At 39.5% G+C, this 920,000-nt stretch overlaps 13 protein-coding genes and 2 long non-coding RNA genes across 34 annotated transcripts in view; 6 read left to right on the top strand and 9 right to left on the bottom strand.

The window, feature by feature from the left end:
* Nucleotides 1–19,543, top strand: part of LOC127421443 (polypeptide N-acetylgalactosaminyltransferase 12-like) — a 35,113-nt gene extending 15,570 nt beyond the window's left edge. The window contains exons 3-10 of the mRNA XM_051664493.1: nucleotides 1,201–1,390; nucleotides 1,640–1,825; nucleotides 5,405–5,522; nucleotides 7,185–7,361; nucleotides 10,889–11,020; nucleotides 13,240–13,353; nucleotides 13,904–14,059; nucleotides 17,252–19,543. Of these exons, the coding sequence (XP_051520453.1) occupies nucleotides 1,201–1,390; nucleotides 1,640–1,825; nucleotides 5,405–5,522; nucleotides 7,185–7,361; nucleotides 10,889–11,020; nucleotides 13,240–13,353; nucleotides 13,904–14,059; nucleotides 17,252–17,389 (1,211 nt within the window). The 3' untranslated portion in view covers nucleotides 17,390–19,543. The remainder of the gene's footprint in view (nucleotides 1–1,200; nucleotides 1,391–1,639; nucleotides 1,826–5,404; nucleotides 5,523–7,184; nucleotides 7,362–10,888; nucleotides 11,021–13,239; nucleotides 13,354–13,903; nucleotides 14,060–17,251) is intronic.
* A 29,910-nt stretch (nucleotides 19,544–49,453) lies between these two features.
* LOC127420807 (gamma-aminobutyric acid type B receptor subunit 2-like) lies at nucleotides 49,454–432,032 on the top strand. Its single transcript, XM_051663355.1, has 20 exons — nucleotides 49,454–50,340; nucleotides 157,034–157,171; nucleotides 272,734–272,904; nucleotides 303,631–303,732; nucleotides 312,203–312,268; nucleotides 312,511–312,699; nucleotides 313,240–313,482; nucleotides 327,674–327,734; nucleotides 337,633–337,713; nucleotides 339,701–339,851; nucleotides 340,476–340,608; nucleotides 341,929–342,036; nucleotides 354,703–354,825; nucleotides 410,203–410,313; nucleotides 416,290–416,514; nucleotides 417,110–417,292; nucleotides 417,879–418,008; nucleotides 418,247–418,361; nucleotides 420,730–421,519; nucleotides 430,964–432,032. The coding sequence occupies exons 1-19, from the start codon at nucleotides 50,029–50,031 to the stop codon at nucleotides 420,893–420,895; spliced, it is 2,808 nt and encodes a 935-aa protein (XP_051519315.1). The 5' UTR covers nucleotides 49,454–50,028; the 3' UTR covers nucleotides 420,896–421,519; nucleotides 430,964–432,032.
* LOC127420836 (uncharacterized) lies at nucleotides 340,510–343,150 on the bottom strand. Its single transcript, XR_007893885.1, has 3 exons — nucleotides 343,079–343,150; nucleotides 341,319–341,410; nucleotides 340,510–340,619 (listed from the first exon to the last, which is right to left on the bottom strand). It is a non-coding gene; the product is annotated as an uncharacterized LOC127420836 (long non-coding RNA).
* A 154-nt stretch (nucleotides 432,033–432,186) lies between the features above and the next one.
* On the bottom strand, nucleotides 432,187–468,953 carry elp2 (elongator acetyltransferase complex subunit 2). The gene is made up of 22 exons (XM_051663356.1): nucleotides 468,802–468,953; nucleotides 468,623–468,701; nucleotides 468,323–468,393; nucleotides 467,981–468,122; nucleotides 463,751–463,828; nucleotides 463,452–463,516; nucleotides 463,289–463,355; nucleotides 461,367–461,510; nucleotides 460,973–461,056; nucleotides 460,678–460,778; nucleotides 450,122–450,250; nucleotides 449,796–449,945; nucleotides 449,279–449,470; nucleotides 448,464–448,533; nucleotides 448,244–448,342; nucleotides 446,194–446,251; nucleotides 444,790–444,862; nucleotides 442,758–442,947; nucleotides 438,432–438,553; nucleotides 438,204–438,346; nucleotides 438,007–438,120; nucleotides 432,187–432,995 (listed from the first exon to the last, which is right to left on the bottom strand). Exons 1-22 carry the CDS (start codon nucleotides 468,931–468,933, stop codon nucleotides 432,830–432,832), a joined length of 2,469 nt encoding a protein of 822 aa, XP_051519316.1. The 5' UTR covers nucleotides 468,934–468,953; the 3' UTR covers nucleotides 432,187–432,829.
* Nucleotides 468,954–469,203: 250 nt separating this feature from the next.
* On the top strand, nucleotides 469,204–470,696 carry LOC127420835 (uncharacterized). The gene is made up of 4 exons (XR_007893884.1): nucleotides 469,204–469,306; nucleotides 469,904–470,216; nucleotides 470,315–470,380; nucleotides 470,560–470,696. It is a non-coding gene; the product is annotated as an uncharacterized LOC127420835 (long non-coding RNA).
* Nucleotides 470,697–472,518: 1,822 nt separating this feature from the next.
* LOC127420809 (alpha-catulin-like) lies at nucleotides 472,519–574,962 on the bottom strand. 2 transcript variants are annotated; one of them, XM_051663357.1, is made up of 19 exons: nucleotides 574,668–574,962; nucleotides 525,205–525,394; nucleotides 507,263–507,450; nucleotides 502,197–502,316; nucleotides 499,528–499,617; nucleotides 494,627–494,797; nucleotides 493,679–493,879; nucleotides 490,198–490,287; nucleotides 489,388–489,546; nucleotides 487,896–487,988; nucleotides 486,452–486,602; nucleotides 483,456–483,493; nucleotides 483,298–483,348; nucleotides 483,035–483,189; nucleotides 481,837–481,885; nucleotides 480,880–480,936; nucleotides 477,459–477,578; nucleotides 476,412–476,495; nucleotides 472,519–473,976 (listed from the first exon to the last, which is right to left on the bottom strand). In XM_051663357.1, the coding sequence occupies exons 1-19, from the start codon at nucleotides 574,764–574,766 to the stop codon at nucleotides 473,812–473,814; spliced, it is 2,271 nt and encodes a 756-aa protein (XP_051519317.1). In that variant the 5' UTR covers nucleotides 574,767–574,962; the 3' UTR covers nucleotides 472,519–473,811. The 2 variants fall into 2 exon arrangements, with proteins under 2 accessions (XP_051519317.1, XP_051519318.1); XM_051663358.1 differs by having other exon boundaries at nucleotides 490,198–490,284.
* A 30,558-nt stretch (nucleotides 574,963–605,520) lies between these two features.
* Nucleotides 605,521–616,355, bottom strand: LOC127420822 (src-like-adapter). Of its 3 annotated transcripts, none has more exons than XM_051663375.1 (8): nucleotides 616,174–616,354; nucleotides 615,386–615,488; nucleotides 615,184–615,277; nucleotides 609,624–609,710; nucleotides 608,996–609,099; nucleotides 608,405–608,536; nucleotides 607,263–607,392; nucleotides 605,521–605,918 (listed from the first exon to the last, which is right to left on the bottom strand). In XM_051663375.1, the coding sequence occupies exons 2-8, from the start codon at nucleotides 615,453–615,455 to the stop codon at nucleotides 605,720–605,722; spliced, it is 816 nt and encodes a 271-aa protein (XP_051519335.1). In that variant the 5' UTR covers nucleotides 615,456–615,488; nucleotides 616,174–616,354; the 3' UTR covers nucleotides 605,521–605,719. The 3 variants fall into 3 exon arrangements, with proteins under 3 accessions (XP_051519335.1, XP_051519334.1, XP_051519336.1); XM_051663374.1 differs by having other exon boundaries at nucleotides 616,150–616,353; XM_051663376.1 differs by lacking the exon at nucleotides 609,624–609,710 and having other exon boundaries at nucleotides 616,150–616,355.
* A 30,282-nt stretch (nucleotides 616,356–646,637) lies between these two features.
* LOC127420816 (CCN family member 4-like) lies at nucleotides 646,638–654,114 on the top strand. The gene is made up of 5 exons (XM_051663366.1): nucleotides 646,638–646,844; nucleotides 648,429–648,720; nucleotides 649,103–649,357; nucleotides 650,732–650,925; nucleotides 653,510–654,114. The coding sequence occupies exons 1-5, from the start codon at nucleotides 646,728–646,730 to the stop codon at nucleotides 653,807–653,809; spliced, it is 1,158 nt and encodes a 385-aa protein (XP_051519326.1). The 5' UTR covers nucleotides 646,638–646,727; the 3' UTR covers nucleotides 653,810–654,114.
* A 118-nt stretch (nucleotides 654,115–654,232) lies between these two features.
* LOC127420817 (protein NDRG1-like) lies at nucleotides 654,233–670,866 on the bottom strand. 2 transcript variants are annotated; one of them, XM_051663367.1, is made up of 16 exons: nucleotides 670,744–670,866; nucleotides 665,311–665,385; nucleotides 665,181–665,216; nucleotides 661,790–661,895; nucleotides 661,536–661,656; nucleotides 661,384–661,446; nucleotides 661,009–661,069; nucleotides 660,636–660,722; nucleotides 660,477–660,533; nucleotides 660,279–660,382; nucleotides 660,119–660,181; nucleotides 659,621–659,672; nucleotides 658,040–658,087; nucleotides 657,615–657,650; nucleotides 657,274–657,325; nucleotides 654,233–655,615 (listed from the first exon to the last, which is right to left on the bottom strand). In XM_051663367.1, exons 2-16 carry the CDS (start codon nucleotides 665,365–665,367, stop codon nucleotides 655,407–655,409), a joined length of 1,152 nt encoding a protein of 383 aa, XP_051519327.1. In that variant the 5' UTR covers nucleotides 665,368–665,385; nucleotides 670,744–670,866; the 3' UTR covers nucleotides 654,233–655,406. The 2 variants fall into 2 exon arrangements, with proteins under 2 accessions (XP_051519327.1, XP_051519328.1); XM_051663368.1 differs by lacking the exons at nucleotides 665,181–665,216; nucleotides 665,311–665,385; nucleotides 670,744–670,866 and adding an exon at nucleotides 662,907–663,070.
* An 18,760-nt stretch (nucleotides 670,867–689,626) lies between these two features.
* LOC127420824 (forkhead box protein H1-like) lies at nucleotides 689,627–693,247 on the bottom strand. The gene is made up of 4 exons (XM_051663380.1): nucleotides 693,104–693,247; nucleotides 690,467–690,644; nucleotides 690,279–690,374; nucleotides 689,627–690,144 (listed from the first exon to the last, which is right to left on the bottom strand). Exons 2-4 carry the CDS (start codon nucleotides 690,617–690,619, stop codon nucleotides 689,677–689,679), a joined length of 717 nt encoding a protein of 238 aa, XP_051519340.1. The 5' UTR covers nucleotides 690,620–690,644; nucleotides 693,104–693,247; the 3' UTR covers nucleotides 689,627–689,676.
* Nucleotides 693,248–696,262: 3,015 nt separating this feature from the next.
* Nucleotides 696,263–696,812, top strand: LOC127421031 (protein N-terminal glutamine amidohydrolase-like; the record flags this gene model as incomplete). The annotated part of the gene is made up of 2 exons (XM_051663746.1): nucleotides 696,263–696,538; nucleotides 696,629–696,812. Coding segments are annotated over 2 exons (378 nt in total), but the record flags the coding sequence as incomplete, so codon positions are not given.
* A 143-nt stretch (nucleotides 696,813–696,955) lies between these two features.
* Nucleotides 696,956–700,830, bottom strand: LOC127420825 (proteasome subunit alpha type-2-like). The gene is made up of 8 exons (XM_051663381.1): nucleotides 700,753–700,830; nucleotides 699,694–699,770; nucleotides 699,449–699,581; nucleotides 698,346–698,468; nucleotides 698,169–698,250; nucleotides 697,975–698,048; nucleotides 697,284–697,341; nucleotides 696,956–697,188 (listed from the first exon to the last, which is right to left on the bottom strand). The coding sequence occupies exons 1-8, from the start codon at nucleotides 700,791–700,793 to the stop codon at nucleotides 697,072–697,074; spliced, it is 705 nt and encodes a 234-aa protein (XP_051519341.1). The 5' UTR covers nucleotides 700,794–700,830; the 3' UTR covers nucleotides 696,956–697,071.
* A 274-nt stretch (nucleotides 700,831–701,104) lies between these two features.
* On the top strand, nucleotides 701,105–708,253 carry LOC127420833 (zinc finger protein 706). 4 transcript variants are annotated; one of them, XM_051663394.1, is made up of 5 exons: nucleotides 701,183–701,239; nucleotides 701,601–701,649; nucleotides 701,739–701,884; nucleotides 707,455–707,585; nucleotides 707,725–708,253. In XM_051663394.1, the coding sequence occupies exons 3-4, from the start codon at nucleotides 701,750–701,752 to the stop codon at nucleotides 707,548–707,550; spliced, it is 231 nt and encodes a 76-aa protein (XP_051519354.1). In that variant the 5' UTR covers nucleotides 701,183–701,239; nucleotides 701,601–701,649; nucleotides 701,739–701,749; the 3' UTR covers nucleotides 707,551–707,585; nucleotides 707,725–708,253. The 4 variants fall into 4 exon arrangements, with proteins under 4 accessions (XP_051519353.1, XP_051519354.1, XP_051519355.1 ...); XM_051663395.1 differs by having other exon boundaries at nucleotides 701,212–701,239; nucleotides 701,628–701,649; XM_051663393.1 differs by lacking the exon at nucleotides 701,601–701,649 and having other exon boundaries at nucleotides 701,105–701,239.
* Nucleotides 708,254–708,394: 141 nt separating this feature from the next.
* Nucleotides 708,395–718,308, bottom strand: LOC127420813 (bone morphogenetic protein 8A-like). The gene is made up of 7 exons (XM_051663364.1): nucleotides 716,991–718,308; nucleotides 711,891–712,083; nucleotides 711,497–711,645; nucleotides 710,775–710,966; nucleotides 710,608–710,687; nucleotides 710,236–710,346; nucleotides 708,395–709,285 (listed from the first exon to the last, which is right to left on the bottom strand). The coding sequence occupies exons 1-7, from the start codon at nucleotides 717,481–717,483 to the stop codon at nucleotides 709,136–709,138; spliced, it is 1,368 nt and encodes a 455-aa protein (XP_051519324.1). The 5' UTR covers nucleotides 717,484–718,308; the 3' UTR covers nucleotides 708,395–709,135.
* Nucleotides 718,309–720,430: 2,122 nt separating this feature from the next.
* Nucleotides 720,431–920,000, bottom strand: part of LOC127420801 (microtubule-actin cross-linking factor 1-like) — a 223,513-nt gene continuing 23,943 nt past the window's right edge. The window contains exons 1-99 of one of the 13 annotated variants that reach the window (XM_051663342.1): nucleotides 890,230–890,617; nucleotides 854,476–854,537; nucleotides 846,033–846,122; nucleotides 844,168–844,245; nucleotides 843,076–843,168; nucleotides 833,026–833,192; nucleotides 832,801–832,913; nucleotides 832,567–832,673; nucleotides 832,354–832,473; nucleotides 831,750–831,845; nucleotides 831,368–831,495; nucleotides 831,158–831,251; nucleotides 830,269–830,423; nucleotides 829,536–829,956; nucleotides 828,953–829,030; nucleotides 828,433–828,594; nucleotides 828,008–828,112; nucleotides 827,607–827,702; nucleotides 827,390–827,515; nucleotides 825,284–825,436; nucleotides 815,477–815,631; nucleotides 810,878–811,004; nucleotides 810,598–810,781; nucleotides 810,352–810,518; nucleotides 809,617–809,795; nucleotides 809,366–809,504; nucleotides 808,658–808,851; nucleotides 808,426–808,585; nucleotides 808,023–808,106; nucleotides 807,785–807,892; nucleotides 807,554–807,652; nucleotides 807,288–807,407; nucleotides 807,065–807,156; nucleotides 804,722–804,857; nucleotides 795,343–802,833; nucleotides 795,086–795,241; nucleotides 794,776–794,991; nucleotides 794,525–794,692; nucleotides 794,132–794,422; nucleotides 793,196–793,345; nucleotides 792,749–792,982; nucleotides 792,495–792,659; nucleotides 791,947–792,288; nucleotides 791,341–791,532; nucleotides 791,081–791,257; nucleotides 790,817–790,940; nucleotides 790,124–790,323; nucleotides 789,693–790,010; nucleotides 789,414–789,580; nucleotides 788,198–788,354; nucleotides 787,948–788,059; nucleotides 786,846–786,908; nucleotides 784,412–784,650; nucleotides 783,710–783,839; nucleotides 782,859–783,058; nucleotides 781,914–782,418; nucleotides 780,613–781,607; nucleotides 779,570–780,070; nucleotides 760,531–760,692; nucleotides 760,271–760,441; nucleotides 759,662–759,828; nucleotides 759,338–759,497; nucleotides 758,179–758,505; nucleotides 757,573–757,657; nucleotides 757,262–757,488; nucleotides 756,806–757,012; nucleotides 756,353–756,580; nucleotides 755,900–756,118; nucleotides 755,144–755,347; nucleotides 752,138–752,363; nucleotides 751,769–751,995; nucleotides 751,543–751,665; nucleotides 751,340–751,441; nucleotides 751,152–751,253; nucleotides 750,885–751,058; nucleotides 750,291–750,446; nucleotides 750,010–750,207; nucleotides 749,236–749,364; nucleotides 748,646–748,828; nucleotides 748,374–748,529; nucleotides 747,198–747,404; nucleotides 746,998–747,117; nucleotides 746,701–746,870; nucleotides 746,420–746,579; nucleotides 746,051–746,245; nucleotides 745,679–745,951; nucleotides 745,398–745,586; nucleotides 743,878–743,989; nucleotides 743,272–743,426; nucleotides 742,944–743,106; nucleotides 742,708–742,862; nucleotides 742,523–742,597; nucleotides 741,614–741,631; nucleotides 740,405–740,522; nucleotides 739,889–739,951; nucleotides 728,821–729,032; nucleotides 724,418–724,531; nucleotides 723,649–723,757; nucleotides 720,431–722,274 (exon numbers count right to left, since the gene is read on the bottom strand). In XM_051663342.1, the coding sequence (XP_051519302.1) occupies nucleotides 722,036–722,274; nucleotides 723,649–723,757; nucleotides 724,418–724,531; nucleotides 728,821–729,032; nucleotides 739,889–739,951; nucleotides 740,405–740,522; nucleotides 741,614–741,631; nucleotides 742,523–742,597; nucleotides 742,708–742,862; nucleotides 742,944–743,106; nucleotides 743,272–743,426; nucleotides 743,878–743,989; nucleotides 745,398–745,586; nucleotides 745,679–745,951; nucleotides 746,051–746,245; nucleotides 746,420–746,579; nucleotides 746,701–746,870; nucleotides 746,998–747,117; nucleotides 747,198–747,404; nucleotides 748,374–748,529; nucleotides 748,646–748,828; nucleotides 749,236–749,364; nucleotides 750,010–750,207; nucleotides 750,291–750,446; nucleotides 750,885–751,058; nucleotides 751,152–751,253; nucleotides 751,340–751,441; nucleotides 751,543–751,665; nucleotides 751,769–751,995; nucleotides 752,138–752,363; nucleotides 755,144–755,347; nucleotides 755,900–756,118; nucleotides 756,353–756,580; nucleotides 756,806–757,012; nucleotides 757,262–757,488; nucleotides 757,573–757,657; nucleotides 758,179–758,505; nucleotides 759,338–759,497; nucleotides 759,662–759,828; nucleotides 760,271–760,441; nucleotides 760,531–760,692; nucleotides 779,570–780,070; nucleotides 780,613–781,607; nucleotides 781,914–782,418; nucleotides 782,859–783,058; nucleotides 783,710–783,839; nucleotides 784,412–784,650; nucleotides 786,846–786,908; nucleotides 787,948–788,059; nucleotides 788,198–788,354; nucleotides 789,414–789,580; nucleotides 789,693–790,010; nucleotides 790,124–790,323; nucleotides 790,817–790,940; nucleotides 791,081–791,257; nucleotides 791,341–791,532; nucleotides 791,947–792,288; nucleotides 792,495–792,659; nucleotides 792,749–792,982; nucleotides 793,196–793,345; nucleotides 794,132–794,422; nucleotides 794,525–794,692; nucleotides 794,776–794,991; nucleotides 795,086–795,241; nucleotides 795,343–802,833; nucleotides 804,722–804,857; nucleotides 807,065–807,156; nucleotides 807,288–807,407; nucleotides 807,554–807,652; nucleotides 807,785–807,892; nucleotides 808,023–808,106; nucleotides 808,426–808,585; nucleotides 808,658–808,851; nucleotides 809,366–809,504; nucleotides 809,617–809,795; nucleotides 810,352–810,518; nucleotides 810,598–810,781; nucleotides 810,878–811,004; nucleotides 815,477–815,631; nucleotides 825,284–825,436; nucleotides 827,390–827,515; nucleotides 827,607–827,702; nucleotides 828,008–828,112; nucleotides 828,433–828,594; nucleotides 828,953–829,030; nucleotides 829,536–829,956; nucleotides 830,269–830,423; nucleotides 831,158–831,251; nucleotides 831,368–831,495; nucleotides 831,750–831,845; nucleotides 832,354–832,473; nucleotides 832,567–832,673; nucleotides 832,801–832,913; nucleotides 833,026–833,192; nucleotides 843,076–843,168; nucleotides 844,168–844,245; nucleotides 846,033–846,122; nucleotides 854,476–854,537; nucleotides 890,230–890,284 (24,516 nt within the window). In that variant the 5' untranslated portion in view covers nucleotides 890,285–890,617 and the 3' untranslated portion in view covers nucleotides 720,431–722,035. Of the gene's footprint in view, nucleotides 722,275–723,648; nucleotides 723,758–724,417; nucleotides 724,532–728,820; nucleotides 729,033–739,888; nucleotides 739,952–740,404; nucleotides 740,523–741,613; nucleotides 741,632–742,522; nucleotides 742,598–742,707; nucleotides 742,863–742,943; nucleotides 743,107–743,271; nucleotides 743,427–743,877; nucleotides 743,990–745,397; nucleotides 745,587–745,678; nucleotides 745,952–746,050; nucleotides 746,246–746,419; nucleotides 746,580–746,700; nucleotides 746,871–746,997; nucleotides 747,118–747,197; nucleotides 747,405–748,373; nucleotides 748,530–748,645; nucleotides 748,829–749,235; nucleotides 749,365–750,009; nucleotides 750,208–750,290; nucleotides 750,447–750,884; nucleotides 751,059–751,151; nucleotides 751,254–751,339; nucleotides 751,442–751,542; nucleotides 751,666–751,768; nucleotides 751,996–752,137; nucleotides 752,364–755,143; nucleotides 755,348–755,899; nucleotides 756,119–756,352; nucleotides 756,581–756,805; nucleotides 757,013–757,261; nucleotides 757,489–757,572; nucleotides 757,658–758,178; nucleotides 758,506–759,337; nucleotides 759,498–759,661; nucleotides 759,829–760,270; nucleotides 760,442–760,530; nucleotides 760,693–779,569; nucleotides 780,071–780,612; nucleotides 781,608–781,913; nucleotides 782,419–782,858; nucleotides 783,059–783,709; nucleotides 783,840–784,411; nucleotides 784,651–786,845; nucleotides 786,909–787,947; nucleotides 788,060–788,197; nucleotides 788,355–789,413; nucleotides 789,581–789,692; nucleotides 790,011–790,123; nucleotides 790,324–790,816; nucleotides 790,941–791,080; nucleotides 791,258–791,340; nucleotides 791,533–791,946; nucleotides 792,289–792,494; nucleotides 792,660–792,748; nucleotides 792,983–793,195; nucleotides 793,346–794,131; nucleotides 794,423–794,524; nucleotides 794,693–794,775; nucleotides 794,992–795,085; nucleotides 795,242–795,342; nucleotides 802,834–803,264; nucleotides 803,283–804,721; nucleotides 804,858–807,064; nucleotides 807,157–807,287; nucleotides 807,408–807,553; nucleotides 807,653–807,784; nucleotides 807,893–808,022; nucleotides 808,107–808,425; nucleotides 808,586–808,657; nucleotides 808,852–809,365; nucleotides 809,505–809,616; nucleotides 809,796–810,351; nucleotides 810,519–810,597; nucleotides 810,782–810,877; nucleotides 811,005–815,476; nucleotides 815,632–825,283; nucleotides 825,437–827,389; nucleotides 827,516–827,606; nucleotides 827,703–828,007; nucleotides 828,113–828,432; nucleotides 828,595–828,952; nucleotides 829,031–829,535; nucleotides 829,957–830,268; nucleotides 830,424–831,157; nucleotides 831,252–831,367; nucleotides 831,496–831,749; nucleotides 831,846–832,353; nucleotides 832,474–832,566; nucleotides 832,674–832,800; nucleotides 832,914–833,025; nucleotides 833,193–843,075; nucleotides 843,169–844,167; nucleotides 844,246–846,032; nucleotides 846,123–854,475; nucleotides 854,538–857,896; nucleotides 858,097–866,721; nucleotides 867,082–890,229; nucleotides 890,618–920,000 lie in introns of those variants that run through there. The other 12 variants (XM_051663336.1, XM_051663341.1, XM_051663338.1 and 9 more) reach the window with 12 other exon arrangements.

Raw genomic sequence — 920,000 nt, 5'->3', positions numbered from 1 at the left:
CTTCCTCTCCTCAGTCAGGCGCAAGCTGCAGTGTTGCTCTTCTGCACCATCATTAGAGTTTAATGTGATCTCATTTTATGTTAAAAGAGATCAAACGACTATTCGACAACGGAATTTTGAAATATTGAGTTATGCCACGATATGGTTCATCATTTTTTTGGGTTTGCGATATATCGAAATTCAATATATTGACCCATTCCTACATTTGACATTGCTATTTAAAGAAGAAGCAACATGGAAGTAAACTAGCAAGTACAACACATGAACAGTATGATATGGCTATTGTCATTTGGATGTACTTCTGAAATTCTGTAAGTTGTGAGTCTTTAAAGACTCAATAAGTGCCCGAGAAAGTACATGTGAAGCTTATGTGTTAAGTGTAGCTCATTATGTGTTTGACAGCCAGTTGCATCTAATCAAATTTCATCATGGAAGTAATGAATCCTGTTCTATCATTTGTTGCATCATCTCTTTGATATTTAAAAAATAAATCATCAAAATATATCAGAATATGTTATACTCTATTATTCTCTAATTGTCTTGAAAATGTTTGGAAAATTTGACACTATCTGAGCATTTTTTAGATCCATTGTGATATACATGTCGGGTTGCTAAAGAACATAAATAATGTTTGGCAAAACACACATGCATTAAAGGGTTAAACTCATAATTTGATAGGCCTAGAATAAAATATATCATATTATGTAAGATAAATTTACTGCTCACTACTACATATTTTAAATATCTGGTGCATTTTTGTTATTTTTAGTGACAGTTTTGCCCTGGGCCCTGGCAAATTTCTGAACCTGGTTTCATTCCATGTAAGGGTAGTATAGTAACAGATCTGCAAGGAGTTTTACTAAGAGAGGAATCCTGTTTGCTTACCATTGTACCATCAAGCAAGGTGCTGAGCCCCAGGTTGCTCTCAGAAACCTTTTGATTAGACAATTCCAAATGTCTTTGTGTGAAAAGTGCTGGTTAAATTGTTAACTAAACCATAGCACATTTATCAAATGCAACAGACAGATTCTTGCCAATCAAATACCAAAGTAGTGATGTCATCTGAGCTCCACCCTGTGGTGAAACCATGTTTTTCCATAATGCTAATAGCAATTGACATACAATATTTCTATCCAGTATTTTCTATGTCCTCAAGGCCTGTCGCTTTTATTGTAATCTCCTCATGAATCTGCCCTACAGATCATTTAAAAGAGCCTCTTGAGCGCTACATTGCCAATCTCAAAAAGGTGCGTCTGATCCGAGCGAGGAAGAGAGAGGGTTTGGTGAGAGCGCGGCTCCTGGGGGCGTCCATTGCCACAGGAGAAGTGCTGACCTTCCTGGACTGCCACTGTGAGAGTCATGAGGGCTGGTTAGAGCCATTACTCCAAAGGTGAGACTCTTGAGAGTCTTTACAAACCCCGACCATGCATTACTTTCTCTCATGCCTAAATTTGCACTTAATATATGGTGGTAGCAAAGTACTTTTGGCTCATTTGACTTGTGTTTTAGGCGAATTTCAATTTGCATAACAAAATTTGCTTGCTTTTCCAGATTAAGCTTAAACTAGATGTCACGTCAGTTTGTTTTAGTATAATTTGTCTAATATTTGTTTCCTTTTTTTTGGCTCTGTATCCTGTAGAATAAAGAAGGAGCCCTCTGCTGTGGTGTGTCCAGTTATTGACGTTATTGACTGGAACACCTTTCAATACCTGGGCAACCCTGGAGAACCGCAGATCGGAGGATTTGATTGGCGATTGGTGTTTACGTGGCATGCTGTCCCAGAACATGAACAGAAACGCAGAAGTGCCGCCACTGATGTTATTAGGTTTGTGGGTGACACAATTACAATGCTGTTTATCAGTAGCTTAAGGGCAAATTTGGATATACAAATACTGTTTACTTTGGCAAGCCTCACAGTAATAATAAAAAGCTTTGTTTCCAAATTGTCTGTACAGTATATTTCTAAGGCAAGCATCACTACTATTGCTTATACTTGCAGTATGATTAGGGATTTGAACGAACCCTTAACCCAGGGTTACTTACCCCTAACCATAAATATTTAACCTAGGCACATAACTCGTACCATACTGTTTGTACTACTGGCATGAATGATATCTCAAATCATACTGACCAATGAAACACTGGGCAAAGAAATCCCATAGACTACCATTGAAGGAGGGAACCAAGCCATATCTAGGGACCACGCATTTTCACACCTGGCCCGTTTGGAGCATTTTTTTTCAGAACCTGGTGCGTTTTCTCCCTTGTTTCAATTCGTTTAGGCATATATGATCACGGCAGTCGCACTCGGATCCATGCCAAAACAACCAGCCGAGACCACTTGGACGATGTAGTCTCAGTGCAGTTGCAAACGAACTGTGGAGCAGTTCGCTTGTGGTGAGAATGCAATCCGACCCAACAGATCAACGAAACTAAACAATGTCCTTTTAAAAACCATGAGCATACCTGATGGATCTGTAGAGAAGATATCTGTAGGTCAGTTCGTCACTTTAATTAATTATCAAAACGTGTATATAACTTTTGGCGACTATATAAAATATAATTGCACGTTCAAAATAGGAGTGATTTTAGTACGATCGCTTCTCTCTTTTGGATAGCGACAGAGCAGACACAGGTAGGATGGCGTTAGCAACTTTTTGACTGGTAAAAACAATCTTTATGTGGCTTCACTCTTTCTGCTGCTTGTATGTGTTTTTGTGTGCGTGCGAGAGAGAGAAAGCTCTGTGACCGTGAGAACAAGCACTTTTCAATGCAGAAATAATGCAAAAGCAACTAATGACCGATTAAAAATAACCATGTCGTACATTTTACATCTCCATCCAAGTGACGGATAATGTTTATTTGCAGCGCAAAATGTTGACAAATTTTTACAGTTTGTCCCAGGGACTAAAAACGATTGTTTTTTTTTGTTTTTTTCGGTTCGTCCTGAGCAAAAACTTACGTTTTTCGTTCCGGTTCAGATCTGCTTCTCAGTCAAAACCCAGAGGCAGCAAATCTGTATTAATGCATCATATCTAACAATAATTCAGTGAAGACTTGGAAACAACTGAGAATTATAAATTTTACCTCTAATTGTGAAGAAGGCTCAGCAGAGGTTGTACTTCCTTGGACAGCTGAGGAAGTTCAACCTGCCACAGGAGCTGCTGACACAGTTCTACTTGGCCGTCATTGAGTCTGTTCTGTGTACATCTATATCTGTCTGGTTTGGTTCAGCCAAAACTACAACAGACAGTCAGGACTGCTGAGAGGATTATTGGTGCCCCCCTGCCCACTCTCCAAGACCTGTACGTCTCCAGAGTGTTTGGAGTCTGGACCCCAAACACCCTGCCCACTCCCTCTTTGAAATGTTGCCCTCTGGCCAGCGCTTCAGGGCAATGAGCGCCAGGAGATCAAAGCACAAGAACAGTTTTTACCCTCAGGCCATTTTCCTCATGAACAATTAAACTGCCTCAGGACTCCCCCATAGTGCATTAATGTAAATACATATCTCATGTACATATATAAATTCACATATATAATTCAATAACTACATACCCCTACTTTGCACATACATTATCACTTGCACATGTACATATGCCATTCTGTTTTATGTCCTATTATTTGTATGTCTATTTATACTCTTACCTTGTTTTATATTCTGTGTCTCACTGTAATATTCTGTGTGCACTTGTTTCTCCTATCACCAAAAAACATTCCTTGTGTACGTGAGAACACTTGGCAATAAAGCTCATTCTGATTCTAATAATGTTTTCCTTGTATCTGGATTAGCTGTGAATGTACAGAATATGTAGTAATTATACATAGTTGTTAAAAATGTCTTCATTCAGAGAATGCGACATCCACAACAGGCAATTAAGAAATGTGTGATGCAGCAGTTTCCTTCAGGATCAAAGCACACGTTTAATTTTTTCGGGTAACATGAAATGGTATCGTTCCAAAAGTTTACTGTGATAAACCCTTTGGTTTCATGAAAAAATTATCGGAACAAAATTAACTGGTTATAACCGGTGACCAGCATTTAAAAATAACGTATTTACTCTGGAACAATTGAAAATCACTTTGTTCTCGTTTTTGGTTACATTCTGCAAAAAAAAAAAAAAAAAAAAAACAAAAACAATTCATTCGTTTTCATTTTTTGTTTTCGTTCCTTGAACTGTTTTTAGTCCCTGGTTAGGTCTATATCATTTTAACCGGTATATTGAAGTATGAGCTAAATTCCAGAATCACACAAACATTCTGACCAATGAGGGGACAGTTTGCTCATAAGTGACTTTTATTAACACAGTTTAGGTCCGTTGCCCTGTGAAAGTGAAGCAAGCCAAGAAGAATTTAGAGCAACAATGTAACAATTTTACCCCTGTTTCTGAACATTCGGAGCTACTGGTCTGAAAATGACCATAGAGACTTGGGGTTGAAGGCTTTTGACTTGGGCAAGTAAGCAACAACCTAGCAACCACATTGCAACATTCTAAAATCATTTGGAACACTTTAGTGACCCCATAACAACATCCACCCTCAATACCCTTGCATCATGATTGTTACTTTTGTATGGGCAAAAATTGCTTACATTTCCTTAGAAAGTGTACAAATCAAGTTGACTTTTATTGTTTAACTTAGAACACTGCTGATAAAGCTGTATTTTAAGTATTTTAGCTATTGCAGGGTTTTTTACTCATGTCAAAATGTTGAGTCTTATATATGTTTGTCTTGTATATGAATACATGTTTTTATTAAGGAATAGTTCACCCCAAAATGAAAATTATCTTATCATTTACTCACCCTCATGCCATCCCAGATGTGTCTGACTTTCTTTCTTCTGCAGAACACAAGTGAAGATTTTTAGAAGAATATTTCAGCTCTGTAGGTCCATACAATTCAATTGAATGGGTGCCAAAATTTTGAGGCTCCAAAATCCACATTAGGGCAACGTAAAAGTACTCCAGACAACTCTGGTGGTTAAATCCATATCTTCAGAAGCGATATGAAAGGTGTGGGTGAGAAACAGATCAATATTTACTTTATGTACCTTTTTACTCTAAATTCTCTCTGCTCAGTCAATCTCCACTTTCATTTTCTTGTGTTTTTGGTGATTCACATTCTTCATATATATTGCACCCTACTGGGCAGGGAGAATAATTTCTAGCAAAATTGACTTAAATATTGATCTGTTTCTCACCCACACCTATCATATCACTTCATGGACCTACAGAGCCAAGATATTCTTCTAAAAATCTTCATTTGTGTTCTGCAGAAGAAAGTAAGTCATACACATCTGGGATGCCAGGAGGATGAGTAAATGATGAGAGAATTTTTGGGTGAACTATCCTTTTAAGTCTTTCCAAACTGTACATCATACAAACTTATGTGTCTTGTTTTGATCCAGGTCTCCTACAATGGCTGGTGGTTTATTTGCAGTCAATAAGAAGTACTTCCATTACCTGGGCACATATGACACAGGAATGGAGGTTTGGGGTGGAGAGAACCTGGAGTTTTCATTCAGAGTAAGTGTGCTTTTGAGAAATTCTCCACTTTCTGTGACATTTTCCTTTCATTTCTCTCAAGGTTTTGCTGTCCTGTTGGGAGAAAGCCTGTGGGCATGTTTTTGACAGATGGTCAGCATCTCTGTTTGAAAAATGTGTGATGAGTCACGCAAGGTTAGGGGGTCAGTCAGAGCCTTTATTAAGTGTCTGCCAGCTGGCACGGTGACTAAACCGACCTTCACTCTGTGTTTATGCAGCATTTACTTACTCATAATTCCTCTTATTACTCAGTTCACATCCCTTCAAGGATGCCAGCATTGTTACATGGAGACCAATGGTTCACTTGTGTTCTCAGTGCCTTGAAAGCCAGAATCTGTGTTTTAACCTGTTTTCTAAAAGGAACAGCTTGAAAAGTAGAAAAGTATTATGCAATGCAAATGAGATGACCTCCCTACCCCCCCCCCCCCCAATAATTGCTCCAAGGTTTTTATGATTTTGTTCAAAATACAACTAAAACAATACAACAAATCTGTTTTGTCGATATCTTTCACTACATATTGTCATATAAACATTCTGCAAGTAATTTGTTACACTGATTCAAATGTGAGTTTGTGAGTCTTTTTGACAGATTAATTTATAGAGCCAGCTCTGAAGAGTCATTTGTTCTTGAATCAGACTACACTGATCATGATGTTTGTTTTTGCAAGCAGCCAGCAAAGGCAACGCAATAGAAAGATGTTTTGTCAATGTATTGTCTTCTGTCTTTTGTATGTAGTCTTTTTTGTCATGTTCAATTCAGACTGCAAACTCGCAACTCAGGTTAAACATAATTTCCTTTGGTAGAGTGCTGCAGATCCAGTAGCATTATTTGTTCTCTGGATCATTATGCCATATTACATATGGCCAGGCCCAGGTGGAATCTTTTGACTATTTTTGGATTTTCTGCACACATTTTTGAAGAAAATCTGTGAAATGGCTTTAAATATGATGGTAACATTTTACAAGAGTACTACAATCATATTGGTAGCTGAAAACTCAATCAAATTAGCCAAAATATTTAAAGTGATAGTTCAACCAAAAATGAAAATTCTCTCAGCATTTACTTACCCTCATGCTCATGTGTATGACTTTCTTTCTTCTGAAAAACACAAACAAATATTTTTAGAAGAATATTTCAGCTCTGTAGGTCCATACAATGCAAGTGAATGGTGATCAGACCTTTGCAGCTCCAAAACCACATAAAGGAAACATAGAAGTAATAAGACTCCAGTGGTTAAATCCATATCTTCATAAGCGATATAATAGGTGTGGGTGAGAAACAGATCAAAATTTAAGTCCTTTTTACTCTAAATCTCCACTTTCACTTTTCCACCTGAAAGTCACATGTGGTGCCTGTTTAGTTTCACTTTCACATCTGAAAGTGAAAGTTAAAGTGGAGATTTAGAGTATAAAAAGACTTAAATATTGTTCTGTTTCTCACCCACACCTATTATATAGCTATTGCTAATATATTATGAAAGAATTTTCATTTTTGGGTGAACTATCCTTTTAATAAACAAGCAAGAGGAACGTAATATGTAGAACTTTAAGAATGGTGGGTGTTCCAGTTCTGCGGAAATCTGCGGTTCTATCTGTGGGCCTGCGTATGGCTAATCTCTATCCTGTGGTGGTGTTGTTTTTCAGATCTGGCAGTGTGGAGGGAGTCTGGAGATCCACCCTTGCTCGCATGTGGGTCATGTCTTCCCGAAGAAAGCGCCATACTCGAGAAGCAAGGCTTTGTCCAACAGCGTGCGGGCAGCAGAAGTCTGGATGGATGTATACAAAGACATGTATTACCATCGCAACCCCCTTGCCCGTCTGGTACGCCTACTTGTACAGTCTGTTGCCTAGCTTGGCTTTTGTTTGCTTATCTGCTCATTTTCCAAGAGTACGTTTATCACAAAGTTAATCCGCAATGTGTCAGCTTTGCCACTTTGTAAATAGACTCTGACCAATCATGTTGACTTTGTGAAAGAGGATATGCAAATTTTCTAGGATATTTACACCAGGGATGTGTGCAGCATTCTGATTTGTATTTAGAATGCTTTTTAAACTCCAATTTATAGTTATAGTTTTGAATTAAATTTGAATTTAGGTTGCAAACAGGATGCAGACAGGAGAATTTAAGGAAGCAGAATTAAAATGGAACGAAATTCAAAGAATTTAATTGAACTGCTCCAAATGTAGTTTTTAGTAATACATTAGATTTTTCTGTATCTGAATAATACATTACATATTAGTATACAGTATTATTACACACATGGTGGAAGAACATTTTATTTTCTTGAAATGCTCTAGTTTACTCCAGAGCTTTAAAAATGGAGCCAAACAACATGATGCAGGCTTACACGATGGAAAACTTAAAAAGATCACAAATCTGTTTTTATATGAAAAAAAGTTAATTTTTTACACACACACACACACACACACACACACACACACACACACACACACACACACTTTCACACATGCAACTCCTCTCTGGTCAGTGTGAAGTTACTACAGTGAGAAGTTGCACCTCTCTCAGTCCGCGTGCTTGTCATCCAGCTGCCCTTGTGGCGGCACCCCCACTGAGCCCTGTAGTTAAAGGGAGAGGTGCTCTCAGTGACAGATTGGGTAACCCTTCTGTCTCTAAACCTTGGAGATGCTGCCAGGTTGGCACTGGCAACTCGAAATCTATCTGATGTGATGCCAGCTGATAAGACTTTTTCTCTCTTCGGGTATAAACCACAGGTAAACACCAGCCATGCCAATGTGGATCAGGTTTGACAACCTTAATACTAATACACATTCATTTGAATGTAGATTGCTCTCTCTTTCACCTTGCGAGTCTCTGTATATTTTATTCAAATCAAAATCAAATCACTTTATTGTCACACAGCCATATACACAAGTGCAATGGTGTGTGAAATTCTTGGGTGCAGTTCCGATCAATATAGCAGTCGTGACAGTGATGAGACATATACCAATTTACAATAACATCAAATTAACACAACACAATTTAAACATCTGTTATACACATAATTACACTCAACAGTATACAAATAATAACATACACTGTACAGTATACAATACGCACTATATAGATACACATTATTCAATAAAAATAAAAAATAAAAATATATAAAAAAGTATATATATATATAGAATGTACAGTATTGTACTGTATTGACATTCAGGCTGTCGGTTGATAGTCAGTTGTTAAGAGAGAACATAATATAATAATAATATAATTTATGACAGTCCAGTGTGAGATATAAGAGTAAGGGTAATAAAGTGCAGTGCTGATGTATTTTGAACGTGGGAGATCAAGAGTTCAAAAGTCTGATTGCTTGGGGGAAGAAGCTATCATGGAGTCGGCTGGTGAGGGTCCTGATGCTGCGATACCGCCTACCTGATGTGAGAACAGCCCATGGCTCGGGTGGCTGGAGTCTCTGATGATCCTCCGAGCTTTTTTCACACACCGCCTTGTATATATTTTCTGGAGGGAGGGAAGCTCACCTCCGATGATGTGTCTGGCAGTTCGCACCACCCTTTGCAGTGCTTTGCGGTTGTGGGCGGTGCTATTGCCGTACCAGGCGGAGATGCAGCAAGTCAGTTCATGGCCCAGATGCAGCCAGTTCATGGCCCAAATCTCTGTTGATTTTGTGCCATTGTGCTCTAAAAATCAACAACATGTTGCTCTGTGACTGACAAATGAATTACACTTATGATCTGGTTCTTTTAATTAATCGATTACAAAGAAAGACTTACAAACTCATAGAACTGCTGAATTGCTAAATACAACTACAAATACCACAAGGATGTGAATGTACCTGCTTGACGAATCGGATGGTCACTGCAGTCCATATGTAGCAACTTAATAGCAACTTGCGTTAAAAAGCACAGTGGCTTCTATGACTGCACGTAATTTACTTTGTAGAACAAAACGTGAACTTTTTTAATTTTTTTTATATAGTTTTATTATCTTCCCTGAGGTCCGCTGATAATGTTAGTAAAGTTCTTTTTTTTTTTTTTTGCATTAAAACAGTAATAATTTAGTAATAAATTAATCATTTTCCACCCTGACACTCTCAGGCCCTCTGTCTGAAACGCTCAGTTTTGGCCTCAGCTTATCCTTTAAACATCAACGTAAACACCCACTGTTCTGACTGGCTAACATCGTGCACACCCTGTCAACACTGGACGCACGAGTTGTGTCAAAGAATAAATAAATAAATAAAATACATAGTCAATGGTGTCCAAAACTTCCAAGCTCCAAAAAGGGCATACAGGCAGCATAAAGATAATCTAGGGGTTTAATCCATGTCTTCTGAAGCGATACGATTGGTTTTGGTTGAGAAATAGACTAATATGAAACTCATTTTTCTCTATAAATCTTGACATCTGCAGTCTTCTTATTTTCAAAGTATACGTAGCTTGGACCATTATGGGGGGTTCGAACCATTTTGGGGGCTGCAAAAACAGCATTCTATAGGAAACACTGTTGTTTGCGGTGCACCTGCCTCAGGACTCTTTAACTTTATTGATAGTCAAGGCACAGACGAATCATCAGTGGGTGTGGTGTTGCGTCATCCGGCTGGCACCTACAATGATATTGATGATTTACTATCTATCTGGTATAATTAGAAGTTCACTTCCTGTCATCCATTTTTCTGCAGAGCTGCTGAACCTCTTCGACAGAGCTCTGCTTGCAACAGATGTTTCTCACAAGTAATTATATCTCTGGGCCATCACTCACCAGTAATTCTGGCCTGAAAGGGGCAGTTATGAGGGGATATTGTAACACAACCACAGACATAAACAGGATCTTGGCCTTGATCAGTCTTGTTTGGGATGTGGAGTTGTTTGGGACATTGTTGTGACAGAGGATGTTGCAGAATTTGTAGCATTTTGTGGTGTACCGTAGTTGGGTTAATGCGTCCAAATACTTAGAAAACAAAAAGGGAAAGCAATGTTTGACTGATGATGTTTGGGTTTTCTGTGAAAACGGTAGATGTGGTTTGAAGATAGAGCTTTATGTAAAGCATTTTCATGGCTTTTTCTTTGTTTCATCTGTTCATGTTATTTGTGTTAGTGATGCTTGATAACCATCACATTTAATATTCCTCATACTTAGGGTTAGGTGTTTCTTCAATTCCTTAACCCTCAGGTATTAAACTTGTGTAATAAACTTTGTGCTATGGACATGGGTTAAGTCATGCATGCGGCTTGTTGAGCTATTTCTTTTGTAACATACTTTTTACAATGAGGTTAATTGGCTCATGAAGTAATTTTAAGGTGTCATATGCGAAAAGACATTTAATAAATATCTCCAGTGGGACTCAACTTTTAACCCTTGTTTCCAGGAGGCATATGGTGATGTGACAGACAGACGGAAACTCAGAATGCGTCTTGGCTGTAAGGACTTTAAATGGTACTTGGACAACATCTATCCTGACATTCAAGTCCCGGAAGACAGGCCTGGCATGTATGGGATGGTGAGAAAAGATAAGCTGCTTATCTTATTTACATACATAGCATTGTAATGGAGCCAAACAGTAGGGTTCTGGAAGTAAAAATGCCATTCATAATGTCCATATTGAAAAAGATTTTGAAGTGATAAACAGGTGCAGATGAAATCTGAACTTTTTGTTTTTGTTTTTTGACATTATCTGCATTGAGTTTGGGAGTGAAATCTGCTGAATGAATTTGAATACGAGTTGAGACTGAGAGCACTACACTTTATTGGTACCTAAAAGCATTAGCAAATTAGTTGTAATATTTGATATATGAACACGCACAGGGTGGTGTATGTGTAGAACTTTTGTGAATTACAGGCGTTTTAATTTTGCGGAAATCTGTGGAGCTTTCTTCCGGCGCGGTTTCCATGTGGGCCTGGCGATATAGTATATACATTTCAAGACAGAGGTTGTTAAAAGATGGCATATTCTTTTTTAGAAACCTTAAATCAGTGTGATTTCAACTTCATTTTTAAAAGAATGGCATTGAATTGACAAATTCCGAGTGAAGTACTATACTACTCACAATTCTGAAACAAGATCCACCAATCAGAGAAGTAACTGTTACCATGGGAATAGGAAATGCAGCAATCTCCAAGCAATTAATTTTTGCATGCAATCAGAGATTAGCTGCTACCTTCTTAATGTTTGTTAATTGTAGATTTAAAGCATGTGAAACAGTAGTGGTATTTTTAAATATGTGAAAATACACCCAAAAATGAAAATTCTCTCATCATTTACTCACACTTATGACTTTCTTTTTTCTGCAGAACACAAATGAAGATTTTTAGAGTAATGTCTAAGCTCTGTAGGTCCATACAATGCAAGTGAATGGTGACCAGAACTCTGAAGGTCCACAAATTAATTAAAGGAAACATAAAAGTAATCCATAAGACTCCAGTGGTTAAATCCATATCTTCTTAAGCAATATGATAGGTGTGGATGAGAAACAAATCAATGTTTAAGTCTTTTTTTTACTATCAATCTCCACCTTTGACCACCGCCAACCAGTAGTTGGCTGAATGTGAAAATTATTTCCACACCTGAATGTGAAAGTGTAGATTTACAGTTAAAAAAGGACTTAAATATTGATCTGTTTCTCACCCACACCTGTCACATTGCTGGAGTCTTATGGATTACTTTTATACTGCCTTTTGGACCTTCTGAGTTCTGGTCACCATTCACTTGCATTGTATGGTCCAACAGAGCAGACATTTTCTTTTAAAAATCTTCATTTGTGTTCTGCAGAAGAAAGAAAGTCACACACACATGACTGAATTGTCATTTTTGGGTGAACTATTCCTTTAAGGTAGGGGTTTTCAAACTTTTCAATGCCAAAGACCCCCAAATATGATGATATCCTTTTGAGTCCCTTCCTAAAATATTAAAGCAGCCTTATGTTTTAATGTATAGAGGCCCAATTTTATTGTGTGAGGAAAATAGTGTGATATTATAAAAATAACATGTTAGCAAAATTAAATAATTGGCTTTTATATTGTCATTGTACTAAATCCAAAATATATGATTAAGTTATTATCTGTAAAATATTATCTCTAAAAGATAGTGTATCTTTTTTCTGTATCTTATTTTAATGTTCAATGTAATTAAAATGTATTTGTATAGCGCTTTCACAAAAAATATTCTTCCAAAGCAGCTTTACTGAGAATATAACCTTTAAACCCCCAGTGAGAAATCAGAATGTTCTTTCAATATTTTTTTTTTATTACAAACTTATCTAAACACCTATAAAAACTAGGCTGTCAATAGAATAAAATAATCAAGTTTAATCTCATGATTTCCAAGCAGTCTTTCAGAAGCAGAAAGAAACAGTGATATTCATTCATGTCAAATTCATACAGTACATGTCAGACTTTTTTTTTTTCCTACATTTTTACACTAATTATTTATTTATTTATTTATTTTTTTCCACGGACCCCCTAGAACCCCCTTGTGGCCCCCTGGGGGTCCCTGGATCCCAGTCTGAAAACCCCTCCATTAAGGGATAAATTGTTCTTTCCTATCAAATTCGAATTAAAAAAAAAAAAAAAAAAAGACCAAGGTACAATACCTTTGTCTTTTTTTCTTTCTTTCTTTCTTTCTTTTTTTCAGATTTTACATTTTTCTAATCAAATGTAATTTTGTCATTCATCTTGGACCGTTTTTTAAAAAAATATTTATGTTTCTCTTCTCAATTTCAGCTGAAGAATAAAGGAAGGGCCAACTACTGCTTTGACTACAACCCTCCTGATGATCGTAATATTGCTGGTCACAGGGTCATTCTTTACCCATGTCATGGCATGGGTCATAACCAGGTAAATTTAATTTGCTGAACGTTAACAGCAGGCAGGCTGCAGCACTTTCCCAATTATTCACACAATAGACAGAGATTGTAATGCTTCCACAGAAATATACATCAAAGTGTGTCTCACAGCTTTAATGTATTATTAAGATGGCATCATGATACACTGCAGCATATCACTGATGCAAAGTCTGATCGATATGTCCCCACCCGGGGGTGCATCAGTAGAGAGTTTTGATTTAGCTGAACTCTGTAGCTCTGTTTACACCTGGTATTAACATAATATGGGTGATCCAATCACAAGTGGTCAGCCGAGATATACACACCCATTTACACCTTGAAGTAACTGTATCTGTATGTTCAATCAAAGGCAGACAGGGGTGGTGTGGAGGTATTCAGGATTGCTTTTTGAAACTGTCATTATTTTTGCAATTCAGTTTGGTGGTGTAAGTGGTGCAGAAATCAGCTTTAATGTCAGATTGAACAGGGTCTGTGTGTACTTGCTGATGCTGAAGTAGTCCTCCTGTCTCATTTTCTTGCTATATATATATATTTTTTGTTAGTTCTTTGAGTACTCCACACTCCAAGAGATCCGTTACAACACTAGGGAGCCTGCAGGCTGTATCGTAGCTGATCCCGTCTCAACCTTCCTTACAATGCATCACTGCAGTAAGCCCAGGGAAGCTGTGCCTGAAGACCAGAAGTTTGAGTTCAGAGAGGTGAGATCACATTTCAATGCCTACCTATTTCAGGCCAAGAACCTCTTGGTGGAGAGAGATGGCACAGAGACCCCCTGGAACATATAAAATTGAGAGTTGCATTTTAAGCCTGGCCTATAAAAATGTGTAAACCCCTGTTAAAGACATAACTTGACCCCCTGGTATGCATACTGTATATTAAATGTTCTTGAAGCAAATAAACCCACACGAAGGGCCAAGAAAATGCCACGTTGAAGTGTTACTTGAGAAAGTCACGGGCAACAGATTGAGAGGTTTCGGTGTGGCTTGCAGTGAAATTTTAGAAGCAAACCTTAGTGTGAACTCTTTGCCAGTACAGTGAGCACCTGAAGAGCAATGTGACAAATGAGAATTAGGGAAACAGTACACAGAACAGGGAAGAGGTGCTATGAAATGCTGGTGTTGGTTGCTTCTTGTTCTAATGGACCAAAGGCCTAAGAGTAAGAGAGAGAACAAAAAGCCCTCTGAGAAGCCATCAGCTCTGACTCATCTGACTCAGAATCCTTCACCACAAACACTCATAGAAGATCTGCTTATACATGTATGAATCACAGCTCCTAACCACAACCTCCACAGTTTTAGCAATAAATGCGTTGAGTTAATATGCGTTATTAATAAAAATTGTATACCCTTTCTAATATGCTGAAATTAGAACTTTCCTGACCCCTAATGTATATAAAACAAAATACATCTTTTATATGTTAAAAATATACTTATTTTTATCTTTTCGATTATTTGTCTCCTTTATCTTATTTATGTATACATTTTGGTTGGTTTATATGTATTTATTTTTCTTCCTTCACCTGTACTTGTTTTTATGACTCAGTGATTGTATTCATACATTGTTTGATCTTATTGAACATTTATATAGAAAACAAATCCACAGTTTTAGCACCATTTGTGGACTTTTCAGACGGTCCCTTACCCACCATAGGCACATTTTCCAACTTATATCAATGTTAAATTAGCGTTCTGGAACGATTTCACGGTGACGCCATCTGACCAGCTTAAATTTGGGACAAATCGTGTCCCATATTGATTCGATACAGGACGCATAATTTTATCTTTTTTCTCCCCAATTTGGAATGCCCAATTCCCAATGCGCTCTAAGTCCTCGTGGTGGTGTAGTGACTCGCCTCAATCTGAGTGGCGGAGGACGAATCTCAGTTGCCTCCACGTCTGAGACGTCAATCCGCGCATTTTATCACGTGGCTTGTTGAGCGCGTTAACATGGAGACATAGTGCGTGTGGAGGCTTCATGCCATCCACCGCGGCATCCACGCACAACTCACCACACGCCCCACTGAAAGCGAACCACATTATAGCGACCACAAGGAGGTTACCCCATGTGACTCTACCCTCCCTAACAACCGGGCCAATTTGGTTGCTTAGGAGACCTGGCTGGAGTCACTCAGCACGCCCTGGATTGGAACTCACGACTCCAGGGGTGGTAGTCAGTGTCAATACTCACTGAGATACCCAGGACCCCACATAATTTTATCTTTAAATATGGGACGATCCCGTATTTTACGGGACGGGTGGCAACCCTATCTGTAACTGCATCTGTAACTGAAAACTTTTTTTGATTTTGAATGATGCTGCATCCACACCACTAGGTGTCATTGTAAGTCCAAGATGACATGAGCAAATATTTACTGAGTGCACCTTTAATATATCATTTATATATGTGCGATATACCATGAGAATAAAGTTGGTTTCATTTTATAGGACAGAAAAGTCATATTAGACAAGTATGGGTCCGTTCTTGTTTTCCTTTCAGTAAAAAACATTGTTGTTCTTTACACCATTAGTAAAAGTTTTTAAAATATGTCTAGAAAATGTCCTGGTCATATTTAAGCTGCACTATGTAACTGTGTGCTCTCTAGCGACATCTGTGGTTGAAATTAAAACATTTTAAGCAATTTGCGGAAGAACACTAAACGTGATTCGTGTGGATGAATCTCATGATTTGAGCTTACCTGGACATCGCCTGTGTGTGATCATGACTGGGAGAAATTCAGAGCCGGAGTCATAACGCGCTATTTTCATGTTGATCTTATTATGTTATACGATTAAACATTTAAAAATGAAATATTACTTTCTTTGATGAAGATAAACAACATTCTTATTTAGATATTTTGAATGAATTAATTGTACACTTTTCTGACACTACACTCAAAGCGCTTTTACATATAGAACAGGAGACTCTTCTCAATCACCACCAGTTACAAGCAGTGTTAGGTAATGTTACTTTTAAAAGTAACTCTTTAGAATATTGTGTTACTCCTTAAAAAAGTAACTTAATTAATTAAAAAGGAATTTTTATGGAAAGTAAAGCATTACGTTACTTTTGCGTTATTTTTGCGTTACTTTTTTCTCACATCCACTTTCCCTTCTGCTGTGCTAAGCATTCAATACAAATAAGCCATACATTTCATACAAGAGACATTACAGGTCATGCTAGCTACTGTACAACACTCATGTTAAAACAACATACTAAACAATCAGATATTTAGAAAGTAGGTCTTCACATCATATTTATAATAAAGAATCAATAACATGTATATGCACGATTTGTTTTTCCATCAACATGGCATGTCTTACCTAAAGCAGCAAAGTCCAACACTTGCACCTGTTACGCACATTTTATCTCCCAATTCTCATTGCAGCAATACAACAACAAAAAAGATATCATTATGAAAAAATAATATACAGTATATTATTTATGTTGTGAAGTATATCATAATAGCACTTCCTTGGTACTGCCTTTCATTTGCACTGATTTTAATAATAATAAAAAAAGAATATATATATATATTTTTATAATATGATAAATAACGACTGTACTGTTGTAAAGAGAATCATCATTGAAAACAATGGGAATTGTAAAAGTAAAATATCCGAACTCGTTACGTTAATGAGAGGTGGGGGTTAAAATGTATTTAAAAATTCGGAAAATAATGTCACAATGCAAAAAAACATTTTTGATTTGGGGTTAAATACGACCAGGGCATTTTCTTAACAGGTTTTGTTAGAATTACCCACCTGCATTTTGGACTATTAAGATTTTTTGCATTGTGACATTATTTTCAGGAAATAAAGATGCTGTTGTACAATGATTTTTATATTTTTTTTATTATAATATATAACCTTTCCTAACCTTTGTATTGTCAGGATGGCACTTTCTATCACATTCAGACTCAGCAGTGTGTTGAGGCAGTGGACCAGACTGACACCGGCAGCCCTGGCCCCGCTCTCCGACCCTGCTCCGGCTCTGCCTACCAGAAGTGGTTCTTTGAAGAGAGAACATAGCAGCGCTTCTCTACACCTTTCGCTTGCCCTCGAGATAGAAAGGGCATTTAATATGGGCAGCTTTGACCAGCTCCCAGCAGTTTATTGACCATTCCACTCTCTTTCTGCTAAGGTTTCATAGTGCCTTCCTGGTATATGACTTGTACAGCACAGGCTGTATAGATAAGATCTAACACCATCATACAGTTCATTGCAGTAAATTGAAAGAATAGTTCACCCAAAAAATGAAAATTCTGTCAATAGTAACTCACCCTCAACCATATGACTTTTTTTCTTCTGTGGAAAAGGAGATGCTATGCAGAATGGCCGCTGATGTCAGAATTTTCACTTTTGGCTAAACAATCACTTTAACGTTTAGATTATTTTAAAAGGTTTTTTAGTGAATTGAAATTAGTCTTATCCCTTTCTTAGTCATTTTTAATGTGTCATTTTAGGAACACTGTTTAACAGCTCATTGTAACCTCTAGGTCTTTAGTCTTTCAGAATAGACGATCACTATCCTTCCACAAGTTGGTACTTTAATCACTCAGTGCTGCCAGCTCCATCTGCTGGTGTCTTACCCCTTCCTCCTATTCTGTAGCTTCTGTTTATTATTTTTCCCTTGACCATATCTAGTTTTTCTTAAGTGACTAGTATTTTTAAAAACTCCAATTCTGTGATCTGACACTGGCAGTGGCACTCCTGCCCTTCTTTTTCCCACCACTAGATGGTGCCAAGTCCTCCGTTTTACTTAATGTCCTGCGGCGTCCTCCGTGTTCTAACACCAGCTCATATTTACATGGATGTAATTTTATCAGCTCACTATGCAGTGATTCAGATGCTGGTTTCAATACCCAAACAGAGCTGAAAAATAGAAAAATGATTTTTACTGATATCTAAAAGGTAGCCTACCTCTTTTAGTCATTCTCCTGCTGACAAGAACATAGAACATGGATTGTCAATCATTTGAGGGGAATAAAGCAGAGGAGTAGAGGTCACAGCAAATACTAGATTGTGGTTGCCAAATTGCAGTGATTTCACTCTATATTCTCCTTCAATTATAGAGAAGCAATGCTGAATAGTCAGTTAGGAGTATGTGAATATAAACCTCTTTAAATTCTGACCATCTACAGGTCAGTATCCTATGCTCGCTGAATGATCATTTCTTTTGGGCTAATGTCAGTCATCATGAATTTGTTTGATTAACTTATCTCACATTTATTTATTACTGCAGTAAATGCTGGAGTCCCTATGCATTGAAGAACAGCGAATCACTAAAATGTTTTAAGTGCCTTATCGTGTGTTCAGAGGAGCACACGTCTCCTGAAGTATAAGAGGAACTTTTGCTTGTTGACCTTGTTCTGATGAGGTTTATGTAGTTTTGTCATTTGCTAACTTTTTGATTAATGTATTAACATGGACCCATAAGGTGATGGGAACAATGAACATTGACATGGGGCAAATTTGTTTACTTCTTCCTTTGACCAACAAGTGATTTCTATGAGAGATTGTGACTTGGACTCAATACTGGACAGATGATTCCAGGGCCTTCACAGATAAACCGATGATTCATACATTGATTATCTTCAGATATAAGTGGGAACCAATTGTGTTTGCACTGGAAGGCTTTTCCTTGTTAGTCAAAGCCTCAATATGATTATCAATGGATTGGCTTGAAAAGGTCAAATCAAATGACAACAGTCATGATTGTGTATGAATGACCAAGAGTCCCATTGTGTTGCACTTAACATTAAGATCAGTCATTTGGTAATTCCATCTTGAAATTGAAGTATAAAACACAAACTGTATTGTACAAACTGTACTGTAATTGTTTTCTAAAGGTTATGGAGTACTGGAGACACATTTTCATATTATGCTGGTCACATTGACGGTGAGTTTGCACTTAAATGGTTTAATTACATTTAGTTTGGTGTATTTTTTTTCCCTCAAAACCATATGCTGGAAGGAAAATTCAGGTAAATATGCTGTTATACAAGTGACCTTAACATATCAGAAATGAAGGAAATTATTTTTTTACTCTAAATTCATTAACTATGTTTAATAAAATATGTGTTTCATAACTCAATATGCGCAACTGAAATGAAAAATTCATCAACCTAAAAATTTAATTCATGTTCAAGTTTTTACACTTTCAAATAAAGCCACTGAATAACATCTCAGATGCATGCATTGAATTTACTTGGGCTAAATATGTCTTTATTTCAAATGCTGTTTTCAGAATATGTAGAGAGATGGGCCACAAAATGGGCCACTTTTTGGTTAAAATGGGCCAATGAGATGTCATTGTGAACAAAGAAATGAGCTTTTTAAAATTTGATTACAATTATTTATAATTTAATAACATTAAAATAAATTTATTAAGGCACTGCAAATAAAATATATACAACATTAACATTGATATAACATTACAAGGCAACTTTATTAAAACGTGTGTGTGCGTGTGTGGACTTGTGAGATAGAATAGTATATTGTTCTGTTCTGATATTTTTCTTCTATAGCATGGTTGATAAGCAGTCTTGACACTTGTAATAAAGCAATATTAATTTATTTTCAGTTGACGTGTGATTGTATGTTTGTACTCATATCAGTTGTAATAAAATGGACATGAGTGTTTGTGAGCATGTGTTTGAGTTGGTTGTGTGTTTTTGAGCACATTTATGGATTCTGCATCGCATTCAGACAATACAAATATCACACATCCAAACTTGTATTTAGATTCTTTACATTTGATCTGAACAGTTTTAATGAAAGAAACCACCATCAAAATATCTCTTATAAGTCAGTTTATAAAGTGGCACATTTTACCTGAAACTTACTGGCCCATTTGACCTGATGGCCCATTTTAGAATAAATCACCCTAGGTAATACCAAAAACAAAAAAACAGTTCTGATCTTTGCCTCGGCTATCTTTTATTCCTTAACATTGCACTCTGACTCTCCTGCAAATTAATGATTTGTAAGACTAATCTGGCACTTTGCTGAGGTGACTGGGGAAAATAGTTAATATATATAAAAAAACTCTTCATAAACCACTAATCTCTTTTACCTTATGAATGTGTGCTTGTTCTTTCCATTTGTGTTGGAGTAGCAATTGCAGAGAAAGAGGAGAATCGGGGTCGCACTGGTGCCCTATCTGAACGGCTTCAAGATTTGCAGCTGAGTCTGAGGAAGCACTCAAGCCAAGACACTCAGTGTGCTCTGCTCTGTCATTCTCAATTACTCATTCATGACGTGTTTGATATTTCATACTGTTCGTGGGCCTCTTTTTGTAGGCTATAGTGTCATCAGCTGCACTCTCCGGTAGCAGGATGAGATTAACGCGCAACACTCCGGCAGGCTTTCAGAAAACGGTCAGGAAAGAAACTCCGGAAGCCATCAAATCACACCAGCACTGCTGCCAGAGAGGCATTAGATGTGCTGTCTACGTGAATCTTTGAAGAGAAATGTGAGCGCAGTTCTAGCACGAAGACTAGCAGCTGTACATCATCGCGCCATTCGCTAGGTAACTCCTAGCCAATCACATGTAAGCCAATGCTTAAAAAGTCTGCTCACAATCTATCACATTGCGTTTCAGTGTGCTTACATGGCAACCTCCACCACCCCACCACCATCAGTTGAGTCCCGTCCTGCACGGGGGTAGGCTCCTCAACCCTGCCTCCTATCTCCGGCAGGATATGACGGTTCCAAGTACAACTTCTTCGGACCGCCAGATGGGGCTTACGCCAAAGAGAGACACTACATTTCTGTTTTATATTCATCAAATAAATGTCATCTTAAATTTCACTCAAGTCTGCGAGTCTTCCTGATAGAACCTTATTTGTGTCTTTCTGTATGCGCACAACTTTTTTTGATCAACAGTGGCGTCTGTGTTGGCACATTGTAGTCGTGGCCAAATGGGATATGACCACATCACTTTTTAGCTTTAGAAAAGGGCATTAAATATTGAAATGATCTCGTGATGAAAATGTCTCTCACCTCCTTGTGATGCATTTGGGGATTTGAGCTACGTAGGCAGCTTGCTCGCCTACGTGTCATGTGTTGCTTAACAAGGTCTCTGTGTATAACCAAGCCTCTCTTTTCAGAAATGGAAAGAAGCTTGAGCTGGCTAAGAAAAATGAGAAAGACACTGACAGACGTACACAGTCAGTTTCTACACTTTCTGTTGAACTGCTTCGTGTTCTTTAACCAATGTCTGGGCAGCCTTCACTATTGAAGCCTCATTTCACCTCGTCCTCAAAACCTCAGGTTTTCAAATCAGATAGGGCTAGGTTGAAAATGTTTTTTTATCCTGTATATCCAAAAATGCTGATAGATTTAAATAGTGCATTCACATAAATTATCCATGTATCAATTCCCACAGTCTTTACATCTCTTATAGGTTTCTCAAACTTTAAATTGTTAGGATTATTTTTAACCGGAGGTTAACATGATACTGTGATCCAATCACAAAAAGTTTTGCTACCCGTTTACAACTATATGTAGCGCTAACCATTTGCGATCAGATCATCCCAAATGCGTCTTAATACCAGTTGTAAACAGGGTCTAAAATGGGTGCAGCCAAAGCTAGCAAATGCTATAGACCTACATCTGTTTCCCCAGTAAGACCTCCATGAAAAAGGTGGATATTTGTTTGGAACTACATACAGCTGAGTAAATAATGCCAGAATTTTCAGTTTTGGTTGAACTATTCATTTAACCTATTTCCTTTAATTAAAAATATATATATATTTTCCTCTGACCTAATCAAAGCCCATTTGATATATATTATTAAAGATTTTCATTTTCGTTTTTATTTAAAAAACACATTGTTTCACTGCGTATATCTTTGGCACTTTAATGCTCTGGAGCAGGGCTTCATAACAAGGGTTAGAAGAGTGATAACCCCCTTTCAGACCTACAAGTGTGAAACATTGTTTATCCCAGGGTTAAAAGTGGCTTTAACTCAGGGTTAAACATAGTAGTATTGTGGTTTCCCAGGCAACACTAAACAAATTTAAAAAGCAACAGGAAGGAGGAATGTTGTTACTTTTCTTCAACAGATAAGACAGTAGTTGAACGGTGAACTTTGAAATATATGATGTACTCTATTGTGAAAGGCATTCAAGGTAAGAGTGTTGGTAATCAATGAAGCTGTTGTTTCCTAAGTTTAATTTTTGTTTCGTTGTGGGCTGCAGTGAGAGGTTATGACTCCTGACCGAGCTTTTTGTATTTAACTGTAATGTTACTGTTACTGTTATGTATAATTTAACTCCCAGTTGCATTCTGTGCATTTAATGCCCCATAAAATGTCTCTGCCTCTCTCTCTCACCACCTTATAAAATGGATGCCTTATTCTTTTCACTTGTTATGCACTGTATTCATTTTAAATCAGTTAATTGTCATTTTTTTTTAAAAGTTAACCAAATATTGCAGTAATTTATCCAAATGAAAATACAAACAGGGCATTAGCCTACCCATATGCTTCAGCATACATCATCTTAATACATGCTTATATCATTCACAGAATTTTATGCATTTAACACATGCTTAAATCACTCAAATTCCTATTTTTAACCAGGCTTTAAGGACACGTGTTACAGTTTAAAACAACAGAATTCTCATAACACATATTTTCACATGTAACACATATTACACTTATTCACTAAACTGGAAAACACTCTGGGCTATTAATCATTAAATAAGATATGATTAATACTAAATTTACATACCCAGTCCTCAGATGTATGCAAATACGTGGTCAAACTCCACACATGCAATCCATATGCATCCTTCAGAAATTACTCATAACAAACACTCAATTTTAACATACAACTCTGAACACATATTTAAGCAATTTATGAGCATTTTGTATAAAATTTGATATTTACCCAAGAATTATCAACAGATGAACAAAACTGGGAGCACTCTTGCTCAATACAAGTTCTCACGTCTTCAAACAGCACACATGGGTGTAACAGGAGGAGAGTGCTGGAAAGCGGGTGTCTCAAAACTCTGGTTATTAAAGGGGCCACGTCCAATTTATGACTAGAGTTAAATTACATGAAATTACTCCACTTGGCTTCATGTATCTAATCCAACATTTTCACATGCTCCATTTCCACTTCCATTTGTCTCCTAAGCACTTGGACACTGTCTTTGCACAACCAATTTCCTCAACGGCAACAACATAATTTAATTTCATGTGATTTATTTATGGACAATTGCCTTTACTTGTCTGAGTTATTTGTTTCTCCTCTCAAACTAGAGCTTGATGTCTACAGTCACCTTTCAAAGGGGCCATGTAACATGATCAGTCACAGAAACACTGCCATTATGGACACTGATAGCAGACAAACTACAGGGGAAGGTAATAGCAGAACTCTGAAATCATTATCTGCTCTTCGATGATTTGATGTGACAAGAAAAGTGACCCATTCAAGAAGTACAGGCAACTAACAAGCTCTAACAGTGAAATAATGGACAATCCAACAGTGAAATTAATGCATTACTGTTATTGCACTGTAAACCAAAGCCTTGGGTACATCAAATTACTATGTTGTTTCAAAATAAATGTGATAATTTCCAGGATATTCATTAGCTACATATATTTGCAACATTTTAAAAATGATTAAATATTAGATAAAACGACCTCAAAATCAACCTTTAGACATCACACGCAATGATCTCATGGATCGGTAATATTTTGCAGTGCATTGTGACAAACAGGTGTTTAGGAAAGTCCTGTGGTTGTTTTTGATGCTATTTAGTATTTTGGAAGAAAATCAAATCAAAGGAGCCTTTTACCCCACGGAGCCTTTAGCCACGTTGTACTCTACTCCACAGCCAGATACTGCACAAGATTTGTGAACTTTGCCACATTTTACTGTTATTATTAATTGTTAGTTCTTTTGTTCCTTAAGAATAACAGTTTCTATTCTGATTCCTCCTAATTACCTTACCATGACAAGTTGCATAACACTGAATAGATGTCATTGAAAAGATTAATTGTCATGTTCTGCAATTTCAGAATGAGCCACTTTTGCAGCTTAGTTTCAATAATTGGTCTTCTTGGACTTGGGAGAAATTTTAAGTTCAGGTTTCAGAGTACATGGAACTCTTTTTATTAAATTTTTTTCAAAAGTTGAAAGAAACTTTAAATCCACATGATATGACCACTATAAATAGAAATTTCAAATCATTATGCAGAAAAAACTTGACCGACTTTTGATTCCAGCAGTAGGTAACATTACGGTGCAAGCTTTATGTGATTTTTCAAGCTGATAGTTATGTTGTTCTAGAGTCTATGTATTTCATCAAATTTATTGATTTACAGTGAAACTCATATCCTCTTGTATCATTTCAACAAGTAGAAAGGAAATTGTCTATGGCATGTAATCACAGTGACTGTGGAGCAATCAGACTTGTGAAAAGCATGTGTCTGAGATTTATTCAGAAGAGACTTAAAGAATTGTTAAAGGTCAAAGCAAATTAAGCTAATTTTTCACTACTGTATTTTTGGGCACTTTCAAATAATATTTACCTTTCAAATTAGATGTAGACTTTTTTCTACATCCCTGATTATGTAAAAAGATTTTTTAGTATGCACGGAAAAGTTTAAAACGGGTTTCTGTCCAGGTTGTGAAAGCCGAACAAACTGTCTGATGGTCCAATCCAAAACCATGGAGAACTTTTCAAACAGACCGAACCCCAGCCGCTCTAAGCTCCTCCCAAGGCTATGTACAACCAACTTGCCCAACAGACCTTCTGGTCACCTTCAAAGCATCACCAGTACAGCTGACCTCAAACCCCCCACTGGAATGGACAGCGATTCGCCTGCACAGCACCACTCCAAATACCATCAAAACTCAGGAATAGACTCTTGTTTTATCCAAACCGTAACAGTGACAGAAGTGGTTTGTGGGAAGGAGAGGTATAAGTGCTCAGGGTGTCTGTGCTACTACACTGACCTGGGAAGCCTGATGTCACACATTGAGCAGGGCTGGAGAGAGGGCTACAGCTGTAGAGTGTTTTACCGCAAGCTGAGGAGCATACAGGACTGCAGGGAGCTACTGACTGTATATGAAAAAGAAGCAGCTTCTAAGAGAGACCCTCGGCACAGTGCCTCTTCTCATGTTGTCTCGGCTTTGAAGCAAAGCACCAGAGATGGGAAGTTGCGCATGGTCCTCAGGTGGCTGCAGGAGTCAGAGATAACAACAGAACTCCAGTGAATAAGAGGAGGTCATAAACACTTCTTTGTAAATCAATGCAGTTAAAAATGTTTACACTTGATTGATAGTCTGATTTACACATGTGTATTCATATCAGGGTACTGGCTGATTATTTCATTAAAATATTTTCAGCTGCAATTGTTGCTTTTTGTTATAAGGTTAGATTTTCACACAATACAACTTTCAGATTTAAAATTCCTTTTGATAGTTCAATAGTTCACCCTAAACCTGGTGACTTTCTTCCATGGAACACAAAATATGAAATTTAGCAGAATGCTGAAGCTCTTTAACATGCAGTGAAAGTGAATGGGGACGGGGGCTGTCAAACTCAAAAAACTGACAAAAAAGCCTATTAACATACCTTAAAATCCAAGTCCATCCAACTTGTGTACTGTAATCCAATTCTTCTGAAATTATACAAAAAAAGTTTTGTGTGAGGAACAGGCTGAAATGTAATTCAATATAGCTAAAATTGTCCTCTCTGCCATAGCTCTTAAATCTCTTTCTTACTAGTGCACATTCAAACATCACACCAGGTTTAACATCAATGACGATTGGTACCGAGATCCGCAAGAACCAATGACATATGACTTCATGACCTCAAACCAGGTACTGTAAATTTAAGGTGCTTTTTTGGAGCTTTACAGCCTCAGTCCCCATTCACTTTAATTTTATAGAAAAGAGCTGCCTTTTGTGTTCCACAAAAGAAAACAGTTATGTGGGTTCAGAACAACATTAGGATGAGTAAATGATAAACAATTTTTATTTTAAGTATTCCTTTAAGCGTTTATTTTTTAATGGCTTTCCGGGTGGGGAAATTGCACATTTACATTGAATCTATGGTATACAATATATGGCTTTTTTATAAGATTTACAATTCATGATTAAATGCAAAAAGAAAAGGGTTCTTCGCAATTAAAATAATGTTTTATGGAGTTTTACGTAATCACAAAGTAGGCCCATTGTAATTGATTTCTCTGTTTAGATTCTAAGGCTGTAAAAATTTCCATTGTAGCTACACAGATTGTGAGGCTGCATCAAAGCCTAAAATTATTCAGAGATAATCACTCACAATGTAAACAATTTCACTGTTTCCTATTTGAGATCCATCTGAGAAGTAAAATAATTCTTTCCATGATGACAGGGTGATGAGCGCAGTCAGAACACATATCACACTTGCACTGCAAAGTATAGAATCTGCTCGTCATTTCATCCCAGAACGAATGTTCATGACATTTCCTGTCAAAACAAACATGTTTCATTCTGGGAGGGGAAAAATCCAGTCGACACATCTGAAACACCTCCAGCCTAAGCAATATGTCATTGAGCTATTTTTCTGCATTAATGTGTAGATTTTTTATTGTTTGTGTCTGTTTCATAATCTACTTCAACAGAACCATGCAAATAGTGGTGATGGTTCCTGTTTTTCAGTCTAGAAGGTTGACTTCCCTCTCTGTATATTATTAGGAGAATAGCTGTATGAAGCTTCTCTAAAGGTAGTGCTGGAACTTTTCCTCGTATCCAAACAACGTAAGGGCTTGAACCTCCATGTCATATCTGAGAAAACTGACTGATAACCAAGTAACCAAATCAGTGAAGTCGTGCCATAAGCCTGACCAGCTGAGCCTTGTTTTCATATTTGTCATGGGCTATGTAATTGGCTCGGATAAGTGTACCAAGTGTCAGGGGCTCTGCCCAAATGAAGTAATCCACAAAATCTCTCTCCATCAATCAGTTTAAGGGATTCAGCTTCAGACTTTCACAAAATCTAAATCACCCTTCCATCCATCCATCCATCCACTTCTTCCTCATAGTTGAAAATGCAACAAGGTTAATTTAGTTCCACTGACATACTTTATATCTGTTAAATGTGTTTTGTAAGGGAGACAGTTCACAGCAAGCAAGATATTTGTGATCTGTCAAGAAAAAAAGAGGAGTATCCTCTGACAGTTTTCATTTTCAGGCGGGAGACTGAAGCGCAAGTGCTTTGAAATCTGTTTTACAAAGAATCCATGTGTCAGTCACAGCTAGCACATGGCAGCCACCTAAAAGATTTGAAGAGATCCACTGCTGACAGGCATGGTGGCATCACTGTAAAGCCCTCATCTATTTTTCTGTCAGGAGTACAATCGCTTTGTTGCCAGATAGCATAGATTACTTATTCTCTCTTATGAGAATGTCAAGGATTCCTCAAATTCTGGGGGAGATACTGTTGAGACATTTGCATGTGCAGAAAATCTAATGTTTAGGTAGTGCCTCGACAGGGTGTCCCGTCTTTCTGTGACAGGACAGTCGGTGTTCCCTGCCACAATAGATCGGTCCGCTCTCTCTGCGGTGAGTGAGTGGTCTGTGAAGGGTTTGTGTGCAGGGGGTACCGGTGTCTTGCCAAGATATCGACCATTTCAAAGAGATAATCGATGTGTCCCAGCACCGGGGTTCCGGAACATTCACGCCTGTCAGGTGGGCGAGAAGAAGTTCATGCAGACAGCAGTGGCATGCTAATTGCCCAGGGTTGCTGGTGCCCCCACTGTTTTGGTGCAGGTGGCAAGAGTCTTTGTCCCTGTGGTGCCCACTGCATGTCCACACCAGCCTTGCAAAATTCAAGTCTTGCCAAAGCAGGCTCCTCTCCATATGCAACCACACCTCAAACACTAACAACTTGATAAGTTGTTGTAAATGGTTTTTAGCATGTTGGCATGCAGTTGCTAGGGTGTTCTGAGTGTTTGCAAGGTGGTTGCTTACTAGCCCAAGTCAAAAGAGCCCATCCCCAAGTCTCCGTTGATGTAATATTATGTTCCTTAGAAATGGCTCGAGTCTCTACTTCATTGTAAGTCAATGAGATTTTTTTCATCTGTTTTATCGTCCGCCAGGCGAAATTCCTAAGTCTATCACTTTGAAAAGTCTCCTCAACGAGCCATACAGTTTGAGGTAGCACAATGTCCACAGCACAAACGATTCAGGACAAGGTATGTGCATAATTTTAATACTTAAGCCATGTTCACACTAATACGTTTTCCTTTGAAATCTCTGTTATTAATTTCCTTACATCATCATTTTCCAAAGTATTCAGTAATAAAGAGCATTTTTGAAAATCTCTGTTTACGATGGAGGAAAACGGCCTTCTGGTGTGGATGAGAGGTAACCAGTAACTATAACAATTAAAACTATGTTTTATTAAATATAACAACCCTTTATTCCTCCCGACAACCTATAGATTTTCTTTTTCAAAATCTGTGAAAAGAGATCTTTTTAAAACGAAAAAGTACTTTTTCTTTCTTCTCATATGTCCAATAGATGAGCTCTTTGATCAAACACTGTGCCGTTACTCTTGTGCCAGGGTCCACTTTGTTATGCAAATTAATCTTGTGCGGCTTACTTCATGTCAGGCCCTAAGTGGTGATGTTGGGTCTCAATTTGAGGGATTCAAAGCTATCAAGACATGTACACAAAAATTAATCCATTGAGATTTAATTTACTGAGAAATTCATTTTATGCTTTAGCACAAGCTTCCCTTGGGCCAAAGAATACTTTATTAAAACATTATACGTTTAATATCTTTGCTTTGAAATAGCCACATAATTCATCCTCCCAAATAACTCAAACTGTCAACCACCACATACTGTACTTCTGTGATTCACAGATCTAAGTCTTGTAAATACCAGACTCCATCTGTCACATTTTTCCATATCGCTCTAGCTTCTGGGCTTGTGCACCATACAGCAATGTCTGTATTACTTTATCTGTGATGAGGTGAGAAGGATTGTGCCAGGTTGTCTGGCAGTTGGGCTCCTTGTCCTAATGAGAGAAGTCTGCATCATTATCGATTGACCTGGTCACTTGATGCGCGTCTTAATGGGATGATGGGGCAGCGTGCTGAGAGAAAGAAGAATGCACAAGCAATCTAACATTTATGTGTGTGTGGGCGACAAAAGAGTGGAATTGTATACAATATTTTAAAGCCTTCACAAATAAATGTAGTTTTGCAAGGTGATATACCCTGATGTCACTGCTGAAACAGCATAAGGACCGAACATGTTATTGCATAAATAGCTAGATGCAGGGCAATGAATGGAACAGAATTCTGGGGTCTTGAGACACATTTTTAAAAATGAAAATTCGTTTAACTTGACATGGCTTTCTAAAAACATAGCACTCCTCTGCAAATATCTGACAAAATAAGAGAATGGTCAAAGATGTTGGTTTTGCACTGGTTTACATAGGAAAACAATTAAAAACAGCACAGATGGATACAAAAATGTGTTCAGTGTGAAGCCGCCATATCTCGTTGCTACCACATGTTGTGTTTTGGTTGCTGGCATGCTGGTGTTCCAACAAGGCCTCTTGACAAGTTTAACCTGCAAGTCAGACTTCTTTGATTAACTAGCTGCTAACCAGAAGAACTGTGTTCATTGACTAGCTTTGCCAGCTAAGTTCTGCTGGTGAACCACCAGATAGACCAGCATAAACTAGCCTGGACCAACAAGGCAATTCACGTTGGTCTAAACTGGCCTTTTTCACCAGGTGTTTTCTGTGATTTCTATGCAAATCTTATTTCAGCTAAAAGACAAGCTAATTACTCCTTTTGCTTTCTCATGTGGGTTGTTTTCCTTTGTCGGGTGATGCTTTTTTGCCAGATCATAAAATATGGATGAATGACCATGTGACAAGGAGGAGGGTGGGGCCGGGCTGTGAGGACACATGCCTGGACCTGAATCGGGCAAATCAGCTGGGAGGGGGATAAAGACAAGCCGGAGGCGCCAGTTCGGGAGAGAGAGAGCCACATGCAGCCGTTGTGCGTGTGTGTCGATGTGTTTGTATTTAAGTTGATTCAAGTTCATTTATGTCATTAAAAGTTAAGTTTACTGTTCAGCCGGTTCCCGCCTCCTCCTTGCCTATCTTACCCCATTACAGACCAGTTTTCTTATCAATCTTGTTCGTCTTTAGCTTTGTCTCTTGTGTTTACTGAAGAGTCTGGTCTGTTAGTTTGTTCCATGGTCAATAATTTTTAACCAGTCTGTAAAAGATTTTGCATGCCATTAGGTCTTCCAGCATTTTTATTAATGTCAAAACGAAAGGGAGATTTTAATGCACTGTCTGTCTGGGTCTGCCCTGTCCTCCTCAGATAGACGAGAAGAGAGCAAACAGCACTCCATCACCGATCCATACTATCTAACCGAGCTAAGTGTTTCAAATTGTCATTAACCTCGTCAGTTTATGAAATTCTATTCCAACCCTGTTGATCATCAACGCCCTTTAAACATTCCTTCTTAGTTGATTCAGCTCATTCCATAATTAATGATACTGGTATGATGTCCTGGAGCGAAGTTCCACTGTGAGGGGAGGGAGATCCATGGTGCATGTGTGCTAGACTTCATTAGTGTGGGGGGAAACCTACATTCCTTGGAGGGATAACTGTGTTCAAGTGTTGCACAACTGGGCCTGGAGCAGCAAGTCATGAAAACAAGCTCCAGGAGAGAGCAGAATGTTAATACATAGATCTAAATATAGCCTTAAAGGACAAGTTCACCCAAAAACAATAATTCCCTCATCATTTACTCACCCTTATGCTATCTCAAACTCTTATAACTTTCTTTCTTCCACTGAACACAAGCAAAGATATGTCTGTTTGTCTGTACAAGTGAATGGTGACTAAATTTTCAAGCTCCAAAAAGGACATAAAAGCAGCATAAAGGTTATCCATAATACTCAAATGGTTGATTAGATGTCTTCTGAAGTGATCCAATGGAATTTGGGTGAGAACAGACCAAAATATAACTCTTTTCACTAAAAATATTGACATCAGCATTCTGCTTGGCGATCATGATTTCAAGCTCGATTAAACTTTTTAGCGCCATCTAGCACTCTGCGCATGCGACAAGCACTAGGAAGTGTAATCGAGCTTGAAATTAAGATCATGCCTAGAGACTGCATAGACAAGATGTACAGTGAAAAAAGAGTTATATTTTGGTCTGTTCTCACCCAAAACCGATCGTATCACTTCAGAGGACATGGATTTAACCACTGGAGTCTTATGGATTACTTTTGTGCTGCATTTATGTCCTTTTTGGAGCTTGAAACTTTTGGTCACCATTCACTTGCATTGTATGGACAAACATCCATCATATCTCCATTAAAATATTTTTGTTAGTGTTCCACAGAAGACAGAAAGTCATACGAGTTTGAGATGATTATAATTTTATAATTTATAATTTTTGTGTGAACTATTCCTTTAAAGGGACTTTTTTTGGAGCAAAGTATTTAGTTAATTGCTGGTTTTTATCACTATATTTCGATATTTCTTATGTATGTCTGGTATAAATTAATGTTCAATTTAATGCTGTCACCCTATTTGTTTAACCCTTACGAAAATTAACCATGGTTTTACTATAGTAACATTGTAGTAACCATGACTGTAGTAACCATGCTTTTTTTGTTGTTGGCATGATTAATGGTTTTACTACAGTTATTCTGTAATATCCATATAGGAACATCTGTATACGTATAGTAACATGTAGTAGTATTGTAGTAATCTTGACTGCAGTAACTGTGGTTAATTTTGTGGTTACTATGGTTTTACTACAATTACCATGGTTAAACTATGATACATGTAGTAAAACCTTGGTTAATTTTTGTAAGGGAATGTCACCCTCATTGAATATATAACAATCAGGCTATATGATTAAATTCTGAATTTAATAATATCATCTGATTGTTCTATAATTTAAAATGATTTTCTTCTTTAAATAGCTTCAGTGCAGTCAGCTGCTTTTTGTTAGCATCTTGAAGTGTAGCTAACTACTTTAAGAGTTGCTTGACTGTAGTTTAAGCACTGTAAGTTAGGAATAGTTTGTAACTTGGGAAGATACAGTTTCAAAGCAGCTTCCCCAACACTGTTTTTTCTGATCCAAAAGCATTCGAAAGGACCAAGTGTGAAATGCATTTGGTTGTTCAAGCAACTAAAGTAAACTTTACTCCTCCCAAACGGCACTATGTCAGCATACGGAAACTGCATAACAGGTGTTACCGAGTGTTTGCATAGGGCTTGCGTAAACATTAAATAATAACAAAATATGAAACAGTTATTTTTATTTTATATTATGCAGCTCGCTGACAAAACTGAACACAAACAATAAGCACACCTGCCATGCAAGGATATACAGTATCTAGCCAACGACAAGCCCAGAGGAGAAAAATACATTGCACGCATTCACACACATACACATGGTGCAAAGTCACTTGCAATAAAATAATAAATAACTTACCAAAGATTTAGCTGCCAGAGATAAGCATCATCACGGAAGTAAATCTGCATGTAGCACGGGAATTGAAGATACAATTTATAATAGTTTTGCAGAGACATATTTAAGTTGCCAAGTGTAAATGTAATGCACATACTGTACCTAAATGGATAGAAATCCAATCAGTAAAAACGCATCAATTGACCAAGTGTAAATACCCACTGAGAGTGCAGTCAGATGCCAATCAGCTGCATAAGCAGCTGTCAATTGTTAGCTTTTTGACATCTTTGACAATTTTATGATGCTGCTCTCCTGCTCCTTCTCTCATTACAATGGTCTGAACGATACCACAGTATCTTTGGAGGGTAGGGTTTTGGAAAAAGTGGGCATGTTTAGTGTGGCGCATGTTCCTGAATAGCTAACACTGCTTACAGCACCTTTAATGGGGGCCTTTAAAGGGTCCAGGCAACTAGACAGCACGTAATATCCATTCTTATCCACACATTGATGACTGAACGTAGTGCTTGCCCTAGGCCTGCACCTAATGTTTATTGTGCGAGCTGTTTCAAACAAGTAGTGATTTACCAAAGGCCTAAGAGATATTTGCCTGCCTTCTCCCACTGTTACACCCCCTCAAGTTTCATCTTTTGTTGATTTCACACATGGTTTGTTTCAAAAGCATCATGTTTGCAGAAGATGGCAGAAGTTAAATCTGCCTAGCTTGAGAGCTGTTATGTAAAAAAACAAAGAGGTTTGGTTGAATTATGAAGGCCGTGAATGTAATTTAAGAAATACATGGAAAGATTTCCTTAAATTCAGTATTGTAAGTGAGATTTGGCCATGTGTTTTTTAAGTCAATATAAAATTAAAGTTAACTCTGTTTACTTTCTTAATACATGTTCTTGTGCATGATTCATCAGTGCACATTATTCCAAAGGAAAAATGTTTGTCTTTATAATCTTTTATCAAAACTCTAAGATTACATTTTTACTCCACTGATGGTTAGGTGTAGGGTTGGGGTTTGGGCCACGGAGTATGTTTAATAAAATATGCATTCCTGTTGACTGTATTACATCATTTACAACTAAAAATACAACTTGCTTTTGGCAAAACTCTGTGGACATTCCGGCCGGAAACTGGAGCTCACACATGCACCAACATTCAACGACATTTCCAGCTTCGGTCACTGGGGGCAGTAGTTTAAATCTAGGTATAGGTATTGGATCACAGGTATTGTTTTAGGCCACTGTTGTTAGTATGGCAGCCTTTCTAAAGTTGTGCTAATAGTTAGCATAGTAGTTTAATTCTAACGTCAAAGTATACAAGTTATGGCAATAACCATTTGGATAAAAGCATCTGCCAAATGAATAAATGCAAATGTAAATGTAAGCCTCCAGGACCCAGTTAAAAAGCCTCTTTAACCTCCTGAGACCCCCGCGTGACTGCTGTGTGCATTTTCCATTCCCCTTTTTGATTTGTAAATAGTAGCAAATAATAAACAAGTAAATAAATAATAATAAAAATAAGCAAATATTTTTCCTAAAAATGTATGTCCACATATGTGGACAGTGGGACTGAGTTGTGAAATTTTATGTAATACCAAGCTATAGAAAGTAAGATTTTTTTCATCAAATAGTTTAGTGTCCAGGAGTGTTGGTTATTCATGTTTTTGAGATGTTACACACATTACATATAATTTTCTGTAAAGCTGAATAAATAATTCTGATTTAAAGTAATGGCCAGCATCATCCAATCACTGCCAAACATGTTAAAATAAAATTTTGCTTATAAAATTCAGAATCTATGTACTGATTATCATTGTCCCATATCTGTCAAACATGTTGAGTGGTCCAAACATCTTGTGCAGTCTGAAACTGAACTTTTTGGTCGGATTTTAGGAGTGAATGCACTTAGCTGCATAGAAAGCCATAGGATGCACCCTTGTTCCCTTGCTCCCTATTTAGTAAATGACTTAACCTCCAGTGTAATTTCTGTCTGCACTGGTCTCAGAACAGTTCAAAATGCACCTTTTTTTCATCCTAACTCCATATAAAGCCTCTGAAAGCAACATTTTTCAGCTTTTGCATGAACCCATTGATTCTCAGTGTGAAAATGCATAGTAAATATAAAGGAATGCAGTTACTAATGTTAATGAATAGAACTGTATTGTACAGTGAAAAAAAAAAAAATATATATATTAAAATGAAGCGAAATGACCCTCTGATGTGTTAATGTTGAAAATTATAAAAAAAACATGTTTTTTCAATGATGGAATACGGTCTTAATTTCCACATATGTGGACTTCATCTTTATCAGTGCGCTAATGCACGAAACATTAATAGGTTTTTTAAAGCGACATATCAAATGAAACTAGAGATTCTACTCTTTACAACCAACAGGTTTTCATCAAAAAATGTAGAGGTTTCTTACCAGAGACACTTTTGTTGGCACTGCACCCGTAGTAGTGCTTCCTGAAAATCATCGTCATGCTGTTGTGTCACGTGACATGGTGCGGCAGAAGTTTAACCAGAGGTGGGTAGAGTAGCCAAAAACTTTGCTCAAGTAAAAGTACAGTTACTTAAAAAATATAATTACTCAAGTACAAGTAAAAGTAATGATGTTAAAAATTACTTGAGTAAGAGTTAGAAAGTATCCAATAAAAATTATACTCAAGTAGTGAGTAACTAGTTACTTTCACATATTACACAATGGATGTTTACTCTCCTATATTCCAGTACATGATACCCATTTTAACATGCATTACAGAATAATTAATAATAATAATAATAATAATAATAATAATAATATTGTTAATAATGGAAATTGTCATCATTCACCACTATGTTGTTCCAAATCCATTTGACTTCTTTCTTCCATGCATCAGATTAAAGGGATAGTTCACCAAAAAATTCAAATCCTCTCATTTTCTCACCCTCATGCCATCCCAGATGTGTATGACTTTCTTTCTTCTGCAGAACACAAATGAAAATTTTTAGAAGAATATCTCAGCTCTGTTGGTCCATACAATGCAAGTGAATGGTGGCCAGAACTTTGAAGCTCCAAATAGCACACAGAGGCAGCATAATAGTAATTCACATGACTCCAGTGATTTTCAGAAGCAATATGATAGGTGTGGGTGAGAAACACCTATCACACACACACACACACACACACAATATATATATATATATATATATATATATATATATATATATATATATATATATATATATATCCTCCCTGCCCAGTAGGAGGTGATATGCACAAAGAATTGAATCACCAAAAACACAAGAAAAAGAATGTAAAAGTGGAGATTTATTAGTAAAAAAGGATTTAAATATTGAACTGTTTTTCACCCACACTTATCATATCCCTTCTGAAGACATAGATTGAACCAGTTTCATCCTTTATGTGCTTTCTGAGTTTCAAAGTTTTGGTACCCATTTACTTGCATTCTAATATAAACTAACAGAGCTTCTGAAAATCTTTGTTTGTGTTCAGCAGCAGAAGAAATAAACACATTTGGGATGCATGAGGGTGAGTAAATGATGTGAGAATTTTCAAGTTTGGAAAAATTATTCCTATAAGGAGATGTTAGACAGAATGCTAACCTTATTCATAATTTACTTTCACTGCATGTTTTTTCCCCCATCCATATTTTGAAAGGGAATGGTGACTGAGACTGTCAGTCCCTAACATTCTGTCTAACATCTTTTGGGTTCCACAGAGTACAGAAAGTTTCACGGGGTTGGAAGAACATGAGGGCGGGGAAATGATGATATAATATTAATTAAAGGCTGAACTATAACTTTAAGGATGCTTCACAGATTTGGACAAATCTGTCTATTAGAAGAGAAGTTTGGAAACCTTTTTCTAGTAATTATTACAGTGAAAAACATGAACAATGTCACACAGTCTCAAGTTATATATAATGTTAAATTATGCACTGAAGCAAGATCATGCTTTATTCATGCCTTTTATTTCATAGCTTTTTACATCCTGCATGAATTTAATTCAGTGGCGGTCCAGCATTGTCAGTTTCGAAAGAATTTAGATAATTGGTTCTCTGTGTTTAGAAGCGTGTTATCCATAAGACAAAGACGCCCACATCTGTCAAATGCTGTGCACGCGCTAACCTTGTACGTGCAGAAATGCTCACAATCGCAGTAAGCAGGGCAAAACATTTGCACCTAATGTGGATGTTTACAAGGATTTATACAATAGGCACTGATATGTTGCAGCCCTGATCTAAAAATGCAAACTTAGAAACTGAGGTCATAAGAGCTCACAGTTACAGATTCACGCAGAAAATGAATGAGTATCACCATGACACAGACAAGCCCACATTGTCACAATCTCTAAAACTTACCTCAATGTGTTTTCTTTAGTTGGAGCTGCAGTTTTAATCTTGAAATATATCTTGGTGTAAAATGAAGGCATTGTGTGGAGTGAAGAAATGTTTGTTTTGCGCGCTTGTTGCTGTAGTGTTGAACGCGACTGTAGTGTTAGCGTGCAGCTGTGAAGTTCCGCTGTCATAAGAGTCTCAATCAAAAATCTCAGTAAATTATGCATTTATGAATACTTATTAAATTAAAACCAGTAATGTAACGACAGGAATGCTACCCATTGTAATGAAGTAAAAGTACATTTTTTTCATCAGAAATTTTCTGGAGTAAGAGTGAAAAGTACCCACCATAAAACATACTCATAAAAGTAAAAAGAAAATGTAGCACGTTACTAACCACCTCTGAGTTTAACACTTAAATGACAGTGTAGAGTCTTGTGAACAGTATTCATCTGGTTTTAATTCATTTAAATTATGCTTTGCGTATAGCAAAGCCAAAATACAACGTGTTGTATTTTGGCTTTGCTACAATACATTACACAGTAAGTGCCAGTGGTGTTGCAGGAGGGGTGTAGTCCTCCACAATAAACTGCAAAGTTCAGGTCTAGCTCTATTTTGATATGGAATGCCCACTTTTCACAATCCAAACAACTCCCTATGGAAAACAAAGTCCCGTAGTAAATTTTTTTTTCTAGTTGAATATTCTGTTGCACTCTGAAATATGTCACATTGCGAAAATAATGTGTTGGAAATGCCATTTCAAGTTGACTTAAACACAGCCTTCAAAGTGACAGATTCCTCTAGCAGATATGGTCAGAGTGCTATGCTCACTTTGAAAGCAATGCATAGAACAGTTTGCCACACAATAATAATTTCATGCTCATACAGTATGAATTCAGTCTAGGATCTTTTTTTTTTTTTTCAAGCCATTGGAGCTTTTTTTCCTCAGATCTACCAATGATGGTGGACTGAATCTGAATGCAAATAAAGAACCATAGTTCTATCAGGATGACTCGCAGACTTGAGTAAAGTTTAAGATGACATTTATTTGATGAATATGAAACAGGAATGTAATGTCTCTCTTTGGCGTAAGCCCCGTCTGGCGGTCTGAAGAAGTTTTGTACTCGGAACCATCAGATCCTTCCGGAGATAGGAGGGAGAGGCGAGGAGCCTACCCCCGTGGAGGACGGGACTCAACTGTTGATGGTGGGGTGGTGGAGGTTGCCGTGTTGGAACACTGAAACAGCAATGTGATAGATTGTAAGCAGACTTATAAAGCGATGGCTGACGCATGATTGGCTAGGAGTTACCTAGCTAATGGTGTGATGATGTACAGCTGCGAATCTTCCCACTAGAACTACGCTGTGCTTACATTTCTTGGTATGGTGCCCATGGTTTGCAGTGGTATTTAGAGTTTGTGGTCTGAGAAGGGAGAGAGAAAGCCCTTCAGGGAGCTGACCTGATGCCTGGACGGCTGACGGAGAGATTTGTGGTGCAGGCTGACTGAATGCAGGGTTAATTGTCCAGAACTGACTGTCACCCTGAGTGACAGAGGACCACAGGACTCATGTCAAGTGAAGCTTTCAGAGGCCGTGATGTCCGTACAGTATTTCAGGACCCTTCAGGCCAGTCACATCATGGCTGGATCTGAGTTCTAACAAGCCAGCTCAGATCTGTCATCATTCAGTTGGCTGGTAGTGTCTTGAAACTGTAGCTTCACCCGAAAATACTCATAGCATGGGAAATACTGTTGTCTTTTATAGGACTGGGTCAGTGCATCTCAGATTTTTCACACAAGAATTAAATATAGTTCATATTTAAAGGGATAGTTGACACAGAAAATGAAAATTCTATAAATATTTACACAGATAAAGCCTACTGCAAAATGTCCAAAAGTGCTGATTTACATAATTAAGACAAATCGCACTTTGAATTCGGCGATAGGAGGCAGTAAATTTCTGCTGCTGAAATCGGTCTCTGCTTATTGAAATTAAAACCTCTGCCTCCAGTGGCCAAAGCTGGAAGTGTTGTTGAACGCAGCTCCATTTGTAAGCTTCTCAGAAGTTGCTTGTGCAAAGTGCTATCAGTTACACCAGAGGGAAAGGTAAATACATTACTTTTGATTCAAAAATATCTGATGGGGGATGGCGCTTGTAATTAATTTGGCAGATTTTATGGTACATGAACATTCAGAAGCAATGATTTCATGTGATTATGTGATCATGTTGGCTTTCAAATGACAAAAAGGCACCATAAAAGTACCCCATACGACTAGCTGAAAATCTTCCATTATGTTGGAGCACACAAATCTCATTTATTTATAACATGACAGGTCAAAACACAACACGCCAGGTTTCATGTCACTGACAAGCAATGTTGGGTAAGTTACTTTTAAAAGTAATTGACTACTGATTACTAATTACTTTAGGAAAATTGTAATTAGATTACTAATTACTTCATCTGGAAAGTAATTAGATTACTGATTGCTTTACTTTGAAGTTACTTTCTAAATCCAATCAAACCTATGAAAAACAAAAACAAATGTAACACTAATAGCTCTTTTAGTACTTTAATATTGACTGAAATATTAACCAAATTACAGCAATATACAACAAAGACAGCAACTTGGCTAAAGAGATCCAGTGCATATCTAAAAATGCAACTTAACTTTCTTATCTCAAATATGCAGTAGTAGTATCTTCAGGTATGTGTGTGTGTGTGTCTGCTATCTACAACATTCTTAGCTGTGTGTGGCATGTATGTGTACAGTAAGCTTGTTTACCTGTGTTTGTGTTGGTGTAAAAGGCAGAAAAAGAATACTAATGAACTGAAAACCTTTCTGAAAACCCATTTGCAGACAGTTTTGATAGTAAAACCATTGTGTATTTGAATGCTTGTTTCTTTTCAATGTGCATATACAGGTTTGCTTGTGTGTTGCATCATGCATGTCTGTGTGTGCATGTCTGTCTGTTTGTGTGTGTACATGTGCAGCATGTGAGTGTTTACACACCTTAACAGCGAATGGATTATTTCTACCTCCCTGCTTGTGCTCGGATGAACTGAATATCCTTTATCACTTGCACATCTGTAACGCTATAGCATTGTGTTTGTGTTTTATTGTGTACAATACATAAAGAACATAAAAAGCCGTTTGCTAAGCGACGTCTTTTTCAAAACGCCTTTCTGCAAATATTCCCACATTGTGAGTGATATATATCCCTCTGTCAGATGGGAACGAGCGCTGTTTTCCATATACACCCGAAACCGATCACCTCTCCTCCTGTGGCAGCTGCAGAGGGACACCCGATGGGACGGAGCGCGGATATTTAAGGAGGATTTGTCGGCGGCCCAGGCTGACACAGAGCTCGCTGAGATTGATTGTGAGCACATGAAAACTTGAAACGCTTCACTTCACTTTACTTTGTAATGCGTTACACCCAACACTGCTGACGAGACACACAAGAACCAATAACATTTTACATTGTGACATCAAACCTGGAGTGATGCATCACATTTGAATTGATTGTGGGTGTGAATGATTTGAGAACTATTGCGGTCTCTTTCTCACACAAAGCTATCATATGCCTTCAAATTACCTAAATATAGCACAAATTTCTTTTTTCATTTTTGGAGCTTGACAGCTCAGTCCACCATTATTTTCATTGTATGGAAAAGAGTATCTTAGATATTCCTCAAAACATCTTTTGTGTATCATGAAAGACAGAAAGTCAGACAGGTTTGGAACAATATTACAGTGAGGGTGAAATGAATACAAGACTTTTCCTTTTTGGGTGAACTATTCCTTGAAGCTTATTTCATTAATAAATAAAATCTTTTATATTTTATTTTTATTAAAAATGGATAGCCTATGCCTCATGTCAAGATGAGAACAAGCCAGACAGTATCTATAAACACTGGAGAGCAGAAGTGGTGGGGTTATCAGAGAAACAATCCAGTGTTGTTCCCTTATATTTTAAGCACCATAAAACAGGGCAAGCCCTCAGCACATTCACTAATGAATAGAGCATCTGTTTGCTCAAACATACTGTATACAGGTCGAAAGCTCAGTGTGCTGAAACAGCACTGAAACACATTTACAGCCCCCTCTGGCTCCCTCTGTGCATGGGTTGCTGAGAAAATGAGTTGTCTGCGAATCCATCAATATCAGTGTGAAACTTTAAGTTTAGACAAGATTCTGCTCACATTAAGGACAGCCAAGCATCTGTCTGAGCTCAGTGGAATAGTGGAAGTCTCTTACTAATGTTGAATCTTGTAGGTGATGGATGTGACAAGTAGTTGGACTCTACTGGCATTCTCCACAGACACTTAACCATATTGATCATGTTGTTTGTTGGGGGTTATTGCTGTACCGTCAGTGGGGAACAGGTCTCAGGAAGTAGTCAATCTCCCTCTGACAAGCAGAAGGGAGAGCAAGAAATTTGGGAGTTTTTATGCCTGACAAAAGAACCAAAAGGATGATATAGGGACTGTGCTGAGACTTACATGGTAATTAGTGTTAAAATATGATGGACCCTCTGTCAGAGCTGTAGTGCAGAAGGTGGTGGCGCACATTTTAAAAATACAATAAGAGATGTTGGCTCTTGGCGACCAGGTTAAAATTCTGGCCTGGGTTGTGTCCCAATCCAATTCCCCCCCCCCCCTCTACCTCTTACATTTCTGCCTCTACTGCCCTGCAAATAAAGGCTAAAAAAGCCAAAAAATATAACTAATCTCAAACATATTGTGATGCCATTTTAGCACCATCTTTAATGGCAAAAACAAAAGTTTGAATCAAACTTTTCAGAAACTGATTATTTATGTTTCTAGGAGCTAACATAATTATCACTGTCAATATTACAAAAAGTTCTTGGCTGGCGTGCTTTATTGTTGTTGTTTCATATTTCAATGTATGTTTTGTTTTTTCTACAACAATAAGTTCTGGTGCTCGAATCTGACTGTAAAGTGCAGCGTTGCAAGGGTGCTTAAATACAGTCAACAGTACCTGGATGCTTCACTATTAGTATCACTCCACTCTGTTCGTGGCTTTCCAGATAATGGTGGGGATTTTGATTCATTGTTCATTTTAATTTAAAATGAAAGAAACTCCATTTCTAGAGGTTGCATATTTATGCCAACAGGTGACGACAAATGAGCATCTTTTATGTTATGAGTGAGTCTTTCAATTGTTGACTCAACTGATTCGTTGCAAAAACACAGTCATTCAAAAAACACCTCTAGTTCAAAACCAGAGGATGAGTGCAGTCAGAGAGTGGAGTTGTGCACGATGATTTAATCGCCTTGTTTTGGAATTATTTTAGCTGGCGAAGAAGAAATAAACTTTATGGCCAATGTTTGTCTAAAACGTAAGTTATTTAATATTATTTAGGCTACTTGTTTGTTGAACTGTTGCATAAAAAAGACCTGCAGTCTCGTGCCTAATGCCTACGGCCAAATCGCAGCCGCGATATACTGGACAACATCACAATTGCAAGTGTAATATTGCATAAGTATATTACCATGTCATGTCCTTCAGCAATCTTTTAGTGAAATCATAATCTTTGCTGTTCTATAAAAATCTTGGATTATCTATGTGCCAGGAAATTGCTGCCCTGATATTTGGAAATAAATGGACAGCGGTCTTAAATATATCCTTCTGAAAATTCTTCCTTATCTTATTTGCGGACCTAATTGATTAAGGCCACCATCTTGTCTTTTCAACAATGATTGTAAACAATCTTTACATAATCTAGAGAGCAGTCTGGGGGAAATAAATCTAAGAAGCAGGATAAATGAGGTAGCAAAGGGGGTCAACTGATGAGTGCCATTATTTTGGGGGTGACATGGGAGCCCATCAAATGTTTATTTCAAGTTAGGATACACATATCAAAATGTCCATGCACTTTCTCACCTGAATCCTTTACATTTACAGCTAATTTCCAGGCTAGAATTAATTGCTTATCTATGTAATTTAATGAAAGCTGCACATTAATAATAGTTGCCTTGTCAAACTCTTTATTCACTCATAAACTGCTTGCCTCAGACTTGTTCAGACAATTGGTCTAAAGGAGCATGCTGTGGGTGTGCACTGAACCCATAATGCACATTTGTGCACATTTTTTTCCGTAATGAGTTTTTCTTTGGGTAAGCTCTAAATCTATGGAATGACACAACTGAATTTGTGCCTTACGAGAATATGTGGAATTTGCAACACTGCTTTCATTTTACCTCCAGATGGAATATGCATTTTATGCCGGCTGTTGCAAATGGGGTGAGAATCACTTGTACCTAGTTGGTATGCATGGGATTTGCAAAACTGGGACTTCTGTTTCACAAAGCAAAAGCAATTCTTCAGACAACAGCCCTAAAACCATCCCAACCATACGCGTGGCGCAAACAAATCAGAACAATTGCATCTTGCTGCCCACAGAAATGCACCACAGCTCATAGCCTGGCATCATCTCTTTTTTAATTACACTACAATATACAATGCTGTAATACTCAAAAAAGTTTTTATGCTGTAATTAGTCTTGCACAGGTATTTTCATTTTGCAAGCTGCTCACTCTGCAAGGTCTGCATCATTTATTTTCTGCTCTGAAATAATGCGTTCCTAAAAGTGTTTACAATTATTTATCCCCTTGAAAACACATTCACTTTTGGGCATAGGACTGATCTGGAAGTTTTGTGTTTGAGCCACAAAAAGGCTCAAAAGCTCTGAGACTGTAGACGTTGGTGAGAGACCTGAGGGACCCTCCCCAGAGAAGGAAGCTGTCTGACCATTGGAATCACAGAGCAAAGGTTTGAGGAATGACTTTAGCAGCGTATCGAGGATTCAGCATAGCACGACCTCTGAAATCTGAGTCATAGTTTCAACTGCACCGAGGACTCCTTTAATCAGCACATTAATCAGCACAATTTCTATTTTTAATAACATTGCTCAGCTGTTCATTTACACAGAAAACAAGTTACAAAGTGATATATTGTATATTTCCTTCAATACATGAACTTGTTAATCAAGAAGTCAATATTAAAGTGTTAAACTTTACCTAAAATTTAAAATTATGTAATTATATACTCACCCTCATGTTGTTTCAAATCCGTATGACATTCTGTCTTCTGTGGAACACAAAAGGAGATGTTAGGTAAGATGTTAGCCTGGTCAAAAAGATGCATTTTAGGTGTGAACTATCCCTTTAACAGTTGCATAACTTCCCCTTTTGGTACTTGTTGTTTTAACCTCTTGTGTGGAAATACACCATAGTGTCATCAGCCTCGCTACATGCAGACAGTTCTGGAAATACCTGCACTATAACACATTTGTTTATTAATAGGTAATGGAGAGAAAATATTATTTTAGACTAAATTTTCATGATCCTTGCTTTAATGAATGTGTTTTATTCTGTCGAAGTGGCATGCCGTAAATCACTTGTTTTAATGAATATTTGTCTCACAGGAATCATAAATGATAATCACTCTCACATAATTTGATAACACTTTACAATACAATTTCCTTAATAAATGGCTAGACCAGGAGAGATCTTGGAATGGCCACTTCAAAAGGCTTTATTTTTCATTCATGCTATTTTGAATATATGCCACTCAAAATTCAGGATGCATCCAGCAGGAATGTATTGTCAGTGGTGCACTGAAGAATGTCCTCAGGCTGTCCCATTAATCTCTATTAAGTAGAGACGTGTCAGCCAGGACTATGTGTGTGTGTGTGCTTTAAGCAGACAGATACCATAGCTATGTATTCACCTGCACCAAATGTGGCCTTCACAGGATATGAACGTAACATAATGAATCCAGGTTATTTTGAGACACGTTACAACATACTGTAGTTGTCTTGCTGATGTACTGCTTTAGAGGATTGAAGCAGGGCGGGGGCCGGGTCGTGATTCCGCACACCCGGCCCCTAATTGGGCTGATTAGCCCGAGAGGGATAAAGGTCGACTGGAGATGGCAGTGCGGGAGAGAGAGCGTTACGGACAGCTGTCCGACACCTACGTGTGTGTTTGTCTTTTTGGTTTAAGTTTCTTATTAAAATATTATTTATATCGTCAAGCTGGTTCTCGCCTCCTCCTTTCCATTGATGTGTTACAAGGATATAAGTTGATATAACGACGCATAATTCTGCATGCATATTACAATTAATCTAAGCTATTTAATACTTGAATCTCAGCCATTTAAATGTTCAACATCAATCCAATTGTGTAGGATGAAAAACAAGCTGCACTTTGCTTTTCTAAAACTAAATAATGAATGAGTTTCTTTCTTTTTGTTAATGGCTAATGCAATGCCTGATATTTTTTTTATTTATATTTTTTTACTTTTTTGCAAAAGTTTGGCTTGTCCTTAAGACTTTCTGTTCTGTGTCCCTGTATTTTAACTCACCACATTTCGGCAAAGCTGATTTTCTTTTATTCTCTAGCAGAAAGGAGGGAGGTGTCTTACATAAAGCAAACAGATGGGACAAGAACTTGACCTATTTCTTCATCTGGAAATCACACAACAGAAAGCAATACAAAGACAATTGTGAGAGACGGCAGTAAAGCTTGTGTAACGGGTCTATGTACAGTGCTAAAACAAGAACAAGTAAGATAAGAGGCCTCTTTTACAGTTCACCAGTATGCTGATGGTGCACCGTGGTGCTGTATTAGTGATTTATGGCATTGCGACAGTATTGTACTCAGTGTTTCCCACAGGATTTTGTGAGACTGTGGTGGGTGGACCTCGAACCCTCTAGGGGGGTCTGTGGGCATGCTCCCCCGTAAGAAAATTTAGTTCATTTTAAAGTTAAATGCATCAATCTGGTGCACTTGGAGAGCAAATTTAAGATGCTAGATCTATGAAGAACTTTGTGCTCTTGTAAACAATTTTGTGCTCTAGTAGTAATTTAATCAAACACATTAGTTGTTTTTATATGAATGTGATGACATGGCAAAAAAGTCACACCCACAAAGCATAAACGAGACAGAGTTTAACGCAGTTCACAAATGGTCAAAACACAAAATCGACTAGAGCATACATTTGAGCCAGGGCTCGACATTAAGCATTGTCATGTGCTTTTCCTTCGGACAAGTACAAATTGGTCATTCACTTGTCCAAGTAAAAAAGTTACTGTCCTTAAAAAGGACATTTAAGTTACATGCTCAAGTAACATGTCAAAGTTTATGTTGTATATTTTTCTAAAATTATGAGCGATGCCCAACCTAATAGTGTACCTATGCAATCAACTCAATTCTCTGCGACAGAAATGTAAACTGCACTGGGTAGGGGAGGAGGCTGTTGTCATATGGTAATTATTTTATGTTACGTATGGTAGTCAAATAAAGAAAAGCCTCCATCACCATCATTTACAGCTTCATCATTTCATGCTCACACTTCTATGGAATGAGATCTATTGTTTCATCATGTTATTGCAGCAAGATATACCATGTACAATAAAGGCTATACATTATCACAATACCAAAATGTCAGTAGTCGGTAGTGAAATTTGACTATTCTCAATACCAGCTTCAAACCCACAATGAATAATAACACTAACTAATATGTTAAATATGGAAGAATGGTTTCAAGTTCTTAAGTAATTATTCAAGACTAGTAATCAGTCAGTAATAAAATAACAATAAAAAACAGCAATGAACAGAAATAGATTAAAAATAATAGAACAAAAATACAAATTAAGAACATTCAGTGCTTTTAACAGCTTTAAGAAGTTTTTAACAGCAGTATGCTATCAAGTATTCAAGGAAACATTCAGAATGAAATGCAACATAAAACTGCTACTGTCTTCACTGTTTGAATGTAATACATTTATACTTATTAAAGCTACTAAAGTTATTCAGTCAAGATCAGTGAGTGTTTTCTCATTTTCTTATGGTTGATTGATTATTATAATGACACTCTAGACAGCAGCAGTTCTATTAGCTTACATTTATACTTACAAGCCCGACATTTTAATACAAATCCGCTTTTTTCTCCACTGTTTATGTTCACTTTAGACATCACTCTCTGTGTTTACATGAATGCCTCAACAAGATGGGCATTTTGGATGAATTTTGTAATGTATTTGACCAAATGGCTGACTGACTGGGAGTGAGAGATGCTTTGCCTAAGCAATGGCGCAAAACACAACATTAGAGACTTTTATGTTATAATGAGAAGTGTAAAAGTATTTTCGGTTCATTATGAAACTGTGACGGGACAAATTAGATGGGCATCCACAGTCTAGGTAATTAATGGGAAACACTGGTACTCTTATTTGCAGTACTTCTTCTTAACAGTAACATGGTTGGCAATTAAGCAGTGGTTCTGTGTTAGATCTCTGCTGCATTTACATAAAGATATCTATGACATGAAAGACTCACATGTACTTACATTCCACAGTCTTTGAATATGACCATGTGATCAACTTAATAATTACTAATGCTAATGTTTCTCTGTATGTAATTGTTTTTTATTTTTATTTTTTAGCAAAACCTCAAGTGGGTTTTATTTTAACCTCCAGTTAGTTAGTTTGTTGGTGTTAGAAGGCAATTCTATTTACACATCATCAGCTGTGTTAGTTTGTTTGGTTTCATTTTTTTTTTTCCTGGCTTTTAATTGGCTGACATATGTAAAACATATTGCCATATCAGAGTTGTTGAAAAGGGTAACATTATCAACCTTCAGGTAAATTTGGCCACATTAAAGGAATAGTTCCCCCCAAAATGAACATTCACTCATCATTTACTCATCCCTATGTCTTTCAAGATGTGTATGACTTTCTGTCTTCTGCAGAACACAAATGAAGATTTTTAGAAGAATATCTAAGAAGAAGGTCCATACAATGCAAGTGAATGGTGGCCAGAACTTTGAAGAAAAATTGGCACATAAAGTAATCCATACAACTCCATTGGTTAAAGCCATATCTTCTGAAGTGATATGATAAATGTGAGTGAGAAACAGAACAATGCTGAAGTCCTTTTATTACTATAAATTCTCCGTCCTGCCCAGTAGGTGGCGATATGCACGAAGAATGCGAATTTGCCAAAAACAAAAGAAGAATTGTCTAAGTGGAGGTTAAACTATTTATAGTTAAAATATAGGTCTTAAATATTGTTCTGTTTCTCACTCACGTCTATCATATTGCTTTTCAAGATATGGCTTTAACCACTGGAGTCGTATGGATTACTTTATGCTGCCTTTATGTGCTTTTTTTTACTTCAAAGTTCTGACCACCATTCACTTGCATTGTATGGACATACAGAGTGGAGATATTCTTCTAAAAATCTTCATTTGTGTTCTGCTGACGAAAGAAAGTCATACACATCTGGGATGGCATAAGGGTGAGTAAATGATGAGTACATTTTCATTTTTGGGTGAACTAACCCTTTAAGGTGACTGTAAATAAGCCGTCCAAATTAACTAAATTCATCCTAGATGTTAATTCAGGCCAAGGTGTTTGCTGAAATATGAAACGAGGGATGGACAGTGAGCATAACCACCCGGAGATCAGCGTGAAGCTGCTGTCAGCACCTTGGACAGCAACACTGAAATTGGACTAATGTCGGGTTTCCTCAGAGAGATGAATGTCGACAGCAGTCAGCCTATCATCTTTTGTCTGTCAAAACAGATCTAAATGCGGCTGTGCAATATGAAAGGCGCATACCTTAAGTCTAATTAAAATAAGCTTCGAAATAACCCCAGAGAATCGGAAGTGAATTTTTACCATCACGTTTGAACCTAAAATAGCTAGATGGCAGTGTTTATTTTGCTGTAATAGTGCACCTCGATGGCCAGATTGAAAGTTTAACGTTTAATAACATTTGACTTAATTGCGGGATGTCAACACCCTGCACATGAATGAATCTTTTTTAATAAACTACCGCATGTCGAACTATTCACTATGTAGACTACCACTCGACACTGGCCCTGTCATATTTACGCAGACTGAACCGAATACATATTTTAAAACGTAAAGGGCTCAGGTGGGCAATTTACCTCACATATTACCTCACAGGATACATATTTTGTAGGTTATTCAACACGTTACGAGTGACCAGTTCCGTTGTCTGGCAGTAAGGTTTTTTTTTTTTTTTTGAGCTAACATCGTAATGGAGAATGTTTTCTCTCGCGCTCTCTCTCAGCTGCGCGCGCCTGCACACACGCGCGCTCACACACATGCACTGCGCGGCAAGCGCGCGAAAGAAGCGAAGCGCTTTTCACAGGCACTCGAGCAGCCGCATCCGCCGAAGCAGCAGCATCAGTGAGCGCAGTCGTTCAGGCTGTCAACCAAGCGTCGCACGGATATCCTCACTCGGATTGCTTTTACATACCAGGTTTGTGAAGGCTCGCCATCTACGACCTTACCAAAACGGTTTCTACACACAAACAATTCGCGGAAAGGGATACCAGAGCTCTGTCAACTGCTTGGAATATATATTTGAGTGTTTACGAATTTGCATTCGCTATACGGCAGACTCAGATCAGAGCTTTCCACACCTTTGCGTAACGTGGAGACGACGGATGGTGATGTGCGCATTTGCTTGTGTATTGGACGTGGAAAGAGGGATCGGGTCGCACAGCATTTAACCAGGACCATTGTGAAACACTTTAGCTGAACCAGTACATCATCCTCTGGTTTTACGCATCTCAACTCCAGCTTTGAGGTCCGCAGGACTGCACTGAAGCATCCGAACCGCGCGCCACACCGCAAGAGAACCTATACAGTTCGCGTAGCAGTTTTCGTTAAAATCCCGTCTAATGCCTCTTCTCTTCGGGTGATCGGAACGTCCAAGACGAACCTAAAGATTGCGATGCCAGGACAGTGAGAAGGTGGATCTCAGTTGTTCTTCCTGAACAGTGGCATGGCTCCGTCCCGGAGGGACTGCAGATGTGAGATGATCTTTCTGTCGGGATGCATGCTCCTGTCCTTCTTGGGATTTCAACCTGCACTGGCGAAGGTTTGCCACGATTACACAAGGCACGGCCTGGACAACAACTGGTACACGAGGGACGGTGAGAAGTTGCCCATCATGGTCCTGATGCCGATGAACGAATCAGCGCTGATGAGCAGCATCAGTCAAGGCATTGAGCCGGCCGTTCAGCTGGCCATCCAACACATACGCGAGTCCAGGCAGTACTCCTTCTCGCTCATCACCAAAATCTACGACACAGAGGTAAGTGCATTTGGGTGTCGTTTAGAGTGGTGTCGGGGGCTGTTTCAGTTTTGGTCGTAGGCTATAATGTGCATGCTGCTGGGGTAATCTGCGGGCAGTGTGCTGTGTGCGCGCGCTCATGTGGAAAACAGGATTTTGCAATGGTCGGTACATTTGTGGAATGTCGGGTGACTTGTACCATTTTACATGAAATGTTCGGAAAAAGCAAAATGGAACAAGTTTTTGAAGTCCTCAGATTTTGTGATACAGTCCCCGCCCCCTTGGATTGAGAGTGAAGTGTACACAGGCGTTGCACAGCCTTGATGAGCTGCGCACGTGCCAATAGTTCCTGCCGTAAATGCAGCCTGTGTTCTTACATGCATGATCACTGACATTAAAAAAATGTCAGAAATCTTGAACATACTGTAAGTATTGATTTTGTACAGAATGTTTCTTTTTTTATATCTGAAATAACCAATATTCTAATGAAAATACCAATGACGAAATAGCAATTAACATTCAAATTGGCCAGTAATTCTTCATTTTGACAGTGGTTTGTGGCCAGTGCCGGTGTTGTGTCGAAGTCTGTTCCCCCATGTTTCCCCTTGGTCGAAGTCTGTTCCCCCTATATTTCGCATTAGGTTAGTGTCGAATTCTGTTCCCCCTATGTTTCCCCTTAAGGTTAGTGACAAAGTCTGTTCCCCTGTGTTTCCCCTTAGTTTAGTGTCGAAGTCTGTTCCCCTTATGTTTCCCCTTAAGATTAGTGCTGAAGTCTGTTCCCCTATGTTTCCCCTTAAGGTTAGTGTCGAAATCTGTTCCCCCTATGTTTCCCCTTAAGGTTAGTGTCGAAGTCTGTTCCCCTATGTTTCCCCTTAGTTTAGTGTCGAAGTCTGTTCCCCTTATGTTTCCCCTTAAGGTTAGTGTCGAAGTTTGTTCCCCTATGTTTCCCCTTAAGGTTAGTGTTGAAATATGTTCCCCCATGTTTCCCCTTAAGGTTAGTGTCGAAATCTGTTCCCCCTATGTTTCCCCTTAAGGTTAGTGTCGAAATCTGTTCCCCCTATGTTTCCCCTTAGTTTAGTGTCGAAGTCTGTTCCCCTTATGTTTCATTTAGGTTAGTGTCGAAATCTGTTCCCCCATGTTTCTCCTTAAGGTTAGTGTCGAAATCTGTTCCCCCTATGTTTCCCATTAAGGTTAGTGTCGAAATCTGTTCCCCCTATGTTTCCCCTTAGTTTAGTGTCGAAGTCTGTTCCCCTTATGTTTCATTTAGGTTAGTGTCGAAATCTGTTCCCCCATGTTTCCCCTTAAGGTTAGTGTCGAAGTCTGTTCCCCCATGTTTCTCCTTAAGGTTAGTGTCGAAATCTGTTCCCCCATGTTTCCCCTTAAGGTTAGTGTCGAAATCTGTTCCCCCATGTTTCCCCTTAAGGTTAGTGTCGAAATCTGTTCCCCCTATGTTTCCCCTTAGTTTAGTGTCGAAGTCTGTTCCCCCTATGTTTCCCCTTAAGGTTAGTGTCGAAGTCTGTTCCCCCATGTTTCTCCTTAAGGTTAGTGTCGAAATCTGTTCCCCCTATGTTTCCCATTAAGGTTAGTGTCGAAATCTGTTCCCCCTATGTTTCCCATTAAGGTTAGTGTCGAAATCTGTTCCCCCTATGTTTCCCCTTAGTTTAGTGTCGAAGTCTGTTCCCCTTATGTTTCATTTAGGTTAGTGTCGAAATCTGTTCCCCCATGTTTCCCCTTAAGGTTAGTGTCGAAGTCTGTTCCCCCATGTTTCTCCTTAAGGTTAGTGTCGAAATCTGTTCCCCCATGTTTCCCCTTAAGGTTAGTGTCGAAATCTGTTCCCCCATGTTTCCCCTTAAGGCTAGTGTCGAATTCTGTTCCCCCTATGTTTCCCCTTAAGGTTAGTGTCGAAATCTGTTCCCCCATGTTCCCCTTAAGGTTGGTGTCGAAGTCTGTTCCCCCTATGTTTCCCCTTAAGGTTAGTGTCGAAGTCTGTTCCCCCTATGTTTCCCATTAAGGTTAGTGTCGAAATCTGTTCCCCCATGTTTCCCCTTAAGGTTAGTGTCAAAGTCTTTTCCCCCATGTTTCCCCTTAAGGTTAGTGTCGAAGTCTGTTCCCCTATGTTTCCCCTTACTTTAGTGTCGAAGTCTGTTCCCCTTATGTTTCATTTAGGTTAGTGTCGAAATCTGTTCCCCCATGTTTCCCCTTAAGGTTAGTGTCGAAGTCTGTTCCCCCATGTTTCTCCTTAAGGTTAGTGTCGAAATCTGTTCCCCCATGTTTCCCCTTAAGGTTAGTGTCGAAATCTGTTCCCCCATGTTTCTCCTTAAGGCTAGTGTCTATTTCTGTTCCCCCTATGTTTCCCCTTAAGGTTAGTGTCGAAATCTGTTCCCCCATGTTTCCCCTTAAGGTTAGTGTCGAAGTCTTTTCCCCCATGTTTCCCCTTAAGGTTAGTGTCGAAGTCTGTTCCCCCTATGTTTCCCCTTAAGATTTGTGTCGAAGTCTGTTCCCCCTATGTTTCCCCTTAAGATTAGTGTCGAAGTCTGTTCCCCCTATGTTTCCCCTTAAGGTTAGTGTAGAAATCTGTTCCCCCATGTTTCCCCTTAAGGTTAGTGTCGAAGTCTTTTCCCCCATGTTTCCCCTTAAGGTTAGTGTCGAAGTCTGTTCCCCCATGTTTCCCCTTAAGGTTAGTGTCAAAGTCTTTTCCCCTATGTTTCTCCTTAAGATTTGTGTTGAAGTCTGTTCCCCCATGTTTCCCCTTAAGGTTAGTGTCGAAGTCTGTTCCCCCTATGTTTCCCCTTAAGATTAGTGTCGAAGTCTGTTCTCCCTATGTTTCCCCTTAAGGTTAGTGTCAAAGTCTTTTCCCCTATGTTTCCCTTAAGGTTAGTGTTGAAGTCTGTTCCCCCATGTTTCCCCTTAAGATTAGTGTCAAAGTCTGTTCCCCCTATGTTTCCCCTTAAGGTTAGTGTCGAAGTCTGTTCCCCCCATGTTTCCCCTTAGTTTAGTGTTGAAGTCTGTTCCCCCTATGTTTCCCCTTAAGGTTAGTGTCGAAGTCTGTTCCCCCTATGTTTCCCCTTAAGTTTAGTGTCGAAGTCTGTTCGCCCTATGTTTCCTCTTATGTTAGTGTCGAAGTCTGTTCCCCCTATGTTTCATTTAGGTTAGTGTTGAAGTCTGTTCCCCCTATGTTTCCCCTTATGGTTAGTGTCGAAGTCTGTTCCCCCTATGTTTCCCCTTAAGGATAGTGTCGAAGTTTTTTCCCCCTATGTTTCCCCTTAAGGTTAGTGTCGATGTCTGTTCTCCCTATGTTTCCCATTAATTTAGTGTCAAAGTCTGTTCCCCCATGTTTCCCCTTAAGATTAGTGTCAAAGTCTGTTCCCCCATGTTTCCCCTTAGTTTAGTGTCGAAGTCTGTTCCCCCTATGTTTCCCCTTAAGGTTAGTGTCGAAGTCTGTTCCCCCTATGTTTCCCCTTAAGGTTAGTGTCGAAGTCTGTTCCCCCTATGTTTCCCCTTAAGGTTAGTGTCGAAGTCTGTTCCCCCTATGTTTCCCCTTAAGGTTAGTGTCGAAGTCTGTTCCCCCTATGTTTCCCCTTAAGGTTAGTGTCGAAGTCTGTTCCCCCTATGTTTCCCCTTAAGCTTAGTGTCGAAGTCTGTTCGCCCTATGTTTCCTCTTATGTTAGTGTCAAAAGTCTGTTCCCCCTATGTTTCATTTAGGTTAGTGTTGAAGTCTGTTCCCCCTATGTTTCCCCTTATGGTTAGTGTCGAAGTCTGTTCCCCCTATGTTTCCCCTTAAGGTTAGTGTCGAAGTCTGTTCCCCCTATGTTTCCCTTTATTTTAGTGTCTAAGTCTGTTCCCCCTATGTTTCCCCTTAGTTTAGTGTCGAAGTCTGTTCCCCCTATGTTTCCCTTTAAGGTTAGTGTCGAAGTCTGTTCCCTTATGTTTCCCCTTAGTTTAGTGTCGAAGTCTGTTCCCCCTATGTTTCCCTTTAAGGTTAGTGTCGAAGTCTTTTGCCCTATGTTTCCTCTTAAGGTTAGTGTTGAAGTCTGTTCCCCCTATGTTTCCCCTTAAGGTTAGTGTCGAAGTCTGTTCCCCCTATGTTTCCCCTTAAGGTTAGTGTCGAAGTGTGTTCTCCCTATGTTTCCCATTAGTTTAGTGTCAAAGTCTGATCCCCCTATGTTTCCCCTTAAGGTTAGTGTCGAAGTCTGTTCCCCCTATGTTTCCCCTTAAGGTTAGTGTCGAAGTCTGTTCCCCCTATGTTTCCCCTTAAGGTTAGTGTCAAAGTCTGTTCGCCCTATGTTTCCTCTTATGTTAGTGTCAGAGTCTGTTCCCCCTATGTTTCATTTAGGTTAGTGTTGAAGTCTGTTTCCCCTATGTTTCCCCTTATGGTTAGTGTCGAAGTCTGTTCCCCCTATGTTTCCCCTTAAGGATAGTGTCGAAGTTTTTTCCCCCTATGTTTCCCCTTAAGGTTAGTGTCGATGTCTGTTCTCCCTATGGTTCCCATTAATTTAGTGTCGAAGTTTGTTCCTCCCATGTTTCCCCTTAGTTTAGTGTCAAAGTCTGTTCCCCCTATGTTTCCCCTTAAGGTTAGTGTCGAAGTCTGTTCCCCCATGTTTCCCCTTAAGTTTAGTGTCGAAGTCTGTTCGCCCTATGTTTCCTCTTATGTTAGTGTCGAAGTCTGTTCCCCCTATGTTTCCCCTTAAGGTTAGTGTTGAAGTCTGTTCCCCCTATGTTTCCCCTTATGGTTAGTGTCGAAGTCTGTTCCCCCTATGTTTCCCCTTTAGGTTAGTGTCGAAGTCTGTTCCCCCTATGTTTCCCCTTATGGTTAGTGTCGAAGTCTGTTCCCCCTATGTTTCCCCTTTAGGTTAGTGTCGAAGTCTGTTCCCCCTATGTTTCCCCTTAAGGTTAGTGTCGAAATCTGTTCCCCCTATGTTTCCCATTAAGGTTAGTGTCGAAATCTGTTCCCCCTATGTTTCCCCTTAGTTTAGTGTCGAAGTCTGTTCCCCTTATGTTTCATTTAGGTTAGTGTCGAAATCTGTTCCCCCATGTTTCCCCTTAAGGTTAGTGTCGAAGTCTGTTCCCCCATGTTTCTCCTTAAGGTTAGTGTCGAAATCTGTTCCCCCATGTTTCCCCTTAAGGTTAGTGTCGAAATCTGTTCCCCCATGTTTCCCCTTAAGGTTAGTGTCGAAATCTGTTCCCCCTATGTTTCCCCTTAGTTTAGTGTCGAAGTCTGTTCCCCCTATGTTTCCCCTTAAGGTTAGTGTCGAAGTCTGTTCCCCCATGTTTCTCCTTAAGGTTAGTGTCGAAATCTGTTCCCCCTATGTTTCCCATTAAGGTTAGTGTCGAAATCTGTTCCCCCTATGTTTCCCATTAAGGTTAGTGTCGAAATCTGTTCCCCCTATGTTTCCCCTTAGTTTAGTGTCGAAGTCTGTTCCCCTTATGTTTCATTTAGGTTAGTGTCGAAATCTGTTCCCCCATGTTTCCCCTTAAGGTTAGTGTCGAAGTCTGTTCCCCCATGTTTCTCCTTAAGGTTAGTGTCGAAATCTGTTCCCCCATGTTTCCCCTTAAGGTTAGTGTCGAAATCTGTTCCCCCATGTTTCCCCTTAAGGCTAGTGTCGAATTCTGTTCCCCCTATGTTTCCCCTTAAGGTTAGTGTCGAAATCTGTTCCCCCATGTTCCCCTTAAGGTTGGTGTCGAAGTCTATTCCCCCTATGTTTCCCCTTAAGGTTAGTGTCGAAGTCTGTTCCCCCTATGTTTCCCATTAAGGTTAGTGTCGAAATCTGTTCCCCCATGTTTCCCCTTAAGGTTAGTGTCAAAGTCTTTTCCCCCATGTTTCCCCTTAAGGTTAGTGTCGAAGTCTGTTCCCCTATGTTTCCCCTTACTTTAGTGTCGAAGTCTGTTCCCCTTATGTTTCATTTAGGTTAGTGTCGAAATCTGTTCCCCCATGTTTCCCCTTAAGGTTAGTGTCGAAGTCTGTTCCCCCATGTTTCTCCTTAAGGTTAGTGTCGAAATCTGTTCCCCCATGTTTCCCCTTAAGGTTAGTGTCGAAATCTGTTCCCCCATGTTTCTCCTTAAGGCTAGTGTCTATTTCTGTTCCCCCTATGTTTCCCCTTAAGGTTAGTGTCGAAATCTGTTCCCCCATGTTTCCCCTTAAGGTTAGTGTCGAAGTCTTTTCCCCCATGTTTCCCCTTAAGGTTAGTGTCGAAGTCTGTTCCCCCTATGTTTCCCCTTAAGATTTGTGTCGAAGTCTGTTCCCCCTATGTTTCCCCTTAAGATTAGTGTCGAAGTCTGTTCCCCCTATGTTTCCCCTTAAGGTTAGTGTAGAAATCTGTTCCCCCATGTTTCCCCTTAAGGTTAGTGTCGAAGTCTTTTCCCCCATGTTTCCCCTTAAGGTTAGTGTCGAAGTCTGTTCCCCCATGTTTCCCCTTAAGGTTAGTGTCAAAGTCTTTTCCCCTATGTTTCTCCTTAAGATTTGTGTTGAAGTCTGTTCCCCCATGTTTCCCCTTAAGGTTAGTGTCGAAGTCTGTTCCCCCTATGTTTCCCCTTAAGATTAGTGTCGAAGTCTGTTCTCCCTATGTTTCCCCTTAAGGTTAGTGTCAAAGTCTTTTCCCCTATGTTTCCCTTAAGGTTAGTGTTGAAGTCTGTTCCCCCATGTTTCCCCTTAAGATTAGTGTCAAAGTCTGTTCCCCCTATGTTTCCCCTTAAGGTTAGTGTCGAAGTCTGTTCCCCCCATGTTTCCCCTTAGTTTAGTGTTGAAGTCTGTTCCCCCTATGTTTCCCCTTAAGGTTAGTGTCGAAGTCTGTTCCCCCTTTGTTTCCCCTTAAGTTTAGTGTCGAAGTCTGTTCGCCCTATGTTTCCTCTTATGTTAGTGTCGAAGTCTGTTCCCCCTATGTTTCATTTAGGTTAGTGTTGAAGTCTGTTCCCCCTATGTTTCCCCTTATGGTTAGTGTCGAAGTCTGTTCCCCCTATGTTTCCCCTTAAGGATAGTGTCGAAGTTTTTTCCCCCTATGTTTCCCCTTAAGGTTAGTGTCGATGTCTGTTCTCCCTATGTTTCCCATTAATTTAGTGTCAAAGTCTGTTCCCCCATGTTTCCCCTTAAGATTAGTGTCAAAGTCTGTTCCCCCATGTTTCCCCTTAGTTTAGTGTCGAAGTCTGTTCCCCCTATGTTTCCCCTTAAGGTTAGTGTCGAAGTCTGTTCCCCCTATGTTTCCCCTTAAGGTTAGTGTCGAAGTCTGTTCCCCCTATGTTTCCCCTTAAGGTTAGTGTCGAAGTCTGTTCCCCCTATGTTTCCCCTTAAGGTTAGTGTCGAAGTCTGTTCCCCCTATGTTTCCCCTTAAGTTTAGTGTCGAAGTCTGTTCGCCCTATGTTTCCTCTTATGTTAGTGTCAAAAGTCTGTTCCCCCTATGTTTCATTTAGGTTAGTGTTGAAGTCTGTTCCCCCTATGTTTCCCCTTATGGTTAGTGTCGAAGTCTGTTCCCCCTATGTTTCCCCTTAAGGTTAGTGTCGAAGTCTGTTCCCCCTATGTTTCCCTTTATTTTAGTGTCTAAGTCTGTTCCCCCTATGTTTCCCCTTAGTTTAGTGTCGAAGTCTGTTCCCCCTATGTTTCCCTTTAAGGTTAGTGTCGAAGTCTGTTCCCTTATGTTTCCCCTTAGTTTAGTGTCGAAGTCTGTTCCCCCTATGTTTCCCTTTAAGGTTAGTGTCGAAGTCTTTTGCCCTATGTTTCCTCTTAAGGTTAGTGTTGAAGTCTGTTCCCCCTATGTTTCCCCTTAAGGTTAGTGTCGAAGTCTGTTCCCCCTATGTTTCCCCTTAAGGTTAGTGTCGAAGTGTGTTCTCCCTATGTTTCCCATTAGTTTAGTGTCAAAGTCTGATCCCCCTATGTTTCCCCTTAAGGTTAGTGTCGAAGTCTGTTCCCCCTATGTTTCCCCTTAAGGTTAGTGTCGAAGTCTGTTCCCCCTATGTTTCCCCTTAAGGTTAGTGTCAAAGTCTGTTCGCCCTATGTTTCCTCTTATGTTAGTGTCAGAGTCTGTTCCCCCTATGTTTCATTTAGGTTAGTGTTGAAGTCTGTTTCCCCTATGTTTCCCCTTATGGTTAGTGTCGAAGTCTGTTCCCCCTATGTTTCCCCTTAAGGATAGTGTCGAAGTTTTTTCCCCCTATGTTTCCCCTTAAGGTTAGTGTCGATGTCTGTTCTCCCTATGGTTCCCATTAATTTAGTGTCAAAGTCTGTTCCCCCATGTTTCCCCTTAAGATTAGTGTCAAAGTCTGTTCTCCCTATGTTTCCCCTTAAGGTTAGTGTCGAAGTCTGTTCCCCCTATGTTTCCCCTTAAGGTTAGTGTCGAAGTTTGTTCCTCCCATGTTTCCCCTTAGTTTAGTGTCAAAGTCTGTTCCCCCTATGTTTCCCCTTAAGGTTAGTGTCGAAGTCTGTTCCCCCATGTTTCCCCTTAAGTTTAGTGTCGAAGTCTGTTCGCCCTATGTTTCCTCTTATGTTAGTGTCGAAGTCTGTTCCCCCTATGTTTCCCCTTAAGGTTAGTGTTGAAGTCTGTTCCCCCTATGTTTCCCCTTATGGTTAGTGTCGAAGTCTGTTCCCCCTATGTTTCCCCTTTAGGTTAGTGTCGAAGTCTGTTCCCCCTATGTTTCCCTTTATTTTAGTGTCGAAGTCTGTTCCCCCTATGTTTCCCCTTAGTTTAGTGTCGAAGTCTGTTCCCCCTATGTTTCCCCTTAAGGTTAGTGTCGAAGTCTGTTCCCTTATGTTTCCCCTTAGTTTAGTGTCGAAGTCTGTTCCCCCTATGTTTCCCTTTAAGGTTAGTGTCGAAGTCTGTTCCCTTATGTTTCCCCTTAGTTTAGTGTCGAAGTCTGTTCCCCCTATGTTTCCCTTTAAGGTTAGTGTTGAAGTTTGTTCCCTTATGTTTCCCCTTAGTTTAGTGTCGAAGTCTGTTCCCCCTATGTTTCCCTTTAAGGTTAGTGTCGAAGTCTTTTGCCCTATGTTTCCTCTTAAGGTTAGTGTTGAAGTCTGTTCCCCCTATGTTTCCCCTTAAGATTAGTGTCGAAGTCTGTTCCCCCTATGTTTCCCCTTAAGGTTAGTGTCGAAGTCTGTTCCCCTATGTTTCTCCTTAGGTTAGTGTCGATGTCTGTTCCCCCTGTGTTTCCACTTATGTTAGTGTCGAAGTCTTTTCCCCCTATGTTTCTTTTAGGTTAGTGTCGAAGTCTTTTTCCCCTATGTTTCCCCTTAATGTTAGTGTTGAAGTCTTTTCCCCCTATGTTTCCCCTTAAGGTTAGTGCCAATGTCTCTTCCCCCTACGTTTAATGTTTAACGGCGTTACGAGGAACAATAACCTAAGAGGAAACATAGGGGGAGCAGACTTCAACACAACACCGGTTCTAGCCTTTTGGGGGCCCTAAGCAAAAATGTGTTTAGTGGCCCCCATCAGTATGTTTGTAAAAGTACATATAATGTCTTTGACAGTTTGTGGGCCCCCTGACGGATCATACTGTAAATACTGTAAAGTCAACGTGGGAAGTCCAGTAGTTTGCTGGTACAACAGTCTACTAATTTAGACAGTCACGTGAAACAAAAGTGATGTTTTCTCGCTGTTCTCAGAGTTCCTATCAAATGACATGATATTATAAATATTTTATACATATGAAAGGTTGGGTTGCCTGCATATGGCAGTAATTAATTTGCCCCTTATTTCTTCTCTACATGACCCGAGGTCCTGAAGGATAAATCAAATTTGAGAGTGCTATGTACAGAAACAGTAGGTAATACCAAATGGAATATAATTGTTGTTTTTTGATTAATTGATTAGTAAATTGATTGCTTTAACCTTTTGTTACTCATTGTCATTGATGTTGGATTGATTGAGGAAATTTCGAAAACCCATTCTGTTACTCAGGTCTTTCAATATAACGTGACAAATAGTTCTGTGGTATATTTTTACTAGTTATTTTGGTTAGTTAAAGGAATATTCCGGGTTCAATACAAGTTAAGCTCAGCCAACAGCATTTGTGGCATAATGTTGATTAAAACAAAAATCTGTGTCGACTTGTCCCTCCTTTTCACAAAAAAGCACAAATTTGGGTTATAATGAGGCACTTACGTACAATGGAAGTTAAAGTGGCCAATCCGTAAACGTTAAAATGCTCACTGTTTCAAAAGTATAGCAACAATATGCGGGTTAAAATGATTTTTGAGTGATAAAATCGCTTACTAACCTTTTCAGTGTAAAGTTATAATTAATTTAAAAATGACGACTTAATGGCACAAACCTTAAAATAAGCATAAAAATTACAAATTAAACAACTTTACAGCTCAAATAAAACACAATTTTTAACAGAAGAATTAATGTAAGTACTTTTATGAAATTGTAAGCTTCACATTTCTGCCTTTCAAACCAGAAAAGTATTTGTGGGAATCAACAATATGCCACAAATGCTGTTGATTGATCTTAACTTGTACTGAACCCAGAATATTCAGTTAATTAAACACTCATTAAATTTCACTGACTAACTAGTTAACTAAATTATGAAAATAATAATAATAATAATAATAATAATAATAATAATAATAGTAAATAAACCACATTGTTGGATATGCCCATACTTAGATAGCACATCTGGAAAGCATCACATTCTACTTAACATCTGCTAAACATCTTAAAAAGATCAGATCTACATACATTCTAAATCATAAACATCTCAAAGACATCTGCTGAATGTCTTATTGTTATCCGAGCGGAAATGTCTTATAGACGTACTGCAGATGAGCAAACAACCTAAAAAATGTGTCTTCCAGATGTAAACACACCCATCAGATAGCCATCTGGGCAATGTACCTGTGCTATCAGGGCAGTTACACCTAATTGTTTTAAGGAAGTGACCTACTGTATTGAATTTCGTGTTCGTATTATTTTTGTGACAATAACGCCTCTGGAAATGTGAGAAATATTCCTTTATGAATGAGGCACATTTTGGCCTCTCACATTCCACTATTTCTGGTTGTGCAATCACCTGGGGAGATGAGAAGCTAATCAATCACTATTTATCACCATAGTTTCATAAGTGTGACAACAGGGAAATAAGAAAGCGCGGGAAAATGTGTGGCTGGAGGTTTGTGCAATTATCGATGTGAAACATAAGTGTAAATTACCAAGGTGTTAAAATATCTGTAAAAGTTAGCTCATTAGAATTAAAATGTTGCAATGTACAAAGCATATGCTAGCATGCTAGAAACTGAATCATTTGACATGAATATGAAGGTACATGACTTCAAATGTCAGGTGATGTGTTATCAATCCATATAACTAGATTGCCCATTGATTGCCATTTTGATTAAGCGACATTTTGTTAAACAAAACTGCTTCTTTTAACAAACACACATATGGTTCGTCTTTTACGTTGCCTTGATTTAGCTACAATGCATTTATGCTCTGAGAGGCTTTAGGTTATATTTCTCTCCACTCTTTGACACAAAACATAATGAGATGAATATCAATACTTGGCGGCTTGTTTTTACAGCAGCAATATAAACCTATTTCGATTCAACCATCTCTAGATATTACATGTCAAACAGCTACGTGCATGCGTCCATGAATTCTTGCAAAGCTTACATGTAAATGTGTGTAAACTGGTTAAGAAGAATAAGCCACTAAAAAAAAAAAAATGTATATGCAAAGTGCAACCAGCCTCTGGCATCATTTACTGTAATGTGCAATGCCATGGTGAATGACAAACCTATAATGAGCATTTTTACATGAAACTAAAAACATGGTAACTTTTATATATTCAACCACTTATGAAATAATTGAAATTTTGTTTTCAGACTTTAATACCTTTTTTTTTTTTTTTTTTTTTTGTTTGTTGTCTGTGGAAGTGTGCTGTCCATGTCATTATATACACTGATGTTTTTATTTTAGTTACATTACATCTTTTCCCCATTTCCAAACCTCTGTTTTCCTCTCCCATGCATTCACTCCCATACACAAGTACACATTCAACACAACACCCACAAACATTAAACAAAGCAAGCATCAGTAGCAGTGCATATGCATGCAAGGATTTAACAGGGCAGATGTAAGTAATCAGTCCCAGAGCAGAGGCTCTTTATCCCTTTATCCCCTCTCAACATCTCCCCAGGCAAGCAGAACCCATCCGCTCGCCTGGGCCTGGGTGCTACCGGCCGTGCCCACAGCGCTCAGCCTTTCACAGATCCACTTGAAAGATCTGGAGAGAAATTAAAGAGAGTACCCCACTGAATATTTGCACTGTGAAGGCCCCCCTCAGTATCTTCAGTGAACTGGAGATCATTAGCTGTGCTAAAGGTCACAGTTTGGTCATAGATCATCTAGACAGCATGCCTGTCATCTATCTGAGCAAAGTTTTGTTGCAGTTTTGTACTTTCATCTTTGATATTAATATTGTTTGTGTTGAATAGTTTTTCATCCACTTAAAATAGCGAGCAGGGCACAAATAGCATTGCAAGAAAAGCAAGAAAAAGCATTACTGCACTTTTATTGTGCAATGATTTTAAAAATGACTCAATTGTTGTCTGTTGTACTGCTTATAGCCTACAAAGTGATTACGTCCTTAGGCAATGCACTTCCTCATTTTTGGCAGTGTTTAAAATAATTTTCTTTATATTTATGTTAATATGGATTCAATACTTAATATTTAGAGAAAGGAATTTACGTCAGACCAAAGCACCATGTAAAAGTCAATGTGAAACAGTGATCTGAAACATGAAATGCTTCTAATATGAAGAAATAAAGGCTCAGGGTCTGTTCCTGATGAAAGAATGAGAGGCAGTGGACCAACATTTGCACCTCATAGAGTTTCAGCAGATTGTGTGCCTACCTAAAAAGTAAAATAAAAAGATTCTCAGGCTCTATTTTTGTAAGTGCGCTAAGCGCAGTGCTACGCGCAACCACTGTGCATTACGTCTTATCCAATTTTAATGAGAGCACTAATTCTAAGCGCAATTTTCACGGCAAGTGGCCGTGGTTGGGAGTGTTTGCGCTATCTGTGGGTGCATGGTTTCGAACTATAGGTGTATTGTACTAGACATGTGACGGAATCAAATTTTCACATCACGATAATTGCTGAAGCTTTTATTATGGTGTACGGTATTATCACGGTATTGAATTGCATTACAAAAATGGAGTGAAAGATAAACAAACTTTATTTTTGTTCTCTTAAAAATAAGTTTAATTACTTTTTAAAACCAAACTGGCCTTTAAATGATCAGATAACAAAGAACTTTTAAAAGAACCTTGAACATTTAAACAACTACCATCAACACCATAGATACATAACCAAATATAACATTTAGTTGATGTCTTATATTTAAATGGTCATTCTGCCACAGGGCCACTGATCATTACAGATCAGAACAGACCTTGTCTTGTTGTGGCTATTGTTAAAGTAAGGCTAGACTAATTTTATCAAGTCTGCTCCTAGACTACAACAATAGTATGCATGTTTTTTTTTCTTTCTGGATAGCAAGCCAGTTGCTAATATATAGCAAGGCGCTAGCTACAAATTTAATAACCACAAGCTCACACACACTGTATGGCAATGCATGTTTGCGTGGCATTCTAACTTGAAATTAATTTGATTTCAGAACTTAGTATCAGATTATTCCAGCTGTATTTTAGTTGTTAATTCAAGACACAAAGGTTACTGTGTAGCTAACAGAGTTTTAGTGAACTAATCTTCGGTCACTTGAAAGCAAGCTACACATTATCTGCAAATGGCAACAACGGTTCAATTTCTTTGTCGTCACTTAGCTAATTGTCTCTTAGAGTGGTATCTCAGTTTTCAAAAACTGTTTGAAAAAACAAGCAGAACTGTCACGATTTACCTTTATCTTGCTGAATTGAAAGGAATGATTGTCCCGCAGATGAGCAAACATGTTGGAGGTGTTCCCTTGTTTCGCTGCCACTTTTCTGCCACATGTTTTTCACAAAAGGGAAACCATCATTCCTTCTGCATTTTATGAAACCCAAAATACTTCCACACTTCCGACTTAACCCTACAAGAAGTCGGATAAAGGGTTTGCTGCATTCCTCCTTCAGCCATACTTCTAGTCCATGCTGGTTTGTTTAAATCATGAACGTGTCATTTGTGCCACATACATGCAGTGTTGTAAATCTCGATTCGTTTATGGAATAAAAACTACTGTGCGATCAGAAAAATTGAAACAATTTGGCTCAAAGTCTATCTAGAATAATTTACGGTATTTTGAAGTGCCCACGATAACAATATTGTGCATGTTAATTACCGTGATATACCTTAAAACTGTATACCGTCACATGCAATTTGCTATTTTCCTTAGAAATAGGTCATTGCGTTAAGATGTTTCAATGGCACGTCTGTTTTCAGTGCTAAGTCTAAACTCAGTTCCTATATTTGCAGTTTGGAGATTCCACCAGCAGGTGGTAATAAAGTTCATGTCCAAAATCTGAATATATTGTGGAACATCAAATTATGTCCCTGACAATCAATGTTGTAGCCATTTTATGAAACAAAAAAGTATGAGAGGTCATAGTTTATTTTTCAATAATTATTATTATTATATGTACATTTTAAAATGCATTTATGATCTAATTTGTATTCATATTTTTCCACCTGATGTCGTAGAGTGATTTTTCAGTCACTGCAAAAGAGGCCAGTGGAAGAAGTTGGAGAAGATAACGTTTCTGGATTTGGGGAGGTGATTATATAAAAATTATATCCACAGCCTAACCTGGAAGGCCAATACAATCACTTTTAATACTAGCCATGATTTGTGTGTCACTTGACCAATATGATTAATAATTTTTACATTCTCTATCAATTAACGGAGCCTGCATCCAGTTCCTGATGAGAACCACATTTTCCATGCGTATAAAAGCAGACATTGAACAAGGATGCAGTTAATGCACAAAAGAACCATATTTCTGTTCTTTAATTTATTGCATACAGCCCATTTACACAATCAAATTCTTATGATTGTGCTGTCTTTGTTTATGTCGCTGGTGCTTAACAGGAAATTGCACTTGACTCAGCCCATTAGTGCTTTGCATGCGCAATTTCAACAAACCCACTTGTGCCTAGACTTAGTGCATGACTTTGCGCTTATAATTTATAGCGCTTAGCGCTAGCGCTCTTAAAATAGGGCCCCTCATCTTTTAGACAAAATGCAAAACAGACCAGCCGTTTAGTGCCAATTAGAGACGGTATGTTTCTTTTTACAAAAACACAGATGTTTAAACTAATGCCTAAAACTCACCATCTGACTGATTCTATCTGTTCATTTTTCATGCCGTAGATAAGAATGAGAAAGCAGTTTCAGAGACAGTATTTCCATATGCAGAAAGCCATTTCTTCTTTTTTCCCCCAGGCTTGTCCCTGTTGTTATACTGTTGACCTCCTTGAGCCCTTCCCATACTACAGCCCAGTGTCATGCATACAGATATCACCAGAACTTACGCCTCACAGAGGAGCAAACGCGTCTTGTCAGATTTGCACACAGAGTGCATGAACCCTTACAGAGCTCTGAGCACTTGCCATACATTTCTGTTATTCTCAAAAGACCAAGAGCCCTGAGCTTATGTAAAGCATCTTGTTGTGTTGTCGCAACAATTTATTTTTCTAAAAAGCATTTCTCTAATAGGTCAAATTCAATTAAATTGTTATGCAGGTGACAGAGTATATGTTTGTTTAAGTTTAAAGTTGGTTAAAGGATAGTTCATCCACAATTGAAAATTGTCATCATTTATTCATCCTCATGGCATTCCTAACTTCTATTAAATTTTTCTTCTTCTACAGAACACAAAAGGAGATTACAGGCAGAATGTTAGCCTCAGTCACCATTCGCTTTCATTGAATGGAAAAAAAATGAATGAATGAAAATGAATGAAAGTGTATGGTGACTGAGGCTTTAGCCTAACATCTCCTTTTTGTGTTTCACTGAAGAATGAAAGTCATAAAGGTTTAGAACGACAGGATGTGCATCTGATTTCAGCTAACTGGCACAAATGTAGTCCACTGTATCTTCCATTGGGTCATGCACATTACAGCATTTGTGAGCTCTGTAAATCTGTCATCCTAGGCTTTCTATGACACTTGTGTTATGAGGCTCCAAGTGGACATCAGATGGGCTTCTTCTGCTACTGCTTTGACTTTTATAAACTGTGGTGTGACAAATGTGTCACGGTCCTGTCACCTTGTCAGGTTGGGTTTTTGTCTGACGGGACCGTGACATCATCGCCCCATGTTCTGTCTTGTGTTTCGTGTCCTGTCTTTGTGTGAGCACGGGTCAGGTTGTGAGTTCCCGCCGTGCGCGAGTTACTGCATTACACTCTCCAGAGATGTCACGGTCTTGTCAGGTTGGGTTTTTGTCTGGGACTGTGGCATCATCATTCCCTGTCTGTCTTGTGTTTCGTGTACGTTCTTTGTGTGAGCGCATAGGTCCAGTTGTGAGTTACCGTCGTGCGTGAGTTACTGCCGTGCGCTCTTCGGTGATGTCATGGTCCTGTCGCCTTGTCAGGTTGGGTTTTTGTCTGACGGGACCGTGGCATCATCATTCCCTGTCTGTCTTGTGTTTCGTGTACGTTCTTTGTGTGAGCGCATGGGTCCAGTTGTGAGTTACCGTCGTGCGTGAGTTACTGCCGTGCGCTATTCGGTGATGTCATGGTCCTGTCACCTTGTCAGGTTGGGTTTTTGTCTGACGGGACCATGGCATCATCATTCCCTGTCTGTCTTGTGTTTCGTGTACATTCTTTGTGTGAGCGCACGGGTCCGGTTGTGAATTACTGCCGTGCGCACTTTGGTCTGTCTTGTTCGTGTCCGGGGCATGGTGTCTGGATCCTGACTTCCTGTTTGGTTCGGTTTTGGTCTGTGTCGGGATCTCTGTTTGTTTTGTTCCAAGCGTGTTGACGTTTTCACCCTCATGTGTTTCAGGTGCCGCTGGCACGCGGAATCAGCGTTTCAATGGGAACCCTGATTGTTTCCATGGGAACGCTGATCATGCCAACTTTCAGCTGGCGAGCACCACCTGCCCCTTGTTTGTTTCTGCCTATTTTAATCCCCTTGTGTGTCATGTCCTTTGCTGGTTTGTTGAATGTAGTTAAATGTAGTTCAGCGTTGACTGAATGTAGTTCGTTGTGAATGTAGTCTGTAATAACTGTTACGTGTACCATTATAGAAAGCTGTTTGGTGTTAAGTAACTAACCTCACTCTCTCTGCCTAGTTGGTCCTCTCTCGTGTATCTGTTGGTTGCCCACCTCTGCCTGCGTGTCGGGTGTGTGGTTGCCTTCCAGTTTGCTGCGTGTCAGTTTATATTCCACGGAGGATACCTCATCTCTGCCCGCGTGTCGGGTGTGTGGTTGCCTCAGTTTGCTGCGTGTCAGCTTATCTTCCATGGAGGATACCTCATCTCTGACCACGTGTCAGGTGTGTGGTTGCCTTCCAGTTTGCTGTGTGTCAGCTAAGCTTCAACAGAGGATTGCACGAATATGTTTCTGACTTCCATAATGCACAGAGACTATTATTATTTGTTGTTAATAAACCCTTTGAACTGTTCCTCTGCTCTTGAGTCTGTTTGTCTTGCTATATAAAGAAGTGTACAGTGCAGGAACCCTGTAGATGCCTTCGTTTCCAACTGTAATAGTGAGGGCAGAGTAATGGAGATGTGCAAGCCAGGATGCATTGAGTCTTTTGTGAAGATCATGTTGCATTTTCGTAGGATGTTACTGCTTTCAGGGTTCAGGAACTGAGATGGATCAACATGCTTCAGCCATGTGGTTTTTGATTTGCCGTGCTAATAGACAGAGGGCTCATATTCACAGAGGTCAGGAAAACATGCATGCTTCATTTCACCATTGCAAAAGAGGTAACATGCAATGTAAATGGAAAAAATTAAGTGCAAAGAATTGAGTTGTGTGGGCTGACCTGCTGTACAATCTAATGCACTTCTGCTTCACTTATAAAGCATCACTTTTTTGTTGTTTAACTAGTAGTTAATGCTTGTTGTTGGATTGTGAAATGGGGCTCTAATTGCTGACCTTATAGTGAGTCATACTCATTGCCAGGAGTTATTCCAGTTTCACAGTATTCTTTGCTGCAGCTCCCTGACCTAGACGTTCACATCCCTGAAGACTCAGGACATCAGAGCAGTATGGTGCTGTACAGGTTTTTAAAAACAACCACACACTCTTTGCTTTCACAGTAGGCAGTTCAGGTAGCCAGCTTTATTTAGAGTCTCTAAAACACTTCTGTGTTCAAGATAGCAGAGAAGCTATGTTAGTCTTAAAGGGATAGTTCACCCAAACATGAAAATTCTCATATCATTTACTTAACCTCAGGCCATCCCAGATGTGTATGACTTTCTTTATTCTGCAGAACACAAAGAGCTTTAGAAGTATAACTCAGCTAGGTCTGTCACGATTATTAAATAATCATATGATTGCGGTTATTTGAGATAACTGCGGTTATTGTGCACTTCAAATACCAATCATATTTTAATGCCCAAATATGGGAATTTTAAGCAAATGTATAAAGCAGAGGCATTCGCCAAACTCCCACACAAATATACACAAACAAATATAAACTTTGATTTTGAACGCAAAGTGCTCTGGCTTCACTTTAAATGATTGTGTTATGGCAAATGTTACTAGTCATTACGGGTTCATACACGCAGTGTTAATGACACACAGTGACACAGAGGAGGATACTTATGCTGACTTTATTTCTGTGGAGTGATAAAATGATGAAATTAAATCTCAAATTTTTGCTTCATAAGAAATAAGGCTTGTGAATTTAATCAAAGATCATTAAAATAACATGTAAAGTCAAGTCAAATCATTTATATTTATATAGCGCTTTTCACAACACACATCGTTTCAAAGCAGCTTTACAGGAAATCATGTTTTAACAGAAAATTAATCTGTAATATCTATAAAGTCTTAAGAGTCATCATTGTGTAGTATAAATATGATTGTAAATTGTGTATACAAATTTATAAATAAGTAAATAATAATTGTATTTAGAACCCCAGTGAGCAAGCCGAAGGCTACTGTGGCAAGGAACACAAAACTCCATAAGATGTTGGTTAATGGAGAAAAATTTCCTTGGGAGAAACCAGGATCACTGTGGGGGCCAGTTCCCCTCTGGCTAAACAGCATGAATATAATGGCAATATTATTTATTTATGTGCAGTGCGAGTCATGGTTTAAAATGTGTAAACTAAGTAAGTGCTAAGGTTCAGTGTTTAAACAAAGATTTTGTATGAACTGTAAGATTAATGATTAATGTCTTTGAAGTCCATCCTGGATTAACTGCAGAAGTTCATATAGATGCATTGTCCTTTGTTAGTTGGCTGATGAAGGCTTTTGTTGGCAATTAATTGATAGCCTATATATTCCATTTCAAGAGTGTAGTTCATCATTAGACCAAGGTGAGGTGCATCGCAGTTCAACTGGCAGGTCATTTTGGTGAGGTCCATCCTAAGTCCAAGGTTCAGGCAGTGGCATATGAAGTATCCCATGTCTTATGGTTGGAGTTGGCATCAGTTCATCCTATGTAGTCCTCCGTAGTAGACTGAAGGAATGTCTAGCTGGCACCGGCTGCAGTTAGTCGTAATCACTCAGAGACATGTAGCAGTGGAGTCCGACACCAATTGGGAATGGAGCTGGATCTGACCGGCTTTGGTAACCTCGGGATATGAATCAGGGAAACAAATACAAAAATATTAGCATAGATGCCAGAAGTGAAGAAATTAGGACAGAATTATTTTACTATAGCATAATATAAAATTATATATATATATATATATATACACACACATATATATATATATATATATATATATATATATATATATATATATATATATATACATAAACAGCACATGCCTGTTTGTTAAATTCTTTAATATTTACTGTTTTCTGAAGTTAAAATATTTCATAATGTGCCTTTTAAATATTTATGTATTTTCATATTTATTTCACATATTTTAAGTATTTATAAATTATTTTTCATGTCATTCGTAAGTTTTTAAATCCATAAAAGGAAAATGTATATATATATATATATATATATATGTAAAAATTACTTCTCAAGGTGTATGAAGCACACAAGCATCATATGAGAAATAACAATTTATGACAGTTAATCACGTATCCTAAAAGAGACAATTAATCTTCATAGTCACAATTATTTGTTTGACAATTAATTGTCATCCAAATTTCATAATCGTGACAGCCCTAATCTCAGCTCTGTAGGTCCATATAATGCAAGTGAATGGTTGCCAGAACTTTGAAGACACAAAAAGCAGAGATTTATAGATTTATAGTATAAAAGGACCAAAATATTTATCTCTTTCTTACCCACACCTATCATATCGCTTCTGAATACATGGATTTAACCACTGGAATCCTATGGATTACTTTTATGCTGCCTTTATGTGCTTTTTTAAGCTTCAAAGTTCTGGACACCATCCACTTGCAATGTATGGACCTCTAGAGCTGAGATATTCTTCTAAAAATCTTCGTTTGTGTTCAGCAGAAGACAGAAAGTCATTCACATCTGGGATGGCATGAGGGTGAGTAAATGAAGAGAAAAATTTATTTTTTGGGCAAACTATTCATTTAATACTGTATGTTTAAGTCAAAATGAAATCAAAATGGACCCTATTTACTGTTCATATAAATTTAATAACTTGCTCCACCTCCAAACAAATTTCCTTTTCGGCTTACGTTACCAACTCTTTTTATGTTTCAACCCCTCCCACCCAAAAGTCTGGCTCCATTCTGGTAGATGATGTCCACTTTTCTTGATCCAAATTATTCTTGTTGGTTAACGTCCCACCATAGACATTTTTTAAATATCCTGTTTCTTTTAGAAATACACTCTGCAATAAAATCTTGTTTTACTTTAACAACCCTCTACGGACACGTTGGAGAAAGAATCGCCATTGGCTAGTAAAATTGTTGTTTTTACTCGCCAGACTTTTGACAACATGTTAGCATAATCCAACTGAAAACTAAAAAAGATACTAAGAAAACTGAGAAGGGGGCATCATATATAATATACTGTATATACAGTATAATATGTATAATCATATATATCATATATTACATATATTAGTTTTCATATACTGTATATGATTTCACACAATATATTATGCGAGATTGTAATTTTTTTTATATTTCGCTTTTTATCCTTTTAATCACATTTTAGGTTGTGTAGAAATGTACCAATTTCACATTCTATCAATTCATATGATGTAATGAAATTGCATTTTTAATAATAATGCAAGCTGTTGTCACTGTTTGAAATGTCATAAAAAATTTTACCAAAATATTCAAAATTTGGTACCTAAGGAAAATAAAATTAATAACTATATTATAAAAATAATATATGGGGTGCCTGGGTCTCGTCTTTGGATACAAAATACATGGAACGAAGCAAAAGGAAACTTTTACTTGTATAATGTGTATGACTTGCTTGTACAAACATTTATTGCACATGTTATCAAATTCAAATCTACAAGCTCTCAAATTTTGCATCACTTTTAAGGCCGAAAAACATACTTCACGCAAGTACGCAAACGCAGACGCGAGAGCTTGGCCAACGCGTGGTCCCATTGTACATACATTATGTGCGCTCTTGCATTGATCTGGCGGTTACAAACCTCAGACCACAAGAGGGCAATAGATTTTTTAGGTGTGACCACGAAACGTCATGGTTACTGGTGTAACCTCCGTTCCCTGATGGAGGGAACGAGACGTTGGTGTTGATGTAGTGACACTAGGGGTCACTCTTGGGAGCCCGAGACATCTTGATAAAAGGCCAATGAAAACTGGCGAGTGGTATTTGCATGCCACTCCCCCGAGCATACGGGTATAAAAGGAGCTGGTATGCAACCACTCATTCAGGTTTTATGCTGAGGAGCCGATATAAGGTCCGGCCATTTCAGCAGGTAGTTCAGCGTTGTAGCAGTAGGGACCAACGTCTTGTTCCCTCCATCAGGGAACGGAGGTTACACCAGTAACCATGATGTTCCCTATCTGTCACTCACTCGACGTTGGTGTCGATGTAGTGACACTAGGGGTCCCTATACAAAACGCCACAAGGCTGAACTGTGTTACGTGAACTGGCGGTGTGTGGTGGGCAGACTTGCTGTGTGCCTCATAGCCAGCACACCAGGTCGGCACGTAACCTCCCCCAACACAGTTATGAGTGTCGAACGGCCCTTTTTGGGGACAAGTCGACTACCCAAAGATAGAGACGGGCTTAACCCAGTCGTGGCCTCTTTTCCCCTTCTCTTTTTCCACTCCCTAAAAAAAGAAGGGGGATTATCCGACTGGGCCGCCAGGTGAGACCACACCTCACCCCAGAGAGGGGGGGGGGGGTATTTAAGTGGAAAAATATGTCACATGGTCTTTCCAACCATGTGGAGAGCCTTCAAGATAGATCCTGCCCAATGGGGGAGGAGGTACTACAACATGGAGACTGGGGCAGAGGGGCTACGCCCAAGGAAGACACAGTTTGCCAGCAGGGAAACAAATTAGCGGAAGATATAGATCGCATGGGGTTAGCCTTACAGGGAACCGCCACATGCGGAGCACCTACCCCAGAACCGGGCTCTTAGCTAGCACGTGTACTGGGCCTGCAGTGAGTCTCTCCGAAAACTCGACTGCCACAGGGCTCGGAGGAAGTCAACCAGGGAACAACTTTTGTGAACACTACTGGGAATTAACAGCACACGTCATCAGCTCAAAAGGAGGTGGAAGGCGCTATGTGCAAGCGATATACCCGGCCGGCTATCCCGGGCTTATCCACTTGTGTTGCGTGCCACTACCTGGGACGAAACTGGTTCCACCCGGAGGTTGTAGAACCTTGCAAAGGTGTTGGCTGTTGCCCAGCCCGCTGCTCTACAATGTTAGAGAGGCACCTCTGGCCAGGGCCCAAGAAGCCGCTACACCACGGGTAGAATGGGCTCGTAGCCCTACCGGGGGCGGCATGTCTTGGGCAAGATATGCCATAGATATGGTATCAACAAGCCAGTGGGCGATCCTCTGCTTGGAGACAGCGCTTCCTTTCCGCTGTGCACCGAAGCAGACAAAGAGCTGCTCAGAGAGTCTAAAGCTCTGCGTGCGATCCAAATAGATGCGCAAAGCGCGCACCGGACACAGCAATGCCAGGGCTGGGTCTGCCTCCTCCTGGGGCAGCACTTGCAGGTTCATCACCTGGTCCCTAAAAGGAGTGGTGGGAACCTTGGGCACATAGCCCGGTCGGGGTCTCAGGATCACGTGAGAATAGCCCGGACCGAACTCCAGGCACGTTTCGCTGACAGAGAACACTTGCAGGTCACCTACCTTCTTGATGGAAGTGAGCGCAGTCAGGAGGGCAGTCTTCAGGGAGAGTGCCTTAAGCTCGACTGACTGCAAAGGCTCAAAGGGGCTCTCTGTAGGCCCTGAAGAACTACGGAGAGATCCCATGAGGGAACGAAGGGCGGTCTGGAGGGATTCAGCCTCCTAGCGCCTCTTAGGAACCTGATGATCAGGTTGTGCTTCCCTAAGGACTTACCGTCAACTGCATCGTGGTGTGCTGCTATGGCGGCAACGTACACCTTCAAGGTGGAAGGGGACAGCCTCCCTTCCAACCTCTCCTGCAGGAAGGAAAGCTCTGATCTGACTGCGCATCTCTGGGGGTCTTCGTGTCGAGAAGAACACCACTTAGCGAACAGACACCACTTCAAGGCATACAGGCGCCTCGTAGAGGGGGCCCTAGCCTGAGTGATTGTGTCTACCACCGCGGGTGGTAGGCCACCTAGGTCTTCCGCGTCCCGTCCAGGGGCCAGACATGGAGATTCCAGAGGTCTGGGTGCGGGTGCCAGAGGGTGCCCCGTCCCTGAGAAAGAAGGTCCTTCCTCAGGGGAATTTGCCAGGGGGGAGCTGTCGTGAGGAGCGTGAGGTCCAAGAACCATGTCTGGGTGGGCCAGTAGGGTGCTACCAGGACGACCTGCTCCTCGTCCTCCCTGACTTTGCACACTGTCTGTGCAAGTAGGCTCACTGGGGGAAACGCGTATTTGTGAATGCCAGGGGGCCAGCTGTGTGCCAGTGCGTCTATGCCGAGAGGAGCCTCGGTGAGGGCGTACCAGAGCGGGCAGTGGGAGGATTCTTGGGAGGCGAACAGGTCCACCTGAGCCTGACCGAATCGACTCCAAATCAGCTGGACCACCTGGGGGTGGAGTCTCCACTCTCCCCTGCGGGAAACCTGCCGTGACAGCGCGTCCGCTGTAGCGTTGAGGTTGCCCGGGATATGAGTGGCTCGCAGCGACTTGAGGTGCTGCTGACTCCGGAGGAGGAGACGGCGGGCGAGTTGTGACATACAGCGGGAGCGCAGACCGCCTTGGCGGTTGACATATGCTACCGCTGCCGTGCTGTCTGTCCGAACTAGCACATGCTTGCCCTGGATCAACGGCCGGAACCTCCGCAGGGCGAGCAGAATTGCCAGTAACTCGAGGCAGTTGATGTGCCAACGCAGCCGCGGACCCGTCCAGAGGCCGGTGGCTGCGTGCCCGTTGCAAACAGCGCCCCAGCCCATCTTGGAGGCGTCTGTCGTGACCACGACGCGCCTGGTGACCAGTTTTAGGGGAACACCTGCTCTTAGAAATGAGAGGTCGGTCCAAGGGCTGAAAAGACGGTGACAGACTGGCGTAATGGCCATGCGGTGTGTCCCGTGGCGCCATGCCCATCTCGGGACTTGAGTCTGGAGCCAGTGCTGAAGCGGCCTCATATGCATCAACCCAAGCGGGGTGGCCACCGCCGAGGATGCCATATGCCCCAGGAGCCTCTGAAAAAGTTTCAGTGGAACCGCTGTTTTCTGTTTGAACGCCTTCAAACAGGTCAGCACCGACTGGGCGTGCTCGTTCGTAAGGCGCGCCGTCAAGGAGACTGAGTCCAACTCCAAACCGAGAAAAGAGATGCTCTGAACTGGGAGGAGCTTGCTCTTTTCCCAGTTGACCCGAAGCCCTAGTCGGCTGAGGTGCGAGAGCACCAGGTCCCTGTGTGCGCGTAACGCGTCTCGAGAGTGAGCTAAGATTAGCCAGTCGTCGAGATAGTTGAGAATGCGAATGCCCACCTCCCTTAACGGGGCAAGGGCAGCCTCTGCGATCTTCGTAAAGACGTGAGGAGACAGGGACAGGCCGAAAGGGAGGACTTTGTACTGATACGCCCGACCCTCGAACGCGAACCGCAGGAAGGGTCTGTGTCGAGGAAGGATCGAGACGTGAAAGTACGCGTCCTTCAGGTCTACCGCCGCGAACCAATCTTGATGCCGGACACTCGCTAAAATGCGTCTTTGCATCAGCATCTTGAACGGGAGTCTGTGTAAAGCCCGGTTCAGTACTCGCAGGTCCAAGATTGACCGCAACCCACCGCCTTTCTTTGGTACGATGAAGTAGGGACTGTAAAACCCTTTCTTCATCTCGGCTGGAGGGACAGGTTATATCGCGCCCTTCCGTAGGAGGGTAGCGATTTCCGCACGCAGGGTAACAGCATTTCCGCCCTTGACGAAGGTGAAGTGAATACCGCTGAACCTGGGCGGTCGCCTGGCGAACTGAATCGCGTAGCCGAGTCGGACGGTCCGGATCAACCACCGCGATGGATTGGGAAGCGCAAGCCATGTGTCCAAATTCCGTACGAGGGGGACCAAGGGGACAACGTCGTCGGACGTACCGGCAGGTGGGGCCTCGCGGCGGGGAGGAGCGTGAGGTGCCACAGCACGTCGTGGCCGTGCTGAGTCTAGGGACATCGAAGCACTTACCTGGCTCCTTGTGACCACCCCCGAAACAGCCTGGGACGGGGGAGGAAGAGGCCTGTCCTCGCGACCCGTGGAGGCTGTCACATCGGGGGTGGATTTGTGCCACAGCTGGGCGCTCAGGGGCAGAAAGGGCACCGCTGGAGCGCCAATCCTGCAAGACAAAGCCCGTGGACTCGCAGTGAGAACATGAGCCATTCATAAACGCTGCCTCTGTGTGGGTCACGCCCAGACACGAGAGACAGCGATCATGACCATCCGAAGTTGAGAGAAAACGACCGCAACCAGGAATAACACACGAACGGAAAGGCATCTTTAGAAAGACGCGTCTTTAAAAAGATGTTCCGTGTGTGCGCTCTTTTAGAGAAATATACTCTTTTAGAGGGGAAAAATGCTCTTTTAGAAAATATACTCTCTAGTTTTTCTGCCGAAGCGCCCAGGGGCGTTCTCTGCAGTGCACCAGTGCAGAGGAGGGAGAAGCCGCTGAAATGCGCCGTCAGATCCAGCAGAGGTGAATGAACAGTGCTATTCAGCTCAATGAGCATGACCGTTCGGCTCCGAAGAGAAAATCTGAATGAGTGGTTGCATACCAGTTCCTTTTATACCCGTATTTTCGGGGGAGTGGCATGCAAATACCACTAGCCAATTTTCATTGGCCTTTTATCAAAGACCAGAGGTGTCTCGTGCTCCCAAGAGTGACCCCTAGTGTCACTACATCGACACCAACGTCGAGTGAGTGACAGATAGGGAACCAGTGCTGGTCCGAAACCAGGAACATGCTGCTTTCGGAGGCTGTATACGGAGGCAAGATGAAAATAAGGTGCTTTTCAAATTGTTCAGAGACCAGTCTCCTTATGAGTTCCATTCATTCAAAACAGGTGTCAGTACTGATAGTTAACTGATTAGGCAGCAAGTCAGCTGCCTATGTTTTCGGATGCAGCCCAGATGTGGTAGATGAGTCGATAGTTGAGGAGTAGGGAGAGACACGGAGAAAAAAACAAGTTCGTTTGAATGGACTGGGGACAAAAAGTTGTATATATTTTTCAAAAAGTTTCAACTCAGATTGCTGCCCGAGTCCGCCATGACAGTTGTTGAATAAAAGGAGAAAATCCACTCTAGCACCCCTTGTGGAAACGTTGAGAATCCAGCGCGGACTTGCGTCGTGTTATGAATTGAGCGCTGACACATTTTATAACGCAACGACGCGTGAAATCGAGCTTTATTTTTATTTTTTTTATTATAATCTTATCCCCTTTTCTCCCCAATTTTGTAATGCCCAATTCCCACGATTTACTAGGTCCTCATGGTGGCACGGTTACTCACCTCAATCCGGGTGGTGGAGGACAAGTCTCAGTTGCCTCCGCTTCTGAGACTGTCAATCCGCACATTTTATCACGTGGCTTGATGTGCATGACACACAGCATGTGGAGGCTCATGCTACTCTCCGTGATCCATGCACAACTTACCACATGCCCCATTGAGAGCAAGAACCACTTAATTGTGACCACAAGGAGGTTACCCCATGTGACTCTACCCTCCCTAGCAACCGGGCCAATTTAGTTGCTTAGGAGACCTGGCTGGAGTCACTCAGCACACCCTGGATTCGAACTTGTGACCACAGGGATGATAGTCAGTATCAATACTCGCTGAGTTACCCAGGCCCCCCCTGAATCCAGCTTCTTAATCTCCAGCTTTTTATTCAATAAAAGGATCCCACCTCTCAAGTTCTTCTTCACTGCACAACTCAAGCTCTGGCACGTAAAATCTGAATACTTACTCGCCAGTGGCTAAAAATATACATATATTTGTCGCAGAAGCAGTCTTGTGTTAAAAAATGCTAGACACAGTGCAATGAATATAATAGGCACATTTTTAACAGTTAAAGTTCCTTTAAACTTGACACAGTGTCTTAATAACATCCTGCTTTTGTGCGAGAAGTGGCGCAACGATCAAAGATGTCTATTTAGTGCATGTTTACATTGAAAAACAATTGAAAACAAAAACTCAAAAGAATACGTTTTCGATGTGAACGCCCATTTATATATTAAGCAGTAATACTAGAATGATTGACTTTTTTTAATGTATTTTTTTGTTAACATTTTGTTTACGGGTTTTATCTGCATTGTTTATTTTTGACAAATGCCTTATTGTTTTACTAGATGCTGTACAAAATGAACCCTATCATATCAACTCCATTTTAGGGACAGTATATGCAGTCAAATTTAGCTCAAGGAGCTCAACCACACAGATATGCTCACTGACACATTCCACAGCTGTACAAATACAATTTGTAAGTGGTCCAAAAGGTGCTGAATTGGTGCATCTAGCTACAATAAATGTAAAACAAACATTTGCCCAGTGATTGATTGGATGCCAGAAGTGGAGAAATGGGGGTGGGGACATTTCCAAGCTGATTTCTCTCACTGCCCTCCAAAAAATAAATAACTTGACACAGCTTGAGTTTGGCTTCTGCTGGCAACTGGACTGGTGAACGTCAGACCGCAGCCCTCCCACACAGTTATTTTGAGCTTTTCTCTTAGAGTAAGTCTGAAAACATGAGCTTCATCATGAGATGTGTTCTTAATGACTGATAAGTGTGCTTTCTGCATTCATTTATTTATAGAATACAAACTCTGTAGACCATTGCATTTAGATGAAGGTTTTCATTTAGATCCTTTTATTTTGGTGCGTTCTTATTGCTTAGGGTACTGTTAGAATTAGCTTTTTTATTTAGGATGAAAAAATGGTTGGTCTTTATGATAGGATTGTGCCTTTATCAGAGCCTGGGGCCAGACTAGCATTTGTGTATTTCTGAGACATAGAGGTACAGTAGGTATTTTCATAAGCATTGATATGTGTGTATGTCACTATAAAATAGCATGCAAATAAATAGACCTTATTGACGTTAGTGCCATTTTTAATGGGAATGACAATGAGGCTGTGAGGGATAGACTTACAGTCTCTTCAATGGCACGAACGGTATAAAGCTGTATAACGCTCCTAGATCAGATCAGATTTTACACAACTCATGTTGTCTGGAGTTCTTTGTATACTGAATGATCTTGGACAGTTATTTTATCAATGTTTTGTCCACGGAACGATCCAAAAACACTTTAAACTGCAGTACAGCCCATTGAAGAGACTGCAAGTCTATCCCTCACAGCCTCGTTTCATTCCTATTAAACGTCAAAGATGGTGCTAGCGTGAATAAGGTCTATGGACAGTAGCTTATAACAAATGACTTGCATTTTGAGTTAGTCATTACTCAGTGTCAGTTCATTACTCAATGTATGGAATTCTGAATGTAAACAAAGTGAGAGTTAAATGAAATGAGAGGATTAGGCTTTGTCTTTAGAGATTGGCCAAATGCCACACTGTCTTTCTCCAGGGGCGAGCACTGAGTAATAAGCATAAAGTTTGCCCTTGTCAGTCCTCTAATTACATTAAATCCTGTGTAATTCCTGGACAGCAAAGAAGGAGCCACTGATGCACAGACGAAATGTGTGTGTGTTTGTATAGTATGTGCATAAAAGGGAGTAAACTGGCCCATGGGATGTTTCTCTCCAGGGATTAAAGGGTGGTCTGGTCACAGCTGTGCAATGTGGTGGTCCACAGGCAGATGCTGGCAAGTACAACTGCACTTATTCATTCAGTCACGATCACTCCTACACTCACTAATGTACTTGCTCATATATGCTGCACAAAATGATATTACATGCCCTTTCAGTCCAATGGAAAAATCATTATTCAAATCAGGGGCGTTGCAACCAATATAACATTTTCTAATGTGGAAAACTTGGAAATATTAAGGAATTTTAAAGCTGTGATTTCCAGGCTTTGAAAAGTCATGGAAATAAATAAAACCATTAACCAGTAATCACAAACAACTGGAAAATCACAAAAAAGACATGGAAAAGTAAAATTCATTGGTCAAAATGCGAAGTGCCTATGAACGTCACATAAATAGTAGTCATGAGCAAAGCTGATACATTTTATAATGTGCAACACACACATTTCAGATTGTTCCAACAGCCTTAAATGTGTGCTCATCTCTGCTGAGAATATAATTTGGTTATGATCAAAATAAACTTCCTTCACTCACAGTGTTGAAACAAATCAGGACAAATCATCTGCTCACTGGCTTGCACGGATTAACCCAAAGTGTTTTACACATTTACAGCCATGATTCATGCGTTAGAATACATAATATAGTCAGGTTCATGAACAAAGTCTCTTTAATGGTCATGCATGGAGAGATCTTTCATTTTCACTTCCATTCACATCCCATTATTGCACAAAAATGCAAAGCCTTTGTGTTAGTTGGCCCAGTCTTGTTCTCCAGTGATGGCGTAATACGTCTTTAGTGGGTTCATCCCTAAATGGACAATCTCATAGGCCATTGAGCACAAAGCGGAATGTGGTGGCTGATGGATGAGGGTGGCTTGTAGAAGGCCAGTCTCTATCTAATCAAGTATTACTGGAAGGCTGCTATCTGCAGGCTTCAGACTGCAAAATACTGGTGGAGTTTGCTTGTTTATTAAATCAAAAAATTCTTTCCCAGAATTCAACCAGGGCTTCACACTTCAAACCTTTTTCACAGGTACGGCTATAATGGATAGCTAAGCTGAAAGCTCCATGGGACGGCTTTATTTAGAATGTTTTACAGTTCAGTGCAGGGCAAAGGACTGCATTAGGGTTAGGTCCTAGTGCTTACTCAGTTTTTAGAGTAACGCATCAAGAATGTAACCACATTTATCCACAGTTTTCCTGACTAACCAGTGGGCACTGCCATGATGATTCTAATTGCCACTAGACTGTTTTCTGTTTCCAGTCTCCATAAAAGGCAATGTAAAAACAACCCATATGAGTGGGTTATGACACAGAGAACACCAATCATTTTCAGTGTTAGTTGGAGTAAAAATGAGTTCACGATCAACTTGTGCAGTTGTTGACTGTCATAACTTGAAATTATATCTACTTAACCAACCTCGGGCATTCACTTTACATCATTCACCCTCTAGACTTTGACTGTCATCGCAACTCTCTAAAGTATCAGCATTATGGAGCCACATGTTTGTTTGTTTTTTTTTGTGCAAATTTAATACGGCAAGCATCACATTATTTGCTAAGAAATATGCTGATGCGAGTGAACGAACACAATCACACGGTAAGTTGGCGTGTTATTTCCAAGAGTTCCAGTACACTAGGATTAGCCACATTATGCTGACTAACTGTCAAGCGGCATTTCCTGTCAGACATTTTTGCATTGGCATGTTTACCTTCCCTTGTAGTGCTACCGAAAGCATGTTGCATCAGCTGCATGGGAAACCCAAGTTTAGGTTTGATTCAGTGGTTGCATTTTTCCCTCTAACATTGCATTTTTACTTCACTGATGGTTATTTGTAGGTTTGGGGTTTAGTTTGGGGGTACAGTTTTTAAAATATGCATTCTTCAAAACAACTCGCTTCACAACTCAAGGGATCAGGGGTCTGCGATCAATATGAAAATATATTATGTGCCTATTTTTATAATAATATAAAAAATAGTCACACACATGTGATCATCAGTGTTCATCAATATTCAATTCATAAAAGCCAGTTTCGATTGAAAATGTTATTTTCCTGCAGTCTAAATAAATGCACATAGTTTTAGAAGTATTACATTATTATTACATTATTTTTTATTTACATATCCTTTCACAAACAGTAGCCTATGCACTGTGGTGGTAGAGATGGGGTCCCTTTCTTCCCATTATCTTCCATGGGTCTTGTTCATATAAGATCATGGTTGGATCATATTTGGCCTAATATCCATCACAACGATTGCACTTTTCCTTCTTGATAAGTTCAAACCTACCAACAGCAGATGTGGGGTGAATGGGTCTAAATAGAGCAGATGCAATACCATGACGGTGATCGATGAAATATCGATGAAATATCGATGTTTATCCTGATCCACCGATCCTGATGGGAATTTAAAGACACCCAAACCTACAATAATCTTTCGGAAATGGGGTGTTTCAACCTTACAAACAACTTCAGTGATGCGCCTATAGACGGCAGTCTTTTCTGCTCTGTCAAAAGAACCTGGGAGTGCTATAGAGGAGCGTTTGCTTTTAAACAGTAACTTTATTTATACATTATCCATTGTTTTTTCTTGTCTGCTACTGCTCAGAGTGCTTGGTTGCTGCTCGGCCAGCCACTTGCTTCACGCTTGGATAGAAATGTGTATGGATGTGAAAGTGTCAAAATAACGGTGATTTCTAAAGAAATACACATAGATATTTATGAGTTCCATCAATGGATCGCATTGTTGGCTATGTGATCGATACAACCATCCAGATCGATGGATCGTTACACACCTACAAACTATTGCACTTTGTTCTGCACCTAAAGGCTGGATTACAGTACCCAATTTATAGATTTTAGCCTTGATTTGCAAAAAGGCCAAGTTGGTGCTCATTGGTGCTCATTGGCTCCTTTCTGTAGATTTTGGGCCATTTGTAGTTGACAGAGGTTTCACAGAATATTGCATTGTACATTATGGGTACAGACAACGATTTCCATCCAGTAGGAGTAAATCTAATGTGTTTGATATTTTACTTTAACATACTTAAGAGTTTGTTTTGTTTGGATCGACTTGACAGTTGGTCGCCCATTAATCTGAATATTCTCAATTCTCAATATCTACAGTATATTACAATCGTTGTCCTTATGTTTCATGAGGTCTAAAATTGTGTCATTAATGCTGCCTTCAAGTGCACCTCAGAAGCTCCTCTGTCCGAGTTGGCCATTCGTTGTTGCGAGATGTCACGCATTCAAGTCAGAAACAAAGTACAGAAGCAAAACAAAAAGAAATACACAATAAACAGCAACAATGTTTTTTTTTTTCTTTTGTTGTGCCAGTAAATAAGCATAAGTGAAAACACCCGCTTCACTTTTACTTGACCATATGATTTTCATGGTATCCAACATATTATTAATTTGTATAAAAATAAACTGTAAAGGGTGTGTCATTGGTTTTACATTAGTTGACTGTCATATATAACTAAATTAATAATTTTGCTAAATCATTGCTTTCCACTATCTTTCATGTCTACACACTCCTTCCAGCATCACAAGTCATGGGTATCTTGTGTATCAAACTCAGGTATCATCTTGAATTCTGAGTTTCCCACAGGTAAATACGACTTTCCTTGGTCATTCATGTGCTCGGAACTCGTAATAATAATATTTCTGACTGCACTTGAAGGCCTCATATATCCAGTATGTAGATGGTTCACATATTTCCACTAGGTCTACTAAGGTCCACCTTTGCGTGCCCTGCAGTTTCTCAAATAAGCTTATTTTATATATATATTTTGATGGCGATCCACTTTTAGGCAAGCACCTTCAAAATAGTGCCTAGTGGGATGGGGACAGGCTTATTTTTGGCAGATTTTGATGTTTGCCTTAACAGCTCCTTTTCATTTTCCTTGAGAAATGCTCTGGCATTCAAATGTCCCATGCTCATATTTATTTAATGACCACAGAACAAGGAATGGCAGGATGCCTGCAGTTTATTGGGCTGTAGCCATGGATAAAGAACACTACCAGTTCTCTCTTTTGATAAGTTCATCATCATAAAGCTTGCACACTGCTCTGCTTTGGGAGGGAGATGTTCTCTGAAAAAGCACTGAACCACAAGCTAAACATATCGCTTGTCTCACAGTCTGTAATTACACAAATGGTGGGATGAATAATTGCACAGACGCGGTATAGATGGGCTTCTGACAACGTTTAACAAAGTCCTGAAAAGGCGGACAGGCTGGTTCAATGTACACTCTTAAGAAAAATGGTTCTAAACAGTACCAAATAAGGGTTCTTTGGCTTGTAACAGCAGAACCCTTTTTGGTGCTAAATAGAACCATTTATTAAAGGTTCCATAGAGAACTATTCATTGAAAATGCTTTATAGAACCTCAGTACTGCTATAAAGAACCTTTTTGAAGCAATACTTTTTTTACCCCTCTATATGCTGATATACCTGCTCCTATAACACATTATAGCCTCAATTATGGGTTTACTTTAAGTATAAACAAACAAATAAATAAATGTGTATCAATTAAGTACTTTTATATTCTATTCAAATGAAAAATTACAGCAATTATTAGTTGAATACATTAACAAATGATTCTGATTAAATAATTCCAAATGCATAAATCACTACATTAATTAATATATCCAAAAATACATAATGTGAAAAAGTGAATAAATGCATATGCAAATGAAATAGTAGACCACTACATTGCTCCACACATGAAGATTGGAATAGAAACTTGTACATTTGTTATCTTTTATAGAGAGAGTATTTTTCTTCCGTACTGACAACAAATCCTTTAAAGGGATAGTTCACCCAAAAATGAAAATTCTCTCATCATTTACTCACCCTCATACCATCCCAGATGTGTATGACTTTCTTTGTTCTGAAGAACACAAATGAAGATTTTAAGAAGAATATTTCAGCTCTGAAGGTCCTCACAATGCAAGTGAATGGTGATCAGAACATTGAATCTTCAAAAACCACATAAAAGCAACATAAAAGTAATCCATAAGACTCCAGTGGTTTAATCCATGTCTTCTGAAGCGATATGATAGATGTGGGTGAGAAATAGATCAATATTTAAGTCCTATTTCACTATACATCTCCACTTTTGACCAGCCCCAACTAATAGGTGGCGACATGCATGAAGAATGTGAATCGCCAAAAAATGAAGAAGAATGTGGAAGTGACAGTGAAAGGTGATTTTTTTATAGTAATAAATTACTCAAATATTGATCTTTTTTTCACCCACACCTATTATATTGCTTCTGAATACATGGATTAAATCACTGGAGTCTTATGGATTACATTTATACTGCCTTTATTTGCTTTTTTTGAGCTTCATAGTTTTGGTCAACACTGGACCTACAGAGCTGAAATATTCTTCTAAAATCTTAATTTGTGATCTGCAGATGAAAGAAATTCATACACATCTGGGATGACATGAGGGTGAGTAAGTGATGCGAAAATTTTCATTTTTGGGTTGAACTGTCCCTTTAAGGTAGAGCAAAGTCCCATGAAAACACAAAATAGATGTAACGAAGGCTAAATTCCCTTAAATATCTGCACAATCCTCTATGATGTCTTCACTCTGAAGGTAATGAGGCTGTGTGTCCAACAGCATGTGTCTGAATAGAAATACACAATTAGGTTCAGAGTCAGTGTTTCAGTATGTGGACAATATATGTGAAAAATTCCAAAATTCTATATGGATCACAAATTTAGACTTTATCACTCAAGTGGAGAAGCAGAGAGAAGTATCCTCACTGAGCACAGCTGGAAGACATAGTGTAGCTGCTTATTAACTGTAAACCTGTGATACAAATAAATTACATTGTATTAATTACAGTAATTACGGTGTATAAATTCATGGCAAAAATACATATAAAAAAAGGAAGAGAGTAAATAAAAAAGAGTACTTAAATCTCACATAATCTAATAGCTTCATAACACGGGTGGGGTGGATAGCTTAAATCACAATAAAAATCCAAAATATGACCACCTTTTTCAGAACATAATGTCAGTATTTTAAAGAAAATTACAAAATGACAGCTCACCTCTTGAGTTGGTTTCACTTGCATGTTCTGGTAGAGATCTATAAAAAATCAAACAACCAAAGACAATTTTATGGGTAGGAAACCACCAGTTGCAGAAAGTTGTACTTTGTAAATGTTAAAATTAAAGCACACTACTGCAACATTTTGCAAACACATACCCATATGTTGTGCTGCTGCCTTTATCAAGCAATGACAAAATTATCTATTGTCTGATAACAAGCATAGTTTCATTCATTCTGTTATTATTATTTAGTGGTTATAAGCACTAAAGTTGGTCCATCAGTTGCATAACCTGCAGAGAGAGTGTCATGAGCTTTAGTTTCTATGATCATGAATTCCCTTTAAGATTATTAAATATATTTTCAAAAAATAAATGGACGCAGGTTTGATTTGTATCTAAATGTTAAGAAGCTCAAAGTAACATCATTTATAATTATTGAATGCATAGAAGACAATGTTATGACGAGAAAATCGATTTTACGCAATTAGTCATACAAATCCTTAAAATAGTAACAGCTTGGGGAAAGTTCCTTCGTATAATTTACTGTATATTCATCTTAGATTTTGATGACGTGAATGAAAATGCGATCTCTCCAACACAAACAGTTACAGCCGTAACATTAACAAAAGTGTTATAAATCATGACTTCAAATTTGGCCAACCTCTAAAGAAATGTTTGCTCCCAAACGGCACATTTACGATACTCTGTAAACTTTAAATTCGCTGCGGTTTCACTTTCAGAGACAAAGCGAGTGAGGCGAAAGAGAAATGAGCAAACCCTAATTACCATTTAACTGAGCTGATGGGATTTTTTTGTCACTGATAACCTTCCTGCTAAAACTAGGAATTGTTAAAATGTTTTAGCGACATATTGAAAGACATATAAAGTTTACCTGTGAAGAGTGTGTGTTGACAGTCTGTGAAATTGGTCGGTCGAGCTGCCAGGACTCCAGCGCTGCGAGTCAACCAGCCACTTGGCGGCTTTGAAAGAATTTATTGACAATTATATTCAAAAACCAAAAGGGCGGGAATAAAGAGCCCTAATCCCAGTGCAAAGAACCATTTAAGCACAAAAAAGTTCTTCAGGAAGATATGGTTCTAAATATAACTATTAAGGTCAGTAAAGAAACTTTCAAAAAACCACCTTTTTTAGAGTGTAGTACTTATGTGAATAGTGTGTATTAAATGGAGGAGTAAAGTCTTGAAGGCATGTTTGATGAATGGTTACCCTTTATTCTTACTGGCATAAGACCTATTCGGATGGGACTCATTTTCTAAAGACGTTTGAGTTACAATTTTTATCAACTGATGTCTGAGATTTCATGTTTATTACAGAGGTGGGAGTGTATCTGTTTTCTAGGTTGAACACATCAATTTAGGTGATAAAGTTAACTTATCTTTTAAACTTGATCTGTTTAACAAAAGAGAGGCTGCAGTCTGCTCAAAAAAATCAAAAAGAGATATGGAAGGAGCTCTTTGGTAGAAAAAAAAAAAAACACGTTTCAAATCATCAAGAAGTAGATTCCAAGGCACCCTTCAGTTCTTAATTAAAAACAGCCTTTATTAAGTTGCCGATACACGTGGGTTTGCAATCCACATTTCTCTTTTTTACTGCTGACAGTTTTTAAATTGTTTCTAATTATGAAATAGCCAACTCAATAAAGGTGGTTTTAATTAAAATTGAAGAGTGCCTTGAAACCTACTTCTTGATGATTTATCTGTTTAAATTTAAAATTACTAATAATTTTGAAAATACATTTTAAATAATTATTTAAATTATTGATTTAATTTTAATTTAATAACTATACTGTACATTATAAATTACTTACCAGTATTGTAAAAACCCTATTAAAATAAACTTTACATGAGCTTATTGAAGCGGCTGCTTATAATAAACCCACTAAAATAAACAAGCCTTATCTGTGAATTATATAATTATAACAAGCTGAGAAATTAAGGTATCTTACCTGATGCTGATTTTACAGTGGCCACTCTGAGAAGTTTTTGCGAGTTCATGCAGGTCAAAATACATGAGTTGCGAAAATTCAAAATCTGCCATCACAGACATGCGCATACGGACGGGATTCGATGTCTCAGAGGACCCTTGAGTTAGCCAAAACACAGTAGGTAATTTGCTCAGTCATTTTTACAGAGGTTGTGAGAGAAAAACACAGACTTGTCAGATTCAGATGGGATTAAAATCACAAAGTACATCTGTGAAACAGGGAAAACAAGTCCCGTCTGAATAGGGCTATAGATCAACTTAACGTTTTCAGCCATATTATGCTCCAAAAGACTTCTCTATGGGATTAATTTTGTGGCACTTGTTTTGAACGTAACTTTTCGAAAAACAAATAAAAATATCAACTGAGAACGAATAAAAGCAAATGGAAACTGAAAAAAATAAATTCAAAGGCAAAATTTACACTTAGTCTCCAAATCAACTGCATATTTTGTTAATTAAATTCTCTGTTTGTGTTCGCTGATCAGGACTTACGAATGCGCTGCTCGCATTTTCAGTCACGCTTCCAAAGTTTTCATTTACGCTCCCGGAGTTTTCATTCGCAGTTCTGACACAATACTCTTGTGTGGGCGGGTCTTACAAAGAGGAGTTCTCATTAGCTTGTGAGACTGTGAGTGACAGCTCTTTGACCTGGAATTAGAGTTGACCTAGAAGGGGCTCTGGTTCAGGTTTTGCATGTAAAAGTGTGAGAATCTGTTAGCGGCTTCATAATTAATTAGTGTTTAGTGATATATTTAGGCGCTTGTTTTTGTGTTATCTGTATTTTGTTCCCACGACTATTTTGTCATGATTAGCTTTCAGGAGCAGCATGGATAAATGCCGTCTTCATGACTACCGCATTGTTAGCGCATGTGCTGCACTTTTTTCCCGTTAATTCTGAAGAATTGAAACAGATTATGAAAATCTTAATCAAGCATGGAGCTTGTTTTCACAGGTTGTAGTTCTTCAGTGGTATTGCAATGCATGGGTGTTCACTGCTTCAAATGTGGCTTCTACAAAACCAGCTGAATGAGTGATTTTAAAGTTTGAAAGAATTTAACTTGATTAAAGTTGTTATAGAAATCAAATCACTTTATTAGTGCAGTTCCACCAACATTACATCTCATAGTTACAAGATAATATACAAGATATACAGAAAACACAACACTCACTGAACAATATGCACACATACCGTATTACACAATATTCATATTACATAATACACATTGTACACAATATACAGACAACAAAACATAATATACAGTACATAATATACACATTGCTTTTTAATGCATTACACCATGTAACATTTACGTTCACGAGGACACCAACACAGGCTTGTTTCTTTTCATTTATTCAGTGTTCCTATACTGTACATTTCACTGTCAAGTACAATTTAATTAATCAGGACAAATTTAATAAATGACTACTGTTTTTTAACTGAAATCATATAGCTAAAAAAGTGCAAAATCAAGCTAGAGAATTATCATTCATGTTTATTTTCAGACATCAGCTGACAATCATAATTTATCATCCAGAAAACTCACCTGGGTCTAGGATTAAGTTCCATATTCTTTCCCTTAAAACAGCTGATAGATTAACAGATATTTACTCTTTTTTTTTTTAAACCAACAAATACACTAATATGATTTTTCTATATCTTCAAGTGGTCTCAAGCATTTTTATAAGCATAAAGGATGTTAATATAAGAAATGCCAAGCAACTGTACCTGAATTTGAAACGGAATATGCCAAAGGTCCTTCCTAGTGATGTATCTGTACATAAGCATTTTCCTTTCCAAGTATGCATTCTATAGTATGTGGTACTGAGTATCAGGCATTAACATTTATTTGACAGAATGCTAGTCAGAGACTAGCGTATATAAAGAGTCCGGAGTAGACTAATAAAGTGTAACTGCTTGTGTACTTGTGAATTGTGTTTGTTTGAATCCAGAACTCAAACCAAATTTAGTAGAACATAGTCTGCATAATATCACAGTATAATATTGTCTGGAGCTCCAGGCCTTTCAAAGGTGATGTCAAGGGATTCATTAATCCATGCAGAATAGCAAGATAATAGTCTAAGGAGCAGTGGATCTCTGGTACCACCACTCCATCCTCTGGGTCATCCGAATTTTGTTTGTGAAAAACTGTTACATGAAAGGGGAAAAGATTATAGTAAAAAACTACAAACTGCTTTGAACAATTTTCTAGAATGTGGATGTGGCTACTCTCAAAAATGGTTAAAGAACTAGTTTATCCCCCCAAAATTAAGAATTATGTCATTACTCATAGCCTCATTTTATTTCAAGCCATATATTTGACCTTTTTTCTTTCATGGAACACAAAAGGAAATGGTACTAAAGTCTACAATATTACTATAGTAAAAGAGCACGCAAAACTATTTCAGAAAAAATCCCTCTCTTTCATGTAACAATAACTTTTATTTGTTTATTAGCTTGTCTTAATTATACTGACTTACCTCGTGCTGATGACGATTAAGGCATTCGTACGTGTTACTCCTCAAATTAAAAAATACTGATAGAATACCAAACCAAAAGCCGAAATATATCACTAAACACTAATTAATTATGAAGCCGCCAACAGATTCTCACACGTTTACACGCAAAACCTGAACCTAAGCCCCTTCTAGGTCAACTCTACTTCCAGATCAAAGAGCTGTCACTCACAATCTCACAAGCTAATGAGAACTCCTCTTTGTTAGCCCCGCCCACACAAGAGTATTGTGTCAGAACTGCGAATGAAAACTTTGGAATCCTGACTGAAAATGCGAGCAGCGCATTCGTAAGTCCTGATCAGCGAACACAAACAAAGTATTTCATTAACAAAATATGCAGTTGATTTGAAGACTAAGTGTACATTTAGCCTTTGAATTTATTTTTTACAGTTTCCGTTTGCTTTTATTCGTTCTCAGTTTATATTTTTATTTGTTTTTCGAAAAATTACGTTCAAAACAATTGGCACAAAAGTAATCCCATACTTCTCATCCTCTGCCATGAAAAGGTGAAACTCTTCACCACTTTGATTAACTCAGCCTTGGTAAAGATATTCTTGTCAGTTTAACGTGATTGATATTTCAAATGAAACTTGTCTGGCTGTGTTTGCTGTTACATTGAGGATGAAGGTTGTCTGTCTTTATAATCCAATAGATCCCTCACCATAAGTGATTGTTATTTCATTATTGTTTGTTTTCTGGGTAATTCCACACTATAAAATGGCTGAAACAAGGATTACGTTCATAATTCATATACATTTTCTATCTTCTTTCGGTGCCAGAGAGGCCTGCATGAAAATTGAATGTTGTAATGGCTTGTCATGTTTTCTTCAATGCCACCACTTCAGATTAGATCAACTATAATGATGATTACTTTCTGGAACCATCATTGACCAAAGCATTATAATGCACTTGTTCCACTGCAGAGATAATGCATATTAGCTCAGTGCTCGTTTTAGTCAAGGTAACAACTTCATATGAAGAGGTTATAATGAATTCTTCTTTGACCAGTATCTACTTTGATAGTTGTCAGTTTTGCCAATCACAGTAGTTTCATGTGCTTATGCATATGTAATATTTAAGTGTTACGGTTATTCTTTTGAAATATTGTCATATTTTAAGTATGCATATTTAAAAAGAGATTTTGTGGTGTTGCCTGCTACGTTTACATTTTAACTACATTACTATAAACATGTTTTGCATTCGTTTTTACAAGCTTTAGGACGAGTGTGTTCTTTTTTCTGGACCACTTGGCAACATGCCACAAATAGTGTCAAAAGAGTTTAAGTTGTATTTAACTTGGAATAATAATTTAACATGATTTTTAAATGACCAACAAGCTTGTTATTTTTATTGAGGATAAATGATTTTCTTTCAAAAATGCGTGCAATTAGTTTTTGGCTCTGTAGCTACTTTTATTGTTTTAGTCAGGTAGAATACATGAACAATCTTTAACCGATTATGCTCAATAAACTGACAAGGACATTTAAGGTAATGAAAATATTTTAAATAGCTTTCCTTTATAGGGTTAAGGTCATAAACAGTTTAAGGAACAACTGATCAGCATACATAGATTTTTGCCCATTATCCAAATTTCGTGATACCAACCTGGTCTTAGAAACACGTTACTGTTACAAAATGTTTTCAAAATGATTTTTTTTTTTGTTTAGTTTTTTTTGTGTGAAATAAACACTAGAGATGCAACAACGTGTTTTATTAGCTTTTGTCAAATCATAAGTAAAATGGCAGGTTAACACTTCATAAACATTTTATTTCCACACTATTTTATGACATCGAAAGACTATTACTATAACACATAATTTCAAAGACAACACATTTTAACATTTGCATTACATAACCAACTACATTTACAAGCTTATTCAAGTATGACCAAATTGGACTTTGAATGCGGAAGACCAGGGTACGAATCCAGCAAATCTCGAGTCGACAAATGAGCTGAAAGTGTCATAGAAGCACCACGAAATGACGTGGTTGCTTCAGCTATTGTATTTTTTATCTCAAATTTGCTTTTATGACACTATCGGTTAGGTTTAGATGTAGGATTTTGAATGGGAAAACTAGAAAAACAGATGAAGCTTTTAAGGTTAATGCTCTATCATCTCACGTTTGCTTTTTATGACACTATTGGTTAGGTTTCGTTTAAAGATTTAGGCTCGGGAGGTAGGTTTTGTTCATTTAAATCTCCATAGAGCATTAACTTTAACAGCATATTTTTGGAGGAAAATTTAACTTGCTTTTAGCGCCTCTCAGTGGACATTTCACCTCGAAACTGCAGCGTTACCAACACACTCTCATGGTGAAATCGTAAAGATTTGTACGACTTTTGTAAAATTGACAAATTCGTATTTATTTGTATGACTTTCACTACAGCCAATGACGTCGATCAACATCGTTTCCATCTTATATGTGAAATTACTTGCTTCTGTCACACACAGCAGCTTCATATAATGTTTACACACTCTACTGATCAGTTAGGTTTGGATAAGGGGTTTGGAGATGAGCATAATATTAATAAGCATGTCCTTGAAACTCGTGCTTACTTCCGCATTAGACATCCGGGCATTTGCACGTGATCAAATCATACGAATTCATACAAACAAAATCGTACAAAATCATACGAAATAGCCAACTTGTGAAATATGTATGTCTTTTCATGAGATGGGGTTGGCAATCCATGTAACGCAAAAATGTTGCCACAGTCACATAATTTTCATGAAGTCAGGCTGCACGATACATAGAAACACCTTTATTAGCATTCTTACCAGCTTACTTACACCTTTACCGGCTTATGACTATTTACATTTTGATGTCAAATGCAGAGAATAATCAGATGATTACAAATCTCATGTAAATGCAGGTTTTTTATGTTTGTGTGTCTTGATAACAGTAATAAACTGATTTTTGATAGATATCAGCAGATTGTTGTGCACGTAAACACGCTCACTAGCCGAAAAAAAAGAAAAAAAGATTTAATCAGCTAGCATAACAAATGAGCTCACTTTCATGCTAGGCAGTGGCGGCCTTAAGCATCTGGGGGCCCATTTCAAGAGCTAATGTGGGGACCCACCCCCCATAAAAAAAAAAATAAATAAAATAAAATAAAAAACATAAAAGATAGAAAAAAAGCAAAGTTTCAAGTTGGTTTTCGGACATCACCTTAAATGCATTATGTGCACTTTCAGCATCAACAGCTCAGCATAGAAATAATCCAAAACAATTCCCTTAATTAAAAACTGAAACAATGCCATTATTTTTGCTTTGGAATAAGGAGAAGCCTCATCCTTCGGCAGTGAATAGCACTATTTGTTATGTATCGGTTGACATTAAAACAGCTTAAACAATTCCCTCATATTAAATTAACAACAACAGCAATAACATATTTTGCTTGGGAATTCAAAGTGTCTGAAACTACTGGTAGTTTACAATGAATTGCGCTTCACGCTCTTTCAGCACCATGGACAGCTCACTACAGGCCTGGAGAGCGAAAAGAAGAGGGAGAGACAGAGGGGGAGCAAGACAAGCGGGAGAGAGAATTTATGATTGCGGGAATCCAGTCAGCCGCCTGCATGGCCACAATATAGTTATATATATATATATATATATATATATATATATATATATATATATATATATATATACAGTATATTATTTTTTAAATGGGTGAATTATTCAATTCTGGCATGTCAGTAGGAGGCCCTTTGCAGGGTGGGGCCCATTTCAATTGAAACGGGTGAAATATAGCTAAGGCTGCCAATGATGCTAGGACACGCAATAATATCGATTCTGCTATTATCCCACAGACACAAACAAACTGTTTAGAACCCCAAACCTTGACTGCTTTTACATTTGACCATGGATGTCACAGAATTAAGGCTTAACAATCACCAGTTGCTGACCTGTTACCTCTTGAGCCTCTTCTTGTAAAATAAATGTGTGAGTCTCACATTTCCAGATCATTGCTTCTCAGATGTATGAATCAGAATTATACATGCTCCCCTGTGGTTGTTTGGCTCTGGCGTCTACATAAATATTATTTATGTGCTCAGGCACTGGACTGTTCTGCTCTGTTGACTCTCCCTCACGCAGGGGAGCTCTATTGATTTCTCCCTGTCCTTTATGCCTGCATTTTGAACTGTATGAATTAGCATTTCTCCTCCAGTCTCTGTTTTATCTGCACACTCTGCTTTGAAGTGGAAATACCCCAAGGATGAGCGACCACTGATAAACACAACATCAATAAATTGGAAACGTTCTGTATTATTCTGTTAAGGTGCGAGCAAAGAAAATATAGTGATGCTAAAGGACCATGGGAAAGCTGTGAGGAACATCCTTTAAGTGAAATCTACAGTTGATTCAAACCAAGCTACTACTACAGTGATGTGTCATTCTTCCATTGTAAATTGACAGTTAGGTCATTGCAGCACTGACAACCTAGAAAACAGATTCCCGCTTGGGTTTTCCCATGATTAAATAGCGGTCTGATAAGACTGCTGCGAAGATGGTCATTTCTCTGTTGCCCTTTCGAGAGAGATTGTTATGAGAGCAGAGAGATCTAAACCCTTGTTTCTCTTTCTTTGATAGAGGGCAAATGCAAATGTCAGTTATGTCAGGCAGCGGAAAGGTCTGGAAGCCTGGGAGAAAGTGCTAAATGAGTTCTGACAGTGAAGGAAGGCCAGAAAATTCAGCCGAGCACTGAGGAATGTAAACAAACTAGAACATGATATGCACACCAAAAGTGTTCCTACACTCAATTTCTTAAAGGGATTGTTCACCCCAAAATTTTAATTCACATAATTTACTCATGTAAATGTGAGTAAGCCTGTCAATATTCTGGCAAACATCTTTTGTGTTCTATGGGAGACAAAGGTCATATGGGTTTGAAACAACGTGAGGGTGAGTAATTGATGAAATAATTTTCATTTTTGGGTGATCTGTTCTTTTAAGCTTTGCTATTAATTTGTACCCAGAAAAAGTGAATGAGCACCATTTCAATTAAGATTTGCTATCGCAAAATGCCGTGATACACAACCGGCTGTTGCAAATTTCCTTTGGGAAAAACCAAAGGAAAATAACAGAATAAAGGAAACAAACAAACAAATACAGTAATAAATAGTCTATTGTTTAATCAGTAGACATATTATCAGCAAATAATAAGCTCACATCTGTCTTGATAATAAATTAATAAATAATTAGACCTGTTTGGCAAAATGACTCAACTAAGTAAGGGATAATGTACAGTCAGCCCCCTGAAGGGGTTTATTTTGCGATAACAACCGGCTGACTGTACATCATCCTGCTTATTACACGGCTACTAACCAAATAAATAAATGTATGTACATATAATATTGATTTGCATTGAAATTATGTAATTTGAGAAGAAAGGAATGGCTGAACAGCTGAAATCAACCTCCGGTTTGCGTCGGAGTACTGTTGGTGTTTATTCTGTTGAAATGACCATCTTACTCCTCAGTTTTCAGCCTATTACAAGACTGCTTGCCAAATAAACAAATAAAAAGCCATGATCTGAGTTGAAATTATTTTATTATAGAGTATTGTAGAGATTGCACAGTGATCCGAGAAGCAGGAGAGACTGCTCGCAGTACCCGGATGTGCGGTCTGATACGTGGATGTGTGGTTGTTACAGAGAAATATCAGACTGCTGGATGGCGCCATTGACCATTTAGAATCAAGTATTCCAGAGAGCCGTGTAGTAAATTAAGTTAATGGCTAAAATACCCTTGGAGCAATTTAAGTCCTTTATCAAGATTTATTGAGTTCCGATCCTCTAATCTGATTGGACATTGCGTTTCAAAATTTCTGATATTTGTGCTTTGGCTTCATTTGGAACTGTTTTTGTTGGCGAAGGAAAACTAGACAAAATAACTGGCCACATTGTGTCTAAAATGTAAGTTACTATATATCAACGTCTTGTTTATAGATTTGTTGTGTGAAAGCAATAGGTAATCACACTTTCAATCTTGCTGCTGTACTGAATATCTGCACAGCTGTCCTTACATGCAGCCGAATCACAGACTTGCTAATATTCCGTACAACAGCACTCTAAATAACACCGTGGCATCTATTTATCTTATTTTGTAATCACTGAACATCTTTTATTATTAATGAGAATAAGTAATGCTCTGCGTATCATATCATATGATCATTGGACGTGCCAGAGTATATCATTAAACACCTTGACTGCTACACCTGAGGTGCCATATGTGCGCTATTTTTTGTCAGCATGCGTTGAGATGTGCCTGAGAGAAAATGTTTAACATACTGCCCCTCTTACAGACCTTTGTGGCAAAAAAAACAAAAAATACAGTTCCAGAAGCCTGATACCTCGCTATCACTGCTGCCAGACTTATCTGGTACAATGAGGTAATTCCAGCAGAAAAGGAACAGAGACAATGTTAGGACCTATTTAATTCATTTATTCATAAGTGTAATTGAAATATTAACACCAGCGGCAGACGGCAAAGGCTTGGCGCTGAGACCCGAGTCTGTTCGCATGGCACTCTGCTCTGAATATTTTATTTAGATGCTCCGCTCGTGGCTTCACAGTACAGGTTAATCTATTCAGCGTTCTGACACGCATGGGACCCTTGTACTGCCATCTTTAAAGTCCCACACAAGATGTCAAATAATGATCCTTATTAGCAAAATACAAGAAAAGGCTTGTTGATTTTTGTCCTAAATTTACATTTTCTTCCGTTTTCTGTCTAATTGAGAAGAGAATTAATTTCCCACACTGATAACAACAGAAAAGGCATTCTTGTTGAAGCTAAACGAGGAATCATTTGGTTGGGAGGGACTTTTGCGTATTATGAGCGAGCTTGTTGCAGTGTGTGTGCCCACACATTTAGCTAATTTTACCCAAGTGTGTGAGGATTTAGGTGAAAACAGACTCACTAGCCAAGTTTTTATTTTATGCATCAATGGATGTCTTGAGGTCTTTCAGTCATAGGGGGGCACTGCACCCTACCCGAGCATTAGCAGATGTGCCTCAGAGGAAATTTTCTTGCCTTAAATGGATAGTTCACTCAAATAAATTATGTCATTATTTACTCACCCACATGTTGTTCCAAACCTGTATGACTTTCTTTCTTCCGTAGAACACAAAAAGAGATGTTATGGAAAAAGTTAGGGACCTACAGCTTCAATGACCATTCACTTTCATTGCATCTTTTATTCCATACAATGAAAGTAAATGGTGACTGGGACTGTCATCCTGCCCAACATCTCCTTTTGTGTTCCAAGGAAGAAAGAAAATCATATGGATTTGAAACAACATAAGGGTGAGTAATTCATGACATTTTTTTAATGCAAGAAAATGCAAATCTTGGGTTCGTGAGTTTGAATCTTTTCAGTAGATCAGTAATGGTGATGTATTTGGTTGCATTTGATTTTTAATATTTTAATTTAAAGAGCAGAATTCAGTGTAAAATAAACTCAGAGATCACGTCACACTAAAAAAAAAAAAAAAAAAAAAAAAAAAATATATATATATATATATATATATATATATATATATATATATATATATATATATATATATATATATATATATATACACACTGTATTTATACACTGGCGGCCGAAAGTTTGGAATAATGTACAGATTTTGCTCTTATGGAAAGAAATTGGTACTTTTATTTACCAAAGTGGCATTCAACTGATAACAATGTATAGTCAGGACATTAATAACATAAAAAATTACCATTACAATTTGAAAATATTTTTCAGAACTTCTTAAACTTCTTCAAAGAGTTCTCATCAAAAAATCCTGCACATGCAGCAATGACAGCTTTGCAGATCCTTGGCATTCTAGCTGTCAGTTTGTCCAGATACTCAGGTGACATTTCACCCCACGCTTCCTGTAGCACTTGCAATAGATGTGTCTGTCTTGTCGGGCACTTCTCATGCACTGTGAGAGATCATACAGTCTAGATGATCCCACAAAAGCTCAATCCATAACACTCTTTTCCAATTATTTGTTGTCCAATGTCTGTGTTTCTTTGCCCACTCTAACCTTTTCTTTTTGTTTTCTGTTTCAAAAGTGTTTTTTTCTTTGCAATTCTTCCCATAAGGCCTGCACCCCTGAGTCTTCTCTTTACTGTTGTACATGAAACTGGTGTTGAGCGGGTAGAATTCAATGAAGCTGTCAGCTGAGGACATGTGAGGCGTCTATTTCTCAAACTAGAGACTCTGATGTACTTATCCTCTTGTTTAGTTGTACATCTGGCCTTGCAAATATCTTTCTGTCCTTGTTAGAGCCGGTTGTCCTTTGTCTTTGAAGACTGTAGTGTACACCTTTGTATGAAATCTTCAGTTTTTTGGCAATTTCAAGCATTGTATAACTTCGATCCTCAAAACAATAATTGACTGACGAGTTTCTAGAGAAAGCTGTTTCTTTTTTGCCATTTTTGACCTAATATTGACCTTAAGACATGCCAGTCTATTGCATACTGTGGCAACTCAAAAACAAACACAAAGACAATGTTAAGCTTCATTTAACTAACCAAATAGTTTTTAACTGTGTTTGAAATAATGGCAAGTGATTTTCTAGTATCAAATTAGCAATTTATCATGATTACTCAAGGATGAGGTGTTGGAGTGATGGCTGCTGGAAATGGGGCCTGTCTAGATTTGATCAAAAATGACTTTTTTCAAATAGTGATGGTGCTGTTTTTTACATCAGTAATGTCCTGACTATACTTTGTGATCAATTGAATGACACTTTGGTGAATTAAAGTACCCATTTCCTTCCGAAACAGCAAAATCTGTACATTATTCCAAACTTTTGGCCGCCAGTGTGTGTGTGTGTGTGTGTATGTATATATATATATATATATATATATATATATATATATATATATATATATATATATACATCTTAATCAGTATTTTTGTCTTATTTTCCTTTAAAAATATCTTTAAAACAACACATTTACTTGAGAGGAAAAATTTGTAAAATTATAAAAGGAAGTGTTTTCAGAGTATATGTCTTGAATGAAGTTTACCTTTCGCATCCCATTTGCAAATAGTTTTTTCTTGGTTTTTAAGCATAAACCTTACAAATTTTTTTTATATAGTTTAGTTTCAAACAAATAAAAAACAATTCACTAGTAATGGCTTTATAAAAATGCACTTAATTTATGATTCTCTGAAAGCAAGCGTTATATAAAACACTACCGATTTTCTCAGAGTGCAGATTTGTAAGGGTACTGACAGCTGAAGTAATCACAGATATTTAGGGGGGCTGAGATGAAAGAAAAGGAGACAGAAGCATCCCTAGATAAGCTGTAGCAATGACTATTAGTCTCTCATAAACATGGATGTGTAGATGTTGACTGGAATGTAGGATCTTTACAGGCAAGTAGAGAACAGGATTGCTGGAGATGCACATGGGTTTACCAAGATGCTCTCTTGCCCTGTGCTCCTGCTGTCACATGTTGTTGCCATGGCAGCGAGGAAAACACCTTCCACTGGGACGCAAGGCCCTCGCTAAGGTGTCAGGCTGGCACTCGCTCTCCCTCCCCAGGCTTTATCAAAGGGAAAAACTGAAACACAAGAAGATGGAGCTGCCATTAACCATCAGAATTGCAGCCATGCAACACGAAAAAGGGAGACTGCATAAATGTCTGCAGGAAAACCGGCTCTGGTTGTAGAGGGGATGGGCCGTCATTTTCTATTGGATATTTTCCAATGTACTGTATGTATTTGTTTGTGAGTGTATAAGTGGAAGAGAGCGGATGGGTTGAGTGTGTAATATATCACTCTTCAAGTTTGGTACAATCCGCAGGCTTCAATCTGTACGGCCGTAACCATGTGTGTTTTACACTGTGTGTATTCTTTAGCTTTCTGGCTGACACTGTCAGCTTGTGCCTTGAGCCTGAATTTTGGTATGTTTGCACTGATTTAAAGCATAATTAATTTGTTTTAAACTTGAATTTAACTATGAGCCCTCCTGTGTTGTTATGAAGATTTACAATGGCCTACTGATCCCCCAAAAGGACATTTGAACTGAAAATTATGAACACGCTGGGCAGAAAACCGAAACCCAAATGAATAGTTTTTAATTATACTATTTTATTCTATTATCTAAACAAATTAATAACTAAAAGAAATGAAAATATCATAAAATCCTTTACGATACGGCATTACGACCACAACATCTTGGCCCTACTTTAATTAGTACTCCAAATAACTACTTTTTAAATAACAGATAATATTTTTTTGTTTAAATATTGTAAATATTGCTCTAATTAAACCAGGATGATTTCACATAATTATTGCTTTTACTCCATGTCATTTCTTCTGTTATTAGATTTAAAATGTTCAGTTTTTGGGTGAAAGATGAAAATGGCATTTCTTTGCCAAACATCTCAGTGGCCAAAATTTCAATACATATCATCAACTGACACATCTCCAGTAAAATCTGAATATCTGATATGGTTCTTAGGCTGAACACAAAAGTTTCTATCATGCATCATTGTCCCAATATGTCAGAACACAATTCATAACGTAACCACCATATGTGTTGCATTCTCAAAGTGCGTATTTGCACAGTCTTTTTCCACAGTATTTTTTTTCGGTAACGCTTTAGATTACAGCCCGCAATTTACAGCGTAAGTACACCGAATTTACAGAGTACCTTTTTGTAATAATAGTGTACCTATAAATTACTTACGTGTAGGTATAAGGGAACAATATGCAAAGTTTGGGGAATAAAGGGGTAACAAGTACCACTTTAAATTACAGCCCGCAGATGTTGTACTTACTCTGTAACTGCGTGAAACAAGGGGCTATATTTGCCAGTAATTTAATTAATGAATTAATTTAGTTTTACTTGCCTTGAAACATGGAAGGCCAAACTAAGTCAGATGCACTTTGCTATCAAAACAACATATCAATTATAGGCTACTGTATATATGCAGTAAGATGCAAGTGTTGTGTTGTATCATGTTATATTTGTATTTTATTTCCTGGGAATAGCTGGAAAGAGGTAAGCTTGTTTTCCAATGCATTGCACCTTGATGGACTGCAATGCTACTCAAACAGAATAGCAGAACAAGTTATTTGGTGTATGTAACACACTTTCATCAGGTAAGTAGCCTTGATTTAAATTTCTAAATAAAATCATATAGCAAAAACCTCCATCATCTATCCTGTAATAATAGAATATGTACCCCGTAGATAAAAAAATACCTAGTCTTATATGTATAATATAATACGTACTGTTACAAAAAGGTATGCAGTGTATGTTCTTTCTAAATTGTTAATTCCTACAAGTATGTACTGTGTAGTTACACCATCAATATAAAAAAGGTACGCTGTAAATTCAGTGTTCTTACACTGTAAATTGCGGGCTGTAATCTAAAGCGTTACCTTTTTTCTTTCAGATCAAGTACTGTTGTAGTGGCGCAACAGTTTGAAGAGAATCTTGCTGAGAAAGTTTGTTAGTTAAACTGTGAACAGGTTTATAGCTAGTGACCTGAATTATAACATAACTGGTTAATGGCACAGACATTTGAAGGTCTGTCTATTGCCCCTTGAATATAAAGGTTTGTTTACCATCACAGTAATGCAAAAATGTACATTATGTTTGTACAACGGGACTGCATGGTTACTATGCATTAGCAAACTTTCACAATATCTTTATGTTTGCACACTTGTTTATAGTATGTTTCTTGCCTTAGTGCCTTGCACCAGATTATGAATTTTCATACAAGCTCATAGTAAGTATAAAGGGGCTCATGGCACATGCTGGCTGGGACCTTCACTGTTGGCAAGATCATCTCTGGTAAAGGTTAGAGAAAATTAAAGGCACCACAGGAGCCTGCAAAGACCTGGCAAATAGTCAACATGCCCTTTTGACATCAAAAATAAAAGGTGAAGTTACACCCAGTACATCAGATTGTACTGTACTTTAGGCAGGGATTCTGTTATTCGTTCAATCATAAAATCATCCAAAACCATCATCTGTAAGAAACTGCATTAATAATAGCAATTCAGAGCTCAAGAATGTCTCTCCTTCTTTATGTCATTGGATAAGCAGCAATTCAGATCTACCTCCAGACACTGGCAGGTACTTTATTTAATAATCTGATTTCATTATTTGATTTGGTTTTCTGTAATCATCAAACAAGTGGGCCTTAGTGATCGACTATGGATTTTTTAGTTATTATTTGTCTCATACAGATATGCTGCTGCAGAGGTAAAATAAAGAATATAGTGTGTAATTGTTTGACAAGTTGTTTGACGTGCTGTAGTCATGGTCATGTCATCTAAACTGCATTGCCATCACATGATTTGATATTCCACATTCAGAGCATGGAAGGAGAATATAAAAAAGGAATCTGGCAAAGACTAAAGAAGAAATAAGAGCATGAGTTATTGGCTTTAGTAACTGCAGGGCAGGACTATGCTAATGACAAGACTGGCATTGTGAAGGTCAAAATGCCCTCAGTACAGTAAGCCTTGTTTGAAATCTACCAGCAACCTTTCTAAACCAATATGTTCCTTAGGTCTCAAGAGCATAAACCTTTAGGGATTTACTATTTGCTACTTCATGAAGTCCAAAAACTGATGCCTGTGAGCAAAAAGCAAAGTTTTAAAAATGTTTGTGCATTAAAGCTGCTATATAGATGTTACCTGTCTTGCTAACTTTTGCAAGCCCTCCAAAGACATCTCAGCAAACCAGATGCCACCAAACCTGGACATACAGAATAACTGACAGGCAGAGAGGTGTCTCCAAGCTTCTTGATTGGCAAGCCACATTCAGATTCATTTTTTTTTTCTGTTTACACATCCAAAGCTGTCAAAAAGACACATGTGATTTCTCAGGACACCAATTTAAGTGATATGTATCAGGCTGCTGGAACATTTTATGAGTGGAATTCCAAAAACTGTTGCTCAGCTGTAATACACATTTACATTCTGTCTAGCTGCTATTCGGACACTGTCTACTCCAAAACTACCATAAAGCCATGACCTTAAAGGAATAGTTGACCCAAAAATGAAAATTCTCTCATCATTTACTCACCCTCATGCTATTCCCAAATTTGTATGACTTTCTTTCTTCTGCAGAATACAAAATATAAATTAAACTCTGTTTGACCTCACAATGCAAGTGAATGGTGACCAGAACTCTGAAGGTCCAAATATCACATAAAGTCAGCATAAAAGTAATCCATAAGACTTTTTTTTACTATCAGTCTCCACCTTTGACCAGCCCCAACCAGTAAGGTGGCTGAAAGTGAAAGTGCAAGTGTAGATTAAAAAAAAAAGAATTAAATATTGATGTGTTTCTCACCCACATCTATCATATCACTTCAGAAGATATAGATTTAACCACTGGACTTGTATGGATTGCTTTTATACTGCCTTTATGTTCCTTTTTGGACCTACAGTGCTGAAATATTGTTCTTAAAATCTTCATTTATATTCAGCATAAGAAAGAAAATCCTACACATCTGGGATGGCATGAGGGTGAGAAAATGTTAGAAGTTTTATTTTTGGGTGAACTATCCCTTTAAATAAGCACCTCATTCAGACACTTGTAAAAAATTAAAATGCTACGATATCATCTTGTTACTAATCTCTGTACCATATTACAGTATGCTGTCAATAGCAAAATGATATGAGATGTGACAATTTTGAGATGAAATCAATGACAATTTAAAAATAAAATGAAAAACCTCTGGATATGACCAAGTGTGATCTTTAAACAGCATAAGGATGTAATTTAATTAAATAATATACAGTCACATGAGCTGCACGCTACAGAATAAACAAGAGGTTCCCACACACACACTCGGGCGCACGCATGTGCGCCCACTCACACAAACACAACACACACTACTTGTGCTTAATTTTCATGCAGCGTTTTTAGAGTATAAATGACTGTTAACACTTAAATGAACTCCTCGGAATAAATAACTTCTGTATAAAAACAAAAAGTAGCAATAATACTCATAATAACAATTATCTAATATTAAATGTATTATTATTATTATTATTATTATTATTATCTGTAAGCAATATCACAAACGCAAACAGCCTTGTGCCACAGGTAATTTTTTTTCATTAATGTTTTCATTAATACTGTAAAGCTCTGTTGTGCAGAATTTTATTTGACCAAAAAAATACATAAATAAATAAATAATTATGATATTTTTATTTGATTAAAACTGTATGTATCAATTTGATTAAACACCATTTGATCATAACATTAAATAAAACATTTAACATGGAATACAGAAAAATTAATACAGAAAAAGCATAATTTGAATCTGTAAGACTTTATGCAGTTCTTTTAATCGTCATTTTCTGTGTAATTTCATAAAAAAAATCTGAGGTTTTTTATTTGTTGATTATGTATCGATTTAGTATCGATACCGAGGTACCAGGACTGGTATCGTACCAAAGCCAGTATTTTGGTATCGGAGCAACCCTACTAGCCAGGCATGTTTCCTCAGAAACAACCATTGATCCCAACTTCCTCTACAGATGGTGACCTGCTTGAAACTAACAACTTATTTCCACGAGAGGTTGAAAATTCAACATATCTATCCTGATCTTATTCACTCTGATGTGATTAAGACTACTTCCTCTGTTGTGCTAAATATTGTGTTCCTGGGTCCTCCCTAAAGGGCGAGTGATTAATGACACATGTGAATGGGGAATGGAAGATGGGTGAACAGTACAGGCTGGTATCTTCCGGCTAGCTTGACGTCTTGATTGGATAGCTCTATTTACATGAAGCCCTATTTACTCACGCTACTGCACCAATCTTCTGCCTTAGTTGCGCTGCTTGCGTGTGCTGTATAGTACAAACACAGCACCCTTCTCCAGCCTGCAGCGGTTTTCCTTTTGCAGGAAAGCCCTCTTTTCAGAATAACGCTGCTGGGTGACAGCACCTCCAGTTCCGGTTTCATATTAGCTAATATGATCTCACAGTCCTTTTGTCAGTATATTACTCTCGGTGGACTTCCCTTTGAGCACTGTGGATATTTTTAGCACTTAACACTATGTACTAAACTACATGCATGAGCATGCCATTTCATTGAAACCATAATCAAAATTGGAATCTCTTTTATATGCCAATATTTATGAATTGGAATTTACCTTAGTTACATTTGAAAACAATTAGTACAGTATAAATACAATAGGACATTTGTGCATTACAATATACAATCAAAAATTGACTATATCCAATGTAGAAACACATTAGTAAGAGGTAATATAAAGTCAGCTGGTCACTATCTCAATTTGCAGTAATGACCTGCTTATTACACAGCTACTTGCTGTGAATATATAGATATATAAATGGACATCAAATATTGATTTGAGTAAAATTAAATTATGTGAGTGAAATTATTATGTGAGAAGAAAGAGACTGCGGTGTCACATAAAACAATAAACTAATACAGCTAGGCTATGTTGTTTATACAGTCTAGAAGACTAGACAAAGAAAACTTTTACAATTTGACCATATATTCGACCACAGAATTCCTCAGTTGACTAATCAGAATCAAGTATTCCAGAAAGCTGTGGAATAAACAAATGTAAAGTATGTGAAGTGTGTGATAGCAGAATGTCTCTTTGTTCATTCCTCATTTCATATGTTTAATAAGTAGCTACACTCTACATGCTGCTCTGTGTAGCGTCTGGATGCTTTGATCACTGTCATTTCAAATTTGAACTAACTTTGAGTTTAATTTTCATCACAGCAGGCTGAATCCAGTCATGACAGGACACAGCTCAGAACGGTGTTCACATCCTATGCAATCCCCCAGCCCTCGACCCCTGACCCCAGCCCAGAGAAAACATTTTTACGTTAGGGAGGTGTTTTAAAAACATCCATCTAAAATTCACCTTAAAACTTTGTCTGAATACGACACAATTTAACTCGCTTTTGGCACCCCCAGCTGAACATTTCACTGGAAACCTGCAGCCAATAAAGTTATACAGCACATACATTTTGAATTGCAAAAATGTTGTCATGTTCACGTAAATTTCAGGCTAGGTTTTTTTATTGTACTTTTTTTTTTGACATGCGCTAGATGGACGGCTTTGACTGTTGGGCCTTGTCTTGTGCATGCACATCATGTTTTTAATACTGTAAGCTTTGTCAAGTTAAAAGAACTTTAAAAACGCATGTCGTTACACTTGCGTTCTGTTCCGTTTGTTGTGTTGCATCAAGTTTTTTTTTATACAATTACGCATTTGGTCAGAACGGCCCCTGAGACTTCTGATACCAAAAAACAGGGTACATTATTTGTGCCTCAGCGATGCTTTGAAAAAGCAATGAGGGACCAAAGTGTACTGAATTCATACTGCAAATGTGGAATATTATCTCTTTACATCCTATCTCTCTCTCTCTCTCTCTAGTCCAGTGATTAGTGATACTGCATTTGTGTAGTTGGGCTCATCTGGGGAATTGTTCTCATTACACAGAGTGAGTGTTGAGGATGTGTGTGATGCTTGCACAAATGTCCATTAGAGAAGCAGCAGGCCTGTTGGTGACTGTGGCACCTAATAGACTGAACAGCCCCATGACAGAAGCCATTGAGAGCAGTTTTGAGTGATCAAAAAATGACACAAATCAAATTACTAATGTGTGTTGAGGCCAAGCACTCAAAGCTATAAAACATATATTTATTTATTTTTACAAGGAAATATAAGTGGTGCTTGCCTGTGCAAATGTAAAAGTCACCCGATCATCCATAGTATCCTCCATGTCTATAACATCAGCAGTGCAGAATGCATTTTGGCCTAAGTTTAAAACTCGGGTTAAGGGGTTTGTTAACTCTAAGAGCCATAGCAATAGTGAACTGCCTTAGCAAGAATCACTAACCAGTAGGAAGTAACATTGAAAGTTAGTAAGACTTGCTATCCTGGCCCTGCTGTCCACAAAACTTCTCTTTTCAGTTCTGACATGGCTCTTTGGTTCTGTCCTGTAAAACAGAGGAGGTCCTGTCTAACAGATGTCAAAGTAGGGATATGCCATTTGATAAGTAGATAAAACCGAATCCAGCACCTGATAAATGACTGGGGAAAAATCAGAGTGGGCCTTGTGACCTAAAGGTGGGGTCCTCCACTGTGGGCTGGCTCATTTCAGGAATAAAAGTGTGAGCGAGAAGAGAGAAAGATGTTTATATGGTAGGTATGTCTAAAGTCAATATCAAGGTCAGTTCACTCAGCAGTCATCTTTGGAACTCTCCCAGGCAGGCTGGGCAGCTATTTTCTATGTTAACAAGTGGGATAAATGTACAGCTCCTATCTACTTGAATGGGGTATGATCGGAATTTCCAAAACAGTTGGTCAATATTACGATCAAAGAACATATTTAAAATCAGCAGTGAAATCTGAACAATGGTATCATAAATTGTGCTTTGTCACCTCAGATCACACTAAAAAAACACTATTTTTCAGCCTGGTTCAGCTAATGCACATGCATGTTCTCAAGTTAGCCTACAGGCAATGTTTGTATCTAAAAGGTGATTTGCTCTTTTACCCGTAAGGTGGGACTTCCTTTTCTACATCCGTTGGCCGTTGGGCATTCCAGTTTCTCCCATTAATTTTAAGAAAGTGGTCCGCCTCGGTCTAAATAGTCTCTGGTATGACGTTACAGATTAGGGATTTTTTAACGTGTATTATCGTCTACCATGTGAAAATCAGTTCAGACACTTAAAAAATTAATAGCACAATGTGAGGTATCTTCATGTCTGCAGCACATATGAGATGACTTATGCACCAAAGTATAATACATAGAGTTAACTTATAGTACACAGTATGAGCAACTTCTGTTTACTTTTCTAGGATGCAACTCACCTCTCAGGCTATTGTGTGTATGATTATGCTTGGTATTTTACATAGTGTATGGTGTCTGATCATGCTTCTCTTGTTGTCTACTGTCTATTCTCCTCTCAGTGTTTGGAGGGTTTCATTGAGGCACCTGATTGTGAAAAACAGCATCGTAACAGTTCGTGGAATGTGAGAATGGGCCGCTTTCGCCTGCATGTGTTTTGGTCTCCTGAGGTTTCCTACTGTCTGACACTGAAAGGCCAGAGGGAGAAACTCCCGTGGGAGAAACACAACTACTGCAAACACTTGCCTTCAGTTTAGAGCACCGTTTAGGACTTTCAGCTGCTGTGTAACCATGGAAACAACTCAGACTTGAGCAAAAATCGAGGATTGTATTTAAAAACACTGACATACAAACAAACAGGCATGTTTGTGTTTTCTTTTGTTGTCATATTTGTTTTGGAAACACAATCGTACATTTTTCATTGTAGGGATATAACCTTTTCCTTTACACATTTGGATCGTTTAACCCCACAACAGGTATACTGTTGCTATGGCAACAGCTAGACTGTCAAATATGGATGCTGGGTAATTCCAGCTCTCTCAAATTCCACAAATATGCCAAACATCAAATAGTACATCTATATTTGTGACTGAACGGTTTCTACTCTACTGATGATGAAATGAGCTGTAAGTTGCAGGGATGTTCCTCCTCAGTGATCTTCTGCACACTTTGTTCTGCTGGCAGACAGGAAGATATTTTCTCTGTTTACTTAAATCTGTGCTGCTCATGCTAGGGATAGTTCACTCAAAAACTTATTAACATGAGGTGGCTAGTTGGGAAAGAAAGAGAGAAAAGACACATGAAAGACTGACAGCCTGAATCCCTGAGATGAGGCAGTGTGGAACTGGAAGAGAAGGAGGTAGTCATTCAAAAGGAGAGAAAGAAAGAAAAACACAGAGATGCATGGCTTCTCTGGGCGCCCGCTTTCTCCTGTACCCACGCTCTTCCTCCCACTTCATGCGCATGCAGTTCTAACCTCTCTGCAAGATCTCTCTTTCTCTCTCTCAATCAACCCATCTCTCTTCTCCTTATCTCTCGTTCATCTCCTCCTCATAGTCATTTCACTTCAGGCCTCCCTATAGCATGCTGTGTGCCTGCCATTGCTGAAATGTGCAGCAGTGCACTTAAATTATGTTCTTCCAATAAAACCATTAGACGTTCTTGACTGAGGGTTTTGTTGCTGCTATACGGTTGAATCTAACCAAATCTGTCAAGAAAAAGATCCGCAAAATAAATAAATAAAATTATAATATATATATATATATATATATATATATATATATATATATATATATATATAAAGTCATCCAGGGATCACAGTCTGTGAACATGACTGGGAGTCAAGAGTGCACGTATTCACCTCAAGGGAGGGGAAAGGCGCTATGCGCAAGTGGTACACCTGGCCAGTTGTCCGGGACTGCTCGTGCCTGCCAATACACGGGATGAGACCGGCTTGACCCGAAGATTGTAGAACCTTGGAATGGTGTTGGGTGTTGCCCAGCCTGCTGCTCTGCAGATGTCTTCCAAAGAGGCGCCACTGGCCAGGGCCCAGGAGGCTGCCACACTCCTGGTGGTGTGGGCTCGTAACCCTGCAGGGGGTGGCACGTCCTGAGCCTGATATGCCATTGTGATGGCGTCGATGACCCAGTGGGCAATCCTCTGTTTGGAGACAGCGCTTCCTTTCTGCTGTCCACCAAAGCAAACAAAGAGCTGCTCGGAGCTTCTAAGGCTCTGCGTGCGATCCAAATAGATGCGTAAAGCTCGCACCGGACACAGCAATGCCAAGGCTGGGTCTGCCTCCTCCTGGGGCAGTGCTTGCAGGTTCACCATCTGATCCCTAAAAGGAGTCGTGGGAACCTTGGGCACATAGCCCGGTCGGGGTCTAAAGATCATGTGAGAGTAACCCGGACCGAACTCCAGGCACGATTCGCTGACAGAGAATGCCTGCAGGTCCCCTACCCTTTTGATGGAAGTGAGCGCAGTCAGGCGGGCAGTCTTCAAAGAGAGTGCCTTAAGCTCAGCTGACTCCAACAGCTCAAAGGGAGCTCCCTGTAGACCTTGAAGGACTACAGAGAGGTCCCATGAGGGGACAAGGCACGGTCTGGAGGGATTCAACTTCCTAGCCCCTCTCAGGAACCTGATAATTAAGTCGTGCTTCCCCAAATACTTACCATCTACTGCATCGTAATGCGCCGAAATAGCGGCTACATACACCTTCAGGGTGGAGGGGGACAGCCGCCGGGACTGTCACGAGGAGCGTGAGATCAGAGAACCATGTCTGGGTGGGCCAGTAGGGGGCTACTAGGATGATCTGCTCCTCAGCCTCCCTGACCTTGCACAGGGTCTGTGCAAGTAGGCTCACTGGGTGAAAGGCGTATTTGCGTAGTCTAGGGGGCCAGCTGTGTGCCAGTGTATCTATACCAAGGGGTGCCTCGGACAGGGCGTACCGAAGCGGGCAGTGGGAGGATTCCCGGGAAGCAAACAGGTCCACCTGTGCTCGACCGAATCGACTCCAAATCAGCTGGACCATCTGAGGGTGGAGTCTCCACTCTCCCCTGAGGGTAACCTGACGTGACAGCGCATCTGCTGCGATGTTGAGGTCGCCCGGGATGTGAGTGGCTCGTAGCGACTTGAGGCACCGCTGACTCCAGAGGAGGAGACGGCGGGTAAGTTGTGACATGCAATGGAAGCGTAGACCACCTTGGCGGTCGATGTACGCTACCGATGCTGTGTTGTCCATCTGGACCAACATGTGCTTGCCCTGGATCAATGGCTGGAACCTCCACAGGGCGAGCAGTACTGCCAACAACTCTAGGCAGTTGATGTGCCAACGCAGCTGCGGGCCAGTCCAGGAGCCGGCGGCTGTGTGCCCATTGCATACGGTGCACCAGCCTGTCTTGGAGGCATCTGGAGATCTGCTCTAGGGGAACCCCTGCCTGTATAAATGCAAGGTTGGTCCAAGGGCTGAAGAGGCGGCGACAGATCGGCGTGATGGCCACACAATGTGTCCCGCAGCACCATGCCCATCTCGGGACTCGAGTCTGAAGCCAGTGCTGAAGCGGTCTCATATGCATCAACCTGAGCGGTGTGGCCGCTGCTGAGGATGCCATATGCCCCAGGAGTTTCTGAAAAAGTTTCAGTGGAACTGCTGCTCTCCGTCTGAACGCCTTCAGACAGTTCAGCACCGACTGTGCGTGCTCGTTCGTGAGGTGCGCTGTCATCGAGAGTGAGTCCAACTCCAGACTGAGAAAAGAGATGCTCTGAACCGGGGAGAGCTTGCTCTTTTCCCTGTTGACCCGAAGCCCCAGTCGGCTGAAGTGCCAGAGCACGAGGTCCCTGTGTGCGCACAGCAGCTCTCGAGAGTGAGCTAGGATTAGCCAGTCGTCAAGATAGTTGAGGATGCGTACGCCCACTTCCCAATGCGAGGGGACAGGGACAGGCCGAAGGGGAGGACCTTGTACTGGTATGCCTGACCTTCGAAGGCAAACCGCAGGAATGGTCTGTGTCGAGGTAAGACCGAGACGTGAAAGTACGCGTCCTTCAGGTCTACTGCCACGAACCAATCTTGATGCCGGACGCTCGCTAGAATGCATTTTTACATCAGCATCTGCGTTCTCACCCTTCACCGAGGAACCTGGGTGGGTGCCTGGTGAACTGAATCGTGTAGCCGAGTCGGATGGTCCGGGTCAGCCACTGCGATGGATTGGAAAGCGCGAGCCACGCGTCCAAACTTCGGGCGAGGGGGACCAAGGGAATGATCACGTCGGATGTACCAGCGGGTGGGGCCTCACGGCGGGGCAGAGCTCGAGGTGCAACATCGAGGGGATTCGAGCCCCGTGGCTGTGCTGAGTCCAGGGACATCGAAGCACTTACCTGGCTCCTGCCGCCCACCATAAGATTGGCCGAGGAGGGGGGAGGAGAAGTCTCATTCCCGTAGTCCACCGGACCCAATCCCGTGTGGGCGTGTTTGTGCCACAGCTGGGCGCACGGGGCGGGGGGACCACCACTGGGGCACCATACCTGCAAAGATGGGACGGTGGACGGTGGTCGTGACGTCGGCCGTGCACACCGAACATGTGACCCAGGGAACAAGAAAACCACTCTTTTGTTGAATTTTTGGGTACCGCAGCCTCTTGGACATGAGGTGAAATTAAATGAAAACGAAACAAAAGATTCTCCTTCTGGCCCTCCACCGTGGGATGGAGTGGTCTGCTCACCAGCTCCGGAGAAGTGGGTCTCCTTGCCCCTGGGTCACCGTCTCAGGGGCACTTCGAAGCCTTCCTCGGGATATTGGTGTCCGGCCGTGAGACGGGTGGCGTCTGCTTCCTGCGCTGGGCTCCACGCTGGGGCCGGGCCACGGGGGCGGGCTGTGGCGGAGCCAGTGTTGTAGTTGCAGGGGGATACTCTTGGCGACGAGCAGACGGGGTGCGGGGTATTGAGCCGCACCGGGGCAGGATGTGCTGTATGGCCTCCGTCTGTTGCTTCACCGCCGAGAACTGCTGGGTAAAGTCCTCGACGGTGTCGCCAAATAGGCCAACCTGGGAGATGGGGGCGTCAAGGAACCGTGCCTTGTCAGCCTCGCGTGTTTCAACCAAGTTTAGCCAAAGGTGGCGCTCCTGGACCACTAGGGTGGACATCGCCTTCGTCGCCCGGAGAGCGAGGCTGGTCACCGAGCGCAGTTCCTGCATCAATCCCGGGTCAGAACTACCCTCGTGCAGTTCTTTTAGTGCCTTGGCTTGGTGTACTTGCAGGAGAGCTGCTGGGGTGGCTTGCATTCTTACGAATGCAAGCCGCGACCGCAATGTTGCCATGGTCATGTTCTCGCAGTGAGGACAAGACCCATCCACGAACGATGTCTCCACGTGGGCAGCGCCCAGACACGTAAGACAGCGATCGTGGCCATCAGAAGCGGAGAGATATTGACCGCAACCAGGAATAACACACAGACGGAAAGGCATCTTTAAAAAGACATTCCGTGTGTGCCGCTCTTTTAGAAAGAAAATATTCTATTTTTGTATTATTATTTTTTTTTTTAGAATATACTCTTTTAGTTGTTTCTGCCGAAGCGCCCAGGGGTGTTCTCTGCACTCCATGGGTGCAGGGGGGGAGAAGCAGCTGAAATGCGCCATAGAATCCAGCAGATGAGGTGAATGAACTTCGCGGATTAATTCAGCTTCAATGAATAGAACCGCTTGGCTCTGAAGAGAACATCTGAATGAATGGTTGCATACCAGCTCCTTTTATACCCATATGTCCGGGGGAGTGGCATGCAAATTCCACTCACCAATTCTCATTGGCCTTTTTTCAAAAAAGCAGAGGTGTTTGGGGCTCCCAAGAGTGACCCCTAGTGTCACTACATCGACACAACGTCGAGTGAGTGACAGACAGGGAAATCCAGTTGAAGTCAGAAGTTTACATACACCTTAGCCAAATACATTTAAACTCAGTTTTTCACAATTCTTGACATTAATCATAGAAAACATTCCCTGTCTTAGGTCAATTTGGATCACTACTTTATTTTAAGAATGTGAAATGTCAGAATAATAGTAGAGAGAATGATTTATTTCATCTTTTATTTCTTTCATCACATTCCCAGTGGGTCAGAAGTTTACATACACTTTGTTAGTATTTGGTAGCATTGCCTTTAAATTGTTTAACTTGGGTCAAACATTTTGGGTAGCCTTCCACAAGCTTCTCACAATAAGTTGCTGGAATTTTGGCCCATTCCTTCAGACTGAACTGGTGTAACTGAGTCAGGTTTGTAGGCCTCCTTGCTCGCACATGCTTTTTCAGTTTTGCCCACAAATTCAGACTGAGGTCAAGGCTTTGTGATGGCCACTCCAATACCTTGACTTTGTTGTCCTTAAGCCATTTTGCCACAACTTTTTACACCTCAAAAATATTATTTAGCATCACTGAATCAACCTGAATACATTAGGTTACACCAACGGAACTTATAATAACAATTGCATGTTTTTACATTGTACAGAATCTGGATTATAAAAATATTAAGGCTAAACGTGTGCAGGACTGAACTTTGGGGCATTTCAGTGCTGTGCAGGAAGAAGAAATCAAATATAAGGAAAGTCCTCATCAGATCCCCAGGGAGAGACAGAAGGGAGAGAAAGAGATAGAGAGAACGAATGAAAAAAGAGGTGGCATAGAGAGTAAAAAAGAAATTGTAAGACTCAGTACAGAATGATGGAAGAGACACAAGATCCTGTTCCCATACTGTCACTGTAAATCTTCATCTAAAGGCCAGACACTTTTTGCATCTCTCTTTTTCTCTCTTTTTCTTCATCTCTCTGTTTAGTTCTTTTTGTTGTTTTAAAAACGATAGTTTCTTTTAGGGATGGGTTACACTGCTTTACTAGTCATCCAACAACCGACTAGTTGATTACTAAGGTTGACTTGTTAATCTATATTTTATTAGTTTTGATATTTTTACTGTTTATCATTCTGACAGCGTGCTGTTACAAAGTTTCTGCAGTAAGAACCTCTTGGACATTAATTCCCTTGATAGCACCGCTGCTATAGAGCACAACATTCTGGTTCCGAAAGTAAAAATTTCATTCATTTTATCCATAGGTGAAATGATTTTTAACAATAACTTATTAACCTTGAAAGACAGATCTCCCCTAAAATCTGAGGTTGTTAATCAATGGTATACTGTATGCATTTGTTGAAACAATCAGTCTGCGTTATTTCAACTTCATTTTTAGAAAAATGTCTTTAATAGTGGAATTTGAGGTGAAGAACTACACTACCCATGACCCAGCAGAGAAAGCTCCACCAATCCACCAGTTGCGGCAAACAAACCGTGGCAAAAGAGCTCTGCAGCAACTGCCTACTCCCTTGGTGCACTGTGAATGATGAAATCTCATCGGTCTCCCTACACTCTTAAATGACTTATTGTTTCTGTACTTATAATAAACAAATTTAAATAAATGTTTTATAGTTTTTCTGTTTTCCCATCCCTTTTAATTCCATTGTTTTTAATTGGTATTATGTACTAATGGACCAAATGAATAGGAAAAATACTACTTGGAACCAAGACGGCTGAAAAAGTGAGCGGGCACTGTTGTGGTTTATTGCAATACACACTGAGACTGACATCTTTGGTCGTCATGTCACATCTTGAGCTGGTTTTAGATTATCCTTCCATAGTAGTTGCTCTTTTAAGACAAGTGTCAAGTAAAAATAGTCCAACTTTTAAAAACTTGTCTTGAGACCCCTCAGTTTAGTTCTCTCCGTCTAGCTGTTTGGAAAGCGAGAACTTCCCCTAAATCAGTGGTTCTCAACCTTTTTGACTCCAAGGCTCCCCACTGTCCAAGACAATATTTGAAGGCCCCCTTGCCTGAAACTAGACATGTCTGATTAAAATAATTAATCACGGATCATTTTTGATTCTAGAAGTTTCAGAAAGAGTCTGTTTATAATTTGTTGGCATACACCTTAAGGTATTTTTTTAGCATTTTAATTAAGTTGGATTATTTTAATTATTTTAATATTTCTTAATTTAAATTAATTGACTCAAGTCAACTTGAGGCCCCCTTGGAAGTGTGCTGAGGCCCCCTAGTGGGTTCTGGCCCCCTGGTTGAGAACCACTGCCCTAAACATCCCCTAAGAAATGCATCAGGTCAAGGTCAGGTGAATCCGAAACCAGCCTAATTAAACAGGGCTTCCTCATGAATGATTAATCAACTAGTCGTTCAGGCAACCCACAGAACAGTTGATTTTGAAAACATAGAGTTTTGAATGTATTTATTTATTTATTTTGGAGCAATACACACTTCAGAATGGAGTTTCGGGTTTCTTACTCCCCTTTTCTCCCCCTCATGTCGTGTTGCTTAGGGGAAGGAGTTGCGGTAGGCGATGCATGCCGTTGTGAGGTTAAACGAGGAGAGTGCTTGACATGTTCCAGAGTTCTGTGCTTCATTTCCAAATGTTCTCAATCTTCACTGGTCTGTGCTGTACACAGCAGGCTTCACCTGTCTAACTCAGCCTAACTCTCCACCGCTCCAACTGTCAAAACTAGGGAACTCTGTGCAAATAACAAGCAAACGTCAACACCTGGGAGAAGCCTGCATGCCAAAAATACCCTCTTAAGTTTTGTTTCACTTACTGGAATATACATAAAACATGAAACAATAGAAACGCTTCATTATACTATATATAGACACCCATATACTGTTTAAACCCTTTAAAATCACATACATCATTATCTGCTGAGAAAGGCCCCCAAATAAAGATAATTCATCTAAAAATGCATAATAATTAAAACATTTATAAATATAAAGTGTAGGGCCTATAATACTTTTATAATATGGATTGAAATTCAGTTTGAAATAAATTGCATTATTGTGGTAGATTAATAAAACATTGATTAGACAATACAAAAAGTGCTTTAAGAACTTAAGATACAGTATTGTTGGTTTTATTCTCATATCATTGAACAAGCTTACAGTTAACAGCAATCTGTTTTGTGACATGGCTCCTAAAAACAGATGTGCTTTAAGCTTGAATTGCTCATATGGTAGGAAAATCAGTACTATTATTATGGAATATACATACGCATCAGTGGGCATGATTGTGTGCATTTTTTTAACGCATACTTTTTTTAATATAATTAATCACACTAAATTAAGGTGTTAAATTGACAGCCCAAATATATATATATAAATGAAGTCTGTAATTTCTGTGCCACTAGTGTCACCAAATGGAATTGCCAAAATAATGACAATTCCAAAATAATGGTTTCCTGAACACTCCTCCATTTGTCAATGGTCAACAAACAGATAGTCCCGCCTCAAACTCACACCACTGGTTCAGCCAGTGTTGTTATGTCGGTCTGGTCGGGATGCTCAAACAATTTATAGCTCCACAGAGCCACTGTTATAACAGTATTTTTTTGGGAATCAACCTATGAATGGTTTACTTATAGTTGTGTCTGTATATTAAACTGGGATTGGAGAAAGTCTATCTATATCTAACTATTTGAATGTACATTAACTAAAGATCTGATAAGTATTGCATGATGCAATCCTATTTAATGTTAATAATAAAAGCTATTGTAAAGTACTACCTAAGATTATTCTCTGTTTCTGCTGATCTTCAGTGCTGTATACTTCTTGCAGCAGAGAGAGCATTTCAGATGTCGACTTGTGCATTTTATATCCCATCTGCTTAATCCAAATGCAAACTCTGTGAATTATACATCTGCACATCCTCCCTCTGGGCTGTAAAGCTGCAGAAAACCTGAACTTGTTTGGTCTCTCAAAATGTAGAGGCTTGTACAGATGGCCATGCACACCATACAGCAATATTTGAGTACTCTTGTTGTGTGTAGTTTGTGTGTACATTGAGAAGAGGGAGAGAGAAAAAGTATACACTACAAATCTTTTTTTTTTTTTTTTTTTCAGGAAAAATATCTAAACATGCTTAAAACAAGACACATTTACTTGAGAAGTTTTTCTTTTCAGTGTAGGAGAGAAACTTTGTGTGTGGTTTGTGTGTACTTAAAGTTGGCTGCTGAATCGCCAGTGGGTTCAGTCAGAGGAGATGTTCTGTTTCTGTCCCACTGATGTGTCCTGGCTGCTCACCAGCGCTCGGCACAAATGAAACACTGGAGTCCTCAAGAGTGAAACCCTTAGGAGTCTAAATGCAGAACTTACTGCTCCAAACAACCTTGCAAAGTAACCCAGTAATGCCCTAGGACTTTAAATGTCCTATTTTGGTTATGGAGGTCCTTCTACTTCCTTAAAATTATAGTTCACCCCAAAAATGAAAGTTCTGTCATTATTTTTGTGTGGACCATAGCTTTGTGTGGAAACAGACAGAAATTTAAGTTATAATTCATTGAAAATCTTGCTTGACAGCTTTGGTCACCATTCACTTTCATTGACAGCTTTTGTTGTCCACAGAAGAAAGAAAGTCATACAGATTTGGAAAAAGAGGGGGAGTAAATGAAGACAGAATTTTAATTTTAGAAACTTTCCCTTGAAGTTGTCATCATCACCAATCTTCTAAATCGAGAGTAGCACATCTCCTACTCTCTTTGTATGTGGGGGCTTTTGTTTTTATAGTACTAAGATTGTTGGATCACCTTCAGAAATAGAATAAAGGATTATGTAATTCTAATATGTAACTATAGCATATCCTGTGCTTGCGTAGATAGCTCTGAGAGAGAGAGACGTTTCTTCTGTCAGAGGCTCCAGAGAAAGAGAGCCTGTCCTCCTTTTTCAAGCCTGTCAATCAAGCAGTGGTGTGATCACATGTGTGTTCTTTTGCGGGTTGTGGCATGGTGCACAGCTTGGAAAGATGGCTTTTTTCACTTCACAGCAGAGAATCAGCCACCCCTCCACTTCCACAGCTCACTTCCTGTTGGGGCTAACAGACTCTAGGTGCCATTTTCTTCAGGTGGAAGGAATTAGCCACCCAGAGGCTATGCTGAAAGTGTAATGGAAGTGTGCTTCCAAATCAGCTTTACACAACCTGAGAGCACAGATTTGAGACTCACAATGTCCAGTGATCACAAGCAATAACAATGCTGTCTAATGTTCTCACATGAGAATTTAGAACAACTCAACATAAATGCCTACAAAAACGCAACATAAATAAAGTTAAACATTGCCTGGAGAGTGTCAGTGTCACCTTATATTACAATGGAAAATGAATCCTGATATATTATCAGTTTAGGTTGGAGTAATTTATAGGAATAGTGGTAACACTTTACAATAAGGTTCCATTTGTTAACATTAGTTAACAATATTAGTTAACATGAACCAACAACTAATAATGCTTTTACAGCATCTGTTAATTTGTTGAAAATTGTAATACATTTTTTTCAGTTAATTTTTTTTTATATGTTAACATTAGTTAATGCACTATGAACTAACAAACAATTAACAATTGTTTTTTTTTAATAACCTATCATTAACAAAGATTAATAATAATAAAAAAATTAAATAAGATTTTTTATTTTTAGTTCATAATGCCTAATGCATTTACTAATGTTAATGAATGTAACCTTATTGTAAAGTGTTATCTGAATAGGTTACCCCAAAATTAACAATCTGTTAAAATAGATTTACTCACCCTTATGTTGTTTTAAACATTTGACAGTTCTTTCTTTTCTTCGTGGAACACAAAACAGACATTTTGGAAAATGTTCAGTGGATTCACTTATAATTTTTCCCTCCGCCATAGCCAACTCGATCTCAAGACAAGTCATAATAATAGTACGAGATGACGAAATCATAAGAAGTGGTAAAAGTTTGCTTGTACTCCCATAGAAAATAAACAAACCAATGAATGATGTTATTAGGAATGTTCATAATTTTAATCCCTAACCTAAACCTATAGCCATAAAGTCTAACCCTTTACCCAAACCCTAAACCTAACCATGATTTTAATAGGAAAATAACTTCTCTGTGTTGATTGGTTGGACTCTTAGGAAAATAAAAGTTGTTCCTTTTTGTACAAGCCAAGTCGTATGTATTGTTCAGTTTGGTGGCACTGACATCAAACCTGTCTTGATGCGGCAAGTTTTTTTTTTAAAGTAAGTGCATGCGCAAATGAGATTCGAGGGCTATGGCAAAGGGCACGATTATCAGTGCATAATGACTTAAATCCTGGAAGACCTGAAATATTGTGCATGAGCCGCATGGAGTACTTTCATGGTGCTGCTATGGTATTTTTTTTTTTTTCTGTTTTTGAGCTTGACAGACCTTTTTCACTGTATGCTTTTGAGGTTTGGGAAAAAAAAGCAGTGAAAGCAATGTTCAGAATTTCTCCTTATGTGTTTCACAGATGAAAAAAGTTATACTCACCCACATGTCAAAGTTTGGAATGACATGAGTATGAACAAACGTTGACAGAACTTTAAACGTTAGTTATTATTTCACAACATTTCACACTCTCTTTACATTCAAACAATATCTGAACAGTCCAACACTACCAATACGTGATGTATTCATTCTATAGATTATCTAAATAAATCTGAAAACTCAACTGACACAAATAATTAATCCTCTCTCTGCATGTTGTGTGGCATCATGTCATGTCAACATATGCCGTCAGAACCCACTGATTAAATCCTTGATCTCCAGCTGGTCAGCAGAACTACAACACTGAGGGGTCAGTGTCCGAGCTGAGACCTGCTGACAGAATATTCCAGAAAAACAGGCTGTTGCCTCTGTATGCCGAACCTGTAACCTTTGTGGTTAAAGTTCTCCTACAATATCTCAAGTTGAGTCTCGGAAATGGCATGTGAGAGCATGCATCTAGTTCTGTGTTACTCAGGAACAGATTAGTGTAGCATGAAAAGAGGAAGTGGAAGTGGTCCTATTAAATTTTTCTGGGTTGAATAACATGATGAAATCTGACCTGCTCCAGAACATTCAAGCTGCAAGCCCCCATTGTTTCTGGTTTGTCTGCTGTAATCAAGACTCAAACTGCTCACTTCATCAAATATTAATCTGAAAGAGCAGAGCCAGTGGTTGCAGCCGTTGTATACAGTAGGCCTGAGAGCTCTGTTTGTGGAGTGTATGGAGTATAATATTGTAATGAACCTATCTGATGCATGCTGCTTATCGAAGATGACCTTGAATGTGGAGGAAATACACCAAAAGGGACTAAAATGGTTGCAGACTTGACAAAAATAGGAATTCGCAACAGTAATTTAAAATCTAGACGGCATTGGTGATACTTTGGAAAACTATCGCTGTGTCCGAATATTCAAACATCCCTACTATATAGTATGCCAAAAACAGTATGCCAATGGAGTAGTCTCTCCAAATCCTCATTGTTCATGAAGCAATTATCAAGAAATACGCAGATGACCTACTATTTCCGACAAGATTCTGAAGTGCGGATAGACTGGACACATCACAATCGAATTATCCCTCGGGATCTGAGGCGATGTCACATTCAAAACGCTAGATTTAAAAGAATGGTGAATCGGACAGCTCTTCTCGACTGTAACTGATATATATACTAAGAAAGTTGTTTCTTGTGGTTAAATGGTGCTTGTTTAACAAAACCAGAGCAGATTATTTCCGTTGATGTTGTTATTATGTCATATATTCTATCAGAGGTCAATACCCACATCCTTGGATGAAGTATGTACGAAATCTATTTATACTACTCACCTGCATACATAAATAATGTTTTACCAGCTGAAAAGTGCATCCTTCATCAAATACAGTGCATACTGTGACAGTATGCAGTTTCGGACACAGGGTATGTGTGTGGGAAATCTTGTGAGGTGGTTAGAGTGTAAACCAGTGTTTTCTGCAACACTATTCTGCTTCTTTCTATTGTTTCTGATGTCTGATTTGCAAACAAGTGACTCTTATGAAGAGGTTCTCATAATGAATCAGTCGAAAACATGAACTGGAAACATTTTGAACTCATAACACTATCTACACTATGTATTACACAGTCTGTTTCACATACTAAGCTGATCTTCTAACAGTGGTGAAGCATACATTTACAGAGGCCAATCTTCAACCAGTGCAGTGTGATAGTACTGTACATGGATGACAGTGCTTCTGAACATCCATCTATATAGAGCGATTCTGTAATTTAGCAAACCAAAAAAGTCATTTAGCTCATAAATGTTTCATTTGAGGAGCCAGTTTCTCCGTAGTCATTTTATTTTAGTCTGGAGCCCTGAATTTTGCAATCGAGTTTAAGCCTGCATAGCTTTCCTCACAAGCGCTGCATGTTTATTTGGTGTGGCCTATGTGAGACAAACAGTTCATGAACAATTAAGCTATCAAAAAGAAAGAAATGAAGCATACACATGCTGGAGACATGTTTGAAATATGGAAGGGAGTTGCTGAAAGGCTTCCTGACCTACTTAGGTTGTTGGTTTGCCATGCATATTTGACATGCTTCAAAAACACAAAGGAGGAGTTAGTGATTTAAACAGCAGTCAGCCATTTTGGCTCCGAAGGGTGTTCCTGTGAAGAGTTCTTACTAAACATCTGTCTTTTGTCTCACTCTTAACAGATAACCTAAACTGTGTGGAAAGTCTCATATAATGAGCTGTTTCTATTTTCATGCTGATTCTATTTTTAACTCATGAAATTTGAGTTTGCTCATTCCAGGAGGGAGGAAACAGACCATACAATCTCACCACATGTCACTATACAATAGTCACTTTGTCCTGATTCTATTTTATGTATTATTATTGAGGTTTATCTGGAATTCTTAAATGAATAGTTTGTGCAAAAAACTAAATTCTGTCATCAATTTCTTGTTCTAAACATGTACAACTTTCTTCCATAGAATGCAAAATACAAAATCATGTGATAAAGGTGAGAAACAGACTGAAATGTGAGAGGTTTATTCACTGATAATGCCCTTTGCTGCAGCTCTGAAATCTCATTTGCACTTCTGTATATTCAAACTTGGCATGTAGCGATCTATTACGAGACACGCAGGAACCAATGACATTTTGTACAATTGACTTCAGTGAATTTCAATCTGTTCTTCACACAAAACTTTCCAATGACTTCAGAAGACTTGAAATATGGCCTAGCACATGAGTTGTATCAGCTGTTTTTATGGTGCTTTTTTGTCCCCTGGTCATTATATGGTTTCATTTTATGGAAAAGAGCAGTGTGAACATTGTTCAAAACATTTTCTTTTGTCTTCCACGGAAGAAACAAAGTCACACAGTTTTGGAACGACAGGAGGGCGAGTAAACAAAACTGTCCCTTTAAAAGGGAGATTTACCAAATATTTCAAACTTTTCTCATTGTGAGGATTCCATTTTTCAGAAACTATCAACTGATAGTAAAATGTTAAAACTGGCAAACGTATACTTTAATTTTTCTAAAGATTCAGCCTCACTGCTCATTCCGTGTAGTCATGGCAACGCAGTGTCTGACATTAGCTCTTCAAATTAGTATTTTCCGCCTGCTCCTGCTGCAGAATTTGTATGGTCACTTGTTTGGTGTACAATGGCCCCAGTTGTACAATCACCTTGATTAAATGCGCCACCAAAAAAGGAATAAGCCCAGCTCTTTGGATGGATATTTCAAGCACAATAGGGTTTAATGCTTTTCTGTTTGTCCATTCTGCATTGTACTGCAGCCTACGGTGCATATAAGGTCAAAGGCTTTTGCATATCATTTCCTTTAGAGAGATAAATCAGTCTTTTCCCCAAAAAATTATCAGCTACATGATACACTAAAGAGCCATTAACTTGCTTTGTCCTCTTGAAGAAAAAATGCCATTGTATTTTTATTGCATGAATGAATTGTTTTAAAGGGTTAGTTCACCCAAAAGCGAAGGTTCTGTCATTATATACTCAACCTCAAGTTGTTTCAAACCCTTGTGACTTTCTTTCCTCAACAGAACAAAAGATGAAGAGATATTTTAAAGAATGTTCAGACTCTGCTCTTCACCATACATTGAAAGTGAGATGCTACTGAGGCTAATAATCTGTTTTATAATCCCCTTTTGTGTTTTATGGAAGAGAGGTCCTATAAATTTGGAATGACATCAGGGTGAGTTAATGATTACAGATTTTGTTTGAACTATCCCTTTAAATTAGGCAGACAATATACTATAAGTGGTGTACAAACATGTATGTGGACTTGATGTGTATCTTTTCTTAGCAAAGACAACCTCAAGTGCACTAATCAATGAGTGGGAATCTTGTACTGAAATGTTTTTATGTCATTTAGCACAAAATTACTCCATGGAAACACCATTCACATTTCATCTGAGATTTTAATAAGATGGCAAATTCCTTTGTTCTTTATGTACAGTTCCTTTATGTTCTGGCTGACTAGATGTTTCATTTATAGGTGAACATCTCTAAAGTCTTTTAAAGGCAAGTCAGTACACTTGGCAGCCATGTAAAAAAAAAAAAAAAAAGTACAGCTCATATCTACTTGAATGGGAAAAAACTCAAATCACCAAAACTGTTGGTCGAGATTATGAAAAATAACATTTCAAATCAGGAAAACAATATGACAGCAACAGTATCATAAATTGTACATCAGCTAAAATCATTAAAAAAAAAAAAAAAACAGGTTGGATGAACTAATGTGCAAGCATGTTTGAGAGTAAACAAACATGCAGTTGGCTCTTTTAACTGTAAGGTAGGGCTTCGAATTTGTATAGCTGCCACATTTAGCTTTGCGATAGCTCTGGACCACTGGCGTCCAGCCAGTCATACAGGCGCCATATTTAGGATAACAATTTCTGCCATTCTGCCATACGGTATATATGGCTGATCCATCTTCTCCTCTTATAATGCCTCTGACATCTCATATTAGCTGGCCACCCATTCTATGGATAAAGCTGTGCTCCTTTGTTAACCGATTGGTGATTGCTGAGGGTCATTGTTGGCTCTCTGTAAACACACAGGTTAATGCATCTGTGTTCATGGTGTCGGCTTTGTGCCACACAATCAGAGCTGGGCTGTAGCACTCAAAGCTCTCTATGTGAACAGGCACTCCAGAGCTGCACATCACAATGCCTCTGCATAATTCTCCTTCAGAGCATCAGCAGGCTGTGCTTCATTTCCCTGCCCTATGACTGAAGGCATGCTACCAGGAACTCTTCTTGCCACGAACACAGTGTGGAGGAGAAGCCATTTTCTCCCTGTATTATCAGTTGAGAACACACAATATGCAAGTGAGGCTGTAGTGATGCTAGATTTCAATTTCAAAGTATTTGTATAGTACTTTACATAATACATGATGTTGCTTTACAAAAAGAAGTGTTTTATAGTGTCTTCACAATACAAACTGTCACATTTTGCAGAGATAAGGACCCAAACGCAGAGTAAAAAAACCCCAAATACTTTATTTTATAAACAAACACAAACTCCCACAAGGGGGAAAAACATAAACCACCCGTAGGGGAAAAAGAAATCCAGGAACTGGGGCAGAGGATGACAGGAAATCAGGACCAACTGGACCGAACCACGGAAGAAAGAAAGTCTTTCAGGTTTGGAATGACAGGAGGGTGAGTAAACGAAACTGTCCCTTTAAAAGGGAGATTTACCATATATTGTGAGTATTCCATTTTTCAGAAACTATCAACTGAATTGTGACCCAAATATTTGAGCATTCTGTGTAGTCATGGCAATACTGCGTCTGTCATTAGCTCTTCAAATGAGTATTTTCCGCCTGCTCCTGCCGCAGAATTTGTATGGTCACTTGTTTGGTGTACAATGGCCCCAAATGTACAATCACCTTAATGACACAGGATCCCTAATTATACAATCACCTTGACGATACAGGATCAACAAGAACACTGGAACACACAGACAGGACTGACTAGATAACATGATGAACTGGCACTGGACAGCACATACGAGGAGCCTAAAATAGGGAGAGAAATCAAGCGGGTTAATATAGGGCAGGTGTTACTAATGACGAACTGGCACTGGACAGCAGATATGAGGTGACTAAAATAGGGAGAGAAATCAAGCGGTTTAATATAGGGCAGGTGTTACTAATGAAACAATAATGAGCAAACAAGGAGGCAGGATGTGACATAAGACAGAGAAGCACGTGGCGATACAGAAACAATAACAAAGCCATGTGTTCTCACAAGAAGGCAAAACATCCGAATGGCATGAGCGCACACTGCCAAGACAATGAGGCGAAATACACTCATGCCAATCGTCAAACAAGACGAGACAGGACACCTGTGTGAGAGCTCGGCCAAATAAACATTGGACACCCTACCGAAGCGACCGAATCTCAGCACAACATGAAGACAGCTCGCGACCCGGGCATGCGGTGCAAAGCAAGCACAATGTGCATCTGAGAGAGACAGACACAAAGACTGACACAGATTATTGACGCAAGTGCATGCAGCAAAGACGAAACAAGCGCGATGCACCCACGTCAATAACAGACAGACAAGGAGTATGAATGTCTGGGTCCCGACTGAAACCAAACTAGACAGGAACTCAGGATCCAGACACCACACTCTAGACATGTAATACAACAGACAGAAGAGTGCACGGCAGGGAACACAATGGAAACCGCGCACTCACACAAAGACAGACATGGGCGAATAATGCCACGGTCCTATCAGACCAAAACCCAGACTGACAGGACCGTGAGAGTACCCCCCTAAAGGGACAGCACCTGGTGTCCCAAAACGGGAACATCAAACAAAACACAAGACAGACAAAACGAGCACTAACATAGAACATAAGATACAATAGAAAGGCAGAGAAATGAGGGAAACCAAAGAGGGAACTTGAGGAAAGTGGTGGGGTCCGGTGGCCTGGGGGGATGCCTCAGGGCGGAGGCAGAGTTTGGAGGCCTGGGGGACACCTCAGTGCGAAGGCAGGGTCTGGAGGCCTGGGAGGTGGCCACAGGGCAGGGACAGGGTCTGGAGGTCTGGGGGACACCTCAGGGCAGAGGCAGGGTCTGGATGCCTGGGAGGTGGCCACAGGGCAGGGACAGGGTCTGGAAGCCTGGGAGACGGCCACAGAGCAGGGACAGGGTCTGGAGGCCTGGGATATGGCCACAGAGCAGGGACAGGGTCAGGAGGCCTGGGAGACAGCCACAGAGCAGGAACAGGGTATGGAGGCCTGGAAGGAGGACACAGAGCAGGGACAGGGTCTGGAGACCTGCGAGGGAGCCTCAGGGCAGAGGTGGGGTCTGGCTTCCTGGGACAGGGGTCAGAGGACTGGATGGCGGCTGCTGGACAGTGTTCAGGAGGGAGAGGCTCAGGTGGTGAAGCCGTGGAAGGCTCGGACACTGGCAGAGGCAGGGGGCAGCCTCCATGACAGAGAGCACCGGCAGTGACAGGGTAACAGTCTCCTTGGTCGTGAGCACTGGCATTGACAGGGGAGCAGTCTCAACTGCTGTGAGCTCAGGCGGTGAGAGGGGAATGACCTCCGTGGCCATGGGCACTGGCACAGGGGAACAGCATTTGTGGCTGTGGGCTCAGGCAGCAACTGGGGAACGGCCTCCATGGCTGGGAGCACTGGAAGAGACTGGGGAACAGCCTCCGTGGCTGAACAAAATTAGCAAACAAGGAGGCGGGGTGTGACGTAAGACAGAAAAGCACATGACGATACAGAAATAATAACAAAGCCACGTGTTCTCACAAGAAGGCAAAACATCTGAATGGCATGAGCGCACACTGCCAAGACAATGAGGCGATATACACTCATGCCAATCAACAAACAAGACGAGACAGGACACCTGTGTGAGAGCTCGGCTACACACACATCCGACACCCTACCGAAGTGACCGAATCTCAACACAACATGAAGACAGCTCGCAACCCGGGCATGCGGCGCAAAGCGAGTGCAGCGCGCATCCGCGAGAGACAGACACAAAGACCGACATAGATTATTGACGCGAGTGCATGCAGCCAAGATGACACAAGCGTGATGCACCCGCGTCAATAACAGACAGAAAAGGAGTATGAATGTCTGAGTCCCGACACAGACCGAAACCAAACTAGACTGGAAGTCAGAACCCAGACACCACACTCTAGACATGAAACACAACAGACAGAAGAGCGCACGGCAGGGATCACAACCGAAACCACCTGCTCACACAAAGACAGACATGGGCAAATAATGCCATGGTCCTGTCTAGGGATGCACCGATCATGATTTTTCATGGCCGATTCCGATTGCCATTTTTTTTCTTTGTTTAAGCAACAGACAAGAAAGAATGAAAGAGTTAATCAAAAAGATGTTTATTTGCACTTTTACAGGCCGAACTGGCCTTAAATGAAAAAATATCTGTAGCTATGTGAAATTAGAGGCAACAACTGCATATTAAGCACTAGTGGTGCACCATTCAGGAAACTTGAGACCGATACGATCTCCTATTTTTTTAACACTAAGATTTACCTTTACCGATTTTTTTTTTAAAAAAATTAAAAACTTGCCACACTTTTGCAAGTTATTTGCTGCAGTTATATGTTTATGCCCCACACAGTAAAATTATAGTAACACTTTACAAAAAGGTTCAATTTGTTAATATTATTTAACAACATTACTGTAGTTAACATGAACTAATGAACTTAATGTTAGTTATAACATATATGAATACATTTTTAAAATCAAAAGTTGTATTTATAACATTAATGCACTATGAACTAACATGAACTAACAATGAACAATTGTATTTTTATTAACTAACATTGATTAATAAATGCTGTAAAAATATATTGTTCATTGTTTGTTCATGATACCTAACGCATTAACTAATGTTAAAGAAATGAAACCTTTTTATTAAGTTTTACCAAAATTACATTAATTGTGAATTGCTAACATGTATTTGTATTGAAAACAGTTATTAATAGTTCTGTTGTCAATTTCAAAAAGTCATTGTGACATACTGGCAACCAGTAAAAACCATGAGAGCTTCACACACCACAGAGATACATTCAAAAATAAGAAAAATAGATCCATTACAAGCTTTAAAACTGCTCCAGTGAGAAATCATTCATTTCTATGATTTGTTTACTGTCTTTGGCGTCTTGTTGTAATACAAATTACGAATTAAGCAAATGCGTGAAGACGCAGTGTCATTATTGAAGGTTAAACAGTTATATCTGTTATTAGTGGTATTGTGACTAATATTAATCTGATTTAAATTGGGATACTTACAGTATAGCGCTGAGATGAGTGACTGATGTGATATTGAGAGCACCTGGAGAGCCCGCATGTTTGATTGACAATGAAAGTGCTCATGTTGAAGGGAGTGAAGCTTAAAGTGATCATGATCGCTCAAACAGTCTCTATAGCTCAACACAACATCTGATTGTCATGACTCATGTCATGTATTTGTATGTTTATTTGTTGTTTAATTAGTTTTATAGCCTATTTATTCTCTTCCTGCTCACTGTGCAGCGAGTCAGAATTACTACCGTAATGTCTCTAGAAAATGGGCAACTTAATATTCATACACGTTTAATTCTTACACATTTTTTAAAACAAACTGGCACATTCATCTGAATTACAGCATGTCTGAAAGTTTAAATTCGTGAATGCTTAGAATTGCCAACAACTCACCCTCCAGAGGCCACACTGTCATGCATCAAGTGCTGAACAAGTGCTCATTCATTAGAGTAGCAGTGTATGTGTGATTCCCTGCGTGCTGCAAAAAAGATCGGCCCTGATTCTAGGCACGATCGGCTGATCGCCGATCACGGATTTAAGATGAATATCAGCCAATTCTGATCGGTGGCTAATCGATCGGTGCACCCCTAGTCCTGTCAGACCAAAACCCAGACTGACAGAGTTACAGGACCGTGACAACCAACATTTCAGTAGTTGATATCAATACCAAGTTCGAATCCACAGCAAAAATTCATACTAAAATCATTTCCAAACAATTGTTTAAATGATTAGTTCACCCAAAAATGAAAATGCATTACCAAAAATTAAAATGTATTATAAAATAATTTACTCACCCTCATGCCATCCCAGATGTGTATGACTTTCTTCTTCTGCAGAACACAAATTTATATTTTTAGAAGAATATTGCAGCTCTGTAGGTCCACTAAGATGTGTTATTTCCATCTCTACAATTATATGCAATTTTTAGTAATTTTTACAAAAATTTGTGAATATTACATGACAAAATACTGACTAAATACAAAGGGCATTTTCATCAAAAGACAAAAGACATTAATACTGATGGACACCAAGCATTACAACACAGAAGAAGAAACCAAGCGATCAACAAAATGTCCTGTCACTCATTGCTTGTAGTTGTGGCTGGTTAGAACAAAAACTTAGGTTTACATGGAAGAGAGAGAATCTTTTACAACTTGTCAATTTATCACTTTGCGTCTGGTCTGGACATGGTGTAACCTTAAAATCTGATCTCACTCCTTCTGTGCGTGCTCTTCGCATGTGTCAAGTGCAAGGAAGTGTATTCGAGCTTCAAATCATGATCGCTAAGGAGACTGCAGATGTCAGGGTTGTGTAGGGAAGAGGCGAGTGAGTGAGGATCCAAACACAGAACTATAAGAGAAAACAACTATGAAGGAATCTTATGAAGAAGAAGGTAACACAAACATAACAGCAGTATGCTGGCTGTCATAGTACCACATACAAACAAGAACCGACACTGGAACAAGGAACAAGAGGATACTGTGAAAAAGGACTGTTTTTCACCCAAAACTGATCATATCGCTTCAGAAGACATGAATTAAACCACTCGGCTGAATGGTGATCGGCACTTTAAAGCTCCAAAAATTACAGACAATTGTAATAAGGTGGTTAAAACAATGTCTTCTAAAGTAATATGATCACTTTGGGTGAGAAACAGATCAATATTTAAGTCCTTTTCACTGTAACTGTTTACTTCAGGTCACAGTCCAATGCGTGTCCATGATTAGAATCAGTTCACACGAGAACTGACACGATACAACTGGAAATGCAGCTCGATTTGTTTACAACAGAACGCTGTTCACAAACTTCATTGGTTTTGCTTTCATTTGAACAGCGTTCTGTTGTAAACAAATCGAGCTGCATATCTGGTTGTGGCGAGTCAGTTCTCACATAAACATGCCGACGTGCTTACGTCATGCAAGAGGCAACTTGAACTGATGTCCCTTATTGGAGAGCGACCAGAAACAAACAATTATAATGAAAAGTGATTTCAAAATGTATCTCTTTCTCATCCAAAGCAATCATACTGCTTTAGAATACATTAATTTCACAACTGGTGTCGAATTGATTACTTTTACTACGATTGTCTGTGAGTTTTGCAGCTATACAGTGCTGATCACCATCCACTTGCATTTTATGGACCGACAGTGCAGAGCTGAGATATTCTTCAAAAAATCTTTGTTTGTATTCTGTTGAAGAAAGTCATACACATCTGGGATGGCATGAGGGTGAGTAAATGATGAGAGAATTTTCATTTTTGGGTGAACTAGATGAGACTAATATTGAAGACAAAAATTCAAATTGAGATAATGGTGCTTGAAGTTTTTCAGGTATCAAGTACTGTGCACAATGAAACATTTAGGAATTTTAATCAAATGTAAAATTAGCAATCATGTTGAGCATCCTGTATTTTCTGTCGACTAGCTTGTTTACAATCAGAACTAGACTGATGTATGAATGAATCACACTTTTGAGTCAGTTCTTTTCAAAGAATTGACCAAATTGGTTAGCAAAACGGTCTGGGTGAGGTCTGATGGTGTGAAGATTTTTTACCCCTCCATAAACATCTTTATTGCCAAACTGAATAAAAATACATGCTAAAAAGACCAGCTTAATGGGTCTAGGCTGGTTTATGCTGGCTAGTGCTGCTTTTTAGCTGGTGAAGCAGGTCAACCAATATATATATATATATATATATATATATATATATATATATATATATATATATATATATATATATATATATTTTTTTTTTTTTTTTTTTTTTTTTTTTTTTCTGGTAATGCTGTTAAACTGAGATGTCTTGCTGGTTAATTTACTGTATTCAGTAAGCCTCGTTGGAACATCAGCACACCAGCATAAATGATGATGACTAGCATTCAAATCACAACCAGCTATGCTGATTTTATTCAGCAGGGCACAATGACAATTAAGAATATTACAAGACAAACACAGCAGTCCATCATTAGCTTGCTTTCTTTGTGGCTTTGAGCAAACACAGTCATGTATTGGCAAAGTGTCATAAAAAACAACCCTGAGCTTAATTTCCATGTTGGCTCTTATCAGCTAATTAATTGTATCCTATAAATTGTATGATGCACGTACTACCAAACATGACTTAAATCAATTGGATCAGTGTCGGGAAGATACTTTGAAACTGTAGCTTGGTGTTTTAATCAAGGGAATAGCAACCATTATAATTAGCACATTTAGACATTTCTACAATTGTCTGACACTCAAACTCACACACAGTAGGAGTCGTGAGACTAGATTAAGTAAGAAGCTATGCAAGGTTTCTCTTCCATTTTTTTGTCCTTACCAACCGCGACAAGTAGCTGGCAACTGGACATTCTTGTGATCACTTTGTTTTTATTTCTGCTGCATTATGCTGGATTACCCTGCCCACTATTAACTCTCATTGGTCACTTTACGTTAAACATCCAATATGTTTTTATTGGCTGTGATCGTGCACGATCGCGTTCAGTGTGGACAAACAGATTGCTTGTCACTGCCGTCTGGTTAGGACACTGTGATAATCATAACTTTTTATGTGTTCCCCTACTTTTTAAAATGGTTCATATCGTCGCAGTCTGATGAAAAGCACATATCTCCAAAAAAATATTTTTTCAAGAGCATGGAAAAACTATTTTTCAAATTATTTTTTAGTCACCTTTAGCTCCATAAATAGAATTCTATCATTACACATCTGTTAATGAACTGTACAATATTTTAATTGGATTTCCAATGGCGTATGTTCAGTTACAGACTCGAGTCTAATTGTTCGTGTTCCCAGAACTCAGTTGCTAGGTTATCATTGATTACTAGAGAATTTATTTTTGGATATAATAAGCTTTCACTTACTATTTTAGATTGAAATCAGTTTTATGACTAGGGTTTCTAGTCTGGTTGTTAAGTGGACAGTTCGGTTTCGAGATGGACTTTCTGGGTCCAACACACAAATTGCATGTCAAAATTAGCTTTCACTCGTGGTTTCGTGAAGATGGAAATCTGGCAACCGTATATAGCTGGTATAGTCTACTTTTTAAAGCCACCTAATTCACCTCATTGTGCGTGCATGAATGGCTTTGGTTGTCAGGGAAATCATAAAGCCGGTGCGATGTAGGCAATCTCTTCACTACACTTCAGCTGGACAGCTGAGGTAAATTAGTTGATACTGTACAAAACATAAGGGCGGGACATACGCGGTTGTGATGGACACTTCTCAAGGCTAATGGAGATACTTGTTAAACAGATAGCCTGATTAAACATCTTTTCATTGGTCATTTCGATGCACAATTCAAAGAGCAGGAAGAGGTCATTCGGCACATTCCGTCTATGGTAAAATATCAAGATTACCAAAAGTTGAGATACGTGTTTTTCATCGGAGAGCGACAATATGCTCCTTATATTTAAATACAGTTTTGAAACAATGTTTTAGATGTGAGGATTACAATGTGCATCATAGCAATGTGAATATAACTATGTCTAGACATGGAGTGGCCATGCAGATGATTTAATGGAGTTAATGTTGGATAGAGCCGGCACACTGTTGTCACAAGACTCCAAATAGTGTGAGTCTCAGAGACGAATTTAATATGAGCATGTCATTCAGCTGTCCTCCCTTTGCTCTGCTCCATGTCCGAGAGCAGTCAGCTTCATGAATGGCACCCATTACTCTGAACATTAGGGGCTGCGGCAGATGAGAGGGTATTTGGGCTTTGAGCAAAAGGAGTGTTTTACCATGACCGTAATGGTTAGACCACTTATCTCACAGAATAACCAGCATATGCTTTAGACCTTCAGAACACATCCCACTGATTTGCTATTTCCACAATCAATTTGAATAGATATGATGCTTCTGGCGACATGGATTGGTGTATTCCATGTCGCCAGAAGTATCATGTCTATTCAAATTGATTTTTCAAAGTGAATTTGAAATGTAACTTTCAAAAGTTGGCAAAAAATAAATAAACAAATAAATTAAAAAAATAATATATTAAAGTGTTTTCTGTGGCAGAAATCACCCATTCACATGTCTAAATTTGGTCAGTCCAATCAAGTCTCACATTCTGCTGGTCATCTGCTTAAAACTGAATTCTGTATGACTCTCTGAATTTTCCGTGCAACACAAAATTAAATGCTTTGCATGGTGTTAGCCTCAGTCACCATTCACTGTCATCATATGTAAAAAAAAAGTGCAATGAAAGTAAATTAGAAACAAGGCTCTTGTCTGCTGCATGTATATTTTTGCTTGCAAAACATTTTTTTTTTTTCATTCAGAATGTTTAATGCACCAGTCATGGCAACAGGTGTAATGACAAATAAATGGAAGCAGTATGAGCGTTGAGGGTAAGGCTTAGGCTCGAAAATGGGATTTCTGTGCAGACAGGGAGTGGTAGTCTAAGAAATAACCTGTCCCCAGCAGAACCATGGATCAACAGCACATTAGCTGTCAGGAGGATAGAGGAACTTACAAGTGCTAGGTTACTCAGGGTCCCTGCAATGCATCTCTTTGGCAGGTAGGAAGATAATTCAATTGTGTGAAGAAATCATGGCACCCTGAGCCATAGAGCAGAATCTTTTTCCTGAAGAAAAAAAAAGAAAATTATAAACGCATTAATCGTGGAGGTATCCTGCTGAAAAGACCAGGGCTGCGTTTCCCAAAAGCATCGTAAGTAGATCGTAGAAACCACTGGCACCAAACCATTGCCACAAAACCATTGGGAAATGCAGCCCAGTATAGCTGGTCACATGTTGGTGTGCACCAGGCTTCTTAAACAGCGCGACTACCTTAGTGAATAAGCTTCATCAGAAAGACCAGCTTTATTAGCTGGTGCACAGAATGGTTATGCTTGTCCAAGACCACCACTGAATCTGCAATTTCCACCCTGGGACAGCACGAAAATTTATACTAGTCTGTTTATGTGCAATTTTAAAGTTTGATTTCAGTCAGACTTAAACTGTAATTTGTCTTTTTAAAATGTCATGTAAATGCTTTTGTCCTTCTAAAATCATACCAGTCGTATTAGTCCGATTTTTCGAAGATGGGCTAACAGACCTAGAATATGCATTTTTGGTTCTGCTTTGTCCTGCATGTATACATGTTAATTAGACCACAATTGGACTCAGCATTGTGCGCATGCTCTGAAAGACAGAGATTATGCTCGACATGTATTTAACCTTCCGTATTTTATGTCATTCCTTTGAAAATCTGATAACGCATTGAGTCATGTATGCTTGGAAAGACAGATGAAGACTGTAGCTCGACTGCGCAAAAACCCGCTGTTGCCCAATCATAACTTCACTTTTAGACATACTCTGTGTTTCAAATGATCCCATTTGTTTTAATTCACCACTTCAGAGTAAAACACAGTGCAAATTTTAATTTGAAGGGCAGTTTTTTAGAGCAGAGGACTGCTGGAGGGAAGCATCGTGAAGAACGTGGGTCTGGGTAAAGGGAAAGAAACAGTATTCTTCTTTGAGAAACTCTAGAGGGTGGAACTCAAAGCTCAGAGCAGGCCTGAGCTTATGCTACTTCCCTGAGAGCAAAGCCAGCTACGTTTGTGCCTTTTATTCTGGCCTTATTCTACACCAAATGCCACATCACCACAATTATCCAAAATGGCAGTAATTACCCCCGCCTCCCCTCCCTTGCTCTCCAGAGGAGACATCCTGGGGAGAATGGAGGACCTCAGGCCAAGAAATAATTAACTTGATAATGGCCTCCCTTTCCACAGCCATCCGTCTCGTTCTGTCTCTTACCACATTTTCACCAATTACAAAGATACATTGTGTTAAGCCTTTTCGTAACAGTTTACTAATAGCTTTCCTTACCATTTGTTGGGACACAGTGTGTCATTAATCGTCAGGTGAGAACCTCTCAGAATCTCAGACCTTAAATTACCTTTGCAGTGCTTGATGTCACAATGATGCAACCTGCTGGATGCTCCACTCTTGCTTAACATTTTCTCACGACTTCCCAGCCTCAAGTATAGATTCAACTAAAGGTAATGGATTGGTGAAATTTTTATGCATTTTGTCATTTTTCATCTCACAACCAAGTGGTGTAACTTTTTATGAACTTTTTGTAGGCCTCCTGACAACCACAAACTTCTCATAAAGGTTCAGTGCTCTCAAAATAATGTGGCATTTACACTTTCACAGCCAATCTGGGCTGATCTGGAGATGTTTAGTTCCCTATCTGTCACACACTCGACGTTGTGTCGATGTAGTGACACTAGGGGTCACTCTTGGGAGCCTGAGACACCTCTGGTCTTTGATAAAAGGCCAATGAATTATTTGCATACCACTCCCCCGGACATACGGGTATAGAAGGAGCTGGTATGCAACCACTTATTCAGATTTTCTCTTCGGAGCCGAACGGTCATGCTCACTGAGCTGAATTCCCACGACTGTTCATTCACCTCTGCTGGATCTGACGGTGCATTTCAGCGGCTTCTCCCCCCTCTGCACTGGTGCAATGCAGAGAATGCCCCTGGGCGCTTCGGCAGAAATAAGAGTATATTTCTCTAAAAGAGTTTATTTCTCTAAAAGAGCGGCACACACGGACGCGTATTTTTAAAGATGCGTTTCCGATTGTGTGTTATTCCTGGTTGTGCTCGTTATCTCTCGCCTTCTGACGGTCACGATCGCTGTCTTTCGTGTCTAGGCACTGCTCACGCAGAGACAGCGTTCGTGGATGGTCATGTTCTCATTGCGAGAACATCACTTTCATCTTCGTAAGAAAGCAAGCCACCCCAGAGGCTCCCTGCTTCGGTCCTTTTACCCACGGTATGAGGCCAGTGCGGCTAGCACTGGGGGCAATTTGGGGATCCCAATGGGACCACCTCCGCCGGGTCTACCCCCGCGGACCTCCCATTCCCCAGCACGCTCGTCTGCCCCGATCGGGCTTCCGGATGAGTCCGCTAGCTCGTCTCACGGCGAGTTCGACCTCTTATTCGGAGCCCGCGAAAGTGATGAGCTCTCGAGCGCAGCATCGGAGAGCGGGCTCGTCCAGTCGGACGTGGAAGCCTCAGCTGGGCTCCTCCCTTCGGGGACGATTGCCTAGTCACAGGCTGACGCGGAGATGATGACATGCTTTCTCGGGCAGCCGTGAGCGTCGGCTAGAGTGGAACCCTCTGCTCTTCCCTGAACCCTCGCGGCTCAATGATTGGTTCCTGGGCTCACGGCGCTGCTCAAAGCCATGCCCCGCCCCCGTTCCTTTCTTCCCGGAAGTGCATGGAGCGCTGACAAGGTAGTGGGAGGCAATTTTACTGCCCTGTGCCGATCTTTTCAGCTTCCCCGCCCTCACTACCCTCGATGGCGGGGTGGCCAAGGGCTATTCGGCAATCCCCTGGTGGATAAAGGCGCTCGCGGTGCACCTATACCCACAGAGCGCCGCCACCTGGCGTGGGTGCCCAAAGCCCCCATCCAAGGCCTGCAGGTTTAAGTCGTCTCTGACGGCCAAGGCCTACGGTGCCGCTGGACAAGCCGCCTCCGTCCTGCATGCCATGGCTCTCCTGCAAGTCCACCAAGGCACTAAAGGAACTGCACGAGGGTAGTTCCACCCCTGGATTGATGCAGGAACTGCGCTCGGCGACCGACCTCGTTCTCCGTGTGACGGAGGTCACGGTGTGGTCTCTCGGGCGGACAATGTCCACATTAGTGGTCCAGGAGCTCCACCTTTGGCTCAACCTGGTCGAGATGGGTGAGGCCGACAGGACACGATTCCTTGCTGCCCCCATTTCCCAGGCTGGCCTATTCGGCGACACCGTCAAGGACTTTGCCCAGCAGTTCTCGACGGTGGAGCAGTAGACGGAGGCTATCTGGCATATCCTGCCCCGGCGCGGCTCAAGATCCCGCACTCTGTCTACTTGTTGATGAGGGCATCCCCCTGCAGTGACTGCACTGGCTCCACCGCAGCCCGCCCCTTTGGCCTGGCCCCGGCGTGGAGCCCACTGCAGGAAGCAGACGCCACCCGTCTCGCGGCCGCCCAGAACCCGTGAAAGGCTTCAAAGCACCCTTGAGACGGGCGACCCAGGGATGACGAAACCCACTGCTCTGGAGCTGGTAAGCAGACCTCTCCATCTTTTTGTTACCTTTTGCATTTAATTGCGCTGCATGCCTAAGTGGCTGCAGTACTCAAGAGTTCAGCAAGAGTAGTTTCCTTGTTCCCTGGGTCACGTATCCGGTGAGCACGGCCGTCATCACGACCACTGTCCACCACTCTATTTGGCAGGTTTGGCGCTCCAGCGGCGGTCTCCCGCCCCTGAGCATCCAGCTGTGGCACACCTCCGCCCCTGATGTGACAGTCTCCACGGGTTATGAGGACAGGCCTCTTCCTCTCTCATCCCAGGCTGTTCCGGGGGTGGTCACAAGGAGTCAGGTAAGTGCTTCTATGTCCTTAGACTCAGCATGGCCACGACATGGTGTGGCACCTCGAGCTCTGCCCCGCCATGAGACCCCACCTGCCGGTACGTCCGATGACGTTGTCCCTTTGGTCCCCCTTACATGGAACTTGGACGCGTGGCTTGTGCTTTCCAATCCGTCGCGATGGCTGGTCCAGACCGTCCGACTCGGCTATGCAATTCAGTTCGCCAGGCGTCCGCCCAGGTTCAGCGGTGTCCACTTCACCTCAGTGAAGACGAAAACGCTGCTACCTTGCACGCAGATCGCTACCCTCCTACAGAAGGGCGCGATAGAACCTGTCCCTCCAGCCGAGATGAAGAAGGGGTTTTAAAGGCGGTGGGTTGCGGCCAATCATGGACCTGTGAGTACTGAACTGGGCTTTACACAGACTCCTGTTCAAGATGCAGACGCAAAAACGCATTCTGGCGAGCGTCCGGCATCAAGATTGGTTCGCGGCGGTAGACCTGAAGGATGTGTACTTCCACGTCTCGATACTTCCTCGACACAGACCCTTCCTGTGGTTTGCATTCGAGGGTCAGGCATATCAGTACAAGGTCCTCCCTTTCGGCCTGTCCCTGTCTCCTCACATCTTCACGAAGGTCGCAGAGGCAGCCCTTGCCCCGCTAAGGGAGGTGGGCATTTGCATTCTCAACTATCTCGACGACTGGCAAATCTTAGCTCACTCTCGGGACATGTTGTGCGCACACAGGGACTTGGTGCTCTCACACCTCAGCCGACTAGGGCTTAGGGTCAACCGGGAAAATAGCAAGCTCCTCCCGGTTCAGAGCATCTCTTTTCTTGGTTTGGAGTTGGACTCGGTCTTGACAGCGCACCTCACGAATGAGCATGCCCAGTCGGTGTTGGTCTGTTTGAAGGCGTTCAAACAGAAAACAGCGGTTCCACTGAAACTTTTTCAGAGGCTCCTGGGGCATATGGCATCCTCAGCAGTAGCCACCCCGCTCGGGTTGATGCATATGAGACCGCTTCAGCACTGGCTTCAGACTCGAGTCCCAAGATGGGCATGGCGCCGAGGGACACATTGTGTGGTCATCACGCCGGTCTGTCAACGTCTTTTCAGCCCTTGGAATGCGCTGTCATGACAGGTTACCCTCAGGGGAGAGTGGAGACTCCACCCTCAGGTGGTCCAGCTGATTTGGAGTCAATTCGGACAGGCACAGGTGCACCTGTTTGCCTCCCAAGAATCCTCCCCACTGCCCGCTCTGGTACGCCCTGACCGAGGCCCCCCTCGGCATAAATGCGCTGGCACACAGCTGACCCCCTGGCATGCGCAAATATGCGTTTTCCCCCAGTGAGCCTACTTGCACAGACCCTGTTCAAGGTCAGGGAGGACAAGGAGCAGGTCATCCTGGTAGCACTCTACTGGCCCGCCCAGGCGTGGTTCTCGGACCTCACACTCCTCGCGACAGCCCCCCGGTGAATTCCCCTGAGGAAGGATCTTCTTTCTCAGGGACGGGGCACCATCTGGCACACGCGACCAGACCTCTGGAATCTCCATGTCTGGCCCCTGGATGGGACGCGGAAGACCTAACCTGCGGTGGTAGACACGATCACTCTATGAGGCTCCTGTATGCCTATAAGTGCCGTCTGTTCGCTAAGTGGTGCTCTTCCCGACAGGAAGACCCCCAGAGATGTGCAGTCGGATCAGTGCTTTCCTTCCTGCAGGAGAGGTTGGAAGGAAGACTGTCCCCTTCCACCTTGAAGGTGTACATTGCCGCCATAGCAGCACACCACAACGCAGTTGACGGTAAGTCCTTAGGGAAGCACGACCTGATCATCAGGTTCCTAAGAGGCACCAGGAGGCTGAATCCCCCCAGACCGTGCCTCGTTCCCTCATCGGACCTCTCTGTAGTTCTTAAGGGTCTACAGAGAGCCCCCTTTGAGCCTTTGCAGTCAGCCGAGCTTAAGGCACTCTCCTTGAAGACTGCCCTCCTGACTGCGCTCACTTCCATCAAGAAGGTAGGAGACCTGCAAGAGTTCTCTGTCAGTGAATCGTGCCTGGAGTTCGGTCCGGGCTACTTTCACGTGATCCTGAGAACCTGACCGGGCTATGTGCCCAAGGTTCCCATGACCCCTTTTAGGGACCAGGTGGTGAACCTGCAAGCGCTGCCTCAGGAGGAGGCAGACCCAGCCCTGTCGTTGCTGTGTCCAGTGCGCGCTTTACGCATCTATTGGGATCACACGCAGAGCTTTAGGATCTCTGAGCAGCTCTTTGTCTGCTCTGGTGCACAGCGGAAAGGAAGTGCTGTCTCCAAGCAGAGGATCGCCCACTGGCTCATTGACGCCATAACTATGGCATATCACGCCCAGGACATGCCACCCCCGGTAGGGCTACAAGCCCATTCTACCAGGGGTGTAGCGGCCTTCTGGGCCCTGGCCAGGGGTGCCTCTCCAACATACATTTGCAGAGCAGCAGGCTGGGCAACACCCAACACCTTTGCAAGGTTCTACAACCTCCGGGTGGAACCGGTTTCGTCCCAGGTAGTGGCACGCAATATAAGCGGATAAGCCCGGGATAGCCGGCCGGGTGTATCGCTTGCACATAGCGCCTTCCACCTCCTTTTGAGCTGAAGACATGCACCATTAATTCCCAGTAGTGTTCACAAACTTTGTTCCCTGTTTGACTTCCTCCGAGCCCTGTTGCAGTCAAGTTTTTGGAGAGACTCGCTGCCGGCCCAGTACACGTGCTAACTAAGAGTCCTGTTCTGGGGTAGGTGCTCCACATGTGGTGGTTCCCTGTAAGGCTAACCCCATGTGATATATATATCTTCCGCTAGTTCGTTTCCCTGTTGGCAAACTGCATCTTCCTAGGGCAGAGCCCCTCTGCCTCAGTCTCCATGTTTGTAGTAACTCCTCCCCCATTGGGTAGGATCTACCTTGAAGACTCTCCACATGGTCGGAAAGACCATGTGACGTATTTTTCCACTTAAATATCCCCCCCTCTCTTTGGGCAAGGTGTGGTCTCCGCGGTGTCTTCCCCTTGGGAGGGACACCCCCCGACTAGACCTGGCGGCCCAGTTGGATAATCCCCCTTATTTTTTAGGGAGTGGAAAAAAAGAAGGGGAAAAGAGGCCACGACTGGGTTAGCCTGTCTCTATCTTTTGGGTTGTCGACTTGTCCCCAAAGGGCCGTTCGACACTCATAACTATGTTGGGGGAGGTTACGTGTCAACCTGGTGTGCTGGCTATGAGGCACACAGTAGTCTGCCCACCACACACCGCCAGTTCACGTAACACAGTTCAGCCAATTGTGGTGGTTCGTATAGGGTCCTCTAGTGTCACTACATCGACACAATGTCGAGTGAGTGACAGATAGGGAATGTCATGGTTACTTGTGTAACCTCCTTTCCCTGATGGAGGGAACGAGACGTTGTGTCCCTCCTGCCACAACGCTGAACTACCTGCTGAAATGGCTGGACCTTGTATCGGCTCCTCAGCATAAAACCTGAATGAATGGTTGCATACCAGCTCCTTTTATACCCATATGTCCGGGGGAGTGGCATGCAAATACCACTCGCCAATTTTCATTGGCCTTTTATCAAAGACCAGAGGTATCTCGGGCTCCCAAGAGTGACACCTAGTGTCACTACATCGACACAACGTCTCGTTCCCTCCATCAGGGAACGGAGGTTACACAAGTAACCATGACGTTCACAAACTTCTGGAAGAGGCATCACTCCAACGACCAACATACTTGTGCTCAAACACAAGGAAATGAGGAAACATCTACAGTCTGACTCTAAAAGGTTAAAACTAGTCATATAGACAGATTTGTCGGGGGTACAATGCTATAACGGGCTTGTGACAAGGAGTGAGGGGTGGATGGGTCATTGGGCCCAGGGGAAAGGGGGCCCACCCATAAAAATTGTGTTTCGGCCCATAGGAACGAAGATCTCATGTTAAGTTTGTTTTGTTTAAGTATACGGATAACGTGATTTATCAATTTAAGCAAAGATGTCCATTTGCTCTTCCTGCTCTCTGTTTAGGAGAAACAATTGAGCTGTTTAAGGGATTTCATTTTTATTTGTATTTTCTTTGAGGGATAAAGCTTCTCCAGCAGCATCACAAAACCTCAGTCAATCAATACACCCTCTCAGCTAAGTACTGCAGTGTGTGTTGTACAAATGTCCCCTTACAAAACCAGGCTGCTTGGTTCAGTTTCATGTGACACAAAGGTGTGAAAATCTCAGGCAAAAATTCCAATAGTAAGCGCAGCAGTGGTTTAAAGTCACAAATGTCCAAAAGCCCAAGCCACTTGTCTTGGGGTCTTAAAAATCGAGGTGAATTTATGCGCGTGAATGGAGCTCGATGGATCTCTGAGCCCAGTGAAGGGGAACAAATGCACAGGGTTGCTTTTGCCCTCAACCTTGTGTGTTCAAGTTGCGGTAAGAGATTCTGCCATCGGCTTTTGGGCAAGAACACTGTAAATTACCCTAACTACTTCATGATTTCCCTACGTGCTATGTCCAAACATAAGATAATCAAGTGCTCTTATCTCGGTGATATAGTTTAATGAATCACTAAATCATTGATAGAATGGACTAAACCATATTGCCTTGTTTTATGGTAAACATCAAAGTTAAAATCCACAGTTTCTATGCATAAAGTATCCTAAAAATAAAAGCCTTATTTTTTATCCCACTTCCCCAATTTTTCTTGTGATCCTATATATTTTTATATACAGTATATAAAACAAGACCATTAACTATTTCTTTGAAAGCCATCTTAGAAGTACACTGTTAAGTGTGGCAACCTGCAATTTTTATGTTAATCTCGTGCGACTCCGTGTCCATATGTGCACCCTAGGGACGGCCCTGGACACAATAGCATGGTGTTGATTTCCGTAAAGCGTTTCTATGGGCACAGCGCCAACAAAAGTGCCTCTGGAAAGAAACCTCTTTAAGTTTTTTAATTGAAACCTGTTTGGTTGTAAAGAGTAGTGTCTCTAGTTTAGTTTGATATGCCCTTTAATAAAATCATAAAATTTTCATGATGTTCACATACAGTATGTGGATTTTAGGATATTATTCCCTCAGAAGTTTAAAAAACATGTTAGTTATTTTGAATAACTTTCAACATTAACACATCTGTGGATCATTTTGCTTCATTTTAATATAAATTTTGTTACATTTTATTTTGTTATCACTGTACAGTACGGTTCTGTTCATTAACATTAGTAAATGCATTCCTATATACAGTATTTACTGTGCATTTTCACACTGAGAATCAATGGGTTCATCCAAAAGCTGAAAAGTGTTGCTTTCAGAAGTTTTAAAAGGAGTTAGGATGCAAATAAGGTTGTTCTGAGACCAGTGCAGACAGAAAGCACACTGAAGGTTAAGCCATTCACTAAACAGGGAGCAAGGGAGCAAGGGGACATTCTATAGCTTTCTATGCGGCTAAGGGCATTCACTCCTAACATCCGACCAAAAGTTTAGTTTCAGGCTGCAGATGATGTTTGGACCACTCTACATGTTTGACAGACATGGGACAATGATAATCAGTACATAGATTCAGAATTTATAATTTGTAATTTTATTTGAATGTGGTTGGCAGTGATTGGATGGTGCTGGCCATTACTTTGAATAAGAATTATTTATTCAGCTTTACAGAAAATTTGCTGTAATGTCTGTAACGTCTCAGAAACATAAATAACCAACACTCCTGGAAACATACTAAACAATTGGATGGAAAAAATCTGACTTTCTGTAGCTTGGTATTTTATTTTTATTCTTTTGTTATTAACATTTTTATTGATTCCATCTACAAAAACCAATAAACACAACATAAAATATGGAATCAATTATATAAATTAAACCCCTCCCCCCGAACACACACACACACGACACAAACACACATTACAGTGGTCTCTTACAATTATAACAAAAAATTAGAAACAAGCTAAAAAAATATACTTTCAAAAAACAAGAGTGCACATACACATCAAACAACATTTTTTAAATAAAAAATCCCTCTCCATTGCCCCTCCCCGAGAACCCTCAAAAAATCCAAATATCCACCCACCTTCCTATTAAACAAATCCCACTTTCCCAACCTTCTATAGATCACCTCCTCAAATGCCGCAACCTCACTCATCTCTTCGCACCACTCCCGAAATGAGGGTGCCCCAGCCGTCTTCCACCCCCTGAGAATTATTCTCCTGGCCATCATAACTCCGGCCAGGACCCAACTTCTCAAATGGCTATCCCCAAAATTAATGACCTCCCCATCACCCAAAATGCAGAGTATGGGGCAAAATGAAAACCGTGTGTCCAACACATCACACATAAATCCCTGAATCTTCAACCAAAATTCCTGTAGCCCCAAAAAACATGGGTTGTGTCCCCGTCTTCTGATTGGCATTGCCAGCATGTGGGTGTGTCTTTAAGACCAAGTCTGTACAATCTAGAGGGTGTCCAATATAATTGATTCAAAATCTTAAATTGTATCAGACGCACCCTTGAATCTCTAGATGCAGACTTGACATTTTTTAGAATCTTAGCCCACAGTCCCTCCTCCAATACCAAATTTAAATCTATCTCCCATAATCTCTTGAGAGAAGTTGAAGCTCCATCCCCCAGACTCTGAAATAACAGGGAGTAATACACTGATGCCTCGTGACCTTTTCCAAAAGCAGTAATCACCACTTCTAGAGTATCTGCCGCTTTAGGGGGGTGTATGCTACTCCCAAAATTAGTACAGAGCAGGTGGTGCACCTGTAAGTACCTGAAGAACTGAGATCTAGGAATCCTGAAATATTGGACCAAATTTTCAAATGATCTCAACCCACCACTCTCATATAGGTCACCGTGTGTATTAACACCCCTCACAATCCACTCTGACCAGCAGAAAGGGGAATCACCAATACACAACTTTGGGTTTAGCCATATGCTCGAGGCAACATTTAAATAAATGTCTGAATTAAACATTCAGGACACTTTTGTCCATAGCGCGTGCAGATGCGAGATGACGGGGTGCAACTTAACTTCTCCAATTAGTTTAATAGAAAGGCTTTGTAATAGTAAAATAGGGGCAATAACTTCCTGTTCAATTCCAAACCAGGGAGGGGCTCTCTCAGGTGCAAGTGACCAATGAGCTAAATATCTTAGAATGCATAATAATAAAACAAAATCTTGGGTAGGCCTAGCCCACCTTTGTCAATCGGCCTATGTAACTTGTTGAAATGTAACCTGATACGCTTTCCATTCCAAATGAAGGACTTTGCTAGACTATCAAATTGCTTAAAATAAGAGGGACATCTACAGGGAGAGATTGTAGTAGGTAGTTGAATTTTGGAATACAATTCATTTTAATAACATTAACCTTCCCAATCATCGATAAATGTAATGAAGCCCACCTACTCACATCACTCAAAAACCTTTTTATTAAAGGGTCAAAACGAACTCTGACTAAATCACATAATTTTGCTGGGAATAAAATGCCCAAATACTTAATGCCCTGTTTGGGCCATTGAAAGCTGCCCGGTTGAAAAGCCGTTACTGGGCAGTACGCAGTCAGAGCTAAAGCTTCGGATTTAGACCAATTAACTCTGTATCCCAAAAATTTAGAAAAGGAATTAATAATTCTGTGGAGGCAAGGCATAGATCTAGGGGGGTCGGAGACAAATAATAAAATATCATCTGCGTAAAGTAAAAGCTTATGCGCCACACCTCCCGCCGTCACCCCTGGAAAATCATCCTCTTTTCTTATCGCGGCTGCTAATGGATCCAGGGCAAGACAGAACAATAATGGCGAAAGAGGGCAACCCTGCCGAGTGCCCATATTCAGAGTAAAATAATCTGAAATTAATCCATTTGTTTGTACCGCTGCTACAGGGTGTCTATAAAGTAATTTAATCCATCCAATAAAAGGATTTCCGAACCCGTATATTTCCAAAATCTTAAAAATAAAAGCCCCGGAGCCTTGCCAGTAGGCAGTGCCTTAATTACCTCACCAAGCTCTTCCAAGGTTATCTCAGAATCAAGAGAATTTTTTTGCTCAGTCGTCAGTTTAGGGAGTTCTAATTGTTCCACAAAATGTCTAATATCTTCATCAGTAGAAGAAGATGTGGAACTATAGAGATCAAAATAGGACTCTTTAAAGGCATTATTAATATCATTGGCCAAGGTAAAAATTTCAACACCAGCAGATTTCACTGAGGGAATGGTAGAAAAAGACTCTCTCTGGTTTATATATCTAGCCAAAAGCTTCTCTGCTTTGTGCCCTGACTCAAAGTATAACTGTCTTGCCCTGAATAACCAAAACTCCACCTTCCGTGACAAAATAGTATTATATCTGTATTTCAAACGAGTCGATTCTTTAATGCCATCAGATGACATTCGGTGCTTCAGCTCTGCCTCTGCACTTTTAATATTCTCTTCCAACTCCACGAGTTCTCGTGCTTTGGATTTTTTGGTGAATGAGGCATACTGTATGATCCGGCCCCTAAGAAATGCCTTAAGTGCCTCCCAAGCCACGCCCACAGAGGATACTGAGAACCAGTTGGTCTCCATATAAACATTGATTTCAGTCTTTAACATTTGTTGGAAATCAGGATTTTGCAAAAGGGATACATTAAAGCACCAACTATATGATTTCTTTTTTCTCCGTATACGGCAACACCTCTAAACTCACCAGGGCGTGATCTGAGACCAATTGAGCAATCAACAACAGATGAAATGAGGGACTTAGATATATATATATATATATATATATATATATATATATATATATATAATCTATTCTAGAATAAATCTTATGGACTGATGAAAAAAATTTATAGTCCCTACCAGATGGGTTCAAAAGTCTCCAAATATCTGTAAGACCAATTTTTACACATCTTGTGAAGCGTCATTGTTGCTCTAGGGGGCTTACACACTTTTGCTTCACTATGATCAAAAGATTAAAGTCTCCTCCCAATATTATATCATGAGGGGTGCCAGCGTCTTGCAATCAGTGTAATGATTCCCCTACTCTTACTTGAGCCAGCATAAAAAAAATCATGTCCACCCCATATCTTCCCAAATTTTTCAGCTTCCTGTGGGGAAAGATGCGTTTCTTGAAGAAATACTATATCATATTTCTTACGCTTAAGAAAAGAAATAACCTTCCTTCTTTTTATGGGGTGCCCCAATCATTCACATTCCATGTGGAGAGAGATAACCTACTCATATTAACATTTGACATATTGATATAATAAAAAAAAATTGTGTGTCAAAAACAAGATTATACAGACCACATTCCCCATTACTGCAACAATCAAACACCAAACTTTCCCCTGAACAAAACAAACAGAAAAAAGAAAAACGTGCGCATTAACCCTGCACATGACCGCGCCAACCGGCATCAATCCCTCTAAACTCAAAAGGTCCATGTATGCCTACAAGAGCCCCCGCAACAACTTTGCCATTGGATTGCTCAAGTCCGGTGCTTCTGCACAAATTTGTGAGGCAAAATTACATAACAGAAAATACTTTGTAAAACAGACCCCAGCCAACAGGCAGAATAAACACAAAGAACATGTAGATTCATTCACAGAACTGTCTTGAAGGTGTGTTCCTCCACAAAACAAATTCCAGCTGATATAAAGCCGTTCAGTTTCCTCGGACAGACAAACAATTGTTCAGTGAGCTGGACGTTATGAGTGCAGCAGATGATGAAATCATTCTTCTGTCCCTTAAAAATACTCCACAAAAACAAACTCCAGCCAAATTGAGGCATAAGCACAAAGAACGAACAGATTCATCCACAACTGTCCCGAAGAAGTGTTATTCCACAAAACAAGCTCCAGCCACTAGGCGGAACCAGCACAAAAAGAAACAAAACAGGCATCCCGGTTCCTCAGATGATCAAGTGCCAAACTCACTTGGAGGCTGCGAAAAAAAATAAAATAAAATACACCATGATTTACTCAGCCCGTCAACTTTATAAAAGACATTCTTTATGTGAGAATGTAAATATTTTGCGGTCATCCATAGAGTCCATTCTCAATCTGGCCGGGAACTTCAGTGTAAAAACAATCTTATGTCAATGCAAAAGTTTCTTGAAGGAAGTGTCATTCCACAAAACAAACTCCAGCCGCTAGGCGGAGCCAACACAAAAAGAAACAAAAAAGGCACCCAGCTTCCTCAGACAATCGAGTCACTGAACAGCGAATCAGTCCACTAATATAAGAAACATCAAATGGCTTACTCCAATGTGTTTATGAAGGAGAGTGCCTGTTTTGAACATGTAAATACTTTGCTGCTGTCCTCTGTGTCTATTCTCAGTTTGGCCGGAAACATCAGTGCAAAAACGATCTTCCGTTGATGTAAGAGTTTCTTACATTCCTTGAACCGATCACGTTTCTCTCTTGTCGAATTCGCAAAGTCCGGGAACAAAAAAATATTGTGATTCTTCCAAGAATGCTTTCCTTTGCTCCTTGCCTGGCGCAACACAAGATCTTTATCGGATGATCTCAGAAATTTGGCCAGAATTAATCAGGGCCTGTCTCCCTCAGCTGATCTCCGAGCTGGGACTCTGTGAGCTCGCTCGATTTCCAGTTTATGGCCTGCTATATCGAGCAGACTTGGGAAGAGCTCATCAAGGAATTTCACTATATCTCTGCCTTCTTCATGCTCAGGAATTCCAACAATCCATATGTTTTACCTTCGGCTCATATTTTCGAAATATTCCAGTTTTTCCAAAATGTGTTCCAAGTCTGTTCTGGACACAGGTGGATTAGCGGATAATTCCCTTTCCGATGACTCCAGATAATCGATTCATTTCTCAACATCTACCACTCCTGTGACCAACTCACAGAATTTTGTTTCCATCGCCGTGATTGATCGACGTATTACAGCGAGATCCTCCAAATCAGCAACAACCTTCGTCAGCATCACCGAGATGTTGGACAGTTGATGCTGAATTTCTTCTCCAGATGTGCCTTCCAAATCGAGTCCCTGGCTCGCAGGGCCGTCAGAGGCCTCAGCTTGAACACGTAAGTGCCTTTTAATGTCTCCAGAGTCTGAGGATTTTGACTTCTTTGCCATGTTTACCTCAAAGAGCAAGTATGTAACTGGGTTTACCTATCTGTCACTCACTCGACGTTGTGTCAGGGGTCACTCTTGGGAGCCCGAGACACCTCTGGTCTTTGATAAAAGGCCAATGAAAATTGGCGAGTGGTATTTGCATACCACTCCCCCGGACATACGGGTATAAAAGGAAGCTGGTATGCAACCACTCATTCAGATTTTCTCTTCGGAGCCGAATGGTCGATGTTTACTGAGCTGACTTTTCATTCACCTCTGCTGGATCTGGCGGCGCATTTCACCAGCTTCTCCCTCCTCTGCACTGGTGCACTGCAGAGAATGCCCCTGGGTGCTTCAGCAGAAAAAAGAGAGTATATTTTCCTAAAAGAGTATATTTCTCTAAAAGAGCGGCACACACTGAATGTCGTTTTAAAGACACATCTTTTTAAAGATGACTTTCCATTTGTGTGTTATTCCTGGTTGCGGTCATTACCTCTCAACTTCTGACGGTCACGGTCGCTGTCTTTCGTGGCTGGGCGCGACCCACATGGAGACAGCTTTCGTGGATGGATCATGTACTCACTGCGAGAACATGACCATGGCAACGTTGCGGTCACGGCTTGAACCCTCGCAGCTCGATGATTGGTTCCTGGGCTCGCAGCGTTGCTCAAAGCAGCCACGCCCCGCTCCAGTCCCTTTCTCCCCGGAAGTGCTTGAGGAGCTGACAAGATCATGGGAGGCACCTTTTACTGCCCGGTCCTGATCCTTCAGCTCCCGTGCCCTCACTACCCTCGATGGCAGGGCGGCCAGGGGCTATTCGGCGATTCCCCCCCTGGATAAGGTGCTCGCGGTGCACCTATGCCCGCAGAGCGCTGCCACCTGGCGCGGACGCCCAAAGCTCCTGTCCAAGGCCTGTAGGTTCACGTCGTCCCTGATGGCCAAAGCTTACATTGCCGCTGGACAAGCTGCTCTCCTGCAAGTCCACCAAGCCAAGGCACTAAAGGAACTGCACAAGGGTAGTTCCATCCCAAATTTGATGCAGGAGCTGCGCTCAGTGACCGACCTCGCTCTCCGGGCGACGAAGGTCACGGCGTGGTCTCTCGGGCGGACTATGTCCACCTTAGTTGTCCAGGAGCACCACCTTTGGCTCAACCTGGTCGAGATGGGTGAGGCTGACAAGGCATGGTTCCTTACTGCCCCCATTTCCCAGATTGGCCTATTCGGTGACACCGTCGAGGACTTTGCCCAGCAGTTCTCAACTTTGCCCAGCAGTTCCCACCGCAGGAAACAGACGCCACCCATCTCACGGCTGGCCACCAAGAACCCTCGGAAGGCTTCGAAGCACCCCTGAGACGGGTGACCCAGGGATGACGAAAACCACCTTGGAGCTGGTAAGCAGACCACTCCATCCCCTGGTGGAGGGCCGAGAGGAGAATCTTTTGTTGCTTTTTCATTTAATTTTGCCACATGCCCAAGTGGCTGCGGTACCCAACAGTTCAGCAAAAGAGCAGTTTCCTCGTTCCCTGGGTCACGTACCTGGTGTGCACGGCCGTCATCACGACCACCGTCCACCTTTCCATCCTTGCAGGTTTGGCGCTCCAGAGGCATTCTCCCCGCCCCTGCACGCCCAGCTGTGGCACAAATCCGCCCCCAATATGACAGTCTCCAGGGGTCACGAGGACAGGCCTCTTCCTCCCCCATCCCAGGCTGTTCCGGGGGTGGTCACAAGAAGCCAGGTAAGTGCCTTGATGTCCCTGAACTCAGCATGGCCACAACATGGCTTGGCACCTCAAGGTCTGCCCCGCCGCGAGGCCCCACCTGCCGGTACGGCCAACAAGATTGTCCCCTTGGTCTCCCTCGCTCAAGCTTGGATGCATGGGTTGCACTTTCCAATCCGTCACGATGGCTGATCCGGAATGTCCGACTCGGCTACGTGATTCAGTTTGCCAGGTGTCCGCCCAGGTTCAGTGGCATCCACTTCACCTCGGTGAAGGGCAAGAACGCTGCTACCTTGCGCGCGGAGATCACTACCCTCCTACGGAAGGATGCGATAGAGCCTGTCCCTCCGGCCGAGATGAAGAAGGGGTTTTACAGCCCTTCCTGCCACAACGCTGAACTACCCGCTGAAATGGCTGGGTCCTTGTCTCGGCTCCTCAGCATAAAACCTGAATGAGTGGTTGCATACCAGCTCCTTTTATACCTGTATGTAAATACCACTCTCCATTTTTTTTTAATCAAAGACCAGAAGTGTCCCAAGAGTGACCCCTAGTGTCACTACATCGACACAACATCTCGTTCCCTCCATCAGGGAACCGAGGTTACGCAAGTAACCAGGATGATATCGAATCTCACCAGATTATAACATAAAAATATTTTAAAAGTAGCAAAGTGTGCAGAGCCCGCAATCACACGTGTGCTTCTCGCATGGCGTCACGTGTCCCCAGCTTGGTATTTTTTAAGATTTCACAACTTAGTCCTGCTGTCCACAAATGTGGAGATACATTTTTAGGAAAACTATTTGCTCTAGACATTTTTTATTTTTTGCTTGCTTGTTTTTAGGTGCTATTAGTTACAAATCAAAAAGGGAAATGAATAATGCACACAGCAGTCATGCTCGGGTCTCAGGATGTTGAGGATGAGTCGAGTATTTGGTGTGGTATGTGGGCTGATGGAGTGAGTTCATTCTGTGCTATTTTTTTAATTGTTGGTCTGTGTATTGTACATGGCGTCAAATGGACATCTTTTGACATTGCATTGTGTCTCACTGTTTATTCACCATCTTGTGCCATTAGCATCATGTTTTTAAGACAGCGTATAAAGTTTCAATGAGTTCAGCTTTTAAAAATGTATCTCAAGACCCCTGTAGTTTAATTCCACCATCAGTTAATAATAATAATTCCTTACATTTATATAGCACTTTTCTAGGCACTCAAAGTGCTTTACATAGTAGAGGGGGAATCTCCTCAATCACCACCAGTGTGCAGCATTCACCTGGATGATGTGACGGCAGCAATAGTGCACCAGTAAGCTCACCACACTCCAGCTATTGGTGGAGAGGAGAGTAGAGTGATGTAGCCAATTCAGGGATGGGGATTATTAGGAGGACATGATTGATAAAAGCCAATGGGGGAATTTGGCCAGGACACCAGGGTACACCCCTACTCTTTACGAGGAGTACCCTTGGATTTTTAATGACCACAGAGAGTCAGGACCTCGGTTTAACGTCTCATCCGAAGGATGGTTCCTTTTTATAGTATAGTATTCCCATCGCTATACTGGGGCATTAGGATCCACACAGATCATATGGTGAGCACCCTCTGCTGGCCTCCCTAATTCCTCTAAATTTCTGTCCATCTGCTTTAAAATGCAAGACAGTGTCCTGTGTATATACTTTAACCAACCAGACTGTCCATAATCACCATAAAGCTAATTTGTGCTATAAACACATTTTTGCCTGAAAACCAGTTGACTTTCGAACTTTATTTTGTTGAGGAACATCAAACCACTGTCATCTTTGCCTGCTTTTTACTGCAGAAAGCTCTCTTATTAACAATAGAGATGTTGTGCCCAAACAGTAGCCGAGAGCAGATTGAGAGTGAGTGGGAAAATTCCTTGTAAACTATGTCTGATTTGAACTCCATTACCCAAGAATGTTTCTGATAAGTATTTAATGATAGCAAGACAGTGGACATTGGTAAGAAAATAGGCCAGTGAAAACTTACTGGGAAAAATTGACAGAGCGACAAAAGTATCAGTGATTGGAGAAAGAAGATCACATGTGTAGCATGATCAACTTGCAGGCTACCTATAGAAGAAAGCTATAAATGTTTTCTAAATTGATTTCATATTCTTCCATTTGTATGTGCCTCTACTTTTAGTCAACTTCATTTTGTGCATGCCATTAAGCCCCTTTATAAAGAGCAGATTGCTTGAGACATGCTGGTCCTCATTCGCTCTCTTTTCTCACCTTTTTCCTCTTTATTTCTCCCCTTATTTCTCCCTCTCTCTCCTAGTCCTGAAGACATCAGGTTGCATACTTGGCTGCAATAATCTGCCACTGACTGGCGACAGGTGCAGCTGCTGCCATTGCCACTGTTAACAAGCCGTTTCATCATGGTTAGCTTGCCGTGATTATCCCCTGTTGTAGCCACAGTACCTTGGGTGGCCATTTTATGATGCTGAAGATGTCAGAGGAAATAGTTCCATTAATAATCCTTAGCCTACTGTCCTTTCCGAGTCATTTGGTTCTGAAATTGCAAATTTATGTGTCATCCTCTATTTCCATTTTCCATCAGATACACATGGATAAATTAGCAAATCAAGCTTGTGAATATCATTTAGCACTAAAACAGGATTGTTTACAGTCTGATTTTGGTCACAATAAAAGTAAAGAGCTTTCTAAAATGTGCCTAACATGTAAATTCTGCCAGTGGTCCTAATTATTATTATTGGTGCCATTAATAAACAGTTTGTTACACTGAGATTTTTCTTAGGGAACTGGCTCCATACAGCACATTCAATAAATATATTGCCTCGTTGAGTCTACAGGTAATGTGTGCTCTTAGAGCTTTAGTTGGCTTTATATATTTTCCTCCTGATCTACTGGAGGTCTAGAATCCGGCCACTGGAGAGATGGCGTGTCAACAGCAGTAAGCCTTGTGGTCACTGTGCTGGGCTGGCTTACCATGCTAACGACTCTACTGACAGGACATAAAGAGCCGTTTGGGGTTCATTTCCATTAACACAGATTTAGGCTGTGTCTGAAACTTGAAAATATTGCCTTTTTAGGCAGTTTAGGGACATAGAAATGCATCAAGGCATGCCCAAATTCGGTGTGTGTACAACGTCTTGTCTAAAAAGATTACTCCATCTGGCTGATTTTTGAAGGCATCATATAAGTATCCCTCGCTGCCTATAATATCCCACAATCTTGACTATGCAATTCAGCAGTTGGTTAAAAAAAAAAAAAAAGAAGGCATCTGATGATGTGACTGAAGGCAGTAAATCAGTGTATACCTTCTTTCTAAAATGCTGTCTGTTGAATCACTGATTGACTAGGCAGCAATGCAGATGCCATTGACTTTGGACAGTCTTGTAGAGGTACCTGCCCAACTGGTTACTGAATTACAAAATTGGCCCAGATAGTCAAACAGGTATTAGTCACCATCACTCAAAGTCCCATTGTGCTTGTTGATTTTTCTTTTTTAAAGGTTAATTTATATCACTGCTTGATAATGAAATAAATTCATTAAATTCATTTGCAGTAGTGTGGTGGTGGCTTCTATTGTTGTCAATTCTCTCAGTCTGGCACCAGCTCTGCTCTATCTAAAATTAAGCCTTCAACATCACCTCTGAATACTGATTAATAGTCTCATGATTATAACAGCCAATCTGTGCTATATCTATCAATGCCGGCCTTGCCTTCTCCTTCATTTAGCGCTCAAAGTGAGGAGTGCGTTTCCATGACAACATGGTCAAAGCCTTCTTGGCAGATTGTGGATGTGTGCCTTATAAGGCAAACAACCACATCATGTTTGTTGGTAGGCAAAAGTGCCTTTTGGAAGACATAATGTGTTTTAGTCACATGACCACCACAATTTCTTGATCAGTTACCTCACATTTTATGGTATTCTGTGTAAATGTTCAGGAATGTTGTTTGTATTTTTAAGAGATTTATTACAGACTGAAGAATCATGGTTACTGTGGAAGAAAACTGTCTTGGGGAATTTGATGAAACTAATGCTTAAATTGACTGTTCATACTGTCAAATGATGTCCCCCTGATTCATTTTCACAATAATCCTTATTTGATATAAACACTTACCATAGAACTTCACTGAGTACAGCATATTTCACTCCTGAAAGCTTTTATTGTTACACTCGCTATATTTGCTGAATTTAACTACCATCTCGCTGGAGAACAGACAATTTTCTGTTAAACAAGAAGAAAGGACTGTTTTGCACTCAGTGTTTTCGTGGTTACTGATGACCAGAATTAAGTGAACATGGAGGGAATATGCAAATGAGAGCTTTTAAAAGCCTGCTATTTTATTCAGCATTATGAACGCCATCACTTCAATCGACTCACCCCGCAGTGCCTCATCACATATTCCTGCGTTTCATACGCCACAGTCTATTTTCAACACTTCTATTTCTGCACGGACTGAAGCACACTAGCCAGTACACTCACCGGTGTGCTTTAGTTTTAGAAATAGAGAAATTGTGTAAGAATGTCCATTGCGTTTCTGTTGGTTGTGGGCCAGCAATTTTTCTTTTTTCTTTTAAATTTGTTAGGGCTGTTCACACAGGATGCATTATTGTGTTAAAAACAGCTAGTTGGAGCAGAACAGAATCAACAGAAAGCGAGTTCCTAGGCATATTAGCTTCTATAAACCTTTGCTTACATAAACATTTAGAACGTATATGAACATAATCTTATCTCGCCCCAGATTCATGTGATTGGTCCTTTGTTTTACAACTGACATACACTCACTGAGCACTTTATTAGGAACACCTGTAGACCTACTTATTCATGCTATTATCTAATCATCCAATGCATAAGGTCATGCAGTTATGGGTCAGGAGCTTCAGTTAATGTTCACATCAACCATCAGAATGGGGAAAAAAAATTGCACTCAGTGAGTATTTCTGTAACTGCTGATCTCCTGGGATTTTCACACACAACAGTCTCTACAGTTTACTCAGAATGGTGCCAAAAACAAAAAATATCCAGTGAGCGGCAGTTCTGCGGACGGAAATGCCTTGTTGATGAGAGAGGTCACGGAGAATGGCCAGACTGGTTTGAGCTGACAGAAAGGCTACGGTAACTCAGATAACCCCTCTGTACAATTGTAGTGAGCAGAATAGTATCTCAGAATGCACATGTCGAACCTTGAGGCGGATGGGCTACAACAGTAGACCATCATGTCGGGCACTTTATTAGGACCATAATGTTCCTAGTAAAGTGCTCGGTGAGTGTAAATCTATGCATTGCAGACATTCGTCTAGCATATGTATACACAGACTAACAATTAGCCTAATAAATGGTGCAGACAGAATGCCCTTAAATTTTTAACTAATTAATAATTATGATAATGCAAAAAAAAATGTTTTTAATTATATATTTTTTGCTTAAATCCAGACTAAGCCAGAATAAGACAAAAAAGGCTCAACATAAGCAATCCAAGCAAGGTCAAACAGATACAATTCTTGACCGGGCCATGGTGTGTAATGTTGCAACATTTCTTGTTACGACAGAGATTGAGTCAGGTCAAGCTGACTGCCATTAATTGACCTTTGGAAGTGTTTACCAGGGACTGAAATATCATTACCAACATGAGAAAATCAAAGATAAAACAGTTAGAAGCTCGCATCGCAATCAATAGCCCTGCTCCATCTTTTCTTTCCTTCAGCACTTCCACAGAGCCAAGAGCGTTGCCATAGTGATATGAAATGGGTGCATAGTGCTGCAGCAGTTGCACTCTCCTGTACATCACAGTATGTTGTGCACATTCAAATATTCAATGTCCATGTTTTTTTCCTCCATTTACACTGATTTATGATTTTCAATTTTCCATTGACTGTATTATTAAAGAAACATTGCAATTGCAATTCTGGTTGTGCAACATGGTTATACATGCAGAATATAAATCAAGAAAAACTCTCAAGGTTGAAACTTGCTTTTCAAGGGATAATGAATTCAGAGCATATACATCTAACAATGCCACCATGATTGACGTTACTGTTCTATGTACATTTGTAGAATTTACTTTTGGACTTAATTTCCCTCTCTCTCTCCCTCTCTCACAGTGTGACAATGCAAAGGGATTGCGGGCTTTCTTTGATGCAATCTGCTACGGGCCAAAACATTTGATGATCTTTGGAGGAGTGTGTCCATCGGTGACTTCAATCATCGCCGAATCATTAGAGGGGTGGAATCTCGTACAGGTAAGTGTCACAGCCAGTATCTGAATTATTAAGATTGCATTGTGATATCCATTTGTTTTGCAGAAGAACAGTTTTTTCCAGTCTGGTTCCAGTCCGATGTCCAAACATGCATACTTCCCTGCTACTCACAGTATGCAAAAAGCAGTGTGTCAAATTAGTTAGATTTCCAAAAATGTAGTATTCATGGCACAGTAAGACATTTGGACAAGACAGCTGACATTTTGTTATCTCATACCCACAGAACATAATTTATCAAGGGTCAAGAATTAAGTTCTTAATCAACTGCAGTATATACTCTGAAAGTGGGAATTTGGATGCGGCTGATGTCTCTTTATTCTAAGACCCCTGATCAGCTCATTAATAGAGACTCCATGAACTTGAGCGTCTAAATTAAGGGAGACCTCAAAAATGTTCAGTGTTGGGGTAGTCTAGAATCAGGATTGGCAAACACTATATGATTAAAAATGCAATTTTTTTCTAAAAAATGTAATGTTTCATATTGTATTCTGATTACACACACTTGAAAATTTCATGCCAAATATTTACGTTAATGACTTTAAAAAATACCATCTTAAAACCAAAGACTGGTGAAGCTATACCAGAAAATCAATCCCAATGCTGATAAAAATTTGAAAAATGTGTAAACTTCTCCTGCAGTTTTAAGCTAGCTCCTACAGAGATCTCTGTCTTGAGCACACCCAAGGGGGTGTTTAGTGTGTTAATACTGTGATTTTAACAGGAAGTCAGCATTTGGCTTCTTTAAGCCTGTAATCTGTGTATTAGTGCATCACTGACAGAACTTGTACGCTGAGGTTGCCATCGGCACACATGGCTTGAGGAAGAAATGCTGTTGTAATGTTTCTGTGAGGGGTATGTCCGGCTATAAAGGAATGCCACAGAGGAATCCCCTTCGGGCAACAGTGCTTTCGCTTTTGTGTTGGCAGATGTTTAAGTGGTCAGCCTCTAAGCCAGCTGACATTTCACCAAGAAAACCTGGCACTTTTCCAGTGTTATTCCACAAAATTGGCTTGTTTCCATGAAAGGAGCTGCAATTTACAATACTATACACAGTATTAAGTGCAAATTAAGAACAAAATGACTTTTTGAGTTGGAAAAGGATTTGAGCATATTTAATGTTCCTTTGGACCAAGTAGTCAGACGAAGTAATAAAAAGGTAAGAAATGAAATCAAAACAATGCATTTAACAACATTTATTGACAGTAATGAATCAGGGGGAAATCCTTGCCATTTGGGTAATTAATGCATTTGTGTTCTCTGAGTGTTCTCGCCTTTCTGAGGGGTTTGGGTAGAGAATAATCTTACAGAAGTCCTAATTTGTGGACTAATCTCCCATTAACCCCAGCTGAGTAGATCTCTAATTAGCCAGGGTGATGGGATGTGAACACATACACAGTGGGATTAGCAGTGACATGCCTCAGAAAGGTTTTACATGACAAAATAAAACACAAACAAAGTGATTTAGACTAAAGTGTCCAAGGCTGTGAAATTAGGGGTGTATTATGATGGTTCGACTTGATCACAAGTCGTTCAACAGCGGAACAGTTGATCAGTGAGGTTGACTAATTTATCTATATTTTGTCTTATAATTGTCACTAGTTTTGACATTTTTACCAGTGTTGCTTTAACAAACAAGTTGAGAGCATACTGTGTTTTAGGCAGTTTGCAATGTAAAACCATGTTGGAAAAGTGTTGTTAAATTGACCCTTCGCTAAGCCCCACCTTAAAAGCATTTCTGACCTATTCTGTTTTAGCAACTGTTGCTGTGCGCCATTTCTCTGACATGCGTTTATTAATTTACAATGGGAGCCTATGGGAATAATGTGTGTTTGAGTAGTTTTAAGCAGGATTTTATCAAGATAATCAAACAAATGTGCAACACGTTATTGCTGGTGCACTTGTAATACTGACAAGAGGTACCCAGAGAGGATACACGCAGTCTTTTTTCTATCTTTTAAAAAAAAATCTTTAAATAAATCTTGAGAAGCGAATGCTGTGGATTAAACTGTCAGATTTCATTTCCAAATGAACATGTAAGACATCAGCGAGGACACCTACATTTGTTCCAAGGTAAATTAAAGCTAATAAATGAATGTTAATTAATTTACGTATTGATTCAGGTCTTAGTAAAGGCAATAGTAAATAAGGCGTTCACAGCATCATAATGAGTGTGTTATGAGACATTATGAGCAGTTCTGTTCACTTGCATTAATGTTATCAGGTGTGTAATCACCATCAAATGACGCTTTTCTCTTTTCAAGTGACTGTGATAATCGTTTTTCTTTATTCTGATTCACAGTCTCTGCAGTTTTCAATCAAATTACTGTGTAATTTAATGATTTCTGTTACAAAAAATGTCAGATAAATATGCCTTACAATGTCACTCTTCATTTCAGCCCATTTAATAATGTTGTCAATTCCATTTATTAGAATATTTGACCAAAGACGTGCCGTTCACTGCAATCTACCATTCATTTCATGCAATGGTAACCAAGGGGGGTGGAGCATAGTGAAGTGTCAATTTATCCCCTTTAAAGGGATAGTTCACCCAAAAATGAAAATTCTCTCATTATGTTCTCACCCTCATGCCATCCCAGATGTGTATGACTTACTTTCTTCTGCAGGACACAAATTACAATTTTTAGAAGAATATCTCAGCTCTGTAGGTCCATTCAATCCAAGTGAATTGTGGCGAGAACTTTTATGCTCCAATAATCACATAAAGGCATCATAGAAGTAATCCATACGACTCCAGGGATTTAATCCATATCTTCAAAAGTGATACAAAAGGTGTGGGTGAGAAACAGATCAATATTTAAGTCCTTTTTTTGCTAGAAATTTTTCTAGGCCTGAAATATACTAGTGCTTGACCAACACAATCACTGTGTCTCGTTTTCGAAGGCTGCGTGCTAGGTAGGACGCTGTAGTATACCAAGCGTCCTCCTTTAAAAAAGCCTCGTTTAAATGAGAAAGCCTTCATAGGACAAACAAAAACGGAACGTAACATGGTTGCTATGACAGCACGCCACTCTTTAACAAGCACGAGCGCTTTGAGCGGAACAGTTGATCATCATATTTCATATTTACGGGCAAATTGGCATCATTTTTTTTTAGACATTTCCGTTGAAGCAAAGAATTATGGGTTATGAGTGCCCACAAAGGATACACCTCATGCATCCTCCGAATTCCCCTGAAAGAAGGTTGCAAACGAAGGCTGCATTCAAAGTGTCCTACTCGCTTTTATGAAACGAGACAGCCTCGATGACGTATGTGGCCGACAAATGCAACCTCCGGAGGACGCAGCCTTCCAAACGAGACATAGCCATTGAGTGCACATGGTCCAGTTGAACATGCTTAACGTGTGTTCTTGCATTACTGCGGTGGTTACAAACCTTCAAAAGTTTGTGCCATTAAACTGGATGTGTTATTATTCAGATGAGTTGCAAAATAATAAATATTTTGACTTTAGCTGACTTACTCAGCAATGTTCTCTTCAGACTTTTGCTCCATCAAGACAGTAGCTGGTTTGAAATTGAAAACACACAGCACAAACATTTCACATTAATGTCCACTATAGTGCTTCTTGTGGCAACGTTGAGAATGCAATGTTTACTTGCATTGCATTATGAATTGCTGTCTGACACATTTTGGTATGCAACAGCGCATGAAATCGAACTTGCGTAGCAAGACATGTCTGCATTCACATACCTACGAATAGTATGTCTTATTTGACTTTTAATATTTTTTTAATTTTTGAAGTTGTGTTGTCCATTTATTTTGAGGTGTTAGCCAAGAACCTTGCATTTTGTTCCATTATGTTGCGCTATATCTACAGTATCTGTTTTTGAACACAAGAACATGTCTCATGTAAGCGCCCCTTAAGAAACCGTCCGATCGGGCTTACAGTAGGTGAACCTGAAACCAGCCTAATTAAACTGGGCTTGCTTTAGCTGTGTTCCATTAAAAGTCGGTTGTGAGAAATTCCAGAAATTTCGTACAAGCAAACAAACTTCTGTGCTCGTGTTAGCATACCAAGTGTTCAACTGTCACCAGAGCCATCTCCTAGCAACTTCAACTCCAATTTTGCAGAGATGCCAAGTTGAAAGTCCAACTTCAAAGGGCATTCCACTACACTTTTCCTAGTAGAAAGCTGGAAGTTTCAACTGTCCTCATTGTGGAGGAAGTGAGGGATGAGTTCATGCAGAACAGTCTAGTTGCTCCAGTGGTGTAGGAGCCCCATTGCACTAGTGGAATCTCTTCAGCGATAAAGTGATAGATTTATGGCAGTGTTGATGAGGCAGTAAGCACCAGGTGCACCTCATAATGCTCTTCTAGCAGTGCACCATTTCCACACCCCTCCTCTTGGTCACACATCGTTATTATGAAGCTGGATAGGGTACAACGGGGGAGGGCCAGGGTGCCAATAGCTGGAGGATCCTCTGTCACACCTGCTTTATTTCACAGAAGCCTGATCCATTTCATAACAGCAGATGAAATGAACATTAAGGAAACATATTATCCAGCTTCATCAGAACCACACATTAACACTATGATGCTGTATCTTTATTTTTCAATTAAGGGATGCATTTGATGAGGATGTTAGATGGAGTAGAAATGGCGCCTGGTTGATAAATTGTGTAATTATGTTTTAATGAAAGCTTCAGTTACGAGAGCCAAAAATGAGAGTGGCAGTTGGAATAGTTTGCTGTTACAGCACACAGTTGTGTTTTCACCCCTGAAATTATACACACGTGTTCAACAGGCTATACAACCTCCAGAGAGGTGCCAACATGTGAACAGTCCGAGAGTAAACTTTTGACCTCAAGAGCCATTGAAATCTGTTAGGATGTCAGTTTTCACAGGCATTCTGCTACTGCATACTGTGTAATTAAATAGTGCTGAGCTTCCTTTGTGGTTTTCATATCATCACATGGCATTCAGTGACTCTAAATGGCTCTTCTGTTATGAAGAGGCTTACATCATTGCTTGCGATGTGCAGCGATATTAACATGACTCGAGTGCTTTGAATCAAATTGAATGTCACCCAGACTGTGAGAGAAGGATTATTTTGAGCCGAGACATTCCTTTCTCCCAAAGCTCTCAGATGAAATTGTGCCCTCCTGCGATAGTCATCTTTCTTATCGCAAGGAAAATGATAAACACAAGAGAATGCTGTTTTTATTACTCAACTAATAGGCAGGTGTTATTGTCGACCACATTCGCAGGTACTGCTTGAGAAGTTATAATAATCTTAAATGCTCTAATAAAGGTAACAATGCTCATAAGATTTTAATAGAGTGATTAAATCAGGTGAAACTTACCTCATATACTGTACTGATTGGTATGTCAAGATGCAATTAGACATTTAGTTGCCGAAAACCTTCTTTGACAGTGATAGGCATACACATAAGAGAGAAACATTTTTCTCCTTGACTCCAGTAATCTCACATGTGTCTCCTCTAGAGATTTAGAAGAGATCTAACAATGTGCTCAGATTTGCCAAGATACCAAAGTCTGCAAAAAAGTATTTTAATGTTTCATCTTTTTGAAGTTTCAATATGAACTCATTTGTGTGTAGTGTATTAGTTTTAAGGAATTTTAGGAGAAACATCTGAGACTAAATTTATACTTAAATGAAACAATTGTGAACTTCATTAAAGGGATTGTTCACCTACTGTAAAAATGAAAATTCTCTCATGATTTACTCACCCTCATGCCATCCCAGATGTGTATGACTTTCTTTCTTCTGCTGAGCACAAACAAATATTTTTAGAAGAATATCTCAGCTCTGTAGGTCCAAACAATTCAAGTGAATGGGTACAGAAATTTTGAAGCTCCAAAAGCACATAATTGCAGCAGAAAAGTTATCCATATGTCTCCAGTGGTTAAATCTATATTTTTAGAAGCAATATGAGGTATGGGTGAGAAACAGTCCTTTTTTACTATAAATTCTCCACCCTGCCCAGTAGGTGGCGATATGCACGAAGAACACGACTCATCAACAAACAAAAGAAGAAGAATGTGAAAGTGAAAGTGGAGATTGATATAAAAAAGGACTTTAAAAAGGTATCTGTTTCTCACAAACATTTATTGTATCTCTTCTGAAGACATGAATTTAACCACTGGAGTCGTATGGATTACTTTTGTCCTACTGAAACCCGAGTGTGACTGCTGTGTGCTGCTTAGTTGTGAAATTATAAATAATAGCAAGCTATAAAAAGTCAGATTCTTTCCATCAAAATGTTTATGTTTCCAGGAGTGTTGGTTATTCATGTTTTTGAGACATTAAAGTTGGATAAATAATTCTTATTCAAAGTAATGGCCAGCATCATCCAATCACTGCCAACCACATTCAAATAAAATTACAAATTATAAATTCTGAATCTATGTACTGATTCTCATTGTCCCATGTCTGTCAAACATGTTGAGTGGTCCAAACATCATCTGCAGCCTGAAACTGATCTTTTGGTCAGATGTTAGGAGTGAATGCCCATAGCCGCATAGGAAGCAATAGAATGTCCCTTGCTCCCTTGCTCCCTGTTTAGTGAATGACTTAACCTCCAGTGTGCTGTCTGTCTGCACTGGTCTCAGAAGAGTTTGAAATTCACCTTATTTTCATCCTAACTCCATGTAAAGCCGCTAAAAGAAACATTTTTCAGCTTTTGGATGAACACATTGATTCTCAATGTGAAAATGCACAGTAAATACTGTATACAGGAATGCATTTACTAATGTTAATGAATAGAACCATATTTTATAGTGATAACAGAAATAAAAAATACATCGAAATGATCCACAGATGTGTTAATGTTGAAAGTTCTTCAAAATAACTAACATGTTTTTTTCAACTTCTGAGGGAATAATGTCCCAAAAGCAGACATCATGTTTATGTCAAAAAAAATTATGGATTTTTTAAAGCGGCAAATCAAACGAAACTAGAGACGCTACTCTCGCATGAGGTCATGCTGCCTTAATGTGCTTTTTGGAGCTTCAAAATTTCGGTACCCATTCACTTGCATTGTGAGGACCTACAGAGCTGAAATATTCTTAAAAAAATCTTTGTTTGTGTTCTGCAGAAGAGAGAAAGTCATACACATCTGGGATGACATGAGGGTGCGTAAATGATAAGAGAGTTTCCATTTTGGGGTAAACAATTACTTTAAGTCTCCTGAATTACACTCAGAAAATATTTTAAGATTTATGCATTTCAATTTCGTAACAAAATTCTATCAAGTTCAATTGAGTAATCTTTAAATAAATAAAATAAAAAAAACTAAATATTTTATGTTTTATTCATTTTATTTTGTTAAAAATTACACAATTCAGTTTGATGGAAGTTTGTTATGAAACTGAAATGCGTCATTCTAAAAATTAGGCAAAAATATTATTTTGAGTTAGCAATACTACCTACTACCTCTGGTATTTTTTAAAGGTAGTTGACATCCATCCATCCATCCATCTTCTATAGCCGCTTGTCCTATGCAGGGTCACGGGTAGTGCTGGAGCCTATCCCAGCTGTCTCAGGCCGAAGGCAGGGAAACACCCTGGACAGGTGGCCAGTCCATCACAGGGCAGACAGGTGACAGGTTGAGGTAAAGTAAATTGCTTAAACAATAGAAGATTATAGAAAAACACTAGTGCTCTGTTTCCAGCGTTCTGATTCTCAACATTAAACAAATAACATCTGCTAAAGTGTCAAAACTGCTTGGCGTACTTTTCATTGTTCAGTCTACTTTGAATTGGGCAACCATTTTGTTGATAGAGTCCATCTGTTTCTGAAGATAAGTTTGTAAAGACAACATGAGGAAAGGGACAGTATGCAAAGACAACGGTGCTGTCTTTAGAACGTTCTAGTAAATCAATTGAAGTCGCAGAGCCATAGCCTACTGGTTAGCACACATGCTCACCAACTGTCAACAAAAGTTTTGCTTTATTCTGTTTATTAACTTCAACTCTGTTCAGCTCTCTCATCGTTTCTTAGTCCATTATGAGTCGGACATGTAAGAAAGACGAAAATCGGAAATGGCCATTCTGCATACCATTCACACCTCTTCTTCTCATTATTTCTTGCTCTCTGTACTCTCCTATAAAATAAAACAATAGCTGAAAATAAATCATTTGATATCAATGTTTGCCAATGGCACTTCCACATTCCTTGATTTGCTAGGCTGACAGATTCATCATGGGTGTGTTGGATAATAGTCTATGCCATCATTGTGCGCGTCACGGTACTAAAATTAGGCCAACTGTAGTATAAATAGACAGTGTTTCTATGATTATTAGATGTTTGCATGGGCGTTTCCTCTTATGCTGACATTATTCCTGGTATTGTGAGATCCAAGCAGTATGTCTTTGAGCCTGTCATCCTCAAATGTGCTCCCAACCGAGCATGAGCAAGAACCAGACTGCTGTTGACGTACTTCGGCAGACGCCGTCTTCCTTTTTGACGTCAACTACAGGAATGAGAAGAACAGCCAACTCCCTTAGCTGTTTACATATGGCTGCTTCCCAGACTGACAGAGAGAGGTTCACACACTAAGTTAATGTAGGGCTTACAACACATTTTTATATATATATATATATATATATATATATATATAGTGTGCCTGGAAATATGCGCAAATGACTGCTTTGTTTTTAAACACAGAGACCGGAATGTGTCATTAAAGCGATAGTTAACCCTAAAATTTTTATGAAATTAAATTATCATCATTTGTTCACCCTCATGTTTTGTGTGGAACACAAAAGAAGGTATTTCGCAGAATGTTGGCCTCAGTCATCATTCATTTTCAATGTATGGGGAAAACAATGCAACAAAGTGAATAGTGACTGAGGCTACTTTCAATCTAACATCTTTTGTGTTCCACGGAAGAAAGAAAGTTATATGGGTTTGAAACAGAACATGAAACATTGTCTTGAATAGTTGACAAGTTGCTTATTACATAGAACATTATAGTAATGCTATAGATCTCTGTTTCCTGCATTCTGTTTCTCAATATAAAAGAAATAGCACCACAAGAGCATAGCAGTTTTAGTATCAACTCCTTGAGGGTCTTTTTATTTTTCAATGTAGTTAGCACACTAAGTTAATGTACTGTAAGGTCTAAAACAAAAGTGTTTTAATTTTTATAGAAATCCTGGGAATATGTGCAAATGACAGCTTGTTTTGCGTATTGAAACAGACAGGCTGGGGAATATTTAGAAAAATGAGACCTGTCTTTTAGCATTTGGAAGGAGTAACAGTTTTGTTGAATAACATGACCATCTCAACCTCTCCAGTCTTAATGAACGTAACTTGAAACAATGCAGTTGTGACACTCCTGTTCTACCGGCATCTCCTGCATGGGAGCCGGGTGTGCTAACAATGAGGCTAAAGGCTACAGCCTCTAATGTCAGTCACTAGTGCACATCTTGAGGTCAGGAGAGTAAGGTTTAAACACATTGCACAGCTATCTATCAGCTGGCCACAGTTACACTCACCCCCCTAAACCTCACTCCCATCCAGGTCACAGCACCATTGTGACGCTCCTGTTCTACCCGCTCCATACAGGACTCGAACTGGCATCGTCCTGCATGGGAGGCGGGTGTGCTAACAAGGAGACTGAAGCCTCTAGCGTCAGTCGCTAGTGCACCTTTTGAGGTCAGGAGAGTGAGGTTTATACACATTGCACATCTATCTATCAGCTGGCCACCATTACACTGGCACAAATCATTAGTACATGTCAAATATGATGCTGGCTTAACATTGAACCAGTGAAATTTCTTACTCAAAGCACTGTGGAATTCAAACTAATAGTGCATAAACACAAATACACACCTTTCACATTTCCCTGTGATCAGTTTGTGGGTATCATCTGCCCTCAGATTTATGTAACAACTGATCCACAAGCAGCTCTCACACATCTTGTTTGTGACTCATAATCATCCCATGATGCCCTCCCTACCCACTATGTTCTTACAGCCAGGAACAATTGCCAAAAAAGTAGGCAAAATGGTTCTGTCTTTCAGAATAATCAGCTATAAGGCAGTGTTGTGGAAGCTGTAGCTTGTCAAGCTATTAACTGTAGTCAAGCTACCCTGTAAAATGGTAGTTAGCTATTCTACACTACAAACTCCCAACAAAAAGTATCTAACAACATTAAAGCTGTTTGGGGGGTATTTACACTAAATACCACCAATAAAACTAGAAAACATTTTATTTTATATAACTATAATTAAAACTATAGTGATGAACCGCGTTCCGTCGCTACTGAATCTCCAGCGCCATGGTAAAAGAATGATACCCAAGTTGCAAGCTTGCAGTCTGAATTTAATGTGATGAGATAAAAAGAACACATACTGCAAAATAAAAAACAACACGTCTTTCTATTGCATTGTGTAGGGGTGTACAGCCCATCTAAATTAACCAAAATGAAGACATGACCTCATGTGAATATTAAACTGCAAAGAGCTGCGATTTAATCAAACAGTCAATGAACAAACATAGGTTGTTCGTGCACAGCTCTGCTCTGAGCACACATGAGGTGGTTCTGTGCTTGCTCAATGAATTTTATCTAAATCACTGAATAAAAACTGTGTTTTGTTCGATTTGGTTTGGTAATGTGTGCTGAGCTTGTTATATTTACAGAGCTCCAAATTCACTTTAATTGACCACTGTAAGTTACTTAACAAATCTAAAACAACCCTATGGCACCAGGTTTTTGTGGACAGAAGAGGATATGAGAGCATGAATCAGTGTTGTTCTTAGTTCAAATGACATGTAGCTAACTACAGATAAACTATTGCAATAACATTTTTTGTTATTAAATAAATGTAAAAATTTAAATGTGATGAATATATAATATAAATATAATAAATCATAAACTATATAATATAATGTAATATAATATAATTACCAATTTTTCATTAGAATTATGTTATTAATAAAAAAAGAAGGACATTTCCCCTGCTGCAAGTGCTCAATTCTGTAGGAAACACTTACCTATATACCTTCAAAAAATATGTAAAATGCCACAAAGGCATCTGTACAGGGACTCATTTCGTCCAAACTAACTGATTCATTGAAATGCTTCCCAGTGCTTTATATGAAAGAAAGGACGTTTAGGTGAGCATGTGAGATTATTACTGCAGTTTGCACAGCTGTAAAGCTGCACATGCAATACAGTGTGTAAAAAATGTCAATTTAGCATTTTGGCATGCAAAATGTGTGAAGCTACATCGCTACACATTGGAAAAAAGAAGCATTTTACCAACAAAAAAAAAGAACAAGCTTGAAAACAGCTGAGCTATTTTCACTTTTTAGGTAGTTATTCCTCTAAACTGCTATAATTTCATATGTGATATTGTTGTAGCTATTTAATCTTGGCTCCTGTGTACATAGAGGTTTGTATAGATGTTGTATGTGCCACTCTGCCATTAAATAATGGAGGTTTTGGCACACAGCTAAAGATCTTTGCCAACAACTCTTGGAAGTGGTCTGGCGCAAAAGTGGACCGACTTTGTCCATCAATTAGCTGTTAGAAGTGAATATTTAATTATCTGCAAGTTATAAGCCCATTATAGATTGTGTGTGCCAGAAAGGGTTTTTATAGCACCATAAACCTTTCAAAGCTTAATGTGTTGGATCCTTCTTTCCTGTTTTTGAGAAATAATGGCTTCCGCATACTGCTCTGTTGTCATTTAGTGCAACATCACAAATGCCGATTTATCAGTTGAACTAAAACTAAATGCATGATTTAAAAAATGCTTATAATATATTTTGAAAATATATAAACAAACAGGCTCATGACAAAATGAGTCAATGAGTCAATACACCCTAACATTCTGGCTTTACTCACAAACTTTAAGCCATGTTGCCATGCTGTCTTTAGAATGACTAATTCAGTAAAATTCTTGGTTAAAATGAATGTTAGGCTACATCAAGATTTTAGGTTAGAATTTAAGCATTAGGCTATAATCAGCATGTACATGTCTTGTAAATGGTCACCATTTCCTTTAAGATTCTTTTAACAATTTTTAAGCACATTTTTAAATTCACAAGTTCATTTTAAATGGTCCAGTGTAACAAGTGAATTTTTAAATGTATGTATCTATTCAATTACTATGAGTTTAAAAAAGTTGCTTGCATCGTAATTATATGTGACCTATAAGACGCCTTTAATGTGTTTTTTTTTAACATTATTATGTCTGTCAGTGTCAATGCACATTCCTTATTGAGCACGCTTGGTGTGCACCTCTTCTTAGAGAATGCTGTTGCTAATATTAAGCTCAATTCTCTCTAGTGATTGGTGCACCGCACGTTAAGTATTTGATTGATAAATGGTGTTTATATATAGGACGATGTGTTTGTTATCTTCCTTGTAAACTATTTAGTGCTTCTCTTGCATTTCATTTGCTTATTAACTCTGCAGCTTTATTTTCTCTCTCCCGGTGAGTTGCACATTTTATTCTTGCACCTTTACCCATCAGCACCAATATTAATTTGTATATATTATTAGATTGAAGTGCGTTGATGTGGTAAGCTAAGTGTATAAGAGACTTTCTCACTGAAAGTAAGACATTTATTTGGGCTTTAGTGGGGTGGTTTGTAAAGGGTTCCAAATTATTTTATGTGTATTCATAATAAATTTGCCGTTGCAGGTGAGGTGTGGCCCTGTATAATGCTATCTGCTGTTTCTTTATACCTGGTTCTACACATCTGTTCTAGCGTGCTGTTTCATCATAGCCACTTGTTTGTTTTGCCAAACTTGTTGCACTAAATTTGTCTTATTTCTGCATTGTACAGTACAAAACAATATAGATGGTGAAAAATACCTCATTATAAATAACATAAGTGTATACTGTATGTTGTTTGAGAAATGTAAACCCAACAGATGCTCAAACAAAAAATATTTTATAATGAATTCTTGCTAAATAAAAGCAATCTCTAACGAGTTGGGCTAAGGTGCATTCAATAACGCAGAAAATCAGATCCAGATTGGGTTTTGTGATAATAATGTGAGAAATTGCACTATAAAAGTAACTTAACTTACATTTACACCAGCACGTATAATTCACATTAAGTAGAACTGAAACTGAAGCTGGCAGGTCCAAAGATGCCAAACTAACACTTAACTATCTTATCTCCAGAAGTTGTTGGCTCATTATTCGTTTGACATTCAGTTTCTGCTACCCGTGCTCTCTGGAGCTGACAATTTTATAATGATATCATTAGCACAATTAGGTTAAAGAATATATGACTATATCATACAGGCATAAATCATTGAACTGAAACGGTCAATGCTTGTTGTAGCTGGAGAATTAAGCCTAAAAAGGATCCTATGGGCTTTCACTGACTGGCGCTTATAAGGGACCGAATGAAAATTCCACCCACAGCACTAAAACGTCATTCATTAATTCATTCAATTAAAGTGTATGTTATACAAACAAATTACAATCTTTAGAATGTTATTTATTTATTTATTTTTTTAAATAAGTGTTTAAGACAGAACATGCAAGGCAGTTGCATTGAACACTTAGACATCAGTGATGTTTTAGCACAGTGTGTTGACTTTAAAGTGCATCTCTTATGCACCATAATCGAATATTTAATAAATATTGAACTTGAATTCAACTTTACCCCACTAAATATTATTATACAGTGATTATGCATTGATTTTTTGTTCAAATATTATTTGTTTGGTCTATTTACTAAAACGTGGGATCACTGAACCCTCAGTGGAATGGAAAATGAGAATACCACTTACCATTCTACCACTCCAATTTAGAGGCCTCCCCCCCAGAACCGCCCCTGCACTTAGTGTGGACATTTTGTTACTATAATGGCTTTGCAATTCCTTATTCACTTGCAGCTTTGATGCAACACGGGCAATACCGAATGAGAGGCAGAATCTGATCCAATGTAACAGTAAGAATTATGGACAACCTGGCAATACATTTTTCATTCATTTATGAACACTGTTTTGCTTTCTGTACAGCATCAATTGTTGTCTCCTCACTAAGCTAATAAGTTCCTAACTGTTCCTCTCTCTTTCTCTATCTCTCTTCCTTTCTTTTGCCCCAACACTATTTTAATCATTTGGAAAGTAAAGCTAGTTTTGCTGGAATTCCTCGGAGTGCCATAGTAAACTCCTAAATAAAACATGTCCCGCTGCTGTGTGCTGCTCAGCTAACGTCAAACCCATTCTTGTTCACTATCCATATTTCATGGGCTCCAAGTTGAACTTAAAAAAATAAATAAATACAAAAATCACAGGTTGGGCTGTATGCTGGGGTCCATTTGATAAGTTTGACCTAAATGAAGAGCTGAGACTGTCAGTGTGGCAACCAAAAGTGTGTTAAAACTAAAGTCCAGTGTGTCTAATCAACAGAGATTCATCAAGTCAAGTCAGGTTTATAGTTTTTGTAGAAAAAAATTATAAAACAATTTCTCTGAATCAGTATATGACAGATGGCAAGTGAGCTGATCAGCATCGCCAGAAAACACACAATAATGTATATTTTTTAATTTTCTGAAGAAAATGTGAGTAGTGTAAAAGTTCAAAGGTGAGTGGTTGCTATGCGGTATGTACAGTGTTTTTGTTGGTTACTAAAGTGTTGCTAGCTGTTTGCGTTGCTAGGTGATTGAGTCATTGATTGGTGGTCGCATATTGGCCCAAGTCAAAAGACCCCACCCGAAGATCTCTGTTCTGGTAACACTAAATGAAAGTCTATGAGACTTATTTTTTATTAATTTTTGCCTGCCAGTCCAAGCACCGTAAACCGCTTTCCTTTATCAAGGTAAAGGTCAATTTAAGCAAAAACAGCTAAGAATGCTGACATTTTTGCCCATAAACCTGATTTCACATTGCTTTTAACCACCTTTAAAGGAATAGTTGACCCAAAAATGAAAATTCTCTCATCAGTTACTCACCCTCATGCCATCCCAGATGTGTATGATTTTCTTTCATCTGCAGAACACAAATTATGATTTTTAGAAGAACATTACAGCTCTGTAGGTCCATACAATGCAAGTGAATGGTTGCCAAAATTTTGATTCTACAAAAAGCACATAAAGGCATCATAAAAGTAATCCATACGACAGTGTTTTAAGCCATATCTTCAGAATTGATATGATAGGTTTGGTTGAGAAACAGATCAAAGTCCTTTTTTGCTAGAAATTCTTCTCTCTGCCCAGTAGACATGCATGAAGAATGTGAATCAACAAAAACACAAGAAGAAGAATGTGAAAGTGATCTGTTTTTCACACACACATATCATGTCGCTTTTGAAGATATTGATTTAACCACTGGAGTCTTATGGATTGCTTTTATGCTGATTTATGTGATCTTTGGAACTTTACAATTTTGGCACCCATTCACTTGAATTGAATGGACCTACAGAGCTGAGAAATTATTTTACAAATCTTTCAGCAGATGAAAGAAAGTCATGCACATCTGGGATGGCATGTGGGTGAGTAAATTCTGAGAGATTTTTGGGAGAACTATCCCTTTAACCACAGTTTCTCTGGCTTATTCAATGTGCGCATGTCTTGTGCTCGTGTCTGTTAAACAATTCGACATTTTGACAAAAGATTATTATTTTGAATGTCATGTTAACACAGATTTCTTGTGTTGTAATTTTTTATTTTTTTTAGAATGAACAGAATTTTGATAGTTTCCAGTGTATTGTCATGCATATAAAAGCTTTTATACTTGTCCATACATAGCACATACAGTGTTGGATGAGTTGCATGCTGAATTTTAACATTTAAGGTTAAGCGATTGTTCGCTCAAACCCAAGTATGAGCAGTCGCAACAGTGATGCTTGCCTTAGCAAGCATAATTAATAAAAAGAGCAATAGATACAAGTGCAGTGCAGAGTAAAATTCACTGTAGAGTAATTTAGTGCTGTTAAAATGAGTAGTGCGTAGTTCTTACAGCTGATGTACTGCAGGTCCATGTGGTGTGTAAAGTGTCCAGTGTCTTGAAAATGACTGTAGCGCCAAACAATGTACTGATGTAGTTGGGATTAGAGGGGTGAGGTATTAGATTGGTGAATTGGCTGTTGAGAATGATTTAATTTGGGCTGGGACTTCTCAGAGGATGTCAGAATCAGACCAAAAGGGATAGGAGAGATACGCTTAATGGAGCCAATTAGTATCTAGCTCTCATAAACTTTCCACATCTCTCTCTCTCTTAGACACACACACACACAATTTTGTACTTCATTTCTATTCTGTTATTTTTGCATGTTAAATAAATCACTTTAACTGCTTAAAGACTGTTCTTATGTTAATTTGCTGTTTACTGTTGTCTAGCTAGTAATTTGTCACTTGCTACAGAAAAAGCATGAATACTTGTTTTTGTGAAACAGGTCAATGGATAGTAGAGCTGGTATTAAAGTCTAGATTAATTGAAGAGTCTATATAAATTAGAGTCTATAAAAATCGAAGAATTTTGCTTGTGTAATTGTACAGGGCTCAGTGAGAGCTGTGGTCTAGCGGTTAGTGCACATGCTTCAGAAACATTGGGCCATGGTTCTCATGTGGGAAATGCAGGTTTGAATCCCACTTGTATTGTGCACTGATCCCATCCCCCTCTCTCTTCCCAATAATGTATTCTTCCTTTCCCCGGTGCTCTGGCTAAATTCCCCCCATTGGCCCCTCTCAATCATGGCCTCTTAATAATCCGCATCCACTAATTGGCTCTATAACTCTACTCTCTCCTCTCCACCAACAGCTGGTGTGTGGTGAGTGTACTGGTGCACTATGGCTGCCATCACATCATCCAAGTGGATGCTGCACACTGTTGGTGGTTGAGGAGAGTCCCCTGTTCACTGTGTAAAGCGCTTTGAGTGTAGTGTCAGAAAAGCGTTATATAAATGTAATGTTCATACATTCATTCTACTGTCTCTGTCAATAAAAAGTGGCAAAAATCTCCAAACAAACTAAAAGTAAAAATTGACCCTATTTACTGTCTTAAACGTTTATGGTCTTATTGTGCACAATTCATTAGTACATGTTATTAAAAAAAAAAAAAAAAAAAAGATTGTCTTTTTAATCTTTCAGCATAATGTAATAACTTGCTTCACATTACATTATTTTCCTTTTTGGCTGATATAAATAAATAAATAAAAATACAATTTAGTCATTGTTTTAGGCTACTGTTTTATGTAATACAGTCTTGCCAATAGTTTACACAGTAATTTAATTCTGGTTCACGTTAAAGTTACAGTAAGATTATGTCAATAACTACAAATAATTATAAACTTGAAAGAAGAAGAAAAAAAAAAAAAAACTTTACCAATAGGATATTTTGGGATGTGAATATATAAACAATTGTGTGAACTTTACTTCTTTAAATATGTGTGTTGGCAGTGTTTTATTCCGGTCAGGCTCCATTCTGGTTTGGGACAACCACTATTCATGATCCAATCAATTCCCAATGGATCAACTCTTGCTCTACACTTTCCCCCTGAATATTCTGTTTCAGTCTGAAATACATTACATTGGGGAAATACAATGAATTTCATGTTGACTTTGTTGACAAAAAACTATGTAGGAACCAACTTTCACTGCTTCACAATTTTAGCACATTGGCAAGACCTCCTGACATTCAGGGGTTTGAGTGTCAAATCAATTTTATAATGATTTTAAAGGGATAGTTCACCAAAAAATAAAAATGCTGTCACCATTTTCTCACCCTCATGTTGTTTCAAACCCATATGATGTTTTCTTTTTCCCCTGGAAGACAAAAGGAGATGTTAGGCAGCAGTCTCTTTATTATTCACTTAAATTGCATTTTGTTTTTTCTTCATATGCTGAAAGTGAATGGAGATTAAGGCTAACATTCTGCCTGACATCTCCTTTATTGTTCCAGGGGGGAAAGGGTAGGAAAATGATGACAGAATTTTAATTTCTGGGTGAACTATCTCTTAATATGGAGTTTTTTTTTTTTTTTTTTTGTTTGTTTTTTTTTTTTAGAAAACAGAGACGAAAAGATTACAGATGGTCTGTTCTGGTACTGGACATTTTAAGGATTGGCTTTGATATTTTTTTATATAGGTCACATTTTCTGCACCACTTTGAAGAGCTGGAGTATGAATTATTTACTGGTGGAAAAAGGGCTTTGAACAAGGAAATAGCATGTTGAATGGATCTTGTGATTATTGCCTTTCCAAAATGAATATGCTTTAATTACATAAAATCAATGTGCTTATGGTCTGCGGTCATAGTGCTTGTGGTCTTGTCAGCTATGTCCAGAAATGTTGTTCTGACACTGTTCATGATCAGAGAGAAACATAATAGGAACTGTGTTATTTATTGGTTTGTTTGCTGTATGTCACATTAGGTAGACAGGAGAGGGAATGATATCAGGGTCCAGACACAGACTGGACTGGAACCTGTATTCCCAAGACAGCTCTAATGTGTTGTGAGCAGCACAGTTCTCCATCTTTGTTGAGTGTTACTTTATTTGACATCACCTGTTTCCAAGACCCTCACATAAACTAAGAATGCACAAAAGTTTAAATATAAAATAGGACAAAAAAGAAAAAAAAAATCTTCTATGATGCTTGTGGTTATAATATATCCAATATAGACCTTTCAACACTGTATCAGTCATTATCTAGATTTTAGGTTCAAATTAAATGAATGAATAAGGGTATGCATTAGGGAAATGTATACTTTTGTGACTAGTCACCATTTCTTTTATATTTTTTGTTTATTTATTTATTTATCAAATTTAATCACTTTTTTTGCTTTTTTATGCACTTTTTGCAGTGCGACATATGTTTCAAAAGTACATAGTCTCTCAATTAACAAACTAGAAAACTGATGATAATGAATGTTGTCTTAAATAGCTGTAGGTGGAGTATAGCATGTCACATAACATCAGCTTACCATATGGTGCTTAAAATTACATTCTCAAAGCCTTATAATGCACTCATATTGCCTTGTAATACACCTTACAAATAGTTGTATGATTTCCTTTGTAATGCATTTTACAGGCTTCATAGAAAGTATTACCGAAAAATGCTTGTATTTTAGAGTCACTGGATTTAGTCTAGCAGTGGCACATACAGAGGTATATATTTTAATCATGACAGCTCTCTGAAAAATTTTATGTGGGTATGTGAGTATGACATGCTGATAGGATATTGGTCTTGGCAGACTAGATCTGATATGCTGCTGCTGCAGAGCAAGTACGGAGACTTCCTACTGCTAGAAAATGAACAGACATGCCACTGCTGCACAATTAGACAAAATGCAAGACATGTTGCAGTACATGCTGCTGCACAAACACACATTTCATACAATTCCCCAACAGAGCAGGGAAGCTTCAAAAGAACCATGCGCACCAAGTGTAGATTAGCTAGGTGTGCCTATGGCCACTGTCCAAATGACATATGCTAATGAACTAAATGCTGAATGGCTTAAACGTCTAGTGACCTAACATATAATGTGACTTAGACTAGCTATATGTTGATTTTTTTAATCTAGTGACCTAAGTCTTACCTTGTTAAAGACATGCTTGTATGTGTCATGGCCAAAAGCAAACCTTAGACCTTAGACCTTTGAGTCCCACACTGACTGAGTGAAACATGTTACCATAACTTTTCATTTTCAAAATTTTCTTGCACAATCTGTCAAAGCATTATATAAAAAATACCAACTTGGCCAACTTATATATGAAGGTCTACACATTCTGCAAAGATTTAGATCTGTTTATTCCAGGACATTGTAGACAACCATGAAAAATATATTAAAAGTACAGAGCAGTAAATAATTCCCAATGCATTGTGTCATTGTAGCTGCTTTGACTTGAGTCTTCCTTCTGCATTTACATGCCTGTGACCAGCAGATGTCTTCTGCTTGTGGTGTTTTGAGTGTTTCGAAACAGTGAATCACTTTACGAAGCAATTGGTTCAATTGACTTATAGTTTTGGAAATCTCCATTTCTGCCATCACTAGCAGACCTTACCATGCAAGCTGAAAGAAGAAAATCCCCAGCAAACCACCTGAGCAATAACATTTTTAGAGAAAAAACTCTCGCAGCGTGCTGCAGTGAAACCGGCTTGAGTGCAAAACTGCCATTTAAATGTTACACAAAAAGAGAGACGCAAGATGATTGGCTACCTGATTACATGTCAAAGGACAAATCACCTTCACCATGTGAGCTGATTGGTTTAACAGGACACATATTAGCGAGCCAATTGGCTAACAGATAACAAACTTAAGAATCTATCAGCTTGCACAATCTATCACATAGAGTTTCATGGCTGAACTTGGGTCATTGGTGAAATAATCTTGTGGAATAAGAGGACAGATTCTTGCTCTTTCTGAATCACAGAGAGGATGCATTCAAATGCCCAAGCTGGTGATGTTAACACAGACAGCACAAGGAGGAACATGAAAGAGTCACAGCTTTCTGTCTCCACACTGTGATTCAGAGAGAGAAATAGAGAGAGAGAGAGAGAGAGAGAGAGAGAGAGAGAGAGAGAGAGAGAGAGAGAGAGATAGAGAGTGAGAGGAGATGAAGACAGGGCTTAGTTTTCTCAACATGAGTATAGCAGATAAACCGTTGTGTGTGGGGCTGCTGTCTCACTATTTCCACAACACATTAGCACTGTTATGTTTTAAAGCAGATACATTAAGACTCTGCAGCACCAGCGAGATGTCACAGATAAAATTATAATTTTACACTGCTGTGCAAATTAGGGGCTCGGTAAGCATTATCTGAGCTGATTCTTAATTATTTATTAGTGCCTCTTCCTTTCCTTCAGAAAAACAGAGAAATATTTTTGTTACAAATCAATCACAATTTTAGCACCAGAAGCCAAACTCTTTATTCATTCATCTTAGTTTTGACCTTATAAGTGGTGCCTGTTAATGTAGGGTTAGGGATATGAACAAACCCCTGACCATAAGTATTAAACTTGTCACTTTTCTAAGCAATTGGACAAATGATTTTCACCTGGCGAACGATAAACTGGGGGTAGGCTCTTTTCGCCTGCTATCACCCAGAACACTGTAGCCACCACCTTGAACTCCCTAGTAAACGCAAAGCAATGTGCTAAAAAAAAAAAAAAAAAAAAAAAAAAAACATTTGACACCGAAGCTTTGAAGCTTGTCAAAAAAACTTGATCTGTGATATCCGAAGCTTCATTAAGCTGAAAACCATGTGACTGCTTCGGTATCTAGTTCAAAAGAAGCCCAAATTTCAGCACAGGTTTGAACCCAATACACATAAGCACACTCCCATATTAATAAAATATTGCTGTCCGTCCCACAAGCATATTGTTTTTTCCCAATCTACAGGTTCAGTTATTCATTTTCATTCGTGTATTAATTATTAATTTACTCTCATATGCTGTAATTTTATGAAATAACATAAAATAGTAACGCTGTAACTTATAAATGAAGCCCTTGCTTGAACTTTGAATTATGGGTTATTCATAAACACATAAGTGAAAAAAACACAAAAATGACATTCTGTTTGGCATTGATCATTTTTATTGCTTAAGATCCAAAAAAACATCATCAACCACAGAGGCTTACTAGGTGCGCTTCCTTTTTTTGACCACCAGAAAGCAGTTTATTGAACCGTGTACAGAAGTTTGAAGTTATGAACCCAATTGCAAGACATTTGTATTTAAAGTCCCATTGCTTCGGAAAGAGTCATTTAACCAACACTACTAAAAACAAACACATAGAACACTGTAGCAGCCACATAGCAATGCCTTAGCAACAAACTACAATACCCTAGCATCATGGCGATGAGTTTTGCACAACCAATCACTGCTCAAATCTAGTTGATTTTGCTTTTGCTTAGCAGATATAATAATGTGCCTTTGCGAGAGGAATCCACTGCTTTGTGTTGATGCAAACAGATCCCATTTCACTCCCTGCGGCCTCTGAGCAAGTGTGTCAGTAGATCTTGGAGCTGGAGCCTGTTACAGTGATGGACGTGTTTGTGGAAAGTGCCCCAGATTGGTTCGGGCATATGACATTGTGTTGACTCATGTCTGCTGGGGAAACAGAGACCTGTGGTCATTGAAATGCACTGGCCTCATTCAAACTGTGTGTTTTGGTGGCATATCAGACATTCTGTTGTAGAGATGTTACTTGATCTCATTAGTACTCACAGATATTTGTACATAAAGTGTAGTTTGAGCACAAACTTGAATAGATACTGTCACATACAATATCAACGTATGGACAGCTCCTAAAGCATAGTTGTACTGAATGTATGTACAACTTTAGAGTACAAAGGTTTTTGGAATAACCTGTGAAGGTTCATTTATTTTATTATATTTATAATAAATGGGATTAATTAAATGTGCAGTGTTAATCAATTTTGTTTAACATAACTAACACTTTTACCTAATTTGACTTAATTTAATTAGAATAGATAGCAACACACAGAAATCAGTAAATATACTTATACCACAGGTCTGTTGAATGCTTGATTCTGATTGGTTGAAGGATGTTCTAAGGTATGCAATTATTATTCAAGTAAACGCACGGCTATGAAATAGTTCCAGATCTTGACCGCATAACGGTTCCATATCTCTTCGCCAAATTATTTCAGTTATTTCAAAGAGCCCTACAGTCTACCACAACAAAATAACCAATTAAAACAAAGACATTGGTTAAGTACATTAGATCAGAATGACAAACAATGTCTATAATATCCTAAATTTATTGAAATTTCAATTGAAAAGTGTCCTTTGGATCCCTCGCTTTCTCTCTTGTCTCACCACGCCACCCACACACACTGTACATGCTACCACAGTAAAATAACCATATGTACATCATGATGGCGCCACGGATGGCTGCCTCGGTATGGAGCGCTTCTATTGTTTTGTTGTTTTTGTTTGTTTGTCCTGTGTTTAGTAATCTTTTTCCAGTCAGTTTTACCAGAGACAAACTGCTAAACATTCGACAGCATACACCAGTCAATCTTTTCCCGGATTTTGAATATTCGGACATTTTGTTTGACATTTTAGTCAGAGGCGCGGCTGTGTTGTTTAAACGCGCTATGAGACGCAGGCGAGGGAGACGAGCAGGCGCGTTGGTGAAACTCTGTTGGCGGGGCTTTCAAACAACGCTGCCGAGCATTCATCTAGCGAATCTCCGCTCTCTCCCTAACAAAACAGACGAACTACATCTCCTCACCCGCACAAACAAGGACTTTTCAAACTCTGCTGCCTTGTGCTTCATAGAAACCTGGCTGAGCGAAGCCATTCCGGACAGCGCGTTACATCTGCCGGGCTTTCAGCTGTTCAGAGCGGATCGCATCACGGAGTTAACAGGGAAAACGAGAGGTGGTGGAACATACTTTTACATCAATGAAAGTTGGTGTACAGATGTAACAACGTTAAAGAAGATGTGCTGTCCTAATTTGGAAGCGCTCTTTATTAACTGTAAGCCTTTCTACTCGCCGCGGGAGTTTTCCTTGTTTATTCTGGTGAGAGTGTATATCGCGCCAAATTCGTGTTTGAACACAGCGCTGAAACAGCTGGCTGGTCAAATCACAGACACAGAACAACAATACCCGGACTCAGTTATTATTATTCTTGGGGATTTTAACAAAGCAAACCTCACAAGTGAACTGCCCAAATACAAACAGCACATCACATGCCCCACCAGAGACAGAAATATACTGGATCATTGCTACACAACAATAAAGGATGCATATCGCTCTGTTCCTAGTGCAGCTTTGGGACTATCTGATCACTGTCTGGTTCATCTTCTTCCAACCTACAGACAGAAATTAAAATCTGCTAAACCTGTATTAAGGACTGTAAGAAGATGGACCAACGAAGCAGAGCTGGAACTACAAGCCTGCTTTGACTGCACTGATTGGAGTGTTTTTGAGGCTGTAGACACCAATCTGGACGAGCTCACAGATACTGTTACATCATATATCAGTTTTTGTGAGGATATGTGCATTCCTACTAGGACTTATTTAACAATGACAAACCATGGTTTACAGCGGAACTCAGGCAGCTTTGTCAGCTTTGTTACAGAGTTGGGGATAAAGTCTTGTACAACCAGGCCAGGAACACACTGAATAAGGGAAACAGAGTGGCTAAAAGGAGATACTCTAAGAACCTGAAAAACAAGTTTTCAGCTAACGACCCTGAATCAGTGTGGAGTGGCATGAAACAATTTACGAATTACAGGACTTTTGCCCCTAACCCTGTGCTGGACCAACAACTGGCTGACGACCTGAATGTGTTCTACTGAAGATTTGAAAGGCCCAATCTCACACCACACACCCACTCCGACCTTCACTTCACACAAAAACCAACACCTCCTGCAACCCCCCCTCCTCCTCCTCCTGCTACTCAACCTGCACTTAAGATCTGTGAAGATGATGTGAGCCGCGTCTTTCGACAACAAAGGATAAGGAAAGCACAGGGCCCAGATGGTGTTTCACCTGCATGTCTTAGATCCTGTGCTAACCAGCTGGCCCCCATCTTCACACAGATCTTCAATAGATCACTGGAGCAGTGTGAAGTCCCATGCTGCTTCAAATGTTCCACTATCATCCCCATCCCAAAGAAACCAAAAATCACAGGACTTAATGACTACAGACCTGTCGCCCTGACGTCTGTGGTCATGAAATCATTTGAGAGACTGGTGTTGGCCCACCTGAAGAACATTACTGGACCCTTTCTAGATCCCCTTCAATTTGCTTATCGAGCAAACAGGTCTGTGGATGATGCAGTCAACATGGGATTGCATCATATCCTGCAACATCTGGACAGACCAGGGACATATGCAAGGATGATTTTTGTGGACTTCAGTTCGGCTTTCAACACCATCATCCCAGCTATACTCTAGAATAAATTACACCAACTCTCTGTTCCTGTGTCTATCTGTCAGTGGATTACCAGCTTTCTGACGGACAGGCAGCAGCTTGTGAGACAGAGGAAACTCACTTCCAGCACCTGTACAATCAGCACTGGTGCCCCCCAGGGATGTGTGCTCTCCCCACTACTCTTCTCCCTCTACACCAATGACTGCATCGCCAAAGTCCCCTCTGTCAAGCTCCTGAAGTTTACAGATGACACCACTGTCATCGGCCTCATCCAAGAAGACGATGAGTCTGCATACAGAAGGGAGGTTAAACAGCTGGCTGTCTGGTGCAGTCAAAACAACCTTGAGCTGAACACGCTCAAAATGGTGGAGATGAATGTGGACTTTAGTAGGAACAACCCAACACTGACCCCCCTCACCATTCTAAACAGCACTGTGGCAGCAGTGGAGTCATTCAGGTTCCTGGGCACTACCATCTCACAGGACCTGAAGTGGGAGACCCACATTGACTCAACTGTGAAAAAGGCCCAGCAGAGGTTGTACTTCCTTCGCCAGCTGAGGAAATTCAATCTGCCACAGATGCTGCTGATACAGTTCTACTCAGCAGTCATTGAGTCTGTCCTCTGCACTTCAATAACTGTCTGGTTTGGTTCAGCTACGAAATCAGACATCAGAAGACTACAAAGGACAGTTCGGACTGCTGAGAGGATTATTGGTTGCCCCCTGCCCCCCCTTCAAGAACTATACACTTCCAGAGTGAGGAAAAAGGCTGGAAAAATCACTCTGGACCCCACTCACCCTGCCCACTACCTTTCTGAACTGTTGCCTTCTGGCCGATGCTTCAGAGCTCTGAGCACCAGAACCGTCAGGCACAGGAACAGTTTTTTCCCTCAGGCTATCCATCTCATGAACAATTAAATTGCCCCATTGAGCAATAACTATGTGCAAAACACAGTTTAGTCTTTCTTATATTTATCCAACACATCCAACCTCTTCTGCCATTTCATTCCTCTGAAAAAAAAAAAAAAAAAAAAATTTGCACTGTACATAACAGATTGTATTAGATTTGCACTACCCATGTGTACGTGTGTATGTATGTATGTGTGTGTCTGTACGTATGTGTATAATTATTATTATTATTATTTTTTATTATTATCTATGTCTTGCTGCTGTTTTTTTATTGTTTTTGTATTGTTGTACACTGGAAGCTCCTGTCACCAAGACAAATTCCTTGTATGTGTAAGCATACTTGGCAATAAAGCTCATTCTGATTCTGATTCTGATTCTGATATAAACAAAGACATTGGTTAAGTAAATCGGTTAAGAATGTCAAACAATGCCTATAATAGACCTTTTTCACACTCCGGGTTTTGGAACGCGGAAATAAACGATTTTAGGGTAAACTTTGACAGCTGCAAATGGGAGTGAATGGGAGAACACAGCAAATGTTATTTTCACTTAACAAAATAAAAAGTCCACTATTACATTTGAATGACTTTCCAAAAGAAGAAAAAAAAAATAGAGAGAGGTGAATGAAGCAATTCAGATGGGAGAAGATGCCAAATTTACTGTCACTCTCTCAGCAGCTGTAATCGAAATCCCCTCGCAGCTGTGGTAATTCATTTTTTAAAACTAATTCCAGGGTAATATAACACACAGAATAATGTTATAAACTTACACTCAATATTTAAAAAAATGATCATATTAAAATTTTTACGCTGCTGAATAAGGTGGAAACGCGTCATCACAGTCTGTGAGAAAGTTCTATATTCTACATTTGTTTAAATTTTGGTGAGCAAAAAAGGCAGCACATCCTCCGTTGCTAGTTCTAAAGGGATGTTTTCGAACTAGCAACGGAGGCTTGAACTGTATCAAAGCAAGATACACTTGATCAATACAACAGTTTCTATATTATCTGAATTATCTGTGGAAAACACCCTTGAGCCCCCCTCTCCCTCTCATACACCCACTCCCACACACAAACACACTCCCACACACGTGGACACACACTATTATACGCACACACTTTTACTCGTAAGCGAAAAACAGAGCCGTCATGTCAGCGCACACCTGCATCTCAGTGGGGTTGAAAAACGTTGTTAAGGTTTACATTTGAGAAGCTAAATGCAAAAATGGTGACACTCGCTACTGCTGAGAAGTGCTTAAACTTACAACTTGGCGATTTTGAAGCAATGTTACTTCTGACGAGAGCTGCAACAAAAGAGGTAATCCCAAAAGCGATCTCTCTCAGTTTCTGAGTTTCTCTCTTTTGATCCCTCAAACACAAATTCACTCACAAACTCACACACACATATACACATGCATGCACAAACGCACTACCTTATTACTCCAGTAAGTGCTCCAGTAAAGCAGCGCAAGCCTTGCAATCCTCTGTTGTTAGTTCTAAAGTGACGTTTTCGAACTAGAAATGAAGGCTTGAGCTGTATTAAAGCAAGAGTCTGAATCCGTGGTGGAAGAAAGTAGTTCCACTCACAAGAGTGTGTTAGGGACAAAAGCCAGAAAATGTCATGAGATATAAAACCCTGAACGATATATTAAGATGTGGTAACCATGATATAAGCTGAATAATTGCACCTCGGGTGTGCAGTATTTTTAATAATTCAATGGTCCGTCGTCAATTATTCTTTACTTAATGTAGGTGCCATTTTAAACTTGTGCTTTGATGATAATTAAATTCTGTCATTCAAAGGCCGCAAATGACTTTTGTTTAAAGTACCATTTCAGTAATATATGAAAAGAAAATATTGGAGATAATTTCTCTTTCGTAAACTGATAAAAGTCCAGTTGGGGGATTACTGTGTCTTGAGTATTGAACTTCGTCATCTACCCTTTGCTAAGGTTCCAGCAATTCCAGTTCAAAACAGTTTGTAGAAAGAGGAAATGTGATTCATAAACATTTGTATATCTCTAAAGTTGTTCATCTATAAATACTTTACATTTCCGAAGCTGTCCACATTGATATTGAAATAAATAATCTGCTCGCTTCATAGTTTATCTGTGTTGTTCTATCCTGTCTGTATTATGTTAGTGCCTTATTACAGTGTTTTCAGAGCGGTTTTGTGCTTCACAACTCTCGTGCGCAGAGTAACAGATGTGCTCAGAATTCGGTTTAATTTGCTTTGCTTACGTGCGCTGGGCGCATTGCATTTTAAGCCAGGTGTGCTCATTATGTCGAACGGAAGACATAAAAAAGTGGAAAAAGAGGATAGAGAGAAACGACAGTAACATTTTACAATAATGTTCCATTTGTTAACATTAGTTGACAACATTAGTTAACATGAAATAACAATGAACAATACTTATTAAGCATTAATTAATCTTGGTTAATGTTAATTTCAACATATACTAATGCTTAGTATACATAATTGAAGTTGTATTAGTTAACATTAGGTAATGCACTATGAACTAACAATGAACAATTTTATTTTTAATTAACTAACATTAGCAAAGATGAGTAAATGCTGTAATCAATATATTGTTAATTGTTTGTTCATGATACCTAATACGTTAACTAATATTAACAAATGGAACCTTATTGTAAGTGATACTGAAACGACATACTGTAATAGTGAAATCATAAAAGATGGATTTTTTATTTCCTTGCTTCTGCAGGCACACACTGTTTGACAGACAGGCTGCATAGGTGCGTGTGGTTCGAGACCGCCCATGATAATGAAGATATATGCCAAACTGAATACAATTCAAATATCTGCCAAACTGCCTGTCTTGGCAAGGTATTAATGTAAACACTATCTATTATGTCATGTGAATGCAAGCAGTGGGACAAAAAAAGCTGTTTTGTATCAGAATGTCAGAATTGAAGTATAATGTATATAATAGACCTGCTGCTGTCTAGTATGTCATTATATCTCTAATCAAACAATATAGGAAATGATACAACCACTCTCTGCTCTTGACTGAATAACTTTAGTAGCTTTAAAAGTATTAATGTATGTAATGTAATTGAATACGTGATACTGTTGTTAAAAACTTCTGAAGCTGTTAAAAAGCACAGTTTTCTTCATTTTTATTTTTTGTTCTATTGTTTTTAATTTGTTTCCATTTATTGCATTTATTTTGTTTGTTTGTTCTTATTTTATTACAGACTGTTTAATTTCTTGAGAACTTGAAACAGTATTTACTGTACATAATTAACAAATTAGTATTTGTAGGCTATTATTTGTTGTAGTATCTAAATTGTTATCGAAAGTCATCAAATGTCACTACCAACTGCTGAAATGTTGGTATGGTGACAACACTGCTTACATATACTGTACAGTATATTGTGCATGGTAGATCTTGCTATAAAAACATTATGAAAAAGCAGATCTCATTCCCTAAGTGTGAGCACTCCTGTTTTAAGCGCTCCAGATTCACTTTAATTTCACTTTTGCATAATTTCAGTCGTGTTTACATATAATACATATAATACACCCCATGGTGCAGGGAGGAGATGTTAAAATGAGGAGCATGTTATACGGCTGTTATGAATTCAGCAACACACTGAAACTTCATGCAGTTGTTGCCAAAAAAAAAAAAGCTTGATGTTTTAGAACTCTTTTGTTTAACTGGAACACATAGCAATGCATGTTCATTAAAAATATCTATTATTTTTGTATAATAAATAATAAAAATCAATATAATATTATAATATTTCAATAACATTGGGTTCCAAAAATAATGATGATAAATAGTGAGCTGAGACAGTATTACAAAGTAGACAAAAACAAGTACACAGTAGACAACGAAGAAGGCTTTTTTGTTTTTCATAAAATTTCTGTTTCACTGTTTTATTAATTTATTTGTAGCTGAAGTGAAAAAGGTGTGAATTTGGTTCTTTTTAAAATGACTCAAAGGTGTATACTCTCAAAATTAACACAAGTATTTTTATTTGCAATCACAATATTATTCAAAATAATCACAATATGACTTTTTGTCAAAATCGTTCAGCCCTAATGAATACTTACAAATACTGATGAGATCATGTTGAACAGTGATGCAGTGCTCATAAGCTTGAGAGTTCACTAACAGAGAATAGTCATGGCAGATTTTGTCTGCACAAATGAATCTGTATTCTGATGCAGAGCGACACAGCGGTGATGACTGTTGAGATCTTTAGAATGACTAATGACGTTCAGCCCACACACTCATGCAGACTGATTCTAGATCGTTCCTTTCCTTCCATGACTCTCCATTAGACTCAGTGGTGAGGAGATTGAAGGGATGGACTCCTGGGAATCATGCAAGGCAAATGCCTTGATTGCAATAAAAAAAGACTCTTTAAACTCTCATGCAAAAGAACATGCCTGAGAATGAAAACAAGCTTAGATTTAGAGAAGGGATGAACTTCAAAGTGCAGATCCATTACAATCCATTAAAAAAGTGCTTTTGCTGGATCGAAAAAGAGGATCAATAAAAGCCAGTTAAATGTCTGACACAGCTCACTAATATCTGTAACATAAACTCCCATTCAGACGGGCAGAATGTGAGTGAGAAAAAGCTAAATTGTATTAGAATGGAAGAGCCAACTCCACACCCTGAACAAACGTTCATTCAAGCACACACACATACACAGACCTTAAAGGGAACGTACTGTAGATGTTCATTGTTTTTAAGTAATGTTAATAGCTGATTAAGTGCTGTAGACTAACCCTAACCTACACCCTAAGGGTACATTCAGACTGAACGCATTCTTGCATTAAAAAAAGCTAGAAGCAGGGCAATGAATGGAACAACAGAATACAGGTGTCTCGAGATGCGTTCTTTTAAGTTCCTGCACGAGATGCTGAAAAAAACAGCGAGACATGGCTCAACGGTCAAATACGTCCATCTAGCGGATGTTAACATAAGACAAACACAAAATGCACTTGGTGTGAATGGCCCCTAACCCTACCCGTTAAATGAAAATGTGCATTTTTAGAATTAAAAAAGTATTTGTTTTATTTGTGAATCAATTTTCCAATTACGGACATCCGCAGCTAATTCCTGCACGCTTCCTGCCTTTTCCCCTGAGGGAATCAGGGTGGGAAATGCTGTGATAAACCGAGTTATTACTAGGCAACATTCACCCTGTAAGACCTCATAATTTTTCAAGAATGCCACTATTTTCTCATAATTTTGTTTGCAGTACTTTCTTTTTCCTGGTTGTTTGAGCATGAGGGTGTTCATTCTTCCCTTATGGTTCAAAGCCATAAACAGTGTATGAATTTCTCAATCCACTGCATTTCTGTGCATATATTGCTTTACAGCCTAAAAAAGTTTAAAATAAACATAGTGTTCAATGGAGCTGGAGAAAGGAAAGCATCACATAGTATTTGTGTTTAATCTCACATTAGACGTGAAAAAGATGGAAGGTTATGATTTATTGTCTTGGGTGGTTTAGAGTTGTGTTAATGGTCCATTTAAAGTATGTTTTCGGAGACTGTTTACTGGACATTTTAGCTCACCTTCTGCTTTGTTGCTCTGGCCAGTGATATATTTTCAGATCTTTTTATGCTGCACATTTGCACTTCAATCGATATCATGCGCAAATGTTCCCATTCTTAAGTGTCACACATAAATGTTTTGCTTGGAATTGCACATTTACTATATTCGCAATGCATTCACCTCAGTGCATATTAAATCTTATTTGCCAGGGTGGAACACTTGGGCCTGTCTCATCTCAAGTGGAAATAACAGACTCAATAAAATACCATCTGGTCAAACTCTCACACAATGAAGTTAGTAGTTTTTGCTCAGTTTATTTTGCTTCATCGTGTACAACGTGTTTCAGGAAGTGTTGGCTCTCAAAATTGTACCTAAACTAAGTTGTAATGAGAGATAACATTTATCTTAAGAAGCAAAACTGCTTATATAAAAAATTACTGCAAAGTAAGCTGTAATTAGGCCAGTTTAGGCTGATTTTTAAGCAGGGGTCTCATTGTTTCTAGTTTAATTTATCTTAAGGAGTTTGACACAGTGATGAGACAGAAAGGAAATGCTTCTAACCTGTGATGGCATAATGATACTAACCATGATAGGGGTAACCTTCATCTTTATAGCTTTGTGCTCCCATCCGAACTCATCTTCATCAACCATATCAGTCCTACCAGAGTGACTGCTGATATGAACAACATCATGGCCGCTCACACTGCAACAGGACTCGACTGCATCGACCAACACAGCTGTGTAGTCACACTGTTTGTGCACACTGCATCTAAAACCATCAAATTCTAATTTTTGCCACTGTAATATCAGACACAGCCAAGTCTCTCATGTCACTGTTTTCATGAATACTTTTCCTGTGGGACAGCAGTAGAATTGTGATACCTTCAAAGACATTCAGCCCTGCTCTCGCAAATCATCCAAATTGTTCTTTTTGACAGTTGGTGTTTTCTTGCCATAACTGTTTTCACACATACACATTCTCCTGTAAAAAGCGACAAAAAACACAAAAGATTGTGTTTTCTTGGGACTTGGGTGTAAATATACAGCAGATGACTAAAAGATCACATGCCTTCTCGTACAGTCACATTTTCTCATTAAGACTAATGCTGCCTTAAGGTTCCACTGGGTAGTTCCTACTTACGAGTTCGGAAATCGCTATTGTTGGGAAAAAATGCGTATTTCTCTCTTTCAACATGCCAACAGAGGCGAGAAGCTTCTTTAGCACATAAGCTGTGTAATTTATGATTTATCCATGACCATGTATTATATCATTCTTGTACAGCCACAAATAACAATGGGAAATTTAGTTCCCTATCTGTCACTCACTCGAAGTTGTGTCGATGTAGTGACACTAGGGGTCACTCTTGGGAGCCCCAAACACCTCTGCTTTTTTGAAAAAAGGCCAATGAGAATTGGCGAGTGGAATTTGCATGCCACTCCCCCGGACATACGGGTATAAAAGGAGCTGGTATGCAACCACTCATTCAGATTTTCTCTTCGGAGCCGAGCGGTTGTATTCAGTGCACTGAATTCAATTCCCTCTAAAGACCTCAAAACTGCTGGATTTATGGCGCATTTCAGCGGCTTCTCTCCCTCTGCACCAGTGGAGTTCAGAGAACGCCCCTGGGCACTTCGGCAGAGTGACAATAAGAGAGTATATTCTAAAAGAGTATATTTTCATTCACAAAAAGAGCGGCACACACAGAACGGCTTTTTAAAGATTACTTTCCGTTTGTGTGTTATTCCTGGTTGCGGTCGTTATCTCTCCGCTTCTGATGGCCACGATCGCTGTCTTACGTGTCTGGGCACTGCCCACATGGAGACATCGTTCGTGGATGAGTCATGTCCTCATTGCGAGAACATGACCATGGCAACGTTGTGGTCACGGCTTGCTTTCGTAAGTGGGCTCGTTTCCGATGCTCGTCCAGCATCGGAGAGTGGGGTCGTTGCTTTCGTAAGAAAGCAAGCTACCCCAGCGGCTCCCCGCACCGGTCCTTCTACCTACGGGTTTGAGGCCACGTCGGTTAGCACTGGGGGTGATTTGGGGACATCAATGGGACCACCTCCGGCGGGTATCCCTCACGGACCTCCCATTCCCCAGCACGCTCTCTTGCCCCGATCGGGCTCACGCACGAGACTGCCGGCTCGTCTCAGCGCGAGTTCGACTTCTCGTTCGGAGCTCGGGAAGACGATGAGTTATCGAGCACAGCATCGGAGAGTGGGCTCGTCCAGTCTGACACAGATGCTATGGCTGGGCTTCCTCCTTCGGTAACCGTCGCCCAGTCTCACGCCGACGTGGAAATGGCGGACATGCTTTCCCGGGCGGCCGCGAGCATCAGGCTAGAATGGAATCCTCCACTCTCCCCTGAACCGACGATTGGTTCCTGGGCTCAGGGCGCCACCCACGGCCACGCCCTGCCCATGTTCCTTTCTTACCGGAAGTGCATGAGGAGCTGACAAGATGCACCTTTTACTGCCCAGTCCTGGTCTTTCAGCACCCCCGCTCTCACTACTCTCAATGGTGGAGTGGCCAGGGGGTATTCGGTGATCCCTCAGGTGGATAAGGCGCTCGCGGTGCACTTGTGTCCACAGAGCGCCGCCACCTGGCGCAGGCACCCGAAGCACCCGTCCAGGGCCTGTAGGTTTACGTCGTCCCTGACGACTGTGGTCTGCGGTGCCGTTGGACAAGCCGCCTCCACCCTGCACGCCATGGCTCTCCTGCAAGTACACCAAGCCAAGGCGCTAAAAGAACTGCACGAGGGTAGTTCTGACCTGGGAATGATGCAGGAACTGCGCTTGGCCACCGACCTCGCTCTCCGTGTGATGAAGGTCACGGCACGGGCACTGTCTCTCGGGCAGGCGATGTCCACCCTGGTGGTCCAGGAGCACCACCTTTGGCTCAACTTGGTCGAGAAGGGAGAGGCAGACAAGGCATGGTTCCTTGATGCCCCCATTTCCCAGGTTAGCCTGTTTGGCGATGCCATCGAGGACTTTGCCCAGCAGTTCTCTGCGGTGAAGAAGGAGATGGAGGCCTTACAACATATCCTCCCTGGTGCGGCTTAAGACCCCGCACCTTGTCTGCTCGTCACCAAGGGTGTCCTCCTGCAGCAACAATACCGGCTCCGCCGCAGCCTGCCCCCGTCCCGCGGCCAGCCACTAAGAACCCGAGGAAGGCTTTGAAGTGCCCCCTAGACTGGCAACCCAGGGGCGAGGAGACCCACTTCTCTGGGGCTGGTCGACAGACCACTCCATCCCCCGGTGGAGGACCAGGAGGAGAATCTTTTGTATGGCGCTCCAGCGGCGGACCCCTTGTGCACCCAGCTGTGGCACAAACACGCCCACACGGGATTGGTTCCAGTGGACTACGGGGACGAGATTCCTCCTCCCCCCTCCTCGGCCAATGGATGGCAGGAGCCAGGTAAGTGCTTCAATGTCCCTGGACTCAGCACGGCCACGGGGCTCGAGTCCTCTTGACGTGGCACCTCGAGCTCCACCCCGCCGCGAGGTCCCACCCACTGGTACGTCCGACGTGATCATTCCCTTGGTCCCCCTCGCCCGGAGTTTGGGCGCATGGCTCGCGCTTTGCAACCCATCGCGATGGCTTACCCAGACCATCCGACTCGGCTACGCGATTCAGTTCACCAGGCTCCCGCCTAGGTTCAGCGGCATCTGCTTCACCTCGGTGAATGGCGAGAATGCCCCTACCTTGCGTGCGGAGATCGCTACCCTTCTGCGCAAGGGCGCGATAGAGCCTGTCCCTCCAGCTGAGATGAAGACAGGGTTCTACAGTCCTTACTTCATCGAACCAAAGAAAGGCAGTGGGTTGCAACCAATCTTGGACCTGTGAGTACTGAACCGGGCTTTGCACAGTCTCCCGTTCAAGATGCTGACGCAAAAACGCACTCTAACGAGCGTCCGGCATCAACATTGGTTTGCGGCAGTAGACCTGAAGGACGCGTACTGCCATGTCTTGATCTTACCTTGACACACCCTTCCTGCAGTTTGCCTTCGAAGGCCAGGCATACCAGTACAAGGTCCTCCCCTTCGGCCTGTCCTTGTCCCCTTGCGTCTTCACAAAGTTCTCAGAGGCAGCCCGATAAGGGAAGTGGGCGTCCGTATACTCAACTGTCTCGACTACTGGCTAATCCTAGCTCACTCTCAAGAGTTGCTATGCGCACACAGGGACCTCGTGCTCTGGCACCTCAGCCGACTGGGGCTTTGGGTCAACTGGGAAAAAAGCAAGCTCTTCCCAGTTCAGAGCATCTCTTTTCTCGGTTTGGAGTTGGACTCAGTCTTGATGACAGCGCCTCTCACGAACGAGAGTGCGCAGTCGGTGCTGAACTGTCTGAAGGCGTTCAGACAGAGGACAGCGGTCCCACTGAAACTTTTTCAGAGGCTCCTGGGGCATATGGCATCCTCAGCGGTGGCCACACCGCTCGGGTTGATGCATATGAGACCGCTCCAGCACTGGCTTCAGACTCGAGTCCCGAGATGGGCATGGCGCCGCGGGACACATCACGTGACCATCACGCCGATCTGTCGCCTCTTCAGCCCTTGGACCGACCTTGCATTTCTACGGGCAGGGGTTCCCCTAGAGCAGGTCTCCAGGCACGTCGTGTTTACAATAGACGCCTCCAAGACGGGCTGGGGCACCGGATGCAATGGCACACAGCTCCTGGACTGGCCCGCGGCTGCGTTGGCACATCAACTTCCTAGAGTTGTTGGCACTACTGCTCGCCTGCGGAGGTTCTGGCCATTGATCCAGGGCAAGCACGTGTTGGTCCGGACGGACAACACAGCGATGGTAGCGTACATCGACCGTCAAGGCGGTCTACGCTCCCGTTGCATGTCACAACTCGCAACTCTCCTCCTCTGGAGTCAGCAGCGCCTCAAGTCGCTACGAGCCACTCACAACCTGGGCGACCTCAGCACCGCAGCAGATGTGCTGTCACGTCAGGTTACCCTCAGGGGAGATTGGAGACTCCACCCACCCAGACGTGGTTCTCGGATCTCAAGCTCCTTATGACAGGGGGGTCTACAGGGAGCTCCTTTTGAGCCCTTGGAGTCAGCTGAGCTTAAGGCACTCTCTTTGAAGACTGCCCTCCTGACTGCGCTCACTTCCATCAAAAGGGTAGGGGACATGCAGGCATTCTCTGTCAGTGATCCGATCACAAAACGTTTTAGACCCAGTTTAGACCTGTATTTAGCGCTGACAACATGTGATCCGATCACCAAAAATGCATCTTAATACCAGGTGGAAATGTGGTCTATAAAACATGCTTGTAAATTTGAAGGTATTTAGCTTATTTAGCTTTGGGAAGCACTTTTAAACAGATAAAAATAAGCTTGAAGGTAAAACATTTTTTTTAAACTAAGACATTCAAAGCAATGAAAGCAACATTTAAATTAAAACATCAGAGGTCAACAATTGGCTGTGTGGCATTTTATCTGGTTTCTTGAAAGTGCACCGAACTAAAATGAACAAGAGGCTGAATCTTATGAAACCTATAAAGTAAATAAGTCCTATTTTACTCAAAAATTAGTAGAAACAAATAGTAAATTGTATTTTATATATAGAAAATGAAGCTTATTTTAAGGGCCATTAAGGTTTTTATATTGCGACATTATTTTCATGAAAGTTGCACACATTTAACCCCTCAACTCTCATTACTGCAATGCAAAAGGTGGTAATTTTTACACTTATTTGACATCCTATTATTATTAAAATGATTGAAATTTAAAAGTATTTATACATCATAGTAGTACTCCCTTGGTACTGCCTTGATTTGGTATTGATTTTAAATGAAAAATAATGTACAACAGCATTTTATTTTATATACTTTTTTGTATGTAATGCAGAAAAACTGTGTTATGGTAATGAGAATTATAACTGAAAACTATGGGAATAGTTTAAGTAACACGTTCAGACAAGTTACAATAGTGAGAACTGGGAGCTGTAATGCTTGAGTGTCCTGAAAATAATGTCTCAAGGCAAAAACATCTTTATGGTCCTAAATGTAGTCTTCTTTCATTTTTACATTCACTTTTTCTTTATGTGAACTATGACTGACTATTTTTGTATTTATTTTTTTTTTGTATCAATTTTGGGTTCAATGTGACCAGGAGATTTTCTTGACAGATTTCTTGAGAATCAGCCAAACATGATTGGCCGATTGGCTGAGTACAATAGGTTAATTCTAAGTGAAAGTTGCATTACAGGAATTTGTCTCTGCACTTTGTGTTTTCAACATAAGTGCCTCACCAACTGCTTCTTTATCTTTTGTCTTATTAGCACTAATATGTTGCTACATTTTGTTAAACAGAAAATTACTGCAAATGTATCACAATGGTTCAGGAAGATAATATGATGTTGAGACAATAGATAAGATAAGTATTCCCAAAGATATTGCACACTCATTAGCAAATTAAAATCTACTATATTTCCCTCATATTGTTGCACTTTTGAAGCATTTGGGAATGACTGGTGTTGCAAACACATGCCCCATCATGGACAGGTACCTGGGGATGTGCACATTGTTCATGCTTGTCATGGACGCATTCATTTTTCATGTTTGGAAACGCACACTCCCCTGAGTCACACAAGGACAGTCAGTTGCCAAATTTAAAATCAGAAGTTTATCTGTATGATAGATATGTGGACTGAGAGTAGTGGAGAACTACACAAGTGGTCTCTTAAATGCAGTTTTAATATAAACGGGGAGAAGCAGGGATGGCGTAGTCCTGTTTTAAATTTTAATCAAAACCTTTTAGCAGGATGAGGCAAGTGCCTGAGCTAGTTCCAGAAAATGTCCTTGGAGACAAAAGAAAAGAGGCTCATTTCAGAACTCTCTGCTGCACCTTCCCAAACCACACATCCACACAGGTCCACGCACATGCACAAATGCACATCGTCTTCCTTTGACCCAGTGGCTTGAGGAAAAGTGGGAAGACATGTTCCAGGGATGACTGGTTCCACTTCATGTACTGCGGGCATCTAGAAAATGTGCACCCTCTCTGGTCCTTTTCAAACCAAAGCTCTACAACTGTATGTATTTATAAAAATAGGAAACTATATAACAAGAAAAATAGCCTAGATTTTAGAGCAGTGGTCTGTTACATTCAGAACAGATAAGCTTTTTCATGCCTTACCTTCTGATCACACTGAAACACTTTAGACAATGTGTTCTACACCCTACATTCAACTCTAAATTATATTAGAACTCTTTTATAACATCTATATTTCATAAAACAATATTATATTTCAATAATAAATAAAAACAGGGCAGAATGTTTCTGGTTTCAGGCATCAACATGCACAAAGCTCATGCAGACAGTCAACAGCAAATTCACCTGTCAAAATACAGTGTTGGCATTATCCTAGCTGGGAACACATGTGGTCTAGACATGTTGAGCTGCAGTGTTCATGTGGGAAATGCTGGCTTGAATCTGGTCTGTTACATGTTTCATTTCCACTTTTTCTCCCAAATAATCTCCCCAAATATCTTACAGAAGTGTCTTGAACATTCAAATAGATTTTTGAACCAGGTGGATTTTTAATGTAACATCCAAAATAATCTTTGATAATTAAAGAAGTAGTTCACCAAAAAAAAAAAAAAAAAAAAAAAAAAAAAAAAGAAAGAAAGAAAAAAAAGTTATAATTTGCTCACTTTTATGTCGTTCCATATCCGTATTTATTATGCAGAACACAAAAGGAAAAACGTTAATTAATATTTGGGTCTATCCAATACAATGGCAGTTGATAATGTCTCATTTTAAAACTTAAAAAGGGATCCAAAGTATCATAAAAGTGGTCTGTGAGACTCGTCCATCATATTCCAAGTCTTCTGAAGGCAAACCAAAGGTTTTGTTAAGATAAACCTGAAAAAGTCATTTTTTTCAGTGAAAATATTGACACCATTGCATGTTTATGTGAGAGCTTGAAATATTTTTTTCTCTAAATAACGAAAGTTCTGGAGTCGGGATTTGAATCCAGAACATTTTGCACACTAAATGAAAACTGTAACACTAGACTAACATATCTAATACTTATATAAGGAACTACTGAGTTTTTTTTCTTTTGACGTCTTATCTCGCCTAAGACACCAAGTGCAGAGTTGTGTCAAATCAGTTTACCATTATTTTTGTTTCAGAGACTTATGGACTTGTGGTTATTTCAAAGCATTTCAGTGAGGTTCATGTAGATACTGGACAGAGCCTGCTTGAAGCTAAACCTGGACTTATGGATTTATTGATTTGGCTATTGTTTTAGAATGATTAAAAGATTTAATATCTCCATTTTGGTGTTGTTTTTTCAATGCTGTTCTCATCTTCAAAGCCGACTTCTACTATCGCACTGGCCAGGTCTCTGGGAGAAATCATTACACAATGTTATTGATCACAGATCAATTCTGTGTAATTGCATGGCTCTGTGGGTCTGTCTGAAAAAAAGAATTGCTGTGAAGAAATTTATGATTCTGCCTTTTGCACTCAGTCATTCAAAGTGCTGCTGACTGAAGGTCTCGTTAGATTTAATAAATGCTTCTGTGATTACATGCCTGATCTCCACTGAGTCGCCCCAGACCTTGTTATTTATACAGTTGTCAGAGCGGGTACACTGACTGTATATCACTATTTTATGGTAAGGAAATTCTTTGTTCAAAATGAGATGTGCCCTTCAACACAGTCAATGCTGTGTTTTATTCCTAATGTGTATCCTTGGTAAACTTTGGGATATGTGTGCCACTGCACAAAAGTTTGTCTTCATACTCTTTAATCAAAACATGAAAACTTGCTCTTCCACTCAGCCACGTCACATTGAGACCACTTGTCATGATCTAATCAATTTGAGATTAATACAATTAATTAACACTCTACAGTTTTTCTTTTTGAATGTCCTGTTTCACTTACTGGCCCACCTGTTTGCATTACTGAGGTAAAATGTGTAACAAATGCCATTTCATGTTGACCTTTAAGCCACACTTATAAATGTATGAATGCCATTGCATTAGAGGTAACAAATATCAAACCAAATGACATATACTGTATTCGAAACAGGCACACTTTCCAAGCAAAGCATTTCACATCAAGACATTTGCTAGGTTTTAATTAATAAATCAAAAGACAAACTGCTCAAAATTAAGACAAGTATTTGCACAGTATTTGTCACAACCACAAACAACATTTGTAATTTAATACAAACACATTCATATATCTTTAAGTGGGAAAGTATCCAAATAGATTTGTAATATATAAGTAGTTCAAGTAGTTTCAAATTGTTGTTGAGCAATTTATGTAACTGCATTTAGTAGCTTTATGTTTGTCGCATAGCCTGTTCATGTACATCTATCTGAAAGTCCTCTTGCGTTTATATCTTAACATTACTGCTAAATGCATTGAAATGCTTCAGGTCCATTATATCCTGACAAGCACATCCACCCAGTGTGCCAGTGGGAGGGCAGCAATTTGACTGCCGCTGTTACCTGATATTTGTTGTTTGATAGGTTAGCAGTGGCAGGTCATGGCTTCCTGTGGTGGATCCTGTGCATTTTTAAAGAGAGCCACTGATTTATCAGCAAGACTTCCTTTCCTTGTGTTGGGAAATGCACACAAACAGCCAGCCTGACCTTTACCAGCAATAAACACAATTAAAAATGAATAAGAAAATAATTGAAAGTAACCCGCACTTTCCTTGAAACATTAATACCTGAGCAAACAAACGGAGTTGAAAACTTGCAAGAATGCTGTTGACATTTCCTTTAGCTTTTTGTTTAAGATCACGATTACAAATATCTCAGATATTATTATATCAGCTTTAGACCATAATTAATTAGTATTTCTTATACTGCCTTCAAGGAATATTCCAAGTTCAATACAAGTTAAGATCAATCAGCAGCATTTGTGGCGTAATGTTGTTTACCACAAAAAGACGCATTCCTTATTTATGTATAATAATAATAAAAAATAATATTAAAAAAAGCAAAACTCCTGGTTAAAGTTAAGCAACAATGAAAGTGAATGGGACCAATGTTATTATCATTAATGACAGCTAAAACGAAAACTAAATGAAAAACATTTTCCTTAACCAAAATAAAAAGAAAAACTGACATGACTGGAAAAACAAAACTAAACTAAAATACATTTTTATAACTCCAAAACTAACTAAAATAAAATTAAAAATAATTGTAGTTTTAGTTTTTGATACGTGGTATATTATAACATTTTTAACACTCACAATCCAACTTCATTAAACATGAAAATGCCACTAGACAGAGGTATTGACGATAAACATTTTGCAATGATAGCAGTAAATTATTTGGCTTTGGCAGCCAAAAAAATAATAAAAATACTAAAACTAAAAACTTAACTAAACTGAAATTAGAAAACACAGCAAATGAAAACTGAACTAAACTACTGTAAACTGGAATGGCAAATTAAAAACATTAAAAACATAAAAACTAAATAAAAAAATCCAAAACTATGATAGCCCTGAATGGGACCTGTCAATAAACATTAAAATACACACTGTTTCAAAAATATAGCCATAAGACATAATCATTGTATGTGTTAACATGATTTTAGTGTGACTGAATTGCTTTCTAACCTTATAACCTTGTCAGAATTATGTCATATGACAGCATCAAAGCAAACAGACATGGACTACACACAACAAAACTCCAATTTTAATGTAATTGCATCTTTAAAAAACAGTCAGTCTTTAATCTCCTCGTAAGTGTATTCTTTGCTTTTCCTCTCAAAAGTTTTTGAACAGAACTTCCAAGATTTCCTGAGACTCTCCATTCTTGCATTTCAATCTACACTTTCCCATTACTCTGACAGAGTGAAGTATTCATTTTTGCTTTCGACTGCTCTCTATGAATTCCGCTCTGTACAAACACACCCCTCCCTCCACTTCCCATTAATCAGTGTGAATGACAGCTAGTGTTATCTGAGGGCAATGCATTGCAGACACTCGGCCTGTCTTGGCTTTATGGGCATAGAGATCTCTTTTGGGCTCTTCACCAGCTCTGATTTCTCCTTTCCAATCTTTCTCCTCTCTGCTCCTGCACCATGCGGTCTGTGGTTGTAATCCTACAGTTTGGTCTGAATAATGCAATCTGTGGCTGTTGCTGCATAAGCAGATGCCATTAGCTCCTCTCTGCATTCCCTCACATTGCAAACCCATTAGCTACACAATTCCAGTTTCACACTGTGTATTAGCAGAGACCATGGACAAATGCTTGTGTCATTTGTTATGGGCATTCAGCATTTTAGTTATTTATTAGGTCTGTGCAACTGCTTTTTTGCATTTGTGGTAGGGATACCAAGTCAAGTAAATTTTATTTGTATAGCAAATAAACAGCATGAGGGTTGTTTAAAAAAAGGTGTTTGTCCAATAGCATATTAGATTTTTCTGTAGTATCGAAATTGGTGCTGAGATTGCTGTCGCTGGTATTTATTGGATACTGACATTTTCATGTCGCGAAATCCTTAATTTTTGGTATTAAAAAAGGCAAATATATAAAAAGAGAAACAAAACATGAACAATTAGTTGAGATTAAAAATAGATAGAATCTAATGTAGTCTCTACACACCGAACTTGGCAGCTCTGTTTGGCCTCAATGCTCAGTGGTTTGATATAGTGCATGTCAGAATAAAGCTGACCTCTTCAGCTCTCCCGAGCTTTGCCAGAGCTTCTCATCTTATCACATGCCCTTTGCAGAGACTGCACTTTATCCGCTAACACCTCAAACAGTGCGGTCAATGGGAAAGTGTTGGTGCTGGTAGGGGTAAAGTTCAAGGGCCCTGTGGATGGTCATTTCATTTTAATGAAAATATGTTTGGCTACTTTCGTAGACATTGAGGGGGAAATTTGGATTACCAGTCAAAAATGGATATAAAGTGAAATAATTTTTAAGCTCATAAATGACCATGTAAAATTTTTGAAATACACAGTCCTCAACATTGCAAGTAAATCAGTTGCATATGCGAACAAATTTCACACTATGCAACTAAAAATGTATTTACTAAAAGTTATTAGCCACTGAATAGTAACTGTTTAGATTTCACTCATCAGTGATTGAGTTGTGTAGTGGTTTGACCCATTCTATATAATGTGTGTCCAAAGATTAGATCGACACACCAAATTTTCATTACGCAATATCTCTTTTAATATCCTTTCTGTTCTTTACAGTACTTTGTTGATCAAAAAGTAAAAATAAATATTAATTCCAATCACACATTGCATGGATGTGTTAAAAACAACCATGCAACTCCTCTCTCGTTAATGTGCACTCAACCTAAATATTTATTCTTAAAAAGACAGGTACCATTTTACCATTTTGCCACTTGTTATGCATATCAAGGTAAACTCAGTGCAAATACTTGTAAATTGTACAATTTATATATAAACAAACATGTAACAAAATGTGTTATAAATTTATAAATTTATAAATGTGTAAATATTTTAAAGACAATCATACATTTATGAAATATTTTAACTTCAGCAAACACTGTAATTATAGAACATATAGGCTCTTGCAGCATCTATGTAGTGGTTTAGTAAAAGCCTGTACAAAGCCCTGCCCCACAAACCTAATGTGTGTGTTTTTTTTTTTGTTTTTGTTTTTTTTACATAGTCATTTTGATTTATTAGCACTTAAATGTTATATGTGGAATTCTATTTTAATTATTTGGTTCGTATTAATAGTGAGTCGATACGGGTTTTTCAATAGTTGTGTTTTAAATGTATACACTGGTCCCCCAATCCTGAATGTAGTTACATCCTTGGCTGCGTTTATTGTTGGGACACAAGATGGGTCATTAAAACTCACTGTAGAACACTTGGAATTTTATTGCTAAATAAATTATTACATTACCATATAATAAATATACATGTGTATGATGTTGGCAGACCCAAATGCCAATTTCACACAGTGTAAACACGAGGGCTGAAATACATTAAGCTCTCTTAATTTGATGTACAGTGTTGACTCTTGTGCAGTTAATCTAATAATCTTTTAATCACTTCCTCTCTATATAGCGACTCTGGAGAGGTAAAGCAAAACACAACTCATTTAGACCTTAAGGCAGTCATGTGAAATATTTACGCCTTCTCTGAGAACTGAGAGCACCTGCCCCCTAAAGTCTGGGCAAATTGAAAAGGCAGCAGCTAGATACTTTGAGTTACAAGCCCTAGCCAGGCTTCTTTGAAGCTTTCATATGCAGTCAAGACTCTTTTGTTCAGTCAGTCTGCAGATACTATTTATAAAATTATACTTATCTTGAGTGAGTCTCATTGGAGGTAGGACGCAATGATTGGTTCACCTCTGGGGTCTAGAGGGACATTACTTTGGCCTTTCATATCTACCATTGGAGAGGAAATTGAGAACCCATTATTGACTGACCAAGCTTGGGTTAATTAATTTCTATTCTGTGTTCTTCGCTCAACTTTGCTCTCTGTGCTGAGCAAACCAATCCCCTCATATGGCTCTATTATGATTGTGCCATACGCATGAGACGGGAAGTGATGTTTATAGGTGACTGCTTGGTGGCCTCCATGCCCTGTAAGCAAATAACAAGGGACGATTGGACAATTGATGAGCAAAAGAAGATTATCTGGGCCATAATTAGGGTTTGAATGATTGTTATAATGCAGAGAAGATCCCAGCTGGCTTATGTTAAGCTATACAGGGCTCATACAGACCCATATTAACCTGGAACCTAGAGTATATCACCAATGACACTGTAAAGGTATGTAAGAGGACATTCAAACACTAAAGGCTAATTTATACTTACTGGGCAAACAGGCTTCTTTTAGTTCACCTAACAATTATGACAAAATGCATTGATTTTTTTGTTCTGCTAAAGTATTAGTTTTGTGATATTTCTCCTGTTCATGCACATCCCTGAAATGCTTGATCCAGGAGAACTCAGCTTGCCAAAGAGCATAGATGATTGGTTAAAACTAATCATGGGTGTGGTTTGGACAAGACATTCATTATTTTTGCCAATGTGTGAACGGCTTGTAACGCAAATTAAAAAATGAGCCCTTCCTGGACTTCCTAGGTTGCCTTTTAAAGACTGTAGACTGATTTTCATGTGAAGGGAGCGGGTTGGTTTTGCCAGGAAAATCCAAAGGATGTGACGTTTATGCATGCTCCTGAGAGCCTTGCCTCAGTAATAGCTTCTCTTCTGCTATTCAACAGCGTCAACAGACAGTCTGCAACACTAGGTAACTTTATCTTAGAGACTACAAACTTTGAGACTAAACTAAAACTACTTATCAGCTAACATAGCATACTGATACACACATACAGCTACATACTACCGAACTATACCAGACAGTTTACTGTCTTCAGCAAACGTCCAGCTCCCAGCACAACACTGAATCCTACACAAACTCCGAGTAAGCCGAAAAAACAAAAAAACATTTATCTACTGAATCCCATCTGGCTATGCGGGAACGTGATCGTGCTCGAGCGAAAACTAGAGTGAACATCGGCAGGGCATTTGATTGCTGGAGGGACCTTCGTTCGATTTTGGGGATCAAAACCGACCCTGAATTGGCATTGAATTGGTAAGGTAAGCTTACATAACTGCAAAGCATGTGAAACATAGTGCCATAAGGATTGATCTGTGTAATTTTAGCTAACTTGATCTTGCCTGCTAACGCTGACGAATTGCAAGCTACCTTGTTCGTAACTTTCAAATAATTTCAACGATCTTCTCTTTATACTAAAAGTCAGGTATACAGGATAAATTTAAGCAAATATGCTGGTTTCTTGATCGTAGTACAACATATGACATACAAAACATACAATAATGCAACATAACAGTGCAGTGCAACAGTAAACTGTCTGTTATAGTTTGGTAGTATGAAGCTGTATGTGTGTATCAGTATGCTATGTTAGCTGATAAGTAGTTTTACTTTAATTTAATAGTTTGTAGTAAAACAATCATAACTATGTAATTTTAATTATGCAACCTCATCAGTCAGCATGATACTGGTGCATCACGTTCAGTCTCTTTGTACTTTACGTCATTGTTTTGGATGCTCGCTTGCTCGCGTCCCTATGGAGTGTGTACATGAGCGGGAGCACGAGCAACAGGTAGCTGGCTGCAGTTCACTTAACGGCCACAGGTGTCATTAATAACAAGGGTTTCTGAATCTTACATACTGCACCTTTAACCAATGCTTGAATTGGGGTCAAGGGGGACTGTGGGCGTTTCACTGTCTGAGCATTTCGTGGGACCAGGACATCGTACCCGCACCTCATAAGGGCTGCCAGTATGCAAGAATACAGTAGCTACAAGTACTGAGACGTACTTTTCGCATCATTGCCGGAATGGTGTACCGGTGCTTACCGGCTCATTTTGATCACTGATCTTAATGTTAAAAATGTATAACTTGGTTGTCCAAAAGTACACTTTTTTATATAATGCTCAAAACAAACTTCACAAAGACAATGAGGCCACAGCAAATGCGTGGAGAGAGATTTAGTTTTGTATGGAATCAGATCAGGTAACTTGTCTCGTGAAAGGGCAAGTCCAGTAAGGCAAAGAAGTCTTACAGCTAGACCTGTCATGATAACTACTTTTTGCTGAGTGATATATTGTCCCAGAAATAATTATGATAAATGATATTATTGTCATATTGCCTTCAAGACCATTTTATGCCACTGATTATATAATGATAATATAATAGCATAATAATGCAAGTACACCCTTTCAAAGAACAAATAACTTTTAATTTAGACATTGGAATGTCAAAAAAATTAAATATCCTAAATAAATAAAACATAAATAAACCTTTATTAACAAAAAAAGTGCAAAGTAATAACAATTAGAACAAAACAAAGTAACATGTTTGACATAAAGTCAGTTTAGACTTTTAAAGTGACTCTGTACATAACAAAAATGCACTTGTGTTATGTGGAGATTTTCCATCTACAGATTCTTTCCTGGCCTTCTTTTCTCAGTAAAGTGGGGTGCACACAATTGCTGAAAAACACAAACTCTACTTAATACAACAGTCAGTTGTCCATTTGAACAAAGGCACAGATGCCTCAACAGGCCATATCTGCTGCCAAATGTATTTTTAATTGTTAGGCATATTCCGAGCAAGGAACACCAACATGTTTACCTTGTGGGGCTTAAGGCAGGATCTCTCTGGGGTAACAATGTTACCAGCTGTGCTGAACATTCTCTCTGAGCTAGTGCATGTTGCACAAATGTACATGTATTTTTGTGCTAACTTGGCTATTAGATTAAATCTTCTATGATTATCATGCCACCACATCAAGGGATCAGATGATGCATCAAGTGCTTCTTCCTGGAGAAACTTGGTCAGCTCTGCATCAGCCTGCACTCTTTTTGGTACCGATCCAGCCTGAGCCTGGTGACTTGTGACTTGGGTTCTTCTGTTCTGGTGAAGGTCACTCAGCCTCTTCTTCTTGGGTGCTGGAGGTTCAGATGATCCTTCATTTCCCCCTGCAGCTTTACCGCAGCTCTCACCACTGGCATTTTCTCCACTTCTTCCTCTTTCCTGACTAGTAGCTCTTGCAAGAGCTTTTCTTTGACATCACCCAAGACCTCTGCATCCTCCATGGTACCACGATACTTTAGATCCAAGATGGTGGACTTTGTCAGGAGGTTTTGGATTTCAGATTGACTGTATTTCTTTGTCAATACCCTGCACGTGTTTTCCTTTATGTTTGCTGTCAGTGCAGTGTCGTTGGGGTCTGGTGATAAAAGTTCACCTTTAACCCTCTGGGGTCTGAGGGTGTTTTACAATAATATGTGAACAACATATATGTACATGTTTGTATTTTTGAGAAAATAATGTTTATGCGTGGTTTTTGAAAAAACTAAACATTTTAAGTCACTGAAATAAGGCCATATAACACATACTAAATATTTGTTCACAAGACTTTTGAGAACTGGATCTTGTAGCCTAGAGTTTTTGCTACAAAATGAAGTGAAAACCATCCTGATCACTCATTCATACAAAACAATATAGTCATTTAACTTTTGTAAGACACTTTTAGTTTTAGAAAGGTCATATGCGAGGAGGCGTGGATAATCATGAATCATTCACACCTGAGGAGACAAAGACCCCTCCCCTGAGAGAGAATGAATGTGTGGAGACTTAATGATTGAATGTATTGTTTGTAGCTTATTCACAAAATCAAGTTTAAGTTAAAATAAGTAATCCGACTATACATTTTCTTTACATAAAGACTTTACTTAAAAACTTTAGACCTATACTACCGTTTAAACGTTTTAGATCTGTAAGATTTTTTAGTGTTTTTAAAAGAAGTCTCTTCTGCTCACCAAAGCTGCATTTATTTGATCCAAAATACAGCAAAAACAGTGATATTGTGAAATATTTTTACTATTTAAAATAACTGTTTTCTATTTGAATATATTGTCAAATGCAATTTATTCCTGTGATCAAAGCTGAATTTTCAGCATCATTACTGCAGTCTTCAGTGTCACATGATCCTTCAGAAATCATTCTAATATGCTGATTTTCTAATATGGGCATATTTACAGCACATTTTACACATTTACACCCGAACAGATATTTGCAAGCACAAGCTTCTTTGATGATAATGAGGCAGCATAAACACTAGTTTATTATTTTTATATCATATTACATATCATATTTATATCATACAGCATACAATTTAAATACCTGCCGAAACAACATTTAAATGTAACTAAAACTTGCCTATTAGGACATATTTCAAATTTCAGTACTCTGAATACTGGCTGGCAAGTCTGGAAATAGTCCAACTAGTAAAATATGTACATGTATATGTAAAATAGCATGTCAACTAATGTAAGTAAAGACTTACTCATCCGAAATTGTATCCTCGGCTAGATCAAGTCGCTCTTCAAACGTGCATCGTTGGATTCCCGCTCTTCTTCTGAGGAAAATGTGAACTCTTCGTCACTATCCAGGAGCTTCCTCACCTGTGTAACGTGCCATCTTCCAAATGCGCAGAAAAGTGAATGAACTTGATGTTTTCTAAGGCATTGTTGGGGGCGTTTACCATTTGCATAGATCGTCTCAGCACATTATCGTATGAATAGCGTGCTCTGCTGGTGGGTGTGATCACATTAGCGATAATTAGCTGAGCCAGGAGAAACTGTACATCGCTTTGTTTCATACAGATTACATTGTAGGAGAATATTTGTTTTAAATTTGAATTGATTTATTTAAAAGTAGACATTTTAAGCTTTCTTTAGACATACACTATATTGCCAAAAGTATTCGCTCACCCATCCAAATAATTGAATTCAGGTGTTCCAATCACTTCCATGGCCACAGGTGTATAAAATGAAGCATCTAGGCATGCAGACTGCTTCTACAAACATTTGTGAAAGAATGGGCCGCTCTCAGGAGCTCAGTGAATTCCAGCGTGGTACTGTGATAGGATGCCACCTGTGCAACAAGTCCAGTCGTGAAATTTCCTTGCTACTAAATATTCCACAGTCAACTGTCAGTGGTATTATAACAAAGTGGAAGCGATTGGGAATGACAGCAACTCAGCCACGAAGTGGTAGGCCACGTAAAATGACAGAGCGGGGTCAGCGGATGCTGAGGCGCATAGTGCGCAGAGGTCGCCAACTTTCTGTAGAGTCAATCGCTACAGACCTCCAAAGTTCATGTGGCCTTCAGATTAGCTCAAGAACAGTGCGTTGAGAGCTTCATGGAATGGGTTTCCATGGCCGAGCAGCTGCATCCAAGCCATACATCACCAAGTGCAATGCAAAGCGTCGGATGCAGTGGTGTAAAGCACGCCACCACTGGACTCTAGAGCAGTGGAGACACGTTCTCTGGAGTGACGAATCACGCTTCCCCATCTGGCAATCTGATGGACGAGTCTGGGTTTGGCGGTTGCCAGGAGAACGGTACTTGTCTGACTGCATTGTGCCAACTGTGAAGTTTGGTGGAGGGGGGATTATGGTGTGGGGTTGTTTTTCAGGAGCTGGGCTTGGCCCCTTAGTTCCAGTGAAAAGAACTCTGAATGCTTCAGCATACCAAGAGATTTTGGACAATTCTATGCTCCCAACTTTGTGGGAACAGTTTGGGGATGGCCCCTTCCTGTTCCAACATGACTGCGCACCAGTGCACAAAGCAAGGTCCATAAAGACATGGATGAGCGAGTTTGGTGTGGAAGAACTTGACTGGCCTGCACAGAGTCCTGACCTCAACCCGATAGAGCACCTTTGGGATGAATTAGAGCGAAGACTGCGAGCCAGGCCTTCTCGTCCAACATCAGTGTCTGACCTCACAAATGCGCTTCTGGAAGAATGGTCAAAAATTCTCATAAACACACTCCTAAACCTTGTGGAAAGCCTTCCCAGAAGATTTGAAGCTGTTATAGCTGCAAAGGGTGGGCCGACGTCATATTAAACCCTATGGATTAAGAGTGGGATGTCACTTAAGTTCATATGCGTCTAAAGGCAGATGAGCGAATACTTTTGGCAATATAGTGTATGTTTCATGTTTGTCTTGATAAGTATTCACTGAGTTTCAGTTCATTTTTGTGACGTGTTTCAGAAATTGCTCGTGGAGACAGAGATGGCTGAAAGCGCACCCTGTTTATTTTCATTATTTTACAAAAGCACAAGATTTTGTTGTTATTCTGAGTGTACACAAATAAAAGTAGACACTTTATAGTTTCTAATGATGTCTTACACTTATCCGTATGCCCAAAAGTGATGGAGTATTTTAAGTTGTTTCCGCTGTTATGAGGAAAAAATCCATCAGGACGCGCCGACGTGTCCGTCGACCCCTGAGGGTTAAGAAGTTCCAACACAGGCTTTACTGAGGACACAGTGACATATTTTCCCCCTGAAAGGACATCTGTGAAATCAGCCACTGGCTTCATTGCTGCATTAATGGATTCCAACACAGAAACATCCTGCCAGGTTGGGTTGAGGTGGCCATGTTTTCGATCTTCAACCAGGACATGTCTTATAGCGCTGTTTATTTGGACATGCTGTCTGCATTGTTTTAGCACCTGATTTGGTCAGTTCTGAGTGCTATATCTGGATGCTTTTTACTGAGACTATATTCCATAATTTGATCATTGTTTGATGAATTACTGCTGCCCATGATTGCTAGAAAATGTACATGAATGTCTCTTTGCAGTAAAATTCAGTTTACCGTCTGCTTTTACAAGCGGTGAAAACGCAAAATTAATTGCATCAGGCAAATAGCACTGTTGTTTCAAATAAGGCACAATCCATAAGAAGCCAAATTTAAATAGAAAGGAGACGTGTAAAAGAATGACTGTGACTTCATTTAAATTGTTTACATTTAACCAAGTGGGATTTAATTTACAGAGAGATAGCACAAGCACACTTTTCAAGCAAAACATTACACAAAAAGAAGTTTGTTGAATTTTAAAATATAAAACAAGAAATATACTCTTCAAAGTTGTAACAAAGTATTAGGACACTTTCAGGTTGTCAAAGTTAGTGAAACATATCCATAGTTAATGTCATGGAGGCACCGTGTAAACGTACTAAATATTCATAAATCTGTAAAAAATTACCTTTTGAAGTAATTGCAAAAATGACACCTGGTTAGACTGGATTGTGGGTGATTAGTTAATAAGATGCTAGTTTTTGCACTGAAATGCCACACAAAAGTGGCATGACTATTTGGTGAATTTGTCCTATTGTATTCAATGTCATGCAAGTGTCCTTTAATTCCAGACTGTCTAAAACAAACAGCGTGTACAGACAGATGTGCGCTAGAGTGGGAGCCTGATGGCGCATCTCACATTGAGAGTCCTTGGCACCAGTGTGCCACAGATGAGCTTCGATAGCGTGATAGGACAACAAGCTCCATTGGCAGCCTAGTCACGTCAGTGGCGAACCAGGCTAACACGACGTAATCACGGTCCGGTGATGAGCCCCTCGGATGAGGAGGTGCAGGTGTCTGCCTCAGCTGAGCTTGGTTTCAGCCTTTAAAATGTCATCGCTCTAGGTGCACACTTCTACCCCCACAAATTTTCCCTTGAAATACACACACAAGAGTGCTTATGTCCACTCCCAGCCCATCAATTTAATTTCAATCTGGTGTCTAGAGGCCATCATGAATTGGCCTAATTTTTGTAGGGCAGAATGTGAAAATATGTGCTGGTATTGGAACGCGCACAGGATATGCGGATGTACGGTAGAATCCACATATACAGTGGCACAAAAAGTATTTGGACACTTAAAGGGATATTTCACCCCAAAATGAAAATTGTCTTATCATTTACTCACCCTCATGCCATCCCAGATGTCTATGACTATGGATACGTCACACGAGAGACCGTGTGAACTCAGCCCTCTTGTGACGTGAACGTGCATACTGCTGCTGATCGGAAGCGATGATTTATTGTTAAAAAGTACTTAAATATAGATTTTTTTACACACCAAAAGCGATCGTGTTGCTTTAGAAGACATTAATTTAACCACTGGAGTTGTATGAATGATGTTTATGCTGACTGTGTGTGATTTTTGGAGCTTCAAAGGTCTGATCACCATCCACTTGCATTTTAACAACCTACTGAGCTAAGATATTTTTCTCTTTTTCTTCAAATGTGTTCTGCTGAAGAAAGAAAGTCATACACACCTGGGATGGCATGAGGGTGAGCAAATTATGAGAGAATTTCTATTTTTGGGTGAACTCACACTTAAAGCCACACTTAGAATGTATGAATGTCATTGCATTACATAACTCAATATCAAACCAAGTTGCATCTGCAAACAAAGGATGCTAGACCTTGTCACTTCACTTTTCTGAGACAATTTTGCAATAACATCAAACTGGTTCCAAGGTCAATTTAGAGGCTATTTGAATTTGAAGACTGTTCCTCTCAAATTCAAACAGGTTTCTTTGCAGAGTAACCACAGGTGTAGTTCATCACGTTTACAATGGACATGTTCCACCAAGTTTGACAGCCAGAAAGTGTCCAACTACCTTTTATCTCTATTTTGAACAGCATAGCTATTGTATATCATTTAAAGCCCAACTTCTTTTTGTGAAATGTTTTACTTGAAAAGTGTGCCTGTAATATCTTTCTTGTTATGTTATGCTATTTTTTTCTAGATATCTTATCTAATGCAGTGACATTCATACATTTTTAATAATGGCTTAAGTGCTCAATTTCTTTTAGGGGCCACTGTAGCAGTCTAGAAAGCATAACGTGGGGGATATTTATGGCACAATCAAGAAGAGAGCAGAAATACAAATGGCAGAAAATGGAATCATCCCAGTCTTTAGGGTCAATTCCAAGTTATTATAATTGTTTTAATTCTTCTTCATGTTGCTGCACACCGTAGCCCATGCCCATGCCCATGGTGTTTGCACAGGGCTAAGCTTTCATGCCAAGCAAAATCACAGAAATGTCTTTTTCTTTCTCTGAACAAAAAAGGCAGACTATTTCAAGAATGTATCTGGGCTTGGGGGGAACATTGGTTTCTCAGGTTGACAGGCAGAGACATTTCCCTGGTGAGGAGATATTTCTAGAAGCTTGTCACGCTGCTGTGTTTTAGATGGCAGACTGAGGCTCTGTTGAACAGGGAGCTGCTGAAGCAACTGGGCCATAAGCTCTGGAGATTGGATGGGGGGTTGTAGTCCTAATGAATTCTGTCTTTTACTGACGTGTTCTTTGCACAGTGGTATTTCCTCTGTCAATTGTGGTTTTCCCTCACCGTGACCTTAAAAAAAGGACATTCCATTATTACGTAGCTAAAGTACTCCTCTCCGAAATCAATTGAGCTTATATGAGCTAATTTTTTGTGTTTGAGGTTCTAAAGGTGACCCGATCTTTTCACTTGCAGTTGAATAAATTGTGAAATGGCTGGACGAGCCAAGTATTCCTTTCTGTGCTGATGTATTTCATGTGGAATCTGGAAGTTGGGCCTCATTTGTAGGGTTCTTGCCTTTGTTTTAAATAACCAGTAGCCATTAGTTTATACTTCACAGCCTTGAATCATGATTAGAGGGAGGTGACATTCTCATCCTACAGAGCATTTGACTGGACAAAAATTTGGATACACATTTAAATGCAATACGAGTCTTCAATATTTTTGGTTCATTCTCCCAGAAGAGAAAGACTGCAAATTTTTAATTTATGTATCTGCCAAAGTTAATTAGCAGAAAGTTCAATTCAAGCTGCGGTCACACTTGGCTTTGAGCATGCAAAATTGTTTCGGACAATGCAACAGACAGGATATGATATCATGCTCGAGGGCTTCTAGATTTAATAAATAATAAATACCAAATAACAAATACGATTATATTCAGAATGTTAAAATATACATCTACTAACATTCCTGCAACAATAAAAACAAGCAGCTTTGAGCCAAGTGGTCAGTATGTGATGTTTACTGTATTTTCTGAAATATAAGTCGCATTTTTTTCATCATCTGAAAGGTCCTTATAGTCCGAAGCAACTTATTTACACAGTTTATACGTAATTGATGTCAGCAGGTCAAACACGCCAAATCGCATACAGTATGCTTACACACAAACAGATGAAAACTGTTTTTTCAACCGTTTACACCTGGTATTAAGATGCGTCTCGGGTGATCCGATCACATGTGGTCAGGCGAGACATTGCTGTTTACACCTGGTCGCTTAAATGCATCTCCTGTGACCACTTGTGTTTCGATTTCAAGGGGAGGGTCTCTGTTTCATGACGACATACATCAGGCACTCTATGCGTAAAATTATGCATTGTTTCTCCCCTATGCATCTGAAATTTAATCTAAGCACAAACGCAACATTTCGAGCAAAATTCTCCATCATGTTAGTGGATTACATGTAATAAAGGAGCTTCATATGTGTGTGCTTCTCATAAGTGTCCATGGATGTTTATATCAGACACACTGAAAAAGATCCATGAAGTTTTCATGCTTGTGTATGTATCCGTTTTTTTTTATTTTTAAGATCGGACGTTTTTTTACTTTTAAAGCTACTTGTAACTGGCAAAATTTAAACCCCTGTTTTAGCGCAGTGGTTGATTGACAGGTGATGGGTGGTGCTTCGCTGCTGTCTGGGATGCATTCATCCATAGTGTTTACACCTCGCATGCGTTTTTGTCTGCCTTCCTACACAAAACGTTTTTGACCCCATTTAGACCTGTATTTAGTGCTGACCACATGTGATCGGATCACCCAAAATGCAACTTAATACCAAGTATAAACCGAGTCAGAGACACTAGTAGCATTTTAAAATGTAGCCTTTACAAATTACTTTGTGCAACCAGTTTAAATATTCTGTCCCATCATTACATTATTGTTCTAACAACTCTAGAATGCTGTCAAACGCAACTCTCTCACATGCTCAAAAAATAACGTTTCATCACATTCGCAGTAAAAAGCATTCAGTCAGTGAACCGGATAATTAGTACATAGCAAAGAGGGTTGCAAATATCAGAAATATCCACAGAAAGACAGTGGCTAACAGTAATGGATGAATATAATACAACAGGCATATTGTTTTACTCACGTACTAAAAACTGTTTATTTGTGTACAGCATAGAGTTACATATTTTTTAAATCTATGTGGCTTATTTGTCGCATTTTTTGCATGAAACAATTAGAATATGAAAAACTTTTACTTAAAGCAGGTGTTCTCGATTAAAACAAGGCCAAATACTGTGTGATACTATGCAGAGATCCTGAAATAGTCTTCACTGTGTGCATCTGGCATGTTTAGGCTGAAGGGAAGTCGGGCTGCTGCTCCCTGTTTCTAAAACTTGCCGCATACAACCTCTGTCAATGTGACTTATGCAGAGATGTGACTTATCTGTGTTTTTTTTTTTTTCTATTAACAATGCAATTTTGGCCAGGTGCAACTTATATTCAGGCGCGACTTTATTTCCAGAAAATACAGTAGATACAGCCTCCTGTGTTCTGATGCTTTTTAATGGGAGTAAATGGAGCGCAAAGTGTAGCGTAACTGCGGCATTAGGGGTATATAGTTAGAGTTTAGAAGTACACTACATGTATCAAATAGGTAAGATGGCCTCAAAGCTAATAGACATGGAGAAAAAGCCACAAAACTCCAATTTATAATTGCTTGTTAAAAGCACCCTTAAACAAATGTAGAGTTCTGGCAAACTTTCTGCAAACTTATTATTTTCACATGAAAATGAGCTTTACGACAAACTCTTCATTATTGCCAAAGGTTTGCTGCATGTTCACTACTACCGGTGAAGAGCTGCAAACTTCTGGCAAACATTTGCGGTGAATAGCAAGCTCATTTGCATGAGAAATTAAGGAGTGGCAAATTTGTGGCAAGTTTGCCAGAACTCTACATTTACTTAATTCCGATTCCAAACATCCTGCATGAAAACATGTGATCTTTCTGCAAAATGGTCCTTTTCAGGGGTTCCATTGGTTTGACACATGGTGTTGAGTTTGACGCAAACATAAAGTGAATGAAGGAGTGTGGCTCTTAATGTTTCTCTTTGCGATGCCCGAGGGAACAATGTTCAGTGTGCAACAACCACAACCTTCTCTATTTCAGTACTACATCACCCAGTGTGGTGTACAGCAGGAACAAACCCCCTACTGAGGGATTGAATAAGATAGACAGAACTTGCCCCTAACATGGAAAGATAGAGAGGAAATCACTAAGAATAAATTGCGCTAACTGAATGTGTAATGTCTTTGCACACATTCTCTGTGCATTCAACTACACTAAATGTCTGTGTATATGCCCATTTATAACGCTATTCTAAATCATTGGATCATCAGTTGATAAATTATTGGTGCCATGATCTCTAGAATGCAAACAAACATCTCTTTTAGATTGACAATGTTTTAGTGCAGCACTATTTTTGAGCATTTAGCACCTGGCTAAATTGCATTGCAGGTTGTTAGTGAACAAGACACAGGATTTTGCACTGAAGTACTGCGCGCAAAGTCCTGCTGTGTAAATTTCTTCAGTGAATCTGCACCAGAGACTACAGAATAAAGGAAAAATAATTATTAATATTGCTTAAACACAAGAGCTTGGAAAGGACTGATAGAATACTCCATTGAGTCATGTTTTCCATGCAAAATTTTACTGCTGTTCTCAAGATGGGTCCCAGTGCTTTAGGGGATGCTGTGCCACATATGGGTACTCACTGAAGTTGGGTTTTAGGTAATGCAGCTGTCTAGCAGCATAGGAATATATGTCTTCTATCCTGCTATAGACTGAAGTTTGTCTTTGTGTGCTTTTGCATAAGGCGTGTGATTGCTTAGTCACAGAGCTGTTGATAGAACCAGGACACATACGCATTATGTGCTATGGATATAGACAAAAAAAAGATGTATATATAATTCAGCTTCCAGAACTGTGAAATGCACATGCTTTGAGTGTTTCTGAAATTAGCCACAAAAGGTTGTTTTGACTTGTCCCCCCCCCCCCACCAAAAAAGGGTAGGCGGCCACAGGGCTGAGACAGTGTCAGGAGGCCTGGGAGGCAGCCACAAGGCAGGGACTGGGCCAGGAGGCCTGGGAGGCAGCCACAGGGCAGGGACTAGGTTAGGTGGCAGAGCCGCTGGAGGAGGCGTGGGCAGAGCTGCTGTAAGGGGAGTCTCTGGAAGAGCAGGTGGAACCATTGGAGGCTCTGAGGGCGGAGCCGTGGAAGACTCTGAGGGCGGAGCCAGGAGAGGCTCGACGAAGGCAGGCAGAGCCAGGAGAGGCTTGAGGGGTGGAGCCATGGAATGCGAGACCGTGGGAGGCTCGAGGGGCGAAGCCATGGAAGGTGGAGCCATGGGAGGCTCGAGGGGCGAAGCCATGGAAGGCAGAGCCGTGGGAGGCTCAAGGGGCGAAGCCATGGAAGGCGGAGCCGTGGGAGGCTCGAGGAGCGAGGCCGTGGAAGGCGGAGCCGTGGGAGGCTCGAGGGATGAGGCCGAGGAAGGCTCGGGACTAAGAGCCGTGGAAGGCTTGAGACTAAGAGCCATGGATGAATGGGAACTGACTCCCGTGATCGAGAGCACAGGTAGAGACTGCGGATCAACCTCTGAGGTTGTGAGCACTGGAAGCGACTGGGGAACGACCTCCATGGTCTTGAGCACTGGCAGAGACTGGGGAATGACCTCCGTGGTCATGAACATGGGCAGAGACTGGGGAACGACCTCCGTGGTCGTGAGCATGGGCAGAGACTGGGGAACGACCTCTGTGATCGTGAGCATGGGCAGAGACTGGGGAACGACCTCCGTGGTTGTGAGCATGGGCAGAGACTGGGGAGAAGGAGTCCTTTTCCTTCTCCTTTTCCGGACAGCGGGGAGCGTAGATATGGGAGCAGTCGAGGCCACAGGCATTGGCTCAGGGACGGTCGAGGCTACAGGCATTGGTTCTGGGATGGTCGAGGCTACAGGCATTAACTAACACAGGAAACAGGAACAGGGAACTAAACAAGAATTTCAACATAAAAGTGTAAGCACAAACAGGGAATACGTGACAGTAATCAACATTATGCTACAAATGCTGTCGATTGAGCTTAATTTGTATTGAACCCAGAATAATCCTTTAAGTACCCATTTGTAATCTGAATACACATATTTATAAATGTTTTTTACTCAGGAGAAAAATGCTAAAGTCTCCCATTCGCTCTCATTACAGAAGAAACAACGGAGGTATTAAAAAGATCACATTTGTGATTTTTGTTTCCTATAGGGCTGTGCTTCAAAATGAAATGCATTGCACATTGCATGGCCTTTCCACTTTAATGTTACTTGCATTAAAATATGAGAAAAAGATGTATCTACTTACTGGTAATTATGTCATTGATTTTTCCAACTGCGTCTGAAGGGAAGAATGGACAAATTAAGTGTTGTGAGGACAGGGAGAAATTACTAAAACGAGAGTTGTTGAAAAAAGGATGGAAAGAAACTGTGAATTAGGGAGGGAGGGAGACATATGCGATGAGTTTGTGTGATGGCCAAGGTTTTAACACAAAGTCGATAACCCTGCAGAACGCAATCACAATGTGTCTGCAGATTCAGATCAGTGTGATCAATGTTGTAGGGGCTCCAGTCACAGCTGCCATAAGAAAATCAAATGCTTTATGTGGGGAGAATCCTTGACGACCTGAGGTTTTCGTTCCCAGCTCCAGATCTTACCTCTATATTGTTTCTCTTTAGTTTTTTCTTTCTTGCCCTGTCTTCCAATCTCTCTCACACATTTACACAAGACAAATAGAGAAGTATAGTGCTTTTCCTTATAATTTTTTTTTTTATTTGTCAAACATAATAGACCATAAATATACAATATTAAATAGTAGACCGCAAATAGGAGTTTAAATACAAACAATTTACATTAAATAAAATTAAAAAAAGATAAATAAAACTAGAATAAAATGTAATACTGCTAAGTTTGTTTTCATAATATATGTAATGGTTTCTAAAGCAAGACACAAGATCATTCCAAATATCTTTTGAGAAACCTTTGGGCTTTCCATGCTTAGCCTCCGAGAGGTTTTTTTTTTTTTTTTTTTTTTTTTTTTTTACTTTGTTTTAATTTCATCTGTGCTCTCAGTGTTTTTTATTTTTATTTTTTGGATTTTCTCCCCAATTTGGCATGCCCAATTCCCAGTGCATGCTAAGTCCTCGTACTGGCGTAGTGACTCAATCCGGGTGGCGGAGGACGAATCTCAGTTGCCTCTGCTTCTGAAACAGTCAATCTGTGCATTTTATCACGTGGCTTGTTGAGTGCGTTACCACGGAGACCTAGCGCTTGTGGAGGCTCACACTATTCTCCGTGGCATCCATGCACAATTCACCACGTGCCCCACCGAGAGCGAGAACCACATTATAGCGACCACGAGGAGGTTAATCCAACGTGACTCTATCCACCCTAACAACCGGGGCAATTGGTTGCTTAGAAAGCCTGACTGGAGTCACTCAGCATGCTCTCAATGTTTTTAATGAAATGCAGTTTCCAGAACATCACACATGAGGTCTCAGATCTGTTGGCTGACACAGCAGTGAACGTCTGCCGCTTTGATCTCACTCGACTTTCCACCCAGAAACAAGCCATCAACATTGATTAGGCTGGATGGGCAATGGGCCACAGTTATCCTTTACCAAGCCTGCAAAAATGTGTCATTTACCAGATTGGTTCCCCTGTTTTCAGTTTTGCCGACTACACTGTAAAATGTGGTAACCTGCAAATTTTTTTCTGGAGTGTCTATTTACACTAACTCTGCCCACCACTGCTCAGACCATACTCAAGACAGCCACGACATATTTATTTGGGGTCATCTGCTGATCAAATGAAGGTGGGCATATTTGAATTTTTCACGATGGGGTAGAGACATTAAACTGGTTAATGGGCTAGACATTTAGTGGATTAAGAGATTGGATAACTAAGTGACTGTTTGCACTCCAGTTGTCTGGTGGAAACACAGGATTTTACGACAAACTGCGCCCCATGTGCAGCTGTAGTAGCTCTGGGTGTAATGATGGTATTTGTATGTATTTGCACGCTGGAGATCTGGGTTCAAATCCTGCCTCTTGCCATCCTTTTTCCTATGTCTCTACTCTTAATATTTTGTATACTACGACTTATAGTAATAAATAAAAGCGATCTCTCACAGTGATTTGGTCACAGTGAAGGTCGGGGAGTAGAGAGAAGAATTTGATCCAGATCAAATTAACCATGGTTAATTTTGGTTAATGGTTCATTAATGGTTAATTAATAGTAATATTGTAGTAACCATATTTTTTGGTGGAAACTTTAGTTTTGATGTGTTACTACAGTAATTTTTTTTAAAAGTAGTTAATAGTAACCATGTTTAATTTTGTGATTACTATGATTTTACTAGAAAAATACCATGGTGATACTATGGTTACTATAGTAAAACCATGGTTAATTTGTGTAAGGTATGGTTAGGGTTAGGGGTAGGGGTTAATGTAGGGTGTCTGTGGGACTCCAAATAAACACAATAAAAATGCTGCAGTGATGCCCCTATACCGTATGTTAGTATTTAAACAGAGGTGTAATAGTTTGGGATGTACCCAAAGCTGAATACCTTATTCGGAAAGGCAAGAAAGACTTCAAAACTAATAACGGATTCATCGTAATAATAGAAAAAATATTCGTTTGACTGATTATCCAAGAAGCACAAGGATAAAGCGACATTTTAAATAAACATATCCAAAATTACAACAAATTTATGAATTTGTAAAGCCAATATTTCTAAAGTGTAAACCTTATGAATGAAATACCTTTCAGACAGGATGGGCGCGATCTCAACTCAGTTTGGGGTCTTTGTTAATTGTGCACGTCTGGAGCTTGTCAAGTGTAACATTAATTAGGATACTACATCATATACACATTCCACTTCTTGACATTTCTATGTTATTGTATCACACAATTCACACGTGATTCCCATGTATTTAATTATAGCCTAAACCTGAGCGTGATGTTAAATTCCTGACCTGAAGTGATTTAACGTCGGAGCTCGTCTATCTGTCTCTTAAAGTTGACCACATTTATATCCACATAAGCGATTAAGGTAATTATTTGGTTAAGACTTTATTCCAAATTTTTTTTTAATGCTCTATAAAGGTTTAAATTAATATTCATCTATTCGGAAACTAAATAATGGTGTCCTATCGTAAAAATTCCTGATAGACATACTGGACTTTCACCTGTTTGTTGGATATATCAATTTATTTTAATTTCTTTTAATATTTGAATTTGTATTTATTATTCACTGCAAAATGTGTGCTTCACATTTCACATTTTGTTTGACCCTATATTAATATCAGAAATACCAGGAGAAACCAAAGTTAACATATTCCACAGTTAACCTACAAATTCAGCTTCATCTGGTAAGAATTTTTTATTTATTTTAATTTTAATTTTATAGAGACTGATACAGATAATTTTGTCATATGAACAGATACAGATAATGGCTTTACTGCACAACCCTAGTAATAGTATCTTCCACTATTTGCACTAGAGTGCAAATAGCATCTAACACTATTTGCAGTTAGTACAAAGAAGATGCTTTTTGTTGCTTTTTACACTTAGTGCAAATAGCCTCTGCTTTTTTTTTTTTTTTTTTTTTACCTCAGAGCTGTTTCTACTTGCTATTTATTTTTCTATCTAACCCCTACAAAAAAAAATGTTTTTTGGATGTAAGCTAATGTATTTTGGTTGATTCAGACATGTAAAATAATATTTCTGACTTGAATAAAACCAGTTTTATGTTACCAGGTGTTACCACAAGGAGCACATTTTTAGGTTGCCTGTCAAAACACATTTTACAGTGTTTTTGGAGCCAGTGCAGCTTTGTCATCATTTTCTTTTAAAACAAGAGAAGCACAGACCATGCGCAGTGCATACATCTCTCTTCCTTTAGGAGTGCTGTGATAAAAAATGTAGGGTAACGCTGACAAGGAGCAATAGGCTTCAGGTGGGTCCAATCAAGCGCAGACAGCTGTGCTTCATTTTGCTCACACACTCCTTTAGTGTTCAACTTTAGCTGGCTGGGAGGGACGATGTAGAAGTGGGTGGAGGTCTCACCATCACTCATGATTCATTGTTGAATATTTCATAGCAAACACTCTCACGATCCCTGCAGTGAACCTCATCAGATTCTCTCCGCCCTTTTTAGCTCTGCTCACTGCCTTAGCAGCCATGCAAATTCCTGTCATCATATCCTAAAATAAAGCTCTCCAGAGCCCCACACTCAACCACACTGTAGGTCTTACATAATTACTCAGCTTCTCAGTAGCGCCACACTGCTGGGCACTGTGTAAGGTTACATCACTAATGCAAAATGAAGATCATTTGTGTGGACCACCTCACATTGCCAGACAGAGACTGCTTCTTTCTCTAACGTTTTTTACAAGGCATAGCAACCACTATAACTGGAGAGTCATGTTCCACCACCACACTGCCTAATTTATTTTATTTATTTTTTTTTATCTGTAAATCTTTTTTTTTTAATGTTTACTGTAAAAACCAGTTAAATAAAAACATTCTTAAAACAAGACTTGTTTATAGAGAATACTGTATATATTGAATTAAGTTAAGCTGTAAAATGAATTTGTCTTACACTTACCTTTCTCTTATATCTTGTGGCTATACTTTTGAAAAAGTGAGTATTTTAATGTTAAAAAATTGTCTCCCATTCAGTTCCATTGTTAGTACCTCATTTTTGTAACCCAGATTTTTGCTTTTTATTTTTACACAAAAGGATGGGCAAGTCAAAATGATTTTTTGTGGTAATCAACATTATGCCACAAATGCTGCCGATTGAGTTTAAGTTGTATTGAACCCAGAATATTCCTTTAAGACAGTGGTTTTCAAGCTTTTTTACTTTGACTTTTGCCTAACCATTGTCAGAGTCCGTTTCAAGCCAAGTCAGTCCAATTGGCCGCCATATTGGGATTGCTCCTGGGCAACTATTTTCTATGGATAAGAGCGACATAAAAGTACAGCTTCTACAGTATCTACTTGAATGGGGAAAGACAGAAATCTCAAACACAGTGGGTCAAGATTATTATCAAAGAACATATTTCAAATCAGCAGTAAAATCTGACAGCAAATTATATTTTATATTGTGCTTCATCAGCTCAGATCATGCTAAAAAATTCTATTTTTCAGCCCAGTCCATCTAATGCATATGCACATTCTCGAGTTAACTGACATGCGATGTATGAATCTAAAAGGTGATTGTCTCTTTTACCTGTATGGCAGGACTTTTTTTCTACATCTGCCATATAATTGGCTCTCCAATTTCTCCCATTGATTTTAATACCAGTGGTCCATCTTGGGCTAAATTGTCTCTGCTGTAGTGTAAAGAAAACTATTGTAGCCAGCTGCATGAAATAACAAGACCAAGCAGAAACCTCTGTCAAATTTGCTTTGGTACAGTAACTTGCAAGCGATGAGTGGCAATCCTCTATATTATGGCTTGTGCATATATACTGTAACAGTTTCTGCATTTAAGCAAATCACAAAGCATTACTGGGTATATATATAAATATATATATATATATATATATATATATATATATATATAAAAATAAAAGCTGATGTGTTTTATAAAGTGCAACCACCACCAAATGAGATTGTTCCTACTCTCTTGGTTCTGTTCTTGTATGTGCCATGGCACGGTATCATAAACATGGAACAAAGTGATACTTGTTGTGATTCGATGGAAGCACAGTGACTATGATTTCCTGCAGAGCATTTGGATTATGTGTGTGCTTACAGAGGTGGCAAGTGTAAAGAGCATGTGTCAGATACAGTTAGTGATATCACTTCCTCTCAGCAGTTCACACTTCTCTATGCAAAACAAATCATTCTGAAATGCCATCATTTTCTGCCATAAGAGGGAGCACAAGCCTAAATATTCTGATAAATTCACGATAAATAAATACTGTTAAAAGTGGAATCATGCAATTATTACTATAAGGAGCTATTTCTACCTGATCTGTTTGGTTGGTGTAACTTAATGAATTCAGGATGATTTAGTGATGTTAAATAATATTTTCTGAGTGACTATTTGCACCCAGGTGTAAATAGCATTTGCCACATACCCTTACAAAAATCGAGAGTTCATGGCAAATTTGCCACAAACTAGAGTTGGGGTACTCTAGTTTGGACTCGGACTCGAGTCTGAGACACGAGTCCAATTTTAATGGACTTGGACTTGTCACGGACACAGATGCATTTTTACTCGGACTTGACTCGGACTCGAGCCTTTGGGACTTGGGATTTTTTTCCGAGTCCAGCCGAGTCCATGACATTTGTGATGTAATGATAAATAAATAAATAACAAAACAGAAATTAATGAACACATCTTTGTCTGCATGCAGCTGTATTAGCCCCTGAAGTCGTTGACATAGCCAGAGTTGTTTCACTGTGTTTAAGCAAACACACACACACACACACACACACATACGCACGTGCACAGACACACTCATCAGTCAACCAATACACTTTAATGTTACTACAGAGACTACTGTATAACATTGACTACCGAGGTGGCTGGCACGATTAAAACATTTTTGTTGAAAAACGTTATTGCTAAAGCAGACGGCAACTCTAAACAGATAAACAGCACCTATTTATTGTTGATCAACTATTTTTTAAAAGCCTTGACGGGCTGCTTAAAATACAGTCTTTTACAGCATTTGTTCGCCATTCACAACATTCAACCATGCATAATGAAATATTAGGATATTTAGGGCAGTGAAATGTTTTGTTTATAATTTAATTATAGACTATAAAATAAATGTATTATTCGATGACAGAGTTTGTGTATGAAGCTAAACTTCATGTTATGAGTTGAATTTAGTTGGTTATGGTTTTTATTTTAAATGTTTATTTTATTTTATTTTTACTGTAAACCACTGGGTAACTTATGCACGTCTTTTTTAGCCTATATCTCTGACACTTTTGAAGGACAATTCTGTTAAATTTATGACTCAAAATTATTATTCTCCATGTTTTTGCGGTTGAAATAAAATGAAATTTTCTTTGGTTGGTATTTAAAGGTTTCAGACTGATTGCAGACCAACGCAGCTGCTGCTCAAGCAAATATCAAGTATGTTTTTGGATGTAGCATTTGTAGTCAAATCATGAGACGGAACTTCTCAGCGAGTGCTAATTACTACTGTGTTGACTCATTTGTACAGTATGTATTTTCCCAAATCAGTCAGCAGATAGAGAAAAAATATTCAGAAAAAATCTCAGTATAGACTATTATTTCTTTAGATAGGGATAATTTTAAATAAAACTAAATTAAATTGAAGTGACAAATTGAAAATGATGTAGAAATAAAAACGAAATTAAAATTCGAAATAATAATAACTCTGGTTGTATTGACTAATGCAGCTTTCACTTTCTTTAGTCTATGTTTGAGTAGAGTGGAAAAAGCAACAAATAATTAAAATGTCAACAGAACACAATAAGAAGTGTGTTGAAGGACAGTTTTGTCTTCATACACCTAAAGCATATGCTTTCATTCTGAAACCACTTTGAAATTTGTTCAGCAGGATATTAATCATAAAATATATATAAGAAAGGCTACAGAGGTGTTTTTGTTAAATTTATACTGACAAACTGTTTTTCTTAGTTATGAAGTTGAAAATAAGCTTAAAATATTGATGTTGAGTTTACGGTTACGATTTTAATTCAGATTCATGAACAGATTAATTCGGACTCGGACTCGACTCGGACTCGGACTGTTATGGACTCAGTCTTGAGCCTGACTCAGCCCCTTTTGGACTCAGACTCAATTCAGACTCATTTGTTTAAAGACTCAGACTTAATTCAAACTCAACTAAGGTGGACTCTAACCCAACACTACCACAAACTTGCTGCAAATTCACCACTGGTCATTTTCACATGCAAATGAGCTTTGGGGCAAACGTGCGGCAAATTATCCATTGTTGGTTGCCAAATGTTTACTGTATGTTCACCACTACCGGTGAAGAGCTGCAGACTTCTTACAAACATTTGCGGTGAATCACAAGCTCAATTGCAAGTGAAAATAATGAGTGGCAAATTTGCACTTGGCTAGTCTGCTAATGTGTAAAGATGGTGCGAATGTGTAATGTCGTCCTAGCGACACCGGTTCAATTCTGCATTTTGTCTGTTTCCACTCTTAATATTTCCTTTAATACTACTTACAATAATAAATAAAAATTAATATAAAGGTTGATTTCATCATTGTGATTGAGGGGTCTATCGATTGCACTCGTTCCCTTCCTCTTATTCCCGCGGCTATGCTTCACTTGTGTGTAGATAATATTTTTCAGTGTAATGTTTAAAAAATTTTCAGTGTACTCTGAGATATGTGCCTGCAGTTGTTATCTCAAGGATCTATTCCTATAGACCAATCCTTTAGCAATGTCACCGCTTATGTAAAAAAAAAAAGAATTTTGTTGAAAAATGATTTGGAGGGCTCTTGTCGACGGTTGTGGCTTCAAGCCATCAACAGTGCTGACTGGACTGAGGAGATCATTTCAACGCACGGCTTTGCAGAAACATTTATAGCGAACATTATTACATGTTTGTTATTAAGTCATATCATTAAAATAATTGTATAGCTAAGAATGTCTATTTTTATGATGGTTTTGTGTCATACTTTTGTTTAATCGTCTAATCTGTCAAATCTAACACAACAGTCTATGGGCTTTAAGCAACCACTTACTGCGCATGCGCTGGAATTTTTGTAAACAAGAGGATTGGTCTATTGATCTAACCCACAATTTTTTTAATTTATTTTTTTAAGTAATTTTTTTTCCCTCTTATTTTTTTGTATGGCCTAATGCACCTGGTTTATTTAGCCATGATAACATTTTTTGCCTAATAATACCAGAAAATTTTGATTAGCAATTATTATTTTTTTAGTTATCTGACAACAGGGTCCCAATAACACACTGACCTTCAGGGGGGTCAGATTTAATTATACACTTTACAGGGGGGTCAAGCCTTGATTAGGGGGGTCAAACCCTACGTAATTCGCACCCTGCCTGACAAAACATTTATTACAGTATTAATCAAAACTGAATTGTTCCACATTTTTCAAAGTAAACAAAGTATTTTGAAAAATGAAAAGAAACATTATGAAGTAAAATGTTTTAGATACTGCACTATTTCTGGGTTACTAGTCAAATAAGCATATTTATGACATTTGCCATGCTAATTCCTTTTTATGAAAGGTCAGATTTCCTTGCTTACATTGAAGCACACAAGATTGTGTGCCAAAATTGGCAAGTACCAAATACTAGGACATTCAGGTACATTTTTCATTTTTCAAAAAAACTTTTAATAAAAAAAATTCAATAAAATTTTTTTAATTAGAAAAATGCAAAACAGAAGCATTTTTACATGTGAACTCAGGCTTTTTATCCCCACTGTCAGTAAATGGGAAAAAATCAAAAATATTCATTTGATTAATTCTTGGCCATTCTTGATTCTGAGATTCACCTTTATATAAGTGTCACTTAAGCATATGTGAGTTTCTCATCGGGACTCAGGTTAAGCATCTGTCTACACACTGAGTGACACGTAACCCAAACACAGACCTCATTCGTGCAGTAATAATCCAGCGTGCATAATCCAGGGCGCTGAGGACCGAGCACGTGGTTAAGAAGTGAAGGCAGCATAGGTGCCTAGGTTAGATATTAAATTCATACATTATTCATGCAGAAGCTGCTGCTCACAAGGATTCTTGGCATGACATTTCCTTTGAAGCTGTCTCTACCAAAGCTGATTAGTAATGTGTGGATTTTTTTTTTTTTCTGGTCAGTGTTCAAATGGCCAGTGAAATCTCCAAACTAACTGTAGTGTACAGGTTTATATGCTAGAATACTGTATATTAGAAGTAAGTTGGCTTGGCTTGATGGTTGTGTGTAGAAAATGTTCAAAGGTCCAAATGCAATTTCCAAACTAACAGAAGTGTGCAGATTTCTAACACTGTAAAAATGTTTTGTCAGGTAGGTCTAACCTAAAAATGTGCTTAATGTGCTTTATTCAAGTTAAAAATTGTTTTCTCCCCTTTTTCTCCCCAATCTGGAATGCCCAATTCCCAATGCGCTCTAAATCCTTGTGGTGGCGTAATGACTCGCCTCAATCCGGATGGAGGAGGACGAATCTCAGTTGCCTCCACGCCTGAGACCGTCAACCCACGCATCTTATCACGTAGCTTGTTGAGCGCGTTACCGCGGAGACAGCGTGTGTGGAGGCTCACGCTATTCTCCGCGTCATCCACACACAACTCACCACACGTCCCACCGAGAGCAAACCACATTATAGCGACCACGAGGAGGTTACCCCATGTGACTCTACCCTCCCTAGCAACTGGGCCAATTTGGTTGCTTAGGAGATTTGGCTGGTGTCACTCAGTACGCCATGGATTCGAACTCGCAAACTCGCGTCTTTACTCGCTGAGCTACCCAGGCCCCAAAATGCTTTTTTAATATGACAAAAGCAACCTGATTACATCAGGTCTAACCACAAAAAAAAGGCATTTTTAAGGGTCAGATCAAGTAGAAATATCACCTCAAGGTAACATCTGGCTTGGTTTAATGGCCAAAAACCCACCATGACTAATTGATTTGTGTGCATGTGTATTGTGTGTGCTAACTATGTATGTCTGGTTGACTGTTGCAGAATACATCAGCACAACCCAGCTGTCCCATCAAGATAAGGACTTCCTCATTTGCTCACTTGTTTATTGATTTCCTGATATTGTTATGTATGAATTGTAAGCCAGCAGTGACACAAGAGTGATGCTGAGTCTATACAACACTGCTGTTGATTGACAGTGTGTTTATTTTCTTGACATGACTGCTTTAATAAAACGTATTTGCTTTATCAACAGAGTGTATTTGCAGTTGTTGGAGTGAGAATATTGGCACACTGCACCTGCCCCATTTATTAGGGCTAAATGCCACTTAATCTTTACCCTTTAACTGCAAGAAATGTACTGCTTAAAGAAGTCATCTGATAATTTTTATGGACCTAACATGGGAAACATGGCTGGACTAAAACTGACTGCTTGTGGCTACTTACATATTGGTCTGAAATTGCAGTAATTCATGGAGTGTAATGGAACTCTAAAAATACATTTTCCATTTTATCAGTAGTTATATCACAGTTTAACGTATGGAGACAAAGCAAATTCACAATGGCCACATTTACACTGTCAAATAATTCCTATTTTATCATGGATGTCAGACACAGAAATCGTTTTGCATGCTTGTAAACAGCAATAAGCACATTTGAGATTGGATGTTTAGAATCTGATTTGGACTAATTGCACATAACCATCTTGTATTGTATTCTCTTCTGTGAATAAGCAAAATCACTCACTTGTTAACTCATTATCTGTATACTGAATGCCACACAGTGCATGATATAGGGTATAGGGTGCAATTTCAGACTGTTCTGAAGGGAACTAACCAGGGAAGTAATCACTGAAGATTAATTGGCAACTTGCAGGTACAACATTCCATGCAAAATTGCCTTTTTATATGCTGCTAATGGATAGTTTTTAATTCTGTGACCCTGTCTGATTTAAACATGGACCTTATCTGTCTGCATATGGCATATTTCATTTGTTTTTATTGGTCCAATAAATGTTAGCATTACATGATATGCAAATCTATTTGGTTTACATACCATCTGTTTGTGTGTGTGTTTGCATCAAGTCATTATACGTTGCATTTTGTTATCCTTAATTCATATCATGTCTATAATGCATGAAACATTAGTATTATTTTTATGTTTTTAAATGCAGCCTTATATGCATCTGTGGCTACTTATGGGGGTTGCACTAAAACTGCTTATTTTTTTCAAGGAAAATTAACTGTAATGATACATTTTTATAATTAGATAAATGTAATTAATTTTTATACATTGTACTGATTCCGAACAGTTTTACACACATTGAAAATGAAGAAAGACTTTTGGGTGACAGTGTATAAAAGTCTGTATAACTGATATACAACATATATAACTGACATATATAAACACATACATATAGGTACAATGGACTCATTTTTATTTATTTATTTTTTTTTTTACAAAACAATTGTTATGAACTTGAAAAAGACAACCTTATGTACTCTATATTGATGTATGACACTATTTTTCTATATAATGTCCTGGTTACTTGCGTAACCTCCGTTCCCTGATGGAGGGAACGAGACGTTGTGTTGATGTAGTGACACTAGGGTTCACTCTTGGGAGCCCGAGACACCTCTGGTCTTTGATAAAAGGCCAATGAAAATTGGCGAGTGGTATTTGCATACCACTCCCCCATACATACGGGTATAAAAGGAGCTGGTATGCAACCACTCATTCAGGTTTTATGCTGAGGAGCCGAGACAAGGTCCGGCCATTTCAGTGGGTAGTTCAGCGTTGTGGAAGGAGGGACACAACGTCTCGTTCTCTCCATCAGGGAAGAGCAGGTTCACCACCTGTTCCCTAAAAGGGGTCGTGGGAACCTTGGGCACATAGCCCGGTCGGGTTCTCAGGATCACTTGAGAGTAGCCCGGACCGAACTCCAGGCACGTTTTGCTGACAGAGAATGCTTGCAGGTCTCATACCCTCTTGATGGAAGTGAGCGCAGTCAGGAAGGCAGTCTTCAAGGAGAGTGCCTTAAGCTCAGCTGACTGCAAAGGCTCAAAGGGGGCTCTCTGTAGACCCTGAAGAACTACAGAATGGTCCCATGAGGGAACGAGGCACGGTCTGGAGGGATTCAGCCTCCTGGCGCCTCTCAGGAACCTGATGATCAGGTCGTGCTTCCCTAAAGGCTTACTGTCCACTCTATCATGGTGTGCCGCTATAGCAGCTACATACACCTTCAAGGTGGAAGGGGACAGTCGCCCTTCAGACCTCTCCTGCAGAGGAAAAGCACCAATCCAACTGCGCATCTCTGGGGGTCTTCGCGTCGGGCAGAACACCACTTAGCGAACAGATGCCACTTAAAGGCATACAGGCGCCTCGTAGAGGGGGCCCTAGCCTGAGTGATCGTGTCTACCACCGCGGGTAGTAGACCCAGAGGTCTGGTCATGAGTGCCAGATGGTGCCCCGTCCCTGAGAAAGAGGATCCTTCCTCAGGGGAATTCGCCGGGGGGGGGTGGCTGTTGTGAGGAACGTGAGGTCCAAGAACAACGTCTGGGTGGGCCAGTAGGGTGCTACCAGGATGACCTGCTCCTCGTCCTCCATGACCTTGCATGACCATGACTGGGGGAAACACATATTTGCGCAGTCCAGGGGGCCAGCTGTGTGCCATTGCATCTATACTGAGAGGTGCCTCGGTCAGGGCGTACCAGAGCGGGCAGTGGGAGGATTCTTGGGAGGCAAACAGGTCTACCTGTGCCTGTCCAAATCGACTCCAGATCTGCTGGACCACCTGAGGGCGGAGTCTCCACTCTCCCCTGAGGGTAACCTGCCGTGACAACGCGTCCGCTGCAGTGTTGAGGTCGCCCGGGATGTGAGTGGCTCGCAGCGACTTGAGGTGCTGCTGACTCCAGAGGAGGAGACGGTGGGCGAATTGTGACATACAATGGGAGCGCAGACCGCCTTGACGGTTGACATATGCTACCGTTGCCGTGTTATCTGTCTGAACTAACACGTGCTTGCCCTGGATCAATGGCTGGAACCTCCGCATGGCGAGCAAAATTGCCAGCAACTCGAGGCAGTTGATGTGCCAATGCAGCCGCGGGCCCATCCATAAGCCAGCGGCTGCGTGCCTGTTGCAAACAGCGCCCCAGCCCGTTTTGGAGGCATCTGTCGTAACCACGACGCGCCTGGAGACCTGCTCTAGGGGAACGCCTGCCCGTAGAAACGTGAGGTCGGTCCAAGGGCTGAAGAGACGGTGACAGATCAGCGTGATGGCCACACGATGTGTCCCGCGGTGCCATGCCCATCTCGGGACTCGAGTCTGAAGCCAGTGCTGAAGCGGTCTCATATGCATCAACCTGAGCAGAGTGGCAACCGCTGAGGATGCCATATGCCCCAGTTGCCTCTGAAAGAGTTTCAGTGGAACCGCTGTTTTCTGTTTGTACGCTTTCAAACAGGTCAGCACTGACTGTGCATGCTCATTCGTGAAGCGCGCCATCAACGAGACTGAGTCCAACTCCAAACCGAGAAATAGATGCTCTGAACCGTGAGGAGCTTGCTCTTTTCCCAGTTGACCCGAAGCCCTAGTCGGCAGAGGTGCGAGAGCACCAGGTCCCTGTGTGCACACAACACATCCCGAGAGTGAGCTAGGATTAGCCAATCGTCGGGATAGTTGAGGATACGAATGTCCACATCTCTTAGCGGGGCAAGGGCTGCCTCTGCGACCTTCGTGAAGAAGCAAGGGAACAAGGACAGACTGAAAGGGAGGACCTTGTACTGATACGCCCGACCCTTGAATGCAAACTGCAGGAAGGGTCTGTGTTGAGGTAGAATCGAGACTTGGAAGTACGCATCCTTCAGGTCTACCGCCGCGAACCAATCTTGATGCCGGACGCTCGCTAGAGTGCGTCTTTGCATCAGCATCTAGGACGGGAGTCTGTGTAAAGCCTGGTTCAGTTCTCACAGGTCCAAGATTGGCCGCAACCCACCGCCTGTTTTGGTACAATGAAGTAGGGGCTATAAAACCCCTTCTTCATCTCGGCCGGAGGGACAATCTCATAAGACGTACTGGTGGGTGGGGCCTCGCGGTGGGGCAGAGCCTGATGTGCCACACCATGTCGTGGCCGTGCTGAGTTCAGGGACATCGAAGTACTTACCTGGCTCCTTGTGACCACCCCCGGAACAGCCTTGGACAGGGAGGAAGAGGCATGTCTTCGTGACCTGTGGAGACTGTCACATTGGGGGTAGATTTGTGCCACAGCTGTGTGCTCAGGAGTGGGGAGACCACTGCTGGAGTTCCAAACCTGCCAAAATGGAGTGGTGGACGGTGGTCATGATGACGGCCGTGCACACCGGGTATGTGACCCAGGGAACAAGGAAACCGCTCTTGATGAACTCTTGGGTACTGCAGCCACTTAGGCATGCAGCACAATTAAATGCAAAGGTAACAAAAGATTATCCTCCCGGCCCTCGACCGGGGGATGGAGTGGTCTGCTTACCAGCTCCAGACCAGCGGGCTTTGTTGTCCCTGGGTCGCCCGTCTCAGGGGCGCTTTGAAGCCTTTCGTGGGTTCTTGGGGGCCGCGGGATGGGTGGCATCTGCTTCCTGCGGTGGGCTCCATGCTGGGGCCGGCCGGTGAAGTCACCGCAGGGGGACACCCTTGGCAATAAGCAGGCAGGGTGCGGGATCTTGGGCCGCGCCGGGGCAGGATGTGCCGGATAAACTCTGTCTGCTGCTTCACTACTGAGAACTGCTGGGCAAAGTCCTCGGTGTCACAGACTGGCTAACTTGGGAAATGGGGCAGCATGGAACCGTGCCTTGTCGGCCTCTCCCATCTCGACCAGGTTGAGCCAAAGGTGGCACTCCTGGACCACCAAGGTGGACATCGTCCGCCTGAGAGAACGCGCTGTGACCTTCGTCACCCGGAGAGAGAGGTCGGTCGCCGAGCACAGCTCCTGCATCAATCCCAGGGCGGAACTACCCTCATGCAGTTCCTTTAGCGCCTTGGCTTGGTGGACTTGCAGGAGAGCCATGGCGTGCAGGGCAGAGGTGGCTTGTCCAGCGGTACCTTGGCCGTCAAAGACGACGTAAACCTACAGGCCTTGGATGGGAGCTTTGAGCACCCATGCCAGGTGGCGGCACTTCACGGGCATAGGTGCACTGCGAGCGCCTTATCCACCGGGGGGATTTCCGAATAGCCCTTGGCCGCCCCACCATCAAGGGTAGTGAGGGCGGGGAAGCTGAAAGATCGGGACCGGGCATAAAAAGTGCCTCCCATGACCTTGTCAGCTCTTCATGCACTGCATCAATCCCAGGGCGGAACTACCCTCATGCAATTCCTTTAGTGCCTTGGCTTGGTGGACTTGCTTCAGCCTGTGACTAGGCAACCGCACCCGAAGGGAGGAGCCCAGATGAGGCTTCTGCGTCTGACTGGACGAGCCAGCTCTCCGATGCTGTGCTCGAGAGCTCATCATCTTCGCGGGCTCCGAATAAGAGGTCGAACTCGCCATGAGACGAACCGGTGGACTCATCCGGAAGTCCGATTGGGGCAGACGAGCGTGCTGGGGAATGGGAGGTCCATGGGGGGATAACCGGCAGAGGTGGTCCCATTGGGGTCCCCAATTGCCCCCAGTGCTAGCCGCACTGGCCTCATACCCATGGGTAGAAGGACCGAGGTGGGGAGCCTCTGGGGTGGCTTGCTTTCTTACGAAGGTAAGCCACGACCGCATCGTTGCCATGGACATATTCTCGCAATGAGAACATGACCCATCCATGAACGCTGTCTCAGCGTGAGCAGTGCCCAGACACAAAAGACTGTGATCGTGACCGTCAGAAGGCGAGAGATAACTAGCGCAACCAGGAATAACACACAAACGGAAAGGCATCTTTAAAATGATGGGTCTTTCAGACGTTTACTCTTTTAGAGAAATATACTTTTTTAGAGAAATATACTCTTTTATTTCTGCCGAAGTGCCCAGGGGCATTCTCTGCAGTGCACCAGTGCAGAGGGGGGAGAAGCCGCTGAAATGCGCCGTCAGATCCAGCAGAGGTGAATGAACAGTCGTGGGAATTCAGCTCAGTGAGCATGACCGTTTGGCTGCGAAGAGAATATCTGAATGAGTGGTTGCATACCAGCTCCTTTTATACCCATATGTCCGGGGGTGTGGTATGCAAATACCACTCGCTAATTTCCATTGGCCTTTTATCAAAGACCAGAGGTGTCTCAGGCTCCCAAGAGTGACCCCTAGTGTAAACGACTTTATAGTGACTTTTACACTGACCCCTAGTGGCACTACATCGACACAATGTCGAGTGAGTGACAAATAGGGAACTCTATGCAGCTATATTTGTTGTTAGGAGTGTTGAGGCATACTGAAAAAAGAAAAGTTGCAGATTCAAACACATTATGAAGTACTGAAGTCCTGGAGCTATTACCATTGTCCCCTTACTGTAAACTAGGCATCTAATCTCCATTTTTTGCTCCATAAGGACTGTCCTTGTAATGGGTTTAATATAATGTACTTTGTGTAAAACAGTGGCTGAATGACAACTTTATATACTTGCATATGGCACTTGAATATGAACATGAGCATGGTATTTAACATGTATTTAATTACATAACAAATGGAAACTGAAAACAATCAATGACCACATTTACATGCACACTATAAAGTCGTTTATCACGAGAAATCTTCTTAAGGCTCAAAATCGGTGTATGGGTTTACATGAGCTGTGTTAGCTGTGTTCTCTTTATTCCTGTATACATGCGGCTTGATCAGTAAGCAGCTTTCTCCACAGCAACATAATTTCCCTTTGACTCTTGTGTAAATAACAAACATAACATCCGAGGAAGACTTTGCTATTTTATTCTCTGTTTCTTTGCTTCATTTCCAGAATTGTTGCTGTGTTTGTTTCCTTCACTTTCTATTGTGACCTGCAGTGGAATTGCGCTTGCAATAGTGGGATTTCCCTCTTATGCAAAACTCTTGGATTCCCCCAATGTACTTGAGAGCATATAGAGAACTTGAGGGACAGTTGATATTTTATATTGGTGTTTATAAATGGCTATAGTTTAAAGTGCATGTGTACTCCCAGAAATGTTGAATTCTTCCCGCTGTTTTGACTTGTTGTTGGGCTCCATCCTTTGACGATTGTTATCCAGTCTGTACAGGCACGTGCACTCCTCAAAAACCGGTTGGAACGCTGCTTATGTATTTACATGACCACATAAGCTGCGTTCTCTGGGAGAAACCCAGGTGTGTTAAACCACTTTCTCTTAATCCCTTAAACTGTGTAAGGAAACCTAGGTTCTCATTTACATGATGTTTCAGAACACCACTTTCTGCAAAAACCCAGGAATAAACCGTTTCTTAAGTGCATCTAAACGTGGTCAATGTATCACAAGAATAATACTAGTGTTAAATGCATTCGATGCCATAGTAAACACATATTCTTTATATAGGACCCGCGTACTGTATGCAAGATAAGGGTACTGATGCATATTCTCTTTTAATTAAAAAAAAAAAAAAAAAATATATATATATATATATATATATATATATATATATATATATATATATATATATATATATATATATATATAAAACTATATATTAAAAAAGTCAGTTCATATGGTCAAAGACACCTTAATTGAGGTACTGTATACCAAGAGTGGCAGATCAAAAGTTTAATCCGCTTCATGATAAAATTATTGTCAACAAGTAGACGGCCAGGAAATTTTTGACCCACATATGTGTTCTAGGGTTAAGGACGTACAGTAAAACTTTGAATAATTTTTCTGCATATTTTTTACATTAATTATGAATTGCTAGGAATGAATCGAATCGGATAAAAAAAAAAAAAAACGTGACCGAATTTCATATTTCACGAAATGCAGTCGAATCCAATTTGGAATTAACAATAAGATGACTAACAGTGCTAGAGTGTGCTGTTGATTTCCTAGGTGTGATATCAATGTAAAAGCAGTCCATTATGCCATAAGTCCAGGATTTTTAACAAAGGGGTTTGTGGGCCTAGGTAGCTCAGTGGTAAAAGACGCTGGCTACCACCCCTGGAGTTCACTAGTTCCCAGGATGTGCTGAGTGACTCCAGCCAGGTCTCCTAAGCAACCAAATTGGCCCGGTTGCTAGGGAGGGTAGAGTCACATGGGGTAATCTCCTCGTGGTCGCTATAATGTGGTTCGTTCTCGGTGGGGCGTGTGGTGAGTTGTGCGTGTATGCCACGGTGGATGGTGTGAAGCCTCCACACGTGCTATGTCTCCGTAGCAACGCGCTCAACAAGCCACATGATAAGATGTGCGGGTTGACGGTCTCAGACATGGAGGCAACTGAGATTCGTCCTCCACCACGCGGATTGAGGCGAATCACTACGTGACCATGAGGACTTAAAAGCGCATTGGGCATTCCAAATTGGGTGAAGAAAAAAAAAAAAACAGAGGGGTATGTGAAGGCACTGATACGAAGGTATCTTCAGAGAAGAGATTATACAAATTATATAGAATTTTCTTAATAATTTCCATGACATTTTTAACTATTTGAAAGATCACAAACTAATGATGTGATAAGGATTATACAGAAGTAATATTTTTAATGAAAATGTTATAAAGAAATTCAGATCTGTAGTCTATCAATAACAGTATCAAACAATACTGAATATACTATAGCTCTTTGGGGGTGGAGTCTCCATCAGAGTGCTGAGGTTTCCAGTTCTAAAAACATGAAAGAGCAGATACTTACGTCCACAGCTTTTCAAATCGTAGTGAATCCGAGACAGTTTGGTTAGGTTTAACAGGTGCCTTTTGTGAAATATCCGGATGAACTCTAGACAGATCTTTCCATCTTTCCCAAGGACACAACTGATGGACTAAAAATTTCATTACCAATACTAAGAGGAATGTGTAATGTGCAGTAAGGGCTGTCCTGATCTCTGTGACATTATAAATGAAAATGGAGGATTATTTTTTTTTATTTATTTATTTTTTTTGTGTGTGTGTGTGTGAATGGAGGGAGGAAATTAGCCTGCCAGTTATATTGATTTCAAGGGAACACTTTTATGGATATTTAACCAATCACTGTCTAAGACTCCAAGACTTTGACAAGTCATTGTAAATTCTCATGCACACATTATGTTCAATTGACTGCTAATGCAATATCTTAGCTCACTTCTGTGCTACATAAGAGGAAAAAAAGAGGTGCATAAACTTGTACTTCCTGGCAGATCAAATTGAATCAGGAAATATGTTTCCGACCAGCGGGATTTCACATTGCTTTTCTATCTTGAAAGTAACCTTGGTTACATTGACTCACACTCTATCAATGCTTCTCTGTTTCAATTTACAATAACATAGAGGTTCTGCACTCAAGCTATATGGCTTGAAATGGTTTGCATTTGGTTGTATTTACTCATTACTTATTTATTATACTTACATTAACATTTTAATTGGAAGAGATAAAAGCAGACATTCAAGCAAACGGAGCCAAATAGCCCCAAGTGAAGATTCCCCTGTTTCTGGTTCATAATGTTTCTTTGGCAAATGAATTAAGAGAGAGAGAAACAGAGAGACAGAAGAGAGAAAAAAAGATAAAACCATAAACATTAACATAGTCCACATGAACAGCAAATATGCTCTGTCCCAAAACTTAGTAAGCTACCTCACTGCCTTCAGCCTACATAGGAAGATACCTTCTAAAGGTGCAGTCACATTTACCTTTGCACCAGTAGCGTAGCCATAAACAAGACTTTGGGTGTGCCAAGAGAAAACTGGGTGTGCAAGAACTAAAGCACAGTTAAGTGAAATATAATAAAAAGACCATTAACAACCACTGCATCACTTTCTTTTTGGTTATAATTTTTAAAATTGTATAATTTTTTCTTTCTTTTATTTCTAAAAAAATAATAATTGCCTAGCATTCTCTCTCTTTTTTTTTTTTTTTTTAATGCTGCATTACAGAGTGAAGTTAAAAAGAAACTCGCTGCTAAAATGATATCCTTGTCCACTGTAAATGTTCAGTGACGCTGTGTATGAACACCACCCACACAGAGGTCACTGCAAAACCAAGCAACTTCCTATTGGTCAACATGGCGAATTCACCAGTCAAAGTTCACCATACTTGAACTCCCCTCGGATACCGCAAATGAAAATTCTTTACCACTGGATGTCCATCGTGTGAAATTCAGGATCACATGGATTCTCATTGAGATGACTGTATTTTCCCCACAAAATTTCGTTGTGCAAAGGTAAATGTGATCGCGGCTCCTAACTGAAATGGAACCTCATAAGTAACCAATTTGGAATGTTCTTTACAAGCAGTGACTCAGTCACACAAATAGCGTTGATGGGAGACTCAACTCACATTTGATTTAATTTTATGGAGTTTGGTCAGAGACAGTTTAGCAGAGACTGACCTATGGTATTAAAATGAATGGGAGAAATTTGAATGGCCAACGGATGTAGAAAAGGAAGTCCCGCCTTACAGGTAAAAGAGCCAGTCACCAGTCAACTTGAGAACGCGCATGTGTCAGGTTTGATTGAGGAAAAGGCAAATGCAGAGTAGTGATTTGGGCTTTTATTTATAATATGCTGTGTATATATATATATATATATATAACAAAAACAAACAAAAACTACCCTGAAGGTTAAAAACAAACACAGTCCAGAGCGACAACACAATATAACTAACTATGTTACATACATTGCACAAAGTTTTGGTAAAATAATCATAAAAATAATCATTCAAAATCTGTTTTTAAGTATATTAAACACATTTTTGTGATACTTTTTGCATTGAATGAATTCAAAGTATTTATAATCAACATTTCAATCGCTCCGTTCGCCATCTTGAATTTTTTTGTTTCACAGAGGTTGATGCAATTTTTTTGCTGCCTATGGATGCAGCTCACAAGGTTTTGGAAGAGAGAGCTAGACTCTATAGTCTTTCCAAGAAAATTTTGTGGAACATTAGGCTATGGAGAAAATCATACATTATAAATGATAAGAATGAAATTGGTAAATATAAATATTGAGCAATTGATGTTTACTCTCTTATATCTGATTTGTAAGACCAGGAGATGAAAACATAACCGTCTCCTTTCTCTCTCTTTCGATAGGTGGGTGGAGGGGAGGGGTTTTGCATGGAAATATCCCGCACAGCATGGAAAGATAGCAACGCATGTATTGTAATCCTCTCCCTGTTGGAAGGAGTGACGAGGAGAAGAAAAAGAATAATAATGGTTTCTACAGTTCAGCATCTGCTCATTAATCTTTCATACAGCACGATCTGCCAGCAGTGGCAGTGCAGTAAGATTTCAGGTTACGCTATCAAATCTCAATTTATAAATAGACAGAGTTATAGAGAGTGTGATGGAACACAATCATTCATCTCTCTTTGAGTGCATTGTTTTCATTTTGTACATCTGTTCATCGGCCAGTGTTGCTACTGCAATGATAACAGGTAATTTGATGAACTGCTGAAAACCACTAGCATGATCAATAGAGTAAACATGAACAGACTCTGTGCATTAGTCTTTGAAGTACAATTAAAAATGAGCTCATTCTTTGTGTTGTGTGACTAATTACAGCTAATAACTCATAACTCATTCAGCATTTCCTTTTAACGTTCTAGCCCAAGTAATTGTCTGGACCAATGTCTTCAGCCTATGAATGTCATGTGAATGTGATGTGGCATATTTTACCACAACATTTCACCAAATTTTAAGGTATTTTCTCTTATTGCAGTTTAATATACAGAGATAGCCATACTGTAAGTAAGCCATTCCCCAGCAACACTGTGGCTTTGTGTAGCTATCTAAACAATTCTCTGTTTGTTTGATCTGCCAGACAGAGCAACATTAAGCATGTTTCCATGTACATTCTTACACTGATAATGCTTAATCAGTCGGCACTGTATAAGGTCGCGTGAATGCCTAAACGTGTTCCTTTTGTTGGGGCAAGGTCTTGAACGGTTTAAGCAAAAACCGATCAGCACAGATTTTTACCCATTATTCTGGTTTTAACCGGAACACCTGTACTTGCGTTCTTATTACATACAGGATACCTTCCAACATATCCAATGTGTGCATGCCTGTTTACGTTTTGACAATGATTTAAACTCTAATGTAAACCTGGTGTTCTTGCATTGCTTGATTTTCTGAAAAAGCTGATTTTTGGTATTTATCAGCATAGTGGTGTTCATGTAAACACACTCATTGACTCAACCAATGGGGGGTCCTGATTCTCTACTGTAGCAGAGGTTTTCCATTAGGTTCTGAGCTAAAGGGCATCACAAGATCATGAATCACACCGGGCTGAGTTTAAGCTACATATGCTAGTTTAGCTAGGTATTAAACGCCTTTGTATAGCTGTCCTAATCAAACTTCTCAGCTTCAATTAGTCCTCCACTCTTCTCAAAGGCAGCCAGATTCCTGGTATTGGTGGGTAAATCTCCCTCCATGGATAATTTTAAGGTGATTATAATGGCATTCAAACCGTAAGACGTGCAGGTCATGCAGGAGTGTAGCTCAATAAGTTCAATAAGCTGATGAAATGAGGGCTCCTTAGTTCCTTCTCTCAGCATTCAGAAGGAATACTATTGGGTTTCTGAAGGACACCTGAGACACATGAGCAGTAACCCAGGCTGTTTAACCAGGTCATACGCTTTTTACTCCCTCCCCTTCCTTTTCATCCAGGAGAGTGTTGATTAATGTGCAGCACGTCAAATCACCCATTCCAGACACGCGTGGGAAAACACAATGCCACAGATGAATTACCCTGCTGAGAGAGGAGGCTCGCCGGCCTGCCATATTTATGCCTCGCTCTGAGTGCTGTGGATCATTGTGCAACATTTTGTCTCTCTCTTCCACTGCCGTATTGCAGATGCAGAATTTCTCAGCTGCTCTTGTACAGTTTGCACCAGTTCTGTCGCCTCTGACAGTTTGGAAAAACTGGGATAGTGGTGGGAATAAATTAAAAACTGCCTACCCCTCCAAATGTTAAACATCCTTTTTGCGCCCACATCTAACACATAGAAAACATGCACTCAAGGTATTTTGAAAATATGTATACACTATTAGCTTTGTAAACAACTCCCTTATATCACATACATTATATTTGCACAAAATTGATCATATACTGTACATATTGAATAAAGAAATGGCTTTCCAAGTAATAATAGGGTGTGCTAGATAAGACTGCATAACTTTCAGACTCCCCCCTGGTTGTTTTGCCAGAGCAGGACACATTACTGACATTTTATAAGAGATACCGGTACGCAAGAGTAGCTGCCCGTATGTCCCGGCAGGGTTGAACTAATTTGCTGAAAAAAAAAACTAATCCAACGATGAAAAAAACAGGTGCAAATGCAAATGACAATCACTGCGTGCGAATGTGCAAAATCATTTGGGTGCTTGACATCTGACATCTAACATCTAACATCAAAACTTGCGAACTGACAACAAAAATCATATACTTTCAGAATCAGAACTCCCTAATGCTTCCTAATGCATCACACCTTATGTACAATTTACATTTCACACTGTGATAGTGTGCCATTAAGTAAGGAGCGATAAAAACACTTTACGTAATGGTATTTCTGGTGGTGTTATAGTTTAGAATTTTTTATTTCGTTTTAATTTAATGTTTTATTTTTTATTTTCTAATTATTTTTTTTTTTTTCAATTTGCCCTTTCAATTTAGTTTTACTTCACTTTTTTTTTTAGTTTTGTTTTAGCTTTTCAAGTTGAAGTGTGTAATTTAATTTTTGCACCACTAGCACCACCAAATGGAATTGCTTAAAAAAAAAAAAAAAAAAAAGCTTTCCAAAACACCCTTTGTCTGCTATTGGTCGAACTAACAGTTACTCCTGCCCCAAACTCACACCATTGGCTCACTGCTGTCAGTTTTAGTTTTCAGTTTAGGTGTCAGGTTTTATTTTCATTTTAGTTTTTCAGTATATTGAGTTTTTACTTGTAATTTCAGGGTTGCCACATGTAACTATGTTTACTGATATCATTTAAATATGTTTAACAATGTTTTATTCCACTGGGCTGTCTAGTATTAACATTATCTAATAGCATTTTCAGTGTAATGGAGGTGGGTTGCAAAGGTTTCAAATTATGTACTGTTTATGCTGTGTATCAAATAATCAAAACTTCAATTTGTGATTTTTTATTTAATGTTAGTTAGTTTTATAGTCATGAATGTATTTTAGTTTAGCTTCAGGCCACGTCCACACTAATACATTTTAATTTGATTTAACTATATTTATGCCTCTCATCCACACTAGAGCAGCATTTTCCTCCATAGGAAACAAAGCGTTTTGTAAACCCTCTCCATAACCACATACTTTTTAGACAATGACGTTAGGAATCTGAAAATGGAGTTTTCAATGAAAATGGATTAGTGTGGATGTGGCCTCAGTTTTAAGTTAATCAAAATGTTTTAATTTTGTTTTTGTTTCTTTTTTTTTCAGTTTCAGATTAAAATAATAATAATAATAATATTAATAATTAATAATAATGGACACTCCAAGAGGGACGTTGTCATTTCTGTTTCAATGCTGTCTGGTCTGTTAGGCTGAAGCATAAAAAGGCACAACTGAGGCAGGGCTTTGGAGGATGTGAATTGCTATTATTTTCTTATGAATAATCAAAATGTCATAACTTACTGTTTGACCTGGAACTGGCTTCCAGTGAGTCGAGAGTTCCCATATACCATAACAAAACAACTTAAGCATTTGTTTGCCTCTCATGTCGCCTCTCTTGTCGTACTACAAAACAACCACTTTTCTAATTCTGATATATTTGTGCCTTTATGCATTTATATGCAGCAATGAATTATGGATGTATGGAAAGCTCTTGAACATGGCGGCGTGTTTCTTGCTGAGATAAAAAGCGCCGTGGCCTCTAACCCCAAACACACGCACACAACGACGGCGAGAAAGATCACTGGAGAAATGAGGTGCGAGGGTTGGTCATTTCTGTTGTGACAGGCATCTAAACAACCTGCTGGATGGATCGTGGTAATTGGGATTAAATGCCCTCAATTAGCAGAGCATTGGCAGAGTTGTGCAGCTCACGTCTCTTTTGTCTCTCCGTCTCCCCTGCGGGAGGGGAGGAGGGGTGCAGGTACAGGTGCAGGACTCTGCAGACTCACTCATGTGGTGCTAATTCTCATAGCGGTGTGGAGAATGAAGCGGCGGCTCCCTTACAAAATCAATTGCAATATCATCATTGGGTCCACATGCGTGGTGCATGGGAGGGGTGTGATATGGCTGCAGATGGTGAAAAGGGAGAGGCATCATTTCATCTGTGCCCTCTAATGTTTTTTTTCTCTGGCTGAGTTTGAATGTGTTTAGTTTGAAGAGAGAGAGCTTTTTTAATCATTGGACATTATCATGGCTAGAGATGCCAGCTTGTGATTGATTGTAAGAGTGACTCACATTGAGTTTGGTAGTTTTACTATATAGTGTCATACCAGGGGCGGACTGGGAAGAGAAATCGGCCCTGGATTTTACATAGAAACCGGCCCAAAAGTTGTTGGGTGGGGGAAGGGTTTTGTCACTGTCCTTTTCTGCATATCCCAACCCCCTTCGGCGCCGTGTTGCGGCCCTCTTCAGCCAGTCGCGGTTTATCACCGCCCGTTCGGCCCCGTTTCACGGCCAACCCACTGGGAAAAGTCCCGGTTCGTGGCCAGCCTGCCCCTGGTCATAGCAAAAGGTGCAGATGAGTAAGTGCTGTCTTCAATATCCTCCAAATGCAGGAGATATTATGTTCCCTATCTGTCACTCACTCGATGTTGTGTCGATGTAGTGACACTAGGGGTCACTCTTGGGAGCCCCAAACACCTCTGCTTTTTTGAAAAAAGGCCAATGAGAATTGGCGAGTGGAATTTGCATGCCACTCCCTCGGACATATGGGTATAAATGGAGCTGGTATGCAACCACTCATTCAGATTTTCTCTTCAGAGCCGAGCAGTTGTATTCAGTGCACTAAATTCAATTCCCTCCAAAGACGCACCTCAAAACTGCTGGATTTACGGTGCATTTCAGCGGCTTCTCCCCCTCTGCACCCGTGGAGTTCAGAGAACGCCCCTGGGTGCTTCGGCAGAGCGAAATAAGAGAGTATATTCTAAAAGAGTATATTTTCATTCACAAAAAGAGCGGCACACACGGAATGTCTTTTTAAAGATGCCTTTCCGTTTGTGTGTTATTCCTGGTTGTGGTCATTATCTCTGCTTCTGATGGCCACGATCGCTGTCTTACATGTCTGGGCACTGCCCACGCAGAGACATCATTCGTGGATGAGTCATGTCCTCATTGCGAGAACATGACCATGGCAACATTGCGGTCGCACCCCAGTGGCTCCCCACACCGGTCCTTCTACCTACGGGTTTGAGGCCGCGTCGGTTAGCACTGGGGGCGATTTGGGGACATCAATGGGACCACCTCCACCGGGTATCCCCCCACGGACCTCCCATTCCCCAGCACGCTCACTTTCCCCGGTCAGGTTCTCAGACGAGACTGCCGGCTCGTCTCAGGGCGAGTTCGACTTCTCATTCGGAGCTCGGGAAGACGATGAGTTATCGAGCGCAGCATCAGAGAGCGGGCTCATCCAGTCTGATGCAGAGGCTTTGGCTGGGCTTCCTCCTTCGGGAATGGTCGCCCAGTCTCAGGCCGATGCAGAAATGATGGACATGATTTCCCAGGTGGCTGCGAGCGTTGGGCTAGAGTGGAACCCTCCACTCTCCCCTGAATCCTCGCGGCTCGACGATTGGTTCCTAGGCTCAGGGCGCCGCCCACAGCCACGCCCCACCCCGCCCCGGTCCCTTTCTTTTAGGAAGTGCATGAGGAGCTGACAAGATCGTGGGAGGCACCTTATACAGCCCGGTTCCGGTCTTTCAGCTCCCCTGCTCTCACTACCCTCGATGGTGGAGCGGCCAGGGGGTATTCGGTGATCCCCCAGGTGGATAAGACGCTCGCGGTGCACTTGTGTCTGCACAGCGCCGCCACCTCGCGCTGGCGCCCGAAGCTCCCATCCAGGACCTGTAGGTTTATGGCCACTAAGAACCCAAGGAAGGCTTCGAAGCGCCCCCGAGACGGGCGACCCAGGGGTGAGGAGCCCCGCTTCTCTGGAGCTGGTCGACGGACCACTCCATCCCCCGGTGGAGGGCCGGGAGGAGAATCTTTTGTCGCCGCATGCCCAGGAGGCTGCGGCACCCAAAAGCCTGACAAAAGAATGGTTTCCTCATCTCCTGGGTCACATGTCTGGTGCGCACAGCCGTCGTCATTACCACTGTCCACCGTCCCATTTTTGCAGGTATGGCACTCCAGCAGCAGACCCCCCTCCCCTGTGCGCCCAGCTTTGGCACAAACACACCCACACGGGATTGGTTCCGGTGGACTACGGGGACGAGATTCCTCCTCCCCCTTCTCGGCCAATCTTATGGTGGGAGGCAGGAGCCAGGTAAGTGCTTCGATGTCCCTGGACTCAGCACGGCCATGGGCTCGAGTCCCCTCGACGTGGCACTTTGAGATCCGCAGTGAGGCCCCACCTGCCGGTACGTCCGATGAGATCATTCCCTTGGTCCCCCTCGCCCGGAGTTTGGGCGCGTGGCTCGTGCTTTCCAACCCGTTGCGATGGCTGACCCGGACCATCCGATTCAGCTATGTGATTCAGTTCGCCAGGCACCCGCCCAGGTTCAGTGGCACACCTCGGTACTGGCCGGCTTCACCTCGGTGAAGGGTGAGAATGCTGCTACCTTACTGTTCCTCCAGCCGAGATGAAGAAAAGGTTCTACAGCCCTTACTTCATCATACCGAAGAAAGGTGGTGGTTTGCGACCAATCCTGGACCTGTCAGTACTGAACCGGGCTTTGCACAGACTCCCATCCAAGATGCTAATGCAAAAACGCATTCTAGCAAGCGTCTGGCATCAAGATTGGTTCGCGGCGGTAGACCTGATGGATGCGTACTTCCACGTCTCGGTCTTACCTTGACACAGACCCTTCCTGTGGTTTGCCTTCGAAGGCCAGGAGTACAAGTACAAGGTCCTCCCCTTCGGCCTGTCCTTGTCCCCTCGCATCTTCACGAATGTCGCAGAAGCAGCCCTTGCCCCGCTAAGGGAAGTGTGCGTCTGCATCCTCAACTATCTCGACGACTGGCTAATCCTAGCTCACTCTCGAGAGTTGCTGTGCGCACACAGGGACCTCGTGCTCCGGCACCTCAGCCGACTGGGGCTTCAGGTCAACTGGGAAAAGAGCAAGCTCTCCCCGGTTCAGAGCATCTCTTTTCTCGGTTTGTAGTTGGAGTCAGTCTCGATGACAGCGCGCCTCAAGAACGAGCGTGCACAGTCGGTGCTGAACTGTCTGAAGGCGTTCAGCAGTTCCACTGAAACTTTTTCAGAGGCTCCTGGGGCATATGGCATCCTCAGCGGTGGACAGCTTCAGCACTGGCTTCAGACTCGAGTCCTGAGATGGGCATGACACCACGGGACACATCGCGTGGCCATCACGCCAATCTGTTGCCACCTCTTCAGTCCTTGGACTGACCTTGCATTTCTACGGGCAGGGGTTCCCCTAGAGCAGGTCTCCAGGCGCGTTGTGGTTACAACAGACGCCTCCAAGATGGGCTGGGGCACCGTATGCAACGGGCACACAGCCACCAGCTCCTGGACTGGCCCGCGGCTGCATTGGCACATCAATTGCCTAGAGTTGTTGGCAAGTCTGCTCGCCCTGCTGAGGTTTCGGCCGTTGATCCAGGGCAAGCACGTGTTGGTCCAGACGGACAACACAGCGACGGTAGCGTACATTAACCATCAAGGCGGTCTACGCTCCCGTTGCATGTCACAACTCACCCGCCGTCTGGAGTGAGCAGTGCCTCAAGTCGCTACGAGCCACTCACATCCTGGGCGACCTCAACACTGCAGTGGACGCGCTGTCACATCAGGTTACCCTCAAGGGAGAGTGGAGACTCCACCCTCAGGTGGTCCAGCTGATTTGGAGTCGATTCGGTCGATCACAGGTAGACCTGTTTGCTTCCCAGGAATCCTCCCACTGCCCGCTTTGGTACGCCCTGATCGAGGCACCCCTCGGTATAGATGTTCTGGCACAAAGCTGGCCCCCTGGACTACGCAAATACATGTTTCCCCAGTGAGCTTACTTGCACAGACCCTGTGCAAGGTCAGGGAATACGAGGAGCAGATCATCCTAGTAGCACCTTACTGGCCCACCTAGATGTGGTTCTCAGATCTCGCACTCCTCACGACAGCCCCCCCCCCCCCCCCCGGTGAATTCCCCTGAGGAAGGACCTTCTTTCTTAGGGACGGGGCACCATCTGGCACCTGCGAACAGACCTCTGGAATCTCCACATCTGGCTCTTGGATGGGACGCAGAAGACCTAAGTGGCCTACCACCCGCGGTGGTAGACACGATCACTCAGGCTAGGGCCCCCTCTATGAGGCGCCTGTATGCCTTTAAGTGGCGTCTGTTCACTAAGTGGTGTTTTTCCCGACGCGAAGACCCCCAGAGATGCGCAGTCGGATCGGTGCTTTCCTTCCTGCAGGAGAGGCTGGAGGGGCGGCTGTCCCCCTCCACCTTGAAGGTGTATGTAGCTGCTATTTTGGCTCATCACGATGCAGTAGATGGTAAGTACTTGGGGAAGCACAATTTGATCAGGTTCCTGAAAGGTGCTAGGAGGTTGAATCCCTCCAGACCGCACCTCTTCCCCTTGTGGGACCTCTCTGTAGTCCTTTGGTGTCCACAGGGAGTTCTCTTTGAGCCCTTGGAGTCAGCTGAGCTTAAGGCACTCTCTTTGAAGACTGCCCTCCTGACTGCGCTCACTTCCATCAAAAGGGTAGGGGACCTGCTGGCGTTCTCTGTCAGCGAATTGTGCCTGTAGTTTGGTCTGGGTTACTCTCACGTGATCCTGAGACCCCGACCGGGCTATGTGCCCAAGGTTCCTACGACCCCTTTTAGGGATCAGGTGGTGAACCTGCAAGCGCTGCCCCAGGAGGAGGCAGACCCAGCCTTGTCGGTGCAAGCTTTACGCATCTAGTTGGATCGCACGCAGAGCTTTAGAAGCTCCGAGCAGCTCTTTGTCTGCTTTGGTGTACAGCGGAAAGGAAGCACTGTCTCCAAACAGGCTGGCTCAGGACGTGCCACCCCCTGCGGGGTTACAAGCCCACTCTACTAGGAGTGTGGCGGCCTCCTGGGCCCTGGCCAGTGGCACCTCTTTGGCAGACATCTGCAGAGCAGCGGGCTGGGCAGCACCCAACACCTCTGTGAGGTTCTTCAATCTCCGGGTTGAGCCGGTCTCGTCCCGTGTATTGGTAGGCACGAGCAGGTAAGTTCCGTGACAGCTGGCCGGGTGTACCGCTTGTGCATAGAGCCTTTCCCCTCCCTTGAGGCAAAGACGTGCGCTCTTGACTCCCAGTCGTGTTTACAGACTGTGATCCCTTCCCATTCACTTGCATTGTGAGGACCTACAGTGCTGAAACATCTAAATATCTTAATTTGTGTTCTGTAGAAGAAAGAAAGTCATCCATATCTGGGATGGAATGAGGGTGAGTAAATGATGAGAGAATGTTCATTTTTGGGTGAACTATCCCTTTAAGTGGAATCATTTAGGGCAGTGGTTCCCAAACTTTTTACAGTGGCATACCCCTCCAAACATTCAACATCCTTTTATATACCCCCCCCCCCCAAACAATAGATAGCATTCAAACAAGGTATTTTGAAAATATGTATATTTAACACAATTATCTTTGTAAAACAACTCCCTTATATTAAACATGCTATATTTGTACACGTTATGAACGTTTTATTAATCATATACATATTGAATAAATGGCTTACCGATTGAGATGTGTATGCTAGATATGATATAACTGCATAACTTGAAAACTCCCCCCTCATCGCATCGCAGGACGCAAGAAAAGCATTCAGTTCTGTGCCTGGAATTGCACATCATTGCAGGTACGTCATTGCTAAAACACCATATGCATCTAACCTTAAATACAAATTACATTTTAACGTGGACGACTGGCATGTATGAGTCTGGTAATACAGTGAAGTATCAGTTTTACTTGTTATCACTAAGCTTCGTCACCTAGCAGTGTGCTGGGCTGGTGAAAAAAGATACTTGTGTGATGCACGACACATGAGTAGATGCATTTTTTTACCGCAAAAGATAGGGTTATATCATTGCATATTTATCTGACCTTTATGACACAACCATTTGGTGTTTCTACACTAGAGGGCACACAAAATTATTTTTGCCAGTAAGAAATACATGAACTGGATTTGAAAGTTATTTTAGACTGTGATGAAATTAAAAGAACGATAAATCTCAGAATTTTATCGCATACCTCCATTGTACCCCAGTTTGGGAAACACTGACTTAGGGCATACTGGTGATTTGTGACCTGCTCCATCATTTTGAGTCAGTTTGACCCAGAAATGCATTTTATTTTATTTAGTTTTATGCACTTTAAATATTAATCTTACTAAGTTCCATGACAAGGCCCAGGTCAGTAAACTAGCTAACAGGTGACACTTTTTACTCCAGTGAATATTTCTTAGGGTAGCTTTATTTTTTAAACATACAACTTTCCATTTACGTTAATGCATAAAATTCAAATTGTGCTTCAGCGTCAAAGTGGCTCAAAATTATGGACCAGGTCACATTCTTTGCTCTCTGTAACTATATTTTTGGCCTTTTAGACACTTAATACAGAGGTGAACAGGAAATGATAGGGAAAGAGAGGGGGAAAGGAATCCAGAAATGTTGCAAGCTGGATTTAAACTCATATTTCCCATATGAGCACCACAGCTCAATGTGTTCTGAGCACACATGCTAAAGGCTAACTGCTCAATTTGTGTTGGCATCAAAGAAATATAACCATTATGTTACAGTCACCCCATGAGAACAGCATTTTGAATGGAATGCAGTGCTCTAGAATAACAGTTAATAAAAGCTTTATATTACCCAAAAGCCTCTCTTTTGGTTTTGCCCCCCAACACAGTTGGAATCTTCCCCTGCCATGGGTGTATATTATGCTTTAATGAGCTGGGTCTGTATGTGTAAGTGTGTATATCAGGCTAGCATTCCTCCTGAGCTGTAGATCATGCTGAGCTATCATGCCGAGTTCAAAATGCCTCTCTTGAATACTGAATATCAAGAGCATACTTTGTGTGGACTTCATGATCCTCAGTAGCTGATTAAACCTCTTCCCCAGTGTGAATATCCTCACCATAAATATCAGATCGTAATGAAGTAAAGGGGATTTATCCTCTTCACCTGTGTTGATTTTGTGCTGTGCAGAGATGGGTAGAGTAGCCAAAAACTAAAAGTAAAAGTACAGTTACTTCAAAAAAATAATTACTCAAGTAGAAGTAAAAGTACTAACATAAATAATTACTTTAGTAAGAGTAAGATAGTATCCAATTAAAAGAGTACTCAAGTAGTGAGTAACTCGTTACTTTCACAAATGACATAATAGACGTTTACTCTATATTCCATTACATATTACACACTGAACATGTACTACAGAATTATTATTATTATTAATGGAAATTCTGTCATCATTCACCATCATGTTGTTCCAAACCTGTATGACTTTCTTTCTTCCATGCAACACAAAAAGGAGATATTAGACAGAATGTTTGCCTGAGTCACTATTTACTTTCAGTGTATGTTTTTTTTTTTCTCCATATTTTGAAAGTGAATGGTGACCGAGACTGTCAGTCCCTAACATTCTGTCTAACATATTTTGTGTTCCACATAATACAAAGCATCACACTGGTTTGGAACAAAATGAGGGTAGAGAAATGATGACAGAATATTAAGTTATGGCTGAGCTGTAACTTTAAAGAGATAGTTTACCCAAAAATGAAAATTCTCTCATCATTTACTCACCCTCATGCCATCCCAGATGTGAATGACTTCCTTTCTTCTGCAGAACACAAATTCAGATTTTTAAAAGTATATTTGAGCTCTGTAGGCCAAAATTTTGAAGCTCCAAAAAGCATATAAAGGCAGCATAAAAGTAATCCATAAGACTTCAGAAGTTAAATCCATGTATTCAGAAGTGATATGATAGGTGTGGGTGAGAAACAGATCAATATTTGTCATTTTTTGAATGAAAGCAGGGGGCGATATGCAGAGAAGAATGTGAATCAACAAAAACACAAGAAGAAGAATGTGAAAGTGATCTGTTTCTCTGTTTCTCATCCACACCTATCACATCGCTTCTGAAGATACTGATTTCACCACTAGAGTCTTATGGATTACTTTTATGCTGACTTATGTTTGTTTGTTTAGCTTTAAAATGTTGCCACCCATTCACTTGCATTGTATGGACCTACAGAGCTGAGAAATTCTAATAATCTTCATTTGAGTTCAGCAGATGAAAGAAAGTCATACACATCTGGGGTGGCATGAGGGTGAGTAAATAATGAGAATTGTAATTTTTGGGTGAACTATCCCTTTAAGGGCTCTTGTCAGATCTGGATGAATTTGTCAATAAGAAGAGAAGTTTGGAAACATTTCTAGTAATTATTACAATGAAAATGTGAAAATGTACCATGAGGACATTATATATAATGCTGAAATATAAACCAAAGCAAGATCATGCTTTATTAATGCCTTCTTTCGCTATTTCATAGTTTTTAAAGTCCTGTGCGGATTCTTATTTCAGTGTAGTTACAGTTTTCAGTGTCATAAGTATTTAGATCATTAGTTCTGTACAGCAGTACTGCTGCTCTCTAAATGCAGAGTACGCAGCCTACGTAGGGCACCAACTTACTCGCTGTGTCTGAAACCACCCCCTATCTACTATATAGTGCACTATTTCGAGTGTCCGCCATTTTGTAGGAGTGTCTGAATTCTGAGTGAGCCACTCGTTCCCTACTTTTGTTCACTCATTCTTACCAACAATGTACTCTAATTTCAAGTGTACATTTGATATACACTCGACAATGGTTAATTTCCCACAATCCACCACGGGAAAGATGTACGAGCTGGGAGTTTACTGCTTCCTTCACTCCTGCAATGTTTTATTTCATGCTGAATGCAGTAAATTACTTTTTGACAAATCATTACTTGATTAAAATAAAATAATAACATATAGAGAGTCAAAACCCCCTTTTTTTATGTGCGTACTCTTTATATTAACACACAGTATATATTAAAAATGACAAACAGATTGAAGATTTATTATATTAATATATTATTTAATAAGAATAACAAATAAGGCCCAAGTATTTTAAAATTTCATTTGTGACGTTGTTTCCGTGACAGCCCCAGAGCTCCGACACTCATGTCCGAATTCACTCATTTCGTTCACTTACTGCTGAGATATAGTGCACTAACTGCCATTCACTATATAGGTAATAGTGAATGAGTGAATGATTGCGGACACAGCCTCTCTCTTCGCCATACGATTGCCTCACGTCAGCACATCTCACATGTGTGCGCCCCATGCACCTCGCTGTGCAAGCGCAGAAATGCTCTGTTCACGCTCCAGTTGTCGATCACGCGAATGGCAATGATTTACACTTAACTTGGATGATTACATGGATTTATACAGTTAATTCACCTGAAGTAGCTGCAATAGTTTCCAGTACCCCCTCTAGGGCACAGAGTAAATGCATAAATACTGCTTATTACATGTGGGACGCGGGACAATGCGCACTGATATATTGCTGCACTGATTTAAAAATGTACACTTAAAAACTGATTTCATAAGAGCCCAGTTACATTATCACCCTGAAAAAGACCATCATATTACACAGAAAAGCCCGCGTTAGGATTAGAGCCAAAACTTACCTCAGCGTGCTGCCTTAAGTTGAAGCTGTGATTTTAATCTTGAAATATCAGCTTGTCTTGGTGTTAAATGAAGGCATTGCATGACGAAACTATTCTTTTTTCTCTGTGCGGAGCAAAGAAATTGTTTCACTTTGAGGAGTTTGATGCTGCTGCAGTGATTGAGTGACAGTCTGCGACAGCAGTGTGCACAGCTGTGAGAACTTCTGCTCTCATAAATGTCCCATTCAGTAATCTCTCAATAAATTACACATTAATTAAAATTAAACCCAGTAATGTAACGACAGTAACGCCACCCATTGTAAAGAAGTAAAAGTAAAAAAAATGTCATTAGAAATGTACTACTTTTAAACCTACTCTAAAAGTACATTTTTCCCAAAAAGTTACGCAAGTAAATGTAACGGAGTAAATGTAGCGTGTTACTACCCACCTCTGGTGGTATGTGTCTGTATGTGTATGTGTGAGGATTTCTTTGAAAGCCACCTGCACTTATTATGGTAAATATTGGGATAGAAAAGGACTATCGGGTCATTAATAATGACAGTGACCTTGGGCTACCCCTCTAATCATGTGTTATTGATGTCCCACTGAAGCATTGCTTCCCTTGAGAAAATTCCAAAGTTAGCTTTCAAAATCCATTAATCTCACCAAGTCCCATGATAAGGCCCAAGTCAATGAACACGCTTACAAGTAAGGTGATACATTTTTGTATAGGGGAGACCAGGGCTAGTTGTCAAACTTTTTACTCCAGTGAATATTTCTTAGGGTGGGTTTATTTTTGAAAATCAGTTTTATATAGTCACATATCATGAAGTCTTGGCTACTAAATGCCATTGAACATTTCCACAGTTGTTGCTCATGTTGTTACTCTATATGGAGTAAGTTTTCACAACATGTCAGCATATTATAGACTTTTTAGCTAAATTTAAACATATATAAGAAATAATTCAAGAAACCACAAAAATTCTCACATGGACTGTGGAAACCGGCTCCCGCTTCCTCCTTTATCTGCCCAAACACGAACCTTGTTACAAATGTCCTTTTACTAATTGGGCCTCCTTTGACCTTAAGATCCAGTTTACCTGCTGCTAGTTCTTCCCTGGAGATACATCCTGCCGTTAATGGTTCATTTTTCATAAGGTATCCTGGTCAGGGCAAAACCCAATCTCTGACATGTTTTATAATCTAGTATATGGCTATTAGTATGCATCGTCACACTCTAAACGGGTGTATTTCTTTAGCTGCTGTTGACAGATTTTGCTGATCTGACAAAAAATCTGTAATCTTTTATGTCTACAGACATTGTGTCTAGTAAACTTGATTAAACTAGAGTTCAACTGAATTATTCAGATTATTCAAGGTGCGCTAGGTGCCTTTTTCCTCTGTGAAAACAGCTTAATGGCTAAAGAAGTGACTAGTACTTTTGACACAGGGTTGAGATCATGATTGGCTGAATTCTAATCACTATTTATTTCACTGACAATTATTACTGCTGTATCAGCCAGTTAACAAATAAATAAATAAATAACATACATACATATATATATATATATATATATATATATATATATATATATATATATATATATATATGTATGTATGTGTATATATATATATATATATATATATATATATGTATGTATGTATGTATGTATGTATATATGTATATATATATGTATATATATATGTATATATACATCATGTACATACATGGTACATCATGATGGTGCCGCAGATGGCCGCCTCGGTGTGGAGCGCTCCTATTGTTTTGTTGTTTTTGTTTGTTTGTCCTGTGTTTAGTAATCTTTTTCCAGTCAGTTTTACCAGAGACGAACTGTTGAACATTCGACAGCTTATACCAGACAGTCTTTTCCCAGTTTTTGAATATTCAGACGTTTTGCTTGACATTTTAGTTGGAGGCAAGGCTTTGTTGTTCAAGAGACGCAGGCGAGGAAGACGAGCTGGTGCGCTGGTCAAACTCCGTCGGTGGGGCTTTCGAACAACGCTGCCAAGCATTTATATTGCAAATCTCTGCTCTCTTCCTAACAAAACGGACGAACTACATCTCCTCACCCACACAAACAAGGACTTTTCAACCTCTGCTGCCTTGTGCTTCACAGAAACCTGGCTGAGTGAAGCCATTCCGGACAGTGCATTAAATCTGCCGGGCTTTCAGCTGTTCAGAGCGGATCGCATCGCGGAGTTAAGGGGGAAAATGAGAGGCAGTGGAACATGCTTTTACATCAAAGAAAGTTGGTGTATAGATGTAACAACGTTAAAGAGGATGTGGTGTCCTAATTTGGAAGCACACTTTATTAACTTTATTAACTACTCGCCACGGGAGTTTTCCTCGTTTATTCTGATGAGTGTGTATATCGCACCAAATGCGTGTTTGAATGCGGCGCTGCAACAGCTGGATGATCAAATCACAGACATGGAACAACAATACCCGGACTCAGTTATTATTATTCTGGGGATTTTAACAAGGCAAATCTCACACGTGAACTGCCCAAATACAAACAGCGCATTACATGCCCCACCAGAGACAGGAACATACTGGATCATTGCTACGCAACAATAAAGGATGCATATCGCTCTCTCCCTGGAGCAGCTTTGAGACTCTCTGATCACTGTCTGGTTCATCTTCTTCCAACCTACAGGCAGAAATTAAAATCAACCAAGCCAGTAGTAAGGACTGTAAAGAGATGGACCAATGAAGCAGAGCGGGAACTACAAGCCTGCTTCGATTGCACAGATTGGAGTGTTTTTGAGGCTGCAGCCACAGACCTGGATGAGCTCACATATACTGTTACATCATATATCAGTTTCTTTGAGGATATGTGCATTCCTACTAGGACTTATTTAAAGTTCAATAACGACAAACCGTGGTTTACAGCAGAGCTCAGGCAGCTTCATCAGGCCAAAGAGGATGCTTACAGGGGTGGGGATAAAGTCTTGTACAATCAGGCCAGGAACACACTGAACAAGGAAATCAGAGTGGCTAAAAGAAGATACTCTGAGAAGCTGAAAAACAAGTTTTCAGCTAACGACTCTGCATCAGTGTGGAGTTGAATGAAGCAACTCACAAATTACAGGACTCCTACCCCAAACCCTGTGGTGGACCAACAACTGGCTGACGACTTGAATGTGTTCTACTGCAGATTTGAAAGGCCCAATCTCACACACCACACCGACTCTGACCTTCACTTCGCACAAATATCAACACCTCCTGCAACCCCCCTCCTCCCCCCTCCTGCTACTCAACCTGCACTTAAGATCTGTGAAGATGATGTGAGCCACGTCTTTCGGAAACAAAAGACGAGGAAAGCTTCAGGTCCAGACAGTGTCTCACCAGCGTGTCTTCGATCCTGTGCTAACAAGCTGGCCCCCATCTTCACACAGATCTTCAATAGATCACTGGAGCAGTGTGAAGTCCCATGCTGCTTCAAATCATTATTCCTGTCCCAAAGAAACCAAAAATAACAGAACTTAATGACTACAGACCTGTCGCCCTGACGTCTGTGGTCATGAAATCATTTGAGAGACTGGTGTTGGCCCACCTGAAGAACATCACTGGACCCTTTCTAGATCCCCTTCAATTTGCTTATCGAGCAAACAGGTCTGTGGATGATTCAGTCAACATGGGATTGCATCTTATCCTGCAACATCTGGACAGACCAGGGACATATGCAAGGATCCTTTTTGTGGACTTCAGTTCAGCTTTCAACACCATCATCCCAGCTATACTCCAGAATAAATTACACCAACTCTCTGTTCCCATGTCTATCTGTCAGTGGATTACCAGCTTTCTGACGGACAGGCAGCAGCTTGTGAGACAGGGGAAACTCACTTCCAGCACCTGTACAATCAGCACTGGTGCCCCCCAGGGATGTGTGCTCTCCCCACTACTCTTCTCCCTCTACACCAATGACTGCATCGCCAAGGACCCCTCTGTCAAGCTCCTGAAGTTTGCAGACAATATCACTGTCATCGGCCTCATTCGAGATGACGATGAGTCTGCATACAGAAGGGAGGTTGAACAGCTGGCTGTCTGGTGCAGTCAAAACAACCTTGAGCTGAACACGCTCAAAATGGTGGAGATGATTGTGGACTTTAGGAGGAACATCCCGATACTGACCCCCCTCACCATTCTAAACAGCACTGTGGCAGCACTGGAGTCATTCAGGTTCCTGGGCACTACCATCTCACAGGATCTTCAGTGGAAGACCCACACTGACTCCATTGTGAAAAAGGCCCACTTTTTCCTCACCAGCTGAGGAAGTTCAACCTGCCACAGGTGCTGCTGATATAGTTTTACTCAGCGGTCTTTGAGTCTGTCCTCTGCACTTCAATAACTGTCTGGTTTGGTTCAGCTACAAAATCAGATATCAGAAGACTACAAAAGGACAGTTTGGACTGCTGAGAGGATTATTGGTTGCCCCCTGCGCCCCCCTTCAAGAACTATACACTTCCAGAGTGAGGAAAAAGGCTGGAAAAATCACTCTGGACCCCACTCACCCTGCCCACTACCTTTTTGATCTGTTGCCTTCTGGCCAATGCTTCAGAGCTCTGAGCACCAGAACCGTCAGGCACAGGAACAGTTTTTTCCCTCAGGCTGTCCATCTCATGAACAGTTAAATTGCCCCATTGAGCAATAACTATGTGCATTACACAGTTTAGTTTGTTTTTTATATATATTTTTATAGTTTTTATATTTATCCAACACATCCAACCTCTTCTGTCATTTCATTCCTCTGAGAAGAGAGAAAAAAAATATATATATAAACATTTGCACTGTACATAACAGATAACAGATTTGTATTAGACTGCACTACATATATGTGTATGTGTGTATGTATGTATGTATGTGTGTGTCTGTTTGTGTATGTACATATGTGTATAACTATTTTTAATTTTTTATTATTATCTATGTCTTGCTGCTGTTTTTGTATTGTTTTTGTATTGTTATACACTGGAAGCTCCTGTCACCAAGACAAATTCCTTGTATGTTTAAGCATACTTGGCAATAAAGCTGATTCTGATTCTGATATATATATATATATATATATATATATATATATATATATATATATATATATATATATATATATATACACACACACACACACATACAACACAAGAGTATCATGTTTCAAAACCAATGTACCACAATTTTATTTCAAACTACTGTAGCAAAATCATATAGCTCCTCTGGCCAATTAGAATGTGTGTAATTGATGAGGGATTCACAGAACAGAAACATTATTTACCATGAAATATACATGGAAAACATGGTTCTGTTTTAAACATGGTTCCATTTTAAACACTCTTCCATTTGTTAATCTTTTAAGTTTCCATTCTTACAAAAAGAGCAGCAAAGCTAAGCTCATTGCAAGTCGATCGTAGCGTTGTCGAGAACAGTGTTGTGCAGTGTTGTCAATATTTTGTTCTGCAAGGCCACAGTCTCTGGAACTGGCTAGAAAACGTTAATGAGAATGAATTGCTGTCTATTGATTAGACAGCCCAAGTGTCAAAAGAGTCAGCTACACTAGAACTCACTCAGTAAGGGTGTGCTCCCAGAATGCAAAATGCATTATTCTCTGGCCCTCCATTCCTTTTTTTTATTTTTTATTCTTGCCTTTGTTATGTCTCTCACACTCACATTTTCAGTTTCACATGCATACCCATAAGAAAAGGAAAATCACAAATAAAGTCTCTTTAATATCTCAATTATTTCTCCTAGACAGCAATGACATTACTGTATATGGAAACTTTTGCTGGTCCTCTGCTTCTTAGAATTTTCTCCTGAGAAAAAAACTCCAGAAATCTCCACTACAAAACTTTAGTTTTGCTTCTTTTGAGCCATTCAGAGGTGGACTTACTCCTATGCTTTGGATCATTGTCTTGCTGCATAATCCAGTTGCGCTTGAGCTTCAACTCATGGACTGATGACCAGACTTTCTCCTTTAGGATTTTCTGGTAGAGAGCAAAATTTATGTTTCCCTCAATTATTACAAGTCGCCCTGGCCCTGAAGCAGCAAAGCATCCCTATACCATCTCACTACCACCACTATTCTTGTCCGTAGGTATTATGTTCTTTTTGTGGAATTCTGTGTTTGATTTACGCCAGATGTTACGGGACCCCTGTCTTCTAAACAGTTTCACTTTCGACTCCACAGAACATTCTCCTAAAAGCTTTGAGGATCATCAAGGTGTGTTTTGGCGAAATTCTGATGAGCCTTAATGTTCTTCTGGGTTCGCATTGGTTTTTGCCTTGCCACTCTTCCATTAATGGCATTTTTGGCCAGTGTCTTTCTAATGGAGGAGTCATGAATAATGACCATTATTGATGCGAGAGAGGCCTGCAGTTCCTTGGATGTTGTCCTTGGCTTTTTTATGACTTCCTGGATGAGTCATCGCTGTGCTCTTGGAGGAATTTGGAATGTCAGCCAGTTCTGGGAAGGTTCACTACTGTGCCAAGTTTTCTCCATTTGAAGATAATGGATCTTATTGTGGTTCATTGGAGTCCCAAAGCCTTTGAAATAGCTTTGTGACCTTTCCCAGATTTATGTATTTCAATCACCTTTTTCCTCATAATTTCTGGAATTTCTTTCAATCAAGGTTGATCGCATATTGTGCTACTGGGTGAGACCTTTTAGCCAACTTCATGCTGCTGAAAAGGTTATATTTAGGTGTTGATTTGATTGAACAGGGCTGGCAGTAATCAGGCCTGGGTGTGCCTAGTCCAGCTGAAACCCATTATAAATGCAGATTCATAGATTTGGGGATTTAGTAAATAAAGGGGCAAATACATTTTCACACAGGTCCAGTTGGTATTGGATAACTTTTTTGCTTCAATAAAGAACATTATCATTTAAAAACTGTATTTTGCGTTTACTCAGATTGCCTTTGTTTTATGTTATATATTGTTTGAAGATCTAAAACAATTTAGTATGAAAAATACACAACAATAGAAGAAATCAGGCAAATACGTTTTCACAGCACTGTATGTCATTTTGCTTCTTAAGTAAATGTACCTTACTTCAGGGATGTCTAGATATTTATTTCTGGAAAGCAAGACAAAAATTCTGAGTTAAAACATAGTTTTCTGCATATTCAACCCTACAGTCTCAAAATCATCTGGAATAAAAATCCCTGGTCCCCTTTATTGGATTTATTAGGTGAACACTGTGACCTTCCAGACCCTGGGCTGTGGAGCTGAGAGGTGTGACAGGCTGTGGCTCTTCTGTGCAGTTTTAATTAACACTGGCACTGGGAGATTGATGGAAAGAAGATGCAGGTTGTTGGCACAGCTTTGCCACTGGCGGGGGGTGACAATTAAAATTCTGCAGCAGCACAAGCAACAGGATGAAGGGACAATTTGGGGAGGAGAGGAGAGAGAGGGATTAGGTGACGAATGGGAGCTCACCTGCTAATGCCACCCCTAAGAATTTAGTGTTTATGTATGTCTGTGTTTGTGTGCATGTGCAGATCTGAAAAGATGCCAGCACAAGAAGTAAATTTAAATTGTATGTATTTCTAATTAAAGTTATAAGCCATGAGAGTCACTCATTACACTGCACATTACACTGATTTTACTCTGTGCTATACTGGATTTGCCCAGCTCAAATGTTGTGCTATTACCGCCCGAGGAAAGCAGGGAGTAACCTGAAATGTATTTAAAAGAAATGTTTGTGCACATTTTGTTTTGAATATGGCAGTAGTAATACATAAAATAATGATCAAATGATGGGGAGGAGCAGTATAACCTGGCATAGCTCCAGATGCACAGAGTGGTCAAGCACATTTTTGGGTATGTTAAACAGATGATTCGGGTGTCTGGATCGAAGTAGTTGAGTGATTCTGCACAGTTCCGGCAGAGTGAGCCAGATCACGTTGGTCTGCTGTATCTTTTGCTGTATAGCTCTCATAACCAGCCCCCAAGATCGTAACTGTGCTGTGCAAATTGCATTTAGTGCAGATTTTGTTGGCATGTTTATGCTGTTGCCTGTTCTGCATAATTCCTTTAGCAAATTGGGTGCTAAACCAGCACAGAGAGCGTGTATCAATAAACAGTGTTTATCCGGTTGCATTCATTTTTTAATTTTTAATTTTTAACCTATTCTCCCAATTTGGAATGCCAAATTCCCATTACTTAGTAGGTCATCATGGTGGCACGGTTACTCACCTCAATCCAGGTGGCAGAGGACAAGTCTCAGTTGCCTCCGCTTCTGAGACAGTCAATCCGTGCCTCTTATCACGTGGCTTGCAGTGCATGACACCGCGGAGACTCACAACATTTGGAGGCTCATGCTACTCTCTGCGCCCCACTGAGAGCGAGAACCACTAATCGTGACCACGAGGAGGTTACCCCATGTGACTCTACCCTCCCTAGCAACCGGGCCAATTTGGTTGCTTTGGAGACCTGGCTGGAGTCACTCAGCACACCCTGGATTCAAGCTTGCAACTTAGTGAATTCACCCTTCTGTTTGTTTGAGTTGACTTGTGTACATTTCTAATCATTTTACATTGACTTCAAACAGGGCAATCAGAATTGAGAGCCGAAACTATATGTTTATAAAATGACATTTGGATCAGCATGTGTTTATTTTGCTCTAGATCTGCATAAATGCATCATGTGAGTATTTTAGCCAAGCGCACTACATGCAGTATGGTAGTGAATATGAATTTCACCATGTTATGTAAACTCCCATTCCTTGTAAGAATGGTGATCACAGTTCGATGGAGGTCATGCATTTTAAACAAGATGTTCTGGGCTAGAAATCACATGGAGATGCCAGTCAGGGGCTAGAGGATCTGTGAGGAAAGGAGAGCGCCTAATTTTGTGTGATAACTTTCTTTTTCTGCCTCGGTGAGAAAGTGAATGCTCACACTGATCTTCTGACTCGACTGGAAGTGGAGGAAAATCGAATTCATTAGAGGTCATTACTTTCTTCAATATGCCTTTCTTTCCAGTTACTTTCTCCTATCTCTGCTTTATATGCAGAGACTCTTAAGTAAGCCATTTGTAGATTGATTCCCCTTTTTGGACTCAAGATGGCGCCGAGTATGGCTGCTGCGTTGCAAGCTCCGAAACAACATTGTAGTTTTTTGTTTGTTTTGTTTACAATTCTTATGTTTTTTTGTCTTGGATGTCTACGACCTATTGCCTTATTGTCTACGACAGACACTTTTGGACATTGGTTCTGCAATTACACACCGTAAACCGGACTTCAAATTCCTCAATGCCGACCCGCTGTTTTCAAACACACCAGCGGAGCCCTTTGTCTGGGCTGCCCAGCTGCAAAAATGCAGAAGGAAAAGGGGAAACAGAGCCGGCGTTCTCATCAGAGTAAGACATTGCGCAAATCGACCCCCGCTACCCAGTAATCTACTGGCAAATGTTCAGTCTCTGGACAACAAGCTCTGCGAGCTGAGAGCGCGGATCTCTTTCCAACGAGAGATGAGGGACTGCTGCATTATCTGCCTTACAGAAACTTGGATGTCTGCGGAGATTCCAGACTCAGCCATTGAACCCGCGGGGTTCTCCGTGCACCGAGCGGACAGCACAAAAGACCTCTCAGGTAAAAGCAGAGGTGGTGGTGTATGTTTTATGATCAACAAATCCTGGTGTGATCAGAGGAACGTACATTCTATCAAGTCTTTCTTCTCTCCTGATCTGGAATTTCTCATGCTTCTGTGTCAACCATTCTGGCTACCGAGGGAATTCACAGCGGTCATTATCACAGCTGTATACATCCCCCCACAAGCCGACACTGACCGGGCACTCAAGGAACTGTACGGGATTATAAGCAAGCAGGAAGCCGTGCACCCTGAGGCCACGTTCATTGTGACCGGGGACTTTAACAAAGCCAATTTTTAATCAGTTGCACCAAAATACCACCAACACATCAGCTTTAACACACAAGGGGACCGGGTTTTGGACCATTGCTACTCTCCCTTCAGGGATGGCTACAAATCCCTCCCCCGCCCACCATTTGGCAAATCGGACCACTCTTCCATTCTGCTTCTGCCCACTTACAGGCAGAAACTGAAACAGGAAGCACCCACCCTCAGAATGATCCAGTGTTGGTCGGACCAATCAGACTCTATGCTACAAGACTGTTTTGATCACACAGACTGGGAGATGTTCCGGTCCGCTTCTGATGAAGACATCGAGGTGTACGCTGATAGCGTAACGTGTTTCATCAGAAAGTGCGTAGAGGATGTTTTTCCATCCAAAATAATACGGATCTACCTGAACCAGAAACCTTGGATTAATAGCGATGTTCACACGGCACTTAATGCGTGGACCTCCGCTTTTAATTCCGGGAATGCGGAGGAGCATAAACAATCCAGTTATGCCTTCCGAAAAAGAGCAGCAAAACACCAGTACAGGAACAAGATTGAAGGACAGTTTAACACCACCAACTCTAGAAGCATGTGGCAGGGAATTAATATCATCTTCTCATCGACTTTACAGGGAATAAAAACTCCGCCGTGAACACCGCTGCCTCTCTCCCGGATGAGTTAAATACTTTTTATGCACGGTTCAAGGGAAATAACACAGCCCTCACAGAGAGAGCTCTCACAGCCGAACCTACAGAGGTTAGTTCGCTCTCCTTCTCTGTAGCAGATGTAATTCGATCCTTCTGAAAAGTGAATATCCGTAAAGCCGTGGGTCCAGATGGCATTCTGGGCCACATCATCAGAGCATGCACGAACCAACTGGCTGGTGTATTTACGGACATTTTCAACCTTTCCCTCTCTTTGTCTGTAGTCCCCACATGCTTTAAAACATCCACCATTGTGCCTGTACCAAAGCAATCCAAAATCACTTGCTTAAATGACTGGCGCCCTGTTGCTCTGACCCCCATCATCAGCAAATGCTTTGAGAGACTAATCAAAGATTACATCTGCTCTGTGCTGCCTCCATCACTGGACCCATTGCAGTTTGCTTACCGCAACAACCACTCCACTGATGATGCCATTGCATCTACAATACACACTGCTCTCTCCCACCTGGAAAAAAGGAACACTTATGTGGGAATGCTGTTTGTAGACTACAGCTCAGCATTCAACACCATAGTGCCCTCTAAGCTTGATGAGAAACTCCAGGCTCTGGGCTTAAACAGCTCGCTGTGCAGCTGGATCCTGGACTTCCTGTCATCACTGACCCTCAACCCTGGAGCCCCGCAGGGCTGTGTTCTTAGCCCACTCCTGTATTTCCTGTACACACATGACTGTGTGGCAACACAGCTCCAATGCCATCATTAAGTTTGCTGATGATCTGACGGTGGTAGGTCTGATCACTGACAATGATGAAGCAGCCTACAGAGAGGAGGTGCACACTCTGACACACTGGTGTCAGGAGCACAACCTCTTCCTCAGCGTCAGTAAGACAAAGGAACTTGTGGTGGACTTCAGGAGAAGAGAAAGAGAAAACAGCCCCATCACCATCAATGGAGCACCAGTGAAGAGAGTCAGCAGCTTCAAGTTCCTGGGTGTCCACATCACTGAGGAACTCACATGGTCTGTCCACACTGAGGCCGTTGTGAAGAAGGCTCATCAGCACCTCTTCTTCCTGAGACGGCTGAGGAAGTTTGGAATGAACCGCCACATCCTCACACAGTTCTACACCAGCAGTGTATAGAGCATCCTGACTGGCTGCATCTCCACCTGGTACGGCAATAGCACTGCCCACAACCGTAAAGCCCTGCAAAGGGTTGTGCGAACTGCTAGATACATCATCGGAGGTGAGCTTCCCTCCCTCCAGGATATATACACCAGGCGGTGTGTGAAAAAAGCTCGGAGGATCATCAGAGACTCCAGCCACCCGAGCCATGGGCTGCTCTCACTGCTACCATCAGGCAGGTGGTATCGCAGCATCAGGACCCGAACCAGCCGACTTATGACGGCTTCTTCCCCCAAGCAATCAGACTTTTGAACTCTTGATCTCTCACAATCGATATACATCAGCACTGCACTTTATTAATCTTATTATCTCACACTGGACTGTCATAAATTATATTCTCTTAACAACACACTGGTAACTGACTATAAACCGACAGCCTTAATGTCGATACAGTACAATACAACCTACTGTACATTTTATATATACTATTTTTTTTTTATTGTATAATGTGTATTCTATATTGTGTGGATTGTATAATGTACATTGTATGTTATTATTTGTATATTGTGTTGTGTGTAATTATGTGTATATTAGATTTTTAATTGTGTTGTGTAAATTTGATGTTTATTGTAGATTGGTATATGTCTCATCACTGTCACGACTGCTATGTTGCTCGGAACTGCACCCAAGAATTTCACACACTATTGCACTTGTGTATATGGTTGTGTGACAATAAAAGTGATTTGATTTGATTTGAAATGTGTAAACACTGTGGCACTATCAAAACATTGCTCTGTTTGTTTGATCATCCCGACCAGTCCACGATAGGAAAATTGGTTTTATCAATGGCGTAAGATTGGGGCAGGGCTATCAGTTTGAGCAATTAATGGCAAATGGGGGCCATGTTTGGGAAAACCTGTTGAGGCACCAATATTACATGCTTTACCTTTAAGAACAGCTTTGGAACAAGGTTGTATCTTGGACTCATCAGGTGTTGGTGGAAATTAAGATTTAATGTCATAAGAGTTTTTTATCAGCAAGATGCTACAGCAGCCTCTCTCATCACTCTGATGTTTAAAAATAATAATAAGAAGAATTCTATTGTCCTTGTGGAGAGAACAGGGTTATATCTCAGTGCATTGTGCTCTGACTGTTCCCCTGTGTGGATGGAGCATTCAGCGTGTAACCTGGTCTAAACTAAACAAAGATTAGAGCAACCTCTAAGAGACCCTTAAATGCTCAGTAGCACCTCAGTAGGTGCATTTGGATTTAGCGGCACTAGCATGATAAAAATCCTTAATTGGCAGCACTAATCTGTGTGTTTTGAATAACAAACACTTCATTGAGCTGAGCTGAATGACGAAGTGACATGGCACGACATGCCCATGTTGCTGCCTCTTATTCTGGACATGGCCATTGAAGTGAAAACAGGATTACATTCTGATAGTGGTTTAAATCAGCTAATTTTCTCCACAAGAACACATTGCAATTCTTCTAAACTAATTTGAGAGCGGAGCACTGAACATTGTGATTGAAAAACTTTACACATTCAACTTCGCATTTTGTTCACTTGGGGTTGGTTATTCAGCATCCAGTTTTACAGGATAACACCAGGCATGATATGATAAGAAATAAAAGTGACAAACGAAAAAAGCTCTTCCATGAACATTTTTGGTTTTATTCTAATCAGCCACAACCATGAAAATCACTATGAATGTCAGGACATTTTGCTGATCTCTAGGTATTTTTTTCTGTGTTGTCATGCTGGTAGCTCCGCCTACAGTTGAATAATCATTAGTCCAAATTACCACTCCTCGTAAATGTATATTAAACATTGTGTGATTGTGTGGTGTTGTACAGCAGTTTAATGTTCAGTGGACAGACAAATTACTTGTCGTTGGAAACTTGTCGCATTGTGCCTGTTTGCTAGCGATGCAGTTTGCAAACAATATCCATATGAAAGTTTTTGTTAAGTTGAACTTTTTTGAAGTTAGGTACAAATGAACCATTAAAGTACTGTAGTTCATACAACTAGTGTGCTAGATTACTTCTGAAAGCCATGAGATAGCTTTGTGTGAGGAACTGACTGAAATTCACTATCCCTTTAACTGAATGTACTATCAGGCTTTCATATGTTTAACAGGTGTGACATCACTGTTCTGAAATTAGGTACTTTTCATAATTGTCAGGTGAAGAAACAGCTTTCATTTAGGCAGGTCTGAAAAGGCCAAAACCACAACCAATCTGAATAGTGTCTGACTCTGAGTTAAAGCACACTTGGCTTCAAAGAGAATCACAGACTACTAATCTCTGCCGTTATCAGGAATCTTAATGTCTTATCTTCTCTTGCACAGCAATTAACCCTACGTTGATTATCATCAATAACTCTTCATAGAGGACACAAAATCATTATATTAGATGACTTCAGTCCCTTCCAATCCCCTTTTATATGACCATGTCCACTTTACCAGGAAAAATTGATGTCATACTGGCCCTCCTTCCTGTTGGAGAAGGTGGTCTGATTATGTCTACGCTCATGTCTACTGTCAGCTATAGCTTTGCTTCACACATTTCCCCTATAATATTACAGTGTAAGTAAGGATTTTCCAAATCTGTCTGTTCCCTTGTCTAAATATTCACAGGTCTGAATGTTTTAACAGGGTTTAATGGAATTCACTGAAATGTTAGACTGTTGTTATTTGCAAGTTCTCTGGCTGTCAGGGTGTGTACACACCAGTGTGACATTGTGAGATGAGGGAAAGAATTAAGATTTTCTCTCTCTCTCTCTCTCTCTCTCTCTCTCTCTCTCTCTCTCTCTCTTCGTGTGTGTGTGTGTGTGTGACAAATTCAGCTTGCTTATGTTCATAAGGCATTTCAGCTGAGGTAAATGTGAAAATTTGTCAAATAAATTAATACATTTCATTTCAAGGTGATTTGGTCTGTGATCTTAATCTTGAGACTGTGATCGTAATGCATGTCTCCATTAGGTTAATCTTGTGTTATTTACACAAAATGGTACTGTATATGTCAGAGATTATTATTTAAGCATAGTTTTGCATGTTTATATGTGCATGCTTATGTCATCAATATTGTCTTTAGTGTCACTTTTAGATTGATCAAAATCTTGAGTACATTCCAGGTTGCAACACACTCTCACGGTGAAATTATCAGGATTCATACGACTTTTCTAAATTTGGCTAATTCGTATGCTAACGTGTGACTGCACTCGTTTGAATTCCTACGACTTTCACCACAGCCAATGATGTCGTTTCCATCTAATTCGTGACAATTACTTGCTTCTGTCACACACAACTGCTTCCTATCATGTTTACACACTCTACTGATTGGTTAAGTTTAGATAAGGGGTTTGGTTTATGGCATAATATTAATAAGTATGTGCTTAACGCCTCGTGCGCGGAACTCGTGCTTACGCATTAGACATCCGGGAATTTGCTCGTGATGAATTTGTACGAGTTTATGCGAACAACATACGAAATAGCCAACTCGTAAATTATGTACGACTTTTCATGAGATCTAATTGGTACATTCTAAAAATGATAATATATGAGAAATAAAGCTTTGTTTCAAAATCTAGTGAGCTGCCTTGCAGTCTACTGCCTACATAGGCAGGTGCCTTCTAAGACAGCATCCTAACCATCATGGAACCTCATAAGTGTCACAGGCAAGATTTTGAAGTTAATATATTGCTACGCTCTCTGTGCGATACTCTAAAAAGCATAAAAGTTAGGGCTATCGATTTAACATGTTAATTTAATGTGATTAATTATATGATAAATACCACATTATAAAGTAATGCATTCATCATTTTCTAAATTCCATAATTAGGTATGTTCCTACCATCGGAGCAATTCAAGGTTGATATAACACCTTTTAACTGAACAGCACACCCTTAATCACCGTCATCCAGTGATTATGTCAACACATTCATTCACCAGAGGGGCTACAAATGAGACGAGATGAGACACTGTTCCCACAGCTCTCCAGAGGTCAGTGGATCCCGGCCACTGCACACCTCAGAGCAGAAATCAGTTTCATTTCTCCTCCAATTCTTTTCACAGCAGAAGTTATTTAGTTGATCCAATCCCAAGCAAAGAAACCTCCAACTGCAATTTCATTTTCAGTTAAAACGCTGATGTAGACTGGAATGGCATAGAACTTGTCACATTTTTCAATTGAGGTGCTTCCTTGTGCTTCAATGTAGTTTACACTGATAGCACTATATGCAAATAGCTGCTTAAATTCAATGAACAGACCTGCAAATTCAACAACCCAGCCATACACATTTTCATAAAAACATCAACATGCAGCAATGAAAATTTTGTCAAATTGAATGTGCAGCCGAGCGACCAGGCAGACATTTTATGACTGTAAGCAAATAGTGTGCTCCTTTAACAAGTATAAGACGACTTTTTCTATTTGAATTCAAAGCATTTCCATATGTTTATCTCTAAGAGACTACAACCCTCAGGATGTATTATAACCAGAGGAACATTTGTTAATCTACTGAAGGAGCACTGGCATAAAGATCATACAATGATGTTCAGGGCTTTTTTTTTACATCAGTTGAGGCTTAAGATACACCGCTTGGCGTTTGACAACATGAAAGAGGGCATGTTTTGAGTGAAAGAGAGGGAGAGAGAGAAACGCTTCAAAAGTGTGAAGCCACATTTAAACCTTCCCTTCAAAGCCTGAAAATATATAAACATGCTTAGCATGCAATACCAGAACAGTACATGCATGTTCCCTATCTGTCACTCACTCGAAGTTGTGTCGATGTAGTGACACTAGGGGTCACTCTTGGGAGCCCCAAACACCTCTGATCTTTGAAAAAAGGCCAATGGGAATTGGCGAGTGGAATTTGCATGCCACTCCCCCGGACATACGGGTATAAAAGGAGCTGGTATGCAACCACTCATTCAGATTTTCTCTTCAGAGCCGAGCGGTTCTATTCATTGAGCTGAATTCTCCATGATATTCATTCACCTCCTCTGCTGGATTCTTACGGTGCATTTCAGCGGCTTCTCCCCCTCTGCACCGATGCAGTGCAGAGAACGCCCCTGGGCGCTTCGGCAGAAACAAACAACAAAAAGAGTATATTCTAAAAGAGTATATTTTCTTCACTAAAAGAGCGGCACACACGGAACATCTTTTTAAAGATGCCTTTCCGTTTGTGTGTTATTCTTGGTTGCGGTTGTTATCTCTCGGCTTCTGATGGCCACAATCGTTGTCTTACGTGTCTGGGCACTGCCCACACGGAGACATCGTTCGTGGATGGGTCTTGTCCTCATTGCAAGAACATGACCATGGCAACGTTGCAGTCGTGGCTTGCCTTCGTAAGAAAGCAAGCCACCCCAGTGGCTCCCCGCCTCGGTCCTTCTATCTACGGGTATGAGGCTGCAGTGGTTAGCACTGGGGGCGATTTGGGGACCTCAATGGGAACACCTCCGCTGGGTATCCCCCCACGGACCTCCCATTCCTCATCATGCTCGCTTGCCCCAGTCGGGCTCTCAGACGAGACCGCTGGCTTGTCTCAGGGCGAATTTGACCTCTTATTCGGGACCTGGGAAGACAATGAGCTCTCGAGCGCAGCATCGGAGAGTGGGCTCGTTCAGTCCGACGCGGAGGCTTCGGCTGGGCTTCCTCCCTCGGGTACAGTCGCCCAGTCGCAGGCCGACACGGAGCTGGCTGACATGCTTGCCCGGGCAGATGCGAGCGTTGGGTTAGAGTGGAACCGTGCACTTGTGCCCGCAGTGTGCCACCACCTGGCGTGGGCGCCTGAAGCTCCCGTCCAGTCCCTGACGGACTGCGGGGACGATATACTTCGTATATCTACGAACCTATGGTGGGTATCAGGAGCCAGGTAAGTGCTTCAGTGTCCCTCGACTCAGCACGGCCATGGGGCTCAAGCCCCCTTGACGTGGTGCCTCAGGCTCCGCCCCGCCGCAAGGCCCCACGCGCTAGTACATCCAACAATATTGTCCCCTTGGTCCCCCTTGCCCGGAGCTTGGACGTGTGGCTCGCGCTTTCCAACCCGTTGCAATGGCTGATCCAGACCGTCCAACTTGGCTATGCGATTCAGTTTGCCAGGTGTCTGCCAGGGTTCAGCGGCGTCCGCTTCACCTCGGTGAAGGGCAAGAATGCTGCTATCTTGCGTGCGGAAATCGCTACCCTTCTAAGGAAGGGTGCGACAGAGCCTGTCCCTCCAGCCAAGATGAAGAAGGGGTTTTACAGCCCCTATTTCATCATACCGAAGAAAGGCGGTGGGTTGCGTCCAATCTTGGACCTGCGAGTACTGAACCGATGCTGATGCAAAAATGCATTCTAGCGAGTGTCCGACATCAAGATTGGTTCGCAGCGGTAGACCTGAAGGACGCGTATTTCCACATCTTGGTTTTACCTCGACACAGACCCTTCCTGCGGTTTGCTTTCGAGGGCCGGGCATACCAGTACAAGGTCTTCCCCTTCGGCCTGTCCTTGTCCCCTCGCATCTTCACGAAGGTCGCAGAGGTAGCCCTTGCCCCGCTAAGGGAAGTGGGCATTTGCATACTCAACTACCTCGATAACTGGCTGATCCTAGCTCACTCTCGAGAGTTACTGTGCGCACACAGGGACCTGGTGCTCAGGCACCTCAGCCGACTGGGGCTTCGGGTCAACTGGGAAAAGAGCAAGCTCTCCCCAGTTCAGAGCATCTCTTTTCTTGATGGCAGTACGCCTCACAAACAAGCGTGCACAGTCGGTGCTGAACTGTCTGAAGGTGTTCAGGCGGAAGACAGCGGTTCCACTGAAATTCTTTCAGAGGTTCCTGGGGCATATGGCATCCTCAGCGGTGGCCAAACCGCTCGGGTTGATGCATATGAGACCGCTTCAGCACTGGCTTCAGACTCGAGTCCCGAGATGGGCATGGCGCTGCGGGACACATCGCATGGTCGTCACGCTGATTTGTCACCGCCTCTTCAGCCCTTGGAACGACCTAGCATTTCTACGGGCAGGGGTTCCCCTAGAGCAGGATGCCTCCAAGACGGGCTGGGGCGCCGTATGCAACGGGCACGCAGCCACGCCCATTGCATATGGCGCCCCAGCCCGTCTTGGAGGCGTCTTGGAGGCGTCCACATTAGCTCATCAATTGCCTCGAGTTGTTGGCAGTACTGCTCGCCCTGCAGAGGCATCAGCCATTGATCCAGGGCAAGCATGTGTTGGTTCGGACAGACAACACGGCAACGGTGGCATACATCAACCGCCAAGGTGGCTTACGCTCGTGTTGCATGTCACAACTCGCCTGCCGTCTCCTCCTCTGCAATCAGCAGCACCTCAAGTCGCTGCGAGCCACTCACATCCTGGGCGACCGCAACACTGCAGCAGACGCGCTGTCACAACAGGTTACACTTAGGGGAGTCCACTCCCAGGTGGTCCAGCTGATTCGATTTGGAGTCGATTTGGTCGAGCACAGGTAGACCTGTTTGCTTCCCGGGAATCCTCCCACTGCCCGCTTTGGTATGCCCTGACCGAGGCACCCCTCGGTATAGATGCGCTGGCACACAGCTGGCCCCCAGGACTAATATGCATTTCACCCAGTGAGCCTACTTGCACAGACCCTGTGCAAGGTCAGGGAGGACGAGGAGCAGGTCATCCTGGTAGCACCCTAATGGCCCACCCAGACGTGGTTCTTGGACCTCACGCTCCTCACGACAGCCCCCAACCCCCCCCCCCCCCCCCCCGGCGAATTCCCCTGATAAAGAACCTTCTGTCTCAGGGATTGGGCACCATCTGGCACCCGTGACCAGACCTCTGGAACCTCCATGTCTGGCCCCTGGACGGGACGCAGAAGACCTAAGTGGCCTACCACCCATGGTGGTAGACACAATCACTCAGGCTAGGGCTCCCTCTACGAGGCGCCTGTATGCCTTGAAGTGGTGTCTGTTCGCAAAGTGGTGTTCTTCCCGATGGGAAGACCCCCAGAGATGCGCAGTCGGATCGGTGCTTTCCTTCCTGCAGGAGAGGTTGGAGGGGCGGCTGTCCCCCTCCACCTTGAAGGTGTATGTAGCCGCCATTTCGGCACATCATGATGCAGTGGATGGTAAGTATTTGGGGAAGCATGACTTGATCATCAGGTTCCTGAGAGGCACTAGGAGGTTGAACCCCCCCAGACCGTGCCTCATTCCCTCATGAGATCTCTCTGTTAATCCTTCGGGGACTACGGGGAGCTCCCTTCGAGCCGTTGGAGTCAGCCGAGCTAAAGGCACTCTCTCTGAAGGCTGTCCTCCTGACTGCCCTCACTTCCATCAAGAAGGTAGGGGACCTGCAGGCCTTCTCTGTCAGAGAAACATGCCTGTAGTTCGGTTCGGGCTACTCTCATGTAATCCTGAGACCCCGACCGGGCTATGTGCCCAAGGTTCCCACGACCCCATTTAGGGATCAGGTGGTGAACCTGCAAGCGCTTCCCCAGAAGGACGCAGACTCAGCCTTGGTGTTGCTGTGTCCGGTGCGCGCTTTACGCATCTATTTGGATCTCACGCAGAGCTTTAGAAACTCCGAACAGCTCTTTGCCTGCTGTAAAGCATTAAAAAACTTGTTTTTTATTTTAAATCCCATGAAATCATATTATTGCTTTTTGTGTGGAACATCCCAAAATTTAAGTCAGGAATTTATCATTCAGTCCAGTGGTTCACTGACAAGAACTGGCTTAAAAGAACAATTTGTTAATGAACCAGACACGTCCGAATCACTGACTCTTTAACAGCGTTAACAGCTCACTGAGGGAGACTTTTATTAGAGAATAATGATTTAAATTTCTGTCTGTTTTTAACACAAAAGTATCAGATGACTTGGAATATGAAGCACAAGTCGCATAAGCTATTGTTTTTTGGTGTACTATTTCTTTAAACTTTTAGGCTCTGTACATTCATTCACAAGCTGGTTTTCTAAAGTCAACCACCAGAGGTGCCAATGTTCACTGCTTCTGTCATTATGGGCACTCTTCAAAGTTGTGAGTGCTGTGTTTTTATAAAGACATGTTAGTGTGCTGATTCATTCACACATACACTCTAGACTCCTGGAGTCTTGGCACACTGGCTATGGGTCGACCGCTTGTACTCTATCCAGCATGCTGGGCAAAACAGTCCAAAGTTGAATGTGAGCACAATGTTTTATCTCAGTTCAATTATGCCATGGTGCTATAATTAAAAAATGTACTGACAAACTGTTGAATTTGATTATGACTTTGCAGTATCTGCATATGTTTGGTTACATTTGAGTCTACTGTAGAATTTCAGTACATTATCATCTGAACTGTTTTTTGTTTTTTTTGTTTGTTTGTTTTTTTTACATTTTTGTTTGTGTTTTATTTGTTTTTTTGGTTAGCTGTAAGTAAAATTTCAACCTTTTCACTTATTGTGCTGGATATTTATTGTTTAACATAATGATATGTGTGTGTGTGTGTGGTCCTGCTAATACACATGCATGTTATAAAGTAAATAAACAGCCAATGCCTCTTTTAACTGAAAGACTGGAATTCATATCTTACACATTAACCATTATGTTTTCTCTCTTTCTCCTTATACTGTTGCTGCTAATTTTATATGGATTAATATCATCACACAAAGCCTACTGGTGCCGATTTGTATCTCATATGTGACCAGTCCTTTGCTAAAATAAGCCTCCCCTACCTCTTTTTTTTTTTTTTTTTCAGCTTTCTTTTGCGGCCACAACCCCTGTGCTGGCAGACAGGAAAAAATACCCAAACTTCTTCAGGACGGTTCCATCAGACAATGCTGTGAACCCTGCTGTGGTGAAGTTTCTCAACTTTTACAACTGGAGTAGAGTGGGAACCCTGACCCAGGATGTCCAGCGGTTTTCTGAGGTATGTCGAGGAAAATAAAATTACTTCAAATTTAGGGCACAGACCTGCCCTGGACTGCTAAGTAAGACAGACTAATATTACTTATCAGAATTTGAACTTCTGAAATATGTTTTAGTATTCAGGCAATTTAACACTGAATTTTTTTTAAATATTGTTTGTGTTCAAAATAGATCAAATTTTTTCTTCATAATTACCAGCATTTAAATGAAAATAGGATGCAAGTCGAAACATTTTTCTTTAGGAGAGTAGATGTTTCAAGGCACAAATGTTTCAATTATTCTTTATATTCTGTTCATATTTAGAAGTTTCCTTTATACTTCTAAAGTATTCTTATATACTATACCTTTATACAACAACCTATTTGGTGTTGACTTTGGGTAATATAACAGTCAACCTAAAATGTTAATAGAATGTTTGTTGATCGCAGATGTTATGTTTTCTGTCCTTTATCTTGTGAAATCCATCTGACTGATATGAGCCCTTATCATTGGCCCTATTAAGTATTGAATATTGAGATATTTATAGCTCTACATAACCAGCTCACATGTCCACCTTTTTGGAAGAATGGTTCTAAAAAAAACAAACATCAGCCATAATTTTTTGTTTGAGTGTGTCTTTATTTTTTGTTCTCTTGTTTGTATTTCAAATGAATAGACAGTCTAATTCTCTTGCAGAATTCAATATAATCCCATCTCATTGACTAAGATTAAATAAAAGTACAATTTAAAGCATTTAGCTAGACAGGATGAGACATTAATACATAATATTACAGATTGTGTTATGTATGTGTATTTATTGTAAGCTTCTGGAAATTCCCTCCTCCGGTAGGACATGTAGTTGAAACCCACCTGGGGCAAATAGATATTAGCATGCCTTTCTCACACAACTGCACCATAGTAACCGCATGCTGTCAGAATTCAAAGTATTCCTGAGGCAATAGATCTAGAGCCAAGATCGTCATTACAGATCCACCTAGTCATGGCTCAGTGGTACTGCTTTTGCAAGTAAATCCTTTTGGTTTTAGATCTATTTAACACTGCTGTTTTTTGTTGCTTTTAGAAAGTGTTGTACAGTGCCCCAGTAGGCAATGTTTCTAGCTGAAGAGAACTATTATTTCTCATGTCAATTTACTCCAAAATAATTGCTAAGATCTCAATCGTTTGATTGGATTCTTCTAATTATCCACTGCAAAAACCTGTATGACTTTCTTTCATCTGTTGAACACAAAGAGATGTTAGGCAGAATATTATTGACTGACAGCCTTAATCACTTTCTCTTTTTTGGCGAGGAGCAATATTCTTAAAAATTGGACCTCATAACAGGTTTGAAAAAACATATTTTGAGGAAACCCTAACCCTTTAATAGATTAATAGCCAATTTTTCCAATGATTTTCAGATGTGAGCTTCATTAACATAATCGCCAGCCAGGCGGATGGAGATGAAGCGCACATTAGTGTCTTTCAGGGGGAGGATGTTAATCACTTGACGGTCAAGACTCCCTGCTGAGTTAATGGTTCTAGCAACAGAAAAGCACATCAAAACTGTTAGAAAAAATATTTCTGTCGCTGAAGTGGTGTCTTGTGTTCTCGTCAAGTGACCAATGAGCTTCTTCAGCTGAAGAACTGACAAGATGTTGCTGATCTGAACTTTTTCATTGCACTCAGCTGAATATCACCACAAATGCTGATTGTAATCCAAAGTGATTCTGTCACCAAGCATTTTTCTTGCCTTTTTTCCAACACTAAAATAACATCAGAAAGCAGAGACACAAACGTCTGTATAATGCAATTTCTTTGCTCAGTGAAAGCTGCATATGGACATACGCATTCTACATCAAACCTCAAGGGGATAAATATGCAATCACGCGCTTTCACAAGTTCAAGTTTAAGTTTTACGTTCCAGCCACATACAGGTATACAGTGGAACAATATTATGATATTGAGGTAAATTACTCCATGAATCTCACCTGGCTCATTTGGAGCATTTGTTTCAGAACCTTGTGCGTATTCTCCCTTGGTTCAGTTCGCATAGGCATATATGAACACAGAAATCACACTCAGATCCGCACCAAAACAATTGGTCCCAGACCACCTGGACGAGGTGGCACGATTGCTTCTCTCTTTTGGATAGTTACAGAACAGACAAAGGTAGGATGGCGTCAGTAACTTTATGACAGAAATAAACATTGCTTCACTCTTTTAGTGTGTGTGTGGGTGCGTGCACAAGAGGGATAAAGAGTGAGCTCAACTGTGAGAACAGGTTATTTTCAATGCACAGATAAAGCAAATGGAACTAATGATGGATAAAAAGAACCACAACAGAAATTTTACAACTCATACTCATCCGTGTGTCAGATAAGGTTTACTTGCAGGGCAACCTCTGACTGGAATGTGCATTCTGTACCATGCGGAGACTTTTGCATAACTGTGACAAACAATACTCATTTGTACCTGTAATCAATTAACATTCTTACAAGTATATAATTTTAACCGATATATCGACGTATGAGCTAAGTCTTCTAAATGAAGAAGCAGCAACATTATATTTTAGTCCCTGCTTTGGAACAAGTCAATTAAGCTACAGGTCTGAAAATGCCCTAAATCTGTCAGGGGTGAGTGTAGGAGTGTAGACTCCAAAGACACTGGCTAAAAAAAACAACAAAAAAAACATATCCCATTGAAGCACTAGTTTAATTGTTTTACAAAAACTCCCCTTCTCACCCCCAACTGGAATGCAGGACTTGATGGGCTCAGCCAGACCTGCCACAGAAAAAAAATGTCAATGAGGCAGGCCTGGTTATAGCCCAAGCCCGAGGACAAAGCTAAAAACTCCAGTGCATACTCCCTCACCGACTGGTCTCCCTGGTGGAGATCAAAAAACCTAGTAATGCACAGAGGAGCGGGGTTTAGAAAGACTAATCCCTGCTGGGTCCAAGTCTGGTCAGATCGTTACGTCAGGGGTGAGTGTGGGAGTGTCGACCCAAACGCAGGAATGAGATAAAAATATCTAAACAATCAAAAATGGAACAAACTCTCACAAGGGAGACAAAGACTGAACCAGGTAAAAAAAAAAAAAGCAAAACTACACAATACAAAACACAAACTCACAGGGGAGAAAATAACAGGAGAAAGCAAAAACTGTCAGGAATGAAACAAATACAAGACTGCCCAAAAGATAGGAACATACATGTCAGATTGTTTTGTTAGTCTTGTGAACGCCGTCCATCCGGACGGCGTTCACAAGACTAACAAAACAATCTGACACAAGAGGGAAGAGGGCAAAATATATAGAGGAGCACACATTAGGTACAGGTGGAGGCAATCAACATAACAAGGACTAGACTAACAAGCGGGTGTGGTTAGGGGAACGAGGCGGAGCAGGCAGAGCATATGGCTGGCAAACACACACAGCCAAGTGCTTGCAAAATAAAACATTGACAAACACAAAACAGTCCAACAGGGGTCATGCCAAAATTCACTAAACAGTTGCGGCACTTTTGCGTGTGATAATTGAACGCAAGAATCTGCGTCTAATTCACTAACTACCCGTGATCTATTTTAGCAGGTGTAATCAGCACTGAAATTGTTCTGGGTCCCAAGGTTATAATTGTAACAGGCATTTGTGTAATTTGGGTCATATAGCTGGACACCCTATATATATATATATATATACCCCCAATTTGTAAATAATAATTATAATTGTTAAACAAGACCAACTGACTTTCATTACAGATATTACAGAAAAAGAAAACACATAATTCTGATTTAAGGATCCTTTTTTATTGAACTTTAACCCCAAAGTCCTCTTTAGTGCATTTGATTTGACATGAGAAAATAACTCGTCACAACTCTGAAAACTGAACATTAAACTAAACTCTATATCAATTCCAAATGAAATGTAAAACAAATCACTGATTGACAGTGTAAAACATGAGTCAAAAGACTCTGTGTGTGTGTGTGTGTGTGTGTGTGTGTGTGTGTGTGTGTGTGTGTGTGTGTGTGTGTGAGAGAGAGAGAGAGAGAGAGAGAGAGAGAGAAATCAGAATAAATTACTGGATATTATATTATATTATATTGTTTCTTTTCTCTTTGTTTTAACCTTATGCTTTGGCAACACAACAAACAGTCATTCCAGTTGAAATAATTTAAAAGTAGATATGAAATTACTGGGTGTTGCTGACATCTTCAGACATCTTCAAGTTCAAGCAGCAATTTCCTGTTGATCTTGAGAAACACACTCTGCTCCAGGGATGTAGTTGCCCGGTTTCTCAATCCCGATGTTAACTGTCCACATATGGAAAAGATGCGCTCCACAAAAGCTTGTGAAGCAGGAGCACACACTAGATCCTGTGCCACAGTGACAAGCTTTGGATACAGAGCTCCTCTCTCTCTCCAGAATTGCACTGGTGACTGTACAGATACTCCTTGCATGACCTCTTCCGGGTATTTTCTCAATTCTCCTGCTGAACTTTCATCTCTGTTTGCTGGGCGTGAGAAGTTTGTCTCCAAGCGATATGCAAGGAAACAGTACTTCTGCAGAACATCGCAAGAGTTAGGAGGAGTTTGTGTTGGAGGCCCAAAATCTGCTGAATTTTCCTAATAACGACTCATGGCCTGTTATCCTTGTTTATCCAGTCAATTACAAGTGATTCTGCTGCCCTCCTCAGTGGCTCTAATTCTGGAGACTGAAGAATAAGGGAATCACGCGGATCCATAAGGCATGCTGCTGCTGTGTTGGAATACATTTTGTAGACATGGGATTTAAAACAAAATCAAATCTGTCACGCAAGGAATTAAACAGAATTTGTGCAAGTAGCTTTCCTGCTTCAATGTTGAGCAAACATGGCACCACCTCAGAGATTGACTAGCTGTCTGTTTGCAATTGATCTGAATGAACTGGAAATGGTTCCAGTAGTTTAAAAAGTTGCTCCAACATCATCCCATCTGGCACCAACAATCATGTCACTTTCCAAATTACTGAGATCACATTTTTCCACATTCTGATGGTTGATGTGAACATTAACTGAAGCTCCTGACCCGTATCTGCTGATTTTTATGCACTGCACTGCTGCCACGCGATTGGCTGATTAGATAATCGCATGGATGATTGTTGGTGCCAGACGGGCTTGTTTGAGTATTTCTGTAACTGCTGATCTCCTGGGATTTTCACACACAACAGTCTCTAGGATTTACTTCAAATGGTGCCAAAAGCAAAAAACATCCAGTGAGGGTCAGTTCTGCCGATGGAAACGCCTTGTTGATGAGAGAGGTCAACAGAGAATGGCCAGACTGGTTCGAACTGACAAAGTCTACGGTAACTCAGATAACCACTCTGTACAATTGTGGTGAGAAGAATAGCATCTCAAAATGCTATTCTGAGATGCGGGTTGGCGCTGTTTTGGTGGCACGAGGGGGACCTACACAATATTAGGCAGGTGATTTTAATGTTGTGGCTGATCGGTGTAAGCCTATTGGACAATTGTGCACCAGAAAAAATATGTTAAAAATAAACAGTTTTCACATTATTTCAGAATACCAATAACATCTAAAATTAATGTGAAATGGAATAACTTTGAATAACATTACAGATTAATCATTCACATTAAAACCAGTAACATGCATTAAGAAAATAATATGGGTCAAATTTAATGTTTAGGCTACTTAAAAAAAAATAAATAAAAAAACACTACACCTTAGCATGACACTGGCAGCATGCCGCTCGCATGACTAAAAACTGTTTACATATATTAAACTTAATGAACAGGAATTATGTCGATCACACAGAGCTTAAAGTTGCAGTATGTAAGATTCAGAGACCCTTGTTGTTAATGACACCTGTGGCCGTTAAGTGAACTGCAGCCAGCACCTGTTGCTCGTGCTCGTGCTCGTGCACACACTCCATAGGGACGCGAGCATCGGCCAAAACAATGACGTAATGTACAAAGAGACTGAACGTGATTCACCAGCATCATGCTGACAGATGAGGTAGCAAACTTTGAGAATGTATATTATATTTGACCCTCCAGTGCTGGAACAGGGCTAAAACAAAGTGTGGATATAGGTCTGACTATGCAAGACTGTAGTTTGAAGTAATCACTTTTCTTTGCATGATACACTGACTGCATTTATACGATAGCCTGTCGGCATTAGCTAGCTAGCCAGCTTTATCAATAGCTGTTAGCTAAATTTGGTGGATGATGACAGTAGCTGTTTATAAAATAGACTGTACATTATAAATATGTTGACACAATTAAGTATTGATGTGATTCCATCACAACTGTCATTTTGATATAATCGATGCGCTATTGTATTATAATAATAGAATATATATATTTTCTATATAACCAAGTGATGTTACACTAATGAATGGGTCTTTTTGCATTATCTTGAACATTTTCTAGCATTCATTTCATGTGTTATTGTAGTTTAGCTAAAATTACACAGATCAATCCTTATGGCACTATATTTCACATGCTTTGCAGTTATGTAAGCTTACCTGTCCAATAAGAAGAACGCCAATTCAGGGTCGGTTTTGATCCCCAAAACTGAACGAAGGTCCCTCCAGTAATCAAATGCCCTACCGATGTTCACTCTAGTTTTCGCTCGACCACAATCATGTTCCTGCTTAGCCAGATGGTATTCAGTAGATAAATGTTTTTTTTTTTTTTTGGCTTACTCTGAGTTCGTGTTGGAGTCGGTGTTGTGCTGGGAGCTGGCCGTTTGCTGGATGCCATCTCTAAGATAACGTTACCTAGTGTTGCAGTTTGTTGACGCTGTTGAATAGCAGAAGAGAAGCACTGAGGCAAGGCTCTTGGGAGCGTGCATAAACGTCACATACTTTGGATTTTCCCGGCAAAAGTGACCCACTCCCTTCGCATGAAAATCAGTCTACAGGCTTTAATAGGCAACCTAGGATGTCCAGGAAGGGCTCATTTTTTAAGTTGCGTTACAAGCCGTTCACACATTGGCAAAAAAAAGGCGAATATTACATGAAAATTGTTACATATTGCACCTTTAATTTGTATATAACCCCCCAATACTAAAAACATGCAATTTGATTAATCATGTACATAAATATAATACTGGATATGGCCTTGACAATTTGACATATTTTGAGCTATGTTGAGCTTTTATTTTTTTGCTTAATAATTTAATAAAAAGCATTATAAATATGAATACATTCTATATAAATGATTCTAGCAACATTAAATCTCATCAGTCTTAGATTAAGGTAATCCACGGAGAGGCAATAATATCCAGCTGGATATATCTCCGGAGAGGTAATGGGGGTTTAGAGGTTTAAGAAACATATCGCAACAAAAACTAAAACTAAATAATTTTTAGGATTAGTTTTATTTTAGTTTAGCTTTATCAGAGCCATGAAAATGTATTTTAGTTTAGTTTTAGTTTTTCCATTTATGTTGGTTTGTTATTTTTATTTCAGTTTACGAAAAAAAACCCAATTATATTTAGTTTCAGTTTTCGTTTTAGTTAAAGCTACACTATGTAACTTTTGGCCCTCTAGCCGTTAAAAAATAAAACTGCATGTGTCTTGCGGAAGAACATTGTTTTGGTAATGACGCAAGTTGTGCTTCGGCTCTGCTCCTCTGCGTGGATCAATGTTTGAAAGAATGAAGTATGTGTGATTACACAATTATACATAAAACCATATCAGTAAAATATCTTACCTGTTGAGTAAGAAAAAAGCCATCTCTGGGTCACTTTTAAATCTTTTCAGATCTTGGAGTTGTACACATCTGAAGAGCCAAGCCGATGTTGATTCTTGTTTTATTACTGACTCTGTCGCTTTCCCTTTTTGCTTGTAGACTCTGCTCTGTTCGGGGTTTCTTTGTTTTTACAACCGGTGATTCCCTGGAGGTTTGCCGTTTTGAATGATCCATGGTCAAATTTTCTCGTTCGTTGTGACAACAAACTTTCAGCTTCACGCTATTTCCACACATGCGCTATAGTAGCCGGAGCTTATTTTCTCTGTGTGCATGATATCAACACGCGCGGGCGAATGACACATGTATGCAATTTCCCGCAAAATCCATCCCGACAGCTCTAAAATATAAATCTTTATTATAAGTTTATCAAAGTGTATTTGGGAAAAGTAAAGACATGGTTTGGAAGATGGATTTTTGTAGCACTCTCTCATTAATAACATTTTGTTGATTTTTAACAAAGTTTTAACAATAATAACCTTGGTCCTGATTAGTTAAATGAAGTCATTGTCATTCCTTTCCACACAAACACACCTCCTTTCTATGTAAATTAGGCTCATTGTACATTGCGCTTCATTCACAAAAATTGTCTGGTGCAATTCAGATCGCGCTATTACCGCCAAATGAAAGTAGGTGGTAAAATTTATTTTATTTAAAAGAGATGTTTGTGAACATTTTCAACCGATCATATCAGCAGTACTTAATCAAATAATCATCAAATGATGGAGAAGAGCATTATAACCTGGCATATATCCAGATGCGCGGTGTCGTCAAGCAAACGTTCTTCATGTTTAAGAGATGATCCTGGTATCTGGATCAAAGTGATGCTGTATAGTCCTGGCAGGGTGTGTCAAATACGGTGGTCTGTGGCATCTACCACAATGAAGCGCTCCGATTCGGACCACAAGATCAGAGTTGTGCGTGCATATTGCATTCAGCAGCTTTTTTTGGCCGCATTTGCGTCATTGCCTATCTGCACAATTTCATTAGTGAATCGGGTGCTAAACCAGTGCAGAGAGTGCATGCAAAAAAAAAAAAAAAAAAAAAAAAATGCCGCTTTTACCGGCCGCAATTTATTCTTTGTGAATCTGTCCCTCTAATACAATTGTTTATGCTCACATGGTACATCTGTTGTTATTTCGGTGAGCTCCTCATGACTGGGAATTAGAGAAAGAGAGTTGCGATGAGTTGGTATGTTTGTCACCACTCAACCATTTTGTTTCGGCAAGTGTGTCACACCTCCTACTGAAGAGAGCGAGATCTCAGCAAAACAGTTTGCATGTGTGATACCCTCTGCCCTTGATGTATGTTTTGAAATTTTTACTGAAAAAATAAATCAGAGATATATATTGAGGATCCCATCCCCTGTACAGAAATAAAACTATCAAGACTAAACATCAGATCAACTAAAAAGAAATAGTAAAAGCTTTTGTAGTCTCACTTTCTGTACCAAGCTGAGTGAACAGCATTGTGCTAGAGGCTTTGAGGGGGATAAAGAGTCACAGTGAGAGTTTTGGAAGGTATAAATCCCTTTATCTTTGCCTCCGGATGGAGTTGCTGGACTTAAACAGACACAGAGGAAGAACCTGATTCCATCAACCTGCTTGGGAAGGGCACTGGAAGCCTGATTAGTATGTGCATGCCGGTGTCACGCTCTCTCGCCATCAGCAGTACTATACCACAGGGTAGCTCATTCGCGCTGTGTGATTTGACATGTCAGGAGGAGGTGCATCTGTTGTGTCACTGAAATTAGGAAGTATAGGACCTGAGAAAAACCTGAGAGTCGCTGGTCATTTCTTGGAAATTTAAGTTGCCTACGATTTCTGGTTCTAATAATATACATTTCAAAAGCAGAACTGCCTACGGCTAATTACATATATTGGAATTCTTACCACCTAATACCTAGGCCTGGACAAGTGAAGTGATTTTGCTTGTGATATAAAATAAATCAACACAAGAAATATTGTGATGAGTTAAATGCATTTTTTATTTGCCCTTTAAAAGGATACCTGTAGTTCTCCCAAAAATGGAAATTCTTTCATAATTTACTCACCCTCATGTTGTTCCAAACCCATATGACTTACTGTACTTTCTTCCATGGAACACAAAAGGAGATGTTAGGAAGAATATTTATTGTCATCATTCCACTTAGACACTTTCACTGGATGGGAAAAAAAAGATGCAGTGAAAGTCAGTGGTGACTGAGAGTAACATTGTGCCTGACTCGCATGCATTGAGACAGATGTTTTAAAGGCATCTCTCATTTAAAGAGATTAAGTTTAGAGTTAAGTTTGATTCAAAAGTCTGATTCAACAATTCATTTGCATCATCAGTCAAAAATCTCAGCAAGGCATTTTTCATATAGTAAAATATTAAAATTATGTTGATAAATATTTCTCTTTATTACTATGTATATGTATGTTATATTGGTACATATAAATATACATGGTGAAATTATTTAAATGATTCTTCCTTTAATCATTCTTCAACTATTCTTCCTTGCGATCTATTAGTGAAAAAACAGTGTGAAAAACATTTGATTATGTTTAATTAGATTTTCATGTTGTAGTTCTTACAATAAATATTTTTAATCTGCTGTGAATCTTAAATTGTAGAACAAAACCCCCTTTATTTTAGAGAAAATGCATATATATTGGGATATATAGCAAATATACCCCCTAGCAAATATCAGATTTTTTTTTTTTAGCCTTTTATCCTCTAGACCGATTAATACCATGAATAAACAAAGAGATTTTAATTTGTGCACGACTGCTCTGGGTTGCTATCTCAGCCCTCATTCTGCTTGTTTCAGTGAAATAATTTAGCACCTGTCCTGCCTGGTGCTACATATCTTACATTTTGCAGGAGACTGTCTATGTTTTGCCTGAGTGTCTATCAATAAGTTGATTAAGGGCTGTTCACACTCCAGTATGAATCACACTCCAGTATGCTGTTTAACAGATTAAGCCTCAATCCCCTTTTTTATGTGGTAAAAGATTAGATGACTTGGGCTTCAATGAGGAATTAAACCTATTTGTCAGGCTTCGCACTTTGAGTAGGATTGTGTATGTTTGTGTGCGATTATAAATCTAACATAAAATTGCTGCATGTCATTCCTTGCTTTCTATGAGGTGTTGAGGTGTTAAGGGTGCAACTTCCTCCATCCATCCACCTGTCATATCTGAATACTAACTCATATACTCACTGTATACTCAAATTAGAAAACTCAAACTCATGCCAGGTTGACATGGAAATAAAGGTTGAGACTGAGCTTCACAGCTTAACAAATTGTTAATGTAAACGGAATGCACTGAATGCAAAGTGCTGTAGGAATTTTTGGTAGTATAAATGTACACAGTATGGATTAAAGTGCCCGCGTACCTTCACCAATAATAAGTAGGACATTTATAATGGAATTAGCTGCTTTAGACCACCATTATAAGAAGGATAAATGACATGATATTTGATCATAAATCTGAATAAAATTCTCCATCATTAAAATGCTTGTTGTATCCGCTCACAATTTCTATTGTAAGGAATTAGCTTTAACAAGGGAATTATTATTAATTCACTTATTTGGAGTAATACTATTTACATAGCTTATTGAAAATAATATCACAAATGTTTTAGATATAGTTCGAGCTTAGGTGCGCAGATCTTTGAATAATCAAGTGACGATATTATTTATCAACATATACAACAGTCAAATTAACTTTAAGTACAAGCAAGTCTTTATTGCTAATCTAAAACATAAAACTAACTAACACATAGACAAACATGAAAAATGTCTTGGTTACTGTTGTAACCTCCATTCCCTGGTGGAGGGAACGAGATGTTGTGTCGATGTAGTGACACTAGGGATCACTCTTGGGAGCCACAAACACCTCTGATCTTTGAGAAAAGGCTGCGCCAGCCGCGACCATTTCTCTTTTTTTTTTTTCTCTCCTACAAAAATGAAATTTATTCTGCTGGGGCCATATGTATTCACGTCAGGGAAGGCGCTCTTCCCACAATGGAAGACACCACAGAGACCACATCCTGCCAAAGGGGAGGTTAACATGTGGCGAATACGTCACATGGGCTTACCAGCCGCATGTGGAAGGAGCCCCGTGGTAGGTCCTACCCAGAGGAGAGGAACTCTACAGCACGGTGACTGGTGGCATGGGGGGCCCTGCTGAAGGAGACACGGATTTGCCCTAAGGGAAACCGTACCATGGAAAATATGTCACAAGGGGTTACCACAGGTAACCAGCATATGTGGAGCACCCACCCCAGTACAGGGCATACTAGCACACGTACTGGGCCCGGCTTCGAATTCCTCTGCTGAATTCGCCTGCTACAGAGCTAAATAGGAAGGACATCCAGGGTTCACCCATCTCGGGAACTCGCATGGGGGAAAAAAGCGCACGTCTTCTGTGAAAGGCACTGTGTGCAAGTGGTACACCTGGCCAGCTGCCCGCACACTTACCTGTTTGTACCTGTCAACACACAGGACGAAACTGGCTCAACCTGGAGATTATAAAATCTCACAAAGGTATTGGGTGTTGCCCAGCCCGCTGCTCTACCGATGTCTGATAGAGAGGCGCTGTTGGCTAGTGCCCAGGCGGACATCACACTCCTAGTGGAATGGCATCCACGATCCAGTGGGAAATCCTCTGTTTGGAGACAGCGTTCCCTTTTCGCTGTCCCCCAAAACAGACAAAGAGCTGCTCAGAGCATCTAAAGCTCTCTGTGCAGTCCAAGTAGATACGCAAAGTGTGCACCGGACACAGCAACGACCCGGCTGGGTCTGCCTCCTCCTGGGGCAGCGCTTGCAGGCTCACCACCTGATCCCTAAAAGGGGTCGTGGGAACCTTGGGCACATAGCCCGGTCGGGGTCTCAAGACCAAGTGAGAGTACGCCGGACCAAATTCCAGGTAGGTGTCGCTGACAGAGAACGCCTGTAGGTCCCCAACCCTCTTGATGGACATGAGCACAGTCAGGAGGTCTATTTTCAACAAGAGAGCCTTTAACTCAACTGACTCTAGAGGCTCAAACAGGGCTATCCGCAGGCCCAGCAGGACCACGGAGAGATCCCACGTGGCCTAGGAGGATTCAACCTTCTAGCGCCTCTAAGGAACCTGATGATCAGGTTGTGCTTCCCCAGGGACTTACCGTCCACTGGGTCGTGGTGTGCCACTTTAGTGGCCACATACACCTTCAAGGTGGAGGGGGACAGCCACCCCTCCAGCCTCTCCTGCAGGAAGGAAAGTACCGACTCGACTGCGCATCTGTGGGGGTCTTCACCTCGGGAAGAACACCAATTCGTGAACAAATGCCATTTCAAGGCTTACAGCTGCCTCATAGAGATCATTCAAAACCGCCGGTGGTAGGCCACTTAGGTCTTCCGCGTCCCATCCAGGGGCCAGATGTGGAGATTCTAGAGGTCTGGGCATGGGTGCCAGATGATGCCCCGTCCCTGAGAGTGGAGGTCCGAGAACCAAGTCTGGGAGGGCCAGTATGGCACCACCAGGATGACCTGTTCCTTGTTCTCCCTGACCTTGCACAATGTCTGTGCAAGCAGGCTCACTAGGGGGAACACATACTTGCGCAGCCCCCGAGGCCAGCTGTGTGCCAGTGTGTCTGAGCCGAGGGGACCCTCAGCCAGGGAGTACCAGAGCGGGCAGTGGGAGGATTCCCGGGAAGCAAACAGGTCTACCTGTGCTTTGCTGAATTGACTCCAAATCAGTTGGACCACCTGGGGGTGGAGTCTCCACTCTCTCCTGAGAGTCACTTGCTGTGACAGCACGTCCGCTGCGCGGTTGAGGTCGCCCGGGATGTGAGTGGCTCACAACGACTTCAGTTGCTGCTGACTCCAGAGGAGGAGACGGCGGGCGAGTTGCGACATTTGACAAGAGTGTAAACAACCTTGGCGGTTTATATATGCTACCGTCACTGTGTTGTCCATCCAGACCAACACATGCTTGCCCTGGATCAACAGCCGAAGCCTCCGCAGGGCTAGCAATACCGCCAGCAACTCGAGGCAGTTGATATGCCAACATAGTCGTGGCCCTGTCCAGGAGCCTGTGGCTGCATGCCCATTGCACACGGTGCCCCAACCTAACTTGGAGGCATCTGTCGTAACAACGACATACCTTGACACTTGCTCTTAGGAAACCCCTGCCTGCAGAAATGCAAGATCTGCCCAAGGGCTGAACATCCGGTGGCAGATCGGCGTGATAGCGTTCCAAACTCGTAGTTGTGCTGAGGGAAACGTCAAAGCACTTACCTTATCCCGCATGCCCACCATAGGACCGGTCAGCAACAGGGGAGGGGGCTGGGTGCCCTCACGGCTCGTCACAACCTGACCGTGGGTGTGTGTGTGCCGCGGCCGGGTGCACAAAGGCAGGGAGCTTGCGTTCATAGCACCCTGGCCACGAGTGTATGACCCTGGGAGTGAGGAAACCGCTCTCTTTTTGAAAATGTGGGGCAAAATAAAAGGGAACAAAGGATTCTCCTCCCGGCCCTCCACCAGGGGATTGAGTGGTCTGTGCACCACCTCCGGGGTTCCAGCGGGTCTCTTCATCTCTGGGTCGTCCATCTCAGGGGCACTTGGAGGCCTTCCTGGGGCTCTTAGTGCCGGACCATGAGACAGGGGGTGTCACCTTCTTGCGGGGGGCTCTACACTGGAGCCGAGCGGTTGGCTCGGGCTGCGATGGAGCCGCCTGAGTTGCCGCCACAGGGGGACGGACCTTGAACCGCGCTGGGGCTGGATATGTTGGATGGCCTCCTTCTGCTTCTTACCCGCTAAGGACTGCTGGGCAAAGTCCTCAATGGTGTCGCCGAATAGGCCGGTCTGGGAGATGGGGGCGTCGAGAAAGCGGACCTTGTCTGCATCCTTCATCTCAACCAGATTAAGCCATAGTTGCTGCTCCTGGATCACCAAGGTGGACATTGCCTACCTGAGATCCCGCGCCATGACCTTCATCGCCCGTAGGGTGAGGTCAGTCGCCGAGCACAGCTCCTGCATCACTCCCAGGCCAGGACTACCCTCTTGCAGCTCTTTCAATGCCTTGGCCTGGTGTACCTGCAGGAGGGCCATGGCATGCAGGGTGGAGGTGGCCTGTCCAGCGGCACTGTAAGCCTTGGCTGTCAGAGACAACGTAGACTTACAGGCCTTGGAAGGGAGTCTTGGGCAATTCTGCCAGGTGGCAGCGTTTTGCGGGCACAAGTGCACTGCAACTCCCTTATCCACCTGAGGAATCTCCGTGTACCCCTTGGCCATCCCACCATCGAGGGTAATGAGAGTGAAGGAACCCAGAAGTTGGGTCCGGGCAGTAAAGGGTGCCCGCCATGTCTTTGTGAGTTCCTCATGCACCTCCGGGAAGAATGGAATTGGGGTGGGGCGTGGCCATGAGCGCCACTCCAAACCAAGGAACCAGTCATCAAGCACGAGGGCTCAGGGCAGGGTGGAGGGTTCCACTCCAGCCCGACACTCGCGGCAGCCCAGGCAAGCATGGCCATCAGCTCCAAGTTGGCCTCAGACTGGGCGACCATACCCGAAGGTGGGAACCCAGTCAAGTCCTCCATGTTCGACTGTGCCAACCGGCTCTCCGATGCTGCAATTGAGAGCTCATCCAGCTCTCGAGCCCCGAACGAGACATTAAACTCGCCCTGGGGCGAGCTGCCTGCCTCATCCCAGAACTCGACTGAAGCAAACGAGTGTACTGGGGAATGGGAGGTCCGTGGGGGATCACCCGGCGAAACCACACCCATTTGGGTCCCCACATCGCCCCCAGCACTAACCGTCGCAGTCATATGCCCGTGGGCAGAAGGACCGGGGCGGGGAGCGACTGGAGTGGCTTTCCCTCAGCAGAAGGAAAGCTGCCACCGCAATGTTGCCATGGTCATGCTCTCACAGTGAGGACATGAACCATCCACGAACGCTGTCTCAGCGTGACTACGGCCCAGACACGTGAGGCAGTGATCGTGGCTGTCAGAGGTGGAGAGGTAGGGACCACATCCAGGAACTACACACAGACGGAAAGCCATCTTTAAAAAGACACTCTCCATCAGTGTGTACTCTTTTAGAGGAAAATATACTCTTTATCAGAATATATACTCTCTTAGCCGTCGAAGCGCCCAGGGGCGTACTCTGCACTTAACGTGCACGAGGGGGAGAAACCGCTGTAATGCACCGTATATCCAACAGCATACACTCGTGAGGTGAATGGAATGGCAGTGGAACTCACTGATTCAACACTGCTTGGCTCCGATGAAAAAATCTGAATGAGTGGTTATGAGCCAGCTCCTTTTATACCTGTATGTCTGGGGTAGTGGCATGCAAATTCCACTCGCCAATTCCCATTGGCCTTTTCTCAAAGATCAGAGGTGTTTGGGGCTCCTAAGAGTGACCCCTAGTGTCACTACATCGACACAACATTGAGTGAGTGACAGATAGGGAACAGGTTGTAAGTGAAATGTAACAGAGTAACTTGAATGGAAATTATCTTTACAGAGAATATGAACTTTATGGAGTCCATAGACAATGCCTTGAGAACTCTACTTCTTTAACTCGATTTGCAGTCAGATTCCTCAAATTATATTAAAGAGACACCAGCACTTTCAGCAAAAGTCTGGAGATGTACTTGCGTGTCATTGTGTTTCCTTGCTTTGCTCAAGTCCTTTGGCTGTGTCAGTAGAAAGTTCTGGTTGTTCCGTCGATGTTTTGGACCTCTGTTAAAATCGTGGATGGTTTGTTGCTGGGATGATGTGGCTGGGCTTTGAAGCGAGGCCTACCGCGAGGGAGACTCGCGACTCCCCGTCACGTGTGTCAGTCGTACAGCAGAGAGGGAACTCTTTTCTGAACTTTATGTTTCAAGTTTCCTGAACTCTACATTGTGCAGAGACAGAGGGGCGCCGGAGCGAGGGCTAAGAGCCACGAGGGCAAGAGAGCAGAGGAAGAAGAGAGCTGAAGAGGAAGAGAGCTGAAGAGAGACAGTTCTTCCTTGGTGGGGAGGCTTTATACTACTGTGGTTGGCCGCACCCCAAAGGTGTCTTGAGCCAATCAGAAATGTCTTCTGCAGGGCCACATGGTCATTTCTGTCCCTCCTTCTGAAGGTGATTGATGAGCCTTTGTCTGTAAAGACTCCCGTTTCCTACTCAAACAGTACACGTTTTAATCAAACATTTTATATATCTCGGATACAACTGAATATATCAAAAATGTATTAACATAACTATTCCTGAAATGCAGAAAGAATCTCAATGATAGTAAACATGATGTGCTTTATCATGAATGGTTACCATTCTAGTAATATGACATGATTAAAACAAGATTAAATATTATAATCATCAATTCATCAGTTAGCAAAGTGATTACAGGTCATAACAACATCATTTTCAGAATTATCTAGCAAGACTAAGTATTGTGTACATTTTAGTACAAAAAGGTAGATTCTGTGCATTTTAGAGGGTTAAGTCTTAAAAGTACTGTGACTTTGTGTGAAATGTTCATGGATTAAGATGAGATGTCTTAGTATTAGAACTGTGTTGTCCATTGCAAACATGAGGGTCTCATAAGGGAGTCTACTTTAGCTCTGTGTCTTGGTAATGAGTTTTAGCATGTGACATAGAAAATGTGTCACAAAATGTCTCATTTTTAAGTGTTCGTGTGTTAAATTGGTTAAGTCGAAGGACAAAGGAGTAGCTTAGCTTTCCATGGGGTTTCCATAGTGACACTTATTTATCTATCTCTTGGACTGTGTGTGCCAGTTGTGGTGGGGGGGGTGGTTATGAGTGTGTTCAGAGAGATCTTCCCTTTGTTCATTAACCAGTTTATTGGCCAGATGCAGGTTTCAGCTAGACTCCTTGGCGCCAACAGAGCAGAGACTTCAATTTATGACTTTGACGAATGTTCGGTATGATTGCTGGCCTTTGAGCGTGGAAATTAATAATTCTTCTGCCCATAAGATCCTACAGTGCTTCATTCTGTTTGTGCCTGATTGCATTTGTATGAAGTTAATCTCAAAGACAAAATGTATGAGCAGTAATCATGGTCGAAAATTAACATGCACCAATGGACATAGAGTATGTGAGTAAAAATTTACTGGAAAGGTGGCTAGAATTTCTATTTGTCTAGTAAATGTTATATGTATATCGCTTTTAATAATATATATTGTTGTGGGGCCTGGGTAGCTCAATGAGTATTGACGCTGACTACCACACCTGGAGTTGTGAGTTCGAATCCAGGGTGTGCTGAGTGACTCCAGCCAGGTCTCCTAAGCAACCAAATTGGCCCGGTTGCTAGGGAGGGTTAAGTCACATGGGGTAACCTCCTCATGGTTGCAATTAGTGGTTCTCGCTCTCAATGGGGTGCATGGTAAGTTGTGCATAGATTGCGGAGAGTAGCATGAGCCTCCACATGCAGAGTCTCTGCGGTGTCATGCACAACAAGCCATGTGATAAGATGCGTGGATTGACGGTCTCAGAAGCCCCCCCCCCCCCCCCCCCATACATTTAATTTGGAAATATACACTTTCCCTGATATTGAAATTCTGAAAGCAGATAAACCTTTTTTACATCATCCATCATCCATCAAAAATTGCTGAAAATGCTCATTTTTACTCGGTTAGTTTGGTACAGCCTCTAAAGCAAATGATCTTCATCTCTCTGACCTTCTTTCTATCTCTTTGAATGTGCAAAAATGAAGAGAAAATGCAAGAAAGCGAGCATTTGGAACAGGTCACCATATGGTTCCTCTACTGTACGTGTACTGTCCTTTTTTACACCAAGGTGCTCCATTAGTGACCTATTGGACATACTAGCTTCTGTAATGGGTCTCTATTCAGGAATATGTGAACATGTGTGTATATTAGTGTGTGTATGTGTGTGTGCGTGAAATGAAGTTTCTGCTTGTTTGATCAGTGATTAAACATTCAGACAATACAAGCACAATCGGCTGGCTCAGCCAAGCTAATTGCATTCCCTTAAGGAGATAATCCAAGCACAAGTCATCCAATTCTCCTTTCACAAAATGGACCTCATGGGCAGCCATATCTGTGTGCATCAGCTTGTGTTAGCCATTGTGTTTTGCTTTTTGCCCTATCACGTCTGTTTCAGTTAAAGGCTCATTAAAACTGGCTCTATAAATAGATGCATTTGTCCCATCCGCCGCAGTGGTGCATGAAATGTGTTGGCTCTTCTCTGCTGTTTGCTTGCGTTGTGTCTGACCCATCCCTGATGCATTGTGTGGATTAGAGGATGCTCCTGTAGGACGGGCAATTCCAGCGCTACTGCACAATCCAGCATAGACATGTCTACAATTACATTAGGCTGAATGTGTGTCTCTCTCGCATCTGTCCCCCTGCCTGAACACAGGTGCATGAGGCCACTGGGAATGTTCCAGCACAAAAATAAAACATGAACAAAGGTTAGCGAGCATGGGAAAGTATGTCTTTAGACATCAAGTGTCTTGTGTCTTGTCTATTCTTGTTTCATGGTTGCTCTGCTATCATTTGGGGACAAAATTATTCCCAGAATTGAGCTTAATTTGGCAAAACCTCCCTTTCAGGACATCCAGAGACATTATCAATTGGTAAAATGATTATTAAAAAGTAAATAATGTTTTGTATTTTAAAGTGCAACCAGTTTTCTTTCAGGGTTAGGGTGCAGGTTAGGGTTGGTCTGTTATAATTATAATTAGCTTTATTATTTAAATGAATGAGGGTCCATCCCTTAGCCTTTTGTCATCTATCCATCCGTCCGGGTCCACCCCTCTAATGTGGAAGCCCCTGGCAATTGCTTACTCTGCCTATCCTCTTGAAACCCGAGCATTGCTGCTGTGTGCATTTTCAATTTCCCTTTTTGATTTGTGAAACTTTAAATAATTCCAAGCTATAAAAAAGTCAGATTTTTTCAAATCAAATTGTTTATTTTGTTTCCAGGAGTGTTGGTTAATCATGTTTTTGAGAAGTTACAGACATTACAGCTGATTTTCTGTAAAGCTGCTTTGGAAAAATGTGTATTGGTAAAAGCACAAATAGAAAACTATACAAATAAAATTAGTTGACTTGATTTGACTTTTATGTTACAATGTTTTTTTCTACTTTGGCAACAAAATCTCAGTATCCTTTCTATGCACTAACAAACAAACAAGTGATAGCCAGCGCTGAAGCATTTTACCAATCAGAAGTTAGCATAAATAATTCCGATTCAAAGTAATGGCCAGCATCGTCCAATCAATGGCAACCATTTTAACATAAATTTATACATTATAAATTCTGAATCTTTGTACTTATTACCATTGTCCCATGTCTGCCAAACATGTTGAGTGGTCCAAACATCATCTTCAGCCTGAAACTGAACTTTTGGTCGGATGTTAGGAGTGAATGCACTTGGAAAGCTATAGGATGCTCCCTTGCTCCCTATTTAGTGAATTACTTAACCTCTAGTGTGCTGTCTGTCTGTACTGGTCTCAGAACAGTTTGAAATGCACCCTATTTTCATCTTAACTCCATATTAAGCCTTTGAAAGAAAAACTAAATTCTCAATGTGAAAATGCACAGTAAATATAATATAAGCACTTTTGTCCACTAGAGTGGCCGTTGTGTTTAACGGCATGGCGTTTCGCGATAAATAGCTTGGATTTTAAAAATGGCATATTGGATGAAACCAGAGACTCTAATCTTTTGATTCAAGCAGGTTTCAATGTAAAAACTTAATTAGGTTTTTTACCAGATGCAGTTTTGTTGGCATTTCTCCCAAAGACAAACTCCACTGTGACCGCCACCATATTGTTTTGAAACATGACTCGGTGCATCAAAAATTTAACCCTTTACTGACAGCCCAGATGTTCTGAACTGAGTTTAAGTGAAATTAAATTGTGCATAACATATAGTGAAGACAAAACACAATGTCTCACAAGGTTTAGGCTAGTTCCAGCTCTGGTCAGTTGTCAGAAGAGGACACAATTATTTGGTTGTAGAATTTAATTTCAGTAAACGTTAAAAATTCCTCCATTATTAGATGTCCTAATTAAGGATTAAAGTGGGCTTAATTACGCATGAGTCATATGGCTGATATTATTTTTGTGATCTATTCTCAGTCTCACCTATTTATTTCAAGGAGAGACTACAATTGGTGGACACATAAGGTAATCTACCACTATTTTCTTGGGTACAATGATAGAGCAAAATGATAACCATTGAAAACACACAGTAGCTGTTATGTGAAGCACCATTATATTGGAGCCTCATAGAAACTGAGATAAATCCACTGTCTTTCACAGATACTGTATCTGTTTGTGTGCATACAAGGGGGGTATTGGGGTGAGGTGGAATAATAGGGTTCAAAACAGTGTTACTATGAATGCAAACTTTAATACAGTGAAAAAGACACTCTATTAGCATAACGTAAATATATATAAATAAATAAAAATTTCCAACATTCTTTTGAATGTCCATGTACTAAAATAAAATATTTGATGCCATGAGTGTACCTTCATTTACTATTACTATTATTTTTAATGGCCATGGAAAATGAAGCAATGTGATAACAATTTTACCTGGTCACAAAAAGTAGTCCGTTAATTTACCTGATGAACTTTCACCTTTTGCTGACCCTTTATGCTTCGCAGAGCAAATGTGTGCTTCTAAATCACTTGCACCTTTATTAGCAACTGACACATAAGTGCCAGCTTTACATGTCATACATTCTGCTTCCCACGGATCTCGACCTGGACGAAAGCATGGGAATTTTATTTGCAAATCTTCTGTAAATTTGCACTTTCGTTTGGGCATTGTTTCCTCTCAGCTGTTATTTGCTGCTACTGTCAAGCAACTGTTTGATGCCGAACAGCGCTTCACACTTTCGCGTAGAGATTGACAGGCAGGAATTTGGCCAATAGTTGCTGCAAGCCTCTTATAATCGACCAATTGGTGTGTGAGAAGGCGGGACTTACAAAGAGGGGTTAAAGCAATGCAAATATGTGCGAACACAATGAAGTATTAGACCAGATGCACATCATAATGCACCTAAAGCCGAATCCCGGACATTTTCGCAAATGTAGAAATCCTGGCCGGACGCTTTTTTAAGGTCTGAAAAAGAGGACATGTGCGGGAAAAAGAGGACGTATGGTCACCCAACAGTATGGTTCTGTTCTGGGCAAACTCTCCACCCATCCATGCAGCAGCAGGGAGAGCAGCAAATGTGACCTGCCTGAACTGATGCTATGCTTGCTTTTTGCCTTATGAATGATAAAACTGGTGAAAAATTGTGAATATTAAATACACTTAGGTATGAGTTTTTTTTACTTGGGCCAGTAAGCAACCACAGAGCAACCACCTAGCAACACCCTAGAAACCCAGCGATGGGTAGTAGCTACATTTCTCAGTAGCGAGGTGGTAGCTTCGCCAGTTCTTAAATCAAGTCGCTTTTCAGTAGCGATGATGTATTTTTCTTTATCAAAAGCTACAACGCTACATCATGCTGTGTACCCAGTGTTTACTATTGTCAATTTTGAATCATGACTAAAGATTTATTTGAGTCGGTTCTTTACAATGAATTGGTCACACATAATAGCAAAGCAGTCTGAAGTGGTACGCAGTTCTATCTGAATGACTCAGAAAGCTCACACGTGCGCTGCTGAATCATTTGGAGCGTTTACTCACTCGCAGAGCACTCCGTTACATTTACTTGATTACATTTTTGGGGAAAATTTACTTTTAAGAGTAGGTTTAATAGTGGGCACTTTTTACTCTTACTCAAGTACATTTCTAATGATTTGGTTTTTTTTACTTTTACTTTGTTACAATGGGCAACGTTCCTTTCGTTACATTACTGTTTTTAATTAAATAAGTTTTAATAAATGCGTAATTTATTGAGAGATTTTTGAATGGGACTTTTACAACAACGGAACTTTACAGTCGCGCTTTGTCACTCGAGTCCAGTTCATCACTGCAGCAGCAGCAGCAAGCGCTCAAAACAAACACGTTCATCATGCAATGCCTTCATTTTAAGATATTTCAAGATTAGAATTGCAGCTCCAAATTTAGAAAACCTGTTGCGATGAGTTTTGGCGATTGTGATAATGTGAGCTTGTCTGTTGCGGTGATGGTCATTTTCAGGGTGATTCTGTAACTATGGGCTCATATAACCTTAGTTTATAAGTATACATTTTTATATCAGTGCTGAAATATATCAGTGCCTACTGTATAAATCCATGTAAACATCCGCATTAAGTGTAAATGCCTTTTGCTCTGCCTATTGCGTGCATGCCTGTTTACTGCAGCGCATCTCTGTTTGTGCACACTGCACAGCAACTGTCCGTTTGACAAATACGGCACGTTTTTCTCATGGACAACAGAGAACAAGCTCTGAACTTAAATAAGCCTAACACACTTCCAAATACAGAGATAATGTGCAGTTTACCCTTACTGTACAGAACTAATGATATAAATTCTTTCTACACTGAAAGTACTGTAACTGAACTAAGAATCCATTCAGGACTTTAAACAGCTGTGAAATAGCGAAGTTAGCCATTAATAAAAGCATGATCTTGTTTCTTTTTATTCAGCATTATATATGATTGGGCCTGTGGAATATCGTTCAAATTTTTCACAGTAATAGTTACTAGAAACTGGTTTCCAAACTTCTGTTCTAATTGACAGATTCTTCCAGATCTGACAAGTGTCCTTAAAGTGATAGTTCAGCTATAAATTAATGCTCTGTCATCATTTCCTGCCCTCATGTTGTTCCAAACCTGTGGGAATTTCTGTATTTTGTGGAACCCAGTGCTTGAAGTGGGTGGGTACTCACCAATACACCATACTGGCACTTCTCTAATTTAGACTACAGAGTACCGGCAGTTTTACTTGCATACCACCACTTCTCAGAGTCTCTCGGTACGATGTAAAGTCTTTATTTAAAGTGAGTGATTCAATGAGGCCTGCCAATCACTTTTATCTGACCTTCCAAATGATTTTGATCAAATCGTGGTGTTAAACACCCGAGCGCTCTCTGAAAAAACTCAGCAGTGAGTTTAACAACACTGAACACGTGCAACAACAGCATCGGTGGTCGGCAAGCGATCCGTGGGCCAGTTCCGGAGAAGCGTGCATGTTTAAGCTGGTCTGGGCATAATTCAGTTACACTCTTCTCCAAAACATGAACCAGCAACTTATAGGTGAGCGCATTTTATCACGTCTTATTCAACCAAATGTATTTATGCAAATTGTTTAGCTACTGGGTGCAGTCAAATCTACAGTCTTAAAAAAAAATGTCAAAGCTGTTATATAAGTGATGTCAGCTCATATGCACGACCTTTTTAACAAAAGATAAATCGATGATGAAAACCGAAGCTTCAAAGAAAATACACAGGAAAATTGGCTCTTTATTCTCAATTCTTAGTGCTTGTAAAAAGATTATGTGAAGTGTCACTGAACTTGCCTTTGCATAAATCGTGACAGTGTTTGGTTCTATATACAGATGTGTGTCATTCACAATCCTGAACATCATCAAATCAGTTTGTTCACCGTTTCTAATTATTATTATCTGCATATGTGTCTGGCTCCTGTGTGCAAATTCATGTGTGCGGGACAAGAAAAGGCTAATTGTGCCCTCATTGAATGGGAGGATAATAAAAAAAAGAAGAAGAAGAAAAAAAAACTCTTTTTTTATTTTTTTTATTTATTTATTTTTATTTTAGGCTACATTATTTTGTGTAAAAAGTCAGTTCTACATTAGATTGCCATTGTTCTCTTATGTGGGTTGATATTGTCAAAGATACAGCCTTAAGCAGATCTAAATGCTCTTCCTCAATAAAATGCTTTCATAAACAATGACCCTACATTGTATGTTTTTATTTTCAAAGTAAAGTTTATCAAAACCTATTTGTTAGTTGAGGGTATGTTTGTTCTTCAGTCAGATCTTTAGAAGAAATTTACAGCTAGACCACAGCTAGTTTTTCATGTTAACATGTTAGTTACAATAAATGTGTTAGGCAAGATAAATATGAAAAAAAAGTTTGGCCCCAGTTTAGTTTTAATCTGGATAATCTGGCAACTGCAAGAATTTATCTTGAATTTATCTTGTTGAAGAGCCCTTCCATATAGTATAAAACCCCAAGTTTATTTATTTATTTTTAAATAAACATATATTGGGAACAAAAATAGTCTCACAGTATCATCTATCTTCCAAAAAAAAAAAAAAAAACTTTTTAATAATATGTTTAATACTAACCTGAGAGTACCTGCACTTTTTTTCTTCCACTTCAAGCACTGGTGGAACCCAAAAGATGTTAGACATAATGTTAGGGGCTGACAGTCTTGGTCACCATTCCCTTTTAAAATATGGAGGAAAAACATGTAGTGAAAGTAAATGGTGATTGAGGCTAACATTCCTTTAATTGTGTTGCATTGAAGAAAGAAAGTCATATGGGTTTAGAACAACATGAGGGTGAATGATGAAAGAATTTCCAATAATAATAATAATAATAATAATAATAATAATAATTATTATTATTATTATTAAATTGTTATTATTGTCATTATTATTATTCTGTAATACATGTTAAATGTGTATTAAGTAATGAAATATTGAAGATTAAACATCCATTATGTTACATATGAAAGCTATTTGAGTATTCTTTTAACTGGATACTTTATCTTACTCAAGTAATTATTAACATCGTTACTATTGACTAATGATGTAATCATTTTTTTCAAGTAATTGTACATTTACTTAAGTACAGTTTTTGGCTACTCTAACCACCTCTGCTCACTCGCTAATAGAATACTTTATAAAACAGAAAATAAAAATAACGCTGGTTGCGTGGATGTTTATCGACAATCAATGGAATTCAAACTCGCAAATGCATCATATCATTTTGCCAGTGATGTAGAAGGTCCTTACTAAGTTTAACACGTGTGCAGCTTGTGAACAACTACTGCAGGTGAATAATTTTCCAACCAAAAGAGTATCAAAACACTTTGAAGCGGTAGCCTATATGAAAACACATAAAAAATGTACCATGGCATTTCCATGTTTTGTTTTTTTTGTTGTACCATTACCTGAAAGTACCCTGTAAATACAATGGTATATGAATATGGCAATCATATATCAAAATGCCATGGTAGTACCATAGTATTCTATGAAAGTTTTTACTCTGACCATGTGCTACATGGACCGCTATCTCTGTTGCGTAGCTTCTTCATGTTTACTTTTGCGACTCCCGCTGCACGTGTTTACATGCGCTTGCTCCAGCAAACATTGACAGGGGAGAATAGCGTGATGAATGACGACACTCAACTTGGAGTTGGCGGCCTCCCTGCAGCCAGGACTTCAGCCCAGATAAGCCAATTCGGTAAAGCGGCCCTGGCAAGTACCATCACCAATCCAGTTTAAATCCAATTTGATTTAAAATCAGCATTGCCTAAAAATTGTAACACATAAAACAGTTGCTTAGTAGGAAAGCAAAAATCTCTGAGCAGCCTTCTATTCTGAGATGAAATGATTTTAATGTGCATCCTCAGTGCCCATATACAGATTAAATTTGTCAGTGGTGGGTCACATTATTCGGCCACTGTCCTCTGTCAGGCCTCATTGTACCATCAGCCTCAGAGAGCAGATCCTGAGTGACACTCACACACCTTCCTATATATCTCGAAACACAGACAATCAGACTCACAGTGCTCAGCCGCACAGGGACCTTAATGCAGCAGAAAATGTGGCTAATGATGGACTGCTGTGGGTTTATAAAAATAGGAAAAAATAAGCCTTTGACATGACAAGATATGACCCACGCTTGTCCTGTTAATTCATCATTTACTGGCCTGGGATGACAGCTCTAAAGAGATGATAATACTACTTGGTGGCATGGTGACTGGAGGATTACTGTAATGCAAGGAAGAAAAGACCATTTTAGAAAGTAGGTAGTGCACCTCATGCTAATCTGTTAATTAAATGTCCTGAAAAACACAAAACAATCTTTACAATGCAATCTTTACAATGTAGATTCAGTGGTCCCAAAAGTATCTGGACACTTAAAAATACGGACGTCACTGCATTAGATAACAAAATATCAATGCAAGTGGCATTTTTTTAAAAAGAAAAATAGAACACTTTTCAAGGAAAACATTTCAGAAAAATAAGTATGTTAGGTTTCAAATGATAAAAAAATGGACAAGCAGAGTTTCAAATTAAGACTAAAGTATTTGGACACTTTATGGTTGTCAAACTTGTGATTACTCTGTAGGAACACCTGCGATAACTTGAAGCTAACTGATTTCATACATCCACTTAAAATGCATTGGAACCAATTGGCTAAAAGTGTAAAAATGGCTCATGTACTGTAAAGTTCTGGGAAAATGTCTAGCATCATTGTACTCAGGGTCTGTATGCACTTGATACAAATCTTGTGGCCTTTTATTTCTCCATGAATTCAGGACAGATGTCTTTTTAAATTAAACTGTGGGCATTATGTCAAATTGTGGGCATTAAGCCAGTATGCCTCATTGGGTTTGCGTGTCTGGTGAGAAGGAGAAATATCAGGTTTGTTGTAAATTAGCCTGCAGAGCTTCTTGACACCCAGTGTTGTGCTCTTGTGTCTCGCTACCTGATTCATGCGGCCTCCCGTTTTGTTTTTTCTCTGGGTTCGTTTGGCAAGTCAGTGCATAAATGCATTATGCATTTCACATCACATCATGCTCATTTCTCCTCAGCTTTAGAACATCTCTCAAATCCCATAATCCTTTACTGCACAGCGCCCACCCGTCTCTCTCTCTCTCTCTCTCTCTCTCTCTCTCTCTCTCTCTCTCCCCCTCTGTCTCTCTCTTTCTGTCTATGTCTCTTGTTCCTCTTGCTTAAATCTCCCCATCAGGAGGTCCCTTGTGCTCACACAAAAGCACATACTTGCACATTGTTCATACAAGCTCATGAGGTCCACATGTATACCATTTCCCAACCATCACACACAGATTTGCTCATGTGGAAAGGTGTTTCTAGGATCTGCAAGAATTAAGCTACAGATCTGCTTACCGCATTAGTAATCAAAACAATGTGGAGCACCCAGGCTTTTCAGGTACAGTCTGGCAGGATGAGTTCAGGCTTCTGTCACAATCCGAGGCCGGTTACACCTGGTATGAACATCTGTCTAAGGTGATCCAAGACATTTTTTGCTGTCCTTTATGATTGTTGCTTGTCATATCGGTGAGATTTTAGGTAAAGGTCATGGCAACTGTACGCTGCACATCGTAGCCAAGACTTTCGCCCCATTCATCCCAGTTGACAGCACTGACTGCATGTTTCATCTCATCTGGACATTGTAGAAGTAGTCGCTCTGCAAGACTGCAATGCAAAGTTTCTGACACTGCCAGAAATTTGTCAGAGGCTAAGATTCATGGCAAAGGCTATTGATCGGCCATCAGTAAACATGCCACACTAAGCGATCAAAGACTGCTGAATTTGTCCTACAAGAGAAATCTTTTACAGTCTCCAGAATTTGTCTCAGATAGCAAAATCATCGGCAAAATTGCACAGTGTAAACCTGGCTTCAGACCAGAGGTTGTTAATTAAAAATCTTCGTCATTTACAGATTTTTTTTTTTTTATGTTGACGAATAATTCCAAATGCTGTCTGTCATTTTGACAGTATTTTGACATTTTGTAATTTTTTTCTTGTTAAAGAAAACAAAGAAACATTTGAACCATTTAAAAATGAAACAGGAAAACGATTGAAACCTGTTGCAACCATCTTAACCATCATTACATGGTATGTGCAGCTTCACTAACAAACTGCTTCCCTTTCAAAGTAATGATAAAATGTAATTACTTATTTTCTTTATCAGTAACTCTAATGTAATTTGTTTCTTTTAAAAGTAACTTTCCCCAACTCTGTGAGTTAATAAATAGAACTTGCATGTTTCACCAGACTCATGCTTGTCAGTCATGATTTTTTATTTTAAAGGGGTCGTGACATGAGGAATCAAATTTTCCTTGATCTTTTAATATATAAGAGGTCATTGTACTATAAAAACAGACTGTAAGTTCAGAACTCAAAACTTCCACCTCACTGCAAAAAGAGCATTTGTTGAAATCAAGCTGCCAAAACGACTTGTTCTCTACTTCTTCCATGTTGTGATGTCACACTGTGGTAGACATTTGCATCTGACCGCCTCCACAACAACACATCAACCTGCTTTAACTTCTGTAGCCCCACCCAGTAGCGGTGAGCAGTGAGACGGCAAAGAGAGGGTGCTTCTCATTTCGGAAATTGTGCATCCTCCTTTCCTTTCCTTGCTTATTTTCCTTGTTTCCTTGCTCCACCCTCTTAGAAACGAGGAAAGGATAGAAGGAAAGAAAATGAGGATGGAGGAATCAAAGCATGATGTATTTGTAAAATGGAAGGTCCTGCTCACTCAAGCGTGACTTCAAAGCGGCAACTCTGCGCAAGTTGCATTACACGTTTGATGTTATGTTGTTGAAACTTGATTTACTGATATTTTCATTATAAAACCTAAAAATTCAAGATGCACAAAGTATGTGAAAATTATGGTTTATTTAAACCGCAAAGGTGAAACATGAATTAAAACTGTTGTGTCAGATGAATTAAAACGGAATTAAATCTGTTGTGTCAGATGTGAAGGTGGAGGACAATTTATGCGTGCGTGAAGTGCTTTGACCAAAAAGTCTACCGAATAGGATGCTCCTGTGTTTCTTCGCTCAAGCATCCTCTTTAAGCTTCCTCTGTCCTCAATCCTCACCTTATTGCTGTGCATTCATCAAATTGATACGTCCTTCATGATGACAGACTTTGATCAGTTTTCATGTCACGGGCTCAAGAACGGAGGAGCGAGGAAACGAGGAAGCACAATTTAGGAATTGAGAAGCACCCAGAGAGCAGGTCAGTCAAGAGCAGAGAGCCAATCAGAACAGTCGGTATTTACTGTCAAGTGTTAAAGGAAAAGCAGCACCAAAACTGAGCGTTTCTGACAGAGGGTCAGAATGAGGGTGGAAAATAATCATGTTTTACAAATAAATGACTGTTTTTTTGTGTAAAAAAATAACTTTACTAATATTATAAGTGAACCTCAAGGAACATATTAAAATAATTTAAAATGGCATGTCGTGACCCCTTTAAGTAACTTGTAGCCTACGTTTTGCCAAGTCTGGGTTGTTGTAGTCCTAAACATAGTCTATGACTCAAAAATGATATAGACTTATTGTATACTGTATACTAATGCTATTAAAGCATGAATAACATTCCATAGTGTAAATATATGTTAGCTGGGTTACTTCTTAAAGTAATTAAATAATTTACTTACATTTCGATGCTGGTTCAAGTTGGCAATGCTGGTCTTTTCAACAGGGCAGGCTGTGACTCAACTGTAGTGCACCAGGAGGAAGAGCATGGCATTTTTGATAGATCATATTTTAATCCATGGTTATATCCAATGTTTGAGTGAATTACCTTTTTAGGGTGATTTGTGTGCCCATATGTCTTGTTGATGTACTGCTGATGTTTTGGACCAATGGATTTGAGGAGTTGAAAAGATCCCTTTCTTTTCATCCATTGTGGTTCACAATACACCATGCAGAGCTCAGTAGTACATGGTTTTCATTCACGTGCCATACATCTTTATGGAGGATGGGAGGTATTGAGACTTTATTTGCAAGGGACTGGTCCATTTTTCAAAAGCGTCCATTGACAAGGATGGATGAAGTCTGTGGGGAGTAGGGTTTGAAGCCGGATGGAGGTAAAGTTGTATTGTACCCAAAGCCCAGTAGGGGAACAGAAGAGCACATGTGGAAAGGGATCCTGGGAGCCTACAGGTTGATTGGGATGCAGGAGGAACATAAATTCGGCAGGAGATTAGAGGGAATTGAGACATTTATCAGAGGAAGGGAATGTTGCCTTTGATTGGGTACTTTTCTGGGTGGCTCACCATCCGCAAACCTGCTCTCATTCTGTTCTCTTTCATTTCCAGATCTCTCTCTCACTCTGTCTCTCTCTCTCTCTCTCTCTGACAGGTGCGGAATGATTTGACCAATGAGCTGGAAAAGGCAGACATCCAGATTGCAGACACAGAGAGTTTCTCTAACGATCCTTGTGTGAATGTGAAGAAACTGAAGGTAAGGAATATCCCAGCCCCCACTAACCAAACACGACTAGCTAACAGCTCGCAGTGGCCCAGTCATATACATGTAAGATTTCCTTGGATCCTTGTATGTTAAGTTATAATTGGACTATACTACTGGTCAAAAGTTTTGAAACACTTACTCATTCTTTATTATATATATATATATATATATATATATATATATATATATATATATATATATATATATATATAATTTTTTTTTTTTTTTTTTTTTTTTTCACATTTTAGAATAATAGTAAAGTCATCAAAACTATGGAATAACATAAATGGAACTATGGGAATTATGTTGTGACCAAACAAAATCCAAAATAAATCAAAACTGTGTTATATTTTAACATCTTCAGAGTACTCACCCTTTGTCTAGAATTTGCAGACATGTACTCTTGACATTTTCTCAACCAACTTCTTGAGGTATCACCCTGGGATGCTTTTTAAACAGTATTGACGGAGTTCCCATCTATGTTGGGCGCTTATTGGCTGCTTTTCTTTATTATTTGGTCCAAGTCATCAATTTCAAAAACTTCTTTTTTTTTTCTTTTTTTTAATTACATTTTAGTTTTATAATGAAATAAATTAAAATGTTGGTACAATTATATTTTTGTCTACAAAACAAATTATAAACATTTAAGCATACACCTTCAGATCAAAAGATTTTTAAGATCATGAGAAACATTTCAATCAAGTGTTTCAAAACTTTTGACCGGTAGTGTGTATTTACAATATGTGATGATGGCGGGTTTAAATGATTGAGAAGTCCAGGAAAGATTGCTCAGTCACAAGATAGCACATAAGTGCAGTGATGTTTATTGCCCCTGGTACACACCATCCATAAATTATAGCCCCACATTTAACACAATATAATGTACATCAAACATAATCAACAATATAATCACACACATGTACACCTAAACTCATCCCACTATGATGATACAAAAACTATTGGTTATAAATATACATGGAAATACACTGATAATAATGGTTTCTACCAATAACCTGTTTGACCTGGAAGTGGAACCTGAAAACAGAACAGAATAAAAGTGCACCATGACCTCACTTCCGGTTTGGACTGTGCAGCATCTGCATACACGGAAGAAGCAAAACAGAGAACAGAATGGTTTGGTTGACAGCAATGAAAAACACAAAGGGGACCCTTCTCACCTCAGGCCCAAGGGCAGCTGCCCACCCTGCCATCCCTGTTGTTACGCCACTGCATTTGATTTATCATAGACAGCAATGAGATTAAATGGAGGGAAAATTATTAAGTTTGACCTTATTTTCATCTTTTTTAATTAAGTCTCCTGCTCCTCAGTTTTTTTTTTTTTTCTGCTGAGAGAAAGATCTAGTAATGTCACATGGGTCTTCTCTAGAGTTTAAGGAGATAATTTCAACATCTTAAGGGCCGTTCAAACTGACGCAGCACATCAAATAAAACAGAACGTAGGTGTCTTAAGACACATTTTAACAGTTAAAGTTATATTTAACTTGACACGGTTTGCATTTAAAAGTCAGAGATTTCAGTAAGAACTTGAACATTTATCATTACATTTTTCTAAGACCAAATTATCTAAGCTGTGCTATCCACATCTCCTGAGCTTTGAAAGAGCAACCTCTGAGCATTAATATTTTCCAATGGACATTACAGGTTTAGCATTGGCTGAAAGTTTAAGATATTGCTGAAATACTCAATAAATGTTAAATACTGTACAGTATATTTTGGTTTGAGAAATATATATGTGTGTGAATTTGAAGGCTCATAAACACGTGAAGTGGAAAGAAATGCCACCATAAATTTATTTGGGGACTGTTCGTTATCTGAATATTTGCAGTATTGCACTTTGCACTTTCGAACTAAAGGTTTGCTCTCACCTTTTTTGCTGAGTCTTTTTTTCTCCACAGCATTTTTACACTCACCGTGAAACTATTATGACTTCTATTACTTGCCTGACTTAGTACCTCCATTATCACAATTCCCTAAATGGCGGAGAACTGCTGAAGAATTGTTTCTTCAAAATCTGCAGGGTCAGATTTTTCACAAGTTGAAACCACCTCTGCATTTTTTTTTTTTTTTTTTTTTACCACATTGGGTTATATTTCACATTGGCACAGCTTGGACTTACAGCACTTGGGGCAGCAGCTAGCAGCTTTGCCAAAGAGTTTAGAGACACAGGTAAACAGATGTTTAGACATCTTGGTAGCTTGGAATATCCCAGCATGATATGAGAATATTCCAAAGAGCATCTTGTGGGCTTTAATAGAAACAAGGGAATCTGACCATTGGTACAAAGAAGTTTGCCTATTTGATTAGTGACCTCACCCCGATCTAACAGTGAATTTGGAAACAGTAGGTTGACTTTTCTTGAGCTGAAATCGGTCTGTGCTTACTGGGTGAAATGCCCACAGAGGGGCGCAAAAGCGAGTTGTAAAGTGAGTTATTTTTAGCTGTAAATGATGTAATACAGTGAACAGGAATGCATATTTTATTAGTCAGTGCAATAAACATGTAAAGTTATAGATGAAATGGAACCTCTGAATCACGCTCATCACTGATTATGTGAACGCAATTACTTCCTGGTTTCAACGTGGGACGAGAACCCAGGTCTCCCACACTGCTGATGCAACACGATATCAGTGGCATCACAGAAGAAGGTAAACACATATGAACCGATGCAAAAATGTCTGATGGGAGATGCAACTTGTCAGTAACTGGAAAATGTGGCCCATCCTAGGGTACTGGAACTGTCGGAAGTAACATGCCGACTTCCCGTGTGATCATATTGGTGGCCTAGAAATAGAATCTTAAATAAATCGTACTCGTTTAATGTCGAAACCTTTCTAGTTACTTTTTTTTTTTATCCCAAAATTTGTATGCTTCCAGTATAAAATTAGATTTGAATCCAAGATTCTAAATTTATGTAGCAGCTCAATTACTTTTTTTGCTTCGCTGTATCTGCTGTAGGTGGCCAATACCATTCACTGTTTAAATGTGGGAAAGCTTTGTAACAAAGGTCTGTATAAAAAAGCAAAGCTACTGGTGACTGAGGTCTTGGGGCATTGGCATGGATTCATGCTGCATTTTGCCAGGGTGGAAGAAGCTTGTGGTTGCCACAACTCCATGACAGCTGGAGCCACATACACAGCTGGGAGGATTCAGGTTAAGTGTCTATGCCATGGGGAGTAGCAGTAGGCTTTCTAATGGCTGCTGGTTGTGAGACAAGATGTTCCTGACCCGAAGTAGTCGGCCCCTAAAAGGGATGCAGCAGTATTCCACACAATAGCTCCAATCTCTCAGCATGCTCTTTAGCACTGCTGAGGCGCACAGGTGATATTGTCGCAAATTAGAAGTCAAAGAGACACATCTGAAAGAAACTGTCACAAGTCACACACAGTTTTGTATTGCATTCACTTTGGAAGCGTGTTTGAATGCAGCCTCATTGTGAACACTGTTTACAGTCGTTGTTGCTGTGTTTGCCCCATACATTGCTAAAAATCTCTGTCTTAATCAGTATTTTGGTGTTGTTTTCCAGTAAAAACATCTAAACATCCTCAATATTTGCTGAAGAATCAAAATGATTAGTCTTTTTTCAGGGAAATCTAAACAAATAGAGTGAGGTTTTTGCTTACAACAGTAACATGTACAGAACTATTTGCCAATGGTGTATGAAAAATTTATTTGTTTTTCCTTTGAATTAAGTTTATTTTCCTTACTACTTTGGCAAATAGCTTTTGTTGTTTCTAGAGTCTTCAAATCTTTTGACATTTCTCCTTTCAAGTAAATGTATCTTTTTGTTCTGAGTTTGAATGTGACCCTATTGTGAATGCTGCTTACAGTCAATGTTGCCAAGTTTGCCGCTTAGAGCAAGTCTGGGATCAGTTTAAATGTATCCGCTGTGATCTTACCTGTAAATGCCACTGGTTTCAGAGCTGTCAACAAATCATTAGCCCACACACTGGAGTCATTATTTTCTCTCTGGCTTGAACAGGATAGTTCTCATCTTGAGCAGCTCATTAGTTGTGCATGTTAAATTCTCCACCCTCAGCCTTCTACTTGAGGATGCCGTCCAAAAGGAAATAAGATTCAGAGATGATGTCTGAAACTTGCCGTTGGCCATTTCAATATCCCAGCAGCTGTGGCAGTTTTTTGATGGATGAGACTGCAGTGCCCCTCAAACAAGTCTGCTTGACTTCCACCTGAAATTTATGTTGGCATTTGTCAGAATCAAAGGCAATATAGTTAAGAGTGTGGAGAGGAATATTGAGAGAGTATGCAAAATTAAAAAAAGGACAGAGGCCAATAACCAGGCCCAAACAAAATCGCCCTAATGAAAAACAAAACAAAACAAAACAAAAAAACAGCATAGATGATAACAGCTAGACCAGCACAAAATTTGCTCCAACCAGCCTAGACTATCATGGGAATTGGCTAGGCTGGTCTACCAGCTAGACCAGCACCAAACCTGACTAGACTAGCATGGCAATTGGCTAGGCTAATCCACTGGCTAGAAAAGCACCAAATCAGCACTAACCATCATAAAGCATCTTAGACCAGGATGAGAATTGATCATGCTGGTCTTACCGTTTCACCAGCACCAAACCAGCATAAACCAGCCTAGACCAATGTGGGAATTGGCTACACTGGTCCAACAGCAAGACCAGTATAAACCAGCATGAACCAGCCTAGACTTGCATGGGAATTTGCTATGTTGGTCCACCAGCTAGACCAGTACCAAACCCGCACCAATCATCATAATCCAGCTTAGATCAGCAATGGTAGTTGGGTCCACCATTTAGACCAGTAACAAAACCACCACTAACCATCTTAGACCAGGATGAGAAATAGCAATGCTGGTACACTTGCTAGACCAGCACCAAACCAGCCTTGGTCAGCAGGGGAATTGGCTATGCTGGTCCACCAGCTAGACCAGCACCAAACCATCTTAAACCAGCCTAAACTAGCACTGGAATCAGCTATGCTGGACCACCAGCTGGACAAGCATCAAACCCACACCAGTCATCATAAACCAGTTTAAACCAGCAATGTTAATTGGGTCCACCAGCTAGACCAGCACCAAACCAGCATAAATCAGCCTAGACTAGCATGTGATCGGCTATGCTGATCCACCAGCTAGACCAGCACCATACCTGCACTAACCATCATAAACTAGCTAAGACCAGCAAGGGTAATTGGGTCTACCAGCTAAAGGGAATCGGCTATGGGAATCGGCAATACTTGTCCACCAGCTAGACAAGTACCAAACCCGCACTGACCATCATAAACCATCTGAGACCAGGATGAGAGTTGGATATGCTGATCCACCAACTAGACCAGCACAAAACCAGCAAAAACCAGCCAATACTAGCATGGGAATTGGCTATTCTGGTCTACCGGCTAGACTAGCAACAAACCAGCATAAATCAGCCTAAACTAGCATGTGATCAGTTATGCTGATCTACCAGCTTTACCAGCACAATACCTGCACAAACCATCATAAACAAGCTAAGACCAGCAAGGGTAATTGGGTCCACCAGCTAAAGGGAATCGGCTATGGGAATCGGCAATGCTTGTCCACCAGCTAGACAAGTACCAAACCTGCACTAACCATCATAAACCATCTGAGACCAGGATGAGAGTTGGATATGCTGGTGCACCCACTAGACCAGCACCAAACCAGCAAAAACCAGCCTATACTGGCTATGGGAATCAGCAATGCTTGTCCACCAGCTAGACAAGTACCAAACCCGCACTAACCATCATAAACATCTGAGACCAGGATGAGAGTTGGATATGCTGATCCACCAACTAAACCAGCACCAAACCAGCAAAAACCAGCCTATACTAGCATGGGAATTGGCTATTCTGGTCCACTAGCTTGACCAACTCCATACCAGCATAAACCAGCCTAGACTAGCTTGGGATCAGTTATGCTGATCCACCAGCTAGACTAGCAACACACCTGTACTAACCATCATAAACCAGATAAGAACAGCAAGGGTAATTGGGTCCACCAGCTAAAGGGAATCGGCTATGGGAAACGGCAATGCTTGTCCACCAGCTAGACAAGTACCAAACCCGCACTAACCATCATAAACCATCTGAGACCAGGATGAGAATTGGATATGCTGGTCAACCAGCAAGACCAGCACCAAACCAGCATAAACCAGTCTAGACTAGCATGGGAATTGGCTATTCTGGTCCTCCAGCTAGTTTCAATCTGTATTGTCGACAGAATTAGAATAGCCCATAGCAAATGACAGATGCGTTCAGAACATTTTTTAGTTTCCATGGATTCAGTCTTGGCATGCTTCACACAGTCTTGATGAGCTTACAGAATGACTGCTTGAGCTCCAGATCTCCTCCAGAGTCCCTCGGAGATGGGTGTCACACCTATTCCCATCCACTTCTCCCTCCTCTCTCGTCTGCCAGTGTGCCATGGACAGTGTTGGGTAAGTTACTCTAAAAAAGTAATTAATTACTAACTACTAATTACATCTCCTACAGTGTAATTAGATTACTGTACTAATTACTTTGTCTGAAAAGTAATTGCATTACTTATTACTAATTACTTTCTAAAACCCTTATCAACCACGACCAGATGAAAAATACAAGGATAGACATGAAACTGTTCTTTTAATTCTTTCAAATAAATCATATATAATCAAATAAATTATTAATGAGCTAGCCAAATAATTTAAGGGGGCAGCGTTAAATTAGAAAACACATATTTTAACATTAGACGTTAAATATCGATTATAAATTCACTATTGTTTTATATAGAATTGCTCTTTAGTCTATACAGTATTTAATGCAATTACATCAGAAGTAACTGTAATTAAATTACTGAAAAAGTTAAGAGTAATCCCTTACTTTACTTTTCAATGAAAAAGTAATTTAATTACAGTAATTAATTACTTAGTAATGCATTACACCCAATACTGGCCATGAAGTGGGTGAAGGCCCCTTGCGGTGTGTAATGCATATAGATCCAGCTCCAGTGATAGATTGAACCTCAGCGATGCGGAACTGGACGAGATGGCAACACAATGCTCTGAAGTGGTCTGAATTATTTAGAGACTCAATCATGCTGCATGTATGCTGGATACAGATAAAGATCTCTCCTTATGGATATGAAACAATTCACACCGCTGACGCTAATGTCACTCTGTAATAGATGGATTCACTCTGCATAATACAGTCTCACCCAGCAATGCTACACATCCTAGCTGTGGTTTCGGAAACTGCTAACGCAATTCTTGCAGCCCTCCGAAAGGAGTCAGGCTGCTCTGTGTTCTCATGAAAGGATTGCTTACTACTGCTCTTTTTATTTTAGGGCTTTTTTGTTGATGAGACAGTGAGCAAACCTACTGGAAATGATAGGGGGAAAAAGGCCTGGGACCTGGGATTAAAACTTGAATCAGCCACATACAGTATAAGCAGTACCACACAATATGTTGAAGCACATGCACTACACACTAAGCCATGTTTCTAACACTTCTTTGATTTTGTTGTCTTAGTGCAAATAGCACTTGTTTGCCCTGATATCAGTATTATTAATTGTGTTTTGTGTAAAAAGGATTAGCAGACGTTTTGGGACATATTTTACCATTTTTACCACTGCATTATTCACAACAGTTGCTTGTGGTTTCTTTTTTCATTGATTTCATTTTACATAATTAGTGTGTATTTTACATAATAAAGTGTATTATTTGAACTGTAAAGTTGTTTAAATCGTCATTTTAGGGTTTTAGGGTTTGTTGACATTACATCATTGTGGTAACGAAGTTGTAAAACTGGCGATAACTTTACACAGAAAAGGTTTGTGTAGTGTGATAAAAACATGATAAAAAAGTGATTTTATCACACTAAAATCATGTTAACATGCATATCCTTTATGTCCTGTGGCTATACTTTTGAAACAGTGTGTATTTTAATGTTCAAAAATGGACCCCCATTCACTTCCATTGTAAGTGCCTCACTGTAGCCCAGATTTTTGCTTTTTTTTTTTTTTTAAGAAAAGGAGGGACGAGTCAAAATAATTTTTTTGTGGCAATCAACATTATGCCACAAATGCTGTCGTTTGAGCTTAACTTGTACTGAACCCGGAACATTCCTTGAATGTTGCCATAGAATTACATTATGGGATAGTTCACCCTAAAAATAAATTCTGTCATTGTTTGCTTAAACTTATGTTGTTCCAAACCTGCATTACTTTCTTTCTTCTGTGGAACACGAAAGAGGGACAATTGCTTAGGGGGAAAATTATGATAATTTTAGATTGCCCTTTATGGGATTTGAACCCACAACCTTATGGTTACCAGCCCAGATCTCTGACTCTTAAGATCTTTTGAAAATGACATATATTCCATCATTATATCTATTATTCAGGTCTCATTATTCCCTAACCATTAACTACCTCTTTAATTCTATTCTTTGTCACTCTCTATAGGATAATGATGTTCGGATCATCATCGGCCAGTTTGATGAGAACCTGGCCTCCAAAGTCTTCTGCTGTGTAAGTCAGCCAGCTCCACACACAGTTGTATCTTTTTCATCATAAGCTAAAGGTACAGCTGATGGTTACAGGTTCAGTCTTACTGAAAAGTTATTGTAGAATTGATGAGATCGGAAGATATCTTTAACAAGCAGGAGATGTGCTACAAAAACATGCTTTTAACGGTCAATACACTTTGCACTTGGTTCTTCTGCAGACAAGGTAACATTTCTGTTAAATCCCTGATTTTATGTGCTTTCCAGGCTTATAACTTGAACATGTATGGCAGTAAGTACCAGTGGATCATCCCAGGCTGGTACCAGGGGAACTGGTGGGAACAGGCGAACTCCACAAACTGCACTACTAAGAAGCTGCTGACAGCCATGGAGGGCTACATCAGCGTGGACTTTGAGCCTCTCAGTGCCAAACAGATTAAAGGAATATCAGGAAGGGTGAGTGTTTGAAATGCTGTGTGATCTTAGATTCATTGCCAAATTAAATAGTTTCGCAATGTGAGCTTTTCCTGCTTATGGAAACTCTGTTGGAAGGATCAGTTTAGATCATCATGAATTTTTAATGCTGGTCCAGGCTAGTTTATGGTGGTCTCGCTGGTTTACAAGCATAACCAAGCTGTTCATGAGCACAACTTAGCTGGTGAAGCTTGTCTTCAAGCATGGTCTTTCTGATTAAGCTGTTTGACCAAGGTGGTCTTTGGTTAAGCTAGTTAAAAAGCCTGGCTGGGACACCAGTACACCAGCTTCCATGCATGGGGCTAGCATCCAAAACACAACATACTGTATACTGGTCTTTTCAGCAGGGAACTTCTGTTGCTTCTAAATGAAAATTCCTTTAATACCAAACTTACTGTCTTGCTATACTCAGTTTATTTAGTGAATTTTTGAATGTGCTGTTTAAAACCCACCCCAACACCAACACATTGGCACAATTTAAACAAATTGTTAGACAGCATTGTTGTATCTGTCTGTCTTCAGACACCACATGAGTACGAGAGGGAGTACAACCGGGAGCGAGAGCAGAAAGGGGTGGAGGCCAGCAAGTTCCACGGTTTTGCCTACGATGGCATCTGGGTTATAGCAAAGACCCTCACCCGCGTCATGGAGCTCCTCAGGCACAAGGAGAGGCATGATATGTACCACAACTTCACAGTGGATGACCGTGAGGTGGGCAGGATGGTCCTGGATGTCATGAATGAGACCAACTTCTTTGGAGTGACAGTAAGTTTGTGCTTTGTGTTTGTGCTATTAGATGTTCTATGAATCTAGTTTTAAACAAGAACATTCCTGCACAAACATTTGCAGGAAAACGTACGTGAACCCTTTGGATTTACCTGGAGTCAGGAGCAGTTTTGTGCAGAGTAATAATTAAAAGTAGCAGTAACTATTTACCACTACTTAAAAGTAACTAACTTACCAGTAAGTAAATTTTTCAGTTGCCTGACATTAGCCTAGCTGTTTTTAAAATGGTATAGCTTTTCCACTAGCTGGCTACTTTTCCCAGCAAGTAGCGGTGTAGCATTACAAAATGATACACCACACACAGTCAACAGTCAACTAAGGGAACTGAGACAGCAATCAAACACACTCTCCTAGAATGTTTTTTCTTTCTCAAGTAGTGTTGGGAATTTATTTCAGCAAAACATTTATTGATTTGGATGTTTTGTTCTAGCAATCTGGTTCATTCAGACTGTTTGTTTAAATAAACTGGTTAAAAAATAGATCAGGTTATTACTTAATAGTTAAAAAAAACAACAAAAAAACCCTGTGTGTCTTGGGATTTTACTTGGGATTTTTAATTGTTTTTATTTTTACTTTTCAATTCAGATTTGATTCAATATTTAATTATATTAGTTAAACATATTGCCCCCTTATATGGCTTCAGTGTGGTTGTCTACTTTTTGTAGTTTGTAGTGTACTTAACTACCTTTTCAAAAGGGTAGCTTGACTAGTTTTCTTTGCAAGTTAGATTACATTTTCAAAGTAGCTTCCCCAACATTCATTAATAATATTAAGTGTTTGAAATTTGTTACCTCACACAAACAGCACATTTCCACATTTAAATCAATGCGACGAGATTGACGGTGTTGTTTAGAGGCCCTACCCTATAAAAAGCACTCACAAAGTTTGAGTTTGCTATTTACAAGAATTGCCAGATTTTTGACTTTATGGATCTACAGTATGTGGGGGAAAACAGCACTTACAGTCCAAAAAACATTTGGAACGCTATTTCAACATGAAATATGTGATCTCTTTAGGGCCAAATGCAGTATCTAAAAGGCCCCCTCGGAATCCTGTAAGCTGTACCATTATAAGCTACTGGCATAACAAGTGGCTAGCAAGATCTATGCATGTCATTGTACTTTGAGCTGTCAAGTGACATTTCCTAAAGCTAAAGTATTGTGAAGGTCCATTTCATGATTGCTAAGTCAGAATGGAGACACCGTCACCGTGAATGGGAGAGATTTTGGTGATGCAAACTGCCTGTGAGTGGGAAGACCGGGAAAACATTTGAAAACCCAACTTGAAATTTGAGGCCAGTTACTCTAACATGCAATGTTATAGAAACACAGAATGAGATGCAGATAAGAGGAGGATATATTTGGTATGCAGGGGTTGTCCTGTCTGCAGACATCACCGAACGTCTCTATCTCTGTGCGTATGTTTGTTTATAAGAAAACTGCTGCAGGCTGGCAAAAGAGAGAATTAGAGAGCGCAAAAAGAAAGCAAGTCAGCAAATCTAAAGTCATGCAATGCAGCTGAACTGAACTTTCTCCATAAAACAATGAGAAAGAGATCTCATATTGCAGTAAATGTTGTTGGTTTGAATAAAGAATAGAGGTTAATGGGCATTGTGAGTATAAATATGTCCTCCAGCCCTCCATCTTGAGCTTTTATCTAGTAGTTATCTCTCATGTGTGATGTGTAGCAGAGTATGCTTTATGGTAAACAAAGCATGTGCCGCAAGACCTCAGTGTACAAGTTTAATGGGGACGAAGTAATAAAAAAAAACATATGAAAAGGAGAAAATACTGCTGGAAGACAATTTGTTAAAGGGATAGTTCACCCAAAAATGAAAATTCTGTCATAATTTACTCAACCTCATGATGACTTTCATTCTTCTGTGGAACACAAATGGAGAAGTGAGAATATCCGCTTGACTGGAGCTTCAAAATGGACAGAAAAGTAGTATCAAGTATCATGAAATACATCTTGGTGAATAAGTCTTCTGAAATCATACGATAGCTTTGTGAGTCGAGCAGACCTAACTTTATTTCATGACAGTTCATTCGAGAAGGAGCAATGTCAGATTTGTGAGCAAATAATTTTTTTGAGACGGAAGTACATACCGGTAATCGTATAGAAGAGATTTGACTCAAAAGAATGAATGTTTATGAATCAAACACCGCTGCTTCTCTCATAGTGATGTCAGGTTTTTAAATCAATCATTCAAACCAGCTATGTGAACCGGATAAACTGGTAAATGAGTAAATGATGACATAATTAGAGGTCACGTGACACCATGCAAGGAGCAGACATGTAAACCACGAGCTCTGCGCACTTTGCTAGTTTTTAATTATTTTTGTGGTATAAATCATTGAGATTCGACACATCCTACTACATATTTGTTCTTTGAAGTCAACATGGCAAAGAATTCAAAATCCTCGTGCTCTGGAGATATTAAAAGACACTTACGTGCTCAAGCTGAAACTTCTGACAGGCCCGCAGACCAGGGACTCAGTTTGGATGGTGCAGCGGGAGAAATTCAGCGTCAACTGGCAAGCATGTCTGTGATGCTGACGAAAGATGTTGCAGACTTGGAGGATCTCGTTGTAATATGTCGATCGATTACGGCGATGGAAATAAAATTCTATACGAATAGATTATCTGGAATCATCGGAGAGGGAATTGGCTGCTAATCCGTTGGCAACCAAGGCAGATTTACAACACGTTTTTGAAAAGTTGGAAGACCTTGAGAATCACGCTAGGAGGAATAACATGTGAATTGTTGGAATTCCTGAACATGAGGAGGGCAGAGATTTGGTGAAATTCCTGGACGAGCTCTTCCCGAGTCTACTCAACATAACAGGCCACAAACTGGAAATCGAGCAAGCTCACAGAGTCCTGACTCGCAGATCTGCTGTGGGAGACAGGCCCTCTCTTCAATTCTGGCCAAATTTCTCAGATCATCCGATAAAGATCTCGTGTTACGTTAGGCGAGTAGCAAAGGAAAGCTTTCTTGGAAGAATCACAACATTTTCTTGTTCCCGGACTTTGCGAACTCGACAAGAGAGAAACGTGAATCGATTCAAGGAATGTAAGAAACTCTTACATCAACAGAAGATTGCTTTTGCTCTGATGTTTCCGGCCAAATTGAGAATAGATACTAAGGATGGCCACAAAGTATTCACGTGTCCCAATCAAGCACTGTCCTTCATAGAAACATTGGGTGAGTAAGCCATTTGGTGATTTTCGTGTTGCTATCTAGTGGGCCTAACTCACTGAACATTCACTTGACTGTCTGAGGAAGCTGGGCACCATTTTTTGTTTCTATTTGTGTTGGTTCCGCCTAGTTTGTTTTGTGTAATAACACTCTTTCAAGAATCTCTTACATCAATGGAAGATCGCTTTTACACTGAAGTTCCCGGCCAGATTGAGAATGGATACTAAGGATGGCCGCAAAATATCTATATATTCACAACAAGCGATGTCTTTTATAAAGTTGACGGACTGAGAAAGTCATGGTGTGTTTTTATTTATGTGGTCTCCGAGTGAATTTGACTCATTCAATACACTCTTGACCGTCCGAGGAACTGGGACGCCTGTTTTGTTTCCTTTTGTGCTGGCTCCGCCTAACAGAGTTTGTTTAGTGGAATAAAACTCCTTCGAGACAGTTGTGGATGAATATGCTCGTTCCTTTGGCTTATGCCTCCTGTCGGCTGGAGTTTGTTTTGTCGAGTATTTTTGCAGGACATTGGGAGGATTACATCATCTGCTGCACTCATTAACAGCCGGCTCACTGGACATTCATTGACTGTCCGAGGAAACTGAATGACCTTATATATATATATATATATATATATATATATATATTTTATCTATGTGTATGTATGTGTGTGTGTATATATATGTGTGTGTGTGTATATATATATATATATATATATATATATATTTTATTATTTTTTTTTATTATTTTTTTTTTTGTGCGGGAATGTGTTTTGTGGAGGAACACACCTTCGAGACAGTTCTGTGAATTAAATCTACAAGTTCTTTGTGTTTATTCTACCTATTGGCTGAGGTTTGTTTTACAAAGTATTTTCTGTACTGTAATTTTGCCTCAAAATAGTTGTGCAGAAGCGCCAGACTTGAGCAATCTGATGGCTAAGTTGTCACGGGGGCTCTTGTAGACGTACATGGACCTTTTGAGTTTAGAGGTTGGCACTGTTGTGCGCGGGGTTAATGAGCACATTTTTCTTTTTTCTGTTTGTTTGGTTCAGGAGGGAGTTTAGGGTTTGATTGTTGCACTGATGTTGAAATGTGGTCTTTGTAATCTTGCTCTGATCTGGCTTTTCAGAGTCACATGGTCGACTGGTCTGTCCTTTTCGAAGTTGATTTACAATCCTTTGTGTGGAGGATTCTTACAAATTCCTGCTCAAAATATTGCATGTTTAATCATGAACTTTTATATCTTGAGACATGACATTCATTGTCATCAACATTTTCTACGTAAACAAGCAAGCATTTACATACTAAATATGACATACTTTCATAAATATTATACGTGCAAGTAACAAAACTGATTACCTGATTACCAATCATACTGGTTAATTCACTGGTTTTTCTACATGGATAAAACATTACACATTATGAGAAACCTGATTGTCAGGGTATATTATCAGGTTAAGCCTTGAATAGTTACCATTCTTAGTAGAATGAGATGAATAATACAAGATTAAAGATTATAATAATCGATTTGTCAGTTATAAGTGATTTCAAATCACTACACATATCTTAAAAGGTACATCAGGCTATAATCATTAATTTGTCAGTTATTAAAATGATCACAGGTTATATAAAACATACATGATACATAAGATATATCTAAGGCAACTACTGGTGATTAATACAGCTTATTGGCAGCAATTTTGAGACTGTTGCCTATTAAAACCAAGAGAATGGGATCCATGTGGTCTCTGCCGAGCTAAGAGAGAATGTCTTTGGAATGTGCAGATGGGGGAGAGGAGGTGTCCCGGGGGAGGAACAAAATGTCACTGTTTTAGGTCTATGTTGATTTCGGGCCTTGGGACTGTCTTCAAAAGTCTCCGTTTCCTGATATGGCTGCAGATTTATGCATTAAGGTCACAAGGTGTTACTTGGCCATTTGGTCTTACAGAGGGTTTAATTTTGTGGAACAAAGAAGGGTCTTCTTTATTGGTCAGCTCTGTCATTACAAACCCTAGTTTGAGATTAAGCAGGCATGGGAGAGATGGTCTCCTTCAGCAATTTAGGTGCCATGGATTCGTTTTTATGACACTCTAATGGCTCGGTGGGGGATCTCTCTGATCTGTGGAATGTGGTGTTGTGTTCATTTGATGGCTTCATTCATGGATAATCCTACAAAAGTCAACTGGTCTAAATCCGAAGCTTTGGCTCTGACAGCGTACTGTCCAGTAACGGCCTTCCAGCCAGGTGCCTTCCAGTGGCCCAAACAAGGCATTAAGTATTTGGGTGTTTTATTCCCAACAAATTTGTCTGATTTAGCTAGTTAATTTTGACGCTTTAATAAAAAGGTTTTTGAGCGATTTGGACAGGTGGGCTTCATTGCATTTATTGATGATTGGGAAGGTTAATGTTATTACAATGAACTGTATTCCAAAATTCAACTACCTGATACTGTCACTCCCTGTAGATGTCCCCCTCTCTTATTTCAAGCAATATGAGAGCATAGTGAAGTCCTTCATTTGGAATGGCAAGCGCCTCAGATTACATTTTCGTAAGCTGCATAGGCCGATTGACAAAGGTGATTACTGCTTTTGGAAAAGGTCATGAGGCATCAGTGTATTACTCCTTGTTAATTCAGTGTCTGGGGGACGGAGCCTCGACCACTCTCAAGAGATTATGGGAGAAAGATTTAACCTTGGAATTGGAGGAGGGAGAATGGGCTAGGATTCTAAAAAACATAAAGACTGCATCTAGAGACGCAAGGGTGTGCCTTATACAATTCAAGATTTTACATCGGTTCTATTGGACCCCCACTAAATTGTATAGGTTTGGTCTTAAAGACACACCCTCCTGCTGGTGATGCTAATCAGAGGACGGAGATATAACCCATGTCTTTTGGGGGTGTGTTGAGATGCAAAAGTTTTGGCTAAAGGTTCAGAGTCTGGTGTACGATGTGTTAGGCACTCATTTTGCCCCAGACTCTGTATCTTGGGCGATGGGGTGGTTATCGACATTGAAAGTAGACACATAAAGAGTTGGGCCTTAACCAGTGTCATGTTTAAGGGGCTGGAGGTTGGCTGGAGCACCCTCTTTTCAGGAGTGGTGCTCAGAGATGGGAAGGGTGTCGGCCTTTGAGGAAGGGGCATTTAGAAGAATGGGGAGGTACAACATGTTCGTGGAGAAATGGGGCGGGAATTTGTAATTTATGGATATGTGATTATTAGTATTTTTTTTAATTATTTGTTTATTTATCTATTTATTTTTTTTGTACATGTGTGTCTATATCATTTGAGACCACTGTGATGTTGTTGGTGTCAGGGTGGGATTGGGAGGGGGAGGGGTAATAGTGGGGGTTAAGATTAATTCTGTGTATATATGTTTTGTTTTACTTTACTCATATATGTGAATCAATAAAAATTGTTAATCTGAAAAAATTATGACATAATTCTAATTTTTGTGTGAATTATTCCTTTAAAAGTAGTTGTGAGGTGTTTACCAAATCATTCATAAAGGTTTGTTTTATCTGGTGTTGAGTTGGAGTCCATGTTAGTCGATTTCAAGTTAAATTGCAAGACAGTACACTTACAATTATATAGTTTTGTAAATTAAAGGGGATTTTTGGAACTGAGCCTCTGTCTTTAACCAAGTTTTAGTGGCTAATTATATTGGATATCGAATATTCATGATTTGTGTTCCTGACCTCACTAACCTCTTCCCATGAAAGCTGAATAATTGCAAAGATTTTTCCAGAACACAGTGTCGTAAAACTAGATGATATGCAATTTGACTACAGCAAATGTATTTAGAGGTTCCCCAAGGCCCAAGTTATCCTCCTACTGATGGCTGGATCTGTGGCCAACAGAACGAGGAGTTCTAGCTTCTCCATCAGACTTTGAGTCTTCTGAGTGGAGCTACCGATTGAGTGCCAGCATGCCCCAGGAAGTTAAACATTAGCTTAGAGAAGTCTCCGTGGAACATTCTGAGTTAGAGGTGGAGGTGCGCTATGCTCATTCGGATAGAGGAGTGTTTGAGACTGTGGGCCTGTGGCAGAAGTTTCTAAAATCAAATACAAAGATTACATTTGACATTATTTATTTGTATATGGTTAGAGCTCTGCAGTGTTAGCTCTGTGGTGCTCTGCCACTGCTGTGCTGATACCACAGCAAAATAAATATTTTAACCCAATTGAATGTGATTTATTAAAAAGATCAATGTGCCACAAAATAATGGCAAGACAGAAAACCTTTCTATTGCATTGTGTCTGCTGGCTGCATATAAACAAAGATACAGCGTGACCAGTGTTGTCCGATTTAAGAAAGACTTTACATCTTACTCAAATACTCAACCACTAGTCATTACTTTTAGTCATGACCGACTCAAAATGAAGCAAGAATTCATACACTGAGTCATTGCACAATCAATAGATTGTTACCATTGGTATATCTCAGAATCAGAATGAGCTTTATTGCCAAGTATGCTTACACATACAAGGAATTTGTCTTGGTGACAGAAGCTTCTAGTGCACAAACAGTACAACAACAAGACAGAGATAATAAAAATATAGAATATAAATTAAAAGTGAATAAAAAATATAAGTATATATAGAAATACACAATAAGACAGATGGCCTGAGGGGAAAAAACTGTTCTTGTGCCTGATGGTTCTGGTGCTCAGTGCTCTGTAGCACTGGTCAGAGGGCAACAGTTCAAAGAGGTAGTGGGCTGGGTGAGTGGGGTGCAGAGTGATATTTCCAGCCCTTTTCCTCACTCTGGAAGTGTACAGTTCTTGAAGGGAGGGCAGGGGGCAATCAATAATCTGCTCAGCACTCCGAACTATCCTTTGTAGTCGTCTGCAAACTTCAGGAGCTTGGCAGAGGGGTCATTGGTGGTGCAGTCATTTGTGTACAGGGAGATGAGTAGTGGGGAGAGCACACATCCCTGGGGGGCACCAGTGCTGATCATACAGGTGCTGGAAGTGAATTTCCCCAGTTTTACTAGCTGCTACCTGTCTGTCAGAATGCTGGTGATCCATTGACAGACAGAGGTGGGAACTGAGATCTGGGTTCATTTAGTCCGGAGAGTAGCTGGGATGATAGTGTTGAAAGCTGAATGGAAGTCCATAAAAAGGATCCTTGCATATGTCCCTGGTCTGTCCAGATGTTGCTGGATATAATGCAATCCCATGTTGACTACATCATCCACAGACCTGTTTGCTCTATAAGCAAATTGAAGGGGATCCAGAAAGGGTCCAGTGATGTCCTTCAGGTAGGCCAACACCAGTCTCTCAAATTACTTCATGACCACAGATGTCAGAGCGACGGGTCTGTATTCATTAAGTCCTGTGATATATATATTCTCTATTTATACATGTGGAATATCCAATATTTCAAATCCAAACTTTTTGCAAGAGTATTTTGCACTCTTTTCCATGTCTGTATGGTCGGTCTGACAGTGCCATCATCATTTGCTTGCATCACCTTCATCACCTCCACCCACTACCCCTCTTTTGCAGACCTGAGGGTGCCTTTCACACCTGTGTGACCTCAACAAGGTCCCCTGTGCCCCACGTGTCCACATCTCTGCAAAGACTCACACACACAGTGATAAAGGTGCCATCAACATGTTTGACCCAGTCTCAACAACCCACACCTACTGTGCAACCATAAGTCTATTTTCAGTCTATGGATGTGGAGCACTATTGTAATATTATAAAACTCAAATAAAAAAGGCAGTTGGGCAAGAGATAAGATGCATTTGAGCTTAACGTGTCTTACACATTCCTATTAACCAAACATTTAGTTCCTAATTTTAAGGGTAGTGTTAGGGCTGCAATTGGTTGATAGGTTAATAATGTAATTTTAGCAACAACCGAGTTCTGCCTTAGAATTTGACCAAAATAAGGTGTCTTAGCATCTTAATTAAGTGAACTACCTTTTGGAACAGCCTTTGCATCAAGAGTGCACCTATGATGCCTCCAGAGGCAGCTCAGTATGTTTTGGAACAGAGCTTATTTGTTGGGAAACATATGATTTATAATCACATTGCTCCCACTAATCCCTTCAAGAGGGCCCCTTGTCATCCTGTTGCTGCATATACCCCTTTGATATTAAGACTTGTCTGGTGAAATAAAGGTAAACATCCTGACTATAAATCCTAGTTATGTGTTTGAAACTGTTTAACATGTATGTATATGCAAATTTTGTTTTGGATTCCAGGGGTTTATTTTGAATGCAGTTCTTCTTACATAGTGTTTAAACAGATAACTCTAAATTGCAGTGCTATAATATGTGTTGTGAAGGCAAGAATTTATCCAGTGCACCTACATCAGAGCATCTAAACAAAGAATCACACAGGGACAACTGCAGCCTGCTTTATATTTTAAAGAAAGCCATTTTTAAAGATGTGATTGGTTCTGAGTTGCCTTCCATGGTTTTAGTAGGCTTCTAATTATTGCCATGGTAATGCAGTGTGCCTCTTACCTGGTATTTTACTGGGGTGAATGACCCCAAATCCTTTTAAATGGCTCATTAGGCAGCTCCGGGGGCAGACAGACAAACAAACTGCATTTTCTCTTTGAGAAATAATGAGCCAACTAGATAACATTTAGCTTTTATGAACTATTTATGTTAAAGTGCTATATACCTGTCTGTGCTTTGATCAGTTATCCAAATTTATGGGAACCTCACTTCCTCTGCTAATTATTTTATTTTGTAACTGGAGAAAGTCATTGGTTAATTATACATAGTATTATTTAGTTTTATTCTCATAGATGCATTTCATCTGACACCTCTTACCAGTGCACTTATTGCCTATTATTTGAACAAACCCCTAACCTTAAGTATTAATCTTTGCCGTGTAACTCTACATGCAAAAATGATACCTCAAATTTTGAGGAGAGGTGAGCTATTTCAATCAGAAAAATCCCCTAGGCTTGCAATGAAGCCATATTTAGGTACCTGAATATTATAGAGACTTTGAGGTGCACTCTTATACAGTAAGTTGGGCCAGTAATCATAATAATTAATAATTTCACTTATTTATCACACATTAGCACATATACAGTGAAATTCTTTTTTTCCACATATCCCAGCTAAGCTGGGGTCAGAGTGCAGGGTCAGCCATGATATGGTGCAGATGGGGTCAAGGGCCTTGCTCAAGGGCCCAACAGTGGCATCTTAGCAGTGCTGGGACTTGAAACCCCAACCTTCTGATCAGTAACCCAGAGCCTTAACCGCTGAGTCACCACTGCCCCCCAGTCTTGAGACTTGACCCGAGTTCGTATACCCCCCAAAAGAAGCCAAAACCAGGCAGCGATAGTGTCGGAGCCTCGTGAACCATGGAAAGCAATGTGTTTGGTTAGGAATATTGAGATGCTGAACGACCCCCCCTTTCAGGGTTTCAGTGATGGTGGGGATCTGCTGAGCCTGTGTGTGAGAGGGGCAAAAGTGCCACAGATGACAGAACAAGCAGTTGCCGCTTGCAGAGGCAGCCTCACACTAGGGTCTGCTTGGGGAATAGGAAACTGAGATATACAGGATAGGTAGAGAATGAGTTTAGTGAAAATAGGCAGAAACACTTCAGAAACAGTGGTGGTTGCTGCCGCATAGAAATGAGCTCCCACAGGAGCTGCTGTTGCGCTGGAGGACTCTGCGATGCCTTGGCTGGAAGGCCACCCCCCAGCCCCTCTGGAGGAAAGGGGGTAAACCTCCCACTGCCCGGACAGGTCTGCCCATGGCAAAAGCGGGCCCCTGCCGCCTTAGGTGGGCCTGCTCCATCCCGCACTCAACATTTTGCCACCTACAGATGCAAGTCATTCGACAGGAGGGATCCGAGCAGTGAACAGGCTAACCCCACAGTTGTGGTGCTCGGCTGCCACTGCGATTCGAACTGGGAGAGCCGACGGCCTGGACATGGTGGCTTTTGTTGCATTCGAATGGGAGAGACTGTGCTGCCTTCAAATGAAGTGATTAAAGTTGCTTTAATACGAGAGCCCTCCCCCTCTTTGTGATATGAACAGGCTGAATTCTCGAGTGCGGGAACGCACTGCATTCAATGGGAGAGCATACGATTCATGTGAGAATAGTTTATGCTGTATTTTACTGAGCTCGCCCAGTGCTGTGAGCGGCTGAATCTGCAGGCATGGGCCTGCACAGCATTCGATGGTAGAACACTTGATTCTTGTTAAAGTTATAGATGCTGCATTTTAAAAGAACTCCCTATGCAAAACGAATGGCTAAATACTCGAGCATGGGACCACACAGCGTTTAACAGGAAGAACCCATGTTTTCATGTGAAAAGTTTACACTGCATATAAATGAGAACTCACTCTGTGATACGAATGGACTGAGTCATCAAGCACAGCATTCGACGGGAGGGCGTATAGTAGGCTATATTTGAAAGAAATTGATTGATGCAGAGATGCAGGCTTATGGTGAACTGTTTAGGGAAGACCTAAAAAAGCCTGATTGTTGTCAATCACTAGGTGGTTAATGGTCCATTTGGTATGAATGGCATAATATAGGACGATTAAGCAGAAAAAATACGTCACAGTCACAAAGCCATGGATGCTTAGACACATGGCCTGAAAGACATGCCGCGGTTATGGCACATGAACTGCATGTTTGTGCTGCTTCAGAGATGTATCGAGCCAATAGCAGGGGCTCCACGGTTGCAGTGTCACCAAGCTTGAGCGCACTACCTGAGGAGAGGATTTGTAGTGAGGTAGCGAGGTGGTACGTATGACTTAGAGGAGAAAGGGACTTGCAGTTGCAAAGACGGGGCTTGTTATGGCTGCGGTGAGGCATAGACAAAAGGGGCTTTGGCGGAAGCATGGTAAAATGCTGAGGCTGCAGTGGGTTGGTATTAGAGCCATTAGTGAATGTGGCCAAAGGAACCTGAAGTGGTCAGACATAGTTCACATTGGTCCGCAGCTAACATTGTGGCTAGCCTGGGCTCAAGGTTGGGCAAGCATCTGTGTTCTGCTGAGATAACGGCCTAGCCCAGCACTCTGATAGTGGGTGTGAATTGTTGGAAACATTGGAAGCAGGGCTACCACTACTTGATGTTTCCTAGAGGGACAGGTTTATGGATAATTTAACATTTACAGATAATGTAAACAGTACTATGTAAAACAAGCATTTGCAGAAACGCCTAGCATTAAATGGCGCTGTTGTTTGGGGTAAAAGACAAATGGTTGAACCAGGATCATAAAAGGGGATCCCCTGTAAAAGCACTTCTAGGAAGATATTTCAAAAGATATATATATATATATATATATATTCTTTTTTTCAAGATTAGGTGTTGCAAGACACCTGCGAACACGCTTGTACAAATGCTTGTTGAGGGAGACATAATTAAACGTAACATCTGTAGACACCTTAAACTTAATTGTTTGTTAGATTCAATATCTGGAACATTTGTGAAGCAATGTCAGGATACATGATTGCATGTGCATATGTACAGCATCATTTAATGTTGTGATTTGTCATTAAATTAGAAGGCACCTGAAACTAAGTACCAAGATGAATACTGTAGTCTAATATTTATTTATCTTAAGCGAATGGTTTGGAGATTTGTAGATTGTTCTCCAATGTGATGTGAGTAATTCAATTAACTCTGTATTATTGGCATGGGGTGACTCATCATGTTTTGACAAGGACATCAAAAATCATTTGGAATTTGCGCCTGGGAACTGGATTTAATAGATACTATATGGGCGCCGTTTTGCAGTAGTGTGGTGAATAAATATGACTTGAAAACCTGTACTAACTTCTACAGAAAAACATAAATATTGTGAGGATGAAGCAAAATGCGAGCTTGCGCTAAAATGTCTGCACTGATTTGGAAAGATGTTTGTAATTAGAGTAGCGGCTGTTTGAAAGGAAGTTTGCTTGTTGCATGATTGCCCCTGTGTTCCAAATGTAATAAATCACACTCCGAAGGGCACTTTGAAGGGAGAACAATCATGATAGTCATGTTGAAAGGTAACTTCAAATGGAATTTCTGATTATAAAGACTTAAAATTGAGTTCCAAATTTTTGGAGCCCCCCACTTCTTAGCCCTCCAAATATCTCATGGTTTATGGTAAAGTCTTCGAAGGGAATAGGGCATGGGAACGATCACTGAATGGAACACGCCCTAAATGAGCTGCATGGCGAGGTAATCAGGCTGACAGGAATCACCTGTGCTGGAGAACCGGATTGAAACGCTGGAGTGAGTTGGAATGATGTTTCAATTAAATTGTTAATCTTTTGATTCCCACGTTAAATTAAAGCTGTAATAGAGCTCAAGTGGCATGAAGCCGGAGCAGCACCCATTCGCGGATGCAGCCTCACGCTATAGGGACCGCTCCGGGTGGAAAAATAGGATGAGAGGACCTGTGTACAGCCATAGGGGGCTGTATGACAGGTTTACAGTGAAACTGTGGTCTGTGCGGAGGCAGCTTCGATGCCAGGTCTGCTTCGGTGAGGAAAGATGAGAATAAAAGAAAGACAAAAAAGTCCAAAGTGCAAAAACAACGGTTAAATAGGCAGCCAGCGTTGCCACGAAATATGAATAGTGGCTTCTGCGGCAGCTTGGTGAATAATGTAACAATTGCGATGGAAGAGCTTATCTGATGAGGGCAAATGTTTTAAGCAGAGCAGTGTGTCATCCAAAACTGTCGCATGGATCTGTTGTAGGTAAGTGGGCAGAGCCAAATGCTGGAGAAATTGTCGCAGCATGGATGTAAGCAGCTGTTTATATATGCTTACTCTTGCGATGTGATTGGTCGGATTAAATTAACATGCTCCTCCCGAACTTCGTTATGAAACTGCATGTTGTGCCATGGGTGAAGGATATGGATCTAACCAACTTGCAAAAAATGGCATGTTATTAATCATCTTAACTGTCGAATCTAGACTTTTGCACACTATCCATTTAAAGTGTTTTAAGGAGTTATTTTGAGTGTTGTTTTGTGTGTGTTTTTGCAGGGTCAGGTGATGTTCAGGAATGGGGAAAGAATGGGGACTATAAAATTCACCCAGTTTCAAGGTAAGTCCATTAGATTATCATATTTTTCACTTAACAAGCTTTTTTTTTACAGGAAATACTGGATGAAGTTCAGGTCCTTCAGTCAATGTTGATCATTCTCAAGTCTTAACTTAAGTAACAGAAATAGTTCACCCAAAAATTAAGTGAAAATTCTGTCAAAACAGTATTTATTCACCCTCATAACGATCCAAACCCGTATGACTTTATTTTCTCCATGGAGCTTCATAGGAGATGTTAAGCAGAGTTTTGGAGCTGCCTCTTCCATACAGTGAATGTGAATGGGGACCAGGCATCATAGAAGTCTTAAGCACTATATTCCAAGTCTTCTGAAGCCATAAAATAGGTTTGTATGGGGAACAGACTGAAATTCTGTAGCTACATACTGAAAATTATCCACTCTGCTGTTGCTCTCAAATCAAATATGGTGCCCAATGACATTTGGTCACAGGATACACAAGAGCCAATTATGTTTTGCGTTAATGCGCCATTTTTGTAGTCCATAAAACTGTTGGAGTCCATTTCTGAGCTTCAAATCAATGGGAGGATTGTCAGTGAATAATGACTGAAATTTGGATTTGTTCCTCACAAAAAGCTATTGTATGACTTCGGAAGACTTGGAATATCATGATTAAATCATAAGGGTTAATTTTAAGAACAGCTGGCACATTGTATAAATAACTCTTTTTGTGCTCCACAGTTGAAAGAAAGTCATATATGCTGTAGGATAAAACAAATAAATAATTTGTTTTAGGAATCTCCCAGCATTCACTCCACCATGATATGTAGTAACTTGCTATATGTGATTAGTTTTGGAATTACATTCCTCCACCAATTATATGTAGGGAATTTGCATGATGGTTAGCTTATGGTTTTAAACTTATGCCTGCACATTTTCCAACCATAAATGCAAGGAATATATCTCAATAAGGGAATTAACGATTGATTTGGCGAATATTACAAGAATCAAGGTTTATGTCCAATCAGAGTCTTTGGCCAGCAATGAGTTGATCAGAATGTATGTTTAATGCTTACAGTAATACTACTTTCATGGCCATTGAAAATAATATCACAAAAAGATTGAAATACTGTTTATGAGCATGTAGCTTTTAGGATTGACAGATTTAAAGGGACCGATATGATTTAATCAAATACACAGTCAACTTCTCTTTGAAAACAACAACACTTTAACTACAACATGCAGCTTAACAAACAGACAAACATGAACATAGGTTAAAGGATGAGTTCTGATAGAAAATGAATAGAAATGGTCAGTAACAGAGAAAAATGTATATATGCTGAGTTTATAGACCTTGCCTTAAACCATCTTCATTTAGTATGCCTCGATTTAGATCGGTTACCTAGTTATCTTATGAAACACCATCACTTTCAGCGAAAGTTTGTAGGTTTGTACTTGAGTAAGTTGCGTTACTTTGGTTCTTTGGCTAGGTCCATAGAAAGTCCTGGTCTGTTGCATTGATGTTTGCACAGGAATTCTGATCACGGATGGATTATGGAATGACCAGATGGAGCTTCGGAAGCGAGGACTTAGAGAATGAGGAAACCAGCAAGGGGGTCTCGTAGTCTCATGGAGTTTCCCTTGAGAATTAACATGATGGTGACATAACTTGTCTGGCTGGAACCGGAGAATGACTGGGGGTTGTCCAGGCTGTTCTTTTAACCCATTCAGTTTGTTCACACCCCAAAGAGGCTCTAAGCCAGTCAGAGGCAGCGTTTGAGAGGCATGTGGTCATCTCTGTCCTCCCCTCAAGATAATTAATTTACAACCCATTGTTTCCAGTTTCCCACTCAAAATTGAACATTTTACTCATGAATTTCATAAGAGAACTACAACTGCAAATAAACCAAAAATACTTCACACAATATTTCTGGAATTTAAGAGACAATACATTACATGCCAAACACTTGTGCTTTCTTATTAAATGCAGTTATAATTCAGTTATAATGCATGATAAAGAGTCCTAATGTTTAGTTTGTTAGTTTTAAACATAGACAATACATTACACGTTGTGAAAAACATATTTGTCAGATTTATGATCTGCATAGTATGCATTTGTCCATTTTGTAGTATAATCATACACATGGCTGTGTATTTGGATAGTAGTGAAATAAGCAAAGTCCAAAATCCATGTTAAATATTCATGAATTAAGCTTAATGTGAGACGGTAAGACAGAAACATGCCTCATGATTAGTATAATAATTTTAAGTGTAGAGAGTTTGTTATATTGAAGAACAATGGAGGCCTTTGTTCTGTGATTTCACGGGTTTCTATGGCGATCATAGGAGAGTCCTTCAGCAAATGGCCTTATCAGTTGGGGGTTTATCTGATTAACAACAAAAAGGAGAGGGGTTTTGTTGTGCTTTCCCCAAATTCATCTCTGTTCTTAAGGCAGTTAAGATTTGCCAGATGTGAGAAATTCAGACTTCCTGGCACCAGTCCGTCGTTAAGTCCTTCTGCGTGGAATTGTTCAATTTCTCTTAGTTTTCTTCCGCATCCAAGCACAACAACATTTAAAATAATATGAGGATATTAGGGTGAGTAAATTATGACAGAATTTTCATTTTTGGTGAACTATTCCATTAAATGTATCTCAATCCATGAAAGTAAATTCGCAGGACACTTACAGAGTCCTTGAGACAAATATCTCAGCTGAACATTTGACCAGCGCTTGTGCCATACATCACGTAGATAGGCTGCGTACACAGTGACCGCGTCCGTGTCATCCTGTAGTTTAATTGGGTCAGTGAATTCCCTTGCTTGTGCCCTGATGTGATTAATCTAGTGTGTGTGTGTGTGTGTGTGTTTCCTGAGGGCAGGAGAGATTAACTCTGGTTTGTGGGATTTAATCTCAGAGCAGGGAATTCCCTCCTCACATCCCTGCACTGCTTCAGGCCAGTATTCCCACCCTCTACAGTCTTATCTGTTTCGGTGCAGAGGTTTCCCCCTGTAGTGTGTTACATCACCACTTCAGACTGCAGTTGTGAGCAGGCCGTAGGATCGGAAAGCTGTTTGGCTGAGGGGTGATTGAACTGTCTGTCTATGTGAAGGCAACTGGCAGTCAGGGATAAATAATGAAAAACAGAAAGGAGGACCTATTATCAACAGTACACTAGAGAGGGCTTCCTTCTGCATTGTGAGAACAATCACTAGAGACTCATGCTAGCTCAAGGCACTGTCATTCTAGGGCTCCTACTTGCTTTCTCTCTTGGTGTTTCACTCTATTTTTTGCACACACATCCTTTGCACACAAATTCTTTCACTTGCTAACTCATTCATTCACTTACAGCAGGGGTGTCAAACTCGGTTCCTGGAGGGCCACAGTCCAGCAGAGTTTAGCTCCAACCCTAATTAAACACACCTGAAGCGGCTAATCAAGGTCTTCAGGAGTGCTTGATGATTACAAGGAGGCATTTTGGAGCAGGGCTGGAACTAAACTCTGCAAGGCTGCAGCCCTCCAGGAACTGAGTTTGACACCCCTGACTTACAGCATCACTCATTCACTCACTGTTGCTGACTCATTTATTCACTCACTTTCTCAATCGTAATTCACTTACATTCATTAATTCACTTGTTTTCTCAATCATTCATTCACTTTCTTATTCATTCACTCACCTTCCCACTCATTCACTCATGCACTCTCATTTATTTAGTTTCACCCATTCATTCACTCAATTTCTCTCTCATTTATTCATTTATTCACTTTCTCACTTATTCACTCACACACTCACTCACTCACTTATTCATTAACTTCCTCACTCACATGCTGGCCCATTCACTCATTTATTAAGTTTCTCTCTCAATCATTTACTTGCTTTCTTATTCACTCACTCACTAACTGGTTCACTAATGGCTTACTCATTCACTCACAGTTGCTAACTTTATTCTCACACATTCTCATCCATTCACTTGCTCTCATTTGTTTATTCACTCAGTTTCTCATTCATTTATTCACTAATTCATTCATTCACTTTCTCACTCACACACTAGCTCATTTATTTATTCATTTATTCATTCACCCTGTTTCTAACTCATTCATTAACCCTTTTCCAACTCATTCAATTACTTGTTTTCTCATTCACTCACTCACTGAGTGGTTCACTCACTCAATCATTAACTCTCTTTCTCTCTAATTCATTCACTTGATGGCTTACTCATTCACTCACAGTTGCTAACTCATTCCTTCGCTCTCTTACTCTCACTCATTTATTCACTCACTCACTTGTTCATTCACTCTTACTCTCACTCTCTCATTCACTCACTTTCTCACTCATTCCTTCACTCTCTTACTCTCACTCATTCATTCACTCACTCACACATTCACTCAGTCATGCATCTCGTGCACTCACGTACTGGCTCATTAATGTATTTACCCATACCCACTCATTCATCCACTGAATCTTTTTTCATTCATTCACCTACTTTCTTACTCATTAGTTTACACACTCTCTTACTCTCACTCATTCATTCATTCATTCACTCACTTTATTAACCACTCACTGGCTAATTCATTCATTCACTCACTTTCTAATTCATTTACTCACTCACTTATTTAATCACTCACACAAACACTCAATCAATTTGATAATTCCCTCAGGTTTCCCTGTTACTTTTTGTATTCCATTCTTTTCCAGCTCCAACCCCCCCCCCCATTCTCTCCATCCTTCACTGTTAATGGATAGGAAGGGATAGCCCAGGCTGAATATTTAAAGATGTGCTGATCCTCAATTGAGCCTGTCATCTATCTTTAGAGTCCTAGTCTGTCAGCTCCTATATCACACCCTCTGCCACCTCACACCAAGCCATCTGGACAAGACACTCAGAGCCATTTTTTAACCTAGTTATGATGGCGCTGGCCTTATGGCAAGTTTGTGTGTTTTTCAAACTGTCCAAGCAAATTAAATTGGTTGTTTTCCTTTAAACAAAAACTTTCTGAAGTAAACCAACATTCACATTCAAGATGTGAAAGTCTTTAGAAGCCATTACATTTCTGTGGTCCACCATATCTGACAGCATCTCTTTTTACACTGAAAACAGCACACATATTGGACAAGCTCTATCCCTCATCTGCACTGCCTCTCACTTCATCAGGTTTGCCCTTAATAAAAACCATGGTTTTACAACAGTAACCATAGCTGTACCTTGGTATTTGTAGTAGAATCATAGTAACCACAAAATCAACATGGTTATTGTCATGGTTACAATATATAGTAAAACCATGGGTACTACATGGAAACTACAGTATTACTGTTATAAAACCATGGTAAATTATATCAAAACCATGATTTCTGCTAAGAAAACCATGGTGACAGCAGTCATGGTTATACAATCATGGTTAATACAATATTACTATAGTAAAACCATGGTTAATTTTTGTCAGGGTCCTGAAAAAAAAAAAAACTATTTTCTCTAATTACTAAATCATTAACATTTTAACTTAATACCTGCACTATTATGCTACATGCATCAACATAAAGTGCATTTCAAATTAATCTCAAAATATATTCAATATTCGGAAGCTGTATATCACTATTGAAGGAATAACCTTGCTATTAAAATGGGAAGAGATGTTGTGATAATGCAGCTCGAGTATTTTAATCATATGTGGATATCCCACATGAACACCCCAAGCACTTTAGTTATTGTTTCATTTTTGTCTGAATTAGCACTGAGTGCCTGCTTAAAGGAAGGGACTGTGTGTAGTTTCGGCTCACCTGCGGCTCTGTGCGCGCCACATGCTATCTTTCCCTGGGTGATGTCGACGTAAATTATTAATAATCGATGTATTACTATAATGGCATTTTAATGCCATTAATCAAAGCGCATTATTGACGTTTACACGTGCAATAGATTACAGTAGCGCGAGAAAACACGAAGAACTCACTCGCCTGTTTTAAACCATCACAGGGGGCTTCTCTGTCAGTGGCTCGTTTTCTCCGCTTGATGTTTTCAACTACACTTGCAGAACTGTGATGTCATCAAGTTGACCCACGTGAAACACAGACAGAGCGTGTCCATCTACAGAGCAATACAGGTGCATTAGCAGAGGTTGTAACTGTGCCTGTCTGTTTGATGCTTTGTTTGCTTCGCCAAACCTTGTGCACCAGATGCGTCATTAAACTTGAGGTGAACAGCGGTGCCAGTGCTTACCGAACCGTGGGTGGCAAACCGAACGGTTCGTTTTTTTACCGAGAACAATTACACCCCTATAATAAATAGAATATTTCACAGTTAAGTTTAGCCTAGTTAAACCCATGGAAGCTAAATACTGTAGCTGAATTGTAGATAGTCATATGTCTTCAATGTAAATAAGATCATTATTGCTGTGTTTTGGATGCTGGTGTCCCTACCATGCTTCTTAGTACCAAACACCAACCCAAATTCAATTCCCAGGCACTGTCTGATTGACAGAGGACTGCTTTCAAATGCTCACACAATCATTTGACACAGAAATGGACAATTAATCCAAGTAAAATTTTGATATGTCCTGGGTTGATTATTAAACCGCAAATGGATGTGATTAAATAGTAATTAAATAAATATACAGTCTGCATATACTGCATTCTGCAAAATGAATGTGTGAAGCCACTCATATGCTGAAAACACCACATTTTATGAGCATCGCGTGCTGTGCTTATTGTAGTAGATGACAGACAGAGCGGTCATTCACTGTGACGCACGCAGCGCCTGCAGACTAGATATTTCTATAATTAAATCAATTTGTCATAAAAGCAACCTCTCATCTTGAGGTGTAAAACTACTATCAAAGCACAGACCCGGAAATATCAAAATAAAAACTCTATTGACGTTGAATTAAACACCATGCATCACAATTGCCAGCGAGCATTGGTTCCCATGTTTCAGGTGTTATGGTGGATAAGGACAAGCTGGCTTTTGGCTTTTAGACATGTCTATTACCTTTGAGGCGAATATGTGAGTGTACTCCTAATGTGTGTTATGAACACATTCATAATTCAGATGGTATTTAAAATATTGATGACTCATCTTGTATGCAGGGACATATACATATTGTTCATAATGCTCTCAAAAATGGTAAAGTCTCCTTCCCCTAATACCATCTGCAACTAGCTAGCAATAGTAAATAGTAAATAATGATTTTGCCGGGCTGTGACGTAAACGCAAAGCCATTGAAATAAATTAATGACTCTTCCATATGTCCTACCCAATGTCCTTCAAGAGATCATCACATTTTCATTTTGATATCACAATTATCACATTTTCACACTCTGTTTTTCTATGAATCTTAGCACAGTTGAGCCTAACCTGTCTCACGCAGGGTTGGTCATAAGAGATCTTATTTCAGTCATAACTCAATTTTACAAGTTTCTCCATTTTACTTTTGCATGGCAGAATAGAACTAAATGTCAAACAACATTTTTATGATTGGTGGCATTTACTATATAAGCTGTTCACCCACAGTTACAGTAAACATTTTTAGTATTATCAGCCCAGAAACTGATGCTCCCAGGAGCTAAATGATAAATATCATACAGTATTTCCCATGTTCACTGTCCTTAAGTTAACATCTTAATGGAATGCATTTGGCGCTGATAGTAATATACAGGCAGTCTTGAAGCACACACCAGGGAGAAATAGAGTATAGGCCTACAGTTTTAAGAATAGGCTTGCTTTGAATTGGATCTCTGAGAGTAAGTCTTGTTCTGTTTAAGATTTATCGACACTAAGCCTTATTATACAGCATAACCTCAAACTGCATAACTAAGCCTTATGAACACATAACCTCAAAATGCGCCTAGCCGACAGCACAAATATCCACTTTTATTTCACTCTTAATTTTCATCTTTAAAGACCCCTTGAAATGGCTTGATGAGCAGTTTTCTTTCCTGTGTTAAAGGATTTCCTGTTGAAACAGGAAGTTGGAGCAGGGCACATAGAAGACGTTCCTTTTTATTTAAATTGCCAATAGCCTTTAGTATACGCCACAGCCATGAGCCATGAATTGCTGCTTGCTGTTGCGTTTGTGGCAGGTGGTAAATAACATTTTCTAACTGAATACAAGTCAAGCTCAATCAACAACATTTGTGGCATAAGATTGATTACCACAAACATTAGTTTTGAGTTGTCCCTCCTTTTCAAATATTTTAGGTCCAGTGAGGCACTTACCATAGAAGTGAATGGGGGCCAATTTTTAAATGTTAAAATACTTTTTAAAAAATATAACCACAAGACATAAACAATATGCATGTAAACATGATTTTAGTGTGATAAAATCACTTAATAACCTTTTCTGTGTAAAGTTATAGCCAGTTTTACAACTTCGTTGCCATGACAATGTAATGTCAACAAACCCTAAAATGACTGTACTGTACTTTACAGCTCAAATATTACATGAGTTTTAACAGAATAATTAGAAGTGCTTTTATAAAATTATAAGCTTCACATGTCTGCCTTTAAACCCTCCAAAAATTGGCCACATTCACTTTCATTGTAAGTGCCTCACTGTAACCCAGATTTTTGCTTTTTTTAAAAGAAAAGAAGGAACATTTAGAAATTAATTTTGGTAGTAATCCTCATTATGCCACAAATGCTGTTGATTGAGCTTAACTTGTATTAAACCGGAAACATTCCTTTAAGTCTTGTTTTCAGAGAAATCTAACAAATTTTTTGTTAGATTTTGGGATTTATGCTTAATAATAATAATAATAATAATAATAATAATTATATATATATATATAAAAAAAACAAAAACTTTTTCCTTTTGAATTAATTTTTTTTTTTCCCCAACTGTCTTCTTCCTTTTTACAAGCATAAATGTTATTAAGTTGTTTCCTTATGTCGAGTATTAACGCTGACTACCACCCCTGGAGTCGCGAGTTCAAATCCAGGGTGTGCTGAGTGACTCCAGCCAGGTCTTCTAAGCAACCAAATTGGCCCGGTTGCTAGGAAGAGTAGAGTTACATGGGGTAACCTCCTTGTGGTCGCGATTAGTGGTTCTCGCTCTCAATGGGGTGCGTGGTAAGTTGTGCGTGGATCATGGAAATAGCATGAGTCTCCGCGGTGTCATGCACGATGAGCCACGTGATAAGATGTGCAAATTGACTGTCTCAGAAGCGGAGGCAACTGAGACTTGTCCTCCGCCACCCCGATTGAGGTGAGTAACCGTGCCACCACGAGGACCTACTAAGTAGTGGGAATTGGGCATTACAAATTGGGAGAAAAAGGGAGAAAAAAAAATAAAAAAGTTAAAAGAATGTTTATATCGTTTTACAGGAAAATAAGGCAAAAATACTATTTTTTGCAGTGCAATATTTTTAAGTCCTTGAGAGGAAAACTGTCATTTTTAAACACATTTATCTTCTAAAAGTTTTTTTTTTTTTTTTTTTTACTTGTAGAAGTAAACAAGCATATGGTCTCAAAGCTAAAAGATGAAATAAAAGCCACAAAACACCAATTATGATTTCATGGGGTCTTTAATATACTGCAATTGTTAGATAAGTTGTGATATGTTTGGTTTCTCAGTGAAGTGGTTCATGCTGCCTTTTGGTGCCTGGTTGTAGTTAGTCATTCATGAGATCAGTGTTTACTTCAGGTCTAATTAATTATTTTTATCACACGATATACACACTCAATCAGGTGCCTTTTAATTGATGTGCAAATGCATGAGGTTGCCATTTAAATGCTCTTTAGCACTTGTAGTCCCCTCACATTACACAACTAGCAAAGATTTAACATCACACACAGCAGCCAGGCAATTTAGGACAGTATGTTGGACTTGTTCAGCAGTGGAGCACTCAGAAACTAAATTTACTGTCTATTGTCTTGTTTCTCTCTGGGGGCCCCAGGCTTTGAACATTCTCCTCTTATCACCGCTGTCCTCTTGTTCTCGCTGTCTTTCACAGAGGGTCAGGAGGTGAAGGTGGGCGAGTACAATGCCATTGCAGACATACTGGACCTTATCAACAACACCATCAGGTTCCAAGGTAGGAAAAGCCCTGTTTGTGTTTGTCTGTGGGTCAGTGTATGAGTGAAAGGGAAACAGAAGGTTCATATGCCTGCCAATGTTTTGTACTCGCTGTTCCAAGTATGGTGAACTGAATAATTCAAGAGTTTTTTTTTTTTTGTTGTTGTTGTTGTTTTTTTTTGTTTTGTTTTTTTTATCCCTGGATATTTATCTCTTCAAAACGTGTCCTGCCTCTTTAGAAACGCACAGTGGTGTATGGTTTGAAGGAATGCAATTGTTTTAATGTCTTGTGCTTCCTCAGTTGGAACTTGTTAAGATGCAAAGAGGATCTAAGGAATAATAATTTGGAAAACTTGCAATGTGTACTCAGGGGGGAAACAATGACCATGCACTGACCACAGATGAGGTACATTTGCAGTGTTTTCTTTTGGTGACTAGCATATTTTGTTTTCAAAGATAATTTTTTTTTTTTGCCAAATTGGTTCATTTAAACCAATTAAATTTAAACCAATTGGTCTGTTTTTAGTATTTTAGGAAGGTTTTGTGCAACTGTTAGTGGGGAGGGCAGCTAGACCAGCTGAACACCAGTTTGGCAAGGCTGGGACACTAGCTAAAATCAGCTTAAATCAGCAAACCAACTTAGGCTGGTTTAAACTGGATTTTATTATTTTTTTTATTTTATTTTTTATTTTTTTAGCCTGGCACAAAGACAATATAAACAGGGAAACAGGAACCTTGCAACAAGTAAACTATATAGCATCATATCTTTTTTTAAATAGAAAAAAAAAAGTGGATAAAATGAAATAAAAATTGGATAGAATGTAAATATATTAATCATAATGATATTAGGAAAACAATGGTGACAGAATACCAGTGGGAATGGAAACAGCTTGAATTACAAAACAGTAACTAAACATACACTATATGCCCAAAAGTATGAGGACACCCTTTCTAATTAGCAAGTTCTGCCATTTCAGCTACATCCATGACTAACAGATGCAATAATTATCAATGAAGCAATAAAATCAATTATACAGTCATACAGGTGTACATCTCCACATCTCCAACATTTTCAGTACAATGGGTCATACCACAAGAGCTTAGTGACTATCAAAATGGATAATGGAAAAAAAAAAAATGCTTCACAGAGTTTGGTGTGGAAGAACTTGACTGGCCTACACAAAGTCCAGACTTAAACCCTGTTGAGTACCTTTGGGATGAATTGGGAAGCCAACTGGCAATCTAGGCCCCATCGCAAACATGATGCTCACTGATGCTTTTGTGCCTGAATGGGAGCAAATCACTGCAGCCATGGTCCAACACGTAGTGAAAAGTGTTCCCAGAAGAGTGGAAATTGTTACTGCATCAAAAGGAAGGGCCAGCTACCTATTATTGCCCATGTTTTTAACAAGCACATACTGTATAGTGTTTGGGTGTACACGTACCTTTTTCCGTATAGTTTATGTACAGGTTCATGGAGTTAAGTAGCAAAGCGAGAGTAGGAATCTAGGTCCCAAAGTGATTTCCGATACCAGATGAAATCCCTCCCCCAAGTCTGTATATTTTCAGTGCTTTCTAAACTCAGCAGAGGACGGTATGAAGTTCTTCAAAAGTTCTCAGGATGTTAAGTTAGTTCAAGTCACACAGACACCTCTAGACTTATTATGGTGACTCATTTTGTTTCAGTGCCATTAAGTAGTCGACTGTACTCTCCTTCAACTTCTCATTATGATGTAAGATTGCATCTTACAACACAAGCACCACCATAGTCTCTAAAAGCATCCACAAACATTATTATATAACCTTGCACAGAAATAGTCAAATATGTCACATCAGTGACTAGATAACCCTGTGTATTCTGTCTGTGGCATGGCATTTTAAAATCTTAGTCATGTAAATTAAACAGGAGCTACTTCCTAGAAAATGCAGAAGTTATTCTCAGAGGTGGAGTTTTTAGAGTTTACTCCAATTGTAACTGACTGTGAACTGTCACAATTCTCTTGAAGGTGTGGAACCGCCCAAGGATCGAACGTTTGTGCAGAATAAACGTAGGCAAATAAATGTCCCCCTTTACAGCATCCTTTCTACCATTACCATCCTGGGCATGGTCATGGCGGGAGCCTTTCTCTTCTTTAACATCAAAAACCGGAACCACAGGTCAGTGCTGAACTAGAACACAAAAACAAATAATTCAAATAAAGTAGCCTCAAAAATATTTGGACATTTAAGCCACATTTAAACATGAAAAATTACATAGCATAGATGACTAAATATCAACCCAATTGGCTTCTGCAAACAAATGATGCTAGATCTTTGACCAATGACTTTAACCAACTAATGTTAAGGGGATTTCGTAGTGGCATTTCTAGTGTATGAAATTAGTTCCCCTCGAGTTCACACAGGTGTATTTATCACATTAATTATGGACATGTTCAACCATATTTTTACAGCCAGAAAGTGGCCAAACACTAATAATTCTTAACAGTATATCTATATCTACAAAAGAAGTGTGGTCATGCTACAGTATCTTTATTTAAAATAAATGCAACTTGGTTTGATGTTATTTAATTCATAAATTTTTAAGTGTGGCTTAAATGTCCATAAACTTTTTGGAGCCACTGTGTAGAGAGAAGAGGGTCACCATTCAACATCATTCAGTAAGGCAGTGTCGTGCTCATTTGATACATTTAAGAGCGTAGATGCAAATGTAATATCATTGGTTAATTATAAATTAATTGTGAATTTTTAATGTATCAGCTTTGGGCTTTCCTCCATCTGCAGGTTGATCAAAATGTCAAGTCCCTATATGAACAACCTAATCATACTGGGAGGCATGCTGTCGTACGCTTCCATCTTCCTTTTCGGTCTGGATGGATCCTTTGTGTCGGACAAAGTATTCGAGACCCTCTGCACTGTGAGTAATGTCTGAAAAACAAACATGATATAAATTGATGTCAAAAGTCACTTGACACTCTTGAATGAGTTTTTGTTTCTCATGATTTAAACATCTTTTTTTCTTTTTTTTTTTTGTCTAAATGCTTATTCTAAAATGATTAAAATGAAAGGCAAATAGACAAATATAAATTGTGCCTATGAATTTATTCACAAAATTGGCATTTTAATAAAAAAATAAAAAAATAATTGATGTTGTTGGAGTAGACAGTGAAGTAAAAGCAGCCAACATGGGAACTGTTGTTTGAGGGGATGCCTAGAGCAGAACTGTAATCTAGGCAAAGTTTGGCTACTTTAAAGCTTCTAGTCTTGCTTCGTTAAACATTTTTTGGTCGCTACATAATAAACATACTCCCATTTGTGTTATTTCTTTAGTTTTGATGATTTAACTATTATTCTAAAATGTGGAAAATAGTCAAAATATAGAATGAGTAGATGTGTTCACAGTTTTGACTGCTGGTGTCTATTTTAATCTGAAAGATTTTACATTACTTTCAGACAACTGTGTCACTAAATTGAGTAAGTATGATCAGATGTGCATGACCGTCACGCCTCCACTCCCTGTCTGCATGTGACCATAATCCACCTTTTAATTACAAGGCTTTAGCTACTGCAATAGCTTGAGTCCCAGGGGAAATAGCTCACAAATGTGTTGAAAATGGCACATTATACCTGACTGAGACAGGTCAGGTCTCTCTGGCCTGTTGAGATGAAGGCTTCCACTACAATATTAAAGATTGGGTGCCATCAGGCAATCAATATTCCTGCACATAAAAGAAAAGTTTTTTAATGAAGTGAGGTCTTGTTGTTTGGGGGGGGTATGTTCTCATGGTGACTCATTTTCGCAGTTCAATAGAATACAAGAAGTATATGTTTGTGCTTTTGCCTTGGACTCAAAAACCGAGATTGATCAACCTTATACAGTTAATGGTATATACATTTCTCTCCCAGTGGAGCACAGAATAAAGAGAGATTCAGTAATACTGAATTTGTAGAATGGGGAAGAGAGACAGAAGTTGAAGAGAGGACAAAACAAAGAATTCATGCATCAGGAACTTTCACAGAGCTCTCAACACACCCTGCCACTCAGTTTGCTTTCTGATAGTGGACTTGGGATCATAATTTTTGTAGCTCCAAGTTCCCTGTGCTTTCTTTGTATTCTATACAATAGTGTCAGAGCCAAATCTTTATTTCTGTATGTTACTTTGTCAATATCTAAATGATTAGAGCTTATGGCTAGAAGCAACCTTGTTTTACTCTCCAATGAACTTAATGTTTTCAGGTCCGAACATGGATCCTTATTGTGGGTTACACAACAGCGTTTGGTGCCATGTTTGCAAAAACCTGGAGAGTGCACGCCATCTTCAAGAATGTAAAGATGAAGAAAAAGGTGAGATATGCGTGGCTAAAGCGAATTAATTAAGATTCGCCTTTGAACTGCCTTTTTATGAGTCATTATTGCAGAATGACACTGATACCTCTCATAGACATTTAGACAATTATGGGAATAACTGCTGGACTTTAAAAGCTGGCAAGTTAGACATTTTCCCAGATCAACATATTTTGTGTTGATCCATAAGCACGTGGTTGGTGTCACATGATTCAGAACAACTGATTGGGCATCACTGGTGCAGAACACACAGGAACTAGAAATATCTGTCATCTGCCTCATTGGTCACATCTCAGTGGATTCTTCTTGTGGTTACTGTACAGTATATTTCTATAGTATGGAGTGGAGTGGTGTGGCGTAGTGGGCTAAAGCACATAACTGGTATCCCCACAGCCACCACCATTTTGTCCTTGAGCAAGGCACTTAACTCCAGGTTGCTCCAGGGGGATTGTCCCTGTGCAGTGTAAGTTGCTTTAGATAAAAGCATCTGCCAAATGCATAAATGTAAAATTACAATAAAACATTTTTTTCAAAAAATTGATTTCGACTAAGATGAAACTATACTGCACTTAGTACATAAGAACTGTCTTAAAATGAAGAGAAAGTGATGGGGAAACAAAGAAAGAGAGCAATGATTGAAAAGAGGAGAGATAGATGTCATGCTTAAAGCATGATGGAAAAAGCCATTCTGCCTCTGGGCTGTCAGCTCTCTCATTTTTCAACTAAAACACTGTAATATAGAACTGCTCTTTTCACTGAAGGTCAGTTTGGTGTCTCCATGCTCAATTTCCTGACACAACCAGAATCAGCCAGCACTGCCAGTCCTACCCAATGAATCTCTGATCTTTTAACAGTGTCTTCCTGTTCCGCTAGATATAGTCTTCAGAAGTTATGCGTGAACCTCCTCTGTCCTTCCTCCAAAAGAAAAAGCACTACTCTGGAATAGTACAGAGTTTCTTTTTAACTATAGCTACACACACACACACGGGTACAAACACATGCACAGCTTTTTAACATAACAGATTCATGCACACCCACTGACCTCCTTTATGTGCTTCTTTCTCTGCCTCTTGTTTTCCAATGCACTGTAAGAATGTGGAGGGTGAGGCTGCTGATACTGTATGACAGTGCTGTAAAGAATGGCTAGCCACAGCTTCTGCACCCTGCTGGCCATCTTTATTTATAGCCTACTTATATGCTGCAGTCTGAATCAGTGGGTATGAATACTGCAGGAGAGATCCAGATAAAGAAGTAGAGAGAAAAGGAGAGAGGTAGATAGAGAGAAAGAAAGAAAGAATGAACAATGCTGTAGGTACAATTGGCAGATGTGCACAGAGAACGTCCTGGTTACTTTCGTAACCTCCGTTCCCTGATGGAGGGAATGAGACATTGTGTCAATGTAGTAACACTAGGGATCGCCCTTGGGAGGCCCAAACACCTCTGATCTTTGAGAAAAGGCCAATGGGAATTGGCGAGTGGAATTTGCATGCCACTCCCCCGGACATACGGGTATAAAAGGAGCTGACTTGCAACCACTCATTCAGGGTTTGTGCTGAGGAGCCGAGACAAGGTCCCGGCCATTTCAGTGGGTAGTTCAGTGTTGTGGCAAGAGGGACACAACGTCTCGTTCCCTCCATCAGGGAACGGTGGTTACAAAAGTAACCAGGACATTCCCTATCTGTCACTCACTTGACGATGTGTCGATGTAGTGACACTAGTGGTCCCTATACAAAATGTGTTACGTGGACTGGCTGTGCGAGACGGGCAAACCACTGTGTGCCTCGTAGCCAGCGCACCAGGCCGTCACGTAACCTCCCCAATGCTCCTACAAGCATTGAATGGTCCCCTGCAACTCGGGGACAAGTCGACTGCCCAAAAAAATGGGGACAGGCTAGACCAGCCATGGCCTCTTCTCCTCTTTTTTCTCCCCAAAAAAGAGTGGAAATCGTTTACCGACTGGGGGCCATAAGTGTTCGCATCCGGGGGGTGTCACTCCCAAGGGGAAGACACTGTGGAGACCACACCCCGCCCGGAGGGGGGGGGGGGGGGGTATTTGAGTGGAAATACGTCACATGGTCTTACCGAGTTTTGTCGGAAGTATGTCATGTGGAGAAGTCCCGTGGTAGGTCCTACCCGAGGGGGGAGGAGCTCTACAGACACGGTGACCAGGGGCAGAGGAACCTCTGCCCAAGGAAGATGCAGTTTACCAACAGGGAAACCATTTTGCAGAAGATACATCACACAGGGTTTCCTACAGGGAACCAGCACATGTGGAGCACCTACCACAGTACAGGGCCTAGTAAGCACAAATACTGGGCTGGCAGTGAGTTTCTCTGCAAACTCGCCTGCCGCAGGGTTAAGGAGGAAGGTCATCCAGGGTCCACAACTTTGTGAACACGACTGGGGGTCAAAGCGCACATCTTCACGTCGGGGAGGGGAAAGGCGCTATGCACAAGCGGAACACCTGGCCAGCTGTCCCGTAACTTACCTGCTCATACCTGACAACACACGGGACGAGACCGGCTCAACCCGGAGATTGTAAAACCTCGCAAAGGTGTTGGGTGTTGCCCAGCCCGCTGCTCTGCAGATGTCTGCTAAAGAAGCGCTATTGGTCAGGGCCCAGAAGGCCGCCACACTCCTAGTAGATTGGGCTCACAGCCCCAAGGGGGGCGGCATGTCCTGGGCATAATATGCCATCGCGATGGCGTTAATGACCCAATGGGCGATCCTCTGTTCGAAGACAGCGCTCCCTTTCCGCTGTCCGTCAAAGCATACAAAGAGCTGCTCTGAGCTTCTAAAGCTCTGCGTTCGATCCAAATAGGTGCGTAAAGCACGCATCGGACACAGCAATGCCAAGGCTGGGTCTGCCTCCTCCTGGGGCCGCGCTTGCAGGTTCACCACCTTATCCCTAAACGGGGTCTCGTAGAGGGAGCCCTGGCCTGAGTGATTTTGTCTACTACAGCAGGTGGTAGGCACTTAGGTCTTCCGCGTCCCTCCAAGGGCCAGACATGGAGGTTCCAGAGGTCTGGTTGCAGGTGCCAGATGGTGCCCTGTCCCTGAGAAAGAAGGTTCTTCCTCAAGGAAATTCGCCAGGTAGGGGCTGTCGCGAGGAGCGTGAGGTCTGAGAACCAAGCCTGGGTGGGCCAGTAGGGTGCTGCTAGGATGACCTGCTCCTTGTCCTCCCTGACCTTGCACAACATCTGTGCAAGTAGGCTCACTGGGGGAACGCATACTTGTGCAGCCCCAGGGGCCAGCGGTGTGCCAGCGCATCTGTGCTGAGGGGAGCCTCAATCAGAGAATATCTGAGCGGGCAGTGGGAGGATTCCCAGGAAGCGAACAGGTCTACCTGTGCTTGACTGAATCGACTCCAAATCAGCTGGACCACCTGGGGGTGGAGTCTCCTCTCTCCCCTGAGCATGACCTGCCATGACAGCGCGTCCGCTGCGCTGTTGAAGTTGCCCAGGATGTGAATGGCTTGTAACGACTTGAGCCGCTGCTGACTCCAGAGGAGGAGACGGCGGGCGAGTTGTGACATTTGACGAGAGCGCACACCACCTTGGCGGTTGATGTACACTACTGTCGCTGTGTTGTCCATCCAGACCAACACGTGCTTGCCCTGGATCAACGGCCGAAGCCTCCACAGGGCATACGCCATATGCCCTAGGAGCCTCTGAAACAGTTTCAGTGGGACCGCCATTTTACGTCTGAATGCTCTCAGACAGTTCAGCACTGACTGCGCACGCTCACTCATGAGGCGCACCATCATCGAGACTGAGTCAAACTCCATGCCGAGAAAAGAGATGCTCTGAACTGGGGAGAGCTTGCTCTTTTCCCAGTTGACCTGAAGCCCCAAACGGCTGAAGTGCCTGAGTACCAGGTCCCTGTGCGCACACAACAAGTCCCGCGAGTGAGCCAGAATCAGCCAGTCATCGAGATAGTTGAGGGTGCGTATGCCCACTTCCCTTAACAGGGCAAGGGCTGCCTCAGCGACTTTTGTGAAGGCGTGAGGTGACAGGGACAGACCAAAGGGAAGGACTTTGTTCTGGTATGCCCGGCCTTCAAAAGCAAACCGTAGGAAAGGCCTGTGTCGAGGTAAAACCGAGAAGTGGAAGTACGCGTCCTTTAGGTCTACCGCCGCGAACCAATCTTGATGTCAGATGCAAAAAAGTACGTTTTTGCATCAGCATCTTGAACGGGAGTCTGTGCAAGGCCCGGTTCAGAACTCACAGGTCCAAGATTGTCTGCAACCCAACGCTTTTTTTTGGGTACGATGAAGTAGGGGCTGTAAAACCCCTTCCTCATCTTGGCTGAAGGGACAGGCTCTATCGCATCCTTCCATAGAAGGGATGCAATCTCCGCGTGTAAGGCACCGGCGTTCTCGCCCTTCACCGAGGTGAAGTGGATGGCGCTGAACCTGGGCGGGCGCCTGGCAAACTGAATCGCATAGCCAAGTCGGATGGTCCGGGTCAGCCATCGCGACGGGTTGGAGAGCTCAAGCAACGCGTCCAAACTCCGGGCGAGGGGGACCAAGGGGACAATCGCGTCGGACGTACCGGCAGGTGGGGCCTCACTGCAGGGCAGAGCCTGAGGTGCCACATCAAGGGGGCTCGAGCCCCGAACCCATGGCCGTGATGAGTCTTGGGACATCGAAGCACTTACCCACAGTCCATCAGAACTGGCCTAGCGTGGGCGTGTTTGTGCCACAGCTGGGCATGCAGGGGTGGGGTGGCAGCCCCTGGAGTGCCATACCTGCCATAAAGGAACAGTGGCCGGTGGTCGTGATAACGACGGCCGTGAGCACCAGATATGGGACCCAGGAAATGAGGAAACCACTCCTTTTCTGAACATGTAGGTGCCGCAGCCCTTCGGGCGTGCAGCGAATCAAAGAAAAGGTGAAGGATTCTCCTCCCAGCCCTCCACTGGGGATGGAATGGTCTGCTTACCATCTCTAGGCCTGCAGTAGGTCTCCACGTGCCTGGGTTGCCCGTCTCAGGGGTGCTTCGAAGCCTTCCTCAGGTTCTTGGCGGCCGGCTGTGAGACGGGTGGCGTCTGCTTCCTGCAGGTGGCTCCACGCCGGGGCCGGGCCGTGGGGGTGGGCTGCGGCAGAGCCGGTGTTGTTGCAGCAGGAGGATGCCCTTGGCGACGAGCAGACAGGGTGTGAGGTCTTGAACCGTGCCGAGGCAGGATGTGCTGAATAGCCTCCGTCTGCTATTTCACTGGTGAGAACTGCTGGGCAAAGTCCTTGACGGTGTCGCTGAACAGGCTGACCTGGGAGACGGGGGCGTCAAGGAACCGTACCTTGTCAGCTTCCCACATCTCAACCAAGTTGAGCCATAGGTGGCACTCCTGGACCACCAGGGTGGACATCGCCTGCCCGAGAGTCCGCGCCGTGACCTTCGTCACCCGGAGAGCGAGGTCGGTTGCCAAGCGCAGCTCCTGCATCAATCCCGGGTCAGAACTACCCTCGTGCAGTTCTCTTAGCGCCTTGGCTTGGTGCACTTGTAGGAGAGCCATGGTGTGCAGGGTGGAGGTAGCCTGTCCAGCGGCACTGCAGGCCTTAGTCACCAGAGATGACGTAACCCTACAGGCGCTGGACGGGAGTCTCAGGTGGCCCCACCAGGTGGCGGTGTTTTACCACAACTGCCTTATCCACCTGGGGAATCGCTGAGTACCCCCTGGCAGTCCCACCATCTAGGGTAGTGAAAGTGGAGGAGCTCAGAGACCGGGTCCGGGTAGTGAAAGGAGCCCGCCGCAACCTCGTGAGCTCCTCATGCACCTCTGGGAAGAAAGGGACCGGGGCAGGGCAGGGCTGTGAGTGGCGCTATGGGCCCAGGAACCAATCGTCAGGCTGCGAGGGTTCGGGGGTTGGAGGGCAAGCATGGCTGCCAGCTGCGCATCAGGCTGCGACTGGGCGTCCGCACCCGAAGGTGGGAGCCCAGTCGAGTCCTCAGCGTCAGACTGGACAGCCCGCTCTCCGATGCTGTAATCGAGAGCTCATCCACTTCGCGAGAACTTGCCCTGAGACGAGCTGGCGGTCTCATCCCAGTGGGGCAAATGAGCGTACTGGGGAATGGGACGTCTGTGGGGAGTTATCCTGCGGAGTGGCTCCCATTGGGGTCCCCAAATCACCCCCAGTGCTAACCGACGCGGCCTCAAACCTGTAGGTAGAAGGACCGAGGCGGGGATCCGCTGGGATGGTTTTTCCCTCTAAAAAGGAAAAACCGTGACCACAACGTTGGCATGGTCACTCTCTCGCAGTGACCCGTCCACGAACACTGTCTCCGCGTGGGCAGCGCCCAAGCACATAAGACTGCAGTCGTGGCATCGGAAGCGGAGAGGTAACGACCGCAACCAGGAAATAAACACAAACAGAAAGGCATCTTTAAAAAGATGCTCCCTGTTAATGCCACTCTTTTAGAAGGGAAAATATACTCTTTCAGTAGGAAGAATATACTCTTTTAGCTGCTGAAGCGCCCAGGGGCGTTCTCTGCACTTCACCAGTGTAAGAGGGGGAGAAGCCGCTGTAATGCACCGTAAATCCAACAGCTTTTCGAGGTTTATGGAACGGCAGAGGATTCAGCTAGCTGAACACAACCGCTCGGCTCCAAAGTGAAAATCTCAATGAGTGGTTGCAAGCCAGCTCCTTTTATACCCGAATGTCCGGGGGAGTGGCATGCAAATTCCATTCGCCAATTCCCATTGGCCTTTTCTCAAAGATCAGAGGTGTTTGGGGCTCCCAAGGGCGACCTCTAGTGTCACTAGATCGACACAACGTCGAGTGAGTGACAGATAGGGAACTGTTGCACTGCAAAAATCATTTTCTTATTCAGTATTTTTGTCTTGTTTTCCAGTAAATATCTAAACATCCTTAAGGCAAGGTACATTTACTTGAGAAGAAAAATGACATCAGATTAACTTATTGAGGTTTATTATTAGAATAGGAAAAAAATGGGTAAGAAATTAAGTTAAAACATGTTTATTTTTCTTAGCCCTTTGGAAAATACTTTCCTCATTAGTTTTGTCACATTTTCCTGTAAATGGGTCTTGATATCTTGTCATTTTACTTGTCAAGTACTGTATACAGTATTTATCTTGTTTTAAGATATGTTTAGAGATTTTTTTTTTCTTTTTTCTGGGAAACAAGACAAAAATACTGAGTAAGAAAATATATTTTATTTTATTTTATTTTATTTATTTATTATTTTGCAGTGTGATAACTTAAAGGGACACAATTCTTTTTTAATGATAGTCAAGGTTTCTTTCACTAACAACAATCCTTACATGACCATTTTCCATCCAATTAAAGTCAGCATAAAACTGCATATGCAACACATTTTATTTTTGTAATGTCACATACACTATATTGGCAAAAGTATTCGCTCATCTGCCTTTAGACGCATATGAACTTAAGTGACATCCCATTCTTAATCCATAGGATTTAATATGACGTCGGCCCACCCTTTGCAGCTATAACAGCTTCAACTCTTCTGGGAAGGCTTTCCACAAGGTTTAGGAGTGTGTTTATGGGAATTTTTGACCATTCTTCCAGAAGCGCATTTGTGAGGTCAGACACTGATGTTGGACGAGAAGGCCAGGCTCGCAGTCTTCGCTCTAATTCATCCCAAAGGTGCTCTATAGGGTTGAGGTCAGGACTCTGTGAAGGCCAGTCAAGTTCTTCCACACCAAACTCGCTCATCCATGTCTTTATGGACCTTGCTTTGTGCACTGGTGCGCAGTCATGTTGGAACAGGAAGGGGCCATCCCCAAACTGTTTCCACAAAGTTGGGAGCATGGAATTGTCCAAAATCTCTTGGTATGCTGAAGCACTCAGAGTTCCTTTCACTGGAACTAAGGGGCCAAGCCCAGCTCCTGAAAAACAACCCCACACCATAATCCCCCCTCCACCAAACTTCACAGTTGGCACAATGCAGTCAGACAAGTACCGTTCTTCTGGCAACCGCCAAACCCAGACTCATCCATCAGATTGCCAGATGGAGAAGCATGATTCGTCACTCCAGAGAACGTGTCTCCACTGCTCTAGAGTCCAGTGGCGGCGTGCTTTACACCACTGCATCCAACGCTTTGCATTGCACTTGGTGATGTATGGCTTGGATGCAGCTGCTCGGCCATGGAAACCCATTCCATGAAGCTCTCTACGCACTCTTCTTGAGCTAATCTGAAGGCCACATGAACTTTGGAGGTCTGTAGCGACTGACTCTGCAGAAATTTGCCGACCTCTGTGCACTATGCGCCTCAGCATCCGCTGACCCCGCTCTGTCATTTTACGTGGCCTACCACTTCGTGGCTGAGTTTCTGTCATTCCCAATCGCTTCCACTTTGTTATAATACCACTGACAGTTGACTGTGGAATATTTAGTAGCGAGGAAATTTCACGACTGGACTTGTTGCACAGGTGGCATCCTATCACAGTACCACGCTGGAATTCACTGAGCTCCTGAGAGCGGCCCATTCTTTCACAAATGTTTGTAGAAGCAGTCTGCATGCCTAGGTGCTTCATTTTATACACCTGTGGCCATGGAAGTGATTGGAACACCTGAATTCAATTATTTGGATGGGTGAGCGAATACTTTTTGCAATATATTGTATTTCCCAGTGACACGTGATATTCAGCAATAAAAAACTGTATAGCGAGACTTGAATTATCTACAGTACAGTATTTGGAACTGTTTGGATTATGAAAAGTTGTCCCTATATGACTAGGTTCGAGGGAAGGGGTTGAAAAATAAGAGGGCTTGGTGACATCAGCTGAAAAGGAAAGTTGTTTTGAAGGTGGAGCATGTTTTATGATTATGAATATTATGAACCGTGTTCATTGCACTGAATTCCATGGAATACTCATTGATGATCAATTTAGTTGGAGAAAATAGCTAAGAATATTGGTGTTATAAGAATTAAGCTATTCTTACCCAATCAAATCATTACTTCTTTGTATTTTTCTTTGAAAGACCCTTATTTGTCATACTGTAACATAATTTGGGCTAGCACATACTGTATAAAAGTAATCTCTCCTGTTTGTACCTTCTTCAGAAACAATTTTTCAGAATGCTTACTTCATCTCATTTCCAAGAAACCTCTTGTCCACTTTTTCAGAAGATGCTAATTCTTATTGTTTATGAAATTAATCAAAAAAAATAAAATAAATAAATAAATAAAATAATTATACCAGACTCCTTTCAAATTATTCTTCAGTTCAACTCACAGATTTATCACCACAGCACAAGATCTTCAGAAAACCTTCATTGTTTTATTTTTATTTTTTATTTTTTTTCAGGACATCTCTTGGTCAATTTGCAATTTCATAAAGAGGGCCGTCTCTTTGAAACTGTTTGCCTCTGTACCTAAAGAAAAAAGTTGCAATTTTTTTTTTATTATTATTATTATTTTTTTAAATGCTCAACATGTTTCTTGTTTCACAATAACTCTTCATCAATATCGAAGCTAATTTATTTTTCTGATAGGTATGATTTCTGTTTGATTTCTTTCCTTATTCCTTTTATATTTTATTTATTTCTCTCTCTCTCTCTCTCTCTTGTCCTTTTTTTCTATTCTTATATCTTTTTGTCTTTTATTGTTCCTTAATTTCTTTATAAAATAATTTCATTCAAACTTTGATTTGTGGCAAAGTAATTTGTATAAGCCCTTTTTTTTTTTTTTTTACTTTCCAAGCGTTTTGTATTTTCTTTAAATCTGCTCCTGTTTCGTTTTGTGTGTGTAAATAAAATTATAAATATATATTAAGAAGATAATTTTAATAATTTACAATAAGACCAGGGATGTGTATTATTAAGGTAAATAGGGCCAATTTTGATTTAATATCTACACAGTACATCACATCTATTTAAAAAGAGCAGGTGAAGTCCTGTTTCTCAATTCCTGTTTTTCTTATTATTTTTAATGAAGTGTCAAACAAACCTTTGAAAGGAGAATGATATATAATTCCAACTTGATACATCACATCTCATTTTTTATTTTCACACTCTCAATTAGCAGTGCTTAGAAGATTTATACAGTAGAGAAATAAACCGAGAGACCGGTAATGCCCAGGCTCAGGGTTTTAATATAAGGACTGATTCCCTCTGGCTTCAGTGTGCAGGAAGCTGGCAGTGAGCTGACTTCTGCTCCACACAGTGATGGACTGCTGGGCTTTGGCAGTGTAAAGCGATGGTTGCTGTCAGGACTGTGGTTTGTGAGTGTGCGTGTGGGTGTGCCATCTCTTTATCAAGCTGAGAAGCAGCCTCACAGTCAAATCACTCTCCTCAGACAGCCCGTTGCAAATCAGACAGCGTTCGATGCAGGCCTGGTGGTCCAAGGGGTTGGCTACAGTCTCTCTCTTCCTCAGGGCAAAGAGTGGGCTTTGTCAATCACAAGGGTGGAGGGTGCATCTGTCTCTGCCCGATTTAAATCTGAGATCCAGGAATAAAAAGATACTTGGAATAGATACGCATGCAAACACGTGTAGAAAAACACAGCACTTGCACAATGACAGTAGTAAATGTTTGCTTTTTGGCTGGCACTTTCACTTTTTTGTGCAGGTTTTTCAGATCAGGTTGATTGTTGCTATTTTTACAGTTCATCAGTAAAGAGTCATAAAGACTACTATTATATTTTTATGGTGCTTTTTTTACACTTTTATGGTGCAGCTTGGGAATTCTACGTAAGAAAGAACGTTCTACGTAAGTAAGAAAATCATACAGATTTGAAATAACATGAGGGTGAGGAAATTATGACAGAATTGTCATTTTTTTGGGTGAACTATTCCTTTAAAAGCCTCTATCTTTTCTTTTTTATCTGTCTGAATCTTTATTTAATTAACATGCTCAGTTATAAATGTTTTTTAAGTGTAGAATGTGCAATTGTAATGACATTCATGTGGAAAAATTATTCATTATTGTATTACATACACACATACACACAAATACAAAGTCAAACCACACACATAAGCTACCCCAGTCTGCAATATAGAATGTACAGTGTCTCAAATAGATGGCATCAGTGATGTGTGGATCTGTAAATTCAATCAGACACAAGCACATGATGTCCTGCATTACTTAGACAGAGCACAAACACGCTTTGACACTAATGCACTGCATAGTCTTGTAGACCTGCAGCAATAATCTTTTACAAACAGTGCACCATTTAAACTGTGAATTAGAAGACTTACACAAAGCCATTTTGCTCGTAAAAGCAAAGGATTTTGGTTTACAAGCTCCTGATTAGAGGCATTAAACTAGGCATTGTGTCTAATGAGAATAATTTGAAAGTATTTTTAGCTTCAGGTGGTAAAGACATTTGGGTATTTTAGGATTGTTATTAGTTTTTGATCCTTCCTCACCTTACATTTGCTGTGATAAAAGGAGATTTTGTACAATAAAGTGCAGTTCAGTGGTCATGTGCAAAGCATTACACTCTGTGATTGTGTTAATGCATTGTGAAATGTCATGATCCTGTGTTATTTCAAATGTCTGGCCATTTAATGAAACCATGAACTTCGATAAAGAGTGTCCATACTGAAGGAATCATCCATGACACTGAGTGGTCAGACAGAAAGAACCACAAACATCTGGTGGGTGTTTGGAGACCTCTCGCTCCTTAGATAAACTGCACAGCCTAAATTGTGGAGACCCCCTTCTATTTAAGGGGTTTTGCTAGTCCCCTTAAAGGAAAAGTTCACCTAAAATATTTTTTACTCCCCCTATTGTCGCTTCATACCTGAATGACTTTCTACCTTGACAAATGGAAAAATCAAAAAAATCCTCACACTGATTTTTGGCATAAAATGAAAGTTAATGGTGATTCAGGGATGTCACAAAGGAAAAAAAAAAACACCATAAAACCACAGTAAAAGTAGTCAATATAACTCTGCACTATATCACTTTGTGTGATGAACAAACCAAACTTTAAGTTATTATACACACTCAAATCAAATCATTGATCAACTCCCAAGGCCAGGGGCCAAATGAAACACTATGGTGACTACAACGCAGGCTGGACGTCAATAACATCAGATCACATTGGTTCTTGTGTGTCTCATGACCAAATCTTGTGAGGTCAAATATATAAAAGGTCTGTTCATCAAATTTCTGTTCAGACATTTAGTGGAAGGTCTTCCCAGAAAAGTGGAAGCTGTTCCGGATGACCAACTCCTTATTAAAGCCAGTGGTTTTGAAATTAAACGCTCAACAATCACATATTGATGTGGTGTTTGGGTTTCCCCAACTTTTGTCCATGCAACAAAACTTTTGACCTTTTTGTTTTGAGATGTAATTTTTTCAGAGGTACAAAAGGTTCTGGTCTGGGTTCTTATGGCAAGCCATGAAAAGTCATTGGAACAAAATTAATTAGTGGATTTATGCGCTGAGGTGCTAAGAAAGTGTCTGCATTTCTCCTGTCTGATTCCTCTAAAATAACACAGGCCTACTCGCCGTGACCTTTCCTTTGATTTGGGCTCTGTTCAGGCCAAACACTGTTAAATAGAAGAAAATAAATAAAGGTCAGACAGTAGCAGCGCTTTCCACAAAGGTTCAGAATGCAAGAGAAAATCATGCTTTTGAATTGAGTGAGCAGCCCATTGATGGTTCCAGGCTATCTTGCCCTCTTTCTCATCCCTTAATCACCTCTTCCCTCTGTTTTTATTTTATTTTCCAGATTATCAAGGACCAGAAGCTCTTTATCATCGTCGGTGGGATGTTGCTGATTGATTTGTGCATTCTCATATGCTGGCAGATTGTAGATCCCCTGAAGAGAACTGTGGAAGAGTACAGCTTGGAGGTGAGTTTGATTGCTTATTTTTAATGTCATATGTTACGATTCAGCAGAATTCCTCATCCCATGTCCTAATGGTTAATCAGTCAGAATTGCATCATAGACACAGGGAGCTGGGATAATTGGGAAGTACTTACACCAGCCAAGGTTTTATTACCATGTGCGTGATTTTTGGTTCAGAGAGTGAGATGTCGTGGCCCGCCCCCCACATCCATGGTGGTGGGAACATAGGCCAGCTGGAATATGGGGCATTGGCACACTTGCTTGGAAAAAAGAAACTTGGACAAGGCCGTCCCTTGCTGACACACAGAGGGGGAAATGTGTGACAAGGAATTGTGCAGGGCTTCAGAATAGGCTGGACATTTTGAATCTCTGCTTGCTTCATCGTTTGCCAGGCACTGACAGGAGTGATTAAGGATGTTTTGCTGAGTACAAGGCTAAAATGGCATTCTCAGACTTGACTGAGTAGTGGATGGCTCTTCTTAAAGTTACCATGATGTTTCCCCAGAACGTTTTGCTGGGTTTTGTTTTGAATTGTTGTTCTAAAAAACTTTACTTGGTATGGACATTACTACATCCCCTGACCTCTGAGTTTAAGGCTTCCAAGTTAAAGAACAGCAGATTTAAGGGGCCGGTGCAGAGACAATTTGTCCAGCCCAGAACTGCCTTTTCAGAGGTTCCAGATTGGGAACCGGCACCCTGTTAATGGAAATGGGACTAGTGAGAGAGTTGAAAAGGTCTTTAGCAGCACAAACAGGCGATGTGGCTGAGTGGACTTTGCCATCACAATGATGGAATCATGGCCGCCCCCTCCCTGGAGAACTCTAGGCAAGGAGATTAGTGCAGATTGATTGGTGCTAGAAAAAGGCCCATTAACTTTCACATCACTCTAGGGTGATAAGAAGAACTACCCCTTCCTCTTCTCTCCGTCCAACACGGTATATAGTGTACCTCAGACCTTAAATAGATAGTTCAGAGGGATAGTTATGCTAAGAGATGGAAATATTTGCATTTGGGCTTTTCTTTGTGTCAATTAAGAGGCCTTCACACTAATAGAAATCTATAGTGACAAAGGGTCTGGAAGTCATTTTTAATGAGAGTTGGCCATTTGAGGCAACAAGTGCAACAGCGACTGTTGTCCATGCTATGAAGTTAAGCAAAGTTCAGCTTTATGCAAATGCTCAGCAATGCAATTCGGTGACAGCAAATGGGAGTGCAGGTTGTGAAGCTCACATGATTTGCTGCCTGATACAGTCAAGAAAGAAAGGCACTGTACAGCAACTTAGCTACCTGCAACAATGCAATTGTTATCATTGTGAATGCACCTTTAGGGTTAATGTGCTCTTGAAGAATTGCTAAAAGTCATTGCTGAATGGGCAGCCACTTGTGACTTATATGATGTCTTATTTGTTGTTTTTACTTTCTACTTATGTATTGAATCATTTTAAGTGGGTGGCACTGTGTATAAGCTGAGCTTTAAAGTTTGGGTGTGTTTCTGTATGCATGTGTATACCTCTGTTGCCTTAGGAATAAGACATTGTTGACTGCTGTAGGATGTTGCATGTTTGTTTTTATTTAAAATTAAGTGATGTCTGTGAAGCTGGAGACAATTAAAGGGGACAGTCTGTCAGGAACTCAAAACAGAAGAACATAAACAGATCTGAGTTCAATGGACAGCATTTTTGTGTGCTGTAAACTTGAGTATAGAGTTTTACTCACTGCTCCTGAAAAGCCTGCTGAGAGCAAAGTCAACCTGCTCCATTTGTGCCTCCTCTCATCCAGATAGAGTTTGCAGACATTTGCACAAATAACTGGGCCAAAACTAGGCCACATTTGCTGCATAGGGCAGAACTGAAGAGCTTGCAGAAGAGTTTTAAAGTTGTATACCTGTTTGTAAGTATTGTAAGTATACTAGGGCTGTTAACATGAAATGTCAAATAGTGACAGCAGTGACCTGTTTTGCTTTGTTTAAATTTTGAATCTTGAATGAATTTTAAACAGACAGTTTTCATAATCTCATATTAATTAATAGATTACATATGATTTTTGTACTTTTAAATTTAATTTCTTTGGTCACACCACGGGACTTTTTAAAGGTAAACTGTGTAATTTCTGCTCGACTAGTGCCACCAAACAAAAATAGCAAAAACAATCACTTTTTTCAAACAGGTTTCCTGAAGAATCCTCCCATCCACCACTGGTTGAACAAATAGAAAGTCCTGTCCAAAAATCAAATCATTAGTTGTGTTACCAGTGATGCTATGTCAGGCTGGACAGGACACTCAAACAAACAGAGCAATGTTTTGATAGCGCAACAGAGCCTCATCATTTACACTTTTCAGGAATCAACCTACGAATGGCTTACTTAGTTCCCTATCTGTCACTCACTCGACATTGTGTCGATGTAGTGACACTAGGGGTCACTCTTGGGAGCCCGAAACACCTCTGATCTTTTGAAAAAAGGCCAATGAGAATTGGCGAGTGGAATTTGCCTGCCACTCCCCCGGACATATGGGTATAAAAGGAGCTGGTATGCAACCACTCATTCAGATTTTCTCTTCGGAGCCGAGCGGTTGCATTCAGTGCACTAAATACAATTCCTCTTAAAAGAACTCACCTCGCTAAAGACTGCTGGATTTGACGGCGCATTTCAGCGGTTTCTCCCCCTCTGTGCCTGTGCAGTGCAGAGAACGCCCCTGGGCACTTCGGCAGAGCAAAAAAAAGAGTATATTCTGAAAAGAGTATATTTTCCATTTATAAAAGAGCGGCACACACGGAACGTCTTTTTAAAGATGCCTTTCCGTTTGTGTGTTATTCCTGGTTGCGGTCGTTATCTCTCCGCTTCTGATGGCCACGATCACTGTCTTATGTGTCTGGACGCTGCACACGTGGAGACATCGTTCGTGGATGGATCATGTCCTCATTGCAAGAACATGACCATGGCAACGTTGCGGTCGCGGCTTGCATTCGTAAGAAACCCCAGCAGCTCCCCGCCTCGGTCCTTCTACCTACGGGTATGAGGCCATGCCGGTTAGCACTGGGGGCGATTTGGGGACCTCAATGGGACCACCTTCGCCGGGTATCCCCCACGGACCTCCCATTCCCCAGCACACTCGCTTGCCCCGATCGGGCTCTTGGGCAAGATTGCCAGCTCGTCTCAGGGAGGGTTCGACATCTCGTCCGGCACCCCGGAAGATGATGAGTTATCAAGTGCAGCATCAGAGAGCGGGCTTGTCCGGTCTGACACTGAGGCTTTGACTGGGCTTCCTCCTTCAGGAACGGTCGCCCAGTCTCAGGCCAACGCGGAAATGACGGACATGCTTTCCCGGGCGGCCGTGAGTGTCGGGCTAGAGTGGAACTCTCCTCTCTCCCCTGAACCCTTGCAGCTCAACGATTGGTTCCTGGGCTTGGGGCGATGCCCACAGCCACACCCCGCCCCGGTTCCTTTCTTCCCGGAAGTGCACGAGGAGCTGTCAGGATCGTGGGAGGCACCTTTTACTGCCCGGTCCCGATCTTTCAGCTCACCCTGCTCTCATTACCCTCGATGGCGGAGCGGCCAGGGGGTATTCGTTGATCCCCCAGGTGGAAAAGGCGCTCACGGTGCACTTATGTCCGCAGAGCGCCGCCACCTGGCGCGGGCGCCCGAAGCTTCCGTCCAAGGCCTGTAGGTTTACGTCGTCTCTGACAGCTAAGGCCTACGGTGCCGCTGGACAAGCTGCCTCTGCCCTGCATGCCATGGCTCTCCTGCAAGTACACCAAGCCAAGGCACTAAAAGAACTGCACGAGGGTAGTTCTGACCCAGGATTGATGCAGGAACTGCGCTCGGTGACCGACCTCGCTCTCCGGGCAGGTGATGTCCACTCTCGTGGTCCAGACGCGCCACCTCTGGCTCAACTTCTTAGAGATGCGAGAGACTGACAAGGCACAGTTCCTTGACGCCTCCATCTCCCAGGTTGGCCTTTTTGGTGACACTGTCGAGGACTTTGCCCTGCAGTTCTCGATGGTGAAGAAGTAGACGGAGGATATAAAGCACATCTTGCCCCAGCACGGCTCAAGATCCCGCATCCCATCTGCTCATCACCAAGGGCATCTCCTTGCAGCAACATCTTCGGCTCTGCTGCAGCCCGCCCCCGTGGTCCGGCGCCGGCATGCAGCCTATTGCAGGAAGCAGATGCAACCCGTCTCACGGCCAGCCTCCAAGAACCCGAGGAAGGATTTGAAGTGCCCCTGAGACGGGCGACCCAGGGGCAAGGAGACCCATCACTCTGGAGCTGGTGCACAGACCACTCCATCTCCCAATGGAGGGCCGGGAGGAGAATCTTTTGTTTCTTTTTTCGCCGCATGCCCTAGAGGCTGCGGTACCCAAAGGTTCAGCAAAAGAGCAGTTTCCTTGTTTCCTGGGTCACATGTCTGGTGTGCATGGCCATTGTCATGACCGCTGTCCACCATTCCTTTTTGGCAGGGTTGGCGCTCCAGCGGTGGAATACCCCCATACGGGATTAGTGCCAATGGACCACGGGGACGAGACTTCTCCTCTCCCCTCCTCAGCCAATCTCATGGTGGGCGGCAGGAGCCAGGTAAGTGCTTCGATGTCCCTCGACTCATCATGGCCACGGGGCTCGAGTCCCCTCACCACGAGGCCCCACCCGCCTGTACGTCCGACACGATTATCACCTTGGTCCCCCTCGCCCAGAGTTTGGACGCATGGCTCGCACTTTCAAACCCGTCGTGATGGCTGACCCGGACCGTCCGACTCGGCTATGTGATTCAGTTCACCAGGCACCCGCCCAGGTTCAGCGGCATCTGTTTCACCTCAGTGAAGGGTGAGAACGCCGCTACCTTGCATGCGGAGTTCGCGACCCTCCTGAGCAAGGGCATAATAGAGCCTGTCCCTCCAGCCGAGATGAGGAAAGGGTTCTACGGCCCTTACTTCATCGTACCAAAGAAAGGCGGTGGGTTACGACCAATCTTGGACCTGCGAGTAATGAACCGGGCTTTACACAGACTCCCGTTCAAGATGCTGATGCAAAAACGCAGTTTAGCGAGTGTCCAACATCTAGATTGGTTTGCGGCGGTAGACCTGAAGGACGCGTACTTCTACGTCTCGGTCCTACCTCGACACAGACCCTTCCTGCGGTTTGCCTTCGAGGGCAGGCATACCAGTACAAGATCCTCCCCTTCAGCCTGTCCTTGTCCCCTCGTGTCTTCACAAAGGTCGCAGAGGCAGCCCTTGACCCGCTAAGGGAAGTGGGCATTCGCATTCTCAACTATCTCGATGACTGGCTGATCTTAGCTCACTCTCGAGAGTTGCTATGTGCACACAGGGACCTCGTGCTCTGGCACCTCAGCCGACTGGGGCTTCGGGTCAACTGGGAAAAGAGCAAGCTCTCCCCGGTTCAGAGCATCTCTTTTCTCATTCTGGAGTTGGACTCAGTCTCGATGACAGCACGCCTCATGAACGAGCGTGCACAGTCGGTGCCGAACTGTCTGAAGGCATTCAGACGGAGAACAGCAGTTCCACTGAAACACTTTCAGAGGCTCCTGGGGCATATGGCATCCTCAGCGGTGGCCACACCGCTCAGGTTGATGCATATGAGACCGCTTCAGCACTGGCTTCGGACTCGAGTCCTGAGATGGGCATGGTGCCATGGGACACATCACGTGACCATCATGCCGGTCTGTCGCTGCCTCTTCAGCCCTTGGACCAACCTGGCATTTCTACGGGCAGGGGTTCCCCTAGAGCAGGTCTCCAGGTGTGTCGTGGTTACAACAGACGCCTTCAAGATGGGCTGGGGCACCGTATGCAATGGGCACACAGCCGCCAGCTCTTGGACTGGCCCGCGGCTGCGTTGGCACATCAACTGCCTAGAGTTGTTGGCAGTACTGCTCGCCTTGTGGAGGTATCGGCCGTTGATCCAGGGCAAGCACATGTTGGTCCAGACGTACAACACAGCGACGGTAGCTTACATCAACCGCCAAGGTGGTCTACGCTCCCATTGCATGTCACAACTCGCCCGCCGTCTCCTCCTCTGGAGTCAGCAGCGCCTCAAGTCGCTACGAGCCACTCACATCCCAGGTGACCTCAACACTGCAGTGGACGCACTGTCATGTCAGGTTACCCTCAGGGGAGAGTGGAGACTCCACCCTCAGGTGGTCCAGCTTATTTGGAGTTGATTCGGTCGAGCACAGGTAGACCTGTTTGCTTCCTGAGAATCTTCCCATTGCCCGCTTTGGTACGCCCTGACTGAGGCACCACTCAGTATAGACACATTGGCCTTCTTTCTCAGGGACGGGGTACCATCTGGCACCTGCGACCAGACCTCTGGAATCTCCACGGCTGGCCCTTGGATGGGACGCGGAGGACTAAGTGGCCTACTGCCCGCAGTGGTAGACATGAACACTCAGGCTAGGGCTCCCTCTTTGAGGTGCCTGTATGCCATGAAGTGGTGTCTGTCTGGAAAGGGACGCGAAGACCCCCAGAGATGCGCAGTCAGATCGGTGCTTTCCTTCCTGCAGGAGAGGTTGGAGGGGCGGCTGTCCCTCTCCACCTTGAAGGTGTATGTAGCCACTATTTTGGCTCATCACAATGCGGTAGATGATAAGTACTTGGGGAAGCACGACTTGATCATCAGGTTCCTGAGAGGCGCTAGGAGGTTGAACTCCTCTAGACCACGCCTCGTTCCACCATGGGACCTCTCTGTAGTCCTTCAGGGTCTACGGGGAGCTCCCTTTGAGCCCTTGGAGTCAGCTGAGCTTAAGGCACTCTCTTTGAAGACTGCTCTCCTGACTGCGCTCATTTCCATCAAGAGGGTAGGGGACCTGCAAGTGTTCTCTGTCAGCACATCATGCCTGGAGTTTGGTCCGGGTTACTCTCACGTGATCCTGAGACCCCGAGCGGGCTATGAGCCCAAGGTTTCCACGACCCCTTTTAGGGATCAGGTGGTGAACCTGCAAGCGCTGCCCCAGGAGGAGGCAGACCCAGCCTTCGCGTTGCTGTGTCCAGTGCGAGCTTTACGCATCTATTTGGATCGCACGCAGAGCTTTAGAAGCTCCGAGCAGCACTTTGTCTGCTTTGGTGGACAGCGGAAAGGAAGCGCTGTCTCCAAACAGAGGATCGTCCACTGGGTCACTGACGCCATCGCTATGGCATATCAAGCTCAGGACGTGCCACCCCCTGTGGGGCCCGGGCCAGTGGCACCTCTTTGGCAGACATCTGCAGAGCAGCAGGCTGGGCAACACCCAACACCTTTGCGAGGTACAATCTCCGGGTTGAGTCATTTCGGCACAAGCAGGTAAGTTTCAGGACAGCTGGCAGGGTGTACCCTTGCGCATAGTGCCTTTCCCCTCCCTTGAGGGGAAGACGTGCGCTCTTGACTCCCAGTAGTGTTCACAGACTGTGATCCCTGGATGACTTCCTCCATAGCCCTGTGGCAGTCGAGTTTGCGGAGAAACTCTCTGCCGGCTCAGTAAGTGCGCTGGTAAGGCCCTGTACTGAGGTAGGTGTTCCGCATGTGGTGGTTCCCCATAGGTAACCCCATTTGTTATATCTTCCGTAAAATCGTTTCCCTCTTGGTAAACTACATCTTCCTTCCGGTCGCTATGCTTGTAGAAACTCCTCCCCCCTTGGGTAGGACCTACCATGCGACTCTCCACATGACATACTTCCGACAAGACTCGGTAAGACCATGTGATGTATTTCCACATGAAGTACCCCCCCCCTCCTTCTCTGGGCGAGGTGTGGTCTCCGCGGTGTCTTCCCCTTGGGAGTGACCCCCCCCCCCCCCCGACGTGGACACTTGCGGATCCCAGTCCGTTAACAAATTCCACTCTTTTTGGGGAGAAAAGAGAGGGAAAAGAGGCCTCGGCTGGGCTAGCCTGTCCCTATAGTTGGGCAGTCGACTTGTTCCTGATGGACCGTTCGATGCTCATAAGAGTGTCGGGGGAGGTTACGTGATGGCCTGATGTGCTGGCTACGAGGCACACAGCAGTCTGCCCATCACACACCACCAGTTCATGCAACACAGTTCAGCTAGTTGTGGCATTTTGTATAGGGACCCCTAGTGTCACTACATCGACACAACGTCGAGTGAGTGACAGATAGGGAGCATCCTGGTTACTTTCGTAACCTCAGTTCCCTGATGGAGGGAACGAGACGTTGTGTCCCTCTTGCCACAATGCGGAACTACCCGCTGAAATGGCCGGGACCTTGTCTCGTCTCCTCAGCACAAAACCTGAATGAGTGGATGCATACCAGCTCCTTTTATACCCGTATGTCCGGGGGAGTGGCATGCAAATTCCACTCGCCAATTCTCATTGTCCTTTTTTCAAAAGATCAGAGGTGTTTCGGGCTCCCAAGAGTGACCTCTAGTGTCACTACATCAACACAACGTCTCATTCCTTCCATCAGGGAACGGAGGTTACGAAAGTAACCAGGACGTTTTCTCTGTATATTAAGCTGGTATAGGAGAAAGTATTTTAAAACCTGAAACAAGTGCACACTTCACCTTTAAATGAACTAAGAGCTATAGTTGCTATAGAAGCTATAAACTGATTAAAATTTAAAAAAAAAAAAAACCTTCAAAGATACAGTATACTGACTTGTTGCAGAACCTAAAATATGCGATTTCCTTAATACATACAGCAAATAACCGAAAATGTATATGTTGGAAACAAAAAGGTTCATGGACATGTTATTAAGCTGCAACCCAGAAACAGAATGCAGCATTAGGTCAGAGCAAATTAGCTTTGATTACACCGTAATTAGTTGGCAAAACAAAATGTTTCTCCTTGTGGATACTGGTCTATGAGAGAGAGAGACTTTAATGTAGACCCAGAGTATTGCTCTGTTTCTCTGGTTTGATGAAGGACAAACTGTGGAGGGGCTGATTAGCATTCAGCAGGTTTCTCCTGCAACACTCACCATTCTCACTCCTGTCCTCGTATCGACGCTGCAGCAAGCGCAGTCTGCCTGCACACACTATTGCAGTATGGCATTGCCATGGCAACAGCCAAGGTTTCTGACACTTATAAACCAGTGCTGTCACTGCTGATCCGAGAGACAAAAATACATGGAAAGGCTTTGGACAGGCGCTGTAACAACGGGTGCCTGCAAACACACACACACACATGCATTATAAAGCACTGGAAACATGTAGAATTTGTGTGAGATGTTTTACATGCTGTATGTCACAAACAATCAAATGCCAAAACTGAGAGCTCATTATTGAGCTTCTGTTTTCATAAAGTGATTGAGCATCATGCATATACGTAGTAGGATTAGTTGCAATAGTTAAAATAGGACATCTGTCATTTTATGTTCTAATTTGGATGGAATTTGAATCTCTGTAGTTATTGTTAAGGTAAGAGTGACTTGATGTGAATTTTACGGTAGGTCATGTGCTCTGGATGTGTGCATATGTGATATGTATATAATAAAGGGAAGGAATTAATTAAGGTAAGGATAATGCATGATGCTGCTACAACAGTGGCCATCCTGAGCAGTTTCCTGAATCAGTTTCTTGAATCACAGTTTCCTTATTGCTAATTTTTTTGATACATTTCCTTTTTACGTTGGATGGTATGTCAGCAGTGCTTGAACCATAGACTGATATTTTGCACAAAAAGTTGGCAAAAAGGTTGAAATCTATAATGAAGGTGGGTGCATCAGACAGCACAATGAGAAATGTTGTTATAGACTTCTCAGAGGCATTAGATTTCTCTAAAAATCTAAAATTTAGATAATTTACTAAATTTTTATCAAAGTTGTGCGACAAAAACACAGATTTGTTCGATTTGAACTGGATTAAAATCACAAAGTATCTGTGTGAAACATGAATACTTAGCCTCCGTAGGGAAAACTAGTCCCATCTAAATAATGCATTAAGGCTAAAGTATACTTCTGGGCTTGAAAGTGCACGTGACGTACATTTTGTCATTAGCACAGTACATGCAGACTATTTGTGTGCAGCCCCATTTTTCTAGCCTCTAGTCTGTGTGCATCGTCAGTGCATGTGCCTGGAGTTGACTGTACTAAATAGTATCGCAAAGCAGTAATAGTGTGAATGCATCGAAAACTTTCGTACAGTCTTGTGGTCAAAGGAGTATACTTTCAAAGGCTAGACCGTGTGTGTGCAAGATATAACGGCACACAAAAAAACTAAGCATAGTCTTTACTCTCAACCTCTTATTTCTAACACACACTAACACTGATGCACACCTTTATAAAATAAGGGTCTCTCTCTTCTATTACTGCTGACTTGCTTTTCAGTTTTATTTAGTGAAATTGAGCTGTCTTTCAAATTGTCTGGAGTGTTCAAATCACAAGCACTGTCTCTCTCTTTCCCTCAGAATGAAGACAGGCAGGCAGGCATGAGTCACCAGATCTTTTCATGTGCAAATGCTCATTTTAAGAGGGACCTTTAATACAGGAAATAATTTGTCTTAACATGTGCTCTTTCATTATGGATTGCTTTAGACCAGGGGTGTTAAACATGTGGCCCACGGAAAAAAAGTATTCATGTTGATATAGCCTAATACATTGGTATGATGATCTTTTAAGCTACAGCAGGGCAGATAAACATTTTAATTTGTGGTGTTGCATGGATGTTATAACTTGCATCATCAGTGGAAATTATTTTAATTATGCACGACATTCAGCGCTCGCAGATTCACGACTGTCAGCGAATGCCCCGCATATCTTCACACTGTGAAGTTTGTGCCAGTCTCTCACTGCAATAATGACAACATGAACCGGTATAAGAATGAATATTAGAGGTAATAACTTTTCAATTATTTCCAGAATTTTTATTGTTACTAAGCTGGGGTGCATTTCCCAAAACTATTGTTGGCCAAATATGGTCAAAAGTTCATCGTTACCAACATAGTTCAACGATTTGGTGTTTACCGAAACCATATTTCCAACTAACATTTGCAAACTGCGTTGCAAAGTTGTGTAGTTGGAACTACAGTTCTCCACCTGTGGTTAGAAGTATAGTTCCTTGTTAGTTTGTGGTGTCGACTTCATTGATTTCACCTCAGCTGGGGTGTGTTCTATTCGGAGTTATCACCCCTATGCCCTATTCCTTTCGAAGACTTCACCATCCACTTTGAGAGCTTTGGAAGGCTTAAAGTTGTGGTACTCAAATATCACGTAATTTACTTTTTAAGTTATTTTTATTGGAAATTCTGTTTGAAACGATCTTCCAGCATGACTGTCCCACAATTGTTCTCCATTCAAAGTGCCCCCCGAAGGCATTATTTATGCCATTTGGAATGCAGGATTGGCTTCGTTTCCGCGTAGAAAAGGTGTGTTATTTTATTATTTACAATTGAATATCTTTGCTACAGCATTCCCAAAGAGAAATTTCACATATGGCAATATATGTAAAACATAAAATGTATATTAGTGATTTTCAATTATATAAAAAGTTATCTGTACTGTACACATATGCAACATACTGTATCTGCAGTGCTTTGAGGGTAGTGTCAGAAAAGCACTATGTAAGTGTAAAATTTATTCATTCACATTTCAAAATATTACACTTTCACATATGTAAAACATAATTTCCCAAATCACAGTGTAATTTTATATAGCCAATATGCCCAAATAAATTAACAATAATTGTAGAAATATACATGTATGGCCATATATATGATTTCTGTTTGGGATAACATGTTTGTGTAAGTGGTTTGTGTTTATTGAGTGTGTTCACAGAAGTAAAATATAATAGAATTGTTTGCAGTAGTCTTTCAATTAATGTTTGCATAGACCAAGGTAGGCAATTACACAAAATGTTTATTAACACAAGTTATGTCAGTCAAGTGAAATAATAGAATATTCAGTAACCAAACTGTATTTAAAAAGAAAAAATTAACCAAACATATTCTGAATTAAATGTTAACTGACTTCTTCTCCTGCATGATGCATTCTGCCTTGATGTGGGTTTAGAGGATCATCGTTATCAGCAGCAGCATCTTCGTAATCATCAGCACCAGCATGACACCCTCCCCACAATAACTACTACTACAGCACAGCTTTTGGAGGGGTTCAGCTTCAGGCCGCCACTGGACTTGCTTATGCAGCGAAAACATTGTTTCCACCTCTTTCATATAGAGCGTTCCCTTCCATGGGCCTAATTGAACCTCTCCTCTGTAATGGTGGTTGGATGCTGCACATGTGTCAAGAGGTATGGGCGATATCTAATGTCTCCCTCTTCAGCCACCTGCCAAATTGCAGAACTGGCCCACACAAAAGAGTCATTTGTGCTTCCAGGCCATTTTGCCACAATGTCAGTGAAGACCCCTGGTCACACGCTACTTGAACATTAATGGCACGATAGCCCTTCCTTCAATTGTACCAGGGCTCATTCACCACGGGACTTGCCACTGGGATCAGGGTGCCATTGATGATGCCAATCACTCTTGGGAACTGTTGATTTGCCAGCTGGATTTCTTGAGGTGTTTTGGGGAAAGTCAGTGTGGTGTTCATAAGCTGTAACAGCAAAGGTGTTACTGCTGTCAGCCTTGCTGAGCCCCAGGCCATCACCAACCACCTCCATAAAACTTCCCACAGCATACAGTTGAAGTCAGAAGTTTACATATACTTAGGTTGAAGTCATTAAAACTAATTTTTTAACCACTCCACAGATTTCATATTAGCAAATTATAGTTTTGGCAAGTCGTTTACGACAAGTCATTTTTCCAGCAATTGTTTACAGGCAGATTGTTTCACTTTTAATTTACCATACCACAATTACAGTGGGTCAGAAGTTTACATACACTAAGTTAACTGTGCCTTTAAGCAGCTTGGAAAATTACAGAAAATTATGTCAAGCCTTTAAGCAATTAGCCAATTAGCTTCTGACAGCTAATTGGCTAATTGGAGTCAATTGGAGGTGTACCTGTGGATGTATTTTAAGGCCTACCTTCAAACTCGCTGCCTCTTTGCTTGACATCATGGGAAAATCAAAAGAAATTAGCCAAGACCTCAGAAAATAAAATTGTGGACCTCCACAAGTCTGGCTCATCCTTGGGAGCTAATTCCAAATGCCTGAACGTACCACGTTCATCTGTACAAACAATAGTATGCAGGTATAAACACCATGGGACCACGCAGACGTTATACCGCTCATGAAGGAGACGCATTCTGTCTCCTAGAGATGAACATAGTTTGGTGATAAAAGTGCAAATCAATCCCAGAACAACAGCAAAGGACCTTGTGAAGATGCTGGAGGAAACAGGTAGACAAGTATCTAAATTCACAGTAAAACGAGTCCTATATCGACATATTCTGAAAGGCTGCTCGGCAAGGAAGAAGCCACTGCTCCAAAACTGTCATAAAAAAGCCAGACTACAGTTTGCAAGTGTACATGGGGACAAAGATCTTACTTTTTGGAGAAATGTCCTCTGGTCTAATGAAACAAAAATTGAACTGTAATGACCATCGTTATGTTTGGAGGAAAAAGGGTGAGGCTTGCAAGCTGAAGAACACCATCCCAACCGTGAAACATGGGGGTGGCAGCATCATGTTGTGGGGGTGCTTTGCTGCAGGAGGGACTGGTGCACTTCACAAAATAGATGGCATCATGAGGAAGGAAAATTATGTGGATATATTGAAGCAACATCTCAAGACATCAGCCAGGAAGTTAAAGCTCGGTTGGAAATGGGTCTTCTAAATGGACAATGACACCAAGCATACCTCCAAAGTTGTGGCAAAATGGCTTAAGGACAACAAAGTCAAGATATTGGAGTGGATATCACAAAGTACTGACCTCAATCAGGTAGAAAATGTGTGGGTAGAACTGAAAAAGCATGTGCGAACAAGGAGGCCTACAAACCTGACTCAGTTACACCAGTTCTGTCTGGAGGAATGGGCCAAAATTTCAGGAACTTATTGTGAGTAGCTTGTGGAAGACTACCCAAAACATTGGACCCAAATTAAACAATTTAAAGGCAATGCTACCAAATACTAATAAAGTGTATGAAATCTTATGACCCACTGGGAATGTGACGAAAGAAATAAAAGCTGAAATTAATAATTCTCTCTACTATTATTCTGACATTTCTCATTCTTAAAATAAAGTAGTGATCCTAACTGACCTAAGACAAGGAATGATTTCAACGATTAAATGTCAAAAATTGCTTAAATGTATTTGGCTAAGGTGAATGTAAACTTCTGACTTCAGCTGTAATAATGAAGTGCAGCTAAGAACTGCACTTCTGGACTTAAGGTGTAGTTTCTTCTTGTGGCCCTCTGAAGGTGTGGTTTCACAACCTGCAGCAATTTAAGGATCTTGGTCCTTGGAACCCAGAATTTTCTTATGATGTTGTCATCAGATAGAGAGTCAAGTGGGGTGAAATTTGTCCTTATGTAGGCATTTATGTACACTGCCTGACTTCTGCATCACCTTTTGTGCTCAAGCTGTAGGATTCTTTGTAAAACCGCCATTGTTGAGCGTTTGAAACAAACATAGATACTGTTTTTATTAGGAAAGTCATAATACACCTGCTACAGATGCACCTGAGGAATGGATAGAAACACCTTGGTGGCTAATAATCATGTAAATTAACTAGCTAAATGTGAGTGATTCATCAATGATTTGTGACAGTAATAGGGCAACAGTTTAATTTTATTATAAAATTATTGTATTCATCTTTTAATGGGTTTTTGTTTTTAAAATATACTGTTTTCATGCTTTTTTTCATAGTTTCCATACTGTGGCTTGGGACAAATGAGAAGTAAGGCCTTTCTTGAGAATTGTCTGAGGATTTAAATAAAGGATGTGTTTTGTGTCATGTTTGGCTTATATTATCATGGCTATTATTCTGTGTATTGCGAAAAATCTTTAGATAGCCAGCTTTAGTTACTTGACTATTGTAGTGTGTGTGATGGTGGGTCACCACTACAAAACAATAAAGGTTTGTATTTCATTCCATACATAGGACTCATAATCACACTTATTTAATTTATTAATGATATTATTATTGTAGTTGATAAAGTAATGACATTGCATGACATGATTCACACAATAATTGCTTACATTTTGATCTGGCAAGAGTATTTTTGGTCATCAAATGGGATATTATATTTTTTATTTAAATTCAGATGGTGAAGGGTTTTAACTTCTTTGTCACTGAAAAGCAAGTTGAAAATTGTATGTTGGTTGCCATGCAGCACAACACAGCTTCACCAGACCCAGTCTGTATCTTTTATTCCATATATATTTCATTCTAAATCTCTCATTGTGTCAAGAATAAAAGTGGCAGTCGGGCAGAACCCCGGAGTAAGGTAAGAAGGAAACCCCACTATTGCAGCTCAATGCTGCGACAGGTCGCAATGAAAACAAACACATCAGCAACAGAGGGACATGTGAAAATAAAGCGAAACAACGGAGAACAAAAAATAACAGAAGTAGTCCTCAGATGCCATGTTCGTTATTTACAGTAGCACCGTGGGGAAATAACGTTGATGTGGAGCTGCTTACTGACCGAACCGTTTGTATACTGTAGTAAAGATTATGCCACTTACAAAGTGCATATAAATGTAAATGTCTATTTTGTATCTTAAGCAGTTTTTTTTTTCACAATAAACGGCTTTCTATCCATGTAAATGAGCTGTTATAATTTGATATCCATTCGATCTCTGCAGAAGTTATTACTCCACCCCCTGAGTAACGTCATTAACGACACCTCCACATTGTTGAACCAACATGGTTCGAACGATGGATGTGTGACATAGTTTCAAGGGTTTCGGGAAATAGTCGTGACTAGCTAGTTAGTTTCTCTAACGATGCATCGTTTGTAATTTAAAGTACAAGTTTCTTTGCATTAATGTTTGATTTTAGACAGTTTATTTAAGATAAAGCTATCCAGCCCAGAGCAGTGAGCAGTGTTTTGTTTGTTTTTTTGCCAATATTGTTGCTTAATTCTATATTACTCTGGTTAATGAAATGAAACAATTCCATGTTCTCCCTTTTATTTTATCCCGATAGTAATCAAAACAGCATAGAGTTTATTCTGGACTTGCAGTGCTTCCTGCTCCGCTGCTCCTCACCGCTGAATCTCCAACGTCACAACTAAAGAAATTCTATTTTAGCGAAGTTTTGATTTTGCAGTTAGAATGAGACAATGAAAAAACGTCAAAACAGCATGCCTTTCTATTGCGTTGTGTTTGCTGGCTGCTGCGCACTAATGAATTTCTCCAAATGACTTGCCAACTCACGAGTTAGCTATTAGTTTGAATCAGCCTGACTAATCCTTCACTAAATGAACTCAATGAAACACAGCAGCTGAATTTTGTCTGATTCACTTACTAAACTGCAATTCTTTGCTCTCTGTCATGTCAAAATGAAACAAGAACTATTCTGAGTGCAATATTCATTAAGCTTAATTCAGTCATTACACTTGTTGTTCAAAAGTTATTAATTTTGTAATAAATGGTTTTATATTTTAATACATGATTTATATATATATATATATATATATATATATATATATATATATATATATATATATATATATATATTAGGGGTGTAACGGTACATGTATTTGTCCCGAACCGTCACGGTACTGACATCACGGTTCGGTGCATGCAGTCAGACGAAGAATATCTGTGTCAGTCACAGGCGATCCACACTCCAATCCAGAAGGGGGTGCGCGCGGTAATGCGACGCTGTTTGCTAACTGCCACAACAGGAAAAAGAGCAGAAGAAAAGAGAGCATCTATGCACCAACCCAAAACAAGAATGGCTTCTCCTAATGCACAAGTTTAATTTTTCATTATTCTATTTATTTTGTACTTTTATAACAGAAGAGATGCTTTTCAGTTTTGTAGCTGATTGTGACCAAATACTTTTTGTTATGGCCAATGCAAGAGTGCATTCTGTTTACTGCTTAGTGCTTAATACACTAAAGGAGGCTGTACTGTACCAACTACCTCAGGGGGTTCTAAATGCTGCTAGGTGGAACAAACTGTAATTTGCACTACTGTCTGTTCAAAATAAATGAAAAGAAACCTATCATTTGGGATTTGTTACTTTTTCCTGAACCAAAACCGAAACACCAAAACCGAGGTACTCTATCTATATATATATACACTATATTGCCAAAAGTATTCGCTCACCCATCCAAATAATTTAATTCAGGTGTTCCAATCACTTCCATGGCCACAGGTGTATAAAATGAAGCACCTAGGCATGCAGACTGCTTCTACAAACATTTGTGAAAGAATGGGCCGCTCTCAGGAGCTCAGTGAATTCCAGCGTGGTACTGTGATAGGATGCCACCTGTGCAACAAGTCCAGTCGTGAAATTTCCTCGCTACTAAATATTCCACAGTCAATTGTCAGTGGTATTATAACAAAGTGGAAGCGATTGGGAATGACAGCAACTCAGCCACGAAGTGGTAGGCCACGTAAAATGACAGAGCAGTGTCAGAGGATGCTGAGGCGCATAGTGCGCAGAGGTCGCCAACTTTCTGCAGAGTCAATCGCTACAGACCTCCAAAGTTCATGTGGCCTTCAGATTAGCTCAAGAACAGTGCGTAGAGAGCTTCATGGAATGGGTTTCCATGGCCGAGCAGCTGCATCCAAGCCATACATCACCAAGTGCAATGCAAAGCGTTGGATGCAGTGGTGTAAAGCACGCCGCCACTGGACTCTAGAGCAGTGGAGACGCGTTCTCTGGAGTGACGAATCACGCTTCTCCATCTGGCAATCTGATGGACGAGTCTGGGTTTGGCGGTTGCCAGGAGAAGGGTACTTGTCTGACTGCATTGTGCCGACTGTGAAGTTTGGTGGAGGAGGAATTATGGTGTGGGGTTGTTTTTCAGGAGCTGGGCTTGGCCCCTTAGTTCCAGTGAAAGGAACTCTGAATGCTTCAGCATACCAAGAGATTTTGGACAATTCCATGCTCCCAACTTTGGGATGGCCCCTTCCTGTTCCAACATGACTGCACACCAATGCACAAAGCAAGGTCCATAAAGACATGGATGAGCGAGTTTGGTGTGGAAGAACTTGACTGGCCTGCACAGAGTCCTGACCTCAACCCGATAGAGCACCTTTGGGATGAATTTGAGCGAAGACTGTGAGCCAGGCCTTCTCGTCCAACATCAGTGTCTGACCTCACAAATGCACTTCTGGAATAATGGTCAAAAATTCCCATAAACACACTCCTAAACCTTGTGGAAAGCCTTCCCAGAATAGTTGAAGTTGTTATAGCTGCAAAGGGTGGGCTGACATCATATTAAACCCTATGGATTAAGAATGGGATGTCACTTAAGTTCATATGCGTCTAAAGGCAGGTGAGCGAATACTTTTGGCAATATAGTGTATATATATATATATATATGCGGTTAAGGCTCTGGGTTACTGATCAGAAGGTCAGGGGTTCAAGCCCCAGCACTGCCAAGCTGCCACTGTTGGGCCCTTGAGCAAGGCCCTTGACCCTATCTGCTCCAGGGGTGCCATATCATGGCTGACCCTGCACTCTGACCCCAGCTTAGCTGGGATATGTGGAAAAAAAAAGAATTTCACTGTATATATGCAAATGTATAATGTGTGATAAAAATTAAAAATTATATATATATATATATATATATATATATATATATATATATACGCATGTATTAACAGTTCAACCCTCATTCAGTGGCATTTAGTCCAATATGGCCCTAGACCTAAAATTAGTTTGACACCCTTGCTTTAGATACAGGTCTTGAGTATGCTGGGGTCCACTCTGTAGATTTGCCATAGGCCTGGAATGTTCCACTTTCTTAGCAGGGGACCACTCAATTTAAGAAACAAAAACATTTGTTGTTGTATCATGGTGGTGACATTTTCAATTGATTTTAGGCGTAACCTGACCCACACTCACATGCTCATGTTTACATGGCTATATACTGTAAATAAGGACATACTGTATATACTTTTATTGTTTTTATATAAAGCTAATTATTCTTATTATTATAGACTAGCCCTAGCACAAACCTTAACACACAACTAAAAGAAAACCTTTTGCAATTTTAGAATAAAATAAAATAAACAAAATAATGTTATATATACAGTATATATACAGTATATAGTAAAATTGTATTTAATGTATTTATTATTTGTTTTTCAAATAATGTTTTTATTTTATTATTTGAGGATGTTTCCACATGTCCCCAATACGGTGTTTTGTCAGATTTAGCTCACTTCTGGGGATAAATTTCTCCTCAAAGTATCGCTATGAATGCACACACACATGTTGGTGTGGCTATCCTTATGAGGACTCTCCATAGACATAATGATTTTTATACTGTACGAACTATAAATTCTATCCCCTAACCCTACCCCTAAACCTAACCCTCACAAAAAACTTTCTGCATTTTTACATTTTCAAAAAGTCATCATTTTTATTTGTATAGCGCCTTTCACAACACAGCTTTACAGAAAATCATGCATTAACAGAAAATGAAATCGTAATATCTATAAAGTCTTAGAGTCATCATTGTGTAGTTTGATTAAATATGATTATGAAGTGTGTATAAAAATAAATAATTAAATAATAGTTGTATTTAGAAACCCAGTGAGCAAGCTGAAGGCGAATGTTTCAAGGAACATAAAACTCCATAAGATGTTGGTTAATGAAGTAAAATAACCTCGGGAGAAACCAGGCTCACTGTGGGGGCCAGTTCCCCTCTGGCTAACAGCATGAATATAGTGCCAAAATTTGTCACAGTCTGTCTCCCTCGTGTTTCCTAGGACTCTTATTTTGAAGTGTTTCCCCCAGACTATGTTTCCTATCATGCACTGCCCTCATCACTGCCATCTGTTCCCCATTGTTCTCACCTGTTTTCCATTCCCTCATTAGCCCTTGTGTGTGTATATATACCCTCTAGTTTTGTATTTCTTTGTCAGTTCTTGTTTGTTGTTGTTTTGAGTTCCCGTTTGTTTGTTTCACTGTCATCATTTTTATTAAAGCATGCAATTACATCCTATGTCTCCCGTCTCATCTCAGCAACAACTCGTGACAATATTACTTATTTATGTGCAGTGCAAGTCATTGTTTAAAATTATTAAACTAAGTAAGTGTTAAGGGCCAGTGTTTAAACAAAGATTTTGTAAGAACTGTAAGATTAATGACTAATGTCTTTGAAGTTCATCCTGGATTAACTGCAGAAGTTCATATAGATGCATTGTCCTTTGTTAGTTGGCTGATGAAGGCTTTTGTTGGCAATTTATTGATAGTCTATGTATTCCATTTTAAGAGTGTAGTCCATCATTAGACCAAGGTGATGCAGGCCGAGATCAGTGAGGTGCTTCGCAGTTCAACAGACCGGTAATTTTGGTAAGGTGAAGTCCAAGGTTCAGGCAATGGCATATGAAGTATCCCATGTCTTATGGTTAGAGTTTGCATCAGTTCATCCTCTGAGGTCCATTGTAATAGAATGAAGTGATGTTTGGCTGGCACCGGCTGCATTTTGTCATCATCACTCAGAGACACGTAGCAGTGGAGTCCTATACCAAGCAGGAATGGAGCTGGATCTGGCCGGTTCTGGTGACATCGGGATAAAAGTCTCGAGGTTGAGACATGGAAACAAGTAGAATAATTTCTGATTATTTCAATTTTTGTCAGTAAAGAAATTCATGAAGTCATTACTATTGTGATGTGACAGAATATCTGGTTCAGTTGAGGCTTTATTCCTAACCATTTTTGCCACAGTACTGAATAAACACCTAGGACTGTTGTGGTTATTTTCTGTGAGTTATGCTGACCCAGCAGCTTTTAGTGCCTGTCTGTAGCAAAAGACACTATCCTTCCATGCACTGCGAAATACCTCTAATTTTGTATTCTTTTATTCATTGTTGAGTATGTTTTTTTAAGCAATTTGAATTATGGGGACACTAGAAATGTCCTCATAAACCACATTTATAGCATAATACCCTTGTAATTACCAGTTTGTAACCTTAAAAAAAATGTCCTTGTAAACCACCCAAACCCACACACACACACACACACACACATATGTGAGACAGTTCAGACAGTGAGAAAGTCAAGATTCAGATGAAAAAAGCAAAGGAATAGAAATCAACTCAAAATCACAAGGGTTTTGTATGTACAGTACATAGACAGAGCACGTGGACATGTCTTTCTCTTTTTATTTCTTTTTCTCTTATGTAGCTGTTTGCCACAGATGCACCTTTACAGCTATCAGGTGTTGGGCCGTGTGTGTTTATGCATGTGTGTGTAGCAGTGTGGGCCAATATATGATTTACTTACCCTCGGACAAAATTATTTTATTCTCTGTTGCCTAAGAATGCCTGAATAGAGCCTGTATCATGGAAATAAGTAGTCATCTGTCAAAAAATAATTTCTCTCTCTCTTCAGCCTCATTTGTAGATGATTTGTTTGGACATTAGCAGAGGTGTGTGCCTTTGCGTGTGTGTGTGTGTGTGTGTGTGTGTGTGTGTGTGTGTCTGTGTGTGTGTGTTCAGAAACCTGAAGGGGCTTTGAGGACTCTTTATATTAAATGGCTGTGGTTTGTGCAGGAATCAATGGCTCAACAAAACAAACTGGGTCATTTAGGGCTGAAAAGCCACCTACCTCAGTCCTCCATTGATCATGTGTGAGAAGCAGGAAAAAGCTTGCATTAAAGGAATAGTTCACCCAAAAATGAAAAAGTGTTGATAATTTACTCACCCTCAGGCCATCCAAGATGTATCTGAATTTCTTTTTTCATCAAAACAGAATTTAAGACTTTTAGGATTTCATTTCAGGCCTCCTCCTGAAGTGAATGTACTCCATTTTTTGATGGTCCAAAATGCATATTTAGGGTGCATCAAAATAATCCACATGACTCCAGTCGACAAATAAAGTTCTTCTGAACCCAAACGATTGATTATATTGAGAAACAAAACAATACTTATATACTTTTTAACAACAAATGTTCACTTCCATACATCTCTGTGACGTGCGCTCATGAGAGGGATGACGTAAGCTCGTTGGTAAGGTCACGCGTCACGTGGAGGAGGAGGCAGGAAGCGCGTCAGAGTGAAGCTTGTGTAGCTAGAAGCATTTGTGTTCACGCACTTGCATAGAGTATTGTTCGGGCTCTCTCTCACTCTCTTTCTTTATCTCTGTTTCCTTTAAATCATCCTGTCTTCTCATTGTCTCTTACATTTATGTGATCTTAAATGTTCCTCAACTCACTGTTGCTATGCAACTGCTGATTGAGCATGAGGGAGATGCAATTTACCAATTAAAGGCCTTTTAAATTAAAGACAGTGTCAAGGGTTCCTGTACTTAGCAAGGAGCATTGTCCATCAGTGCAGTCTAATGCACACACTGGGAAGGGCCAGAGACAAGTTCAGCTGAACAGATCATTGTTACAGGCGCATCAAAAGATCTGGAGGTCTCTGTAGTGCATTTATTGCATGCTGGCTTTTATATAAGGTGAATTCAGGTAAATTGGGCCAGTTTTTACCATTCATCTCAATGACAAAAAGTAGACAGTTTTTCCTACATTCTCCTTTCAAGCTCTGGTATTATTTTGTGGATGCATTTATATCCACAAAAGTCTGTCAAAGTTGTGGCCTAGTCATCAGCACACATACTGTCTGATGTATTGGGTTATGGTGCTCGTGTGGGCGTCATGAGTTAGAATCTGACTTGTGTGATTTCCCAAATCCATTTCTCCTCATCATTTCCTGTCCTGTCTCTACTTAAAGTTGCAAAAAGTCCAAATGAGTGTCAGCATTCTTGACGAATGTAGACAACTCTTTACATTCACGTTCAAGAAGCAAAAACAATGTTATGGTACCATATACATGTACTGTATGTCCTCAGTTGGGAGCAAACAGAGAGCAATATCAAACCCAGTCCTCTGTCCCCTACATACCTCTCTCTCTCTCTCTCTCTCTCTCTCTCTCCCTCTCATTCTCGCTCGCTCGCTCTCCCTCCTATTGCTGAACAGACACTCTCAATCACAGCTCCAGACAGATCCATTTCACTCAGCTCTCCAGCTCCTCACAAAGAAGAAAATCCATTAGTGTGAGTGTGTGTACGTGTTTGAGAGTGAACATGAGGGCAAGCCACAGAACGAAAGATTGAGAGAGAAACTCACAGCTGCAATATCTGTGTCCTGTTTCTCCGCTACAAGTATTTTAAACTATTGTCATCATGCAGATACATGATGTTTAGAGTCTGGTTTGTGTGTGAGTGTTTGTATACAGTTTATACAGGCATGGTTGCATAGTAACCATAGTATAACTATATTTTTAAGAAGACCACAGGAACCACAGGTAAAATCAAATCAAGCACAGGTAAAATCATTTAAAGTAATTCACATTTCAATGGTGAGATCAATATAACTGTTTTCAGTAGAGCAAGTTATGGTATTTTGGGTTTAAATATAGTAGCCTAAACATGTTTAGAAACCATAATTTCTTATATCATCTTTAGTTGATTTAGTCTGGTTCCAAAAGTTGAAAATCCCATTTGTTTTTCACCACAGGAAAATAGATTTTTAGACAACTTTTTTCTATATTTACTATATTATATAAATAGATTTTTTTTTAAACTTTTTTCTATTTTCACATTCAAGTTGCAAAAACACATTTATTGGACCATTTATATCCTTCATTAAGAGCAAACATAAAAAAATAACTTATAAACTTTTAAAGAAAGACCTACCATGAGTTCAAAGGTTGTTAATCGATGGTATATGCTTCTTTTGAAGCCAACAGTTCACATTATATTAACTTTATTTTTTATTAAAAACCATGTATAATAGCAGAATTCCTGGTAAAGAACTGCACTACCCATGATCCTGAGAAATAGTTCCACCAATCAGAAAATTAAGGCAAACAAATGACGGCAAAAGAGCTCTGCAGCGACCGCCCTCTTCCATGACGCACTGTGAATGAAACAATCTAGTCGGTCTCCTTCTATCTCCTTGTAATTGTTTATATCTGAATATTTTGCAATAAACTTCCTGGCCTGATCCCCTTCAATTTGCTTATCGAGCAAACAGGTTTGTGGATGATGCAGTCAACATGGGATTGCATCATATCCTGCAACATCTGGACAGACCAGGGACATATGCAAGGATCCTTTTTGTGGACTTCAGTTCGGCTTTCAACACCATCAGCCCAGCTATTCTCCAAACTAAATTAAACCAACTCTCTATTCCCACCTCTATCTGTCAGTGGATCACCAGCTTTCTGACAGATAGGCAGCAGTAAGTGAGACTGGGGAAGTCATTTGAGAGACTGGTGTTGGCCCATCTGAAGGACATCAGTGGACCCTTTCTGGATCCCCTTCAATTTGCTTATCGAGCAAACAGGTCTGTGGATGATGCAGCAGTTAGTGAGACTGGGGGAAATTCATTTCCAGCACCTGTACAATCAGCACTGTTACCCCCCAGGGATGTGTGCTCTCCCCACTACTCTTCTCCCTGTACACAAATGACTGCACCACCAAGGACTCCTCTGTCAAGTTCCTGAATTTAGCAGACGACACTACTGTCATCGGCCTCATCCAGGATGACAGTGAGTCTGTATACAGAAGGGAGGCTACACAACTGGCTGTCTGGTGCAATCAAAACAACCTGGAGCTGAACAAGCTCAAAACAGTGGAGATTATAGTGGACTTTTGTTGGAACACCCCAACATTGAACCCGCTCACCATTCTGAACAGCACTGTGGCAGCAGTGGAGTCATTCAGGTTCCTAGACTCTACCATCTCACAGGACCTGAAGTGGGAGACCCACATTGACTCCACTGTGAAAAAGGCCCAGCAGAGGTTGTACTTCCTTGAGGAAATGCAACCTGCCACAGGCGCTGCTGATATAGTTCTACTAAGCAGTCACTGAGTCTGTCCTCTGCACTTCAGTAACTGTCTGGTTTGGTTCATCTACGAAATCAGACATCAGAAGACTACAAAGGACAGTTCCGACTGCTGAACGGATTTTTGGTTTCCCCCTGCCCTCCCTTCAAGAACTGTACACTTCCAGAGTGAGGAAAAGGGCTGGAAAAATCACTCTGGACCCAACTCACGCAGCCCAATACCTTTTTGAACTGTTGCCTTCTGGCCGGTGCTACAGAGCACTGAGCATCAGAACAGTCAGACACAAGAACAGTTTTTTTCCCTCAGGCTATCCATCTCAAGAACAGTTAAAACTGCCCCATTGAGCAATAATGATGTGCAATACACAGCTTAGTCTATTTATATTTATCCAACATATCCTACCTCTTCTGCCATTACATTCCCTTGCACTATCTGTACTGTATATAACAGATTTGTATTTGTACATAAATATATATATATATATATATATATATATATATATATATATATATATATATATATATATATAGTGTATTTCTATATATACTTATATTTTCTATTCGCTTTTTATTTTTATTCAATTTTTTTATTATCTGTCTTGTTGTATTGTTTGTGCACTGGAAGCTTCTTTCACCAAGACAAATTCCTTGTAAGTGTAAGCATACTTGGCAATAAAGCTCATTCTGATTCTGATTCTGCTCCCTTACTCGCAGCTCTTTCCTGCTGTATCAGCAGTGCAGTGGCAGGGTGCTTATATATGCCAACTGCACAGCAGTGCCGACTCCTTGAATCCTTGAGGGATGATGGGGACAGTGACGCTCAAGGCAGATCTCATCTGTTGAAGGGATGGTTCATTTTATTTTATTCTGTCATTCATTTACTTACTCTCATGTTATTCCAAACTGTATAACTTTGTTTCTTTAGTGCAGGGGTGTCAAACTCAGTTCCTGGAGGGCCGCAGCCTTGATTAGCTGCTTCAGGTGTGTTTAATTAGGGTTGGAGCTAAACTCTGCTGGACTGTGGCCCTCCAGGAACAGAGTTTGACACCCCTGCTTTAGTGGAACACAAAATGAGACATTTTGAATAATGTCCTGGTTGTTTTTGTTTTTTCCATGCAATGGTAATAATGTTGAAAGAGATGTCAAGCCTCAAAAAGGATGCAAAATCATAAAAAGTCCACACAACTTTATAATGCAAGACTCCAGAAGCCATACAAAGGCTTTGTGTGCTGCACAGAATAATTATATTACTCAGCATTATTCAGATACAGTTACTTTAGAAGCTAAATGACCTAAGATATGAATTATTGTTTGAACTCACCTGATATAGATCCACACTCCACTGACAGTGTCATGGCTGCGTAACGTCACACTGTTGCATGACACAACTCACCCTTCTCTGTCCCCTGAGGGTGCCAGGACTCCACAGCCTCAAGGCCCGGTTAATTAAACCCTCGGCGGTGGCAGGGGATCTGGCCGTGTGCCAGCCCACCTGGGCATAATGACGCACGCAGCTGGTGACACGAACCAGCGAGCAGCACTCATACAATCTGCCCTCTCTGAGTCACAGCAAGTCTTATGAAGACGTGTTTGCTTACGGTCTCCTTAGTCGCTCACAGCTACAGTCCCTCGAGACTAATTCTGCAATGAGATGGTTATGTATTCATGCATTCATCACGTGATTGTAAATAAAAGTGGTAGTATTGGAGTGTGTGCTTGTGTGTTTGATTATTTGGCTACAGTCTGGGTGATGAATAGGGTGTGATGGGGTGTCAGGTTGATTTGTAATCTTGTCTGCTCCATCTCTGCAACTTCTTTTTATATGTCCCTTGGGTTTGGTTACAATCCTTTTTGGAGATTAAAAGATCTGCCCACCATTCACTTGCACTCAGGCCCGTTTCTGAGCATATGGGGGCGTTAAGGGGGCTAAGCGAAATCTTACTTGGTTTTTACTACTTTGGATTTTTACTACTTCAAGACTACATAATTGCATGAAGTCAGCATATGTACTCAACAAAAAATCAGTCTTTCATCAATTCTGGGAACTCAGTGCACATCACAGATGGATATCTCAGTGTGGTCGAAACAGTATCTACTGTATCTCGGCTTCCTGTTCTTATCTCCATCAGTCTGCTGCTGAGGCCTCCATCCTCTCTGCAGTCTGGAAACTAAGAGATACAGGAAGAAATTCACAGTGAGGGAGAGGAGGAGGGAAAGGAAAAAGCCCCTAGGATCAATAGACACACAAGCACTGGAGGAAAGACATGGTGTGAGCGGGGATGTAAACCATATGGCACTATTAAACTCTACACCAGTCACTTAGTGCACTGGGCTGTGGGAGTCTGTACATGAGTCTGCGTTCTCCCCTCCATCCTCCCTGACACACTCGCTACTGTATATCAGAGACATTATGAGTGGTAAGACAGCCCACTCGGATACATGTGAATGGGATAAATTACAACACATAACATGGCGGCTATAGTCCCACCTTACAGTAAAAAGAGCCAATCGCCTTTTTGATAGAGGCATCGCAATGCATATTATGGTTGTATTAGGAATAGAAGTCCTGCCTTACAGTTTAAAGAGACAATCACATTTTTATTTGAGGCATTGCAATGCTCAGTATGGAGGGGGTAGGATAAGAAGTCCCGCTTAAATGTTAAAAAAAGCCAATCAGCTTTTTATTTGAGGTATTGTAATTTTCAGTGTGATGGCAGTAGGAATAGAACTCCTGCCTTACATTTAAAGGAGCCAATCACCTTTTTCTTTTTTTTTTTTTGAGGCATTGCAACACCCAATTTGATTGCTGTTGGAATAGAAGTCCTGCCTTACAGGTAAAGAAGCCAATCGCTTTTTTATTTGAGGCATTGCAACTCCCAATTTGGAGACTGTTGGAATGGAAGTTCCATCTGATAGTTAAAAGAGCCAATCGCCGTTTTGATAGAGGCATTGGAACTGTCAATATGGTGGCTGTAGGAAGATGGAAGTCCCTACTTACAGTTAAAAGAGCCAATAACCTGACTCCAGCCAGGTCTCCTAAGCAACCAAATTGACCCGGTTGCTAGGGAGGGTAGGGTCACATGGGGTAACCTCCTCGTGGTCGCTATAATGTGGTTCGTGCGGTGGGGCGCGTGGTGAGTTGGGCGTGGATGCCGCGGTGGATGGCGTGAAGCCTCCACATAAGCTATGTCTCCGTGGCAATGCCCTCAACAGGCCACGTGATAAGATGTGTGGGTAGACGGTCTCAGATGCGGAGGCAGCTGGGATTCGTACTCTGCCACCCGGACTGAGGCGAATCACTATGCGACCACGAGGACTTAAAAGCACATTGGGAATTCCAAATTGGGAGAAAAAAAATAAATAACCGTTTTGCTGGAGACATGTGTTGTTTATTCGAGGAGGTGTATGTGCATTAGATGGACCAAACTGGGAAAAAAAATTCAGCAAAGAAAAGCACAATTTATGAATTTATGATAAAAATCAAAAAATTTAGCTTAAAATATATTTTTGTGTTCCACAGAAGAAAGTCATTTGGGTTTGTAAAAACATGAGGGCAAGTTAATGATGACAGAAGTTTTGTGTGTGTGTGTGTGTGCGGGTTTGGGTGGTTTACGAGGAAATTGTTTTAGGTTACAAACTGGTAATTACAAGGGTTTTATGCTATAAATATGGTTTATGAGGACATTTCTAGTGTCCCCATAATTCAAATCACTTAAAAAACATACTAAGTTATGTTTTTTTTAAAATGTAAAAAGCAGAAAGTTTTTTGTGAGGGTTAGGTTTAGGGGTAGGGTTAGGGTTAGGGGATAGAATCTATAGTTCGTACATTATAAAAATCATTATGTCTATGGAGAGTCCTCCTAAGGATAGCCACACCAACACGTGTGTGTGTGTGTGTGTGTGTGTGTGTGTGTGTGTGTGTGTGTGTGTGTGTGTGAGAGAGAGAGAGAGATTTCCCTTTAAAGGGTTAGTTCACCTAAAATGAAAATTCTCTCATCGTTTACTCACCCTCATGCCATCTAAGATGTGCATGACTTTCTTTCTCCTGCAGAACACAAAGATTTTTAGAAGAATATCTCAGCTCTGTAAGTCCATACAATGCAAGCGAATGGTGGCCAGACTTTTGAAGCTTCAAAAAGCAGATCAAGTCAGCATAAACATAATCCATCAGTAGTAAAAATCAATGTTTCTGAAGTGATCCAATTGGTTTGGGATGAGAACAGACCAAAAGGTTAGCTCTTTTTTCATTGAACATCTTGTCACCAGTCTCCTTGGCAATCATGATTTCAAGCTCGACATTTCTTAAAGTGCCATCTGGTGCTCTGCATATGCATCAGGCGCTAGGAGGTATAATCGAGCTTGAAATCATGATCGTGTCTAGAGACTGCAATGGCAAAATGTACAATGAAAAAGGAGTTGTATTTTGGTCTGTTCTCACCCAAAACCAACTGGATTGCTGCAAAAGACAAGCTTTCCTTATCACTGTTCCACGCCCCGCCCTCCTGCCCCTTCCCTCACAGAGCCTACGTCCTTCAGGACGTGTTTAGACTGAGATGTCATACTTCCGTGGTCTACACCGCAGGTGCCTGCCGAACATATTTAACCCCGCCTTTGTCTCCAGTTATGAATCTCTGCGGCATGAGGGGGAAGTAATAACACACTTGTGATTGCCCTGCCGAATCCCTTGTTAAGAAAGCTGTGAAATCAAGTGTGCTTTCTGCTCATGAGACTCACACACACGCTTACATGTAAAGTGGTGGTATACAGCAGGTGATCTTCCGAGTGAGAGCTGTAAAGCTGTGCATAGTGGGAATAAAGTAGATAAATGAGATGTTAAAGGAGAACAAGAGACTTGAAGAATGAGAGAAGAGCAGAGATGGAGAGGAGGGCAATGTCTCTGGCTGCAGGCACAGCCCCCCTCCTAAATGCCATCTGCACATTCATTAACCTGCATGCCACTACACACTGCTGTGATGGGCTGGAGTCTGTGAGAGCCTGTACGTGTGTGTGTGTGTGTGTGTGTGTGTGTGTGTGTGTGTGTTTGTTTGTGCTCATCTTCCAAATCTGTAATTAAAATTGGATCTCTGTAAATATGTCATAGCAACAAATAAAGAGTGTCATTATGATCCTGTGTGATGTTGTAGGTGTTGTAGCTATTAACACTGATATGACTTATAGTATTATTATGATTAATTATTACTGTGCTTGTAAAGTTATGTATTTTTGGTTTTGCATACTGTATACCTTTTTTGAGAAAATTAGTATTAGTAAAGTTTCAAAATCTTTAAAGAATATTCAGCATTCAAAATTCACTGATAGATTTTGACCTTGATGTTTCAAGCCAACATAGGCTGGATTAAAGGGATAGTTCACCCAAAAATGAAAATTCTCTCATAATTTACTCACCCTCATGTCATCCCAAATGTGTATGACTTTCTTTCTTCAGCAGAAAACAAACAAAGATTTTTAGAGGAATATTTCAGCTCTGTAGGTCCATACAAAGCAAGTGAATGGTGATCAGACCTTTGTAGCTCCAAAAATCACATCGAGGAAACAGACGTAGTCCATTAGACTCCAGTGGATAAAACTATATCTTCAGAAGGGATATAATAGGTGTGATATAAAACAGATCAAAATCTAAGTCCTTTTTTTTTCACATTCGGTGCCTGTTTAGTTTCACTTTCACATCGGAAAAGTCAAGAAAATCAATCTAGAAGTGCATGAGCATGATGCAATATCCCTTTGATTTAGCATTGTAAGATGTCTTAACTAACTTCATGACACATTGCTCTGGAATGCTTGATTCTGATTTGTTATTTGCAGCATTCTGTGGCCAAATGTTTTTGTGCAATGACAGCTAAACTGTATAATAGACCCATAGTCCCAGGTAAATAATTTACTACATAGTGGTGCTAGTTTCATGTCTCCAGTATCACTCTGTGGCCTCTTTCTTCTCTCACATTAAAATAATTTCAATTCTGCTGCACCATGGGATCCTGATCACCATTTCATCTATTATTTTGCGATAATGACCAGCTGACTGTACATTATTCATTACATAATCCTAAGCATCTCAAAGTCACTACATGCATTTATTCATTAGTCACCTTGGCATCCTTCAGCAACATAAATGCAAATGTCATAAATGGTTTCTTCTTTATCTGTGAGATCTGCCACTGAATCATGAGAGTTCTCACTGCATTCCTGCTTCAGAACAGTAGTTTGAGTGAGAGATTTATGTGTTGAATGAGAAGGCAGGGCAACAGATATTTCAGAGAGGTCTGTGCCCCTGATGCCCTTCCCAGGCTCAGCTCCACGGGGCCAGAACAAGGACACATCAAAGGGCTTCAAAGGGCCTCTGAAGCAAACACCTATTAATAACATATTGTAACCCAGGCAACAGGCCTTTTATGAGGCAGTTGCGAAACCGCATTCTTCATAATTATCCGTTAATTTCCTGTTTGCAAAATATTGGTGTATTTTCAGTTTGTTTTGACATGACCTTTCTAAAATGGACAAAAAGCGCAGAGGCAATAGTGCAATAAATATGATATAGAGGCAATAATTCAAGGTTGTAAAATGTATTGTGGTATAATATTAGTCAAAGATAGATCAAAAGCATTACTACATTGTTGTATAGTTGAGTAAGTAGAGCTACTGAAAAATGTAATTGCTCTATATGTGTCTATATAAATATCACTGCATGCAACTTAGGATAATTGAAAGGGTAATGAACAGCTACAGGGTTGTAATTAGCATTTGTTAATTTTTGCCCTCTGTTGGTGTGGATGAACAATGCCGCTGTGGATAGTACTGAATCTTAGCCCTTTTTAGGGAGGACACTGATGACATAAAAAGCCTCCCATAAGAGTTGCTGTGGAGAACCATATTAGAGCTAGAGAGGGTCAAATTTTATGCAAATATATGATCAGTTTTGGTCTCTAGTGATAGATTTAAAGACATCTTGCTGATAAAAAGCTGCTTAAAGCAGCCTAAACTGGTCTGCTGGTCTCCCAGCCTATACAAGCTGGTGCTCAGCTGGATTAGATGTTTGAACAACTGGTCTCCCAGCCTGAAAAGTTAAAAAGTGCCCAAAACCCTTCTAAAACCAGTCAACAGACAACCCTGACCAAGTTGGGAAACCAGCAAACCATCTTAGGCTGGTTTAAGATAATTTTTTTCAACAAGGCTGGACCAGGATAGAGACAAATTAATCCCAAACAGCAACGCATACTAAAATGATTCAGAGATTGACAAGTATTGATCCGACTGTGTTTCTTCGCATTGTCATCATGATACACCCATTCTCATAGGCAATGGTTGAACTGAGACTTGTCATGTACTAAAAGAGCCCTCTGTCTAAGAGAAGACAGAAGACCAGTCCTTTCTCTTTATCAATCTGCTGTCTTATGCAATCACACAGACTGTCTGCCCATTCCCTCATGCTCACATCACTTCTAAAATCTTGACAGACTTGGCCAGCAATCAGACCAGCTGTAATGAATTTATACTCTGCATTGAGTCTCTTTTCCCTTTGGGATCTAGATCTGATAGTCTTACTGTACTTTAGGTTTGTGGCAGTCGGGGCGCATAATGGGTGAGTTTAGCATTTTCCTTTTAGCTCTCATTAAGATTTTATGATAAATAAGCAGAAAGCCCGCATGTATTTTTAATCACCACTGCCGCCAGGATCATTGTGACATTTAGATTGACTCAGAGAGACAACTTTTTTAACAACTGATTAGATGGGGTTGTTTTCTGACATCATTCTCAGTATGTCAGCTGTATGTAAAACACTTTATTAGTGGCCACAAGCTACAGTGGAGTGAATAAATCAGAGAGCACTTGTGAAAATGTAATTATCCACATGTATTCCATACAAATTACAGATTATATTATTAGCATAACAATTTCAGTGAAAAGTTTAATAGAAAAATAAAATAATTTCAGAACTTCTTCTTCACAAGTTTGTGCAAAGCCTGATGATCCATGTTCTCCCAGCATGATTTGAGGATGTTCCAAAGAGCATCCTGTGTGCTTCAACGGAAGTTAGGAAATCTTGCTTTTCACGAGTTGACATGGTCAATGTCACAAATTTCCTAGAAATATTAAAGAGTATAAAATATTTCTATAACATTTCTTTGTTTTAAGTATTTCAAAATCCTGCCACTATCTATTTATTTCAAAGTTTAATTGACATTTTAAAGGAATATTCTTGGTTCAATACAAGTTAAGTTCAATCGACAGCATTTGTGGCACAATATTGATTACCACAAAAATGTGTTTTTGACTTGCCCCTCTTTTTCAAAAAAAAAAAAAAAATTAAAATCTGGGTTACAGTGTGTCACTTACAGTGGAAGTGAATGGGGGCCAATTTTTGAACATTAAAATACTCAATCTTTCAAAAGTATAGCCACAAGACATAAACATTATGCATGTTAACTTGATAATGCAATGTTAACAAACCTAAAAACCCTAAAATGACTGTAAAAATGACAATTTAAACAACTTTACAGCTCAAATAATATATGAGCATTTAACAGAAGAATTAATGTAAGTGCTTTTATAAAATTATAAGCTGCAAATTTCTGCTTTTATTACCTCCAAAAATTGGCCACATTCACTTCCATTGTAAGTGCCTCACTGCAACTCGATTTTGCTTTTTTTTAAAGAAAAGGAGGGATGAGTCAAAATGATTTTTGTGGTTATGCCAAAAATGCTGTCGATTGAGCCTAACTTGTATTAAACCCGGAACATTCCTTTAAATCCCAGATTTTCAATGTGGTTTAAGACTTCGGTCCCCACTGTATATTTCTGCCTTCTGCTCGAGCATCAAAAATGGCCCACTGCACACGATCGCACAGAACAAACTCCTTACACTTACAGATACACTCACACAGACTATTACACCCAGTGGCATACTCTCTTTGTCTCTCTCCAGCACTAATATGAAGCAGTGTTGAAGCTCACACCTCCAAAATGGGTCTGTGTGAAAGAGAGGCTGATTTGAAGCATGGGTCGATAGCTCTGGCACCGCACTCTGCTCCAGATCCTGATAACTCAGCCACAAACAGCTCTTCATTACTCTCATAAGACTTGAGCCTCCCAGAGAATGAAATGTGCCATTTGGCCGATATGAGAGGCAGGTGCTGTGGCCCGATCTGAGGGATTGGATCGATGTGACAGGCTGCAGGTGGTCCGTCATTATCGCACGACTCCAAATGAGCTGATTTTATTTTTAGAATCATGTCCGAGAGAAATTGTTAGATAATTTGTGCTATGTTGTATTTATGGTGTAGAAATACAAAAAAAGTCCAAAAGTGTGAGAGCACATTGAAAATAGAAAAGAAAAGCCTTAAAATGTGTATGAACTATTTAAGATTCTGCCATTTTTTTAAGTCACATCATTATAGTAGCCTCATTTGTACAAACGATCAGATTATCTAGCTTCCATTGAAGCACACAAGATGCTCTGGAACATTCTCAAATCATGTTGGGATAACATGGATCAAGTTTTGCACAAATTGTTTTGCACAAATCCATGCCAGATTGTGTGCTTGTTAAAATGAAAGCAAAAGGTGGTCATACTAAATACTAAAAAATTCAACTTATCAGTGAAATTGTTATACTGATTATATAATGTATATTGAATAATGAAAAGCTTTGTATTAAATTAGAAAAAAAATTGTTATCTCAGATATTTGTACCCCTCTATAGATTTAGATTTGTATAAGAAGAACCTTATATAGATAGATCAATAAGGGCTGGGATAAGAACAAATCTATATGTGGCTTCATCAGTTATGATGCCACATATAGGCATTTTCTCAGAATGCAAATATTTTCAAATGTTGCCACAACCCTAGTGCCCCCTATGGCTGATGACCACCTGTGGCGAGGCCTGTGGCACTGGCATGCTGACTGTCACTGTTTCCAGTCTGAGCAGCTGAGACCTGATAACAAACCAGCTCTGACCATCTGACAGCCCGCCTGGCAGCCGGATGGAGCCAAGCCCCCTCATTCTTCCTTAACTGCACCCCCTGATATACACTGCCAAGCCACTGCCTGGAGCGCTTCCACCAGAGTCAAGTGGGCATCAGTGGCCCCTGTACCACACTACCACACACACACACATACAATATGTGTTCATATACATAAACCAATGCAAACTCTTTCACACCTGCAAAAACACGAGTCTACAATGCTTGAATCGCGACTTTCTGCACTTCACTTTCAGAACAGTACATGGCTGTCCAAACAGTAGTGGGAATTTTTATTCAATTTACTGATTTCGTTCAGTAACCATTTCTTGAGAGTGCATATTTACGCCAGTAGGTGGCAGCAAATTAGCCTATTTTATGTTCAGAGTAAGTCATTGAATCATTTAAATTTTGTTCGCTTAAAAGATACGTTCAAAAACACTGATTCATTTACACCGCTAGTTTAAAACAGAGTATTTTAAGAGTGAGTTGTGCTTGACGCTGTGGCATCTTTTGGAACTGTTTTCGCTGGCGGAGAAGAAATGCTCAAACTAACTTGGCAATTTTGGTCTGAAATTTGTTATTTAATATTAATTACTTGTTTGTTGAACTGTTGCATAAAAGCAATATCACACTTGCAGTCGTGCTGTTGTTCCATTTATCAGCTATGGCCGAATCACGTCTGTACTGTTATAGAGTAACAACAGAACTCTTGCTTGTGTGATATTGCTTTAACCCTATAACGCCGTGTGTATCAAATATGATACACAATGTTTGAGGGCTCCTGTTTCTCTCTCCAACAACCTTTGGTATGTAAGTTTCACAGGTTAATGGCACCATCTATTGGTAATTTGTGAAAAAAAAATTTTTTAAATCGGTCAGTTAAAAAAATGGCGGCAGATTTACGCGGAAAGTGACTCTGTGTTGGGATAAATGACAGCTTATTTTAAAAGTTCAAGGTAACATTATAATTAAAGTTATTGACATTTTTGCTTTATAGGACTAGCCTATTTTTGTTTCAAAGCACTATGTTTAAGTTAATAAACTACTATGTTGAAATTATGTGTATCAAATTTGATACAGTAGGCTTTACTGGTCAAATATTGCCATTAGCACTATGTTTTGTATCTGACAGAAATTTTACAAAGTGTTATATTTATAATAGTATAGTTATTTCCTCTTGAAAGACCAAAGAGTAAACTTTTTTATAATTTAAAAAAAAAAAAAAAAAATGTTATAAGTGTTAAATCTATAAGAAAATTATATATTTGATTTTAGAGGGCAAAAAAGGTATCTCAGATTTCAAATATGACAATTTGAAATATGACATGCTGTAATAGACAACATTTTTTTATATATAAATAATGAATACGAAGAAAAATATGAATGTATATGGTATGCATGCCTACATCCTTTAATCTATGTAGAAAAAGAAACAGGACAGTCAAAATATTATAAGGAAGATTACTGAAATACAACTTGGTGCAGTGATTTCATATATATGGAAATTGGAAAAACATCACCTGGTCTGATTAATCTCGATCTGATGAATCTCGATTTCTGCTGCAACATGCAGATGGTAGGCCCACTGCAGCCTCAGCTTTCTGTTCTTGGCTGACAGAAGTGGAACCCAACGTGGTCTTCTGCTGTTGTAGCCCATCCGCCTCAATGTTCGACATGTTGTGCATTCTGAGATGCTATTCTTCTCACTACAATTGTACAGAGCGGTTATCTGAGTTACCGTAGCCTTTCTGTCAGCTTGAACCAGTCTGGCCATTCTTTGTTGACCTCTCTCATCAACAAAGCATTTACGTACGCAGAACTGCCACTCACTGGATGTTTTTTTGTTTTGTTTTGTTTTTTGCCACCATTCTGAGGAAACTCTAGAGAATGTTGTGCATGTAAATCCCAGGTGATCAGCAGTTACAGAAATACTCAAACCAGCCCATCTGGCACCAACAATCATGCCATGGTCAAAATCACTTAAATCACTTTTTTACCCATTCTGATGGTTGATGTGAACATCAACTGAAGCTCCTGACCCGTATCTGCATGATTTTTTGCAATGCACTGCAGCCACACAATTGGCTGGTTAGATCACAGCATGAATAAGTAGGTGTACAGGTGTACCTAATAAAGTGCTCGGGATATACTGTATACATATATATATATATATATATATATATATATATATATATATATATACACACACTATATTGCCAAAAGTATTCGCTCATCTGCCTTTAGACGCATATGAACTTAAGTGACATCCCATTCTTAATCCGTAGGGTTTAATATGACGTCGGCCCACCCTTTGTTGCTATAACAGCTTCAAATCTTCTGGGAAGGCTTTCCACAAGGTTTAGGAGTGTGTTTATGGGAATTTTTGACCATTCTTCCAGAAGCGCATTTGTGAGGTCAGACACTGACGTTGGACGAGAAGGCCTGGCTCGCAGTCTTCGCTCTAATTTATCCCAAAGGTGCTCTATCGGGTTGAGGTCAGGACTCTGTGCAGGCCAGTCAAGTTCTTCCACACCAAACTCGCTCATCCATGTCTTTATGGACCTTGCTTTGTGCACTGGTGCGCAGTCATGTTGGAACAGGAAGGGGCCATCCCCAAACTGTTCCCACAAAGTTGGGAGCATGGAATTGTCCAAAATCTCTTGGTATGCTGAAACATTCAGAGTTCCTTTCACTGGAACCAAGGGGCCAAGCCCAGCTCCTGAAAAACAACCCCACACCATAATCCCCCCTCCACCAAACTTCCCAGTTGGCACAATGCAGTCAGACAAGTACCGTTCTCCTGGCAACCGCCAAACCCAGACTCGTCCATCAGATTGCCAGATGGAGAAGCGTGATTCGTCACTCCAGAGAACGCGTCTCCACTGCTCTAGAGTCCAGTGGCGGCGTGCTTTACACCACTGCATCCGACGCTTTGCATTGCACTTGGTGATGTATGGCTTGGATGCAGCTGCTCGGCCATGGAAACCCATTCCATGAAGCTCTCTACGCACTGTTCTTGAGCTAATCTGAAGGCCACATGAACTTTGGAGGTCGGTAGTGATTGACTCTGCGCACTATGCGCCTCAGCATCCGCTGACCCCGCTCTGTCATTTTACGTGGCCTACCACTTCGTGGCTGAGTTGCTGTCATTCCCAATCGCTTTCACTTTGTTATAATACCACTGACAGTTGACTGTGGAATATTTAGTAGCGAGGAAATTTCACGACTGGACTTGTTGCACAGGTGGCATCCTATCACAGTACCATGCTGGAATTCACTGAGCTCCTGAGAGCGGCCCATTCTTTCACAAATGTTTGTAGAAGCAGTCTGCATGCCTAGGTGCTTCATTTTATACACCCGTGGCCATAGAAGTGATTGGAACACCTGAATTCAATTATTTGGATGGGTGAGCGAATACTTTTGGCAATATAGTGTAAATATATATATATATATATATATATATATATATATATATATATTAACAAATTTGGTCAGAAAAAGACAGGAAAAAGAGATTTAATTAACTAGTGTGGTAGAAAATAAACATTTAAATGCTGTGGAAGAAAACAAAAATGTAAAAATACCAAATATTTTGTCTAATGATACTAAAAAGAGTTAAATGTCAAATGTCTGACAATTCTTTCATATGTCAGGCTTTACAGGGTTAATAATCTCCACTAAACTGTAATTGTTCACTCTCCTAGGCAACCGATTTACTAGATAGCTGTGGTATTTTTTGTCTCTCATGTCATGTCTTTCTTCTCGCACGAGGTCCATATGGTACAGATCTGAGGTCAAACAGTATGGGCGGCAATGTTACTAACGTAAATACAAATGGCATGTGAATGAAAGGAGTAAGTGAAAAACCAGAAGACATGCCTTCATATGCAAAATTGCATGTGCAAAGCGTGACTGTGGGATTATTTCAGTAGCTGGCTGTGCAGTATGATTTATCATAAGTAGTTAACTGAAGTTAGAAGAGACCCGTTATCACCGTTGAGCAGAACATTCTAACAGATTTGGAACTGAGCTGCTCGTTTGTATCCATGGAAACAAATTAATATAGTTCCATACTATTAATCATTAAGTCATTTGTCAGGCTAAGATGGCTCTGCATCTGTATTTCTCTCTCTTTCTCTTGTTCTTTTTCTTGTGCCTACATACTTAGCAGACAAACTTAAAGGGATAGTTTGCACAAAAAAATGACTCAAAATATTCTTGTCTCGTTGGCAGTACACAGACTGCAAATTACAGTCTGTTCCTCTTCATCTGGAATTCACTGTGTGTTCTGAAAACATCACATTTCTGTCCTACACAGTTTTTGTTGCACACTGACGTGCATTCACTCAATTCATCAGAATGCAAGAGAAGCGGTACTCCAAAAGCATTTCACTTCCCCTGTTCCTCTTAGTTAAAAGACAGATTGCTGGTCTCTTGGTTCCCATAAAATGGGCCGAAGGGAGGGGAACATTGAGGCTGCACAGAGAAATGGGAATGGGCTGCTGCTATTTGAAAATGTTTCCAAAAGCATTGGGGCAGAAGCCAAGCATGTATCCTCCTTTATTCATATCTGTGAGTCTCTCTGAACTCTGTGCAAAATATTTGGCTCAAGTGGCCACCTACAGTCATGGCAATCCAATATACCACTGAGCATGCTAGGGGTGAAAAACCAAGTGGGGCCATAGAAAAAAAACTTTTCTACAATCTGCAATAAGCAGAAATGTGCACAAAGATGTGACAAAGCCTTAAAAGGCCTACAGCCAGTAAATGTCATTTACACATACAACATAATTCTGTTATTTCAGTGTCTCACCTAGATCTCTGTGCTAGCCCTTGTGTACTTTTCTGAACCATTATGGGATGTTATATTGCGACCTTTCTCGTGTTACTGTCACCTTTGAGTGAATCACTTTTGTTGTGGTATTCCTCATTTTGTAAGCCGCTTTGGATAAGAGTGTCTGCTAAATTAATACATGTAAATGTACATAGAATGCAGTTTGAGAATACATGGTCTACTGGGTAAAAAACAGCATTTAATACATGACATGAGCTACCCAATGACATCTATCCTTATTCAGACAGTGATACTCAATGCAAATAATTCTGTTTAACATATTATATAAGATACGGTTTTATTATTTATTTAAAATGATAGTAACTGTGAAAACATGCAAATCATACTCCCCGCTCTAACGGATTAGAGCAGTGACTGAACGGGACTGCTGTTGTTTGACTGCTTTAAGGAGCATTGACAGCTTGTGTAATTTTCAGTAAGCGCTGATGGATTTTACTATTTTGGGCTGTTTTGTTCCACCTTTGAACATTCTTGGAGTCTATTAAGTAAGATTAAAGCAATGTCCCCACTGCAGTTATGTATCCATCCATCCATCCATCCATCCATCTACAGTATCTATCAACAGTATCTATCCATCTATCTGTTTGTCTGTCTGTCTGTCTGTCTGTCTAAAGGACAGAAGGGTAACTATATAACATTGTTTGATCAATCCTAATGTTTTTAACATTAAGATTATATTATGTTATTACGTATAGATTGTATTAACATATAGGTTTAGGCCCTGTTAATTGTATTTGTTCAGATATGTGATATTTACGTGTTGTGCAGCATGTTGTTGAGGTGCTGGGAAACACCACATTTCTGTATCACAGCACTCTTCTCAGTTGGCAAGCAAGTCTTCAGTGTTGCCTAGGACAACAGACAAGTAAAAGATGGCCACATGATCTCACTTAGCAGCATGCTTGAGGCCTTTGTCAGATGACCTGGCCTGAAGACAACAAGGAGTCATCACATAGTCTCCACATGTGACATATGACAGGTGTTAACAAACATGATAGGTGTGGAGGTGAGGAAAAAGAGAGAACAAGAGTGAAAAGGAGATATTTTTGTATGCATAAGCACCAGATGATGTGCTGCTTCTGTATTGTTATTGAGCTGGGAAATATATATAGTATGCTACTGTAAAAGTGGCCCAAAAAAATATTTGGACATATATTTATACATTTCTGAATTACAGGAACAAAATAATATAAAATATGTCCAAAACACATCAATACATGATTTTAATGGTTCCAGCGCCCTAGAAACAGTATTTTAAAAAGCTTTGTTTATTACAGTCAGTGACCTTATTATATCAGCTTTGCCCATGAATGCTCCTGCTATTAAGCCGACCTCCTCGACTTTCTATTTCTATGCATAATACAGCCCAGTACACATCACAACACAGGCCTCTCATAGAAACTGGGCCTCCAAGGACTCAATAACTGCTCTCTAAGATAGTAACGACAAGAAAGAGATATGTGTGAAAAAAAGAACAGTTCCCTATCTGTCACTCACTTGACGTTGTGTCAATATAGTGACACTAGGGGTCACTCTTGGGAGCCCCAAACACCTCTGCTTTTTTGAAAAAAGGCCAATGAGAATTGCAGAGTGGAATTTGCATGCCACTCCCCCGGACATACGGGTATAAAAGGAGCTGGTATGCAACCACTCATTCAAATTTTCTCTTCGGAGCCGAGCGGTTGTATTCAGTGCACTGAATTCAATTCCCTCCAAAGACACACCTCAAAACTGCTGGATTTACAGCGCATTTCAGCGGCTTCTCCCCCTCTGCACCCATGGAGTGCAGAGAACACACCTGGGCGCTTCGGCAGAACGAAAATAAGAGAGTATATTCTAAAAGAGTATATTTTCATTCACAAAAAGAGCGGCACTCACATGGAACGTCTTTTTAAAGATGCCTTTCCGTTTGTGTGTTATTCCTGGCTGCGGTCATTATCTCTCCGCTTCTGACGGCCACGATCGCAGTCTTATGTGTCTGGGCACTGCCCATGCGGAGACATCGTTCGTGGATGAGTCATGTCCTCATTGCGAGAATATGACCATGGCAACATTGTGGTCGCCCCAGCGGCTCCCTGCACCGGTCCTTCTACCTACGGGTTTGAGGCCACATCGGTTAGCACTGGGGGCGATTTGGGGACATTAATGGGACCACCTCTGCCGGATATCCCCCCACGGACCTCCCATTCCCGCTTGCCAAGAAACGAGCTCACACACAAGACCGCCGGCTCATCTCAGCGCGAGTTCGACTTCTTGTTCGGAGCTCGGGAAGACAATGAGTTATCGAGCACAGCATCGGAGAGCGGGCTCATCCAGTCTGACGTAGAGGCTTCGGCTGGGCTTCCTCCTTCGGGAATGGTCGCCCAGCCTCATGCCGACGCAGAAATGACGGACATGCTTTCCTGGGCGGCCGCGAGCGTCGGGCTAGAGTGGAACCCTCCACTCTCCCCTGAACCCTCACGCCTCGACGATCGGTTCCGGGGCTCAGGACGCCACCCACGACCACGCCCCGCCCCATTCCTTTCTTCCCGGAAGTGCATGAGGAGCTGACAAGATCGTGGGAGGCACCTTTTACTGCCTAGTCCTGGTCTTTCAGCTCCCCCGCTCTCACTACCCTCGATGGTGGAGTGGCCAGGGGGTATTCGGTGATCCCCCAGGTGGATAAGGCGCTCGCGGTGCACTTGCGTCCACAGAGCGCCCCCACCTGGCGCGGGCGCCCAAAGCTCCCATCCAGGGCCTGTAGGTTTATGTCATCACTGACGACTGTGGCCTGCGGTGCCGCTGGACAAGCCGCCTCCGCCCTGCACGCCATGGCTCTCCTGCAAGTTCACCAAGCCAAGGCGCTAAAAGAACTGCGTGAGGGTAGTTCTGACCCGGGATTGATGCAGGAACTGTGCTCAGCGACTGACCTCGCTCTCCGGTCAATGAAGGTCATGGTGCAGTCTCTCGGGCAGACGATGTCCACCCTGGTGGTCCAGGAGCGCCACCTTTGGCTCAACTTGGTCGAGATGGGAGAGGCGGACAAGGCACGGTTCCTCAGCATGGCCACGGGGCTCGAGTCCCTTCGACGTGGCACCTCGAGCTCCGCCCCGCCGCAAGGCCCCACCCGCTGGTACATCCGACGTGATCATTCCCTTGGTCCCCCTCGCCCGGAGTTTGGGTGTATGGCTCGCGCTTTCCAACCCGTCGCGATGCACTCTAACGAGCATCCGGCATCAAGATTGGTTCACGGCGGTAGACCTGACTGCCACGTCTTGGTCTTACCTCGACACAGACCCTTCCTTTGGTTTGCCATCAAAGGCCAGGCGTACCAGTACAAGGTCCTCCCCTTCGGCCTGTCCTTGTCCCCACGCGTCTTCACGAAGTTCGCAGAGGCAGCCCTTGCCCCACTAAGGGAGGTGGGCATCCGCATCCTCAACTATCTCAACGACTGGCTAATCCTAGCTCACTCTCGAGAGTTACTGTGCACAAACAGGGACCTCGTGCTCCGGCACCTCAGCCGACTGGGGCTTCGGGTCATCTGGGAAAAGAGAAAGCTCTCCCCGGTTCAGAGCATCTCTTTTCTCGGTTTGGAGTTGGACTCAGTCTCGATGACAGCATGCCTCACGAACGAGAGCACGCAGTCGGTGCTGAGCTGTCTGAAGGCGTTCAAATGGAGGACAGTGGTTCCACTGAAACTTTTTCAGAGGCTCTTGGGGCATATGGCATCCTCAGCGGCGGCCACACTGCTCGGGTTGATGCACATGAGACCGCTTCAGCACTAGCTTCAGACTTGAGTCCCAAGATGGGCATGGTGCCACGGGACACATCGCATGACCATCACACCAATCTGTTGCTACCTCTTCAGCCCTTGAACCGACCTTGCATTTCTACAGGCAGGGGTTCCCCTAGAGCAGGTCTCCAGGCATGTCGTGGTTACAACAGACGCCTCCAAGATGGGCTGGGGTGCCAGATGCAACGGGCACACAGCCACCGGCTCCTGGACTGGCCCACGGCTGCGTTGGCACATCAACTGCTTAGAGTTGCTGGCAGTACTGCTCACCCTGTGGAGGTTCCAGCCGTTGATCCAGGGCAAGCACGTGTTGGTCCGGACGGACAACACAGTAATGGTAGCGTACATCAACCATCAAGGCAGTCTATGCTCCCGCTGCATGTCACATGTCCTCTGGAGTCAGCAGTGCCTCAAGTCGCTATGAGCCATTCACATCCCAGGTGACCTCAACACCACAGTGGACGCACTGTCATGTCAGGTTACCCTCAGGGGAGAGTAGAGACTCCACCCTCAGGTGGTCCAGCTGATTTAGAGTCGATTCGGTCGAGCACAGGTAGACCTGTTTGCTTCCCGGGAATCCTCCCACTGCCCGCTTTGGTACGCCCTGACAGAGGCACCCCTTGGTATAGATGTGCTGGCACACAGCTGGCCCCCTGGACTATACAAACATGCATTTCCCCCAGTGAGCAAGGTCAGGGAGGACGAGGATCGGGTCATCCTAGTAGCAACCTACTGGCCCACCCAGACGTGATTCTCATATCTCACGCTCCTCGCAACAGCCCCCCCCCCACCCCTGACAAATTCCCCTGAGGAAGGACCTTCTTTCTCAGGGACGGGGCACCATCTGGCACCTGCAACCAGACCTCTGGAATCTCCATGTCTAGCCCCTGGACGGGACACGGAAGACCTAAGTGGCCTACCACCCGCAGTGGTAGACACGATCACTCAGGCTAGGGCTCCCTCTACGAGGCGCCTGTATGCCTTGAAGTGTTCGCTAAGTGGTGTTCTTCCTGACGCGAAGACCCCCAGAGATGCGCAGTCGGATCGGTGCTTTCCTTCCTGCAGGAGAGGCTGGAGGGGCGGCTGTCCCCCTCCACCTTTAAGGTGGATGTAGCCACTATTTCGGCTCATCACGATGCAGTAGATGGTAAGTACTTGGGGAAGCACAACTTGATCATCAGGTTCCTGAGAGGCACTAGGAGGTTGAATCCCTCCAGACTGCGCCTTGTCCCCTCGTGGGACCTCTCTGTAGTCCTTCGGGGTCTACAGGGAGATCCCTTTGAGCCCTTGGTGTCAGCTAAGCTTAAGGCACTCTCTTTGAAGACTGCCCTCCTGACTGCGCTCACTTCCATCAAAAGTGTAGGGGACATGCAGGCATTCTCTGTCAGCGAATCGTCCCTGGAGTTCGGTCCAGGTTACTCTCACTTGATCCTGAGACCCCAACCAGGCTATGTGCCCAAGGTTCCCACGACCCCTTTTAGGGATCAGGTGGTGAACCTGCAAGCGCTGCCCCAGGAGGAGGCAGACCCAGCCTTGGTGTTGCTGTGTCCGGTGCGAGCTTTACGCATCACTTTGGATCGCACGTAGAGCCTTAGAAGCTCCGAGCAGCTCTTTGTCAGCTTTGGTGGACAGTGGAAAGGAAGCTCTGTTTCCAAACAGAGGATCACCCACTGGGTCATTGATGCCATCGCAATGGCATATCAGGCTCAGGACAAGCCACCCCCGTGGGGTTATGAGCCCACTCTACCAGGAGTGTGGCGGCCTCCTGGGCCCTGGCCAGTGGCGCCTCTTTGGCAGACATCTGCAGAGCAGCGGGCTGGGCAACACCCAACACCTTTGTGAGGTTCTACAATCTCCAGGTTGAGCCAGTCTCGTCCCGTGTATAGGCAGGCATGAGCAGGGAAGTTCCGGGACAGCTGGCCGGGTGTACCACTTGCACATAGTGCCTTTCCCCTCCCTTGAGGTGAAGACATGCACTCTTGACTCCCAGTCGCGTTCACAGACTGTGATCCCTGGATGACTTTCCTCCTTAGCCCTCTGGCAGTTGAGTTTGCGGAGAAACTCGCTGACCGGCCCAGTACGTGCGCTAATGAGCCCCTGTACTGAGGTAGGTGCTTCACATGTGCTGGTTCCCTGAAGCCGATCCCATGTGATATTTTCCGCAAAATCGTTTCCCTGTCGGCAAACTGCATCTTCCTTGGGCAGAGGCCCCTCTGGCCCCCGGTCGCCATGCTCTGTAGAAACTCCTCCCACTTCGGGTGGGACCTCTCCACATGACATATTTCCGACAAGACTCTAAAGACCATGTGATGTATTCCACTCAAAATACCCCCCCCCCTTTTGGGCAGGGTGTGGTCTCCGCAGTGTCTTCCCCTTGGGAGGGACACCCCCCGACGCAGACACTTATGGCTCCCAGTCAGTTAACAAATTCCACTCTTTTTGGGGAGAAAAGAGAGGGAAAGAGGCCTTGGCTGGGCTAGCCTGTCCCAATAGTTGGGCAGTCAACTTGTTCCTGATGGACCGTTCGATGCTCATTAGAACGTTGAAGAAAGTTACGTGACGGCCTGGTGTGCTGACTACGAGGCACACAGTGGTCTGCCCGTCACACACCACCAGTTCATGTAACACAGTTCAGATAGTTGTGGCGTTTTTTTATAGGGACCCCTAGTGTCACTACATCGACACAACGTCGAGTGAGTGACAGATAGGGAATGTCCTGGTTACTTTCGGAACCTTCATTCCCTGATGGAGGAAATGAGACGTTGTGTCCCTCTTGCCACAATGCTGAACTACCCACTGAAATGGCCAGGACCTGGTCTCGGCTCTTTAGCACAAAACCTGAATGAGTGGTTGCATACCAGCTCCTTTTATACCCATATGTCCGACGGAGTGGCATGCAAATTCCACTCGCCAATTCTCATTGGCCTTTTTTAAAAAAAGCAGAGGTGTTTGGGGCTCCCAAGAGTGACCCTTAGTGTCACTACATCGACACAACGTCTCGTTCCCTCCATCAGGGAATGGAGGTTTACGAAAGTAACCAGGACATTTTCTCTCACTGCTTTGAAACAGTTTTGGCCTAGCTTTCTAAATTCTCTGTTAAAGGATAATTTTTCATTTGAAAAAAAAACAAAAAAAAAACTGTCATTATTCACTCACCATTATGTCATTCCAAACCCATATCTCTTTCTTTCTTCTGTGGAATACAAACTGAGAAATTCTGAAGACTGTGATGGTCGCTCTTTTCCATGCAATTACAATGAATGGGGAGCCTTCACACCTCAAATTCAAAGTTTTTATTCAATAAAAATCTTGACATTTGTTCAAGCTCTTCTTGATGAGTACATGATAGTTCATGACAGAAGTACTGATGGTAATTTTTGAATGAATGTTTTTAAATTAGATCTTTACAGTGAATCAGTTGATCCATTTTACAAAACTTCTCTGAATGATTCATTCACAAATTGGACTAATCTCTAGTTCAACTTTATTGATTAGTGATTAGTGATTTTGTGTCATTTTTGGAGCTTGAAAACTCCCATTCATTGTAATTGCATGAAAGTGATTTTTCGTTTACTGGTCAAACAGATCTTGGCAGTAGCCTGAGGATGAAATAATTGACGGATTTGTTATTACAACCGGGAGCACTCACTGTCTTGAAAAAAATTTACATCATCAAAAGATATCACATTCACTCAGAGCTTTATAATCATGTTTAATTAATGTTAACACAAGGAGTAGTATCCTGTACAGAATATGCACCTCAGTGGAGCTCCTGGAGCCAAGGTAAATCAAGAACAAGAGAAAATGAAGAGCGGATGATGCCGGGAATGATAAGCTGAAAGAACCACAAGTGGGACTTTACCATGAGGATGAGATCAGACCGTGTTTATAGTTTGCTGGCAGGTTGTTAAACGTGAAGTGCACTAGGTCAGTTCAGTCCTCAAATGCAATGGATTGTTGCATCCATTTAAACGTACAGTTTCGCTGTAAGGACAGTCAGGTTCTGCGTTTGTGTTTTCTTACTAAATATGTAGGTGTTTCTTTAAAGGGGTTGTTCACCCAACAATGAAATTTCTCCCATTGTTTACGCACCCTCATGCCATCCTAGATGTGTATGACTTTCTTTCTTCTGCTGAAAAAAAAAGAAGATTTTTAGAAGAATATCTCAGCTCTGTAGGTCCATACAATGCAAATGAATGGTGATCAGACCTTTGCAGCTCCAAAAATCACATAAAGAAAACATAGAAGTAATCCATAGACTCCAGTGTTTAAATCCATATCTTCAGAAGCGATATAATAGGTGTGGGTGAGAAACAGATCAAAATAATTTTTTTTACTGTAAATCTCCACTTTCACTTTTACACCTGAAAGTCAAATGTGGTGTCTGTTTAGTTTCATTTTCATGTCTGAATGTGAATGTGAAAATAGAGATTTAGAGTAAAAAAGGACTTAAATATTGTTCTGTTTGTTACCCACACCTAACATATCACTTCTGAAGATATGGATTTAACCACTGTATTCACATGAATTACTTTTATGTTTGCTTTTTGTGATTTTTGGAAGTATAAAGGTCTGATCACCATTCACTTGCACTTTAAGGATGAACAGAACGGAGATATTCTTCCATTATTCATTTGTGTTTTGCAGAAGAAAGAAAGTCATACACATCTGGGATGGCGTGAGGGTGAGTAAATGATGAGAGAATTTTCATTTTTGGGTGAACTATTCCTTTAACTATGGGAAATTTTGGACCTCTTTTGGACTTGTGGACGTTTAGAAAAGGATCTAATTTTAACCACACTTTTTACATTCTCAATAGTTTATTTAATTTGTCTGGTAATACAGCAGTTTATATGCATCACAGGTGAATTGTATCTTTTTTTAAAGCCATGAACATTTCCACCAAAATTTCAGTTACATAACATCACCTATTATGTATTGTGTTTTCTATTCCATTGTGATGGAAAGGGCAGTGGTGGAAATTACATTTTAAAATATTTTAGTGATGTTTACCCTAATTTGCTTAATTTTATTCACACATCACATTCCATCTCTAGCATGCTCTTGAAGTACTGTACACATTTGTGTTCTTGATAAACAAGTACACTTGATAAAACTTTATTAGTGACAAAATTGTTGGTTATGATGCAAATGAGGCCATAACTGGTGGCTGGTTTAATGATTTATGATTATGTCAGTCTTTGTTATCATTTATTGTCATAGTATTTAAACATAATAAATATAATTTTTGATGGATTTTTTATATTTTAAGAATGTAAGTATGGATATGGGACAAGGGTAAAACAATAAAATCAATACATACAAGGCACTAGAAAAGCAGGGGGGAGGGGTGATGAAGGCAATATAAAAATACATTTTCAATGTGACCATATAACAAAAAGAAAACACTTAGTTTTAATAAAAATCAAATCCTGGGACATATGAAACACCCTTTTACCCATTCTATGCCCTTGTATCCATGGCACACATTTGTGCGGCTTCAGTTATCATGGGGGCAGGGAAGTGCAATATGATGGAGAACAGCCCTCTTCCATCATTCACAGTTTGTAAAGCCTGCCCTCATGAAAAGAAAAAACAGTGCTTCTAATGAGTTATCAGGACTGATGGCTTATACTTTGTGAGTCCTCTCTGTGTCCTTGACTCAACAAGGATGTATGGACGACCCAAGTCACAAATCTACATTGTCCCTTAGAAAAGAAAACAAGCTTTGAGCATTATGGCCTTCCTTGTTTGTGTGTGAGTGCGTGTGTATGGAAGGGTTTGTGTTTTTGTGACTGTAATACAGAGAGTGCATCTGTGTGAATACCTCAGCATAGTCCCAGCAGTCACAAAATTCTAATGTTTGTCCATGCGTAAGCACTAATTATGTTTGACAGTGAGCACTCAGACCCCATTTATGAAGGTTGTTATTCACAAATTAGCTACATGTTCATAATAAGTGAGTTTGTGTAGGGCAAGGCTGTGGGTTACACTTGTGTGTCGACACATGATGGCAACATGGTGAAAGTCATTTCCATCGTAGGCTTCGGAGACTCGCAGAGTGAGCAGATGGGAGTTGTGATTAAAACTGAGATATTCCAGAGCGTTAGATTAAAGAATGATGCCAATAAAAAGCATTTTAGACTGCAATAACAAAGCCATCTGAAACACGTCGCAGCACGTTCTCATTTGCATATTTAAATGCGTGTGATGTTCAGGGTTAGATTCCTAGTCTAATGATGCATTTAGCTAGTAATGAATCAGTTACGGCAACTACCAAGCTCAGCCGCAGGGACTGCAGCAGGGCCACTTTGAAGTCACCGAGTTTGAAGTAAAGTTTAGAGCAGTGGACTCCAAAAATAAGCACACACCAGAAGGAGACAGATCTGCAGAGCCTTGGCTCACAACTGCAGGTTCATCTAAAATCTCCATAAACTGGAGCAGGTACATTCAACTTAGGGGCCACACAGAGATGCTCTTGCTCTTGCTACAGGGTGCAAAATGTACTTTTTGCCACACCTGCCAATGGCAAGTGTATTGCGAAGGTTTGCAGGTCATAGATGTCTTATCAGCCTTGAAACTTTATTTTGCATTATTATATTGGCTTGACAAAGCCAACATACTGCAGTTATAAAGCTTCGGGTTAAGGTTTTTCCAAAATTCCTAAACCAAGACCAAAATTTCTGACTGGTCCTCCTCTTAGAGCTTTTAAGCTATATCCACCAAACTCGGCACTGACTTTCAGACTGTTCTGACTCGGGTTGTAACGTCTTTTATAACTGAACAAACTAACGGATTTCCCGTAGCGAATGATCCAGGATCCCAAAAAAACTTTAGTCCTACAGTATATTGACATAATGTTCAAACTGGCCAAGACTCCGTAAACTACATCTCTATCTGTCTGTCTGTGTCTGTCCATCCATCCGTCCATCCAGCCATCCATCCCTCTTTACCTTTCTATCTTCTTACTCTTTCAGACAGTTGGGTTATTTAGTTACCACAGGTTGTTCTGTCACTCGCAGCGTAATATACAAGATAAACCAGACTCTGTTTCTTAGTGAAACTGCACCTTTCACATGATTTTGTTCCTTATACCAGGGGCATCGCTAGGGCGAGCCCTGAATTGTTATTCGTGCCACACTCACATGAAAACCAGGCTTCAGCTGCATAGTGCAAATGCGTCTTTCAGATCAACTGCCCAGGTCTTGAGTGGATTCAGTTATATTCATCTCATTTTCAGCACTTTATACAGGCTAAATATGCTTCTCATCTGAAAGGCCCATTTGCGCAGCGCGATTAAAGCCTGGTTTTTGCGTGAGTGTGGCACGAGCCATCACAGAACCACTGGCACACATGAAATGATTTGAGCTGCTCCATTCTACTATTCCTGGAGCGAGTGCACGTCAACCCGGGATATATAACACAGAACAAGTGAAACCGGACTTCCCTCGATATTACAGTGCAAATGACAAAATTTATGCGACCGATTTGAATTTTGCATGCCATCGAACCCCTTTATAAATATAGATAAATATAAAAAATATATAGACATACTCTTATTATTTTTTCATTATTTTTTAACATCTTTGTACTTTACATTTACATTACATTTAATAATTTATCATACGCTTTTATCCAAGTTTACTTACAATTGAGGAACGTAACAAGAAATTTGTCATACAAAATTCAACAGTATCTGCAGTATCGCACTGCCAAGTTCTCACATTGGCTGGAGTAGTAAAGATACTAGCACAGAAGAGACAGACAAGGATTTTTTTTATTATTTTTTTGTTTTTGTTGTTGTTAAATAGCAAGTGCAGTTAGTGTGGATTGGTTAAGTGCTCACAGAACAGAAGTGTTTTCAGCTGTTTCTTGAATGTTGAGATGGTTTCAGTAGATTGTGTGGAGGTTGGAAGCTCATTCCACCACAGAGGAACAGAGAGAGTGAATAATCATAATATGGACTTTGTGCCTCTTCGTTCACTGACCACAGAGAGCGAGTTGTGACATAGTCCTGGAGGAGTAAATTGAAGTAAGAGGGTGCAGTTCCATTTGCTGTCCTGAAGGCCAGAGTCAAAGCTTTGAATTTGATGCGGGCAGCTACTGGCAGCCAGTGAGATCAAGAGTGGGGTAACGTGAGCCCTCTTTGGTTGATTGAAGACCAGACGCGCTGCAGCATTATGTACCATCTGTAGTGGCTTAATTGTGCTAGCTGGCGGACCAGCCAACAGGTTATTACAGTAGTCCAGTCTTGAAATTACCAGAGCTTGCATCAGGATCTGTGTAGTGTATTCAGACAGGAAAGGTCTGGTTTTCCTTATGTTGGAAAGCGTGAATCTGCAAGAAGCAGTGAAGTTAAGCTGGTCATTCACCACCACTCCCAAGTTCCAGGCTGTCTTGGTTGGTGTTAGCATAGTTGAATCATGATGAATAGAGGGGTTGTGTTACTTGTTTTGGTTTGTAATTATAATAATAAAAGGAGGGGGGTGTGGCCCTCAGCCCCTAATGTTTTGAAATCCTAGAGACACCCCTGCCAAATACAATTGTTTTAGCGGCTTAATGTGACAAATATTCCACATTGTGTCGCCACCTGGAGTTCAGGAGAAAATAAACTTTCGACATCCTAGATAAACAAAATTCTGAGGATAAAGTTGTTAAAAGACATGCCAGTCATGGCAGATGTTTTCTCTAGTAGACGGTTTGAATGTTTTTGATTGGATGTTTTCGATCACTCACGTCACTTACATCAGTAAGGGTCAGACTATCATTCTTATTTAAATATAAACAATAATAAATTAGTGGCTGACTGGTGAGTTTTATTTACTTACCAAAGCCAATTTTTACTCACATTTGGTGGTAGACGAGTACTAATTTTGTACCCTGGTACTAAACCTTGTTCTTTTGATGTGTGTTATGGCTTTGCTGTGGTAGGAATAGGTCAGTGAAGTATCACACGGGTTGACCTTGAGATGAGATGGCTGAATAACTGACTTAACTTCTTGTTAAACAACTCTCAGCTCCATTGAGTAATATCTGCCTTTCCGTACATTTAAGCAGTGCCATGCAGGCGCTGAGAGATCACAGGATGTAATGTAAAAGGATTACTCCTGATAAGAGATTACGGTCACTAGAGGCAATGTCAGGGGGAAACAGATGTACCAGGGGTGACTGACCTGTCCAAATGAAAATTATAACAATCATTACTCTTAAACAAGAGCTTAGTTCAAAATCAAAGGTCTTATAAAGTGGCTGGATAACAGAAATCTCATAGGAGCCGGGCCAAGTCTCCATGGGATGAAATGTGCTTTTGGATAAATAATTGAGGCAAGTCAGTCTCTCTCTCTCTCTCTCTCTCTCTCTCTCTCTCTCTCTCTCTCTCTCTCTCTCTCTCTCTCCGTCTCTTTCTCACTCTCACTTTCTCTCTCTCTCTCTCTCTCTCTGTCTCTCTTTCTCACTCTCTCTCTCTTTCTCTCTCTCTCTCTCTCTCTCTCTCTCTCTCTCTCTCTCTCTCTCTCTCCCCCACTCATTTTTGGTTGATCTTGCTCCACCATTGCAAATTAACAGGAGACATGTCTTTTTGCTCCAGACTGCCCCATTACTGCATTTATGTCTCTTGTATCATCAAAAAACCACAAGTTTATTGGTTCAAGTAAATTGTATTGACCATTCAGCATCCAGGACTGGATGCATCTGTTTTATAATAAACATTATAATATGCAATCTAAAAAAAAAATATTGTTATTGGTTTTGTTTTGAGTGGAAAGTCTCCGGCATCCTAGAGCAGAGTTATGGGGATCAGAATTCTCCCAAATGCTGCCCCCCTGTCCTGTATTAATAAACTCCTAATGATTGCCAGTGTGCAGTTTTTAGTGGCCATGTGGTTTATTCCAGTCTATATAGTTTAAATAATTCTCTAGTTAGCTGTCTATGTCCCTATTGCCTCCATCTCTCCACTGGCATTTAAGCCCATTACTGTACATGTTTCACCATTCTTTTACATGAAAAAAAGCACAATTCTTTGTTAGTTTTCTTGAAAATCTACACAAAATATACATGTGGCCTATAAAAAAAATATTTATTGTACATCCTAGAATTCTGTTAAATATCAGAAGTGATTAAAGCTGCTTTATTTTTAAATTGCTGTTAAAATATTTTCTCTTATCACAGCTTAATATGCAGAGACAACGACTGTTGTCTGCTCTCAGCCAGGTTTTTTTACTCGAAAAGTGTAACAATTTGGCTCTGTAACATTTTTAACATTGCTCTGTTTGTTTGAGCTGCCCAACATAGTAACTTCTGGCTCAGCCTATAGTGTTTAGAGTTTAGGTGTAATAGTGGCCGATTAATAGAAGATGGGGAAGTGTTTGGGAAACCTGTCTAGAAACAGGCCATTATTTTTCAATTGCTTTTGATGTTGCTATAAAGCTCAACATTGCCCATCCACTTTTTAAGCTTTCTTGGTTCAGGAAATATTTTACCCAAAATCCCTCATAAAAGAGTTCTAAGCCATGACCTAAACCAACTAGCTCAGAGGTGAATCACAACATTACAAATTTTGTTTAGAAGCAAAAAAAATTGAAAATTAGACAAAAAGACAAAGGTACAAGACTACTTAACATCTTTCACAAGGGCATGTGCTACTATCTCATGAAGCACTGCGAATGACATTATCTAATTACAAATTATTTTAAAAAAAATTAAAACTATTGATTTTAAGTTGAAACAATACATTTTAAGTTCATTGCAAAATATTCTGATTCATAGAAATAAATTAGTATTTTAAGAGTATAGGGAGACCGACTCTGTTGTGTCATTCACACATTCATGAATGGGATTTTTACTGTCGGAATCAGACTGTTACGCTCTATTGATGCAGAAATTACACACAGACCCTTAAAGAATCACACTCACAATTTTCCCATGAACATTCTAAACTACCTGCGAAACCTTAAGCAGCAAAGTTTATCTTGAGCATTTCCTCTGATCTGCCCCCTCACTGAATTTAAAGGTTGTCCAACAGTTTGACATCTAGGATTCATCGCATCATGGAATTCAGTATGTTGTCTATAAATAGAGCTTCTTGGTTGAATGGCCCAGTTTACTCACACTGGCACTTTGTGAAGTTGTCTCCTGAGCAGTCATGTCCTTAATGCCAAACTCAAATCACTCAGATAAACCTACACAGGAGGCAGAAGAAAGCTTGGGTGTTACGTGCTGTGACTAAATTGGAATCGGCAAGACTTAAGGATACGTCTGAAGGTTGGATCCCTGTCTGTCTTTGGGTGTGGTCTGTGGGCATGGTAAGCTTAGGGTTCTCCAAACTGGGTCAGGAGAAAATGGGTTAGAGCCTGGCTACTTTTAGAGCCAGCACATTCAGGGGAACTCAGATAAGGACTTCTTTCCTTCACAGACTTTCTTGAAGTTGTGCTGACCTGTTTTGCATTGCAGTAAAGGTTGTTCCATAGCCTGAGTGTATATGTCTCAATCAATATCAAGCAATCGATGTCTGACCTATGAAGAGTTATTGTTAATTGGTAGCACTCAAGTGACACCCAGTAGAGGTGACTGTATTATTGTTGTATGCCTGTATTATGTGTGCCATGCACATCAGGCAGTTATGTGGCCTTGAAGTCACATGTAACAATGGTGGAAGTGAAATAATTCTAAATTAATTAATGTTCATCATCTATAGCAGTGGTTCTCAACTGGTTTGCTTCATGACTCAAATGTTACATTGGACATTAGTTTGTCACTCAAGACTATACTGTACCAAAACTGCTTAGACCTGACTATGCATTTAAAACAACCCTACTCAACATTTACATTAACACATTTGAAGTCAAGGCAGAATAAGGCCAAGCTCAGCATCACATTATTGTTGTTAGTGATAACAGTGTTTATTTTAGTCCGGACTGTTTCCACTCATTCATCCCCTCTCTGTGTCTCCACAGGCGGATCCTCAGGGAAGAGACATTGCAATCCGTCCCTTCCTGGAGCACTGCGAGAACACGCACATGACCATTTGGCTGGGGATTGTCTATGCCTACAAAGGCCTCCTTATGGTGAGTGAAAACATTCTAGAGAGCGTCAACATGATCACCATCTGCTCCCGTTGACAACAGTGACTGAATATCACCGTTTCCTTTTACATTTGGGAAATTATAACATATATATTGCTGTCATGAAAATACATTCGGCATATTAGATTCTGTGCCTCTTGTGGGATCATAAAATACAAATGGAAATCAAAGGTAAATGTTACAGCATATTTAAGGCAGCCCTGTACTGAAATTCCAGTAACACTTTACAATAAGGTTGTATTAACATCAGTACAGAACATTAGTTCAAATGAACTAACAATGTACAATTGTATATTAAAAAATGAACATTAACAAAGATGAATTAATGCTGTAAAAATATATTGTTCATTGTTAGTTCATGAAACCTAATGCATTGACTAATCTTTTTTTTCTCTCTCTCTCTCTTTTTCTCCCCAATTTGGAACACCCAATTCCCAATGCGCTCTAAGTACTCGTGGTGGCGTAGTGACTCGCCTCAATCCGGGTGGTGGAGGACGACTCTCAGTTGCCTTCGCGTCTGAGACCGTCAACCTTATCACGGTTGTGCGTGTTACCGCGGAGACATAGCGCGTGTGGAGGCTTCACGCCATCCACGCACAACTCACCATGCGCCCCACAGAGAGCAAACCACATTATAGTGACCATGAGGAGGTTACCCCATGTGACTCTACCCTCCCTAGCAACGGGGCCAATTTGGTTGCTTAGGAGACCTTGCTGGAGTCACTCAGCACATGCTGGATTTGAACTCGTGAACTCGAGGGGTGGTAGTCAGCGTCTTTACTCGCTGAGCTACCCAGGCCCCTGCATTGACTAATCTTAACAAATACAACCTGATTGTAAAGTGTTATATCTTCTCCACAATTTTCTGCAATTAATTCAGCTCAAACTCCTGAACATTTAGATTTATTTATAATCCCACTCTTGTGTGCTTAGGAGTTGTGTAAACTTGATACTTACAATTTTAATATTCCCCACGGACTACATTGTTAGAATTCTTTCTATTCAAAATCAAATTGGCATTGTAATATTTGCATTCTGAATTGTAATTAGCCTTCATCCTTGAATTTATTTGCATATTGAATTATGATCTTTATTTTTTTTTTCTTGTATATTTAATCATCTTTATAAAAAAGATAGTTAAGACTCTAAATTCTGATTGAATGGGCCACCTGTGACGGCACATTCTATATTAATGTGCCAAGTTGCAGCATTGCTAACAATTGTAAACAGTCTACAGTACGGCTGATGAACTACTTCGTGGAAGAATAGTTTATGCCAACAATTAATATTGATAATTGTAACTATCTATTAAATATTGCTGTATTTTATAATAGTGGTGAAAAAAGCAATAAGCCATGCAAGGCTCTGTGTTACAGTAAACATTTTAAGGTGGGTCAGCTTTGCGTTGTGCTTAAAGGAATGTTCCAGGTTCAATACAAGTTAAGCTCAATCGACAGCATTTGTGACATAATGTTGATTACAACAACAATTTATTTTGACTCGTCCCTCCTTTTCTTTTAAAAAAGCAAAAATCTTGGTTACAGTAAGGCACTTACAATGGAAGTGAATGGGGGCCAATCTGTAAAATACTCACTGTTTCAAAAGTATAGCCACAAGACATAAACAATATGCGTGTAAACATAATTTTAGTGTGATAACATCGCTTTCTAACCTTTTTTGTGTAAAGTTATTGGCAATTTTACAACTGCGTTACCATGACGATGTAATGTCAACAAACCCTAAAATGACTGTAAAAATATAACTCATATAATAATACACAAGTTTTAACAGAAGAATTAATGCAAGTGCTTTTATAAAATGATAAGCTTCACATTTCTGTTTAAACCCTCCAAAAATTGGTCACATTCACTTTCACTGTAAGTGCCTCACTGCAACTTTGATTTTTGTTTTTGTAAAGAAAAGGAGGGATGAGTCAAAATTAATTTTTGTCGTAATCAACCTCATGCCACAAATGCTGTCAATTGAACCTGGAACATTCCTTTAAGAACACCAAATACCCATGGAAAAATCACTGTAACACACAGCCTTTAATGGCTTATTACTTTAATATCCTATTTTTCACTGCAAAAGCATTACACAAACCTAAAAGATACTAAAAGCTTTCTTAGAACTGAAAATTTAGCTTATTTTATCAAGCAGACTAACTGACTTGAATTTGATTAATTTTACCCCTAGGAGTACATATAATATGAGCAAGGTTGCTTTGTCTAATTAACCTCACTGGAGAGCACTAGTAAGGTGCCCCAGGAAATCAAATACCCCAGTCAGGTAACTGGCCATTGCATTGCCCATTTTCTTTATTAGAGTCAATGGTGGCAACATCCTACAATAAAACCTGCCCTTCGACTCACTTCGTGCTCTGTGGAAATGATTTGTCCCTTTGTTCTTGCTGCTGGAATAGCAGCAGGTGGTTAGCTTGACTGACAGGCCTTTACCCCTGCTTTTACTTGCCTTACTGTAAACGATCCATGTCAAAGTTCAGCTGTGCACCACTGAATATCTCCCTGTCTCTTTCTTTCTCTGCTCATCTGTTAGAATGCTTCTATTGCCCTGTACTCACACCCATACACAGACTTGTTTTACCACTCTATCCCGTAACTGCATGACAAACCCAGCCACAAAGTTTTTAATTCTCTGAGATGTGACATACATTACCTAGAAATATCCGCTACCCTCCCCTTTTCGTCGTTAAATACCTTCTACTAAATCAGCACAGTTTCTAAATCCCTTACAGTTGACATGTTTTTATATATTAAGGATACAGGAGATAGAGGCTAGCTACATTCACTCAGCAGGAGATTGCGGTTCACAGTCCTGTTTTCCACGTTTATACATAGTTTGGTTATAAACGAGAGTGACAACCACATTGCATTACCGAAGCGACTCCCTAAAAATTTCAGGATTCCACATTTTGAGAGTATCAATAGCATCAAGCCTCATTGGTTTTTGTATCATGATGTCTGCTCACAAGACGTAGAAGAACCGATGAGGTTTGATGTTATTGATGTCGCCCCATTTGATTTGGGCACTGTATTCAAGAGTTGATCGCTGATTCGATTTGATTTGAGAGTGAATTTAAAATTATTTGTTCATACAGACAGTATTCAAGCCGCTCGTATTAGATGTCTGAACAAGACAAACACTGACTGTGGAAACATAGCTGTAGATTCTCGTTTGCAGAGATGTGGTATACTGTACATGACAACTTCCTCTTCCCTTCCCTTGTTAGGTTTGAAAACCTGTTTGCATGGTATCAGCATGTTTTTTAAATCACTTACAGTCGACATGTTCTACTAGAACAAGGGAGGTGAAGGAGACAGAGAATGAAAGAGGGTGAATGAGTAAAAGAAAGTGTGAGAGGGGAAAAATAGTGATACAGGTTCTGACTGGATTAGAATTTAAGAGATTTGAGCAGAGTGGGGGCAGAATCAAATCTGGGAGTGTGCGTCATTGAGTTAGCTGAGTCATATTGCTCAGAGTTCGCTCTCAGTTGCACACAAAGGTGTTTTGATTACCGCAGAATTCTTGGAAAAGTTAGACAGGTGTTGTTAGCTGTCTTTAGAGGCATTAGGGGGCTAAGTATGTTCATTCTCACTGTCATTATGATTCATCACTGTGAACTCAAGACTGCAAGGAGATGAAGGTGAAGATGTTTTTTAGGGAAAATGCCCCATGATGAATTGCCTTATTCTTTCATTGGTGTGCTTTCAAATGAAGCTGCATATAACTTGGCAGCCAAAAAGTAAAGATAAAGATGATTTTAATGGACAATTTGACACAATGCTGTGTAGCTAATGTGTGACACATTCTTTTAGCCATAGCAAGCCTATGGGCTATGGATTTGAACGAACCCTTAACATTAAGCATTGAACTTCGAGTAACTCATTCCACACCGTTTGTGCTATGGACACGGATGATACCTCAAACTGTGCTGCTTGTTGAGGAGAAGTGTGCTAATACTTTTTTTCTTTTTTTTTTAAGCAAAGAAACCAAACCATTTTCACTTGGAGGATAATAAAACAGGCAAAAAAATAAAATAAAATAAATCAAATAGACTTACATTGAATAAGACATATCTAAGGGACCAGAATATTATAGAAACTTTGTGGTAGGCTCTTTTGACTTTAGCCAGTAAATAACCACACAGAACACCCTAGCAACCACATAATGGAGTTTCATTTAACAAGGTTTGGGAGGAGCAAGTCATTTAATCCGACCAATCACACTGCCAGAGTATATAAACAGCTGCTTACCTCTACGTGGCATCGAGTCTTCTGGCATTACGCCCCACCCATACTCGAAGATGTCCCTTGAACTTGAACTGTTTCCTTCCGACGAAGAATTTTCAATCGCTCTGGACTCCCCACAACAGCTCATTGAACCCAGGATCATCTCTGTCTCTCAACTTCCAGCAGCGTATCGTGGCCGCCAAGCTTCATGCTCAGATACCTCTACTCCTAGGCTTATGCCTGTTCCACGTCCAATCGGCCATTCCATCCCCAGTATAGCCAAATGGACCATCAACCTCGGTGTGCAAACAAAGCTCAGCTCTATGATCTGCTTGTTGCCTCTAAACGCGGTGATTCACCCGCTCCTCCAACTTCATCTCCACCTGCTAAATGCTCTAAATCGTTCAGTCCGGGAGCCTCCCCTTCACAAATTGCTGGACGGGCACGCCTCAAACACTCAAGGGCTCTCCCGTTCGAACCGCAGCAGGGGTTCTCCTGTTCGAATGCAGTGCGAGCTAACTCACGTTTATTTGTATTGTGGGCTCTCCCGTTCGAATCTCAGTAGGACTCTCCCAGACGAATACAGTGAGGGCCTCCATTTGATAGCAGGTTGGGCTCACCTGCTCGAGTGGCCGCTGTGCCCCTTCCTTTGGGGTTCACCCGTTCACTGCACGGGCCCATCCCTCGAACCCACCAAGCCTGGAGGTAGACTTAAAGTCAATCCGGTCGGCTAGGACTCACGCCTCCGTCCTGGGCTACCCTGCACTACCGTGGGGGTGGCCCCTGCATTCGGGCATAACAATCCCTCCAGTGCTTTTCAGCTCTTGCAGAGCTCATTTCCATGAGGCCGCAACCGCCACAGTCTCTTCAGTGCTTCAGCCTATTTTTATTCTCCATCTCTACCTATTCTACACCTCCCAGTTTCCTATCCCTTGAGCGGACCCTAGTGCGAGGCTGCCTCCACTAGTGACCCCTGCTCGTTCTTTCATATTCCCTCAAATTAATTTAATCATTTCACACTCCTTTTTGGGGGGTATAAGAAGCATCGTAAAATACTTAGTCTCAAATACAAAAGCACCGTAGAGAACAACTCGCTGTCCTGTTTTCTGGCACCTTTTGGGGGGTATTCGAGCTCAGGTTGAGTCAGGACAGTGAGCCACACATGTTTACACTACCCTCAGTGCAGGATTACATTTACTCGCAAACTACTGAAATGGAGTTCCATTTAACAAGGTTTGGAAGGAGCAAGTCATTTAATCCAACCAATCACACTGCCAGAGTAATAGTACATAAACAGCTGCTTACCTCTACATGGCATTGAGTATTCTGGCATCCCTCCACCTCCCCTTGTCCTCCTATCTATCCATCAATAACTAATCTAAGTCGGGGGGGTATTCGAGCTCGGGTCGAGCCTCGAGCCCCTTTCGCCCAGGACAGCGAGCCACACATGTTTACACTATCCTCAATGCAGGATTACATTTACTTGCGAACTACTGAAACAAAATCTAAAAAAGAAAGAACACCATAGCAACCGCTTTGCAATGGCCTGGAAACCATTCACAGCACCCTTGCATTGTGACAAGAAGCAGTCACATTTTCTGTGACTAACCCACCCCCCCCCCCCATTTGCCTCTCTCCAATTAATGAATGTGTACTGGTCTTTGATCTGTAATAATATATTTTTACCTCCATTCTTCTGTTTTTGTAGTTGTTTGGATGTTTCTTGGCCTGGGAGACCAGAAACGTGAGCATTCCAGCCCTGAATGACAGCAAGTACATTGGTATGAGTGTGTACAACGTGGGCATCATGTGTATCATTGGGGCGGCGGTGTCCTTCCTCACACGGGATCAGCCAAACGTGCAGTTCTGCATTGTGGCACTGGTCATCATCTTCTGCAGTACCATCACACTGTGTCTGGTGTTTGTGCCAAAGGTGAGTTCTGCAGCACACAACCTCACCCAACCCTGTGGGTACAGAATTGTATAGGTCAGTGAAAAGGATATTCTGGCATTTGTTTTGTGCAAATTCCTTGCAAAGTTACCTAAATATAATTGAGAACATTGCTTACTTTGCACCCCATGGAGCTCTCTGAAGATAAACACACTGAAATGTGAAAAACTACAAAGATTTGAATCCCTGTCTTGACAAGTGCAGTTAACAAAGAATATACTTTCAAAAGTCCACATTGAAAATCTAGGATACAAAATCTATTTTAAACCTGAAAATAAATAGTTTTAGAAAAGTTTAGGATTTCAAAAAGTCTTAAAGAAATGTTAGGATGTAAAATGAATAAGAAATATTTAAGATTTAGCACTACTAGAGTGCATGCTGTCATTAGTGCAAAAGGGAGACATTCCAAATACTAAAAAATTCATTTTTTTATGTTGATAATATAATTATAAAAACTAGAGAAAAACTGTATTAAAGTAGACAAATGCAAAATAGAAGCATTTTGAACACTTAATATCCAAGGGACAATCAATAACAAGATCTCAAATGTTTGTATTTGCCTTCTCCTTTTTGTTAGTTTATCACAATGCGAACAAACCCAGATGCTGCCACACAGAACCGGAGGTTAAAGTTCACTCAAAACCAGAAGAAGGAAGATTCCAAGACTTCCACGTCAGTGACGAGTGTTAACCAGGCCAACACGTCCCGTCTGGATGGACTACAGACTGATAATCACCGCCTCCGAATGAGAATCACAGAGGTGACACAAGTCTCACAGGCTGCAAACATGACAAATATCATTACTGATTGAATTTCTAAAATCACAATGAACTTTCAACAACAAATATCACATTGATAACAATATCTAATACTCCATCTCAGAGATTTAATTAGTGGCGCTTGCTAAGGTATGCATCACTATTATTGCTCATACTTAGAAAGTTGCAAATTACACACACTGTTTGCACGACAGAAATGAATGATACCTCAAATTGTGCGGCTTTTTTAGAAGAGATATACTTCTACTTTTCTAAGAAATCAGACTTAGATTTTTCATATGGTAGATGGTAAAACTAACCCAAAGTTTTACATTGAAGGAGGGTGCTGTTCTATATCCAGGAAGCAGAAGATCATGTAAACTTGAGGATTTGGGGGCTCTTTTGCACTTTTGACACCTTAGCAAACACCTTAGCAAATGCATAGCAATGTCTTTGCAACCACCCACAGTACCCTATATATAGCATTGTGTGTGACCACTTACATTTTCTTCATAAATTGTAGAAATCTAGATATTAATGTATTTATTAATCTCCTTTCACAAATTTTAAAATGTGTGTGTATTTCAGCTGGATAAGGAACTTGAAGAGGTTACGATGCAACTCCAGGACACTCCTGAAAAGACTCCCTACATCAAACAAAATCATTACCAAGACGTCAACAATATCCTGAGCATACGCAACATCACGGACAGCAAAGGTAAGAGAAGCCGATATCAAATATTGCGTTCCTCATAGCTGTCAGACGGTGACTCATTTTAGCATGTGACATTCTTTTCCTGTTACTGTCACCCAGAGTGTTATACATTGCACACCTCCAAGCATGTCAACCTGATATGTCAACTTCTGACTCAAAGTTATTCAGCTGCATCCACCAATGACGTCAGCATCCTGACAGCAATGACTATGTGTTCTGAGCATCATTCCTTTGTTTGCAGATGGAGACAAATCTCTGAAGAATCACTTAGAGCAGAAACCCCAGGCTCAGTGGGGATCCATGGATCCGTCCAGGATAAGCAGAGGTCCACTAGAAGACATCAACTCACCAGAACAGTAAGTTCACATACCTGCATGTACAGTACACTGGCCCCCAAAAGCATTTGAACACTTGAGCCATACTTAAGGCACTGCACTAGAAAGGAAAACATTAAACCAAGTGCATTTATTTTAAAGGAAGCACATTTTCAAAGCAAAACAAAGCGTCAAAGTAATGACGCCAGTTGGTAAAAAACAAATGGCTAAGATGGCCTACAGTGAATCAGTTCTAAAAAAGTTGTCCCCCCTTATTAGCAGCCCTGCCTGTAGGTCGCACAATCAACAAGAATGCATTTCTAAAATACACACATACAATATTAACATTTAGAAGTTTTGCAATCTAGTTCAAACAAACTACTATCTAATATATATTTAGAAATTTGGAGCCTAGGCATTGCTAGACCCTGTTTTTCATCTCAGCCCCCCTACAATTCTTCAGCTTGCATCACCCTTTAAAATATGTGATAATGTGCATGTGATCTATGAAAACAGCAGCTGCAGTAAGCTATCTGGTGTTACTTTTGCTCTTAATCATGCTTTTACCAGTCATTAACTTTAAAACTTGCCAAACTAAGTATTATTCTTCCTTCTAGTCTAGTCTAGTCTGGACTAGATCATAGGTGATATAGCAGCAATGTTTGTCACATAACGCTGCTTTGCGCACAGCTGTCAGACACGCGCTACAATTCTCTGTCCCTCATCCGAACAATCTTCGAGTGAAAAAAACAAAACAAAACACTGCCAAACACAACCCAGTGTCTTTGAGTTAAGATCGCCTGAAATCAAGCTCACAGACTTTTAGGAAGTCAGAGAATGTGTAAATTCATCGGAATTATATATTGCCTCGATCACATCAGTTTTTACCGTTCTGTTTTCTGCGTGGGAATTATATTCTGGTGTGCTCACATATAGACATCAGCGCAGCCGCGTGCAACAAGAACGTTACCTATTCACATCCTGCACTGCTGATGTAAAAAAAGAAAAGAAAGAAAAGAAGAAAAAAGTGGGCTATACATGACTCTTATAGACGTACATTAAAAATAAAACATGGAAAACATTTGAAAAAAAATCAATATTTTTATTATTTTTAATGATAATATCACAGGTCGTGCTGCGTACCACCAGAGGGCACTCCGCACTGGTGGTAAGCGTACCACTGTTTGAGAATCACTGATATAGACAAAATAAATGCAGAAGCAATACAACAACAACAACAAAAAATAGAGCACAATAAACATAATAACAAAGATATCAAATGTGAGGTTGGTTAAGTAATCATTAACCTAAATGGTGAAAGTAGCAAAGAGAAAAGTGAGTTTCAATAGCTTTTTGAAGTATTCAAAGTAAAAGGTCTCTCAGAGGTTCTGAGGATCAGAGTTCCAGAGGAGCAACAACACAATGATCTACCACCAGTGTTGGGTGTAACACGTTGCAAAGTAACGCATTACTGTTATCTAATTACATTTTGCGGTAACACAGTAATGTAACGTGTTACTTTTAAAATTAAGTAATCTGATTACAGTTACAGACGTGAATAAAATTACAGCTGTTTGCAAATGTGTTTTCAGACATGTTTTTCAGTTCATTAGTATTCTTTTTCTGTCTTTCACACAAACACAGGTAAACAAGTATACTGTACACTTACATGCCACACACAGCTAAGAAGGTTGTAGATAGCGGATTGACACACACACACACACCTACCTGAAGATACTACTACTGCATATTTGAGATAAGAAAGTTAAGTTGGCTGGCTGACTAAACAATTGTAATTCATTGTTAATGTGGCAACTAGCTAAACTTATTACAAATGTGAATGCTTTACCATCACTCCACGCTGTCTCAAAATGTACATTATATGAGATGCAGTTGTTGAACTGAGGTTGGCTAATGCACTAAAGCTAGCAGCAACACATCGAGTGCTTTTGAAATGTCAGTTCCATCAGCTGAAAAATTCTGAATGCTTCCATGTAGTTCAAAACCGTTTTCAATTTGAGACAATACTACATTCACACAATAGATAGCAGAGTGCATGGAGTATAGTGAAAGTGCACAGTATATAGTGTGTCATTTGGGACACAGCTTATGTGAGCGGAAGCATAGCTGTGAGTGGAGATCCACGATTTTTTCCTGGAGCAAGTTTTTTGGAAGTCAGAGTGTCAGTGTTTTCTTTCGCTTCAAGATCACTCTTAACACATCTTAACAGGCAAATTTTAGTGTTTCATGTGCTGTATGGTATAATTTATAGTGAACTCTTGTCGCATTAAAGAGTTATTTTTTCCACTATTGAACATACTCAGAAGGGAATAACAGAAAATTATGTATTTTGAGACTTATGTAGTATAACAACCATGTTAACTATCCCCTCTATGCTTTGTGTTCACAGCATACAGCGCAGGCTCTCCCTGCAGCTGCCCATCCTCCACCACGCCTATCTACCGTCCATAGGAGGGGTGGATGCGAGCTGCAGCAGTCCCACAAGCAGCCCGGCCTCCAGCCCGCACCACAGACACATGCCCCCCTCCTACAGGGTCATGGTCTCTGGCCTGTGAGCCCTGCCCCAACCATGTACTCTGAGGATGCGATCAGCTTTTCTTTTTTAAAAACAGACTGAGCAATATCAGCAGTTAACAGAAGTGTGTGAGCAACCCAGGGCGGGGGGGTCCAAATCCTCATGCATCCGTGACCCCCCTTCCACCATGGCCACATCAGAGCAGAACTGATCTTTCAGGCTAGGAGGGAGGTGACTGGATGTCCTCACACTTGCAGTAACCCACCAAGTCTGCCATTCTCTCTCAGTTCTGTCACCTCCCGTTCCTAACTCAGTGTACTCAAAGGCCGCCAAAACAGCACGATCAACAAAGGACAGGAGCTTGTAGCCTTACCTGCTTCAAAGATATGGTTCTACTGGCAGCCTTTCAACTCCTTTGACAATATCCATGCACACTGGTTCTGCTGGAACTTACTGGAAAGGGATATCGGACGAGACCGAGGACTCCTCCTATTCACCATGCCAACAGCCATGTAAATACCATATTGGAACATCAAAGCGAGCTTTGAATATCCTGTGAAATGAATTATTTGGGGGCATATTATTCTGATGAGGCCAGGTGCTCTGGAAAACTTTACAAACAGTGATCAAACCAGGAAATTGACACATTCAACATTACAAACTGGTTGGTATGAATTTGTTGTATTGCTTCAGTGTCCCCATATTGTGAAAATAATGGTTAATGGTAAACAATCACTTTTTTTAGCTAAAAAAGAACAAGCAAGTGTTTCAGGGTAACACATACCAACTGTTCTTGTGTGGATTACCGTGTACTGAATTTTTGTAGAGTCACACCAAATTTTTTCTTCAAAAACAGCTGCATCACATAGGCCTGACATGGTAACAGAATATCAAAACAACAACTTTGAATTATAGCCTCATGTAATGTCATATTTGAGGCAAAGACTGATAAACACGACAGTGACCTCAGAGTCCCAGCTAAGAAAGCCTCTGGTAAAAAAAAATGTATGTGAACATAAGAGCCTGCATAGGCAAAACTGGGGAGCACACAAATGTATCGTTCTGGTAAGGCAGTTTTAGAGGGTCAGTCTTCCATTACAACCGAGTGAGGCCATCCCGAATACTGGGCAGTTCAAGCCGCACCCCAGCACACTGAGTGGGACTAAAATGCGCAGTTTCAGCCCCACACTACGGACGTACAATGGCTGTCATGTGATTGGGCTGTAAAAGAACAAGAAGACTCACAAATTGCTAAACTAACAGGGAAGTGGTACTCCATGCAGTGCCAAACCAAGATATCCTCGTAAAATGCTGCGAGGACACACAAAAGAACTGGTCCACACAACACAAAACAAGAAATATAGGCTATTGTATTAAACAGCTTGACTGAAAAATTAGCACAAGCATAATTAACATAATAAGAGCAAGTCACGGAAGAACAAAGACTCATTTTGACATTCGAGTCCCTCAGTTTCCCCCTCCCTCTGTTTATTTTCTCTTCTTTGAAAATATTTGTGAATCTTCAATGGTTGTAGCTTGGGTTAAAAGGGCTTGGATGAGAATATCGATCCTATTTCAAGGGAGAAATGGTAGAGAGTTTTGCTCCCGTCTCCGAGTGACATTGTGATGTAAATCACCTAGCTCCTAGCAACAGTGAACTTACCTCAAAGTTGCTATAGAAATGTTACTGTGCTGTGAACTTTGCACAACGTCTTGCAGAGATAGGGAGTGTCAGTGTATTGCAGTTGTCATACTAATTTTGTCAATCTATATCGAGACAACAAAGGAAATTTAATCAAAATCAGAATTATCGGAAATAAGCTATGTATCATCCATATAAAATGCAAGACAGTTTGTTTCAGCTCATATCTCACCATTGGTGTCTTGGTTTTAGTTTTTGTCAGATTTGTTAAGTGTGTGCCTGTTGTCTTACTGTAGCCTGACAGACCGAATTGTGTCGACCGGGCGATAAAAACAAGTTGTAACGCATATGATCATATGTAAACACATCAAGAGTTTCGTTAACTTGTGACTTCCATCTGTTTGGCTGTTAGCCGATGAGAACACAACATGCATTGATATTTAATGTCTTTTCGTGGAAGCAAGAAAAGAATGAAAAATAACAGAGGTCCGTTCGCTAACAGCTGCAGGTGTAATTGCACCTCGCGCTCACTAGCGGGTCACAGTGATGAAGACCTTTAAAAACAACAACGCAAACAGATACGCAAAAATCCCACAACGCCACGGGAATTTATGTAAACTTGTCTTAATATGATGGCCAAGACCTACTCTTAAGTTTATAGCATATGATTTGTTTTTCCAGTTTCGTTTGGTTTTGTAAAATCGGAGAGGATTGTCTACATTAATGAAATTTCGATATTTGTCTTTTCCAGTATATGATCTGAAGTTTCATTTAACAATCAGCTCTTATTTCCAAGTTCTTTTCATTTTCAACCTAGTTGTTTATTCTTAACTACTGTATGTCTTTGTAATATGTTGTTTGACACATTGAGCAATCAGTATCAATAATGAAAGGAATACCCCTGCTCAATCGACAGCTTTTGTGGAATAATGTTGATTACCAAAGAAATTAATTTCAACATGTTTTCAACTTCAGGGTTACAGTGAGGCACTTACAATGGAAGTGAATTGGGCCAATTCGTAAACGTTAAAATACTCACTGTTTCAAAAGTATAGCCACAACAAGATGTAAACAATATGTGTGTTAACATGATTTTAGTATGATAAAATCGCTTATTTACTCATTTTTCTGTGAAAAGTTGGATCTAACTTTACTACTTCATTGCCATAACGCTGTAAACCCTGTAATCCTGTTAAACGACGATTTAAGAATTTTTAACAGAAGAATTAATGTAATTTTAAAAGTGAATAACTTTTACATTTCTGCATTTAAATACTCCAACAATTGTCCCCATTCACTAAGATTGTAATTCCCTCATTAAAACCTTGATTTTTGCTTTTTTTAAAGAAAAGGAGGTACAGGTCAAAATTAATTTTTATGGTTATCAACATTTTGCCACAAATGCTGTCGATTGAGCTGACGAACTTGTGTAGAACCAGGAACATTTCTTGGTAAAACTAAATCTTTGGACATAATCAGAGAAATTAAGCATTGAAAGACAATATATCCAGTTTATTATAATGTACCTTTAACTTTCTTATTACAACCCAACCTCCTGTTAAAATACAGTATATTCAGATAATACTCCATAATTACTTTTATTAATAAATCATTAACAAACATTATATTCTGCTTAACGGATCAGTAATTTATGTAGACTGAATAATTTATGTATATGAAAATATATGAATCTAAGTTTTGTGACATGACCTAATTGAATGTACATGAATTAATGATCTGTTAAGCATTATTTAATGTAATGTTTGTTATTGTTTTGGTAACACTTTGCAGTAAGGTTACTATTAGTTAACTGCATTGGTTAACATTAACTATGGCATTTCTTTTCCAGCACATATTAATCTAAGTTAATTTTAATTTCAACATATATTTTAACAATACATTTTACATTCAGTTTGTTACAATACATACACTATATTGCCAAAAGTATTCGCTCACCCATCCAAATAATTGAATTCAGGTGTTCCAATCACTTCCATGGCCACAGGTGTATAAAATGAAGCACCTAGGCATGCAGACTGCTTCTACAAACATTTGTGAAAGAATGGGCCGCTCTCAGGAGCTCAGTGAATTCCAGCGTGGTACTGTGATAGGATGCCACCTGTGCAACAAGTCCAGTCGTGAAATTTCCTCGCCACTAAATATTCCACAGTCAACTGTCAGTGGTATTATAACAAAGTGGAAGCGAATGGGAATGACAGCAACTCAGCCACGAAGTGGTAGGCCACGTAAAATGACAGAGCGGGGTCAGCGGATGCTGAGGCGCATAGTGCGCAGAGGTCGCCAACTTTCTGCAGAGTCAATCGCTACAGACCTCCAAAGTTCATGTGGCCTTCAGATTAGCTCAAGAACAGTGCGTAGAGAGCTTCATGGAATGGGTTTCCATGGCCGAGCAGCTGCATCCAAGCCATACATCACCAAGTGCAATGCAAAGCGTCGGATGCAGTGGTGTAAAGCACACCGCCACTGGACTCTAGAGCAGTGGAGACGCGTTCTCTGGAGTGACGAATCACGCTTCTCCATCTGGCAATCTGATGGACGAGTCTGGGTTTGGCGGTTGCCAGGAGAACGGTACTTGTCTGACTGCATTGTGCCAACTGTGAAGTTTGGTGGAGGGGGATTATGGTGTGGGGTTGTTTTTCAGGAGCTGGGCTTGGCCCCTTAGTTCCAGTGAAAGGAAATCTGAATGCTTCAGCATACCAAGAGATTTTGGACTATTCCATGCTCCCAACTTTGTGGGAACAGTTTGGGGATGGCCCCTTCCTGTTCCAACATGACTGCGCACCAGTGCACAAAGCAAGGTCCATAAAGACATGGATGAGCGAGTTTGGTGTGGAAGAACTTGACTGGCCTGCACAGAGTCCTGACCTCAACCCGATAGAGCACCTTTGGGATGAATTAGAGCGAAGACTGCGAGCCAGGCCTTCTCATCCAACATCAGTGTCTGACCTCACAAATGCGCTTCTGGAAGAATGGTCAAAAATTCCCATAAACACACTCCTAAACCTTGTGAACGCCTTCCCAGAAGAGTTGAAGCTGTTATAGCTGCAAAGGGTGGGCCGACGTCATATTAAACCCTATGGATTAAGAATGGGATGTCACTTAAGTTCATATGCGTCTAAAGGCAGATGAGCAAATACTTTTGGCAATATAGTGTATGTTATCATAATGCATTATGAACTAACTATGAACAATTGTATCTTTATAAATTAACATTATCCATGATTAATAAATGCTGTAAAATATACTGTTCATTGTTAGTTAATGATACATAATGCATTAGCTAGTATTAACAAATAGAGCCTTGTTGTAAAGCGTTACAATTGTTTCTAATGAAAGTTATTTAAGCGTTACCAATAGTAATTCATCTCAGAGAATCAGTAGAGGTAAAAGGGCTAGCTCACACTCACATATTCATCAGAATGGACCTCAATCACAGCAGGGCCATCTTTAATATTTGATGGGAATAACAAAGAGGCTGTGAGGGATAGTTCAATGGGTTGTACTATTATTATTATTTTATTTTTTTCCCCTATTTCTCCCAATTCGGAATGCCCAATTCCCAATGTGCTTTTAAGTCCTCGTGGTCGCGTATTGATTCGCCTCAGTCCAGGTTGCCTCCGCATCTGAGACTGTCAACCCGCGGATCCTATCACGTGGCTTGTTGAGCACGTTGCCACGGAGACATAGCGCGTGTGGAGGCTTCACGCCATCCACTGTGGCAACCACGCTCAACTCACCATGCGCCCCACCGAGAATGAACCACATTATAGAGACCACGAGGAGGTTACCCCATGTGACTCTACCCTCCCTAGCAACCGGGCCAATTTGGTTGTTTAGGAGACCTGGCTAGAGTCACTCAGCACGAGTTAGCGAGCTAGCGAACTCCAGGGGTGGTAGCCAGCATCTTTACCACTGAGCCCCTGTACTATTATTTTAAGTTTTTGGATCATTCCGCTGACGAAACATTAAAAATAACAACAACAACAACAACAACAACAACAACACACATTTCCAAAAAAAATGTGCTTTAGGAGCTTTATACAGCTTTATACATTTGATGCCTTTGAAGAGACCGTAAGTCTATCCCTCAGCCTCATTTTCATTCACGTAAAAATTTCAGTATGGCGCTACTGTGAATAAAGTCTATGAAGTGTAATCGTTCAGATTTTTCGTGCAATTAGAATATGGGATTCAAATGAATACAGTATGGTGATGTTATAAAATAGCCAGATATTCATACTAGTACTATTTTTTTGAACAATCAGAGGTTTTAAATAGTTTTAAACCTCCAGACATAAATGGGAACATTAGTATTTAATAAATAAACAAATCTTCAGATCATTCATTTATCACATCAACTCGAAAATAATTCAAAATAGAAATTCAAATCTATATTTTAGGTAAGTAAATGTCTTTTCGACAGAGTTGGAGTGAAGGGGATGTTTACAAATGTTTCAGCCAAACATCTGTTCAAGGACAGGGCATGATTAATTATTTTATGTACTTTTAAATAAAAAAGATGAGCATATGATTATTAATAAGATGTACATGATCAATAAGAGATTATCAAGAGATTATAAAAACATTATTCTGATAAATCATACAGTACAGTATGATGAATGTATCAGATTTACCAAACGAAGAATTATTCCTCTAATTTTTTATTTATAGCATATTTATTGTTTTCTAATTAGTCACTTCTGTGCATGGTGTTCTATGCATACATTGCAGTTTTTTTTTTTATCCAAATAATTGCCTCAATCATTTCTGACAAATGCACAACATAATAAATATGAAAGTGGCAATAATTAGCTCATTCTAACTGTATAGATAAGAATACTTAATATGTTTTTGATGGTACATTAATTTGCAAGATAGAATCATATTGGACATACAGAATATGTCAGTGTTGCATCTTACACTACCTGTACTTTTCGTATGTTTATGCCACTAAAGTTGACGCTGCACAGGAATACTTGAGTCTTATGAGTCATAATTCTCAGAACAACTATAAATAATAATAAAAATAAAAACATTCAGTGTTTCATACACCACATACTGTTATTTAAAAAAACAAACTGAAAGGTAAACACTGCACTGGTACATTGATGTTATCATGTCATTGCCATTACAGGAAACGTGAATGTGTGACGTAAAGTCTCTTTTTACAGAAACCACTGGAAAAACATACAAATTGAATAAAAACCAAGGTAGTCCTTTATTTGATTTTTATTTGGACATTTGGTATACTGTGGAATCAAATTACTGTGTGCATGAGTCTGTGAAACAAACACAAGTTTGACACATCGCTTTTGAAGTTGCATCATGGTCTATGGAATGCACATCTGGTTGGTTAGGAGTCTTGGCAATAACCTTGGAAACAATGTCAAGAGCTGATTTGTTGGTCACATAAATTTGTCATGAAAATCTTCTAAAGGTCTAAATGTTCTGTTCCTCTAAAGCAAGGGGGAAAAAAACCTCAATTGTTCAGAGATTCATGTACTTATTCTACATGATTTGACAAAAACGTTCGGCTGGACTCCAAGCTTATTCTAGTGTGAACTGATCTATCAGCCTAGTCATCACCCCAGGAGATTGAAGAACCATTTCAAATGTATATAATGTAAACAACTTTTTTTTTCTGTAGAGGTGTAATACGATGATAGTGGGGGATGTTACAAATGACGTTAAATTGACAGAATGTTAGCAGTGAGCGTGTATGTCTGTTTGCCACTGTGTGAAAACGTGATGTCAAAGTTTACACATCGCTATACAAAAATATTTATTCTGTGCTGAAAGACTTCACTTTTTTCTTTTCTTTTTTATTAGTCATCTATTTTGAGTTCAGAAACATCACTGCCCATCAAGAACAAAAAATGAGGAAATCCACGACTTTTCTTCTATACAGTGCTTTTTGAAAGTGTACACTTGTGTGCTCCACTACTGTACCGGTCAGTGTGTATGCACTGGCACACACACAGCCACACAGGAGCTCTTGAACAAATCAAAGTGGATGTTCTCATTTCGTATTTCTTGTACCCTTAAACTGCATGGAAGTCATAACATTTTTAATAAATTATTGCAAAAAATGTTTTATTAATAAAATAATCAAAATAATCCTATTTTCTTCATTTTTATCTTATTTGAAAAATAAAAAAAGTTGAAATATGCTGGGAATATTATGGGAAAAGTTCACCCAAAAAGGCAAATTGTAATCATTTACTCACCTTTGTGTCAATCTTAATCCGTATGGTATGATATGATAGATATATATATATATATATATATATATATATATATATATATATATATATAACCCATTTATAGAACAAAAAATATGTTTAACAGAATTTTGAAAAAAAATGCATTCCCATACAACAAAAGCATACAGTTAAGCTCCAAATTAAAAAAAAGATCCTTTAAAAATGGTCTGTGCTATTCCAAGTCTTTTGAAGCTATATATTAGCTTTATGTGAGGAACAGACTGAAATTTCAACATGATCACATAGGAAATCAACATGTCGCTTCCAAATGTTCCTGCATCCTGAAATGAATGGCATTCAGTCGAATCACTGACAACCAACATCCCCCATTACACATTTTCTCTGTAGCTATTGATTCGGGTCCCGTGGGATCCAGTAAGTAATGGTGTTCACATAAACAATGGTGAGTGCAATTCAGAGGTTGCATTTTAGTTCTAAAATAATAAATTTATGCCACAGATGGTTATGTTTAGGGTTTGGGCATTTGTTAAATAAAATATGCATACCTGTGACTGTATTACATAATTCATAACAAAAATATATAACTTGCTTTTGGCACCACTCTGTGGACAATTCACCTGGAAACTGGAGCTCACACATGCTCATACCCTCAACAACATTTCCAGTTTCAGCCACTGGGGGCAGTGATTCAAATTTAGGTAAGTACAGACCGATTTCAGCAGCAAAACTTTCAACCTGTCTGCAAATTCAAAGAGAGATCAGTCTGGAAATTTAAATATTATTCTCTAAAAAGCCTCTGCCACAGCTCTTAAATCTCATTCACACTTCACCACAATCTCAGAATTTAGGTAAACTTTCTTTAAGCTTGTGCAACACTGTGTCCACGTGTGTGGATATTGTTTTTTGGCTTCGCTATACACAACACATAATTTTTATTGAAAATGACTGAATACTGTTCACCACACTCTAGACTGTCATTTAAGAGTTAAACTTCTGGCACATCGAGTCACGTGACACAACAGCATGACGTCGATTTCCGTGAAGTGCTTCTACAGGCGCAGTGCCAACAAAAGTGCCTCTGGTAAGAAACCACTTTGTTTTTCATTGAAACCTGTTTGTTTGTAAAGAGTAGGGTCTCTAGTTTTGTTTGATAGGCCGCTTTAAAAAATTCATTCATTCATTTTTCACGCGTCAGCTCACTGATAAATATGATGTCCACATATGTGGAAATTGGGACCTTATTCATTGTCATCACTGTACAATATGGTTCTATTCATTAACATTTGTAAATGCATTCCAATATATTTACCGGTCATTTTCACATTGAGAAACAATGGGTTCTTCCAAAAGCTAAAAAATGTTGCTTTCAGAGGTTTTATAAGGAGTTAGGATGAAAATAAGGAGAATTTCCCACTATTCTGAGACCAGTGCAGACAGACAGCACACTGGAGATTAAGTCATTCACTAAATAGGGAGCAAAGGGGCATCCTATAGTTTGCATTTATAGTGCACTCACTCCTAAAATCCAACCAAAAGTTCAGTTTCAGGCTGCAGATGATGTTTGGCAGACATGGGACAATGGTAATCAGTGCATAATTTGCAAAATTTTATTTCAAGATGCTGGTCATTACTTTTAATTAGAATTATTTATTCAGCTTAATAGAAAATCAGCTGTAATGTCTACAATGTCTAAAAAACATGAATAGCCAACACTCCTTACAACAAACAATTTGATGAATAAAATCTGACTTTCTATAGCTTGGTCTTATTTTACATTTCACAACTTAGTCCCGCTGTCCACATTTATGGACATATTAGGAAAACTATTTTCATTAGATTAAAAAAAAAAATAATAATAATATAAAATGATAGCTTGTTTATTAGGTGCTACCAGTTACGAATCAAAAAGGGAAATGGAAAATGCACACAGCAGTCATGCTCTGGTTTCAGGAGGTTAATACCAAGACTCAGAAAAGTGAATTGACTCAAGGAAAAGCCCAAAACCACGTTTTGATCTCTTCTCTGTTAAACACTTTTATGCAGACACAAAACACAAACACAGAAAGGCAGATAAATGTGTAAAGGCCACTTCTGTACGTCGAGCATAATGCATTATTCAGTGTGCTGGGGCCTCATGGTAAACAGCATGCTGGAGTATTGAGCCTTCATGTCACAGTCAGCTTTCCCGTTCCATTAAGCACTCAAATATTAAACATGTCAGTTCTAGATGGGACACAGAAGACCTTTTCGCTTCTTACAACAGCCCCAGCTCAATGCCGACGGGTCAGCTGGTGTCCTAAAAGAGCACAGTATGAACCAGCTCACCCTGGATTTACTTGGATTCAACTTTGCACAATGTTAGTAAGTGATTCTATCACACAGTTAACATACAATGTTCAAGTATTGTCTCTATACTCCCAAATAAATGGATATTTTAAAATGTATTCTGGTGCAATGCCTTACAGAGTCAAAATTATTTTCTGTAGTTAATCGAAGCATCACAGATGCTGTCGATAGTGATCAAGTTGCATTTAGTCTGGAACATTCCTGTAACATCTTACAAAGATGAATGCCATTGGTTTCAATAATAAAAAATAAAAAAAGTGCTCAACATAAGTGACACTTTTCATAAATGAAACTCTATTCCTCCTGTGAATGATTCATGGCTGGTAATCTATGGCACTCATGGCTCATTGTACATCTTATCTGAATGTGCATCTGTTCTTCTGGCCCTGGAAATGGTATGATGAGATCTGGATTTTCTGTTCTCTTACCGTCACTTTTGGCTGTAGGCTTTTACAAAAGGATCCAGCATTCATGGGATGCTGGCTACTTAAAAACATGGAGTTACAGTTACAATGGCCCCAAATGTGTGTTATCTGGACACTTAATGCATGAATGTCATTGCATTAGATTACAAAATAAATGCCATAACTACACTGAACAAAAGTATAAATGCAACACTTTTGTTTTTGCCCCCATTTTTCATGAGCTGAACTCAAAGATCTAAGACTTTTTCTATGTACACAAAAGGCCTATTTCTCTCAAATATTGTTCACAAATCTGTCTAAATCTGTGTTAGTGAGCACTTCTCCTTTGCCGAGATACTCCATCCACCTCACAGGTGTGGCATATCAAGATGCTGATTAGACAGCATGATTATTGCACAGGTGTGCCTTAGGCTGGCCACAATAAAAGGCCAAATTATTGGAAGATTTCCATAGTGACTTCATACATCCACTTTCCTTGAGTAGTTGCAAAAAGCCTTTACTTGTATTTCAGAAATTAGTTCTGAGAAAAGTCCTAACATTTGTTTTCAGGTGTCACCTGTAATTTGATATTGTTCTCTAAATGCAAGGACTTTCATGCTTTTAAGTTTCTTGATTGTTCAGATGCTTTTTGGATACACTGTAGCAGAAATCAATTATTTGCGTCACACTTCAATGTTAGAAAAAAGACGTTTAATAGAATACAAAGCAACATGTTTTTTCATTCACTATAAATAGGATAGTCTATGTTTACATGTTATAAGTAATAGTGCCAATTTTCAATGAACAGAAGTTGATGTAAACGGACAGTTCACCCAAAAATAAAAATTGTCATTTGTACACCCTTGTGTTTTTTCAAACCCCTATGACTTTCTTTTGTGGAACACAAAAGGCGATGGTTAGGCAAAACGACGAACTCAGTCACCATCCACTTTCACTGTATTGAAAATGATGCAATGACAGTGAATGGTGACTGAGATTAATATACTGCCTTACATCTCCTTTTGTGCTCCAAGAAAGAAAGAAAGAAATTCCTATGGATTTGGAACAACATGAGGGTTAAACTCTGTCATTAATAATGACAGAGTTTTAATTTTGGTTGAACCATCCCTTTAAGAGAGTGACAGTTTAACTGCTCCCAGCAACCCCCACTCTAAGTGGTGTTTATCACATTTTGCCACACAGATCAGCTGACGGTCACACTCTGCCTGAAAGGCTGTAAAATGTAGTCCATTCTTCCACTGAATATCAGCAGTGGGTCAAAGTACTGGACACACAGCAGATGACCTCAAGTGCATGTCACCAGAGGCGGTGTGATGTCACAATGCTGATATTTTGATGTTGAAGATTTTGACTGCATGGTCGGCACCAGCACTGGCGAGCTGGACCCAGGATTGGCCCTCGTTCTCATCCTCCTTGTCTTGGCCTGCCCGGCCCTGCCTCGGCCTCCAGCGTAGCCTCTTCACCACCAGTGTGTGACTCTGACTGTGTGTGGGGGGGGAAGCGTGGTCAAGGAAAGCCAAAAGCAAGGATGGATGTTGATAAGAGGCAACACAAATCTAGTCTCAAATGCTACCTGGATGTCTCTGTCTCTCCTTTTATCTGTTTTATTACAGCTCTTCCCATCTTTATTCCAAACTCGCTCACTCATCTGTCTAGCTTGCTTTCATATCGGCTCAGCAATTAAAAAAAAATTACAACAGTATTACAGACAGACGAATAAACCCACAAATCCATCTTGTTTTCAGAACTCACTGCAAAAAAAAAACAAAAAAAAAAAAAAATCACTAATTGCAAAGGAGTAGTTCACCCCCCAAAAATTATAATTTTGTAGGTCTGCCGACTAAATGCATTAAATGAGTGTGATTATTTATAAAATAAAGCGTTGAAAACCTTAACGCAATTAATAATGTCCCCGGACTGTAGTATGGAATATTCCTACCATTGGAGCAATTCAGTCTTGAAGTTAGGAATGTCGACGGTTGAGCAGTTAACAGATAACAGGCATTAACAATTTGCTCGACAAATAGTGTTGGTTAAAAATTAACAGAGGTTAATTGAAGAAACAACAGAGACATAATTTTATGGGTTTTAAATGTGGGGCATGTTATGTACACACGAGGGCGCTGTACACGTAAACCACCGTCTTCCTCTCAGTCTGAATGACAAGGAAATAGACTAATGAGACAAAACGTTATGACCACTCACAGGTGAAGCGAATAATGTTAATCATCTCCTAACAAGGCCACATGTCAAGGTCTGGGTAGATTAGATGGTAAGCGAACAATCAGTTCTAGTCAACGTGTTGAAGGCAGGAGAAATGGGCAGGAGTAAAAACCTGAGTGACTTTGACAAGGGTCAAATTGTTATGGCCAGACGACCTCTGAAAGGCTTGTGGGGTGCTCCAAGTCAGCAGTGGCGAGTACCTACCGACAGTGGTCCGAGGAGGGACAAACCACAAACCAGCGACAGGGTGTTGGGCGCCCAAGGCTCACTGATACGTGAGGGCAACGAAGACTATCCCGTCTGGTCCGAACTGACAGAAGGTCTACTGTGACACAAGTCACAGAAAATTTAAATGATGGTTACGGGAGGAATGTGTCAGAACACACAGTGCATCGCATCCTTGCTGCATATGGGGCTGCGTAGCCGCAGACTAGTCAGAGTGCCCGTAATGACCCCTGTCCACCATCGAAAATGCCTACAATGGGCATGCGAGTATCGGACCTTGAACTTGGAGCAGTGGAAGAAGTTCGCCTGGTCCGATGAGTCCCGTTTTTTTTTTTTTTTTTTTTTTACATCACTTGGACAGCCGTGTACATGTGCGCCGTATACCTGGGCAATTGATGGCACCAGGATGCACTGTGAGAAGACGACAAGCCGGTGGAGGGAGTGTGATGCTCTGGGCAATGTTCTGCTGGGAAACCCTGGGTCCTACCATTCATGTGGACGTCAATTTGACACGTGCCACCTACCTAAACATCGTTGCAGCCCAGGTACAACCCTTCATGACAATGGTATTCCCTGATGGCAGTGGCCTCTTTCAGCAGGATAATGCATCCTGCTACACTGCACACATTGATTGGGAACGGTTTGAGGAACATGATGAAGAGTTCAAGGTGTTACCCCGGCCTCCAAATTCCCCAGATCCAATCCATGGTAGCTCCACCTCGCAACTTACAGGACTTCAAGAATCTGCCGTGTCTTGGTGCCAGATACTGTAGAACACCTTCAGGGTTCTTGTAGATTTCATACCTCGGTGGGTCGGCACTGTTTGAGCGGCACGCTGAGGACCAAGAGCATATTAGGCAGGTGGTCATAATGTTTTGGCTCATCAGTGTATAAAGCATGTGCTATAGTACTGTTTCATCCATGAAGACCTGTTCCGGTGGCAATTGTAAAATAGGACGTTAAAGTTTAGTTGTAGCAATGGTACAATGTGGTACCATTTAAAAAACAAACATCTGCTAGCCTCGACATCTAAAAGCATGTTTATAGCCCCCGCTTATACTGTACGGGTCGGGAGACTGGAGTGTGATACGCGGCGGGACTTCAGTGCGTTTGAAGTGGGTTACAGTCTCCCGGCTTCCCGTCAACCGACACAGTACCATACTGACCGCTGCCCATGTGTATATGTTGAAGACCAACAAAAATTATAAGGATTGCCCAGCAACACAACTTGTGGGTAGGCTGGCAGTTTTTATTCTTCCATTATTAAACTGCCAAAAGTTATCACCTCATAGGTTAACAGGGCGTGCAAGCGATCCATTAAAAGTGTTGATAAATATGATTGTAAATATAAGAAGGAAATATACAGTTGTTCATTCAAATGTGAATGAAATAACTATTGCTAAATACGTACATCTGTCATGTGAGCCTGTCTGGTTTCAGCCAATACAGACTTGCTGACAAAACATATTGTCATGACTTTTTGGCCACTTGTTTGATTCATGGCATATTGGTTAACTGGTTAATAACCAGTTAATACTAGCAGTTACTCGGTTAAAAGAATTTTACAAAATTTACATCTCTACTTAAAGTACCACCTGTTTTCAGTAGGGAAACTCCTGCTGTATTGGCAACACGTAGCATTTATGATGCAACGTAACCAAAGTAAGATGCTCCAAAAGCGCCTGTCTGACACATGTGTACACTGACATGTTTTAAGTCAAGCCCTTATATCTCAGACCGATTGACCAGTTGCATAATGGATTGCTGTGGACTGCAGGCCAGTGATAGCCTCATGTTAAATAATATGGAAATAAACAATATATTGCCTTCAAAAGCACCTTTTTTGTATTGTCTTATCAATATGTTACATGTCTGCCACAGTAATATAATGCTATGTAATGCATTTTAATTATCTAAATTATTATTTTTATAATATATATTTAATCTACAATTATTTTATCATTATATATAGTATGTTTGCCATTGGAAGGGCTTTCTTAGCAAATATTTATAGATGCGATTCATTCAATAAATTAATCGTAATTAATTCAATTAAAAATTGTAATCGATTGACAGCCCTCAATGTTGTCATTATGTTCCCTCATGTCATTACAAACCCATTTGCTGTTAACGTTACGTAGCTCTTTTCCATACGACAGCACAGCTGTCAATCTCCCCCCCCCAAAAAAAAGAGAAAATTAAACACAAAAGTCCATTTGACTCATGAGCTATATTTCAAGTCTTTTTAAGCTGTAAGACTGCTTTGTGTTATGAATTGAGTGAAATATGTCATTATTCACTGATAAATTTAACCCATTTCATTGACCAGATGCAAAAAATGTTATTGATGGCAAAGCAGCTTTAGTTCTCACGTATGTAGTAAAACAGCACAACGCTCCATTTAAAAAAAATAAAAAAAAAATTAAAAAAAATTAAATAAAATAAATTATTTAGGGAGAGGGCAAGATTATCAGTGAATAATTCAATTTTGTCTATTCAACGTGTAACCTATCATAATGCTTGAAGAAGACTTGGAATATAAGTTTTATGGACAACTTCTACAGTGCTTTTTCAGAACATAACAGCCCCTGGAAACTATGAAATGTTGTTGTTTGGCAAGAGCTGCATAAAAAAATTCTTCCAAAACTCTCTTTTGGTATGGTTCCATGGACAAACGCATACGTGTTTGGAATGACATCAGGATGAGTAAATGATAAAGGATACTTGGTTGAACTACTCCCTTAAGATGAGCGACTTCTGGGCAAGAACTAATGGTAAGTGTGTGTGGGAGAGAGTGTGATAGCAGGATCGAGGGCTCGGTAAAAACAGAATGCACAACACGACTTGGCCTCTCACTAACACCTAATTCTCTCTCTTCACGGATCAATGCGGAACCTGCCCACGGGAGCCCTGTATCAACCTGAAGCTTCTCCCAAGCAGCGTGGGCCAGCTCACAAACATGCTGCACTTTTGTTGTCAATTACAGCACCACCACAGGTTTTTGGGAGTAGATATGACTTGTTTAACTTGAGAATGTGTCACTTTCTGAGATGGTAAGAGAGCAAGACTGAGGGGCTTGTGCAGCATTTAAACGTTCTGTGAGATCATTCAGCCATTTACAAATTGCAAATTGTTTTCAGTTTGTACAACAGTAAAGCAATCCATGGGCCCACACAAAATCTGTACACTTGTCATATTTTCTGCGCTGATTGTCGGGGAGAAATCTGCAGAATTCCACAGAAAGGAATTAAAAATACAGTAAAATGTGTTAAAAGGACCTGAAAGTATTACATTTTCATTGGTAGTTCAAAGCATTATCAAATTAGCTGAAATTTTCAAAATAAGTCCGCAACACATTATACATGCAAAATGAAACGTTTTTGAGTGAAACAAATAATGTATGGTGGGATTTTATTGACTGGACCTTCTTGAAAAGTTGTCTCTGTATAACAGTTGATTCGAGGGAAGATGTTGAAAAATAAGCAGGCTTGATGACATCAGCTGAAAAGGAACATTGTTTCAGAGAGTTTTTACAAGGCAAATTTGATCCAAACTTTTTGTCTGGAATAATGGTTTTATTGTAAATGATTCATTAAGTAAGAAAGACTGTTAAGTAAATAGTCGATTTTGATTTTATGTTGACTTATAAATGAACAAGCAACTCCTCGCATGCTGCAATACGTGTGAACAGTCATGCCGTATCTTGCCTTTTGTGGTTAAATAATCACACTCATGTCATTTTGATTTTATTTCAATTATATCTGCAGTCCTGAATCTACCTTAAATTTGGGGACTGTAAGACAGGAGATTATAGTCTCTGAAAATGAGAATTAAGAATTTTTTGTACCATTTTAGTAATTAAGCTTTTTTTGGCCTTTAATTTTCAAAACTGATAGACATTTTAAGACTTTTTAAGGACCTGTGGGAACCCTGGTTACGGGTACACCATGAGATATGCAATTCAATTACAGTTTCAATTGACCATTTCAAGAGTAAAATGCAGTGTTGGAGAGAAGAGTAGAATATTATCAAGAAAAAAGGATACCAGCCATCCGTTTCCCAACATTTGCTCCAGTCTAACCCAGAAGATAGATCCTCAGATGGCCTCCATTTATACAGTAAAATCCGCCCATTCTCAAGACCCACAGCTAATAAATAACTACACAAAATCAAACAAAATATTTCAATGTCACATCACTTATGATTTCATCACATAAGGACCATGGGTAAGAGTTTTGGTACCTCTGGTCTGAACACAACACTGGGCAGATCGACACAGCAGTAGATGAATCTCCAACATCCAAGACAGAGGAGCAGGGACTCACATTGGCCCCCACACACTCACCAACACAGTCTGCAGAGCCACAATGGCCCCAAATTATCACCTACAAACAAACATACAAAAAGCTCATCAAATGTCAAAGTTCAGACTGCAGGAGAGGTGGATTGTTGCATTAAACTGTGAGATACCTTCTTGTCTCGACTTGATGTAACAAAGTACTTGCTGTCAGAGCTCCAGTCACATGACCAGATGATGCGTGTGTGAACCGCTGTCTCCTTACTAGTGTTTGCATAGAGAGAAAAACTGGGCTCTGGATCAAAAAAAAAAAAAAAGTATATGTATTGTGAAATGTGTGAGAAATATTACCGATCACAAAAAGGCATAAAACACTGTATTAGCTTTTAATTTATTGTTACAAAATGGATGGCTTTGATGCTGTATCCAGATTTTTTTAAGGATTGTACCAACCATGCAAAAATACACCATATAGAAACAGATGTGACACAAAACACATATTTAACTTCCTACTATGTATAACAATTTGCACTCAAGAGCAAAGTGTGTAATTTGTAGTGATGGGCATTACTGAGTAATTCTGTGGTCGAGAACTCTAACCCACGAAAACAAGTAATCAATTACTCTTGACAAAAAGAAAATGTGAAATGTATATTTAGTTTAATTTACAAAAGAAAAGCAAGTGATGAAAGTTGGGTGTTTAGGAAAAAGCACTCTACTGGTGTTCAGAGATTTCAAACAAGTACTGCTGTGATAAGCTTCTGAGTTTCTCGTACCACTTCGGACATTCTTTCCACCATAAAAGGATCCTCATACATTGCTATGCATTACTCCAACAAGAACCAAATACAAACAGAGTACAATTCAATACAAATCAAAATACTGCAAGTATTGACCCACTTGGCTTTGCCTGAAAGCACATCATCTCTACCAACACCATGATGACATATCCACAGTGCCCACCAGTGGACTCAACTGTAACTAGAAGACGAGTTACAGGTTGAGCTGAGTTGAGCTGGTGAGAGATTCAAAGGGAAGTGCAGTCAAATTCAACATTGCCTACACAAGGCAAATGTGCAAAAGAAAATCAATTGGTGATATTCGAGTAGTGTTTTTAATAGTCGTCAAGTTGCTGCAGAAAGAGTACTCGATTAGTCGATTGCTCGATTATGGGGCTTTTCCACTGCACAGTACAGCTCGACTCGACTCTGCTCGCTTTTTGGGGGTTTTCCACTGTGGATAGTACCTGGTACCTGATACTTTTTTTTAGTACAACCTCAGTCAAGGCTCCAAGCGAGCCGAGCCGATACTAAATGTGACGTCAAAACCCTGCAGATCACTGATTGGTCAGAGAGAATCGTCACTACCAGTGTCACTGGATTTGCGACACAGGACATCAACCCGCTTGTTTTAAAGTTAGCAACAGCGACAGCAATATCATTTGTTCACGTGACTTTCGAAATGTAAAAGGAAATGGCTGTACGCAAAACCACGCCGTGGTCAATAAACGAGGTGCAGACGTTCCTCTCGTTAGGGACGAACGAAACGACGCTAAACGAAAAAGTCTTTCAGGAAGTGTCTCAGCTGTTGGCCGCACACGGCTACCACCGGACCTACCAACAGTGTAGGGAAAAGTAAAAAAAAAAAAAAAAAACTTAAGGTGACTACAGAACCATCAAGGACCACAACAGCCGGAGTGGTTCAAACAGAAGAAAGTGGAAGTGGTTCGACCAAATGGACGCTATCTATGGCAATAGACCGGCGAGCAATGGGAGGGAGAGTGCCCTGGACTTGGCATTGTTGGAGTCCACGATGGAGGATGGAACGTTTTGTTACGTTAACTCTATATTCTGCTTGAAAGCTTCACTTTATTTAGTTGACCAGCTACTGGAAAGCTTGCTTCTAAAACAACCAGGCCAATTTAACTGTTACACTTGTGTAAAATCACCATGCAACAACTGCTTTATGCAGCACAATGAGCTAGTAGCTAACAGCTAGCGGCCGTGTTATTGTTTATGGTCAGTAATATTTGTGTCGCGTTTAAGATGATGTCACGGCAGTAGAGGCGGCGCAACTATGACGATCAGCATATAATTCCACCCACGTTGAGGTGGCACTAAACTGCAGTGGAAAAGCAAGCTCAGAAAAGTAAATTGAGCAGAGTCGAGTCAAATCGTAACGTGCAGTGGAAAAGTGCCATAGTCAACTGCTCGATTAGTTGTGCACTCGTGCAGTAATTTTTTGATGATAAAATACAGTAAGGTCTCCTAAACTAGCTTAACAAGCAGAGACAATTATTAGCAAGACATTCATAGGTTATTTTCCCTAAAAAGTATAAACACGGGCTCTGTGGCACTATCAAAACATTGCTCTGTTTGCTTGAGCATCCCATCCAGCCAGACACAGCAACATTGGCTCGACAAGTGGTGAGAGTTTGGACGGGGCTGTCCGTTTGGTAGAATGGGGAGCATGTTCAGGAAACCTGTTTGAAAGCAATTCAGTTTGGTGGCACTTGAGGCCCAGAAATTACACGCTTCAGCTTAACATTTTCATTTATAACATATTGCGATAAATGGATCAATTGTAACTTTATGGCTATACTAAAGTTATTCTCGATTGATCCTTCTTATTTTGCTAGACTCTGAATTTGTTGACACCCACAGTGCAGCTTCAGGGACCGGTTGCATAAACATAGCCATTAACTTGAATATTCCAAGTTAAGCTCAATTGACAGCATTTGTGGAATAACATTGATTACCACAAAAAATTATTTTGGCTTGCCCCTCCTTTTCTGTAAAAAAGCATTACAGTGAGGTACTTACAATGGAAGTGAATGGGGGCAAATTTTTAAATGTTAAAATACTCACTTTTTCAAAAGTATAGTCACAAGACATAAACAGTATGAATGTTAACATGATTTTAGAGTGATATCAATTACTAACCTTTTCTGTGTGAAGTTACAGCCAATTTAACAACTTCCTTGCCATGACGATGTAATGTCAACAAACCCTAAAATGACAATTTAAATAACTTTACAGCTCAAATAATAAATGAGTTTTAACAAAAGAATTAATTTAAGTGCCTTTAAACCCTCCAAAAAATGGCCACATTCACTTCCATTGGAAGTGCCTCAGTGTAACCTCGATTTTTACTTTTTTTTTTTTTTTTTTTAAAGGAGGGGTGAGTTGAAATTAATTTTTGTGGTAATCAACATTATGCCACAAATGCTGTCGATTGAGCTTAACGTGTATTAACCCGGAATATTCCTTTAAGACTGTGTCTAGCAATTAGTCTGACTAAAGACCAGATAAAGCCTGTTGCATAAAACAAGCACACAGCTGTCTTTACTAAGACAGTCTAATTTGCATTGCGGGCAACACATCGCTTTCCTTCGCTAAAAATATTTGCTTATTAGAAGAATACAATGCTTCAAAATAGTTTCTAATGAACAAAATGTAGTGATTTTAACCCAAATAATAAAAAAAACAAAAACATTTTGTTACAATCGTAGAAGTCAAAGTCTTCTACAAAGTCTCAACTCAAGCCTCTTTCAGCCCTCAACCGAAGCCCCCACCAGCTCAGCTGACAGTTATTTTCCATGGCAACAGAGACTGTAAACAAAAGTTAGCCTAGGGCTTTGCTGTCTTACATTTTGGTCTTAAATTAGTATGTTTTTATGCAACTGACTCAAATTCAGACCAAAATTTTAGACAACTAACTAACTAAGAATAGTGCAACCGGCCCCAGATCTCCATTGTCAGAACCTCACTGCTAACCAGGTCATCACACCAGGTGGCACCATCTCCACACGCATGCCCTGTGCACACCAACACGCACGTGCCTCCACTAATTAAAGTCCAGGCAGCTGTGGCTGGTCAGCCGCCGACTGGCAAGTCTCAACTCATTAGCCAGAAACACAAAAAGAGAGCGAGCGAGACAAATGGATTGGAGGCGGTGGAGAGGGGGCAGCAGGGGAGGGAGCTTGTCTTTGTGATAGAGATTTCTCCACACCAGACACCTTTCGACCACCACACTGGCTCGTTCTCTGATCAGCTGTGACACTGGTAACTCTCCACGTCTCTAGCATACAGACTGTGAGTAATACCAACCTCAACCAGAATGGACTGCGGCGTGCATCAGCCCTCTGCGGCCTGCAATGCCTCGGACAAGTCAGAAAATAGAGAAAGAAAAACAAACACTCCTCTGGTTACCTTGAGTCAACAGTAATTTAGTTGTGTGTGCTCTAGATGAAAATGAGTGAAAAGCCCTCCAAAAAAATATGCACTGGGAAAACATCTATTTTAGTAATAAAATATCTGTCATTTTACTTGCACAGCTACTTTTGAAAGCCCGTCAATGGAGAATGTAGAATGGTGTAGTCATGGCTTCTACCAGCAGGGGCTAACTGGACCATGCTAATCAGCCTGACACCTTGTCTTGGTTGAAGATTAATTGTGGGTAATGAGCTGATAAGGGCAGAAGATGGGAGGTGTGCTCACCTGAATCTGTGCCAGGGTTTCCTCGTCTCCATAGTGACCAGGTGCGGTCCCGAGACACAGCGAGCAGAAGATGTCCGTTCGGGGAGAATGCCATCTGAGTGACGGTCAAACTGTGACAGGGCAGTGACTGGAGCGGTTTCCACAAGGTAGTGTTCCACAGCAGGATGGCAGCATGCTCTGCTTTAGAGGCCTGGAAAATATGACACATGAACCACGTCAAATGGAGTTCAGTTCTGCTTACAATATGGCAGCACTTTACTCATAGTCTCTCTTTAACAAAGCTCACTGGCTTTTTCTACTACTATTTCTCTAAAGCTTAAAATTCTCTCATCATTTACTCACCCTTATGCCGTCTCAAACTCGTATGACTTACTTTCTTCTGCAAAACACGAACAAATACATTTTGATGGAGATATGAGGTGTTTTTGTCCCTACAATGCAAGTCAATGGGGTCCAACACTCCCAAGCTCCAAAAAGCACATAAAGGCAGTATAGAGGTAATCCATATGACTCGATTGGTTTAATCCATGTCTTCTGAAGCAATCTAATCGATATTTGGTGAGAAACAGACCAAAATGTGACTCATTGGGCACGATAATGATTTGAAGCTCGATTACACTTCCTGGTGCTCGAAGCATGCTGCCTTTGCCATTTTTGGAGCTTGAAAGTGTTGGACCCCATTGAACATTTGTTAAAAACATCATTTGTTAAAAAACATATCTCCATCGAAAACTCATTGTTTGTGTTCTGCAGAAGAAAGTCATCCGAGTTTGAGATTTCATGAGGGTGAGTAAAGGATGAGAGAATTTTATTTTATTTTTTTGCAACATACCAAGTTAAACTGATTATATGCTACTTTTTCCAGCCTTTTTCCCCTATGAATTCTACTTATGTTTGTCAAGGTTTCTTTGCTTAAAATAAGTAGTAACTTGACCCTTTAAAAAGCTGTTTTTCTATTAATTACTCTTAAGACTCCAATATCTAAATGAGCTCTGTTATTATTGGCTACATATTCGCACTGTCATTCATTAGGACAGGAAAAGCTACTGAATAATGAATAGCTGTTGGAAAAAAAAAAAATTACAATGGACTCATTTCAATTACAATTATCATTTGGCACATACTTTAGTGACTTACAGCACACTTAGTGCTATTACTTTTAATGGGATGTGAACTAATCTTTAAATCACTAGGCCACATCACCCATAAGTTGTTCCTGTAGCTAATCTGGAAGAGCATGGTGCTTGGGATGTCAAGACTGTGGGTTTGAATCCCAGGGAACACGTCCTGATTAAAAAAAAATGTACGTTAAATGCACTACAAGTCCCTTTAGGTAAAAGCATCTGCCAAATGCAGATATGTAAATCTATTTGAACATCTAGGTCAAATACTAACTAAAGTTCAAAATGTCCAGCAATGCTTTTTCTGAACATCGATCATAAAGACCCCCTCATAAAGCAGTGTTAGAGGATAAACCTCATGTCCATAGCAAAGCCATGCGAGCCTGCAGGATCCCAGCAGCAGCCCCCCTTCAGCCCCACTGAATCAACCTCACAACCTCCACTTGAGCGTGAACAATGACAGGTGACACACAAAATATGCTTTCAATCCGAAGGGCTTTGTGCACGATCATCGTGGGTTTGGCAGAACCATGGGGCCAGACTAGGACACAAACCAATGATCTCCCTTCACTGTCTCAGAAAATGTGTCAGTGCCCTGGGTGCACATAGGGTAGCTACCAACCATAGTCATAAGAGTTCAATGTGATCTTAATACTATAGATGGCTCATTACATTGTAATAGTACAAGAGTAGAAAAAGGTTAACTTAGACATGAATGGTTCAGTTTAACACAAGCGTTAACATTTTATTCAATTCCTTTTTGTGACACTAGTGGTACAGAGATTACTCACTTCTAAATCTTGAATTAGTGCAAGTCATGCATGCATGGTTTATGTGGGTGTCCTGTTTGGATATAATGTGGCTAAATTTGTATGACACTAATGACCATCTGGTCACCCATGTGCCTGTACCTTACACGCAGAGGCCACCACCGTCCTCGCAGAATCTGACGCCAGGCAAAACATCTCAAAGCCGTGACCGTACCTGTGGAGACAGAGCCGCGGAGAGGAGAGGGTATGTTAATGAGGGCTCTGTCAGTGCTTGCTCACAAATACAGCCTGAGCAACATGACAGGTTCAGGGAGACAGTCAGTGCGGTGATTCAAACACGACGGATCCTTTGTGTGTCAGGGCCGCCGTGCACTCTCTCCTGTGCTTATAGGAGTGGAAGAAAGCTGTGCGTTTTGGCAGCAATTAGCAGATCCGCTTAGTAATTTCCAGCACTGGATGAATAGCTTGAGAAGCCTGGCTGTCAAAGCCTTCAGCTACTTACAGCTGTGTATGTAAATTATTAGTTTACATAGTGCTGCCTGTGTGCCAAATCAAATGACTTTGAATTATTATGAGGCAGAGAGAATAAACTAATATTGTAGAAAAAGAATTGAGTACATTTTAATTGATATTGAATGCCTAAAGGAATGTGAATATATTATCTGGATCTCTCAAACTATTCTGTTAATGTGTAATAATTATTCAGCAAAATTAATTTTGATTATACACTGGAATGTTTTGTCCTGGATGCTGACTGGTCAATGCAGCGTTGCTTTCATACCTTACTGCTTAAATAGTATGCCTATTCTTCCAATCAAACTCAGCAAAATACTACTAAGCATCCAATTCTCTAACACAGTGGTTCCCAACTTGGGGGTCGCGGCTATTTTGAGGGTTACAAGAAGAAAAAAACTGAATGTGTGAAAAAGTTAATTATTTTTGTAATAAAGCTCAATCAAATAGGGTCATTTTTGAGTATTTTAATAATATTGAATTGTTTACAAGATATATGAAAAGACAAGATATAGGCCTACTGTATGTCTAACATAGGCTGTTTTTAAGGCCCACATCACACGTGAGTAAGTAAAAGGACGCAGGTTTTTTCAAAGATGTGGCAAAATTGCCTGTTCTATGTACAGTACTGAGCAACGATCAGAGCAGTCTAGCTAGCCAAACGAAAGCAACGACTATGGCAAAGTGTCAGGGAGTGGTAAAATGCATAAACATACTCATAAGTGGTAAAAATAAAACGAGAATTTATTTGTTTTTTTTATTTATTATTTATTTGCATTGAATTTGGTTTTGAGGCAATGGACAAAGTGTGAATTGAGTGTGATTTGTGGTGAAATACTAGCAAATAAAACATGAATGGATAGACTAGGCATATGGAGGAATGTTTTTTGTTGTGAATTCTAAATGCTTATCACGCTGCATTATTTATTCCACACGTGCTGGTTAAGCACTAATGCAGAGCAGCATTAGTGCTTACTGCAGCACAGCCAATGTGGGCAGACGAACACAAACAAGAATAAATGGGAAACTCACAGCTTTTGTACCTCTGGCCACAGTGTGTTCTGCAAGAGATCGTCCTCTGTCGGGGGGTCTGACAACACACACAGACAGTCATACAACATAAACATAATTATTATGAGAAATGAGCAGACTCCTTCAGACTGCATTTTTCAAAAAGCTAAACTTTTAATTTTGCAACGGATACACAGTCGAGCAATTTCCTCAAATAACAGCAGCTCTATTTTAAATGTTTAAATGCCGTTAGCTTTATGACGTGCTGTATATATCAAAGTTAGCTCTCTTTGTGCAGAGTGAAATAATATTGTCTCACACTTGTGCAACATATGGCCCAATTGAAACAGACTGGAGACCAGACATTTTTTTAATTAATTAATTCCTGGCTTGCAGTTTTATTTGAATTATTTCCCTCTTTGCTCCGGCAGAAGACACGAGATGGAGGGAGAGGTATTATTCCATTAACAACCCTGTGTCCGCCTCATTGCGCTCCCTGTGGCCCAGAGTCATCAATATTTTAACTTTGCAATTATATAAGCCTTCTTTCTAATTATGATTCCAGATTAAGGAGCTTTTTCAATCACATTGACAACGTTTGCCACTGTTTGCCAAGAGCACACACACACACTACCTCCACCCCCCTTTTGCTGTAATAACATTTGTCTCCAGCATCTCTGATTCATGCCCCAGATACATGAATAACCCAGAGAAAACAGTCTTCAATAACCGCTTGTCACAAATGTGCGATATCACTGTGTTTTCAAGGAGCAATTTAGGACTTGTCAGCTTGTAGTGTTTCACTGATAGAATCATGGTAAGTCTCAAAAGCAAGATTGTTTTACCTATTGTGAATATTCTGGTCTGATCTGGACTGCCCAAAGAACCACCCACTTACAGAGACTATTAAGCCAGAGACGGGTCACTTCTATTAAAATGAATGGGATAAACTGGAACAGCCAACGGATGTAGAAAAGAAAGTCCCGCCGTACAAGTTAAAGAGCCAATCACTTTTCAGATACAGACCGCCTTTCAGACAACTAGAGAACGCGCATGTGCATTAGCCAAACCATCCTGAAAAATAGCCTTTTATTTAGCGTGATATGAGCTAAAGAAGCACAATTTATGATACCATTGTTGTCAGATTTGAAATATGTTCTTTGATCATAATCCTGACCAACCATTTTGGAGATTACAGTCTTTCCCTATTTAAGCAGATTGGAGCTTTACATTTCTGCTGCTTGTTTACATTGAAAATAGCTGCCCAGCTTGCCCGAGAGTGTTCCAAAGAGGGCCGTCAGGTGGACTGACTTGAAAGGGACTTTGCCACTTACAAGGCAAAAGTGAAGGCACTTTTGACTGACATTTAAAATGACCAACCACAGTTTGTTTTTTATGTAATGTTTCATTTAGGGATGAGAAAATATGAGGCTGAGTGGTTCTCAACTGGTTTTGCTTTTGGACCCATATTTTATATCAATTTTTTTTTTTTTTTTTTAAGTCAACCCATATTTAAAATAGTCTGTGTTATATTTTCAATTGATTTGCAAATGCTTAGTTGCTTTTAATTTGATTGTTTAAGGTAACACTTTACAATAAGGTTCCATTTGTTAACATTAGTTCACAACATTAGTTAACATGAACTAACAATTAAAAATACTTCTACAGCATTTATTAATCTTGGTTCAAGTTAATTTCAACATATACCAATACATTTTTTTTAAATCAAAAGTTGTATTTGTTAACATTAGTTAATGCACTATGAACTAACATGAACTAACAATGAACAACTGTATCTTTAATAACTAACATTAACTAAGATTAATAAATGCTGCAGAAAATACTTTGTGCATGATACCTAATGCATTAACTAATGCTAACGAATGGAACATTATTGTAAAGTGTTCCCGTTTTTAATTTACCATGATTTTTAACTGCTGTCTGCGACCATAATAGAACAGACATGCAATTGATTTTTGGGTCACAACTCACCAGTTCAGAATCACTGATGCGAAAAAAAAACAAAAATAAGTCTGTTCACATACAAAATGAAAACTGTACACATAAATACCAGTGAGACTGAGAGGTTGAAAGTAGGACTCTTTGTACTGGTCAGACATGCCACTGAAACCATCACTATCCTGTTGAGTGCTCTGAGATGCAAGGTCACCTGTAAATACATCAAACACACCTGTAAAGGTTGGTAATTACCTTGCCACTCCTCAGATCAGCACAATGGAAATTCTCCTGTGGTCAATGTGCTACAGGTCAAAGAATTCAGAGGTGGATACCTTGAAACACAGCCTTGTTAGACAGGCCGAGGGCGGGCGTGCTGGCTCCCTCTGGGAGGTCAGCTATATCCTGGACACCCGGGGGACAGAGACACACTGTAAAACCTCTCTCCATACAAAACATTTCTATATAAAAAGGCCCTTTCTACAAACAGGGTACAAAAAAGGGGCTGAATCTTTTTTTTTTTCTTTCTTTACAAAATAATCAGTGAAAGGAGGCGTCAACCTGACGAGGTGAAACTAAAAATTACATATGACATTTTATATGTTTGCAATTTTTGCAACCCTGTTACACAATTTGACACATGAACAATACAGATTAAAACCCTGATTCGTTTGAAGTTATGTTTATAGGAAAAAACATTAAGCATAACATAGGGAAGTTTAAAAAAAAAAAACAAACAAACTATAAAATGTACAACAAAGAACTGAATATCAATTCAACAAAAATGTCAAAATTATAACAACTAGAGTTGAGATCACATATCTAACATAACATAACTAATAGTTCTCGCAAACAAAATAACCATTGGATTTGTGCCTCTAATTCTTAAAAAAAGAAAAAAAAAGAAAAATGTAATGGGACACCAACACCACTTAAGTGTACCCTTTTTATGTAGTCTCATTTACCATGTGATTGAAAATGAAACTCACTTTTAACTACAAATGTGCATATATACAAGGATAATGTAAGAATATGAGATTCATCTTTAAATCTCTCCCTGATCAAAGACAGAGCGTAGAGTAATTAAAAGTTAGTTTCCATTTGGCATAGCTAATTAAAGTTTGAAGATAAGATGGTTCCGAGTACTTACGTTACAGGCCTGCAGTTTCTCCAGAGAGGTGCATGATATGTTAGCAAAGTTCTCTACGAAATTCCTTGGAGCTCTGAACACCCGCAGGACCTTCTCATCAGCACCAGACACAAACTGGAAACGACCAACCATAGTCAGACACTGCATGTCATAGCCGTGAATCTGTGGCCTGGAGATCTCGTGCCAGGTCATCTGCAGAATGATACAGCACAGATCAACCTTTAAAGACCACGTGAAATCGCTTGTCGAGCTCAGTTTTTCTTTCCTGTATTGAGATATTGCAAAGTTTGGATGGGAAATATGGAAAGGCTTGTCCATTTTTTTTTTTTTTTTTAAATAGCCAAAAAACTTTAGTTAACGTCACAGCCGTAATTTTCATGTCATGGGGTCTTTAATTATGCCAACTAAAAAATGTAAATTGTCAGATTTGCACCAGGACCATTATTTAAATCAATTGACAATGTATGATCCATTAAAACTCAAAAGGTTTTTTGATAATATTGTTATCTGTTTAAACCTTTGCGCATCCTTTTCTCTTCCAGGGTGTGAAGAGTCTGGTGGTTTGGTCTGATCCAACACTGACGATAAACTCTCCTTCTGGGTCCCAACTCAGGTCCTGCACTGCGTTAAAGTGACCTGAAACAACCACACCGGGCCTCCACTCTCCCTGTGCAACACACACACACACAAATGTCCATATTAATTATACACATTTAGTATACATCATCATTGTGTACTTTAATTCTTTTAGTATTAGATTAAGATCATAGCAAGTAATGTCTGTATAATCAATACAATGATTGTGCTTTGGGTTATTGATGGATGATACAAGTTATGTCTGACCTGGTCGTCGTCACGGTGCCAGAGATGCAGTGCTCCGTGGAAGGCATGAGCCAGAATCATAGAGCCGTCTGGACTCATCTGACAGCCATAAAAACCCAAGGTGTTTCCTCCGACTTCACCAACACGTACCTATAGACCAAGAGGTAAAAAAGTAAATAAATATTCAAAATATCTGTATTGTACAGTAGAGATTCCCAACCAGGGGTATGTGTACACCAGGGGCCACTTAAGCAGGTTCTAGATGGTATTTGGAAGGATTAAAATTTTGCTTCGTTTATAAAAACAGAAATTACAACCAAACATAAAATTAATAGGGCAGTCAAAAAAAAAAAAAAAAAAAAAAGGAAAACAATACATAATTGTGTCAATGTGTGTTGATGACATTAACAGCTAAATATAATGTTCACATTTATAAAGACAGAGATTGACAACAGTATTTGTTAGGGGCCGTTTAGACTGACCACGTTATTGTGAAAGAAAAAAAAAAAAAACCTAGATGCAGAGCAATGAACAGAACAAAATGCTGGTGTCTAGAGAAAAGTTTTTTTACTTGACACAGCATATAAAAAAAAAAAAAGTGGTGCTCCACCACAAGAAGCTGGAAAAACAGTGAGACCCTGTACAACTAAGATGTCCATCTAGCACGTTTACATAAAAAAAAAAAAAAAAAAAAATTTGAATAACAGTGCAGACAGACATTGTGAAATGTCCCTTACTCATCTTAAGCTTAAAATATACTTCGGGCTAGTCGCGAAAGCTAGGCGTCTTTGTAGAGGACGCGTGGTGTAAACTTCATCAACAGAGTGCTCGAGCACTGAACACGTAAACCTTAAATTTTCTAACCATGCGTACTCTGAACGCACAGTTTTATTTGTTTTATCAGAATTATTTGCACTAATTAGTGGGTCCACAAGGTGGCAGCACTCATAATTGAGCCGTTGCTTTCACTAAGTGCAAGATGTAATCACTGCTAAACAACAAGAGACAGAAGGCAGAAACAACAACGGAGGATGTGCACGTCAAGAGCATGTGTCTGAGGAGCTTAGGAAATACCTGCATTTGTATAAATACACCTTTATAGGTCTAAACTCCTTAAGAGAAATAGTCCAGTATCTCACAGCAGTCATAGCGCGCATGCGTCAATCGCCTGTGTATGCGCGCACAGTCAATGGAGTATACTTTGAAAGGCTGAGCATTCGACTGTATGTGTACGCTAAGCATTCGCGTCAAACCCAAAGTAACAAAATAACATCTATATTTCTCAAACTGCTTCAGTCTGAGAGGAAGCTACTTGGTGAGGCTGTTTTTTTACTTTATCATTTTAGTTTAAAAATGAATATTATAACAATGGCCAAAGAGCAGCTTTATACAAAAAAAAAAAAAAAAAAAAAAAATCACTCTCCATCACGTTCTAGTAGATAGTGAGTGTTAGATATGAGAGGTCTTTCTGGATGCTAGTGGTGACACTGCCCCGATAACCCTGCTGGTCAAGAAGGCCACTAATTAGCAGACATGGTCCTGAGCAATCTGAGTTGAGAGTCTACAGCTGTGCTCCATCTCAGTTAAGTAAAGCTCTAACGTGTGCCCATGACACTAATTAATCTGGCAGACAAGGAAAAGCAGTATTTATGCAAAGAGGGGACTATAAACAGAGAAATAAATAGTGTTTGCTTCTTTCGAATGCATTAATGTGATGTTGAATGTAATCACAGCACACACATTAAATCAATTATGAGAATCAGACAAGCAAAGCTAAGACAAAATATTTACATGAAGAATGAATCCATGTAAACTCCCCTGACTGGGCAGAGCTATGAATACCAAAGCACCATAATCATTTTCTCAACAAACTGTAACATGAAAAAACCAGCGGCTTGCCCTCTGTCTAGCCTGTGTCTAACATGCTTAATGCTGCTCTAGTGTCTCATGGTAATGGGGGAAGTGAGTTGTGCTGCGGAGCAAGTGGTAACAAAGGCTAAAACAAGATAATTAGTCATGATTATGCCATTAGCGATAACCTGCCGCTACTTTTATTTATGGTAGCGTGTGAGCAAAGACTGATGCTCTTGCCTTAACATCTGCATTTCCAATACAAACACAGCAAGTAAAAAAAAATAATTAAGTAAGTAATTAATTTATGTTACCATGTTTTCAGCAGTAGAGACTGTGGCGTCCTGAAATTATATTTGACAATCATCACAAGGTGACAGTGAGTTTGTCAAGTAGGAAGTGCTCTTGGATGAACATATTTTCTTGTTCTTGTTAGTCAAACAAACATAGTCCTTTTTATTATCCCTATCCCTAAACCTAACCAACCTTAACCATTAACTACCCTTAAAATCTGAGGAAAATGATAGGTTGATAAAAATGTTGTTCATAAACTCAGCCCTAAGCCTAACCATTCACCAAAACTTAACCCTAAATCTGATTGGTTGAGAAGAATGAAAAATGCAAAACAATAAGCTGATAACCATCAAAAATCAGCTCATTCTAAAAATCCAGCAACACAAGAAAAAAAGTTTACTTCACACTAAGAATTATTGGAATTACAAAAAAAAATTTATATGGAACACAAAGCTGTGGTAATGGGCCAAAATTTAGGTGTGCCAATCAGTTTTTGCTTTCCCGATAAAACCAGGGCCGCTGACCATGATGACCTTCGATTTGGCCCACCTTGCCATATATCACAAGGAAAAAAATAAAAGAACAAATTATATATATATGCCATTGAAGCAGCTCTACACTGCATTCATTTAGCAAATTGCAGAGTAATATTTGTATACATTATGAAATCAAAGGAGGGGAACCAGGGCACCTTTCATATTTTGATATAATACAGTTTGATATAATGCACGTTTCCTTCCGGCCCACAGCCCTCAATCAAGTTAGATTTTTGGCCCATCGTAGGAAAATTTTGGGTACCTCTGGATTAAGGCAATTTCATAAATTTACAGACTGACATCCTAGCTTAATCTGTGCTAAATCTTGTTCAAATCCTAACCCCAATCCAAAGCCCACGCATAACCATAAATTGAACCCTAAATTCAGGGCGTCCTACTTAGTAAAATCATGGTCACCCTCATGACAACAGCGTTTCCTTTCAACCTTTGAAGAAATTTGCAGTACCTGTATTAGAGTACCAGTGATTCCTCACATTCAGGGGTGTCTCCGCTCCATGATTCACAGTCTCTTGTCATGCCCAGTAGAGCACGTCTCAAAGATATTGCCAGATCAACTGACTGGATTAAGCTCTCCATCAAAATGACAACAGTACACAGACAAATCAGCAATCTAACTCTGCCAGACATTTCAGCCCTTCCACAAAACCTATATGGCGGTTCAGACAGACCCAAACTGGTTGGGAAACATGTTTAAAAGTAAATCCACAAACCATCAAATGATAGGGGCTATAGACATTTTCACGGTCCTGTGTTTGCGAGTAGAGAGACATTTGAGATGCCCTTCACAGGCGTATCCCACGGAGTGAATATGGCGGAACTAATGACTGTGATAAAGAGGGCCCTTCACTCTGAATGGCACAGATCTCTGTGAGCCATTCTGGAAAGAGCGATGCAACATTAACCAGATTGATTTTGAATTCCGTCCACATGGCTACTCGTATATATCACGGCCAACTCTCACGGGCAAAATGAGCAATCACTCGTTTATGGAAGGAACACCAATATGGATTGGTGACATGATGTGTGTTGCAACACAAATGACAGAGTTTGGGATGGATTTGGATGCATTTCTTTATGCTACGAAAGGGAACCTGGAAAATGAGAGATTCCTGTTGCTTAATGTGAGCAATGCAAAACTGATGCTGAGATCCTGGAGAGGAAGAGCAGCTCAATACTATTCTAGACCACATAACCAGGAATTGGTGGTTAAAGATCTGGGCTAATAACTTAAAGGTTCAAAACCCATCATTGTGGCCCTGAGCAATGCACTAAGTTGCTCCAGGAGAATTATCCCTTCAATAATTATACTTTAATTTGCCTTGTATAAAAGAATTTTCCAAATGAATAATTCGATTATGTTGCACTTTATCTTACAAGACAACAGTCATTACCAGACAAACTTTGATCATGTTTGCCCTTTCATCGTGATATCTGGGTAATGTGGTCTTGAGGTTAAAGTTCTGGGTCGGTAAAAGATTGAAGGCTCTTGTAGTTCCTTTACCCCAAATTGTAGAGCATAGTTGTAGATTTAGGTACCTGTATACCTTGAATACAGTAGATAAAAAAAAAACCTCAATATTCCTAAAAAAAATAAAAGAATCCTGGATATCTATGATAAACTTTTGAGTAGTTTTCGATATTTAGCCCATGTTCTACATCTAAACATGGGGTGCTCATCACGTTGATCGCAGTCGCATGATAACCACTGGCCGATCTCAAAATCGTAAAGATTGACTTTATTCCCTCGCTTCTGTAGGGAGCTGTTTGACGGACAGGCGGCTTGTGTGTGTACGCTTTACATGCGTGTGTGCTCTGAAAGCACTCGTGCTCATGTTGTTATGCGCCTAAATGGTCAAATACATATCAAATTCTGCTAAAATGCACGTCTTGGCGAGGTATTAATGTAAATACAGTCAGTAATATCTGAAGTGAACATAAACGGGACAGAAAGCGGATCTATTTCAAAATGTCAGACTTGAAGTGTGAATGTAACCTAATATAGCTGCCGCTGTTAATCAATATTAATCAAACAACAATAACAAGAAAATGAGAAAACCGCACTGCTCTTGGCTGGATAACTTTAGTAGTTTTAAAAAGTATTAACTGTATATTACAATTAAACAGTAAAGACCAGTAGCTAGTAATTTTGTCACATTTCATATTATTATTAAAGTTTACTTGAATACTTGGTACTGCTTTATTTATTTTTTTTTTTTTTTTAAAGATGTTAGAAAATAATTTTTTTTTTTTTTTTTTTTTTTGTTCTCTTGTTTTTAATTGAAAAAGATCTTGAAGTAGATCAAGAAAGTTTTTCAGTGGGCATAATGACTTTTAGGCTACAGCAATTACGTCATGTACAGGTTAGGCAGCTGACAAAATATTTTTGGCCTTCTCGCCCAGCCCTTGAATACACAAAGTCTCTTGGGATAAACATCTGCCAAATAAGTAAATGCAAAAGAATGTAGGTTTGAACCTAGCAAGGGGCAATCCATGAACTATCACCATTTTGCCCTTGAGGAAGGTACTACTCCAGAGAGATTGCATGTACAATAGGTCCAACTAACTACTTTAAGTAAGGATAAAACCTGGATAAAAACATTAACTTGCACTTTAACTTACAAGATAAAGGAAGTCACTACTAGACACCTAATGCTTTACTTACGTTTTCCCCTGCATGGTTCATGCTTCCTACGGAGGAGGAAGATCACCAATTCCTGTGGCTGAAGCTGACCAGTGCACCAACTAAGGTGAGATGGTTGACACTGAAAGCAGCTCAATACTAAACCATTTACATCACCAATTGTGAGTGAAGTGGGGGTCATATATTCTGGAGGTTAAAGATCTGGATGGTAACCCATATTCCCTATGGTCTATGAGGGAAAATAAACCATTAGCACAACACTAATGGCTCAAGGCTCACAGAGTTACAAAATGGTCCCTCCAGTCCCCCCTACCGTTAAATGGCAACATGACTTATTAGCAGGGTGCACTTTACTCAGCGGTTTGCCTGGCTGCCCCAGTGCAAGCCAGCACTCCACTAAATCTGATCAATTAGGCTAATCATTATGGAGAAGTCTCTCACTTTAGACGTATCAATTAGCCACAGTGATGTTGGTCATTTGCTGCTTAGTGGGACAGTTGCAGTCAGTCAGTAAGAAGCCCAATCGTATATAACATAAACTGCCATGTTTATGAATAAGTAATTAGCACAGTTTCAATGGTCTAGGTCTTATGCTACAACCTTTTCTGTGTGCCGTCAACTTTTAATTGTTAATTGTTAAAGGTGATTTCTGCAAAAATGACCGTCTTCAAACAGGTTTCCCAAACACTCCCCCCATATTCCATTAGTTAGAAAACAAAGTAACGTATCAAACTCAAACCATTGATTGAGCCAATTTTGCAGTCTTGGGCTGGTCGGAATGCTAAAACAAACAGAGCAATCTACTTTTTGTATGTTAGATGTAATTGATACTGCCACAAATTCACTATATTTACACTTTTCAGGGAAACAACCTACGAATGGCTTACTTGTATTTGACTGTACATTAAACTGGGATAGAAAGTATTTTAACATAAAAAGACACCAGTTTAAGTGTTGTTTTTTTTTTTTGTTTTTTTTTTTTTACAAGTGCACAGTTTAAAATAATGATCATTTATAAGGACATGTAACGTATCTCTGAAATGTAACTAAAGCTAAGTGAAAATAGGTGATCAGAAGGTAGAAATCCAAAAGGGTGTATGATAACAGACATTCGTTTCCTTTGTAGGCAGGAACCTGTCAGTTCAAAGTCTCTCATCCACATCTGATACCCACATTCACACCTACCTCATATTGTATGCCCTTTACAACTCAGGATACATTCCGTGTGGAAAATACAGGATATTTAACGGTTTCTCCTACTGCATTCAAGTACAACAGAAGACTACCTTGTTCTTCTTTCTTCTGCAGCTCATGACCTTTCATTTTTAATTGGATGTGTTGAAGTACAACAAAGCACGTGAGCCGTCGTATGACAATGCGCCAAGTGTCAGAAGCATGAGCCTTTATGCAGAGCAGTGATCTGAGCCCTTCAGCCCTATGCCTGTATGCCGAGATCAAAGTTAGTGACTCATATTAATCAACCACAAAGCCATGCCTGTTGTCTGCTGCAGGAACGCCAATCAAATTGTCCTATTATGGCTGAAGTGAAGAACCGACCTGCTTTGAGGTTAACCGAGGTACTGCTATCCCATTTCTGAAAGGAGCTCACCAATCATTCACAGTCCCAGAGACATATGGAAGAGAACAAGCTTCTCTGTGCAGTTCTTTGTGTGCAAGTTAAGTTTGACAGAGTTGGCAGAGAATAGGCAGATGTTCCCTGCGTGACCCAAAGTGGAACACAGCAGAAGAGCTTCTGCTGGCTCTGCAGAGCACTTCCTGTCCATGCTGTGAATTCTCTCTCTATGACCATCAATTTCCTGTCCTTTCATTTTCTGTACTATCTGATCTAGAAACTCCAAAAAGCTGAAATTGAAGCAGAAGTCTTCTTGAGTGAGAAAATTATCAAACACCTAAATATCTCTGTTCAAAATAGCATATTACTATACTACTCTTACTATTTTGGCAGAATGTATTATGTACAAGGGGTGGCCGTTATACTGGTTATAACAATATACCAGTAGAAAGGAGTCAACCGATATAAATGAGTACAGTATTTACACCGGAGTCAACTGATATAAATAAGTACTGTAAATTAGTAATGAGTATCGATATAAATGAGAACTGATTTTAATCGGTTAGTATCACTTCAAATGACACAAACTATTCCACTGCTCAAAACACATAAGTGGGATCAATTCAAAACACTGCTACAAAAACCTCTATCAACCAGGGAAAATTATGCAGGTCAATCTCTACTTGTTTTGCGGTTTAGACCTTATTCACGCTAACGCCATCTTTGATTTTTAATAGGAATGACAACGAGGCTGTGAGGGATAGACATCCAGTCTCTTCAATGGACTGTACTGCAGTTTAAAATGTTTTTGGATCGCGGACAAAACATTGATAAAATATCTTTCTAAAAACATTCAGTAGACAAAGAACTCCAGAAAACATAAGCTGTGGAAAACCAAATGTGATCAAGGAGCTTTTTACAGTTTTATACCATTCGTGCCATTGAAGAGATGGTAAGATTATCCCTCATTCCCATTAAAAAGCAAAGATGGTGCTACCGTGAATAAGGTCCATAGCAACAAATACTACGTAAAATATATGTTCAAAATGTTTATTTAAGAGTGCCTACATTCCTACTGTAAAGAGATGCTGGGTAAAAATCACTGTCAAAAAGAAAATTCAGTGACTCTACACAATTTTTTTTTCAAAATACAAAAGAAATTTGCTTAAATTAAGGAATATAATAAACTGTAAGTAAGAGTTGGCACACAAAAAAAATCTAAGTACTTTGCATTGTAGGATACTCCACAGTACTGCAGAAATACATTCTGACATATATACTTGACATTAGAACAAGTACTGTCAGGTTAGACAAAGTAGACTTCCATTTATACAAATGATCAGAACTGATACAGTACATGTAGTACACAGAACAGTGCATGGCCTCTAAACTGCTGTAATGTTGTATTGAAGCCCTGTATGTTACCTACTTGTCTACATTAAGTTTTATTAACTGCAGTTGTTTTCTTGTCGGAAGGTTTATGTAAATGATGCAATCGTAAAACAACTCAGAATTTAGCTGGACTAGTTGCCCAGCCTTGTGGTAACATGCACAAGAACAGTCAATCAGGTTGGACAAATATCATTAGGGACAAGTGTTCTTCTGCACCTTCATATTTCTCTTCCCCTGTCACTGTCTGCTTTCTTTCTGCCTTCATATCTTCAAACATTGTTAGTCAATTTTCTACAGCACATTATCACCTGATAATCACATTTTGATTTATGTGTGAACATTTTTGCTACTTAGGAACTATGTTTACATGGACACCAGAAAGTGGGTTATTGCGAGAGAAAATGCACTGTATAGGTGGCGTACTTTTTACTCCCATATACATGTGGCTCGGTCAGTAAGCAGCTTTCTCCACAGCAATGTAATTTCCCTGTGACGCTTGTAAAAATAACAAACATGGGATCCGAGAAAGACTTCGCAATTTTATTCTCTGTTGCTTAGCTTTATTTTCACATATTCCAGAGTTGTTGCTGTGATTGTCTCCTTCACTTTCTATAGCGACCCAAAGCTTAACTGCGCTGCAGTAGTGGGGTTTCCCTCTTTCGTAAAACTCTGAGATTCCCACATTGTACCAGCGTGATCCGCAAACATTAAGGACAGTCGATATTTTACATTGGTGTTTATAAATGGGAATAGTTTATGATGCATGTGATTTTTCCACTGTACTCCCAGAAATGTTAAACTCTTCCCACTGTGTTGTCTTGTTGTTAGGCTCCATCCTATGATGTTTGGTATCCCAGTCTGTTCCACGCAAGTGCACTCTTCAAACACCCATCAGAACAGCGCTTATGCATTTACATGACCACAATAAGCCGCATTCTCTGAGAGAAACCCAGGTGTGTTAAACCACTTTCTCTCATTCCCTTAAATGATTTAAGGAAATCAGCTTTCTAGTTTACATGGTGTTTCAGAATGCCGCTTTCTGCAAAAACCCTGGAATAAACCGTTTTATTAAGTGCATGTAAACATGGTCAGTATTTACACATGGAGTAATGTGTGTTAACTGAGTACAGGCTTTGATGCCTTGAGTGAATCTAAATGAGAACATGGTTAAAACCTATGCATAATGAGGGCATTTTTAGTTCGTTTTTAGTTCAGTTAGTTTTTCAGAAAATATTAAACAAACAGGAACATGTGAATTGCATGTATAGTTTTAAGAAATGTGTCTTTGTTCTGTGAGTTGAAGAAATGGTTAGGGGAATTAGGCCAACAGAATCAGTTATAGTGTGTTAGCAATCAAGAAAATCTGTAAAGAACACCATTTCCAGCCATGCTTTTCTATCTAGTATATAGCTGCCAAAAATACATAGAGGATTTCCTAACTGAGCTTATTCTGCCACAAACACAGTGTGATCGCATCAATTTAATACCTCAGAAATTATTAATACGCAACTGTGCATTTATATCTTGTATATCTACATAGAAGACTAAATCCAAGATTTAAGACATTTGTACACAAAATTTAAGATGAAAAGGTCATGTGACAACTCTCTAGCATACTACTGCTTGGGACGTTTATCTTTCCAAAAGTTATTCTGTTCCACATAGTATTAAAAGACTGATGACATGAGCAGTTAAAATTTCCTTGATCTTTTAACATATAAGAGGTTATTGTACTATTAAAACATACTGTAAGTTTCAGAACTCAAAACTTCTCCCTGCCTGTAAAGAGAATTTGTTGAAACCAAGCTGCCAAAACAACTCTTTCTCTACTTCCTCCACATTGTGATGGCACACTGTAGACATTTGCATCTGACGGCCTGCACAACACATCAATGCCTATTTTACCTTATCACTTCCGTAGCCCCGCCCAGTAGCGGTGAGCAGTGAGATGGTAAAAAGAGAGCAGGTCAGTCAAGAACAGAGAGCCAGTAATAACAGTGGGCGTTTACTATCAAGTCTTAAAAGAGAAGCAGCACAGAGTGTTTCTGACAGAGGGTCAGAATGAGGATGGAAAATGATTTTTTTTTTTTTAAATATATAACTTTGTTTTATGCAAAAACAACTTGGTAAAGACTAATATTATAAAAGTAAACCTCAAGGAACATATTAAAATAAAACTGTAGACAGTACACAGTGTACACTGCACAGTATTCAGTAAGTAGTAAGCTAGGATTGCATTCCAAACAAAAAAAATATTAAGTTGACTGACCTGCTCTACCCACACGCCTGAATCCTCCTCTGGCCCCCATAAGATCATTGTTTTGTCCATTGATGCAGACAGTAGTTTCAAGGGCTGTTCCACTGAGTCACCTGCAGGGGGAGACAATGAGTAATTACACAGAGGCTACATTTAGATAAAAACAAACTGATTAATACAAAAGCACCTCAAGGTCAGTCGGCACTTTGCAGTGATATGAGGAAAAATAAATCATTGCACATTATCACTTACTATACACCCTGCTGAATAAACAAAATAATTTGAGAGTGAGAGTATGCAGAAATACCTTTGGTCTGTGGGGGCTGCCAATGCATTCCATAAACCCAGTTTTCATGGCCAGCTAGCACCGTTTCAAGAGTTACTGCAAACACTAAGACAAAAATAGAGTGGACAACTTTTGATACAAAGCATTGCAAACAGGGTTCAAAAAGAACTTTTTGCCAATTCCAATGGCCAAATCTTGCATTTGATTTGGCACTTGGCGAATATTAATTTTGGACCACGATTACAAAACAACATGCACGCATTACTTAGCTTTGAAATTAAATAAGGCAAGACACCGTTTCAAAGTTAAAAGGATAATCAATGACATAATCAACATCCCAGTAATCTATATCTTTAATCATTACTCATCACACAATTTAATCATAATCACACGAATGACAAACTAACAGCCTTACCATCTCCACACACTTCAAAGACATTCTCCTTCATTTTAATAACAGTGTCACTCTGAAGGTCTGGTTCAGTGGCAGTTTTGGGAAACAGCCTCCACACTCTGATCAGACAGTCTTGAGAGCAGCTGGCCAGCAAGAGCTCTCCATCTAAACATTTACAAATTCAAACACACAGAGTGAAAAGCAGTATGCAAGGCTTTCCCACTTGCATATTTCAGTTTCAGTGCCTTTAGTTGTCAACAAGTGCATGCTTCATGCATTATGAAAGAACACAAGAGCGGAATCAACTTAGACAGCAGCTCCTTAGGGTAATATGCTTTATATCCTGAGACCATTTTCACTGCCGTTACTGTATCATCTTAAATAGGTCTTCATCTTCAGCTCTTGGGTGAATCTCACCAAACATGACGTGCAATGTCCACATCATATTCCCCCTATAAATAGATTTTTTTTTCCTTGTTTTGATGTTTTACATTTTTTATGCAAATTATTTTGGTTTTAAAAGGAATATTCCAGGTTCATTACAAGTTAAGCACAATCCATAACATTTGTGGCATAATGTTGATTACCACAAAAAATATCTCCTCCTTTTCTCTAAAAAAATCTAGGTTATCGTGAGGCACTTATAATTGAAGTGAATTGGGTCAATTTTTGAGGGTTTAAAAAGGCAGAAATGTGAAGCTTATGATTTTATAAGGACTTTTTTGCAGTCATTGTAAGGTTTACTCTTTTGTTGTAAAATTGTATTTACTGCAACTAACTTTACACAGAAAAGGTAACTACAGTAAGTAAGGGATAATGTACTGTCAGCCGGCTGTTATCGCAAAATAAATCCAGACAGCGTGATCAGGTGTTGTATCAGCCTGAAGGGGTTTATTTTGCAATAAAAACCGGCTGACTGTACATTATCCAGCTTACTACACGGCTACTAAACAAATAAATAAATACATGGACATAAAATATTTATTTGCGTTGAAATAGTGTAATTTGAGAATTAAGAAATCGCTGAACAGCTGGAATCAACCCCCGGTTTTCGTCAGAGTTCTGTTGGGTGTTTATTTTGTAATTAATGACTGCTCATTGTGCATCTTATTACAAGACTACTTGCAAATAAATAAATAAATGCACCGGAAACATTGACTTGAGTCGACATTTTTTATTAGCTTACTTGTAGAGATCGCACAGTGATCCAAGAAGCAGGAAAGATGGCTTGCAAATACCCGGATGATACATATATGCGCAGTTATTACTGAGAAAAATCTGACCACTAGATGGTGCTATTGACCAATCAGAATTGAGTATTCCAGAGAGCTGTGTAATAAGAGATTTTATCACACTAAAATCATGTTAAAACACATTGTTTACATCTTGTGGCTATACATTTGAGGAAGCATTTAAACGCTTACGGATTGGCCCCAATCATTTCCATTGTAACTGCCATGCCACACCGAAACCATTTTTGCTTTTTTTTTGGAAAGGATCTCTCCCTACAGGTCAAAATAAATTTTTGTAGTAATTAAAATTATGCCACAAATGCTTTCGATTTAGCTTTTGTATTGAGCCCGAAATATTCCTTTAAGCTTTTTTTGTTGTTGTTTGCTTTTTTAAAATAAACCTAAAATCACATACACACACAAAAAAAAAAGTTTTAATTTTTGAGTTTGTTTTATAATTCTCTCTCTATATTTTTTTTTAATTACAGTAAAAAGGTTTAAAAATCATCTTGTTCACAATGTTTGTTTTTAAAATCAACATAAATACTTTACAATTGAAATAATATGTCATTTTTTTCATCATGGTGATTGGGTGGATATGGCACCTAAACACAAATTGATATTTCTACCAGTGCAGTCCATCACAATATAAAACATGCAAAATCAACAATCAAGAATAAGCTTTTCTGGGGTAACTACAAAAACTCTTACCTTGTACGGCCCATTCCACACCTCGCACCCAGTCCTCATGACCTGCCAGTGTCAGAACCCTCTGAAACTGAACACATCGACAGGTGAAATCCACACACAAGAATCACATCCCAAACATTAGATTTAAATCATTACTAGATAAATAAAAGTCTAACAATCTTACCTGTCCACTGATCTGCACATACAGGTGAACCTTGCTGTCATCATCCCCACAGGCAAGTACTGGAACTGCAAGTAGATGTAATTATCCTCCTAATGTAATCTCCTAGGACACATTTTGAGGCTGACAAGTGACTATAAAGAGTTTGAAAGCAAAATACTGCTACAGCCCAGTAGTGAATAAAATGTCAATGACAAGATATGGTCGCCCCAGGACATATATAAACCCCAGAATGAGATTTGAATCATGTGATAAGAATGGACAATATTGCAAATCAACAAGAAGCAGTGAGCACAGCCTACCTCTGCTGCCTGGCAACAGTGCCAACGAGACATCCATCACGAACCCGCTTCCAAATGAAATGGTCTGGAGGCATTCAGCTAAGAATAATAATAATAATAAAAATAGTAGTAGGTTATTACCGATCAAAACAATCCAACTATATTAGTGAAATTATCCAGGAAAAAAAAACTGACATTATCTGCTGAGCAAAATTACAAAGTAACAAAAACAAGGCTTGTTTCTGGGACTTGGCAGACAGCTTATTAGATCACTGTCATTTGAATGGTAGAGAAATGATGTAATTCACCATCATCTCATGACCTGAGGAAAGCATTTAAGAAGATGGTTTTAATATAGAGTCCTACACAACACATGCACGTACTGATTATAGTTATTCACACACTTCCTAAACTGTCAATCAATCTCACTTTTTTTTTCTTAAAGTATGTACATGTACAACAGAATATGAGTGGAAGCAAATGATCATATTATTGTCCTTCAGACAAGTAAATTGGTCATTCACTTGTCTGAGTAAAAAAGTTAGTTGTCCAGAGAGACATTTTTTTATTGTGGTGTAAATATGATCGTTTCAGAAGCAATATTCTCATCAGTGTTTTATCAGCTCATTACATATTAGTTACGTCAACATATAAGCAGGTAATGTAGCAAGCTAGCTGCCACAGTTTCAATAGGATTAATGAATGACATTAGCTACAGCGAATGTCTTATTACAGTCTCAATCGTCAGTTAGCCACTTATTTTCATGCCAGTGTTCATTTTTACAGCTTTTTTTTTTTTTTTTTTGTCATAGGTTTAGTCATTTGATGAAAATGTCCTTTAAAATGTCAATATTTTTCATGTCATATTCACTTTGTTTTAATAGGACTAAAATGGCATATAATTTTGGTCAACGAAAATAATATCTTTTAGTTGGTGATAATGTGCAAAATGCCAAATCTTGTGTAAAACTGTAACAGACCAAACTTTAACCCTTGAATGATCTTAAGGGTCCATTTGACAGGTCAGTTTGACCAACTTTTAACACTGATTTACATCAACTTAACTATAACTTTCCAGACTGAAACTACATGACATCCTCCACATGTATTTATAAACAACGCTATAAAAAAAGTACCTAAAAGGTCCTCCAGTTCAATTTGACCCGGTTCTTATAAAACCTTAAGAAAGCTGTAAAGTGGTACAACAGTTCAAAATGCTATTTACAAGTACATTCATACTCATAATTACATGCACAAGGCACGCGCACACACACAAATGTGGGGAGAAAAATGTGCAAATTGTGACTGTTGCACTGAGATTTAACGAGCCGGCTCAATTTGACCCGGTGGGATCAACAGTGGGACTTAATCATTATCATAAACAAATATTCAAACATATTTTAAATGTTTTCTAACAAAACTAAAGATATGCTGCTACATACAAAATACTCCACAGCTCTCATTATGAAAACCTGAGCTGCTAAAATAACACAGTAGCATATAATGAATATACTGAAGTATTAGCTACATAAAAAAATGGTTTAATTATCGTCAGAAAACATTCCACTCTATGCGACATGTAATAAGATATGAACTTTGTAATACGTGACACAGGCTTAGTCTATAATCACAAATATAGCTGGATATTTTTTCATTATTGATGTTTTAATCAAGCTATTAGTCTGGTCAGGCAAGTAACATTCTCTTTCACTTGCCCCTTTAAAAATCCACTTCTCCCGGAGAAGCAGACAAGTGTTAATGTTGAGTCTTGCTTGTCCTTATTATATTTGGAGTTATTAATTAATAGTTTTGGAAACACACAAGAATTATACTTGAGTCTGACTTACTTTTGTGATTAAAAACAAAACAAAACAACAACTAATAAACAATGGAGTCCAAAAGGTTGAGACCACTAGTGAAAATACTTCTATTCTGAATTTTTCTAAGTTAATAAAATAATAATAACAAATGTTTATATTATCAGCATAACAATTTGAGAGAACCGAACTGAAAACTGACATAAATTTGACAATTTATTTATTTGGTATTTGACAGCAATAGCAAGAATCCCTCTAGCATGGACTCCATAAGTTTATGCAAAACTCAATAATTCATGCTATTCCAGCAAGATTTGAGAATCTTCTAAAGAGCATTTTGTGTACTTAAAAAGAAGCAAGGAAATCTGACCTTTTGTACAAAGGTGTTAACGTCTGTCACAAATTTGCCTACATTAAAGATCTAGAAAAGTTCAAGTATATGTAAATATAATCTTAAATATTTCTTCTTCATTTTACAACTAAGTTTCTTTCTTCAAAATGTTTCATCATGTTTCAAAAATTCCTAAAACTAAAAATTGTTTATCTCCAGTATACAATTCAAATCACAGATTTTCAGTGTGGTCTCACTGTATATATTATTAAATAAACATTGTAACCTTTCAAAAAGTGTCCTTAAGGAGACAATGCATTTTAATATCTCTGTAGAACTTACTATAATTTACAAGATCCAACCAGCAGATGTCAGGCTTGGACAGTTGATAAGTACTTGCTTGCCACTCAAAAACTTGCAATTAATATACAGTGCAGTGAAAAAAGTATTTACCCCCCTCCTGATTTCTTCTATTTTTGTGCATTTTTTATTTTTTTCATACAAAACTGTTTTAGATCTTCAAACGAGATATAACATAAAACAAAGGCAACCTGGGTAAACACAAATTAGAGCTTTTAAATACATATATATGTATGTATGTATGTATGTATATATATATATATATATATATATATTATTTTTTTTACTGAAGCAAAAAAAGTTATCCAACACCTATATCACCCATGTGAAAAACTAACTGCCCACTTAAACTCAATATCTGGTTGTGCCACCTTTAGCAGCAACAACTGCAACCAAAAGCTTCCGATAACTGGAGATCAGTCTTTCATAACACTGTGGTGGAATTTTGGCCCACTCTTCTTTGCAGAACTTTACTTTAGTTACTTTACTTCAGAACAGAACTTTAGTTCAGCCACATTAGAGGGCTTTCCAGCATGAACTGCCCATTTAAAGTCCTGCCACAGCATCTCAATTGGGCTCAAGTCAGGACTTTGACTAGGCCACTCCAAAACTTTAATTTTGCTTCTTTTGAGCCATTCAGAGGTGGACTTACTCCTAAGCTTTGGATCATTGTCTTGTTGCATAATCCAGTTGCGCTTGAGCTTCAACTCACAGACTGATGACCGGACTTTCTCCTTTAGGATTTTCTGGTAGAGAGCAAAATTAATGTTTCCCTCAATTATTGCAAGTCGCCCTGAAACAGCAAAGCATCCTCACACCATTGCACTACCAGAACCATGCTTGACCGTAGTTATGATGTTTGTGGAATTCTGTGTTTGATTTACGCCAGATGTTACGGGACCCCTGTCTTCCAAACAGTTCCACTTTTGACTCCACAGAACATTCTCCCAAAAAGCTTTGAGGATCATCAAGGTGTGTTTTGGCAAAATTCTGACAAGCCTTAATGTTCTTCTGGGTTCGCATTGGTTTTCGCCTCGCAAATCTTCCACGGATGGCATTTTTGGCCAGTGAGTTTCTGATAGTGGAGTCATGAATAGTGACCTTTATTGATGCGAGAGAGGCCTGCAGTTCCTTGGATGCTGTCCTTGGCTTTTTTGTGACTTCCTGGATGAGTCATCACTGTGTTCTTGGGAGGAATTTTGGAAGGTCGGCCTCTTCTGGGAAGGTTCACTACTGTGCCAAGTTTTCTCCATTTATAGTGTAATAACTCTCACTGTGGTTCTTTAGATTTGTAACCCTTCCCAGACTGATGTATTTCAATCACCTTTTTCCTCATCATTTCTGGAATTTCTTTCAACCTCGGTATAGTGTGATACTGAGTGAGACCTTTTAGCCAACTTCATGCAGCTGAAAAATTCTATTTTATTTAGGTGTTGATTTGATTGAACAGGGCTGGCAGTAAACAGGCCTGAGTGTGTCTAGTCCAGCTGAACTCCATTATGAATGAAGTATCATAGATTCGGGGATTTAGTGGCAATTACTTTTTCACACATGCCCAGTTGTTATTGGATGACTTATTGCTTCAATAAATAACATTATCATTTAAAAACTGTATTTTGTGCCTTTGTTTTATGTTAGATTTTGTTTGGATTTTTGAAACAATTTAGAATGAGATACACAAAAACAGAAGAAATTAGGATGGGGGCAAAGGATTTAATGAGAGGAAAACTCTTTTCATGTTACCTGTATCAGAGGTGCTGGTCCAGAGTTTAACAGTGGAGTCAGATGATGCTGAGGCCAGCAGTAATTGAGAGGAGGGCAGAGACACAGCGTCCACTGCACACACCGGCCCTGAGTGTCCCGAACACACTGCACATGCAGTGAACTGTGGCAAAATCACTTCAGCTGTTACTATTATTATTTTTTTTATGATTTTCTTTACTGTTTTTTTTTTCAGACTATCTAATAATTCATATATGGACAATTATAACACAAGTTAGTAAACTCTTTGAAGATCTCTGATGTGTTATTGCACAAACTATTTTGTCAGCATGTTGTTTATATTCATTGCTTGTGAGCACGTACCTGTCCATCATGCTTCTTCCAAACAACAACATTATTATCTGTCCCCCCAGATACCAGATGTGTTTCAGGACCTGTGGATATAAAATTACTGTAAGTTTCTTCTACTCATTTCTTTGTTATTATTATGTCTAAACATGAGATCCCACAAAATAAACATGCATGCGGTAATTTAAAGAGATAAATAATAATAAATCATATTTTCAGGTAGTTGCTGTACTTGCTGCTCATTTGCATAACTACACTTTGCTTTTTCAAATCTTTCATCTAAAAACCCCGTTGAGAAGGGAGACGGAGACTTACTGCAGTCTTGTTTATGAACCCACTGGACAGCGTTCACCCTACCAGTATGTTTATTCAGGACCTCCACAATCGTAATGTCCTGATAACAATTAACACAAAACAAGGATGAAACAAACCTGTCACAGCAATAAGGTAACATATAAAAGACAGTTCACCGAACACTTGTAATGAGTCATTACCTGTGGATTATAAAGTACAACTGAATTGCATGTCCCAAATGCGATGAGACCTCCTCTGCCCCATGACACAACATTAGGAGTGCGATTGGCACAACAGGAGACATGACATGTGTCCATTACAGGCGCTGACATCTTCAGTGCTGCTGTGTGTTACAGTTCAAATGAACGAGAAACAAGTTTCCTGCTGCAGTAGTTCCGGGGAGAAATATACGTTTATATGTTTCACAAACTACCGAGTATGAAACGTTGAAATGGATTTAATAACAATATACATTCATTCATTTTCATTTTGATTCAAAATTCACATCACAGCGATGCAAAATACTTGACAGACACAAACGGCTCATGTAACCGGATGTGAATTCAGAACGGACAATTTATTGTGTAACTTGATTTTTTCGTCCGGCTTACAGCATCAGTGGGGTATTTTACCAAACGGCATTTTTGCGCCCTTGAAGTGCACTTTGGGAAGGGGACGCCACTCGAAGAGTCGTTCCAAACAAAAGTAAGAAAGTTTCGTTTTTCACAAAGGGCCCTTTTACAAGACTTTTAACGAAGGGTACATTCAAACTGTAAAGCATGCTCCCTTTAGAGAGCCCACATCAAGAGCTTTGTCCTTTGTAGTGAGTAGGGTATAGGGACGATCACTTTTGATTGGAATTCGCCCAGCGTCTCTCTCTCTCTCTCTCTCTCTTAATATATAGTACTCATTTGTCTTGTAATAAACAAAGAAATATATATCCTGTTATAGTAAACTTAGATATGAGGATATAAGATATATAGATATAAAATAATCATAAAAAAACATTTAAAAAACAAAACTCACTAACACATGCCTAGGGTCTCTAATTACACTATTTATAAGATAATGATTTAAGGACACTAAAGAGGTGTGGGCACAATTCCAAAAAAATTAACAAGATCCCGAGTCACTAAAGATCCCCGAGGTATGTGTTTAAGGTTTTATGCCACTTTATTCAATATTGTGCATTGTAATGCAATGACAATGTATTTTGTGGCACAAGTTTCCAAATACATTTCAGGCCTCTGTATCTCTAAAGTAAGATTTTGTGAAAGCCTAAATCAGTGTTCTTCTTTTCAGGATCTGTGTCATCACATTTGCCAAGTCTCACCCCATCCTTCAGAATGGATGAAAAATCTAAAATATGAACTATCAGATCAGTGATGGGTGCAGCAGACTTAAGAACAAGGTGTCTGGAAAGTCAAAGAAAGTGAATAACTCTGCCTGGAATGATTCTTACCATACAAAATGATTGGCATTAATATCTTTATGTAGTATACCTGTATTAAAATGATCAGTGTGTATAATATATACCCTGGGGTGGTCAGTTCCTGACAGAGTTTGCCCCACTGTGTAGAATAACATGTACAGATGAGGAGTACACCATATTCAGGTAAGTCAAAGTCTTCTGTTCAGTCTTCACTCACAGAATGCCACTGTAGGTGTAATATCACTTGCGGCTGAAATAAATGGCTCGTAATTTCTCCACAGCTGTATCAGAGGATGTCTCTTAGAAGTGAAGGCATTCTCAACAGGCCAGATCTGTTATTGGAAAAGGTGACTGCTTGTGTCTGTTTCCATTACAAGTACAGTACATCCAAAAAATGAATAACTTGAGGAAAAAAAAATACCCTTTTGATGCCCATTTTGGTGGTGATCAATAAATGTTTTTCTTGCCTTGAGTATGGACTAAACTTAACCAAATGTGTGACTTTGTTTTTTGTCTTCTGGCTCAGCCTTCTATAGAGGGGTACATTGCTGTTATATTACCTAAATTTGAGGAGAGTAAGAGCATCAAAGAGGTCCTTCTGAACAGAGAACAATATCAGGAGGTTCTCTCCAAAAGAACAAACCAAAAACAAGAGCCTTGCTGAATAAAGTTTGCACTTTGAAATAGTTCCTTTGAAGAATAAATGCGTCAAGAAGGTGAAAATACCAATAACATGCTTGAGGAAATGAAGAATTGCATCCACACCAAACTTGGATTTCTGTGGATTGCACTTCAAGAGAGCTTGATGCAAACTCTTGTATTTTTGTTGGACTTTTCCAGATTTCATGAGATGCATGAACAAGCCATTGTCAAGGGTATCGTTTTGTGTTTAGTTTAGTGCCCGACCAATTTATCGGTCAGCCGATATTAGCCTTTCACAGATACTGTATATCGGTATCGGCGTAAATGTTTTCCGATATGCGTGGATATTACAACTTTTTTTCAGAACATATAATGCAGAAAACAATGCTTGGGGTGATTTAGAATTGGTGTCATAGCGTAGTTTGTCCAGCAGAGCGTGCTCTGACTCCATTGTTTACAGAGCTGAGCTGATGGTGGTTCTGCAGAGAGGGCGGAGTTGAGCTGTGTGTCGGTAAGTTGCTAACTAGCTTGTGAAATACATACTGGAAGGTTACTAAACAATGACCCCATCATTTTATATAACTAATATAGTGTTAACCCTGTTCCTGACAACCATGTCACTCATGTTTATCATATCTGTTTGCTATGATAGCCAGCTGTAGTTTGTCAGTGCAGTAAGTAATGTAGCAGATTGAAAGGTAAGCATCAGAGCATCTTTTTGCAGCTCTGCAGACAACGGTGCGGTGGTGGATTTTGTCTGTTGAGTGTTGATTTCACGCTATGTTGTTGCCTAGTTGGTGAGACGCAATGCTGGAAAGTAAATAAACAACGTCCGTCTTTTACTCTCTGTGACAACGAGTTTATATCTAACTAGCTAACCACATAGCTACTTTCATTGTTGTCAGCTGAGTGGAAGCTAATGTGTAAACATGTATTCACCAAACTATTTTGTTCAGGATTCGCAGTTTGGTACCCCCTTCAACCAGACAATTCCAGTCTTTGCATTTACAAAATGTAATATTTAAAAGTCTGGTTTTCCACCGGAATACGGTGTAAAACCGCTGCCACTGTTTATCTCTTGACTCGGCAGCAATGAACCATGAGTTATTGTTTATGACTGTTTTGTTGTACATTAACAGCGAAATATTGCTGATGATGTTTTGATAAGCAAGAAAACTGTACTTTAGTACAGTTTAGAGGTACTTGTACTTGAGTATTACCATGGCATTTTTCTATTACTTTATACTTCCACTCCACTACATTTCAGAGGGAAATATTGTACTTTTTCCAATGTTGACAATGTATAATAATAATGTCAAATATTCTTTGATAAAAATGTTTAAGCAGCCTTCTGAGTACTTTTTTTTTTTTTATAGTCATATCGGTGCAAAATCGGTGCACAATCCACATAGAAAATGTCTGTTTTCATTCCAGCTCAAAAATTAAATATATCGGTAATCAGTGAATTTTCCCCCTCTAAAATCAGTATCGGTCTAAAAAAATCCCAAATCAGTCGGGCTCTAGTTTAGATTATTGTCTCATTAACTGCCTTTTTCATTTAAGAAGGCATAGATATATATCCTCACAGACACATTATTTCCCCTCTGGTTATAGCACGGACATTTTGGAGAACATTATAGTTTAATAACATTTAGTAACTCAACTAAATAAAGAAACAGCTCCCTTCTGGGCATATTCCAATTCAATTTGCTGTTATATTTTAGCTTATTGTACCATACAATCCTCTAAGCTTTATGTTAAAGGCTATGTTTTGTAATAAATAAATCATACATAAGCAATCATTAATAATCGTAAATAATTCACCCAGCCATTAACATTTTAAGAAAAATAATGTATATTTAGAGTTTTTTTTGTGATTTAACAATCATTTAACAATCAGTCATCAATGATCCAACACTAATACAACTCAAGTTCTTAGCTGCATAATCATCTCTAAAGCTTAATCTCTAAAGCTTATGGATTGGTTGACTGTAGTATAAATCAGAGGAACATTTTTGCAAAGTATCAACTAGAATTGTTGTGAGTGAAAGTGAACCCAATTCTATCGAGCCTTGTAATACGTGCCATGCAAAAGAAGTTGCTCTTCAATACACAACAGTCCTACTGATTTATATACCGTCTTCATTCTAACCTTTCAGGTTAATGTACGAAAGCTTAACATGCATTGTTAGGTTTGCATTAAAAATACAAATCACAGTGACCTACAAGGCAGTCCATATAACAAGTCTGTCATTCCTACAAAAGCACATTTAAAGGATCTGATTCTTTATTAACATCCTTAAAAATGCCTCTTTTGGAAAGTATTCCTCGCTCTGAACCCTCGAGCAGAATAACACTCAGAATATTAAGATGCTGATTTCTCAAAGTAATATCCAAAGTTACTGAAATGCTTCCCTACAGCCTTGAGCAGACTGCCTTGTGGCAAGACCAGTGTAGGAAGATGATTTAAACAGTGGATATATTTGGCATCGACTTGTACATGAGGCAGTTATACAAAAGGGGTAATTCACCCAAAAATTACAATTTTGTCATTTACTCACACTCATGTTTTTCCAAATTCATATGACATTATTTTGCAGAACACAAAAAAAGACATTGGGCAGAAGGTTACTTTTTCCATCCAATGAAAGTGAATGGTGACTGAGGCCAACTTCTGCCTAACATCTTTTGTGTTCCACTGAAGAAAGTCATACAGTTTTGGAACAATATGAGGGTGAGTAAATGATGACAGAATGGTAATTTTTGGGTGGACTATCCCATTAAATACAGTGTGCAGAGTGTTTTGCATCAAAAGATCTGAGGTTCTCATCATTTACACCTCAAAGTTGGCAAATCACAAGAAACATAGTGAAAAATCGATCCAGTTAAAACTGTAGCTTATTGTTACCAGCCATTACACTTGAAACAGTTGCATAATGACTTGATCACATGGAAGTTTTTTTTTTTTTTTTTTTTTTCAATATTTTTTGGTAGCTGGAATGAGGTTGGTAATGCTAACGCTACTGTACACCACAAAGCAAATGGACAGAAGCGCAAAGAATGGCACATTGTGAGCGAGTGCATTGCCATGCACTGTGTGTGCGTGATCAGGCGAGAGTGCCTTTGGTTTTCAGAGCTATTTGCTCTCCAGGAACGTTAGATTGGCCATGTGCTGCTCCAGGGATTTGACCCCAAAGCCGTTGGAGCCTTTGCCGTTCAGAGTTTCCTTGCTGACGGGAGTGCTCAGCTGTTTCTCCCTCCAGTGCTGAGGAGAACTCAGGCAGCTGCGTTCTGATTTACACTAGAATTAAAAGAATAAAGTTGAACACAAATGAGCTCTAGGATTTGGTCATATAATTTTACTTTGTTCAGGGTTGGTAGTACAGATGACAATCTTGACAAAATGACAACAGACTATATACACACTAAATGACCAAAAAGTTATATGAATCGACTTATATAGCAAACTGTTCTGCAATGAAATACTTTGGTTATATTAAAACATTTATAAACTTTTAAAACAGCAATGCAAACTCTTAAAGGACAGTTCATCCAAAAACCATAACCTTGTGCGACCTCGCGTCCTTCTGCATGGACTGTGTTTTGTCTTCACTATATGCTATGCATAATTTCATTTCATTTAAACCAACTGATCTCAATTCAGGACACTCTGGGGTGTCAGTAAAGGGTTAAACTTTTGACGGACGGAGTCATGTGGCAAAAAAACATGGCTCCGATCTGAGTGAAGTTTGTCTTTGGGAGAAATGCCAACAAAACTACATCTGGTAAGAAACCTAATTAAGATTTTACAGTGAAACCTGTTGAGTCTCTAGTTTCATCCGATATGCCATTTATCTCGAAACGGCACCCTGTTAAATACATTGACCACTATAGTGGGCTATAGCACTATTTTTCCCTTAGAAATCCTTTATCGTGCATTATCACATTGAGAATCAATGGGGTTATCCAAAAGCTGAAAAATGTTGCTTTCAGAGTCAGACAAAACACTGGAGGTTAAGTCATTCACTAATTAGGGAGCAAGGGAGCATCCTATAGCTTTCCTATGCAGCCAAGTGCATTCATTCCTAAAATCCAACCAAAAGTTAAGTTTCAGGCTGCAGATGATGTTTGGACCACTCAACCTGTTTGGCAGACATGGGACGATGCAGACCATTACTTTGAATCACAATTTATTTAGCTAATTTCTGATTGGTAAAATGCTTCAGCACTGGCTATCACTTGTTTGTTTGACAGTGCATTGTAACAAATGTCAAATAAAGTTAAATAATTTTTATGTGTATATATTTGTGCTTTTACCAATACACATTGTTCCAAAGCAGCTTTACAGAAAATCAGCTGTATTGTCTGTGATTGACTCTATATAGCTTGGTATTATTTAAAATTACACAACTTAGTCCCACTGTCCCCATATGAGGACATATATTTTTAGGAAAACTATTTACTCTTCAAATGTTTTTGTTTTTTTGCATGTTTAAGTGCTACTAGTTACAAATCAAAAAGGGAAACAGAAAATGCACACAGTTGGGTCTCAGGGAGGATAAAATAATTTATTCACCCGCATGCCATCCTAGATATGTATGGCTTTCTTCTGCTGAACACAAACAAAGAAATTTAAAAGAATATCTCAGTTCTGTAGGTCCTCACAATGCAAGTTAATGGGTACCAAAATTTTTAAGCTAAAAAAAGCACAAAGGCAGAATGAAAGTAATCCATAAGACTGCAGTTTGTAAATCTATATCATAAGATACTAAGTCCTTTTTTTTTTACTATAAATTCTCCTCCCTGCCCAGTAGATGGCGATACGCACAAAGAATGTGAATTGCCAAAAACAAAAGAAGGATGTGGAAGTGAAAGTGGAAATGTATAGTAAAATTATAGTTAAATATTGGTCCGTTTTTCACCCACACCTATCATATCACTTCTAAAGACATGGATTCAACCACTGGAGTCATATGGATTACTTTTTTGTTGCCTTTATGTGATTTTTGAACTTCAAAGTTCTGGTCACAATTTACTTGCATTGAAAGGACCTACAGAGCTGAGATATTCAAAAAAATCTTTGTTTGTGTTCTGCTGAAGAAAGTGAGTCACACACATCTGGGATGGCATGAGAGTAAGTAAATGATGAGAGAATTAAAAATTTTGGGTGAACTTTTCCTTTAATAATCGTAATTACATGAGTCATAACATATACAGTACAGTATATTATTTAACTGAGATTTGATATAACAATTTATTACACAGCTTTCTGATATACTTATTTTTGATTGGTCAGTTGGGACATGCTAAGTTATTTTTGTTAATGTCCGCTAAACTGTATAACTGACCTTTGTCCCAAGCAAACGATTTCTGACATAATTTCACATCTCTCATATCACTTCACTTTCTCGTCTCACAAATCAAATAATATTTCATGTCCATTTATTTATATATTTGATAAGTAGATGTGTAATAAGCAGGATAATGTGCAGTCAGCCCCTCATTATCACATAATAACCCTTTTTAGGCTGATACAAGAACTGATCACCATGTCAAGGATTATTTTACAACAACGACCGTCTGACTATCTATTATCCCTTACATATGACTCGGTCTGAATTTATTTATTCTGAAACTGCATGGCTGTTCTTCAAGAGTATCTATGTTTTACAAATCCGTGTTTAAAAATTCAAACAGCAAGTTTGGATAATTCTAGGCGTTCATGTTGCTACCAACCTTTCTGATGAGCTTATTACATATCGGCAGTAGGTAGACCACCACGGTCAGGATGCCTTTGGTGTTCTGTATAGACGAGTCAACCTGAATAACACAAGAAAAACAAATGGATCTTTAGCTGAACAAACTATCCAAAACAAGTGCACCATGGCTGCTTGTTTGGGCTCTCATTGCAGTCAAGCAATCATTTCCCAGAGACAACAATCTATACATTTTTGACAAATGATTTGTGGAACAGGCTGGTTCACATATAATTGTTTTTTGTAAAATAACATGCCTGGAAACCACGAGAGGGCTCCTGGAGACATGCTGGGAGATCCTGATTGAGCTTGTTTTCCCGGAGTTCGGTTTCTCGCTTCCACAACACGGCACACAAATAGCCTCTATAAACCTATATAAAACTGCCTTTGGCTGAGGCCTTCGCTTCTTTTTAAAAAAAGAGGGATGGCCCTTGACAGCAGACCATTTGATCATGTTAAATCGTGTTAGGGAATAAGGGAAGGTCAGTGTCTTGGACAAATAGATTAGGTCAACAGCATTGCATTTATCATCTAATCTAATTTGTCAATGACATAAAAAAACAATAAACTAAAGTCTATATTGTTCTCTTGAAATAAATTAAGATATATTCATTTATTACATGACTTTCTGGATTATTTGATTTTGACTGCTTGGCATACTGCAGTAAAACATGTATGGAATCACTTTATTTTACAGTGTCCATGTTACACATATTACATTTGCAACCAATCTCCTACACTGTGCTAGTCTCACGTATCACAATGTGGTCTCTTTTCATGTCATAAATCAATTTAAATTCAAATCAATATTTCATGCCCATTTATTTACTGATTTGGTAAGAAGCTGTGTAATAAATGGGATACATAAAGCAAGACGGTCATTATTGCAAAATAAACCTCTTCATGTTTCTCCCACTTATTACAAGACTACCTACCAAATACAAATAAATGAACGCGTCCTAAGTCTGTTTACTACGCTGCAGTCACCAGAACAGGCTCTTGCGGTTCTCTTATTGTTTTCCATTACCTTCTGAAAGATGGCGCTCTTTCCCTGAACTGGAGACTTGGCACAGACCTGCAGCTGTTGACATGAGGCTGCCAGCTTCTCTGTCTCAGATATGATGAGCATTCTATCTTCATCCAACACCTATAACACAGACACAAAATGTGGCCATCAGGGATGTGAGTGTGCTATTAAGAACGAAGTAGGAATGCTTTTAAATTCTGAACTTGAATTGAGGTAACAAACAGGATGTACATATTTCATTTGTAAAATTACATTTGGAATGAAATTAAAATAAATTCTGTTCTCCCTTACAAAGACAAAATTCTGTAACTATGCCATTAATGGAACTAAGAAAAATGGCTTGAAAGTTCCTTTGTTTTAGTGTTGATTTTGCAGTTACTGCAATTTTCACACTAATTTTTTCTCTCATTAAAAAAAGTTTGACTCCTAAAGACATGAATAGTAATTTTGCAATATATGTAGGAAATCATGACCACTCACATTAAAATGAAGAGTCAGTCATATCAGTAAACTTATTCTATATGGAGAGGGTCCGCACATGGGGTTGCCATGTTAGAATCACATGAGCAGCTGAATACTACTCGCTTAATCTCAGTACTGTCCTGTTATTTGACACTTTCACTCATTGATTAAAGTTATCATGGCTGACCTTGAATACTACATTTCTACAAATGGCACCTGAAACTGAAAACGATTGATTTTAAATTATGCTGCATCCAAGCCTCTAGGTGTCAGTGTAAGTCCAAGATAACACAAAGACAAAAGTTACTGAGTGCACCTTTAATCTGACCATAGTTAGCCATAACTCAGCTTTGAGAAAGTGTGCAGTTACTGCATTTTCCCTTTGCACAGCAGTGCTTAAATTGTAGTTTTTAATATAGCATTTGATTTTTCAGTATGAAATACCCACAAACATATTATCATACACACATCATATGGGCTATTTCCAGAAATATTGCATGCTATTAATAAGCAATGTTTGAAATACCATCTATAGACATTTGAGAAACTTGGACCAAGGAGGAAGAGTTCATTTCCAAGAATTCCATTACTGTAACTCAGTGTTCCTCAACCTTTTTTTTTGATGGAGCCGCTTTACAGAAGATCAGGCATTAGCAGAAAATGAAACTGTAATATCTATAATGTCTTAGAGTCATCACTGTGTAGTTTGATAAAATTCGATTGTGAATTGTGTTTAAAAATAAGTAATTAAATAATAATTGTATTTATAACACCAGTGAGCAAGCCGAAGGCGACTGTGGCAAGGAACACAAAACTCCATAACATGTTGGTTAATGGAGAAAAATAATCTTGGGGGAAACCAGGCTCACTGTGGGGACCAGTTCCCCTCTGGCTAACATTATGAATATAATGCCAATATTACTTATGTATATTGCAAGTCATGGTTTAAAATGATTAAACTAAGTGTTAAGGTTCAGTGTTTAAACAAAGATTTTGAACTGTAAGATTAATGACTAATGTCTTTGAAGTTCATCCTGGATTAACTGCAGAAGTTCATATAGATGCATTGTCCTTTGTTAGTTGGCTGATGAAGGCTTTTGTTGGCAATTAATTGATAGTCTATGTATTCCATTTCAAGAGTGTAGTCCATCATTAGACAGAGGTGTTGCAGGCAGAGATCACTGAGGTGCATCGCAGTTCAACCTGGCCGGTAATTTCGGTGAGGTCTATCCTAAATCCAAGGTTCAGGCAATGGCATATGAAGTATCCCATGTCTTATTAAGTATCCCATGTCTTTAAAGTTTTGTTAATAAATTCAGCAGGCTTAAGCGTCATGAATGTGAGACCAAACCTTGCATTTCTTGAATTCAATCAGATGGAGGGCTATATAAATAAAAATGCAAAAATAGAGACTAATAATAAAAGTGATATTGTTAATAGATTTTACATTTGCCTTTTTGAAAAATGTAAATGTATTCAATAATTATTTATTTTTATAGTTTTAACAGTGGTATTTGTAACAAGACCATAGTAAACACATGGAAGCATGGATCTTCTTCACTTTCATGGTTAGATGTAACATGATTTCTATAAAACAAACTATGGCATTTTTGAAATTATAAACAGTAGACCTACTCTAAACACACGTAGAAACAATAAATTCAAAATATAAATAAGTTGTAACAAAAATGAATTATATTCCCTCACTCCCCTAATGTAACCTATGACAAATTTAATAAAGATGAAGTAGTGCTATGATCATATTTATTATCAATCTATTTCTGTCTAAAGTACAGTTAGTGTTACTATAGTAAATTCAACGGTGGTTGTGTAGAATTCTGTGCCGAATTCAAATGGTTTCCACTTCTCGCACCTTGCTTCTCACTGATTCTCGCAAAGCTGCGAGTTTAAGAGCTCGAGCTTTAAGAGATTTGCACTCACGCTGCTCTGTCTATTGAGCCGTATCCATCTACAGAGCCATACAGGTGCATTAGCCGAGGTTGTGCCTCCGCCTGTGTATTTGACGCTGCTAAACCAGATACTTAAGATGCGTTGCTAGACTTCAAAATCAGATGAACCATGGTACAAATGCTTACCCACCCATATAATTGAGAACCAACTGATATACCCCAAGTCTAGATATACGTTTTAATGCAAAGAAGAACTTGACGATAGATTTGATTATGACTGATAAACGTCCCCCATTTGTAACCTAATGCCCCCTTCTCTACTAATTTGCTCTCAGCGCCCCCTGGCATCCTTTGAACGCCCTCTGAGGGATGTTACAGCCCCTGTTGAGAACCCCTGCTGTAACTGATAAATTACAATTCAGTAAATACTGTAACTGTTAAATTGCTTTGAGTTGTAAATGAGTAAAATTCTCTTCCTATCATTCCAATTCAAATTCCATTTCATCAGCCTGTGGGGTGTGGCCAGTTCAATTCAAATTCAAATTTATAAAGTGACAGGGAGTCCATTTTTAAATTCTGAAATTTGCTGGTGACAATAAAATTTAACTCACCACAACATTTAAAACTAACATCTGAAAGCCACTGCCAGGTATTACTATCTCCTGAGGCAAGGAGAAATGTAGCATTCTTATTTGCCTAACTTATCCATCCACACAAAACTGCATTAAAGGTTTGCTGCAGTGAGGTAATTAGTATTTGAACAGATGGCTAAATAAATAGCAGTGAGCAATGTGTATTAGCGGTACTTTCTGCTCACAGCTGGACATATGCATTATAGGTCAGGCATGTTTGAGATTATTAATCAAACCATGCGCTGTCCCACAGGTATCAGGCGCTGTGATTATGGATGGGTAGCCTGTACCCGCCCAGGCCATATCAGGGGTTAACTAACATTAAAGAGATAGATGACAGTCATTTAAAGTCTTTATTTACAGGCATCTAATTAAACTCTGAACCATAAGGGCTGGTGGGCATGGTGGGTGTGTTACCTGTGTGGAAAGGGTGTGCAGGATGGAGCACAGATGGAGACCCTGGTCTGAAAGCACCTGGGGAAAACAATCCTTAATGTCAGACCTTTCGTTACCATATCAAATATCACACACATTTTTTTTGGCATGTTGCAAGTGTGTTCTGGGTGGTTTGCTAGGATATTCTGGGTGGTTTCTAGGTGGTTGCTTACTGGCCCAAGCCAAAGAGCCCATCACTATGTCTCTATGATATCCTGATCCCTAGATATGGCTTGGGTCCAAATTTAATGTTATCATGTGTCAGGACTCAACAAACCACACATTTTTAGGGATCATTTATGTCTGTAGTACAAATAGCACAAAACTCTACATGAGCAATAATAACAGTGATCCCTTAGCAAGCACCCCTAATAAGCAGTGGTTATACTTAAGAGTTGTTTCTACTTGATCTGAACCTTAAAAATGTATTCCGCTGGTGTGACCAAATATATTCAGGTTAATTTCGTCACATCAAATAATATTTTCTGACTTCCATAAAGCCAGTTCATTTAGATGTTACCACATGAAACATTACTTGACAAAATAATTTTTTATATTTTTTTTATTTATTTTTTTACAGTGAATGAAGACAGACCAAAATTTGGCATACTGAGAGACCTTCTCAATGCTGTTAGTAGTGAGCTATTCACTTTGACGTCAAGCAGGTAGGCTTGTTCTGTCAGATAAGAGGTTAAGAAGAAGGTGGTGTGGTTGGGTGGAGGCCAGTATGCCACACTGACTGAAAGACAGACTGCCTAATCAGCATTTCCTCCCCATCCACAACTCTGGATCACAGTATCTCACAGACAAATGACAGCTGGCCCTTTTAATAATATATTGATCTGTTTTTTCCTTCATTGCTCTTAATGACACTTCAAACTGATTCAATTAAAAAGTCTATGCGAGGGAGGAAATACAGGAGAGAGAATGCAGCCGTACCTCAGCTTGGTGGAATAGATCCAGTGTTGTCTTGAGCAGGCCTTCCCCCCTTAATCACACAGAGAAGATAGACAGATGGCAAATAAGTACAGTAAACAGCAGTGTTAATGAAACATCCTCTAGATCCATAAAATTGATTGTGTAGAATGGCAAACTACAGATTAACAACAAAATGATTTTCCCTTCCTGAACAGACTGAACATTTTTCATAAAACTTTATGTAAAACTTTACAATAAGGTTGTTTATGTCAACATTAGTTAACACAATAGTTAACGAACTTACAATGAACAATTTTAACAGCATTTATTGTTCATTTTTAGTTCATTTAAGTTCATAATGCATTAACTAATTTTAGAATAACTTATGTCAGATGTATTACTATATATAGAAATGAACACTAACCAATATTGATAAATGCTGTAAAAATATTGTTTACTGTTGGTTCTTCAGTCAAATATATATATATATATATATATATATATATATATATATATAGATAGATAGATAGATAGATCTTTAAACTATATTGAAAAAATTCTATTTTTGAGATTTACACATTTTAATTGTGACAAATTATTATAAACAAAATTGAATAATGTTTAAATAACATGCATACTATGAATTCAGAATAAATGTGGAATATTTAATTAAAATTAATAAGGAGCATGAACTTTAAAACTTTGTAATCAAAATTCATGTTTTAAACCAAATTCAGTTTGGTAAATGACAAAGCAACAGTTTATGATTTTTTATTTATTTTTAAATAATTTTATACTTATACTTTATACAAAAAAAAAAAAACAATATATATAAACTGTTTGTTTACATCTTACTATTGCCAGGATTCTTTTTTGATTGATGTTTTGCTTAAATATATACTGTACATATACACCTATATATACACACACACATACACATATATACAGTATATATACATAACATGCATAATCTTATTGTAAAATGTTACCAATTTTTCTTATGTAATTTTTATTTTACCTTTATTTAACCAGGCAAGTCACTTAAGAACAAGATTCTTATTTACAAAGACGGCCTAGCAGGAGGACATTGTCTTGTGTTGTCTTCCAACACGCTGTGTTAAATTTCCTGTGTGATATAGTATTACTCTACACAATCTGATAGATGAACTGTGAAGTTTATGAAAAGGTTTTCAGGGAGTCTGCTGCAACAGGTCAGTACCTGGTGAAGAGGTACATGGAATAGGCCATGCTGGACATGATCTGGCACAGTCGAACCATCTCGTGGTCCTGCTCATCCCAGCGTTCCACCTCTGAGTCCACATCAGATGTGAGTAAACACAGTTCCAGTCCCAGCTTAGCGATGGTGGTTTGCTCCTGGTTAGATCAAGGACAGCAGACATGTCAGATCACAGACGCATAGATGCATAGATGCACAGAACCTTCAGAGCTGACTGAACATTAATTAATTACAAAATAAACTACCTCAGCATCAAGCTTGGTAGCCTTGACTGCCTTCAGGTTAACAGAGTGTTTCTAGGAAGAAATGATTCAGTAACAATGGTGAAAGACATGAAAAGGTAACATGAGATTTGTGATTTAGAGATATTTTAAAGGTCTACACTTTCTTGCAATATACTCACCCCTGGTCTTGGTAGCGACAGATATGTTTTCTTATCACCTAAAAATCAGAAGGATAAAATTTCATTGATTTGCCTTTGAGAGGTAATAGTAAAATGAAACAAGTAAGAGTATTAAACAGATAGTTCACCCAAAAATGAAAATTCTGTCATCATTTACTCACCCTCATGTTGCTTGAAACCCATTTGACTTTCTTCCATTGAACACAAAACGAGGTGTTAGATAGAATGTTAAGGACTAACAGCTGCAGTCACCATTCACATTTATTGAATCTAAATTAGATACAATGAAAGTGAATGGTGACTGAGGCTAACACTCGATTTAACATTCTCCTTCTGTCTTTTACGAAAGAAAGAACATGATACGGATTTGGGTCTGGTTTTCATTTTTGGGTGAACTCTTCCTTTAAACGTTTAAAGTACATCCGTAAAAGACAAAAACCCTCATTTGAAAAAGGGGGAACTATAACATAAACCTATAACTTGGTTAAAATGAACTGCTAGTTTGAGACAGGCTGTGGATAAAGTGGATCAACAGATAGAAAGGCATGATCCTTGGAGAATGACAGTTTGTTTTGGAAAATATCTCCATTGGCACAGATGATGACTGGGAACCTCTTATCTGGAACAAAAACATCTCCCCAGGCACCGCTTTTCTGTCATGTTACTGAGGCCTCTCTTCAGACTCTGTGACAATATCACATAAAGCTCCGGCTTTATGTGCTGTCGTGAGAAAACCACAGTATCGCTTCGGAAAGCCGACATCGCTTAAAAACATCCTTGAGCGATATGTCCAAATACAGACTTTCACAGACTTGTAATCTCAGTGGGACTGCTGCAGTGCCTACAGAGATTTATCCAGCCTCTTTTCAATTGCCTTATGTGAGGGAAGTGAATGCAGTGTAAATGTCAAAGCGGCACAACTTTAGCGATTAAAGAAGATAACAATCTGGCCATGACAAAAAAGACCTTTAAAACTGTTATCGTTGCCCTGCCCACAGGCATGAACAAATGTCCACCTGAAAAGGACTGCTAAAAAAGCAGCCATGAAATCCACAATACCATACTGTGGCATATACTGTGGGAACTACCATTAAGAGATCATAAAAGACATGAGGGGGGTTCATATCTTGGGCTATGTGAGTGGCTTTATGGGAGAAGATGGACAGCAGCTGGAAGAAGATACAGAAGGATGGGGAGTAATTGAGTAACAGTTCCGCAAACAAAAATCCCATTCATTTCCTCCATAGAGTAATTGATTTTTAACGATAACTTACAAACTTTTAAAAACAGACTCTGAGGTTGTTAAGCTCATTTGAATTTATTATTATTCTTTTTTTTTTAATAGTCCAATTCCAGGTGAAAAACGACACTACCCTTGAACCCTAAAGAGACATCCACCATTCAGAGAAGTCACTGTCACCATGGAAATGGGAACCAAGCCAAAACATGCAGCACCGTAAATGGCGTAATCAAGATAATCCTCTAAAAAATCTCTTTATTTAGTATCTCAACTACTAATCTGAAATTAATTCAGTGTGATTATTTATATTTAAAAAATAACACATAAAAAAAAATAACGCAATTAATCATGTCCTCAGTCCATAATAAGGAATATTTCTACAACTGGAGCAATTCTAGCTTACAAGTACCACCTGTTTTCAGCAGGGGGCAATAAGCGAAACTCCAGCTGTATAGGCAACGCTTAGCTGTACAGACAGTAAACCATACGGGCTTGCTTCACCCAAAAATGAAAATTCTCTCATCATTTACTCACCCTCATGCCATCCCAGATGTGTATGACTTTCTTCTGCAAAACACAAATGATGATTTCTAGAAAATATTTCAGCTCTGTAGGTCCTTACTATGCAAGTGAAAGTGTGCCGAAATTTTGACTCTCCAAAAAGCACATAAATGCAGCATAAAAGTAATCCATATGACTCCAGTGTTCTACTCCATATTTTCAGAAGTGATATGATCTGAGAATCATCAATATTTAAGTTATTTTTTGCTTGAAATTCTCCTTCCTGCCCAGTAGGGGGCGGTAAGCATGATGAATGTGAAACACAAGAAGAATATTGTGAAAGTGATCTGTTTCTCAACCACACCTATCATATCACTTCTGAAGATATTGATTTAACTGGAGTCTTATGGATTCTTTTTATGCTGACTTGTATGATTTGTGGAGCTTCAACATTTTGGCACGCATTCACTTGGATTGTGTGGACCTACAGAGCTGAAATATTCTTCTAAAAATCTTCATTTGTGTTCAGCAGAAGAAAGAAAGTCAGACATCTAGAATGGCATGAGGGTGAGTAAATGATGAGAGAATTTTCATTTTTGGGTGAACTATTCCTTTAAGTTGTTACAGCAACCTAAAAACGCTTTTATGACTCAACTCAAGTGAGACGCTTCAAAAGCATCCGTCTGACGTAGGTGCAAATTGACGCATCCTTAGAAAAGCCCTTATAATAGATCTATGTCGGACAGATTGACGGATTCATTTGCAAAATGGATTGCTGTGGACTGTAGGCCAATGATAGGCTTATGTTCAATAGTATGGAAATAAACAATATATTGCCTTTTAAAGCCACTTTTTGCAATGCTTTACTCATCTGCCACAATAATGTAAATATCTGAATAATCTGAAGTATTATTTTTATTAAATGCTTTGTTTTTATTAAAAAAATTAACAATTATTTATAATTGTTTAATCATTATATATTGAATTATTTTTATCTGGGGACCTTTCTCAGCAAATATTGTGATTAATTGTGAATATGCAATTAATAATAATTTTATTAATTCAATTAAAAATTGTAATCGATGCACAACCTTTATTTGAATATACCATGATATTGAGGAATTTTCTGAAATCCCAATGGAGAAAATGAATGTGAAAATTACCTACTTTCGGAACCAAGACAAAGTGGGTGTATCTGTTGTGCTCTATTGAAAGGCAAAAGATGGTAGAAATACATTGGATAAAAGTGGCATACTTCTGCGTCCCTCAAACACATCATTGATCTCCTTCAGTAGAATGGCCATGTCACACAGCTGAGACTCCCAGGCCTCGCAAAACACATCCAGGTTCTCTTTGGCAATCTTGCTGGTCGGGTGCAGAGCTAGTGTTTGTGCCGCTGAGATGATCTGAGGGAACAAACAGAGAGGTTTTAACACTAGATTGCAACCAAGGGCTCACGGTTTTTCTGGTTAGCTTCTGCTGTTAGGTGCAGTAACTACACCAAACAATGTCTTTCTCCATGGACTGTGACCCCCATTTCTGACTAAAAATGTTTTTTATTTATTTTTTTATTTTTTTTGAAGCAACATTTGAACTGCAAATATGTCATTATTTTACAGTAGAAGTTTTAACAGTTTTTTTGTAGGGCTGTTAAAAAGTGTGAAATGGAAATTCAACCCTGTCCACCTCTGCATTACTGCTGCTATTTTTAATAAAGATCTTTCTCACCACTTTTTAATACCTTTTGATGCGACTGCATAATTTATCTGCTGTACAAAAGCTGAATATCAAGATTCCTCATTGGTTTCTGTCCATCGTGCTAGAGCAGAAAAACACCATCTAACTCTGTTGGCAACTGCATAATTATGATTTACAGCTTTCTGTGAACAAACAAAGCAAAGCAGATCTCGTCTCCGCTGAGGGTGTGGATTCAGCTGGTAATTACCAGCAGCTTTTGGAATTATCAATAAAGAAACTCATTATCATGCACCCCTGAAACTGCTGCTCCCCTGCTGTGCTCTTATTGGCCAGCTGATCTTTAGAACTTGTCATTATTGGCTGGTGATGAGAGGTCACTCTCTGTCAGAATACTCTTTCCTGCACTCTAGTGCACAATCAGACATGCTAATGAAGCCTGCTGATGAAATGCACTGCAAATATACACTCGGTTTCACAAAAGTCATATCACACAAGTAAAAATACACCAGTAACTGTTGGGAAAATATTCTGTAACAATATTGGGCTACAACAATTTGTCATTTCTGTGTTTATTGTAACATTGTTACCAGCATATATTGGCCCAGTCTTGGCTGTTCTGTTTCACATCACTGAGCTATTCCACTTGCCACAATGTTATCTAAAGTTCATATTCCAAGCACAGCCAGTAAAATTCAAACAGCAAGAGCCAGTGATGCATGATTATTATTTTTTTTTTTCCATTTCTTGCTAGTTTATTAAACACTGGCTGTCTCTCTGTGTGTGTGAGTGTGTGAGTTTCTGTAATCAGAGTTGCGAAGTCAACAAGACACCACAAAATGTGTCAAATAAGCATTGGTGATTTTTTAAAAATAAGCACTGACTAAGGTGAATAACAATCTACAGTTCTTTTATTTATTAACAAAAAATGTGTATTGCTATTTTGCTGAGGAACCAGTTTCCTTGTTTTTAAGCAGATGTTTCAGTGGGGTCTCTTTGTTTACCTGTGGGCCAATGACGCGGAAGGTTTCTTCAGCGTGAATACAGGTGATCTCCAGAGGCTCTGTCCCCGAAATATGACAGAGCAAACGACAATTCTGAAATGAGGTGTAATGAGAATGAATGACACTACACTTTAAAGATAATCCTATACTCCGAATCCTACAAATGGATTATATGATATGATATATATATATATATATATATATATATATATATATATATATATATATATATATATTAGTTATTTATGTTAAACATGGTAGTAAAACTGCATCAAAATACCCAAATCTTCCTATTCGATTGTAATTACTTTTCAAAAATAAAAAATCTAATTAATCTGATGGATTGTGTTTGTCAATATTCCACAATGGGGTAAATTGTCCCTTACATTAGTGTCTTCAGCATATACTACCAGTCAAAAGATTGGACACACTCATTCTTTATTATTACTAAGTCCACATTTTAGAATTAAAGTAATCAAAAAGTTGAAATATAGGATCTGTTCAGTCACCCAAAAATTTACACAAATTAAAAATCTAACATACTTCAGCGTAGCCACCCTTTGTCTTTGTAACATGCTACATGCTACATCATAAAACATGCTAGCAACATGCTAAAACATGCTAGCAACATGCTAAAACATGCTATCAACGCCTAGTTAAGTACTAAAACATACTAAAAACAAGCTATCGACATGCTAAAACATGCTAACGTCTATCAAAGAGCTAAAACATATTAGCAATGCCTAGCTACTTTAATTGCCAAAATATGTTAAAAACACCTAGAAGTGCTAAAACACGCTAACAACATGCTAAAACATGCTAGCAATGCCTAGCTAAGTGCTAACACATGCTAGAAACATGCGAACAACATGCTAACATATGCTAGAAACACCTAGATAAGTGCTAAAACATGTTAGAAACATGCTAACACATGCTAGCAACATCTAGCTAAGTGGTAAAACATGCTAACAATGCCTAGCAACATGCTAAAATGTGCTAACAACATGTTAAAACATGCTAGCAATAACTAGCTAAATGCTAAAACATGCTAACAACGCCGAGCAAAGTGCTAAAACATACTAACAACATGCTAGCAACTTGCTAAAACTTGCTAGCAATGCTTAGCTCAGTGCTAAAATATGTTAGCAACATGCTAACACATGCTAGCAACACCTAGCAAAGTGCTAAAACATGCTAGCAATGCCTAGCAAAGTGCTAAAACATGATTGAAGCATGCTAAAACATGCTAACAACACCTAGCAGTGCTAAAACATGCTAACAACACCTGAATCATAAATTATGACTTGTACCACAAAAACTCAAATAAAACTGAACCAAATTTTTACCAAACTCCCCATTCCATGATACATTCACCTTGCATCGTTTAGTAAATATTTGTAATCTGTTATGCAGGTCTTATGGAGATGCATCTCCAAGATCTTTGTCAGAGCAAAAATGTACACCCCTAATGTTAAACAGATGAGCCTCTCACCTCCAGCAGCTGTTCTTTGTGCTCGGTGAGTGTGCCAGCATAGTCAGCCACGGCCTCTAGGTTTCCATCCCCACCAGAGGCCTTCAGAGCCTGCAGCACCAGGTGATCTGAATGCAGCTTCAGCAATTCAGTGGCCCTCCCCACCGCTACCTTATGAAGCTGAACAATGACATGTGAGAGACAGAGAAAAAAGGTGTCATGCTGGTAAACTGATGAAATTATACTGATAAAAGTCTCACAAACCAGCATTCTTTTCAGACACACATAAAAGTTATGACTACGATAAGTGAGTCAGATGTTAATTCGGTAATCAGGATGATTTGTTTGATTCAAATGATTTGAATCGATCAATAACTTTGAGTCTTTATGCCTGATTCATTTCAGTTATTGATCGATTCAAATGATTTGAATCGATCAATAACTTTGAGTCTTTATGCCTGATTCATTTCAGTATTATACTGTATATTATAAAATATAAATAATTTGTTCATAAATCAGACTACAGTGGTCGCAGCGTCACACTGTATGTTTGTTCTTGCATACAGACAGCAACTTATCTGTGTTTATTATCACAGTACCTGCCCTTTTATATCATTACATTCAATTCCACGTAAAGTATTATTTATTTTGCCATGGCACTGTACATTCATAACAGTGCAGTGCTACTTCTGAATAGTGGTGCATTCAACACTGAAATGGATACCTCAGCAGAAAGGTATTTTTCTTTTTTTCTTTTTTTTTTTTTTTTTCTTCTCGAGCTTTCCCTCCAGGGATCCAGTCCCTGTGTGCAGCCTGTTGCAAGAATCTCACCTCTCGCCTGAGATCACTGACAATCTGAGAAGTCTTCAGAATAGAGAGCTCCATCGCTTCCGTGGCCCCTTTGGCTTTAAGCGTTTGCTGCTGGAGGGAAAGAGAAAGACAAAGAGAGAGAAAGGGCACTTTAAGCACTGCACAAAGGATGATTTTCAACGGAACATTCACCATCCATGTTGAGGAACTCGTCAAATTTCAACACAAGTGTCAGTAGGGCCTGAGCAGCCTGAAAGAAGGACTTTGTACGACATGACAGACTTTTTCTGCAGCTCTCTCTCTCTTCAGAGGACAGGCAGACAGGTGGGTGGGATTGCTTTCAGACAGGATTACAACAGGGTGTCAACACAAACAAAGCACAGACAGGCGGACGAGCATTAGCACTCTCGTCTTCTGAATTTCACTCTGAGACATCACACTGTGACTTAAACAGTCATTGCACTACAGTGAACACACACCAAATGTTTCTGTCACTGAAATGTTAGACAGATAAAGTGAGGGCCAACCCAAATTTGACCATGTAAAAACAACACTCAGTATCATCTGATGACAAAAAAAGCATATATCTACAAAGTCTTAAACACTCAAGGGCTGTTTTAAGGTAGACACAACAAGAAAATAAACTGTAAAGCCTGAGGGATGAAAAAAAGGTTATTTTGGAAGACTGTGTATGGATGTCTCTGCACATATTCTTCATTCAAATTTGAAGTTATTCCACCAGGGCGGCGATATAGAGCTTCTAGGTTCTAGTTTAGGACCATACAAGCTTCTTGGAGCTAGAGGGAAACTTACTTCGTACAACCACTACTAATTACCATGGCATCAGTTAGTTTAAAGTAATTGCAAAAATGAAGTTAGTTCTGAGAAAAGGTCATTGTTTGTTTACAGATGTCACATGGTTTGATATTTTTTTATCTAATGCAATGAAAGCCGTACATTTTAAGTGTGGCTTATGTGTCCAAATATTTTTTAGGGTGACTGTATGTTTTGTATGTGTACAAACATTTCTTTATCAGATATTGCAACACAATTCCCCTTTGAAGGGACAACAAATGTTTACTACTGAACCAGCTTGACCAATTCATTGAAAATAACCAACAAAACAGATTTTGTCACTCACAAATCAGACATGACTATGGATTGCGAGCAAGTTTTACTCTACCCAAGGCAATTTCTAGCCGATTAAATATATTAAAGCAGAGCAAAACTAGAAAAATGTACATTCAAGGTGCACTAAGTACGATTTTATCTGGTTCTTACTCTTTCCATCGGTCCCAGTACAGTACTTGTAGTTTTGGACTCTATACTGACACCCATCATCCTGGATATTGGAAATTTGTTTACCAAATGCTGCCGCTCTACACCGAATATGTTGGTTTATCTTCTGTTTTGTTACTTTAAATCTGTGTTTTTCTCCATCTCATAGTACACACATCCCTATGATGGACATTCGTGTGTCCAATCCAAACGTAAGTATATTGTGTTTTAAATATTGTTTGGTTTGCTTGTTTGGTTTACATATATTTTATGTTTGAGACTTGGCTGAAAGCGCTATATAAAGTAAACATGTTATTATTATTATTGTCATTATTAGTGGTGGTAACTCAGTCAGTTGCATGACACAGTGTCATGTGCCGTCAACATGGCAGCATCTTCGTCTATTAGGAGTGTACATAATTTTCAACATATTTAACACAAAAAAATGCTATTCATGTCATGAAAAAACTTTGACCATAAAAATCCCATGTCTTGAGATTTTATAATTCCCATGATTTTTCCACACATAGAAAACACAAGTTAAAAAATCCTTGATATGTACACATTTTCCATGACCGTGGGAACTTTGAATTTAATAAATGTATAGTACATCTCCTAATTTTGGGCTTCTAATCAACACAAGTTCCTCAAGCTCAACTTCAAAAGGTCATGGGTTCATTTCCAAGGGAATGCACATGTTGATGTTAACCTAAAAATGTGGTTATTATTGTAACATCTACATTAACTGGTTTTATTTTATGGTCAAAAATATAATTTCATATGACAAAAACAACCTGAATACATTACGTTACACCAATAAAAATATTTTAAGGGTTAGATCAGGTCGAAATAAATCCTATACAAGGTATAGGTAACAACTGCAGGTTAACACTTTTTATAGTCTAGCTTTATTGCACTGTAAGTTGTTTTGGATAAAAGCATCAAATGTGTCAAGGTAAACATTTTTATAAATTGCAAGGACATTTTTCTACACCAAGTATATATAAAGTGTCTGAAATTTCTTTCAAAAGTAAAAAAATTGCAGTGCCTCAATCTTTTTTTCATTATTACCTTGAACAGGCTTTTTCTTTCACAAGCCATTCATGTCAATAAAAAGCAAACGTCTGATCCGCTTCTATTGAAGCCATTAAAGTGTACATGTGTTTTTCATGAATTCTTTTCTTCTTTCTTCCTTTGCATCTCCTTATGGTTTAAAGCTATCAGAAGATTTAGTGTCAACTCTGCCCGTGTGTAAAATCATGAAGTCCTCATTTCAATTTAGATAACGAACATGCACGTCATTAGATACAGAACACAAACATTTTTAAACAACAAAATCAGGTGGTATTAATAAAAAACTTGAAAAGTATGTGCTCCAAAATAAAGGCATGCATTCCACAATGAAAGCAGATGAATAGCTTAATCAAGGGGCCAGAGGAAACTGAGGGCTGGAACCAGCAATGAATGAACACCAATAGATCCACACTGCAGTTCCTATTTCTTCCCACGTATGGAGCACAGTGAGCGTGTGAGGTTCAGGGTTCAGGTTCAGTTACTCCACAGGAGGGGAGACATGCAGAAAATCCTTTACACAGTGAACAACAAAGAAGTGAAGGACACAGATATGGACAAAGAACATGTACATGTAGGGACAAAGACAAGATGAGAGATTTAGAGGATTTGTGTGTGTGTGTACTAGCCACAGTTTAGGGACAAATCTCTAAGAGCTATATCTGACAAAACCTCCATTGGGGACATTAAGGGATGCCTAATATAAATACTAAATAATGTCTGATACATTTTTTTTTCTAAAAATCCCAAAAGGTTTTTGTGAGGGTTAAGGCCCAGGTATACTTAGTTTTTCTGTGTTCCAGATCGGATTGCGCCTGGTCGACCGGGTTGCCTTTTAAAGTAAATTCTTTTGACTGCTAGCAAATACAAAAGCATTCGACGCATGTGCACTATGACAGTTTTGAGACTCTTTTAGTAGTCAACGGCAGGCTCATACGGATAGTCTGCACTGTGCTGAGGACATAATTTGCATCACGCATACTGTGCGTGGAACGATCAGCAACACGGACAACCAAAGTATACTTTGGCCTGTGGGGTTAGGGGATACACAATATCTTTAGCTCTATATAAAAACAACAGAAGTCAATGGAAAGTCCCCACCCTGACAGAAAAACAAATATGCACATTATATGAGTGTGTCTGTCCATCCTACCGCCTGTCTCCATGTGTTGATGAGCTGTTGGGTCTCATGACGTATGATCTGGAAGAGTTGTATGATTGTCTCTCTCTGCTCGTGGCTGGTGTAGGCAGAGTCCGTGAAGTCTTCAGTCTTCTCCATCAGAGATTCCAGCTGAGCTGCCACAGCTTCGCAGGACACACAGTACAAAGAGTCTCTCAGAGCCTCCACTTTTACCTGAAAGATAAAGTTCCAATAGAAGCGTTCAGGTTGTAGTCTTAAAACCCGGAACACAATTAGCATTTTTGAGCCATGGGTTTTCTTCGGAATATCCTATAATGATTTTATTAACAGCATGAGTGAAATAAAGCCTGCAGTAAAAATTACTTGAAGAGACTTTCCTGTTTTAAACACGAATGACACACCGTAATACCTTAAACGTGAATTTTGAAGCTGCTGTGATTTTTAAAATCATATTAATTCTATTAAGTTAAAATTATTAAAAAACACAGCAGCTGTAACATTCAAGTTTGAGATATGACCTCAAATTATTAGTTATTTATATTGCAGAACAAAAGGAAATAGTTGTAGCTGTAGTTTTTCAAGATAACCAAATAATCAGCTCATTTCAAATATGATTGGCATATCTAGAGTGTAGTTAGTACGGATGTCAAGACTGGAGAAAAACCTAGTAATTTCAAAATCTCCAATTGTTTTTATAATGAGCTGCTTTTTGATCAGTGTTTTGTTTTTCCAAGTAAACAATAAAAAATATGTACATTGAACAAGCTGACAGAAGGCATTTACTTGCAAAGTTTGTATAAAAAAAAATAGGTGTGTAGCAAAGAATAAGGTCAAGATGTTGTGTATGTGTGGCTTGACTGGTTGGACAATCACACAGTACTTTCAGTTGAAGTTTGACTTTCAAAGAGAAATTTCATCCATTGAGACATTCATCGGAGAGCCCTTGTCCGACATCTGCACCTTAAAATCTTTAATCCCAGCGTAGATGCTGACAGGAAGTGCTTTGGTTTCGCCACTGCTCCTTGTGTCAGTCACAATTTTGATGACTTGCTCCAGGGCCAGGCGCATACGCTGGAACACTGCTTCTTTGTTGATCCTTGCCGACTCGCAGTCTGGATGTCTCAGACAAGTCTGAGAGACAGAGAGGGCAAAACTATTATTTTGAAACAACACCCGAGGAATAAGAGAAGTACTGGTCATACTACATAAAAGCCATCAAAATTTGCTGGGTAAATCTAAGTTAGTTCAATGTTAGTTCATGTCATTTTACCAGCATAAGAAGATTAAAGAGCGCTTAACACTGTGCTTGGTTGTAAATTCAAGCTCAACGATAAAACACCCCTTACTAAAATGTTCTGCGGTGAAAGTGTGGTACTTCAAAGAATATTATGGTACTACTGTATATTACTATGGTACATATTCAAATAAACATGGTATTACCATTGTCCCATGTCTAAAAAACCTTGGTAATACCATGATGCTTTTTTGTAAGTAACTGCCAGTGCTGTGGGTAGATTACTTCTTAGTTGCAATCCGGTACTACAGAAATTACAAATTACATGACTAAAATTAGCTTCAGTAATGTAATATCTTGGATTATAATTTTTAGGTAATCTAACCTGATTACTTTTTGATTACGTCTGACCTAACTCTTGTTTGTTTGATGTCACATGCATTTCAGTAGATAATCTATACCATTTTGACAATGTTGCTTAAATGCAAGATTGGTGTGAATTATTCTTATTAAGATCTATAGATTTTTTTAAACTAGTGTCTTCCTGGTTTGATTTTTTTCACCTGGCTAATGGCTAGTATCAGGTTTGTGTGTGCAATTCCAGAATCCTCCTCCTCTCTTTTGAAGACACTCGAAGTCTTAGCGAGCGTACAGTTGTGCTCAAAAGTTTGCATACCCTGGCAGAAATTGTGAAATTTTGGCATTGATTTTGAAAATATGACTGATCATGCAAAAAATCATGTCTTTTATTTAAGGACAGTGATCATATGAAGCCATTTATTATCACATAGTTGTTTGGCTCCTTTTTAAATCATAATGATTACAGAAATCACCCAAATGGCCCTGATCAAAAGTTTACATACCCTTGAATGTTTGGCCTTGTTACAGACACACAAGGTGACACACACAGGTTTAAATGGCAATTAAAGGTTAATTTCCCACACATGTGGCTTTTTAAATTGCAATTAGTGTCTGTGTATAAATAGTCAATGAGTTTGTTAGCTCTCACGTGGATGCACTGAGCAGGCTAGATACTGAGCCATGGGGAGCAAGAAAAGAACTGTCAAAAGACCTGCGTAACAAGGTAATGGAACTTTATAAAGATGGAAAAGGATATAAAAAGATATCCAAAGCCTTGAAAATGCCAGTCAGTACTGTTCAATCACTTATTAAAAAGTGGAAAATTCGGGGATCTCTTGATACCAAGCCAAGGTCAGGTAGACCAAGAAAGATTTCAGCCAGAAGAATTGTTCGGGATACAAAGAAAAACCCACAGGTATCCTCAGGAGAAATACAGGCTCCTCTGGAAAAAGACGGTGTGGTTGTTTCAAGGACCACAATACGACGATACTTGAACAAAAATGAGCTGCATGGTTGAGTTGCCAGAAAGAAGCCTTTACTGCGCCAATGCCACAAAAAAGCCCGGTTACAATATGCCCGACAACACCTTGACACGCCTCACAGCTTCTGGCACACTGTCATTTGGAGTGACGAGACCAAAATAGAGCTTTGTTTGGAGAGGGGTCAACAAGGCCTATAGTGAAAAGAATACCATCCCCACTGTGAAGTATGGTGGTGGCTCACTGATGTTTTGGGGGGTGTGTGAGCTCTAAAGGCACGGGGAATCTTGTGAAAATTGATGGCAACATGAATGCAGCATGTTATCAGAAAATACTGGCAGACAATTTGCATTCTTCTGCACGAAAGCTGCGCATGGGATGTTCTTGGACTTTCCAGCATGACAATGACCCTAAGCACAAGGCCAAGTTGACCCTCCAGTGGTTACAGCAGAAAAAGGTGAAGGTTCTGGAGTGGCCATCACAGTCTCCTGACCTTAATATCATCGAGCTACTCTGGGGAAATCTCAAACGTGCAGTTCATGCAAGACGACCAAAGACTTTGCATGACCTGGAGGCATTTTGCCAAGACGAATGGGCAGCTACACCACCTGCAAGAATTTGGGGCCTCATAGTCAACTATTACAAAAGAATGCACGCTGTCATTGATGCTAAAGGGGACAATACACAGTATTAATAACTAAGGGTATGAAGACTTTTGAACAGGGGTCATTTTATTTTTTTCTTTGTTGCCATGTTTTGTTTTATGATTGTGCCATTCTGTTATAACCTACAGTTGAATATGAATCCCATAAGAAATAAAAGAAATGTGTTTTGCCTGCTCACTCATGTATTCTTTAAACATGGTATACATATTACCAATTCTCCAAGGGTATGCAAATTTTTGAGCACAACTGTATATCAATGGTAGGCTGATTTACAATGAAACACTTAAAAATTTAAAAAAGAGGAATTAGGGGGATAAATAAACAATGATGGATGGTTTTCATGTAATCCATAAAAAAAGTAACTGTAATCTGACTGAGTATTTTAACCCAAATCTTCTGTTGGGGTCTTTTTTTACCCTTTTTGAAATTTGCTTCTTTAAAAAATATGGTTCCCTTCATCTCAGTGGGATGAGGTTTGCTGACTTTTCCTAAATGTACTATCTATACACACAAAAAAACTGGGCTGGATTCTGTTGGTGTAGTGGTGTGAAAAAAAGTGACACTAATGGTGTTTAGGGTCAAATTTTACCCCCTATTGGAAATGAATGGATGAGATGTTAAAACCATGCATTTTATAAAATTATTTGTCAAATAAAATTAATAAATCAGCCACAATGCAGAACACACACACAGAATGAAGGGGTGATACTATAACACATCCACAATGTGGAAATCACATGCTCACACACACACACACACACACACACAGGAATGTATAGGTGAGACTATAACAGATAGCATATTTTATAGAATTTGTCAAATAGAATCAGACACAAATGCAAAACACACACAGAAATGAAGGGTTGGGACCATAACACATCCACAATAAAGAACACACACACACACACACACACACAGATAAATGAAAGGGTGAGACATTAGACATCCACAATGAAGAACACACGCTCACACACACACACATACATTACACAAACACACATATCAAAGGCTGAGTTTACCTTTTCCACTGTGAGAAAGTGTAAAATTTTACTCTAAGTCTTGTATTTGTAACACCATAGTCAGTAACATAATGTTACTGTCACTGCAAAAACTGACACTCCAAAACACCTCAAACCAAAAAAAAAATGCTACACTTTGACAAAAATAATGATTTTTTAAATCTCTGATAATGTCTAAACATACACCGATCAGCCACAACATTGAAACCACCTGCCTAATATTGTGTAGGTCCCCCTCGTGCCGCTAAAACAGCACCAACCCACATCTCAGTATAGCATTCTCACCACAATTGTACAGAGCGGTTATCTGAGTTACTGTAGACTTTGTCGGTCCGAACCAGTCTGGCCATTCTCTGTTGATCTCTCTCATCAACAAGGCGTTTCCATCCACAGAACTGCTGCTCACTGGATGTTTTTTGTTTTTGGCACCATTCTGAGTCAATTCTAGAGACTGTTGGGTGTGAAAATCCCAGGAGATCAGCAGTTACAGAAATACTCAAATCAGCCCATCTGGCCAACAATCATCCAAATCACTGAGATCACATATTTCCTCCATTCTGATGATTGATGTGAACATTAACTGAAGCTCCTGATCTGTATCTGCATGATTTTTGCACTGCACTGCTGCCACACAATTGGCTGATTAGATAATCACATGGATGATTGTTGGTGCCAGATGGGCTGGTTTGAGTATTTCTGTAACTGCTGATCTCCTTGGATTTTCACATACAACAGTCCCTAGAATTTACTCAGAATGGTGCCTAAAACAAAAAAAATCCAGTGAGGGTCAGTTCTGCGGACGGAAACGCCTTGTTGATGAGAGAGGTCAACAGAGAATGGCCAGACTGGTTCAAACTGACAAAGTCTACGGTAACTCTGTACAATTGTGGTGAGAATGCTATTCTGAGATACGGGTTGGTGCTGTTTTAGAGGCACGAGGGGGACCTACACAATATTAGGCAGGTGGTTTCAATGTTGTGGCTGATCAGTGTATATATAAATGCATAACTAGTCATAAGATCTGAAAACAAAAATCAGTTTGCTACAATCAGGCAAATGAGTTGACCTCAGCAGCTATCTGCTGGTTATATTTTTTTTTCTTCTTCTCTCCAACAGATGGCAGTAGTCTGCCCCCAATGCATGACAATACAGTATGTCCCTGAATCAAATTGTGATGTAGTTAATGTGTAAAAGTGAATTTAACATAAAATGTTCTTATTTTATATAAAAATGAATGGTGTTGTTTAGTAATTTAGAGGTAAATAAGGTAGAAAAGAAAATACCACAAACCCCCCAAAAACTTCACAACTTTAAAGTTTTTAAATCATTGAAGTTAGTGATATAACATTTGTTTAAAAATCATGATTTTGGTACAAATTACACTCAGTGTGTGGGGGTCAAAATTGACCCCTAACACACAGCATGTAAACCCTTAACAAACAGAATACAAGGGTTAAAATGTAATTTTACCTGAAAACAGATTCCATAAGCTTAAACTCTCACATAAATATGTTTAATCATTCTATAAGTGCCCCCTTGTGATACTCTTTAATGATATTAGCATGTTTTAGACAGCAGATGCTACTCTCTTCCACGCTCTTACCTTAGAGGCTGTGAGGAGCATCATGGTGCATTTCTCCAGAACAGCACGAGCTGCTGCCATTCGAGCTCTTTTCTTCTCATCCTTCAGATCCTGAGGAAAACGAGAAAAAAACATAAGAAAAACACACACTGCCTCGAGTGCTTTTAATTTTTTAGTTTTTTGTCAAATTTAAATCTTTCTATCTTCATGTAAAATAAATAGATAATAAAGCACATATAATATTTAGTCTGACATCCTGAGGTTGACAATCAACCCTTTCTTACGGTTAAGCACCTCATTTCACAGAGAATTTGTTTTTGTTTTTAAAAAGGGACTTTCAAGGAAAGGGAGTTTAAGACCCTATTTTGTACCCTATTCATGGAAAATTCCATAAACTTCTCTCACCAAAGTGGGACCATTGACTCATGATTTCGATCCAGCATGTTGTTCAAGAAGAAGTGCACTTGACTTGACTCTTAATGGTCTAAAGCCAACTGTCAGGAGACATAGAGAACTCGCTGAATTCATTCAAAGTGCTCATTTACCAAAGTCTTGCTGAGAATGAAGGGTAAATTTGGTCCTTGGAAGAGATAGCGCTGACATAATGCCTTCCAGCATCACTGAGCGAATCTGAAATATAACTCAATAGAGCCGCACTCACTCAACACGCCATGAGGCATAAGGGATTTGTGACTGACAGACCATGTGAGTGCATGACGGAGAGAATGAAACAAGCCTGATCTCTCTCGCCCCGGCTGAGAGCCACGGCTCACAAAAGGAGATGCGATTATCTGTTATTATGTTCTTCTGAATAAAACTGCAAAGACGGAGGCCGCAGATTGGCAGGAAAGCGCTGCAGAGATAGGAACGTGATGTGTTTGTGAAACATTATCAAACACATATGGAAGCTTCATGTTTGAAATGAGAGAGCCTCTCCTATCAGTTCTCGGTGTCATTCATATTCATATTACTACAATCCTAATCATGATGTTGCCCGGGAGGAGGCCTTATGAGGAGAAACACACAGCCGTGCCCAGCTGGAAATCCGGCTTGTCATGTTCACAAGTTACTTCAAGCTGGTTATTTAATGGCATTAGCTGGTACAAGCTCTTCTGGCCAACTAAATAGACCAAGACCATCTTGGTAAAGCTGGTAAGCTGACATTCTATATAGCAGGGAATAGGCATATTCACACAAAGGGTACATGTGGTAAATAATCTAGCACTAACTCATATGAACGGTATAACTCCTTGATCACACTGCATTGCGTCAATACACTGATATGAGCCCTAACACTTACAATTCCTGTTAATAAGCACCACAGAGCTACAATTACACTCCATCCATCTGTTCTGCATTGCAGTCGAGTGGAACATACCCTAAAGGTTTTTATCAGTGGGGTTTTATGAAGTTGTATAAATTATGTGCCACAATTCTGAGTGAGATTTTATTTTGAGCACACAAAAAATTTCTGCGTGCATTGTTAAGTATTTTGAGTGCATTAAAAGGTATTTTGTATGCGCGTGAACTCAGTTTTGTAAAGCAATGTATCTTCTTGCAAAGATGAATTCATTTTGAGCAAACAAAAATCAATTTTGCGCTTGCATAAAGTTTCTTTGAATGTGAATTTGCACAGATTTCTGAAATGTATGTAACTCCACAGTTTTTTTGCATGTGCAAGATCTCACTCGATCTCCCCTACTACCCACTCTTCGTGCACTCATAGCTTTCACCGCTTGCTTGCTCAACAAGTTTACAGCATTATAATGTGCCAGAATTTCAGCCAATCAGGGATGAGGTGGTACATTTTGCTGGCTAGATCACAGATCAAACTGCTAATCAAAACACGAGGAAGAGAAGGGGATAGTTTGTTTTCAAGAAAGGAAATGTGTAACACTATGACCACACAAAATCATTTTTTTTGTTGTTGACTTAACTGTTTTTATTTAACCATAATGAAATATATTTTTAGTCTGTACACTGCCAATAGGCTTACTTGCTAGACAACTATCTGACTAACTCTCTTAGTTTGGTCTATATTAGTATTTGGTTCTCTTAGCTAGTATTGGTAACTGCATACAATATATAAAAATTGTACTGAACTTGGAGCATTGTGCCTGTTGGCTCTTCTGCAATATTTACACAGAGATGTTCATGGTTGCTGTAGCTACTTTAACTGTCCAATCGCAGAGCACTTGTAAGCAGCTTCTAATAGCCAATCCTGACGTAGGAGGGGGGACTTGTTGGAATACGGTTTTAAAAGTAAGCGAACAGTCTAAAGATCCGAGCGCATGCAGAGTGCATACAAGGAGAGAGAGCAAGTGAGATTTTGCACATGCAAAAAATGTATTCATCTTTGCATGAAGATACATTTCAGTTCAAGCGCGTGCAAAATAACTTTTTGCACGCTCATATCATCTTGCGTGCACATAACATTTTTGTGCACTCAAAATAACATTTTGCAAGCACAGAATTTTGGCACATATATAACTCCACAGGGTTTGAGAGTGGAGTGATTGAAATTGCAGTGTGTGGCACAGTTCAATTCTTTATAACTTAAATCCCTCCATTATCTTTGCCCCTCTCCCCTCATGAGTTATGTGAATCTACATGGGAAATGTCGTTATCAGTGTTAGAAGGAGGGTAAGCAGGGTATGTGTATGCTCTGACGTGTGTGAGAGGTCACTTACATTCTGTCTGTCTCCTGTGAGATGGGCAAAATCTACCATCTCGTTCCCGAAATGGCTGAAGATTTGGACAAATTCCTGAAAAGTGCTGACTCTCTCCAGCTGCTCCAGAGTAACCATCACCTGCACAAACATACATAAAACCTGCATCTTTACAAATAAAGCCACAATACAGAGGTAAAATCTTGCTCAAAAGTTGCTTTTATGCTCAGAAGTGTTTAGTTCTGTTTTATTGAGTTATCAACTTTGTCTCACATGTTTCTCCTAAAATTCTGATTCTGAAATTAGACATTTTCTGACATCCAGTAAGAGCACTGAGCTCTATAAGTTAAAGTTTTCTCATTAAGTTCACTGAATCTCACAAAGACTGTCATGAACATGACAGGTTCATATTTTAATAGTTCCTTGAATATCAAAATCCACAAAAGGAGGTAGATCCTTTTCCTATTTGGCTCCTGAACTATGGAATAGTCTCCCAAACATTGTTCGGGACGCAGACACACTCACTGCATTTAAGTCTAGACTAAAGACTCATCTATTTAGCCAAGCATACACCTAATATATCCATCAACTCACAATTAGACTGCTTTAGTTAAGTCTGCAGGAACCAGAAACAGTTACCTATAACTCATCTATGCTAATATTATTGTATTTGTTTCCCTGTCTCAATCTCGGGATTCATATCCAGAGGTTAACAGAGCCGGCCAGATCCAGCTCCATTCCTGCTTGGTGTCAGACTCCATTGCTACGTGTCTCTGAGTGATGATGACTAAATGCAGCCAGTGCCAGCCAGACATGACTTCGGTCTATTGCGACGGACTTTAAAGGATGAACTGATGCCAACTCCAACCGTAATACAAGGGATACTTCATATGCCACTGCCTGAGCCTTGGATTTAGGAGAGACCTCACCGAAATGACCTGCCGGTTGAACAGTGATGCACCTTACTGATCTCTGCCTGCATCACCTTAGTTTAATGATGGACTACACCCTTAAAATGGAATACATAGGCTATCAATGAAATGCCAATAAAAGCCTTCATCAGCCAAATAACAAGGACAATGCATCTATACGAACTTCTGCAGTTAATCCAGGATGGACTTCAAAGACATTAGTCATTAAGCTTACAGTTCATACAAAATCTTTGTTTAAACACTGGCCCTTAACACTTACTTAATCATTTTAAACCATGACTTGCACTATACAGTAATACTGGCATTATATTCATGTTGTTTAGCCAGAGGGGAACTGGACCCCACAGTGAGTCTGGTTTCTCCCAAGGTTATTTTTCTCCATTAACCAACATCTTATGGAGTTTTGTGTCCCTTGTCACAGTCGCCTTCGGCTTGCTCACTGGGGTTGTAAATACAATTATTATATAATCATTTATTTTTATTAACAACTTACAATCACATTTAATCAAATTACACAGTGATGACTCAGACTTTATAGATATTACAGTTTCATTTTCTGTTAATGCATAATTTTCTGTAAAGCTGCTTTGAAACGATGTGTGTTGTGAAAAGCGCTATACAAATAAAAATGACGACTTAAATTAAAATAATATTTTCTTGTTGTTGTTATTATTATTTTTGTTTACCTAAAATAATTTTTATAATTTCTCCTAATGAAAAATGTATGTGGATGGAATAGCTTAGATAATTAAATCATGGAAGAACTTGATTATTAATTGTCTGAGTTCATATAGAAATTTATTGAGTTTTGATTGATCGTTAATATTCTCTGTTGCATTACATACAACTTTAAACTTTTTTTTTTTTTCAGGAATTAAATAACTGCCAAAATGTAAAAGAAAATGATATAACCAGATCTCAGTTATGTTTATCTAAAATAATGGATAAAATAATGATGATTGCTCTCTACCCGCATTATTACTCATACAATGTGTGTGATAGTGTTTGAATGAATGATTCACTTTTAATTACATTAGCTGAATTTGGATTTTATTGCTGCAAGTTTTCTATTATCTTCAATCTTTGCTATGTGAGATCTGAACTCCCTTTGAAGGAGAAAATAAGGTAGATTAACAGCCATCACTAAACAGAATATATAGAGCGTCTGACACAAATATTATATTTTATCAAATAAATTCCCAGACAGACCAAAAAGAGGTGAAAGCTATAGTGAGTGATGAACAAATGCATGGTTTTAGTCAACACTGACAGTCAGGGGGCCTGGGTAGCTCAGCGAGTATTGACGCTGACTACCACCCATGGAGTCGCGAGTTCGAATCCAGGGTGTGCTGAGTGACTCCAGCCAGGTCTCCTAAGCAACCAAATTGGCCTGGTTGCTAGGGAGGCTAGAGTCACATGGGGTAACCTCCTCATGGTCGCCATAATGTGGCGCGTGGTGAGTTGTGCGTGGATGCCGCAGAGAATAGTGTGAAGACTCCACAAGCACTATGTCTTCGCGGTAACGTGCTCAACAAGCCACATGATAAGATGCGTGGATTGACGGTCTCAGACGCGGAGACAACTGAGATTCATCCTCCGCCACCTGGATTGAGGCGAGTCACTACGCCACCATAGGATTTAGAGCGCATTGGGAATTGGGTATTCCAAATTGGGGAGAAAAAGGGGTGGGGGGGAAACACACAAAAAAACACTGACAGTGCATGTTGGGAGTTAGAGCACTAAACCAGAGGAACTAATCAAACACTGTGGACATGTTTCATATAACTTAAGCATGCAGTACAGACTGGGCTTTGTGTTTACAAATACGGTAATACCCATACAAAGAGTTTTCAGGAACACAACAGAGTTCTATCTATTTTATAGTAGCTCAACAGTTATGAGATGTAAGGTCTATTTTATTACTTATGCATAACAAAGTCTTGACAAATTCATAATTACACACCAAAGGGACTTGTTGAATCTCAGAAAAACATATCCGGATCAAATTTCAGCACAAAAGCATAATAAAGAAATCAAAAATTACTTTCTGCAAAAAGAAAATGAATACAGTTTTTTTTTTTTTTTTTTTTTTTTGCTTTGGAAAATTGCATTATGACATTTAAACATTCTCTAAACCCTAAATTCTCATTACTGTAAAACAGATATTTTTTTTTACTCTATTATAGTAACGTATAATGACTTCTATCAATTTTTCACAAGTTTCAACTGTCCCAAAGTTGTGTCTTTTCCACCACATCAAACGATTTTGCTCCTAATAAAAAATATCAAAAGTTAGTGTACTTGTTAACCAAGTCATAAGTGTCTGTGAAGAGCATGCTTGAGATGAAATTTGAGTGATATGAGTAAATAATGTTTGAAGATATGAGTAAGTAATCAAGGTAAATACAGTATCACTTGTGAGCAGAGTATTTTTGTTGGGCAATTTTTCCAGTCAAGCTGTCATTTTATCATCTTATGCAAAAAGTGTGAAAATGTTATTTAATTGTGTTAATTTAGAAAACAAAATGTTAGCTATGAAATTAGCCTTAGCAAGACAAAGGGGTCAGCCACATTATTTCAAAAACATAAAAAATGTCATTTGTGCGACGGGGGCCTGGGTAGCTCAGCGAGTATTGACACTGACTACCACCCCTGGAGTCGCGAGGGTGTGCTGAGTGACTCCAGCCAGGTCTCCTAAGTAACCAAGTTGGCCTGGTTGCTAGGGAGGGTAAAGTCACATGGGGTAACTTCCTCGTGGTCATGATTAGTGGTTCTCGCTCTCAATGGGGCGCGTGGTAAGTTGTGTGTGGATTGCAGAGAGTAGCATGAGTCTCCACATGCTGTGAGTCTCCGTGGTGTCATGCACAGCGAGCCACGTGATAAAATGTGCGGACTGACGGTCTCAGAAGTGGAGGCAACTGAGACTTGTCCTCTGCCACCCAGACTGAGGTAAGTAACCGCTCCACCACAAGGACCACGAGGAAGTAGTGGGAATTGGGCATTCCAAATTGGGGAGAAAAGGTGATCATTTTTTTTTTTAAAAGTCATTTGTATCATCAACGTAATTTCCACCACAGAATTCTATTATCCACAATACAAAATTTCAGATGTGGTGGAAATGACACAGTGGTGTCTTGGAATTTTCATGACATAAATTACATAAATCTCTTGCGATGTGCATACATTGTTAGTAGTGTGTGAAAAATGTTTCAATGTGACTTTACTTTCCATAGAAGTTCATATTGCTAAAAGTGGCCGAAGTTGAAGAAACACCCAAATGTTCAAAGAGTATATGATTTAAATGGTAGATTATTATTATTATTACTATTATTACTATTATCATCATCATCATCATTTCGCATTAAAGTAATGCAAATGAGATTTTGGGGGGAGTGGGGTTCATTCCTAATGGTACAATATTAGACATCACTTTTTTATCATTCTTTTCGCTTTTGATTTTGGGATGAAATATGGCCCAGTCATGTTCTTGACAATCTTTGTGAGACTCACCCAACTAAATGAGCAAACTTATACTGTTGCATGCACCTCTATCCCATGTTTACAGTAAATACAATTTTAGTTACTGTCTAAGATGCGGAGTCACACACTTTGCAACTATTTGTGTAAAAAGAACTAAGTTTCAGTCAGCCTGAGCTCAACGGAAACAGTACGAAACACTCACACTGGCGAAAATTGATAAGAGAAGCTTCTATTTGAGGTTCACCAGCTGGCAGTAGGTGTTATTAGGCATGGTCAGGGACTAATTAAATTGTGTTTCCCTCTAATGGAGACCTGTTCTGCTGCCTGGCTGTCCAAACATCACTAACTGGACATGATTTGCTTCAGATCTGAGTCACACACACACACACACACACACACACACACACACACACACAGCACTTCCCCATCTCACAGACATGGAAGTTAAGACAGCCCTCCTACTTTGTCCTGTACCATTTCTCTTCAATTATCTCCAGAGCAGCAGGACTCTAAATTCTCCTCTGTGGCCATGCTGTGATAACATCTCAAAGCAAGGACTGGCCTTTGTCTGTGAGTGGCTGCGTATTTGAAAAGTAAGCTTGTACTTGACAGCAAAATGTGAATGTAAAGGCCAATGCTCATGTACAAAATATGGACACTGCAGACAGTACGTACTTTGTTGCGAGAGCTTATGATCTGTTTGATAACAATGCAATCTGCGAGCACCAGGACTTTGGTAACAGAAGAGAGCAGCATGCGAGCAGCTTTCACCATGCCCGTCCTATCACTAAACACAGTGCTGCGCCCGTCACCCTCACACTGCTCCACACCGGACACGTCAGTCAGCTGAGCTATGGCAGTGCCTGCAAAGCAAAACGTAATGTTAGAGAAGTGTATGCAAACACATATTTACCAAGCTCTCCAAATGGAGACATACAATATACTTTAAGGGGCCATTTGCACCTGCATTCTATGTAAACATGCGCTAGATAGACAGTTGTGCGTGTTTGACCGATGCAACGCATCTTGCTGCTTTTTCGCAGTCGCGTTTTTTAGACACAGTGTCAAGTTAAAAGAACTTTTGAAAAGAAACGTGTCCCAAGACCTGCTTTTTGTTCTATTCATTGCACTGCACTTAGCTTTTTTAGCACAACAATATGTTCGGTCTGAACAGCCCCTTATTATTTTTTAATACAGTTAATTATAATTACTACAGACCAACCAAACCTAAACACAAAGGAAATTATGTTCTTAATCAGTATCTTTGTCTTGTTTTCTGGTAAAAATATTGAAACATCTTAATAACAAGATACATTTACCAGAGTTTACCTAATTTAGTGAGGTTTATGCTTAAAACGTGAAAAAAAACAGCCAAAGGAACAAGTCTTAATATCTTTCTGTTAATTGAAATTTAGTTAAATTGATCTTGCTTGAGGGATGTTTAAATATTTTTACTTGAAAACAAGACAAAGATACTGAGTAAGAATAGAATTTGTGCAGTATACCCTCTGAATTTTTAAAACATTTAATGAAAAAATTATTTTGGAGCCACTTTTATCTTTGAAGATACATTTTTTGATTTATCTTCTAAAGACATTTTTCAGTAATTTTTGTTTAATGTTCTTCTTAAGGTACAGCTATGTACAAATACACATAAAACCTCACAAGCCACTGAACCAATAAGCTATCTATTGGTGAAACACTTCTGTGCTACATTTAAAGGTCTGATAAAAGAACTATACACAAATATAACATACATCTCTTCTCTCAAAGACAAACACTTGGAAGCCACAACAAAGGCATTCATAAACTGTCACTACTAAAATATCCCATTACAATAAGCTCATTTTGGATCAGAGCACATTAAGTCGCTGCTTAGAGACTCACACCACATCATTTCATTATTTACAAACCAATCCATCACAGTGGTTGGTGACTTTTTAAACATCTATAAACATATCTCACTCCTCTCAGTGAGCATCCACAATGAGCCGCTGTCTAACACACACAGGAAACACAGCCCTATCCAGACCCAAATGCTAAATGTTGGCATATTTTAGGTCAGGGCGGCAGGGCCGGTGTGTCATGTCCCAGTTGGGAGGTGTTGAAAGGACGCTTGTTGAGAGCATTTCCCAGCCTCGTGCCTCTATAAAGCACTGTTATTCTGAAAGACAGAAAGACTGACATGTACCAAAGTGAAAAGAGAATTGGGGAAATAGGGTGAGAAATGGAGAGAGATGCTCTGTTCCAAAACCTAGTGAGCAGCCTACAGATGAAGCACTGAAAAGACCTTATGAAATCCTTTGACGAGTGCAGTTTTCTTTTCCTATGTTGACGTATTTCCTAAAGAATCAGGAAGCTCGGGAGGGACATATCAAAGCGAATTTTCAAATGTTCCATTTTCTTTTTGCAGAAAGCAGAATAGCCTATAGGCTTTAGTTACATCACAGTCATTAGGCTATTTGCTACTTGCTAGTCGGCATTCTCATTCTAGAGAGCATTTGATTGGACATAAACCTATGTGGATCAGGATGAGTCATCAACATTTTTGGTCAATGTTCCCCGAAGAGAGAGATTGTACATTTTCAAACTGCTAAAAGGCTAATGTTGTCAACTTCTAGGAGTACACTAGCATACAATGTAGATGGCTTCAAAGCTAACAGACATGGGCTAAAATTATGATTTAATGTTGTTTTTAAGGCCTCATACAAAGGCTGTTCCAAAAAGAAGACATCTTAATTATGCTGCCTCCTAAGATCCCCGGTTTTGGCCAAATTCAAAGGCAGCATCGCATATAGAGAAATCAATTCCATAATGTGTTGCGACACAGTAAACAATTAAATCCAACAGGTGACAGCACAGTCCCTTACAAGGCAAGTCTGTTCACTCTGGGGCCATCTTTGGAACGCTCCGGGGCAGGCTGGGCAGCTATTTTGGGAATGGGAAAAGACCAAAATCTCCAAAACTGTTGGTCAGGATTACGATCAAAGAACATATTTAAAATCAGCTGTAAAATATGATAACAATAGTATCATACATTAAGTTATATGTCCTACCAAGTACAGAGCATGCTTTTTTTTTTTTTCAATGAAATAATTTACAAATATAAGTATTAAATGCTCTGAGTATACACATTTCCTTCAGATTTAACTTTTTCAGTATTTTTATTATTATGAATTTCTTGATTTTTAACATAAAGAGGACTTTTGTATGTAGGACATGTTTTGTTCCTTATCTCAGGAATCAGTGATTAGATTAGCAACATGCTAACAGCTATTTGAGTGTCCGATGTGGAATGCTACTTGTGTGTTGCACAGAGATGTTGCCTATGTAGAGTGTTCAGTCACTTATTAGGTTCCATGGCATTTAGGATATTACATTAAAAGCCAGCTGTTTATGTAAGCAGCAGCTTACTAGGTTTTGGAAGAGAGCAAGAGCTAGTTTTAATGATGGAAATTAGAGTAATTTTAGAAGGGAAACAGCTCTGTTTAATGTTTAGACAGACTTTTCCTCTAGAAGACACTGTCCTGAATGCATCCGACAGCTCATCTTTGCTAAATCTCTGAGTGGTTTTACAACCAGGTACAATGCTGCATTGTGGGCCAAATTACTTTGCCAATATGTGCAATCTTATCCATGTTCATCTGACTGGGCCCTATGCCCGAGCTATGCACATTTCCTTGCTTTGTGGGTTTTGGTCTCTTGTTTAGCAGCGGCCGTATAGCAACAACCCTGTTTCTGGTGGGGATTGTTCTCTTGTGTCTTCCCTAAGCTTTGAAGAGAAACTTTGTGGAAGCTTATAGCCAAATCCCTTTCATAGCACAAGAGAAGGGCACTGTCCTGAAAGGCTGGCATTTTCCGCCAGCTCTTTTCAGAGTTTCCTGCTATAAAGAGACAGAGCCTCAGGCTTTCGTCTAGCATAGAGGGTAAAACACAGAGATTGCTGCACTGATGGCATTTAAAGACATGCATCTGTTCTTTTTTTAAGTACACAGTTGAAGTACTATATCAGGGTTCAACAATGAGCTGACCTGATGGCCCGGTACCACAGTGAGAGAGTTTTAGGCTTGGCTTAAATGGCCAATGCTGTGTTATCACTATGTATGCTGCAAACTAACTTGCTGTTATTTTGGTTTTCTGTAGAGAAATGAATATTATGTTGCAAATTGAGACATTCTTGGAAGCATCAGTTAGACACGTTGAAAATTATAAACAACTCACCCATTGTTTTTCAGTAAAAATGATGATGCTGATACATTACAGCAGTATAATTTCCTGCTATTGTAGCAAATTAAAAACCCAATTAATTAAAATGTTTTTTTTAAAGAAGGTTACTTAAATACTGTACATATTTCTTTCTGACATATAAAAATAATAAAGTATAAAATATATCACACATAATACATTGGCAAGACAAACTGAAATACTGGCCTGACCAGGCCAGCAGAAAAAAAATAAATATTTTTTTGTTTAGCCCTGTTTAATATAGAAAGGTCCCTGAGCAACCAACAGAAGAAAATAAGAAATCAACAAAACTTTAGTTATACTTCAGAATTACCAACCTCTGCAATAGCTTCAGGTTACGAAAAGTTTATATACTGGACCATAAGCAGTAGACTTTAAAACCACTTATACTCAAAACACATCCACCTCCATCCTTTCTGCTGCAGAGAAGATGAAAGCAGATCCCAGTAATGTAATCTGCACATCATTCAAAAGACTTTTGCACTTAAAGAGGTGGAGGCCACTGTGTCACATCTGTGGTTACACCAGTCATTTCTCAAATTGGGGCTTCCTCTTTACAATGAAAAGCTCTCTTACATCTCATTTAACTCACTCTCGTGCCTCAGATGAACAAGTTGATCTTTTCTACGAATATATAGTGCTTCCTGCACTTCTATTCAGGCACGGTTATGCCATTATTCTATATTTTTGCTCTGTAGTGAGCTTGTGTATTCTATGTCACAAAAAATAAAACTGGGTACTATGACGTAATAATACACTGACGAAAGTCATAATTTTCTATTGCACTGTTCTCACTAAATGCATGCAAATGTCAATATACAGTGCAACATGCTCTCCAATTTGCCAAACGATCTGCTTGATTGGTGAATATATATTATGAATCAGATGCACAATCCTTCGAACATAGCCCTTGACATTTGCAAGTGTTTAACCCACAACTGGTCATAAAAAATGGGTCCTCACAATCCGCCAGAACAGTTCTGAGTGCGGGCGCTTTCAGGTATACGAAGGCTGGCGGCGTTTGTGCATCGCAGCAATTTAAGCCCTCATTTTTATATGAGATATTTCACTCATTCTGCGGGGTCTCCTGGCAGCATTTAATGAAACGATGTACAATTGCTCCAATACCGCACCATTTGCTCCAATTACTCTCCCTGAAGCAAGGAGATCATTCAGCTGCTCCATCATGCTCTATAAAGTAGTGCATGGAAACGCGCAACGGTTTGCATTTTCTTTGGTCTAATTTTTAGAAATGTGTTTAAAAATGTGAAATATTTAAATGAAAACCAAGACAATGGTGTGACCCCCTAACTCTTTCGAAACATAATCGAACACAAAAGTCATCGGACTAATAGTTGGTCTGATCCGATTGGCGAATCAGTAAAACCTAGAATCAAACGCAAGAGTCATCGGTCAGAATGTTCTGGATGAGTTGGGATTCCTCAATTGCTCTTCAACACTGGTTATGATTGGTTATTGTTTAGCATGTTGTTAAGCCCAATGTTGTAACCCCAATCCTGTGGGAAACACTACAAGTAGGCAAATAAAGGAAAGATTTTGCCGGCTGTAAAATCTGATTCATTCTCCAGAGCAGGGACTAAAAACGGTTCAAGGAATAAAAGCAAAAACAAATGAATTTTCTTGCAGAACATAACTGAAAACGCTGTGAAAACAATATTTGTAAATGCTTGTAACGGATCAATAACATTCTTATTTTGTTGCAATAATTTTTTTCATGAAACAAAAGACCAAAGGTTTTATCACAGTAAATTTATGAAATTACACAACTTGTTGCCCGAAAAAATGAGGCTTCATATTGAACATGAAAAGCATGTGCTTGAAAGGAAACTGCTGCATCACACATTTTATTTTTCTTATCCCCTTTTCTCCCAATTTGGAATGCCCAAATCCCACTACTTAGCAGGTCCTCGTGGCGGCGCGGTTACTCACCTCAATCCGGGTGGCGGAGGACAAGTCTCAGTTGCCTCCGCTTCTGAGACAGTCAGGCAACTCGCATCTTATCACATGGCTCGTTGTGCATGACACCGCGGAGAGTCACAGTATGGGAGGCTCATGCTACTCTCCACGATCCACGCACAACTTACCATGTGCCCCATTGAGAGCGAGAACCCCTAATTGCTACCACAAGGAGTTTACCCCATGTGACTCTACCCTCCCTAGCAACCGGGCCAATTTGGCTGCTTAGGAGACCTGGCTGGAGTCACTCAGCATGCCCTGGATTCGAACTTGCAACCACAGCGGTGTTAGTGCATCACACATTTCTTTGCCTAACTGCACATTGTGCATGTAGCCTTCTGTTACATGCTGAAGACCCCTTTGACAACTATATATATATTTACCATGCATCCATGCATGATTAATCCAGATGTTATATACAGTTGAAGTCAGAAGTTTACATACACTTAGGTTGAAGTCATTAAAACTCATTTTTTAACCACTCCACAGATTTAATATTAGCAAACTATAGTTTTGGCAAGTCATTTAGGACATCTACTTTGCGCATGGCATGAGTAATTTTTCCAACAATTGTTTACAGACAGATTGTTTCACTTTTAATTGACAAAATCACAATTCCAGTGAGTCAGAAGTTTACATACACTAAGATAACTGTGCCTATAAGCAGCTTGGAAAATTCCAGAAAATGTCAAACCTTTAGACAATTAGCTTCTGATAGGAGGTGTACTGAATTGGAGGTGTACCTGTGGATGTATTTTAAGGCCTACCTTCAAACTCAGTGCCTCTTTGCTTGACATCATGGGAAAATCAAAAGAATTTAGAAAAAAAAAAAATTGTTGGCCTCCACAAGTCTGGTTCATCCTTGGGAGCAATTTCCAAACACCTGCAGGTACCATGTTTATCTGTACAAACAATAGTACGCAAGTATAAACACCATGGGACCACACAGCCATCATACCGCTCATGAAGGAGACGCATTCTGTCTCCTAGAGATGAACATTGTTTGGTGCAAAAAGTGCTAATAAATCCCAGAACAACAGCAAATGACCTTGTGAAGATGCTGGAAGAAACAGGCAGACAAGCATCTATATCCACAGTAAATCGAGTCCTATATTGACATAACCTGAAAGGCTGCTCAGCAAGGACACTACTCCAAAACAGCCATAAAAAAGCCAGACTACAGTTTGCAAGTGCACATGGGGACAAAGATCTTACTTTTTGGAGAAATGTCCTCAGGCCTGATGAAACAAAAACTATTTGGCCATAATGACCATCGTTATGTTTGGAGGAAAAAGGGTGAGGCTTGCAAGCCAAAGATCACTAGCCCAACCGTGAAGCATGGGGGTGGCAGCATCATGTTTTGGGGCTGCTTTGCTGCAGGAGGGACTGGTGCATTTCACAAAATAGATGGCATCATGAGGAAGGAAAAATATGTGGATATATTGAAGCAACATCTTAAGTCATCAGCCAGGAAGTTAAAGCTCGGTCGCAAAAGGGTCTTCCAAATGGACAATGACCCCAAGCATACCTCCATATATGTGGCAAAATGGCTTAAGGACAACAAAGTTAAGGTACTGGAGTGGCCATCACAAAGCCCTGACCTCAATCCGATAGAAAATTTGTGGGTAGAACTGAAAAAGCATGTGCGAGCAAGGAGGCCTACAAACCTGACTCAGTTACACCAGTTCTGTCTGGAGGAATGGGCCAAAATTCCAGCAATTTATTGCGAGAAGCTTGTGGAAGGCTACCCAAAACATTGGACCCAAGTTAAACAATTTAAAGGCAATGCTACCAAATACTAACAAAACTTCTGACCCACTGGGAATGTGATGAAAGAAAAGCTGAAATAAATCATTCTCTCTACTATTATTTTGACATTTCACATTCTTAAAATGAAGTGAATCCTAACTGATACTAAAACTGAGTTTAAATGTATTTGGCTAAGGTGCATGTAAAGTTCTGACTTCAAATCTACCTGCTTATTCTAAAGTATTTCTGTGGAGGACGCATCTTCCAACAATATTTTCCTCTTTTCCTACTTTGTAGGGACTCACCTGGTCGATGTTGTGAAGTCTGCTTATTATAAGTGACACTGGGCTTGTTTCTTTCATAAAGTTGCTATAAATATTGGCAGTCCTATTTTTTGGTCACTTGTTTCTGTTGCGAGATCTGGCAACACTGCAACTGGCATATCACTCACCCTTAACATGGAGTACATTCATTTTAAAAAGAACATTATTAACCGTTCTTTCATTTCGTTCTAACAGGTTATTATTTGGAGAGGAGGCCATAAATACGGTTTCTGCTAAGAAAACACCAAAATTTGCATTGAAAATGTTGGTTTTTAGTCCCTGCTCCTGAGAGCAATCTAAGGTATGTTTTCCCACCTGCCTCAATTTGTGCTAAACTTTTTCCTGTCATACATGGACACCTTGGGTAGTAGGATTAAATGTGTGGGTGAGTGTTCAAACACTAAAGGAGTCAAATAACTAACTTAAAGCCAGTCTAATTCTAGTGTTGTGGCAGATCTTTTGCCCTGGGAGGTATGGAAGGACCACCAACTGTTTGTATTTATAGATACAGAAGAGAACACAGCTTCTATTATTTCAGACCAGAGGGACAAATTTAAACCACAACACACTTTGAGTAGAAGATAGTAGGATTTGATTGACAAAGTTTTGCACCAAAATATTTTTTTAGACTCTCTCTGTTATTGTATTTCTCCAAATATCATTAAATTAATGATATTGTTCAACTGGCTTGGCTGACAAAAAAAAACCCATCTTAAACCAGCCTAAGCTGGTTTGCTGGTCTGCCGTTTTAAGACAGTCTAACTGATCTCCCAGTCTGGCCAAGCTGATGTTCAGCCGACAGCTGGTTAGCTGGTCAGCCAGCTCGACTACCAGCCTGACCAGCTGACAAGTCCCTAAAACCCCTCTAAAACCAGCAAACCAGCCTGACCAAACTAGGAAACCAGCTTAGACAAGCAAACCACTTTAGGCTGGATTAAGCAGTTTGTTTATCATTGGGTAGGGTGTTCAATGAGTTAATACAGAAATAAGTCATTCTGAAAAGGATCTGGGAAGCAACTAAAGTGACTTTAAAAGAAGTTACATAAATATCACCAAGTCTTTATAAGAAAACTTACAGCTGTCATCTCACGCCATATTTACATTCTACAGCTGCTTGGCTTTGTAAACCTCTTTAAAACAATCAGAACAGGCCACGTCTGTTCGTGCTTGTGTTGGTTATTCTGAGAGCAAGCACGGCAACACTTCATCAGGAACGAGAGATATGGAAACGCACATTTGTGGGGTATTTTTAGGTGAACTCTTAAGAGACAGAAGGGCATAGAAGCCTTACACAACAGAAGAGAAAGTGCATCACTCTCCCTTTCACATGTCCAAATACACTCAAGCAACCACAAATACACATGCATACAAAGAAACAAAGTCAAGGAAACGCTGCACTTGATTTTGCATTATGCAAACAGCTGTATCCATATGGATGTGAATGTCCCATTGAAATTAAATGACATGCTCTGAATGTATTTAATTTTGCATTGCATTCTAGTTTAAACCATATACAGTATTATGCTAAAGTCTGAGGCACATTAGTGTGTTAGATGGTTGTTTTATATGTTCTGCTTTAGTGTGTCAATATGACATTTAAATTTTAGATTTCCAAACATTCCTTTTGCAAACAGAATAGAACAGAAGTAGAACAAGGAGTCCTGCAACAGATGGTATGTCCCACACAGAGCCGAAATATCAACATCATGAGTCAGTCTGAGATTACATGAAGAGACAGAAGCAATTGAGACAACCTAAATACACAGAACTGTGGCAAGTTCTTCGAGATGCTTGGAACAACCTATCTACTAGTGTTGGGTTCGAGTCCACCTTAGTCGAGTCCGAGTCAAGTCCGAGTCTTTAAACAATCGAGTCCAAGTTGAGTCCGAGTCCAAAAGGGGCCGAGTCGGACTCATGACCGAATCCATAACAGGCCGATTCCGAGTCGAGTCTGAATGAATCTGTTCAAGAATCTGAATTAAAATTGTAACCGTAAACTCAACATCAATATGTTAAGCTTATTTTAACCTTCACAACTTAGAAAAACAATTTGTCAATATAAATGCAAAAAACAAATGATTTGTATCCTGATGAACAAATTTCAAAGTGGTTTCAGAATGAAAGCATATGCTTTAGGTGTATGAAGACAAAACTGTCCTTCAACACAATTCTTATTGTGTTCTTTTGACATTTTAATTATTTGTTGCTTTTCCCCTCCACTCAAACGTACACCAAAGAAAGTGAAAGCTGCGTTGGTCATTACAACCAGAGTTATTATTATTTCGAATTTTTAATTTAGTTTTTATTTCTACTTCATTTTCAATTTGTCCATTCAATTTAGTTTAGTTTTATCTAAAATTATGGGTGAAATACATTTAATGTAATTAATTAAATACATTTAATGTGTTTAATACATGTAATAAATGGTAATATTAAAACATTTAATAATGCCCATAAAATTAAATACAACAACTGAAAATAAAAACAGAAAAGATCAGATACCATTAAAAAAATATTTATATACTACAGTACTACAATTCACAATTTTCAGTCCTCCTGCTGTGTCTAGGTGTAGTCTACTTTCCTTAAGTCAAGATAACATTTTTGACAAACTCTCCTTGGGCTGACATTTCTTTTCACATTATATTTAGTATGGATAATAGGTGAATAGAGACTTCTCCCATCACTTGTGTTCTTCATTGTATTTTCTGACTTTTTTCCTATTGAAACATGGCAGTTTTACAGGTAACACACAGAGGTTGCACTACAAATATGCGACGGACTGAGTTGTACAATTTCCATCATGGTCTATTTCATCCGTCATATTAGTTTAAATGTCCCTGATACGTAGTCAATTTGATTTTGTCTCGATATAGTCAACATTTTCAGTTAGAAATGACTTTGAGTAGTAAGCGTGAGTCTGATAAAACGTGTTCTATTTAATACGTTACAGAGTTGGGGAACATACTTTTTAAAGTGTACTTAGATTATTGATATTTCCGGATGACAGCGGCAGAGCAAATACTTTTTTTGTTTGTTTGTTTTTCATTGCATCATAAATGCCATGGACTCGGAAAAAAATCCCAAATCCGGAAGGCTCGAGTCCGAGTCAAGTCTGAGTAAAAATGCAGTCCGTGACAAGTCCAAGTCCATTAAAATTGGACTTGTGACTCGGACTCGAGTCTGAGTCCGAACTCGAGTACCCCAACTCTACTATCTACCAACAACCTTGAAAAACTGTGCACAACCGTACCTAGGAGAATTGCCGTGGTTTTAATGGCATAGGGTGGTCACACCAAATATTAATTTAGTTTTGTGTTTACTGCAATTTGCATGAAGTTAATTGATAAATAAAAATCCCTCATGCCATTATTTTTGAAAACATACACACTATTTAACATTTTTCACAACTCCCTAAAACTTTTGAACAGAACTGTATAGTAATTACAGCTGATGATATTACTTGCTATATGTAGGCTAACTTTTCACACATGGGATAATATGGGCACCAGGGTTGAACAATATTCAGAATTAAAGATTCTGACTTGGATTTTGAATGGAATTGGCCACATCATTCTTCTAATGAATTGGAATGAAAGGAATAAATAATCATGTTAATTAAGGTTTCCATATTGTATACTATATGTTGTCAGGCTCCATTTTTAAGATTTAGTGGCAAATTAAAGCATTTCAGGAAATTAATTGTTCTTCCACCAGGGTACATATAATGAAATGTATTTTATCAAACACAATTAAATATATATAATTTAAACACATTTCACTGGGTCAAATTTTTACAAATGTAAACTGGTCACAAATGCGACCTAAAATAATTGATTGCAACAATAATTCGCCGTGGGTGACAGTCGTGTTGTGTGCGTTCATATGCGGTTTCATCAGATATCATCTTGTGAGTTACTGAATACATCTATAGAGCATGCACAAGTACAGGTGCATCTCAATAAATTAGAATGTCGTGGAAAAGTTCATTTATTTCAGTAATTCAACTCAAATTGTGAAACTCGTGTATTAAATAAATTCAGTGCACACAGACTGAAGTAGTTTAAGTCTTTGGTTCTTTTAATTGTGATGATTTTGGCTCACATTTAACAAAAACCCACCAATTCACTATCTCAAAAAATTAGAATATTTTGACATGCCAATCAGCTAATCAACTCAAAACACCTGCAAAGGTTTCCTGAGCCTTCAAAATGGTCTCTCAGTTTGGTTCACTAGGCTACACAATCATGGGGAAGACTGCTGATCTGACAGTTGTCCAGAAGACAATCATTGACACCCTTCACAAGGAGGGTAAGCCACAAACATTCATTGCCAAAGAAGCTGGCTGTTCACAGAGTGCTGTATCCAAGCATGTTAACAGAAAGTTGAGTGGAAGGAAAAAGTGTGGAAGAAAAAGATGCACAACCAACAGAGAGAACCGCAGCCTTATGATTGTCCAGCAAAATCGATTCAAGAATTTGGGTGAACTTCACAAGGAATGGACTGAGGCTGGGGTCAAGGCATCAAGAGCCACCACACACAGACATGTCAAGGAATTTGGCTACAGTTGTCGTATTCCTCTTCTTAAGCCACTCCTGAACCACAGACAACGTCAGAGGCGTCTTACCTGGGCTAAGGAGAAGAAGAACTGGACTGTTGCCCAGTGTTCCAAAGTCCTCTTTTCAGATGAGAGCAAGTTTTGTATTTCATTTGGAAACCAAGGTCCTAGAGTCTGGAGGAAGGGTGGAGAAGCTCATAGCCCAAGTTGCTTGAAGTCCAGTGTTAAGTTTCCACAGTCTGTGATGATTTGGGGTGCAATGTCATCTGCTGGTGTTGGTCCATTGTGTTTTTTGAAAACCAAAGTCACTGTACCCGTTCACCAAGAAGTTTTGGAGCACTTCATGCTTCCTTCTGCTGACCAGCTTTTTAAAGATGCTGATTTCATTTTCCAGCAGGATTTGGCACCTGCCCACACTGCCAAAAGCACCAAAAGTTGATTAAATGACCATGGTGTTGGTGTGCTTGACTGGCCAGCAAACTCACCAGACCTGAACCCCATAGAGAATCTATGGGGTATTGTCAAGAGGAAAATGAGAAACAAGAGACCAAAAAATGCAGATGAGCTGAAGGCCACTGTCAAAGAAACCTGGGCTTCCATACCACCTCAGCAGTGCCACAAACTGATCACCTCCATGCCACGCCGAATTGAGGCAGTAATTAAAGCAAAAGGAGCCCCTACCAAGTATTGAGTACATATACAGTAAATGAACATACTTTCCAGAAGGCCAACAATTCACTAAAAATGTTTTTTTTATTGGTCTTATGATGTATTCTAATTTTTTGAGATAGTGAATTGGTGGGTTTTTGTTAAATGTGAGCCAAAATCATCACAATTAAAAGAACCAAAGACTTAAACTACTTCAGTCTGTGTGCATTGAATTTATTTAATACACGAGTTTCACAATTTGAGTTGAATTACTGAAATAAATGAACTTTTCCATGACATTCTAATTTATTGAGATGCACCTGTATGTCTCATGCTGCTTTTCACCCGTTCTGTTGTGATGAGCTCACTGCACCCATGGAGCTATAAAATACCTGAGCTATCCATTAGCATCCCCATTCATCTCTATGGCTGCATTCCATTTCAAATTTGTATCCCCTTCCCTCGCAAATTTCACTCATCTCATGGACTCGGATGTTCGTCACTGCTTACGTTGCGCGAGTGTCCACTACTGGCGGAAGACGTGCAATGGGTTTAACAGGAACACTCTAAAACCTTGATCACTTGGAGCATGTTGAAGGCTGATGTCAATTTGTGGAATTATTTTGAGATTTTTGCAACTGAGAAAACAATGTTTTCGGAGATTGATTTCAGAGGCTTATGTATAAATCTTGTATGTTTATTTATTTTTCATTAGAATGAATTGTTAGAAAGGATTAATCAAGATTTACACAAATGAAAATGTTAACATAATGAACACATAGGCTATAACTGTGTGATAAACAGTTTAAGGTAGCTACAAGTATTATCTGTTAAATCTCAATATAACTTTTCCAAACTGCTTAACTGACCAAACTTCACTTCCATCATACATTAGAGTTGTGTGGGGTGGGGTTTATGAAGTGCAATCTGCTGTCACGTCACAATTGAGTTGCGTTGTGGGATATGGAGCTGCCTTAAGCGTACATCAGAGTAGGCTCACTCCCTCTGTTAAAATCTAGGGGTTGAGGGTCTGTCAAAAGAAACATCCCTCACTCACTGAACGAAGTGGAACGGACTTCTAAAAATAGCGGTGGGGATTCCCCTGAGGGGAAGTGTTTAGGGGAGTTAGTGAGTGGATGTTAAAAGTGAGGTGGAACACAGCCTATGACAGTGCTCAGCTAGCGCAGGGTTCCCAGAAAGCTATAGAAATGGAGGCTGCCATCTTTACTCATGGGCGCTCAGTTCCGGGATCGGGTGTCACGTGACTGATCACTTGTCAATGGGAATAGATAGGGGAAAATATAAATCAATTTCAAGCTTTTAAGAGCCATTCAAAAACAATCCGTCACCGGATGACAATGTGCTATAATGTAATTAAATAACTGAAACTGAAACGGTTCTTGGAAAAAAATTTATTTTGTCATACAACACGGCTACTTTTGAATGGCTGGCTATGGAGAAACATGCTTTTTGTAGTCGGGTGGTGTAGTTCCAGCATCTACCAGCAGGAGCTAACAAGGACCTGGGGCCGGTTGCACCAGCTATATGTAAGTTACAACTTAGCCTAGTTGTGGCATAAATGGGCACTAACATAAAAGTGACATAAAAGTCACAATTTACGCACTACTAAATATGTGAGCGTTGCACAATTAAACTTAGGTAGAACGTAACCGTATGTATAAACTAAATATTTACGGACGCCTCCAACCAGGAGTAACGGATGGAATTAAAAAGCAGACTCATTTAATGACATCAATGAGCTCATGTTTTGGTTGACAGGCTTCAGTCCTTTCAACATATATGATGGTGTTGGCATTTACACTCGTTTACATTTACGGGAGAAAACATTATGTAAAAAACGTACTTCTTCAGCATGAAACCGATCTTATGGTGCACTTTCCTGTGTACTCCACCCGGTGTCAAGTTTCAGCATATACGAAATAGATATTAAAATGAATAAATGTCTATTTTTCCAGCCTGTTGTATTAGTATTTATTTATTTATTGTCCCTTATTTATTTTATGAATACTATAGTTATTGAATACTGTTATTTACATAAGCTAAATGTATCATTAATGAAATCTTGTATTATATTTCAATGGGGTTATAATTTATTACAGCTGACAGTTACAACAGTTACGAGCAAACAAGGTTTGAACAAGATCAAACTGAAATTCACGGCTTTTTAACACTTCTGTGTACAAATTTGAAGGTTGCTTATTGGATCAATTAAGGTAAACGTCATATTATGCGACTATGCATTACTTTACAGAGAGCTTACAACATACTTGTTAAGTTTTGCTTTAAGAACAGGTGGTGCAACCAAATTAAGCACTGACTTAGTTACAAACTAACTAGTAGTTACTAAGCCCTTAGTGTGAACTTTACATCCCAACATACGTGAGAACTTGCACACAGCTGGTGCAACCCTACCCTGCCAACCACCCAATTCCTGACCCCCTGGCTGCACCTCACGCAACAACAAATCCAGCGCGAGAACCGGGTCTTTTTCATGAATCACCCGAAAAGAACTGAGGGTTTGAACTCAGGAGCTCAGGTTAGCAGTTTAAATCAGAGTCACTTTTTCAGCAAATCATACATCAGTGAGCTCACAACTGGGAGCGCCGACATTTAAAAATAAGAGTCCCATGTGTATTTTGGGTTTCTTTATAATTAAAAGTCCCACACCACTATATATATATATGAGATCTATCTTTTGACACTTAGGACAATTGAGGGACTTGTACACAACTATTACACAAGGAGCAAACATTCATTGATGCTCAAGAAGGCAACACACTACTATATGCATACTATGCTTTATGTAAATATCTGCTTATGTAGATTCTGAAGGGCAGTACTAAATGAAAAAATTTTTATCTCTTATATTTGTATATATTATGAAAGGGGTGTGAACATTGATGAGACAAAAGGGGAATGCAAACTTGCGTATCTTCTCGACTATATACAGTTGCAATCGAAATTAATCACCCCCCCCCCCCAAGACAGTAAGGATTTACAAAGGTAAGCTTCTCTGATGACCCAGAATTTTTCAGTTTTACATCTATATCAGTTGAGTGACACATTCAAAGTCATAGTGTGAATATATAATCTAATATTTCTAAAAAGCAGGATTTTTTTAAAAATACAGCCATGTCATAATTATTCAACCCCTATTGCATGTAGCTGTTACTTAAATATGTAAGGCTACACAAGTAATTGTTTTAAAACAAAATGAAGTCATCAATCTGCAATGACACTTATTTAAGTTTTAAAATGTAAGTTTAGCGTTGTAAGGAAAAATGTATTTCTATGCAAAAAATGCAATTAAAAATAAGCTGTCTCAAAAGCTAATAGAGGAGATAATTTCATTACACAAGAAAGGTCATGGCTAAAAGTACATTTCCAAAGCACTTCAATTTCCAATAGACAAAGTTGGCAGCATCATTCATACATTTTTTAAATATGGTACAACAGCAACCTTCTTGGGGTGTGGAAGAAAGCAAAACTTCACCAAGGGAAATGTTGACTTGAATATTCAAGAACTAATTGGAAAGAAGAAGGAAAGACCTGTGGAGTCCTGGAAGAAGGTTTTATAGACGTATGACACTAAACTGAAAATGAGTTTTAGACCCATGGGTCAGCAGTACGTCTGGAGTAACATCACAAGGTGATGACAAGAACGACACCATCCCCACAGTCAAGCATGGAGGTGGGTCAGTCCTGTTATGGGGGTGTTTTGCGGCTGCAGGAAACGGCTATCCTGACTATGTGACTGACACCATGGATTCTTTTAGGTATCAGGCCATTTTGGCATGAAAAATGTGATGCCTTCAGTGTGTAAATTGAAGCTCGGTGATAACTGGAATTTACAGCAAGACAATAACACCAAGGATACATCCAAGTTGTCCGAAATCTGGCTCAGGGATAGGTCATGGAATGTCCTTAAATGGCCCTTTCAGTCCATCATTAAAATCCCATTGCAAACCTTTGTTGGGATTTCAAGGAAGCAGTGGCAGCACAGAAACCAAAGAATGTCAATAAGCTGGAAGCTTTTGCTCATGAGAAATTTGTAAAAATTCTAATAGAGAGGTGTCCGAAGCCTGAGAACACTTACCTGAAACATTTATTTGCTGTTATTAAGGATAAAGGATGCTCCACAAATGATTGACTTTGGGGGTTGAATATTTTTGACATGACATTTGTGGAGAGAATTAGTTATTTTTTATTTTAAAATTTGGGTAAACTGAACTCTTTGTTCTCAAAATCACTCAAATGTGAATTAAAAACTTACTTTGACTGTTTACTGAGGTTTAAGTTGATGTGTTTTAATTCACATCACCAGAATGTCTTGCTGGTCAGGGGGGTTGAATAATTTTGATTGCAACTGTATACTGTTTATAAAACCTCGGATGAATGGGTTATCAGCTGTCTTCCTTTTCTTCTGCTTTCTATCTTGTTTCTGAACAACAATCTAAATCGAGCAATTATATGATTTGGTAACTAAAAACAGCCATTTGGCTCCTTAATGTTTCAGTTCATTTTTTTAGTCTGGAGCCCTAAATATAAATTATTATATAATAGAAAACTATTACTTAACATGTTTCTGGAAATACCCCATATATGTATAACACATGATAACATAATACACTTACATTTATACAAAAAACAAAATGTTACTACACTTTTAGATTTACAGTTACATTCATTCATTTTATTTCAGTTTAATTTTTATTTCACTTCCATACATTTATTTTTGATATTACAATTAAGTATTCTGCTTGCTACCTTAATGAAGAATACCTTATTAAATTCCAATATGATTACATATTTTAACTAATTAAATTAATTTTATTCTGAAAGGTGCAAAATCCTCGTGGGCAGTACTTAGTTTGTTGTCATTGTTGTCTTGCACAGACAAGTATACTATGTTTAAAACTAAAGTATGTAATTTCTGTGCCACTAGTGCCACCAAACTGAATTCCTAAAATAAACAATGCTTTCAAAACAGCTTTCTGAATAAGTAATTTTAATTTAGCTACCCATTTCCTGTATTGTTGCCTGGTAACTCTACCCAGAAAGCTGCTTATCTTCCAGCTGAGTAGTGTCAGACTGACCTGCTCTCCGGGCCTCAAAGCAAGCCAACCCCATTTCATCCTTTAGGTCTTCATTCTCTGCTGCAATGGCCTCACCCACGGCCACAAAGCGGCCAACTGCGACACTGACTGCCTGGCCCACTCTCTGGATAGCCCGTAAGGTCTTCTCTGTCTTCTTAAGCTTGTCTTTGTGATTGATTAGTGTTGTAATCTGGAATGAGACAAATAAGGCACCGTTAAGCCAAATAATGTTGAATTCAATTCAGAAACCTCCAAGAATCTAAAATACATTCTGTGTTCATTTAGCACCACATACTGTATATTTGTTATGCATTTCAGGTTAAACATTTAAGAAACCTGATGGGTTTTAATATCTTTTACATTTTAATTTTAATATGCAGTATAAAGGGTAGTCATGAATTGCCTGTTGTTTCCACAGGTTTGTCATAGAGTGGTTCACCAATATTGGCAGACCTTTACTGTTTTTATGCCACAAATTTCCCACAGAAATGTTTGCCAGTAGTTTCAGATGTTTACTGTTTATTTTCCACAAATTTGTCATATAACTATTGGCCAGTAGTGGCAGACATTTGCAGTAAATTTGCCATGTTTAAGTTTTCCAGCAGTAGTAGATACAATTTATTTTAAATTTACCAAGAATTTGCCATCAAACTGTTTGTCAGAAGTGGCAAATTGTCCATTGTTGCCAAAGGTATGCTGCCACAACAGGTTAAGGGCTGCAAACTTCAATTTAACCACATTTGCAATTTAACCAAGTTGGCAACAAATAGTTTTTGCAAGAGAATTCATGGGTGTTAGGCATGGCAAACATTTGATGTGCAACATGGTTGTTGACACTGCATCATGGAAAATGTTAAAGTATGATGCAAGTATGATGGAGAGAGAAGAAGATAACAGAGAGAAAAAGGAAAAAAAGTGAGTGACCAAAAGAGTTGAGAAAGGCTCCCTCCTCCTAATCATCTTCATCACCATATATTTAACACCATCCCCTTCACACTTTCAGATAAACATCACAGCTACAGTCTTCTGTCTGTGTCAGGATTGTGTTCATCAATCATTCACTCCGAGCCCTTCACAATTTCCGCTCTGAAGAGCTGAAATCCCTCGCCTCCTGCTGATGGGTAATGGCAGGTGGCCTGCCAAAGGAAACATTTAATTGGAGTACAACAGCAGGGAGCATGGACAACACAAGAGCCTGAGAATAATACTCAAAAACAGGCCACATGGAGCAAACCAGAGCCTTTTTAAGATGCTGTCAACCAGTAAACAGCATCATTAGCTTAAAAGAACTTTCAATAAGCAGCATGCGTTTATTAATGGCCAGCATTTGTATTTCGAATGGTCCTCCCTATATTTCCTATTTTTAGGTTCGAACCAGACTCAGAGTTTGAGGCTTTTGCCCTATTCAGCATGCATTTCTGCGTGCATGATGAATGAACGTTATACGATTTATATTTACATTCCTCATGAGCGAGTCATGTGGTTTGACGTTTTACATCAGCTCTCTGCATTTTCTGAATCTGTTAATATGCAGTATTCATTTAAAGGGAGCATATAATGGAAAACAGGATTTGAATTTCTATTTTGATATAACATTTTGACCAACACATTGACCAAACACCCACCCACCCAGCCCACCGAGACCAATTATTGAAACTAAGCTGTAAAATTGGCTCATTCAGTCACAACCATAAGCATACTAACGACTGACTGCCCATGTTTATATATCTACCCCAGTATTCACCAACATGGATCGCCGAGTCAAGGCGAAGTAGATAGATACTATTATTCCTAAATATCAAGATGCAAAATATCATAAAAAGAATGTGATAATTCCAGTTGGTATCTAAATACTGGCAAAGTTCACCAAACTTTGTGTTGTTCCTGACTGTGTGTAGCACATGCTGCTCTGCATAGCCTTCTAAAGGATTCAAACATTATGACAGATTGACTGAAGTTTATTCTATTTCTGCTGCGGCGTGCAAGCTAGCCCCACCATTATGAAATTTCACCATCAGGCCGAAAGGCTCTCATTGTGAAACCATGCCATTCCGTACCGATCCAGGCTCCTTCGCAGTGTTACGGTTTCTTTTTCCACTGTGCTGCTGCAAAAACAGAATTCAAATGGACTGAGTGAGCAAGTGACCAATCATTAGTCGTCACTTCAGTAAAGCTGTTCCACTAGTTCTCTATCCTGAGTATGGTTAGCTAATAGAGGTGGGGGGAGGGGGGATTATCGCAAGTATTGCGATATTATTGCTCACGATATTATATTGATATTCGCATGCCATATTTCCACATTAATTTTATGGTCATGGGGAAAAAAAACGATTCTTTACCAAAGCAATCTAGTACTTTAACAACAGTCCATTAGATGGCGCAGTTATTATGCTTTACTGCTGATACAGAATGGAACTCTTTTGACGTCACCCACAACTGTTTGACAAAAGTTTGGCAGCATTTTGGTTTGTCCAGGGCTTTTCCTGCATTAAAAAATTTATGACATTTATCTCGCGTTCTGTGCTTTACACACACTTAATATGCAGCGAGAGGGATCCACTCTGCTAGATTATTTTTATTAAAATAATGTGTCATATTCAGCATGTTCTGTTAGAATGGTGTTAGATATTAGGAAATAAACTGGCCTTGTTTGCTCCAGATTTTCAAAAAGATTCCTTAAATCATTAAGAGCCTGATGAAATCCAAGGAAAACAATGTCTGTTATGGAGTAGGGAAAAAAATATTTTTAAAGGTGTTAAATTAAATAAGTTTAATTAAGTTAGTTAAGATGATTAAAAATATCTTATATCCAATGTAAATGCAATTAATAATGTTATATATTAATTAAATACAATTATGTTATAAACCAATTTCAATCATGTGGATAACCATATTCATCAGTCACCACCGAAGACCATTTATGACCCAGGAAAAACCCTATTGTCTAAATTATCATGTCCAAATATTGCCATGTACAAATTAGTCTATAAGATCCAATAGCCAAAAAAAAAACCCAAAAAAGCAGCACAATGTAAACTTTAATTTAGTTTTATTAATTGTTACAGTAGTCTTCATTGATTACATTTGAATTTACTGGAGCTGATTTTATGTTGCAAGGACTTGATATTACTATACTGTATACTGTACGTTTAGTGAACTTCTAAAGACATTGTTCACCTCAGAAGGCTGCTTTTTTGTTTAAACTATCACTTTAAGTTGCCAGGACTGTCTGCAGAACTTATTCTGATAATTTCTCAGAAGTATTTTTATTTTTTTTTTGTGTCAAAGTCAAATGTTAAAAAAAGGAATTTGATCGTCATTTTTGCTTATGTTCACAAATAAATGGTTACATACAAATTATTTCAGGCACTATAATATTAATTAATAATGCATTTGGTGATTTGGTAACAGTTCTCTGAAGTCCTTTGAAGAATAATGAGAAACAGTGAGTAAAATTTTGCAATATAATGTAGTTTTGAATCACAACACACCAAAAATAAAGAATCACAATATTATCGTGTTGTGTGACCTAGATATCGATACAATATCGTATCGCTAGTTACCTTGTGATTCCCATCCCTATTAGCTAACAATGCAGAGAATTCCAGGCCAGGATCAGTTTGTAATTGTACCGTACCAAAACATGCTCAGGTGGAAAAGCTACAGGAACCGTTCTTCACTGCGCTCAGAACTGTTTGGCCCGATGGTGGAAAAGCGCAAAAATATCACGTTGCACAGCCGTTTCCTTTCAGTGTGGAAAGATAAATGAAATAATGCTGAATACATATCAAGATGTGCCTGGTGTAACAGTTTGTGTGGCATTTATAAGTAAATGAAAGATATACTAATAGGAGTCTTAAAACAGCCAGTACAGTAGAAGAAACAGTCTGTTTAATTCTAAGGAAGGTGAAAAATGACCATGTAGCACAAAAAAATATGACTTTTTTGGTGCAAGAAACTGGTTAGCATTTTAAGTGGACCTCAAGGAAAAACATAAAATGCTACAAAAGTGTAGGAAGTGGCCCCTTTAGGCTGTAAAAGTTCACAATCCATTTTGCTTTGTGCTGTTGTAATTTGTAATTCTGAGGAAGTTCTTGGAATTACTCCCATGCCATGTATCTCTTGCCATCACCCACAGAGAGAAGATTCAGGTGATAAATCGAGGTGAAGGTGTCTCTACGTCATACTGGGACCCAGCGTTCAGTCTGTCTCTGACAAATCTCCCTGAAGATGGCTGTAATCAGATGCCCGGTTAAAAGACAAAGAGTCCTCTCCCTGCCTCACTGCTCCTGCACTGATATAGACAGTTATGAGCCGTCCTGCCAACAAACCGAGGGTCATCCATGAGTCATAGATGGAGAAAAATGGAACATTCCCAGAGGAATGAAAAAAATCCTGTTTGAGGATAAGGGTGTGAGGGGTGCTATGAACAATGGAAGGGTGACTGGTTCAGCATGGAGATTACGCCAAAGAGCACCACATATAAGAGATTATGGGAAATGCTGGCAGGCATCAGTAAGTTAATGAATGAAAGAGTGTATGATTCATAGGGATGGGACATGATGGTCAATTAGTGGGGTCAACTAGTAAACAAATTTTAAACTTTAAAAAACTTCCACCAACAAAATAGTGAATTAGCTGGGTTGAATAGTTCACAGATATTTAATAACTAAAATATATTACGTTTTTTTAGCGGAAATGCTTTAATTAGTGTGCTGCTGACAGTATGCTGTGATTTAGCAGTTTGCACAGAAATGATCTAGTCTCTCGTCTTTAGGTTATTTATAGGGTTATTCTTTCCCTTTAAAGCACTGCCGCTACAGCCACACTGACATTTTAAGATGATCACTGTGCTTTTAAGGGAGTCATGACATGAGTAACCAAAGCTTTGATCTTTTTACATACACTGCCTGGCCAGTGTTATGATCTGGGATTGCTTCAATTGGTCAGTTCTAGGCTCAACAACGTTATGCGGCAAAAAAATGAAGTCAGCTGACTAGCTGAATGTACTGAATGACCAGCTTATCACATCAATGGATATTTTTTCTCTGACAGCATGGGCATATTCCAGGATGACAATGACAAGATTCATCAGGCTCAAATTGTGAAAGAGTGGTTCAGGAAGCATGAGGAATCATTTTCACACATGAATTGGCCACCACAGAGTCCTGACCTTAACTCCATTGAAAGTCTTTCAGATGTGCTAGAGAAGACTTTATGGAGTGGTTCGACTCTCCCGTCGACAATACAAGATCTCGGCCAAAAATTAATGCAAATCTGGATGGAAATAAATGTTGTGACATTGCATAAGGTTGTTGAAACAATGCCATGACGAATGCATGCCGTAATCAAAGCTAAAGCCAGTCCAACGAAATATTAGTCACTGTACTATAAAACACATTGCAAGTTTCAGAATTCAAAAATTCCTCTGTACTGCAAAAAGAGCATTTGTTGAAACCAAGCTGCCAAAATGACTCGTCCTCTACTTCATCCACATTGGGATGTCACACTGTAGATATTTGCATCTGACCGCCTCCACAACAACACAGCAACACCTACTTTACCTTATCACTTCCATAGCCCCGTCCATTAGCGGTGAGCAGTGAGATGGCAATGAGAGTGTAGATCAGTGAAGAACAGAAAACAATGTTTTTTTTTATTTAGATATATTTAGCACCATTGCTTTAACACTGCTGACAGTATCCTGCGCTTTAGCATTTCAACAGTTTGTATGCTAAAAACCTCTCTGAAAAGTTGCATGTTTAAAATTAATTCCCTTTTAAAGCACCAGTTCTAGAGCCATAAACATTCAGACGTTTTTGGCCGTTTTGTCGTGTCTCATTTTTTGAGCATCCCCACCACAAGCGCTGTGTTTTGAAGCCCACATGTCAAGTTAAAAGTAGTCATACTTTTAAAAAACACATCTCGAGACTGCTGCATTCTATTATATTAAGTCTAACTGTTTTTGAAAGCAAGAATACATCTTATGTAAACGCCCCATAAGAAATGTGTTTAAACAAGTTCAGGTGAAGCCAAAATCAGCCTAATCAAACAGGGCTTCCTTAAAGCTGAAGTGTGTAATTTTTTCAATGTTAAAAAAACGTTCTCTTTTTCCTGCTTAATATGCAGAGACAATTTGTAAGCCGTTGGTAAACTGATTTCCCCAAACACTGTTTCTGTGGTGCTTTCAAGCATCCCAACCAACCTGACACAGCAACAGTGGTTCAACCAATGACATGGGTTTTGGGTGGTACTAACCGTTTGTCCAATCATGTGTTTGTGTGATTCCAGCACAGCTTCATGGTTTTAATGTTGTGGTGACACTCACAAGTTCATCAGTAATGGCAGTGCTCCAGAGTGATGCCGTGACCCGAGACCGGTTCTAGTCTTACTGAAGTCTGGCCACAGAAACATGAGAAGGTCTCAGGACCTATGCACACTACAACTGTTTATAGTACTTGCATATGTGTCTCTGAGTGAGAAACAAAGACTGAGCGAGAGTGAAAGTGTGAGAAAACATGTGCATTTTTTATGTGTCAGAGGGAGAGGGTGGTGGTACAAATAACTTCCTGTTGCTGGATTAGCACATGGCCACTCAAGCTATGTCAACAGAAATGAGGCTGCAGAAAAACTGATTCAGCACTGACACAACACAGCAATCCTTTCTGTCTAAACATGGCTGGCACTGCCTGACAGATCCAAAAGACTATTTTTATGATGTAAAGATTAGCTCAAAACATGCTCATTCAAAAGAGCCACTGAACAACTTTTACAAAACTTGTCTTCCATTCCATGTGGCTATAGGTTCCCACTGCTAAAAAGGCTGTTTATACCCAAATTCATGCTTGTCCAGACTGATTTAGTGCTTGTCTAGCTGGTGGATTTCTAGACTACCAGAAATGTTGGTCTTTTTACCAGCGTCTACTGTTAAAAGAAAGTTACCTCTGTAAACTGCCTTTCAAGAGCATTATTCTTTACCCAAGGTAATTTTTTAACATTTTGAAACTTGTTTATTAAAGCATAATAACAGTGCTTGGAAAGTGCATTGGGCAAAACTCCAACAAACCAAAAAAAGAAAATGGTAAATCAATTCAATGTTATTTTGTTTTGTTTTTCCCAGACAACAATGCCAAGCCACCTAAGGTGATTGTGAAACCATTCTTCATTATGTGCACAGTGTAATCAGGTTCAGCATATACATCATCACTGGACCAGTTCTTGATGGCTCTGTAATAAGAGGAGTATATAATCAAGGAACAAAGCAATGCCTTCCTCCAAGAGCAAAAATTTGACTACATCAGGTCGTTTGACAAAAGCTGGAAATGCCTGCAAGAACCTCCCAAGGTTCCTTGTAGATTGGGTTTGAAAGAAAACAGAATGGTTTTGCGTGGCCGTGCACATTCAAATTTTTGTAACTTCTCGCACAGTGCTCACGCAGTGCTTGAACCCCATTGGATGAATTCGAGGAAAGGGGCAGGGCAGATGTACCAGGGTTGATTAAAACTACTGGAAATAATGTTAAAAGGACAAAGTATTCACAGTAAAATTACCTGTTGCAGCTCCTCAATTATTGATCAAAAAGACAAGTAAACCTATGTATACACTACATTTTGTACACTGCATAAAAAGGTCTAAAAAATCCATTAAAGTTTGGTTTCATTAATACAGTGGCAAGAAAAAGTATGTGAACCCTTTGGAATTAGTGGCTTTTAGGCATTATTTGGTCATAAAATGTGAATGTTTGAATGATGCATTCAATATGTACAAGAACAATACAATAATGTGTGTCTTATTAGTTGAAACTGATTGTGCTTGTTCATTATTGTAACTTAGATGAAGACAAATTTATGCATAAATGCAGGTAATGCCATAGGGTTCACATAATTTTTCTTGCCACTTTATATAACTGAACAGCTCTTATTTAAAAGGTGTAAAATGTATTAACGTGTTTACATGTAATTGGAGTTCATACAATTATTTTAACATACAATCATACAGTTATCTTGACTAGGCTCTAAAATATAAAACTAGTATCTTAACTGCAAACAAAATAAAGTGCTTTAGTTTAGCCATTGACAGACAATGTATACAGTACATCCTGCTACTGGTTCAAAAGTGTTTTTGTTTTGTTAATCTATTTCATATGAGTAGCGAACAAAAACTATTATCATAAAACCTGGCTAGGTAACTGTAAAGTGCAGCAAAGCACTTCTTTGCCGCTGTTTCTTGCTGGATTAGCTAATATTTTCTCTGCACTTCCGTCTGTCATTTGGAGAAGAGTGCAACCATGGTGCGTGTCAAGTATGCCTCGGGCCATCGAGAGCTGCATGTGAGGGACGCACTGAGGTATAAACAAGATGTAAGGCTGCACACTTACAGATGGATACAGGAAGGACAATCAAAACTTATTTATACTGACATTATATTATGCATATGACAGCTGTTCTAAATTATCCTATCCATCTATCACATTTAACTTATATACAAAGTCATACATTTTCCATCAAATGATGTCTAGCTAATGTTTCATATGTGTCTTATCACTCTCATGAAACAAATCATGCCAGCCTAGAAAAACATATTGAGTAAATCAAGATTTTGTTACTATGAAAAGCATCAGCATGGATAAGTGCTATGAGATGACTAAAACATGAATGAAAACAGCCATGGTAACTGCACAATATGAAATGTGTGCTCTTAGTTATAGCAAACGGTTACAGATGGATTGTGGGTTATCAGCAGTTTATTAAATTACTTTTTAAAAATACAGACTACAAAAACACAAAATGCATTCAAGTTCAATATAACTGATTCTAAATCAAAAAAGTGATCTAAACAAATGCCAGTGTTAACTGATAGGCTGTAATGGTTTACTCATCCTACGATTCGATTCGGTTCACGATACTGAATTCATGGTTCAGTTTGGTTCACGGTACTTTAAACAAAGCCTGAATCAAAAAAGTTAAGACTGAAATTTTTTTTTAAATATTATTATTATTATCATTATTACTTTTAAGACATTTGCAAAAAAGTCAAATGTAACTAAAAGAACCGTTCATTACAGTGAACTGGGACTAAAATCAGCCCAGCACAGGGCAATGGTGACACAAAATGAACATATTAATAATTCTAAATTATGTTAGATAAATGCTTTCACATGATTACATACATTTAAAATATTCTATTTTAAAATTTGATTTGTCTAAAATAGAGTTGTCATTGATTACATCTAAAATATTCTAATGTGGGCTTTACATTTTATCAATTCAGACATTTGACATTAGGATTATATTCCCCCATAGCATTATTATACATTATACTCAAATTATATATATAGGAGATTAATATAGCACTATAATTAGACCTCTGTAAACTGTAATTTTCTCTCACAGTGCATATTCACTCTCGTGCTTAAGATGAACATTCAATCCCTTGCGCTAAACCGCATTATTATAGTGCGCTTTCATTGACATTACATATGAAATCATATAGATTTTAACTGAAGAAGCACAAACATCAATCATTCGTTTATAATGAGGATTCAGACTGCTGACTGTTAAGCGCTTCCGAAGCGAATAATATGAGATGATTATCAATGTTTATCATTGCTTGTTCTCCACATCAGTTTCAGCTGAACTTATCAACATCTGCTGCTAATGTGCAATGAAGCAATTTCCATTTGCATGCCCACATGAAGTAGGGAACAGGACATTGCACGAATTGGATAGACTAGAACTGGCATGAAATAAGTAAATCCAATCTCCACGATTTTTGAACCACGATATATTGTCCCACGATAAACCGTTACACCCCTATTAACTGGTGCATGGTTTGTTGTGTACAATCTAGCTCCAGTAAAGCATTACTGGCTGCCCTTAAGTGGATCTCAACCTCTATTTTCTGGTGATGAATTTTGTTTTAATAAAAACATTTAATGGGATATTGCAATGGCATGACATGACAAAATGTTATTCCACTTTCCACCAACTGCACAGTTCTTCTGCCAAAAAATATTTACTGTGAAAAACTAAAAGCATGCCATTTCATCAGTCTATCAGAGTGAAACATGAAAGAGATCCTATTTAATTTCAACAGCCATACCAGTGGAGAAAGCTCTATTAGCCTACATACCAAGCACTCTCTTTCAATCACACGCTAGGTTAAGGGACAGAAGGTGGGATAGAGTGACAGACGGAAGATAAAAGTAGCATGAAATGGAGTTATATCTGATATATCTGAAAAGTACGAAATTATCACAGAACCAGTCATGTGACTTTTTCAAATAAATTCAAATCGTCTTGCCTTGTCTTGTCTTGCCGGACAGCAAAAGACTAATTTAAAGGAATGTTCTGTGTTCAATACAAGTTAAGCTCAATTGACAGCATCTGTGGTATAATATTGATTACCACAAAAATTTATATTAACTTGCCCCTCCTTTACTTTAAAAAAAGCAAAAATCTGGGTTACAGTGAGGCACTTACAATGGAAATGAATGGGGGTCAATTTTTGAACATTAAAATACTCAATATTATAGCACCAAGACATAAACAATATGCATGTTAACATGATTTAAGTATGATAAAATCACTTACTAACCTTTTCTGTGTAAAGTCATAGCCAATTTTATAACTTTGTTGCCATGACGATATAATGTCAACAAACCCTTAAACCATAAAATGACTATAAAAATGACAATTTAAATAACTCTCAAATAATAAATTAGTTTTAACAGAAGAATTAAAACTATAAGCTTCAGATTTCTGCCTTTAAACCCTCCAAAAATTGGCCACATTCATTTTCATTGTAACCTCAATTTTTGCTTTTTTTTAAAAGAAAAAGAGGTTCGAGTCAAATAAATTTTTGTGGTAATCAAAATCATGCCACAAATGCTGCTGACTGAGCTTAACTTGCATAGAACTAGCTGAATGTCAAACCATACTTTTCTTACAAGCGCTTTGGGTGAGTAATACAGGGCTGATGAAGACTGCTGTTTTTGTTTCCTGTAGCGCTTCACAGTTGATTTAAAGACGGCACTGCATGACTTGATGTTTTTTGTGATGTGACAGTTATAACCAGCTCTGCTATATTTGCATCCAGAGGTCGTTTGGACAGAGGCATAAAACTCTCGCAATATCTCATTATGGAGCACAGCAGAGTAGGGATATAAATATAGAACAGTGATTAAAACTGACTGGAACTACCTGTGCATTAAACTGTTTTAACACACGCATTCCATCCAATCAGAATCGAGTATTCGAACAGACCATGGTATAACAGTCATTAAAAGACATTTGCCACAAATTTACCACAGATAGTCAGGACCTCGGTTTAACGTGTCATCCAAAGGACGGTGCCTTTTTTACATTATAGTGTCTCTGTCACTATACTAGGGCATTAGGACCCACACAGACTGCAGGGTAAGCACCCCCTGCTGGCCTCACTAACACCTTTTCCAGAAGCAACCTTAGTTTTCCCCAGGAGGTCTCCCAATCAGGTACTGACCAGGCTCAACCCTGTAATTATTTTGCAAACACCAGCACTGATGTATGGTTATTCTTTTGAAAATGTCTTCAGGGCTTTATTGTCCAATGGCAGCAGGCCAGTGTCCTTGAGCTTAAGTTGGGCTACCCAATGCAAAGATAAGAGTATTAAACAAGGGAAGAGGTGAGGTCATGCTGAGTGTGCATTTAAATGCACACAATTTAGTCTCTCTGCATTGGCTAGATGAAAGTACATCAGGTTTTCAGGCTGGAAGCCAACAAGACAGAGGCAGATAAATAAGATCATAGAGTGGAACAGGTAGCAAGGGCCAGGACTGGAGAAGAAGCTGGCACATGGGTACTCCTGCCAAGACACAGTCAATGGGCAGTAAAGTACTCTTTCTCCCTCTGTATTACTGTATTTCTCTTTGGGGCTGATGGTGAAACAGATATATTCATCTTAAAATGCCAAAATAACATTTAAGGCCAATGTTCAGCTTTAGGTATTACAGAGAAGCAAAATCAAGGTTTTATTACATAGCTTTATAATCATATGAAGGGAAAGATAGCTAGGTAAGTGAAGCTTAAATGTGTGACTGTAAAATAGATGAAGGTTTCGGGTAAACAAATAGGAGGAAAGTCTACAGTATTAAAAAGACAACAAAAAAAAGATACCATTTTCTGTTAATATAAGCTCTAAAGAGGTTATCTTGTGCTGTATTTATGTCAGAATTACCGTAATTACAAGATGGCAACTTCGAGATGCTACTCTGAGCTGTTCAGGTCTTGGGAAATTATTTGTTTCTATGACAACACTCATTAATTTGCCAAAATGGATGAATGTTCAGCTTTGTTGTTGATGATGGCAAGTTCTCTTGCAAAATATTAAAGAACAAACAAAGCCAGGAAACAAACTGTTTCTCTATGCTCTATGATAAGTTCAACAGACAAGTGAAAAATTTTAATTAGACAGAAAAGCGTGGTAATTCTGGCATTAGGGCTCCACAATTAATCTTATTTAACCGTGTTCACAGTTTCTGCATTTCACGGTTAATTAAGCATAACCGTCCACGGTATTAGTGAGCTATCAAGCAGAAATTATCAACCATGTAAAGTTGAAAATTGTTGTTCATTTTCATTATAGGCTGTGTCTACAGATGATATACTAACTCACAAGCTCATAGTTCATTTTCACCTCAACTGACCAGTCACACTCATTTCAGAAGTTCGCCACTGACCAATCAATGTTTCACTTTCGAGCTCACTCTGAAATACAGAATTGCAGATGTTTATGAGTGTCGTATATGTGCTGCTCTGTGTTACACATACTCGGAAGCAAATGAGGATAATGATACAGTGTTAAAGCTGTCTCAAAGCGGTTCTGTGCTTGATGCACAATAAATGAATCCCATCTCATGCTCTGATTGTGTGTTATATACATCGCTAACATACGCTGACCATGTTATATTCAAAGCGCTACAGATTTACTTAAGTTGCACATTTGCATAATTCCAAATATGTTTGGCCATTACAAGTGTCTAAACAAATCAAAATAAACCCCATGACACTGGGGTTTTGTGGACTGAGGAGGAGATGAGAGCATTTCACCATGTATGGAATATGGAATAGCACAAAGCTGCTATCACACTGTCACCTTTCTGGTAACACACTGTCTTCCTTCAAAGTAAAAGGCTTGATAAAATAATTAGGCTTCCTTCTAAAGGCTTGAGACTGTATAGCACCATAACACATATATAAGGATACTTTTTATTGATTTTAGCTCTGCCTTCAATACTATAATACCATATAAATTGGTTACAAAAATCAGCAACCCCGGTCTCAGTCCCTCTCTCTGCACATGGATTTTTGAAATTTTAACAAACAGACCACAGAATGTCAGGATCAGAGACTACACTTCCTCTACCATAATCCTGAACACAGGAGCCCCCCGTAGGGCTGTGTCCTCAGTCCAGCTCTCTATTCCCTGTTCACGCATGACTGTACCCCCACTCACTGCTCCAACATCATAATTAAATTTGCAGACGACACCACCCTGGTGGGACTGATATCAGACAATGATGAGAAAGCGTACAGGGAGGAGGTGTGCCATATTGCCCAATGGTGTCGGGTCAATAACTTGACCCTTAACACCACAAAAACAAAAGAGATCATTGTGGACTTCAGAAGGTTCAAGAAAACAGAATATGCTGCCCTCTACATACATGGTGAGGAAGTGGAAAGAGTAGAGCACTTCAAGTTCCTGGGAGTCTACATTTCATGTCATCTTATCTGGTGAAGAAGGCCTAACAGAGAATATTCTTCTTACGGAAATTGAAAAAAGCACAACTACCTCAACAATTACACAGGAACTTTTACCATAGCACCATAGAGAGTATACTCTCCTACTGTGCCGCAGTGTGGCACTGCTGCCGACTGGAAAGAACAACAGCATGTGGTGAAAGCAGCCCAATGGGTCATCGGAGCTCCCGAATCAAATCCAATCACTTTTATTGTCACACAATCGTATGCACAAGTGCAACAGTGGGTGAAAGTCTTGGGTCCAGTTCCGAGCAACATAGCAGTCATGACAGTGATGAGACATATCAGATTTAAACAACACAATTTACATATCTAATATACACATAATTACACAACACAATAATAATATACAATGTGCAGTATACAATACACACAATATAGAATACACATAATATAGAATACACATTATACAATAAAAATAGTATATAAAGTATATATAAAATATACAGTAGGTTGTATTGTACTGTATTGACATTCAGGCTGTCGGTTGATAGTCAGTTGCCAATGTGTTGTTAAGAGAGAATATAATTTATGACAGTCCAGTGTGAGATAATAAGATTAATAAAGTGCAGTGCTGATGTATACTGATCGTAAGAGATCAAGAGTTCAAAAGTCTGATTGCTTGGGGGAAGAAGCTGTCATGAATTCGGCTGGTGTGGGTCCTGATGCTGCGATACCTGATGGTAGAAGTGAGAGCAGCCCATGGCTCGGGTGGCTGGAGTCTCTGATGATCCTCTCCGCTTTTTTAACACACCTCCTGGTATATATGTCCTGGAGGGAGGGAAGCTCACCTCCGATGATGTGTCTGGCAGTTCGCACCACCCTTTGCAGGGTTTTGCGGTTGTGGGCGGTGCTATTGCTGTACCAGGCGGAGATACAGCCAGTCAGGATGTTCTCCACAGTGCAGGTGTAGAACCGTGTGAGGATGTGGCGGTTCATTCCAAACTTCCTCAGCTGTCTCAGGAAGAAGAGGTGCTGATGAGCCTTCTTCACAAGGCCTCAGTGTGGATGGACCATGTGAGTTCCTCTGTAATGTGGACACTGAAGAACTCTGTCTTTTCTCCTGAAGTCCACCACAAGCTCCTTGGTCTTGCTTACACTGAGGGAGAGGTTGTGCTCCTGACACCAGCGTGCCAGAGTGTGCACCTCCTCTCTGTAGGCTGTTTCATCATTGTCAGTGATCAGACCTACCACCGTTGTATCATCAGCAAACTTAATGATGGCATTGGAGCTGTGTGTTGCCACACAGTCATGTGTGTACAGGGAATACAGGAGTGGGCTGAGAACACAGACCTGCGGGGCTACAGTGTTAAAGGTCAGTGATGAGGAGATGTTGTTGCCCATTCTAACCACCTGGCGTCTGCTTGACAGGAAGTCCAGGATCCAGCTGCACAGCGAGCTGTTTACGCCCAGAGCCCAGAGTTTCACATAAAGCTAGGAGGGCACTATGGTGTTGAATGCTGAGCTGTAGTCTACAAACAGCATTCTCACATAAGTGTTCCTTTTTTCCAGGTGGGAGAGAGCAGTGTGTAGTGTACATGCAATGGCATCATCAGTGGAGCAGTTGTTACGGTAAGCAAACTGCAATGGGTCCAGTGAGGCAGGCAGCACAGAGCAGATGTAATCTCTGATTAGCCTCTCATAGCATTTGCTGATGATGGGGGTCAGAGCAACAGGACGCCAATCATTTAAGAATCTGGGTGAAATCTACATCAGTCGGCTGCAAAGGAAAGCTAGAAGCATTGCCAGCGATGTAACTCACCCTGGACACTCCCTGTTCAACTTTCTACCATCCGGCAGGCGATAAAGGACAATACAGTCCCGTACAAACAGACTGGGGAACAGCTTCTTTCCAAGAGCCGTAGACTCTATTACCCCAATACAGGATCATTGTGTCTAGACTCTTGGAGCACTTCCCTCACTGGAAGTCACACACATGCTGCTACCAGTATTCTTTTAGTGCCCCTTATTTATTGACTTGATTTATTTATTTACTTATGCACTTTAATTATTACAACAGTCTCTTATCTTGACTTTTATCTCGTTTATATATCAAATATATCAATAGATTTAAATTATTGATTTTTACTACTTTCATTGTGTTTTATAAGCTGCTGTCTGGACTGAGCCATACAGAATTTTGTTGTAATTTTGTTACAATGAAAATAAAGATATCTGATCTGATTCTGTGTGCTCAATTATTACAGAAATATATTACTATTGTATATTAATTGTTATTGTGTATTGGAATACATGTTAATAATAATAATAATAATAATAATAATAATAATAATAATAATAATTTAAAGAATAGATCTTAAAAGAGGACTCAAGTCTGTGGTCGCGAGTGCCATCTACTGGGCTGTGGTATGCTGGGGGTGCAGCATCATTGTCAGAGATGTCAGCAGTATTAATAAACTCATTCGCAAGGCCGGAACTATCATTGGTCAAAACCTGGAGATGTCTGAGTCAGTGAGGACCAGAAGATCACTGAACAAACTGCTCTCCATCATGGACAATCCATCCCACCCCCTCCACGACACACTACAAAGACTGCGGAGCTTATTTTCTAACAGACTCATTCAGCTCTGCTGTCATAAAGAACGTTTTAGGAAATCATTCTTACCTTTCACCATAACACTGTACAACAGCTCACCTCTGTGACAGGTGAATACAATATTGCACTACCATCTGTACATACTGTTTTTATATCATACATATATTTTATTACTATTATTGGTTTTGACGAATATATTGCACATATCTTTATTCGATAATCAGTGTTTGTTATGTGGATCTGTAATTCTGCTTTTAATATTATTGTTATTCTTTATCTATTGTTGATTATGCTTATGTAACATAACAATTTCCCTCGCGGGATCAATAAAGTATATTTAATCTAATCTAATCTAATCAAGTGTGAACACCCAACAGAGTAACTCTTTTTAATGGCAGTAAAGCATGGGCAAAACAGGACTTCATTTTGGTCAAAAGGAATAATTTACTAGTTTGTAGTTTTAACACCATGTTCAACACAAGAGCTACTGTTTCATGTAATTATATTTATTTATTTTTTCCTTTAAGAACTGATAGCTAAGCTGTGGCAACAGTATTTATTTATTTTCAAACTGTGCAGCCCTGTAATAAAAAAAAGTTTTCAATGACAGAATAATCGTGATTATCATTTTCACCATTATCGTGCAGCCCTATCTGACATGATGTAAAAATCCAATATTTTCTGAAGATCTGTTCCTATGGAAAGCAAACTGATACTGGTACTGGAGTACTTGTGTTTTCTGACTTTTGTGTTTTGGAACTGTGGCATCCCGTAAGTTATTTACAAAACTAGGCTATTTGAAAGCTACATTTCCATTGTTACAATCACATTAACAACAGCTTGCTGTGTTAGTCAATGAAGCTCCTCCTGTCTAATTGCTAAAAGGACTTCAGGTACCCCTTTACAATAACATAGTTCAGACAAATATGGCCCATCTGAGGAATAGTTTCATTCCTCCCACATAGAGACTCTTTACGGTGATTACAACAGAGACTGTGGCTAAGTCAAACCAGAGGGGCTTGTGCTGAGGTGCCATGGGTCATCGCTGAACAAAGTTTTTCTAAACCATAACCACACGCTCATTACAGTACAATGCGTGGCTAAAGCTGAACAGAGAGAGTGCCAAACATGAGCCAGTGCACATATGCTCCTCAGAAATCATGACATTCACTGGGTGAAATATAGTCCTAGCCATTAAACCTGCAACAAAACAAAAGAAGAAGTCATAAATCCAGCTACCCTGCAGAAAAGACAAGCCAAGCTTGTCAACAGCATATGTTATGTTTTGCATGCTCGTGTGCTGGCTTCCCCAACAAGCTTCCTAACTAGTTTAACCAGCAAGACGTAAACCAACTTCACCAGAAAGATTGTGTTGTTCAACCAGCTTCACTAGAGAGGTTTTTCTGGTGAACAGCATATGAATACTGGTCCAGCCAGCTACACCAGCAACTAACCAGCATAATCCAGCTTGAACTAACATGGAAATTCAGGCTGCTCTAAACTGGTGTTTCTCTCTGCAGGTATGGAGAAAAAGATGGCTTTTCTACCTTGGCAGGCAAGAACAAGTATACTATATCAAGCCAGGTATTATGGGATATCTTCAGGCTCAACATAAAGACAGTGCTGAGAAACATGCATTTGCATGCATTCTTGCCACTTTATCCTTTAATAGGCCTGACAGGTTATATGATGGTGGCCTTCGATTAGGTGGATTAGGTTGGACCACAATTTCCCAGGCTTGGAAAATGTGATCATCATGTGTAAAAAAAGACATTAGGACCATGAAAACATATTTGCAGATGTAGCAGATCTCAAAAATGAAGCTCAAGTGGAGCAGAAATAAATAAAAAGTTTCCTGTTATACCTTTAAGGAGTTTGAGTTTAATACAGTTAACCGATGATACAGTTCCCAGTTCCTGTGCTCCATTACAGAGGTGTACTGTTTGAAAAAGCAGGCACGATGGGGAAAGTTCTCTTTTATCTGTGTTTGCAGACTACAGCTAAGCTGATATGACAGAGATGGCAGAAAAGTGTGATGTCTCCTACCTAGGAACTCAACACAGCAGACATTCAGGGCTGCTTTTCATTGTGATTTAACACAGATGTGCCTTAGCGGAAATAAACGGCTGGATAGGTTGGGAAATGGGAAGATGAACCACATAGTGCTGTTGGAATGCTGGGGCTAATAATACCCAATGATTGGTGTGCTTTCTGCCCTGCCAAGAATCACTGGCTGCACAACAGCATGGCTGTCAAACTGCCTGGGCATTTAATCACTCTTTATATTGCCAGTGTTGTCACGGTCCTGTCACTTTGTCAGGTTGAGATTTTGTCTGACGAGGACCGTGGCATCATTGTTCCATTTGTTTTGGTCAAGGCATGTTTGCGTATTTGCCCTCATGCTTCAGGTGCCACTGGCACGTGGAATCAGCGTTTCCATGGGAACCCTGATTGTTTCCATGGGAACGCTGATTATGACAACTTTCAGCTGCAAGCGGCACCTGCCCCTTGTTTGTTTCCTGCTTATTTGAATCCCCTCATGTGTCATGTCCGACGATGAATCGCTCAGTGTTGTTTAATGTTAAACATAGTTTAATGTTGAATGTAGTCTAATGTTGAATGTATTCTTGCCTGTGCTGAATGTTTGAGCTGTTCAAGCATTTAACCTTGCTTCTCTATCCAGTTTGCTGCGTGTCAGCTGATTCTCAATGGAGGATACCTCGTCTCTGCCTGCGTGTCGGGAGTGAGGTTGCCTTCCAGTTTGCTGCGTGTCAGCTTCACTTCAGCGGAGGATTCTCACCAGTCTGCTCCTCGCCGCCATGGCATGTGTGCTCGCCAGCAGGAGCGTTCTTCACAGAAGATTCCTCACGCATCTACTGAAGTTAATTTGAACAGTTAATAAATCTTTTGAACTGTTCCTCTGTTATTGGGTCTGTTGTTCTCATTAACATTCTGACAAGTGTTTAACTCCGTATTACCCACACCTGCTCTGCATCAATACCATCTGTTAAAACAGGACGTAGGGTTTTGTGCATTGTGTTGGACTGTTACTATTCACCATAAGAGGTTAAAATGTTTTAGTCAGCATCCAGTGTCAATACTTGCCAATTAGAGGACTTCATACAGACTTCATTCAGACTTATGGTACACTTAACACAAGGACAATACTAGTGGGACCTGAGGTTGATAGTGTGAGGGTACAAAGGTGTAGGCTTGTAACCTCGGTTTCTCTGCAGTTCCAAGGCCACCCATACTTTAACTTAACCAGCCCTGATCCTTCAAGATATGAAACAGCATTCTCAACACATTTAACTTCTGTAATATGATGCATTTCCACATGAAACGGAGTACTTTGTGGACAATAATATAGGACGGGACTCTATTTACTTTTTGGTATTTAAATGAATTGATATATACCTTATTCACAGCAGCAGGAATGACGAAGCTGTCAGGGATAGACGTAGTCTCTTCAATGGGCTGTTTAAAGTGTTTCTGAAATGTTCCATGAACAAAACATTAACAAAATATCTTTCCAAGAACATTCAGTAGACAAAAAATTCCAGACAACATGAGTTGTGGAAATTCAGATGTGATCTAGGAGCTTTATACAGCTTTATACGTGTGTGCCATTAAAGAGATGGTAAGTCTATCCCTCACAGCCTCATTTTCATTCCTGTTAAAAATCAAAGCTACTGTGAATAAGGTGTATTATAAGGTCAACATGAAAACAAAACCATATTTGACCGTATTTACTTTCCTAATACACATGCCAAGTTTTATTGTGGACAATTCATAAAAATGCTTGTTTTCAACTGACAACACAAAGCTCTGTTATTTTTCAAACCCTCAAGACCACTTTTCATGATCCAATCAAGACAAAAAATCTTTTGTGCAAAAAAAGATCAATATTTAAGTACTATTTAAAATAAATATTTATATTTTTCACACCAAAAGCGATGGTGTCACTTTAGAAGACATTAATCGTATCGATGACATTTATGCTGACTGTCTGTGATTTTTGTACCTTCAGAAGAGAAATCGCCATTCACTTGCATTTTAAGGAACTACTGAGCTAAGAAATGTTTCTATTTTTCTTCAAATGTGTTCTGATGAAGAAAGAAAGTCATACACACCTGGGACTGCATGAGGGTGAGTACAGTTGTGCTAAAAGGTTTGCATACCCTGGCAGAAATTGTGAAATTCTGGCATTGATTTTGAAAATATGACTGATCATGACGATACCTGAACAAAAATGAGCTGCATGGTCGAGTTGCCAGAAAGAAGCCTTTACTGCGCCAATGCCACAAAAAAGCCCGGTTACAATATGCCCGACAACACCTTGACACGCCTCACAGCTTCTGGCACACTGTAATTTGGAGTGATGAGACCAAAATAGAGCTTTATGGTCACAACCATAAACGCTATGTTTGGAGAGGGGTCAACAAGTATTGTGCTCCTTGAAACAACCACACTGTCTTTTTCCAGAGCAGCCTGTATTTCTCCTGAGGTTACCTGTGGGTTTTTCTTTGTATCCTGAACAATTCTTCTGGCAGTTGTGGCTGAAATCTTTCTTGGTCTACCTGACCTTGGCTTGGTATCAAGAGATCCCTGAATTTTCCACTTCTTAATAAGTGATTGAACAGTACTGACTGGCATTTTCAAGGCTTTGGATATCTTTTTATATCTTTTTCCTCTTTATAAAGTTCCATTACCTTGTTATGCAGAAACATTCATTTATACATGTTTATTTCATGTTGCTTTTATGAACTGAAGTAAACACATTTTTGTACTGGTCTTCTTGTTTGGTTGAAAACTTAAAATGTAAAAGTCGTCTGAAATTGTCCCAACACTGATTACAACATTGCCTGCTGATAAAAAGCTGTCCAATCTTTTTGCCATGTAATTCTTCCTCACTGCTCTTCGCTCATTCAGCTGATTCAACAGAGCACAATAAAGCCCTTTCATTCAGCAGCACTTCGATGTAAGCATGATTACTGACTCGAGAGGGAGGGAGGGTTACGTGATTTTTCACTGAAACTTCTCTCACAAAGACCAAAGGCACACAACAATTCTGACCTTGCCGTGATTGCAAGAGTATGGCATTAAATAGAGGGCAAAAGTGAGGTACATGAAGGCAGAGGGTGCACAGAACAAGTATCCTAAGGTGCACTATGGGTTTGGATTGGTTGAGGAGCGGAGAGGTGTGCCATTACTTTTTCTAACTGATCGAACTAACAATTTAAGCCTGGTGGACGATAAAACAGGTGAGACATTCATTGAAAGATGGACCTAAGCCATATCTAGATATCAGAATACTATAGACTTGGGTGTGGGCTCTTTTGACTTGGGCCAGTAAGCAATAACCTGGCAACACCGTAGTAATCACTCAGAACACCCTAGAAACCACATTGTATGGCAAAGTGCTAAAAAAAACCCCACTTAGGAACACCTTAGTAACAGCACAGCAACAGAAACACTGGTGGTGTTTTTTATAGCCAAGCACAACTCTAATTTTCATCAGAACATTTAAAAATCTCAACATTATCAAGTAACGTTGAGCTTTATTGTCATTCTACTATATGTAGAGACATACAAAGGAATGAAATGTTGTGCCTCACAGGACCACTGTGCTACATATATAGACATGCACATGTCTAGCATATATAAAAGAGTAATTTAACTAAACATATACTTTCAGTTTTACTTACATGTAACTAGTGCAACAATACAGACAAAAAGGGCAAAGGACATTAAGGGCCATATATACACAATGTATACAACACAATAACAGAGAGGGCAATAGATTTTCAGTCCTTGTAACATATGTGTCCCAGGTGAACCTGGATAGCAGCAAGAGGTTAAAGTGTCTAGTGGGGTGGGACTGGTTGTCAACTGAGTTTCTCCTGAAGTCCATCACAACCTCCTTTTTCTTCTTCACATTGAGGCAGGTTGTTAGCACTACACCATTCAGCCAGTTGTGCCACTTCCTTTCTGTAGATGACTGTTTCATCTTTGTTACTGATGAGACCTACCACAGTTGTGTCATCCGCAAACTTGATGATGTGGTTGGAGCTGGACTTGGCAGTACAGTCATGTGTCAACAGTGTGAAGAGCAGCGGACTAAGCACACAGCTTTGGGGGGCACCTGTGTTCAGTGTGGTAGTGCTGGAGGTGTTGCTGCAGACCCGGACTGACTGAGGTCTTCCAGTTAGAAAGTCCAGGATCCAGTTACAGAGGGAGGTGTTGAGGCCCAGCAGGTTCATCTTATTGATGAGATGTCTGACATATGAGTTTTTGTGTTCTAGGTGGGTCAGGGCCAGGTGGAGGGTGGAGGATATTGCATCATCCGTAGAACGGTTTGGACGGTATGCAAACGGGAATGGGTCAAGTGTGCTAGGGAGGCTGGTCTTGGTGTGATGCATGACTAACCTCTCAAAGCACTTTATCATGATTGGAGTCAGTGCTATGGGATGGCAGTCATTCAGGCAGGTCACGAGTGACTTCTTTGGTACAGGAATGATGGTGGTGGACTTGAGACACGTGGGAACGACAGCCTGGCTCAGCGATGTGTTGAAGATGTCTGTGAGGACAGCTGTCAGCTGTTTTGCAGTCTCTCAGTACACGGCCAGGTATATTGTCGAGACCAGCAACCTTGCGTGGGTTAATCCTGGATAGGATTTTCCTCAAGTCAGCTGGAGACAGGCAGAGTACCTGGTCGCTGGGACATGTACGTGTTTTCCACACAGGTGTGTCATTCTGTGCTTCAGACTGTGCGTAAAATGGTTTAGAGCATCTTGGATGGATGTGTCATTATCACAGGCCTGTGGCTTGGCCTTGTAGTCAGTGATGGTCTGAATGGCTTGCCACAAGCTCCATGCGTCTCTGCTGTCAGTGATTATGGACCAAAGGATGTCTTTCCACATACTCATATGGCAAATCTTTGGTGTGATTCTCTTGAGAAATTTCCTTCTCACCCACTAATGGCTTGGTTGAAAGTGAGAGGTCACGTATGGTACATATGAAACCATTCTCGCCTCCAGCTTTCACAAAGTTGATAGCCAAGTCCTTATAGTTCATACACCAGGTGTCCCAAAAGAGGGTGAAAATGGGCATACATTTCCAGTTCATTGCACACCAGGCATGCAGCATTTTCAACTGTACAGCATTGAGCTGTAATCCTCATGTGCTCATGAAACCACATTCAAACCTGCATAGATGAGGATGCAAGATGAAACAATTGATAACATACGTTCATGATCTTGCAAGCATCCAAACAGACACTCAATGTGTTTCATAGAGCTTTTATTTTATGGTACACTGAGGTTTGCTCATAAAATGTCGATTTCAAGTCTGAAAGAAGGTCAGAGAGTGTACATTTTGAATGTGACTTCAACCTTGGTAAGGACTTCATACCAGTAATTCAGTTATGCAGAGTTGTCAGTCAAGAGAAACACATTCAGGAACCAGCAAAATGCAAAATATACATTTGACCAGCTAAGATGGTCTTTTCAGCAGAGAAAGAAAATATAACTTCTGATTTGTTCTGCTCTCAGTTACTCAGTTATCTCCTACACTGGTTATTTATCTAGGAATGGCTAGCCCAAAACCGAGGTGGAGCAGTGGTCTTAAGTGCGAGTCATCCAACATACTGAGCTGTTAAGGTTAGGCAGAGTCTGGACTAGGTCATGTTCCCATCCATTTCCCCTCTCTCCATCTCCTTGATTTACTCCTTGTCTTCCTTGATTGTTCACCATCAATAAAAATGTGTGAGCTGCAAAAGGAATGTGCTGCTCTTTTCACCCCTGGCCAGGTGAGAAAAAAGTGTAGTGGCCGGACCAAACTCTCTCTGCATTTCCCAGACCTTCACTATGCCCCGACACCGTAAGGACACCATGCATCTCTTTAGTTCTTCATCATGTTCCCCTGGACACTTAGATTTTATATTTTATTACATATAAAATTAAAATACCTCTCTGAGGATTGTGTCTGTCTATGCTCACTCCACCACAACTGCTTAAACAGACAGAAGACACAATCAATGATACTACTTACTAATGCACATTTTCCCTAAATAAAAAGTTCATGTTAATGAAGTTTGCTTATCTGTATAAGCAATTAGTGGTTAACTATTGTATCTAGAATGGTAACCAAAAGGTTTTAGGTTCAAACCCCTCAAGCGTTGATCCTTGAATTATTAGCGTTAAGCACCTAACCCAAGGGGGACTGTTAGTTGATTTCGATAAAACCATCAGCTGAACAGCAAATGTAGCTGTAAGAATTTTCAGAACAATGGGGTCCATAGAGGTACCTAATAAAACAAAGATAACAAGGGTCAACTGAGGCCATGCAGAACTACGTTGGTAATGATGGCAGGCCTGTTCCTAAGGAAAGATAACACACTGTCAGACTAGTGTTCAGTGGTGACACTGCAGAGAGTGGGAAGAGGCTATTTCTGTTTAAATAGTATTAACAGAGGGAGGGGAGCTACAGGACTTGTACTTTGCCCATCTCATCGGTTGTCATGCTCCATTATCTGCCTGGACTGATGGGCTGTGAGGAGAGAAAGAACCCTTTTTGTTCAACCTCTTATTTGATGGAGGATGGAGATCCTTAAGCAACCAACCTGCTCAAGGTAAAGGAGACAACCTGAAGCATACTGGGACTAACTCAAAGTTTAGTCAATACAAACTCAGCAAAATTTGAGTACACTGCTGGTGGGGTCTTTCAAGGATTTCTGTTCTTATCTATGAGCTGAGATGAGCAGAGGCTGATCACATTAAAAAGTTTGTAAGAAAAGCACAGGGATGTCTAACTGCACAGCTTCTCCGTTATTGATAACTGAATACTTATACAGATAGCATCACATTCATCTTTAATGCCAGAAATGAATTACTGAGAAGAGCTTAACTTGTGCCCACAAATCAGATGGGTGCACTGGAACTGGCACTCACTGAGTAGAAAATGAATCAACAGCACCTTAGCAGTGTAAATGGTATACTCATGAGATCTTTAATGCTTAATGATTTGTGAGAGTCAAAGAAGCAAAAAAAAAACTGACTCAACATACCTGGTCAAAAATATTGTAATTTTTTATTAGCCTAGGCATTTAAAAACAATGAGCCACTTGCAAAAAGTATCACAGTATTGCCATGTTTTCTTTAGAACTTGTCCAATTTTGCCTTTCTGGTCATGTACCAAGGAATTCTTTGAAGGACCTTGGAGTACCAGGTAAATACAGTAGTATCTGAATATGGTAATCATTCAGTACAATAGTGTTCCTGTAAACTGGTAGAGCAAGGAGCTAGCAAGGCTATGGTCATGGGTTCCATTCCCAGGGGACACACAAACTGGTTCAAAATTGTATACCTGAATCAATCTTCTACAATGCATGTGTGGAGATGAGGGCGTGGTCAAGCGCCATCCGGGGAGAGAGGAAGCAGTAAGGAGTTTCACTTGAGATTAATTGCTCCTAATTACTGTTTCTCTGTTGAAAGTGAGAGACTGGGGAGATAAAAATGGGGTCCAGGATGGAGAGAGAGTTACACACCAGAGACTGCGTGTCTGTGTTCTGAGAGTGTTTTGCTGAAAAGCTGATCTTTGTTTCCACTGATACTGAAAAGCAGTCTTGTGTTTGGCATAAAGCTGGAAAGCGTTTTCTGTTTTATTTTAATAAAGAGTGACTCATGTGGACTGTGGAAATCGGCTCCCGCTTCCTCTTTTGATCCAAACACAAACATTTGTTACACTGGTGCCGAAACCTGGGATAAGGAGGAAGGGTATGCTGCTATGGAGTCGTCTTCACCACTGGAGGAAGTGTTCCGATCCCTCGCCAGCATCCACCAGGCACTCGACCATGCCCTCACCTCCACAGCATGTAAATCACTCACATATGCCACCAAATTTCACACTAGACAACTATAAAATGTCTCTTTTAAAACCCTTACTGTTCATTACATTCAGTTGATGATCAAAACGTAAAAAGAAACATTAATTCTAATCACACATGGTACAGATGCGGCAAAGAATCCACACAAGCGAAACACTTCTGTAAGACCCTCGCTGAACACACGCTGCTCTAAAATACACAGTACCATTTCTGTGCTTGTCATACATATCAATGTAAACTCAATGTAAATACTTGTAGATAGTACAAATTATGCATATAAACAACAACCATGTAACAAAATGTGTAATAAATGTGTAAATATTTAAAGGGGCAAACATTGTAAAATACAGCATGTTAAAGGGATAATTCACACAAAAATGAAAATTCTCTCATTTTCTCACCCTCATGCCATCCCAAATGTGTATGACTTTCTTTCTTCAGCAGAACACATCAAAGATATTTAGATTAATATCTCAGCTCTGTAGGTCCATACAATGCAAGTGGATGGTGATCAGCACTTTAAAGCTCCAAAAAGCAAAGACAATCATAGTAAAGGTAATCCATACGACAATGCGTGTCCATGAGGGGAATCAGTACCCGCTGCCTCCATGGCGTGACATAAGCGTGCTGGCATCTTCCAATGAAAGCAAAACAAATTAAGCTTGTGAACAGCGTTCTCTTGAAAACAAATCGAGATGTACTTCCAGTTGTATTGCGTTAGTCCTCGCGTGAACTTGCCAACGCGCTTGCGTCACATGTGAACTGATTTCCCTCATGGACGTGCTTTGGAGAGCGACCGGAAGTAAACAATTATAGTGAAAAGGACTAAAATATTGATCTGTTTCTCACCCAAAGTGATCATATCCACAGCGATCGTAACCATAGGAGTCTTATAGATTACTTTTACTACAACTTGTCTGTATTTTTGGAGCTTTAAAGTGCTGATCACCATCCACTTGCATTGTATGGACCTTCTAAAAATCTTCATTTGTGTTCTGCAGAAGAAAGTCATACACATCTAGGATGGCATGAGGGTGAGTAAATCATGAGAGAATTGTAATTTTTGTATGAACTATCTCTTTAACTTCAACAAAGTTGTAAATATTGAAGAATCTAAAAGTTTTGTAAAACCCTGCAACAAACTTTTTTTTTGTTTTGTTTTTTGGCAAAAAATATGTTTTAACACTGTAATAGCGCTTAAATGTTAGATTAAATTTTACATGAAATTTCAAACAGTGACAGCCTGTATCATTATTATTATTTATTTTATGACAGCATATAAATTGACACAATGTGATTGAAATTATGAAAGACTTAATATAAAAAAATACGTCACATACACAATTTTTTATATATATATTATATATACCTACATATTTATATATATATATATATATATATATATATATATATATATATATATATATATATATATATTTGTAAATATATATAAATATATGTATTTATACTTTATATTAATTATATATTCATATTATATATACAGATAGCACGTGTGAAGTCATATATACTATAGTATTGCTGCAGTCCTTTTCATAAGGGGAGAGAGGATTTATTGCTTATTTGATAAAAACAGAACAGCTCTCATCTAAGTTACCATTTAACCTAACAAAATCCAATTACTATGGACTAATACTTACTAGAATTATCTTACAGCTTTTCCACAAACAATGAGCCCTCTATTCTATTTGTCTTTCCTATATTGCTGCTATAAATACTGTGTAAAAATGCTCATTCAAAGCTTGTGTGCACACTGTTCCAGTACAGCCGTCATCCAATCTCTTACCACAACATCCATATGTGTTTGAGTAGATTTGTGAAATGTAGTACACTGCATTTTTGTTTTCATAAGGGACCGTGGGTTTGCTTTATTAGGTAAGAGGGTGTGTCCTAGTTATCCTTTTTCCTGGCATTCTGTTACCTAGGAGTTTGTCTGGTTTTAATGAGGCCATGAATAAAAAATAAAAAAATGACTATAGAACCTTAATAGAAAAAAGGAAATCTAATTTCTTAGCAGTGCATGTGTGGTCTCAGGGGTACATCAGTAAATAGAGGAAAACTTTAAAGGAATAGGTTCATGTAAGCAAAACAGAACACCTTCCAAATGACCTGAAATCATGTCAGATAAGATACTGTACCTTCATATAAATGAGAATGAAAAGGAAGACCATAAAGAATGTTTAACTACATGCTAGGGTTAACTGATTTCTTTGAGGCTTGTCTACTAAGGGTGCAAATCAAAACTGATCTATTTTTGTCTAATTAATTATCACCCAGAGAGTCAATGTATGTAGACAAACCCAAACTGCAATTATCACCTTGTTTTTATCATGTCCTTGGAACAAGACAGCAAAAGTCTTTTTCAAAAAGTGCATCCCTGGTGAATAAGGTGTCTGTTTTCCTCCCTGATCTTTGAGCACCAGAAGACAGCTCTGGTGCTTGATTACAAAAAGTCTCCTCCACAATCAATTAGAATTTAATTTCAATCAAATATTTTTATGCGTTAATCTCTCTTTGGAAATCAATTAAGATAGGCCTGAACTGGAAATGTAATATTGATATGATGTCAGTGTGAGTGAGACAGTACTATAATTTGATGGAGTAAAGTAATGATGTGCAATAGAGAAAATTAAAGCAAGCCAAAGTGATGTTAAAAGCCAGAGTGGAACATCTACCATATGCAAGATGGAAACAAAGCCTTTTTAGGGGCTGTAATCTTTCACATGCAATGCGTCCTTGCGCTACTAAAACATGCTATATGCAGCGCCATGAACAGAGCAGAATGCAGGTGTCTCGAGACACTTATTTGACAGTTGACATTCTTTTTTAACTTTACACTGCTTCTAAAAAAAAACAGAGGGACGTGGCGCAGTAGTCAAAAATGTCCGTCCAGCGCATATTTACATTGAAAAACCATTTAAAAACTGTGCGGATTGTGAACGTCCCTTTAAAATGTGTTATTTTCTGCGCCATTAGCGTCACCAAATACAATTCCAAAAATTCGAACTATTTTCAAACAGATATCCCAAACACTCCCCCATCTTCCATTGGTCGGAAAAAACAGATAGTCCCAGCCCAAACTCACACCACTGGTTGAGCCAGAGTTGCATGCGACAAAATGTCGGGCTGCTTGGGATGCTCAAACAAACAGAGCAATGTTTTAAAAGTGCCACAGACCCACAGTGTTTACCCTTTTTTTGGGAAAAAAAACCTTTGAATGGCTTAATTACAGTTGACTCTGCACATTAAAATGGGATCGTATTTAGGGATGAAACGATTACTCGGCGTTATCGACAACGTCGACAATAAAAAATTGTTGACAAAACTTTTCGTTGTTGAATAGTCATTTGATCTCATTTAACGTAACGTGATCACATTAAACTCGCGACGTGCGAGAGCAGCACAGCAGTTCTCGCCTGACTGAGGAGAGGAAGAAAACAGCTCACAGTCCAGATCCACTCTAAACTTTCCAAACAGCTTCAGGTGATGTAGATCTCAGAGTATGAGGGAATTATAATGCAAAAATACAAAATAAGTAAATACAGAAGCACTCTCGTTGTGGAATAAGTGGAGCTGGAGCTGCCGCTTCAGTGGACTGAAGCAAAACTTGCGTGTCGAGCGTCTTTAAAGGAAACACCCCAGCGTTACATCTTAAATGTAGTTATATTTAATGCATTATATCTTTATTAAAGTTCAAATAATACAGAAGCAGATCATGTAAATAACTACAAATTCCGAAACTGGCAATTCTCTGTGCGGTCAGCGCCTCTTCTATGAGTTGCGTGAATGTCCCGATCTAAGGGGGAGAGACTGAAACTGCACCCGGCTAATGCACACTCTGTCGAGGGGACGCTCGTCCCTCGAGCGCGCACGCAGCTAGATTATAACGTGATGGCTCGTGATTTATTGAATCATTATATATGTCACTGTGCATTTCTTATCGTGAAAAAAATTATTAATAAGAGAGAGTTTGTTTTTTTGTGAGTTAAAGATGGACTGAAGTGAACAGAAAGGTGAGAGAGGGAAGTCTTCGCCCCATTATACACTGCAACAAAATACATTTTTGATTTGTTTTTTGTTTTGGCTTGTTTTCCAATATAAATATCTAAAACTCCTTTAAAACAACGTACATTTTCTTTAGCAGCGATACTGCAGAAGAAAAAATTGTTATCTGAGAATATTGAATATAATATTAAAAATACAAATATTGTAAAGAGCACCTATTATGGTTTTTCAAATATTACCTTTCATGTAGTGTGTTATATAGCTGTTTGTGAATGTAAAAAAGTCTGCAAAGTTTCAAAAATCAGTTATTGACACCCAAAAGAAAGAACCGATTCTGAACACCTGAAACGAGATGTTAGTAATTCCAGACTTACTTCCTATATTAACCTACGTAATTTGGTAACAAAAAGCCCGCCTCTGGTCTGTATACATGTACAGCCAGTGCACGCTGTTAGCTGTTAGCCCCTGCTAACCGGCTAGCTCACGTTATTGTCAAACTACATATGAAAGTAACATATGCAACTACATTACCAATAAGAAACGTCCTGTTCTCGTCGTGCTTGCGATGGTGGTTCGGGTTGATCTTCCGATGTATCACAATCGGACTCGGGCTCACATTGGTAAGGTAAAACAGACATTTTTTCAGACAGAGCTGAAACTCGGATATGGTAGTGGGCGTTTCCTTTCCAACACGTGTTGTAAGCGGTAGACCAATCACAACAGACTGGGACATCTGACCAATCAGAGCAGAGAAGGCTCTCTGAAAGGAGGAGTTTAGAATGAATCCTTCAGAACGGATCATTGAACGAGTCGTTTTTGACACTGGGAAAAAAGGTAATGCTGCAATTTAAATTATGAGCAAATTAAAGTGTTTTTTGACCTTGGATGCATGTAAATCTATTGCATGAGACCTTTAAAACAAAATTAGGCACGTTTAAAAACCATAATAGGTGCTCTTTAAAATATCTAAAAATCCTAAAAAAAAAATAAAAAAAAAAAAAATAAAAAAATGCATTCACCTGAGAAGCAGCTATAACATATTTAGACTTGCTTTTAGAGAATAGATCTTGAATATAAGTATATTTTGTCTTTACTGCACTCGCAGGAGTATAACCAAGTGAAAAAATACACTTATATACAAAATACACTTATATTTAAGATACATTCTCTTAAAGCAAGTCTAAATATCTTATATGTTGCTTCTCAAGTAAATTTATCTTGTTTTAAGGATTTTTAGACAATTTTAAATGGAAAACAAGACAAAAACACTTGATAACAATAGGATTTTTTGCAGTGAATTTCTTCACTGTATTAAACTTAATAAAAAGTATTTTTTCCCCTTTAATTCAGTGATTGTCATTTAGAGGTATTTTTTAAAATATGATTTTGTCCTCTTTATTGTTAGTAATCACATTTAATACAACCTTTTAAGTCAGGGCACAAGCTGAATAATCATTTAAGAGCTAATGATTAATCGTTGCAATAATCGCCGAATCTAACGATTATTCGATTATCAAAATAATCGTTCATTGCAGCCCTAATTGGATTACATATTTAACCTTTCATTTTATGCTAAAAAACATTTTGATAGAGCTGGCTAACAGCAAACAGATATGATAAACATGAGTGACATGGTTGTCAGGGACAGGGTAAACGTTATATTAGTTATATTGAAAAGGGAAAATGATGGGGTCATTGTTTAATAACTTTCCAGTATGTATTTCACAAACTAGTTGCGTGAAGACACTGCTTAACCTCGCGCTGTCTGCAGAACCACCATCAGCTCAGCTCTGTAAACAATGGAGTCGGAGCGCACTCTGCTGGACAAACTACGCTATGACACCAATTCTAAATCACCCCAAGCATTGTTTTCTGCATTACATGTTCTGAAAAAAAGTTTTCATATCTGCGCATATCGGAAAACATATATGCCGATACCAATATATCTGTGAAAGGTTAATATTGGCCGATCAATAAATCGGTCGACCACTAGTATCCATGGTAACTTGGTTTAACCATATAATAATATCTATGGTTAATTTTGAGGTTTTATATGTGGCTTATACAAATTTTTATAGGGTAAACAAAGCAGCCTAATAATTTTCTGTTTAGGCTCATAAAGAAATTTAAAAAATGTAATAATAAAGTTAAAATTCAATTTAAGAGGTATCGGTATTGGTATCGATATCAGCGATATTGGACTAAAATACTTGGTATCGGATCGAAAAGAAAATAAGTGGTATCGCCCATCCCTATAGGTCACACATTAAGCTTAACCAGTGTGTATCCAGATCTAGCCATGGAGAACATGACCTTTGGCCCCATTTCTTCTCCTAACATTAAGTGAGCCACACATAAACATGCAGTCTCATTCACTCACTGAGTGAAGAAACATAAGCCTGATTGAGGAATGAAGTGACCACACCAGTGTTTGCCCAGAGGAATGTAGTACCACACACACACACAGAGGTATCTGAAATATGGCCATTCAACATTTGAGCAGATACAGCAACGAAAAAACAATTTATTTCATTAAAAAATCAGTTAACTTTTGAAGCTTGGACAGCACCCAAAATATAGTGTATTGTATTGTGTACCCTCAGTGCATAACTGCAATAAAGCTTAGTAAAGCTTAAACATTTTTAAATTAGTACAGTGGACACCAACATTGCAACACGACCCAAGTGACTGAGCTGTACAACTCATCAATATCAATGTCAAGGACTGACTGGGCTCAGAGTGTTTAACAGTAAATGACCTGGATCATGAACTGTCATGGAGTAAAGAACAGTGTTTGCTATCACTTTTAATCTGAGGGCCACCTGTCACCAGTTTTGGCCTCTGTCACCCTGAGAGGCCATAAAGATATAAAAGCAGCTGCTTGGACCAAACAGATCTCTCTAAATATATGCCCTCTGTTCTGACAGTAGCCAGAGCATCTTGGAAACAGTCTGCTCACAGCAAAACTCAAGACTATGCCTGCTGTCTTACAGGGACAGTTCACCCAAAAATGAAAATGATGTCATTATTCACCCTCATATTGTTCCAAACCTATATACATTTTTTTTTTTTCTTAAATGGAATACAAAATAAGATGTTAGACAGAAACACAGCCTCATTTACAATTTACATTTCATCTTTTTACCCTGGCCAAGCTGGTGTTCAGACGGTTTTGCTGGTCAGCCAGCTGGTATCCCACCCTGACCAGCAAACTGAGTTGGTTTAAGCTGTTTCTTCAATCAGGGATATAATACCTGAGACTGTTCAATTAATGGAAGAAATTGGAACAGCCAACAGATGTAGAAAAGGAAGTCCTGCCTTTCAGGCAAAAGAGCCAATCACTTTCTAAAAACAGACGTCGCCTGTCCGTCAACTTGCGTATTAGCTGAACAAGCCTGAAAATATCGTTTTTTTAGCATGATCTGAGCTAAAGAAGCACAATTTATAATACCATTGTCAGATTTTACTGCTGATTTTAAGTATGTTCTTAGACCATAATCTTGACCTACCATTTTGGAGATTTCGGTCTTTCCCCATTCAAGTAGATTGGAGCTGTTCCAGAGACTATATAGCAGAGATGGGCCACTTCTATTAAATTGAATGGGAGAAATTGGAACGCTCAACCAAGAAGCCACTTGCGCAAGAATGCGCATGCGCATGTGCATACGTTTTTCAGCGTAATCTGAGGTAAAGAAGCACAATTTATGATTCCAGTGTTGTTTGATTTTACTGCTGAATTGAGATATGTCGTTTAAACGTCATTTAAACTTGGCAAACAGTTTTTAGATTTTGGTGTTCCCCCATTCAAGTAAATAGGAGCTGCACTGTCATGACTTGAAATTCCCTCCAGGGAACATTCCAAAGATGGTAGACAGTGGACTGACTTGCTAGAAAGACTTTGGCTGTACTTACATGCCACTTGTTTACATTGAAAATAGCTGTCCAGCCTGCCTGGTAGTGTTCCAAAGATGGCCATTTGACTTGAAAGGGACTTTGTATTAGACTGCATGAATACGAAGTGTAAATTACATTTAGGAACAGCTTTGGACACCAGCAACAGTGCAGTCAGACATAGGCTGCTGAGATAACTAGCGGAAGCATCATTAACATAAGTGTTATCAGGATTTATCTGGCCATCAGAAGGGGAGTGCACCGCGAATCTCTTCAGCTTAACGGCGACATGATTGATGGAAGTAATTACCACAAGGAGATGCATTTAGATCTTCCTAATTGAGGGAGTGTTAAGGGATACACCGTCTGTGAGAATCAAAAGGATAAGCACTCTCATCCTTACTGTCACACAAACATGCGCTCCTCCTTTGCTAGGTTTCTGCCTTTTATGCTCGCTGTGAACATTTATTTGTGTGCTTTGAGTCTGAATACATTCAACATGCTAAAGGCCTTTACAATGCACCATCTAATTTCAAAGACATTCACACTGCATTCTTTTTTGAGCAGGTGACGTATGTGTGCTTTTAACCACTCTTCAAGTTAACTTACCCATGACAGGGCATGATTAAGGGTGCCACTCTAATACCGTCTTCAAAAAAGCTACTTAAGATAGCTCTAGTCTTAATGACTTCCCCAAAAAAAAGGTTCTGAGATGAACTAATCAACCTCATTTTGTAGTTTAGAAAGCTTCTTTTCACGTTTTGGTGAAAACTAGCAACAGAGTCTACTGAGCAGATTAACTTTACCTTTTCTCTGTAACTTTTCAGGTGTTTAAATGATGGTGGTCTTATTGAGGTCTGTCTGGAACTTCATTGTTACAACAGACAGAGGAAAGGTAAATGCTTTCAAAAAAGACACTTGCACATTGGACTGGTATCAGGTGATGTATTTAAGCTGAGCTCTGAGATCATGAGACTCCTGGGGAGACAGAGAGTTCAGAATGAACGTGAAGCATCAGTCTGAGTTCAGACAGGTTCTACACGGGCACTATGTGCTGGGCTAAGCAAAGGAGAAATGGATGAATCTCAAAAATACACGTCCAGTGACAATTATGCACATTTCCCACAAATTCTCATCACAGAAAGGGGCCATTTACAGAGAAAAACAATTTAAAAAAAAGAACATGTCCTATGTAAACACGCACTAGATGGACATATTTGACTATTGCAACACATTTAGCTGTTTTTAGGCATCTCACGCCTTACACACCTGCATTCTGTTCAATTCCATTATGCTGTGTTTAGATGTTTTGAAACTCAAGACAGTTATACATTTCAAATATAAGAAATGAGAATGAGATATTTTCACAGGATAACAACAATTGGGGAAGAGAGATAAATGTGCCTGAGTGTGATGCAAATAGTGTAACAATGAAAAATTGCTAATATGCTTCAGTTTCTTCATGCAAATATAATTTATTATATTTGTATTTTAAAGTTTACAAATAAACCATACATTTCTAGGCAGTTTCCTTGAGATTCACCCAAATGTTGTTTCCCTTCAAGCACTTTGTTTTAGAGGAAAGAAACTCTTGACATCTCAGTGTCACAGGCCAGGTGAAAAAGAATTGGACTGAAAAAAAGATGATGTCTAATAAACATTTGGACCCCTTTGGCCTGAAACCTTTTTTTCCCCAATTTAACCATGTGAAATTCTTCATATCATTAAAATCTCAGTTCAGAGTAAGGGGGATCTGGGGTGGCTCAACTCTGCTCATTCAGCTGTGAGAGAGGAAATGGCAATTTAAAAGGTCTTGTCCTAAAATCATTATACAACACAGCTCCAACAAAACCACTGCTTACAGTCGGTTTTGCTGCTGTCTAGGGTGGTCGAATGCTTGCTCTAGTTTTACAGTTGTCTATGGAGAGAATCTACGAGCCATTGTGTAGAATAATGAGCCTTTTGTAATTACTGTTAAGGTAAGTGGGTATTTGTCAGGAGCCCCTCGCATTTCACAAGCTTAGCAACATGAGCCAAGCACCATCCCTATGCCAACGTACATGCTTGAAAGATACAAATAAATACCCAACATCACAAAAGACAGATTCATTGTCTCCATGTGATGTCTAGTGTTATTTAAAGACCAAAGAGCGTTAAGCTGTTAGTGTGGCAATAGAAATGCAACAGTGACAGCTAGTGCCCGACCGATATATTGACCCAAGCCTAGCTTTTCACCGATATATCATATTGGCGTATATGTTTACCGATATGCACAGATATGAAAACTTTTTTTCAGAACATATAATGCAGAAAACAATGCTTTAGCTTTGGTGTCATAACATAGTTTTTCCAGCAGAGTGTGCTCCGACTCCATTGTTTACAGAGCTGAACTGACTGCTGACGGGGCAGAGTTCAATGGTGTCTTCTCGGTAAATTGCTAACTAGTTTGTGAAATACATACTGGAAAGTTAATAAACAGTGACCACATCATTTTATATAACTAATATAACGTTAACCCTGACCCTGACAACTATGTCACTCATGTTGATCACATCTGTTTGTTATGTTAGCCAGCTATAGTTTGTCAGTGCAGTTAGTAATGTAGCAGATTGAAAGGTAAACATCAGACATCAGGTGGTGGATTTTGTCTGTTGAGTGTTGATTTCACGCTATGTTGTTACCTAGTTGGTGAGACACAATGCTGGAAAGTAAATAAAGTCCATCTTTTACTCTCTGTAGCAACGAGCTAACAGCTAACTAGCTAACCACGTAGCTACTTTCATACCTTGTCAGCATGTAAACATGTATTCACCAAACTGTTTTGTTTAGGATTCACAGTTTGGTACCCCTTCAACTGAACAATTCCAGTCGTTGCATTTATAAAATGTAATATTTAAAAGTCTGGTTTTCCAGACATTAATATAGGATACGTAATAAAAGTAGATTTAATAAATAGTATATTTGCCCTGTGTAAATAATAATATATAGGAACTTTATCTAAAATAAATAGGGGGTGATAAATAAATACTAATACACATTTCTAAAATGTAAACATTTATTCATTTTAATATCCTATATCTATATTTTGAATGTGTTGAAACTTGACACCAGCAACGCACCCTAAAAACTGCACCGTTAGATCGGTTTCATACTGAAGAGTTAAAAGAACATTTTTTTCTCTCTCTCGTAAATGTAAATGAGTGTAAATGCCAACACCATCATATATGTCGAAGGGACTGAAGCCTGTCAACCAAAACATGAGCTCATTGATGTCATTAAATGAGTCTGCTTTTTTATTCCATCAGTTACTCCTGGTCGGAGGCTTCCGTATATATTTAGTTTATATGTAGGGTTACGTCCCACATTAACGTAATGGTGCAATGCTCAAATATTTAGTAGTGCATACATTTTTACTTAGTGCCCATTTACGCCACAACTAGGCTAAGTTGTAATGTACATATAGCTGGTGTAACCGGCCCCTGATGTTTACTTAGCTATTTATTTTATTTTTATTTATTCTTTATTTAAATGGTCAGCCATTGACTGATACTAAACATACAGTACTGATGTTTATTTAGCTATTTATCTTATTTTTATTTATTCTTTATTTTAATGGTCAGCCATTGACTGATACGAAACATACAGTACTGATGTTTATTTAGCTATTTATTTTATTTGAATTTATTCTTTATTTGAATGGTCAGCCATTGACTGAAACTAAACATACAGTTCTGATATTTATTTAGCTATTTATTTTATTTGAATTTATTCTTTATTTGAATGGTCAGCCATTGACTGAAACTAAACATACAGTACTGATGTTTATTTAGCTATTTATTTTATTTGAATTTATTCTTTATTTGAATGGTCAGCCATTGACTGAAACTAAACATACAGTTCTGATATTTATTTAGCTATTTATTTTATTTATATTTATTCTTTATTTAAATGGTCAGCCATTGACTGAAACTAAACATACAGTACTGATGTTTATTTAGCTATTTATTTTATTTGAATTTATTCTTTATTTGAATGGTCAGCCATTGGCTGAAACTAAACATACAGTACTGATGTTTATTTAGCCATTTATTTTATTTTTATTTATTCTTTATTTTAATGGTCAGCCATTGACTGAAACTAAACATACAGTTCTGATGTTTATTTAGCTATTTATTTTATTTGAATTTATTCTTTATTTGAATGGTCAGCCATTGACTGAAACTAAACATACAGTTCTGATATTTATTTAGCTATTTATTTTATTTATATTTATTCTTTATTTAAATGGTCAGCCATTGACTGAAACTAAACATACAGTACTGATGTTTATTTAGCTATTTATTGTATTTTTATTTATTCTTTATTTTCTCAGTGTTCATTTATAGAATTTGTTGACAATGTATAATAGTACATTTTATCAAATATTCTTTGATAAAAATATTTAAGAAAGCAGCCTTCTGAGTACCTTTGCATAGTCATATCGGTGCAGAATCGGTGAAAAATCCACACAGAAAATTTCTGTTTTCATTCCAGTTCAAAAATTAACTATATCGGCTACCATATTGGTAATCGGTGAATTTTCCCCCTCTAAAATCGGTATCGGTCTAAAAAAAAAAAAATCCCATATCTGTCAGGCTCTAGTGACTGCTCACTTTTTCAGATTAAGTATTTTTCACATGCATTTTATCCACAGAATTTAAAAAAAATACTTCAGTACTAAGTTCTAAGCCATGAACCAAAACAATCAGCTCCAAAAAGAATATAACATTACAAACTTTGATTTGAACCAAAAAATTGTATATGAAAATGGGAAAAAAAGATAAAGGCACAGTTACTTAATGCCTTTGATGAGGAAATTAACGATCCTGAATGAAGCATTGTGAGTGATTTCATCAAATATTTGACCGTATAATATAAAGGGTAGATCGATATATTGGTTTTACTAATTAATCTGTGACAATAGTAGCTTTTAGGCACTACCGGTTACCTAAATCTGTGCTGATAGTTGTCCATAGTTTTTTTTTTTCTCTCTCTGTGACCAGCGCTGGAGTAATCTACAGTTAGATCTGCTTGGTATAACAGTGGCCTAAAAACCCTTATATAAAACCCTTTATCTGGTGACTTTATAGGCTATGAAAAGCTTAATGTTATTTCAATATAAGTGTCACCGAGGTGTTTTCAGGCTTATTTAAAATTAAAAGTCCTGCATTATGCATCAAATCTTAATGTTTTCTAGTTATTGGGATTCTGGTTGAACAATAAACTACATTTTAGACTCTTCAAGCATTTATGTTTGTCATAGTAAGGAAAGACTAAGAACATTTTTTAACATTATATATATTCTTTGTTTAAAACTATCAGCTGATTAATCGGTTATCTGCATTTTCCACCACTTTAGTTATCGGTATTGGTCAAAACCAATACTGGTCGACCTCTAGTACAGTATAAAACTATAGGCCTTATGTAATTGATTATAAGAATAAAAACAAGATATTTTAAATGTATTAGCAGCCCTCTACACTGCAAATAAATCACTCACACATGCGAGTAAATTTCGCACTATGCGACCAAGAAACGTCATGTAAATATTAACATTTCACTCGCCGGTGATATAGTTGTGTCGAAGCACCAAGGCCCTTTTACTGAATAAAAAGCAGTTGATTAAGAAGCTGGATTCAGCCTCGTCTTTCCCTGCATGCTGTCTCATGAGCGCACAGGAAAAAGCACTTGTATCTCATTCAGCTGAACTGAGCATCTCAGGGAACCGCACCGCAGACGTCACAAGAGCAGCTCTCTTGAGAGTGTGTGAAGATGAACCACTTCTCAAACGCTCTGATGTGCACGCCGTCTACAGAGGCTTGCTCCAAACTCCCGCAAAAATATAAACACGGTATAAACGTATTAATTTTGTGAATGCAAAGCACTCCAGTTTCACTTAACGGCCATGTAATGGCAAATGTCCGTGGTCATTGTGGGTTTATTCACGCAGTGTTAATAACACGCAGTGAGACAGAGGAGATGCCCTGCTCTATTTCTGTGGAGATGATAAACTGCAAGAAACAGAATCTCAAAGTCTTCCTTCATGAGAAATAAGGCCTTGTGAGTTAATCAGAGAGCCTTAACATGATGTGTGATAGTGAAGAATTTAAGTCAGAAATATTTTACTACTGCATAATATAATATAATATAATATAATATAATATAATAGCTATACAGGTTGGCTGGGTTACAAAAGAAGCAAAAGAAAACAAAACACTGAAAAAGTCCAATGGATCAAAAGTAAATCGGACAAATAAGAGAGATATATTTTAGTTATTTAGACATATTTTGATAATTTAAATATTATTTTAATTATTTTAAATTTTATACTTTTATATTTGACTGTCATTCATGTTTTTGAAGCCTGAAAAAGAAAATCATATACCCTTATTTTATTATATGACCCAAGCTAAATTTGTATAAATGACTTTGTTGTGTGCATGAAGCACACATAGTGAGTTTGTATGGTAATTAATCATCATATTCGTGAAACACCTAAAACGCCTAATCGTCATAATTGCAATTATTTGTTTGACAATTAATTGTCAGCCAAATTTCACAATCGTGACCCCTAATTTTCATTATTAGGTTCCTACCTTGTGAATTTTGTTAAAAATGTGTACGAAATTTCAAACAGTGATAACAGCTTGTATCATTATTAAAAATGCAATTTCATAACATCATATAAATTGATAGAATGTGAAATTTGTACATTTTTGTGTTGAAAGGTGTATACATTATTGCTAAAACACAACTTCTCTATGAAGAAAACAAATGGGATATTATTTCCCAAATGTCGCACTCTATTCAGGAACCCAGCTAGAATGGAATAACAGGAAACACGAAACGTAGCTGACGTATTCGGCGAGTTGACAGCTTCTTTGTTCGTGAGTATTACCCTTGAGCCCTAAGATCAATGGTGACAGCAATATAACAAAGGGTTTTTTTTCCTAAACCAAGCATAAGCTTAGGGAAAAATAATATCATCAAACTGTTGCAGTGATTAAGATCTCTTCCTTCTCAATGACAGGTCCCGCAGCCATGGAACGTAAATACAGCCTGGAGCGAAGCCAAGGTGTCACTGAGGCAGAAACAGAAACTGAGGGGTATATGCTGCACCCCTAATCAGACGGCCAACTTCTGAGAGACACCTCAGAAAGGTTATGCCTTCCGGTTATGAATTACCAAATACAGTGAAAACCAGACAAACCACAGAATGATAATAGAGTCACAGTCTCTCGACAAAGAGTGATCTATGGGAAACCCTGCCAATTTCAGAATTGACTCCTGATTTGAGAATTTAGATTTAACATCTGGTTTGACAATTTTGCTTTGACATCTAATGCAATGACATTTTTATATTTAAAAGTGTGGCTTGAACATCCAAATTTGTTCAAAAATGCAATGTGTCGCATATGTAGAACATGTTAGATCAATTTGTTAAAGCTATTTGTAACCGGTTCTGGGTGGTTGGGGGGGGGGGGGATGGGGGGTGTTGCTGTAATTCATAATACCACTCTAATCAGTTCTGGCTTCCTTTTTTACACCTCCACTGGTAAAGCAAGCACAATGGAACACAAACAATTACACAAGCCAAGCCAATATGGAGAACATGCCTTCACACATACATAAGTTTACATATACTGAGCATGAAACCTGCTTTGTTCTGGCACTGGAGGGTATTTGGCCCTGTTATCCTACGCAGTTTACACTGAGTATACATTTATCCATCTTTCTTGTCACCTTCTCTACAGGAGGAACCATGTTTACCCTCTTTGCACTTAGTAGATATGTTTTTCTAAACCTGCTCTTCGTTATATAATTTCCTCCCACAGCAATCCCCTTGTGATTACAAGGAGTAGGGGAAATCTTCAATTGTGGATTGTTTTGATTATGTTTGAGTGTAGTTGTTCTTCATAACAGAAATGTCTCCAAGCAGAGCACACACAATATGTATTTACAGTCCAGCCTTTCAGCTCTGACAAATTCCTTTTCTAGGTCATGACTGAGGGGTAGCTGAGGCTTTGCATATGGAATGAAAGTTTGGCCCGATTGTGTACTTAAAAATCTCTAACTTTTACAACTTTTCAAAGGTTGACTTTACTACAGGGCAAATGGCATAGCAATAACAAAAGCATGAATGCTCAACCTAATGAATTAAGAGAAAGTATTTTCAGCCAATTATAGCTGAAATTCTCTGCAGGAAAACAAAAGCGTAGCCCAGCAGAAAATAAAGGACACATTACTTGTCACAGGAGTTTAAAAGCAATCTGATCAGATCAAAGACTTGCTCATTTCATAAATCCTGAGCTGGCTTTGGCTCAAAATTCAAGACCATATCACATATTGAGTCTGACACAGCAAAACTCTAAACAATTTTGATTCATTTTATTATGGCCGAACTGCAGTTATCAACAAGGCTGCAAGTGAACGTGTTCAAAATATCAGGCGTTTCAAAGCAAGATTGGGCCGAAATCCTATATAGGGATGCACAATAAATCGTTATCGGACTGTATCGTATCAGGGTTTTTTTATTATTGAATCAGTCCGAATCAGTTTATATAATCTAATAATCTAAGGGCTTAATTTATATCTGCTCTTTTTCATCTCATTCCCTGCGTCTGAAACCGTGAACTGTCACAGTATGTAATGTATTTGATGAAGGACGCACTTCTCGACTGGTAAAGCAGTACATTCTAGTATGCATGCAAGTAGTATGAATAGATTTTTTGACATACTTCATCCGTGGACATGACCTGTGGCCGAATACATGACGTAATAACAACCGCAGAAATAATTCGCTCTGGTTTTGTTAATCAAGCAACATTTAAGCACAAGAAACTACTTTCTTGGTATATACTGTATATCAGTGGTTCTCAACCAGGGGGTTCACTAGGGGGCCTCAGCACACTTCCAGGGGGACCTCAAGATCTCTTAAAATTATTTAAAATATGACAGATTATTATTATTTTTATATAATTATTATAATTCAACTTACTGAAAATGCTAAAAATGTAATAACTCCCTTCATCAGCTTGCTGTTTTATGAAGAACATTTCTGGAATCACAAGTTAAGGAAATATCTTATAATAGATATATCTTGTAATATAAATATCTAATAGCCTACATAGGGGGCCTTCGAATATTTTCTCCAACAATGTGGGGCCTTGGAGTCAAAAAGGTTGAGAACCACTTAGGGATGCACCGATCATGATTTTTTATGGCCGATTCCGATTGCCGATTTTTTACAAGCAAATGGGCCGATTCTGATACCGATTGCCAATTTTTTTCTTTGTTTAAGCAACAGACAAGAGAGAGAGTTCATCAAAAAGATGTTTATTTGCACTTTTACAGGCCGAACTGGCCTTAGATTAAAAAATATCTGTAGCTATGTGAAATTAGAGGCAATAACTGCATATTAAGCACTAGTGGTGCACCATTCAGGAAACTTGAGACCGATACGATTTTTTTAACACTAAGATCCGCCAATAACGATTTTTTTTTAAGTGCCCTTTGCCACACTTTGCAAGTTATATGCTGCAGTTATATGTTTATGCCCCACGCAGTAAAATTACAGTAACACTTTACAAAAAGGTTCAATTTGTTAATATTATTTAACAACATTACTGTAGTTAACATGAACTAATTAACTTAATGTTAGTTATAACATATATTAATACATTTTTAAAATCAAAAGTTGTATTTATAACATTAATGCACTATGAACTAACATGAACTAACAATGAACAATTGTATTTTTATTAACTAACATTGATTAATAAATGCTGTAAAAATATATTGTTCATTGTTTGTTCATGATACCTAACGCATTAACTAATGTTAAAGAAATTACACCTTTTTATTAAGTTTTACCAAAATTACATTAATTGTGAATTGCTAACATTTATTTGTATTGAAAACAGTTATTAATAGTTCTGTTGTCAATTTCAAAAAGTCATTGTGACATACTGGCAACCAGTAAAAACCATGAGAGCTTCACACACCACAGAGATACATTCAAAAATAAGAAAAATAGATCCATTACAAGCTTTAAAACTGCTCCAGTGAGAAATCATTCATTTCTATGATTTGTTTACTGTCTTTGGCGTCTTGTTGTAACACAAATCACTAATTATTAAGCAAATGCGTGAAGACGCAGTGTCATTATTGAAGGTTAAACAGTTATATCTGTTATTAGTGGTATTGTGACTAATATTAATCTGATTTAAATCAGGATCCTCACAGAATAGCGCTGAGATGAGTGACTGATGTGATATTGAGAGCACCTGGAGAGCCCGCATGTTTGATTGACAATGAAAGTGCTCATGTTGAAGGGAGTGAAGCTTAAAGCAATCATGATCGCTCAAACAGTCTCTATAGCTCAACACATCCGATTGTCACGACTCGCGTCATGTATCGTGTATTTGCATGTTTATTTGTTGTTAAATTCGTTTTTTTTATACGCGTTTGCAGTCTCCTTATCCTCTTCCTGCTCACTGTGCAGCGAGTCAGAATTACTACCGTAATGTCTCTAGAAAATGTGCAACTTAATATTCATACACGTTTAATTCTTACACATTTTTCAAAACAAACCGGCATATTCATCCGAATTACAGCATGTCTGAAAGTTTAAATTCATGAATGCTTAGAATTGCCAACAACTCACCCTCCAGAGGCCACACTGTCATGCATCAAGTGCTGAGAAAGCGCTCATTCTTTAGAGTAGCAGTGTATGTGTGATTCCCTGCGTGCTGCAAAAAAGATCGCAGATTTAAGACGAATATCAGCCGATTCCGATCGGTGGCCAACTGATCGGTGCACCCCTACATCCACTGCTGTATATCACTTCCAGTTCAAGAGCCATCCGACTCGCCATTCTCTTAAATCCAGCATTTTGAGCGGGATGTCGCCTCAGCTCCCGAGGGATTATAGGATCGTAAAGTGACGATCCGCACTTCCGAATCTTACCGGAATAGTAATCCGGGTATTTCTCGCTTACTGCTTCATGAATACTGTGGATTCGGACATACTACTCCATTGGCATACTATATTTGCTTACTATATATTAGGGAAGTATGGATATTTGGAAGCAGCAACTGTGAATTCGATGATAGTCGGTCGAATGTTTTTCAGCTCAAATCAGTCTGTGCTTACCGAAATTCGAACCACTGCCCCCAGTGGCCGAAGCTGGAAGTGTTGCTGAACATATGGGCACATGTGAGCTCCAGTTTCCAGCTGAATGTAATCTTAGAGAGAAAACAGAAGCTCTGAATCTCGCTCATCATCGATTATGTGAACGCAATTATTTCCTGGTTTCCATTACACCTGAACCTGTGTCTCTGAGGCTTCAAGCGTAACACGCTATCAGTAGTGCTACAGAAAACGTTAAACACTCTAATAGGTGATGCTGCTTATCATTAACACGAGAATGGGCTCAATGTCAGGGTATCGGTCATCATTTCACTTATTAAACATAATAAAAGTAATTATCTATTAGCCAATGGTACTGGCTAAAATTAGCATAAAAACAGTACTGGCATCAGAACATCCCCAGAATCAATTGTCAATAAATGATACCACACATTCCAATTTCAAAGTATTATTATAGCAATGACAAAACAGCAATTGTTGGGAGAACACTTCCACAGTGATGGTTATGTTCAGAAGGCAGTCTCAAATATGAAGCTGGAGTGGGCCAACAGGCAGAAACACAGACTGATCTTGGCCTGGGAGGATAGCAGCACAGTAATTACACAGTTATGAATGTAAGACTGATAACAGAGCGGGTGAGATCAATGCCTGTGTGGATGCACAATATCACATTTGTGAAAATTAGCTTCTAAATAAGCTCTAAAAACCCTATCTCGCAACATGAAGCCTTCATTTCTTCCCCATTACCATGCTCATCCCCCCAGAAAGGGCACACGGATTCTGACCTCTGCATTCACCCATATGTCCTCAAAATTCTGAGAGTGACAAACTGCAGACTTGTTAATAGCACTTTTACTTTTAAAAATATTATGCATTAAAGGGTTAGTTCAACCAAAAATGATGTCATCATTTACTCACCCTCATGTCATTCCAAACCTGTATGGCTTTCTGTCTTCCGTGGAACATGAGAAGAAATTCTGAAGAACATTGATGCTGCACTTTTTTCCACACAATAAAAGTTCATGGTGACTAAGGCAGTCCATAACAATGGACAGTCTTTAACATACTGTCTATTATTTCCTGTTATGTCATATTGGTCAAGTGGGTTTGGAAAATTTGAGGGTGAGTAAATAAATGAATTTTCACCTTTGGGTGAACTTGAAGTTTCTGATGAAATTGTTAACATCTGTTTCCTTAGACTCAGTTGAAAACATTATTCAACAAAATGAATGTTGATTATCCAGCCATTTTTATTCAGCAAAAATCCCCAATGAACAATTCAAACCACTGTCTCAGTTTTGGTGGCTACTTCAAAGTGGTCTCCAACTGTGCTAAACACATTCCAATTGTAGGTATGCATACAACACTATCCAGTCTAAGGAACTTGGCAGTTGCAGTCAAGACAATATTTAAAGGGGTCATGAAATGGAAAATCAAAACTTCCTTGATATTTAGACATATGAGGTAACAGTACAGTAAAAACATACTGTAAATTTCACAACTCAAAATTTTCTAAAAAGAGCATTTATAGTTCCCACTCTATTAAAATGTCTCATTTTCAAAACTTTGTGTTCGTGACGTCACGAGACATTGCTCATTTGTATTTACACATCCCACAACATGTGTCATCACACCCTTGGACCCGACCAGTTAGTATCGTAAACAGAGAGGGAGAGAGAAGGGTCTAGTGTGACCAACTATTCTTGAACACCAGTTGTACTATTTTGAAGTTTTTTGTGCATATAACGTGCATTACACAGACCTCTTTGACTGTCGTCATGTTTATCGCGCCGCTTTTAAAAGATGTGGAGTCAGTTACAACTCAGAAAATGAGACTCAGTTCGGTTTCATTCAGATGTTCTGCATCTTGCTGTTCTTGTGCCCATCTGCACTCATTTTAATTGTTGGTGTATGTAAACAAGCACTAGCTGGAAGTCTTTGACCATTTACATTTATGCATTTGGCAGATGCTTTTATCCAAAGTGACTTACAGTGCCCTTATTACAGGGACAATTCCCCTGGAGCAACCTGGAGTTAAGTGCCTTGCTCAAGGACACAATGGTGGTGGCTGTGGGGATTGAACCAACAACCTTCTATTTACCAATTCAGTGCTTTAGTCCACTACGCCACCACCACTCCCATTTGGATGTGTTTCTGGCAATCTGCGCCTCAGTGCACCTATGTGTGTGCGTCAAGTTTTTCCGTGCTATGGACTGTGTTTGTGCGGCTAATATCAGTCTGCTTGTGAACCAGACATAATATGATTCAAACTTTGCAAAGGAACTGTTATTGAAGAATGGGGCATTTAAAAACACTTGGACTTGACTACAAAACCATGAGTAAACAGTTTAATTCAAGTATATCTTAAACGTCATGACTGTTTGATAGTTGTGATGCTGATGTGCTTGAGTGAAGTTTAAAATATTAGGATGCAATGTGTTGGATGTGCGTTGTGTGTAAACCCTGAAATTTAGTTTTATAATGTTGTGGAGAGCTTGTTTATTTCTTCCAACTGAGTTTCAAATATGGCTGAATTTGAAGGGCTGCACAATGTTAGCCAATCAAAGAACAGTGGGCATTTAAATTGAAGTTTAAAGGAGACTCTGAGGCCAAAACCGAACGTTTCAGTCAGAGGGATAATAATATTACTGATATTACTGATCACTGATGATATGACAGTTTTCGTGCAAAACGCTTTACTGACATTATCAGTGGATCTCAGGGAAGATAATAAAATAAAATTAAAAATAGCATTTCATGACCCCTTTAAGATATTATTTAATACATTTGTATCAGGTCATTACTGTTTACAGAGAAGGCACGTTCAAACAAACATGTTGGACAGAACTGTAGTTGGGGGAAGGGTTCGACCAAGGCCACTTAGACAACCTATTGTCCAGATTCTGTAAAGCTCTGAAAGAGGTCCCATTACCCAATGGTCCACTGAATAGGCGATTAGCATGTCTTCTAACACTGACCTTTCAGCCTCATTACCATCAGTGTCCCTAGTGAGCGCCACTAACTAACTACTGAGGCACATGGACGTCAAGCAGGCACCCCTTAACACTCTCAAAAGACATTTTAGCAACTATCTGCCATCAGCTTACAAAAAAACTATCCAAAAAACTAGAATGGATGAGTAGAAAGAAATCCATTCCATTAAACGTCAGATCTAACTACCAAGGCCATCGAGAGGTATTGAAAGAATAAGACGGATTCTTGCACAACATCCAGTGAAATTCACATAGAAACAGATTCCATGCAGATGCTTCAGAACCAAAACACTGCGTTTTTGAAGACAAGACACGTAAATCAAGTTATTTAAAGTGCAATGGAAATCGATAGACACAGGCTGTGCCTGAAAAACCTTGAAGATTTGAGCATTGTGTTTTATGCACATATGATGCCTAAAATGCACTTCACTAGTTTTTCTGAAATAACATATTTTAACACATCAAAACCTTGCAGCAGAAAGTGTTGCAGTATGTTGATCCATTATTTTCATAGTAATAGAGAACTGAGCACACTCTCCCAAACAGTTTCACTTCTTTGGCCCTGTGACTCAATTATATTTAGCATGTGATGTGACCCTGCTGACATAACACAAACTTTCTATAGTGACAACCATCCATGGCACCACTGAAAAGAAAATTAAGATTAAAAAAGGGGCTTTCGTGTGGTGACATCAACATTTACTGGTATATTTAAGTCGAAAGCATCGTTTTCCTTACTGAATAAAGCTGAATACAGTAGGTTACACAAACAACACAAATTGTAAGGGTTAGAACAGAATATAAATAATACAACTGCAGTGAAGTTTCTGCCCACACACTAGTTACTGCAATTATTGTGAGCCTACAATAATAAAACTGATAACTTGATATTGGCCACAAATTAAACAAAATAAAAGTGAAAACAGCAAAGAGAGAGAGGGAGAGGGAGAGGGAGAGAGAGAGAGAGAGAGAGAGAGAGCGCTTGTTGCCATAGGGAATTGTTGTACGAGTTTTGATTCAGCTAATCACGAATCTTTTATTAAGTGCTCTTGTTTTCCGTTATGGATTCTCCAGTCCTGTAAGATTTAAAACCATTTAGCTAAGTTTCTTTGATCCGGACTCACCTGAGACACGAGCGGGATGAGTGTTTGCTCCACCGAGCGAGTTTGGATCTCCAGCCCACAATCAAAGTTCCCACCGCCACCGCACGGAGACGAAGCCATTCCCGCCGATCAGACTATCCCTACTAATGTTCACGACACCACTGAGTTTGACGAGTCCTTCAGTACTGCACTGTATTTGGTTTAGTTTGGAAGCACGCGATAATTAACACACGTTTCCAAATGATCCCCTGTAATCCAAGCGCACTCGGAAATGCCGCCTCCGAGTGACTGACTGTTCATGCACATGTAATTTAGCCAAATACAACCACAGGACTGCTGCAGACACTGGCGAGTCAGGCTATCAGAGAGAGAGAGAGAGAGAGAGAGAGAGAGAGAGAGAGAGAGAGAGAGAGAGAGAGAGAGAGAGATAGAGAGAGAGAGAGAGAGAGAGAGAGAGAGATTAAATGCTTATTGTTAATTATAGTTTTTATTTTATTCATTACCTGGCACCTTTTTTTAATTCTATTTTTATTGTTATTTGTTACTGTTTTATTATTATTATTATTATTTGTCTTGTCATTATCTGTTTTGTGTATTAATGCTTTGGCAATATTGTATGTAAACACAATCATGCCAATAAAGTACTTTAAAATTGAAATTGAAAATTGAGAGAGAGAGAGTGAGTGAGAGAGAGAGAGACTGAGTGAGAGAGAGAATGAGTGAGTGAATGAGAGAGAGAGAGAGTGAGTGAATGAGTGAGTGAATGAGAGAGAGAGAGTGAGTGAGAGAGTGAGTGAGTGAGAGAGAGAGAGAGTGAGTGAATGAGTGAGTGAATGAGAGAGAGAGAGTGAGTGAGTGAGAGAGAGAGAGTGAGTGTGTGTGAGAGAGAGAGAGAGAGTGAGTGAATGAGAGAGAGAGAGTGAGTGAGAGAGTGAGTGAGTGAGTGAGTGAAAGAGAGAGAGAGTGAGTGAATGAGAGAGAGAGTGAGTGAGTGAGAGAGAGAGAGAGTGAGTGAGAGAGAGAGAGAGAGTGAGTGAGTGAGTGAGAGAGAGAGAGTGAGTGAATGAGTGAGTGAATGAGAGAGAGAGAGTGAGTGAGTGAGTGAGTGAGAGAGAGAGAGAGAGAGAGAGAGTGAGAGAGAGAGTGAGAGTGAGAGAGTGATAAATCCTGCGGTCCTGACAACATCAGAAATGAGATGCTAAAAAACAGCTCTCCCATATTACAGAATGCATTGCTGAAAGTCTTTAACATGATTCTGATGTCGGTTGTTTTCCCTGAGGTGTGGAATAAAGGGCTTATCTCTCTCAATTTTTAAAAGTGGAGACAAAACAGATCCCAAGAACTACAGGGGAATCTGTGTAACCAGGCCCGGTTCCTGATCAAAATCACTGAGGGTGCTTCTGAAAATAGTGGGGGTGCTCTGTATAAAGTGGAGATGTATCATAATTACACATTTTTAATAGATTAAATCATGTTTAAATGCTACTTAAACAACGTAAAGAAAAGTTTGTTTTTTTAATGAACAAAACATTTATTGCTTCTGGGTTTTTTTCCCCTATGATCTGTCGCTGAAAATGACAGCAAAATTCTGCGCCTGCAGATTAGGACATACTGATTTGTAAAACCATACACGTTTATAAGTTTTGATGCAGCATTTTGTGCATTCACAATATGCAGGGATTTTTGTGTGTTTGCTGGTATTCAAGGAAATCTGCTTGTCAATTTACAGTATTAGTCTTACATATTCAGTTGAGCAGGGGTGTGCAATTATTTTGGTACAGGGGCCACATCAGCTGTTAAGTAGAACATGGAACAGAGAAGATAAAAAGTTCTGCATAGTTGTATCTTTTAAGCCCAGACATGCGCTCAATGAATGATGCACAATTTTCTGAAGTGTATACTGATGGGACCATTCTGTGATTGCTTGAAGTTTTGCTGCTATACTTTCTATCAAGTGGTAGTAAAACTGAATAAAGGCTGAATAAAATTATTAATTCATTATTTTACCATACTTCAATGTGATGGTAATTTAGTATTCAATTTAACACTATTGTACATCAGGAGTCTGGTTTAAAAGTAAAATAAAATATTCAGGAAAGAGATTCTAAAAGCTTATTTTAATGTTTGCCACAAAGTGGACACATTTGTTTTATTCTCAGAACATTATCAACCTGTTTACATGCTATGGATCATGATGTGGGTCTTGGCAATGTTTGGCACCCCATTCAGCACACAACTGAATAAAACAGGCTGCATGACACTGATAAATGATTACTGCCAGATTAACATTCACATACAGGTGTGAGGGACTTCAGCATTTTACAAATAACACAAAGAATAAATATATTCCTCTCTCATGTGGTTTTACTCGCATGTCCCCTCTGTGCACTATTGAGCACTAAGTTGTTGTTTGTTTGTTTTTTTGTGGAGAGAAAGCACGTGCACTCCCATGTATGGTTGCCAGATTGCATAAATTAAGTATGACATAAGGCAAAATATTTCCAATTTGTGCAAGTATAAATCTCTGATTGGGGTGTTGCTTATATTATCTGGCAACCCTGAGCATTTTAAAAGCTTGTGGATGCAAGATAGTTCCCAAAGCTAGATAAATGAAGGATCTAATAAAAACAATAGTACTTTGCAGTACTTTGCCCTGGTCTGCAATTGAGGGCGCTCTAAGTTTCGTTTGAGGGTGCTTAGCAACCTCAAGCACCCCCCGGGTCTGTGTGTAACCAGTAACTTAGGGAAAGTATTCTGTTCCATTATCAACTCACAACTTTCATTAAAGAACATAATGTTATCAGCAAATCTCAAATTGTTTTCCTTCCTGAACATTGAACCACTGACCATATATTTACACTAAACACATTCATTAACAAACATGTACACCAAAAGAAAAAGGGCAGAAGAAGGCTTTTGACCCCATTTGGCATAAAGGTTTATTATATAAAATTATTCAAAGTGGCATAGGGGGTAAGGTATATGACATAATTAAAAATATGTACACCCAAAATAAATGTCAAACATTTAAAACATGTAAAAGAAAAGAACAGAATATTTTTCCCAACATCGAGGGGTAAGACAAGGCTGCTGCCTCAGCCCTACTTTCTTTAACATTTATATTAATGAATTAGCAGACCTGCTGGACAGATCCCCGAGTCCAGGACTAGAACCACAGGACACGGAAGTCAAATATTTACTGTATGCAGATGATCTATTAATCTTATCTAAAACACCGGAACGTCTCCAAAACAATCTAGACATCCTAAATCAATTCTGCCAAGACATCAACATCCAAAAAACTAAAATTATGATATTTCAGAAAAAAAAAAAAAAAAACAAGAAATCTGGAACAAAAATACAAATTTACTTTAAATGATACAACACTTCAACATACCTCACAATATACTTACCTAAGACTTGTCAGGAAAGTCTAATTCGGCAATTAATACATTAATTACAAAAGCCCGTAGAGCAACGCATGCCATAAAAATTAAATTATTCATAATAAACATACCAATCAGAATTTGGACAAAGATATTTGATTGTGTCAAACTCCCCATTGCTTTATATGGAAGTGAAGTCTGGTTCCCATTAAGTAATTACAGCCATAATGCTTGGGACAAGCATCCTATAGAAGGTTTACATGTAGAATGTCCACAGAAAGACACCTAATAACGTATGTAGAATAGAACTTGGCTGTCTACCTCTCAACTTAAATAGTAAAAAAAAAAAAAAAAAAAAAAGAATGTTAAAGTTTTGGATTCACTTAAACTCTAGTTCTAAAGAGACCCTTCATTATAAAGCACTGCAATCACAAGAACTCAATCCACAAAGTCCTCACTGCCTATTAGTGTCACAACTCACAAACAAAGCACCCAAAATCAACTCAAAACAACTAATAAGAATAAAATAAATAATGAATCTCCAAACCGATATATACATGGAACACTGGAGGGAACAAACAAAAACACAAAGTGGCCTACAACATTACCTTCAACTCAACAGAGGGTATAGACTAGCTGAATATCTGTTCTTGGTCAGAAATACCAAACATAAACAACTATTAACCAAATACAGACTAAGTGACCACCAAATGGCCATTGAAATAGGAAGGCATAAAAAGACATGGCAACCTAAAGAAGATCAAACATGTGTCCATCAGGTGAAGTAGAAACAGAGGTACACTTCCTCATTCACTGTGAAAAATACTCACACCTCAGAGATTCATTATATATGAAATTACAACAACTTATCCCTGAGTTTCATTCCCTCAGTGAAAATGACAAACTGAAAATCTTACTTGGTGAAGGACCCACTTCACCCTTAGTTGCTGATCACATTAACAAATGCCACAATGTACGAAATGAACACACATCCAGCACCTGTTTCAGCAGTTTAGTTTAACTACTGTTATTTATTTATTTATTATTATTATTTTATTTATTTATTTATTTACATTTTACTGTATATGTCGAGCACAATTACGTCTTTGTTTCCTTAGTTGTTTCATGTCTAGTTTTGTTTTATTGTTCATGTCCATTTTACTGTATTCACTTATTTGTTTTTCTTGTAATGCTTTGGCAAAGTGTACTTACTGTATGTCATGCCAATAAAGCAATTTGAATTTGAATTTGAATTTGAGTGAGAGAGAGAGAGAAAGAGTGAGTGAGTGAGAGAGAGAGTGTGTGTGTGAGAGAGAGAGATAGTGAGTGAGAAAGAGAGACAGAGAGAGAGTGAGAAAGAGACAGAGAGTGAGAAAGAGAGAGAGAGAGAGAGAGAGAGAGAGAGAGAGAGAAGAAGAAGAAGCACCAGTGAGCCTGAACAAACTTTTTAGTACAATTCATTGTTAGTATAGCTTATTCCTTTATTTCCAACTTTATTTTTTATGCTTTTGCATTTCTATTGCACAGTTTTATACTGTATCATGCCAATTAAGCACATTAAACTGAAACTGATAACCCTTTGCCATGCAAGAGTTTTGGTTAAAAGTGTACATGTTGAAACTGTTGTGATTTGAAATAATAATCCCAGAACCAACATGCAAAATGTATTTCCACATTTCACACTAGCACATAAACTGATCAGGAAGGGCTGCTGTGTATTTCTGTAGTGCTGCTCAAGTAACAATAGTCCATTTATCAAATGCTAATTGAAGTTACTAATCTCATCACAAATGTAGACCGTGCTCCAAATGTCTCAGCCTGCGATTTTCTCAGTCTGTTAAAAAAAAAAGAAAAAAAAAAGGATGAGGCAATTCAGTGTTGTTCAACTAATTTTAGTAGGATATAAGTCTTTTCTGCCATCTTATTTCTAAAAGGTTATGTTTGATATGGACAGTCTGTTAAATTAATTGTTAAAAATGAAAATTCTCCATCATTTACTCACTCTCATGCCATCCCAGATGTGTATGACTTTCTTCTGCAGAACACAAAGATATTTTTTTCAGCTCTGAAGGTCCTCACAATGCAAGTGAATGGGTACCAGAAATTTGAAGCTCCAAAAAACACATAAAGGCAGCATAAAAGTAATCCATGTGACTCCAGTAGTTAAATCCATATCTTCTGAAGCAATATGATAGGTGTCAGTGAGAAACAGATCAATATTTAAGTCCTTTTTTACTATCAATCTCCACTTTCACTTCCACATTCTTCTTCTTTTGTTTTTGGTGATTCACATTCTTCATGCATATCGCCACCTACTGGGCAGCGAGGATAATTTATATGAAAAAATAACTTAAATATTGATCTGTTTCTCACTGACACCTATCATATTTTTTCAGAAGACATGGATTAAACCACTGGAGTCACATGGATTACTTTTTTACTGCCTTTATGTGCTTTTTGGAGCTTCAAAGTTCTGGTACCCATTCACTTGTATTGTGGGGACCTATAGAGCTGAAAAAAAAATATATTTGTGTTCTGCAGAAGAGAGAAAGTCATACACATCTGGGATGGCATGAGGGTGAGTAAATGATGAGAGAATTTTCATTTTTGGGTCAACTATTACTTTAACTAAAGCGATAAAAGCCTGTAGTATATCATTTATAATATTAAAAAGTTATTTTCCCTGATATCTCATCAATTGTTAGAGTCAGCACTGACCTACTTCTCAGGAGATTAACCACAATGTTACTTCAGTTATTTTAAAGGTTATTTTAAAAATATAAACTTCCAGTCAAAAGTTTTGATACACCTAATCATTCAAATTATTACATTACTCCACATTTTAGAATAATAGCTAAAATAGTTTTGTAAAGAAATACATACAGTATATAGACACAATTTATATTAATCATAAGCATAAGCAATTTGATTTTTTTTTTTTTTAAATAGATAATGAGAAACATACATGTCAGTCAGTGTTTCCAAACATTTGACTGGTAGTGTATTTCTAACAATGCGGTTGTTTCTGAAATGTGTGAGCTGAGCTGTTTGTAATGTTCTCCCAGAAGTAACTAGCTTTGTTTAAGTGTGCCACAGTAATTCAAGCTTCCAGCGATGTGAGTTTCTTCTAAGTTATGAATATCAGGTGTCATGAGGATACTTCCTCAAACCAGAACAGCTGGAGCAGGGGCCAAATAATCATACAACCACACAGGGATTGTGGGCCTTAAAAGTGCTTTGTCTTCATCCAGCACATGCACAGAGGGTCTACCACTTTGCACACTCTTGCCCAGAAAGTTGACAATTATGTCAAACATGTCCTTCAATTATACTTAAAACAACACCTAGGCTTTCAACCTGTAACCAGATCATGTTGTTTTTTGTTTTGTTTTCCAATCTGTTTGAGTGACCAGATGGGTTCAGAATGGCATACTCTAATTTCTGCCATGTCTATATGCAATATATGTAGTTTTTTTGGTGCCACTACTAGAGGAACAGAAATAACACAATTCACATTTAAAGCAGCATCTAGGCAGCCAAATATATATGATATATGATGTGATGTCATATCAGTCTTGCAAATTAAATTCTGTCACCCACAGAATTTTGTAGGTGGCCTGATGCAATGCTTCACTATTTTATGTCTGGGTTTCTATTTTTATATAATCGTGAAATCTATCCTATCAGCAAGGACCACATATTTGCTCATGACTGCTCCTCTTTGAGCAGGCGTGTTCAGTAGAATAACTTGCAAACAGACTGCTCTTTTCTGCACTTTCTTCACTCTTTTCAGAAATGCTGACAGCACCTTCTCCCTTCTGAGTTCCCTCTGTTGCTCAGCTCCACAACACGCAGCAATGTACAGAATGTAGAGATCATAAATGAAGGGACTTAGCAGGGAGAAAGGAAAGTGCAAAGTGAGCACATTCATCACCCTGGAAACATGGATCTGCATTCTAGCAGGATGGCAGATCCAAAGTGAATCTCTAAAGCCTTCTTTTGGTCATTGCAGACTGACAGTCTTATGTTTGAGAATTTAAGTGAATGCAAAAATGCCTATTGCACTTGTTAAAATCCATCATGAAGACTGTTGAAGCTTTTGATACAAGTGTTTTGAATAACGTTGATTAGTACAAGTGTCTCAAGGCCTTCTCAGTCTGAAAGATGAGTGTGGAATCACAGCAGTGCCAGCAGAAAGTCCTTTGAAGTTTATTTAAAGGAATAGTTCAGCCAAAATATTAAAACTGTCTCATCATTTACTCACCCTCATGCCATCCCAGATGTGTATGATTTTCTTTCTTCTGCAGAACACAAATGAGATTTTTAGAAAAATATTTCAGCTCTGTAGGTCCATTCAATGCAAGTGAATGGTGGCCAGAAATTTGAAGCTCCAAAAAGCACATAAAGGCAGCATGAAAGTAACCCATACGACTCCAGTGGTTAAATCCATGACTTCAGAAGAGATATGATAGGTGTGGGTGAAAAACAGATGAATATTTAAGTCCTTTTTTACTATCAATGTCCACTCTCACTTTCACTACCACATTCTTTTGTTTTTGGCGATTCACATTCTTCGTGCATATCGCTACCTACTGGGCAAGGAGGAGAATTTATAACTTGGTGGTGGCATTGTGGGCTAAAGCACATAACTGGTAATCAGAAGGTTGTTGGTTCAATCCCCATAGCTGCCACCACTGTGTCCTTGAGCAAGGCACTTAACTCCAGGTTGCTCTGGGGGTATTGTCCCTGTAATAAGTACACTAAGTACTTTGGATAAAAGCGTCTGTTAAATGCATAAATGTAAATAATAAAAAAGAATTTAAATATTGATCTGTTTCTTATTACATCTGAATACATGAATTTAACCACTGGAGTCTAATGGATTACTTTTATGTTGCCTTTATGTGCTTTTGCCTTATGTGGGTGAGTAAATGATGAGAGAATTTTCATTTTTGGGTGAACTATCCTTTTAACTATCTCAGCCTGCAGAGAGAAGCAGTGAGACATAATCATCAATCAATCATTCCACTTAAAAAAGACGCAGGCATGAATTAAAACTGCCTGTGTGTATGGGTCAGATTTGCCTATATTGTGGGGACCTGCCAAAATGACAATATATACAATAATTAATGTCTTACTAGAATAGAAACTTAAAAAAGCAGAAAGGTTTCAGTGAGGGTTAGGTTTAGGGGTAGTGGATAGAAGATATCATTAGCTCAGTATATATAAACAATAGAAGTCTATGGAAAGTCTCCATGACAGAAAAACAAACGTGTGTGCCATTGTAGGTGAAGGCGTGCATTTATATGTGTGTATGGAGTTTGACCTCACATACTTGCTCACCCATCTATTTGGTCATAAAGATAATTACACTACTGTCTTTGAAGCAGATGAAATCCTGTTTTTTTTTTTTTTTTTTATCTGCAAAGAAGGAAAACATATAGTATATATAAAAAGCACACAGCTAACTGATGACTGTGGTTGTGACAGAGTAATCCAGCTGAAAATATTTGTTTCAAAATATTTGAAGTCCAGAATGTTTTGGAACTCAGAAAGCATTTATAACATCTCATTGCAAAAGCATTGCACCCAGTTGAGCAGGTTTATACATGGTGAAGTATGTCGGTCAAGTCCTGATGAAATATGACCAGCCCAAATATAACCTTTTGACACACAGAGGTTAAATTAGAGGTTAGAATGCTAGTAGCAATATCAGGCTTTTAAAATGTTAAAGTAGAGGTCACAAGATCAAGCAAAATACATAAATATTTAAAATATAGTAAAAAAAATAAAATAAAAAAATAAAATAAAAAAAAGAGAGAGAGAGAGAGAGAGAGAGAGATTGAGAGAGAGAGATTTGCTCTTACATCTGAAATGTTTTGGTAATGTTGAGTTTATTAATGTCAGGCCTCTTTCCTTACAGATCTTTGAAGATAATGTATCTGTTGCCAGTTTGCCTCTTAAACTTCTGTAATCTATAAATCTCCTCATTTCCATAGAGTTTATATGACTGCTCTTCATAATCCTATAATTTAGTCAAAAAATGAACTGCGAGTGCCTGAATTCAAAGTCCAAGACATGTACGTGACACAAAGCAGAGGCAGTTTTTCACTTGAGATGTTTGATAATGAGGAGTCAGAATGTTAATATTTCAGGACTGCGGCTTGTCTTCTTGCCTGGCCAGTTGTCGTCAATCATATCTTGTCTCAAAGGTTCAAAAGCAACCACAGATTTTTGTTCATGATCTTGTCAAGCAGTCTGCAGGAAACCGTTTCTGACAAATCTGTCACAGAGCCTTTACAATCGATGCCTGGTAGCCCTTTTTGGATTGGCCCATGTTTGACAGTTAAGCAGAGGTCAGGCAGAGTTGCGAAAAGAGTGAAGTGAGAGATGCCCAGTAATGGTGCTTTACCTCTGCACTGCAAAAAAAATAAAATAAATAAATATTTCTTAATCAGTATTTTTGTCTTGTTTTCCAGTGTAAATATCTAACCATCTTGAAAACAGGATACATTTAATAGTGAAGCAAACCTGTGTCATAAAAGACTTCTCAGAGAATGTACTGTATCTTTAATTATGCATATTTGCCTTACCACATTTTTCTTGTTTTAAGAAGAAACCTCACTAAATCTGGTTAAATTTAAGTTCAGAACAAGAAACAACACAATTTTCCAATGGGGTAAGAAAAATAAATGTTTTTTAAGATATATTCTCTAAAAACAGCACCAAATAACTTATGCATATTAAGCATATTATTTTCTTCTTATTAAAACCTGATTAAAACCCTCTTTTAAAGATGTTTAGATAGTATTTATTGGAAAACAAGACAAAAATACTGAAGTACTGCTTTTTCTTTTTCTTTTTGCAGTGTTGTCATAAAATGAGCCTATGTGCTGCATCCATGCTAATTATTTTATGAAGCTATAACAGTTCATATGGTTCATAAAGTACAGGGCCATTTATTATATATTCTTTAAAGAAAAACAATTAGGCCCAATATTCCTTTATAAAATGTGATCTGACAGGTTTACTGCACAACTATTAGATGTTCATAACCAGGGGGTTCAGTATAACCCTTTTTCTCTTTCAAGTTTTTAAAGCACATCTGCACCAAAGAGAATTTCAAGACTGACAGACACACTGCCAGTGCCAGCATAAGTTCAGCCAGCATAAGTTGAAGGCTTCATATCACAACAGGATTTGAAGGATAAGTCTTTAGCATCTCTTGAGCTTTTGCTGCATTTGTTTTATGAGTAGATAATGTGATATGGAGACAACTCTATACTGCAGCTGGCATTATACTGGGCTGCCTTTTTTTTATAGTAAAGTGGCGGCAGACAGGATGGGAGTGGGATCAGGACATGTCCACAGAGAGATTTGATCCTGCGTCCCCAATGCGCCAGCAGCTTGCATGTGTTGTGAGCAAATGTGTTACCTTCAGCGCCACTGGAATATTTATGTTACCTTATTTGTCAAAAAATCTTCTACCTCTTTAATGAAATTCACACTTTTTCAAGAGAGTTGATGTCTTTTTGAATGTACTAGGCTTCTCCAGTTTGAACTGAGGATCACTAGTCACTATACTTGACTGACTACCGGTACATCTCTAGCTCCATCTACTGGAACTTCTGATCTCTCACTGTAAAAGTTTTTACAACAGACACCACTTTATTTTCCTGTTGTAATGGATGCAGACATTTAATAATATCCATGTAACAATGTATAATATACATAAGTGTAGTGTTTCTTATTCACCCTCTGACCTATATTACTTTAACCCCGTTTACAATCATGAAAAGCAGAAATATTTATAGAATATGTACTTATAGTGGTTTTGGTGATTTCTTTTTTCTTTTTTATTCAAATCAACAGATTAGCCATATTTTAGCAATTCTGTCACACTTTTTCTGTCACTTTCTTGATTTGATGCATTGATAAAAAAATAAAATAAAAAAATCAGCCAAATCAGTTCTTCTCTCACATGTCCTAGCATTGCTGCTAATAAAACTTAGTGGACAGAAGGACAAACAAATCCAGTAATGCCACCCCAGATATATATGACTTTCTTTTTTTCTGCAGAACCCAAACAAATATTTTTAGAAGAATATCTCAGCTCTGTTGTTCCATACAATGCAAGTGAATGGTGACCAGAACTTTGAAGCTCCAAAAAGCACATAAAGGCACATAAAATTAATCCATATAACTCCAGTGGTTGAATCCATATCTTCAGAAGTGATAGGTGTGGGTGAGAAACAGATCAATATTTAAGTAATTTTTTTTACTGTAAATCTCAACTTTAACTTCCACATTCGTCTTTTTTTTCTTTTCTTTTTTTTTTTTTTTTTTGGCAGTTCGCATTCTTCGTGTATATCGCCACCTACTGGTCGGGGCTGGTCAAAGATGGAGATTTTTAGTATATATATATATATATATATATATATATATATATATATACAAAAAATTATATATAATTTTTGTGACATCAGCTGATTTTAGGGTTCCCCCACCTCTGAAATCCCAATTTAACCCCTGCCCACACCTATCACATCGCTTCTGAAGATATGGATTTAACCACTGGAGTCTTATGGATTACGTTTATGCTTCCTTTATGTGATTTTTGGAGATTTATAGTTCTGGTCACCATTCACTTGCATTGAATGGACCTACAAAACTGAGTTATTGTTCTAAAAATATTTGTTTGTTTTCAGCAAGAAAGAAAGTCATACAAATCTGGAATGGCATTAGAATGAGTAAATTATTAGAGAGAATGTACCCCCCTATAGGCCTATTGTGGCTTAGAAGGTTAGCTAATCATAATTTAATTTAACCTACCATTATCAGTTAACCATATCAGGTTTACTGTTATCTAGAATATACAGGTATGAGCCTTCCAATCCTGCTGGGGGGAAAAACACAAACAAACAAACAAACAAACAAAACATTTTCAAATATCTATTGTTGAATTTCATGCATCATTTCAGGCAATTTATAGCAATTCTCATAAAAAACAAAGTACATTTTGCACCAGTGTTGAAGCATCTGACTAGTATTTTACTCAAGCTCATTTTTCTTTTACTGTTTGTATGTGCCATTTGTTTTGTGCAGGAGATTTTAGCATTCATTTTGATTTACAAACTTAGATCAGCACATCTCTTGGGGAATCAGCTTTCCGTCAACAATGCTAAATATTTGTCAGAATCCAAGTGTAAGTGTAAAATATAGTGTAATTATTACATTACATACTTGCACCATGCACTTTCTGTTTTTCATTCTACAACATTTCATTCAGACTCTTATTGTCAAGAAGAAGCAGCAAAGCATCCTCCAATGTATTTTTTCTCTGTGCGACTCTGGTTATGTGACAGCATTGCCAAGTGAACAGTAAGTAATGTGAAGGTTTATGTGGAAACTTGTCTCTAATACTTCCAAAGTCAAGTTTTACATGGCTCACTGCCTTAAGTTTGTTTGAACATTCCTTGAAGATGGCAGGACTAGTTATCCCTTGGAGGCAGAAACAAATTTTCTGGCTCAGTGGTAAAATATTCTCAGTATTCTTTTTTTTCAATGTCATTTGGGAATTTAATGATATATGGTCATGTCAAAATTCCATGGAGGTAAATAGACCTTCTTGTCAAAGCTGTCCTTGTCTGTTTTGTTTTAACATGTCACTGATTATTTATAATCTGCTCCTTACAGACTCGCAATCTGTAAAACGAAATGGAACATCTATTTGTTTCGTAACTTGTTTGTCTATCATGACTATACTGACCAAAGTTAACAAAACCAAATTCAAGCTCCTAGTGGCAGACACTGGTGGTAAACACATGAAAACACAAAGTTTACAGGGTCATAAAAGCACAGTGGCTTTTAAATTGACATTTATATTTATATTCTTAGCAGACGTTTACAGTTATGCTCTTACCAAAACAATCTACAAGATTGAACCAACTATGCTTATTAAAGGAAACTGACACCACAGTCCGTCTAACCTCTGTTCCTCTGACCTTTGCTATGAAGTTTTAGAATTCGCAAAATTTCCATTCTATAAAAAAAGTTTTCCCCAGTGGTGGCAGAAGACACATAAGCCTTTATATGAATTTCTTTATTAAACAACAATTTTATTATTATTATTATTATTATTATTATTAATTGACAAGTTGGATAAAGATAAATAAGGAAAAGCAGTCAACAAAGTGTCCAGTATAAATGGTAACTCCTTCAATACTGATTAAAAAGCATCCCATGATGGGCCTCATGACATTGGTTGTGAGAATGCCTAGAGTGTGCAGAGCTGTAATCTAGATTAAAGGTGGCTGAAGTAATATTGAACAATAAATAAGATAGTAGTGATTATTTATTTATTCATTCATTTTTTCATTTACACTGGTGGCCAAAAGTTTGGAATAATGTATAGATTTTGCTCTTATGGAAAGAAATTGGTACTTTTATTCACCAAAGTGGCATTCAACTGATCACAATGTATAGTCAGGACATTAATAACATGAAAAATTACTATTACAATTTGAAATTTTTTTTCAGAACTTCTTAAACTTCTTCAAAGAGTTCTCATCAAAAAATCCTCCACGTGCAGCAATGACAACTTTGCAGACCCTTGGCATTCTAGCTGTCAGTTTGTCCAGATACTCAGGTGACATTTCACCCCACACTTCCTGTAGCATTTGCCATAGATGTGGCTGTTTTATCGGGCACTTCTCACGCACCTTACAGTCTAGCTGATCCCACAAAAGCTCAAAGGGGTTAAGATCCATAACACTCTTTTCCAATGATCTGTTGTCCAATGTCTGTGTTTCTTTGCCCACTCTAACCTTTTCTTTTTGTTTTTCTGTTTCAAAAGTGGCTTTTTCTTTGCAATTCTTCCCATAAGGCCTGCACCCCTGAGTCTTCTCTTAACTGTTGTACATGAAACTGGTGTTGAGCGGGTAGAATTCAATGAAGCTGTCAGCTGAGTACATGTGAGGCATCTATTTCTCAAACTAGAGACTCTGATGTACTTATCCTCTTGTTTAGTTGTACATCTGGCCTTCCACATCTCTTTCTGTCCTTGTTAGAGCCGGTTGTCCTTTGTCTTTGAAGACTGTAGTGTACACCTTTATATGAAACCTTCAGTTTTTTGGCAATTTCAAGCATTGTATAGCATTCATTCCTCAAAACAATGATCGATTGACGAGTTTCTAGAGAAAGCTGTTTCTTTTTTGCCATTTTTAACCTAATATTGACCTTAAGACATGCCAGTCTATTGCAGACTGTGGCAACTCAAAAACAAACACAGAGACAATGTTAAGCTTCATTTAATGAACCAAATAGCTTTCAACTGTGTTTGATATAATGGCAAGTGATTTTCTAGTATCAAATTAGCAATTTAGCATGATTACTCAAGGATAAGGTGTTGGAGTGATTGTTGCTGGAAAAGGGGCCTGTTTAGATTTGATAAAAAATTACATTTGGCATTACATCAGTAATGTCCTGACTATACTTTGCGATCAGTTGAATGGCACTTTGGTGAATTAAAGTACCAATTTCCTTCCGAAACAGCAAAATCTGTATATTATTCCAAACTTTTGGCCACCAGTGTACTTTTTTTTATTTTTTTTTTTATTTTGCATAATTACTATACTTTCATTGTTATTTGATACTTTTGATGACTTTACTATTGTTCTAAAATGTGGAAAACACTATTACAGTAATAAGGAATGAGTAGGTGCCTATGCAGGCCTTTGATTATTGAATATTTTACATTTACTATCAACATTTCAACATAGCAACTTAGCAACATGAGTGTTGAGGTTATTATATTGCATATTCTAAGAGTGAATTTGTTTGTTGTTTGTTAATAAAAACGAATCAGTGTTAAATCCATGAGCTGGAGTGAGAATTCCTCCAATGCAGCTGCGACCACAGACACACATGATCTTGTTCTTCGTCAGACTTATAAACTCCGTCTTCTAGCGCTCACAGCTCTCACTTTAATTCCCATTCAAGCTTGGCGCGTGAAGATGCTTCGCAAGTCACACCATTGGTTCTCTAATGTCTCATTGGCTAATCGCAGAGATTCGAAGAGCCTGCAACAGCCGCCACTATTGTGACGCAACAGTGAAGATTTTAGCATCAAACCAAAACTCAGTTTAGTGTCACAATAGGAATACTGTACATTCCGTAGAACGTTCGATGCGTAGGCCTATAAAAGTGTGTGTAGAAGTTCACATCGTTCATTCTGTATGTGATCTTTGGCTTGCCTAACGATGTGAGTTTGCTAGATTTAGGAGTTTTTCTCTTAGTCTGTTCAAGAATTAAAAGTATTAAAGTATTAAAAAGTAGAAGCCTATTGCATTTGTCAAGTTCTTATAAATGTTGGCATAATATTTGTATTCATTTTGGTTTTATAGGTTTTTGAAAAACGTTTACACCACTTAAAAAAAAAAAAAAAAAAAAAAAAAATATATATATATATATATATATATATATATATATATATATATATATATATATATATATATATATATATTTATTGAAAATTTCAAAAGCTGTAACCGTTAGCCTAAGTAAAAGTTATTAAAATACTCTCCTTGAATATATGTCCGTTTACACAACTTGCTCACTATTATAAGTTATTTTTTATTATTTATATTATGTATAAGTTATAGTTATACTTATAGGTTATTTAACAATAAGCAAGTTTTGTATAGGCTACTTGTTTATATTCAAGTCATTTCTGTATTGCGTTTTAAATGCATGTTTAAATAATTAAATAAAAAAACGGAATACTAAACATTTGTCTCAATGTATGTATTGCATTAAGACTATAAATTGCACTGAACAGTGAGATTACAGATAAATCGTCTCATAAAGACACATTTCCTGTGAACTAACAAATATTCCAAATATTATTCAAAGACACTTCAATACAATTCACTTGATTGCTCGCCAACATTTCTAAAGGTGATCTTTTGCCTCTCTGTTTCTCTCTCAGTGTTTACAGTGTTTCACATCCATCGTTGTGAAAATGCCCATGTATTTTCCACAGTCAGCACCATACTGTGGCATCCTTGTCGCTGCATTAATGGGGTCACCTCCATCTCCATCCCTTATTCCACCTGCAAAGGAGAGGAGACGAGTGAGGGTACACAAACTTTTTTAAGATTGTTCTGTGTCATATAGCCTCTTAATAGCTGCTTGTAAATTGGAATGTGTGCTTACAGTTGTATTATTCAATAACTTTATGAAAAATGTTGTGTGGGGGTTTTATATATAAGAGATGGGGACTAGCTGTCATCCTTTGTACTCCTGTGAATATTCACAGGAGGTTTATTTTTAAAAAGCCAGTTTCTATATAGGCTCATACCCTAAAGTCTGTCTTGACTACAAGAAGTTATGGAACATTTCCACAGTTATTGTCCATCAATAATGAAGAAAAAAGAAGAAGAAGAAAAAATAAAATAATATATATATATATATTTGTTTTTTTATTTTTTTATTGAACATTGATGGAGCAACATAATTTGTGTGGAAAGAAATAACAGCAGAAGGTGGTTTTGAAAGGCGCCCTCACTTGGGATAAAAGGCCCCTAGGGTGGTTATATTGATATAGTGTAAACACACTATAATAGTTATAGGGCAATAGTTATAGGGCACAATTTGTCAACTTATGCAAATACTTTTGAGACAGCACAATGCTTTTTTTGTTGTTGTAACAAATTAAGATAATGTTTATTCAAAATAACCACTTTAGAAAAGGGTGCATAATTTCTTGCTGATTTTAATCACTTTTGACATTTCATTACATCTTAAGTATTCTATAAACAAATTAATCTCCATTGTGATTAGATCAGTCAATGTGAGCCCACTTTTAAAAATTATCATAACAAATATTTTCTCCCCATTTAAGAAAAAACAATGTGTTTTTTGGGAGCCTTTAGCCCCTGCAAGGGGGCTTTTTACCCCAAATAATATCCTTTCATTTATTGTACAGCTATTGAAAAACAATATATATATATATATATATATCACCTTAAACAAAATTGAAAATGACAAATAAATATTTTGTTTCAAAATTAATGTGATAATTTCCAGGAGACTCATTAGCTACATAAGTTTACAACAATAAAAAAAAAAAGAAAAATAAATATTAGACATCAACCTTTAGATGCAAGGTTTTGCAGTTCATAGTGACAAACAGGTGTTTAGGAAATTACTTTTTGGTTTTAGTTTTTGATGCTATTTAGTGTTTTGGTAGAAAATAAAATCAAAGGAGCCATTTACCCCGTGGAGCCTTTAGCCACATTGTACCCTACAGGTCATTGAACACATGTTGGACAACAGTGGGACAAGTTGTCACAAATGGATCCTGCCTTTACGGTAAATTTTATATTACAGGCGTTTCAGCAAAACGCAAGCACTGAAAAGCAATTATGAAATGCAAAACAATGAATGAAATAAAAAATTCAAAAATTCGAAAACATCAAACTGTGGTTTTGACCAACAGAATTTTTAAAGAATAAGTTCCATAAAATGACAGCATGACCCAACCAAACTACATGTTTGAAACCAACATACAAACCAATGTCATTTAAAACACACATTTGTGTTTGTGTTTAAAATGCTTGAGTTATACTGAACAGGGAGCACTCATAGACGCTTTTAACTTATCAGTTAATTCAGTGTCTGCTTGTTGTCTCATAGATTTCCATAAAAGATCCCAAGCAGGACGGAAAAGATATTACAGAGGCCATATTTTCAGGGACCTGGAAATTAAGCCCACCTGAACCACTGCAGCCAGAGGTCCCTTCCAGACTGCAAATGGATCCTTGTGTGGCGGCCTCAATGCCTGCCTCAACTATTGAGGCAGAAGAACCCTCTGGCCCCTCGGCTGAGTGTGAGCCAGAAAGTTTAGAGCAGCCATCACAGTTGAGCCTGTCTACTTCAGGTCAGCCGGAAGAGGCTCCGGTGGAGGCAGCAGAATTCTCAGGGTCCTCAGCTGAGCCTGAGTCTGAGCCTGAGCCTGAGCCTGAGAAAGAGAGCTCAGCTCTGAGCCTGTTCGTGTCTCCGACCCAGCGTGTGAAGGCAGCTGTTGAGGCAGAACACTTCTCTGGCCCACTGGTCAAACCCGAGCCAGAGAGCTCGGCACAGCCCTCTGGTCCAAGCATGTCCATGTCCCCTTCCAAGCCTGAGATGACAGCAATGAAGGCAGAAGAACCTACAAACCCCTCTGTGCCCATCACACCATCATCTGCAGGGAGCAAAAGGAAATATGATAGACATTTCCTCTTGAGTTTACAGTTCAAGCCACCATGTCTGCAGAAGCCAGAGGGGCTTCCAAATTATCCTATTATTTTGGAAAAGGTCAGTCATTGTAACAGAGTGATGCTCCAATATATCAAATGTTTTCCTTTGAAATTTTTCCTTTAACATGTTCCTTTAGAGTGTGAGTCCTAATACGTATCTGCTTCACTGACTGAATGCTTTTACAGGTGAATGAACATCGACTGCCCATGTGTCCGGTGGATTGGTTCACGACATCCAGAGGCAAAAACTTTGGCCATAAGAGAGTGCGTCAAACACCTGGATGCAAAACAATCAATGTGCAACTGGACCATGACATGGAACTAAAAACCTCTGCGAATCCTTGGAAGCCCGGCCTGAGAAGGGACAGGGCCATTGAGGATCCAGAGGGCCAGAAAACTGAGGTGTGCTCTTTCACTCTGGATGGATGGATGGATGGATGGATGGATAGGTAGATAGATAGATAGATAGATTGATTGATTGATTGATTGATTTTTTTTTTATGTAGGAACTCCTGTGTAAAATCCGGAGCATCCTCAATAAACTGACTCCAGATAAATTCGACGAGTTGATGAAGAAGTTGACTGACCTCCATCCATCCATTGACACAGAGGAGCGACTGAGGGGTATCACAGGGCTGGTGTTTGAAAAAGCAATCAGCGAACCCAGCTTTTCTGGCACATACGCCAGTATGTGTCAATCTCTTGCCCCGGTGAGTCACATGTTTACCTAAAATTGGATCTTCAAATCCACACTTGTGGTATAGAAGTTCAGTGAGACACTATGCTTCGAAACCAATGAATGAAAAGTTATCCAGAATTTCCAAAATGCTGAATGTGTTTAGTTCATAAAACAGCAAGAAAGTTCCACATACTGATGTCAGTTGTTTTTGCATTCTATGTTTGTAGTTGAAAACATGCATGACCGGTCAGCCCAAGATGAAGGTCAGCTTCAAGTCACTGCTGATTTGTTGTTGTTGGAGGGAGTTTGAAAAGGAAAGATTTCACCCCTTTGCCCTAAAACTAAAAGAAATGGAAGAAGCTTCATCAGTAAGTGCTAAACATTTAAAGTACCATTAAAAGGTTCATAATATAAAGAGACATTTTGTTGTGTTCCTAATAAAAACTAAACTGTATTATCAATCATTGTAGACATCTAAAATAAATTACAAATATTATCTCTCTCAGAAGATGTCCTAAATATAAGACAAACTATGTTTTACAACATTTGCAAATTAAACAAATACTAAACGAAACTCTCTGTCTCAGGCTGGTGAACGGGAAAGGCTGAAGGAAGAGTTGAAACAGGAAAAGAACACAGCTCACAGACGTTCAATGGGAAATATCCGGTTCATGGGTGAGCTCTTCAAACAGCAGATCCTTACAGAGGACAATATGCACGAGTGCATGTGGAAGTTGTTTAAATGGCAAAACGACGAGTCACTCGATCAACTCTGTAAACTGCTCACCACTGTTGGCCAAGAGCTGGACATTGAAAAATCAAAGGTGAGTCTAGGATCAGACCAGGGTGTATGTGGATTAAACACGACCCTGTATTTGCAGGGAAGTGCCAGACAGACATCAGATCCTCTGTGTCAGCAGACAGTTTTAGGTGATTACTTCTGAAATGTAATATGGTACTGATTAGAAATTACACGATTAACGTAATCTTTTTTGTTACACTTTTTAGGTAATCCAATCCGATTACTTCTGGATTACTTATTGCATGTTTTAATGAAACTCTAATGTGAGGTGTTTTAAGTTTACCTGCTTTCATTAAACAGTAGTAAACATTAAATTAAACATCAATTTGTAATCTTTTTACGGACATGTAATGTAATCTAATTTCAAGTACTTGGTTTATGTGATCTGATTACATAATCCATATTACATGCAGTCCATTCCTTCTCAAAACTGTCAGCGGAATCACAGCACAGTATATTGTAGATGGTGGTCTGTTGTCGTACCCTTGTCTCATTTGACGCTCATGAATTTTGAGGAATGTTCTGTTGTTTTTCACTTTCAGTCAAAAATGGATGAATACTTCAGTCAGCTGGAGCAGTTAGTCGTGGAGCGAAAAACTACATTGCGCATTCGCTTCATGATCCAGGACATTATGGACCTGCGACTGGTGAGTTGTGTGTGTTTTGGTGTGTGGAACTTAAGGGAACAAGTGTTAATTTTGTTCTCCCCTCCTCTCAGAACAACTGGGTGTCTCGGAGAAGTGCTCCAGTTCCCAGGACTATCCAGCAGGTCCACGAGGAGGCCAAAAAGGAAGAGGAGGTGGCAGAAAAGGTTCTTCATAGGAAGAGACCAGGTCAGAAGAATTCTAATGTCTGCTATTGTCTGATCTTCTTCACTGATTAAGTAGTTTCTCTCTCAAGTCACTCTTTCTTTCTCTCTTTGTCAACATCTCTGTTTAATCAGCGAGCAATATGTTCCTCTATGATAACAATTTTCTTTCTTCATTTTGCAGCAGTGCAGAAAGAGGACACCTGGAGTTCTGTGTATTCGGTGGACAACAACAGGACAACAGAGCCCATGTATGTTCTCAAGACCTCCAAGGTAGAGTCCAGTATTCATGCCTGAAGCCATGAATTGTCTTTCAGATCTGCGGCTGTGTTTTAAAAATGAGATTCTTTTTACTCAACTATAGTGTCTTTCAGTGCAAAGATCTTGCATTTTGTGTTCATGGAATGGATCATTTCAGCGTAAACATTTTTAAATAAGCTCTGCAATTGACTCCTTACATGTCATGGATTATGTACTTTTCAGGTTGCCACCTTATGCAGCCCAGAGGCAGTGGAGCCCTCAAGCCTCTCTCCTGAGCCCTTTTCATCAGAACCAAAGGGCTCAGAGGAGCCCTTGATATCAGAACCAGAGGGTGGACCGCAACCAGAGGGCTCCGAACAGCCCTCTACACCAGAAACAGAGGGCTTAGAGGCCACACCACAATCGGAGGGTTCAGATGAGTCCTTTGTACCAGCACCAGAGGAGCCCTCAGAACAAGAACCAGAGGAGCCCCCAAAACAAGAATCAGAGGAGCCATCCACACCAGCTCCAGAGGAGCCCATAACACCACAGACAGAGGAGCCCTCTACAAAAGAACAAGAGGAGCTGTCTGCACCAGCACCAGAGGAGCCCATAACACTACAGTCAGAGGAACCCTCAACACAAGAACTAGAGGATCCCTCTGCACCAACAACAGAGGAGCCCAGAACACCACTGTCAGAGGAGCCCTCTACAAAAGAAATAGAGGAGCCCTCTGCACAAAAACCAGAGGAGCTCCCCGCACCACTTCCAGAGCAGCCCTTAACACTACAGTCAGAGAAGCACTCTACAAAAGAACTAGAGGAGCCCTCTGCACCAGTAACAGAGGAGCCCATAACACCACTGTCGGAGGAGCCCTCTACACAAGAACTAGAGGAGCCCTCTGCACCAGCAACAGAGGAGCCTAGAACACCACTGTCAGAGGAGCCCTCTACAAAAGAACTAGAGGAGCCCTCTGCACCAGTAACAGAGGAGCCCATAACACCACAGTTGGAGGAGCCCTCTACACAAGAACTAGAGGAGCCCTTTGCACCAGCACCAGAGGAACCCATAACACCACAGTTGGAGGAGCCCTCTACAAAAGAACTAGAGGAGCCCTCTGCACCAGTTACAGAGGAGCCCTCTACAAAAGAACTAGATAATTTCTCTGCATCAGTAACAGAGGAGCTCATAACACCACAGTTGGAGGAGCCCTCTACACAAGAACTAGAGGATCCCTCTGCAACAGCAACAGAGGAGCCCATGACACCACAGTTGGAGGAGCCCTTTACACAAGAACTGGAGGAGCCCCCTGCAACAGCAATAGAGGAGCCCAGAACACCACTGTCAGAGGAGCCCTCTACAAAAGAACAAGAGGAGCCCTCTGCACCAGTAACAGAGGAGCCCTTAACCCCACAGTCAGAGGAGCCCTCTACAAAAGAAATAGAGGAGCTCTCTGCACCAGTAACAGAGGAGCCCTTAACCCCATGGTCAGAGGAGCCCTCTACAAAAGAACTAGAGGAGCCCTCTGCACCAGTAACAGAGGAGCCCTTAACCCCACAGTCAGAGGAGCCCTCTACAAAAGAACTAGAGGAGCCCTCTGCACCAGTAACAGAGGAGCCCTTAACCCCACAGTCAGAGGAGCCCTCTACAAAAGAAATAGAGGAGCCCTCTGCACCAGTAACAGAGGAGCCCTTAACCCCACAGTCAGAGGAGCCCTCTACAAAAGAAATAGAGGAGCTCTCTGCACCAGTAACAGAGGAGCCCTTAACCCCATGGTCAGAGGAGCCCTCTACAAAAGAACTAGAGGAGCCCTCTGCACCAGTAACAGAGGAGCCCTTAACCCCACAGTCAGAGGAGCCCTCTACAAAAGAAATAGAGGAGCCCTCTGCACCAGTAACAGAGGAGCCCTTAACCCCACAGTCAGAGGAGCCCTCTACAAAAGAACTAAAGGAGCCCTCTGCACCAGTAACAGAGGAGCCCTTAACCCCACAGTCAGAGGAGCCCTCTGAAAAAGAACCAGAGGAGTCCTCAGCTCCAGAGGAGCCCTGCACACAAGAACTAGAGGGCTCAGAGCTGGCAGAAGAACCATCAGTGTTGTTAGCTGAGCCCTCAACACCACCATCAGAGTGCTCAGGGCTGGCTGAGAGTCTTTCTACATCGTCCACCCAGCCTGAAGAAGAAATTGAGGAAGAAGAAAATGACAGGAGCTGTGAAAGCAGGACTGGGAGGAGGCAATGTGTGAAAAACCAGATTACAGTGGGGGTGGTAATCATCAGGGCCATTTTCTTTGCTTTAAAAGCAATATTTTATTAAGTGGAGCAACTGGTGCATTGTCAAAAAATAAATAAAAATAGTGCATTTAAAAAAATGGTGAATTTTTTAAAAACTGTGGTGCAAATAAAAAATAAATAAATAATAATAATAATAAAAAAAATAACAATAAAAAATCAGGGACAACACACATAAATACACATCACACCGTGACATACTAGTTCCCTTAAAGCAAATGTAGGTCATCACATTCATTCATTTATTACAGTATTACAATATTTTACCATATCAGCTTACTATATATTATCATAAAATCTTACCAAATCAGGATGCAGGTAACGCACAGATATGATGTGTTCATTTAGATGTCAAGCAGTACTGCAGAACCACTGTGAAATAATTGAAATTTTAGTAATTTAATTTCAAACAAAGCAGCTACACAACCCCTGGTGCTAATCCCCCCAACCTCTCGTCCACACACACACACACACACACACACACACACACACACACACACACACACACACACACACACACACTTGTTATTATATCACTGTGGGGACTCTCCATAGACTTCCATGCATTTTATGGATTTTATACAGATCTAACAATAATTTCTATCCCCTAACCCTACCCCTAAACCAAACACTCACAGAAACCTCTTTGCATTTTTACATTTTCAAAAAAGTTTAGTATGTTTAATAAGCCATTTCCCTCATGGGGACCGCTGGCTGGGACCCACAAGGTAGGTGATCTCAGGTTTTACTATTCAATTTAGTATAAACATGTACACTCAAACACACACACGCACATGTTGGTGCAGATATCCTTATGAGGACTCTCCATAGACATAATGATTTTTATACTGTATGAACTCTAGATTCTATCCCCTCACCCTACCCCTAAACCTAACCCTCACAAAAAACTTTCTGCATTTTTACATTTTCAAAAAAACATCATTTAGTATGTTTTTTTAAGCGATCTGAATTATGGGGACACTAGAAATGTCCTCATAAACCATATTAATAGCATGATACCTTTGTAATTACCAGTTTGTAACCTAACATTTTTTTCCTTGTAAACCACACAAACCCACCCACCTACACACCCACACACCCACACACACACACACACACATACACACACACACACACACACACACATGTGTTGGTATTTGTGGTTTACAAGGACTCTCCATAGCCATAATGTATTTTATACTGTACAAACTATATATTCTATCCCCTAATCCTACCCCTAAACCAAAACTTTCTGCATTTTTACATTTAAAAAACAAAACAAAACAAAACATAGTTTAGTATGTCTTTTAAGCCTTTTGTTTTATGAGGACCATAAACCATGTTTATAGCATAATTACATGTGTATAATCTACACACACACACACACACACACACACACACACACACATACACATTAAACATACAATGTGCTGACACCTGACAATTCACAGAAACCACCAGAAGAGTGTAGTATTACACATTAAACTCTTTAACATTACATTTCAAAGTTGCTTACGTGTCGCAATGCATCCTGGGCGGCCCCAGTCGATTGCCACAAAATATTACATGGTATATACACTAAAGAATAGGCTATTATGCACTATAAAATATGTAGCATAGGACATGCTATTAATTGTAAGGTTTCTTTAAGGAATATTTTTTAGGAATATTACCCTAGTTCTCCAATTCACAATGAAATTGTCAGAGTCATAGTCATATTTTCACTGAATTTACTTAAAGCATTATTAAACTTTTGTTATCAAGACCAGTAACCATTCCAAAAACCTTATTTGCTGCCTGTAGTCTGCTTTCCTGCCAAGACAGAAACATTGTTGATGGATTGAACAGACTGACACAGGCCAAATCTCAGATGATAAGAAGAGAACAGACTGTTGGCTCACATCTCACACAGACTTCCACCTGCCTGCCATAAACTACTAACCGAACTTACAATTGTATACGTGGCTGCAGTGACAACTTCTGTTTGCAAGCTTCTTCCTTAGTCAAATTATTATCTTCCAATCAATTCAATAAACACCAAAAGCATTATTTTCCTTTTTCATTGTATCCTGTATATAATACAATATATCCCTCAAACGGGAGGAAAAGTATTTAAATGTGCCATTCCAAAGCAGAATCCTCAGTACATGCTCTCTTTCCTCTGTGCAGAAAGATTAAAGCCATAACTCTCACACAAATGAGTGACACAGAATGCTTAATCCACAGAGTTCTGAACCCTGAACACCATTCCATTTACCTGTCTTAAAATACACTATATTGCCAAAAGTATTCGCTCACCCATTCAAATAATTGAATTCAGGTGTTCCGATCACTTCCATGGCCACAGGTGTATAAAATGAAGCACCTAGGCATGCAGACTGCTTCTACAAACATTTGTGAAAGAATGGGCCGCTCTCAGGAGCTCAGTGAATTCCAGCGTGGTACTGTGATAGGATGCCACCTGTGCAACAAGTCCAGTTGTGAAATTTCCTCGCTACTAAATATTCCACAGTCAACTGTCAGTGGTATTATAACAAAGTGGAAGCGATTGGGAATGACAGCAACTCAGCCACGAAGTGGTAGGCCACGTAAAATGACAGAGCTGGGTCAGCGGATGCTGAGGCACATAGTGCGCAGAGGTCTCCAACTTTCTGCAGAGTCAATCGCTACAGACCTCCAAAGTTCATGTGGCCTTCAGATTAGCTCAAGAACAGTGCGTAGAGAGCTTCATGGAATGGGTTTCCATGGCCGAGCAGCTGCATCCAAGCCATACATCACCAAGTGCAATGCAAAGCGTCGGATGCAGTGGTGTAAAGCACGCCGCCACTGGACTCTAGAGCAGTGGAGACGCGTTCTCTGGAGTGACGAATCACGCTTCTCCATCTGGCAATCTGATGGACGAGTCTGGGTTTGGTGGTTGCCAGGAGAACGGTACTTGTCTGACTGCATTGTGCCGACTGTGAAGTTTGGTGGAGGGGGGATTATGGTGCGGGGTTGTTTTTCAGGAGCTGGGCTTGGCCCCTTAGTTCCAGTGAAAGGAACTCTGAATGCTTCAGCATACCAAGAGATTTTGGACAATTCCATGCTCCCAACTTTGTGGGAACAGTTTGGGGATGGCCCCTTCCTGTTCCAACATGACTGTGCACCAGTGCACAAAGCAAGGTCCATAAAGACAAGGATGAGCGAGTTTGGTGTGGAAGAACTTGACTGGCCTGCACAGAGTCCTGACCTCAACCCGATAGAGCACCTTTGGGATGAATTAGAGCGAAGACTGCAAGCCAGGCCTTCTCGTCCAACATCAGTGTCTGACCTCACAAATGCGCTTCTGGAAGAATGGTCAAAAATTCCCATAAACACACTCCTAAACCTTGTGGAAAGCCTTCCCAGAAGAGTTGAAGCTGTTATAGCTGCAAAGGGTGGGCCGATGTCATATTAAACCCTATGGATTAAGAATGGGATGTCACTTAAGTTCATATGCATCTAAAGGCAGATGAGCGAATACTTTTGGCAATATAGTGTATCTCATAAAGGTGCAAATGCTGGCAGAAATGTATCTAAATAAAAATGTGACACATGGTTTATGTCAGCAAAAGCAAAGAAAAAAGGGTCCTGCTACAACTGTCTATTTTTGTTCCATTGAAGTTTGTGTGCACATTTTTGCAGCATGACCTGTTTTTGTAATGTTCAATATTCTTTAAGTTTATTGCTTTGCATTAAGTGAATGGAACCTGTAAGCAATTTGAGGATAATAGAAATGTCAGGACAATTAAGTCATGCCACAGTTGAGTTTAATTGGAACACTATAAGGAATCATGAGAGCTGAACAACTGAAAGGCAATGTTCACTGTGATCGCTTAGCAATTAGCTTATATAGTCATCTATTGGTCATCTTTTCATGTTAGCATATATGAATCATTTATTAACAAACATTTTTTTTTTTTTTTTTTATTTGAAACAGACAGCAGACAAAATTCTATGATTTTTTGTGATCTATTAACTGTCACCCTTTTACAGACGTGTGTTCTCTGCAGCAAAAGCTTTCTCAAGGCTTCGTGATATGCTTCAGGAAGTATTTTTACTGCATGATACAGTTTTTAAACAGCATTGCATGACAGATAGAGCCACAGATGTGTCTGTGGCTTTTCAAACAGAAGGAGGTCATAACCAACATTTTAATGTTATCTGAATGTTATTTTAATGTTTCTCTCTATCTCCTCTATTTATAAGCAAATTAATTAAATGAATGGAAACAACATCCAGTTTCGAAAAGGAAATAGACTCAGTCCTAATAATAATAACTTCACCATTTCACAAGCCCATATGTCAGACCCAAACAATGTATCAATACAATAGTTGTATTCTTAATGTGTCAGGTCTTATATTTTTTCATGTAATTCTGTTTGTTAGATACATTATGTAACTGAATTGAGGCAGTATTTAGTTGTCATTTAACAAAAACATTTATTCAGAGTGATTTCTTACAGGGACAGTACCCTGGAGCAACCTGGGGTTAAGTCTAAGAATGGGTTAAGAATGTCTTTCTCAAGAAAACAAAGATGATAGCTCATTGCTTGCACCTTGTAGGGCTCAAACCAGCAACCTTCTAGTGGCCAGTCTTTAGCTGCTATGCTACACCATCCAACAGTCATCAGTTGCATTAGGAATGAAAATGAATAGATATACACAGTTCTTCCTTCAAAAAGCAAACAAAATATAGTTGCATAAAAGACTTATGTGCAAAATGAGCAAGATTCATTTTGGACAACCTCAAATTTATTTGTAAAGAGAAAATTCATCAGACAACATTGAGCCCTCTGGTCTTTAGCAGATTAAATATTTTCCAGAATGTCTCCAATTCCTTTATGAAAAAGTACACATATTATTCAGAATCTGAGAATGCGTACAAATAAACTGTGGTTTGTGTAAAAGAGATTTTGATATTATATATATATATATAGAGAGAGAGAGAGAGAGTGGTTAAGCACCTTTAAAGGGGAAGCAAACATTTGTTTGAACGTTTCATGGTCTGCCAGGACCCATCTTGAGGTTTGGACAGCTGGGCCTGAGGCTAAATTACATCTAACATATTACGTTCAATGATACAAAGTTCAGCACTGCCTCTGTTCTTATTCCCATTCAAAGGAAGAGCAGACTTGTGTGCATGTTTTTATAATCTCATTGAGCAAAGACATAAACCACCACATACTGCTTTTGGTGTTTTGCTTGATCCCAGGAGCTGTTAGATCATTACACAGATGTTAGAGATGCTACCACAACAGAGGAGAAGAGGTCTTTATCTCAATCTTCCACATCCATCTTTTATGAAGGGAACCTCCTCTTAGGTTCAGCTCTGGTTAATGATTGTTTGGGAACAAAGTCTAGCAACTCTACCAGTATAAAGACAACTATCATGATAATATCGAATGTGATTCCAAAGCAGCTTTAGCAGTAGTTTTTGTTTCAAAAACTTAACTATGAGAAAACATTCTGTCCTGTCAATATATCTTCTTTGTTACTATTAAATGGCTTTCCTTTGGCTTGTTCGGCATCTGTCTCAGATATGTATCCCTTTGGCTATGTGTTCATTGGCAATTATGTTTCAGCTTTACCTTTGATGTACAGCTTTGATCTTTCTCCACCTTGACATGGTATGTTCAGCATATACTATTTACATACCCCTTTAAAATGTCAAGATACTGATTGTGGGTCAGTTGTTTCGAATGGATAGTTTAGAGCAGGGAACCATTTTAGTCAATCAGTTGAGCTGACTAAGTGATGATCTGAAAATAGTAAATGACAATGTCCATGACAGCATTCTGTATTCCAGGAGAACGTGGCTGTAATAGTTTCCACTGGAAGACTACATTGAACCCAGCATGTGTGCACCACCAGATGTGAGCTCCATATGCTTTCATAAAACCTATATATATCTCACCCCACACAAAAAATGCTTACTCATACTTTACCCAATCAAGTGTTAACTGATAAAACAGTGTGAGGTAAGTACAGTGTTTTCTTTTGGGTGTAAGGTTGACTTTGTTGATGTTGCGTGAAAGTGCATTAAAACTACAGTCAAAGTCGTAAATAAGCTAAATCCCTATTTAGAAATGTACATTCTCTCTTGAGGTGGACTAACTGAAACATGATATATTGTGAAAGAACACTGAACATAATACTGTGAACATTGCATTTGTAAACAATATTAAGACCATTGTTTACCACTGTAAACGATTATCAGTATTTTCTCATTAATGTGAAAATAAATTATTATATATTATTAAAATCGTATAGTATCATGGTGGCACAGGTTGTATTGCCTAATATAAGTTGTTCTATATGTAGCCAGTGGGTTGAAAATAATCACCACAGGATACAAAAATATCTTTTGAGGTTTTATTCTGACGGCTGTTTATTTAAAAGGAAAAAACAGCGGTCTATAGGGCCGCATTATATAAAAAGAGAAAAAAAGGAATAAAGAAAATACAAAAAAAGAAATACAAAAATGGAATACGAAAATGAAATAAGGTACAATGAATTACGGTAGAGGCCAGTTCTTACATGTGTGAACAGAACATGGTCAAACTCCACACATGCATTCCAAATGCATCCCAAGTAATTCTCAAACGATGAACAAAACCTGAAACGCTCTTGCACAATATCTGCTCTCACGTCTCAAACACAAGAGAGTGCTGGAATGCAGGTGTTACAAAACTCCGGTGTCACAAAACTCTTGTTTTTAAAGGGGCCACGTCAAATTTATGACTAGAGTTAAATTACATGAAATTTCTCCACTTGGCTACATAAACTAAACTAACTAAAAATAAAACATCCAAAACATTATGTTAAAGAGAATTTAGGGAGAAATTGGCATTAATTACTTATTGGCTGGTATTAAAATAATGTCATAATAATGCAAAAATAAGTCTGCACTTTTAAACTTTTCTGTGTGGAACTTGATGTCCTAGCCATTGGAAGATAAATGTTAAATTAAATGCAACAATTAAAAGAGCTATCAGATTAAGAAAAGGTTTTTGTTATTCACAAATACCTTTGCTTCAGCCCTCTTCATGTTCTGCTTGTTGCATCAGATGAATGCTTGATAAATGTGACTAATTAACACACCATATGGTTACCATTAAGATTTATCTGCCTAGTACACTGTATGAAGACAACAACATGAGCCAGACAGAGCTATGACAATGAGTGTTTGTTTATGTGACTTTTTAGAAAGATAGAGGCTCAACGTGTTTCTTCTCGGTAATTCAGATCAAACCTCAATCTTGGAATATGGCTGACATGTAAAATATTAAATAAATAGTCCCTATTTCTGGAGCTGTTCAGGTCCTGAAGAGTAAAACACAAATAAATAAAGTGCAAAAGGAAAGATTTATTGAAAGATAAACAGAGAAATATCAGTTTTCCACTTTCATAAAAAGTGCCACTGACAAGTTTGAAAAAGAATGCAGTGATGGCTTTTTGATAAAGACAAATGTGCACTAAATTAAAAAATGCAAAAAATGCTATCCGTCCATAACAAAAGGTGCTAACACATCTGTGTCTTTGGTCATGTGCTAACAGTTCTCATCTATATCCATACTACTGTGGTCAGGCATCACATAGACAGACTTGCTTTTCTTATTGCGGTCTTTGGACTGCTCAGGTTCTGATGTTAAAGACAGATAGGTGGCTATGCTGCTCCTCACTCCATAGCTCATCATGTTATCTTTGTTGTCCACAAGACCCAGCCCACCTGGGCTCATCAACTGTGACCTATTAATGGAGAAACTTATTAATATACCAATCATTCCCAGCCCCAACCAAGGCTACACATACATAATTTGTAATTAAACTTCAGTATGTGAAGGAAAAGGTGAGAATTTGAGACAAGATAAGAGGAAGGTGATGGATCACTCATAGGAAAATGAATGGGAGTAATTGTAATGCGCCAGCTGTAGGAATTGAAGTCTTTTCAGTTAAAACAACCAATTGTTTTTTTTTAAGGCATTATCGGTTTAATTACTCTAGAATGTGCATGCCCATTAGCTGAAGCAGTCTTAAAAACTGTTTATTAGTCTGTTTTAAACCAAAGAAGCAACATTTATGATGCCACTGTTTTCAGATTTCATTACTAATTTGAAATTGAAACAATCGTGAAAATTTTGGAGATTCAAGGCTGTTCCTATTCAAGTGGATAAGAGATGTGCTTGAGATGCTCTGCACCGGTATTTCCATTGCCCACAACGAAAATACAAGATAGTCGCCAAAGATAGACAGACTTATGCTGCCTGCCAAGATGGTCACCAAAGATGGACAGACTTTTGCTGCCTGCCTTGCCGCAAAAATCACCACTCATTAATTTCCACCGGCAAATGAGCTTTGCGGCAAACTCTTCATTGTCGCCAAAGGTTTGCTGCAGGTTCACTACTACTTCTGAAGAGCTGCAAACTTCTGGCAAACATTTGCGTTGAATAGCAAGCTCATTTGCATGTGAAAATAATGAGTTGCAAATTTGCGGCAAGTTTTCAGCAATTTTGGGGCAACTCTAGATTTTTTGAAATGTTTAACATGCTATCGGAATTATCGTAAACTAAGAGTTTCCTACTTGAAATTAGTCCTACATCGTACTGTAATTATGACTGGAAAACACTGACATCATTTTGATACCTACATTTTCAGAGATGAGGGAAGACGTAAACATTCAGCATAGTGGTCCAGAGTATAGTTTCAATCTTGAATGATAGTTTTATTCATTTTTCTAAATGCTGCTACCAAATAATCACTTGCCTTTTTTTTAGTTCATTTTAGTATGTTAGGAACTATTCGATGGTATTGTACATTTTTACACAGAGAAAATAGCATGTATTTGACCAAAATTCAATTATCGTCAGCCAGTTGGCTAGCATGTTTTATGGTGTCAAAATAAAAGTTCCCCAAGAAATATACACAAATTAACCTGGCATCCTTCATGTTTACAGCAACATTGCACTTGAACATGACATGCTTGTAATTACGACTTTAGAAGTGGGAAGTAGGATAATTCTAAGAGTATAGGAAGACAGCATTTGGTAGCATGTTCTAAAACATCAATGTATGCTGGTAGAGACAGAAACATACCTATTCACTTTCTTCCAATCCAAGTTATGGCGCATCACCACAGGGGGCGCTTCCTGGGTTGAGCTCGGGGCAGGTTTGGATAGAGCCAAACATGGAGCGCTGAGAACACAACATAAACCATCTGAAGAGTCTGAGGGAAAACCAGACCATATTACTGTTTAAGGTATTTCACACACCCATTATCTTCTCCAACCTACAAAATACATTCCAGGCAATACATGAAAGCTTCGTCTGGAAGATATGTCTTTAGTCCAGCATCCAGTTGATGATTGACTCAGCTAAGGCAGACTGAATGCATTGCAGAGACATAGGGTCTGTCCCAAAACCCAGTGAGCATTTTAAGATATTATAGGTATGCTCCCGACGCGAAGTCTGTTCCAAAAGGTAGATGTCTTAATTATGCTGCCTGCTAAGATATCTCGCTTTGGCCAAATTCTAAGGTAACATCATTTGTATACTTCTCCAGGTAGGTGATCCCAAAATCGACCGTTATGAGCTCAGTGGAAAAATAAATACAAGATGGCAGACAAAGCAAGTGAAATTTAGATTATAAATATACTTATGATCCATTCAATACTGAAAAGTGTCGATAATTAACAATTTAATGCAAAAACAACTATTTTACCCAAAATGGGTGTGTGGAGTGCATATTTATGCTCATTAGAGGACAGAGTAATTTCTCCCGTGTCACCTGTATTAAACTCAGTTGTGAGTGCTGCGTGTGAGGAGTGCTATTTAAATGATGCACAGAGCTGCCACCTATGTAGAGTGTTCCAAATCGCTGTCTTATGAGGCATAATTTCAGTAAGGATGCTGCCATAGAAGACTGCTGCCAGTCTAGGCAGGAGACAGCGAGGCAGCTCACAAAGTTTTGGAGCAGACCCATATTCCGCATGTGTTCTATGTCGGTTACCCTGCTGAAAATCAGCTTAAACCAGTCTAAAATTGTTACCAGGCTGATCTGTTGGTGGCTTTTAGAGGGGTTTTGAGCATTTTTCAGCTGGGAAACCAGCTTGACCAACTGAAGACAGCTTAAACCAGCCTAGACCAACAAACCATCTTAGATTGGTTTAAGATATACGGTATATACTATATATGTTGATGGTTTGTTTGTTTTTCAACAAGATATGATAAGATCTCACCACAGTAGTGATTGACCATATCCTCCAGACACTGGAAGGTGAGCCGTGGTGAGATGTAGTACCAGCTATTATTCAGACGAAATATCTTATAGTGCTTGATGGTCCTGTGTCTCACAGAGAGAGAATACACACCTGCAGATAATATCAGTGATTACAGTTTTACAAACACTGCAATGTAAGTGTGATATCTGATATTTACATTTATGTATTTAGTAGACAGTACATTCAAGGTATACTGTATATTTAATAATTTTTTGTGTGATCCTTGGAATTCAAATCCATGACTTTGGCGTTAGTGTCATGCTCTACCAATTGAGCTTACAGGAACTAAAAACTATGACATTCAATAAATTGCCACAAGCTTTTACCCAAAGCAACTTACAAGTCACATGATTATATCAGTACATAAATTTCTTGGGTATCAAACCCCATGATCTTGGCATGGCTAATGCCACACTCTACGAGTTGAGCTACAGAAACACTAACATCAGAGTGGAAACCATCGTAAATTTAAAATGGTCACATTCTTTGTGTGGTGAACACTGAATGGATGGAAACAATCAGCTGCATAAGACACTTCCTTATACTTACTTCTTTCCCTTGGACTCTCTCTAATAAGAAAAGACCCAATGCCATTACCAGCCAATGACAAAAGCTCTTCTGCCTTCTGCCTCCCAACCCCCTCAAACAGCCATCTTTAGAAACAAGAGATATTTGTGTCAAAGAGGAAACACTGTTAACACTAAAACAACAACAACAACAACAACAACAACAACAACAAAACATAGATATACTGTACTGTATTCAGTATATCTATCAGGCCAAAACAATCTCTCTGCATTAAGGACATCATTAAACAAGAAGAAATACAACAACTTCACAATTAAATGACAGAATGGAATCATTTCTTCTTTCTTACATCAGATCGAAAATCTTATATAAATAACCATGTTCTAACCATATTCTTTCACAGTCATTGATCTGAAATGCGTGTCAGGAATTGCATTTCATATGTTGATTTGGAGAGCCTGAGGTGATATTGATGATCACTGAGCAGAATTTAACTGAAAGCAGTTAAGACTTAATGAATTCTGTCTGGGTGATGTTTGGGAATTAATAGCTTTTTTATCCATCTCACAAAGAAGGCACATGCACCAAAGACATGAAAGTTTCAACTCATTTTGTGTAGCCGAATTGGAGATAAACAGTCCACACTTACCCGTGATAGACCTTTGCAACATGATTACTGGGAATGTAGTTCTCAGTTCCTGTTTGTAGAGAACGGACTTTCCACCAGCAACCATCTCTATAGGTCATAGGTAAGTAAATAAAAACGGTGTTTATAGGTTTTATGCTGCTTTTTCTACTTATTTATATACTACATGTCTGTGCAGTACATGAATATACAGTACAATGTGTGTGTATAGTTGAATTCAGAAGTTTACATACACCTTAGCCAAAGTCCTGACATTTAATGTCACTTGCCATTTAATGTCTTAGGTCAGTTAGGATCACTACTTTATTTTAAGAATGTGAAATGTCAGGATAATAGTAGAGAGAATTATTTATTTCAGCTTTTATTTCTTTCATCACATTCCCAGTGGGTAAAGTTTACTTACACTTTGTTAGTATTTGGTAGCATTGCCTTTAAATTGTTTAATTTGGGTCAAATGTTTTGCGTAGCCTTCCACAAGCTTCTTACAATAAGTTGCTGGAATTTTGGCCCATTCCTCCAGACAGAACGGAATCAGGTTTGTAGGCCTCCTTGCTTGCACACGCTTTTTCAGTTCTGCCCACAAATTTTCAATCATATTGAGGTCAGGGCTTTGTGATGGCCACTCCAATACCTTGACTTTGTTGTCCTTATGCCATTTTGCCACAACTTTGGAGGTATGCTTGGAGTCATTGTTCATTTGGAAGACCCATTTGCGACAAGCTTTAACTTGCTGGCTGATGTCTTGAGATGTTGCTTCATTATATCCACATAATTTCCTTCCTCATTATGCTATCTATTTTGTGAAGTGCACCAGCCCCTCCTGCAGCAAAGCACCCCCACAACATGATGCTGCCACCCCCATGCTTCACGGTTGGGATGGTGTTCTTCGGCTTGCAAGCCTCAACCTTTTTCCTCCAAATATAACGCTGGTCATTATGGCCAAACAGATCTTTGTCACCATATGCACTTTCAAACTGTAGTCTGGCTTTTTTATGGCAGTTTTGGAGCAGTGGCTTCTTCCTTGCTGAGCAGCCTTTCAGGTTATGTTGATATAGAACTCATTTTACTGTGGATATAACTATATGGCCAAAAATATGGGGACACCCCCTTCTAATTAAAGAGTTTGGTTATAAATCATAATTCTACTCCAAACAAAAGTTTGGGGAGAGCCCTTTTCTATTCCAGCATGAAAATGCCCCTGTGCACAAAGCAAAGTCCATAAAGAAATGGTTTACTGTGTCTGATGTGGAAGAAATTGACTGGCCTGCACAAAGCCCAGACCTGAACCCCACTGAACACCTTTGGGGTGAATTGGAATGCCAACTGAAAGCCAGCCCCATCGCCCAACATCAGTGCCGGACCTCTGTGATGCACTTGTGTCTGAATGGGAGCAAATCCCTGCAGCCATGTCATTACATACAGTATAGTGGAAAGCCTTCCCAGAAGAGTGGAAGTTGTTATTGCACCAAAGGGGGAAATTGATGCCTATGGTTTTGAAATTGAAGGTTCATCAAGCACATATGGTGTCCACAAACTTTTGGCCACATAGTGTAGATACTTGTCTACCTGTTTCCTCAGGCATCTTCACAAGGTCCTTTGCTGTTGTTCTGGGATTGATTTGCACTTTTCGCACCAAACTACGTTCATCTCTTGGAGACAGAATGTGTCTCCTTCCTGAGCAGTATAATGGCTGCGTGGTCCCATGGTGTTTATACTTGCGTAGTATTGTTTGTTCAGATGTGGTATCTTCAGGCGTTTGGAAATTTCTCCCAAGGATGAACCAGACTTGTGGAGGTCCACATTTTTTTCCTGAGGTCTTGGCTGATTTCTTTTGATTTTCCCATGATGTCAAGCAAAGAGGCACTGCGTTTGATGGTAGGCCTTAAAATACATCCACCTCCAATTCAGTACATTGGGGGGTTGCACCCAATCCTGGATCTGCGTGCCTTGAACAGAGCTTACACAGGATTCCGTTCAAGATGTTGATGCAGAAGCACATCCTAACATCTGTACGACGTCAGGATTGGTTCGCGCCATCGACCTGAAGGATGCGTACTTTCACGTATCAGTCCTTCCTCAACACAGACCCTTTCTTCATTTTGCCTTTGAGGGACGAGCATTCCAGTACAAGGTCCTCCCTTTCGGTCTGTCCCAGTCCCCTCACGCCTTTACCAAAGTCACAGAGGTGGCCCTGGCCCCGCGAAGGGAAAAGGCCATTCGCATCCTCGATTATCTCGATGACTGGCTGATCCTAGCTCACTCACGAGATCTATAGTGTGGGCACAGGGACCTTGTGCTTCAGCACCTTGACCGACTGGGGCTTCAGGTCAACTGGGAAAAGAGCAAGCTCTCCCCTGTACAGAGCATCTCTTTTCTCGGTATGGAGTTGGACTCAGTCACCATGATGTCATGCCTTACTAACAAGCATGCACAGTTGGTGCTGGCCTGCCTTAGAACATTCAGGCAGAAGGTAGCGGTCCCGGTGAAACAATTTCAGAGGCTCCTGGGGCATATGGCATCCTCAGCGGCGGTACTTCCCCTCGGGTTGATGCATATGAGACCGCTCCAGCACTGGCTACAGACTTGAGTCCCGAGGTGGGCATGGCGCCATGGCACCCAGCGTGTGACTATCACGCCACGGTGCCACCAAACTTTCAGCCCTTGGTCAGATTTGGCATTTCTATGGGCAAGGATTCCCTTAGAGCAGGTCTCGATGCGTGTCATGGTCATGACAGATGCCTCGAATATGGGCTGGGGCGCCGTGTGCAATGGGCAGGCAGTATCGGGGCTCTGGACAGGGCCCCACCTGCAATGGCACATAAACTGCCTAGAGTTGCTGGCAGTATCGCTGGCCCTGCGGAGGCTTCGGTCGTTGATTCAGGGCAAGCATGTGTTGGTCCAGACGGACAACACAGCGACTGTGGCATACATAAACCACCAGGGTGGCGTTCGCTCATGTCGCATGTCGCAAATCGCCCGCCGCCTCCTCCTTTGGAGTCAGCAGATGTTGAAGTCTTTGCGAGCTACTCACCTCCTGGGTGTCCTCAACCGTGCAGCAGATGCGCTCTCACTGCAGGTAATGCTCTGTGGAGAATGGAGACTCCACCCCTGCACAGTCCAGCCAATTTGGGAGAGATTCGGGGAGACGCAGGTGGACCTGTTCACCTCCTGAGAGTCCTCTCACTGCCCCCTTGGTACTCCCTGTCTGAGGCTCAACTCGGCATTGATTCCTTGGTGCACAGCTGGCCTCAGGGGCTGCGTAAGTATGCATTTCCCCAGTGAGCCTCATTGCACAGATGTTGTGCAAAGTCAGGGAGGACGGGCAACAAGTCCTGATGGTTTTACCGTACTGGCCCAATTGGACTTGGTTCTCAGACCAGATGCTCCTGGCAGTAGTCCCTCCCTGGCACATTCCCCTGAGGCATGACCTTCTCACTCAGGGGCAGGGAATGCTCTGGCACCCGCGGCCAGACCTCTGGAATCTCCATGTCTGGCTCCTGGACTGGATGCGGAGGACCTAGCAGGTGGTACACATGATCACTCAGGCCAGAGCCCCCTCCATGAGGCGGCTGTATGCTCTGAAGTGGCGTCTCTTTGCAAATTGGTGTACTTCCCGTGGGGAAGATCCACAGAGATGTGCAGTCGGGTCTGTGTTGTCCTTCAGGAAGGGCTGGAGAGATGGCTGTCTCCCTCTATCCTGGAGGTGTATGTGGCTGCTATAGCAGCATATCATGATACACTGAATTGGAGACCCTCACGGCAGCTTGACCTGATCACCAGGTTCCTCAAAGGCGCGAGGAGATTGAATCCCCCTAGACCGCACCTGGTTCCCTCTTGGAATCTCTCTGTAGTCCTACCTGCCTGGGTTGGGGACATGCAGGCACTCTCTGTCACCAGCCCACCACACTCTCACGAGTCCAGGCCACCACACTCTCACGAGATCCTGAAACCCTGGACCGGTTACGTGTCCAAAGTTCCCACCACTCCCTTCTGGGATCAGGTAGTGAACCTGCAAGCGCTCCCTTCAGAGGAGGAAGACACGGCCTTGTCATTGCTGTATCCAGTTCACGCCCTGCGGATCTATCTGGACCACATGTAGAGCTTTAGATGCTTGGAGCAGCACTTTGTCTGATCTGGAGGGCAGCAGAAGGGGAAATCTGTCTCTAAACAAAGGCTGTCCCATTGGATTGTGGATGCCATTTATCTGGCTTACCAATCACAAGACCTGCCGTGCCCTTTGGAAGTCCAGGCGCACTCCACCAGAGGTGTTGCATCCTCCTGGGCACTGGCGAGGGGTGCCTCTCTAGCAGACATATGCAGAGCAGCGGGTTAGGCTACACCCAATACCTTTGTGAGGTTTTACAACCTGCGCATAGAATCGGTTTCGACCCGAGTGTTACGGGGTGACAACAGGTAGGCCGGGCAGCTAGTCAGGTGTATTGCTTGCATTATGCCTTTCCCCTTTTTTAAGGTGATAATGTGCGCTATCTTGTCCACAACTGTTCCCCACAACTGGTGAACACTGGACGCCTCTTGAATTCTTTAAGCACTATTCGGTGGCGAACTTGGTGGAGGAGTAATGCTGCCAGGCCCAGTACTTGTGGTATGCCCCTTTTCATGTGAGCCCGTGTACTTGGGCTCAGTGCTCCATACGTGGTGATTCCCCCCTCGGTAATCCTGTATGATGCATTTCCACTGTTCGTTTTCCCCTCAGGTGAACCCTGTGTTTCCGCTCCTCCGTACCTTGTGACACGGTTCAGCGCCTGCAGCGTTTCGTATAGGAACCCCTAGTGTCACTACATCGAAACAACGTCGAGTGAGTGACAGACAGGGAACGTCTTGGTTACTGATGTAACCTCTGTTCCCTGATGGAGGGAATGAGACGTTGTGTCCCTCCTGCCGTGGTGCTGAACCAACTGCTGACATGGCCGGGACTCTCTCTCACTCTGGTCATTCACTCTGAATGAATGGTGCACGCCATGTCCTTTTATACCCGTATGTCCGGGGTGGAGAGTGGCATGCAAATTCCACTCGGCAGTTTTCATTGGCCTTTTCTGAATAAAGCAAAGGTGATTGGGGCTCTCAAGAGCAAACCTCTAGTATCACCACATTGACACAACGTCTCGTTCCTTCCATCAGGGAACAGAGTTTACATCAGTAACCAAGACGTTTTATGTATGAGTCTATGCAAACTTCTGACTTCAACTATATATATATATATATATATATATATATATATATATATATATATATATATATATATATACACACACACACACACACACACACACACATATAAGCGTTCGTTGTTATATCGCTCAAAAAGCACTACATTAGACTCATGCATTGTATTTTTACGTGTTTATTGTTATATAGCATAGACATGGAGAGGAACCCATTCCGCCCAATATTCAGATTATTGGTAGATAAATATTTTATGAATTGTTTATGGCAGATTCTTACAATTTTAACTCTGGTCTCCCCCATCAGAATTGTTGGTTACATCTTTGTTATTTAGCAAAATACACATTGCATTAAAATATTTCTATAAAAGTACACTTACTCAGAGAGACCCTTAAGTTTGTCCCCCATCTTAAAGATTGGTTCACTAATGTCACGGCATGGATAGTCAGAGAGCACCACAAGGCTGTCACAGTCTGTAGATTTGAGTTGACAAATACCATTCGTAATGTTAACAACAACAAAAAACCTCACAAACACAATGACTGGTTTTCATTCCATATAGCTGAAAATCCATAGCTCACCTTTAGACACAGTTTCCAAGCTGTTAGGCACTTTGTTTTTCTCTTCTTGAATTTTCATTGCATTCCCCATGATGGCAGTTTAGAGCCCACAGCTCTATAGATGCTGGAATTTTTAATTCATATTTCAAATTCATGCAGTGGACAAGGTTTTCCATTAGATAGCTGCATTTCTAATTTTGTAACTTCCCCTTGAACAGTGTTATCTCTAACAAGACACACTAGATAGAACAGGGAAGCTGCGGGGAGCCTGAGTCTACCACTATTTTCCACTCATCTGCTTTCTGAATGTAAATATAGCTCATTTGGACAATGGAGACTCAATCTCAAGTCCTGTCAAATTTCATTAAGTCTCCTTGTTTGTGTGTCTTGTTACTTAAAGTGGCATGTTGCATATTGGGCCTTAAAGCAGCTTCAACATGATGGTTAAAATTTTGTTTTTAAAAAAGCACAGAAGTAGTAGAGGTATAAGCACACTCTTCATTGCCAAATCAAACTCATTTCCAATCCAAACAATCTCACAAATAGAAAGTTTAAGCAAAATAGAAGTTTACATTTTCATTTGATATTTGCTAAAATATGATATATGTCCAAGGAAAGTTACTAGTAGTAGATAACTCTCAATGGACAACACCCAAATGACATTTTAACACATGACCCTCTTTTTTTCTTCTTCAGTGAAACACCTAATAAATGTAAATAATTCATTTTTGTTTTCCACTCCACTCCAACAGAAATATGTCAGGAGCATAAATTTATTTCCTTACCTTTTTTTCACTTTAAGCACTTACATATCCATTTTTCATCCCAAAGGGCTCCAGTTGGGGTTGGCTGCTTTCAATAAAGTTGAATCAGGTGACTCAGGGTAAAGAAATTCTGGCCAGGTTTAAGACTCACTGCCAACATTTACAGCAGTTGTGTTCAGAATGGCCTGCATTGCTCTGCAGGCTTATCTAAACTGAGCACTGGTCTACAGAAAGCAGCGCATAGCCACATACTTCCTCTAGTAAAATGAGGAAGAGTTCCCTGCCTGTGTTTTCCTTCATCCCCGCAAAATGCACCAACATAAATTCTTCGTTACACATTATTTATGCAAATCCTAATTGCTGTAGACATTTGTTTACAATGTTTACATTGTTTATATTTAATTTAATGAGTAATTTACTGGCACTCTTTGCGTAGCTCTGTGTTGAGTACGCTCAGATTGGATATTGTGCAACTTCCTGTAGCTGGCGTTAGTGGGTAGGTGCCTAGGTGTTTGTGCACTTCGAAATGTGCGAGTTTCAGTAGTATAATGCCTATAACTATACATTTATATATAATTAAGGACACTCACTAGCATGACTAAGTGACTAAGTGCACATGAAAAACTGATTTTATGGTCTTCTATATGCTACTAAATTTGAAAATGTAATGTTTTACAGCTGTCTCTGAATGTCCAAGTGGGGATCGAGCCTCAGAGTTGTACCTCTGGAGACTAATAATATACCATAAATCATTTAAAAAGCTTAGCAACAGCTGACCTGGTGTTAAAACAGCAAACTGCTGAAGTATAGTGAGTATTACTTTTATATATTACTTTGAAATTTCCTAATCACCATGTCATGTATCAGAGTACTTGAAAAATTAACATAAGATGATGTGAGTATTTCTCATTTCATCATTCAGAAGAAATTTGTGCAACCTTGCCATGGTCACTGGACAGACATGAGCCCTGTCTAAGTGCCTAATTTTCTCAGTTTCAGAGGCTTTTGTTTTTTGATGAAAGCTGAGGATTGAATGCACTTCCGCAACCCATTAAATTACATCTTCAAGTTAAATAAGATTTGATAGAATTGTATATATTTCCATGAGGTGGACCCATACGAAACAAAAATATATGTGAATATATTGGAAAATATAATGCGATATATTAAATAATACATTTTCATATATGGGAATCTAGTGCTTATATTTTTCAATATTCTGCAATATATGCATGAACAACCATGTATGGCTATATATTGATACATATATAAAAAAAATATAGCAATAACAAGACAAAAACTGTACTAGCTTTATTGAAACACTCAAACCATTTATCTTTCATTAGTTAATGCATGGGTTTACATACAGCATTAAATGTCTCAAAAATATATTCCCAATATGACTACAAAGATTCAGGCAAATGAAGACATAATGAAGACATAAATGTAAATTCAGTTACAGATTTCCACATAGTATTTCAAACAGTTGGACAAAATCTACAACCAATTTTTTTTTTCAAACACACACACACACACACACACACACACACACACACACACACACACACACACACACACACACACACACACTCACACACACATATATATACTGTATGTGTGTGTGTGTGTGTGTGTGTATGTGTGTGTGTGTGTGTTTATTTTTTTTACATTTTTCACACACACACACACACACACACACACACACACACATATATATATATATATATATATATATATATATATATATATATATATGTGTGTGTGTGTGTGTGTGTGTGTGTGTGTGAAAAATGTAAAAAAAAATAAACACACACACACACATACACACACACACACACACACACATACATATATATATATACACATACATATATATATATATATATATATATACACACACACACACATACACATACAGTATATATATTTGTGTATATATATATTTAACATACATGTTCCCATATATATATTAAAATATAGTGCATATATGTTCAAATGTATGTATACTCAATATAGATATATTTGTAACTATATGAATATATATATATATATATATATATATATATATATATATATATATATATATATATATATATATGGATATATACTGTATTTCAGTATATATTTTGCTCAGAATTGTGTACATATATTTCACATACATGTTCCCATATATATGTTAAAATATAGTGCATATATGTTCAAATGTATTTATACTCAATATGTATATATTTACAAATATATAATTACATAAATATTCACATATATGGATATATATTACAGTATATATTTCCTCAGAATTGTGTACATATATTGCTCATACATATTCACATATAAATGTGACTATATGTACAACATATATGTTAAAATATATTTAAGAACACACTACCATTTTTTTTATCACATGCACATCTATATATTATGAAGTGTATTATTGAATATAAAATGATATACATTATAATATATAAGGACATATACTGTCATATATTTCCCAATATATGAAAAGTGGCAATTCCTTATGTATTACTCATTATATTGTAATATATTAACACAATGTATTATTCTATATAATTATGAATATACTGAAAATGATTTAATATATTGAGACTTAATATATAAGGAAATATTTTGATGCAGATTTTCTGTCATTCCAATGTGATCTCATAAGAACTTGTATGTACTCTTATGTAAAGTTTGGTTCTAGCAAAAATACTCTTACGTTTGCATAGACACTGAAACTTACAATATTGACGTATTGACAGCATGTAAACGTCATCATTTTACGTATTAACACCTATAGAAACATACAAATGTTTACGTGTACTGTTTGAATTGATTAATATTGAACAATTCATATAATTAATCAGTTAATTACATTTAATTTATAATCAATGAGATTAGTTAAATGCCATCACATTTATTTAATGCAGTTGATATTTATAATATGACATTTTAACGGTTTCATTCAGTTCTGCTGCCCTATACAACGTTTTAAAGGATTATGTCACTTTAATCAAGACTAAACTTTAATATGTTAAAATGAATAAAAACTCTGTAATCGTTTAATCATTTATTAAACATTTAATAAAATTTTTGTTTATCATGGGACACAAAAGGAGTTTCAGAATATGCCAAAAAAAAAAAAAAAAACACACACAAAAAAACCCCCCACAAAAAACACAAAAAGCACAATAAAACAATAAAATTCTCCATACATTTGTTAGCTATAATCTAAATCTTCAGACTGCTTTCTGTGAAGATCAGACCCAAATTCATGTCTTTTATTCAATGATCTCAGTCCCCATCCGCCGCAGCGCTGTTGTGCCCGCTGTAACCATAAAAAAGTTTTGTTTTCAAAATTCAAAAATTGCCACCTCGAGCATTATGACCAGCGGTTTTATGGCAGTGATGTCGAATGCTCATTGGCTCTCAAGTGTCTCGTGACCGTTTGTGACTTGCTGTATTCTGCGATGTATATGTTTGAATGAGATATTATAGCGCTGTTATAGAGTGCATCAGGAGAAGATTTACAGCGATTAATATTTTTAATTCTACTCTCTTACTCAGTGCTATTTTATGCCATCAGGGAGCACATTGGATGCAGCGCATCGCCCTTTGGACTACTTTTGAACTGAATTTTGCTATTTTTCTGAATATATTAATGTGATTTACAGTGCATCCGGAAAGTATTCACAGCGCTTCACTTTTTCCACATTTTATTATGTTACAGCCTTATTCCAAAATGGATTAAATTCATTATTTTCCTCAAAATTCTTCAAACAATACCCCATAATGAAAATGTGATAGAAGTTTGTTTGAAATCTTTGCAAATTTATTAAAATTAAAAAATGAAAAAAACAAAACAAACAAACAAAAAACAAAACAAAAAAAAAACAAACAAAAAAACACATGTACATAAGTATTCACAGCCTTTGCTCAATACTTTGTTGAAGCACCTTTGGCACCACTTACAGCCTCAAGTCTATTTGAGTATGATGCTACAAGCTTGGCACACCTATTTTTGGGCAGTTTCTCCCATTCTTCTTTGCAGGACCTCTCAAGCTCCATCAGGTTGGATGGGGAGTGTCGGTGCACAGCTATTTTCAGGTCTCTCCAGAGATGTTCAATCGGGTTCAAGTCTGGGCTCTGGCTGGGTCACTCAAGGACATTCACAGAGTTGTCCCGGAGCCACTCCTTTGTTATCTTGGCAGTGTGCTTAGAGTCGTTGTCCTGTTGGAAGATGAACCTTTGCCCCAGTCTGAGGTCCAGAGTGCTCTGGAGCAGGTTTTCATCAAGGATGTCTCTATACATTGCTGCATTCATCTTTCCCTCGATCCTGACTAGTCTCCCAGTTTCTGCCGCTGAAAAACATCCCCACAGCATGATGCTGCCACCACCATGCTTCACTGTAGGGATGGTATTGGCCAGGTGATGAGCGGTGCCTGGTTTCCTCCAGACATGACGCTTGCCATTCAGGCCAAAGAGTTCAATCTTTGTTTCTCATGGTCTGAGAGTCCTTCAGGTGCCTTTTGGCAAACTCCAGGCGGGCTGTCATGTGCCTTTTACTGAGTGGCTTCCGTCTGGCCACTCTACCATACAGGCCTGATTGGTGGAGTGCTGCAGAGATGGTTGTTCTTCTGAAAGGTTCCCCTCTCTCCACAGAGAAATGCTGGAGCTCTGTCAGAGTGACCATCGGGTTCTTGGTCACCTCCCTGACTAAGGCCCTTCTCCCCCGATCGCTCAGTTTGGCCAGGCGGCCAGCTCTAGGAAGAGTCCTGGTGGTTCCAAACTTCTTCCATTTATGGATGATGGAGGCCACTGTGCTCATTGGGACCTTCAATGCTGCAGAAATTTTTCTGTACCCTTCCCCAGATCTGTGCCTCGATACAATCCTGTCTCAGAGGTCTACAGACAATTCCTTGGACTTCATGGCTTGGTTTGTGCTCTGACATGCACTGTTAACTGTGGGACCTTATATAGACAGGTGTGTGCCTTTCCAAATCATGTCCAATCAACTGAATTTACCACAGGTGGACTCCAATCAAGTTGTAGAAACATCGCAAGGATGATCAGTGGAAACAGGATGCACCTGAGCTCAATTTTGAGTGTCATGGCAAAGGCTGTGAATACTTATGTACATGTGACAAAATGTGGAAAAAGTGAAGCGCTGTGAATACTTTCTGGATGCACTGTATCTGCCTCTTACGTGTTTTTATATGCTTCATAAATGGTTATGGTTAGTTTTAGGAGTAGGTGTGGGATTAGCAGCTGTAATATATATATATATAAATTCATATATTTTAACAAACATTATTGCTACTGTATATTAATCTACTTGTTACATGTTTTTATGTTGTTGAAATGTGGTTATGTTTAGAGGCTGGGGTAGGGTAAAGGGATCTAAATTATCTATAAAACAGTAAAAATCTGCAAATATATTTATAAACGATTCGTGTATTCAAATATAGTTGTAATAGATAATGGTCAATATTTTACGTTTCTAAAGCTGTAAATACGTAAAACATTTTACGATTTAGATGTTTTCAAACATCCATATTGTATGTTTTAGTGTCTATTCTAACGTAAAAACATGTATGTTTAATGCTACATATACAGGTGCATCTCAATAAATTAGAATGTCGTGGAAAAGTTCATTTATTTCAGTAATTCAACTCAAATTGTGAAACTCGTGTATTAAATAAATTCAATGCACACAGACTGAAGTAGTTTAAGTCTTTGGTTCTTTTAATTGTGATGATTTTGGCTCACATTTAACAAAAACCCACCAATTCACTATCTCAAAAAATTAGAATATGGTGACATGCCAATCAGCTAATCAACTCAAAACACCTGCAAAGGTTTCCTGAGCCTTCAAAATGGTCTCTCAGTTTGGTTCACTAGGCTACACAATTATGGGGAAGACTGCTGATCTGACAGTTGTCCAGAAGACAATCATTGACACCCTTCACAAGGAGGGTAAGCCACAAACATTCATTGCCAAAGAAGCTGGCTGTTCACAGAGTGCTGTATCCAAGCATGTTAACAGAAAGTTGAGTGGAAAGAAAAAGTGTGGAAGAAAAAGATGCACAACCAACCGAGAGAACCGCAGCCTTATGATTGTCAAGCAAAATTGATTCAAGAATTTGGGTGAACTTCACAAGGAATGGACTGAGGCTGGGGTCAAGGCATCAAGAGCCACCACACACAGACATGTCAAGGAATTTGGCTACAGTTGTCGTATTCCTCTTGTTAAGCCACTCCTGAACCACAGACAACGTCAGAGGCGTCTTACCTGGGCTAAGGAGAAGAAGAACTGGACTGTTGCCCAGTGTTCCAAAGTCCTCTTTTCAGATGAGAGCAAGTTTTGTATTTCATTTGGAAACCAAGGTCCTAGAGTCTGGAGGAAGGGTGGAGAAGCTCATAGCCCAAATTGCTTGAAGTCCAGTGTTAAGTTTCCACAGTCTGTGATGATTTGGGGTGCAATGTCATCTGCTGGTGTTGGTCCATTGTGTTTTTTGAAAACCAAAGTCACTGCACCCGTTTACCAAGAAATTTTGGAGCACTTCATGCTTCCTTCTGCTGACCAGCTTTTTAAAGATGCTGATTTCATTTTCCAGCAGGATTTGGCACCTGCCCACACTGCCAAAAGCACCAAAAGTTGGTTAAATGACCATGGTGTTGGTGTGCTTGACTGGCCAGCAAACTCACCAGACCTGAACCCCATAGAGAATCTATGGGGTATTGTCAAGAGGAAAATGAGAAACAAGAGACCAAAAAATGCAGATGAGCTGAAGGCAACTGTCAAAGAAACCTGGGCTTCCATACCACCTCGGCAGTGCCACAAACTGATCACCTCCATGCCACGCTGAATTGAGGCAGTAATTAAAGCAAAAGGAGCCCCTACCAAGTATTGAGTACATATACAGTAAATGAACATACTTTCCAGAAGGCCAACAATTCACTAAAAATGTTTTTTTTATTGGTCTTATGATGTATTCTGATTTTTTGAGATAGTGAATTGGTGGGTTTTTGTTAAATGTGAGCCAAAATCATCACAATTAAAAGAACCAAAGACTTAAACTACTTCAGTCTGTGTGCACTGAATTTATTTAATACACGAGTTTCACAATTTGAGTTGAATTACTGAAATAAATGAACTTTTCCACGACATTCTAATTTATTGAGATGCACCTGTATTAACATACAAATAGCTACATATATTAATGAGATCAGGCTGGTCATTCTGGCTGCCACAACCTCCCAGTCACCTCATTTCCTGTGCAACTCCGAGGATTCATTACTGCTGATGCACCCATAAAAGTTCTACCATAACAGCCCAGGAAAGGATAATTGTCTGATGTTAATCGCACTTCATCTTCCACAGTGCTATAAATATGTACCAGAGCTCAGAGCTGTTGAAGAACTGATTGTGTGCTGGGCGTTAAAAAAAATAATAATTCTTGTTGATTAGGTTTGTGCATAGACTTGAGTATCTGAGATGCCTGACATGGTTGAGACTCTTTACAGTGTAGGGTGTACAAGTCACAGTATATAATACTTTGTCAACATTTTACCCAATTTAAAATATCTGACCAAAAACTTGAAAGAGACTGACATAGTCATTAATATTTCTGTTTGTAGCAATAGTGCTGGTGTAAAAAAATGAAGCTGCAAAGATAACTTAACCACAGGAAATGTGTCACACCAGCAATTTATAGCTGCACCACCACTTCTAAATACAGATACGTATAATATTAAGTGAAGATTCATAGGAAAAAAATCATTGGAGTACATTCACAGATCTTGCTGCTCTCTGTATTTTTTGTTTTCCTAAATAATATGTGTTCATTTCGAACTCATTTATGCAGAGGTCCCATTTGTTTCAATGGAAAATAGATTGTACATCCTTGGAGGTTTTCACAGAGTAAAGCTCCTCAGTTCTCTCTCTCTCTCTCTCTTCTATTGCTCACATAAAAAACATCATAACTGGAGAGGAATAAACAGAGGAGGATTACTAAATTCAGCTCTATGGTCAACACTTAATCTGTTCATAATTTACACTGTAGAGACTGTTAGCTCTATTACTTTTCTTTCTTCTCAACATGATAATTAAACAATAAACAAATCATCATTCTTTTAGTGTTTCTGTCAAGGAAAAAAAATTCTGGAAGCTTAGTTGTTGTTACAGTACATGTGGATGTCTTATTCCATCGAAAAATGTTTCTCTCTGTGCACTTTTTTTCTATTTTGACATGGAATTGGATTCAAAAACATCTTGAGTGATCTTCTCGGTCTGTGAAAGTCATTAGTGCCTTGCTTCTGATCAACTGCATTTTATCCACTCATTCTTCACCCTTTCTCAACTTGATTTATAGACAACAACTACAGACCAAAAACAAAAACAAAAAACAAACCAATAATAATAATTGCTTTCTGTGAAGAAAAGTTTTGTCAGATCACACTCAATGTCAGTTAAACTCAACAAGAACACTTCCATTTCTATATAATTAAGCAGCAATAGCCTGTGGAATTCGCACAGTTAATAGCCAAACCTCAAACCTGACAAATAAATATGTGATGTCTATAATAGGGCCTGCAGTCTGCTGAAAACAATATGGAGGAATAATTTTTAGAATATATATAGTAGCCTCAAAAGGTATTTGGACACATAAGCCACACGTAAAAAGGTATGAAACATGTAGGTTTGTGGTATATTTTAATCCAATAGCCATGACTTAATGAAGGCTTTTTAAATGTATACCCTACTCCGAGTGCCTTGGACTACTAGAGCATCTGAACAGAATATCCCTTATCCAAAGAGCACCAGTGGGAATATTTTACACCCAAGTAGCACTCCTTGAATGCTGTGTTTGACCAGGTATGAATTTCATTGCATCATAATATCAAACCAAATTCCATTTATTTTAAAGAAAGATAGAACTAGCACACTTTTCTAACAGTTAGAAGTTTGTTATATTTAAAATAAAACAATAGAAATTCTGTTTAAAATTAAGACAAAGTAGGTCAAGGTCAGGGTCAGTTTATTTATAGAGCACATTTAAAAACAACAAGTGTATACCAAAGTGCTGTACATGGGCAAATAAATGAATTAAGGGGAAATAATAAAAAAAAGATTGACATTAAATACAACAAACACAATATACATTCATACAAAAGCCAAAGAATACAGATACGTCTTCAGACGTGATTAAATATGTGAAGAGTATGAGCGGATCTAATGTCCTGAGGTATGTTATTCCATAGTCTAGGGCCGACTACGGAGAAGGCACGATCCCCTTTAAACTTCAAACGTGAGCATGGTGTATGCAGGAGAATTTATCAAAGGATCTGAGAGTCATGTAGGATTGTTGATGACTAAGGAGTACAGAGAGATAAGATGGGGCTAAACCCATTTATAGCTTAAAAAACAAATAACAAAATATTAAAATGAATCCTGTATTGGATTGGTGAAATATGAAATACTTTCCCCCTTCCTTGTTCCAGTCAGAAACCTAGCAGCTGCATTTTGGACTAACTGCAAGCAATAAAGAGATGAATGACCAAGACCCATACAGTGGATTACAATAGTCAAGTCTGGATGAGATGAAGGCATGAATAACTCTCTCCAAATCCTTAAATGAGAGCAATTGTTTTAATTTAGCAATCAACCTAAGTTGGAAAAAGCTGCCCTTAGTGATAGTGATATCAGAGACAGCGCTAGGGAGGCCAAACACAATTTCAGTCTTGCCCTCATTTAGCTGTCATTTAGCAGTGAGCAGTAAATCATTTGTTACCTTGAGTAGTGCAGACTCCGTGCTGTGACGAGGTCTAAAACCAGACTGAATTTTTTCTAAAATGTTTTCAGATAAGAATGAAGAGAGCCGAGAAAAAATATCTTCTCCAGGATTGATTTAAAAAAAAAAAAAAAAAAGTTTAGAAATGGGCTGGAAATTATTAAGGGACCCACTATAGATTGGGTGTCTTTAACTACTTAAATATTCAATACAATATACTTACACGCGTGTTGTTGCATTGTACTTACATTTGAAGTACCAGTATTTAATTATATCTGTAGTTACACTGTTAACCTTACCCCTAAACCTAATCCTACCTCAACCCTTACCTTATATCTAAACCTACCATACCTCAACATTAGAAGCAGCAAATGTGAATCTTGTGAGAATTTTGCAGAACAAAATGTAATAAGTGCATTGAATTTTATGTTTGTTTGTTTTTTTTAAAGTACATACAGTAATAGTGTAACGAACTGGCCATGTGCAGGAAGTTTATTAAAGTACACAAGCAAACAATCCAAATCGGCAGGCAAATAGAGGTAGTTGTTAAGCAGGCGGTATAATCCAATAAACCAAAAAGACAGTCCAACAAGGAAAACAAAAGGGTATCCAAAGGTAGTAAATCCAGGAAAACAGGCAATGGTCATAAGAGAACAATCAGCAATGGCAATGGAAAAATGCTTGGTAAGGCAGGGTAAACTGGCAATACTTTGAAGTCAAAATAGAACAGCATGGTATTTATATAGTTTAAACAGGAAGTCACCAAAGAAGAAATGGTACAGAGTTAATATTCGGGAGAGGGCTCCCTCTGGTGGTTAGTAGGAGGGGTAACAACCTCGGATGTTACAAGTAGTTAAAGACACCTTATATAAAGTGGGACCCAAAGAAGTTTTTGGTCACTTCCTGTTTGTCAAATGTTAGTTCATCATGTCCACAATTAATGTAATGAACTACAACTGTGGTTACTCTGCTAAAGCACCTGTGTGAATCTGAGATGAACTGACTTAAAATAACCTTGGGATCAGTTGGTTTAAAATAATTGCAAAAACGTCTACGGAAAGTGAAGTTAGTTTTGAGAAAAGCTCTAACATCTTTTGTTTGCAATGTCACTTGGTTTGACATTTTAGTATCTAATGCAGTGCAGTTCAGGTTTTAAGTGTGACTTACGACCCCCCCCCCACGAACAACTCTGGTGTTCTTCTACTGGGACGTCCCCTTGGTCGTGGTGCTGGATGATTACGATTGGCATGATGAAATTCTTGGATCAGGGACGGGTCCAATATGTCCTTGGCGGCTACCCATGATCTCTCCTCTGGTCCATAGCCCTCTCAGTCCACCAAGTATTGCATCTGGCTCCCTCTTCATCTTGAGACCATGATCTCTCTGACCATATATGCTGGGGCTCAATCTACCTCCAATGGAGGTGGTGGCTCAGAATCCGTGGTTCCAGAGCCAGACGCCGGGTGGACGGGTTTCAGCAAGGACACATGGAAGGAGAAATGCGGTAATTAGCAGGAAGCTCTAAATGGTAAGTAACTGGGTTTATTTGACAGATAATTATGAAGGGACCCACATACTTTGAACTGTGCTTCCTGCAGGGTAGCTGCAACTTGAGATCCCTTGTGGACACCCAGACCCTCTGTCCTGGCTGATAGTTGGGATGGGGGCGCCTCCGTCGGTCAGCCTGGAAGCGTTGTGCTCGGACCGCTCGCTGTAGCCAGACATGTGCACTGTCCCACACCCTCTCGCTTCGCCTAATCCAATTGTCCACTGCTGGCACCATAGAAGGTTCTCCTGACCAAATGAACATCGGGGGTTGGTAGCCCAGCAAGCATTGGAAAGGGGTTAAACCCGTAGAGGTATGAGTGAGGGAATTCTGTTCATATTCGACCCAGGGCAGGAAGTCGCTCCATTTCTCCCGTTCTTGGCTACAATAGCTCCGAAGATATCTGCCAATCTCTTGGTTTAGATGTTCCACCTGTCCATTGGCCTGAGGGTGATAACCAGAGGTGAGACTCACATTAATGTCCAGTTGTTTGCAGAACGCCTGCCAAACTCGGGATGTGAACTGTGGACCTCGATCGGACACGATGTCCTCTGGTAATCCATAGATCCTAAACACTTGGTGGAACAAAGCATTAGTGGTTTCCATGGCAGTGGGTAAACCCTTGAGAGGGACAAGTCTACATGATTTAGAAAATCAATCAATTATTACCAGAATGGTAGTATATCCATGGGAGTTTGGCAGGTCTGTGACAAAGTCGATGGACAGGTGAGACCATGGTCTTTGTGGTATGGGCAGTGGTTGAAGCAACCCCGTGGGCAGTTCTCTGGGGGTCTTGGATTGGGCACACACCTGACAAGACTTCACATAGTTAGTCACATCGTGACTCAACGATGGCCACCAGAAAGAATTACATACCAGAGTAACAGTTCTTTGGATACCAGGGTGTCCTGTGCTCAGGGAAGTCTGGACCCATTGGATAATCCTCTGACATAGAGCTTGGGGTACGTAGTGCTTGTAAGGGGGCAGTTAGGTGATGGTTCATGCTGTTGTGCTCGTTGTATCTCCTCTATGATGTCCCAGCTAATTGGTGCCATGATGACAGATGGTGGCAGGATGGACCCAGGGTGAGGTTGGAGGTGAGGTGGATCATGTCTGCGTGACAGTGCATCTGCCTTGCTGTTCTTGCTGCCAGGACGGTAAGTGACTGTAAAAATGAACCTGGTGAAAAACAATGACCATCGTGCTTGACGTGGGTTCAATTTCTTGGCTGCCTTGATATATTCAAGATTCTTGTGATTTGTGATAACTTGGAATGGGTGGACTGCCCCCTCTAACCAGTGACAACATTCTTCGAGTGCCGCTTTCATGGAAAGTAATTCTTTATTCCCCACATAGTTATGTTCAGCTGAGTTCAACTTCCTAGAGAAAAATGCACAAGTAAAACTTGCTTGATGTTCCGTGACGTTGTGACAGGACCGCTCCAATCCCACAATCTGAAGCTTCTACCTCAATGATGAAGGGAAGATTGGGGTCAGGATTTTTCAGTATTGGAGCGGTCGTGAAGCTTGACTTGAGGGAGATGAAGGCTTCGTATGCGGCATCATTCCATGGCAACTTGCTTGGCTTTCCCTTGAGCAATGACTTGAGTGGTGCTGCAATGGTACTGTAATTCCTAATGAAATGGCGATAGAAGTTGGCAAAGCCCAGGAACTGCTGTAGTTCCTTGATTTTAGAAGGTCGAGGCCATTCGGTGACTGCTGTTACCTTTGAGACATCCATCTCCACACCTTGATGGCTGATATCGTAACCCAGGAAAGTGGTATGAGAGGTATGGAACTCACTTTTCTGCCTTGACAAATAGTTGGTGTTCCAGGAGACATGATAAGACTGTCTTGACCTGCTGGATATGTTGTTACATATTTTGGGAGTAGATGAGGATGTCGTCAATGTAGGCCACCACACAATGATTCAGTAAGTCTCTGAATATTTCATTGATAAAGGACTGGAAAACTGAGGGGGCGTTAGCAAGTCCATACGGCATTACCAAATATTCATAGTGCCCCCTGGTGGTGATGAAAGCGGTCTTCCACTCATCCCCTTCTCGAATCCTGATGAGGTTATAAGCACTCCTTAGATCATGTTTGGTATAGATCTTGGCTTCACAGAGTTGTTCAAGGGCTGAGGGGATAAGTGGTAATGGGTAACAATATTTTATGGTGACAGAGTTCAGGCCTCGATAGTCGATACAGGGACGTAGACCTCTATCCCTCTTCTCTATGAAAAAGAAACCTGCAGCAGCTGGGGATGTGGAGGGACGGATGTAACCGGAAGCTAGGGCTTCCTCAATGTAATTCTCCATGGCGAGGGTTTCAGGGTGTGACGATGCATAGGTCTTGCTTCTCGGTGGAGCTGTATCGGACAGAAGTTCAATAGCACAGTCCCATGGACGATGAGGAGGAAGTTGTGTAGCTTTAATCTTACTAAACACGTCACTGAACTCTGCATACTCCTTGGGAATCATGGTCTCCTTCTGTGATTCGGGACTCTCAGTACTGGTGATAAGGCAAGGCCTGGAAACAGCAACATGGAGACAATGTTTATGACAGAAACTTGACCAATGTGTGAGCTCACCTTGGTTCCAGGATATCAATGGGTCGTGGATGGCCAGCCAGGGATTACCCAGGATAAGAGCATGCTTGGGTGAGTTGATGACATATAGTGAGATATTCTCTACATGAAAGTCCAATCTTGACGGTTATAGGAACAGTCTGTTGTGTTATGCCAGTACCAATAGGTGCGTTGTCAACAGTGGTGATGTTAATCTTAGGAAAGCATTCAATGTGGGGGTATGTTGAGTTCTTGAACAATCTCCTGATTAATGAGATTAACAGCAGCCCCAGAATCTACTAATGCTGTAACACATCTTACATGATCACCAATGGAGAACTCTACAGGCAACAGAAAATGATGCGAGATGGGTGATATAATGTTCATGGAACCCACGTGCTACCTTGACTCAGGGGAACTTGATTTCTTGTGTGGACACGCAACATTGAAATGACTTGAACCACAGTAAAAGCAAAGGTTTTCGTTGCTTCGACTTAGGTGTTCCTCCATGGAAACACGATTGTATGTAACTTGCATGGGTGCAGGTGATACAGTGGATGCCTGGGCCAGTACTGAGACTGTAGAATTCGAGTTGAAGAGAAACTCAGGCCGTGAAGCATTCTGAAGCAGGTTATCAATCTGGATGGTCATAGTTATGTATTCAGAAAGATTTGTACCTTCACCCTTGCAGGTCAGTTCCATCCTAAATTTCAGGTTAAGCCCTTTGTGGAAAACAGTCTTCAGAGCAACATCATTCCACCCACTCTGAGCCGCTAGTGTCCTGAACAGAACTGCATAATCCTCTGTTGATCGATGACCATGGCGTAGATGAAGTAGCTGAACAGGGATATCTTGGCCACCCGCTGGATACTCGAAGACTTCATGGATTTGAACGAAGTAATCAAATGAAACCTGGATTTGAGTATCTTTATCCCAAACAGCGGCGGCCCATTCGAGAGCTTTGCCGGTAAGCAGTGACATGAAAAGAACATTTCCTGGCACCTTGATCAAATGATTCAGGCCGATTTGAGAAAAATACCTTGCATTGTCATAAAAAAATGCTGGGGTTTTTCAGCAGAACCATCAAATTATCAGGTATAGCAAAGCTTACCAGTTTAGCATGGGGAGCTGGCAGTGAGTGAATGTATTGTGTCAAACATTCATTGGCAGCTCATAGGTTGTTCAGCTGGTCTTGGTAACCCCTTAATACCTCGCACTGGTGCGCGAACACGGCCTGGAGCTGTGAAACCTCTGCTAGATCCATGTTTGGCAAAGTATTCTGTAATCAACTGGCCATGGAGACGGTGTTAGGATCCATGTGCAGGAAGTTTATTAAAGTACACAAGCAAACAATCCAAATTGGCAGGCAAATAGAGGTAGTTGTTAAGCAGGCGGTATAATCCAATACACCAAAAAGACAGTCCAACAAGGCAAACAAAACAAAGGCAACGGTCATTATCCAAAGGCAGCAAATCCAGGAAAACAGGCAACAGTCATAACAAGAGAACAATCAGCAACAGCAATGGAAAACCACTTGGTAAGGCATGATAAACTGGCAATACTTCGAAGTCAAAATAGAACAGCATGGTATTTATATAGTTTAAACAGGAAGTCACCAAAGAAGAAATGGTACAGAGTTAGTATTCGGGAGAGGGCTCCCTCTGGTGGTTGGTAGGAGGTGTAACAACCTCGGATGTTACAAGTAGTTAAAGACACCTAATATAAACTGGGATCCAATGAAGTTTTTGGTCACTTCCTGGTTGTCAAATGTTAGTTCATCATGTCCACAGTTAATGTAATGAACTACAACTGTGGTTACTCTGCTAAAGCACCTGTGTGAACCTGAGATGAACTGACTTAAAATAACCTTGGGATCAGTTGGTTTAAAATAATTGCAAAAACATCTACGGAAAGTGAGGTTAGTTTTGAGAAAAGCTCTAACATCTTTTGTTTGCAGATGTCACTTGGTTTGACATTTTGGTATCTAATGCAGTGCGGTTCAGGTTTTAAGTGTGACTGAAGTGCCCAAATACTTTTGGGCCCTTGTAGATTCCTCTTCATGCCATTAAAATGGTCTCAGTCTAACTATATCCTTGACTTTAGATGTTAAAGTCTTATTGGCATTTCCAGTGAGGCTGCTGGGGCATAATGGGACTGGTTAATGGCAGCAGGGTTCTAGGCAGATCCACACTGACCACAGCAGAAAGGGGCCCCTCATCTGTACTACAGCCACAATGCATGCAGATTTCAGTGGAAACTCTGACATAGAACAGGGTTATTAAGTCACAGTGCATATTAGGCATTGTGGCTCCAACATCACGAGTTAGATGGCACTCATCAGACACTGCTGTACTAAAGCATGAACACGTGGCAGAGCTCTGTCTTGGCCAGATCTAATGACTCAGAGCTGTATCTCAAAAAAAGAGACTGCCTTCAGCAAAGAAAAACTAAAGACATCCTGTAGTAAATGAAGCATTTTCAAAGAGTCGCCAATGACAAAAGCATGCTATTCACATCAAGTATGTTAAAGTGTCCATTTGCATTTAGAAATACACTTCACAGTAATCTACATAAAGGCTATCAGCGTCACTAGCGTCACCAAACAGAATTGTAAAAATGTTGGTTTCCTGGTTTCCTGAACACTCACCCAGTCTCCCAGTGGTTGGACAATCTGATAGACCTGCCCCAAACTCAAGTCATTGTTTGAGCAAATGTTGCTATGTTGGGCTGTTCGGGATGCTCAAACAAACAGAACAATGATTTTTATGGCACCACAGAGCCAAAGATATAACACTTTTTAAGTGAATCATTATGAAGTCTCTGCTTATTACTTGGAGAAATTACAGTATTTTAACATTGTAAAAGGGCCTACCTCATTTTTTGAATAAGGGACTGCAATCACATAAACTGTGTTGGGTAAGTTACCTAAAAAGCTATCCACTAAAAGTTACTTCTCTAAAAATTGTAATCAAATTACTTTACTGATAACTTCAAAGAAAATAAATCACATTGCTAATTACTTTACTTTTAAGTTACAGTTACATTGAAAGAAATTCATGTATTATACATAAATAATATTATTTTAGAAATATGTGTAACTCAAGTAATGTACTGAAGTAATTTAACTGAAAGTTAGTAACTGTAGTCTGATTGCCAGAAATGAAAATGTAATGCATTACACTAATTTTTTAACTAAAAAATAATTCGATTACAGTAACTAATTACTTTGTAATCAGATAACACCCAACACTACACATAAATCCCTAGCAATCTTTTCTTGAGAGAAGAAACGGACACACAGAATGGTCACTTTAATTTTTATTTTTGAAGAATGACTGTTATATATATATGAAAATATAATAGAGCTACGGTATCTGAAATTGTGTGACTATACATTAAATGACTCTGAGACATGAATTCCTCTTCAATTGAAGGAGTCCAAACATTGAGGTCAGAATAAACTTTTTTGGAACACGGATTATAGAATAGGCCATCTGTATGCTTACCTCTCTTTAGCTTTCCATATTAGCAAGAATCTCCCATTATCTTACCTTATAAAACTACCAGTTTATCCCATAATGAACCCCTTCACCATGGTGCTCCACAGTCTTATTCACTGCTCTTATCTTTATGCCATCATCGTTTTCCCTCTCATTACACCCTGTTAATCTGTCCTGTATATACTGTAAGATATTTCTTTATTAAAAACACCTGCATAACCCAAAGCACATTTCCAGCAAATGTAAGGTGTATAGTCAAGCCCAATGAGCAGCACACCCTGAGATCTGCACAGATATGACATACTGTAGGAGAGTGATGGTATGAGTGAAGAGTTTGTTGACCTGAAGAAGAATTAAGCTAAATCTATTTTACAGTTACAGAATGGATAGAAATGTTGCTGTTTCATAAAAAAAAGAGACAGAATCCAAGCATTAAGTTTGCTTAGTTAAAATATTATTCAAGTGTTCTTGGTGAACCTTCATTGCTACCTACCATTTCTGCCGTTCTTCTCTGAATTAACAGAGTATTTATTTGGTATACATGGATTCAAATCAAGCTTCTTTGAATTATGCCTTACAAAATGCTTTTGATGGACACAGATTAAAATCTTTTTATCTTTTTTGTTTAGATCATTTGAACTATATGTGAGAACTGTCCTTGCTCTGTATGCTCCCTGGAAAGTGTCAACATAACCCTGTGATGAAAGTCTATCTTTAGACTAAACACACTTTACAATCAGATAGCAGTCAAAGGAAGTCATTTTAGGAATATTTAAAACTGGTTTTCCATTCCTTCGAACATTCCTTCAATTAATTTATTGACAGTAACAAAATCTGATTTATAGCCTGATGACTGAAAAAAAAAATTTTCCTTGGAGTCAAGTGCTTGGAATTCAAGTAAAATAAGTATGTCTGCTGTGTCTGTTCTGGCATGTCTGTATCAGTGATGTGACCACATCCTAACCTCTTTCCCTATATGGCCAGGACACCATAAATATGGGTAAGTATGCAGAACGATCAGAAAACACTATACGGGTGCGTCTCAGCTCTCTAGCGCAGGGCATTGATCAGGGAGTCAGCTATTTCTAGGGCTGTCTCATTTGCAAAATTGTTCCAGAGCACTGAAAATTTTACTCTCTAAAAATTCCCAGAATGCACCAGGGAAAATCATAAAAACCAGGGAGCATCGTTGCTCACAATATTCCCTAACCAGAAATGTCTTCAGTTCTTCTGTAGTCTCTCAAGTCGTTAAGAGGATGAGCGCAAGTGTAAATATATAATGTCAAAGCTTTATTTTCTCTTTAAAAGATAATTTTCTTTCATCAGTAATGTTCATAAAAGGGAAACAATCTTTCAAATAAAAGAGATTAAAAATACACTCTTTTGTATATTTATTTCTTTATCTTTCAAAATAACACTGTACATTTTAATATCTGACATGATAGTATTATTTAAACAGCGATGTTGCTGATTAATACCAGCTGCATTTAAATGTGTGACCTCATTATAGTGTCACAGGTGATTCAGTCATAAGTGTACCAATGCATAGTGGATGAACACCCTTGCCAGTGACCGAATTCGTGTTCACAATATATTGATTTACGACATATGAGCTAGGTAGCTGATTGAGACACGGGGTAAATTATTAATTTATTTGAGCATTAAATGGTAATAACTGAGTTCCACAAACTTAGGGCTAGATCACTGGTATAGACAATAAGCTGAAAAAATAAAAGCAATAAATGAAGTCACCTGACTTTTAAATGGAAGTGATGGATAGTAAATAGCTACAGTGATAGCCAAATTATAAGTATACAGTGTATCTGCATGTCAAAGGCCAATGAAAAATGATAGGAATGCAAGAATGGAGCCACTGCTCTCATTGCAATGCACTTCCATATTCTGAGAAATTTACCCTGTCACTCCATGTATGGTTAAACTGAGCCACATGTCTCTTTTCTAGCTCTCACCATTCACTCCAGCCAAATGATAGAGCTTGATTTGTTTCGAGCCATGACATCTTTGACCTGATCTCATTGCTGGTATTGCTGATTATTTAATGGTCCTGGCAGCAGAGCAATGCTTCTGTTTGGATTTTTCCCCAGTCTGATGGTCTTCAGTCCAGATGTAGAAATAAATGTTTGGTCGTATTCAGAAATCTGATTGTGCAAGAGCATGTGTAGTTTTGGCTCCTGTAGAGTGAGCATGAGAGCTCAACTCCTAAGTACTGTTTATTTGCTCATTTGAGAAAATCACCATCTGCTCTAAAGCTCCACATGGCCCATAATAGTTGAGAGCAAGGCAAGTATTTTGGCATTTTCCTTCATATCATGCATTCACTCACCCACTGGCAAATAAAACATGGAAACATTGAAATACAGAATGAATTCCCATAATTACATAATAATAACATTTACAGGGGAGACCAGGGCTAATTGTCACACACTCACACTTTTTTCACTGTTACTGATCAGGAAAAAAAAGATACAGTTCATTGTTACACACGTTGAACTTTTGACATGTTGATCTTCCGTTTAACTAGTTCTGTGCCCGAGCCCCTACATTATGGACAGCACTCCAAATCCATTTACCTTAATGCACTCCAGGATATATGAACCAGTGAACTGGTGAAATAAAAGTCAATGTTAAAGATCAATGACTTCTTTAGCTATGATGAGGTACCAGTGTGTTTTACTGTATCTCTTTGGAGCACTGGACTAGCCCACAGAAATGATCTTAAAGATCTGTACCTATTATAACAATAATAATAACTTATTATCATTAAAATACATGGAGGAACTCTGCACTACTGACATTGGATTACGACTCTATAAAGCCTTATTTGCTGCCAGTCATTGTTCTTTAATGGAAACTCTGAAGTGCACTATACCTGTGATGTGGCCCTTTTTTAAAACAGACAGCCATCTTGGGAAATGTAAGAAAAACTACATGTAACAGGAATTTGACTTTTTCTTTCACAATTATCTACCTCTTTATGCAGTGTTTATAGATTGGACAAAAATGGTAGTTATTAACTAATAAGCTTCCAGTCAAATCTTGAATTGCCTTAATGGGAGTAAATGTACTAGTGCTATTAACACCACTAGTGGTAATTTGACTGGGAAACTGCAGCCATTTGTACCTGCAGCAACATGTTTTGCAAAAAAAAAAAAAAAAAAAAAAAAACAATGACCATTTTTAAAAGCTTTAACTAATCAGAACGTCTAGGTTACTAGTTTAAACTCTGATGGAGGGAACGAGATGTTGTGTCGATGTAGTGACACTAGGGGTTCGATCTTGAGAGCCCCAATCACCTTTGCTTAAAATAGAAAAGGCCTATAAGAATTGGTGAGTGGAATTTGCATGCCACTCTCCGCCCCGGACATATGGGCATAAAAGGAGATGGCGTGCACCACTCATTCAGATTTATGCTGAGGAGCCGATAGAGAGTCCCGGCCATGTCAGCAGCTGATTCAGCACCACGGCAGGAGGGACACAACGTCTCATTCCTTCCATCAGGGAACAGAGGTTACACTAGTAACCTAGACATTCCCTGTCTGTCACTCACTCGATGTTGTGTCAATGTAGTGACACTAGGGGTTCCTTATAAGAAATGCCGCAGGCGCTGAACTGTGTCATGAGGTACGGAAGAGTGGACACAGGCAAGCTGCTGCGTGCCTCGCAGTGAGAGCTTGACCATGTCGTGACCTTCCAGCAAGTTAGGTAAGGTGTCTCCCTAGTCCCGTTAAGGGGGGAGGAGGCACTTACCCAAGGAGGCTACAGGCGGTGGCCTTTCCTGATATTTGCTGTTAAGCAATTTCCCGCCGAGCACCTTCTGGAATAATGCTGGGAAGTGCTCTTCCCTCTCCAGGAGGGAGGGCATTACGGAGACCACATCCTACCGGAGGGAGGTAAACATGTGAAGAATACCTCACATGGACTTACCAATGGGGAAGTTCACATATGGAATGATACCACGGGGAGGACCCTATCTACGGAGAGGGTACACAGCAACAGTGGCCGAAGCAGAGTGAAGCTCTGATGAGCGGAAACACAGGGTTCACCTGAGGGGAAACCGAACAGTGGAAATGCGTCACAAGGGATTACCAAGAGGGGAATCACCACATATGGGGCACTGAGTCCGAGTACATGGGCTCACCTGAAAAGGGGCATACCACGAGTACTGGGCCTGTTGGCATCACTCCTCCACCAAGTTCATCACCGAACAGTGCTTAAGACTTAAAGAGGCATCCAGGGTTCACCAGTTACGGGGAATTGTTCTGGACAAAATAACGCACATTATCACCTTGAAAAAGGGGAAAGGTGTAAATGCAAGCGGTACACCCAACTGGCTGCCCGGCCTACCTGCTGTTACCCCGTAACACTTGAGATGAAACCAGTTCTATGCGTAAGTTGTAAAACCTCGCAAAGGTATTGGGTGTAGGCCAACCCACAGCACTGCATATGTCTGCTAGAAAGGCCCCCCTTGCCAGTGCCCAGGAGGATGCAACACCTCTAGTGGAGTGCACCCAGACTCCCAAGGGGTACGGCAGGTCTTGTGACTGGTAAGCCAAGGAATGGCACCCACAATCCAATGGGCCAGCCTCTGTTTGGAGACAGCTTTCCCCTTCTGCTGCCCTCCAAAGCAGACAAAGAGCTGCTCCGAGGGTCTCCCATCCAGTGTATCATGATACGCTGCTACAGCAGCCACGTACACCTTCAGGGTAGAGGGAGACAGCCGTCTCTCCAGCCCTTCCTGTAGGAAAGACAGCACAGACCCGACCGCGCAGCTCTGTGGGTCTTCCCCATGGGAAGAACACCAGTTTGTGAAGAGTTGCCACTTCAAGGTATACAGCCGCCTCGTAGAAGGGGCTCTGGCCTGAGTGATCGTATTTACCACCGCTGGTGGAGGATCCGTTAGGTCTTCCGCGACCCATCCAGGAGCCAGACGTGGAGGTTTCAGAGGTCTGGCCGCGGGTGTTGGAGCGTGCCCTACCCCTGAGTGAGAAGGTCCTGCCTCAGGGGAATGCGCCAGGGAGGGGCTACTGCCATGAGCATCAGATCTGAGAACCAAGTCCGGTTAGGCCAGTACAGTGCAATGAACAAGACTTGCTGCCCCTCCTCCCTGACTTTGCACAGAGTCTGTGCAATGAGGCTCACTGGAGAAAAAGCATACTTGCGTAGCCCTCGAGGCCAGCTGTGCACTAAGGCATTCATGCGCCTCCCCGAATCTCTCCCAAATCAGCTGGACTACATGGGGGTGGAGTCCCCACTCCCCACAGAGCATTACCTGCCATGAGAGCGCACCCGCTGCACAGTTGAGGATGCCCGGAAGGTGAGTGGCTCGCAGAGACTTCAACGTCTGCTGACTCCAAAGGAGGAAGTGGCGGTCGAGTTGCGCCATGCGATGTGAGCTTATGTACGCCACGGTCGCTGTGTTGTCAGTCTGGACCAACACATGCTTGCCCTGAATCAACAGCCGAAGCCTCCGCAGGGCCAGCAATACCGCCAGCATCTCTAAGCAGTTGATGTGCCATTGAAGTCGGGGCCCTGTCCAGAGCCCCGATACTGCTTGCCCATTACAAACGGCAGCCCGAGTTCGAGGCATCTGTCGTGACCACGACGCTCCTTGAGACCTGCTCTGAGGGAACACCCGCCTGTAGAAATGCCTGTAGAAATGCTTGGTCCGACCAAGGGCTGAAAGTCTGATGGCACCGTGGTGTGATAGTCACACGCTGGGTGCCGTGGCACCATACCCACCTCGGGACTCGAGTCTGTAGCCAGTGCTGAAGCGGTCTCATATGCATCAACCCGAGGGGGATAACCACCGCTGAGGATGTCATATGCCCCAGGAGCCTCTTAAATTTTTTCACTGGCGCCGCTACCTTCTGCCCAAAGCTTTTCAGGCAGGTCAGCACTGACTGAGCACGCTTGGTTGTAAGACGTGCCATGAGAGTGACCGTGTCCAACTCCCTACCGAGAAAAGAGATGCTTTGCGCTTCATATTGAGAAAAGAGCTTGCTCTTCCCCCAGCTGATCTGAAGCTCGAGTCGGTTGAGAAACGAAGCACAAGGCCCTGTGTGCACACAATAGATCTTGCGAGTTAGGATTAGCCAGTCGTCGGGATAATTGAGAATGCGTATGCCCTTCTCCCTTAGTGGGGCCAGGGCAGCCTCTGCGACCTTGGTAAAGATGTGAGGGGACAGGAACAGACTGAAGGGGAGGGACCTTGTACTGGTATGCTCGTCCCTCGAAGGCAAACAGAAGAAAGGGTCTGTGTTGAGGAAGGATTGATATGTGGAAATACGTGTCCTTCCGATCGATGGCCACAAACTAATCCTGAAGTCGTACTGATGCTGGGATGCAGCTCTGCATTAACATCCTGAACGGAAGCCTGTGTAAGGCACGCAGGTCCAGGATTGGGCGCGACCCTCCCCCTCTCTTGGGCATGATCAAATCCTTCCTGCGGGAGGATCTTCTTTTCAGAGGCCGGCGTACGGGCTCCGATGGTGCGGGGGCATCGCAGGAGAACGGCCCTGGCGAGAAGCAGACAGGGCACAGGACTTCAGAGGCCTGAAGGCGGCCGAGTCACGCCGCGTGTCTGATCACCTCAGTCTGCTTCCTCACCGTCGAGAACTGATGGGTGAAGTCCTTGACAGTGTCGCCAAAAAGCCCCCCTTGGGAGATGGGCACATCGAGAAAGCGAACCTTCACGGAGTCACACATCTCCGCAAAGTTGAGCCACAGGTGCCGCTCTTAGACCACCAGAGTGGACATCGTTCGGCCCAGGGTGCGCACCGTGACTTTCGTCGCCCGTAGGGCGAGGTCAGTTGTGGTACGCAATTCCTGCATAAGCCCTGGGTCAGTTCTACCCTCATGCAAATCTTTCAGTGCCTTGGCCTGGTGGACCTACAGGATGGCCATGGCATACAGGGTGGAGGCAGCCTGACCCGTGGCCTCGTAAGTCTTCATCACCAACGAGGAAGAGAACTTACAGGCCTTGGAAGGAAGCCTTGGTCAGTCCCTCAAGGTGGCTGCACCCTGCAGGCATAAATGCACCACTACGGCGTGCTCTACCTGGGGAAGCTCGACATATCCCTTAGCCGCACCGCCGTCGAGGGTAATTAGGATGGATGAGCCCGCGAAGCATGTATGGGCAGAAAAAGGTGCCTTCCACGACTTCGTTAGCTCCTCGTGCACTTACAGGAAGAAAGGCACTGGGGCGGGGCGGGGCCGTGAGTCACGCTCCGATCCCTGCAACCAATCATCCAGCCGCAAACACTCAGGGCAAGGTGGAGGGTTCCACTTTAGCCTGATGTTCGCAGCCGCCCGCGCAAGCACGGCTGCTATCTCAGTGTTCGCCTCATCCCGAGCTCTACTGCCCATGGGCAGGAGCTCAGAATATACGTCCGCTTCCGACAGCAGAAGCCCACCCTCCGATGCCGTGACCGATACCTCATCCTCGTCACGAGCCGTGAATGAGACATTAAATCTGCCCTGAGGCGAACCGCCTGCATCGCTCGACAGCTCTTCCGGGTAGAACAAGCGTGCTGGGGGATGGGAGGTCCACGGGGGCTGAGCAGGCGGAAACGCTCCCATGTCCACATCCAAATCGCCTGTGGCACTCACCAACCCGGCCGCCTGAGTTACAGGACGGAGCGGGTTGGGAAGCAGCCACAGTGGCTCCTTGCTTCATGAAGAAGGAAGTGAGCCACGACCGCAATGTTCTCATGGGCATGTTCTCGCAATGAGAACATAACCCCTCCACGGAAGCTGCCTTGGCGTGCTGGTGCCCCAAGCACTCGAGACAGATTTCGTGGCTATCCGGAAGGGAGAGATAATGGCCACATCCAGTAGCACAAAGGCTTTTAGTAGAAAATATACTCTTTTAGAATATACTCTTTTAGCACCTGTAGACTCGGCTGCCAAAGCACCCAGTAAAACACTCAGCCGTGCGAGGGTGACCACTGATATGTGCCGTAAATCCAGCAGCGTAAGCGTAGGTGATGGGATGAACACAATAAATGCATTCAAAAAATCTGAATGAGTGGTGCACGCCATCTCCTTTTATACCCATATGTCCGTGGCGGAGAGTGGTATGCAAATTCCACTCGCCAATTCTCATTGGCCTTTTCTATTTTAAGCAAAGGTGATTGGGGCTCTCAAGCTCGAACCCCTAGTGTCACTACATCGACACAACGTCGAGTGAGTGACAGACAGGGAACTAAAAGATCTCTCATGGTCATTTCTGATTGTTCTAAATAGATACTGTGAGAGGTGCAAATATCAGAATGTATGTTTCTTTTTTTTATGAGGCATCTTTTAGAAAAACGTGCACAAGTGATTCTTTCTCACAAGATAGAGAAAGCCATGGAGCTTTACAGACACAGCAAGGCTAGATCAAAAGTGAATAAAGATGAATCCTGTCTTTTTTATATGAAAGGAACAGTTGGAAATCTAAAACTTCAAGAGGGAAAAAAATACAATATTTGTTATTTCACTCACCAGGCATTAATGCCATCATGGCTTTAGTGCCACTGCTATCTCTCAGTGGTGCAATGGACTGTGGCTGTCTCTCTCCCATGCTCTGTTGATTTGGCATAAAGCTTAGTTTCTCTGCCTCATCTGAACCTGGCAATCTTGTGCAAGACAAAAAGGAAAGTGCACATTCACAGTGCCAAAAGTGTATTTTGTGTGCGTTTTTATTGAATTTAACTCCTTAAACAAAATTTTACAGATGCTTTTTTTATCCAAAGTGCACTGTAAAAAAAATAAACTGCTGTTTTTACAAAAAAAAAAAAAGGAAAAAAAAAAAAAAAAGCTGCCAGCTATGGTTGCCAGAATAATTATGTAAAAAATACAGTAAAAATATAAAAAACTTTTAAAACTGTTGTAATTTACATGACCACGCTGGCACTGTAAAAATATATATATATATTATATATATATATATTTTTTTTTTATTTAAATCAGTTAAATTTACAGTAAAAAAAGTGTCATAAACTTGATAATATACTTCTGAAACTGTAAAAATCTGCTTTTTTCTTTATAAGGTATTGTTAATCACCATACACATTACAGAAGAGCACATGATGACATGAAGTTCACCAACAAACATGTAGAGACAGTGCTCAGTGTCACTCACACAAACACTAAACACCATCAGATTAACACAAGTGAAATTTAAATAACGCAATAAACACTAACTAAACTACATAAAATATAAAACAGAACACCCCCAATGTATGTAACTGATATTAAAAATAAGAAGAAACATAACTATTCCCATAAAATATAATGAAGTATGATGGGTCATGCAGGGAATGTTTGTTTTTTTTAACTGTAATTTTAACAATAATTTACTGTAAAAAGTACATGTACTCTCTTGTTAAACATAATGTACATTTTTACCATTAATTATACAGGAAAATCATACTTTTTACATCTTAAAAATTTAATTTTTACAACATTTTATTGTAAAAACTACTGTATTGTCTTTTAAAATATATTAATATATTTAATTTGTATATTTTACTGTATATTACTGTATATTTGACAGTTAATACTCATTGATCAATTAACGTTTATTTTTTCTATAGCATATTTACAGTCTTTTACCGTTAAAATTACTGACATTTTTACAGTGTGACTTACAGTACACTTATTACAGGTCCCATATGAGAGACATGGGGTTAAGTGCTTTGCTTAAATACACAATGATGTTAGGAGTTCGGCAGCTCTCCAGTTCATGGATCATCCCTTTCAGGGTTCGAACCCTAGGACCTTTGGATTACTATGTTGAGCCACTATGCTACTAACATCCCCCATTATTTGTTACGTGCAATTGAACAAGCAATAAAATTTATGTATTATGGGGAAAATGGTTGTTATATAAAGGTCTGTAATTGTAGAAATAAATCTTATGATGCTCATACAGCTGATATTAGCCAATTATGATTCATTGTTTCAAATGACTACTCTGTATTCCCATTACTTCTAATTAATCTATGACCTCTTAAAGCTTGATAATGATGATTGATCGACACAGTATAAATTGGAGGTCAGGGTAGTGTTCTGTGTTTAACTTTTCCTATTAAGACAAATCATTTGAATCAACACTATTATTCAGTGGAATCTGAATAATACAACACATTGTTATTGTTCACATTTCTAATGCTGGGATGAAAAATTAGCTGTCACTAGAATAAATGAGATAGGATGGATTATTAAATTTGTATTTATTTTTTTTAATGAAAGAGAATACAGAGGGTTTTTTTTTAGTTCACGTGTCCCTTTCTCTCTTGTTACATTTTTTCCCCCTGCAATCTAAAAAAATTTCCCATTTTCAATTATTTTGAAGCCACAGGGAATTTCCTAAGCAGACCTTGACTTATGTTTTTGTCATAAAGAGCCATAAAAGCTAAGGACAGTCTTATGAGGGTTTGTGTTTGACTTAAAAGATATAAGACTGAACATCCTATTTTCAGAGTCAGCTGATGAGCATCACTATCTATTGTGTTCATTTATCTTGTGTGACACTTAACTGACGTAGGCTGCTAGATCAGATGTCCATTAAGAACAAGAGTTAACAAAGTGTAACTCTGCACCTGTGAACTTTGCACACCCATATTTTGCATTACAAAAACATATAGGTTTCGTTCTGGATGCTGATTGGTCAGTACAGTGTTCCAGCTGTGCTAAAATACATGATATAGTAACAGTTCTTGTCCAACATATCTGCTTTGTGCAGTACCCATCTATGTATTATAATTGTTGCGTAACTACTTTCTTCTTTTATATCAGGCATTATATTTTACAGCAGAAGGTGTTTAATGAATTTTCTTACTAAAATAACATTTTAATGAAAATCTGTTTCCTTATTACTCTTATAATATAGTAATCTGTGGCAGCGGGGGCGTGGTCAAGCGTCCGTCCGGAGAAAGCGGTAAGGGCGCTTGCACCTGAGCTAGATTATGTGTAACACCTGTCTCCAATTCCAGTGGCATGGGGAGAGCGGCATATAAGCAGCCACGCTACCAGCAGAGGAGAGAGAGAGTTTGGCACAAGGAAGGCCGCGGTGCTCCTGTTACGTTCGTTCTGTTGTATTTGTGAAGCTGATGTGTTTAAGTAACTACGTGCCTATGAAAGCTGATGTGTTTAAGTAACTATGTGCCTGTGAAGCTGATGAGTTTGTGAAGTTGTAAAGCACTGAAGTGGCTGATTAAATGTCTTACCTGAGCCTGGAAAACCCGCTTCCCTGTGTTCTCCTTCCCTTCTGCTGTGAAGTTGTTACATAATCATTTTATAGAAGGAATAAGGCATTCAAAGCACTTAATTAAATACTGCATATTAGCTTAAAAGAATATGATGTACTTTTACTTTGATAGTACAACCCCAATTACTCTCAAAGCTCTGACTTACAAATGTCTTCACCTGCATATTCTTAAAAAAAAAATACTGATTAAAGAAGCCAGTTTGTCATCTTTGTGTGGTTTTGTGTGTTCACATGTTCATTATTCTTCCTCTTAACAAGTTCCACAAGAATAAAGCATCAAACAATGGTCATTTAGCTACATTTAGACAAAGCAACAAGTGGATTCAATTTAGTTCAATAAAGGCATTTGCCAGAAAAATGGATGTCATCACTTTGGTTGTGGGTCCCATCTGGCCATCAGGCGGCCAATAAACTTAAATGGATAGTTCACCCAAAAATGAAAATTCTCTCATCATTTACTCACCCTCATGATATCCCAGGTGTGTACGACTTTCTTTCTTCAGCAGAACACATTTGAAGAAAAACAGAAAAATATCTTAGCTCAATATGTCCTTAAAATGCAAGTGGATGGTGATCAGACCTTTGAAGCTCCAAAAATCACAGACAGTCAGCATAAACATCATTGATACGACTCCAGCGGTAAAATGAATGTCTTCTAAAGCGATACGATCACTTTTGGTGCAAAAAAGATCAACATTAAGTATTTTTAACTATAAACCATCGCTTCCGGTCAGCAGCAGTATACGCATTCATGAGAGCGCTGAGTTCACGTGGTCACTTGTGTGACAAATTTGCGTTGGCATGTTATGGATGTAATCTCACATTTTCCTCTCATTTGAGACATCCAGGATAAGCACACAAATGGACCATTGTGAGTAAACAAACAGATATAAATACAGATCTAAACCAAAACTAACAAAGCTTCTATAAAGCATTCATCCTACTTGGTTGTAAACAGCGCTGCTCTTCAGGGTGTGTCGCACATGCGTCAGTTCTTGCGTGAACATGCCAATGTTAGTAAGTGAAACGCGTATACTGCTGCTTACCGAAAGCAATGCTTTATAGTTAAAAAGTACTTAAATATTGACATTTTTCTCACCAAAAGTGATCATGTCGATTTTCAACCACTGGAGTCATATAGATGACATTTATGCTGACTGCCTGTGATTTTTGGAGCTTCAAAGATCTGATCACCATCCACTTGCATTTTAAGGACCTACTGAGCTAAGATATTTTTCTGTTTTTCTTCAAATGTGTTCTGGTGAAGAAAAAAATTCATACACATCTGGGATAGCATGAGGGTGAGCAAATGATGATAGAAGTTTTATTTTTGGGCGAACTAACCCTTTAAGTCTACTTTAAAGATACTATAGCCTATTAAGTGGTCAGGTTAAGACAGATAGGAAAATACTCAATAAGGATGGTGTTATATAATGTATTCCCCAAAGGCATGAAATGTGAATAGTTGCAGGGCATTCCTGCAGTATTCATCAGGGAGAACTGACTTCACAATGGCATTCTGTAGACTGTGCCAAAGTGGAAATTCAATACATCATGGGTATGAAAAGATCATGGGAGCTTTTACTCTTTTTTCCTGTTTTAAAACGACTCCCTCTCTTTCTCACACTTTCTTCTTTCAAAGAAAATTAGACAGTTGCAAGTTCTCAGAGAAAAGTAACAACATGCAAAAGTAACAACATCCATTTCATCATTTGGTACCAGAGAAATGCTAGATGTTCTTAGCCAAGTCATGGGACCAATTCGTTAGTTTTGAGCGCGTCTGAGGCATTTCATTGGTCCTGACGTCATATAATGGTCTTGTCTGGACTGAGTATCAAAAAACTTGATCATAGCAGCACCAGAAAAGCGCGCGGCGGTGTGTGTGTGTGTGAGAGAGAGACTATCAACTGACAGAATGAATGGAGCCCGATTGTTTACTCACTAATTACGAATTCTGGATTCAATGCATTTATCATTCGGGACCAGTGATGACTTGGCTCCTGACGTGGGTTCTACTAGTTGCCGGTGTACCTCAGGTAAGAAAATATTTTACTTAATGAGTTCCAAGTTCCAACCCAACTCGTCTGAAGCCTAAAGAATTAATATTTTGGTGAAATTAACAGATAAAAAACATGCAGCTGGATCCATACATGACCAAATACACCTTTTTGCCATTTGTGGTTTAACGCCATTGAATTTATTAATTTGTAATCAACTTAAGACGGATGCTTTTATCATTGCAAACTATTATTAGACGTAAGGTTTAAATAACTTGTACTGACAGATTAAAATATTAATGAATAGACTAGCCTATATGCTCATTAACATTTGCATTCAAATGGAGACTAAAGTTGCCTTTATAACGTACATTGTACATTACAAATGATTGTGTCAACTGCATAGCCTACCTGATTCAACTGTGTTTGGGGGTGGGGGGGGCGGATTAGACACATTATAAGGTTTATTACGTAACTACTAGTACATCTGTGCCTCCTCTATTTTCCACATTTCAATTCTCCACTACATTCCGCAAAAATGTGAACAAATTACGTCATATTTCGCGCATTTTAGGAATGCAGTGACGAAATGACAATGTGATGTCTGAGAGTAGGCCTATACTGCCGCCATGTGGTTATGAGTAACATTTACGCTTTTGTCAGGCAAGGCCCCCAAGAGGTCCTTAAGAGGACAGTCTCAAGTCTCTTGGTATAAAAGTAAAAATAATGCAGATGTATTTAGAGTATCCCCTTTTTGATTGGAGTAAAAGGGGCTACTTATTTTGCCTTAATCATATGCAACTTTGTCTGTCTCGCACCCACCTCCAACTGCTAATCTCACCCAGTTTCTGAGGCGTGAACAGTTTGTTGCCATATCAGTCAATCAATCAATCATATAATGTTAATCAAAACACGAGGGCCAAAAACAGTTTGCCAGATGTATAGGATGCAAAATTTATGTCTAGGACTTTCTGTGCCACTAGCATCAAACAGAACTCCAAAAATAATAACTTTTTTCAGGTTTTAACTCTTCCCATCTCCCATTGGTCGGACTCGGACAAAAGGATAATCCTGACCTGGGCTAGTCATGATGGTCATATTAAATGCTTTAAAGTGTCACAGAGATGAGCAGAGTGAAAACATGAATAAAGACATTATTTTTGGAGAGTAGAAACCTGTCATTACTTTTAGAGTTCTGTTTGATGCTTGTGGCAGAAAAAGTCCTATACAAATTACATTTTGAATTCCATACATCAAGACAATAAAAATCTGGTTAAATGGCGGGTACAAATAAAGTTGTAAATCATTTTAATATTTATTTTACCAAGTGTTGTTTGGGCTGAAATTTGATTTAAAAACTCATGACATGTCTCCAATAGTGTTTTACCTAAATTCCAGTTTAAACTCAGGTTGAAATGAAATTTCACTTCTTAAGATAAAGAACATCTGCTGGAGATGCTGAGCTGTTTCAACTGTAAGGCCTCCACAGAGAACATAATTTATTAAACCCATCTGCACATAAATACATTTCCATGTTTGTCTACAACCGGGACAGCACTTGGACAAAGAAACAAAAGCCTAAATCTGTCAGAAACTGAAATCTGTGGAATTTGTGTCTTACAGATCCAGTGGGCTTTCGCCCAGGATTCCTCTAAGCTGCTGTCCGTAACAGAGCCCGCCTCAGTGGAGCCCTACAACCGCACCCAGTACTGCCAGTGGCCCTGCAAATGTCCTAAAACTCCCCCCATCTGTCCGCCAGGAGTGAGCCTAATCATGGACGGCTGCGATTGCTGCCGTGCTTGTGCCAAACAGGTGGGGGAGGTTTGCAACGAGAAAGAAAACTGTGACCATCATCGTGGCCTTTATTGTGATTACAGCGCAGACAAGCCTAGGTACGAAAAAGGAGTATGTGCGTGTAAGTGTCCTTGTACTAACACATGCCCTGTAACACAGCCTTCTTATTAACACTGTGTTCCACTCTTAGATTAGATTACGGTGAAGATTTAGAGGTTGGATTAAGGTGACGGAAGCCAGCTAAACCAAGCCAGTGGAAACTGAACTGAACTATGATACATTTTGTTTACCTTATTGCAAAGATCTCACATAATCATCACATACTTTTCTTTGTATTGTTTTCTGATACACAGTATATCCCAATAATACATGTCTTTGCCATTAATTCTGTATGAAAACCCATTTAAAACTTCATCTTCTATATAATGTCTTAGATAGCGGTCAATATTCCTTTTAATAAGAATTATGACCGTATGAAAGTTTTGCTCTTTGTCGCTATCCAGATCTGCCTGGCACTGGCTGTGAGCACAATGGTGTGATCTATCGCAATGGCCAGAGCTTCCAGCCCAATTGCAAATACCAGTGTCTGTGTGTAAATGGGGTGATTGGCTGTGTCTCACTGTGTAATGAGTCTCAGCCCCCCAGGGTGTGGTGCCTGAACCCACAGCGGGTTAAAATCCCTGGCCGCTGCTGTGAACAGTGGATCTGTGATGAGTCCAGGAGGGGGCGCAAGACGGCCCCACGACACGCAATGGCCGGTATGTTTCTGACACATTTCCTGCAGTTGAGATAAGAATAAATCCACAAAATTAGTTCTGATGATTTGATAACGGTTGGAAGATATCCCATTATGAGATCTGTCACTCTCAAATAACACAAAATATTTACATAACAATTTGGTCTGAACAATGATAAATAGTGCCAGCCAGTGCAGATCTTTGCTGTGTTGTAAATACAAGATTGTGACTAGTGATTCAGAGAGACCTTTTATGTGCTCTTGTGTTATACAGTATTTGGAGGAACAAACAAATTAAACCCTTGTTTGCCACTGGATATTATGAGCAAACTGTTCCTTCTACCCAAAGAGAGGAAATTGTTCGCAAACATTATGACCAGGGTTTTATTTACAGGCCTCGAAAATGATTGGAAATGAACATAATCTTTCTATAAAAAATTCCATAATTAATGAAAATCTTTGTAGTTATGCTCAGCTCTGAAACAGTTTGTTGGCTTTAAATGGTTCTTTTTGAGTGCAATCCCTATAAAAGGATTGTAAAAAATCCTTATCCACTTAACGCAACAAATTACTGTAAAAAAAAAAAGAAATTATAAATATCGCACTGCATTGTGAGATAATGGTGTTTCATTTTAAGTCACCATTATGGTGTTTAGTGTTCCATCTGGATGGGAATTTTTTCTCTCAGCTGATGCAGTTGTGTTTAAGAACACAATATCTTGCATTGAGATGCATGGAAAATATCAGTTTACAATTTATTGACTGACTTCTATTTTGGTCACAATGTAAAATCACCACTATTTGGTGCAATTAAATGTGAAGCAATAATATAATTCTAAATAATAAGGAAGGAATGCATGCGATGGTAGGATTACTTTTCTCTCCTTTGGTGGGACTTGTCAACCAGACACACACAGATATCAACTCGCAGCATACAAAACTAAAAAATGGTGACAATTATGACGTTGCAAGTTAAAAAAATATACATTTAATAATTGAGATACTACAACACAACACTGCTAAATTCTAGTAATTCCGTGGCCCTGCTCAATGCAAAGTCACAGTATACAGTTGTTTTTAATTGTAATAAATTGTAGAAATACTACTGTAAAATATACTGTGAAAGTCATGCAACTAGTAGCCAGGAATTTACTGTAAACTCACACTAACAATTTTTACAGTGTAGTAATCACAGATGAATGGAAAAGTCATGGAAAAATTCTGGAAATTCAGTGGTCAAAAGTATGACGGTAGAAGTCCTTGTGGACTGTATGAGGGCATTGTGACAGTCTCAGTTTCATGCAAACTGAAGTACTGAGATATTGCAACCGCACATTATTTGAAATAAGAAAATAGTGACTGCATGCACTGTCACCTCTGCACTCTGATACTATAGCCCTCTCTAGTGTAAAGGACAACTGGCACAAGAACTGTGTGGCCCAGACATCCTCCTGGAGTCCCTGCTCAAAGACCTGCGGCCGTGGAGTGTCTTCACGCATTTCTAATAACAACAAGCAGTGTCAGATGGTCAAAGAGAACAGACTATGCAACATTCGACCATGTGAAGTGGACATCACAAAACATATCAAGGTAGGCAGTCTTTTTGTGCTCCAAGCACATGTGCCGCTAATTGCTGATCTACAAGTATGTCTTGGTTGCATGTTACATTTAGCAAAGTAATTCATAAAGCTGACTTTATAACCAATGTTAAGAACAATTAATTAAATTCAAAGGAGTGTTTATTATCCAAGTATCCAAACATCAGATTCATTGTTTTGTTTTTTTTAATCCCCTTTTTCTCCCAATTTGGAATGCCCAATTCCCACTACTTAGTAGGTCCTCATGGTGGCCCGGCTACTCAACTCAATCCGGGTGGTGGAGGACAAGTCTCAGTTGCCTCCGCTTCTGAGACCGTCAATCCGCGCATCTTATCACGTGGCTCGTTGTGCATGACACCGCGGAGACTCACAGCATGTGGAGGCTCATGCTACTCTCCGCGATACACGCACAACTTACCACACGCCCCATTGAGAGCGAGAACCACTAATCGTGACCATGAGGAGGTTACCCCATGTGACTCTAGCCTCCCTAGCAACCGGGGCAATTTGTTTGCTTAGGAGACCTGGCTGGAGTCACTCAGCACAGCCTGGATTCGAACCCGCGACTCCAGGGGTGGTAGTCAGCGTCAGTACTCGCTGAGCTACCCATCAGATTCATTATTATATTAAAGGTCTATATTAAATATAAAATGTATTAGTAACACTTTACATTAATGTTCCTTTTGTTCATGGTTTATAAAGGGGTTCATTCATGACTAATAAGTCATTTACAAATGCATTATAAATCATTTATATGCAGATATTGCAACATGCATAAAAAGGGCAGCTAATACTTAACAAATAGTGAACATTTGAACTTGCATGTTGTAAATGCTTAATAAATACACTTATTAATACTTATATTAATCAAAAACATAAATGCCCTAATTCATGATTCATGTCACAATGTAGCAAAAATAAACTGTAATAGTGAGATTAAAAGGAGGGATTATGTCATTTTGCTAAGTCAGCATTGTGTTTACATTACCAGTAAATACTGTAATGTCTTGACCAGTGTTGGGTAAGTTACTCTAAAAAATGTATTAATTACTAACTACTAATTACATCTTCTACAATGTAATAAGATTACTGTACTAATTACTCTGTCTGAAAAGTAACTGCATTACTAATTACTAATTACTTTCTATAACCCTTATCAACCTCGGCCAGATGAAAAATACAAGGATAGACATGAAATTGTTCTTTTTATTCTTTCAAATAAGTCATATAAAATCAAATAAATTATTCATGAACTGGCCAAAGAATTTAAGGGGGCTGCATTATATTAGAAAATATACATTTTAACATTAGACGTTAAATTTCGATTTTAAATTCACTATTGTTTTATATAGAATTGTTCTATGGTCTATATAATATTTAATAGAATTACATCAGAAGTAACTGTAATTAAATTACTGAAAAATTAAGAGTAATCCCTGACTTTATTTTATTTATTATTATTTTTTTCAATGAAAAAGTAATTCAATTACAGTAATTAATTACTTAGTAATGCATTACACCACTGGTCTTGACTCACTTGTGTTGTCACTTTACTTGTGAAATTGATATCAAAAGAATGATTGATCCTAGTCCTAGTTACCTAAAGTCCTCTGCAAAAACACATTTCAGGTCTTCATGCTCATTCACAGCATATGGAAGCCTGATGACCATTAAACCATGCTGAAGTTTGATGCACAGGTTTCTAATGTTGGCAGCTCCTTAATAAATGCTTCATGGGTGTCCACTTTACATTAAGGTATATTTTCATAGGTTACTAATTTTAAATAAGTGTTTTGAAGTATTTATAACATGTAAGATAAAATGGCTCACTATTTGGCAAGTATTGCATGACAGTCACCCTTTTTATACATGTTGTTATAACCGCATATTAATGATTTATAATTTGCAAATAATTGTATTTGTCATGAATGAACCCCTTCATAATCCCTAAATTGGTGTTGCCATTTTATTAACTATAAAAAATATATATTTTAGAACAAATATAGATAGTTGAGTAAATAAGGACAATGATCCTTAATGACCCTTGACATTCTAGACATTTTGAAACATTTTGAAGATAACCATTAAAACCATTGAAATCTATAATTTCATTTTATGCTCTCTTTATCTAAATTATGACACAACATTATCACTCACTACCCCTAAAACTACCTGTGCTCAGGCTATGACTCAATAGTCATATAGAGTAAATATATATTATGCTAAACTTAAGAAAAGCACAATTTTAATTAAATATCTTTACTAGAAACTATGTGCTGCAAGAGACAAGAGTTTCATTTAAAAAATGTACCTCTTTTATAAGATTTCAAAGCTATGTCCTACTTATTGTCAACACCATCAGATATTTATGAAACATTTCCAAAAAATTAGGCAATATAAAAGCCAGCCTTCATCCTGAAGATCCTCATTCGATATTTTACCTGCTATGAGATCAGTAATGTCACAGGCTGTGGTTAAAGTTTTTACATGTCATTTTAGAGTAATGGTGCTAATATTTTCTGTCACAACCATTATATATCAACTCTGTCTCCTTATTTTACCTATTTCTCCAAAAGCCTGGAAAGAAGTGTTTGAACATCTACAGGTCGGAGAGGCCACACAACTTCACTATCTCAGGCTGCACCAGTACACAGTCTTACTGGCCCAAATACTGTGGAGTGTGTACGGACGAGCGCTGCTGCATCCCGTACAAATCTAAGACTGTTGAGGTTGAGTTTCAGTGTCCTAATGGATCTGGCTTCACCTGGCAAGTCATGTGGATTAATGCCTGCTTCTGCAACCTAAGCTGTAAGAACCCCAATGACATATTCACAGATCTAGAGCTGCACCATGAGAAGCGTGAGATTGTGAACTGAAAGTGTACTAGCCCTTGCAGAACTGATTTAAGTCCAAATGAATATTGGGAGTAAGAACCACAGATTTTGTTTTCTTTTGTCTATTATTTTCTGCACAATAGTTATTTAAAAAGACATTTAAAAAGATGTAAAAAGACAAGACCTCATTGACTTTTGTGGTCAAAAACTTAATTTAGGTAAAGCATATGGAAAGAATAACTATAGGATATTGCCTCTATGTATTGATAGTGTACATATTTTGTAATATCAAACTATTTTATACAAATAAGCACATTTTGCATGTAAGCTCTGTAATATCACTGTAAATTACAAAGAGTTACCTTGCATGTAATGTCTATTAAAAAAAAGTATGATCATATATGGACACGTCTTATATTTCTCATGAACTTGAACAGTTATTCAAAAAATATTTGACACCAGAAAAAAGAGTAACCAGCTTTTTATTTTCCTTTTTTATATATATATTTTTATAAATACAAATGGTTTATCCCTTAAAAATGCAGTGCATTAAGTTGTACATCATTACAAAGCGATGTGCCTTACAGAGCCTGCAAGCATTTGTTTTAGTGTGCGTGGAAGAGCAGGTGAATTTCTAAGATTTACCTCTTTCTCGTTCTGAGCAATCCATCGCTTTACACTTTCAAAGCCTTGAGAGAAAAAGCATTCAGTCCAAGTAGAGCACATGGCACATTTTGTTCTGTTGTGCTTGATTGCATAGAAATCATTGTTACAAACAAAAACAACAAAAATGTCATGTACAGACTGCATTCACATTTCCTTATCTACAGATTGGTTTTGTTGAAGTTCAACTAATGATAAGATTATTTCTAAAACATTTACAGTTATTTGATCTCATAAATCACATTTAAAAGGAAAAAAGAATCACTTTCAAGAGCATCAATCACTGAGTTACAAATATAACCCACAATAATGGGACACCCCAAAAGGTAAATGCAGATAAACACAGTATGAGCTTATCCCTTAATTTTATAAGGTAGTTTAGCATCATTAAAAAATTACCTCATCTCTGGTCAACAAATCCCTTTTCCAATCATTGCGGTCCATTTCAAGATATACAGAAAATTAATTATGCACTCAAACTAGCATGTAAAAGTCTGGTATTATAACTTGACAAAAATGAGCTATTTACTCTCATTCAATGAGTGACACTACAGTCAAGTATATGAGAATGTAAAGAAGAAAATAAAATGCGGATTAAAGGATCAACATCAATTTACAAACTTGTGCCCTTTTCAGTGCCCAGCTTTTTTGGATGGTGACCAACACAATGTCTCTGTGCTGCATTGCCTCTAACAACAACAAGACAGCCATTGTGCAGGGCAAAACAAAACTCCATCTTTTCTTCATCCACTCTATCCACTCTTTTCTCAGTGTTTCCCCAGGATATGTAGTCTTAAATACAAGACACTTTGGCGTAAATGCTCTCTGACTAAGAAAATGGTGGAAGACCCCTTTGGGAAACCCCAGAGCTGGTGGCATGCAGTCCTGTTGCGGGTGTAGTTAGTGGCAGCGCAGCACAGTCAGAACAGAGAGGCTAACGCATGTGTGAGATTGAACTGGAGACATGATTGCCAGTCTAACAGGACACTTCAGTGGACTTGGGAGCCTGGTCCACAGAACTGTCCATGGTGTCGGTGTGCGAGCGTCCACGCTGGTTGTCGGAAGTGTGGGCTCGACTACGGCCCTCGTTGGTGTGGGAACGACTGCGGTTGCCATCGAAGGAAGTGACACTTGATCCGGATGCTGTACGAGAACGAACCAGACGGGTCATGCTGGCAGAGGGCACTGAGAGACAGAGGAAGATAGTGAGATATGGTCTACAAGCACTCAGAAAAGTGAATATAAGCATTATATTCCTTTTATTATTTCTTTTCTAAATCACAAAATTACTTTGTGAAAATTTGTCAGATTAAATAATATTTTTGTCTTGAATAAAACCAGCTAATTTACACATGAAGCACTTTTTTTCTTTTTTTTATGGTTACTTTTTAATAAAACAAATTTGTGTAATTTCTAATTGATCTGACTCTTAAAAATGACTTTTGTTGGTGTAAACTGACAGTATGCAGTCAGGATAATTAAGTAATTAAAATAATATATTTGACTTGAATAAAAACAGTTTATTTAGTTTAGTTTATCACATGAAGAACATTTTTAACTGTTTTGAAGCAATCTTTTATTTTTTTAACTTTAAAGGAAATTTTAAAGGTCATGTGTGATTTTTAATGTTAAAATACGTTCTCCTATCCCAGTTAAATGTGCAGAAACAATTTTCACACATGGTAAAAATGCAGAAGATTTTGCAAATAAGTTGACAGATGTTATGGCAGAAGTTACATCCTGGCTCAGTCAGTGTTATCTGAAATTAATTGTGTCAAAAACAGTCTGTATGTTCTTTTCTAAAGGACATAGTGTTGATATAAAGCAGGAAATTTTTATTTCGGGAGAGAAATTACAAATTGTTTCAGAATGTAAATACTTAAGGGTTCCCTCTATTAACAATAACATCTGGCCCTCGCAATTTTTTGCATTTTCTCGCAATAGTTTTGCGTGCCTTCACAATAGTTTTGCGTTTTCTCGCAATAGTTTTGCATTCCCTCGCAATAGTTTTGTGTTCTCTCGCAATAGTTTTGCATTCCCTCGCAATAATTTTGCATTTTCTCGCAATAGTTTTGCGTGCCTTCACAATAGTTTTGCGTTTTCTCGCAATAGTTTTGCGTGCCCTCGCAATTTTTTGCATTTTCTCGCAATAGTTTTGCGTGCCTTCACAATAGTTTTGCGTTTTCTCGCAATAGTTTTGCGTGCCCTCGCAATAGTTTTGTGTACCCTCACTATAGTTTTGCGTTCTCTCGCAATGGTTTTGCGTGCCCTCACAATAGTTTTGCGTACCCTCACTATAGTTTTGCGTTCTCTCGCAATGGTTTTGCGTGCCCTCACAATAGTTTTGCGTACCCTCACAATAGTTTTGCGTTCTCTTGCAATAGTTTTGCGTGCCCTCACAATAGTTTTGCATTCCATCGCAATAGTTTTAGGTGCCCTCACAATAGTTTTGCGTTCTCTCGTAATAGTTTTGCGTGCCCTTGCAATAAATTTACTATGGTTTTACTACAGTAACCATATTTTAACCTTGATATTCGTAGTTAAACCATCGTAATAATGCAGAAAATTGAAAACTGTGGTAAATTTATTGTGAGAGCACGTAAAACTTATTGCGAGGGCACGCAAAAATATTTCAGAACACATATTTGTCATTGTTATTCTCTTATTGTACAGTCATTTTTCAGGACCTTTGGGAGGTTTGGCCAATGCATTATTAATGTTTACTTTTGACCGATAAACAATTTTGGTGAGTTTTTGGCATTCTTTATACAGACATAGATGTAAAGTAAAAGAAAGCCTATGTTCAGCATATACTGTAGGGAAATGTATATTTTAATACTTACTGTAACCCATGCCCTGAATGAAGTACTTGAAAGCCTCTGTAAGCTTTCCAGGCTAAGGAAACAAAAAGAGCTGAAGTCATTTTCTTTTCTTTTTTTTAACAACTTTTAGGTGTCATCAGCTAATTAGGTCATGGTGGAAAATAGATTTCTCTAAGTACATGTTGTGAAACAGTGTGGATTCTAACAGCTGGTAGTAGCAGGTGGTGAGCTGGGTATTAGAGCTGAGAACTATATGCCATCGCTGTAATGAGATTAGGGCGTGCTTCATCTCTAACTATTCTCTTGTGCCTTGAGCAAAGATGGAAATGAATCTAGTAGTCATAAACACTCTCAACACACACCTGGTCAACCTGTGGCAAGCCCCCACAGTCAGCCATCTGAAAAACAGGGAGAGGCATAGGGACTTAGTTAACATTCATTATAAAAACACATGCATCACTGCTTGTTTCTCATTTTTGTTTCAGCCATTCACACAGGTGTTTAAGACATAGAGCGCTCCATTAACTGCACTGGTCTAAACACTTTTCGGTGATAAATAGGCAATTTCAGACACCATAAACCTGATTTTCTGTCCACCGGAGGGCGGACTATGGAAAATTAGGTCAGGTGAGGAAGGATTCAGCCCGGGAGCTGGCCAGTGTTGACCGATTCTGCACTATCTGGGTAAATTAGTCACTAGATAATGTTGAGCTATCTGAATCTCATCAGTGCCCGACTTTTCCATGTAGGCTATAAATACCTGGCTGCTTCAATAGAGGCCACTCACCTTAAGCAGTGTGGTTTTGGTTGGGTCCAGTTTAGTGTTGCACTCAACCTGTGCAGAAAAAAAAAAAAAGTTAAATTATAAAATATTAATGTTGCAGATTTGAATTGTGGTGTAATAATGGTAATGGTTTTTAATTTGTGGGTCACTGCTAACAATGCAAAATTGCAAAACAATGCTAAATGCAAAGAATAAAATCCAACAAACCATATAATAGTGCATAGTTATGATATAGACCAAATAGTCTTATCAACTTTTTAAAAGGAGGAGAAAATATTTTCCATATCTTTTGTTGTTGACGTCACAGTCTATACATCAAATATAATTCTAATGGCTGGTACATCACACTTCTACTTTTGTTGATGCATTTATAAAAAAAAAATTTATTGTTAGGCCTAAGCATGGTCATATTAATACATTTCAATGTTTGATTTTAAGAAGATTTTTGTTTGCTTTTGTACTCTAAACAATTTAGGTACAGTGTTGAGTCAACACACTTGTCCAGTTTAAAGTTTGGCTCAAGAAGCAAAACCAGAACAACTGCAATAACGTATAGGATGGTATAGGTTTAAATCACAGGAAAAATTTTGAATTTATTTAAACCTAACAGAAAATATCTGATTTAACCTCGTGAGACCCCGCGTCCACATGCGTGGACATTACATTTTGGCTTCGCTATAGGCTATGCTTAATTTTATTTTTTTAAACCAATTGATCTTAGTTCAGGAGACTCTAGGCTGTCATTAAAGGGTTAAACTTTCAGCGCACCAAGTCAAGTTGAGTTTGTCTTTAGGAGAAACAACAACCAAACTACATCTGGTAAGAAACCAGCTTAAGTTTTCACATTAAAACCTGTATGAGTCAAAAAATTAGAGTTGCTTTCAGAGGCTGTATATGGAGTTAGGATGAAAATAAGGTGCATTTCAAACTGTTCTGAGACCAGTGCAGACAGACAGCACACTGGAGGTTAAGTCATTCACTAATTAGGGAGCAAAGGAGCATCCTATAACTTTCCTATGCAGCTAAGTGCATTCACTTCTAACATCTGGTCAAAAGTTCAGTTTCAGGCTGCATATGATGTTTGGACCACTCAACATGTTTGGCAGACATGGGACAGTGATAATCAGTACATAGATTCAGAATTTTATAATGCAAAATTTGATGTTAACATGGTTCGCAGTGATTGGATGATGCTGGCCATTACTTTAAATCAGAATTATTTATTCAGTTTTATAGAAAATCAGCAGTAACATCTATAGCGTCTCAAAAACATGAATAACCAACACTCCTGGACACATAATAAACTATTTGATGAAAAAAAAAAACTTTTTATAGCTTGAAATTACATAAAAATTCACAACTTAGTCCTGCCATCCACAAATGTGGACATCAATTTTTAGGAAAACTATTTGCTCTAGAATTATTATTATTATTTTGCTTGTTTATTAGGTGCTACTAGTTATAAATCAAAAAGGGAAATGGAAAATGCACAAAGCAGTCATGTGGGGATCTCAAGAGGTTAATGGTGAGAAAGTAGTGGAAATAATGTTGAAATTAGGTGGACCTGGGTTAAAGTATACCTACCACAGCATCAACTGCAGGAGAACTGTCTCCAACCACCAGGAGTGCAGGACACCTGGAAATAGAGCGGCATGACATCACTACAGAGCAGGGAGGAAAATGTATCCCACAGTCTACTGAAATGTCCAAAAACAATGAGAAAATTTCGGTAACACTTCACAATAAGGTTCCATTTGTTAACATTAGTTCACAACATTATTTCTATATACAGCATTTATTAATCTTGGTTCAAGTTAATTTCAACATATACCAATACATTTTTTTTAAATCAAAAGTTGTATTTGTTAACATTAGTTAATGCACTATGAACTGTCATGAATTAACAATTAACAATTGTATTTTTTAACTAACATTAACTAAGATTAATAAATGCTGTAAAAAAATATATATATATATATATTTCATTGTTTATTCATGATACCTAATGCATTAACTAATGCTAACGAATGGAACCTTATTGTAAACTGTTACCAAAATTTCTTAAGACAGTTTCACACTTACTTAAGAGTTCTGACACTGACATGTCCACCGGGTACAGGCCTCTCGATTTCTAGGTCGCGTCGGCTGTGGACGAAATTGTTAGTTAAATGTAACATCAATGCTCATATAGGATTAGTGAACCTTGTTTTTGTCAAGATTTTGGTAGGGGTGCTGTGCTTACCTGTTGTAGGACTTGACAAAGAGTTGCAGATTGAACTGGTTCATGTCATTCACAATGTGGTGACGGTACCTGCCAATGAGGTCATGGTTCTGCTGGATTTCCTCCTGGAGAAATTATATTAAAGCTTTGTTAGTATGAACTCAAAAGATCTCTACAGAATAATATTACATGTATTTACACAAATTAACCATGACCAACCTTTCCAAACAAGTGTGAGATGATCATGTCAGGCATGGCATGAGTCCAACCAGAGATCTGTAATTCATGTGGAAAATTAGTCCAGACACAGGAACTATTTGAATAAAGATGTTATCAGAGACTAAAGTGGAATGATGAGTATTAGCAATTAGCACTCACTTTGTGTGCCGCCCAGTCCATCCAGCCCTCAGCACAAGGGTTGATGTTTATTAGAACAAGGCCCTCCACTAAATCAGGGTAATCCAACTATAACAGAAAACCGCATTTGTAAATGGCTGATTTAGTAAATCGTATTATTTAGTAAATAAAGAGAGCACAAGTCAAGCAGAAATTTCTTGAAAAAAAAAGAAAAAGAAAAAGAAAAAAAAATAATATATATATATCTGTTTTTACACTGGACATTCCATAGCAGGTAAACCAGCAGAAATGAATGCCAAAATCCACAGGGAAAGAAACACTTTTAGTTCTTTATCCTGGTTTAATTAAAACTTTAAAGCACCTAATAATGCACAAAAAAGGAAATCAAACTCACAGCAAACTTAGCAAGGATATAAGCGCCTGCTCCAACAGCCATGCCGATTACACTCTTCAGTCTACAGGGTTTAAGAAAACCAGTTAAAAAGACAGAAAATAACCTAAACAGAACTTTGGGTAACTTTATTTTATAGTGTTCACATACTTAAGTAAGTACTCAGCAATATCATTGAACTTTCTGTAACTATTTTGAGCTGATTGTCATTACATATTGTTATTATTACTTTATTTTTTATTATTACTTTATTTATTATAATTATTATTTTAATTACTTTAGTAATTAATTTTAGTAACATGTAACATATGTAACAATGACACAGTATAGTAAAAGGTGCCCAAACTTTGTTCAAAATTTATAGGAAAATCACCTTACCCAAAATGTTTAAGTATTGATGGGAGAGTCTCAGAAAGTTGGTCCATGGAAGGGTACTCATATCTACAAGACAAGTCAATGGTTATATGGTTCTACATTAAGCATTTACCCTGTAAATATCCATATATATGTTAATACACAGTACATCTCACCCAGTAGAGAAGGTGTTAGCTCCATCTTGCTGCCCTGGTGCATCTACGTGGCACACAGCAAAGTGCTGCATAATCTCCTGCATATCTTCATGGTTGAACAGGGTTTCAAAGCAGGATTTGTCTATTGGAGAAACAGAATACATTCATTAAAGACTGTCTCCTTTAGAAGACGCTCTCAATTAAGATGTAAGAGCAAAGATTTGGGGGAAATTTTATACAGTTTTATTACTGTAGAGATGGGTATAAAAGCTTACGATTTAGTCCGATATCATGGAAAGTGAGGATGACAGGTCGGTCACCCTTAGGAACTCCTTTCATGGTACAGTGGACTCTGCCATATGGAGTCTCCACATCATGTTCCTGCATGCACACAAGAAAATGCTCATCAGCATTGGGTGTGACATGCTATACTCCATTTAAAACTATTTTAAACAGCATTTTGCTCATTCATTTATAATTATTATGGGTGACACTTTATAATAAGGTTCCATTTGTTAACAATAGTTAACAACATTAGTAAACATGAACTAACAATGAACAATATTTTTAAAGCATTTATTAATCTTCGTTAATGTTAATTTCAGCATATACTAATACATTTTTTAAATCAAAAGTTGTAAATGTTAACATTAATTAATGCACTATGTACTAACATGAACTAACAATGAACAATTGTATTTTTATTAACTAACATTAACAAAGATTAATAAATGCTTTAAAATATATATTGTTCATGGTTAATTCATGATTCCTAATGCATTAACTAATGTTAACAAATGGAACCTTATTGTAAAGTGTTACCTTATTATGTATGCAGTTACTATAATATATTAATTAAGAGACTAAATTGAATATTTGTGCTTTTAAAAAAAAATCATCTGTCACCCAGCAGAACCAATTAAAATGTACTAGTGAAAAAAGTGATAAAAAAAAATAAGACATAAGATATACACTTATACATTCATTTAAATTTTAACCTAAAATCTTGATGTTGCTAATGTACATACAGTATATATATATATATATATATATATATATATATATATATATATATATATGAGCCAAATTATGTGTTATGTGTCAATGAACCACAGACCAATCGCAAATACTTCAACACTCAATGCAAAGCAAGTAACAAATCTGCAAACAGTAAGCTAAGCTACCAGTCCATGTCAGCTACTGTCTGATTTCATAATATCAAAACACTGCATCTACCAACATTACAAAGCAATACTTATTATTAACACAGCACTACTGACTCAAAATTGAGTCAAAATTAAAACCTAATTCATGCACAAATAAAACCACTAATAAAACAAAAATGCACAAGTATAAAAAATTATGCAAAACAACTTAAAAGCCTGTACTCACAGAGACTTCAATCTCAAATACTAATTCCATTTCAGAGTCCTCTAGAACCATGGCTACAGGTAGTAATTAGTATTCGTGATGAGAGGAAACTTTAGATTGGGTAGGTAAAATCTGATTGTAAATAAGCTCCTGCGTGCACACTTGGCCAATATTCATCTGCGCACAGTGTTTTATACCCGTTGTCATCACACAACATAAGCCCCATGCTCCCAGCATGCTTTGCACCAAGATCAAAACAAGCTAATTTTAGTTGAAGATATCTGTAAATTGGATCAGCGTTTGTCAGATGCTTGGAGTAGCCTGCTCTAGGGCATCGGAAACTTTAATAGAAGTAGAGCCAAACTATCATGTGCTTATGGTGGTGGTAGTGTGCAGTCAATAATTGTGTCACAGTCATAAGTAAATCAGCAATAACAATGGAGCTTCACTAAATCTATTAAACATCTCAAGAAAGGTCATCACTGGTCATGGCCAATATGGGTTGTAATTTTTCTTTATTCATTTATCTTATAAGTCTAAAAGTAACCAAGTAACCAATTCATACAAGATGAACTGTGGAAAGACCTTATCTTGACTATAATAATGCTCAGCGAGAATCTATATTTCAATATCTTAAATCCAGTTTTTAAAATGGAAACTGCAAAATCACTAAAACCAACAATTCATAAATCAACTCCAACTGATTTACCTTTAACTTTCAATTTAACTTGGTTGGAGTTAATATAACACTAGTGATTTAACACTGACAAATACCATCCACTGGATTGCAAGTCAGTGAAAAAAGTCTGTGAGGGCAAAGCATTGGTCAAAGATCAGGCTGTAGTTTCAGCTGCCTCAAGTTAAAGCACAAGCTGCTAAGTAAGTCAGCTAACATCTTTAACATTGACAAGGACACAAACATCTTATGCTTCGCCTTATACTGACTGAACACAAACATATGTTGTCTCCCCATTGGCACTAATTCCTTTAAACGATGACGAGCCCTACGTGAGCTTCTCGCACAGATGGCTGGTGCATCCCTCAGCTGCCCACGTCATTGGTCTACAGGCTGAACTCTCTTATAAAATACATGACCCACAAACTTCAGGCCTTTAATCCATGTGAGGATCAGCACGAGAGGCCAGTTATTTACGCATCTTCACATCGGTCTGCCGTGAAACACAGTGCATAGTGCTGTTCTAATGCCATGGTGTTATGATCAGCGTTGATGATAATCAATAAAGGAATGAAAACTGTGATTTTTAAAGAAATATTACAAGTTCAATACAAGTTAAGCTCAGTTGAAAGCACTTGTGGTATAATATTGATTACCACACAAATTCATTCGACTTGCCCTTCCTTTTCTTTAAAAAAAGCAAAAATCTGTGTTACAGTGAGGCACTTACAATGGAAGTGAATGGGGACAAATTTTGAATGTTAAAATACTCACTTTTTCAAAAGTATAACCACAAGATGTAAACAATATGTGTAAACATGATTTTACTGTGATAAAATCACTTACTAACCTTTTCTGTGTAAAGATACAGCCAATTTTACAACTTCGTTACCATGACGATGTATGTCACAAACCCTTAAACCATAAAATGACTGTAAAAAATATGATTTAAACTAATTTACAGCTCAAATATTACATGAGTTTTAACAGAAGAATTAATGTAAATGCTTTTGTAAAATTATAAGCTTCACATTTCTGCATTTAAACCCTCCAAAAATTGGCCCCATTCACTTCCATTGTAAGTGCCTCACTGTAATCACGATTTTTGCTTTTTTTAAAGAAAAGGAGGGACAAGTCAAAATTTATTTTTATGGTAATCATCATTATGCCACAAATGCTGTTGATTGAGCTTGACTTGTATTGTTCCCGGAATATTCCTTTAAGCTGTGACAACATGATTATAACAAAATAATAACAATAAAAAAGAAGTTTGCACTATGTGTGCAGATACTAAATATATAATTTAAATGAATATTGAAATAAATTTAGATGAAGTGATTCTAACCACTAATAATATCTCAAAACATTTGTATAATTACACTCCATAATGAAATCAGAGTATTAAATATATTTTTCACAGTACAATTTGGTCCTTTAAAGTTTTCTTGCATGTAATCATACATAGTTTATAGCAACTATTAACACTTTTCACCAAATGCTGATGGTGACCATGTTGGATCAGGGAAAACTTAAGTATTAAAGCAGTGTATAATACATCACTGTTAAAGTTTATAAAGTAGCAAAGTGTACAAATACAATGCAAAAAATGAAATGCTTGCCTTAATCACCAGCTGCTGAACAGCTTCCCTTAGTCCCTAGGAAAAATCGATACAACAGTGCAGGTTATCGCAATATAAGAATGAATGTGCATTCAGTACTAGTCTAGACAAACAACAGTGTTTCACATACTTGCAAATCCCTGTCAACAAGTAGAGGTTTCGACTCAACTACCTGGATATCGTCCATTCTCAATGCTGAGGACACCTAGAGGTAGGATAAAGGTGACAGAAACACAAATATTCATGTTGGTGCACTTAGTTGCTGTAATCTTCCACAAAAGATGGCAGTTTGAATGTTGATGTGCATGTACATGGAATGAGGGCTTGAACAGGCCCTTTGTCTAAGCTGAGGTTTCTAAAGGTCACATGTCAGGCTTTTCCTCTGTAGCGGGTCTGGACGCTACACACAGGAAGCCACTGACACAGCTGCTTCCATGGCTTCTGCAGTCCCTCCACCCCTTTAACATAACCAACTTTTATCAGCTCTGCTCCAAAGCCAGCATGAAAGCCTTTGTGTCTTATCATCCCACAGTTTCATCAAGGAGTGTTCCTGTACCAATCCCTTCCAAAGCAGTAACTGATTTTCAGATTCACAGAGGAGCTCTAGGAACCAAGCCAAGCTGTGGTTCAAAAACCGTCATTATGCAGTTCATCACTTGCTGAGGGTTCTATTGCAGCCCCCTACACACATTCCTGACCAGAATCATGTGAGAGCTGAAGATTTGGATGAATACTGGACCAAGTTAGAGGAAAATAGCTTAAAATGAGAATCTTAATCAATAATTTCAAAACATCCAAATCCACCTGTCTGCCTCTACAGACCAGGTATCCATCACAATATGCAATGATAAACTTGATATTTACTAACTTCATTCATGAAACCTAACATATAATGTGTACTAATATCTAATATAATCTAATATAATCAAATATTCAATATCGGTACTGATAAGAAAGATTTCTGGCATTTAGATACAACTCTTTCGTTCAAATGCATATGAGTTATTTACAGTATGTGTACACTTATTCAGCAAACGCTTTAAACTCATTTTTGCATAGTATTAGTAATGTTTATGTTACTGTTTTGTTGTTATGAAAGAGGGTCACTGAAATAGCACTGCACCTGCACACTACACTGCATAGAAATGGCTGGGGGAAATATTTCTTTTACTTCTCATTACCGTTGTTTTCTTCTTCTTCTTTTCTCTCTTGACACTGCTATATGAAAGACTTCAAATTTCCATTTGAAAAACACAGGAAGACAGTATCATTCTACCTTTGTCTGGTTGTTTACATATTATACCAGAGTACTGCAATTCATATAAGGGATTTAACCACAGAAAGAGAGTGCCAAAGGAAATATAACTAGAAGGCATCTGCTGAAACAATGACTGCTTCCCTAATCTCTGAGAATTAATTTATTTGGTAAAATCCAGAAGCCTGGGTTAAGCTAGTGTAGACCTACATTTTTAGATTGTGACATATATCAAACTTGATATTAAACAGACTCTGCATGGTCATACATGGCCTCCAACTAAATATTATAATCTTACGAATAAGCAATACATGTCAGCCTACAACACAAATAGACTATAATCATACAATGCACAATTTCTCTAGTCTATCTTTTGATTAGTAGCCTATGCGTCTGAACTGTTTGCCTCTTCATGTGTTATAAACGTGTGTGCACTATTTGTGAGGTTTTAACTGATCAGAGGTGTGGAGTTAACAATTAGTAGTTCACAAATGTCTACAAATGTTTACTAATCTGCCAAATGAACAATATAAAAAAAGACACATTCTCAGGAACGATTCTGAGCAATGCAAATACAGTTAAGATTGTAAATATTGTAAGATAATGTAAATGTAAAATTGTAAAAATGCAACCCTGACAGAGTAATTACTGGTTAGACTAGTAGGTGCTGCTCAAATTTGTTTATCTCAACTCATTTCACGTCTCTTCCTCTGCTGACATGCACACGTGCCACAGCATGCACGCAAATCCCTCTCGCGGAACGATGACAAACAGTAAATTAAAACGATAACAGTCATAACATAGCATCACATACAAATGTTTGCGAGTATTTGTTCAAATCTCAAACGTCTGAGTAAACTGAGTTTATGGCAAGCCGAATTGACTTTTATTCATTCGCAGGATATGAATTGTTGATATCAACAATTCAATTTTCTCTAGTTAGAATTCTATTTCTTTATATCAAGAATGTAATTTTCACAAGTGGAAATGCAAATTGTTGATATCAATAATTACATTTCCACTAGTAAAAACGTGAATTCTTGATATAAAAAATGACGTCATCACTAGCAGAAATCACATTCTTAATAACAAAATTGAATTTCAACTAGTAAAAATAATATTTTTTACTAGTAAGAAGTACATTCTTGATATCAAGAATTAGCAATTTAACTAGTGAAAATTGAATTGTTAATTTCTGTAATAACCTTTGCATAGTTTTGGTGCCCTTATAACTTTTATAAGTTTGATGTTTTATAAGAGCCACAGCAGTTTCAGGCCCGATGCGGTGTTAGTAGATTAGCGCCATCTACCATTTGGAGCATAATTTCTTATGTTTGTTTGCTTTTTTAGATTCAAAAACATCGATTTTGATTTGATTACTATCTAAAAAATGTAATGGTAGCCTTTTCAACACTTTTCAATAAGTTTCCATGTGTTAACATTAGTTAATGCAGTAAGTTTCGTGAATTAACAAAGAAACTTTTTTAACAGCATATATTAATCTGTTAATGTTATGGATGAAACATTGTTCTTTTTTATTTATATTTTATAAACTAATTTTAACATTTACAACTTCTAATTTTAAAAATATATTAGTAAATTTTGAAATTAACATTAACCAAGATTAACAAATGCTGTAAAAGTATTGTTCATTGTTTTTCAAGTTAACAAATGAAACTTAATTGTAAGGTGTTACCCATTTGACTATATTATATGTGATCATTTGATTTCCTTCCTGTTCATAAAGTTACAAAGAGTACTTAAAAAAGACACAATGAATGTGCATTTAATGAATCAATAACGACTGATCTTAGCAGTTAAGAGCATTTTCTATGAGTGATTTTATGAATGTTCGTTATTTTTTACGTTCGTTTCCCAAAACTGCACTTAACATAAACAAGCATTTTAGCATATATATATATATATATATATATATATATATATATATATATATATATATATAGCTCTGGGAAAAATTAAGAGACCACTCCAAATTATCAGTTTCTCTGGATTTACTATTTATAGGTATGTGTTTGAATAAAATTAACATTTTTGTTTTATTCTATAAAGTACTGACAATGTTTATCCCAAATTCCAAATAAAAATATCGTCATTTAGAGCATTTATTTGCAGAAAATGACAACTGGTCAAAATAACAAAAAAGATGCCATGTTTTCAGACCTTGAATAATGCAAAGAAAGTTCATATTAATTTTTAAACAACACAATACTAATGTTTTAACTTAGGAAGAGTTCAGAAATCAATATATGGTGGAATGGTTTTCAATCACAGCTTTCATGCATCTTGGCATGCTCTCTACCAGTCTTTCAAATTGCTGTTGGGTGATTTTATGCCACTCCTGGTGCAAAAATTCAAGCAGGAATTCAACAGACACTAGAATGGAATGGCTGCCATACATGTAGAGATGCTGATTTAAGACAAATTTGGAGTGGTCTCTTAATTTTTTCCAGAGCTGTATGTGAGAGTAAACTCCCAGTCAGTATATGATGTGGCTTGTGATCTCTTACGTGTCAACCATTAGAGACAACACCTCACAACAGCACCAGATTTGTGCCCAGCAACAAGATTTTTCTGCTTATGGCATGTGTAGTTTAGTGGTAGTTTAGGACACTATTTAATTAAAATTAAGCCAAATATGCAGAGCAGTACCAACTGTTATTCTGGCTAAAAGGATTAAGGTAGTACAGAAGATGGCACAGGTTGGCCAATTAGATGAAAGGGGCGTTGCAGTGGCGCCCAAATATGCCAATCTAATATTGTTTTTATTTTTTATTTTTAAAGTAAACAAAACAGAAAAATTGAAATTAATTCTCATTTCTGTTTCTTAAACATAAAAACAGAAAAAAAAGAAAATAGCTGTTTTTCCCACATGGAACATCTCCCTCCATTTTTAACCTGCTACAACTGGCACCAAAAGGGGATTCATGGGAAAACCAGGTCTCATTAATATTCATAAACTCATTACCATAGCTATTCTTACCTGTTAAAATTGTATTTCTAGATATCACTAATAATATTTTTACTAGTTAAAATCACATTTAAGATATCAGTAATTATATTCTATTAATTAGATATCAAGGCAATAATTGTTATAAGTAGAGCTCCCTTTCCTGATATCAATAATTACATTGTTACTAGTAAAATGTTCATTCTTGATATCAACAATTGAATTACACCTAGTGAAAATGTTAATTTTGTATATCATTAAATTAATTTCAACATGTTACATTTGGTATTTCTGATATCTGGAAATCAATTATTTGGAGTGTAATTAGTGATATCTAAAAGACTTTCTTACTAGTAACAATTACATTACAGATATCAGAAATTAAAATAGTCACTAGTGAAAACTGAATTACTTATATCAAAAATGAGCATTTTTATTAGTTGAAATTCAATTGTTCATATAAAAATTATATTTTACTGGTAAGAAAGGAATTGTTGATATGTGAAATTGGAATTTCAACTAGTAAAAAACTAATTTTTGATATCAATAATTATGTTTTGAACAGGAGTGAATGACATATCAGTGTGAAACATTACTAATGAAAATTAAATTATAGATATAAAAAATTTGTGGTTTTAATAGTTGAAATGCCATTTTTGATATCAAGAATGTGATTTCTGCAAGTGATGATGGCATTTTTTATATCAAGAATTCATGTTTTTACTAGTGGAAATATAATTACTGATATCAACAATTGTCATTTTCACTAGTAAAAATTTCATTCTTGATATCAAGAATTAGCATTCTATCTAGTGAAAATGTAATTGTTGATATCAAAAATTCATATCCTGCGAATTAATAAAAGTCAAATCAGTGTGCAACAGTATCAGAGTTCATTGTGAAATTCAACTAGTGAAAATTCTATTACATATATGAAGAATTATGGTTTATACTAGTTGAAAATCCATTTTTGATATCAAGAATGTGATTTCTGCGAGTGATGATGTCATTTTTTATATCAAGAATTCACGTTTTTACTAGTGGAAAAGTAATTATTGATATCAACAATTGGCATTTCCACTAGTGAAAATTACATTTTAACTAGAATTAGAATTTTAACTAGTGAAAATTGAATTGTTGATATCAACAAATATCCTGCAAATGAATAAAAGCTAAAACGGCTTGCCATACTGAGTTATTACACAGGATATCTTTTGTTTAAAGCTTTGATAAACACCACTTGTTCGGTGGCACATACAGAATGTTGTTTTATTCAATACAGAAATAAAGTTTAAAATTTACTACAATATCAGAAATTAATCTAATAGCACTTGACTCACCGATTACGATTGATTGTCCAAAAACTATTACAAATAAAATGTCAACGGAAAACGGAAAAGTTCAAAAGTGTGACTCTTGAATATGTGTTTAAATTTGCTATGTCCTGCGAGACAGGATGTTGCAGGCAATTTTATAAAGCTGTGTGTTTGGTCAGTCCTGCCCACTCCTCTTTCTATTGGGTAACATCAATGCGTTCTTTTCACAGCAGTGCATGAGAGATGATGACAGTGTTAGCTTTAGGAAAGTGTCTTCACTAGAACGTATCTTTCACATTAGAATAAAACTGTTAAATCTATTATAAGATAGTGGAGAGGGAACTTCGATTTACTGGTATTTGTTCACCTGTGGCAAAGTTTCAACGTGTGCTTTTGTCGAACCAGACCTCGCAGTTGGTACAGAATACAGACTTTGATATTCTAATGTTGTTAAAAACAGAATGCTGTTAAAACAGGTTATTCTTTTGTATTAATAAAGTATTGTTCAGAGTAGTGCATGCCTTTGTGTGCGTGCGTGTGTCTTCTCTAACCACACAATGCAGTCAATGTGGTTAATATGAGGCCGGGATAACAAGCACATTCAAAAAAGCCGCATTGCACAGAAACTGCTATTATGCTGATCAACCCTCAAGCACCGTTTAAACAACTAAATTTGACCCCCTAATAAATGAAGATAGAAAAAGAATAGAATTTACTTCTGAAGCTGTGTTCAGCATGAGAGACTTTTTCATTAATCAAAACTTTGTCAAGAGCCTGTTGTTATTTTTAGGTAGTTATTTGATGTAAAGCTCTGCAAAGCTGGTTATATTGTATTGTGGGAAAATACTGAAACCACACTTATCCAGATAAACTTTTATGGATTTTAAGGTTTATACAGCAAGTGAATTTGGAAGCAAATCAAAGAGGAGACTGCTTGGGTTTATAAAAGGGGTTAAAGAGTACTATAACAGATAAGAATTGTGGACTTTTACCCAACGGGTTCATTTCACTGTTTACTCACCTAGTTTTTCTCAGAGTTTAGTTTTACACTCATGCTACACTTATTTTTTGATAATCTAATTATCAACTCCATTTAGACAAAAGTAAAAGAAGACTAGATTCTTGTAATAACTTCTCTAATCTGTAAAAATTAAAATAAAATACACTGAACAAGCACGCATACACCTGTAAATAAAAGAATGACTAGCTAGATTGCAGTCATCTTAAATTAAATAAGAAAATTATACAATAATCTTAAAGGAATAGTTCACCCAAAAAGGAAAATTCTCTCATCATTTACTCACCCTCAGGTCATCCCAGATGTGTATGATTTTCTTTCTTCTGTAGAACACAAACAAAGAACTGTAGAAGAATATCTCAGATCTGTAGGTCATTTCAATGCAAGTGAATGTTGGCCAGAACTTTGAAGCTCCAAAAAGCAGATAAAGGCAACATTAAAGTAATTAATTCGACTTCATTGGTTAAATCCATGTCTTCTAAAGAGATCCAATCGGTTCTGGGTGAGAACAGAACAAAATATAACTCCTTTTTCACTGGACATATTGCCATTGCAATTTCTAGGCACAATCATTCAAACTTGATTACAATTCCTAGAACTTGATGAATATGCAGAGCACTAGGGCTGCATTCCACTTAAAATTTTTACGCCCTTACCTCACTAACTTCCTTCCATCTCATGGACTCGGATGTACGTCATTGCTTACGTTGTGCAAGTGCCCACTACTGGCAGAACCTGTGCAAGGGGTTGAAATGGATCGGCCTAAGCCCTTGATCACTTGGAGCTCTTTGTCACTCTTGCAATAGAGCTGGTGTAATTTTGTGGATTTATTTGCCTATTTTCGCACTTGAGAAAACAACATCTTCAGAGACTGATGCAATCACAGGTTCAGGTAAAGTTTAGTTGTAATTTTAAATGCTTATGTATTAATCTTGTTTTGTATAAATTAACTTTTTTATTATAATTAAATGTAAGAAAGGATTAATCACGTTTGACACAAATGAAAATGGTAACATTGGAATTAATACATACGACTGTGTGAGTTTAAGGTAGCTACAAGTATTATGTTGTTAAATCTCAATATAACTCTTCTAAATTACTTAATTGACCTCACTTCACTCACAGCTGTAAACAGCTTTCCATTATATCATTCACTAGAGTTGTGTGGGGTGGTGCTGATGAAGCACGATCTGCTGTGATGTTACAATGGATTTGCATTGTGGGATGTGGAGCTGCCTGAACTGCACATCAGAATAGGCTCGCTCCCTCTGTCAAAATCAAGGGGTTGAGGGTCTGTCAACAGAAACTTCCTTCGCTCACTTAACAAAGTGGAACGAACTTCCAAAATGGTGGTGGGGATTGGCTTTTTGAGCTTTAGAGGTCTGGCCACCATTCATTTGCATTTAAATGACCCACAGAGTTGAGTTATTCTTCTAAAAATCTTTGTTTGTGTTCTGCAGAAGAAAGAAATTTATACATATCTGAGATGATATGAGGGTGAGTAAATGATGAGATAATTTTCATTTTTGGGTAAACTAACCCTTTAAAGGATGTCATTCAGTAATGTTGGAACTTTGTGTTACAAAAATGTGTACATGTTTAACCATTCTGTCAGGTCTCTGTTATTCACAAAATCTGGGTTCATGACTTTGGCTTCTGTTTTTTCCCTAGTCATGAAATATAAAGTGGGTTTTCATCTTAAACACCTGATATCTAGTTTGCACAAAATGGAGGTTATTGGATGTCTCCAAAAGAACAGATAAACGCTGACCTCTCTATTTCCTACAAGCTATTGTTATCAGATAAATCAAAAGAATAAAAGGAGGCTCAAAACCACAGGCAAAATTCTTTGGTGGCCATCCAAGAACAGGGCGAAACATTAGTGATTATGTTATCATTTTAACCATACAGCCACTGGTCAGAGCCCAGGAGGCCGCCACACTCCTAGTAGAGTGTGCTCGTAGCCCCAAGGGGGGCAAAACTTCCTGGGCGTGATATGCCAAAGCGATGGCGTCAATGACCCAGTGGGCGATCCTCTGTTTGGAGACAGCGCTCCCTTTCCGCTGACCTCCAAAGCAGACAAAAAGCTGCTCAGAGCGTCTAAAGCTCTGCGTGCGATCCAAATAGATGCGTAAAGCATGCACAGGACACAGCAACGACAGGGCTGGGTCTGCCTCCTCCTGGGGCAGCGCTTGCAGGTTCACCATCTGATCCTTAAACGGGGTTGTGGGAACCTTGGGCACATAGCCCAGCCATGGTTTCAGGATCACGTGAGAGAATTCCGGACCGACCTCCAAGCACGTGTTGCTGACAGAGAATGCCTGCAGGTCCCCTAGCCTCTTGATGGATGTGAGCACAGTCAGGAGGGCAGTCTTTAGTGCCTTTAGCTCAACTAACTCAAGGGGCTCAAAGGGGGCTCCCCGCAGGCCGCGCAGGACCACGAAGAGATCCCACGAGGGGATGAGGCATGGTCAGGGAGCCTCCTCGCACCTCTAAGGAACCTGATGATCAGGTCGTGCTTCCCGAGAGACTTACCGTTCACTGTGTCGTGGTGCGCTGCTATAGCGGCCACATACACCTTCAAGGTGGAGGGGGACAGCCACCCCTTTGGGCATGTGGCGAAATCAAAGAAAAAGGGAACAAAAGATTCTCCTCCCGGCCCCTTCACCGGGGGATGGAGTGGTCTGTTCACCACCTCCACTGCAGCGGGTCTCCACGTCCCTGGGTCGCCCGTCTCAGGGGCACTTTCTTTGGTTCTTGGCAGCGGTTCGTCTGCTTCCTGCGACTCGCTTCATGCCAGGGCCGGCCTGCAGGGGTGGGCTGCGGCAGAGCCGGTGCTGCAGGGGGACACCCTTGGCGATGAGCAGACATGGTGCAGGATCTTGATCCATGCCGGGGCAGGATTTGCTGAATAGCCTCTGTCTGCTGTTTCACTGCCGAGAACTGCTGGGCAAAGTCCTCGATGGTGTCGCCGAATTGACCAACCTGGGAGATGGGGCCGTCAAGGAATCGTACCTTGTCAGCCTCCCTCACCTCGACCAGGTTGAGCCAAAGGTGGCGTTCCTGGACCACGAGGGCGGACATCGTCTGCCCGAGAGACCGCGCCATAACCTTCGTCACCCGGAGAGCGAGGTCGGTCACCGAATGCAGCTCCTGCATCAATCCTGGGTCAGAACTACCCTCGTGCAGATCTTTTAGCACCCAGGCTTGGTGTACTTGCAGGAGAGCCATGGCATGCAGGGCGGAGGCGGCCTGTCCAGCAGCACCTTAGACCTTAGTCGCGAGAGACGATGTAAGCCTACAGGCCCTGGACAGGAGTCTCGGGAGGTTCCGCCAGGTGGCGGCGCTCTGCGGGCACAGGTGCACCACAACTGCCTTAACTCCCTGGCAGCCCCACCATCAAGGGTAGTGAGAGCGGGGGAGCTGAAAGATCAGGTCAGGGCAGTGAAAAGTGCCCACCACGACCTCGTCAGCTTGTCATGCACCTCCGGGAAGAAAGGGACCAGGGCGAGGTGCGGCAGGGTGCGGCCATGAGCGGCGGTCTGGGCCCAGGAACCAATTATCGAGCCGCAAGGGTTCAGGGGAGAGTGGAGGATTCCACTCCAGCCCGACGCTCACAGCTGCCCGGGCAAGCATGGCCATCAGCTCCATGTGGCCTGCGACGGGGTGACCATACCTGAAGGTGGGAGCCCAGCCGAGTCCTCAGCATCAGACTGGACGAGCCTGCTCTCCGATGTTGCGATCAACAGCTCATCTTCTTCACGAGCCCCGAATGAGAACGCGAACTCGCTCTGAGACGAGCCGGCGGTCTCATCCCAGAACTTGACCAGGGCAAACAAGCGTGCTGGGGAATGGGAGGTCCGTGGGGGGTTACCTGGTGGAGCTGCTCCCACTGAGGTCCCCAAATCTCTCCCAGCGCTAACCGACGTGGCCTCATACCCGTAGGTAGAAGGACCGAGGCGGAGAGCTGCTGGGGTGGCTTTCCCTCTTACGAAAGAAAGCCGCGACTGCAACGTTGCCATAGTCATGTTCTCACAGTGAGGACATGACCCGTCCACGAACGCTGTCTCCCCATGGGCAGTGCCCAAACACGTAAGGCAGCGATCGTGGCCGTCGGAAGCAGAGAGGTAACGACCGCAACCAGGAAATATACACAAACGGAAAGGCATTTTAAAAAGACGCTCCCGTAAGTGCCATTCCTTTAGAGGAAAATATACTCTTTCAGAGGAAGAATATATTCTTTTAGTCTGCCGAAGCGCCCAGGGGCGTTCTCTGCAATCCACCGGTGCAGAGGGGGAGAAGCCACTGAAATGTGGCATAAATCCAGCAATTAGAAGGTGAATGGATCGGTGGAGGAATTTTCTGAAGAGAAAATCTGAATGAGTGGTTGCGAGCCAGCTCCTTTTATACCCATATGTCTGGGGGAGTGGCATGCAAATTCCACTCGCCAATTCCCATTTGCCTTTTCGCAAAGATCAGAGGTGTTTGGGGCTCCCAAGAGTGACCCCTAGTGTCACTACATCGACACAACGTCAAGTGAGTGACAGATAGGGAACTGACATTTAATTGATGGATTTGGAGCTCTGTATAACTTTATATATATATATATATATATATATATATATATATATATATATATATATACAGTACTGTGCAACAGTTTTAGGCACTTGTTAAAAATGTTGCATAAAGGGGATGTCTTCAAAAATAATTCCATAAATGGTTTTCATTTATCACATAATGTCATACAAAGTCCAGTAAAAATAAAAAATCTAAATCAATATTTGTTGTGATCACCTTTGCCTTCAAAACAGCACCAATTCTCCTAGGTACACCTAGACACAGTTTTTCTTGGTTGGTGGCAGATAGGATGTTCCAAGCTTCCTGTAGAATTTGCCACAGTTCTTCTATCTATTTATGCTCTCAATTGCTTCTGTCTCTTCATCTAATCCTAGACTGACTTGATGTTCAGTGGGGGACTCTGTGGGGGCCATAACATCTGTTGCTGGATTCCCTGTTCTTCTATTCTATTCTATTCTATTTGCAAAAGAAATGTTTGTGAGTCTAAAATATATATTTACTATTTACACACTAAAGCTGAAGATATAAATAACCATCTGAAGATAAATGTTTTTGAGTAACATCTTAAGTGCCTAAGACTTTTGCACAGTACTGTATATACAGGTGCATCTCAATAAATTAGAATGTCGTGGAAAAGTTCATTTATTTCAGTAATTCAACTCAAATTGTGAAACTCGTGTATTAAATAAATTCAATGCACACAGACTGAAGTAGTTTAAGTCTTTGGTTCTTTTAATTGTGATGATTTTGGCTCACATTTAACAAAAACCCACCAATTCACTATCTCAAAAAATTAGAATACATCATAAGACCAATAAAAAAAACATTTTTAGTGAATTGTTGGCCTTCTGGAAAGTATGTTCATTTACTGTATATGTACTCAATACTTGGTAGGGGCTCCTTTTTGCTTTAATTACTGCCTCAATTCAGCGTGGCATGGAGGTGATCAGTTTGTGGCACTGCTGAGGTGGTATGGAAGCCCAGGTTTCTTTGACAGTGGCCTTCAGCTCATCTGCATTTTTTGGTCTCTTGTTTCTCATTTTCCTCTTGACAATACCCCATAGATTCTCTATGGGGTTCAGGTCTGGTGAGTTTGCTGGCCAGTCAAGCACACCAACACCATGGTCATTTAACCAACTTTTGGTGCTTTTGGCAGTGTGGGCAGGTGCCAAATCCTGCTGGAAAATGAAATCAGCATCTTTAAAAAGCTGGTCAGCAGAAGGAAGCATGAAGTGCTCCAAAATTTCTTGGTAAATGGGTGCAGTGACTTTGGTTTTCAAAAAACACAATGGACCAACACCAGCAGATGACATTGTACCTCAAATCATCACAGACTGTGGAAACTTAACACTGGACTTCAAGCAACTTGGGCTATGAGCTTCTCCACCCTTCCTCCAGACTCTAGGACCTTGGTTTCCAAATGAAATACAAAACTTGCTCTCATCTGAAAAGAGGACTTTGGACCACTGGGCAACAGTCCAGTTCTTCTCCTTAGCCCAGGTACGACGCCTCTGACGTCGTCTGTGGTTCAGGAGTGGCTTAACAAGAGGAATACGACAACTGTAGCCAAATTCCTTGACACGTCTGTGTGTGGTGGCTCTTGATGCCTTGACCCCAGCCTCAGTCCATTCCTTGTGAAGTTCACCCAAATTCTTGAATCGATTTTGCTTGACAATCGTAAGGCTGCGGTTCTCTCGGTTGGTTGTGCATCTTTTTCTTCCACACTTTTTCCTTCCACTCAACTTTCTGTTAACATGCTTGGATACAGCACTCTGTGAACAGCCAGCTTCTTTGGCAATGAATGTTTGTGGCTTACCCTCCTTGTGAAGGGTGTCAATGATTGTCTTCTGGACAACTGTCAGATCAGCAGTCTTCCCCATGATTGTGTAGCCTAGTGAACCAAACTGAGAGACCATTTTGAAGGCTCAGGAAACCTTTGCAGGTGTTTTGAGTTGATTAGCTGATTGGCATGTCACCATATTCTAATTTTTTGAGATAGTGAATTGGTGGGTTTTTGTTAAATGTGAGCCAAAATCATCACAATTAAAAGAACCAAAGACTTAAACTACTTCAGTCTGTGTGCACTGAATTTATTTAATACACGAGTTTCACAATTTGAGTTGAATTACTGAAATAAATGAACTTTTCCACGACATTCTAATTTATTGAGATGCACCTGTATATATATATATATATATATATATATATATATATATATATATAAAACCCCAATTCTGAAAAAAGTTGAAACAGAATGAAAAATGCTAATAAAAACAAAAAGGAGTGATTTGTAAATTATATTCTCCCATTGCCATATTTAAAACACTACAACAACACATTATATTGTTTTACCTTGTGAATTTCATTTTTTTTATTTTTATGTACAGTCATTTCAAATCAGACAATTGCAACACACTCCAAAAAAGTTGGGACAGTCAAGAGTTTGCCACTGTGAAACATCACCATTTCTTCTAATAACACTTATTAAGCATTTAGGCACTGAAGACACAAGTTTGTTAAGTTTAAAAAGTGGAATTTTCCCCCATTCATCCATTATGCAGGTCTTCAGAAGCACAATTGTACGGGGTCTTTGTTGCCGTATGGTGTGCTTCATAATGCACCACACATCCTCAGTTGGAGATGGTCAGGATTGCAGGCAGGCCAATCTAGCACCCACACTCTCTGCTTATTCAGCCAGTATGTGGTTTGAAGTTGTCCTGCTGAAAATTCCAAGACGTCCCTGGAAAAGACGGGGCTGGATACCGGTATATGCTGCTCCAAAATTGTTATATATCTGTCTGCATTAATGGTGCCCTCACAGATGTGCGAGTTACTTATGCCATGGGCACTGACACACCCCTGGCCCATACATACACTGGCTTTTGGACCTGATGCTGATAACAGCTTAGATGGTCCTATTCCTCTTTGTCATGGAGAACACGACAGCTGTGCTTTTCAAAAACTATTTGAAATGTGGACTCATCAGGCCAAAAAACACAGTTACACTATTCTACTTTCCATCTAAGATGAGACCAAGCCCAGAGAAGTCGGCAGTGCTTCTGGACAGTGTTGATATAGGGCTTCTGCTTTGCATAGTAAAGTCTTAACTTGCATCTGTGGATGCAGCTGCAAATGGTGTTGACTACCAAAGGTTTACTAAAGTAATCCCAAGCCCATGTTCATGATATCCATTACAGATGAATGATGTTTTTTAAGACAGTGATATCTGAGGGATCGGAGATCACGAGCATTCAGAATTGGTTTTCGTCTTGCCCTTCACACACCGAGATTTGACCATATTCCTTGAATCTTTTAACTATATTGTGCATTGTAGAAGGTGAAATGCCCAAAATCCTTCCAATTTGTTTTTGGGGAACATTGTTCTCAAAGTGCTGGATTATTTGCTGTAGCATCTATTGGCAAATTGACAAGTCTTGAATGATCCTTGCTCTTGAAGGACTAGGTTGTTTTTGGAGGCTCCTTATATACTGATACGATTGCATAACCTGTTTAACATCTCCTGTATCACATTGCCTTGCTATTTTAACTCATCAAATTGTTATTAGTTTTAAATTACCCCTGTCCCAACTTTTTTTGAGTGTGTTGCAATCATCTGATTTGAAATTACTGTACATTAAAAAAAAAAAAATGAAATTCACAAGGTAAAACATCATATAATGTTTAGTTGTAGTGCTTTCAATATAGCAAAGGGTGAATATACTTTACAGATCCCTCCTTTTTGTTTTTATTAGCATTTTTCATACTGTCCCAACTTTTTCGGAATTGGGGTTGTATATATAAGCATTAAAAGCCTTCCTTTCAGGTGCTGAGAGGTCAAGAGTGCTGGTTTGACGTAGAGATGTTGACTGACAAGAGTAGATGCATACTGTCAAAGATATTTCCTTTCCCTTCCTTTGACTCTAGTGTAGCAACATGGCATGTCAGTCACCAGATACCCCTTTTCCCATTAAGGCATGATCTTAAGGCTGTTACGTTAAAACTTGTATAAAAAAATAAAAAATAAAAACAATAAATCCAGAATTATAAACCTTAATCAGGGTTGACAGCAAAGTAATGCAAATGTAAGCGAGGCTGTGAGGGATAGACGGACATTCCAATGGTTTGTACTGTCTTAAGGTCCCAAGTTCTCATTTTCTCAACCCATATTGTGAAACACAGAGATTTTGGAGAGATGTATTTTCATTGTTTCCTCGACTTAATGATCAACACCTAGGTAGACAGCAGAGTAACCAATTGAACATTAACCCTGACATCTATGAACATCTACTAAGGCACTTGATCTGACTATGTTTAGTTTATTTCTAAAATGAATATTCCACACAGTTAACAGGCTGCAAGCACACAGCCAGTTTCAAACTAAGGATCTAATTAGGGGAGTAGCAATCAGCTTAAATTGCATCAAATTGCTTTAGTGAAGATGCATAATGCAACAACATGTCAGATGTACTATGAATTATACTAAGCCATGATTCAGAGACACATGACATGAAACAGCTCACAGAATTCAGGGCAGTCTGCTATGTAGGCCTCACCTCTACCTATCTTGTAGTTTCTCTGAGTAAGTGCCATTCAGTTCACTGTCATGTATTACTCATTGTCTAAGGGGGATAATAGAATGTCTCCGAGTTACACAATAACAATAATCACAACTTGAGGTTTATGGGACCATTTAATGGGACCGTTAAGGCAGTTAATTGTCATTTTTGTGAGTATTAAGTAGAGAATAAATCACCAAAGTAAAATGTGATGGTGGCTCTGTTGACTCCAGTACTGCAGTGCAGCATTGACAGACAATGAAATAAACAAGTTGTACCCTAAGGCTTTGATTGCAAGTGAATGTTCAATAAATGATGAACTATGAAATGATGTGCTAACACAAACTCTTACCAGTAGGATCAAAGTAATACATGTTATGTATTAAGGAGGGTTGTGGAACACTGCAAATACTGACTCTAACCACCTGATTGTACACAGGAATCAGGATCATGCAGAAACATTGCCTTAATGCACTTAAATGTGCACTCAGTGACATTACAGTTTATGTCCTCTGACACCTTATGGTATTGATGCAGCATAATGCTATTATTAACTAATGTTATTAGTTAGTAATGTCATTGTAATTATGTGCTATTCGCAATAAGCCATGATACATTTATTCTGCGAGCAAAAGGGTGCAGTTACAAAATAATCATTAAGATAAAGGGAGTAATATTCAGAGAGTAATTTGATCTCAACAGGGTGGTGCTCATGAATGTGCAACCAGTATAATTATGTAGAATTAGGGTTGCCAACTGTCCTATAATCGTTACTTCCCATAATTTTGCCTGAAATGATGAAGCCAATTCCCATGTTTTATCAGCAAAATGCTCATGGGTCACCTCTGCCCCGGTCAGACAGGGAAATGTCCCGTATTGAAGGCATTGTGTTATGTATTGAAGTAACAAAATGCTTTGTTTGTTAGCAATTTATTGGTGCCACTGGTGTGTGTGTTTTAGAGGTCAGTTCTGACAGAGGCTCTTGTAGAATCTGATCTATGGTCAGTCTATCTCCACTATCAGTCTTTGTCACTGAAGCAACGATTATAATAGCACTTTACTGCTCATCTCACTTTGATGGCTAGGATGATAAAATTAATAAGTAACTATGACCATTACTCTTTTAGGGCCCATTTCTGCCCCTGCTAAAAAGTATTTGATCTTGGAGTATTTCTTACTACTTTCTACTGAAATATTACACAAAACTTTTACCAAAATGGGCCAGTTCTTTGTTTCAAACACTTGCATATAATACCAGGGCTGATCCTAGCTCTAAGCGGTTTAAGCGGCCGCTTAGGTCCCCTGAGCCACCAGGGGGCCCCGCAAAGCAAGGTCGTTTATTATTATTTATTATTATTATTATTAATATTTTTATATATACTAAAAGCAGCAAGTAAGACTCAGGCAGCTGTTATGGCTCAATTAGACAGTTATAGGGGGCCCCCTTGTGGCCCGACAGAGAAGGGAGAATGTAACTGCAAGGAAAGAGTTGTAGTTAGATGTGAGAAGCACGCGCACTTTCAAAGGGTTTTTCATCATTATGAAACACACCTACAAGTCAGGAGCTGAAAAAGGAAGAGGAGGAGAAACTCAGCCAGACTACTGGTAATAAATGAATGTAAGCATGCTACCTGGCTAGATGGTGTTTGTTTGTTGTCATGCATTAAATTGCAACAAATAGTTAGCTAACGTTTTGCAGCTGAGTCCTGTTTTTCAACATGTTTTCAGACATTTCTGCTAGTTATATAACTATGGTGTAGACAATAGACAGTGTGGCTAGCCAAGATTAGCTCACAGACTCAATGTTATCTTCGTTTCAGTTAGTTAACTAGACTAGATACCCTTGAAATCATAACACTCTTCTAAACAGTTTTCCCCATCTGGGCTTATGCATTAAGTTTTTAAGAAGTGCTTGCATGGATATACCGCAGCACAGATTTTGTTTGGTTTCTCGCAGCCGTTTTATCCAGACACACCCTAGATTGTTCCCCAGCCAAATAAACCAAAGCTTGCAGTAGTTATTTCATAAGTTATAATGTACCTCACTCAGTTTATTCAAAATCAGTACCAGAGCTATGGCAGAACTCCTTCTGATCTCTGGTGTCCACTTAACTCTGACCTGGCAACATGTAACATTCTTGCAACAGGTCATTGCCTCTGCTGATAAGATGCAACCAGTTACTGAAGTGGAAAATTGCTTTGACCTGACTTTGTTTTGTTTTCCATGAAAATAACCTCTAAAACAGGGCCAAAGCTAATTCACTAACAGCTTGCCAAAGGCGACACAACAAGGTAACCAGTCACCATCTTGTCCGAAGTAAATATTTAAGTTTTAAATATTAATATGTATGAACCTGCAACATACACAATGAAAATAATTATGAGCATGATTATGAAAGGTAGTCTAGTATGTGAAATGTACACATATACTATTAATCTTGTTATGACAAAGGGACACTGATGAGTGCAAATGGGGCCACTGCACCACAGGAGGGCCACTGTTATTCATTTTACTGGAAACAGGAAAACAGTTTCAAATTTCTGGAAAAATATCTCAGATATACACATTCTATTTCTTCTGCCACAGCTGGAGAGGTTGGGTGTACAGGCTCCTCTGGCGTAGTCTAAAATGCTTGTTGAAAATTCAACAAGAGAACTCCCATGACATGAAATGCCGAGAAGAACAAATCAGAGATGTTTTCCCCTTCTGGCAAACCCATGATTTACAGTGGTTACAAGAATAAACACTGTCAGAAAGATGTCAAGTTTCTGAGAATGCAGGTTGAACAAACAAAGGGAAAGCAGGTGAAAACAATGTACTTATTCACCCACTGTTTTTGCATTAAACCTGAGGCACAGGCAGAGGTAATTATAACTCCACTGCTGAGGTAGATGATGGACATAGCGTCCTTGCTAGGAATCTCTCTGTTAATAATTTTATCCAGCTTATGACCTTACAGCCAGTCATAAGACTTCTGTCCACACAACACGCTTACAGCATCAAAACAAAGGCACATGCTCACATGATCATAAACCAGAGTTCAGATACTTTCTAATGAAAGGTTGATTCTTCATCTGATGAAGAATATTGTATTGTATTGCAATAATAACAAATAAAGTGCAATTATTAGGGTTTCCATACTTTTTGACCAAATGAACTTTCATGACTTTTCCATGACCTACACATTCGTTCATGATTACTGGAAAAATCATTTAATTTCTGAATTGAGGAGGATTTACATTTGTATGAGTTACCAATCTTTGGAATTAACAGTTTTAAACAATTGTAGGGTACAATGAAGCACCCCTCAAGAAAAATGTGCTTTTCTTTGTTTTTTCTGGTCACAAACTGTATCAAGATTAATATATACACACACATTTATTTTTATTGAATATTGATGGAACAACATCATGGAAAAGATAATGGATAGTTTTTTATTTGTTTATTTTTTAAAGTTGGCGAGGGGCCTTTAACCCCACACTCGGGGGGTTATAAAGTGTAGATATTGGGGCAATAGTTATAGTAATAGTTATAGTAAATGTGAGCCCACTTTGAACATTCTTTATAACAAATCTATTCCTCCCACTTAAGAAACACAATGAACACCCTAAACAAAACAAATAAGTGAAAAACAAACCAAATGACAAATAAGTATTTTGTCTTAAAATAGGCCTAAATGTGGTAAATTCAGGGAATCTCATTAACTATATAAATTTGCAACATTTTAATAGTTATTAAATCTATTAAAAGTTCAATCAAATGACCTCAAAATTAATATTTCGACTTTGCACGTAACGACCACATGGATCAGGAAAATGTTGTAGTGCGTAGTGACAAACAGCTGTTTGCTGGGGTAGTTTTTGTAGCTATTTAGTGTTTTGGGAGAGTGTCTTTTACAGGGAGCCTCCAGTAACACCCTTAACACACAGATGTTGTCACGTTGGCTTGCAAGCAAGTTTTACTCTACACAAGCTCTCATTATCTAGAGATTCCAAGGACTTTTCTTAAATATTTTACATTTTCGTATTTTTCCAGGACTGGAATTCGTAATTTTACAATTCCCATGTTTTCTATGACCATGAGACTCTATGAATTCTATGAGCTGTATTATGTAATAGTCATGTTAAACAAAGCTCTTCACTCACTGATAGTGTATAAACTCTGTATATTGACTAAGAGGGTCGCACTCTAGTGCTCAGTCAGCGCTGAACCACCCCTAGTGAGGGGTGTCCCAAACGTGAATGACTTCACGTCCTCATGAAGACGTGGCCGACGTGTCTGGTTCGTCTGTGATGGGCGGGGCGCACATTAAGCGGGGAGAAATAAGATTGTTTATCTTCCTGCCTTGGCTGTCTGCGAAAAGACCGGCGTGCCAATGGCCGGTTTGGATATTTTGTATTTTTAGAGCATGGTAAAAAAAAATAATTGAAGATAGTTCTATGAGGAAAAAATGCTCGGAAATAACGCCAAAAGATGTATTAATAAAATTCCTTGATATCAACTGTTAAAAATGTATTGATGGTTTAAAATGCATATACGGTGATGTAAACATTCAACATGAGTTTTGCACATGAGAGTGAAATGCTGCTATCGTTTTCCAGCCCCTATCGATTGTAACCTAGGCCCCATCTGTGTTTACTGGTATGTCTGTGAGGTGTATGACGATATTCTATTCCAATAGACTCAATTCATCCAACCTGAAGAAGGAAAAACAATGTTGGCTCAACAACCATAACGTATGGAAATAAATAACTACTATTTAGAAACGTACATAATTATATTTGTTACCTTTACTTAATTTGCATTAATGCACAAAATATCAATTCTAAGCTGAACTCAGTGTGATAAATGAAGTACAAGTATAACTGAGTTCCTTGAACTTCTTTGGCTTAAAAATCCATAAAATGAAGATTTTATGTACTACTAACTCAAACGATCAAGTAAGGAACTGAGGTTGTGGGAAATACACATAAGCCTTTGCGCTTGAATAATTTAAGCATGTTTGTTTGGTCAAAAGAAACTTATTGGGGTATTTAATTAGCTGTTATTAAGAATTCATAGACATTTTAGCTGTTTTTCGTTTTGTTGATGTTATTTTACTGTTTCATGTAAAGTCACCATTTGGGTTTCTATTTCTCTCTCTCTCTCTCTCTCTCTCTCTCTCTTGTTCTTGCCTAAAGGAAGATAAATGCTGACACTGTTTTAAACCTCTGTACAATCAGACAAGAGGGAAAATAACATCAAGCTGAAATATCTATTTTAAGGCAAGGTAAACAGTTTTAGTCTCTGGTGTATTTGCTGTTCTTGATCTGAGAATGGTTAGTGCTCAGTCGAAATGGTGTCAACACATGATCATAGTTGAACATCTACAAAAATACTAGGACAGAAAATGTCAAGAATAATCATATGCTGAAATAGGCCTAAATGTTCTACACCTGTGATTTTTTACAGTAATTTGTAAATAATGGGTAAATGATCATGGTCCTTTGTTGGTATTTAGTTGAAACTCTATATTTAGAAATTAGATTATTTGGTCAATAAATAAATAAGACCATTGATTTTACCCAATCGAATCTCTTGCTGTACAACTATTTAAAAAATATTGTGTCTTATTTGGAAATTGGTCAAAAATTATTAACATCTATTGTTGGCTATTAAAATAAAAATATTTGAATTTAACATGGAAACTTACTGTATATTAGGCTAAATATACCAAAACTGACATCTGCAGTAAAAAATAAGCTTACCCCTTTTGGATGTAACAACAAATGATGTTTACATGAAACACTTTTCTTGAAAAGTTAAAATTGTGCAAATCGTAAGATTTTGCAGAAAATTTAGAGATGTAAAAACATTAAAAATAGTGGCAGTTATAAATCATCCTGTGAATGTTTCAACATGTATCCATACTGAATTGTTTTCCTATGTATTCATGCTATGAAGAGTATTCTTGATTTGAACTGAATTGTTAAATAATGAATATGAGTTATTTTTCCATAGCTGCAGCCCTGTAAGGTCATTTATGTAAATATCCAACCCTTTACATCTTACTGCTGCCACCTCATGGCATGATGTGGAGCAGAGAAAACATGTTTTGACAGGAAATGGTCTCCACTATTATTATGTGAACGTTATTTGAATGATATGTTAATAACCGATTATCATGCTGCTCGGGCTGTTTTGTCTGTCAAAGACAAACATTGTTTTAATGTTAATGTAGCCTATTCAAATGCTCAGTATTCTGAAATTTCACGCTACTAATGTTTAAAGTTTAGGCTATACGGGTGAGACAGGGAAGTAAACAACAACAACTTTCAACGTCAAAGATTATTTTATGTAAAAATTTGTATAGTAGAGAAAGTGTATATAGATGTAACTGATTACTATTTAAAATGTACACACTTTTAAATAAACTTTCAGCAATTTTTTTTTTTGCAAACGCTCAGTTCACTGAAATAATATTCCTTTTAGGTCTTCAATTAATAAGCTCATAAAATGTACAATAATTACACAATAATTTTTTTAATTTTTTAATTTATTTATTTATTTATTTTATAGTTTTGGTTAACTAAAGAAATACTGAATTTAACATTTAGTTTAATTTGTTTTAAATTATTAGAGAATTTGTATCACTACCCCTAAAATGCAAATGTAGATCCTAACCCATATGTGTTTTCTGTGGTGTTCAGTGCATTTAACACTGGTATTATTTTTTGTAAAACATTGATTTTTTTCAGTTTCTATGTATTATGCAATTAAATATATGTTAAATACCACGTTTACGTTTATATTCACAGTATGTGTAGGATACAAGTAGAAAATTGTCATTCAGCCAGTGCTTTTATCCAAAATGCTTGACCTTAAACCCATTGCAGAGACAGTCCTCATTGAACAACATGAGGTTAGATGCCTAGTTCACAGAGCACAATTGTATCCAGTAGCGGTTTTAACAAAACACGCAATTGCGTGGGCCCCCGGACATAGGTTAAGCTCCGCAAAAACCGCTTGAGGGGGTAACATGTCACATGTTGTTCTATTGTCACGCGCGAATACGCTGTTGTCATACTCTCAGAGCAGTTCATGTTAGAAGTCCACCGGACTTTTAGTTCGGGTTTGCAATTTATGAAAAACATACACCGGCCTTCCGAACTTGTTTTCGCGCACGCGCACTCACTCACAGATCCGTGCGAAAGGATGAGTTACCGAATGTGTTTTTTGCCTGCGTCTGCTCTTTTGCCATTGTTTTCCTGTGTAAATACGCGCTGGACGGACGTCCATACATGCTGCACCGCGTCTAGCTGTTTCCTCAGCGTCTCACTGGACCGGCACGTTTTTAGACACTGTGTCAAAAGTGAAAAAGAACTTCAGGTCTCAGAAACGCTGTTTCACTCAAAAATGTTCTGTTTCAGTCATTGAACTGTGTCTAGATTGTTTTTAACACATGTGTCAAATATTTAACGTTCTGAACAAGTTCAGGTTGCAAAGAGGTGACAGTTACAATGTTTAACTTCATTCCAGATTGTTCTGCACACATCAAAGTTTCAGCGCTTTCAGCAATGTTTTTACCCCTTCTGCTCTAGTGTGCTGAGGGGCTGCCAGGCCTTATGTGTTTACTGTTACAATACTGTAAGTAGTGTTGCCAACGATGCTAACATAAAATACAACCTTTTGCAACATGGTGAACAATACACTGCAGTGTAAGAATATAAGCTCCTGGTGAAATTAAAACATTACTATTGTATACAGCAAATCCTCAATAATACTGTATCAAATTATGACAAACTGGACAATAATTGCAATAATTGTTGCCTTATAATAAAAACTGAATTACAAAATGTTAGCGAGTGTAGTATTTTGCACACCCTGTTCATAAGTGTTTTGTAAAAATATATGTAGGTAAATGTTTTATCACTGTATTGTGGAAAACTGGAAAACATGCATTAATTAACTTTAACTAGATTATGTTTCAGTAAACATTTTGAATGTACTTGGCTTCAACGGCTGAATTTAAAATCAATTTAAGCAAATATTTTCAAAATGGGGCCCCAGGTTGATCAGGGCCTCAGAAATCATAAACCCACCCCTGCCTGTACCTCTTCTTAGTGTATTTGAACCTGCAACTTTTCTTTTTTCAGTTTGCCTCACCACTCCAAACAGCAAGGAACTTGGCAATATGGAGTAAATAAGGTTATCATTTCCACAAAATTTTCACTTTTTTGTAAAAAAAAAAAAAAAAAAATGATCCATTGTACTTTACCTGTTTGTGTAGGTAAAAGTTGAGACATTTACCACCAAACATAAGAATTGTCCATATTTCTGATATACAAGCTTTTACACTGCCACCCAAACTTCTGCTTTCAATGTGTCTGAAACTCATCACCATGGAGTAAAATGTATATCAACCATTTAAAAATTACTTATAATGATCATGGGGGGGAGTTTAGAATAAGCATCTAGATTTCAGCCGGGTCTTTTTTTGACCCACAGATGCATTGAATGGGGGGGGTTAACATGTGTCCTAGGGATGAACACCTTTTATATGGGCCAATTAGAATGACCAGTTAGGACAAGTGAAGGTCTTGTAAATCTGTTATCCATTAACTCAAACAAACAGATCATAGACATGGAAAAAGGCTTTTTATTTGAAATGAACAATTAGATTATAGCCTTAACCTACAGAAGAAATAGCCTACTTTAAAAGTGCAACTTTATCATATGTACAAAAGACTATTCTGACCATTTACCATCTCACAGAGGCATACATTAAAGGGGAGCTGCAGAAGTTATTGAGAACACGGTGATCATACGAAATCTGCAAAGGAGACAGTCCGAACTGTGGGCCTGCAGACAGATGCAAACTCTGCTGGATAGAATTCAGATCCCATTGTTGAATTAGGGTAATAACACCCTGTTGTGTCATAGTCATAGCAGTTCTTTCTCTTCATTGCTGCACATCGAGTGTCTTTATAGTGTGAATATTCCTCCAATTCAATCACTTTGTGGTCGCTCTTTAATAAAGATTCAATTGAAAATGGGCCTGTAAATTTGGCTTCACTTTTGTTTTCTGGGACACTGCAGGCAGGCAAAAGATGTTTAGGAGCACTACAGTTCTCTCCACATTCATCCCTCTGCGGTGCCTGAAGAGACAACCCTGGAAACTTGTCGATTATGTGTTTGAAATGTCGGCGGAGCATTTTTGGAGTAATGCCACTCTCATCCACTTTCCAGTAGTTCTTCTTGGGATTTGGGTATTCCGGATTGACTGGCACCTGTTTAAGAAAAAAAAATAATATGCAATAGAAATGCATTGTAATTCATATAGCTTTGTGTAATCATAAATAAATCTTGACCCAAACCCCCCCCCCCCCACACACAGATAAGTGACCCATTTTAATAGAAGTACCTTTACAAAACAACTGTTTGATGACAGACAGACTCTGATGTTGTTCTCAGCACCCTTTCTGTTTCCAAATACAAATGGTTCCAGCGTCTTCATTATCTGTCCAAATAAGAAGAAATAATATGTGATGAATACATAAGACTTAAAATCTTACATTTAGCAGATTTATGCCTATTGGTTGGTTGTGTTACCTCTTTGAATGTCAGCATCTTGCCCTGTGAATCTTGAATTGCCGATGCAATGAGCCCAATGTATGATCCTGTGATGTATTTTTTGTATCTCCTTTTTTTAACACAAGGCTGTGTCTGCTGATTGCTGAATTCTCCTTTCATTCTATTAGCCATGATCAGTTCTTGGCCCAGACTCAGACTAAAAATTAAGAAGATCAGACTCACTTTATATCCAGACTGTAATGAGCCTAAAGGTGTGCATGCCATTGGTATGTATTATGTGCTTTTCATAAGAAAAAATAGGTGTTAATGGTGGGAGTGGTTTCTTATTAGGCTACCTCTCAATCCAAATGGCAATTGGTTGCTACAAAAATCAGGTTAATTGTTGATTTACTTCTTATTTTAGAAATAACAATCTAAAAACATTGGTAAATTAGGCCTCTTGTTTAATTTTAAGCTATTTTATGTTCATTTTGGACAGGTTAAAGCAACACAAACCTGAAATTAAGTTGGTAGACTGATAGAATGGAGCATTATGAAAACACTAGCATATCCATTTAAAATATGTAGCTATATGTTTTGTTACTTCATTATTATAATTACGAGTAGGAAATGTAATATATATTACATTTTTATATATTATGAGCAGGCATTATTACTTATAGGCTACTAGAAGCATTAAAGAAGCATGACCATGTGTGTCTGATAAGTAGGCTTTCAATATTTCATTAACAACTGGAAACGGTGGCAGTTGTGCCAAAATTTGTCATGATTATTTATTTATTTGCATTTTATTTTTATATGCATTTAGCCTAGCCTATATTTATTGAGGGAGTTAATCGACCTTTGTTTCGCTCCGAGTTTTTAACAGTGCAACAGACTCATTTTCCATATGTTTAGGTCAGCAGAATCGTTCAACAATTAAAGTGATTGCACATTACATTTACAATTGACTTGAAGATTGAATGATCAGTTGTCACGTAATTGACACATCGGAGACAATGGACGAACAGGTGCTGCCAATTATGTAACAGAGTTTAAAATCGGGAACTTTGTGATAGTAACGGATGGGACATCAGTGCACACTGAAGAGTTGGTTGCCATTCAACGGTCGAGGAAGTGGTGCCGGATAATTTTGTTATATGGCTGCACTCAATAGCGCCACTCTTAAGCCTTCAAACATGTATGATATCTTGACAGAAGTATTGGTCCGTTTATATAGATTAAGGCAGATTGGAATCTCCGTACATTTTACATGGGTAGGCTTCCAACACGGGGGTGCAAGGAAACACAAAAGCAGATAAAATGGCTGAGGAAGCACTTAAATTAGATAAGATTAACAGTAAATTTCAGCAGGGCGGAAGGGAAATATTTGATTTTAGAAGCTTGCTATTACGAATGGCGGAAGTACTAAGATACATGGACATTTCTGACATCAAATACAAAGCAATGTAAGGCAAGGTCAAATTACTCCATAACTTAAACCGAGAGGAACATGTCATGCTCACATGCTTAAGAATGGCTCATACTAATGTGATGCATTATAGGAAATGGAATCTAACTCGGCATGATTTAATCAAATGTCTGGCATATGAAAAGGAAAGAGTTGAACTTGTAAGAGATCTACAAGATTCCGAAAGTTGTACAGAATATATGCATTATTTTAAATATTAAATCATGAACTGGTGAAATAGTAAATGCAACCTTTAGAAATAAAGGTCTTAAACATAGAATATGGGAAATCATCCTTTTATTCCTAGACTTCTTCCTCGTCACACTCCAGCTCAGTTTAGTTGGTTTGCAGCCCGCCAGTAAACCCACTGAAGATGATTGAGGTCGTGTCTAGAAGGGATCCCTCTTTCGTCAACTTCTCGCACATGCGCAGTCTGTAATGATGCTTTCGCCTGCGCTTGTCCCGCTCGCAAATCAAAAACGGTATAAAGTTAAAGATCAGTTAAAGATGGTTAGAAAAATAACAAGGGCATGCTCAGGAACTGCTTTTAATATTAAACAACATAAACTGACGTACTTCACTGATTTACAATATCTCATGACACACAGTTGCACACATAGAGGTGAAGTTATCAAATGTATTATGTTAAACATTTATTTTAGAGCTTGCGTTGGTCATCAAGAATGACTATTTATCAATACAGACTATTTAAAATAATATTTTACTAGCGCTCCTCGTTGCTATGCGACTTCAAATTAACTCCGTATAAGAATCTCGCGAGATTGACGAAAGAGGGATCCCTTCTAGACACGACCGAAGATTGACACATCGGAACGATAAATTAGCCAAAGTTACATACGGACACATGAACTGAGAATGAAGAAAGTGCTCCGTCTAAATATACAGTTATCACCCTGTCTAGAAACGAGTGTGTGTACACCAGTTTTTACTGGTAAGTGAGGATATTATTATGGCTATTATGAGGAATATATTTAGGCTACATTTATATTTTATATGACATTATGAAGGCATATATAAGGGTTCACACTTTTTTAGATGTAATTTTCGACAAATAAAACATGCTTTGAAAACAAACATCAGAGGTTATAGTTTAAAGCCTACATAATTTGAAGAATCTGAAGTATTACTGAATTGTAAAGGGATAGTTCACCCAAAAAATAAAAATTCTCTCATCATTTACTCACCCTCATGCCATCCCAGATATGTATGACTTTCTTCTGCAGAACACAAATGAATATTTTAGAAGAATATCTTAGCTTTGTAGGTATACAATGCAAGTGAATGGTGACCAGACCTTTTGTAGCTTCAAAAATCACATAAAGGAAACATAGAAGTAATCCATGTGATTCCAGTGGTTAAATCCATATCTTCAGAAGAGTTATGATAGCTGTGGGTTAGAAACAGATTAATATTTAAGTCCTCTTTTACTATAAATCTATAATTTTTTATTTTTTATTTTTTTTGGCGATTCACAATCTTTGTGCATATCACCACCTACTGGTTGGGGCTGGTCAAAGGTGGAGAATGGAGATTGATAGTAAAAAAGGACTTAAATATTGATTCGTTTCTCACCCACACCTGTATTCAAAGGAGGCCTTTCAGTCTGATGAGTATTTGAAACCCGCTTATTGGAGGTAAGTTCATAACAATCTAATCTAAACTGCATGTCATTAAAATGTCTGTCATAAATCTATACAATGCCACATGTATCTCAGTGGTTGGATGATACATGTGGTGGACTTTTGAAATGAGGTGGCAGAGTGCTATCTCAGATTTTTTTTTTTCAGAAATCTGGTGTAAATTCCTATTTCAGTTCCAAATGACATTTAAATAGTTTCAGGTTAAACCCATACAAATCTGAAATCTGATTTATCAAAACATATAATATGAAAAAGTAGGCCTGCATAAAAATATATAAAGTCACATATTTTACTATATTAAAAATTAAAATACTAAAAATGGCTTTTGTTCTATATGTAACATATAAAGTATTTTCCTTAAATAGGGTTATCAAATTTTATAGGCTTTGTACATAGTCTATGACCAAAAAATGAATATACAGGTGCATATCAATAAATTAGAATGTCGTGGAAAAGTTCATTTATTTCAGTAATTCAACTCAAATTGTGAAACTCGTGTATTAAATAAATTCAATGCACACAGACTGAAGTAGTTTAAGTCTTTGGTTCTTTTAATTGTGATGATTTTGGCTCACATTTAACAAAAACCCACCAATTCACTATCTCAAAAAATTAGAATATGGTGACATGCCAATCAGCTAATCAACTCAAAACACCTGCAAAGGTTTCCTGAGCCTTCAAAATGGTCTCTCAGTTTGGTTCACTAGGCTACACAATCATGGGGAAGACTGCTGATCTGACAGTTGTCCAGAAGACAATCATTGACACCCTTCACAAGGAGGGTAAGCCACAAACATTCATTGCCAAAGAAGCTGGCTGTTCACAGAGTGCTGTATCCAAGCATGTTAACAGAAAGTTGAGTGGAAGGAAAAAGTGTGGAAGAAAAAGATGCACAACCAACCGAGAGAACCGCAGCCTTATGAGGATTGTCAAGCAAAATCGATTCAAGAATTTGGGTGAACTTCACAAGGAATGGACTGAGGCTGGGGTCAAGGCATCAAGAGCCACCACACACAGACGTGTCAAGGAATTTGGCTACAGTTGTCGTATTCCTCTTGTTAAGCCACTCCTGAACCACAGACGACGTCAGAGGCGTCGTACCTGGGCTAAGGAGAAGAACTGGACTGTTGCCCAGTGGTCCAAAGTCCTCTTTTCAGATGAGAGCAAGTTTTGTATTTCATTTGGAAACCAAGGTCCTAGAGTCTGGAGGAAGGGTGGAGAAGCTCATAGCCCAAGTTGCTTGAAGTCCAGTGTTAAGTTTCCACAGTCTGTGATGATTTGGGGTGCAGTGTCATCTGCTGGTGTTGGTCCATTGTGTTTTTTGAAAACCAAAGTCACTGCACCCGTTTACCAAGACATTTTGGAGCACTTCATGCTTCCTTCTGCTGACCAGCTTTTTAAAGATGCTGATTTCATTTTCCAGCAGGATTTGGCACCTGCCCACACTGCCAAAAGCACCAAAAGTTGGTTAAATGACCATGGTGTTGGTGTGCTTGACTGGCCAGCAAACTCACCAGACCTGAACCCCATAGAGAATCTATGGGGTATTGTCAAGAGGAAAATGAGAAACAAGAGACCAAAAAATGCAGATGAGCTGAAGGCGACTGTCAAAGAAACCTGGGCTTCCATATCACCTCCATGCCACGCCAAATTGAGGCAGTAATTAAAGCAAAAGGAGCCCCTACCAAGTATTGAGTACATATACAGTAAATGAACATACTTTCCAGAAGGCCAACAATTCGCTAAAAATGTTTTTTTTATTGGTCTTATGATGTATTCTAATTTTTTGAGATAGTGAATTGGTGGGTTTTTGTTAAATGTGAGCCAAAATCATCACAATTAAAAGAACCAAAGACTTAAACTACTTCAGTCTGTGTGCATTGAATTTATTTAATACACGAGTTTCACAATTTGAGTTGAATTACTGAAATAAATGAACTTTTCCACGACATTCTAATTTATTGAGATGCACCTGTATATGTTAGTTGCCATATATCAGATTTCTGTATGGGAAGGCATATGAAATACCTTTGAACCTAGACTGTAAATAAGCATAAAAAAAAATACTTTTGTAAGTTGATATTAACACTATTTATTAAATCAAGTCAAATCAAAGACTCAAGTGTATGCATTGCTTTATAATATTTTTTTCATTGGCTCAAAAACAATACCTACAAAAAACAGCAACAAATTAACTCAATATTTAATGTTCACCTATTATTTTTATAGTCATCTTAATTTTGGATCATCCGTCATCTACTCCTTGGTAAACACAGGGTTTGTGATGGCACATATCTGTACCTTTAAGAGCGAGTGCTCACTAAAAAGGGTTACTCGCATACCAGTTCAGATTTCAAGTCATTTCAAGTTCATTTTGATGGATGTGACCAAAAGCGTGGTTGTGTGTGTCAGTTGTTTTCTGTGCAAATAGTTTCTGCACTTCCATTAGTTCGTCCCATTCATAGTGATCTGCAGCGACCTGCAGTGAGGACGAGGGCACTAGAGGCCGCCACCAGGGCCGTAGCTAGTGGGGTGAAATATGATAATGTTTCTAGGGACCCACAGGTCCAGGGGGGGCCCCACAACAAATTCTAAACTGTATTTTTGTAATATAAAAGGGCCCTGAGCAATATACAGTCAGGGGGCCTAGAATACCTTGCTACAGCCCTGGCCGGAACTTTCACATTGATTGATTGACAATATATTGAACGAATCAGCGCTAATCGGAGCCAATGTCTCCCTTCATTTTATGTAGTTTCTTTTGCTCACCTGAATTTGAGGAGACATTGCCTCCGTTGCCTACTCGGACAAATCGCTACTGGTACCAAGTATGCTTATCTGCGGTGTTTTAGAAAACTTTGTGTCATACCAGCAGACGTGCACCTAAAGAGGTTTGCTTCAGATCGGTCACATATGAAGGATTGTGATGGGAACTGGCGTATGCCACCTCCAACATATCCTTGCATAGAAACATCAGATATTTTTCAGTTTTATGATTCACCTGCATTTAAATATCACAAATTGATTTCTTCATGCTGTGACATGGTTTAATGTGCCATTTTCACAGAATCTAAAATGAATCTGGATGACTTCATCTGCATGGATGCCAGAATAGGATATGGAGAAGTTTATGAACTTTTAGACTTTGTTCAACACTTTGGAGTGAAGTAAATGGGGTTTTGTTTTATGCAAGATCCTAGTAAGCCAATAACATTGTGTACATCATAAAAGTGCTGTTGTTCAGGTTGAAGATCCCTTTAGTGTGGATAGTACTCTAAGAAGGCAGGCACCGTTCACTCAGTTGCTTATTTCAAAGTCAGTACTTTACAGACCTACTCTTAATTACAGTATGGTAGAAAACTTCAGAAAGGGCAGTCATATTGAAACAAACAGGACTGATAATATGCATTCTTTTATAAAGAAATCAGTTACACAGATGTACAAAAAAAATGCAGCATTTAAACAACCAAATCGAATTGACAAACTATGTAAGCAGTTGTAGTGGTACAGGTTTATGCAATTGCTGCCAGGTAATCCTTCACCTCAGCAGGTGAGAGTCTGCGAAATCCTGCTTCATTACAGATGCCCACCTCTATGTTGTCCTCAGTCATCTGACCTTCGAAACTTTCCTGTACGATCACAATAAACAAAGAATTCAGCTCCTCGTTTTGTTGTTTTAGCAAACCGGTATGAAAGGTTAACAGTCAATAGAGATGAAACTCACCTTTAAAGTTAAGATGGCAGTGTGTATAGCATCTTCAAGTTCCAGATCTTCATTATATCTGTAATGAAAAAGTAAAACTTTTGCAAAAGCACAAAAAAAAAAAGGCCACTTTCTACACTAAACAACTTTAAAGGAATATTTTGTGTGCAATACAAGTTAAGCTCAGTCAACAGCATTTGTAGCATAATGATTACCACAAAAAAAATAAAATAAAATAAAAACCAAAAATCAGATACAGTGAGGCACTTACAATAGAAGTCAAAGGGGCCAATTTTTGGAGGGTTTAAAAGGCAGAAATGTGAAGCTTAAATTTTTAAAAAAGCACTTTAATTCTTCTGTTAAAACTCATGTATTATTTGAGCTATAAAGTTGTTTTCATCTTAGGGTTTGTGTTATCACATTGTCATGGCAACTAAGTTATTTTATTTTTCACACTAAAATTATGTTAACATGCATATTGGTGTATTTAACGTTTATGTATTGGTCCCATTCACTTCCATGGTAAGTGCCTAACTGTAACCTTGAGATTTGCATTTTTTTAAAGAAAGTAGGGGCAAATCGAAATTACTTTATGGTAATCAAAATTATGCAACAAATGCTGTCAATTGAGCTTACAATGCAAGTTACTGAACCCAGAACATTCCTTTAATTCAACCAGCATCTGACCATGTTAATTTTACTATTTTGATACCTTTTCTCAAGGAAAGTTTTTCCATTGACATAGTTCTTTCCCATTGCTGTGGCTTTCCAGGCAAAGTATGCTCCCTGTGGGATACAGTAATTAAGAGGTGAGTTTATATAAGACATTGGTTGCATGTTTACAATGAGAAAAAAAATATTATAATAAACGATAATGAAAAGGTTTTGATAATTTCTTTTTTTTACCGATGGGTCTGACTGAAATAAGTATGGTCGGTCCTCGTCCCAACCAGCAATCAGAAGAGAGACTCCAAAGGGCCGCACACCTCTAAAAAAACATGGCATTTAAATGACTACAAGAGCTCTTATTCAAATCCTGAATAATATAAGAATTTCAGGTATTTGGCTAATAAGTAAACATACCCTGACTGTGTGTATTCTTGCATAACAGAAGCCACTCTCTGTACCAGCTGGCCTGTGGGGATTGGCTCTTGGTATACCAGGTAATACTGCTGGGCCAGCTTCCTTGCTCTTCTGACCAGCACCCTGTCAAGACGGCATTCCCATATTCATTCCTTACAGGCCATGTAGATGATGGCATTTGAAATCAGCTTCAGTTAAGGGATAGTTCACCCAAAGATGAAAATTACCTCATTATTTACTCCCCCCGCATGCCATCCTATACACATACGGCTTTCTTTCTTCAGCTGAACAAATATAAAGTTTTTTAGAAGAATATCTCAGCTCTGTACGTCCATACAATGCAAGTCAACGGTCCACAACTTTGAAGCTCAAAATCCACATAAAGGAAGCATAAAAGTAATTCATATGACTCCAGTTGTTAAATCCATGTTTTCTGAAGTGATGTGATAGGTGTGGGTGGGAAACAGATACATTAAGTCCTTCTTTACTATAAGTCTGCACTTTCAAACAAACCTCCAACGCACATTCACAAGTCATTTTTTGGCGATTCACATTCTTTGTGCATATCGCCACCTACTGGGCCATTGTGCAAATATGATTTATTTATTTTTCCTTTGCTTTATCACTTATTTCATTCTCCTCCCTGCCCAGTAGGTGCCGATATGCATGAAGAATGCAAATCAATACAAAACAGAAGAACTCCATCCTCTCGTGAACATGCATAGGAGTGCTGTTTGAAAGTGAAGATTTAAAGAAAAAGGACTTAAATATTGATTGGTTTCTTGCCCACACTTATTGTATCGCTTCTGAAAATATAGATTTGACCACTGCAGTTGTATGGATTAATTTTATGCTGCATTTATGTGCTTTTTTGAGCTTCAAAGTTTTGGTCACTGTTCCCTTGCATTGTATGGACCTACAGAGCTGAATTCTTAAAATCTTTGGTGTTCTGCAGAGGAAAGAAAGTCATACACATCTGGGATGACATGAAGAAGAGTAAATGAGAATATTCTTTTAAGACCACAACAAACATTATCATGTCGTTGGATAATTCAGCCTACAGATCTAAAATGTATTGATGTATTACAAATAGTACTTAATACCTGTAGTCAGGACCCATTCCACTGTACACGATGCCTATGTGTTTGGTTATTGGTTCAACTTTGTGTACGCTCTGTTCATCATAAAGTATGGACTTCTGTTTCTTCTCAGTCGCCAGCACTACTCCATTTGATGCTGCATAAAAATAAATAGCAAATTACTTTGACATATGGTTAGCCTGTTTGCAGAATGCAGAGGAGAAAGCATATCAAGGGAGAGAAACATTTTTTCTATTAAGTAAATACACCTTTGATTCCTACAGATGGAGCACCAGCTGCAACAGCGGCCAAGGCATATTCAATCTGAACCAGCTTGCCAGAGGGGCTGTGTTGATGAAAAAAAAGAGTGAGATTAGCTTAATTTCTGAATGAAAAAGGGCAGCATAATTAACTGAATAAATATTCGAGACTCGAGATAACTATTACGGCAGCCACAATTAACTACTCGTAAACTAAAAGTGTCAATTATTGCAGTCCGTATTGATCCACCCAAAATAAGTATTATTAATGTAAATGCAATTAATCAAAACTAATGAATGCTACATTTATAAAGCGCTTTACATAGTATAGGGGGAATCTCCTCAACCACCACCAGTGTGCAGCATCCACCTGGGGGGTGGGGATTTGCCCACCCTACTCTTTAAAAAAAATCCCAGGACACTTCTCCTAATGACACAGATTCAGGACCTCAGTTTAACATCTCATCCGTAGGACGGTGCCTTTTTTACATTTATAGTGTCTCTGTCACTATACTGAGGCATTAGGACCCACACAGACTGCAGGGTAAGCACCCCCTGCTGGCCTCACTATCACCTCTTCCAGCAGCAACCTTAGTTTTCCCCAGGAGGTCTCTCATCCAGGTACTGACCAGGCTCAACTCTGCTTAACTTTAGTGGGCAACCGTTCTTAAGCTACAGGGTGATATGACTTCTGGTAATATAATCGCAATTAAATGACAATATCAAGGGAAAAGTTGTCAGTTATGATTTCTGTTATCAGATCTGTATGGGCAAATGGCATATCACGGTCAAACACAGATTTGTTGCTTTGATTACCTAAAATGAAAACCTTCATGTGTTCATTCTGAACTCAATTATTTTAATATTTATTTTTCTCCCAAATTCACGTGGGGTTGGCATGAAGTTTCATACTACCACCGTGACGGTGCATCTCCAATGCGACTCAAAATTACGTACAAGTAATAGACATTTTGGGTAAAACACAACTATTTAATTGAAGATATGCTAAATAGATGTACACTGCAATCTCTTTAAAGTCACATATCGATCAATAAATGACAAAATTACCTAAATGTTGTAAGGGAGAAACTGTATCCTCGTTCTGCCATTTTTGTTTTCTGCTCCGGAAATACGCTAAAACAACTTCCGTGAGATGCTGTGAATAAACATGTCAAAATAAAAGTCCTTTCGCGCACTGAGAACAATCGCAAACAAACAGATAAATAAGATACATTTTCTCGACACTTGGCATTTTCTTGACACTTATTGTGTCTTGAAAAGACCCAATAATTGAGAGGGTTCAAGTTAAGTTGTTGTCGTTCAACATTTTTTAATTTTAAAGCACAGAAAAAATATTACAGTCAAAGAGCAAAAGCACATATGAGGAAGCGTAAGGAATCGTTCTCGAGCTATACAAAGTGTGACTTCATCCTTAAAGGTTTTCAATCTGACATAAGATGAATTGTGTTAAACCTTTATTATGTAAATGTTTGTGGCGGAAGCTGTTGAATTGCGTCAGTTAGAGCTCCGCTTCCTAGCGTGTCTCAACGCAGAGGTATTGTCTCTAAATATCAATTAATCTGACATATTTCACCGTATAATTTTTTTCTTTTGTCTATTTTAATTAAATTTTGGCCAACAGTGATGTTATTTTGAGTCAGGTCATTTAGCACATCGTAATTACTGGGTTTAGAGAGAGGTTTGAAGAAGGCGTTATGTCGCCGGATGAGGAAGAAAAATCATTTTTCGTCTACCAAACTCAGTAGTCACTATTTTATACATGTGTGAACACATTTTTTACATTTATACTTGATGTGTATAGCTAAAGACGGTTACCAGCGTGATTACAGATGTCTGACGGCTGCTGACTGCATGATGGATAGTTTTGATCATTTTCTTGTGAACTCATTCTTTAGTGTCCCATATTAATCACTGGTTCGAAGAAGTATTGTTTTTAGGCATCTTGTAAGTATGTTGCAATTCAAATATACTTGTCTGCTTGTCAGACATTGTAGGTGAGTAACTGAATGTGTCTCCTGCATGTTGTTGTTTAGAAAAGGCCATCATGGCTCGTGGGCAGCAGAAGATTCAGTCTCAACAGAAGAACGCCAAGAAAGCAGCTGAGAAGAAGAAAACTCAAGGAGCAGATCAGAAGACTGCAGCCAAAGCAGCTCTGGTGCACACATGTCCTGTATGCAGGGTGAGACTGTCATGTTACCTCTCTCTAGTTTAGGCTTGAATATAAGAAGAAAAATACATACATTGGTGGCCAAAAGTTTGGAATAATGTACAGATTTTGCTGTTTCGGAAGGAAATTGGTACTTTAATTCACCAAAGTGGCATTCAACTGATCACAAAGTATAGTCAGGACATTACTGATGTAAAAAACAGCACCATCACTATTTGAAAAAAATTATTTTTGATAAAATCTAGACAGGTCCCATTTCCAGCAGCCATCACTTCAATACCTCATCCTTGAGTAATCATGCTAAATTGCTAATTTGGTACTAGAAAATCACTTGCCATTATATCAAACACAGTTGAAAGCTATTTGGTTCGTTAAATGAAGCTTAACATTGTCTCTGTGTTTGTTTTTGAGTTGCCACAGTATGCAATAGACTGGCATGTCTTAAGGTCAATATTAGGTTAAAAATGGCAAAAAAGAAACAGTTTTCTCTAGAAACTCGTCAGTCAATCATTGTTTTGAGGAATGAAGGCTATATAATGCTTTCATACAAAGGTGTACACTACAGTTTTCAAAAACAAAGGACAACTGGCTCTAACAAGGACAGAAAGAGATGTGGAAGGCCAGATGTACAACTAAACAAGAGGATAAGTACATCAGAGACTCTAGTTTGAGAAACAGACGCCTCACATGTCCTCAGCTGACAGCTTCATTGAATTCTACCCGCTCAACACCAGTTTCATGTACAACAGTAAAGAGAAGATTCAGGGGTACAGGCCTTATGGGAAGAAATGCAAAGAAAAAGCCACTTTTGAAACAGAAATACAAAAAGAAAAGGTTAGAGTTGGCAAAGAAACACAGACATTGGACAACAGATAATTGGAAAAGAGTGTTATGGATCTTAACCCCATTGAGCTTTTGTGGGATCAGCTAGACTGTAAGGTGCGTGAGAAGTGCCCGATAAGACAGCCACATCTATGGCAAGTGCTACAGGAAGATTGGGGTGAAATGTCACCTGAGTATCTGGACAAACTGACAGCTAGAATGCCAAGGATCTGCAAAGCTAATCATTGCTGCACGTGGAGGATTTTTTGATGAGAACTCTTCGAAGTAGTTTAAGAAGTTCTGAACATTTTTTTCAAATTGTAATAGTAATTTTTCACGTTATTAATGTCCTGACTATACATTATGATCAGTTGAATGCCACTTTGGTGAATAAAAGTACCAATTCCTTTCCATAAGAGCAAAATCTGTACATTATTCCAAACTTTTGGCCGCCTGTGTGTGTGTGTGTGTGTGTGTGTGTGTGTGATTGCAATCAAAACTATTTAACCCCTATTTAATGTAGCTTTTCTAAATATAGAATGCTACAAAAATGTTACTCTAATGGTACTTATTTAATTCGGTGTTGTAAAGCAAATATCAGGGTTCCCACGTTTCCTGGAAAACCTGGAATTTTGCAATGCAGTTTTCCAGTCATGGAAAAGTTATGAAAAATGAGAAAAATACCAAAATGTCCTGGAAAATAATAACTTGTCCTGGAGAATATTTTAGTATAATAAAACACAAATTCACAAATTCTTCTAGTTTTGTCTCTGCCACCGGCAACGGTTGATTGTCATGAACAAAAACCTGTCACATACATTCTCTGCTCATCTGCTTCGATTAAGTAGTTTAACAGCACTACAAATCTGAATGTTTTTCCCTGTCATAAGTATAATGATGGGATGATGATACAGTGCAAAATATGATTTATTTCATTCCAACTTTGCTGTAATGTTACCTACAAAACATTTGAGTTGTAAAAAAAAATGACGTTGATCAGACCTTCAGAATTAATTTTGTGAATAAATATGGACAATCACTGATTTCAGTAAAGGAAAAAAGTCATTAGGTATAAAGCGTGAAATGTCATGGAATATAACATATTTGGGATGAAAGTGAATGTTTGAATGCACAGATATTTACATTAAAATCACGATATGTCCTAGTTTATTAAACCGCAATTTAATAAATATATAATCTTCATGTTCTGCATGCTTTAAAGTGAATTTGTGAAGCTGGCCACTCATACTCTGAAAACACCTCATCATGATCATCACGTGCGCTGTGTGTGTGTGTGTAGCTTTTTGGGGTTTAATAATCACATTTGGTCATGTAGCGAACTGTTTATCTGGAGGTGAGATACTTCTGTTAAAAACATAGAAATGTCAAAATAAAGCCTATATGTAAATGGCCACGTGAAATGGGGAAAAGACAACAATATATTCTGTATAGTAATGTAATATTTACTGTAATTTCTCAAGTGTTTCGAATTGTGCTGTGAGGAATTTGAAAAAAATAATCCAATGTTTTGTTGAAAAATTAAATGAATTGAAATCATTCTATTTATTTGATTAAAGTTGTAATACATTCAGACATCATTTTGATAATAAAATTTCATTAAACTCTCAAATATAAAATTCAGAAAAATAACCATCCAATAACCATAATATACATCATGACTGTTCTTGAGTTTTTGCTTTAATATTACACCCGTTGGGCACAGAATTTCCTGGAAAATTGTGCCTTGAAAAGAGTGGGAACCCTGAATGTTTTTTTTTTTCTATACAAATAAGGCAGAGAAAAAGGATCTCTCACAAAAGCTAAAAGAGGAAATTGTTTCGTGACACCAGAAAAGCAATGGCTACAAGAAGATTTCTAAGGCACTTCAATTTCCAAGAGAAAAAGTTGACAACACCAATCATAAGTTTAAAACTTAAGGTACAAAAACAAACCTTCCTGGGTGTGGAAGAAAGTAAAACTTCATCAAGGGGAAGGTCGACTTGAATATTCGATTAGGAATTTGGACAGGTCTGTGACAGGGTCAGAAATTAACTTCCATAGGGGGCAATATTTGGAATTAATTTCCCCTTGTAAGGGCAGTTTTTTTTATAACTTCATAAAATGAATCTGTGTCATTCTTTTGTGTAAAATACAGTTTAACCAATTAATTCAATTTAAATAATGAGATACTGTAGGCTGTTACCAATAAAATTAACATCAACTAACTTTTGTAGGGCTGGGTATTTGCATTGATTTCCCAATTTGATTTAAATTGGATTCTGATTGATTTTATTCAATATCAATTTATTTGGAAATATTTAAGTTACAGTGTCGACAAGCATGTTTCAATAATTACATATTGCCTGACCTCTAAACTGCATAATGTGCATAAATGTGACTGAAACTAAAATAAATGTTCTCATGTTTTTTTTTTAAAATAGTTTGGCTGCTAAGTTAACACAGCCTACAAAACTGATATAATGCAAAGTCACAGGTGATGACTGCTGCATTTTTCCAGATTTGAAATGAGGAGCTTATTAAACAAATCCGTTATCAAGTCCTTCATGCCAGTTGAATAACACAAGGCAAAAATAAACTTTTCACGCTGTTTAGTCTGAGATAGAATTTGCACAGTAAAAGTGGTTAATGTTTTGTGTATTATATTAAATAAAACTTTAGTTTTTTTTTAACATCTAGCTTAATTAGCTTATTATAATTTTTAATTTTTTTCCCCTTTTTCACCCAATTTGGAATGCCCAATTCCCAGTGTGGTTTTAAGTCCTCGTGGTCGCGTAGTGACGTGCGGGTGGCAGAGGACAAATCCCAGTTGCCTCCACGTCTAAGACCATCAACCTGCGCATCTTATCACGTGGCTTGTTGAGCGCGTTGCCACGGAAACATAGCGCGTGTGGAGGCTTCACGCCACTCACCACGGCATCCACGCTCAACTCGCCACACGCCCCACCAAGAACGAACCACGTTATAGCGACCATGAGGAGGTTACCCCATGTGACTCTACCCTCCCTAGCAACCGGGCCAATTTGGTTGCTTAGGAGACCTGGCTGGAGTCACTCAGCACGCCCTGGGATGCGAACTAGCGAACTCCAGGGGTGGTAGCCAGCGTCTTTACCACTGAGCTACCCAGGTCCCCGTGTATTAAGTAAATTGTAGAATTTGGTTACATTATATTTTGCCTTTTCTCAGACCTGATTCAATTACTAAATATATGACGTCCATCCCTCCCACACTTTTGAGGTGAGGAGGCTGCTTGACAAATAGCAGCACAAGTGAGATAGGCCGATGGTTTGGGAAGTATAGCACTGGGAGCGATGGTGTTTCTCACTAGAACACTGAACTGATGCGGAGTGTTAGAAGCGGAATACCCGTTTGTGTGGACTGATGGTCTGAGGATCAGCCATCAGCTCAGCAACGTGCATAATGGAGGGCACACTACAAATAATGTTCTGCTGAAATTAAAATGAAGTTTACGATGTATGTATTTGTAACTATATCACGTGTTATTAATAAAGAGAAAAAAGAACTCATTGCAGGGGCTTATTGAATTTTTATTTTGAATTTCGGGGGCATTTTTTGTCAATTGTGGTGATATTTTTACCCTGAGCCCCCTGTTAATTTCCAACCTTGGCCTGTGGAGTTCTGGGAGAAGGTTTTATGGAATTATGATACTAAACTGACACTGTTTTAGACCCATGGGTCAGCATTATGTCTGGAGTAAGAAAAGCAAGGCTTATGATAGGAACAACACCATCCACACATTCAAGCATGGAGGTGGGTCAGTGCTTTTATGGGGGGTGTTTTGCTGCTGTAGGAACTGGCAACCCTGACCGTGTGACTGGCACCATGGATTTTTTGGGGTATCAGGACATTTTGGCAAATAAATGACTTAAGTGTGTAAATTTATGCTTTGCGATCACTGGAGTTTCCAGAAAAGCAATGATGCCAAGGATACATTCAGGATGCATTGGTTCAGGGATGGGTCCTGGAATGTCTCTGATGGCCATCTCAGTCCCCGATTTAAAGTCCCATTAAACATCTTGGTGGGGTTTGAAAGAAGCAGTGGCAGCACAGAAACCAAAGAATGTCAGTGAGCTGAAAGCTTTTGCACATAAAAAAAAAAATGGGCTAAGATTTTAATAGAGAGGTGCCAGAAGCAAGTGAACACTTACCTGAAACATGCATTGGATGTTTTGAAGGGTAACCTATGCCTTATACTGACTTTGGGGGTTGAACAATTTTGACATGATAGTTATTAAGAGAACTTAATTTTCATTTGAATGAGTAAACAAGATTTATGTTCTCAATCACCCAAATTTGTATTCAGAAAACTTTACTGAGGTTTTAATTTTGATGACATCAGATTGTTTTGCAGGTCATGAGGGTTGAATAATTTTGATTGCAACTGTATACTGTACATGTATAAGAGGTGAATATATTAAATACATTTTTTAAAGCTAATTATTATTATTACACTGAGCAATTTCAATTGATAATATGAAGTCAATTTGTAAAATGGAATTACAAGCAGCTGTTATATTCAACAAAAACTTGTGGCTCATGTACATATGTTATCATTTTTGTGAGGGAAGGTACTGGGTTTGGAAACAATTTGTTAGATTTTTCCTCTACAAATATATAAAAGAGCACTAATGTAGCTACTTTACATTATCAAAGATTATCTACTTAATTTAGTTTGGAACAAAGTTGCAGCTTCATTTTTATTTTTTCAAATTCACATACAGACACAGATGCCAGACCCCAAGACGTTTAAACAGCATTTTGAAAGCAAACACCCAAAGTCTCCTATGCCTCCTGAGCTGATGGATGTGCAAGCTTAAAGGACTCAAGCAATAAACATGGACCTAAAACAGGGGTGAGTCTAATAGAACAATCAGTGTCCATGAAAGCTGTATTGTACATCAGAGTCAAGCCCAAAACTTACTGAACACAATACAACAAAGGATGTATATCTGTCTGTCAATGTCATTTTATGATAATGGTCCACTTTTCAGACCCTGTGGTAAGAGCCATGACTCAACTCGCTGTATTACACAAACATCGACCATGGCAGATGTGGACAGGATGACGAGATCTTAGAATGGACTCAAGCACACCAGCACTAATTTGGGTTTTTTATATTTTTATATGTGCATATTACCTCCATCTTTTCAAAGTAATAAAAAGTAACTATTTATTCACCACTAATGGCAAACCATCTGATCCTTCACCCTGTGGTTTTTGTCCTTGTGAGTTTGATTTTTAGAATATTATTAGGTGCTGTACACCATATTTTCTAAAAGATATCTGAAAATGCCTGTAAATGCCTTGATCTTTTAACTGTGAAACTATATTGAGAGATGCACCTGTGTGCATTATTAATAATAGTGACCAGGATTGGGATTGAATTGCATTGATTGCTTGAAATGATCACAAATGCGATTAGAAACGTACCTGTTAAAGTAGACGGAACAATATGATATTGAATCAGTGCCCATGCTTTTGTTACTTTTGTTTTCAATAAATGTATATGCATATAATCAATATCTGTATCATTATGACTCATAAGAACATCTAGAGAAATTGAACATTTGGATACTTAAAATTTCTAGCAAAAAATGAAAATTAAAAATATCAAGTTCAGTGATTCTAGAAAGCATTACTTGATTGTAACAGCGTGATAATTGTGAAACCAAACTGAAATATGTCTGCATATGCGAGGCACCGCTATGATGGTATCTGTTATAATCACTAAATTCACTGTGGGGAGAAAAAAAAAAAAAAAACTTTCAGCACTGAATTCATTTTACACCATGTCCAAGCAAGATTTGTGTCAACAAATGCTTGATTTGAATCAGCTTAATGAAATTGCAATTTCTTGATAACTGAATTTTGTCTATGTGTGCAGGCCTGTCATGGGCTGAATTAATGGGCCTTGTTTTTGTTTTAGATAAATCAGTCGTGTGGGTAGTTCATTAAGGAGAAACAGCATAACTTTTATATATAAAGTTATTTTAATAAAAGAGCTTTCGTTAGGTGGAATGTTTAGAAGATCTTTGTCCATGGAAGTTAAAGTTGTGTTTTAGACTCCATACATTTATAATCATACTTTAAAAAAAGCTTTACGAGCTGATATACTTTATAAGACAAGCATTTTACCATTTGTGTGTGAAAAATGTTTACAAATAATGCAAATAGTTTTCCTTTTTTTATAATAAATTGAATTCCAATCTTAAATCGACTGGTGCAGCATGAACATCACATATACAACAAATAGGCTGAGATCATGACAATTAAATAAAAATAAAAAAAATAGTCGATTTGGGACAAAAGCACTTTGGTTTAAAAAATAATACATTGTATATTACAAATAGTGCTTAAGGGATTTGAAATGGGTTTAACAAGAGAAATACTGTGTATAGAAGGTTATAAGCAGCCACAGTTCTTCACCACCATATTCCGATGTTTCTTGAGAATGACATTGTTATTGTCATCGTAGAATAGCACAGAGACAGAACTGAGTTTGGTTGGAGCACAGCAGGCCTTGGGCACTTCGTCTGGTCTTAGAAGGTGTACCTGCCAAAGACAAGCAGTCAGTGCAGTTGTGTATTCAACCAGCTAAACTGCACAAGTAGAAAAACAGATTTAAATCATTTGGGTAACACTTTAGTTTAGGGATCAGAAATTAGACGGTAATTAATGACTAATAGCTGGATTTATAAGGGACTAGTTATGGACTTGTTTGGAATTATAAGGTATTTATTAGGCCTTTGTTCGTTATTTCTTACCCTTGCCTAATAGCCTCTTTACATTTGTTTTTTTCCTAACAATTAACTTATTAGGTAAAAACAAAAGATACCAATAAAAATACATCCTTTATATGTTCTCATTACACTATGTGAATGTGCAGCTTATAGGTACAGAATAAATATAGAAGGCAGAGACTTTTGATGCTTAGTGTGAATAGCAACAAAATGAATCCTCTTTGCCTTAAGGGCAAATAGTGTTAGATGCTATTTTCACTACTAATTAAATACTACCATACAGTATAAGGGCATCACTGCAGCATGTTTAATGTGTTTAATTAGAGTCCCACAAACACCCTACACCAACCCCTACCCCTTAACCTAACCCTAGCCTTCCCTGCTTTCTTGAAATACTGTATGCATTATATATTCATACGCTCATTCACACAGAGTAATGAGAACCTATAAAGGATGTATTTTGCATCATACTAGCTATTGATATGTTTTGTTTTTAGCTAAGAAATTCATTGTTATGACAAATGCAAATATAAAGGGACTATAAAGCAAGAACAAGAAGTCAGTTAATCAAGGCTTAGTAAATACTTTATAATGCCAAACTAGTCACTTATAAGTGTAATTATTAGTCATGAATTACGGTCTAATTTCTGATCCCTAAACTAAAGTGTTACCACTAAGGGTAGTCTTAGCTAAGTTAAACCATTTATTGTGCAGAAATATACACCATGAGATACAGAAATGTTAAAAGAACAAATTTCGCACCAGAAGCTGGATCATTGCATGGTTGGTGGCATTCATACAGGAGCCCAGAGGATAGTCACATTCCCCATCACAATAATATGCAGAATAGCCTGGAGGTGCCAAAACCCAGTCCTGAAAATAAATGAAAAGAATATTGTTTACATGTACAATAAAAGGCTTACAGCCTTTAAGCAATTGCAGTCTACAGCAGCAATTACATAACTTATGTTAGCTTAATGTTGGTAGAGCATGGTGCAAGCAACAACAACGCTGAGGGTTCGATTACCAAGGAACACACATGTAATGTAATGCCTTAGGAAACTATAAGATAGGTGGTCAAGTGCAACATCCTGAAATTTCATACTGATGTACAGAAGTCTGTGTGTCTCTCACCTTCCAGCCAAGATCACTGAAACTGACATAGAGTTCATGTTTCTTACATGCCTGGCGTCCGCTGCTAGCATAATTTTGATCTGGAAAGAGTAAGATCACAGCTCAAAGACAAATCATAAATACTCATTTAAACACAATATGCTTTTAAACGGCTTATTGTGGCTCACCAAATATTCCTGGTCTATTTGGGTGTGGCAGGTCGTATTTGTGTTTTTTCTTGCGTGGATTGTTGTGTCTCACAGCGCGAGGTGGGCGGCAGGGGGCTTGACTAGCCCTAAAAAATGTCACCATGAAGGGCTGCTTGGACCGTGGACCTCGCCGACCCACCAAACCCACCCATCCGGCAGACAAGGAGCGGTCTGTGGTGGGGATAGAGTTTTATTCATGGCACCTCCATTGCAGCCCATCACAACTGTGTAATTATATATGCTATGTAAGCAGCATTTTTCAATTATAATAACAACTTTCATTTGTAACAACTTTATCTGCTTGGAAATCATCCCGCTTCAATTCTGAGAACTCCGAATGCCATTCAAGTTAAAATTAATTTCAATTTAAGACGGCTGTTACAAAAGTTAAAAATGAAAATATATTTTGTTAAAATAAAGTGACTACAGTTATTGTTAGTAGGCTAATACTGTAAAACCATAACAAATTAACATCTCTGTATTGATAGCATTAAGCTTTCAGAATGATTCTGTCATTTTAATTTATTTTATACAAGTAGTCGCTAATATCAAGTTACCAGTTTTATTGTAGTCATAATAATAACTGTACTAACTACAGGAAAATGTGGGATGGTTAACATCAAGAAAGGCACAATCCAATTGTTAGACCTCTACCAGAGCTGTGCATATAGTCTGTATGCTGTGTATAAGGAATGACTCACCCTCCTCAGTTTCTACATAAAGACGGATGCCTAGGTTGCTTCGAGGATGGAGAAGCCAGCGATTGCTTGCAGAAGTCACATCAAATGCCAGCCAGCCCTCCTGACCTGCTGGCACTGACTGCATGTCCAACAGTACCAACTCTGGCTCCCTGTCAAACCAAACCCATGAAGCGCATGCCTTTTCTTAGAAAGAGTGTTCAATTTAACTGTTAAATTCAACCAGTGATGGATCACAAGGATACTTATGGATGCAAAATCAACCTCTATGGGCAAATCCAAGTAATCTTGGATAAGGTATTTCATATTCGAGAGTAGTGCATCCTAAACACAAAAAGTTTATGGGAACAGTTATATGAAAAAGATGCAGTACTAAAAGTCATATATAAGTATTGACCTGTGTCTTTTCTCCTTCTGGATTTCATAGACAGAGATATGGAGGGTGCGATTTGCTCGCCAGCCCATGGGAAGTGTTTTATAGATGCGAAACTCAGCGGCGGTGACCGTCTCTCCTTGAGGAAGCGGGGTCAGATCGAAGCGGAACTCTTTCCAGTAAGGCCGTGGCTGGAGCAAATCCTTCTCCTGCTCCACTGCAGTCAGAAACAGAGAGAGGAAATTAGACAGAAAACCAAAGTAGAACAACATCAGCAACTATGATACAGGACAGCAGTTCTCTACTGGTTTTACTTCAGGACCCAGATTTTACATTAGACTAGCAACCCAACACAGTACTTAAATTGTTTATCGTACACAATGCACAATTTTGAGGAATTCATGCTCTTGGCAGCCAATAACTTCTAGCACAAACCATGTTTATCCTTGTTGTAAGTGAACCTCTATTTTACACATTCTGGGTCATATTTAATTTTTACCTTGCATAGTTATGTTCACTGCTATTGAAGATTCACCAGCAGCCATATTACCCTGCAGCTCTTGCCTGATTGCATACTATAGCTAAGCAGAGTTGAGCCTGGCCAGTACCTGGATGGGAGACCTCCTGGGGAAAACTAAGGCTGCTGCTGGAAGAGGTATTAGGGAGGCCAACAGTGGGTGTTCACCCTGTGATCTGTGTGGGTCCTAATGCCCCAGTATAGTGACAGGGACATTATACTGTAAAAAAGCACTGTCCTTCAGATGAGACGTTAAACCGAGGTCCTGAATCTCTGTGGTCATTAAAAATCCCAGGGCACTTCTCGTAAAGTGTAGAGGTGTAACCGTGGTGTCCTGGCCAAATTCCCCCCATTGGCCCTTATCTATCATCGCCTCCTAATAATTCCCATCCCTGAACTGACTACATCACTCTCCTCTCCATCAATAGCTGGTGTGTGGTGAGTGTACTGGCACACTGTGGCTGCCGTTGCATCATCCAGGTGGATGCTGCACACTGGTGGTGGTTGAGGAGACTCCCCCTATACTATGTAAAGCGCTTTGAGTGCCTAGAAAAGTGCTATATAAATGTAAAGATTTGTTATTATTATAGTTATGTTCACGGCTATTGAGGATGTAGGATCTGCCTAATTTGGATAGTTTTTACCAAGTGACAGATGGATTTGCACCAAAATACTGTAGAGTTTGAATGGATTCACAGCTTTTGACATCTACTTATAACAAAAGATATGGGGAACGTTTTATCTCCCTTTTAAAAGTTGAGAATTATGTGAAAAGTATAGAAGACGGATCCCGCATTGCAATAAAAAAGGGGGGTAAATTGTACTTTTTATCTCACAATTGCGACTTCCAATTGTGGGGGGGATTTTAGAGCTCAAGCCTCCTCCATTATGGACAGCATGCCAAATCGGTTTACCTTAATGCGTTCTAGGACTAAATGGACTAGTAAACTCGTAAAATCTCATAATTTTGAGAAATAAAGTTGCAATTGCAAGATATAAACACACAGTTACGAGTAAAATGAGAAAAGCCTTAAAGACATGAGGAGAAAGTGGGATTGTGTGTGTTGAGTGTGTGTACAGAGGCTGGAGTCAAAGATGTGTTGGAGGGTTGATTGGCAGGAGAAGATGGAGAAACAAAAAGGGAAAGATGAACATTTGTTCTTGTGGAGCGCTGCAGATTGGACTAACACCCATGGCTGTGGCTCTGTAGTTGGGTAATTAGAGGCACCGTGGAGCTGGCTGCAGCTCAGTGCACAACCACTAATTACAGTCCAGCGCTGTATTTTTAGAGGAGTACCCAACAGTATTTTCATCTTCTTCTCATCTTTTTTCTGTCTTTCAGTGGGGCCTGTAATTCCACACAGCTGTGTGGCCACTACAACATCACATGGGCTGCGTGCGCTGGACTGGCCTTTGTAAATCCACAAGAATCAGTAACAATTACGATTCACATTTAGATTCGCATTAATAAGACAATTGGCAAGAGCAAAGTGAAACACTAGATTTTTACATTTTCTGAAGTATATGTGAATGGTTATTAGCTTGTTGCTATGCAGTGGCTAGGATGTTCTGTATGGTTGCTGCTTGCTATAGGGAATTGGTAGGGCACTTTGTGATGTCGCTAGCAGTACTGGGGAAGCTACCCTAACAAAAAAAATCTAGAGTTGCCATAAACTTGCTGCAAATTTTCACATGCAAATGAGCTTTGCGGCAAACTCTTAATTGTCGCCAAAGGTTTGGTGCAGGTTCACCACTAACGGTGAAAAGCTGCAAACTTCTGGCAAACATTTACGGCGAATCACAAGCTTGTTTGCATGTGGAAATAATGAGTGGTGAATTTGTGGCAACTCTAGATTTTTTGTAAAAGCACTTTGAAATGATAGCTCCCCAAGTTACAAGCTACTCATAACTTAAGAGTTAAACTACAGTCAAGCTACTATTTAAAAAAAGTAGTTAGCTACACTACAAGCCATTAACAAAAAGTAGCTTACTACATTGAAGCCATTTAAGGACAACAATCTTTTTAGCTATATAGCTGATTAGGAGTTATTATTTCATTCTGCTATGAGAAGTTCTGATTTAATATGGACTATAAATACAGTTATATTTATAATAGGCCTATAAATATAAAAAGATATGTATTGCTTTTGTGCCACATAAATACTGTTCTGTTCAGAATAAATAAAATTAGAAAACACTATTTTATATAACATGATAAACAGCAGCAATTACCTAAATATTTCACTTTAAAAAAAGAAGCAAAGTGACTTCTATGCATGCAGTTAATTGTGAATCCATGAATCATTCATTTGAACTAGTTCTTTTACATTAACCATCCGAACAGACCGATTCACTAAAATGAATAGGACTTCCCAATGCTACACATCACTAAATTAATGAATCATTTATTTTAACTAGTTTATTTACATAAACTGTCAGAGCAAACTGATTCACTTAAATTATTTGGACTTCCCAACGCTACATAGAAGTGAGAGCACTAGACCGCTACTCTTTGGGAAAAGTAGCTTGTTAATGGAAAAGCTACACTGTTGTGAAAATAACTGAGCTATTGTCACGCTACTGAAAAATGTAGTTAGCAAGAGAGTAGCATTGCTAGGTGGTTGCTTACTGACAAAAGTCAAAGAAAAGCCCACCCCCAAGTTGCTATGATATTCTATGATAAATCTATGGGATTACCCGCTGCCTTGCGAAAACAGAAAGTCTGACTGCTTAGAAATGTAATAGAACACCTTTCCTCAACAAGCAGCACAATTTGAGTTATGATTCACATCTGTAGCACAAATAGCGTGAAACAAGGTACACAAAAAGTGTAATACTGAAGGGTGGAGGCTTAGGACACAAAAGAGCTAATGAGCAATTATCATAGCAATGCTTGTCTTAGCAAGCACCACTAATTAAGTTTGAGAAAGGGTTGATACTGACCAACTATACCAGGGCAGGAAAGACATAGGGAGAGAAGCACTAGCTGTAATTGGAATGTTTAACTGTTGTTTGTTTCGTGACAGATAAGTATCGTCTGTGTTTGGGCTGAGACAGGAAGAGATGCTGGAGTGATAGTAAGCTGTCTCAGTATCTCAGTTACAGGCTTTTTATTATTAATGTACTCTCTCCCTCATTAACATTGTGCAAAGAATTAGTGGCAAATGTCATAGTATAGTAACTATATGAGGGGATACTTCTGCACACATTTCTGAAAGAGTTAGTATTGGCTTTAGAAGTTAATCAAAAACGTAATCCAATACAAAAAACAAATTACTTCTCTAAAATTGTAATCAGATGGACTCATCGAAAAAGTAATCACATTACTGATTACTTTACTTAATGATTTATTTCCACTAAACGATTTCAAAATAATGTCTACTGTATATTTCCTCCTTGTTCATAATGTTCATATTTCTCCCTAACAATGACAATGACCACCTCCTTGTGTGCCCACCACCTGCAAGGTGAGAAACAGGGGACTGGTGCGATACCCAACGGTTGGCAGGCGAAGGTAAGGGCCTGTGTGGACTTGACCCTGGCTACAGGTACTGGCTTTTGCGACATTACTTGTTGAGCTGTCACAAAAATGCAAACAGACATGCATATGAACATCATTCATGTTTTCAATGTATTCTACATAAATAATTTATTTATAAATATGTGTAACCCTAGCACTGTACTTAAAGCACCAACATTTAAAGGCTGCAACTGGAATCTGATAACAAGAATTTAAAATGTAATGTATTACACTACATTTTTGACCAAAAGTAGTTTGATTACAGTAACTAATTACTTTGTAGTCAGACCATACCTAACACTGGTTGGTATATGCAGTCAAGTATATATTATTCAAGTACTGTGGCCCCAAAAACTAGTAGGACACTTAAGCCACACTTAAAAATTTAGATAGCACAAACAAAAGTTTCAAGCTAAACAAGTATTTGGACTCTTGTGTTTGTGGAACATAGTTAATGTGATTAACTACATCTCTGATGAATCTCTGCTGAGACACCTGTGTGAACTTGAAGGGAACTGACTTCATACTGTACATCCACTAAAAAGACTTTTAAACCAGTTGGTTTAAAGTAATTGCACAAATGGCTCAGAAAAGTGAAGATAGTTTTGAGAAAAGGTCTACTGTCACTTGGTTTGATATTTTATTAAATGCATGTAATGCAAAGTTACACCAATAACTGACAACTGCTTGAAAAGTGTGCTTTTGCCACCGGTCCTTCTTGACCCACACTGAGCGGGATTCCAACCGGTGATCCCTGGAATGGGAGTCAGATGCGCTAACAAGGAGGCTAAAAGCCATGGTCTCTAGCCTTGGTCGCTAGTACGTCTCTTAAGGCTAGGAGAGTGAGGTTTACACACTGCATAGCTGTCAAGTATCAGCTGGCTACCATTACACTTTTGCTACCTTTCTTTGAAATACAAGCCGCTTGGTTTGATATTTGTCATCTAATGCAATGACATTATTATATTTTAAGTGGGGCTCAAGTGGGCAAATACTTTTTGGTGCCACTGTATTGTTATAAATGACATCTTCTGCAGGATAAGCCGTAGTGTTGCCAAAGTACTATCTCTTACCACCTGTTACTTACCCAAGTTGACAAAGCTCATGACAGTATCTGCCTCACTGACCACCGTGCCAAGGGGTGGAGTGTGTGTACTTAATGTGGGCATTGCGGCATGGCTGATTCCTTCTGGATTGAAGCCCAAGCCTGGTCCATCATCACCCTCAGATGAAACGGCATGGTACAAATCCAGCATAAAGAGTGGGGCAGAGGAAGGAGGCCGCAGGGGCGGATGTGGCCTGGGTCGTCCGGGCAGCCCAAGAATGGATAAAATCTCCTTCTGCATCTCCTTCTTTTCCCGAATGCTCAGTCTGCGGAAGCTGGAATGCATCACTCCTTCCACCTGACCCCAAATGCACAGTAGCATGCACAGAGGGAGGAAGACAGCTAGAGGGAAGAGTCGTTGCCGGCCTTGGATTCGGTCCTTCCTCCCTCTGCTGTGGTGTGAGGGTACTAACTCAGCCACAACCTCTTGTTTGTCCATTGGTGTGGCATTGCGGTTGGAAGAGTTCTGTTCCATTGGTTCTGCTTTAGCTTACCGTGTTCCTTTGGAAGTTTTCTACTCTATGAGCCTTCGTTGTTGTCCTTCTAAAATCTCTGAGTGTTCAAAAGATATCAGTCCTCTCTGGAACAGTCTGGACTACTGTTTGAAACTCTGAGCAACACTCGAATCTCTAAGCAACTCAGATTCCATTGCTGTAGTCCTTATTTTGAAGAGCGCAATGTTTACTAATATGAGCTGCTCAGTTTATTTCCTCTTGACGGCCATTCCTCATGCTGTCACTGTATTTACAGAACACCGTCGACCTCACAATCTATTGCTTGCTTATGGAGTTAAATGATAAACTATATCCTAGAAACTTGGAGAAAAAACAAATAGGTCTCATAGTAGCTCCACTCCTTTCAAGGGTGATCCTGGAGTTGGAAAGACTGTAAGTAAAGAGAAGTCACTGAGCAGGCACTGTCAGAATGTGAAATTAAAGTCTTTGGGTAGATTAAATAAAAACAAAGGGCCTCATAACCACCAGCTTTCAAAGGTTTTCTGTCTTCAAAGTTTCCTGGCTCAAACACAACACCTGCTTTGGCCCCTGTTGCTTTGAGGTATGACCTGTGACTCCAATGGATGAAATAAAATCCTGTTTAAATAGTTACAAAAAAATCCTTGCAGTAATCCACCAATTTTCATCTTCAAAAGGTTTAATCCAATGGGTGAACATTTTCAAAACTGCTGAAAAACTTTTACAGTTTTGAGTTTCGTTTACAAGAATCGCCTCACCAATACCACTGCCAGATTTGGAAGTTGAAAAATCCCAGTGAGCTGTGGTATTCTTAGCCTGTGTACTGCTTGCGTTGAAGGCATAATATGAACATGGGTGACCTCCTTCTCACCAAGATACACGGTACAGAGAGGGAGTGTTCCAAATGACTGAATCTTCCCTCCTCCCTCACTTCCCAGAGCCCTTCTCACCTCAGTCTCCAGCTACCCTATCAACCATCTCATCTTCTACACATACCTCACAAATTGCTGACAATTATCATGTGGTTTGGCACGAAGATGTTCTCAGATGTCATCAAGCCCTTGCACAGAGTAGAATTTAGTTCTTATGGCTACAGTAATATGAAAACTATATTTATATTCTGTGGCTTAAACAGTAGCCAAGAAGTGTCAGATCACCGCTGTTTTACTCACTGTATAAAGAAATAGTAATTTCTAAAAACTCTTGGATCCTCTATGGTGCAGGCATAAAGCACTCTCTTTAAAATGATCCCTGTGTTCTATGTGGTATATTATTGTAGACACTTATGTACTCTATACTTTGTGACTTGGAAATGTTTTGGTTCTATATCATACTATATAGAATTTGGTTCTATAAAGTAATTTTGGGAATATGGAAATGGGTAGCTGACATGAAATGTCCAGCAGTGACAGCAGTTTCCTGTAATGTGACATGCATTACTTCATGTAATACTATTTTAAACAACACTTCTCTAATTATTGTATAATTATCACATATGCAGTTTTCTGACCTCATTTGAACTGACAGACCACATTAAATATTTGTACTTTCAAAAAAAAAAAAAAAAAAAAAAAATATATATATATATATATACACACACACACACACACCCACACGCATGTTATTCACTATTATCAACTTTCATATATATGAAAGTTGATAATGGTGAATAACATGGTGAATTGTTTTACATTCATATACATTTTCACAAGGGCTGTCAATCGATAAACATTTTAATCAAATTAATTACATAACATGCAGTTTAATCCAATAAATAACACTTCATCACATTCATCAATATTTTCTAAATATAATTTAATATATAATAATCAAAATTCGTGATTCCGCACACCCGGCCCCTAATTGGGCTGATTAGCCTGAGAGGGATAAAGGCCGACTGGAGACGGCAGTGCGACAGAGAGAGTGTTACGGACAGCTGTCCGACACCTGTGTGTTTGTGCTTTTGTTTTAGTTAATCATTAAATATTATTGTCAAGCCAGTTCTCGCCTCCTCCTTTCCACTAATGTGTTACAACCACGTTTTTAGGACACTGCATCAAGTGAAATGTTGTTTGAAACTTAAAAAAAAAAGCACTGCTCCATCCAGGTGTCTTTGAACAGCTGACGATTTGTTGCCTGTAGATCTGCGTGTCACCTGTACAGCTGGAGTTGCACTGACTGCCCTCTGCTGACTGCAAGTCACAAAAATATGAAGGTGATACTTAAAGCTCGAGTCTTTCTTTTGGTAGGGAAATTCCTTATTAATTTGGAGCCATGATTAACTGCAATGTTTTTAACACCTTACTTTTTATATAACTTGCACTGAATTAACGCGTTAAATCGACAGCCTTGTTTTTAACCTAGTCATGAACACGTTATTCATCAACTACCCAAACAGACTAATGTAGTGATACTAATTACATGCTTTTCTTTCAATTATATGTTTTGAACTTTGTTTATTATGAATAAAGAACTGCCTTTGCAAGACTGTGAAATGCCATAGGAGTCTGGCTCAGCAGTGTGGATGGTTTTTGCTGGGAAAGGATGTGAGTGGGTTTAAATATTTGTATATAAACACAGACACACAACTGCAGAAGAGAGATGATGGAACACCACCCTTCCCTAACCCCATCCGCTCCATCTAACCACCAAATATACACAGAGTCCAGTACAAACACACTGACACTCTGAGAAGCATGGGTGACCATACACACATGGCACAAACAATGGTGCCTCTATTCACTTGAGGGAGCCCATTTTTTGAAACTCCTGAATGACTAGATACAAATCTTATATAAAAGCACAGTGTTCAAAACCCTAAACACACAAAAGGCCTGTCCCCTTTTGAAGATTTAATGGGGTGTGTCATTATCTCTTCTGCCTGTAATTACTTTGTCATTTCCTGTTAGCTGTGGCATCCCTGCACATGCGCACACACACCACACAGACTTCAATAATAAACAGACAGTTTACTGCAAGCATTGTTTTAATACAAAAGAGAACACAAAATGATTTATAATCATAACTTCTTTACTTTTACACAATTGCACCCCTCTGTCTGTCAGCCATGTCAAAAGAGTAACACATCAAAAGGTGGATCCTTTCATATCCCTTGTCCCCTCCCCTCCCACTGACAATAAATAAATAAAAATCACCTTTCTTCAGGTATTTATATACTTCAGCTTGTCAAAGACAAGATTCAAAGCGCTGTTTTATGAGGACTACACAAGCGTCCCCATTCTCCATTATTCAGGGTGCTTCAGTCACAAAAGAAAAAGTGGGAACCCACCTTTGATGTCATCTAAAGTTTGTAGTCACTGGCAAAAAGGCCACCATTGGAATCAGTAAGCTTCCTGGTCAGTTAATGATCATTGTCAAATAATTTCTTCACATCAGAAGCAGATATTTTCTTAGTACAAAAACAAAAGTGATTCTGGTTGTATTAATACTAGTCATTCTCAAGTTGATATGATACTGCAATCACAAATACACGGTTTCTTACTCTAGAAATGAAAAACAACATCAGGATTATAAATTAACCATGAAACATTCACAATTGTAATCATTTTTTGCATACTGTGGAAAAAGCTCTGTAACATAATATCTGTAACAAAATGCATGGAACTGAAATGGCAACTAGAAGTGTACGCGTGGCTGCATGGACACAGTGGAAAAGACTGTTGGTGCAAGCATGTGAAATGGATCTGCTGTGTGCTATAGGAGTCAATTAAAAGGATCTTTTGTGACATCAGAAAGAGACCCCAGAAGGATCTAGTATTCTTGGTCACAAGGCTGAGAATCTTGACTCCGCAGGAAGGCTAGAGATATGTATAATCCATTTCCTCTCCTTATTACTGTTAATTTACCATGAAAGAAACCTTCACACATACATACACACACACAAATGCACATAATTCAAAAATGTCCCATATGCTGAGGAAAAGGTCTCTTTTTTCATTTTTCCTTGGATTTTCAGTGGCACACACTCCTGGGAAAGTGGTCTGCATACATGTGGAGGAGATGAGTTTTTCCAAGCAAACAATCTCCAAAGTGACAACCATGATGATGCATGTCTGTATTGGTGTGAATCGAGTCTCTGAGTTCTGGAGAGTGACTGGCGGTTGCATATTCACAGACATGAAAACCCCTGGTGCAGAACTGATGTCCCTCTGTGTGTTTATTGTCCCAAGTGGGCACTGAAGATGTGGATATGTCACGCAGCGTTTTCACATCTCTATCACACAATCAAAAACTAAAATGTAATTTAGGACATGATGTATAACACAAATAAGGCAGCATTTATGGTAGGTATTCTCTTAGGGTGCTGTAGCAGTGTGCAGCCTCCCAGAGGAGGGCGCTAGAGAACTGACTAGACTGGGTTTTGGTTAGAGTCTGGTCCTTTCTCATCTACCCTAAATGTCTGAGCTGGTGGAGAGCACATTGATTGGCCAATGTGCATTAAGGAGGAAAGGGAGGGTAGATGTTCTCCTCTCCTGCTGGTTTATCACAACCATCTCAGAATTGGTCACACATAGGTCTTATGGGGGTGGAACTTCATTTTTTCCCCGCTGGTGTTTTAGGGCTGGGGGTCTTTTTGGTGATGGTGGGGATTTTGGAGGGTTTGGCCTCAGGCCGGCGAGGGGTGTCTGAGGTATCGGAGCAAGCCGAACGTGTCTCCATGAGCTCAGAGGTGTCTGAAGCATCGCTGCCCCTTCGGCTGCTGGCTCGGCTTCCCGCACGACTACCTGCTCGACTGGTTGGGCCGCTCGTTGAGGACGGAGTGCGTTTAGTGTCTGATGAAAGAATAAGATGGTTAAAGACTAATGTGATTACTTAAAGTTTAAGCTAACAGGCTTTAAGGTTTAAGAGAACAGTAACACATCTGAAGGAATTCAGGATATAACACACATTTAGAGGACAGTCGCAAAAAACATAACACAAATCACTATTTGATACTAACAGTGATTTGCTGTATGTACTGTAAATTATTTATTACATTAAATGTTTACAAATATATATATATATATTTTTTTTTATATATATATTTTATTATCGGGGGCCCAAGCACATACGGTGAGATGACCAAAACAAACAAATTTGACAGAAAAAATCCTGTGGATGCTGTGGACAGCTATTTTGGTGTGACTGCTTTGAGCACAGTTGCAAAAAATAGGATTGTCTTAAGTTATAGTGAACCCTAGCATAAAAAATGAACGAAACTCGTTGTGTTACCTCAGTGTGTTCTCTTGTCCATGTGTGCAAATTTTGTTAAGTTTGAAAATTGCACACAAGATACAGGCTAATTAGTCATTATAGGCCACACTCAAAACATATTTGCTTATATCTTTGGAACGATTCGACGCATCAAAATTCTTTTGATAATTTTTTGTCAGGAGGGTCTGTAGATGATATATAACAAGTTTCGTGAGAATCGGGCAAATGGCCTAGGACGAGTTAAAAAAAGTATGTTTTTGGAATAAATCGAAATTGAAAAAAAAAAAAAAGTTTCTTGCGGAAATGGAAACTCAAGTAGCCATATCATTGTGGGGCACTGGTGGATTCAGAGAAGCTCCACATTTGTATTGTAGCCTATACGGTTCCAGAGTTATAAGCAAAAATGCAAATTAGCTAATTATACCACCACCGTGTGGCTGATTGTCACAAAAATTTATATGCAGCTTCGAGTTGACACATTGCTTGTGTGTAGTCATTTCCATAACCCTCGGCCATTCCCAATACGAGTTATAAGGTGCTGTAATTTGATTGGCCGGTGGTGGACATTTTTGTTAATTTGTCGAATCGATTTTTTAAGAATATGTTAGCATTTGAACCAAAGAAGATGCATATTTAATTTGAACTTTGTTGCTCAAACGGCTGCAAAGTTATGACAGTTTTTTTGTTGTAGCGCCCCCTAGGGGTGGAATTATACGAAACTGTGCTGATATCTTCTAAACGTCCTGTTGACTATGTGCACCAAGTTTGGTTACATTTGGAATTTGCAATGAGTAAGATATTGATCAATTACTCAAATCACATTAAACTTTTCAAAGTACAGTTTCAAAGTAGCTTCCCTAACACTGGATATTAGACTAAATTTAAAAAGTCCCCCTTTTAGTAATTAATGAGTTGAAGTAGTGACCTAAGTGAAGAGGTAAATGCTTTCATACCAGATCGTCCTGGTTTAGCAGCGGTTGGTGTGGTTCCACCATTCTCACCAGTCAAGGAGCCTCGGCTGGAATGAAAGGTTGGTCTCTTTAACTTGGACGTGGAGCCTCCCTATAAAAGAGGAAGTTTATTAAATTACAACAGGGAAAATCTACCAATTATTAAGACACAAATAACAATTTTTTTACACAGATATATGTGGTTGAATTTAGCTGAAAGTAACTGGACTGTGTTTTCCATTTGTTTTACAGATAGGAAACCAGACAAAACATCCAGCTACTTTTGTCAACATTCTACCAGAAGATCTACATTGACCCGAATGAATGTAAACAGTCAGACATGAGAACATTCACATGAGTACAACACATTCACTATGTTTTCAACTATGCTTTTGTCTGTTTTTGTACTGGAGATTAGACTGAGAAAGATCACAGTCTTACCATACACGTGATAATACTGCACTTTGATATATTTTAGCTGTTATGCTGTAATTTTCTTTGGGCAAGCACTCAGACTAAAACAAGAACCCTGCCGACACTATCAGCAACATATGGGGCCATCAGATTTTATATACTTAAAGCGAACAATCTCTTCCTATTCTTACTAAATCTTAAAATAGTGAGTCATCTACCACAATCCTTCCCATTGTGTGTTGTTTTGGTAGGATCTTTAAAATAGACTGCAGCTTATCTGTTGTCATTTGGAAGCCTCTGGTCTTAAAGATTGTACTGTTAGTGTGTTATAGGGCACTGGGGGAGGGCAGTGTGTTACCTCATGCCCATGGGTCTGGCCGTGCTCTGGGCAGGACTGGCACTTGGTTGGAGTTGGAGTTTTACTGTGTGCCAGCCAGGGCTTGGCATAGCCACGAGATTGGGATTGGGAGGACTGGGAAATGGGGCAGTGAAAAGGATGAGGAAGAGCGGAGTAGCAAAGCAGGGAGAGGAAGCCAGGATAATCAGAAATTGAGTAAATTTGGGGGAAGTAGAGCAGCATGGCAGGGCATAGTGTTTTGTTGGTAGAAATGAGCACAAATAGTGAGAAAGAGTGGCACATTTAGCAAGGGAGGGGAGAAGGGACAAAAAGACAAAGAACAAATAAAAATCTCACAGATGGCAATATGATTCTGACATGCAGACACAACAGCGATCATGTTGATCCCCCCCCCTCCAAAAAAAAAAAAAAAAAAAAAAACCCAATGGAAACAAACAGAGAAACCATCCACCAAAAAGAAGACATGACAAACATTGCTGATTTCAAAGCACTTTAAGGTTTAGTGACAGACCAATATACAGTAATCTGTCGATATTTGGCCATTTTGAGATTATTGGCATCAGTTGATTACCATGGCCGCTTGGCAGATTAATAGACGTGGTAGATAATGCACATTTTAAGTTCATCAAAGAGTAAATATTGAGTGAAACAAGTGTTATGGTAAAACTTTACAATAAGGTAGTATTTGTTAACATTAGTTAACTACATTAGTTAATATTAACTAACAATGAACAATACCTGAACAACTGTATTTTTTATAAAATGACATTAACCAAAATTATTAAATCCTGTAACACTTTAAAATAATGCTGTATTCAATTATTTTCATAAATTAACATAAACAAAGACTACTAAATGCTGTAATTAATATTGTTCATTGTAAGTTCATGCTACCTAATGCATTTACTAATGTTAACAAATAAAACCTTAAAGTAAAATGTTACCAGTGTTATATACAGTAGATTATACAGTATATAAGTGTTCAATCTAGTTCAGCAATTTTGTTTTCATCTTATTTGCTATAATTAAACTACATTTGGCCATATCAGCCATCGGCCACCCTAGTCTCAGGATAGTAGCTGGGGTACCAGCCTTTGAAAATCCCATTTCGGTCTACCACAGTAAAATACATTTTGTATGTAAGGATGCTTTGTTCAACACTTGTTTCAGGGATTTTTGGATAAAATGCTGGAATTTCATTCCAATTTTTTAAGGATAATGTACTAATTCTGCCTAATAATATTTTTTTTCAAGATCTAAGATCAACAATATTTTAATATTTAAACTTTAGATGACTACATATAACACAGTCAATAATGCACATTTAAGGATACATGAAAGTGAAATATACTGATCAGCCACAACATTAAAACCACTGACAGGTGAAGTGAATAACATTGATTATATCATTACAATGGTACCTGTCAAGGGGTGGGATATACAGTATTAGGCAGCAAGTGAAAAGTCAGTTCTTGAATTTCATGTGTTGGAAGCAGGAAAAATGGGCAAGCATAAGGATCTGAGCGACTTTGACAAGGGCCAAATTATGATGGCTAGACAACTGGGTCAGAGCATCTCCAAAACAGCAGGTCTTGTGGAGTTTCCCGGTATGCGGTGGTTAGTACCTACCAAAAGTGGTCCAAGGAAGGACAACTGGTGAACAGGCGACAGGGTCATGGGCGCCCAAGACTCATTGATGCATGTGGGGAGCGAAGGCTGGCCCGTCTGATCCAATCCCACAGAAGAGCTACGGTAGCACAAATTGCTGAAAAACTTAATGCTGGCCATGATAGAAAGGTGTCAGAACACACAGTGCATCACAGCTTGCTGTGTATGGGGCTGCGTAGACACAGACCGGTCAGAGTGCCCATGATGACACCTGTCCACCACCGAAAGCGTCTATAATGGGCACGTGAGCATCAGAACTGGACCATGGAGCAATGGAAGGTGGTGGCCTCGTCTGATGAATAACGCTTTCTTTTAGATCATGTGGACGGCTGGGTACGTGTGTGTCATTTAACAGGGGAAGGTGGCAGTAGGATGCACTATGGGAAGAAGGCAGGCCGGCGGAGGCAGTGTGATGCTGTTGGGCCTCATGTATTCAGATAGAAGACAAAGGCAGGCCTAACACAGTCGTAAAAACCTTACTCAGGCCCCCACATTCCAAGTCGTAAATTATACTGATAAAAATCGCGCCAAAATCAAACAAAGGGAGTCCAAAACAGACTGAAAATCCCATGAATGTTAACAATTAACGATTATCTTTGATAATTGTTGATTTAAATGATTAAAAAAAGCTAACATTGATTCCCATCAATGTTCTATTGATTTTAATAATTAATAATTATCTTTGATAATTATTAACTATTGCTAATAACCAAACTTGCTCCTAAATGTAGCACACTACATCTACTGGAGCCCCATATGAGGTTTTAATGAATTAGATTCAATTTAATTATTTAATTGTTATTTGATTATTCCATACTTAATAGCAATTAATTATTGATTATTTTTGATAGTAAAACTGATTTAAACAACCAGTAGCACCTACAATGCTCTGGGCAGTGTTCTGCTGGGAAACCTTGGGAACCACAAGTCCGATCCATGGAGGCCCTACCTCACAACTTACAGGACTTAAAGGACCTGCTGCTAACACCTTGGTGCCAGATACCACAGGACACCTTCAGAGGTCTTGTGGAGTCCATGCCTCGACGGGTCTGAATTGTTTTGGCGGCACGAACGGGAAATACGATGTGCAAATAGCACATAAAGGAAGCATAAAAGTAATTCATACGACTCCAGTGGTTTAATCCATGTCTTTAGAAGCGATATGATAGAAGTGGGTGAGAAACAGAACCAATATTTATGTCATTTTTACTGTAAATCTTGACATCAGCAATTTCCTTGGCAATCATGATTTCAAGCTCGATTATATTTCCCAGCACTCTCTAGCACTCTGTGAGCTCTACTAGTAAGTGTAATCAAGCTTGAAATCATGATCGTTCCTATAGACTGCAACTGCAAGATGTACACTGAAAAAGGAGTGTTTGTTCTCACCCAAAACAGATTAGATCACTTCAGAAATGGATTAAACCACTTATGGATTACTTTTATGCTGCCTTTATGTGCTTTTTGGAGCTTCAATGTTTTGATTTGCATTGGACCTAAAGAGCTGAGATATTCCTCTAAAATTTTGTGTTCAGCAGAAGAAAGAAAGTCATACACATCTGGAATGGCATTAGGGTGAGTAAATAATGAGAGCGTTTTCATATTTGGGTGCACTCTTTCTTTATCTTTTTGAGGTTTTAAATTGATGATTTTACTTTGGGATGTGTGGCAGAGCTCATTTCATGGCCACTGGTGGGAAAAACAATGAAAAGAAAATGACAGAAATTTAAGGTGAATCTTAAGGTTATAAAAAGTAAAAGTTAACTTCATGATATGATGCGAAAGTGTATAAGAAAATATAAAATAGAATTCCACATACTTTGTAGATATTTCCTAGAGAATCATTTTATCAGTACTGCTTAAAAAAATCTGGGGTAAAAAAACTAAGGTAGAAGACATCCTAAGCTTTCTTCAAAGGTATCATGTTATGTTATGTTATGTGGTATTTGGATCATAATTCAAAGTGTCAAGAAAATTTCAAAGTGTCCTACTTTGCCCATACTAGGGTGAATATATCAAAAACTAAAACTAAAATGAATTCGAGATCATTTGTATTTTATTTTAGTTCGTTTTGGAGTTATGAAAAAGTATTTTAGTTTAGTTTCAGTTTTTTTTTCTTCAATAATTTCAATTTTTATTTTAGTTAATGAAAATTATTTTAGTTGTCATTTTAGTTAACTACAATAACACTGTTTTGCACCATTCTCTTTACACTCTAGAGGCTGTTGTGTGTGAAAATTCCAGGAGATCAGCAGTTACAGAAATACTCAAATCAGCCTGTCTGGCACCAACAATCATGCCACACTCCAAATCACTGAGATCACACGTTTCCCCATTCTGATGGTTGATGTGAACATTAACTGAAGCTCCTGACCCATATCTGCATGAATTTATACATTACACTGCTGCCACATGATTGGCTGATTAGATAATCGCATGAATAAGTAGATGTACAGGTGTACCTAATAAAGTGGCCAGTGAGTGCATGTTTTAATTGTGATTTATGTATGATTTAAATGCAGATTGAGAAATGTATGAGACAGAAGCAACTGCCAAAATTCTCTAATGTCCTTTTCACATAATAGATTGTGTCAATAGTTAGTTTCTGTTACACAATCAAGCCAGAGCATTCAGACATTTGGGTCTGAGATACTTCCATGACATTTATTAAGATATGTAGGATTACATTAGTGATTGAGTTTAAGGGCTTTTCCCTATCATATCCCGAGACTTACCCTTGAGGAGGTTGTGGGCGTGGCGGGGGCGGAGGGCACAGAGGCGCAGCTGTGGGCACTGTGCGATGCTGATGAAGACGAACGGGTGGGTGACGCTGTGCGCGATGAAGGTTTGGATCGTCGACCCCGGGACCGGAAGGCTGCCAGACCCTGCGTGGCTCCTTCTGGAAGAATGAACTTTTCCCGAAGCTCCAGGTTGGTACGTCCACGAGCTGCAGAAGATGAGGGACAGGGGGTGGGAGAAAAGGAGAAATGAAATCACCTGACTGACCAGAAGGGACATTCATCAGGTGCTGAGCAGTGATTCCTCCGGTCTATTGCTTGACTCAGACACAGGGATCGTATATCCACTTTAAAAGCGGTCAGTGCACGTGTTGGACACAATGCAGGGGATTAACAGTGGAGTGAGTCGAAAAGCAAGCATCTCCAAACAAGAACTCACTCAAATAAAGCACAGCTTCCCTCAGCCCATCACGTAAATGAGTGCACACGCATAAACGGCATCGACAGACACCTGAGGGTCATGCCTGATTACGCTTTTGCCAAACATAACACACTGAAAATCAACACAAGCCTTTAAAGAGCAATAACAAATGAAACGCAGAAGCCCTTGCACAACATACAGACCAGGGCAGCCAGCTACAGAGAGAGAGAGAGAGAGAGAGAGGGAGAGGGAGGGAGAGAGAGAGAGAGAGAGAGAGAGAGAGAGGGGGGGGGGGGGGTGGACTGTGTGCAATAGCAGCAGTAGCTGTGGTTAGAAGTCGACTGTTAAGCCTTCAAGATACAAGTGTTGGGGAATACAAGTATTAACACTACTCACAAAATTGCATTTTTCAGTTTTTGTGACACATTCAGTAGCAGTAGCACACATTGCATTGCCTACATCTGGTGTGTCCTAGAGTGTTACATTTTCAGGACATTGAAAATCACAAAATATTACATTGGTTGGTTTAAAAAGACTGTGCAACAAATTAGGAAAAAATATTACTTTATACTTTTTAATACTTATACACAAATGTGGATACTTTTTTTTGTTACTTTCACTCATGTAATTTTTTGTTGTGATACTTTGACTTTTGAGTAGAAATATGCCTAAGTACCCATACTTTAAAGAAACAAGTACTCATACATCAAATTATTTTATTACATGGCTCTCTGGAACACTCTGATTCTGATTGGTCGATCGCACCATCCAGCGACCTATTTAAATAAATAATAATAAAAAAAAAGAATATATACAGTGTATGTGTATGTGTGTGTGTATATATATATATATATATATATATATATATATATATATATATATATATATATATATATACACACACACACACACACACACACACACACACACACACACAACATTAAAACCACCTGCCTAATATTGTGTAGGTCCCCCTCGTGCCCGCCAAAACAGCTCCAACTTGCATCTCAGAATAGCATTCAAAGATGATATTCTTCTCACCACAATTGTACAGAGCAGTACATATATATATATATATATATATATATATATATATATATATATATATATATATATATATATACACACAACTGTAGGTTATAACAGAATGGCACAATCATAAAACAAAACATGGCAACAAAGAAAAAAATGAAATGACCCCTGTTCAAAAGTCTTCATACCCTTAGTTATTAATACTGTGCATTGCCCCCTTTAGCATCAATGACAGCGTGCAGTCTTTTGTAATAGTTGTCTATGAGGCCCCAAATTCTTGCAGGTTGTATAGCTGCCCATTCGTCTTGGCAAAATGCCTTCAGGTCATGGAAAGTCTTTGGTCGTCTTGCATGAACCGCACGTTTGAGATCTCCCCAGAGTGGCTCGATGATATTAAGGTCAGGAGACTGTGATGGCCACTACAGAACCTTCAACTTTTTCTGCTGTAACCACTGGAGGGTCAGCTTGGCCTTGTGCTTAGGGTCATTGTCATGCTAGAAAGTCCAAGGGCGTCCCATGCGCAGCTTTCGTGCAGAAGAATGCAAATTGTCTGCCAGTATTTTCTGATAACATGCTACATTCATGTTGCCATCAATTTTCACAAGCTTCCCCGTGCCTTTAGAGCTCACACCCCCCCAAAACATCAGTGAGCCACCACCATGCTTCACAGTGGGGATGGTATTCTTTTCACTATAGGCCTTGTTGACCCCTCTCCAAACATAGCGCTTATGGTTGTGACCATATTTTGGTCTCGTCACTCCAAATTACAGTATGCCAGAAGCTGTGTGGCGTGTCAAGGTGTTGTCGGGCATATTGTAACCGGGCTTTTTTGTGGCATTGGCGCAGTAAAGGCTTCTTTCTGGCAACTCGACCATGCAGCTCATTTTTGTTCAAGTATCGTCGTATTGTGGTCCTTGAAACAACCACACTGTCTTTTTCCAGAGCAGCCTGTATTTCTCCTGAGGTTACCTGTGGGTTTTTCTTTGTATCCCGAACAATTCTTCTGGCAGTTGTGGCTGAAATCTTTCTTGGTCTACCTGACCTTGGCTTGGTATCAAGAGATCTCCAAATGTTCCACTTTTTAATAAGTGATTGAACAGTACTAACAGGCATTTTCAAGGCTTTGGATATCTTTTTATATCCTTTTCCATCTTTTTAAAGTTCCATTACCTTGTTACGCAGGTCTTTTGACAGTTCTTTTCTGCTCCCCATGGCTCAGTATCTAGCCTGCTCAGAGCATCCACATGAGAGCTAACAAACTCATTGACTATTTATACACAGGCTCTAATTGCAATTTAAAAAGCCACAGGTGAGGGAAATTAACCTTTATTTGCCATTTAAACCTGTGTGTGTCCCCTTGTGTGTCTGTAACAAGGCCAAACATTCAAGGGTATGTAAACTTTTGATTTAAAAAGGAGCCAAACAACTATGTGATAATAAATGGCTTCATCTGATCACTATCCTTAAATAAAAGACTGTTTTTTTGCATGATCAGTCATATTTTCAAAATCAATGCCAAAATTTCACAATTTCTGCCAGGGTATGCAAACTTTTGAGCACAACTGTGTGTGTGTGTGTATATATATATATATATATATATATATATATATATATATATCTGAATAAGCTTTATTGTCAAGTATGCTTACACATACAAGCTTCCAGTGTACAACAATACAAAAACAATACAAAAACAGCAGCAAGACATAGATAATAATAAAGATAATAATAAAAAATAAAAAATAATTATACACATATGTACATACACACACACACACACACACAGACACACAAATACATACACACATACGTAGTGCAAATCTAATACAAATCTGTTTGCTGTTATGTACAGTGCAAATACAATCTGTTATGTACATTGCAAATGTTTTTTTTTTTGTTTTTTTCTCTCAGAGGAATGAAATGGCAGAAGAGGTTGGATGTGTTGGATAAATATAAAAAAGACAACTGTGTATTGCACATAGTTATTGCTCAATGGGGCAATTTAACTGTTCATGAGATGGATAGCCTGTTCCTGACGGTTCTGGTGCTCAGAGCTCTGAAGCGTCGGCCAGAAGGCAACAGTTCAAAAAGGTAATGGGCAGGGTGTGGGGTGATCCAGAGTGATTTTTCCAGCCTTTTTCCTCAGTCTGGAAGTGTATAGTTCTTGAAGGGGGGTCAGGGGGCAACCAATAATCCTTTGTAGTCTTCTGATGTCTAATTTCGTAGCTGAACCAAACCAGACAGTTATTGAAGTGCAGAGGACAGACTCAATAACTGCTGAGTAGAACTGTATCAGCAGCGCCTGTGGCAGGATGAACTTCCTCAGCTGGCGAAGGAAGTACAACCTCTGCTGGGCCTTTTTCACAATGGAGTCAATGTGTGTCTACCACTTCAGGTCCTGTGAGGTGGTAGTGCCCAGGAACCTGAATGACTCCACTGCTGCCACAGTGCTGTTTAGAATGGTGAGGGGTGTCAGTGTTGGGGTGTTCCTCCTAAAGTCCACAATCATCTCCACCGTTTTGAGTGTGTTCAGCTCAAGGTTGTTTTGACTACAGCAGACAGCCAGCTGTTCAACCTCCCTTCTGTATGCAGACACATCGTCATCTCGGATAAGGCCGATAACAGTGGTGTCGTCTACAAACTTCAGGAGCTTGACAGAGGGGTCCATGGCGATGCAGTCATTGGTATAGAGGGAGAAGAGTAGTGGGGAGAGCACACATCCCTGGGGGGGGGCACCAGTGCTGATTTTACAGGTGCCAGAATTGAGTTTCCCCCGTCTCACAAGCTGCTGCCTGTCCGTCAGAAAGCTGGTAATCCACTGACAGATAGACATGGGAACAGAGAGTTGGTGTAATTTATTCTGGAGTATAGCTGGGATGATGGTGTTGAAAGCTGAAGTCCACAAAAAGGATCCTTGCATATGTCCCTGGTCTGTCCAGATGTTGCAGGATATGATGCAATCCCATGTTGACTGCATCATCATTTCTTTGGGACAGGAATAATGATTGAGCGTTTGAAGCAGCATGGGACTTCACACTGCTCCAGTGATCTATTGAAGAACTGTGTGAAGATGGGGGCCAGCTGGTTAGCACAGGAATGAAGACACGCTGGTGAGACGCCATCTGGGCCTGAAGCTTTCCTTGTCTTTTTTTTCCGAAAGACCCAGCTCACATCATCTTCACAGATCTTAAGTGCAGGTTGAGTAGCAAGAGGGGGGAGGAGGGGGGTTGCAGGAGGTGTTGATGTTTGTGTGAAGTGAAGGTCAGAGTGGGTGTGGGGTGTGAGATTGGGCCTTTCAAATCTGCAGTAGAACATATTCAGGTCGTCAGCCAGCTGCTGGTCCACCACAGGGTTGGGGGTAGGAGTCCTGTAATTCGTAAGTTGTTTCATGGTACTCCACACTGATGCAGGGTCATTATCTCAAGAGTATCTTCTTTTAGCCACTCTGATTTCCTTGTTCAGTGTGTTCCTGGCCTGATTGTACAAGACTTTATCCCCACCCCTGTAAGCATCCTCCTTGGCCTGACGAAGCTGCCTGAGCTCTGCTGTAAACCACGTTTGTCGTTGTTGAACTTTAAATAAGTCCTAGTAGGAATGCACATATCCTGAAAGACTGCTCGGCAAGGAAGAAGCCACTGCTCCAAAACCGCCCAAAAAAGCCAGACTACAGTTTGCAAGTGCACATGGGGACAAAGATCTTACTTTTTGGAGAAATGTCTTCTGGTCTAATGAACCAAAAATTTTACTGTTTGGCCATTTTAACCATTGTTATTTTTGGAGGAAAAAGGGTGAGGCTTGCAAGCCGAAGAACACCATCCCAACCGTGAAGCATGGCTGGACAATGACTCCAAGCATACCTCCAAAGTTGTGGCAAAATGGCTTAAGGACAGCAAAGTCAAGGTATTGGAGTGGCCATCACAAAGCCCTGACCTCAATAAAATTTGTGGGCAGAACTGAAAAAGCATGTGTGAGCATGGAGGCCTACAAACCTGACACGGTTACACCAGTTCTGTCTGGAGGAATGGGCCAAAATTCCAACAACTTATTTTGAGAAGCTTGTGGAAGGCTACCCAAAATGTTTGACCCAAGTTAAACAATTTAAAGGCAATGCTATCAAAAACTATATATACAGTTAAAGACAGAAGTTTACATTCAACTTTGCCAAATACATTTAAACTCAGTTTTTCACAATTCCTGACATCGTAGAAAACATTACCTGTCTTAGGTCAGTTAGGATCACTTCTTTATTTTAAGAATATGAAATGTCAGAATAATTGTAGAGAGAATTATTTATTTCAGCTTTTATTTCTTTCATCACATTCCCAATGAGTCAGAATTTTACATACAATTTGTTGGCATTTGGTAGCATTGCCTTTAAATTGTTTAACTTGGGTCAAAGTTTTGGGTAGCATTCCACAAGCTTCTCACAATAATTTGCTGGCATTTTGGCCCATTCGTCCAGACAGAACTGGAGTAACTAAGTCAGGTTTGTAGGCCTTCTTTCTCGCACACGCTTTTTCAGTTTTGCCCAATATCAGATTGAGGTCTGGGCTTTGTGATGGCCACTCCAATACCTTGACAATTTTGGAGGTATGCTTGGGGTCATTGTCCATTTGGAAGACCCATTTGCGACCGAGCTTTAACTTCATGGCTGATGTCTTGATTTGTTGCTTCAGTATAGCCACATAATTTTCCTTCCTCATGATGCCATATATTTTGTGAAGTGCACCGCACCCCCACAACATGATGCTGCCACCCCCATGCTTCACGGTTGGGATGGTGTTCTTCGGCTTGCAATCCTCACCCTTTTCCTCCAAACATAAATATGGTTATTATGGCCAAACAGTTCAATTATTGTTTCATCAGACCAGAGGACATTTCTCCAAAAAGTAAGATCTTTGTCCTCATGTGCACTTGCAAACTGTAGTCTGGCTTTTTTATGGTGGTTTTGGAGCAGTGGCATCTTCCTTGCCAAGGAGCCTTTCAGGTTACATCAATATAGGACAATATAGGATACAGATACTTGTCTACCTGTTTCCTCCAGCATCTTCACAAGGTCCTTTGCTGTTGTTCTGGGATTGATTTGCACTTTTCGCACCGAACTACATTCACCTCTAGGAGACAAAATGAGTCTCTTTCCTGAGCGGTATGATGGCTGCGTGGTCCCGTGGTGTTTATACTTGCATACTATTGGTTGTACAGATGAACGTGGTACCTTCAGGCATTTGGAAATTGCTCCCAAGTATGAACCAGACTTGTGGAGGTCCACAATTTTTTTTCTGAGGTCTTGGCTGATTTCTTAAGATTTTTCCATGATGTCAAGCAAAGAGGCACTGAGTTTGAAGGTAGGCCTTAAAATACATCCACAGGTACACCTCCAATTCAGTAGACCTCCTATCAGAAGCTAATTGGCAAACTGTCTAAAGGCTTGACATCATTTTCTGGAATTTTCCAAGCTGCTTAAAGGCACAGTTAACTTAGTGTATGTAAACTTCTAACCTACTGGAATTGTGATATGGTCAATTAAAAAGTGAAGCAATCTGTCTGTAAACAATTGTTGGAAAAATTACTCGTGTCATGTACAAAGTAGATATCCTTAACGACTTGCCAAAACTATAGTTTGATAATATGATATCTGTGGATTTGTTAATAAATTAGTTTTAATGACTTCAACTGTGTGTGTGTGTGTATATATATATATATATATATATATATATATATATATATACACACACATATATATATATATATATATATATATATATATATATACACACACACACATATACACAGTATATAGATTTAAAAAAAAAAAAGTAATTTCAAATCAATATTTCATGTTTCAAGTATGTATATTTCAAGTCCGTTGGGGTTTTTGTGTGTGATAATGACCGCAGATTATAGATTTTTTTTTTTTTTTGTGCAAAATATTTAGTTAAATGCTGCTAATCACGATTCTTTCGAGTTTAATCTAGTTTTATTAGTAGTATTTCATTTGAATTCAACTGTGTTTTTAAGTTTAATGCTTTCACACTAATTTGGATCCTCATTGCTTCTGTGCCAAATAAATACTGCTCCGATTGTAAAAATAAATGATATCATTTGATAAAATATATTATGCCATATAACTACAAAGATACTGCCCCCTTAAATGGCTTCAATATAGTGAGCTACTTTTGCTTATAATTTAGCTAAGTAATTTTTCAGAAGGCTAGCTTGACTGTAGTTTAACTACTTTAAATAACAAGTTGCTTCCCCAACACTGCAAGACACCCACTTTTCCATCAAATCAAGTAACTGCAGGGCAGTTGATAATTGCCGCACCATATAATTTCCTCCCCACAAGCCAGGTGGGGCCTGTAATTAATTTCTTCATGCGTAATCACTCTTTAAGAGCTGCTTCAAACAATATTAGTAACCTAGGCCTGGCCACACCCAGGGTCCTGGATGCTTTTTAATTTGCGATATTCATCCAGGACACATGAAAGGAATCAAGCCCAGGCCTGGCCAAACATGGTTTGAATTGTTAGCATGATGCTAGCTGACACATAAACACATCCTCACACACTCCACACATATACAAAGACACAGCTGTGATGGAACAGACCCAAAGCTGGACTTCAAAGGTTTTAGAGGCTCAGAATGGAATAGACAGACAGATGTTGTCAAACAGCAAGGACAGAAAGGAGAGAAGAATGAGGTACCTCTGCAGCAGAAATAGCCAGGAGTGACTGTCACTAAGAGACACAAGAGACAATGTGAAAACACACATTCACACAAACCAAGAGAACCAGTCACACACATATTCTGTTGACTCATAAAGGGATAGTTCACCCCAAAAATATAAATATATATTTTTTATAATTTACTCAACCTCAAAACCAATATGTCTGTCTATCTTCTGTGGAACACAAAATTAGAAATTTAACAGAATGTCTAAGCTGCTCTTTTCCATAAAATGTGAAATTGTTTCATACAATGTGACCAGGGGCTGTTAAGTGCCAAACCTGACAAAAAAATCACAGTAAAAACACCAAGGTCCCCTTAGCTGGAACCAAGGACAGATTAAGAACTGAGAGGTCCATGGGCCGGTACACCAAGGAGGGCCCCCATGATGCCTCACGTGACTACGTTCACTTTTATGCGCTACAGGACGCTTGCCAGATTTGGTTGGATTTTTCAAACTGACGGAAGAAAAGTTGATGGAGCAATGTCTTACACGGCCATTTATATGTACTTTTTAATTATGAACTGATCCAAGGTCCATGAGTTATTAATAGGGATGTGCATGGTATTGAAATACCAAAATTACTATTTGGTTATTCTGCACATTTAAAGGTCTTCAACCCGATCTGATTCCGATGGTACCTGACAAACCTAAAGGTTGTGGGCCAGGTTCGGGTCAGTTTTTCAATTAGGCTATAGGGCGTTATGGGCTGTTCACACATGCGTCGAGGCCATGTAAACATGCACTGGATGGACATCTTTGATCGTAGAGCCACAACTCACTGTTAAGTTTAAAATAACTTTAATATTTATAAACGCATCTCAAGACACATGCGTTCTGTTTTACAATTCGTTGTGCAGGACCATCAAATTTTTTTTTATACACTGTTAACTTAAATATTATTTCTATATTTATTAATGCACAGACACCTGTGTTCTGTTTCACCATTTGTTGCGCTGCATCAATCTTTATCAATCTTTTTTTTTCAACACTGCCCGTAACACTTACTTAGTTTAATCATTTTAAACCATGACTTGCACTATACAGAAATAATATTGGCATTATATTCATGTTGTTTAGCCAGAGGGGAACTGGACCCCACAGTGAGTCTGGTTTCTCCCAAGGTTATTTTTCTCCATTAACCAACATCTTATGGAGTTTTGTGTTCCTTGCCACAGTCGCCTTCGGCTTGCTCACTGGGGTTATAAATACAATTATTATTTAATTACTTATTTTTAAACACAATTCACAATCAAATTTTATCAAAATACACAATGATGACTCTAAGACATTATAGATATTACAGTTTCATTTTCTGTTAATACCTGATCTTCTGTAAAGCTGCTTTGAAACGATGTGTGTTGTGAAAGGCGCTACTGTATACAAATAAAAATAACTTGACTATCAGCACTGGTGTCACAAATCGATAAACGCTGAGCCAATGTTTTTGCCCCCTTTCGCTCTGTTGTGCAGACAATAATTACACAGGTTAAATGGGGAGTCATTTAAAAATTGAAGCATCCTGAAGAAGTCCTATAATTCATAGCATTCGCTGCCTCATGGAAAGTGAACCTGCCCAGGCAAAATTACGTATTTTCCATTGATTAAGAATAGGCCTACTATGTTGCAGGCAAGATGTGATTTTATCATTTGAAGATCTATGTATTGTGCTATTTAGGCTCATAGCTCACTGTGTACTTTATTCCCTGCTAATCTGAGATTGTGTTTGATGCATCCATGGTATTAAATATTCTTTATTCCCGAGTCCCGACAAATAACACAATAACCGTTCGTGAACTCTCATGGTTAACCAAATATTACAAAAGGTTACCGTGCACATATTTAGGGTATTAAGGCACCTTTCTCTTTATCATTAAACATTAAATGCATGCAGGACTTAAACATTTTAAAGTCCTCTATACTGTTGCACGAATTCTGTTGCTTATATGAATTTAAAACATCAGCTTTGTACACAGCCAGAGTGAACTGCACCTTATCTTTTTGTTTGGAAGTGTTTTGTAAATCAGACGTTGTCCTTTAAGGTCTTTCAAATGAATGGGCTGCACCTGTGAGACGCAGATTCCCTGAGCGAGCATTCGAGTGTCTGTGCTCGCGCTGCTGTAGTCCAGCATGCATTCGGCCGAACAAACAGTATTTCACATAAGGCTGACATTTACGTGGATTCATAATAGATCTCTCAAAATAAATAATTAATTTAGAGCTCGGGGCCCTTTGGGTTTAGAGCCTCTGGGCAATGGCCCAATCGGCCTGGTGGTTAATCCGTCCCTGGCTGGAACTCTCAAATCTCTTTTGTGCTGGTGTACATTTAGACACAGCACATTAAGATATCATGCCAGGATTGACGTCAAACATCATTGGTTCTTGCGTCTTATGTGACCAATTGTTATAGGTGTCAAACCTGGCGTGGAATGTTTCAATGCACGCTCAACCCAAGTCCCCATTGTTGTTGTTTTTTTTAGACATTCTGCAAAATATCTGTTTGTGTTACATGGAATAAAAATAATACTGGTCTGGATTGGAAAGAAGGTGTGTAAATTATGACAGAATTTTCATTTTTGAGCCTAATGTTCCTTTAAGACCTCCTGTCTTGCATCATAAACACAATCTGTGAAATCGAAATATGCTTTAAGTATCTTTAAGTTTCAAAATGCAGGAAGTGATGACATAGCCAGAATTCTAAATGTGCATTTGGTCCATAACCAGCCCAGGCGTGAGGGAGGGGGTCGTTAGATTAGTGTCACAGTCAAAGCAAAGCACAGCAAAGCACCAAAGGACCAAACAGGGTGTAAGTGAAACAAAGAGAGGGAAACCAAGTGAGTAAATAAGAAGAATATCCGACCGAGAAGGAGAGAGAAAAACCCAACCTATGCGAGATGATATGGAGCTGCTGGAGTCAGAACGGAAGATTTTAAGTCCTGGATGTTGCACTGGGGAGAGAGAAAGAGAGACAGGGGATGGGAAAGAGGGAGGGGGAGACCTAAGGAACATGCATCATGCACTACAATTGAGAAAAAGAATGAACAGGAGAAAGATAGAAAGAGAGAATGGGCCAAATGTATAGGCCATGCATATAAAGACAACCACAGTGGGTACGAGTAAAAGTAGTAATGGAAGAGTGATAGAAAATGAGATGAGAGCAAACAGATACTGAGAGAGAAGACCCTCAGAGTATGGAATGGAAAAAAGAGTAAAAGATGTAAAAAGTCTTGAGAGGAAAAAGAATAATTCTATAAGGGTTGATCTGAATGGTCTGTGAATTTTCTGTTAGAGTGTTAAGTTCTTCCTGGAATTCTCTTTGGAAATGTGGCTTACTGTTTCATGTATCTAAAGAGCAAATTTCATCTGTAGTTAAGATTCCAGTGGTCATGTGTCAGCCTTACCACGGCAAGGGTCGTTCTTGACCAGGAACTCATCCAACGCCATCCACCCACCTCCGACCCGAACCATGACGGTACTGCGCAAGATTCGCACAAGCCGCAGCTGCTGTGAGTCTCCAAACTGAGGAATGAGAGAGTGGAGAGGAGGAACGGAGGAGAAAAATGTGATATATAGGAGGGAAGAGAATGAACAGATAGAAAAAGTATTATAAATTTAATAATGACTTTTAAAGGAAAAGTTCACCAAATAATGAAAAATATGTTTTTTTTTTTTCTGTGGAACACAAAAGAAGACTTTCTGAAGAATTTTCACACAGCTATTTTCCTTTTTTGGCCTTGACAGATGTGAACTGTTGTTGTACAGAATGTTGTTCTCTCTTTTGTGTTCCATGGAAAAACAGTAAAGGCATCGGGATATGGAATTACATAAAATGTTTCCTTTTTAGGTTAACTATTCCTCTATTATCATATTCAGATTAGTTAATTATACTAATTGTGATGTGAAGCACCAGGCAAATCAAAAGAAATCACACTGCAACATGCAGCAAACCAATTTTTTATTTATTTACTTGATTTACGTTAAGCTTGCCCAGATAAAACCCATCTCTACAATAAACACCAAACCACAGCAATTCTATGAATATTTGTTTTATTTTTATCTTCAAAGTATTACTTTGGTTTTATGTTTATTTTCGCTAAGTCAAGAAATCGACCACTGAAACAATTCTCCTCCACCAAAAGCCAAAAAAACCCAAAACAACAACAACAACAACTAAAATCATAACAGAAAGCCTGTAAATCTTAACCATTTCCTGATCATGATAAATCATTTTCAATAAAAAACAAGCACATCCCAACCACAACACATAAGCTGAATCTTTGAAATCTGCCCGTGGGTTTGGAAGGCGTGCATAAATGCATTGAATATTTTGGCGATAGTACTGCAATTTTTGTCTCCCAGACAGGAAATGCCCACTAAGAAAGCAGGGAGAGACTAAAGAAATCCCCAAATCAGACAGAAGCCAAGAATGTGGGCAGTCCACAGGGAATTCATAGCTAGCCCATGCAGAAACTGTCCTTGAGCACTGATTTAGATCTGGCTGTCTTAACAACCCCATAATACAAGGCCAGTTTCTACAGTGGGAGCTCATGTGAACTGCACAGATGCAACAGATTTCAGAGGATATGTCACAAACACACCGGTCACTTTACCTGATTCCCAAGGAAGAACTACAATAAGTCCGGTGTACATGAGGAGGAATAAAACAGGGAGGAAGAAAAGAAAAGAGAGAGTGAAATAACAGATACGGACATACACAGCTTTAAAAAATGAAACGCTTAAATATTTAAAATATTTAAACATTTATAATCTCTTCTGTAGGTATAATGATCAACTTCCTATTAAATACTCCTCACTATTCCTTTAAATTAGCATATACAGTAGGAATGAAGAGAGTGAGGATTTGTGGCCATGAGCAGGGTAGAGTGCTTGTGAATAATTGCTTGAAAAACACAATGAGAAGTGCACAGCAGGTGAGGTAGTAAAAAAACAGACAATGAGCTGGACAAACATCAGGACTAAGAGTTTGGAGAATTAGCATCATAGATCCGTAGCCTGTGCAATGCAATATTTCAGTTAGTAAACAGTCTTGTCAAAGATTATTAACAAGTGGATAATGATGTTGAGGTATGAAAGACCAACACAGTGACGGTGACTGCAGCAGCCTCAACTCCAGTCATTGAAATAATGGGTAATATGGTTTTATCATTAGTTAAGTGGTGGAAAGCACACACAGCATACACCTCTGATGTTGCTGTGAAGTGTTATTGCTTAAACACAAAAACTGCCAATACGCTTCTAGCCCAAAAAGGTTGGACTGTACTGAAGCAATTCAAAGAATGTGATGGTGGTTAGAGTCATAATATTACAAATGGCAAGCTCAGTGATGATCTAAATGAGAAAGTGTGGTGATTACATGACAATATAATATACAATATATTGATTAAATCAAAACAATATTTTTTAATGTTTAGAGTTAGACATTAGAACTTAGTATACATGAATTCTGACTTGACTTTTGCTATTGGGCTTCACTGAAGTGTTGAGTTCATTAATCTCACCCTATACTTGTTTTCTCCGATCTGTTCCACCTGAAACCTCTTGGCACACTTGCACTGGGCCACTTGTCTGGTGACCTGTGATAGGAAAACGTTGATTTGAGTTTGAAATCAAATGAATTAAAATAGTATTGCATACACTATATTACAATGTCAAACAAAATGCCTTTTCTCTTTATTGTCCATACCTCATCTTCAATCTTATCAGCATCTGTTGTAGGTCTGTAAGCATCTTTGTTGGGGTGCAAAGCTGCCACAAATTCGTAGTAATCGATGTAGCCATCACAATCACGGTCAAAGATATCAGCAACAGCGGTCATCTCCAGCTTGCTGGTGGGGAACTCTGCAAACAAAACATTGGGTTAAACTGACATTACAAATGAAAAAAGACAAAAATACTTTAGCGATGTTGTTGTGGCCATACTTGACGCCAAGATGCCATCAATAAACTCCTGCCGTGTGATCTTTCCATCCTGGTCCTTGTCGATGCGTCTGAAGAAGTCCATGACGCGAGACTTCTTGTGGTTCATCCAGCGCATGTACTTTTTTCTCCACACATCAAAGTCAAAGTTGGCAAATTCTTTGAGCTGGAGACAGAGAAGTGTTTTAAGATGAGATAAATAGATCAGAGACTAAACAGTGATTTCTGTTTAGATTTGATGTGTGATGTTCAATCACTTATTTTATTACTAGTAAATTTCAGTCTGGGACTGGTTTACGTGTAATTTAGTGTTTGTAGAATGAAGCAGTACCTCCTCTAGTCTGTCGAGGGCATCATTGAGCTTGCGCTGACGATCAAGGGCGAGCAGCCACACCTGTTGCCAGCGGGAGCAGAGCTGAGTGAGGCGAGGGTTACCGCCGGTTACCTGTACTGAATGCTGTTGTTGCTGCTGCTGCTGGTGTTTTCCTGTGAGAAGGACAAGGATATGGTTGGTATGACCACACTATTCCTTTAAAAGAGCACCAATTCTCCTAGGTACTCTTGCGCACAGTTTTTCAAGGTTGTTGGTAGATAAGTTGTTCCAAGCATCTTGGAGAACTTGCCACAGTTCTATGTATTTAGGTTGTCTCAATTGCTTCTGTCACTTCATGTAATCTCAGACTAACTGTTGAGGTCCGGGCTCTGTGGGGGCCATACCATCTGTTGCAGGACTCCTTGTTCTACTTCTATTATGTTCTATTTGATTGATGTTTCCTTTTGACACACTAAGTGTATTTGTAAAACATCTAATAACACTCTTGCACAGTACTGTATATTAAGATTTACTGTGGAATATTTAGTATTTTCATGACACTTTATGCATAAATGGTTTTGTGGTTGTATAAAATGTGTGTGAAGCTGAGATAAAGATTCTTACGAGTTCCTCTCCTCTCTGACAGGCTGCTGGGATGCTCTGCTGGTTTCCTCTTATATGTCTTTGTCACTTTGTCGACATCAGGCTGTTTCCGGGTCATTTCCTCCATAAACACCTAAAAGAAAAGATACAATGCTCAGGTATCTCTTTAAGGGCTCTATTTTTGTGAGCATGCAAAGTGCAGCGCTATGCGCAATGACCGTGTGCAATGTCTTTTCCAATTTTCGTGAGAGTGCTAAATCTAATCGAGTAAAGCGCAAGTGGCCGTGGGTGGGAGTGTTTGCGCTATTATGGGTGTATGCACGCAAACTGTGGGTGTATTGTGTTAATGAAGTGGCTCAAAGCGCAATTGCCTATTTTCCTGAGAAATAGATAATTGCGCTAAAATGTTTGAAAACCATAAACGTTGTCTTAACTCAGCAGAAAGTTTAAACTCAGTTCCTGCATTTGCAGTTTGGAGATTCCACCAGTAGGTGGTAATAAAGTTAAAGTACAAACTCTTAAAATATAGTGGAACATGAAATGATGTCCTTGATGATCAGAGTTGTAGCCAATTTTTATGAAACAAAGATTTATGAGATTTGTGTTAAACTATCTATAGGTCATGGTTTATTTTTCAATTATTATTATTATGTTTAAATTTACAATTATATTTATGATCTAATTTGTAATGTTATTTTTCCACCTGTTGTCATAGAGTGATTTTTAAATCACTGCAAAATGGGCTGGTGGAAGAAATTGGAAATAGTAAAATGTGATTGAATTGGTATGATTTTTTGACCACTTCTTTATTTTGATTATATTTTCGTTTTGTTATAAGTGTAATTTCAGTTTAGAAAGATTTTTATTTAAATTTATTCATGTTTCAATAAATGAATTTAATTTTTCAAAATCAAAATAGACTAGTAGAAGTGAAGTGCATGCCGACACAATCACTGTTAATACTAGCCATGATTTGTGTGTCTGTAGATGAGATTAAATTATTAATAATACTTACATTCTCTGTAATTTAACAGAGTCTACATCCAAATTCTGACGAGAATCAAATTTTTCATGCGTATCAAAGAAGCGTGTCACTGTCATAGAAATATGCCCGACAATCATCAAGGATGCAGTTAATGCACAAAAGAATGTAATTTTCAATTCTTCTAATTCATTGCATACAGTCCACATAAACTACCAACTTCTTACGAATGTGCTGTTTTTTGTTTATGTCGCTGGTGCTCGAGGGAATGGAATATATAATATGCAGATGGTGAAATAACGGGAAAAGAACCTCAGAATTAAATTGCACTTGACCCAGCCCATTTGCGCGTTGCGTGGGCGATTTTGCCAAACCCACTTGCGTCTAGAGTTAGTGCATGCTTGCATGAAAATACCAAAACTTCATGACCATGTCCACTGCGCTTATGACTTATGGCATAGCGCTGCACTTAACACTAGCACTCATAAAATAGGGCCCTAAATCTTAATATTGAAAGTCATATTAAAAGATGACCGAGTAAGGCAGGTGACTTGCCCACCTGATGCTCTGTGATTAGTGTCTTTAGCTGAGGGATGTCCTGAGGGAGTGGTTCAGTATCACGCTGCACCAGTGTGGTCTCTGCCCACTGTAGCCATGACAATAGCTCCTCCAGTAGTGTAGCATTGTTCAGCAATTCAGTAAGAGCCGTCTCCAAGCGCTGCTCGTGCTGTTTGGCCCATGTCAGCACCTGTCAAGCATGACAAATGCAGTGATGTAATAAATTGACTTTATTTTGTTTTATTATTATTAGCTGATGATGCTTTTTCCCTGCCTCTGTACCTCTTCAAAGCGAGCTCTGATGATGGTGATCCAGTGTTTGATGGTGGTGATGCAGTCCGGGTGGCAGACGGCCAGTATGGCTTCACCCATGCCAGCAGATTTATTCACATCCACTCTCTTCTCTTCCACTGTCTGCATAAAGTCTCGGTGCGTGTGCAGCAGCGCCTGCAGAGTCTCTGCCTCCTCTGGCAGGACGCCACGGAAACGCAAAGTCTGCTCTGCCTCTGACAGCCACTCCAGTAACATCTGAACTGCTGTGCGGAACTCCTCTGCCTGCAGACAGAAAACGAGAGCGATAAACAGACAGAGAGGAGAAAATTTTAACGTTAGTCTTCGCTTCATTGTAAATGTAACAAGAGCTGTCAGCCTTACCTGTTTGAGAGCCTGTTGGAGGCGGGTCTGTTTTGAGACTGACAGGGCACAGACCGTTTCCCAGCGGTTGCTAAGCTCCTGCAGTTGAACTTTGACCCAGGCGGTGTCGTCTCGGCCCGTCTCCATCAGCTCTCGAGCAGAACGCTTCAGAGCCTGCACACTACTGGTCCTCTTTCCCAGCTCCTTCTGGAAGGCCTGAAGAACAATACATATAGAAAATCAGAAACTCTACTTTGGAGTAACCTTATAATGTTTTTTTATACTGGGTCAAAACTGTGATCTCTACGATCTATAATCTCTCATTCAAGGACTAAAATAATGATACCAATCTAATCTACCTAATGAAACAATGAAAGCTGTTGTTTGTACCTTATGGGAGTCCATGAGGTTGGAAACCAGGTCCAGGTCTCCATGGACAGGCTGGTCCTCTGCAAGCTGAGGCTCCACACGATACAGCCAGTCAACAAGAGCCTGCAGAGCCTCAGCAAACTGACCTGAGAACAACAGAGCTTCCTCCAACTTGTGTTGCCTGGGGAGGAGAATTTTTTTTTTTTAATACAAATGAGGAAAACATATCAAAGCTTTTTCTTTTTTATCCAAAAGATGCCATTTACCAGTCATATTCTAAATGAATGAATAAATGTTTTTACCTCTCCACACTCTTTCCACACACGGTGTCCCATTTGTCACGGACCTCGCCCAACAAGTTGTCCAGCTTTTGTGTGTCAGCTGATAGTGTGGCCTTGTCTCTCATGGCCTTCCCAGAACGCACTGTAGTGTCATACACTGGCTGCTTGGATCCAAGAGCCTTCTGGAACTCCTGCAGTACAGTGAATAAAAGATAGAGGGCATAAGAGAGAAGTATAAAACCTTTCAGCATAACTGCATGGCCTACTTAAATAAAAACCCAAAGAACACAAAAGCACGTTGATGCAAGGATGGTGTACCTTATGTTTGGCAAGATGGATTTTAATCTTGTCAGGTTCGTTGGAGATTTCCAGTTCAGAGTCCAGCCTGCTCTCTGCCTCCTCCAGCCAGTCCGTCAGCTTCCTCCAGGCCTCATGGAACTAGAGAACAGAAGAATGAAACATTTCAGAGACAGAGAGAGATATGAATAAAGCAATGAAGAGAGTAAACGAAACGATACCTGTTTTGCTCTCTTGCGGGCCTCATCCAGGTGGCGTCCTCTGTCCAGTGACCTCTGCACCAGTTTGTCCCAGCGGGCCTGTACACTGAGCAGCAAGTTCTTGATGAGAACCACGTCCTGTTTGAGACTAGCGAACCGCAGTTGAGAGCCGGCCTTCTCCAGAGCTAGAACCTGCTCTCTGTGAGTGTTCACCTCATTCACAAACACCTGAAATATACAGGGATGAAGCACAGTGTCAAGGACCCAAGATACATTAAATGTAATATGATCCAGATTTTCAAGGTGATTTATCTAAAGAACAGCTTTAATCAGTTCGGTCAAAATTTTAGAACGCTACAAAAATTTTATTGAAATTAATTGATGCTTCTGTTCACTAAGGATGCATTCAATTAATCAAAGAACACTAGTAATGTTGTAAATTATTGCTAACAGTTTTTTTTATTTGTATTTATTTTAAAATTAAATTTGTACTCATGATGGCAAAGCCCCATTTTCAGCAGTCATAACTCCAGTCTACTAAGAAAATACTTTCACCTCATCCTTAAATCATTCTAATGTACTAATATTCTAATGTGCTAATATGGTACTCAAGAAACGTTTCTTATTATTCGAACAGTTGAAAACGGCATTACTACTTAATGAAGTGTGGGAATCGCAAAACAGGAAATGAGTACACTTGCATCTCTTGCAAGTCAAATTTTGGTTTAAAAAATGTCAGAAAGAAAAATGTTTTTCCTGAAAGGCTTTTCCATGCACTACTACTTTAAAAGAAGAAATCAAACTGGATCTAACCAGGACAGGGAGGGAAGTGGATGGCCCAGATGCACAACAACAAGAGGACAGGTACTCTTGTTTCTAGTTTGTGAAACAGACCACTTACAGCTCCTAAACTAGCAGCCATAATAAACAGTACAAGCCAAACATTTGCATTGCTGAGCATCCCTAAGAAGAGGATTCTTACAGCACTTGATTAAATAGAAATAGTTGTTTGTAAAATTAAACTGTAAATGGCTTTAATGTAATTCTTGATCAGTTTAATGCAACTTAGCAAACAGAAACATCAGTTTCTTTCAAAAACAAAACGTCTTGGTGTATTAAAACTTTTGACCAGTAGTGTATATATATATTTAAAAAAATCAGCAAAAAAATGTAAGTAATCAACATTTTCTCCCTGACCTTGTGCTCATCTATCTGGAAGAGTACGGTGTCGAGAATGAGACTGGGTGGTTGAGCCATGTTGAGTGTCTGCTCTGCCTGAGTCAGCCAGTTCATAGTGTCCTGCAGGGAGGTCTGGAACCCTGTTGCCAGTGAGACAGCTTCCTCCAGTTTACCCTTTGAAGAGAGAGAGAGAATGCTTTAGAATGGGAGACAAAACAAGATGCTTCACTGAGCTTTGATAATTAATTAGCATTTAATTCCACATATTGGGTTAAAAAAAAAAAACTCACCCTTCTGTCATCCATTTTGGCATTGAGACTTGCCCATTTGTTCTGTAGTAGAGCCAGGTTCTGTTGTGTCTGTGTGGTTCCTGGACCAGTGTCCTCCCCTCCTCTGGCCAGCAGCATGGACTCTCCATGGTCCAGCAGCCGATGGTACTGCTCACCTCTCTGGGTCAACTGAGACTGGAGCTCCTTCATACAAAATTGAGCAAGATAAAAAATAAATTAAAAAAAGTAATGATACTTTTTCATGTGCACTGATATGCTCTAATGATACAATTGAATCGAGTTATTCATCAAATACAGTGCAAATGTAGTATTTATTATGTACTTTCATCATCTATTTTAATCTATTTTTTCTCTTAGTTTATTTCTACTAAGAATAACTTTTAAAAGTAACAAAAACAGAATAAATATAATAATAATAACATAATATAGTAATAAATGCAAGATACGTCATTAAACTCTTCAAATTAAATGAACTGAAACATTTAAAGTCAAGACAACTTCAAATTATTGAAAATTGCAATAATATGTTGTTTATTTAGAAATGGTCTGCTATCTGATGGGCAGCCTGCAGATGAACTATGTTAATGTACCATGTGTTGCTGCAATTGCTCTCTGGCAGTCTCAGGCAGGCCACCTGTGGGTTTGGCAGCAGACAGCTGACTCTCTGTGCGTCTGAGCCACTGCAGAAACTCCTCCAGCTCTCCGTGGAAACCCTCCGCCTGACACAGAAACCACACAGGGTAAACACAATGAGATAATTGATCTGACACCTGTCCTACAATATTAAAGAGAACCATTCTGGGTAGCCCTCCAGACTGGATCTGTTTCATAGTACCTCACTGAGTATAATCCTTCGCAAACTAGATGCATTTTAAGTCATTAAAAGCTGTATATATTCACTTGCATTAGTTTTTTTTTATTGGTGCGTTCAATGAGAGCTCTCTGTGTAATGTATTATGTATGCAACTGATCCTTACTTAATATATCTAAGCTTTATTTTCATATACAGAGGATACAGTATATTAATTATAATGAATTTCTTTATTCTTCATATAACATTAATTAAGAGTCTCTTTTCACACACACTTTCATCTTTACACAAAAGTATTTATTCATAATGCTTTTTTTACTGAATTATTGCAAATTTGCATTGAATTACTTGTTCTTTTACGTTTGAGAAATATAGATTTTGATGTTTCTTGAGTAACACCAGTAAACTGGTGTCATCAACACAAATTTCCAAGCTTTAAAAAATACACAAAGGCATATCATTTAGCTTCCTTTCCATTAAAGGTTAATGTGTTAACTACAGGAACATTATCACTCTAATCAACTGACAACCCTACTATTCACATATTCAGCACCTGTTGCAGAGCTGCTTCCAGCAGTTTCTGCCTCTCATCAGTCTTGAGCAGAAGATTCTTCCAGCTGCGGTTCAGTTCATCCAGCTGGTCTCTCAGGTGATTGATCTCGTCTCCAGGACTGGACTCCAGCAGCTCAGAGCCGGCACTGTTCACAGTCTCAACAGTGGCCCGATGGGACAGCACATCGTTTCTTAAAACCTACATAGAGAGGCTGATCAAGGGGATTTGTCTAAAGAAATAAAAAATGTAGAGTACATGTAAATGAAGCCCTATGTACATACGTGATGCTTAGCCAGCTCGATTTCAATGGCCTTGGGGTCAGAGCTGATGGGCCGCTGTGTGTCCAGTGTGGTGTGAGTGTGGCTGAGCCAAGACAGTAGCTCTGAGAGAGCATGCTGGAACTGACCTAAAGCCAGCAGAGCACCCTCTAGTTTGTGCTGAGAGAGAGAGAAAATGAGATGGAATCAAGACAGGATAAACAGAAAGACCATTTCCTGTTTTTTGTAAAGTAATACAATCTAAACCAGGGGTCTTCAACATGGGGTCCTCCAATTATTGTTTGAACTCAAAATAATTTTTGTGATAAAATGAAAATACCACTTAAACAAAAATGCATTATTATGTTTCAACCAAAGCTAAAGTTCATGTTTCCAATTATATTTTTATTCTATGTATATGGTTAAGCACACATGTTATTATAGGCCAGGTTTACTATGCAACACTCAGTTTTACACAACATGTAATATCCATGTCCTGAGTTGAAGATCCTTGATCTAAACCACCTTATAGCTGCACATGAGGTCATTTTTTAGTGAATATAATGTAAAAAGTAGTAATGATTGATATGATTAAAAAAATATTCACTCTTTCTTCACCTGTCTGAGTGTAATCTTGTCCACCAGGTTGTCCCAGAGGTGGCGCAGCTCAATGAGAGGCTCCTGTATCATGTCTCTGTCTGTTTGATCAGTCACCTTCCTGAGCAGCAGCTCTCCTTGGTGGCAGAGCTTCTCCATGTCAATCTGCTGCTGGTACACCTCTACTTTGTATTGCTGTTTCATTTCAAAAGAAAATGGGTCAAACGAAAATACATCTTTTTCTCAATATAAGTCGAGTGATGAGGGTAGATGAAGACAGATTCACACCTTTAGCTCCTCGATCTGTTGTTTGACAGTGCTGAGGTCCGTCCCCACAGCTGGCATGTCACACAGTTTGATGACAGCATTGTCCAAGTAGTCAAACATGCCCTGAGAAGACAAAAAGGAGGGGTTGTGAACATACAGTTGGCTTGACCAATCAGGTTGGAGTTGGAATTTTTAGTAGTGATAGAGACCTGAAGAGCATCCTGGTACTGAACAGAAGCAGTCATTGCCTCCTCCAGTCTCTCCATTCTCTCTCTCCATGTGCGGTTCAAGCCTTCCCAGGCAGCATTCATCTGAGCGACAAAGGACCACCACAAATTAATAACACATGGTAATATCTTGTTTAAAATCTGAGAGAAATTGGGCATTCCTCTCGTGACTTAGTTATTCTTACCTCATCGATGGTTTTCTTGACCTCTGGTTTCTCTGTCTCTCCACAGGCAAAGATGAGATCAGCTCCCAGTGTGCGTACGATCTCCAGTTCTTCCCTCAGTCCATCTGTCTCTGCCTTAATGGCCTGTGTGTGAGAGGAGAACATCATGACTACTCCCTGACCTTTGTCTTGGCACTTGTCCAACATTATTTAGTTCTATCTTCTTGGACTGACTAGTTGGACTGACCTCTGCTGCCTCTATTTGTTGTTTGATGAGTGAGGGATCCACCCCAGGATCCTCCAGCTCTTTCACAATGTCCTGAGAGTCACGGAGAGTGCTCAGCAGAGCGGCCATGTCAGCCCAGAACTTTCCGGCGAGGTCCAGAACATCCTGAAGCTTCCCTTCTCTTTCCTCAGCCCTCTGCCTGATCTCATCCCATAGGGAGCGCAGCCGCAAGAGTCGGGAATGCACCGCTAAGGAAAGTAACAGAACACAAATTTATCAAAGCATTTATGAAGCAAACTGATCCTTCTGCTTCAAGGTTCAACATAAGCTTATAGCTTAAAATGTCATAAGCCAAATTTTGCAGTTTAAATTCAGGTAAAAGATTTTTACCCTGGGCAGCAGGATCGTCGTGTGGGGCGCGACTGATGAGCTCTTCTCCGCGGGCACACAAGGCACTGAAAGACGGCAGGAGTTTGTCCAGCTCTAGTCCTGTAGCCCGGTGCTCCGCCAGCTGCTCCCGGATCTTGTCCACCTCAGCGGCCACTGGAGGAGGCTGCCGCAAACGCTGGACCGCTCCCTCCAGAGTTTCCAACAGAGGGTCCATCTTATCATGGAACTGAAAGGAGAGAGAGAGTGAAGGACAAGGTCAAATCAAATACAGCATGGCAGAAATTGGAGAAGAACCAGGCATAAGGAGGATTGATGAGGAGAGATTTATCCCAGACACATGCTAAAGGACAGAGGAAGTTGGTGCTCCCTAAGGAATACATCAAGGTCAAGGGTCTACAGCAGTGTTTCCAAATTCTGGTCCTGGTCCTACCTACAAAACTCCACATTTTGTATGTCCTCTGTATTTGAAACACCCAATTCAGGTAATTGAGTCTCTACTAATGATCTGATGAGTTGAATCAAATGTGTTAGATACGGGAGATGTGGAAAAATGTATAGTGTTGGGGGTTCTCCAGGACCTGGATTAGGAAAATTATGATCTACAGAATACACCACAAAAGAATGACACCTTCATTCTGCATGAACACATCTGAAACATGTTCTATATAAAAGAACATAATAATATTAATGAAAGAATGTTGTTGCCTTTAGGTTTGATTGTACTTGTATTGGGAATATATGTATCACACATGACTTTTGTCATTTCTCAAGGAAGTACTTCTTTTAACCTAACTTAACCCTAAAACATACCAAAATATAATGTATGTATGTATGTATTGTATGTATGTATAGTATGTATCTGTGTATCTGAGAATAAATATATATCTATATACATATATTCTTGTACTGGACACATAACTATCAAAATAAACAATTACTGTTTAGATCAGCTGATCAGCTCAAACTAGCTTAGGGTAACAAAGATGTAACAAAGGTTACACTTCTGTTCCATCAGAGTTCTATGGAATATTCCTGATTGAAGAATTCCTTACAGAGGGTACAGGGGTTATCAGTGGGTGATGGCATTCTTACCTCTACCAGCTGAGGGTGTTGCAGAGAGCATTGATGATGGCGGGATGGACACACACGGCACATCCACACAGAGTGAGTGATGAATGGATGGATGGACCAAATGGACATGGAAGGGAGGGGTGGAGGGAATGAGCAAAGGAAGAGTTGCAACAAGCGAGTGGGAATGCGGGAAGGAAGGTGGATGATGGACAGATGATGGTCAAGAGACACAGGAGGGTAAATGCAGAGACAGGAGGAGTTACAGTACAGTAGAGTTTGAAGGGATGGGGTTGGAGAAACAGTACAATGAGTTAATTCAACAGCATGCAACAGGCCAGCAGGAAGCATAAATAACAATAACATTCAGCCAAACTGCAGTTGATGTCTGATGTCAGTGATATTATCGTTTAGAACATCCTTTCTAAGACTGATGTGATCTGCTACTTAATTGGTGGATAGAGCATATTCTATTTTGTTAAATACAAAACAGCGAAAGTCAACATGAAACAGCATTCACAATACATTTAACTTCAGAATGTGTTAAATTTCTAAATAAAAAAAAATAAATCAAAAAAAAAAAAAAAAAAAAAGGTAAGGTGCAATCTAGGGCTGGGATATTTGACGATGTAATCGGATATCTAGGATTTCTGATAAATATCCCGATGCCGACATAGACTCTCTTTGACAGACAATGTTCAACAATATCGGGAAATGACAAAACCATGGAGCTGGGAAGTTGCTAAAAATATTAAATAGTAACCCAGGATTTAAAATTAGCACTTGCGAGTCCGTCACTGTGGTGGGCGACCTGCAAGACGTCTCGGAGTGACACATGACAAGAAATGCTGTTAGACACAAAAGACACGCGCTTGAAGAAACACACTGTATTATATTTTTAAGAACAAACGACAGAAAAGCCATTGAAGCACGTGTCTGATTCGCTGTTTGTTCAGACATGTGCAGCTCGAGCGTATCTCGTGGACACACGCATGTAAAGAGTTCTCACTCAGTCATCTGAAAACAGTTTGCAAGAATGGTGTCATCTATGAGAATGCAAATGCTGCAAATGACCTCAGGCCATCTCAGGAGGTGCTTGGATTTAAGTTCGCTTTATTTCCACGGAACAGTTCGAGCTTCTCATGCAATGTGAACCCAATTCTGCAGGTTCAAAAATCACAAAATTATACAAAAACACCTTGAACCTAAAATGTATTTATATTATAGTTATCATTTTTATCATTATGTTTACATTTATAATTTTCTTTAGATCTTTATAAGTAATTTTCCACCTGTTGTTGTAGATGGAAAATTGCGTGACAGCACATGAGAGGTGGTTAAGTACACATTTTTTGATCGCTTTATTTTAATTGCTTTTTCTTTTTTTATGAAGTGCAATTTGAATATAGAAATATCCCTGGATTAAGTTTTTCATGTTTCAATAAATGAATTTAGTTTTGAAAGCAAAATCAATAAAGCAAAAATATTACATACCCCCTTCGGCAGTGGGGGCAGAGGGGTTGACAATGTAATTGAATATTGCGATATGTTTTTATTAAAATATCATGAACATATTTCTTGCATATTGCCCAGCCCTGCTTATTTTATCAATCAAGAATTGACTGGATCATGAAAAGTGGTCTATACTACATGACGTGGTTGAATGGAAGGGGTTGCTGGTTCAGTTATCTTTGGAATAAGTTGCACTATTGGTGCACATTAAGACCAGGAATGTGTATTAAGAAACTCATTAGGGTCAGTTTTGATTTCATGTTGACTTTAAACAAACGCCTTAACGAAACTGAAAGGTTAACACTATAGAACATGACAATGATACATTTGTTATTATTGTGCCATTTAAAAAGGAAGTGTGTGTGCTGTAATTCAATAACCACAAGGGCAGCAGTCCAAAGCTTGGAAACAAATTGGAGCAAATACCTGTGTAGACTGTGACACGGCTTCATCAAGTGCTGTAGCTCGACATTTGACCTCTTCTTTGATAGTGATGTAACGTCTTTCTGCATCATTATACCGCTGTCTCACCGTCAATCCTTCCTGGGCACTCAGCTCTGCCAGCTGTGGGCCGATCTTTAGCAACTTGTCTATGTGTGGCTTGTGCTCAGCAATGAACTCCCTCAGAAGCTAGAAAGGAAGACAAATATGAAAATTATCATGTGATGTCAATACGTGAGATAATATAATGTGGCTTTTAGTCCATGTCTATTAGCATTGATGCCATTTATATGCTAGTGAAAAAATGTTCTTCTGAGAAAAAGAACAATAATGTAAATGATATATCTGGCACTCCAAATTTGTGTCCAATAAAATGCTCTCTGGAATGAGAATATACTTCGCCTAAAAGCATTCACTTCTGACAAGCAATAGCAAGTAGCAAATAGTGTTCATGGCATTGATGTAAACTAAAGGCTATTGATTTAAAAAAAAAAAAGGGACAAACTCTTTGATATGTCCCACCCCAACATCCTGTTTCAATAGGAAATGTGTCAACACAGGAAAGAAAACTGCAGTTTGTCAACCGTTTATTTTGAATGATACCATTATTTACAGCAGGCAACAAAAGGGCTATGGGTCATATGAAGAACAGTGATGGTTAACTAAGCCACAACAGAGTGCTTCCGAGCAAATCCAAGGGTTTCTGGACTCAGGTTATGTGTCTGTGTATTGCTCACTCACCCTCATTTGGTCTTGCTGTTGCCTGAGTGCCTCTGTGTCAATGGCGGGAGGGGGTAACTGGGTAATCAGTGTCTCCGTCTCACCCAACCAGGGTTCAAGTTCCTCATAAGTCTCCCAGAACCGGGCCACCAGTACCTGAGCCTGCTCTAGAGCTGAAAACCGCTCAGAATGACTCTGGTTTACTGCTTCATAACAAGCACTTAAAGAGTCCATCTTCACCTTCAGGAGGAAGAGGAAGAAAGTTTTTTTTAAGGACAACGAAATTAGTCTTTTTCAGAAACAATGTAGCATTGTTGTCTTTCCCAAACAAGAGATTTAATTCACATATGAATAAACAATTCAAATCACTGCCGTAAAACGCAAGAGTTACAACAATACAATTTTCGTGATTTAACCAGAAGAATAATTGAAAGGCTTTTCCCCCCATCCCTTCCTCTGAATTTTGTCTCTAACCATCAGTGCCTCTCTCTGCTGTTCAGTGCAGCTCTCCAGGATGTCCTCTTGAGTCTTAAGAAGTTGGTCCACGGTGTCTTTGTGACGGATAATGTCGATGTTAAAGGCTCTCTGCACCTGGAGCTGAGCCACAGTTACATCGGGCTCCAGACTAAGAGGCCCCAAAGCTGCCAACTTCCTCTGCATCTCTCTGACCCAGGTCAACTCTGCATCCATTGCCTCCTCATACTGCCCGAATAACAAATATAAATACACAGTCAAAAGACACGTGAGAAATATTTACATACTTAAGCAAGCAACATGGACACAATGCCCTAAATGTAATATTTTTATTTATTGCAATTACCTATATTTTATAACTCTATAAACAAAATAATACAAAAATATAAACAACAAAACAAAAAACTAAATAAAATTCCATGAGCCTGAATTTGCCAGTGTTTGTTGCAGTACCTGCTGTGACCTTTGGATAGCAGCCTGCACTAACTGCACTCTCTGTGTGATGGTCTCGTCTGCTTGGCGGTAGCGCTGATTGGCATCAGCGACCAGGCGGTCCAGGCCCTCTCGTGCACGCCAGGGCACCAGATCCAGTAAGGCACTGCCCACTTCATTGACTGTGTCCAGAACCAACCGCTTCTCAGCAGACACACATTTCAGCTCCTGAGGCATACATACAGATACATCTATCAAACAAACAATTCAATTCAACAAACACACAAGAGAAACAACTACTGTAAATTGTAGCAAGATACCTAGATGTGGCAAAAACAAAAACGGTCATAGGACCAGATGATTTCCTAAATTTTTAACAAAATTGTATTAATACATTTTCAAACGAAACAAAAATACAGATGCCACATTTTGAGAGCACTTTAGCTTTCTATAAATAACAAATCTAGACATCTTCACCCTTTGTCTGTCCTGATAGGCTGGTGTTGTGTCTGGCTCAATGTTGCTAAGCTCCACCTCCACAGCATCCAACCATTGGTTGATGTCATTGTGTGCGCTAGCGAATCGTGTGGCCAATTGAAGGGCCTGTTCCAGAGTACGAAGGGCCTTGCAGCTGCCTGCTGTCATCTCTGCGTAGCGACTTTTAATGCCATCTAGCTTCTCCTGAATCAACAAGACCTCTTCACCTGTCAGACAAATCAAAGATGATCACAATCGAGGAAGCAATTCAGTGATACACCAATGAGCATAGAGGTTGGATGGAAAAGTACCAGTGGTTTGTTTGAGCAGAGCCTGTCCATTCTTAATGGCCTGGTCCACTGTCTTCTTCCTGCTGATTATCTCTTCATTAAGAGCCTGTACGGGTGAGCAGTGGAATTATTAACTCTGGATATACTGTTAGGATGTTTTATGTATAATATTTTTTTTTTAAGTATAACTTAAGGTTAAATTGGGATTTCGGAAGTGGGAGACCCTAAAATCTGGTGGTGATTTTGGTGACTTTTGGCAAGATCCATAACATTTGATGCAACTTACAAAGTAAAATTGCTACTGCATATCTCTGGATATACTTTATATATACAATTTTATTTTTGTGATTTCATTGGAATGGAGCGCGGGTTGCAGACTGGACTGGGGAAAACAAGAAATGGAATGGATTGACAAAATCTTCTTTTTTATTTTTTTCTTTCTTTCTTTTTAAATCGAAGATGACATTTCGGATCATTCTAACACAATTGATTCCCTGGTTATTACTATGGTCTTTTGTCAGTGAGTGAAAGCTTTTTTTGTGAAGAGGGCCATTTGACAGCATTCATCATCTATTAATTGACTTAAAAAACGTTGATCCTCGGCTGCTATTCTTTGCAGAATCATACCAGTGTGTGTTTGTGTGTCTGTGCCAACAGCTCCGGCTGATAACTCTGCAACGAGACCTCAGCCAGTCTCTGGGCCACCTCAGCTAGCCAGTTAAGGACTTCCACCTCTTCCTCTCCAAACAGTTGTGCATTAGCAAGGGCCTGCTCCAGCATGGCCTCCCTTCGACTGTACCATTCACGCAGCTCTGTGTGCCCATTGCGCACTGCCGCCACACGCTCGCCCAGCCAATCACGATCAGCCACACAGCTGAGCGAGTACAGTGATTGGCTGAGAGTCTCAAGGTGGTCAACCTCTTTCTCCCGAGAGGTCACCTCCTCTTGGAAAGCCTGGGATTATAGCCCAGGGTAAAGAGGAGAGGGGAAAGTAATGGGATGAGTAGAAGAGGGAAAACAGAAACAAAAAGGCAAACATAAACATAAATGCTGGATAAAGAATGATAACAATTCATAATTAAAGTTGCACTCAGTATTTTTTATTTATGTTGCACTGGCCAATACAGCAGTTGTCTTGAACTTGGACTATGGACACCTAGTGCGCTACTCGCAGTTAACTATGATGTTTCATTAATTGCAAGAGCAGTAGGGTTAGGTATGTCATGTGATCTCAACATGGTTGCCCCCATGAGGCAGCCTAGTTGCATGTAAATAAAACTGCATTTATTAAGCTATTATCAAATGCGAGTATATATGATTTTAACATTTTGTTTTAAACATTACACAAGTATTGTTCATGTCTTAAGGGGTAAAACTTTTTAATTACCCAAAAAATACTGAGTGCACCTTTAATGGATGTGAATGAAAAACAAAATATGCATCAATGTAAAATGAGATGAGAACATAACCATAAAAAAGAAAGAAAAATGTGATAAGATAAATCCAACTGCAAAATGGAAAGGATATGGGCAGGGCCATGACCAGAGGCCTAAATGTCTTGCCTTCTTTGATAATCGCACCCCTACTTTTCATTTAAAATCACAAGAGCCTGACAGTTTATTCTAAAAATTTTTCCACTAAATATCTATTCATTTCTAATGATTCTCAAAGCTTTGAAAATTGCTTACTAAAATGACTCAAATCTCAGCTCCATTACCAGCAGTGGCAGACGTTTCTTCTAAAAAGTGCCAGGATACATCGCTCCCTGGTGTCGCATATACTTTACCTTGTGCTTTACAATCTGCTGTGTGATTTTGGAAGTCTGGGTTCCCATTGGTTCAGCAGAGCTCAGGCGCCTCTCCGCAGCACTCAACCACTCCCCAAGTGGCTCCAAAGCCTCATGGAACTGCAGAGCCAACACCTGCAACTCCTCCAGTTGCCGTTGCCTGAGGAGATGAGGTGAGGAGGAAATCTCTGTTATATTTTTATGACTACACTGCATTTATGGCCTTGTAAAGCAACCAAGTGATTGGGTTCTGAGTAAGAGATTTGATTAAGTTGTTTTATGGTTGTGTCTGGGTGACCATATAGCTCTGATTATGGAGTTTACCTGGAACTAGCCTTTTCCAGCAGGTTTGTCCATCTCTCTCCGAGGCTCTTTAGTTGTCTCTGGATTTTGTCTCTGTCTTGTGTCTCGGCCGTGGCAGCTATACGCTCTCCTTCTGCCCTGATCATCTCTACTGTCCCACGGCGGTCATCCAGCAACCACTGTAGCAGCTGAGAACACAATGAATATGTTGGCATCTCTGTTAGGTAACCTAAATATGTTAGGATTAACTTTTAATACTGCAAGAGGTCTACCAGTTATTGATAAAAAATAAAAAACATTTGAATTTTTGAGAAATAAAAAAATAAAAAAGGTAAGTATGTGTTAAAAATATTATAATACTAAGTTAACTTCAGCCAAAGTTTAAGGTAAGGAGCTAAATTTCAGTGTTTAAGTGTTTTACTGTACTTCCCACATTAAAATGTATTAAGCAAAATGTAATATACAATGGCTTTGCAATGTAAGCATCATAAAGTATGTAAATACATCAACATGTTACTATCTACACATTATTCTTGGCAAAAATGCAACACTCAATACTATACCATGTCACAGCGGATACTGTTTGGCCTGAAAAAGACCTGTTTTAAACAACTAAAAACTGATGCTTACCTTTTGCTCCTGAATTTGTGCCTTGACTACACGGTACTCAGCGGACGGAGGTTTCTGATTGGCAACAAGCTCCTCTGTGTCACTCAGCCAGCTCAACAGTGGCTCCAGGGCATCTTGGAACTTCCCACAGTGCAACAGTGCCTCCTGCAGCTGTGCAATTCTTTCAGTGACCTGTAAACAATAATTAAAAAATATATATATTATTTTAAACCATTTCTCTCAATCCACTAAAAACAATGTTAATTTGATGCAAAGCTTACCCTCTTGTTGAGGGAGTTCCAGCGCAGGTTGGTGGTTTCCAGGTCATGCTCCAGGGCCTGAGTGTCTGTGTGTTTGGCTGCACTCTGGATAAGACCCTGACCCACAGCGTTGACATGCTGGAGTTTAGGATGGATGCTGTCTACTTGTTCCCTTTCCTCAGCCTAAAGAGAACGATACAGACACACAACAAATGGTTTGATTAGTTTATAAACAACATACTTGTGACTAGTATGCAACTAGATATTTGATAGAATGTGTATAAACAGGTCAAGGCAGCACAAACACAACAACACGATAATAATGGCGGCATGGCCATTTATAATTGGGGAAGCAGTTTTCAGCCCCCTCACACTGACTGAAATCAAATATAGGGCCCTGGCAACAGCACTGTACAGCTCTATTACTTCAAAAGTCCAACACTATAGCTCTGGCAGAGTATCCACCCCAGTGGTTCCCCACATACAGGCTGCATTATACCCTGAACAATGCCATAACCAGCATTTCTTTAAGTGTAGTTTAAAGTCCCCACGAACTGCCTTGACGAGCACAGTTTTTTTTTTTAGTTTTTTTTTATCTGTTTATGTATTTCCTAAAGAAAGTTGGGACCATGTACCAAAGGGTATGTCCCTTTTTTTTTTTTTCAAAATAGCCAATAGGTTTTAGATTAAGTCACAGCCCTGCATGCCATGCACATAACCCCTTTTCCATAAAAATGGAGCTGGTTCTCATGACAGAGCCAGTGCTTGGCAGGGGGAGCTGAGAACTGGTCTCAAAACCGGTTTCAGACTTGAGAACCACACGATGATGTAACTGAGTACATCACTACAGCGAATCATGGTATTTGTTTACGAGTCTTATAAGTTTTAAAAACATATTTTAATATTCAAAGCAATTTTGAAGGTGAATAAGTGAAAATATTGAAATAACTGCAATATTAATTTATTCTAAACACCCAGCATACTTTGCGTGTATGCGTGAGTACTTTGCCTGTCAGTATGTGTTCATTTGTTTGCAGAAGCCTTGTGGCAAGGGGCTTCATTCCTGCTTTAAACAGGATGTCTGCTGGCCTCAAAACAATGAACCACAGCCTCGACCTGCTCCACCCTCCCACCAACATTATGTGTGACAAGTCTGCACAGCAGAGAGAGTGTTTGGTCCCCTTTTGTCTTTCTATATCCTGTCTAACGTTATCCCGAATCCATCATTTGGGCCTTCTCCTCCTCCTTGGTGTGTCCACTTGGAGCCATTTCCCATTATTAATCCTGATCATTCATCACATGCGGCACTATGCACCCACCAGCACAGAAATAACTCCATTCATCTGCGGCAGATCTACCACGTCATGAGGCCAAAACCAAGAGAAAGTTGTTTAATATTTCACAGACAATTATGAATGTACATGTTTTCTCATATCACTTGTAAATCACAACAGGAAGAGAGGAAATTTAGTTAGTTGAAACCAGGGATGTCGCTAGACCTGGGCTGAAAGGGACTGTAGCCTTGAATCTTTTCTGAATTGCCCCAAATGTTTTAGAAGCACAAGAATGTAAATTATCTTTGACTTATTTTAAGATTATTAATAGATAAAATTTACAATAAGATAATCATTCACAACATTCATAACATTTCTTGCAAATCACTGAAACATCCTGGCATAGGATTGTTACAGTTGCACAGGATTGCACCCACTCTCCGATACGCCTACCAGCCCCTCATTGAAAATTAATTGTGACCTAGCCAGTTACTTTTTCAGAGCAGCTCCATGTGCTATACTTTGCTATACCTACTCAATTTGGCTGATGTCTGGCCATGAAAAAAGTCTCCTGACCTGCTATTTTAATGTTGTACAGTTAAAGTTAAAAATAAAAATGCATCCCAGCTTTTACTTGGTCTATTAAAGTATACATTTGTCAGAGATTTGAGCTTGAGACCTTTATCACCCACATTGAGTATTATTCCTCTGTACCATATATCAATCATATTTCAAATGTACAAATGTATTATTTCCACATATATGTAGCTTTGCAAGGTCACTTGTTAAAACAACAAAAATGCACACGTCCACATCCAAGTAGGAAGTAGCTATACATATCTATACAACAATACAAAGAGGTCAGAGCAAAATGACTAAATAATCTCTCTTCTGTTTTCTTCTCTCACTTTTTCTTGGCGGACAAATGTTTGACTGTTAAGCAGGGCTCTGGAAAATATCTAGGATGCCTGTCATTCCATTCAAACACTCAACCAATACGGCCAGCACACACACGGCTGCTTCACACTTATCATCTCTCCAGCTCTCGCTGTTTCTTTTGTCACCAAACGTTAAACTTTTTTGTTTCTCACTTGAAGCCCCACAGATTACTTTTAGCTTCTGGCAGCTTTCCATACTGCCACCTACCCACAAGATCACTGCCATTGAAGTCTTTTGTTTGTTTCTCAATCCAAACCACAACTCCATACTGCCTAACTGGGGGTGCCCACATTTCAGTAAAGAAAAAAACTACAATTGCTGGCTTGGAGTAAACTGCTACAGTGTATTCCAACACTATCAGCAGATAATTTACTGAGTTTTTACAACCTTTTTTCTGTAACTGAAAATATTGTGAATCTTATGCAATTATTGCCAAGGACAAGATAAAAACACTTTTAAATAGTTATATAAGATGAGCATACAATACCATTTAAACCTCTGAACACACCCCACTGGATGAATGTTTTTCATAATCACAAAAAGCTTAAGGCTTATGCTTTTATGTGAAAAATGAGTTTTGTAGACAAACTGTGTTTTGATTTGTTCAATATTGTTTTGGTCACAACATAGTTTCTATAATTTTATGTGCTAATTCATAGTTTTGATAATTTTACAATAACTCTAAAAATAATAGTAGTATATAAACTCATGAGTAGGTAAGACTGGAACTGTATTTGAGTGGAAAACAATACATGCATGTTGTAACAAATAAGCATGTAATTCTTGACAAAGTAGGCTATACATGTCTTTAAAAGTCAATAAAATACATTTTATAAGGTCTAAAAATTATACACACAAATAAAACAAAAACAAAGAATAAATGGCAATATAGATAGGCTTCAAGGAAAGTAACCTGAATGGGTGAAACAATACTCTGGACATAAAAGGATTCTAGGAGAGTTAAAGCACAATAATAAGATTTCTTCCAAATCAATGACAACATGGCCTTTAGCAGCTTTCTTGTGCTTCATAGACCTTTCCAAACTGTCTCTCCATTCCTAGTCTTCCTACCTTTGCTTACGCCTCCTGCTTTCTTCCTGTCTTTCAGCCCCTCATCTCTACCCTTGCTTCCTTTTTCATGCACTTCGGATAACTCAATTTTATGTTCTAACAAGGACATAATTTATGTAGCTCCATTATAAAATAGTGAGCAAATGAGGTTAAAATTACAATCAGTTAAGTTTATGACATATGTGACTGCTTTGGTATGGTCGTCATTGTACCGACAGGAATACAGGGTTTGCTCAAGTTCTCTTTTGTTTTCAAAGGTCTTTATCACAGGTGTTTCCCATATACTGTCTTTCACTGATATCATTATCTAAACAATCAAATATGCCTGCTGTTACCATGCACCATAACATCAGTGCTCATCACTTCCTCTCTGACTGATCTTGCCTTTCCACTGTACATGTCAGTTAGTGTGTCTGTTTACACGACTGTCCCTGAAACTCTCTTCTACAAAAACGAGCCAAGTCTAGGTTTCAGATGTGACGTCAGGCTTTTCTTGTGACACCTCTTTTTGCTCAGCCGGCTCTTATTTTGAGTACTACCAGGTGTTCTACCATGGAGACTCTTTGTCTGTTTGGCAGTTGCCAAATTTTCAGACTCTGTACCCATTTTAAATAAGTACCCAAAAGAGAGCTGCTCCAAAAGATTACAAAGGTCTTTCCTGAGGTCTGTGCTGTACTCCCTTGACTTTGGGCACTGCGGGGGTGAGAGTCTGGCCCTGTGCTGACAGGACTGACATGTCCTTATCTATTTATATTTCCAACAACTTTATACAGTGTTTGCATGTAACAGGCTAAAGTGGCCACCCTCAAATTGTGCAATATTTATTTCTCACTTCCTTATCTCAATTGCAATACCATCAGACTGCAGCAGGGATGAAAGGAGGGGGATTTGATGTGGAAGAAGTGGAGTTGGAGATTTTATGTGGGTTTGGCACTGGACAACAGCCACCCCTCAAATCAGTAATATATTTTCAGGTCTTTTAATTCCTTTATTCCAACTGAGTTTAAAGATCATACGCTAGCTGATCCTTGCTACAATCCTCTCTCCCAAAATCCAGCATGACAGGGTCCTGCATCTGATTATATTTAATGGAACAGGGGTTTGAGAGTGGTAGTGACCATGCAGAAAGACAGAGTTGGGCCAGGCAGAGGGAGAAATGAGATGTAGATGACCAGCCAGGCTTGGCCATTGCTGCTGATAGAGATAGTAATGTAATAACCATCCAGAGAGCACAAGGACTAACAGGCAGTCTCTCGGCCACCCGCAACAACCACTGTGAAACAGAGCAGACACTGGCCTTGTCACGGCAGCCCGAGAGTCAGTCTCAAATCATGTCAAAGATTCTAAGATGTATTTACAAAAATACATTCCTGTCGCTTTTTTTACTCCTAAATCTCTTTCTAAAACATACACACAGAGCTCTCATAGAAAAAACAGTGCTCAATCAGGTAGCAAAAGCAAACACATGCAAATGTGTGCACAAACCCATTTGCCTATAACCAAACACACAAACGATCACTGGGGTTTGACTAGAGTGAAGTAAGCATGCTATTTGAATGAAATCATCATGCTTATTTTCAGTGATCAGCACTATATAACAGCAGTAGATCATTACAGTTCAGAATGATTCATAAACCACATACTGTAGATGTTGGATGAACTAAAGGCTTGCTTGGAGCGCTGCTTGTGCCTTATCATCCACAGGTACGGACTGTGCGTGTGGTCCAAAGTGCTCGAAGTACAAAGAAATCTGTGGTGGTTCTGCCCCTTTGTCTGATCATTTCGCAAATAGGACATCTTACCGGCAACTTACTATGTCATGAATTCCGAACTTCAAGGTAAAGAAACTTCCCATGCCATTGGGAAGCGATGTTGTGCAGTACACAACATGCTAAAGCCATCAGACAAATTTTTTTCCAGGTTGTACAGGAGCATTCCACCAGCTACATCATACAACTGCATAGAATGCAGAGCATACATGGGCAGATCTTGAACCCAGCTCGAGCTATAACGCAACTAATTTTTGTTACTTTGAAATAAGATTATATATAATATACTGTATATATTATATAATAAGACTATATAAGATATATATATATATATATATACACACACACACACACACACAGTATATATAAATTTTTATGCATATTAATGAATCATGATTTCTTCATGAAAACATTCGTATGCAGGTTTCACACACAAATACGTGCATACGCATGGTTAGTGAATGAGGTCCATTGTGTTTAGGGTCCCATGAACAAAAACTCATACATTACCTCAAATAGAATCTAAACACACACATACATTCTGGGAGAATATGGATCTATGAAAGGACTACTTGAAGATTATTCCATTCATTGTCTGAGTCCTTTGATCATAAATTTTACTACATAATATAGTGCACAATAACATTATACAACTAGCACAGCATTTTTTGCAGTGTTAAACTAGGCAATTTCTCTGACAAAATACTATAGATATCAACCAAAATTCTTAGTGAGGTAAAAGATCTTGAGAAAAACTTTTGAGGCAAACAGTTATAGATTACAAGATTACATTTCTGAGGTTTATTCAGAGTAATTACTTTTTTGTTGTCATTGGGCCAGCTTAGAACCTAGAAACTGAGAAACCTAACTTTGCACTGACTATTTTAAATATTAAGCTTAAGGGAGGAGCATTACCTTTGTGTCCAATTCAGGGTCATGTTTTGGTGGTGAAATTTCTTCTTCAGGACACTTTGGTTGTACAAAGGTGTCTACAAAGTCATTGTCACATGATTCCACATTTTCCTGAGAGCTTGTTTCACTCTGGCAGTCATTAAAAAGCCCATGCAAAATGCCTGGATCTAGCTGCTCATACTGATCTCTCTGTGGGTGCATAAAGCCTGGTCCTGACCCATCTGAGTCCCATTCACTATCTCCAGTCATTGACCCAAGTACGAAATCAACACCTGAATGACTGTCCTCAGACTCGGAGTCCAAATTGTGAAAGTCCTCGCAAGAAGAGCCCCCATCAGGCGCAAGTCGTTCAGGGGCTGCCAAGTAAACAAAACTATCGGAAGAGAGAAACGCCTCTACCTCAGGCTCAGGGCAGCATTTCGGGAGGGGGCTCGGTGGGGCTGATTCCACTGATGGAGATGGGGGACAGTCCTGAGAATACTGGGGCGGCAGAGCCACAGCTAAATAAACAAAACTGTCGGTTGCAACAAAGGCATCTGCATCTTTGCTGTCAAGTCCTGCTGTTCTTGAATCATGTTTAGTGGTCAACAGTGAAAAAGGAGAAGAGGCAGTAGATACTATACTGATATCTGGTGAGTTTAACTGGGCGTATGAGATGTCTGATTTTGGCATACTTGTGGTTCCCTGATCCTGGTCTGTTACCTCCCACACATTTGAACACACTTCATCTTCAACAATTTCGTTGGAGACTGAAAGCTCTGCTTCATTCTCTGACCTTGAAGGTGCCCCTTTTTGGTCAGAGATCATTTCTATAATAACTTTAGTAGGCTCAGAGGAAACTGCATCCTCATGAGAGACAGTCTCACAGTCACTGTTCCCAACTTCCCTTTCTGCCTCATCTTCCAAGACAGAGCACTCAGGGGACTGGCTGATACTGTCCTCACTCTCCTTCCTGTCTAAATCAGTCTTGAAGATGCCAAGATCCACATTACATTCAGCATCTGCATACAAATTCTCTGGGTGAAAAAGACCATGCTGTAAGGATATATGTAGGTCAGATGTCTCATATTGTTTCATTACCTCCTCATTATCTTGCTGCTCATGATCTGATGAAACTCTGCTGCCTAAATCTGAATCACTCTCTGGTCGCACATACTCTGTCTGAATTGTATCTGATAGAACAGTACCATCTTGGTGTGAGGTTTGAATGCCACAGGATTCAGAATCTAAAGCATCTGCATCAGTTTTGTATGAAGAATAATCATCTTGATCATGGTTATTATCCTCACTATTACAATTAAGATATTTCTGTAATTGCTTTGGGCTTTGGTCAATATCTTCAACTGCGGAGCAGCTTTGCATATTTTCTATATCCTCTCCAGGTGCATTTTGACTTATCTGTGATATACATGGCTCAGTCTGATCTGTGTGCTGTTTATGATCTGTTTGATTTGTGACATCAAGTGCTGATGTCACAGCATTATCAATTTGCCGTTTGACATCAGGTTCACCTCTGACATCTACTTGATCATCTTCCACTGTAGGCAGGTTGTCACAAATATCTGAATTGTCAGATGGATGAAAAATGCTCTTTTGCTCAAAAACATCTGAATCATCTGCTTCCTCTTCCAAACACTGTCTCTCCAGCTCAAGAAAGAGTTCATCTGAGCCTGCTTCTGAGCTGGGGCATGGGGAAGCACTGAGGGCCTCAGAGCCTCCAAATCCAACAGGAGGTGTCAAAAGGGGCCATTGTCCAGAGAAACTAAGTTGTTGTGTCTCCCAGTCCTTTAATTGTGATTCCTCACCCTCTGTCTCCCAAGATATACCACTTGTTTCACAGCTCTCGAGTTTTAACACTGCCTGCCAGTTTCTCTCCTCTATTTCTAGTCTCTCCTTTTCCTCTCTCTCTGTCTCATCCTCCTCCTCCATTAACTCATCTAGGATTCTGTGCTCATCTTCTTCAAAGCAAAGTTCTGATGCTGTCTTCTCTCGTAGCACTTCAGTAGGAGGGAGCCAGCCCAACAAACTAACCTCACCACCCTCTTGACTGATACACGGTGACAGAGGCAACCCCCCATAGTTAAGTCCCTCTTCCTCTTGAAGAAAAGGTGATGGAGGATCAAGTAGATACAGAGATTCCTCATCCAGGTCACTGTCCTCACCAAGAACAGGGGGCAGTGGGGGCAGGATAGGAAAGTGGTGTAGTACTCTTCCTTGCCCCAAGGTTTTTTTACTACCCTGCATCCTGCGGGGCCAGGTACGGGCTTTAGTAGGGGGACAAAATACTGGTTTTGGAGGTATTAGTGGAGCTGTGTCTTGGTCATGTTCGAGTAATGGCGAGTCCCGCTCGTTATCTGAGTTTCTAGCTGCAGTGGTATAGCAGTTTTGTGGTTGTTCTTCTGAGGCATTTCTAACACAGATTGGGGCAGATGTTGGTTTGCTCTGCTCACCTTTCCTTCTCTCAGCAAGTAGGGAAATACTAGGACTAGATTGTGGTGAACTACCAGAGTCACTCTGATCAACAGTTGTAGTCTCTGAGGGTGGTTGTTCATTTGAGGGAGGGGGCAGAGCAGCAGCAGGCTTGTGGAAGTGCAATTGTAGGGACTGTTTTTGTCTGAGTGGATGAGGCAAATGGGGAGGTAGTGGGCTCACAGAGGGAGTAAAAGATGGAGAATTGGAGACAGGGGGGGTTTGAGGATCTCCTGATGAGACAGGTGAGGGGGATAAAGGAGCTAGAGGTGGCAATAATGTAGAAGGAACAGATGAGGCTAGTAAGGAGGGTAGAGGATGAAGAGGAGAAACTGGGATTCCAGCCCCAGACAGACGCTTGTCTCCACTCTCTGCAGATGAAAGCTCTAAACGTTCAGCAAACTCAGGGTAAGTAGGGGGCATAAAAGCTTTCCAGGAGCGCCGATTTGGATTGTCCTTCTTTTCACTGCCCTGGTGGCGCCTTTTGGTCACAACAGTTGCTCCAACAGCAGCTGAATTTGATGCAGGAATAACCACTCCAGAGCCAACTCCTCCGACAGGTGACATACTCTGTGGATCACCTGTGAGTTTCAGAGCATCAAAAATAACTCTTTCATCCAGCTTTTTCACACCTGCATCTGCAGGACCTCCTCGTGCAACAAATACACCACCTATATCTGCTCCCAATGTCCCATTGCTTGAGAGTGTACTTCCCTCACCACCCCCTGAGCCCAGAGTGCTGCGAGAGGGCTGGCTGAGTTTTGAGCCTTGATCAATCTGCTCATTGATGCGCATTGTGTCGTAAATTGAGCGCTGGGGTACATAGCAGTCCTCAATATATGCCTCCTCATCATCACCCTTCCCAAGGCACCTGGGGTTCTGCCGCAAGCAGTCCGGGCGGCTTAGAGGTTTTCCCATCCCAAACTACAGCACCCTCAAGGAGCCGAGATGGGATGGTTACTTTTCCACAAACAAAGCCTGCAGTGAGAATCAGTATGCTGCTCAAACTATTCAGGTAGCTCACACATTAGACCAATTTTAAAGACACACAGTCATGCACCAAAGTCTCAGGATACAATTATGTGTTATGATGCTTAAGATCCAGGGTAAATATCCATAAGAAAGTAAATATAGGAGCCCTTGTTTCAAAGCTACATGGCGACATCTGCACTTGCATGGCTGAAATACATTAAAATGGTCTCTGTTGCAGAGATGAATCTTTGCAGTAGCATATCAATTGTCTCTGTTGCACAGATGAATCTTTGCAGTAGCATATTAACTACAACATAATTACGATATAACATCCATTGTGGATAATATTCCTTTTGTTTCCCTTCTGAACAGGTGAGTCCAAACCCCTCAAAACAAGAACCAATTCCAAAATCCTTTTCTTCGTTACCGCTGCTTCCTCTTGACTCTATTTCCCACTGCCACAACATGAAAAGTAAAGAGGGGCTTTAGCTACTTTCACCATCTCCGAGAGCAGCAGCCAAAGCTGTATAAGGCTCCTTTTAAGGTGAGAACGCCACACTGTTACATAAAACAGTTTGGAAAAGAAAAGCAAAAAGTTCCAGTCAGGATATTTTGTCTCTCATCTCCCTGTTCTTCTAAGCACATAATTTTATATTCATAATTCCTTGAAAATACTGACAAAAAATAAACCAGCTTGACAAAGGATGGTTCTGACAAGGTGATTGATAAACACTATTTTTTGACTAAATGGTGTGTATATTTAAAGACACAAACATAAAATCTAACAGACTCACTCTTCCGACAGTGCTACCAGTGTTTTTGCAGTGTACTCTATATAAATTTCTTCCTCCTTGTTTTAATCCTATAATGAAGCATTAATAGAGCATATTAGGATGAGAAGCCATCTGTGCCTGAAATATACCATCCTCTTATTTATCTAGTCCTGTTCAGCAGCAGAGGATGATGGAGTGAAATCAATGAAATCCACTCTTTGCGACATATTCATTTCACATTAAGTGTAAAAAAATATTTATATTTTATATGTAGGGAAAAACAGTTTCTCTTTTGTAATCCTTTTATCCAGAACTTGGGGGAAAATCTAAGAATCTAAAAGGTGTCTATGTCCAGGAGGGTTGAGAATATGGAGATCCAGTGAATGTTGGAGTCCGGTGCAGCCAGGGAGAAAGTAGAAAGTCAAGGGACTGTATCCAGAAGGCAGAGACCCAGACAGAGCTTCATTCCAAGTGCTGCCTTGCACTCCAGGCACTGTGATTTCCAGACAATCCCCGGACACGCTCCCTCTCCTCTTATTTTCCTCTTACGATATTCCAAACACTATGCTCAATGCAAGCTCTTCTTTTCTCTGGTTCCTTCTTGTGCAGACTTTCTTTCTCATACACGTTTTTCTGTGTCTGTTCTAAGGCTACTACACAGCTGAAATGATTTGCAGCTGCTAACAAAATCTCTCACTTTTCCTTTCTTGCTCACTCCCCCTTCTCTCACTCACTCACACACTCCCCTCTCTTTTTTCTCTTGCTTTCTCTCCCCTTTCTTCTCTCTCTCTCACTCTCTGTTTTTGTTTGAATCCAGCTCCGTTTGTTCTGTTTCCTGCTTTGGTATTAAAACACAGGAAGTGGTCCAATCAGGCCGATTTCCTCTTCCAAAAATCACACGAGACAAGGCTAGAGGAGTTAGCACAAGATAAAGTGTGTGGGAGGAGGTAACATGAAGTCAGTGGGAGTGACCAATCCGGGGATTTTACGCATTTCTGCAGACTCACTGGATAATGGGAGATACTTATCGCACACTAAGCACTATACAAACCGCCTTTGTAAAGGAAACACACATTATTGATAAAGTCAGGCTATATGTTCTCAACTTAGGGTTTCTTTTAGGATGAGTGCAGCCATCCAGTGAGTCAACTGTGTGAGTGATACAGCTGACTCTTTAGCTTGTGATTGTTACAATCATCACTTTAATGCATTCGAAACCCAAATCAGAAGGGATAAACACTCCCATTTAAACGACCACAAACGTCTTAGACAAAAAAGAAACTCTAGAGCAAAAAAGACAGATAGCCAGGAAAAGTGAGAGTGAAAAAGATTATAAAGTGGGAGTGTCATGCTGAAAGAGGAGGGAGTTCATCAGAGGGAAATAAAGAAATAAAGGTTGCTTATTCCCTCTTCAAATATACTGCCATACGTGGAAGCGGAAATCCCTTACATTCACTCTCACTGGTCTGGCCCCTCTTTTAAAGACGGGCCCTCCGTAACTGTGCAAAACAATACAGGAGGCAAATTCTGCCATATTCACACACTCTACTTGTGCATTCCTGTCTGCTACTCTTCTGTAACACAATCCTGTCAGAAGAGAATGTGAGGGGGGCTGGGGCCTCTGGCGGGGGGCTTCAGGAAAACAATGAATGAAAATGTATGAACTTTCCACCTAGAGGTGACCACAGACACAGACCGGCATGAAATGAGAATACAAGTATTAGCTTTTCACTTTTTCTATGTGCATTTTGTGTTTTATGTCCAAGCTCGTCATTCTGTGGCAAAGATCACAACACTGTCTATTATTTCTTCACAGTTTAAGAAGCTCTGGCAGACACTAGATACTGATTCCATGCCTGCCTATTTCTCGTGGCACTCTGTCCAAAATGCACAAAAGTGCACACTCACACATGAAAAGGGGGAGGGGCTTTCTTTCTCAGTGATCTAACTGTTGCTCTGAACCACCACACTCCTCATGGCCTGAATGTCAAGTTAGTCAAAAAAAATATCTTTCAGATAAACTCTCTTTCCCCCTCTCTGTCAACCTCAGTTGGGTTGCAGCTGTCATTCCTGCTTCCAACACAACCCTCCCTACAGAAACAAAAAGGGTTTGTTGGCTATTTTGTAGGTGCTTGTGCTCTCTCCACTGACCCACATCAAACTCTGTTTCTAAGACCATTAATATTACTCGGCTAATATAAAACCAGAGACAAGTGCATCCCAGATGCAACTTGAGGATAAATAGGATTATCAAGTAAAAATTTTGTGAAAAACAAAAAAACAAAAAGAAAAAGCAATGTTGCAAGAGAGTGTTTCTACACCTTTTGACCAATACATTTAAATTATTTTTCAGGTGTTTAATTATTGGATGATAATTTCTAAAATCATTTTATAGACACTGCCCTCACAATACAAAAATTCTCACTGATGAAATATTTTTGAGCCAAGTTTGACTTGGCTCAAAAATAGTATTTTTTTTTTACTGTATATATATTCACTGCAGAACCTGTAAATATTAATATTAATATTCATGACTTTTCCAGGCCTGGAAAACTCTACTGTAAAATTCCCTGATATTTCCAGGTTTTCCATGACTTTAAAACACCAAAACAATGATTTTCTGCATTATGGCAATACATTACATCAAAAGCTACCCTGATCAATGCACTTCCTGATGCTAATTTAATTAATGACTGCTTAGCTGATGTATCCCCCACTCTCCTTTTCCTCATTCTTTCAGTTATTGGTCATTTGGCCAGTCACGCCTGGTTAAAGAGTCACAGTCCTGATTCAGACAGGAAGAGGGAGGGGTTCAAGCCCCAAAATCCCCTAAAGAGACTCCATGGTTAGAGCTACATAGGTAAAGTGCTGCTAGTGCATTATGTTTTGCTGAACTAAAACAATTCAAACTAAATACTGGCAGTCATTCAGCAAAACAAGCATGGCCCGAGAACATTATTGATTTTAGAGGGCAATTTGTTTGCTTCAACAGAGCACCTGTTGATATTGTTTTCCGTCTTTCTCTTTGTCCCTTTTTACTCTCTCTCTCTATACCTGCCTAACTGCACTAAAAGTAAAAGAGCCTCATCTGTTTGCTTTGGTTCAACATCTACCCCCCTTTATCTCTTGTTCCCTGTGGCACACTGGTTACTAGGTAGGTTCTTACTGGCTTTTATATCTCAGCAGTAGATTTATAATTAACCACCAGGTTTCACCTGAATAACTCAATGTGTGCATTGTTATCTCTCACCACCACTGACACAAAACACAAAACAGACAGAGGAGTCTGGTCTTGGCACAAAATTAGAGCAATAAAACAAGTTTTGAATTATTGAATGCATTTACTATTATATAAGCATTACCTTAATTGTTACAATATTGTTACCTTATATTACTGAAACTATTTATAACAAAAAACAAAAAACTTGCCTGCGTTTGATATGACAACCCTTTTTTTTTCCCCTTCTTTTTTTATTATTTTTTTTTTTTAAATTGCCTAATAGTCTATTTGAGATTACCTTGTGGATTGGTGTGCAGTAAAGTTAAGGTGAGGTGGCAGAAAACTCTTTTTCCCACAGCCAGTCATAACACTGATTATTATCTTGGCAATTATTTCCAAACATCTATGGGGCAACACTATTTACATAAAACCACTATTTATTTATGTTGATGAGTTATTCGATACTAACTGGAAGGGAAAGTGGGCTATTCTAAGGAATGTCACAGTAATGCATAACAGCTAAAACAACACAAGGCAATGGGAACAGCTAGAGAGAGCATGACATAACCCACATACACGCACACAAATGCCAGTGATATATAGCACAGGATCAATTTAGAGAAATCAAGTCTTCAGATTAGTCTAATCATGTTATCCTAATTTAATCAACCCCTTAGCGCATAAAAACAAATTAAGAACATGAGCATCCTTGCATAAATTGGTTTTAAAAGCAGTTTTACTCAGAGGTTGTACATGCTACAAAGTATCTCTGCAGAAAAAGAATGAAAATTACACCAGCATGACATCAGAGATCACAGAGAGTCAGCACAAAATATACTAAACAACAAAATGCTGTCTGGCTACCACCGACATATCATCATCAGAACTGTAGAATGCCAGACAGGTAATACAGAGTCATCAAACTAGTCCCAATTTAAAAAATCTAATAGGATTTCAGTTTTTTTTTTTTTTTTTTGCAGGTTTAAGTATACCTCAACAAAAAAATATATAAAGAAAAAACAGCATATTGTTTTTAATTTTATTTTTACAATAATTAGTAATTATTTCAAGAACACTTGTAAAGAACAATTATAAGTATACATCAAGGTAATAAATGATATTATGATAATAAATGATGATTATTATATAAATAAATTTATACTCTTTTAAATAAAAAAAAAGGGTATTACAGTAATAAAAATGAGATATTTACAATAATGAGAATGGGATTTTCCACATTACAGAAATGAGAATTGGTAGAAAAACATGATTAATTCTTGTGCAATGAAAAATGCAAAAAAAAAAAAAAAAAAAAAAATCTCAATAGTCCTAAAAACAGGCTAAATTTTCTTAATGCAAATATTAACTTTAATAAATTAATATATTTTGTAAATTTATAAAATGCATTTAATTTTTTTCCTTTGAATGTGGGGTAAAAAAAATTACCCAGACCTTTTGTCGTGAGATTCACACAGTAAATGTTCTTTATTGCAAGAACTTGCCATTAACTTATAGCAAAATTACTGTTCATTTGACTTGAAGGCCACAGAACTGAGAGAGAGGGAAACCCCTAAGGTTTGGGTGGGGGCATGGCAGGTCGTGACATAGTCTCTGCTGTTGTTATTGTGCAGGAAATACTACGATTATAAACTGATGATAGAGGGAGAAAAAATAAACCGGCAGGAGTGAGGGAGGGATGAAAAGTGTAAAAGGAGTGAAGATATGCTGTAAGCGGCGAGGGTGATTACAGCATGGACAGTGCAATTTGATTTAAAAGCCATTCCTTCATCCCAACAGCCCTGCAAAGGAATTCCCAGATGGACAAGGGGCCATCGTTTCTCTCGAGTCTAGCTCAGGGCTCAGATGCTCTGGGATAGAGTGACATAGGAGTGCAACAAGGGTACATAGAGGACAAGAATTTTAGCGAGAGGGGGCAACCACACCCTGCTTATATGTGTGTGCGTGTGTGAGTGCGCTTGCAGGGTCAAGGGTGGGGAGACAGCTGGGATGCCGGACGCTCCAAATGAACTGGAATTAGAAGAATTCTCACACATGGACCTCTGGGCACACTCCCACTACATACAAACACACCTTGTGTGTCTATATACTGTATCACCCTTTAGCACATGTCAACCTACTGCTAAAAAGGAGAATATATTTAGACAGGAATCATTCACAAACAGCAAAACATTGGAGACATTTCACATTGAATGTGCAGGTTTGAATTAGGGCTGGATGATATAGCTGAAAGTTGTATCTTATTCAGTTTTTTTTTATGATACTTGATATAGGCTATATCTCAATATTTATATTTGCTCTGAAATGACTTATAATTGTGTGTTTTTTATTTTTATTAATTATAGTAACCATCAACAAGTCAAATAAAATAAAATTTGCAATTTTTTCCTCACTGTTTTCCACTAAATAAATACAAGGAAGGATGGTATTTATAATTTTCACTTATCAGCACCAATATAAGAATGCATAGTAATAAACAATATTTACCTTCATATAGTTGTAATACAACACATTCATATATGAAAATTGCCATGCAGGGACTTCCATGTACATTTTTAATTGATAATGCAAACAAATCGCTGAAAGCTGAACAAATTGTTGCATTTGCAAGGTTTTTTTTTTTTGTTGTTTTGGCTGTATTTATTTCCTTTAAGCTTTAATATTAGCATATATGTATAAAGTTGTAACCATGCCCCCTCAAATATACCAAACTTACAAACTCTAATGCAGTTTTTGCTACTGAGGTTTTAAAAAAAAATTCAGAGACTCTCTTAAAAGATTTCCATCTTAAAACTCATTCTTGTGAGTTACGGGATAAGGAAGGATTGCAAAAGTATTCCTGACACTCAATGGAAATTAAATGGCCAAATATAAAGTGCATTAAAATCAATGCGATAGTCACAACGTTGCTAAATGTTATATTACCAGCTAAATCAATCTTAATATATTGTGAATATTCAAAATCTAGAATCGACATACTTTAAATGGTCACTTTCCTGCCTGGGATCCACATCTCAATAAGCTCATTGTTGAAAAACTAAACAATGAGACTGACTAATCTGACACCTTCTCTTAATACCCCGTGCACAAACAGGATCACCCTCCAACTCCCCCAGACCCCCCTCCCCCTTTGAGGAATGACATCATTTTGGATTCGGTGTCTTTGAAATGGAGTCTGGCTGGCGAAAATGAGAGCAGACATCTCACAGCAGACGAACAGGCTGTGGCCAAATTTACCTTCAAATATTTCACTACTAAGTGTTATGCATAGGCAGAAAATCAAAGAGAGAGAAATTGTGTAAAATAGAATGGAAAATGGACAGCACTGGCAGTCAAGTTCATAGCATTTTTCACTAGCACATTTTATTCCTCTCTCCTTTTAATGAATGACATCCCATTCCACAGCTCCCTAAAAATAACCCCTAGACTACATATTCATGAACTCTGTATGCATGTTTTATACATTGTGCTGGCTAAAGCTCAATGACTGAACTGTATATATCAAACACCCACATGGACTTACTGTAGAAAAAAAGAATCCTCATAAATAGAAAATCCTTGTTTAGATGCACTGTACATTGAGGACAGTGATTTCATACTCTTCAAAATAAAAGCGTTTTAACCTACACCTAAAGTTCTGCACAAAACTTCTTTTTGTTTTACCAAGAACCATTTCTTGCTTCCTAGAATTCCTGAATTGTCTTTATGGTTATTGGGAGATAAAAAAAAAGAAAAAAAAATTATTGATGCTACATTATAGGTTCTTTAAGTGACTTAACTTTTTAGAACCTTTATTTTTTACGGGAAAAGTAGCCTAATTCAAAACAAAGAGATTACATTTAACATAAAACACTTTTAACTAATTATGCACTGATGCAGAACTCATTTGGCGAATCAATGCTGCTATGATGTGGATTTCGAGACTGATTCATTGTGCTGTCAGATTTACAGTAGCTCATGTCCATCACCACAGCGACAACTCTAATGAGCTTTTAGTGTCTGCAATGAGCAGACACGACAAGCGAACAGACATTGGAGACTTGACACAGCCATAAGATTTCTAAAGACGCTTTTAATGATACTCTTATTACACCCAGATTCAAAGACCTTCAAATTAACTTGCTAAATGTTGATGCTCAAAGTTGAAGACTTCCACTGTTGCACTTGTGTATATGGTTGAGTGACAATAAAGGGATTTGATTTGAAGTTCAAAAGTTAAAAGGTACCTCTTACTAGGCTACCTCAATACCAATAACATTATTTTAAACTAGTCATACTGTTGTTGCTGAGCAATCAAACAAGGCTGAGGAAGCAATGATTCAGACTCTGCAACGAATAATTTAGTACAGAAGCACTGATTCACAGAAGTATTGAGTCTCTACTGTTCATGGGAGTCTCACACACCCACCACATCCGTAATGTTCTTATATCTACTTCCTGCCCACTATCACCTACACTTCTTCACTCTCTTTTTTCTTCCACCACCCCCAAGAGGCATGAGTAAGAGAGATACAGACATTTCATCAGACAGTGAGGAGGAGGAAAAGTGACCTCAAGCATCCCACTCTGAGTAAGAATTGTATTTCTCCTTCCTTCACCTCATCATATGAAGCATAACAGGAGAACAGCAAGAACATGTTGAGAAATGAGATTTATCAAGGTGGAGAGCATTTACCCAGCAGTATTTCAAATATTAAACTTAACACATGCAAATCTATACATGTTTTTCTTGTCTTTTTCTCATAATCACCCTCTCAGGAGGCAGGAGCTCAGAGATTGAATGCAATTAAATTCAAATAGCTTTGTAGGTTTTGTAAAAAAAAAAAAAAAAAAAAAAAAAAAATTATATATATATATTTGCTGCCTCTGGAACATCGACCCATCAGCCAATCATTGCCCACTAATTTTAAGGTGTAGGGTCAGGCTTGGGTTAAGGTCAAGAACATTTCCTTCAAGCAATCTTTACCCACTGAGTTTTGAGGTAAGATAAGGCTTAGGCTTATGGGTAGGGCCAGGGAAAACATTCCAAACAACCAATCAATGTTGCCTGATTTTAGGGTTAGGGTTGTTGATCCAGAAACCTATCCTACTTGAGTAAATCACATTGAGCCTCATTCACTAAGAAAAAGTGGATTTCCGGTGGATTCACAACAGGTACAAAAACGCACATTTATTTGTTCTCATCTTCGTTTTAATGTTGATGAATCCAGAGTTATCTGAATGAAGGTGTGGGTCCCCGCAGTTTGTTTGATAAACACGGTCAAACAATCTCCATATAAGGGATTTCTGTACAACTTCTCCATTTGTCTTTGCAAATGTAACTTTAAAGATACTAGATCCTAGTGCCTGTGATTTCTGCGCACATGGTTTCAGCAGATTTTGTCGTAAATGTAGAATAAAATAAAGTGCGAACTTACTGATGTATCATGATTTCTGCCTAAAAACATTCACATACAGGTTTGTGCATTGGCACGGTTAGAGAATGAAGCCCATTGCGCATGAACACTGATAGCAAATTGTGGTTAGCGCACAGGGCAATTGGAAATCTAAAATTACAAATGATAATACCTAACAGTGGCTTTGAGTCCAAACACAAAGAAACAGTTTATTAAATACAACCAAAATGGGCATATCTGTCCCTACCTTGAATTCCTGAAGCTGCTGTTTGATGACCTCGACCTCTGTGCCCACGACAGCCTGTGTGTTCAGCACCTCTTCTGCCTGTTCCAGCAACCTCTGCAGCTCAGTCAGTTGGGTGTAGAACTCCTTCACACGCTCCTCTGCTGCTTCTATGAGTGCCAGACGGTTCTGGCCTCGCTCTGCCAGCTTGCCTGCCTGTCTGCTCTGGGCCTCAGTCTCTCTCCTTAGGGCCAGAAGATCTGGAGAGCTTCCCTCTCTACGCAGCATAGTGGTGCATTCTCCACCATAACCTTCTAGCTCAGCACGGAGGGCATTAAGTCGGCTCAGGAAACCCCTGACAGCCTCAGCCTGCGAGGCCAAGGAGTCGGTGTCTCGCCCCACAGGGCTGAGACTGTCCAGCTCATCATCCAAATCAGCCAGGCGGGAGAAAATATCCCGGACACGTGACTGGACCTCTCCCACGCCCTGTAACCGGGACTCCAGAGATGAGCAGCATTGCTCAGTCTGTGGGAGAAACAAAGGGTACATATGGTTTAATACATATTTTATCTGAGATTTTCTATTGAGATACTCCAGTGTATGTGATTAGAGAACAATTACAGGTGATGTGCACAATGTTTTCAAATGTTAAAATTTCCCAGAGAAATGTAAACACTGTTGTTATGTGGTGCTATCAAAACATTGCAGGCTCAACTTATGCCACAAGCTTGGGATAGGACTATCTGTTTGCCCAGTCAATGGAAGACAGTGGGAGTTTCAGGAAACTGTTTAAATACAGTCAAAATTTTTGCACTTTTGTTTGGTAACGCCTTCACAGAGATTACACACTTCATCTCAAAACTCTTAAAGGACTACAAATTCATAATTACAAATGAGCAAGCCAAATCTGGACCAACAGCCTGTCTAGGATTCTGTCTCATTTCAGCAAACACCTACAGTACATGCGTACCGACATAAAATGCAGATCAGGTTATATATAGCATTCCTTCTACCGCCTCTGCCCTGACACATTCCAAAGGCTACCGATCATGTGCAGATTCTCTCACCTTTTCAGCAACTTCTTCAAACTCCCTTTCCGTGTCATGAGCTTGCTGTAATAGCATCTGGCCACCATCTTCACTGGCCCCGGAGATCTCTGGTGCATCCTGCAGAAGCCCCTGAGCCAAATTACGTAGGTACACCACTTGTGGCTGCAGAGAGTTTAACATCTCTTGCTGGCTACGTAGACGCTCCAGGCTTTTATTACTACAAGCTTGTGGTCCAAGTGCCTCCTGAACTTCGATCTGATGTCTAGCTGCCTCAAGTCTACTCTCCACAGCCTGCCTGCCATCTTCAAACTCCTTCAGTCTGCTTCCCAACTCATCCAGTTGGGCCGTGTGACCCTGTAGTCGCTCTGAGAGTCCGTCTACCCTACGGTTAAGCTGAGCTTTCTCATCTCTTATTTCCTCATCGCCAGTGCATCCCTGCTCTAAAAGCTGATCTGCTGCAGTGTTCAAAGAATCCAAGAGGGGGCGACGGCGATCCAAGTCCAGCATCAGTTGTCTAGCCTTTTGCAGGGCCTCATCTAAGGCAGCAGGATCCAATGATGGGTGGATCTCTGACTCCTTTTCCTCACATTCCGTTACCCAGGGTACTAGTTCATCACAACGTTGTTGGTACAGCTCTGCGCGGGACAGTGTCTCTTTGATTCGACAGTGTTTCTCTGTGGTTTGTTGGTTTAGGCCCTCCCAGTCTTGCCGTAGGGTGTTAAGTCGAGTCTGTAGGGCTAATCGCTCATCTCCAGCAGGAAGGGATGCCAGAAGAGATGAACCCTCTGCCTGGATGAGTTCATAGGATCCACGCTGCTGTGAAATGGTTCGCTGGAGATCCTCCTGTTGGGCGAGAAGGGTCTTCAGGGGATCAGGCTGGCAAGGGAGGGGTTCAGAAATACCAGATATGTGATTCCCATCCTGTCCGTTCAACCAGCCACGAAGCTCTTCAAACATCTGCTGGAACTGCTGTGTGCTGGACAGGGCTGCCTGCAGCTGGGACAAGCTGTCAGCTGATAGACAGTGGAGAGGGGGCATGGTAATGACTATATATACATATGCTAATATTAAGGCTTAAAAGAAATATATAGAGCAAAAACAACTGAAAAAATGCAAATGCAACAATGTGCAATTCTTTCAATGTTAAAAAAATCTTTCTCTTTTCCCAGCTTTATGTGTTCGGGTAAGCTGTTTGAAATAAAAAATTATTTGTAATTTTAAAATTTGTCCCATGGGCTGGTTGTCTGAGACCCCAGGTCTACAAAATGGAAAATTATATGAATTTTCAGGCATCATAAAAGCTACAGAATGTTACTCACCAGCCCTTTCTTCTAGATTCTTGAGGGGACCACTAACACTCTCCAGTCTCTTGTGCAACTCATCTCTCAGATATGGTTCAGCCACAATTGTGCTGAGCTCCGCACATAGCTGCTCGGCCTGGGCCAGCTGACCCCGTCTCTGTTCCAGCTCGGCTCGGATCTCCCCTGTTTCCTGAAGCCTGCGGCGTAGCGCCTCAGGCTGGGCGCTTAGAGAGGCCTGTGCATCCAGTTTCTTGCCTAGATCGGCCACACTCTGAGACAGCTCCCTGAGGAGGGACAGATAAAGCTCACTGGTTCCCTGGGCTTGGTCGATCAGTTGGGAGCGGCCAGTGAGGCGAGAGGTGAGGTCCTCCCACTGTTGTGAAATGTCTGCCAGCTCCTGCCTGACTTCTAAGTCCTGGCCATCTCCAGAAGTCTCGTCTCCAGCTGGGGAGAGGATTCCCTCTGCTGCCCGAGTCAGCTGGTTGAACTGGGGATGTCGTGTCTCAAATTCGCGAAGCATGAACTAATATGGATAAAGAAATGGGATGATCAGTTTTGGGTAGAAATTGACTTGTTTAAATTGATGTTTAAAGGAATATTCCAGGTAAACCTCAGTTGTCAATTACACAGAAAACATTCAACGTGAAAAAAAATGTACAGTACATTATTTACATTAAGTCGCACATACTTCTTAATGATACTTTTATGATGCTTTTTTGGCATCCAGTTAACTTTAACTTTCATTATATGGAAGATTGTCTAGGATATTATTTTTTCTTCTTCTTTTGTGGAAAAAAGAAAGCCATATGGGTTTGGAGGATGAGTAAATGTTTTACATTTTTGGGTGAACTATTCGTTTAAAGCACTAAAAAAGTCTGTAAAGTTGTCAAATCATCCTTTTGAGGTGGAACTAGTTTTCAAGGTTGAAATTATTTTCTGTGCTTATTGGGTAAAGCAGTTTACCTGCACTTGTTGTTTCTGTGTGTTGAGCATGTTGGGGTCAATACTCAGTGGGCCCAGTACACTCATCATTAGCTCCTTCTCTCTGAGCCATGGTCCTAGTTGACTGGCTGCTGATGCAAAACTACCCAGCCTATCAGCACAAGCCTCCAGTTCAGTCTGCCTCTGTACTGCATTCTGATTGGCCTTCTTCCACCGTGAGTCTAGGAAAGAAAGCAACAGGTGTGCTTAGAAGGGGAAAAAACATTAGGAACCAGCTTGATGCTTCTTGAAACTATGGTAAAATTACTGCTATAAACCATGACAACACTAAAATTTTAGGATATCTTGAGTAACTGATTATGACCATGAATCATAATTTCAGTATTAAACAAAACAAGAAGCAATCTTGTTTAAGGAACTTATTTCCTGGAAACATACAGAAACAGCCTTTTAAAAAGAGCATGTTTGTGCATTTGTAGTGACTAAAGGTAAAGGCTAGTCATGTGTGCCTGACATCTTGATACTGTTTAAATTAAGCACTCTGAAGTGGGTGAAACAACTGGAAAATAAAAAAAATGCTTTAAAATGTTTAATAGCATAGTTCAGGACATTTCATATTAAAGAGACAAGGTAAGAGCTCTTATTGGAGCTTATATCAGATTCAGAATTCCATTTCCTGCATCAAACTCTCAAACCATGACCAGTAAATGAACATAAATGCACTTCTGTCATTACACAGTTACAGACTTATTGCTGTGAATCCACTGAATGGAAATTCATATTTAAATGTAATTAAAGTTAATTAAGAAATGCTGGGACACCACCCCATTTTAAAACTCTTTAAAGTCTTTTAACTGTCTTGGTTTACTGACCTATGTCTTCAAGCTGACGTTTCCATGTCTCAGCTTCAGGAGAGTCTGGATTTTCTTTTATTAGCTGCTTCAGAATGTTCTTGAGGTCCTCCACTTTTCCAGAATGCTCGGCCAGCTCAGAGAGTAAAGCCTGAACACAGAAATCTGTCTGTTATCTTACTGACAATGTAAGCACATGGAATGATGGCAGCACTCAGGCCAGAGAAAACTACATGCATTATCCACACTTTTTATAACAATGGACATGTTCCACAAAGTTTGACAACCAGAAAATGTTAAAATAATTTTTGTCTAGGCCATATTCATACTAATATTTTGGTTTAAAACATACTGATTTTGCTACATTTACAGCTCTCTTTCATACTGGAACAGCATTTTCCTCCACCAAAAACTATCTCAGTTTTAATCTCAGAAATCTCAGAAAATGCTCACTTGTATTGCACATTTTGGAAAATTCTGTTAGGAAACTGAAAACAGATTAGCTTGGATATAGCCTTAATTTTGTTTTGCTTGAAAACTGTGTGTGCGCTTCTTTAAAATAATTTCCACTTGGTCTGATATTTTGTTATCATGGACATTTTTAACATGGTTTAAGTCCAAATACTTTTTAAGGCCACTGTGCCATAATATACCACTTCTTCCATGCAAGTATGTGGAAGTATTAAAATCTCTCAACATGACAAAACAAAATCTTATAGTGACCTTGGTCTCTTGGGCTTGAGCACGCACCACCTCAGGCCTGGAGGGTGAGGCAGACTGCCCTTGTGCCAGGCTCTGTTCACGGGGCACCAACCACTGGGTGAGTGCCTCTGTGCCCTGCCTGGCCTTCTGTCGCAGGTCAAGTGAGGCCGCTTGTCTACTCTTCCTCTCCCTTAGGTCACTGCCCAGCTTCTCATACTTGCTGTTCACATCTGCCACTGCCACCTGGATCTCTGTCAAGTCTGAGTGTAAGAGAGAAGAAATGCTGTACAGTCAGGCCAAACAGTTTTAAAACAACATGCTTGGGCTAATCAGATTTCTACTTTTCAGATAATGAGATAAAGCTGAGAGTTCAAGGGAGAGTTCACTCATAAATGAAACTCCTGTCATCATTTACTCACACTTATGATGTTCAAAACTTGTATGACTTTCTTTCTTCCAGGGAACTCAACAGGCGATGTTATTCAGTATTTTAGCCTCAGCCACCATTCACTTCCATTCCATCTTTTTTCCATACAATGAAAGTGAATGGTGAGTGAGTCTGTCACTTGACCTAACATCTCCTTTTGTGTTCCACAGAAAAAGAACAACATGAGGGTGAGTAATGATGACAGAATTTCATTTCAACTGTCCCTTTTCAAGCATTTCAGTTCTAAATGATTGCACATATTGGCCATATGCACAGAGACAGATTACATCAATCTGCACATACTCCAAAAGCAAACAACAGAACAGCACAAAAAGCAATGCAGAGTAAAATGGGGGAGAGTGGGAGAATGAGTGAGTAGGTGAAAGAGAGAAAAATAGGGTGACAAAGAGGAAGAGAGATATGGGAGGAGATACCATGTGAGGATAAAAAGCAAGTGGAAGTTGTTTAGCAGTTTTATGTGGTCTAACCGTATGTGTCCACTGGCAAGGAACGAGTGAAGTCGAGCGGGCATTTTCAATTAATTTTCAATGGGAGCCGAGCAACGGACTCGCATGGGGGATTGTGGGATTGACAGCGAAGCAGACGGTGAGAGCATCAGAAACTTGAGAAATACTCAAATTTATGTAAATAATAAGCGAAAATGCTGGGCAGCAGTGAATCATGAATGTGAAGGCAGTGATGACTGTTACAAGCATTTCAAAAATCTGCACATATTTCAGTGCTTAAAATCACATTGTTCCATATTTGTATATTTAATTTAGATTTCAAGAGCAGTTTTAACACTTTCATTAAAAGTTAAAAGTTTGTTAAATTAGGTTAATACCCTCAGTGACCTATATGAGAGTGCAGTGTTGAGATCCTTTGAAAATTTGGTTCAACATTTTAGGATTCCCAGATCTCAGTTCTTTAGGTATTTACAGCTGCGCCACCTGCTCTGTACTATATTTGGGAGTAGCATACAACCCCTTAAAGTGGCAGATACTCTGGGAGTGGTGATTACTACTTTTGGAAAAGGTCATGAGGCATCAGTGTATTACTCCCTGCTAATTCAGAGTCTGGGGGATGGAGCTTTAACTTCTATCAAGAGATTATGGGAGAAAGATTTAAACTTGGTATTGGAGGAAGGAGTGTGAGCTAGGATTCTAAAAAATGTCAAGTCTGCATCTAGAGATGCAAGGGTGCACCTTATACAATTCAAGATTTTACATAGATTCTATTTGACCCCCTCTAGATTGTACAGGCTTGGCCTTAAAGACACACCCACCTGCTGGCGATGCCAATCAAAAGATGGAGATACAACCCATGTTTTTTGGTGGTGTGTTAAGATCCAAGAATTTTGGTTGAAGGTTCAGAGTATTATGTGTGATGTATTGGGCACTCAAATTTCATTTTGCCCCAGACTCTGTATTTTAGGAGATGGGGCGGTCATCAATATAGCAGATAAACACATAAAAAACTGGGTTCTAACCAGTGTTATGATCGGCACACACATTTTTTTAAGGGGATGGAAGTTGGCTGGAGCACCCTCATTTCAAGAATGGTGCACGAAGATGGGGAGGGTGGCGGCTTTCGAGGAAGCGTCATGTAGAAGGCTGGGGAGTTGGGATTCATTTGATAGGAAATGGGGCAGCTATTTGGCATTTTTGGAGGGCTCTCGACGAGGGGCAGTGGAGAGAAAAGTTTAGTTTTAAATCTGTGTGATAATTATTTTTTATGTTTTTTTTGTGTGTGTGTGTCTATAATCATGTGTGACCACAGGGATGTTGTTGAGGGTCAGGGTGGGGTTCTAAAGTGTAATCATGCACATTTGATGACTTTATTGACAGTGTATTGAAAGCAATCACAGACTACACTAATTTTTGCAGACACACTCCTTAAGCAGCAGACCACTTGCATTTTGTGCAGTATAGAGCGGATTTCTTCTGCACCAGAGGACAGGTAGGGTAACAGAGAAAAGCTTCTAGAGATGTGGATGCTGCACAGCTCACTGGCTAAAGGGAAGCTCACCTTTACAGGTGTGAATGCCATTAACACTGTTGGGGCTGGAAGCACCATTGAGCTGAGGGGCACCTGGGAGAAAGACACACAAACACTCAGACACTGCCACAGTAATTCACAGGCATGCTTGAGCAGTACAAAAATACACAAGCAGCTAGACAAATTCAACACAGAGTGTTTAGAACACAGAGATACATATATACATATACATAAACATAAGCTCAAATCAGCAGTATGGAGGTTGGTAGAGCCCATAAAGTGGAGAATTGGGAACCAGATACACTAAATGGTATGTGGACACCCAACACCACAGCCACATGTGCTTATTGAATATTTAATTTCTAATTTTAAAAACTGTGGGCACTAATCTCTCTCCTTGCTGCTATAAAAGTGTCCACTCTTCTGGGACGGATTTCCATTAGATGTTGAAACATAGCAGCAGGGATTAGCTCCCATTCAGACACAAGAACATCACTTAATGTAGGCACTTATATTGGATGATTGGGCCTGGCTGTCTTTGTTCTAATTCATCCCAAAGGTGTTCAATGGCGTTTAGGTCTGGGCTTTTTGTAGGCCCAGTAATGTTCTTCCACACCAGACTTGGTAAAACATTTCTTTATGGACCTTGCTTAGTGTACACGGACATTGTCAGGCTGAAAAAGAAAATGGCCTTACCCAAACTACTGCCACAGAATTAGAAGCACACAGTTCTAAAGAATGTCACTGTATGCAGTAGCGTTAAGATTTGCCTTCAGTGGAATAACTTGAATAGCCAAATATGTTAATTAGAAGGGGGTGTCCACATACTTTTGGCCATTAATATAATTTCTAAGTGGAATGATCACAGTGGAAACACTAAGAATTAGCTACAAACAAACATGGAGCATTGGCCCTGAGCTTTCACTTTACGTTTTTTATTTTTTATTTTATTTTATTTAGGGATTTTTAGCCTTTAGTAGGCTGACAGGAAAGTAGGGGAGAGAGGGGTAACAGGATCAGGATTTAACCTGGGTCCCCGTGAGCCAATAGCTGTTATACAGTAAATGCCATAAGCAAGTGCAATAAGTAACCTTCTGCGCCACAGCTGCAACCACTTGGTTACGGTTCTTACCAGTCTTATTCTTTGGTGCTGTTATGTTAATAATCAGGCTCTCCAGTTGTGAACTGGTCTTGTTCAACTCCTGAATTTGACTTCCATGGGTCTCCCATTCCGTAAGAAGATCCTGCAAGGAGAATTCATAAGATGTGTAAATTAAAGCTTGCTTCCCAAAAACAGAAACTGATGTCAATACACTGTAAATAGCTTGCTTCCCTAAAAACAGTATCTGGAGTCAACACAATGTAAATAGTGAGAATTTTACCTTGAGCTGTTGTGCTCTCCTCTGCAGGCTCTCTGTGCTGAGGTTGGGCTCTTTGGCTGGCAGCTGTTCTTGTACTGTCTGCAACCACCTGAGGAGGGAGCCAGAGCGCGAACGAAACTCCACCAGCTGATGTACACAGCTCTGGATGGAATCAAACCTGTGTAGAAAACAATAGTAAGGTCAATATATAACAATTAACTAAGGCTGTCAATTTAATGGGATTAAAAAAAAAGAAAAGAAAAAGAAAAAAAAAAATGGTGCAATTAATGATGCCCACTAACCCCATATAAATCTCTTAAGATTTTTTTTTTTTTTTTATAGCATTGGAGCAATTTAATGCACCAACTTTCAGTTTATTGGTTTATGTTCAATTGAATGGAAATAAAACAAACAATATATCAAAAGCCACTTTTTGTCTATTTCTCCAGTTCTTCACAACTGCAGAAAAATCCCCAGTAAACTAACACCACCAGACATGCTTGAACAATTATCCCCTTCTATTAATATGGCAACATAGGAGGCAACTATTTTAAGTCTTGATGATAGATCAGGACTTTGTTTGGGATATTAAGCAGAGCCAGACTCCACTCCAGACTCTTATGTGGGCAGCAGGCATCTACTATTGTTAGCAGCAGTTGGGGTTGAAGGTCATGTCCTAACATGCTACTATTTACTATAAGTTTACATATCAATAATCCCACTTCCCACTCGCAAGTATTCCCAGAGACATGTGGAGTGGAGTCAGATTTGAACACATGACTGACTGTTTTATGATTCCTCTCTTGGGGCACTTGAAATGCTTGGAGAGAGAGAGGCATCTTAAGGAGGCGATGTGGTGGACTGGTTTCCATAGTGGAGGACATAGGGCTGTCAAATTAGGTTAGCCTGATGCAATTCTTTATGCCCAAAACTTTTCCAGTCCAGTCCATAGTGTATTTATGAAATTGGTCTAATTTTTGTCATGTCAAATGTCAAAGCAATTAAAGCAGGTGGGGCATCACATTTCAAGAAGAAACGACAACAGAGAATAGCTGGGAACAGCCTAATTATTCAGGAGGATAACATATATTTAAATTAGTGGTCAACCTATATGGGATTTTCAATGGTTTATATTTGGTCCCCTGTCCTAAATTTTGGGTTACAGTTTTGTCTAATCACAGTCTAGATTGTAAAATTATAAGTGGAAGGTTATGTTTTTACAACTCTCTCCACTCACCTCTCGTTGACATTGGATTCCAGGCATGCAAACTCCTCAGAAACCTCTTTGGTTGTGTCCAGAATGCTTTGCACATTAGCAAGGATCCCAGATTGGCTTACATCTGAACCAAGCTCGACAAATGATTTTAATTGACTTGACTCTTGAGTAATCTCTGATCTCACCTCCTTTAATGAATAACAAATAAATGATGAGACCTCACACTTTTGAAAGGGTCAATGTTTATTGGCCAGTGTTGGAAGGTAAGTGAATTTGAGACCATAAACCTTAATATCTAACCTCAATGGTCTGTCTGTAGTCTTCCATGCTGCAGTCTGGTTGGCCTACAGGGCTCAGAGCTCTTTCTCGGCTCTGTGTAAAGCTGCGGAGGTCTGTGCTCTGGCACTCAAAGCTCTCCAACTTGGGCAAAAGACCCCGCAACTCAGTCTCTCCTTTAGCCTGCTTGGCCTGGGCTGCAGCATAGCGCTGCCTAAGGTCCTGCAGTGCCCCCTGCAGGCCAGATGCTGTCGATGCATCTGCAGATTTCAGAAGCTTGGACACAGAATCACAGGTGGCATCTACACTGCCCTGCCTCGAAAGAAGCTCCTGACGTATTTTCTGAGGGGAGGGGGAAAGTGTCATACTTACATAAAACACAAAGAAAGTTTTTAGAACACTGGAAAAAGGAAAATTATGTTCAATACTAATGACTTTAAAGATTGACAAAATACCTGATTTTGTGTCAGGGCATCCTGAACTGCTTCGGCAGTGGGCTGGACTGGGCCAGGAGATAAAGGTAGGCCATCCAACCATGTCAGCAGTGCTTTAAGCCCCTCCTGAACACTGACTGACTGGGCAACAGCTGTCTGGAGCTGCTCAGCCCTCACTGTCACCGAATCAGACAGAGTTTCAAACCACTTCTCCAGAGCATCTGAAATGACCATAGGAAATATTATATATGTTGAACATGTATTTGTTTATCATTTGAGTAGCTGTATAATCAGCAGCATTTTGTATCGTCAGCAGGTCATTATGGCAAAATCCCCACAAGCTTATTAAGCTGAGCTAATTTGGACTGTATCACCCTGAAGGGGTTTATTTTTGCGATAATGACCGGCTGAATGTACATTATCCGACTTATTACATGGCTACTTACCAAATGAACAAATAAATAGAAGTAAAATGTTGAATTGAGTTGAAATTGAGCTACAGTATGTAGGAAATAGGTAGCTTCGGGTCAATTTCACAGTTAAGTTGTCATTATGCAAAAATATTAGACAGCAGAATGCAGCAATTAACCAATCAAGTATTCCAGAGAACCATGTAATAAATATGCACATACATGTATATAAATTCAACTAAGGAACAATAACCGCAAGTAGCGCAAATTAAGTAAGAAAGTATTAGTTGCTAATGGGAACTACCTGTTGTGTTGATAATATCGGATTTTTTGAGAGTCGGGGGCTCCTGAGCGCTAACCAGCTCTTTTCCTGCCCTCTTGACTTTTTCAAGCTGTACAGAACGCTCTGCCAGCTCATCCTGTAACAGCTGAGAGGACACAGCAAAAGAGAAAAAATGCTTATTAAGATTAAGGGTAAAGGAAACAACATTCTGTTTTGCCATTTGCACACCATTTATCCATCTGGTTTAATTGTTTGTGAGTTTTCTTCCATAATAAATCATCTGACCTGTACAGTATTAAGAGTACGTTGCAGTGTTTGGGTGTCTATTTGCTCTCCGCTGGGTTTAAATATGCTCTGATTCTGCTCTTGAGTGATTAGCCAGGACTCTAAAGAACCAGCCTCCTCTTGGTACAGCTGGTATCGCTCCAGGAGACCTGAGAGATGGGTGCCAAGTTCTGAGGACTAAAAAAAGGAACATGCAGGATTGAGTATATCAGTACGTATTCAGTGCGTTATATGCCATTGTAGGCTTTGTGTGTACCCACCTTGCTGTGCAATAAATTGTAGCGTTGTGTGGCTTCTTGTAGCTTGTCACTCACAAGTTGCCTGGTATCCTCAAGAACTGGATCAGAACTGCCCACCCTCTCCAGGGCCCCCTGAACAGAGTCCAGAACCTTCTGACCAGAGATAGTCACAAAGCGCAGGTCTGCTTTGTGACAGATGACATCCTCTGCAAGCTTTAAATACAGAGGAATACAGATATACTACATTTCTGTAGCATTTTATCCCTTATAATGGGCCGTCCACACAGAACACGTTTTTGTGTCCATCTGCACTGTTTTTTTAATTGTTTTTCTATGCAAACATGCACTTGATGGACGTGGGACACAAGAACGTGTTTGGTCTGACTTGTTTGGTTGTGACTTGACAATCATGAATATTGTGAATGACCCTCTTTTGCAGCTTAGATTCAATTAATGATTTGGTTGGGCCGGGGAGGGAGCTTTGTGTTGCGAATTTAGAGTACGTGTGCATTAAACTCTCATTCCATAAGAGCGAGGAATCCAGATTTCCAAAATGTGCACCTTTCTAAAGGGGAAAACATAAAGGGTTCCTTGTAACTCTACACCATCATCAATACATTTTGATACCTTTTTGTGCTCCTCCATCCTGTTTTTTAGGCCCTTTGCATCAGTTTCCCCTTCTCCGAGTGAGCGCAGCTCTTGTTCACTCTGATCCAGCCATGTTCCCAGGTTCCTGTGCTCCTGCATGAACTTGGCAAGCTCGTCTCTGAGGGTATCTGCATGCCTCAGTCTATCCTGACAACTCTGGAGGCGCTCCTGATGCTGACTCTGCAGCTGATCCAGCTTGGCCCGCAAGCGCTGCTTCTCTTCTGGTGGCACACTGGAGTCGGGTTGCTCCAGAAGGGAACGGACGGATTGGGCCACCTGCTGAAGGTGAGCCTGCTGAGCTTGTAACTGCTGCAGCTCAGTCTGGTAAAATAAACAAAGACAATATGTCAAAGGGCTGAACTAAGCAGTGCTGAACGATGTAATACAGTACATATTGAAACTTTGAGGTCTGACTGAAATTACTTTAGAACATACTTCAGATTAGAACTATCGAACTGAAAGAACTTTAGAATTGAGTTGCTACATTTGTAATTTTGAGAATTATAACATCTCTCCAAGAATCTGACCTGAAGCATGTCACTGTGAAAATTCAGGTTACTCTCTGGCAGTACAGATGAGTCAGGGACGGTCTCTCCAAGTGACCTCCTCTTTGACTCGTCGAGTGATGACAATTCTCTGAGCAGTGTGTCTATTTTTCCCTGAGTCTCCTGCATCTGCTCCTCTGCTTTTGCCTTGAGCAGAAGCAAATTATGACAATAAATGAAACAAATTAATAAAATATGCTCAAAAAATAAACCGAAAAAATTGCTGAAATCCTTACCCTCTGTGTGTTCTGCTGAAGTGTTGTGACGATGGCAGTGTCCACTTGAGCCAGTGAGGAGTGGATTGAGTTTGTGAGTGAGCTGTGCTGCTCCTTCATTTGTGAAAGAGCCCCCTGCAGTTTGGCTCTTTCCTGAGGACTCAAACTGTCACCCCGCTCAGCCAGGAACTCTTTGACTGAACGCATAGCCTCCATCAATGAGTCACTTTTGGTCTGAAGGTCCTTCTCCACCTCCTATAGTTACAGGGTACCAACAGAATGAAACAAACCGAAACAAATGAACTTATTTCTGAATAAATTCAAAAATAAGAGACAAGGTTTTGCGTAAGACATTTTTACAGTTTTTTTTTTTTTTTAATTTGCAATCACACATTAAGTCACAAATATTAACAGCAGTAATTGACAATATCTTTTTAGAGGTAGACATCAAATTAATCACTGTCTCACCTTAAGCTCTTTTTGCTTCTGTTGTAATGCATTTACATCACTTGACTCCACTCCCACTCTCTGATTGGCTAGGAGGCTGGCAGCACCAGCCAACCACATTGTGAGGTTCTCCAGTTTTTGAGAGCATTCTTCCTTCTGCTGCTGCACAACCTACATCCCACCACAGCGAAAAAGGGATAAGAGCCGAAAAACAATAAGAGATTAAGAAAACTTTACATTTGATAATTTATGATCAGAAATAAGACCCATCGATTTCTTAGTCACATGATTGTCTTTTTACCCCTCCATATAATACTTCTTTGTAAATCTGCCAAGTTTTCACACAGAGTAAACAATGTACAATGTTTGAGCATGATGTGTCCGAAGTCAACCCAAAGCAACCCGAATACAACACTATCTCGACAAGCCAGTAAAACAGAATAAAGACAGAAAAAATATCTTGTCAAACAATGAAACATCTTAGTTTGATATTTTCTATAAGGAAAGACAGGGAAAAAAACAAGCACGCTACACAGAGAGGTTGCTTTAAATCTTTAGCTTTTTCCAAAGCACTTGTCTTCTCTGGCAATCTGTAAGAGCAAGGCAGACAGGTTAATTCACATGTGTATTAGTACACACAATACACTCATACGCATTCGGCAAAATCAAGTTTAAAACGCTGGTGGCTAGAGAAGCATTATTAGACCAACAGATAATACTATAAAATTTAGTGAACTAGCACTGATTTTTAAATGCATGTGGAGATTATATTCAGTTTCAAATGCAGCATTCATGCTAACATGTATGGATGAATCAGTAGTGTGGTTAACCTTTAACAGTTGTTTTATATTTAATGCAGTATTTGGTTATTGTGAAGTGCCAAATTTGAAGCAAAAAAGAAAATCCCTTCTGTGTTTAACATGGCAGCACAAGCTGTTATTCATCGGTTTTTCAAACCTCACTATCCCTTGCAGTTTGTCGCTTTTTCTCCTCTTTCTCTTCTTTTTCTTTCTGCTCTTTCCTCATTCGTTCATCCTCTCTCTCTTGCTGGGCTGACAGTGCTTCTGCCCTGGCATGAGTGTGACCAACAGCCAGGTGAAACACCCTCTGAAGCTGTTCCAGTTGTCCAAGAAGATGCCTGCACTGATCAGGAAGTAGGTCCTGAGCATGCTCAGAGATAAACACCTGGATTTTGAACACCACAGTGCTGACGTCAGTGGATCGGGCTGCAAGAGCATTCTGTAACTCCTGTTAGGAAAAGAAGGATACAAAAATGCCATGAATGTAACTATAAATGTAAATTTATGGAAAAGCTAGGCAACCAAGATATTATCAACCTTGAGGTTTTACCTTGCACAACTGTTGTTTATAAGTGATCTGTGCAGAAATGCTCTTATCTGCTGCTGTCTGTCCATCTACCCCTGTTTCCTTCTCCATTTGTATCTCCATCTTCTTAAGCCAGCTGAGAAGGTTGTTCACTTGCTCTTCCAAAGACTTCATCTTACTATTTACAGCTTCCTGTAAGAATATTAATATTTCACATATTTAACAGACTGTAAAGACCCTAATTTGGAATGAAGCAATGCTTTTTTTTTTCTTACTTTTTGTGCATCACGTTGTGCTTGCAACCCCTGCAACGCACTCTGGCCAAGGTCCCTGGTTGCACAGTATGCTCTGGCTAAACTTCGCCCATCCTTCTCAAGAGCCATAAGCAGCTGAGGTGGGACATCCTGAGAGTGAGACTCCAACAGCTGCATTGCTGCTTCAGTCTCCTTGTGCACTTCTGTTTCCAGGTCACTAATTTCCAGGAAAAGGATCTGAATAGAGAGTAAATTAAAATGAGTACAGACCTTGTTAGCTTAAACAATTAAATTTGTGAGATGTCGAATATTTGTTATACAAAGCTTTTACCTCTGTCTGTCTGATTATGTCATCAAGTGTGATGAGACTTCGACCAGCAGACTGTTGTTGTTGTTGTTTAAGACGGACCTCAATGTGTCTCACCATGGAGAGCAGAGCCACAATCTGTTGGTCATGTTCTAAGCACTCTTGGCGGGCCAGTGAGTACTGAAAAGAGATTCAAGAAAAAGTCAAATACAATTTTTAATGAATAATATTCAAATTAAAGTTTCAGAACCTGAAGAAAGATGTTCAGAACTACTCCTTACCTTTCTAGCCTTTGTAGTATCCCTGTTCTGTTGTTCAGTTTTCATTTGATTTTTTTTAGGTTGCTTTTCCACTAAACCCTCTGCACACTCTTCCACCTCTTCTTTCTGTGTGGTAACAGGCACTGGGATCTCCTCCATTAGGGATAGTCCAGCAATGTTAGATTCTCTGACAGATGTTTCATCAATGGCTTCATTGAAAGGGGACTTGTCATTTCTTTTTTGATGAAGTTCATTGCTTACTTTCCCCATTGCTGTTTTGGTAATTTGCAAAGGAGTACATACCTCACTTGACAACAGTAATAATTTAGTGTCTTCAGGACTTTCAGTCAAAACAGTGTCTAAGGTCAATTCAGCTGTTGTGTTGAACAACTTTTCATCTTCTGTATATAATGGCTCAATGTTTTGTTCTATTGCTCTTCTTTCTTTGACGTGCACATGTAAATTCTGGATTGGATTAAGTCTTTCCTGGTTTATGTCCTCAATGTCATCGGAGGTCTTTGTAGAATATGAAATAGTTTGATTTTCATCACCACTTAATTTTCTGTTTGTATGCTTGTCAAGCTCAACTTCTTCCTGTTCATGAAGCTGTGCTTTATCTGTGGAGCATGCAAGAGAATCAGCCCCATGTAGAATTTTCTCTGCCACTAACTTTTTAGCCTTCATTTCTTGCCCTGTCTGGTGGAGTTTGTTATATAGCTTTTTACTTTGAGGAGATTCTGGGCCTGTCTTTTCTACAATGGATTCCTCATGGATGGTCATCTGCAGTTCTCCATGACTAGCGCCTTGCCGCATTGCTTCTAATTCTTCAGCAGCCTGTTTATCGCTGACTCCTCGCTCAAACACCTTCCTAAGAATGCTTTCTTTAGCCTTCATCAAAAGTCTTTCTTTCTGTGCCATTGCCTGGTTGACTTTCTCGCGTAGCTTCTCATTTTCTTTGTCAACTGAATGATTACTTTGAGGCTGGAACTCATGAATCATTGTCTTCTGCTCTTTCTTAGTCTCATCATGTGTTTCAACTTCTGCTTCAACAACAAACATTTGCTTAACTTTATGTTTATTCTTCTTCTTCTTCTTTTCAAATTGCTCTGGATCCTTAGAGATATCAATAGCTTCTTGATCCTGCTCTGTTTTCTCCATTTCAGTCATGATGATGTGCTGTGTTTGAGTCTTCTCTTTCTGCTCTGTGTTTACATTAAACTGCAGATGATTAGATTCATGTTTGGGGGTCTCAGTTTCATTAGCAGTTTTAGCCATCCCAAATTCCAAAGCTTTGTCTTGAACATTCTCATTGCTTCCTGAGACAGGTGCATAGCTTGTTTGGGGTATCTCTGATAGCTCTACTTTATTCACCTTTTCTACTTTGTCATCTTTCACAATAGGCTCCTGACCAGTGGCAAGGGCATCTTTTTCACTAATCTCAGTATTAACTATAGGTGAAACTATAGCTGTCCGACATCCACCAGAGATTACTGAAGCCTGCAGATTTTCATAATTTTTATTTTCCATTTTAGCTTGCTTACTATTTTTTCCTCTACCTTTCTTCTTTCCTGGTACTTTTACAGTCTGTGTGGGTGTGGAAGCAGATTCATCCAATTTAGCCTTCTGGCTGTCCATGTTGTCAATTTTGCTCTCTGACTGATGTGCTTCTCCCTTGAAACTATGCCCTTCTATTTTCTCTGTAGATGGGGCTTGTTCCTTGTACAAACCATCAGCTGGGTTTGAGAAAATGGTCTTAGAGACTGTAGATTCATTCACTGTCTGCCTCTGGACCTCTGTCTCTGCAGTATGATCATGGGAATTTGAGTTATTATTTCTCACCACTTTACATTTGATCTCAGAAATCTGTTGCATTTGGTCAGGGCTTTGACTTGGGTGAAGTGATTTGATTTCTTTGTTAAGGGGCTTTATCTCTTCAATGGCCTGCTGAAGCCTTTTTTCTGCTTTCAAGGCAAATTCAGTCAGTACCTCTAATGTTGCATCAGTGCTGTTCTGAATCATTTCATGTGATGAGTCTACATCAAACACTCGTTCCTTGCTTTTTGAATCAGGACACTGCTCAAATATCCCAACACTTAAGGTATTTTCAAGATCCTCTTTTTTCAGGAGATCAGCATTTTTTATTTGAGACTCTGAAGAATGTGGTGGTGAATTACTCATTAGATTTATTTCAGGAGTCATTTTATTAGGGCTGACCTGATCTGATACCAGCTCAGGAACAAGAGGAAAAGACATTCCATTTGTTGAGGAGACCGATACTTTGGAACTTTCCATTTCATCTTCATCTACATGCGCTATGTTGTCATAAAGCTCTGCAGCCATTTCTCTAGAAATGAGTCCATCTTCAATTGCCTCAGTAATGTTTGGGACTCTGTGTCCACTGGCTGGATCAATCAATCCCCCTTTCAAGACCTGATTTGCAGCAATACATTTAGCCATCTCTTCATTAACAAAGCCTTTCTTAACAGCCTCTGGAAGAGACAAACGCTTTCCACTATAAATGTCAATAATACCCCCTGTATCTGCTTGACTTTGCAATACTCTCAATGCAGGAATGGGATCCACTTGGCCTACTTTAACTGCCTGTGGTAAGCTCATTATATCATCAGTTTTTTTATTTAGGACACCCCTGAAAGGCCTTACTTCAAGGAACCTCTGTCCTGTCTTAATGTCAATCTTAGCCTGATTAATCACCTCAGAGTAAGGCACAATATGAGCATTATGAGGGTCCAACACAGTGCTTCTCACATTGGGTGAAGCCATGGCTCGTTGGCTTGTTTCGTCATCTAGGAGGCATTTGAAAACAGCCTCAGTCAAAGTAAGCCTGGTTTTCGATGAATCATCATAGAAAGAGCCTGTAGATGCATGGAGAAGTGTATTATCTGGATCTAAACTAAACGGTTTTTGGCCCTTGAAAGCCTTTTCAAGTTCTTCTAACTTTGGAGCAATTGTATGATCCACAAGACCTCGTTCTAGTGCATCAGCAACACTGAGGCGAACACCAGAGCCATGATGCACAATGCCACCTTCTGCAACCTGCTGACATAAAACCTGCTGAGCCACCTCCTGTCCAATTATGCCTTTCTTAATGGCTTCTTCTAATAGCACAGCTTTTTTGGTTTTTGGGTCAATCACTCCAGCCATTTGTAACTGTAATGCCAACTTGGTGTACACTGCATTTGAATCTGAACCTTTCCCATGGCATACCTTTTCCAGTGCAAGAAGCTCCTCTTTTCTGCACTCCTCAATCAACCCAAGGTTGGCTGCAAGGGTAACTGATACCTTCTTGTCCGTTCGAAGGTCAACTATACCCCCTGACACAACCTGGGCTTCAAGGAGCCGGGCTGCCGTATCTGAGTCCAAAAGGCCTGCCTCAGTAGCATGCCTTATTGAACAGATTCGACCATGCTCAACATCTATCACACCGGCTAAAGTCTTTTCTGAACGAAGCACACAGGTAATCAAGTCCTCATCCAACAGGCCTTCTTGCATCACATTCTCAACACTTAGTGACTTACAAGCATTACCATCCAGGAAACCACCAAAAAGACCAGCTTTTGCCATAAGCTTAATAGCAGTATGCCCTGAAAGCAAACCCTGAGCCAAAGCTTCATCCAAAATAACTTTCTGCCCATATACAGTTAAGAAACCACCATGTTTTAGCTCCAAAGCCATACACTCCAGCTTCACATCGTCACTTGGTTCCACTGACAAAGTCTTAATTTCTGATGGGTTTAATTTCTCAGTATTTATAACTTTATCATGTTGATCAAAGATGTTTTTCTTTACCTCTTGTTCAACCATTTCCTTTAATTCTTCTGACTGTTTTGCAGTCTTAAGCAACTGAGATTGGTCTGACTTGACATTAAGGTGATCACACTGTCTTAATTTTGAGGTGTCTTGGAATGAAGAATGTGCACTGCTTTCATCCATATCCATAAATAATCCACTACTCTCTGCTTGTTCCATCTTTACACCACACTTAGTTGTAGGGTCATTTAAGGTTGAATCTTTAATCTGATTTTTAGAAAATGCAACATTCACTAATTTTGTCATTAGTAGGGCTGAGCTTGTATGTGAAGGCTTAATAAACGTTTCGTCTGTGCCAGTCGAGGGTGCAAGATCTTCCTCTGCTTTTTCTGAAGGTTCCCCCATATCAGTGTTTTTACTACTATCTGCTTGTTCTCTCTTTAGACTTTGCTTAGTTTTAGGTTCATTTACTGTTGAACCTATAACCTGATTCTGAAAAAGCATAACATTCCCCGACATAGTCGTTGGTAAGGCCAAGCTTGTAAGTGAAGGCATAAAGGTTTGGTCTGTGCCTGTCAAGGGTGCAAGATCTTCCTTTGCTCTTTCTATAGATTCCCCCACAGCAGCATTCTTACTGGAAATTTTGTCATTTTTAATATTGGGTTCTTCATTCTCTCCTGATGATAGAACGTTCTCATGCCAACCCACTTTAGATGAAGGCTCTATAAAGGTTTGTTCTGTGCCTATCAAGGGTGAAATATCTTCCCATGATTGTTCTTTAGTCTCCCCCATATAAATGTTCTTGCTGGCAATTTCATCTGTTTTAATCTTGAGTTGTTTATACTCTCCTGACAGCAGAATTTTCTCTTGGCAAATTACTTCATGTGAAGGCTCTATAAAGGCTCTGTCTGTGCCTGTCCAGGGTACAAGATGTTCCTCTGCTTTTTCTACAGTCTCTTTTGTGTCATTGCTCTTGCAGGAAATTTCATTTTCAATACTCTTGGGTTGTTCATACCCTCCTGCTGACAGAATTTTCTTTTGCCAAATGTCTTTATGCAGAGGCTCTATAAAGGCTCTGTCTGTGCTTGTCCTAGGAACAATTTCATCCTCTGCTCTTTTTATAGCCTCTTTTGTATGAGTGTTTTTGCAGGAAATTTCATATTTAATACTCTTGGGTTGTTCATACTCTCTTGCTGGCAGATTGTTTCCTTGCCAAGTATCTTTATGAGTAGGCTCTATAAAGGCTCTTTTTGTATCTGGTAAGGGTGCAAGATCCTTTTCTTCTCTATCTGCCTCTCCCTCAACAGTTTTCCTGAAGGCCATTCCATATTTTTTAATCTCAGGTTCTTCATACTCTCCTGATGCCAGAAATTTCTCTTGCCAGTTCTCTTTCGGTGGAGGCTCTATAACGGCTATGTCTGTGCCCATCAAGAGTTCAAGATCTTCCTTTTCTCTTTCTATGGTCTTTCCCATATCAGTATTCCTGCTGGCAATTTTATTTTTCAAAATCTTGGGTTCTTCAAACACTTTTGTTGACACACCTTCCTCATGCCAAACCACTTTAAGTAAAGGCTCTTTAAAGATGTGCACCGTGTCTGTCAAGGTTGTAAGATCTTCCTCCGCTCTTTCAATAGTCTCACCAACAGAAATATTTTTGCTGGCAATTTTATCTTTCTTAATGTTGGGTTCTTCATACTCTTCTGAGGACAGAACTTTCTCTTGACAAACCTCTATAGGTGAAGGCTCTACAAAGGCTCTGTCTGTGTCTTTCAAGGATGCAAGATCTTCCACTTCTCTTTCTATGGTCTTTTCCATTTCAGTTTTCCTCTTGACAATTTCATCTTTCTTAATCCTTGGTTCTTCATACTCTCCTGCAGACAATTTTGTCTCTTGACAAACCACTTTATGTGAAGGCTCTATAAAGGTTTGATCTGTACCTTTCAAGGGTGTGATATCTGCCTCTGCTTTTTCTGTAGTCTCTACCATATCAATATTCTTCCTGGCAATTTCATCTTGTATGACCTTAGGTTGTTTATACTCTCCAGATGACAGAACCTTTACTTGCCAAACCTCTTTATATGAAGGCTCTGTTAAGGCTCTGTCTGTGTGCACCATGGGAACAAGATCTTTCTCTGCTATTTCTATAGTCTCACCCATATCATTATTCTTCATGAGAATTTCATCTTTTTTTATCTTAAGTTCTTCATTCTCTTCTGATAACAGAATGTTGTCTTCAAAATCCTCTTCAAACTTGCTAAAAGTTAAGCTGTCTGCTCTAACTCTTATATTGTCACCATTTTCTTGTTGGGTTGGTGTGGCAAGGTTTGCCGTTTGAAACTTTTCAGATATTAGTTCTACCAACTCTGGTTCTAGCAGGACTAGACGTTCTCCTGTGTGAGCATCAATGTAGCTATGCATCATCAAGTGAGTGAGAAGCTGGTTTTCAAACTGCTCTTTTGACCTGCCTTCCTCTGTGATGGAAGAGTCATAATGGATATCTGCATGTGAGGCAGGGGATGATGAAGAGGAGGCAGATCCGCAACTCAAGCAATTCATATGTGAGGAACCTGACTGAGTCAAATGGGGAAGGACATCTGGGACCTGGGTCTGTCTCAGGATGTCTACTGCCTGTTGTTCAAGTATCTCCTTAGCTTGATCCAGAGGGACTACCTGCCCAATGTCAGCCAGGTATACTGCACCAACAGAATGACGTTTACTCAGGACTTTCAAGGCAAGCTCTCTATTGAAAATGCCTTGCTGTAGTGCCTCACTTACAGGGAGCAGCTTCCCTGATTCTGGCCACAGTATTGCCTTAAAAGACTGCAGAGATTCCAGCACACACAAGGCTGTGCGAGAAGAGAGAAGGTCTCTTTGTATGGCCTCGTCCAACATCAGACGCTCTCCACTGACTGGATCTATTATTCCCCCAGCTTGTAGCTGTCGTGTCATGAGGGTGCAGGCTAGGTCCTGATCCATCAGGCCATACCGCACAGCCTCATTGACAGTCAATCTGTGTCCTGAGCGAGGGTCACTAATACCGCCTGCGAACAACTGAGCCTCCAGAAGTCGAACTGTGACATGTCGGTCGATGAGCCCTTCTTGAACAGCATGGAATATTCCTACCTTTCTGCCAGAGTATAAGCAGACAGTACCTCCTGGCATCTGTTTAACTGGAAACAAGCGCAGACCTGTCTCCTGATTGATAACACATCGCTGCTGAAAGTCTACAAGAGTTAGTTTTTCTGCTGTATTAGGATCAATAAGCTCTCGTCGATTAAGACTGGTTTGCAACTTATGGCAAAGAGTGGCGGATAGCAATCCCCTCTGTCTTGCAATATCCAGAATGACAGTTTCTCCACTGGAACCAACCTTGAGGCCACCAGTGCTTATTTGCAGCTCAAGTATACGAAGCCCCACCAGCTCCTTTAAGACACCTTCTTCCATAGCAGCAGCTACTTGTAATACCTTACCCTCAGCAAAGTTTGCCTTGTCGACAAGACAAAGGGCAGTCTCCAACTCTACCAGAGATTGGTAGGTATGTTTATCAATCAAACCAATAGCAAGACCCTTCTCTAATGAGAGGATGCCAGGGGAGTCTGGCTGGAATAGACCACCCATGATGAGCTGTGCCTCCAGCAGTACATGACAGGTGTCCTGGTCTATGAGGCCTCGCTGTGCTGCCTGGAAAACTGAAAAGGTTTCCATGGAGCCAAGGTCAATTACTCCAACAATGATTTCTTGGCCCTGTGTGAAGAAATACTTTGCATAAAGATCATAATTTTATGAATGGTTCTTATTTGATTTTACATGTAATTTAATTTGCAGTATTACTAAGAGGGAGGAGGAAAATGCCCACCACCATAGCAGAAATAACTAATGTCCATGTAAGTTAAGAATTTATCATCATCTTGATGTTAACATTACTTCATTTCACTGTTTATGAGGGTAAACTAATTAACAAAAATGGGAAGTATCGCAAATGTTTTATAAAAACGGTTAAATTTAAACATGCAAAGAAACTATTTGGCAGCGCAGTACTGCAGTGTGCAGAAATATAAAACAATGCACAAAATGATTGGCTAAAATACACTAACATGCCAAAAAAGTGCAAAAAGAGACAGAAAATCTTAAGAACAAAGAAAGCAACGGTAAGAGAGGAAGCAAGCACTACTTACCATATGGAGTGGTCCTTAGACACACACACTCTGATAGGCCGAGGATTTGGCAGTTTGAGGTGCGAAAGGGTGAGAAGACGGATGTTAGCAATCTGCATGCCACACTCCTGCTGCCTGAAATGCTGGCCGGGACTGACTAGTGATCCTTCTCTAACAAACTACTTCCACACCTCCATTATTTTCATATTCAGTTTTGTTTTTAAATTTGTTTTGAGACATACCAAAGAGTGCATGAAGATCTTGATTGGTTAATATAGTTTTTCTATTTCTAATCAACCGAGGATAGTACTGCATTCAGACCACTACTTTTTTCTGTCTAACTCCAAATTCCCAGATGATGTCTTAAATTCTCTTCTGACAGCTGTTAGTGATTTTGAAGCAAAATGCTGATTAAGTTCCACAAAGAATTACAGTATTAAAGACATGGACTGAAAACAGACAATAACAAACATACATACATACATAAAGACAGACACACAAACACACAGCTGTGACCTGGACACATCATGATCAAACAGTGAGGTGGGGGGTTTGCATAGCTGGCTTCTTGTGCTCAGTCTACACCAATCCATCCTTTACCAAGGAATCAATACAAATGAAATCTCTTTACTATTTCTCACTCATGAATCGATCTTGTTTATTTCTGTACCTTTGGGCACTCAAACACAAACACACCATTGTTCACACAGTAACCACTACATAATGACTGATGTATGAGTTCACAGTTCTACACAATGGCTGCGTATGTCAACAAAACAGTGTGGATGCAAAGACATTTATATTTTTGTGTACATGTTTATCTAATGGTGTATACAAATGAAACGTGCAGGTCTACAGTGTAAAAAAAGGGAAAATTTTCATAGAGAAACCCAAACTACAAAAAGCTAAACTACAATATGAATGTAGCATATATTACCACTAAAGTTGCTATAAGCAGTTTTTAATGCCGAAAAGTTGCTGTCATACTATTCTACTCTGATGAGCAGATGAATTGAATTGAAGCAGATGTGCTTGATTAATATGACAAATAAGGTTGGTGTGGGTAACATGATCTCAGGCATGTTGTGGAAAATGGAGATGATTCAGATTTCACACCATGCTATTAATCGGTTATAACTGTTAAATAAAATATTGGTGAGGTGTACAGAGGTGATGATGGATGTTAAACCACACATGATAAGCAACACAAAAACACAACCTGTTTTTTGAACCTGCTCACACACACACACACACACACACACACACACACACACACACACACACACACACACACACACACACAGCTGTAGCGTTTCTCCCGCTAACACTGACCATACTTGACCATAGCGCAGACCAGTATTTAAAGCAATACATTTCAGAAGCATTATTTCAAGACAAGCTCTTTGCAGTTGAAGCTTGCTTTGGCAAAGTTTAACACAGCTTTCACTAGTGACTTCCCCATGCCCCTCTAACTGTACCTTACGTTCCTCCTCTTTGGCCAGCTGCTCTTCCAGTTGTTGCAATTGAGCGGTGGAGCTGACACAGAGTTGACTGTAGGTGGCTGTCAGCTCATCCAGCTGGGAGACCACCTGGGCACGCTCTTCAGAAGACAGCCTAAGAATACATGGGCTGCATTAATAACTTTTTTGCATACATACAGAATTTAATATTAATTGGTCCTCAAATACCATGTAGACCTCTTAGTGCAATTGCTTTCAAACTGTGGAACACAGAGCACCCCCATGGTATACCACAAAAATCTAGAAAAGGTTTAACACTAGAAACTAGATTTAACAATATAAATTTTATCTCATAAAATATTTTATGAAAAGTTTTAGTACACTTAGACCCAGATTTACAAAGACCCCAAATAACGGGTGCTAGTTTGCTTGTGCAATCCGTCAAATTGCGTGTGCACGTCATGGGCGTATTGTGGGTGATTTACTAAGACAAACTGTGCAAATATGTTGGACACACCCTCTAAAAAGAGTATTTTTCATGTGGCAATTGCAGCAATTGCACGCTCACTTACAGTACGGCTCACACTAAATAATACTATTTCATTTTTACTCAATATAATATGGCATTTATTCATAAATATATTTATTTATAGGATTATACAACATCATCAAAAAGTCCCAGCTATTTAGCAAGTGTAAGAGTACTTGATGAGAATACTCATATATGACACTCTGCTCTTTAACTCATAATTCACAAAAAAGAAAATACATTATTATGTACACACTAAGCCCCGTTCACACTGCAAACGACATTGAGCAACAAAATGTCACAATCCATTCATTTTCATTGAGAGAAGAGTGACTTCCGGTGACAAGAGCGACAGTGACCATTGGCGACATAGGTCGTCGTGAAGCTGACAAAAGTTTCACTTTATGCAAATGACAAGCGACATTCGAGCGCGACTACCAATGAGAATGAAGACAGTGGCGCTCACGTCACCCATCTGCTGTGAGTGTGAGATACTGGAGTCCAGTGCAGGCAAGTGCAGGCAAGACGGAGAAGTTAAATGTTTCTGTGAGCGATTTCACTGTTCTATATCATTTTGCTGTAACCACTTACATGGATATAGCCTAATAAAAATGATGCATGGAAAACCATGTCGGCATTCCGAGAGAGTTTGATTCATACATTGATACATCTTTCATCTCGTTGATGATTTAATGCATTGAGCACTGCTCCAGGTTATATAAATACACTCTCCTATGCAAAATATTCAATTTAAGAAGCAGTAGAACTGATTCCTTGACAAATTAAAATGTCTATAATCTGTAATTAGAATTTTTCAAAGCTACTATGGCCATACGTGCAGTCCACAATAACATTAAAGCGACAGCAGTAGGAACTGCTGACATCATTTGCGATGTGCATGGGGCTTTAAGCCATCGCACCACTGATGTATACTAAAACAAAATCTGAATTTCAAGCCGCAAATATCTACACGGAGGCTGCATAAGAGAGAACAAGCACTCGCTGCTCCTTTTGCAGGAGCCAGAAACACTTGTTCGGTGTACTGGTGCGCATCGGCCAGCCGACTTTCAATGAGCACGGGATGGAACGATCACGCAATATTTTGCCATTTAAAAACAGTGTTTAAAACATTAAATTACCACATAATTTGGGCATACATTGTTGGTAGGCTTTTTTTATACAAAAGTTATGAGAGTTGTATGACCATTAGTATGTTATCAGTTATGATACAGAGTTCTAAAATAACTGAATAAAATGTTCTTTCATGAGAAATAATTTAATTTCACATTAATGTGTGACATCAATAGGTGTTCTATGCATTCTCCATTCTCAAAGTCTCTTTTTTTTTTTTTTTGCCACAGTGACTATTACAGTTGCCATTTCTGAAATGACTTCCAGGCTTGATAAATAACTTTAAGGGTGCAATCTGATTCAGTTGCATCGTCACCGCCCATTATTATGCGCATTTGGAGGCAAGCCTCTAAATTGTATATTTATTTTGAAGAAACGCGCAAAAATTGTCAAGGCGTGCTATTTTGCGTATCTGAAAGACGCAATCCTTAGAAGACTCCATTAGAAGATCAGCTCGGACCTTTTTGTGCGCATGTTATCAAGTTTGCACATGTTTTTAATTCACGATCCTTTAGTAAATCACAACCTAAGTTTTATTTCTCATTTCTGACTGACCACATGGAAGTTTGTACACTGAGACTTTCAGAGGCTTTTAAAAGGTGGTTATTAGGTGGTACTTGGGTGGACTGACTTGATCAGTTGTGATTGGTCTGAGAAGTTAGAGAACCCCTGCCACAGTACAGTAGTTTAAAAACACTCACTTGGTGGCCTGCTTAGACATCAGGAAAACTTGTGTGCTCCTGATAGCTTCAGCAACCTCTTCTTTTTTGGCTGCTAACTGCTCAGTAATGGCCTAAAAGTGAGACCGATGTTTTTAATGCCACAAATCAAACATTAAGATGATCTATAACACATAAATGTCCTCGATTTGGAATGACATACTACTGCCTGCATAATATATAAAAATAGGTACTCTAAATGTACCTGCTGTGCAGCAAGTGATGGCTCTGCAGACCTTCCAGCTCGCTCCTGCAGGCCCTTGACCCAGCCGAGCAGCTCTGAGACCTGCCCCACTCTCGCCTGCCTCTCCTCCTCTACCTCTTTCTGTACCATAAAAAGGGAACATTTCTATTTAATACACAAAGTATGATAAAAACTGATATTGCCTTTTATGTGTATACTTGAGCAAGCTATGGTAAAAATCGAGGCAGAAATTATGGTAGGAGGCATAGAAATGAAGGATAACACACCTCTTCCTCTTCAAGTCGCCGTAGTGCATCACTAATGTACTTGACATGCTGTGTTGTCAGGGTAACCAGAGCTGTGTAACGTGTGCGTAAATCCATGAACTAAGAGAAAGTAGAAATATTTGATTAAGCCCTTTGATTTAATGAGCCAACAGGACAATCAATGTCACAAATTAATTTAATCCATACAACAGCTGTATACTGCATCCTAACCCCCAGGTTTCCTTTGTTTACCTCTTGAGTGATTACATCTGATGAAGAGTGCATTCTTCTCCTTTTTACAGGGGATTTCTGGGTTGTTTCGACAAAAGCTCTAAATGTCATAAGTTGGAGTTCATAGTCCTAAGGCACAGACAGGAAGACATTGCAAGCAAAAGTATAATGCTATTGTTTAAACATACTGAAATTGTTTCCATGCTGCCTGACAGAGTGACAGTAAGCAGTAGACTGTACACTTTGACAGAATGCTTACTTTGACAGCAGCGCAGTACTGTTTAGAGTACGTCTGGCACTCATCCAGTTTGGTCTGGTTCTGTTCGATCTCAGCCACCAAGGCCTGCAGATGAATAGATTGAATACTGAGTGCAAACACTTGGGAATGTTGAAATATTGAATTCAAACACTGATTAATTTTAAACAAGGTTCCCACACTTTTTGACCAATTCATTTCCTCGACCTTTCCAGTTGTTTGTGATTACTTGATAAAGACTAAAAATTCATTCAAATTCAGACTGATTCCCAAATGACTGATCTGTGAACCAGTTGACCCAATTTATTGCCAAAAACATTCCCTGATATTTCCATGTTTTCCATGATCGTGGAAAACCTGTTTATAGCACTTGGAAGTATCCAGTTACATCAGTCTTCTCTCTTACCGTTTGCTGTGCAAGCTGCTCTGACAAAGCTCTGCTGTCAGTCTGCTCTGGTTGTGTGTTCTCCTGCCTTTCGGTGGTCTCCTCTATCCAGCGGATGAGAGAAGAATGGCCTTCTCTGTACTGCTGCAGTACTGAACCCAGCATCTCCAGATCGATTTGCCTGTGAGCCATTAAGTTTCTTGTTACAATTTGAACTTATTACGAAGCATATTAGTAGTTACCCACAACTCACCGTGTCTCCATTTGCCTGCGCACTCCATTCCACCTCTCTGTGAGCTGGTGTGCTTTCTCCTGGTAGCGGTCGAGTTCGGGGCTGCGGTCAGGATGCAGCAGGCCGAGTTGGTTTCCCGCCTCTCTAGCACGCTGGACCTCTAAACTCATACTCTGGAAGATGTGGTCCGGCTCTTCCAGCTCTGAATGCCATTTCTGACAAAGATCGTGCAATGCAGTCAGATGCTAATAGTGTTATAAAATTACACTGATAAAATAATAATAGTGTGTAATGTAATGTAAGTCGCTTTGGATAAAAGCATCTGCCAAATGCATAAATGTAAAAATGCATAAATGTAAATGTTAACTATTTGTTGCCCAAAATGAGTTATTTATGCTACTATCCAGAGAGCAGGGTGGCTGATGGCTGACGTAATGCATTATATGATAATACGTCACATGAATATGACAAAATAGTAATATGCAGTTTTATCGCACACAATTGTACTCCGTATTTACTCACATAAAAAATAATTATAAACAGATAATTCAAAACAAAACAGCCGGTACAAAGGGGAACTACTACCACTTGTAACCAGCCAATCTGACATGGTTATCAGCCGATACCCATACTTCCACAATGCCAAATATTAGCAGGATAATCAGACTGTCCAATATACTGTATCGGTTGACTACTAGAAACAAACATTTCTGTGTGCATGTGTCTCACCTTTATCTGTTCTCCCAAGGCCTGGATTGCAGAAGTATCGGCAGGAACAATATCCTCTTCACTCAGTCGACTCTCATACCTTCTCACGTGACTTTCTGCAGCCTGCAGGCTCCTCATTAACACATCTACCGTCTTTAATCTGGCAAAAGCAGAGGAAATAAATGATGAATGCACTTAAGTCTAAACCGAGATGAACAATGGCAGATGTCTAGTGTAAGTATATGTTTACTGAAATTATTTTATGTACTAACTTTTGCAGATAAACAGAAGAGAGGGAGTTGAGTTTCTCTATGTGTTCTAAAGCAAAGTTCAGTTCAGAGCGCAGAACAGGCACACTGGAAGAGGCCGGCTTCTCCTCAAAAAAGCTCACACAGCGCCGAGAAACACCGCCTAAATCTGACTGCAGACCTTTCAGATCTTGCTGGAGCTTCTGCAACACCAATAGTCCTCAGATCAGATTAATTTCTTTAAAACCACATGAAATTGAAATTTGACTTTTTGTTCATGTGTACCTCTACAAGATGACAAAATTAACTCAGCAGATACATGCATTTAAACTTTACAATCTTTATAATTCTGGAAAATTAACCAAAAATATTGATGACTAAACTTGTACTTAGGAGCACATACAAAATTCTGTTCAATCTAATGCTCTCAGGAAATAAAAAGGCCCTCCCTAAATACTACCAGCCTACGACCTGCAACAGCTAGCTCTGCAATTTGTCCTGTCAAAACACCCTATTTCAGTAAGAAATACATCAACATAGGAAAGAAAACAGTGCTTGTCAAGTCTTTTCATCAGGTCTTGAAGAGTATTTTTGTAGAATTTGCAATCTTTTCAATTGTAATGCAATGATGCAGTTAATGAACACTACTGTTTACTAAGCAGTTCATCAGATAATAACCGTGGTGCTGATTAGACAGTAATTAACAGTAATTGAGGTTGTTGACCAGTAGAGGGAGCAGTTGAACAGGTCATTCCTCACCTCTTGCTCTGCTATATGAACCGCATTGTCTACAAGATCTCCTGATATTGTGCTGGGGTGTGGAGTCTGAATGCCACGCATCAGTCTGCTCTCTGCATCCTCCAGGTGTGACTTGATGCCCTGCAGCTCTGACAGGTAGGCGCGAGACACTGACTCATCCTTTTCCGCTAAAACACAAAAGTCAATGTTGAGCATCATTCCATATGGTTTTATAAGTAATCAATACATCCATAAACACCATCTTACCTGTCTCTAAAGAGACCAGCATTGTTTGGCAATGTTCATGGCAGTTCTCAGCATCCCTCTCTAGCTCACGTCGTTCAGCAGGCGTGAAAAGTGAGCTCTCACGACCATCCGTCAGGAAGTCGGACAGGTGGGCGTCCAGGTTGTCTAAAGCCTGCTGCCTCTCTACTGGGGACTGTAATTGCATCTACAGAGAAAAGAGAGTAAATAAAAAATGAGAGTATAAAAAAATAAATTCCGATAAGAGAATAAATGGGAAATTGGATGGAGTAGTGGTACGAACTGTGTCTAGGCTCCAGGAGGAAATATTTTGGATGTCTTTCTGCAGGTAGTGCCAGGAGACAACACTCTTCATGTTAACATGCAGCTGGTGCCACAGAGACATGACGTTCTGGTACATCTGCTCCATTCTACACAGAAATTTTTTTAAGATTATCTCACATTTTAAAAGTTATTTATTTATACAATTATGGTCTTATTGTGCGCAGTTTATCCGTGTGCGTTATTCTAAAGGAAAACAAATTTTGCAACCCTTTTTTTGCAAAAAACATACATCCCAGTGGTCAGACATTAAATAACAACAGACACACATATAAACAAGCAGTTCAAAGAAAATACTCTATGTCATAAAAAGACAAAGAAATTAACCAACCAAAAAAAGAAAAAAGATTCCACATATTAATTACAGAAACTCCAACCCAATTGTCCCTCTCCACTGCTCCTCCCCGTCAACCCTCCTGGAAGGCCAAATAAGTGCCCCACTTCCTGCCATAATCACCCAAACTATCCAGCCGTCTATGAGATAACTCCTCAAAAGCCGCCACTCTGCCCAACTCGGTGCACCACTCATGAAATGAGGGTGCACCCGGTGACTTCCATCCCCTGAGTATCACCTGCCTGCCGATCATCACGCAGGTAAGGACCTAGTTTTTATATGTTTATTTATTATATTTATACCCGCTCCATCACCCAAAATACAAAGTATGGGGCAGAATAAAATCTGAGTGCCCAAGACCTCACTCTGAACTCTGAACCCCTGACCAAAACTCCTGAATCTCAACACAGGACCAAAAAACATGGGCTATGTCCCCATCCTCCAACTGGCATCGCCAGCAAGTAGGTGTGTCTTTAAGGGCAAGCCTATACAATCTAGTGGGAGTCCAATAAAAACAATGCAGAATCTTAAACTGAATAAGACACACCCTTACATCCCTAGATATAGATTTGACATTTTTAAAAATCCTAACCCCATTCTCCATCTTCTAGTACTAAATTCAAGTCTCTCTCCCATAACTTCTTAAGAGATGTTAAAACCCCGTCCCCTAGACTCTGAATTAGCCAGGAATAGTACGCTGATGCTTCATGACCTTTTCTAAAAGCAGCAAGTACCATCTCAAGAGCGTCTGCCGCTTTAGGGGGCTGCGTACTACACTCAAAGGTGGTTCAGAGTAGATGGTGCAGCTGTAAGTACCTGAAGAATTGAGATCTGGGAATCCCAAACCGCTGTATAATATTTTCAAAGGATCTCAATGCTCCATTTTCATACAGGTCACCCAGCGTAGTAACACCCTTCCCAATCCATTCTGTCCAGCAGAAGGGGGACTTGTTAATGCACAATTTAGGGTTTAACCAAATACTTGCGGCAAAGTTCAGATAAATGTCCGAATTGAACACACGATAAACTTTTGCTAAATGCATGTGTGAGAGAACGGGATGTGTCTTTACTTCTCTGGGCAGCATGGTATAAAGACTTTGCAATGGCAAAATAGGGGCAAGGACCTCTGTTCAATAAAGAGCCAGGGAGGAGCTCTCTCAGGTGGAAGCAACCAATGTGCCAAATGTCTTGGACCAAAAGCATAATAGTAAAACTAAATCTTGGGGAGCCCTAAACCACCTTTGTCAATTGGCCTGTGTGTAATTTGTTAAAATGCATCCGAGGACATTTACCATTCCAGATAAAAGATTTAGCTATACTATCAAATTGTTTAAAATAAAATAGGGGAACTTCAATGGGGAGAGACTGTAGTAGGTATTTGAATTCTGGAATACAATTAATTTGAATAACATTAACCTTCCCAATCATAGATATATGTAATGAAGCCCACCTGCTCACATCACTCGAAAACGTTTTTATTAAGGGGTCAAAATTAACTAACTAAATCACACAAATTTGCTGGGAATAAAATGCCCAAATACTTAATGCCCTGTTTGGGCCACTGGAAGGCGCCCGGCTGGAAAGTCGTTACTGGGCAGTACGCTGTCAGAGCCAAAGCTTCGGATTTAGACCAACTGACTTTGTATCCTGAGAACTTAGAAAAGGAATTAATAATTCTGTGGAGTTAAGACACAGATCTAGTAGGGTCGAAGACGAATAATAAAATATAATTTGCGTAAAGCAAAATCTTATGCGCCACGCCTCCTGCCACCACCCCTGGAAAATTATCCTCCTTTCTTATCGCGGCTGCTAATGGTTCCAGGGCAAGACAGAACAATAATGGGGAAAGAGGGCAACCCTGCCGGGTGCCCCTATCCAGAGTAAAATAATCTGAAATTAATCCATTTGTTTGAACCACCGCTACCGGGTGTCTATTAAGTAACTTAATCCATCCAATAAAAGTATTCCCGAAACCGTATATTTCCAAAATCTTAAAAAGATAATCCCATTCTACCATATCAAACGCCTTTTCTGCGACAAACGAGATGGCAGCGACAGGAGTCTGATCATTCGCCACTGATCACATGATATTGATGAAACACCTAATGTTATCAGAAGAGCTACGGCCCTGAATAAACCCCACCTGATCTACATGTATAAGAGATGTCCTAACTTTATTTAATCAGTTAGCCAAAATTTTTGACAGTTTTTTTTATGTCTAACTGGATCAGGGAAATTGGACGGTAACACTTACACTAGCTTGGATCTTTGTCCTTTTTAAGAATCAGACTGATCCGGGCTTGTGTCATGGTTGGCAGAAGTTTTCCATTCTTTAATGATTCCGTATAAACTTCTAACAAAAGTGGAGCCAGTTCTGTAGCATAAGATCTAAAAAATTCAGCAGCAAAGCCATCTGGCCCTGGAGCCCTGCCTGTAGGCAAGGCCTTAATTACCTCGCCAAGCTCCTCCAAGGTTATCTCAGAATCAAGAAATCTGTTTGCTCAGTTGTCAGTTTAGGGAGTTCTAATGGTTCCATCACAAAGTTTCTAATATCTTCATCGGTGGATGAAAATGTGGAACTATAAATATCAAGATAGAATTCTTTAAAAGCATTATTAATATCAATGGCTGAGGTAAAAATTTTGCAAACTTTTATCAAAATATAATAACTTTGAAGAGCTTCTGAAATAATCGACTATGGTAGTGGTGTTTCCCTTTACAAATTCGACACCACATTGCTAGATGTTATGCAATTGCTATAGTGCTCTGAGTGGTTTTTAGCAGTGGTGGACAGTATCGAAGTATTTTTACTTTACTGTTCTTAAGTACATTATCAATATTTTAGGAAACAATTACTTTTAATTTAGTACATTCAAAAGCATAATATCTTACTTTTAACTCCACTACATTTTTTTAAAGAAATGTTCTCGTCCCTGCTTTTCTTTAAAAAAAAAAAAAAAAAGAAAGAAAAAAAGCAAAATCTTTGGTTACAGTGAGGCACTTACAATGAAAGTGAATGTGGCCAAATTTTGGAGGGTTTAAAGTCAACGTTAAAATTTTATATTCATTCTTCAGTTAAAACTTGTGTATTATTTGAGCTGTAAAGTTGTTTAAATTGTAATTTTAACAGTCATTTTATGGTTTGTTGACATTACATCATCATGGTAGCGAAGTTGTAAAACTGGTTATAACTTTACACAGAAATGGTTAGTAAGTGATCATGTTTACACACATATCCTTTATGTCTCGGGGCTAAACTTTTGAAAAAGTGAGTATTTTAACGTTCAAAAATTGGCCCCCATTCCCAGATTTTTGCTTTTTTTAATATACCTATGGTAAAAAAGGACTTAAATATTGATCTGTTTCTCACCAATACCTATCATATCACTTCTCAAGACATGGATTAAATCTGTGGATTCTTATGGATTACTTTTATGCTGGCTGTTTCTTGAGCTTCAAAGTTCTAGTCACCATTCATCTGCATGAGGGTAAGGATGACAAAATATTCATTTTTGGGTGAACTATCCCTTTAATAGACCAGTACTTTTTACCTTTGATACTAAAGTGCATTTGAAAGCAAGTACTTTTGTACTTTTACTCAAGTGGAAATTTAAAATTAGTAATTTTACTTTTAATGGAGTAATATTTCATCAGGATATCTGTACTTTTACTCAGCTACAGGATTAGTGTACTTTGTCCACAACTGGTTGTTAGTGCATTGCTGGGTGGTTGCTTGGTAATTATTTTCTGGCCCAAGTCAAAAGATCCCAAAATATGGCTTGGGTCCCTCCTTACATATACTGTACTTTTAAGTCTTTGGGATTTTCACCCACTTCATCATCCAATCAGAAGTCGGATTAATTAGAAACTGAACCCTTGAACATTTTCCCTCCATTTCCCCAGGCCCCAGTGCGCCTGCACACCTTGCACTGCATGTAGTTATGCCACTGAGCACAACTCTTCTGAATAACCTGCATGATTTAAGCTATTATTCATGTTCGTAGCACAAGTCAAGTTTAAAACATAGGGAAAAGGCGCTAGCCTCACATATTTCACCCCCTCACAATCCAGTCAAATACTGGAAAAAAGTCCCGCCCATCATTATGTCCCACTGAAAATTCACCCAGAAATCCATCACATTACAGAAGATGTAAGAAGATTCCTGCATGTATGTGAGTGCTTCATTAACATGTTTAACAGGAACCTGTAAGAATCTGTGAACTGTACCTGCTGGCAGTGTCGATGGCCTCTTGATTTGGAGGAGGGACGGTAAAGCACACAGATGGTACCATGGCCTCATTTCCAGTAGGACTAATGACCTTCCACTTGGTCCTCTGAGAGTTATCCTCCAACACACACTCCTCTCCTTTACTGATTGTGATCTGAAGAACAGAAAGAGAGAGCGAGAGAGAGAAAGAGAGAGAGAGAGAGACAGGGAGAGAGAGAAGGGGGAGGGGATAGAGAGGGATGGGCAGAAAAAAGGGATGGAAGGAGGTAGAGAGAGGAAATACATGAGAGGTGTGAGAGGTTTTGAAAAGTTGAGCAAAAAAGCTACATTTATGGTCAATGTTGATTAAAAAGTAAAGGGATTCATAATGTCAACCAAAAGATGATGAATCAAGTGTTAATGCTGATGGCCTCCATATGGGCTGAATTATGTGAAATATGAATAATGTTAAATAATGCCTTACTGCAATATCACAACTTTGCAACTGATCTGAGAAAAAAAAGCATAATTTCAAAAGGACTTCTCTTGTTCGTTTTAAATATTGAATTACACTTTTTTTTTCTGCCTGGCTTTGCCCTGCTAACATGAAAGTTAAAGGGTATCAATAACCCTTAAGGCAACATAAAAATGAAAGCATTCAGAGTGATATAAGCAAATTAAAAATCAAAGAGAAGGTGTGAGAGCACTTTTTTGTGCCCCACCTCAACTCTCACCTTATCCCTTGCACACAAAGAACAATTTGGTCCATATTATGTTACGCAGCAGTTGGAAATTCAAAGCTACTAGAGGGGCACCACCTGCTCATGACTGATAAATGTGAAAACCACTAATGTGGTTTAGCAAATAAACATGCAACATGTTCCCACCATGGAGTTGACCAAATATCTGCCTACCTGCTTCTATACTGTATACTGTATATAACATGACTATTTGATCTCTGTGAGAAAACAATTTGGTATCATATATTGTCTTGACTTGTCCAAAACTAATAATCGCCAAGGGCCAAATGATAGTAAAAATCAGCTATGGCGAGTTACTCGCCATACATGATTTAAATCGTATTGTAAGAACAATAGTCTGACTCTGAATAAGTGACATGCACGATTCAAATAAACATTCGTAACCCCAGTTCTCTGATAACAGAATTGAGGTATCTCACTAAGGGAACACCTCAGGCGTGATTGATTGAGGAAGCACCAATTGACCACGTCTGTCAGAACGACAGACTATTTACTGTAGTGATCAGGGAGTCCCGCATCCCTAGTATATATACCGCTGCTGCGCTACTCTCAGCATATCTCTTCACAGTGCCAAGTCTGCAAGGAGGGAGGCGAGGTGAGATACCTCACTTCTGTTATCAGAGAACCAGGGTTATGAACGTAACCTAACATTCTCTTTCTAACATTCGTTCGGTATATCACTAAGGAATATAGACAACTCCCGTATTGCAGATATGCTGTACAAGACAGATGCAACAGCCGAATAATAAAAAGGCAGCCAACATAATCATAGTTTTAGCTACCGTTACACATATAAAACCTATTCCCCTTATTTTAATAAGATCTTATTCCCTTATTCAGTCCCCTGTATATAAATGCTTGCAGCGCATCGCGCACTGCCCCTACAATAAAAACGGAATGGGCCACTGACGACTCAGTCACATCCAGGCTGCAATATTTCACAAATGTGTGGAGAGACGCCCAGCTGCATATGTCTTGAACTGAAATGCCTCAAAATAAAGCCCAGGATGTGGCCATACCCTTAGTGGAGGGGGCTCGTAGTCCTAGCAGGTTTTGCAAATTTGCGCTTTTGCCACTCGCTACAAATCGCATCAAAAACCCAGTGGGAGAGACGCTGACAAGAAATAGGTTTATCACTATGAGTGTCAGCCCACAAAAATGAAGATCTAATTACTCTTCCTTTGTGCTCTCATCTTCTGCACATAAGTATGCACAAACAGTGCAGCCACGCTTCCTCTGGTGTGTAAAAATGCGGCAGATGAAAAGGTAGCAAATCAATGGACTACAAGTCCCTGTTGAATCACACACATTAAGAACAAATGCCAGATTAAGTTTAAGTGTTTTTGACCCACCAGAGGTGAACTGCATACTTGGAGTGTACTGGCAAAGCATGCAACTCACTCAATCGCTTTGCTGTTGTGAGCACCAACAGTAAAGCCATCTTAAGAGAAAGAAGCATTCTAATGGCTCAAAAGGAGGCTGTGAAAGGCCATCTAAAACCACTGATAAAACCCAAGATGGGACCAGCGGTTTAGAAACCGAGTGTAACCGTCCCGCACAGTTCGTAAACTGACAAATCAGTGGGTGCTGACCTATCTTTCCCAAGTCCAGCCCCACATGACATGCCAACATAGAACGTCATTCACTGAACATAGGAAAGAAATGACTTGTCTATGTGCACACTATCATTCCCCATTTGTGATCATACAAAGAGCGTGTTGAGGCCGCCCTTGTGCTCTGAATCGTCTTGATCACTTTAGGAGGTAACTAAAGACATTTAGATTCAACCTCTCATGGGCCAAGCCCAGAGAGCCATCCTGTAAGGGGAGGGGTGGAATATTTCCCCATGCGCATGAGAAAAGGAGGTATCTGCACAACAGGAGAGGACAGGGCTGGTCATACAGGAGTTGGATTATATTCGGTAACCACAGCTTCCGCGGCCAATATGGTGCAATTAGTATCAGTGAATGCCCGTATTCCTTCAGCCGCTGTAATGTCGGCCTGATGAGGCTTAGACAGGGTTCGTAAAGATGCTTCAAAGTAAAATTCAAGGACTTTCAAGGACTTTTCAAGCACATTTTTTGTTTTGTTTTCATGGACTATGCTCGAGATGCCATTAAAACAAATTATTTATTTGTACATTTAAAATAAAAATATTTTATTCATTCAATTTATTTATTAATATAAAACACCACTTAATACAAGTACAACATATTTCAATGTGCATCTTTAACTACACATCCTCACAGAAACAATTTTGGTTAATTCATGACAAAACTGATGTGCAGTTGTAGTGTGCTCCCTTAAAATGCACTTCGCTTTCCAACAAAAGTGAATAACTGGGTCCGTAAACAGCAGTAGAATGATACCTTTTAAAAGTTTTTTTTTTACTTTTATTTTATTTTTTTGGCTGTTTGAAAGCTTTTTCATGACTAAAAAGTCAAGGCACATGTTTGTCAACATATTTTGATAATGACCCAAATGTTGTCAGAAACAAACATTGCAAGCTTAAGCTGATCGTAGAGACCATTGGCGCCAATGGTTTCTACGATCGACTTAAACTTATGATGCTTTTGGGAAACACAGCCCTGTTTTGTGAGACACAAAGCTCTCTTTACACATGGGGCGCTAGACAGCTTACAAAACTGAATCGACCATCAATCTGCATTCAAATTCAGAACATCTTACATGTCGTTGGAGAATATTTTCCCTCTGGAAAGTAATTTGTAATTAAAACTGATAGTTGCGAGGATTCATACTTGTGAAATCTGCCACAGCAGTATCTATAAAATATTTTTGTGAATCCTCAACCAGTAACGATCGATTGTGGTTAGCCCATTCTGAACAGCACTTCCAAAGTAACAGGTGCCACGTGACAGCGTCGTCTATGAGCTGCTTCAGCAGTCGTCTGGACCTCTGTTAAAACTGGCTCATAAGAGTAATTTGTTCGTCAATTTGACTCTTCTGGTCATGTTGTATGTTTCTTGCTGCACACGAATATCGCTTCTCAAAACACTGTCACAGTATGTTAGTATGGTGTTTTGTCTGCACCAGCAGAAGAATGTACAGTATGTTTGAGAACCGTTAATGGAACTGACAGAAAAGAAAATCATTCTGTATTTTTTTTTTATGTAAGTGGTTCGCCCCAGCCTGTGAGTGTCGTCACCACTTTTCTTAGAGTAACTGGACCTAAGGGGGTCCCTTTCCTTAGATAAAACAGTGATGTAGAGCCCATACAAACTCCTCGGAAATTATTATTCAGCGACTGAGCCGGCATCCGAGGCAGGAACACTGTGTCTTTGTCCAGTACTGAAATTCCCTCATTCACAACAGCCCCAGGGGAATAACTGCTACTGCTGATGCCATCAAACCCAGTAGCCTCAGACACAACCCGAGAGCAACGGATCTCCCTCTCTGAAAAAGGGAGATACAATTGCGAAATAACTCGATGGCTTCCTCTGACAAGAATTCTTGATACAGCTCAATCTGAGACCCCAGCTAGTTTGCTTCTTGGGTGGTAACCAGACAGCTCTTTACTTATTCTAAAACCCAAGTTCATAAGATGTCAAACTAATTTAAAACTGATGTAAAATAGATGTCTCTGTATCCTCTTTCACCTGTTGATGTGACGGCACGTTAAGAAGCAGATCATTCAGATAAGCCAACAATCTGATGCCAACACATTTGTTGGACACTTGTAGTGCGAGAGACAATGCGAAGGGGGTCTTTAAATACTAATAGGCTGTGCCCTGATAGGCGACAATTTCTTGTGAGCAGGAAATATGTCTATATGGAAGTATGCGTCTTGGAGATCTACTTAAGTAAACCAGTCTCCGGGACGAGCGAGAGTGTTCTGAGCAAGAGAATTTGCAACCTGTACTTTGAGATGTTTGTTTAGGGCCCGCAAATCTAGAATGGGGTGGAGACCTCCCCTTCTCTTGGGGATTCCAAAATAATGGGAATAAATCCCCTGCTGGCTTTCCTCTAGTTTTGCTCAAAAGAGAGAATATTTCCTCCTCTAATATTTGAGCTGATTCTTCCTGTGCTGCTGACATAACCACACCATTAAAACTTGGTGGTTTCACAGCGAACTGAAGTCTGTAACCCATCTCCACTGTAGACAGGACCCACAGAGACACTGCGGATGTGTGCGACCTCTCCACCCGCACAGCGAGCAGGCCCTGGCCATCCTCGCTCACTAGTGGTGCAAAGGCTCCATCTAGTGGAGAAGAGGGGAGTTGCTGCTTCATTAAGGGAATTTCTTTATTTTTTCTTTATTATTGTTTTTGAATGTTTCCTCGCCCTATGCCCTTGGCCTACTGAGACCATTTTGATGAAACAACATCCTTTGTTTACCCGGGAGAGGAAGAGAAGTGTTCAGTTTTGAGGGGGGATAAGTAGAAAAACCTAAGTGCTGCTCTGTCCCCCGGCAAAGGGAAAGACTGCTTTCCCTTTGCTGGCTTGGGCTGTGATGCCATGTTACCAGGTTGCTGAGGCAGCAGGGGCATGGACTGTGGTAATCCGACTAGCCACCTTTCAACTGATGTGAAGTTCACATGGGCAGGCAGGTGTGGACAGGCCACTGGCTTTCTAGGTAGACACACCTCGAACGCCTCTTCCTCAGATCACTCTGTTGGCACATGGCCATGACCGTAGCGCCAAACAATGCTTTAGGATCAATGGCAGCATCCAAGAAGTACGCTTTATCGTTATCAGAGAAGCCAGAAAGACTACGCCATAATGCCCTCTTGCTCACCACTGCCCAGTTCATACTCCTGCCGCAGCTCTGAATTGCCCCACATGATGTACAGAGGCCATCCCCAGATCCCCCATATCCTGTTCATCCAGCCATGCAAATCCCTTAACAAGCACATAGTGGGAGAATGGTTTGTCCCAGTGTCCTTTCATCTCAGCAACACAGGCCGTAACCGCCAGGAATGAACTGTCTGACCGGCGCAAGGCATGATGACAGCCTCTTGCCATCATATACTGTAAATCCCTCTCAGCCCCTTGGCCCACCTGCTGGGACGGCCAGTCTATCGAAAGTTTTGCAGCAGCTCTACAGCAAATTTTTATAAGCTCTAAATTGACTGGGGTGGGGGAGGGTGGTTCCCCACACTGCTGTCTGGAGGTTCGAGAAGAATTTGGGAGGATAGCATCCTCCTCCTCCTCCTTATGTTCGAGGAGACGGGAGAACACCTTTTCGTCATCCTCATCCTCCCCAGCGGCCCTCACGAGGGCGTCGCCACCAAAGAGGGGGGTTGGGGGACATCCTATCCATCATGCCACCCCAGCTGCAGGGCTCTTTTGGCTCCTTTGCCATCTCCTCCTTGGACTGAGAGGAGAGGAATGGGAATTTGTTACCCGCCACCGCAACCCAAAGCCTTCTTTCTTTGGTTTTGGTGGAGAAAGAGGCACATATTTGGCAGGTCTCTGGGTTTGATAAAGCGTCCTTTCCCCCTGTGCTCTCCAGTGTTTTAGCAGCAGCCATAACACCACGTCCTTCACCCTCTTCGTTCTGTAAACTCCACCAAATTGTGCAAGTTTACAACCACAAAGCAGTTACCTTTCGACTTCGTCAGTAAACTGTTGAGCAATAAACTCCAATAATGTGTCTGATGAGTGCAGCTTCAACAAACTTCACAGGAAAGAGTGAGAATAGCGCAGCAGTGAGCTGCAGCAGCCTATATATTAGGGAGGCGGGACTAGGGATGCCACGATTATACGGTTTCACTATTAACCGCAATTAAAAATATCAAGGTTAATTTTCCTAAAGAATTTAGAATCTACGGTTAAAAACTGAGAATTGTTTTATTTACATGTGGCAAAAATATTATATATAAATGAGTTCGTGATATTCTGTAAGCCTAAATGTGAAAAACTCTTGTGCCTGGATGGTTAGAGCAGCTGCCAGTTGTTATGGTTATGAAAGGTGTCCACGTGATGCTTAGTCAGGTGTCGCGGACTGAACATAAACTTTAAATTCACGTGGCAATGAGGCTACTACACAAACTACAAATTATAACAGGAATTTGATCTACCAGAGTCATATCCACCAGAAATGCAGTCAGAAGTCACATATGGGTTCACATCCTACAAATGGGACAGGATGTTCTAATAGTCATCCAACAACAAACTAGTAAGTTTAATATTTTTATCTGTTGTGCTTTTAAAGTGTTGAATTGAGAGATGCAACTTTTTGTAATGTTAAGTGTGCTGTTAGCGTGCGCTGTGCTTTTGAAAGTAGTTACTATCAGCGTGGTAAACTTGAAAGAAGTTGCGTCTTAAATTCTCTTCATTAAAGCATTGCTTGCATACAAATTCACCGCATTCAACAATAAATTTTAATTTTAGTCATAATAAGGTTTTAAATCACCCTCTGAAAGCAATATTTCCGTTATTATGCATAGTGCAGTTTTGCAGTTTAGTGCAGGTGTTGTGGAGAGTATTTTTATGAAATCTGTTGCTGATTCTTTATGGTGGGGTGGCTGACAGACAACCGATTGCTTTGATAAACTGTTGCAGAAGAAAAAAAAAAAACTGTTGGATGCCTTGAACTACATGTTGCGCACCCACAATAATCTTACAGCTACAGACTTTTGAAGACACTCAAAGCACTCTGTTTACATTGAAGCACATCATTGAGCGGATGCGCATAAGCAGTATTGTGCCCAATGCTGGAGCGTCGCTTATTATATTGTGTATTTATCAGTTTTCCTATTGTAGGGCTGGGCTTAAAGTCCATTTATCCATAACAAATTTGTCCACTAAAACGTTCTATTATGATATATGACTTTTTTTTTTGCCTCAGTGCTATTGCATTATAAAAACAAATTGCAAATAATCGTAAAATCGGTTAACAGCATTTTACGGTAACCTAGTCATCAATAACTCACACCGTGGCATCCCTAGACGGGACTCCCTGATCGCTGCAGCGATTGTTCTGTCATTCTGACAGACATGGTCAATTGTTGCTTCCTTAAACCCGAACGAATGTTAGAAAGAGAATATCTAACAATTTATCTTTTACCACAGTGCAGGCTTTACCATTAGAGATTTACTGTATGTAGGATGCCTGAATTTCTTTTCTTTAGAACCATGTGGTGACTGGCAAAACAAATATGGAATATTCCTATCTTCATATCTACAAGATAAAAACATGAGGCACAAAAACTGTTCTGGCTGTTCACTGTTTGCTACAAATATGTAAGGAAAAAGAACAGCTAAATAATTGCTAAAAAGCTAAATAGTACAAATTATGCAAAATACAGTTTCACAGTGGTTAATAAATATTACAGCAGGCAAATGCTCTCAATTCACATGCACTGGCAGATGTGGCAAAAAGTTCATTTTGGATCCAGATTATATATACACGCTATTTCACATTAACCATGTATGGGACGCCTGAGGTAAAATGGGGTCCCTTGTGTGCAGGGCCAGGCCAGAGAGCAAAGGTCAGAGGAGAAGAGTGATCGGCAATAGTACCTGAGTGTTGGCCTTGCCCAGCCCAGCCGACACACATAAAGTGGAAAGGAGAAGGAGGGCAACAGAGAGAAAAAAAAAGGATGTTAAAGGAAAGATAAAGGAAAAAGAGGAGGATTGGGGGAGGGCAGAGAAAAGGGGGATGGGAGAGGGAATAGGGAGGAAGAAAGAGATTATTTTTGGGCATATATTAGACGCTGTCTGACTGAAATAATATGATCAGGAAAAGAAACAGGGCCACAGTTGGAGGTATGACTGAGTGTTTAAAAGTGTTCTGCATAAACATGGATATCCACTAAATGCCAGTTTCTTATTTCATTTGAATTTAATAAAGCAGTTATTGAAGAGGGGGAAGTATGTGTGCATGAAGAGATATATCGAAATTGCAGATTATTGTGATATGCTATAGCAAATCTGTTCATCACTCATGATGCACCTGTCCTTTGCAAGGATTCTCTGCTCACAGCTAAATGGGCAAACACGCAAGCAATCTCCTGGACATATCTTGGTCAAAGCCACCTTTTGCCCTTGTACTTGCCTTTACAGCTCCAGGGCAGAGTTTATTACTAAATAAGTGCAGATGATCTCTTGGCAGTGCTGCAGGGTGATCATGATTCATTCAAAAGCTTTCCAAAGCTCCTGTGACATCACACCACTTTTTACAGCATTTTTTTACAGTTTCCATGTAAAGTTAGGTCAGCAGAAAATGACTGCATCTAATCTTTTCATAAATTATGACTCAAAAGTGAGCTGCTGTGTCTATTTAAAAGCTGTAAGTTAAGCAAGAGATGTCCTTGTGGCAACCATGCAAAGCTATTTTCATCATCTCCTGAAAGCCTTATACTGTTCCTTATTATTATGGCTCAAACTGGGTTGTCATCACACTCTGATGAAAAATCCATCGGGGTACGGTTTTCAACTACTCTGAGTTTCTGAGAGTATCTGACACTCAAAGCTCTGTTCTAAAACATGGACAACATTTTAAAGCATGACAGGTACACTCCCAACACAAAAACTGTTCCAAAAGTCGAGCTGCCTTGTAAAATCTTTTGCGGCCTTGTACCTTCTGTTAATCAAATTCTAAGGCAGCATTGCATGTGACGTGCTCAGTGAGGAGTTGAGAGAAATATATTTAAAATGTCCATCTTATTTAAAAAACTATATTACGTAACATTTGTGCACTTTATATTTTTAAGCTTATTAGAGTATTGTGCGGTTAGCAATGAACACATTTGAGGTTCCATTAGAATGCTACCTTAGAAGGCAGCTGCTTATGTAGGCAATATAGACAAAAAGGAAGCTCACTAGGTTTTGAAAATGAGTTGAGAAGCCCCTGAGTGAAACAGTGAAAGCTAAGAAAGGGTTTTTAGATGTGGTAGGACTGGATTGAAAGAGGCAACAAACTTATAGCTCTGAAAAACTAAATTAGGATCACATTTATTTTTCAAATGTGAATAAAATTATTTTCTGAATGTGATCTTAGATCAGTTCTTAAGAGCATAAAGATCAATGCAGGGCTGTGATGTGGTAAGGTAAGGCAAAGTGAGTGGGTTTTGGTGGTGAGATGTCTGGAGTGTGTCATACCTCTATTTGCCGGTAGTCACAGATGGCACGAATGGGCGTGGTGGTGCCCAGGTTACTATCTGCACTGCGAGGGCGGAGCTGAACAACAGACTTGGCCCGGCCTACAAGATTGGCCACTGTGCTGCGATATTCAATCAATTGTTCTTTCTCCTCCTAGAAAAGAAAGCAAACTGACAGTTAACAACAGTTACAGGGTCAAAATAGTGCACTCAACTTACTACTGTTATGAATTTGAATATGGCATTAAATCTGAACGATCCACTTTGACAACTACACCACGAAAATGATAGGTAGAAAGCGCATCAAAGTCTTCTGATTGGCTTATCAAAGAATTTGATAGAATTTGATAAATGTCTACCAAACATTTTTGTTTGCTGTTTACACAGTCTAGTGCTGTCATGGAGACCAGTGAGATATTCCATGACACTTATTTCAGTGATATCTTTCAGGCAATAGGAAAATGTTCTGCATTCCATTCCATAAAAACGTCGCTTACAGCACCTTTATTTTCCAGAAATGCGGAGCAAGATGTTGGACCAATGAGATTTCACTGTGAGTGAGGCTACTCAGTGCGACGCTGCAGAAAGAGATACCAATGTCCGACAAAACAACTGACTTCAGAGTCAGAACTATTCAATTTATAATTGACATTTGAGCCTTTGCAAATCTAAAAGCCCCCATAATTGCATTTTCTATATTATTTATCATCGTTCATGCTAAATGTCAAATGAAAATTGCTGTAACTGAAATGTGTTTTCACAATACTAAACATTAATTTTCTCCCACTTAAAATTATTAACTACTACTTTTACTCATTTCAAAGTATTACTCATACCTCATGTGTTTTTAAGCAAACAAGAGGCAATCACTGCTATTCTTCCCTGGGTTATTATTTGCTTATCTTTCATTTTACTCAAATAAATAAGCTGTGTATTAGTACTGTTTGTGGTACAGGTGAGTATGCCACTTCCATGAAAAGGTCACAAGGGATTCATTAGTTCTGGCTTTGGGAAGTGTTAATAACACTACACTCTCTATATTAATTTTACATGTGGTATTAAATTTGACAGCATAACAGCATGGGGTTAAAGCTCATCAAAACCACAGAAGTTTTTTAAAGCAACATGAGTGGAAAATGATGGCAAACATGTCAAAAGCTTATTGAGGGATATAAACTGTCTCATTTACTGTGCTGTTTTTTGTTTTGTAAGGAAGCTTGAGATATCAGTCAAATGCTAAATTAATATCATCCCCTAGTGACAGCTGTAGCCAATGTAAAAGAAATAGTCCACAGTTGTCACTCCCCTTTAACTGTTTAATCATGTGCACTCAGAGTTTGGTTATTTACAAGAGTGAGAACCGCATTCAACAAACAACTAATTTTCATTAAATAAAGGTAGTATATAGAACCAAATTGAACTATGAATGATAATTTAAGAGATTCACTTCTGTGTTTAAATGCAGCTGTCCCTCCCAAAACTTTGCAGTGTGTACATGGCCATAGTATCACAAACAAAGAGTTCATGAACTATTAAAGATTGATCACAAAAACCTACTGAACACCTATAGGTTGTTTAAATAACACTCAATCCTGGCCAATCCTCCAGATTCCTACTGATCCACCAATATTATGTTTTTACAAATTTATTTGCATTAATATTGATTTATTTATTTAATTAAAGAATAATATAGACGCTTCTGTTAAATTCACATTGAAATGATTATCTATCTACCCTTGGATTACATGTTTTACTGCTTTCATGCTCTCACTGAACTGTAAACAACACTTGTGCCAGCTCTGTCGCTCTTCCATATGACCAAAGGAAATACCCATCGCTCTGTCCGCTCTGTGCAACCCCTTTCATGGTGTCATTTGTTGTATGTGAGGACACTCACCTACTCCAGTGCACCCGTGGCGCTCAAGCATTCAAATTCCTAAACTGAATGTAAAACTTGTAATGGCCCACATTACAGCACAATATTCATAATAGCCAATCACAATGGCCAATAAGTAAATGGGATGAAAAACACAGATTTAAATCATGATTAAGAACCGGATGGTGTACTTATATTTTTGACCGAAAGTGATTAAACAGCCAGACCCACCATGGAGTCCTGCAGCAGGTCCTCCAATCTGCCAAGTCTGCTGTTTTTATCACAGGTGTATTGTCTTTTAATGGTGTCTTGAAGCTGGCGTAGATAGCTCTCACAGTCCCGTGCATCACTCATAAACTATCAAATAAAAACATGCAATTTAAAACACTTATAAATAGGAAGAGAAAATGCATTTCCACGAAACGATTCCACTAAAAAGACTCAGCACCTGGAAGTAGGCTGTGTTGTCTTTGAGGTGTTGCTCCACACATATGCAAAGCTCTTTGACCCACTGCCACTGCGTCTGCAAGGCAGCACTGTAGGCCTGTGAATGGAGAGGTCAATAGGTCAGGGTGATTCTATGATTTAATCCCTGTCTGTTAAAAAAATAAATAGTTCTGAGCAGAGAATCTGGTTTTAAACCTTTTTTTGTTTTTTTACTGTGTCTGAGACAAGCATATTGAGATTATTCAGGGGGAATTTGTTCATATCAATGATGCAACCAAATGTTCAAGAATCTGCCCTTGAAAAACCCATATTGATCATCCAATAATCTAAATATTGGAGGGATGCATCCCCTTTAATGTCTATGGTGATTTTGTCCTTGGTTCATAGTGATAAACAGCACACCTCAACAGTCTGTTTAGCTGGATGGTTCTCTTGACACAGGTGATCAGCTGTCTCCTGGAGGGAGCACATCACTTCTTTTTTTTCCTCCAGCTCTGACCTCATTTCCTAAGAAAGGATAGGGAAGATGAAGGATATTACTCCATAACAACACCCTGACAACCACAACTACATTGAGTTGTTTTGTTGAAACAGACAGCAAATTGAGAATCTGAAGGCAACAAAAATACAGTATTGATCCTACATTTAAAAATATTCTTTAAAAAATTATAATATTATATTATAACTGAAAGAAATGTACAGAAAAAATGTATGAAAAGGCAAAATACTTCACATGGAGTTATAGAGGACTACATTACGACACATACAGTATAGTGGTCAGAGGTAGTGTTGACTTTTAGATCTCTCTTTTAGTGTAACTGTCTTACAGCATATTGCTTTCTTTTGGCTGCCATATTGGTGTTGCTGTCGCTCCAGTCGAAGGCCAGCTCCTCCTCCTCCCTCTCATTGAGCCAGATCAACTCCTCTGTGCAGTGGGACACAAAAGCTTGAAGGCTCTCCAGGCAACGCAGTCGCCATGACGAATGTTCCTGCGAAACCACATAAAAAAACATTTATAACATCGGCAATATGACGCAGTCAAATGCTCTGTCTGATGCTTTCCCCATGGTAAGAACCCTTGGCGAATTGGCTCACAGGTCCTTTTATGGAGAATTGATTTGGTTAAATGAAGGCAGTGAGGGCTGTGTGGTGTGTATGTGTTAGAAGCAGGTGTTCTGCAGCACTCTTACACATGTCACACTCAAGTATTCTTTCTTTTGTGAGCAGCCACACTCTGCCACACCCTAATGAGATTAGTGGACAGTAATATCCATAATACAGAAGCTAATGTACTCAAATGCACTCACATATGCCAGCTTACTATAACACTAAAACAGAAAAACTCACCAGCAGTTTGCAATACTGGTTCTCCAGCTTGGACAGAGTTTCAGAGTAACTGCCATGTAGATTAGGCGAGACCCTTGACTGGGGGAGAAGATGAGAAAATGAGGAATATCTAAGAGTGGCTTATAACAAGGTGTGCAGCATTAGCACATAGAGCGTATTCACACCAAGCCCATACTGTTGTGTCAAAAATCATGCAATAGAGGCATCACCTCTTTGTTTACTGTTTGTTTAGGCACATGCACATTAAAAATACAGTTTTGTAGTGTGATTTTAAATAAAGAAGCATAATTTGTGATACCATTGTTGTCAGATTGTATTGTGGATTTGAAATACATTACTGAAAGGTAATCTTGACAAAAAGTTTTGGAGATTTTGGTCTTTCTCCATTTGACTAGATAGGAGCAGTACTTTTAAGCCTATTATCTACATTTACAAAAAATACTGTTCTCAATATGGCCACCGAGAGAACTTACTTAAAGGCACTTTAAATATAGTGAAATAAATTATTGTTTTGTTAATTTTGAGGGTATGTAAATGTTTGTTAAAATAGTTTGCAATTCTTTGAAACTTTTGTGTCCTGTACCTCATAGTTTCGAGCCTCTTTGAGGCTATTCAGAAGATCCTCCACTGCTGTGTGAATAATGTGATGGTCCTGCAGGTGCTGTTCTACAGACGTCAGGTCTGAACCCCACTCGGCCTGCTCCAGTAGGTCCTGCATCTCCTCCACCCATCCCAGCAGCTCATAAATGAAGCGTAGGCTGCCTTCATCCTCTGAGGATGACATGGCAACCAGGTCTGCGCGAGACATAGGCCGTCTGACCAGGGATGCCACAGTGCCCACTGCCCCCAGTAATGTCTGTGCACTTAGAGTGACCAGACTGCCTGCAGAACCCTTCTGACCGATGTGCTCTCCCAGCACACCCCCTGTTGAGAAATGGCCCTTCCGGTACACACTGGTGCACTGCAGGCGCAGGGAGACCAGCTCCTCCTGCAGACATGATACCCTACAAGACAGAAATTAACCATTCAGACTATTGTACACAAACTGAATAAATCAATACTTATAAACAGGCAGAATGCAAACAGCAATGCCCTTTTCTTTCATCTCTCAACCATTACATACTGCTGTAAGAAAAGGAAGTCATAAGCTATGTTTGGAATAGCAAGCATACTACTCCACTGTATATATTACTAGTTCTGTAATATATGGAAACTGCAGAAATAGTAACAGTACACATTACACATACACATTATCTGCCTCTTATCCCTTTCTCTGGCCCACCTTTACCATCTCTTTTTTCTTTCCTTACTATTACCTGAAAGCCAGCTGCTCCACTTGGTAGTACTTCTCATCTCGGAGGACCTGCAGGTCAAGGTAAAGCTGTCTGACCAGATTCTCACAGTCCTGAAGATACATTCCTATATCATTTTCATATCTCACTGGCTGCCCATTCTCTAGCTGAGACATGTCCTGAAGTAAAACAGGAAGATTGAATAAACTACAATTAGTGAAACATCTCTGTATGGTAAGCCTTTATAAGATATAAGTGATGGCAACAAAACACTGTAAGCCGGACAATCTTAGAGGACTCTCTGCTCATCATATCTAGTCTGATAGCTATTGAGACATTAGTCAATAGCTCTTTTCAAAAATCTAGTCAGCTGCCTACATAGAAAGCATTTTAATGCATTATAGCATGCTACCAATGTGAAGGTTGTTCCAAAAGGAATACCTTCTTTTGGCTAAATTTAGGGCAGCATTAATGCATTCTTTGTGGTGATGGCAATCACAGAATGCACTGAAACAAGAATAGTAAAAAAAAAAAAAATTATGCTCCAAGATGGTGAATGAGATGTGAGAAACATTGAATGTAAAAATACGTTAGGTTAAAAATAGTCAAATATTATTATTATTATTATTATGTTAAACAGACCATTTACACCATATCTGTGTGTGCTATTTCTATGCTTACTAGAGTATTGTGTAGCTAAGCAACATGTTAACATCAATCTCTGAAATTAATTGCGAACTGAGTCTCCAGTGTGGTTCTCATGAGCTCTTTAAACCTGCATATGACCCAAATCACTTGAGGTTCCATTTCATTAAGGATGCTGCCTTAGAAGACCATTAAGGCAGCTCCCTAGGTCTTGAAACAGAACTTATGTGGTTGTTCTCGGAGAGGGAAGAGAATCTACAGTACTTACAGCCTGCAGAGTGTTCTTCGCCAAAGTGAGTTTCTCCTCACAGTCTAGTGCCATGTTCTGGATTTTATTGGCCATCTGTAGGAGTAACTCCAACCTAACCAAACATCCATATTGACAAGTTTACATACAGCAACACAGCACTGTAACACTGAAAATAAAAAAATTCCTAAAATGCAGGCATCTTCTCTTTTTGAGCGTTGACACACTAACCTCTCCACAGCCGGCCTCAGTGCTTTCTCTCTCTCCAACATCTCCAGGATCAGTTTTCCCCATTCCTCCTCCAGCTCATTAGGGTGTAGCCCTTGGGGAAGCTTAATACGCCCAAACTCTATCCATGCCTAAACAACATCCATAAACATAAATCTTTTTAAACACAAAAAGAAACCTTTTCAGTGTGCGTGTGTGTTCCCTTGATCCTTTCATTCTTCCACCCCTCCCACATGGTAGCATCATGCTCTACATTAGCCTGAATCTGTTAATACGCAGCTCCACTGTGCCTCTTGTGAACAGTATAGCCTGCATTTAGCTGCAGAATCAAGGTCAGCCTTCATCTCTCTCTGTCGTTCTGCATTCGTAATAGTTTCTCTCTCACCTCCAGAAGCTTGTAAAGGTGCTCGATGTGGCTCTTCTCTCTCTCCTTGGCAGGGATCTCTGTTTCTTTGAAGTGGACATATTCATTATAAAGTGCCTGGAGAAAACAGGATCTTTGGTAAACAGCCAAGTAGGATCACATTAAATGGTGATTAGCATTTCCTTTTTTATTAGAGTAAATCCTTGATATTCATACGTGCTCTGTCATAACTGCTATGTTTCAAAACTGAGTGGCCTATGAAGGCAGCATTTGAAGGCACTTCTGATGCAAAGTTTGTTCCAAAAATCTTAATCTCAAATCTTAATTTGCTCTCTTCTAGTTTTAGCAAAATTCTAAGGCAGCATTGCATATATCTCGACAGAAAAGGCAATCCAATAATGCATTGTGATGAGCTCAGTAAAAAAATAAAATAAAATCCAAGATGGTGGACGAGGCAAAGTATCCATAAAAAAGCTCAGTGTAATTAAAAATGTATTATTTGAAATCAATTGCTAGTCGAGTCTCCTGTGCGGAGTACTATTTGTGAGGGGCACGGAGATCCAAATCAGTAACTTATGAGGTTTTGTGACTCATCTCTTTCTCCCCCTCCTTGCATGTTTCTCACCTTGAGTTCCACAGGATTGTGGGGGAAGCTCCTATTGGTCATGAGGGCCGTGTGTTGCCTGGTCCACTGCAGCAAAGAAGAGAAGCCAGACTGGTACTCTGCCCATCGCTGGTCAATCTCCTGAACAATAGAAACCACATGTGAGAAAGTAGAGGGAGATTACATAGAAGAAGGTCAGAAAGAATGTGCAGTTAAAATGTGAAGTGACCATACATGAGCTGTAAAGCCTTCTCCACCCTCTGGGATCTTGGGGAAAGCATCGTAGATGGAGGACACGTATGTGATGATAGACTTCTCATCTGGTGACGGCACATCCACATCTAATGTAGAGAGAATAAAGGGATTGAAAAGAACAAATGATTGAAAATGGATTTTGAGGGTTAACAAATAATAAACCAGATATGCTGAATGAATAAGAACAAAAGACAGTTAAGAAACTAACGTTACCTTCAGCATCTAGAAGTCGTGTTACACCTAATGATTCAGCAATCTCAAAGGCCTGTTCCAGGTTCTCAAGGTTACTTTGTTGTGCAACCACTTCCATATCAATCAGGTCTGGCCTAAAATCAAAATAGCATAAGCTGTGAGTACTGATGCCAGTATTTGTGCATGTGTCCTTTTAAAGTGAGCACTCGTTATACTTATATGTGTCTACTTGTGGGTGTATAATACCTGTATGTGTGCAGAATGGCGTTGAACAAGCGTCCATCGCTCCAGCTTGAGGAGAAATTAACACAGCGGAGACCGGGGTAGCCTTCTGTGGCCTGTTGACTCCATATTAACAGTTTTTCTTTCGCTGTGAGGTCACCTGACTCACCGCTCACATAGATCTCTGAGATCTGGTAAAGAGTAAAACATTGTATCTAATGAAATAAAATGGAATTTAAAAAGTTCAAAAGGTACAAAATGCAAATTGTATCATTGTAGACATTGTATCTAAACATTTAAAGACCCTATGAAACTCCATGCTTTAACATATTTCCTACAGAAACTGAAAAGTGGTATGAGACATACATAAGACTTGCATCACTGGCCAGTGAGTTGCAATTGATAGTCGCTTGCATGTGATTTTAGGGGAGGGGCATTTTCATTCTAGAGAGACCAAAATGTATATATGCCCCTGCAAGCAACATGAGTCATCAATATTTATGGTCCATTTTCCTGAAAAACTTTTAAAAGTGTTTGTCTTAAAAGTTTATTTTGTCAACTTATTGTGAGTAATAGACTAGCATATACCACTGTTGACTTAAAAGCTAATAAACATGGACCAAAAGCCACAAATCTTTCATTTTGATTTCAAGGGGTTTCATGATTTCCAGGAGATTTTTGTGCCAGATCTTTCAAGGACTTTAAGAATAAGCTAATTCTCAAAGTATACAGAGATGCAAATGTCTTTCTTATAAATGTAAATACTTTTAGGGGCCATGTAAATGGAATAGCTTTTTAGTCCCATTAGCCCTGTTAAAGCCTATCCATTAGATGCTTTTCCCTTTAATACCCCCTCCATTTCTCCTAACTATAACTCCATGTTTCTTCTTCCTTTCATTTCTCTCAGCACTCCACTGTCCATCTGTCTCTCTGTTGTTCCTATACGTCTTTATTTATTTCATGCTTTCTGCCTACCTCTGCCCTTAAAAACCTGTGATCCCCTGTCAGATAATGCTCATCCTTTCACTTTTCTTTTTTCTCTACTTTCCCTTTCTCTTCCTCTTGACAAAGAGATGCAGTATCCACAGTATCTGACTGTGCCACGCTCTAATTTGTATTCCTTTGCCATTCCTCTCATACGCTGCTCTTCACAACCCTGCCTTCTTTTTCTGGAGCTAGCAGACAACACTTTCAAACCTGGCATTAACTCAGACAGCATTGAGACGACAGACAGACTTAGAGTAAATCACAGATCTGCACAAAGCCAACACGGCCCAAGATTAGCATGGACAAATTTGGTGACACACAGAAACAGAACCACAACTATCTTCGCCTGAGCCTCTTACTCTAAAGATGATTACAAGGTGAGGTAAGATAGGTTTGTAATGCTCTACTAAGAGAGTTCAGCCTGCAATGCACCACACCTGGCCTGCAGCCATAAAAAAAAAAGCACCCAAACATAGTCTTATATCATCATCAAACATGTTGTCCAGGCAAGGCCACTGAGTCAAACCAGTCTCAAAACCACTGAGTCAACCTGGAAAGTCCAGTAAGCCTGGGTTTGCTGAGATGCTGTGTGTGTCATAAATACAGTGGACATGTCATGCAGTGACACAGTGGTATTTTCATTATAGTTTGAATCACTGAAGAATGTAATCTTATAATAGAGTCAGGACAGGCTTGCCTTTGATGAGCTGCACTCTGCAACCCTCAAATATTTTCATTACATCATAGTTAACATTGAGCATTTTACTGGCAGATGAACAAACACACCAATGTGCATGCTTTGGTGTGGTTATAACAATTAGTAGAAGAAATGCTAAAGTAGTGTTGTGTGTGGGGTAGAAGAGAGAATAATTCTACAATGAGCATGTAAAAGGGCATTTAAGGATATTATGGGGTAAGAAAATAAGAAAAGTAATACCTAATAAACTAAATGAAACCAAATAAAACACCAAAACAAAATCAACCAGACATTTTCCCTGAGGAAGTTTGCTGGTGGCCTGATTAATGCGCATATCAAATCCATCTTTATTCATATGTGGGGTAACAGTCATGACAACATGAGTGCAGCCAGCACATATTGTATTCAACTCTACAGAACACAGTTCTGCTCTACTGAGAGAGATCAGCCTGCAATGCATCACACGCAATCACTCAATGTTCTGATGTGTATTTCTGAGTGTGTGCATGCTGGTATCTGTTTCCACATTGAAAAAGCATTTTTGGTACACTGGCAGCAAAACAATCAGCCCGACCAGGTGGACATCACAAGCACAGAAAGCACAGTCCTGGATTGAGAACACACAGGATTAAGCATTTAATATAGAAAGTGCTGCTAGCACAGTGCTGGAGTATCTGTAACAAGGCCATGAAAGCCCCCTCTTCCCAGAACCTCAACCAAATATCACACATATGTGTGCAGGTGGAGCACCAAGCAGGGAGGGGCAGGCAACACACATACATTCATCAATCTCTCACTGGGAGAGAGGGAGAGAGAGAGAGAGAGAGAGAAAGGAGATTAACAACTCAATTTGTCACCAGTGCATCACCAGTGATTTCATCTTTGGCCCACTCTAGTATAGAGCACTGGGTTTGACAGGAAAGAGAGTGGGTGGTATTAAGGAAGACAAATAGTGAGGAATGGAGGAAAGGAAAGTAGGAGGAGAGGGAGGAAGAGAGCGAGAGATGGTCTGGGCCATAGAGATTAGGCTCCTGTGAAATGTCCAGGCAGGACATTGAGGTGCTGTGTTCTACGCTCAGCTGATTGGCTGCAAAAAAGCCACACAATGTGTTGTGGGCTCTGAACAAATATAAAAGCAACTACAATGAAATTGTAAAACCCTTATCCACACCCAAACCCTGTTTACTTTTATCTCTCCCCCTTTTATGCTACTAAAGCCACATGAAAGAGCTTTAGATATACAGAGAGAAAGAGTCTGACCTGGGTGGGAGGTGGAGCTGGTTTCTCTTGTGGGGAGATGGGACTCTCAAGCACAGAAGAATCAAGCACGTCAGAGGAGCTCCCCCAGTCAATTTGAGCAGCACCTCCCATCTCGGGCGAGGTAAGAGGGACATCACTAGCATAACCTGAAGACTGAGGGTCCTGCGGAGGGGGGTCAAAAGCCTCGGCCATTTGAGCAGATGTGTCCAATAGGAATGTTTTCCCTTTTTTCGCCAGAGTTGCAGCATCTGCTTGTTTAGGAGTGTCTTTTTTTCTGGGTGGCCATCCTTGACTTGCAGACTCTTGCACTTTAAAAACACCTCCAGTAACAGGAGATGTAGCTGGAGGTTCTGAATGGACTTCAAGTTCTATGTCATGCCCATACGACCCATAGTCCCTGGGATAGACAGTGCGGACGACACAAATTTGTCCTCCAACCTCGCGTATGTGAACCACTCCCTTCTTCTCCATTTTCAAGGGCTCATCTAACATTAGTTCACTTGATCCATGCACATCCTCCTCTTCTCCCTTTACTTCCAGGACATCACGTTTTGAACGTAAAAGGCAGGGTCTCTCTAATACTCCCTGTACTCGCTGCCTCACCTTGCACACTCTACCTCCCCCAGGTGTTGTGTTGCCTTGCTCTAATTCAGCTTGGAGCTCTTCACTCAGTTCTTTTACCTCAAATGGGTGAAGCACCCCCATCCATGCTGGGCTAGGATCTGGGGATAGAATAGCCACCTTGCTGCCCCGCAGTGTCCCTGTGCTTCCATAAATAGGGGCCACTCCAGGGACCAGGACTACATTGGTGGGCGTTTCAGTAACTCTTTGGGCAGATCCCAGTTTTGTTGAAACTTCATTAGTTGCTCTTGCTGTGGACTCATCCTTAAGTTTAACGCTTTCACCCTCTTTCTCTTCAAAGACCCAGATTTTCTTGTCCTCCCCCTCAACATCTTTTAACTTATGTTTGGCCTTGCGTCTTCGCCTAAAGCGAAGTTTTCTTTTGGGTGACAGTGGTGCAACACCACCTGGTCCAGTGTCTCTGGGTTGTTTCATGCAACCAAGGGAGCTCCCCATATCTCACAGAAGTAAAGTGAGAAATAAAGAGAAGGGAAAAACAAGGTAAGAATGAAGATACTGTATATGTGCCCACGATGGGTGTATAGTAGTTCAGCAGAACAGTCAGCCTGAGGTTGTCTGAAATTAGTGACTCATCTGGAGTTCAAATCTAGAAAAAAAGGTATAAACCATGGCAAAATATGAAGGAATGCAAAAGAGACAGAATGCAGTGGAGTGGGGAGTTGGATTTGGTTTAGGGTCTTCCAGGACAGCATATTTTGGCTCTAGAGGTGTGGAAAGAGGTCATTACTCCTGTTGCTTGGTCTTTTCTTTTTCACATATTTTAGGTAATGTTGCTGTAAACGTCACTTAGAGTCCTATCAAGCCTTAAGCTCATGATGCTGAATATAGCTTACTCTCCTTTATGAAATATTCAAATCGTATGGCAAGGCTTTTTTTTTTCACTCTTTCATGATGCAAAGATGGTGCAGCAATCATTTACAAGGAAGAGAAGACAAAGTAAAGAGAAGATTGTCCATTCTAGCCAATTTCACAGGCAATGTGTCATTTGTCATGATACTCAAGACTCACCATCCTACTTCTGATAATCCTCAGGGTGAAAGCCAGAATAGAACCACAGTGCAGACACAGACTGTCCTTTGAAAGTACATGCACATTCACTCAATATCTCTGAGTCCAGACACATCACTGCCAGTTTCACAAAGGAGAGCAGGCAATTTACAGCTTGAACACAACCACAAACTGGAGAAAACAATTTTTTTAATTGTTGCCTCTCCAGATTTTTTTAGTATATATTATTTATAAATGAACTATGTAGTGCTAACATCAGATAGGGCAGTAATGTACCCAAGTAGTAGTGGTACGAGTCATGCAGGAAGTTGTTTACAATAAAGCTGCGTAACGGGCCTCAGATTAGCTGCTAATGGATGAAAGTGCAGAGTCAGGCAACACTCTGGTCGCTCATCTACAATTTAGTCACAGCCAAACAGAGCTCAATGTCTTTTGTTTCCATCATCACAACAGCATAAATAGCCCCAGTCAGGTGATGTTTGGTCTTTGGGATCACACCTGTGGCTCCGTTAAAATAAGTCTTCAGATACTGACAAGAAAGAAGGGGAGGGGCTAGGTACTAAGTGTCTCGCCTTTGCTGCCACGGGAACTGGCATCCCATTCACTGACGCCAGCACATTAGAGTCAATTCAGAGGATAGGGACTATTGTGAGTGAAGACCTCACCTTCAGCCAGCAAAATTCAATAACCACTTTCCCCCTGCAGTCACAGCTGGTTATGGATGTGGTTAAGCACAGAGTCCAATCACATATATCTGGTGATCACGGTTTCAGACCATCCTGTCTTCCTCATTCTGCCAATAAATGGTATCTGTCCCAGGAATGCAGTGAATAAAAGAGCGATAGATGAAAAGGTGCCGCTCCCTGATGCTGCCTGCTTCTCTGGTTGTGGAATCTAATTAGAACTCCAATAGGGCAGGACAGGGCTGGGAGGCTGAACCATGTCTGAATGAGAAAAAGAAGAGGAAAATCCAGAGGAGTCCTTCCCCCACCTGGAGCTGCATTACTGGCCTTAAAGAAGAGTGGTCGCCTTGGTGCTGAAGAAAGTGTAGCTCCATCAGTCAAGCATGGCGGAATTGATCCGACTCATATGGTGCTCTCCTTTGCACAACATGGGTGCGAATTAAACGTTTGACTCACAAGTGTCTACAGGGTTTGTCAATCTCATGATCCAGAGCTTGAAAGTGTATGTATCTCTGTATATGAGCAGTTGCTAAAGAGGCCTGCAGGTGAGAGAGGAAACCGGGGGCTCCAGTAAAAGCAGGCTGCCTGTGTGCTCTCAGTTGCTGGGTAGCTCCTCTGCTCTCACTGGCAGGAACTGACGGAAAAAAAGAGCTTTATCTCCCGTCTGCTGCAGCCTCACAGAATACTCTACTGCTGCTTTAGCTTCCTCCTCCCTCTCTCCCTCCTGCTCTCTCTCCTCCTATCCACGTGCTCATCCCTCCCTCCCACTCCCTCTCTTGTTGCTCTGATGCCTGGTGAGCTCAGAGCTCAAAATGCACACACACACACACACACACACACATGCACACGCACGCAAACCAATCCAATGGCCTTTAACTGGTTGGCAGCCAGGACTACAAGAAAATAATTTGAAATTTCATTGTTGTCCATTCCTTGGAAAGGCATGCATGTTATTTTATAGCCGTTGTTGCTGGCCTGTCCTACTCCTGCATTAAACATATCTATCCATCTGACATCTGGACCAAAGATCAATGAAGAAAAACACAGAATTAATGGATTTGCTACAGACTGGTATGAGTGGTTTCTGTGAAAATGAGAGGGATATAGATGAAAGACCTTGTAAACTCAAAGAGGATGGGGGCATGAAGATATCAAAATCCCTCTAGTACTGAAAATCCTACGCAACAAATAGCATTGTGATGGAATTTAGTAAATTTATCCAGAAGCAACTAAACATTAATGTGATTGCATGGGCAGCTGATCAATTAGGAAGCAATAAATCAATTTAACTGAATACAAATCAACCATCTGAGCCCACATTTATGAAATCAGCCTACTTGTCATGTATCCAGACTCTCTCCTGTATTGTAACTGAGGCAGGAGATAGATTTCTGTTTACTGACAGACAGAGAACTGAACAGAGCAATCAGCATTTGTCTGCAGACTGGGTAAATATGATTTCAGCACAGTCAGTAGCCAAAAACTAAACAATCCTACTGGCCTGACTGCACTGTGCACAGCTCAGCCCACAACCACATATTTCATCTAAGTAATATTTCAACGGCCAATCAAATCAGATCAGGCACAAATGTAGACTTGGCTTAGACACAGAAGCCTGATTAATATTTTCCCTCAGGATCCAGATTTTAGTCAAAAATATATTAGGTCAATATGAGGATATACTAAACACATTTCTAAAAGGCTGCCGTTAGCCTAAAATACAGCTGTGGTTTCAAAACAGAGGGAAGTGTCCCAGATTGTAAGCAGGGGAGGTTGGACAGTTAGCTTCTCTTGGCTGTGTGAAATGAATGTAACTATGCATTAAATTAACACGTCCTTTTAACCCTTATACGTCAATAAAAAAAAGTTACTCAAGAGATCCTTAAAGGACAAAAATGTCCACGTCAAAAAACTGCCATAATAATATTATATGTTAATATTATTTTCCAAATTCAATGAGTTAATTTTTTTAACCAACATCAGTCCTGATCATAACCACCAAAAAAAAAATAATTATTTTCCATATACAAAATGCTAAGGGGAATTTTTTTTTTTTTTTTTTTTTTTTTTTTTAATTATCACAGCCTGGGATATGTCAATGAATATCAACAACATTGATTTTGATGCATTATTATTTTTTGTGCAGTGTCAGATAAAAAAAACAAAATAAAAAAAAAACAAACACTCAGGACCTTAGAGGACAAAAATGTCAGCGTCAAAAAACTGCCATAAAAATATTATATATTTATATTATTTTCCACTTTCACTGACTTAGATTTTTAAATCAACATCAGTCCTGAACATAACTACCAAATATTCATTCATTGTTCAGGATTTTAACCCTTTAAATACCAGTTTGTTTACATAATGTCACTGTTGTTTTTTTACACACACACACACACACACACACACACACACACACACACACACTTCTCAATGCACATATACAAAACACACTCTGACATCCATACCAACACACCCACACAATTTTAGCTGCATCATTTATTCAATTGGCCTGCAGTGCTCTAATACAGAAAACAGAAAATAGGAAAAAAGCATGTATTTGCTCCATAGGCTAAACATGAGAAAATGGTGTCGTCTGGTTGAAAATATTAAAAATTTAAATTTTGAAGCCAGGGCTCTGGAATGAAAGCATAATATCATAGAATTCATGATTTTATACTTTAATGGCACTGGGATAAAATATTAAAGTTTTAATGGGTTTCAATGGGGACATTTTTGTCCTTAAGGTCCTGAGTGTAACTATTTTGTGTGCATAGTGTATTAAAGATGTATTATAGGAACTGAGGTTGAAATATCAAAATTCCCCCAAAAATACACACCTTTGGCAAAATGTATGCAGTTGGCATTAACGGTCAAAATGATCGAAAAAACAAAAATGAAAAAGACAAAAATATCCCTAAGGTCGCACAAGGGTTAGGGCTCTGTGAGCTCTTTTCTCATTCAAAAACAATTCAAGACACCACCAATTCCTCCTAATTTCAGACCTATGCTGAGAGATTATATCAGACACTGTTTCCGTAAATTAGTCATAACACTGTACTATGGTAATTTTGGCTGCATGTCATTCTAGATAGTGTTACTATGTTACCGTAAAGTTGTGGAGGTGGACCAACTTGAATGATAGTTAAATAACAAGGGTGCACTCATTCATCCCCTAACCACATTACATCTTTCTGTAGTGGTCTACAACCACTCCTATGCAGCCTTTTTACTCCTCCTTTCAACAGTTTTCTCTGTCTTCAAAGCTACAGTGAATATAGTGGCATATGGTAAATTTATCAAATACCCTTTATGTTTTTATAAAAGAGTCACTACATAATAGAAGCACACAAATGCATCAAGATAACTGACAGTTTGTTTCAAAACTTTCCTCCATTTCTTAAGCTTGCTTTTCTTTGTCTGTCCACTTGATTTGCTGTTTTGTCTTATTTCCTATCTTCATCTGGCTACTCCACTCTTTTCTGCTGAATCATGCTGATTGCTCTGGGGTCACACTAAATACAATCTCCGTGGCAACCAGCTCCCTATGTCACCTTGCTATATCAACGCTCTGTTGATAATCACTGTGCCCTCTGCTGGACAGTTTTGGGAAGTGTTCTAATCAGAGTGGAGAGTAGGAGAACATGACAACTCTACATATTTCAATAATTATTTAATAAACACAATATGTTATGATATTATGTTAACCCATTTAAATGATACATTATGAAGGTTAAATTCTTTATATCTGATAATGACTTAGGGTATGTTTGGAATGGCAAACTACTTTATTAATCATGCTATTTTACTGTGTATTGTGCATAGTATGCAACTTTCTGTATGCATGGAATACCCAAATGACGGAATACATTTCTCAAAATGTTAAGTACAAAACCAGACCACAATGAGTTTACAACTGTACCCCAGAGTGTAATCGGCTTAACTTGACCTTCCATTTCCAGTCTGAAAAATGAACAGAAGCGATAGCAACCAGGAATTATAATCTCTTTCTTAAGTCATCTGATCAGACTGCCAAAAGTAACAAGATTTTTTTTTACACAAAATTAGATTAAAAATGCAAAATAACCATATTTATTTTTCTGAGGTGATAACCGGACACATCTTGCTACTGTATTAGATATGCGACAATGTAGCGTACACTATAGCGTATAATGTAGTATACTACTGTTTGGAACATTTATCATGGAATATTGTTTCACATAAATCATATTAATAAATTCAATACTTCTAATAAACTGATGATGAGACCTACTTAAATAGCTTTTCTAAAATGGATGTTTTCAGAAACAGTAAACTGGACTGCAGTGATGCAGTGCAGAAACCATTCCAGTCACCAGAGTTCTTTAAAAGGGGGCTTATTTGAGATAAACAGACCTCACTTACTGCAATGTCTTAACTCTTGGAAGCTAATAAACATAGACACACACAGCCTCCTCTAGCTTGAACCACAAGTCCATAAAATAAGATAATTTTACAAATTCAGTCTACAGTGCCCATTCTCGTTTCACTCTCAGCATGCAAGTTGGCAGAGCTCCACTAGGACTCATCCTACAGTACACACAGACTGGCAGGCATTTTCTTTTGAAACACCACATAAACTGTTCCCTGAGCATATTGAGAGTGTCTGAGCTTAGAACTGTACTCAATCCATCTTTATTCCTTCATTCCAGTCACCTCTAACTCTGGCATGCTATGCTGACCACTACTGTATATATTCAAGAGGCCCACTGCAGGCAGTTATCATCTCTGTGACTCAGCCCAAGGTGAACTTACCTGAAAGTGAAGGATGATGGTCCAGATCAGACCCAGTGTCAGCTTTGGGTTTCCATCTGTGATGTCATCATTACGTATATTCACTAATTTGACCTAAATCAAAACAAAACAGACATTAGTGGATTCATTTGAATGACTAAAATGTGAAGAATGTAATTTTTTTTAATATTAAAATACATTCTCCTATCCCAAGCTGAATTTTAAAGAGAAAACTATAAGTAAGCCATTTGTTGGATGATTTTCCCGAAAAGTGCAAGCATTGTGACACTATCAAAACATTGGTCTGTTTGTTTGAGTATCCCGACCAGCCCAGCACAGCAAAATTGGCTTAACCACTGGCATGAGTCTGGGGCAGGGCAATCTTAAGCTTGAAAACATATATGTTATCACTGAATTTGCAGTGGTTACCCTAAAAAAATAAAATTAAAAAAAGCTTTATAATTGTAACACTAATCCCAAAAAAACTACTGACTCACTGCTAACAAAATCTAAGGACAGATGGAATGGAAAGACTTTGGTTTTTGTTGTCCTCTTATGCTAACAGCTGTCAGAAGCTATGTGCTCTGTTTTGGGAGAAGGGTGCTGATGGGCAGTTTGTCTGGTTTAGGGAGCATGGACTGGCATGACAGCAGAGATAGGACTGGACAGGATTGTATAGGGCAGGAAATATCTATCACAGCTAGTCATGTCATCTCAGACTGTACCATGCTGCTCTCTGAAACACAACGAGACTGAGGGCACAGATGTCCCTACCAATGTTTTTATTTGTTTTAGATCTCAGTCTCTTTCTCACTCTTTCACCATCTTTGAATTTCCATTTCAGAGCTGTGTATCCACCCTAGACATTTAGGTGACACGTCCTCCCCATTATTTAGCACATTGGTCTATGAACATGGGATTTTCAATGACTGAATCCTTTCAATGACTAAATCCTATAGTTCAGGGACAAAACTGTCCCCAGAAGTGAGTAAAATCTGAAAAAAATAGTTTTTTTGGGATTGTCCTGAATTGGATAGTCTATTGTATGTCCTCATTTAGATTGCTAGGGAAACATATATTTGTTTGTATACGTGTTTACACAGATGTTCATACCTGTCTCTGCTTGAGGAATTCCAAGGCGATCTGCACATTCTGGAGTCGGTGAAATCGCATGCGACCCTTTTCCCTGGGCTGAAGAAGACAGAGAGAGAGAGAGAGAGAGAGAGAGAGAGAGAGAGAGAATGCATGAGACCGCACTGCATTAATAATGTAGGCAAATTGGACATCTGTGAGAAAACAGTGCTGTTTGATTAGGCTGAAAGCATTGAAAGCAGCACACTGAAAAAAGACGCAAAATTCTCAGGATCATTAGTAGTTAAAAACTCCTTTCAAGTGTTACAGGAACAGTTGCCATACTATGAAACCATCACCATTTGCTAACCATTCTACAAGTAAAGCTAAAATAATTGTTGCACCACACACATTTGCTTTTAACGTCTCTCTACTGAGGCCACATAGCAAACACACACACCCTTCCATGCAAATGCATGCGCAGTAGCACCCAAAAACGCAGTAGTGTGTACAGCATGGAACAAACAGTTAGGTTATTCATGAGGTGGCCAGAGGGGGAAGGTCTGTTGATGAATGCCACAGCAAAGACACTCCACATAGGTCAAACGTGGCAGTTTAATCATATTCAATGTATGTGGGGGGGGGGGAATTTCTGACATTGGAAGGTGTGTGAATATAAAGTGCGTCTATAAGTGTGACGTGTAAATTGAATCAATCAGACTATACGTATGAATAATGCATTGTCATATTAGGCATTCCCATTGACCTGAGCCCACACCAAGCAGAGTACCGAGCTGGCCGTGTGTGTGTGTGGTTGTGTTTGTGTGTGTGTGTGTTTGAGTGGGGGGCGGGGGGGTCACACATACTCCCTGAGCTCCATCCTCCTCATCCTCCCCACCCAGCAGGATGAGTGGGGGGGCACGTGACACACACGCTCTCCTCAGAGTCGACATGCCCTTGTGCTGATGACATCACAGAGAGGGACGTGGAGAAAGGACGGAGACAGAAACAGTATTGAAGGCAAATACGAGAAAACAACTGTTAAAATTTTTTTTTTAACAAGGTGGAGGGGGAGAGTAAAGCAAAAACAAAATGAAAAAATAATGAACATCTTACTCTCATGTTCTTTCAAATCCATATGACTTCACAAGTCACTTTCATTGTATGGAAAAAGATGCAATGCAAGTGAATGGTGACTGAGACTAAAATTTAGCCTAAGAGCTTCTTTTGTGTTCCACAGAAGAAAGAAAGCCAAATGGGGTTGGAAGAACATGAGGGTGAGTAATTAACGATGAAATTGTAATTTTTGGGCAAACTATCCTTTTAGAAAGCAAATCATAACAACATGACAGGGCGAGAGAGTAAGATGGTGTGAGAGAGAGAAACATGGCAGAGGACAGGTGGTGTGTCAGCATTCTCTCTCAGTGTATCCACCCATCAGTCAGTGTGTCCCAGTGCATCGTGGTCTCCAGCCATCACAGCAGGCATGACTGAGTGTAGAAATAATGTACTAATGCAGATAGCATAACACTGCAGCGCATGTCATACTCAGCTACTGTATTTGCATTCAGCGATGTCAGCAACACACCAGGACACTTCATGACATCAGCCTAACCTCCAGGTCAATTCATGTGGCATGATCACCGAGGTGACATGTGGTTCAACTGCCACTGTATATGTGACTATATGACTCTGTTGTCATAGATTAGTGGCTCTGAGTTTCAATATGAATGATAAAGCAGATCTCTGCCACATGAATTACCCAGGTGAGAACTGTAAAACAGTGGAAACAAACTGTCTGGTGTATAACACAAAGCTCACAGTTTAGTGGGACTTGTGTGTGGTAGTGTAAGTGCAGCTAAGTGAGGGCGGTGTGTGTGTTACAGTAATGGTGGTGGGATCCTTACCAATGTGACACCAGATAGCACCTCAAGCAGGGAGATGAGATTATGTCCATCCCTTAGATCTTCATACAGGTCTGTGATGTGCTTCCTCACCTGAGGAGAGAGAAATAGAGAGAGAGAAAGAGTTAGTCAGAAAGAAGTTTGAGGGCCAAAGCATCAGCGTGTGAATTGAGCAAGAGTGTTACAGTTACAACAGAGTTTGCGCTATAGTTTCCAACTTCTATCCTTATTACAGACTGACTCTATACATCAAATTGTTTTTAAAGTAAAAGAAAAAGCAATAATTGCTTGGTTGATGTGACCAACCACAACCCATTAACAAAACAGGCTGGAAAAGTAAAGGAAAAGTTCACCCAAAAATAACAAATTCTGTCAATATTTACTTACCCTACTGTTGCTCCAAAATTGTTTGACTTTCAAATCACTGATCTACTACCGTTTGCAGTGGGCAAATCAAATATGGCAGCTACAGCCTTGGTTGGATATCAATAAGATCTAATCTCATTGGTTACTGTGTGATTCATGACCAAACGTCATGGCATCAAACCTGCATCATATTTGCAAAGTTAAACTTAAACGTTCATCTCTCCGTCACACAAAGATATTGCATGGCTACAAGAGGACTTGGAATTTAGAAGATAACATGTAATTCCTACTTTTAATGTGGTTTTATGGTGTACTTTTTGGAACTTGACAGCCCAGAGTCTCTATTCACTTTCATTGCAAAAGCCATGACAGGTTTGGGACCAAACTGGGGTGAATAAATAATGACAGAATTTTCATTTTTGGGTGACCTATTCCTTTAAGCACCAGATCTAACCAGTAGAGGGTAGCACACTCGTTGAGATATGGACATGTAAAAAGACACTGTGGCAAGCAGCAAAGCAGAAGAAATAGCAGGGGATCTTGAAGTCCTGTTCCTCAGTATGTGCATGAGTGTGTATGTTTGTGGATTCAGAGGTCCTAAGCTGTATACAGCAGGACAAACACACATGCCTCCTGTTGGCAACCCCACAGGGCCACAAAGAGGAACCATCTGCTGAGTATAAAAGAACATCCTCACACAACCACGTGTCCTGTTCTCTCCATCCATCCACCCGTTTCCAAATCTTTCCCTCTCTAGAACTCAGGGAATTCTGGAATGCCCCAAAATGTCATATTTAAAGCTGAAGTGTTTAATTTCTTCGATGTTCAAATACTTTCTCTTATCCCAGTTTAATACGCAAGCCATTCATAGGTTGATTTTCTTGAAAAGTGTTGACATCATCAAAACATTGCTGTCTGTTTTAGTATCCCGACCAGCCCGACATAGTGACATTGTCTCATCCATATTACATATCAACCATTTTTATCTCCTTCACTGGCAGGGATCGCCGGCGATCTTACGATCGGTATTGTTTGCATTAACTGTATGTTATTAAAATTCAATTCTTATTTAATCGTGACAAACTATACATCGTAAGAAAGGTCTAATACTTCAGCTTTGATATTTAGCCAATGTTTCACAATAGAAATGTTACTGCTTGTGTAATTTCATAATTTATGTCAACATATCAAAATATCAAAGCGAGAGTTATGAAAATGAAACCGTTATAAAGATGCACGTACCTATTCAGTGATGTAAACTCCCTTTGAGTTGTAGCAGGCTTCAGAGAACAACATCCAATAGGACATTTAGTCCAACAGTGTGCACATTTACGGAAATGTTGATATATTCTCATATTTACTTCATAAAGAATTATTATTTATGTCCATTTTCCACTAAATTACGGGATATGGTCCACTGACGTGCTGTAATAATTTAATATGGTGATTTTCAAACCTCCACGAAGCTAGAAGGCGCACAAATTCATTTCTCTGTCCAAATAAGAAGCTAAAGAGAACGTTATGACATCATGCATACCTCAGTGCCCACATGAGAGGGACTTCCCCATCCCAGACCATAGTGGGATAATTTATGTATCAAGCATAAAACGAATCAGTTGACTGCTGAGACTTATTGTAAATAAATAGACGATTACAAAAATATATGGTTTGTCTATTATTTCCATGCATTCTCTGGTATTTGTATATGATTATTGACAGTTCTGTAGCTGTAATTGCAGAAGAGCTGTACACCTGCCATCATCTTCACCTGCCAATAATCTGCTTTCTGCCTCATTATATGATTGGAATCCACATGAGGTCATTAAAACACACTGCTATAACAACTCAATTATGATTGGAAGTAAAATATATGCACAAGATAATGTATATTTTATAATGTTTACTTTTCTGTATTTAGGCGCAAATGCTAACGGCTAATGCTAACGGCATAATATCCATTATGTTTCTATGCATCAACAAGGTCAGTGTCATATACAGTATTATTTCATATATATATATATATATATATATATATATATATATATATATATATATATATATAAAAAATAATAATAATACAAAAAAATAGCTTATCACGTTACAATAAATCTGAGATTTATAAATAAAAAAATTCAGGACTATATAAATAAAATACATTTTTACTATTTAACAACAAACTTCCAAGTGTCTCCTTTCAAAATAGAACACAATTATGCCTGTAATACAACGTGGGGATGAACTACAGCCATTTAAATTTGAGTATGTTCTTTTAGGCTTGTGCTCAAAAAAAGGGGCGCATGTTAACAGTTAACACGTTATTACATCAAACAACAGAATATAACAATGTAATTTATATTTTGTATATAAATTCTATTACATGCATGTTTCCACACTTACAGAGCACATTTTGGTAATTTTTCTCCACTTCTGTCTCTCTCCTTTCATTTAAACATTGCACTTAAGCATATTATCATGGGACACCCCCTATTTCCATAGACACAAAGAATAACAAGTTAAACTTGGGCACTAGGGTAATCCCCATGTGTTCAGGTATTAAATAATAAAAGGTGTCACACTCAAATGTGCCCCACTTGTTTTCCTGTGCTTTAGCTTGCATCTTGCTGAGGGCAGGTATGTCATACAAACCTACTCAAACTGTTCTACATTTTTGCAATGAGGTTACTGTTTATGTTAGAAGTGTGTAAAGAGGAAATAAACTCACACACTATACAAACACAACTACACACATACACCGTTTTCAGTCAGTGTAACAGATGGAGAGTGATGTGTAAACACAAACGCTAACAAGTATCATCACCTACTTAGTGTCTGCCAGTTAGACTCATGACAAACTATGTGAGTTATGCTACTACAAAGACAAGAGAGTATGTCTTAAATAATCATGGATTCCCGGAAATAATCTGAGGTTACCTGTCAAAACCAAGAGAAAAGGTGTGTCATGGCAAGCTTTACTGTTAAAGGTAAAGTGTGTAATATTTCAGTGTTAAAATACTTTCTGGTATATGCAGGCAGAACTATTTGTTTGTCCAACCAATGATAGATTGAAATCACAGGTTGTCAATCGATTAATGTTTTTTATCAAACTAATTACATAATCGAATTACATTCGATTAATTAATCACATATATCAATATTTGCTGAGAAAGGCCTCCAAATAAAGATAACTGAATACAGTATGAACAAGACATAATAATTCTTAAGAATTATATATATATATATATATATATATATATATATATATAAAATGGTATTCTGAGATGCGGGTTGGCGCTGTTTTGGTGGCACGAGGTGGACCTACACAATATTAGACAGGTGATTGCAATGCTGTGGCTGATAGGTATATGCATAAAATCATGCAGATAAGGGTCAGGAGCTTCAGTTAATGTTCACATCAACCATCAAAATGGGGAAAATATGTGATCTCAGTGATTTGGAGTGTGGCATGATTGTTGGTGCCAGACGGGCTGGTTTGAGTATTTCTGTAACTGCTGATCTCCTGGGATTTTCACGTACAACAGTCTCTAGAATTTACTCCGAATGGTGCCAAAATCAAAAAAACAACCTGTGAGGGGCAGTTCTGTGGATGGAAATGCCTTGTTGATGAGAGAGGTCAACAGAGAATGGCCAGACTGGTTCGTTGACAAAATCTACATTAACTCAGATAACCACTCTGTACAATTGTGGTGAGAAGAATGCTATTCTGAGATATATTTGGCAGGTAGTTTTTATGTTGTGGCTGATATTACACAGTTCTCTGGAATACTCAATTCTGATTGGTCAATGAGTCAAGCAGTCAGATATTTCTCTCTAACTACCACACATCCAGGGATTTAAACGAATCAGACCGCTCATCCGGGTTCTGCGAGCAGTCTCTCCTGCTTCTTGGCTCACTGTGCGATCTCTACAAGTAAGCTCATAAATTCATTTAAACTCAGATCAATGTTTCATTTATTTATATATTTGGCAAGTAGTCTTGTAATAGGCTGATTATTGAGGAGATAAATGGTCATTTACACAAAATAAACACCAACAGAACTCTGATGCAAACCGGAGGTTGATTTCAGCTGTTTGGTGATTTCTTTGTTCTCAAATTACATAATTTCAACGCAAATCAATATTTTATGTCCATGTATTTATTTATTTGGTTAGTAGCCGTGTAATAAGTGAGATAACGTACAGTCAGTCTGTTGTTATCGCAAAATAAACCCCTTCAGGGTGATACAAGACCACAATGTGTCCTGATTATTGTGCGATAACAACCGGCTGACTGCACATTATTCCTTACAAAGGGGCTGTGAATCGATTAAAATATTTTAACTAATTAATCACACATTTTTCTGAGATTAATCATGATTATATTATGGTACATGATATAACAAACAAAATCATAAATATATTTACTTTATACCTTGTCTCAAAGAACTTACAATAAATAGTTCAGTCATCATTTATTTTAATGATATAACTCCTATTGTGTTCATAATCTGCATACGCCTTTTGCATTTTGACCCGGTGGAATTCAAGCTTCTAAATCATTCATAATTCGATGGTTTTCATCTTAAACTATATTCTAAGTCATTAATAAGTTCTTAACTGTTTATACATGTAAAAAGATTTATATTTTTGGTATGTTAAATTACAAATATAAAAGTTATTAATTAATATGCCATATCAAGCCGTATTTAGACTAATGTGTGCATTAACTTTTGCTCTCACTACACCCATTTTAGGCTGTAGTACCTTTGATTTAGTTTATTTGTTATGTTTGTTACATCTGTCATGTCTGTTTTGTACAGGAATGTGTGTGTGTGTCTGTGTGTGACAGTACTGTATGTGTATGTGTGTACACATGTTGTAAACAAGATGCAGTCCCAGTGGGAGACAAAAAAGTGTGTGTGAGAGCATGGGAAAGACACTAAATGTAAATGAAGTGTTTATAAGAAACATTTTATTTAAAGTAGATGTCCAAAAAAATCGACATAATATCATGTGTAAAGCCACAATTGATGCCTGGGTCAAAATTGGCTCGCAAACGCAAAAGATGTAACTTATTTTTTTATGGTGATCTCTCTTAAAAAATTTTATTGAAAAATCTGAAACAAATGTATTATGTGTATTTTGTCTTGACAAAGTCACAAAGTTTGTTCCTGTAATAAAAACTATGTGGTATTTAAAAATCATTATCTACCTCTCCCGGGTCAAAAATGACCCAAACACACTAGGACGGTTAAATATGTACGTTAACATGTTTTTTTTGAGGATAGAGTTAATTAGATACATTTTTACAGGTATGAATCTTTTATACAAGTATCTGTATACATGCCATAAAATCAGTGGATATGTTGTAATTACAGTTTGGGAAAAATCATCTGCTGTTTTCCAGTGGACTTTTTTTAAAAAATAAGATGATCTAATGGGCAGATTCAAATCGTATCAAATTGTATTGGCAAGAGAAACATAAGTGTACATTGCAATGCATTATTAGACACTATACATACAGATATAAAACATATTGAATGCTGAAGTTTAATTTGCTGAAGTTTACAATCACAAAACTATTATTTTCTCTGGTTTGCCATTAAGTCTCTACAAGTGCAGCTTGTTGAACAGCCAGGTCCTTCTCAGTCTGTATCTTGAATACAGTGGGTCTCTCTGCAGATTGCTGAATGGCCAGGTCCTTCTCAGTCTGTATCGCACACACGTTGGGTCTTTCTCAGGCGCTTTTGAAATGGGTTCAGATGAAAGTCAGTGAGCGTTTGAGTGACACAATGAGATACAGCAGCTCACCCGTATCATTCGCCCGCTTGTGGATGAAGAAACTTCATTCTCCGTACAGTAAATGCGCTCCCGTGTTTATTATGCCCGGGGCATTTTTGCGCGCAACGAATAAGCATGCACTGCTTCACACAATCAGTTTTTGTGCAAGGATGTGCAGATGAGTCAAGCGAGTAGTAATTTATATATGTCAATGTTAGCCAAAGAAAGTGGGGAAAAACATTGGTGAAATTTTACTCGTACAAAAGTGCCTGGGTTTTTTCCTGGCAGGCAGCACATGCTCTAACCCCATCCCCACCCTGATCAGAGCTTGCAAGGCTGAGTAGCCTGCCCAGAAAAACTTGGGACACCTTTCTCCTATCGCATGGTTTAAAAAATGGATGCTGCCTTATTTGCGTACATTTTAGTTTTTTTTTTTATGTTAAACAAAAAATATTACTACACGCATACATATTTAAAAATTCAGATTTTCACATTTAAATACATTGCAGTATTGTGTCATTTTGTGTTTGTCAATCTGTCCTGTTCTCACAGAACACCTTGCATGTACAGTACTGTGTAAAAGTTTTAGGCACTTGTGAAAAATGTTGCATAGTGAGGATGTCTTCAAAAATAGTTTTTATTTATTACTTAATGTCATACAAAGTCCAGTAAACATAAAAAAGCTAAAACAATATTCGGTGTGACCACCTTTGCCTTTAAAACAGCACCAATTCTCTTAGATACACCTAGACACAGTTTTTCTTGCTTGTTGGCAGATAGGATGTTCCAAGTTCTTGAAGAATTCACCACAGTTCTTCTATCTATTTCGGCTGTCTCAATTGCTTCTGTCTCTTTTTGTAATCTCAGACTGACACGTTGTTCAGTGGGGGGCTTTGTGGGGGCCATTGCATCTGTTGCAGGGCTCCCTGTTCTTCTGTTCTAATCTTTTCTATTTGCAAAAGTAATGTTTGGGAGTCTAACATTTATATTTCCTATTGACACACTAAAGCTGAAGATATGAATAACCATCTAAAGACAAATGCTTTTGTGAAACATCTTATGTCCCTAAGACTTTTGCACAGTACTGTACACATGCATCTGATGGATGCTTTTGGAGTGTCTCACTTTGGTTGTGTCACATCTCACTGATTTGCAGATTCTTGAGCCAAAACGCTGTATTTTTAGGATGCTGTGTTAAGTTAAACGTAGTTTGAATCTTTGAAAAACATGTCTCGAGACCACTGTAATCTGATGTGCTCTGTCTAGCTGTCTCTGAATGCAAGAATGTGTCCTGTGTCACCAGCTCTCAATCTGTGGCTGCTTTTTGTAAGTGTGTTCTGTTGCATGAACAGCTGGAGTTGCACCGACTGCCCCCTGCTGACTGCAGACATGGAAAAACCTGAAGGTGTTAATTTAAGCTTGAATTGCTCTGATGGAAGGAAAATACATACTGTTATTATGGAATTTATGTGGGTCAAGCTACACTATGTAACTTTTGGCCCTCTAGCAGTTGAAGAATAGAACTGCAAGTTACTTGCGGAGGCACACTGTTTTGGTAATTACGTCAGTCAGGCTTTGGCTCTGCTCTTCTGCGCGGATGAATCTGATGGTTTGAATACCACCGATGTAACCATGGTAACAGGTGATCAACTTATCAGAACGAATGTCACTATAACAACAACAAAACTCGCCCCCTTCTCTATAAATAAATAAAATAACGAAAGGAAGAAAAACACAGAAATATCTGAAATAGCAGGCCAGTATATATATATATATATATATATATATATATATATATATATATATATATATATATATATATATAAAAATCACTACTTCCAGCATCTAACGTTACAACGTCCCTATGGTCTGACCTACATTACTTTAATGATGCTAGAGTTATGAGGTCACTATCTCTAACCTCATAACTCTCACCCTTCTGTGGTTGGTCATCTGTCCTTTCCTTTGAATACCCAGCATTCTTTGCTCCCATGATCTGGTGGTCAGTGGGGCAGGAGATACAGAGGATTAACAAAGACACAAATATAGTTCTGGAGCATAGCAACATGCTAAACGTCTTTTCAGTTTTGGAGTCATTCAGAAAGATGTGAAATGCTTTAATCATTACGGAATAATTAGACAAATAACGGTCGCATGTCATTACTGAAGATTTCAATCCTTGTGTCAAGTGTTTAAGTGTGAAAGTGTGAGTTCAGTAGAAATGGAGCTCAGCATCCTTCAGGCCTTATCTTTGTGCATTGCAGCAGAAATGACAAAAATAACCCAGCATGCTGGACTGTACCTTTATGAGATGTTTGTTGACCCATTTGGTGAAAGTTTTCTTCTGCACCCTGTCCCGTTCATCTGTGAAAATAGAGAGAGAGAGGGCAAGATAGAGGATGAAACAGGATAGACAGATAGAGGAAGAGGAAAGCAGAGGAGAGGAAGAGATTGGGTTAATTATGTAACACAGCAGGAAGACCACAGCATCATGATACTGGTGTCTACTTTTTTGCAAGCTTTCACTCCAGTCCTGCTTTAAAGAGCATGCATTTCCCAAATGTAGAAAGGGAAACTGAAGAAATACTGATTCTTTCTAAGCATTGTACCTGCTGTCACATGATTTAACAGAAAGGCACATTAAATCCATAAAATACATTAAGTGATAGGCAAAGAAGGTTACTTTGGTACATCATTACCTATATTAGGAGAGGTTTGGTAAAATTGGAAACTAGGCTGGAAGTTTAAAAAAAGACCAGTTTAATAGGTTCATTACAGTTCTCACCTGACCTACATTCTTCATAATGTGTAGGAGGTTGACAAGAGTCACACATAAATGAATACTCAGGTTGATATTAGACTTAGTGATGTTACCTCATACTTGTGTGCAGGGTTTGAAATGAACTTTTTGGGTCACCGGCCACTGTGGCTAGTAGCTTCCAAGGTCACTAGCCACTCAACATTTTCCCTAGCCAAAATCCCCCACCTTGCAAAAAGTGATAAAGGTAACTGGAGACTGTAACTACATGAATTTGTTTGGCCATTTTATTTAAACGAGAATGATATGAGTTCAACAGCACACAGGCCTAATGGTTTAAGTAACCTATAAAATATCCAAAGGCAAACGCCAGTTTGAACAGGAGTAGGATAGAACAGGAGGAAAATTTGCCAACCATTTTTCCATAGTTCATCGAAGTTTTAACCTCTTCAAATTGTACTTGCCTATGAAAGTTTACCATTGTTCTACCATTGTTTAACAGTGACATTTGTAATGACAAGGCCATTAGGTAAGAACATGGGTGGCTTCACATTACTGTGGTTAGGTTAATGTTGATAGTCTTTTATAAAAAGAATAAACTGTAGTGTTGGTTATATATATAAAAAAAGAAAAGCTAATAGCCTAAACACATTTAGAAACCTTTAACTACAACTTTCACAGTTGAAGCCTAATAAAAATAAAGTCGAATATATTTAATATGAATCTATACAAGTTACCAGTTAGTGTTACTGCATTAAAAAAAATATAAGTATGATGATGTGTATTTAAAAAAAATATGGATTTGTCTCCCCTTTACCTCGTCAGTCCTGTTTGTAATGTAGACGCTGTCTAGCAGTTTGAGAGGTTTGACTTCCTCCATATAATGCTTTATACTAGAATGTTCTCAATTCAAATGGTTTTGTGTTTTCCACCGGCCGCCACAATATTGAGTGAAGCACAGCGCAAGTTTTGCTCTGCACTGTTCTAGAGCTCTGCCTATCTTATCTTTGGAGCGCGCTGGTGTGCGCTGTGGCAGTTCACACGAAAGCACGCTTCATTCACCCCACACAGATGCATGATTATGAGAGGCATGAATACCATTACATTTCCATCAGCAGCGGCTCCGAGTTGCCTGACATTCACAATTTCAATGCAGGAAAAACCCTGAAAAAACGTCACCTGCCAAAGTGGCTTGAAAGAGTGACAGAGTTACCGGCCATGGCTGATTTCGACCCGCATTTGTTGGGTTGGCGGGTGTTAATTTCCAAACCTGCATGTGTGTACACAGGGCTGTGTAAATATCATGCCTTTAATATTCTCCAATTCAATACATACAGTGGGATCAAAGCTGAGATAACACAGCTTTGATTTGACTCCTGATGCTGTGGATGTTGGTTTGGCTTAAACACACAGCAAACAGGGAATTATGTGGAGGAAGTTAAATGTGATACTTCATTTGGTCTTAATTAAGACATGAACTTCAGGTCTTAAGGCAATTTTTGTCTCCAAGTCTGGACATGCCAGAGCTATGCTGCATTCAAGAAAAGAATAGAAATTGATCACATACCACTTGTATTCTTTGAGTTCATAACACTCTCTCTCCCTCAAACTATATTTTGGCCTGTGAGTGCTACAGTTGATGTGGTTGCTACGGACACAAAGCAATACTAAGCAACCATGTGATATTGACGACAACTTCCTCTGCACACATATCATACTCTCAGATTAAAAACACACATGCATACATAGACATAACCTCCAATTAACAATCCACTAATTTAATCACTAAACACACCCGGCTATAGCTACATTACACATTACAATCAAACATCATACTCACAAACCATACACACTAGTGATAAACATATCAGGCTAGTCTGATTAATTGGACAGTTTTTTGGCTAATTTTAGATTGGCAGGATTGACTGGCTTGGCCGATTAACAGAAGTGTTAGTCCCTCTTTGTGTCAAATCCAAAATCCACAAGCAGCTTTTTCAAATGGACAATAAACATTTTCTGTTTTCAATCATTTTAATAGAGTTTGAGTAAATTTGTCTCGTTTGAATAAAGTCTCGTTTGCCAACATAAAAGTGTATTATTTACATATCTGCATTATGTCAACCAATCAACCACTCTTCCTCCAAATATCAGCATTAGTCAATAAAAACCCATAATGGCCAGCCACTAATGTACGCGAACTAAAAAACAGATCCTTTTCACAAACACACAATATACACACACAAGAGTTGTAGAATTACCTTGCAAATCACATTTTTGTCAACACTTACGGTTGTTTTGGTTAACATTAACTAATACATTAACTAATGTTATAGAACATTATTGTAAAGTGTAACCAATTTTTTTCTGTCCCAAAATGACTTCTTCATTCAAACATGTTTCTCTTATACTGTGGGAATTTGTATCTATTTCAATCTAACGTCAACAGAACAGAATTTCTGAGAGTTTTAGGTGTAATAGCTTAATGATGAGCACCAAGTATTTTGTCAGGGCAAGTACAGGAAACACACCTTTAAGTTTCTCTATGTAACACACACACACTTTGACAGTCACTGGATCTAATACAAACACACACACACACACACACACATTGCAAAAGTATTTTAAAAAGTAAGTATATGTGACTTGTTTAGTCTCAGTGAGACTTATTTTGCTTGTGACATCGTTACCCATGTGTCTGTGATTGTCACAGAGTGGCACATGCTCTCATTCCTCACTACAGTGTGTCATTGTGTGTTGCTTTACACACCCTACGCTGTGCAAACAGGGTACAGAAACACATCCCCTCATGTTCACACTCAAGACATGTGGGTAAATACCACAATACATACACCATCAATACAACAGTGGGCACACATCAGCAAGGAGCAAACATAATAACACACAAATCACAGTGTCCATGTGACTAGGTGACGAAATACACACAGATACACAAACAGAAACTGACCTGCACAGCACATGAGCATGTGCAGACGAGCATTGAGGGTCCTTTCAGTGTAATAATCAGGCCACATTTTGATTTGTTTTTGGAGTTTTATTCCTTTTGATTTCCAGAATGATCTACCTTTCCCTTCATTTTCCTGACATGTTCCTAAGTGTGGCTTTTTGCACCTTTAATCCAAACACACTCTGATGGGCAATCCTGGGAAATCTCTCAGTCACAGAGTTGAAAAGCAAGTCCACACTCTTGAGGAAAAGGCAAAGATCTATTTACTTCCTCCTTCCGTCTATATGTAGCTTCCCACGTTCTACCGCTTCACTTGCAAGTCTCGCCGTTGCAGCCATATCAAAGCTCAGCTCAAAGGAACAGCTTGGCTCACACGTGCATGTCAAACTCTATCAGAGCTCCTCCCTCACAACTAATAAGGACTGACGCCACTCCCCCCCCCCCCCACTTTCAATCACTCTCGCCCTCTTTTTGAGGTAAGATCTATCATAAATGCAGTAAAGAGTGCTCTTCTTTTACCTCTCACATTTAATCTCTCATATCTCTCAAGTCTCTTTAATTTTGTTCAGAAGTTAACCAGAAAATATGAAATTAGGGGTTGCTTCTCTGATTAGATCATGCTCCACTGAACTGTTGTTAGGAAGTCCTTGCAACAATATGATGAGATCAGGAAGCGTGCCTCCAAGATGATTTCATCTGCAGTTTGGTGATTGTGATCTGGTGTTCCAATTCCAACAATGATGTCATGCAAGCACCATACCCAAAGCAGCGTCCTTACCTTGAAATTGCACAAAACCCAAAGGAACTAGGTCTTTGAAAACATCATGCAAGTGAATTAAAGGTCCATATCATAAATAGTCTTGTGATGCAGAGTGACTTGATCCTATCGATGTCTTCAATACGATGACTGAGTTTTGCAGTAAACTCACAGAGATATGAGAGAGCATTCGGGTGTGCTTCTTGTCAAGCCGTTACACCATCATCACTCCCTCAACAGAGCTCTCAGAATGCATAACAGAACTGAGGGGAAAACCAGAATGAAAGTGAAAGTAAAAGTGAAAGTGTGTGTATCCCTGCAAAAGGGGTAATCTGGGGAAATTTGGGAATGAATAAATAGACTGGAAAAGAACAACAGAAGAAACAGAACAGGAGTGAATAAAGTCTTTTTTGCTCTTTGCGTCATCACAAATTGCAGAAACAGGGTCCTTTGCTGCAATCGCAAATGTGTGAGTCAGCTAAACATAGGCAGTGAAGTAACTACCGAGATGCTAACATGATCTCATTAAGCTGCAACCAAACACAGAGCCACAGCCAATCAGCAGTCAGAAGTGATCCGACACACTGACATGACATTTGATCTCACAATTTCCTGGTTAAATAGATCATTAAATCCCTGCAATGATTCCGAGTGCAAAGTAGGAAAGACCCTGATTATCCTTAGACAGTTGCACGCACACACCTGGTCTATCAGGAACATTCACTCATAAACACGATCAAAGTTACAAGACAGCTGGGACTTTTCTTAGTTCCTTCCTCCTCATTTGTTAAAGAGACAGAAGGCAGGCAAGTCCTGTCATCTTTATCTTTTCCTCCAGTAGTTGCATTCACTCCTTTCTTCTGTATTCCCCGTCTCTTATCTGATTTTTTTACGTTGTTGTTCTGTTGTCTCCTCCTGCGTCCCTCTGAATTATAAATACCAGACAGAGCTTATGCTTCTAATGCCACACAGAGTGCTTATCCCTCCTCTCTCTCTTTCCCTCCCCGTCTCTGTGGTCATCACATCTAATCACTCATCAGGTCCAGATGAACAGAAATCCTTCCTCTGCATCTTCTCTTTCTGTTTTGCAGTTTTCTAAGCACAGATTCCCCTCTCTTTCATTCATCTTAATTTTTAGCCTTGCGTTACACTTGATCTCTCGCTTGCGCTCTTCATGGTGGCACTCAGAGGCTAGCACAGCTCATGTCCACTCTTCTCGCTGCCCCATGCCAGGCTGCCTCATCCGATTAGGTCTTATTAAATTTGGGCTCCTTCTTTGTGACCATGGGCCTCTGATGAGTGAATCCAAACCTAGTTAGCACAGTAACATATGGAGTACAGTCTTCAGTATGCTGATTATCACAGAATATGGGTCAAGATCCCAAACACATTTATCAAATTTTTGCAATGTGTTCTGGGATGACTTGGTAGGCTTATGTGTCCCAAGAAATAAATACACAAGGGAAAGTCCTGAAAATGGGGGCTCATCTGGGATGTATTTGTTTGTTCCTTTTTGCTTGACTTGGTTAGGTTAAATTGTATTATTATTATTATTATTATTATTATTACTACTACATTTCATCAATATTTGTGTTGACTGTCTGTTTGATTGGTGATGGTTGTCCACTTGGAAATTATAGGTTAGGCTTTAACAGGAAACTGGAAGTTTTGCAAGATCACAATTTCTGAAGGTTTGGAGAGATACGTGTTGGTTTGGAGAGGCTTAATGGTTTGGAGATAAATTTGTTATTGGATTGGATTTGCTTAGTGAGAATATTTGCCTCAAAATAAAAGGATGGCACATAGTAGCAATGGATAAAAAGTTCTTGGGCGAAACTAATTACAGACCATCAGAGTTTACATAAATCCTGAACCATTACCACTAACCACAAACACAAGCTGCATCTACAACATACATATCACAATACAGCAGTAAAAGTGAAAGTCTAAAATATCATTAAGGACTAATTCCCAGAGATAAAGGGGTGCTGGGACTGTAGCAGTAAGCCTCTGAGGGAGGAGCCGAAGTACTAAGACCCATTAAAACAAAGTCTATTAGAGGTGTTGTGGTGAGACTCAGACAAGCAATGGCCAAACAGGATACTGAGATTGATGCATAAGAGTGTGCAGAACTCCATATTGAGTTTGTTTTGGATTTGTGTACCAAATAATGCACAAAGATTTGAGGTTTACCACACTTGTATTAACATAGAGTAGGGTGCAACACCAAGGACAAAAGGTGGTTGTCAGCACAAAACATACACAGACAGACACATACAAATAGAATAATAATAAAATGGGCCCAACCCTAATGCTTTACCCACACCCATGTACTGCTACACTTCCTGCTGTAGCTAATAATAAACTCTGTGTAGCAGTATTGTGTTTCTTTCCCTTTTTTCATTCTCTCGGAACAGAATACTCAAGACACACTTGGGAACAGATCTTGCATGACCAATAACTTGCTTACTCTCATACACATACAGTATGCATAGGTGCAAATAATCCAAAATAACAGCATCCCAGGCTGCCATATCCACTTACAGACATTTCCACAGATCAAGTCACATGAGAGTTAAGTGGTGACAGACAGTCAGATTTGGCCACTTCTACCAAACTCTGCCCTAGGTTTGTCATAATACCTTAAATTACATATTATGGTATAATATCAATTGAATTACAATGCCAATACCAAGTATTCAATACCAGCATTCTTCAAAATTTCTCTTCTTGTGTTCCACAGAAGAAAGTAAGTCATATGGGCTTGGAACGACAAGAAATTTAGTAAATGATGACATAATTGTCATTAGGACTGCACAATTAATCTAATACAAATAATCAGGATTACAAATACAGCTGCCTGAAAAAAGTGCCAATTACAGAATTTCGTTTAGGTCTACTCTTGTTGCATCAATTTTGTTTTTAATAAATATAATTTTTTTTTGCAGCAGTTGAATATTGTAACCTATTGCATATACAGTATGTCCGTTGCCTACATTCTGTGTATAGTTTATTCAAAATGTGATTTTTTTTTAATGCTGACAGGGCCAATGTGAAGATAACAATTTAGGCACTGCCTTGATTTACAGATATATAAAACAGTTAATAAAGTTGGCCTTATTCAGGAACACAGCCTATAAAGATTGTGGTATGCAGATGCACTACACAAAATAAAATTAACACAAATTATGTTATTCAAAATGAATCGAACTTACAATATCAAGGGAAATACGTAACTGACAATTGTGATTCTTGTCAATCACTCAGCCCAAATAGTTATTTTCAGGTAACATTACAGTTAAAGAATACTGTGCTGCTGTCAGTTTTTTGAGGCTTGGGTACCATGACACTAAAGTGGCACCAGTGACCGATGACAATATCCAGAGAGCAGGGTGGCCGATAGGCCGATACAATGCTGATATATCACACAATTTAATATAGTAAATGACAAACATAAAATTGCTAAAAAAAATAAATAAATTATAAACTCTTATAGCACTATTTACTCAATTTCATACAAAAATAACTTTGTAAAAAAGAAAAAAATAATAATATTGTATTTTAAATGGTAGATAGCAGTTTCTTTTGATTTCTGCTTAGTCATCAAATTTTAGTAATTTATTTGCACATGAAGAAATTGTGAATATATTAGGAAGAAGGAAATAACATTACACACAGTAGCCCAGCAACCATGGATGACATGTCCACATTAGCAATCGCATTTTCTCAAAAAATACAGAATCAAACAATACTGTACATACAGTGCATAGTGAATAAGACATTTACTTATAGCACACATTAAGCGCTTTTACTTTGAAGTTGCATTCATGCAATCGTGCGGATCCAGCGAGAGTAGCAATCTCCTGACAGTTTAAATGGCCTGGATCGCCTGCTTCGATTGTCACGGATTGATCATAATGATCTGTGAATCAGAGGAACTTTTGATCCTAATCCTGAAGTTTTGATTCTGGCTGATGCAATACGCGCTTCAGAGGAAGATATAAGAGGAGCGCTCGACGGGAAGAAAACACTGGATTTTCATGAGGTTCATGAATTACATCTGTTTAAACTAGATATCTGCATATTTGCAAATGGTATGTAAAATAAGTTTTATTTGATAAATTTTATATATTGATTTTTGCCTTTTTTCATTAGAAAAGAAAGTTAAAAGTTACATGGAACTGTTGAGGAGAGGCTGATAGAATACATGCTTTAGAGGTAAATAAATGAAGCACTCCTTCAGATCTGCTGAAGTTTTGTGAGGTTTGTTTATTACATCTGTTTAAACGAGATAAGCGCATATTTGCAGACGGAATATGATATTCGTTTTACAGTTAAAAGTTACAGGGAACTTTTGAGGAGAGAGAGGGAGAATGAAACAGGCAAGCACTTTAATATTATGTGCACAAATGCGTCTGCCGTGGCTCTGATATGCGGACTGTTTAAATGAGTTTGTTGCACACCGGTCTATTATTGTAGTAACAGGATGGCACATAACAACAAAATGAATTCTGACCGGTTGTTTACATGTCTCAGTCGCTTCACATGAAGCTGGCGATTTTCAATGCCCTCAAGAGACAAATTGGCCAACCAGGAAAATTTATTGGCCGATGTGATAATTAAAAAAGTCAGAATATCGGCCGATTTATCGGCCTCAGTGATATATTGGTCGAACCAGGGGCGGACTGGCCATTGGAAGCACCGGGCGTTTTCCCAGTGGGCCGCTGAGTAATTTGGTAATTCGTCCTACAGGTGATATAGGCAGCCACCCTGGGTTCCAACATGCCCGTGCGGACCCCATTACAGAGTGAATATTCTACAAAATCTGTAAGGTAACGCCAAAACAATGGCTTTTATTTTGAAAAACTGAAATTACTTTTACTTTGAAATGACTTAGCACATACATCATAGCGCATTTCCATTTGTGCGCATCAATTTCGTACCTCGCCAGGACCGCATTATTTGATATACAAATCACAATAATGGTGAACCAAAGACAACATATTAAGTATAAGATGAGCACTGAATAATCACAAAATGACAAATAATTGCAAGTTACAACAAATACAATAACAACAGCATACATAAAATCTGCAAACAGTAAAGCTATGAGCTGAAGTGCGGCTTGCTGAATAATGATAAAAATGCGGAAAATAAGTCTTGAAAAATATTACTTTGTGGCTATTTGAGTCTTCGAGGCTTACTTTGTTTAAAGGATAGCAGAAACAACACTTGTCAAAGCATAGGGCTTTTCACTTTTTCTCAAGAATAATCTGGAGAAGGAATTAAAACACTGCAGACATAAAGACGCAACAAACTCACATAGAGTGAAAATATGAGCAATTAATCTGCAAAATATCTGCAAAGTTCTACACTTTAAGAGGTATGTTTATTTTGTTTTACATATATTTATATTTGTTTATATTTATATATGTACATATTCTGGCCAATTTTGTTTTCTTTTTTTTTTTTTAAGCACTGTCAACAGTGTCCTGCTGTGTGATACTTTCTTCATCTAATTATTTGAAACAACATTTTATGATCTTGTATAGCTATATATACATAGATAATATATTATTATTATATTTTTTGTTGCCACAACCTCATATTAAGACAATAGTTTATTTGCACTTCTAGAAAAAAGTTGAAAGGTGATTAAGATCTTTAAAACTTTTAAGAAATGCTGACTTGTCACAGCACCTAAAAGAGCCGGTGTGTTATGGTGTGTTGCAGGCCGGGTTTGGTGGGCTGCTCTGGGTCAGAAAGTCCAGGGCCACTTTTTAATCGTAGTCCGCCCCTGGGTCGACCACTACAGTATACCATGTAACCCTACTCAGCCCCACCGGAATGGACACACCAATCTCCATCACTCAATTTACTTGAGCCTCCCTGTCTGTCATCAACTGTACTAAATCAGGCAAATGACAGTGAGCTAAGAGCATAAATAACAGAAGAGCTGCAAGTAATGTTTACATGTTAGTTTAACACTCGGTGTGAGGCCGATTATAAACAGTACCTTGTGAGACTGTAAAATAACATACTGCATTGCAATACACTGACAAGTGTCAAAACCCAGCACAAATTCAAAACTACCCTATAATAGGGCTGAACGATTTGGACAAAAAAAAATCTAATTGCGATTATTTTGAATAAAATTGCGATTGCAATTTGACCTGCGGTATGATAAACATAAAAAAAAAAAAAAAAAAAAATTCCATTTAACAAAAATGTAATCATGTTTTGTCCATGCTTTACTGCTGGCCGGAAACATTTTTCTAGAAAGTGTGTTCACACTTGAGTCCTCTAAAAAGAACCAAACTAAATAAATAAATAAGACAGTGAAACAGAGGGGAGAAAAAACATTACAATCACATGGCATCTGTCTCCTTTGTTAAAAAAAAAAAAAAAAAAAAAAACAAAACAAACAAACAAAGATTTTGTGAAAATTTGTGAAAGGGTCAGTTCACTTTTCATCATTAGTTTTTTTTTTAACCCAGTCAACTTGAATATTATATTATTGCAATAATAATAATGTAAAGTTAGTTAAGAAATAGTTTTAGAAATATATTATTGGTATAATAATAATTATCTTTATTACTATAATAATTTAATTTTATTATTATTATTCAATAGTTATTTATTTCTTTGATAATTTCTTGACTTACTATGCAGTTCGGTTAAAGGAATAGTTCTTTCTTCTGCCGAACTCAAATTAAAACTTTTAGAAGAATTTTTCAGCTCTTTTGGTCTATACAATGCAAGTGAATGGGTGTCAAACTTTTGAAGCTCCAAAAAAAAAAAAAAAAAAAAGAAAAATCAGCATAAATGTAATCCATAAAACTCCAGTGGTTAAACCAATGTCTTCAGAAGTGGTATGATAGGTGAGGGTGAGAAACAGATCACTTTCAAATTCTTCTTCTTGTGTTTTTGGTGATTCACATTTTTCATGCATACTGCCCCCTACTGGGCAGGGAGAAGAATTTATAGCAAAAAAAGGACTGAAATATTTATCTGTTTCTCACCAACACCTATCATATCACTTATAAAGATATGGATTTAAACACTGGAGTAATATGGATTACTTTTATGATGCCTTTATGTGCTTTTTGGAGCGTCAAAATTTTGGCACCCATTCACTTGCATTGTATGGACCTACAGAGCTGAAACATTTTTCTTAAATCATAATTTGTGTTCAGCAGAAGAAAAAAAGTCATAAACATCTAGAATGGCATGAGGGTGAGTAACTGATGAGAGAATTTTCATTTTTGAGTGAACTATCCCTTTAAACCCTAAAGCCTTTATTTTGGTGGAATCTTTTATTATGAAAACTGAAGGGACGGAGGTTTCTGTTGTTTGTAGCTGAGCTGACAACAGCCTTTTAATGCAGTAAAATGCTCTAATCTGCCTTGCTGTCAACAAAAACCAGCTCTCATTAGGTTATTTTAAATGTGTATAGTAAATAGAAGCGGCCAAACACAGAGGTGTGTGAAATTATGCAAATGTGCAACTAACATAAATCTGGGCTGCTTCAAATAATGCGCTCAGTGCATGTTAGCACACCAAACTGAACTCAGAGCACATATGTCACTCAGGGCACCAGATAGATAGAATTTGTGAGTATAGAGCACAGAACCACTCTGAAACCACATATGTAATACAATGATCCAATTTACATGTATTTATCAAAGCACTACCCACTACAGACAAACAGCCGTGCACATAGGCGCAGCACAGCGGGCAGTGTGTTGAGACTATCTATTTATTTAATAAAATCGCAGCCCTTGCGGTTTGAAAATCGCACTGGGTCATGTCACGATCTCGATTTTATTTTTGGTTAATTGTTCAGCTCTACCCTATAATTTTCAGTACATCTGTATGGACAAAAATCTCCACACAAGAAACAGTGCATCCAATGTACTTAATGCAAAAGCAACAGGGTTACAGAAAGAGGCGGAGCCCAAAGAGGAAACAAGACGCTGGGAGATTCCCTTCCAGAGAAAGAAAGGGACAGACAGCTAGCGAGAGACACAGAGAGAGAGAGGGAAAGTTGAAAGACCATTAACATTACCATCAAGGTAAACAGCATTTCGGGCATGTCTGTCCCGGCGTCTACGATACAGCCATACTCCAGTTGCCATCAATAGGTGAGCTGCCATAAAAAGCAGTGGCGTGAGCACAGCTGGATCAAAAGGGTCCATTGCTTGATCAAAAGTTTGTGTTTTCCAAAAGAATGACGTTTAAAAAATCTGCTTAAATTCCGAAAACAGAATTAAATGTGCAATTCTCTTTCTTATTAATGTGTTTGTCAGTCTAACTACGCATCCACTGCATGCATCCTTTTAAGCATCCTTTCTTTGAATTCCCTACTTTCTTTCTATAGTTCTAAAGCTTTAAGATCAGAAAATAATTATGAAAAATAAATCAAACTCTACGCAACGTTTTGCTTTCTTTCAAAGTTTACCTGCTTTGATAAAGCAGCTGCTGAGACTAACCATCTAACTTAGCCTTCCTCTTTCTTCAGTCCCTCCTCTCTCTCTCTGACACTCTTACACTGAATTCCTTTCCTGTGAAACAAGCAACATACTTTTAGCTATCGCTCTAAGAGCCATTATAATCCGAACTTGGCATGAACAAATAAAAACTAAAAGTAACAAGGTTTCCCTTCTCTATGTCAGACCACATTGCAGTTCATCCTTCCTGTATGAGTCTGAACTTCTGCATGAGTATATCTTCATGCTGCATGTATGTCAACATGTGCTTCTGTTTATGCATGTGTATCTCTGTTGCTATGAGTAAGCACTTCGACTCTCTTCCATATTTACAGGATATCTTCTACGGAGAGCATCCTTTGTGAATGGTGCATTTGTCCAGAGAGCAAAGAGGCAAATAGTGTTAATGGTTGTGTGGCAGCCATTCCTATGATCTCATTTGGGCTGATTTACATTCACTGAATGTGCGAATGACATGAGAGCTAACTGTACATGGTATTACAGAGCCGTTCTTGCACCAACAGCCGTGTTTGCCCATGAAACACTGGGAACAATGTATGTATGTGATCACAGCACAGTGATTCAGCATGACTAACTGTACAGTCAAAGCATCTGGGGGTCTTACTTTAATTGTTTGTCTATGAGAGCGAGAAATGGGGAAATGTGGAGAGTAGGAGAAAATGACTGTAAATGGTAGTATTTAAAGCTGACCTTAAACTGGGCACAGATGGTGTCTATGCTGCTTGTACTGGTTTGCTTCTGGGTTTGTTCAAAGATGTGTGCAATAGCATGTGTAATCGCCAGAATCTTTGTGGTTTTGCAGTGACAGGTGAACACATTAGTCTCATGACTTATTGGAAGGTGTCATAAAGTTCTGTGCCCAAATGAGGGACATCCAATCATCTGTTACCAGAATCCTCCATCTGTGCAATCACAGATAACCATTCAGTGCTCATCATCTCATTCTCTGACTGTAGTGGTATTGTATCTTTAAAAAGTGAAAAGGGGGAAAGAAAAGGAAAGAAAGGGACTTTACAAAAAGAAGGGATATGGCGTGACAAAAAGGAGATTAAAAAAATACAAAAAGGTAAGTGTGCTATGAGTAACAACTGTAAATCTGCAGTAGCAGTGTTAACCACATGGACCCTGGGGTTGACATCCTGGTTACATACAGTATGTGAAAAAAACAAACCCTACAGGAGGTGTAATGTAAAAATGTACACATAAGAGAATCCTGTTATTAAAGGGATAGTTCACCCAAAAATGAAAATTCTCTCATCATTTACTCATGCCTTATGCCATCCCAAATGTGTATGACTTTCTTTCTTCAGCAGAACAAAAATTAGGATTTTTAGAAGAATATTTCAGTCCTTACAATGCAAGTGAATGGTGATCAGACATTTGTAGCTCCAAAAATAACAAAGGAAACTTAGAAGTAATCCATATGACTCCAGTGTTTAAATCCATATCTTCAGAAACAATATAAAAGGTGTGGGTGAGAAGGACTTAAATATTGATCTGTTTCTCACCCACACCTATTATATTGCTTCTGAAGATATAGATTTAAACACGAGTCATATGGATTACTTTTATTGTTCCTTAATGTGATTTATGGAGCTACAAATTCTGACCACCACTCTCTTGCATTGTATGGACAAACAGTGCTAAAATATTCTTCTAAAAAATTGTTCTGCTGTATCTGGGATGGCATGAGGTTGAGTAAATGAGAGAATTTTCATTTTGGGTGAACTATTCCTTTAAGGCTGCGTGTGTTCTACTCTCACTTCTAGTTCTCAAATAAAAAACAGGGGCCCCCCAGGCAAGAGTCTGACTGCTGGAGATCATGAAAAACTTAATGAGCCATAAAGCAGCATACACTTAAATATAGTGACATAATCTCCATCCATCCTACATAAAATAATACGAATATATATATATATAAAATTATTGCATATTGCAATGTAATATAATATTTGTTCTGTTGCCGTGGTGATGTAAATTCAGCACCGGCACAGGAAAAACTGCAATACTCATACTGATAAGAAACAAACAGCATGGAAAACCCAGATCAATCCAGATCAAATGCTGCTGGTAAGGCAGAAGAAACACAATGATGAATGTTTGCCAAGAACACTGCGCACAACTACTAAACAAACAGCTTATGACACATGAATCTCAGAGGTGAGCTGTAAGAAAAGGCATTTCCCAGAGGGAACGAAACAGATATAGTATACATACAGAGAGAAAGGAGGGAGGTAATCTGACAGAGAAATACAGAGAGAAGGAAATGGACTGTGCTGTGACTTAATTAGTGTTTAAGACTATGAATAAACTATGCAAATTAAAAAACTGCAGAGAAAACACATAGGAACAAATACCATATTGTGATAGGTATCACTGCAGGACATGCAAACCGTACATTTACTGTAATCAATTATAGCAACTAAGACTAATCTTATATCTTACACTCTATTTCTCTCCCACTTCTCTGACACGCACGCAGGCAGGCATGCAGTTGCTCGCACACACACACACACACACACACACACACACACACACACACACAAACACACAGCCATCTGTCTCAATCACTTGAAAATTACAAAAATGAAATTCAACAAGCTGGCTGACTCTTCACCAAAATAAAATTTGGTGTTCTCATACTAAAATATGTCATCACCATTTCTGTTTAGTTCATGTGTTCCTCCTCCAAATCCAACACAAGTTCAAAGGAAATATGCTGACCGCAAAAAAGGCAGGGCATAGGGAGACAGACGGAAGGAATAATGCTGTGATAAAACTGTAGCTAGCGCACTCATGAACAATATGGCTCAAAAAAGAGAATTCTGTCAGCTTATTTTTAAAGCACTTTCACAGGTAGCATCATTGTCCTGTAAGGGCAAAAGTTTTTCCCATCAGTCTATTCCTCTGTCAGTTTCCGTAACCAATTAAGAATGTTTGGAATTGGTAGGTACATTTCCCATTATTCCATCAAAATTTGAGTGGGTTCAAAATTGAAATCATTTTTATTGTGAAGAAAACAATAGCACTCCAAATAAAAAAAACTTACCAAATTAATAACCTGCTTAACTATTTTCATTATGCTGGCTTTATGTTACCTGTAATACCACGAAAATCAGATAGGGGACAGTGTGGTAAAAGTCATAGCACCGCTGCCACTGCTCATGCCATTAACAAGCCACATTTTACAAGAAGTCACATCACTGTACCTGTCCCAGCTGGACTCAGATCAGTTACCCATCATCTGACTGGTAATGACGAAAGATGTCAGTAATCCTCCAGACATGCCAAAGGTGAAGCAACACAGAAACTGTGCACAACAACAACTTTGAAGGAACAGGAAAAACCACACGGCAACTGGTCAAAATGGAATTTAAATACATAAACCTGATTTCCAAACAATGATGTTTAAAGACTGCAAAAGCTGAAAAAACACAGGCCAGACAAACGCAAGATGAATTTCAATAGAATCGTATTCTATTATTATAATCATAATTAAGTTATTGATACTGACTGGCGTGCTGCAGAGTAACAAGTGATTTCACACAGCATGTCTTACCCAGCCCTGTTTAAATATGCCTGAAGTTGCCATTAAAAGATTACAACAAACTTAGCTCTAGAATGATTTAACACAAGGGTTGACCTAAGGATCCTACAGAGCAGACAGCACTGTAACACTGCTAAAAATACACACACACAGACACATGCTTGTGCACAAATACACACAAACACGTTGAAGAGGCAAAGCTTAACACAGGGTTTAATCTCACCACCTTCAGACTGTCTAGTCTGCACAAACATTTTGTCCAGAGTCCAAGTATACACAGAATATTACATGAATGAAGCAGCTCTGTGGAATCTTTTCAGAAACAATTTTGCGGTGTTGACATGTTTTATCCCGCATCTGGAGTGTCACACATACAAAAAAAGCCTAAAATAGGTATATATTTATATATGTATATAAAGTATAAAAGTGTGTGTGTATGTATGTATATACACTACCATTCAAAAGTTTAGGGTCACTTACTCATTCTTTATTTTTTGTATTTTTTTTCTTCACATTTTAGAATAATAGTAAAGTCATCACAACTATGAAATAATAGAAATAGAAATATGGGAATTATGTTGTGACTAAAAAAAAAATCCAAAATCAAAACTATGTTATATTTTAGCATCTTCAAAGTGGCCACACTTTGCCTAGATTTTGCAGACATGTACTCTTGACATTTTCTCAACCAGCTTCATGAGGTATCACCCTGGGATGCTTTTTAAACAGTATTGAAGGAGTTCCCATCTATATGTTGGGCACTTAATGGCTGCTTTTCTTAATTATTCGGTCCAAGTCATCCATTTCAAAAAAATTTTTTTAATAAAATCTTTGTTTTGTTATTAAATAAATTAATATGGTGGCACAATTATATTTTTGACTACAAAACTAATTTCAAACATTTAAACATACGCCTTCAGATCAAAAGATTTTTAAGATCATGAGAAACATTTCAGGCAAGTGACCCCACACTTTTGAACGGTAGTGTGTGTGTGTGTGTGTGTGTGTATATATATATATATACACACATACATACACACACACACACACACATATACATACATATACATACACAAACACACAGTTGAAGTCAGAAGTTTACATACACCTTAGCCAAATACATTTAAACTCAGTTTTTCTGACATTTAATCGTACAAAACTTTGTCTGTCTTAGGTCAGTTAGGATCACTATTTTAAGAAAGTGAAATGTCAGGATAATGATTTATTTCAGCTTTTATTTCTTTCATCACATTCCCAGTGGGTAAGAAGTTTACATACACTTTGTCAGTATTTGGTAGCATTGCCTTTAAATTGTTTGACTTGGGTCAAATGTTTTGGGTAGTCTTCCACAAGCTTCTCGCAAAATGTTGCAGGAATTTTGGCCCATTCCTCCAGACAGAACTGGTGTAGCTGATTCAGGTTTGTAGGCCTCCTTGCTCACACATGCTTTTTCAGTTCTGCCCACAAATTGTCTATCAGATTGAGATCAGGGCTTAGTGATGGTCACTCCAATACCTTGACTTTGTTGTCCTTAAGCCATTTTGCCACAACTTTGGAGGTATGCTTGGGGTCATTGTTCATTTGGAAGACCCATGCAACCAAGCTTTAACTTCCTGGCTAATGTCTTGCGATGTTGCTTCAATATATACACATAATTTTCCTTCCTCATGATGCCATCTATTTTGTGAAGTGCACCAGTCCCTCCTGCAGCAAAGCACCCCCACAACATGATGCTGCCACCACCATGCTTCATGTTCGGGATAATGTACTTTGGCTTGCAAGCCTCACCCTTTTTCCTCCAAACATAACGACATTTATTATGGCCAAACAGTTTTTGTTTCATTAGACCAGAGGACATTTCTCTAAAAAAGTAAGATCTTTGTCCCCATGTGCACTTGCCAACTGTAGTCTGGCTTTTTTATGGTGGTTTTGGAGCAGTGGCTACTTCCTTGTTGAGCAGTCTTTAAGGTTACGTCAATATAGGACTCACTTTACTGTGGAAATAGATACTTGTCTACCTGTTTCCTCCAGCATCTTCACAAGGTCCTCTGCTGTTGTTCTGGGATTTATTTGCACTTTTCGCACCAAACTACGTTCATCTCTAGGAGACAGAATGCGTCTCCTTCCTGAGCGGTATGATGGCTGCATGGTCCCATGATGTTTATACTTGCATACTATTGTTTGTACAGATGAACATGTTACCTTAAGGCATTTGGAAATTGCTCCCAAGGATGAAACAGACTTGTGGAGGTCCACAATTTTTTTTCTGAGTTCTTGGCTGATTTCTTTTGATTTTCCCATGATGCCAAGCAAGGAGGTACTGAGTTTGAAGGTAGACCTTAAAATACATCCACAGGTACACCTCCAATTCAGTACACCTCCTATCAGAAGCTAATTGTCTAAAGGCTTGACATCATTTTCTGGAATTTTGTATGTAAGCTTCTGACCCACTGGAATTGTGATAGTCAATTAAAAGTGAAACAATCTGTCTGTAAACAATTGTTGGAAAAATTACTTGTGTCATGCAAACAGTAGATGTCCTAATCGACTTGCCAAAACTATAGTTTGCTAATATTAAATCTGTGGAGTGGTTAAAAAAATGAGGTATAATGACTTAAACCTAAGTGTCTGTACTTCTGACTTCAACTGTATATACACTGGCAGCCAGTAGTTTGGAATAATGTACAGATTTTGCTCTTATGGAAAGAAATTGGTACTTTTATTCACCAAAGTGGCATTCAACTGATCACAATGTATAGTCAGGACATTAATAACGTGAAAAATTACCATTACAAATTGAACTACTTCAAAGAGTTCTCATAAAATAAATCCTCCACGTGCAGCAACGACAGCTTTGCAGATCCTTGGCATTCTAGCTGTCAGTTTGTCCAGATACTCAGGTGACGTTTCACCCCACACTTCCTGTAGCACTTGCCATAGATGTGGCTGTCTTATCGGGCGATTCTCAAGCACCTCACAGTCTAGCTGATCCCACAAAAGCTCAAAGGGGTTAAGATCCATAACACTCTTTTCCAATGATCTGTTGTCCAATGTCTGTGTTTCTTTGCCCACTCTAACCTTTTCTTTTTGTTTTTCGGTTTCAAAAGTGGCTTTTTCTTTGCAATTCTTCCCATAAGGCCTGCACCCCTAAGTCTTCTCTTTACTGTTGTACATGATTTTTAATGAAGCTGTCAGCTGAGGACATGTGAGGCGTCTATTTCTCAAACTAGAGACTCTGATGTACTTATCCTCTTGTTTAGTTGTACATCTGGCCTTCTACATCTCTTTCTGTCCTTGTTAGAGCCAGTTGTCCTTTGTCTTTGAAGACTGTAGTGCACACCTTTGTATGAAATCTTCATTTGTTTGGCAATTTCAAGCATTGTATAGCCTTCATTCCTCAAAACAATGATTGACTGATGAGTTTCTAGAGAAAACTGTTTCTTTTTTGCCATTTTTGACCTAATATTGACCTTAAGACATGCCAGTCTATTGCAGACTGTGGCAACTCAAAAACAAACACAGAGACAATGTTAAGCTTCATTTAATGAACCAAATAGCTTTCAACTATGTTTGATATAATGACAGGTGATTTTCTAGTATCAAATTAGCAATTTATCATGATTACTCAAGGATGAGGTGTTGGAGTGATGGCTGCTGGAAATGGGGTCTGTCTAGATTTGATCAAAAATGACTTTTTTCAAATAGTGATGGTGCTGTTTTTTACATCAGTAATGTCCTGACTATACTTTGTGATCAGTTGAATGCCACTTTGGTGCATTAAAGTACCAATTTCCTTCCGATTTCAAATCCAAATTAACAAATCCAAATTCTGAAGTTAATGCATAAAAAAAAAAAAAAAAAAAAAAAAATTGTGGTAAAAAATAAATACTTTTGTTCAACAAATAGATAACACATTATTTGGCAATCTGTGTGGGACTGGATATTTATGCCTTTGCACAATAGGAGTGGAAGATTAGGAGGTGAATTTTGTCTTTAACTTTTATATAAAAAAAAAAAATAATAAAAAAAAAGTAAACTATTACTATTAATATAATATTAAATTTTTTTGTATAATTGATGTATTTCATATATAAAATGCTGCTCAAAGTGCTTTACTTGTCGGAATATTAAACATTGTGATTGCATTAAAAAAAAAGTGTCAAATAAAAAAAGAGAATTAAAAATGCATCAAACCATGGCATAGAAAAATTATATTTATTAACTGAACTTTATTTGTTTACTTAATTGTTTTTGTGATTGTCTTTTTTGTTTCAGGGTTTTATGTACGGTATACAAAACTGAAAATTTTATGGACCACTGAACTCGCACTGAAGTGGTCAAGCAGCCAAGCATAGCCTTCCTTCATGCAACTGGGACATGAAAGAGATACATAATACATAAGGCATGAAAATAACATTATTAAATTAAATTATACGTGCAGTACCGGTACTGACAGATACAAACTGAATCCATGCCAGATTTGGGCCTCTTGGACAAATGTGAATGGACCACCATAAATAAACCCAGCTAACTATACCAGCGTCAGTTTGAGGGGTCACCCTTTCATTAACTGTCAACATAGAGTTCTCCTTTAAAGTTCATCTGCCATGAAGTCAGTGAACCTGAAGGGACAAGCTCACTGTTTATGTATTTGTGTGTGTGTGGACATTGACACCATAGTGATGGTTGAGCTGCCTGGACTCAGTTCAATGAAGATTTAAAATGTCTTTTTTTTATTTAGTCACTTTGCTACTGCAGCCAGGAAGTGGAGTCATTATGCAAGCCCGGAGAGACAGTCCATACAGTTGGAATGAAAAAAAAAAAAAAAACATTTACATACCTTTTTGAGGAAAGAGCACAAGTCTCTCATCCCTCTTTTTCAGCTGAGAGCCAAACCTCCAGAGCTGACAACAGGCTTACTTAATCACAGGTTAATAGTGGGAAAAGAATGGAATAGAACAGGAGTGGGGGTAAGGGATATGGAGAGAGAGAGAGAGAGAGGTCGTGAGACAGACAAATTTCAGAAGGGGTCGGGGTTGGGAAAGGACAGAGACCCAGGAAAGAAATAAAGAAAAAAAGACAAAAAGAAGGGGTGGACTGTAATGAGGATACACAAATACAAGGCAGAACGAAAGAACATTACTATCACCTCCATTTTCCTCACAGCTCCTATCATCTCCATGGCAACACATAAATTTGGTACCACCCTTGCCCTCTGTAAGTCACTTGACCCCTCATAAAAGACCCCTATTTCCCTATGATGCATCTCCCTCCATGTTCTTTAATGGTGGGAACTTGAGAATGTTGGCTTTTATTTACCTCAACTCTACTGCAATGTTTCCCAAAGCGAAGAGGAGAAGGTTGGTATTATTTACTGCCATAAAGATTCCAAAATGTCAAAGGTATAGGGTGAAGTATGGTAGGATTAACGTTGGAATTATGAATGTACATTTTGTACATACGACATTTGATACATACTGCATGTCCTGATTTAATACAGTGCAATCACAAAATCACAATTGGATTGAGAAATTACTATTTCCGAGGTTCTGATAAATAAGACAAACTACTGCTTTGGTAATTTAACTGCTGTAAATTATATGCCCAAAACAATGTGATGTTTTTTGAAGTTTTGCAATAAATCAAGGTGTTATTATGATTGATCATTGCTGTTACTTCACATTCGTTCCTTGTGCCTGTCCCTATCTGGAATGCAGTGTTTGAGACAGGGTCTTTCACTGGACTGTGGAACGGTGCGGAGACATAAGCATTTAGCATGAAGAGATTCACAGCTTAGCTTTGTGTGCGCTCGTTCCAGCCAGTCACACACTGTACCATGGGAAAGAGCCACCAAGAGCGTCCACTTCACCAAGAAGAAAGGTCTTTTGTCCAACAACATGTGTGTCTGTGTGTGTGTGTATGATGTGAGTAATGAAACCATTGAAACTTTTCTGATTTTTCTGGAAAGCCAAGTGACTAAATGGGACAGAAGAAATCCTAAATGGTATGGTTGTCTTAATGTTGTCAAACAGAAGAAATGCACATTTCCTTAATAATCTACAATGCATTAAATGACCAGCAGTCTTGCTAATGAGTGCTACTACAGCTGATTCATTTAGGAAAGGTAATCTGTTTTTAATGAGCCACTCAAGGCCAGAAGCCTAAATCTCGCTGAGAAGAACTGGACCCCTGAGAGCTTCGGCTGTTTGAAGTGCAGCACATTGAAGGTGATGCCTAAGTATTAAAGACAAGAGGGATGGAGAGCAAAGAGAGGAAAAGACTAAGAATATAAAGGCTAAGAACAAGGGAAGTGGTTCTAGACAGTTTTAATTGTATGCGCTGTCAGTATCAAAATGAAATCATCCATCATGATCTTTGCAAAAGCTCTGATGAAAATGTTTTACCTGGGAAATGGGGAGAGTTGTGAGAAATGGAGGACGAAAGGAGAATTAGTGAGATATTGGGGCCAATAGAGGGAAAACTGGATGAGGGAATCATGGGGCCCCAGCATCCATTCATCTGATCAACAGGCCACATCTAGTATGGAAGAACTAAACAAATACCTATAAAAGAACTCAACAAGCACACATAAACACGCACACACACGGATGTTTACTGGCCTCCTGAATAAATTTCCAATGTAAGGGGCTTTTGGTTAAAACCCTTTACACTCTACTGTAAGGAAACAATATTTAACCAGAGACTTTGCAACACAATTACTTGGTGTAATGTTCACCAGGGCTCAACATTAAGAATGGCCTGGGGCCAATGTGAGTGTATTCTGGGTTAGTTGATGGAACAGTAATTTACCTTATTGGGCCAGTGCTGCATTGTCACTTTATTTTACGAATGCTGATCATGTGGCATTATGCCTTGTAATCTTAAACTTTGGTTTTGCTGTATGCATCGTTTTTGCAAATTGTGTTGATTTATATGATATAAATATATATCCCAAGATAAAGTTACCTAGCTGGTTTAAATTTATTTTTTTCTTCTTCCAAAAATGTTTTTAAGACTTGGAGGCATCAAACAAGTCATCCAATGTTTTCCAACAAAAATGTGTGTATGAATTCATGGAGTTACATTATGAATTTATAATTTCTTGCTTTTATTGCAAATTAAAAACCTAATGAATTATTTGTGGTAAAAATTATTATACACTTAACAGCCACAAAATTAAAACCACTGACAGGCGAAGTGAATAACATTGATTATATCGTTACAATGGTACCTGTCAAGGGGTGGGATATATTAGACAGCAAGTGAACATCCAGTTCTTGAATTTCATGTGTTGGAAGCAGGAAAAATAGGCAAGCGTAAGGATCTGAGCGACTTTGACAAGGGCCAAATTGTGATGGCTAGATGACTGGGTCAGAGCATCTCCAAAACGGCAGGTCTTGTGGGGTGTTCCCGGTATGCGGTGGTTAGTACCTACCAAAAGTCACAGGGTCATGGGCTCCCAAGGCTCACTGATGTGAGTGGGAAGCGAAGGCTAGCCCTTCTGGTCCGATCCCACAGAAGAGCTACTTGTAACAGTTAAAGGTTAGGCAAGTAGGAGGAGGGAACCGGCTGAACAGTCAACATAAAGTTTAATGTAAAACTCAACATAAAACAAACATAAAGAAACACACCCACATGCAGCGCGGCCACGTGCGTCTCTCTCTCTCGAACTGGCATCTCTGGCTCCCCTTTATCTCACTCTCCCACTGATCATCTGATTCAGTGCCGGCCGTGCCTGGCCATGCCCTCCTCGTCACACTCCTCTCCCACCCGATTTAGGCTGGGGTGCCACCGGACTGAGCTACTGAAATCTGCTGTAATAATTGTTCCAGTATAATAAATGGTCCTTCTTTTAGGATTATTTGATAGGAAATCAAGTGCCAAGAAAATATAATGTCAAAGGAAATAAGAAGGTAGGGGGAGATAATCAATCACCCACCATGAGTGCCTGAGACTAAAACACTATGAAAATAATGAATGGAGTTTTTGAAGAAAAATAAAAAGAGCAATAAACATCTACCAGTATCAGTTGATAGCTCTATAAGTGGTTCAGTTTGAGATAACTGATGCAGAACTGATATTAAGCTAGAACAAACATGTGCAGACAGAAGAATATTGTGTAAGTCAACGGTCAAAGGTGTGTTTTTGGGTTGTAAACATGTTTTCATTGACAAATTGATATGAAAGCTGCCCTGAAAGAGTAACAAATACAACAACCAATCAGCCACAACATGCAAGATAACACACATCAGGTGATCTCAATAAAATGATTATCTCAGATCAGTTTAAGCAAAACTGAATTTTGAACAGCTAAAACTGAATTATGAGCAAGTAAGAACAGCATGAACTGAAATGAGTTTGTAATGCCAAAGCAGCAAAACAAGTGTGACACCAAAATATTTTCAAAAGCTTTTCTTTTCTAAGCACAACTGATCTATAGTTAAGAAAAAAATATTTGTATGAAAAGGAAATGACAGGTTCTGAAACGAGGGGGAAAATTCACCGATTACCGATATGGTGACCGATATAGTTAATTTTTGAGCTGGAATGAAAACAGACCATTTCTATGTGGATTTTTCACCGATTTTGCACCGATATGACTATGCAAAGGTACTCAGAAGGCTGCTTTCTTAAATATTTTTATCAAAGAATATTTGACATTATTATTATACATTGTCAACAAATTCTAGAAATGAACACTGAGAAAAAAAAAAGAATAACACAAATACAATAAATAGCTTAATAAACATCAGTACTGTTAATATGTCAATTGCTGACCATTTAAATAAAGCATAAATAAAAATAAATTAAATAGCTAAATAAACATCAGTACTGTTTAGTATGTCAAATGCTGACCATTAAAATAAAGAATAAATAAAAATACAATAAATAGCTAAATAAACATCAGTACTGTATGTTTAGTGTCAGTCAATGGCTGACCATTTAAATAAAGAATGAATAAAAATACAATAAATAGCTAAATAAACATCAGTACTACATGTTTAATGTTAGTCAATGGCTGACCATTTAAATAAAGAATAAATAAAAATACAATAAATAGCTAAATAAACATCAGTACTGTATGTTTAGTGTCAGTCAATGGCTGATCATTTAAATAAAGAATAAATAAAAATACAATAAATAGCTAAATAAACATCAGGGGCCAGTTGCACCAGCTATATGTATGTTACAACTTAGCCTAGTTGTGGCGTAAATGGGCACTAAGTCACAATTTATGCACTACTAAATATTTGAGTGTTGCACCATTAAATTTATGTAGGACATAACCCTACATATAAACTAAATATATATGGAAGCCTCCAACCAGGAGTAACTGATGGAATAAAAAAGAAGACTCATTTAATGACATCAATGAGCTCATGTTTTGGTTGACAGGCATCAGTCTGTGTGACATATATGATGGTGTTGGCATTTACACTCGTTTACATTTACGAGAGAAAAAAAAAACTTACTTTTAAGCGGCTCTTCAGCATGAAACCGTTCTAACTGTGCCGTTTTTAGGGTTCGTCGCCCGGTGTCAAGTTTCAACACATTCAAAATATATATAGGATATTAAAATGAATAAATGTCTATTTTTCCAGCCTGTTGTATTAGTATGTATCACCCCTCATTTATTTTAGATACAGTTCCTATATATTATTATTTACACAGGGCAAATATACTATTTATTAAATCTACTTTTATTACGTATCCTATTTTAATGTCTGGAAAACCAGACTTTTAAATATTACATTTTATAAATGCAATGACTGGAATTGTTCAGTTGAAGGGGTACCAAACTGTGAATCCTGATCAAAACAGTTTGGTGAATACATGTTTACATGCTGACAAGGTATGAAAGTAGCTATGTGTTTAGCTAGTTAGCTGTAAGCTCATTGCTACGGAGAGTAAAAGATGGACTTTATTTACTTTCCAGCATTGTGTCTCACCAACTAGGTAACAGCGAAGCGGGAAATCAACACTCACCACACGCAATCCACCACTGCACCTTTGTCTGCTGAGCTGCAAAAAGATGCTCTGATATTTACCTTTCAATCTGCTACATTACTTACTGCACTGACAAAATATAGCTGGCTAACAGCAAACAGATGTGAATGTGATAAACATGAGTGACATGGATGTCAGGGACAGGGTTAACGTTATATTAGTTATATAAAATGATGGAGTCATTTTTTATTAACTTTCCAGTATGTATTTCACAAACTAGTTAGCAATTTAACAGAAGAGACCGTTCAAATCTGCACTGTTTAACTCCACCCTGTCTGCAGAGCCACCGTCAGCTCAGAGTCAGCTCTGTAAACAATGGAGTCGGAGCACACTATGCTGGACAAACTACACTATGACACTAATTCTAAAGCATTGTTTTCTGCATTATATGTTCTGAAACAAAGTTTTCATATTGGCGCATATCGGTAAAATATACGCCGATACCGATATATCGGTGAAAGGCTAATATCGGCCAACCGATATATCAGTCGGGCACTACTTTTGAGTCAGTATGGGAGAAACAGAGTTGCACTATGAAGGTGAACAAGGTTTAGGGGACTGCAGGGAACTCCTACACAGACAGATACACCCATGTACTTATCACAAGTCTGGAAACAATAGATCTTCCCACCACAATCTCTATGGCCACAATTACACACTAATCATCCTCTGATTATGGAGACAGCAACCAGTCACAACCGTAACTCAAAAGTAGTGGTTGAAGGAGGGAACAGCTCGCCATCATTTAAGCAAGATAATTACTCGGTACACTCAGATGAGAGGATGATAAAGGGACAATGTACTTGTACACAGTATAATAGCCTCAATCTAGGCTAACTTCACAAAGACAGGACAGCAGTAAGAATCATGGGAATCCAGCTAGATTCACAAAACATTCTTAAGACTAAAATCTTCTGAACTAGTATTTTCTTCATTTTTTCTAACTTTAGAAAAAAGAATGTTTGTATTCCTGAAGAATACAAAGAAATACTTTTTTTTTTAACATTTATAGCTAGATACCTTCTTACAAACTGCTTATAATTTACCCTAAAGACTAATTTTTTCTTAAACCGTTTGTGACTCTGTCCCCTGAACTTAACAGTTAAGCTGAATTTAGGGAGACTAAGGACAGAGGGCACGACAGCACTGTTTAACAATTTCAGCATGGCATTTTTCCAGAAGCAGTGTTTGTTTATGCCATCTTGAAGTTGGTTTCTTGTCTGGACCTGCCACACCCAGCTGGCACACAGGAGATATGCAGACCTGAACTCTTATCTCGGTCACTGCCTGCCTATGCTTGCTGCCATGCTAGAGAACTCCCTCGCTGCTTTTGTGCCTCTACATATCCATCTAAATACTTCTGCTTCAATGTCTCACCGAAAATTACATAAGCATGGACATATTAATAAACAAACATGCAGACTCTGCCTTTAGTCTGAACTTTGCCCTATAGTAGAAAAAAAAAAAAAAAGCTCAAAAATTTAACTGAAATAAAATAAAAACAAAATAGATTTATTTACAATAAATAAGTCAGTGTTAAATCAATAGGTCCACACAAATTTGCACCTGCTGAACTCTACAGAAAGCTCCACAGATTTCAGCAGAATTGGAACACCCATCATTCACAATGATTGACACATCAACCACTCCTTGCATGTTCATTTATTAAATATTTTGGCTTTAAACCTTCAGCTACCCAAAAGTGTACTAGCACATTTTAACATTTTTAAATCTATTCCAAACAATTCTTCTGATTTTGCACTAAAAACTGATTTTGTACTCAAATATAGACCAGAAATGTTGGAACATGTCTGCCAATTCAGTCTGGGCCTGAAACAACAATTTTCAAGACATGGACCAACAGCTAACAGCCGTCTGTCTGCAAAAATCAAATTCCCTCATATTTTACAACTCTTAATGTAACTAGCATGATCCAGGCCGGGCAATCTGGCACAGAGCCAGTGGCAGAGAGGTCATGTAAGTAGATGTAGTTGGCCTCAGTGCAGGTTTGGCTGTGAGGTCTGGCAGCAGATCAAAGGCTTTTTATGGTATTTGATGGCATAATCAAGATTAGGAAACACATCGGAGCTGATAGTTATTCTACACTCGGCACTGATCAGTAGAGCACTCTGGATCAGATAGGTTGCCAGGAAGCCAGCAATTAGAGGCAATGCTTTCAGAAGTTTCAGAATGTGTAAGATTTAATATTGCAATACTTTTTGTTGCACCATTTTACACACTGTAAAAAAATGGCCATAGTTTTAATAAGAATGTAAAAATGCTACAGTAAGAAACGTTAATTGATTAAAAATATAATTCATTTGTGTTAATTATAGCTCCTGGAAGGGCCACTTTTGATGAACTTTAAGTCATCATATGGCCAAATAATTACTAAGGTGATTAACAATACATTTTAAAGCAGGTTTTAAAGTTCCAGAAGGTCAGTATATTAAGTTTATATAATTTAATAATATAAATGGTAGTGAACTGTAAAATATACAGGCATCAAAATTACATCCCGTAAAGCCTGAAACATGGTCACTGCATTTTTCAAGGTAAATTTCTGGCAAGCACGTTTGCTGGTAGTTTACTGTAACTGATTTTTATTTATTTTTTTACAGTGCAGTATTCCTGGGGTATCTGAGACAAGTTCCAAGCCCATTTTAAAAGAAGTGCACTGCTTGCGTCTTGGTTGAAAAATGCATTGTGTTTCGAAGTTGCTGTAACAGGCCCTGGAAAAGCCCAATAGTAGAACAGTAAAGACCTCAGTGTTGAATGTGTGCATGTGTGTAAGAGGCTGGACTGTCTGCGGCTTGGTGGTGAGCTTGTGTAAAAACTTCTCAGCCAGTATTGAGGGGGACTGAGCCTAATCAGGGTTAGGTGGATTATAGTTCTGGTGGGAGACGGCGCAGCAAGTCAAGCCACAGTGACCAGATTTCAAGAGACAAACCCATTTACTTCTCGAGACACAAATAGAACAGAAATGCACATAGGCCTAACTGCTGTTTTAAACTCACACCCAAACTCATTCATCTACCATCTGTCCCCAAACACTGTCCAGGTGCTCCAACATGTAACATCATCCTCTGAACAACATCATGATGGTGCCGTAGATGACCGCCTTGGTGTGGAGCGCTCCTATTGTTTTGTTGTCTTTGTTTGTTTGTCTTGAGTTTAGTAATCTTTTTCCAGTCAGTTTTACCAGAGACGAACTGCTGAACATTCGACAGCTTATACCAGACAGTCTTTTCCCGGTTTTTGAATATTCAGACTTTTTGCTGCACATTTTAGTCAGAGGTACGGCTGTGTTGTTTAAACGCGCTAGGAGACGCAGGCGAGGGAGACGAGCTGGTGCACTAGTCAAACTCCGTCGGCGCAGCTTTTGAACAGCCCTGCCGAGCATTCATCTTGCGAATCTCCGCTCTCTTCCTAACAAAACAGACGAACTTCATCTCCTCACCCGCACAAACAAGGACTTTTCAACCTCTGCTGCCTTGTGCTTCACAGAAACCTGGCTGAGTGAAGCCATTCCGGACAGCGCGTTACATCTGCCGGGCTTTCAGTTGTTCAGAGCGGATCGCATCGCTGAGTTAACGGGGAAAACGAGAGGCGGTGGAACATGCTTTTACATCAATGAAAGTTGGTGTACAGATGTAACAACGTTAAAGAGGATGTGCTGTCCTAATTTGGAAGCGCTCTTTATTAACTGTAAGCCTTTCTACTCACCACGGGAGTTTTCCTCATTTATTCTGGTGAGTGTGTATATCGCGCCAAACACGTGTTTGAATGAGGCACTGCAACAGCTGACTGATCAAATCACAGACACAGAACAACAATACTCAGATATTATTATTCTTGTGGGATTTTAACAAAGAAAATCTCACACGTGAACTGCCCAAAAACAAACAGCACATTACATGCCCCACCAGAGACAGAAATATACTGGATCATTGTTACACACAACAAGAAAGGATGCATATCGCTCTGTCCCTAGAGCAGCTTTGGGACTCTCTGATCAATGTCTGGTTCATCTTCTTCCAACCTACAGGCAGAAATTAAAATCAACCAAGCCAGTAGTAAGGACTGTAAAGAGATGGACCAATGAAGCAGAGCGGGAACTACAAGCCTGCTTCGATTGCACGGATTGGAGTGTTTTTGAAGCTGCAGCCACAGACCTGGATGAGCTCACAGATACTGTTACATCATATATCAGTTTCTGTAAGGATATGTGCATTCCTACTAAGACTTATTTAAAGTTCAACAATGACAAACCGTGATTTACAGCAGAGCTCAGGCAGCTTCGTCAGGCCAAAGAGGATGCTTACAGAGGTGGGGATAAAGTCTTGTACAATCAGGCCAGGAACACACTGAATAAGGGAATCAGAGTGGCTAAAAGAAGATACTCTGAGAAGCTGGAAAACAAGTTTTCAGCTAACGACCCTGCATCAGTGTGGAGTGGCATTAAACAACTCACAAATTACAGGACTCCTACCCCCAACCCTGTGGTGGACCAACAACTGGCTGACGACCTGAATGTGTTCTACTGCAGATTTGAAAGGCCCAATCTCACACCCCACACCCACTGACCTTCACTTCACACAAACACCAGCGCCTCCTGCAACCCCCATCCTCCCCCCTCCTGCTACTCAACCTGCACTTAAGATCCGTGAAGATGATGTGATCCGCGTCTTTCGGAAACAAAAGACGAGGAAATCTTCAGGCCCAGATGGCGTCTCACCAGCGTGTCTTCGATCCTGTGCTAACCATCTGGCCCCCATCTTCACACAGATCTTCAATAGATCACTGGAGCAGTGTGAAGTCCCATGCTGCTTCAAACGCTCAATTGTTATTGGTGTCCCAAAGAAACCAAAAATCACAGGACTTAATGACTACAGACCTGTTGCCCTGACGTCTGTGGTCATGAAATCATTAGAGAGACTGGTGCTGGCCCACCTGAAGAACATCACTGGACCCTTTCTAGATCCCCTTCAATTTGCTTATCGAGCAAACAGGTCTGTGGATGATGCAGTCAACATGGGATTGCATCATATCCTGCAACATCTGGACAGACCAGGGACATATGCAAGGATCCCTTTTGTGGACTTCAGTTCGGCTTTCAACACCATCATCCCAGCTATACTCCAGAATAAATTACACCAACTCTCTGTTCCCATGTCTATCTGTCAGTGGATAACCAGCTTTCTGACGGACAGACAGCAGCTTGTTAGACAGGGGAAATTCACTTCCAGCACCTGTACAATCAGCACTGGTGCCCCCCAGGGATGTGTGCTCTCCCCACTACTCTTCTCCCTCTACACCAACGACTGCATTGCCAAGGACCCCTCTGTCAAGCTCCTGAAGTTTGCAGATGACACCACTGTCATCGGCCTCATCCGAGATGACGATGAGTCTGCATACAGAAGGGAGGTTAAACAGCTGGCTGTCTGGTGCAGTCAAAACAACCTTGAGCTGAACACACTCAAAACAGTGGAGATGATTGTGGACTTTAAAAGGAAAACCCCAACACTGACCCCCCTCACCATTCTAAATAGCACTGTGGCAGCAGTGGAGTCATTCAGATTCCTGGCACTACCATCTCACAGGACCTGAAGTGGGAGACACGCATTGACTCCATTGTGAAAAAGGCCCAGCAGAGGTTGTACTTCCTTCACCAGTTGAGGTAGTTCAACCTGCCACAGTTGCTGCTGATACAGTTCAACTCAGAGTCTGTCCTCTGCACTTCAATAACTGTCTGGTTTGGTTCAGCTATGAAATCAGACATCAGAAGACTACAAAGGACAGTTCGCACTGCTGAGAGGATTATTGGTTGCCCCCTGCCCCCCTTCAAGAACTATACACTTCCAGAGTGAGGAAAAAGGCTGGAAAAATCACTCTGGTCCCCACTCACCCTGCCCATTACCTTTTTGAACTGTTGCCTTCTGGCCGACGCTTCAGAGCTCTGAGCACCAGAAGCGTCAGGCACAGGAACAGGCTATCCATCTCATGAACAGTTAAATTGCCCCATTGAGCAATAACTATGTGCAATACACAGCTTAGTCTTTTTTATATTTATCCAACACATCCAACCTCTTCTGCCATTTCATTCCTCTGGGAAAAAAAACAAAAAACATTTGCACTGTACATAACAGATTTGTATTGCACTGTACATAACAGATAACAGATTTGTATTAGAATGCACTACGTATGTGAATGTGTGTATGTATGTGTGTGTGTGTGTCTGTGTGTGTGTATGTACGTATGTGTATAACAATTTTTTATTTTTTATTATTATCTATGTCTTACTGCTGTTTTTGTATTGTTTTTGTATTGTTGTACAATGGAAGCTCCAGTCACCAAGACAAATTTCTTGTATGCGTAAGCATATTTGGCAATAAAGCTGATTCTGATTCTGAACAACGCATCACAATAATACTTTGCCAATTCTACTATGAACTCACACACACAATATTGCTCAACAGACAGTGTATACGGTGCTATCTTTAACACTCTTAGACTACGACTATCACTGATAGCAACTAGTTTGTTGTATCTGCAAATATCCTCTAACATATCCGCTCCTTGAAGCTTAACTTGATAAGACTAAGCTTGATTATCAATTTGAAACTATTATTTTTGGCTGTTTCATTTTTAGAAAATGAAGAATTCTAACTTATATGGTGGTTTTGCCCAATATAAAAACCGGCAAGACTGAATCAACAACAGGGTGACTGTTTGGATATAACTTGGGTACAACATATCCCCCCCACCCACCCCATGCTCCATATGGTCACCACACTTGCGGTTGTCTCCATCCACTAAAAGCCTGTGCAAATGGCCAGCCCCATGATCTGGGATAGGGTGATCCTTTGGCAAGGTTTGCACGACAGACAGGAAAGCAAGTGTAAGACGACAGATGTACTGTTCGGAAACTGAAGGTTCAAACCGATGCGTGCTGATATACAGTGGCCCCATAAAGTATTTGGACACTTAAAATATATGAATGCCTTTGCATTATTTTAAGAAATATAACACAAACACAGTTTTCAAGCAAAACATTTCACAATAAGACCTTTGTTGGGTTTTAAATGATAAAACAATAAATCACATTATTCAAAAGTACAAAGTATTTGGACACATTCTGGTTGTCAAACTTAATATCCTGTAAATATAGTTATGTGATGAACTACACCTGTGGTTACTCTGTTAGGACACCTGTGTGAACTTAAGGGGAACTGACATTATACATCCACTAAAAATAGCACAATGGCATTTAGGCATCAATGTGTGATTTAAGTGCCTAAAAGTTTTCAAATACTTTATTGGCCCACTGCATGTCCAGCCCTACAATAGAGAGAGGAAAAGGGGCACACACAGCCATCATGTGGTCACAGCGTGAGAGAGAAAGCCTGAATGCAGATCAGGTGAACAACTCCCTTTAAGCAAATTAAGGCCATTCACCACAGCTACTGAGAAATACACCCTCTCTTTTCAACAGGCGCTTTTACACTTGCACACATTCAGCCACTAAGTCATAATTGTGGGCAGGATAATTTGACAGGTGATACAGATGACACGTGCATAAATACACAGCATCAATTACCACAACAACCCCAATTGTCATGGCTCAATGAGCAGTTAACAGGGCTCCTCCGTTTATTCGCATTTGCGAGTGAAAAATACTCTGTGCGAATGTGGAAAATTATCTGGGCGCACTGTCGTGAGTGACAGCTAATCTAACTGCCGAACTAATGAATTTATACTGTTGCCTACCATCACAATAAAAACTCCCTTATGCATCTAACCTAACATGCGAAGTACTTTTAAGTGGCACGTTAGTTATTTTTGCATTAAGAGCGCCATTTTCTCACTCTCACATGGCTCCAAGCACTATCCTCTCTCTATGTGGCTTCACTCTCTCTCGGTCTCTGTGTGCGCGTGAGACAAAGAGAAGCCGCATGGGTAGATATACCACGTAAAGATGGTTTAAGTGGGGTTTCTTGCTTATGTCAAATTGATGGAAAGCTTTTTGAATTATGACCGATAGATGGATGTTAGAGCTGCACAATTAAGCATATTTTAACACTGATCACAATTTCTGCCTCTCACGGCTAATTAAGCATAATCGTCTGCGGTGTTCGTGGGCAAGTAAGCAAAAATTAGCAGCTGGGTAAAGTTGCAAATTGTTGTTCATTCTCATCAAAGGATGTGTCTACAGATGACAGACCAAATCACAAGTTCTTTAGAAGTCCATTTTTGCCTCAACCGACATGTCGCTCTCTCTTTAGAAGTCCGCTACTGACTAATCTGTTTGACTTTCAAGCACACTCTGACATCAGAGCATACAGAGAAAAAATATACAATGATACCATGTTTTTATTTTTTTTATTTGGGTGCAATAAATCTGTTCAAGTGTAATAAAAAATTGCTCTTAAATTACAAAATAATCATGATTATCATTTTAACCATTATGGTGCAGCCCTGACAGATGTCTTAAAAACATGGTGCTTAAGCACAAGATTCAAGATGGGAGAAACAGTGAGATGCACAACAGGTCAAAAACCTCCATCAAGCGCAGGTTTGTATAGAAAGACTATTAAAAAAAAAAAAAACTGCATTTATGGATGCAGATACGCATATTATTATAACTTGAAAAAGGTTTATCAGAGGTGTCCTTTGTCATGTATCAAGCATCTTTTGTTTCTGAATTTCTTTAATGATTCTTTAACAGTTTCACATAACATTCTTTAAAAACAACTGACCTCTCACTGTGCCCCTAAATTTTTGACTGTGCCCCTCAAATTTTTCACTACGAGGCATGAGTGCTTCTAAACAAAAATGCTAGCTACAGCCCTGGTTAACCTCTAATAATTAGTGACTGATCTAAAGCTACCATAACAATGTATTTGAATGCCTTATAGTGCCTGCAGGGAAGGTGTCAGGATGGGTGTTTGGCTATTAAATTCAATGCTCAATGACTCAAGCCTTGAGTCACATATTGGGGCATGTGCTCACAATTAATCTTGACCTTGGTCAGCCAAAGGGAGTCACTGCAACAATGGAGCATCTTCCTTTCAAGACTTATCAAAGACTTGCATAAACTATACTTTGGGCCTAGAGTATGTTTTACACTAGCGATGCTTTGGCCACGCATTCACAGCAGCGTTTGCGTACTTGCATAGAGTATGTTTCTGGCCTTGGTATCTGGGAACTCTTGTAACTAAATAGTTAAAAAGCTGACAATAGACTCTGAGTGCACATAACCTCTTCATTTGAATCCCGACTGCAATCTGCCATTGACTTCGCTCTTATCAGGCTCCTGGAGCCAATAACAAACTCAGGATTTCAGTTTATTGCGTGCCAGTGTAAGTTAACTTTATAAACAACTGAAACAATGGACACAGACTGACAGAATAAACAATGGAGCATATATCTATTATGTAAGGCTAGAAATTATGCAAAATATGGAACAATGAGTGGCGTGTGTTGAGAAAATACTTTGAATGAAACCAACCTTTCTTTTCCTCGAGGTCCTGAAGATACTGTCTGTACGATGCCGCGGCGCTCATTTCGCCACGGCTAGAAAGAAGAAAAGCAAAACTAAAGGAAAGCAATAAAGACGGTGTGTAGAGAGGGACTGGACGAGTAGAAATGGCAGGACTGAAACTGAAAGGAACTGATAGGCTGAACTAAATTTGTTTAAAAGGCAAAGAAGTGGGAGAGAACAGAGTGCAAAAGATCGCTGGAATCCAACAAGTCACCACTCCATAGTCAGCATGGAAATCCAGTTAAGTCATTTCCCTGTTCCTTTCTCTTGTGTTTTTCTTCGAGTTAACTGCTGTAACTTGCTCTCGAGTATCTATGTGTGTACCAGCCGGCTGCCTGGTAGCTCTGAAAGAGCAGCGTGTTTTAGATCCGGGTAGAGGAACTGTACTTTGACCACAAGACAGGTGATGTCACTGCAAGAGCCCGAGCATGTGTTACACTCCCTGTATGACTCAGGATATGTGTGTGTGTGCGTAAGTATGCATGTGTGTGCACAAATTGCAAAGGACATTTTTTATCAATAAGCTAGGCTGTTTATTAAGCTTAAATAAATCCTATCTCTATTTTGTGTTAGTCCTTTCCTCTGGCTTTCAATATATGAGAGCATATCTAGGATCTATATGGAAGAATCGAATACAAGAGTGCTCATGTTTTGTACCTTCCAAATTTCAAAATAAGACTACATTTCTAGTTGCAATACACGTAAATGTCCTTATTCTTTATCTATAACATTTGTGATGGAACAACCGATTGCAGGCTCTCTCTCTGGTTACTTTTTTCTTTTGGTGGAAGGTAAATAAGCAAGTGAAAGATTAGCCCTTTTTGAAAACCTTCTGTCTGGAATTCAGTAGTTAAGAAAACCTTAATATCTCACTACAAAAAAAAAAAAAAAAAACACTTTTACTTGAGATCTAACCCACAAAAACAACAATATCAAAAAAACTAAAATAAACATGGTATTTGAAGGTGAACAGCTTTTAATATCCATTTTCAACAAAAAAACAAAACAGTGTTTTACCAGACTCAACAAACTTAAATGACAGTCAAAGCACTTCACAGCCAAACATTTTCACACCCTGCAGTCACTAATGCCCGTGAGAACACTAAATCTCAAGTAGTATTTAGATGACTGACTACAATTAGCCCTGATTAGCTAAAAGGACTAAGAAAAGCATTATTGTGTTTTGCTTTTTGTTCATCTTTTCCACAAAGGGAGCTTAAGCCAAGTCTGCACGAATAAGTTTACATTTGAAAACACATCTTTTTCTCTACGTTTTGGTCTTCTGTCCACACTGAGACAGCGTTTTTGTCAGCGAAAACAGAGCTTTTCGAAAACGCTCTCCCAAGTGGATAAATTTGAAAACACTGTCTTTGCATTGAAGAGAGGACTGGGAAAACGGATATATCTGAAAACTATGACATATTTGTTGTCATGTGATGCAGTCATGTGATCCATTCAACCCAAAACAATCAAGATAACAGCCCATAGGGGCCTGGCTAGCTCAGCGATTATTGACGCTGACTACCACCCCTAGAGTTGCGAGTTCGAATCCAGGGTGTGCTGAGTGACTCCAGCCAGGTCTCCTAAGCAACCAAATTGGCCCGGTTGCTAGGGAAGGTAGCCACGTGGGGTAACCTCCTTGTGGTCGTGATTAGGGGTTCTTGCTCTCAGCGGTGCGCGTGGTAAGTTGTGCGTGGATCGTGGAGAATAATGTAGCATGAGCCTCCACATTCTGTGAGTCTCCGCGGTGTCATGCACAGCGAGCCACATGATAAGATGCGCGGATTGACTATATCAGAAGCGGAGGCAACTGAGACTTGTCCTCCACCACCCGGATTGAGGTGAGTAACCGCGCCACAACAAGGACCTAGTAAGTAGTGGGAATTGGGCATGCCAAATAGGGGAGAAAAAAAATAAAAAAGATAGCAGCCCATGTTGTAGCAGTGCTGTTGTGCCTGATATACACATTGATAGCATCATTAAAGATAAATAGTACTTTGCACAACCTTCACATTGCATTCCTTCAAAGGTGACGGGAAGTTTACTCAGAATTGGTGTCCAATCACAGAACACAAGGACAATTGCGTTTAAGACCATACATGGACCAGCGATTTTTCACATGCGCAGAAGGGGATTTAAGAGTTTTAACACATTTCAGTGTGGGCGAGCAACTTCTGGAAAACGCTTGAAAACGGCAATGTGGACGTAAAGCGTTTTGAAAGCGAAAACACCATTTTCAAATGTATCCGGATTAATGTAGTGCCTTAGATGCAAATAAATAGTCCATGGAGAAGTGATGGACAGATGGCCACATAAGACATGAAGTTACCATTTGTACTGTAAACACAGTATTGAACCAGAGATTAAACTGTTTATGATCTATAAGAGTTCTATCATAGCATATTAAACCATACTATTTCCAAGTCTTAAAGGAATCTTCTGGGTGTAATACAAGTTAAGCTCTACTGGAAACATCTGTGGCATGTTGTGATCACATCATGAACATCTCAAGTCAGTAAATTCAGTAACTTTCACATGATTTGTGCAAGGATACCAGAAAGGGATGCAACTAGATACTGTATAATGGGATGGGTCACTGGCACATTTATGATGGGAGAATTCACTGAATGTGGTATAGTTCTAGGAATAGAAGTCCGTAAAAGAATGCAACTTAACAGCAAAGAGCACATTTTTGTACAGAAAAATATACAGTATACATTAGCTTTTACAGAAATATGAACTGCACATTTCTGCTTAAACCCTCTAAATGCCTGCTAAATAGACTTCCATTGTAAGTTAATTACAATAAACATGTTTTCTGTGTTTGTTCAAACAAACTGAGGGTCATAATAGTTTTCTGTGGTAATCAACAGCATGCCACAATTGCTGTCAATAAAGGTTAACATGCATCCATATTAACGGATACACAACCAAAACAACATGTCCAAAACATAGGCTACCACAGTGGAGATAACAAAACAACATTATGCTAAGTGAAATATGGAAATTAATTTGCATATCTCAATCTCTCATTTTCAAGTCTAAAACACTCTTGACACATCTCACGGTCAATGCCAAAGCTTTTAAGGTACAGTTTCTGATAGCAACAGCTAGATGTATCAGATTACAAAATGTAATTTTGGTTTCACTCAATATTACTTTTTGTGTTTAATGACCAGCATAGAATGGAGGATAAACTGATTACCATCTAATGTATTGTTAATAACAAAAAAATAAAGAACAGAAAACTAAACCAACCCCAAACAAATTCAGACCAAAATATGAATGCGTTGATTTTAGGGATGCACCGATACCACTTTTAATCTTCCGATCCGATTCTGATATCTGAAATCTCAGTATCGGCCGATACCGATCCGATACCAGTGTTGTTTTTTTTCATAATCAGTTTAGAATATCTATACCTCACTGAGTGATGCTAATTATAACACAAACCTTTAACTACACATTATTTCAATATAAATGTACAAACTATTAAGAAAAACGTAATTGTTAACTAGTCTACTGGATAATGCTGCAGCAAAATTAACAGTAATTCCAGCCTAAGTGTACAGTAGAAAAGAACGCGGTTTTTTTTTTTTTTTTTTGCTAAAAACATTCAACTTGTATCTGGACTTTAAAGGATTCTTTTTTTGTTCAATTTAGTTATCAGATATCAAGATATCAGTTCACTTTTCATTCACAGTTATTTTTTTGGAACCCATTACACTTAAATATTGTTATAATTTGTAAACAAATAATAATAATAATACATTATTAGAATTGACTTTTAGAATTTTAAATACAACAGTAATATATTTCAATCATGCACCTTTAACTTTAAAACCCTCTGGCTTTTATTTTGACATTCTAAACTCTCCAGGAAGTCCTGTACGTGTCTGTTTGTACGCAAGTTCACAGTAGTTTAATTCGCTTCTTACTCACATTCTGGCAAAATGCACCTCCGGCGCTGTTCTAAATGCATATTATAAGTGAACTGAACTACTGAGCATCTACATCTGAGATGTTGTTCGTGAGTAGCGCTCAAATGTTGCACAACGCGTGAAGGCTAAAAAAGCCGCGAGTGTGTGTGTAAACAGAGCAGTGCCATTCAATAACGTGCTGGCACTGCACGTGCATATTATATATTTACTTATTAAACACAGCCTTTTGTGATTCACCGAGCTATCGCACGTCTTCAAGTGGATTTGAATAAAATGCACGAGTCATATGAACTGCTTTAATGGTGATTTTCTGGTTCTTTTATGTCATTTTTGGAGCTTGACAGGAACGAACATGACTAACACACAGTATCGGATTTGGATCGGGCTCGTCGGACCAATACCCGATCCATCTAAAAACATCAGCATCGGAGCCGATACCGATCCAGGTATCGGATTGGTGCATCCCTAGTTGTATTGTGTAGTATCAGATGATTAAACATAGTCTTACCTGTTAGAGGGCAACGGCATGGCATCAACATGAAAGCAAGGTTAGAATTATGAAGAGAATAATCATCAACATTAAATTAGGAATGCGCTCTAGGGGTTGTACAGACACACACACACACACACACACACACACTAATTGGCAAACGCATGTCCTCTTGCAAAAGCCCAATGACAACCTTTCATCTGTCTGGAAAAAAAACACACCCTCCACAATGGATGAAAGTATTGTTTGCCAAACTGCATGTTGCAAAAGATATTGTCTAGATGCTGACCTACCAAAAATTAAAACAATTGAGACAGAGAAAACCTCTCAAACCATTAAGGCAAGCTTTTCTGCACCACAGAACCCATCCAGTCTTTTTTTTTTCTTGGTTCATACAGAAAGGTCAATGTGTGAAGGTTATCAGAATTTATGGTGATGAATAATGGTTTAAGATACTGGATTCTGCTTTACTATTCTCTGCTACAGCTGGGCAGAATCACCCACAATGCATCAGTGCTGCTGTAGGGAAATGCTCTCTCCTCCCCCAGCAGAGAAGGATGCAGCTCTGCACACACTACATTGCAATTCTTACAAAGGTACAAAAACACTTGTAAGCAGTGGTTGACATCATAAAACAATGCTTATACATAGTTTCTACGTACACACAAGTGGATCGAGGACAGTCTGATTGAATGGTGCCAGATTCAAGTGATAAAGTGATTGTGATCTTGAACATAAGCACCAACACCCATTCAGAGTTGTAGACTTGGTTTTATTGTTTATGATTGTGGATTGCCCAAAAGAAAACACAATCAGTCTATCCTACCAGCTACGTCTGAACTGGAACATCCCTTTCAGTGACATACATAAGAAATGGACAGTGTGTGTCATAAAGTGTGCATTAAATGTACATACACACACTCGGATATCCACAAAGACAATGATGCTTTCTTTTGAAGAAATTAGGGCTGTCTGCTCTCTCATACGAGATGCAAAAAGTGAAGGACCGTGAAAGAACAGAGAAACATGTGGAATAAGAGTGTTGTTCAATGGAAGGAGACAAATTATAAAACCTCAGGTGCAGAAGACACATCATGGCAAGAAATAAAGTCAGCCTGTACAACTGAGAAGCAAAGCATTTGATCTCATGGCCAGTTAGAGAGGAGAGGGGTATGGGGTTTTGAAAGCTAGAGGAAGATGGAGAGATGGAGACGGAGAGAGACATATGCAGCCACACCTAAATGTAGGTCACACACTGTGCAGTGATAAAGTCGATAAAGAGCCCACCGAGAAAGAAAGACAGGGAAAAATAGAGGAATAAGAGAGAATAAAGAGAAGAATCTTAGTGGGTAGATAAAGAGAGAGTGGTGCATGCCCAAGTAAAACTCAACACCACTATGCTAGGGTGGTGTGGGTGGTTGCCGGGCATTGCTATGCAGTTGCTTGAGTGTTCTGGGTGGTTGCTAGATGGTTGCTTACTGGCCCCAGTCAAAAGAGTCCACCCTAAGTCTTTTTGATTAATAGACCTTATTCATGCTAGCGCCATGAGGCTGTGAGGGATAGACTTGCAGTCTGTTCAATGGCACGAATGGTATAAAACTGTATAAAGCTCCTAGATCAGATTTGATTTTCCACAACTCATGTTGTCTGGAGTTCTATGTATACTGAATGTTCTTGGACAGATATTTTATCAATGTTTTTTCTGCGGAATAATCCAAAAAACACTTTAAACTGCAGTATAGTCCACTGAAGAGACTGTCTATCCCTCACAGCCTCTTTGTCATTCCCATTAAAAATCAAAGATGGCGCTAACATGAATAAGGTAAATAGTGGTGGAAAACAAAACTACCCATGTATCCTGAAGAGACTACCTATATATTTGAATATTTTAATATTTTGCAATAAACTTAAAAGGGGTCAAGACATGAGGAAAACATTTTTTTAACATACAAGTGGTCAATGTACTATAAAATCATTGTACATTTCAGAACTCAAAACTTCCTCCATACTGCAAAAAGAGCATTTGTTGAAACTTAGCTGCCAAAACAACTCGTTCTCTACTTCCTCCACATTGTGATGTCACACTGTAGACATTTGCATCTGTCCACCTTCACAACAACACATCAAAACTGAGCATTTCTGACAGAGGGTCAGAATGAGGGTTGAAAATAATTTACAAATAAATGACTGTTTTTTAGTGCAAAATATCTTTCCTAATATTATGAGTGAACCTCAAAGAACATATTAAAATAATAAAAAAAGGCATGTCATGACCCCTTTAAAATATATGTTTTCTGTACTTGCGATCAAATGTTTTTAACGTGAGTCACAATGCAGTATGGGAAAGTCTTCTACCTGTCTTTTTTCGATTTTTTTTATGCTTTTTTCATCAAATCAGCTTGTAATCTTGTGATTCGCTTCAGAGCTGGCTGATTTGGTTCGTGGCTTAGAACTGCTTTATAAAGAATTTTATAAAATTCCTATGGAAAAAAGAAAATGGATGGGAAAAACACCAAGACAGTTGAAAAAGTGGGCGGGCACTGTTGCACTCTATAGTGATGCTTGCTTTAGCTGCAAAGAAGAACTCTTTAACAAAGCATCAAAAGGAGCTCAAAAATCTTGGCAAAAACACTTCCAGGCATGACAGATTGAGCACTTATTTAAGTATGCTACCTGCTGTCAGGGTGGGCTTCTGTTCAGAGGCATTTTGGGAAATCTCTTTTGAGCGAGCAGCCAGGTCTTTTCTCAAATCCCCCCAGAGCAGATTGCAGTGGATTAGGGGCCCTGCATGAACCTTCAGAGAGTGTGCTTTCTTGCTGTCTTCAATCCAGATGATCTGATATTTCATAAACATGTAGGTCATGCTCACCCGGTTGGAGGGAATGTAGCGTGCAAACCACAAGATCTGGTGAGGAATGAGGCCATTAAGGGCACATCTTAAAGAGGCATTCTGCAGTTTGGATCAGTGCTGATTCAGAGGTGGTGGGTTAGCTTGGCTGCCCACACAGGTAATGAAACCCTTTGACATCCACTAACTGTGCAACTCAAGCAGTCCCAGTCTGGTCTTAAAATGGGTCCCAACGAAAACACACACACATTCAAGACCACAGCAGTAGCTGTGCTCTACAGTTGAAAAAGGCCAATTAGTTGAACCAGCCATCCAGACAACTCTGCCCATCTTCCATTGGTCATAAAAGCAGATAGTCCAGCAGAAAATGTATTCTACACTTCTACATTTACATCAAGAAATCTTATATATCATAAGGCAGACTATGTTGTTCCACAAAACCTAGGACTGTTAAGAGCTGCCAAACAGTGATGAAAACCACTGTGTGATCTGTGAAATACAGCATCCATACATGCCATGCAACTGTGTGTCTGGGCTGCTGTTGGTGCTATTTAGGATCTCTGTAATACAAGCCGTGATTTCCTGTGTAATAACCCATTCAAAGATAGCACTCAGACACATGCCTTAGACATACAGGAGACACTGACCCATTTCTGCAGACAGCAGGGGGTAGAACAAAGCACCAACGGTCAGAACAGACCAAATACTCGGCACAGGCTGGGACAAGCCCCCACAAATCAGCAGATGTGTCGTGGCACTTGGGAATGGGGGAGAAACTCCAACAACCAACCTGAGTGAGACACTGCTGTATGCTGATTGAGCTGCCATAAAGACACAATATCTGAGAGATGTATATAAAATGCGTGATATACAGATAGATATAAATAAAGAGAGAATGACAGAGAGACTGAGGAACAGGTAAAACTGATGACAAACTAGACAAAGAAATATAGGCAGAGTGATGTTGATTTATAGCTAGATGAGTAGTAGACGAATGACATTAGAGTATTAGAATCTAGGCGGGACACTGGAGTGCTGGCTGTCTGATGGAATGCATGAACAGATCTTCTGTGCTGTGCATTTATGCCAGCGATCTCGACATAGTTCACAGTCATCCATGGAGTTCAATTGCACAGCTGTCTGCTCACAAGAAAGACAGGTGACACCTGTTCAACAAACTTACAACTAAAGAACAGCTACAGAAATTGACAAATCATGTACAGTAAACAGGCTATTAATGTAATGCTGACTGAGGCAATATCAAAATGATAAATTACTATTACTCTCTCTAGTCCTAGACAGAATACTTCAACTTCATGTTATAAACTAAAAAGGTCTCAAAACATTACTCATTAAAAACATATAAACTTCCCATAATTCTTACCCTGAAAAACAATAAAAAACATGATTTTGTCCATATTTACAAGAGATAAAAATAAATTTATATAAAGCAATAAGTCACTGTAAAATCACTGTAACACATAACTTTGAGTGGCATATACGAGTACGCATTCATACAACGACAGCAAAAACAATATGATAAAAGATACCAATGTTCAATAAATGTTTAATTTATTAATATTTCCGCCAAGTAAAATGGTTTATTTGCTTAACTGTAGGTTATTTAATATTGCCAAGCAATGTAATATAATGTAACTTTAATATAAAATACAACTGCTGATGTGTGTGAATTTATTTATTTATTTTTTTACAACAGCTCAATACACAGTTCATTCAATCAGAATTTAAGACTAATATATTTGTTCTATAATTAACATTTTTCACTTAAGCAACAAGAGTCTGGGTTTGATTTGCACTTGATATTTGAGAAAGACATAAGTCAGTCTGTATCTTCTAACAACATCAAATAAATTCTGCAAGCTAGCCTTCAATCAACAATATCTGTTCAGGTAGGGATGTAGACGGTCAACAAGTTAACCAATTAACCGATAAACCAGAATTAACTATTTGTTCAAATAATAATATTGGTTAAAAATTAACCGAGAGGTAGAGGTCTGCGAGGGACGCCATCCCACACCTGCCCACAAGTTTCTATCCCGCACCAGTACGCTCCAGCTGAATTTGACTCTATGTTCTCCCACTCTCTGCCTGCAGTGATATTTTTACCAACCACTCCCTTTACCGAAACCCTGCATTTGTTTTCCACATTGGGCAAAAGCCATACAAATAGACAACAAATGTACACAAAGAACGTTTTATCTTTCTATTTATTGCTATAATCGGATGACGCGTGACATGATGACAATCTGACTTGCCTGAGGTTGATTTCTTAACACTAAATTTACCATTTTCTAGTCCGAGTTTCACATACTTTGATGATACAAGTGTGTCCATGCTTTGCTCTACAATTCTTTTAAAGAGCAATTGACTACCTGCATAGCCTAATCTAAATATTGAATCATGTGATGCACGTGTCTGCACATTTTTACACTGCATTTTCTGTTTATGGTTACCTGAATGGTCGAGGAGGTGTTGCTGCAATTTAATGTGAAGTTTTTGGTGTTACTCAGAGGAAAGGATATAAGTTTAAGTCTTTTGAACTAATAATGCTTAATGTGACACTGTCAGATACAAATAAAAATCTCTGTCGTCTACAGTAAATACACTGGCGGCCAAAAGTTTGGAATAATGTACAGATTTTGCTGTTTCGGAAGGAAATTGGTAATTTAATTCACCAAAGTGGCATTCAACTGATCACAAAGTATAGTCAGGACATTACTGATGTAAAAAACAGCACCATCACTATTTGAAAAAAGTCATTTTTGATCAAATCTAGACAGGTCCCATTTCCAGCAGCCATCACTCCCAACACCTCATCCTTGAGTAATCATGCTAAATTGCTAATTTGGTACAAGAAAATCACTTGCCATTATATCAAACACAGTTGAAAGCTATTTGGTTCGTTAAATGAAGCTTAACATTGTCTCTGTGTTTGTTTTTGAGTTGCCACAGTCTGCAATAGACTGGCATGTCTTAAGGTCAATATTAGGTCAAAAATGGCAAAAAAGAAACAGTTTTCTCTAGAAACTCTTCAGTCAATCATTGTTTTGAGGAATGAAGGCTATACAATGCTTGAAATTGTGAAAAAACTGAAGGTTTCATATAAAGGTGTGCACTACAGTCTTCAAAGACAAAGGACAACTGGGTCTAACAAGGACAGAAAGAGATGTGGAAGGCAGATACAACAACTGAACAAGAGGATAAGTACATCAGAGTCTCTAGTTCGAGAAATAGACGCCTCACATGTCCTCAGCTGACAGCTTCATTAAAAATCATGTACAACAATAAAGAGAAGACTCAGGGGTGCAGGCCTTATGGGAAGAATTGCAAAGAAAAAGCCACTTTTGAAACAGAAAAACAAAAAGAAAAGGTTAGAGTGGGCAAAGAAACACAGACATTGGACAACAGATAATTGGAAAAGTGTGTTATGGATCTTAACCCCTTTGAGCTTCTGTGGGATCAGCTAGACTGTAAGGTGCATGAGAAGTGCCCGACAAGACAGCCATATCTATGGCAAGTGCTACAGGAAGCGAGGGGTGAAAGGTCACCTGGGCATCTGGACAAACTGACAGCTAGAATGCCAAGGATCTGCAAAGATGTCATTGCTGCACGTGGAGGATTTTTTTGATGAGAACTCTTTGAAGTAGTTTAAGTTTTTTTCAAATTGTAATAATAATTTTTCACATTATTAATGTCCTGACTATACATTGTGATCAGCTAAATGCCACTTTGGTGAAGTACCAATTTCTTTCCATAAGAGCAAAATCTGCATATTATTCCAAACTTTTGCCTGTCAGTGTATATCAACCAGGCCATATTCTGATTTCCTTGGTGAATTAGCACATTTTCAGATTTATTAATTACTGTGGATAGAGCTTTAATTGTTGGTGACTTCAACATTCACATAGATAATGAAAATGACTCATTGGGACTCTCTTGGAATCAGACAAAATGTGACAGGACCAACTCATTGCCATAATCATACGCTAGATTTAATTCTGTCTGATGTTGATAATATAAAAATTCTGATGCAGAGCGATGACATCTCAGATCATTACCTCGTCTCTTGTATGCTGCAATCAGCTGTTACTCGATCTACACCATGCTATCATTCAGCTAGAACTATTTTTTCAACCATTAAAGATAGCTTCACTAATAATCTTCCAGATTTATCTCATATACTCAGTGAGCCAAAAAGTCTAGAAGAACTTGAAATAACAGAAAATATTACAGTCTTCTCTAGTGCTCTTGATAGTGTCTTGATAGTAACTCCACTCTATCCTTAGGAAATGTCTCAAGTAACTTTAAAATTGCAGTTATCAAACTGCTCATTAAGAAGCCACAGCTTGATGCTGGAGAATTGGCCAATTACAGACCAATTTCAAATCTCTCGTTTATGTCGAAAATACTAGAAAATGAGTAGTGTGGCGCAATGCGACGGTCAGCCGTGTGAACGGCGAGCTCTGCACACTTTGCTAGTTTTTAATACTTTTTGTGTCATAAACCGGTAAGATTCGATACACCCTGTTTCATAACTGTTCTGTGAGGACAATATGTCAAAGAATTCAAAATCCTCAGACTCTGGAGACAATAAAAGTCACTTACGTGCTCAAGCTGATACCCCTGACAGGGCTGCAGACTGTGGAATCAGTTTGGATGATGCCGTGGGAGAGATTCAGCGTCTAGTGTCGAGCATGTCAGCAATGCTGGCGAAGGTCATTGCTAAATTGGAGGATCTTGTAATACATCGATCGATCACTGCCATTGTGACGAAATTCTCTGAGTTGGTTACATGAGTGGGGGACGTCGTGAAATGGATCGATTATCTGGAGTCATCAGAGAGGGAATTAGCTGCTAACCCGCTATCTACAATTGAATCTACAATTCAAGACGGACTTGGAGCACGTTTGGGAAACGTTGGAACTGCTTGAGAATCATAACTGGTGAAACAACGTCTGAACTGTTGGAATTCTTGAGAACGAAGACAGAGATATGGTGAAATTCCTAGACGAGCTCTTCCAGAGTCTGCTCGACATAGGCCATAAGCTGGAAATCGAGCGAGCTCACAGAGTTCCAGCTCAGAGATCCGCAAAGGGAGACAGGCCCCAATCAATTCTGGCCAAATTTCTGAGATCATCCGATAAATATCTTGTGTTACGCGAGGCAATGAGTAAAGGAAGGCTTTCTTGGAAGAACCACAGCATTTTCTTGTTTCCAGACTTTGTGAATTTGACAAGAGAGAAACGTGATCGATTCAAGGAATGCAAGAAACTCTTACATCAACGGAAGGTCGCTTTTGCACTGATGTTCCCGGCCAAATTGAGAATAGATACTAAGGATGGCTGCAAATATTTACATGCCCACAGCAAGCAATGTCCTTCATAAAGTCAATGACTAAGTAAGTTATCTGTGGTTCTCATGTTACAGCTGAGTGGGCCTGACTCACTGAATATTCACTTGACCGTCCGAGGAAACTGGGCACCTTTTTTGTTTCTTTTTGTGCTAGTTCCACCTAGCGGCTGGAGTTTGTTTTGTGGAAAATTTCTTGCAAATCATTAGTGATTAGGGCATTTGTTACAGTGATGTAACAGCCGAATGGGCCGGCTCACTGAACATTCCTTTGACTGCCCAAGGAAACGGATTGTTTTTTTTTTTTTTTTGTGTTGGTTCCGCTAGCGTCTGGAGCTTGTTTTGTGGAGGAACACACCTTCGGGACAGTTATGTGGATGAATCTACACGTTCTTTGTGTTTATTCCGCCTATTGGCTGGAGTTTGCTTTATAGATTATTTTCTGTTGTGTAATTCGGTCTCACAAAATTTGTATAGAAGTCACTTTTGCTAGAAGTTTATACGGAATCATTAAAAAATGGAAAGCTTCACCAACCATGACACAAGCCCGGATCAGTCTAATTCTTAAAAAGGACAAAGATACAAGTAAGTGTAAGAGTTACCGTCCAATTTCCCTGATCCAGCTAGACATTAAAATATTGTCAAACATTTTGGCTAACCGATTAAGTCATGACATCTCTTATACATATAGATCAGGTGGGGTTTATTCAGGGATCTTCTGATAACATTAGGCGTTTCATCAATATCATGTGGTATAGACTCTGGTAGCTGCCATCTCACTTGGCGAGTGAAATGCGTTTGATATGGTAGAATGGGATTATTTTTTTAAGATTTTGGAAATATACGGGTTCGGGAATACTTTTATTGGATGGATCATGTTACTTTATAGACACCCGGTAGTGGCGGTACAAACAAATGGATTAATTTCAGATTATTTTACAATGGATATGGGCACCCTGTCTTGCCCTGGAACCATTAGCAGCCCCGATAAGAAAGGAAGATGATTTTCCAGGGGTTGTGGTGGGAGGTGTGGCTCATAAGCTTTTGCTTTACGCAGATGATATTTTATTATTCGTCTCCGATCCTACTAGATCTATGCCTTGCCTCAATAGAATTATTAATTCTTTTTGAAATTTCTCAGGATACTGAGTTAATTGGTCTAAATCCGAAGCTTTGGCTCTGACAGCGTACTGACGGGTTACGGCTTTTCAGCCGGGCGCCTTTCAGTGGCCCAAACAGGGCATTACGTATTTGGGTATTTTATTCCTAGAAAATGAGTGTGATTTAATTAGAGTTAATTTTGAACCTTTAATAAAAAGGTTTCTGAGCGATGTGGGCAGGTGGGCTTCATTACATTTACCTATGATTGGGAAGGTTAATGTTATTAAAAATTCAACTAACTGCTACAGTCTCTCCCTATAGATGTCCCCCTCTCTTATTACAAGGGATTTGATAGCATAGTGAAGTCTTTCATTTGGAATGGTAAACATCCCAGATTACATTTCAGTAAACTGCATAGGCTGATTGACAAAGGTGGGCTAGGCCTTCCCAAGATGCGTTTGGTCTCAGACATTTGGGGCACTGGTCACTTCCACCTGAGAGAGCCCCTCCCTGGTTTTGTATTGAACAGGAAATTTCACCATTACAAAGCCTTTCTATCAAATATTATATATATATATATATATATATATATATATATATATATATACACACACACACACACACACACACTTATACATATATATAAATATATACACAGTATATAAATTGTTTTACAATATTACCATAGTCCAGACACAGAAACTACAGGATTGCAAATTGAATGAAATCCCAGATGCAGTTTATTGTGCTACTCCAATCCCAATCAATAATTACCAGGATAATAAAAGTGGTACACAATATGCGAATTTGAATTATAAAGAAGCCCAAAATACACATGGGACTCTTATTTTGAAATGTCTGCACTCCCAGTAGTGAGCTCACTGATGGCTGATTCGCTGAGAAAGTGAATCTGATTCAAACTGCTAACCTGAACTCCTGAGTTCAAACCCTCAGTTCTTTTCGGGTGATTCATGAAAAAGACCCGGTTCAAAAGAGTCATTTGGTCACGACTCTGTCGCGCTGGATTTGTTGTTGTTGCGTGCGGTGCAGCGAGCTCTTCATCACAACAGAACGAGTGAAAAGTGGCGCAATACACACTGGTGCTCTAAAGACGTATTCAATAACTCACAAGATGATATCTGATGAAACCACATATGAACGCACAGAACCCGACTGTCACCAATGACGACTAGATTTTAAATTATAGTCGCAATAAATTATTTTTGGTCACATTTGCGACCATTTTAGTCGCAGTCTGGAGCCTTGCAGTACAGACCTTTGTCATGCCTGTTTGGCCACTTGTTTGATTCATGGCTTATCGATTAACCGGTTAATAACCGCTTAATACTGGCGGTTACTCTGTTAAAAGGATTTGACAAAATTTGCATCCTTATGTACTAGCAATAGCTATCAACATCAAGAACACACATTTAAAGGTGCAATATGAAACAATTTTCATGTAATATATGCCCTTTTTTTTGCCAATGTGTGAACGGCTTGTAACGCAACTTAAAAAATGTTAGGGCATTTGATTTCTGAAGGGACCTTCGTTCGGTTTTGGGGATCAAATCTGACCCTGAATTGGCATTCTTCTTATTGGACAGGTAAGCTTACATAACTGCAAAGCTTGTGAAACATAGTGCCATAAGGATTGATCTGTGTAATTTTAGCTAAACTACAACAACACATGAAATGAATGCTAGACAATGTTCAAGATAATGCAAAAACACCCATTCATTAGTGTAACGTAACTTGGTTATACAGAAAATATATACATTCTATTATTATAAAACAATAGCACATCGATATATCAAAATGACAGTTGTGATGGAATCACATCAATACTGAATTGTGTCAACATATTTATAATGTACAATCTATTTTATAAACAGCTACTGTCATCATCCACCAAATTTAGCTAACAGCTATTGATAAAGCTGGCTAGCTAGCTAATGCCGACATTGACTGCATTTATACGATAGCCTATGTATCATGCAAAGAAAAGTGATTACTTCAAACTACAGTCTTGCATAGTCAGACCTATATCCACACTTTATTTTAGCCCTATTCCAGCACTGGAGAGTCAAATATAATATACAGTCTCAAAGTTTGAAGTAAAACAATCATAACTGTGTAATTTTAATTATGCTACCTCATCTGTCAGCATGATGCTGGTGAATCACGTTCAGTCTCTATGTACGTTACGTCATTGTTTTGGATGCTCGCTCGCTCGCGTCCCTATGGAGTGTGTGCACGAGCGCGAGCACGAGCAACAAGTAGCTGGCAGCAGTTCACTTAACGGCCACAGGTGTCATTAATAACAAGAGTTTCTGAATCTTACATACTGCACCTTTAATGTCATTTATTTTTAAGCTTAAATGATGCCCACATTTAAACAAATTAACATCACTTTACACCATAACAAAGGGAACAAAGCTGGCATAGGAGTTGTGTGCACACATCACCACCAAGCATTTAGACGATCAACTGCATGGTGCTAATGCGCAAGAATGATGGTTTGATTAACAGTAGTACACATAACCTCACAATGCAACCTCAAATATCAACTGCTGATTGGACGACATGCATGACCTCATCTCCATTCAACACTCCACCGAACTGTACAGTATGTAGATATCTCGGCAGAATTTTAATGGCTGTCCTCCTTCGAATTCCCCTTTCCCATTCTTCTATCTCCGGTTCTCCTCTTTTAGGCAGCTGTCTTTCTGTTGTAAATCCACACCATACCAGGTGGGCCCACACCCTATATTCTGGAAAACCTATACGAAACTGTCCTGTGAATGTCAATCCAATGGCACCCTTACAATGGTGACATGCGTTTTATGAAACAACTGTGTCCAGAAGAGATGGCCTGGGTGGCAGCTGAGAGAAAATACTAAAAGGCCTGTTCACACCAAGTCCCTTTTTTTTTTTCTTCGGTACGAATGTTCGTTCCAAACCAGCTTGTGTGCGATAACAATGCATTCCTGTGGAGCTATGCACATTGGGTCCAACAAATCGTCCGTCGACAATCAGATTGTTTTTTTTTTTTGTTTTGTTTTTTTACACAGAGTGTTCTGATTTATTTTCCCTTCGGACTGCAATGAAAACTGTCTGACCAATGAGATAAGAGCTTTTTGTCAATCGCTGCAGCTGCTCAATCCAGTGTGTTGGTGGCGCTAAACAACTGGCAAACACTGGCATACGTGCAGCTGATACACACCCCTGAAAATTATATGATTAAAAATAAATAGTTGCAGTTCATGAACCCTTTGTACTGCAAACATAAACCCCTTCTGTTTTTGAAAGTCTGCTTATGTCATTACATTTTTAATATGTATATCACTGTGCCTGTTATATTCTCATGGTATTAAAACAGCAGCGAGGTTCAGCAATTCATTTGCACTGAGCTCTTAGAAAATCCCTGAAAAAGACTTTACATGATATATTTTACTGTAAACAAACGAACTGCAGAACCACACTGCTATTTTTATCGCAAGTGTAATATAACAAAGTATTGCAAATGAGCCAGGGTATTCTTTTATATTATTTTAATACTATGGTATTAAAAGATATTTTATAATATACATCATATTTTATAATACCTGTTATTGTAAATTATTCCACGTGTATTTATATCACTGTACCTTGTGGTATATAATCCAGACATTATAAAAAGACAAGTTGGCTTCAGGTGTCCATTTGTAATATAGCCTACTCGTAGCAAAATACATGTGCAAATAAATATCCAACAGCGCTCTTTACGCAAATCACTTGCATAAAAAACACAGATTATATATTCTTCAAAAAGCATCAACACCATTGAAACAACACAATGAAACAGTTATACCAAATTAGGTATGAATTGTGGTATATTCTGTGTGAATAGACCATCCGTTAGAGGTTCGTCTCGCAAAATCGTCATGGATTTGGTGTGAAAAGGCCTTAAGTGCATTGAATTTCCCCTCTCACAAACACACTTCACATCCACTCTTTCATTTAAGCCTCGCATCTTCTTTTAATTGCACCTGTCCTCCACTTTCTTTTTTTTAGACCCTTAAATTGAGCCCCTTTAAGATCTGTACATAGAGAAAGGGTTAAGTGCAAAGAGACTCTTACATAAACATTGTTATAAAGATGTGCTTGTAACGGGGCCATCGATCACCTGCCTGTCAGAGTTAAGGGTGAGTGACTGTTCCTCTCTCTCTCTCTCTCATAAGAGGGATAATAAAGAGAATGGTTTCAAAAATAAAAACTTAAAACACGCAGGTGTAGAGAAAATAGACAGGCAGAGACAATTCTTGCTTTAAAAAAAAAAAAAATGTAACTGGGCTTGCACTTCTCTACCATCATTTAAAAACGTACGTTTTAATACAGTATATGTAACTGATCCAGATCAGCATAAATTACAACAGTATAGTATAGTGGCCATCAATTTCTTTGGAATTAATGTATCTTTTAAACACAGCTAACCAAAGCATTAATATCACACATAGGGACAACAAATGACTTATGCTGAAATGACTATTGCTATTGCTTATATTTAGGGGTAGGGTTTAAATATATTGCCATTTGAAACTTGCCTCATACTAGGGATGGGCAATACCACTTATTTTCTTTTTGACCCGATACCAATAATTTCAAGTCCAATATCGTCAATACTGATACCGATACCATATCTAGGAACCAGGGCCTCGTTACCCAAAAGCATCGTTTGCCTAAGTAGATCATAGAATCCATCTTACAATTCATCTTAGTTTGCAGCCCATTTTCCAAAGCCATCATAACTTAAGTAGTACTTGAAAATGCTCATAGATTTACAAGTGCTCTGGAGTAATCGTACAGCGCTAAGAAAATAGTAAGGACACAGACCTATGCAGACACAGGACAATTGCGAAATTACACGTAATACAATTTAAATACCAATAGCTTCACTTTATGCTGAGAATTTAATATCATGATACCCGTTTTATTTAATTTTATTTTAACCGACAAGGCTAATAATAACATAAAAAAAGAAATGCCAAAAATTATAAATGTATGAGTAGATCCAAGTTATTTGTGGAATAATTGGTAACAAAAAAGTGTTGGTATGATTTTTGCAGAGAACTGTAAAAATTAAAATCAGAGAGAAGGGGAAAAAAAAGTCAAGGATGTGCTTCCATGCATGAAAATCATCCGTATATTGGCTCATCATCCTCATCTCCTCTTGCTCTCTGACATTCTAGGGCACTCTTGTATGCACCACATGTTGTGTAGCACCGCACATGTTGTGTAGCATTGCTGTAAGCGTTATCACTTTTCGGAGTAATCTCGGTTTAAGTTGTTAAACTCATTCAAAACAATAGCAGAAGGTACTTAATTCATAGTGACTTTAAAGAGATTAACGTTACTAACGTTAACACGATTGTCATAAAATGCCATTATTTAAATGTGGAACATGTTGTTCGGGGGTTGGATGCTCCCTAGATGCCTGGAACTAACAGAAATGAAAATGTTCATATCTCTGAAAAAACAACCGCAAATGGATGCATGAACCACTGCAGTGAAGCGAGACAGCTGTAGCACACGTCTTATCTCTGGTAGTTGAACAAATTTCTGCCAACTACCGTAATAGTATGTGTGAGAGGCAGAGCTATAAAAGAGACAATAGATCGCTCCCATTATAATGAATGAAGCTGCACAAGTCATTTACATTTAGTCATTTACCAGACACATTTATTTAAAATGACTTACAAATGAGGAACCCAAGAAATTTGTCACATAAAAAAATTCAACAAAATCTGCAGTATTGAACTGCCAAGTTCTCAGAGTAGCTGGAGTAGCAGAAATAGACAAACAAAATATATTTTATAATTAAAAAAGAAAACATTACATTCATTGAACGGCTTCATTGATTATAATATGAGCAATCCAATATTCCCGACCATTCCGCTGAGGAAATAATTGTGAGCATCTACAAAATAAGAGCAACTACAATACAATTTCATCGCCTCTCTTGCGTAGGCACTCAGTTTCAACAACACGTCTGGATAAGTCACTTCAGGTAAACGTTTGATGTTCTTTGACAAAATATATTCATTCAGAGCCTTATTTAAAGGATCCGGTAATGATACCGGAAATGCTTCAGGGTCAGTAGTGTCCTAATTCCTTTGTTTTTGTTTACATCCTTCAAATGGTCTAGATGGTCTACATTTCAGCACAGTCACACGGACAGCGACTCTCTTAAGTAGCACTTAAAGCACGTCCTCGAATGTTCATGTTAAGTATAGTTTTGGGAAACGCACATAAAAAATAACTAACATTTGTTATAGCACTCGTAGAAAACACTCTTAACCGCTAAGATCAATCTTTTTTGGGAAACAAGGCCCAGATTAGATTCTTGTAGGTGGTGTCTTTTGAATTGGACCAGTAAGCAACCACCTATGCAACCAAGCAAAACAAATCAGAACACCTTAACAATTGCACAGACCTGGAAATCACCCAGAACACTCTAGCACTGTGGCAGTGAGTTTTGGACAGGCAAGCGTGACACACATTTTCATCAGAAAATTTTTACATTTCAAAGTGACATATCTGTTATTTTATCTCCCTTTTTCCTCCCCATGTTCCCTTCCAGTGATTTTATTACTTTGATTATTTTTCCCATTAGAACACAATGGAAAAAATGGCAAGTGTCTGTAGTACACTGATGTATTGCTCCAAAAGTACTTTATTGGTTTACACTTGTTTGCAACATTTAGACCATTAGGTATTCGTCAGGCAAAAAATAAATGAATACATGATAACAGGCCTAATTATCTTTCAACTTGTGCATTTCTGTGACTGAAGTAAAAAAAACAAACAAACAAAAAAAAAAAACATACGAAAACCGCAACACACACATACTTAAGAGACACATACTTTGGGAATCTCAAAACTGCAGCAGTGTTACAAAATACTCAGTAGCACCGGAAAAAAAATGAGGGGGTGGAAAAAAACATGCTGCTGAAGATTGGGAAGAGGGCATTGTAGGCCAGCAGAGGGCATGATCTGTGCCAGAGAAAGACAGAGAGAGAGAAATAAAAAGACTTCTCAGCTCTCTATCCAGAGAAAGGTTTCATTCATTTGCCTCTGACAAACACCACCACTCTTTTCCTTCTCCTCCCTTCTCTTCTCAAGACCTTTTTCCCCTCAACTGCCTTTGTTACTTCCCCTCCCTCTCGCTTTATTGATTCGAGGGCAGTTTGAAGTGATCTGCAGTGCTGTACAGTATGAAGCATGGCTGGTCCATTCTTCCGCCCCACAAATTACTGCATCAAGACCCCAGACTTTGAAAAAGCACAGAGAGTGGCAGACAGAGACAGGACCAGCCACATTCACTTGGATCTTTTTAGCATGGTTTGGTCTTTGTGCAACCACAGGAGAATTCCAGAAACAGAAAAGAGGTAAAAAACTGAGGTGGAAACTTAGTGATGTCTGTCCAAGAGCCCACACAATCTGGCAACAAAACATCAATTTAAAGGGCTAGTTCACCCAAAAATGAAAATTCTCTGATCATTTACTCACCCTAATGCCATCCCAGGTGTGTATGACTTTCTTTCTTCTGCTGAACACATTTGAAGAAAAACAGAAGAATATCTCAGCTCAGTAGGTCCTTAAAAAGCAAGTGAATGGTGATTTCGACTTTAAGCTCCAAAAAGAACAGGCAGTCAGCATAAACCTCATCTATATGACTACAGCGGTGAAATTAAAGACTTATAAAGAGAAACAATTGGTTCTGGTGCAACAAATATCAATATTTAAGTACTTTTTAACTATAAATAGGTCAGCAGCAGAAGGTGCATGTGACGTAGAGCGCAGAGTTCACGTGGTCTCTCGTGTGACAAATTCACATTGACATATTACGGATGTAATCTCACGTTCTTCTCTTGGTTGAGACATCCAGGATAAGCACACAAACGGAACACTGTGAAAAACATACAGATACTAGTGTTGTCAAAAGTACCGGTACTTCGGTACCAAGTCGATACTACAATAAAAAAGATGTAACAATAACAGTGTTTCTGCAGTACCGGTTGTACTGAGCACCGACTCTATCCAGTACCAGCGCGCAATATGACTGACACACGACTGCTTTAAAATGCTCATTTTGAGCGCATGCTCTGTTACTCCTTACACGATTCCTCACGATTTTAATTAATCGAATTAAAATCGTGACATGTCCAAGTTTGATTTATTAAACCGCTAAAGGCTACAATTTTAGTGTGGAAGAGCTGTGTACTTTGAATGAATGTATAAATCCTACTGCTCATACATATTGAGAATCATTCATGACATGTTGTATCAGATGACAGAGCAGAGCACTAATCCACTGTGAACCACACAGCACATGTAAACTATATATTTATAGAATTAAATCACAGCATTTGTGCTTTAATCTCCAACTCCAACTTTATTTATAAAGCATTTAAAACAACAGAGCTGACCAAAGTGCTTCACAGTAATAAAATTTAAAACATAACATTTCAAAATGACCACATACACAAACACCAGTAATCTAAAACACAAACACTCCAAAACTTTGTCCTACATTTTATTTGTCAGACTCAGAGGCCAGTGTAAAGAGATGAGATTTCTTAAGCACTTAAAAAATACTTAAGCAAAGCACCCTTGATTGAGAAACACTTGAAGGAAACATGGATTTCTTTTAATTTATCATTTACATTGAAAAGTAACTTTTTAAATAGGCTAATCAGGTGTGTTCAATAGCACATTGTCATATTAGCATATTTATTCTGTGGTACCGAAATTGGTATAGAGCACCATGAAATTTCACTGGTATCAGTACCGACCACTGATATTTTGATACTGTGACAACACTAACAGATACAAATGCAGATCTAAACCAAAACCAACAAAGCTGCTCTTCCGACTTTGATGCACGTGCGTCAGTTCTCACGTGAACATGCCAACGCGATTACGTCACACGCGCATACCATTGCTAACCCGGAAGCGATGCTTTATAGTTAAAAAGTACTCGAATACTAATCTTTTTTGCACCCAAACTGATCATTTCTCTTTATAAGACATGAATTTAACCACTGGAGTCTTTTGGATGATGTTTATGCTGACTGCGTGTTCTTTTTGGAGCTTCAAAACTCGAAAATCACCATTCACTTGCATTTTAAGGGCCTACTGAGATAAGATATTTTTCCTTATTTTCTTCAAATGTATTCAGCAGAAGAAAGAAAGTCATACACACCTGAGATGGCATGAGGGTGAGTAAATGATGAAAGAATTTTCATTTTGGGGTGAACTAACCCTTTAAGCCACCACAACTACATTTGCCAAGCACTAAAGAGATATTTCATCCAAAAATGAAAATTCTCTCATCATTTACTCACCCTCAAGTCATCCAGACATGTATGACTTTCTTCTGCAGAACACAAATGAGGATTTTTAGAAGAAAATTTCAACTCTGTAGGTGCATCCATTGCACATGAATGGTGGCCAGAACTCTGAAGGTCCAAAAACACATAAAGCCATCATAGAAGTACTCCATACCACTCCAATGGTTTAATCAATGTCTTCTGAAGCGATCCACTTGGTTTTGGGTGAGAACAGACCAAAATGTATTTCCTTTTTAACTATAAACCTTAACAGCAGTCTCCTCGGCTTCCTATAGCGCCATCTAGCACTCTGTGCATGCATCAAGCACTAGGAAGTGTAATCGAGCTTGAACTCATGATCGTACCTAGACACTACAATGGCAATATGTACAGTGAACTTAACAGAATGGAGTGCCACATGGTACACTAAACTGCGGATCAGATAAATGCATGTGAAGTTTACACTAGCTAGCTCACTATTATTCACAACTGTGATGGAACTAAACAAAATATAAATATGTCAGACTTAAATATGCCAGAGATTGAAGACCCACTGCCTTCTCTAAAATATGTTGTTTGGGAGCATTATGGTTTTGCAGTAAACTACAATACTGGGCAACGAGTAGTGAACAGGACGAAGGCTGTGTGTCGGCTCTGTTTCAACGAAGTCGGGTATGTCTCAGGAAGCACATCTAACATGATGACTCATTTGCGGCGACATCATCCACATGTGTCTTTTGAGCTTACTGGAGCAAAGCATAAACAGCCTGTGCAAGTTAGTCTCACCCAAGGCGTTCAAGCAGCCTCTCGCTGCAAGCTCAGACAGAGCTAAAGCGATAACAAGCGCCATAGGAGTATTTATTGCTGTAGATATCAGACCACACTCAGTCGTCGAGAACACAGGATTTAAGCATCTGCTTAATGTGCTTGAGTCCCGTTATGAACCTATAAAATTTAGGAAAACAAGTGGTGAGCTGAAAGGCAAAAGACACTGTCTGAATTTTGTTACAATTATTATAATTGCACTTTTTTTACTTTATTATTATTATTATTATTTATACAATGTACATATAAGAGGCTCTTAAGTTTTGTATTGTAATTGCGTTGAATATGCATAGTGCAGTCATGTATAAATGAGCCTTCACAATAAGAATTGTTGCCCATCAGCCACTGTGTTTTCAAAATAAAGATTTTTTATTTTCCCTGCTGCACTGAAACTGTACCAAACCGTGACTCCAAAACCGAGGTACGTACCGAACCTTGAATTTTGTGTACCGTTGCAGCCCAACTTTATAATAAATGTCCTTGATGAAATCATCTGTGCACAAAGCACATTATACCAATGAAAAAAAATAGGCTATTTGTTTTCAGAATCTTTCATAACAAATGTAAAAACTCTAGAGCCTCCGAAGTGACTTTTATTTTCTGCTAAATTAACCAAAGAATGGGCAGGTGGGGTAGAATAATATCAAGCAATAACATAATAGTCTAACATTTAACAAACCAATATTTCCCACTGAATATTCTGTTTGACTCGGAAATACATCAGATTAAAGAAGTTAAATGTTTGGCGAACTAAATAAAATTTTATATAGTGTCATTAAATAGCCGAGAAGCCTGTTCAAGAACAAAACTAGTAGTGTAAAATGGCAAATTACCATCTGGCAGATTCATAGAAATCCCTGTGAAATACGGATTGGATTTTATTCCTTACATCACAATACCTTCTATTATTAATTAACATTGGCCTAACTTTTTTATCTTAATCTGTTGTCCTAATCATCATTTTAAAGGATATTGGCAGAAAGTATTTTTGGCATCCATGAATAACATTTGAGTTTTATAATGGGCAAGTGCTAGCAACAGCACCACAATTGGGGAATTATCATTGCAGAAAGAAAAGAATGAGAGATGATTCAAATATCATCTGAGCATTAGGACCCAAAAAAGGGTGCCAAACACAGTGAATGAGGAACTCACAATGTGAGGTAAAACATCTTAAAATGAGGAGACACGTGGAGATAACTTGATAAAGTGTGGAGTAACAGAGAAAACACTCCATTAATGAGACATGGACAGGAGGGGCAGACTCAATTAAAGACAGGGGAGGATGGTCATTTGATAGTGTTTTAGCTCTGCAAGTGATGGATGCCCACTATTTGCACAGTTCCATATAGGCAGAGGGTCCCATCTGGGAAACCCTCACATGCAGGTTTCCAACATGAATGTGTGAGGGGTCAAAGGCCAGAGTGGGGCTTCACATATTCTTCCCCAGATAGTGCCATCCATCTTCCTAACTGGCATGCAAGCACAAGTCAAAATGCGATGAAACATAATGAATCTATGTCTACACAATCTTTATGTACGTCATCAAATATCCACAAGTAACCAAATTTGTCTTTGTGTTAATGTACATTTTAATAATTAACACCATAAAGTAACTGTCTACAGAAGATAGTCTTATAACCATAGGTGTGGCTGACTCAGGGTGTGTGTTAAAGGGAGTGGCACAACCGCTCAAAGCAACACCTGTACTTCTTTTGGAGCTACGCAGGAAGTGTACGAGTGTAACCAATCATGCTTTAGGACAGCAGCAGCACATTCAGGTGCACTAAAGGCAGGAGCAAATGTTTAGTGCGTCTGACTGAGATATAGAGTCAGTCCAATACCCTGAAACACCCACATGGCATAAAGACATGAAAATACAGACTCAGACATATGAATCCCCAAATACACACACGCATACAGTATCTCAAGATCATCATACCAGGGTGTGAAAATGTGAATTTCACACAATTACTGTGAATAATAGAAATAACAGAATTGTCCGATTCCTAGAAAAGACAGCTACTAAAATTATAAATCATATTACAACACAACTACACACATCTTCTTTTAGGATTCCGAGAAGGAATAGTTTTTGTGCACACAATTACTGTGAATAATAGACATAATATATATATCCACTTCCCAGGATTTTTTGATTCCTAGAAAATACTACAACAGCTTCATTTTGAAGTCATAATCAAGCATAGTCAGAAAACGCTGTGTCTACAGACTAAAAGTTAGTTAATATTTCAAAACCTCTTTATAAAAATAGACTGCAAACTTGGAAAGACCGGAGATGTGCAGCGCCGGATGTGTTTCTTTTGGGAGAAGGACAGTGTCAATCAATGAGCTGAAATTGCAAAAGGTTTTAAATGTACAAACACTTTATACAGAGAAATACAGACAAAAATCTAGTTAGAAAAATACCTCTTTCACTGAGGTAAGGAAGTCTGACATTTACGTGCTCTTGTAAGTGTTCTCTGTCTACTGTTAACACTACGTGTTACGTCACTCCTACAGTTCTTTGTGGTCCTTTAGTCCATTGCGGTCCATAAACTTCATGCAGACTACAAAATTTGAGGTCTGTTTGAGATGTGTATATTAGTGGGAGCAGTGGAGCAGAATAAAGCTGGCTCTGATAGAGCAGTAGGAAAAGGTCGAGGGCGGAAAGTGGGACAGAGTGATGGGGAGAGGTAGAATTGGATGGGCTCCATAAAACAGCTTTATCAGGGGAGAGTGATTTTATCAGCAGGATCTGAGGTGCTTACAAAAGGTTTGTTTCTGGGAAGATCTACCACCGAAGCCTTCTGCTTGTTGTGCTTACAATTTGAAAGACAATGCATCGTATAAACAGATGCCAACTCATGCTTATTTATAAAGCACAGAAGTGAAGTTGACTAAAAGTGCTACATAAACCCAACCAAGAATAGAAACATGAAAAAGAGAAGACCACTTAAGAAATAGAATAAAAAGAAAACACATTGTTAAAACAACACTTCATCACAAAGACCACAAATATAAAATGAAAAACAGGACATAGTCCATCCAGAATCTAAGCTGATAATCAGAATTGTCCCAGGTAGCACGTGAAGAGGGCTGTGTTTCAAAACCTAGCAAGCAGCCTACCTAGTCAGCATTTTTGAGCATCACAGGCACTTTGCACATCAGCTGAAGCCAGCGCCACACTAGCAGCCTCAAAACAACTCGATTTTGGCCAATGGTGTCACACATGCAGACTGTTTTGCTGAGATCATGGTATGACACACTTGCCGATATGAAATGGTGGAGTGGTGACAAACATACCAACTCACCACAACTCACTCTCTCTTATTTCCTGTCACGTGGAACTTGCCAAAATAACAACAGAAGTACCACGTGAGCATAAACAACTGTAATAGTGAGATTTAGGGCATTTTCAGACCTGTAGCTTACTTAATTTGTTCCGAAACAGGGGCTAAAATAGTTATAATGTTGCATTTGTATCATTTAGAAGATTTAGCTAATACATCGACGTAGCAGTTAAAAGTATATATCTGAACAAATGTATCAACGGGTTCAAATATTTAAGTATTGTTTGTCACGGTTATGCAAAACGTCACCATTTGATAGAGAATGAGCGTTCCAGTCAGAGGTTGCAATGCAAATAAACATTATCCGACATAAGGATGGGTATGAGCTGTAACATTTCTGTTGTGGTTCTATTAATCTGTCATTAGCTTGTTTTGCATTATTTGTGCATTGAAAATGACATGTTCTCACGGTCACGGAGCTCTCTCTCTCTCTCTCCCTCTCGCACCCGAACACTTGCACACACACACGCACACAGAAAGAGTGAAGCCACGATTATTTCTGTCCTAAAGTTGCTGACGCCGTCATACCTGTGTCTGTTATGCCCACTGATTTATAATAAAGAACTGGATTGCTGATGACGTCACAACAGTGAAGCCACTGTGCCACCTTATTGCTATGCCCAAACATTCCAGTTTGCCTAGTGACTTCATAAAGAATCTTCTGTTTTCATCGAGTATACATTAGTCATTCAATCACTGATTTTATATCTGAAATCTGCCTGTACATCCCTAAAACGTAAACGTCCCACACATGTACTTATTTATTTTTATGTCAAGAATTTTGTTTCTGTTTTGTGAAAACCCGAGCGAGTTATGTGTACCAGTATACCTCAAACTACTTCAGTGGTGAACAGATCAGCTGAATGTAAACAAGTTCACTGAAAGTGAGGTAGGATACAAACAGACATTTTCAGACTTATGTATTGCAAACATCAAAGTGTTAGTTCAGAGTTACTTGTTATACGTTCATTAAATAGTGCCTTTTTCTCGCGGTCACTGAGAGTGCACACGTTCTCTCTCTCTCCCTCTACCACACGCAGCAGGCACACAGAAATTAAAGACAAGCAAAACAGAGATGGGTCAAATTAAACTGATACGCAAAGTTTAAATGGCAAACAATTATGTAATGTATGACATGTATCCATGTTTGACAACAGAGAGTGCTTCAATATGAAAACAGGCAAATCACAGGAATTTTAGGCTAAATAAAAATCCCTTTTTTAAGGACCCTCCGGGGGAGTATGTGGTCTGAGAATGTAAATGTATGTATATGTCCCCAAACTGAAGTATACATTTCTTTTACTTTTTGTTTTTTGTTGGCCTAATATATCTACGACGCCTTTAAGAGTTGCAACAGGAACATGTGGCAACTACCTCCTTCCCGTCACCTCCCAGATCTCTCTCTGTTATTTCAGGAATGCAGCTCTAGTCCCACTTCTGTCTCAAGCTGCCTTTTGCTGTGTCACCCTGACCACTCCTTCACTCCCACTCCTTCAGCTGGAGAGCAACTATAGTGTACAGAGCTGTTTTTAGATGGCCACTTCTGTTCACATCCCTCTACAACACATCACATATCATTAGCAACCCACTCATAAAGCAACCGTCTCTCACTATACCATGAATATGTCACAGGAGACTTTATAGACATTATATGACTTCTGTCATATTGGATAAAATTTATTATTTTTGTACCAACACTTGTTGTACCAACACAAAGAGGCACCAAAACACTTTCCTGGACTTTCAGCTTCATCATACCACGTTGGTGGAACGACCTTCCCAACTCCATCCGTGAAGCTGACTCACTCTCTGTCTTCAAAAAACGACTAAAACACATCTTTTCCATGAGCACTTAACCAGTCATTAAAAAAAAATAAAAAAATAAAATAAATGTTGTTGCACTTTAATCTGTTTTGAATACTATTATGATGCTAGTGATACTTTGTAATACAGCACTTTTCATACCACTGTCTCCTAAGATGATTCGCTTATGTTTTCCTCTCTTGTAAGTCGCTTTGGATAAAAGCGTCTGCCAAATGTAAATGTAAATATATATACACGTGTGTATATATATATATATATATATATATATATATATATATATATACACACACACGTATATACACTGATCAGCCACAACATTCCTGCCTAATGTTGTGTACGTCCCCCTCATGCCGCCAAAACAGCACCAACCCACATCTCAGAATAGCCGAAATAACTGGAGATCAACAGTTACAGAAATACTCAAACCAGCCTATCTGGCACCAACAATCATGCACTGCACTGCTGCCACACGACTGGCCGATTAGATAATCGCATGGATGATTGTTGGTGCCAGATGGGCTGGTTTGAGTATTTCTGTAACTGCTGATCTCCTGGGATTTTCATGCACAACAGTCTCTAGAATTTACTCAGAATGGTGCCAAAAACAAAAAAACA

This window comes from Myxocyprinus asiaticus, chromosome 30 (genome assembly GCF_019703515.2).
Source record: "Myxocyprinus asiaticus isolate MX2 ecotype Aquarium Trade chromosome 30, UBuf_Myxa_2, whole genome shotgun sequence".
Taxonomy (NCBI): domain Eukaryota; kingdom Metazoa; phylum Chordata; class Actinopteri; order Cypriniformes; family Catostomidae; genus Myxocyprinus; species Myxocyprinus asiaticus.
This window is presented reverse-complemented; position numbering and strand designations above follow the sequence as displayed.

Bases quoted from the DNA above. Each gene is read 5' to 3' on its own strand.
- LOC127420809 (XM_051663357.1), bottom strand. From the start codon at position 574,766: ATGGCTTCGTCTCCGTGCGGTGGCGGTGGGAACTTTGATTGTGGGCTG. The intron at 490,288-493,678 runs GTAGGATGGACA...CTTTCCCTCCAG, and splicing joins TCAACACATGGAGACAGGCG to CAGCAAACGCTTAAAGCCAA. The intron at 477,579-480,879 runs GTAACACACCCA...TCTGTGTTATAG, and splicing joins TGCACACCCTTTCCACACAG to GTGTTGGATGAAGATAGAAT.
- LOC127420824 (XM_051663380.1), bottom strand. From the start codon at position 690,619: ATGGCTAATAGAATGAAAGGAGAATTCAGCAATCAGCAGACACAGCCT. The intron at 690,375-690,466 runs GTAACACAACCA...TTATTTGGACAG, and splicing joins AGATGCTGACATTCAAAGAG to ATAATGAAGACGCTGGAACC. The intron at 690,145-690,278 runs GTACTTCTATTA...TTTCTTAAACAG, and splicing joins CAAACAGTTGTTTTGTAAAG to GTGCCAGTCAATCCGGAATA.
- LOC127420822 (XM_051663375.1), bottom strand. From the start codon at position 615,455: ATGGGGAATGCAATGAAAATTCAAGAAGAGAAAAACAAAGTGCCTAAC. The intron at 615,278-615,385 runs GTGAGCTATGGA...TCAAATCTACAG, and splicing joins CTTGGAAACTGTGTCTAAAG to ACTGTGACAGCCTTGTGGTG. The intron at 605,919-607,262 runs GTATGTTTCTGT...CTCCATTAATAG, and splicing joins GATTGGAAGAAAGTGAATAG to GTCACAGTTGATGAGCCCAG.
- LOC127420833 (XM_051663393.1), top strand. From the start codon at position 701,750: ATGGCTCGTGGGCAGCAGAAGATTCAGTCTCAACAGAAGAACGCCAAG. The intron at 701,885-707,454 runs GTGAGACTGTCA...ATTCACATACAG, and splicing joins ACACATGTCCTGTATGCAGG to ACACAGATGCCAGACCCCAA.
- LOC127420807 (XM_051663355.1), top strand. From the start codon at position 50,029: ATGGCTCCGTCCCGGAGGGACTGCAGATGTGAGATGATCTTTCTGTCG. The intron at 312,269-312,510 runs GTAAGTCAGCCA...TGTGCTTTCCAG, and splicing joins CCTCCAAAGTCTTCTGCTGT to GCTTATAACTTGAACATGTA. The intron at 342,037-354,702 runs GTGAGATATGCG...TTTATTTTCCAG, and splicing joins ATGTAAAGATGAAGAAAAAG to ATTATCAAGGACCAGAAGCT.
- LOC127420816 (XM_051663366.1), top strand. From the start codon at position 646,728: ATGGAGCCCGATTGTTTACTCACTAATTACGAATTCTGGATTCAATGC. The intron at 646,845-648,428 runs GTAAGAAAATAT...TGTGTCTTACAG, and splicing joins TAGTTGCCGGTGTACCTCAG to ATCCAGTGGGCTTTCGCCCA. The intron at 648,721-649,102 runs GTAAGTGTCCTT...GTCGCTATCCAG, and splicing joins CGAAAAAGGAGTATGTGCGT to ATCTGCCTGGCACTGGCTGT.
- LOC127420817 (XM_051663367.1), bottom strand. From the start codon at position 665,367: ATGGACGATATCCAGGTAGTTGAGTCGAAACCTCTACTTGTTGACAGG. The intron at 661,896-665,180 runs GCAAGCATTTCA...GTGTGCATGCAG, and splicing joins TTCAGCAGCTGGTGATTAAG to GAACATGATGTGGAGACTCC. The intron at 660,182-660,278 runs GTAAGCACAGCA...TTTCGTCCACAG, and splicing joins TTTGTCAAGTCCTACAACAG to CCGACGCGACCTAGAAATCG.
- LOC127420825 (XM_051663381.1), bottom strand. From the start codon at position 700,793: ATGGCAGAACGAGGATACAGTTTCTCCCTTACAACATTTAG. The intron at 698,049-698,168 runs GTAAAAAAAAGA...TGTATCCCACAG, and splicing joins TATTTCAGTCAGACCCATCG to GGAGCATACTTTGCCTGGAA. The intron at 697,189-697,283 runs GTGAGTTTCATC...GTGATCGTACAG, and splicing joins CTGCCATCTTAACTTTAAAG to GAAAGTTTCGAAGGTCAGAT.
- LOC127420813 (XM_051663364.1), bottom strand. From the start codon at position 717,483: ATGGAACAGAACTCTTCCAACCGCAATGCCACACCAATGGACAAACAA. The intron at 712,084-716,990 runs GTAAGTAACAGG...TTCTGACTGCAG, and splicing joins CATGAGCTTTGTCAACTTGG to TGGAGCAGGAGAAGGATTTG. The intron at 710,688-710,774 runs GTGAGCCACAAT...TACTCTTTCCAG, and splicing joins AAATAGACCAGGAATATTTG to ATCAAAATTATGCTAGCAGC.
- elp2 (XM_051663356.1), bottom strand. From the start codon at position 468,933: ATGTCAGCGCCTGTAATGGACACATGTCATGTCTCCTGTTGTGCCAAT. The intron at 468,702-468,801 runs GTAATGACTCAT...AATTGTTATCAG, and splicing joins TTGTACTTTATAATCCACAG to GACATTACGATTGTGGAGGT. The intron at 438,347-438,431 runs GTATCTCACAGT...GTTTGTTTGTAG, and splicing joins CATCAAGTCGAGACAAGAAG to GTGATAATTTGGGGCCATTG.